At 38.3% G+C, this 1,108,313-nt stretch overlaps 9 protein-coding genes, 1 long non-coding RNA gene and 3 pseudogenes across 75 annotated transcripts in view; 7 read left to right on the forward strand and 6 right to left on the reverse strand.

Moving 5' to 3' along the window:
- Positions 1-74,827, forward strand: part of RBMS1 (RNA binding motif single stranded interacting protein 1) — a 213,007-nt gene extending 138,180 nt beyond the window's left edge. For 4 of the 17 annotated variants that reach the window (XM_027130122.1, XM_027130129.1, XM_027130257.1 and 1 more), the window contains exons 3-15: positions 31,291-31,349; positions 36,779-36,870; positions 46,482-46,639; positions 48,658-48,737; positions 60,149-60,264; positions 61,112-61,161; positions 61,288-61,381; positions 63,861-63,908; positions 64,810-64,860; positions 68,604-68,714; positions 69,660-69,773; positions 71,107-71,191; positions 72,194-74,827. In XM_027130122.1, the coding sequence (XP_026985923.1) occupies positions 31,291-31,349; positions 36,779-36,870; positions 46,482-46,639; positions 48,658-48,737; positions 60,149-60,264; positions 61,112-61,161; positions 61,288-61,381; positions 63,861-63,908; positions 64,810-64,860; positions 68,604-68,714; positions 69,660-69,773; positions 71,107-71,184 (1,051 nt within the window). In that variant the 3' untranslated portion in view covers positions 71,185-71,191; positions 72,194-74,827. The remainder of the gene's footprint in view (positions 1-31,290; positions 31,350-36,778; positions 36,871-46,481; positions 46,640-48,657; positions 48,738-60,148; positions 60,265-61,111; positions 61,162-61,287; positions 61,382-63,860; positions 63,909-64,809; positions 64,861-68,603; positions 68,715-69,659; positions 69,774-71,106; positions 71,192-72,193) is intronic. The other 13 variants (XM_027130200.1, XM_027130210.1, XM_027130220.1 and 10 more) reach the window with 9 other exon arrangements.
- An 8,650-nt stretch (positions 74,828-83,477) lies between these two features.
- On the reverse strand, positions 83,478-86,184 carry LOC113605173 (zinc finger protein 786 pseudogene; annotated as a pseudogene).
- A 62,476-nt stretch (positions 86,185-148,660) lies between these two features.
- ITGB6 (integrin subunit beta 6) lies at positions 148,661-218,805 on the forward strand. Of its 2 annotated transcripts, XM_027130263.1 has the most exons (16): positions 148,661-148,784; positions 148,893-148,968; positions 149,716-149,795; positions 152,380-152,584; positions 153,198-153,444; positions 162,276-162,441; positions 163,694-163,855; positions 166,940-167,035; positions 182,517-182,606; positions 190,150-190,284; positions 190,506-190,923; positions 197,546-197,768; positions 200,543-200,640; positions 205,365-205,484; positions 210,870-211,036; positions 216,672-218,805. In XM_027130263.1, exons 1-16 carry the CDS (start codon positions 148,740-148,742, stop codon positions 216,768-216,770), a joined length of 2,427 nt encoding a protein of 808 aa, XP_026986064.1. In that variant the 5' UTR covers positions 148,661-148,739; the 3' UTR covers positions 216,771-218,805. The 2 variants fall into 2 exon arrangements, with proteins under 2 accessions (XP_026986064.1, XP_026986072.1); XM_027130271.1 differs by lacking the exon at positions 148,661-148,784 and having other exon boundaries at positions 148,954-148,968; positions 152,380-152,411.
- Positions 218,806-243,101: 24,296 nt separating this feature from the next.
- PLA2R1 (phospholipase A2 receptor 1) lies at positions 243,102-358,917 on the forward strand. Of its 3 annotated transcripts, XM_027130282.1 has the most exons (29): positions 243,105-243,470; positions 257,048-257,431; positions 260,451-260,624; positions 271,703-271,876; positions 276,860-276,973; positions 277,790-277,933; positions 281,165-281,359; positions 282,658-282,815; positions 285,696-285,794; positions 289,068-289,180; positions 298,133-298,302; positions 310,071-310,273; positions 311,826-311,971; positions 315,748-315,832; positions 318,053-318,185; positions 318,762-318,797; positions 319,265-319,422; positions 324,915-324,979; positions 331,380-331,483; positions 333,039-333,178; positions 340,927-341,044; positions 341,735-341,865; positions 342,238-342,385; positions 345,541-345,779; positions 347,358-347,526; positions 349,388-349,528; positions 351,379-351,495; positions 352,774-352,950; positions 355,672-358,916. In XM_027130282.1, exons 1-29 carry the CDS (start codon positions 243,356-243,358, stop codon positions 355,884-355,886), a joined length of 4,365 nt encoding a protein of 1,454 aa, XP_026986083.1. In that variant the 5' UTR covers positions 243,105-243,355; the 3' UTR covers positions 355,887-358,916. The 3 variants fall into 3 exon arrangements, with proteins under 3 accessions (XP_026986096.1, XP_026986083.1, XP_026986087.1); XM_027130295.1 differs by lacking the exon at positions 257,048-257,431 and having other exon boundaries at positions 243,102-243,470; positions 355,672-358,917; XM_027130286.1 differs by lacking the exon at positions 285,696-285,794.
- LOC113632765 (uncharacterized) lies at positions 268,943-340,883 on the reverse strand. The gene is made up of 6 exons (XR_003437942.1): positions 340,739-340,883; positions 317,499-317,596; positions 274,101-274,210; positions 273,276-273,328; positions 272,267-272,312; positions 268,943-269,437 (listed from the first exon to the last, which is right to left on the reverse strand). It is a non-coding gene; the product is annotated as an uncharacterized LOC113632765 (long non-coding RNA).
- Positions 358,918-411,947: 53,030 nt separating the features above from the next.
- Positions 411,948-543,159, forward strand: LOC113632839 (CD302 antigen). 3 transcript variants are annotated; one of them, XM_027130518.1, is made up of 39 exons: positions 411,948-412,102; positions 417,659-418,030; positions 423,876-424,046; positions 426,713-426,877; positions 433,305-433,415; positions 434,532-434,672; positions 437,117-437,311; positions 438,250-438,407; positions 440,491-440,601; positions 441,155-441,243; positions 441,366-441,535; positions 443,889-444,088; positions 444,657-444,799; positions 455,878-455,959; positions 456,889-456,957; positions 459,379-459,493; positions 463,068-463,103; positions 463,495-463,670; positions 464,341-464,408; positions 464,690-464,769; positions 465,358-465,497; positions 467,513-467,618; positions 467,851-468,011; positions 473,689-473,818; positions 476,648-476,874; positions 481,029-481,194; positions 482,676-482,843; positions 484,266-484,382; positions 487,797-487,991; positions 490,648-490,874; positions 492,411-492,579; positions 496,278-496,427; positions 502,768-502,890; positions 504,388-504,555; positions 528,214-528,324; positions 534,671-534,787; positions 535,590-535,763; positions 537,036-537,062; positions 540,446-543,159. In XM_027130518.1, the coding sequence occupies exons 1-39, from the start codon at positions 412,009-412,011 to the stop codon at positions 540,646-540,648; spliced, it is 5,625 nt and encodes a 1,874-aa protein (XP_026986319.1). In that variant the 5' UTR covers positions 411,948-412,008; the 3' UTR covers positions 540,649-543,159. The 3 variants fall into 3 exon arrangements, with proteins under 3 accessions (XP_026986319.1, XP_026986299.1, XP_026986309.1); XM_027130498.1 differs by lacking the exons at positions 528,214-528,324; positions 534,671-534,787; positions 535,590-535,763; positions 537,036-537,062; positions 540,446-543,159 and adding an exon at positions 506,307-507,985 and having other exon boundaries at positions 411,950-412,102; XM_027130508.1 differs by lacking the exons at positions 411,948-412,102; positions 417,659-418,030; positions 423,876-424,046; ... (29 more) ...; positions 502,768-502,890; positions 504,388-504,555 and adding an exon at positions 514,034-514,276.
- On the forward strand, positions 493,993-496,267 carry LOC113625103 (centrosomal protein of 57 kDa-like; annotated as a pseudogene).
- Positions 543,160-543,501: 342 nt separating the features above from the next.
- On the reverse strand, positions 543,502-592,111 carry MARCHF7 (membrane associated ring-CH-type finger 7). Of its 8 annotated transcripts, none has more exons than XR_003437973.1 (11): positions 591,944-592,110; positions 577,799-577,963; positions 565,875-566,070; positions 564,076-564,228; positions 561,357-562,461; positions 557,800-557,969; positions 551,804-551,913; positions 548,825-548,938; positions 547,302-547,350; positions 546,598-546,783; positions 543,502-544,813 (listed from the first exon to the last, which is right to left on the reverse strand). XR_003437973.1 is itself a non-coding variant. In XM_027130561.1 (11 exons), exons 2-11 carry the CDS (start codon positions 577,949-577,951, stop codon positions 544,801-544,803), a joined length of 2,088 nt encoding a protein of 695 aa, XP_026986362.1. In that variant the 5' UTR covers positions 577,952-577,963; positions 591,944-592,110; the 3' UTR covers positions 543,502-544,800. The 8 variants fall into 8 exon arrangements, 6 of the variants coding, with proteins under 6 accessions (XP_026986362.1, XP_026986329.1, XP_026986337.1 ...); XR_003437972.1 differs by having other exon boundaries at positions 545,147-546,783; XM_027130561.1 differs by lacking the exon at positions 546,598-546,783 and adding an exon at positions 545,147-545,171.
- Positions 592,112-592,155: 44 nt separating this feature from the next.
- Positions 592,156-970,428, forward strand: BAZ2B (bromodomain adjacent to zinc finger domain 2B). Of its 21 annotated transcripts, none has more exons than XM_027130377.1 (41): positions 592,156-592,289; positions 593,708-593,895; positions 650,605-650,704; positions 678,394-678,757; positions 765,270-765,312; positions 836,118-836,264; positions 854,703-854,891; positions 859,264-859,431; positions 860,374-860,567; positions 866,676-866,879; positions 867,197-867,592; positions 871,942-872,548; positions 874,204-874,497; positions 875,684-875,744; positions 876,529-876,637; positions 876,907-877,008; positions 886,913-887,123; positions 892,973-893,065; positions 893,181-893,242; positions 897,969-898,034; positions 899,717-899,782; positions 901,195-901,239; positions 901,459-901,485; positions 902,721-902,786; positions 912,591-912,731; positions 915,124-915,378; positions 916,343-916,557; positions 917,422-917,496; positions 918,325-918,568; positions 925,633-925,695; positions 926,716-926,860; positions 941,348-942,003; positions 942,392-942,665; positions 942,842-942,997; positions 943,378-943,538; positions 948,031-948,341; positions 948,731-948,866; positions 953,591-953,737; positions 960,850-961,112; positions 961,374-961,517; positions 961,900-962,038. In XM_027130377.1, exons 6-41 carry the CDS (start codon positions 836,120-836,122, stop codon positions 961,985-961,987), a joined length of 6,579 nt encoding a protein of 2,192 aa, XP_026986178.1. In that variant the 5' UTR covers positions 592,156-592,289; positions 593,708-593,895; positions 650,605-650,704; positions 678,394-678,757; positions 765,270-765,312; positions 836,118-836,119; the 3' UTR covers positions 961,988-962,038. The 21 variants fall into 21 exon arrangements, with proteins under 21 accessions (XP_026986178.1, XP_026986124.1, XP_026986117.1 ...); XM_027130323.1 differs by lacking the exon at positions 961,900-962,038 and adding an exon at positions 965,941-970,428 and having other exon boundaries at positions 592,157-592,534; XM_027130316.1 differs by lacking the exon at positions 961,900-962,038 and adding an exon at positions 965,941-970,428 and having other exon boundaries at positions 592,158-592,289.
- LOC113632881 (40S ribosomal protein S6-like) lies at positions 665,576-666,469 on the reverse strand (annotated as a pseudogene).
- LOC113605181 (protein FAM71A-like) lies at positions 708,199-710,296 on the reverse strand. Its single transcript, XM_027078283.1, has 2 exons — positions 708,943-710,296; positions 708,199-708,911 (listed from the first exon to the last, which is right to left on the reverse strand). Exons 1-2 carry the CDS (start codon positions 709,985-709,987, stop codon positions 708,199-708,201), a joined length of 1,758 nt encoding a protein of 585 aa, XP_026934084.1. The 5' UTR covers positions 709,988-710,296.
- Positions 970,429-982,116: 11,688 nt separating the features above from the next.
- On the forward strand, positions 982,117-1,065,759 carry WDSUB1 (WD repeat, sterile alpha motif and U-box domain containing 1). Of its 12 annotated transcripts, none has more exons than XR_003437995.1 (12): positions 982,121-982,253; positions 984,469-984,924; positions 986,769-986,953; positions 990,921-991,013; positions 995,766-995,859; positions 1,010,218-1,010,251; positions 1,011,510-1,011,550; positions 1,011,631-1,011,737; positions 1,012,487-1,012,666; positions 1,021,121-1,021,261; positions 1,059,962-1,060,053; positions 1,065,578-1,065,687. XR_003437995.1 is itself a non-coding variant. In XM_027130698.1 (11 exons), the coding sequence occupies exons 2-11, from the start codon at positions 984,527-984,529 to the stop codon at positions 1,065,733-1,065,735; spliced, it is 1,431 nt and encodes a 476-aa protein (XP_026986499.1). In that variant the 5' UTR covers positions 982,117-982,206; positions 984,469-984,526; the 3' UTR covers positions 1,065,736-1,065,759. The 12 variants fall into 12 exon arrangements, 10 of the variants coding, with proteins under 10 accessions (XP_026986499.1, XP_026986463.1, XP_026986514.1 ...); XR_003437996.1 differs by lacking the exon at positions 1,065,578-1,065,687 and adding an exon at positions 1,061,906-1,062,098; XM_027130698.1 differs by lacking the exon at positions 1,059,962-1,060,053 and having other exon boundaries at positions 982,117-982,206; positions 1,065,578-1,065,759.
- The window catches only part of TANC1 (tetratricopeptide repeat, ankyrin repeat and coiled-coil containing 1), a 233,619-nt gene continuing 190,951 nt past the window's right edge, over positions 1,065,646-1,108,313 (reverse strand). For 6 of the 7 annotated variants that reach the window (XM_027130617.1, XM_027130626.1, XM_027130601.1 and 3 more), the window contains 11 exons: positions 1,101,721-1,101,957; positions 1,099,705-1,099,890; positions 1,097,214-1,097,292; positions 1,081,904-1,082,037; positions 1,080,193-1,080,316; positions 1,079,658-1,079,833; positions 1,076,556-1,076,688; positions 1,075,083-1,075,174; positions 1,073,275-1,073,421; positions 1,072,269-1,072,369; positions 1,068,240-1,071,600 (listed from right to left, as the gene is read on the reverse strand). In XM_027130617.1, coding sequence (XP_026986418.1) covers positions 1,070,163-1,071,600; positions 1,072,269-1,072,369; positions 1,073,275-1,073,421; positions 1,075,083-1,075,174; positions 1,076,556-1,076,688; positions 1,079,658-1,079,833; positions 1,080,193-1,080,316; positions 1,081,904-1,082,037; positions 1,097,214-1,097,292; positions 1,099,705-1,099,890; positions 1,101,721-1,101,957 — 2,847 coding nt within the window. In that variant the 3' untranslated portion in view covers positions 1,068,240-1,070,162. Of the gene's footprint in view, positions 1,065,658-1,068,239; positions 1,071,601-1,072,268; positions 1,072,370-1,072,827; positions 1,073,422-1,075,082; positions 1,075,175-1,076,555; positions 1,076,689-1,079,657; positions 1,079,834-1,080,192; positions 1,080,317-1,081,903; positions 1,082,038-1,097,213; positions 1,097,293-1,099,704; positions 1,099,891-1,101,720; positions 1,101,958-1,108,313 lie in introns of those variants that run through there. The other variant, XR_003437989.1, reaches the window with a different exon arrangement.

Genomic DNA, 1,108,313 nt, shown 5'->3' on the forward strand with positions numbered 1-1,108,313 from the left:
AACACATTAATAAGGCGGGAGCTTGTATCTCCAAGTAATCAATAACTGGGCTCTCTTCCAGTTTAGTCAGGAAATAGATTATATTAATTAAATTTTCTGATTATAGAGTTTTATATATTTTATCTGAATTGTCAGTTTTCAATGCAACAGGTTACAAGGAAAGAAATACATTTTCTTATCATGATGCAGGTTACACTTAACAGTTGCATTTCAGAGTTATCATTAGGGCCAATTATCATTGAAGTATGCTTGTGCCGAAGAGCTGCTTATGATAGATTTCTTGTCAATCAGGTGCTTGATCTCCAGGTAATTTGCTATGTTTGATCAGTGCTGGTTGATAGTCATTAGACAAGCTCTTCAGGCTTAACCACTGATGAGAAGTCGGGCACTTGAAACAATTGACCTCTCTCAGTTAGCCATTTTGCTCCTGCCTCATTTTCCCTTTGTCCTGTGTTCCTTGCTGTTGATTTTGACCTTTATTTTATCTTGTAAGGTATGCCTTTTTATTAACTTCCTGCCTTTATTTTATCTTGTAAGGTATGCCTTTTTATTAACTTCCTGCCTTTCTAGAACAGGACAGCCAGTACCCATATTATACATATATGTATAGATGTATATGCATGTATATACACATATATACACACAAGTATCTTATATGTTTGGATGCATAAATAGATGGATAAATGTCATTTTTACTCTTGTGAGTAAAATAATGAAAAACATCAACTAGAAATCTTTTTATTCCTCTGGTGAAGAGGATATTTTGAGTGAGTCACCTTTTGAAATGTCTCGTAGGAAACACTTGAGTGTCAAATGCATATACACCCTATTTTAAAGAAAAAACGTACCTAGTATTGATTTTGGGTAGATTTATATAATGATTTCCCTTCATATTACATTTTCAATGCGATAGATGGTATTCTTTAATTGGATCACAATTAGGAAAACGTGCTAAAGGTAATAAAATTAGAGAAAAGGACTGTGCAGGCCCTTGTTCTGTTCTAGAATGGTCAAAGCTCAGGAATACTGCCCCTGACCATTCTCCACGCAATGGACGGTGTCTAATTTGTTACCATTTATTTTAGCCTCCTTTCTCAATGATGAACTCTAAATTATGGTTAAGGTAATGAATATGAAAGCACTTTGTCAAGGATAAAACAGTCTATTCAAACATAAGATCGGGGATATCAGGACCTCTGCTGGTGTCCTGTTGGGCTAATTTGAGACATTGCCATGAAATGCAGCAAAATTCCTTAGTTTAGAAATGTTATGATTCATGTGATAATGTAGGTGACAGTGCTTTCATATGGTGTTAAAGAGCAAGAAAAATGTTATTCTCAAAATTGTGTATTCTATGTACAAAATTAGTGGACAGACCTCTGAGGTGTATTCAGGGTTGGTTATTTATACTGTTAACTTGATGACCTCCTCTGTGAGGAAGCAGATTAGTCCTTCTGCTGTCTTGGGTTCACCACCATTCTATTCCAAATAATTTTCCAGTTCTATAGTTTAAATTGGTCTCCTGCATCACGAAGTCCATTATTGTGACTATCCTCTTTTATCACTGGATAGCACATGGATGCTAAAAATGGGGATAAAAATAAGGTTTAAAAATGGTGTTTAAATAAAGAAGCGCACAGCATGGCATTATAACTATTATGTGAAAATTATTGTTCAAGAATCTTACATTTTTGCAGGGTTGTGTTCACTTTGGTGGTTATGTGTTTGAAATATCTTGTGAGCACCATGCCGGGTTGTTCATTGAATTTTTAAACCATTTGAATTATTACAGCTACAGAGGCAATAGAATATTGCTTGAGTATTCTAAACAATTAATTGCTGGGCCTTAGACAGATAAAAGGTATCCATGGTCCCACCTCTGCATTAATAGTAAAAGTGATTTTATTCCTCTGGTTCAAAGTCATTCGTGTCTCTGATGTTCACTTCTTACATTTAAGTTAAAGCACAGACATTCTCTGAGAGTGGTTTTGCTCTTATTTTTTCACCGATGATAAGAAAAGATCTCTTTCTCATAGTACTTATAGAAAAAGAAGCAATGAATTTCCTTTTGTAACCATTATTTTGCAAAGTTTGCTTTAAAAAAAAAAAGTAGTTCTGCATAATAATTACATTTAGTTTGAATTGATTAAGGGACCTAAATAAAAAATAAGAGTTCTCTGGTGTTTTTTGAAGGTAGCTTTAAGAAATTTTATTCAGAACTCTGTAGTGTTTAGAGGATTTTATTATTGGACACAAGACCATTAATTTCTGTTCCATGGTTCTTCCATCGCATTGTATTGCCTTTGAAGTCTTCACTTTTTTTTTTTCATTTTAATGAAACATTTAATACTCTGTTAAACATATAAGTTTGCTTAGTTTGATATCTTATCCCTGTGGTTTCATTTCCACAGGCTAGCCCCTCTCTAACAATGACACACATTTGATTAGCACCTACATTTTACAAAACATTATTTTCATATATATGGTCTCAAATTTATTCTCCTCTTTTCCCCCAGTTTGCTGTTAAGGGATTTTCCTTGAGTCAGTTAGTTGGTAAGAATTAGAACATGGTCCTGTTTCCAAAACTTAGCTTTATTTATTGCCGTTTATCTGTCCTAAACAGTGTGCTTGTGCAAACACATACACTGACTGTCACTCTCTATTCTTGAAGTCTTCACTTTTAAGAATGGCTTAAAACAAAGGAAGTTTCAGTCACACCATTTATCATGGAGAGAGTTAATGTGTAACATCTCTTGCCTGCTGGCTGCTTTCACCCTAACCCCATTCCTGTGTTGGTTAATACAACTTTAGGAGGAAGGAACAGAGAACGGAAGCTAGCTCGAGCCAGTTTTACAACAGGTCAACTTAGGTTAAATTTAGAAAGAGACATAAAGGAGTTTTGGGTATTTTCTGTGATTTGTCTGTATTTTAAGGATATGATCTGATTCTCATTTTCTATAATTTTGACCAACGAAGTTTTCATCTTAGGAAGACGGGAAAGCAGGGTCACTATTCTGAAAGAATGAATGATCAGGGTGGCTGAGGGCTGCGTTCGGCACCTGGAGGGCCCCCTGGCTGCTGCCCATTCTGATTGGTCAGTGCCTGTGTCATACCAGCAGTTAAATATTTTCAGCATCACATCCGTGCTGGCATATCTGAGTTAAGGACTACATTCTTTTGTGTGTGTGTGTGCGGTACGCGGGCCTCTCACTGTTGTGGCCTCTCCCGTTGCGGAGCACAGGCTCCGGACGCGCAGGCTCAGCGGCCATGGCTCACGGGCCCAGCCGCTCCATGGCATGTGGGATCTTCCCGGACCGGGACACAAACCCGCGTCCCCTGCATCGGCAGGCGGACTCCCAACCACTGCGCCACCAGGGAAGCCCTAAAGACTACATTTTGATGGTGAATAATGTTGTAGCTCATCTCTGACAAGAAGTGTAAAGACCCACACCAAAAGAGGTCAAAAGCTGCAGCTCTAATTAAATGTGTTTTCAGAATGGGCAGGCATGGGAGATATTCCATGATTGAGAAGACTCTGAAGACTGGAGAAGGCTTCCCAGATTTGGGGAAATTTGTTTCTCAAGTAATTCAGCAAATATCTATTGAGAGTGCTTGCCATGCTAGGTTCTGGGAGATCCAAGGTAAAGTTAATAACACAGTCCTTTACTCTGAACAGTCACTATCTGCTTAGGATGCTAATTATGGTACCATATTTGACATAGCCTGGACTGTTAAAGTGATGTCCGTCCTTAAAGTTTTACGCATGGCATTATGAGGGAAGATTATTCCTACCACCCACCGCCTCCTTCTGGAGTGAGAGTCAAAATATTTAACAATCGAAGCAGACTCTAACCATGAGAATAAGCACTGGCAAACTGATTTATTTATGTTCTGCTCACCCATGGGGAACTTCTCTAATTTCCTAAGGGGATTTTAAGGACACGATATACCTGGGCTGTGTTCTCAAAGTATAAGTAAAAGACAGAAGACCTGATTTCAGGCCCTGGTCCTACCCGTTCCTAACGAGGGTTGGTTATAAGTCAGCCCTTAGGAATGCACTAAATATTTGAGTTTCAGTTTCTTCACCTTTAAAATGGAAATGATGTCATATGGAATGTGAATTTCTAACCCCTACTCCAAGTTTCCTAACTTTCCACAGGAATGAGCAATTTCAGTTCTCCCTTAAGACATCTCCACAGTGTCCCCTAAAACAGGACTAGCTTCTCCATATGGGCTACCCTTCCTGCCTTTAAATGCTTATAACTCACTCTTCCCTCCCTCTTCCATATTTTTACCTGCTCTCTGTAAACTGATCATTTCTGGCGTAGCCCTCTTTTCTGAGCTGCTTGCTATCTTATGTTTCTGTTTACCAGCCTGTAAGACCTGACTGTCCTACAGGTTCCTCAGTTTAGCATTGTGGGTTTTACAAACTGAAGGGAAAGTTCAGTTCTTCTGAAATTACTGTGTAAACTTGGATGACTTTGCCTGAAACTTAGTCTCCCTTTTTGTAAAATAGGGGTAGAATACTAACACTCTAAGCTTATTTTTAGGAGAGAGAGAGAGAGAGATTACCAAAGCTGTTATATAGACCATCTAACCCATGGACACTCACAAATGGAAGTTTCTATTCATATGATCATTGTCATCATATTGTAAGGTAAGGATCAACGATGTATCACTAACCCAGTCAAGGGAATCTCTGCGTACTAGGTTCAGTTTAATGAAGTTTTATTTGAGCATCTGCTGTGTGTCAGACACGGTGCTGAATGATAGGATACAAAGATGATGCTAAGCCGAACAGGCAGAGACCCCTGTAGCCCACGGCACCTAACACATACCCACCTGTATTATTATTATACCTCTCTAGTCTAGCAGCTGGGCTGAATGCTAACACACAGTAGGCACTCAGTAAATAGTTGTGAAATGTCATAGCTGTGAAACGTTTTGCCATTGCAATCTGATCTCTTCCTTTTGAATAGATTGTGTTGCATCTTCCTAGTACCCATCAGTGTTTCCATGTATTGTTAAGAGTCATAAATTAAAGTGCTCCTCAAGTCAGGCAAAGCATCTTAGATATGGAAAGGAATACGAAAGCCTATCTGCCCCTGTTCTGCCTTTGAGTAAGGATTCATTGAAATTATCTCAGAAAGGTAAGTGTGTGATCTTAAGTTAAAATTTCTAGAGGAGCAAACTGTTATCTTTTTAGTAATACCCAGTGCTCCACGCAGTATTGCTGCTTACAAGTTCCCCATTTTACCTACTTTATTGCCTGTTGTGAGGACTGTGAGATCATTAGTAATGAAAATATCAGAAATAGTTCAGTTTCACTGATTTCATTGACTTTCTGAAAATATAATTTTCAGGTTAAAAAAAAAGACAATGTGCATTTAAATGGTAATAACTGGTTCCTTAATTCCAAGTTGTTCAAAGCATTTGGCCAACAAAGCATAGGACAGGAAATAGATATGTAGTTTTAAAACATACATCAGCAAGTCCTATAATATTGTTTTAAATGTCCATCTAATTTCAGTCAGTAAATCCAGTTTCTTTAGCTCATGTTCTTGTACATTGAAAAATATATAAAGAATTTGCTGAAAAAAAAGAAAAAAAAAGAATTCGCTGAATTAATAGCACACGGGAAAATTAGTATAGATACACCGTGGTCTCACCTTCCGGATGAATTATTTTTAGGCTTTAGAAAGGGGTTGAGTTATTATTTTTCTAAGGTCAAAGCAAAAACCATAAGATAGTATTTTGCAGTCACAGCTGCCTCACAAGAAGCCATTTTATATCATCCTTACTCATATATTCTCTGGTTGGTAATTAAATTTTACTCCAGGTGACACACAGCAGAGGTCAGAACTTCCTATAATGACAATAATGCACATTAATAACTGTGTGGTAGCCAGTAACACAACCCTTAATTAGAACCAGTAATCCGATAGGCTTCCTAATGAAACAGGAGGCCCCACTGAACTTGTTCTATTTCCATACTCAGACCTAGGACAGAGCCACTGCTAGGATTTGGCTATAATAAGCCAGTAAAATGTGGCCTAATGCTAACTAAAGTCAGATTGTTATTTTAATGTGGATTTTACTTTTTTTTTTTTAATGGATGACATTCAAAGAGCATTTCTGAAGTGCTGAACAGCTATTTTTTGAAGGTACAAGTAATGAAAACTCTTGATTTTACTTTTAAGAATATTCACTAGAAATAAGGATCTGTCTTGCCTAAAATTCCACAAAAAGAGAAATTCCTGGGCTTCCCTGGTGGCTCAGTGGTTGAGAGTCCGCCTGCCGATGCGGGGGACACAGGTTCGTGCCCCGGTCCGGGAAGATCCCGCATGCTGCGGAGTGGCTGGGCCCGTGAGCCATGGCCGCTGGGCCTGCGCGTCCAGAGCCTGTGCTCCGCAATGGGAGAGGCCACAACAGTGAGAGGCCCGCGTATCGCAAAAAAAAAAAAGAGAGAAATTCCTAACCCTGTAAGAACTGTGCTATGTCCCTCCTTGCATATAGCACTTGACTGAAGTGAGCATTTTTAACCCAGGCAGTAATAGCCTTCTTCCTGACGTGGTGTATAATGGGAAAGTCACCGGGGATCATAGTTTGGTTTGGTCAGTAAGTTTCCATGAGGTGTGTTTTGTGCCATGATGGCTTCTTAGGTCCCTTATTCCAGTTCTTAGGAAATAATCATTTTTTCATATATCACTTGAAGATCCCCAGTTTGGATTGTAATAGGGTGATAACAATATAAAATTTTTCCTTAAAAAATTTTTTCTTCTGCACCAATAACTTGATATGTGCCCCTGAAGGACTCTGATACGAGCAGATGATACCGATGCTTCAGGGTGGAAGGAGTGTCTGACCCCTAAGAATATGCTCTATTCCTGCTCTAATGCTGATTTAACAATCTTAAGAGGAAACTTTATTGTGTGAGCATTGAAGTAAATAGGCAGCTGGAGCTATTAAAAAATGAATGTTATGGGTTTAAAAGAAACCTTTTTGGTTGGGTTTTCTTACTTTACACATTTTGTAACTTTCAGTAACTATAAGGGATGTCTATTTAGACGTTTAAAACATATATGGGAACACAGCTCTCAGAGGACTTTTAAAAATTGAGATACAAATTGCATATAACATTGTATTACTTTTAAGTGTCCAATATAACGATTTTATATATGTGTACATTGCAAAATGATTACCACAGTAAAAACGTTAATCACCACACGTAGTTATAATTTTTTTCTTAGGACAGAACTTTGATGATCTACTCTCAGTAGCTTGCAGATATACAATATTACTAACTATAGTCACCATGCTGTCTGCACATTATATCCCCAGGACTTATTTGCCTCATAACTGGAAGTTTGTACCTTTTAACCACTTTCAGAAGAAGATTTTGCCTCCCAGTGTTTCATGATACTATGCCAAGCATTAGTAGAAGTCATTTTCTTCGAGGAGAAGTGGTCAGATGTTTAAGACAAATTTCTGTAAATGACAGTAATAAAACAGCTGCTCAGAACTCAGGATGTCTTAATTAGCCCTTTGAATAATTTGTTAGTGTCACTTGATTTCAGAGGCAGTTTTATCAGGTTCAAGATCAAACATTAGGATTGTGAAGTGAAACTTATTTATTATTGCTAGATAAAACAAATGATTTAAGGGCAGTCTCACCAGGTTTACTGAGCTTTTCTTTTGGAGAATAAGTTTTTTATTGAGTTTTCTCAATATTATTAGTAGACCATATTAAGTATTTTAATTTAGTTGTAAATGTTGGAAAACGTATAACTATATTGGAGGTAAAAGTTCAGCTTCAGGTCTTGCTCAAATTCATCTATCCTCTGAAATACTTATTGTGAGATTTGGAATGGAAGGGAAATTAAGACGGGAGATAAAATTATTTGGACATTTTAATGTATCTTGCTGGTTTAATTTAAAACAGAAAACAGATGGCGGTATAGCTCAGCTTCCCTATCCCCTCTGCATTTAGCGATACCCTTTTCTAGGCATCCCTTAGAACAGGGAAAATGTTCCCACGTACATCTAACTAATATGTCTCTTCTTGTGGCAGTGTCACTAGATTTATGGTTTGTGGGGTTTTTTCCTGGTTTCTTTCTCCACCCTTAACACTCCGCACCTCATAGTAAACATGGGGTTCGCCTGACACTTTGGGAGTGTCAAGAGGGAGACTTTCTCTTCTTGACAGTGGTACCAAGTTATCAGCTTCAGTGTCAGAGCACTGGGCCTCAGGGCTCCCTGCTGGGCAGAGAGAAGGTAATTTACGGCACTGAAGATATCAGTAAGAGGGTATGTATCACAGTGCCATTTGTAATATTAAAAAATTGGAAACAACTTGAATGTTCCAAAGTAATTAATGAGTTTATAGTGTATCCATTAAAACATGTTATCACTGTAGACCTTGTTTTTGTTTGTTTGTTTGTTTTTTAAACATCTTTATTGGAGTATAATTGCTTTACAATGGTGTGTTAGTTTCTGTTGTATAACAAAGTGAATCAGCTATACATATACATATATCCCCATTTCTCCTCCCTCTTGCGTCTCCCTCCAGATCTTGTTTTTGAAGAATATTTAATGACATGCACAAAACTCACAGAATATATTAAGTGAAAAAGATTTAATAGTTATATATTCAATACGATATGAGTATTGTTAAAAAATTTTAATTGTCTATCCAGCCACTCACATACATTCATCTTTTAAAACTCTTCTAAGACAATTAACAATGTTTCCAATTTTATAAGCGCACCTGCCAGTTTTATAACCAAAAAAAGGCTGAAGATTTCACAGAAGGATAAAAATGACAAAAATGAGAGTAGACTATGAAAATGTTCCTGATCGTTGGATTAAGGATCATCATTCAGGGTGTGACACTCTCTGTGATAATAGTTGGGTAGTTGGGTATTTAATCACTCCTCTAACACTCGTATGTTGTAAAATAGCAAGTTTTTAAAAATGTATGTATTTTCGGACATACCTATGAATATCCTAGTTTTCTAAAACATTAAATTGGAAATTTCACAGTTTCATTAAGGGATGGACATGTACTACTAATTTCTTTAGCTCTGACTTAGAAGTGTTTTGCTTTGTTTTCTGAATGGTGGTAACAGCCTACTTTTGTAACTTGGATCAGAAAATTCTGGCTGTCTCCATTTTTCACTGTTGATTTTTCACCTGCTTCAGATCTTTTCCAAGAGCTGTTCACTCCTCACACTCTCAAGCCTCCTATAATTCCTATCCTTGTTTCCGTAGAGAGCTTTCTTTCTTCCTTTTCCCTTATGTACCCTGAGGTCAGTTGGTGTGTTTTTGCTCTTACTAGATTACTCCTTGGGAAACCAGAAGTCAGTGTTGGGCCTCAGCGGACTATGTTTTGAGAAATTCTTCCTTCCAGCGTCTTCCAGAGTCTCACATCCACTATAGCAACATAGCCCAAAGATGTCCGTGTTTAAAGCTGTCAGTGGGATTCAGCAGAATTGGAGCTCGTTTCAGATGATTACTTCATGTGGCTATTTTACTGTTTTGGCTGACATGCTTTAAATAGTGTTGGTCCATTAATAAATCACAGCAAAGGAAATGGCCTTTTTTAGTATTTTCTTAAAAATAGTATTTGATCATAAAGAAATGAAAAAGCATACAAAAGTTTAGAGAAGAAACTAAGAATCAAAAGTTAATCCCTCTGCTGAAGAACCCCTCTCCACAGTTTATTGGTTGATGCTTAAAACATGTCTATGTAGTTAACCTAAACTGGTTCATTAAGGTCTGAACAACAGAGGACCAAATTTACGTGGGCGAGAGAACGAGGGAGAGAATGATCGATTGAAACGTGACTCTTCTGAAGGACGGGACGTGGGGTTATGGGGCACCCTGAATAGTGTTGTGAACATTAGATGAGCACTATTGATGGTCCAAACATCATCTGTCCAAGGATAAGATAAATACCTTTAAATATATTCATGTGTCATAAGAAAATACCTACAAACTAAGAACTAATCTAACACATTTACAAACTATACCTTATTACAGTTTACTTTAGTTACAAAGGCTATTTCACACACACACACATACATTTTGTAAACTGCATCACACACAGACACACACATATGTATAAAGACATGTGCATATTTGTGACCACCCAGAGGGGTGGGATAGGGAGGGTGGGAGGGAGATGCCAGAGGGAGGGGATATGGGGATATATGTAAACATATAGCTGATTCACTTTGTTATACAGCAGAAACTAACAGTACATCCATTGCAAAACAATTATACTCCAATAAAGATGTTAAAAAAAAAATGTGTGCATACACTGGGCATTATATATATATATATATATATTCATTTTGCTGTTTGGGGCACTTTACTAAGAACGTTATTTTAGGACAGTCCACAGTATGTAATAGAACACCCTTGTGTTTCAGTTCCTGGCACTGTGGGGAAAATGAATTTACAGATACTGTTCCCAGAACTTCTAAATCACCACAAATAATTTTAGAGCATCAACATAGCTTTGACATCTGTTTGTTTCCAACTACACCAGAAACGCAGGAAAAACAATGGGTAACAAAATCATTGTTACCATAAACTTCAAAGGCTTAAAATACTTTGTTTTCCTGGAATTTTATGTTGAATATGATTAAAGTAACTTGGTCATCAATTTAGAATTTATGCTCAGATTGTAATGTTATTCATAACGAAAGTAAACTTATTTCAGTAGACTACAGTGAGATGTGTAATCAGTAGAGGAAAAAGGAGAAAGATAACTACCCACTTGGATAACGGAGCACGGAATTTTCCTCCAGAGTCTGCACAGCTGGCATCTTAGCCTTTTCTTTAACAAGTCCTCCCCTTGCGCTGAGGGCACAGGCAGGCCTAGTCCACTCCTGGCTTCCTATGTTATAGCTGGGTGATCCTGGGCGAGTTACTCTCCTTTCTGGCCTCAGTGTTCTCAGTCATAAAGTCAGGGAATTAAGTGAGATAACATATGAAAGTTCCTCCCCCAGGGCTTGGCACAAATAGGGTGTGGAACAAATGTGGTTTCTTTGGTTCTTTCCCTTGCCTTCCCTTTTCTAAGTATGGAGTGGTTATTGGATATTCTTTTGTGCTTGCCCTATTGTCTGTGCCTTATGGCCACTACCTCTTCTTCTCTTTTTTCTTTTCTTTTCACAGTTAATTCATGTTAAATTAGTTCAAGCACTGCGTATTGAGCAACTGCTATATGAAAGGCACTCGGGGTAGATAGTATAGGACATATGAATGAGTAAGGCATGGTTCCAAAAATAATAATAATAATAAGGCATGGTTCCTATCCTAAGCAAGATTATAATATATATGAGAGAAAAAAGATGGATGGGTGGATGGATGGATAGGTGGGTGGATGGATGGATGGATATATAAGATGTATTAACTGCTTTCCCAAAGTAGAAGGAATATCAGGTTTGATTGGGGCAATGAATGAGTTTAGTTTGAAGTTATTACACATTTTCATTTAGATCCTGTTTAGATGGAAAACAGAATGTACTGGAATGTTTTTTTGTAGCACATTTATAAAATTAAATTGAGTATTCGATATTGTTACAGTCATGTTATTGTAGCAAAGGGGAAAGGAAAAAGTGTGTGATTAATAAGTTCCAGTTATATCATTAGGTGGATTCTCTCAGCATTATTTATTATGTACCTTATAAAGATTTATAGAAAACATTTTATTAAATTTACCATGTATTTCTTCATATTAAGAACTGCCTTAACCTTGGAAACTTTAATTTCTAAGTTACATGTATATAACAGTTCCAGTTTTTGAAACTTTGGATTTCTCCGTATTTTCTGCCTCACCTCTCTGTAAGGAGGGCTGTCACCATTTTGCAGTATTTAAAAAGGATGGAGTTTTGGGTACTGATGCATTGAGCTCATTGCTCTCTCCAGAGCTTGCTATTCATGTCCGCTATTGTGTGCCAGCTGGGAAATTGTTCCCAGGACTCCCATACAATTGGGGATATTGGCGTCTACATAAGAAATGCCTAGTTAGTGTGGGTATGGGACTGAAATCCATCTCAAAGTCAGTCACCAAGTTCTGTACCTGAGGGATTTCCTCCTCCCACAGAGGGTACCTTTTTTCAATTTGCGAGAAAGGTGTCTTCAAGGCTGGTGGTTGCCCTGGTTGCTCCCCTAACCTCATGGTAGTAAATGGTTAAAATGTGATACCTGAGATAAGTAAGACCGACTGATGTCAGATATAGTTGGTTCCTTGTTTCTAGACTGTGAGTAAATATGTGGTTACCCGCCCCCTTTTTTCTTAAAATGAGGCTCATCAAACAAATGTACCATTCTGACATGCGATCCTGTCGTATGTTATTCATTCCACCCAAAGGACATGACTAGAGCTCATTCAAAGCCCCAGGAGTTGGGCATGATGAGGGAAGAATTGTAGAATGTTCTGCTGTGTATGTGCCACAGGACTTAATTTATATGGTGAGAGTAACTATAAAATCTTACCAAGTAAGTCAAAAAGACAGTGCTGTCAGGACTTTTCAAGTGTACCTTGCTGTTCATATATTCTCAAAGATTAGCCCCAAAAGGTGAAGGCATATTATCTCCCTTACAGCCAAGGTTAGAAAAATAACATTAGAAGTGCAAAAGTTGTATGATTGCCCTAATTTGTGCACACTCTAAAGCAACTACCGGGACTTCCCTGGTGGTCCAGTGGTTAAGCCTTTGCCTTCCAATGAGGGGGGTGTGGGTTCAGTCCCTGGTAGGGGAGCTAAAATCCCCATGCCTCACGGCCCAAAAAAACAAAACATAAAACGGAAGCAATATTGTAACAAATTCAGTACTCTAAAAAAAATTAATGAATAAAGCAACCACCATAAGCAATCTAAAATAGTAGTTGCCAACTGCTGTAGCCATGATTTAAACGGTGCCAGGCTACCATTTCCCATGGCAAGGGAACTCTTAAACTGCAGAAGACACAGCAGCCCATGAGCATCTAGGTCTGCACAGACAACACGAAGACCAGCAACGACATGTAAATCTTGAGTGCTTGAAACATGCCTAGTCCAAATTGAGGTGGCTGGAGTGGAAAATACACATGGGATTTCAGATACTTAGGAGAAAAATATATTAAACATCTCACCATTTTTATATTGATTATATGCTGAATTGATGATATTTTGGATATGTAGGGTTAAAGAAAATATTAAAATTAATTTTCCTGTTTCTTTTTACTTTTTAATGTGGTTACTACAAATTTAAGGTTACGTAGATGGGTCACATTTGTGGTTTGCATTCCACATATTTCTATTGGACAGTGCTGGTCTAGGTATTTCAAGAGAAAAGATGGGGGGATGTGTCTATGATTTCTTCATAGTCTGTATCTCACAAAATACTGGATCTCTTGTTCGCTCTGTCCCACAGGCATGGGCTGTCTCTGTAACAAGGACATACAGTATCATTGGTTACATGTCTTTTTCATCCCATGGCTGTTCTGCAGTTTACTGAGTATGTAGATTACTTACAATCATTCTGTGTCATCTCTGCCGCAGAATCTTTGTGCACAATCTTAGTAGTTTCCTTAGGAGAAATGGTTTTCAGCTTTTGCTCCACGTTGCCCTCCAAGTATTGGGTTTGGCCAAAAGGTTCATTTGGGTTTTTCCGTAACATCCTACAGGAAAACCCGAACGAACTTTTGGCCAACCCAATATGACCAGTTTGCTCTTAGCAGAGGTACATGCCTCTTTTGCCATTTTTCTCTCCAACCTGGGGATTTTCTTTTTTGTTGTTGTTATCTTTGCCAGTGTGACAGAGAGTGTGTGTTATCTCTATTAGAAAAGGAAAAACAACTAAATTTCACACTCTGACATGAGCTGCTCAGTGTAAAGTAACAGGAGAGTATGAGAAAGGACAGTGTATCCTTACCTGCTTTAGATAGAGGTTTGAGTTGATTTGTAGTCTCTGCAGACGTGTATCAGACTGGGTGACCATTCCAAATTATATTTTGCATGACTATCCGGTCCTCTTTGCCAGCATGAAGACCTTAAGAAATAAATCATTTAACCTGGCATGGAGTACCTGGCAGGATGAGTCAGCCCATACATGTGCCCTCGAAATGAAAGGACACCAAGAGCAGTTAACATCACACATAGCTGTCCGAGTACATAATGAAGATCCTGGGGGAAAGCATCCTTCTTGACTGGGAAGTTTTTAATTGGCCTGGCTACCTGGGATACAGTTACATCAGGACCGCAAGTCCAATTAGCCAAGAGTTTACAAAAATCCATCCTGTGGCTTCTGCACTTGAGGAGGACAAATGAAAAAGAGCCCTGAACACACACACTCTTTTGCTTTCCTTCTTTTCATTTGCTAAGTGTAGAACTGGTTTGTGTCAAGAAATTGATCGTCACTGTTGTCTCTGGCACATTACCATTTTTCACACACAAGTGGAATAGTTCCCTAGGAGGCTGCTGTCCTGTAATTGTCATGTCTCAGGTTTGCTACGTGGTTGTAACAATAAGAGAGGCTCAGCCACTTGATGAATGGATGCTCCTAGACATCTGTGCTGCTTTCTTTCTCCCTGCTACTTTATATTCTGAGAAAAGCTTGACAGTACTGCAAATCCTTATAGGCCTTGGTTTTTTTCACTTGGTTGATTAGTTGGATAATAAAATTAAAAAATAATTTTAAAATATTTTTTAAAATATTAAAAAATATTTTTTAACGTTCCACACATTCTCTTATCCCCTTTGCAGGTGGTGATAGGTTACGTGCCATTTGCTGAGCTTATGTGTGTAAATCATATGCTTTACATTCTAGACATTTCTTCCTCTTTCTTCTGCGCAGGGGATCGGGATAGAATTTAGTCCTCATTACTTTGCTTTTTGTTATCTGATTAGCTGAAGGGATCTGGCCCTTTCTTTCTGAGATAAATATCTTTGTGTTTTCCCCATTTCAGGATAAAGTCTTCAATATACATTATAGCTTTTTCATTTGGCTAAAAGACTATAATTTGGGGTTGTTTCCCACCACACACCCCCCCCCATCGTCTCAAATCTCTACTTTTATTAGTATAAATTTTTAATTTGTGCTTTAAACTTAGCCTGGAAGGGTGACTAAAAAGATGAATTTGGGATTTAAACTTAGCCTGAAAGGGTGACTAAAAAGATGAATTTTGGATTTAAATGTTTGTGTTTCATTTCCCTAAAAGACGATTGTGCTGCATTATTTCCTTGGCCCAACACACTCTTCATGGCTCAGGTCCAATCTTGGCTTTCTTTAGTAATGATCTCTTCCTGCTTTAGCCAACAAATTTCCTTAACACACATTTTCACTGAAGTGGCTGTTTAGCTGCAGGAGGAGCCTGACTCAGATTCATTTTAACTAAGCATCTACCAAAGAGCCTGGTTTCCTTTTCTGATTCCTTTGTATTGGCTTGTCCTGGAAAGATGAGTCGCTTTCCCCCTCAGTCTCAGTTTCCTACCTCTGTAGTACAAGACTGGTCTCCTTTGCCGGGTTGTCATGAGGCTTGGATGAGATGTATGTGTGAAAGCCCTTAGAAAATGTCAAATGTGACAATTCTTTAAATGTTTCTCCTGGAAATCAAGCACTTGTCATAGCTTCTCTCCTGGTTCTTATCTTAACTGTCTGCATGTTCATTGTACACTCGTTAGAAATACAGATTCTCCATTCATTAGCTCATTGTTTACTCAGAAATATTTTGTTGCGGACCTGAAGTGCATTACTACATCTTCTCCTTTTCTACAAAATCTCCCTGCGTAATGTTGTGTCAGAGAAATGGAAATCTTTAGGTACTGTAGATAAGTGCTCTGTGAGTAGTAATGGAGGATTCCTCATTGAACAGGATGAAAATATTTTTAGAAGTGAGCCCACACAGTAATCATCATTGCCAACATGGATTTACAAATGTGGGCATCTCATTACACATGGTACTGGAATAGGTGCTTTACCCCTCCAGTTTTCATCTGTTTAAAATGAATGTACTTTCTATCTCTGTTTTCTTTAAGGTTCACCATTCAGGGTTCATGCTCGAGTTGCATGGTTTTGTTGTCGGTTTTAAAAATACTGGTTTGTTACTGTCTCCTGAATTTCCATGGCAGCTTCTAATTCTTCTGATTATTTCTTGTGTTTCATGTCCAGGCACTAGAAGGAAATTTCATTTTTCATTTACTGGACCTAAAAGTGCTTATTCCTGTCCACCAGTCATCCCCTGTTGCACTTGCCCTGCCTTCCGTCCCCATTGCCTTTGTAAATGAGGTGCATGGTTTGGGAAGGGCCTGGAGTCAGTCTAGAAAGTGAGCTGCAGCTTTAAGCCATTCCCTGCTTCTTTCTGATTTCAGCTGTTTGTAAGAGGAAACAAGCAGGGGCTTGGAGCAATTAGTGAGCCCAGTGTAGGCCTGGGTGTCAAGGGGGCAATTATCACCTTCCTCTGGATACAATTTGGAACTGGCTCTGGCCCGGTGGGGGCCACCCAGGTAAAAGAAAAACAAATATTTTGACAAGCTGAGCTTTGAACAGTTAAGTAGTGGGAAAGGGTACTTAATATTTACTTAGGACTTTGTCTCTATTTTACCTATGTGCTAAAACAGATACCATGTTCCTTACAAGGGAGTGGGAGTGTAGATTATTAGGATCATAATATAGATTATGTGTAATATGTATTTGGCAAATAAGCTCAGGAGAGATAATCACGTCATATCCCTCACCTCTCCCGTATTCTCTCGTATTCCCTATTTTCACTCTCAGCTCAGAAAAAGCCCACCTGTCCTTCCCATCCCACCCACACCCAGTGGTGCCTGGGATGGGGTCTGGGAAGAGGGATTTCATCTCCATCTGGTTGCCTTTTATTTGCATCTCATGTTAATGCCAGAGATGTTGCACTTTAAAATATAAAGAGCTTTACACTTACCTAGAAAGAACTCTGTGTGTGTGGGACTGTGGGCGGGAGGGGGGTGCGTGCGCACGTGCACACATAATGTATGTGTTTATATATATAAAACTGTGTTATGTGATAAACTTTCTGGTTACTTTCTTTAACACCATGTCTTCAGTGATTCTCTAATATCACTAGGATCTCAGCTAGTACCGCGATTTATTTATTTATTTTGCGGTACGCGGGCCTCTCACTGCTGTGGCCTCTCCCGTTGCGGAGCACAGGCTCCGGACGCGCAGGCTCAGCGGCCATGGCTCACGGGCCCAGCCGCTCCGCGGCATGTGGGATCCTCCCGGACCGGGGCACGAACCCGCGTCCCCTGCATCGGCAGGCGGACTCTCAGCCACTGCGCCACCAGGGAAGCCCAGTTTTTTGAAAGATGTTTTTGCCTTTATTCTTTTCGCTAATGATTCTGTGCATGTAACCATTACCCTTATTGACATTAATCTAACTGATCACCCAGGCCAGTCTTCTTTTCAAAGCAGGGGTACCAACCTCCCACTCACCAACTCCCTGTATTTTAGTGGTTCCCCAGATTTTGGGATTTTAAGGACCAATACACTAAACAAAAGTAATTAGGGTTAGGGATCTAATATCTTCTTAAATTTTTATTTTGTCAGAAAGGACACAAACTAAAACAACGACCACCTTTCATCACTATTTCATAAAAATACCCAGGGGCTTCCCTGGTAGATCAGTGGTTAGGAATCCACCTGCCAGTGCAGGGGGACATGGGTTGGAGCCCAGGTCCGGGAAGATCCCACATGCCGCAGAGCAACTAAGCCTGTGTGCCACAACTACTGAGCCTGCTCTCTAGAGCCTGTGAGCCACAACTACTGAGCCCGCGTGCCACAACTACTGAAGCCCACACGCCTAGAGCCCATGCTCCATAACAAGAGAAGCCACCACAATGAGAAGCCTGCGCACCTTAATAAAGGGTAGCCCCCGCTCGCCACAACTAGAGGAAGCCCGTGCGCAGCAACGAAGACCCAACACAGCCAAAAATTAATTAATTAATTTTTTTTAAATACCCAAAGTGTTTTATTTATTTTAATACCAGTATTTATCTAATACCACTACTTATATAATACCAAAAGTGTGAGAAGTACATAATTTTAGATTAAAGTTAACTCTTTGAAAAATTCACTGCACTTGTTTTTCTGTTCACCGCTTGGCGATCATCTCTTCCTGAGTTGGTTTTTGTGAACACCTCCTATGCAGCCATATCCCTGACCCAGGTCGCCTCCCAGCCCTGCTTGAACACTGCTAGTGGTGGCCAGCTCTCTACGATAGTTCTTAGACAGGATTTCTTTATAGGTTTTTCTTTTCCAGATGAGCATCTGCAAGGCTGTCAGCCATTCCTTCCTTGGAGGGTATGATTTCTAGACCTTTGTCTACCATTCTCACTCTTCTTCAGAAGAGCTCAGACTAGGTCAAAGGAGATGTTTAGAACAAATGCGTTTAATGTAGAAAGCACTCGATGAAAGCAGGCTGTTGTTATTCATCTATTCCTCCCCTCCTTTCTCCTGAATTTTGACTGTTTATCATTTGTCAGGCGCTATGCTGGGGCCTGACAAAGAGGAAGCAGTCCAAGGACGCATATCTAATGGGGCCGCAGACAGGGAGGTGATGCAGCCGCGCGCTGAGGGTGCACAGAGAGGCGGTGTTGACACACCGCCATGGGCAAGTGCAGAGGGAGCCCTTGGCTTGGTCAGGGAAGGTCAGAGAAGCCTTGCTCCTGCTGGAGAGGAGCATTAAACTGAGGCTTGCAGAATGACACTGAGTTTCCCAGGTGAAGTAACATCTTACAGGTCAGAAAATAAAGATGGATCAGGGCAGATGCAGGGACGTATATAGGATCTACAGGCAAGCTGGAGCCCTATGAGTTGCCTAGGGCTGCTGTTACAGAGTACCACAAACTGAGTAGCTTAAGATGACAAAATTTCACAGTTCTCAGGGCTAGAAATCCAAATGAAGGTGTCAACACAGCCATGTTCCCTGTGAAAGTTGTAGGGAAGATCCTTCCCAACCTCTTCCAGCTTGTGGTGGTTTGCCAGCAGTTCTGAGTGTTCTGACTTACAGCTGCATCTCTCTCCCCCACCCCTCCCCGGACTCTGTCTCCGTGTTCACATGGCGTTTGCCCTGTATCTCTGTGTCCAGATTTTCCTCTTATAAGGACAACTGTCACATTGGATGTAGGCCTACCCTAATGACCTTATCTTAATTTGATTATATCTGCAAAGACCCTATTTCCAAATCAGATCACATGCACGGGTACTGGAGCTTAGGACTTGGACATGTCTTTGCTGCGGCAGGGGAGCACAGTTCAAGCCATAGCAGTGGGTATCAGGGAATGGTGAGCCGGGGGCCCAAAAGCATAATTTCTTTCTATAGTCAGGATCATATATTTTCCTCAGTACAAACCTAAATCATTCAGAGAGCTTGAATTTGTTCCTAATCAAAAAATCCAGGTATTTTCATGAGAATAAACCAAGGCTTTCCCTAAATTTATACAGTCGATTTTTCCGCCCTTGTAACTTATATGTAAGACTTTTCCCTATTAAATATTATAGTGTTGGCTTTGGCCAAGAATTCATGCTGGCCTGTTGAAATAATTTCAAGTATTAATTCTGAATCTTACATTCACCATCCCCCCTAGCTTTGGGACATTTATGTATTTAATAAGTGAGCTATCAGTGACCTGATTTATGGCATTTTTAAGTGTTGAAAAAGTGCTGGCCAAGAACAGGGCCTTGCGGCACATCCCTAGATGCTTCCTTCGTGCTGGCTGTGACCCTGACCATCTGACTAACTCAGTCACTTGTTTAGCTAGTTATCCACTCATCCAAACCACATTTCCTCTTCCCAGATATCCTCGTCTAATCCATGAGCAAATAATGATTTTTATTTAGCTGAAATCAAAATATACTACGTAGCATTTCCGAGCAACCTGACTTCCTCACCAACCCCCAAAGGAAAAAGGGCAAACGTTAATGTGCGTGACTTGCCCTGAAGGACTTCACCGGTGCCTGTTCTTTTCACCAGTCTTGCTAACCTTCTATTTCACCAATCCATTCTGGAACTTTCACTTCAGATCAGCATTAGCCTTACTGCCTTTCATTTCTAGAATCTAGTTTTCTGTTCTTTTAAAGAATCAGAATGGTATTTTTCCTTTCCATTAGCACCTCTCCCATTATGCAGGTTTTCTCAAAACAACCAAGATTGGAAAATCCTTACTGATTAGGTCATGTAAATAAGAAGCACTTTTAGTCCCAGTCTTCATTCACAGCCCCCTTACTTGCATCTTCTGGAAAATGCAGTAAATTCAAGCTATCTTGAGAGTGAGGCATATTACCTTCATTTGAAATATGGTAATATTGTAAAACTGATACTGAAGTAACTTACAGCACATGACTCTCTTTGGTTCCCTTCTTTCTCATAAAGATAATTCCTCTCTGATTTTCTTAAATTTTAAGATTGTAAATTTTTAGAGCCATACTACTCTGTCTTTGGAATGATTGGTTATCTGCAGTGTCTAAGGACAGTCTTATTCAGAAGCAAACCAGTAGGAAGCCAGTGTGGGAGCCCTGTTTATCCTTTTCCATCAGATCCGCTCTTCAGAGACGTGACCACTGTCACAAGTGACCCTTGAACGAAATATCTAAGTTTAGAAACATCAACTGTGCTGGCAGGCTACATTAACATTCCCTTGCCTATCAGCTCAAGTGTATTTTTTTACGAACGATACATTTATATCATATCCCCAGATTTCTTAAGAGCTGAAGTGAGTAAAATAGATATCATTTTCCTTTTCATTCTGTTCTTCAGGCGGGCTTTTCAAGGTCATGGGGCAGTCAGGATTTGTTACTTAAAAAAAGGATGGCCTGACAGCATTTGGAAATTGATATGCTGGTGCCGTGTTCTGGATCAAAGCCAACATTAGTGTTCAGTCTAGGAAATGTCCAATTTGACGCTGTCCTTTTTTAGCTTGTGTCAGAATCAAGAGAAAGTTCTAGGTAATTTGCACACTCTGTTTTAATAGTTTCAGATAACTCTGTTTTGCTTCAGAGAGCATGTTTACTTTTACTCTCTGTCATGCTGTTCTTGTTTTGAATGAAGCAATCATTTATGGTTTTCGGTGTTGAAGTTTAGTGCATTTCAGTTTCTACAGACTCTGAAACAGTTCTCTGGCACTGTGTGTGTGTGTGTGTGTGTGTGTGTGTGTGTGTGTGTGTGTGTGTAAAAGCTTTCTAGTTTTGATTTCTTTGAAAAAGAGCTGAAATTTAGAGATAGTTGCAACAGGTCTGGGAACCAAAACTCTTCTCGGTGTTTTGGTTTTTTTCCCCCCAGCAACCTTTTACAGTTTCCTTTTTGGTAGCAATTTTTAATTCCATGTTAAACACCTAAATTACCTTGCTTCCCTCATTTGTTTTTTAAGCTAAATTGGGATAAAATACAAGGCGCCATGTTCATTTTCCAAGGCAAAATGTAGTATTTCCCTGCTCCCTGCAACTGCCAACCTCCCTGAATTCCCCACACCAAACACTTTAAGGGGAAACAATGTGTACTCCATGTTTATGTTTCATTCACTGAACCAATATATATTGAGGGGTTTCATTATGCAAAGATCTGTACTGAAAAGTAACCATAAAAATGGTAGGCCTGGGCTTCCCTGGTGGCGCAGTGGTTGAGAGTCCGCCTGCCGATGCAGGGAACAACACGGGTTCGTGCCCCGGTCCGGGAAGATCCCACATGTCGCGGAGCGGCTGGGCCCGTGAGCCATGGCCGCTGACCCTGCGCGTCCGGAGCCTGTGCTCCGCAACGGGAGAGGTCACAGCAGTGAGAGGCCTGCGTACCGCAAAAAAAAAAAAAAAAAGGTAGGCCTACAGTTTCTCAACGTTTTGTGGCTTAGGACCATGTCATTATGAAGGTGAGGAGAGTAGTCTAGTGCTCTCCAGTGGTTAGAATTGGAAGTGCTGTTATTCCAAAGAATTCTGGGGCCGGGGTGGGGGGGGGGCATGGGGAGAAAAGGTTAACATTTATTTGTTACCAGATATCTGTTATGTGCCAGCACTGTGCTGGCCCCCTAATAACGGTGCCGTGAGTTAGATGTTATCACGCCCTAGGTGATGGGTATGGTACAGATGCGGATGCTGAGGCCAGACACTCACACCAGAAGCACAGAGCTGGTTATTGGCCGAATGAGCACTTGAAAAGAGCGCTCTCTCTCGCGCTCTCTCTCTCTCTCTCTGTCTCTCTCTCTCTCTCTCTCTCTCTCTCTCTCTCGATAACTCCATCTGCTTCCCAATATAATATTGTCTTCCTTCTCGTAAAGTACTAGATCATCCTGAAGGTGAGATTGTTAAAGCAAAGAAAATACATTACAGGTTTTGTTGGGAGAGGAAGAAAATTTTTTAAATGCTCTATCATTGTCAGTTCATAAATTCAACTCAGAAAGAAAAGACCACTTTATATAGTTAAATTGCCTTTGTTTTAAAAGTTAGACATTTATCAGTGTTTTGAGACTTTTCAGGACTCATTTTTATGTTAGATAATCTACGTTTTACTTGCAAAATTCTGGGTTCCATTTTCAGCAAGTATTATTTTCTTCTGACATATTAGTACTTGGGAGCACTAATTTGGTCCTGACCATCTGTGACTGCATCTGTAAGTGCTGCAGTACAGTGACTTGTGGCAAAAATACTGTCAGAAGATAGTGTCAGTGACCCTTTGTGTGCTGTGTGCTCTTTAAAAACCAGAAAATACTGTAAAGCTACTTTACCTTGATTGCAGACCATAATAGACTGGATACTAAGCTATAATAGCAGATCTATATAATAAATCAAGTGCTTTATAGTTCTTTTCGTTTAGAAGAGAGGTATAAGTTTTTCATAGAATATGGCAAAAAGTGCATCTTAGCCATTTCTAATGAGGTAGTTTTAATATTCATTCTATATGAATTATTTAGTTCAAGCCATACATGCAGTACACAGCATCAATTGTTACTTTTGTATAGCATTTATAATAGATTAGCTGTGCCAGCAGGAATGTTGAAAAGACAGGGTAGCAGGAGTGGTTCTGCATTTAGTCAGAAGAAGTTATATTCATCCCCAAATCTGGGTGCAAATTACCAATTTTATTTGTGTTCTGAAAGAATGTGTTTATCTTAAAATTTCAGTGTTTTGAAAAACTAGATACGTAGATGTATATGTTTTCTCTTGAAAAATATGATACTTTGTCCCAAAGCTTCTGTCATTTATTCTCCAGCAGCTCACATGTCGTAAAGCAGCCCGTCTGGCCGAGGGCTGGACCACCTGAGGATGGTGTGCACTTCTGCTAAATTAATCTGCAGGCTCTGGGACTGGGGCTGAAATTCACTGTCCTTTCCAGGGTAGTTCAGAAAAGTGAACCATGGTGATTCCTTTTCTCCATCTCCTCTGCCTTCACAGAGGCAAGCCACTAGCTTTCTATATAACACAGATACAAATAACATAGGTTATTTTTCTCAGGTGTTAAGTTAGAGCATTTGAGGCTAGTCAGAAGAAGTCCTCTGTCTTAAAAACTTTCCTGTCTTTTAGAACCTTTCCATTCTTCTCCTAGCTCTCCTCAGCCCTCCATGGTAACTTCTTGAACTTGAGTGTTACTGCTTGAGTACGGAGAGCCAAAAAAATTAAATAGTAATAATAAACCAAAAATGTGACATCTCTCTTTGCTAATTCTAGCCACAAGATTTTCATTAATCTTACTAAAATCCTGCTTTCATCATATCATTCCGCAGTTGCGAAACCTCCAGCCACGTTCTGTTCCCTGACTCCTTTTCCTAGAACCCGAGGCCCTCTAGGACCTTTTCAGACTTGATTTCCGATCTTCCCCACACAGCTCACATTAGACACATTCTTCTGTTTATTGTCTTCCGTGGCCTACCTCAATTTCTGTTTTCCCCAAAGTCTTTCTTGCTGAACTTGACCTTCATCCTACGTTTATGCTCCTTTTATTTAGCATTCATCATACAGGATCTCAATATTCTTAATTATTTTTTAATATTAAAAATTTCTTACGTTCCCCCCCCCCCCTCACAATTATCCCCCTCAGCGGCAGGAATGACATCTTACATACTTTTCATAGGCCTTGGATGGTGAAGGGCATGCTGGAGACGTGCTGTCAATATGTGAGGCTAGATTTGATTTCTTGGTCTGGCCTCCTTCTTGACTGTACTTGTCTTTCCTGCATTCCATTCACCTTCAGCACCAGGTTGGGTTTTGACCTTCAGGGCTGTAGCAGCTTTTCCTGCCAAGCATTTTCCTTCTTCCAACCCTGACTTCCATTCCAGCTGCATCAGGTGCAGCTTCCTGTTCTGTTCCATATACCAGGAACCCTGTATGCACAAAGCACATCCAGCCGTACCGCACAAGTGGAAGGGGCAGTTAACGAATGTTAGGACAAATACCGTATGCTAACACATATATATGGAATTTAAGAAAAAAAAATGTCATGAAGAACCTAGGGGTAAGACAGGAATAAAGACACAGACCTACTAGAGCATGGACTTGAGGATATGGGGAGGGGGAAGGGTAAGCTGTGACAAAGCGAGAGAGTGGCATAGACATATATACACTACCAAAGGTCAGGTAGATAGCTATTGGGAAGCAGCCGCATAGCACAGGGAGATCAGCTCAGTGCTTTGTGACCACCTAGAGGGGTGGGATAGGGAGGGTGGGAGGGAGTGAGATGCAAGAGGGAAGAGATATGGGAACATATGTATATGTATAACTGATTCACTTTGTTATAAAGCAGAAACTAACACACCATTGTAAAGCAATTATACTCCAATAAAGATGTAAAAAAAAAAAAAGTTAAGCCAAAATGACTGGAATTAAAAATGGAATATCTTTCTGTACCTTTAATTTTTGTACATCTTAGAAGTCTTACAGAAACAGTGAAACTCTTCAAGGCCAAAAAGGTGAAGTCTTAGAAAATCTGTCTGATATTGATTGCCTAATTTTAAAATTTCACATACATATACCTCATCCTCAAATGCTTACCACTTCCTATACCAAGTAGATAAAGAAAATAGAATGAGCTGAATTGTTCAAGGTACTGAGGATTCAGGGTAACATGGGTAAATGACTCCTTCTGCTAGAAAGCAGAACTAGAGAGCTCTTTCAGGCCTCATTGTGCAGCAAACTTTTCTATTAGCAAAATGAATGTAATTTATACTTTCTTTTCCTTCCCCTATTCAACCACGGTTAGAAGACCTAAAGCAAATTGTAGGAAATCCCCTTTTCCTGGGAGGCCATTGGAAAGATAAAGCAGCAAAAAAAAGCAAGTTAGAAAATGCATGTACAGTATCATCTGGGTGTGGGTGTATGTCTGTGAATTATTTTCCCTTTTCCCCCCACAAGTCCACAGTAACAAAGGGCTCCTAGTTCCCAAATCCGTTCCCACCAAATAGATCCCTGCATTAGTCCTTCTAAGCTTTAAAGCCAGCCATACCTCCTCTTCACTGATACATTTGTTCTCTTGGGCCTCTTATTCCAAATAGAACAATGTTGTCTACCCAGGAAGTCAGGGAACAACTTTCTGAATGTTGTCAGCATCTGTGTTAGAGTCTTTAGCAGTTCCAGGGTCTGCCCTCATCCTCATGCCACTTGTTTGGAACTGTGCAGATTCACAGTGGGGGCAGCTTTGAACCTCTGGAACAGTCTGTGGTTGGCGACCAAAGTTTCCACACTTGTCAGCATGATTGGCCAAGCCAACTTCTGTCTCCCTTCTTTGCTGCTGTGTAACCTTTAGTGGGTCCCTTACTCACTCCGCTCCTTCGTTTCACAACTGCAAAGTGGGAATAAAACTTCACCTACTCAAAAGGTCACTGTGAAGATTAAAATAATTGACCTAAATCACATAAAACAGTGCCTGACATAACATAAAAGCTGTATAGATGTAATCTGTTAACTTCTGTTATTCCCCTGAGTTAATTCACTAGGTCATAGGCTTTCCATTGTGGATACTGATTTGATAGCCCATAGAGGTTTGGTTTTTTTCTCATTTCAATCCCCTCTCCCTCCTTCTTGCTAATTATTGTCATTTGCACGGGCACAGCCTCTCTCACAGTGGCAAGTTTCTTTGTCCTTCAAAGGCAGTTCAGCTCTTAAAGCAAACAAAAGCAATCATCCTATATGCATGAGCAATATCCCACCCTTTTTCACATCGTTTTTTGTTTACATTATAGGTGTACACTTTTTCTTTCTGTTTTTTTTCCACACACCCATTGCTTTTTTTAAGTTTAATAACATTTGTAAAATAAACTAACATAAACCTTGCCAATGACCCTATGGTGCCTTAATTGAGTTTCCAACTGGGATGACCAATACTAAAATAACTCGTCAACCCTTACCGCCATCTGTTGGTGGTGGGTGGAATGAACTCTATTCTCCAGAGCCTTGGCTTGTAACTGGCCATGTTCAAAAGCTCCAAGTTCCCTAGTAGATGAGAGAGAGGAGAAAGAGACTATGTGTGCGCGCCTGAGTGCCATGTGCAGACACTTGTACGTGCACACTGGACAAAATCTGTAAGGATGGGCTTCCCTGGTGGCGCAGTGATTGAGAATCTGCCTGCCAATTTAGGGGACACGGGTTCAAGCCCTGGTCTGGGAAGATCCCACATGCCGCGGAGCAACTAGGCCCGTGAGCCACAACTACTGAGCCTGCGCGTCTGGAGCCTGTGCTCCGCAACAAGAGAGGCCGTGATAGTGAGAGGCCCACACACCGCGATGAGGAGTGGCCCGCGCTCGCCACAACTGGAGAAAGCCCTCACACAGAAATGAAAACCCAACACAGCCATAAATAAATAAATAAATTTAAATTTTTTAAAAAATCTATAAGGATACGCATCAATCCATTTAACGTTTCGTATTCAGGACTTTAGGTGATTCTAATATTTCAGTCTGCTTTTCTGTGTCTTCTAATAAGAAATACGCATTTCTCTTGTAATTATGGTAAATTTTCAAAAAGGTAGAATTAATGAAGGACTAAGTGGTGGGGAGGCAGAGGAGAAAATGAAGCTTTATTTTAGTAAGTGCAAACTAAAATATGCTTAGATTTTATATTATAGCAGATGAAAGAAGAAATGGAAATGGGGGAGAAATGACAAAAGCTGTGGTACAAACAAAAGAAACTTGGGTAGCTTCTAAGGGAAAGGTTTTATTAGCCAGTAGGTTTAAATGTGAGATTTTTACTTGTTATCCTCTCCCTTTGAAATTCTCATTATTCTGTAGTCATGTCTCTTAATTACTCTTTATCCTTTTACTGTCAGAGCTTCCTCTGGAGTGGATTAATCTACTCCCAGCAAAGAATATTATATTCTGGGTAGCCAGGACTGTGCGTCTGAGCCTTGTTACTTTAAGCTGGGTAAAACCCACAGAATCTTCATATTCACATTTTCCCCGTTAAATTCTGCAGCTTGCTTTCTTGGGCATGCATCTCCTTGGTGTCCTTGGAGTGTGAATCCTGCCAGTGAGGAGGCCTGTTTTCTCCTAATAAATCCTATGTCGCTGTTACTTGACTTTTTTTTTTTTTTTTTTTTTTTTTTACAAATTACGTTGCAGATAGGAACAAGGGGAGGTGAAAATCTAGTTGCTTTATGAATTTCTATCCAGATATCTGTTACTCTTGCAGGCACTGCTGATCAACAATAGAATTAGACTAAATGTTAATCATCTGTAATGACTTCTCCCCCCGCTCCATCCCATCCCTTGCCTCACATTATTAAATCTTACTACAGATAAGACTAGCAGAGGGGAATTGCTCTGAAGCCTGCTGCCCCCTTTCCTGTTCCTTGAGGTGCCATTTGCCAGACGGCTCGTCCCCATATTGTAGATCCTTTCTCATGTCATCAGAAGAACTTGTTCTGTACTCCATTCCCACAACATGGTGACTGCATCAGCCCCTGAGAAGCTAACTGAGTGAACAGCTCACAGAAAAAGATATTGTAGGAGAGGAAAAGGCTTCAAAACCCTGCCCCACCACCACCCCGGGTAACTCCAGAGAAGCGTCTCACTGACCCTCTGATTGCATGGAGGCTAGTATGCAGTAGTACCACAGAGTGAAAACTGTTTTGACTTTCTGGGAAGTCATGGGCTTTCAGTGTTAACCCACAAATCATGATGAAAACCACAATAGAAAGTAAAACCGATAAATTTCAGACATATTTCTTCTCCTGCACACACCCCGCATCCCTCCTTCAACCATGAACCACATACTTATTTCTTGTGTCTAAAACAAACAAACAAAAAACTTGCTTTGGTTTGAAAAATAAATCTCTTCCAATCCCTTAATAGATCTTCCACTTTTTTCCTCACCTTTCATACTCTGAGTATGTAAAGGAAACATTGTTTCTCAAAATTATGTCATAGATAAATTGCAGTGAACACTTAAATTTAACTGTTTTTGAGCTTTGAGGTTTTAGGCGAGATCTTAGTCTCAAAATTTCTATGAGCTTTTGTTTTCCCATTAGCAAAAATGGGAATAATAACAGCTACCTCATAAGACTGTTGTGAAGTTAAATAAGACCATACATACAAAGTGCCTAGAAATTTAGGAACTGAGTAAATGTTATTCCTTTTCTGGTTTCTTATAAAATCGCCCACTAAATGGTTGAGGCGATTAGGGAGAGTTTCGTGGAAAAGTTAGTGTTGCAACAGGTTCTTTAAGTTCAAGCATGGATAGAAGGGGGCAATGGAGAGATAAGAGAACCATGTTCCAAGTAATGCAGCAGACTGGGTTGGAAGGACCAGAGGCTAGAGGCAAGAACTATGATATGCCTTTTGTATAGGTGTAGGCACAGTGAAGGGAAGGAGTGAATATCACACACATGTCCGAGGCAAAACTCAGAAGAGTGATTGACTGACTGGATTCAGGAATGGCTGAGTTGAAGATGTCTCAAGGACCACAAGCTTGGTGGAAGATTGGGAATGTGATGATGCTATTGAATGAAATGAGATATGAAGAGGAGACAAGGAAAATGCGTTTGAGGTTCTTTGGGGGTGGGATTTAGAAAATAGTGGACATGAGGTAACATCTAACTAGATATTTAAGTATCTTAGTAAGATACTAAGTTAAGTAAAAAGAAGACAAAAACTAAAGCTTTGGTTAGATTAAAAAAAAACAGGAAGGAGAAATGGGCTTCATCAAAGAAGATGTATAAGTTAAATCTGTGGCACTGGATACATTTCCTAGGAAAAGGAAGGGTTAAGGGGCTGATTATCAAATGTGATGAAAGTACTTGGTTAAGGAGAGAGAGGAGGAAGCTGAATGGGCCAAAAAAAAAACCACTGAAAGAGTGCCCAGAAAGGTAGGATGAGGTCCTGAGAGTGAAGGTCCTAGAAGCATAGGTGTGGAAATAAGGAGAAATGTCAGATGTAGCAAAGATCAAAGAGAACCCAAACCAGAGTGGAGTGTGGCGTGGATTGAGTCTAGTGCTCTCAGGAGCCTCTTCACTTTTCCTGCTTCCCACATCTTCCTCTCTCCATGTCTTCTTCCCCATTATTAATGTGGAGAGCAGAACCAGAAGGGTAGAAGGCCAGCCCCTGACCTTCTCTAAATTTGCTTTCTTCTGTTTGGTTTACAAAAGACCCTGAACTCTGTGACCGCAAGCAAAGTCTCTTAATCTCTATGACTCCCAATCCCCTTATCCTACATTGGAGTCATACCAGTTTTCTTCCCTACTTTTGCAAAGGGCTGTGATAGGGATGCAGTCTAAAAGCGTTTTCAGCTAGAACTTGTGCAAAGGAGAGAGTGCTGGTACATATCAAGCTGTCCATAACCTAGGTAGATAAATGGTTGCTATAAGGTGGTCTTTAAATCACTTATTGTTTCTGTTTTGCAGAGTTTAAAAAAAATTTTTTTTTGTAAGCTTAGTGACCTGTGTTAAGGTTGTTATAAATACTCAGAATCTCTACAGGGAATTGAAGGTGTTTGTGTAGCCTTATGCCTCTTGGATGTAATTGTCATTTGAACCTTAAATTATCTTTACTTTCATGTGCCCAGTTAGTAATCATTTGAATACATGATTACACAGAGTGAAGATTAACTGAGGGAGAGAGGTGGCCCAAGCCATTTGTTTCCTCTAGATAAGTATCTTTCAGCTTGTTCAATACATAAAATAGAAACCTGCAACATTTAGAATGGTTTAAAGTGCTGCACAGATACTTCCATTTTCTAAAACTTTTAAGAGTCTTTTTAGTCCTCAGCAGAAATCACGAGAAAGTAGTATTAGAGAAAATGTGAAATTTTTAAAGTAAATACCTAGGAAAGTAAACTTTTGGAATTTGCCACATCTAAATGGGGAAATGTCTCAGATACCTCAAGTATGTTATGTGCATTCCCCAAAAACCTAGTAATTTTTAAGAGTTATTTTTCAAAGGTTTTTCTTCTCCGTTTTTAGAAGACAAACATAGCGGTGCTTTGCATTGTGGTCTGGTCACTGTGAAAGGGTGTAGGTAGTACATATATTTAAACTCTGCTGCCCCTTTGTTTCTGATAGCAGTGCCCTCAATTTTAATATTCTGAATTTTTTTCCTTCTTCTTCCAACTTCTGTTGTACATTAAGGAATTTGAACACATTTTTCATACAAACCCTCATAAAAGTAATGCTTAATTCCTGATTCATTGGTTTATATTTTTGCATTGCCTGTTTCTTGCACACACGTGCCCACACACACATTAGTGAGTACACCGTATAACTATTATTACAGCATTAAAAGAGGTCTTAATAAAGGTATTTATAAAGTTGTCAAAATCTTAGGTAAAAAAGACCTGTTTTAAATAACACATCAAGTGTGTTAAAGATATATACACATACGCACCTTTCTGTGGTGATGTAGAGCCATGCAGAGCTGCCTGCAAAAGCAAAATGAATAGATAAGATCCAGGCAGCTTTCCCACCATGATTAGTTCATAAAGGCTATGTTGATCTTAGTACTTTCCATTAACACTTCTGTAGCCTTGCCTTTGGGTTTGTATTTGACCACAGACATGGTGTTACTAGACGAAACTATTTTTATAGAGCTCACATTCCATTTTTTTGGTCCCAAGATCATCAGGTAAGTACCTGATTCCTCAAAGCTAAACATCAAACTGTAATCCAGAGATTCAAATGAGAGGCCTAGCTGTTCCCCCTTTTTAGTTTAGTTTGTGTTTCGAATTCTCATTTCCCGTCCCCTAGTAAAGAACATTTTGTACTTGAAAGTTTGCAGTTGTTTGATAAGTGTGTGTGTTCTCTGGACTTAGACATTAATAAAGGTTCCTCAATTATAACTTCTTTTTTTCCCTTTTTTTTCTTAGATATGGGAAAATTGTTTCCACGAAGGCAATTTTGGATAAGACAACGAACAAATGCAAAGGTATGTTTCGTTGGCTGTTGATTTGCTAAATCAGGGCTTTAGAAAAATAATGGAATTTTAAACTTGATCTTTGGTTTCAAAACTACCTCCATTTATTAAAATCCAAATCTTACATGTCACCCAGTTTCTGTCTTGCACAATGTCAGCATATTGCTTGCGTTTGTCCCTGGTTGAGTTTTGGCTGGAAACCCAACAGCAGCTAGCCCTTTGCCAGAATCCCAGATTTGATGCCAGTAGAGTTAACATGCAAAATACCGGCTGGCATTTATCCCCTGCTCTTAAAAGGGGAGTAGAGTTAGAAAATAGCTTTTCTTTGCTGAGCCTGAGGAGATTAGAGCTGCTTACTGAAGACCATTGGACTGCACTAAAGAACTGAAAAGATTACATATTGTGCAAATTGGCTCTATTAATTAGAGTAGTTTTAAGCAGTACTTAATTACATGTTTCAATACTCCCAATTGTTCTCTGCTGAATGCCTGTTGACAATATTGGCAGCGGGGAGGAGAGAACCATTTTCACTGACCGAATTGTAATAGGGAGGGGAGGTCATATGCCCCTTTGAAATATGCTGCTGCATTAATTTGATGCACTGACCTTCAGTTTTCCGTGTAATTAGGATGAGCTCATGCGGCTCCATGAGCTGGAAGAGGAGGCGTCTGGAGTAGGCAGCACTGATGCTCTGTGGTTCTGACTTTTAATGATCCAGCATCTTAACAATAGGCATGTGATTTCTAGGAAAGGGGAAGAATGGAGTCAGCTGACTTTGAGTCTAACGACTGACCCTGTGAATTGAAATAAGGTTGACAGGAATAGGCAGAGAAGGCAAATCTCCTCATTAATTAGACCCCAGTTTTTCAAGTAGTGGTGATGGCTGTGGCTTAGCACAATCTGAAAAAGGCAGAGAACATAAATGAAGCCTCTGGATGGTATGGTAGGGCCTCACCATAGAAGCCAGCCGTTTCCTTTAATCTGGACTTGAAGTGATTCATTGTATTTCTGTCTCTTCTTCAAAGCTCCTGAATTTAAAGGAGCTATTGTGGCAAATATCTAAGCCCATGTTTAGTCAACATGGCACATTCAGGCAGTTTCGCCTTAGGACGGTGAATAGAGCAATGCTTTACGTAGAGTGGTACTCAATTAATATTTTCAGTGAATTAAACTGGAGAGAGTCAAATTGTAGACTGAAATGTCTACCCAGTTACCAGATTAGTCTTGTTTACCATATTTTAAAATGATTTGGGTGAGCAGGGACACAGAAAAAAACCTTTCGGTTTTATAACAAAAAAAAAAACGGACTCTTGCAGGTATAAAACAGGAAGCTGATCTCAGCATTTGTTTCAAACCAAGAGAGAAATCACAGTAGACAAGTCGTTTTATAACCTTACCCTTCCTTTCTTCCTCCTCACCTCCCCAACCCCCTTACCCCCAAAAAGAAGTCTTCGCAGCAGATCAGTGTGTTAAAAAAAGCACAGCTGCCCTAGTTACGTGAGAGAGAGGACCCAGAGGCCTCCCTGGGTGAATTCTCTGCCACACCTCTACACTGGACACGCTACTGTTATACACTCTTTTCCAGCAAGACCCTATTGCCTGGAAGCCAAAACTCCACAAAATGCTTAGCATGATCTGGAAAAGGTACAAGTAAAGAAATACTAAAGCTAAACTGAACATCATAATACAAACCCATGATATTTGGGAAGGGTCCGAAGATAAGTGGAGAGATTTTGGGGGCTTCTAGATAAGGATAAGAATAATTCAGCACTGGTTTTCAACACATGTCTCCTGTAGATGTTCTCCTAAATTGAGTCTCAGGAGAGACTGCCTTATGTCGGGGGTGGCGGGGTGGCGATGAGAGAAACCTTCTGAGTCTCTTTGTGTCACACAGGCCTCTCAGGAAGAAATAGCAACAGATATCTGGGGTGTGGGTGAGTGAGTGAGGGGGAGAGAGTAAGCAAGAATGGGTTTATAAAATTCTGGGAGGGAGAATGAAAGAGCTCCTGAAAAATAGTAATTTTAGGACAAATGAGAAAAAATAACACAGCATAGCTCATAATAAAGACAGATAACATGTTAGCCATGTTACAGATAACTTGAGAAGGTGGGTAGGTGGATGGATGGATGAATATAGGTAATGCTTAAGAGGTTATTAGTATAAATGCAAAGTGCTTGTGTTGTATACAGTTTTTTGAGAGTTGAACAGATCAAAGAATTTTATACCTGGAAATTAGAGACCTTATAGGTCATAGAACATTTTTTGGCACAAAACTTTTTTTTTTTTTTTGCGGTACGCAGGCCTCTCAGTGTTGTGGCCTCTCCCGTTGTGGAGCACAGGCTCCGGATGCGCAGGCTCAGCGGCCATGGCTCACGGGCCCAGCCGCACCGCGGTGTGTGGGATCTTCCCAGACCGGGGCACGAACCCGTGTCCCCTGCATCGGCAGGCGGACTCTCAACCACTGCGCCACCAGGGAAGCCCCACAAAACATATTTTGAAGCCTCTCTCCAGAAGACAGAATTAAGCTGAAGGAAATATTGCTCTGAATAACATGTTATCGTAGTTATTAAATTTAAAAATTCACTATTCAGTTGCTCTTCTACCTTTCAATTTTTGTCAGTTTTTGGCCAAGAAAAGGTATTTAAATGCTTTTCAGCACTGGAATATATGGTAGTTCAGGACCAAAAAAAAAAAAAAAAAAGCTTACAGCGGATTGATTGTGACACCCGACTGGTTAATTATCAATGTTTACAGAGTTGCATATAAGACCAGAAAACACACACACACACACACACACAGACATAAAATGGGTGAGGATAAGTCAGACCAAAGGGAAAATAGGGGTAAGAGCAGGAAACTCCATTTTACTATAGAAATAGCCCTGTATTTCTTAGTTGCCAAAGCAAAAATAAACATACCTATTCCCATGATTCAGTAATCACAATGTAGAATAAAATCCAAGAAGCAGGAATACCATAACTGTTCCTGGTCCTGAGACCTGAGAAGAATCCTCTTGGGGGTCCAGTGAGAGGATGCTGTGTTACTTAGTTTATCCCACCTTCAGAAATATCTGTGTACATATTTATATAATGAAACCCATGGAACCTGTGAAACTCATTTATATACTCTTATACTTACTTGAAAGTAATATAATAGAGGAAATGAAAGAGCCCAGGGTTGCATGCTTACCTGTTATATTTGTTTTTCAGCAAATATTTAATGAAACAGCTATGTAGTAGACATTGGGCAAGGCCAGAAAAGGTTATAAACAGTTAACTAAAAATGCAACCATTATGGATTTTTCCTAATAAGGAAATAACAGATAAAATAATACTAATATTACCTGAATGAATATCAATTTCAACTACATGAATATCAAACCTGAGATCTTCTGTTTATTGTAATTTATTGACAACAGCAAGATTAAGGAGGGTGTCTTAAATATCCATCAGTAGAAGTTACATCATTTCAGTGTAGTTGGGTGTTCATTTATGACCTGCTTAAATCGTATTTGGTAGTAAAATATGTATGAGAGTGAGAGAGTGAGTATGTGTGTGCCTGTGTGTACCTTCATAACGGGTTGCATGTTAGCATTAACGACAGATTTCTAAAAAAATTCCAAAATACGTTTAACCTGACTTCTAACCTGGCTGTTGAGTAGCGTTCTCTGCTTTTACTTGGGTCAGCCTCTTCTTTTTCTTTCCAACCTGGCTATTTCTCCATTCACTGTCAAAATCAGATTAGGCCTTATTCCAACCCAATTCCAAGTACTCGAAGGAAGCTGCTGCTTGTTTCAGCTTTGACACTTCTGTCTCCTAAAACATCTATTTCTGTAATCCATAGTCTAGTTCACTAGTTTTGTTACCAGGCAATATTTTTGGTATTAATACTGCACACTCACCTTTGGACTACTTCTGAAGTTTCTGTTTGGTCTTGTTGATGCATATATTTGCCTATTTTGACTTAGTTTCTTCCTGTGTAAACGACTGTAGCTTTATAATATCTGCAACTGAATGATAGGGCTGGCCCCTCTTCTCTGCAACCTCCGAACAGGGCTTTTCTTTTTCAAAATATTCTTCCTCATTTAAAATTAATTTGATGGGCTTCCCTGGTGGCGCAGTGGTTGAGAGTCCACCTGCCGATGCAGGGGACAAGGGTTCGTGCCCCGGTCCGGGAAGATCCCACATGCCGCGGAGCGGCTGGGCCCGTGAGCCATGGCCGCTGAGCCTGCACGTCCGGAGCCTGTGCTCCGCAACGGGAGAGGCCACAACAGTGAGAGGCCCGCGTACCGCAAAAAATAAATAAATAAATTAAGAAAATAAAATTAATTTGATAATAGGTTTGAATTCCAAGGAAATCTCTGTTGGTATTTTTGCCTGGTACCCTGATCTTTTAAACAGTGCGCTAAATAGAATTGACCCTTTTCTCATAACTTAAGAGTTATAGTGACAAATCAGTGACTGCCTGATGTAATGCAGTGATGCTTATGGATCAGTGAAGTTCATGGAGCTGTTTGCTCATATGCTGCTTGAAGGCCTGTTCTTTGTATAGTTTTCCTCTTCTCTTGATTGCTATTCATTTTCACTAACAATTAGCATATGGATACCATCCATGTGATCATTTTGTAGCAGCCCTACCCTCAACCCGACCCTTTTTCCCCATTATTTCTTGCTTTTGATTTGTCGTGGCCAGGCAGAATAGCTGACCAGCTTATTTAAAATGTTTGAAAAGCTGTGGATAAATAAGCTTTGAACCAGGACCTCTCTTAGGAGGTTATTTATTTATTTGTTTTATTATGTTTTGTTTTTAGACTTTAGGACAGGAACTGCTAAAACAGCTATTTTGGGTTTCTGGAGCCATCCCCCCCCCCTTTATTTATTTTGAAGAGATCATGAGCTCTATTTTAGATAAATAATGATATTTTTAACCAAGTTCTAACATTTAGATTATTTTATATTGGGGGTATCCAGTGGTTGTACTTAACTTATTTGAAAAATAAAATGTAGTCTGCAGAATAAACATACACTTGTAAGCTCTGTAGGATAGCACCATCTTTCTTACCAAATTATTAAAAATGCTACTTCTCTGAAGTTGATTTTTTTTTCCTTTTTTTTTTTAAATCTTGGTATAACTCAGATGTCTTTTTTTTTTCTGCCAGTAAGTACAGGACACCTGAGAAAAAGATCTGGAAAAGGAAAAAAACTGTTTGCTTGTTTCTTCCTTTTTTTTTTAAACTTTGAAGGGAAAGTTGCCTAGCCCATGATAGATGGGGAAGGACAGCTCGAGGAGGATGTTGCATTGCGGCTGTAAAGCTTGAGACATGTCAGAACGTCAGGGCTTTCATTTCTGTTGCCTGCATCAGAGAGCAAATGGAGTCATCCTTTTCCTCTATGTAATCATAAAATAATGGCTTAAACACTAAGTGTGTTTTGCATTTCAGGTTATGGTTTTGTCGACTTTGACAGTCCTGCAGCAGCTCAGAAGGCTGTGTCTGCCCTGAAGGCAAGTGGGGTTCAAGCTCAAATGGCAAAGGTGAGTTGAGAGCCAGTACTCACTGCTCTGGTCTCTGGCTTTGGTTCTGAAGCTAGATACGTGGCTTTTCCTGTCACCATCCAAGTTCTTCCTTCCATCCCAGTGAGCCACAGTTACCTGTGGACACTTGTCCCGTGCCTTCGCATCCTCAATGGTAGCTATTGTGCCAAAGACTGTTCCTCATAAATTTATATGTGAAGAAGGGTTTTATAACTGTATAAAATTTTACATAGCAGATTATGTAACCCCCTAAGTAAATGGAGAAATAGCACCAGATTTTCTCAGGTAAGTGGGTACTTGTGGGCTGAAGCTCTGTACTGTATTTTTTAAAATAATTTTAAAATGTCAATGCTTAAGGAATTAATACATTTTAGAAACACTTCCGAAGGTAATTGTGTATAGAATGTCATATTATGAAAGAATAACAAAATACAATCACATATGTATGCGTTGTACAAATATACTAGTAGTTTTAATGCAATGTAAGCTACAGATACTATTTCCTCTGTGTAAAAGTCAGTGATTTTTAGACATTGGTTATTTATGGATTATAAATCTTCTCTTTAGTGGTTCTGCAGTAGCTTTATTCAGGACTTGTTTTGATGAACTCTTAATCACTGAAGTGGTATTTATGCTCCAGTCTTATTGCCTAAATGTAAACTTGGCATACCTAGTGCCAAGTGCATACCTAGTGCCTAAAGTGCATTTATTAAGATACTCATACAATTATGTACATATTTTTTTATTTGTGGTTTTTGAATTGCTACAGAACATATTTTCAAGTTTGAAACTTGACAGTTTGATATCTTGTATATTCTTTTCAAAAGATCGATAATTTTATATTATCTAGTGTCTTTAGGTACAGAGGAAAGTAATTTTGTGCTGTCCTCTGCTGCTTCTGAAGAGTAGCATGTGGTCATTCCCTGAAGGGTATTCACATTTCCATAAGGAAAGAAGATTTATGGAAGTTAAAGAACCCTGGTTGAGATAAGTTACCTGCTAAGACCTTAAAGCTGTTGAAGGACATATATGCAGCTACCAGGATAGAGATTTACCTTGATTAAAAGATCAGCATGGGGCTTCCCTGGTGGTGCAGTGGTTGAGAGTCCACCTGCCGACACAGGGGACAAGGGTTTGTGCCCCGGTCCGGGAAGATCCCACGTGCCGCAGCACGGCTAGGCCCGTGAGCCGTGGCCGCTGAGCCTGCGCGTCCGGAGCCTGTGCTCCGCAACGGAAGAGGCCACAACAGTGAGAGGCCCGCGTACCGCAAAAAAAAAAAAAAAAAAAAAATCAGCGTGAATAAAGATTTCAGGAATTGATGAAAGGGATCACCTTTCTAAAGTAATCCTTGACTTTTAATATTTTTAGACCTTTGGATTGAGTTGGACTTATTTCAGATGTTTTTAAACTCCAGAGGAAGAAGCTAAAATAAACAAACTGTAAATACTAAGCCGTGATTTTTAGATTACTTGTCCATAATATACAGCAGTTTCCTGTGGTATTGTTGAAAGACAGTGATTATGAGGCTTGAAATATATTTAATTGTGAGTATGCAATACCTAAGTTGTATATGATTTACAGAATGTTTAATACGCCTATGTAAACAATGGGTAACCATACATTTTCTAAGCAGGACTTTTAAGGCACAATTGGAAAAGGGCTCTATTTTTCCCTCTGTTCTGTCCATTTCCTCTACTCTGTGAAGCTCCTGTTTCTTCTTCTCATGGATAAAATCTAGGGCAGGTCCCATGACTTTTCTGGCTACTCTCGTAATTTTGAAAAGTTCCTTGAGTTGCTTCTTTCATTTCAGGTCTTTCTGGTTAATTTTTTTCAGTAGAATGCCCCTTAATTGTTTTCATATCCAAATTTCAGGGAACATAATTGTCTTTCAGTACATTTTCAGCCTTTCTATATGTATTTACACCAATCTCAGTACAATATTTTAAACAAGATGTTTAAGGGGGAAATCTCAGGTTATATTCCAAATACAGTTTGTAAATGTCAGAATTGTGTAGAGGTTTCGAAAACTCTGCTGAGAGTCAGCAAAAAGGGATGTGTGTCTTGGGTGCCGCTGGTGCTAAGAGAAATGACAACTTACAAAGCAGTTGTCTGCTAACAACCATATTGATAATTTGGTGATCAAGAAGTGATATTTTAGGGCTTCCCTGGTGGCGCAGTCGTTGAGAGTCCGCCTGCCGATACAGGGGACATGGGTTCGTGCCCCAGTCCGGGGGGATCCCACATGCCGCGGAGCAGCTAGGCCCGTGAGAGGGAGAGGCCACAGCAGTGAGAGGCCTGTGTACTGCAAAAAACAAAAACAAAGTGATATTTTAAAAGTTTACATCCCAATATAACCATGTATTACGTGTATACAGACACACGTGCAGATGTGTAACAAATGTATTTAGTTGCATTTTAGGAAATTGGGGGTTGTGATTAATGGTAATACATTATACTTCTTACTTGAAATAATATGAAATAGGCTCCTGGTTAACATTTTGATGCTGAATGTCTGATTTTTTTTTTTTAAGAACACATTTCCAATGCTAAGTGTGTGATACCTATAATTGAAATGTCCAATCCTGTTTATTTGACAAAATTTTGAGTGCCGTATATTAAAACTTCTCCCTTCCCCCAGCTCTGGTCTGCTCTAAGTAGTAAGCTTGTCCTGGGATGGGAGCATGGTTAGTTTCTTTCCTATTTCCCAAATGTGTGTCTTTCCCACTCTTCCATAGCTAGCTGTGGTTTCTAACCCCTCCAAGGTTGGAGCAGTGGCAAAGGATGGGAAAGTTTCTTGACCTGACAATTATGTGATATGGTGTTGATTTCTCTGGGCAGACAGAGAACTGATGCTTTCCTTAGTAGAATGCTTTGCTCTCTCCCCTGTAGTTCCTTCAAGCTAGAGAAGACGTGTCCTCAGGCTGTTAGCCTCAGCTCCTGAGAATCTAAGGGTCTGCCTTCAGCCCCTTTCTTCTAGGGCCTTCTAATCCTTCAAGACAGCTTTCCTGGAAGGCTCTAACACAACCCTGGGCCAACTCTACCTGTGTGGCCCACATTGATGTGTTTGCCAGCTGTCTGTGGGAGACTAGTTACCTCCCAATTGCACTTATAGGCCCCTTCAACCAGCCTTTGCCTTTTAGATTCCTCAGGCGTAAGTCAGACATTGATTCATTGTATCCACCAAGCTCCAGAGGTCACAGACCATGCCTCCTGAGGGGTCTGTTGAAGCCCCTCTTGCTGGACTGGCAGTGATGGGGGAAGCAGCCCCTGTGGTGGGACTCAGAACGCATCAGCGGTTCTCTCCACATGCGTGTTCATTCCACCCTCTCCAGTCCCTCCCAGGCAGACGAGAGGTGGGTGGTCAGCTGAGCCTCTCAAGCCAGATCTCAGCCACTCCTATGCAGACTTTGTGTAGGTGGTCTGGTTTCTCACTCTGGCACGTGGGCATGCCTGAAACCCATTTTTTGGTGACTTCTGCTGAAACAAAGTTAGAAAGAGGGCTATTTTAACTACCTGCTCCAGGTACTACAGAGGCCTTTTTTAGAGCGGCCCCGTGAGCACTTACCTAGGCATCTTTTCAGTGCCGGTGATATTGAGTAGCATAATATATTAAATATATCCTGTTTGAAGAAGTCTTTACAATGCATTTAGTCAGAACCGGACTGGGCATAGATTGGCACTGTACGTTGTGTCAACAGTGCACTTTGAATGCCAGCTTTCCCGTGGACTGATAATGAGCACTGTTCAAAGACCTCCTTAGGTGGCTTGGACTGTAAATTGGCTAGGAAAAGTGATCCCTTCCTACATCATCTGTAGGGAGGGAACAATGCACGGGTTCAGAGATGCTGGCAGTGTGCCAACATTCTGCACGTTGTGAATTTCTTTGGGTCTCTGTAGGATGACTGAGTTTCCTGGACCTGATTTCTTTTTTATTATATCATTAACGTTACAAAAGGTATTTTAAATGCTAGAGGGTCCATTGTTCTGTGCCACGGAACCATGGGTTTGAGTATCAGGAGTTGACTTACCCCCTTTATGCTGACTGGATAAAGGAGCATCTGGCATGTACCTTTTGTGGAGACAGTTTATAAAAGTTTAGGTCTGGCTCCCATGTTTGGGTGATAAGGGACCTGTCACTGTCCACTTTCCTCTAGTGAATTAATCTGGACACTATAAAGTTTTGAAAATTCACATTGCCACATATTAAAGGCTTGCTTTCTTACATAATCAGAAAAAATTAAGGGCCATTCCACTAGGCGAGTCTGGGGAGTGGGGGAGAATATAATATTGTTTGACACTTTGACTACCGGAGTTGAAAAAGAACTCCACAGATATTCAAAACTGAATTATAAAGCTACAATTGGAGAGCGTTGGACAACAATGGTTGTTTCTTATTCGTGTTTTAATTTCAGTGCCTTGCTTGGTACTTGGCCTATGGTAGATACCAAATGTTTGTTTTAGTGATGATCAAAGAAGCCAATTAAGCAAGAGAAAAACTTCCCAGTTTGGGCAGATATGGAGAGATAGCAATGGGACATTTAAAAATTATATTTATTGAGTCTATCGAGTGCCCTGATGAAATTTACCAAAGGTTTTCCAAAAGGCTCAAGGTTAAACTTGAGCCATGTATGTTAAACTTGGCATTTGTTTCAAATGTGTGCATTTTTCAAAATAAAAGACTCAATCTATGAAAAGAAGAAAAAAACCTCAGATAACGAGCTGAAAAGATACAAAACTCGAGTCAACATTGGTGATATCTGTTAATAGAGTGACTTCTGTAGGCCTTTCCGCAATACCTCTTAAGACCTGCTGGGGGTCGGCGGATCGCCCTGTGTTATTTGCCTAGCTGTATGCTCGCATTTTTTTCAGTAAATAGGCAGTCAAAGGAGCAGGAATTTAATCGCCCTTCCACACAGAGGTCTACCATGCTTCAAGCAGTTTGCATTCACATGCCCATAAGCAGCTATCTGCTGGTTGGTGAACCTACTCAGTACAAGAGAAAACAGATATCTGGTCTTCCTGCCAGGTCCCTTTCTTGAATTTCAGGAACCATTCCACACGCATAGGGAGGTTTTTGTTAATTTCTTTCAGATGATGACTGAGTGCTTTACACCATGAGGGACCTCCAAGCCCCACTTTTCTACTCAAGCGAACATTAGCGGCCATTTATCCCTCTCATGGCCAATGTGGGATCCAAGTGTTCTACCTGTTAAAGAAGCCATTGAACCCTTTCCATGCCTAGGGATATAAAGAGGGCTGTTAGCCCCATTTTTATGTCTGACCACCCATAATTTACAGAAAAATTGTTTTTTGACATAGCATTGTATGTAATAAAACAGAGTTACGGTTGTCCCTGATTTTAAAGGGGCGAAATTACCCTTATTCAAGAACCACTCTCACGTAGTACAAGTACTGTATGTTCCGTTTACTAGGAATGTATGGTGATTAGAATGCATGGACCCTTTGGTGATCAGATATTCTTGTGGCCATTGCTGCCAGCTTGGAGTTGCTTCTCTTTTTTGTTTTGTTTTGTTTTTTTTTTACTTGCAACTTTGTATGCAATGTGTGCAGGATAAGTTGACCATTTGAAAAGAAGGATAAATACTGTTTAGCCCTAGAGGTCATTCCAAATGAAGAGAGCTAGTTGACTGTTTGCTATTGAAAAAAAATGCGTTAAAATCACAGGAAATATCTACCTGTATTTAGTCTATCTTATCTCACTATTCATCATAGAGTGGGTTAGGAGCTCAAATTCCTGATTCTGATTTAGCACTTTTTATTATTTTTTTGCTTCATTGGTAAACATTCAAGTTGAATTAACATTTTAAAGAATAACTTTTTTTTTTTTTTTGCTGCATTGGGTCTTCATGCAGGCTTTCTCTAGTTGTGGCGAGCGGGGGCTACTCTTCGCTGCGGTGCGCGGGCTCCTCATTGCGGTGGCTTCTCTTGTTGTGGAGCGCATCGTCTAGGCACAGGGGCTTCAGTAGTTGTGGCACACGGGCTCTAGAGCGCAGGCTCAGTAGTTGTGGCACACGGACTTAGTTGCTCCGCAGCATGTGGGATCTTCCCGGACCAGGGCTTGAACCCGTGTCCTCTGCATTGGCAGGCAGATTATTAACCACTGTGCCACCAGGGAAGACCCAAGAATAACATTTTTATTAATAGTTTAATAGCAACTAAACCACAGATTTAGAAAGTACTTAGTTACCTACATTGTCAGCCCTTTTGAAAATACTTCACAGATGACAAAGTCTATGAACATTCTTAAATATTCTTAAATGTTAGTCATTTAGATTTTAATAATTGTAACTCAAAAGGAAAGCTCACGGGCTTCCCTGGTGGCACAGTGATTGAGAATCCGCCTGCCAATGCAGGGGACACGGATTCGAGCCCTGGTCTGGGAAGAACCCACATGCTGCGGAGCAACTAAGCCCGTGCACCACAACTACTGAAGCCCATGAGCCTAGAGCCCGTGCTCCGCAACAGGAGAGGCCACCGTAATGAGAAGCCTGCGCACTGCAACAAAGAGCCCACGCTCTCTGCAACTAGAGAAAGCCCATGTGCAGCAACAAAGACTCAACGCAGCCAAAAATAAAATAAATAAATTTATTTTTAAAAAAAGAAAGCTCACAATATTTATGATACATGTTTCTTATGTAACATTTTTTATGCCACATCTTTGTCCGAGGTGTGTTTTAATGCTCTTTAATTAGGGAGTTCCCTGAATCTGACTAAGCGTGATTCAGAAATCTTTCTAATAAGATAGACTTGATCACATCACTCCCTTGCTTCTGTGCCTCCAGAGGCTGCAGATTTTTTAGGGCGTGGCTTTCTAGCTGCAGCACAGGGACAAGGCTCCCCCTTCCTCCTCCTCCCTTCACCCAACAAAGTATAACGCCTGAAATCACAGGATAAACATGGCTTATCTTCCTGCAGTGTCAGTATGACTCGAAAGTATTAATTCAGAAATACTGTTTCCACATGAAACAAACTCAAATAGTTAGGGAGTAGATTGCAACATCTATGTGATTTTTTTTTTTTTTTTTTAGATAAAATACAAGCCTTCAAGGAAACGTTGCAGCTCTGGCAAGGCTACTTTATCCTTTGCCCACACACTCTTCAGGATACATAGTCATTCTCTTTCGTGCTAGCATTGCTTAAGTGGAAAAGTTTAAGCAGTGATAACTGACCAAAAAAGTCATACTCCTTGGATAGCTTTTCACAATCTGGTTTTCAGCCTCATGCCTTATGCTTGTTTCTCAAGTCTCAGCTCAATGTCATGCCCTCTGTAAAGTGTTCCCTAATAAAGACAAGCTCCCCTATCTGTCCTCCCATTGTGATATGTATACATCTCTGTTACAGCATTCATTATATGTGTTTTTATCTCCCCAACTCAACTATAAACGGCCAGAAGACAGACCTGGAGTCACAATTATTGTATAAGAGGGTCTGGGATGGACAGGATGCACTATAAATGTCATTGGGCTGTATTAGGCTACAGGACCCCTCAGTGTACCCACTTTCAGAGAGAAATAACCCTATCTGTGTTCACCAACTAAGGACCAGACTTCCACAGGAACAAATACAGTCTTGTGCACTCCAGGAAAGATTCAGGGACTTGGGAGGTTAGAGCCAACATGAGATAGTTAATTGAGGAGCTGTGGATTAATTGGGTGAAGTCAGGGAAGGTAGTGAATAAAGTGGAAATAAGGAATTAAAATTTTAGCTTGTAGTCCACCTGAGAAGAAATTGAAAAATTTAATACCAAAGACCATTTTGTTCTTCCCTTTATTCTGAAGCAGTTTATCTATTACTGTCATGCATTTATTAAATCGCTTTACAATTTTTGTACATTAAAGATATGCTTTATGTAATTTTCAGTGGGAGGTTTTGCCCGGCATAAGGTAATCAGTGGTACCACACTGACTTTATCTACTTTCAGACAGAAGCAAAGGTAGTTGCCATTTTTGTTTAGTCTGTCAAGGGTTAATGAAGTTAAGTTTCTGGCTTGCTACTGAGCACTTGAAATTTTTTAATTTTTTTCCTGGACACAACCGCACTGACACCCCTGAGAGTCTGGGCCACCCAGGTTGGGAGCTTCTGCTCCATACCTTTGGGACTGGCCTGGTAACAGGCTGCCTTCTGTCAGAACCAGGAAGTCATAGGGACAGTACTTTCTGCCCATAGTTTCTCAGTCTTTGGTAACTTTAATTCTTGGGACTACCAGGGTATTTGCCATTCCCTAGGATACCAGATTGTTGTTTTAAATCTTAAAGGTCAGTTACTTTTACTTGCAGATCATCTGAAAGGAAAGGTTTTATTTCAGGTTTAATTAATGCCAGGATACATTTGAAAGTAGAGACTTTGTACGAATATGTGTATGTTTCACATATATTTTTAAAGTACTGTGCATTTTGGAAATTTAAATATAATGAGTGTGCTGTTCTGTTGCCTAAGGCTAAGACATCCGTTAATGACTTTGCTAATAGTGCTTGTTAAAGAAAAATCATAAACTTGCATAGTTCAATATGTAAAGATACAAGCGGTAGTAAGATCAAAGGAAAGCCTGTTTTAAAGTTAAGATCATCCTAATCTCACAGTTGCCGAGATGAGTTTTTACTTGGTCAGAAAATATTCCAGATAGCATATAAGCTAATTTCCTGATGATTTAACACCAGACTCAGTAAATATACATAGCTGTTACTGGTTCTCAGAAAACTCAGTTGCTATCTTTGGTTTCAGCTGATTTTACCTCAGCAGTGCAAAGGTGGGTGGGAAATGATCTAATTGCTGCTTTTCGAACTTTCATATGCATTTGTACTGCCTGGAGATCTTATTAAAATGCAGTTTCTGATTCTGTAGGTCTGGGTTGGGGCCTGGAATTCTACATTTCTGGTAAGCTTGCAGGTAATTCCATCCCTGCTGGCCCCTGGATCACTCTTAGAGTAGCGAAGATTTAGCAAAACTCCCTTCCCCCATCTACATTTGAGTTGAGCTTTATCCAGATTCTAAAACTTGTACTGCCTCGAGTCTGTCATTTTGTATGACTTTGTAGGGTTTTGTTTTTGTTAATTTAGGAAGTCCTCTATTTCCCATTGGTGATCACAACTCAGAGGTAGTAATGACTCTGCTGTAGAGCAAAAGAAGGGAATTTGGGCAAAATCCCACTGGACTTTAGTTGACTTAGTCCAGAATCCGTCGTGTGTTTCTGGATTGAATTATTAGCAGTAACAGCCATTTGTGCAATAGTGTGCCCAAAATGGGCTCCTAAAAACAGTAGTGGAGGAGAGGTTATTTTGTAGAACACTGCAAACAGCTGAGAGTTTTGCTTCCATGAGGGCATCCTCTCCAACTCAGCGACTCCTGCCAGCGCTTCTGCTTCCAAACCTGCCAAGAATGGTTTGGTGGGGTCGTGTCTGACCTGCACAGATTGTCCAAGCTTCAGACACTGTTTTCAAGTGTTCTTGGTGACTCGGGTGTTCTGTAGTTCCCATGATCTCACTTGCTAGTACTTTCAAAGGAACTGAGCTAAGAGAGTGGCCAAGTAAAAGTGTGTTCACATATCTCACCTTCTGCTGGAAATTAATAGACAGTTCTCTGTTCGGTTTTAGCAACAGGAACAAGATCCTACCAACTTGTATATTTCTAATTTGCCACTGTCCATGGATGAGCAAGAACTTGAAAATATGCTGAAACCATTTGGACAAGTTATTTCTACAAGGATACTACGCGATTCCAGTGGGACAAGTCGTGGTGTTGGCTTTGCTAGGTAAGCACGCTGCCTGTCTTCTTGTCAACAACAGTAGCTCTGCTATATTTCCTGGAAAATAAAAATTGAGCAAGGAGAGAGAATTTAAGCCAGGGTTCTAGGAGCCAGTTGTACCATGAACTTAAATTATGCATAAAAAATCGTTTGCATTTTTCCACATCTTTTGGAAGCTCATTAGGATTCTTGAACCTGAGGACACTAAATATTTGGTGACCTAGGGGAAGGAAATACCACATGAGCAGTAGTTCTGCAAGTATGTTTCCTTAATAATTTGACTAATTAGATCAAGATGCCTAAACTTCTTAAAAACAACAATCTCAGGCTCCTAAATTTTGTAAATAAATTGGTATTTTTGTCTCATTAGATGGAACTTTGGTTCATCATCAATAAGGTCAGTGAATTAGATTTTTAAGTGAAATATTTCAAACGCTCAGAAAAGTACAACAGACACCTGTCTAACCCCCCCAAGTGTTACACAAATTGTAACATTTTACAGTTTTTGCCTAGATTTTTTTTTTTAAGAAGTAAAATGTTGCAGATATCTAAACTACCCTCATTCCTTCCATCTTATTTTTATCCCTTCCTCCCCAGAAAGGATACTTTCGTGTAATGGTTAGTTTGCTCCCTTTAAAAACCTTAAACAAAAGCAGCTTTGGTTTTTGACGTAGTTGCAATCTGAAAGCCTGCCTACAAAAACTGATTTGACATCATTTAGCAACCTATTAATACTGTGCAGTAACCGATAACGTCTACATGTCTTAAAGTATTGACTTTGGTTTTGGAGGGGCAATTGCTGACGTTTTACTTTCCTATACATTATCCTATTTGATGACAATCGCATCTACCTCAGGCCTGTGAGATCAACAAAGCCAGCACTTTTCACTCTTTCACATATAGGAAAATTGAGTTAAAGAAAGGACTTTACCATTGTCACAGGGCTGCCAAGCAGTGAAGCAAGGTCTAGTACCTGGTTCTTCTGGCTTTCAGTCCATTACTCTTTCTGTTAGGCCAGACGATTTTATAATAAAACGAAGGTATTCTACAGGTGGAAAGTCACCAAGGCCAGCATCCCCAGTGTGCACTTCATGGGTTAAAAGGACCCAGGTGAAACAGTGAAAGGCCCAGCGCCATCTGAAAATCGTCCCTCTGTGGGTGTTCCTCTGAAAGCAGATCAAGGACTTTCATTTCTGTATCCAAAGATAGAACCCAATTAAATTCTGTTGCTTTTAAAAACTATTAAAAACCACCCATTAAAACCAAGGTGCAACTCTTCTGGGCAGTCCAGGAGTGTAGTGCATTTTGAGCAGATTATTCAGTGTTTTTTCCATTAAAGAAAAATAAATCAAAATGATTTAATTCCCCTGAAAGGTTTCTCAGGCGTTCTTAGCCACCTGCAGATGTGGAATAAGTTGTTAGGCTCCATCCTTTAATTCCTCCTCTAAAGCCAAGATGACAAAGAAGGTACATAATTGACTTCACTAATTTAATTTTAAACTTCAAGCTAATGAGAAAAACTGGTAAGACACATCCTCTGATTAACACCTGTTCTTATCATGACTTTTGAGTCTGTCATTTTTTTGAATATGTAAAAGGAAAGACCATCTTTAAAATGACCAATATCCCAGCAGCACTAAATACACTAGTATTTTAAACTGGTATTTTTATTTTTAATTCACTATCATGACTAACAAAGCTATTGTGTATTGATTATCAGTTTTTCTACAAGTGGGAAAGAATTATACATTTCCTATGCTTGGTATTAAATACTCTTTGTATAATTTATTTCTTTTATGATTCTGAATGTACTGTGTGGTTATCAAGTTTTTATTTTACTATGGAAGCACACAAACAACAGTTAAATAAAAGATAGAATAAACCCACTTTTTCCTATCATTCACATTTTTGTTAGTTTTCATTTGTATCCAATAAACCTATAGGATTGTATTCATGTGCACAGGACAAAATGCAAACTAAGGTATCTCTGACTATTTACGTGTTTTATTTTTATGTATAAATAGGATGGAATCAACAGAAAAGTGCGAAGCCGTTATTGGTCATTTTAATGGAAAATTCATTAAGACGCCACCCGGAGTTTCTGGTATGTTGTTTGTCTAAAATTGTATCAGTAGTCTTTTGTTTAGGATGTGGTGCCTCTTATATCAAGAACAAAAAACTCCTCATTTAGCTCTTTAAAATTTATTTCTTTGGATCTACAAATAAGACTTCAAAATTCACTTCTCCCAACTGTTTAAATATGAATGGAAGCATAGAGAAACAAACTTACGGTTACGGGGTGGGAGGGGGCATAAATTGGGAGACTGGGACTGACATATACACACTACTATATATAAAATAGATAACTAGTAAGGACGTACTCTATAGCACAGGGAACTCTTCTCAATACCCTGTAATGACCTTCATGGGAAGAGAATCTAAAAAAGAGTAGATATATGTATATGTATAACTAATACAATTTTCTGTACAGCAGACACTAACACAGCATTGTAAAGCAACTATACTCTAATAAAAAATTCTTTTAAAATTCAAAAAAAAATGAAACGTAAGCTTAGGAAAAAAAAAAATATATATATATATATATATATACACACACACACACATATGAGTGGAAGCAGACCCAGTGGTAAGGAGGTGTGGGACTTGCAGAGCATTCAGAAGCCACTCCTCCTTGGATGAGGAAGCCATCCTCTAACTCACCTCATCACCATCCTCAATAAATATCCTGTCAGTCCTATCCGTTGAGGACTGTGGTACTTTCCCCCCTGGCTCGCGCCTTCTTTCTGGAAGATGTCAGCATGTGTTACCCCTCCCCCTTACAGTGCCTGGACTCAACTTCTGTGGCCCCTCCATCCACTCCTCTGTGGCCACTTCCTCCCGTTGCTCTGCCCCGTGTTGTCTTGACCAAGAAAACACCGCACCTCAGGAGCTTTTCATTCCAACGTTACAGCCCCTCTAGCTCCCACTAAACCTGGTCTGAAATACAGTGGGCTCCAGCTTGATCAGACCCTCAGCATCACTGGTCCTCCCTCAGCCTCTCACCCTTACCTAGATAGCAATTCTCAGTTTTCACCAGCCTGCTCAGCCCTCTCCCTAAACTGCTCCCACACCCCAATCCTAAGGAGATGACTTCACTTCCCTTTAATCAGGCTGTCCTGTCTTGCCCTTTCAACAGCTTCCTCTGCTGCCATTGGGTTACTGTCTGCATAGCGCCCTGAGGACACCCACCTGTACGGCAGCATTTAACATGTTTACACGTGTCAGTGCACTAAACTAAGCTCCTCGAAGGCAGAGGCTGTTTTCTTATCTTTCTGTGTTCATGCCTAGCTCAGTACTTGAACCGTACTGTTCAAGCACCAGTAACTGTTTGTTGGTTTTGCATAAATTTCACTTCACTATTCACCAAGACAACACTACCTATTTGCAAGCTAGCGTGCAAGCGGCTGACCACAAACTAGAAGACGTTTCCATTTGTGCGTGTGTAACTAGCGTTCAGTATTTATTCTTCTGTAGCTCCAAGGTTCCATCTTTAACTGGATGGCTGATGATTATGATTAGGGATCCACTTTACTTTTCTGTATCCAGGTGAGTCTCACTTCATAGAGAATCTGTATATAAGTGTGTGCGATACCACGGACTAACTGCATCCTTTAATACCAAAATCTGACAGCATACAGTTTGCATGGCTGTATGTGAGCTTGAGCTAGAGCATAAAATACAAGGTCTAGACGTACGCTCTTCCAGGGAACTCAGCCTTGTGAAAGAGCTTCCTTTTCTGTTTTTTAAGTCAGTTTTGTTGTTCCATCCACAACACTTGAGTTGAAAGAAAAAAAAAAGAAACGAGAGGGGAATATTTTTACCTTCCAACCAAGTAAAGACAAGGGAGAAATTTCATACGTGGGAGGCTTCTGCCAGCCTTGCCCCGCGGGGCCTTCCAAGGCCCCTGCACACAGCTGCCCCCCGTGTTCTCCTCGCTTTCCATGCCATCCTCAGCATGGGCAGAACCCCAGAGTATTACGTAAGTCCCTTCGAAGGGCTGCTCACCCAACCCACCTGTGACCTCGTTACTTTCTCAGCTCATTCTTGCATGCAACAAGGAGATTTCGAGAAGGAAAAACACCCCAGCACACATTTGTTTTGATGTTGTATCAAAGATAAGATCTACTGGCTCCCTGAATGAAATAGATCTCAGGGTGTCACGAATTGAGGTTGGACAGTTTCCTTTTTTCTCCAGAGGACTTCATGGTTGTGTCATTTAACTGTTTTCTTTGAAGTAGGTTTGAAGACTCTTGGTCACACCCATTCTAGGAAGAAAAAGACCTTGTTTTCCAAACCACACGCAAATAATTGTAGGATTCTCTGCACCTTTGCGATGAATAGTTTCTTCCAAGTAGTGCTAAGGGTCAAAGCGAGCGTAAGAACCAGATGGGTTCCTTCTCCATGGAGAGCATCCGGGCAGGGAAGACAACCAGGACTTAACTTTATGCCATTTTCTGATGTTTGATGATCTCTCACATGTTTTAGTCTTGGTTCCCAACTAGACTGCATGTCCTTAGCGGCAAGGGCTGTGTTTTATATTGGCGGGAAGGGCTGTGTTTTCTATTTTAATTTTGTGGTAGGCACCAAAAACCTGTGCATCACCCTATACCAGCAGAAGTCACCAAGCGGTTTCCAAGAGCATTTTTCACATAGAGCTCATCACAAGAATCGTGGCTATTTTGATGGCCGTTTTGTATAGCTTTTGCCTTTAAGTGAAGTCGAGCTACTTTTTGGCAAGAGCTTGAAACGTACAATGCGGGATTGGGAAGCATGCTATTCCAGTGAACCCAGCCTTTCCCCAAAACAAGTCTCCAGTGGACTTGAGAACCCACAACAGAATTTGAAACCATTTTCAACTTCTCTGGATTGTTTTTTTGTACACACGATACAAGAATTATCTTTGACTACCTGTCTGTTTATTAGATGCTGCTGTCTCCCTTCCAATTACCTGAATGGCTGCTGTGACATGGGTTTCCCCGTGGAATGCATATGATTATTGTCAGTAGAACCAGATGAAAAACAAAAATATTGTCAGGCAAGGGTAAATTGAATGGGCCTCCACTTTACTGTTTAGATAATGTAGGCTCACTGCTAGGCAGACGTAACATTTCATAAATACAGTCAGAGGATGGTTTATTTAATGATGCAAGTTGTTTAGCGGGCATAAGCAGAATTATCCAGGATGGTTTTGTGTCAGAGTACTCCGATTCTTGCACGACTGACAATTTGCCTGCGACACTGGAGCCAAGTATAGGAAGGAAACCTACATTAGACACAGTCCCCAAAAGACACTTTCTTTTGAGGACTGAAAAGAAAACGCATCGCGTGAACAGTGCGACGAACAGTAAACTGAACGTAAACTCATCGCGTGGCGCTCTTAAGAAAGTCTCTAGATGGCAAAGCAGAGAGGTCAGCTGTGCACGTGAGTTGTCACTTCTCAGATGCCACCCATCCATCTGCCAACACACTCTTTTCATACCGGGGTGACGTGGCTGGCTTCCCCCATGCCTGGCATACCCCACCCTGGCCTGGGGCCTGGTGCATAACGTAGTATACGTTTAGAGTTCCGTAAAGATCCACTATACCACGTCACGATTTTTTATACAATCTGCTTTCTGAAATCACTTTTTAAAAATCTTGTGCTTTTGTGTCTGATGTTACCACATTTTCAAAAAGGCTTTATCTTACGGCAGATTCTTCAAGTGTACATCATAGTTTGTGTTAAAAAAAAAAAAAAAGTTGCTCAGAAGGCCGTTCCTTCTGTCCTTCCTCCCACTCAGTCTCTCATTTTTCCCTGAAAATGTTGAAATATTGTCCTTTGCTTGGATTTACCTTGATTTCGAGTGCTAGCTGGTTTGCAGAAAGTCAGATTTGCTTGGAAGGACCCCAACAAGGGTAAAAGAAGCAATGACTTCTTTGTGAGACAATCTAGGTGAATTCCACAGAGGTTTAAAATAAGTACGTCCCATTTGCTTGATAAAAATTCCATTATGGAGAAATAGGATGGTGGTGGTTTCCCACACAGTGAACGTTAGAAACGAGAGATGGGTAGAACTGACGTCCAAATTAGGAGACGTGCCCAAGGCAAAAACACTATCACTCATGGCCATGATTCAGGGATTTGTCTGAAAAATATTCTTCCAGTACCTTCCTGGAAGAGAGTACAGTCTCCAAGAAGACTAATGCACATGGCATGTTAGCTGGAACTCTCCTAGGGCTGCTTGCCCTGCACCCGTCGTTTCTGCCTCTGTGGGAGGTGCGCACGACACACACACCCCGTGGATAAAGGCCACGTGTATATTCGGTGCTGCAGGAAGCAGTATGGTCACATCTCTCTTTCTGGACCTCTCCATGACGTGAATGGAGTCTGCCCTTGTGTGCTAAGGGCAGAGAGTTTTTAAAGAAAAGAAAGAAGTGTCTTTTCACTGGATATGTGAGCGCCTTTGAGATGCCCAGTATGGTGCGGACATCATTCTGCCACATCGCCCAAAGCTTTGCCTGTGTCGTGGAGGAGCTCTGTCGTGTTGTGAAGTGCATATGTGACTGCTGGCCTGCTCCATCCAAAGACCTCAGCTTGTTTTACATCTACTTTATGTGTTACTTTGACTTTTCAGATTGGGTACATGCCCAGCAGGGCTTGAAAACCGCTCTTACATTCTGGAACGTTCTGTGTATAGGTAAAATTATTAGGGCCTTGTCCTATGCCAGGAGGCAGAAAAGGTAACGTTTAGGGGAAAAGTTACAAACCTAGTAAAAAACCTGGAACTCTTTCAAGGGTTTTTATTGCCCGTTTCATTTCCCGAATGTTTGGCTTAAGCATTATTAACTCTGTTAAAAACAGAAACGTTTGGCAACTCTAGGACAAAAGAAATACATGTGGAATGTTCCTGACCTTTAAGACAATGTGATCATACCTTTGGGATCGTGATGTGTTCATGTCTGTCTCACCCAGTATGTACAGTAGAGCAGAGTCTGAATGCATGTATTGTTGAGATGTTCCAGCCAAGGGCTGGAATCTTATGAGTAAATCATTGCCATGAAAGCAAAAGTGCTGGAACCATCCTGGGAGGCCAGTGGGGTGAGGGCTGTCTTGCAGATCCCAAACTCCGACTCATTCTCTACCAAGGAGGGAAGTCTGGTTTTTAAAAAGTGACAAGGGACCTCAACTAGAAGTGTGCCAGTGTTTGTTTTAGCTGAAGATCCTTTGAGTGCCCTGCCAGGCTTAGGAGGAGGCTACCTTCAGACAGCTGTTACCACCATGGACCACACCCAGCCTACAGCAGGCCCCTTCCAATCAGTTTTACACCTTTCCACTCTCAGGTTCTGCCAGAGAGGAACAATAAATAGTGGAGTAAGATTTTATAAAAGCATAAGGATCTTGGGTGGAAGATGTAGGTGTTACTATGAAAACAGTTTTCTAAAAGGCATTTGCCAGTAACTTCATCCTTAACTACAGCTTGAACATTTCTTTATTCTATGTGAAGCCAAGGCAGCAACTATAGCCAGCTCTTAAATCTCACAGAATCAAATTCCAGGGAAAACAGGCCAGTCCCTAAAAATGTTTATAACTTCTGAACCGGAAGTTCCTCTCCCGAGAATTTATCTTGATAAGTCAAAGGTAAGAGGAGGGGCCATAGCTCAAAATTTGAGCTCCTCCTGTTGTCATAGTGATAAAATAATAGTAACTAATATTCATTGAACTGTTCTAGGCACTTTATGTATGTTTATGTATGTTAATTGTAACAATCTTTTGTACAATCTTAAGTACTCTTATTATCCCCATTTCCCAGATTATGAAACCAGAGACGTGCCTGGAGTCACTAGCTAGTAAATGGCAAAACCAAATTTCAAACCCAGGGAGACTAATCTAGAGCCAGTATTCTAACCACCATAGAATCTGACTGCCAATATCGCGTGGGCACTGGAATCAAAGAGATAAAAAAGATAACACACACAGATGTTCATACGGTGTTACAAGAACAAAGAAACTATACATGATCCCTTTTCAAATAGAACATTATGTAACCATTAAAGAAAAGAAAAAATTCTATAACAAGGTAGAGAAAGGTCCACAATGTAAATGGTAGAAGAAAAGGCCCTATCATTGCAAAAATGAAAAATGTGAACTTAGAAGAGTAGTAAATATAGAATATTAAAATATTTATGTTGGAGTGATGGGGAAGTATTGCGTTTTTGTTTTCTATTTAACCTGGCTTGAATGTTGTTTAACCATTATTTTACTGATACGTAGAGCTGAGTGGGAGATGGAACTACTCTATCAGGGTCAGGAAAGGAGGAGAGATAGAACCTAACAGAGCAGGCGTGGGAGGGTAGGCATCTGCAGAGAGAAGCCGGAGCTCTGCCCTGTGGTAAGAGGACCGCAGGGTTTGGTTAGAAACAAATAGGGGGCTGAAACAGGAAATGATGTCGTGCACACAAAGAAGGGAGAGTATTTATTAGATCCTTAGGTTGAAATTTTTAAAAGAGCCCTGGATAGTTTCTTGCATGTCCTTAGTTGAGGGGTCTTGAAAGTAGCCAACAGTTTCAGAAAGGAAGCTAATTACGGTTGCTGAGTGGACCACTTTTCTACAACTGATAGAAAAGCTTCTCTCAAGGGCAGTTTATGTGTTAGAGACGGTTGACTGGGATAAAATACTGCATAGCTAGAAAAATGGGAGTTGGGGAGTAGCAGTTTCTCCAGCTGTTAGAACTTGGTGAGGAAAAGTTCCACTTCGTTACAAATACAAAGAACTCATAGCCCTCTGAGTGGTTGGATTAGATAAGTGGGGAGGATGTCTGGGAGGTCTAGTCATGAACTACAGTGCTTAGTCAAAGCAGGCATTCTAGAAGTGATGCTTCACGGGGGTGTCTGGGGAAGACAGTTGAGCGCAAATTACTGTAGAGTTTGAGCTTCAGAAGATGGGTAGGGACACGCCTTGGTAGGGATGTGCAGTGAGGCATTGTGGGCATCACCCCTATGGCTCACAGTCCCTTAGGAGGGACTGTTAGTGCCACCAATCAGGCACTGGTAAAAGATCGTCCCTGTCGAGGGCACATTGGAGAATCCAGTAATGCAGTTACCTTAGGTGGCTCTTAAGAGATGCCCCCTCAAAATATCAGATCAGTGCTTGCACGTGGCACTGCCTACTGAAGGCTCTACCACAGTAGTTAAGCTTCTGGAGGTACATGTTCTTGTTGGTTCTGATGAACAAGAAAATAACTTCTCTGTCTTGGCGAGTAAGGACGAGAATCTGACCTGAGAGATTTCACAAGGCATCTGAGGCACACCCTTTACAAACCCCAAAGATCCTGATTCATTAAGGGAAATTCAGCCTAGAATACTTTGCATATTTGGCAGAATCAATCAGTAAGGGGTAATTTTATGAAACATTATATCATAAATGTTTTTGTTAGAACTCTTTGCAATTATTGTTTTGCTCAATAAGGTGAAGAGTTACTAATCTAGAAAACTACCATATAGAGGATATAGGTTGATGGTTAGAAACTAATTTTTTTTTTTAAGGTTAATATACCCAAACTTACCTGTTGATCACACTCATATTACTAGTATTCAGGGCACGTCCTTCTCTGCGTGCCAGGCCTCCTCAATACCTCCCTTCTACAAAGAACAATCAAGGAGGCCACCTGAGGGATCTGTTCTGTAGGAAAAGCTGACATCACATAGCATCTCCCAGTCTTTAACCTGGAACCCTGGATATTAGGCTCCAAATGCAAACTAGAGACTATTCCCTGGTCGAGTAAGCCGCAGCATATGCCAGTCGAATAAGGAACTCTCATTTTGTAACAATCTTGCGCTCACTTAAAAATAAGTGGGCCATGACACAGATCTGGGTATGTAAGTTTGGTTTTCGATTCAAAAATCTAACTGAAGTCCTCTGACTCTTTCTCAGTCTAATGGTAACGTAAATGTCTTAAAGAAATCTTCACATAGTTGCTTTCATCGCACACGTGATACCATCTTTGTAATCAATAGGTTATCAAGAATGCTTAGGATTAAGCTGTGTCTCATGTCATCCAAGTTCAAGGAGCGGCAGTGTAAAAGAAATATAGCTGTTCCTGTATCAGAAGTGTTTCACTTCTGCTGGCATTCTTATTAAAAACAAACATTTCAGTAAACAGTGCTCTGTCCCATAAATGGCTAAATGGCCTTATAAGATTGGGGATGCTCTCGTCCCCATTAGACTGCAAGAACTATGAAGTAAGACCCTGTTTTATTCACCCCTGTATCCCTAGCTCTTCAGACTATATCTGGCACATAGTAGGCACTCAGTAAAACTTTCAACTGCTAAACAGACCAGAGAAAATTGTAATAGAGGGAAGAAGCTGTTAGAATTTTATATTGCGTCACACACACAGAATAGTGGGGTATTCCTGTTCCCCAGAAGCAAGGAACCAACAGCCATCTAAAAACTGTGTCATTTCTACTGGTTATAATTCTTTAAAATAAGAAATTAATTTTCCTAAGATACAGGACACCTGCTAGTAGACAAACTGTTGTAACTACTTAACCTTTTTGGTTTTAGAGGAAGGAAAATATCTTAATGACAGCACAAAATCATGTAGCAAATGTAATTCATTTTTGAAAGATTCAACTACATTCTGTTCCATTTGTTTCATTTTAAATGATATATTTGCAAACATGTCATCGCTCACTTTATGTTTACCTCCTCATTACACCGTTTTTAGCAGGCTTGATTGTTGCCTGAAATTGCTTTTTCTTTGACGGAGCTTAGTGTAGATGAATGAAAATGTGTTGGAAGCACCTTCCCACGGATAGGGAAGGCCTGTTTGGCCTCTCAGCAAATGTGCAGCCCTGGCACTCGCCAGGGATGGCTACCCAGCTGCTTCCATTCACGCCTGCCTGGGCAGCCCCAGTGAACTTCCAGAATGAGTCCGACCTGGTCGCCTCCTTTCTCTGCTAATAGAGGAAAATGGTGCATTTGCATCACTTGCTGTGCCAAGTAAACTTTTTTTTTATTTGAATTTCAGTCTAGGAGCTCATCTTTATAATGCCTCTAGATAGAAGCAGTTCCCCAAAGTGAAGCCCCACAAAGTGTCAGCACCACAGAGTTTAATCTCTCTCTCTTGTTCCACAAGGTTATGGGGAGGCAGATTCCTAAAACCTCAGACATCATTGGAGAAAACATTTGATGCCATAAGGACCTTTCTAGGTCGGTGGAGAGTGAGATCTTGTTTCCAAGTTCTCAGTTTGTCCTTAGAAGTCAAGGATGAGGCATCCCCGGCCACGGCAGACAGGCATTCTCCTTCCTTCCACTTGAATGCTGTCTTCTCTCGGCCTTCATTTCCATCTGGCCCTGAACGGCCCACTTGTAGAGTTAAAAGCATCTTCAGGGGTTAGAAGGCTCTCTTGTTTCACTGCATCCATTTACTTTACCTTCTGTGATTGTTAGTGAAGGTGGAAATTTCCAAAAGTCAGTATCTTTTTTTTGAAAAGACAGAGAATGTAGTTTAGGAATGTAGGATTTGGCCCCTGTCCATCTTCCATCACACCCGGTTTGCCTTAAATGGAAGAATGGAAGTTCCTTGTTCTGGAAATCGGTGGGTGGGGGAGGTGTAGGAGTCAGAAGGGAAGCCCGGGGCATCTCACCAGACACATGACAGTTTTGCTTTCACCTCCTGGCACCCGTAGTACTACAGCTGCCATTCAGAGAACTCACGTGCCAGCCCGTCCCTCTGGAGCGGTTTACACCAGGGAGAGGAAAAAGGAGTGCCAAACCATGGCCCCGACAGCCTCGAGGAGGAATTGTAGTTGGGTTTTGGGTGCATTTCGTGTTTCGTCAGAGGAGTATTGAGAGGCACTGTTGCTCCCACCCTGTCATTAGCGGGCGGGTAATAGTGATATAAAATAAGAGGTGAATTAGGATAATAAGAGGCAAAGGAGAAAGGAATAAATTTTCCACAAGTAATATTTTTCTTTTCATGGTTATTGAACTTTGAAACAGAACTTGAAAGTAGTAATCATGGTTCCACAGTAGACAAAGGACAGAATGTGAGAGTCAGACAGGAAGGTGTGATTGTCTTTATTACATTAACTAGAAACATACAGAAACAAGCACAGCTTTGAGGAATACACTGCTATTTTCATTCAAGAAAAATTTTTTTAAAAAAAGCAAAAGTCATGGGTGGCCTACTATGTCATCGCCTTTTCTTTTCTTTTCTTTTCTTATTTTAACTAATGAATATGTATCCCTGGTAAGGGAGTCTGTGCACCTTACACATCTTTTGGTTTTCTTTGTTAGTTTCTTGGGATCATTTTTTTGAGGCAGATGCATAGTAAAGCAACACCAAGTGGGATGATTAAAGGCCCAGAAAAAGCTTTAGATAGGGTGGGCAGGTGTTTTCAGCTTTCTCACAACAGCTGTCTTCCATGTTGTATCCCCAAAATAAACAAATAAGACCTATTTGTATTCATTCATTGATTCAGCCAAGATGTAGAGAGCGCCTGCAACACGCCAGACACTTACTTGGGCACTGGGAATAACAGGGATGAACAGAAGCCACTGCTCCCACGGAGCTTCCACTCTAGAGGGGAAACAGACACCAAACAAGTAGCCACACTCACAAAGTGTGATAAATGCTCTGAATAAAAATACAGTGTGAGCAGTATAAAGGGGGGCTTGTTTTCTACTGGAGGAAGTGAAGACTGCTCTGAGGAATCGTAATGGAAAGCTATGGGAGCATTTTTAAGTGGCGGAGGGGTGGGTGACACAATCCTGTTCACATTTGAAGATTTACTGAAATGGAATTAGAGAGGGCCCAGAGTGAAAAGAAGAGTATCTGCACCTAAAGAAGTACAGAAGTGAATCCAAAAATGCCTTTGCTTCCTCAAAATAGCTCTTGAAATGTTTCATTACGTTCTGGTTTGAACACCATAACTAATATATTTTCTGTACAGTATTTTTCACCAGTGGATCATCTCCTAAGGGTCTGAGTAAACTTTTGCCTTGAAGTATTCTATCCATTCCCTTAGAGCACCAACACTGCTCCTATTAAAAAAGAAATTCAGGGACTTCCTGGTGGCGCAGTGGTTAAGAATCCGCCTGCCAATGCAGGGGACATAGGTTCGAGCCCTGGTCCGGGAAGATCCCACATGCCGCGGAGCAACTAAGCCCGTGTGCCACAACTACTGAGCCTGCGGTCTAGAGCCCGCAAGCCACAGCTACTGAGCCCGCGTGCCCCAGAGCCTGTGCTCTGCAACGAGAGAAGCCACCGCAATGAGAAGCCTGTGCACCGCGGCACTCGCCACAACTAGAGAAAGCCTGCACACAGCAATGAAGACCCAGCGCAGCCAAAAATAAACACACACACACACACACGTATATTTAAAAAAAAAACAAAAGAAATTCAGTTACGTTTTGTCACTCGTACACATGTAACATTTTGGTTTCCTGTTATTTTTCCCTGTTTACTCAGCTCCTACAGAACCTTTATTGTGTAAGTTTGCGGATGGAGGACAGAAGAAGAGACAGAACCCAAACAAATACATCCCTAATGGACGACCGTGGCATAGAGAAGGAGAGGTGAGACTTGTAAGTCCTCTCTTGAAACTTCCGTGGGGGTGTATGATCATGAAAGCTACGTGGATGGTTACACAAGCAGCATCTTGACTTGGCTGCCACGCTTCTAGAATAGGGGCCAGGATTAAAACTTTATAATGTCACATAAAACTCTTCCCGGTGGATACCGTGCTAAGAGTGGTGATTCTCCCAATGGACACATAGATGGTGGAAGCAGCTGTGTTTACCAGTTAGCTACTTAAAAAGTAAAAGAGCATTTTAAATTGCTGTAAGAAATGCACGAGTGTTTTTTTCCTCTAATGTCATGGTTTCTTAGGTTTACGTTTTAAATTATTCAGAAATTACTTGAAATATTATTAAAATAAACAGTATATTTGTCATTGAGGATTTTTTGCCTAATAATAATGGTCTTTAGGAAAAAAAGCTCAATTTCTTAATAAAAATGTTGGCCCATCATTCCCCCATATTTATCGTAAATGGATTGTTCTTTTTGGTTTTTTAAGTAACATACTGGTTCAAGAATGGGGAAGTGCTGTCCAGTAGAAATGTTCTAGAACCTATACTGTCCAGTGATGATCACTTGCCACTTAAGGCTATTTATTTGAGCACTTGGAATGTAGCTTGTATGGCAGAGGGACTCAACTTTTCATTTAATTTTAAATATAACAGCTACCATATGGGACAGTGCCGATCTACAGCTTAATTCTCGTGTTGAGTTTATAATTACATCTGTCTAACGGAAGCTCTCAATTTTATCAAATACTACTAAACTATCACTGTTTTATGTTGCCATGACTCTGAGAAATGGAATTTTTAATTTGTGCCTTTGCAGATGAATGTTTCTTTTTCTTTCCCATAGGCTGGAATGACACTTACTTATGACCCAACCACGGCTGCTATACAGAACGGGTATGTCATTAAGATAAATACATAATGGCTAGAGGGAAAATGTGAAAGTGGAAAATATCAGATGTTTGTTCCGTGAATGATTCTATTTAAAGGATTACTTAATAAAGCCTTTTGTGTTTGTTCTAGATTTTATCCTTCACCATACAGTATTGCTACCAACCGAATGATCACTCAAACTTCTATTACACCCTATATTGCATCTCCTGTATCTGCCTACCAGGTTTGTACCTTTAGGATTCATCAAGAGTACGACAACTTGCCGACCTTGAATCACTGCTACATTTTTATGTGTCTTAAAATTTTGAACATTTATAATGAAATTTTAAGTCAAATGTTATGCAGCTTGGATACCCAATTTAGAATCAGCTGCTTTTTACTTGACAGAGTGATTTACTTTTATGTTTAGGAGAATGTGCAACGAGGGGAAATGGTTGTCAGTTGTCACTCCTTGAAACGATAGCATTTTAGAATTGGGTGAACCCAAATACTTCCTCCACAACAGGCCCTGCTGCTGGACACCATGTGTCCCAGAAATTGAAACAGAAAGAGAATTGCTGTTAGGTAAAATACAGACTAGGTGTGCACCCTTGCCTTCGTTAATTTGTCAGCAGGAACCAACAAAAGAGCAAGTAAACATGTTAATAAATAAAGACGTGTCTCTGTTAGGTAACATGAAATGAGCAATGGAGTGAGATTTGAGGCCAAAAGAGAGAGGTGACTCCCTGTTTATGTTATTTTGTGAAGAGGCTTTACCCTAAACTCCCAACTTAGAACCAAGATCTCATTAAGCACCTTATTGTCGTGTTGATTTGGTTTTATTGCAGGGGTAGCTCCTGTTCTCCATGAACCCCATGGTGGTGCACATGTACTTGTCCTCCCGTATCAGAGTGCCTCTCACAGGGTTGCCGCCTTGGCCCAGACAGGGGCACTCTAACGGAGTCAGTTACAGACATGGGAATACACTTTTGTTGACTGTTGAGATCCTGTGTGACTAAACTAAACTTCTGTGTATTCTTGTTTTTAAAATAATTGAGTTAGTTATTGGAGCCCTGGTTTCTGGGGGTAGGGGACAACAATAATAACTGTGTTATTTCACTTCTGTAAGCCTCAGTTTCCTCATCTTTAAAATGGGGATAATAATAGTTTCTGTCTCATAGGCTTATGATAAGAACGAAATGAGATTATCTATGTAGAGAGCTCACCACAGTACCTGGCATATCGTTAGCACTCAGTAAATGTTAGCTATGATTATTATTATCATCCTTTACATCCAAGATTAACTGGCTGGTAAGAGTATATCCATTCTGCTTTTTTAAAATAATGGATTGGTCAATGTAAGCAATATCATAAAGGTGGTTCTGTCGAAAAGCATAAAAGTAGCTCTGGATAATAAAGAGAAGAGATTAAATGCACTAAAACTGAAGTTGTAAAGTAGCATTCACAGCCTCCCTCAGCTTCTAGGTTTTCACTTCCTTTCTTTGAGTCGTCACTCATTTCCTTTTATCTCTCTGGGTTGTTAAGTTACTTAACGCTGGTGCTTCAGTTTGCTAGGCATAGCACTCACTCATTTAATGCCTTTTTAATGATTTTGAACTTAAGATTTCTCTGTTTTCCTTTCCTGTATGAGATTCAATGAGATCTGCTCTAGTGCATTTTCCCTAATTAACAATTCCTATATCTGATGTTGAAAAGTAGTCTTCTTTCTTAACTATCTGAACTTGGAAACCTCTTTATGTATACCACTAAAAATAGAGACAAGTAAGCTTATCCTCAGACAAATGAAAGATTGTGCATATTAATCTGAATGTATGCAGCTCTAGATATTTACAGCTAGGAACGCTTCTCCTCACCACCTTTTTTTCTCTCTTTAGTATAAAAGCAGTGAGCATTTTGGCCACAGAATTATTTCATAGAATAGAAAAAAATTAGGAGACCAGGGTTGTTAATAGATTTGATAGACTTAACTGGAAACAACTTTTCATTACAAAGGCCTGATTTCTTCTCCTAGGCAATCTGTGTTTCCCTAAAATACATGTGGAAATTCATTCCAATTGCCTGGCACTCAGTGCCATTACCTTTTAGACTGATTCTTAACCCTATAAGTTCAGGAACCCAACGGGGTCAGCAAATGGGCTTTAAGTGGTCTGTGATTCTCTTAAATTGTTTGCAGAACGTTGCTTGTATGTGTGCAGTCAGTTGGGGGGAAAAGGTCTATTTCCTTCATCAGGTTTTCAAAAGGATTCATGATCCAAAAGAGGACAAAGAACCAATGATAAAGAATTCACAGAACATAATTATTATTCCCATTTTATAGTTAGGGAAAATTGAGGAATAGAAGTTGACAGCAGCATATTTGTTGCTTAAGAAAGAAAATTGTATTAGATGTCATGGCTTCCTAACCCCATGATGATATAAGCTATTAGATTATTAGGACCACTGGAATTATACCCAAAATGGGTGCATCTGGCCCAAATAGGGGTCTATAACGGGAGCTGCTCACCTCCCCGTGATTTATTCAGTGAAGGCCTTGCACTCCTGTTGGAGCAAGCCTTTCTCTGCTAAACCACTATATGCTCATACAATTGGATTTGAGAAATTGGCATCTGCAAGAAACGACCAATATCCCGTTGGGGAAAGGCTGCAGTCCAGATAACTGAAATGTTAACAAGGCAGAAGCACTTAACTTTGGTCTGCCTTAGGTGGCAAAGGAAACCAGAGAAAACAAGTATCGGGGCTCTGCTATCAAGGTAAATCATAATACATTCTTCCCCCATGACTCTTCCCCATATCCTCTCTGTAGAACCTCTGAAGTTAACAGTAGCAGATGAGATACAGGACGGGTTTGTTCTCAAGAATTAGAGGCAAACTTATTTTGAAATCACATAGTCTCAGGAAAGCTCTGGGCATCAAGAAACGGGCTGATAGTCTTTCTCTGGGGTGGCAGAGACTACACATGCTTTCTTTCCTGCCACAGAACCTGACTCTCACGTCTTAGACTTCTTGATCCAGAGGGTCTACTGTATAGATGCCCTTTTGACTGTAGTTGTCAGGATCTAGTTACTGAAGTTTAATTTCCTAAATCTGGATTTCAGATTTTTATGTTTCACACTAACTAGAAATTGTTGACTGCCAGACAAGATTTCTGAAATTTAATGTCCTGGGTATAAAAAGGGGGTTGAATTTGATTATTCTCTTTAAATAAGCACATACTTTAAGGATTAGTTTCTAATAAGATGTGCTGGAATTAATTCTCATTCCTCTGTATTCCTAAAGCACCTACCGTTCATATCTTGATTGTAATACTTTTCACTATTTCTTTGAGTTGTTTACTTGTTTATCTCCCTTGCTTAGACAGTAAATTTCTTGAGGGTGGGACCTATGTCTTCCTCTTTCTCTTTGGTGCTTGATACCCAGTAAATACTTTTTGAGTGGGCAAATGGAACTTGGTTTTAAATAATCATTTCATCCTATTCAGAGTGACCAGTTTGTCAAGAACTCTAACTGCCTTAATCTTAATCTTTTTAATCATTGATAGTATTGTTTCCTTATTTTCCTTCTGTAGATCTTAACATGATTAAAAGAGCTCTAGAGAAATAGGTAGCACTCTAATGGAAATCAATGTTTCTTCCAAAATCCTTCCTTTTCCAGGTGCAAAGCCCTTCTTGGATGCAACCGCAACCGTATATCCTACAGCACCCCGTAAGTTTTTCATCTTAATGGCTTTGTAGTTTATAAGTAAGCTATGTATATGTTAAAAACCATTCTCTGGGTTTAAACCATTTGCCCAAAGATGGTGTAGGATTTGGGAGATTTTAAATATCAAATATGAGAATGAGTTCATTATAAAACTTTCACTCACCTTGTCTTAAAATAAATCGGTGGTTGACCTTAAGTCAAGTTCGCAATCCATGAGAATTTAAACGTAGGAGATTGAATTTTTAAATTTTAAAGTTTTAAAATTGCTAAATTTTTAACCATACTTAGGATGAAATAGCTCTCATTTTTTACATTCTGTTTAATGCAAATATAAAGTGTTCAAAATTGACCTAGAGTTTTTCATTAGCGTTAGCCTCTCCATGGAAATTATAAAAAAAAACTAAAGTAGTAACACCGACTTTGGTGAATAACAAAGGTGATTTCTTTAGTGACAGGAGCATGTGTTGTACGTATGTATATATTACATTTTTTTTAATTAAGTGAGTTACACTTCACCTTATTAGGTAGTATAGTTAGTGTATTTTTCAGAGATACATAAAATCCAGTTTGTGGAATTAAAACATAGGTTTAAAAGTTGAAAAATAAAGGTGGAGAACAAAATCACAAAAGAGACTAAGAATGCCTAATGTAATAATCTAGATGCTTGCCATGAGGCGGCCACAAATTTGGCCTAAGCTTTCTAGTAACCAGTGCAAAAGGGGAACCTTAATAAGCAATACAGTTCACCGTACTTATAAAACGGATCAGTTGCTTAGGAAAATCACACTGTTCTTGGCCTTAAAATGAGATAGGAATTTCTCTCAGGACAACTTCCTAAAGAGGACACTATGCAGTGTTAGACCAGGCATGTGAAACAGCAGAACAGGGACACATTCTGAACAGGAAGTTGCTGAGATGACTTTGAAGAAGCAGACAAAACATGTTTAGTTGATGACACAGGAGAAGAGCTCTCTGATGATATAGGTATGTGTGTTGTGTGTCTGTATAAACATACACACCTGTGTTTCTACACACACACATCTGCACACGTACACCCACAAAGCCACACAAACGCCTGTGGCAGTCTGCGTCCCGGGTACTCTGTGCTGTCCTATTGGAGAATGCTGGAAATCAGCTCACTTTTCATTTGGGGGCTTCCTAGTACAGTAGCTCCTACAGATGAATGAGGGAGAGGAGCAGGAAGCTCCTTCTGCATATTCTGGGCTTTTGAGTCATTTCCATGATACCACACACTTTTTTTTTTTTTTTTGCGGTACGCGGGACTCTCACTGTTGTGGCCTCTCCTGTTGCGGAGCACAGGCTCCGGACGCACAGGCTCAGCGGCCATGGTTCACGGGCACAGCCGCTCCACAGCATGGGGGATCCTCCCGGACCGGGACATGAACCCGTGTCCCCTGCATCAGCAGGCGGACCCTCAACCACTGCGCCACCAGGGAAGCCCACCACACACTTTTTGATGATGCACATTAAAAATTTTAAAGGAAAAAATTTCTTAGGAAATATATTAATAACAAACTACTTCTGACATGAATCCATATCCTTTGTGGGGGGAGGGAGGGGTCAACTATTAGAGACAGAGGCAGGCACATCTCTGAGTTGAACAACTTTGAGACAGTAGTGGTGTGTGCAGAAGGCTCCTACCTTAGGATTCATTCCTTCTCCCCACCCAGATTTAGACTGCCTGCAACCAGCATTAACGCACCTGCACACCAGTCTTTGCCCTCAATTGTGTATCAATTTATCAGTAAATAACAGTGTATTTAAGGGATGAGTCAGGTACAGTGATACCAAAAACCAAACATTAATATTTGTAGGGTGTATCAGAATAATTGCATCCTCAGGTAATCGGGTGATAGCAAAAGTGAGAGGAATGCTGTAATCCATAAGAATATTACAATTGGATAAATTAGAGAAAATGCAAAAATCCAGAAATAGAACTAATTGAGCTTCATACACAATTAATGTACCATTAAGTAATCATTAAAAATGATAGGCTTCCCTGGTGGCGCAGTGGTTGAGAGTCCGCCTGCCGATGCAGGGGACATGGGTTCGTGCCCCGGTCCGGGAAGATCCCACATGCCGTGGAGCAGCTCGGCCCATGGGCCATGGCCACTGAGCCTGCGCGTCCAGAGCCTGCGTGTCCGGAGCCTGTGCTCCGCAACGGGAGAGGCCACAACAGTGAGAGGCCCGCGTACCGCAAAAAAAAAAAAAAAAGATGATAATGACAGTAAGGCAGTAAGGTAAATATTTGTAATGGAATGTTAAGTTAAAAAGCAAAACCCAGGGGCTTCCCTGGTGGCACAGTGGTTAAGAATCCGCCTGCCAGTGCAGGGGACACGGGTTCGAGCCCTGGTCCAGGAAGATCCCACATACCGCCGAGGAACTAAGCCCGTGAGCCACAACTGCTGAGCCCGTATGCCACAACTATTGAAGCCCATGTGCCTAGAGCCTGTGCTCCGCAGCAAGAGAAGCCACCACAGTGAGAAGCCCACGCGCTGCAACAAAGAGTAGCCCCCGCTCGCCGCAACTAGAGGAAGTCCGAGTGCAGCAGCAAAGACCCAACACAGCCAAAAATAAAATTAATTAAGTTAAAAAGGAAAACAAAAAAGAATCCACCTGCCAGTGCACGGGTTCAGGCCCTGGTCCGGGAAGATCCCACATGCCGCAGAGCAGCTAAGCCCATGCGCCGCAACTACTGAGCCTGTGCTCTAGAGCCTGCGAGCCACAACTACTGAGCCCGCGTGCCTAGAGCCCATGCTGTACAAGGGAAGCCACTGCAATGAGAAACCTGCGCACTGCAATGAGAAACCTGCGCACCACAACGGAAGAGTAGCCCCCGCTCACCACAAGTAGAGAAAGCCCGTGTGCAGCAACGAAGACCCAACGCAACCAGAAATAAATTAAATAAATAAATAAATAGAAGCAAAACCCAGGATATGAAATAGTTCATGTGCCCTGGTTGCAACTCTGTAAAAACATGCAGAGGCCAGAGTCTGGACAGTGCTACCCTGACCATGCTAACAGCTGTGTATTAGAGACAGGCTGGGTTATACAGGTGATTTTTTTCACCCCTCCTCTCTGTTTTTAACTATATTTAATTTTAGTTTTGATGACCAGAATTTTTTCAAGTGAAATCAAAGATTCTAAAATTGGATTATTAACCATATCTGAATCTGCTTCCCTCCCCTGGCACCAAATTGCAGTTGAAAGTTCTGAGAAACACTGAGTGAATGAAGAATGTGATCTTGATACCAGCAGCCTGAACCTTGAATCAAATGACTATTTTTTTAACATTTTTGAACACAACACTGTATTTATAATATTCAATATAGTATATTGTTTTGTGGCTGCATGAAACATCAACTGTCATTTACTTTAAAAAAAAAATTAAGCATTTTGTAACCTTGGCCAGCCAAAAGTAGTTTGCGTTTCCTGTCACACCCCATAGTTCTCCTGTGGACTAGCTTGCTTTACAGTTAAGTGAAAGTAAAGGGAGAGGTATTTAATAGAAGGATTTCTGTGAAGTGGGTGCTCTTTTAAAAAGTCTCAGGAAACACAATCTAGACCATTTATAAGAAATCATGACACCATTTGCAAGTTTGAGGGGAGGTTATTTTAGCTTCATGTTCCTCAGTAAACTAAGGCATTTCCTTTGCAAAAGGTTGTTCCAGAATCTGCACTCCCTCCCTAAGTTTGTCTCACTTCCTCTGTCTCCGACTCCCCAGGGTGCCGTGTTAACTCCCTCAATGGAGCACACCATGTCACTACAGCCCGCATCTATGATCAGCCCTCTGGCCCAGCAGATGAGTCACCTGTCACTAGGCAGCACCGGAACAGTAGGTGGCAAATTAATATCATGTGTCTCAGCAAACAGAGGAGGGTAAATTAATGCAGCCTGTGTCTTCCTTATCAATTATAGATTCTGTAATGTCAGAGATTATGTCTGATCCCCTCTCTTCTCCCACATTGCCTTTCACATAGTAAGTACTCAGATATTTCTTGATTAATTGATGAACTAAAAGTCTGTCCTCTGGGTATCTGTCTATCTCTCCTTTATCAGAATATAGTATCCATACAAGACCACTTCTAGCCCTAATGACTAATATCGTTCATTCACACTGGCAGACCTGGTCTCATGAAGCAAAAGATGAAGGTGATTAATGGTAGTCAAGGCAGGGAATTTTTACTCACTTATTTCTTCTTGTATGGATTTTGGGGGCACTGAATCACAATCTTAGTATTGACTTATTTCCTCAAATCCAGGGACTCAGTTGGGAATTGGGGTTGAACCAATCCCAGATTCACTTCCAGGGTTGATATGTGTAGTGTTTAGATGGTCAGATGGCCAAAGGCTTTTAACTGAGACCATATCTATGGTAGCTTAAAAGAACAAAGGGTAGTATTTTCCTGGCTTACATTCCCAGCCAGCAGAAGCAGCTTGTAAAGGCTAAGCCAGGGCCACACACATCCAGTGAGAAACCTCTCCTGCCTTCAGAGAAGGATGGCTGTCGGCATCAGGAAAGCAAGGGTCCATTTCCCATTTTTCAGTGACCTGCTAAAGATGTAATAAGTCATTTACTTCTTGGGGCTCCAAGAAGCCCCAAGAAACAATTCTAGATACTGGTTCAAGGGGCTGCTGGAAACTCATGAGGTCCTTTGAGGGAGAGACCTTCTTGAATAAAATAGCACGTTAGTGATGCTGAATTACCGAGGACGAGAAACTGTAGTGACCATCACCCATGGCTCGTCGTTGGCCATGCTGACTGTATTCTTCTTTCCAGTACATGCCTGCCACGTCAGCTGTGCAGGGGGCCTACCTGCCACAGTATACCCACGTGCAGACGCCGGCGGTTCCTGTGGAGGTTGGTATAGACTGTCCAGTGGCCGTTCTGGCAGTGAGTAATTTCAGAAATGGGTTAAATAGAACTCAAAGAAGAATCAATCGAAAGTCAAACATTTGCATAAAGAATCGAGTTGAGAGGGAGTCTATGCCTAGAGTTGTTTTCAACTATGAAATATTCTCTGCATACAAGTTAGTAAACAGCATCCAAGCCACACCCCCAAGACTCCCAGAAATACTGATATTTTCTAGGCTTGTAGCACATTTCATACCCCTTCAAAGTTCTATCTTGTCTCCTGTAAAATGACGCTTACAGGCAAATTAAAACACAGGTTCTTATCTCCTGTAAAATGACGCTTACAGGCAAATTAAAACACAGGTTCTTGATAAAGCTGGAATTTGCAATACTAGTATCAAAGATTATATCAGTAATAATAATTACAAAAATTAACTTGTTATCACTAAGATACTTGAAAAAAAATGTTTCAGAACTGTAACAGGGATGAGGAACACACCATACCTGTTTTTATAGAGACTTAGTAGAGCTAAATAACTCTTAGTTCTTGTTATGGAAGATACTGTTATGATATTGATATGGAAGAAGTCTGACATTTGAATTCAAGTTGGGCAGAAAGCATAGTGTTTTCCTGCAAAGTACCCTTGAAATTCCAAGGAAATTCATCAACCCAGTGGATCCCCCCCTGCTAGGCAGATCCCATAGGTTCCAATTCCAGAAACAACCCCAGGACTGTGGCTGGATTACAGGGGAGGTGGGATGTGTTTTGTTTGCTTCTAAATGATTGAAATTTGTGCAGTTAATGATAGCCACAGTTACCAGAACCCCTTATCTGCAATGCTGGAACAAACAAATCTGAAACGAAAAATTTTCCTTGTAACTACTTTAGCAAAATACCTGACCTGTGACAGAACCCAAGCTGAACTGATGTAAGACAAGATCTTTACCCCATTTACACTGCATATTCATACCTTTCAGCACAGACCTATTCATGTGTTTGATTATGAGGTACAGCCCTAGACCCCACTGGGTATATAGTCTCTGATATACAGCGTATGCATACCATGTTTCAGATTCTAAAATCTGAAAATACTGAATTCCAAGTCACATCTAGCCCCCAAAGGGGAAGAGATTTGTTTGGTAAATTGCAGCTTGATATGAAGAGGCAACTCATAAAAATTAAAGGAGGTTCTTTGGGTCTATCAGACATTTTAACTTCTTAGGGAAATAATTAACTTTGAAGGCTCTATATGACGTTAAGAAAATCACTTTTAAGGAGTGCTTGTTTTTAAGATGTGGGACTCAGTCCAACCTGGGTAACAGAGTTTGGATTTCTTTGCTCACATGTCTCATCTGTTCTGCTTTGTTGTAGGAGGCGAGTGGTCAGCAGCAGGTGGCTGTAGAGACGTCTAATGACCATTCTCCATATACCTTTCAACCCAATAAGTAACTGTGAGGTATGAGAGAAAGGTCTCCATCACTATAGGGCTCAAGTCAAGAAAAGTCTATGATTCTTGTATCAAAATGGTACTTTAAACAACTCAGGTCTGGTCACACCACACTGCTTCAGTCATGGCCAGGGAATCCAATGTTACTGGAATGTTAAAATCAGTGATTTGGGGCTTCCCTGGTGGCGCAGTGGTTGAGAGTCCGCCTGCCGATGCAGGGGACCCGGGTTCGTGCCCCGGTCCAGGAGGATCCCACATGCCGCAGAGCGGCTGGGCCTGCATGGCCTGTGCTCCGTAACGGGAGAGGCCACAACAGTCAGAGGCCCGCGTACTACCAAAAAAAAAAAAAAATCAGTGATTTTGTGGATTTGTAGATGAGTATTCTGTCCAAAAATAACAGTGCCTTATGCTGAAGTCAAATGTATATTTATACTCTCTTCCTCCCTACCCACCCCCTGCCAAAAGATTGGTAACATAATCAGACAATGCCAGGTACCAAATTTGTCCTACAATACATTTATTTTTTTTTATATTATATTTTATATATATATATATAATATGTAATATATATATATTGTTTTAATGCTCACAAACTAAAGGAAATATAGCATAAGATTTTGCTTAATCTAGCATTACAAGATACAAGCAGTATCTTGACTATGAATCTAATACAACTATCCTTAGATTGAGAGATTGCTCTCCCAGCTCCCACTTGGACCACGGATCTCAAAACTAGTCACTCTGCCATGCAGATTGCAGTAAAACAGCTCTGTGGAACTTACAACACCTGGGTTTCTGGATTGCTCTTGTGAAGTATGTTGCAGGTCCCAGATTTGAAAGGTGGACTCGGGGCATAAAAAGTGACCTCAGTTCCAGAGTTTGCATTTACTGGCCTACCACCAGCGATGAGCAGAGCCTTTCTCAAACACGTATCTTTAAAACAAGAAAGAAATGACAAATCTCTGGTATATTACACCAAATGTACAAAAGCATTTTTTTTTTCTCTTCCAGATGTACAGAAGGGTGTGCTTAAATGAAGAAGGTTGTGAAGGCTGAACAATCATGGATTTTTCTGATCAATTGTGCTTTAGGAAATTATTGACAGTTTTGCACAGGTTCTTGAAAACGTTATTTATAATGAAATCAACTAAAACTATTTTTGCTATAAGTTCTATAAGGTGCATAAAACCCTTAAATTCATCTAGTAGCTGTTCCCCTGAACAGGTTTATTTTAGTAAAAAAAAAAAAAAAAAGAAAAAGAAAAAAAAACCAACAAAAAAAAAAAAAATTTTTATAAAATGTTATGATGCAAAAAAAGAAAAAAAAAAAAGAAAAAAGGAAAAAAAAAAAAAGAAAAAGAAAACTTCAATTCTCTGGGTATGCACAAAGACCATGAAGACTTACCCAAGTGCATGACCGGATTCTTGTGGTTTTGTTCATTTTGTGTTTTCGTTTGTGTTTTTTTCAGCTGTATGAAATGGGCTTTCTGATGTTTAAATAGTCCAACTTCACCCCTGGTGTTCTGTGCTTGCAGTGTGAGTGTTGCAGCCAGTGTCTCTTTTCTTAGCTTTCCGTTTTCCTTTCCACGTAGTGTGAAGTGTCTTATCCTTTTCTATGAATTCCAATTTGCCTTAACTCTTTTGATGCTGTAGCTGTTTCAGTAAAAGTTAGTTCAAACTAATGATGTAGAATGCTTTGACCAAATGGGCTGGTCTATTATGCCTTGTTAAACAGCAGCATAGGGCTTTTAAAAGGTAGTCAATAAAAGTTGCTGAAATTTTGGCTTTTTTAAATATGTAGTAGGTGTTTTTAATGATTTTTCACATAATGTGTAAGGTAGTGAAATGCAAGAAGGGAAAACTGTTTTGTGTGAAACACATTTTCTGACTGGGGAACTTTTAATAGGGTAAATTGTTTGTAAGGCTGTACGCCAAGAGTTTCCTCTGATAGTTTGACTGATTTAGGATATCTGCTGTATGATGCAATGTAAAGTCTTTTTTGCCTTTTTTCAGGAAAAAAAAAAAAACTAACTTGATGTTCTAGATTTAGTGTAGGTAGCGTAGGGGCAGGGGGTGGGGGGAGGGGAGGGAGTCACCGAATGTTTTGTCCTTCCTTTATACTAACGATAGTGCTTTAGAATGAGAATGACGCCTGAGATCTGGCAAACCGAAAAAAACCACAGATGTTGCTATTGCAACGAAATAGCAAAAGTTAAAAGTAAGGATTTATCTTCAAACATAAGCTGAGATATGAATAGAAGCGAAACAATTGGCTACTAGCTCTCTCTATCACGTAAATTTGAGAAACAAAAATTACTTGGCACTTTTAAAGGTAACTTCACCAAAGACCGAAGAGCCAGTAACCAGTAGCTCCAGCTTGTCTCAGCATCACATCTTCTGTGCTCTTTATTTTTGCCGGACCAGTTTGCGGTTAGGAGAATGTGCCTTTTTTGTACCTTTGGATTTAGGTTTTATAATTTTAATTGACGTATGGACACACACAAACAAACAAAAAAGCATGAAGGAAGATTTGGATCCAAGCAGTGCCACACTTTACATCATCACTACAAGTGTTAAGTGTAAAGAAAAACCAATTTTGAAACTATGAAATTCCTGATTCATAAATACACAGTTATTTCTACTTTAGTACATATAAGATAATTCACTGTTATTAAAGCTCTTTTATTAAGACAATTGCATACGTTTGAAAAGCAATGGTAAATTAAGTTGTCTTCCAAAACTGTGTACTTGTCTGGTCAACTGTGTGTGATCAGTTATCTACCTCAGAGTCTATTTTCTTTTGTGCTGGGACAGGTTGCTGGCCCTCCCTGTTTCCACAGACCAAATCCTTCCTAGCTCAGGAGCTAGGCCTAAGCAGTTATTTCTTTCGAGTATTTTTTAGTTCTTAAAATTTATGCTTGTGTTTGATTATAGATGTCAGTGATATTTCATAGTTTCAAAAGTCCTTGCTGCTCTGAGAAGTGTAGATTCTAGTGAAATTACATAGTCATAAGAGAAGTGTGTTTTTGTTTTTGTTTTTGTTTCCTTTTTTAAAGTTGTGGTATTATTGGTTCTATGCTCCCTGGAATATTACTGCTTTGTGAAAGTCCAGACTGAACGCAGCACCCTCTTTGTACCTAGTACATTGTAAACCTGGGTCTCTCACTACTTGATATTTTTGCATTAGTTAAGACAGAAATTTGATAACTCAGAGGGGAGGGGAAATCTGCTGCTAGAAGTGTCTGAACTAAGTGCCATACTCGTCTGGGTAAGATTTGGGAAACATAACCTCTGTACATAAAAAAAGAAAAAAAACCAGTTAAACATCACATAGTAGACAGCCATTAAATTATAAAAAAAATTAATTTATGAAGAAAGACCTTTTGTACAGATTGAAAAAAAAAGATTTTCATAGAGATATCTATATGATCAAGAGAGTTAATTTTTTATTTTTGTTTTACTAGTGCCACAAACTTGCCAGTGGTAACTTATTTGTCCGGTTCAAGATAACTCTGTAGTTTTCTTTCCTAGGACTTGTTGTTAAACGCCAAAAAGACATTTTTGAACTGTACATTTGATCAGATTGTTAGCTTTTTCTGTTTTATTTCTTTTGAGAACCTTTGAATAAAAAACATCTGAAATTTTATTTTCCCTGTCAATTTTTTTTAGATTAGATTCAATGTATATCAGAATTTCATTTCATTTCTGATCTCTTCTTTCAGCTCAGTGGATTGGTTTGAAACTGAGTTGAAAATTATTTTCAGATTCAATATGTACTCGAAATACATTTCCTTTAAAAGAACTGGAAAAAACCTTCCCACCCTGTTGTTTTTGGTTATTTCAGTTCATGTACAGGGACGAGCATTAGCTCACCATGTTTCCTCTCAGCAAAGTCCACCTTTGGTCTGTTCTTAAACACCAAAGAGCCAGGCCCCTCTCCTTCCTCCTTCCTTACTGCTACCTTTGGACTGTGGCACTGTCATTGCCCAGCAAGGAGGACAGAATGAAAACAGTGTCCCCATCTCTGGTAAACAAGCTCACGGGTAAGGATTTCAAGGTGATCTTATCCCTGCCTTGATGCGTCGGGCCTCCTTTAGTGACCTTGTTTGGCTGTTCCCAGTAGGAGGCTCTGGTGCAGCATTCAGGGGGCAGAGACAACAGCTCTCTTTCCCATACTGACATGCTTTATGGGAGGCTCTTAGTACAAGAAATTGACTCTTACCCAAGGTAAATGAAATGTTTCAGTGTAGTTGTAAAGGTTTCTTTTTCTGCTACCCAGTGGCTCTGTCCTGATGAAAGGAGTGGGCGAGAAGGACATCCATAGCCTCCATTTCTGTATGCCTCCGCCGCAGTGTGGACGATGGGATCTGTGAATTAGACACATGGGGTTTAGAGCATTTACCTTGCCAGAGCCGAGAAAGCCCCAGTACTCACTGGCTCTATGAGAAAAGGGAACCCGGTCCTCTAATGGTAACCAGTGCTTCAGAGAAAAAGATGTCGGGGCAGGAGCAGAGTGTAGCCTCACTGAGACACACGCAGGCTGCCAAGAATGTAAGCTACGTGGCCTCATGTTCTGTCCCAGCCTCACACTGTCCCCATGCTCCTTCATAGGACCACTGACCAGAGACAGGAAAGAAATACTGCTGGGCACCTTAGGTTTTGTTAAACCTTATTTTTGTTCTCTTATTTTAAGACGGCTTATGTCATTGGAGTCCTGGGACATCCGGGGGCTGTCGTTCACACAGAAACTGATAAAACACTTTTTCAGAGCACCTTTTCTGTCTGTGCAACAGGGCTAAGCAAGCCAGAATGCTGATGGATAAAAAAGAGCTGTCGCTCACACACAGAAAGAGGACCTGTGGCACCTTTGGGGATCAACCCCACCTTGCTAAAATGTTGTGGTTCCTCGGGTCATCGTCAGGGGCCAGGACTCCCTCTTTGTCTGAGATGGCCTGGGTCCAAGGATCGGGGAGGAATTCTTGCCTGGAAAAGAGGGAGGAAGCTGGCAGCGACAACCGGGCGTGCATATTTCTCTCTGTATGGGCTGGGATGAGGGAGAGCAGGGGTTGGACAGGAGCCCCGTTTTCTCCCCACCACCCATGCCCTTCAAGAGCAGTGGCGGGAGGTACATCCGCTGGAGCATGAATTCCGCCTCCTCTCAAATTTCACAGATGCTGGTTAAAAATTCACTAAGAGAAAGGTAGTGCCTCCCAGCCTGAGGAGGGGCTCAAAAATGTTCAGATCTGACAACGATCGTCTCATTCCACCAGAGTAGCCGGAGGAAAAGATGCAGCTGCCTTGGGAGAAAGGTCACAGACCTGTCACCACCACCTTCCTCCACCACCCCCAGCCCCCCCCCCGCCCTTGCTTGAAAATCTTCAGAAGATGGCAAGTAGTTAGGAAAATTCAGCCCAGGGTTAAAGAAAAACCGGGCAGCTTCTTCCCCTGCAATAGCAATGTGATGAAATAAGCACCCCTCGGTAGTGGCGGGGAGCGGGGGAGGGGTGGCCGCAGGCAGCCCCGGCAGGTGGCGCTGGGGAGCAGGGCTGCGGGGCAACGCTCCCGGGGCCCAGCGCAGCGTCCTTGGTACGGCTGGGGAGGCGGTGCCGTGCGCCCACCCTTCCTGTGGATGACCTTGGCCAGGCGATGGAATTTCAGCCCTGTGGAATGGCTCCGGAGGAGTGTCTCCTGTCTTTGGACGTCCTGTCTTGACGCTCTGGGTCTTTTCAGGGCCCGGGAATGTTCTCACTTGAGCCACTAGAGGGAGGATTTTGTGGCTCTTCACCTGCAGCTGTGAGCCTGAAGGCAGGCGACCCGGGCCTCGCAGGGGGTGCTCCTGGTGGAAATCGAGGATCCCCAGGCACACACCTCTGGGGTAACAGGGTACTCGAACTGCGGGTTAGTAGTAAGAACGTTGCCCGATGCTGTAGCTCCCTCCTGACAGCATTGTTGCTCAGACGGGGAGTAACTTATATGTGACTTTTAAGGCTCAAGGAAGGGCTTGGGGACAGGGAAGGAAGTCAAAAGCCTTGCCAGACTTCATGACTGCAGGCACAAGAAAGTGCTGGCAGGTCTCTGGGCTGCTCAGAATTCAAAAAAGGTGGCTTTGGATTAAATACAAACTTTAATGCTATTATTCCTTTTGTGTGTGTGTGTGTGTGAGAGAGACTGAGATCTGATCTAGAATATTCCACTGCTCATTGACACAAAATATGGATCATAAACGAGACTACAGGTATCTCCTACCCTCTAGTATCCCAGAAACCACTTCCTCTCCTTGAATACCTCCAGTGACTGGGCACTTCCCACCTCTCCTGGCATCCTGTATCTTTTTTGGAACTGCTCTCAAACTTGCTTATGGAGTCAAATTTGCATCTTTGTCATTTCTACTTGTCAGCCTTAGTTCTGCCAACTGAGATGCCACAGAATAAGTCCGTCATTCCCATTCCTGAAAAGACAAAAGCATAGTGACAGACGACACATCAGTGATTGCCAGGAGTTAAAGGGGACAGGAGGATGTGACCATAAAGGGGATAGCACAGGGGAGTTTGGGGAGAATGATGAAACTGTTCTATATCCTGATGATGGTAGTTACACAAATCTATATTTGAGCTAAAATTCATAGAGCTGTATAGCCAAAAATTCTATTTTAATGTACAGCCATTTATTCAAAAAACTTTTTTAAAAATGAGACAAGTCAGTCATTTCTCAAATGTGGAAAACTCCTGGCTCCACAAATCTTCTCTGGGTTGAACATTCCTTGTAGCTTTAACTGTTACTCATCAGCTCTGGCTCACCATCAGGTCACCCTCCAGATGCACCACAGGTGACTCAAGATAAAACCCAGAACCGCAGGAATAGCCTGGGCCTTCACCTGTCTCCCCGGCTCAGCCCCATCTGTCTGCTGGAGGTGAAATGGTCTCCTTATTGACGTCCCAGTTCTTAAAGCTTGTAGCCAATTAAAATCCCTATTCCTTTCTTTCTTTTTTCTTTTTTTTGTCACAATGATGAATTATAATAGACATGCAATGGAATATTACGTAGCCATTTTTAAATGAAGACATTTTCACAGCATGAAAAATACTCAAGATATAAGGTGAACAAAACTCTCAGGCACAGAACTGTAGATATAGTATGCTTATAATTATGAAGCAATATTTAAGTATAAAAGATGGGACTTCCCTGGTGGCGCAGTGGTTGAAAATCTGCCTGCTAATGCAGGGGATACGGGTTCGAGCCCTGGTCTGGGAGGATCCCACATGCTGCAGAGCAGCTAGGCCCATGAGCCACAACTACTGAGCCCGCGTCTGGAGCCTGTGCTCCGCAACAGCAAAGGCCGCGATAGTGAGAGGCCCGCACACCGCGATGAAGAGTGGCCCCTGCTTGCCACTACTAGAGAAAGCCCTCGCACAGAAACGAAGACGCAACACAGCAAAAATAAATTAATTAATAAACTCCTACCCCCAACATCTTAAAAAAAAAAAAAAAAGATGAGGAGGTACTTCAAAGTGCTTAGCTGTGGGTGAAAGGATTATGGAACGTTTGTATTTTCTCAGTTATACTTTTCCAAATTTTTCTAGTTGTCTACAATGAAGACATTTTATAATCAGGAAAAAAAAGTTTTAAAAGAATGTTGTCAGATCATCCTAAAATTATGCGAGTTGCTATTTTCATTATATTCCAGTTCAGCACATTCAATTAATTTTTTTTTCCATTTAAAAGATACTGCACCAGACATCAGAAGACACAAAGAGGACATGATGTGGTCCCAGTCCTCAAGGAACATTCTTGTGAGGAGACGGTGTATAAATGACAATAGTTCAAGGAGAAGTAACAAAAGTGTGATCTAAATAAAGAGCTTTGGGAGTGCTGTGAGGGGCCCAGACGGCATAAACACTCTCCTGAGGTTCTTGTCATTTTCACATTACCAACCAGTTAGTTCCTTTCTTACTGATCAGAATTTACTCCAAAGCAGCCATTTCCTCACTAGTTCCTCTGCCTCCTGACAGATGAAATTGTCGGGCAGACAAATGAAGTCTTTGGTAGCTCTGTCCTTGCCAGAGACTTGGAGCAGATGTCCAAAGAGTTGACTTCTTTCGTCACTCCTGCTCTGAAAATATTGGGATGTGTAACAAGAAAGTGTCATCTTGTTTTGTTTTGTTTTGTTGTAAATAATCAGGGTGTAGGATACGTTTTCTTAATAATGTCATCTTCTTTAACCTACCTTGGTCAGATGATCTGCACACACCAGATTGTGGATTTGCAAACACCTGTGTAGTTTTCTGACTGCCTCCCCCGCAACCTCCACTATAGTCTTGAGAACTCATGTTTATTACTTTCTTCACAGAAGTCTAGCCAGCAATCTCATCATATCCACTTTGTTACACATTGCTTTGACATGTGCAGGAATAATACGTATATTATTTCCCTCAGCTTTCACTCTCCTAGCGATTCATCTGTCTTTGTTTGTTTTACAAACCTTTATTTTTACAAAGGTTTGAAGCAACTTACCAGAAAACACAGTAAGATAAATGTAAAAATCAGGGCTTGAGAAGTTAACAGTGAAAAGAGATAAAGAGAGCACAGAATGTAGCTCTGCAAGCCAGAAGGCCTCCATCATCCCTATACTTGAACCTCAATGATTTTGAGTTTCCCGGCAGCCAAGGTGAAAAGGGAGAAAGGTACATACATCTATAGCTTTTATTTTCAAAGGGAGCAAAGACTACCAGATCCTCTGGGAAAAGATAGTATTTACTAGATTTCGATAGGAACTCCTGCAGGCAGCACTGGACAGTGTCTTCCGCCACCTTTCTCTGCCCACACAATCACACTTTCCCAAGGTGGTTTCAGGTAGGGCCTCTGAATGAAAGTCAAGGACAGCATCCCAAATCACCACTCCATGAAAGTTACTCTGGAATGCTGTAGACTCGTAACAGACGTTTTCAGTTACGCCTCTTCTCAAATGTTCTTGGGCGGTATACTTCATCCCTCTCACCAAGCCTATTGCTCTACTTCTGAAGGACAAAAGTCTGTTTTGCAACGGCACAAACATTCTAGGTGCTCCTTCCACTTCCACATTCAGATCCTCAAAGGAAAAAGAGGTGCCAGGCCCAAGTCATCCTGCGGCTTACTGAGCACTCCCAGTGATGCCTAAGGCCCTGTCCTATTTCTTCCATTCCACTGGAAGCAGCAGCTCGGGGGCAAGTGTCTGGGCTGGCTCCGTTTGGTCAGACACTTGCTCCTCTGTGGCAAGACCTGTGAACTGGGAAGCAGGATCATGGCACTTCCCATTACCTAATACTGCAGCTTTCCAGAGACTCTCAAAATTAATAATGCTTCTCTATTTTTTCATCAAAGGACCCTTGAGAGCTGAGGAGAAAGCGTAGGGAACTCCAGGGATGTCGAAGCACAGCTCTGTGTGGCCCATCATGAACACAACATTTCTCATGTTTTCTCAATGGGAAGCTTGTGTTTACTTTATAACATCTTTCTCTTTTCCCCCCGAAGTGGTTGTGCCTTTGAATTTATTTCTTAATTTTTTTAAAAGTTTTGAAACACAAAAATTGCAAGTACGGTACAAAAACTTAAAAAAAAAAAAAAACTTTTACCCTGATATATCTGAGAGCAAATTATCAACCCAAAGCTCCATGACCCTCTACAAACAAGGACATTCTCCCATATGACCACAATACAACCATCAAAATAAGGAAAGGCACACTGAAACATCACTGATTATTCCAGTAACGCCTTTGGAGTAAAAAGATCCAGTTCAAAAATCATGCATTGCCTTTAGTCGTCGTGTTCCTTTGGTCTCCTTCAGTCTAAAATATCTCCTCGGTCTTTAGTTGACTTTTGTGATTTGGACACAATTGAAGATTCCAGGCCAGTTATTTTGCAGAGTGTCTTCAGACTGGTTTGTTTGATGCTTCTGTGTGGTTCTGCACCTTTTGCAGGAATATCACCAAAGAAGAGCTGTGTTCTCCTCGCTCCGTCCCGTCAGGAGGTGCGTGATTTCAATTTGTCTCATTATCAAGGATATTCCCTTTGATCACTTAATTAAGGTGGTGTCTGCCAGCCGTCTCCCCTGTAAAGTTACTCTTTCTCACTTTGCAGAGATTAAGTAGTTTGTGGGGAGATGTTTTGGAACCATGAAAACGTGCTGAACTTCCTCAAACTCGAATTTATTCATTTACTTATTTCTATGAGTATGGACTCAGGGTGTCCTTTCTGTTCAATGGATGCGAATCCGTAATCGGTATTTGTTTTGATGCTCAAATTGTCCCTAACTTGGCCTGTGGGAACTCCTGCAAGCCACCTTCTGTGTTTTTAAAGGTGTATCCCCATTATTCTTCAAGAACCTCCCTGCTTGCTGGCCCCGCCAGATGTGCCAAGCTTGCCTTGTACTTTCCCTGTTCCAGTCCTAGATTCAGCCATTTCTCCAAAGAGTCCTGGTTCCTTTTAGCAGAGAACGGTGTTTAGAAGGTAAGGTTTGGGCACTAGATATACTCATTGCTACTGACATGTCACTGTTCTCCAGCCCCGTCAGTAAATAGGGATGAGGAGTGTGTGTGTGGGTACAGGCGTGCAACACACACACTTACATCTGTATTTTCTCCATGATCTATACATACTGAAAAACATACATCTGCATCCATACCTCCAAGTCCTTTCCAACAAAACAGCATTCATTTTCCCTTATTTGTAATTCTCTTTGCTGACACCAAGGAACCTGGCTCCCGAAATCCTTGATCCTTGTACTCATTCGATCAGATCCCGTCTGTGACCAGCCTCCCATCTCTGACACCCCCTCAGCAGGACAGATACCTCAGACTTACTCTCCTGCTTAGGCTCTCACACCTCAGTCTGCGTGGGAGTCTGGGATGGCGAGGAGGTTAATTCTCCTCCTACCCTGCCCAGAGGGAGATGAAACTTTTTGTCAGGGGACAGGGGTCATTCTGCCATAAGAGGGTCAGTCCTCTCCAGAGGAAGGGGGCCTATTGTGATGCCGTAAATTTGCCCCAAGAAGTCTGCTTTCCTCCCACTGTCAGATGGAATGCGGTCAAAGTTTTGAAACAGAAAGTTGAAGAACAGGAATGGTGTAGAAGTGGAAAACCCAAAAAGGAGACATAAAAAGAGACATGGAAGGATGGCAGAAAGAAGAGAAAGAAAGGAAGAAGAAAAGAGCAACTTAGAAAGGGACCTAGGTAGGAAAATGAATATTAGACAGTTTGACTGGAAGAGAAAAAGAAGATAAAAGGAACTCCGTTGATTGACATCACCCTCGCAAAGCTGTCCCCCAAGGGCCTGGTAAACACGCTGGTCTCTCACAAGCTCTCAGCCACCAAATTTGGTGTGTATTAAATTAAAGAAACAGAGATGCTTCTAAGGTGCCTGCACTGACTTGCCATCTCTGAGGCCCCAAATCCAACATTTTGCAGAAACTCCAATGCAGCAGCCCCCTGATTTCCCCAGATGTTTTTCCAGCGCCTCGCAAGCGAATCTAGTCCAGCATCACAAAACGCGGGGTTACTTTCTTACCAAGTTGAACCATCTCGTTACCCATGAGTTAATTCTGAAGTCTCTGCAATAAATGCCTTTGAGTTTTTGAGAATAGAAAGAGCTACAGCCTTTTGTGGTCATGGACAAAGAGTGAATTCACCGATCTAAACCGTCTCATGTCTCTTTTCCTCCAACTGGGCCTCCCTGCAGCAGCGGCCAGGGTGATGTCTCCACTTCCCTGCCTCCAGTCCCACCTCGTCCTACCGCAATCTGGGCTCTGCTGCCAGCTCTCCACTGCACCATTCCCATCCCGGCTGGACAGGGACCTCCGATTCCCAAGTCAGAGAACTCTCAATCCTGATCTGAATGAACTCTTGGCTGCATTTGTCACTGTTGACAGGCCTCCTCTTCTTGAAATTTCATTCCCCAGCTTGAAGTTCTTCCACAGCCCAAGTCTAAAATGCCTGGCTCCCCCAGGACCTCATTTCCACTGGCTTTGGGACCTCACCTCCAGCCACACCCCATCTTGAACTTTAAAATCTCAGAAGCGGGGCTTCCCTGGTGTCGCAGTGGTTGAGAGTCCGCCTGCTGATGCAGGGGACACGGGTTCCTGCCCTGGTCCGGGAAGATCCCACACGCCGTGGAGCGGCTGGGCCCGTGAGCCGTGGCCTCTGAGCCTGCGCGTCCGGAGCCTGTGCTCCGCAACGGGAGAGGCCACAACAGTGAGAGGCCCGTGTACCACAAAAAAAGAAAAAACCAAAACAAAAAAATCTCAGAAGCATTCTGTACTCTGCACCTTTTTTTTTTTCAACTTAGCACCTTTGGTTTTATTTTCTTCAACCCAGATTAATCAAATTTTGCTTGAATTATCAGCTTTTCCTTAAGGGTAACCATGCATAATCACTATGAAACCTGCTGTGAAACTTCAGCATTCACATAGACAAACCATGAGTCGGAGAACTCATTTTGTTGCTATTAGCTTCAAATAAGTCAAAACCAAATCCTATCATATCAGGCCTGCAACAAAAGTCGCTGGGTTAAACCCCCTGCTTATCATCATACTATGAAAAAAAGAAGAGCTGACATTTAACAGTCACCCCATCCTTTTAGCTTTGAGAACAGTACTGGAGGGATTTCCTGCTGTCTAAATTCAAGCTGGGATTTCAGAGTTAGCTTATTAGCACATTGGGGAAAATCACCCGTTAATACGGTGGGAAGAACAAACCTATCTATTGTTTCTATCCACTGTTTTCTATCAACGGATAGAAAACACAGCTGGTGATGTTTTAAATGAGAATCTTTGTGGTTTCTCACACGCCTAACCTGTATCACATTCTTGCTTAAAAAAGGGCCCCTGTTCCTTCCATCTGTCTTACCAGATTTTGGGTTTGGCTGCGCTGGCTGTGGACTCCCTGGCAATACCGACTCTGCTGACCGCTTTGGGCGCCGAACTCGGCCTCAAATCCAGTCGGCCTCGATCACCGCAGGGCGCCCTACTCGGCCTCAACTCCAGTCGGCCTCAATCATCGCAAACAGCTGGCCGAGCCTTTGCTTAACGTCAGGCTCACTGGGGGCACGACAGGACTTCGTGTGCACTCTGATATGTTCGGCAAGTTTCGACTTATAAATGAAGCCCTTGCCGCAGTCTGCACAAGCGAACGGCCTGCCGGGCCTGTGGATGCGCTGGTGCCGAAGCATGTGGCCCCTTTCCCGGAAGTTTTTATCGCACTCGGGGTAGCGGAAAGGCCTCTCACCGGTGTGCAGGCCCTGGTGGCTGAGCAGCTGCGCCTTCAAGCGGAAGCTCTTGTCGCACTGGGAACACTGAAAGGGCTTCTCGCCTGTGTGCGTCCTGATGTGCTCCACGAGCTTGGACTCCTTGGCGAAGCCTTTGCCACACTCGCAGGAGAAGGGCATCCGGCCGCCGTGCAGCAGCCGGTGCGCCTTCATGTCGGCCTTCACGCAGTAGCTCTTGCCGCAGTCGGGGCACGGGAACGGCCTCTCCCCCGTGTGCAGGCGCTGGTGGCTCCGCAGCTGCCCCTTGAGACGGAAGCAGCGGCCGCAGTCGGGGCAGCCGAAGGGCCGCTCGCCGCTGTGCACCCGCAGGTGCTCGCGCAGCTTGCACGGGTGGGCGAAGCCGCGTCCGCACTCACCGCAGGAGAGCGGCCTCTCGCCGCCGTGCCTCCTCAGCCGGAAGCCAAGGCTGCTCATCTGAGTGCAGCCTCCGGTGGAGCCGCAGCCGCCCGTGCTGGCGGGAGGCCCGGCCGCACTCGGCGCACCGGAAGGGCCGCTCTGCGCTGTGCACGTGGGTGTGGTCTGGAAGCCCGCACTGCGGGGAGGAGCGCCGGCCGCACGGGCCGCAGGAGGCCGGCCTCGAGAGCCTCCGGGCGTTCCTCGCCAGCCGGGCTGAGGCCCGGCTTCTCTCCCAAGCGCGGGAGCTCAGCCTGCTCGGAGGCGGCCCCGGCACCCTCTCTCCTGGAGCCGGGCCTCTCCCGTCGCAGCCGGGGCACTGGGAAGGCCTCTGCCCCGAGCGCAGGTGGTGGGTACACACTTCACACTCGCTCCCCGGCAGCTGGCTCTCCTCGGGGTGGATTGCCAGGGGTCTAAGCAAACACGACTTCCGGCGGAAGCCCCGCCCACATTCTGGACAGCGGAAGTGCCTCTGGCCCCGAGGGATGCTCAGCAGCTGTTGTGCGCCGGTTTGTTTGCGGAACTGATTCCAGGCCCTGTGTGGTGGGTCCTTCTGGCTCCCCTGGCTCTGAGAGGTTCTTCCAAAAGCCTTACCCACAGACGGGGCAAGGGTGCTGGAGGCCCTCCCCAGAGGTTTCCTGGAAGCCGGGGGGACTGAGAGTCCTGGGACTTACGATTGTGTCTCTTTGGGTGGGTTCCCTGGAGCTGTGGACTACTGGAACTAGAGCCCGAGCATCATGTCTTTGTGGATTCAGGAGGGCGACGACTTGGTCAGGCCTGAAGGAAACATCTTCACTTTTTCCCTTCACTTTTAATAAGGGTTCAGAGGACCGCTGGCTCTGAACAGGATCTACTTGGAAATGGCAGTGGGCTTCTCCTGGTTTCACAGCTTGCTGGCTTCCCACAAACAGTTGTCCCTCAATAACTGGATCCAAATGCAAATCAGCAGAGGTGCAGATTATGTTTCCTGATTTCTGTGATTCTTCCCAGATCCTGAAGAGTTCTCTCCCCTGTTCAAGCCAGGATATTAGTTCTGGTTTGGGAAGTCCATCATCTAGAGAAACAAGAATCTCATAATTGGTGTTCATTACTTGCTTGTAAAGCTCCTTCTGCCATGGCTCTAGATCCCGCCATTCTTGCTCGGAGAAATAAACGGCCACATCCTCAGAAGTCAGAGGTAACGGAGCCGGCTCGGCCATGGGCCCTCGCGGTCCCACCTGGCCCCGGACCGGGTTACAGCCAAGCCGGGAGTCCCGGCTGCCCGCGGCACCTTGCCTGCGGCAGCGGCGGCTGCGGTCTCCCACCCCGCCGCTCCTCGCCGACCTCTGTACTCTGCACCTGTGCCCCTTCTTGTGTCGCTCCTAGGATGGTCTCCTCCACCTGGATAACTCCTATTTATCCTTTAAGAGTCAACTCAGTACTTAAACTCCTTGGGAATAATTAGGCAATAAATAACTAATTTCTTTTGAACTTTTTTTTCAGTTGTGAAATAAGCTTAGAAAAGTGCATAAACCATAGATGTACAGCTCAAAGTCTTGTAGCAAAATGAGTACCTGTACCTCCACCCGAGTTGAGAAATAGAACATGGCCCCCTCCCTAGATGCCCCGACAGCTGTGCCTCTTAACAGTCATCAACCCCTCCTTCAGCTCAGTAGGTAACACTCCACAGACTTTATGTTATTCACCTCCTTGCTTTTCTTTATGATTGTATCACCTAAATATGCTTCCCTAAAACCTAGAGTTTAGTTTTGTCCATATTTGAACTTTCTGTAAGTGGAATCGTGCTTTCAATATTTCGTTGTGTCTGGCAGCTTTTGCTCAATATTATATCTTGAAGATTTAATCGTGCATTTTTGCTTAGCTGTAATTTATTTTTATCATTGCATAGTATTTCATTGTATAAATATACCAAAGTGTGTCTATTTTATTTTTGATAGACGTGGGAGTTCTTGACTATTCTGGACACACTATGATGAAAATGCTCAGTGCATCTGTGCCTGTATTTCTGCAGGGTGTATGCCCAGGAGCGGAGTTGCTGGATCATGGGATATGCCTAGCTTCAGCTTTACAGGATAATGCCAAAATGTTTTCAAAGTGGTCATCACAGACCCTAAGGTTAAATGAAATACCTGTCTTTCGTGCAAAGAATACCCCTACTTGAGATTTAAAACAAAACAAAACAAAAACAAAAACAAAAACTAGTAGTAAGTGTCCAGTGGATGAGAGGTGAGTATTGACAAAGATAGCAGGGAGGATGAGGAGCCACAGCGGAGGGGTCTAGCCCTCCGGGAAGGGGAAGGGGCAGGGTCAAGGTGTAACCAGTGTACAGTCCCACGTAGACTTGTGCTGGCCTCCCAGGTAAACGCTGCAAAAGAGCTCCCCTCCTTTCTCTTGAAAAGAAGGAATGGGGCTTGACTAAGCAAGGATGCCATTCCTCGTCACGGTGCTCTGGTGCTGTGCATGTTGTTTCCGCGGTGTCCATGGACACCCAAAGCAGCTGTGGATCAGACCGGGTTGCTCCTGGGCCAGCCCCCCTCACCCTCCACCCTACTTCCCACTGGCTCCCACCCCTCAGCCTCAGGGATGCTTCTCCACTCCTGGCCCAGCAGTGGCTCTCATGGGTCTCTCCCAGTCTCAGCCCTTCCAGCCCAACAGCAGCCTCATGTTGCCACCACCTGATTGGGGTGTGGAATGTTCTCCTTCCACACCTTTCACTTCTCAATCACCGATAGCACTCAGCGATCACTGAGAGGGTAGGGCAGGTGGAGGTTGTTCCTCCGGGCATTATTCTGAAGCTGAGGCTGAGGGGGTACCCAGGTGTCCTCCTCTTCGCTGTATGGAGAAGTTGGGACCATGTCTTAGTCTTACTGGGTCCTTCCCTTTCCCCAGACCACTCCAGTGCCCAGCAGAGTTCCTCACACACAGCTAGCTACCTAACCTAAGTTGGTCACTTACCCAACCAGCAGCTTTCTAACAACTGGGGACACAGGAGATACACTGTTCCTAGAACTCCGTACTGCACCTACCAGAAAATGATCAAAATGACCATACAAATCTACAATGACTATGCGAATGGCGCCCCCGGAGTTGGGTAGAGCACAGCTTTCTCGCCGTAAGCCGCATTCTGGCTGATGGATAAATAAAATCTGATGCTTATATGCAAATCTCATGTTTGTCAGTAATCCCAAAGTCTTAAAATGGGGTTACCAGAGTGCTAACAAGGAACGATTATCTAAATGACATTAATGGCTCCCTTTAGGTGGAAGATCCACCAAGTTGTTATTTAGGTTCAAGTCAGCCAGAAAATGCCAGCAAAGGGGGGTTGATTGATTTAATAAAAGAGGCAGTGATAAATTCTTCTGTAGCTTAGTGATTCTTCCCATGTGAACTAGAGGGAAACCAGAGACGACATCAAAATCTATCCTTCCATTTCTTCATGATGAGGGGCTGGAACGAAGGGCCGTTGGCTTGTCGACTCTGAACCTGAGTCCGTGATAAGGGCGGCTCCCCAGGGTCCTGCAGGGGGTGCTTCGCTGAGGACGGTGAATGGTGAACTCATAAAAGGACCGCTCAGTCCAGCTGAAGCCTCCTTTCTCCAATTTGCCCACAGGGATGTCTTTTTCTAATTTTTGCAAGGACTAGTGCTGTGTAAGATTTTCAAACTGTTTCCACAAACTCAAGCCTCCTAACAGCAGTTCTGTGAAACTAGCATCTCTTTTGCAATCCACAAGGCCAAACACCCTGGTTTATCTGGCTTCTTTCCTTCTTTCTATGTTAGATTATTTATAACACTATAGGTCAACGAAATCTCTGTTTTCTAAGTTCAGCGCTGCGAGCTGGGTGTTCTCTCTTTGCTCCTCCAGATTACTCTTTTTAACTCCTGTGTCTCAGGAGACTGACCTTCAGGATGGCATCAAGCTGGCTCCCTTGCCTCTGGCTTCCATCTGGAGTTGGCCAGTGTGAGGTACCTGCAACCAGTGGGCTGGAGGGATGATTAATCAAGGTTTATTGCCCAGGCTTCCTCCCTGTGGCCCGCAGATTGGCAGTGTCCCCATCACGGGTTGAATCGTGTCTCCCCTAAATCCATATGTGAAGGCCTGATCCCCAGGACCTCAGCATGTACCTGTATTTAGAAATAGGGCCTTTAGAGAGGTAATTAAGTTAAAATGAGGTCATTAGGATGGGCCCTAATCAAACATGACTGATGTCTCTATAAGAAGAGATTTGGACACAGATACATGCACAAAGGGAAGACCATGTGAAGACACAGGGAGAAGACAGCCATCTATAAACCAAGAAGAGACACCTCAGAAGAAGCCAACACTGCCAACACCTTGATCTTGGACTTCTAGCCTCTAGAATTGTGAGAAAATAAATTTCCGTTGTTTAAGCTGCCCAATCATGGTACTTTGTTAGGGCCTTCTACCAAAATCACAGGTGCAGACCATGCTCCCTGTCCTAGAGCCACAGTTCTCCCCCTGGCTTGTGTTACTGCTCCCTCCCCGGACTCCAGGCTTAGGGGAAGGAAGAAAGGGCTCCCTGCTGTTGCTGCTGTATCGTGGCTGGTTTCCCTTTGCTTTTATTATGATATAATATAATATAATATAATATAATATAATATAATATAATATAATATAATACACCGTCTTTATTAAACCCTCTTCAATTACTCCATTTGTGTGCATCAGCGGTTACTTGCCGGAGCTTAGACTCATCCACCTGTTTCTAGCAATTTGTCTGGGTTGTTCCTAAAATGTAATCCTACCCAGCAGACCCAGACCAGAACGGTTCATCAGGTGAGATGAACCCTCTGCCATCTTACCATGTGAAAAACATTTTCTGAAATTTCCAACGGTGACAAGAAGCTATTAGAATATGCAACTTAGTGGTGAGCTCTTCGTAAATAAAGATGAGAAATCGGTCTAGCCCAGGAAATGCTGACATCGTTGTAAGCAGGGAGTGAGAAAGTGGCTGTTCTGAAAAAGAAATTCATGCTATGGAGAGAACACTCTGGAAATGGATATTTAGAATTGTTTCCACCATTGTGTAAATCGTTTCTGAAAACAATGTTTTCTCTGTTAAAAATTCCGATAAATACACATTTTAAAAACTTGGAAGTAGGAGTTAAAGAAATTATTTAAAAACCTTTCAAATGTATAATTTCAGAGAGCTTTAAGCATATCTCTAGCTATCTGCTATCTGCAAAAATGGTGCTTCAATGAGGCTTCCTTTCTCTGACTTTCTCTGGGTTTGGCCAATTGGAAGCACTTTTTCATTAGATTATAAGAGCAATTGATTGACGCCAGAAAAAGATGGAAATTTATTAATAAACTTTCATCAGAATCTTTGCCTAGTTAGTGGATGTGGCCAAAAACATGTCAAGATGGAGTCATTACAGACAACAATGTGCTTCTTGCATATCTTTGTAGCATTGCTTTCAGACACAGTAGTCACTAATCAGGTACCAAAATAAACTGTGCTTAGAATCAGACTTTTGAATCAAATCACAAAGTGGTAATGCCCGCTTTTCGAGTGAAGCATATACATATAAAATGAGCATACAATGTGAATAGCTAATGAAAGCAAAAAGGGCTTTTTTTGCCATCCAGAAAACAATGCACTTAATATTGTCTCACCTTAAAAAGCATTCTCTTTGTTTGTTTTTAATTAATAATGTATTAGTTCAATAGTACATGTGTATCTATAAACAAATAACAGTATTGGGAGTCATCTTTTACTGATTCTGCTGAGTCATGCAAAACGTTGGAGACCACTGAACATTCAAGCATAAGGGGCTGCAAAATAAAACTCCACCGTATCTGGAATCTTAGAACCTCAGGTTCACAGTTCTATCTTGTTCAAACTGACTTCAAAGCCAGTGAAGGGGGAAAGCACAAAGGAATGCTGTGCCCGAGGGACAGCCAGCGCCACCCAGCCTCCCGCCCGAGGCAGGGGAGTCCGCTCCTGGGGTAGAACTGCCACCTCTCAGAGAGTTTGGAAATATTTGGAATGTAGTGGGAGGCCCAAGGGACCACCCAGTAGTAAAAACCCGGAGGAAAGCCTTCCAAAAACAACAGGGGGTAGAATGAGGGTAGCTCCTCCCCACTTCCACCTCCTGGCCAGGCCCGGGCGGGAGCAGTCCATCTTCCTGCATTCCTGCCTGTCACAGAGGCTACGAGCCTTGGAAATAATGCTGTCACAGTTGCAGTGTTTGGAGGTGACAGAAAACATCCTAGTCGCGTCAGAGAAAATAGCCGTTTCGACTAGACTGCGGGAAAATGCCCCTGGCACTCAACTCAGCATGCCTTGTCTCCAGTGCCGCCAGCAAAACAAGAGCCCAGGTCCAGGCAGAGCTCTGGACCGTATGTACATTTATTGCCTGGCCTTTCAGGGAAAAGGCTATGAAGATACATTGATGGAGTGGAGATGTCATTATGTGATTTTGAAATCAATGCCACTTCCCAGCTGTTTTTTGTTACTGTTTTTACAGGATGCCTCAGTGATTAAAATTAAAATGTGGTTACAGAACAAGGGACCCAGAGAGCTGTTCATTTCTCTGCATTCCTACAAATGCATCCTGCTGTTTCCAGCTTTTCTCCTTAAAGGCAGGGTGAATTTAAATCGCCTTCTCGGCACTGAAGGACGCACCAAAGCAGTTTCATCTCCCTGTAGAAGCCTCTAGAGGAGATTATCTGAATGCTTGAAGAAGCCGTTCGTCTTTACAGTTATCCCAAAGAAGTCAGGTGATGTTAACAAGACATTCTTTCTGCTCCCGACATTCAGAGTTGTAGCTTTGTGTCTTAGATGCTGGTGATTTGTCGTAGTTTTGTTTTTTAAGTCCATTCAGTGGTGGTCTGAGTAGAGATTAATGGGATTTTGTCATCTAAGTGAGGTGAGCTCATTCCTGAGTTTTGCTAAACTCTACTATTCAGCCTCGTGCTCAGCTCACAGGGGACCTTCTAAATAAACCCCAAGAGCCTCCCGCTGAGTGGAAGCACAAACACTGCCCCGAGATGCTGCCATGTTACACGACTGTACCCTCCAAACTGGATTTTCCTTCTCTTCACTCCTACAGATAATAAGGCCACGTGGTCCCAAATTATTTTCCAAGATGACCTTCTAAATGGATACCTGGGGCCTCCAAACTCCCTCCTACCGGGAGGTGTCTTTCATTTTCTCCACACACCATGCTCCAACAAAACCAGACTTCTCACCTTGAAGAATGCAGCACGTATTTTCATCCAATCGGCTTTTTTTTTTTTTTTTGCGGTATGCGGGCCTCTCACTGTTGTGGCCTCTCCCGTTGCGGAGCACAGGCTCCGGACGCGCAGGCTCAGCGGCCATGGCTCACGGGCCCAGCCGCTCCGCGGCATGTGGGATCTTCCCGGACCGGGACACGAACCCGCGTCCCCTGCATCGGCAGGCGGACTCTCAACCACTGCGCCACCTGGGAAGCCCCAATCGGCTTTTTGAAGAATGAAGCTGAGACCTTGATCTACTGTGGTTTGCCTGCCCTGCTCTGTAATGCCAACAGATTACTGGGCCTTGTGGCCACCTTGTCCTTCATGTTTTGTGGCCAGGGCCATTCCTGTCTTGGCTGGAGAGCTAAGAGTGGAATTTTAACTATGAATTTCCTTGTGTTTAATAGGCTCACGTCAAAAGGCCGCATTCTGCCTCAGATATGCATGAACAGCTTCCACTGGTGTTACTCATGTATCTCTGAGTTTAGTTAAAATACTCCAACACTTGGGCACTATTGAAAAACATTCTTGTTTAATTGCTTTAATGCGCATGTGGGAGGGTGAAACCGGCACGTGGAAATTAATCAAAACTTCACTCTGTTCTAGGTAATGTTTGTTTTTTTAAGGGAACAAAGCCATTTGGACAATCCCGCTAATCAATTCCATCATTGTACATACCAACCACGGGGCCCCTCCAAGCTGCTCTTGGAGGCCTCATTAGCCCAGACCCATCTGGTTATTTAAGGGGCAGCTGTGGTAGAATGAAGCACACCACAGGTCTGGGCTCAAAATAGGCAAGATCAAATTCCAGCTCTGTTAATATTGTACCGACTTGGGCAAGTCACTTAGTCTTTCCCAGCATCTATTCATCTGTAGACTGTTGAATTTACAAGGTTATTGTATGAATTAAATAAATAATGGATGTTAAGTTATGGAGATAGTAAGGAGAGACTGACTTATGGTCAAACAATGGTAGAGCAAGCGTAGATTGGTATAACTCCTTTGGAAAGTAGTTGCAATGCATACCGATAACACTAAGCAGATAAAATTGTCTTCTTTGATCCAATAATTCTACATATGAGAATTTGTCATTGGAAATACAAAAAATAAATAAATAAGGGGAAATCTTTGTGTGTAAAGCTTTTCTTCATGGCATTTTCTTTTTATCATGGGAAATAAGTGGAAGCAACCTAGATTTTAAGTAATTAAGGAAATGTTTAAGTACATCATTACATGCTTAGATGATACTTAAATGATCACATACAGAATCATTGGTACCAAGAAAACATAAGCATTAAAAAGGACTGGAAGGAAATAGGACAAAATTTCCAACAATAATGGGTAGAAGAAAACCAGAAGATGCTTTGGATAAAAGCACTGTATGAACTTTTGCTCCTCTTTGCATTCATAATACCTTATACATAGATGACACTCTTTACATAGTAAATGATTTTTTTTTTAAGTATTATACCTTAGCTCCTAATTAACTAGAACACTCGGCTCAACTAGCTTTCCAATTAATCAAAGCTTTCCCTTAATTAGCCCTGCAAAATAGTTTTGAAATATTTTTTTCTGGTGGTTTGTTCTTACTTTTCCATCCAACTATCTGTAAGATCATAGATATTCAGGAACTAGCACATTGGCATTTGGTCAAATAGCAAAAGCTTGGATTCAGTCATTGAGTGTCACAAGGCGCAACATCAAAGGAATTTTCCAACATTGCTCCCCACATACAGCTGGGCCCATGTCACTTGATCCTAAAGAATGCCAAGCAGTGTGCAGCGGGTGGTGACCGCTCATGGCAGGGGAGCCAATGTATATGTTTCCCTCAGGAGGAAAATGGGTGCAAGCCTAAAAAGCCGGGGGGGGTGGAACGGGGGACACTTTAAGTGTAGACAGCAGTTTTCAGAGAAAGTTCATCGGCATTATCATAGTGAGTTATGCACAAGGAGGGAATGCAATAAATAAAACCTCATTCATTTACAGAAATAGAACCAAAGCACCCAAAACAGGCAACTACGTGAATATTCGGTTCTCGGAGCCACTGGAAGTAATATTTATTGCCTTCAGATGAGAACCACCTTTAGTGGCTTTCTTTTGAAATAGCATTATAAAATACCATTTTGTATTTCTAGCACATCCTATGGGCCTCTCTGTGGCTCCTTTGGGAACAGAGAGCCAGGCTCAGCATACAATGGAGTTGTCCACCTGGGAAATGGAAGCTAGCCTGTGTTGGGGCAGTCCATGGAGGAAATGAATTTTGCAGAGAAGGAATAATATCTCTAGGGCAGAAATTAACTCAGTCCTTGAATTTCAAATAGAAGTGTTTCCTCGCTGCTGAGTTCACCTAAAGAGCAAAAGAACAAACTTGCACCTCAATTACAGGAAAGGAAAAGCCCCTTGAAGGCTCATGGGATCACAGAGGTTAGAAATGAACAGTACTAATACTCCACCACACACAAGACACACATAGATGAGGAGACAGTTGGAAGAGGTTAGAAATTTTTCAGAGATCACACAGCCAGTAAATGGTAGAGTCAGGATTCAAATCCAAGTCTCCTGGCTCTCTGCTGCTCTGGCTTCTACACTACTCAAATACCACAGGGCTTGCAATCTGCCAAACGACCACCAGTACTGTTCATCAGACGTTCAAGAAGCAGTGTAGCACCATGGCAAGTGCTTTGGAGTCAGACTGGAGTTTAAATCTTAACTCTGTCACTGACTAGTGTGTGACCTCGGGCAAGTCATCTCTCTGAAAGTCAGGCTCATCTATAAAGCAAGATCATAAACCCAGCCCCACAGTGTGGTGGGAAGAATTAAGTGAGATAATGCACCTCAAGCACTGAACAGGGGGTTTGAACCACCACGGGGACTCAATGAACAGTATCTGTCATTACTAACCTACCCCTGTCCTTGAAGGCAGACCCAAAGCCCTGAACAGTCAGCTCAGCCACAGAGGAAGAATGTGGTCTAAACACTTCATCCTTCTTCACAAAAGCTGTATGGATGTCTCTTGTCCTCCTCTGTGCCCAGCAGGAATAAATCAAATCCAGTCTAGACCATTTAGTGCTTTTACCATTTTTGATACTAAACTCATCAGTTTTTATTTTCATTTTCTAGTTTACCCAAACCAGCCATTTTTAGAGGCTAGCGACTTTAAACCAAGGTTGCCAATAAATTAGACTCATCTTGAAAACACCAGGATCCTTCTGAGGGAATATAAATATAAACACACACAATACAGGGAAAAAAATTTTTTTAATTTATTTTTTATTGAAGTATAGTTGATTTACAATGTTGTGCTATCTCTGGTGTGCAGCAAAGTGATTCAGCCTTATATATATATATGTATATACATATATTCTTTTTCATATCCTTTTCTATTATGGTTTATTACAGAATGTTGAATGTAGTTCCCTGTGCTATACAGTAGGACCTTTTTCTTTATCTATTCTATATGTAATAGTTTGCATCTGCTAACCCCAAACTCCCAATCCAACCCTCCCCAATCCCCCTCCCCCTTGGCAACCACAAGTCTGTTCTCTATGTCTCTGAGTCAATACAGGGAAATTTGATAGGAGTTTGGTCATCGGCTTGAATGCCAGCTCAACTCTAAATTTGCCCAGTACTATTTTGGGGTATTAAAATCTATATGTGCTTAATACCCCACCACCCTGCCGTCCATGAGGTTTGAATGTCCTTTATAGAATGAACTTGATCCTCCCGTCTTACTTTTGGTCTCTCTCCAGAGAAGCTAACACACTGGCATAGCTCTGCCATTTGTCAGCCAGAAGTCTGGTTACACATTTGCTCGTCAATCTAAACCTAACCTATTCTCATACAAGCACTTGGGTTTTTGTGTAAATCAACCAGACGTTCTGTCATTCACCAGCAATATCTCTCCATACTGTTCTACACCCATGTGCCTTCATGAACTAGTTCACTATGTTTGTGGAAGAAACATTCAAATGAATGTGCTTTTTCAGGAATAGTGACACCAGAATGTTATAAATCTGTTCATTACCACAACAAGGATAAGTGGTATTTCTGCCAAAGACTTTTGATAACGGGTGCAGTAATGCATCTCAGCACTTTCTGAGATTAAAGGTCTGCCCTGAGAGGTAAGTAGGATAATGCATGACTAACAAAAGCAAACCCAAATTTCGGAGCTAAGTTTTCCTTGTCAGTGTAACTGATCGTTTCGAGCAGACGCTGCCTTAGAAAGTTCATAATGTTATTTCTCTTCTCTTCATCTTAAAGTCCAGGTGAGGCTGACCCCATGGTTTGTAAAAGGGCAGATCCTTATTAACTTAGCATGCTTTATTGTGATGTTTCTTATATTGGAATTCACACGTTTTTAACAGTTGTGCTTCAAAAATCTGCTATGGTTTAAGGATAATATTTCACAGAATTATTAGTTCATCACTTATTAAAATACTTGGACATTCAGTTGATTAGTCTCTTAAGAAGCTTTTTAAGATATTTGTTTCTGATTAGAGTGATTAATTGTTAACATTTTTTTAAAAATAGGTGATTTGACTCTAGCCCTCACTAGCTCTTTTAGCATTTGCAAGAGGCACAAAGGAACTAAGGAACTGGAAATTTAAACAAGAAAAATAACAGTTCTCATTGACACCCGCTTTACGTTGGATCAGTTAACTTCAATGTTTCTGGATTGTAAAATGGTGTTTAAATGTAGAGCTAGTTCATGAGAACTATGGAGAAAATGAAGGGGAAATCCTTCAATCTAGGATGTCTACAAAGAGCACGTTTTATTCCTACAAGTGTCTGAAAATGCCTGGTGTCATTACTATTCACTTTGAGCACTTGGAAGTATCAGTGCTGTAAAAAAAAAATCCAATATCTGTGAAAGGTTATTCATCCAAATAACATGTCCTCTAAAGTTAAAGCCTCAGATAGAGCTATGTCATATTGGCTTTCAAGATTCCTAAAATGGACAGAATATAGATTCTGGTCAGAGAGCAATGGCTGTTATTTACTGTTTTGGATTCGGAACAGGCTCAGTGGATCACAGTTAAAGTTTTGGGGTACAGGGTTTCAAGTCGCTTGGTGATAGTATAAAGATTAGCGTCTACCTAAGTAAAATTCTGAGCCTCGGTGAAATGGAGAAACGTCTTCCTCCCCAGCCATCTCTCCTCTTCATTCCTTTCATTCTCATGGTAGCCTTTTTCCTCTATCTGACGTACTCCCTCTAGCGTTTCCTAGATGAAGTACAGAGCTAAAGCTCAATTTGCAAACAAAAAACATTATTGCAGTCTCACAATATTATCCCCAGTTACCATACACTAAATCAAACTTCCCACCAGATGTTTTGACGTGAACTTTAAGTGATTGCCAGAATTTTTCATCTGAGCGTCTCAAAGTTAGATTCTTGTATTCCAACTTCAGATCCCAAAAGGGGACATTGATTTCTACTCTGTTAAGGTTGGATTCCTTCCCTGCCTTTGAATCCTTATATTCTAATTTACTTTTATTGAAACATGTGGGGAGGCGGTAGGGAGAGTTGGGGGGAGATTCGGTACTGAACTAAAACATACAAGCAGGCATTTCTTCGATCTATTTTCCAGGGGTAGAACTTACACTGAATGCTCCTAAGTTACCCAAGAGGTTCAAGGTATTTTGACTCAAGAAAAAAGTGATGAATTTTTTAAAATGGTTTTACGGAAACCATGGGCATATTTTCCACCATAGAAGCCCTTAGTCAAACCAGAAAGAATAGCTACTTGGGAAATGTATTGCTTATGAGCACTTTTTCTTGACAGAGAAGAAAACCTGTCAGCTGCTGTTGCTGCTACTTTGGAAACCAGCCGCAGCTGATTGTGAGAACTAACTATAGGCCAAGGTCATCTGGGGATCCACACTGCTCACAGGAATGTCACCCACACCTTGCCGGCCAGTTCAGCCAGTCCAGCCCAGAGAGCTATTTTCAGCTGGCCCTCCCACAAGAAGGCCCTGGACTGTCCTTCATGCCACCGGCATCTAGTTTTATACTTAACTATTCTGAACCATAATCTGATCTCTTCTCTCCTTGACAACATCCTACATTTTTGAGACCCCCATAGTAGGTTGATAGATACGTCAAATTTTAATATTAACACTGACCTTTTGCTTAAACAGTACAAAGCTCACCCACACAGATAGCTCTACTATATCAAATTACTTCAACCGAGTGCCTGAGCGGGAGACCTCAGCCTTATTTAGCCTCCTTCATCTCTACAGCCATCCGCCATCTCCCATCACTGCCAGGCCTGGTCCATTCAGATTCCTAAGGATCTGTTGTTGATCTTCTCCCCTTCCATGTTTACTGTCATTACATTTCACCCACGTTTGCCTAGACTTCTGTAATAGCCTCCTAGCCAATCTCCCCGCCTCCAATTCACCAATATTCTACCCTTCGTTATCTTTCAAAATCACAAGTCAGAATGCATCACTCTTCTGTTTAAAATCCTTCCATGGTTCCTCATCACCTATGAGATAAAGCTACACACACACACACACACACACACACACACACACACACACACACTCACACAAACATTTTGGACTCTGCAGTTAGACTATGAGGCTTTTAAGGTAGGCATCTTTTATTATTGATTTTTGTGTTCCCATCACTTAGAGCCATACCTCAATTGAATCATAAATACATTTTGTTGTATTAATTAATAAAAATATAAATCTCATGAACAAATCAGCCAGTTGCCCTCAAGAAAGTATATCTGAATCCAAGGCCCATCTTAACCTATGCCCTTCACTAAACAGAACTTGACTTACCAGGTTTGAAGTTGGGTCGTAGTCTAAGGACCCATATCTGCATTACAGAAAAATGGATGCTTCTACCAAGAGATGACCTAGAAAAGTCTTGTGGGCTAGGGAATTAGGTCAGAGAAAAAGAGGTAGGAGCAAGATGTGTGGGGCTGGGGCTTGTCACCTGATGTGGACTGTCCAATCCTGGAAGACTTAGGAACCTAAGAGGCTGTTAAAATTGAGACAGACATCATGCATGTGTCTTATCCGTGGAGTGCCTCTAGCCTGTCTCTTCTTTACTTAACATCTCTGCACTCTCTGCTCATCTATGCAAGTTCCCAGCTTGGGTCTCAGGTTTAACCTGGTAACCTTGACTTCAAGATCAATTACCAGCACAGTTTCTACCTTTGCCATTCTAGGTTAGTCATTTCCCCCCATGCAGTTTTCCCCAGGATAAATACTTCTTTAAGAGGTTTCCGAGGTTTAGTTAATCATGCCTATCGTGGTGACATTTGGCAATCACAGTTCGTGACCCACGGTCTTCTTGGCATCTCCTTATCACACCAAGTATTGACTCTGCTTAAGTTCTGCTCAAAGCTCAGGCAGATGTTGAGCCCTCACCAGCTGAGAAAGATTGACTCCCAGAAAATCATGTCAACCATATAGTTCTTCACAAATCTGGCTAGCCTTCATATCCAAACCTCTCTAACTCTTCATCTATACAAACTCCCTATTTTTTCATTATATCATTAAAGAATAATTACTGAGCCTTTATTTGCCAGACCAGGGATGGAGACAGTAAACAACACAAACACAATCCTTCTCCCGCAAATCTTGCAATCCAGCCATCTCTCCATTGTCCCTTGAATCCTACCTTTATACAGGACTCTTCTGTTTGCATTGAATATGCTCCTACCTGCCATCCCTCTGGGCCTGTGTGAATGCTTGTAATTCATCAAGGCTCCATTCAAGTCTTCCCACCAATGTCCTGTGTAGCCTCTCTCTTACAGCGAAGTGGGTATTATGAACTGATTAAAGGACCATATCTAAGGATGCTGTGTGCAGAACCAATGCGGATCCTAAGGAGGCTTCTAGAAGTACCTCCAAGGGCTCCGTCATACCTATAATTTGTATCAGTTGGAGGTTTTGATATACATAGAAAGTACATGCTTACTCCTTGTGTGAACAGCATGAAGTTGGATGGGAAGAATGATATCCAACCACAGACTCAAGATGTATTAGTCATCTCTTGCCACACAGCAAATCATACCATAACCGAGGGGCTTAAAACAACAAACATTTATTATCTCACAGTTTCTCTAGTGCAAAGAACTCAGACTATCCCTGTGAGCAAAGAAGGAAACCCCTCAGCCTTCGTTGGGGAGCCTCCCATCCACTTGCGGGAAATGGAAGGACAAGACGAGCCTGAAGAAATCCAAGGAGAGAAATGGCAACATACTCCATGTCATGTAGGGGGAAGAACAGCGCTTTAGAAGTTTTTTTTTAATTAATTAATTAATTAATTTTATTTTTGGCTGCACTGGGTATTCGTTGCTACGCGTGGGCTTTCTCTAGTTGCGGTGAGCAGGGGCTACTCTTCGTTGCGGTGAGCGGGCTTCTCTTGTTGCAGAGCACGGGCTCCAGGTGCGCGGGCTTCAGTAGTTGCAGCACACGGGCTCAGTAGTTGTGACTCACGGGTTCTAGAGTGCGGGCTCAGTAGTTGTGGCGCATGGGCTCAGTTGCTCCGCGGCATGTAGGATCTTCCCGGACCAGAGCTTGAACCTGTGTCCCCTGAGTTGGCAGGCGGATTCTTAACCACTGCACCACCAGGGAAGTACAGAAGAATTTGAAAATATACTCTGGGCTCCCATCTTCACTTAACAATAAGGCAACAGGGCCCTTAGTAAGCAGCTGCTCCCTTGTGATAACCCATAATCTCTAACTGGACTCAGTCCTCACACTGCCTTGTAGCATCTCCAATTGTCTCAACACTGAATCTGCTGTCGGCTGCCATTTCACTCGGCATTAACCCTATTGTCATCTTATAGAAGGGTTGAGGAAAATATCCCTGTCTCTTTTAAGAATGTGAAAACCGAAGATAGACCAACAGGGCTCTGACTTTGTGAGGGAAAGAATATTCTTGTGTATTAAATATACAAGGAAAACCGATGTGTATAAAAAAATTATCTTAAGATGCTATTATGAAACAGTTTCATTCATTCACTCATTCATTCATGTTGCCCCCCTGGCCCTGTTCTCATTTGAATTTTCCACTCTTCCAAGCAAAGTCTTTAATATCTTGTAGGATTTCACTTCTGGCTGCACCCTGCCCTTTGTAAAGGATGGGAGGTGGTGAGCGCTGCCAGCAAATATTTGATCGATTAACCGATAGGGTGGGTCATGTTTCTGGGAGAGAATAAATTTGAGGGCAAGGTACACCCTTCCTCATTTGGAGAATATTTTGTCGAACCCAAATGGCCAGTTCCTATCTCATCAGTGTATTTTAAGCAGGGACAGCTGGAGCTTACCGCCTGCATCCTGCCCAGCCTTTATTACTTCAATAAAGGCAGGAAACAGCAGGGCTCTGCACACAGCAGTCACAGACCCTCATCAGAGACAAACCACTGACATGGGCTCTTAATAAGAACAGCCTCGCTGGCCCAGTGTTGGCTTTGGGGAGCCACATGCAGGCACACACCAAGGAGCGCTATCAGCATCCTTCTCCTTCCCTCCTTTGGGGGCCGAGGGCTGAGGAACAAGCCTCCCTCCGTTTTGTAACAAATGACCTATTTCAGTGAAATAAGAAAGGGAGGGCAGCCGTGCAGTCAGCCAGTCAGTTATATGCCACGTTGTAGCGATGTTAGTATTTCATGCCAGTAATTCTGTCTAACAGAAACTCATCTTGGCTTTTTCCCATTCCTTTTAGCAAGATTGCAGTTGTAAATCAGCAAGAGTGTCCTGGAGGCTGCTTCAGGTTGGCTGTCCGGAGCGGTCTAAGGGGAAGAATCTTCAGAATAATTTAGAATCTGAGTCTAAGAGGGAAGGTCAATTTTGCTATTTAGAATCGGAGCACTCTGCCAAACTTGGCTTCGAAGGGAGGCTCTAAATGTCAGCCTTGGAATTTGAATTTAGAATATCTAAAAACACAATTCATACTTTCACCCCCATGTGGCTTAGTTCAGGTTCTCGGTTCTGACCTCTGAGCATCCTCTGAATTTGGGAGGCCACTCTAATAATAATCCATTTTGGATTGGTAAAATCCCTTTTTAGGTGTAAGAACAGTTTTATTTGTAGCTCCAAGAGGAAGATAGAGTGGGTGTCTTTCTGATCTGAAAGGCATTATGAACAGAAACTGAATTTGCTGGGAGAGTTCAGGTCTTGGCCTTACCTCTTTTTTTTAACCAGTCTCTTCTTATTTCCCTTTTTCCCTACCCCGCAAGCCCCTGGCAGCCTTCTACCTCTGTCTTTATGAGTTTGACATTTTTTTTTTTTAAGAGTCCATGTATAAGAGATGCCTTGCAGTATTTGTCTTTTTCTGTCTGGCTTATTTCACTTAGCGTAACAGCCTCAAGGTCCATCCATGGCGTGGCCTATGGCAGGGTTCCTTCCTTCTCATAGCTGAATAATATTCCATTGTTTATACAGATCACATCTTCTTTGTCCATTTATCTATTGACAGACACTCGGGTTGTTCCCACATCTTGGCTATTGTGAATAATGCTGAAGTGAACACGGGGGGTGCAGATATCTTTTCGATGTCCTGTTTTCATTTCCTTTGGGTAAATATGTAGAAGTGGGATGTCTGTATTATAAGGTAATTCTATTTTTTATTTTTTTGATCTTACCTCTTAATAACAGTGTGGTCTTAGGCAAGTACCTTGACCTCTCTGGGCCTTTCCTTCTTTATCTCTAAAATTAAGAGACACAGCTATTCGGAGGAATAAATGAGAAAGATTTTTTTTTAAGTGTTAAGAAAGTGGAGTTAGAAACTATGGTGCGGGGAGAAAAATGGCTCAAGCCACTCAACTGGCAGCTGCAGAATAAAGGCTGGAATCTATGTTTCATGACCAGCACTCACCTAGCAGCAGCTGGTTTGTTAACTGAATGCAAACATGTCTCCCTCTGAGGTCAGTCCCTCTAAGCGAAGGAGGGATTGGTAAGAGGCACAAATTAAGTAGAGCACAGAAGGATGGATCAACTCACTTCCGAGGGCCCTCATGTGTAGACTGCAACTACTGCCAGATTTGTCTAACCCCTGGCAAGTCACAGACCAATGCATGATTTAGTAGGCATTCCTTGGTGGAAAGAATCTAATGCAGGAATTTATTATGGTCCCGTGGTTGGGAAGCATGAGTGAGGAGGGGACTGGGGGATGTGGAGACAATCCCCACAAATAGACACAATCCATAGATGTGGACTCCACTGCGACTCCTTGCCTGAAGCTCCTGCTCTGGCCCCGGCCCTGTATGCTATGAATACTTCCCCTCAGTAGGGTCACTACTGAATTACACAAGAGACATCTCTCCCCCGCCACCACTGCTATTGCACAATATTGCTCACTCTCTGTGGAGTTAAAGAGGAAAGACTGAGATCCCTGGAGACAAAAAACAACCCCCCTTCCTTAAAAGCATCATTCTTGGCTAGCTCCACCCTCGCCTCTTCTTACAGAAGCCACTGGGAGAGAAAGAAAGACCTCAAGTAATATTTAACTCTGATCACACTGTTTGTTTTAATTATTAACATTTGGCAGCCAAAGGAAACAAACAACAGCACTTCATCCAGACACTTAAGAAAGAAAAAGGAACAGCTCATATCCTGGTCTTTACGTTTGAGCCATCGCTTTGAGTGGGCACATGCAGTCTTCATACATACCAGCAAATGCTCCAAAGTGGGATGACTGATTCATTCACTCTGCAAATATTTATTGATCTGGCACTGTTCTAGGTGCCAGGAATATATCAGAGAACAAAACAGACAAGAATCCCTGTTCTTGTGGAGCTTATATTCTAGTGAGAGGTAGAGGAGGCTCATTTTTTTCTGGAAGTATAGTTGATTTACAATATTGTATTAGTTTCAGATGTACAGCAAAGTGAGTAATATATATCTATTCTTTTTCAGATTCTTTTCCATTATAGGTTATTACAAGATATTGACTATAGTTCCATATGCTCTACAGTAAATTCTTGTTGCTTATCGATTTTATATATGATTGTGTGTATCTGTTAATCCCATACCCCTAATTTATCCCTATCCCCCTTTCCCCTTCCGTAACCGTAGTTTTGTTTTCTATGTCTGTGAGGCTATTTCTGTTTTGTATATAGGTTCATTTGTATTACTTTTTAGATTCCACATGTAAGTGATATCATATAATATTTGTCTTTCTGTGTCTGACTTACTTCATTTAGTATGATAGTCTCTAGGTCCATCCATGTTGCTGCAAATGGCATTATTTCATTATTTTTTATGGTTGAGTAGTATTCCATTGTGTGTATGTACCACATCTTCTTTATCCATTCATCTGTCGATGGACATCAGGTTGCTTCCATGTCTTGGCTATTGTAAATAGTGCTGCTATGAACATTGGGGTGCATGTATCTTTTCAAATTAGAGTTTTTGTCTTTTCTGGATACATGCCCAGGAGTGGGATCGCTGGATCAAATGGTAGCTCTATTTTTTTTTTTTTTTTTTTTTTTTTTGCGGTACGCAGGCCTCTCACTGTTGTGGCCTCTCCCGTTGCGGAGCACAGGCTCCGGACGCACAGGCCGAGCGGCCATGGCTCACGGGCCTAGCTGCTCTGCGGCATGTGGGATCTTCCCAGACCGGGGCATGAACCCGCGTCCCCTGCATCGGCAGGCGGACTTTCAACCACTGCGCCACCAGGGAAGCCCGGTAGCTCTATTTTTAGTTTTTTAAGGAACCTCCATATTGTTTCCCTCAGTGACTGCACCAATTTACATTCCCACCAACAGTGTAGGAGGGTTCCCTTTTCTCTACACCCGGTCCAGAATGTATTATTCGTAGACATACATATGGCCAATAGGCACATGAAAAGATGCTCAACATCGCTAATTATTAGAGAAATGCAAATCAAAACTACAATGAGGTATCACCTCACACCAGTCAGAATGGCCATTATCAAAAAGTCTACAAATAACACATGCTGGAGAGGGGGCAAACATATAACAACACAACAAATAAGGAAATTATATAGTATGTTAGGAGGCAAGAGAAAAATATAGTAGGATAAGAGGAATAAGGAGTGTTGGGGGTGAGGAGTCCTATTTTACATGGGGTGGTCAATGTTGGCCTTAATAAGAGGGTGAAATTTTAACAAAGACCTAAAGGAAAAGAAGAAGGCAGCCAAGTGGATATCTGGAAAGCAGTGCTATAGACAGATAAGAGTAGCCAGGGCAAAGGTCCTGAGGTAGAAGCTGAAGTGTTGGTAGAACATCAAAGAAGCTGGTTTGTCTGGAATGAAGTAGGTGAGGAACAGAACAGAGGAAATGAAGTCACAGAGGAAATAGTGGCCAGATAAGTGGAACCCCGTAGGCTCATATATAAACTTTGCTTTCCTTTGGAGAGATGGAGCCACTGGGGCCTTTGGAGAAGAGGTGTAACACTGCCTGCTTTGGGTTTTAATAGGATCCCACTCTGGCTCATGTGTGGTGTCTTCATTAAATGCTCAGTTAAGGCCAGGGGTAGGGCCTTTGCCCACTTTTACCTCTTTTTCTCAAAGATGTTCCAAGTTGGGGATTTCCATGCTGACACATCAGCATCCCCTGTGAACTGAGCTTTTCTGTGGCCTCCACCATGACTCCCCGCCCCCTGGAAGCACAGTCCCAGCATATTACATCCCAACATCACATGGAGATGGACAAAGAAAGGGAAGAATCTTCTCTTCCCCTCTGTTTGCCGACTTCTCAATAATTCCAGCTCCACCTAGCAAGATCCATTAGAGCTAATTAACGACCCTCCTTTCAGGAGGTGTCTCTTCATGATGATTAATTCTGGGTCAGAGACAGAAAGCTTGTTCCATTATAGTTCTTTTTTAAAAAATTATTATTATTCAGGCTTCTAATATTGGCATGAACTGCGGGTGAATTTCTGAAGTCATGTTACTTAGCTGTCACAACCAGTAATAGAAAAATTCAATTTATAAAGAATTAGGAGAGGCAGGAGAGGCATGCTCTTCGGTTTGGAACAAAGGAGATCAATCCTGACACAGTGGCAGCATGACATTCGTGGACTTTGAAGATTCCAGGCTTCCTCTTCATTAATTAGAGAGAATCAAGAGTACTGGTGGTTATTTGCAGAAATTGTGCTCTGCAAAAGCAGATGCCGACTCACTCCAGCCACTTCCAGCTGCAGCTCTGCATGATAATTAAACTGCGTGTCAGTCCTAAGCTCTATCTGGGCTGGCAAATAAACCCTGGGATAGCCACTGCCATCCCCCACTCCTCAGGTTTAGTGGGGGTCATGGGACCTCCTGGCACAGGGGCCCCAGGACGCTGACACTGTTCTGAATGGATTGCCCTGGATTGCTTTTAAATCCACATCAAGAAACATAAGATCAGCAAAGGAGACCATAAACAAGGCGAAAAGACAACCCTCAGAATGGGAGAAAATATTTGCAAATGAAGCAACTGACAAAGGATTAATCTCCAAAATTTACAAGCAGCTCGTGCAACTCAATATCAAAAAAACAAACAACCTAATCGAAAAATGGGCAGAAGACCTAAATAGACATTTCTCCAAAGAAGATATACAGACTGCCAACAAACACATGAAAGGATGCTCAACATCATTAATCATTAGAGAAATACAAATCGAAACTGCAATGAGGTATCACCTCACACCGGTCAGAATGGCCATCATCAAAAAAATCTACAAACGATAAATGCTGGAGAGGGTGTGGTGAAAGGGAACCCTCTTGCACTGCTGGTGGGAATGTGAATTGGTACAGCCACTATGGAGAACAGTATGGAGGTTCCTTAAAAAACTACAAATAGAACTACCACGTGACACAGCAATCTCACTACTCAGGCATATACCCTGAGAAAACCATAATTCAAAAAGAGTCATGTACCGAAATATTCACTGCAGCTCTATTTACAATAGCCAGGACATGGAAGCAACCTAAGTGTCCATCCATGATGAATGGATAAAGAAGATGTGGCACATGTATACAATGGAATACTACTCAGCCATAAAAAGAAATGAAATTGAGTTATTTGTAGTGAGGTGGACGGACTTAGAGTCTGTCATACAGAGTGAAGTAAGTCAGAAAGAGAAAAGCAAATACCGTATGCTAACACATATATATGGAATCTAAAAAAAAAAAAAAAAGGTCATGAAGAACCTAGGGGCAGGACAGGAATAAAGACGCAGACGTAGAGAATGGACTTGAAGACACAGGCAGGGGGAAGGGCAAGCTGGGACAAAGTGAGAGAGTGGCATGGACATATATACACTACCAAATGTAAAATAGATAGCTAGTGGGAAGCAGCTGCATAGCACAGGGAGATCAGCTCGGTGCTTTGTGACCACCTAGAGGGGTGGGATAGGGAGGGTGGGAGGGAGGGAGATGCAAGAGGGAGGAGACATGGAGATATAGGTACCTGTATATCTGATTCACTTTGTTATAAAGCAGAAACTAACACACCATTGTAAAGCAATTATACTCCAATAAAGATATTAAAAAAAAAATTTCCAAAAAAAAGAGAGGAAACGTAAGATCAAAGTTACCTACAATCTGCTCTTACAAAGTATATGTTTGGCGGGGCGGTGGGGGGGGCGTCGAGGAAAGTTCAGGTCAAGGTCAGCTGGTGCACTTGGGTTGTTGCTGCTGTTACCATTGTTGTTACAGGGCTGAGTAATCAATTGTCTTAAAAAAGAACTTGAGGGCTTCCCTGGTGGCGCAGTGATTGAGAGTCCGCCTGCCGATGCAGAGGACAAGGGTTCGTGCCCCGGTCTGGGAAGATCCCACATGCCGCAGAGCGGCTGGGCCCATGAGCCATGGCCGCTGAGCCTGCGCGTCCGGAGCCTGTGCTCCGCAACGGGAGAGGCCACAGCAGGGAGAGGCCACAGCAGTGAGAGGCCCGCGTACCACGAAAAAAAACAAAAAAAAACAAAAAACACAACCAACTTGAATTGTTCTTAATTACAAAAGTAAGTAAAAGTATACATCCTTCATATCAAACTCAAGCATTGTAGAAGTGTACACGTAAAAACAGAGTGCTCGGGCTTCTCTGGTGGCGCAGTGGTTGAGGGTCCGCCTGCCGATGCAGGGGACGCGGGTTCGTTCCCCGGTCCGGGAAGATCCCACATGCCGCGGAGCGGCTGGGCCCGTGAGCCATGGCCGCTGGGTCTGCGCGTCCGGATCCTGTGCTCCGCAACGGGAGAGGCCACAGCAGTGAGAGGCCCGCGTACAGCAAAAAAAAAAACAAAAACAAAAAACGGAGGGCTCCTCTCTGCCCCCTTCCCACCCCACCCACCGAGAGAACCCCGATGAGGTTTGAGACATTTTCTCTCAGACTTTTCCTAGGCTTCAGGTTGCAGCCTTTGAATCCTCTTCTGATGAGCCAGATCCCGACGACTGGATACGACATCTTAGCACCTCCGCTGCTTCTCCTGTACCCCCAAGACTCCTTTTTGTCCTCAGTTTCTCTGCTTCCACAAGACTCAGTGGCAGATTTAACATAAGGGAATCCCGGTTTGGGAGTCTTGCCATTGGATTTGACTGCATGAACCGTCTAAGAATGCAGAGACTTTGGTTCTTATTTGTATGATCTTAGTGTTTCCATGCAGGAGACAAATGGTAAATCTGACAACCCCACTGTGGTGTTAGCAAGGCATCCCAACTCAATCTGTTGAGCCCAATCTTTAATTTGACCACAGATACTGTTGGAAAGGAAGTAGAAGAGCATATGCATTATAAAAGCTGTCAGCCCTGTTGATGGGAACAGATGCCAGCGGTCTGCTCACATCCACTGGGGGAGGGGAAACAGGACGCAGTGCTGGTCTTCCAGAAATAGAAATGTAGTGAAGTTAGCCCGGGGCCTCCCGTACCCTCGGTGAGGCAGCAGGCAGAGCCTCGTCTCTAACCCGCCCTTTCAGGCATCAATTTCTTGGGGGGTTTATCCCGATGATTTCAGATCTCAAGCTGTGGAGGGCCTTGGGTATCTGATTGGCATTCAGGAAGAGCCATGGGTGGCGGGATGAGAGTGGCTTCCTGGCAGGCCTTTCCCCAAATACCCAGTTTGCTTTGAGTGGTTTGATATTTACTGGCATTAAGACCCTTTGGCCATTTCACAGTCCATTTATTTAAGGTATTTGAAACTCTCTCTGCAGAGCAGCTAAGGTTATAATATTAGCCTGGCTGACATCAGACCCTCTCTCGGGTTACCAAGGATATTCTGAACACTTAGAGGTTATCCAACTTTAAATAGCAGTAGCAAGTTTTGTCCACATCTTGATTACAGCATTTATTACACTCCTTTGTAAACTATCTGTCTACCCGACTCTCTCCCCAACTAGAGAGTTACCTCCTGAGGGCAAAGAATGTGTTTTAAGCATCTTGGTGCTGCCAGCTCTTAGCTGGTACAGGTTTCAGGCTAACTCTGTTTTAATGGGCTTTTATTATACAGTATTTGTTTGTTTGGTGGCAGGTTTTTTGGTGGTATTCGTGGTGGCTGTTGGTTTCAATGAACATAATTTGACACAGGATGTAATGGTTAGTTTCGTGTGTCAACTTGCTAGACTATAGTACCCAGTGATTTAATCAGACACTAATGAGGTGTTTCTATCAAGATATTTTGTAGACGGAATTATCATCTACAGCCAGTTGACTTTAAATAAAAGAAATTGCTCTCACTAATGTGGGTAGACCTAGCCAACCAGCCTTAAGAGGAAAAACTGAGGTTTCCTGGAAAAGAAATTCTGACTTAGGATGGCAGCATCCAGTCCTGCTTGCGTTTCCAAGCCACCAGCCTGCCCTGTGGATTTGGACTAGCCAGCCTCCACAATTGTGTGAGCCAATTCCTTAATATAAGTATCTTTATATAAATAAATAAAATCTCCTATTGGTTCTGTTTCTCCAGAGAACCCTGACTGATTCATATAATATACAGAAGTTCATGTAACACACAGCATTTATCTATCTATCTATCTATCTATCTATCTATCTATCTATTTATTTGGGCCACTCAACAAATATTTTTTGAGTGCTTGCCATGCTTCAGGTATTGTGCTCAGCCCTAAGAATAATGGTAGGAAGAGACCGTCCCTGAATTCAAAAAATGGTTTGATTTAAGGCAAGTCCAGGGCTGTGATGGAGGTTTCCTAAAGAAACAAACCCAGCCTAGAATCTGCAGGAACTGGACTCAGTGAGTCACCTGCAGCTGCCTTGGCCTGGGGCAGGGCCAGCCTGGACTGGTACAGAGCCAAGAGGGAACAAAACACATTTGCCCGGGCATCCAGGGCACCTGGTTTTGTGGTGCCAAAAAGGGAAAAAGAAAAGACACCAAGCCAGGGGGAGGGAGCGATGTTCTGGGTGGTTTTTCTTGCTACAGGCAACCTTGAGGCTGAAAAAACTTTCCTCCCTACAAGCACCAATTCCCAAGAATTTCCCTTCCTGCCGCGATGCGATGACCTCACTTCCTTTCCAGGAGCCCCGGGGATTTCTCATCAGCCCAGAAGCTTCCGGGAAGGGCTGGCTTTGGGCTCTGTCATTACACCTTTGGCCCAGAGGAACGGATGGCGGGGGGAGCAGAAAGAGCCTCAGCTCTTCGCAGCTTCTCCAAAAGTGGCACGTTTTAAACGAACCTTGGAAAGAATATGCAAGCCTGACGTTTATGAGTCTCAGTTAGAAGATGTAGGAGAAAGCAGAGTGAGCACAAGACCAGCCAGAAAGTTCAGAGAAAAGGTGTTCAGAGGTGTGTTAGCCTTTCGATGAGCCAGGTCTTGCTCTGACCAGGTGTATGCCCTGCAAGCCCCAGGTCTCTCTCCACAGGGAGGACATGACACATTTTTCCTCCTCCTCCTAGGGGCTAGTAGGAAGAAGCGAAAGCAAGGCTCAGATCAGGTATCACTGCTCCTGTGAGCAGTTCAGGGTTCAGGCAGTACTGAGTGAGCCCGCATAGCATTGTTTATGAATGAGAAAAAATGACACCTTCCTCAAGACACATGACTGTTGTCCGCCATAAAATGGTCTCCATCAATATACAAATCTCCGATGCAGAGGACTGAAAGATCATCTCTGGAGTTCTGCAAGGCACAACCATTCACCTGGCCCTGGGACCATCTAGGCTCCTTCTTGGGAGCTCTAGCCTCGAGCCATTGTGGTTTCCTTTACCTCAGGGAGCTGCTGTATTTGGGGACTTGCCCGATTTAACTAAGAGACATCCACAAGCCCAGATCTCTCCCTAAAGGGGACTCAATCCTCCACGGCTTTCCCTGACGCTGAGGACGTCGGTGCTACCCACCTGGCAACCTGTGGTAGAATTTTCCAGGTTCCCACAATCATCTCACTCCTGCTTGCAAGTGCTTCTTCTATCTTCCCAGCATAGTTATTTATCTAAGAATCTCAAAAGACATAATACTTCCTCGGCTGAAAGAGATGCTGCTAATTTTGATGGAGCCATGTCAGCCCAGGGTGAAGCCCAGAACGGTGACAGGCAGACAGTGTGTCCCCGTTCCGCTCCCTCTTCAGGGGCTTATCCTGGGGATGCAAATGGTGGGTGAGTCACGCTCCGGACAAAGGCTGTGGCTGTGGACGAGCCTCTTAGACTCCACTGGCCTCCAGCGGCCTCAGTGCTGAGGACACAGGCCCAGAGATACCTTCCTCTCAGTTTTCACTTGATCAGCCTGGACCCTGTCACCGTTCTCCTTCTGAGAGAGAAAAAGGGCGCTCACCTGGTCTTCACCCCACACTCTCTTACCGATGCCCATTTATGTGATGTGAGGTGGAGGAGGATGCCTATCATAGCTCCAGAAAGACACCACTCAGTGTTGAGGGGGCCCCTTTCTGCGAGTTCTGCAGGCAGGTCACCACCAAACTTCCCCTCTTTCCGGCTGAGTCTTTGATTATCCACAGTTCTCCCCTGTATTGTCTTCTATTCCCGGCCTGACAGGCTTCTCAGTAAAAGGAAAAGAAAAGCTACCCGGATGCATGTGTGCCCTTGGCAAATGCTGCCGCCTTCTCTCTCCAAACAGGCAAAGCTGTTTTCTGTGCTTTCAACTCATTCCCAGGAGGGGCCTTTCCCCCAGGCTTCTGGAAGGAATTGCTGCAAAGGAGTAGCCACATGAAAGCCTTACCAAGTGGCTGGGAGAGCGCTAATGGGTCCCGGTACGATTTTTGAGCACCACCAGGAATGGAAAGGCAACAGTGAGGTGAATTGCTCGCTAACTGGGTGATTTGAGATGTCAATCAGAATTCCTGCTTCATAAAGTTTCTTGAGAACTTTAAATGAGATGAGGTACTTGAAGTGCTTGGTGCACAGTGGGTACAAAATGAGCACTGATTTCACTCTTAGCGAAGTTTCGTATAAAGCCAAGCGACAGAGAGGCCCGTGTGGCATGCGTCACTAGAGTGGGGGGGGGGGGGGCTAAAAGCAGGGTTCCTGGGGACAGAACCCTGATCTCAAAGCCCTCGTCTGCCACTTAATAGTGGTGTGGACTGCGTAGATCTCCTAACCTCTCTGCATATTTTTTTTTTTTTTTTTGCGGTACGCGGGCCTCTCACTGTTGTGGCCTCTCCCGTTGCGGAGCACAGGCTCCGGACGCGCAGGCTCAGCGGCCATGGCTCACGGGCCCAGCCGCTCCGCGGCATGTGGGATCCTCCTGGACCGGGGCACGAATACGTGTCCCCTGCATCGGCAGGCGGACCCTCAACCACTGCGCCACCAGGGAAGCCCAACCTCTCTGCATTTTGTTTCCCCATCTGTGAAAGGGGACCGATGGTGATAGTGCTTTCCTCACAAGAATTTTTGTGAGGATTAAGTGAATCCTAGAGCAGTGCCAGGTACGGAAGGAAGCATATACATACGTTGGTGGCTATTTTACTGTGTTATTACGCTACTGATGATTATTCCATTGCTGTGTGTGCATGAGTTGCCATGTCATCGCAGTTCATTCCTTATTTCACAAATATTCTTGCACGCATCCAAGATAACATTGTAAAATTATGTGCTGCAGGATTAAATTTTTCAGGGTATTAATAGGTGCTTTGTGGGAAAAAAAGTAGTTCGGCAAAGAAATATGTGATCCTTTGGCTTAATGATGCTAAACAGGTATTTTTACTGCAGGATTCACAGAACACTTAACATGCTGAACACACTCCAAGCAGAAACCTTTTCTCCCACAGTCCTTCCCAGGTCTGGTGTCACCAGAACACACTTTGAGAAGTGCTGGCCTAGGATCAGGTAAAAAATAAGTCAATAAGGGGCTTCCCTGGTGGTGCAGTGGTTGAGAGTCCGCCTGCCGATGCAGGGGACACGGGTTCGTGCCCCGGTCCGGGAAGATCCCACATGCTGCGGAGCGGCTGGGCCCGTGAGCCATGGCCGCTGAGCCTGCACGTCCGGAGCCTGTGCTCCGCGACGGGAGAGGCCACAACAGTGAGAGGCCCGAGTACCGCAAAAAAAAAAAAAAAAAAAAAAAAGTCAATAAGCTTCTCTGGCTGTAAGTATAGCAGGTAGGGACATACGAAAGGTGCTGTTGGAAACAGCAGAGAGTCGAAGAGTCAGGAAAAGCCAGCCTGGGAAGAACTTGGCAGAACTAGCCTGGGAAGGATGCTGGGAGTTAGCAACACCCAAAGATAAAGCAGGCTGTATCTCAGAACAAGTAAAAGCTAAAAGTAAGGGGGACAAGAAGGTTGTGTGAGCTATCACTTCATTCTTTCTCCTAACTCCGAAATCAACTTTTTATTGAGCACATACTGTACCCCACACACTGTCCTTGAAGCGGAATGCCCTGCGTGCCTAGGAGGACGGCATACTCATGAATGGAGCCAGCAGGGAGGGAGACAGGCTCTATGGAAAGAGCAAAGGATAAAGAGCTCTGGGAGATTGGGAGGGGACATGCTCCAGGTGGGGGTGGGGGTGGAGAAAGGCCTCCAAAAGGATGTTCTTTGAGCTGAGTCTAGAAAAATGCTTATTATGTCAGGCGGAAATGATAAGAGGGGTGTTTCAGGTATAAGAGGTTCCTTGAGCAAAAATGAAACAATACTGGTGGGATTCGGCGACAGATGCACCGTGAACTTGGTTAGGGTGTGTGGGGACAGGGCAGGGACAGCCACAAGTTCAGGCTGAAGAATATTGTCCAGACAAGATTGTGGAGTGCCATGAAGGCCACGCTTACATGCCTCATTCATTCATTCGTTCAGCAAATATTTATTGAGCACCTACTATGGGCCAGGCACCATCCTAAGTGCTTAGGGATAGAACAGTGACACAACAAAGCTCCTGTTCTCCTAGAACTTATAATCCTGGTGTGGAGAAAAACAGTAAACAAATAAACATATAACACAACATCAGGTAGCAATAGGTGCTATAAAGCAAAATAAAGCAAGACTGGAAAATAGAGAGTGAATGAGGTGCTATTTTAGACGGAGTGGCCAGGGGTGGCTAAAAGGAGATGATACCTGAACAGAAACCTGACTGAATTCCTGAATGAAAAGAGGGGGTCAGCCAAGCAAAACAGAGGAATTATGTTCCCAGCAGAGGAGACAGTCAACACAGAGGTCCGAGGCAGTGGGTACATGGAGGGTCCTGGAGCAAGTCCCATGGGTGGCTGGAGTGGGCTGTGTGAGGGGACAGGAGGGAAGGACATCACTGAGGCCAGACGGGTCACTGCAAGAACCCTGTATTTTATTCAAGGTGTAAGGGGATCTTGGGCTTTATTTTTTGGTAATCGGGGTGTTGAAGGTCTTGGAGCAAAAGGGTGACAGAGTGATATGATGTGAGTTGTTTTAGGTCAGTGGTTTTCCAGTTTGAAGTGCAAGAAGAAATCTCACACAGAGACGTCATACTTCAGTCTGAAATCAAGGGACACTCTGGCTGAAGTGGGGATGGGAGTCCAGAGCCCCAACCACTGCCTACTTCTCTTGCCTTCCCCAGGGACCCCTTGGGACCCTCAGAACTTGATATCAGTGGGGTGGCTGGGCTAGGTGTGTGGAATGCCTATGAGCTACAGACACTGGAGGCAGGACAAGAGATTGAGGCTTCTGCAATAACCCGGAGGAGAGAGGCTGGGATCTTGGGCTGGGGTAAAGGGAGCAGAAATGGAGCAGAGTTGATGGAGTGAATCTGGTCTCTTCTGCTCACCCCTCTCAGCTAATGTGCTGCACATGCTGTGCACAGGTAAGAAATAAGCATATCCACGCCAAAGAGATGACCATCTTTAGGGTTTGGCAGGGATCGTTTTTTACTGGATGAGTGGTCTGCACAGAGATGAGGGAAGCTGCAGAGTAATTTCTACTCATTGGGAGGATACTATCAGCTCGTTGGAATGGTCTCCTCTCCCCTCTCCCCATATAAGGCAAATACTAAATATTGCCTCTTGGAGAAGTCAAAGATGACACAAACAGATGGAGAGATATAGCATGTTCTTGGATTGGAAGAATCAACGTTGTGAAAATGACTCTACTACCCAAAGCAATCTACAGATGCAATGCAATCCCTATCAAATTACCACTGGCATTTTTTACAGAACTAGAACAAAAAATCTTAAAAATTTGTATGGAGACACAAAAGACCCCGAATAGCCAAACCAGTCTTGAGGGAAAAAAACAGAGCTGGAGGAATCAGACACCCTGACTTCAGACTACATTGCAAAGCCACAGTAATCAAGACAATATGGTACTGGCACAAAAACAGAAATATAGATCAACAGAACAAGATAGAAAGCCCAGAGATAAGCCCAAGCACCTATGGTCAACTAATCTATGACAAAGGAGGCAAGGATATACAATGGAGAAAAGACAGTCTCTTCAATAAGTGGTGCTGGAAAACTGGACAGCTACATGTAAATGAATGAAATTAGAACACTCCCTAACACCATACACAAAAATAAACTCAAAATGAATTAAAGAAGACCAGAGACTATAAAACTCCTAGAGGAAAACATAGGAAGAACACTCTTTGACATAAATCACAGCAAGATCTTTTTTGACCCGCCTCCTAGAGTAATGGAAATAAGAACAAAAATTAACAAATGGGACCTAATGAAACTTAAAAGCTTTTGCACAGCAGAGGAAACTATAAACAAGATAAAAAGACAACCCTCAGAATGGGAGAAAATATTTGCAAATGAATCAACAAAGGATTAATCTCCAAAATATATAAACAGCTCATGCAGCTCAATATTTAAAAAACAAACAACCCAATCAAAAAATGGGCAGAAGGGCTTCCCTGTTGGCACAGTGGTTAAGAATCCACCTGCCAATGCAGGGGACATGGGTTCGATCCCTGGTCTGGGAAGATCCCACATGCTGCGGAGCAACTAAGCCCGTGTGCCACAACTACTGAGCCTGAGCTCTAGAGCCCACAAGCCACAACTACTGAGCCCATGCACCACAACTACTGAAGCCTGCACGCCTAGAGCCCGTGCTCAGCAACAAGAGAAGCCACGACAATGAGAAGCCTGCGCACTGCAATGAAGAGTAGCCCCTGCTCACCGCAACTAGAGAAAGCCCGCGCACAGCAATGAAGACCCAACACAGCCAAAAATAAAATTAATTAATTAATTATTTTAAAAATGGGCAGAAGACCTAAATAGACATTTCTCCAAAGAAGAAATACAGATGACCAAGGGGCACGTAAAAATCTGCTCAACATCACTAATTATTAGAGGAATGAAAATCAAAACTACAATGAGGTATCACCTCACACCAGTTAGAATGGGCATCATCAGAAAATCTACAAACAACAAATGCTGGAGAGGGTGTGGAGAAAAGGGAACCCTCTTGCACTGTTGGTAGGAATGTAAACTGATACAGCCACTATGGAGAACAGTACGGAAGTTCCTTAAAAAACTAAAAATAGAATTACCATATGACCCAGCAATCCCACTACTGGGCATATACCCAGAGAAAACCATAATTCAAAAGACACATGCACCCCAATGTTCATTGCAGCACTATTTACAATAGCCAGATCATGGAAGCAACCTAAGTGTCCATCCACAGATGAATGGATAAAGAAGATGTGGCACATATATACAATGGAATATTACTCAGCCATAAAAAGGAACGAAATTGGGTCATTTGTAGAGACGTGGAGGACCTAGAGACTGTCATACAGAGTAAAGTAAGTCAGAAAGAGAAAAACAAATATCGTATATTAACGCATATATGTGGAATCTAGAAAAATGGTACAGATGAACCGGTTTGCAAGGCAGAAGTATAGACACAAATGTAGAGAACAAACGTATGAACACTGGAGGTGGTGGTGGGATGAACTGGGAGATTGGGATTGACAAATAGACACCAATATGTATAAAATTGATAACTAATAACCTGCTGTATAAAAAAAATAAAATAAAATAAAATTCAAATATTAAAAAAAAAAATTGCCTCTTGGGTTTTATTATCTTCCATTTCCCCATCATTTTTGCCAGCTTGATTGGCCTCCTCCATCCTTCTTGACTACATCAGACATGCTCCTGCCTCAGGCCCTTTGCATCCATTGTCCTTTCTGCCTTGGAGGCTCCACTTCAGAAATCCGATTGGCTGAGCCTTCACTGCCTTCAGGTTTCACTCAAATGTCACATCTCAATGAGGGCTTTCATGTCCACTCTACCTCCTTGACAATTCCTAGCTCCTTTCCCTGCTTTGTTTCCTTTATTCCTTAGCACTTTTTAGTGTCTAATGAACTCTATAGTTCATTTTTCAATATCATTTATTGTCTCTCTCCTCTTATTTAGGATATAAGCTCTCTGAGAGCAGGGGCCTCTGCCTATTTAAGGCCAGCAGTGGTGTTTCGCATAATGGAAGTTTCCTAGAGACTTATGGAGTGAAGGAAGGATTTTTCCTTGCATGAGTAACTGTCACAGGGTCTGGAACCAGTTAAATAATTTAATACAAAGGACTTGTTACTTATATATTTTTTAAGGCGGCAAAACACATTTATTGTGGGCCATGTGGTGATCAGAAAATCATTATTTTATTCCCTGATTTGTTAAAAATACAAAACATATGCTAAACAAGGGGTATGTTAGTCCACTTGAGGATGTGAGACTTCTTTTGACAAACATTTCCCCAGAAATACCCAGTGGCCAGTATTGTGCTAGGCACTGGGGTGCAGTGATGAGTGAATTTGGTAAAACATTCAATTTCTTGAAGCAGTTCTAAGATGCATAACCTACGTCTGCAACTCAGTCCCACAGAGTCACTGTACTCACAGACAGCCTCCAACTGACAAACAGGTTGCGTTCTTAAGACTCACTTTTAATTCAGCTGATAGAACTTGGAACAGATTGTCTCATAGAACCTGCATGATCAATGGAGGAGAGTTTCACAGGCTGGGCTACAAAATCGCATTTAAGAATAATGCAATTGACATACCATAAATTCAAGATGAAAAACTGTAGAAAAGAATATTGTTGGATTACTAAACAAACTATAACTTGAGTTCGAAACTCTGTTGTTATGTATGTTGGGTGGCCACCCTTGAGAAAAGCACTCGAAGATGTTGAAGGAAATCTTTGGTTTCCTCAAGGGAAGCTGAATTCTGGATTTTAATTTGGTGACCTCACACTGGATGTCTCATCCTGTGCCAGTGCCCTGTTACCCCATTCCTCCCCTCTCTTGGCTTTTCCTTGGTCTTTTCTTTCCCTTTCCCTTTGGCTGGCTGTGTACATCTTTATTTATCTCTGTCTTCTCTCTCTGAAGTTTGATGCCTCTCCCACCTCTTTACTGAGCATACAGCCTTACTAAAATCTCCTCCCTTTTTTTCCCCTTACAATAGAAAAAGGGCCACAGGAAGAAAACCTATCAATGTCACCTGTTTGGAAGGATGTGGTCTTTCATATGGATTCAGAGAGAGAGAGAGAGAGAGAGAGAGAGAGAGAGAAATGTTCCCCAGGTCCTTCAAAAACTGTGGCAAATTCAATACTTTGGGTGGTGTTTTGTTGTTTTTTGCTTTTCTGATTTCTTAAATTCATGTTATAAATAATCGTCATGACTTAGGTCAGGGGATAGAATCAAAAGAGTATGATGGTTTATATCTACTTTTCGCCTGCATAATGTTCAAGGCAATGTAATAATGTACTATGTTGTAATGGGGTTCAGCTCTTCTCAGGAAGAAAAGCTAAAGATGTCTTAGGTCCTCACTGCTTCCGCTCTCATAGAAAGAAACTTTTACGGGGACCAGGAGACACCTGGTCCTGTCATTATCTAGGTGAGTCATAGGGTCAGTTTCCTAGGACTCCATTTCCTTATCTTTAAAATGTGGATAGTAAATCTGTACTTCCGATTTCATTAGACTGTTGAGAGGAACAGACAGCCCAGTAGAAATGAAATTGCTCTTTAAGACTTGAAAACCCTAGAAGCCATGGTATTATAAATTATCAAAAAGTTAACTCTGGCTATCCCTGCAACGTTATGATAACCTGGATAATTTGGAAAGTCTCAACCTTCCTACCTCACCCAGGAAAGTCCCAGGTTTTACGCAAGAAATTACTCAGGATCTGGTATTTGTTTTGGAACCATTATCAATAACACAAGCAGGCAGTTTAAGTCTTAAGTGCCATGAAATGTATTTGCAAAAGGAGGGGCCAGGAAGAATAAATGCTATATTGAGTGAATGCTAAATTTCATATCTGCATTTTTTTCTACTAACTGGGTTGGGCCATTCCCACTTCAGAATTGGGAAGCAGGCACAAGCGTTTAGAATATGCCCTAGGTGAAAATCTTTCTGTGTCAACTGAATCTGCAGTTGAATCTCAGGAGCCTTTCTTCCCCCGGGGCCTGACTCAGGTGTCTAGAATGTATACTTGCTCATACATAACAGGAGTATTCAGGTTTGTGATTATTTTTCTCCACTGGGTTGTTTGGGGATTTCAGTTCACTCTGGGTAAATGATAAGTGTGTGTCCTTGTCGAATAGATGCTATGATGTATGAGAGCACTTCATTAGGACACAAGCCATTTGTACCATTTCCTAGCCAGCCAGAGACCAGTATGGGTAAGGCATCTTTTGCTCTAAGACTCATTTACACACCTGGCAGAGTGTTTCAGCTCATCAGGATCCTTTGTCGGAGGCAAACCTTGGTGCAGACAGAAGATACTGTGTGATGTTTTAAAGGATCAGTGGGCAGGGAATCAGGAGCCCAACATCCTTGTCCTAAGCAAGTGACAGTGTGACTGTGGATGAGCCCCTTGTCCTCTCTGTGCTTCAGTATCTCATCTATAAAGGGAGAGGACTCTTCCAGCTCTACAAATGTCAAGAGGCAAAGTCAGTGTTATAAGCACTACCTGTCCAGTTTACCACACATCTCACCAGCTGGGCTTTACATATACAGGTAAATCAAGAGGTAGAAAACTGAGACCGAATGGACCAAATAGACCTAAGGCAGATTTTATAGGCCGTTTATAATGCTTATTAAAAGTTTTATTTTTTTGCAAATCTTTGAAAATCAGGAGACCTCCTATAAGAACCTAGATTTCTGGTTGCTCTTGAAAAATCAAAAGATCTGGCCACATAGGGCCCAGATTCCTAAATAGCAACCATTAGCTGGAGCTGAGAGGTGGCTGTTCCCTTTGGATCAGGCACATGCTCTTCATTTTGCAAATGATGTGACTGGTGTCAGTCTACATTTTTTTCAATGCATCCCCACCAAACCTTCTCACCAGGTGGGCTCCTCTCCTGCACAAACACTAATCTTTCCCAGTGAGGTCCCCTTGTAGGCGCTGTTCCCACTGCCTGCAGTGCCATGTCCCTCAGTCTGTCTCATCCAAATAAGTCTGTCCTTCAAGGAGCACTCAGCTGAGGTCAGGGATCTGATGATTTCCAGTTGCATTGTTTCTATGTCATGACTTCCAAGCACATATTACCTGTACCTCTCATTTTAGCCCATCTCATGCTCCACTGTGTTTTGTCACTGAAGTAGTTCGTGTGTATGTTTTTACCCAATGAGATGAAGATTCCTTGAAGACAGGCCCCTCGTATCTACAGTGTTTTACACTTCAGCAGCACCTAAAATATTTTATTTACTGACCCCCTGAATATACTTATTCTGTATAATGGTGCTGGGTTATAAGAGGTGTGTAAGATCTGCTGAATTAAATAAACTTTACATTAGGAAACCATGTAGAATAGTGAGTTCTTCCAGTGGTTACAAAGCTCTGCCATGATGTCAAGGTTCTTTTTGTGTGTGTGTGTGGTACGCGGGCCTCTCACTGTTGTGGCCTCTCCTGTTGCGGAGCACAGGCTCCAGACGCGCAGGCTCAGCGGCCATGGCTCACAGGCCTAGCCGCTCCGCGGCATGTGGGATCCTCCCGGACCGGGGCACGAACCCGTGTCCCCTGCATCAGCAGGAGGACTCTCAACCACTGTGCCACCAGGGAAGCCCTGTCAAGGTTCTTAATTGTCTTATTCTCCCTCCCTCTTTGCCCATCTCTTGAAGGTGAGATACTAAATCTTGTGGTATTTCCATTTTTTACATCTATTTAAGAGTACTTTGATAACGCTACTCCCCACTTACAATATGTGTTATTAATATCCTCCAGCAAAAGACTGAAGTATCTTGTGAAATATATGATCAGAGTAACATGGAAAGCAATAAAATTGGTATGGATATAGAAAAACTTTGCTCCAGGTGAAATGGAAAAATGAATTGAAAACTATGACTCAGCCACCTGCATTTTTCCTGGTTTAACAAAACAGCACAGAATGTACAGTGGCCGTGAATAAACTATTAGTGCCCTTCCAGGTAATGAGTAACTGTGTGTGACTAAGACAGGATTAGGAGAAAGTCTCGGACCTTGGGAAAGAAAAAAGTTCCCCTGACTAGCTAGGTAACTGGGTACTTCCAGTTCTGGGAAAGATGATCATATCAGAGGCTTTAGGGACATCAGTGTTCTTGTTTGTCAATAAGAGCCTGTAAGGAAAAGTTACTGTCTCTAATTAAAAAATAAGTACAGTGATAAAATTCAGGGATCTGTAAACTCCTTGAGGTCCAGGGGGCCCTTATTTCATTTACCCTTTTGTGGGGCTTTTCATATTTTCATTGAGTTGTGTTGTGAAGTCAGCAAACACCAGGACACAGGTAAAGCCAAATGTTCCTTTGAGGTCTGGGTTTTCAGGTCCTTGGAGAATAGACCGGGCTGGCAGCCTTCATGAGAACAGACACACGGGTTTACCTTTGAGTAATACAATTAAATTCCTGGGCGAAGACTGTTATCAGCAGTCCCTAAGCCCAGCCCAAACCCTGAACTCTCCCTCCAGCCGTCATGGATATTTCAACAGGTAAACAGAACCACTGGCTCCTTTAACGCACTCTACCTGCCTTGGGCTATGTTAAAGTTATTTGACTTTCTAGCCTCTGGAACTGGGGCTTTGGTTTGCTTTCAGAGAAAAAAAAAATTCAGAAACCAAATGATTTCTTCTAGCAGGTTCTCTTCTGAGAAGACAGAGAGAGAGAGAGAGAATGAGAGAGGGAGAGAGTGTGCTGGTGTCCCTTTTTGCTCTTACAGAATCAGCCGCCCTCCAGATACGTTGACAATCACCCAGGTCCAGTCCACCCATATTCCACGCTGTGAGGGGCTTCCCTTGCCAGTCTAGGAATCCTTCTGATGTTCCTCAGTTCCTCGCTCTCCATGAGTTGCTGATCTAAATAATCAGCAACTCATGTCAGCTCTACTTCCAAAGACCCCAAATCTGTCGGCTTTCCAGATCTGATTCAGTCACCCAATCACCGTCCGATCCCATCTGTCCTCCCACATCAAACCCTGCCCCTTCTCCCTGCTCCACTAAAATCCATTCTTTCCCCAGCAGCCTAAGTTATCCTTTTAGAGCATAATCAGATGATGTGGCTCCCCTGTTTCCAACTCCAACTGTTTCCATTATGCCTAAAGCAAAATATGAATGTCTCTCCTGCCTTACAGAGCCATCTGCCATCTGGTCCTCTCGTGCAGACAGGACCGACCTCTTCTGGCACCACTGTCCTCTCCCTAGACAACCTAGATTCTTTCCATCACCAGATCCCACAGAGCTCGCCTCTGCCCACTTTCCTTTGCTGCTGCTCTGCCTGGAATCCTCTTTCCTCTGATCTCTGCATTGATGATTCATCCTTCTTTCTAATCTCGATTTACTGTCATCTCCTCATGGAAGCCTCCCCTGGTGTCCCACTATACCAGAAGCTCCACGTCACCCTAAATCAATTCTCTGCAGAGCACTTATCATAATCTGATATTTTCTTATTTATCCCCTTAAATGTATTTAGCATTCATCTTTCTCCATTAGGATATTTTTTCTTACTCACCCTTATATCTCCAGTGTCTAGAACAGAGCCTGTCACATAGTAGGTGCTTAATATGTATTTTTTGAATGAATGACTACATAAGTAGTAAGTGTCATGGCCAATGGCCATTCTGTAATGGTATCTATTGAGCATCTACAGTAGGCAGGGTCGTAACCTCATATTATGATGACGTGGCCAGTTGCAACTTAGGTATAACTTTCTCCACGTTGTCTCATTTGATCCTCGTGGGAAACTGTGGGGAAATTAATGAAAAGGAATCACAGGCCCTTGCTGCCATGAAGCTATAAGCTGCTTTCTAATGCCAGAAAAAGGAATATGCATGTTAGACAGGTAGTGCTTTGCTTGTTAGAGGCTCAGCAGGACCCACTGAGCCTAAGGGGAGATCAGGTACATGAGACCAGGACCCACGCATAGCTTCCAAGTATTTATTTGCACAGCTGAGCTGCATCATCTTGTTTTTCAGCTGAGGGAACAAGGAAGAGTTTAATGAATGAGGGATGGATACTAAGGGAGAAGTGGGGGAAAGAGGAAGCGTATGCAAGACAGGGAGGGAGGCCTAGCCGGGCTTGAGCCCTGAGGGAGGACAAGGCCAGAGCCAGAAGCTGAGGAGCTGTTGGCACAAGAGGGAGTTTTTGTTGCTCAGGCAGAAGCAGAGGGGCTTTGGGACGCAGAATATAGAGAACGACACGGGGCAGGTGAGGGCGTCTTCCTTACCTCTGCAAGGAATGTGGCCTGGTCGCAGCATGAGGAGGGATCACAGGAGACACAGAGCCGGGGCACTTGCAGGAGGTGCAGGGGCCAAGGCGCAGCTTTGTGGCACTGGAAATCAGGCCGAGTGAGGGCGTTTCCATGGGGAATATCACGGCACTCTGCTCTGAGCAGCAACAGAGTCCCAGGTCCACTAAAAGCATCCTGAGAACACTGAAGAGGTCTGCATGGCCTTGGCACTGAAAGCTCACAGAGGCCCCAGCCAGCAGCTGTTCCCTGGGACAGGTAGGGCCAAAGCCAAGACTTGGATCCCCAGTAGAGGGGTTGGCACACAGGGTACCAGCAGAGTGGTAGTTTCCAGTGACCAACAAGCCATGACCATGCATGAACTGTAAACTGTTTTTTGAGCACACTCAATACATCCTGTGGACCCTCCCCAAATAAGTAAAGAGATTTTGAGAAAGGGGAGGCATGGAGGGCTGGCGTTATGGGCTGGCATTCAGCTAGCAAAATTTGAGTGAAAATGTGATTTAATTGGCCTCACAGGCTGGTGGGTCCCGGGGACATTTGGTTACATCCCTGCCAAGGAGCTCGGTAAACAGGTTCAGACCTACTCAATTGGGAGGCAATTAAGTACCAAGGCCAAGGGGGAGCCAGAGGCAATGATGGGCAGAACAACGGCCCTGTTGTGGCACCCAGCCCTCCGTGGGCTGCCGGGATGGCGCTCCAAGCCCGCCAGCTGCTCTACTTCTGCACTTAAATAGACATTATTAATAACAAGAGCTAATTGTAATCATTTCTGCCCAAGGGCCACATTCTGCCTAAGTTTACAAACTATGGAAAAGAGTTTCCTGCCCTGCCATGGCACTGGTAACTCCCACAGAAAGTGCCCCAGATTGTCCAAAAGGGTTCCATTCAGATTGGGTCTGTGAAGTCACTTACTAAGGGGTTAACTATAAATGTATGTAATTGCCTTCCACGTCGCTAACAAAGAAACTCAGCTTTCTTCCTTAGGGGGCAGAGACCGGAACTTATGCATTTTTCGTTTTTATTTATTTATTTTAACTTTTATTTTATATTGGAGCATAGTCGATTAACGATGTTGTGTTGGTTTCAGGTGTACAGCAAAGTGATTTAGTTTACATATACATGTATCTTGTTCTTTTCCAAATTCTTTTCCCATTTAGGTTATTACAGGATATTGAGGAGAGTTTCCCTGTGCGATACAGTAGGTCCTTGTTCATCATCTTTTTTTTTTTTTAATAGATCTTTACTGGAGTATAATTGCTTCACAATACTGTGTTAGTTTCTGTTGTATAACAAAGTGAATCAGCCATATGCATACACATGTCCCCATATCCCCTCCCTCTTGGGCCTCCCTTCCACCCTCCCTATCCCACTCCTCCAGGTGGTCGCAAAGCACCGAGCTGATCTCCCTGTGCTAGGCGGCTGCTTCCCATTAGCTGTCTGTTTTACATTTGGTTGTGTATATATGTCGATGCTACTCTAGACATAGAGAATGGACTTGAGGACGCGAGGGGGAAGGAGGAAGCTGGGATGAAGTGGTTATCTATCTTAAATATAGCAGTGTATACATGTCAACCCAAACTCCCAATCTATCCCTCTCCCCACCCTTCCCCCCGGTAACCATAAATTCGTTCTCTGTTTCTGTTCTGTTCTGTAAATAAGTAAATAAGTTCTGTAAATAAGTAAATAAGTTCATCTGTATCATTTTCTTTTAAGAGTCTGCATATAAGCAATAGCATATGATATTGCTTATGATATGATATGATATGTCTTTCTCTGTCTGACTTACTTCACTTAATAGGATTATGCATTTTTATATCTTCCGAAGCCTCACGGGGATCTTGCACAGAGTAGGTGCTGAACATCTGTTGCATGAAAGAAGCGAAGGCTAACAAGAATGGAGTGTTCTTTCTAACTTTGAAGTGCACCTCCAGAGGTAAAGCCCTGGAGTGTGGTGTGCAGGAGGCACGTCCCTAATGACATGGAGAGAGCCAGGTCCTTTCCCATCAACACCCCCAGGAAAAAGAAAACAATGCTACTTAAACAGAGCTGAATTCTAAGTACAATAAGAAGTTAATGCAACAACTCTACCTTTCGTGGTGGTCTAGCTGTCCCCACTCAAGAAAAGATTCCCACATTTGGTTTTGTCCCATTGATGGGGAACCTCTGAGTGTGTATGTGCGGATACGGTCAGTGAGGTGTGTGCGCTCATGAGTGTTTGTGTGTTAAGTTACCACAGGATAGAAATCAAGACAGCCTAGGGCCACCGTGGTGAGCCCTGCGAACGCCACTGCTAAGTTCATCAGTGGGCAGGGTGGACACTTAAAAGCTAGCCTAAAAACAATGGGCTACCGCCATCATTGAGTAACCCAGAGACCTCTGAACGGTCAGAAAAGAAAGCCCTGGGTCACTGTGGGGTAGAGCGGAGGGTTGGTTTCTGTGACTAAAGAGGATGAAGATGGTCATAGAGTGGCAGATGTCTGCTGCAGCTGAGTAAGGAGCTCACAGCTACACCTCACTTACCCCTCCTTAGATAGGCCTCCCTGGGGCCCCTCAGCAGACCAGCTGGTCACTTTGGTCCCACGTGGAATCCAGGCAGCACGGCCACCAGCTCTGGGAAGTCTGCATGTCTCAGAGTTGACTTCACAAATGGATCTCCCAGGGATTGTCAGGCGAAGGCCTTGGACTGCAGCATCTCGGGGCTATCCGGTGCACTGCAGTCATTATTGTTGCATCACTACAGCTGCTGTTACCAGGAAGGCAATGTATGCTTTAGGAAACATATCAGTCCTTGTAGGGTAGCCCTCCTTTTAAGAGTTCAGGCAATTCCAAGACCCTGACTTCAAATTCATATGACTTTTGGCAGCCATACATCCAGGTTTCCCAGAATACCCCCAACCTCTGATATCCCGCTCCCTTGCAGGCTGGGTAGACTTTGTGAATGCCGGCGCTTCCTATGGGTTGGGAATGTATAATTGCCCTAGTCAGATCACAAAACTATCTTCTTTCCATCAGCTTTTCCTTCTGAAATGATGGCGATTTATCTGTCCCCACCACCTTCGGAGCTGAAGGTGAATCATCAGGGAGGCTGGAGATGGCTATCCAGACCCTGAGGGCCTGGGTTAGGAATGAGAAGAGTGAGTCAGACACGACAGGAACAAGCCAGCTGTCCTTAGCCACCCTCTCGGAGCTGAGCCACGTTAAGCTTTAAAATAAATGGAATCCAGTTTTTCTCCCACCACTGTTCACTTTTATTTATTGCTACCCATTGAGCCAGAAGCAGAATGGTCAACACATTTCCAATGAAGCTGAATTTCAGGGTATTTACAGTCAGCCTGGAAGCAGGAGGAAGAGGGATTTATAGGTTTGTATTACCAGGCAGGCAATCTCCCAAGCCTCAGCATTTGGACTTGTTTTTAATTAAATAAATGTGCAGGCTTTAATCGGACTGGATCTCTGGAAACCTGGAGGATCTCCCAATAAATTGAGATAAGATCCTTAACCCAGAGACATTTGCATCCCCTAGAGAACGCAGACAGGTGGGCGTTCCAGAAAGCAGGAAGGATGATTGCAGTGAAATACATTCCTGGGAGGTCAGAAAGGACTTGGCAGGTATGGGAGGTGCTGTCACATCTATGACTAGGCTAGAAGGGAAAGGTTCTTGCGGCATAATGAGTTTTTTCAGCAGTGGAGAGGCAGAAGCCATTGGTGATAAAAAGCATGGCTCATTCAGCTTGGGTTCACATCCCAAATATCTCCACCAAAGGTTGCTATCGGCAAACCTCAAATGGCCGCTGATTTAAAAGCCTTATCTGCATACATCGAATCTCACGTTACTCCTCTGCTCAAAACCCTCTAATGCTTTCTATCTCATCGAGAGGGAAACCCAAGTGCTCTCTCGGACCTTCAAGGTCTGGTCCCCTGCTAGCTCTCTGCCCCACCTCCATCACTCTCCCCGAACCCATGGCCCCAGTCCAACTGACGGTCCTGGCACACAGAGCGGCCTGCATGCTCCAGCCTCAAGGCCTTCGAACTTGTTCTTTCCTCCCGAAATGCCCCTTACCCCTGTGCACTCCTCCTCTAGGGTCATTTGAGATAAAATGTCACCTCCTTAGAGAAGACCACCCTGACCACACTGGATAAACTTCCCCAACACTCCCTGAAAATTTGGTGACTGAAAGACAGCAGGATCTCAGCATCGCCCAAAGGTCTCCCAGCTATTGCCCAGGGGTTGGCTTCTGAATCTGTGAGGTGTGTAGTTATGGCCACAAAGACAATTAGCATCTCTCATCCCGGGGGCCCCCTGGTCCCTCTTCCTCACTCACAAAGCTACAGGCAACCTCTCTGCCACCAGCCATCCTGAGGTGGGCAGGGTTCCTGTCAAGGGCGCAACGGCCACCCGATCCCGAGGCCCGCAGTCCTCGGGGGCAGAAGAGTCCCGGGCGCCAGGCAGAGAGGAGAGGGACTCCTTCCCCAGTGGCTGTCACTGGGCCCGAGGCAGTTCACTGACCACACTTCACCTCCCGAGGCTTCCTGAGCAGCCTTTATCTCCTTTGGACACCTCCCACCACCCCCATGACCAGAGTTCGGAGTCCTCTAAGCAGGAGGAGGATAAAGAACACACCAGTTCCCTCCTCCAGCAGCTTCTTCCCCAATTTCCCTCCCCAAGAGGAAAGAAAAGAGCTCTGTGCAACGACTGTATATAGACACCAATAGACGCGAACAGAAATCAATAGCAGGGCATGTGTGAGGAGGGGCGTGATCCAAGGAGACTGATAGTACCCATGTGGTACCTTTATGCGAAATTAGAAAAGAAGGGGCTTCCCTGGTGGCGCAGTGGTTGAGAGTCCGCCTGTCGATGCAGGGGCCACGGGTTTGTGCCCCGGTCCGGGAGGATCCCACATGCTGCGGAGCGGCTGGGCCCATGAGCCGTGGCCGCTGAGCCTGCGCGTCCAGAGCCTGTGCTCCGCAACGGGAGGGGCCACAACAGTGAGAGGCCCGCGTACCGAAAAAAAAAAAAAATTAGAAAAGAAGGTACTCCTTCCCCAAGACACTTTACTTTTATCTCTTAGGAAATTGTCACAATAATTAGGCAAATCTACAATATCAACAACGGAATTGTTTGCCCAAATGCCCCGCTATGCGAGTTACCTGAATTAAGCAGGCACCTTCATCCACTGCCTGAAACACTGTAAGCAACCTTTGGATTCTTCAATTAATCATGTCCATCGACGTCAGGAGCACAGTCAACAACCTGGCCCTTCCCAAAATTCTCAGCTGTCTGCAGATGACTGATCCTCCCAGCCTCTCTCTTTCAATCTATGAAATGGGAACAAGGACATTGTGAGGGACATGAGGGTTCTGCCTGCCCCCAGACCACTCCCAGCCACCTTCCGGGTGTCAACCTGGTCATCCCACCTAGAGCCAGGTGGGGTAGAGAGCAGGGGCTCGAGGCAGAGGGCAGGCCGGGTTAGGCCTGGAGCATCTTTCCGCTCCCCTCCAGGCTCTGCTGAGGAGTCGGCAAGGACGGGTTCAGGGAGGGAGCAGCGGGGCTGGGGCTCACCTCCTTCCCCATGCCACCAGTCTCAGCCTCACCCACAGCACAGGCCTCCACGTCAGACCTGCAGGAAACTCCCAGGCCTGGAGACGGTGGCTGGGAGGATGGAATGTTTGCATTGTTCTGCTTGTTTGGTTTGAAGAAGGGCCTTCCAGCTCTGAGGCTAAGCAAAACCACATCACCCTGGGCTGGCTTAATTCATGGAGGACCAAGATTTAAAGCCTCAGCTTCCTTCTCAAACACACAGGCCAAACACTTGGGTGCCCCCAGCAGATGCCAGCGCCTGCTGACTCCTGCCAGGCGTGCCCCCTGCCCCCGCCCCGGGCTCCTGGCTGTCCTGACTGCACACACTCGTGCTCCACTTCTCTTCACATGAAACAGAGAGAACTCTCAGGCAGGGCTGCAAAGTGCTTCCTGGGATGCCAGATCCTGAACTCTCGACATGGCAGGTGTGGGCACCAGCAGCAGCTGGACAGGCCATCTCTCTGGCCCCAGACCGGGCTGCACTCATGCCATCGACACCACCCACTCCCTGGGCCTGCTACCCTGCACCCAGAGTGGCGGGAGATGGGGGTGGGGAGAGCAGCCTTCTGAGTGATGACACAGGGGGATACAAAGGAGAGAAGTCCTCGCAAAAGTGAGCAAAAATGAGACCCCAAATGAGAGTTATGACCAGGGCACTGGAGTTAAAAGGGGGTTCTGAATCCTGACTTGAATTCAATTATTATCAGCATGACATTGGGCAAGTTACTTAACGGCTCTTAATACCAAGCATCAGCTATCTTATTTATGAAAGGAAAGGAGGAGAATATTTACCTCACTGTACCAGGTGGAGTCCCAGCAGGAGACAGAAACTACACCAGTTATTTCAACAGAAAGAATTCACTATAAGAAATTGTTGACTGGGTACAAAGTTTCTACCTAGACATCTGAGAGGGTAAAAAGATACTACAGTATCACTGAGGTAGCAACTGCAGGAAGTAGCTCCCACCCTTACGATTGGGAGAAAAAAAGGAGGGATCTGGAATTATTAATTTAGAAATTTAAGGAGGGTTCTCAAAGGGCCAGGACTCAGAGCTCTGAGGAGGGGCATTGCTGGGCTGGCACTGGGGTCTCCGAGTGAGCGTGAGAAGGCTGGTTCTGCCTCCTGGTTCTGAGTGTTGAAAAAACAGCAAACTGTATTCAACCCTCATCATTGCAATGAGCTCCACTGCCAGGGCTGGGAGGTGCTCCTTGGGAGACTCTGGAACAGGAATCAGACAAGAAGAGGCAGGTCCCTTCTCCCTCCCCAAGCCTTGCAGCCTGCCTCCATGGCTCCTGTCAGCAGAGCCTAACACGAAGCAGCTGGCAAAGCAGAAATGTGGTTTGCAGAGTCCTGGTTTCAGCGTTGCAAAGCAGGGTCTAGAGGGCTGGGTCTGGAGTTCAGAGACATTAGTTTAACAAATGGCCCATTCACAGTTAGGATTAAATGAAAAAATGTACAGTCATCCCCCCCTTATTCTCAGTTTTGCTCTTCACAGTTTCAGTTACCCATGGTCAATCCCAGTCTGAAAACATTAGATGGAAAATTCCAGAAATAAGCCATTCCTCAGTTTTAAATTGTGTGCTCTTCTGGGTAGTGTGATGAAATCTCATTCTGTTCTGCTCTGTCCCCCCCAGGATGCGAATCATCCCTTTGTCCAGCACCTCCCAGCGGTTAGTCATTTATTAGCCATCTTGGTTATCAGATCAGATCAACTGTGGAGGTATCACAGTGCTTGTGTTCAAGTAACCCTTAGTTTACTTAATAATGGCCCCAAAACTCGAGAGTAGTGACACTGGCAATTCGGATACACCAAGGAGAAGCCGCAAAGTCCTTCCTCTAAGGGAAAAGGTGAAAGTTCTCAACTTAACAAGGAAAGAAAAAAAATCACATGCTGCGGTAGTTAGGATCTATGGTAAGAAGGAATCTTCTATCCATGAAATTGTGGAGAAGAAGAAACATTGTGCTAGTTTTATTGTCACACTTTATACTGCAAAAGTTATGGCCACAGTGTGTAATAAGTGCTTAGTTAAGTCAGAAAATGCATTAAATTTGTACAAGATATTTTGAGAGAGACCATATGCACATAACTTTTACTGCAGTATATTGTTATAATTGTTCTATTTTGTTATTAGTTATTGTTGTTAATCTCTTACTGTGCCTAATTTATAAATTAAACTTTATCATAGGTATGTGTGTTTAGGAAAAAACACAGTATATATAGGGGTCAGTACTATCCGTGGTTTCAGGCATCCACTGGGGGTCTTGAAGTATATCCACCATGGATAAGGGGGTCTACTGTATACAAGATGCTTAGCACAATGTCAGGCATAATAGTTGCTAAGTAACTACTATTATCATTTATTATGATGATAGATAAGTGGGCTTGGCAATTAGATGGAGGATAAGCAGACTCTGTGATGAGTTGATACTGAGAGTGGAGATAATTTTGGATTCCTTTTTGGAAGGTTCACTGATTTCATGTGTAATATAAAGGACAAGAGTTACATCAAATAGTAGGAAGTCTGTAAGTCAGTCACATGAATTTGATCTCTAAAATGTCCATCCCTCTTCACTTGCAATGCCCTGCACTAGATCAGATACCCTCACCTCTTGCCCAGCCTCGTTAATGCCCTTCTCCCACCTCAAGTCCATCTAAATCATGGCTCTGGGTCCAACAGTCATTCTTACAGCACTGTTGTCATCTCAGTAGACTCCCAACGCCTGCAGATGAAAAGCCAAATTCCTGTGATTGACATTTAACACACTCAGTGATCTGGTGGGAGCCCCAGAAATACTACTTTCCATGGGATCTGGTGCTGCCCTCCCAATGTCAGGGTCAAATTAGAAAAGTGAGGAGTGGGAAGGAAGTCAGGTTTGGTCTGACACCCGAGGAATCTCCCTCTGGTTGCCCTAATGTCAGCTCTAATTCAGAATGTCAGAGCAGGACAACTTTAGTAAGTTCCTTGTCATTGCTGAGATGACATCCTAATGCCCGAAGCCCACGAGATGCTGCTCTGCTTTCCCTCATTAAATTAGCAAATCCCTTCTCCCTGTGTTCTCTTTAATGAAGTCTTCTTTTATTGTTATCTGCATCGTCAGCTAAGGCTAACATAAGCTAACAAATAATTCCAATTTAGAGATTATTATACTAAGTGAAGTAAGTCAAACAGAGAAAGACAAATATTATATGATATCCCTTATATGTGGCATCTAAAACACAAAACAGATTATTTACAAAACAGAAACAGACTCACAGACGTAGAAAACAAACTTATAGTTACCAAAGGGGAAAGGGGAGGCTAAGTTTGGAGGAAAATTAAGTCATCTAGCTCCTTGTTACTATTCTTCCCCATATCAATTTGCCTTTTTAAATTTATATCCATTTCTCCAACAAGATGATAACCTGCTTTAGGGTGGGAATGTCTCATTAATTATCTGTTATAAAAGACCCTTGAGATATATTATCTCTAATTCTAACAACAACGTTTCTGGGTAGCAATTATTCTTCTTTTACCAGTGAGAAGATTAAGGACTAGATAAGTCAAGTTATGAACCCAAGATTAAATAACCAGTAAATGAAAAAGCCAGGGTTTATTGAACACTTACTGTGTGCTTGAAATTGTGCTCGTTCTCACTTCGAAAAAAAAAAAAAAGAAATACAATTTACTTAAAAAATAAATGCCACAACTTCAATATAGTTCATAACAAATCCCAAATGAGTAATGTATTTAGGACTATGGATATTCATGTAAGGCAGGCATTGTGGCCAAGATACTTAGAAAGAGATTGGACTTGAGCTTGGGGATTAAGAATGCACAGGATACGTTTAATCTAAACAGATGTGGTGGATGAGTGCAGGCATTTGCAATAAGGGTAAGGGAGTGAGCAGAAATTGGTAAAACTGGGTTGCTTGGAAATAGGAAAAAACCTGTTTGGCAGAAGCCATAGTTTTCATAGGAGAGTCATGCACAGTAAGTTATAACAATAGATCAGGGCAAAGTTATGGAAGGCTTTGAATGTCAGGTTAAGGTATTTGGAATTTATTCTGTAGGTTATGGGGAATCACCAAAGATAGTTGACATACAAAAGTAGTGTTTTAGCCAGTTGTGTAATGGGTAAAGGGAGGAAAAAGGACTGGGAAATGAGAGATTACTGAAAGACATCATAAAGTGGATTAAAGATTATTTTAATCGCTTAGTCTAACTGAGAAGCCTGGAATAGGGATGCGCAGCTTTGGAGGGTGATGGAAATAACATTATTGGTACTGGAGTTACTACCGCTGTTTGTGGAGGTGGGAGTTGGCAATGTGAAATATAAATATTTTAAGTTGTTTGTTTAAAAACAGACAGTCCTGTTTTCCTGAAAACATGTATGGAAGTTAAGGGTATAAAAGCTAATGAAAATAATTCCTTGAAAGACGGGGAGGGAGATTCTGTTCCCAGAGAGTTAAAAAGATTTATACCCACAATCCCATTCTACCTATCCTCTGCATGGTCTTCAGTGGTGTGCTTCTCATACAGACTCTTTAATTTGGCTTTTTTCTTTCATAAGTAAACCTACAGTTCAGCGAGCATCCACATGAGGCTAAATATGGGCTGCTTTCTACCTAATGGCTTCTGAATTCACGATACCTCTTCTTATCGATATCATCAGCACCTTTATTTTTTTCTATCCAATTCTTTGAAAAATAAAAGAGCCAAATTTACTTAATTTAACAAAATATTCAATTTGTTCCCCGAATGGGAATCAGTAGGTAGGGTAGGGATGTTATACCCACAATGAAGGTTGAATAAATGTTGAATTTAAGACGTATAGATCAATGCATTAATTATTTGCATACATTTCTTTAAAACTTTCTTCAAGAGCTTTTTGTTTTCCACCTTGGAATCATTGTTGGGACTCCTCTCTGGCCCCTCTCAAAACTCACGGTCTCTCTTAACCTTGGAGCTCAGGAGGATCTGGAAGTATTGGCCTAACCAACATCAATAGTAGTCAAAATTGACCACATAACTCCCAAATACTATACCTTATTCAGGTCATGCTTGTTTTACCTTTCACAGGGCCAACTTATACATTTAATTGGGTGATCCGAGAACAACTGTGTGGCCTGCATCTGTATATCTGATGTCTCAATCTCATTTCAGGGATAAAGGGATGGAGAACATTTCAGTGGATTTTTGAAGGTCTAGAAAAAGGGTCTTCAGCCAGCATGACTAGTTTCCTTTCCTTCCTTAGGGGTTCTGAACTTTTTCGGTCTGACATGAACCTCTTTGACTATCTAATAAAACCTATGGACCCCTTTTCAGAAGAAAAATGTCTGAAATAAAATACATACAATTAGAAAGAAAGCCAATTAGATTGAAAAATAGCTATCAAAATACTGAAAAACAAATTTTTGTTATAGTAACACATATACCTCTTTATTAACACTTTATCAAAGCCCAGTGGCAGGTCTAGTGACTACTGTGATTTGGACACAATGATAAGTGTTGACAACATTCAAAGATACCTGCAACAACTATAAAGTGATATGAAAAATAGGTGTGATTCCTCTTGGTGAGAATTACAGGTACTGCTAATGACAGTGGTTTCTTGTCTACATTTATAATGAAGGAAATGTTTAATTTCAGTTTGTGATAGTGCAAACGACACAACTCATTTCCCCTTCCAAGGTCATGGACCTCCCCCCCCCCCCCGGCAAAGGTACTGTTAAAAGATAGACCTCAGGAGAAGAACACATATATTAAAGAATTGTTTCTAAGTAAAACATAAGTTATCAGTGCTCATGGGAGATCATCTGGATGCTTACTCAGCAATGTGGAGGTGACCCACCGTCGCTCTGGGAAGCTGCTCTGTAACTAGCACCGAGCATCATGCCTTACCCAGGGTAGATGCTCAGTACGAATCTAGGGACTGACTGAAGAAAGGGTCGGAGAGACAATGGAGTGGGGTTGGACTTGGCTTTCTAAAGGCCCTTCCTGCTGCCCTAACATTCTGAGACTGTGGCTCTCTGACAAATGCAGAAGGAATTCAGCAAAGCCAGCTCGGAGCCCTGTGGCTGCCAGAAGTGACCGCAGGAGACAGTGCAGGCGGGGGGTGGGTGGAGAAGCAACGCAATGCAGTGGGGTTGGAGTGAGTTGTAACTCTGTCCCCAAGATAAAGATCTAGATCAGAAAGTGGGGTTGCTGCATGCAATGACTGCAGAGGGTAACCAAAGGGCAGAGAAACAGCTGAGACTTTCCAGCTGTTTTTTCTGCTGCATGTCTATCAGCCTGGGCAACGGACAGGAAATTCATTCATCAGCACCCTGGCTCGTAATTCTCTTGAAGAGGAGATCATTTATAAGCTTAAAGTCCTTCAGTGTTTCTGACAAGTGTCATTAGCTAAAAAGGATGCCCCTCACTCCTTAGCACATAGAAAACGTATACGAAAGGCTGAATTCAACCTTGTGAAGTTCCTGGCAGGGCTATATGTTAGAAACTAAGAAGACCACAATATGAAGCAATTATTAAGGATAATAATAGTCATATAAACTAGACATAGATGAGTGAATTTATTTCAGTTGAGACATTTACCTAAGTTAACACTTTTGTAATGGGGGCCTCATATTGTGCAAAAGAGTAATAATAAAAAGGGCGGCTGTGTTTGAAACATGTCTAAGCCAGCATCAGGTATCTAATGTAATTTTATCTCATTTCATCCTCACAACAACGCTGTGTGCATTATCGGCTCCTATAGCGGTTTGAATGGTGGTCCCATCAAAAGATATGTCCACCAGAAACTGTGATCTTATTTGGAAAAGGGTCTTTGCAGATGTAATTAAGTGAAGGATTTTGAGATGAGATTATCTTGGATTATTGGGTGGGCCCTAAATCCAATGACAAGCGTCTTCATAAGAAGAGGAAAAGACACAGAGAAGGAGAACACACAGAGGAGAAGGTCGTGTGAAGAGAAGGCATAGGAGTGATGAGTCTACAAGTCAAGAAATGCCAAGGGTTGCTGGCAGCCACCAGAAGCGACGAGAGAAGCATGGAACGGACTTTCCCTCAGAGCCTCCAGAAGGAAGCAACCCTGCCAACGCCTTGATTTTGGACTTCTGACCTTTTGAACTGTGAGAGAATAAATTTCAGTTGTTTTAAGCCACCTGACTTCCTCCAGAATCTATCTACTCAAGGCTCTGAGAATCAGGGAGCTATTGTCCTATTACTGAAAACTGTCCACGTGACTATGGCCAGTCCCAGACTAGGGACACCTGGATCAGGTATGCTCACCTCTCTGCTGCCTGAGCTGACAAATAACTTAAGAAATTCGTGCTGAAATAATACTACTAGGGTAACAATAGACAAAGGATAACCACATGCCTGGAGTCAGACTGCCTAGATTTGAGGCCAACTTTTCCACTTAGTAACTATGAGACCATGGGTAAGTTATTCAGCCTCTCTCTGGGCCACATTTTTTCCTTTTGTATGATGGAGAGAATTCAAGAGGAGCCTGAGGAGACGTGACAACAGATGTGATGTGGTTTTCTGGATGGGATTTTTTTTTTTTTCAGATTCTTTTTCATTACAGGTTATTACAAGATATTGAATATAGTTCCCTGTGCTATACAGTAGGTCCCTGTTTTTTATTCATAGATTGGATTCTTCAATCAAAAAAGGACATTAAGTAAAAACTAAGGAAATTTAAATAAAGTTTGGACTTCAGATAATAATAATGTATTGGTTTATTAACTGTAACAAATGTACTATACTAATGTAAGATGTTACTAATAGGGAAAAAGAGAGAAGACTGGTGTGAGGTATATGGGAACTCGCCGTACTAATCTAAAACTCTTCTAAAATATTAAATTAAATTAAATTAAAAGTAAATATTATTTTTTAAATGGGGAAAATTTCAGTACCTCACAGTGCGATAAAGATTTAGAACAGTGCTTGGCACATCGTAAGAGCCATCGTTAGCAATTATTGTTTTACAGTGAGTATCAAGACCGAGGAATTAGTATTTGCAGTGTTCCATGAAATAGGCTAAATAATTTTTTTTAAAGTTAAGATGATGCTATATTTTTTAGATGCTATATATATATTTTTATAAATCAAGAACCTTTATTAAACAAACTTTTTAAAAAATTTATTTTATTTATTTATTTTTCCTGCATTGGGTCTTCATTGCTGCACACGGGCTTTCTCTAGTCGCAGAGAGTGGAGGCTACTCTTCCATGTGGTGCGCGGACTTCTCATTGCTTCTCTTGTTGCAGAGCACGGGCTCTAGGCGCACGGGCTTCAGTAGTTGTGGCATGTGGGCTCAGTAGTTGTGGCATGCAGCTCAGTAGTTGTGGCTCACGGGCTCTAGAGAGCAGGCTCAGTAGTTGTGGTGCACGGGCTCTAGAGCACAGTCTCAGTAGTTGTGGTGCACAGGCTCAGTTGCTCTGCAGCATGCGGGATATTCCCGGCCCAGGGATCGAACCCATATCCCCTGCATTCGCAGGCCGATTCTTAACCACTGCACCACCAGGGAAGTCCTAGATGCTATATTTTGATGCTATATTTTTAGGGTAAGTTTGTCCAAAATCTGCTACTAGGTTAAATTTTTTTTAACACCTACATTGTATTTTACCTTCTTTTTTGGCAAATCAAGCAGAATGAGTTACAATGACTCTGCTATTTTGACATTCCACAAGGTAGACAAATTATGTTTCTTATATATTCACTTAGATTCCCATCTCAATGAGAGAATAGCACTTTTATTGTTAAAGAAGGACATGAAACTGACCATTGTACGAAGAGAGGTTTTTCAGGAGAATGATGACATCAAGAGCAGAGATCCAGACTCAAGCAGACTGTTCCCACCTTGCCTGAAGCCGTGTGTCCTAAGACCCTGAGAAAGCAGGAAAGAAACAGATTTGTAACAAATTGTCGCACGCTTTCTCACCTGAAGAGAAGCTTCCTACCCAAAGGAGAGGATGCTGTCGTCTTAAGGGAACTGCTCTTCTAGACCTTCTGCAAGCAAGATGGGTTTGTTGACAGACAGACAGATGAGAGCTTGAAGATGAGCTCAACAGCTCAAAAAGGAATAGGCAAAGGGTTGACTCATGCAGCAATGGGGTGCCCTCTGCCCAGGGGAGAGTGTATCATAGGACAGCAACATACAGAGGTGCTTGAAATCCTTTTCACAAGGGAAGCTAGCCTAGCTTAAGACTGTAATGTTTGGGCTTTTAAGTAATCAAGGTCAAGACCTGGGTATGAGTTTAGCGACGAGTCATCACTACTCCAAGTACTTCATCTGAACTATCATCTAAACGGAACTGCCCTCTGGACTTCCCTCAGAAAAAAGAATTTTCTCCAAGAAGATCCATCTTGAAAGGTCTTTGAATTGGATAATGCATTCACAATGCAGCAGGAAACAAATGAATTCACATCAGGATTTTCTGAAGAAATCTGGCTACAATTTTTTTTTTTACAATTTTTTAATTGATTCTGGGTCTCCTTGACAGCAGGATAGGTAAAATTTCATAAAACTTTCAGTACATCTGTACTCTCTTCAAGCACCCCTGAAACCATATCAGGTAGAAATGCTAATAAGTACATGGAGGAAAAAAGGCTTACTTTTTGTTTAATTGTTAAACAAAGGTAAGCCATTTTCTTCACTGTGGGGCTTCTTAGGGTGTTTAATAGATGAGTGTGTATCGCCAATTTCTAATAGGGGAGATTTAATAGTCTATATTAACTAAACTATCAGAACATTTCACTTTTAGGGCAAGGCGTACAGTTTGGGAAATAATATTGCTACATGATTATTATCTAAAGTCCATACTTTATTCAGTGCTCTTCCTCTAGGGACATACATAAAAATAAGTCATTCTGTAGGTTAACATTTAAGTCCTGTCTTCCTCACCCTTGATTGCCTGAAGTTTAGGCTCCAAACCATTTCTATAGATTATACCATGCAGCAAACGGCCAGTCATCCACCAAGGTCTGGACTGAGACCAGGGCTCACAGCTGCATTTTCCATGCTATTGGACACGACTCTACGGGTTTCCAAGATACCATAACTTCATCCATGTGTAAGGAATATTTGCCCCCCAGACCTCCCCAAATATATGCAACTAACAGCAGTTTTCTCCTGCCAAAATTTTTCACTATATGTGTTTGGGTTGGAACTTTAAAACTTTGAACTCGATATGAATAAAATTCTTTTTTTTTTTTTTGGCTGCATTGGGTCAGTTGTGGCATGCGGGATCTTTTCCTTGTGACGCAAGTTCTTCGTTGCGGCGAGCTGGCTTCTCTCTAGTTGTGGTGTGTGGGTTTTCCCTCTCTAGTTGTGGCACACAGGCTCCAGGGTGCACGGGCTCTCTAGTTGATGTGCACGAGCTCACTAGTTGTGGCGCATGAACTTAGCTACCCCCGGCATGTGGGATCTTAGTTCCCTGACCAGGGATTGAACCCACATCCCCCGCATTGCAAGGCGGATTGTTTACCACTGGACCACCAGGGAAGTCCCCAGAAAATTCTTAATGAATGTTGAAACTACGGTTGAGCCATTCGCTGCACCAAGCACGGGTTGAAACCCTGTCACTCTCCCGTCACTGACATCTGGAAGGGCCATCTGCAAACACAGCTTCACCCAGAGTGGTGCTGAGACGACAGGTCGCAGGACAGGCGGGCGGCTGTCATACTCCCTCAAACTAGCCTCTCACATCTGACAGCTCATTGGAGCCACTTTTTGTCTGAAAGTAATTACACCCAGCAATATATAGATTCATTGCTTCTGTTGTATAAAAATCCAACTTACCTTTTAATTAGACGCCAGCAGAGTTTGCTTTTAAAGGTTTTTCTTCTTTCACCTCTTCTAATCCGGTTAATTTTGAATAGTTTTTTAGAATAATTTACTGTTTGGTCTTTTTAACGATTAGGGTGTTTGCGTCACACTCAGTCCTTTTCCCTATCCGATTTTTATAAACGTACTGATAGGATTCAGTGAGTGGGCATCAGCCACAATCAGAGAGGTCCCTAAAATGGCAGTTGAAATAAACCATCCATGGACCTCCTCAAGGATATTCCTCAGACGTCATCATTGGTCACCATTTCCCCCAGCTTTTTAAAGAATAACAAGCTTCTTTAGTGTTGCGGCTTCATAAACTGCCTCTTTAAGGTGAAAAGAAGTCTGAAATCCTACTTTGCAAGATTCTTTTTTTAATGTATAATATGTCCATCTCACCTGCCTTCCTACAGTGGCCTAATGAGGAATATGTTTTGTTTTGTTTTGTTTGCGCTACGCGGGCCTCTCACCGCTGTGGCCTCTCCCGCTGCGGAGCACAGGCTCCGGACGCGCAGGCTCAGCGGCCATGGCTCACGGGCTCAGCCGCTCCGCGGCATGTGGGATCTTCCCGGACCGGGGCACGAACCCGTGTCCCCTGCATCGGCAGGCGGACTCTCAACCACTGTGCCACCAGGGAAGCCCCAGGAATATGTTTTTTTTTTAATCTGTTAGGACAGACTCTTTTGCTACTGAAGCTGACCCCAGTAGTCTACCTGTGCAGCCAGAGAGGGCTGCAGGACCACAGGGATACTGCAGGTTTTCTTTTGTTCTCGCAAACCAAGTCACAGTGAATTCCAGAATAGAAGATGCCAGCTAATCACACTTTCACTGGACTGAAGGAAGGCTGACAACACAAGCGTGTAGACGGTCTCACCCTAGAGCATTTCCTGCGTAGTTCTGGCCTTTGCTGTTCTGCCACAGAGCACCTTTTGCACGATTATCATTTCATGGGTTATGAGAGTTGACTAGAGCTCACTGTGACTCTTTTGATGGGCATGGACTAGACCACGTGTCTCTGACACACCTGGAGAAACCTGCTGTGATGGTGGGGTTGCCACGTGGGAGCCTCCATTACTCTTGGAGTCATCCTTGAGCCCCCGCTTTCTCTCCTTCCCTACAAGCAATCCATTTGTAAATCCTGTCTGCCCTGGGAGTATATCCAGAAACCAATCACTTCTCACAACCTTCCTCGTCCAAGCCTTCGTCTTTGGCCTCAAAAGTTGAAATGGCCTCTGATAGGTCTCCCTGCTTTATCCTTGCTGCTTCTAGAGTCTCCTCAGAGGGGTCCTTTCAAAACATAAGCTATATCATCAGCCACTGAAACCCCATAAAAACTTCCCTTCACACTCAGAATACAAATCCAGAGTCCTGACCGTGGCCCACGGGGCTCTGGTGACAGCTCTTCACTGTCCCTGTGCCTCTCTGGCTGGTCCCCTGTTACCTCCTTGTGATCACCCGTCACTCCTCTCCAGTCTCACCGGCCACCTTGCCTTGCTTGTCCCCAGACACTCCTGCCAGGGGGGCCTTGTACTCATGTCACCTGATCAGAGGCTTCCCTGGCCACCACACCCTGCTCACTCTCTGACCTCTTACCATTCTTTGTTTTGTGCAGCACAGATCACCATCTGACATCTTTATTTGTTTGGGTGTCTACTGTCTGTCTCTCCTACAGGAACACAAGCTCCACGAGGCAGAGACCTTGGTAGTTTTAATCAACAGTGTGTTCCCAGAACAGTGCCTGGCAAGTAGTAGGATCTCAGTAGATACTTCCTGAATGAGTGAGTGAGTGAATGAATGAATGAAGAATCAGAGCTTATTTTTGCTAATAATGTCCACCCCATGGCAACCCCAGACGTAAGAGATGGTGCTCATCAGAAAAAAAAGAAAAACTTTGCTTAAAACGAAGGAATCCTAACGTCGGGTTAGACCGCTAGAGTTATCTTTTGAAAGGAAAAGAGAAAGAGTGCTCAGCAGTTTTGCAAGCTGTGAATGAGTGAATTACTCTGCAATCAACGTTTCCGTCTGTTCACATGGACTTCCTGCCATGACGTACCATTTGCTTCATAGATGGGGAAACGGGCAACGAAGAGAGAGTCGTTCTGAGAGTCAAAGCCGATTAAACTCATATTCTCTGATATTTTATGGAAAATCTCATCTGTGGATTTATTCCACAGCTCAAAGACAGAAGGAGCTCAGTTCTTTTAGGATTTCAAAATAAGTTCCCTAACAATTTCCTTGAGTGCTTTTCCCAAGCAGGTCTGACGTACAAGATTGGCATCAGACTTGCCGAGGGAGAACCGTCCTCCTTTTCCTAGTAGGTGACTGACTCCTGCGCTCCAGCGTGAGGTGCAGGGTGGCTGCCACCGGAGGCCCAGGAGTTAATCAATCCGGAGTCATCGCCGGCCCACAGGAAATGCCGGCCACCGCCCTCTCCTGGACAGAAGGCCGGGCCCAGCGCTGTCACCCTCCCCTGAAGGGCAACAGGTTTTGTTTCCTTTGCTTTTAAGTGATTTTACGGATGTAAATCAAAGGAGGAATAAGAAAAATGTTGTACAATCGAGGACCACATTTCTGTCTCGTTTTTGGTGGTGAATGACCCACAGGATGAACAACAAGCAAACCAAAGAGGAGACAGCTGGATACAGAGCTGGAACGAGGGGTCTAGAGATGGAGAGACAGACTTATCTAAATGTTCCTTGGGGAATTTAATTTCTTGCTGACAGCTGCTTTAGGATTCTCCAAATATCTCTTATGTACCAGGAGGCAGTTTGCACGGTGATGTGGAGCTCGGACTTGGGGGAGAAATCCGTCTCCAGGGCTCTGCTGCCTGAGCAGCGTTGCAACGGTGGGCAAGTTCCATAGCTTCTCCTGCCTCAGTTTCCTCATCTGGTAAATGGAGGTCAAACAGTTCCTACTTCTGAGGGGTATTGTGAGAATGAAATAGGTCAACACTAGGAAAATATTGAACAACACCTGACACGAAGGAAGTGCCCAATAAAGCTATCTACGATAAACACAAATCCTGAGTGAAGTCAGATGGGGATTTACCATAAACAGACGGAGCCTCAGACCCAGCCCCTAGCTTGCCCAGGTGCCTGGGAGCTGCAGGTGGCTCCAGGTGGGGATGGGAAGCCAGATTGCCACTAGGAAGCATGTCTGGGTAAGCATTTCTGGTTAATTTACCTAATGTGATATCAAGAAGAAAGGGCCTGGAATCTCTAAGGCCTCAGTAATTTGTTGTCATGGTTTTGTTTTATTTTTCCCTCTCTCTCTTTCTCACTTTAAATAAATATACACTTTTATATCCAATTTATTTCCCATTTGCATTCCTTTTCTTAAACAGGGTCCCCCAAGTTATACAATCTTCAGGCCCTACCCAATCTGGATTCATTCCAGAATGGTATAATTAAATCTTCACCATAATCCTGCAAAGTGGATATTATCACTATTTCACAGACTAGAAACTAAAGTGCCGAGAGATACGTGCTATCCCCAAGGACATACAGTAGGAGTAGACTCAGATACTGTACACCAATATTCATAGCAGCATTATTCACAATAGTCAAAAGGTGAAAACACCCCAAATGTCCAGCGACAGATGAATGATAAATAAAATGTGGTATATCCACACAATGGAATATTGTTCAGCCTTAAAAAGGAATGGAATTCTGCGACAAGCTACAATGTAGATAAACTTTGAAAACATTATGCTAAGGGAAATAAGACAAACAAAAAAGGCTTCATTGTATGATTCCACTTATATGAAGTACCTAGAACACTCAAATTTATAGAGACAGAAAGTAGAATGAATGGTAGTTTCCGGGGGATAGGGGGTGGGGGAAATGAGAACTTATTGCTTAATGGATACAGAGCTTTGGTTTGGAATGATGAAAAATTTCCAGAGATGGACAGTGAAGGTTGCACAACAATGTAAATGTACTTGATGCCAATGAACGATACACTTGAAAACAGGTATAATGATAAATTTTATATTATGTATAGTTTATCAAATTAAAAAAAGTAAACTCCAGACTAGAATGTAAGTCCCAGGCCACAAAAAATTTCTCTAGCACTTAGCGTGTTGTGGGCATTACACACTAAGGTGACAGGAAACTGTTACACATCCTTCTTTATTTTCATTATTATTATTTTTTTTGCGGTACGCGGGCCTCTCACTGTCGTGGCCTCTCCCGTTGCGGAGCACAGGCTCCGGACATGCAGGCTCAGCGGCCTTGGCTCACGGGCCCAGCCGCTCCGCGGCATGTGGGATCTTCCCGGACTGGGGTATGAACCCGTGTCCCCTGCATCGGCAGGCGAACTCTCAACCACCGCGCCACCAGGGAAGCCCCGCACATCCTTCTTTAAAAGAATTTTTCTAAAGATCTTGAAATGTGAAATGAAGGTGTCCACTTCCAGATTCTGTGCCCCCCAAGTTACACACATCTGAGGTCAGCCATAGCATCCTGTGGACAGCCCGCCATGCAGTGTATCACAAACACAGTTACAGCAGTGCCAGACACAAAGGGATCGCATTCATTTCTACGTTTCCTTTCAGCTACTCACTATGAAATGCTTCATAGAAAGACAACTGGAGGGAGACTTGTCACTGGTACTTGAAAGAAAGCTGGTAACATAGCAAGGCCATCCCAAGAGCTGGCAGTCATCACTAAGGTCGCTACAGTTCAAATTGGCTCCCAGCCAGGTTTACTCAGTGTTTGCTCTCCCAGGAGTGTTTTCAGGTGCCCTGGGGCTGGCCCAGCTGACCCTAGATGGTTATTCTCTGATGTGAATGATGGGCTGGGTCCGGGAGAGACCCAAGCCAAATACAGTGAGTCAGATGGGTTCCTGAGGTCAGGGTTCCACTGAAGACAATCTCAGAAGCAGAAGGCAGCTGAAGAGAGGAGTGCAGGCAACGTGGCTTCCCTGGGCTGTGTGGTGCTCTGCTATTCCACCCACGCCTCAGCTCAGACGTCTTGGCCCCCAGATGGAGTCAGAGTCCCCGGCTGGGGCTCTGAGCATTTGGGATGGTAGGATTCTATCCTATGGGCCCAAGCAGCCTGTCTGAAAATCTAAATGGTGTGACTTAGGATCTCTCGATTTTAAGAAATACAGAGACACCCTCAACAACCCATAAGCAATGGGAATTTGTTCTAAGAATACACATTGTTCCAAGAGACAAGATCCTGGGGAAACCCAGGAAGGGCCGGGCCTCAGAAAGATCCAATCTGGAAGGGCATTTGGAATCATGGCAGCTGTCGGCCTGGGCCGTGTTCCTTCCCCTCGGCAAAGTAAGTCTGTGGGTCTAACTCTAGTGTTTTCCATTCATGTGACTCAGGGGCCCTTCTCGGCTGCTTTGACTAGTGATACGCTCAACCCACCCCCTTGTCTACTCATTATAGATTTCCTCTGCCTCGGGCTTCTGTCTCCTCGCAGCTGCCGATTCTTCCTAGCATGGACTCACTCCAGAGGTCTCACTTTTCCTTCCACCTGAGGTCCTCTCTCTGCCAGCTTCAGCTCCCATTATTGAAGCCCAGTTTTAGTCTGTATTTCCCAGTTTAAATTCCGTATATATACAGAAACAGAGGTAATTAATCTGGTTGGCTTGGCTAAGGGGACAGCGTTTTCCTTCGGGCGGGTTTATGCAGCGCTGGCCAGTTTATGGAACAAGTAGGGCTCCCTGCACCCCCAGGGGCATGGATGGGTACTTTCCAGGAGAGGGCACCAACACCACAGGAAGTATTCAGGAAGCCAGAATACTTCCCCTGCGCCGAATAACCTGCCATGGATTCTCCACGGTGGTGCCAAGATAAAAGCAGAGTGGATGGAGGTTTTCTTGTAGCGTTGTTCGACTGTATGTTCTCTTCAGTTCTGCCCCTGTCCTCCACCCTGCATTTTAAGTCTTTACTCAGCTTCCTCACAACGCAAGCAGGGGACGTCTTTCCTCTCTCCTATCTGCACTCACTGCGTGTCTTCTAAAACCATTTATTCATTTACACATCTGTTTACTCAATATTCATGGAGTTGCTGCTTTGGCACAGGTAAAATACTAGACAGCCAAGACAAAAAATGTATCCATTTAGCTGATGAATATTAATTGACCACTTACAAAGTCTGGCATTATGCGACTTGCTGGGAATAGAAAGATAACTGAGACACTGTCCCTGCCTGAGACATAGTAAAGAATTCAATAAATACTTGTTGAATAAATCAGTGCCTTAAAGAACTTCACAGTCTACTGGGGGGGAGAGGCAAGGATCTTGGCAACTACAAGCAAATTGGAAAGGGCCATCCTGGGGAAAGTCCACAGGAAGGGAAGCCTGGCGAGACCAAAAAGGTCTCCCTAAGGGCGTTGATGTCTGTACTGAGACCTGGACAAGAGCTGAGTCAGCCAAGTGAGAAGAATGAGGAAGAAGCACACGCCTCCAGACAGCACAAATGGCGTGTGCTCAGCCTTGGAGGTAGGGGAGGGAGTGCGCATCACAGGGGCTGTGACTGAGGACAGATAGGAAACAAAGCAGCACAACTAGGATTTTAGGGCTGGGGTGGAAGTCTGTACGTAGGCTAGTAAAACAACACACCCTTCCTACCCCTCTTTCCTCTTTTTTTTTTTTTTTGCGGTATGCGGGCCTCTCAGTGCTGTGGCCTCTTCCGCTGCGGAGCACAGGCTCCGGACGCGCAGGCCCATCGGCCACGGCTCACGGGCCCAGCCGCTCCGCGGCATGTGGGATCTTCCCAGACCAGGGCACGAACCCGTGTCCCCTGCATTGGCAGGCGGACTCTCAACCACTGCGCCACCAGGGAAGGCCCCCTCTTTCCTCTTGAACCCAGGTTTATCATTTTTCATAGCCCTTAGGACAGCCTGATTTTAAGAATCTGTCTGTTCCCCAGCCTAGAATATATACTTCACAGGCCAAGAGCTTGGCTTTGTTCACTGACATATCCTCTGCTTCTAGAAGAATACTTAACACAAAGTAGACGCTCAATAAATATTTATTGAATAATGGATGAATGAATGAATACATGAATGACAGCTAATACAGGATACCAGTATTAACCAGAGGTAATATGAGGGACACAGATATCTGTGCCTTAATCTTTCTTCTTCAACCTAAATCAACTGATTTCATATAACATATTTTTCTCCCAAAAGGTATCTTCTCAAGTCTTTAATAATTCTGGTTTCTCTCTGAAGGATTCTTGCCATGTTCTTGCAGATTCCTGTGTATGATGGAGTTCAAAATTGAACATAGCTTTCTGAGAAGAACCTGAGCAGACTATAATTAGTTTTCTCTCTTCACAAGTTTCACATGCTTGCCTAGAAATATACCTTTAAAAGATAATCTCCCAGGACATAAGCAAGCCACAAAGAAGCCTGTCTAAGGTCAAGCAGTTTGGAGAGCAACGAAATAAATATTTGTTTGCAGTATCTGCAAACCCCAAACACTGTCTGGAATATATTAGGAAAAATTCATAATCAAACTCCTGAAATTAGCCATAGATTGTTGTATTTTAAAGTGTCACTTTTCTGTTCAACAAATAAATATCTTCTATGTGCCAAGTAGTGAGCTGGGAGCAGGGACCGTACATGAGAAAGAGAACTTGGTCGCTATGTGGAGGAGAGGGATTCAGTATCTTGGACACCATTGTTTCTGTTTCCATTGTTATTGTCTGAGACTAATTTTGAAATATTATATTTTTTCTAATAATGCATTTAAATAGGAATTTTATACTTATGGAAAAATATCTTTCATCCAACTTAAAAAACAAGGGAACACAGTATTTTGCTTTCCCTAGACTGCCTTCTAAATTATAAAATAATGATTTTTATTTTTCAGAGTTCATCTCAATTCTCTGAAAGGATTTAACAATGGAACATAAAAATCTCAGGTATTTTCCTTTAGCTCATTTTTTAAACCCTCCTTATACATAACTTACATATTTGTGTTTTATTTATCATCTTTATTGTTTACATTAAATTATAATTATTTTAGAAACAACTTTAGATCATATTTCAATTGCTCTTTTGACATTTCATCGATCAATATTTTACTAAAGGTGTCAACTTTCTCTAGGATGCAGAGAGACTAATAGAATTTACACAAAAATTTCTACTGAATGAATTTTCCCCACCTTCTTGGTGATTGTACACCTGCCTTCCTTATAAGGAGAACAAGGAAGTAAATCATGCTGAAGTTGCTCTTAAGCACAGCTTTTCTTCTTTACCTGTCCAGGTAGCTTCTGTTTTCATTTCAGTCTTAATGAAAACTTTTTTATTTACATCTCAAGTTGCTTTTCAAAGCAGTGTAAGTAGTATTTACAATTTTACACTTCAAGAAAGAAAGACTTTTAACGATGTTCAGCTTTAGTCTTGTAATGTTGAAGGTAATTCATTTTTTAATCTGTCTGCACAGCGAGAACTGAAACGGATGGGGATTGAACTGCTTTGCCTGTTCTTTCTATTTCTAGGAAGGAATGATCACGTACAAGGTAAGACTTTAGCTCTCCAATATATTGCTTTCGTAGTGTGCTTGACAAACCTGCCGTGTGATTCAGAAACTAGATTAGAAGTCATTTTTTATTTGATCTGTTCAATTGCTCTTTTGCCATTGAACGAACACTTTAACAAATTACAGGCAGCCGCGAGGCTGTTCCCACAGCGAACGCTCCAGGCTTAAGATAAATAAATACAAAGGTTGCATGGGCACCTTAATGAGAGAATTAAACAGCACTACTGCACAAGAGGACTTCTTAATACTCTTGTGACAACCATTTTGGTAACTTTTCTAGCTACCTTATTATACAACAGGGCCTTCCACTTGAGAGTGATAACCTTGAGAGAGAAAAGGGACTTAATTTTTAAATAAAAATACAGTACATTTAAGAGAGAAGCGTTCTTTAATGGGTACGAATAATTTTTAAAAAGTTAAAGGGGGATGATACTGAATGAGGACGATAAATATGATGATCCTGTATTTGTGAACGTTAAGATATTTTCATATTTTAAGAAAAAAGAGCGTGATTATTTTTGGCTACTAAGACATGCCTGCTTTCAACGTGATAGATGTAAAATATGAAGTTTACTATGGATTGCTCTCGTCTTGAGGACTGATCTTTGAAGACTAAGAAATGAACTTTGGTATTGTTTTGTTCAAGTACCTTAAGAGCCGTAGATCTCGTGAATGGAGTGGCAGAGAGTGTGCTGAATCCCTTGTGTTTTGCTGGGTTTAAAAACAGGTGGCTGTTCCATGGGGGATGCAGAGACCTGTGAGGACTGCTTACTCATCGGACCTCAGTGTGCCTGGTGTTCTCAGGAGGTAAAACAAATGACCTCAGCCTGTGTGTAAAAAGTGCACTTACATTTACGGTAATTCCATCCTTGAGTGTTCTGATAGCTTCCTGCTTTCTCTAGGGTTATAGAAGTAAAACAGATCAGGAAAGGAAAATGTAAGCGTTTGTGATTCCAAGTGTCCTTCGTGTGATTACATTCAAAAGCAATTTGAGGACAGAGTGAATGTCAAAGTGTTCTGAAATATACGTAACTCAAGATTCTTTATTTAACCTGATGCCTCCTCTGATGTTAAAGCCATTTCTAATTGCTTACATGTAAAATGCTGAGGCTCTGGGTAACCAGAGATCATGAAGTTGATAATTTTCAAACATACATTTGATTTCAATATCATAGTTGTATTCCATCTGTGGACCAGCATCCCTTCTGAATCATTACTAGGATCTGAGGGAAGTGTTCTAGGCTTGGGGTAAACTTTACTGTTCAGACATTATCCAGTTCTTTTAAAAACTATGCGAGCTTGGTGACTCAGTACCGCACTGATGACAAAACCCGAAACAGACATTCCTTATCTGATCAAACTGAAAACTACGTGAAGGTAGCAGAAGGGGATTGGGGAATGTATAACAAGCCATCCAGAATCAGTGTCTCCTGTGACACGACTAGGCAAACTGTAAATGATTCCTGGTAAGAAGGAGCTGCCTTAGCTCTTTCTGGAATGAAAGCAGTTCTCTGCTGAATCTCATAAAGAGAATCTAAACACAAATCCAACCATACGAATGCCAAGTTCAGCAAGAATTGAGTAGCATGTTCAAGGGGAACAAACCTGGTCGCCTAACTCAGGTCCAGGCTGTCACTGTTAAAACCCACATTTCGGTTACATGTGTCCGTGGAGGCGCTCGCAGACCGGAGTACAGACACAGCTCACTCCCCCGCTATCGCCTCTGCTGAGGGGGCTCAAGCAGAAGGGCAGACAGTTATGCCATTTGGAGCTCACGTATCAAAAGAAGGTTTGGGAATATACAAAGAGCGAAAACCCCACATTTTTTGACATTGACTCTCTGAAGAAGTCAATGTTAGTTTCATGATAGAGACATAAAACAACAAATCAGTCTAACAAAATGCCCATCTCTAGAATTTTCACTTACGTGCTCCTTTAGCACTTATTGAAGAGAGGCTTTTAAGTTACTGTGGATAGCTTTGCTTGTGGATAATACTCCGTAGTCAAATTTTCATCAAATTTGAAGGCCAGATTATTCTGAGAGGTCACACTGGTATAACAAATAGTAGAAGTTAGAAGTAGTGATATCAGTAGAGACAGCTGGAGCAAAAAGTAAATTAGGCTTCTGCTTAGAGCAGATAGAAAATAGGTTCCAGGGTTAACACTGCCTATGACCTTTTGGCAGACAGAGTGATTATAGGGGGTAGCAGTGACACTGTGTTAAGAAGGATTCTGAGGTCTTGTCAAGCCATGGTTTGCTTTGGATGCATCATGGGAAGTTACAGAATTTGCTACCTCTCTCTAAGGCCTCAAATATACACATGCCTTGATGATAGATAACACATTATATTCTCAAAAAATCAATTTCCAAAGAAATGTAACTTTCTTAGCTGGTGAAACAGGAAGAGTGGCTTAGAATTCTGAATGAGGAAAAACAATATGAGCTTGGTTTGCTTCTCTCCAAGTATGAGAATCAACGGGCCCCAAGATCAACCTTGCCCAGAGCCTCAGCTACTCTAGAGCAGCCGTGGCTATTAGGTGAGATAGGTGTTTATCTCTCAACTGCATCTCTCTGTTCTGGGTGTTCCAGGGTTGGATGGCCACATTTCTGCCTGAAAACACTTCACCTCACTGCCTCCAGATACCCAGGTGGATCAGAGGGGAACTGGGAAACTCCCGAGTCCTACACAGAAAAGCAGTCTTTTACACAATTTCTCTTTCCCTTCCCTTCCCCACATCCAAATGTTGGAGAAATTTCTAAAAGATCTTAAACTGGAACACTTTAAGACCTTGAGTTTAAAGTCCCCAAGAGGTCAACTTTAGTGAAGTAATACTGTAATAGAAGGGTAAATATATCCATAAATTAAACTGGGACAGAGAGTAGATAGGGAGATGTCACAATCTTTGCCCTTTAGGAAGCCACAGAAAAAGCTCTTTGTCACTGGATTTGGTAATAGACACACTGAGAGTCTGGACAGTCCCAGGATTCCACAAACCTACAGGTTATCCTGAACAGATAATTCACATGATGATGTCAACTCTATGACCCAGCTATTTCAAGGATCTGGTCACAGCACAGGAGACGTTGTAAAGGAGTGAGCATTAAAAAAAAAAGAAAGAAAGAAAAGAAAAGAAAAGGAAAAAAGAAAAAAGAAAGCTGTTAAGTGAATTCTCCTGAATATAATTAAAGGAAATTCCAATTTTACTGGCAGAATTCTCTGGTTATTCTGCTATAACTTAAGACCTACAATCAATGTCAGGCATGTGGGGATATGGTATACTATGACAAGATGCCTAACTAGAAAGCAAGCAAAAAGTAAACATAAGAAATGTCTTCTTTTTTTGTCTTTATTGTCATCTTTTTCTCTTTATTGTTTTTTTTTTTTTTTAGAATTTTACCCATCTATCTGGAGTTGGAGAAAGGTGTGATACTCCAGCAAATCTTTTAGCTAAAGGATGTCAACTAACCTTCATCGAAAACCCTGTCTCCCAAGTAGAAATACTTATAAATAAGCCTCTCAGTGTAGGCAGACAGAAAAATAGTTCCAGCATCGTTCAGATTGCCCCTCAAAACTTGGCTCTTAAACTGAGACCAGGTATGTTATGATTTATACACTCACTGGCTCATGTAAATAAATCTAACATCACATGTCGTAATACTGTTATTCCATTAATACACCTTGTACCATATTACATATCATTGTTTGTGATGACTCAGATTTCCCATTCTTAAGGAAATAGAGAGTTGCTAGGCTAACACTTTTCTTTATTCACATTGGTCACTTTGCACTCCAAATGTGTTACCAAAAAGAGCCTTATCTAATAGTAACCATCTGAATTACTCAAATGTTGCTAAGGCTTACCTCACATTTCTTCAAGGGTTGTAATGTAGCTTTAAACTCCTCTTTATTTTCTTCTTTTCTAAACCCACACACACAAAAAAAAAATTCAGCTTATCTTCCATCTAAATGGATGCTAGTTCTCCCAAGGAGATATAAAATATCCTAACTTTCACCTCCTTCAGTTACTCTAAATTCACTGCTGAAAGATTTTCATGGGTGTGTTCATTTATAAACTTTACCACACAGTGTATGAATTTGTAAGTATCTTCAGTAAGTTCTTATTGAAATGAAACAGCCAGGGATTGCCTAGTCACAAAGAAGTCTCCATGTGTTTTTATGATTTGCTTTTCTTGCGGGGGTGTCGCAGGCAGTGAACAGACTCTGCAAGTTCAAGTTCGCCAGACCGAGGATTACCCGGTGGACTTGTATTACCTCATGGACCTCTCGGCCTCCATGGATGATGACCTCAACACAATCAAAGAGCTAGGCTCCCTGCTTTCCAAGGAGATGTCTAAATTAACCAGCAACTTTAGACTGGGCTTCGGCTCTTTTGTAGAAAAACCCATCTCCCCTTTTATGAAAACAACACCAGAAGAAATCGCCAACCCTTGCAGGTAAGTAAATGATTTTCTGCCATCTTTGAACACTGATTTCCTGTAGAGCTGGCCCTGCTCTGAGCTGTAGGAGCTTGCTAAGTGCCTGGCAGTTCCCTCCCATCCGGTTGGATCTCTGCAGCTCTCAGTTGCCTAGGTTTTCAGAGCCAAGGGGAAGTCAACTTAATACCTGGTTCTAGCTTGGGTCCTCACAGCATCTGCAGCATCTGTCTCACTGCGGAGGTCAGTCTGTGACAAATTTGGCTTTGTGCTCTGCAGACAAGCGGACCAAGTCTTTCACTGCAGGTTCCACTGGGCTGAGCCCTTCCCCAGCCCCTCAGAGGCCTTCTATCCTCAATGACCACCACTCTCTGAGGCTATTTGACAGTAACCCACACTTTCTCAGAGTATATGTCTCCACTCCAATGATTGCAGCCAAAATAACAGCTTTTGTAGCTACCTCTGATATACTTCGGGAGATGTGAATTTCTCTTATCACTTGGAAAAGCCCTTTGTAGCCTTCACTGTTGTCAAATTCATTAGGAAATTAAGCAATGACTCCATTATAATATGCTCTGATCGGCTACTAAAACCATGTATTATCCAGGTGATGATCAAGGGCAAGTTGCTTTGAGATGACTTACCTGTACATATCAATGACATGGTCAAAATAAAATTATTTGATATCCTTCTATTGAAAAAGAGCTTCCATTTGCTCTGTGCCAGACCCTATGCTAAAGATTTTACATAGATGACCTCATTCAATCTTCATAATAGCTTCAGGTCAAAGCAGGCTTCATCATCCCTACACTCAGAGGAAGTAACAGAGGCTCTGAGAGGTTAGTAATTTGCCTGAGGCCACCTAACTAATCAGTGATCTGTACCAAGATCTGGGCTTGTCCAAAGCCAAGCCCTTTACTCCTATAAATATAGTATACACGTGAAATGGCTTTCCAAACGTACACTGACTTTGAACACTAGTATACACCCAAGGAATCAATCTCTATAGAAGACAGTTTTTATAGTATCGTTTTAAGACATTTCAATGCGGTTCCCAACTAGAATCTGACAGCAAAAAGAAAAAATATATATATATATATACATATATATATATATATATTTTTTTTTTTTTTTTGTTTTTTTTTGCGGTACGCAGGCCTCTCACTGTTGTGGCCTCTCCCGTTGCGGAGCACAGGCTCCGGACGCGCAGGCTCAGCGGCCGTGGCTCACGGGCCTAGCCACTCTGCGGCATGTGGGATCTTCCCAGACCAGGGCACGAACCCGTGTCCCCTGCATCGGCAGGCGGACTCTCAACCACTGCGCCACCAGGGAAGCCCAAAAAATATTTTGACCTTGAAAAGAATTCATCACTGATTGCAACTCTTAGGAATTGTGTTTGGTTGCAAATATCAGAGATAATATCTGTTCCCAACCCCCCTTCTTGAGGTATAATTGACAGGTACTAAAATACACACAGTAGAAATGTTCAGTTTCATGAGTTTTGACAGTTGAATATACCAATGTAAGCACCACTTAAAACATGACATAGAACATTTCCATCACCACACAAAGTTTCCTTATGCACCATTACAGTCAGTTCTGCTTCCCCAGAGGCAACCACTTTCTGATTTCTATCAGTTAGATTGGTTTTGCCTATTCTTGGATTTCATATGAATGGAAAAAATGGTATATACCTTTTGTGCCTAGCTCTTTTGCTCAACATAATGTTTTCGAGATTCTTCCCTGATTTTGTGTTCACCAGTAGTTTGTTCCTTTTTGTTTTAATAGTCCCTTGTATGAATTTATTATACTACACTTTATTTATTCATCTATTGATGGACATTTGGGTTGTTTCCCAATTTCTGGTGATCATGAAAAAATACTGCTATGATCATTTGCATATAAGTCTTTGTGTGGATGTATGTTTTTGTTTCTCTTGCATAGATACCTAGAATTAGAATTGCTGAATTGTATGATAAGTATAGTTTTAATTTTTTTAAGAAACCATCAAATTGTTTTCCAAAGTGCATGTACCATTCTGCATTTCCATCAGCAATGTGTGAGGGTTGCATTTATTTCAAATCCTTGTTAATACTTGGTAATTTCAGTCTTTTTAGTTTTAACCATTCTAATAGGTGTGTATCTCATTGTAGCTTTACTTTGCATTTCTCTAATGACAAATGATGTGGAACATCTTTTCATGTATTTTTTTCCCATTCTCATATCTTATTTTGTGAAGTATCTTTTCAAATATTTTTCCTATTTTTAAAAATTAGATTTTCTTCTTAATATTGTATTGTATAGGTTCTTTGTATATTTGGACAAAAGTTCTTTGTCAAATATATTTTGCAGATATATCCTCCCAGGCAGTGGATTGTATTTTTATTTTTCTATCAATGTCTTTGGTCAAGCAAGTTTTTAATTTCGATGAAGTCCAGTTAATCAATTTTTAGCTTTATGATTAGTGTATTTTTTTGTCCTGAGACATCTTTGCCTATCCTAATGTCTCAAAGATTCCTCCTCTGTTTTCTTCTAGAAGCTTTGTGGTTGAAGCTTTTACACTTAGGTCTATGATCTCAAATTAGCGTTTCTGTTTGGAATGAGGAAAATGTCTAGGTCTATCTTTTGTTTACATGCAACTATCCAATTGTTTCAGCACTATTTGTTAAGCAGGATTTTCCTTTCCCCATTGAATTATCTTGATGCCTTTGTTAAAAAGCAATTGACTGTATGTGTGTCTAATTCTGGACGTTCTATTCTGTTCCATTGATCCCTTGAATACACCCATGTTACCAGGTAACCATTCATCTGCTCACTCATAATGTCACCTTAGGGAAACCGCTTCACTTCTCAGAGCTTTAGTTTGGAATAATAATACCGATCACACAGAGGGGTTGTAAGGAGTGGGTGAGGTAATGAAAGGAAGCATTTGATATTGGGCTTGACCATGAAGCTCTCAGTAGGTGGTAGCTACTATCAACACCAACAGAGTGGGGTAAAGGGAGGCCAGAGCACTGCCCAGGGTTCGGTGAACGGGAACCCAAAGGAGGATCACATATTTGAGCTCTTGAAAGGTCAGCATCTTCCTATTTCATAGAGGTTTTTCTTTTATTCTTGTTGGCAAAATTTACCATTAGCTAAAGTTATAAATAATGAGTTCTTTTTTGCTGCAACATTATATGTTTTCCTTTCTAATCACGCCCTTAATTCTCCCAGTTTCTCTGTCCAGATTCCACTCGCCACACATTTACACACCAAGAACCCAAACACCAAACACAGAAGTCAATCCTTTGATCAATTCAAACCTTATAATTATGGAATAAAATGTTCTTTAGTACAAAGGCAATGAGAGGTAAGAGAAAAGAGCATGGCGTTTTCCAGACCTGGGCTTAAATCATAACCTTGGAGCTCCCATCTCTTCATTTATAAATGAGGATAATAATATTCACTTCCTGGGCTAATCATGAGAGCTGAATAGGCTCAGAACATAACAGACATTCAAAACCAGTTTTAATTTTTTTTCTCTCATTAACACTTATTTTCTCTAGTTATTTTTGTCTAATGGTCCTCAGACTTTTAGATCTCAGGACTCTCTTACACTCTTAAAAATTAAGACGTCCAAAAGAGCTTTATATCTATCAATATTCAGTGTCTTAGAATGTAAAACTAAGAAAATATAAAAATAATTATTTATCAATTTATTTAATAATTACAATGAAAAATACACTGCATATTACTATAATAACACACCTTTAGGAATAATAACTACATTTTCCAAAACAGAACAAAAGTTAACAAGATGAGTGGCACTATTTTACATTTTTACAAATCTCTTAAAATATCTGATTTAAAAGAAGACAGCTGGCTTCTCATACCTGCTTCTCCGTTTAATCTGTTGTAATACTTTGTTTTGGTTGAATTCCATGAAGAAAGTCAAACTTCACACAGATATATAGTTGGAAAAGGGAGAAGCAGTTAATAGATTTTTCCAATAACTGTAGACATTCTTCTTTGATATTACATTCAAACTGTACAAGAGGCAAATTATTTTCAATGTGGAATCTGAAAAAATATCAATGAACTTCATATTTTGTTACATTAAAAACCATTGGTCTGTTTTGCACTTTGAATCGCTCTTTTACTGGTGTGTGTGTGTGTGTGTGTGTGTGTGTGTGTGTGTGTGTTGTGTGTGTGTGTGCATGTGGTTTTGTAATATAACGCTTTGATCATTTGGAAAATGAAGTTTCAGTGAGTTATGTAGATCTTCCAAATTTCATGATATAATATCTAAAAAAATCATATTTGTTAATATCATCATTAATCCCATCAGATAAATCTTGAAGTATTGGGAAGCCGTTAAGCCATGGGTGGCAGATGATAATTTTCTGAAGTTCTAATTTTCTAGTTACTTCAGATTTCAGCATTGGCAACAAATACTGATAGTCGTTTTCCTGGAAGTAGCAGGCTTACTTTCTTCATTTTTAAGAATATGTCTGCCAAAAACTTAAGTTGGAATGATAGTTTGGCTTTCAGATCAAATGATTGTTCCATAAAATAGGCCAGTTCAGTTCAAACAACCGCAAGTGTTTTTCCACTATAAACATGTATTTCAATGTGCAGCAGTAATGCTGTATGCATATTCCCCATGTGGTCACACAGAAATATTTTTTAAAAACACGTATCCAAGGGTGTAGACTTAATAAAATTAATATCTTTTACTGCTTCGTCAAGGACAATCAAGTGAAACTAGCATTTAAAAAAAAATTATAAGGAATACTAGGCAGTTTGGTGCCACTGCCTTGATCTGTGCTAAGGCACCAGCAGTTTTATTCACCATTGCTTTGCATCATCAGTGAAAAAGACAAATAACATCTCTTATTATTATGAAATATGTTTGACCTGAAAAACTCTCTGAAAAGGTGTCAGGGACCTCTGTGGGTCTGCACACCACACTTTTAAAACCTCAGTTTTAATCTAGTCTCTAGTGCTTTTTTTTTTTTTTTTCTCTAGTGCTTTTTGAAGTAGCTTGCGTTCTTTATCTTCGTTAGATGGAAAGTCACTAAAACTTCGTTTCACCACGTAAGAAGCCTGAATGGTTTACATTTTTGAAAGAAGTTTCTCTTATGCTGCTCTCTAAGAAACATCAAGAAAAATCATATTTTCTCCATTTTCCTATTTGTAATGAATTGTAATATGCATTTAAAAATATTTAACAGCACAAAGATAAAATTTTCTCCATCGAACATTTTGAGGGATTTTTTTTTTTAACATCATTTCACGTTTGATTTGGTGTTTTGTTTTATTTTTGAAGACTTGAAGTGAGGAATTCATTGTAGTTTTGCAAAAGAGATAACTGAACCATGAAATGCTTAGATTTCCTATATGTACACACAAAAAACCATATATGAGTATATAATATAATTTTTAATAACAAGCCCAAGTGAGAATACAGACAAAAAGAAGAAAATGGAAATCATTTCTAATCCCACTCAAAAAAGATGGTGTTAACCTTTTAGTATATATCATTATAGTCTTACTTTATGAACTTTATTTAAAGTTTTAATAAAAATATAAGTAGCACTTTTTATATTGTGTTTTACAATTTTAAATTTGAATGCATTTTAAATGCAAATCTATTGTTGTCTAGGGACTCAAAATCAAGTTATTCAGCAATGAGTAGTTCCTTCAATTTCTGTCTTAGAAAATAACAACCAAATATAAGCATTTGTTGGAGGAAGAACTTTGACCAAAATAGGCAGCCTCCAGTCAAAATTTTCTGGTGTGACCCAGCTCTGACATTCTGCTTTGTTTTAGCTTCATTCATCTCCCAGCACATGAATATGTTTATTGAATTAAATAAATGTATTCCCCTTTCCAAAAGATTAGAGTTCTAGTAAGAACTACATAGCAAATAATTCTAACCAACAAAAATGCAAATCTCTTACCGAAAGATAGGAATACTAGTTCTCTGGCTCCAGAAGATTCTCAAATGCCATTTTCGTACAGTGTGAACCAACACCCCCAAATAAAAGATTAAACGAAACATTTCCAAGACTAGTTGGGCTCCAGGGACAATGGTACACTTCACACAATTATATACTTTTTATAAAATACTTTTAATGTAATTTTTACAACAACCTTGTGAAGTAACTATTATTATCACCCTCATTTTAGATAGATAACTATTTAGTCTTTTTATTCTAAATCTAATGGCATTTTCTTCTACCCTGTAGCTGCTTTAAATACTACAGGAGCAATTAGGACAAATGCTACATTATTATCATTTAATAGGTTAACTTTTTTTTTTTAATTCCTCATTTCACATTTCAAAATACATTCATCTTTGAAGGTGGGAAAAAAATCGACTATATAAAAAATTTTAAGGTATATAGCCAAAAACATTGTAAACAAAATTTAAAAACAAACTACAAAAAAAAAAAAAACTACAAAGACAAAAGTTTGATACTATTTAGAGATAGAGTTCTTAAAATCATTAGAAAATAAAAGATACCCCATTAAGAAAATGGACATCTCAGACTGTACCATTCGGTGCTGGCCACCTTTAACCCCCCCTTGTTCTGAAATCTGAGGACGCATCAGATTATGACCTACTTTTTGTGAAAGTCTACTGACAGGAAGTAAATGATTATCCTTGCAGACACCAGCATTCTGGTTCTGGTAGAGCTTCATTTCTCAGTGTAAACAAATCCACAGTCATTCTGACTTATATATATATAGTCGATTCTCATCATTTACAGAAGTCTTGTTCTGTAAATTCTCCTCAAAAACTGCATTAGAGAATGCTGAGCACTTCTCCTAGGGGAGACAGAGGGTTAGGTTCCTACGAGTCTCTGGTCACGTTTCACCAACTGAGCAATACATAACGTTGTTTTCTGTGTGTTTCTATTTAAAGACATCTTAGTTAATACATATTGTTGATTTATTAATGTTGAAATCACAGCCAACAGCACTGTAACTCATGCCAGAATAAAGTTTAGCTAACATGTGTATTTTTCCCATAAGACACATCAAAGTCTTCCTGCACTTAGGAATACCAGACAGCACTTCAACACTACACTTGGGGGCCACTCTAAACAGCAAAATTACCCCAAAATCACAAAAATGCAAAAAAAAAAAAAAAAAAACCATGGCACCAGATAGACCACAAAAAGGACATTTGTTTACAGTATGACAGCTGGAACAAGAAGGCTGTCTTATTTGACCTCAGCTGGAAACATATGTATCATATCAGGTGACTCAACTTTTTTTTTTTTGGCTGTATTGGGTCTTCGTTGCTGTGCGTGGGCTTTTTCTAGTTGCGGCGAGCAGGGGCTACTCTTCCCCACGGTGCGTGGGCTTCTCATTGTGGTGGCTTCTCCTCTTGCGGAGCACGGGCTCCAGGTGCATGGACCTCAGTAGCTGTGCCCTGTGGACTCTAGAGCGCAGGCTCAGTAGTTGTGGCGCACGGGCTTGGTTGCTCCGCGACATGTGGGATCTTCCCGGACCAGGGCTCAAACCCATGTCCCCTGCGTTGGCAGTCAGATTCTTAACCACTGCGCCACCAGGGAAGCCCGACTCAGCTTTTTTGTCACTCTGTGCACGTACACGAATGACAGAGAAAGGACTGATTTGGGAGTTACAAATACATTTTAGCAATATGGATTTTCAAAGATATGGAATCTGTAAATAATGAGAATTGACTGTATACCTCAGGCAGATGACTATGGTGAAAAAGAGCTTACTCCTCAAAGATGCATCAGCTCCTTGTATGCTGACAAGACAGGCTGTTGAACTTGCAAAGATGCTCACCTAAGTCAGCCAGCTCTCCTCAGAAGCATACCACAGCCTCACTGGGGGCTGCTCCTTTTTGTCTCTGTGCTTCTACACCTATGTTTCTCAAACTTTGGAATGCATCAGGAAGACTTGGCTCAACACAGGTCTCTGAGTCCACACCTAACATTTCCGATTCAGCAGGTCCGGAGTCATACCCCAGATTTTGCATTTATAACAAGTTCCCATGTGATGCTCACGTGGCTGGTCCAGGGACCACACTTTGAGAATCTCTGCTCTATGTTATTTATCTCTACTTTACAAAGGAAAACCTAAAGCTCAGAAGGGTTGAGTAACTTGCCCAAAGTCTCATGCACAGCTACTAGCTGGCTTTCAGAATAAAATGTGGCTGATTCAGGATTAGCAATTTCTGTTCTACTGTGATGTCTTTAGGGCAGATCTCATCCTAACATGGCATTTTCCTCACAGGTAAACTGTTTTTAGTGGTGGTTTTACCCCAGGCTTGTCCACAATAGTCTGTTCTATCACAATAAAGTTGGGCTCTAGAATCAAGAGCCTTGCTCTGATTTTCAGGCCCTGGGCAGGCAGGACTGAGCAGAGGACGGAGTAGACAGGTTCCTCTCTCAGTCTTGCTACAGGGAGACTCTTCCTTGGTGACAGTTTAAGCTATCAAAATACAAAGGAACTGTTGTCGTCATGTAAACTTAATGGTGGATTTTGGTTGAGCGGCAATAGAAGGTAGTAATTACACACACACACACACACACACACACACACACACAAACACACACGGGGAGTCTGATCACCTGATTATCTGTTTTCTGTGTTTGAACCAATGCAAGACACACAGCAAGCTCTAAGTGTTAGCTAATGTGGCCAATTTGGAAGGGCTGGGTGGGAGATGATGAAAACAACCTTAACAGTGAGACTCACAGCCAAGTTACGGAGTCGGGCACTTTAGAAAAATGCATCTTCATTGAAGGAAATGCTGTTAGGCTATTAAACCCATTCATTGTGTGTTGTATCGTATTTCAAGAACATTTTACATCTTCCTTTTGCAGTAGTATTCCATACATTTGTTTACCTACATTTGGATTCAAGCACATTTTGCCATTGACAAATGATGCAGAAAGATTCAATGAAATTGTGAAGAATCAGAAAATTTCTGCTAATATTGACACCCCAGAAGGTGGATTTGATGCAATTATGCAAGCTGCTGTATGTAAGGTATGCTGAGGGGAGCAGTGTTTCATTCTGTTGACACAAATTTCATCTCTTGTGAACAAATCTCCTTTGAAAAGCTTAGCTAACTTTATCTTTCCTTTAATCACCATATTTCTACAACAGATACTTAAAATTTTTGTACATTTTTTAATTCCATCATGTTGAAATGGGGACAATTTTTTATGCCTAATATTCAAATAGTCTAATAACATTGTAGTACAGTTGGGAAAAATTGGTTAAAAGAATAGTCATGTATGATTAATTTTCAAAGATCCAAATCATATTCATTAGTTTTTGAATTAACCATGGTGAAAAAAAAGAAAAAAACAAAGACAGCAATTAACGAAAAAAAAGCTCTGATTCAGAATAAATGTCTACATATGATCAGCTATCTATTGTTTCGAACAACAAAATAAGCATCAGAAGCCACAGTGTCTCTACAACAATGCAAGAATACCTCTCCTCCTTGACAATCAAACCCATATCCATGGAAACGATTCCCCTGTCTTCAGATGACAGTCTTCATGGAAAATATCAGGAAACAGATAGGGCCGAAGGTCCTAGAATGTGGGAGGGCCAAAGAATTAAGGAAGGAAGGAAAAAGATAAGGTACCATGGGGCAGCTACGATGAGCTTCTGTCCAACTAGTTCCTTGACTAATCTTAATTAAAGGGGAGAGCTCTGCAAAGAGACAGAAAACAGACCATCTTAATTAACAGTACTCTGCAGTCATACTTTGATAAGCAGTTTTTATCCTTGTATTATGTTTAGAATTTTTGGATGATATCAGTAGAAAGAGAAATAGGTGCCTACAGGTTGGGTGAAATTTTAATAAAACAGGCTTACTTCGGGTCCATTCTGTATTGCATTCTGACTAGCTCTGCTTCAGCTTGGATTTGGGATAATCTATGACCTCCCTCACTCCCTTCTGTCATTTTTCTGGTAAATTGAAAACTGGACAGTAAAAATAATTAACTGTGTAAATGTCAATATCAACTGGATACTGATTGTAGTGGAACCATTTTTTCTGAAGCATAAATCATCTGAAAATGTAATCCAGGATAAAACAAAGGTCACAGAATTTCATGTTTTTAATATGTTAATATTACCAACTCACAATAGATGAAACAGTCTAAAATAGATTGAGCAGCAATATATATTTTAATAATCTGAATGTGTCCAAGCATAACTGATCCACTCTCAATAAACGTCCGCCCCTCTCCCATACGAGCTAAATGCTTCTCTCTCACTGTAGGAAAAAATTGGCTGGCGTAACGACTCCCTCCATCTCCTGGTCTTTGTGAGCGATGCCGATTCTCATTTTGGAATGGACAGCAAACTGGCAGGCATCGTCATTCCTAACGATGGGCTCTGTCACTTGGACAGCAAGAATGAATACTCCATGTCAACAGTCTTGGTGTGTAACCTATACTCTACACTGTTTTCAGGGCTACAAGTAGGCGAACGAAGCAACAATTGCTGTAATACATAGCAGAGTAACCCACCCTTGGTAGAAGCAGTGCACATTTTCTGATTTGAGATTAACACATTGGCCTTTCTCCATCCTCATCGCCCTCAGAGGTCCCCTCAAGAGCACAGATGGGCGGTGGCAATGTGGGATAAGTTCAGATTTGCTATAGTACGAATGATCCCAGAACCTCCCCAATTTTTCAAAGAGCCTGAGGCCAGCAAAATATAATACAGTCAGCTCATTCTGTTTGAACCATAGCCCTGGAAAGGAAGGCTCAGACCAGAACAGTAGTCACCTAGGAGTTGTTTCAAATGATGGTCCCAGAGTCATGCTGCCTCAATAGTTCCATGTTTTCATGGACCCTGGGACTCCCTGGGAAACCACTAGTCAGGTGCTGCTCGGCTGGTGCCTATTAAATTTGGCTTATTTTCGTCATTTAAAAAATGCTCGTGACATTCAAAAAAAAGAAAAAACACTTGACTTTTGTAAAACAAGGTAAAAATTTCAGAGCTCTTTTGATGTACATGATCTCATTTGATCCTCACCAGAACCCTATGTGTCTAATTGTTTCCCTTGAACAGACTGTGAGGCTGCCACGCTGGTGCATGTGTCCTTCCCTCTGTCTGCAATGCCCTTTCCTCCAAGGCTGCTGAGAAACTCTTACTGATCTTTTAAAACCCAGCTCGATCATGACTGCTCCGGGGACGGGGAGGACCCTGTCTGACCTCCACTGGGCCCCAAAGCGATCATCTCTCCCCTGGCTCTTATACATAGATGGCTTCTTGGCCATCGCCATATGGAAATGTGCTTGTTGGTTTCTGTCTGTCTTTAACATACATCCTCAGTACCAGAACTGGTTTATTATCCCTATTTGCTGACAGCACAGTGCCTGGAGCACACTAAAAATAGAATTGAATTATGAAGCAGAAACCTGGAAAGGTCATATTATCCCCATTTAACACTTGGGGAAAAAATGGTACAGAGAATTTAAGTGACTTTTGAAAATGACAATGCTGTAGAAGTGTGTGTAGGTGAGAGAAAGAAAGAGGGAAGAGAACCCAGGATTCTAATATCAGATTGGAAAAACTATCCTCTAAAAAGAAAAGACTTTAGTGAGATAATGTACAGAAACGCTTACTACAGCGTTGGCTATTAGTTTTAAAAATCTAATGGTTCATGAATTATCTGCTATCATTTCTTGACCTAAATTTCTAAACTTCAACATGGCTGTTTCTACCTAACTTTTGATCAATAGTGTTCACCAAATTTATATATTTTTAATTGTATCGGTTGTCCTTCCATATTAAAGGATTAGTGAGGGTAGCCACATTTTGTCTTTTAGCCAATGAGGGGTAATAAACCGTGAGAAGTGGATCCCTTTTTTGTTACTTTTTTCTTGCAACTATTCAAATGCCCCATAATAGACATCTCAGAAAAAAGCAAGATCACAGAAGCAAATACTGCCTGTTGCCTAATATGACCTTCTCCTGTAATACACGTTCAAGTGATTCTTATTAAGTTGCTACAATGCACAGAGCCGTGGGCTATTTCCCTGCCTGCAACATAGCCCCCGGGTCCTCTGAGCACTTTCTATGCTCTCAACACTGGGCCAGGCTCCTGGGGCCGCAAAATAACAGGACATGATCCCTGGCCTTGAGGAACTTAGAATATAATTGTGGGAATTAAACCAAAAGATCTGGATCAAATAGAAAACCATATTCACCCGCCTATGGAGGGCTACGTGGTACCATCCTGGCTACACAGGCACAGCAGTTGAAAGTTCGGAGAACATCTGGAGATAAGTAGGGACCAGCGTTGGAGGACCTCAGGCTTAAGGTTGAAGGATACTTAATATTTGGGCAATTGAAACACAGAGACTGAGAATGTCAGACTCAGAAAGCTTTATAGATAGTACCTGGATTCTGCTAATATCCACTAATAAAAATCCAAATGGGATAGAAAGCACGCATTACACAGCCAGATTTGCAGTTGGGTAACTGACCTGAGTATCTTAGGCAAAACTATACTTTTCCCTCAACTTTAATTTTGTGGCTGAAGACAAAAATATTCCGGAAGCGCTGAGAATATATGAACACACCACATTCGTGTGCAAGAAGGCTTATTCGTCAGTGTTCCTGCACTTTGGCTTACTGCAGTCATAAGCAACACGGTATTCTTAGTTCCCTTGTTTGCAGGCCACTCCCTCATTTGAGGGTTTTTTTTACACATTATTCACATTTGGAGTCATACGCCAGGCAAATGTGCTCCAGGTTTTCCAGGCTTGGAAAGTAAAGGTCATCTGCAAATATGATAATTAATGACTTTATATTTTAAAGTACTTGTATCACTCAGGAATGAATGTTATCAATGGAACAGAAGTAAATTGAATACAATGGCTTTTCAATTGCCCTGTAAAAATATTGCAGCATCCCATAAAACCAATTCGTGACATCAAAAAGGCAGTAAGACCAAATTGGAGAACTGGTACAGGAATATCTCAAGTCAGAGGGATTTAGGAGTGGCAGTGTGTGCTTCCTCAGCAGGTTGGTCCTTCCGCAACCCTCATCCCGCCCCATCCAATTCCAGTCAGAGTTTCAGAGCTGCAAGAGTCACCTCCCTCACCTTCGTCATAGTCATGGTCCCTCTCTCAATTCTAACATTCCCTCCAATATTTACCTGCAGGCAAGTGGCACTTAGAAAAAGACATGTATCTCTACCCTTGAAAAGATGACACACTGTAAGTCTTTAGATAAATTTAGTGATCTCCTTGGAAGTGACAGATCATCATACACCACGTTGACAGGCACCGACTCTAAGGAATTAAATCAACTTACAATATCTAGGAAACAATTACTAAACCAATTAAGAAAATAATGCTAATTGTGTATTTGTTTACTTGGAGTGATAGACACAGTAATGCCTGTGAGAATTGAAAATGCCAAACTCAGTAAGATATCCTTGAAAGAGATATTCCTTTATTTTACATATTTTTGTTAAGAAGATACTTAAAATCTTTGTGTTCAATTTTAGGAATATCCAACAATTGGACAACTCATTGATAAACTGGTGCAAAATAACGTATTATTGATCTTTGCTGTAACCCAAGAACAAGTTCATTTGTATGAGGTAAGGAAACATGATTTGGGAAATTCCTTCAGGGAGATTATTGGACATGAAACTTTAACTCTGAATTTAATACATGGGAGGCCAATAGGTAATCATTAACACGTACCAGATATACTGGACACTGGCAAAGTGGATTCAGTTACTGTTTGCAATTTAAATTATAAACACTGAGGTGCAGCAGAGAGTGGAGGACAGATATGGTGGGATAAGGAAGAAACAGTTATGGAAATGAAAAGTTGGAAGAGAGTCCCAATAAACATAGGACCCCCTATCTAATGGATGGAAAATCAATCTATCTTCCCTTGATAAGGAGAGTTAACAGTGAGCAGAGAAAATTATGAGAATGGGAGGAGACTTGACTTAAATCTCTGACATTTGCAAATTCGATACATAGAAAATACACAGCTCAAACTATTGAGAAGTGAAAAGTCGAAAGAAAAAAATTTGTTAAACCCTGGGCCAAAAGATAATTTCTCCCTTAAAGTAGTTGGATTTGCAGTTCAGGTTTTTGAATGGAAGCACCAATGGCGGAAAGGAAATTGTTTTGTTAGATGAAAAAAATGTTCATAAATCACTGCATACACAGTAAAACACATATTACAAGTGCAAAAGTTTTCTGTGGCTTCTTTCCAGGCTCAGAAAAACAATATGTCAAAATGCCATGCATTGGGATACTAGCAAATGATCTATTATTCCTCATGGGCAGTTTCACAGAGGAGGAATCTCTAGCCTGAGTCCTAGAAAATGTTGAGAAAATATGTGTCCGTTAAATCGTCTGTACCTTCTATGCAGAAGCTTCAAATACTCCTAAATTCAAAGTCGGATCTCCCATTCCTTTTGAAAGGACCTCTTAACTCGCTTGGTGAATTTACAGGGCTCAGGAAACACTGAGATTATTTCACAGAAGGCTTTGATTAAATGCCACTCACTGCTCAGGACGGTACAATCCATGAACTTGCATCAAGTTCTGTAGAAAGGATCCAGGAGGAGATCCTATCTTGCATTTTTAATGAGAGGAGGGTATTGTACTCCAGGTGAGACTGCCTTCTGCTGAAAACGAAGGAAGTCCCTTGCAATCTAGCTACATACTCGAGGGCTTTGTTCTACTCAGAGACCATGTGGGTTCACCTGATCTAGGCATTTTCTTAAGGCTTTTTAGTATGTGATACTCGTTTCCAGTGGTTTTAAGTAGTAGAGTTGCAGTAAAGATTTTTGAAAAGTACCCCAAATACAATAGTGAGTCTATTCTGCCTTTGATTCGTAAGGCTAGAGTGAGAGGACCCTGGGGGTCATCACACCTCCTCCAAAGCAAGGCTCCTGTTTAGATAGGGGAGGAGAAGCTGCACAAAGTTTTCTTAAAAGAGGGATCTGGGAAACACGATTGATGACCACGAACAGAGACACCCATAACTCACTTTGGTAATAGTCTTTAAGACACAACTCATTCAAATGCCTCCTCAAAATTGCTATTAAAAAGACAGAGCAAGGTGAAAAATAGCTCTGTGGCAAAACAGAATCTGTCAGATTTAAACAGGTTGCATCCACGGTTCCCTGTTGCAAAGGAAATGATCACTTCCAAGGAAAACACCAGATTAGAGCCTGCCTCTAACGTAACAGCAGGACATTTATTTTGCCTGCCTACTAATCTCATTAGGAGGTGAATTTATGTTCCGTTGTGACCTGTGGTTTTTACCATCTAGGCTCCACTAAATTCAAAGGGACATTTGCAGGGAGCCATGCAGTGGACCAGGCCAGCAGCCTGCTCTGTGACTCTGATCCTTTCATTATTTTATTTTCATTCTGATGGACTCATCATTTCCTCTGCATTAGTGGGAGTAGACGGCAGCCTGGTCTAAAGATAATGACAGCAGCATTGCACTTCCCTGAAGGTTTTGCACAGCATGAAAATGCTGGTTTCTTGTTTTATTGATAATGGAAACTGAAAATAGACCAGTAATGGCTTGGGTTGCCTTTCCATTTAAATCTCTTAGAAGGAGCCCTATGTGTGCAGGAGCCCTATGTGACCTGATGTTTGGATAGCTGTGATAGAGGCAGCATAACGACCAAAGAATCACTGAAAAATAAAACCAGTGATAGGATAAATAAAGCAACTAAGTGGTTGGATCTAATGGAAATTCCAGGAGGCAAACTGTTTGCCCCAGTTCTGTGTTAAGCACAGTTATGTACACACACCCGGGACAGGAGCTAGGTCAGGTTCAATGGTTCCCATCTTGCAGCAAATAAAGAGTTATGTTGCCCGTTCATGGAATGCGAGAAAAAATAACTATTTTTTAAAATAATTTTGGTAAGATGCCTTGGACTGCCCAGGTGTGTATGTCGCCGTACTTTGTGGTAACAGAGATGAACAAACAATGGAAAGGCTACAGTGAGCAGTTTTGCCTCCTGTTCATTATGACTGCAGTGTGTGCCCCAGACTCCAGCAAACAGATGATTTTGAACAAACTTATTATCATGGATAGTTTCCTGTTTGTCCAATTACAGGGTTCAAAAGATAATGATAGATAATAGACTGAGTAGTAGGTAGTATATTACATTCAACTGCTAAATACCATTTTGCATCAGGATTCAACTACCCAAGCTTTAAAAAAAATTTTTTTTATCTCCTCTGCTGTTTTCAAATATTTACTGTTAATTTACATCAATTTAGTATCAGGCTACTAAGCCCCAACTGTCTAATTTGACTAGTCTTTCCTTGCTAATGAGAGACTGAGAGAAAAGCAATTAAATTAGCATTTTTTACTACATTGTCAAATCCTGTTATTAATCACCTGGGATTATTTGCAAGACTTTAAAATATCCCATTATCTTTCAAAATGTCTACCTTTGGCTGGAAAAGATGAGTTTTATGACGTTAATTGTTATTGTATATATATATATATAATAATAATTGTATGACCTGGTGTTTATGATGTAATGTTGAAACACCACTTAGAAAGTAAACAAGATGTATTGGTAAAAGACACTTCACTAACATCTGTGGCCACTAATTGATGTCCCTGTGGTTATTAGGACAGAATGATGGGTCTAAAGCATGGGGACAGGGGCCCAAGCAGGTTGTTCTACCAACAAAAAGGCCCTCCCCTCTGGAGGTAAAAAACCTTCTATTATTAACTCTGTAAAGAGCATGGTGGGTCTCGCTCATCTTTCTGTTTAGGCCAATTCTCAATACAAAGTAGATTCTCAGTAAATATTTGTTGAATGAATTAAAAAACAAAAAACTGCAATGCAAGCACTTCATTTTTTCTCAAATGGGCTCAAAGTTTCTAAATAGAGATTTGGAGTTTTGTGTGACAAATGCCTGTCAAGGTCAAGGGAGCCCATGTCCAAGAGCAGGTGGGGGAGCCTGACCTACCATTATGGTCTCCTGCAGCCTTGGCTGTTTCTTCTGCACTTGAATCCAGTTGGCACTAGAGAGGAAAGGAACACTCTGCCATCAGCCTTGGGATCACCCTGTTGGATAAGCTCCAGAGCCTTCTTCCTAGTCTGTAAAAGGAAAACCCGAGTGATTAACCACTTGACGGTCATTAATCCAAAAACAAAAAGGCTGCTGCAATATGCTATGAGCCTGATGTTTCAGAAGTGTGGCTTCTGAAATTGTCTACCATATACAAGTTTCAATTTTTCAGGAATCAAAAACCCAGTTTTTATTTCATCCTTTCTTTCCTTTTTCTCCTCATCTTTTGAGCTTTTCACCATAGCAAGGGAACTGAAAGGAGGCAGAGAAATTAGGGAGGGAGATAATACAATAATTGGACCCTTTTGCTATTTGTAGCCTGTTCTATTATTGTTTTGCTTTATAATGTTTACTGTTGGAAAAGACCAAAACAATTTTTTTCCAGTGAGAATCGCTTTATCTCTCGGATCGGTTTTTACTGAATAAAAGGACTGGAGTGGATGACCTCCAGCTTTGGTAGTCAATGATTCTGGACCTGGAGGGGGCGCAAATCACCATAAATTCCAATGATTTACACACGGATAAAGTATAGTTAGCTGTAATATAGCTAATTTTAGGGCACGGTCTAAAAAGTTGTTCTTTATCTATGAACTCCACCCTGTAATTATGGGAATTCCAAATTTATGCTTTTAATGAAAATAAAATCATGTAGGAATTAAAAAGAGAACTTCTGGATTACGAGAAACGTCCATGGAGTTAATAAATTGCTCTCAATTCAAGTGTAATGGAAAAGGATTTTGATTTCTCTTTATTCGCTGGTATCTGAGAATAAAGACCAAGGAGAGCCAGCTGCCTGCACTTTCCTCATTAATAAAAACACCTCTCAGAGAGGGAGATTTTGGAAAAAACAGACTCGTGTCCTCAGATTATCAGGGCAAAGTGGTTGGAAGTATTTTCCAGACTAATTAATAAACCGTAAACACGAAAAATCATCAGTAGTTACCCCCTAGGTTACACAGAGTACTTTTCTTCTAAAGAACACAAGGACTCATCATCCAGAAAATAAACACACAGAAAAAAAGATACAAATTTATAGTCAGGTCTTAATGAGATGCCTTCTTAGGCCAACCCATGTAGAAATATAAAATGAGATTTCATCAATACTAGGCCTAAATATTTCAAGATTTACATAATACCCAGAATGTCTAACATCATTAGAACCAGGGTGCTATTGACCATAGTCTTCATTCATTCATTCATTTATCAAACATCCATGAGCCAGGCCAGGGTTGGTGACTAGAGAGAAGAAGACACAGTGTCCGCCTCAAGAGCATTAGCAGACTTGTAAGCCAATGATTTACCTAAAGGTTAGAGGTTATTTTAGAGGTTATGTTCTAGAGACCCCAAGGCAGAGTTTTCCTGAGGGGCCAGAGTTTTCACATCTGTCAATGTTTTTACTCTTTTCTATTCACCATTTTTATTAGAAGGGGCAGCAAATTAATCGGCAATCTTAAAACTACCTTCGATGCTGAGGATATCCCAGTGCTGGCCCTTCACTTTATAGAGGTGGAAACTGAGGGCCAGAGAGAATCAGCAACTATGACCATGAGAATAACAGGGAAGATTCGCTGAGGGCTTGTTAGGTGGCAGCTGGGGTTAACTATTTTAACTCACTTTATCTTTTAATCTCCTTTTTAGCACCCCCAAAAATCCAAAAGCAAGTTGCATGTGAGAGCCAGGATTTGAGCCCAGACAGTTTGAGTCAACAGCCCCAAACAGTGAGTTGAGTCACAACTGAACTTGAGTTTCTGCAGTGAAAGAGCAGGCCCATTCCTAACCACTAGGCCAGCAGAGAAGCAGCCTTTTCACAAAGTAACCGGCTTTTGAAAGTCACTGAACAGTAAGAGCACAGAGCCCACGGGAGCAGCAGAGCATTCCCTGCAAACGGCAGAGTCCTTCAAGGCCAGTAAACACTGGGTTTTACTTACTCTTGCTGTTAACTTAGACAAATAGAGCCATCTGAATATGTGTGGACTGGAAAAGAGACACATCTGGATTCTGCCTTGTGTGATATTTAAGCCCTGAGCGGTAAGAACGGGTCCCACGGTTAGGGAGCTTATGCCATTGGCCAACCCACCCAAAATAGCTAGCCTCTAAGGTGACCGCTCTCGAGGTTTCGGCCAAAGGGGGAATAGGGGACACATGGTCTGACACAGGCTGTAGGCCTCTTATGAGGATACCATTCAAGCACATGGAAAAATAGAGTAGCACAACGAACACCCACGTACCTCCTGCCCAGCTTTCTCCAATCTTAACACTTTGCCACTATATTTGCTTCCGATATTTTACAGAAATAAAACATTTCAGATCCAGTTGCCTGCTGTGTAACTGCCCACCTCTCTCTTTCCTTCCATAGAAGTAACCAGTATCCTGAACTTAGTGTTTATCATTCCCATGTTTATTATGTGAAGCATTGAAACATATGTCTACCCATAACTAATTACGTAGTTTGGGCTCACAAGTTTAATTTCATGCTGTATGTATTATTTCCATAGTTTGCTTTTGGACTCAATGTTATGTTTTGGGTTTTTTTTTTTAAATGATGGTAAAATATACCCAACATAAAATTTACCATTTTATAGGTTAGGCATATAGTTCTGTGGCATTAAGTACATTCACATTGTGGTGCTCAAAGTTACCTTTTTGAGGCTTATCCGTGGAAACACTTAGAGCTCTTGTTTACTCTGTTCCACTGCTATACATATTTCATTACGTGTATTTACTGTAGCATGTTCATTTGTACCTGAGGGCTTCAGATCATTTCCAGTCCTGCAGCATTACAATTGTTGCAGCCATGCACATCCTTGCAGGCATGTTCTCTGTTGAGGATCCATGTCTGGAAGTGAAGCCCCTGGGTCACAGGGGAGTGGCATTCTCAACCCCCCTGGGTGTATCCAAGTTGCTTTCCAAAGTGGTTGTATCACTTACTCAGTTACTCTCCTACCAAAAACATGGGAGTGTTGAAAAAAAAACCCAAAAAACAAAACAGAAAAAAGAAAAACCACACATTAAATTACTCTTTTTCTGATGATAAAATTAATACATTATTTAAAAAAAAAGAGGGAGATACAGAAAAGCACAATGAAGAAAATAAAGATCACTCATAAACTCACTACTCAGACACAGCTAACCATTCTTGACATTTTAGAATGTCTTCTCTTTTGTTTTTACATGCATTTACATGTTTTAACATAATTGGTATCAGATTGTACATATTAAGTATGTTCAAATTTTTGGAATGTGTTTATATATTTACAGTCTTAAAAAGGCATAAAAATTAAGTTGCACTTAGTTATATGTCGAACAACCACTTTCATTAATAAGAAGAGCATTAGATGAAATCAGGGTCATTCTACAGAATTCTGAATCTGTGGTTGCCAGACTTAGAGGGTGTGTGTTTTAAAATAAAAGCAAACTTGCTGCCCACCCCTAGCAGCCCCAGAACATCTAGAATTACTACACCTTTACCTACCAGGTCACGTTTTTACATATTCCAATGATACTTGGTTACTTTTTTATACATTCATGCAACATATTTAATAGGACCAACAAATTATTTCTAGTAACCCCTTTTCTTATCCCTGAAAGTGCCCTACTGGTGAGGACTCTGACATCTGTGAACAAACTCAGCTCCTTCAAAGGCTCTTCTCCATGCTGCAAAGTGCTCAAAGCTGTGTACCTACACTTCCCTTCCTAGGAGGGTCCACAGTGTGAGGGGACTCAGTTACCTATCTATCCCCAGAAGCCTTTCCTATGGCTGCAGGTGGCCACTCTCTATCTGTGAGGCTGGACCAAATTACAGCTATGATTAAAGGAAGCTCACCCCTTCTTGGACCAGCATGCAGAGTTTAACTGTACCCATGCATTCTCCACACGGCACAGCCTTTCACACAATTACAGAGGACATCAAGGCACAAGGGACAAGTTAAACTGACAGCTCCCAAACATAAGAGAAATTTGAGAGTATTATATGTTTTAACTTTATGGCTCATTATCTGAAAGAGCTCAAACTAGGCTACAGCGGGGCCACTGTTAGTTACAACATTGTTCAGTATCTTGTTGCCCTTACGGTCTTGAATCTTCAAAAAGTAATCAGAAAATTTTTGAAACAGAAAATTTTGTTGAGCTTGAACAATTTGGGCACATTTTATTCACTAATTCAGGGGTTGGCATACTTCTTCTATAGGGTTGCCAGATTTAGCACATAAAAATACAGGATGTCCAATTAAATTTGAATTTCTAAACAGCAAATAATTTTTTATGTTTTAGTATGTTCATGCAATATTTGGGCCACATACTAAAAGCTTTGAAAGAATTACTAAGAAAAATGGAACAGAGAGTACAGCAATGGGGAATAATGGAAGAGGAGAGTGTAAGACCTTACTTCCATAGGATCTTCAGGGAAGACCCTTTTTAAGAAGTGATGAATAAAGCAGCAACCTGAAGGTTAAGAGCAGTCAAGAGGAGAAGGAGTGTGCAAAGGCCCTGAGGTAGCAAAGTACTCAGTGCTCAGTGTGTTTGACAAACTGAAAAGAGGTTTGTCAGCCTGATGTGAGTGGGGGTAGAAGGGGATGGAGTGGGAAAGGTAGGCTAAAACAAGACCCCCCGGTCTTAGTGCTATTCCATGGATAGAAGGCATTCAAAACCACCACTTTTGTTGTTGAGTAGAAAATAGATGTCACAGGTGTATGACAAACTGAGGACCCCATATGGGTTACAGGTGTATAGTTTTAAAAACATAATACCTTTATTTTCCAAATTGCCAGAGCTATTCCTGGAAGCATCCTCTTGACAACAAGAATGGTGTGGACCAGACATTCTTAAACTTTGGCGCTCATTAGAATCATCTAAGAAGCTTTCTAAAAAACCCAAGGCCCATGTCACACTCTGATCCAATTAAATCAGTATCTCGGGGGCTGAGACCCAGGCATCAGTATTTTTAAAAATCTCCCTTGGTGTCTCCAAGCACCCAGGGAGGCTGTTAAAATATAGACTCTGATTTAGGAGGTCTGGGCTGAGGCCTGAGATTTTGCATTTTTTTCTTTTATTTTATTTTTATTGAGGTATAATTGACATATAACATTATGTTCGTTTTGTCTGTACAACATAACAATTCAATGTTTGTATACACAGCCCAAAGAGATCACCACAATAAGTCTAGTTACCGCCTGGCATCACACTGTTACAATATTTTTTTCTTGTGATGGGAACTTTTAAGATTTACTATCTTAGCAACTTTCAAATATGCAATACAGTATTATTAACTATAGTTACCATGCTGTACATTACGTCCCATGACTTATTTTATAACTGAAAGTTTATACCTTTGGATTCCTTCACTCATGTCACTCCCACTTCCTGCCCCCACCCTCACCTCCCCACCCCTGGCAACCACCAATCTGTTCCCTGAATCTATGAACTTGGCTTTTTTGTTTGTTTATTTTGTTCTGATTTGATTAGTTTTGTTTGTTTTTAGATTCCATGTGTAAGTGAAATCATATGGTATTTGTCTTTCTCTGTCTGACTTGGTTAACTTAGCATAATGCCCTCAAGGTCCATTCTTGTAGCAAATGGCAAGATTCCTTTCATTTTCATCACTGAGTAATATTCCATTGTATATGTATACAATACCTTCTTTATCCATTCAGCCATTGATGAACCCTTAGGTTGCTTCCATATCTTGGCTATTTGTAATAATGCTGCAATGAAAATGGAGTGCATGTATCTTTTCAAATTAGTGTTTTCATTTTCTTTGGATAAATACCCAGAAGTGGAATTGCTGGATCATATGATAGAAATAAACCTACTCATGTGTGTCAATCAATCTATAACGAAGGAGGCGACAATATACGATGGGAAAAGGACCATCTCTTCAATAAACGGTGCTGGGAAAACTGGACATCCACGCGTGAAAGGATGAAACTAGACCACTATCTTCCACAATACACAAAAATTAACTCAAAATGGATTAAAGACTTAAATGTAAAACCTAAGACTATAAAACTCCTAGAAGAAAACAAAGGTGGTAAGCTCCTCTTGACAGCAGTCTTGGCAGGAATTGTTTGGATCTGACTCCAAAGGCAAAGGCAAAGTCAACAAAAGTTAAACTGAATAAGTGGGACTACATCAAACTAAAACACCTCTGCACAGCAAGGGAAACCATCAACAAAATGAAAAGGCAACCAAAGGAGAAAATATTTGCAACCCGATAAAGGGTTAATAACCAAAATATACAAAAAAACTCATACAATTCAATAGTTTTAAAAACATCTGATTTTAAAATGGACAGGGGGCTTCCCTGGTGGCGCAGTGGTTGAGAATCTGCCTGCCGATGCAGGGGACACGGGTTCGTGCCCCGGTCCGGGAAGATCCCACATGCCGCGGAGCGGCTGGGCCCGTGAGCCATGGCCGCTGAGCCTGCGCGTCCGGAGTCTGTGCTCCGCAACGGGAGAGGCCACAGCAGTGAGAGGCCCGCGTAGCGCAAAAAAAAAAAAAAAAAAAAAAAAAAAAGGCAGGGTAATCTTATTAAGAGACGATCTGAAGTATCTTCAGGAACAAATACTCAGTGTAGACCCTTTGTTCTCTCAGCCTCCATTCTCCAGTGCCTCTCTGTGCGTTTGTTTGTCTCAGAACAGTCACGCACGGTGGGCCATTTGTCTTCCCTTATCGCACTGTGACTGCTGCCGAGCACTCGTTCAGCTGTGCGCTGCAGCTTCTCGGCTGACAAGATAATTACATTCCAGGGCAGACTGGGAGAAAGACAGGGAGTGCTCAAAAGTTCCGAAGCCGACTACCTAGTCATCGCTGGTACAGACTTCAAGATCAAGCACCTGATCTAATTAGCACACCCCCATCGCTGCCGGTCTGACTGTGGAATGCTGACAATTAAAAGCCTGAAGGCAAAGCCGATATCAGGCAACCCAGAGACAGACATTCACGCTACCTAGTGCCAGAAACAATTACATATTCTTTTTGGAATCTTGGGAGTCCTAGTAACACAGTCAAGCCTGGGGGTAAACTTTTGCATAATACCGGGAGCCCTGCGTTTACCGATAATGAACAGGAGAATAAAACCTCACAAAAATGAAAGACCTCACGGGAAGAAAGCCTACTGATTACCTTCAGAAGGACTTATTTCAGCCAACCCAGCCGGCCCCCAGCTCTGGAAGAAGCACACTTCCTGACAAAAGCGGGCTTTCACCTGCAAAGAGCTGTTTTACTTTGACCAGATAAAAAGTACAGTACAGTCCCCCAGGAAAAAAAAAATGTTTTTGCCTCTATGGTTTCACAACTTCTTACGTTTCTTTCAAGATGTAGCCTTTCAATGTGAAAGTGATTACGGACACAAAGCTTTTTCTTCTTTTCTTTTTGCTTTGAGTAGGAAAGTGTTCTATAATCTCTAAACCCCTATATATATAAATACCAGGCATTATTACCTTAACTTTCCAATGAGACACCCCCCCCCACCCCGCCATGGCTGTTGGCATTTGCACAGTGAGCACGAAGAGCCCAGTGAGCGCTTGCTTTAAAGTCAAGACCTGTTTCTACCACTTATTAGCCCTGCGACCAGGCAAGGTACTCACTTTTCCAGGTAAAACGAAGGCTTAAAATCTTTAAAGGTTAGGGACTTCCCTGGTGGCACAGTGGTTAAGAATCCGCCTGCCAATGCAGGGGACACCGGTTCGAGCCCTGGTCCGGGAAGATCCCACATGCCGCAGAGCAACTAAGCCCGTGCATCACAACTACTGAGCCTGCGCTCTACAGCTACTGAAGCCCATGCACCTAGAGCTTGTGCTCCGTAACAAGAGAAGTCACCACAATGAGAAGTCTGCACACAGCAACGAAGAGTAGCCCCCGCTCATCACAACTAGAGAAAAGCCTGCGTGCAGCAACGAAGACCCAATGCAGCCAAAAATAAGTAGAATAAATAAATCAAAAACTATATATTGGGCTTCCCTGGTGGTGCAGTGGTTGAGAGTCCGCCTGCCGATGCAGGGGACGCGGGTTCGTGCCCCGGTCCGGGAAGATCCCACATGCCCGCGGAGCGACTGGGCCCGTGAGCCATGGCCGCTGAGCCTGCGCGTCCGGAGCCTGTGCTTCGCAGCGGGAGAGGCCACAACAGTGAGAGGCCCGCGTACCACAAAAAAAAAAAAAAAAAAAAAAAAAAAAATTTAGCAAAAAAATATTTAGTAAGTATAGTTAAAGAACAAGAACAGTGACGTTGGTTAATCATATAATGTTGAAAATAAACGGCGCTGAGCATAAAATCCCTCCACATCAGTGAGGCTCCATAGAAAGAGTTAAGCAAGCACAAAGCCTAAAGAGAAGAAGCAGGTTGCTCTAAATATTTGGTTTTACAAATTCTTTATTAAAATGCTACTAACAGATATGCGGCCAGTTGACTTCCGACTTCCCCCCCTCTGACGAGGCACATGAGAAGCGTGGTCTGTGTAAAATGGTGGCTGACAGGTCTGAGGTGGCGAGGAACCCATGATGCTATAGCAGAAATGTCACCAGAGGAGGACATGAGGGCACGTTCGAGTCACCATCCAAGGCAAAAACCCAATCACAATGCCCAGCAAGGATACAGCCAATAATAAACTGTATCCCAGAACAGAGCCAGACTCTGAACCTGGAGGTGAGAGTGAACCCAACAGGAAGTGCAGTCAAAGCAGGAATGAAGGCCCCATCGGCAGCTGTCTCTTCCATGGGGAGAACAGCAGTATAGCACCAAGAGCAGCCTAGAGGCTGCCAAGGTCCTCAACCTGAGTCTCTTTAAAGAGAAAACCAACCAACAGCCGGTCTACGGCTACCTGGGGCTGCAGGTATGTGGGGCTGCGGCTCCCCTGCCCTCAGCCCAGCAGGGGTGCACCCCTGATTTCTGGCAGCTGGATGCCCAGAGGCCCTGAACTTAGAGACGCTCTCTGAGAGGAACCTGAAGTGTGCAGGTGTGAATCCAGGTACTATCTTCTGAAGCCTTCGACGCCTGCCCGCTAAATCGCGGCCTGTCCACTTCTGATCCTCTAGCCTTGACAAACAGGAGATTTCTAGGGAGCAAATGCAGACTGTTGGACAAATACAAAATCTTTTTTGAGGTTGGGGCAATGTGAACGAAAAACTAGGCCTTGATGAAAGAAGTTAAGGAAACGAAGGTGAACAGAAAAAGCCAACCTTGCAAACACGAGTGAGAAAAGCAACCTCAGAAACTCCTGGGTGGCATGGTGGGGAGGAAAGGGAGAAAATCCATAATTAAGATAATCCATGGACAGAGAACAGGGAACGTAAGCCCAAGAAATTCAAGTCCAAGCATAGGAGTTTGCATTTCTACTCAGCTCATGCCACGTCGCGTCTTCAGAGTTCATCATTTCTAATACCCAAGAGTTCTCTTTTCCGGTCACACTGCTATAATTGATCACACCCAGGCATGCAAAATCATCCTTTTTCTAACATTAAACATGTTTAATCAGGACAATTTATAATAACACTTTAGGGCTTTAGTGACAGAAATGAATTTGACACATGATATTTACAGTAATCATAATACTACAAGATTTAAAGTGTAATGTTTTTACAGTGTTAGATCAAGAAGCCAAATTGTCCATGTTCTTAGTTAGTTATTTGCAGCGCTTTTGGGGGGAATCAGCATCCAGAAATTAATTAATAGTCTTCCTCTCCACAATTGTCAGTGTCATCCTGGGTACTTCTCCTACATGCCAACTCCTTTGTACCCTCACTCTGGTGACGATCAACAAATGTGATTAATGTTAAACCACTCGTCCTAGTAGCCAAATGTCACACCACATGCAGGATCGTAATTATGCTTTAGGAATTAGATGGATTTGGCTTTGTTAACCAAGAATGAACCCAGAATCTGGAGGCCCCTTGAACCATTGCGTCTGGAAAATACCCATTATGTCTTGGCCTGGGGGATATCAGGACATTTTTCAAGGATAGCAGTTTCATGCAAAGCTAAGGACCTTGAAATTCCTTTTCAAAAGGCTCTAAACCTTTCTTTGTCAAACTCTAAAGTTTCCCTCTGCCTTCTCTTCTGGAACCAGTCAAATTTACACACATTCCAGCTCCACTTGAGTGAAATTCAAGTTCCCATTTAGGTATTTGCTGTTAACCACAGCTCTCACGCTTCATGGCCCTTTTGACATGTGTTTATTTGAAAAGTGAGTCGATGAACCAGTGCCTTCCTCGTATTTGACAAGTTCTATCTGACTTGGGGACCCACCTCAATAGGCAGTGACGGAGGGGCCCAAAGTAACGGGAGGGATGTTACCTGGATTATTATCCACAGCCCCTTCAATAATAAAACACAGTGTCAAGGCGGATGGACGACTGACACTTTTTTAACAGTTCAGCTTTCCAGCAACTTCAAACTTAAACACAATTATGAATGGTGAAATAAGTAGAACATTGCAAAACTCACAAATTAAAACCAAAGCCCATTTTTCCATAAATGAGGAGTAGAAGGTTTGGATTTGAGCCGGGTGCCCACCTCTTGCAAGTGCCCGGGACCTCCCAAAACATGTTGGTGTTCCCACATCACCCTGGCTTCATTTGTTCCTCCCTTATCCTGATTTATTTACTTACTATCATGATTATTAATTCTGATTTAGTTTTGTGCATTTTCTAAACTACTTAAATCTTCTTTGGAATAAGATAGGATATCATTATGCTTGAACTTTAGGAGATGCCCTAAATTCTTCACGCAAAGCTTAGTTTTCTTTTTTTGCCTACAACTGTGATAAATTCGGTCATCGGATTTCACAATACATGGAAACTTTAGAAGAGAACAGCTGACAAAATGAGTGATCGTTTCTTCTTGATGTAGCATGGCATATTAAGCCTACTGAATTGATGTTGGTGAATGCAAGAGCAAATGAATAAATGAGTGAATTGGTAGGCGAGTGATACCTTACAGCTTAACAAGGAGAAGACAGAAACTAAAAACAAATAAATGAAACGAAAGCATAGCAGTTGGGGTCCACTTGGTAAGGATGTGATCTATCTGCAAATCCTACGGATAGAAGCCTTTGACGATTATAGAGTTATAGTTAATATTGATATGTATGACTATTTCTTCAAGAAAAAAGTCAAGGTATGCTTGAATGTCTTTATTTATGAAGACAAGAATGTGTCCTGTACATTTTCGGAAACTTTCTGTTTGAAAATAAAGTTTTAAAACATAAAACTTAAGGAAGGGGTAATTTTCAGCTGTCTAGAAAGTTGCCTTCTTTGAAACACTTCAGTCCTTGGCCATGTTTGGTACCTGAAGGGATGAGCTAATATTGTGAGTTCTCCTCTGGTAGGAACGACATCTCAGGGGAAGCAACGTAGGTGGAGAATGCAGATAGTTTAAAGGTAGGTGCTGATTCACAGGGTCATGATGTGTGGGGAGCGATCCCACCAACCCCAGTACCATGCTGACATCCCTAAAAGTGTACTCATTACTGCTAGGAAAGGGGGAGTTAACAGCAAGCATCCAAACAGTTCCCTCCTTTGCTCCACCAAGCGATTGACAATGATTGACAATTAAGACCTCTGGACTGAATGACCTGCAGGGCGACCTGAGAGCAGTGAGGGACCCACGTGACCCAAACCTTAGTTTCTGCAATGCTACAAAAAAGAGAAGACAGTTCCTGGTAGTATGCTCAGCACTTTTTAGACAAAGGATGCTCCACGAATGGAAGATGTTATATAAGTGTTATTTTTATTTGAGACTTGAGTCCCATTGTGATGTAAATCACAGCCCTAGACTAAGGCCACCACAGGGGCTGGATTTCCCCAGCAGCAGCTCTGGCCTTTTCATTTTTCCACCTGAGCACGGGAAGCAGCACCAGACAGGGCTACAGTTTCAGGAGAAACACCCGTTTATTATCTGGAGCCTGTTTCTCCTGGCCAGTTAAAGAGAGGTGATCTCAACCAGCAGGTTGAACCCACACTTAATGCTTCTCAATTGCAGTGAGCAAAGACTGACTTATTCTTTTTCGTTTACAGAATTATGCAAAACTCATTCCTGGAGCTACAGTAGGGGTACTACAGAAGGACTCTGGAAACATTCTCCAGCTGATCATCTCGGCTTATGAAGTATGATATTTCACTGCTGGGTTTTCTTTTTGCATTTCTTTGGTATTTAAAAACTAAGATATGTTTTAGGCTGTTAAATGCCCTCTCCTTTGTTGGTAGAGACAGTGCTTATCCAAAGAAAATCTCTCTGCATTAATGGATATAAAAAATTATATCCAAAACATAAATTTTGTTCACCTTATTTGCAGATATTCTTCCCGGAAGGTGGGGCAGAATGTAGAAAAATCATAAACCCGATCATAAAGGTTGTTTTTGTAGTAATAACCAACAACAGCACTGTCACCTGCAAAATTTTAATTCTACTGAAAAGGCTTCATGAGTCGTACAATTAAGCTTCCCTCTTCTCTGCCTGAAAAAAAATTAAGTTTAAATTGCCAACGAGTAACAGAGCTATGAGAACTAACTCCACAGGCTTAATGAGACTGAATCATAACTCAAGGGAAAAAACACCAAAGCACACCAGGAACCACTTTGTAGATTTTCTGCTTTTGAGAACCAAGGAAATTTTCCACTGGTTTTATGTCATATATGTACATAAATACATTTTTTTTTCTTTTGCCTTGTCTTTGTAAATTAGTGCCTGAAGACAGAATTCTTCCCTTAAAATAAGATCCATACCTACAGGGTTGCTATGTTTTCTCTCTATGTCACCGTTTTATAACTCAATCAACAGTGGATGACCAGTTGCCAACTCTTTTTTATTTCGGTTCCTAAATATCATTATCATCCCCCCTTTTTGCCTTTACTTACAAAGAAACACACACACACACACACACACACACACACACACACACACACACAAAGATGAAGCTCTAAGTTAGGACAGGAATGAAAAAAATAAACTTTTATAAAGCAGTAAAGCTCTAATATTTGCTCTAAACAGAGTTACATAATAGCAGATGAATAAAATTCTAATTTTGATCCTTTAAAATGACAAATAAATGACCCATATGCACTCTATGCCAATACTTAGCATAGACTGAACCAGTGTTCCTTGACATTTCAGAATCATCTGGAAAGTTTTTTAAAAATAGCTGTGTCCAGATTCCTCTCACAGATGTCTTAGGAGAATTTTAAGGGAAGGAAGAGTCACGTATTTTGAGGAAAAAACCCAGTGTTTTTGACATCACCCCACCAATTTTGAAACTCACCTTAATAGGGAAAAGCAAGTTATTTTGTCTCGAATACATTTTCTCAAAGAAGAAAATACAGATGGTCCATTAAACTTATAGGATGAGAGGTTTTTTTAAAATTCATACCCTCAGAAACTTCAGTTTTCTTAGCTCACATAAAAATTTAATCACCATGCTAGTTCACGCTTGAAATTCTTCCAGACAGGAAAGCTTGTCAACAAAATACCATAAAAACCTTCCTCCCTCTTATGCAGTAAAGTTTTAATGTGTAGAATCAAGTAAAATCACATGGCAATTCTTCACTGAATTAGAACACGCTCAATTTTCTTTAACTCAGGACTCTCAAAAGTGCTGGCCACTAATATTTTCAAAGGAGTTAAGCGAAGTAGAAAACAGTGAATTGTCAAAAATATTTCTCCTCCTGTCTGACCAGCCCTGTCTGTGCCCCTGCTTGCTCTGTCAGAGTTTATGTCTCACTTTACATCTCCAATCACTCACATAATTTACAGAGTAGTTGAAATCAAGACATCAAACATTTGAAGTGAATCTTGTGTCTTCATTTTACTGTCTCAAAAATATGAAGTGTCTGTTATTCTTATATCAAACCATCTTGCTCTGGAGGTATGATTGAAACTCTATGAGTCACTGCGAGGTATGCAACAGATCTTGGCACTGGTTCAAATTACTTTTCTGTTGTGTTATCTTTTAAATGTATCCTAAAAGGACCTTAAAATATGGGGATCCATAGACTAGATTTCTTTCCAACCTATAAAAAAGAGAGAGAAGGAAAGAGACTATATTGAGAGAAAACATAAAACGCTTCTGACTTGTAGTGGGGCAGAGGCAAACAATTTGTGTATATGATTAGTGACGATAAACTTCAGCTCAGTATTTTACAGTGCTGTATTGACATTTAAAAAGCCTTAAATACCAGATGTGTATTCACCTGGCCATCATTCACTACTTTCCTTCCTTCCCTAACCACATAATAAAAGCTGCTGAAATACCCATACTCCCAAGGGTAAGGTCCTCTGTTGGCATTTAAGTTCCAGAAGGGAAGTGACTTGTTTTGTTTTGCCTGGTTCATAGTATATGCTCAATAAATGAATGAGTGAAAAGATGATACATACAAACAAACATTTACGTCTTTTCTTTGGGAAATTCACATTAGAATATTCCTGGTGAAATTTGCAATATGATATTCCAATTAGATCATTGCTGAGATTTCCTTCATTTTGGTTAGATTATGTCACTCACTACTCCTAATTGCTGTCATCTACAAACGTTCAGGTCATATCCCTCATTTCTCGTTTAGTTCACAGTGTCACTGTCTCCAACACAACTCCTGTCTTATTTCTTGATGATTTCAGCCCATATGTATACATATATATGATCCTTCCCGTACCCTGGACTCTCAGTTTCTTGAACTCTGCTTCTGAAACGATTTTGTTCCCTTCCCTTTTAATTACCTCCTCATACCTTCACACTCTTGTCATACCTTAAACGTTATCATTGCCGATAGTCTCAGTTACATGCAATCCATTCTCTGCTCACCATTTCCAATCTTTTCACCTCACTCTTGCTAGTTCCCCTAATATTTCTTCCAACCCATCAGGATCTCCAATTAATTGACCCTGTTCTCTGTGTACAGTTCCTCATCCCCTTGATGTCCTCTCTCACCTGGCCCCTCAGCTTAAATTCAAACATTGTGGTCACTCCTTAGACACTCTCTCAATTCCCCTGCACCTTATCACTCCTTTGAGGTGGTTGGCCAATAGTGGTCCTGGTAAAATCCAACTGTCCACTCTGCACAGCTGAATGGGAATGGGAAAAACATACAATTATGCTACCGGATCTCACTTTAAATTCATGATCACAGACTTCAAGCTGGCCCTCAATGCTGCCCAGCAACCGTGCTATATTTCTCTAGTAAACATCCAAATGGAGAGATCTAGGAGTCAGTTGATATGTTAGTGGGCACATCAGCAGAGTAACCTGGACTCTCCCAAACATACTTCGCCGTAGTTTTCTGCTTCTCAACTCATGGTAATTCCATCCTTCATGTGGCTAGGACCAAAAAGCTTGAAACGATCCTTGACTCCCCCCTCTTTCTTTCACACTGTACATTTAATCCATCAGGAAATCTTGTTGACTCTACCTTCAAATTTATTTAGAGTTTGATCCAATTGCTGTGTCTACTGTCCTCACCCTAATTGGAGCCACCATCCTCATTCACCTGAATTATTGCAAAAGCCTCCTAAATGATATTTCCCGTTTCCACCTTTGGCTTCCTACAATCTGTTTTCAGCAAAACAGCCAGAAGTTTCATTAAACATGTTAAGTCAACTCCTATTACTCTTTTGTTGGCAACCCTAATTGCTTTCTCATTTTACGTAGAGTAAAAGCCGAATTTTTATAACAGCCTACGAGGACCCTATCAGGTCTGTTCCCCTCCACCCCATCACCTCTGACTTCACCTCCTGTTACTGTCCTCTAATTCTGCTCCAGTGCAGCAAACCTGCCCTCTTTGCTCTTCTGCTCCCAGAGCAAGGCAGACATGGTCCTGCCTTAGGGCCTTTGCATTGGCTGCACCCTCTTCCTGAAACACTCTGTTCACATATATCTGCGTGGCTAATTTCCTCTCACTTTCTTGAAATGTGACCCTCTTTTTTTTTTTTTTTTTACATCTTTATTGGAGTATAATTGCTTTACAATGGTGTGTTAGTTTCTGCTTTATAACAAAGTGAATCAGTTATACATATACATATGTTCCCATATCTCTTCCCTCTTGTGTCTCCCTCCCTCCCACCCTCCCTATCCCACCCCTCCAGGCGGTCACAAAGCACCGAGCTGATCTCCCTGTGCTATGCGGCTGCTTCCCACTAGCTATCTACCTTACGTTTGGTAGTGTATATATGTCCATGCCACTCTCTCACTTTGTCGCAGCTTACCCTTCCCCCTCCCCATATCCTCAAGTCCATTCTCTAGTAGGTCTGTGTCTTTATTCCTGTCTTACCCCTATGTTCTTCATGACATTTTTTTTAACTTAAATTCCATATATATGTGTTAGCATACGGTATTTGTCTTTCTCTTTCTGACTTACTTCACTCTGTATGACAGACTCTAGGTCTATCCACCTCATTACAAATAGCTCAATTTCGTTTCTTTTTATGGCTGAGTAATATTCCATTGTGTATATGTGCCACATCTTCTTTATCCATTCATCCGATGATGGACACTTAGGTTGTTTCCATCTCCAGGCTATTGTAAATAGAGCTGCAATGAACATTTTGGTACATGACTTTTTTTGAATTATGGTTTTCTCAGGGTATATGCCCAGTAGTGGGACTGCTGGGTCATATGGTAGTTCTATTTGTAGTTTTTAAAGGAACCTCCATGTTGTTCTCCATAGTGGCTGTATCAATTTACATTCCCACCAGCAGTGCAAGAGTGTTCCCTTTTCTCCACACCCTCTCCAGCAATTATTGTTTCTAGATTTTTTGATGATGGCCATTCTGACCGGCGTGAGATGATACCTCATTGTAGTTTTGATTTGCATTTCTCTAATGATTAGTGATGTTGAGCATTCTTTCATGTGTTTGTTGGCAATCTGTATATCTTCTTTGGAGAAATGTCTATTTAGGTCTTCTGCCCATTTTTGGATTGGGTTGTTTGTGTTTTTATTATTGAGCTGCATGAGCTGCTTGTAAATTTTGGAGATTAATCCTTTGTCAGTTGCTTCATTTGCAAATATTTTCTCGATTCTGAGGGTTGTCTTTTGGTCTTGTTTATGGTTTCCTTTGCTGTGCAAAAGCTTTGAAGTTTCATTAGGTCCCATTTGTTTATTTTTGTTTTTATTTCCATTTCTCTAGGAGGTGGGTCAAAAAGGATCTTGCTGTGATTTATGTCATAGAGAAACAAGTGACTCTCTCAATGAATCCCACCCTGATCACTTTTTAAAAATTGTAGCCTATACCCCCTGCCCACACTCTCTTAATCTTCATTATCCCACCCTAACTTTTTTCCATAGCATTTATCACCTTCCTGGTACTACATAATTTTCTTATTTATTGTGTGGTTTCCTTTCTGTCTTCCCACACTGGAGTATAAACTCAATCAAGGGGTAAGCTATTTTAGACGTTTTTGTTTCCCAAGCACCTAGAACAGTGTCTGGTACATAGTGGACACTCAATAGATATTTTCTGAATGAATAAACTGGTAATGTAACTAGTTGAGATAAAACAGATTTAAAGGGTATATTTTAATGCTAAATTGGCAGAAATTGAAATCTTAAAACATGGTGGGAATAATCTTTAGGACTGGGAAACAACACTTTAATCTCTGACAAAGACTACATTCTGAAAAGTCAGCCTGTGCCCATCTATGGAAGGAGTGACCACGTGGGGCAAATAACAAAGCAGGGAAGAGGAGTGACTTAGAATTTACAGTCAGCACCTTAGAATTAGGAGGAAAGCAGGGTTATCGTACCATGCAGTTGGCAAAATTATATTTCAGGAAAGTTTGAAGCAGAATATGCTTTTAAAATGCTATCAATGAAATGGGTATAGGGACTCAAATCCTTTTAGATGAAGTATAACTTACTTCATAGTATTTTACAATTTGTTTTTATTCTGTTTTTTAAAAATAATTTGGTTTTGAAATTTATTTGAAATTATTTGAAATTAATTTGGTTTTGAAGTCCCCCAAATACAAACTTCTATAAAAGAAAGAGGAATAAAGAAGGTCTGAATAATAACACTAGCTTTCCCCAAACAGCAGCTCTCCCTTCCCCTTCCTTGACATTCTTCCTCCTGGGAAACGTTGCCTCTACGTACCCCTCTGCCATCACCCACACGCCCTGTATCTAGTCTTCCCCTCTTCCAGCCCCGTCATCGCATATCCCAGCCACTGCATCCCTGCTCCTCACGCCTCAGGCGTGGTGAGTGCAGCAACATGCCAGCCTCCTTGACTTAAATCTTCCCGTCCCCTCCTCTGGCCTGTCCTGCACATGCCTTCCAGACAATCTCCCTGCAGCTGCCTTTTCAGGAAATCAGGCCCCTGCTGAAGAGCTTCATGGAATATTTCCCGCAGGTGTTAACTCATCTCTCCAAACCTCAGGGTTCTTTGTGGTCTGGTGTCTCCCCGGACAGTAGGGGTGCAGGCTTGGGCTGAGCCCCTCTTTTCTCCATTCTGTACCACTCCTGGCACTGAGCTTTCTCTCTTTTGGTCCCCTCGCCTGAAATACCATTGTCATCCCCTCCACACATCTAAATCCAACACAGCCATGAAGGACTAGTCTTCTAATACTTCAGTCTTCACTGACCGCCCTCTTTCCTGAACTCTCCCAAACCCTTATGTATTACACAATGTTTTCTTTTTCTAATTTAATGGTACATTGACTGACGTTGTACGTTAACTGCTTCACTTGGTTCCACCTTATTTTTTTCAGCAAGATGATCATCTTGAGGGCAGAAATCCTGTCTTATACCCATCCCCCAGACCTGGATCTATACTAAATGTACAATAGGGACTCTATAAATTCCAGCACTGATTTCAAGGCAGAGTTTCTCTCACATTTTAACATCTCTAAAATTGGGATACATTTTATAATTAGTCATGTCTTACCAATGCTTTCAATAGAATGGAAGTCACAATGTAGTTTTCATGGTCTGCACATGTATAATCTTGGCAGTAACTGTATGTTATGGCCACTTCAATTCGTTAAGTACACTGTTGGTAGTGTCGAGTACAATTGCTATTTTAAAATATCTTCCAGGTTTGCACTATGACTCGATACTGAAAAGTTATTGTTTGCGCAGAAATGTACCAAAACTGAATAAGAGGGAAACAGATACTGATATCAGTGAAGCAAATATTCATTGTTGGAGGAATGATCTGTATTCCTTATAAAGTAACAACCAGCTGCTTTACGGGACCTAAAAATGATGATACGTAGGATACAAGTAAAGCAAGCTATTGTTATATTTTGTTACTGAGATACAGCAAAAGATTTGCCTTTTATATGCCAAGCAATGCAATTCAGGACTGGAGAAATTTTTCCAACCCTCAAAATGGATAAAATAATTTTTAAAGCAATGATAGACGGACAGGTTTGATTCATGTGGAGTGCCAAACCATCTCGAGGTATTTTGTCATAGTTTACTTGTCATAAAATAATGGTGTATCTTATAATTGATGGCATCTTAGATTCGATAAAATATGGGGTGTGTGTGTGGGTGTGTGTGTGTGTATTGCTTGCTTTTTTGCTTGATTGGTGATATGGTGAATTTCTTTTAGACCCAATTTAATTTTATTTATTTGTTGTTTAATGAACATGATTCACAGATTCTTCTCTTCTGGCTCTATTTTTTGGTTGTGACTTCATTCAACTCTTTATGTCTTATCTAAAGGAACTCCGGTCTGAGGTGGAGCTGGAGGTGTTAGGAGACACAGAAGGACTCAACCTGTCATTCACAGCTGTCTGTAATACTGGGACCCCTTTTCCACACCAAAAGAAATGCTCTCACATGAAGGTGGGAGACACAGTAAGTAGACGGCTCGTAGGTCATCTGAAAAAACATCTAGATGATCTGTCAGAAGTTACCTTAGTGCACTGAAGCTAGACTTTTCCGTTCAAGAATTTCAAAAGCGATTTTCAAAGATTTCCTAATAAATGCTTTCGCAAAACTGATCCCCAAGCAGCTTTGTTTCTTCCCATGCATATTGGTGGCTAGCAGAAGATAATTAGTATTTTCTTTTTTTCCAGGCTTCGTTCAACGTGACTGTGAGTATACCAAACTGTGAGAGAAGAAGCAGGCACATTGTCATAAAGCCTGTGGGGCTGGGGGACGCCCTGGAGATCCTTGTCAGTCCAGAATGCAGCTGTGACTGTCAGAAGGAAGTGGAGGTGAACAGCTCCAGATGCAGCAACGGAAACGGCTCCTTCCAGTGTGGAGTGTGTGCCTGCCACCCTGGCCACATGGGTCCTCACTGCGAGTGTGGGGAGGACACGCTGAGCACCGACTCCTGCAAGGAGGCCCCGGAACTCCCCGCGTGCAGCGGAAGAGGCGATTGCTACTGCGGGCAGTGCATCTGCCACTTGTCCCCCTATGGAGCCATTTACGGCCCTTACTGCCAGTGTGACAATTTCTCCTGCGTGAGACACAGAGGGCTGCTCTGTGGAGGTAGGCCATGTCCAAATCCACCTTACAGGGCGACCGTGCACGTATCAAGGAAGGGCTTTGCATCCTTTGCACCTTCCACAGCCACCTGGGCACAGCAGGTGCTCAATAAATGTTTGCTGATCAGTTGAGTGGGTTGACCTTTAGACTAAGGTAACTGACCTTCCCTTATGTTTTTTTCTGGCTCTGACATTCCCTAGGGGTGAGATCTCTGCCAGCTGAACTTACATCTCTATTATTATTTCCCTGGGAGTAAGTAGGTAAAAGACGGATGCCTTCTCCTTGGTTATTACCCAGATGCCACAAAACTGCATGTAATCGAACTCCATTATCTTCCAGACTATTCTGGATCAGGCTCTAGGTATCTGACTCAACTCTTAAATGCTTATTACTTTGGAAAGATAAAAAGCCAGGCTACTTAAGGAGCATACTGCAAAGGACGAGGGACACAAAAATTCTAAATGCACTTTCAGGGCCTTCATTCACTCCATGCATATTTATTAAACACCTGTTAGGTAACAGATACTAGGTTAGGCATAGGACATATGTGAATAAGGACATATGTGAAGAAGGTTATGGAAAGGGTAAAAATGAAAAATCCTTGGAATTTTTTGAGACTGAGAAAAATTTTAAGTAGCAGAAATATTTATGTTCTAATATCCTTTGTAGAAGTAAAAATCACTTTAGTTTAAAGCTATATTACATATAACATGACTATTATAAAATCATTCTGAGAGATGCACATACGTATTTAAGTACAATGTAGTCAGACAAGAATTACAAATGTGTTAATTATACTTTTAAATGATACAGATTTGTGTTACAATTGAAATCATAACCGACTGCTGAATTTAAGCTCATGGCTTTATTTTTTCTTTTCACAGTGTGTGAGCAGATAGCTTTTCAAAACAGAAAGCCATTATCTTTACAGAAAACTAAGCAAGTTACGTTTTCAAACCACAGTGTCAGGAACATATAAAAGAGACTGATTTTCAGGGAAAAAGGCCTTTGAAAAACATCTGATACCCTTAGAAGTGCGCCTCCGTTTCATTTCTTGGCTTTTGCTGTTGCTGCTAATAGACTCCTCTGAGGCTGCCTTCTTTCTTCCCCACCAAAGAGTGCAAAGTTTAGGGTCTGTCCAGATTGAGACACATTTCTCTCCCCTTTCATTCAAAGGTGTTTTTCCTTATCTAATGGGTGTGTTTCCAAACCCACATTGGTCTTCTTTTCACACAATGCAGACAGAACACAGCCTGAAGCCAGAGGCCGTCACCAAGTCTCGAAAAGAATCTATTCAGCAGAACCCCAGATTGCATTTCTAATAGAAATCTTTAATAAAATATGTGCTTAAGACATTTGAAATTGCCTTTCCAAAAAAAAAAAAAAAAAAACTCCAAAGTGTAATCAAATACAGTATAACAGCAATTATGACCCCACCTGTATTTCACCCTTTAGATCTGAAGTCAGAGGTCTAAGGCTGTGTAAATCGATGGGTTATGTTCAACAACACAGTTCTTCCCATTTTTTGGTGGTCTTTCAGTTTCTTTTGTGTCACGCATGCAGACGGACATAGATTCAGAGTCAACCTGATCTGTGCATTTGTAGTTCAGATGGTCTGACAATAGTGCCTCTCTTTGAATCAGATACAGTGATTGCTGAAGAAATTCTATTTAGAAAATACAATTTTTTTTCATTTGGACTCAGAAAACTTCACCAATGCCCATTTCCTTCATACACTGGGGTACTTTCCCATCCTCAACCATGACTGTTTCTCGAATGCTTTTTTATGTTCAGTAACATCTCAAAGGATGTTCCTCTATTATTAGTAACTTTCTCTTTTAAAAGGTATAACAAAAGTACAGTCATTCAAATTCAACGAAGAGCAATGGGGCACCTACTATGTGCCTGGCATTGTGCTTAGTGTAGGGATAAAACTGATCCTGGCCTTGTGAACACACAAGCTATTGTTGCTGTTGTTTGTCACAGAGGCCTGACTATGCTACAGCCTCATTTCTCATGTAAATCTCACTTATTTTACAACCAACATACTCTGCAATGTGCTGCTTCTCTGAAGGGCCATTATCACAATGTTCTTTTCATGCACCTTCTTCCATCCATCTGTAAGCACTCAAAGATAGAGGGCTCCATTGATTTTTCCCTTGCCCAAATTCCATTAGTCATTTAAATTTTGATTCTAAGAGACTGGAAACTCTAACAGGCAAACAGCACTACAGAAAAAACTTCCTGCCATTGTGCACTGAGTTATCAGTCAATGGCATTCCAGAAAGATATCTCCCTCTCAAAAGAGCCTGATAATTTTTTCTTGACCTTTGGTTATCATCTTGCCTCTACATGAAGCCATTATGAAGTTGTGTTGTTGTTGTTATTGTTGTATGAACAGGTACCTTAGATAATCGGCTGTTTGTGGATATCGATTAACAACATGTGTGACTGGGTTAATGGTTCTGGAAGGCCCACAGAAAGGGAGGGTTTCTAAGTTCTGAGAGGAGCTCTTGGAAGGGTTTTCTAAAATTTCTGCCAAGGAATTCTTATATGCAGTGATACACTTGGGCATTCTCAAAGCCTTTGGAAGTGCACATTTCATTTGACAATATTTATATACCGTATACATTTTTCAGAATAAACTTCAATGTGGAAATCACCCCCCTATCATGAAAGTAAGTTTCCCCTCTTGCTGAGGAAGAAACAAAAAGCAATTGTACTTTAGAGGACAGCTTACATATAAAAATTAAATGAATGGTTTTGGCCTAAATAAACTAACTATTCTTAGCTTTGAATTAATTAGTTCAATTATGAGTTAAATAGGTTATGAAATGCAGTCTTAATGTCATGGATCCAGATAAATTTCAAGTCATCTTTCATTAGAGAAGTGTAAGTCTTTTTAGTATATATATGTACAAATTACTATATTACCCTCTCTATATAGATATAGATGATACAGATACAGATGTAGATATATAAATATAGATATAGATATAGATACAGGTACATATACACCAGGAGAAGTCAGAATCCAGCTTCAAAATCTTTGTGGTTTACCCTTTGTTCTGTGATTTCCTACTCCATGTCTCTTAAGGCCAGATCATGAAGATAGAAAAGTAACGACCTTCTAGACCAAAGTTTACAAGAGAAAACCCAGAATGCTTCTTTCTACAATGAACATGGCAGCGTCTCCTACAAATGGAAACCTGCCTCACTTGTGATTTCTTTTACATCTGTTTGGTTTTCAGTATAATTACAGGAGTTTTAATACTGATGGATAATTTTGCTATCAGATTCTTCTTACTGGATAGTGTTTAGGAGTAATGATAATAACTTATATATTGCTTATTTATGGGCCAAGCACTGTTCTAAACATTGTTATATATTATCTCAGGTAATCATCATAACAATCTGATGAAGTAGTGCTATTAATAACCCCTCCTTACCAATGAGGAAACTGAGGCATAGAAAGGTTGAGTAATTTTCCCAACTTGTCCCAGCCCGTACCAGAGCCAGGACCCAAACATGTGCTGTCTGGCTCTACACCTGTGCACTCACCCACTATGTACTCAACCACCGCCACCATGCCCACATGCCTTTGGAATGTTGCCAAAGAGCAAAACTTGGGAGGCGATGGCTGGTACGCTTTTCCTTTTCTGAAGAAATGTGTCAGTTATGAAATTTGTAAGTAAATGCTGTTTGTTTGGAACAGCAAAAGCTAATTTAGGATCTTGGGCATGGCAGGCACCCAAAAAATATTATGAAAGAGCACACGAGCCCATTTACCTGAAACACTTTATTTAACATTTTACAGTAGTTCGGACGGTACTCTGTGGCCAGTTCTTCAGGAGCTCTTCAGGAGCCGCTCTTGTCTCTCAGCCTCTTCTGTGAGGATCCCTTTCTCTGATTACATCTTAAATGCTGATGCTCTCCAGGGATTTCCTCACTCTATCTGCTTGCCCTAGATGATCTCATCCACATCAGCTTCAACTGCCATCTGTCCCTGGTGGATTCCAAACCCCAAACTTCAGGGCTATATATACGTATTCAACCACCCATGGGTCCCTCAAACTCAACAGAACCAAAAATGAACTCATCGTCTTCCCCATCCTAAGCTGCTCTTTCTTCTCTGCCTCAGAACAATCTATTCATTTAACAATTAAGCACTCTCTGTGCCAGGCACTGGGGATAAGGCACCGCATGAGTTACTTCCATTCCAGGGCAGTTAACAGCAGCTCCATCCAGCTAGCAGCCCAGGGGGGTGACCTGGGGAGGATTCCATCCTCTCTCTTCCCCTCCCCCACCGCCCTGGGCACCCCATGCAGTGAATTTCACCTGAACCCTTTCCTCTGCATTCCCATGGACACTGTTCAGGGCCTCATATCTTCTTGCCTCTATTGCTGGGAGAACCTCCTTGCTTTTCGGTGTCTAGTTTGACTCTCTCTACTGATGCCAGGACATTTCTAGACACATATCTATCTCTTCAGGTCTCTCCCTTACTTAAAATTTCATAACTTTCAGGATAAAACCTCTTACTTTAGTCCATAAAGCTTTTCATGATGTGATTTCTGATTTTTGTTGACCTTTTCCTCCTATCCTCACGGACACCCCATACACACCTTTGGCTTTATTCATGTGACTTTACTATGGGTATTAAGCAGGTCACGTGATTACACACTTCTGTCATTTACCTATGCTTTTTTCTCTGCTTATAATGCACGTAACCCTCTTCTTCTATCCTTATCTTCCAAATTCAGCTCAAGCATCAGTTCCTCTGGAAACTTCCCCAAATCTCTTGTCTAATTTGGAAACTTCCTCTGTGTGTATAGCACTTATCACGTTGTACTTATTAGCAGTGGTATCTATTTGCCTGTCTCCTAGACTAAGCTATAAGCTCAGCCACCTTGTCTTATTTAATTTTGTATCCTCAAGCCTAAAACAATCTTTGGCACATGATATATGCTCAATTAAAATTTGTTAAATAAATGAATTTGTTGGGCGCTCACTGTATGCCTGTAGGACATCTAGTTGGTGAATACAAAGCTAGGAGATTTACACGTTATCTCATCTGACCACAACCATTGGAAGCAGCTTTTATTCCCTCTACTTTATAGATGAGGCTTTCATGATTACTCAGCTTGAGTGATGTAGAGGTGGGGTTACTAAAGTCTATCTTGTATGTCTATCCTATGGTATCTTAATTGAAAGCAAAAAATTTTAAAAACTACATATATATATATATATATATATATATATATATATATACACACACACACACACACACACAGTTGGCCCTTGAACAACACGGGTTTGAAGTGCGTGGGTCCACTTATGTGCAAGTTTTTTTTCAATAAATATATTGGAAAAATTTTTGGAGATTTGCAACAATTTGAACATACTCACAGATGAACTGCATAGCCAGAATTATCAAAAAAATATTTAGGCATGTCATGAATGCATACAGTATATATAGATACTAGTCTATTCTTACATAGGCATAAGGTGAGTGATATTTAATATAAAATTAATAATGTGTTAGTTTTCTTACTGTTTTATAACTTTGCTTTCAAAGCATTATATTACTGTACAGTATGCCTTTCTCATAATTGGACAAACTGCATATCAGCCTACCATTACAGGTAAGTGGTTTTTTAGAAAATGTAATCATGCTTCTATATGAATATGTCTATAATACTGTATGCCATAAACACTTTTAACAATTCATTCGTTGGTGTATAGGCTAGGCTACTGGGAAGCAATTATGTCAATTATACTAGGCTACCATAAAGCAATCATATTGCTGCTTCTTCATTATCAAGGCATGAATAGCTATACCTATAAATAAATATGAATTTCTTTTTCACATTATCTTTTCATTTTTGATGTCTAATGTTGGTAAGTTGTATAATATCTACAGTGTTATAAGACAATATTGATGTAGGTACTGCCAGATGATTCATCTTGTAAATTTACGGCATTGATAAATACAGTATGGTACTGTAAATGTATTTTCTCTTCCTTATGATTTTCTTAATAACATTTTCTTTTCTCTAGCTCACTTTATTGTAAGTATACAGTATATGATACGCATAACATACAAAATACGTGTTAATCAACTGTTTACTTTATCAGTGAGGCTTCCAGTCAACAGGAGGCTGTTAGTAGTTAAGAGTTGAGGGAGTCCAAAGTTATCCTCAGATTTTGGCCTGGGGGGAGGAGTGAGAGTGGGGCGGGGGCGGGGTGTGTCAGTGCCCCAACCCATGCGTTGTTCAAGCGCCAACTGTATATACACACACATACTTGCACACACACACCAAGTAGCTATTATAGGCTTCTGGTCTATCTTATTTCATCTGGTTATAAATTCTGTTGGATATAACATCAGGCAATCAAGTTGGTTCAGTTAAGAGACCAGATCAATGAATATACACAGTTTGCAAAATACGTGCCATAAAATCTATCTACGCTTACTCCCCCCCCGCCAGCACCCACACACACGCACTCACTTTTTTTCTCGTTTTTTTCTTGTCTTTTTGATGGTGTTCAAAGGCAAAGAGAAAAGATGGCCCCCAAGATCCAGAAGTGGCTTTAGCCCTAAGAAACCCAGGGCTTTGTTTTGCAGATAACGGCGACTGTGACTGCGGCGAGTGCGTGTGCAGGAGCGGCTGGACGGGCGAGTACTGTAACTGCACCACCAGCACGGAGCCCTGCATCTCCGAAGACGGGGAGCTTTGCAGCGGGCGAGGGGGCTGTGTGTGCGGCAAGTGCGTTTGCACGAACCCTGGAGCCTCGGGACCCACCTGCGAACGTTGTCCCACCTGTGGCGATCCCTGTAACTCTAAATGGTAATGTCTCTACGCTCACCAGTCCTTCCTGTCCATAGGGTTCATGGTGATCAAAGTTATAATGACGTTTTATACACTCAGACCTCAGATTGTTCTTGCCGGCTTTGGTCTCCAAGCCTCCATTAAAACACACAAACCTGCAGGGCCCCTGCGATCGTCAGCCTGGAACGTCAGCCTCTCCCTTGCCTCTCAGCGCTGATGATCCAGGACCACAAAGTCACATTTCTGCAAGAGAGCCTAGCCGGGAAGCTGAGCTGGTGTCCCACGCTGATAACATCGACAGTCTCTCCCTTACAGTACCAACCACACATCAGGAATGCCCTGGGAGTAGACTGAGGACACTCACATTCAGTACTTTTTTAAGGGAAACAGACAAGCTTCTTTCTTATCTAGACGTTTATAGCCTGACCTTACTGATTCATTCCTATCTATAAACTCATAAAGGCAAAGAGGCAGAAAGATGATCTTGGCTTTCCATTCCTTCCCTCTTCTTTACCACTCATGCTCTTTGGCACCTTTCTTTGGTTGTCATTCTACACAGCTATTGTGACTGACACTTTCTTTTATACAATGTGAACAACAACAGCAACAAAACAACCGCATTGTTTTTATTTGCCAGTAAAAAAACAAAAAAAAGTTTCTTTGCTTGGCAGCTAACTTCTTAATGAAAGTGGGGCAACATTTGCAGGTTAAGTGAAGCAAACCTCCAAATTGGCTGTGTTAGGACATTGCAGGTGTAATATATTATACAGCAAACGTGCTTAAGTAGTTCATACTTTCATTAACTCTGGTACCTAAAATGGGGACATGTGCATTTCCCATGTAAACAAAGTAAGAAAATCAATATCAATATTCACTCAGTGGTTGGTCACTATCCAAGGTGTCAGAACTTCTCTGTCCCTGTGCCTGGACATACGCCAAGAGAAGCACGGGTGCAAGGTTAGACTTACTTGAATAGGATTTAATATAAAATGTCATTTCAAGGTATTTCTTCTATTATTTTTCTATTTTATCTTCTCTGTAAACAGGATTCAATCTTCTTTGAAAAATTTTTTTATTTTACTATAGTTGATTTACAGTGTTGTGTTAGTTTTACGTGTTCAGCTTCAGATTCTTTTCCATCATAGGTTATTACTAGATATTGAATATAGTTCCATGTGCTATACGGTAAATCCTTGTTGTTTTCTATTTTATATATAGTCGTGTGTGTATGTTAATTCCAACTTCCTAATGTATCTCTCCCCTTCCCCTTTCCCCTTTGGTAACCAGAAGTTTGTTTTCTTTGTCAAACATAATTCAATCTTAAATCTGGTTTATAAGACGTGAAATTAATAGTCCAAGTAGTTTGAATTTGAGAAATCGGGTAGAGTGATCCCCTTGGTGTTTGTTAGTTTTGAGGTGAAACCGTTCTATTTATTCTTTCATGCACTTATTTATCAAATAGGTATTAAGTACTTACTATAGGCCAGGAATCATGTTAGGCCATAGACATACAGTGATACTGAAACAGTTACAGCTCCTGCTGTCACAGCTGCTGAGCATCTACTGGGAAAGACAGAACATTTTAAAAAGTAATTATAACGATATCTGGGCTAACAGTCACAATAAGGGATAGAGAGGGTGCAGTGGAACTCTATGGCAGGAGATAAAGCTACCAGACTAGCTCGGGCGGCCATCAGCGGGATGCACAAAGGTGTAGAGCCTTCAAGGGCTTTCGCAATCTCAAGCAGCCCCACTGCAAAACCACTCCAAGTAAATATATAACCCAGATACGTGCAGTGTGCTTGCAGTGCAAAGACCACTTCCAGGTAAGACTGCTACCCCTACTCCACGTAGATTGCTGCTCCTAAACCCTTCCAGCAGAGGAATTCAGAAGCTTCCACTACGAGGGAACTAACTGATAAGGATCAGGGAAGGCTTGCCTAAGAAAGTGCTGTTTCAGCTGAGAGTTGGTGAGGCATGGTGGGCGTGGGGAATGTTTCCAGCGCTTAGAGGAGCACACCTTTCCTGGGCCAGCATAATGTGTGCCCACAGTAAGAAAACTTGCAGCTTTGGGTTACTCCAAACACTATCCATCTGTAAAGTGATTGTCAGCACGAGATTAATTCAGGGTCTAAGTTTACTTTCCTGTGTAGACATCATTAGAGTAGCTTAATTCCTGGGCTATGTTCTTGGAAATACACTTTTCTATAAGTAGCAATCCTTTATTTAAAAACCTGCATTAATGAGGACCCAGGCTGTAATCCTCAGCTTTTGAAAATACCCCTATCAAGGCTTGGACGCATTCAAAAGGGTTACAGAAAAGTGAATCTTTAAAATAGTCATTCAGGACATATGAGAATTCTTGGAATTCTTGTTAAAACACAGACCATTTCTATTAAGAAAGTCACACTTTGTCTAGTACCATAAACCCTTCCCAGGAAAATGTTTAATGAAAATATAGCTAAATCAAATACCAAAATAATTGGGTTTTTTGTTGTTGGGGGAAAAAAAATTTTAATCTAACCAATCAGAAGCAATCAGTACAGATGAATGAGGATAGTAGCTATTATCAAGGCTGGCTCATGGAACACTGATTACTGAATGGAATTCAGAATAAAGGAGTTTCCTCTTGGACATCACCCAACCATCTTTCTGAAAGTAACGAAACACAATATCCTCTCTGAGACACTCCTATAGCCAGAACCATAGTAACAGCATTAAAGCAACATCCCAGCTGCGTATCTATTTTCCACCAACACAAACTGATCAACTCTGTTGAATAATGTTCACAGGAGCTGCATTGAATGCTACCTGTCTGCAGATGGCCAGGCCGGAGAAGACTGTGTTGACAAATGCAAATTAGCTGGTGCGACCATCAACGAAGAAGAAGGTTCTGCTTGTTTGAAATTGCTTTCCTTTCCTTTGCACAGTTTTGGAGAGGCAGAAATTCGGTGGAGGGCTCTTCAGTAGCTCGACCTCATTTGTACTAGGGTGTTAATTCACTCGCATTCATTTCTAAGAGTAAATGCATTCCAGAAGGCTAAAGACTTGATGGTTTGGGAGACAATTTAAAGTCCCGGCTATGCTATTTGCTCTGTTGCAAATTCATCTCTGCTTAACACATGCAATTGGAGAGAATTCCAGAACGCTATATTTTTTTGAATTAGAAGAGTGGAAAATTGAAGAAATAGCTAAATGTTAACCTGCTAACCTGAAATCATCCTCTATCGTCCGATTACCTTATTTCACGATCGGACAAAGTAAGGTATAATATGGGTTTTCTGACAGCAACTCTCAGACACCAGGCACTTTCTGGTTAGTGGCCATTTTTCCTGCCCTCCCCTGCATATGCTTTTACTCCCAGCTTTCCAAACATAGGCATTACATGGTCATCCTTAATTCCCTGTTGCCTTGGTCCCAAACTACGAGAAGGGCCTGTTACCTTTAACTGCTAAGCAAACTCTGCTCTTGCTTCCGCCTGCCATTTTTGAAGTTACTTACTTAAAATCAGATTCTTTCTAATGGCAAGATGTTATCTCAAATCTGTAAATTGGTTGTATTTTAGCTGGTAATGCATTTAAAAAATAACTTGTGAACTTTAAAACAAAGCCGATGACTGACTTCTCCCAAAGGGACCGTGTGGGGGGATTTGTTTTTCCATCATCACAAACTCCCTGCCTTACCCCTGCTGCTCAGGTAGGGACGTTGTTCTGCACGCCTCAGAGGCACCGCCACGGTGCATCTCAGGAGGAGTGGGATAACCAAGACGATCATTTATGACACTCTAGGATATGTATCTTGAATAGGCGAAGCTAGAATACAGAAATTAATCCATTTCCAAAGTGAAATAAGTTAGTGATATTTATATTGTTTTGAAACTTACCAACATTGTTTTAAAATTGAGGTTTCTGACTGTGCACAGTTAAATAACCCTGTGTGGAGGGGCGTGATTAGTGCTCATGAAACCCCTTGCCTGTGCTTTTCTGGTGCCTCAGATAAATATGCCGAATAACCATAAATTGGACAAGACGGTATGTACCTTACACTAATACCGAAGGTAAGATGCAGTAGAAGCACCGAGTAAAGTGGGATTTGTAACCTGTCCACATTAGTAACTCGTACAAAATCTCAGCATATCCTTCTGGCTTCATTTCACAGCACACAGTTGGGATATTTACCAAGTGTTTTAAAGAAATGACTAAAAATTGCAGAAAATGCCCTGCAAATGACTAGAACTGAATTGACTAGCAGCGTGAGAAATCTAATGTGCTGAGGGGAAAAAAGAAGTAAACCTTGGAAACATGTAAATCATGAACAGGGAATTACTATATTTAAATACACAGTTTTCTGAGTATAGGTTATCATAAATGCTTGGATTTGAGAGGAAGACAAGATTCTCAAGTGGCATTTAAAATTTTTGCATTATTTTTCTTATATAATTGACTAAATTACCTTCAAAATAGGGGACTACAACTATTTCTAGCTCAGAAATCAAAAATAATAATTGGATTACCAGTACCGTTTAAAGCACTAATCTTGATGAATTCGAGAGAAAAACTATCCTTGTCAGCCTGTGAATTAAAAAAGTCACTCTTCTAATGGGCCTTTTTATAAGTCCTATTTCAAGTTACTCGTCCAGTTATGTTATTGATCATATTATCTTGACATTATCACAACATATTTGCTCTTCCACGGGGTCTTTTATCAGCCCATTCTCCCCCTAATAAGCACATGGAGAGTAAAGTAAGATAACCATAAACTTCATAATCTGAAGAAATTATTCCTCACCTGTGCTGTGGTGACTTGTGTGAGTATTTCTAAGGACATATGGTTTAACTTTATTCACTCCATTTTACTGAAGTAGAAGTTTTTAATTTACCCCAATATTCGTGTACTCAGAGCATTGTTACTCAAAGTGTGTTCCATGGAACACTAGTTCTGAAAGTGTTCAATGGACAAAAGCACCCATGGTCATATAAATTTTGTAAATAGGAAGCTAAGCTTTTTGTTTTCTTTGCAAGACTGAGAGTTGTCTTGTATATTAAGTTAAATGTGCATTGTGAATTTGCAGGAGAAGCAAAGGGGGGAATTAGAGTAAGGAGGGATTCTCAAACTTATTTGACCACAGAACTCTTTTTTTTCCCCCCCTTGGGAAACTGTTTTCTCTGAGAACTACTGCCTCAGCCCCAAAGGCGAGGTCTTAAACACATGGTTATCTTGATTCAATGGTGCAGACAGTTTATATTTTCCACATCTTTTCTGGACCTTCCCAGACCCCAGCCTTTTCACCTCCATTCTCACATTTCTTCCTTTTCTAAGTATGATTTCACGGACTGCCTGAGATCTTATTTTCATTGTATTATTCTAGAACAGCACTGCTAGCACTCATAAAAGTGGGTAAAAAAGAAAGGTCCATTTCTAATGAACCAACAAAAGAAAACCTTAGCAGCTAATTATGCAAATCTCCAGCCCAAGCTGGACCTTTTCACTGCACATTCAATAATGCATTTTAATACCCAAACACTACAAAACAGGCTAAATCTAGAGTCATAACAGTCATGCAAAGGAGTGGTGAAGTACTTAAAGCAAGAAGGGAGTCGTGACTCCAAGGTCATATTAGCGGTTCCATTAAAACTTTAAAAATCCTGGCCAAGTAAATTAAGCCTCCCTGTGCTTCAGTGTAGCTCTTTAAGGGAAAATAAAAAAGCAGGATTAATATTACTGAAAGGAGTATTATGAACTGTCCACATATTTTCTACCTGAGAATAAAATGTTCCATTAAGTAAGTTTGAGAGGAACAGGGCGGGTGTCCACTGTCACGGCAGAGACGGGGAGGGAAGGAAAAGAACACTCCAAAACAACAAAAAAAGCATATTCCCGGAGACTTCATGAATCCTTGCTAACTGGGTAGTTTGGTAGGAGAATGTGTGGTGGAGGTCATCTAAAAATGACCAAAGTATGAATTATATATACAGTTCTGTTGCTGTCAAACACATGAAATATCACAAATTTCACTAATCAAATGCTGCCCAGAGGTGCCCAAACCTCTTCATCAGAATCACCTCATTAAAAATACCGTTAACAATTCACTAAAATGCAAACTCCTGTCCAAACCACGGACTTCTCAACTCAGAAGAGCCAGGGTGGGTCCCTGGAATCCATCACTGCAGAACTCTGAGGTGATTTAGATGATGGTAAACATTTAGGACCAGATGAGAATAATTTGTAATTAGATTTCTTAATATTCCTATGTAAATAGATGCTTCTAATGGATCCAAAGACAGTTTGTTCACTTATATTTATCCTCTGAAATCTTATTAATAATGCCAAATGTTTTACTAGTCCCTGTTGTGATAGATAATACAGGCATGCTTCTTACAGACTCTGGCATGAGATGTTTAACTTATAAATTAAATGCAAAAACAACTTAATTTTCTATCTTGCTATGGCGATAGCATTGTTGAACCAAAAAATAGACTATTACTTAATTTTTCTTTGTTAGAATCAGAGGAACACATGTAGATTCTGTTTTATTAAAATCTTTTTATGTTGAAGCTAATGAGAAAAGTTATAGGTCTAACAAGACCATGTCCAAGATTATCTGGGACAGTCCCAGTTTTGTATTCTGACCCACTGTGTCATAATATACTAATTTTGGATCATATGTCTTAAAATTTTAGGATAAGAGCAAAAGGTCATTCTATTTACAGGTTTCTGAAAAAAAGTGTTTGTAACAGTATCATTAAAAACGTCTCTAACTTAGAAGATAAGAGAACTTTAAGCAAGTTTTTTGTTTTTTTAATTAGAAAACTCCTACGTAATTTTGGCATAGGTACCAGATCACTAAAATGGCTCATAAATAGTATTAGCATCTTAGACTGACCATTTTACTATATTATCAATTTCGGTCATGACATTCATTTTCTGCGTCTTGACTAAGCTCAAAATTTTTCTTCTACTTGGAAAAGATTTGAGGAAAACTGAATTTTTTTTTAATTGAGAAAAGGGCTATACTGAGTGGTAGGCCCACTGTCATCCTGGTCTCCTTTTATTCTGGGATTTACCTTTATCCTGGTGGTCCCTGAGCTACATAACACTTCACTTTCCATTTCCTCATATTAATTTATATTTACTGTTTTGACAATACGTGGCCAGCAATCTTGACTATGCCGTTGCGGGAAAGACCCCTTTAGAAATACCACTATCAGTTTGGACTGTGTAGTCCCTTTCTGAAATATAATCTCAGCTTCCTCCCAGATGCTGTCAGCCAAGGAGAACGTATAGCTTCCTCATTACCATAATCAGAGCCATCCTATTCCCAAGACAGCTAAGGGTACCTGCCTTGAAGTACTTCATTCTACTGAAATCCTCCCACCATCATTTTGATGGGTGCATTCGATGGTCAGTCCTGACGGACCACACCTGGAACTGTTCTTCTGGAACAGGAGTAGAAACTAAAACCTCAGTGGATAGGGAAAATTCTATGTCTTTTCTATTCCTGTTCTGCAATGTTGAAAATTCCTATTTGTATAATAAAACTCAGTGCTACTTTGCTTTAAAGAAAATCTCTTTTGGAATCTCATTTAACCTAATGAATGACTCTTTTATCTACAGATTTCTCAAAGGATAGTTCTGTTTCCTGTTCTCTGCGAGGAGAAAATGAATGTCTTATTACATTCCTAATAACTACAGATAACGAAGGGAAAACCATCATTCACAGCATTAATGAGAAAGGTGGGTGACATGCCTTCCCTTGCCAATGGTAAGAGATGTTACATGGGAGAGGAGAAAACAACCAGAAAGTTGCTCTGGGTAGCTTGCCAGGAAAGACATTTCCAAATTTTGATGGAGTGCCTCTACTTTCCCAGTGACTGAAAGATACCTGTTGAAAGGTTTGATATGTTCCAACGCCTCTTATTAAGACCAAAGAACAAGAGAAGTGTTTTTGTACCAATCCCTGAAAGCTGGCTGATGAATTGTAGAAAGGTGGACCAATTAAATGCAATGAAAGCAAAAGGTATGTTTTTAGGAAAGACTGACAGGGAAGAGAAGCATAGCAGTCTAAGAGAACGAGCTTTTTTTTTTTTTTGCGGTTCGCGGGCCTCTCACTGTTGTGGCCTCTCCCGTTGCGGAGCATAGACTCCGGACGCGCAGGCTCAGCGGCCATGGCTCACGGGCCCAGCCGCTCCGCGGCATGGGGGATCTTCCCGGACCAGGACACAAACCCGTGTCCCCCGCATCGGCAGGCGGACTCTCAGACACCAGGGAAGCCTGAGAATGAGCTTTGACTCAGGCAAACCTTGGCTCAAATCCTGCTCTACTACTTCCTTGACATTCTGGAAGATAATTGTCTCTCTGAGTCTCTATTTCCTCATCTGTAAAATGGGAAAAATAACAGTACTTTCTTCTAAGGGTTGATTCAATGATTAAATGAAATAATGCATGTAAAATATGTACCAGTTCATAACCTACCTAATGGGTCTTTAAATGATAATGCTGAGTCGGAAAGATGTGAACAGACAAGGAAGGAAGGAAGTGATCTGTAAAGGAAGTCAGAGTCTGTGAGTTGCTTCTGTGAGTTTTTCTCCTTACCAATTCATGGAGTCAGCTTGGGACTCAGGAAACCCTCACATAAAAATCTCATCTTCAGTGAAGGGGAGAGAGAAACTTGTAGCAGGTAGAAAAGAAATTAGTGGGGAAGGTATTGATACTTTTGTTGAGAAGTTCTTAACTTTTAGTAAGTTTCACCGGGGGAGCTTGTTAAACCGCCAGCCTCCTGAGTCAGCAGGCTGGATGTGTGGCCCAGGACTCTGCATTTTAACACTTCTCCAGGCGCCTCTGATACAGGTGGCTTCCAGACCTCCTCTGAGTGACTCTGCCCTAAAAGCCCTGGCTGCCTTCTTAGATGCGCACAGGTGCCTCACCTTTTCTGTCTTCAGTTAATGATGTGTCCCTAAACCTTCCTGGCAGAAATGACAGCTGCATTAAATCAGACCTCTCCAGATCTTGTCAGCAGCCTCCTCCTCCTTCCCTCAAAAGCTTGAGGCCTAAGTTCCGGCCCAGACCATAGCAGCAAGGGCAGGCTAGAAGACAGATGTGTTCTGTTGTGTGTGCTGGTTTATCGGTGGGCTGACAAAGTATTAAGTCCTGAATTTGAAACCAAGAGTACCAAGCTGCCATCACTTAAGAGTGTGAAAAGCAATGACAAAATTACCAAAAAGTAAGTTCAAGACGTTATGAACTAACCAAGCAAACACGATTAGAAAAGTATCACATTGCAGTGCTGAGGGTCAGGGAGGGAGGGGTCGGCACAATGCAAGAGACAAGTGTATGATGGTGACCTTGCCACTCAGGTGGGCAGAGTGCACCAGGAGACTTGCTCTTGAAAAGCTTCTGTAAATTGACTTCTTTGAAATGCATATGTAAAGGGCGTTGTAGAGGTCATTAGTTAAGAAAATCTAAGGTGAATCCTGCTGTACGAGGAAGAAATACTTTACAGTACGAAAACCGGCCTCCTCATTATGTATTTTATTAAGTCAAATTCTTCAAACTACACCCCCATCTTCTGTCTGTGACCATGGCAGTGGCTTTAGCCACTGAAATCAAAGCCATTCCTTATAATATTGATTCTCCTGAAAATATTGATTCTCCTGAAATCAAAGCCATTCCTTATAATATTGATTCCATTGGAGAAGCAAGTTCCAAACAAAAATGAACTTCCAGAGTAAGTTCTGTTTTTAATACAGGGGGTTTTGTATCTAGATGGTTTCATTTTGATTTTTTTTTCTTGTGAAACATTTTGGTTGATAAATGCTTGCTCATTACTGAACTGTTGGGTTTTTCTTCTTTATTCATCCACACAATATGAGTGGTACATCAACATGCCATCTTTCCGAGAGCCCTCAGATGCCCTGATATCTTTTTATTAAAGCTTTTTATTCTCCCTATGCTTTTGTAGCAGGGAATAGTGAGGGGAAAATGACCTCCCAGAAGTTTAACAGGAGTCACCTGACGGCTTCAAGGATGCTTCTTTCCTGGTAAATGTTCGAGCTCCTTGATAGGCCCGGAGCTTCCAGGGGCCCTGAGGACAGAGCCTGTCCCCAGGAATCTGTAGTCCCCTCTCACAGCTTTAAGACCAGAGGAACCCAGGGTAGCCGGTTGGAGGCAAGGAGAGAAAAGAGGCAAAATGAGAAAGGAGGATCTGAAGGTTAAGGATGCCCAGTATTCTTCAAACAAATAGAAAAAAAAAAAAACCACCCAGTGAAGGGTCACCATCAGTGTGTGTGTGAACATAGGGAGAGCTTCACTCATCTTTTTTCCTTTTGGAGGAAATTTCAGCCACATTCCTGAGAGCCACAGTCAGTGAATGATAGTTGGGGAGCCTTCCTAGCAGGGATATGGGTGTGGATGTTACACCCACAGTTTCCAACTTGGAGATTCCAAGCCCTTGAGGTCTTGAGGATAGAAAAGCGAGAAGGGTGCATTTGTTGTAATAATAATAATAATAACAGCAGCTCTCATTTATTGAGCCCTTACTAATACCATATATCAGGTGTTATGCTATATGTTTTACATGTATTGGTTCATTTAACACCCTCAACAACCATATAAAGCAGGTATTGCTATTATTTCCATTTTGCAGGTAAGAAAATTGAGAAGTTAATAATTTGCTAGGTCCTGCAGCAATTAAGTACCAGCCCTGATTGGGGATCTCCGGCAGTTTGGCCCAGAGCCCGTGCTCTTAACTACTGTGCTATACTGCCTCTCACTGGCTGTACAAGCATCATAAATATCTGAATCCCCCAAATAGGTCAGATCAGCACTCTCCCATGTCAGATCAGCACTCTCCCATAGAAATGTTATGCAAACCACGTTGTAATTTTAAATTTTCTAGTAACCACATTAAAAAAACATAAAATAATTTTAATAATGTTTTCTTTAATCCATTGCATCCAAAATATTGCTATTTCAGTGTACAATCAATATAAAATTATTAACGAGATATTTTACTTTTTTCATATCAAGTCTTCAACATCTGTGTGTATTTCACACTTAACACAAAACCTAATTCTGAAAAGTCACATTTCTAGTGACTATTGAGCAATAGCCACATGTGGTAGCGCAACCAGATTGGCAGCATTAGAAACTCAGCGCCTTAGAATTAGGCGCAGCGCTGACCCAGACTCAATAGGCAACCCTGGACGGAGCACAGTGATGGAGAAAGCATCTTGCCCCACCTACAAATGTCTTTAGTCTGAGCATCTCAAGAAATACTAAAGAGAGTATGGAAAGTGGAAATTTCTGTTGTGTAATACCTGCTCTGGAGCTTGGGCCAAAATCCTTTCTTGAGAAATGTTTAATTCTAAGGGACTCTAAGTTCTTAAAATAATTATCTCCACCAGGCCATGGCTGTTTCTCCATCATTTATTTCCTGCTGGAGAGCTCTCCTAATTCATGTTCTGACTGCAGGGTCTCAGCAAGCTTCATCTTGCTTCGAGCAGGAACATCCTATGCCCCACCCCAGACATTTCAGTCAAAGATGTAGCCAGTATACATTCTCATTGACACAGGCCTGCCACTTTCTTTGCAGGAGTGTTGCTAACTTATTAGAAGCAGCCATGGTTCATTTGCTATGCTAGAAACAGTCTTTAGATCTTCATACTGTAGTACCTATTTTATTAGCTCCTTTACTTATTTCTGCATAATCTCCTTAAATGGTTTTTTGGCCAAAGCACAAAAGTGTGTGAGGCCAGGCATCATGCGGTTAGGGGGCCATTAATTCCGCTCAAATTCAGATCAGCTATAGATCTTACCTTGAAAGAGGCATGACTAGTCCTGTGTGTATAACCCTCCTTTTTAAATATCTAAAAGCAATAAGAGTTAGGATAAACTGAGCATGATTCATTTCCTCCCAAGTTACCATGGATTTGCCTCACTTCTTGCAGAGGGAAACAGATATTTAATGATAATTTCTGTGTGGGATTTTTTTCTCCCATGAAAGCAAAGGGGGAGCTTAATTATAATGTTTCATTAAGAAATGTATCATCTCCCAGGCATATTGCAAGTATTATTAGTCATTCTGCTGTCAATGAGAGAAGGTACTGAGTAATTGCAAAATTATATTACTATCATCAATAGAGTCAAAATAACATTTCATAGAATGTTCAAGTAGAAAGGATTATACAGAACACCTAATTCCTCAAACTTCCCTGAAGATAAGAATCACTTGGGATACTTTTAATAATAAAAAATTTACGGCTCCATCTAGACCCACCGAATCAGAATCTCAGGGGTTCGGTCCAGCAATTTCAGGGGTGGGTTTAATAAGCATGAGCACCTGGGCTTAAATTTATCAGGAAGTTAAGGAAACACTAAACTCCCACATCTTTGTTTTACAGATGAGGGCACTGGGGCTCAGGGAGATGGAGGGACTTGATGGTTTCAGGCAGCTACTGTCCATCAGATGGGAATGGAACCCATCTCTCCTGAACCCAGTCCAGAAATTTTCCAGGACACCAGGGCACTGCATTAGAGTTGAAATAAAACTGAAAGCCATGATTGTCTTCTGTCTATATATTAAAAAGCCCAAGTAGTGTATTTCTCAGGGGTAGGTTGTATTTAATATTGAGTATAATCTCAATATTAGTATTGAGTATAATCAATACTCAAAATTGAGTATAATCTCCTATACGGTTCAAGAAAATTCATGAAAAAGTAAGTGTGTGTGTGTGTTTGTGTGAACACGTTCCATTTCTGCTTTATCATATACCCAGAAGAGACCATCTTTAGTAAACTATAGTCTTTTTATTGATCCTTTAAATATTCCATGGGTGTTAATTGTCACTGTTTTGAATTCGAATTCTTTTTGAGTCAGCCATTCAAGTATCTATCCATTTGCTTTGAATAACCAAACTCTTACTTTATCTTTTGTTCTACTTTGAATGAATAGGGCTACCCTTCAACAAGTAACTCTTTTTTTTTTTTTTTCCTAATTCAGCGAAACAAAAGGTGTTACAAAAGGAGAAAAAGTATGGTTGGAAATTTTCATGAGAAGTGTTTTCACTACATCAGAACATTAATTTTACCACTTTCTTAATATAATTTTCTTTACTTCCACAGACTGTCCAAAACCTCCGAATATTCCCATGATCATGTTGGGGGTTTCGCTGGCTATTCTTCTCATTGGAGTCGTCCTACTGTGCATTTGGAAGCTGCTGGTGTCATTTCATGATCGGAAAGAAGTTGCCAAATTTGAAACAGAAAGGTCAAAGGCCAAGTGGCAAACGGTATGTGCACACTTAGGGCTACTTCTTTTCCTGTGTAAAAGATGGGATGTCGGCTTTCTTCTGAGCTGGGAGAGTTAGAATGTCATGCTCTTTCTCTACTCCTCTCACCATGTCCCCAACAGCTTATTTCTGTTCTGCTTTGGGGACAAAGGGACCTCTGTCCATTATCTGGGACCCAGATAGCCCTCACAGCATACATTTCTCTCAGTGCAATGAGGATTTCCCCTACTCTGAAGCGTCTCGTGAAACTCCTTATACTGTATAGCTACTTAGAAACATCAAGGAAATGCATTTTATTCTTTACCACCAGGAGGATCCCGCAGGTCCCATTTGATAAAGTATAGGTGCTGTACCTAAATATTTCCATAACTCGGTTGTTAGAGCTAATGGAATAATGTTCATGAGTAGTATGACAGTTCATGCCAATTTCCGTGGAAATACTTATTACTCATAATAAGTTACAAAGTCAAGAAGGCTTTTTAAATACTGTCCAGTTAGTTTTTCTGAAAAACATAAATTTTAAACAGCTACCTGAAAAAAAAACCCCGAAGTATCAACTTTTAAACATATGTACTCAATAAATGTAATTTATGTGTCTCCTCTTCACAGTAGGCAAACACAAAACAGGACTCCGATTTTCTGTGTTTCTTTTCCACAGGAGAGATAATTCCATTTCTAGAGGCCCACAGAAACAATTTCATGGTTTTAATTTCATCTCTCTCTCTCTAATGGTGTGTCCAGCTATCTGATAGCAATTATCTTACATTGCTGATTCTAAAAACAGCGATATCACTGGAGGCAATACAGGCAAATACAAAGCTCCTTTGGGTTCATCTCCCCAAGTAAATTGATGTTAACACTTTTTGCTCTAGGTCTATAATATCTTCAATACCTAAAGCAAATGGAATGTTCTGTTTTGGATAAATTTATCTTGATAAGGAATGTTTATATCTTGTGCAGTTATTTTGAAACAACTATAATATATGGTGCAGCACAATGGACAATGAAAGTTTTTATCTACTTTATCTTCCCATTAAAAATGCCTTTAGACAGAACAACCAAATGCAATGTATGGATCTTGTTTTGATCCTGATTTGAACACTCTAATATATATTTTTGGACAACTGGAAAAAAGTTAATACAGACTGGTTATTAGACTGATAGCTAGGAATTATGGTTAATTCAATTAGGTATGATAATGGCATGAGGCTTTGCTAGAAAATAATTAAGGTTTATAATGAAAAAGGAGTGAAGGCTGGGCTTGCTTTTAAATAATTCAGCCAAAAGAGAGAGAGAGAGGGATAGTTAAGCAAGTGTGGCAAAGTCTTCATAACTATTGAATCTGGGTCTACAGAGGTTCCTGATACAGCCTTCCTCTTCTTCTGTGTGTGTGTGGAGTTTTCCTGATTAAACAAAACCCTTAGGAATGTCAAGTGAGGATTTGCAGTGAGGATATAAGGTATCCGTCTCTAACGAGGTAAAAATGTAACCTGACAGGTTAGTTTGGTGACTTAGAACCTAGTGCTATGAGGCCAAAGTGTTGGAGCAATTAACTTCACCTGACCCCCTGGCCACAGATGCTGTTATTAACTCTCATCCGCCGCCTGGCAGAGGTCAGAAGGCAACCAGGCAAAACAATCTGATTAGTGTGTACTCGTCAATCCCAAACTCCCAATCTATTCCTCCCCTACCCCACCCTTTCCCCTGGTAACCATAAGGTACACACTACTATAGATAAAACAGATCACCAACAAGGACCTACTGTATAGCGCAGGGAACTCGGCTCAATATTCTGTAATAACCTAAATGAGAAGAGAATTTGAAAAAGAAGCAAGCAAACAGACAAAAAACAATGTGATTCAGTTGGCGCAAAACACGATAGCAGCAGTTAGTCCAACAACCCCCAGCCCAGTGAAGTAGTCTTGACACTTTCGAATGTAAGAAAACTGAGGCTCAGAGAGGTTAAGAGACTTCCCAAACTGTTGGTCCATAGTGGAGCTAAAATCCTAATTGCAGCCTCTTCTTCCAAGCACAGCCTTGACCCTCCTAGAAGGAAGAGGCAGGTGTTCGCAAACAAGCGCTTGGGCAATTATGTGATGTGTATCTACTAACCAGCATATTTTCATGTTCTCCTACAAAGGCATGAATACTGACAAATGATTAATATCTTTAAAATAACATTTTAATTAACAGTTAATTTCCCCTAAAACATGAATTGTTTTCCCTCAGGATGTAGAACATGACTGAAATTCAAATGCTGAATTTTTGCTGTCTCTTCACCTAAAATAGAACAAAAATATGCATTAAACAGATAAAAGCATAAAAGAAAAATATTATTCCCTGTTAAATTGAGTTTCTTTGAATAACAAGTGTTTGATGTTCTGGACTAGATAATGACTGGGTCATAATTATTCACTTGGATGCAAAAGAGGTTTAATTCAAATAACTCAATTCAAATTTCACTAATATGTCCTATTGGAAAAAAAAGAATATTGCTCAGTGCATCCATTTTGGGGTCCTCGATTTGATTTTGTTTTTATCTAAAACCTGTTTCTTCTTGAAGAACTGAATTTGGTCTTCAAACCCCTGGGGATCTCCGGGGACAGTAGTGGGACTTCTGACCCCTAGGCCCCCATTAGACTCTAAAGGTGACAGAGCTCAGGATGCGAAAGAGCTTTGTCCTTGCCTCCTGAAACATTTCCTTCATCGTAGCTATGAAGAAAGGTTACCTTTTATTATGCTTTTAGATATTCTTTATGAAAACACAAAGGGAAGATATTTAAATCCATTTTTGATTCAACATTTTTTCTAGGATGACAAGTCATTAACTAGAGGCAAAAATGTTCAGTCTGACATTCGTTGCAGTCATGGATTGATTTTGTACTGTGCTAAGCAAATCAGGTCTGCGTTTGGCAGTTAGGCAATCATTAAGGGAGCTGTGGGTCGTGACAGAGAGCTTTCTTAATACCACTTTTTCAAGCTCTAAAAATGTGCCATTGCCTTTGTAAAATCCACAGCCTAAATTAGCAACCCCCAGACTCCTGGGGGAATCAGCCTGGTCACCCCAGATGGTTGGGGGAAACCTGACCTTGCCTAAATAGTGCAGGAGTGCAGACCCACCCGAAATGGAGCCAGACCTGAACCTGTGTCTCAGCTGGAAATCCTAGGTAGGGAGGTTGCCACCTACGTGGCACTAGAGGAGGCTGGTGGGACATTGCCACACTTTCACCTGCCAACAAAATCCTGTTTGAGCTAAGTTCCTGTTTCTCCTAAGTTCTGATCATCAGCTGAGGACAGGAAAAAACACTACTGCCCCCTGACAATGTATACTTGCTGTTCCCCACTTTTAAGCTTCCACCTTACCCTCCTACTGTGGTGGGATCTGCTTCATCCCTCAACCCTATTAGCATGCCCAGGCCCTATAACTAGCTTCTTAAGAGATGCTCCCCCCACCACTAATATTGTAGACCTTGATAAACAAAGTTGCTTCAAAACACAGAATGAAAACTGCATAATCAAAATTAAACATTCAACTAAATGTCCGCAAAATAGCATTGTGTATTCAGTCAATTGCAACTCAAGGCACCTCCTTTGTCGTGCATATAAATTATTTTTAGTGTGGGATGTTTGACATGATCTGGGATGGGGCCCACAACAGAACTCCTAGTCCTACAAAGATCTTCCCTGACCCTGCTCACAGACTATTTACTCTTAACCGAGTGTCCTTTCTGTTTCCTAAGTCCCTCTATTCCTCCAGGACAGTACCCCACCCATCATTCCCAGCCTACACATTTTACTTTTTCCATCTTTCCTCTTCAGTTGAGTCCTTTATTCTTCTGTAGCCAACTTAAACTTAATAGCTTGCAATCTCTTAAATTTAATAGAATTCTACTCATGATTTTTGTTTGTAAACAAGACTCCACTTGCATCTAAGACCACATAAGTCTGCCCTACACCCTCCAAATCTCAAGTTCTTATTGTAGTAGGACTAAGTAAGGACTGTAGGGTCCTTATGATTATCCAGGCTGACCTCAGGAGTAGAAGCAATATGGTGACTTGGCCTTCACTCATCATCCACCACCAGGTAACCTCTTCTATTTTTGCCTTCATTACTGAGATAGCATCTCTCTCCAAAGGCACATGGACAAAGGTAACGTGTTACTCAGTTAGAGGTCAGGCCACTGGCTCTGGGCAATGTAGAAACAGGTGCAGGTGTGGTTCCTCCTCACAATGAAGACACTGTAGCGAATCCAAGGGCAACAAGTGGGAGAGGACAGGGAATGGTTTCCAGTTTTATTCAGTTCCTCTGAGAGGCAAGAGAAATGTACTGAGGAGACAAGTACAATTGTGTTTTTTTCAAACCTATGCCTAGAAATTGCTACCATCTCTGCAGTTCATGGGATAAGGAGACCAATGTATAACATTTAGTAATTTGGAAGGTTAGAGGTGGTACCCAGACTCCATAATACTCAGAAATGGGCTTGGAAATGTTGAGTCCCAAAGCCCTGGGGGGAGATATCTTTAGTACCCTCTCTAGGACCTAAAAGAAAAGGAAATTCCAAATGTGAAGAAGAGTTATAAGTAAGTACTAATAAGGAGAGGCAGCATTTATTAAACACTTACTATGTGCCAGGCACCTGCTGAAGTACGTTACCTCATCAACCTTGGGAAATGGGAGGGAAGAAACTGCTCCTCACCCAGACATTGTTCCTGCCTGGAACAATGAAACCAAAGGAGAGAAGTGGGAGGATCAGGCTGGGCATTTCTCCAAACACCTAGAGAGCTTTGGTCCTTCTGGTCCTGGTGACGGCACCTGGAAACACATCTACAGCCAAACAGCACAACTGAATTATCCAGGCTTTGGCACACAACCTTTCTATTGCCGCAAGGGCAAAGCTGTCTTGCCCAACCTGCCTTGGGACCTGTACTCCTTCATGAGCCCAGCGTCCCCCATGTCAGTCTCTTGTGACTCCCTCGTTCCCACACTGTTATTCTCTAGTGAGGAAAAGCCACTGAATTCTTTTACTATCCACATCAGGTGTTTGCTGTCCTGGGGATCTTTCTCTGCTTCTCTCAAGCAGCTAGCTGTCACTCTTCCTGAATTTTGGTCTCATTTTAGCAAGATTATTTGTGCCCTTGTTTGATGCCTCTCACCAGCAACACATTTCTTAAAGGCGGATACTATGTCGTTCATCTTTGTGTGCTTCTACCAGTTCACTTTTCCCATTTTTATTTTTTACATTTCACTTTTGGGTTCCCTATTGGTTCATTCTATTCATTCAATAAATTCCGAGTGCCTACTGTGAGCTAGCTTTCAGCTCTGATAAAACAGCAGTGACCAAAACAGCCAAAGTCTTGTTTTCTATCCACGATTTAGTGCATTTCCAAAAAGGGTAAGATTTCTAGGTTGCACGCATAGGACTGGTTCTTCATAATAAAAAAAATAAAGATGTATACATTTTTAAATGCTAAAATTATGACATATCAAATTAATCAAAACTATTCAAACGCCTTTCAAGATTGAGCCTGACTCTCAACTTCCAATCTGTAATACACAATGAAATTATTTAGCTATATTAAAACCATGTAATAACATAATATACATACTTTCATTTGGACCTTTTTTTTTTTTTAGGGAACCAACCCACTGTACAGAGGCTCCACCAGTACCTTTAAAAATGTAACCTATAAACACAGGGAAAAACAAAAGGTAGACCTTTCCACGGATGGATAGAACTACTTTACGCACGGAAAAAGTCTGTTTCACTGATATGAAATGTTAATGCACTATTTAATTTTTCTTTCTTTGTTATTTCAAAATGAGGTTGGTTTAAGATAATAATAGGTCATTTGGAGATCAGTCATTCTCTGTGTGAAGGTTAGAGACTATGTTGGCAGGTTCAAAATAATCAAGAAGAGAAATATCCTTAAAAAAGGGGTGACTTTGGGGATCATTTCAGGAATACTAACTCTGTTGCATTAATGTCTCAAAAAATCATCAAAATAATTCATGGGGGCCTGATTTGCATTTAAAAAATGTTTGAAATTAGAATCTCATTTCTTGCAGGAATACCTGACATCTTTGTCTCAGCAAAGTCACAAAGTCCATATGCTCACATTATATACTCACACTTGCCAATGAATTCTAAACTTTTAGTAAATCTGCCCTTTCCTAAAGGAGGATTTTTTTTTAATTTATGAAAAAATGAGATGCTGACTTTTATTTCAGCCGTAGGATGCAATTCTTCCAAAAATATCCCACGTGTAAGAATGAAAATGAAGTGTTAATAATTTCTGCGGATTTGAATGTACCCAAAAGTCAAGTATTTTGTTTTACAGATGAAGAAGAAGTAATTTATAAATTAGGAAGTCACCAGTAAAAAACAAAAATAACAAGCCTATCATTAGATTATGTTTAATTACCTGAAAATAATCTTCTATACTCAGTTTCCCTATTGACCCTGAGTTTTCAAACTATTACTCCTTCTGTATTTCTCAACCCATTTTACTCAGTTTCACAATCATGTAAACCCTGTAAATGTCATGTGAAAGTTTTAATTTCTTGTTAAAAAATTTACTTTAAATGGTTAGATAGCTTATTCAAAAAGAGCTCCAATAATATACAAAATGACCATGGGTTAAACAGAATAAAATTGTTAGTGGTTTTAAATCAAACACATCAAGAGTACACAAGTCTCTCATGAGTGATAGGCTTATTTAAATCTATATTCTTTTCTCATTTGCATAACACAGCTTGCACATTTCAGTTGCATATGGTGAATATGTTACTTTAAAAAGTAAGATTTTACTTGCAAAATACATGTGGGTAATTAGGGATCCATAGGTTAATTGAAGAGATGAACTCTGTAGAATATTATTTTTTATAGTTAATACTGTTTTACAAAACACTTTCATCTCATTTGATCCTCACAAGGAAACTAAGCCTCAGAGAGTGGGTAGAACTGGTCCAGAACTGAGGTCTTCTAGGTCCAAGCCATTGCTTCTTCCCACAGGGTGAGACTGACTCTTGTCAGTGAAATGATAGAAAGATTTTGTTAAGTAAGTGATAACTACCATTTGTTTGATAATGTAGTGACTAAGCAAATAGCACTTAAACTACTGGAATGTAGGTGAGGTCTTGTGCTTTTGTGCAATGTTTATTACCTTTGAGTAAATTGTAATGTGAAGCCTTTTACTAGGTGAGTACTTCATTATCCACTGAACTGGCACAGATTAATCTACAGTAAGTCTCTTCAATTCTATCAGTTAGCTTGGTACACATTTGATCACTTGGAGACTTTTTTTTTTTCAGGCTTCTAAATAACTCAGGTAAATTAGACACTTGGGTAGTATACAGTTATACTAAAAGAATTACTAATCACTTGGGAAACCTGAAGGGCTGATGTACCCATACGTTCCTGACTGAAGCTCAGGGTCAGTGGGAAATCTAGAGCAAGAAGGAAGTTGCAATACCAATGACACAATAGTGGTATTCATCTCTACATGTGATATTTTTGTATTATTACTGGAATGGGATTTTAGAATATATAAATTTCCTTTGTGTATATATTGGGGAAGGTAGAAAAGAATCTGCTATTTCTCTGAATACTGTTTTGACCCAAGGCTGGACCTTGAAAAGGCCAAAACATTAACAGTAGTACTTCTGTTCACTGAAGAGTTATGTTACGTGATGATAAAATGGGTTTTTTGTAAGCTGTTTTATTGTATTTTGTGTTGACATAAATAAACATGGTAATTTAAACAATGAACCTTAGATGAATGGTAATTCCTTTTATTTACGTGACACAAAACCCTCTTCTTGGATTTCTGGATCCCTGGGTGACCTGTTCTGACCGCCTTGCTGGTCTCAGTCTGGGGCCAAAGAGAAGAGCAGAAAGAGGCAGCCACCAAAGGCAGGAGACAGCAGGGCATGGGCTGTAATTTGCTGCATGTTTACAATACTGAAATCACTAGGTTTTTAAACAGGCCTGGACATTACCTCACATTTTGTAAAATGAAGTTCTTTAAGGTAAGTGTTTTGGGCTGAACTGTGATTCTCACCCCAGAATTCACATTCTGAAGTATTAACCTTTAGTACCTCAGAATATGACTGCATTTGGAGATAAGAAATTTAAAGAGGTAATTAAGTTACAATGAGGTAACCCTAATCCAGTATGATTGGTGTCCTGATAGGAAGAGATTAGGTCACAGACAAGCAGGAAGGGAAGATCACATAAAGACACAGGGAGAAGACGGCTATCTACAGCCCAAGGAGAGAGACCTCAGAAGAACCTGCCAACAACTTGATCTTGGACTTCTGGCCTCCAGAATTGTGAGAAAATTAATTTCCTATTTTTAGGCTCCCCAGTCTGTGGTATTTTGTTATGGCAGCCCCAGCAAACTAATACAGTCAGGTAGTGCTGTCTTCCTGGCCATCCATTTGTATTGGGTTGGCCAAAAAGTTCCTTCGGGTTTTTCTGTAAGATGCTATGCGAAAAACTCGAAAGAAATTTTTGGCCAACCCAATAGATTCCAGGATGCCATGCTCATTTTCCAAATCAGAAAAATTAAGCAGAGAAAGACCCACTGCTCACAAAAGGAGTCAGCTTAGAAAAAATCCTTTCCCTCAGAAAGACCCTCTCTTTACAAAAAGACAAGGGAAGTCAAGTCAAGAGTGCTAATATTCAGAAACAAGCTGTTTCTTGTAGACGAAAGGCCAGATGTCTGGAAATCCAGAAACTGCTTCCACTTTGAATAGCTCTGAGAAAGTCACTTTTCTCCTTAGTTTTTCCATCTGTTAGGTGGTGGCAGTTCCTGTCTTTTCTAGCACCTATAACAATCCCCAACACATAGCAGGGGCTCAATAAATTCATTCAATCTGTATTGTTGAGTACCTAATATATGCCAGACACATCTCTTATGAATATGGATTCAGCAATGAACAAAATAACCAATCCCTATGCTCCCAAGTCGGGGAGAAGAAAATAAACAAATAACTATACACTATCAGGGTACTGGATCCAGTTTACACACATCCCAGATCCCCTTGTCTCCACCTGTTCCCTGGGTCTAAGCTGGGAGTTGCTCCAACACCTACTCACACAGTTCCCTTCGGGGTAGAGCCTCAACTTCCACCTAACTCCCCAGGGGTCGGGGGCCACAACAAGTCCTGTGCCCAAGTCCAGAGTGGCAGCTAAACCTGGGTAATTAAGAAAACAGAAATGTTAAAAGAAGAATGCAAGAATAAGTCGATCTGAGTTGAGCCATTAAGAGGAAGGGAAAGAAACAAAATGTTTACCCAGCTAGATTTGGGGAAGAGGCAGGAAGTTTTGGGGGAAAGGGAAGAGGAAGTTTTTGGGACAGCTACGCTGGGCGATATTGAGAATGAGATACATGGGGGTGGGAGTGGTTGGCTGTTCATTTTAAATGTATTCATCCTTTGGGGCCTGCTGTTCCCCTGACAAAGGCATCCTGCAGGGCTCCAAGGCAAGAGTGAGACGGCCCAGCACCATGGGGATTTCAGCTGAGCCCACGTGGTGCATTTAATCTGGTTCAGGTTTAACCCTCCTCAACATCAGAAACAGTCGTGCCCTGAAATACTCTTGTGAAACCCCCCAAATGGAAGACCCCGAATCCTCCCAAAGCAAGCAAGAGTCCTCTGAATCACTCTCTTCGCCTCTCCACACCCATTTCTTCCAGCACTTCTTGAAGGGACATGATACGACAGAAGCGATCCCACCAATAATATTCTTTAACTGCAGGAGAAAGTTGATCTCTCAAGAGGGTAAATTTATTTAAATGTTGTTCATAATGATTTTATATCAGCCTCATTTTATGGAAATCTAAATGGGAAAAAAATCTCATTATTCATTCCCCTTATTCAGAGGGAATGAAAAACAGGGATTAAATGAAATGTGATAAATAGAAATTCTCCCTTTTATTAAATTTCATTATACAGCAGCAGACTCAAGCCAACACAGCTAAAAAGCAAGGGAACTTAGGTGATCGGGGCCTCTTTTAATAGTTGGACTAGGACGCTCTAGTACTAAATGAGTAGAGTTTTGCATGAGGCCAGGATGGTGGGCAGTGGTCAAATAGTCACTACTTGGGCCAACGTATGAATTCTTCTGAGCTGTGGACTGTAGGCTGTTAAATGTGGACTGTAGGCTGTTAAATGTGGGCTGTAGGCTATTAAGTGTGGGCTGTAGGCTGTTAAGTGTGGGCTGTAGGCTCTTAAATGTGGGCTGTGGGCTGTAGGCTGTTAAATGTTGGCTGTAGGCTGTTAAATGTGGGCTGTGGGCTGTAGGCTGTTAAATGTGGACTGTAGGCTGTTAAATGTGGGCTGTAGGCTGTTAAATGTGGGCTGTGGGCTGTTAAATGTGGGCTGTAGGCTGTTAAATGTGGGCTGTAGGCTGTTAAGTGTGGGTTGTAGGCTGTTAAGTGTGGGCTGTGGGCTGTGGGCTGTAGGCTGTTAAATGTGGACTGTAGGCTGTTAAATGTGGGCTGTAGGCTGCTAAATGCCGCCTCCCTTGTGCTTTAGAAGCATCCAAATGTGAATCACCCTAGGCTGAGCAAAGGGTCAAATATGTGATCTTCTGTTCTCTCCCACTTGGCTGCACAACCAGCAAAGAGGGAGCAGCACGGGCAACTTAGGAATTCTTCCTCTCTTAAGCTTGTCCCGGAGCTAGACCCTGGGACAGACCGGGCCCTGGAAGGCACAGATTAGACTCACACATGCTCTTTGGTGTTGTGAACCACTTCAAGGCTTTACAAATCCCACAGAAGTTCTAGGTCAGTTTGAAATTTCAATCTGATCTTTGAGATTTCTAGGTACACGTTTAATGAGGAGACTTACTGCTCAAACAGTATATGCTTTTCTAGCCTGAAATGTGTTTACATTCATGGTCCTTGTATAGTAGCCAACCCAGTTCCAGGTCAACATTGAAAGACAGTGCATGATGAAACGCCACTGTTTGTCAATAACTGACTGGGGAAAAAGTCGCTGTGTTTTTTTTTTCATCCAGCTGGCTTTGCTAGACCTAATATCAGTGTGTGTTTGTGTGCATATATACATACATATATATTTCTTCCTTACTCTAATAGATGTATCTTATTAGATACATCTATTATTTTAATGGAGGTATTTATTGTTTCTTATTTTAATAGGTGTAACTTACTAGTATTAAATAACTTACATTGTTAATAAAAATAGGTAACATCTACTGTTCCAAGAGCTTTTGATATGCTCATTTATACAGAGCTCACAACCATCCTTTGGAATGGTATTATTGGTATCTCCTGTTTTACAGATATTAAGTAACTTGCCCAGGTCACAAACTTAGCAAGCTTTGAAGCCAGGATTTGAACTCTGGATTTGGAATCCATGTTCTTAACCACCATGCTCTACTGTCTTATAAATCGCAGTTAAGGACATAATAATGATAAAAGCCACCATTCATTGATTATCTACCATAACCAGCATTATGTAAAGTATGTTATGTATCTTATTGTATTTAGGCTTGTATTGTTTTCCCCACTTTACTAAGAGGGAAACTGGCATTCAGAAAGCTGAGGGAAAAGAAACGAAATTGAGTTATTTGTAGTGAGGTGGATGGACCTAGAGTCTGTCATACAGAGTGAAGTAAGTCAGAAAGAGAAAAACAAATACCACATGCTAACACATATATATGGAATCTAAAAAAAAAAAAATGGTTATGAAGAACCTAAGGGTAGGACAGGAATAAAGACGCAGATGTAGAGAATGGACTTGAGGACACGGGGAGGGGGAAGGGTAAGCTGGGGCAAAGTGAGAGAGCGGCATGGACATATATACAAGGGCAGGATTTTGACCTGAGCGCATCTCACTCTGAAGCCTCCGTCTTAATCACCATACTATCCTGAAGGTCAATGGCAGTGCTCACCTTTGGCTCTGCCCCTTCCTCTGTATGCCAAGAAAGGCGCTACTACTAATCTGCATCTGGTAGGATATGTCTTAGAGTTGCTTTCCCAGATGTAATCATGGATTTGCCCTGAACCACGTAGGCTTCCCTGCAGGGTTATGATCAATCTAGCTATAAAGTAAAGACGCTTTCAGGGCATCAGACTCTAACCAACGAAGTTAGCCAGCCTGAGCATCAGTGTGGGGCGTGTCCAGTTCAGTTCTCTTTCTAGAGCCCTGCCTGTCACCCTTTAAGTCAGATACCTCAGAGGACTGCCACTATGCACACATGTGATGTTCACATTGTGAGTTCTGGCAGGAAAGTTGAGGATGTTTTGGAGGTAGGGATCTTGACATGTCAAGGAAACTTCTCTCAGTAGCAAAGACTTCTATATCCACAGGGGCGTTTTGTGGGACGCTGGTGTTTTATGCTAAGTGGGTGGACTTGGTTATCTGACTGGAGAGCCCCTGTCTTCCTACAAGTCCTTGCTGAGCACACACATTGCTCTCCTCACTGCCCCCCAGCCACCCTCGGGGCGGCTCCAGCAGAAGCCAATACCTGCAAGCCCTCATCTGGCACCTCAGAGAGGCCCAGCCTGGGCGGCAAGACAGAGAACTTGGAGGGAAAAGTGGACGAGTGCCCCCACTTTGCTAGCTAATTAATTAGAAAGGAGAGGCAGGAGTGGGGCTGGGTTGATGGTGATGGCAAAAGAAATCAGAAAATAGTAATGACTGTGGCAGGAATGGCTCTCCAGTATGGGTAATTAGGAAGCCCTTGTTGTGTTTGTTTGTTTCCCCAAACAAGCTAGTGGAGATACAAGTTGTGATTAGTCTTTGAAATACGAAAGGTGATGATTACCATTTGCTTAAAACTTCTTTTAAGAGTTCTTCTTAGGCTACAGTGTTTAAAGTGCTCAAATTAAAGTTGTAATCGCCTTTATGAAATGTCTTACAAAAAAAACACTTCCTAATACTACTAATAAACTTAACAGTTATTTCATAATTCTCCCCTTTGATTAACAACTATTTTGTTTCATACTTTTTAAAAATAAAAACTATGCTTCTTTTATTTGTTTATTCATCTCCTGTAATAAATGACTATATTCTACTATATTCTCTACAAAATACTATTAGTTTTATAAACACTGCAGTGGGAAAATGAACATTTAAATTAAGCAGACTAGCTATTAAACGTATCTTGCATAGTTTTGGTATATTAAATGCTATTTCATTGATTTCAAGAAGTGTGTCAGATTTTGGAAACTCTCTTACTAAGAAGATGGAATTGGAGAAGAAAAATATAAATAAAAGAAGATTAAAAACACTGGGAATAATAAAAGAGATGAATTTGTCATAAAGGCAAGAAAATATATACAATGTTTTTCTTAGGCTTTCTTGGTCATGTTCAGTCATTATTTGGTTTATTCAGATCTAATATTAATTTTAAGAGATAACCAGCCCATGCTTTAATAAAACTCTATGATTAATTAAAAAACCTGAAAATGACTTCAGCTCCAGATGCACACAGGAAAGGGCACATAGTAATTTTTTTTTTTTTTTTTTTTTTGCGGTACGCGGGCCTCTCACTGTTGTGGCCCCTCCCGTTGCGGAGCACAGGCTCCGGACGCGCAGGCTCAGCGGCCATGGCTCACGGGCCCAGCCGCTCCGCAGCATGTGGGATCCTCCCGGACCGGGGCACGAACCCTCGGCCCCTGCATCGGCAGGCCGACTCCCAACCACTGCGCCACCAGGGAAGCCCGATACATAGTCATTTTTACGCTGCAGCTGCAAAGAAACTTTCTTGGCACACAAAGTTACCTAGACTTAGATGTAGGCAGTAACAGGGTGTGAATATTTAATGTGTCTAACTTCACATACTGAGAAGTTCACAGGGAAGAGGTAACAATCTGACAGACACTCCTGTCCTCATCCGGCTTCTGTTTATCACTACTGCATGTATTCTCACCTATTTCCTAGGGTTGCTGTGAGAATTAAATGAAACTATATATTAAAGTACTTGACATATACATTCAGTAAATATGCAGGAAATGATAGCTGTGTTTATTAACTGAGTGCCTCCAATAATCCCTTCTGTCAAAAAGAGCCGAGTATCCAAGGTTGGAGTCTAGGTATAATTGGAGAAGTGGGGATATAAAGGGAAGAGGTCAAACGGAAGACAAATTTCAGAAAAACCATGGAGTACACGAAAAAGAATAACGTAGAAAAGTCTCTGATACCATGAGCTAGATAACTCAGAACAAGGGTCAAACTGTAAGAGGAGAATGCTGGTTCTGAGTATATGGGGTGACAGCTTCTTAAACCAGCCCTTAAAAGAATTCTGTGTAAACTGAAGTCTGACCTGCTAAACCCTGAGGCCTATTGTGAGGCCCCTTTGAAAACAGAGGGACACAGTAGAGAGGAGCTGCCTCCAAATGGCAAAAGAAAGACAGATGGTCTCTGTTGGTTGGGAAGGCAGAGCGTCCGGCTGTGGTGCAGAGGTGAGTGGCCATCATGGGACAGGTCCTGCCAGGGCTGCTTGTGGAGCAGAGCCCACAAGCTCAGGAGGGATCACACTGGGTGACGGGAGCCTCAGGGGGGCCTGGAGGCACAGACTCAGCTCAGGCAGTGGAGTTGGAGTGATGTTCCGGGCCTGGGTGTGGTACCATGTAGGCAGCTGCCAGAAAGAGCACCACCAAGTTGCCATAGAGCATGGGACGTGCCCCCTGGGGATCCCCAGATACTAGAGGTGAACATGAACCTCAGAAGAGGTCCCTTAAGTCTTCTAGGTACCATGATGAAAAATACCACCAGCGAAATTCAGGTCTCAATGTTAAAAAGACTTTATTCATAACCCACTGGGTGCGGACACTTGGAAGGGTTTGGGACTCAAAGGACAGACATATCTGCTACGGAGGTAGACAAAGGAAAAACAATTTCGAGCAACATTTCTCAAATTAACACTTGTACACCCGTAGAGGTCATTGCTCAGCTCTAAAAATAATTTCACAATCATGTATCTCACTTAGTCCTTTCCCTAGCCAGTCCTCCACGAGGGGCAGCCCAGAAAACAAATCGCAGGCTTTTCTGAGAAACAGGAAGGCAGTAGGGAAAATTGGGGGGTGGGAGACAGAGAGTAGAGGAATCATGTAGGTCGTGAGGACCTACAGGCAAAATTAAGAATTCCGATGGAAATAACAAGGCCGCAACTATTTATGATAAATAACGAACACAAGTAACAGATTTCAGATTTCATTTTTTAAGAAACTCAAGCCAAGACCAGTTCAGATTTGGGCTTAACCTTTCTTGAAAATAATTGCTCTTACTAATAAACCAGAATTTGCCTGAATAGAGAGCACAGTCAAAACATAAAAGATGTAGTGAAAAGAGATGCAGATTTTCTGTAGCTCACGCAGGGAGTCACACAACCCCCTCAGGGTGTACAATGAAAGGCAGAGGACCAGAGAAAAAACCCAAGGCAGAGTATTTCGTCACCCTGGAGGAAGTGGAATGGTATAGAAAGTACTGTCGAGCTGCCTGGGTGATTTGGTTTAAGTACAGCATCGCTTTATCCAGCCCCCAGAGGGCAAGTGTGCTGTCCCCAGAACGGGAAGTTAAATTACTCTGGAAATGACACTAGTGAAAATCGGCACAAATGGAGATGATTAACCCCTGTAGAAATAACCCAAGAGACCATCTTGGAATAAGTGACTCAGGAAAATGTGGATATCCATAAATAGAAATAAGACAACTAGAAAAGGGCTGGAATGTGATTTCTATAAGAAAGATACAAGACAGTTGATGGTACTTTCTACTCTATGGTCTGAGGAAAGACAATGCTAATGGAAGGCAAATGGTTTTCATGGAGCCTAGGAAAAGAAAGGTGAAGAGAAGACCTGGTCAGTGTTTTTCCTGCACTGCCTAAGATGGACCTGAAGCTTTGGAAACAGGGATGCCCTGGCCTGGAAAGGGATGGCTGCTGGAGTGCAGATGGGACCCCTCATCAGGCTTCTCAGGGTGAATGCCTAGTGCAGCCCCTTGTCCTTCAAATACCATTTCTGTGAAATTGGATGGAAACCTCATGTCCCAATGTTAGAATCATTCATAAGACTATGGGTCTGAAGTATTCGCCTTAAATAAAACACAGAGTTCTAAAAACTTTTTATTGGAGTATAGTTGATTTACAGTGTTGTGTTAGCCTCAGGTATACGGCAAAGTGAATCAGTTATATATATACCTATATCAGCTCTTTTTTTTTTTTAGAGTCATATAGACCATTACAGAGTACTGAGTAGAGTTCCCTGTGCTATACAGCAGGTTCTTATTAGTTATCTATTTTATATATAGTAGTGTGTATATGTCAATCCCAATCTCCCAATTTATCCCTCCCCCACCTTATCCCCTAGTAACCATAAGCCTATCTTCCACATCTATGACTCTACTTCTGTTTTGTACATAAGTTCATTTGTACCCTTAAAAACACAGACTTTTTAGCCCAGACACTTCAGTAACATGCTTCTAAGATTTTACATCTAACTTGGCTGCTCAGATTTGATTGGTTGGTTTGTTTTTTGTTTACTCATTGGTTCTGAAGTCTACTCATTCTAGCTAAGTGTGAAATGCATTACCGTATGTACTAATCACACACACACACCACACATACTCCTTGGGACAAAACCAAGCAGAGTCATAAGCCACTGAAAAAAAATGTTATTTTACAGATTTCTAGAGTTCCTTAAGCTAGTGTTTTCTTCCTGTCTCCTGCTTCCCCTCATCTAAAGGTCAAATGCAGATGTGAGAAAAAATATCCCTAAAAAAAAGACATTTCTGCTTTCAAAAAAAGACAGAGTAATGGGGACCAACCAGATTTACCTTGCCACCTGTATAAACAAAAACAAACAAATAAAATACATGAAACAATGGTTTTCAAGACAATGGACATCAGGCATTAAAGGGCAGTTATCCCTGAGATATAGGAAACAAACACGGTGAGTCCCTGTTGGGTTGTATCCCTCAGGTTTGCAAGCCCTCTATTTGCCCAGCCTCAAGACTGAAAAAAGAGCCCGGAGTCAGCGACAGAGACATCAATGGTTTAATGGATGGAGGGAATCTTACATGTCTGAAGCAATGTCCTGGAGCGACACCCTACCCTGTGAGTCAGATGATGGGCAAGACAAGGCAGCAGTCTTTGCTACCTGGGGAGAGGGAGGTTACCAGTTATAACGGAAGTTGACGTCAGGTTGGCTTATCGGTTACCAGAGAAACGAGCAGAGGAGCACGCCTCTCAATGACCCTTTGACAAACTCATATTGGAGAGAGTTCTGACCTAAAGATTAGAACAACCACTAGCTGGTGCCGGGGGCAAGTAGGTAGGCATTTACTGATTAGGCTCTATGATTAAAAGGGAAGGTCCATCAGATGAATAGTGTGTAGGTAAGGCAGACACTGCTCCAGCAGGGGATGTAAGGAAAGCAAGAGAACAGCCATCTTGGGTGGCCTGACCATACAGTCCTACAATTGTCCCAGATTACTTAATTAACATTTCTAGAACACGCTAACCAGAAACAGAAAAAGACATGATCTTTTTAAGCACACATGAAATATTTAGCATAATTGCAGTGACGTGGATGGACCTAGAGACTGTCACACTGAGTGAAGTAAGACAGAGAAAGACAAATATAATATGATATCACTTATACGTGGAATCTAAAATAAATGGTACAAATGATCTTATTTACAAAACAGAAGTAGAGTCACAGATGTAGAAAACAAACTTATGGCTACCAAGGGGGAAAGGTGAGGCAGGGGAGGGATAAATTGGGAGATTGGGATTGACATATACACACTACTATATATAAAATAGATAACTAATAAGAACTTACTATATAGCACAGGGAACTCTACTCAATACTCTGTAATGGCCTGTATGGGAAAAGAATCTAAGAAAGAGTGGATATATGTATGTGTGTAACTGATTCACTGTGCTGTACAGCAGAAACTATACTCCAATACAGATTAGTTAAAAAAAATAATTACAGATGCTTACAACAGGTATGATATAAATAAACAAGGTACTATAATTTTCACACAAAAAAATATTTAGCATAATAGACCATACTCCTCCAGGCCATAAAACGAATCTCAATAAATTTAAAAGGACTTAAGTCATAAAGTGTCTTCTTCGACCAAGGAATTTCATTAGTAATTAATAGCAAAAAGATATCTGGACAATCCTCAGATATTTGGAAAGTAAATAACACACTTCTAAGTAACCCATGGTCAAAGAAGAACTCAAAATGAAAGTTAGAAAGGTTTTGAACTGAATGAAAGTACAATATACCAGAATACATAGCATGCCACCAAAGCAGTAATTAGAGGGAATTTATAGCAATAAATGCTTATATTAGAAAACAAGAAAGGTCTCAAATCAATGACCTCAGGCTTCTACTTTAAGAAACTGAAAAAGAAGAAAAAAATAAAGCACAAGTAAGCAGAAGAAAGGAAATAATAAAGATCAAACTGAAAACCAATGAAATAGAAAACAGGAAAACAATAGAGGATATCAATACACCAAAAGCTTCTTTAAGGTAAATAAAATTGGTAAACCTTTAGCCAGATTGATGAGGGAAAGAAAAAGAGAGAACACAAGTTACCAATATCAGGAATGAGACTGGTGACATCACTATAGATTCTACAGATATTAAATGAATAAATAAGGGACTATTATGAACAACTTTATGCCTATAAATTTGAAAGCTTATATAAAATGGAAAAATTCCTTGAAAGACAAGAACTACCAAAGTTTGTTCAAGAAAAAAACATAGGTAACCCGAATTGCCTTATATCTGCAGAAGAAATTGAAATTATAATAAAAACCTTCTCACAAAGAAAACATCAGACCCAGATAGCATCACAGATGAATGCTACCAAATACTTAAGGAAGAAAAAATACATACCAATTCTACCCAAACTCTTCCAGAAAATTGAAGAGAAGGGAATACTTCCCAAAGCATTCTTTGAGGCCAGCATTAATCTGATACCAAAGCCAGATAAAACATTACAAGGAAAGAGAACTAAAGACCAATATCCTTCATAAACATAGACGGAAAAAATTCTAAACAAAATGTTAGCAAATTGAATCTCACAATATTTAAAATCAAATGGGCTTATTCACATGTAAACAAATGAAACTCATAGTAACAAATATTAACTCAAAATGGACCAGAGATCTAAAAGTAAAGTCTTAAAATATAAAGTGTTTAGAAGAAAGCACAGAACATCATCATGACCTTGGATTAGGCAAACATAACTAGATTTCAAAAGTGTGATCCATAATAGAATAAATTGATAAAGTGAACTTTATCAGAATCTAAAATTTCTGCACTTCAAAAGGCAATATTAAGAGAATGAAAAAATAAGCTACAGTCTGGGAAAAATATTTGCAAATTATATATCTGATAAAGAACTCATATCCACAACATATTAAAAACTCTCAAACCTCAGTAATAAAACAATCAAATAAAAAATGAGCAAAATATTTGAGCAGATACTCCACCGAAGAAGATATATGGTTATCAAATAAATACATGAAAAGATTTTCAACATCACTAGTCATTAGAGAAATGCAAATTTATTTATTTTTAATTGAAGTATAATTGACAAAACTGTATCCATTTAAATTATACAATATATGTATACATTGTGAAATGATTGCTATGATAAAATTAATTATCATATCCATCACCTCACATAGTTACCGTTTTTTTTGGTGAGGACACTTAAGATCTACTCTCTTAGCAAATTTCAATACATAACAATACATAAACTTATTAATTACATACAGCACCATGCTGTATGAGAAATGCAAATTTAAGCCACAATGAAATATCACTATACTCCTATTAGAATGGCTAAAATTTAAAAGACTGACCGTACCAAGTGTTGACAAGAATATTAAATTCCAAGGGCTCCCATAACAAAGTACTACAAATTAGGTGGCTTAAACAACAAGATTTATTGTATCACAGTTCTGGAGTCTAGAAGTCCAAAGTCAAAGTGTCAGAAGGTTGGTCCCTTCTGAGGGCTGTGAAGGAAAGATCTGTCCCACGCCCCTTTCCTAGCTTCTGGTGGTTTTCTGGCATTCTTTGGCATTCCTTAGCTTGTAGATGTATCACTGTAATCTCTTCCTTCATCTTCACATGGGAATTTCCCTGTATGCATGCCTGTCTCTGTGTCCAAATGTCATGATGACCTCATCTTAACTTGATCACCTGTAAAAACCTCATTTCCAAATAAGGTCACAAGTACTGAGGATTAGGACTTTAACATCTTTTGGAAGGACAAAATTCAACCCATAACAGTGAGGAGGATATAGAGGAACTGGAACTCACATACTACTGGTGGGAAGGTAAAATGGTACAACCATTTTGGAAAACAATTTGGTAGTTTCTTAAAAAGTTAAATACAGGGCTTCCCTTGTGGCGCAGTGGTTGAGAGTCCGCCTACCGATGCAGGGGACACGGGTTCGTGCCCTGGTCCGGGAGGATCCCACATGCCGCGGAGCGCCGCGGCTGGGCCTGTGAGCCATGGCCGCTGAGCCTGCGCGTCCGGAGCCTGTGCTCCGCAATGGGAGAGGCCAAAACAGTGAGAGGCCCGTGTACCGCAAAAAAAAACCAACAAAAACGTTAAATACATAACTACTCTGTTATCCAGTTATTCTTCTTGTAGGTATTTACTCAAGAAAAATGAAAGGATGTGTCCACCTGAGGATTTATACATGAATGTTCTTCGCAATTTTATTTATAATAGCACAATACTGGAAACAATCCAAATATCTATCAGTAGGTAAATGGATAAACCAATTGTGGTATATCCATACAATGGAATATGACTCAGCAATAAAAAATAATTGAAATTTTAATGCATGCAACAATATGGCTATATTTGCAAATAATGATATTGAGTGAAGAAACCAGACCCCCAAAAAAGCATATACTATATGATTTCATTGATATGAAATTCCAGAAATTTCAACCTAATCTATAGTGACAGAAAGCAGATCTATAGTTGACTGGGGCCTGGGATGGGGAGGAATAGAAGAGAGGGCTTACCAAGCATCACAGTGGAATTAGTAAGGATGATGGATATGTTCACTGTCTTGATTATGATAACAGCTTCATGGGTATAAAGATATGTCAAAAATTCTTAAATTGTACATTTTACATTTATGTAGTTTATTGTTTGTCAATTTCATCTCAATAAAGGTCTCCTACAATTTTCTAATTTTCACTGGATTCACTAGGAATATGTAAAAAATGTTATTTAGCCCATCAATCTTAGTTTAAAAGGCTGAGGTTTCTGGCCTTATATTAATAAATTGCTTTTTCTCTACTAATAAAATGAAAATAAAGCCACTATGCAGGAACAAAACTATATGTTGATTTAATACAGGAAAAATTAAGTTATATTCACAAATTCCTGGTCATTTAGCCAATCATATCTTCCCCTTTGACAAAATCCATACATTCGACAACACTATGACTCCTGTTTTAACTTAGAAAAATTGTTAAAGCATGGAAAAGCTATGCAGTATGCCTTGGAAGATTCTAGAAGCCGAGCAATATGAAACAGGTTTGCCACCTTCTCAGTGCTCTATTCACTTAGCTTTGCAGACCTTCTTCTCAGAAAGCTACTCTGGACTTTAATACTTAACTGGTTTAACCTAAGAAGGGCAGGTGAGGACTTTGTCTAGTTCCTTTTCATAGCCCCCTGACTATTTCACGTCTATTTTTTCTTCCACGCTGAGCTTTAACATTTTGAATTGTCTTAGAAATAAAGCTTGAAAGTCTCCAACCCTCCAAGCACACATTATAAGACAAGTAGGAACACACCATAGACTCTCTGCCCCTGATCCATTGGGATCATTTTCCCTCCTGCAGAATGGCTGTGGGTCCCAGAGTATCTGGGTGGCCCTGCTGGTGCATGGCATTCGACTCACGTTATCTCTCATTTTACAACAACCCTGAATGGTAGGTTTTTATTGTAGGGTTTTTTTTCAAAATTGTAATTAGGTATTACCAAATAAAGTAATAAACAACTTTTAAGAATGCAAAATAAAAGCACCTTATTTTAAAGGTGCAAAAGCAAGAAAATATGACATAAACTTATCCATTTTTAAATAGTCGTCTGTTTGATGGGTAAATGCCACTTCAAAACATTTTCAATAGAAAAATGATTTATAAATCAGTTTTCAGAAGATCAAAAAAATCAATGTTTAATTGATTTTTAACTATAAATAAAAAGAATATTGTCACCTCTCCTGTTTTTGCTTCAACATTTATATCTTCTGCTCTTTCTCTTTTGGAGAAAATATTGCATTGTAAGGCTGCCGTCTTTTTTTTTTTTTTTTTTTTTTTTTTTTTGCGGTACGCGAGCCTCTCACTGCCGTGGCCTCTCCCGTTGCGGAGCACAGGCTCCGGACACGCAGGCTCAGCGGCCATGACTCACGGGCCTAGCCGCTCCGCGGCATGTGGGATCTTCCCGGACGTTTGTGTCCCCTGCATCGGCAGGCGGACTCTCAACCACTGCGCCAGCAGGGAAGCCCTGCTGGAAATTTTTATGGTAGGTTTTTTTATATTTATATAGTGAGGAAACTCAGCAAGGTTATGTAATTTGACCAAAGGAACACAGCTGAGAAGTAATGGAAGAAGAATTTTTAACCCATTACCTCTCCCTGCTCTCTCTTTCTCCTCCTCCTGCCTTTACCTAGTCCTTCAACATGTGAACACACCCACAGACTCTGCTTCGATTTATCAGGGAATTCTTTAGATGAAATCAAAAGGTGCAGCCACCCCTCGATTTTGTTATTGTTTCTATTTAAAAGGCGCATTGGTGATTACAAAAACTACCTTACACACTTTTCTGAATATTACATGGAATAGGATATCTAAATTACTAGAAAATGATTAATAAATGGTAAAATAAATATTGATCCATCACCAGGCTTTCCCATTAAGTTCTGGAAAGTTATAGCCTGCAGGGTGACAACCAGAGATGCACAGCTGGAGAAGGCTCTTTGGTAGCACAAGTTTCCAAATGGGGCCCCTAGAGTCAGGCAGTCCCATAGCCCGTGACAGCCAGGCCAGGTCTCCCGGTCTGCTGTGGCTGCCCATACCTTGCTTCTCCCTCCCTGTGTGATTACAACACAGCCAAGTGGAAACTTTACATCTAAAACTCACCTCTCTCCCTGAACTGAGAGGTTTCTTGTTGGTTTCACTTTTTTTTCAAGTGCCAGACATTATCTCCTGCCCTCATCTATTCAGAATCCAATGCCCGTTCATGGGAGAAGCGAGATGTTCCCCACCCCAGCGGCATATTACAATCACTTTGGGAGCTTAACAAAAAAAGTACTGCTGCCTGGGTCCTACCCCCGACCCCTTGAGTCAGAATCACTGGGTGTAGGGTCCTCCGTATTGGTGCTTTTCAAAAGTTCTCCAGGGGACTCTGACCACAGTGAGGGCTGAGCACCACTGGGCCAGCTGGGTTTCAGAAAACATGTGACATGCTCTCCGGAGGGGTCTCCTCTTTCCTCTACAGATGGTGCCCCTTTGCCTGCTACCTCTGCACATCCTCTACGAGGTTACATGTGAGAAGCAGAAGGAGAGCATGAGTATGCAGAAATTAGGCTGTGTGCTGACAGGGGAGACTTAAGATACCCTATGAAGACCCAGTCAAGACAGAGGCTCAGCTAAAACTTCCAAGTGAGTGGAACTTTCTGGCTAAATACCACACACTGGGAAAGCCGTTAATTGAATTAAATTGATATAAATTGCTGTCTAGACTAAGGTGAAAAACTAGTTCATTAACTCATTATGGACATTGGCCCTTAGCCCAATGAATTTTTACTTGTTTTCACCCCTTAGTACTCCAGTCACTGTGGGTGTTATTAGTTAAAATACCACAGTACTGGTAAATCACTACATAAAGCAATATTTTGAACACATCCAGAAGTGTTTAATAAATGGCTGGGGGAAAGCTGCTGAAAGTACATATTAAATAGGTTAGAAAACTCATGTCTTATGTAAACCAATATTCTCTTTTATCTACAGTACAGTTTCCTCTTAATGAGATAGCTTATTATGTGAAGTTAATGAGCAGTTCAGGGTAGGGCTTTAACAGTAAGTCATTTAAGCTCTCTGTCCTCATCAGTATATAATGACTGTAATAATACCTACTTCACAGTGTAACTGTCGTGGGTATCATCTAATAATTGTAGTTACGTCTCATGAGCACTCACTACTTGCCAGGTTTTGGGTGTTTTGCATGTATTATGTTATGGGGTGGGCACTCATCGTGCTCCCTTTTACAGAAAGGAAAGAGAGGCTGGGCGAGGCACAGTGATTTGGTGTAGGTGACAGAGCAGACTCCCACCCAAGCAGACTTAACCTCTTCACCACCACGCTGTGGCTACAGGTAGCACTCCAGAAATGGCAGCTCCGAGGAAGAAACACGGTCTATCGTATGGCTTTTTTCTCTACCCAGCAAGAGACCAAATCAATCCTCAGTCTTTGTTTGCCCCCCAGATATTTTTTTTATGTAAGTAATAACAATAATAAAAACTACCTTTGCTGAGTGTTTACTCTGCCAGTCACTGTTCTAAGCAGCTTCCAGGTATTTACTCTTTTAATCTCCATAACAGACCAATGAAATGGCACTATTATTGTTCCAAGTTTGCAGATGAGGCAACTAAGGCAGCTGGAGATAAAACCTGCCCTAGTCATACAACCAGCAGATGACAAACCCAGGCTCTGAGACTGGCAGTGTGGCCCCAGAGCCCCCTCTGTCCGCCTCAGCTTGTCCAGCTGTGATCATGGAGCCACGTCCTGTGAGATCCCCTCATCATCATCAACTTCTCTCCTGCCAATATCTTCAACTCCCTGTAGGTAATATCCTGATTGGGTGACATCAATCTGGATGAAGCCCGGTGTCCACCTTCTCCCTGCAGGTAGCTGGGCTACGGAGCATCATTAAGAAAACAAAAATCCACTCTAAAATCATAGTCCCTGACCACATCTGGGCCCCTGGTTATGCCCAGATTTCCGGCCACATTTCCCCAGCAGCTCTCTCTGAGGACGTCAGAGCCAGTCTCACCTCCTCTCCCCAGCTCCAGCTCTCCACTCATGCTCAGCAGATGAACGCCCCTGCTACTTCACAGAGAAACTAGAACTTAGCAGAGGAGAGAACTCTCAGCTCTACCTTCAGTTTACAGATTTACCTGTGTCTACAACCATTATTTCCTATATTCCTGCTATCAAGGGAGGCATCATCTTCCTTCCTAAAGTGAATCCTTTCACTTTTTGCTCTGGAAACTTCTTCCTTCTCGAGGACCGCACTGTGAATTTTCCAACAGTAAGTATCTTTGAATTCCCCCTCTCTGCTGGATCCTTCCCATCCGCATTTAGATGTGCTCAAGTCGCTCATCTAAAAAATAACAAAGTAGGGCTTCCCTGGTGGCGCAGTGGTTGAGAGTCCGCCTGCTGATGCAGGGGACACGGGTTTGTGCCCCGGTCCGGGAAGATCCCACATGCCGCGGAGCGGCTGGGCCCGTGAGCCATGGCCGCTGAGCCTGCGCGTCCGGAGCCTGTGCTCTGCAACGGGAGAGGCCACAACAGTGAGAGGCCCGTGTACCGCAAAAAAAAAAATAATAATAATAATAATAATAAAAAATTAAAAATAACAAAGTAACAAAAATAGCAGCAACTGGTTCACCCTCATCCGCAACCATATACGCACAGCCTGTACAGCTACATGTCCTGCGCCCCACGGCCACCAGCAGCTGGGAAGAGTCGTCTTAGTCATCCCCAAACCACTGACGTGCCTTCTCCTCCAACCATTAGGAGCACTCTCCACAAGGTCATAATTTCCCTCCTTGTTCCCAAATCCAGTGCACAGTTCTGCCCTTACATCCATTGGTCTCTCCAGAGGATATGGAGCTGTCAATGATTCTGTCCTTGAAACATTCTTCCCCAGCTTCCAGACACCTAACTCCTTCTCAGTCTGTTTCTCTAGTTATCCCCAAATGTTGTTCCCTATGATTCTTTTCCGGCCTCTCCTCTTTTCTCTTGACCTACAACAACCACATCTACTCCCATGGTTTTAATGATCAACAACAGATAACTTCCAAATCTATGCTTTCTGACTTTAATACCCATATATGGAACTGCCCCCTAGACATCTTCACCAGCCTCTCAACGTATCCCAGACTGAAACCCTACTCCTTCCCCAAACTTGTTTCTCAGAGGATGAAGCCACTAGGTTGCCATGCCAGAAATGGGACATCATTCTTGATTACTCTCTCTTTCTCCCCAACACACCCGCTCAGACACTAAGTCTTGTTGATCTGATCCTTCCTCTTATACATCTCACAAGGTGTGTTCACTTTCCCCAGTCTTCTACTGTCTCCTTTCTAGTCCAGACAAGAGCCACCTCTTTATCCAGGATCCTGCCGCAGCCTCTTAACCCTTATGAATTGTTCACCTCCAGTCCATTCTCCATACTATGGCTGGAATGTTCTTTCTAAAATGTAACACATAAATCTGGTCACAATGAAACCCCCTAATGGCTCCCTGCTGGCTCTAGCATAAAGGTTTTTTTAACATGATTTAAGACCTAATCTCAGCTTTCCTAGTTAGCCCTAATGTTCCTAGAACCTCCCACCTCAGTACCCAATATCCCTGCTAAAAGAACTTCTCAAACACCTCATGTCCACTCTTGCCTCTATTCCCTCTGTTCTGGAACATTTTTCTGCTCAGCTAAATCTCTCCTCTCCCATCAGCCCCTCATTCCCATTCCCAGGCAACCACTCACCCGCTTTTTGTCACCACATTTTAGTTTCCAGTTTCCAGAATTTTATGGAAATTGAAGCATAAAGTATGTACTCTTTTTTGCCTAGCTCTTTCACTCAGCATAATTACTTCAACATGCAACCATGTTGTTACATTCATCAGCTGTTCCTTCCTTTTTATTGCTGAGTAGGGTTCCATTGCTTGGATACACCTAAATCTATCTATCTAATCATCCGTTGCTGGGTATCTGAGTTGTGTACACTTTCGGGCTATTACAAATAAAGCTGCTATGAACATTCGTGTACAAACTTTATATGGACATGTGTTTTCATTTTTCTTAAGTAAACACTTAAGGGTGGAACGGCTGGATCATATGGTTGTTGTACCGGATTGAATAGTGTCCCCCCAAAACCATGTCCACATAGAACCTCAGAATGTGACTTTATTCAGAAATAGGGTATATTCAGATGTAATTAGTTACAATCAGATCATACTGGATCAGAGTGGTCCCTAAATGCAATACTGATGTTTTTATAAGAGAGCTATGAAGGGAAGAAATCCATATGATGATGTACTACAAGCCAAGCGATGCTAAGGATTGCCAGCAACCACCAGAAGCTGGTTGAGAGGCAAGGAACAGACTGTCCCTCAGACCCTCAAGATGGAACCAATCCTGCCGACACTTTGATTTTGGACTTCTGGCATTCAAAATTCTGAGAGAACTAATTCCTGTTGTTTTAAGCCACCCAGTTTATGGCACTTTGTCACGGCAGTTCTAGGAAACGAAGTAGTTATATGTTTTTGTTTTTAAACTTTTTAAAAGACTGTCAAACAATTTTCCAAAGTGTTTGCACCACTTTGCATTCCTATCAGCGGTGGGTAAGAGTTCCAATTTCTCCACATCCTTGCTCGCACTTAGTGTGGTCAGTCTTTCTAACTTTAACCATTCTAATAGATGTGTAGAAGTATATCACTGTGGTGTAAATTTGTATTTCCTAATGTCTAATGGTCTTGGAAATCATTTCATGTATTTACTTGCCATGTGTACATCTTCTCTGGTAAAGTGTCTACTCAAATCTCTTGCCCATTTGATATTTGGGTTTTTCTTATTATTGAGTTGGAGAGTTCCTTATATATTCCAGATACAAGTTCTTTATCAGGTATATGATTTGCAGATATTTCGTCCCAGTTGGTGGCTTTTCCTTTCATCCGCTTAAGCATATCTTTTGAAGTTAGCTAGCTATTCAAGGTGCCAATTTGGATGCCACTTTTTCTTCGCATCACTTTCTCTGAGCCTCAAGCTTTGATGAGTGGCCCTTCTAAGGACTTGTCAAGTTTCAGACACATTCTCATATCATGACATGCATTGTAGTTGTTATGATATTCGTTTGTTATTGTAATTGCTTGTTTACCTATTTGTTTCTCCCCCAGACTCAGAACTCTGTGATCATGGTCAAGGACTCATCACACCCTGCTCTCTGCTGCATCCTCCACACCAGTACTGAGATGGACAGAACATGCTCACGTTCATAGTCACTGTCTGTCTCTCCAGACTCACTGTCCGTAGTTCACCACCCTGCACTGTGTTCTGGAAAGCTGACTTCTGTGGACTCCTGGACCACTGACTACCGGCTGGGTCAGCCAATTGGAAGAGATCAGAGGGCAGGAGAAGAAGGGACAGGCTCTTCATTTTCTCAGCTTCCCCCCTGACAGGCTCCAGTTTGGTAACAATTGCTCTTCTCCTGTCCTGCCAGATGGCCCCTGTCACAGAGGTACAGCTCTCATGAGGTCCCTATAACTGCTCCCTCCCAGGTTCCTTCAGGCCCCGATACAGTCATGACAGCTTCCAGCACTGGCTAGAACTTAGGTCTTTCCCTTCCTGTTTTGGTTCCCTTCACTCTGCCCATAACTTTGTAAATAGTGTTTCACTATAAACCACTATAAATCAGGGTCTCACCCTTTCTTGCGGCGACTCTGATTCCTACAGTGCTCGAAATACATTTGTTAATCTTGACCCTCACCATAACCCACACATTAAGTAAGTTTTAAATCCTGAATCTTCTTCACCATTTTCATTCAACATCATTCAGGTTTCTAATATTTTTCTAGAGTTTCAAATGACTCCATACACTCTATTCCTGTCCGCCTCCTTCCTTCCTTCCCTCCTTCATTCACTCACTCAGCAGAGACTTTTGGAGAATTTACTAAGTGCCAGGAACTGTGCTGCCCTGGAGAATCAAAGAGAAGGAAAATGTAGTGGGTTCCTCAAGGAAACTACATTCAGGTGAGAGCTATAGATAAAGAAGTAATTCTAATTCAAAATGATGGAAGATGTACAAGGCCTGCAGGTGCAGGTGTTCCGGGCCGCAGGGGGCAGGAGACATCATTTCAGCAGGACAGAGGTCTGCAGAGCTCGCTCCTGAGCTCCCCTTTGCTCATTGCTGCCCTGCTTCCTCCCCACACCCTCACAGCTCCCATGAAAGGACATTGAAAATATGCTAGACTCTGTCCCAAGCACTGCACAATCTTATCGCATTTAATACAGAAGCAAATAGTACCATCTGCATCTTACACGGAAGGAAACTGAGGCTAAGGAGACTAACCGGCTGGTAAGTAGCAAAGCACCTACTTTCACCATCGCACTACCCTACCTCCCGAATCTGAAACAGGCGCAAGACCCGGGTATGGGGAAGGATCATTTTCTTGAAGGTGTAAAAGATTTTGCCACAGATTTCCACCTCAAAGAGATGAAAACGAGCCCTTCTGGAATCTTCTAATCATTGAATAGGAAATTTGGTGTCAGGAAGCTGTCATCACCATTCTTCATTACGCTAATTGCTTTGAAGGTGAAATATGGCTGGTTTCTCCTCTTTATCCTGTTCATATTCATAGCCCTGCTACTTTGGAATATCATCTGCTCTGGGTCAGGGAAGGCTTTTTCCCCCCATTAGAGAGAGGATACAACTGAAGCCCATAGCAGGTGGATGTCTCACTGGGATCCCACAGCCAGTGGGAGGCAGTCCTGTGTCCCAGTGACTGAGCTCGTTTGCCAGGCTGCCCAGTAGCCACCCGTTGCTTCAGCCAGGCCCGCCTACTCACTCTCTCCCGTGCAAGCGTTTCTCACTCCAGACTTCGTATTTTCTCTCACGACTTCCTCCCATCCTAGAACAGCCTCTTCCTCCTAAATACCCTTCACCCCATCTGAACACATCTAGCCCTGCGCAATCACTCTAGCCCCTCGTGGCCTCTCCCACTTTTACGTTCACTGCACTGCACCTCACCAAAGATTAATATCAAGGCTGCACTTTCCTACTTAATTATGCCACTTGGATCGCGCTCAGCTGCCTCAATAGATGCCAGCCCACTCAGACAGGGCTGAACCATCTGTACTTTGGGGTAATTCCCATGACACATGATGTAGTGCTGAGTCACAGGAGAGATTTATAAGTACTTCATGACTGAGGTCTATATAGTCTCTTATGCTGAAAGCATCTTTTTCTGCATGTTTCAGGCAGGGATACTGACTTCTATATGTAATAATATGCTGTTGACTCAGGGCACACTTTGGAAGTTTTCACATTCTCTCAGCCACACCTCTTACTCCAGCCACCTCTGCAGCAGCCAGCCCTGCACAGGTTCCCTCTGGGGCAACGTGACAGCACCTCACCTCTGGCCATGCCATGCACCTGTTGCTGCCTGCCACAGGGCTTTCCGGTTGCCAAGGCACGGGACCAAGCTTGGAGCTTACCACTGCTATGGAAGTGTGCAGAGGAGTTAATAACCCTAGGACCACCTTCACTAGCAGAGACGGTCAGCCTAAGGATAAATGTTTCCCCCTTTCCTCTTCTCCCCAGGACAGACAGTTCTGAGACCTTCTGAGGCTCCTGCAGGACTGAGCGCATGTTGCTACGACAGTGGCCAAGGCAGTAGCTGTCCTTGCTTCCTTATTTCACTCTGATCTTCAATCCCACTCTCTGCCAGAGATCTCAACCCAGGCTCTGCTTTCTGGAGAACCAGGCTAAGACAGTTTTATTAGTCTGGTTGGGCTGACTCAACAAAATATCAGAGACAGGGTGGTTTAAACAACAGAAATGTATTTCTCACAGTTTTGGAGGCTAGAAAGTCCAAGATCAAGTTCCTGAAGGTTTTGGTTTTTGATGAGGTCTCTCTACCTGCCTTGCAGATGGTTACATTCTTGTTGTGTCCTCCATTCCTTAGTGCCTGTATGGAGAGATCTCTCTCTTCCTCTTCTTATAAAGCCGACCTTATCTAGGACCCCACATTCAAGACTTCATTTAAACTTGATTAACTCCTAAAATTCCTATATCCAAATACAACTACATTTGAGGGGTTAGGACTTCCACATATGATTGGGGAGCTGGTGGGACACAATTCAGTCTAAAACTGACAGTGTTACTCAAAACTATTGGTTTGGTCTTGGCCAACAGGCAGCTGAGAAAGGCAAGGTTCTCCAAGACCCCATCACCTTCCTGTTATTTTTTTAAAGCTCCCTTTTGCTTTCTTCCCTCCTCTTATGTTTTAATGACTAGCGTCATAAGCAATGTTTTGTTTAATGACTATTTAGGAAAGATCTTACATTAGCCTGTTCTCATAAATATTGAAGGTTTCTAGTGTTCCGCCAGTTATTTGAACGACTACCCTTAGAAAGACTACATTCTAGTCAGGGCTTCCTAGTTTAGGGAGGAACTTTTGCCAAGTTAAGGAGTAACCTCTTCTTAGAGCAAATCACTTTGCCTTTCTGGACCGGTTTTCTAGGTATAAAGTGGGACAACGCGGTAACAGCTGTAACACAGGATAACCCAGCTATTTTGCTGGGTTAGGAGGATCCAAGGAGATGGAAGGGGGAGGTAGTTTTTAAATGGGAAAGGAGCTCAACAATGGAAGAAGCTTCAGCGTACTCTGGAGTGAGGAGGGTGGAGACCCCGGCGCACCCCCAGGGATCTCTGGGCTCCACATTCCAGGGGAGAGGAGGTCCAGAGCGCTCCCAGCGCGCCTGGGTCCACGGAGCAGCTCGGTTTCCTCTAAGCTGCCTGCTGCCAAACCCGCAGCGTTTACCATAATCCGGGTGGCTTGCAAACCCAGATGTCAGATTTCCCGTCCCAGAGATTCTCAACTCGCTCACCCCCAACTCCTATTTGGCCTCCGCAAGAAGGAGAGAGAAGGCTGGAAGCAGGAGGCGCGTGCACGGGGCAGCCTCACCCCTCCTCTCTCCCCACCCCAAAGGCAGGAATTTCTGGGATGGGCAGATGGTCCACCCCCTCTTGCTCCCTCCCGCTCCAAGCCGGAGTGGGTAGGGCGGGGAAAATCTCCTGGACTTTTCCGCCTTCCAGCCCATAACCCCGAGTGTCCGCACACTGTGGCGACAGGGGTGACGGTGACGGAGTGGATCTCCGGGACGCAGGGGTGGCGAGGCCTGGGGGAGGGGTGGAGCGCGGAGGAGGCTGCGGTCCCGCCTCGCCCACCGCAGGGCCGGGCGCAGTGTCCGGCGGGCGCAGTGTCCGGCGAGCCCAGTGGTTAGCGATGGCGCTGCTGTCGCTGCTGCCACCGCTGCTGCCGCTGCTGCTGGCGGTGCCGGCGGGCTCCGCCGAGGGCGCGGCGGTGGCACTCACCCCCGAGCGGCTTCTCGAGTGGCAGGGTGAGTGTCCCCCGGCCCAGAGGGACCAGATGGGCACGTCGGGGGCGGGGGTGGGCAAGAGGAGGAAGGGGCGAAGCTGGGGCGGGCGAGGGTGGCCAGGATTATACGGTGGCCCGCGTCTCTGCCGTCCGGAGAAAGCCCTGCGGATGGGCTAGTCCTGCACCGGGACAGGCCCTGCACCCCCTCCCCCGCCCCGCTTCCTCCAGGCTTCGGTCGGGGGCGCGGCGTGGGGCGGGGCCTCGGCTCGCAGGCGGTTTGACTCGGCTGCGGCCCGGCACAAGCTGCACGTAGGAGGGTAGGAGATGTTTCGAATGTAAACTTTCCTAGAGCGGTGTATTTGGGAGGACCATCTCTGGGATACATGACGGCAAAAAGATGTCCCATTTTGTCCCCTCCCAAAGCAAGCGCTCTGGGTGTACGCTGCCACCTGCGGAGTGGCCCCAGCCTGGCTTCTCCTCTCTGCCCCTTCGGGAAAGAAAACAATCTTCTCTGTTAACGCTTCTCAGACCAGATAGGGAAGAGGAGCCCCTGTGGCCCCAATGAACTTGTGAGCTGGAGCAAGTTACCCTCTTTGCTCTTCAGTTTCTCCCCTTTGAAAAATGGGGCCTGTGACAGACATAGGACCACTGAGGGTAAAATGGGATCCTTTGCAAGGCGCGCGGCAGGCCGGCGAGTGGAGAGTTCCTGCGGAGTTACCATGGCCATATACACGTGTACACGGGATCAATGGATCAAACATTTATCGAGCACCTACTGTACATAAAATTCATAAAGGGCTATGGACAGAGACAGAAAGAGAGATCACCGTTTTCGTAAATAACTGTATGGGCTGCCTCTGAGGCAAAGGAGCCAGCGTGCAAAAGTGCAAGCCCACGTGTGAAGGGAGGAAAGAGGTTGGGAGAAGCTAAATAAACCAGGAGAAGCCTCCAGGCAGCCTCCATACTCTCAGCCTTTGGGGATGAGCTTGGACAGAAGGAGTAAAACATGTCACCAATGTCTGTGTTTATTTTTTTCCCCTCTCAACATATTATGTGTACATTTTGGAGGTAATCTTCTCTGGACTGTATTCTCTAGCATTCCTAGGAGGCTTTACCGGGGCCAGGTTGAGCAATTCTTATTCTAAAGTGGCCGAAGGTCAGAGGCCTCTTACCTCCTTTGTCATTTCAATAAAAATGCTCCTGCAGAGGCGCCTGTGACCCCCTGTGACTGTCTTCACAAACAGTCGCTGTGCCACGCTTATTTCTTTACATTTTAAAATGTGGGTCTTGCCTGGGCACTAAATGTCTATCTAGAAGAGGGCAGCAGCCGGGAGGACAGAAGCTGGAACCTAGCCACACAGAGAGAATGCGCTGGTGTTCCTCTGAGCCAGGATTAGCACGGATGGGCTAATCGCTTCTATATGTAGCAGATCCAAATCCCGGCTGAGGTAGTTGCTAATCAGTGCCTTCTTTTTAATAGTCAAGGACACTATGACGTTAGAATCATCCACTACCTCCTGTCCACTCCAGGTGACAGTTTGCAAATCTGAAGGCATTTGACATAGTTGGCATAGAGATTCTTCAGATGTGAAAATGCTGCTCCTAATTTCTGAAGAGCACAGAGACTGTGTGACATTGACTGCTCCAGTCCTCACACAGGCTCCCCTCCTTGACTCCAAGCACTCACATCAGTGGAATTTCAAGTATAATCTAGATGGGTTTAAAATCAGGTTTTTCCGGTTTGTCCAAAGATGGAAAAACAAAATCTTAGCGTTAGAAGGGACCTGAGACATTGTCTAGTCCAGCCATCCATTTTTCAGATGTAGAAGCTGAAATACAGCAGTGTTTTTTAGCTGTGTTTGGGCTCCTACGTTTGCCCCTGTGTTCACTGGACTACATTAACTTACTCTTAGCCATGATTGGCATCCCCAGAGCAACCAGGAGAAAATATGCACCTATGTCAGTTTCACATCCACTAATAAGGGATAGGTAGTAATACAAGGCAGATTATACATATAGTGTTTATCTTCTGAAAATTTCTTTGATATGTGTTACTGATTGATCTCTTATTTATTATATGCATCCCAGCCTTGAGAGGCAGATGATGGATAGTATTGTGCTGACTTTTCAGTCATTTACCCATAAATTTGTATTAAAAAATCAGTAGATACAGTGTCATATAGTAGTTAAGTTCATGGGCCCTGGAACCAGATTGTCTGGGCTCAAATCCTGGCTCTACCATTTATCAGCTGTGTGACCTTGGGCAAGTTACTTAAGCTCTCTGTGCCTCAGTTTCCTCATATGTAAAAAGGGAACTAATAATAGTACTTACCCAAGGATTGTCCTTTTGTTTCAGTATCACCACGGTGCCCTCTTCCTCTGGCCAGTCCAGACCATTTTGACGTGTTGACAACCCTGTAACAATTACTTCCCTGTGCACAGCACTGTACATGGCATGTCTGCAGCCTCTCTCCTACCTCGAGTTGCTATAGCAAGGGACCTCATATACGTCTGCAACAAAAGTTTCATTAAAAAACACCCTTACCTGATACGATGTGCTGCTACTTTTCTACTCTGTTCTACTCTAGTTTGCTTTGTAATGTTCCACTCTATTTTGACTTCATGATGCATTAATGGGCCACAGCCTGCACTGAAGAAAACACCAGGCCAGAGTGTTGGGAGTGAAAGGCCTTGGGGTGGGGAGGCCAATGGAGTGTTCGCTGGAGTCACGTAGTGAATGTGAGGAAGAGGTTCAGGGCGGTGCGCTCGGTATGGAGCAATGAAGAGAGGGTGCCACGAAGGAGAGGTTTCTGAAAGAGGGTGGTGAGAGCCACCCCCTGGAGGCAGCAGTGGGAAGGAGTCGTGACCCTGAGATTTTCCCCTTAGCTCCCATTTCTAATACAAAGGTCAAAATGCCCCTCACCACAGCCAGCTGGGTGCTGTTAGTGCATACCCTTCCTTCACAGGTGAAGACAGGTTGAGTAACTTGCACCTACAGGAGCTTGTAGAGTAGGGATGTGAACCGGATCCACGAGCACTAATGCAGAGGACCCCTGTGTAGCCTTGCGACCTGCTAAAATAGCTCATTCTTATCCCGCTGTTTGCTGGGAGCATGTGACTTGATCTTGTGACAGGAGGAACAGGAGGCCAGCTTCTTGCTCTCTTCAACTCCTCCTTTTCCAAACCTGTGCTTCCACATGTAGGAGTAAATATTTTCACAAAGCCGAAATGTGCAAAGCCATTGATTTTTTTCTAGGCAATTTATATATCCCTGGGCAATGAGCCATTCTCCTAATCTGGGGATTTGGAATTTAAGTAAAAGCATGATCAGCTCCTGGTTTAGCTGCCCTGCCTGGCCGTCAATCACTCCAACCCTCGGACTCTGTTTCTTCCATCTCCGTTCATCATCTTTCAGAAACTCTTCCACTTTATACTTTTCTCATCCCATTTTCTCTGACTGGCTTCTTTCCTCACGAGCCTTTGAGAGTCAGCATAGACTTCCAATTTTTCTGGTCCTTTTTACTCTTCCTCATTAGCTCCTAACCTCTTTTCCTATTATTGGTTGTCACAGTAACTGATACTACACCATGTGGGTTCCACGCCAATTACCAGAAAGTTTGAGCCACACAGAGTTTCGTTGTCCCCTCAGCTTCCCTTCCTTGAGCTAAGAGTTTGCTTATTTATATCAGGGTTTCTGAAGAAACAATTCTTTGTTCTGCCTCTTCTGAACTCATCCCTATGTGATGAATCTTCATATAATCTATCGAAGTAATGTATTTGAGACATTTATAGACCCTTGTCTCCATCTTCTTTTAGAAATTATCCTTGAAAGCCTTTTAGGAGATGTTCCAAAACGAAGCTAGGAACATAAATTATATTTTTTAATTGATCAGAGTGAAAAGAAATATTACAGTTCATAAAAGAAACAAACCCAAGAACACCTTATAAACACTACAGTGAGTCACTTAGGGTAGAATATTTTATAAAGTCATTCAAAAAAAATGGAGGAATTTTATGAGAATTCTTCTAAACTGGGTTCTGTGATACAGAGCTGAACAAAACAGACAAGAGTTTTCTGCTTTCATGTGGGGCCACGTGACTTTCTAATTGACTATACTTTCTAGACTACAACAGTTCCAAAGAAATATGCTCATGAAAAAATTTCATTATTTCTGGCTTTTTGCATCATGCTCTTGAGAAATTTCCTTTTCGGTTATGAAAATATAAACAGGAAATTCAAAGTAATTATTTAACTATAAACATTGGTCTTATTTTGCTGCTATTTTTCACTACCCATGTCCAAAGTTAAGATCTGTTTTTCTCTTACAAACATTTATAAAGGGGTCGTAGTGACTGAGGTAGTCCTTATCAAGATCCTATGAGGACAGCACTATAATTAATTAAGCCCATTGTGCAGATGGAGAAACTAAGGCAGATACTCTCAACCTCAAGCAGTTCTGCCCTAAAAGAAGTGCTCTGTGGTTTGCCAAGGTCTTTTTTCCACAGTGTTAGCCTTGGCCAGTTAACAGGGCAGTCTTTATGGGCGTGTGACCAGAACTGTCTCGTAGGGCTCCATGCTCAGCAGGGCCTTGCCCTTGGGGTTGAATGCTCTGTGGTTTGGGATCTTGGAATTCTTAGTAATTTTTTCTTTTTTTTTTTTGGTATACGGGCCTCTCACTGTTGTGGCCTCTCCCGTTGCGGAGCACAGGCTCCAGACACGCAGGCTCAGCGGCCATGGCTCACGGGCCCAGCCGCTCCGCGGCATGTGGGATCTTCCCGGACCGGGGCACAAACCCGTGTCCCCTGCATAGGCAGGCGGACTCTCAACCACTGCGCCACCAGGGAAGCCCCTTAGTAATTTTTATTTCTGAATTTGTTCTTTGGGTATGAAATCTTGTGGGACAATGGAGCACAGACCAAGAGATTAAAGCCTCCAGTAAATCTCAGTCCCTCCTCACGTCACCTCCCCATTTTCCTTGGGTGGGTTTTCAGCCTCCCCGTCCATACTCCTGTGCTCCGTCCACCATGGCAACCAGGTTGCCTTGGGGCTGGGAAACTGGAGGCCCAGGGCCTGGGAGTGGACGGCCAGTGGTATCTGGGTGCAGGACAAGGCTGCTGTCCCCACCGGGTTGGCAGCACCAATGCATGTTCCGTGGGGACTGAGTGGGGACCTATCACCTGTCTCCAGTCCAGGTACTGAGTGTGTTCCCAGAGCTTTCTGCCACGGAGGTTGCAACCCCTCACAGGCCCACGGGAAGTGAAGATTGACTGGACTTCGCTGTCCCCTCCAGGGCCCTACATTTTCATTTTACTCTGGGCTCTGTGAATTACGTAGCTGAATAAGAAGCATGGGACTGTTATGAGTTGAATTGTGTCCCCCTCAAAATTAAGATGTTGAATTCATAACCCCCCAAATACCTCAGAATGAGGCCTCATTTGGAGACAGGGTCTTTTCAGATGTAGTCAAATTACAATGAGGTGATTAGTGTGGGCCCTAATTTAATATGACTGATGTCCACCTAAGAAGGGAAAATTTGGACACAGAAATACGCATAGAGAGTAGATGATATGAAGAGACACAAGGAGAAGACAGCCATCTACAAGCCAAGGAAAGGGGCCTGGAACAGATCCTTCCCTCACAGGCCTCCAAGGAGCCAACCCAGCCGACACCTTGAATTTTGACTTGTAACCTCCAGATCTGTGAGATAACACATTTCTGTTTAAGCCACTCAGTTTGTAGTACTTTGTGATGGCAGCCTTAGCAAACAAGTACAAGGACTAACAATATATCTACCATTAAGAGTTGGATTTGGTTGTGTTTTCTTTTTCTTTCTTTCTTTTTTTTAAATATTTATTTATTTATTTGGCTGCACCGGGTCTTAGTTGCGGCATGCTGGATCTTCATTGCCATGTGCAGGAGTTCCAGTTGCGGCACACAGGCTCTAGTACGCGGCATACGGGATCTAGTTCCCTGACCAGGGATAGAACCTGGGCGCCCTGCATTGGGAGTGCAGAGTCTTAACCACTGGATCACCAGGGAAGTCTCTTGGTTGTGTTTTCACTTCTATCTCCCACTTAAGTAAATACATATTTTTCTTAAGTGAGTATATTCTCAAAGCAGATAAGATGGATAGCTCAGTGTAAACACTTCTGCTTTCAATAACCTCACGTCATTTCCAGGGTTGTTTGGTTGTTAGCTGAGTTGTTTTCTGCTTTTGTTTTGGTGACCCAGTCTTTGAATCATATCCCCCAGGGCTTCCACACGAAGGCATGTTGAGGGAAGTTTAACAATGTTCTGTCTTATTGTTTCTTGCCATAACATGGTCTTCTGTAGCAAGACTCCCTGGTGACTGAGATGGTATATTTTCAGCACAGTCTATAAGGTGTTAACAGAGCTGCTGTAAATAATGAGTTTTACACCAGCAATGTCTGAATGTCTGTTAGATACTTTCCAGTTAAATAAAGACAAAAATGATGGAGGAATAGACTAAAAGCTAAAAGGAAGAAAAATGTTTTCAACTCAGTTTAAAAATTCACTGGTAAGATACAGAGACACAGTGAAGAACTTTGAAAGAGAGAAGATTTTCTGCAGAGGTCAGAAGATCTACCGCTAAATGTGATGGACGAAAGGGGAGGTGGGGAGGGAATGAGAGTGGCAGAGTGGCGAGAACAGTCTGGAAGGGTTAATCTACTTCACACAGGGGTTGGTGACAGGCAATTTGAATCCTGACAAAACTAGAGCCCGGTGGAGCAGATTAAACCAGGTTTAATTTTTCCTGCATGTGAGAAAGTATTGTATGCCTCGTGGAACTTGGAGTGACGATTTTGGGAGATTAGAAAGAAAAGAGAAGAGAACATGTAAAAAGATTTAGCAAGAGGGGTCCCACGGGCCTGTGGAGGTGGTGATTATCCAGGTTCAGAAGCTGCAGGAGAATAAAGAAGGCTCAAAGTCAAGGACAATGCTAGGGCAGGGAAAGAGAAGAGGTTCTGAGACAGGACAAGGGCATATTTTAAAACATACTTAACTTTTTAGTTGATTATAGAAATCAATTGATAGGAAGCCACGGGCTTTGTTAAGTGCTGTCAGATTGTCAAGAGATAAACACCAAATCTCAGATGATCTGGGACAAAAATGCAAGTATTCATGCAGAGATGGCCAAGGAGGAGAGAACACACTTTTCACTTTGTTCTGTCCTTTCAAGTACAATGCACATGCTGCATACTGCAAACGTCAGAAATTCCTTGCTTATTGGTTTGGAAAGTCATATTAAGAATCCAGCTTCTCTGCATCGTTCAGCCATGAACGGGACTTGATTCAGCCCCACACAGCATCCCTTCCTGCTACAGAGTAATCTAAGTAAGGAAAAAACAATCAAATCTGAATCGGAGTCACTGGACAGGACAAACCTGAATTTGTGTAGCTGGAAAATGTCGATACATCTCAAGAGAAAAGCTGCTCAACTTTAGATTGGTTTCAGGGCAGAGATGCCCTCCCCATACTTCCTGGACCCTTTCCATGCCGAAACTGAGATACTGTCAGAAGAGCAAGGAACTGGACAGATTCAAGAGATGCTCCGGGGAAGGAAATGCGTGAGCCCAGCACCAGCTGTGTGGGTAGATGGAGTAGAAGAGGTTTAAACCCAGGACAATGGAGTAGGAGATTGAAATTGGAGTGCAGTTGGCAAGCTGTGGGCTTCCTATTAGGAAGCTTGTCTTAAACATTGCACTTGCCGTGAACCATGCATTTGAGCGTTTCCTTCCAGTTCCCATAACACGGAAGGGCCCAGAGGCCGGTTTGTACGTCGGTTGGGTTAGGTGCCATCGTCATGGTGTTATTTATTAAACCCCAGAAAACCCTTTGATTGCCTAAAATCCGCCATAAAAAGAGGATTTCTTTAGGAATTGTTTCATTGTTTGTTTCAAGTGTTGTTGTTTTTTTTTAATCAAAAGAACATACGTCTCACCAACGCTTAACATTTCAAATCATATCTTATTTATGTAACACTTCATACCTCAGCCAGTTCTAAGAGGAGCTGTTTAAAGTATAAGGGGACACTAAAAGGTGGGTGGAAGTGATCAGAAGGGGTGCTGAGCATGAAATGGAAGGGCCTCAAGAGGAACTTCCTGCAGGGATCCCCAGTTGGCACTCTTCCGACTCTAATCGCAGTCCTAGGCTTTAGACTCCAACCTCATGGTATCTTAGGGATTGGCCGGCATCTGACAGTGTATCAGATTCCTGAAGCCAGAAAACAAGTCATTGCAACTACCTTTTCCAGAATCCTCCCATTCTATCGAATACCAAATCCTGTCATTTCTTCCCTCTTTGAATTCTCTCTCTAGTGACTAGAGTCTAACAATTCCCTTCCTTTCTCATCACCACCAGTTGAACTGACGCCTCTGTCTCTCTTGCCGGATCAGAGCAATAGCCTTCAGACTGTTCTCCATTCTGCACGTGGGCTGTCTCAACCCAGCTAAGTGAGAACTCCTCCAGGGCAGGAACTTGGACGTTTGCCTCATATCTCTACTCTCCTAAAACCATGCTGGGGACACAAAAATGCTCAATAAATGTTTTTATCGAATGATTTACCACCCTGATTCGTCTTCCACACCACAGCCTCAGTCATGCCTTCTCTTGTTCCAAAAATTCCCTTTATCTGAATAATACACACATTTTTGAATAAAATTTAAGCTTTTCATAAAATGGCCCCAAACCACCTCTTTCCAACTCTATATTCTACAACCACCAAACACTTTTAGAGAGTGAGGTACTCGTCACCCTAGAGCTAATTATTTTCATCACCTCTGAGCTTTGATGACTTTCGCTCTGTCCACAGTGCCCCCTGGCCCAACCCTTCACCTCTCTGTCTATACCTCCTGCACTACCTGAACTCTCCCTCTGTAATGAGGACAGGCACCCATGCTGGTCTAGTTCACCCATGTACCTCCATGTGCAACAAATATTAGGTCCCTATCAAATGTTTGTTGAATGAAAGTGTGTGTGTGTGTACTTGTGAGAGAGTGACTGATTGATTGATTTCTCTGATCTTCTAGGCCAAAGTGACCCCTTCTAACTCCTGCCTTCCACCTTATTGTGCTTATACCTCTTACGTCAATATGTATTTTGGCATTAAGTTATAGCTCTTCCTGTACACTTCATGATGTACTCCCAGGGAGAACATCAGTTCCTTGAGGGCAAACACTATGGCACATATATCCTTCTATCGGCAGGGCTCCTAACACACCACCGTAATAGGCGCTCAATTTAATGTTTGTTTGAAATTTCAAGTCTCCCACTTCAAATTATTTGGCAACAATCTACAGCAGCTCATTTTCTGCTTTCTAGGTTATAAATGAATGGATGTAAATAGAGTTAGACCTATATGGTTTTCACTAAGTATATCAATATAAAACTTCTAAGAAAAAAATGGATTTGGAAAAAGAAATGTATAAGAATGATTCAGTTCAATGAGCTTTACAGTCCCATCCAGCGCTGAAGTTCATGGTTCTGGGTGTATGGGTAGGTAGTCTCCTGTGCCGTGTCCATGTTCCTTCCAGTGCTCTTCTGCTGTCTCCTCCCTGGAAAATGGGCCAGTACGTGCACACACACACACACACACACACACACACACACTCTCTCTCTCTCTCTCCACCTAGAAAGGTCTGATGACACTGAGGTGCCGTGTCCACCTCACACATGACATCACTTGAAGATCCAGTCAAGTGTTTTAAATTCTAGTCTATTTTCTTTTTCTTATCTTTCATCCCTTGTTTTTAAGGGCTTATTTTAAGTGCAGTTACAACGTTTACTTTGGAACTGATGGAACTCCCTTCTTTTCATTAACTAGGAGACTTCCCATGATTCCAGAATGAATACATATAGTTTTAAAGAACAGATATTTAGATAAATGATTCCTCTATCTCTGGTACCCTACACAGTGCCTTCCACATAGTCAGCAACCAGTGAATGCTTGTTCAATGAATGAATAAATACATAAATGAATAAAGAAATTCTCCTTCCATTCCTTAGAAATACATGTGATCTTGTGAGGCCAAAGGGTGGATCTAAAATCATCTTGTCTTGAAAGGAACTCAGAAGTAGAAAGTAGCGCCCCTATCTTCTATGGATTTTATTTTATTTTTTAAGGATGAAAATTAGTTTATAAGTTACTTCTAGTAAATCAATCCTTTTTCTCCTCCTAAACTTACAATTATTAAGGGAAGTATAATAGCATTTTACTGCAAAGAGATTTAGTAATTCTGGCAGTACTTCATTAATCACTTAATCAGTGTTCAAGCAGAACGCATGTCCTTGACATATATAATCAATCTTGATTCCTCCCACATTTGATCTTCATCCTTTTTGAAATCTGTCTACAGACACTAAGGATTGGTGGCTTATTTTCATCTTATGTTTTTGTTACAGATGACTCATATGCACATATAATGATAATCTGAATATTGATACCTATATTGGGTTTCCTCATAGTCTATTTGAAAACAGTTGTTTTCTCTTCAGTGAATTTATGGAGATTAATGGTGCTAGGACCAGATTCTATTATAGCTTAATGGGAAAATGGGATTGGGCCATTTTTTAGCTTAGTGTGACATATTATTCTTTTGGTGATGGCATGTTTATTGTTATTGGTAAGCCAGAGCTACTTGTTTATGATACATTCTGAGGAACTTTTCCAAAGACACATCCTAAAGGCAGCTGGGCTTAGAAATATGATAGCACCCTAAAACTGAGCAGCAGGGAATTAAGTTTGTCTAATATCTTCTGCTTTGGAAAGGTGTTTTTATGACCAGTGGTAGAACTACAAAAGCTCTGATTCTACCACTCCTTTTCTCTTAACACTTAATAATTTGGACATTTTAAAACATTATTTATTCATCTCAAATTTTAGTGATTTATAATTTCCATGTCCATTTACTTACAGACCACTCATTTACCCAACCATACACTGCTGGTTAACATCAAGCATTTCTGTCTTTCTTGTAAGAGAGCTGCAGCATAGACTTTACAGGTTGACAGTGTGGAAGATGAATAGATGAAGACTCAATTCATAATCTCACATGTATTTGAACAAATGAGACAAAAATTTTGTCACCTGGTTATTTGAGGAATATTTTTCCTCCATGAAAGGTGATAGCATGGTATTTCTGGATTGTTTAAAACTAAAAAGTCTACACCTACTACGTGCTGCAGAATCTAAAGTAAAAATGAGCTTTTGTGCTCATGTTACAAGTCTTTGGGGGTATGCTCACATTAGTACTCTACAGGTGTTCAACCAGACCTACGGCTGGATCTGCAGACTAAGGATCAGGAAGCCAGAAAGATGGTAATGACAATAATAACAGCAACTCACATTTACTGAGTTCTTCCTGTGCCATGGTAGTGCATGTTGTGCTTTGCAAGGGTTATTTAATGGAATACGCTTAACATCCCTATGAGGTGAGTATCATACATATTCCTAGTTCAAAGAGGAAAGGCAAGGCTCACAGAGATCGAGAAATTTGCCCAAAGTTACAAGTCTGGTCTGTGGTGGATCTGCCTGATTCCAGAGCTCTCAACCCACCAGCCAGGTAGTCTACCCACCTATCTTAGGTGTAGGAACTGAGGCGCAGAGGGCTATGGTACAGCCAGTGAGTTGCAGAGCTGGATATATTTGAACATATATATTAGATAGAAGCTAAAGTACAGAACAATTATAGTAAAATAATTATCCTTTAGTGAAAAATTAATGGGACTCTGGGCTAGCTAGAAAGTTATTAGTAGATTACAACAGAAATTAAGGTTAACATTCTACCCAGGCATGAAAAGGTGAATAGGAGAGCTGGAGAGAAGGTTAATAATTATCAGAGTCCACACTGCATTGGCGAGAGGTAGATTTGATCTTGAATGACTATACTAATAACTACACAGACATGGGCTTCATTAGGAAAACAAATTTCCTGATCTAAATGAAATCTCCCTAAAACAGTTCATTCTCTGCCCCCTGCCCCCACTCCTTTCTCTTTTGTTCTGATGTATGGTGATCAAAGCAATTTTCTGACAACTATTTCAACTCCTCAAATATAGGGTTATAAATAAGGTTATCAATTATTACATGAAGTATAGCTTCCATTAATACATTGACAATCTTTTTTCAACAGTGTCTTAAGCGATTTTGGTTATTGTAAATCAGTTCTTCTTGGCCTGAGCAACTTTAGAAGAACAAAAAGAACTTTTACCAAAATGAAACATTCCAGTGCATGAGGACGCTCATTCTGCAGTGTTCCCAACCTCTAGAAGGCTCTGCCTGTGTCCACTGTGCCCCTGCCACCGCACACGCCTGGCCCTAAATCACAGCCGTTTTAAGGGAACCTGATAATGTCCCTTTAGATTTTTGAAGAATGGACAGGAAGTAAGATGTGAGAGCAGAGCCTAGTGAATAGGAGAACAAAAGAGCTCTTGGACCTGACCAGACAGTCTGCGCTGAGTAACCCAGCAACCATGAGCCTAAGTAAGCAGCAGCTGCTGGCGTGTTTAATCAACATCAAACATTTACTGAACTTCCACGATGTGCTCAGGACACTCTGAACTTGGATAAAAGAAGTCAGACATGATTTCCACCTTCAAAAACCCTGTGGGAGGACATGTTCATAACTGTTGTGTAATAGATGCCTTCCAGGCCAGCGACTTGAGGTAAAGTCAGGTAGTGGGCAGGTAGATACCACTAAGTCCTGGCTGGGCCCTGCCAGCTTTTCCAAAGGAAACTCACCCAAATCTCTTCTTCTGGCTCCCAAAGCTTAGAGGCTCGGGGGTATATCACAAAATGCCTCCTTCCTCCACATTCCCACGTGGCCTGTGTGGTCTCAATCCTGTCACAGTGCTCTTGCAACCTCTTGTGTACCTAGGTGAGGGGCCTCACCTAGTGTCCTGGACATCTGTCTGCTGTTGCCCAACAAGGATGGTCCCAGGAAGAGTCCATCCCCATAGCGTATGTCCCCATCCTTCCACACCTGATGGACCCAGCACAGAAAACAAATGTGGAGAAGCATTTTTTCTCACCAGCATTGCGTCTTATATCAAGACGCAAAGCAGCCCTTGACTTCTATCCTTTAGGTTTTCTACTGAAATTTGATGGTGGAAATTTTCATTTCAGTGGCTCTTGATTCAGCTGCCGTATTCCTAACATTCAGGCACGTGTCTGAAGAAAACCAAAGTGTCACCATGCCTCTGGGCAGCCAATGTCTCTCCCTTGCAGCGCTGAGTATTATCACCAGTCCCCGCTCTCTCTTCGGTTGTGGCGAGCTCCTTTTCTATCAGTACCATTCCGGAGTGAATTCACAAGCATCCCTTGTTACTGGAGGGCCAATGCTGTCTTAGACCAGAGGTTTTCCATTAGCTCTAATAAGTCCATGTATGCTTCCCAAGAACCTCCTTTGTTTTGGGCAAATCAAGCCCCTGTGGTGGACCCCACACATCAACTTCAGATCTGTTTGCGACAGCCGTCAGTGTGACATATCACAGCTCAGACATGCACACTGGGATCCTCCCGACACTGATTAATTATATATGAAGATTCTATACCATATCTTCTATTTTGCTGTTTTCAGATAAAGGGATCTTCATTATCCAAAGTGAGAACCTCGAGAAATGCATTCAAGCCGGCAAATCTACACTGACCCTGGAGAGTTGCAAACCACCCAACAAGTACATGCTGTGGAAGTGGGTTTCAAACCACCGCCTCTTTAACATCGGAGGCAGCGGCTGCCTGGGCCTGAATGTGTCTAATCCAGAGCAGCCACTGAGCATATACGAGTGTGATTCCACCCACATTTCCTTGAAGTGGCGCTGTAACAGGAAGATGATCACCGGCCCGCTCCAGTACATGGTCCAGGTGAAGCACGACAACACGCTTGTGGCCTCCTGGAAATATCTTCATAAGTGGGTTTCCTATATGTCAGGCGGTGGAGGCATTTGTGAATATCTGCACAAAGGTAAAAAAGAATTTCAACCAAAGTACGCATGAAATGATATGTTTAGCAAGTTTGCCCATAAGTAAAGATTTGTAAAATATATGAAAGAGGTGCACAGTACCTAGAACCTCCACGCACTTCTGCTAAATACAATTTAGTTGCTTACTCGCTTATTGTAAAAGGATCACTGGAGGGGGCTTCCCTGGTGGCGCAGTGGTTGGGAGTCCACCTGCCGATGCGGGGGACACGGATTCGTGCCCCGGTCCGGGAAGATCCCACATGCCGCGGAGCGGCTGGGCCCGTGAGCCATGGCCGCCGAGCCTGCGCGTCCGGAGCCTGTGCTCCGCAACGGGAGAGGCCACAACAGTGAGAGGCCCGCGTACCGCCAAAAAAAAAAAAGGATCACTGGAGTCTTGGAATGGGCTTGCTAAATTTTGCTAAAGAAACAGAACTGCGAATTTAAAGGTATTAGCGGAGAAAACACTTCAATAACTTTGGGAATCAATGGAAAGGAGAAAGAACAGGAGGACGAGGGAGAAAGAAAATAAAAATAGAAGGAAAAGATTTTTTGAAGTTAGACTTTCAGGATGAAAATAAGAGCCTCTCCCGTCAATATTTCTTTTATTGTAGAAACTTTGTCCCATGTGTGGAGTGTGTCTGCAGGGCACCTCAGTGCCTCCTAAGGCCTGGCTGGCATCCGTGTGGTGGTCATGTTACAAGGCATTTATTTATTTAATTTATTTTTTAAAAGATTTTTGACGTGGACCATTTTTAAAGTCTTTATTGAATTTGTCACAATATTGCTTCTGTCTCATGTTTTGGTTTTTTGGCCCCGAGGCCTGTGGGATCTTAGCTCCCTGACCAGGGATCAAACCCACACCCCCTGCATTGGAAGGCAAAGTCTTAACCACTGGACCACCAGGGAAGTCCCGTGTTACAAGGCATTTAAAGGCAGACTATTGTCAGGGGTTATTTGGTGTGTGCCGGGGAGTAGGAAAGCACGGTTTTGGTGGCGGGTAGGGGGAGGTGTTTTCATTTTCCATAGTTCTGTGATATGTGGTATTTTTAAACAGAGAAAGAAAGCAGCTTAGTTCTGAAATTCTGAAACCTCAAACCTGTTTGTCAGGTTTTGTTTTGTAGCTCTCTTCATTCATTCATCCACCCATTCACCGTCCATCACGCATCCATTGAACACTGACTGTTTCTGTGCCGGGCATCTGATTTACAAAGGCCAACAAGACAGGTGTGGTCCCTGCCCTCGTGGTGCTCTGTAGAATTATGGCTTACTAAGAGCTTCTATTTCTAAGAATTCTAGGAAACAGAGCAAGGAGCTACCAAGATCTAAAGTAAGACTTTCTCCCGTACCTGCGAGAAATGAGTAAAGAGAGACAGCCAAGGGCAAGCCATTCTCAGGACTCACTACAATAAGGCAAGTGCTGCATACCAGCACACTGAATAATCTACAGTTCTAAGGAAGAACTTGGCATGTTGTTCCGGGTTAACATTTTAGCCATATGCCCACGCTCACGATGCATGCAGAGGAAGACTGAGTAGAAGGCAGAGGAAGGAAACAAGAGGATGTGTCCTGGTATACCAGTAGTTCCTAATAGCCTCAACCTCTAGGACTGGTGGTGTGGAGTGAGCTCAGGCAACACCCGCCCCCCACCAGCTGTGGGAGAGGGTGGGAATCTCCACAGCCAACCCTTTCGCTCCAGGACCTACTGATTTAATTGAGGGTGGCCCTGATCTCCCTCACTATAGAAAGCCCCAGCTGAGTCATGAAAAGGTGTTGTTTTCTGCTTAAGGCCAAGGATGACTGATCATTGAAATACTCTGAGGGAGCAGCCAGCCGGCCACTCAGCAGGGCCATCTTTCTCCTAGACCACTGCAGGGGCCTCCAGCCGGGCATCCACTTTGTCTTCTCTCTGTGTACATTCTGTTTGCCACTGTGCACCCCGTGAGTCTTTAAAAATCGGATCATGTGACTTTCCCATTCAGAACCCACCGATGACTTCCCACCGCCTCCAGGGTAAAGGTCAAAGCCCATGATGTGGCAGAACCGGCCCTCTGTGAGCTGACACTCCAGTGCCTTCCCGGTTCTGCCTCACACGGGGCCTCCCTGCGCTTCCCCGTCCGCCCCTCACAGTTCTTGTCGCAGGTCCCTCGTGCTCCCCGGTGCTTGCTGCTCCTTATGCCCCAAGAACTCTCTTCCGAAGACTTAAACCTCTTCCCCCAGTTCTTATTCAGAGAGGCCTGCCCTGACCACCTTATCAAAAATAGTGCCTCTACCCCTTCACACACACACACACACACACACACACACACACAGTCATTCTGTTCTTACAGTATTTTGTTTTTCTCATGGTACTTACCGCTACCTGAAATTACATGTTTACTTGTATTTGCCTTCTCTTTTTTTCTCCCCGCTAGAACAGAAGCTCCATATGAAAGCCAACTTTTACTCATTTGTTCACTATTACATCATATACCCAGTGCTGGACACATTAAATGCTCAACAGATGTCTGCTGAATGAATAAATTAATAAATGCCTATGAACCTCGAGATTCAGATGCTGATGGCTGATGTATTTGGGGACTGGAAGATATTTTAAAGTGAAGTCTCCAACTACATACAATATCTTGAAATAACCAATAATGGAAAAGAATCTGAAGCTGTATACCTGAAACTAACACAATACTGTAAATCAACTATAGTTAAATAAAAATAATAATAAATAGATAAATTTTTTCTTCTCATCCATTCACAAATATGTATGCTACTGTAGCAGTGCACCACAGTGAATAAACAAGGAGATAAACATACAAACAAGCCATTTATCAGCATTTCCCCTGAACACAGCACTCAGCCTTGCACTGTTCCATACACTATACACTGAAGTCCTGAGGGTTCCCTGTGGTAAAGCGAGGGCCTTGCACAGTGTAGATTTTCAGTCAATAAAAAATGCATTCACTTTATGACAGTTTCCAAAGATAAAGCCGACATACTACTTATTTGACTTTGTCCTTTTCTTTCTCCTAGATTTGTATACAATCAAAGGGAACGCCCACGGGACACCGTGTATGTTTCCCTTCCAGTATAACCGGCAGTGGCATCATGAATGTACCCGGGAAGGGAGGGAAGACAACTTGCTGTGGTGTGCCACGACCAGCCGATACGAAAGAGATGAGAAGTGGGGATTTTGCCCAGATCCCAGTAAGAATAAAATCTAGTCTTCTCCGTATGTCATGAAGGAATCAAGGATGATTAGAAAGTTATTGTATCTAAAGGAAAGCACTGAGATTGATCTATTAAAATCTGAATAAGCTCTTTGATTCCATTTATCCAGGCTTTGATTTTGTGTTTGTTTTTGCCTTGAAAAGACAATTCTGATGTATATTCCTTTTTTTCCCTAAGTTTGAAAGATGTTAATTAGCCATTCCTCATTAAGTTCAGTACATAAGGATGCTTTAACCGGAATCATATTATAATACTCTGTGATCTCATTAATCCCAGCTTCCAGGAAGGATACTTCAAAACAAACCTGAATGTTATAAAGCTCAGTTATCCTTCCAATCCACTCCCTCTTATAAGCTGCCTTAACTTCTCCATGTCCTGACTGCTTGCTTTGCCCATTGTCACGTCCAGGCATCAGCTGGCCCTTGATGATCTTTTTAAAATCACAGTCGCCCTTGTTATTACTCGACAATGAGTTCTTGTCTTGATTCCCTTTCCTTGTTACTCGATTTCTAGCTATAACCTCAAAATCTTTTTCTCTACTTAACCCAATTTTCAAGGTCCAATGACAGCTGCAATGTTCTAATTTTTTTTTTGTCAGTTAGTACTTTATTATTTTATTGTATTTTCATTTAGCTTAAAGGTTGCCAGTGGTTCTTAAGTATTGGGGGTTATTTATATATACCTTCTACTTTCTGTATTCAATTTCCTTCACCTTGGTTTCTGCAAGGCAGAGAATATAGCTTTTGCAATCTCTTCATCTTCCATGCCTACCTTCCCTCTGCATAGTTAACAAAATGCCACAAAGAAATGGAAACAAAAAGAAACTGAAGAGATTAACTCCAAAGAATCTGATTTATAAATTGCCTGTTGAATTGTTTTCTAATCTAAGAGCCAGTACAGCTTAGTGAATTAGAAAGAGTGTAGGTTTTGAAATCGGAAAGACGAAGGTTGGAGCCCTGTTTCTTCCCAACAATGAGATCCTGAGTCTCAGCTTCCTCATTATAAAATGGAGATAATAACAGTACCTAGTCGGGTTATTGAGAGGATACAATTAGATGATGCATCTAAGCCACTTATCATAGTACCTGGTACTCACCAGGATTACCATCATCATCATCATATCATCATCAGGCCTAATTTATCCTTTCAGCATGTGCTTCTGAATCAATGATCCTACGTCTTTATTATCTGTCAACAGCACTAAGCTAAGCATAGCGTTAGGACTTAGGACGCTCTCTTCCAAGAACTTGGCCTCTAGATGGAATACAGGACAGACAGATTTGCTCCATGCCTGGAAATGCAGACTATATTTGACATGATGCTCTAGAATCACCTGGGGGATAGTTTAAAACATATATCCTTGCCCAGTCCCGGAGATGCAGTGAGCGTTTGCATTTTTGACAAGTGGCCCAGGTGATCCTGTGGCAGATAATTCTTCATCAGATAATTCATAATATGCAGGTAGTTCTACGCAACATACATCTATATACATGGGTGATATCAAGACATTTAGCAACCAATCTAGTATGAGCTCTTGGCCAGTCCAAGTGGAGACCTTAATGTGGAGGTTAGGAGTCCCAGAGGCCCACTGCTGGTATTAACCCCGTATCTGCTGTAATGTGAGGGGATGCTGAGGCAGCAAGGGGCACTTGAGGAGCTCAGGACAGCAGCTCTTCACCAACCAGCATGAAAGTATTTCATCATTTATTGACTGTCAGATCATCAGCCTTCTCTATCTGAATCTGAATGTCTGTATGGAGGTGTATGTGCATGTAATCCCTACACTGCTCGGATTCTTGAGTCAGATGTCACATTATTTACATCATCTTCTCTTTTTCTATCTCCAGTAGATGGCATTATTAAAAGTAAAGAAACCAATACTAATAAGATTAACATGTATTTCACATGGCCCTAGTACTGTTTTAAACTACACTATTCTCCTTGAGATTCTTTGAAGGGCACTGTCACCATGCTCTGTCACTTTAGCCAGTTATGGTTTCCCAGGTGGAAGCCTGGGTTTAGTTGTGTCCAGGGCTTTTCAGTGCCTAGACTATCTATTTGTTCAGCTTCCTACAGTTCAGAAGCGTCCTCCACTTGACAGCTTGCCAGATTCCAACTCTCCTAACCTCTACCACAACCACCAGAGAGCATGTTTATTTGCGCAGTGCTAAATTACATGTCCAGTCTTCTTCCTTTCTTGTTACTTTTGGTTCCTGGTGGCCAACTTAAGTCAAAATGATGTGCCGGAGACTGGAATCTGAGCAAGCAGATAGTTCTTTCCATGGGGTCAACGAGTGGACAGAACAGAAAGGAGTGAGTAGATTAAAGCAAAGATTCACACTTCTGTATCTCATCTTCCTTACACAGAAATTTTTTAGTATCTCAATGTAGAATAATGCCCTTTTTTAAAAACGATTGTAAGTGATCACAATGTAAATTTAGTGCCAATAAACACATACAAAAACACACTAGCAGGGAGGGATATGATAAAACATCTGTCACTATAGATCTTCAGGAACAAGGATGATATAGAAGAATCTTTCTGGGTTTGTTTAGAGGCAATTCTGTGTCATACTATGTCCGTCCTGGTTGTGTGTCTTACACAGCTGGAGAGTTAGGCTTAGTTAGTTTGAGATATTTTTAGGGTACCAACCTCTGGGATGATCTGATTGCCCTGGAACCTTATTCACCTGATACAATTTTTATCAGTAACTTGAATGATGTAACAGAGCAGATAGGTACCAATATTGATGTATGACCGCCAACCTCGGCTTTGTCAGCAGTATTATTACGTGTCTCTTGTCATGCTGCTCTCTCACTCTCAGCAAGGGTCATACAAACCTCTCTACTCTCACCTGACTTCTAACCCTGCCCTACATTCTCCTTCCCAACTCTTAAGAGATGACCTCAATCCCTACCTCTCAAAGAGAACAGGATCCATCAGAAGGGAAGTTTTGACAACTTCCTGCTCCCAAGCCTTTAAGCCTACCTGGGTTTGCACCCATCTCCTTTTTCTCCTTCCTGTGCAATAGCGTTCCTCCTCCTACCTAGGGCAAATCTCGCCATCTGGACTCTGGAGTCTCCCGTCCAATCTTCTCCAACTTCTATCTCAGTGTTTCTCAAAGTGTGGTTCCAGCAGCATCAGCATTCTCTGAGAACTTGCTAGAAATGCAAATTACCAGCCACATCCCAGACACCTATATCAGACATTCTAGAAGTGCAGCCCCAGCAATCTGTGTTTTAACAAGCCTTCTAGGTGATTCCAGTGCACACTCCTACTCTAACATAGATGAATGATGGATCCTTCTCATTAGCAGTTAAACCTACTCACGTCTTAAAATAACATCTTAAAATAATACAACTCCTTCATCTCCACTTCAGCCTCCTGAAAATACCTATCTCTCATCCCCTGCATAGACAGACTTCTCAAAAGAATTGTCTCCCCCGCCTCACCTTGCTTTCGTTCCTCAGAGCACTGTCTCTTCTTGGCTTCTATGAAGATGTATGCCTGACCTCCACTTCCACAAACCATTCATTTACTCTTTTCCACAAATATGTACTGAACACCGGCTATGCACCAAGCACTCAGCTGGGTGCTGTGATTATAATCACAAATGTGAAAGATGAAAGTCATGGTGCCTGCCCTAATGAAGTTCACATTCAAGTGAATGCTGCTGAAGGGCCTGATTTGACAAGGTCTGAAACTAAGTGTTTGCTGGATCTGGCAACATGGAGGTCATTGATGGCCTTGACAAGATATATACTCTAGTTACCAGATTGAGTGGGTTAAAGAGTAAATGGAAAAACAGAAGAGGAAGGAAGGAACACTTCCCAATTCATTTTATGAGGCCAGTATTACCATGGTACTGAAACTAAAGACATCACAAGAAAAGAAAACTATAGACTAATATCTCTTATGAATATACATGCAAAAATCCTCAACAAAATACTAGCAAACAGAATCCAACAACATATAAAAAGAATTGTACACCATGACCAACTGGAACTTATCCCAAGAATGTAAGATTGGTTGAAAATCTGAAAATCAATTAATGTAATACCTATATAAATAGGAGAAAGGACACACAATTATCTCAATAGGTGCAGAAAAACATTTGACAAAACATTACATCCTTTCATGAAAAAAACAAAACTAAACTAAAAACAGAAGAGAATGTCCTCAACCTGATAAAGGCCATCTCTGAAAAACCCACAGCCAGCATACTTAATGGTAGAAGACTAGATGCTTCCCCATAAGATCAGGAATAAGACAGACTATCCACTCTCAACACCTCTATTCAACATTGTACTGGATGTTCTAGCCTGGGCAAGTAGGCAAGAAAATTTAAGTCATCCAGATTGGAAAGGGGGTTGTAAAACTATCTCTATTTGCAGATGACATGATCCTGTATGCATAAAATTTTAAGTAACCCACTAAAAAACTACTACAACAAATAGACTCATTCACAGGATACAAGATCAATATATAAAAATCAATTGTACTTCAATACTGTAGCAAGGAACAATCCAGAAATTAAATTAAGAAAACAAATCAAAAAAGAGACAGACAGAAAACAAATCCATTTATTGTAACATCCAAAAGGATAAAATCCTTCGGAAAAATTTAACGGAAGACATGAAAAACTTCTCTCTAAAAACTACAAAATATTGTTGAAAGAAATTAAAGAAAATTAAATAAATGGAAAGACATTCCATGTTCATGTGATCAGAGGACTTAATATTGCTAAGATGGCACTACTACAGCAATCTTTATCAAAATCCTAGCTGACTCCTTTGCAGAAATTGACAGGCTCATCCTAAAATTCACATGGAAATTCAAAGGACCCAGAAGAGCCAAAATAATCACGAAAAGGAAGAACAAAGTTGGAGGACTTATACTTCTCATTTTCAAAACTTATGCAAAGTGACTGTAATCAAGACAATGTGATACTGTCAAAATGGAATAAAACTGAGAGGCCACACTTATGATTAACTGATTTTTGACAAGGATGCCAAGACAATTCCATGGGGAAACAATAGTCTTTTCAAAAAATGGTGCAGGGAAACTGGATTCCACATTCAAAATAATAAAATTAAACTCCTATCTCTCACCTTATAAAAAAAATTAACTCAAAATAGATTTTTAAAACTTACATGGAAGAGATAAAACTATAAAACCCTTACAAGAATACATAGGGGTAAATCTTCATGATCTTGAAAATGCAATGAATTCTTAGATATGACACCAAAATGCAAGCAACAAAAGAAAAAAATAAATAAGTTGAACTTTATCAAAATCAAAAATTTTTGTGTTTCAAAGGACACAATCAAGAAAGTGAAAAGACAACCCATGGAATGGGGTAAAAAATTTGCAAATCAGATATCTAATAAGGGACCTATATCTAGAATATATAAAGAACTCATAACTCAATAATAAAAAGACAAAAATCCCAATTTAAAAATGGGTAAAGTGTCTGAATAGACATTTCTCCAAAAATAGATTTACAAATGGCCAATAACCACATGAAAAGATGCTCAGTATCATTAGCCATCAGGGAAATTCAAACAAAAACTGCAGTGAGATACCACTTTACATCCCACAGGATGGCTAAAATCAAAGAGACAGACAATAACAAATGCTGACAAGGATATAGAGAAATTGGAACTCTTATCCACTGCTGAAAGGATTGTAAAAGGATACAGCTGCTTTGGAAAACAGTCTGTCAGTTCCTTAAAAGGTCAAACATTGGGTTACCATATGACCCCTAATTCTACTCCTAAGTATATATCCAGGAGAAATGAAAACATATACCTACACAAAAACCTTTACACAAATGCTTATAGCAACGTTATTTATAATAGCCAAAAAATAGAAACAACCCAAATGTCTACCTATTGATGAATGCATAAATAACATGTAGTATACCCAGTAGTATTTAATGGGATATTATTGGACAATGTAAAGAAATGAAGTACTGGTACATGCTACAACATGGATGACCATTGGAAACATTATGCTAAATGAAAGAAGCCAGTCACAAAAAGATCACACACTGTATAATTCCACTTATATGAAATGTTCAGAATAAGCAAATCTATAGAGACAGACACTAGTTTAGTGGTTGCCTTGGGCTGGGGGTAGGGGTGAGGACTGAGGGAAAAATGGTAAGTGACTGCTAATGGGAATTGGGTTCCCACAAAAATGTTCTAAACTTGATTGTGTGATGGTTGCACAATGCTTTGAATATACTAAAAACCATTGAACTATATACTTTAAATGGGTGAGTTATATGGCATGTTAATTATATCTCAGTGAAATTGTTTTTTTTAAAGAGTAAATGAGAGATGAGAAATTGGAGACAGCATACATATAAAAATATGTGATTAATGGGGGTAGAGAAAAGGTAGAGACTGCGATGGGGAGGCCAAGGGAGGGATTTTTTTTGTTTCTTGTTTTTGAAGGATGAGAGCTGCTAGGTCACCTTTGAATGCTTCTGGAAAGGCTCTATCAGAAAGAGGTTGAGGATGCAGGAAAGTGAAACAATTGGTGAAATAAATATGGTCTCTCAGAAGGCAGAAGGAAATAGGGTCCAGATCAAAGATGGACAGACTGACCTTTTATGGATGTAAAGACAACTCCATGGGAGGGAAGAAGGAGAGGATAGTACAGGTCCAAGAAGGTTGATGGATTAAGTGATGGGGAAAATGAGGAGAAACGAGTCCAGTGGCTGTGGACTTTCTCTGAAGAGGGGGAAGAAAGAGTGAGAGGTTTGGACAACAGGAAAGGTGTGAAATGAACACGGTGGCTGCTGGGAGAGCAAGCTTTTTAGGGAAAACCGGTAATGTTTCCAGGAAGTATTGGGGGTGGTTGATAATGAATCCATCGGATGACTTTTCTTGGCAGTGCTCATCTGTTGGGTGCAGGCATGGAGCAGGCAGATGATTGGGTCCCTCTGTTGGAACGTGCTCCATAAAGTCACTAATGGACTCAGTCCTCATCTTACTGAAAGATTCAACAACGTGTAACAAACTGACACCATCTCTTTCCTTGGGCTTCTGGGGCCCACACCTGCTAGTTTTCCTGTTTCCTTTGTGGCCACCACTTCTCAGCTTCCTTTGATAGCATAGTCTCCTCTGCCTAACTGCCTTTAAATTCTGGTGGTAAGCTTGGGAAATAACATGAAAAAGTTGGAACATGGTACCTGCTCTCCTGATACTTAATTTTATCAGGAAAAACAGACAATCAATAAGCAATCCCATAATGCGTCATTTAATCTCAACTGTGATCAGGCCTACCAAGGAGCATGTAAGACATTGGGGATGAACAGCAGAAAGTGCTGATTTGGTTTGGTATCCCTTTTACATGAGATTTACCAACAAAACACTTTTCAGGGAGCAGATATTCAATAACTATTTGCTAAGTGTATGAAAGACCAAAGAGAGAAAAATAGTAACTCTGTAGCCTGGAGTTGCTTCAATAGTATAAGAGTTCTTTTTTTAAAAAGAATTCAACCATTTTTTAAAGTGGCAGGAAAGATACACCTGGGACAATGACAAAGCTGTATACTTAGGGATGACAAAAAAGCCATATTAATAGAGAAGGAGAAATGGCTGCATCTCAGTCATAATCTATAATAAAATCGGTGTTGACATGAATATACTTCAGTTCATTAGAAGAAAGGTGTATTTTGAAAGGGAAAAAAATCACCATCATGCAAAAGATTTTTGGCAATCTTTCTTCAAACAGTAGGAGATGCAAAGATATATAGGATGGGCTTCCCTGGTGGCGCAGTGGTTGAGAGTCTGCCTGCCAATGCAGGGGACACGGGTTTGAGCCCTGGTCTGGGAAGATCCCACATGCCACGGAGCAACTGGGCCCATGAGCCACAACTACTGAGCCTGCGCGTCCGGAGCCTGTGCTCCACAACAAGAGAGGCCGCGATAGTAAGAGGCCCACGCACCGTGATGCAGAGTGGCCCCCGCTCGCCACAACTGGAGAAAGCCCTCGCACAGAAACGAAGACCCAATGCAGCCAAAAATAAAAATAAATAAACAAATAAAAAGATATATAGGACATAGCTGCTTCCTTCAAGGAGCTCAGAATTTAGCGACAGAAGAGATGATATAAAGACAACCAAAGATGCAAAGAAATATAACAATCTGATGGCATCCCTTAGACTAGAATTTTTCAAGAAAAAGTAAACGTACCAGCCTACAATTTTCAGTGGCTTAGAAGCAGAAGTTAGTTATGAATAAGCAAGAGGATTAAGAATAAATACACGCAAATGCCCCGGGCCAGGACGGGACCCTGTGGCAAGGGAGTTCCCGGGGAACAGTCTCCGAGGACAAGATGAGCATGCAGGAGGCCTCCTGGGGAGGAGTCTCAGGATCGATACACACGGAAACGAAGGGAAGAGAGCAGGATTGCACAGGACGGTGATGCAGGGCTGGTGACTCCCGACACTGACCCACAAGGAGTTCTCAGGCTGGATTTGTCCCTAGTTGGGGTGAGAGGAGGGGTCTTATAGCCCTGCACTGACCAGTCATGGTTTGCAGACTGCACTTAGGAAGGGAGAGTGGTATTGGGCAAGGAGCCTCTTCCACCAAGGCAATCCTTGAAGAAGGCTTCATGTTGAGAGGTGTCTGCTGGCAGCTGGGGAAATTAGGCCTTCGGTCCTGAAGGGAGATCAGAAGAACACATCACAGTGCCCAGGCCCAGGGTGGCACATTCATTCCACTTGTTACCATGAAATCTTCAAATTGGATCCATGGAGTGACACGCAGCCCATCTAGAGAAGCAAAGAGAGGACTTGTGTCCGACGGCATAGAAATACAAATTCTTATGTTTTAGTTACAACCAAATTTTAATGACAAATGGATTGCCTTGTTAGAAGAATATGGGCACCTTTTGCAAACATTTGACTGGGGGTTTCCTTTTGATTAAACTTAAGAACTGGCACACATAACACAAAGCCAGGGGAGATCTAACAAAACTGGGAAGTGTAATTTGTAGCCCAGACAGGATCACCTGTAAGCCTCTCATCTTAACTGTTTAATGTATAGAATTCAGGAAGATTTCTGCAAAAGGCTGCCTTTACGTAGCTTAATCCATGTCCTGTTGAAAGGGCAGGACCAACTCTTGGCAAAAATGGGAATGAGATCAACTGAAGTGTCCTCCGAACCTTTTCTTATCATGGCATGGCTTATCATGGAGGTAATTAGGACTTATTATCAAATCTTTACCCAAGGCAGTAGATGAGAGGTAGGTACCCTATACCCAGATCTCTCCTTTTGACATCCATCTCCTATCTCCCCTTCTGACATCCTTCTATCTTCTAGTAGCCAAAGGCTACTCATACCTGCTCTCCTTGGGAAGTGCTTCAAATGATTTCTTTCAAACCAGGGTTTCCCAGTGTTTGCTTTGTGAACCATTTGCATTAGAATCAGTAATACGTTAGAAAGTCAGCTTTCTGAATCCCACCCCGACCTTCCAATTCAAAATCTCTGAGACTGAGAACCCAGGAACCTGTGGTTTTTTTAAGAAGCTGGCTAAGTGATTTTTGTGCACACTGAAATTGTAAACACTCCTCTTTCATGGCCTCAGCTCTCACACGGGATGAACAGGGCTAAACTGATGTCCGATAATGCTTAGTGTGTTGTCCATCTCATGGATGGCATAGCTTTTTAACTGAAGATGGTCTCTAAGGGTTCAAACTCAATGGGGAAATTTCAGCCACCAGGGCAAGATGATTACTGAAGACGTCCTCCTCCCTTTCTCTTCCTCTTCCTACGGTTTTCCTTGGTGATAGACTTGTCTTCTTGGTGATAGATCCTCCTTCAATCTTGGATCCTTCTATAAATACACGTGTCAGTCAGGAAACTCTGTAGACGACCTTAGATTTACATAATAACTTCTCCTTAACTAACTCCGTTCTGGGGAAGGCACATTGCAACCAGATATGAAAACAAACTTTCCACATTCCCAAGGGAGCCATCTAACTAAGTATTGTGGGGAAAAGAAAACAAACCAAAAAGATTTCATTGTCAAATAAGTTTGAAGTATACTGAATTAAAATGAAGCTGTTTCTTTATTAGAGAACTTCTCAGAGGCTTTAATATGCTGCTGTATATTATGAATTCCCTGGAGGAGGCTACGTATGCACTGTCCCAGCTTTTCCTGGAGAGCTCTTGAAGCTGTCATACTCTGTGGATTGCACTTTGGGAAAAGTTGTTCTAGATTTTAGCAGATTGTCTGGTCATCAGTTACACTCATGCTGTAGCGTGGTTCCCATTGTCTGAAATTCTTCGGCTGAGTTTGACTTCAGGTAATTTTTATGGCTGCTTAGGTTCACCTTAGGGTTTGATTTAAAGCACCCAAAGTAGGTCTTCATTTTCTGTTATTTCAATAAACTTCAGATTTCAGAGCCACGTCTCATGTTTTATTAAATTTACTTTTAAGCAAACCACACAATCCTTGGCCAATGTTTTGCAAGTGGATTTTGCTTCTCCTCCTTTTGACTGAAAGAACTTTCTTAAACTAAATATCAGTGTTCCTGTTCTCAATGTGTATTTGAAAACTTCTGTTCATTTTAGAGTCATGTTTCTACTGTATCCCTTTTATTCCATCTAGCATTTTGGTATTGGCAGGGAAAAGCTTTTTGAAACGATATTTGCATCTATCTCAGATAAATACTTCCGTTCACACAGCTTTCAGTATAAAGTTCTGACTTTAAAGAATTCAGATGTTATTTTCACAAATATCTATACTCCAATTATATTTCCTTCTCTTAAAAATAGCGAATGTCATTTTCCCAGAAAGGATCAGAGCTTCTTTATTGATAATTTCTTGAACTTCCTTTCAATCTTGAACAGGGTTTACCATAAAGTGTTTACAGGAAAACAATGCAGATTTCATCATAAAGACCTAATCAAGAATAGATAAGGGCTCTGAAGAAGTTTTAGGAGTTGCAATCATGCCATTCAAATTCATCTTAGAAATATATCGCCATATAAATAAAATAAGATTATAACGTTTTAATGGATTTTGTTTTCAGCATCTACAGAGGTGGGTTGTGACGCTGTCTGGGAGAAGGATCTCAATTCACACATTTGCTACCAATTCAACCTGCTTTCCTCCCTCTCCTGGAGCGAGGCACACTCTTCATGCCAGATGCAAGGAGGTGCTTTATTAAGTATTGCAGATGAGACTGAAGAAAATTTCATAAGGAGTAAGTAGGTGGATGATGCACATTGATGTCGGTACAATTAAAATGATCGGTGTTTACAGTTATGTCCATGTATGCCAAGATGCCTTCTGGAAAGAAAAGGTCCCTTGGAAAATATTTTTCTGTTATTAACATGGCCCAAACTCACACCCAGAATTTTGACCTGAACCCTGGGCCATTCCATTTGACACCTGGCCGTGCCTCTCTTATTTTCTCCCCCCCGGAAAAGAGAAGTTGAGGCTACAGCAAGGGACCCAGGAGAATTTTCAGCTCCAACAAGTGCATAGGGAGACTTCTAAACTTAAGTCCGAATTCCTGCTTTGCTGGGGAGCTTAGCCATTCCGTTTCCATTTATAAATAATTAAGCTGTTTACTAATTAAGCAGAATCTTACCTGTCAGTCACTGTGTATAGTAGGGTTTCCAGTGGATGCCAAAGAACTTAAAATTTAATTGGAAAAGCAAAAGCACACACATGTTAACTAATGCTGTAAGGTAATAACATAAACTGTCAAAAGACTGCTGAGGAGCTGGGTCTGATCTGTTTCACCTCTCACCTAAACTCTCTTTTTACTTCTCTTTTATAGATTAAATGTGTTTGTAGATGTGTACATGCAGCATTTAAAAATCTTTCTGAAACATTTGAAAGTGTCACAAAACTAGTCACTTTCATTAAAAGTTTCTGATGCTTTTTTTCCAAATTATATTACACATGTTTCTTCTAGAATAACAATAATAAAATTATTCTAGGATAATTTTAAAAGTTCAAGTATACAGAAAGAAAACCAAAGGAAAAACTCTCATAGTTCCACAATCCAGAGATAACCATGTTTCTTCTGCAAAAAACCCCCATACAAATGCATGCATAATCCATAGTATCTATGAAAAATGATATTGAATAAAAAGATGAGGTGGTTGTTGCACAGAGGTTAGGAACAGGGGCCAAAGAGCCACCTGCATGGGTTTGAATCCCACCTCCATCACTTACTAGCAGTGCTAAAGAAGTAACTTAACCTCTCTGTGCCTCAACTTCCCCCCCTCTATCAAATGGAAATAATAACAATACCTACTTTTTGGTGGTGAAAATTACATATTATAGAACAGGTGAAAATTTAGAAAAGTGCCTGGCACACAAATCAAACACTCAGTATGTGTTAAACCTTTAACAGCAACTACGCGCACAGTTTAGTAACATGCTTATATAATTTACCTGCATAGAATGAACATCTGTCCGTGTCTATAAATATAGATCTATATCATAGCTTTTAATGGTTACATAGCGATACAGGTTAGAGATAATATATTTAGTTAATCTCCAAATATTAGATAGGGATAGGTAGATAAAATTCTTTATTTTGTTTTTATTTACTTATTTGTTGCTATGTAAAACCACCCCTCACATACCTTTGTGCATAGATCCCTGATTATTTCTCTCTAAGTTTGTAGAAGTGGATTGACTGGGTAGAAGAGGAAGCATATTTTAAGGCTTTTGAAAGTCATTAATAACTTCTAGAAGGATTGTAACAAATGCATGAACAGTATATGTCTGCCCCTTTCCCCACAGACTTGCAAAAGTGGGAAATTATCACTGAAACTGATCTGAGTGAGTCATATTGCAGGAAAACACCCATTTCCAAAATCATTATTAGCCTGTAATGGTATTTATAGAAAATTTTGTGCACAATTTATGAATTAAAATTGTTATCTATTTTGACTGCTGGGATCTTTAATAAGAGGGTTTGGACTTAATCAGACTTGAATAAAGATTAAAGGAATAAGATATGTCAGAGACTTTGATTTAAATACCACAATTTTATAATTAGATTTTGGGGATTGTTTAGATTGGGAAAACAGAAGAGTATTCATAAAGACAGAAGCTTGTTCTGACCAAGGTATTTTTTAATGTTGAAAATAGTCTACTGTTTCTTGTTAATCGCTGATGAACATTAACTATGGTATAAGGAATTATCTAAACTGCCACAAATGCCAGGAAATAGCCAAAGGAATTTCAGTTTGCATTTATTAGTATAGAATTGTGAGCCAATTTACTTGTAAAGCTAAATAGACTATTTTTGTACTTTTAAACACAGATTAGAAATTATACAATGATTTTTTAATATGTACTGTTAAAACAGTCACACAGAGGGTATTCAAAATAACTCTAAGGTAAGAATAATTAATACTTAAATATTTTAAGTAGATTACTTGAAAGCAGCACTTGGCACTTACCCCGATATGAAATGTGGAAATTTCTCTGTCTTGTCAATCCATCTTCCATTCTGCCTTCTGTCATGATGACACCAGTTAGATGATTTAATCAAATGGTGCTATTGGAAGGACTAACCAAATAGACATTAGAAAGAGACTTGTGTTTATGCCCCAGAAACTTGGAAAGGCAGAGCCCATGAATGCTGTTCCCGTCCAGTGATTTCAGGGATCTCAAAATTATAAAGCACCTTTTTCTCTTTCCTTAAAGGTTTAGCTTCTTCCAGTTTTCCACTGTTGTTTCAAAATACCCAATCACAGAAGGTGCTGCAGCCTTGTGATGTGAATGCACTAATCTTTACAACCTTGGTGACCATACAATCGATCATCCAGACTGAGACCCTTTGAAGAGTAAAAGGTTCTGCCATCAATACTTACTCTGGAACTACCAGGATAAGCCATGAATTTTCCAGGCAAACTGGAACATACAGTCACCCTATTTATCACTCTTATCTGTCAGGGTCTCAGTCTCAGGCAGGGCCCCTGCATCTGGCTCAGAATAAATTGGGTTCTGAAGCAGATGAATCATAAGGGATCAATGCTGTCCTTTATAGATTAGAAGATTCAATGGCAACATTTGAAAGTGTCACAAAATTACTTTCACTAAAGTCTCTGACACTGTTTTTTCCCCAAATATTACAGCACGCGTGGTACGTGTTTGTTGTAGAGTAATTTTTTAAAGTTCAGGTGCACAAAAAGGAAAACCAAAGAAAAATTTCCCCTAATTCTACAATTTTGAGAAGAATATTTTTCTACACAAGCATGTCAAGGCACATGTTTCTACATAGCACTGATAACAAAATTGGAATTGAATTAAAACAGGAGGAGCCGAGGCACAATGGTTAGGAGAAGAGGCCTACAGAAAACTTTCTCCCACACCAAGCTGAAGAAGCATTTGCACTGCTCATGGCCCCAACCTGCTATTTTTTTTTTTTAACATCTTCATTGGAGTATAATTGCTTTACAATGGTGTGTTAGTTTCTGCTTTATAACAAAGTGAATCAGCTATACATATACATATATCCCCATATCTCCTCCCTCTTGCGTCTCCCTCCCTCCCACCCTCCCTATCCCACCCCTCTAGGGGGTCACAGAGCACCAAGCTGATCTCCCTGTGCTATGTGGCTGCTTCCCACTAGCTATCTATTTTACATTTGGTAGTGTATATATGTCCGTGCCACTCTCTCACTTTGTCGCAGCTTACCCTTCCCCCTCCCCATATCCTCAAGTCCATTCTCTAGTAGGTCTGTGTCTTTATTCCCATCCTGCCCCTAGATTCTTCATGACCATTTTTTTTTTTTTTTTAGATTCCATATATATGTGTTAGCATACAGTATTTGTTTTTCTCTTCCTGACTTAACTTCACTCTGTATGACAGACTCTAGGTCCATCCACCTCACTACAAATAACTCAATTTCGTTTCTTTTTATGGCTGAGTAATATTCCATTGTATATATGTGCCACATCTTCTTTATCCATTCATCTGTCGATGGACACTTAGGTTGCTTCCATGTCTGGGCTATTGTAAATAGAGCTGCAGTGAACATTTTGGGACATGACTCTTTTTGAATTATGGTTTTCTCAGGGTATATGCCCAGTAGTGGGATTGCTGGGTCATATGGTAGTTCTATTTTTAGTTTTTTAAGGAACCTCCACACTGTTCTCCATAGTGGCTGTATCAATTTACATTCCCACCAACAGTGCAAGAGGGTTCCCTTTTCTCCACACCCTCTCCAGCATTCATTGTTTGTAAATTTTTTGATCATGGCCATTCTGACTGGTGTGAGATGATATCTCATTGTAGTTTTGATTTGCATTTCTCTAATGGTTAATGATGTTGAGCATTCTTTCATGTATTTGTTGGTACTCTGTATATCTTCTTTGGAGAAATGTCTATTTAGGTCTTCTGCCCATTTTTGGATTGGCCAACCTGCTATTGATCCCTCTACATACTCTGGTCCCGTGGATTCTGCTCTCCTCTTGGCCAGACAACCCCCATTGGCTCTCGACTGGACAGCCCTTCCCCCATTTCTTTAGCATACCTTAAATTTGAGGGCTTGCCTCCCGGCACTAACAACACTTAATATGCCTTCTGCTTCCTAGCCAGACCCCTAAGGAAAAGGTCCTCTAAGTTGTTCAATTTTTTTAACTGTGAAATATTTCAAGAGTATTGACAAGTGTAAACATTACATCTCTGCACACACATACCCATTATAGAGATTTAATAGCATTTCTTCCTATTCCTCTTTCTCAGGGCCTGAGGTAGCCTGAGCTCAGTGTACTTGAGTCCTGAGCCTCCAGATTGAGGCCACCAGACACATGTGGCAAAAAAATAGGAAGACAGAGGGGCACTTTGTAGGACTGGCCCTGGGCACTTCCTCCTTCCCCCTCTAAAACCCTCAAGTGGGTAAGCTCACACGGGTCAGATGGTCTCAGATTTGTAACCATGAACTGTTGATGGATTGACGACCGTTGAGAGGCAGCATTCCTGTATGCTTAGATTAAACACTGCACAGTTGCTGTCAGTGAGCCTTTAGGAGACTGCCATGTTTCTCAGGCTGGCTTTTTTTACTCTGAAGCACCAGGGTGGGGTTTAGTAGCACTTAAACTCTTTTCTGCCATTGATGGAGTTAATTTATGACTCCATGCCCCAGGAACAGGAAAACAAGAAAGACGTGTAACATTGATATTTTTTTTGAAACTCCGTATTTCTCTTATTTCAGAGCACTTTGGCAATGAAGCAGTGGAAGTATGGATAGGTCTGAATCAGCTAGATGAAAATGCTGGTTGGCAGTGGTCGGATAGAACACCACTCAACTATCTGAACTGGAACCCAGGTACCTGCAGCGTTTTGTTTACCTTCAACAGGTGGCATCGTCCCATAGCCTAAAATAGCAATATTTCCCACATATGTATACGACGTGTTATTGTGAAAGTGGCTTATAAACATTTTTAAAGCCTGATTGAATTTCTATAAGGCATGCTTTTCCAAACGAGAAAATGGAGGCCAAGAAGTAAGCCAAGGGTGCATGAGGATTTGGGTCAAAACCAAGATTCTAGTCAGTTGTTTTAAAAATAGCAACAGAGATAAGAAATTAAATCTCAGAAGTAGATGTTTATGTACAGATTGTTTTCGTGTATTTTTTCCCACTCTCTCCTAGTCAATTTCCTCTCTCTTCAGTTAACCTTTGCCCTCCAAAGATATGATCAATTACTGTCTTACATCAGTATGTCTTGCACAAAAAAAGGAAAATTGGTTTTTCTTATGGATTCTAAGTCAATTACATTAACTGTGTAATACAACGCACTCACATTCTGTTTAAATGTGTTGTTTAAAAGATTGTTATAGTTGAACCTTGAATAACTAGAAAATATAATAAAGTACGATTGCACTTTGTGAAAAAAAAATAGCAACAGATTGAAAAATATCTCTCTACCTTAAAACAATAAAATCAGCTGTTGCTATCTTTGGGAAATCATTTCATTGTCATGCCTGGACTTCAACTGCAAAATCATAAATATAATATCTTATAGGATTTACTACATATGCCAAAGAGAAGGGCTGTCTCCTTGATGCTAAAACTACATTTCAGTATATATTGAACTAACTGCTTTTGCTTCTAACATTAAGTACACACATATTGTATTTTCAGAAATAAATTTTGAGCCATTTGTTGAATATCACTGTGGAACTTTTAATGCATTTATGCCAAATGCCTGGAGAAGTCGGGATTGTGAGTCCACTTTGCCTTACATATGTAAAAAATATCTAAACCATACTGATCACGAAGTAGTTGGTGAGTGTTTTTATTTTAAGCTGTTTTTATAAGTAAGTTGCTTACTTGCCCTCTCAATATATTCAAAGTCCTTTACTTTTTGCTAATAATTTATAATTTAAACTTAGCTAAGGCTAGTTTTTATATGAATAAAAATGTGTAACAAGATAAGATCTGTTATTCCAAAGGTACCATGAATTTAATAAATGCATTTAGGTTTTTACTAAAAACTAAAGCAAAATAATCTAAGTATAGAAAACATTTTCTCCCTCTCTTTTTAAAAACTTTGCTTTCTTATTCATTCTGCCTTAGAAAAACAAGATATGCTTCATTTTCTATTCTAGTTGAGTTTTATTTATTTACGGTTACCCTAGAAATTAAACATATGAATTAGAAAATAGTTTTATAAAATTATTTACTTCATTGATCTCCTATCATACTCTATATCTCTTGTTAGTAATACTTCCTCCTTGAAATAACAAACAAAATTTTAGGTGTACCTAAGACTTAAATGCCACATAATTACAATCTAGTACCTGAAGCTCAGTTATTTCTATTCTTAAGATCTATTACTTCTTCTTAGTTTCTATGGAATTAATGTCTGAACTCAGGAAGTAGAGATAAAAACATAACCATTTTTAAAGAATCATTACCAGCATAATTAGAAACAACTCTACATTTAAAACAATAATCTGAATTATCTTTCTAAAATATTATCCCTTACAGTTAAGCTTTTATATTTTATTTTATTTTTTTATAGATTTATTTATTTTTTTGGCTGCGTTGGGTCTTCGTTGCTGTGTGCGGGGTTTCTCAAGTTGCAGCGAGCAGGGGTTACTCTTCATCGACGTAGGCAGGCTTCTCATTGCGGTGGCTTCTCTAGTTGTGGAGCACAGGCACGCGGGCTTCAGTAGTTGTGGCCTGCGGGCTCTAGAGCACAGGCTCAGTAGTTGTGGCTCACGGGCTTAGTTGCTCCGCGGCATGTGGGATTTTCCGGGACCAGGGATTGAACCCATATCCCTTGCATTGGTAGGCAGATTCTTAACCACTGCACCACCAGGGAAGTCCCCAATTAAGCTTTTTAATTTACGATATTATGTTATGTTAATTTACAATATTGTGTTAGTTTCAGGTGTACAGCAAAGTGATTTAGTTGTGTGTGTGTGTGTATATATATATATATATATATATATATATATATATTCTTTTTCAGCTTCTTTTCCATTATAGGTTATGACAAGATACTGAATATAGTTCCCTGTGCTATACAGTAGGTCCTTGCTGTTTATCTATTTTACATAGAGTAGTGTGTATCTGTTAATCCCAAACTTCAAATTTATCCCCCCCTTTCCCCTTTGATACCCATAAGTTTGTTTTCAATGTCTGTGAGTCTATTTCTCTTTTATAAGTAAGTTCACTTGTATCATTTTTTTAGATTCCAGACATAAGTGATATCATATGATATTTGTCTTTGTCTGACTTACTTCATTTAGTATGAAAATTTCTAGGTCCATTCATGTTGCTACAGATGGCATTATCTCATTCTTTTTTATGGCTGAGTAGTACTCCATTGTATATATGTACCATATCTTCTTTATCCATTCATGTGTCGATGGACATTTAGGTTGCTTCCATATCTTGGCTACTGTAAATAGTGCTGCTATGAACATTGGGGTGAATGTATCTTTTTGAATTAGAGTTTTCATCTTTTCTGGAGTTTTCAGGAGTGGGATTGCAGGATCATATGGTAACTCTATTTTCAGCTTTTTAAGGAACCTCCTTACTGTTCTCTATGATGGTTGTACCAATTTATGTTCCTGCCAACAGTGTAGGAGGGTTCCCTTTTCTCCACACCCTCTTACAATTAAGCTTTAACTTTTATTTTCCTTTAAGTAGCTAAGCCTAAAGATATTGTAGAATATGGGGGTGAGGAGAAGAAGCATCTCATCATTTTTTTACATAGAGAATTTTTCATTATGTCAAGAATGTGCTGACATTGCTATCACTGTTATTGTCCTGTCCCTCCCTCTTTTCCTTTCATTTTCCTGCCTCAATTTCTTCTGTCTTCATTTTTTTTCTTATGCCCTCCTGCACTGCCTCCTGCTATCCTTCTTTTCTTCAATTTTATTTGCTCTCCTGATCTATTAATTGAGATCAGAAGACCAGAAATGATGGCAGCTAAGCTAAGTTTGTTTGGATTATTTGCTGTTGTTTCAAGTCCAAAAAATACTTTTGATGATCTAGTCCAGTGTCTTCCAACTGTGCATCCAGGGTCCCCAGTTTCTTTCCTTATCTCCACCCTTACGTCAATCAGAGAAGTTCCTCTTTTATCTTTTTATCTTACCTCTAGAGTGAAGTTTAGGGTTCCTTTTTTCAAGGGGTCTGTGACTGTTTTTAGGTTGATATTATCTATCTATCTAAATGTTCTAACATTCATCCACTGTGATTCTAATAGCTGTCAGAGTCCTAGAAGTGATTTTAAAAGAATGTCTTGTTTCCCAAATTAGCAGTGAAGTTGTTTCTAACTAAGTTAGTGCTTAAGGAAGGCACCCAGTTGTGGTTAATAAAATAAAGTAAAAATGCTGTCATCAGGCTGGGGGCAAGCTCCTGGAAGAGGAGAGCCAAAGTTGGCATGCACACAGCTGCCTTCCCTGCCAGTGTTAAAGCATCGTGGCATTATTTTGCTGTAAGTCGAACCCAGAGTCCATATGAACCCAGAGGGACATCAGAGGCACTAAGCCTGACCCCCAAAATAAAAGCTATCATCTCTGCTCTAGATAAAGCGGCCAGAATTTCAGATTCTTTTCAGCTGAGAATAACTATCTACCCCCTGCACCTAATACTGTATATAAAATCCTTTAAAAAGCATTTAAATTGTGTTCCATAATACTCCTTTTTTAGTGTAAAAAGGTTTTTTTAAATGGATAGCTCTAAATGCTAAATTTTATATCTAGCCCTGACTCTCACTTTGGTTGTATGACCTTTATCAAGTCTCCTTAACCTCTTTGTGCCTTAGATAGTTCATCTAGAAAATGAAGCACTGAGATCCATTAGATCCTAGTCCAGATCATAGATGGGATCCTTTTCAAGTCTGAAGATCTAGAATGCTATGATCTATATCTTATTGTATCATATGCTTCTGTTTTTCAAATTTAAAAAATAATCATATATTAATGGTGATTTATATTGGGGGTAATAAGTAATGTTAAAACAATTGTGGTAAATAACTTCGTTTTTTGTTGGTTCAAACAGAAAACGATGCTTGGAAATATTATGCTACCCACTGTGAGCCTGGCTGGAATCCCCACAATCGTAATTGCTATAAACTTCAGAAAGAAAAAAAGACCTGGAATGAAGCTTTGCATTCTTGCCAGTCCAATAACAGTGCATTAATAGACATAGATTCGTTAGCAGAAGTGGAGTTTCTTGTAACCCTCCTTGGAGATGGTGAGTGCCAAGTGTCTTTGGTTTAAGAAGTATGAAATTAATGGAGTAACTCTCTTTATTAGTGAAGTTGAAAAGAAATTAAGCTATTTAAAATTGATTCTTTATGAAACATGTATCTGAAATTTCCAAATAATACCCAGGAGTGAAAATTCACTGAATTTTTACAAAATACATATTCAGAAACTTTGTAACATCTCATAGATGCCAGATATATTACATGTTTTCATTTTTGGGTTTTTTTTTTTTTAAGGGGGAAAGGTCATTTCCTGAAATTTCTAATTTAAAAAACCTGAACCTGTAATTTAGCATAATGAGCACTAGATAGCAGTAATGTGCTGTGGCCATGTAATCTAAGCAATAAAGGAAATTCCTTACAAAATTGATTATATTAAAATAACTTTAGCCAGTGAAAATGGGTAATTTATTTGGTGTGGTGTTTTTCAAGCTGTGTAGCATGCTCAGGGGTTCCAAGCTCTGAGGCCTCCACCCAGCTTTACCCACCAGAGCAGATCTGCCCCTACCTATGTCATATATGGACATAGAATTCTGCTGGAAAACATTGAAATCACTGACTGAGAGTAAATCTTTTTTTAGTGGAAAAATCTGGCGTCTACTCTATTTCAATGTTAGGTTTTAGTTTGGAGTGAAAACAAAACTCCTTCTGTCATTGTTCCTCACCCTTTGCATTTGGGATTGAAAGAATCCTGTGGCTGCCTCTGTGTCAGCGGGGCACTGGAACACTCTCCCAGCCATCGAGGGTCTTTTCTCCCTACCTAGACTGGCCAGCTTTATTTTATTTACTTTTCCAGCAACCCCACTGCTCCTATTCAATGTTTCTAAGAATTTCTGCTCCTTTTTTTTCCCTAGCCAAAAGAAAAAAAGTAAAGCTAGACATCATTAAAAGGTTTTTTTCTAAGTGCCTTTTCTTAATTTGATTGACCTTCCTATTTTTCCTTTTTCGGGGTAGAAGAAAAACCAGACTTTGCAGATCTACTTTCCATACTGTAGCACGAACTAACTAGAGTCCTGGCAATCTGACTTGCTTAAGCTTTCTCCTTGCCCTGGCTTTCACTGACACTCTGCCTCACTTATAAGGCCTATGTTGAGCAGATCTAGATAGATTAAGGGGGGAAGGGTTTAAGCAGGTATTTTATACCAAAACTTAAACAGGTTTCATTCCAAGAAGAAACAAAGAAGGAATCACATGCAAAGTGGTATATATTGGTAATAGCCCCTCTGTGTTATCACCTTTGCAGATACTAGGATTCTTGTAAGTAATTTACATTTATCTCTTGCAGAAAATGCATCAGAAACATGGATTGGTTTGAGCAACAATAAAATTCCAGTTTCCTTTGAATGGTCTGATGGCTCCTCAGTCATCTTTACTAATTGGCACACACCTGAGCCCCAAATTTTTCCAAATACAAGCCAGCTATGTGTCTCAGCGGAGCAATCTGTAAGTTGATTCATTTGTTCAATGCTCACTTTGCTGGACTTGTACTGAGGGCCACCTGTGCCAGGGACTTGGGCTGTGGCAGAGACCAAGACAGGCACAGTGCCTGCTCCTCCTGGGGCTTCCACGCTAAGCAGTAAAACATATACACACTAAAAACACATGGTAATTATAGTTGTGATAATAGCTCTGAGGACATAGGTTCAAGATGGTGAGAAACTTGGATTGGGACAGCTACTTCAGACAAGACAGTCAAGGAGGGCTCTCTGAAGAGGTGACATTTAAGCTGGGACTTGAACAAAAAAAAAATCTCTTGAAGAGCAGGAGAACATTCCAGGCAGGGGGCAGCTGCCCAAAGGCAGGCCAAGGCTTGCCATGTTTGATAATCAAAAAGGAGACCAGGATGGTGTGGAGGTATGGACGGTGAAAGGTGGTAGGAGATGGGGCAGGAAGAATGCAAAAATGTGAGGCTTATAGGCCTGGGATAGGACCCACTAAAGGGCTTCAAGTAGATGAAAGCATGATCTGATTTACATTTTAAGATCAACTGTGGCTGCTACATAGAGAATTGATTGGAGAGAAGAGAGTGGAAGCAGAGAAACCAGTTTGGAGGCTACTCCTGTGGTTGAATTAGAGTAGTGAATATGGAGACAAGAAGACAGATTCAAGGATCCTCTAGAAGACAGGAATTGTTGCTAAAGCAGACGTGGGGGTGAGAGACAGGTAGGTTTTGAGCACCACCATTTTGGTGGATGGGGGTGCCACTGACCACCCTGGTGAAGATGAGGGGAAGAACCAAGGAGTTCGGAAATTACTCTGGAAGGTGATGGTTTTTAAGCTCCATTATCTTCTTAACATAAAAGGATTTCAACACTGCATGTAACCTCTTTGAAAACTGCAAATCAATGGAAAACCTTGCTGTTTTCTTCACATGAATGTGATGGTCCCAGTGACCTTAACATTACACTTACCTTTATGTGCTAGTCTCTCATTTATCTAAAACCTCTGATTATACAGAATTTGTTTAATCCCAAGCCATTTGAAGGTTTTTTTTATATGTTTAGAATAGACAATCTCTTTGATCAGATAGCTACTGAGCTCACTGGTGAAGTTTTAGGAGGTTATTGGGATTTGGTAGGCATGCTTACTCTTTTAAGACACCGGGATACCATATCAAGTTCCCCCAAGAAGCAGTTTATTAAATGTTACTTAAGTAGCTTGACAAAGTGATTGTGCCAGCCAAACATGGGAAATGTCTAAGCACTTACTTTTTTTTTTTTTTTAAGCACTTACTTTTATGACACATTTCATTGTTTTATCTTTCAAGGCTGTCACAAATCCATGCAGTTACAATGATAGTGCTCAGGCAGTGTCTCAGAGTCACACCTGAGGGGGAACAATGACCTCTCCAAATGTTTGTTTTGGGTGTTACTCTGCTGAAAACCACTGTAGTTTATTCTACAGTATTTGATGCTTTATTGGTTCATTAGTTTTGATATAATTAAGGTGATCTTAGTTTCCTATTGACATTCTCCTTTTTTATTTGACAGACATGGGTATTTCACTTAGCATATTCACAAAGCAGGAGCCAACATTTGGACCGAGAAGTTGTTTTTAAGAGAGTGAGGATAGGTATTAATATTATTGGATGTGTTAGGATGCTGCTGCTGTAAATGTGGTATTTTGTGGCCCCTTTTTAGCAACTCAGTAGCTCCTTAAACAGTAGATGCATAAAAAGTAACACTTATTCCCTTAAAGTTGAACTCAATATGAATGTAATTATTATAATTAACTAGTTACCTAAACATGGTCGATACCTCAATTTGAATCTGAGAGGTTGGTAGCCATTCATCTGTCCATCCAATAGTTACTAAGCAATTACAGTGTGCCTGACAATATCCTATAACTGCATGGTTTTCTGGAGACTCCATGGGGATGGGCTACAAGGCTGCTCTTACAGGTGAAGGTGTCAGCCTCCTACATAGTATGTTTCTGAGGGTCATGGAAGAGCTCTCTACTCACCTAAAACCCTGCATGCCTGAGATACCTAAATTTTGAATTTGAATTGTGTGAAAATTTAAATTGTGTGGTTTTAGCCTAAAGGTCTGGTTTGTGTTAAAATAAAAAATCCTTTGGGAGGATAAAATTTTAATCAGTTAGCAGTTATTGTATTTCATCATCAATGAAGGATATGAGAACAGCCTTCATTAGAACTAGGAGAAGACATGAAGGTATCTGCCCGTCATATAAAGAGGAAATGGAGTGGGGCTTTGGAGAATTCGTGATGAAGAAGGGTACTGGGGGTTGAACATGAAGTTCAGCTATGATAATGTTATCTCGGGTGATTCATGGTGCTTTCCAGGCATTTCCCCAGCATCAGGTTTATACAGCATCAGGTAAGCAGCAAAGCATTCAATTTAACACCGAGAAGTGATTGGAGAGAAGAAGCAGCATTCTCATTTGGTCAGGGGAATAGTTTCATATAAGTGGTTCTCAAAGTGTGGCCCCCAGACCAGCAGCATTCACATCAGCTAAAAACTTGTTAGAAATACAAATTCTCAGGTCCCACCTGACTTACTGAATGAGACACACGGATCCCAATCAACTGTGTTTTAGTAACCCCTCCAGGTGATTCCAGTGCACACAAAAGATTGAGAATCACTACTTATCCCATCTTTAACGAAATATTGAGAGCAGTTTAATGTAAAGCCAGACCTCCCACTCATATGTAGAGAATCAACCTTTTCTAACACAAGATCCTGACACATTACGCCCCCTTGAAACATGCATTATTAATCATATTTTAATTCAGAATTATTGACTTTGATTATCAGCATCAATAATGGAGTGTATTCATTCATCTTGTAATATTTTTCCTCTTAGGAGGGACACTGGAAAGTTAAAAATTGCAAAGAAACACTTTTTTACGTTTGTAAGAAAACAGGCCGTGTCCTTTCTGACACTGAATCAGGTTGCCAAAAGGTAAGAGCTGTGAACACTGCAGGGACTTCATAACCAGACTGATTTATCCACCATCAAATTAAAGTGAATCTCTCTCCCTCTCTTTCCTGCCTTGGCTTCCTCCTCTCTCTCTTTCCCCTCCTTCCCTTCCTTTCTTCTTTCCTTCCCTTCGTTTTTTTCTGAGTGGGCTCTTGTAACAAACCAAACAATTATCAGCTAGGGGCACATGAAAGATTTACAGCTCTTGGAAGGATTGTTGTCTTACCATCTATTTCCACCCAAGACTAGTTTTCTTTTGAGATAAGAAATGTAAATGATCCTGTTATACCATCTGTATAAACAATGCCTATCATGTGATACACTGTCTCACACGCGGTTTTCATTGTCTTCCAATGAAGACTGTCAGAGTGAAAGCAAATGCATTCCTTTGAGTCAGAGAGTGACCTTCTGCACCCAGAGTCTTGTTTTCCTTTTCACTTTTCTTAAACTTGAATATTTGAATAAAATGCAATAACAAAGAGAAATGCATGTTTGCAACACATTTGTTATTTAGGAAAGGGATAATAAAAATACTTTGTATTTTAAGTAATAAACTATTTTTGGTACTTAAAGTACTATTTTCAGTACTAAAAATAATAAAAAAACATACTTTAGGTTTAAACTTTAAAGGTAGAAAATAATCTGTCTTAAATTTCTTAAAATACATTCAATATTCTGCTGTGTTACAAACAATTTATCTATCAGTGTCCTTAGCACATGCATTCCCTCTCTCTCTCTCATCACACACACACACACACACACACACACACACACACACACACACACACCTAAAAATTTTGGATTTAACTATTGGAGATTTTTATGCTGTGTGAGTCTCAAAATGTTCACAAATCTTGTTTTTATGCAATTCTCTTTTAATTATTTTCTCTTCTAATCCAGTTACTTATGTTCCAATTAAACGATAACCCCTCTCTTCAGAAACTGCATTTGATTCATTCATCCATGTGTAAGCATATTAGTTACTCTTCACACTTTAGCTGAACAATACCTGTGCCATAGCTGACACGTGACCAGACGTCTTACCTAATGATTACATTTCCTGAATTAGTTATTACTGATCACTGATCTAATCTCTATCTGCTCAGAAATATTGAAAAAAATCCATCCTACAGTGGCTTTCAAGGCAACTCAACATGTTTTATTTGTGTCAAAAGAGTAATTAACTTCTTACACAGCAGAAACAACTGATGTTCTATCTAAACTTTTGTATACTGCTTCCCTCTTTCTGACCAGCCTTATCAATATTTAAGGATTCTGGGTTCAGAGCCAGTTCTTTACTCTTATGGCGAAATTCCATTAATTTCTTTATGCATCCATGAATATGGTTTCGAAAGTTTCCTTTCTTTTAGCCATCTGCTTCAGTGCAATTCTCTACACAGTCTGCACATGCAAAACCAACTTACAAAATAAGTCTGGATAATTTCAAAGCAGAAATTTTTTAAAATTTTATTTCCATCTGAGTCACTTTTGGGGGACTAGATAATATGAGCAACGTTTCAGTACTGTCACCATCATGATTTCATGTAAAATGAAATGGCATCTCATGTACAAAGGATATTCACAAATACAATCAATTATTCTTCCCGCTTTCATTGTGCGGACAAAGGCTTATAGTAGAGTCTTTGTTTTCCGGTTATTACTATGCCACATTTCCCCCTCTTTCCTTGAGCCTGTTCAAGTTCTTGGGTTTTTTGTTTTGCTAAGCAGCCTATGATCTAAAAACCAGTAATGAAGAAGGAGTACTTTGTCAGAAAGGTCAAATTGTCAGCCTTCCTCCTCCTGTCCTTCCAAATACAAAAGCAGTCTAACCTCCCTGCCCCCTCTGGAGTGACCCACGGAGGGGTTCTGGCTGACACTGTCAATTACTCACACAGATAAGGCTGGAGAGAGAAGTTAAGGGAGTGAATTCAGAGCACATCCTGGCGGGCTGGATGTGGTGCTCCTGTGATCCACGCCTCATTTAATAATGTTTTGAACTAAAATAGCTTATTTCTAAAATAAGATTTTTCTCTAATTTACTGCAAGGTTGAGACATTTTCTGAGTAGTATAGCAGAAATCATTTTATATCTGATCAAAATCTGGCAAGTATTGGCATGACACAAAATGAAGTGTATTTTAAAACTGGTGAATACATAAAAATAGACTGATAGAAGTGATATGATTTTATAATATTGGAAGAGAAAGAACTAAAATAACTAAGTCGAAATATAGAAGACTAATGAACCCATGTCTCCTGTACTGTATGATTTTAAAGAATAGAGCCACCCTTCTTTGCTCCCAGGGCTTAGCCATACACGTTTGTCATTTTTTGTCTAGGTGCCAAAGCTTGTTTGCTTTCTCTCTAAAAGGCTAGCCAGTTGACTAAGGAGTAATCTTTACCAAAAAGTATATATATATATTTTAGCCAATTTCTATTTGGAAGCTTGACGATCCAGACAAAACCATTCTGGATTGCACCAAAATTAGGTTCCAGGCCAGTTTATCCACTAGTCTCTCACTTAGATTATCTAAGTCCCTAATCTCAGTGGGATAACATGAAATAAGCAGTATGAAAGACCCTTAAAAAACAACAACAACAACAAAAACAGTACAGTGTTATCTAGATACTTATGTCCTCTTTGCTCATACTGAGTTCCTGGCTCTATTCTGGGGTCTCTGCCTGCATTTTCTCCCCTTGATTCTCAGAACAACCCCATGAATACTATTATTATCCATATTTACAGAGGAGAAAACTAAGACACATAGCGATTAAATAAGGTCACATGATGGTGGAGCCAGGATTCAAACTCATGCATTCTGTCCTTAAAGCCAACATGTTCGATTTTTACCATCCCATAGGAACCATTTACAGTAAATCTTATAAGTCTGAACAGAGAGAGAGAGAAGGAGAGAGAGAGAGAGAGTGTGTGTGAGAGAGAGAGAGAGAGAGAAAGAGGAAAGGAGAGAAGGAGAGATCTTGAGTGAATGTCCCTTTTCTTTAATTTGCTTTTAAGGTTTTGGGCTTAAAGATTTTAAATTAGTTAAAACATTTAGGTTTTAAGAATTAATTAAACAAATGTAGAAGTGGCTGTAGCTAATGGCAGATAGAATAAATATAAATATATCAAGACAAACATTCAAGTTTTGAGTGGGTCAGAGGAGAAACTGGTAAATGAGAATACACCAAAAATATATATATTTTACTGTTTAACTAAATCAGATTGTGTCCTTAATTTTCATTTTCCTTGTTTAAGGGATGGGAGAGACATGGTGGATTCTGTTACAAAATTGACACCGTCCTTCGAAGCTTTGACCACGCCTCCAGTGGTTACTACTGTCCTCCTGCACTTGTAACCATTACAAACAGGTAAAATAGAAATTTTCTATCAGAAACATGCAGTGCTTTTTTGCCGTGAGGGTTCTTGGGATGATAAAATCTAGCCACAATCAGTAACTAGTGAAAATCTAAAGTGTACTGTACAACAGAGTATTAAGTTATTTAAATTATTGATTTAGATGAATTTAAACCATACAATGTTAATTTTTTTTTTTTTTTTTTTTTTTGTGGTACGCGGGCCTCTCACTGTTACGGCCTCTCCCGTTGCGGAGCACAGGCTCCGGACGCGCAGGCTCAGCGGCCATGGCTCACGGGCCCAGTCGCTCCGCAGCATGTGGGATCTTCCCGGACAGGGGCACAAACCCGTGTCCCCTGCATTGGCAGGCGGTCTCTCAACCACTGCGCCACCAGGGAAGCCCCTACAATGTTAATTTTAAATTGATTTTTGAGTAACAAATAGTAAAATTTAAGATGTCTTTTATTTTCCATAAAGATTTCTTAATTACCTAGCTTTGCTAATATATTCAGTTGTAATGATATTTTATCTAAGTGCTTGCAATAGAAAAGAAATATGTTATTTAAATATGAAGTGTTTTTTAAATGTAATGTGTATGAGTCATGTGGAGTTTTTTTAGAACAAAAGTAAGTAAAACTAAACTGTGGAGGATTTTCAAATGCTTCCCCATTGCTTCTTAGGTCTACATTTGTTTAGATTTAGATTTCTCTATGCACAGGTATCTTTACCATACAAACAGAGAAACTGTGCCCTTTTCACACTCCATACAATTTGCAACATGTTACAGATGTGTAGCAAGGGATAAAAGTACCAACATCAGAAGAGACCTCAGTGTCATTATCAATGCCAGGAGGACAGTGAGAGCTGGGAGACAGACTCCTCCAGGCTGAAGACAGAATCAAGGTAGAACTCTTCAGTGGTTCCGTGGAAAATTATACCCACAAAGCAAGTCGCTTGCTTTTTTACCGAGGTCACTGCCTTTAAAAAAATCTGTTGAAGACCAAGAATCAGGACAACTGGTGCTATGGTTCTATCTAGAGACCCCTTCACATGCAGGTCTAACCTGTAGGAGGAATTCTGTGTGCTTTCTCTGCTCTCCCCACATGGGACGTCAACGTTCAAAGCTGCCAGTGTTTCCTTCCTCCTCTTACCTCTTACCTTCTGTCTCAGTCTTTCCTCCAAACAATGCACAGGAATGCACACACATACACACACACATACACACACACAGAGGGACAGATTGACCGCATTTGGCAAAATAAATTGCCGGGTGAAATATTTTATGCTCAAGAAACCCTTTCTTCGGGGCACAGCACTACTTCTGATGTATCTCGGTGTTGTTTTTAGTTCTCCTTTCTCCTTCCCAGAATAGCTACCAGGCAGAAGAAAGCCTTTATCCTCAGCCTTGTACACCTACCCACAAGCTTTCGAGAGTACCTTGGGCTAGAAGTCCTCCAGTCAGTGAGTCAACATTGGACTTTACTGAGGATCTTGACCAATGAAGATATGCTCTTTCGTTAATTATAATGTTTTTCACTGAAGAAGAAGGTCTAATTATTTCACCTGTTTTTACATCTTATTCTTTCTTTTTTTGTGTGTAATATTCATTGAGTGTCTATCACATACCTGGCACTGTGTTAACTACTTTTCATGTTATCTGACTATGCAAAAATCAACAGTCAAGAGTTTATTAGAGGGACTTGCCTGGTGGTGCAGTGGTTAAGAATCTGCCTGCCAATGCAGGGGACACAGGTTCGAGCCCTGGCCCGGGAAGATCCCACATGCCACGGAGCAACGAAGCCCATGTGCCACAACTACTGAGCCTGCACTCTAGAGCCCACGAGCCACAACTACTGAGCCCACGCACCACAACTACTGAAGCCTGTGCACTCTAGGGCCCATGCTCCACAACAAGAGAAGCCACCGCAATGAGAAGCCCGCACACTGCAAGGAAGACTAACCCCCGCTCACCGCAACTAGAGAAAGCCTGCGCACAGCAACGAAGACCCAACACAGCCAAAAAATAAATTAAAAAAAAAAAGTTTATTAGAAAATTATTTATTGAATATCTATACTGTGAGAGGCATCATATTAAACACTGGCATGCTGTACAAAAAAATAAACAAAAATAAAAGGCATAGTGCAGTTGCCCAGGTACCACTTGCAGGCCAGCAGCAAAAGAGATAGAACATAAACTCATGAAACAAGTGAAGAAAGTGGAATAACACAATAAATGGACAAACTCAAAGTGACATTACAGATAACTCATAGTGCCAAAGTGACCCAAGTAAGGCAGAAACCTGTTAGAGTTCAAACACTTCATTTTCTAAGAATCCTTTGGGGACCTCATGCAAATGATAGCAAGTGTCTAGAAAACAACCTACTATGTTTCATTTCCCCCAAAACTGAATAAGAGAGTGTGCTGTGAATACTATAATTTTTTTTATAAACTGTATTCAGTAGCCAAAGCTGATGTGTAGTCCAACTCTAAAACAGATCTATAGCTTGGGTAAATTTGTTTTCATCCCCTCCTCGACCTCCTAGGCCCCCCAGGTGACCTTTTGCTGGCATGCTACTCAGTCACCAGTCAAGCCCCCGAGTACTACATGTTAGTCCCAGTGAGGCATCTCTCCCAGGCAGTTAACATGCATCAACACTGCCTTGCAAACATGTCTGCATCCAGAGCAATGACTCAAAACTGAGACATACAAGTTGAAGACAGGAAGTGTCCTAAGCTCTTGATTTTTATTCATTCGGACCTTATCAGATAAGAAACAAAGACCCACGGCATACTGTTGAGTGACAATTCACATTCGAGTATTTTTCAACAGCATCTTTTGTCTGAGAAGGTTGGGCAGTAGATGGACAGTCTCCTGAGATCCAGGAGTATCCACTAGCAACCTTGGTAATCATTTTCTTCCATTACTGATTTCCTGTTTGAGTTAAGACACCCCTGTCACTCACCAGTACCTAAGCTTGTAGCTGCTAATTGATTTTCTGCTCTTCTGCACAACTGAGCAACAGATTTTACGGGCACAATTAGAACCACCTGCTACAAATTACGTCCTTCTTTTGTTATGGGGCAACTGCTCCTGGCCTAGGACTTTTAACACTTTGTGGAAGAGAGAGGGGAAGAAAAACAAACCGTTATTCTCAAATAACAGAATTTTATTTGCTTGCTGTTAGAAAATTTTGTTAGGCCTGGCCACCTGCTTTCAGACAGAGCAGGAATGCAAAACTTGAGTTCCAGAGTTACTATGGATAATTGTCTAAATGCATGTATATCTAAACCTTCGATCAATCAGCCTTGGAATATTTGTACAAAATAATCCAAATGACATTCGATTTTGAGAATTTTGCCCCAAATGAAAAATGCTGCAATATCTCATTTTTCCCTAAGTTTAAACGTGCATTATTTGCAAGCATTTTTATAGCTCTGACGTTTTCTTGCAACCATATCCCCTAAACACTTTTACAGTTAACTTTTTAATATTGTGGAAAAACATAATACATAACAAAATTATCATTTTAACCATTTTAAGTGTACAGTCCAGTGGCATTAAGTACATTCATATTATTGTACAATTATCACCACCCTCCAGCTCCAAAATATTTTTCATCTTCCCAAACTGAAATTCTGTATCCACTAAACACTAACTCCCCATTTCCCTTGCTCCCAGCTTTTGGCAACCACCATTCTACTTTCTTTGTCTGTGAAGTTGACTACTACGGTTACCTTATAACTAGGATCATACAGTAGTTGTCTATTGTGCCTAGTTTATTTCACTTATCCTGATGTCCTCTAGGTTAATCCATGTTGTAGCATGTGTCAGAATGTCCTTCCTTTTTTTTTTTTTTTAAAGAAGATGTTGGGGGTAGGAGTTTTTATTAATTAATTAATTTATTTTTGCTGTGTTGGGTCGTCGTTTCTCTACGAGGGCTTTCTCTAGTTGTGGTAAGCGGGGGCCACTCTTCATCGCAGAGTGCGGGCCTCTCACTATCGCGGCCTCTCTTGTTGCGGAGCACAGGCTCCAGACACGCAGGCTCAGTAGTTGTGGCTCACAGGCCTAGTTGCTCCACGGCATGTGGGATCCTCCCAGACCAGGGCTTGAACCCATGTCCCCTGCATTGGCAGGCAGATTCTCAACCACTGCGCCACCAGGGAAGCCCTGTCCTTCCTTTTTAAGGCTGAATAATATTCCATAGCATGGATATACTACATTTTGTTTATCCATTCATCTATTGATAGACACAAGATACTTCTGCCTTTTGGATATTGTGAATAATGCTGCTATGAATATGAATATCCAAATATCTTTCAAGTTCCTGCTTTCAATTATTTTGGGTACTATACCCAGAAGTGGAATTTCTGGATCATATAATAATTCTATCTTTAACATTTTGAGGAAAACCCATACTGGTTTCCATAGGAGCTACAACATTTTACATTCCCACCAGTAGTGCACAAGGGCTCCAATTCCTCCACCTCCTAGCCAACACTTGTTTATTTTCTGTTTTTACATATTAGCCATCCTATGGATGTGATGTGGTATCTCATTGTGGTTTTGATTTGCATTTTCCTAATGATTAGTGAGCTGAGCATCTTTTCATGTGCTTATTGGCATCTTTATATCTCCTTTGGAGAAACGTCTATTCAAGTCTTTTTCCCATTTTTGAACAGAAGTGTTTGTTTTCTGTCATTGAATTGTAGGAGTCTTTATATATTCTGGATATTAATTGTTTATCAGATACATAATCTGCAAATACTAGCTCCTATTCGTGGGTTGCCTTTCACTCTGTTGATAGTGTCCTTTGATGTGCAAAAGTTTTTAATTTTGATTAAGTCCAATTTATCCTTTCTTATTTTTTTGCCGGTGCTTTTGGTGTTTTATCCAAGAAATCACTGCCACATTCAACGCCATGAAAAATTTCCCCTATGTTTTCTTCTAAGAGTGTTACAATTTTAGCTCATATGTTTAGGTCTTTGATCAACTTTGTGTTAATTTTTGTAAATGGTGTAGGGTAAGAGTCCAGCTGCATTCTTTTGTAGGTGGATACTCACTTTTCACAACGTTATTATTGAAAAGACTGTCCTTTCCTCATTGAATGGTCTTGGCACCCTTGTGGAAAATCATTTGACCATATATGCAATGATTTATTTCTGAGTTCTCTATTCTATTCCATTGGTCTATATGTCTGTCTTTATGCCAGTATCACACTGTTTAGATTACTGTACTTTTTAGTAAGTTTTTGAAATCAAGAAGTGTGAGACCTCCAACTTCGTTCTGCTTTTTCATGCTTGTTTTTGCTATTCAGGATGTCTTGAAATTCCATATGAATTTTAAGATGAATTTTTCTACTTCTGTCAAAAAAAAATCACTGCGATTTTTACAGAGATTGCATTCAATCTGTCGATCACTTTGGGTAGTATGGACATTTTAACAATAAATCTTCCAATCCATGAATATGGGATGTCTTTCCATTTATTTGTGGCTTCTTTAATTTTATTTTTTTAACATCTTTATTGGAGTATAGTTGCTTTACAAACTTGTGTTAGTTTCTGCTGTATAATAAAGTGATGTATGTCAGCTGTATGTCTACATATATCCCCATGTCCCCTCCCTCTTGTGTCTCACTCCCACCCTCCCTATCCCACCCCTCTAGGTGGTCACAGAGCACAGAGTTGATCTCCCTGTGCTATGCAGCTGCTTCCCACTAGCTATCTATTTTACATTTGGTGGTGTATATATGTCAATGCTATTCTTTCACTTTGTCCCAGCTTACCCTTCCCCCTCCCCGTGTCCTCAAGTCCATTCTCTACATCTGTGTCTTTATTCCTGTCTTGCCCCAGGTTCATCAGAACCTTTTTTTTTGATTCCATATATATGTGTTAGCATATGGTATTTGTTATTCTCTTTCTGACTTACTTCACTCTGTATGACAGACTCTAGGTCCATCCACCTCACTACAAATAACTCAATTTTGTTTCTTTATATGGCTGAGTAATATTCCATTGTATATTTGTGTATATATATATATATATATATATATATATATATACACACACATACATACATACATACACATATTGTTTAAGTTGAAATGGCTCTCTAGTGAAGCTACTTCCAATGCATTACGTTTTTTCAATCTCTGGTTTTAGGTACCTCAAACACAGTCATTAATTACTGATTTCTGCTAACTACTGTGTTATTCACAGACAAGAAACATCTTTTTTTTTTTTCAGCTACATATGTCACTGGCTAAACTGATGAAGAAATATAATGTTCAATTAGAGATTTAAGCATAAAATACCTTTTTCAAAGTGTGCATTTTTGAAATATAAAATATTTACTTTGAAATGAAAAAATGTGTCAAGTATGCCAAAAAAATGCATTGCTATCTTCAAATTGCATTTTTTTAAATTAAAATTTAATGTTTAGCACATTGAGCAACAGATTCTTCTCAAACTGATAGAAGTTCAAGATACACTTGTTTTTTTCTGGTTTACATTGAAAATAAACATTTGATCGCTTGCCTTTTTAAAGGATTGATGGGAAATTTTTTTTTCTTATTTTTAAGAAGTATTCACCTACAGACTTTGATTTTATAAGTAGGTTATAAGCAAAATATTTTATCATTTGTTTTTCTGAAGAATAACAATTTTTACTTTACTGAATTCCTCAAAAAATACATAAAAATATGTACATATGGTTATTGTTTGTTTCTTAAATCATAATAACATTTAAATTAAACAACATCAGTGAAACCAGACAAAAAATCCAGATATGAAACTCTGGAATATTCTCAAATGAAGAATTCTAAAACACAGGGCCAGAAAAGACTTTAAGAGGTCATCTGCTCTATTACCGTTAAGCCAGAGTTTTCACAACTCTTTAAGTGTTTGAAGCCAAACAGTGAGTGATAAAGAATATAAAAAGATCTCTTGTTTCTTTATCAGTTGGAAACAGACACTCAAGAGATTGCATGCTGTTATCCAGAGTTAATTTCTTAGAGTACATGGTTTAGAAAAAGGATATAGTTGCTGAATTTTGGTATTAACAATGACGTCTTCTAAACTGGACCAGGAAAAACTAGAGTCCTGTTTTTATCTGAAGGTTATAGGATTTAATGTATTAGTATTATATGTAACTGCTTAAAAGATATACTTGCCAATTCAAAAAGCAGATTTGTATTGTTTTGAGCAATGATAAATTGTTATAAAATAGCAAATCAGAGTGGACTAAATAAATCTAAAACCAACAGGGGACAAAAGCAAAGTGTTGTCATGAATAATGATACCAGAAGCCAAGCTCACAGACAACGTTATCTCTCCATTATCCAATAAATGCCATAGTACAAGGTAATGGAAGAACCAGTGATGTCCCCTGGGTTTAGAACCAGCACAGTGCCTAGTGGTCCTGACCGTAGCCTCCATGGTGCAGTGCCTTGCTGGCCTCCTAGCATTGTAGTTTCAGGCACCAGCTACGCATGATAATGATGCTACTCTGTCTCAGAGGGGAGAAGGAAAAACAGATCCCATGTTATAAGAGCATGGACCAGTGGAAGTGTAAGGAAACTTACACAGCATCTAGAGAGTATTTACTTTTATATACCTTCTTTTTTTATATATACCTTCTTTCTGAAGCATGTTTATGTAAGGTTCTGCCACTGCAATCTGATTTAAAAAGAACTTTTCTAATTTCAAATGTGTGCTATTTAGATTATCAATAGACTATCTGCAGAAAATATTCACCAAAGCATATGCTATGCAAAGATGAGTATCATGGATGCCTCATAAAACTAACTGTTGCTAGTGATGTTCATAAGGCAGTTAAAAAGTTTGCCTCTTTGTGTTCTTTTCTCTTTCTCTCCCCTATTTCCTTTGAGACGCCTCTATTCTTGAATGACCCCATTTCTTCTGCTTCCTTTAGCAAGTTAAAGATGCATGGTAATGAAAAAAAATCCAAAATCAGATGAAAAAGTCTAATTTGCTTTCTCCTTAGGTTTCCTGGATAATTTCATCAGGTGTTTCCTTTCTTAATGACTCAGCGGGTCTGGCCAAAAGTTACCACTGTTTGAAAGGTGTTTCTTCAAAACTTTACATGTACTGAAAGTAAATTTTTCAAGATAGTTTTCCAATTTAGCTTAAAATTTCAATGCTGGTTAAAGTTTAATACATGTTTCTGTTAGGTATTCATGTGGAAACATGTATACAAATTTTCTAGATTCTGCTTTCAATGCATTCATGTTGAAGAGGGAGCATTGCCAGCAGTCAATGAACACTAATTCATTCAGCCGTTTGGGGAATATAGTGGGTGTACTTCTTTGGATTAGTTCCTAAGGTTTTAAATTTATCTTCAGTGAATATGCACATCTGAACGCATTTGAATAAGCCAGTGACTCCATGTGCCTGTGAACAAACTGCTCTGGGAGACATAAAATTGCTACTCCAATTTCTGTTCCATTCTCACCAGGCAAGTGTGGTGGGTGGGCGCATGTGAACCCTGTGTCCGGCAGATGCTCATTCAGAAAAGCATAGGGTCCCTCCTCCTCCCTCTTCTCCACCTCCCCCACCGCCACCTCCCCACCACATGCACATTACAGCATGTGTGTGCTGTGTGGCCTAATTACACAATAGGGCATATGTTGCGCCAAGAAATGTATCGCTAGCTTTCTGGACTTTACTACCTACACTCCGAAACTGGAACCGGACTCTGTTCCTTGAAAGAATTGAGCACCACCTTTGAGGATCAAATTTTCCTCACTCATATATTTCTGGAAATTGCACTGATGTTTGGCATTTATTAGTAACATTCAGGGTCTTTGAGTATTTTTCTGTTCCATGTTCTAAAGAATTCATGAGAAATGCTTACACGGGTGCCATTCTGTGCACCTTATTATGTTTTAACGACATTTCTTTATTGCCCAGAAACTTACTATAATCATTTCCTTTTTCCCTTTTTCAGGTTTGAACAGGCTTTTATTACCAGTTTGATCAGTAGTGTGGTAAAAACGAAGGACACTTATTTTTGGATAGCTCTTCAAGATCAAAATGATACAGGAGAATACACTTGGAAGACGGCAGGGCAGAAGTCAGAGCTGGTGAAGTACACACACTGGAATGCACGTCAGCCCCGTGAGTAGAGGGCACTGTCACACCACTTCTCCCTCCTGTTTTCTTTGCCCCCAAATTCTATCAACCTCATGGTCCACCTCCTCTGATTCTTCCTTAGTGTTTTCTTAATGCATAAATCAACTAAAACAATTACCACCGGTTCTCAGCGGTGATATATGGCTGGCCATTTTTTAAAGTATAATTCATATGAGTCATTTGACGAGTTCAAGGTATAAATTCATTGCTTAAGACCACACATGCCTTTGTTAGCAGAAGTCCAGTTTCTCCCTCCTAAAGTCTTTTCCTCATCCGCCCTTATTGTCCAAGAATCTCAGGGGCTTACTCAGTCCAGAATACTCTGTCATACTTCAAAGCAGAGTGAATGGGCACATTTGAGCATACCTAATCAGTTCACAGTCACTGCCACGTGACTTTGCTGTGGAATGTTACTTAGGTAACATTCTTGCTAGTCCACCTCCTCCATGGACTTCTGTGGTACCTTAGCCAGAATTTCAGAGTTACAGGTCTATTAATTCACCATCCTGTGCTCAGCTCTGGATCCCAAAGCATGAAACTGTGCCGGAGAAGCTAATGGTTTCAGCCATAATCTACACTAAAACCAGGCCCTGTGGACCAAGCTTTAGGCCCTTGTGTTAATCTTAGGTCACCAACCTAGATCCAACACACCTTTACCTCAGTGCGAGCCCTGTTTGGATGCCCTGATCCCTTTATTTTTTTAAAAAAAATAAATTTATTTATTTTATTTATTTAATTTTGGCTGCATTGGGTATTTGCTGCTATGCACGGGATTTTTCTACTTGCAGCAAGTGGGAGCTACTCTTCGTTGTGGCTTGTGGGCTCTGGAGCACAGGCTCAGTAGTTGTGGTTCACAGGCTTAGTTGCTCTGTGGCATGTGGGATCTTCCCGGACCAGGGCTCAAACCCGTGTCCCCTGCATTGGCAGGCAGATTCTTAACCACTGCACTGCCAGGGAAGCCCTTGGTCCCTTTCTTGCCTGGGGATCTCAATCAGGGCTACCCCAATAGACAATAGGCAATAGGTTATCTTTAAATTTGTATCTAGAGGAAATGGGTTAGAGGCCTGAGGAAAGATAACTTTCCCTGAGGAAAGATAACTATTATTATAATATTATAATAATTGTTATCATATATCACATATATAACAATAATTAGAGAACTAAACACCAATTAAAAGATATTTTTAGAGTGGTTCAAAAAATAAGACCCAAGTATATGTTGTCTAAAAAAACCCCACTTTAAATACAGACACCTATAGATTAAAAGTAAAGGGATAGAGAAAGATATCCATGTTAACATTAATCAAAAGAAAGCAGGAATAGCTATATTAATTTGACACAGAGCAGACTTCAGAATAAGAAAAATTTCCAGGGATAAAAATGGACATTACATAAAGATAAAAAAGTCAGCTCTAAAGAAGGCATAACAATCCTTAATGTGCATGTACCTAACAACAGAGTATCAAAATATATGAGGGAAAAACTGATAGAACTCCAAGGAGAAATAGATGAATCTACTGTTATAGTTAGAGACTCTTAACACCCCTATGACAGAAATGGACAGATCCAGCAGACAGAAAATCAGTAAGGACAAAATTGAACTCAACAGCACTATCAATCAACTGGATATGATTGACATCTCTAGACTACTTCATCCAACAACAGCAACAGCAGATTACACATTCTTCTCAAGCTCATGTGGAACATCCACTGAGATAGACTACATTCTAGGCCATAAAACACACTTAAGAAATTTAAAACAAGTCATACAATGTCTGCTCTCAGATCACATGAAATTAAATAGAAATAAAGAACAGAAAGATAGCTGAGAAAATTCCAAAATACTTGGAGATTAAGCAGTACACTTCTAAATAACACATCGGTCAAAGAAGAAATCTCAAGAGAAAATTTTTTAACATTTTAAATTAAATGAAAATGAAAATACATTTATGAGATGAAGAGAAAGCAGGGCTTAGAGGGAAATTTATAGCACTGAATGCACATAATAGAAAAGAAGAAATATTGAAAATCAGTAATCTAAGCTTCCACCTTAGGAAACTAGAAAAAGAAGAGCATATTAAATTCAAAGTAGAAGAAAAGAAATAATAAGAATTAGAGCAGAAATCAATGAAATTGAAGACAGGAAATCAATAAAGAAAATCAATGAAGCTAAAAGCTGGTTCTTTGAAAATATCAATGAAATTGATAAGCCTCTAGCCAGGCTCACTAAGAAAAAAGAGAGGAGACACAAGTTACTAGTATCATAAATGAAAAAAAGGGACATCACTACAGATCCCATGGACATTAAAAGGATAAAAAAGGAATATTATGAGCAACTCTATATCCATAAATTTGACAACCTAGGTGAAATTGACCAATTCTTTGAAAGACACAATCTACCAAAACTCACACAAGAAGAAACAGACCCTCTGAATAAGCCTACATCTATTAAGAAATTGAATCAGTAATTCATAACTTTCCAAAACAGAAAGCAGCAGGCTCATATGGGTTCAACTGGTGAATTCTACCAAACATTTAAGGAAGAAATCATACCAGCTTTCTACAACTTCTTCCAGAAGTTAGAAGCAGAGGGATACTTTGTAACTCGTTCTATGAGGGCAACATTACCCTAATACCAAAGTCAGACAAGGACATTACAAGAAAAGAAAACTACAGACCACTATCTCTCATGAACATAGGCACAAAAAATCTTTAACAAAATATTAACAAATTGAATCCAACAATGTATAAAGAGGGTTACACACCTCAGTCAAGTGGAATTTACCCCAAGTATGCAAGGCTGGTTCAACATTTGAAAACTTATTAATGTTATCCATGACATCAATAGGCTAAAAAAGCAAAATCACATGATCGTATCAATAGATGCAGAAAAAAGCATCTGACAAAATTCAACACCCATTCATGTTAAAAACTGTTAGCAAACAAGGAATAGAGGGGAACTTCCTCAACTTGATAAAGAACGTCTACAGAAAACCCACAGTTATCATACTTAATGGTGAAAAACTAGCAGCTTCCCCACTAAGATCAGGAACAAGGCAAGGATGTTCCTTTTCAACACTCTTTTAAACATTGTACTAGAAGTCTAGCTAATGCAATAAGACAAGAAAAGCAATTAAAAGGTACAGATTGGAAGAAAAAAATAAAACTTTGTTCACAGATGACATGATTGTTTATGTAGAAAATTAGAAAGAATCAAAAACAATTCCTGGAACTAATAAGCAATTATAGCAAGATTGCAGGATACAAGATTAATGCTCAAAAGTCAATTGCTTTTCTGTATACCAGCAATGAAAAGGGGAACTTTAAATTAAAAACATATTACATTAACACCCCTCAAAATGAAATTTTTAGATATAAATCTAACAATATATATAAGATCTATAGAGGAAAACTATAACCTTTAATGGCAGAAATCAAGAAGAACTAAATAAATAGAGAGAGATTCCATGTTCATAGGTAGACTCAGTATTGTCAAAATGTCACTACTACACAAATTGACCTACAGACTCAATGCTATCCCAATCAAAACACCAGCAAATTATTTTGTGGATATTGACAAACTGGTTCTAAAGCTTATAATGAGAAGCAAAAGACCCAGGATAACCAACTCAGTACTGAAGGAGAAGAACAAAGTCAGAGGATTGATACTACCTGACTTCAAGAGTTATTATAAATCTACAGCAATTAAGACAATATGGTTTTGGCAAGAAAAAAAAAGACAAATAAATCAATAAAAAAGTATAAAGAGCCTAGAAATAGACTGACACAAAAATAGTCAGCTGATCACTGAAAAAGAAGCAAAAACAATACAATAGAAAAAACTTTTTGAAAAATGTTGCGTGGCCAATTGCACATCCACATGCCAAAAAAAAAAAAAAAAAAAAATTAGACACAGGGTTTACACCCTTAACAAAATTAACTCAAAATGGATCATAACCCTAAATGTAAAACACAAAGCTTTGACATTCCCAGAAGAAAAGATAATAGAAAACCTACATGACCTTGGGTATGGTGATGACTTTTTAGATACAACACCAAAAGCAAAATCCATGAAATAAATAATTGATGAGCTAGATTTCATTAAAACTAAAACTTCATTAAAACTTGTGCTCTGAGAAAGATAATGTCAAGAGAATGAGAAGACAAGCCACAGAATGGGAGAAAATATTTGTAAAAATCATATCTGATAAAGAACTGTTATACAAAATATACAAGGAACTCTTAAAACTCAACAAGTAAACAAAAAACCCAATCTAAAAATGGACAAAAATCTTAAAGAAGATACATAGATGAAAAGCAAGCATATGAAAATATGTCGAACATCATATGTCATTAGGAAATTGCAAATTAAAACAACGAGATACTGCCACACACTTATTAGAATGACCAAAATCCAAAACACTGACAACACCAAATGCTGGCAATGATTTGGAGCAACAGGAGTGCTCATACATTGCTGGCAGGAATGCAAAATGGTATAGCCACTTTCAATGACAGGTTGGCATTTGCTTACAGAAGTAAACATACTCTTACCATACAATCCAACACTTACACTCCTTGGTGTTTACCCAAATGAATTGAAAACATGTCCACACAAAGACATGCATACGGATTTTTTTTTATAGAAGCTTTATTCATACTTGCCAAAACTTACAAGCAATCAAGATTTCCTTTAGTAGATGAGTGAATAAACTGTGTTACATGCAGACAATGGAATATTATTCAGCACTAAAAAGAAATGAGCTATCAAGTCATGAAAAGACATGGAGGAAACTTAAATGTGTATTACTAAGTGAAAGAAGCCAATCTGAAAAGGCTGCATACTGTGTAATTCCAACCATATGACATTCTGGAAAAGTCAAAACTATGGAGACAGTAAAAAGATTAGTGGTTTCCAGGGGCTGGGGGAGGGAGGAGTTTATAGGCAGAGCACAGAGGATTTGGAGGGCGGTGAAACCATTCTATTTGATACCACAGTGGTGGATATATGTCATTGTACATTTGTCCAAACCCATAGAATGTACAACATCAAGAGTGGCCCCTAATGTAAACCATGGGCTTGGGGTGATAATGATGTGTCAATATAGGTTTTAACAAATGTACCATTCTTGTATGGGATGTCAGAAGTAAGGTACGTGGGGCACAGGGTATAAGGGAAGTCTGTACCTTCTGCTAAATTTTTTCTGTGAACCTAAAATGCTCTAAAATATATTGTTTATTTATTTATTTTTTTAAAAATCTATACTTTTAAAGGATGCATGCAAGGTGAAGTAAGACAAATTAGATTCTTTGTGTATAACCATCGGTTTAGGAAATTTGTATATAAACCGATGACTGCATAGCTCTAAACAAGAAACATCACAATTCACTCAATAAACAACCTTCTCATTCTACAAATTTATGAATGTTATTAAAATGCAGAGAATAGTAAAGTTCCATGTCACACTATTACTGGAAAAAAAACCCAGGTATCATTTCTAATATACTTTGTAATTTTGTGAGGAGTGTCTATACCTGTCAAAATAAATTAATATATTTTGAGTAGACAAAGTTCTTAGTTTTTAATGTTATCTTCCTTGGGGCATATTTGAATGTCTAAAATTTGGAATTGAAGCAGAACTCCTTGTCATTCATAAGTTTCTGCTGTAATTTATTTGAGTGGCACTATTCTTTTTCTCTTTTCCCTGAAGCAAAAATAATACCGTGATGCTCAGTTTGGCTGCTCAGGCTGATTGACATTGAGTAAATTGTCTCTGAAAATGTAAATCTTTTTTTGAAGAAAACAGCAATATAAAAACCCCTGTGTTTCCTTTTTTCTTTTAAATTGCAGTTTGCAGAAACACCATCCTAAATGACATTTTTTTTTCCTGCCTGTCACAAAAGAATCCAATAGCTTGGTTCCCATGTCAGAACCTTAATCCAGCCCAGACTGACTACATAAATTGACCACTGAACAGGAAGCCTGCAGCTTTTTATAAACTCAGTGAAGACTCTGTCCTTATGTCATATCATCAAAATATTCAATCTGTGGTGGAATCATAGTCCTGCCATTTTTTCAACCTTATATTATGTTCACCAAATAGCATAATGAACCACCATATATACCCATCACCCAGTGTCATCAATAATCAACCCACGGTCAATCTTGTTTCATCTATACTCCCACCCACTCCTCCCATTTCCCATATTTTTTCATAGAAAATCCCAGATATCATATCATTTCATCCATAAATATTTCAGTGTTATCTCTAAAAGATAAAGACTCCTTTTTAGAAACATGACTATAATACAATTATCACAACTAAAAGTAATTAACTATAATTCCATAGCATCATAAATCTTCAGTTAATGCTCAAATTCCTAAATGATTCATAACTATTATATAATGTATTTTAGAGTTCTTCATTTGAATCAAGATCAAGAAAAGGTGCATGCACTGTAATTGGTTGGTATATCTCCTAAAGTCTGTTTTAATCTGTGTTTTCCTCTTCCTTGCCCACTGTCATTTTTTAAAATTTTTATTTGTTGATGCAAATGTGTTTGTCCTGTAGAGCTTCCTTCAGTCTAGGTTTTATTTTATTTTTTTTTTTGCGGTACGCGGGTCTCTCACTGTTGTGGTCTCTCCCATTGCGGAGCACAGGCTCCGGACGCGCAGGCCCAGGGGCCATGGCTCACGGGCCCAGCTGCTCCGCAGCATGTGGGATCTTTGCGGACCGAGGCACGAACCCGTGTCCCCTGCATCGTCAGGTGGACTCTCAACCACTGCTCCACCAGGGAAGCCCCTAGGTTTTCTTACTGTATCCCCACAACACATTAAAAATGTGTTACTCTTCTGGAAGAGGCCCGCCTGCTATTCTAGGAAGTAACAGTTCACTAAAGAGTATATACTGCTTGTTGAGCTGGAAGAATAACAATATACTACCTTTGGTATAAAAAGCAAACATTTGAGTATTCTTTGCACTGAGTGTCACAGTGCTAATAAATGGAAGTCTTTAATATAAAAAAAAGTTACTCTATTCTTTTTATTTTTCATAAAATTGATATTTTTTAAATGACATTTTTAAAAAGTTGGAATCAGAGGCCTGATCTAAATCAGACTCTTATTTTTTTGGAAAGACCATTTCATAGATAGTTGTATGCTCCATATGGAGGCATATAATGTCCAGTTCTCTTACTATTTGCAATGTTAGAAGCCATTAATGATCGATGCCTAGATCCATGGATTCATTAGGGATTTCTTCATAGCTTCATAGCTGGGATATTTCTATAAAGAGATAATTTCCTGCTATCCTTACTAAAACAACAACAAAGAGACTATGGTACTTGATATTTTAAGAGAAGTAACTATTCAGGTAAAACAGGAAAAACAGTTTTGATCCATACTAACTAGTGCCACTGATTAAAGGGAAAGATGGCAAATAGGGCCTTTCTCATTTAGGGAGAAGCTAATGCATTAGAAACCTAAATGTACTTTGTACTTAGATTAAGGATTCAATATAAATGGAGGCAGCTCTATGGTGAAAGAAAACAGGTTAGTCCATCCTTTAAGACATTCAAAAATACTCTTCCAAGTTATATTAGAGTTTCACAGTTATTTCATAGAGAAAATTTTGCATCCATCCGTAACTCAGGCTCTGTGACAAAAGGTTTGTGTTTCTAGATCTAGATAGCACTGTGAAAAAGGTATGTTTCACTCATGGGATAACTCCAGAGTATTTACCCTAATTGTCTCAAGTCAGTGGAAATCTTCTCTCAGTGACAAGGAAAATGGGATTGCTTAGTCAGATCTGTTTTCTTGAAACTGCCCTACACATGGAGAGGAGAACCATATCTAGCCAGCAGATAGAGAGTTATCCATTTTAGGTCACATCAGAGTACTGAAATGAACCAACACATAAATGAGGACAAACAGCCTCATTTCTGAGCACCCTTTGGGTATTTCCCATATCTTTTTATAAATATATAGGTAACTGTCACACACACTAAAAATGTGGTAGTAGATCTTCAATGAAATGCTATGGTCTCACCAAGGAGAGAAGCATGACCAGGGGAAAGAGAGGGAGCTCCATAGAAATGGAGAAGCATAGTTAGAGGGGAAGATTCAAGCATTCATTCAACAGCTATTTATTGAATGTCCACCTCCTCTGTACCTTGACATTGTCTCATGGTAGACTCAGTTAAATATGGTTTCAAATTCCAGATCAAACCCTCAAGAACTACATGGCCCTAAGGCAAGTTACTACACCTCTGTGCCTTGGTTTTTCCATTAGTGAACTGTAGATGCTAATATCCACCTCAAAGAGGTTTTGAAGTTAAATAGGGAAAAGACCATATAAAATGCCTAACATGGTATCAGGCAGATAAGCAGAACTCCATGAAACCTCACCTTCCCTGACCCAAAGCTTCACTTTTCTCCACGGAGGAGAGGAGAGAGATGGAAGGTGGCTGGGGCAGAGGGCCTGAGATGAAGGATGTGAAAGTTGTTGCGGGGAAAGGGAAATGAGTAGACAGGCTCAAGTAAACTTATTGTCTAAAGGCCCAGTTATGATTCCCTCCTGCCCTGAGGCCACAAATTTTGTTTGTTTTCAGGTATACGGCCAGAGAAGTGAAAGATGGAGGCTTTCCCAGGTTGGTTCAATTTACTATAAGGCTAGATAGCTTTACCAAATTGAAGAGGCTAGACTAGTTGGTTCAATTTACTATAAGGCTAGATAGCTTTACCAAACTGAAGAGACTAGACTAGTGAATTGGAATTTCTTAATTAACTGAAAGTGTTCCCATTTGTGTTTGATGGAGAGGGTAAAGGGGCGGGGATAGAGGGAGGCTAAGGCAGGTGAGGAGAATCAGTTCAAATGTGAGATTCACCGCTAAGGGATAGGATGACAGTTGCTCTTTTCCAGTGGGAAATGAGTTAATCAAATTGGAGAACAATTTCTCTGGGAGAAGAAACACCTCTGCTCTTTTCCACACTCGACCCTTATTATTTGGCTTCACAAGCATCCCCACAACATAAAATTATAAATTTGGTTTATATCTCCCTTAGCCCAGTCTCCCTTTATTATACCACTTTACTGCTTCTTTGAGGCTGAGACTCTAAAATTTAGGTCAAATGTTCCATTAAGTTAACCATTTTCGAATACCAATAACACTACTGCACACTTTTTATCTTCAGAGCAGCTCACAAACATCTTCTTCGCTAATGAAGATGAGTTGAATATCTAGTGTCTAAAACCAAAGCTATTTAATCATTGTCTGATGTGGGAAAGTAAGACAAAATGCAAGACCAACAAAAAAGTATATCGCATTTTAAACTTGCTGATTTGAGCTTTTTAAAAATTCTTTGAACATGCAGGCAGAACCTGTGCCACAAAATCCCAGCTTTTGTAATGAAAACAGTCAAAATAAGCATAGAAGCAACATCTTAGTGATGGTTTTAGCCCTTCATATCTTTCAGGGAGCTTTTTAATATATTATTTTATCAGATCTTCATGAAAATCCATAAGAAGAAAAGGAATTATTGCCCCTATGTTTTAGACAAGGCTTTTTGTGATTTATGAACCTTGAGTTTCAAGTTACTAAGTATTTGTGCTGGGACTAGAACCCCAGAGTTCAGATCCCAAGTCAAAGGCTGCTGGGAAGAAAGGATGGAAGAGTCAGGTGGGAGTGTGTGTTTTTTCCTGCTCTTTCAACTAGAGCAATTCCATCCATATACATATTAGGTTTTCGGATTCCACATGGATTTCCACAGTTCAATTTCATTCGAATTTCATTACACAGAGCAGGCAGCATCTCCTCTGTTGTTCATGACTCAGCTAGATTGTGAGCTGCCTTCCACAATTACACTCAGCAGGCCTGCAGTGCTCCATCACAGCAGGGGCAGTGGCATGCTATACTCTCTCCCCTGCTGGGCCCCCCAGATTCCACCTTGAACTCTAACTAGCTCTTCTGGCCAGTGGAGCCAACTGATGGCCTTTGTGTGGACCAACTCTCTCTGTTGACTTCCATTCCTTCTGCATGTCACACAATCATGTTTTCTTGTTTACCACTGGTCATTTTCATCTCCGTGGGTCTCTTTGACCATCAGCGTGCACACACACATACGACTGTGAGCTTCCTGCAGGTGTCTAACACGGGGTGTGCAACCAGGATTGTTGAAGACACAAACACTCGTGTTGTAGCTTCATTATTCTTTCTCCTTCTTCAAAAACTCTTTTCCATTCCTTCAGGAGGAATGTAAATCTTTGTACATCTTCCTCTGTCTTCTTCCTTTTCATTCCACTCCTCATTATCTTTCTCTTTAGTCTTTCTATCAGCATTAAACAACCAAAACATGGCTGGCAAGGATAATGTCAATTACCCTGTATCTACAGAAATTGAAGCCATTACTTCTGAAGGGAAATTAAGCAAGACAAATATCTAGTACCAAGTGACTACATTTTTTAAAGTGCCTTTAGGTCCAGAATCGTCACAAGTCTTTAGATGCTTCATCTATAATCACTTGCTTTTTTAAAAGCACTCCTTGAAAACTTTTCTCTCCTTTTCATCCTTCAAACTTCAGCTCAAATGTCATTTCCTGCAAATCCTTTATTGACATCCTGAGACTCCACCACTCCTTCTGAAGTCTCCCCACAGAAATTTTAACACACTGTTACCATAGCACTTAATCCATCATGTTTGCTGCCATTAATCGTTTATTTGTTTGTGTCTCACACTAAACTAAATGTTTTTTGTCCTTCTATCTCAAGCAGCTAGTAATATAAAGCCTAGCCTGGTACATAGATACAGATGCATAATTTTATTGTTGTTGTTGTTGTTGAATGTTGATTTAGTTAATTGAATGATTGCTCTGGATTGATGAAAAAAGAAGCTCATTTTTACTCCATTTTTATTCTATTTTTGGAATGGGATTGTTTTCTACTAGTCACTGAAATTTGAAGTGCCTTTTTTAGCTGTCTTATGAGTCGTATACATTTGATGACAAACTTGAGAATCTTAACATAGAAATTGCTTCTATGGAAAAATATGTTTCATCTTCCAAAATGTTCAAACATATGCAAAAGAATAAAATGGAATTTGTCCATAACTAAATGGTCTTTCCCTTTTCCCTGATGTCTGCCCCATCCCTGCCCCCAGAATTTCACCCCATTTAGAATATACCTCATTCTCTCCACTCTTCCATGGTGTACAGTTTGGTTTTCTGTTGTGTACCTTGCAGTCTGCTCTACTCCATCATTTATGTATTTTTTTCCTGTTGAATCTATTTCTCAGAGGATCAACACCATGCATTTTCATTGTTAATTTTTCACAGTAGGGTTTCAAAGCACAGTGTACAGGGTAGGTATTCAATAAATGGCGAGTTAAATTTTCCTCTGCACAGTTAAAAAGCTCAATCATTCAAAGTAGAGGGATGTTGGCATTTGATGAGATATGGGGGATATTTCAGTCCCAAGTTGGAACAGCACCTAATTTCCCATAATTTGCCATCTGAGCTCAAAATGCCCCAATTTTAGGCTTCATATTCTCTCTTCTCTCACTTTGCCATCTACTATTCTCTTCTCCAGAGATGAAGAGAAATGAGACAATCACGCCAATAAAACATCCTTTTTCATCTTTATTGTTCTTGTCTGGATGCTTCATTATGAGATGTCAATTATTCAACACTCTAATGAGCTGTCTTCCAAGCACAAAACGTTCTAGTCATCTGGTATTAAAGTGTTGTTTTCTGCTTTTAGGCTACAGTGGTGGCTGTGTTGTCATTCGAGGAAGGAGTCCCCCTGGTCGCTGGGAAGTGAAGGACTGTAGACACTTTAAGGCAATGTCCCTGTGCAAGCAACCAGTGGAAAATCAGGAGAAACCTGAGCAAGAAGAGAGATGGCCCTTTTCCTCCTGCTATTTGGATTGGGAGTCAGAGCCTGGCCTGGCCAGTTGCTTCAAGGTAATACGAAGGTTACATGGGCATTCTCAATGGGACCAACATTATTCATACAGATTTACAGAGAGATAGATATAGAGTGAGATATAGATAGAGATATATAGATGTAGAGAGAGATACAGATATAGATATATACACATATGTGTGTGCGTGTTAGAAATGTCTTTTTGCAAATCATCTTTAGATCCTAGATTTAAATCAGTATCTACAATCTTCTTCTCAGAAATACATTTTCGAAATATGATGTTTTTGTTCGGTGGTTTTGTCTTTGGTTCATTGTACAAATAGAGATTTCCAAAATCCTGGGAGAAAGTTCTTCTCCAGCACCTGGGCACATGAAGAGCAGAATGGAGACAGCCTCTACCTCTAGAAATATTGCAGTCTCATAGATGGCCTGAAACACCTGTAATACACCAAATTTAAATGTACACAGGTATAATCCTACATTAAATTCATGGAATAATAGGCCCAGAAGTGACCACACAGAGCAATAAGTTAAACCTTAGAAATGAGTAAACTGCGGCATGAAGTGAGATGAAGTGATTTGCCCAAGATCAAAATTATTTATTGACAGAGTTGGAATAAACTGCGGTCTTGGGACTCCCAGTCCAGTGCTTTTTCTACTACACATCACCCTGATATGTCAACAAATACATGGTGTGTTTGATGGGCATAGCAGTAGGGCTTATGAATTTAAAGTGATTCGAGAAAAGGTTCCCAGCGGAGGTGGGTTTTGACATATAATTTAAAATATGGAAATGCTGTGCTGTGGTCCATGGGACGGGGAAGGTTATTCATCCCGGTCTCAGCAAATCAGAGCCTGGTGAAGCCTGGCTGCAGGGTGCCTGCCGGGCATTAGAGACTCAGCATAGTGTCAGGCAGTTAAAAATGAGAAGGGTGCAGAGGCCAGAATCTGAAGCTCCAGGTCTTCAGTTCCTCACCCTTGACCTTAAATAAAGTCAAAAGTATGCCCGCCATTTGACTGACTTCTTCCTGCTACTGTGAGGACAGCTGAGAAACAGGAAAGAATTTAGTCACAGCTAAGACCCAAAGACCCTAGAAATATACCCGCCCTAGGTCCCAGGTCTCATTTCTCATTTCTTTGCCTGGGTTAGCCAGATTCATTCAGCTATGGAATACTAGGTCTAATCCTAGCTCTGCTAGTTTGTGGCTGTGTGACCTGAAATTTGTAACCTCTCTTATCCTGACTGTCCTCATCTCTTGACAAACATTTTATTAAGGGACAAGCATATCCCAGTCACAGGAAATTTAGGAGGGGGAAAAAAAAGAGTTCTCAAGGAGGAAAAGAGTCCTCATCTGTTAAACTGAGCCTATCATATCCTCCGCATGACTTTGTCATGAGAATCAAATGAGATAATGGTATTACAACAACTAGACACACTTTAGTTCAATAAATGTTATTTCTCCCTACTCGGTCAAGCTTTTAAAGTAGAACAATGACAACAATTATATTATTGTCATCTTCTTGTCCAGAATTAAACAGCCTCACCTTATTCATGACCGTGTCAACTTTTTTTTTCCTTTTACTACACAGGTATTTCATAGTGAAAAAGTTCTGACGAAAAGAACATGGAGAGAAGCTGAAGAATTTTGTGAAGAATTTGGAGCTCATCTTGCAAGCTTTGCCCACATCGAGGAAGAGAATTTTGTGAATGAGCTTTTACATTCAAAATTTAATCGGTAAATACTTGTTAATTTTGAAAAATTTCAGTCGCATATTTTGTCTCCAAGTAATGGCTTCTTAGGCATGAGTATCCCAATATCGGGGGGTATTTGGGATATTCAAAATCTCAACTATTTAAGTCTAAAACCAACTAAACACTAGTTGTGAAAGAAAAAATACATACTTACAGTTTTATATTTATATTGCACCCACGACTCATTCCATAAAACAAAGAACAAAGTGACGATTGTTTTGATATTTGAAATCTTTTCTGTGTACCTCAAATCAGAATTTTAGAGCTTTTCTGCCAAGTTCAGAAATTATCTAGCCCAGTGGTTTTCAAAGTGCTGTCTGAGGGTCCGGAGGGTCCTGAGCCCCCAGGGCAGGAGAGGCCAAGTGGGCAGAGCTCCTGGTTCCCTGCTCACTGACTCAGCAGGTCCAGCCAACTCCCCTTCTAGTTGTTTTGTATATAACAGGAGTCCATGTGAGATTTGGTTTGAAAAAAAGAAAGTCCCACTAATTTTTTTTTAAAAATTCCAATCAAACCTTCTAATTTTACCTCTGAGGAAACAAGCATTCACTTGTCTGCATCCATTTTGCAAGTTTACAGAATCTTGAATTTAACGAAGTTGGAAAATTAATCAAATTTAAACTTGAAGAAACATAGGAGGTCTTGTGCTACCTCTGACCCAATACGGGAATTTCTTCTACTTACATTCCCGTGGTCATCTACTGTCTACATCAGGGGTCCCCAACCTCCGGGCCGCAGACCAATACCGGTCCGCAGTGTATTAGGAACTGGGCCACACAGCAGGAAGTGAGCGGAAGAGCGAGCTAAGCTTCACCTGCCGCTACCCATTGCTGGCATTACCGCCTGAACCGTCCCGCCAATCCCCCCACCCCTGGCAGTGGAAAAATTGTCTTCCACGAAACCAATCGCTGGTGCAAAAATGCTGGGGACCACTGGTCTACATAATTCCTTTCAGTTTCAAAGTGCTCTTTACTTGGGATAAAACCCATTCCATCTTTGGAGGCTAGTTTCAAAGATCAACTTTCTAGTAAGCCAGATCAAGTCTACTCTATTTTCAAATATTTGAAAATAGCCATCATGTTCTCTTTTAGTAAGTCTTCTCATCCCTTGGCCTCTTTCTCTAGAATGTTCTTGTCGGTTAGCATGTATTTTGAGAATATCTTCAATGGAAGGGACCCTATTATATGCATGGGTGGCTGGAGAATGCAATAGATATGACAGACAAAATCCTGCCCCTCAGGATGTCGTGGTCTGGGGGCGGGGGCATGCCTCCATATATATGTAACACAAATATAATACCAGGTACTCTGTTCCAAGCTCTGGAAATCTGAAGTCTCAATGAAACACTTACCTGAATCTCACAGAAAATCCAGAACTACTTTTTGAGGAAAATCCTGGCCTTCCCCACAAGTTTCCTTTAGGACCCTCCCCTAAGAAGGTTAATATGTAACATCTATCAAATTATTCATCTCCAGCATCTACAAAAATGACCTCAAAGGTGGGAATATCTCCCAGTGTGTGTCTCATGAAGTACTCCAGGGGAAATAGGGGGATTTTGTGGTCAAATATGTTTGCAAAACAAGGTACGATCTTGGAAATTTGCCATATACTTTAGCATTGTAAAGGCTTCTAGAAGGAAGCAATTTCTTTGACTGCAAAACCCTTTTTTTTTTTGAGACCACTTACCAACATCCCATGGAACTGCTAGTCCCTGCAGGAAATGCTGGCCTGAGACCATGCTTCCCAAATCTGGCTGATTCTCACACTCACTTGGGAGACTTTTTCACACAGTGCCCTCTGGTCTCACGCCAGAGCCGCTGGGTCAGATTCTGTGAGGTTGAAGAAAAGTTCAAGAAGCTTCCTTGTCGATTGGTTTGCTAGTCTGGTGTGGGGCCTCAGATCCAAGGGAGATGTGATCGTCTCCACTTTTCTAAGTTGTAACTTGGCTTCATGACTTCAGCCCCTTGCAAAACATCCTTTCATACTTGCATATTGTGAGGTTTGCTATATGAAACAACACATGAAAACTGATTCCAAGTTTGCTGTAACATCAAATTTCATTATAACACTTGTATTTATATAAATTCTCACACTTGGAATGTCAAGAATTTAGTGAATTTAGTGTCAAGTATCTATCAAATTATTGATCTTCGGCACTTAATCACGAAAGCTATATAACGTATGTTTTACTTTTTGTCCAGACTGCCAGGGAGTTCAGTCAAATCTCATGCTTAATTATACCAAATAAACCAGTTCTCATAGTTAGCATACATGCTTCTTCTCCTTCTTATGGCGCTGCTTTTCTATTTTATTATATTCATATTATATTAATTAAAGTTACATAATTTTAGGAAAATGATGAAGAGAAAATAAGTACCAGTTCATCGTTTAGGAGCCAATATATAGCAGGAAACATGTAAAATTCTAAATTCAGTGAGGAAAGAAATAAAAAGCTCTCAAGGCAGGGAGAGTGACGTGAGTTTTCAGCCTGGCCATTAAGATTAATATGCCTGGTTTAACCTTAAGGCAGCATTCTCACCTTCCCACAACCTTAAATGTAAGTTATTATCATGGCAGTGACCAATGCACCTCAGTGATTCTGACCTTTTCTAAGTCACATTTTACTTTCATTTGTATCATTCAGGCAAAGGAGCTCAAATATCTGAGAAGGGGATGCTTCAGAACAGGCTTGCTTCAGAACAGGCTTTCTTCTGTGCACTAAGGAAAATAAAGCATCTGTCATGACTTCTGAATCTTTTAACTCTTTAATTCTTCAAAATTATTCTCAGAAAATTATCTTAGTCAGATGATTCGTTGTATAATTAGGCTTTATTGCTTGATTTATTGAGTGCTCTCTGGTTTGACGCATTCGTCCTCAGCCTAATAGGAGGGAAGATGGTTCTCTGTGGGGCTTCTCACCAAGTCTAACCAGTGGTGACGGCTGAAGTTAATCTACCGTGCCTCAGACTGGTTTGCTGTGGAATTATTTACATTGGGACATTTAAAAAAAAAAACCAAAGGGCTTCCCTGGTGGCGCAGTGGTTAAGAGTCTGCCTGCCGATGCAGGGGACACGGGTTCGTGCCCCAGTCCGGGAAGATCCCACATGCCGCGGAGCGGCTGGGCCCGTGAGCCATGGCCGCTGGGCCTGTGCGTCCGGAGCCTGTGCTCCGCAACGGGAGAGGCCACAACAGTGAGAGGCCTGCGTACCGCCAAAAAAAAAAAAAAAAAAACCAAAAAAACAAATCTGCTGTGTACCTTTTATTAAATGGGGTGGTGGTGATTAACCTTCAGAGAATACATGAACATTTGACAAAAGAACAACAAATTAAAAGAGTAAAGTAGTATAAATAGTATAGTAAATTAGCAAATAAATAGTCCTCTAGGGAAAAGATGTTCCAAAAGTTCTTACCAACTTGCTTTCATGTGTTCTTGTCTTAATTGAAAGATATTGCCGTTCCTAATGAACATGCGAAAGCCACGTTCTCAATACGGGCTGACTGTTCCCCCAACTGCCCATCACCAATGAGCACACCATACAAACCAAGAAAATGGGAAGTGAGATTAATCTTCTCTCAGTTCATTTTATAGCTCAGGTTTTGCTTACAGGAAATGTTCAATAAATGCTTGCTGACTTGACCAGTTTTGCCAGTAGCATCAGCTGTTCCCTACACAACTAAATACTTTAAAATATTTCTTGAACATTTTACATAATGTTGTGAATTCAACGGGAAGAGCCAAGTTTTTGTTTCCTCTCTTCATAGGACAGAAGAAAGGCAGTTCTGGATTGGATTTAACAAAAGAAACCCACTGAATGCTGGCTCTTGGGAGTGGTCTGATGGAACTCCTGTAAGTCTTTCCAAGCTAGAGAAAAGAAAATGAATTCAAAGCAGCTGGCCCTGGAACCACTTGGTAAACCAACCAAGAGAACCTGGAAAGAATGACCATCTTCCCCATGACCCAAACCTAAATCAAAAACTGCACCAGACCTTGGTACCAAAAGAGTTATTTCAGCAAGGTCTTGAGAAACCTTTGCTAGCCAGATAGTTCTAAAGCCAGCTATAAGATCTCATCCCAAAAAGGAATCAAATTCTCTGAAAAAGCCCCCAAAACCATCTCCCATGTGAAGAATCTCCAGCAGAGAAGCAACTGTTCTCTAAAATAATACCAGGCTTCCTTTGCACCCCCCCCACCTCTGCTGCAGAGCACCTGATTGTGTGAGTGTGGGACCCTTGTCTGTGTCACAGTGAAAAGAAACATTTTCAGTTTCTCTCACTCTAAAAGAACAGAAATGCCAGCCTTAGAAACAGCTCCTCCTTCCCAGACAAAGCAAGTTATTTGGAAGGGAAAAAAAAGACTTGCTTTTCATTCAGCCTCACGTGTAAAAAAAACCTCTATGAAGGAAAGAGGGAACTCACAATTACGTTTTGGGTTTTTTTTTTTCAGGTGCAATGAGGATTTCTCAGATTTTCCTCATAATAGGGAAAAAAACAGTAGCAGTATCCCAGATTAAAATGAGATCCATCTGAAGGCACATGCAAACTCAAGTTAGGCACATGCAAAATCAAGCGATTCAGTTTCACCTGTGAACTGGGGTTAGCAACAGCCTGCAGTGAGCATTTAATGCAGCTCCTGTTCATTGAGCCCTAATTATGTTCTGAGCACTGAGCTGAGTGCACTCCTGCATGATCTCACTTCATCCTTACAGTGATTCAATACAGTGGGTATTAAAATGATTAAAGAGTTTGCCTAAAATAATACATAAGAGAGACAGTATTTGTACACAGGTTGTCTGCCTCCAAAGCCACAATATCATAATGTCTTCTCGTTGGCAAAACAGCGGCAGCCAAACTTTGAAATAGTAAAGATCAATAGAGAAAAGGGATCTATCTCTAGACCTGCTACATAGATGGTGTTCAAATCTGTAGCAAGGAAGGGGTTTGCAGAAAAGCTACATGCTTATAGTGGGAATAAAAATAGTAAGAGTATGTTAGTTTAAAAAAATAACGATTCTACCCCAGTACTGCTTCTTTGAAAAGGGCATCAGGACAAGAGAACAGGAAGAGATCTTAGAGATCACCCAGCCCCACCCAACTGTTTTGCTGATGAAGAAACCAAGGCCCAGAGAGTGGAAGGGGCATAGCAGGGTCGACCTACCCCATAAATGGCAGCCACCACATGGCACAGTTGGGTGGTTAACATTAATACGGCACTTGGAGAATAAGATGTGGTACATAGAGGTTGAGAATGCGTTTTAGTAAAACAAACAAACAAACAAAAACTCATCAGTAATAGGAGAGGAATAGACAATTTGGTTCAGAATCAATGAGATTAAGCGATGAAGCAGTGGACTGAGTCCCTTGCCACTTCCCTCTGGACAAAATAAATATCAAACTCATGCCATTCTCTGAATCTGAGCTTATATATATTTAAGTTAGATGAATGGTTGCATGACCGTGTAGATGTTTGAGGAGTATAAATGGTTTCAAAACCCTCTTTTTTTCAAATTTTGTACCTCAGTTTTACTCACGGCCCATCCACTCTTCTGTCAAGTAGTCATCAAGTCATTGAGAAGGTTGAATCTCTAGTCACTACCCCGTTACGTGATCATTCCTGGAAAACATTGGATAGTTTCCTGATTAAAGCTAGGGCTGACTTAGAAGTCAGTGATTAGAGACTAAAAGCCTAGTATTTATGCAAAAGAATCTACATCAAAGGTGAGACTCGATTCTGAAAGATCTTTGAGCCTCTAAACAGTTTACCCAGGATCCCAGGGCTAGCCTAATCTTGCCAGTGAGAAAACAGTGCAAGTTCATCTGACTTGTTCCTTCTGGACAAAAGAGTAGAATGCCTCTTAAAGAAAGAAAAAAAAAAAAGGCATCTTCAAGAAAAAAATGATAAAGCTTTGATTAGCTTGCTTTTCACAAATGTGGAACCACCTTTAACTGGCATCATAACCTACTTCCTCCAGAAGTCTATTGTGATTTATTTACAGGGATGTCTTTTTGATCTTTTGAAACTTTTTGCGGGGGATCGTTATTAAGGAATAATGAACTTCATCTGCTGCAGGTTGTCTCTTCATTTTTAGACAATAATTATTTTGGAGAAGATGCAAGAAACTGTGCTGTTTATAAGGCGAATAAAACGTTGCTACCCTCATACTGTGGTTCCAAACGTGAATGGATATGCAAAATTCCAAGAGGTAAAAATATTAATAAGATCTTTACTATTTGTTTGCGTTCTAATAATCTATAGCATTTTCCCAAGTGAACAGTTACAGAGGTCTAAAATTTAAGCACCCTGGAGCACAGTACCAACAGCCTTCATGATGAAACAAATTGTACTCTTTTAGCAAATAATGTATCATGGGGGAATGAGAAAAGGTGACACCAGTGCAGTACGCTAACTTAGTAGGAAATGAAAATAACTGCCTATGTTGTGGAATACTGTATTTTGCAAGTACAACCTGGAAGAAATGTCACTGTGACATTACAAGCAAACAAAATTACTTATCAAATGAGTACGTGAAAGCACCTGGCACAGTGTGTGACACACAGTAGGCTCTCAACAAGTATTCACATCCTTTTCTCTTTAACCAGAGGTCTCTCTTGAGCTTCCTCTTCAAGTATGAGAACTTACCACTTTCCAAACAACACCTGGTTCTTAAATGATCTTTTAAAAAGCAAAGTCCAAAATATTGTGTTTAGACCTGAAGTAATTCAGAGATAGTACACCTGTAAGTAAAGTTCACTCAAACCGGTTTGCTTTCACTCTGCAGATGTGAGACCCAAGATTCCACCCTGGTACCAGTATGGTAAGAACTATCCTGGCAGTTCTTGAATTTCTAATTCTGTGCTGTTTTGTAGCATTACTGTGTTATTACGTAGCTCCAATCGAGTTTCTCTTTTCTTGTGTCAATTGAGAACTAATTTTTTCAAATTAACAAATTCATCATTAATAAATAATCAAACTAATAAATGTCACTAAATATTACTGAAGACATATCATATCTTAACTCCATTTTCATGACACATGATTTAAAAATATGTATCTATCCCGGACTTTTGAATATACATGAATGTTTCTTATATGAAATAGACCAAGGAAAATAAGTAAATTGTATACTTATTTATGTGTGGGAGTGGGTGTATACACACACATTTTCTTAATGCTGAGTGACCAAATTACACATTCGGGGTCAATCATAGTATACCCTGTTTAAGTCTGTATTACATTGCTCAGTAATTGTTGCCTCACCTGTGTTGCTTATTTTTCTTTCAGATGCACCCTGGCTCTTTTATCAGGATGCAGAGTACCTTTTTCATACCTCTGCCACGGAATGGTCCTCCTTTGAGTTTGTCTGTGGCTGGCTGCGCAGTGATATTCTCACTATTCATTCTGCACGTGAACAAGAATTCATCCACGGCAAAATAAGAGCGGTACTTAAATATGATTAAATATGAGAAACTCGGAGCTTAACTCCTTCTTCTGTCCTTGAGGGATTTTGTTTTTATATTACTTCAGACATTTATCTGTTTCATTAAAAGTCTTAGATTTTTAAGAACTGTTTTTCTTCCTGTCACAGAGATTTAGAGCAAATAATGGAAACACAGGTTTACGATGCTGGTCAGTCATTTCACTTCTCCTCATGCTTTTTTAGCAACAAAGGATGAGTAAATAGCATTTTATTGTTTTTGTGAGGTTCATTCCATCATTCAATGCATATTTATTGAGTCTACTCTTCTAGGGGCTGAGGCTCTATCAGTGATTAAAATAGACCAAAATTCCTGCCCACCTGGAGTTTTTAGTCTAGTCTGGGAAGGAAGACTGTAATCAATATAAATAAATAGAATTACATAATATTTTAGAAAAAGATAAATGGATAAATGCCATGGAGGAAAATAAAGCACAAATGAGCGACAAAGAGTACTGGGAGGTGCATGGCTGTTTTAATGTTTCAAATTTGACTTATAAGAGTACAATATTGTTTTAGACTCTATGCAGAAAATGGTAAGCAGTGGTTCTCCATTTCAACTTCAGATAGAGAAATCCTTTGAGAAGCTAGGCTTGTTAGAAAGCAGCATGCAAAATCCATTCAACAATGAATAGACTGCCAAGGAATAGTGTTGGTTTTCAGTGTATTTCTTCAGCAAGCATTTATTGAGCATTAGGTATGTCTCAGACATTGTGGTATTTGTCAAGGACACAAAAATAAAATACAGTCAGTGTCTTTAAAAAGCTGGAAATAACATGATGTAATAAGGGAAAAGGGAGCAGTATGTACAAATTACCAAGGGGGGCACCAGGGAGGAAAAACCTCATTCCCAATTTTCCCTAGGAAATTGCTGAAGATAAGAAAGAGCCTTTTTTCTTTTCCCATAATTTAACATTAGTTCATGCTCTGCAGGAATCCTTGGTTGCTCTATCATCTTTTCCTATGCTTGTAAAGTTGACTGTTAAAATGAAGCTCTGGATTAAAGCATCCTTGACTTGTAAGAGAAATGTCTCCCCTCACACCTCATTGGGCTTTCCTGTTTCTATAACTCTGTTTGATACACATACAGCCTGTGAAGTGCATGCAGGTTGGGACTACTACTGCATTTTGATGGAAAAGTCAAGAACCAGAGGAGTTAGGTGACAACTGCACGGCCTTACAGAGACTCAGTGGCAGACCAACCATGAGAACTGGATGTTCCCCAGTATTATTGGTTCATGCATTGTTTTACTTCTCTTCATCTCCTACAAATGGAACACTCAAGCCAAAACTGTAATATTAAGTATCAACAAATTACATATCATGACCTCGGAAAATACATTTGTTTCTTTAGCTAGACAGCAGACTCCTCACCCCTGGTGGCAATAACAAGAGATCGTGTGAATGGCTAAAAACGAATCCATGGACATGCAAAGTGCACATCCCAAGAGGAGCTGATATTTGGCCAATACTTACTGTAACAGTGTCAAACACGGCTAAGTACTAACATTTAATGGCATTTAATCTTTCTAAGAACTCTCTGTGGGAAGTTCTATCGTCAGCATAATTTACAGATGAAGAAGCTAAGACTCCAAAGAGGTGAAGGAACTTTGTTACACAGCAGCTAAGTAGTGGAATTTGGAAGTGATCTCAGGTCATCTGACTTACAAGGTCATTTTAAAAAATGGCTGCAGACAGCAGAACAGCATATTCATTACATTAAAATGCTAGTTCTAAAATCCATCCAAAAAAAGGAAACCCTTGTTCATTGTTGGTGGGAATGTAAGTTGGTGCAACCTCTACAGAAAATAGTATGGAGGTTCCTCAAAGAACTAAATCCAGCAATTCCACTCCTGGGTATATATCTGAAAGAAAAATGAAAACACTAATTCGAAAAGATACATGCACCCCAATGTTCATAGCAGCACTATTTACAGTAGCCAGGACATGGAAGCAACCTAAATGCCCATCAACAGAGGAATGGATAAAGAAGATGTGGCACATATATACAATGGAATATTAGTCATAAAAAAGAATGAAATTTTGCCATTTGCAACACGTATAGGACCTAGAGGGTATCATGCTTCGTGAAATGTCAGACAGAGAAAGATAAATACTGTACGTTATCACTTATATGTGGAAGCTAAAAAACAAAACAAATGATTAATATAACGGAACAGAAACAAACTCACTGATACAGAAAACAAACTAGTGGTTATCAGTGGGGAGAGAAAAGGAGGACAAGATAGGGGTAGAGGATTAAGAGATATAACCTACTAAGTATAAAATAAATAAGCTACAAGGATATACTGTACAGCATAGGCAAATATAGCCATTATTTTATAATAACTTTAAATGGAGTATAATCTATAGAAGTTTTGAATCACTATGTTGTATAGCTGAAACTAATATAATATTGTAAAACAACTATACCTCAACTTTTTAAAATTAATAAATAAAATAAAATAAAATCCCTCCCCAAAAGATGGCTGTCAGCTGTGTCTCAGATATGCACAGTAAAGGGCTTCTTTGATCGTTCCAGCAGAGCTTAGCTCTTTTAGGAACCTCTGCAGGTCTTCTCTCTTAACCTTTCCCTTAATTCACTCTCCCAGTCTTTGGTTGCTGGGAAGTCAGTGGAAATGGCAGAGTTACTACCTCCCATTGAAGGGAAGAGTAAAACTCCACAGGCTTAGACATTTAAAAAGGCATAGCCATTGCCATGATCTAGTTGAGGACTAGATCTAGTGATCTCAAACCAGACAAACCTTGTAGTGTCTTATATGGCAACATCATTACCAAACCTATGACCATATTAATAAAGAATGCCCTGTCAGTATTATGGGTGAGTGGCTGACTGATCTAACACTGCACTGTGCCACAGAAGAAAATCATCATAGGGAATGTGCAGACCAAGAATGGAGCAAGAAAGCCAAATGGGAAGGGTATCGATTTAGAAAAAAGAATGCTGTACATTTCGAAAGCAGTTCTTCCTCCTGCTTAGTTTATAGCAGTTAGGCAATGTTTGTTGGTGGTAGCGGTGGTATTTATGGTGACCATTTACATTTCTTAACTAAGAAATCCCATGTCTAAGAACGTCTGGCTGGAATGAGTCAGTCCAGAAGTTCTGGATGAGGAACTAAACATGTAGAGGTCATACCACTCATTCTTGTGGCATGCCCATCCTATAGTTACAGGAAGAATAAGAATTAAATAATTAAATAGTTTTAAAGTTACATATGTATTGTATAGCTCCTCTAAGAAGAGTAGTAACTCAGAAATGTGAAAGACAAAGACAATATTCAGTTGGGGAGTAGAAGAACGAATTATTGAAAAAGAAAGCTGGATGCAGTTTTTTAAATCTGAAGCAGAATTTTTTTAACAGAATATTTCCAGCTTGGAAAAGTGATGAGTCAGAATTTCCTCTTTGACTAACAGAAGACCACAAGGCAGGATGCGAGGGAATTTTTGAGTACTAGTTTTTTGAGCCATCTTGTTGGTCAGATTAATGCCAAAAAAGTAAAAAAAAATGAGCACATTAGGCGTTGTTTGACATGAACTAACATTTTTATGCTGTGTTGTACAATATTTGCATTTCAAAATTGCAATTTACTCTTACTTTTAAAATTTTATTTCAAAATATTTCTAACAAAAATATATCAAATCTATTAGTCATCCTCAAAAATCTGGTGTTTTAAATCCTTAAAATAACTTGGTTTTGCTATTTTTATGGAAACATTTTAAGAGATGACAGGTTGTTCTTCCTTATACTGCTTAGTAGATTAATATATTGGCTATTGCTGTGGGTTATTTCTTTTTGGTGTGTTCTTCCATATGATGCTATCTATAATGACTGCTTTTCTGTAACAAAACATAATTGATACTATGAGGTACACAGTTGTATCACATTTTTTATACAAAAGAATACTAATGTCTTCTATGGTTGCGGTTTCATACCGAAACTGAAATTTACAACATCTATTTTTCACATTGGATTTTTCACTTTGGGTGTCTCTATCTTGTCCTATGAATTTCTGTTCCATATCACAACAGGTTGTGATGTGCCCTGTGGAGGATTACCGTGCTATAATCGAGGTAGTAATAAATATGCCACTTAAGAGGCAGTAGTTATACTTCCTCTTTAGAGGTCCTTAATTGGGGCAGTGAACAATCGGGCCATGATTTCCACTCTTGTTGCACATAAGACCTCTTTAGATTGAATGAAATTGTTATGGTTCTTCCACTGATTTCAAAGCCAGTCTCCATGGACCCATTCCAAAATCTGATAATAGGAGTCTAAATTCAGCATGTAAGAACACGTCCATGAAACAACAACTCAGGGATCCAAAATTATAGTTGCTCCATCTTGCATTATTTTCAAATTGCTGATATGGCAGACAGCCACACTGATTAAGGAGTAAAAATACCTGTGTATAAATTAAAATGTTAGAGAGCTATTAGGTTCTGTTGTATGATGACCTGAAATTCACATGGAAAAATATTTATGTATCTTAAAATGCATTCCCAAGTCTTTACAGAAGAAATGAAAGTGTAAATTTAAATGTACAATGCCTTCAAATTAACAGGATTTTAGCATAAAAAATTAAGTTACATTTCACACACAGCACACACACAATAAAGAATATTGATTTAAAGACCTTAGAGAAATCCCTAATGCCTGTTCTTCTTTTATAGTTAAAGAGGGAATTTCAATTTCCTGGGTCATAAGTCCAGTATTACATCTGCTCTAATGTGCATATGCATGTGCATGCCTATGGTGTTTCAAGTTTATTCTTTATTGTACTGGGATCTATGTAATAAATAATGGTGTAAATTCATAAAATATATAAAGGATAATTTTCTAGTTGTCAAACACTGGAAATACTGTAGTATTATTCTGTCCTATAATGCAGTTTCCATTTGAATGGGGAGGGTGCTAATACTTAGTTTAAAAACTTACCAATCAGACTAGTGCCTAAAATACAAATTATTTTTACTATTGAGGTCTTTGTGCCTCGAATTGTTTTTCAAGTAGGTGGCATGTATAGTAAACTTCTATAAATCACTGAGCGCATAAACCACTAAATTTTTAGTCAAAAAAGGAATCCACATTCTATTTTACTTTACAATATTACTTTTTAAATTCCTATTATGAGAGTTAGAGAATTTACTTTTAAATATATATAGGAAACATTGTAACAAAGTTATGGCATGTTGTATGAAACCAAAATAGCTTTTAATATTTGAATCCAATTTTCTTACATAATGAGGAGGGAGTAGTTTAGAATAATGAAGTTTCAGGTCTTCTAAAGATGCTAGGCCTCAGTGTACTCTTCTTTAGATAACTGGGTAAAATACTGAAGAATAGAAAGCTATTAACAGTGACCCCATTAATCTTAATAGTGAAAAGGGAAAAAAAGTAGGATAAATGCTGACATTCTCTCTCTCTTTTTTAAATAGCTGTCAAAGTATGGTGTAAACTGGTGGATTGGACTTCGGGAAGAAAGAGTCAATGATGAATTTCGGTATGGACATTGATTCATTTGCATTTAACTTTGTTTAACAGGTTTTTATTTGCAGAATGATTGGACTATATCTTACTGGTTAACTTGTTGAATAGGAGATTGGTTTAAGATGGTGTAGTAGAAGGATATGCTCTCACTCCCTCTTTCGAGAACACTGGAATCAGAACAAACTGCTGAACAATCATCAACAGGAAAACACTGGAACTCACCAAAAAAGAAACCTCACATCCAAAGACAAAGGAGAAGCCACAATGAGACTGTAGGAGGGGCGCAATCACAATAAAATCAAATCCCATAAATGCTGGGTGGGGGACTCACAATCTGGAGAACAGTAATACCACAGAACTCCATCCACTGGAGTGAAGGTTCTGAGCCCTACGTCAGGCTTCCAAACATGGGCGTCCAGCAATGGGGGGAGGAATTTCTAGAGAATCAGACTTTGAAGGCTAGCGGGATTTGATTGCAGGACTCCGACAGGACTGGGGGAAACAGAGACTCCACTCTTGGAGGGCACACACAAAGTAGTGTGCACATCGGGACTCAGGGGAAGGAGCAGTGACCCCATAGGAGACTGAACCAGACCTATCTGCTAGTGTTTGAGGGTCTCCTGCAGAGGTGGTGGGTGGCTGTGCCTCACTGTGCGGACAAGGACACTGGCAGCAGAAGTTCTGGGAAGTACTCCTTGGCATGAGTCCTCCCAGAGTCCACTATTAGCCCCACCAAAGAGCCATGTAGGCTACAGTGTTGGGTCACCTCAGGCCAAACAACCAACAGGGAGGGAACCTAGCCCCACCTATCAGCAGACAAGCAGATTAAAGTTTTACTGAGCTCTGCCCACCAGAGCAACAGCCAGCTCTACCCACTACCAGTCCCTCCCATCAGGAAACTTGCACAAGCCTCTTAGATAGTCCCATCCACCAGAGGGCAGACAGCAGAAGCAAGAAGAACTACAGTCCTGCAGCCTGTGGAACAAAAACCACATGCACAGAAAGATACAAAAGATGAAAAGGCAGAGGGCTATGTACCAGATGAAGGAACAAGATAAAACCCCAGAAAAACAATTAAATAAAGTGGAGATAGCAACCTTCCAGAAAAAGAATTCAGAATAATAATAGTGAAGATGATCCAGGACCTTGGAAAAAGAATGGAGGCAAAGATTGAGAAAATGCAAGAAATGTTTAACAAAGACCTAGAAGAATTAAAGAACAAACACCTAGAAAAATTAAAGAACAAACAAACAGAGATGAACAATACAATAACTGAAATGAAAACTACACTAGAAGGAATCAGTAGCAGAATAACTGAGGCAGAAGAATGGATAAGTGACCTGGAAGACAGAATGGTGGAATTCACTGCCGCAGAACAGAATAAAGAATGAAAATAAATTAAGCCAGGGCTTCCCTGGTGGCACAGTGGTTGGGAATCCACCTGCCAATGTAGGGGATGGGGGTTCATGCCCCAGTCCGGGAAGATCCCACATGTCGTGGAGTGGCTGGGCCCGTGGGCCATGGCTGCTGAGCCTGCACATCTGGAGCCTGTGCTCTGCAGTGGGAGAGGCCGCGACGGTGAGAGGCCCATGCAAAAAAAAAAAAAAAAGAAAAAAAAGAAATGAAGACAGCCTAAGAGACCTCTGGGACAATATTAAATGCAACAACATTCATATTATAGGGGTCCCAGAAGGAGAAGAGAGAGAGAAAGGACCTGAGAAAATATTTGAAGAGATTATAGTCATAAACATCCCTAACATGGGAAAGGAAATAGCCACCCAAGTCAAGGAAGTGCAGAGAGTCCCATACAGGATAAACCCAAGGATAAACATGCGAGACACATAGTAATCAAACTGGCAAAAATTAAAGACAAAGAAAAATTATTGAAAGCAGCAAGGGAAAAACAACAACATACAAGGGAACTCCCATAAGGTTAACAGCTGATTTCTCAGCAGAAAACTCTACAAGCCAGAAGGGAGTGGCATGATATACTTGAAGTGATGAAAGGGAAGAACCTACAACCAAGATTACTCTACCCAGCAAGGATCTCATTCAGATTCGATGGAGAAATCAAAAGCTTTACAGACAAGCAAAAGCTAAGAGAATTCAGCACCACCAAACCAGCTCTACAACAAATGCTAAAGAAACTTCTCTAAGTGGGAAAAACAAGAGAAGAAAAGGACCTACAAAAACAAACCCATAACAATTAAGAAAATGGTAATAGGAACATACATATGTAATTACCTTAAACATGAATGGATTAAATGCTCCAACCAAAAGACACTGGCTCGCTGAATGGATACAAAAACAAGACCCATATATATGCTGTCTACAAGAGACCCACTTCATACCTAGGGACACATACAGACTGAAAGTGAGGGGATGGAAAAAGATATTCCATGCAGAAAGCTGGAGTAGCAATACTCATATCAGATAAAATGGACTTTAAAATAAAGAATGTTACAAGAGACAAGGGAGGACACTACATATGATCAAGGAATCAATCCAGGAAGAAGATATAACAATCATAAATATATATGCACCCAACATAAGAGCACCTCAATACATAAGGCAACTGCTAACAGCGATAAAAGAGGAAATCGACAGTAACACAATAATAGTGGGGGACCTTAACACCTCACTTACACCAATGGACAGATCATCCAAACAGAAAATTAATAAGGAAACACAAGCTCTAAATGACCCAACAGACCAGATAGATTTAATTGATATTTATAGTACATTCAATCCAAAACCAGCAGATTACACTTTCTTCTCAAGTGCACACAGAACATTCTCCAGGATAGATCACATCTTGGGTCACTAATAAAGACTCAGTTAAATTTAAGAAAATTGAAATCATATCAAGCATCTTTTCTGACCACAATGCTATGAGATTAGAAATCAATTACAGGGAAAAAAATGAAAAAAACACAAACACATGGAAGCTAAACAATACATTACTAAATAACCAAGAGATCACTGAAGAAATCAAAGAGGAAATCAAAAATCACCTAGAGACAAATGACAATGAAAACACGATGATCCAAAACCTATGGGATGCAGCAAAAGCAGTTTGAAGAGGGAAGTATATAGATATACAAGCCTACCTCAAGAAACAAGAAAAATCTCAAATAAACAATCTAACTTTACACCTAAAGGAAATAGACAAAGAAGAACAAAAAAAACCAAAGTTGGTAGAAGGAAAGAAATCATAAACATCAGAGAGGAAAGAAATGAAATAGAAACAAAGAAAACAATAGCAAAGATCAATAACTAGAAGCTGATTCTTTGAGAAGATCAACAAAATTGATAAACCATTAGCCAGACTCATCAAGAAAAAGAGAGAGAGGACTCAAATCAATAAAACTAGAAATGAAAAAGAAGTTAGAACAGACACCACAAAAATACAAAGCATCCTAAGAGACTATTACAAGCAACTCTATGCCAATAAAATGGACAACCTGGAAGAAATGGACAAATTCTTAGAAAGGTATAACCTTCCAAGACTGAACCAGGAAGAAATAGAAAATATGAATAGACCAATCACAAGCACTGAAATTGAAACTGTGATTAAAAATCTTCCAACAAACAAAAGTCCAGCACCAGATGGCTTCACAGGTGAGTTCTATCAAACATTTAGAGAAGAGCTAACACCCATCCTTCTCAAACTCTTCCAAAAAATTGCATAGGAAGGAACACTCCCAAACTCATTCTACGAGGCCACCATCACCCTGCTACCAAAACCAGACAAAGATACTACAAAAAAAGAAAATTACAGACCAATATCATTAATGAATATAGATGCAAAAATCCTCAACAAAATACTAGCAAACATAATCCAACAAAACATGAAGAGGATCATACACCATGATCAAGTGGGATTTATCCCAGAGATGCAAGGGTTCCTCAATACATGCAAATCAATCAATGTGATACACCATATTAACAAATTGAAGAAGAAAAACCATATGATCATCTCAATAGATGCAGAAAAAGCTTTTGACAAAATTCAACACTGATTTATGATAAAAACTCTCCAGGAAGTGGGCATAGAGGGAACCTACTTCAGCATAATAAAGGCCATAAATGACAAAGCCACAGCAAACATCATTATCAATGGTGAAAAACTGAAAGCATTTCCTCTAAGATCAGGAACAAGACAAGGATGTCCACTCTCACCACTATTATTTAACACAGTTTTGGAAGTCCTAGCCCCAGCCATCAGAGAAGAAAAAGAAATGAAAGGAATACAAACGGGAAAAGAAGAGGTAAAACTGTTACTGTTTGCAGATAATAAGATACTATACATAGAGAATCCTAAAGATGCCACCAGAAAACTACTAGAGCTAATCAATGAATTTGGTAAAGTAGCAGGATACAAAATTAATGCACAGAAATCTCTTGCATTCCTATACACTAATGATGAAAAATCTGTAAGAGAAATTAAGGAAACACTCCCATTTACTATTGCAATAAAAAGAATGAAATACCTAGGAATAAACCTACATAGGGAGACAAAAGACCTGTATGCAGAAAACTGTAAGACACCGATGAAAGAAATTAAAAATGATACCAACAGATGGAGAGATATACCATGTTTTGGATTGGAAGAACCAACATTGTGAAAATGACTATACTACCCAAAGCAATCTACAGATTCAATGCAATCCCTATCAAATTACCAATGGCATTTTGTACAGAACTAGAACAAAAAAATCTTAAAATTTGTATGGAGACACAAAGGACCCCGAATAGCAAAAGCAGTCTTGAGGGAAAAAAACGGAGCTGGAGGAATCAGACTCCCTGACTTCAGACTATACTACAAAGCTACAGTAATCAAGACAATATGGTGCTGGCACAAAAACAGAAATATAGATCAATGGAACAGGATAGAAAGCCCAGAGATAAACCCACGCACCTACGGTCAACTAATCTATGACAAAGGAGGCAAGGATATACAATGGAGAAAAGGCAGTCTCTTCAATAAGTGGAGCTGGGAAAACTGGACAGCTACTTGTAAAAGAATGAAATTAGAACACTCCCTAATACCATACACAAAAATAAACTCAAAGTGGATTCGAGACCTAAATGTAAGACCGGACATTATAAAACTCTTAGAGGAAAACATAGGAAGAACACTCTTTGACATAAATCACAGCAAGATCTTTTTTGATCCACCTCCTAGAGTAATGGAAATAAAAACAAAAATAAACAATTGGGACCTAATGAAACTTCAAAGCTTTTGAACAGCAAAGGAAACCATAAACAAGACGAAAAGACAACCCTCAGAATGGGAGAAAATATTTGCTAACAAGTCAATGGAAAAAGGATTAATCTCCAAAATATATAAACAGCTCATGCAGCTCAATATTGAAAAAACAAACAACCCAATCCAAAAATGGGCAGAAGACCTAAATAGACATTTCTCCAAAGAAGACATACAGGTGGCCAAGAAGCACATGAAAAGCTGCTCAACATCACTAATTATTAGAGAAATGCAAATCAAAACTACAGTGAGGTATCACCTCACACCAATTAGAATGGGCATCATCAGAAAATCTACAAACAACAAGTTCTGGAGAGGGTGTGGAGAAAGAGAAACCTCTTGCACTGTCGGTGGGAATGTAAATTGATACAGCCATTATGCAGAACAGCTGGAGGTTCCTTAAAAAACTAAAAATAGAATTACCATATGACCCAGCAATCCCACTATTGGGCATATACCCTGAGAAAACCATAATTCAAAAAGACACATTCACCCCAATGTTCATTGCAGCACCATTGACAATAGCCAGGTCATGGAAGCAACCTAAATGCCCATCAACAGACGAATGGATAAAGGAAATGTGGTACATATATAGAATGGAATATTACTCAGCCATAGAAAGGAATGAAATTGGGTCATTTGTAGAGACGTGCATGGACCTAGAGACTGTCATACAGAGTGAAGTAAGTCAGAAAGAGAAAAACAAATATCGTATATTAATGCATTCATGTGGAACCTAGAAAATGGTACAGGTGAACCAGTTTCCAGGGCAGAAATAGGCACAGATGTAGAGAACAAACGTATGGACACCAAGGCGGGGAAATGGCAGGGGTGGTGGGGGTGGTGGTGTGATGAATTGGGAGATTGGGATTGACATGTTTACACTGATGTGTATAAAATGGATGACTAATAAGAACCTGCTGTATAAAAATAAAATTAAATTAAATTTTAAAAAATTTGTTGAATAGCCTTCAAACATTATCTTTAACTTACAAATTTTCATTTCCCTAACCACAGACATGAATTTATTTTTAATTTAATAAAATATTATGCCTTCAGTCCATATCCCAGAACTCCAAAAATGGTGTTGGAGATTGAACGTGGAGAATGAGAGAAGACCTTTAATTTTTTGATTTTCCTGCAGCTGGAGAGATGGATCACCAGTAATATACCAGAACTGGGACAAAGGAAAAGAAGAATCCATGATTAATCAGAGCCAGAGATGTGGCTTCATTTCATCCATAACAGGTTATTTTGTTCATCCACTTTTGGGTTTATAATACAAACATAATTTTCAGAAGACTTAAAGTCTCCTTGTCATTGCATTAGTTCAGTGAGAAGGTTTTGTTTGGTTATTTTGCTTTTCAACTGAGTGTGTTTAATTTTATCAGTCTTAAGTCTTAAGGATGACCATTCCTACAGTTTATTCCATGCATTCATGTTCTTGAAAATAATTTACATCCAGATAAGTCCTTCCTCTTGAACCAAAACTACCAAAAATGGGCCCACTGAAATGGGTTAAAAATTGCCTGACAAATACTATTCTCTATGAAATTTCAACATGGGCCCATTTTTTAAAATCTCTGTGTAGGATCCAGTTTATAATTGGTCAGAACTTTAACCTCTGAAATTTACTTTCATTTTCCCATTTAAGAAAAATTTTCATTGAATTCAGTGTTCTTTTTTTAACACCAGGCATTAATTGCTGCCTGCCTTAGAACACCAACTCTTTGCCAGTTGGATTTAGTACATGCACATTTAAGATGGGTTTTTAAATTCTATTCATCAATACAGTGTTATTGGGGTTGATTGTCCACTCATATCCATCCCGCTGTTCCTATCCAATAAAAGGTAATGATGTCCCTGACTCTAACAGATTCTCCCAAGTCAGGAGAGGGATAAACATGGAAAGCAATCTCTGATGTAAGGGCAGCTGCAGAGAAAGTTAAGAGAGGAAAAACCATGTTGTTAATCAGCTCGCTTTTGCCAGCAGGTGTCACAACAGCCTACAGAAAGGCTATTTGTGGTTCTGGAAGAATGGCAGCTAATCGGCATTGAAAATATCATTCCGGCCCCTCCTTCAGAATGCCAATATCTTTTTGGCTTATACCCCTCACACTAGAAAACTGAATCTGCCCTTGCAATTTACATGCATCCTTGCCCTATTCTGGAATTTGTAACTTGAATGCTAATGAAATGCATTCTATAAACCTTTACTCTGAAAATATAGCTCTTCTAATTAAAAGAACATTTTCCAAGAGACTGAGGACTTTGGGCTATATTCCTGAGGGCATGTCTCTAAATGTGCGTGTTTTGTTTAAGGGTCAGGGTTCAGAAGTGCTTCTTCCTTAGAAGTTCCTGAGTTATTTTTTCTAAATTATTATATTTTTAATAATTATAAAGTAGAAATGATCATCTATTGTTTTAGAATTTTTTTATCTTGAGGTTGAATACTTTAAGTCAAAAATATTACTCTACAAAGTATTCTTTGGCTAACCAAGTCAAATATTCTTAAAACTTTCATCAGTTTTGTAATTGCAATCGCAGTATTTGTTTAGATTTTTTTTTTCTTTTGCATTTGCAAACTTTCTACATTCTTAAATTAGAATTACTGATTTGGCACCTTGCCCAGTTAGCTCTTGTCACTAGAGAATTCTATGATTAGTAGTTAAATTTAGTTCAATTTCTAGATTTAACAAAGTCTGGTAAACCACAGCAGTCATAAAAAAAACAGTGACCAATAGAGAATGCCTACAAAGAGTCACCATTGTTTCTGGTCATTTCTAACCATTTTCTCTTCCAGGACTCTGGGCTAGTGAAGAGTGTTCAGTTTCTATGCCTAGCATCTGTAAGCGAAAAAAGTTTTGGATCATAGAGAAAGAGAAAGATACACCAAAAAAACATGGAACATGTCCCAAAGGATGGTTATATTTTGACTATAAGGTAAACTTGTTTTCAGAAAGTTGCTTTTGTTTCTCTTTTGTAGGTTTTAATTTTAGAAAGTAATCAAAAAGCAGGTGTGGCTTTGAAAAACTATGAGTTGTCCATTGGACCTGGAATTTTTTTGTCACAATTTTTTGTCACAATTAAAAGGTTTTGTCAAAAACAGCCTTGACACCACCCTTCATACGTATACTCAGTTTTTGCTACTGACATTGTCATTCATTGCGCTGTATGAGTTTCATTAGGTGGGATGTGGATGCGTGCACATGTGTGTGGGCGTGTGTGTGCGTGTGGGCATGTGTGTGCGTGTGGGCATGTGTGTGGGGGTGGGCATGTGTATCTAGGCCCTGTTCCCAAATGAGCTGTCAGCTCCAGAGGGCCCAGACTGTCTTCTTCTTTTGTGTCTTCCCTGCCTGGAGCCCTCATAGAGCTCTATCCGCCTTGTCACCTGCCTGACTAATAACGTAGCTCCGTCAGCTTTGTCTTGAGCCTCATATAGCTGGCACTTCCACGCAGAATTGGATTTTTTTTCTAAATGGCCAGTGGGGATACTGTAAACTAGATTTATTATTTCTGATACTGTCTCCAATTAAGGCTGAGACTTCCCCTCTACTCCTTATGTTTTAAAATAAAATAACTTTATAAGCCTTAGGTGGAAGTAATTAAAATGTATCTCAAATTATAAATGTTTAACTCTTTGATAATTAAAAACTCAAACTGTGTCATAATTTCATATGCTAGTATGAAATTGCTCCTCCATCATGGACAATTTTCAGTCTATGTGTTTAGTTACATGGGTAGGGCATTGCCTCCCTTGTGATCTTCCTCTCATTGTTAATTTGTGAAATGGGGCCATTTGGACTTAATACACATTTATTGAGCACCCACTACATATTTGGCACTGATATTTTTAACTGTGTTAATATTCACATAATATAGAATTTACCATCTTGACCGTTTTTAAATGTATAGTGCAGTAGTATTAAGTATAATCACACTGCTGTGCAATGACTCTGCAAACGTTTTTCATCTTGTAAAACTGAAACTCTAAACCCATTAAACAACAACCCCTCATTCTCCCTCCCCACAGCCCCTGGCAACCACTATTCTACTTTGTCTCTATTAATTTGACTATTTCGGACACTGCATGTAAGTGGAATCATACAGTACTTGTCCTTTTGTAACTGGCTTATTTCACTTAGCACAGTGTCCTCCAGGCTCACCCATGTTGTAGCATGTGTCAGAATTTTCTTCCTTTTTAAGACTGAATAATATTCCATTATATGTACATAACACATTTTGTTTTTCCATTTATCCATTGATGGACATTTGGGTTTCTTCTACCACGTAGCTAACTGTTTCTGCTGGCAATTTCATATATATATAATGAATATATATATATATAAAATGAATATATATAATGAATATATATATAAAATGAATATATATATAATGAATATATATATATAATGAATATATATATATAATGAATATATATATAATGAATATATATATTTCTTGTTTTATTGAATTTTTAAAATACACAGAATTGTTATCCCATCTTACCTATGAGAAGACTGAGTCTAATAAAATTGTGTGGTTTTTCTGAAACTTACAGCGAATAAGTGTCAGGCTGAGAATCAACCTTAAGTTTTTTGACCCTGAGTCTTGTCCCTTTCCTACAGCTGCCACTTCATATAAGAACTTAAGAATTACCAATCACCTTAGCTCTATGACACAATCAGTCCGGAGGCACTGTGAAATATTTTCTAAAATAATATAGTCATTCTCTAAAATGTTATATAGTATTGAGACACTATTTTTAATAGTTGATACCTTCAGTCTGCTTCTTATTTTCTCAAACCATAAACTCTTTCTACCAGTTGTAAACTATTTATACATTTCAATATGACAAACATAGCAAATATTCAACAGAACTTGAGTATAACTAAGGTTTTTATTAAAACCTTTGACAATTAGCTTTTTATTGTGGTAAAATATGCATAACATAAAATATGCCATTTAAACCATTTACAAGGGTACAATTCAGTGGCATTAATTACATTCACAATGTTATTCAACCATCACTTCTATTTCCAAAACTTATCGTCATCCCAGACAGAAACTCTGTAATTGGTTAAGCAATAGCTCTCTATTCCCCATCCCCTCTAGCCCACAGTAAGCTCTAATCTATTTTCCATCTCTATGAATTTGCCTATTCTAGATAATTCATATAAATGAACTCATACAATATTTTCCTTTTGTGGCTGGCTTATTTCACTTAGCATAATGTTTTCAAGGTTTACCCATGTTACAGCATGTATCAGAACTTCATTCCTTTTTATGACTGAATAATATTCCATGCCACATTTTGTTTATCCATTCATCTGTTGATGGACTTTGGTTATTTCCACTTTTTAGCTATTGTGAATAAATCGGCTATGAACATTGGCATACAAGTATCTGTTGGAGTCCCTGCTTTCACTTCTTTGGGGTATATACCTAGGAGTGGAATTGCTATATCATATGCTAATTCTATGTTTAACTTTTTGAAGAATGAGCAAACTGTTTTCCACAGTGGCTGAACCATTTTACAGTCCTGCCAACAGTGTATGCTAGCAATTTTTCCTCATCCTTGACAACACTTGTTTTTTTTGTTTTTGACAACACTTGTTACTACCTGTCTTTTTGATTACTGCCAACACTAGAGTCTAGTGTTATCTCACTAGATTTGGTTTTGATTTGCATTTCCCTAATGACTAATGATGTTGAGCATCTTCTCATGTGCTTATTGACCATTTGTATATTGTCTTTGGAAAAATGTCTATTCGACTCCTTTGCCCACTTTTTTATTTGGGTTATTTGTCTTTTTGTTATTGAGTTGTAGGAGTTCTTTATGTAAAACCCTTATCAGATATATATTTTGTAGGTATTTTCTCTCATTCTTTAGGTTGTCTTTTTACTTTATTGATAATGTCCTTTGATGCACAAAAGTTTTTAATTTTAATGAAGTTCAATTTCTCTAATTTTTCTTCTGTTGCTCATGCTTTTGGTGTCATATCTAAGAACATGTTGCTAAATCCAAGTTCACAAATATTTACCTCATGTTTTCTTCTAAGAGCTTTATGGTTTTAGCTCTTATATTTAGGTTTTGGTCCATTTTTAGTTAATTCTTGTACCTGATAGCTTTTCACAACTATTAAAACAAGTGCATCCCATGTATAAAAAAGAATATTTTAAGGAAATTCATGACAAGTCATGCCCTTGGCATTAGAGAAATAATTCTTAGAAACTTACAATGGTTGTTTTTGGTTTACCCTTGGCCATTGTCCTTTCCTTAAATTTTCTTATCTACACAGCTTAGCTATATTCCATGTTTCCTCCTGTGTAAACATGGGCAGTATGTACACATATGGGCATGGTAATAGTGATGGTGCAGCAGACCCAGGGCAAAAGAGCAAGTGAATGCTTCCTTTGAAAGAATAAGAAGGGGCATGAGTAAAGCATAGACACACACATAAGAGGAGAAGGGCTTTCTGAGGCTAACTATGGAGCAGGATTAAAACACCCTCATGTAGCTCAGAGGGTATTTTTAATTTTTATTGATAACTAGTAGCTAGATTAATGGTTCACAGCCCTGATCAAATATTTAGAATCACCAGGTGGGCTTTCTAAAAATATCAAGGTGCAAGTGACATCCTAAAGATTCTGATTTAGTTGATCTGCATGGGATCCAGGCATCAGTATTTTTTAAGAGCTCCCTTGGTTATTCTAATGTGCAGCCAATAATTGCCCAGCAATGCAACAGTTACACAACTTAGTCTTCTAATCATTCAGAGGATTTGATTACTAAGGATAGGGTCACAGCAGGCTTCATGAGAGGGTGACCTTTTACAGAGTGAGATTTCAGGGTCCCCAAGTGTGTCTCCCCACCCACAGTGCTCTCCCCTGCATATTAATGGCTAAAATCCCACCATTGGAGTCTCATTCCTTTGCCTTAACGCTTTCCATTTCGTTTTTTAAGGGAAATATTTCTGAGATGGCCTCATCTGTCACCTACACTTTGGGATAAGTGGGTTTATCAGATCATTAGAAAAGGTGGGAATAGGAGGGTTAATAGTTGAGAGGAGTGGAAAGCCCAGTGGGCATAGTTCTGACTAACAAAAAAAAAGCTACAGAAGGAGAACTGGGAGAGAGCAACGACAGACGTTACTCACTTCAGAATTATGAATGAGCGTCACTGTATTATGTTCCACTAAACTCTGCTTCTTGTTTGTCAACTTCCTAGGACAAATTTTCATTGGTTATTTCTAAGAAAAAAATCCCACTTGGTTGACTCTTCACCTTTAAGAGTTTCAAAACTGAGATACCAGAAGTTAAGTGTCTTTTCTCACTTCTCATAAATTATTTTCCCCATGTTTGATGATGTAAAAGAGGTTTGACCAGGGATTGCCCCAGGAAGAGTGAGTCATCTAAGCTACTTGTCACAGCAGAGTTGTATGTAAGAGGAAGAAATTCTCTGTGTATATTAGATTAACTCTTGTGCTTCTACTTATACATTTTTATTCGGGGACCTGGATTTAGTGCTGCTGGCTGCTTTGCACCATCTAATTTTGGATTAGCCAATATTTGGTTTCATGCACGACACAGTTTTTCCTTAAAAAAAAAAAAACACTCTCTCCTCTTTTAAATTATTGAAATTCTTAGCACTTTATTCATTCATTGATTTAACTATGCTGGATATTGGCAACTCAATGGTGAGGAAAACAAATATAATCCCTTCTCTTTGAGAGCTTACAGACTAGAGGGGGAGAAAACATTAGCAAATCAATCAGGAAAATAACTCTAATTTACAACTGTGACACAAGCGATGGAGAGTTACACAGTTCCATAAAAGTATATAACAGGAGGACCTGACTGAGGTGGTCAGAAGGACAGGAAACATTAAAAGTAGGGGAAACTACATGTACTAAGCACCTGTGGTGAGAAGGAATGTGACATATTGAAGAAAGTAAAAGAAGCATAGAGAACTAGAATGTAGAAAGTGAGACAAAAGAAGTAGGCAAGGGCGATTATTGTGTTAAGAGTTTCTGGTTTTTATCCTAAGAGCAATAGGAAACCCTGAAGGGTTTTAACTAAAGAGGGATATGATCATCAGGGTTGAGTTTTGAAAAGAATCATTCAGGCTGCAGTACCAAAGATAGACTGGAGGAAGGCGAGGTTGAGGAAAGTAAGAGCAGTGAGAAAGATATTGCAATAGTCCAAGCAAGAGATAAGTCCTTTGGGCTAAGATGATGGTGGCAGAGACTGTGGGGTGGTGGGAATAGGGAGAGTGGTGAAGGTCTCAGAAATGAGATGTCCAAATGGTAGGACCGAAGGGGTGATGAAGGTGACTGAAGGGTGAGAAGATGCTCAGGTTTCAGATTTAGGTAAATGCATGACTGACTATGCCATTCAATGTCAGTAAGAACACTGAAAAAGGACCAAATTTGGGAGGAAGATCATGAATTCCATTTTCAAGTATTGAACTGGAAATGACTTTGAGACAAAAGAGTTTTATATTCAAAACTCCTTTGGAATACAGTAAGGTATCCTTAATTCACAGTAATATCAGAGATGCATTAAACTTGATCACATTTTGCAAATCAGTAAGTAAATAAACAATTTCAAATTGAGGGTGTTGTACTCCATCTTGCTACTTTGCTTTAATTATTGACACAATTTCAAAGTGTGTTAGTAAACATGTTATATTTTTAGAAACAATGAAGTTGTGGCAATGGGGGTCTACACTCCCATACTCAAGCTGGTAAATCCTGGCTGAGGCAAACAGGGTGGGGGGTGGGGGCTGGGTGGGAAGCAGGGGGTATGTGTGTGTGTTTTCTGGAGAGATTTATTGAGCTAAATGAAACAGTGAGGTTCATTGGTATTTATGAATGGTTCATTAGTGCAACTATCTGAACACAAGGTGAATTCGCATTAAATGATAAGACTTCCTAATAATTAGTATGCGCCACTCTTTGGAATTTGTAATTAGAGGAAAGAGGCAGAATGAAAGGAAATTGATAAAAGGGTAGTTGTTATAAAATTAAAACCCTTTAAAGCCAATTCCATTTCTTTGTGAAGCAAATAAGGTAAAGGGGATCAGAAGAAGAGAAAATGTGCTTCCTCTCTTAGTTGGCAACTCAAATTCAGGCTAGATCAGAGTTTCTGGTTTTTATCCTAAGAACAGTGGAAAATCCCTGAAGGGTGACATGTTCAGAATTGGTTTCTGAAAAGAATTACCTGAGCAGTACTGACATCAGGGGCTGGATAATTCCTTGTTGTGAGGGACTGACCGGTGCATTATAGAATGTTTAGCAGCATCTCTGGTCTCAACTCGCTAGCTGCCAATAGCAGTCACCACCCCCTCCCACCTTGAACTGTGACAACCAAAATGTCTCTAGACATTATGAAGATATCACCTGAGGAGCAAAATGGCCTTGTTTGAGAACCACTGGACTAAATCTAGAATCCTGAGAATGTCATTTGACAATCATTTCAGGGTCTATTGGCTTTTACTTTGTTGCCTAAATATTTACTGAGGACCTTGTTTGTTTTGCTGTTCAGAGAGGAGCAACACTTAGTCCCTCTGCTTTGTAAGGCGTCTATGACGGTAGGGAAGGGATGGGGGACTGATAAACTTAGAAATTAAAGAAGGATGCAGAAGGATGCGCTCTCACGTGGCATGGAGGTTGCCACATTAGCCTAGAATAATCTTGTAGCTGGGATTTTCTCAGTGGCAGACCTCAAGATCACACCTATCAATGACCAGGGTTGGCTATGTTCATTAATGAGAGAATAATCCACATGGAATATTTTTGGCATAAAGTCTCTCCTGACTTCTCTGGAACTTTGCCTGATCTGTTGCAGCCTTTCTCTTCTATCTTTCCCTCTCCCCTGACTCCATATAGCCCAACCAACATGATTAAATTTCACTGAGCTTGGTGAGGGGGTGATTTTCTTCAACTTGCCTGATCTGCCTAGCAGTTACCATTCCATATTTCACATCCCATAATAAGTAACCCCTGCCACGCCATAGACATGATTCTCTCTCGAGTGAAAATCAACTCTCACTGCCAACCCCACAGCCTTCTTTCTGAGTTCCTTTTGACCTTGTTGGCATCCCTCCCCTTTGTTTCTCCTTCCTAGGTTTCCTTGGTCCTCCCTTGCTTTTCTTCCCACGGGGCTCATTTTTTTCTTTTCGGCCTCTTCCTCATTGACTTTTGGACCACATGGCTGACTCCAAGTATTTAGTGAATTTAAATACCTGATATGGTTTGATTCCTCAATATTCCTCTCTCACTTAAAGTGAGGAAGCGTATTTGTAAATAAAATGGAACAAATCTATTAACTAACACCAAAAGAAATATTTTCAAGATTAAATCCTCCACTGTAAACTCTGCAGTCAGGCTGGCTCCTTTTTAAAAGGAATGCTATTTTTCCTCAAGCTGAAGACATCGTTCTGACATCCTGCATCCTCTGTTCCCACCCGATGCAAATGTACAAAAGGCACTGACTCACCCTGAAAGCTGGTCCTCTTTGTTTTTCTTTCACACCTCTGGAGCAGCTGGGGGGGAAAAAAAAAAAAGAGTCATTTCTGTGCAAGAAAATTATAAAAAATTTTCAAAGCTGGTCCTCAGTATCTTTAGGAAACTTTTAATTCATTTAGGAAAATATGGAAATGAATGCTTTTTTGGACATTTTTATAGTGCCTTTTGATGAAAATCCCCAAGGACCCAAGCGATTGGAAGAACTGGACATCTGCTCAAGATTTTTGTGTTGAAGAAGGGGGGACACTTGTCGCCATTGAAAATGAGGTGGAACAAGGTAGAGTACTCAATGTTCAATCAGGCAAAAATCACCATTTTTATTCAAGCGTCTGTTAAAATAGTCCTCCAAAATACTAACATTTCCAAATCAACATTTTAAGTGTTATATTGCTGGTGACACGTAAGTTTTCAGTCTGACCTATAAGGTTTATATCATGACATCTGTAAAAGTTAGTACACTCCATTGTTTACAAACTGCTGATTTTGGGGAGCCTTTTGTCTCACCAGGCGTGGTGGAAAGAATAAGGATATATTTATGATCGGCATTTCAAAATGGCTAAAATAATCTGAGGTATAGTCGATTATAATTGCATGGTATAATTTTTTAGATCCCTTTAGACTTACCTACACACTTTCATTTGCTATTTAGGCAATAATCGTATACTTTAGTTAAGTATAATGGATAAACCCTCTTTTGTTTAGAAAGGCATTGAATGAACACTGGAAATTGTTTTACTAATGATATGATGAAATCCCAGGCTTAGCCAGCTAATTGCTGTCAATTTAAACTGAACAAAAGTGACAGAGACGGCATCATCTTAATAAGGACAAAGTAACAAATTCCTACAGTTGATTCGTAATTAAGTTTTGCTATCATTTAAATAAAATCATAGCTATAAACAGAATTTGATGATTACCCAAATGGTTTATATGGTATTAAATTTGATAATGTATTCTTATTTTTCAGCTTTCATTACTATGAATCTTTTTGGCCACACCACTAATGTGTGGATAGGGTTACAAAATGATGATTACGAAAAATGGCTAAATGGAAGGCCCGTGTCATATTCTAATTGGTCCCCATTTGATATAGTAAATGTAAGTTTTAAGATTTATTTTTTAGAAATCATTTTAGCAAGAGATCCTATTTGAGACTTGTTTACTGAAGTTTTTCTTTTTTTACTTCCTATATTTCGTAGGCATAAATTTTTATTAGTTGGTTGTTAATATATTAATTTTTAATAATGTAATTTCATATAATTGTCATGTGTTCCATGAATATAATTTCTTTACTCATCACAATAATTATTTATTTTGTGGGTTATGAACTGATTTGTGAACAGGTTTATTAAATGCAAATAAAGGAATAACAGTGTTTGAATTTTTAAAATTATGTCCTTAATAAAAATATCAACGTTATAATAACGTTATATGTTACCATTTTTAAAAAAAACATGTATTCTTTTGAAGATTCCAAGTCATAACACCACCGAAGTTCAAAAACGCATTCCTCTCTGTGCCTTGCTGTCAAATAATCCTAATTTTCACTTCACTGGAAAATGGTATTTTGAAGACTGTAGAGAAGAAGGCTATGGGTTTGTTTGTGAAAAAATGCAGGGTAAGAAATATTTGTTTTTTTATTCCTTTCATTTCCATGGCCCACTCTTCTCTTCCACATTTGTTTTACACACTGTATAAATGATAGTTTCATAGCTAAGTGCCAGCACTTATTTTTTAAGCTTTACATATATATGGTCACTTAATCTCCACTACCTCAGGGTTGTGCCCCCTAGTGGGGTTCTAAGGACTCCAGAGACCACTTGAGTGACGACCAAGTTTATGCATCCATCTTGGTCATATTAAAAGGCTTTACTGCTTGTTCTAGGATTATGTGTCTGTTCAGATATTTTAAAAAAGACACTGAAAATATGTTGGAAGAGAGTCAAGGAAATAAACCAACTCAATACTTACTCCTTTCTTGGAACCCTAAAATGGTCTCTGTGGCTAAATATGGCAAACAGCACGTTTCTAGATATCAGAACCCCCAACGACTTCTGGTATGAAATACCAAAGCTATAGTATTACAGGTAGCCAGTGGGGGCATGAACAATGTGAATGCACTGTAAGTGACCTTGAGTAACAAAAATAAAAACAACAACAACAACAGCTCACATCTCATGCCTTTACTGAGTCACAGGCTTCCCTAGAAGGCCATAATTTGTGTCTGGAGCTGTGTGGAATTCCAGGCAGCCTAGGCTACCTATGCTTACTTGGAATATGAATTATACCTCTCAGTGTTGCATACATGTGAACTCTTTGATGATACTAAGTATCAACCCATCCTCAGAAAAGCCGTTCCAGAGAAATCCTCTTTCCTAGTTCACAGTTATCACTTTAGCATGGTAGTGGTCAGGAACTGAAAGATACCAGATCAGCTATAGCAAGAGTATTATAAGAAGAGCAGAGTCTCGTCAGAAAAGAAATAACATCAATACGTCACTACTTGTACACTTATGATGCGCCTGGCACTGTGCCTTGCTTTTTATAAGTATTGTGTCATAAAGTCCTCCCGACACTTCTATGAAGTAGGTAAAAGTCTCCGCATTTTACAGATGAGGAACTTGAGGCTTAGGAAAAATAAGTAACATACTCAAGTTCTCTCAAATACAATGATTCTATTCTAGGACCTTGATGTTGATCTCTTCTTGAAATGTACTCTCTGACCACTTTCTCTCTTTGATATTTTTGGGACTAACAATGTTTATGTTCTTTTGGAGATAGTATAGAGCAGTGGTGGTGGAGTTCAAATCCCACCTGGGTTCCTATTCCACCTCTATAAATAAACTGTCAGTCAAGTTTCTTATCTTCTCTGAACCTTGATTTCTGCATCTGTAAAATGGAATAATAACTATCTCACAGACTCTACATATATACAATGCTTAGCAAGTTCCTAGCATGTGTTTAACAAACAGTTGTTGCTTTTGTTATTATTGTTTCTATTATATTGTTATTCAACTACACAAGTTCTTGTAGTCTACAGTGAATATCCAAATTCTGACTCCTCTTCTTTGTGTGCCATGTGAGTATGTGTTTACATTGGGTTTCGAACCTAAAGTCTTTGATCTGCCTGAAAGAATAAAGATATCTGAATAAAAAGAGAGACAAGGGCAAAGTCAAGACCCCCAATTTTGAACTTGGTTTCCAGTGGATCTTTCTCAGGGCAGCAGATGGCAAAATCATAGTGCTCAAAATCACTTATGTTTTGAAACTTGATGAAATCAATAACATAGGGAGAAACTCATATATGTGAAAATACAGGGGCATGTCTTAGTGGGGAAAACCAGTTAAATTGGTATTTGGGTCACACATACAAAGAATTTCAGTTACTTTAATTTTAATAATTGTTATCATTTTTAAATGGCTACTTTGGTATTATGTTGGTTTTGTATAAATAACATTTAGTCTTGGTACATCAGCTGGCAAACAGACTTCTACAAAGAAAAACAGATGATGAAAGTGTGGTCCATCAAAATTTAATTGGTGAATAGATTAATTTTACTTTGGTTTTACAATATGTACTACTGCTATACTGAGGTAACAGTTTCAGGAAAAGTCAAAGCCTCACCCTGCCATTTTTATTTGGGAGAGTGTGACAAGAAGAGGAGAGGAGAGCAAGAAGCAGCATTTATTGAGTGCCTGCTGTGTTCCACATCCTACAGTAGGTGCTCTATGTACATATCTCCTTGAATTTTACCCACACGCCTCTAACGAAGGCTTTAGTAATCTCTTACAGAGCAGAAATTTAAAGTTTAGAGAGATTAACTAATTTGGCCATTTAGGGTCAGGACTGCGATCGAGTCCCAGGTCTTTGGACCTATCCACCATGCTCCTTTTCAACCCCAAACGTGATAAAAACCAGTATACAGAGAGAAATCCCAGCCACCTTGGATCAGACAGTTGAGAAATGCTTACCTTTTTTGTGTGTTATAGGATGCCTAAACTCGGCCTAAAGATAGTACAGAACAAAAAGGCAAATGTACTTAGTAAAGAGGAAACATCTCTATGTAACACATGAGCTTGGTTCTCACTTGATCACAGCCACTCATTTATACAAAGCACCAATGATCATGTGTGGGAAAACCTTGTCTTTTAATTTATAAATCTTGACTCTGATAGGTGACATATTAATAGTAATGGTTTCTAAGAACTGTATGTATTTCTAAGCATTAACTTATTTTTTAACTTCTCTTTAGAAATTATACATGTTAGCATTAAACATGATAGCAACTATCATACAGTCCCAAAAGTTTAATAAAGTATTATATTTGAGAATATGCACTTGTAAATTGTGTTTGCAAAGCAGTGTTTGACTACATTATATATGTTAATATTCTGTTAGTAAGTATTAAGTTCTGCCAGCGGCATGCGTTAGGCTGAGTGTACCTAGTAGAAGTAAGCTTGCCTAAGGAGATCCTATCAGTTCCACCAAAAAGTGGTCAGTTTGACAAGGGATTGTCAAAACTGGGAAATCTAGAAATGATTCAATATATGTTTATATATATTTAAAACTCATTCATTAAATTTCCTAAGTGTTTTCATTCTTTAGTATCACCTATGCTTACAGGTATTGTCTTCAGTTTGAAATAGTCAATTCTGGGAAGAAAAACTCTGATGTTAACGACAGCATGGATCATTGTACAGGGATCCATGCTAAGCTTTGCCGCCCCCTTCTCATCCAGGTTCTACAAATAATTTTTATTGTTCTTTTTCTAGATACTTCTGGACACAGTATAAATACATCTGATATGTACCCAATCCCCAATACCTTAGAATACGGAAACAGAACTTACAAAATAATTAATGCAAATATGACTTGGTATACAGCACTAAAAACCTGCCTGATGCACGGAGCAGAGCTGGTCAGCATTACAGACCAGTACCACCAGTCTTTCCTCACTGTTATCCTCAACCGGCTAGGACATGCCCACTGGATTGGACTGTTCACTGAAGATGTAGGTGTCCTAAAATCCCTTGGACAATCCTTGCATAATTAAGTTTCATATCTACATCCTTAGTGATATAGCCACTGAAATCAGCACAGAAAAAAAAAAAGCCATGAAATAACAGTAAATGTAACATTTAGGTAATTGGATTATACAATAACTACTGACCAACCTCATGAGCAGCATATAACTACAAAAGGTGTCCCTTTTTAGGGTAAACATCTACTTGCCTAATTTCTGGAAATTCATGCCCTTCAAAGCTTCTCTGAAGATGTTTGAAAAATTTCAGGATACTGACTTATATGTGCACTGGAATACATACTGAACTCAAGCACCTGCGTTTGGGTAATATGTTGCCTTTAAAGAATCCCCAAGAAAAATGAATCATGCTTCCTGCGTAGAAATCCGGTTATTAATTAATTCAGTACCCCTTGGAATTTAACATGTGCGTTATTTTCCCCCTCTAGGGAAATTGTTTGGAAAGTAATATTTTTAATTTTTTTTAAACAAAAGTATTACACACTCAAATAGCGAAAAGTAAATCTATTCTATCCTGACCTCTAGTTCTACTCCTCAAAGTTAATCACCGTAAACAGTTTCTTGTGTGTCATTTAGAAAGTTTCTGGGTATGCATATATATACACATGTAATGGATTAGTATGTATATTTTTTTAAGATATAAATGAGCTCATACTATAGATAATGTCCTTAAGCTTGCTTTTAATTTAATATACGTTGTTCAGCTTTCTATGTCAGCTCATAAAAATCTAATACATTCTTTGAGACAGCAGCATATATGGATATACCACAATTTATTAAATCATTCTCATGTGAATGGACATTTGGGTTCTTCCCAGTTTTCACAACTCCAAACAATGCACAACAAATATCCTTGTACAAGTAGGATAAATCCCCAGGAATGAAGTTGCTAAGTACCCTTTATAAATTTTAACAAAGGATGGTGCCAGATTGCCCTCTAAAATTTTGTGCCAATTTACATGCTAACAACAGTGTATGATAGCATCTAGTTTTTTCACATCCTTGCCAACACTGGGTATGTCAAAATTTTAATCCTTGCCAGTAGGATAGGTGAAAGGATGGTATTTCATGGCTGTTTATTGTATTTTTGTATTACAGAATTTTTAACTTTATGTAGTCAATTTTGCTCTATGGCCTCTGGATTTTTTTTATCAGACTCGGAAAGATTTTTCCCATGTCGAGAGTATAAAATATTTAGCCAAGTTTTCTTTAGCACTTTTATGTTTTCAATTATATGTATGAATCTTTGATCAATCTTAAATTTATTTCGGTGTTAAGAACAAGATATTGATTCAACTTCACTCTGATTGCTTACCAGGAAATTATGGTGGGAGGGAACCAAGGATTCCCCAAAACTAAAGAAGATACTGCTTATGGCAGATAGTCCTTTTTGTCAGGCCATTTCCACATGCTGTCCTAGACTTCCTGAAATATAAGTCTAGATGTGGAAATATAAATCCACGCATGAAGTGAGAGCTGCTCAGACAGCATTGGGTGACGTTGCCAGCATTCATGGCAAGGAAATGATGGCTCAGTTTCCCTCCACAGAATGGTCTTCATTTTGACTGGTCAGATGGCACCAAATCCTCCTTCACTTTTTGGAAAGACGATGAGTCATCCTTCCTGGGTGACTGTGTTTTCGCCGACACCAGTGGACACTGGAGTAGCACAGCCTGTGAGTCATACCTGCAAGGAGCCATTTGTCATGTGCCCACAGGTAGGTTCAATTCTATTCAACTCAAGAAATACATACTGTGAACCTACTGTATGCAAGGCACTGTGCTAAGCAAGAGCTGTGAGGGAAAGTAGTAAGAAGTATCTGCCCTCGAGAAGTATTCGGTCTGGTAGGTGATGTACAAATAAGTGTTACATGAGGCAGGGCTACCAAATGATATAAGAGCCATAGCAAGTGCTGTGGGGGGTTAGCAAGAAAATGGACACATCAGATCCACTCGGGGAAAAGCAAAAAGCCTTCTTGAAGGACAGGACTGTGGAGATTGGTCTTGAAGAATGGGTGTGATCAGGAAATGATGGGACATGGAGAGGCATTCTGAGCAGAAAAGCTTGGGCAGACATGGGAGGAAGAAAGGACTGGGCATCTAGCTGAGCAAAGCTGGTGTTGGGATTTTCCTGCATGGCAGGATTTTGGTAAGAGAGAGGTAGGAAATCAGGTTAGAAACGTAGGTTAGGAGCATGTGTGGAGGACCTTGAATACCACTGAAGATTTATGTTTAAGTCAAAGATTAATAGGATTCTAGAGCATCATCATCACCATTATGGTAATAATATTTGTATTTATATTATATATGTATATATAAAACATGACAGTAATGATAATAGTATCTCATTACACTGAATGTTCACCTCGCCCAACCAGATGAGCATTATTTTAAAGATGAAACTTAAACTCAGAACATTAAATAGCTTCCTGAAGATCTCACAGATGTCTGTCAACAGCACCAGGAGCAGAAGCCAAGTTTCCTTGATCTCTGATATCATGTTTATCCCATTAAATCAGGTCCCCTTTCCTTTGATTGCTATGGTGTACAAAAAGAAATTTCCTTAACACTAACTGGTTTCTTTTTAAATCTCTCATTTAGTAAGTGTGCATGTATTTACTTACTCTCTGGATACTATAAGTCAAATAGCACATATATTATGTAAGTTCAGCTCAAAACAATTCAGGACAAAAATATAAATGATAGCCATATGTATTGGGAAAGCTAATTCTCCTTCTAAAACACCATGAAGTTATCCTTCTTTTTTTAATAACGCTACATTTATTGAGTGCTTAAGTGACAGGCACTAGCTCACCTAACTTCTTAAGTTGTAAGAAAGATGTTATTGTTAGCTCTCTTTTACGTGTGTGGGAGTGTGTGGAAGATAGGTAACATACCCACAGCCATGCACCTAGGATCTCAGTGTGGGTGCGTCTGACTCTCATGCTTGCCCTCTGAAACAAAGACTTCCCCCAATTCCCCTTAGTTATGTGTTGTGTTATGTTATGTCATGATATGATATGTTGTTATGATATGATTTCTTATGTTATGTTATGTTATGTTATGATATGTTATACTATGTTATGTTATGATATATTATGTTATACTAATGTTATGTTATGTTATGATATGTTACTTTATTGAATGCTTTATTTTCTCTAAGTTGACTAGCAGGTAAGGATTTACTAAATCTTCAGCACCGAATGGAACACATTCTGTGCATTTGGAAGTGTCTTTTACCAACTTCATTCAGCTGCCAGTATTTCTCTGAATCACATCCCCCAGTTTTTCCAACCTTTAGGACACTAATTGTAAATATTAAAGATAACACCCAAACTAAACCTATGAAGCTATGCATTAATATACCCTGTTATGTGTAGGAAAAGATTATTTCTGCCAGACATGCTATAAGCCATTCCAGTTTTGTAATCATTTACATTAAACCCACTCTTTCAGAGTATTATCATGAAAATCTCATTACATATATTTATCTTGGTCTTTCATAGAATGTAATGCAATGTTTATCTCAATAAGTGAACCCAGTCACCACCCTGAAATCATAACTCATTTTGTTCATAGAAACAAGACCATTTGGATACCCAGAGTTGTGCTCAGAAACATCTATTCCCTGGATAAAATTCAAAAGTAATTGCTACAGTTTTTCTACCGTCTTAGACAGTACGAGTTTTGAGGCTGCTCACGAATTTTGCAAAAAGGAAGGTAATTCTTTTGTTGTGGTAAAATGCTTTCAATGTGTTCCTTCTTGACATTTCAGTAAACAATGTAGTTTTCTTCATTTGTCTGATTATTTAGTGATTTTAGAGGCAACAAAAACAATTGAAAAAGTAAATATTATTGAATTTGCTTGTTTGGGGGATGGCTAAAATGTCCAATGTCCAGCATACAATTAAAAACCCAAGACAATATCTCAGGATACTGCACTTGCCCAAAAAAGTGTTCCCTTTGAATGAATTTGAATTATGAATCTTTAATGTTCCTGAAAATTAATATTCTATTCTTTAAGTACAAGCTTGTATCTTTTAATAAATGTCATACTACTTTTAAAATTCTAGTCAAAAATTACGTATTAACAATGGAAATTTTCACTTTTCAAAGCCTGAGCTTTTTAATTTTTTTATTGAAGTATAGTTGATTTACAATGTGTTAGTTTCTGGTGTACAGCAAAGTGATTCAGATATGGATAGACAGATAGTTAGATATATAGATATATATTCTTTTTCAGATTCCTTTCCATTATAGGATATTATAAGATATTGAATATAGTTCCCTGTGCAACACAGAAGGACCTTGTTGTTTATCTATTTTATACATAGTAGTATGTATCTGTTAATCCCAAGCTCCTATCTTATGCCTCCCCCAACTTTCCCCTTTGGTAACCATAAGTTTGTTTTCTATGTCTGTGAATCTGTTTCTGTTTTGTAAATAAGTTCATTTGTTTCATTTTTTTAGATTCCACATATAAATGATATCATATGATATTTGTCTTTCTCTGTCTGCCTTACTTCACTCAGTATGATAATCCCTAGGTCCATCCATGTTGCTGCAAATGGCATTATTTCATTCTTCTTTATGGCCAATATTCTATTGTGTATATATACCATATCTTCTTTATCCATTCATCTGTCGATGGACACTTTAGTTTGCTTCCATGTCTTGGCTATTGTAAATAGTGCTGCTATGAACGTTGGGGTGCCTGTATCTTTTCAAATTAAGAGTTTTCACCTTTTCTGGATATATGTCCAGGAATGGAATTGCAGGATCATATGGTAACTCTATTTTTCATTTTTTAAGGAACCTCCATACTGTTCTCCATAGTGGCTGCACAAATTCACATTCCCACCAACAGTGTAGGAGGGTTCCCTTTTTTCCACACCCTCTCCAGCATTTACTATTTGTAGACTTTTTGATGATGGCAATTCTGACTGGATAGCATCTCGATATTATTGAGATGATATCTCAGTATAATTTTGATTTACATTTCTCTAATAATTAGCAACGTTGAGCATCTTTTCATGTGCCTGTTGGTCAGCTGTATGTCTTCTTCGGAGAAATGTCTAATTAGGTCTCCCGTCTATTTTTTGACTGGGTTGTGTTTTTTTTGATATTGAGCTATATGAGCTGTTTGTATATTTTGGAAACCAAGCCCTTGCTGGTCACACTGTTTCCAAATATTTTCTCCCATTCCATAGGTTGTCTTTTCGTTTTGTTTGTGCAAAATTTATAAGTTTAATTAGGTCTCATTTGTTTACTTTTGCTTTTATCTCTTCTGCTTTGGGAGACTGACCTAAGAAGACATTGCTATGATTTATGTCAGAGAATATTTTCCCTACATTCTCTTCTAGGAGTTTTATAGTGTCATGTTTTATATTAAATCTTTAAACCATTTTGAGTTTATTTTTGTGTATGGTGTGTGAAGGAGTGTTCTAACTTCATTGATTTACATGCATCAAAGCCTGAGCTTTATGAATTATGGTATAGAAGACATTATTTTAATTGTATTTACATGTAAACACAAATAGTTATTCATTTGCTGTTTGTCTCTTTTATAGGAGCTAATCTTTTAACAATCAAAGATGAAGCTGAAAATTCATTTCTCCTAGACCAGCTTTTAGCTTTCAGTTCTTCTGTCAAGATGGTTTGGCTGAATGCTCAATTTGATGGTGACAGTAAGTGACTGGGTAGAGAAGAGGAGAGGGCATAAATAAATACACAATGGTCAAGGTTGATGGAAATGGCATCTGCAAACCAGAAAACTTTCCTTGGATACATTGCTGTTTAAAAAAATATCATAAATCCTAAAGTCATGTCTTCCAAAGACATCATTGCTAACCCCTTTTTATACCTTCTTGCCCTTTGAAATAATCCCAGAAAACCAAAAATGAAAACAAACAAGTTTATCTTATACTTAATCTTGCATTATGAAGATGCTTGGCTGGAACTTTGTGTTCACAGACTTAGTCATAGACACCAAACCATATTTACTTGAAAATACCCCAGGTTTCTAAATGTTATAAGAGCACAACAGAGTTATGGAAATATTTCAGTGATAAATAGTGCTAGTAGAACTGTTATTTGCTACTCATAAAAACCAGAGTTTGTAATCAGATGAGAGCATGCTACTCTTTTCTTTATGTAACTGATGGTTGTTGAAAGTACTTGTAAAGAAAATTACTTTAACTGGTATAGAGAACTTGTTACAGTGGTGTACCAAGGTAGAGGATGGGTCCATGCTGGCAAGGAAGAGTATTTCAATCACCGACATTGCTTAAAACTTCTAGCACAGGGTGATAATAAAAAGCTGACTGACTTATGCTTAGTTTTATTGTTTGTTTTAAATCCTTATCACCTACACATGGATGGATTCTACCACTGCCCCCACCCCTTGGTATACCACTGGCTTGCTTTTTAAAGAAGCTCATTGTACTCTGTGCTCATAAAGGACTGTTTGCAACTACTTGATTTCTAAGATATTCAATATACTGAAGTAATGAAGTTTTTTTTTCTTTAAGCTTTTAAGTTCAAACTACAAATTTTATTATTCTATCTATAAATCTAATAAATTTTAAGGGGCACTTTACAACAAAAAAGAAGCTCACTGTAAAATTCTTTTAGAAAGTGATCTACTTTGTAATGATATAGCTGTTAGGACTTTAAATGATTTCTTTAAATTGTTTGTAATGATAGGGAATATTTCAAATTCAAACTGTTACATTAAGAAACATGATATCTTGAATGAACTAAATTAGAACAATATATCTAAAATAAAGAGAGTTGTTCACAAGGCAATTTCACTTATACCTACCTTTTGATGTTGAGTTCATGACTGTTAGTGCATCAGATAAGGAGAGAGTCTCATTAAATTTAGGGGCTGCTTTTTAAGGTTCATTCCAGACTTAGTATGTTTGATACCATGCACATAATTCATGTTAGCATTTTTTCCACAGATGAAACCATAAAGTGGTTTGATGGAACTCTGGCAGACCAGTCAAACTGGGGTATTAGGAAGCCAGAGATGGACCACGTCAAACCCCATCTGTGTGTTGCCCTGAGGATTCCCGAAGGAGTGTGGCAGTTATCCTCATGTCAAGACAAAAAAGGATTTATATGTAAAATGGAAGCAGGTGGGTAAAGTTAGAAAGTAAATCTTCATTTTGCTTCTACCTTGACTAAAGTTGACCCACCTCCTTAGCACTTAAAGCTTTTAAAATCTAAGTATTCAGAGAGTATTCAGATAGATCCTAACATTGTCGTCTTGTTTTACATTAAACAAGTCGGAGAACATTTCAGCTCCTTCCTCTGACATGAAGGAAAAAAATCATTATAAATCAAATCAAAGACTATGACTTTCTTGTGTCACCCTAGCTGTTAACTTAATGGGCAAAAAAAAAAGTTCACCTCAAGCAAATAGAGCTGGGAATGTAAACCAGCAACCCTCATTCTGGCAGCTTCTACTCAGAATTTTAAGCTCCATCTTTCGTCCCAGGAAATATAATTCAGGTCTAGGTATCCTTGTTGTGGATAAGTAGATGCGATTCTCTACTGCAGGCCATAATATACTATAAAAGTCATATAACTTGATCTTGAGCTACATACTTAGGTTGTGGTGATTATAAATAATTTTAGAAATATAAGCCAGAAAATTCTAGTCCGTTGCAAATAATAGAGCTTTCTAAGAGAAGACATTAACAAGGATCATTAACAGTGGGAAGGTGTTTATAGTAATCACAACAGTTTCTAGATGCAGGTATTAACAAAGAAGGAGGGATTGATATGGCCTGGGCTCCTGAAGACAACTTCATAGAGGGGATGAGTCTTTGGAATCGCAAAAGATAATGAGAATAGAGGAGGAAAGGAATATTGGATAAAAGGTCCAGAATGACTAAAGGCAGAAATTGAGAATGAGCTTAGACTGGACCATGTTAGGTGGTGTTGGGAATAAAATCGTATTACTGTAGGATCCATCCACAGAAAGTGCTGGGCTAAAGAGCTGAACTCCATGGTGAAGGACGCAGGGGACACCTACATGCTCTAGAGACACCAACAGTGGAGTCACACCCATCTGATGTAAAGGGAGACGGTTGTAATTTGAGTGATAGAACTGGGAACAAAAAAGGGAAGGCGGAAATGGGAAAAGAGAATCATCAGGCTTTGGTGACTGATTAGATATTGGGAAATAAAGAGCAAAAACTGGTAGGTGTGGGAACCAAACTTTGAAGCTCTGAAAGTGTGGATATCAACTCTGTGTGGAAACCATGACTAACCTATTAGTGTGCCCAAGCAACCGCTAGCATTCGACTATCAAGAACAAATCAGAAACATCTCATGTCTGTTCAGGACTTTAAAGCTTCCTGTACTACATAAGACACCTCTTTTATCCTACACAGCAACTTTCCAAGGCAGTGAAGCAGATACAGTATTCCCATGTTACAGATGAGAAACGTACTTGTCCAAACTGAGGCTACATGGAGAACTACACTCCACATTTTCTGATTCCATATGCCCCTTCTATACCTGCCCGCTGCCTCCATCCTGAGAATGAATACTCGTTTAACAGTCTTTCTTTAAAAAGTATCTTTACACATACACAATACTACATGTTTTCAATAATATTATGCAAAATTATACAATATTATTTTAAAATTGCAAAATCGAGGGTTTTTTTTTTTTTTTAAAGTGTATTTTTGCTATTGGTAATGTTGACATTTCTTTTAAGAGTGAATGAGCATAAGTAGTGCACTAAGGCACTTCCTCCACTCACAAATCCTTTACTGCTCTGCCTCTGGGTCATTCCCTACATATTTCTCTGGATCTTTGCTTAGAGCAAAAATAGCAGAGTTCAAACTCTGATATAGAGTCTACTTGGAAAAGATACATTCTTACAGTAGAAAATCCTCAAACAGGAACCCTCTAGCTTTTTGAATGGAGGAGCTATTATCCATTTCCCAAGATTCTTGAGATCTAAAAGGTGAGAAGGTCCTGATTTTTTTAATCTTTGCAAAAAGCCAGGGAGGTTACCGTTGCTGGACCAACTCCACATCAGATCCCAACAAAACTGAGTTCCTTGCAGGCAGGGACTATATTTTACTCATATTTTTAATGCAGCACCGTGCTGAAACTGGATGGGGATTCTTCAGCTTAAAAAAAAAAAGCAGTGTATGTGTTTGTGAGCACTAATAATGATTATTATAAATCAGGGGTCAGCAAACTTCTCTTTAAAGGACCAAATAGTAAATATTTCAGGCTGTAGGAGTCATATGGTTTCTGTCACACTGCCTTTGTAGCACAAAAGCAGCCATAGACAATAGAAACATTATTAGTGTGGCTGAGTTCTAATAAAACGTCATTTGTAAAAACAGGTGCCCAGATTTGATCCATGGACCATTATTTGCTGAGCCCTGCTATAAGCAATGACATAACTTTGCTGATTAAAAGGAAATTTTCATCTCAGTATTTTTTGTATTTGGTTTTAGATATTCACACAGTAAAGGAGGATCCAGGAAAATGTAGGTTTAGAACAGTAGTGAAAGTTTTGATTTTTCATAGAAATAGTAAAATGGAAAGTAACGGGCTTCCCTGGTGGCGCAGTGGTTGAGAGTCCGCCTGCTGATGCAGGGGACACGGGTTTGTGCCCCGGTCCGGGAGGATGCCACATGCCACGGAGCGGCTGGGCCCGTGAGCCATGACCGCTGAGCCTGCGCGTCCGGAGCCTGTGCTCCGCAACGGAAGAGGCCACAACAGTGAGAGGCCCGCATATCGCAAAAAAAAAAAAAAAAAAGTAACTATGTGACAGTATCTATCTTACTACTTGTCATTGAAGTTTTCTTTTTTTCATCTTCTTTCAGGATCAAGTCACAGCATTATACCCCTTGCAGTAGCAGTGACACTGATAGTAATTCTGGCAATTTCCACACTTTCCTTCTGCATATACAAGCACAATAGTGGTATCTTCAGGAGACTTGCACAGTTTGGAAATCCTTACTATCCTGCAACCAACTTTAGTACAGTACATTTAGAAGAAAATATTCTCATTTCTGATCTTGAGAAGAATGACCAATAATAATGAAGTGAGAGGATGCCACGGCCATGAGAATGAGTAAAGAAGAGTACTTTCCTTTACAGACCAGATGCCGCTCTAATGTGAATCGTGTCACCATTTTAATTATTCTTAAAATGATTACTGGTTTTGAATTGTAACCAAATCAGATAGGTGTTCATTTATTCATTTCCTCGAACTGTGATCTATTCTCTAAAAGGGGAGATTTTACAATGGCTATTCTTCAGAAAACAAAAACTATTAAAAGAAACTCCCAAATGAAAACTCTCAAACCAATGTGAATAATAGTTTTTGCATTAATATGCTTCTACCAAAAATTTTTGGGAATTTTAAAACTAATCTGATATCTATTCAGACATTTGCCAATACTCATTCCATTAAAAGAGAGAGGCAGAGAAAAGCAAAACAAATTTTAAAGTCCTACACTTGTATAAGAGAGGAAAAAAGAAAAGGCTTTTGAGAGGTTTCTTGTTTGTTTTTTAATTTGATCAGTTTAACAGCAGGGTTTGGAAAACACTAATTTCTAAGCTTAAAACTCACAGGTTCTGGGCTCTATACTAGTATTTAGGGTGACATTCATTTTTATTAGTTCTGACTTCTCAAACTAAAGGAGAAGAAAAATAACCTTTCTTTAAATAGTAAAAATCTTGGTTAGCAGCACAATTTCATAAGCAACCATGCAATGTGGCCTAAAATCATCAATTACTAAATGATGACAAAGTTGGATAGTTAAAAAATCTTATAGATAAGCTCAGAGGGACTTATTGTTATCCTAATACTGTTAAAATTCACAAGCTTTATCAAAGACTAAAGGTATAAAATGTATATATACCACTCCTAACAACCAAAAGATATAAAATGTAACTTGAATTTAAAGGGGAAAAATGAAAGATGTGAATTACAGTTTCATCAGAACAAGACAAGTACTAAATAAATTACTCTTCAGCAGTAATCTAGATACCTTTGCTATATAAAGGAGTTTATTTGGGGAGTTCTATTGAGTAAACTAGGGTTTGGGGGAACCAACTCCATTTGCATTGGGCTAGTTCATGCAGTCAGGAAAAAATGGTTAAAAGTATGATACTATCCATAAATTAAAACTCACGGATTTGATCTTCCTTCATTAATTTCTTATAAAGTAAAAGGACTTCATAATCAATGTTCAAAAGTTTACTCATTGCGTAAATGTTTACTGAGTTCCTGTTAAGAACCAAGAGCCATTCTAGAAATTGGAGGTATTGGGGCGAGCACTTATTTTTGAATGAAGGAAAACCTACAGTAAACCAGTAAAGAAATGCATAAGAAGAAAATATCAGGTGGTCATGAAAATTAAGTAAGGTTCTGTGATAGAGAGAAACTGGGGGAGTCTCCCTAGAGTGTGCATTTTAGTTATTACAACCAGCTGCCTCAAAACTGGTGACAAGTAGTCACAAGATGGAGCTTGGGAGAAAGTATGAATAAGTTTCTAAGTGGAAAACTATCATCATTAGAAATACAATTTGAAGAACGTGTCCTAAGAATGAAGTCCTTGCAGCCTGAAACAGTTAATACAGCTTCCAAAAGCAGCTCTTTGCTACTGCTGTGCAGTTTACACACTGAGACAATCTACTTCCATAATTTTGTTTGTTTGGGGACTTTATTTTTTTTTAAGATATTACATTATGTGACAGTTGTATATTTATAACTCAAAGGAAAAATTGGCTTGGACTAACCAGATGTTATAAAAGCTCAATTTAATAATCTGTCAAGTGAAATTAAAGTTCTGTTCTTTTTAGTGGACTTGGTAAAAACTGCTAATCAATTATCCTTCCAGTCAAGGTATATTGAAGTTGAGTAGTCAGTCACACATAAAAATTTGACAAAGTATGTCATTAGTAAAGTGGTTCTGCAGGAAAAAAAAAAAACTGTATTGCTTGTCAGTGCTCTGTACTTTGATATTTAGTATCGAACCACATCCTAATGGACAGATCATGTGCTACTTCCCATTACTGAAATTTCAGAAATAGGAATTACTGAAATACTGTTTTATTCACATACGTGCACTTTTAAAAACTTTCTTCCACAACTATTTTTAATCTGAGCTAGATTTCATGAATAGCAGGGTCACAAACTCATTCACACGTAATTAATGTGCCCCCTCCAGAAAACAGTCAATTATTTCCTATAACTCTGAGTAATAGGAAATCTTGGATTTTTTCAACTGAAGGTATATTGGGCTCTTCCAATTCCAACAGTTTTCTTTCAGTTTAAATGTTTCTTCTATTGAAAGTTCCATCCCCTATCAAGGGTGCATTACATGGTCTCACTAGATAAACATTCAGTCTTCCGGAGTTTCCATTCCCTCCTCAAAATGGTGGTTGGATGTATGAGAACTTCTTGTGTCCTTGTGGTACTGTGGGGAGTAGGTGATAACTGACTGTGTCTGTGTTATCTGGTGTCCACTGATGTCCACTGATGGTGGCTGTCTGGCCCACACCTGGGAATTCTACTGGCGTCTCTATGAAGTCTGTATTTGGTGTAACCTGTAGTCTAGTCTCTTTGGACTGGCCCCATCCTGGCTTTCCCTGGCATTGCCTTATCCCTGGCTGTGACTCCCATTCAGTTCCGTACCTGGACATTACAGTTCTTGGCAATAAGGCCATGTCACCTCTGCAGCACTATCAGTTACTCCCTTGGTCAGGGGAGGCTTGATACTGGACCAAACAATCCCAAAATCTCATTGGCTTAACACAGCAAAGGTTTATTTTTCATCCACACTAACATGGGGTTGCAGGAAGACTTCAGTTATTTATTGGTCCAGGCTCCTCTTAAATAGTAGGTCCTCCATCTCCTAAGGCCTTGGTTGCCTCAGTGGGTCCCCTACCTCTGCCTGACAGAAGAAGTTAGAGATCTATCTTCGATTAATTATGTAGCTTCCATGGGCTATTGAAATACATTCTCTAAGTTAACAGTCTTTAAATTGAGAATATGTACCCTGTGGATACATAAAGACTTCCAAGGGATACAGGGCCATGGATATATATATATATATATATATTTTTTTTTTTTAGCAGTACGCGGGCCTCTCACTGCTGTGGCCTCTCCCATTGCGGAGCACAGGCTCCGGACGTGCAGGCTCAGCGGCCATGGCTCATGGGCCCAGCTGCTCCGCGGCATGTGGGATCTTCCCGGACCGGGGCACGAACCCGTGTCCCCTGCATCGGCAGGCGCACTCCCAACCACTGCGCCACCAGGGAAGCCCCAATATTTTTAAGGAGCTCAGTTTCCAGACTCATTAACCTTTATATATATTCTTTCTTAGAATTGACTTGCCTGAGATCAAGGTGTCATGCTGGTTCTTCTTTCCCACCTCTTTTTGCAGAAATGTCCTTTTTTACCTCAAAAAAAAAAAAAAAAAAAGACATGTCTTTTACTCCAAATATTATGATGATGCCTTCTCTTGGTAAAATCCTCCATGGCACCAGACAAAGACAAAATTTCAAAATAATGATGTCAGTGAAATTTCTCACGTAAATTCTCACGTCTTCCTCTGTTTTCATACATTTTTCTGTTAAGGATGAAGTGGTGGATTAGAAAAGGGTTATTTTGCCCCATGTTAGGATAGTCTAAATATGCATTGTGTATGTGTGTGTGTGTGTGTATATATATATATATAAAAACTGCAGGAAAGATAACTGCCTTCCTTTGAGACTTTATCTCATCCAGCCCCTGTCTATTATGAGAGACTATTTCTGGAGAGAAAATCTAGGGAAAGCAAAGTAAAGACAGTGCAGCTATTGATAAGACCCTGAGGTGTTACCTTATCTGGGCTAAGAGCTCATGGCAAGACTTTGCGCTTTATTTATCTTAGATTTCTAACTGAGCTTTGGGGATGAGTATTATCATGCTTATTTGAATTGCAAAATGAAATCAGACTTTTTTTGAACATTGTCTTATTTGGATCATTTCTTTGACAATGAAGATTGGCTTTACCAATTAAGTTTTATGATGAACATTTTCATTCAATTGGATGAATTATATGTGCAACTCCAGTGTTCTGATTAAAACATGTATTCATATAAAGACATTTTAATAGAAAAGTAGTATCAACAAAAGTATGATGAAATTAACAATATTTTATTTTTCCAAACCTTACTTTGTATGCCAGGTAAAGCAAAGTGCCCGTAAGTGAAAGAGTAACAGGCAAAATTGACAGTCATTTTTAAAAGGAGTAGAGAACTCAAGTTTCTGGATCTAGAAACACAACATGGCACTTCCGCTCACATATCATTGGCCAGAGTTATTCACAGGGTCCATCCCAACTGCAAGGAAGTCTGGGAGGTCTCCCAGTGTGCTCAGGAAGGAGAGGATAATGGACGACAGTGAGCACCAGCAATCTCTGCCAGATTTTCTCAGCACATATAGCTACAAAAGAAAGGGAGTGCGGGAATAGAATTCATGCTGAATCCTGGCTCATTCTAGCAAGTTTTAATTAATATTAATTACTTTCCTCTATGATACATCCATTTCATTAAGAGATGCATTACCTATAACATTTTAGTTTTATATATACTGATTTTTTATTAAGCATTGTAATATATTCATGTTGGTCTGATCAACTGTGTGCTGATAGTAATTGAAATGGCAACTCAATACAGAAGAAAATGTATAACACTGCCTATGTTCACAGGGAAATTTTTAAAAATAATTTTAACTTATATACATATGTTACTACAGGCAAATATGGCAAGGAAATGAATAAAATAGTTTCAAGAATAAAAATATTAGGATAAAATTGTGTGGAGATTAGAATGGAAATACAAGACTAAACAGAAAAAGAAACAAGAATCTCTGACTGCTAAGAGCTTGTTTCTGTGTGTTTCTATCTTTAAATAGACTATGATAGAATTCTAATTATCATGGTATCACCAATCAAAAGAAAGAGAGCTCCTCGGTGAAGTGGTTGATTCCAGGTCTGGGGCAGGAAAAATACAAGATGAAACTGAAATATCTTGTGATGCTAGAAAGTAAGGAAATGCTTACAAAAAGATGGGGTCATGTCCAAAGGACATAGGACTAACCTGAAGGAGTCCCCAATGGCCAAAACTGGAACGCTTTGAGAAACAAAATAAAAATAGTACTGGATTTTAAGCATAGAATAAATATCTATGAATCCACATTAATGTAAATAAATAAATGAATGAATAAATAAGTAAATCGGGGAGGAGCAACAGTTCTTTTCTACAGAAGAATCCCAATTAAAAATGTAGAAGGAATGAGAGAAAAATCACCATTAGGAAAACACAACAGTAATCATTGTTACAGGCAAGATCCACCAGTGGGTGCTAAAATTCGTGGATGAACGTTGAAGGAGAAACGGGAAATGTTCATAGCTTTAAAATAGTGCCTCCCAAATAGTCATTAATTACAACTGGAAAGTACTAACTTCACAATGGAGAAAACTCTTTAATCGTGTAATCAAGGTTAACTTAAGCAGTAATAAGCCACATCAGTATCATGTATCCTCTAGAATGATGCCCTGAGAAGGGCACACGACTTTTTTGGTATCCACCACAAAATAATGTATAATCCCAATTTAACAATAAAAAAATCAGACAAATCCGAATCGATGAACATTACACAAAATAATTGATGACTTCATAAGTGTCCAGGTCATGAAAGATAAGGAAAGATTGAGGAAATGTCACAGATTGGAGGAGAATAAGGAGCCATGACAACTAAATGCAAGGTAGAATCCTGGATTGGATCCTGGAATGGAAAATGCACATAATGGAAAAATGTGAAATTAAAATCTATAGTTAGTGGTACTGTATCAGTATTAATTTCTTAGTTTTAATGATTGTACTACGTTTATATATGTACCATTAGAGGAAGTTGGGTGAATGGTGTATAGGAATTCTCTGTACCGTGTTGGCAAATTTTCTGTAAATCTAAAATTATTTCAAAATAAAAAGTTAAAAATCTGCTATGATATTAGATTCCACTGGATATATTGAAAGGGTGACATGACGTGTTTACTTTTAAATGTTATTATAATTTGATGAAAATTGCATCCTAATTATAAAAAATTTTAGATGTCAAATTAGAAAGGCAGGAAGCGATATACATTTTTTTTCAAAATTCTTTTAGGAAGTATGCAAGCAAAAATGTTTGAGGACTACTGCTGTATGACATTCTTTTCTCCTGCCCCAAATGAGAAGGAAGAAAAACCCAACTTTTCTTCAATCCGTCTATAACAGCTCACCCGGTGGAGGATTTGGACAAACATAGGTCTTGTCAGCCACGGTTACTTCTATTTGCTTTCTGGCCTCTACGTTCTTCTTTTATTTCACCTCCATAGTGTCTTATCAGCACTTCTAATTCTCTCACTTGTGCTTATCCACTACAACCTAATGGCTTAGTCTTCATGGTAGACAAAGTACAGAAGGGGAAAAAAACAAAACTTGCTTAGTTTTCTCTTTGTTCTTCGGGAACGAGCATTGGGAGGTATTTCAAAATGTTACATCCAACAAAATTCTTATTGCCAACATTTATAAGAAACTTTGTGGTGATTATTACTATACATGGTTGGAATCTTTATTCCCTCTTCCTCCACCCCTCAAAACAACGATAAAGAGCAGCAATTGGCAGGGCCAAGTCCAGCCTGCTGCCTGTCTTTGTAAATAAAGTTATTGGAACACAGCCATCCTCATTCATTCACTTATTGTGTATGATCACTTCTAGGCTACAACAGCAGAGTTGAGTGGTTACAACATTGATAAGCAATTCTGATCAGTAAACATTTATTGAGAGCCTACAGTGGCCCAGAGAGGGCCCTAGGTTCTGGAGGTGGCAGTATGAACAAAACCCCATCTCTGTGCTCATGAGGTCTCAGAGGAAGAGGAATATGTAAATAATAAGTGTAATATAATGCAATACAAATATAAACAAGATGAAAAGAATCAGAAAAAAAGGGTACTGATTAATTCTGTCAGGTAGAGAAAGACGCTTGACAGAGAGAGTAGTGCCTATTAAACAGTAGAAAATTTTAGATAAAACAGATTTCTTTGATATCTTTTTGAGTTAGAAAGAAAGTTTTTAGTTTGGGGCCAATAATGAAGAAAAGATGTACCGAATTTGCATACACTTAACTTTTGAATCCTCAGAAAAAAGACAATCACAAGAATGGCAAACATTATTACCTTTGAACTAGGGCTAAATCTATTTAAAGCCAACTTGTTTATAGCTCTTCCTAGTTATTACTGGAGTGGAATGGAAAGGGTGAGTAAATCTGCATTGCTGATCATACCATGGCATTATTATTTACTTCCATAAACAAATTCAGTTTAAAAGTCTATATTATATCACGTGTTATATGAGCAACATAACTAACATTACAGCTCTCTTAATTCTTAGGCATAAAAATATTGGCTTATATTGAAAAAAACTAAAGGTTTTATAATTGAACATTAGAAATAAACACTTAAAAGTTATATCTATTTTAGAAACATTGACTTAGCTGTTCATGGTTCTCTAAAGATGAAACTTTTGGTACCTTGGATTACTTACAAGAATTTACAGCGTTCAGAATCTTATCTCTGATGTTTACAACTCAGCATAAAATGACCGAAAACTCGGATTTGTTCACTTTTATGTTGTAAAATTTGAAGTACAATAGTGTGTGCACTTTTTAAAATTCAGTTATAATATTCAGGCTTATATAAAAGGTTCATATTCTAGGTGTTCTTATAAATATGTTGAACCATATGTTTTATTTCTTAAGTCAATTCCATTAGTACTGTTGCAATTTTAAAGTTTTTTAGAGAAAAGTAACAGCGTGCCTAAATCTAAAATGCTAGATAAAAAAGTGAAAATCTGCATGTGTTTAGAAAGCCTAATGAAGAATTCTAATTGCAAAAGAAAATCTGTAACCAAAGCCACAAAATGAGTACTATGTATACCAGTGACCTTCTTTACTCAGAGTTAATTAACACAAGCACTTGCTTCTTGCAGAGCACTTTGCTGTAATTTAGGACAAAGTAAGGGAAAAAATCATTCAAGTGCTGTTTTCTTCACACCATGAAGTGAGCACGATGGGCCAAAGTTTACTCATTTAAAATATTGTCATCCTTTTCTTGTAATTATGAGTAGCAATACCTTTTTTTTCTTTTTGAAAAAACAAAAAACAGACATCCTGATCTACGCCATTTTCAATTTTTTCCCAGGCTTCTATTTAATAATGGAAATTGATTTTTAAAACTAATATAAAATGCCGTTTTCTGTTTCTCATTTCTCCTAAGTCTCTCATTTACATTAAATTCAAGCATTATATATTATCCTGAGTATTTTCCAAATATTTTGAATTTAATATGGCAAATTATTAAAGGAACTTTTCCATATTTTTCTGCCCCTCCTCCAACCCTGAAATTGCGACTTTATTACTGTTTCTGTCCGGTAGTTCATTAATTAACCTGAGCTCCTTCAGTCCCAACTTATGAGGTCATGTCCCCAGGAGGTTGTTTAAACTTTACTCTTCACCTGCTCTGACAGTGGAGCTTTGCAGGAGCTGGAAACCCAACTCAAAAGATGTAGGAATCAGCAGGAGTCTTACCTCTATAGAGTTTGGTTAGAGGGGAAGACCCAGAACAGAAGGCAGAATCAGGAAAAACTCACTGGAAGGATTAGGGAGGAATGGGATTAAAAATTTGATTCTGTGGAGACTGAGAAATTTGTTCAAGATTGAGCATCCCTGAACAGATGCAGTGTTTACCCAAGCCATCAGTACTTGCAGTCTTCAAGCAAGGGCTCCTCTGGTTGGACCCAAAATTGTTTTATTCCCATTTCACTCCCTGTGACACCTAAAGGTGCAAAGGAAAAGCAGTCTCTCTGCTCACTGCCCAACAAGCGGTGCATCTGAGTGAAGCAGCGCCTCCTGGCAACAGGGAAGGATCAGAGAGCCTGGTGACTCTGGCACTCAGTAGAAACTCCCTGGAGTTGCTACCTCAATTTATACTCCCCAAGGGAAGTTTAGAGAGATATTGAGCAAGAAGACCAACTTGTTTATCTTCTGCTTTAGAAGATAATCTGTAATCGCATATTAGTAAGTAAATTTCCTGTTCCATTTTAATAATAAACTGAATTTGTTTAAAAATGTAGTTCCATGGGTGGTAGCCCCTATAATTATCCTGTAGTTATTATCATTACTCATACTGCATTTGAAGCACTCTCATTTGACTCAGTTGGGATCTCTAGTTAGGGAATCAAAAATATCAGTTATAGCAAGGAATCATAAAAAGTGATAGATGCATAGGTAGCATAGACATTTTATTTTTCATTAGAACACATAAATATACATTTATCCACAAATGTCTTGGTATAGGGACAGTATCATTCATTTCAGTATGGCTTCCTGTTGGTCTCGTGCATAAAGCATATCCATAAGGTTTCCTTCAAAATCACTGGTTTCATGGTCTTTAGTGGAGTGAAAATTTAAAGATATCTGTAAGCCAATCTGAGTGCAAAGCCCTAATTTTTTATAATTTTCCCCAATATTTATAATTGTCTTGCTCAACAACAGAATTTTTAGCTATTCGCCTTTATTGAGTCTTTGCAAAGCTTTTAGTTTTCATAAAAGAATTCTCTTTTTATGCTCATATTTTGCTTCAAAATTTAATTAAACTATAAAACTACAATACCTAGTACAACTGGCATAAATGGATTTGGGAACAGACACAGCCCATCACCTTACCCATGTGTATGAGAGAATTGGTGGGAACGCAGCCTTGCCTTCATTTTTTTTTTTTACTCTCTGGAATGTCACATTTATTAAACCAGTGCTCTCTGAGAGCATCTTACAATGTAGTGCCTGTTTTATTTTTCATTTTTTGAATTTTATTTTATTGATTTTTTTATACAGCAGGTTCTTCTTAGTTATCCATTTTATACATATTTGTGTATACATGTCAATCTCAATCTCTCAATTCATCCCACCACTACCACCACCACCCTCGCCATTTCCCCCCCTTGGTGTCCATACGTTTGTTCTCTACATCTGTGTCTTTATTTCTGCCCTGCAAACCGGTTCACCTGTACCATTTTTCTAAGTTCCATACATATACGTTAATATATGATATTTGTTTTTCTCTTTCTGACTTACTTCACTCTCACGCTCTAGATCCAACCACGTCTCTACAAATGACCCAATTTCATTCCTTTTTATGGCTGAGTAATATTCCACTGTATATATGTACCACATCTTCCTTATCCATTCATCTCTCGATGGGCATTTAGGTTGCCTGCATGTCCTGGCTATTGTAAATAGTGCTTCAATGAACATTGGTGTATGTGTCTTTTTGAATTATGGTTTTCTCTGGGTATATGATCAGTAGTGGGATTGCTGGGTCATATGGTAATTCTATTTTTAGCTTTTAAAGGAACCTCCACACTGTTCTCCAGAGTGGCTGTAGCAATTTACATTCCCACCAACAGTGCAAGAGGGTTCCCTTTTCTCCACACCCTCTCCAGCATTTGTTGTTTGTAGATTTTCTGATGATGCCCATTCTAACTGGTGTGAGGTGATATCTCTTTGTAGTTTTGCCTTGCATTTCTCTAATAATTAGTGATGTTGAACAGCATTTCATGTGCTTCTTGGCCATCTGTATGTCTTCTTTGGAGAAATGTCTATTTAGGTCTTCTGCCCATTTTTGGATTGGGCTGCTTGTTTTTTTAATATTGAGCTGCATGAGCTGTTTATATATTTAGGAGATTAATCCTTTCTCCGTTGATTCATTTGCCAACGTTTTCTCCCATTCTGAGGGTTTTCTTTTCATCTTGTTTGTAGTTTCCTTTGCTTTGCAAAAGATTTTAAGTTTCATTAGGTCCCATTTGTTTTTTGTTTTCATTTCCATTACTCTAGGAGGTGGGTCAAAAAAGATCTTGCTGTGATTTATGTCAAAGAGTGTTCTTCCTATGTTCTCCTCTAAGAGTTTTATAGTGTCCAGTCGTACATTTAGGTCTCTAATCCATTTTGAGTTTATTTTTGTGTATGGTGTTAAGGAGTGTTCTAGTTTCATTCTTTTACATGTAGCTGTCCAGTTTTCCCAGCACCACTTATTGAAGAGACTGTCTTTTCTCCACTGTATAGCCTTGCCTCCTTTGTCATAGATTAGCTGACCATAGGTGGTTGGGTTTATCTCTGGGCTTTCTATCCTGTTCCATTGATCTATATTTCTGTTTTTGTGCCAGCACCATATTGTCTTGATTACTGTAGCTTTGTAGTATAGTCTGAAGTCAGGGAGTCTGATTCCTCCAACTCCATTTTTTTCCCTCAGGACTGCTTTGGCTATTCGGGATCTTATGTGTCTCCATACAAATTTTAAGATTTTATGTTCTAGTTCTGTAAAAAATGCCATTGGTAATTTGATAGGGATTGCATTGAATCTGTAGATTGCTTTGGGTAGTAGAGTCATTTTCACAATATTGATTCTACTAATCCAAGAACATGGTATATCTCTCCATCTGTTTGTCTCACCTTTGATTTCTTTCATCAGTGTCTTACAGTTTTCTGCATACAGGTCTTTTGTCTCCCTATGTAGGTTTATTCCTAGGTATTTTATTCTTTCTGTTGCAGTGGTATATGGGAGTGTTTCCTTAATTTCTCTTTCAGATTTTCTGTCATTAGTGTAGAGGAATGCAAGAGATTTCTGTGCATTAATTTTGTATCCTGCTACTTTACCAAATTCATTGATTAGCTCTAGTAGTTTTCTGGTGGCATCTTTAGGATTCTCTATGTATAGCATCATGTCATCTGCAAACAGTGACGGTTTTACTGCTTCTTTTCCAATTTGTATTCCTTTTATTTATTTTTCTTCTCTGATTGCCATGGCTAGGACTTCCAAAACTATGTTGAGTAATAGTGGTGAGAGTGGACATCCTTGTCTTTTCCTGATCTTAGAGGAAATGCTTTCAGTTTTCACCACTGAGAATGATGTTTGCTGTGGGTTTTTCACATACGGCCTTTATTATGTTGAGGTAGGTTCCCTCTATGCCCACTTTCTGGAGAGTTTTTATCATAAATGGGTGTTGAATTTTGTCAAAAGCTTTTTCTGCATCTATTGAGATGATCATATGGGTTTTATTCTTCTATTTGTTAATATGGTGTATCACAGTGACTGATTTGCCTATATTGAAGAATCCTTGCATCCCTGGGATAAATCCCACCTGATCATGGTGTATCATCCTTTTAATGTGTTGTTGGATTCTGTTTGGTAGTATTTTGTTGAGGATTTTTGCATCTATATTCATCAGTGATATTGGTCTGTAATTTTCTTTTTTTGTAGTATCTTTGTCTGGTTTTGGTATCAGGGTGATGGTGGCCTCATAGAATGAGTTTGGGAGTTTTCCTTCCTCTGCAATTTTTTGGAAGAGTTTGAAAAGGATGGGTGTTAGCTCTTCTCTGAATGTTTGATAGAATTCACCTGTGAAGCCATCTGGTGCTGGACTTTTGTTTGCTGGAAGATTTTTAATCACAGTTTCAATTTCAGTGCTTGTGATTGGTCTGTTCATATTTTCTATTTCTTCCTGGTTCAGTCTTGGAAGGTTATACCTTTCTAAGAATTTGTCCATTTCTTCCAGGTTGTCCATTTTATTGGTATAGAGTTGCTTGTAGTAGGCTCTTAGGATGCTTTGTATTTCTGTGGTGTCTGTTCTAACTTCTCCTTTTTCATTTCTAATTTTATTGATTTGAGTCCTCTCTCTCTTTTTCTTGATGAGTCTGGCTAATGGTTAATCAATTTTGCTTATCTTCTCAAAGAACCAGCTTTTAGTTTTATTGATCTTTGCTATTTTTTTCTTTGTTTCTATTTCATTTATTTCCTCTCTGATCTTAACGATTTTTTCCTTCTACTAACTTTGGGTTTTGTTTGTTCTTTCTCTAGTTCCTTTAGGTGTAAGGTTAGATTATTTATTTGAGATTTTTCTTGTTTCTTGAGGTAGGCTTAATTTTATAAACTTCCTTCTTCAAACTGCTTTTCCTGCATCCCATAGGTTTTGGATCGTCGTGTTTTCATAGTAATTTGTCGCTAGGTGTTTTTTGATTTCCTCTTTGATTTCTTCAGTGATCTCTTGGTTAGTTAGTAACATATTGTTTAGCTGCCATGTGTTTGTGTTCTTTACGTCTTTTCCCTGTAACTCATTTCTAATCTCATAGCATTGTGGTCAGAAAAGATGCTTGATACGATTTCAATTTTCTTAAATTTATTGAGCCTTGATTTGTGACCCAAAATGTGATCTATCCTGGAGGATGTTCTGTGTGCACTTGAGAAGAAAGTGTAATCTGTTGGTTTTGGGTGGAATGTGCTATAAATATCAATTAAATCTATCTGGTCTATTGGGCCATTTAAAGCTTGTGTTTCCTTATTAATTTTCTGTTTGGATGATCTGTCCATTGGTGTAAATGAGGTGTTAAGGTCCCCCACTATTACTGTGTTACTGTCGATTTCCCCTTTTATGGATGTTAGCATTTGCCTTATATATTGAGGTGCTCCTATGTTGGGTGCATATATATTTATAATTGTTATATCTTCTTCCTGGATTGATTCCTTGATCATTATGTAGTGTCCTTCCTTGTCTCTTGTAACATTCTTTATTTTAAAGTCTATTTTATCTGATATGAGTATTGCTACTCCAGCTTTCTTTTGATTTCCATTTGCATGGAATATCTTTGTCCATCCCCTCACTTTCAGTCTGCATGTGTCCCTAGGTCTAAAGTGGGTCTCTTGTAGACAGCATATATATGGGTCTTGTGTTTGTATCCACTCAGTGAGTCTGTGTCTTTTGGTTGGAGCATTTAATCCATTCACGTTTAAGGTAATTACTGATATGTATGTTCCTATTACCATTTTCTTAATTGTTATGGGTTTGTTTTTGTAGGTCTTTTTCTTCTCTTGTGTTTCCCACCTAAAGAAGTTCATTTAGCATTTGTTGTAGAGCTGGTTTGGTGGTGCTGAATTCTCTTAGCTTTTGCTTGTCTGTAAAGCTTTTGATTTCTCCATCGAATCTGAATGAGATCCTTGCCGGGTAGAGTAATCTTGGTTGTAGGTTCTTCCTTTTCATCACTTTAAATATATCATGCCATTCCCTTCTGGCTGCCGAGAAATCAACTGTTAACCTTATGGGAGTTCCCTTGTATATTATTTGTCGTTTTTCCCTTGTTGTTTTCAATAATTTTCTTTGTCTTTAATTTTTGTCAATTTGATTATTATGTGTCTTCACGTGTTTATCCTTGGGTTTATCCTGTATGGGACTCTCTGTGCTTCCTGGACTTGGGTGGCTATTTCCTTTCCCATGTTAGGGACGTTTTCGACTATAATCTCTTCAAATATTTTCTCTGGTCCTTTCTCTCTCTCTTCTCCTCTGGGACCCCTATAATGCAAATGTTGTTGTGTTTAATGTTGTCTCAGAGGTCTCTTAGGTTGTCTTCATTTCTGTTCATTCTTTTTTCTTTATTCTCTTCCATGGCAGTGAATTCCACCATTCTGTCTTCCAGGTCACTTATCCATTCTTCTGCCTCAGTTATTCTGCTATTGATTCCTTCTAGTGTAGTTTTCATTTCAGGCATTGTATTGTTCATCTCTGTTTGTTTTTTAGTTCTTCTAGGTGTTTGTTCTTTAGTTCTTCTAGGTCTTTGTTAAACATTTCTTGCATCTTCTCGATCTTTGCCTCCATTCTTTTTCAGAGGTCCTGGATCATCTTCACTATTATTATTCTGAATTCTTTTTCTGGAAGGTTGCCTATCTCCACTTTATTTAATTGTTTCTGTGGGGTTTTATCTTGTTCCTTCATCTGGTACATAGCCCTCTGCCTTTTCATCTTGTCTATCTTTCTGTGCATGTGGTTTTTGTTCCACAGGCTGCAGGACTGTAGTCCTTCTTGCTTCTGCTTTCTGCCCTCTGGTGGATGAGGCTATCTAAGAGGCTTGTGCAAGTTTCCTGATGGGAGGGACTGGTGGTGGGTAGAGCTGGCTGTTACTCTGGTGGGCAGAGCTCAGTAAAATTTTAATCCGCTTTGTCTGCTGATGGGTGGGTCTCGGTTCCCTCCCTGTTGGTTGTTTGGCCTGAGGCAACCCAACACTGGAGCCTACGTGGCTCTTTGGTGGGGCTAATGGTGGATTCTGGGAGGGCTCACACCAAGGAGTACTTCCCAGAACTTCTGCTGCCAGTGTCCTTATCTCCGCGGTGAGACACAGCCACCCTGGCCTCTGCAGGAGACCCTCCAACACTAGCAGGTAGGTCTGGTTCAGTCTCCTGTGGGGTCACTGCTCCTTCCCCTGAGTCCCGATGCGCACACTACTTTGTGTTTGCCCTCCAAAAGTGGAGTCTCTCTTTCCCCCAGTCCTGTGGAAGTCCTGCAATCAAATCCCACTAGACTTTAAAGTCTGATTCTCTAGGAATTCCTCCTCCCATTGCTGGACCCCCAGGTTGGGAAGCCTGACGTGAGGCTCAGAGCCTTCATTGCAGTGGGTGGACTTCTGTGTTATAAGTGTTCTCCAGTTTGTGAGTCACCACCCAGCAGTTATGGGATTTGATTTTATTATGATTGTGGCTCTCCTAGCATCTCACTGTGGCTTCTCCTTTGTCTTTGGATGTGGGGTGTCTTTTTTGGTGAGTTCCAGTGTCTTCCTGTCAATGATTGTTCAGCAGTTAGTTGTGATTTTGGTGCCCTCACAAGAGGGAGTGAAGGCATGTCCTTCTACTCTGCCATCTTGAACCAATCTCCAGCCTTGCCTTCATTTTAACAGCATATTTCACAGAGGGCTTGGCTGGCCCACCAAGGCAGTGAAGTTTTCAGCTTCTTCTTCAGCTGTTAGAGTTTGAGATTTACTCCAAACACAGGAAGTGAGAATTTCCCTCAGAACTTAACTCTGAAATCCACACAGAATGAATCTGAACATAAATAAGCAAGTCATCTAAAAGAGAGAAAATAGCTCCCCAGGCCACCTGTCTACCATCTAGATTTCAACTTGATTAAACATGTCCGAGGAAAGAAAGCAAGTAGGTGCTGAGGAAGGGAGTGGGGAGGGGAATCACTGCCCCATGGAAGTAGGCTCAGAGACAGACATCCTTGACAGTGTTGGGGGCTAGGGGAATTGGATATTGGGCAGAGTGTATTTTAGCGTTCCAAAGACATCCCTGGGTGAGATGGATGTATTGTTAAACCATTTTACCTTGTGGTATAAGCATAACTATCTTGGTTCTATTTCCATGCCCAACAAAAACCTCCTTAGTGTAGATCTGCCTAGTGTTGTGAGAATGTCTGACTTCCCAGACTTTGAGTATATTAGGCTCTTAGGAGAGCGGTTGCCTATGGTAAAGGAAATAGCTTGAGACTGTGATTAAATTGCCCATGCAGCTTGAAAAACGGTGCTGATTGTATAAGTACTAATCTTAAATTTCTCATTGTTAATTAATACAATGGCATTTTGATAGCTACTTTAGTCTCCTGTGTGGTTTTGTTGGGGCAGTGATGGCTCCAGAATGTTGCAGTAGGAGGTGCCCAAGGGTGGGTAATCTCATTGGAAAGGGGATCTAGATGCACGGAACTTATGCTGGTACAGTGACTGAAGAACAGGTCATGGTGCTTACTTGGATGGCAGAACAATCATAAATTGGCATAAAAATCTCTACCCCAGATTTTGTGGGTGTTTAGTTAGGGTGAGTCAAGGCATGACATCCCGTAGTCCCAGAGTGACTAGGGTGAATTTCTGTGGCTTAAAACCGAAAACCAGATCCTGGGACACAGTTGTGATCTTCAAGGTCCATCCCATCTCCACTTAGCCTCCATTTCCTGTGAAGACAACTAGGTTTCTTCCACCAACTCTCATTCTATTGATTTCACGGTAGTATTTAAGGGATCACAGATGTTTCATGCACCCTGTTTTCCAGATAACAAAAACAAGGCTTCGAAATATTCTTTGATTTAACCAATGAATGATACATGGCTAATTTGTGGCAAGGTTGGAATTAGAATCTGTCTCATGATTCCCAGTTCCAAGCTTTCATCAGTAGTCTGTGTTGCCTGCAGTTCGGCTGACCCCAGAGCACTGTAAGAAAAGTGGAGGTTCAGAGGAGTTGGGGGGGATGGTAGACCAAGGACAATGAAAGAGGCTGGGCTATAAAGTCAGAGAAGGGCATATAGGCTTCTCAGCTAACTCAGATACCTGGGAAGTTGAGACATAGTTGCAGTTCTGCTTTGGAATCCAAACAGGTCTGTGGAGCAGGGAAGAAGCCCCAGGTAGAGCTCTGAAAGTGGGGAGTTGAAGGAAGAAGATACAGGAGGGGGATTCAGGAAGCCCAGAGGAGATCTACAGAATACCTGACGAACAACTAAAAGCAAAGTTACCCATCTACTTTTTTTGATGGATCTTATGAATAGCAAGATTTCCTCCTGCAGTCCTGGATAGCAGCAGGAATTAGGTTGGTTTCTGTTTTGTTCTGTGTTCCTAGAGACCAACATATTCTTGCTAAAAGCTAGTGCATTGCATTCCAACTTGATTAAAGATACAAAACAGCTCTGAAAGTCACATAACCTGAGGAACAAGAGAACTTTGAAAGAGTCCTTTTCATGTGTAATGGCTAGAAAGCAGAAAAAACGGGAACTAGTAGATCATTGAGTTTAGGTTCTAATCGGTCACATACGTATCAGATAAAAATGCAAAGTCTCTTAGCATCAGTTTTGTTCATGTTTCCTCACTTGCAGTCTGGTATGTATGCTGGATAGTCCTCCAAATCCACGACCCACCTGTCTTCACCTTGCTCTGTAACTCAGACTATATCACTTGGACTTCCTTGCCTTCCAGCTTTCGTTGGGTCCACCCAATGGGAGACTCTGCAAAGAGATTTCAAATCTCCCTGACTCCCTCCTTGCCTAAATGCAGCCGAACAGTGACCACATTCTTCTACTGAGGCCACAGCACCCATACCCTGCCCCAGGCCCACAGCCTTTTCCAGATCCAGGAACAGCAAAACCACTTATCTCTTCAGGCCTGGGGTGGTAAAGTCTCCTAGTGCAGGAATACCTGGGTGCTTCACTGTCCTTTGTTGCTCCCTGGTACCTTCCCACACCTTTATAAATAGTTCCTTCATTAAACTCTCTTCAGTTCCACTTCTCATGAGCTCCCCATTTCCTGGAGGGCCCCTATAGGTACAGCAAGCTTGGGTCATGCTTTTGATATTGGAACAGCTCACACTTTGACAGTCTTTATCCTCCAGCTTTCAATTTCATTTTTGTGTGAAGCTTTTTCAAGACAACAACATAAAACTCCAATTAAACACATGTTCAGCCCTACTAGACTCTAACAGCAAGCACAGTAAATCATTCCCAAGTAAGCCATGCTTGGGCTAAAATTAGAGTGGACACTGTCAAGGGAAAAAAGGTTATTATAAGCCCAAACTGTTAAATTATACTTTCATGACTGAACACAACTGTAATCCATATTATTATTTTAAATTACACTATAAAAAGCAGTCATTTATCGCCTTTCCAAAACATAGTGATAATATATTACCAAATTACCAAGGGTCCTTTATTAAAGCTCTTGAATTTGATTTATAATGCATGATGTAGCTTACCCTTGAGAAAAATCTACTAAAAGGTATGCTTAGTCTTAAAGTCAGTGAAATAAAATCTCCCTCTAATCAGCCGCCAGAAAGCTTCCACTTCAATGCTTTGTTGATACTGGTGTCAGCAGGACACTAAAAGCTCGAAGCTTTTTATGTTTGATCAAATACCAGAATTATGCTGAAGCAGAAGTATTAATTCATGGAGTGAAGCTTCCAAAACTTCTCCAGTTCTCCTTCATCCTTCCTCCCCCTACCACAAAGGTCACATCGAACGAGTGGGTTGGCGTTAAAACAGAGATGGACATTTGGTGAATGTTCGATATACACAAAACCACTCTAGAACCCAAGGGAGAGACAAGGACTAAAATATACTTTTCTAAAAATGCCAGTCATATCTAATAAAGGAAGAAGTGACTGGTGCTGGAAAGTAAGAAAGTGACATGGTTATGATTCTCATCTTATAATGAGAAGCGGAGTGCCAGAAAGTGTTAGGTATTTGCCCCAAACTTTTCAGTCAGTGTCTGGAGGAGCCAAGATCATTGTCAATCAGGTCATAACAGTCCCTTCCCGAATAATATCTCTCATCAAAGAAATAGGAAGCCTCTAAGGTTAAAGAAAAAATAAATTTTTTCACAACTCTTTTTTCATCACTTTGATTCTGGGTCTCCAAAAGAAAGTTTTTGTTATGCTGCCAGATTCACAAAAAAGTGCTCGAGGGAACAAATTGGATTTTAAGTGTGTCTTAGAAACCTACAGCTAAGTGTCAACAATAAAAACAATGTTCTCAGATTATTTATACAGAAGAGCCCAAAATGTATTTACATTGACATCTATGTAGTTGCTATAAATGCTAATCTCAGTAACTTTTACATGGTTCCCTCCCTGTCTTATATACACATGCACCTCAAAATGTAGAATTATTGCTCTGCCACAGTTATTTGGACAACCTGTAAGATACCTACCACCACTGTAATACTATTAAGCCATGGCATTTCTTACCAGACTATTTGATTTTTTTTTTTTTTGACAGACTGATTAGGCAAATAAAAGTTGGCACCATTATTTCTAGCAGACATACAGGTGAGAGGAGCTGGGAAAATTAATTGCTGACATGGAGGCTCACATGTGCATTGGAAAAAAGGGGGGAGGTACAAGGAGGACCTTCTGGTTTGTTTGAAAATCATATCAGGGAGTTGAAAAATCAGAAGTTGTCCATCTCCTATTGTCCAAGTCCTTGTTGCCATAAATGTATTGGACGATGCTGGGCACCACAGGTGTGATATACATCAGACCAGATAAGAAATGGAATTTACCATGACATTATAACCAAATGTTATTCTTAACAAAATATAGGATCTAACTGAATTGTCCACTCTAGGGTCCTAGGGAAGATTTTTCCTGTGATCAAAGGAGGAACACAGCCCAAGGCTGTCCCTGAAGTTTTTGTTTTGTTTTTGTCACACACCCCCTCCCCAAGTCAAAGAAAGTGATTTTGCAGGTTGATAATTTTCCTCGTCCGTAGTTGCATGGCTTGAAATTTGGTGCCCAAGACAGTCAGCCATAAGTAGCTTCTCTCAGTTTAAAGATTTTCGCACCAAGTTCATTTTTATGATGCTTTGGTGACTATTTTAGTTGATATTTGACATATATTTTGTCCATTTATCATCTTTGAACACCTTCCCTGATAAGCTTACTTCCCAGCCTCCCTTGCAGCTCAGCAGCAGGCATGTGACCTAGAGTCCACCAGGGAGGTGTACACAAGTGAGACTTCAGGGCAGAAGAAAACACTATGGTAGGCAGGCTGAGTGATGGCCCCCGAAGAGATCAGGTCCTAATACCTGGAACCTGTGAATGTTAACTTATAAGGTAAAGACTTTGCAGATGTGGTTAAATTAAAGGTATTGAGACAGGGAGAGTAACCCGCATTATACACACATATACACATACACGGCATTGCATGTCTCCTTAGAAAAGGAGGGCAGAGGGAGATTTGACACATACAAGGAGGAGACGACAATGTGATGACAGACCAGACAGGGATTTGAAGATCCTGGCCTTAAGGACTGGAGTTATGCAGCTAAGCCAAGTAATGCCAGAAGCCAGAAGCTAGAAGAGACAAGGAATGGATTCTCCCCTAGAGCCACCAGCGGGAGCACAGCCCTGCCTGCAGCTTCCTTGATTTCTGCTCAGTGATACTGATTTCTGACTTCTGACCTCCAGAATTGTGAGCAAATAAATTTTAGTTTTAAGCTACTCAGTTTCTGGTAATTTGTTACACACTGGAAACGAACACAAAGTCGAAGAAAGAGGCTCTGCACAGAGCCCACTGTGGTGAGAGTGGTGGCAGATGCACACAGCTGAAGAGGCCGAAATTCCAGAACTACTGCCAAATATGCTATGAGCTGCGGATTCTATGTCCAAAGGGTGTGGCTGTGGAGTCCTCTGGTATAATTTATGCACTGCTTTTACTGTGTAGTCTCAGACCCTCTCAACGATTCTGTGAGCTGCCTAATATACTTTCATAAGTTACTTTTCTGCTTAAGCTAGAGTGGGTTCACTTTTTTGCATTTAAGTATCCTAGCTATAACAATAATTAAATTATCATTATCTTAAAAACGTTGGGTCATCCTCACCTACAGCAGATCACATATGGAGCATCCCCTTCTTCCCACACATTTATCCACTTGAAATTCAATTAAACTAAGAAGTGAGGGTAAGCATGGAGTGGAAAAGAAAAGAAGTTGCTATCAGAAGCATATTCAATTCAATTAAAATAAATTGATGGACTTCAACCAAATAAATTTGGTTGAACTGTGTTCAACCAAAATAACAATTTGCCAAGCCCAATCCCTGTCTTTGAGGAGGCAAAACAGGCACTTTAAAAATTGTAGAATAGTACAAATAAATGATATACAGAAGGAGGACTTCATGGAGGAGATGGCATTTTGCTTGGCACTTAAGTTGACTCTTGGGTTGAGTACAGAGAAAGAGACTCCATGTAAAGAAAACACCCTAAGCAAAGGCCTGAGAGTGGGAGAGTATGGAACATGATTATGTGTCATAAAGTGTTTTTTAAAACCCTACCTATAGGATAAGGAAGGTTGAAGTAGGTTAGGATCTGACTCTGGATGGCTTGAGAGTCAGGTTTTAGAGTTTGCACTTTAGACTGCAGCACAGAAGGTGCGCGAAAGGGCAGGAGAGACGGTGCTGTGCCCAGGGCCGTGTTTTAGGAAATTTAATCTGACCACATGTGTCAGATTGATTCGGAGGGACAGCTAGAGGTAGGAGCTCAGTGGGGAGCATGTGACAATTGTTCAGGCAACAACAAGGTAATGACAGTATGAGGGAAAGAAAGGATTTTTTTTTTTTTAAGTTTTTGGCCACACCCCACAGCATGTGGGATCTTAGTTCCCCAACCAAGGATCAAACCCGTGCCTCCTGCGTTGGAAGGCACAGTCTTTTAACCACTGGACTGCTGGGGAAGTCCTGGAAAGAAAGGATTTGAGAGGTATTGGTCCAGAAAAAAATAAAAAGGACTTGGTACTATTGGGGGATGTGAGGGACACCATGGAAAGAAAAATCCAAAGTCTGGGTGTTCAGCAAGAAAAATAAATTTGGAGAAATTGGTTTATTAGCGAGATGGAAATTGGTGAGTCTGAATTTTAGTCTTACTGGTTTGGGTGCATCAGGACAGGCAGTGGGTGTGCATATGGAAACATGAGATTAGATTAGAGCTCAGGAGAGAGGTGGAACCTGGAAAAAGTTTTGGGAAAAATCAACATAAAGGTGGTAACCGATATCTGGGAAATAGGTGAGCTTGCCAGTGCTAAAAAAAAAAAAGTGTGGATGGTAAAAAAAAAAAATAAAAAATAGGCAAGCAAAGAGCTGGGAGGAATACCTTCACTTAAGGGTCAGAAAGAGGAAGAAAAGAAAATGTACTAGCCAGGGGTCTTGGGGGCAAAGCAAAGAACCCAACTCTGGCTCACCTAAGCAGAAGAGGAGGGTATCGACAGGACATGGGCTTAGAGAGTGGGAAGGGGAAAACCGGGCCCAGAAAACAATGACCAAATGAGGCCAGCAGCTGTGAGGAGGAACAAGCTCACACAGGCCAAGGAAACGGTTTGGTGACAAAGGGACCGCAGTGCTGTCTGCAGGGCACGCCCCGCAGAGACTTTAGTGCTATCTCCACCTGCAGAAGACATTCTGACTGTCTTGGGCAGAAGCCTCTGACTGGGAAGGTGCAGTCAACCGGGCTAGCCCCCGGGGTGGGGGAGGGGAGGAAGAGGGCAGCGAAGGGGCAGGAAAGGCAGCCGAGGGATCAGGTGTGCAAGTCTCTCTGGAGAGAAGAGCAGTGGTCACGTGATCACCAGAGGCAAACAACCAGGAAGCCAAAGAGGACGCGGGCAAATGGTTCCTGGATCAGCCCATTGCGGTCGCTGGCACCTTCAAGAGGAAACAAGCCAGACTTGAATAAGAAACGAGCCGCTGAGAGGAGCGACAACATGGAGGCTGTATATAAACTTTTTTTCTAAGTGTGGGAGTAGAAAGAAAGATAGCCAAGAATGGTTATTTTAGAATGAGGGACATTGAGCATATTTCAGGCCACTGGGCAGGAATCTGTAGAAGGTGATGAAAATTCCAGAAGAAGAAAAGGAGGGAAATAAGATCCTAGAGGATGTGGGAAGGGTTGAGATAAATACCAGCAAGTGGTGGTGGAAGGTGGTGGCTGGAAGAGAGAATGGAAATGGGGACAAGCAAATCTTGGTATGGCTCCTTTAATTCAATGTAACTAATATTTACGATGTGTCTACTATAAGCAAGTACTCTGCTCGGAACTGGGGGTTTACAAATTTGGGTAAGGCAAGCCGTGACCTCAATGAGCTGAGGAGCAAGCCACATTAGACAACCTGTAATGTTCATTCAACCTTAAATGTGCTATAACTTTGACATTTTTAACTGAAGATATCAATAAAAACAAATTAGAATTTAATAAGGTCAAACAAGATACAAATTGCTGTAGCAGTTCAGGGCAGGAAGCAGGCACCTGCAGCTGGAAAGGTTTCCAGGAGGAAGCTGGCTAAAGGATAAATACACACAGTGGGGATGATGAGCATTTGGAGGGTTTGCCAGAGAAAACAAAAGGTATAAACAAGAGCACACACACAAAAATTGGATGTTAGAGAAGATATGCATTAATTATGAGGCTTCCCAGCATTTGAATCTCTTGTCTGAGGTTCCTCTGAATTATGAGGCAGAGAGCTATCACTCTAAAAGCTGAAAGGTCAGATCCTCAATTGCCCTGTCACCTCTAAGTCCAGGACAGAGGCGCATGGGTTAGATTCATCAATTAGGCACACCCACCACTGACTGTAACAGTGGATGTCACTGCAGTGGCTCTGTGACATGATTTTATCCATGGTTTCCCATCTACTGCCTAGATTCATTTTCAGAGCCGGTTTTCCAGCCGGTTTTCCAGCCCTCCCAACACGCTCTCTGAATCCATTCAATAAATTTCTTTTCTTTTTAAATCGGCTATATTTTATCTTGCTTGCAACTAAGAATCCTGACAGATATGATAATCCTGACCAATACTGATGTGGAAAAGCTCATAATCCAGCTTAAATGAAGAACTGGGGGGATCCATTAGCCAAGGCTTGTCAGGAAAACAAAAAGCTCTCTAAACACATCAAGTTAAAGGGGATTTAACACAGAAAATTAGAGGATTACTCGGTCTCTAGAAGGTCAGGGAAAAGGTCAGAGCAAAGGTCAGAGAAGCCACTGCTGGAATTCAAGGAATTTAGAAATGCATACATTGTAGAAACCACTATTGAGGATCTCAGCCCTCTGCAGCAGCAAAGTAGGTGATTCTCAGGAGGAAGCCTGGAAATCTTGGCATGTCTGCCCAGATGTCTGCCATCCACAGACGCTCATGCACTTGCGCATACCTGCAGCTGGAAAACAATGGTTCTCCTCTTCCACCTCGCAGATCTCATGGGTTCAAATGTTGCTAGGACCAATTACTTAGCTGTATGACCTAGGGCAAGTCACTTAAACTCTGAAAGTCTCTGATTATTACCTTAAATCAGGGGTAATCACAACTTCTCAGAGTTATATGAAAAGTGCTCAGTTAGCACAGTTTGGCATGCAGTGAGTGTGTATTAAATGTAACCTGTTACTGCTTAGGCCTTGAACCTCCATGATCTGGCTGCCCCCTCTTCTAGTATTGACACTGCCCCCATCAAGGCCCCCAGTGACCGAGTTGTTAAAGGTGATAAACATTTTTCCATTTATTAGAGGACAGCATTTTATTTAATTTCTTCAAGGTATTCCACACTGTGGACCCCTCTCTCTTAATTAAAACCCAATCTCCAAAGTGGGGCATACAAGATGATTCACTTGGGTGGGAAAAGAAAATCTTGCAACTTCCATTGATTGTAACAGGCACCATTATTTTATGTATCAGTAAGAAGGAAAAATCATGCCAATTAAATGCGATACAGCTTTCTTGTCATTTACACATTTAGTTAATACTTTTTACAAGAACTCTTTTAGCTTTATGTAAACTTATATATTTATTGAAACTTACAAATATTGGTGGTATGATTCGTTGTGACTAAATTCATATATGTGTGGACACTGATGTCGTTTCAGCTCCCTGATAGACAGACATAAAATGGGAAAAATAAACATCTTTTACTAAATAAAATATATTTAGTTTATACCTAAAACTTAGAGAAATTAAGTTTTACTAATAGTTACTTATGGATTGATAATGTTATATGTATATAATTCATAAGTAAATATATATATATGGGTATTGTTCAAAAAAGCTATCGATTGGATACACAATTTTTAAAGTTTGCAGACCACTGATTTAAGCCATCTCCAGTAAGTAACAGTTTCACGGTTTTCTTCCTCCACCTTTTCTTTCTGACTGTCTTCATGCCTCCTCTCTCCCCTTCCTCCCTCTTTTCCCCTCCATATTAGTATTCCCTAGAATTCTTTCATTGTTTAGACAGTCCTATAACTTCATCTGATGACTCTCAAATCTCTGTCTCCAACACAGATCCCTCCTGAATTCCAGACTCAGTGAATTTCTCCACATCCAGACCATTAATACCTCAAGTTCACCAAATCTAAAACAGAATTTGTCTTCCGCTTAAAACCTCCCCCTCCTCCAGTCTCCCTTATCACAGTAAATGGTACCATCATTTGAGTTGCCCACTTTAGAAGCTTGGAATTTATTCTTTCAATTACCACTTTCCACTTTCAGATACCAAACCTTCCAAATAGCTCTGGAATATGTCACCTGCTCTCCTTCTCCACTGTTACTGTTCTAATTTAGGCCCTGGCTGCAATAGAAACTAGGTTATGTTAAAGGCCAATAGCTCCATCCACAATGTAAAATTAAAATGAAAAAATAATTTCCATCATTAGTTTATCATGCTAGAGTTACCGAGATCATCAAAATGATCCAAAACCAAGACATCTGCTGCTAAAGGGTGTGTGCCAGGACTCAACACAATATTGTTTTAAGCCAATAATTAACTGGGATGTTGAATTGATTTTTTATCCCATAATTTGGTGTCTAGTGACTTAAGTATCTGGCTGCTAGAGAAAATCCTATTTTTATTTGGCAAACGATTTTAGACTGGATTGATTAGCCATGAAATGAATGCAAGTGATTTGCACAGCTTAAATATGCACCTAATAGTTTAAATATGAGATGATCTTGACAGCTTTCCAAATAGTGCTGATATTCTAACAGAGCTATTCACTAACATATACCAATATACTCCTTACATAATACCATTACCATCCCATGTTTTCTTTATATCTCCAGAATTTCCCATTTTCATCTTGACTAAACTCCTAAATTCTTCATTCTAACACCTTTCAGCGATGATGGACTGTGGCAAATACAAGACAAGCTACACAGACGATTGCAGCTTTATGGCTGACTTCATTCTCCTCTTCCAATATTTACAAGTTAAATGCAGACAAGTTTGGTTGCAAAGTACAAAACCCAAGACCACAGTATACAGTCTGAAGAGAAATGCAAAGAATCTCAACTGTACTTGGATTGAGAGTCATCAAAGTAAGTTTCGTTAAAATAATTGGGAAACCTAATTGTATAATACTATAAATAACAATTATATCTCTCACCCTTTCAATAACAGCTTATAATATTCAATGTCCCTGAGGAGACCTTGAAGATGGCAGAGGAGTAAGACGTGGAGATCACCTTCCTCCCCACAATTATATCAAAAATACATCTACATGTGGAACAATTCCTACAGAACATCTACTAAATGCTGGCAGAAAACCTCAGACTTCCCAAAAGGCAAGAAACTCCCCACGTACCTGGCCATGTGGCTGACAGGGTCTTGGTGCTCCGGCCACGTGTCAGGCCTAAGCCTCTGACGTGGGAGAGCCGGGTTCAGGACATTGGACCACCAGAGACCTCCCGGCCCCACATAATATCAATCGGTGAGAGCTCTCCCAGAGATCTCCATCTCAACGCAAAGACCCAGGTCGACTCAACGACCAGTAAGCTCCAGTGCTCAACACCCCATGCCAAAAACTATCAATTGGATACACAATTTTTAAAGTTTGGAGACCACTGATTTAAACCATCTCCAATAAGTAATAGTTTATTACAATAAGTAACTAGCAAGACAGAAACACAACCCCACCTATTAGCAGAGAGGCTGCCTAAAATCATAGTAAGTTTACAGACGCCCCAAAACACACCAATGGACACAGTCCTGCCCATCAGAAAGACAAGTTCCAAACTCATCCACCAGAAAACAGGCACCAGTCCCCTCCACGAGGAAGCCTACACAACCCACTGAACCATCCTTACCCTCTGGGGCCAGGCACCAAAAACAATGGGAACTACGAACCTACAGCCAGAGAAAAGGAGATCCCAAACACAGTAAGTTATACAACATGAGAAGACAGAGAAATACGCAGCAGATGAAAGAGCAAGGTAAAAACCCACCAGACCAAACAAATGAAGAGGGAATAAGTAGTCTACTTGAAAAAGAATTCAGAGTAATGATAGTAAAGATGATCCAAAATCTTGGAAATAAAATGGAGAAAATACAAGAAATGTTTAACAAGGACCTAGAAAAACTAAAGAGCAAACAAACAATGATGAACAGCACAATAAATGAAATTAAAAATTCTCTAGAAGGAATCAATAGCATAATAACTGAGGCAGAAGAACAGATAAGTGACCTGGAAGATAAAATAGTGGAAATAACGACCACAGAGCAGAATAGAGAAAAAAGAATGAAAAGAATTGAAGACAGTCTCAGAGACCTCTGGGACATTAAACGCACCAACATTCGAACTATAGGGGTCCCAGAAGAGGAGGAGAAAAAGAAAGGGTCTGAGAAAATATTTGAAGAGATTATAGTTGAAAACTTCCTTAATATGGAAAGGAAATAGTCAATCAAGTCCAGGAAGTACACAGAGTCCCATACAGGATAAATCCAAGGAGAAACACCCCAAGACACATATTAATCAAACTATCAAAAATTAAATACAAAGGAAAAAATATTAAAATCAGCAAGGGAAAAACAACAAATAACATACAAGGGAATCCCCATAAGGTTAACAGCTGATCTTTTAGCAGAAACTCCACAAGCCAGAAAGGAGTGGCAGGACATATTTAAACTGATGAAAGGGAAAAACCTACAACCAAGATTACTCTACCCAGCAAGGATCTCATTCAGATTCCACAGAGAAATTATAACCTTTACACACAAGCAAAAGCTAAGAGAATTCAGTACCACCAAACCAGCTTTACAACAAATGCTAAAGGAACTTCTCTAGGCAGGAAACACAAGAGAAGCAAAAGATCTACAATAACAAACCCAAAACAATTAAGGAAATGGTAATAGGAACATACATATTGATAATTACCTTAAATGTAAATGGATTAAATGCTCCAACCAAAAGACATAGACTGGCTGAAGGGGTACAAAAACAAGACCCATATATATGCTGTCTACAAGAGACCCACTTCAGACCTAGGGACACATACAGACTGAAAGTGAGGGGATGGAAAAAGATATTCCATGCAAATGGAAATCAAAAGAAAGCTGGAGTAGCAATTCTCATATCAGACAAAATAGACTTTAAAATAAAGACTATTGCAAGAGACAAAGAAGGACACTACATGATGATCAAGAGATCAATGCAAGAAGACGATACAATAATTGTAAATATTTATGCACCCAACATAGGAGCACCTCAATACATAAGGTAAATGCTAAGAGCCATAAAAGGGGAAATCAACAGTAACACAATAAGAGTAGGGGACTTTAACACCACACTTTCACCAATGGACACATCAACCAAAATGAAAATAAATAAGGAAACACAAGCTTTAAATGACACATTAAACAAGATAGACTTAGGACATTCCATCCAAAAACTACAGAATACACTTTCTTCTCAAGTGCTCATGGAACATTCTCCAGGATAGATCATATCATGGGTCACAAATCAAGCCTTGGTAAACTTAAGAAAATTAAAATAGTATCAAGTATCTTTTCTGACCACAACGCTATAAGACTAGATATCAATTACAGGAAAAAACTGTAAAAAATACAAACACATGGAGGCTAAACCATATGCTACTAAATAACCAAGATATCACTGTAGAAATCAAATAAGAAATAAAAAAATACCTAGAAGCAAATGATAATAAAAACATGATGACCCAAAACCTATGGGATGCAGCAAAAGTAGTTCTAAGAGGGAAGTTTATAGCAATACAATATCCTACCTCTAGGAACAAGAAAAATCTCAAATAAACTACCTAAACTTTCACCTAAAGCAATTAGAGAAAGAAGGACAAAAAACCCCAGAGTTAGGAGAAGGAAAGAAATCATAAAAATCAGATCAGAAATAAATGAAAAAGAAATGAAGTAAATGTAGGCAAAGATCAATAAAACTAAACACTGGTTCTTTGAGAAGGTAACCAAGATTGATAAACTATTAGCCAGACTCATCAAAAAAAAAGGGAAAAGACTCAAATCAATACAATTAGAAATGAAAAAGGAGAAGTAACAAGTGACACTGCAGAAATACAAAGGATCATGAGAGATGACTACAAGCAACTATATGCCAATTAAATGGACAACCTTGAAGAAATGGACAAATTCTTAGAAAAGCACAACCTTCAGAGACTGAACCAGGAAAAAATAGAAAATATAAACAGACCAATCACAAGCACTGAAATTGAAACTGTGATTAAAATCTTCCAACAAACAAAAGCCCAGGACCAGATGGATTCACAGGCGAATTCTATCAAACATTTAGAGAAGAGCTAACACCTATCCTTCCCAAACCCTTCCAAAATATAGCAGAGGGAGGAACACTCCCAAACTCATTCTACAAGGCCACCATCACCCTGAAACCAAAACCAGACAAAGATGTTACAAAAAAAAGAAAACTACAGGCCAATATCACTGATGAACATAGATGCAAAAATCCTCAACAAAACACTAGCAAACAGAATGCAGCAGCATATTAAAAGGATCATACACCATGATCAAGTGGGGTTTACCCCAGGAATGCAAGGAATCTTCAATATACGCAAATCAATCAATGTGATACACCATATTAACAAACTGAAGGATTAAAAACCATATGATAATCTCAATAGATGCAGAAAAAGCTTTCGACAGAATTCAACACCCATTTATGACAAAAACTCTCCAGAAAGTAGGCATAGAGGGAACTTACCTCAACATAATAAAGGCCATATACGACAAACTCACAGCCAACATGGTTCTCAATGGTGAAAAACTGGAACCATTTCCACTAAGATCAGGAAAAAGGAAAGGTTGCCCAGTCTCACCACTATTATTCAAGATAGTTTTGGAAGTTTTAGCCACAGCAATCAGAGAAAAAGAAAAAAAATAATAAAAGGAAAAAGAAATAAAAGGAATCCAAATCGGCAAAGAAGTAAAACTGTCACTGTTAGCAGATGACATGATACTATACATAGAGAATCCTAAAGGTGCCACCAGAAAACTACTAGACCTAATCAATGAACTTGGTAAAGTAGCAGGATACAAAATTAATGCACAGAAATCTCTTGCATTCCTATACACTAATGATGGAAAAGTCTGAAAGAGAAGTTAAGGAAACACTCCCATTTACCTTTGCAACAAAAAGAATAAAATACCTAGGAATAAACCTACCTAAGGAGACAAAAGACCTGTACACAGAAAACTGTAAGACACTGATGAAAGAAAGATGATACAAATAGATGGAGAGATATACCATGTTCTTGGATTGGCAGAATCAACATTGTGAAAATGACTCTACTACCCAAAGCAATCTACAGATTCAATGCAATCCCTATCAAACTACCACTGGCATTTTTCACAGGAGTAGAACAAAGAATTTCATAATTTGTATGGAAACACAAAAGACCCCGAATAGCAAAAACAATCTTGAGAAAGAAAAACGGAGCTGGAGGAATCAGGCTTCCTGACTTCATACTTTACTACAAAGCTACAGTAATCAAGATAGTATGGTACTGGCACAGAAACAGAAATATAGATCAATGGAACAGGATAGAAAGCCCAGAGATAAACCCATGCACATGTGGTCACCTTATCTTTGATAAAGGAGGCAAGAATATACAATGGAGAAAAGACAGCCTCTTCAATAAGTGGTGCTGGGAAAACTGGACAGCTACATGTAAAAAAATGAAATTAGATCACTCCATAACACCATACACAGAAATAAGCTCAAGATGGATTAAAGACCTAAGTGTAAGACCAGACACTATAAAACTCTTAGAGGAAAACATAAGCAGAACACTCTATGATATAAATCACAGCAAGATCCTTTTTGACCCACCTCCTAGAGAAAGGGAAATAAAAACAAAAATAAACAAATGGGACCTAATGAAACAGAGGCTTTGCACAGCAAAGGAAACCATAAACAAGACGAAAAAACAACTCTCAGAATGGGAGAAAATATTTGCAAATGAAGCAACTGACAAAGGATTAATCTCAAAAATATACAAGCAGCTCATGCAGCTCAATATCAAAAAAACAGACAACCCAATCCAAAAATGGGCAGAAGACCTAAATAGACATTTCTCCAAAGAAGATATACAGATTGCCAACAAACACATGAAAGGATGCTCCACATCACTAATCATTAGAGAAACGCAAGTCAGAACTACACTAAGGTATCACCTCACACCAGTCAGAATCGCCATCATCAAAAATCTACAAACAATAAATGCTGGAGAGGGTGTGGAGAAAAGGGAACCCTCTTGCACGTTGGTTGGAATGTAAATTGATACAGCCACTATGGAGAACAGTATGGAGCTTTCTTAAAAACCTACAAATAGAACTACCATATGACCCAGCAATCCCACTACTGGGCATATATCCTGAGAAAACCATAATTCAAAAAGAGTCATGTACCACAGTGTTCATCGCAGCACTATTTACAATAGCCAGGACCTGGAAGCAACCTAAGTGTCCATCGACAGATGAATGGATAAAGAAGATGTGATACATATATACAATGTAATATTACTCAGCATATTAAAAAGAAATGAAATTGAGTTATTTGTAGTGAGGTGGATGGACCTAGAGTCTGTGAAACAGAGTGAAGGAAGTCAGAGAAAAACAAATACCGTATGTTAACACATATATATGGAATCTAAAAAAAAAAAAAGGTTCTGAAGAACCTAGAGGCAGGAAAGGAATAAAGACACAGATGTAGAGAATGGACTTGAGGACACGGGGAGGGGGAAGGGTAAGCTGAGACGAAGTGAGAGAGTGGCATTGACATATATACACCAAATGTAAAACAGATAGCTAGTGGGAAGCAGCCACATAGCACAGGGAGATCAGCTCGGTGGTTTGTGACCACCTAGAGGGGTGGGATAGGGAGGGTGGGAGGGAGAAGCAAGAGGGAGGGGTATGGGGATATATGTGTATGAATAGCTGATTGACTTTGTTATACAGCAGCAACTAACACAACAATGTAAAGTAATTATACTCCAATAAAGAGGTTAAAAAAATATTCTATACCCCTGCATGATCTCCCTTACCACTCATCTCCTCTCATTGTAACTGTCCTAGTTAACACTCTCCTTTCTCTTGCTGGACTTTCCTAACAGCTCTCCCAGTCTTACCAACTTTAAATGTATCCACAGCTGGCAGAGCCATCTTGTCACCTTTTCAAAATGTAAATCTGGTTATATGTTTTGTTCTTGTTGTTTTGGTCAAACCCTTTCAATGGTGTGCAGTACACAGGATAAAGTCCAAGCTCCTACGTGTTGCACACAGAACCTTTTCTTGACATGGCTCCACCTTACCATCCAGCATCACCTGTGGCCACTTCTGCACCGACAGACCTTGCTCCGCTTCTAGGTATCCACTCAAGCTCCCAAATGCTCTGCACTGTGTCATGTCTTTATGACACTGCATATACAAGTCTCAGTACTAGTAAGTCCTTCACCCCTCTCCCATATAACAACCTCTTTTAGCTCCCAGAACCTCCTACTCTGGAAAATCTTTCGCTACTTATCTAAGCAAAATTAACTGGTCCCTCTTTTAAGCCAGGACCCTGGTGTTAATGTGTCTCTACTGTTGCACTGAATCCTCCTAAATCATAAATGCTTCTTCACATGTCTCATTTTCCATTAGGCTCAGAGCTACTTGAAGAGAAGGACTGTATCATGTCTATTTTTATATCTCCAACACTGACTTGAGTAGCTAACAGTAATAATAAATATTAGTGATTACACACTAGAACTGTCTCAGGTGCTAATCTAACTGCTTCCCTCACTTAATTCTTACAATACCTTTATGAATTAGGTAATATTATTAGCCCCATTTTATAGATAAGAAAAGTAAAGCACAAAGTAGGTGCTTAATAATGTTAATGAGTATTGTTGCTTTTTAAAAAATTTAATGTATTCATATCATCATTACTCCTGAGAGCTCCCAGATACCATTACAACAGGAAGTGGGTACCTTGGCGCAGCAGGGTAGATGCAGTGGCATGAGGATAGCTATTTGATTTGGGAAGACCTAGATTATCTGCCATTCTGAATTCAACTCCACATATAGTGGGCTTCAAGATTAACTGCTTTGTTTCTGTTTTTTGTTTTCACATGCTATACTGGCTTTGTAAATCATTTTCCCCTTCCCTGATCTTGTCTGTACCTAAACAACATGAATCATTGGCATTGGTATTTCTTGTCTATTCCCTTAAAATGTCCAATACAGAGATAAGGTTGCCAGGCCTGGGAAGAAAAAAATGCCCACCTCAATACCACTGAGTGAGCAGTTCTTGTGCTAATTTAATATTTATCTGGTTTGAGTCCTTCTCTCCAGCAAGTCTCAGTATTAAGATGGAGTTGAGAGTTATCCTAGATTGCAAGAAACAGTTGTTCTGTGAAACTACAGTTTTGCAATTCTTCAGCTACATCACTGCACATGAGCACATGAACTTAGATTGTTAACCAATACTGGTTATTTCCAGAAAACATTTTCATTTTAACAACTCCAATATGCTGAACTCAAATGCATAATAAATGGGGGGGGGGATGGTGGCTGGGTGGAAGATGAGAGGCTGAGGTATTTGTCCAAGGATTGGTGCCAAATCACACAGTTTGTAGCAACTACCTACTGCCCACCATGAAGCTGGCTCTGCCACTGAGGTAGAGAAGTGTTACAAAAACACCTTCAGTTTCTAGACTAATTCATCAGAGATACCCACCACCCATACTGAAAATCACAGAAGGATAAGTTCAGTAACAATCTAGTTAGTCCTTCCAGGTGGAATCCACACCTCACCTGACATAGGTGAGGAAAAGGGAAAACAGAAGCAGAATAATAAAGTAGTTGAACCCAAGGATTTGACTATCTTGTTCTTCTGTTGCGGGAGTCATGCCTGTTGTCTTTACTTTACACTTAAGGTATCCTGTCATTACAAAAAGCAGTGATGGGGGAGTTCCCTGGTGGTCCAGTGGTTAGGATTTGGTGCTCTCACTGCAGAGGCCTGGGTTCAATCCCTGGTTGCAGAACTGAGATCCCGCAAACTGAGCAACATGGCCCAAAATTTTTTAATTCCTTAAGTTTTAAAAAAAGCAGTGATAGAATAATAAAAGACTACTTCCCCAGGGGAATGAGAGAGTTCAGCTGAGTGAAACCATGGCACATGCCCACAAAGAATTCTGTACACTTTTACTTCTATTCTTTTCAACTCTTTCTACTGCTTCTTGCTCCTGGATCCTGCTGCCTCATGAATTCTTGCTAACTCTTTGTATTTGTCATCCCGAGATCCATAAGAGAGAGGATGTGATTAGTTCCATGAATCACAATAGTCCCTGCTGAGCAACCTCTAATGCCAGGCCTGTAGAACACAACTAACGGTGCTCTGTGCAGATCCCCTCTGGTGGTTGTGCTATGTCAATGCACTTCAGTCTTGCAGTGCTTTCACTCCCAGCAGCCAGCACCTGCATCTCTTTGTCAGGGAGCTGCCCTCAGGTTGCATAAGGCCCAGCTTTTTCTGCATGCACAGAGAGCAGACAGTGCCTGGGAATTGATATCCCCACCCCAGCCTCAGCTTTTGGCCAAAGACTGATGAGTATGGGAGTATAAATGCCCCAGCTCCCTCACCCCTGATGGGATTGTCTGTGATGAGACCCACATGTCTCCAAACCTCTCTACAGAACAGTTACAAAGTTACTTTCTGTGGGGCTTTGCTTGACATCCCACCCTTGTTTGTCTTACTTTTATCCTTGTCCCAGGTCCACACTGCTCTAGATTTTTCTGGGAATACTTCCTATCTCAAGAGTCCTGTGACAGTGAGACAAACTCTACATTCTATTTGAAGATTCTTTTCAGGAGGGCACTTTCACACAATTATCCCAGGGCCTGCTTTTGAGGAACCCATCTCAGAAAAGGCCATTTCTTTTTTTTTCTTGAGAGTTTTCAATCTGCCCTTCTTAACAGCCTACCTTATGGATTTTGGTTTATGTTCATAGAAAAGAATATTTCATACTCTGTTAAGCCATGTAGAAACTGGCTCTCTTTGAGGCAGAAGCCCATCTTTGATCTAATCAGCTGTGATTGGAGCTGCAGGGTCATGTGGAACAGAGAGCATCGTAATCTGTGCATACCCTTTATCAAAGGCTTTGGCCATACGCCTTGGCAGCCTCTCTGAGTATGAGAAACAGAATCTCAGAGCCAGGGAGCTTCCCTGAGAACATATTCATATTTATTTGGATAATGCCTGCTGGGCATAAATATGGCAAGGGGATAACAAGTAAAGGCAATAATTGCGAACTGTGTATGTCAAATTGAAGAAACCAAAATGCTCTCTGTAGTGGAAATGATGAAAAAGTGTGGAAATGATAATGTGTCATTTGTAATCATAAAGCAGTACCTTAAAATATGAAAGACAAAGATGTAATAAACAAACTTGGGAGTATAGTATCAAGAGAGAAAGCACACCTACAGGTATGCACGTGCACATGCACATGCACGTGCACACACACACATCAACTCTTTTCACTAAGAGCAATGTGAGGTTGAACCATGTTTAAGAACCTTAACAGTATCTCCTTAGTTTTCCATTAACTCACTCATAGGGGAAGTCTGACCACCCATGGGGCAGAAACTGTTTACAGCTATTTACAAGATAGCAAGGGTATACATTTATTTATGGTTGTATTCTGCTTTTAATTTTTGAATTGTTAGGTATCTATCTTTCATTCTGTAAATTGCATAAAGAAACATGGTAGGTGATTTACAGATTAAATCATTTAACTGTAAGAATAATAAAACACTAAAAAAGTCCTTTAGACTTGATAACTGCTTACCTTAACTCACACATAGACATCACAATACAGCAGTAACACTATAAAACAGCCATGAAATGAAAGAAATCACAAACACACAAGGTACTTTTGAAGGAAATGAGAAGAGAAAGGTCCACAAATATTCCACACCCCCCCAAAAAAATTCTACCCAAATTTGTTTGTGATGACCTCATACAGCACAATCGTCCAAACTCTACCCACAAAAGGGAGGAAAAAAACCCCAGTGTCCTTTATGGAACAAGTGAAGGTTTTAATTTTTATTCTTGAATTATCATCCATTGTTGTTGCCTGACAGGACTTTTTTCTTTGCATTAAAAGGAAAAGATTTATATATTTGACTAAGTTAAAGTTTAAAACGTCTGGAAGATAAAGAAAAAAGATATACCTCAAATTTGTAAAAGATATATGTAATACATATAACTGAAAAAGGTTTGGTATCCAGAATATATAAAGAACTTCTAAAAACCAATAAGAAAAATACAAACAAATCAGTAGAAAGACAGCAAAACAATGACTATCAACACACAAAGGAAGAAGATCAAAAGGCAATAAACACAGAATGCTCAATCGCTGACGACAATATAAAGCAGTGGAAACTGAGAGTTCACATTGGTGAACTGAGAGTTCAATTGCTCACCATTTTGGTGAACAATTGGCGACATTAAAACAAGTTGAATACACATACCTTAATTTCTAGCAATTTCCCTCCTAGCTGTATATTTTAGAAAAAGTTTCATTCATGTACCCTGCATACACATACCTTAATTTCTAGCAATTTCCCTCCTAGCTGTATATTTTAGAAAAAGTTTCATTCATGTACCCAAGGAGTCACATGGCCACCAGTTTCCTCATCATGTGTTCACCAAATATTAATTTATCTCCACTGTTTTCTTTGGTGTGGAGCTTCTCTAGTCCTCATCCATCTTTTGATATGAAGGCAATGCAGTGCAGAAGGTTTGAGAGGAAAGAGTCTGAACCCTCCAGGTTGCTCTGCACATAAGTATTACAATCAAGAAAGATGCTTTTTTTCTCACACCATATACAAAAAATAAGCTCAAAGTGGCTTAAAGATCTAAATGTAAGACCTGAAACCAAAAACTCCTAGAAGAGAACATAGGCAGGACACTCTTTGACATAAATCATAGCAATATTTTTTTGGATCGGCCTCCTAAGGCAAAAGAAACAAAAGCAAAAATAAACAAATGGGGGCTTCCCTGGTGGCACAGTGGTTGAGAGTCCACCTGCCGATGCAGGGGACACGGGTTCATGCCCCGGTCCGGGAAGATCCCACATGCCGTGGAGCGGCTGGGCCCGTGAGCCATGGCCGCTGAGCCTGTGCGTATGGAGCCTGTGCTCCGCAACGGGAGAGGCCACAACAGTGAGAGGCCCACGTACCGCAAAAATAAATAAATAAATAAACAAATGGGACTTAACTGAACTCAAAAGCTTTTGCACAGCCCAGGAAACCATCAACAAAACAACCTACTGAATGCGAGAAATATTTGAAAATGATATGACCAATAAGGGGTTAATATCCAAAATATATAAACGGCTCATACAACTCAATATAAAAAAAAACAGCCTGATTAAAAAGATGGGCCAAAGACCTAAATAGATATTTTTCCAAAGAAGACATACAGATGGTTAATAGGCACATGAAAAGCGCTCAGCATCGCCAACTATTAGAGGAATGCAAATCAAAACCACAATCAGATATCACCTCACACCTGTCAAAATGGCTATCATCAAAAGATCTACAAATATATTACAAATATTGTCAAGGAGGTGGAGAAAAGGGAACACCTGTACACTATTGGTGGGAATGTAAACTGGTGCAGCCACTATGGAAAACCTCCACTACGGATGTTCTTCCAAAGACTAAAAACAGAACTACCATATCATCCAGCAATTCTGCTCTTGGGTATATAGCTCAAAAATTCCAAAAACAAAAATACTAACTCGAAAAGACACATGCACCCCAACATTCATAGCAGCTTTGTTTACAACAGCCAAGACATGGAAGTAACCCAAGTGTCCATCAACAGATGAATGGATAAAGATGTGGTATATATATACAATGGAATAGTACTCAGCCATAAAAAAGAATGAAATTCTGCTATTTGCAATAATGTCGTTGGACCTAGAGAGTATTATGCTTTGTGAAATAAGACCTAGAGAGTATTATGCTTTGTGAAATAAGTCAGACAGAGAAAGACTAATACTGTATATTATCACCTATATGTGGAATCTAAAAATAAGACAAACAAATGTACATAACAAAACAGCAAAAACAATAATAAAAAGCTTTGCAGTGGCTCTTACCTGACTTTGAGTCATAGCTCTGCCATTTGCTAACCATCTAGCTTTTGGCAAATTTTCAAGCTAAGTCTCAATTTCCTCATCTGTTAAGAAGGGCTAATAAAATCCACCTCAAAACTAAGAAACTAACATTGGTGCAATACAGATAACTAAACTACAGACTTTATTTAGATCTCCCCAGTTTCTTCACTAATATCCTTTTCCCAAAATCCAATCCAGGACATCACATTATATTTAGTTGTCCTATCTCCTTAGTCTACTCCTCTCTGAGAAAATTCCTCAATCATTCTCTATCTTTCATGACCTAGGCACTTTTGAAGACTAATGGTCAAGTATTTTGCAGAAGATCCCTCAACATGGGTTTTCCTGATGTCTTCACATGATTAGACTAAAGTTATGGATTTTGAGAAAAAAATACCACGAAACTGATGAGTCATTCATTACATCATACAGAAGGTACATGATATCAACATGCCTTATTTCTGGTGATATTTGTTTACCTAGGTTTTTTATTTTGGGTAATTCATTAAGTTGTATACTAAGTCATTGCATTTAATATATATATATATGTGTTTGAATATATATTCTTAAGTTGAAGTATAACTCTATATGTGTTATATATCACACATATATGTTATATAACAAAACACATATAAACAATTTAAATGTTTTTAAAGCTTAAAAAATATAAACCAAAGAATAGGAAAAGATATTTGTAATGTTTATAATTGAGAAAGGACTAATTTCTAAAATATGCAAAGAGTTTCTACAAACCAATAATAAAAAGATAGACAACTAATTTTTTTCAATGGGCAAAACACTTGAACACATATTTCACAAAAGTGAATATCCAATCAGCCAATTAACACATGGAAGGGTGCACAATCTCATTAGTCATCACAGAAAAGCAAATTAAAATCACAGTAAGATACTACCACACATATACCAAACTGGCAAAACTTAAAAGTCAGAAAATCTGTTGGTTTGATTGCAGAGCTACTAAACTCTTCTACACTGCTGGTGAGAGAGTAAACTGGCAAAAGAACTTTGGAAAATAGTGTGACATTATCTGTTAAAATTTGATATATTCAAACCCTGTGACCAAGCAATTCCACTTGTGCAATATTCTCAAAACAAACACATGCACTTGTACATCAGAATATTTGTACAACAGTGCTCAAAGTGCCTTATTTCTATTTGCCAGAAACTGGAAACATCATCAAATGGATAAACAAACTGTGGTATATTCATCCAATGGGATATACACAACAATGAAAATGTTAAAAAAGCACAGCTACACACAACAATGTGAATAAATTTTACAAATATAGTATTGAGCGAAAGAAATCAGATATAAAACCATACATAGATCATGAACCCATCCATATGTAGTTCAAAAACAGGCAACACCTAAGGGGTCTATTTGTAAGAGTTCCAACTATAAAGTAAATCAAGGACATTATTACCATGAAAATGCAAATAGTGGCTACCTCTAGAGAGGAGGGAAGGGTGTGTGATAAAAAAAAAGCTTCTGGAGTACTGGAAATATTATATACTTTTTGCCTAAGTGGTGGTTACATGGATATTCACTTTGTAATTGATTATACTGTACATTGATGCTTTACATACTGTTTCATATATGTTATGTTTCAAAATAAAATATAACAAAACAACTGTGCCATCAGTGATGTGACAGTATTACTGGGGAAAAGACATACATATATGTATGAAACAATACAAAACATATGATCAAATGCCAAAGATAAGAGGTATTGCTATAAGAGGTCAAAGAGAATAGGCTTTGAAGGATCAAACTTTGCACAAAAGAGAAAGGACAGTCCAGGTTGGCGGAACATGAACAAAAGTTGCATATTCAAATTTCCAGCGGTTAGTATGGAAAAGTCATGAATGATAAAGTTGAATAGGTAGCGTTGGATCAGTTTAGTAAGCCCCCTCTATTTGATAACATGCACATCTGTGTTAATGAAGACATGAAATATTAATAGCTACTATTTATTGGTTGCTTATTTTGTGCTAGGCAACTTAAGGCTTGCAATAATCTTATGACTATCATTATCTATTCTTTTTTCAAATGAGGAAACTGAGGCTCAAGTTAAGAACAGTGGGCCCTCCGCACCCATGGGTTCTGCATCCAAGGATTCAACCAACCACGAATCGAAAATATTCGGAAAAAATTCCATAAATTTCCAAAAAGCAAAACTTGAATTTGTCACATACTCCAGCAACTATTTACATAGCATTTACATTGTATTAGGTATTATAAGTAATCTAGAGATTATTTAAAGTATACAGGAGGATATGCATAGGTTATATGCAAACATTACACCATTTTATATTAGGAATTTGAGCATCCATGGATTTGGGTATTCAAGGGGGGTTCTGGACCCAATCCCCTGCAGATACCAAGGGAAGACTGTATCTTGCCTAAGGACACAGCTACGAGTAGTGGGGTGAGGACTCATGTCCACATGTTTTGCGTTTAAAGCCCATGATGGAAATAAGGACCAACCTATCAGGAATGAATACTCCTAGTAAGCAGTTGTCTCTAAATACCATTTCCTACTTAAGGAAGCAAAGATCTTTAGAGAAGTGGATGATTCCAGCTCTGAAACCGGAAATGTACAGGTTAAAGCTGAAACATCTTGTCATTCCAGATCACAAGGAAACTATGAAACTCCTACAGCCACGACTCTGCTGGCCAAAGTGGAATGTCAATAAATATGATAACTACAAGGGATTAAAACACATAAAATATGACTAAATGATTTTTAAAAAACTAAAATCTCATTGGTCCCCTTTGGAGGATGCTAGGGAACCACCTCCTTATTTTTAAAACTGATAAATAAAGGGAAAGAATCAAGCATTTTCCTGCCTTTCCTATATGATTTGTAGCTCTGGGTAACCAAATAGTTGATAAGGGAAAGCTTCTCTTTAAAGAAGCATCCAGCTAATAAGTGAAGGAAAAATGGTAGAATTAGAACATCTCCCTTTTCTAATTCTTAATAAACTAAAGGTTCCAGGTAATGATCATCAGTGGCTGATAACATCACCAAACAACAAGAAAAAATATGACATTTTGTGCTCCCTGACGGAAAAGTACCACACATAGGAAATAGTACTGTCAAGAATAAGTTGAATCTGAATCTTATAAAGCCTACTACTAATTTATAGGAAATATGAGGGATAATGGAACATGTTAAACAACACAACACTGATGCAATAATAAAAGTTCAGACTGTGAGAAATTCTACAAATGAGCTGGCTCTTCCTCACACAAGTACAAGGGGAAAAGAATGGAAAGACAGGGTGCCCAGAGATTAAGAGATAACTTAAGAGCTATATCAACTGGTGTCAATGTAAAAGCAAAAAACATTTATAAGCTAACTGGGGAAATGTGAACACCAGCTGGATATTTAACAGTATTAAGGAATTGTTGTCAATGTTTTTACGGGAGATAATACGGTTGCATATTTTACGTGATCTTATCTTTTAGAGATGTATGCTGACATATTTACAGATGAAATATTTGATGTCTGAGATTTGATTCAAAATAATCTGTGAAGAGTGGCGATTGGGTCAGAGTACAGATGAAACAAGACTGACCACATATTGATAACTGTTGAAGGAGGGAAATGGGAACAGCAATTGTCTCTACTTTGGGTGTCGCTTTTACATTCTACACTAAAAAGTTTTTTTTTTAAATTTAAACATGCTCAGAGTCTCTCTTCCTCTGATTCATGGAGAAGAAGAGACAAAAAATATTGAAGAGGGGAGAAGTGTGATTGGGAGCACAGCTAAAAAAAGGGGGGCTGGCTTTTCCTCCAAGGCTGAGAAAAAGATAAGTTTACAGAGAGGAAAAATAGAGACCTAGTGAACTCACATCAAGTGGCCTCTAGCCTATCAGCAAAGTGAGAGGAATGTTCCTCTCCATGGAGGAAGCCCATGGGGAGATGGAACTGGGTCCTGAAGAGGAAATGGTTTGGACCATCTGCTTTATGGAGATATTAGTGAGTTGACAAAAGGTGAGCAAATGGTAAAATTGGTAAATACGGTAATGTCATAGGTTCATGCCCCTAGGTAATAGAATTTCTTAGCAGAATTCTCACCATTACACTTCACATATATTTCTAAAAATTAGCAATCGAGCATTCTTAACTTCACCCTTAACTAGCAGGTTAGGTGGTCCTGAACTTTGTCCCTGGGTTATGAGTCAGCTTTGGTATATGGTCATAACACCTCTGATTTCTAAAGCTGGAAAACCTGACCTTCTTTATCTTCTGCTAAAGTTGGAAAAATAACTGTTCTAAAGTGTAAACCTGATCAGTTTCCCCGAGAAGCAAGGACTCCTAGGCTTTGGTTATTTATCATTTGAACTGTTGTTTTCTTGGAACAGATTTGGGCAATGGATTTAGTTAATCTGAGAAAAGAGCCTCCAATTACATAAGTAAAAAGCAAACACATCACCTCAGTTCTTGCCTCTTTGACAAAACATAGTGAATGCATGTCTCTGGCAAAGTCAAAACTTACCCCTTCATCGCATTTCCCACATCCAGGAAATCATCTGTACCACAATTATTTCCTTATTCTTCAAAGCATGCTCCTTTGATGAAAATGTTTCCTAGAGAATTCCCACCATGCTTGAGATATTGCACTCCTATCTGAAACACATCACTGATCTTTACAACACACTCCTACCAGCTACACAACTCCTACAAACATCAGCATCCTCTTGATCTGTGACCCACCCTTGCACCATCACCTCACACCCAAATTCCACCTCTGCCCCCAATCAGAAGTAGCTTGCTAGCCCTAAGTTGCTCTTGTTGGTGTTTTGGACTCTTCCTATGAATCTCAGGGGTCTACAACTAACCCCTTTAGTGTTCCTTATATCCACAATGGTCACTGAATCCTCTGAGCCTCAGTTTCCTTGTCTATCAAGTGAGAGGGCTGATAATGAACTCCAAGATCTCTATGAGCTCTGTAATTCCACAGTTCCTTGGTGTCTGTGCATGAGGTTAAGTCAAGCAAGTGAAAGCGTCTACCACATCAACTCCTTGTCTAGTCTCTTGCGTCAATGTTCTGTAGACATCCTAACAGAGTATTTCCTCATCTGAGAATTCTACAGTTGAAAGTCTGTGAAGGAAGTTCAGTTTACTTTAACAGGAAGAGTTGTTTAAATTTTTTTCTTTGTTTTTTAAGTGGACGAATTACAATCTCGTCTCTGACCTTTGGGGTCTATGTCTATGACTATAGTTCTCATGAGTTTAGTTATGACCAGGAATAAGCACAGATCTTTATTATCATAGTGTAGTGGGAATTGTTTAAAATTTATTCTTAGACCAAGCCCTTGCCTGGGTCTCCTGGATCTTCCTTACTACACCTGAGACCATCTGTGGGCAGCCTCAGTTTAAATGCATCCCACGCTGGCTCTCCTTATGCCACAGCTCCTTGTGCAGTGAATACACTCCACTTGCAGTTTTTCTTGTTTACATACTAACTCAATTTTGGATGCTGTCTCAGGTATAATTTTTTTGTAAGTTGAATCAGTATCACCAAGGTCCAATAAGGAGAACAAAACAAGTTCAACAGAAGAACTTTACTATCGAGAAAGAACTAGTTACAGAGGTGTTGGAGGGGCTAAAAACAAGTGCTAATGAGGCTATGTAGAAGGTAACAACTACAAGAAGCTACTACTACCCATGGGGCCTGAGGGACAGAAAAGGGCTGGTGCTATCAGCACAAGAGCCAGGGCTACCCTGTGGGAGCTAGAACCTTGGAGAAGGAACCATTCAAAAGGAGCTAGAAACAAAACAGGGGTTGCCTGGTGGGTGAGGCTTCCAGGCAGAAGCTGGAACCACAGAAGAGACACAGCACTGCTAGACAAACTTGCAAAGCAGAGAGGAGAGAAACACCTCAGGGCCTCCCCTTCCCAAACTTCCATCTCCTGTCAGGAACTCCCACTAGCTGAACCTAATCAGAAGGCAGTGGGTGAGGGAGCCTGAAAAATGCAGAGCAGCCCCTTGGGAGTCAAGGGAGGGAAGGTCATGGAATGGATCCAAGAGAAAACAGACAAATAACCTGTACAAGAACTGGAAAAGGAAATACAAATAACCAATAATCATAGGAAAACATGTTCAACCTCATTAGTAATCAGGGAAATGCAACTTTAAACCACAATCAGATACCATTTTGCCTCCCACCAAAAATGTTAAAATGCCAAGTGCTGATGGAGGTGTTCAGCAGTGGAAACACATGTGCACATCACTGGGAGAGCAGAATGGAAAGCGCATTGACATCGTCTAATAATGTGATGCTGAACATACACTATGCTCCAGGAATTCCACTTCTAAGAACACACCCTCAGGAAAATCCAGCAATGTGCACAGGAGATGTGTACAAAAATGTTCACAGAAGCATTGCTAAGGACAGCAAACCACCCAGCTGGAACCTACCCAAATGTCCACCAATAAGAGAATGGATAAAGTGTGCTTTATTCTTATAATTGAATACCACGTAAAAATGAATGAATTATACCTACAAATGCCAACACGGATGAATGTCACAGGTGTAATTTTGAGCAAAAAGGAGAAGTAGGAAAAAAACTTGAAATGATTCTATTTGCATAAAATTCAAAAAGAAGCCAAGTTACATACACTGTTTAAGAAATGAATCATAGATGGGAAACTGTAAACAATGAATGATAATTCAGAGGAGTGTTACTTCTGTGTGGTAGTGAGGTGGGTATAATCAGGAGGAGGCCCCCAAGCATAGCCACTCTTTTTTAGGTATGATATACTTTACAATTAAAAACATGACTTCAGGGGGGACCTTCAAGATGGCAGAGGAGTAAGACGTGGAGATCACCTTCCTCCCCACAAATACATCAAAAATACATCTACATGTGGAACAACTCCTACAGAACACCTACTGAACGCTGGCAGAAGACCTCAGACCTCCCAAAAGGCAAGAAACTCCCCACGTACCTGGGTAGGGCAAAAGAAAAAAGAATAAACAGAGACAAAAAGATAGGGATGGGTCCTGCACCAGTGGGAGGGAGCCATGAAGGAGGAAAGGTTTCCACACACTAGGAAGCCCCTACACTGGTGGAGATGGGGTTGGGCAGGGGGGAAGCTTCGGAGCCACGGAGGAGAGCGCAGCAACAGGGGTGCAGAGGGCAAAGCGGAGAGATTCCCACACAGAGGATCGGTGCCCACCAGCACTCACCAGCCTGAGAGGCTTGTCTGCTCACCCGCCGGGACCGGTGGGGGCTGGGAGCTGAGGCTCAGGCTTCAGAGGTCGGATCCCAGGGAGAGGACTGGGGTTGGCCACGTGAACACAGCCTGAAGGGGGCTAGTGCACCACAGCTAGCCGGGAGGGAGTCCGGGAAAAAGTCTGGAACTGCCTAAGAGGCAAGAGACCATTGTTTCAGGGTGCGCGAGGAGAGGGGATTCAGAGCACCGCCTAAACAAGCTCCAGGGATGGGCGTGAGCCGTGGCTATCACGTGGACACCAGCGACAGGAATGAAACGCTAAAGCTGCTGCTGCAGCCACCAAGAAGCCTGTGTGCGAGCGCAGGTCACTTACACCGCCCCTCCCAGGAGCCTGTGCAGCCCGCCACTGCCAGGGTCCCGGGATCCAGGGACAACTTCCTGGGAGAGCACACGGCATGTCTCAGGCTGTTGCAACGTCACACCAGCCTCTGCCCCCACAGGCTCACCCTGCATTCTGTACCCCTCCCTCCCCCCTGGCCTGAGTGAGCCACAGCCCCCTAATCAGCTGCTACTTTAACCCCCTCCAGTCTGGGTGAAGAACAGACGCCAGAGGGCAATCTACATGCAGAGGCAGGGCCAAATCCAAAAATGAACCCCAAGAGCTGTGCGAACAAAGAAGAGAAAAGGAAATCTCTCCCAGCAGCCCCAGGAGCAGCGGATTAAATCTCCACAATCAACCTGATGTACCCACCAACTGTGGAATACCCAAATAGACAATGAATCATCCCCAAATTGAGGCAGTACACTTTGGGAGCAACTGTAGACTTGGGGTTTCCTTTCTGCATCTACTTTGTTTCTGGTTTTATGTTTATCTTAGTTTAGTATTTAGAGCTTATTATCATTTATAGATTTGTTTATTGATTTGGTTACTCTCTTCCTTTCATATATTTTTTTTTCCTTTTTCTCTTTTTGTGAGTGTGTATGCTTCTTTGTGTGATCTTGTCTGTATAGGATTGCTTTTACCATTTGTCCTAGGGTTCTGTCTGTCTGGTTTTTTGTTTGTTTGTTTGTTTTTTAGTATAGTTTTTATCACTTGTTATCATTGGTGGATTTGTTTATCGGTTTGGTTGCTCTCTTCTTTCTCTTTTTACTAGTTTTTATTTTTTATTTTAATAATTTTTTCAATTTTTTATTTTAATAACTTCATCTTATTTTATTTTTTCTTGCTTGCTTGCTTTTTTTTTCTCCCTTTTCTTCTGAGCCGTGTGGCTGACAGGGTCTTGGTGCTCTGGCCGGGTGTCAGGCCTGAGCCTCTGAGGTGGGAGAGCCGAGTTCAGGACATTTGTCCACCAGAGACCTCCTGGGCCCAAGTAATATCAATCAGTGAGAGCTCTCCCAGAGATCTCCATCTCAACACTAAAACCCAGCTCCACTCAATGACCAGCAAGCTACAATGATGGATAGCCCATGCCAAACAACTAGCAAGACAGGAACACAACCCCACCCATTAGCAGAGAGGCTACCTAAAATCATACTAAGTTCACAGACACCCCAAAATAAACCACCAGACACGTTCCTGCCCACCAGAAAACAAGATCCAGCCTCATCCACCAGAACGGAGGCACCAGTCCCCTACATCAGGAAGCCTATACAACCCACTGAACCAGTCTTACCCATAGGGGGCAGACACCAAAAACAACTGGAACTACAAACCTGCAGCTGTGAAAAGCAGACCCCAAACACAGTAAGTTAAACAAAATAAGAAGACAGAGAAATATGCAGCAGATGAAGGAACAAGGTAAAAACCCACCAGACCAAACAAACGAGGAGAAAATGGTCAGTCTACCTGAAAAAAGATTCAGAATAATGATAGTAAAGATGATCCAAAATCTTGGAAATAGAATGGAGAAAATACAAGAAACGTTTAACAAGGACCTAGAAGAACTAAAGAGCAAACAAACAATGATGAACAACACAATAAATGAAATTTAAAATTCTCTCGAAGGAATCAATAGCAGAATAACTGAGGCAGAAAAATGAATAAGTGACCTGGAAGATAAAATAGTGGAAACAACTAACGCAGAGCAGAATAAAGAAAAAAGAACGAAAAGAATTGAAGACAGTCTCAGAGACCTCTGGGACAACATTAAATGCGCCAACATTCAAATTATAGGGGTCCCAGAAGAAGAAGAGGAAAAAAAAGGGACTGAGAAAATATTTGAAGAGATTATAGTTGAAAACTTCCCTAATATGGGAAAGGAAATAGTCAATCAAGTACAGGAAGGGGAGAGAGTCCTATACAGGATAAATGCAAGGAGAAACACACCAAGACACAAATTAATCAAACTATCTAAAATTAAATACAAAGAAAAAGTATTAAAAGTAGCAAGGGAAAAGCAACAAATAACATACAAGGGAATCCCTATAAGGTTAACATCTGATCTTTCAGCAGAAACTCTGCAAGCCAGAAGGGTGTGGCAGGACATATTTAAGGTGATAAAAGGGAAAAACGGACAACCAAGATTACTCTACCCAGCAAAGATATCATTCAGATTCGACGGAGAAAATAAAACCTTTACAGACAAGCAAAAGCTAAGAGAATTCAGCACCAAAAAACCAGCTTTACAACAACTGCTAAAGGAATTTCTCTAGGCAGGAAACACAAGAGGAGGAAAAGATCTACAATAACAAACCCAAAACAATTAAGAAGATGGTTATAAGAACATACATATCGATAATTACCTTAAGTGTAAATGTATTAAATGCTCCAACCCAGTCATAGACTGGCTGAACGGATACAAAAACAAGACCCACATATATGCTGTCTACAAGAGACCCACTTCAGACCTAAGGACACATACAGACTGAAAGTGAGGGGATGGAAAAAGATACTCCATGCAAATGCAAATCAAAAGAAAGCTGGAGAAGCAATTCTCATATCAGATAAAATAGACTTTAAAATAAAGACTATTAGAAGAGACAAAGAAGGACACTATATAATGATCAAGGGATCAATCCAAGAAGAAGATATAACAATTGAAAATATTTATGCACCAAATATAGGAGCACCTCAATACATAAGGTAAATGCTAAGAGCCATAAAAGGGGAAATCGACAGTAACACAATAAGAGTAGGGCACATTAACACCCCACTTTCACCAATGAACAGATCATCCAAAATGAAAATAAATAAGGAAACACAAACTTTAAATGATACATTAAACAAGATGGACTTAATTTGTATTTATAGGACATTCCATCCAAAAACAACAGAATACACTTTCTTCTCAAGTGCTCATGGAACTTTCTCCAGGATAGATCATATCTTGGGTCACAAATCAAGCCTTGGTAGATTTAAGAAATTTGAAATCATATCAAGTATCTTTTCCGACCACAACGCTATGAGACTAGATATCAATTACAGGAAAAAAACTGTAAAAAATACAAACACATGGAGGCTAAACCATATGCTACTAAATAACCAAGATATCACTGAAGAAATCAAAGAGGAGATCAAAAACCACCTAGAAACAAATGACAATGAAACACGACAGCCCAAAACCCATGGGATGCAGCAAAAGCAGTTCTAAGAGGGAAGTTTATAGCAATACAATCCTACCTCAAGAAACAAAAAAATCTCAAATAAACAACCTAACCTTACACTTAAAGCAACTAGAGAAAGAAGAACAAAAAAACCCGAAGTTAGGGGAAGGAAAGAAATCAAAAAATCAGATCAGAAATAAATGAAAAAGAAGGACACAATAGCAAAGATCAATAAAACTAAAAGCTGGTTCTTTGAGAAGATAAACAAAACTGATAAACCATAAGCCAGACTCATAAAGAAAAAAAGGGAGAAGACTCAAATCAAGAGAATTAGAAATGAAAAAGGAGAAATAACAACTGACATGGCAGAAATACAAAGGATCATGAGAGATTACTACAAGCATTATATGCTAATAAAATGGGCAACCTGGAAGAAATAGACAAATTCTTAGAAAAGCACAACCTTCCAAGTCTGAACCAGGAAGAAATAGAAAATATAAACAGACCAATCACAAGCACTGAAATTGAAACTGATTAAAAAATCTTCCTACAAACAAAAGCCCAGGACCAGATGGATTCACAGGCAAATTCTATCAAACATTTAGAGAAGAGCTAACACTTATCCTTCTCAAACTCTTCCAAAATATAGCAGAGGGAGGAACACTCCCAAACTCATTCTACAAGGCCACCATCACCCTGATACCAAAACCAGACAAAGATGTCACAAAAAAAGAAAACTACAGGCCAATATCACTAATGAATATAGATGCAAAAATCCTCAACTATATACTAGCAAACAGAATCCAACAGCACATTAAAAGGATCATACACCATGATCAAGTGGGGTTTCTCCCAAGGATTCTTCAATATATGCAAATCAATCAATGTAATAAACCATATTAACAAATTGAAGGATAAAAACCATATGAGCATCTCAATAGATGCAGAAAAATCTTTCAACAGAAATCAACACCCATTTATGATAAAAACCCTCCAGAAAGTAGGCATAGGGGGAACTTACCTCAACATAATAAAGGCCATATATGACAAACCCACAGCCAACATCGTTCTCAATGGTGAAAAACTGAAAGCATTTCCACTAAGATCAGGAACAAGACAAGGTGGCCCACTCTCACCATTATTATTCAACATAGTTTTGGAAGTTTTAGCCACAACAATAAGAGAAGAAAAAGAAATAAAAGGAATCCAAATTGGAAAAGAAGTAAAACTGTCACTGATTGCAGATGACATGATACTATACATAGAGAATCCTAAAGGTGCCACCAGAAAACTACTAGGACTAATCAATGAATTTGGTAAAGTAGCAGGATACAAAATTAATGCACAGAAATCTCTTGCATTCCTATACACTAATGATGAAAATTCTGAAAGAGAAATTAAGGAAACACTCCCATTTACCATTGCAACAAAGAATAAAATACCTAGGAATAAACCTACCTAAGGAGACAAAAGACCTGTATGCAAAAGTTATAAGACACTGATGAAAGAAATTAAAGATGATACAAATAGATGGAGAGATATACCACGTTCTTGGATTGGAAGAATCAACATTGTGAAAATGACTATACTACCCAAAGCAATCTACAGATTCAGTGCAATCCCTATCAAACTACCACTGGCATTTTTCACAGGAGTAGAACAAAAATTTTCACACTTTGTATGGAAATACAAAAGACCCCAAATAGCCAAAGCAATCCTGAGAAAGAAAAACGGAGCAGGAGGAATCAGGCTCCCTGACATCAGACTATAATACAAAGCTACAGTAATCGTGCCGGTATGGTACTGGCACAAAAACAAAAATATAAAATAAATGGAATAGGATAGAAAGCCAAGAGATAAGCCCACGCACATATGGTCACCTTACCTTTGATAAAGGAGGCAAGAATATACAATGGAGAAAAGACAGCCTCTTCAATAAGTGGTGCTGGGAAAACTGGACAGCTACATGTAAAAGAATGATATTAGAACACTCCCTAACACTATACACAGAAATAAAGTCAAAATGGATTAAAGACCTAAATGTAAGGCCAGACACTATAAAAACTCTTAGAGGAAAACAGGAAGAACACTCTATGACATAAATCACAGCAAGATCCTTTTTGACCCACCTCCTAGAGAAATGGAAATAAAAACAAAAGTAAACAAATGGGACCTACTGAGACTTAAAAGCTTTTGCACAGCCAAGGAAAGCATAAAGAAGACGAAAAGACAACCCTCAGAATGGGAGAAAATATTTGCAAACGAAGCAACTGACAAAGGATTAATCTCCAAAATATACATGCAGCTCAATATCAAAAAAACAAACAACCCAATCCAAAAATGGGCAGAAGACCTAAATAGACACTTCTCCAAAGAAGATATACAGATTGCCAACAAACACATGAAAGGATGCTCAACATTCCTAATCCTTAGAGAAATGCAAGTCAAAACTTCAATGAGGTATCACTTCACACGGGTCAGAATGTCAATCATGTAAAAATCTACAAAGAATAAATGCTGGAGAGGGTGTGGAGAAAAGGGAACCCTCTTGTATTGTTGGTGGGAATGTAAATTGATGCAGCCACTATGAGAACAGTATGGAGGTTCCTTAAAAAACTAAAAAGAGAACTACCATATGACCCAGCAATCCCACTACTGGGCTATACCCTGAGAAAACCATAATTCAAAAATAGTCATGTACCACAATGTTCATTGCAGCACTATTTATAATAGCCAGGACATGGAAGCAACCTAAGTGTCCATTGACAGATGAAGTGGATAAAGAAGATGTGGGACATATATACAATGGAATATTACTCAGCCATAAAAAGAAATGAAATTGAGTTATTTGTAGTGAGGTGGATGGACCTAGAGTCTGTGAAACACAGTGAAGTCAGAAAGAGAAAAACAAATACCCTATGCTAACACATATATATGGGATCTAAAAAAAGAAAAGGTTCTGAAGAACCTAGGGGCAGGACAGCAATAAAGACTCAGACGTAGAGAATGGACTTGAGGACACAGGGAGAAGGAGGGGTAAGCTGGGACAAAGTGAGAGAGTGGCATGGAGATATATACACTACCAAATGTGAAATAGATAGCTAGTGGGAAGCAACTGCATAGCACAGGGAGATTAGTTCCATGCTTTGTGACCACCTAGACAGGTGGGATAGGGAGGGTGGGAGGGAGACTCAAGAGGGAGGATATTTGGGGATATATGTATATGTATAGCTGATTCACTTTGTTATAAAGGAGAAACTAACACACCATTGTAAAGCAATTATACTCCAATAAAGATGTTAAAGAAGAAAAAAAAAAACATGACTTCAGGGGTCCTAAAAGTTCATACTCCCTCTCCTTAATTGTAACTGGCAATAAAATAATAGTAACAACCACACACACTCATGCAAATTCTTGGTATCTTCACTTATGGCTACTGACCATGGTTAAGTTGTTGATACTGTCTGTGTTGTTTCAGTTTCCACAATGAGTATAATAGTAATAAATAGTAGTGAAATGGGACTTCCCTGGTGGCGCAGTGGTTAAGAATCCACCTGCCAATGCAGGGCACATGGGTTCACGCCCTGGTCTGGGAAGATCAAGGCCTGCAGACCCTCACTTTCACCCTGATTTCTCCCTCTTTTAAATACCTAGACCTCCTGTTACCTGCACCATTTATGAGGCATTTACCACGTATTTATTCTTTTATTCATCCAGCAACTCATGGGCTAGGTACTGCGAACATAGAAGTGACTAAAATAGATACAGTCACCACATTCATGGGTCCTATGGCCTGGGGAGGGAGACAGACATTCAACAAACGTGCAAGCACGTAATTATTTAATCCAGCTGTGCTAAGTGCTATCAAGACAAAGTGTGGCATGCACTGAGAACCTGTCACAGAGGAAGCTCACCTAGCCTGCAGAGTCAAGAAAGGTTTCTTTGAGGAAGTGACATTCAAGTTGAGGCTTAAAGGATACACTGCTTTCTACTGTCACCATAGCCAATAAATGTTTATTTAGGATCTATAACCTAGGTGGAATGTCAAGGCACATGTACTTACAGAAAAAATAGCCGCAGGAGGTAGCACTACCAAGGGAACAGAATGTACCTTCTACCGATGATTGGAATCCCGGAAGGTTAGAGACTGTCTTAGAAACATTTTATATAAAGTATGAGATTTGAGCAGGGCCTTAACTGGAAAGGTGGAACTAAGACAAGGATGGGGGAAAAGAGGAATTCTTGATAGGGGAAAATATAAACATATGGGCAGAGATAGGAAAAGGCAAGACATTTAGACAGGTTGCTTGAATCAAGGAGTGACATAGGAAAGTAATTAAAGACAAAGAGTGGGGTCATAGAGGGGCTTGCTTTATCTTACATGGAATTTTCTTCCTTCTTTGAAGGAATGGCCTTCTTTGAGACTCTCATGAAAGCCTTGGACCCCTCCTCATAAGAAAGAAAGAAAAGAAAAGAAAGAAAAGAAAAGAAAAGAAAAGAAAGAAAGAAAGAAAGAAAGAAAGAAAGAAAGAAAGAAAGAAAGGAAGAAAGGAAGAAGGGAGGGAGGGAGGGAGGGAAGGAAGGAAGGAAGGAAGAAAGAAAGAAAGAAAGAAAAAGAAAGAAAGGAAAGAGCATTCATAAAGCTGCATACAATTTCAGGGGTTCACAATCCCCCTGAACTCCCATTTAGGAACCCCTGCTATAAGCAAGTAGCACTGAAAGGGTGTGAGTGAAGGAAAGGCAGCACGTTTCAGACCATGTTTAGAAGCCTTCACTTTCCTGAGAGGCTAACAGCTGTTGGCAGTGAGGTTAATTGAGAAACTATTGCAATATAATGCAAGCCAGAGCTCATACCGCCCTAGGCTAAGGTAGCAGCTTTAGGCACTCATTAATTAAGTAAACTAATATTTATCGAGAGCTCACTCTGAGACAGGCCTGGTTCTATTAATGAAGAAAAAAAGATCACTGCTGTCAAGGAGCTCCAAGCTGGGCAGGATCAGAAAGGTAAGCAGCCACAGACGTCGAGGGAATCAGAGCAGTAGCAGATTGTCTTACCCAGAACTTGCCACTGCCCATTCCCTACAGAATTAAGTCAAAGTCTTTAATATCTTGTTCAAGGCATTTCACAAAATAGCCACATCTCACTTTTCTGCTGTCATTTCCACTTAGGCCTGCATGACAGCTTCTTTCAACACGCACCTGCACCCTGCAGGGTGGCCACACGGGACTCTTGACTATCTTCTGACACTGCTTTGCCTTTTCCTGCCTCTGTTCTGTCAGTATTTTCCTCCCACCAGCTGTGCCTGGTCAAATGCCTACCCATTACCCATGCTTCAAGGCCCATTTGAGGTGTTGCCTTCCTTGAAGCTTTGTGGAGTCTCCCCATTCATTCTGCCCTGATTTACTGTGTGTGCCTCACTCTCCCCCAGTACTCAGTAAGCTGGAGAGGGCAGGGTGTCATCCTTTGATCTCATCCTGGGAAGTGCCCAGTTCCTGTGCTGACAGGTGCTCAATATATACACTGAACCGAAAGGCAGGGGCTTGGTGAGAGAACAGGGCCAAGGGAGCTTTGGAAGCCATCATCCAAGCCTTGGTGGTTGGCATCAGAAAAGGTGAACTTCCTATTCACCTCTTCCTGGAAGAATTCACCCTGTAGGGAGGGAGGGAGGCCATCCCCGGCACACACCATGCGCTCAGTAAATACGGGTTTAAAAATACAGGACATTCAGATCCAGGTAACTTAGATCACCCTGTTTATAATGATGGCGGTTCCCACAGGCTGAGGATAAATTCTACTCTCACAATTACCAGTTTTGGATGCAGACTTCCACATTTCTATTGGATTATTATTGTTGCTGTTTAATTATTAAGAAAAGAGTAGGGTCACTCGAATAGCTCTTGCTTTTAATTCTTTAACAACTGTGGGTCGAACCTCATTGTGCCATTACCTCACCTTTGTTTGCACTATCAAAATACGCAAGACGTTGCCAAGGACGACTGAATTCTTTGGCTCGACCGCAGCTGTAACAGGATGGGTGCACATTTCCCTCTTTGGGGTACGAGGGGATGTGGGTGCCTTCCCAGGCCAACCGTGCAAAAGGAAGAAGTCTTGCCTGACTGAGGGGGGCTAGGCAGAAATCAAGGTCCTAAAATGAACACTCACCAGGGCAGTGCCAAGTCCCAGCATAGGGCCGCGTCTCCTCAACTTTACTGAAGAAGCGGCGGGCCGCAGGCCCCCCTCATCCGTTAGTCTGGGTGACGCTCTGCCCTCTGGCCTGACGCTCACCACCCGCCTCCTCGCGGGGCCGCCCTTCGCAGGTGCGCAGAGCTCCTTACGCATCGTCTTCCCGCCTTGTATCCGCACCGCCCCCCCCACGCCCTGGGACCGAGGACGTGCTGATCCGATTGGCCGAGAGCGGCGGGGGCGGGTCCGGAGCACCGGGGGAAGCCAGGGGCCAAAGGCGCTGGCGGGGCTGACTGCGCGCAGCGGGAGTGCTGGGTGCTGAGTGCCCCCGAGGACTCGACTGACCCGCCCGAGCCGGCTCAGGATGAGGACGCGCTGGGCCACCCTTCTCCGTGCGGCGGAGCTGCTCGTGCTGCTCCTCCCGTGCTTCGGTCTGGTGGAGCCCTCTGACCGCTCAGGTAACCGCGGGCGCGTCCGCTCGCCGGCCGGCTAGGGACCTCGACGTTGCCAGGCCGGCTGACTTTCCTCAGTTCGGGTTAGGGCTGCGCTCCGGGGTCACGTCACCTCTGCTTTGCTAGGGGCTGGAGCCGGACAAGTGAGCCGAAGGGAGGTCCAGGGAGAAGCAGCTCCATTACCCCCCGGGGTCCCGGAGGAGGGCTGGGTGGGGCGTGGGAGCGCCGGGCTTTTCTCGTGCTGAGGGCGAGGAGTCCACCGTAGCGGAGGCACCCAGAGTCTTTTCAGAACGAGGCTCCCGCTCCTTCCTCGTCCTCTCTCCTCTAAAATCTTGCTTCCCTAGAGTATAGGGCTCCTTAACACCCCCGCCCCAAGCCCCATCCCGCCCATCTCGCCCCTCCTTCGTCCCTTGGTCACCTTGGCCACTCAATGTCAAGAGGAGCTTTCCACCCACAGCGCCAGAATGAGTAACGATGCCCTGACTTCACTGCGCTCATGGTGCACATCAAAAAGCCATGTCTCCTCCGGTGACCATGGCCGTGACTCTGTTATGATGCCCTCCCCCAGTGCCTCGAGCAGCGAGCGTTTCTTCTACTTGCCTTATCAGCTCCAGACGACCGCCCCATGCCCTACCCCAGAGGCCGGTGGTCCCGCGGTGGAGCTCAGGTTGCTTGCCCGGAGACCTCCTGCCTGTCGCTTCAGAAGCAGGACCAGGATCGCTGATGCTCTGGGCAGTGCTTGCCGCACCAACCCCTTCGCAGCACCTGGAGTATGCTTTTACTTTCTCTTTTTGCCTTGGCCAAAGGTGCGCTGAGGATTTTGTTTCTTAGTCTGGCCGCTTAATAGGCAATCCGTGAGCCGTCCCTACCTATCACTTCCGTCATCTTGTCTAGATGAGGAAGTAAAAGATGGTCGAGGGAGTTTTTGAAAAGCTTCAGTTTGCTTGTGGCATTTACTTTCTTTGCAGCTAAACTAAGTTACTATCTGAGTTATAGTTTGTTCAGCGTATGAGTGGCATCGTCTTATCTACATTCAGAACTTTTTAGTTGACCCTGTGCTGATTCACATTTCTGTGTTCTTTGATCCTCCATGTTGGAAACTACCTAAAGGCCTTTACTGCTGTGAGAAATTCTGTTCTGCCTGCCCCCTAATCCAGAGAGAAAATTTTCACCGCAGCGACTAACTATAGTCAAAACACTCTAGCCTTTCAATCACTATACTCTTGGTTTCCATCTACATTTGCTTTAGTCTTATCTGTTTTGTCTCCCCCATAGAACTCAAGACTTCCTTAATTTTTGCAGTCTCTGCAATCCCTGGCCTTTCTCATTAACCCAAAGCAAAGAGCACCAGCTTAACGCCATTCTTCCTGCACTAGGTCCTCGCAGGTATTTGTTTTCCTGCATCCTTCCCCACCTTGAGCAGCTGCTCTGATCAGCTTACACGCACCATCAGACCAGACTTGTGGCCCTATTAAGGGAAGCGCTGGAATTTTGAAACCCTAGCCACTTGGGTAGCTTGTTGGCAGTATGCCGGCTTCATGATGCTGGTGATGGCGTGCACTCCATCCCATGTACGCAGCTAGGTTTGCGCAGGTGGTCTCCATTGCTCAGACGCTGGAGGAGTACCTCTGTGTCCTTGGGGAAATGCCAATTGCTTAGTTAACTTTTTTTGCCTCCTTGGAGAGCCAGCAGCTTGAAGTAAACTCATTCTTCAGGGACTTCTGAGGTTCTCACCAGCCCACACCACCCAGTCTGAACCCCATGACTTTCTGACTGCTAGTACACTGATGTGGACCCAGGTGTCACTTCAGGACCTGTGTTTTGTTTGTTTGTTTTGGCTTTATTTATTTATTTTTGGCTGAGTTGGGTCTCCCCGCTGCTGCACGCAGGAGGACCTGTTTTTGAACTGGCAAATCCAGACTTCTGAGTCTCTCCTAGTGTACACTCTGTGCACACATGGTAGCAGCTCCACAAAATGCTTAGCAGTGTGGGCTGTGGAAGTTCCCCTGAAACTAAAAAAGCTGCAGTCTTCATCCTTCTTGCCTTCCCAAGCCATCTCTTCTCCATTTGTCTGTGGTTACAAAAAGTTGAGGTCCAACTTCTCTTTGGAATGTGCAGAACTCTTTGGTTTAGGGCTTGTAACAAAGGAGTTACTTCACAATCAGACAATAAGAAATAGTTTTCCTGTGATGGTCTAAAAATTCATTTTCAATTATGATAATGCTATGTAGCCATTTCCTCTCAAACACCAGTAAAATGTTTATATAAAACGAAACATTAAAAAGTGCTGCTAGAGGTGTTGAGGCTTCTTTTCATCAACCTCTGTCTTTTAGACTTGTCCCAATATTGTATTTGTAGGTAAATATTAAAATTCCATTTAGGGCCAGTATAAAGTGAACAAGATGCAATATAGGGCTATCAATAAAGAATCTGTTTTATAAATTGCTCTGCAATCACCTTTTCAAAGTGTAATACATTTCTGATATATGTCATAGACCCTTATTAAACAAATTTTCTAAATAAATTATTTTCACACCTTCTTAGTTCTTCTTCCCACTCTTCAACCTACCCTCCCAATAGGGTCACAAGACTGGGGCAGACTGAACGCTTCTTCTTAAGGGTAAAGAAAGATAGGGGAAAACATCATGAGTACAAGACTCTCCCTACGTTATGTATTATGTACGAATGCTTACACATACATCATGTATGAAGGCTAATAACAAGTTTCCTTAAATTATATCAATAATTAATGTATTTGCTAAGTGATCACTATAGGTGTCAAGCATTGATATTACATACTTGGTTAAAAGACAGATTTAGAATGAGGCAAGTATCTATAATCACAGATGTTTGCGATTAGGTAAGAAGCTTGGCAATTCCTATTCAATGTAGCTACTCCACACCTCTCCTGTAGTCTTTCAGAGGTCCTACAAGCTTGTTAAGTCCATGGGTGTCCTAAAAGTTAAACATACAGTAAATGGGAAAGGTTAAATTTTTTTTCTCTTCTAAAGAGTACTTATAAAGCAGCACTGTCACTTAAGTGCACATGCCCAATACAGATGGAATTCAAATGACCTAAAATTCTACTAGCATGACATAATAAAGTTGTGGACATCTGTTTAAGAACAATATGCAATGAACTTAGCACAGGCCTGTAAAGCCTACAAGGCTAGAAAAACTCAGTTAGTAGAAGCATAGGATGTTAGTACTGGAAGTGACTTAGATTTCTTATATCCACTGCTTTCATCTTACATTTGGAGATTAGAAGACCCTGAGGAGATTAATTGACTTCCCCAAGGTCTCCCAGCTAACCAATAGCAGAGGTAAGTCTTCAGTCTAGGACCCTAACTCCTTATTCCACTGCTCTTTCCACTATTCTAAGAGCTGTAGCTAATCCATTGCATTCTGCAAAGGCAACTTAGAAAATCTAGAAATCCAGATTGCAAAGGTAGGCAAAGCTGGGGTCAAAGGGCACAGAGCAAAGTGCCCAGGAAAGATTATAATGTGCAGAGAGATTATAGGGCAAGAGAGGGGACAGTTCCAGCAGGGGTGGCCACCGCCCACTCTCCTGCAGAAGCAGACTTCTTATTTTCTGCGGTAATTCCTGATACTTTGGAACACAGGAGAGGTGAGAGGGAATAGGTTGGGAAAGAGGTACATCACAGTCTGATAATCTTCTAAAATAGTACATTTTCCTTTTTTTTGTTAACTATCCTTCCAAGCTGTGCCCATAAAATAGAGAATGGCAGAGTGATGTCAAAGAAGAGTGAGGGATGGAAGCTGCTATCCAAACAGATCTAGCTGCAACCCTAGGCAGTATTTTAAAATACCAATTTGAAAGCAGAAAGAAAGTTTTAAAGGATTTTGTTCTTGTTCCTGTTGTTTCTCTTGGTGCTGCTACTGCTTTTTTTTTTTTCTTTTGCGGTACGCGGGCCTCTCACTGTTGTGGCCTCTCCCGTTGCGGAGCACAGGCTCCGGACGCGCAGGCTCAGCCGCCATGGCTCACGGGCCCAGCTGCTCCGCGGCATGTGGGATCTTCCTGGACCGGGGCACGAAGCCGTGTCCCCTGCATCGGCAGGCGGACTCTCAACCACTGCGCCACCAGGGAAGCCCCTGCTACTGCTATTTAAAACAAACAAAACTTCCGTCCAAAGTTCAAACTGGAATTGGACTTAATTTTATAGTTGTTATTTGCATGGTGAAATTTCCCCTCAAGGCCTTACTTAGTGTGAGAATTTTTAACTCTGCAAGCCTGTGAATTATTACTAGAAAAGGTGTTTAGTGTTAGTAAAACCACTGAATGTGAGGCTGGTATCAAAATCAGAGTGCCTTTTGAGAACTAAAATCTTACAGCTCCTTCTGCTGAACCCTTTGGTTCATTGACAAAGATTCCTTACGTTTGTCTAAACTATTTCAGCTCACCAACGTGAGGTTCTGTGCTATACCTTCAAAAAGTGTTTCTTTGTCGGAAAATGTTTCTTTGTAAAAGCACTGACCAAATTGTTCAATTGTGGTTTTCTGTAGCAGATGTGACTCTTGCTCCACAAACTCAGGTGTGCAAGAAGCAGTGTACTACTTTCTTTTCATAAAATCAAATTAAGTTTTGTTCTGAGGTCCCATTCTACCAGATTAACAGAAATTCAGTTTCTGTCACTACTGAGGTCTTCCCCAGCTCATGCAAAACTGCCAGGGAGGCATTCAGGGAGATCCCTCCCTTTGCCCTCAGCTCACACTGATTACTTCTGAGTTTCCCGTTGTCCAAACCTACTGGGTCTTGAATCCTGTGGCTCAGGTGATTTCTGGAGCTCAGGTTTGACCTTCCCGGGCGATCCAGGTGGTCAGTCCCCACATCCCCTCCCCAGGGGCATCCTGTCACCTTCCTGGAGGTTCAACAGTGGAGCTTGTCATAGGTCCCCCTACCGTCAGAACCCAGGCCACCATTTCCTCTCATCCTTTTATCTCACTATTCTGCTTCTACCCTATTTCCTCTCAGACACATTAATGTTACATAATAATTTACCCTGCTGTAGTAGCCAAAGTGTAAGCAAGACAGAATTGCAGTCCTGAATAAGCTCAGGATATCTTTCATTAACTACAGGTCACTTATCTAAAGAAGATGAAAACTAAGGAGTTTCTTCATCTTACTAAATAAGGGGGAGAAATAGTTGAGTGAATGGCAATAACAAATATGCATACTATTCTAAGTGCTTTACATGTATGAGCTCATTTTATCCTCACATCTACCCTATGAAGTACTGTTTTACAAAGGAGGAAGCTGAGGCATAGCAGGTAAATAACATCCTGATCACATGGCCGGTAAGTAGCAGAGGCAAGCTATAAACCCAGGCAGACTGGCTCCAGAGCTCATGCTCTTACACAACACTGAACTGCCTCTCTGGCTCTCACTGTCCTCCGACCTTGTGTAGAACATTACAGTTTATACAGCTTGGAGGGTCTTAACAGTCCAGGGGTGCTCAGACTCTCCTTAGCAAACAGGGGCCAGGGCATATCAACCACGTAATTCAGAATCCTGAAATGTCTTTTCTGCCTGTCTTGTCTCAGGTAATGATTCATTCACCATCGTTAATGAAAACACAGGCAAGTGCATCACGCCACTGAATGACTGGATAGTGGCAAAGGACTGTGATGAAGCCAAGGACATGTTGTGGAAGTGGGTGTCCCAGCATCGACTCTTTCATTTGCAATCCCAGAAGTGCCTTGGCCTAGACATTACCAAACCCGTGGATTCCTTGAGAATGTTCAGCTGTGACTCCAATGCCATGCTGTGGTGGAAATGTGAGCACCACTCTCTGTACGGAGCTGCCCAGTACAGGTTGACTCTGAAGGGTGGACATGCCATAGCAAGTACCAATTCATCTGACGTCTGGAAAAAAGGAGGCTCAGAGGAAAACCTCTGTGCCCAGCCTTACCATGGTGAGTACTGGAGAGGCACTTTGACTCACTTGCTGCTGTATTTGGTGAAAGTGGCCTTGAACATGCACCACTGACCACAAGGAGAGTCATACACTTGTGAGGGGAGTGAGCTGGTGTTTAGTTCCAGACACCGACGTCAGTGCCGTTTGCTTCCTTTAACAGGCAAGGCTAGGAGAGGTTAGGTGCCTTGTCAGAGGTCTTGCAGCCATTCTGTGGCACCCTGGGATTCGAAATCTCTCCGATGCCTGAGCATATGTACTTCCTATGATTACATCCTGAACTCCAGAGAAAAGGAAATGTTAGAGGAACAGGAAGTCCTCTACACAGGATAAAAGTCAAATGATCTAGTAAAGCTGAACCTATTCTAAGTTAAAAAAGAAGAAAGAGAAAGGAAAAAAAAAGGAAATGAATTTTTTCTTGTCTGCAGATTTGGATGTAATGGAAAAACTTTAAGAGTCTTGCGGGCTTTACTTTTATTTTTGGCATGGCTATCACACTTTGATGTTTGAATTTATGATTCAACATTTTAACAGTGGACTTTTTCCTCACTTCCTTCCAAAAATAAGTATATGAATACAGATCTTCCTCCACTAACAATGGGGTTATGTCCCTATAAACCCATCATAAGTTGAAAATATCATAAGTCAAAAATGCATTTAATACACTTCTAATGAACATCATAGCCTGGCCTACCTTAAATGTGCTCAGAACACTTACATTAGCCTACAGTTGGGAAAAATCATCTACCACAAAGCTTATTTTAAAATAAAGTGTTGACTATCTCATGTAGTTTATTGAATACTGTACTGAAAGTGAAAAACAGAGTGGTGTGTGTCAGTTGTTTACCTTCGTGACCGTGTGGCTGCCTGGGAGCTGTGGCTGCTGCTGCCCAGCATCATGAGAGAGGATTGTACCACATACTGAGAGCCCAGGGAAAGACCAAATTCAAAGTACGGTTTCCATGGAATGAGTCCCGCTTTCACACCATCACAAAGTCGAAAAATCATAAGTCAAACCATCGTAAGTCTGAAACTGTCTCTGTTGCCTTTGGGGGAGCTGATCATGAACTTTGTTTTGAGTCTAGAGACTCAGTGATAACAAATTTCTGAGTTTAGAAAGAAAGAGTAGATTCATTTTTTAAACCTCTAAATGTAAATTACCCAAGCAAATCTTTTTTTCATTATGTTGCTCTAACTTACATCAAATGTTGGTGCATATATATATATATATATATGTATATATATTTAATTATCTAAGTCTTAACTATTGTCTGTGCTCTTCTTTGTACATTTACATAGCTTTACAGAGATTTTCCTCTTCTCTTAAGCTAAATTTGGCCTCCCATTCTTCTTGTTGTCTGCACAATTTTTTCTCCTAGGGGAACCTCTTTCTGTTTCCTAGTGAAGATGCAGCGGCTTCTGAGATGTCAGGTTCTGCTGTTACGGGAAATATTAGAGAATCAGAGATGGGATTTTCCTTTTCTTTAGTCCTCATCCCTTAAGTAGTTGAAAAGTCTGCTTCTGCTAGCTACCTTCCTCCTAACCTTAAAGAGCAACTGGGCTTCCCTGGTGGCGCAGTGGTTGAGAGTCCGCCTGCTGATGCAGGGGACACGGGTTCGTGCCCCAGTTTGGGAAGATCCCACATGCTGCGGAGCAGCTGGGCCCATGAGCCATGGCCGCTGAGCCTGCGCGTCCGGAGCCTGTGCTCCGCAACGGGAGAGGCCACAACAGTGAGAGGCCCGCGTACCGCAAAAAAAAAAAAAAAAAAAAAGAGCAACTGCTTTCTGGATACCACTTAATGGCAAGCTTAAATTTTGTGCTATAAAAGCCCTTCTGTAACTTGGCAGCTAAGAGAAAACATGGAACCAAACAAATTGCCTTTTGAACTGGATTTGACTTGTTTCCTTGTATTTGTTCAAGGATTAGAAAAGATAATTTTCTTGGCAGGGCTCTTTCTGTCTCCTGCTCCTAATTCTTTTGAGGGACATAGTTGTAATTATAAATTCCTCAGTCCCCAAAATGCCTTTATTTCAACGTAACTGGTTTTCTTTGTAATCCTATGTGTTTTATTTTATGCATTTATAATATTCTGCTGAGAAGGGGGCTCATGTTCTTCACATGGCTGCCAAAGTGATCAGTAGCACAGAAAAGATTACGAACTCACCTAGGGGACTTCCATGGTGGCACAGTGGTCAAGAATTCGCCTGCGAATGCAGGGGACACGGGTTCGAGCCCTGGTCCAGGAAGATCCCACATGCCATGGAGCAACTAAGCCTGTGCGCCACAACTACTGAGCCTGTGCTCTAGAGCCCGCAAACCACAACTACTGAGCCCACACACCTAGAGCCAATGAGAACAACAAGAGAAGCCACTTCAATGAGAACCCGTGCACCGCAATGAAGAGTAGCCCCGCTCGCCACAACTAGAGGAAGCCCGTGCATAGCAACGATGACCCAACACAGTCAAAAATAAAATTAATTAATTAATTAAAAAACAAACAAAAGGAACCCACCTAGGGTGTCACCCCAGAGAAAGCTAAACAGTGCTCACCAGCAAGAGCCCATAGGCATAGAGTGTTTCGTGACCTTAGCAAATACAGTATTTGGAACACTAAATTTCCAGATAAGAAACTTAAAAATTTCTAAGAAAAGATGCATGTAGTCCTGACTTATCAACATATACCTCGAGTTTTAACATGCACAGAGGCCAGGGCCAAACGTGCCTCTTCTTCATTCCTCTCCAGGTGACTTGTACCATCGAAGTTGCATATGTCAGAAATCTACAAGTCACTCTAGAGTTGCCCTGCTTTCTTCTCCCACCATTCAAATTCAATCAAATATTAAGTCCTGGCAATTCTACTCTTTTAAATTTATGCAGTCCCTTCCTGTTCTTGGGTTGGAGACTGCTGTCTTAAGTTAGGGACTTCCCCTAGGACTGCTCTCTCAGACTCCTCATGTTGGTGCCTGCCCCCTCCTTCCTGTCTAATTGTACAGAATGAGAAAGATAAGATACCTGAGTTCAACAAAATGAAGTTCAAGGTAACCCAGCTTGTTACAGCAAAGCTAAGGCTCAAAACCAGCATTGTGTTCCCCAAATTTAGCTTCTTTTTTTTGTGCCTCTCACTGTTGTGGCCTCTCCCATTGCGGAGCACAGGCTCCGGACGCGCAGGCTCAGCGGCCATGGCTCATGGGCCCAGCCGCTCCGCGGCACGTGGGATCTTCCCGGACTGGGGCACGAAGCCGTGTCCCCTGCATCGGCAGGCAGACTCTCAACCACTGCGCCACCAGGGAAGGCCAAATTTAGCTTCTTTATTTCTCCCTTGGCTTTTGCTGTATAATTTCTTTTTTTTTTTACCTCTGATATAAGAACATTTATCTGTCGTTGTGTCCTGGGTTACCTCTCTCCCCAACCCCCATCCTGTGTGAGCCATGTTTCTCTCAGAGAAAAATTTTAGCTGTATAAATTTTATGAATAAATTGCTCTTGACTAGCATCCAGGTATGCATTTATATCATTAAGATATCTTGACCTCACTAGCAGTCTTCAAGTTTTGAATGTTTGGTGAATCATGCAGAGGAGGTAGACAGTGGAGGGGTGGCTGTGGAAGTGTCTACATTCTGAGCAACTCAGAAGCCTGTCGAGCTCTCTAAACATTGAAACTATTTTGTCTTGTGTTACCAAAGAGATTAATGTTAGTTTTCAGGACTTCCCTGGCAGTCCAGTGGTTAAGACTCTGTGCTCCCAATGCAGGGGGCACGGGTTCGATCCCTAGTCGGGGAACTAGATCCCGCATGCAGTGCCATGCGGCCAGAAAAAAAATGTTTTCCATGTAAGCATCTCATCTCACAAATTTGTGCCTATCGTAGAATAAGCTGCTGTCTTAAGGCTGCCATCACCATAAATTCATACATTCAGAGAAGGTTCTTCTCAAGAAAGCCTGTGTCTCTGGGGAGACGCTTGGGACTTAAGAGGTCCAGTAGCATCGAACGATGTGCAAGAATAAAACTAACACAGTATTGTGAAGCAGTTATACCCCAATAAAGATCTATTTAAAAAAAGAACCCTTAGTGAGCAGTTAGCATAATTTAGCTGCTGCTCTTGTGGTGGTTGTTCCATGTTATCATTCTTCAAAGCATATTGTGAACAGGAGAGCGTTTTAATTGAAGCCCAGCTTTGAGCTATGACACTACCTTGGAACCTGAGAAAGCAGCCATTGATGTCACAAGTTGTCCTTATATGTCAAGGACTCTAATCAGAGAGTCAGTTCTCATTTCTGGCACAGCTGAATGACTGAATGTTTCACTTAACTTTGCAAAAATGGGGATTTCACAAACAAGTGTAATACTTGCCCTACTGATCTTGTGGGCTTATGGGAAAGAACAAGTGAAAGTACTTTGTATTACAGAAACACAAGGTTTTACAAAAAAACCCTGATGGTTCTACAAATGATAGTCATTGTGCTCAGGGACTCTCCTTTTAAGTGCTGTAATTTGGGAAGAGAAATTGGTCATGAGCTATTGGGAGTTTTGGTATGGTTAAAAATAAAACATGCTAATAAGCAGAATCCTTATAAAATATAAGGTCAAATTACTCTTTAACAAAAGTACACTGTTCAAAACCATTTATATGTCAGAGGAAAACCCAATGTTCCTTAAAAGACTGTTTGCAAGTAAAAGCATCTAGATTACTCTTCCTTTTGCTGTACTGCTGCTTAATACATTCTAAACTGTCAAATTAAGTCTCACACTTAAGTTAAATGAACATTTGAGAATAATAAAGGATATGGAATCAAATTCTACCTTAAGCACACTTTCAAGCAAATCTATGAGACGTTTTGAGGGACCCTAATAGCCTGGTAAATGATGCTAAGATCTGATTACTATGCTTTACCTAATAGTCATTATTTGATCTGGTAACAACCACGGTTTTAAACAAATTAAGGCTATGGAAAAAAGTGAGCGAGATAGTCACAGGGTTAGCTGTTCTATAAGACACCTCTCCAAAAGAACTGTTATCAACATAAGTATTTAGCACTTCCTCTAGCATTTCCAGACATATTTGAGGTTAGAATAATTTTTCAGTTCCTCTCTGTGTACCAGAGGAAATTGTTAAAAGGAAAAGCTAGTTCTGCTACCTTGCTGGTCACCAGCTGGTTCCATGACTGCCTAGCTGAAGCTGGTTCTTCTTTCAGAACCTGAATTACCATGTCCTGCCCTCTCCAAGAGACTGCTGAGAGACTCAGCAGCCCTTCGTCCTCCTTCCTCAAAATGCACAGCCTCAGTTCTACCACCAGACTGTAAACAACAGGGCTATTTGTGCATCTCTCTAACTGCACAGTTAGTTTCAAAGTCCACAACCAGCCTCAGTGATTCCAAGGTATTTTTCTAGCCTCACTCTTACTAAAGAAAATAGAGTGTCAGTTTAATCTCAAGCGGGGCACCCCTTCTGGTGAAGTACTCTGCTACCCGCAGTAGTCAGTTGATCCTTACTTGGTAAAGCTGGAATCTTCTAGCTCTTCATCGCATCACAGTTAATGAAGCTTTACATGGATCATCTCATAGAATCTCATGAACAAGCCCATGAGCCCCATGTCATTATTCCTAATTTGCAAATGCAGAAACTGAGACTGATAGAGGTTGGAAAGCTTGCCCACAGACGCACAGATGATCAGTGGGGGAGCCGGCATCCATGCTCTGAATCTCCACACTGTGCAGCCTACCCAGATACTATATTCTCATACATGTGAAAACATAATCTTTGTTTCACAACAGTTTTAGAAATTAGTTAACTAAAGCTGATTATCCAGTTTTTAACTCTTCTTTCCTCTACTTTCTCCCCAACCCACAGAGATCTATACTAGAGATGGGAACTCCTATGGGAGACCTTGTGAATTTCCATTCTTAGTTAATGGGACCTGGCACCATGAGTGCATTCATGATGGAGATCGCAGTGGGCCCTGGTGTGCAACCACCTTAAATTATGAATATGATCAAAAGTGGGGCATCTGCTTACAACCAGGTATGTATGGGCTGGTAAACTTCATATGTGGAAGGGAAAGGATACCATTCCTATGAGGCAAAAGGGAGAAGGAAGGGTCCATCGTGACTCAAAAATGACGAAAACAAATATCCTAGAGAAGGGGTATATATTTGAGGAAAGAGAGAGAATTCATGTGTAGCTAAGAACTTACTTTCAGAAGTAGGCCAGGAAGAAAACCAAGACAGGATGCTGTGATGGAAGACAAAGGATGAGGAAGTGTTCTATACCCCCAGATACCTTAGGAAGGGGAAATGGACCAGGCAGGAGCAGTCAGGAAATTGCTGTTGGCCTTTAATAGAGCAGTTTCCAAAAAACTAGTGTTCAAAGAAGATGGGTGATAGTGGACTGAGGAAGCTTCTTTTCAGATGATGGAGACTTAAGTATGTTTATGGCCTGAGTAAAGAGCAGCGAACAAGAGACAGATATCCCTATCCCTCTCAAAATTGGTGACGTTGTTCCTTCTGCTGTACCTGTACGTTGGTCAAAGCATTTTTTCTAGTTGCTTCTTACTTGAAGCAAACTCTTCAGGGTGTGCTAAAATATTCATTGTTCTTTAGAAAGAGACCAAAGCAGCAGCTGCGTCACTATCCGGTATATAACCGAGACGTATTTTCTCGATAATCTGGTGAGAATTACAGGGGATCATGGTACCTGACATGTGATGGGTGCCTAAGAAATATTTTTTAATGGGCAATAAGTTAAAAGAATCTACAGTAAATAGAAAGGAAAAAGCTCCAGGCCTAAGTAGTAATAGTTATTACTTAAAGTAGTAATAGTTATTACCTGGCACCGCCGAGTGTCAGGTAGTATTCTAAGCATTCAGCCTTTCTTAACTCATTTAATCCTCACACAGTTCTATAAAGTAGGTACCATCATTTAGCACCATTTTACAGATGAGCAACGTGAGGCACGGGGGAGTTAATTCATTTGCCTAAGGTCACATAGCTAATAAATTTCAGAGCTAGGATTCAAACCCAGGATATCTGGCTCTGAAGTCCTTGCCTCAAATAATTGTACTATCATGCCTTATTCAGTAGTCAATCTGGTGGTATTAGTAATACCACCACCAGAGCTCAGTTCTCCTTAAGGGAAGCTGAGCTTCAAAATGCAGAGTCCTAAGCAACTTGAAGAAATTATATTGAGCCAATGGTTCTCAAACTTCAGGTTGCAACAGAATCACTTGGAGAGTTTGTTAAAATACAGATTTCTGGGGCCTTGGTTGATGAAATAGCCTGTCTGGGTCAGACCATATTTGTGTGGAGCCGGGTGGAGATCCCAGGATTCCTGACCCTTATTCCCCTGTGTATTTATCCCATTCTACCTTGCTGCCTTGACTGACATGTGTCTTGGTGCCTTTAGCCTACTTTGGATGGAAGGGGGGATTGTCAGTGCATTCATGTGACTCCCTTTCTACAGAAGAAGCAAGATTGTGAGTTTCTCAAACCTGAGAACTGCCAAACCATGGAGACTGTATTTTATAGCAAACACACTGCCCTTCTGCTGAAAGTTTCCAGATTTACAAGTGTTGGCCTTAGTGGTAACAAAGAACCTTTAGGCAATGCACTTGCAAATCCACCTATTTTGTTTTTACCAAATATCAGAACAACGTCTGTTGTTATTTAGGACATTCAGAAGTGGCTGAAGAAGCAGTGTATGCCATTCAGAAGATCAACACCACCAGACTTAGACAACAGTACTCTGGTTATAGCTTTGCCACAAACACCCCTATATCTTTGTTCCTATCTGTGAAATGAAGACATGACACAAAATGATCTCTAAGGGGCCTTCCAGCTTGAGAGTCCATAAGTTTGACTGGTTATGGGAGACCCTTTGGAAAAACCCCAAGTGAAACCTGGGATACGCTTGACATAAGTTATGTTGGTTTTTTCTTCTTGTTGGGAGCACATAGGAGGCTGTGAGTATATTTTTGAACTAGTTGTATCAAGACCTACAAATCTTGTCCCAGAAAGAGCTTGAAGGTTCTTCATCTGAAATTATACATGCTTTTTAGATATTTGTGAAAGAAAATGATGTTCACATGCGTATCTGTATGTTTATAAACACATATATGCACGTATATATGTACATATAGATATACAATGCATGTATAATGTTAGTTATATAATATTTGTCATATATTAAATCATCTATTAAAATATTAAGGAGAAAATGGACTGAGTTTCCCAAATAAGCTATCACTAGGCTTTAAATCTTGGGCACTTAAGCAGCATGTCTAAACACACACACATGCATATCCAGTGGTTTCACTGCAGGCCATGAGCAAACCCCTCTGCAGTCTGCCACCATCTTTAAGTGAGCTCAGGGGTTGAGCACAGTTGAAGACTCCTACTTTGAGGCAGAGGGTAGGCATGGGCTAAAACATGGCATTGTAATTGATGGGGGTGAAGGGAGGGTAGAAGATAGGAGAGTGGAAGCTTTATCCAGCCTAAGTCATTTCCTGTCCTATGACTTCAGTTTTTTTGTGTAACCAAAGAATCAAAACGTTGTCCAGTAGAACAATAACAGCCTCCATTTTAGCATATCCTAAGAGTATGCAAATTGAATGGCAGTATTTGTAAGCATTCTAAGTAATAGACAACATTGTGCCCTTACTTTATGATCACTAACGTATCTTTTTATCAAAGAAAATGGCTGTGAAGATAATTGGGAAAAGAAAGAGGAGATGGGAAGTTGCTACCAGTTTAACACTCAGGCAACTCTTTCTTGGAAAGAAGCTTATGTTTCATGTCAGAATCAAGGAGCTGACTTACTGAGCATCAACAGTGCTGCTGAGTTAACTTATCTTACAGGTAGGTTTAAGTTGCGTGTGGTAGAGCAAATTGCTGCGATTGTAAAGGTGCTGTCTGCCTTCTGTTTTCGTATCTAGGTATGTTGTTTTCTGCATATATTTATCTTTTCTTGGGATTTAAACTTCAACACCAAAGCCCACAAGTAAAAAATACTGAATATAATCCTATTCTGTCTATTGAAAATGCATCTCATGATAGAGACCAAGAGAGGTTAATATTCAGAAAACGAGGTGAGGTAGCAAGATTAAACTGCTACCTGAAGCCTAGGTGAAAGGATTTGAAGAAAGGTAAGCATTAAACTCTTTGAACATTGAACGGTAGAGAACTTGAAGAAGGTGGAGAAGGTGGCTGAGTCAGAGTAGATCACCTCAGTAAAAAATCTTCACACTTGAATAAATGAGTTCAGTTCCACATCCGTAGATTCAACCAATCATAGATTGTATAGTTCTGTAGTATGTATTTAGTGAAAAAATCTGCATATAAGTGGACCTGCATAGTTCAAACCCATATTGTTCAGGGGTCAACTATAATTTAATCATCATTACAACACCATAAGACAAGTATTTTTATCCCCACTTACAGATTAGGAATTGATGTTTAGAAATAATATACCCAACATCTCAGAGCTATGAAGTACCAGAATTGGGATTTGAATATCAACATGTATAACTCCAGAGCCCTTGCTTTTTTACTATAGTACTTACTCCTCTTACATATCTTTTTTTTCTTTGTTTTCATCATTAAAAGTCTACTGGACTTTCACATTCCCACCAACAGTGTAAGAGGGTTCCCATTTCTCCACATCCTCTCCAGCATTTTTTATTTCTTGCCCTTTTGACAACAGCCATTCGAACAGGCATGAGGTGATGTCTCATTGTGGTTTTGATTTGAGTTTCCCTAATAACTAGCCATGTCGAACATCTTTTCATATGTATGTTGGCCATCTGTATGTTGTCTTTGGAAAAATGTCAATTCAGATTGTCTGCCCATTTTTCAATTGGGTTGTTTGTTTTTTGCTGTTGAAATGTATGAGTTCTTTGTATATTTTTAATATTAACCGTTATAGGATAAATGACATGCAAATATTTTCTCCCATTTGGTAGATTGTCTTTTTGTTTTGTTGATAGTTTCCTTTGCTGTGCAGAAGCTTTCAGTTTTATATAGGCCAGTTTATTTACTTTTGCTTTTGTTTCTCTTGCCTAAGGAAACATATCCAGAAACATTGCTAACACTGGTGTCAGAGAACACACTGCCTATGTTTTCTTTTAGGAGTTTTATGGTTTTAGGTCTTACATTCAAGTCTTCAATCCATTTTGAGTTGATTTTTTTGTGTGGTACAAGATAGTGGTCTAGTTTCTTTCTTTTGTACATGGCTGTCCAGTTTTCCCAATACCATTTATTGAAGAGACTATCCTTCCTCTGTTGTATGTTCTTTGCCCCTTTGTTATAAATCAGTTGTCCATATATTCATGGCTTTATTTCTGGGCTCTCAATTCTGTTCTTTTGATCTATATGTCTGTTTTTCCTGCCAATACTCTACTGTTTTAATTACTATAGCTTTGTGGTAAAATTTGAAATCAGAGAGTGGCTACCTCCAGCTTTGTTCTTCTTTCTCAGGATTGCTTTGGTTATTTGGGGTCTTTTGTGCCTCCAGGTAAATCTTGTTTATATAAAATTTTGTTCTATTCCTGTGAAAAACCTCATGGGGAGAACTTGAGAGTATTGTGTTAAGTGAAATTAGTCAGACGGATAAAGACAAATACTGTACGGTTCCACTCATGTGAAATATTTAAATAAATAAACGAACAACCCAAACCAAACAAAAACAAACACATAGATACTGAGAACAGAGCAATGGTTATCAGAGGGGAAGCAGGGAGAGAAGTGGGTGAAATGGGTAAAAGGGGTCAACTGTGTAGTGAAGGATGGAAACTAAAATTTGGTGGTGAGCACGCTGTAGTGTGTACACAAGTTGAGATATAATGTTGCGCACATGAAACTTCTGTAATGTTATAAACCTGCGTAACCTCAAAAAAAAGTCTGCTGGTCTTTTGTCATGCTTTTTGGCTTAAGCTTTATTCAGACCTCTTTCTTATAGTTTTAACCTTTTCCTGCGTTGTTCGGGACTTAAATAATCAGACGTCTTGAATAGAAATCTGTCAAAGAAGCATAATGGGCTAGTGTTTGGCAATGGAATTCTATTCCAGACCCCGCTGAAACCTTACAAAAAATATTTTTGAGAGTAGACAGGACCAATACATTTAAGTCTCCCAAAATACTGACATTTGGAAACTGATAGCTTCAATGAAGGAAAAAGGTGTCAAAGTGTGACTATCAACACCATACCAAACAATCTAATGATGCCTTTGGAGGAATAAATGTTGCAGGGTTCCTTTATGCATCAGTTTTCTTTAATAACACATAAAAGTGAGAAAATGTGTTGAAGGACCCAGTTTTCCCCTATCCCTGGCCAGACACTCCCCACATTTTTTGCATATCACTAATTTTAGAGGTACAGCCCTTTCTAGTGATCCAAGCTTCTGTTTCACTGTGAGTGTTCTTTAGGGATATCAGTATGCCTAATTATGACTGCCGGTTTCCTAAGACCTAAGAAAGCTGTACTTTAACATCTGGAACATTTCTTGAAGTCCCTGTTAATATTGTGTTCCTTCCCTGAAAACTACCATGTTAAACAGTGGGCTAGGAACAGTGGGGCCCACAAAAGTGAATCAGAGATTTTGTGATCAAAGTGCTTGATCTACTCAGGGAAATAAGAGTTGTACATACGCAGAGGATAGTGGAGAATGTTATTCCTAAAGGACTTCAGGGTTTCGCAGCTACTAGTTAGGTGGGACTAGGGAATTTGCTGACAGAAATAAAGCAGAATCAGCTCTCTTGAAGATAAATCCCATGCAGTCTAAAAGAACTTTCTTTCTCTTTTGTGCCTGCCCTGCACCTAATTAGCTTGTTTCGATTTTGTTTTACTAATACAGGGACCTACGGTGGGGGATTTGGTTTCCTCAGCCTCGCTGGATTCTGTTTGAGAGTCTAATTTCCTATGGCTCTGGCCTTCCCAGGGACCTGTAACCACAGATTCAACCCCAGAGCTCAAAGGAGGACTGAGAGTCCCCAGAGAAGGAACAACACATTTCAGTTCTTTCTAATTTATCTCTGGCCTCAGGGGCTGCTCACTTTGAACTACCTTGATAGTGACCCAAGGCTAGAACACTCCTAGGTCAGGACCTCTGCTTGCTGTGGCCTTTCTGGTGTTCATCCCAGATGCATGACCATTATCAGGCCCTGCAGTTTCTCATTGTGGGAAGAGGAATAGAAATATAGGGTCATGTCGGAATAGGGGTGTTGGGGACAGTCAAGAACATCTAGCTCATGGGACTTGCCCATTTGATTAGATATAGGAACTTACGCTAGCAATCATCTGATTCTTGATGGCAAAGATGGGCATTGATAGAGTCTCAAATTGGTCAACGCCCTGCCAAACAATCTAATGATGCATTTGGAGGAAATGCATCATAGCTTTCCTTGCCTGGACTCTAGGAAGGAAAAAATCAAGCTCCAAATTGTCCAGGCCATATAAGAAATCCCTGCCCTTTGCATCTGCCCAACCAGGGCCTTTAAAATTTATCACACCCACCTGGCACGAGACACATAAAGAGCATTTGAATTTACCAACACAGTCACAATTTTAAAATCTTATGATTCTAGTGAAGAATAAGTCATCATCAATACAGATCACAAATAGAACATTGTGATGAAGTAAACAAGAGCCTGACACCCTCCAAACATCATTTCGTTCCATTGTAAATGTGTACTTGTCATATGCAGGTGAACAATAGGATTATCCATAGGAAGCAGTAGGATTATTCAGACTTCCTGCTGGGGGATATCTGGAAAGTCTTCATGGAAAAGAGGACATTGAACTTGGAATAGATGGAAAGGATTGGTCCTCTATAGTATCCCTGGTTGGATTGGTCCTCTATAGTATCCCTGGTTAGAGATGAATGAAAGGAATTCTGAATGTCAGGGTATGGTTGAGTCTGGAGTACCATCAATATGTCATAGTTCCCAGGACTTCTTTAGGAATGCTGGAAAATCAATCACATTTACTAATGAAGAAAGATTTAGATTAGAGTAATTCCTCAAGGTCTTGCTATGCCAGTGCTGGCAGCCTTTGCTTATGCTAACAAGGTGAAAGAAAAGGATAAATCCAGAGTTCCCTTCAACATTCTCCTCAAGCCATGTACCCAAACATCCACCTTCTCCTTCCTTAGTAGAGAGTATCCTTATCATCTATCTCCTTGAGAAAAGTGAGGTGAACCCTTAGTTTGTCACCCTCACACTTACAAATTTATCTATACTGTTATTACTCCAGCTCGTTCAAGGTTAACTACTTCCTCCAAGCTCATTGTATCCACGTCAACTGTTTCTTCTATCTCTTATACTTTTATCGACACTCTATTAACTCTTCTCCAGTAGGCTATAAACTTGTTTAAACTTCTACCATTAAAAATTTTTTCCCTGGACCCTGAAGCCCTGCCTCTATCTTTCACAGTGAAGCTCCTGGAAAGCACAGTGTATCCTTAAAATTCACTTTTTTTTTTTTTTTTTTTTTTTTTTTTGCGGTACACGGGCCTCTCACTGTTTTGGCCTCTCCCGCTGCGGAGCACAGGCTCCGGACGCGCAGGCTCAGCGGCCATGGCTCACGGGCCCAGCCGCTCTGCGGCGTGTGGGATTCTCCCGGACCGGGGCATGAACCCGTGTCCCCTGCATCGGCAGGCGGACTCTCAACCACTGCGCCACCAGGGAAGCCCCTACAATTCACTTTTAACCTCACATTTATTCCTCACTGGAGTGATAATTGGGCCTCTGTCCTACCACCCTCTTCCCAGACTCCTGCCCATCCCTTGGATGTTGGTGTCCAGGTTACTGCTCTTGGCCGCTTTTGTCTTTGCTGGTGCTATTTCTGCTTTACCCAGGGATTCTCCTCCACTCCCAGGTGTCAGTTCTGGTGAAGTTACTTGTTTTAGGCATTTGGGTTCTAAAGTGTGAAAGTAAGGCAAAAATTACATATAGTCAAAATTACCCTCAAAGAGCCCTTAAAGTATGGATATGGTTCTCTGCATGCAAATCACACAGATATATCTGATATGTATGATGGAACAAAATCCATACTTTAAGAATTATTTATACTTATATAATATATATATATTATGTAATATAGAATTGTATTTTACATTTATATAGAGAGATACATGAATTATATATATATAATACTATAATATATCATACAGAATTCTCTGGGAGGAATTGAGAAACTGTTATCATGTGTTTTATTGCTGGGAATATTTCAACAAATTTATAGAGATTCCAACCTGTTAGCTCTTCCTGTTTGTCAACATCATCCTTGTCTTCTGTAGACCATTTCATTAGTTGCTTTATCTCTTCTACCTGGCCTTTAATATCTTCAAATTCTTTGTGATGTCGATAAAGTCTTACCAGGTTCTTGAATAATGGTGTTGACTTCCTTGACAGTGGTGTGAAAATCCTTACAATTGTTCGCACATTCTTTTTTTAATACACATGGCCCCATACAACAAGCATGATTGCATCCATTGCTTGTGAGCATGTACACATTGAGTGGCATATCAGCACTTAGCTTCTCTATTTAAAGTATTTCTGCTTCTCTTTTTCTTTTATGCTAATGTCATCTAGTTGTCAAATAATAACTTTGAATGATGTATCTCAACTGTAACACGAGTGTTTGCGTGTGTTTGTCTGTGTGTGTGTGTGTGTGTGTGTGTGTGTGTCCCATTCTGTATCTCCAGCCTTAATGTCTCCTCTGGACTCTAGAGTTGTATATCCCTTGCCTAGCTCAGTACATATTTCTGAAACAGTACTGGTTACACTTCACCATTTGGGGATCCATATCTGTGTCCTACTAGATTGAACTCGTCATGAGGGCAGGACTTTATCCTTTTGGTTTTTATGTCCTTAGTACCTGGCAAATGATATGTGCTTAACGAATGTAAACTGTCAGTCTGGAATATAATCAGACCTTCAAAACTTAGATATGTAATGGAAACTACTTTTTCTATATCAGTACAAGAGGGTTAAAAGTAGATAGTGAAACATCTACTCTGAGAAAATTCTGTTCTTACTAGAAGAAAGGGAATTGGACAAGCTAATGGGAAAGCAGCAGTGAATTAACTTAGCAGCCTTTGGGTTTCTCAATAGACTGCAGTTTTGTTGCCTCTCACATCATCTGCCTTTGTTGGATAGACAGCCTCCTACAGGGTTCCTGCCTCATAATCAAGGCCTTCAGATATTTTTGCTATTAGTATAAACTTAAGTCTGACTTAGATAATAACAGGTAATTTTGTCACTTTTTAAAAATGTGTAATTCTTACAGAAAAAGAAGGCATTCCAAGAATTTTCTGGATTGGTTTAAATCAGCTGTACTCTGCTAGAGGCTGGGAATGGTCAGACCACAAGCCATTAAACTTTCTCAACTGGGACCCAGGTAATTGCTCCCTCTTCCGCTTACTATGCACAGAGCACAGGCTTCAAAAAAAATAAGAGCTTCCCATCCCCTGAGAGCTTGTACAAATTTCAAACCTTGACAACTCTTATTATGGTTACCTCTCAGAAGAATATTTTTTCCTACACGCTTGTGATTCCATTATAGGCAAGTTGACCCCCAGCATGGGCAACTGAGCATTTGTCCCTAATCTTTAGAGTGACCCTGCATTTTTAGATAGGAGCAGAATGAGCCCCGCTACGTGGCCCAGGAACCATTCTGTGTCCCTGAGAGGACTTGACGTGTCCATGACTGACCCATGTTGTGTTTCATCTGCAGCTTAACTCTGATATGGAAATAGTTCCTCAAACTCTTGGTGTCTTCCACTGCAGCACCCAAGTACTGACAACATAATGGTTATATTTTAATACACAAAGACCTTAAAGAAAATTTTATACTAAATAAACAAACCCTAACTCACTAACTAGCCAAAATGCCTTTTTTCCCCCTGGAAAGAAGGTTTAGATACCTTTTTAAAAAATAAAACCATAGGCTTCTGACAAATGTAGAATGTAAAAGTTAACACTAACTTCAGTACCAAAATATTCTGCATACATATAAGAAAAACAAGTTAAGCACAATAAGATACCAATACATGGGGCATTTTAGTTAATGGAATTTTATAAGTAGTAAATAAATTTTCTATTATCTCAGTAAATAAAATCTTTAAAGAGAATTTAATCTTAAAGCCTTAAAGGCATGGCAGAATCATAAATCGGTATTTTTATTGTGTAGGGTAACTACTGACCACAAGATATGACATGCAAGTTGGTTTGGGGCAGAGGTTTGGTTTTTGGTTTTGTTTTTTAAATTAACTACAACAGATCAGAGTATTCCTGCCCCCCCCCCCCCGCCCCCGCCACATCCTGTATTTAAGAAGACATAGGTAAGCACATGATTGTCCATTGCAGCTTAAACATTTCAATTTAGTTGAAAGTTTTAACTATTTTATGAGTCCCCCTAAAAGCAGAAAATTAGGAATACAAGTTATTTTTTTCTAACCACCACCCTTGCCCCCAACCTTCTTCTTTTAACTCTTTGAAAATCCTGCTGTTCAAGATGTGCCGAGTGCACCTATAATTGACAGATCAAGCTGTGCGAGAATGGATGCCGACTCGGGTCTGTGGCAGAGTTTTTCCTGTGAGGCTCAACTGCCCTACGTCTGCAAGAAACTGTTAAATAACACAGTGGAGTTGACAGGTACCTTTCTCACTTCCTCCAACAAAGAGGTGCCACAATTACAGTTTTGTGAAGTTAAGTGAATCCATTTCAGATACCTGTTTTCCCCTTTCCTTCACCTGATACTGCCAGTGCAGGGGAGTATTTGGTTTTGAACCTGTGGTTAGATATTATCAACTCCACATGAGTAAAGCTTTGGTTTGGTATATGCCCATGAGAAGGCAGAGATATTCTAGATAGGAAATATATTTCTGTTCACAGGTGGCTCTTCTTTCTCTAGAGCAGAGTGGTTTCCCCAGACCAAGAGCATCAGCTTCACCTGTACCTGTAAGAAATGCAAATTTTCAGGACCTACCCCAGATTTACTGAATCAGGAACTCTGAGGGTGGGAACCAGCAATCTGGGGTTTAAAAAGCCTTCCAGGTGATTCTGATACACACTCAAGTTTGAGGGCCACGGCTTTAAGGCCAGCTCTTACATATTACCTACCTCCGTGGGAAGTAAAAAATGATGGACACGGGAATGTTCCCACCCCCTTCCCCACAATGCCCACCCCTTCTTTGCCCACCTCTCTCTCCTTCTTTGCCAGACTAGTTCTTTGTGTTGCTAAGTCAGGTAGAAAGGAGGGGTGCAGATGGACAAAATATGTGCACAGAGGGGTTTTTTCCCAGGGAGTTCGGGGATAAGAGAGACACAGGACAGCTGCAACTTCTGAGCTGCAGAAAAGTTTAAAAGTTTGAAAGAAAAGTCTTTGAAAGAATGGAGAAGAGAAATACCCTACTGTCTTTCACAGCGCCCACCGTATACCTGGTATTTGATTAAATCCTCACTGAATAAGAAAAACTAATACTTAAAACTGGGAGGAGAAGAGGAGGTTTTAAAATGTCTTGCTTTAAGGAATGTTGGGGGAAGAGAATAAAGTATAAAATTTCTTATCATCCAAATAGGAGCATAAAGCTATATTTTAAGTTTAAAAAATAATAGGGGAAAATGAACATTTATCTTCCAAGTTGATTCAAACCAAATTTAGTCCATACGATAAAAGGCATAGCAGAAAAAACAGCACAAATGAAAATAAACCAGGATGACTAATGATAGATCAAATAAATATCCTGTAGTATCAATTGTTAAGTAAATCAAGATGCTTCCACATGATTGAACAGTATGCATTTATTAAAATAACTGTGCCAGCAGGAAAATACAAAAAGCGGAACAAGGGGCTTCCCTGGTGGCGCAGTGGTTGAGAGTCCGCCTGCCGATGCAGGGGACACGGGTTCGTGCCCGGTCCGGGAAGATCCCACATGCCGCGGAGCGGCTGGGCCCGTGAGCCATGGCCGCTGAGCCTGCGCTCCGCAACAGGAGAGGCCACAACAGTGAGAGTCCCGCGTATGGCAAAAAAAAAAAAAAAAAAACAGAACAAAATCATATGCCTACCTATCATTTTAATCTTGTAAAAATATGTATTCATAGAGACAAAGACTTGAATATGAAAATAATTATTTCAAGTTCAATTATGGGTGTTTTTCCCTCTGTTCTTTTATTATAATTGTAAAATATCATAATAATAAGTGCTATTTCAGGACCTTAAAGCTAATTGAGTTATTTTACAAGTGTGAGAAGCTGAACCTGAATTTTATCGTTTAGTAAAAATCAAACTGTCCACATTTTTAAGATGCTATGTTGTCTTATAACAAACATTCCAAGTGGTCCGAATCCGTGAAGCCTGAAAAGCCAAACTGTTTTCTAGTTCTTTTAAGAGGGGTAGGTAGAAGTATTTTGTATGGTTTATACCTTGCTCTTTTTCTCTAATCTTTCTTGACCATCACTTGAGTGAGTTTTATTATAGTCAAAACAAAGAGTCCCTCATTCCATGGACTGTAGGACTAGCAGAGGGGAGGAAAGAAGAGGTCCAGAGATGCCCTTTTCCTCCAGTGATGCCATTTCTTGGGTGTGAAGTGAATAAATGTTTTATTATGTTCCTTAAATCTCTGCCTGTTCTCTGTTCAACAGTGAGCATTAATGCACATTCCTTTGCTAGGCTGACCATACATGAAAAGGAAGCTCAACTTCATAATCTCTCAAAGTCAGAGACTGGAGGGGAACCTCACAAATCCCATACCCAGGAAGAGATTTGTCAACAACTGGCTTACCCCACACTTTTCTTCTGTCTACTAGGACTAAGGGCAATCCCTCTTTAAATAGTCTGTGGCCAGCCATGTAGCACATTTGTATCCCTTTAAAGTCACATTATTATCTGAATCCCTGCAGTCACTCTTATGATGTTATGAATACCTTAGGCACCACAAAAATGCATGTCACTGTACCATCTGACATCGCATTCTCCAGTTTTCCAGAAGTCTTATGATTCAAGAAAGAAGAATTTGCAATTCAATATTCAGGAATTCAAATATTGATTCAAAATAGATGTGTCTTTACTGGAATATAAATAGCTTCTTTTCCTCCAGATGTTTGGACATACTCAGATACCCGCTGTGAGGCAGCAGACTGGCTGCCAAATAATGGATTTTGCTATCTGCTGGTAAATGAAAGCGATTCCTGGGATAAGGCACATATGAAATGCAAAACCTTCAGCAGTGACCTCATCAGCATTCATTCTTTAGCAGATGTGGAGCTGATTGTCACAAAACTCCATAATGGGGGTAAGTTTTTAAGATATCCTCTTTGAGAGGTTTAAAACATTTTAAAGTATCCCCGTTTTCAGATTCTTAGCAAGAATGAAAAGCTTTTAGTTTGATCCTGTACATCAGCATGGTCTAATAGAATTTTCTGCAGTGATGGAACCATTCTGTAATCTGTGCTGTCCAATTCAGTAGCCACCAGCCACTTGTGGCTTTTGAGCCCTTGAAATGTAGCTAGGGCGACTGGAGAACTGAATTTTTACTTTCATTTCATTTTAATTGATTTACAGTTTTGGATAGCCGCATGTAGCTAGCAGCTACCAACCTGACAGTACAACCATCAATTGAATAATTTCCCTCTTCTCATAAGCTAAATGCTGTTTAAATTACTCCCAACACTTAAGTGATGATTGTTTCACTTTTATAATTATTTGAAAGCTGAAAAATGAAGAACGAAACACTAGAGAGCCAGTATTAAGACCTCCTCCTAGGATTCACCCATAGTAATAGCAAGTACTAGATACCTATTCTGTGCCAGCGTGGTGCCAGCTGTTTTACCTGGGAAGGCAGTATAGTCATTCCATGGCCGTGATGGACAATATCCTTATTCTAATTGGAATATCTATGACTGTATTTGTAGAGTTTCATTATTTCTCATAAAGCAAGGTTTATCTAAACCAGGTATCAGGAACATCCAGCCTACAGGTCATAGTACAGCTGTTCCACCTGTGTGCCCTACCTGTATAAGTGACCTGAAAAGCCCTCATCATCGGGCCTGCCTAACTTGTCAATACTTTTACAGGTTAATTAAGAGTACCATTTACTGAATTAAAATTTTAAAAGAAAAAAAATACCGTCAAGGCTCCTAACACCCCATATCAGAATGTAAAACTCAGTAGCAGTGTACATATTGAAGAATGTAATTGAGTAACCAAACAAATAAAACATTTTTCTTTTAGATGCCAAAGAAGAAGTATGGACAGGCCTTAGGAACATAAATACACCAACTCTATTTCAGTGGTCAGATGGTACTGAAGTTACTCTGACTTATTGGGATGAGAATGAGCCACATGTTCCCTACAATAAGACTCCCAACTGTGTTTCCTATTTAGGGAAGGTAGGAAACCTCCTCAAGTTTATTTCTATCCTTATTGTTATACCTGAAAATCTAATAATAATAATAAGATGACTTTGGTTGGGATATTTGTGTTTAAGCTGGGAAAGAAAATAAAAGGTAATAACACTGTAGACTGTCTTTCCAGTAGCTGCTGAGAAAAGGTAAATAAAGCAATTACTAAAGAAGCAATCCAGTTCCTGTCTGAGAGTATCTTCTCTGGTGTGAAACAGATCAAGAGAATCCCTTTAGAGCTCAGATCCTTGTGCCAGATTGCTTCTGAGAAGCTGCTTTCTCTCAGTACCACCAGTGTGATATTTAGCAGGTAGCCACAATGTGACCTGGAAAATCCCATCTTCTCATGTTCAGATCAAAGTAAGCCAACTTTAAGAACTGAAAAACTATTGTTAAAAAATTAGGTCTGACTTTGTTCAGAGACTATCTTACTCCTATAGAATGCATAAATGTTTACTGAGCATGCTTTGGACTTTCAGAAGAGTCCAAAATAAACTATTGAGCCGAAAGGACATACGTATCTCTATATTTTTGTTTGTAGCACTTTCCTGTGGACTCCTAATTGTTTGGGAGGCCAGTCGTGTCACTCAGACTTCTAGAGAGACTTAAGTGGAAGCCATAAATGGTAGGGCTATTTAGAAGTGTTTCAATAGTAAAGATGTTTTTAGAAAGGTGTAAAGCTGAATTTAGAAGGGTGTCCCATTTAATGCTCCATTTAAAAGGGTACACAGGATATCTTTAAAAGAGTATCAAAGATAGAAATGAGGTCCCATAGGCCAGAGTGAACTGATGGCTGATCTAGACAGCTTCCAACATTCAAAACTGACCCGCATCACAATTGACTTACTAAAATTTAATTCAAAGAAAGCAGAGTGACTTAAGCAAAATCAATGTTAAGGAGCACATTTGAAAGCTGGAACTTTGACATCTAGACTGAAGTAGAGTTGGCAGAAACTTTTGATTCTAAATTCTTAGGGAGTAGCTATTCTAATCACCATCATCATCTTAAATATGAGGAAACTCAGACAGGGAGATTAGGTGACCTGCCCCAAATTTTCTTTTGTTTGTTTGTTTGTTTAACATCTTTATTGGAGTATAATTGCTTTACAATGGTGTGTTAGTTTCTGCTTTATAACAAAGTGAATCAGCTATACATACACATATATCCCCATATCTCCTCCCTCTTGAGTCTCCCTCCCACCCTCCCTATCTCACCCCTTAGGTGGTCACAAAGCACTGAGCTGATCTCCCTGTGCTATGTGGCTGCTTCCCACTAGCTAGCTATTTTACATTTGGTAGTGTATATATGTCCATGCCACTCTCTCACTTCATCCCAGCTTACTCTTCCCTCTCCCTTTGTCCTCAAGTCCATTCTCTACATCTGCATCTTTATTCCTGTCCTGCCCCTAGGTTCTTCAGAACCATTTTTTTCCTTTAGATTCCATATATATGTGTTAGCATACGGTATTTGTTTTTCTCTTTCTGACTTACTTCACTCTGTATGACAGTCTCTAGGTCCATCCACCTCACTACAAATAACTCAATTTCGTTTCTTTTTATGGCTGAGTAATATTCCATTGTATATATGTCCCACATCTTCTTTATCCATTCATCTGTCGATGGACACTTAGGTTGCTTCCATGTCCTGGCTATCGTTGCCCCAATGTTTTTTAACCTGTGGACAAACTGGCTGTGTCATATGGAAGAGGACTAGAACTCTGGCAACTCTGTGGGCTGGGTTCTTCTCTCTTCAACTTCTGTATAGTGTCCTTTGGTGGTTTTATTGTCACTCTTATAAGAAAATGAAATTCATCCCCACTGTGACCTTGAGGTGATGCTGAAGTAACAGGCTTCCAGGTTTGTTGGGTAGCATTTTCTAGGAGTATGTTCTCAGATTTAATCATTCATTTATATTCCTTTCCTCCCCCTCCCTTTCCTCCTTCCCCTCCTCCCCCTCTCCCTCCCTGATAGTTGTGGGAAGAAACTATCTTGATTTAAGATAAGAGTTCAATTCTAAATGTGTGGCAAATAATTTCTCTTGTGGGAAAAATTATTTTCTGTTTTTTAAAAGCTAGGTCAGTGGAAGGTCCAATCATGTGAAGAGAAACTTAAATATGTATGTAAGAAAAAGGGAGAAAAATTGAATGATACAAGATCTGATAAGATGTGTCCTCCAGATGAGGTATGTAAAACCCCTGTGGAAATTTTTCTAGGCAATATTATACCTTCTTGGTTAGATATGGTAGTTGAGACTTAAATACTTTAGACTTGGAAAATAGAAGAAATTACTAGGTTCTGTTCATTTATACGTTAGAGCAAGCCAGAAGATGGTGAATCATAGATATCGGCACTCTTACAGAAGAAGGAAGAGTTATAGGAAAACTAATTATCTATTCATGAATTTCTATAAAAATGTATATGATTATATCCTCAACGCTAATTTTTTACTTCTCTTACTTGTATTATTCTTATTCAAAAATAATTGAACTAACAACTGTTATACTCTTATGATGAGCTAGGCATTAGGGGTAAAGAAAGTTAAGACATTCCTTCTGTCTGACACAGGTTCACAGGCTTATGGAGGTTTTCTATGAAATTGTATCCCACTCTCATCATGTGTTTAAATTCCCTGTCCATGTCCTTAATTTCCCTTAGTTGTAAGATGTTACTTATGTAACAGAAACTGGCTTGTTATCAAGTGCAGAAGACAGTGTGATATTTTTCCTCTGATTTAGGGCTGGAAGAGACATGGAGAAGCCTGTTACAAGATTTACAAGGATGAGGTCCCCTTTGGAACCAACTGCAATCTGACTGTAACTAGCAGGTGTGAACTTTTAACTCTGGGTTCCTTTGCTAAATAATCTTCCTAAAAAAAGTGCGTCTTCAATTTATATAGTATTTCAGTCACTGTAAAAAACACCTACTAATTTGACTCTCATTTTGTAGATTTGAGCAAGAATACCTGAATGATATGATTAAAAAGTATACTAAGTCTCCAGAAAAATACTTCTGGACTGGCCTGAGAGATACAGATGCAAGTGGAGAGTATAGTTGGGGAAGTGCTGGTGGAATAAAGCGGGCTGTAACCTTTTCCAACTGGAATTTTCTTGAGCCAGGTGAGTGCCTTAGCCTTGAAAGCAGTAGAATACAGTGACTTGTGAAAGGCAGCATTCCTCCCAAATCTGTTCTTCACATACCTTTGAAATACGAAGGAGATGATGATTTTCAGGACTAGAGTCTGTCTACGGAACCATAAATAGAAGCAGCGACTATGTCTTCCCTATGAAATCCTCGGCAATTACCCAATAAAAGCTAGAAAACTCAGTTCTCAGAAACTACCATCTAATGGCACAGAGCTAGAAGCATCAGTGTGAGTTTGTTATCTTTTCCACGTGGTCTCAAACAGAACCTAGAAGCTTCATTGTGGAGCACTTTACATTTTCACCTCTCTGCTTCTTAACTTCTTTCTGCAAAATTGAATGTGTTTATTTCTATTATTCTCAATGGGTGAGAATTAAGGAGGCAATGTATTATAGGTATTATTTTTTCTGAAAGGTAGTTTATCCTTCTTTAGCCTAAAGCCTTGACCATAATTAGTCATAGAATCAGAACATTTGAGCCAGAAAAGGCCTCAGAAGGCCCTTCTGATTTTAGAGTTGAGAAAACAGAGGCTTAGAAAGGTGACTTACTTGACGAAGGTTACCTGGTTATTGAATTGCTAAAATCCAGATCTGATTTCTAATTCAATGCTTTTTAGAGGACTTTCGCTTTTTATGAGACAGCATTCGACTTTTCTTCCTTTGAATTATTTATATTTTCTTATGTTTGTATAATGGAATCATGAAGACCATTTTTATAACATAGAAATTGGAACATGTGAATGTGTAGTTAAACACACTGTTTGAAATAGAGAATGCCCACAAAATTTGTAATACATGATCATCAGTATAAATATGAGTGGTATTGATAATAACAAGGTCATCTTTTTACTTGTAGAAGATGGAGGATGCAGATGCTAATCCTGGTTAAATTTCATCTTAAATTAGAATGTTCTAAAATACAAAATACATGATTTCTTTTATAGACACTCAGACATTTTAGAGTCAGTGTCACATTCTTCATGGATAAGCCTCAGTGGTTGGGGGCAGGGGTGCTTAGGAAGTAGCTGTAATAGCTATTGTCTCAGTCTGTAGCCAGAAAGACTGCCTGTAAGTCCTCTTTACCATTATTACTCCCAGATTCAGCCAGTTTGGTTTGCATTGGGCAAGCCATGGATAGGGGGTAGAATAAGAGAAAATAGCACACCCATCCAGGGTAACACAGCATTATTTTTCCCAGTTCCTTGTTCCTCTTGCTGTCCTTGTATAATGAAACATGAGACCATATGGCTTCTCTGTGTGATGGAATGGAAGTTGTCCTTATTACTTTGCAATGTATGTTCTTCTTGTCCTCTGCGCATTTCCAGCAGTGTGATGTAATGGGAAAGGGAGCATGGCATTTTGCCAGACAAATCTGGGTTCAAGTTCTGACTCCTCCACTCACTAACTATGATTGTGGGCAAGTCACTAATTCTTCATCTGGAAATGGATCTGACAATACAAACTATCTTTTAACGTTGTAGTGAGTAAATAAAATTCTGGCTGCCATAAAATTAATAGTAAACAAATGTATATTACCACACACCTCCTTCTACCTTTATTGTACCAGCTCTTCCTTTGGATCTGAATCTGAGAGTCTTGTTTTGAGGTTTACTAAGTTGCTTAAAAACTGTTGAAAGCTGTTAGGTGAATATGAACGATTTAGACTGTTCTGAGCATCATAGTGGTTTAGGGTACAGCTCTACACACACACCACCTAGATTCCAATTCTGGATCAGCAACTTTCTCACATGTGACCTTGGACAAATCACTAATCCTCACTGTACCTCAGTGTGACAATAGAATCCACTCTATGTGAGGATCAATTCAGTTAATCCTCTTAGAATAGTACCTGGCAAGTAGTAAACACTTCTCTGTATTACTGTCATCATTATTATTGTGAACAACACATTTATTTCCTCCATTTTCTTTCCTATTCTCTCTCCCCACTTTGAATCAAATAAAGTGTGTAGGCACTAGAAAATGTTTGGGCTTTAATTTTTTAATGTTTTTAAAAAATATTCATTTTATTTTTTGGCTGCGTCGGGTCTTAGTTGCAGTACCTGGGATCTTCATTGAGGCATGCGGGATCATTGTTGTGGTGCACTGGGTTCTCTCTAGTTGTGGCATGCAGGCTTCTCCCTAGTTGTGGCTCATGCGCTCAGTAGTTGCGGTGCACGGTCTTAGTTGCCCCGCAGCATGTGGGATCTTAGTTCCCTGACCAGGGATCGAACCCACGTCCCCTGCATTGGAAGGTGGATTCTTAACCACTGGACCACCAGGGAAGTCCCTTTAATGTTATTTTTAATTAAACTTTTCTGTTCAACCCCAGCTTCTCCAGGAGGGTGTGTGGCTATGGCTACGGGAAAGTCTCTTGGAAAGTGGGAGGTAAAAGACTGCAGAAGCTTCAGAGCACTTTCAATTTGCAAGAAAATAAGTGAGCACCCTGAGCCTGAAAAAGCAGCCCCCAAGCCTGAAGACCCCTGTCCTGAAGGCTGGCATAGTTTCCCCTCAGGTCTTTCTTGTTATAAGGTAAAGTAATACTCTCATTCAATCCCTCAATGAAGCTATCTGTCTACTATCCTAGTCCATGTTTTTGTCCAAACTGTGCTCCTTCCCAGACATATACATCACCTGCTGAAGTGTTTGGGAGCACAGAGTCCTTGTCAGGGTATCATTGAACCTCTGGTGTCAGATGACTCATTCCCATATAAACTCATGTGCTACCCAAAAGAGCAGGGCCAGAGCCAGAACTGGCTCTTTCCTAGGGTTCTTTTGTTTTGGGAAATTGAGTGAGCTGCATGCCATGCTAATACTTTGCTTACGATTCTCATATCCCTTTAATTATTGTTGTCAAATGAAGAGTTCTGTCATTTCTTACAAGTCAAAAATTTTACTTTAGGGTCCGTGTCAGTCTGGCCTCTAGTGGACACTTTCAGCAGAACCTGTCTGTGTCACAGTATATGGGCCTTTACCTATGACTTTATTATGCTTCTAAGAGTCCATTTCAGGGGCCCACACATTTGACTGTAATTGACTTTGAACTTATGAATACTTTATGATTATACCAGGAAACAAATTAACATTATATTTTGTTAAGCTATTTCATATAGAAAGAATTGTAAGAAAGAGGAACTGGGAAGAAGCTGAGAGATTCTGCCAAGCACTTGGAGGGCACCTTCCTAGCTTCAGTCATATGGATGAAATAAAGAAATTTCTTCACTTTCTAACAGACCAGTTCAGGTAATACTTTTAGAATGAGATCTTCTCTGTTAAATTTGATGTCCTCTAGGTATTCAGAATTGACATGTTTTATTATCTAAAAGGGTTTTTCAGTACTTTAACAGTCATTCAACATCAAACATTTTTATGTGCAAGACGCTATGAGGGATTCAGAGATGAAGGAGACAGAGTCCCCACCCTTTGTGTAGTGTAATAGTGTGCAGCAGTGGGGATAAGAAAAGTATGGTGGAAAAATCTAGAACACGAGTAGGGAGAGGCCATGGGAATTTAGAGGAGGGAGGAAGTGTTTCTGGTAGGTATAATTGGGGAAAATGTTATGAAGAAGGATGGTTCTTAGGAAGTAAGGTAATATTTGAAAGTTAAGATGGGAGAAAAAGCCAGGGAAAGCAGAATATAAGCAAAGGAACTGGGACTAGAATATACAGATATGGTGAAAGAGAAATGAGCCAAAGAACTTAGCTAGAAAATGGAATTTGGGTATAAAATTGAAACACCCTTTCTTGCCAGGGAAGGAGTTTAGTAAGTCAATAGGCAAAAAACAAACAAACAAAAACAAAGTGTGTGTGTGTGTGTGTGTGTGTGTGTGTGTGGAGAGAGAGAGAGAGAGAGAGAAACAGACAGACAGACAGACAGACATGGTAGGTAGATGCAGAACAATTAATTATAAGGCTATTACAGCCCAGCTGGTAGAAAACTACATTGAAGAAGGGCAGTAAGATGGGACAGTAAGGAAGTGATCAGAGATGTAACAAAGATGGAGTCAATAAGCCACTGTGATTTTGATGTTATGTAGAAGGAGGATTCCTGAACAGTTTTCTTGGTGTCCTTAAAGATAATGTGGAGAAATATGGGCAAGGTGTTGCTGCCATAGAGGGAATTTTTTCTGAAGCTTTGGGGACAATCATAGGTATGAGGGGCTTCTACTTCACAATTTATTTTTCCCCTCACTTTTTTTTTTCTTTTTTAAGAGAATGAACTTTTAAATTTATTTATTTATTTATTTTTGGCTGTGTGGGGTCTTAGTTGCAGCATGCGGGATCTTTCATTGCAGCACATGGGCTCTTCGTTGCAGTGCACAGGCTTCTCTCTAGTTGTGGTGCGCGGGCTCCAGAGATCGTGGGTCAGTAGTTGCGGCGCACAGCCTCTGTAGTTGTGGTGCGCGGGCTCCAGACATCGTGGGCTCAGTAGTTGTGGCACACAGCCTCTGTAGTTGTGGTGTGCGGGCTTCAGAGATCGTGGGCTCAGTAGTTGCGGCGCACAGGCTCTGTAGTTGTGGCGTGCAGGCTCCAGAATGTGGGGGCTCAGTAGTTGCGGCACAATGGCATAGTTGCCCCGTGGCATGTGGGATCTTATTTCCCGGACCAGGGATCAAACCTGCATCCCCTGCATTGGAAGGCAGATTCTTAGCCGCTGGACCACGAGGGAAGTCCCTCCCGTCACTTTTTGAATCGAAAAGAAGACCAGAACTTGGGGTTTCCCTGGTGGCGCAGTGGTTGAGAGTCCATCTGCCGATGCAGGGGACACGGGTTCGTGCCCCGGTCCGGGAAGATCCCACATGCCACGGAGTGGCTGGGCCCGTGAGCCGTGGCCGCTGAGCTTGCGCATCCGGAGCCTGTGCTCCGCAACGGGAGAGGCCACAACAGTGAGAGGCCCGCGTACCGAAAAAAAAAAAAAAGAAGACCAGAACTTGTAAATCAAGGATTCAGGGTATACCAGGCAAAATTATGGAAAAGAAATCACCACCTGGACATACCCTAGTGAATACTTTCCTGATCGTTTTGACTCAAAAAAACAAAGACTTCAAAGAAAAATAGCAAAAATAAAACAGGTACCAAAACACAAAATCCAGCTAGCTTTCTTCTCTAGGACATTAAATATAAGAAGGCATTTTAAAAATTGACATCTAAAGAGTTTTGAACTGGAAAATGTGGGCAATGTGTTGATCTTAGTTCCCAGTTGTGTGGTTTTTCATTTGTGAAGATAGTAATTGATAATGCTCCCTACTTGAAAAAAATTTCAGACATATTCCAGTTGAGAGATGAATAAAAATCAAAACACGTGAACAGGTATTTTGTTGTTAAAGAATTAGAAGGAAGAATACATAACATAAAAACATAGTCCCAGTCTAAATAATGCAATATATGTAATTATAAAATTACCCTAAATTATCCTAAAGTTAGAATGTAATTATCCTAAATTCTGAAAGAGAAACAAGAATATTTTAATAAAACCAGGTGTTAACTCTGGTTAATACCAGAGTTTATAACTCTGTTTGTAAATAAAAACTGAGATGTAAAGAGATAAAATGATTGTGAAAACTGAAAGTATAATAAATTCTTCATTTTACCTGGAAATCATATTTAGAAACACAGAGTTTGTATTTTTTTAAAACTGTAAAGAGTATGTTCATCTACTGAATATGTAATGAGTGGGGAAAAAAAGGCCCATACAGCAAATTATAAAGGAATAAAATAACAAAGCATAAAGTCCGGCATAAAGAAGATGGCAGAAGACCAAATGTATCCATTATCAGTTATGTTTAAGTCCAAGTTTGCAAATGTGTTCAGTAATGAAACCCAACTCTATGCTGTTGAAAGATACCTAAAACAAATCTTGCCAATTAGTACCTTTCCAGCCCAAGGAGTATTATGTTCTTTTCCTGGAAGGAAGGGACCACAAAGTGTTTCAGAATCAAAACATTTTGATAAAATCCATATTTTCTGACACTCTTTTTAAAATTAAAACTACTGGCAACATTTTCATATTGCAGCAATAATTAGTGCTGATTAGCCAATGACCCACCAAAATGTGGCATCACTCTCCAATTTGTTATGGTCTCCAATTTATTACTCCTTGGCCACTTCACTTATGTTATTTTATTTCTTTATAATTTGCTGTATGGGCCTTATTCACCCAAGTAGCATTGAGTTAATAATCACAAACTTAATGTAAAACTTAGAATGGGAAAATTAAAATAATGGGCAAAATTATATTGTGTAAATGTGAATGAAAAAGCTAGAGTTGTAGTATTAATATTAGATAAAATACAATTGAAGTAAAAAGACATTAAATGGGAAAATGAGATCTTATTATTGATTAAAGGTACAATCTACAGTGAAGTTATAATAGTCAAGAACCTTTACACACTTAAGATATCAAAATGTATAAAGCAAAAATATTAATTATATTGCTAAAATTTTTCAATAAAAAATAGTAATGAGAGACTCTAACGCTCATCTCATTTATCAACGAACGAGACAGGCAAAATAGAAATAACATAGAACATATGAATAGTATAATTAAGATTGATTTAATAATATCCTCTTTATTTATAGATTAAAAAGTCTGTATATACTTCCTCTTCAAGCTCTTTGCCTGGATCACTTAAAATAATGGATCTATTAGGCTAAAAAAAAAAAAACCCTAACATTTCAAAGTGGTAGAATTATACAAGTTACATTAGAAGTGAAATCAAATCCCCTTCACCTAAAAATTCAGTGTTTTTTAAAAAAATTTATTGGAGTATAGTTAATTTACAATGTTGTGTTAGTTTCAGGTGTACAACGAAGTGAATCAGTTATACATATACATATATCCACTCTTTTTTAGATTCTTTTCCCAAATAGGTCATTACAGAGTATTGAGTAGAGTTCCCTGTGTTATACAGTACATCCTTATTAGTTATCCATTTTATATATAGTAGTGTGTATGTATCAATCCCAGTTCCAAATTTATTCCTTCCCCCACCCTTTCCCCCCCATAACCATAAGTTTATTTTCTACATCTGTGACTCTTATTTACAAAATAAACATTCAATGTTTTTAAGAACTCTTTTGGCAAGTAAATCAAAACTGTATAGATGATAATAAAAACACTCACTCTGAACTTCATGAGATATAACCAAAGCTATAGCTGGAGGTACATTAATAGCTTTAAGGGCTTTTAATTATTAAACAAAAATAATGAAAATAAGCATTCACCTAAAAGTTAAAATATTTATCAACATAAATAAAAGGAAACCATAAGAAAGAACCTAATAAAGATAAAAGTGAAATGAATTAATTAGAAACTGGAAAAGCAGTAGAACTGACAAATTCTAGAGTTTTATCTCTAGAAATAAAACTACAAAACAGAGGAAAAAAATCTACTGATGACTAAATCATGAAAACAAAAAAGAAAACAGATACTTAAAATGAAACCTAAGTAACAGATTATAAAATCCTTTCAATGGAGAATTTTTTAATTGGTAAGAATCCTATGCATAATTCTACGTTATTATAATGAAATTATTAAAGTGAACAATATCTAGGGAAATATAAATTAGTATATAATTGATTTAATAAGTGGAAACCCAGTATTCCAATAGCCATGGAAAAAATGGAAAAAGTTAACAAAGAATTTCTTCCAAGAAAAAGATAGTAACTACATATATGGTTCTATATGTGATCTCCTTCATATCTTAAGAAAGAGATCATTACCACGTATTTCAGTAGTACAACCAAGAGATTGTATTCCATTACATAGAAACTGGTGCAAGCATTCAGTTTATTTCACAAATAGTCTAATTCTGATATCACAACCTGTCAAAGATAGCACAAAGAATTATAGACCAACCTCATATCTAGACTTGAAAAAGTAAATACTAACGAGGGATACAATAACAAACGCAGATACACTGCTTATTGCATGCCAGATAATGTCCTAAGTATTTTCTACTAACTAATCCTTACAACGGCCTATGAGGTAGGTTACTATGCCCATTTTATCTAAATGGGGAGATGGAGACACAGAGAAGTAAAACAACTTGCCCAAGGTTATGTAGTTAGTAAATAAAGGATCCAATATATGAACCCATTAGAGCCCACTTTCCTAACCGGCTGTGTTATAGTACCTCAAAATAACATGCCCTGATCATGTAGGATTTCTTCCAAGAGTACAACGTTGGGCCAGTATTAGGAACTCTATATATCTAGTCAAATACGTGATCATCTTAATAGGTGCTGAGAATGCATCTGGTAAAATTCACTATTCATTCCTGGTTTTATATATAAATATATACTTAACATAGTTAATATAATTAACACATAATTTCTTATTAAATTAAAAATAGAAGTGTAGTTCAACCAATAGCCATATGACACTTAATGATTAAACATTAAATGCATTTCCATGAAAGTCAGAAAAAAGGTAAAGATGCCTAGTATCATCACTTTTGTTGATCTTTGTTTGGAATTTATCCCCTGTTCATTAAGATTTAAAAAAAGAACATTGCAACATGCAAGTATTTATAATGTATTAAGTGGGAAGAAAGGCAAATTATAAAAGAGTAGAAAATATACTATTTACATCAAAAAGTAGACTGCAAAACTACGTCAGAAAAGATCATCGTTGTTACCTCTGGAAGATAAGATTTTGAATGCGTGTTTAAATGTTTGAACATTTTTCCACATTTTCCAGATTTGCATTAATATGCTAACGATTGTATTTTCTTCATTAAAGCAAGTAAAGTCTCACTACAGTGTGCTTGGAATCTGATGAAAAATACAATACATGCGTTCCATAAATAATCATTTATTAAGCATCTGTTGTATAATTTCTAGTATTTTAGACTTCATTTTCTAGCATTAGAAATTAATATTCAAAATTTCATTGCACACTAAGCTAATTTGAATATACAAACTCCTAAGTTTCTTTCAAGGTGAGTGTTTCTTAGCTACTGCCCACAACCTTGAGAGTAGAGTATAATGAATGCAATATTCAGACCGAATCTCTCCAGACATACATTTATTAAACAGTCATTGAAGCAGGCAGAAAACATGTTATATAACCTGTCTTGTAAGCTTACAACATCCCGGTAGTCTGTCCTTTTAGATTCCAGTGACCATCTTGCATGGAACGCTCATTTGAGGTAAATGTGACAATGTTCCAAAAGCAGGATTCTTCTGTTCCCACTATAGTTGGCATCAGGCAGTCCCAGTCACCTGACCCAATGACTGGACATGGGACCATTAAAAGATCAGGCCCCAGGGCTTCCCTGGTTGCGCAGTGGTTAAGAATCCGCCTGCCAATGCATGGGACATGGACTTGAGCCCTGGTGCAGGAAGATCCCACATGCCGTGGAGCAACTAAGCCCGTGCGCTATAACTACTGAGCCTGCGCTCTAGAGCCCGCGAGCCACAACTACTGAGCCTGCGCTCTAGAGCCCGTGCTCCACAACAAGAGAAGCCACCGCAGTGAGAAGCTTGTGTACTGCCACGAAGAGTAACCCCCGCTCGCCACAACTAGAGAAAACCTGCACACAGCAACAGAGACCCAACGCAGCCAAAAATAAATTAATAAAAATAAATAAACTTTTTTAAAAAAGAGGGATCAGGACGTAGATCCATTTCCAGTGGTACAGGATACCAGCCTCACGAGATTCTCATACCCTTTCATGAAGAGTGAGAGTGTCCCTAAGTATTTTTAGCTATTCCTCATATCTTCAATTTTACCAGTGAGTGCCCATTTCTAAGATCATGCTGATTAACAAGCTTCTAAGTTTGCTGATATTAACCTATTTCTGACATTTACTCTGCTAACAACCAAAGTCTCAGGTACGGCTTTTGGACTGCAGTCTCCCTTGTGGTGGCTGCCTCTGGAACATAACCTTTGTAATGCCCTGCTGACCCTCCCTGAAGAGAGAATTTCAGCTGGGCAGCTTGCTAGCCCCTAGATCTCAAGCTTGACACACACAATATCATACTGTCTAAGCTAAAGTATCTTTAAGGAAAATACTGACATAAACAAACTGGGTTTTGAATCAAGTTCCTAACCCAGCAAGAGATTAGGAAGCTTTAAGTGGTTCAGGGAGCCATGGATAAGTACTAAGCAATGAGGTTGTGGATACAGTCAGCCCTCCATATCCACACGTTTCACATCCGCAGATTCAATCAACTTCAGATCGAAAATATTTGAAAAAAATTCTGGAAAGTTCCTCATGTTGGAAACTTTGTTGGAAACTTTCATGAGGAAAGTTTGCCTCATGTTGGCAACTATTTACATAGTATTTACACTGTTTTAGGTATAATAAGTCATCTAAAAATAACGTATACAGGAGGACATGTTTAGGTTACATGCAAATACTACATCATTTTATATAAGGGACTTGAGCATCTTTGGATTTTGGTATGAGGGAGGTCCTGGAACCAATCCCCTGTGGATACCAAGGGGCAACTATATTTGTGGGAATCAGTTGATGAAAAATGGAATATCATATATGATATAAATGATCATTAAGAGCTTCTATATACAGAACAAATTACACTAGAAAACAAAAGTCTGAGAGGTAATTAAGGACTCTTTCTTGATTTTTTAATTTCTAGTCACACTTGATGAGTTCTCCCCCTCAATTAAAAATTGAAAAATACAGGTTCATTATGTAAAATTGGGGAATGTAAAAAATGATAATGAAGAAAATTAAAATCACCTCAAATCCTAGCTCCTAGTTATAAACATAGTTAACATTTTGTGTAAATCTTTTCCATTTTCTTCTATTCCTATCATATACTTTATTTTCTACAGAATATACAATGATTAGGTTTTTTTCTGATCACAGAGGAAATGTATATTGAATTTAGAAAACAGAAGAGCACAAAGGAAAAACACATCACCTAATCCTTTCACTCATAGGGACTATATTTTATTTGTACTCATCCTAGCAGCTAATATAGTACCATGTATTAAGCAGACTGTAACGTCTGCTTAATACGTGCTCCATTAATAGAGAGATCATTTGCCCATGCTATATTTAGACAACATATTCTAAAACTTATTCAATATTATAACCATGGCTTGAAGGGAAGAAAGGAAGCCAGCCCATTTATATCAGAAAATGATTCTAAAGCTTATTCCTTGAACACCTTAGCTTTTTATTGCAGGGATTGACCTTGCTCAGCAAGACGTCCATTGCCCAAATTGTGTTTTGCCTGCCAAGGAATAAGGTCAGATTACTGCTCTACTTCTCACAATCTAAGTTCCATGTCTCTGTATTTCAATGAAAAGGGTTCATGGTGCACCAGATCATTAAGGCTCTAAAATCTTTGCAACTCTTAACAGCAGCCCACCAGGGAAAGCCATTGTAGAACGAAAGTAGTTTTAGGATTAGGGAAGAAAGCCTTGTTTGCAGTGCGATTGCTGCTGTATGCACTACCTCCAGTGATGTGGCATGAGTGGATTTGGATATAAATCTAAGGCTTTGCAGACTAAGCGCCCTCATCAAATAGTGTTTACTGGGGGTTATGGTTGAGGTGCTGTTTTCCTTAGGAACCAGATGCAGCAGGAAATTTGATTGAGAGTAGAAATTTTAACGCAAATACACAAAGTAACCTTTCGTGCAATGTCTTCTTAACCTCATAGCCTTAAAACCATATACTTAGTGTTTGGAGCAGAAGAAATTTATATACAGAGAGAAATTTTCAGTTTGATATAATTCCTCAGTTATGATCCATTTCTAACCACAAATTTTTTTCTTCCCTCGAATTTTTGAAAATCCACATTAGAGGTGTGCGACAATTAATGTGATTTCCAATTTCTTCTTCTCTTTATCTACCTACAGACAAATCAGGCCAAACCAGGAAGAAGTTACAAATGAGGAAATATTTTCCACCTCTTACCACACACACAAAAAAAACCCACAAGTAGCTACTATTTACTATATTTATAACCGAATAATAAATCTCTTGAAATGGAAGCTAAAAACTATAAAGGTCTGGGTTGCAATGAAGTTCAGTCTCAGAAAGTAGTGAAGATGAGAAGCTTCGGACAACGGGATAAACTTCTCTCTAGGAAACTGTTCTCTGAGATGCAGCAGAGGAGGCAGAAATGGGCTTGAAAGCAGAGGTTTCTAAGGGAAGATGGGGAGCTAAGAGCAGACTGAGTGGCAGTGGTGGGGACAGACCCCTAAAGAAGCTTTCTGTGGGAGCTGCCTATAGAGTAAATGCAGATGGCAAACGATCTTTGATCATCTTCCAGTTGTACTGTTGATTGTGCAAAGAAGATAAAATATCTAATGCTTACTTTAGGGAAACACAAAATTCCGCACAAATTCTCCAGGCCCAAATACATAATCTACAAAAATTAGAAAGAAGTGAAGTTTGAGGAAGCAAACTTGACCTCCTCTTTATTTTAGCTGTCTGACTTTAATTATAATGTATATGGCAATTATCTAGACCTGGTGGTTTAGAAATCCAGCAATTGGAAGTCCGTACGAAAGCTCTGATTAGTTGAAGACACAAACTGCAAAATCCTTTTTTAGCTGCTAAATTCAAACTAGACTTAATTGTCTCCACTGGATTTATCTTAACTCTGCAAATTGGTAATCTTTCTTTCTGAAAGAAAACAGTAAAACAATAAAAACTGAAAGGGGACCACCCTCATGTTCCATTGCAGTAAGTCGAAAAGCTTGAGGTTGGTAAGGTGAAAAACATGCTTATTGATGTTAAAATATGAGGGAGTGTTGAACAGAGGAAAGAGACAAAGAAAAGCAGTTATTTCATTAAAAAGTGAGAAATTAATTTAAAATTAAGTTTGTTCCTGCCTTGGATTCACTGGCAAATATTTTTAAATGCAGACTTACTGTGTTTCCCAGCAGTCTTGTAACTGTAAGTTCCATGTGTTCCATAAATTCTCCTGAACTTGAGAGTAGGGATTAACTTTAGATTTGGATTCTACCCCTTTTCTAATATGTGTTCTATTTATACTTAGCATTTATGTATGCATTGTTTTGCATATATAACATTCACTCATGTACTGGTGGTACATGACATATACAATCAGAAGGTTAAATTATATGGAAATAACCAGCATCACCAACCCACCACCCCCACCAAAAAAAAAAATTGCATGGTAAATGGTCTACTTTTTAAGGCCTAAGAAGTATACTATATTTTAGAAAGTATTTTCAAATGAAGTTAGAGGTGGAGAAATTTCTTATGGTTATATCGCTTCAATTTATTGAAAATATCTCCCTGGTTTGAGTATGAGTTTAATTGAGGGGAAGGGATCACTTCCAATGTATGTCCCTGCCTCTATATGTTGTTGTATGTATTCTTCCTTGGAATGCCTATCCTTTCTCTGCTCAGCCAACCTGAATACTGGCACGTGGTAAACACTTAGATTATGCCTCGAAAGAAATGTTGGCAATTCTTCAAAGACTGTCTTTTGTCCTACTAACTCTACAAAATGTTTCCTGACTTCCTACAGTCCACAGTGACCTCTCCTTTTTCCGAAATTTTTGTAGTGCTTAAAATGTATGCAAATTTTTATCATTTGATGTTTTTCAAAAATGGCCTCATATTTTCCTTGTTCATATATATCTTGTCTCCCTGACTAGTTTATATGCCACTTGAGGGTAGATATTATGGCTTGTACTTCTCTGTATCATCATTGCACATAGCTCAATGCCTTGTACATAAAAGCATCATAGTTATGACGGTTAAATATGTTCACTTAAGTGATTGCTTAACTATATTGCTCTGGTACAACCCATGGAGTTTGGTATTTAGAAAATATTGATACTTGAATGCTTGTTTTACTTTAAACTTAGTGGGCAGAGGGAATTAAATTTTTTTTTAAATCTCATTTAATAAAAGGTTAGCCAAGCCAAAGGTTAGCCAAGTTCTTCATTTTAAAGAAAAGATACTTGATAGTTATAGACAAATGCTTTAAGGAAATGCTATGGTTGTTTTTGTATCTGAAAACATTATCTAAAATTGAAGCTCTTCAGTAAAAGTTTTGAATTAATCATACACTTTTTTCCCCCTCCTAAGTTTTTCAAAGCAGAATAGTTTTTGCCTTTCATATGAAGAAAATAACATAAAATTTAGTTTTAAAAAGTCTGGTACTTTTTTGATAGCTACCCTGTAAATAGGGTTCAGTTTCATTTCAGGAGACTTGTTTATATAGCTTGAAACTATGTTTCTCAGTTAGTGAGAAGGACTTCTGAATAAGCTTACGTGTCTTAAGCATTTTAGAGATGTGGATGCTAAATGTTTTTGCCAAATGCTGTGCTCAAATTTTCTTAACACTTCCTTTTCACATAGTGACCAGCGTTGGCTTTGGATAGGTTTGAATAAAAGGAGCCCTGACTTACAAGGATCCTGGCAATGGAGTGATCATACACCAGTAAGTTTAATCTTTCTTGTTTAGGATAATATGGAAAGAGTATTTATTTCAATAACAAGAAAGTTGATTGTTAATTAATATAGCCATACAACCATTAAGTTATGTAGATGTATCTTTATTGAAATGGAAGTAGATTCACATATATGAAGTGGGGAAAAATAAGTTACTAATCTCACTTTTATTAAAAAAATAACCATACACATAGTCTCTCTACATATAATCCAAAATACATAAAAATATAGATGTATAAATATAGCGGTAATTTTGGGGTAGTAAAAGTGATTTTTTTTCTTTTTCTTTGTTTTTTTTCCCTTTTTTTCATAATGAGCAACATTTATTTTTATTATTTAAAAATATGAGTTATATAAAAAAGAAAGAATTTTAATTGGAGGAAACAATTCAGGATAACCTTAAAAAGTCCTTAAATATTATTTCAAATGTTTACATTATCCTAAGGAGAGGTTTTAGGTAACACTTAGAGGAGCAAATTATTCTCAGGTATTAAATATTTGCTCCACATTACCGTTGCGTCAAGTCATTGTGTGTTCTTTCGAAATGTAAAATTCCTTGACTTCATTTTCAAACTGTAGCATATCCAAGAATAGTCAATCGAATAACTAACATTTCAACACATGCATTTAAAAAAAGTATTTTGCAAGCTCCTGATTCTTTATGACTCCAACTGTGAACTTAATACATGATTAACCTCCACTTCTGAAACTGTAGCCTCCTTTGTTTGGAATCTGAAGACCTCATGGCATTTTATAAGTCCTCACGTGATTTAGCATCCTGACATAAAAAAGAAATGAAAAAGTTTTCCTCCCTTGGCATTTGAACACACTTGAGTTATTAAAGCTGCCTAAATTACATCTAAATTGCAGATATTTATACATCAGTCTTAAATTATCAAGCCTCTCTTGTCTCTTAAGGTGTCTACTATTATCACGGCAAATGAGTTTCAGCAGGATTATGATATCAGAGACTGTGCTGCTGTCAAGGTCAGTACAATGCTGGAAAATCTGCATATTTAAAAAATAAATCTGGCAGTATGTGCAGTCAGGCAGCAGACCCATGAAGTGCCTTTTGCGTGTGGAGCATGATATTGGGTGCAGTGGGAGGTTAGAAGTACACCCATGGCCCAGCCCTCAAGCAACCTAACTGACACTTAATTTGAGAAGATAAAATTCATGTTCAAGAAAGACGACTCTTGTTACTATGCAGTAATAAGCTCCAAATGAGTGGGCTGAGGAGGGTTAGTGAAACTCAGAAGAGGAAGTGATTTCTATTGCCTATTTCCAGAAAGAGGTGGGACCTCAACTGGACCTTTAAGGATGGGTAGAGTTTATACAGGTAGGATAGGGTAAGGCATAAAAGAAAGTGGGAGTGGAAGGGAGAGGCTAGGGCAGTGAAGGGAACAATGCAGATCAAGAAGTTTTTGTTGGTGCTGTGGTTGAAAACAAAGGTGGGAAGTTAGACTGATGCCAGGTTAAGGAGTTTGTGCATTTTTTTGGTAGGCAACAGAGCATGATTAACGGTTTTTGTCAAGAACTACGGAGGGTGTGAGAAGATTCATCTTGAGGCAGATTTCAAGATGCAAAAGATAGGACCAGAAGACATGGAAGACCAGTTAGGCCTCTTCCTTTGCAGACTTCATTTGTTTATTCGTTCCATAAGTAGTATGTCCAAGCAGTCTGTGATGCTCTGGGGGGTCAACAATGACAAGATATAAAACAGTCGTTGTCTTCACAGAACTTACAGTCTCGTAGGAGGTAAAGACAAGTAAAAGGTCAATTACAAGGGCTATGACAGACAAAGTGTATGTTTTATGCAAGAACAAGAGTGTTCCAGGAGAGTAACAATGACGGTGATGATGGTTATGATACAGCAGCTAACACTTGTTGACTCATGAGCCAGGCACAGTCATGTCACATATATTATCTCACTTAATACTTAAGCAACCTTGTCAGGTAGGTACTGTTACTGTATCCATCTTACGGGGAAGAAATGTGAGCTCTGAGTAACTTACATGATTACAGAACTGAAATTTAAACCCAGGTGTATGGGTCTACTATGCTATGTATGGCATTTACAGAAACAGTCAGAAGGGGTATTTGTTTATGGAGAAAATAGTAGTACATTTTAGTTTTAACTGATGTCTTGAATCCAGGCTTGCAGTAAGAAATATGCTGTAGTAAGTTAGAATAAAGAAACTGGAGTTGAAGGAAAATGTTCATTAAAAAAAGAGTTCTCTAATGGCCTAGTGGTTAGGATTCTGGGCTTTTACTGCCAGGGCCCAGGTTCAGTCCCTGGTCAGGGAACTGAGATCGCACAAGCCACGCAGCGCGGCCAAAAAAAGAAAAAAAAAATCGCAAAGGGCCAAGAAGTGGATTTGAGGCGATTACCAACATTTTATAAAATGTAAGAGGATGAGGAGGGAGGAGACATCTAGAAAATATCTTTGCTATGTAAGCCCAAGAAAGAGATTCAGGAAGATGACTGACCAGAAACGTTGCACGAAGGTTGAGACCAAGTACTGAGAAGGCCATTGGAAAGCATTATTTCAAAGTAACCGTTTTAGTAAAACACTCTGTAGTATCATGCTGTTTTTATAGAATTCCCAGTTTAACACATGAAAGAATGAAAACTTAATAGAAGTTTGTGAAGTTTCCAGAACACTGATGCAATAAACTACATTCTATGCAAGTTGTGTCCCTATGTGTGAAAAGATTGGAAGAACCTACCAAAAAAACTAAATAGAAGAGACATTGATCAGTAACAAGGCCAGCTAGGGCAGTGTCTGGAAGGAGAATCTTACCTCACCTGCCACCTTCTAACCCTCCAGAATGTTGCCCTTAAGAGATAGCAGTCCAAAAACTGATGGATGCTCCTACCAGGTCCTGTCCTCCCCTTTCCTTTCCCTGTTGCTTGCTGCCTGGAATTTGTAGAGAGCCATCTTAGACCACACAGAGGAGGGCAATATCCCAGAAACACAAAGCAATGCCAAAGGTGGAACTTGGGCCCCTGATGCCAGAGTTTTATGTCACTTTTCACAGATCTGCTATGATCACAGGCTGGTGTTTGGAAACCACGGAACCAAATATTCTTTTCTAGCTTGATCTTCCCAAAATTTAAAGTTGCAAGATTCTACAATTTCATATCAACAAAAAACAGAAAAAAAAAACCCCAGTAATTTGCATTTTGGACATAAACATGACCCTATGCTATATTTTATCAGTCCCTTTGAAGGCTCTTGCTTAGACTGTTACTGCTTAAACACTGCATTCTTTCATGTGTTCATTCATAAACATATCCTAGGTGCTAGAGCTAAAGCAGACTTAAAGACCATAGGGCTTACAGTTTAGTGTTGTATAAGGGCTGCATCAACTTGAAAATATTCTACAATCCTCTTCCTCCTTTAGGTCATTAATAGGCCATGGCGAAGAAGGTGGTATTTCTATGATGACAGAGAATTTATTTATTTAAGGCCTTTTGCTTGTGATACAAAACTTGAATGGATGTGCCAGATTCCAAAAGGTAAATGTAGTTATTCCTTTTCACAGTCTTCTCATGGGAACTTGTGAATGCTGAGCCAGAGTACCTAAGAGGGCATTTTAGTCTATAATTATAATATTAAAAGCCTTTGACACTACAGTTAATATATTAAGCTCCATCCTGCCTGACTCCTACCCCTAGTAAAATGCTGCCTTATTGAAATTAGAGACTACCTTCCTCTTTTGTCATGAAAGAAATTGTATAGGAGATAAAATTTAAGGCTCATTTAGGGAGATGAGGTCTTGGAATGAAGGATTATTTCAAGTGAAAGGAGAGACGAAGTAGAGGGAATCATTTTAACTTTTATTGTGTTGCAAAATGAAGGACGAAATGAAGACAGGCTTGGGAAGAATGAAGCAGGTCCCCAATCTAAATTTTACAATTTAGAAACAGTTTTCAGTGAGCTCAAAATTACTAGTAGTTTATCTCATTCAAATTCAGGAAACCAGTTAGCTTGATAGTAGAGCCTTTGGTGACAAAACAGAGAGAAAGGGTAATAAATAGATATCCTTTTACTTCACTTTTTAGTAGGAAAATGTCAAGGATGTATTACAGAAAATGTTAAGATTTTAACTCCCAAATTATTTTTAAGCAGATATTAGATACGTTAAATTAATTAATATAATGGTAAATGCACAGGAAGTTCCAAAATGAATTTCTGAACTGAATGTAAACAGATCATTGAAACTAAAGGGAATTCCTCATATAAGTTCTCAGAAACCCAAAGATTATCTCATGGAACTGCCCATTAGGAGATTGTTCTTCTTTCCTAAACAAAGCTACCATCTTGCCTTTAAAAGAGCTTCAGATGCAACATCCAGTGCAGTAACTGGAAAGTCTCTTTCACAGGGCAAACTGGGGGGTCATTAATAAAAGGGGAATTGTGTGTGTGTGTGTGTGTGTGTGTGTGTGTGTGTGTGTGTGTTGATAGGGTTTTTCTTTTTTGTGTGTGTGGAATTTATTTTTTTTTATTTATTTAAATTTGTTTATTTATTTATTTTTGACTGCGTTGGGTCTTCGGTGCTGCATGCGGGCTTTCTCTAGTTGCAGCGAGCGGGGGCTGTTCTTCACTGCAGTGTGTGGGCTTCTCATTTGCGGTGGCTTCTCTTGTTGTGGAGCATGGGCTCTAGGTGCGCAGGCTTCAGTAGTTGTCACGGGCTCAGTAGTTGTGGCTCATGGACTCTAGGGCACAGGCTCAGTAGTTGTGGCGCATGGGCTTAGTTGCTCCGCAGCATGTGGGATCTTCCCAGACCAGGGCTTGAACCCGTGTCCCCTGCATTGGCAGGCGGATTGTGAACCACTGCGCCACCAGGGAAGTCCCTGATGGGGGTTTTCTAAAGGAGAAATTATACCTGAGTTAGTTAGTCCTGATTATTGATTAAACCTGAAAGAAGAAAAAAGGAAAACCAGCTTGGATACCTTTCAAACAAGTGGCAAAGTAACTAATATATAATTAACTTGGACAATATCTCTGGCTTGAAGCATTAGTTGTGACACTCCTATTATTCTTTGGTATTTGGCATGCCACAGAGAGTGTCACTGCTCCCTCCAAAGTATGCTTTCACTGGTAGCTGTTCCCCTGCCTCATGTTTGAGTACTGAGGCAGACCCTAGAGTATACACCAGGAAAACCTTAGAAATGACAAAGCAGTAACCACAGGAAATATTATGAAGAACATATGGTTTTCTTTTTTCTTTTTAATGTATTTGTTATTTTAAACAACAGAGAAGGGAATTAACTAGCTTAGCAAACATAAATCAGGTAACCAAATAAATAAATCTTTTAAATAATTGCACCCCTGCTCTCTCCAATACAGAAACAAAATTAAAAACTAAAGAACTTCCTGCCTCAGCCTATTTGCAGTCATTTGAAGCAATCAGTGATGGTTTGATCCAGGATTTAAATGTCATATTAAGTCCCCTTTGACAGTCCCTAAATTTCTGAGTTACAATGTGTCACATTCACTGGTTGGATATTTTCATGGCTATTAGAACAGCCAAAGCCTGCTCAACTGGACACTTCTGTATTAATCTGTGTTTTCTGGTTTTCTTAAAGCAGTTTACCTCTTCAATAGCCCAAATCACCAAACCTTTTCTCTAGCTCTTGCCTTTTTTATTACCGCATACAGCTGGTTCTAATTAGTCCCCTCCTCTCTAAAAGGGATATTTTGACAACCTACATTTTTTTAATTATCATAATCACTATGGATATATATACTTTTTAAATATTCCTTTTTAGTTGCAAAAACAGTAGCAAAAATAAGGTTCATAAAAGTGTTTTTAGGAAAATGACCTATAAACACAACTTTTTTATATTGTGTTTCTTGATACCTTGTACACACGTGCATGTTTGCAATCCTGTGTAAAGGCACCTTTTATTTTGCTTTTCTCACTAATTTAAAGAAATTTAAAGGTTAGCCATAGCTTTCCCCCAACATACAAATGAACAGAATTCTTTGACAAGATTACAAACAAGAAACTATGTCTTTTTTTTAACTGATTTGCAGCATTGTTAATGGAAATTATCCAACATACAGAGGACTGAGTTAGAGAGAAAAACCACAGATGCTGGATATATAGGCAGTCCTCGAAGTAGGGTCCTCTCGTGCATTGGCCCTGATACAATAGCAAAATTAAGAACAGCTATTTTACCCTGTAATTTCTAAAATTCCTCAGATTATGTCTTTGGCTTGAAACCATGTGATTTATGACCAGCATAAAAAGGGAGAGGAAAGCAGCTAGCATCCTGAGAGGAACTGTTCTGTGCCTGGCCCTGTGCGGGGTGCTTGCATAGGGGTGATCTTATATGATCTTTACATTGTCTTTGTGAGTTAGGTAGGAGAATTTCATTTTTATAGACTAGAAAGTTGGGGCTCAGGGAGTTAAACAACGGATCCCAAGTAGCACAGCAGCAGAGTCTGAGGGCGTTTAGACACTGACTCACCCAACTTCAAAGACCGTAATTCTTTGTACGGTACCATATTTCCTGCTGGGTGGATTTTATTATTTTCTTCCCAGTTTTGTCTCTCATTTTCTCAAAAGTTTCAGTACTGGATCACTGAACATTTTTTTCCAAGGATATCTTGGGAGGCAATAAACTCTACCAACCTAGGTGTATTCAAATTGCATTAGATGGAGACGTGGTTCCTGGATAACCTCATCCTACAGTGGTGATTATTTTGGTGCATGTTCCTTAGTGCTTCTATGTAATGTATACAATGTATTCATTTACTTATTTGTACTTTCTAATTATTATCTATACTTTATCCATCTAGTCTTCCTTTGTGACTTCTGTGATGTAAGGTAGAGAACTGCTAGTAATGCTCTATTAATATTTAACAAATCTGCCTTTTTGGTTGCCACAAAAACAACTTTAGTGTGGGCCCCACAAAATTCAGTGTTATGAAGTGATCCTAACATGAAAGGAGATGGTTTGGCCAGAAATGGACAAATCTCAGCCGTACTGCAAGTCCTCTTGAGTTAGACTAAAGGCACTTATTAGTACGCCATGATCTGTAATTGGATACTAAACTTAAGCCATTTGCTTGCTTCTACAGGTCGTACTCCAAAAATGCCAGACTGGTACAATCCAGGTGAGTTAAGAAAACTAAAATGTATCCAAAGCTGCTTTTACCTTTTCAGTGACGTATTTAGTTAATTATTTAAGCCCAGGCCTAAGTGCCGGCTTCTTCTCTGTCGTGTCTTCAAATGAGATGAAGTATCTCCGTGCAGGGAAGGTGATTAGCTGGTGTAGGGTGAGACTCTGAGGCTGGATTTGTCCTTCTCTGTGAGTACAGGAGGGTAACAGAGTCACTCACTGGCTCAGGAATCCTTGGTTGGATCCTTCCAGGCAGCATTGCCCTGGCCAAAGAGAGCCAGTAATCTAAATGGATTATTATTTATAAATAGTTTTGAAAAATAATCCATGCTGAGAGGGTACAGTCTGGTTTATGCAGTCATAATTGTGCTATTTTTCTTCTTTAGAGCGTGCTGGAATTCATGGACCTCCAGTTGTAATAGAAGGGAGTGAATATTGGTTTGTTGCTGATCCCCGTTTAAACTATGAAGAAGCCGTCCTGTATTGTGCTAGCAATCACAGCTCTCTGGCTAGTGTAACATCTTTTGCAGGACTAAGAGCCATCAAAAACAAAATAGCAAATGTAATTTAAAAGAACGTATTTTTTAATATTTTCTTATTTTTACATTTATTCTGTTAAAAAAATTTCAAAAATCTAGAAAAGTTAAATGTTCCTCTCAAGTAAAATTTGCCTAACAACATATAAGTTCATCACTTTGGGTTAGAAAAGTTAAAAAGAATTGCTTAATGTTTTAAAACATTCAAGATTAATTATTAATCTCCGTTGGTAAGATGAGCTTCAACAGATAATATAAATTAGTCTAATTCCTTGTCACGTTTTTTACTAAAAGTTAACTTGGTAGTTAACTTGAGATTCTGTTTCTAATAATAACTAATTTTGCAAAATAGTTTTTTGGAGGAAAAATAATTTGTATATTTTAAAATTTATAACTAGTAGCAATAGGATACTATATGTCCAATTAATATATGCCCATAATTACAGTGACCATATTTTTTGTATGCAAAATAGGGCCTGTGAATATAAAAAGAGTTTCTAAACTACTTTCTTCTGTGAAAGGACCTGGTTTATGTAATTTAGAGACCAAAGTAATGAATATCTGGAAATTATAGTGGTTTGTGGTTATGATGGGCCAGGGTATTAAATCAAAACTCTTCTAGAAAAGTCAGCATATATAAGGATGGGTGTTTAGTTGTTTTTTGTTTTGTTTTGTTTTTGTGGGGTTTTTTTCCAGATATCTGGCGATGAGGAGAAGTGGTGGGTGAGAACTACTGACCAGCTAATAGAACGTCGTTTTTTGAGGTATGTGACATCCTGGATGGTGCCTTTGTAAAGTTATCGTTTAAAAGAAGCAGTCCCAAATCCCTTTTTACTAAATGGAGTACTGTTTGTAATTAGTTTTGAACATTAATCCATAAACTACCTAGACTAGAGAAACCAAATCCTTTAGCAAATGAGCATCAAAAAAAAGTGGTATAAAATAATGGCCTAACCTTAAATTTAGAATTAAAATTACTTCAGGAAAAAACAGAAGGGAACATGTAACTGCGTTATGAGCTGACACATCTCTTATTTTCTTTCAGCTCACGACATCCATTTCATCACTTTCCTATAACATTCGGAGAGGAATGCTTTTACCTCTCTGCCAAGACTTGGTTTAGCGGTAAGGTTAATTCCCAAACCTTTAACGTTAATTATGTGATATGTGAACTTCAGGTTCAGTTACTAGCTTGATCTCGCTTTCCTTTTGATTATATGTTTGGCAGCTTCGTCATATTCTGATTTATTGTTGATGACAGTAGATCAAGTTCCAAATGCAAATAAAGGTGCTTTTCACTGTGAATATTTTGACTTCCTTTATCCTAAAGTAGTTACTTAGAAATAAACTGACCACTTTCATAACCAATAAGGATATAGACAAATTCACAAAGATGAACAGGCAGCAATTCTAAAGTATAGTTTAGGTCCCTTTCCCCCTCATTAGCCTTCTTCAACTCTATTTCCTGCCATCAGGAACCATAGTAACTGTGTGTGTACCAAGTATGTTCATTTTTATAGGCAATATTTGTATGCTACAACTTACTAATATGAGTGATAATAATAGAAGACAAAAATAACTAGGGAAGAAAAGGAATATATTTTAACCATTTGGGAAAGATTGATTTAAAGAGACTTTCTTCACGACTGGATGGTTTTAAAATGTGCTGAATGGAAAATTCTCACCACAGTAATCCTGCTTTTCATTTCTCAGGCATACATAAACCAGCAGACTGTAGTACCAAGTTGCCCTTCGTCTGTGAAAAATACAATGTATCTTCATTAGAGAAATATAGTCCAGATTCTGCCGCTAAAATACAGTGCTCTGGGGATTGGATTACTTTTCAGAATAAGGTAAAAAGAGAATTGCTACGTTGTGCAAATGATGATTGCTTTCATGATGGTCATATGGCCTGTGGCAGAATGGCATCCCACCAAGTAACTTCACTAAGATAGACTCTGCGTATTTCAGTATCTCACCTGATTCTCTACATTTTCAGAAACGAAGTTGACTCTCAAGTGAATCACGCGTACAGGTCTTTCAGAGTACCGTGTTCCTGTTCTGTTGCTACTGACACTTAAACTGCCAAAGCTGATCTTTCAGTGAATAGTAATATATTGACTAGTCAGGACTATCTCTTTGGCATATAGGAAACTGGCTTAATTTCTGGCTGATAAATTTTCCCCCTTAAGGAAAACATCCAAGCAGCATTTACCAATCAAATTAGACCAGCATTTCCCAAACTACTTTTTGGGAATATACACATATGCTAACAAAATGTTAATCATTGATGTTGCTTCCAGAGCAGGGTTTATGATTAAGTAGCTTTGGGAAATGCCACATTCTATATTTGCTTCCTTGAGATGCACAATTCATATTGGTGTATGTATCTCTTAGGAAATGCATTTGGCTGCTAAAAAGATTACTATAGTATGCTAAAACATTTATTCTCTCAGATAAAAGAAGTTTGAAGATAAGCAGGCTGGGGTTGGTATGAAAGCTCTGTGGTCTTCAAAACCAGGCTTCCTTTGTCTTTCTGCTCTGCCATCCTCAACTTACGGCTTCCAAGCTCAAGTTCAGGGTGTTCTCTCTAGAGTCTTTTCTAGAAGCCAACCAATGACTTTATATTTCTCTGGCCATTCCAGTCTGTAAGGAGGCTGAAAAAAAAACCCATTTTATAGCATGTTTCAAGGAACACAATTTGGGACATGCTACTCCACACTAACATGATCGTAATATCAAGAAGAAAAAGGAAGAGGTGTGTCTGACAGCTGAAAGCATCTGTAGTAAAGTTAAAATATTAGGGGTATATTTTGACTTTTTAAAATTTGGACAATCTTCCCCCCCCCCAAAGTACTAGATTAATTTACATAGTTGATGTAAATTTATGGGTTTTTTGTTTGTTTTTATTGAAGTATAGTTGAATGAAAATATATGAGTTTCAGGTGTACAACATAGTGCTCTGATATTTCTATAGATTACACACCATAAAAGTTATTATAAAATTACTGACTATATTCCCTTTGCTATGCATTACATCCCTGTGACTTATTTATTTTATAACTATTTGTTTGTATCTCTTAATCCCCTTCACCCCATTAAAATATCCTGTCACAGACAGGGGCATGATTTCTTTAAAAATGTGGTTTTTTTAATAGAACGTAATGATGAAGAATACATATTTGAAACCAAATGGAGCAGAATCTAAATGCTGACCATACCATCTATGGCTATTTCACTTATGGGTAAAGTTACTTAATGTCCTTGTGCCTCAGTTTTCCCATTTGTTGTGAGAATTAAATGAGATAATACTGTGCAAAGTGTTTTAGGAAGGAAGCACTCAATAAATGGGAGATTTTTTTTTAAAGTAGCTCAAGGACTACTCTTCAGTTGCTTAAATTAAGTGTAGAGTTGCATTCTTGGGACTTCCCTGGTGGTCCAGTGGTAAAGAATCCACCTTACGATGCCCGTGACATGGGTTCACTCCCTTGAGTGAGTGAGCAACTGAGCCTGCACGCCACAACTACTGAGCTTGCGTGCCTCAACTAAAGCCCATGTGCCACAAACTACAGAGCCCATGTGCCCTGGAGCCCACGCGCCACAACTGGAGAGAAGCCTGAGTGCCGCAACGAAGAGCCCGCGTGCCGCAACTAAGACCTGACGCAGCCAAAAATAAGAAATAAAATAAATAAGAAATAAATCTTTCAAAAAAAAAAGAGTGTAGATCTGCATTCTTTTGGTACTACTTTGTGAGTGTCTATATCTCACAAACAAAATTATCAGCCTTCTAAAAGATGAGGCATTTTCTTCCTATGTGAGCTTTCCCATGTGTGGAATCTTATACTTCATATGTGTTCTTTGTTTGCAGTGCTTTTTAAGGATCAAAGCTAAGTCTCTTACATTTTCTGAAGCCAGCGATACTTGTCACACCTATGGTGGAACCCTTCCTTCAGTGCTGAGCCAGAGAGAACAAGGTAGCAGAATTGTTTCGTAAACATGTTTTATTCTGACCTGGAGGCCATGTTTGTGTTGGGAGGCTGTGGGGAATCAACACATACAAAGAATCTTATTAAATTACTTTTTACAGAGTAGGTGAAAGATTATCCTGGTAGTTAGATAAGCAAGAGGTATTCATTGACATTTTTAGTATATCTTTAATTTGAATAAGTCAAATGTTTTTTTTTTTTTTAAAAATCTTTCTGACAGATTTTATTACATCCTTGCTTCCGGATATGGAAGCTACTTTATGGATTGGTTTGCGCTGGACTGCCTATGAGAAGATAAACAAATGGATGGATAACAGAGAGCTGACATACAGCAACTTTCACCCATTATTGGTTGGTCGGAGGCTGAGAATACCAACAAATGTAAGGTTTTTTTTTTTAATCAGTAAACTACGTAGCTCTATGAAATACCTGAGTCTTCCACAAATTATTGGATTAAGAACAAGGGCCTATTTCATGAGTCGACTTATATGAAACGTCCAAATAGGCAAATCTGTAAAGATAGAAAGTAGATTACTGGTTGCCAGAGGCTAAGAGGCTAGAAGGATTGGTGGTGATGGCCTAAAGCATATGGGATTTCTTTCTGGGGTGGTGAAAATGTTCTAAAATTGATTAGGGGTGATGGTTGCACAACTCTGTGAATATACTAAAAACTATAGAATATATGCTTTAAATCAATGAATTATACCATCTATGAATTATATCAATAATGCTGTCACAAGAAGAATAACAACGGAGCTTCCACAGCCTTCACGTAGATGCCCTAGTTTTTCATAGTAATATCAGATTCCATAGCACTTATTTCATAACCATGTAAAACCATCAATAGTGAGTTACAAATAGAAGCTAATATAAATGCTTTACTTATCATCTTGGAATTTGGAGCTGTCAGCCTCAGTCTCCTGAGGTTAAAAAGTACAAAATCTGTGGTTAGTGATCATTTTCCCCTAAGATCTAAATGTAAAGAAGCTATAGAATGGAAGAAGGCATTATATCAACAGTAGTTACCCTGTACCATGATATTGCTGCCCACTACTTCTGTCTTCCTTATTTACTGGATACAAACCACCTTTTGCACAAAAGGCAAAGATTAAGAGATTAACTTTAAAGTTGAATTCCAAAAGTACATCCTAGACAATATCAACTGATATTCCTGATGCAATGGAACTTTGCTCAACGTTGACGTTGGTGGTAAAGGGAACTCTGCAACATGTGTAATTATGTACAAAGTAAATATCAAAATAATGCTTGGTTATTGTAGAACATTTGGAAGTTATAGAAGAGTAAACAAAATAAAGAAAAATATCAACCCTTATCCTGCTTATACTTAGGCTGGTAGCTTTTAAACTTTTAACTCATGACCCATAGTAAGAAATAAATTTAAATTACCATTCAGCACATAGATATAAATATAATATTGAATTGAAACAAAAGTTTCAGGAAATAATACTTACCCTTAGAGCTTATATTTCTTTCTTTTCTATTCTACTCTAGTCTGATCTAGTCTAGTCAGCCTATTCTCTGTGTTCTATCCTATTCTATTTCATTGTCACAAATAAGAATCAAGATCCACTGAAGTGGTTTCATGAGCTACTAAATAAGTCTCAAACCATATTTGAATCCTGATCTAGGAAATCACAATGAATATTTCAGCATTTTTCTTCTAGGGCTTTTCTATACATTGTCTTCTTGACATAGATAAGATCATAGTGTATATACTGTTGTATCTACTTTTCTCACTTAGTATCATATCATAAGTAGTTTCTTATGCCATTAAAAGATGTGCTTGATAAGCATTTTGATGGTTGCACAATATTTCTTGATAGATATACCATCATTTACCTAAACAATGCTGGGTATTTTGGCTGTTTCCAGTTTTGCATAATCCTTAATAGTGCTGCAATTAACATCTTCATGCATAATCTTTGCCGTATATTTCAGGTTACCTCCCTAAGATAGATTTAGGAAGTGATATAGCCAGATCAAAAAATATAAGTAGTTGTAAAACTCTGGTTACCAAATTGGTTTCCAGAACGGTTTATGAGTTTATGTTTTTGTCAGCAATATATTGTGATTACTTTTCTATTCATACCAGTGTATTAATAATTTCCAACATTTATTGAGCAGCTAATATGTGTCAGACACTCTGCTAATGCATCACATGCATTATTTCATTTAATCTGCACAATAGATGTGAAACAGTCTGTACTCCTCTCCTATCTTAGAAATGTGGAGACAAACAGAGAGAGTCATGTAACTTGCCAGAAATCATGCAGGGTATGCGTGCAGGGTCGGCATTTAAATCCAAGTCTGCAGAGTCAGCCTTCTTAGCTTCTCTACTGCATTGCCTCTACTACAATGCTCTAAGGAGAATTATCTTTTTAAAATTCTTGCTGATTTGATCATTTAAATGATATCATATTTTCATTTGTATTGCTCTGATTTCTAATGAAAACATAAATTCAGTAATAATTTGAATTTCATCCAATGTGAATTTCTTATTCTTTGACAATTTATCAAAGCCTTCATGTATTTCTTATTGATTTTATGACTGTGTAAATACTAAGTGTGCTAACCCTGTGTTTCTTGCATTTATTGCAGATATTTTTCACAGGTTTTTTTTTTCTTTAGGTCTAATACCAAAAATATTACAGAAATAAGTTTTGATTTTTTTGGTATGTGTTCAACTCTATTTCTTTTTTTCCCCTCCATTGCTTTTAGGTTAGAAAGTCCCTCATGTAAATGTTAGTTAAATGAATGCCTTTATTCTCTTCATTTTGTTTTATAGCTTGCTTTTTTGTTCTGACAATATGATACATCCATGGTATATGGCATATGTTGTCAATGGTTACTTAATCCTTTTCCCTAATCCTGGCCAATTGTCTAGCATCATTTGTTGTATATACTTCCATCTGTTAAAATCAATATAGAATGCCTTTTTTATCATATGTGAAGTGTGCATGTGTATGTATCTGTGTGTGTATGAGACATATTCTTGTATAGCTCCCACACTGATCTAAATACTATAATGTTGCCATATTTCAAAAAATATAATAGGATTAGTTATCCTTTATTGTATGTCTTTTAAAAATATTTTTAGCTGTTTTTGTCTATTCTTCAAGACAAACTAGAATTATTTAGTTAATTTCCAATCTAAACAATTCAATAGAAAACTTCTGGTAAGAATTTGACAACATTTTAGGAAGAATTGACATCTTTTTATTAATTTTCCCTCAAGAATATGGTGTAACATATCTCTCCATTGATTCAAGTCTTCCTTTTAAATTCCTCAGTGAAGTTTTTAGAGAAGTTCTCTTTCTTTTTGCCATTGAGAATGGCAGCTTTTTAAAACTGTCTTACTGATATGTAGGAAATCTATTATTTGGGTATTTTTGTATATTTATTTCATAGGCATCCATCTATTAAAAGCTCTTATTACTTCTCAGAGTTTTTCAGTAGATTTTCTTGGGTTTTCTAATTAGATAATCATAATTGGCAAATAACCATTCATGTTTCACTACATGTGGTAGGACTTCCAGAACCATGGTAAATACCAGGAGTAATAAATAACATCCTAGACTTGATCTAGACTTTAATGGGAATATCTACAGTCTTTCATTATTATATTTGATGTGGACTTTTTGTTTAAGATATATCATTTATTTAAAATTTTTATTCAGGAATAAGTAGTGGATTTTCTAAAACTTGTTTTCACCATCTATTGAAATTGTCATACAGTTTTTCCCATTAGGCCTATGGATATGTAGTATACTACATTAATAGATGTTATATTAAACCATTTTTATCTCCTTATCATAAAATCTAGTTGCTGAGAGTGGGTTATTATTTTACTACTGAATTAGATTTGTTAGAATTTTATTTGGGAATGTTTTCATCTCTGTTCATAGAGTTAATTTTTTTAAGCTTTTTTTTTTTCTGATCATGTCAGCTTCATAAGATGAACTGGGTAGTTTTCTGCCTTTGTGTTTTGAAATTATGACTCAGTCTGGGGAATTATCTTTCCCTGAAAGTTTGAAGGAACTGTATACAAAACCATGTGATATTAGAACCCTGTTCAGAGATCATTGTTTAATACTAAAGGGATTTGGTGTCGTAGGTGAGGGCTAAACTCTAGAGTCAGATTGAGTTTGAATTCCATTCAGCCATTTCGTATGCCTTAGGAAATTCACTTAACTTTGCTTAAGTCTCATTTTTTCATCTGTAAGTTCTGATACTGTTGTTCCTACAGCACAATGTGAGGATTGCATAAAATATTTCATTTAAAGCTTTTAAGCACAGTACCTGACATATAGTTTTTAAAATGAGCATTATTATTAATTTTCAATTTCCTCTAAAGTTACTGGTACATTTTAGTGTTTCTACTTTTCCTTATAACAGTTATGCTAATTTGTATATTTCAAGGAAGTTGTCTATTTCATGTAGATATTCAAATGTATTAGAATAAAGTCATATCTGCTATTATCTTTTAAAATCTCCATGTCTTATTTTAATCGTTTTTACTTTTTCTTATTTAGATTTTTACAAAAACTAGTGTATGTTACTGGTTTTTTCCTCCGCTTTCTCCACCGCCTACTCCTATTGCTTGAGATATGCAAATACTACTACATTTTTCTATCCTGTTTTTCTTGGAGTTATATTTTTGCTGATTTTCTAATCTCATATTGAATTCTTAGTTCATCTTTCCTTTAAAAATCAGAATGCAGGGCTTCCCTGGTGGTGCAGTGGCTGAGAGTCTGCCTGCCAATGCAGGGGACACAGGTTCGTGCCCCGATCAGGGAAGATCCCACATGCCGCAGAGTGGCTGGGCCCGTGAGCCATGGCCGCTAAGCTTGCACGTCCAGAGCCTGTGCTCTGCAACGGGAGAGGCCACAGCAGTGAGAGGCCTGCATACAGAAAAAAAAAAAAAAAAAATCAGAATGCATTTAATAATACATGTTTGCCTTCACATAAAGTTTTACTCATATCTCTTGTAATATTTCTCATATTAGTCTTTCCTATAATTTTTTCATTTTTCTTTTAATGTTTATTGAATAGCATGGGAGTATGCAGTTTTTTTTAAACTTTTTTAGCTCCTGGGATAAGCTTACTTTTCTTATTTTTCTGAGTGTGATATGTTTCAACCATACAGAAAAGTATAGGGACAATATACTTTGAATAAATTTCCATGTCTAATGTTACTGATTTGTGGTCAGAGAATGAAATCTAGATAGATACTTTTATTTATGGATGTTTTATAGTGACAAGTATAGGATCAAAGCTTTAAGGTGAGTTCTCTATTGTGTGGTACACCATTTGTCATTATAAAAAGTTTATAAACATCTAATGAGTTGAATTAACAGTCATTACTTTTTTGCTTACTTGCAACGTCAAGAAGGAGAGCAGAGTGTTAAATATTATTATAATTGTGTATTTGTCTTCTAACAGTTTTTCTTTATCTGTTTTAAAGATGTATTCATCAATATCACCACTATTTTGTTCTATAATTTCTAAAGTTAATTGCCCTTTCCCATGTTTTGAAAGTTTATTAGAAGACACAGACCTACTAGAGAATGGACTTGAGGATATGGGGAGGGGGAAGGGTAAGCTGTGACAAAGTAAGAGAGTGGCATGGACATATATACACTACCAAATGTAAAATAGATAGCTAGTGGGAAGCAGCCGCATAGCACAGGGAGATCAGCTCGGTGCTTTGTGACCACCTAGAGGGGTGGGATAGGGAGAGTGGGAGGGAGGGAGACACAAGAGGGAAGAGATATGGAAACATATGTATATGTATAACTGATTCACTTTGTTATAAAGCAGAAACTAACACACCATTGTAAAGCAATTATGCTCCAATAAAGATGTTAAAAAAAAAAAAAAGAAAGTTTATCAGGATTTTCTTAGTGATTTCATGGTCAGCTCCTTAATGGAGTTTTTTACAGGAAGAAAAATCCAATTTGGAATATAAAGTTCCCTTGCTGGGATCTTCAGACTGTTAGTTTCATAATTGCTTGTACATATTTGCCTTTTTGTTTAGATTTTTGATGAAGAGGGGTCCTACCACTGTGCTCTAATGCTCAACCTCCAAAAGTCACCTTTTACTGGGACGTGGAATTTTACTTCCTGCAGTGAACACCATACTCTGTCTCTCTGTCAGAAATATTCAGGTATAGATTATTATTTAGATAACTATGGTACTTTATGCTGTTAGATATGTACAGTACTTTTTCACAAAAAAACTTATAAATTAATATTAATTTGTAATCATACAGCTTCCTTAAAATTTTAGCATGACTAAATCCATACTGGCTCAGTGAGTCAAATTAGCTCAAGTAGAATGTGATTTTTTGTCAAGATCATTGCCATAATTAAATATCAAAATTAAGTATCCAATGGAGTTTGTTAATCGGTGTTATCTAATGACAGTAAATTATGGTTGCATTTTGTTCTCCTTTCTACTCTGGAATTTTTCAGATTTTACTGTCATGAGGAAAGGAGGAGAAAAAAAATGTTTTTAACTGAGTTCGGTATAAACAATCACGGTTAAATTTAGGACTCAAAAAAAAAAAAAGGATGTGAAGCATTATAAATGGATCACTGTCTATGCCCTCCTATAATCCAAATAAAAGTAAAATGTTTACTTAAAAGTAGGAATCATCTATATATTCAAAAAGATTTTTTTTAAAGGTATTAAATCGTTTTCATTGGTCACAGTAAGTTTTTAAACAAACAATTAAAAAAAAAAACCTTTGCCATGTAATGAGAACTTCAAGTAGCTAATCCATGTGCTTCTGGGTTTTTATTTTATTTTATTTTTATACAGCAGGTTCTTATTATATATTTTATACATATTAGTGTGTATATGTCAATCCCAATCTCCCAATTCATACATTTGTTCTCTACATCTGTGTCTCTGTTTCTGCCTTGCAAACCAGTTCATCTGTACCATTTTTCTAGATTCCACATGTTTGCATTAATATACGATATTTGTTTTTCTTTTTCTGATTTACATCACTCTGTATAACAGTCTCTAGGTCCATCCATGTCTCTACAAATGACCCAGTTTCATTCCTTTTTATGGCTGAGTAATATTCCATTGTATATATGTACCACATCTTCTTTGTCCATTTGTCTGTCGATGGGCATTTAGGTTGCTTCCATGGCCTGGCTCTTGTAAGTAGTGCTGCAGTGAACGTTGTGGTACATGCCTCTTTTTGAATTACGGTTTTCTCAGGGGATATGCCCAGTAGTGGGATTGCTGTGTCATGTGGTAATTCTATTTTTAGTTTTTTAAGGCACTTCCATACTGTTCTCCACAGTGGCTGTATCAATTTACATTCCCACCAACAGTGCAAGAGGGTTCCCTTTTCTCCACACCCTCTCCAGCATTTGTTGTTTGTAGATTTTCTGATGATGACCATTCTTACCGGTGTGAGGTGATACCTCATTGTAGTTTTGATTTGCATTTCTCTAATAATTAGTGATGTTGAGCAGCTTTTCATGTGCTTCTTGGCCATCTGGATGTCTTCTTTGGAGAAATGTCTATTTAGGTCTTCCGCCCATTTTTTGATTGGGTTGTTTGTTTTTTCAATATTGAGCTGCATGAGCTGTTTATATATTTTGGAGATTAATCCTTTGTCCATTGATTCATTTGCAAATATTTTCTCCCATTCCGAGGGTTGCCTTTTCATCTTGTTTATAGTTTCCTTTGCTGTGCAAAAGCTTTTAAGTTTCTTTAGGTCCCATTTGTTTATTTTTGTTTTTATTTCCATTGCTCTAAGAGGTGGGTCAAAAAAGATGTTGCTATGATTTATGTCATAGAGTGTTCTACCTGTGTTTTCCTCTAAGAGTTTGATAGTGTCAGGTCTTACATTTAGGTCTCTAATCCATTTTGAGTTTATTTTTGTGGATGGTGTTAGGGAGTGTTCTAATTTCATTCATTTACATGTAGCTGTCCAGTTTTCCCAGCACCATTTATTGAAGAGACTATCTTTTCTCCATTGTGTATCCTTGCCTCCTTTGCCATAGATCAGTTGACCATGGCTGCGTGGGTTTATCTCTGGGCTTTCTATCCTGTTCCATTGATCTATATTTTTGTTTTTGTGCCAGTACCATATTGTCTTGATGACTGTAGCTTTGTAGTATAGTGTGAAGTCAGGGAGTCTGATTCCTTCTGCTTAGTTTTATTCCCTCAAGACTGCTTTGGCTATTCAGGGTCTTTTGTGTCTCCATACAAATTTTAAGATATTTTGTTCTAGTTCTGTAAAAAATGCCATTGGTAATTTGATAGGGATTGCATTGAATCTGTAGATTGCTTTGGGTAGTGTGATCATTTTCACAATATTGATTCTACTAATCCAAGAACATGGTATATCTCTCCATCTGTTTGTCTCATCTTTGATTTCTTTCATCAGTGTCTTACAGTTTTCTGAGTACTCCATGTGCTTCTGAAGAACTTTTTGCTAAATTAATCTTTGCTCATTTGTCTCATACTTTTTAGTAACTGCCTTTTTCAGAGAGGTACTGTAAATCAATAATTCAAATATATCCTCTTAGGGGTGGTTGTATACATTTTTTCGTGGGTTCTCCCAGATGAAAACTTGTAAGGGGACACCCAACACCTCCTGTTGAAGCAGTTCAAACAAAGGAAGAATTCGACACCGATCTGAAATGGTAATCTTATTGCCATTAGAAGTCGTCTACTTTTATTTATAGCTTTTCTCCTATTGCAGTTTACTTTTATTTATAGCTTTTCTCCTTCCTAAATCAGATCAACTAAATCAGAATTTTGTTCTAATTGTAAAAAACAAATTTGTGGTTCACAAATTTACCTAAGGTATACAGCAAAACATACCTAGTTCTCCCGCCCAAAGTCTAAAATAAATGAATAGATAAGTAATACCTAAAGTACATTATTACAGGGAGAAATTTGAAAAAACGTCCCATGACTTGCCAAGTAGGTGGTTTTTGTGGCTTTATTTTTCTTTTACACACAGAAATTGAAAGCAGACAGACCTTGCAGAATACTTCAGAAACTGTGAAGTATCAAAATAATCTGTACAAAATAATGCTGAAGACTCTGACTTGGACTGATGCTCTAAAGGAGTGCCAGAAAGAAAACATGCAGCTGGTGAGCATCACAGACCCTTACCAGCAGGCCTTCCTGACTGTGCAGGCGGTCCTTCATAACAGTTCTTTATGGATTGGACTCTCCAGTCATGACGTAAGTTTTCAGTCCCACTGCCAGGATTGGGTGACGGAATGTGACATTTTTTATTGCACACAGCATCTTTCATATCAGACTAAAAGAAACCAGAGATCATAAAATCTTACTCCAGTGAAGGAATTTCATGAGGTATGTCATTTTTAGCAGCAGTCATCTTTCCACTGTTGAAAGATCAGGTGCTTTATCGTTTAGCTTAAGAAAAATGTCTAATGGACATAGGTAGCTGAGCACTTCTTTTTATTTATTCCAATCGAAGATGGAGCTGGAATCAGGAGCTGCCATGTCTCCTCAGCCAATGAAAAGAAGAGAGGGAGGGAAGAATTAAAAATTCAGATGGGGTTGGGTGAGCAGAAGCCCATGAACGTTATTAAAGGGCTTTTTATCCCTTTCCGAATCAGCAGAGTGAAATTAAGCCACTCTGCAAAGGGATTAGAATAGCATTTTGCCACATCTCAAGCCCTGATCTTGGGTACTTCTCATTCATTTCATAGCCCAGCAAAGAATGCTAGTCTCCTGTTAATTCCCAGCACTAAACTACATACATGTAGCACAAACAGGAATGTTTATGCTACTAAAGCTTTTGGCTATAATTAATAGGGAATCTTTTTTTTTTTTAAATAAAGCTGTAGCATTCCTCTTAGCATTGTAGGCCATTTTTGCCTCTTTTCTGAGCCTTGTATGTAATAAGCTGGTGCTCTGCCCACGGAGATGTATTGAAAAGTAAGATATAGGGCTGGTATAAGAGGCTGCGTACGTTGTGCACTGATGGGGGTGCCACTTATTTATAAAGATTGTGATGTGAATTTTGCTTCCTGCGTCTGTGCAGTGTGTGACCCGTAAAGCCCTAGTTAGATAAGTGTCACCTGAACCAGTATTCCTAATCCACTCTCGGAGGGAAGGTAATTGGGAGAGTAGGAAAGAAGTGTCCATTGCATTATGAAGCAAACCTGAGTTATGTAGATGGTAGGCTAACCCTCAGTATACCAAGATGGTTTTAGGGCTGCATGGAGAAAATGTGATTGAAGACAAGTTAAGTCCTTGCGCAAACCCCAAGTTGAACTGGAGAATGGATGAAAAACTTAAGACTCAGAAGTAAACATTATCTTTGACAGACTCTGGACTTACTACCACCAGCATTTGTCAGAAGCTCAATTAAAGAAGCAGTATTTAGAAATTGCTTGAAGACTGGCTTCTCCAAAATTCTGGATTTTAAAATGTACCCTCAGGTCCAGCCAGGTTATCAGCTTGAACTGCTTCCCTAGACCTCACAGTATCAATTCCTTCATAACATTGCTTTACTTCCTTTCTCTTTTGTGTTTGGCATTATGTGAAACCCATCACTGTGTCTCTTGTGCGGGTGGTAATTAAGTTATCACATTTCCTAGTTTTAACCACCTTAAACCTTTTTAAACAAAAGCAGTATTGTCGCTGGAGAAAAATCATGAAGTTAGAATAAATTAAAAGAATAAAATTGGAATCACCTATAATTCCAGTATCTAGTGATAAATGTGGTTTAAATATTTGGTATATATCCTTCAAGTTATTTTTCTATGTACACGTATTTATTTTTAAGGCACTTCGGATCATACAGTTTTGTAACTTTATTTCCCCACTTGATGATTTCGGTCTTCTTTCTTATCCTATTTTCAGTCATCACCTGTGTTTTTCTTTTCCCTTTTGCTCTTTAACATATTAAATTTTACATAGCTCTTTCTTTTGTATCTTCATGAGCTGCCTGAAATCTTTGGAACATGGCAGAGTGTAAGTAAATACAACTTTACATTGAAAGCAATGGGAAGGTTTTGAAAGATTTTAAACATGGTAGTAACAATATCAGATTTTGACTTGAGAAAAACTATGCTGGGCAGAAGCTGGGGAAGGAAGTGAGCAGTCCAGAGATAGAAGACCAGTTAGAGTTTCTTGTAGACATTCATGCAGGAAATGATGTTGGTCTGGACCGAGGCATGTTTACAGTGTCTGCAGTGCAGCAGTTCTGGGTTATAGAAGGTCTGGAGTGTGGCTGTGAGAGCAGGTCACTCGAGTACATAGAAGTGAAAGTCCATAGAAGAAGAGGAAGTCAAGAAGGCTTGGGAACGGGGTGAGTCATCCACATGAACATAGACGTCCCTAAGTCAGTGGTAGGACCAGGAGGACAGAGCAGGGCATGGGACACCTCCTTAGTAAATATCAGGAAGGAGCAAGGGGGCCAAGACCAAAGTGAATGTCAGAGAGACGGAAGGACTCTGGGAGTTTGCCAAGACCTCAGTGAATGTCAGACAAGAAGGGCATAAACCTCAAAGGAAATGACTGAAGGAAATAAAAATACCCACTACCTCATTCTCATGGCTCTGTGATATCTGAGACTAAAAAAAACAAGCAGCCTTCCCTTGTGGGTGCTGAAAGGAACTTATTCTATTAGAAAAGACAGGTTTTAATTAAGATCAATCAAGGTCTAGAATTTAGTGAAGAGATACTTACAGTCTTAATAAAGAGATTTAGTGTTCAGTAAAGAGATGGTGGGAGTGGGATGACTTATCTACAAGGAACAGAAGTTCCAAAGGCCCAGGGACCTGGGTTAGTTGGGAGTGCAACAAGGGGGAAGGAATCCAGGGTAATACTCAGTACAGGCAATATCACAGGGGCAAAGGGCCACATTTGAGGCCACTTGGTTTAGAGATTAACTGGCCATAAGTTTACAACTGGAACACTGGTAGAGAACACTTCTGAATGAAACAGTTGGCGGTGTTGAGGTTTGACCACATTTGCTAGTTTTGGTTCACTAAGGAGACTGTGAGACTGTGTGTGGCCTTTGGCCCAATGTTCCAAATAAACCAGTGATGCAAAATTGCCCCAGGCCTCAGGAAAGCATAGCACAGTGGGTCAGTGTGGAAGGGCTGGTGCTCTGGCAGCACCACAGGAAAACTCAGGCAGGCCTGTACTTCACAATCCATCTCCTGCACATCTGTACCTACCTTGTAAAGCCTCTCTCAAGACAGGTGGGTGGTCAGGCCCTTGTCAGGATGTAAAGATAGATGTTCACAGACTTCTAGCGCACAATAGAATGTAGTGAATAAGGAAGTTTCTCTTCAAAGACAAATGTGAAAAGCGTGGTGTGAGATCCACAGGGCCTGAAGGTTTAAGAGGAAGGGAGCTGACGTCTCTGTAGCTCTTCTTGTGTACCAGATAGCCACTGACTTATGTGTCTTACACGTTACCCCATTAATTCCAACCCCATGAGATTAAGTGTCACATCCATTTAATAGATGAAGGGATGGAAAAGTGGCAAGGTAATGCCACAATCAAAAGCTAACAAGTGACCGAACCGGAATTCAAAACTAGGTATGCTTAGCTCTAAAGCCCGTGTTCTTTCCACTACTACATATTATCTCTAAGTTAATCAGAGCTTACAGTGGTCCTCACTCCATTTTAGCTTTCTGATTTCCAACAACCAATGGTTCCAATTATGTGTGAGGCAGCAAAGCATAATGGTTCAGACCATGGACTCCAGGGCCTAATGGCCTGGATTTGTATCCCAACACTGTGGTTTACATTCTGTGTGACTGTGCACATTACATGACTTCAGTTTTCTCATCTGTAAAATGGATATAATAATAGTACCTATCTCGTATGGTTGTTATGAGGATTATATAATATTTGCAGAGTACCTAAAACAATGCCCGGTATGTGGTAAGTGCTGTGTAAATATGTGCTAAACATAAGATAAAATTAAAAATTATTAGATTGGGGACTTCCCTGGTGGAGCAGTGGTTAAGAATCCACCTGCCAGTGCAGGGGACACGGGTTCAAGCCCTGGTCTGGGAAGATCCCACATGCCACGGAGCAGCTAAGCCCATGCACCACAACTACTGAGCTCACACACCACAACTACTGAAGCCTGCATGCCTAGAGCCCATGCTCTGCAACAAGAGAAGCCACCACAATGAGAAGCCCACGCACTGCAATGAAGAGTAGCCCCAGCTCGCCAGAACTAGAGAAAGCCCGTGTGCAGCAACGAAGACCCAACACAGCCAAAAATAAATAAATAAAATTAAACAAATTTAAAAATTATTAGATCGACCACGAGGGTCAAAATCATACAATAGGGATAACATGAAGTGTAACCACTTAAGATATATTTCTGCTCCATACAGGATGAACTCAACTTTGGTTGGTCAGATGGGAAACATCTTCAATTTAGTCGCTGGGCTGAAAATAATGAACAACTTGAAGACTGTGTAGTATTAGACACTGATGGATTCTGGAAAACATCTGACTGCGATAATAATCAACCAGGCGCTATTTGCTATTATTCAGGAAGTATGCTAATTTCAAATATTTTAATTCTTAAATTGTTATCAGTCTCATGAGTAGTGGAATTTTGAGGAAATGGTTTTGTAAAATCTGGTTTTAAAATTATAAAGCAATTATAATCATGTCCTTTTTACAACAAAATCTGTTGTGAAAATTTGTATTTGAGGAGAATTATTATATGTTAAATATTTTGTCATTGATTTATTTTAGATATGTTTTATCTTTATTTTTGTCACCTGACGATAGTAATTGACCTTTGAGTTTTAAGTCCTTGTTAGCCTCATTTTGCGTACATTTTGTGTCTATATTCTTATGGAAAACTTACACTTGTGGGAATTCTTTTGTAATTCTTATCATCAATGCTTAACATTTCTTTTATGAGTCACTGTTAAGATTCATTTGGTTGCTAACAGTAATTAGCTCACGCTAGCTTAAGCCAAAAGGAAAATTTAGATCCTCAGAAATGGGGATAGAGCTGAGCCTCCCGAGGAGAGGGGATCTCAAAGCCAGAGATGCTGTCTTGCACCTCTCCTTTCTGTTTCTCTCAGTGGATCTGCACTCTTCTCTTTATGTACTTCCTGCTTCTCTCTGCACTTCCTGCTTCTCTCTGCACATGGTGAAACATGGCAGCTCTGCAGCTTTCAATTTTAGCCGTAACTGGAGATGAATTGACTATCTCTGAATTCCACTTTTCAAATCTGAAAAGAATTGAAAGAGAGAATCTGATAGACTCAACTTAAGTCAGATATGCCGTCTCTAGCCCAGTCGGAGGAAAGTGGTTTTACAGCTTCCAGGGGCCCACATTTGTGGGTTTGTGGTTAGAAAAAACACTACTTCACAAAGGGAGTTGCTGTGAGCTGGAAGAAATATTGCATAGTCTCTACCATGTGTTGAATCAGTGTGATTGGCTTTGAATAGAGCATATCTCTATTTGCATCTTTTTGAATCTGTGGCCTTTTCATAAAATGAAAAAGAAATGCTGAATTCAGATTTTTCTAGATGTCAGATTTTAAATTATTTCTGTTTGCTTTGGTTAAAGCAATAACTTATTTAGAACATCAAGTATTTCATAAAATGTTCTTTTAAAGTTAGAGAAGGTATCAGTAACCAGAAAATTGAAGATGAATTCTCAAAGTCATATTTAGGTGCCTCTTATTATGTTTGTATAGTTTCTCTGAAGTGGCCCCTTGTATTAGAAGTTTGGTGATGCAGGAAGACAGAAACTGCATTTAACCTAATAACACCTCATTTTCCACATTCTTCTACTCATTCCACATCAGGGAAAAGACAATTGTATTAAGTAATTTCCTTCCTACAGAAAGCCGGTTAAGAGGTCACATTTTATTTGAGCATAAACAGAACAAGCATCACCAGGATATTATTTCTTGGCTTCCTGAATATTTCCTACAAATCAAGTCTAAATATGATGAACAGGATTTAACATTTATATCTGAAGTTAGAATTCTTACCATTAATTCTTTTTCTAGATGAGACTGAAAAAGAGGTCAAACCAGTTAACAGTGTTCGATGTCCGTCTCCTGTTCTAAATACTCCATGGATACCATTTGAGAACTCTTGCTACAATTTCATGATAACAAAGAATAGATATATAGTGACAACACGAGATGAAGTTCATTCTCAATGCCAGACACTGAGTGAGTATGTTGTATGGCCGTTATATGTTGCATTGTGCTCGTTAGTAAACAAATCTCATCTGAGTGTATTATATTCAATAAATATTTCTAATTAGCGCTAGTAACTAGAACTCAAAAATATTCATCTCCTAATTTCTACATTATCAATGACAAAGTATGAAAATTTGTGTTTAGTTAAAATGGAAAGTATAGGAGTTATCTCCTTTCTTACCCATCCATTAGGGAACTAGTCTCTCTTTAGATGTATAAATGGGTTCTACTTAAAAAGAGAAAGAAATGACACTAGAGAGCAGAGAGCTGGATATTAAATCAAGTTAGGCTGTGGGCAGAGAGAAAATAGGCCAGTTTGAGTAGTTGAAAACTTAGATAAGCCAGAAAGAAGCAGCTCTGCTTAAAAGAAATACACATTTCATACTTTCAGCTCTCAGGACTCTCCAGATATTTCCTATGAGATCCACTGAGGATCTGTGACTTTTGAACAATGGACCCATCAACTTTATAGGAAGTTCCTATGGAAAATGTCAAACCGTTATTCCCCAAAGTGTGTTCTGTGGAACACTACTCTTGAGATGTTCTGTAAAGAAAAAGATCCTTAGTTAAAGAACAAGGGTGAGAAATACCACACATCTTCACTTCCTTTTAAACATTATCAAATGTGCATTAGCATATACTTTAAGAAATACTGACATGAATGAACTAGTTTACTTTTGGTTAACCAAAATTTGTAAAGCTTTTTTCAATGTAGCTCTTTTCCGAGGAACACACTTTGGGAAATATTAAACTTTTAAAATCCTGTTATAACAGTCATCGCTAAGGAAAAGGAAGGTCTGTCTTTTAGCCCATCTAAGAGGTTTTTATTTATTATAGTCTTTGACAGTGTGTCATTAATATAGGTAGATTTGTACCAACTCAAAATAAGCCTTAAATGGGGAAAAGGAAAGTGAATCAATGTTTCAAATTCTCCTCTCAGCTACTAGTTTTCCACTATTCTGTGAGACCAAATTGAAGATCAAAACGTTTGAAAGGGCTTCCCTGCCGTGGCGCAGTGGTTGGGAGTCCACCTGCCGATGCAGGGGACATGGGTTCGTGTCCCAGTCCGGGAGGATCCCACATGCCGCGGAGCGGCTGGGCCCGTGAGCCATGGCCGCTGAGCCTGCGCATCCGGAGCCTGTGCTCCGCAACGGGAGAGGCCACAGCAGTGAGAGGCCCACGTACCGCAAGAAAAAAAAAAAAAAAAAGTTTGAAAATGTTTTAACCTATTCATTTAGTACAACAAGATAGTTTTAATTTATATGTCTTTCTTATTTTCTACTATTGTTTAAGTTTTGGAGTGTGTTAAACTGGGAAATAAAAATGACTAAATCTATCAAAGTGTTCTAAATAATTAATTATTTAAATTATTGACTCTTTTTTATTTAACAGATCCAAAATCACATATTCTGAGTATTCGAGATGAAAAAGAGAATAACTTTGTTCTTGAGCAGCTTCTACGCTACCATTACATGGCTTCATGGGTCATGTTAGGTATAACTTATGAAAGTAAGTTGTAAATCTACTGTTTTTCACTATTTATATTCATAGTTCATTATAAACTACTTGTTTATCAAGCTGTGAAAGTATATTCTTCAGAGTATATGTTAATCAGTATACAAAATTATAATTATGCACTTAGCATAACTTAATACAAATACCAAGACAGTTTTTGTATCTCTGCTCTGCCACTAAAATGCCTTTACCACCAAGCTTAGAGTTAAATGGTGGAAAATAATTTCCTTTCTTCACCCTCCCTCCTAGCAGTACAAGACTAACTAAAATGACTGCACTCCTGCATAAATCTCCAATACTTACTTTATGTCTCTATGTATGTGGGATGAGTGAGAAGAGAAATACACTTCTACTAATGTTGCATCTTTGGTTTTATATCATTGGCTTGGGGTATACATTACAAAAATGAGACACATAGTCTGCCAATGGGATAGAATATTTGAGATTGCAAATGCCACAAATTCAAGATATAATTGCTATGAAAATTTTTTTTAAACACAGACTCTAATAATAGGGGAAATAAGATCAATTTAGAAGATACTCAATTAGAGGTATCCTGAAAATCATAAAGTTTTGGAATTAGAAAAAAATCACTGTGTGGGCATAAAGCATTAAAATCATACATTCACCCCAAAAAAGGGGCTTAATAAAGGGCACAGGACAATGATAGCTAGAGGTAGGGTAGGCAAAGCAACTTAATTACTCAAATCTGACCATTTTAAAAATAGTCTTCTCTTTGCTATCTAACCTGTCTCTTTCTTAGAATTACTCAGGTTTTTCTTAAATGTTTATGGCTTGCAGATGAGTTAACAAAAATTAAGCTATCAAGTAATGGGTAAGACTTGGGTTGCCAGCTGAAGATTAGTTCATCATGGTAGGACTTAGTTGCCCAATTCTTTTCTCTGATGATGCTTGAACACTCTTAAATTTAAGAATGGAAGAAAATGGAGAGGAACTAGGTAGAAAGTTCCCAGGCTTTACCTGAAAGTGACTGAGGAAACAATGATCCCATGTGGAGCAACAGAAACTATACCCAGGATATAGTTAGAGATTTCAATTGTACCCTTTGCTGTACTTTGTTAGTTATATTATCAGAAACAACTGAAAATGTATTCTGTATTCTGCAAAGCATTTTCAGATCTGTAGGCTTTTTTTTAAATCATCTTAACTTCTTTTATAAGATGTAGTTGTAACAAAACTTCTATTAAAATATACAGACATATGAGAGACATATAGAAAGATATTTCCAGCAAACAGTAAATTTGGCTTAAAACTAATTCTTACTGGCTTAATTTATATCCATAGCGGTTTTTTATCACTTAAATATGCTTAAATATTATTTAATTGTATATACCACCTATACAAAGGATTCTGGTTTTTTTTAAAGTTCTGACTCTTCAAAAGTAGGGCCGAGAATAGAAATTACTAAGAGAAGCCATGTGTCAACTGAGAGATATTTCAAGCCAAGTGAAAAAGTGACTCTTTTGTTATGACAGCTTTAGAAATATACCATTGCCCATCGCATTGGCCAGAAAATTGTAACTTTATTAACATTGGGGGAGAGGGAGAGAGGGACTCAAAGACATGAGGTGATATAAAGCAGCAAGCAAGAACCAAATCATATGTACCAGATTCCTTGTGTATCATGGCTGCAGGCAGATGTTTAGGTAGAATGCCTTGGGAGACGGTAATCAGTGAAAGGAAGAAATAACCAGGACAACAAGGAGTATGTGTAGGTAATAATGACATCATTCTTCATACCAATTCGTAATTTTAATAGGCCTAGCAACTTGTTTTACCAAAAACTTTAGTAAGGTATATTCACGTAGCATACAATTCAGCCATTTAAGGTGTACAATTTAGTGGCTTTTGGTATAGTCACAGGGTTGTGCAACTATCGCTGTCCCCCAAAGAAACATCATACCCATTTAGCAGTCCCTCCTCATTCCCCATCCCCTCTCCCAACCCTCAGCAACCACTGATCTATTTTCTGTCTCTACAGATTGCCTACTCTAGGTATTTCATGTACGTGAGATCATATAATATGTGACTATTTTGTGAATGGCTTATTCCACTTAGCGTAATGGTTTCGAGGTTTATGCATGTGGCACTGTAGCAAGTATCATTCCTTTTTTGGCTGAATAATATCCCATTGTATGGATATACCACATTTTATTTATCCATTCATTAGTTGATGGGTATTTAGGTTTTCACTTTTTTGATTATTATGAATAACATTCATGTACAAGTTTTTATGTGGATATATGTTTTTGTTTCTCTTGGGTATATACCTAGGAGTGGAATTGCTGGGTCTTTGTGTAACCCTTTGAAGAACTAACAGATGGTTTTCCAAAGCTGCTGTACCATTGTCCATTAGGGGTTCCAATTTCTCCATATCATGCCAACAGTTGCTTTTATGTGTTATGTTGATTATAGCCATTCCAGTGGGTACAAAGTGGTATCTCATTGAGGTTTTTATTTCATGTCCCTATTGATTAATGATATTAAACATCGTTTCGTGTGCTTATTGACTATTTGTATGTTATCTTTGGAGAAATCTATATTCTGATCCTTTTCCCATTTTTTAAATTATTTGTCTTTTTTATTACTGAGTTTTAAGCACTTTTTAATGTATTCTGGATATAAGTCCCTTGTCAAAGAAATGATCTGTAAATATTTTCTCTCATCACTTTCTTGGTAGTATAATTTGTAGCACAAAAACTTTAAAAATTTTAATGAAGCCCAGTTTGTCTATTTTTTATTTTATCACTTGTGTCTATCGACTTTGCCTATCCTAGGCTCGTGAAGACATACTCCTGTGTTTTCTTCTAAGAGTTTTATAGTTTTAGCTCTTACATATAGGTCTGTGATCAATTTTGAGTCTTTTGTATGGTGAAAGGAGAAGGTCCAGCTTCATTTTTTTTGCATGTAGATATCCTGTTGTCCCAGGAACTATTCTTTCCCCATTGAATTGTCTTGGCGCCCTTGTCAAAAATCAATTGACATATATTGTGCACAGTTTAGGTCCAGAGAAGAGGTTTCTATCACTAGTTTTATATATGTTAATTTTTTAAATAAAATAATTGTGTTAATTTCCATTACAGTTAAACATATATGTAGGAAAAAATGAATATTGGATGAAAAAGATAACAAAGTGTAAAGTTATTTCAGGATGGTAGAATGATAAATAAATATTAATTTTCATGTTTATAATGTGTACTTTCTATATTAAAAATAAGCATGGTTTACTGTTAGAAAATATTTTAGAGGGATACACATAATTATACAACCTTTTAGAAGGTGGTGAAAGAAGAAACAAAATTAGTTGAGTTTGAAATATTAACCTCATAAGTGTAATTCAAGTCTTGATTTAATCTCTAAGCGTAGAAAAAAGTGTTTCTTTTCTAGATAATTCTCTCATGTGGTCTGATAAGACCACGCTGTCATATACACACTGGAGATCAGGAAGACCAGCTGTAAAAAATGACAAGTTTTTTGCTGGCTTGAATACTGATGGTTTCTGGGATATTCAAACCTTCAATGTTGTTGAAGACATACTTTACTTTCACCAGCACAGCATTCTGGCTTGCAAAATTGAAATGGGTAAGTATTGCTGATGTAGGGTTTCTACTCCAGGGAAAGAGAATGTAAAGTCATTAGCTTCACTAGCGGGAATCATGCAGTTGTACTTTTTGAGTGGCTCCCTTGTATTCAGTCCTATGAGAGGCGCTGTAGACGTCACAGAGGAAGGAAAAGACACACTCCCTGGTGTCATGGTCTTGATCTCAAGGAATAAAATGTAGTTGGGGAGACAGCATTAAATGTTTATCACTGTTTTATGCAGGTTAGTCTTAGGTTATTTGGTACAGGCTTACATTTGTTGGGAAGTCAAAAGAGACCAATGAAAACAGGAATAATGAAAACAAAGAATGTACTGAGGAGGAGGGAAGACTTGGTTGGGCCTTGAAGGCTGGATAACATTTCTATAAATAAGGAAGTGTGTTTGGGTAGAGTGTTGACATTACAGGCCGAAAGTGAATGTCTCTCAACCTTGCCTAATTCCTTAAATACGTGTATTTTTAAATGCATGTCAGTTTTTAAATTTTCACAGCTTAAAAACTGTTCCTATGGCCATTCTGCTCTAAGTCCTCTGCTAACATGGAGCCCATCACAGTTGCATCCAGGCCCATTTTCTCCCTCCACAGTCCTGCAGAATAACTTTCTGATGCACCATTTCCATCAACAATCTCCAGGGATTCCCTATTATTAATTGCTTTGAGTTCATGTAAGCTTTTGAGACTTTTTAGAAACCAGAGTCTCTTCTAAAATTCTAGGCTTTCTCTCAGTCTCCATTTTTTTCCCCATTTTTGGTTCAGTAAGTATCTTTTCCTGTCACGCTGATCTCTTCACTGTCCCATGTACAGTGTATACCCATTCTCATTTGCACCTTTATTTATATGGTTTTTTTTCCTGTCATGATGTCTTCTACCTTCTTTTTTCTTTCCTTTTTAAATAAAATTTTCATTTTAGAATAGTTTTATATTTACAGAAAAGCCGCAGAGATACTACAGAGAATTCCCATATATACCATAACCAGTTTCCCCTGTTGTTGACATCTAACATTAGTATGGTACACTTGTCACAACAAATAAACCAATGTTGGTAAATTATTATTACCTAAAGTCCATACCTTGTTCAGATTTTCTTAGTTTTTACTTTATGTTGGTTTTCTGTTCAGGAATTCATCCAGGATACTGCGTTACACTTGGTCTTCATGTCTTCCTAGGTTCTTCTCAGCTGTGATAGTTTCTCAGATTTTCTTGCTTTTTTGGACAGTTTCAAGGAGCACTGGTCATGTGTTTTGTAGAATGTCCCTCAGTTTGGGTTGGCTGATGTTTTTCTCATGATTAAACTGGGGTTATGGGTTTGGGGTTTAGGGAAAAAACCACAGAGGTAAAATGTCATTCTCATCACATCCTGTGAAGGGTATATTCTGTCAGCATGACTTACTTACCACTGTTGATTTTAACCTGATCACCTGGGTCTAGGTAACGTTCATTAGCTTTCTCCACTGCAGAGTTACTCTTCTTCCCCCTTTCCATGTCATACTCTTTGTAAGGAAGTTACCATACTCAGTCCTTACTTGTGGAATGGAGAGTTATTCTCTATCTCCCTGAGGTGGGAAGTATCTATATAAGTTACTTGGAATTCTACACAGGAGATTTGTCTATTCTCTCCCGTTAAAAAAAATTTATTTCATCATTTATTTATATCAGCACAGGCTCATGGTTACTTATTTTATACTTTGGGTTATAATCTAATAGACTATATTATTTAATATTTTGCTCAAATTGTTTCAGATTTGGCCATTGGGAGCTCTTTTACTTGGCTTCTGTGTCCTTTTGAAATACCATCATTGTGGTTTTGTTATTACTGTTGTTTGTTTTTAGCTGACTTTCTGGTTACCTTATTTCTTTTTGGTCCTAATTTCATCTAATCTAAAGTCTGGAGATCTAATTTATCAAGCAGGTTTTCTGACTCCCTTAATTCAGATGACTCTTTCTTTCTCTAGTCAGTCACACATATTTTAGTGGTTAATTGTTTTGCCCTCATTTCAGGTGGTGTTGTTTTCTGTGCCCAACTAATATGTGAGCTCCTTAAATAAAAGACAATGTTTATCCCTTTTTTTAATCACTCAGACAATTGTAATAGTTAAGAGCCTATTATATATGCTGTGGCTATAAGAGAAAGTATGCATTTGACCTCCCTTATTAATAAGAGGCCCAGTTTTATTTATTTTTTATTTATTTTTTAAAGTATCTGATCAAGGCTATCCAAGGGTTCAGGGGAGGAACTTTTTTTTTTAAATATTGATTTATTGATTTATTTTTGGCTGTGTTGGGTCTTCGTTTCCGTGCCTGGGCTTTCTCTGGTTGTGGCAAGCGGGGGCCACTCTTCAACGCGGTGCGCGGGCCTCTCACTGTCGCGGCCTCTGTTGTTGTGGAGCACAGGCTCCAGATGCGCAGGCTCAGTAATTGTGGCTCACAGGCCCAGTTGCTCCGTGGCATGTGGGATCTTCCCAGACCAGGGCTCGAACCCGTGTCCCCTGCATTGGCAGGCAGATTCTCAACCACTGTGCCACCAGGGATGCCCCAGTTTTATTTAACTTTTGAAATGATTGCATGTCCAACCTTACCCAAAATATGTATTTTGAATAATTTAAATTTAATCACTAACACTTTTAATTTAAATATTACAGTTGACTACAAGGAAGACTATAATACTACTCTGCCACGGTTTATTCCACATGAAGGTGGTATTTATAATGTTATTCAAAAAAGGGTAACATGGTATGAAGCATTAAATACATGTTCTCAAAGTGGAGGTCATTTGGCAAGTGTTCATGACCAAAATGGCCAGCTTTTTCTGGAAGATATCGTAAAGCGCGATGGATTTCCACTATGGGTTGGGCTCTCAAGTCACGATGTAAGTCTTGTTTTGTTTTCCAGAAATTTTCCAAATATGTTAGAGGGCTGGAAATCTGAGCATAAGATATTAATTCAAAGTATAACATCAGATTAAGTCCTCGGATTACATTTGCATCCCATAGTGCTTTCTATCTTTTCACAACATAGAGCAAATGGAAAATTATATTTATAGAGTGATCTAGGCAAATGGCCAGGACTGCAGCTGCCCTGGGCACTGCCAAGCCATCCCAAGGGCTTAGTAGATTAATGTCTCAACGACACCCCTGTAACCTATTTGGGATAGACCAGTTGGAGAGCTGGTGAAAAGGGAATAGCACAGGATCAGAAAAACCTGAGTTCCAATACGAGTGGCAGGTCTTCTGTTTACATGTTGGGTGATCACAAGCAAGTTAAACCTTTGCAAGCTTATTTCCTCATCTGTAAAATTGGGGTGATAATGTTTTCCTTAATAGAGGATTATTAGCACAAAATTTATACTGTATAAGGTGCCAAGTAAAACTCTTAACATTAGGACTAATAGATGTATATTTTCTCCCCACTTTCCCCCTAGAAATTAACACTAATTTGAAAATAATTTTCTGCAGGTAAACACTATTCGAACCCTATTAATTAGTATATTCATGTACTGATAATGATGTCTAGTATACAAAAAATAGACATCTATTGAGATTAGAATTGAAGGCTTAATTTAAATAATCTTTAGAACAAAGTGGGGAAAATAAAAGGATGGCAAATTAGGATTATAGAATCGAGGACAAGTCAAAACTAATCTTCCCGTATGAGTTTCTTGGGAAGTATTTTTCTCTTCCAGACCCCTGCTGGTTGATGACTTCTGTAATATGAAAAAATCTAGCCAGAGACACAAACCACAAAACTATAAAACATAAAAGACAATATTTAGAATAATGTGAAGGTTGAGACTGTAAATCTGTAATTGTGACAAATGGAAGACATTTGCATGTCATCTAATTTCAAGTGTTATATAAACTCATCCTTTAAACAAAAAAAACAAATCTAGAGATATAGTAACCCTGTCTTTAACTTTAAAGTCCTATTTAAATTATCCCAGAGCAAATGTCTCAGATCAATGCATCAAAAATAAATCCCTGATTTTACAAGTAGGTCCAGATCTACAATACTTGTAAGCAAATAATTAACACTCCATCCCTGTATTTTTTATAGCATGCATGTTCTTCTTTTTTTTTTTAACATCTTTATTGGGGTATAATTGCTTTACAATGGTGTGTTAGTTTCTGCTTTATAACAAAGTGAATCAGTTATACATATACATATGTTCCCATATCTCTTCCCTCTTGCATCTCCCTCCCTCCCACCCTCCCTATCCCACCCCTCCAGGCGGTCACAAAGCACCGAGCTGATATCACTGTGCTATGCGGCTGCTTCCCACTAGCTATCTACCTTACGTTTGTTAGTGTATATATGTCCATGCCTCTCTCTCCATGCATGTTCTTCTTAATGTTCTTTTTGAAGTCATACATCTGAATTCAAGTTATCTCTATTATTCTTAACACAGGGAAGTGAATCAAGTTTTGAATGGTCTGATGGCAGTGCCTTTGACTACATCCCATGGAAAGATAAAAAATCTGCTGGAAATTGTGTTGTCTTGGATCCAAAAGGAATTTGGAAACATGAAAAATGCAACTCTGTTAAGGATGGTGCTATTTGTTATAAACCTACAAAATGTAAGACTTGATTTCAAATAACTGTATATTTACTGAAACGTGACATTTATTTTATGCACATGATTAAATACTCAAAGGAACTTTTTGTATATTTTAAATAAGGTTTATTCACAAGTCCTATCAAAATACTTTTGATACTTTGTGAAGAGAAACAAATATGATATGCCCATTCAGGGAATTTGTTCTCAAAGACTTTCAATTGTTCTGTCACTAGATGAGTTTTACTCTAGAATTTGTGAATTTTAATTTCACTTAGCAATGTTTTTCAAAGGCTGAGATGCTTCTTTTAAAAAAGGGTTCTACAGCATAGAAATTTGGGAAATACCTCTATGATTTACCATATTGATGGCTCTGAAAGTTTCTATAGTAAAGAGTTTCTATAGTAAAGAAATGTTTTGTGTAACTAAATGTTTTCCAAACATATAGGATCGTTAAAATCTAAGGAAAGAGCCCCTTCCATCAGGGACTGGACCTGGGGTCGTCCCTGGTGGGTGGAGTATGAATCATGATGAAGAGCACAAGAACCTACAACACAAGCTGCAGAGGCGCTCTGGGCAGGCCACGAGATGGTGGCCATGTGGTTATCTGAAGCTTCTGGTTCTCTCAGTGCTTACCATATTTTCTGTTCTGAAGAATCCTCAAGAGAAGATTTAACATTTGGAATTTCAATGGATTTAAGCAGAAGAAAATGTGAACACCTTATCTAGATATACGAGTGAATACAAGAAAAGGAGAATGATATAGAGAATGAGGAATAAAGACACAATCAAGAACTGACATCTTAGTTGTTAGGTATAGAAAATAAATTTAATCTTTTAGAAAAACAATTGAAATACATGAGAAATATGATAAAGTATGTAGAAATGGAGAGGACATCTGTGTCCTCTCCATTTCTACATACAGACTTTATAGGATAAAGGAGAATGAAACAGACTTTATAGGATAAAGAAAGAAACAGACTTTATAGGATAAAAAAAGAATGAAAACAGCTCAAATACAAATTCAGTGATGTACTGGGTTGAATGGTGTTCCCCAAAATGCATGTCCACCCAGAACCTCAGACTGTGACCTTATTTAGAAATAGTCTTTACAGAGGTCGTTAGTTACGATGAGGTCATACTGGATTAGGATGGCCCCTAAATCCAGTGACTGGTGTTCTTATAAGAGGAGAGACTCAGACACACAGGAAGAAGGCCATTTGATAACAGAGGCAGAGATGGCAGTGATGCAGCTACAAGCCAAGGATTGCCAGCAACCACGAGAAGCTAGGAGAGAGGCATGAAACAGATCCTTCCTCAGAGCCTCTAGAAAGAACCAACCCTGCTAACACCTTATTTTCAGACTTGTAGTCTCCAGAACTATGAGAGAATAAATTTCTGTCGTTTTAAGTCAACAAGTTTGTGCTAATTCATTATGGCAGCCCTGGGAAACGAATACAAGTGCAAACTTATACTGGATCTTAAAAAGAAAATAACAAGTACTGGTGAGGATGTGGAGAAATTGGAACCCTTGTGCATTGCTGGTGGGAATGTGAAATGGTATGTAGCCACTGTAGAAAATGGTATGATGACTCCTCAAAAAATTTAACATAGAATTACTGTATGATCCAGCAATCCCACATCTGGGTATGTACCCAAAACAAGTGAAAACAGGGACTCGAACAGATATTTGTAAAACCATGTTCACAGCAGCACTATTCACAATAGCCAAAAGGTAGAAGCAACTCAAGTGTCCATTGATAGATGAATGGATAAGCAAAATGTGCTGTGTACATCCTGTGGAATATTGTTCAGCCTTAAAAAGAAAGGAAATTATGACACATAATGCAACATGGATGAACCTTGAAGACATTAACATTACGCTTAGTGAAATAAGCCAGTCACAAAAGGACAAATACTGTATGATTCCACTTATATGAGGTACATAGAGTTGCCAAATTCACAGGGACGTAAAGTAGAATGGTGGTTGCGGGGAGGAGGGAGGAATGAGGAGTTATTATTTAATGGGAACAAAGTTTCAATTTTGCAAGATGAAAAAATTTTGGAGGTGGATGGTGGTGATGTTTGCACAATAATGTGAATGTACTTAATGCCACTGAACGGTACAGTTAAAAATAGTTATAGTGGTAAATTTTATGTTGCGTGTATTTTACCCCTTTCAAAAAAGTTGAATCTTCTTGAGAGGAATATAACAAACTTACCACAGTGCAAGAGTTGGAAGCAAAACTTCATGAAGAACAGTAAGGAAAGAAAATGTATGCAGTCTAAAACAGCCCAGTTGCAGCCTGGACTAGAAACAAACAGACTTTGAAGATAAGGCATTTCCATATGTTCCCAGTGTAAGAAGAATTTTTTTTAAGCCAGCCCATTCATAAAAGTCCACTTGTCCTAGCCATGCATTGGTAGCCAATGTTCAACATGTTTTGCATCTAATGAAGCAACACACATTACTGCCTGTGCAATGAAGGAGTAGTCAGCTGTATATTTTTGGCAAAGAAACTATATTCACAATGTGGTAGAATCAAGAGCTTGCTAATACCGTCTTCCTCCTCCAGCAGCATTAATGAAGAATTGTCACAAGTCTTACACACTTTGCAGATGAATTTGCCGATGACCAAACGTCATCTGCAACTAGGAAACTTACCCAGGAGTAATCAATTGTCAAACTGAAGGAAGACTTAGAACTCAAACTAGTGGCATTAGTGGGAAGTATGGAGGCAGAAGCCAATCAAATAACTAGATTTCAAAAAAGAACAAGCCCAGGTGGAGAAACAGAGGATAGAGAAGCAGAAGGAGGAATGGAGAGCCATCCTGAAGTCTCTTGATGAAGAAGGAAAGGACAGCAGCCATTCTTCTGGAATCATAGGGATCATAAATAAAAAGAATTCTACCAAACTGTGACAAGGATAAAAAAGCAGAAGAGGCCTTCAGTGACTGAAGGATATGCAGACCATACATAATGCATACAGAAAAATGGTTTGGGTTGAGATTACTGGCCATACGAGGTCAGATATTTGATTCAGATAATCTGTACCCCACCAACAGGATGCCAGCAATTTACTTTCCAGTACTCATACTCTCTTCTGTTGGAATTAACAATGGTCTTAAGGGGCACAGGCTTCATTACACAGGCTTCTTGTGTTACACAGCACAATTAAAAATTAAAGAGTTTAAATGGAAACAAGGGGAATTGTTAAGAGCTGCAAAGCTACACTTCTTTTGTTTGAGACAGATTTTGCTGTGCTGATCTGTTGTGCTTTGTAAACAAATTACCAAATTTTCACTTGTGGGTGTGATTTTTTTTTTTGTGGCAAGGTACAACTACGTTTTTATTATTACTATAAAAAGGAATCCAAAGAAATAAAGAATTTTAATTATTATTTCAAAGTAGTTACAGGTCTACCCAGGCTGTCTTTTCTTCTTCTCCTAGTCTGTCTTTCCAACTGTTTTTACTTTAGTCTAAATTCATCTTAGAGGGCTAAGTACTTTCCTTTGTATTCTCAGTTTTAAAAATGGTATCCCAAAAACTAACAAGAATGCAAGTGTGGGCTGTAGCTCTCTCCGATGTGTATTGAGTTGAATGCTTCTTACCCACAGGAACCACAGTGTCAACCACAGTGTCAGTGACATTTAATGAGATTTTAAAAGTCAGTCATTTTTTTCTGTGCATTTTCACAGTTATGTCTAACATTTTTACAGCTAAAGAGGTGTCCTCTCATACATACTCATCAAGATGTCCAGCAGTAAAAGGGAATAAGTCACAGTGGATTCAGTACAGGGACCACTGTTACACATCTGATCAGGCATTGCACAGTTTCTCAGAAGCCAGACGGTTTTGTTCAGAGCTTGGTAAGTTAAAATGTGTTGACTTTCTTTGACTCAGTAATTTAATCATTGGAATTTTTCTTAACGAAACCCTTTAAAACAAAGATTATGTTTTTGAAAATATTTCTAAAGCACTCACTAATTATAATAGCATTATTACCCAATTGCCAAGTGGTGGGGAAATGGGTAAGTATTTTATGATATATGAGCTCAATGTAATATTGAAATAGCCATTAAAAATGATCAGTGTCAAAAAAAAAAAGATCACTGTCAGACCTAGGGACACATACAGACTGAAAGTGAGGGGATGGAAAAAGATATTCCATGCAAATGGAAATCAAAAGAAAGCTGGAGTAGCAATTCTCATATCAGACAAAATAGACTTTAAAATAAAGACTATTGCAAGAGACAAAGAAGGACACTACATAAGGATCAAGGGATTAATCCAAGAAGATATAACAATTATAAATATTTATGCACCCAACATAGGAGCACATCAATATATAAGGCAAATGCTAACAGCCATAAAAGGGGAAATCGACAGTAACACAATAATAGTAGGGGACATTAACACCCCACTTTCACCAATGGACAGATCATCCAAAATGAAAATAAATAAGGAAACACAAGCTTTAAATGACACATTAAACAAGATGGACTTAATTGATATTTGTAGGACATTCCATCCAAAAACAACAGAATACACTTTCTTCTCAAGTGCTCATGGAACATTCTCCAGGTTAGAGCATATCATGGGTCACAAATCAAGCCTTGGTAAATTTAAGAAAATTGCAATCATATCAAGTATCTTTTCTGACCACAACGCTATGAGGCTAGATATCAATTACAGGAAGAAAGCTGTAAAAAATACAAACACATGGAGGCTAAACAATATGCTACTAAATAAAGAAGAGATCACTGAAGAAATCAAAGAGGAAATCAAAAAATACCTAGAAATACATGACAATGAAAATATGACAGCCCAAAACCTACAGGATGAAGCAAAAGCATTTCTAAGAGGGAAGTTTATAGCAATACAGTCTTACCTCAAGAAGCAAAAAAAATCTCAAATGAACAACCTAACCTTACACCTAAAGCAATTAGAGAAAGAAGAACAAAAAAACCCCAAAGTTAGCAGAAGGAAAGAAATCACAAAGATCAGATCAAAAATAAAAAGAAATTAAGGAAACAATAGCAAAGATTAATAAAACTAAAAGCTAGTTCTTTGAGAAAATAAACAAAATTGATAAAGCATTAGCCAGACTCATCAAGAAAAAAAGGGAGAAGACTCAAGTCAACAGAATTAGAACTGAAAAAGGAGAAGTAACAACTCACATTGCAGAAATACGAAGGATCATGAGAGATTACTACAAGCAACTACATGCCAATAAAATGTACAACCTGGAAGAAATGGACAAATTCTTAGAAATGCACAACCTGCCAAGACTCAATCAGGAAGAAATAGAAAATATGAACAGACCAATCACAAGCACTGAAATTGAAATTGTGATTAAAAATCTTCCAACAAACAAAAGCCCAGGACCAGATGGCTTCACAGGCGAATTCTATCAAACATTTAGAAAAGAGCTAACACCTATCCTTCTCAAACTCTTCCAAAATATAACAGAGGGAAGAACATTCCCAAACTCATTCTACGAGGCCACCATCACCCTGATACCAAAACCAGACAAAGATGCCACAAAGAAAGAAAACTACAGGCCAATATCACTGATGAACATTGATGCAAAAATCCTCAACAAAATACTAGCAAACAGAATCCAACAGCACATTAAAAGGATCATACACCATGATCAAGTGGGGTTTATCCCAGGAATGCAAAGATTCTTCAGTATATGCAAATCAATCAATGTGATACATCATATTAACAAATTGAAGGAGAAAAACCATATGATCATCTCAATTGATGCAGAAAAAGCTTTTGACAAAATTCACCCATTTATGATAAAGGCTCTCCAGAAAGTAGGCATAGAGGGAAGCTACCTTAACATATATGACATAAAGGCCATATATGACAAACCCACAGCCAACATCATTTTCAGTGGTGAAAAACTGAAAACACTTCCTCTAAGATCAGGAACAAGACAAGGCTGCCCACTCTCACCACTGTTATTCAACATAGTTTTGGAAGTTTTAGCCATGGCAATCAGGAAGAAAAAGAAATAAAAGGAATCCAAATCAGAAAAGAAGTAAAGCTGTCACTGTTTGCATATGACATGATACTATACATAGAGAATCCTAAAGATGCTACCAGAAAACTACTAGAGCTAATCAATGAATTTGGTAAAGTAGCAGGATACAAAATTAATGCACAGAAATCTCTTGCATTCCTATACACTAATGATGAAAATTCTGAAAGTGAAATTAAATTAATTTACCATTGCAACAAAAAGAATAAAATACCTAGGAATAAACCTACCTAAGGAGACAAAAGACCTGTATGCAGAAAATTATAAGACACTGATGAAAGAAATTAAAGATGATACAAATAGATGGAGAGATATACCATGTTCTTGGATTGGAAGAGTCAACATTGTGAAAATGACTCTACTACCCAAAGCAATCTACAGATTCAGTGCAATCCCTATCAAACTACCAATGGCATTTTTCACAGAAGTAGAACAAAAAATTCACAATTTGTATGGAAACACAAAAGACCCCAAATAGCCAAAGGAATCCTGAAAAAGAAAAATGGAGCTGGAGGAATCAGGCTCCCAGACTTCAGACTATACTACAAAGCTACAATAATCAAGACAGTATGGTACTGGCACAAAAACAGAAATATAGATCAATGCAATAGGATAGAAAGCCCAGAGATAAACCCACGCACATATGGTCACCTTATTTTTTTATAAAGGAGGCAAGAATATACAATGGAGAAAAGACAGCCTGTTCAACAAGTGGTGCTGGGAAAACTGGACAGCTACATGTCAAAGAATGAAATTAGAACACTCCCTAACACCATACACAAAAATAAACTCAAAATGGATTAAAAACCTAAATGTAAGACCTGACACTATAAAACTCTTAGAGGAAAACGTAGGCAGAACACTCTATGACATAAATCACAGCAAGATCCTTTTTGACCCACCTCTGAGAGAAATGGAAATTAAAACAAAAATAAACAAATGGAACCTAATGAAACTTAAAAGCTTTGCACAGCAAAGGAAACCATAAACGAGACGAAAAGACAACCCTTAAAATGGGAGAAAATATTTGCAAACGAAGCAACTGACAAAGGATTAATCTCCAAAATATACAAGCAGCTCATGCAGCTCAATATCAAAAAAGCGAACAACCCAATCCAAAAATGGACAGAAGACCTAAACAGACATTTCCCCAAAGAAGATAATCAGATTGCCAACAAACACATGAAAGGATGCTCAATATCACTAATCATTAGAGAAATGCAAATGAAAACTACAATGAGGTATCACCTCACACTGGTCAAAAAGTCTACAAACAATGCTGGAGAGGGTGTGGAGTAAAGGGAACCCTGTTGCACTGTTGGTGGGAATGTATATTGATACAGCACTATGGAGAACAATATGGAGGTTCCTTAAAAAACTAAAAATATTACTACCATATGACTCAGCAAGCCCACTCCTGGGCATATACACTGAGAAAACCATAATTCAAAAAGACTCATGTACCGCAGTGTTCACCGCAGCTCTATTTGCAATAGCCAGGACATGGAAGCAACCTAAGTCTCCACTGACAGATGAATGTATAAAGAAGATGTGGCATATATATACAATGGAATATTACTCAGCCATAAAAAGAAACAAAATTGAATTATTTGTAGTGAGGTGGATGGACCTAGAGTCTGTGAAACAGAGTGAAGTAAGTCAGAGAAAAGCAAATACCGTATGCTAACACACATATATGGAATCTAAAAAAAAAATGGTCCGGCGAACCTAGGGTCAGGACAGGAATAAAGACGCAGACGTAGAGAATGGACTTGAGGACCCTGGGAAGGGGGAAGGGTAAGCTGAGATGAGGTGAGAGAGTAATATTGACATAAATACACTACCAAATGTAAAATAGATAGCTAGCGGGAAGCAGCCGCATAGCACAGGGAGATCAGCTCGGTGCTTTGTGACCTCCTAGAGGGGTCGGATAGGGAGGGTGGGAGGGAGACGCAAGAGGGAGGGTATATACGTATGCATATAGCTGATTCACTTTGTTATACAGCAGAAACTAACACAACATTGCAAAGCAATTATGCTCCAATAAAGATGTTAAAAAAAAAAATGATCGGGCTTCCCTGGTGGCGCAGTGGTTGAGAGTCCGCCTGCCAATGCAAGGGACACAGGTTCGTGCCCTGGTCCGGGAAGATCCCACATGCTGTGGAGCGGCTGGGCCCGTGAGCCATGGCCGCTGAGCCTGCGCGTCCGCAGCCTGTGCTCCTCAACAGGAGAGGCCACAACAGTGAGAGACCCGTGTACTGCAAAAACAAACAAACATACAAACAAAACAAAACCAAAAAAATTGCTAAGTAAACTAATATGTGAAAATACTGACAAATGAAACTGTTTTAAATATAGCTAGATATGTTTAAATGAAAGGATTAAGAAGCTGATTTTTTGTAAAGTTGGTTAAGCAGTAAATGCAAAATTGTAGATTTTTCATTACCTAGTCATTAATAAGTCAGCTTAGCCTGACCAGGGTAACAAAGTCTAAGAAGTATGGGTTGTTCATCCATTCTGCAAAAGGGATGGCCCACACCTCTGAACACTGTAAGGGACAGGACTTTTTGTCTTCAGATTTAACTAAAATGAAAGAGCAGCAATGATTGGCTCCCTCCCATGAGAAACTTGGCGGGTAGTCAAACTGTGAAATGACTTCTAGGGAGACCACCTAGAGTATTTCAAGTACCTGCATCCTTGGGTCTCAGTTTAAGCAGGCAGATGACATTTATCTTATTTATTTTACTAACTTGTGGAGACACTTTACTGATTTAAAAATCTCCTTGTTACTGCTTAACTACATGATGGAAACTTTTGTGTGGGAACTGTTGTGTGTTATACATGTTACACGTGATAGGAACTATTTTGAGCTCTATATACATGTTCTGAAAGTCAGAAGCCTTTTGCTCCTAAAGGAGAAAAAAAGGTTTACTGTCATTGTAGTGTAGGGTTTAAGCACTTAAGTCTTGGAGACAGGTCTGGGTTCAAATCCCAGCTTCCATACTAACTAAGCTGAATGATATTGTGGAAGCTACGTAATTGTTTCTCTTTCTCCTCTGAACAATGAGAATGAAAATAGTACTCACTTCAAAGTTTGGGTAAAGGTTGGGTTGTTATAGGAATGAATGAAATGGGATAATGTGTGCTAATTTATCACAGAGCTCTGCAAATGGAGAGCATTCGTAACTACTCTTATCATTAGAAAGATTGAGATTGACTTTCTATTTCTAAAGCTGTCTAGCTATGAGAGTCTGACAAACTTCCTTAATCTTCTTGCCCCTCCATTTCTACATCTGTAAAATAGTGATAATACCTTTTCTACAGGATTACGTAGTATTAAACAAGGTAAAGTACCTGCACACTGTGGTGATCTGTAGAGGAGAAAAGCTTTTCCTTTGCCCTTCTTTAAATACTTCACACCACAAAAGAAATGCTTTAGTTCAAGTATGGGTAAGCTTGTTTGGGTTGAAGACTATTTGATTCCATTTAGGATGGATTTCCAAGTCTAGTTATTATTTTGTTTCTATCCGTTGCCTGATGCTGGTGATAGCACTGTTATCTCTGTGGGTTTAGGGCAACCTCTCAAACTTCAAGAATACTCACTCATTCAGTGCCATACTATATTTAGGAACTTACAATGGATGACCAAGTACTCTTATGTATAAAATAATATTAAAAGGAAGGCCAATGCTCTCTGACATCCCAAACCTATTTGCTTTCATTTTAACAGAAGCAAAGTTAAAGCTGAGTTATTATACAGAACTGGTTGTTGAGGAGAGAGTGTTGAAAGTCTATAGGGGAGCACAGACTTCTACCATTACATACCCCATTCTTATGACTTGCTGTTTATACAGAAAGGTCTCACTGGTTACGTAGTTCCAAGATCCAAAAATATTACCAGGTAAACATTTTGAGGAAATGTAAAATTTCTATATGCAAAGTTTCAATCTAGAACATTACTAACTTTTTTAGAAGCTATTAATGTTATATTTTTAAAAATCTGAAATAAATATCAGATTTTAAGAACATTCCATGTCAAGTTTGAATATCTTCGTGATCTTGATCATGATAGTTTTTTTCAAATGGCTGGTTGAGAATAAACCGCTTCCCTAGTTTGCATAAAGCTAATTGGTTTGGGGTTTGTTTTCCTTCAACAGATCATTCTGCAACTATCGTTACCATAAAGGATGAAGATGAGAATAAATTTGTGAGCAGACTGATGAGGGAAAATAATAACATCACCACGAGAGTTTGGCTTGGATTATCTCAACTTTCTGCCGGTAAATGACATATCTGTATGTACAGTGTGCAAAGAGAGTTCTAACTTGTCCTAAATACCAAGTCAGCCTCACTAAAGAATGTCAAGTGGTGGCTAATTCGAATGCTTCTTGGTGATGAATAAACTAGATCTGCTGTTTTAGAGGCTCATAAACTCCTAATGAATAAACAGGTGACATTAGTAATGATGGAAACACTAATGACATAGAAAATCAGGTTAACTCAACTGGAATTGTTTTAGAGGCTTAAGATACTTGGGTCAACAGAATTTGTTTTTCTCCTGTGGCAATATCTGTGTCCCTCGTGTCCCCCACCAGGAACCCTTAGATTTCTAGTGTCTATCACACAGTGTTTTTGTAGCTTTTAACTGTTATTCAGAAGTTCTCTTCCTGTTGTTCCCTTCCCTCTTGGAACGTTTTTTACCATAGAGCTAAATTAAGTATTTTGTTTGTTTGTTTTTGTTTGGTTGGTTTTTTTTTTTTTTCTGTATGCAGGCCTCTCACTGTTGTGGCCTCTCCCGTTGCGGAGCACAGGCTCCGGACGTGCAGGCTCAGGGGCCATGGCTCAGGGGCCATGGCTTACGGGCCTAGCCGCTCCACGGCATGTGGGATCTTCCCGGACCGGGGCACGAACCCGTGTCCCCTGCATTGACAGGTGGACTCTCAACCACTGCACCACCAGGGAAGCCCTAAATTAAGTCTTAATGGTGATTTTTTTTTCATACTAGCTTAGTAAAATGGCAGAAATTTGGTTCAAAAAGGTTTGTGGAAGAGTTTTTCAATAAGGCGTAATAGATAGAGGGTTTCAATGCACTTGGAATTGATAAAGAATGAAGAGTACAAATTTGATAGAAGAATAGGAAGTCTGCTTCACATTTTATGCAAATTTGAATTCTAAATAATTAAAATGTGAATTCCAAAATATTAAGTATGTGTCAAAAAGTCAGTGAATTCAAAGTTGGCCATCTAAATGAATTATAAATTGTGTTTATACTATCACCACGAGGTGGTGCAACCTCAGCTGGAAAGCAAAAACGGAGTCATGGTGAGGAGGCCTTCTTGGACCCCGCTGTACCTTTCCTCGCCCACCAGCACACTGGGAATGATTTTTAATGGGGGAGGGGGGCGGAGAGCAAGAGAAAAGGGATACAGGTCTTTAGAAGTCTATCCATCACACAGTAAATGTACAGGCATTCTGCACTTTAATCAAAGCACCATATTCTACATCAGTGCTGTCTAACAGAACTTTCTGCAAAGATGAAATTGTTCTATATCTTCTCTGTCCAACATAGTAATCACTAGCCATATATGGCTATTGAACACTTGAAATGTGGCAAGTGCAGGTGATGGACTGATTTTAATTTTTTCACTTTCAATAAATTTCATTTTAAAATAGTGGCACAGCACAGTTCTAAGGAAATAAATTATATGAGCCATGCACCTTTTAACCTTAGTAATTTAGTTGCAATAAACATAGTTATACTTAATTTCTTTCTTTAGATCAGTCCTGGAATTGGTTAGATGGATCAAAAGTGACATTTGTCAAATGGGCAAATAAATTTAAGAGTGGCAGTGGACAATGTAGCATTTTGTTAGCTTCAAATGAAACTTGGATAAAAGTTGAATGTTCACGTGGCTATGGAAGAGTTGTCTGCAGAGCTCCCTTGGGTAAGTATGTAACCTGTCCTTAAGGAACACTTTGCAAAATAGGTCAGGAAATAATTGTACAATTCAGTTATGTGCAAAGTTTTGTACTTTGTCCTAAAGTACTTAGTCCTTAGAGTATATCCAAACATTCTTAACTCATAGATTCTTTTCCTCAGAAAAATAGATAGATTACAAATGACAGTAAATGCAAAAGATGTCTAGGACTCCCAGAGGAAAGTGCTAAACTGTCCAAACTTTGTATATTCTTTCCTAAGAAAAATGGAAGCTGCCAGAGTATTAGGGAGGTTGTTTCTATGAAAATGTTAAGATGTATTTTATTCCATAGTTCAAACATGTAAAAACTCAAAGGTCTAATTCTGCAGTGTGTTTCCTTTCTCCTCATTCCCATACAACTCATAATTAAGAACAATGCAAAACTATTTAATTACTTAAAATGTCCTGAGTATCTATAGGAAATCATAACTTGAACTTCCATTTCATCATAACTGATACATAAAATAACCACAAAAATCTTAATAAACTCTAAAATTTTCACATCAACATTTTTAAAGATTAGCATAAAATGTTCAGTTTGGTGTACAAATATTAAAAATAAAACCCTAATTCTAGGTGACCAGTATCTATATATTTATGCATTGATTCAGCAAATATTTAGATTATCTGTTTTATGTGTGGAGCTGTTACCCATGTACAAGACAGATAAGATTCCTTTTCTCACAGAGCTTACAATCTAATAGGGGAAGACATAATAAGTAACCAAGCAGGTCTATTTTTAAAAGAGAGGAAAATATCAAATAGTTATAAACTCTATATAATGGAGACTAGGAGGTTGACTACTCTAGATCAGGTTATCAGAGAAGACATCTTAGAGCAGGAGATATTGAAGCTGAGATCGGAAAGGCCTTGGGAACCAGGGTAGGAGTCATAGCAGGCAGAGGTGCCAGCTGGAGCAGAGAGCCTGAGACAGAACAACCTGCTGTGGCCTCAGGGAAGAGCTGCCAAGTAGACAGGTGCCAGACACTTAGGGCTTTGGAATCCCGAGTCAAGAGTTCAGGTTCCATTCTGAGTGGAATGGAGAGTGACTAAAAGATTTGGGGGGGAGCAGGGTTAGAGTGGTATAAACCAAGAGTTCTGTTTTGGCATTTTGAACTATCCATGTGGAGATGAGCTTTCCACATGGCATGTGCGGTGTGTGCCTTTGGACGTAGGAGAGAGAAGGGAGGTCAGCATAGAGACGGTATTAAAGCCATGGGAAAAAATGAGTCCATCTCGACAGCATGTAGACAGGGGCCTGGGACAGTGTTTGAAATTGAATAGCAAGGAGCTAAATGAGGTCATCCTAAAGGCTTAAATTCCTTTAAAGCAAATAATACTTTATTTGGCACTAGGTAAGTCAAACACAAACATTTACAACTTTTAGCAATTTGCTATCAAAGTAAGGTAATATACTGGGAATGATGGTCTCAGAGATGATGGGAAGGGAAGTGAGAATAATGATAGCACTTTAATTTCTTTGGAAGAAAATTGCTATAGCAATGAAGAGGATTTGAATGAAAAGAGTTAAATTGGAAAAGAAAGCTCTTAAGTATCTGATGATGAATTTGAATTGTGTTCACACTATGAAACAATCAGGTACTTATTGTATCTAATTTGTACAGTGTTTACATATGTGACCTAGAGCCTAATGTATAAAATCAATAATAATCACGTTTATATTCTCTCCTCCACTGTCAAACCTTTCCCTGTTCTAGGCCCTGATTACAGAGGAATGGGTATCACATTTGCTGTGCTAAGTTTCTTAGCTCTCATCAGCGGATTGATCTGGTTCCTTTTCCAAAGGAACCGTTTGCACTGGGTGGGCTTCTCTTCAGTTCGGTATCAACAAGGAGTCAATGAAGATGAAATTATGCTTCCTTCTTTCCGTGACTAAACTCTTCTAAAGGTTTGCTAATTTGCACTGATGGTTTAGGAAAAATGGGCCATTTAAAATTTTCCCAGTGTCAGTATTTACTCTGTTTCAACGTAGAAGTCTTAAGTACTTTTTCTTTTTTTGTTTAATTGCTATCCTGGTATCTACAATTACACAATTACCCACAAATGCCATGTTTATAACTACTTAATAGAATGAAAAGGAACCAAAGCTGGAACTAAAGTCCAAATTGTTCATAAGGTAATGTTTAATGTGCATTTTTCTCTGTAAGAATGTGGTTGGTAATAAGGATATGTATATTTTAATGGTATTTTAACACAACGTCTTAGGAAATCAAAACTGGCATATTACTAGGTCACAGATCTACCTTTTAAGAACATCCGAGCCAAATGCAAAATTAGTACCTCAAGGTAAAAACACAACTGTAAATAATGTCAACATTGTTTTAAAATAGTCATTTGTAGCATTTGGGGGAAATTATTGAGCAATGAAACATGTAAACAGCAAAATGGTGCCTCTTGGCAAGAGTTTCTTATACTATTCCAAAGATATTTCACACCAAAATTATTTAAATGCAAATGTTTTGTTCTGGTCATAGTTTTCTTTAAAAAAAAAGACTTTAAAAAAAGATTTAGTACTTAACATTTTTCTGAAATGTGTTTTTTTGTTTTAGGTACAACATATAACTGTTTTCTTTTTAAAGGGAATCAGCTAAGGATAAGATTTTTTGAAAATTTCACAATTAATATACTTATATAGTATGGCAACTTCTGACTAAGAAATTTTTATTACTTTGTTGCCTTTTTACATAAGCTAAAGAGAAAAGAGGCCTGTGAAGGTAACTGTGTATCTCACATTTGTAAAAATGAAAATTTTACCATGAAACTCTAAACCTTGTGATTACTACTAAAATATTTAAAATTAGGAATGCTTTAGGAAACAGTCTTGTGGTTATCGTTTAGAATTTTACCACCTAGAATATTTTCTTAATAATAGCTTCTACTGCATATGATGAATGTTCTATTCAGTGTTTAACTTATACTTGTACTTTACAATATTTTTGTATAAAATCCACAGATTTATTTTAAAATTTAGAGTGTTTATACTGTGATAACATTGTAAATAAATTTCTAAGACAACGTTAGTATAGTCTAAAACTCTATAGTACAGTTGTCCTGAACTATTTTTTACTGAATTTGTTAAAGTAATTCTCTTGCTCTATGATCTGTACAATTTTAGTTGTTAAGACTTTCTTCAAAGAACTAAACAAACTGGATGCAAAAAGTACAGGTATATGTAGTAGTGATGCCATAATAAAGTCATTTTATTTTTTAAGTAAAAGTGTTGTTGATCCTTGTTGGGGAAAAAATATCTCTAGATTGGGCTTTATTATGTTAGGCATATAGCATGACAAGAAATAAAGTGTCCAGCTATTGTACAGCAAGGCATCCTTAAGATTTTGTGTGCATTTTTAAAAGAATAAGCGTAATCATCCCTACATCTCTGAATGTTTGATTTTAGGCTCTTTTTTCGATTCCTCTGACTCAGCGTTTCTTTAAACTACTGGATCAGCAGGGATTCCACCTATGATCCACTTGCTTCTCATTCTGTGTGCTCCCTTCAGGAGATCCAGTACACCACCTCCCGCCCCACGACATTCATCAACCACTTCTAAGTCAGTAGTTCAAATATCTAGTTTATGTTTCTAACTCCCACTGAACAATCTCCATGAAAGTCCTTCTCAACACGATCAGAACTGCCTGTATTGTGTTCCCTTCCTCATTTCCCCTGTTCCAACTGTCTCAGAGGAACTGAAGACAACTTTTTCCGATCTTCCTAACTAATCCAACACCCACATGTGGTCTGACAAAATTGATATTTCAAAACCAGGCACCTAAAAAAGCAGGCAAATACACCCAATGATCAGGTATAGGGGACAAATTTAGAAGTGCTACCAATGACTATCCTCTCACAGCATGTTCCCTTCCCTGATCCCAGGCCAAGATGTTTCGTTATCTGGGAGATCTCCTCTGCAAATAGTGTTGGCAACCCCCAGTCCTGACCCCTCTGCTGAGTTGAATCTAGGGAAAGCCAGAGATTCAGGTTCCTTTCTCTTAGGTTCATTTAATCCTAAAGCCCTCTTGGAGAAACAAAGACCTAATTGTTAGGTCTTTGCTCAACAACTTTTTATCTAGAAAGACAAATTTTAACTATATATATCAAAGACTTTTTTTTTAATTAGACCTCATGATCTGTACAAACTTAACTCTGATTTCCTGTATAATCTAAATTCAGACATTTTCACAATATTACATCTCAACAACTTTAGTATACACCTATTTCTCTTTTTTCCCAAGCTAACTTAATCACAAGCAGAATTTGAGACTTTTTTCTATTCTTCCAAACAGTTCTTCTTATATTCTCCTTGAATTAATATGAAGACAATATACCCCTTGTTTCCCAAGCTAGAAACTCAGAAATCATCCTTAAATTCTCTCTTTCTCATCTCTCTAATCCAACAATTCTGTCAGTTTTTTCCCACACTTCTCATGAACTGGTTATCTCCATTGCCAGCTGTCTTAATTCAGACCTCTATCCTTTTTTGCTTCCTGGATTATCTGCACGAGGCTTTTCACTGGTCTTCCTCATCAGCCTTTCCTCTTCATCCCATTTTTCCTGTTCCTGGGCCTAGGGGACCTGAAGTTCACAGAGGAGGACTCCTCCTCTGTTTTGGTCTAAAGTTATCTAGGCCTAACTTATCTCACAACAAGGGAGCTCAGCAGTGCCCAGCCCAGGACCCTCCCCAGGGACCTTATGTGGGTTGATGTCAGTCCTGAGAAGTCCTAAGAGGGTATCTGGTTCCCTGGCCAAATACCCTCTTAATACAATGTAGGGTCAAGTCAATATTGCTCCAATTGCTAAACAACAAAGAGCCAAAGTCAGATAAAACTGGAATCCAGGAATCAGGAAAACATTGGTGATTTTAACCAATGGAAATGCAGGAGATCACCAGAATCCAGATGGGAGTGAGCTGAAAAATGAAAGGGAAATTAGGAAATAGAGAACATGAAATCTTGAGAAGTATGTAGAGATGGGCCATACCTAGAGAGAGGAGGAGGGTTGAAGAAGATTTTTTCCCAAAGGAGAACAGAAAGAGATTCACACGTTGAGAAGCTTAGAGGAAAGAAAACAAAACACATCAAAAACTAAAAACGATGGACAGTAGTTGATGATGCCGGGGAGAGATGGGGCATCATTAATGGAAGAAAATCTTGGAGCAGATGGGATGAGAGGCGCAGTTCTAAACCCACATAAAGAGGAACTAGGTTTGGATGGGATGGGAGGAAGCATGCATTCCTCTCTGAGGACAAAAGAGAAAGACCTGTGTGAAAGGGAAGGGGAGAGCAGATAAGTCTTAAGGCTTATAAGCAGATAAGGCTTACTGGGCCCAGATGAAATTAAAAGCCATATATTAGTAGAGGCAAGCATCAAGAGGATTAATAGATTTCCTCTACCTGCCCTCAGCTACTTCACTAGAATTGAGGGAAAGGAGACTATGAAGAAGAAAGAAGAGACCCCATCCTCAAAAAATTAAAAACAGAACTACCATGTGATCCAGTAATCCCACTTCTGGGTGTATATCCAAAGGAAATGGAAATAGGATCTTGAAGAGATAACTGCACTCCCATGTTCATTGCAGCATTATTCACAATAGCCAAGGTATGGAAACAACCTAAGTATCCATCAATGGATGAATGGATAAAGAAGATGTGATACACACACACGACTATTATTTAGCCATGAGAAAGAAAGAAATTCTGCCATTTTCAACAATATTGGTGAATCTGGAGGGCATTATACTAAGTGAAGTAAGTCAGACAAAGAAAGATAAATATGTATGATATCACTCACATGTGGAATCTAAAAGAGCCAAACTCATAGAAACAGAGAGCAGAATGGTGGTTACCAGAGGTGGGAGTAGGGGAAAAGGGGGGATGTGGTTTAAGGGTACAAACTTCCACTTATAAGATGAATAAGTTCTGAGGAATATACAGCATGGTGATTATAGTTAACAATACTGTGTAATATAGTTAAAAGTTGCTAAGAGAGTAGATATTAAATGTTCTCATCACAAGAAAGAAATGGTAATTATGTGACAAGATGGAACGCTATGGTGGTAATCCTTTTGCAATATACATCAAATCAACACACTGTGCACCTTAAATTTACAAAATGTTATATGTCAATTATATTTCAAAATATTTCAATACAGCTGGAAGTTAAAAAAAATTTTTTTAATTTGGAAAAAGAGGGAAAAAAGGAAGAGACCCCAGGAGTCAGAGTTGGCCAGGTGGATGCAACAGAGAAACAAGGGAGGGTATGGTATCCAGGCTGGATGAAGAAGGGAGAAATAAAAGGCCAGGAAAAATGAAGTCAAGGGATTGGAGTCTGGAATGAGGTCAAAGAGAAGTGAAAGAGAAGGAAAAATAAAAGGTATGAGGTGTGACTGGAAAGTAGAACATCATAGTGAGAGATTTTGATGAAATAGTGTATTATTCCATGCAGACGTGGTTAAGTAGTCTGTTTTGTCATATTAGCATAAAAAATGAGGAAGTATGCATCAGAGTTAACAGTGGGGAAAATATGCCTTCCCTTAGTTCAAATGACTTAAAAATAAAAGACTGCTGAAAAGGGTTATTTGCCTAAATGGTGTTGATTCATTAAGGTTCTACTTCTATTGTAAATCTAACCATTATTTGACAATTAGTTTTCATGCAAAGTAATCCAGATTGATACAATATGCTTTGGTGCCCGAGGTGGGGGGTGGAGATGACTTTTTCAAATACATGACTGCATAGAGCTGTTCATTTTACTTGTGTAGTTAGCAGGACAGAAGTGTCCAGAATCAGGATGTTTTCGTATTTAATAAACATTGTGTACATTTGGAAGGATTTGCTTTGGATTTGGGTTTAGTATATAAACCCGTTATTGACAGTCTGAGAGGAATGATGGAAATAAATAAGTTGAGCAAGACATTGATACTTTGGCAAGAGAGACTGAACCTGGAGAGGGTGGGAGAGTCCAGCAGAAGACCTGGGCTCTGGTTCATTTTTTGGCATTCACTGTGTGCCTGTGGCTAAGTGATATCCCTTCTTTGGACCTCAGTTTCCTTATCAGTAAATGAAGATGGCCCCTACCACCTCTAACATTCTGTGACTCTCCTTATAGACCCCTTTGGTCAGATAGATTTCCTTGGTGCAATCACTCCATTTCCGACTGGACTATTAGAGAAATGGAAAGGGTTAGAAAGGATTGGAAAAGGTTAGACTTGATCTTTTAGAATAGACTTTAATTTTTGAGCAGTCTTAGGTTAAAAAACGAGCAGAAAGTACAGAGAGTTCCCATATACCTCCTTATCCCTCGCCATGTTTCCCTATTATTAGCATCTTGCATTAGTGTGGGACATTTGGTAAAACTGATGATCCAGTATGGATACATTATTATTAACTAAAGTCCGTAGTTTACATTAGGATTCATCTTTATGTTGTATATTCTATGGGTTTTGACAAATGTATAATGATATGTGTCTACCATTATAGTATCTTACAGAACAGTTTCACTGCCCTGATAGTTCTCTGTGCTCCACCTATTCATGGCTCCCTTCCCACCTCCCCCAACCCTTGGCAACCACTGATCTTTTACTGATACCACAGTTTTGCCTTTTCCAAAATATAAAGTTAAAATTACAGGGTATGTGGACTTTTCAGATTGTCTTCTTTCACTTAGCAATATGCATTTAAGCTTCTTCCATGTCTTTTCATGGCCTGATAGTGCATTTCTTTTTAGTGCTGAACAATATTTCATTGTCTGGATGTACCACAGTTTATTTATCCATTCACCTATTGAAGGATATCTGGGTTGCTTCCAGATTTTGGCAATTATGAATAAAGCCACTGTAAATATCTACATATAAATTTTTGTGATAGGGACTTCCCTGGTGGTCCAGTGGGTAACCCAATACAGGGGGCCTGGGTTCAATCCCTGATCAGGGAACTAGGTCCCACGTGCAGGTCGAAACTAAGAGCCCTCATGCCGCAGCTAAGAAGTCTGCATGCTGCAACTAAAGATCCTGCATGCTGCAACTAAGATCCACATGCCACAACTAAGACCTGGCACAGCCATAAATTAATTAATTATTTTTTTAAATTTTAAATAAAATTTAAAAATAAATAAATAAAATATTTTTTAAAATTTTGTGAATATGTAAGGTTTCAGCTTGTTTGGATAAATACCAAGGAGCATGATCACTGAATCACATGGTAAGAGTATATTTAGTTTTGCAAGAAGCTGCAAAGTGTCTTCCAAAGTGGCTGTACCATTTTGCATTCTCACCAGCAATGAATGAGAGTTCCTTTTGCTCTCCATCTTCATCAGCATTTGGTGTTGTTGATTTTAAAAGCCATTCTAATAGGTGTGTAGTGGTATCTTGTTTTAATTTGCAATTCCCTAGTGACATGTGACGTTGTATGTTTTCATATGCTTTTTGCCATCTGTGTATCTTCTCTGTCAAAGTGTCTGTTCAGCTCATTTGTACATTTTAAAATTGAGTTGTTTGTGTTTGTAGAGTTTAGACTTGATTTTAAAGCACTCTTTTGGTAATGACATGAGACAATGTCAGGGTTTAAACAAGCAGCCTGCCTGGCCTTGACTGTCTGGTTCCAGAGACACTCACTAGTGGAGTTACAGTTGCATAGTTTATACATATAATAAGTATGGGTGGTTTCCCTTTTTTTTTTTTTCTTAAACGACAGAAATTTATTGTGCCACAGTTCTGGAGGCCAGAAGTTCAACATCAAGGTATCCATCAGAGTTGGTTCCTTCCACGGGCCGTATAAGCGTAGTTTAAAGACCCTTAATCCAGGAGCTGCTGACAGAGAAGAGTTGTCTGAGGGCCACAGTCCACTGAGAGAAGAGCCTTTGAAAAGGTTTCTGACCATTAGGTCCAAAGGACAAACACCACTTTAACCAAGGGATCAAAGTTGGCATCACCAGTGATGAGACAGAATGACATGGTCCTCCTGGGCTGGGCATATGCCTTCTGTGGTACTCTTGCCAGAAAACAAACAACAACAAAACAAAAACATAACCTGAATCCTGTTCTTCTAATCTCCCTCAGGAGGAGACATCAGACAAACTGAAACTAAAGGACATTCTACATAGCGACTGGCCAGTACTCTTCAAACTTGTATCCAGATCGATGGTGAAAGATAAGCAATGACACAGGAACTGTCCCACATTAAAGAGACTGAGGAGACGTCATATCTCAATAGTGTATGACCCTGGATTGGATTTTAGAACAGAAAAAGAACATCAGAGGGACAATCGGTGAAATGTGATAACGGCTGTAGATTAGTCCACAGTATTACACCCGTGTTAATATGCTGGCTTTGACTCATTGTACTGGAGTTACATACGACGTTAATATTTAGAAAAGCTGGCTGAAGGGTTATAGAAATTCCTTGTACTACTTTGGCAACATTTTTGAGAGGCTGAATTTATTTCGGTTCAGATGAAAAGTTTTAAAAATCACGGAGAGCCGGAGCGCCGGCCGGAAAGCAGCGCGGGCGGGCACTCGGGCGGGTTAGGGGCCGCGGGTGGGAGGGGTCGGGCGGCGGCTCCGCACTTCCGAGCAGCGTGCGCGCCGGGTCCGCAGCGCAGTCATGCCCCGCGCCGCGCCCCCCGCTCTCCTGCTGCCGCTGCTGGGCCTCACAGTCGCCGCCGCCGCTGCGGGTAAGCTGGCCCCTTGCCGCGCCCCCTCTTCGGCCTGGGAGCCCGGGCCCGGAGCGACCGCCTTCCAGCCGCCCGGCGGAGACTCTCCACCCCCTCCGCGGCCGAGGGCTTCAACTCCACGGGCATGTCGCGCTCCCCTGCACGCCCACCCCGCGCGCACCCGTGCGCCCTGGCGTCTGGTCATCCCCCCCCAGCACCTCCGCGTTCGGTGGGTTCCGAGAGAGCGCCCCCGGGGAGGGGGTAGCCGGGGACCCGAGAGCGCCCTTCGTCTCCCGCCGCGTCCACATCCTCGGCGCAGACCCCACTAGCGGGCAGGGGTCCCAAACGGCGCTAATTGACAGGAGAGCGGAGGGACTTCGAGCCCCAGGACGAACATAGTTTCAGGGCCATTTGGGGCTGAAAGGAGAAGTGGGGAAGTTGGCTGCGGAGATGTCCTCAGCTCGTGAGCGGCGGGGGCGGGGGCTGGGAGGAAGCTGGCCCTCTTTTGCTCTCGGCGTTGTTTGACCAATTGGTTGGTGTTCAAGTTGTCGAAACAGGAAAACAGTTCAGCCAAATAACCCTGAATGGAAGTGGGACGAGAACAGGCGAGGCCTGGATTCCACTTAAGTCGTGTGATTTAAAAATCTTTAAGTCCAGTCTGCTGTTGTGCAAGTGACATCTGAAAAATTACTCTTGATTAGTCAGTCATTTCCAAAATGAATCGTGAGGAAAATGGACAATTCTCTTGAATGTTTTGTGTTTTTTTAAACAAGTTTCTCTTGCAAACATGTCAAAAATGTTGATGGGGGAAACTCTGGGGAAAGACTTCCATCCAAAATCACTGATTGAACAATTCCAGGAATTAAGGAGCAAAATAAACAAGAACTAAGTGAGTACTTGCGTGGGTTTGAATAAAATGATTATGCAAGAGTTTGGCTCGTGAATTTCACTGCCCCCCGTGAATTTCACTGCCATTTTATAAATTCCTGCTGGAAGCCCGCTGACAGGCAGGAATATATTAAAGGATCTCAGTATTGGAGGCAGCAGTAGAGTAAGCATCTCAGAAGTTGCCTTTTTTTACAGACTCAAAGCTCCTATCCTGACACCTTTTGTCGACCAGCATTTATGACCAGTTATGGCATCTGCTGCCTATGGAGGAGCAGAAACAAGAGTTTCACACTGTTGAGACTGAGCACATTCGTTTTGTCCAAAACAAGGCTGGACCAGAGATTCTGTGAATCCCTCCTTATGCACGCCCTCCTTATGTTTGCCAGTAACATCTAAACGCCCATTTAAGCCACCCTCTGGGTTGCCGCGCCTTCATATGTCAGGCTCAGTAAAACAAATACTTTTCTTGTCAGATTTTTTAAAAAGTCCGTTTCTAGATTGTGTGGTATTTCTCTTCTTAAGAGAAGCTGTTTTGATCAGCAGTGGAAGACAGGCTGTTACCCACCTGGGCTCTTGGGCTCCTTAATAGAAATTGACGAGGCCAGATGAGGAATTCAGGCGAGGCTTTATTAGGGATGCTGCAGCGTGAGGGAGTGAGAACAAATAACAAGTGCCCTTGCTTGCTCCCTAAGCGGGGAGCGAGCTGATCCCCTAAGTGGGGTTGAGGGTAGGAGCAGACATGGGTGGCTGGAGAGGTTGCTTAGGTGGGCTGCCCACCCCCTTGGTGGTGCTGTGTGCAGGGATCATGCGCAGTACCCTGCCTTTGCTCCTGGCAGCTCAGAAGCGGCGGTTGGGTTTTGATCTTTTTGTATCTTGTTGCTCATAATTTGACCCAACTGTGCATGCGTGCAGTTATTTTTAGTCTCTTATAGTTTCTTTGCATTCTGTTGCTGGAGGAGACGTTTGTCCAGGTGCAAGCATTGCAGCAAAGGGTCCCAGGTCCCAGCCTGTCTCAAAACTATCTTTGGAAAGTTTTGTTCTTTTTCCTTTTATAAGTCAAGTATGGTTAAATAGACTTTTCAAGAGCTGAAGAAGTGCCTGTCGAATAAATGATTGCTATTAATGAATCAGCTTCTCTCAGGAGGTTTGAAGGATTAATTTAGAAGGAGCATGAGCTTTGGAGTTAGGTACAGACTCTGTGGCCTTGATCGAATTGTGCAACTCATCGCACTTCAGTAAAATGGAGATAATACCCATGGGGCTGTAGTGAGCATTCAGTGAGAACTCCATGTCTAGCACCTATTCCAGACATGGTGAATCTTGGTTTTCCTTTGTTCTCTTCATACGAAGTGAAGGGTAATTATTGCAACTAGAAAATTATGTCACAAGTGCCGCTTTATGTCTGTTGATGTGTATGGTTACCGAGCACATTCCCATACATGTTGATAACACAGGGCTGAAAAACTATGTGTTTTATCATCATACTTCACAAATCTATCTAGACAAGATCAGGAATCACATTTGGCTTAGAACTAAGTAAAGAAAGAGCTTTTCAAGGTTCTCATGGAATTTGCTGAATGGCAAGGTCTTAACAGAAAAGCTCCTAGGGTGTTGCATAAAGCATAAATGTAATATTGAAATGGAAATTATTGTTCTCTGTTATTTTGGAGTTTATTAGTGTAAATGATCTTGTGTTGTTCTTAGATATTATCTTGAAAAATCACAATGAACAAAAAATACCTGAGTAAGGTTCCATGCCATCCCTTTTAAAAAGTTCTTCTGTAACGGCACTTGTTGTACATAGTACATGATCGGTGTCTGTTTCTTGGGTCAGTGGTTTCCTGTGAGCAGCGTGAATATAAGTGAACACAAGCATGTTAGAGGAAACGCCATTCTGTGGTCACTGAATCGTTTCTCACTTTGAGTTGCCGTAGCCTACGATACTCTGCCTCCTTCCCTGACGCCACCTCTTACCGCCCTTCCTGCTATCCACTCTGTTTATCCACGATGACCTCTGGGCACTCAGCCACCTCCTGGCTCTTCTGCCCAGACCCCCCTCCCCTTCCCCAGTCCTTGGCATGGCTGCCCACTCCCATATCGTTCAGAGCTCTGTTCATATGCCACCTTCTCTATCACATCCCCGTGTTTTCTCTTCTTCAGAGCACTGAATTCTCTCAGAATGAATCTCATTTCTTCACTCTCTTCTTGCTTTTCGCTCCCCTTACCAGGGGAGCTCCATAACAGCAGAAACTTTACTATCTTGTGGATTTTTTGTTTTGTTTTGTTTTGAAAAGTGTCTCTGTACTTTATTCTAATTTATAATGAAAGGATAAAAAATTTAGATGAATGATTTAAGAAGTAGGGGGCGATAATGGGATTGCAGTTTCCTTCAAGTTATTTTTACTTCCGCCCATGAACTCATCTCATAATTGAATTCAAAGCATTAAGTCACCTTAATCTATTGATGTGACTTTTTCTGGCCCTTTGTGAATGGAGCAGTGATGTTTCAGGGGAAATTATTTCAGATTGTAAATTTTGAAATGTTAGTGTTCATTTGCCTTCCAAGGAAAAAGTGAAATAGTAATTAGGTATTATTTCAGGACTTCTTTCATTGTTGAGAAGCTTTTAGAAATGTGCTTCCGTGTTGAAAATTAGTTTTGCAACAGGGTTGCTGTCCACAATTTTTTATTATACATATCAAGTATTTAAGATTATTTTAGATTTTGAGGACAAATCTTGAGATTGCATCTATAAGAGAATAGACCAGCGTTGCCCAGTAAGAAAGGTGCAGAGAAGCACTGGCACCCTCATTCTATGAATAAAAGTCATGACAGCTTTTCTGAGAAGGGACGTGAAGGGAGAAGATGGGGGTGGACATCTTGGAAGCTAGGTTGGGTAGCGTGGGGAGGGGACTGAGTGTCAGAGTGGCTGAATTTCCTTACAATTCAGGGATATCTTTGCAGCCCAGGCCCTCCGGATTATCAGGGGCCTGGTACACCATGTCCTCCTCCATACTTAATAAAGGTAATAACCAGCGCCTCTTTCTTCCTCCTCCTCTGCCCTTGTGGACGGTAAGTGACTGACTCATGTCTAATAGGAGAGGGGCGAAGGTCTTATTATTGGCAAGGAAAAAAAAGTACAATCTTGCCTCCTTTGTTAACATTCAGAACAAGTCTGTCCCAAGGATCACTTCCTCTTATGCTGTGCCTGGTTCTTTAAAAAAATTAATTACAAGGGAACAGAGAGTTCCATTAGAGCTGACTGGTAATGCAAAACATCCTTGTGGCTCTGCCATTTTAGTCTTTTAGCACATGATAATTTTTTTTGGTTTTTGGTTTTTGGCGGTACGCGGGCCTCTCACTGTTGTGGCCTCTCCCGCTGCGGAGCACAGGCTCCGGACGCGCAGGCTCAGCGGCCATGGCTCACGGGCCCAAGCCGCTCCGCGGCATGTGGTATCTTCCCGGACCGGGGCACGGACCCGTGTCCCCCGCATCGGTAGGCGGACTCTCAACCACTGCGCCGCCAGGGAAGCCCAGCACATGATAATTTTAAGCGGAGGATCTATTTGGAAACTTTTGGAGTTAAGTACAAGCTTTCAAAATTTTCATCAGGCTCCTAAATTTCTGTACATATTAAATCAATAGAATTATAAAATTATACAATCCATGAAGAGTCATTTAGGTGCGTTATTAATAACAACCTATCTTTCAGCAGCTGTGAAGAAGCAAGAGTAACAGAAAAGCACTTTGGAGAGAGCATTGTGGGCAGGATTTTTTTTTTTTTTTGACCCAAGGATGTTTCTTGAAATATACTTTCTAGAAAACATTACAGAACCCGTAATTGAAAACTTGTGGCAGTATTTTGGGGAGACAGGTTTTTCATTATAGCAAAGATACTTGGCATTGAAAAAGACTTAGTTTAGCCTTTCTGCTTATGAAGTGCGTGAACCTCCGTAGTTCCCTCACAAGAGGTATCAGCCTCTGTTGGAACACTCTTCTCCCAAAGTAAATATATATCTCTTGAGTAGTGCTTAAAGCTTGTTTCTGGGGCACTCACTCTGACTGGTAGCATGAGAAGAAGGGTTCAGTGCTACATTAACTGGAGTTAATTGCTAATGCTGAAATGAGCCTAAGGAAGAAACAGTTGAAAGTTGGAAGGATCTGAAGTTAGCAGTTTGTTTTCTGCTTTTCTGCCTATAGCTTTTTGTTTTTATTTTTGGGGCTTTTTCTTGTCTTATCACATACTGCTTATTGAATTATCCAGCAAGGGGCTTTGTCAGTTATCATTATCATCACACTCATTCCCATCCCAGAGGCCTGTGTGACCTAGATAAGTACTTGGCTCTTTTCCTTCAGCTCCTTCAGATCTCTTTTTGTATAGGTCACCTTTACAGTGACGTCTTCCTTGGACACCTTTCTACAACTTCAACCCCAGCCCCCACCCTACAGTCAGGACCTGGCATCTCTTATCTGTGGTTGCTAGCCTCCAAGGTGGCCCCAAAGATTCTTGCTTCCTGGTGTTCATACTCTTCACTGAATAGGGCTGACCTGTATCCTGTATAACCAACAGGACACTGTGGAAATAATGGAGAGTGGCTCCCAAGGCTGGATTGTAAAAGACATTGCACTTCTACCTTGTTCTCATTTGAATCACTTGCTCTTAGGGAAGCCACCTGCCATGTCATAAGGACCCTTGAGCAGCCCTGTGGAGAAGTCCAGATGGTGAGGAACTGAGGCCTTCTACCCACAGCCAGCTCCTACTCACTTGGTGGCCGATCCTCCAGCCCCAGTTCACTTTTCAGATAGATGCAGCCTTGACTGAAACTTTATGAGAGATGCCAAGCCAAAATCACCCAGCTAAGCAGCTGCTTCTGAATTCCTGATGCAGAGAAATTGTGTGAGATAATAAAGGTTTTTATTGTTTTAAGTTGCTAATTTGTTACATAGCAATAGATTGCTAATGTACTATCTAAATAAAATACCAGGGCTTCCCTGGTGGCGCAGTGGTTGAGAGTCCGCCTGCCGATGCAGGGGACACGGGTTCGTGGCCCGGTCCGGGAAGATCCCACATGCCGCGGAGCGGCTGGGCCCGTGAGCCATGGCTGCTGGGCCTGCATGTCCGGAGCCTGTGCTCCGCAACGGGAGAGGCCACAACAGTGAGAGGTCCGCGTACTGCAAATAATAATAATAATAATAATACCATCTAACATATTATTTTACCTATTTATCTTGCCTTCATGTATCTGCCTCAACTAGAATATAAGCTCCAGGATGGCAGGATTTTTGTTCCTTTTTATTCACTGTGGAATCCCTAGCACCTAAAACAATTTTCTCACAACAACTCCCTGAGATAGGTACTGTTATCATCCCCATTTTACAAATAGGGAAATTGGAGCACAGTTAAGTAACATACCCGAGGTCATGTAGTCAGAGCCAGACTTTTCTCCATAGCTTAATGTGCTTAATCAGAACCCTGCACTGTCCCATTTCTCTGCAGGCTATCTGTGTTATGTACAAAACTCTATCATAGTTATTATTGGGGGTACAAGTTAGGTTTAAGTTATGATCTCTGTTGTCATGCAGTTAACAGTCCAATTGGGAAAACAGGATAGGTATCAGATAACTACCATACAGAAAAGCAGGATTTGTCAGTGCACGTGAATGTGTGTTGGTCATCAAAGGATAACACATCCCCTTTTCCAAGAATGGCTTCCTACAGTTCTTATGCATAGGGCCATGGTTTGTTCCGTATTATGCTCACCATCCAAGCCATAAGTAATCAAAATAAGGATAATTTCCTATATCAAAGGCTGACTACCCTAAGCTAGGTAGGGGTACCTAAGGGGTACCTTGTATGTAAGAGCCCTAGGAGGCCTGTTTGCTGGGATAATATCCTCAGATTTCTTATTACCCCATGTATCCTTGCAAAACATCTCTATTATTTGGGGTAACCTGAACAAGTCTTTAGTCTTTATAACCAGAAAAGGCCTCTTACATGTTGTGTAGTGCAAAGTCCTGTAGAAGTTCAGAGGAATCAGAGGTTATGGGAAGGTGAGGGTTGGACATTTCATGGAGAACTGACACATGAGTTGCTACTGATAAAAAGAATATACTTTATAGATGGTTTGGAGATCAGAGTTCATTGTAATTGTAAAGCCTAAGAGCTACAAGTATACAAAGAAATAATATAAATTTCACTTCACTTGGTGTTGATTATATTTTCGTATACTTAATAGACATGCTTTATTCCATTTAAACAGTATTTCAAGAATTATTTTTTTATATTCTTGAGTTATGTATTGTCAGTACAAAATCCTATGTATAGTTTTGACTAGAAATGATACAAGAGGGCATTTCTTAACCCGTGGTTCAAGACTTCCAGTGTTTCACTTTATAAAGGTGTTTCAGGTGTCCTTAAATGTGGTAATGGAGTCTGTTTCCATTTCCATTTGTTTTCAATTCCATAAGGCTAAAGAAAAAGCAACAAAGGGAACCAGAAGAAAATAGGAGAAGAAAAAAGAGTCAAAGTTTGCAATTCAGAGTATGTGCCCTTGTGACTTTCAATTTGAGTTTCATTCTGGAAATGATTGCTTTTCTTTTCTCTCTCACGTCTTAATACATAAAACATCTGGTAGGAGGAGTGTAGGGAGGGAGAGACCTGCTTAGTTCACCCATTCAACAAATATTTGACTCCTTACTAGGTGCCTGTCACTGTGCTTTTTATGGTGTTCCATTCTGCCTGGGATTTCTTTTTCCTTTTCCACATGGTAAACTCATTTGTCCTGCGAATTGCAGCTCAAATATTGTCTCCTTTTTGAAATGGTTCCTTACTCTACAAGTTATTACTTTTTCATCTATAGTCTTACAGCATTTAACCTCTCACACCTTTGTTATTTATATGTGTCTGACTCTCCTATCAGACTGAGCACTTCAAGTGTAGGAACAATTCCCCTTAAATCCTTTTATCCTTACCCCTTAGCACTGACCGTTGTATCTGACACGTGGGAGTTGCTCAGCAAATGATTGTTGGATGGATGATGGTAGCACTTATCGATAACTTGCTTAAAAGTGTGAAAGAGGGAATTCTGCTTCTGGCTATAGTGGAGTGGGATACTAACGCTCCCACTAAGAACAACTGGAAAATCTAAATAAAATTCCATAATAATGGTTTTTGCAGGCATCAGAGAGCTGCTAAGGCAACTCGTTGATGCGAGCCCAATACTCTGTGCACTACTTTTCCCTTTAGGAGAGTTGCCCAAATTTTAAGCAGCTAAAAGCAGAGCAGAGTTTTTGGCATTCTCATGGTGTTAAGGAGACAAAAATTTGAGTTTTTACTTGCCAAAGAGGAGGGACTTTAGCTAATATCCAGGCTTTCAGTTGGAATCCATGGATACTGGGCCTCACAAAGGCTGTAACATCCCCCTCAGGTGGACTCCACCCTTGATTGTATTAAGATAATCTTCAATACTCCAGATGCCTACCAGAATCCTTTCTAGGGGAGAATGACATCCTCTAGAGCCTCTGCAATGTTTTTAACTTTAAATATTAGATACCAGATACTGTGCAATTTTTCCTGCACAGTATCTGGTATTTGATAAAAAAAAAAAAAAAAAAAAAAAAAAACTACCAGGCATAATAAGAAACAGGCCAAAGCGGGGAAAATAAAAACAGACCAACAGGTGACCCAGAAATTAGAGTTTTCAAAAATGAGCTTTAAAATAATCGTAATAGGGACTGCCTTGGTGGCACAGTGGTTAAGACTACACACGCTCCCAATGCAGGTGGCCCGGGCTCGATCCCTGGTCAGGGAACTAGATCCCACATGCATTCTGCAACTAAGGAGCCAGCAAGCTGCAACTAAGGAGCCCATGAGCCACAACTAAGGAGCCCATGTGCCACAACTAAGGAGCCCGCCTGTGCAATCAAATAAATAATAAAATAAAAATTAAAGAAATAAAAAATAAAATAATCGTAATAAGTTCGAGAATGTTTATAAGATTGAGAATTTCACCAGAGACTCAGAATCTATAAAAATACAAACAAGCTGAAATTCTGTAACTGAAAAATAGCTGACATTATGAACTCAGTAGATGGGTTTAATAGCAGATTTGTTAAAACTGAAGAGTAGATTAGTAAACCAGAAAGAACAAGATTATGATATGGAGAGCCAAAAGTATTAAAAATAGAAAAGAGCAAAGTGAACATATTGGACATCGTGAGAAATCTAACATATATGTATTTTGAGTCCCAGAAAGGGAGGAGAAAGAAAATGGAGGAGAAGCATTATTTGAAGTGATGATGGCCAAGAACTTTCCAAAAGTGAACAGTGAAAATAAACCCACAGATTCAATAACTGCATTACATTATTACCAGGATTAAAAAAAAAATACTAGGCATACCACTGTCAAACTACTAAAAACCGAAGACGACAAAGAAAATCTTGAAAGCAGCCATCAAAGAGTAACAATCAGACTAATACCTGATTTCTCAATAGGAATGATGGAAGCCAAAACAGTAAAATTATATACATCTTCAATGAAAGATAAGCTGCCACTCTAGAATTTTGTACTTGCAAAAATAGCCTTCAAACAGGAAGGCAGTATAAAGAGATTTACAGAAAATCAAGAGTTGAGGGAATTTGTAATAGACCTACCATTAAAGGGGTTTATTCAGGCAAACAGAAAATTATTACAATTAGTAATACAGAAATGTAAGAAGGAATGAAAAGCAACAGAGAAGGTAAATATGTGTTTAAAACTAAATGAACATTGACCGTGCAAAATAGTAATAACAATAACACAAAGGAAGAGAAGTTAAATTACTGTAAGATCCTAGTGCTGTCTAGGAAATGGTAAAAGTACTCATTTATTTTAGGTACTAATAAATCAAGGTTGCATGCTGTAATTTTCAGGGTACCCACTATAGAAATAAAATTAAAGAATGTGTAATTAATAAGCTAAAAGAAAAATGGAATATAACATTGTTTAATAATCCAAAAAGAAGACAACAAAGGGGGAAAAAAGAACATAAAACAGGTAGGACAAATAGAAAATGAATAGTAAGATGGTAGATATACACTCAAATACATCAATAACTATGTTAAATATTAATGGAAATACTCAAAAGACAAAGATTATCAAACTGGGTTTTTTGGTTTTTTTTAAACCTACTTGTTTAAAAGGATTATAACCACCTTGGAAAAGTGTTTGGCAGTATCTGTCAGAGCTGGACACATGTACACTCTATGGCCCAGCAATCTACTTCTAGAAATATACCCACAAGAAAGCATGCATATGTGCACCAAAACATGTGCAGAGGATGTTTATAGCATCATATATTGTCATGGCCACGAACTAGAAACTACCCAAACATTCATCAACAGAATGAATAAAGTCATACAATACTATATAGCAATGAGAAAGAACCTACAGCTACATGCTACAACATAAATAAATCTCATAAAAGTAATGTTTATCAAAAGAAACCAGACACTAAAGAGTACATACTGTATGTGTTCATTACTATAGAGTTCAAAAACTGACAGAACTAATCTGTGGTGTTAGAAGTTAGGTGTGATTACCTTTGGAAGTGAGTGGACCAAACGGGTTTGGTTAATGGTCTGTTTCTTCATCTCACCGATGATTACATGGGTATGTTCATTCTATGCAGATTCACCAAGATAGGTATGTATGATTTGCACATTGTATATTGTATTTCAGTAAAAAGTTTAATTTTTAAAAAGTATAGTCTCTCGGTATCTTCAGGGGACTGGTACCAGGACCCTCTGTGGATATCAAAATCCGAGGATGCTCAAGTACTTTATATAAAGTGGCGTAGTACAGTCGGTGCTCTGTATCCGAGGGTTCCACATCCACAGATACCGAGGGCCAAGTGTACCAGTAACGGTGTTAGAACTGGCAGCAAGGTCAATCCAGTTCTATTCCAGGGTATAAGAAAACAGCATGCTTCTAGAAGGAAAAGATGAATACACTGCAAAGGGAGTGTTTGAGGATGCTGAAGGGATGATAAATTAAGCCATTTAAGGATGTAGAGATAGGATTCATTCATTCATTTAGCAAAATATTTTGGTCCCTATTATAGTCCAAGGAGCTATCTGAGGTGTTGGGGATTCAAAAATAAGGCTCGGCCCCTATTTTCAGAGAGGTCACTGTCTCTAGAGAAGGGTGCCGAGGATGGTAGAGTTAATAAAAGCTACAATATATTGAGCACCTTCCTTGTACTAGGCGCTGTGCTGTGCAGTTTTGTTGCTTCTTAATGTTCACAACAACAGTCCAATGAGGTCGTTATCCCTTTTTGCCTGAGGAAATACAGGAAATAAGTTGTCCAAGGTCTCACCACCAAGATAAAAATACAGGTCTGTCTGACTTCAAAGTTGTGTTCCTTCTGCTACTTTCCGTGGCCATTGGATGGTGAGTTCGAAGAGAAAGAACTATGTGATGAAATTACAAGCAGAAGTTAAAATACATTACAGTGGTGGTGTCTTAGAGAAAGTGGTGTAGATAGATGGCCTGAATCTCAAAGGATGAGCAGTGGGTAATGTTGATGGTCTGGAAGTGGAAACGGAGGAATAAAAGTCTTTTCTTCTGAAAAGAAGGCAGCAGAGGTGTATGGAGAAACTGAGATGGCTGAGTACTCTTTCTCAGGAAGAGGATCTAAGGGTTTGCTCCACATACAGACTTTCAACCAAGCACCTTGTTTTCAGGCCCTTCCTGAGCCTTCTTCCTACAAAATGCCTTTCCAATTCCTGAACTTTTCTAGACTTCCTTGCTATTTTAAAATTTAATTTTACTTTATTTATTTTAATTTTTATTGGAGTATAGTTGATTTACAATGTTGTTAGTTTGTTAGTTATGTTAGTTTCAGGTGTACAGCAAAGAGAATCAGTTATACATATACATATATCCACTCCTTTTTTGATTCTTTTCCCATATAGGCCATTACAGAGTATTGAGTAGAGTTCTGTGTTATACAGTAGGTCCTTATTAGTTATCTGTTTTATATATAGTAGTGTGTATATATGTCAATCCCAATCTTCCAATTTACCCCTCCCCCCCGTTACCCCCGGTAACAGTAAGTTTATTTTCTATATCTGTAACTCTATTTGTTGTGTAGATAAGTTCATTTGTACCCTTTTTTTAGATTCCACATATAAGTGATACATGATATTTTAGACTTCCTTGCTTTTTAAACATTGGAATCATACTGCAGATATATTTTTATAGTGAGATTTTTAAAAATTAATGGTTTACTGTGAGCATTTTCCCAAAGCAAAGTGCTTGTTGTTAAAACATCCCTCTCCAACTTTAAGCCACCATAATGGGAAAGTTCTAGATTCCTACCCGAGTTCAAACCAAGGTAGTCACACGTGTAAGACAAGAATTTATAAACAGCAGGAAGGAAAAAAAAAAAAAAAGAACCTATATACAAAATAAATTGTATCTTGAGATGCCTACCCTCAGGCTAGTACATCTTGGATGGTTTAAATGTAGCAGTATGAGGCCAGAGAAAAACTCATGACTCACAAATTGAGATAATTTTAAGTAGCCCATTGTATTAATTAGGTTATTGATTCAGCTGCTGTAACAATGACCTGAATTATCAGTGGCTTAACAAGATTGAAGTTTATTTTCTCTCTCTTTACAACCTGAGTGTGATATGTTGGCTTCACTTAGGATCCTTTTATCTTGTTGCTGTTATTCCTAGGCTGTTTCCATTGTTTACACAATTGATTGAAGATACCTCCCTACATCTTAGCCAGAGGGAAAGAGGAAATGTGGTCCAGGGAGCACACTCTTTCCTTTTAAAGGCATATTTTTGCACATTTCACTTCTGCTCACACTTCATTATCCAGAAGCCACCAGAAAACTGGGAGATAGTGTAGCTTGGTGGCCTGTAGTCTGTGCTGTATACGAAGCTGAGGTTAAGTACTGGAGACAACGAATGGGCTCGGCCATATTCTGAGCTTAGTGAGATGGAGGTTGTTGAATTTAGACTAACATAGCTGGTTGTTCAATTCTGATCTTTGTAGTAAGCCATTCTTCTACTTGTTTATATTAAAAATGTAATTCAGGGAGTTCCCTGGCTCTAGGTCTAGTGGTTAGGATTTGGTGATTTCATTGCTGTGGTCTGGGTTCAATCCCCGGTCGAGGAACTGAGATCCCGCAAAAATAAAACCAGGTAAAAAGTGATTTTCCCTGTACAGACCTAAGAGAATATGGAAGGTTAATGCCTTAATGTTCCTTTATTCACTGGAATTCAATAACATCTTCACATCCTTTCTCCATTCTGGCCAGTGAAATCAAGGTCTTAACAGGCCTACTTTTGCTTCTAATGCTAACTAGTGAAATTCCAGAGGCAAGGCTGAAAAATACACATCTTTATAATGAATAACACCGAAAGATAGAGATGAAGGAGATGACCCTCTACAGCAAGAGAGGAAGAAGTATGGTCCTGTTTCATAAAACTAGTTCAAAGAATCTGCTTTGATGAAGTGTTAAATTAAAACGTTCATAAAAATATCAATCTTGTTTTCTTGTGCAATAGGAAAACTTATCTGAATATTCATAATCTAGCAACTTCTTTTCTTCTCTGTTCTTGAAAGTATATTTTGAACAAAAAGATCTTGTAAGACTCTTACGACTTTTGAAATTGAATTGTTACTATATACTGCAAAGATAACCTTGAAAGAGAACTTGTAATTCTGATTGGTTTTCTTCCTTGATAGTTTATTGCCTTGGTTATTAGCATATGTAATATGCTATAATTTACATGTCTGAACTACTAAACACCTAAAGACTTGTAACTTTGCTCTGTCAAATCAGAAGGGAATCAGTGGCGCATTTTCCTTTTCCCATATGTACAATGGTGAAAAAGAAATTCCTATCACGCTAGTCAATTTCTTATTTTAACAAAGACCAAGAGCCTTATGGCTAAATTAACAAGGGAAATTGCCATTCTTTTTCTTTTGTGAAAGTTTAATATCTAATATCTTTATCTTTAGGAATTCATGAAATTAAAGTTATTTAATAGCGTATCTCTTTTTCCACATAGACTGCCCTTCATCCACCTGGGTTCAGTTCCAAGACAGTTGTTACATTTTTCTTCAAGAAGCCATCAAAGTAGAAAGCATAGAGGATGTCAGAAATCAGTGTACTGACCATGGTAAGGAGCTTTTTCTGTTTTGTTTTTTCACAGATCAGTAAAGAGTGCACACTAATTTCTTTAAAAAATAGTTTTGTCGTATCTCACTTTTACCTTGGTCCTTGTAATAAATGGACAGCTTTTATTCTATAAGACACAAACAGTGGAATTGGGGTATACCCTTGAGCTGGAAGACAGTTGTTGGACCACACTGCCCAAAGCAGAGTGACAGAACCTTAGCAAGAGCAGGGTGTATTTAATGTAAGTACTCTGTGTCAGGCACTGTTCTTAAGCACATAATATACTTTAACTGGCTTTAATTATTACAGCAAACCTATCAGGTAGTAAATTATTAGCCTCCTTTTATCAAGAGAATAAAACCAGTTATTTGTTAGAGGTCACACAGGAAATCATTGGCACAGCCAGGATTCAAACGAGGGACTGTCTGATTTTAGGACCAGCGTTCTTAATCACTCCTATTCTGCCCTGAAAGTACTGTTTCAGGCATGCAGTGGAGGCAGAAGTTAGATTACATGGGACTGTGACGTGAGACGGTGGTAAAGAAGCATACCGTTAAATAAAAATTTAAAAAAGGCTATGTATTTGCTACATGATATGCTCAGTATTCTCTGGGAAATATAACTTCACATTTTGAAATCTTTTAAATAAAAATGTCATTTTAAAAAAGGCGTGCTTGGGTGCTCGTTATATATTTGGCTGTTTGGCCCAAAGTGCATCCTTGTTGTTAAGCCTCTTATTGTGATACTTGTCAGCTCAAACTAAAACGATGGTGTGAGTTACCATGTTTTTCCACTGAGATATCTATGATGGTGAGATGAGAGTCCTTGATTATTTAAAGGTACTTGTTATTACTGTGTGAGATCTAAAAATCTCTTATTTCATTAAATTTTGTCTTAAGCATATTCATAACACCAGCATTTAAAAATGTGCTTTACTGGGACTTCCCTGGATGTCCAGTGGTTAAGACTCTGCGCTCCCAATGCCGGGGGCATGGGTTCCATCCCTGATTGGGGAACTAAGATCCCGCATGCCACAGGGCACGACCAAAAAATACATAAATAAAAAATAAAACTAAAAATGCCCTTTATCTAAAAAACACAATTTCTGACAACCCACCAATTAACATTTTGGAAGAATATCAAATTGCTTTAATTAAAATCATATTCACTTATTATAGAAGGAATAAATGTAAGCATAGGAGTTTTAAATCCTACGAAGTGCCACGTACTACTCAGTACATATTTTCCTTACTTGCTAAATGGTGTTGAACATTGGCTCTTTGAAAACAAGACATTTCCGACATGCTAATATGGTTTCACTCCAAGGAAATGGAGTAATAGGAATTTTGCTGGTCTTCCAAGATTTTTATTTATATATATATGTATGTACGTATGTATGTATGGCTGTGTTGGGTCTCTGTTGCTGCGCGCGGGCTCTCTCTAGTTGCAGCAAGCAGGAGCCACTCTTCATTGCGGTGGCTTCTCTTCTTGTGGAGCACAGGCTCCAGGCGCGCGGGCTTCAGTAGTCGTGGCACATGGGCTCAGTAGTTGCGGCTCGCGGGCTCTAGAGCACAGGCTCGGTAGTTGTGGCGCACGGGCTTAGTTGCTCCGCGGCATGTGGAATCTTCCCAGGCCAGGGCTTGAAACCGTGTCCCCTGCATTGGCAGGTGGATTCTTAACCACTGCGCCACCAGGGAAGTCTACAAGATTTTTTTAAAGGGTGTTTCCCCAACAACTATTTTCTATCTCTTTTTTAAAAACTATTTATGTCAGGTATACTTGGACATAAACACAGATTTCAATAAACAAATTACATTGGAGGCTCAGAGCCAAGAAAAGACATGTTCCTGTACTCCTATTAGCTTGTATGAACCACAAGGTCAGATTTCGTCGTCCAGCTTTAATACTTAACTTCAGCAGTTAAGCAACTGCATACTCTACAGAGGCATAGTTAATATTTGTTGACTGACTTCCTCTACAACTAAACTGTAGTTAATTGTATTTGCTAATTTTTTTTTTAGAAAAAGAAGCAAAATGAAATTGAAAACACCCAGCAACTTTGAGGCCTAATTTTTGATTATTTGAAGTCCATTAACTCTACTTGTTCAAGTAGAGTAGCCACTTAGGAATTTTAAATCGTTGTATATAAATTTGCTTATAAAGTTTATCTTGTGTCTAAAGAAAAATGTCTTTTTTCCCAGTTAAATATTTATAAATTCAGTTTGTCTTACTGATTTGATTTTTTTTTTAATTTCTCATACATTTCTGATAATCTCATCATTTATTTGATCATCCTCTACATTTGCTTCCACTCTGGAAATATCCATTTCATTGATGAATCAGAAAATTAGCTAAAATTGGTTAATATTGCCATTACTTTTTTTGGCTAGGGTAGTGTTTTGGTTTAGAACAGTAGGTGGACATGAATTCAGTGTTTGCTATATATGAAGAAGGAAAAGCATAAGGAATACTAGGACATTTACATTTGGATTTATAAAATCTTCACAGGTATACAAAATCCTATCTTAAACCTATAATTAGGGGTATAGAAAATAGGTGACTTGTTACCTTTTGGACTGCTGAGAGCTATATTTAGAGATATTCCCAGTGCTTTGTGGTAATTTACTTGATGTTACTTGTACTTATTTTGGGTACTGTTACGTTCATCTAGGAAAATAATTGTGAGAGGCTAAAATTTTTCTTATTTTGCAACATTTACCTTTGATTTAGATATTTTCATTATAATAGAACAAATAAATATTTCCAGTCTTTCCTTTTTGTGATCTGTGTATGAGCTATGTCACTAACCATAAAAAGAATTAAAGACCCAAATTACATCTCAGCAGGTAGCATCACTGGTAATGCACTGTAAAAAAAAAAATTCGCTCGAGCACATGTGTTCTTCAGGGATTTATGCTATCATTTGTTAAAGAAAATTAAAGTGTGTCTTTTTTCCTGACATATTAATTTAAGTTTATACAGTATTTACTTAAATTGCAATGTTAAAAATCATTCAAGTTCCATTGGCTGACACAAGGTCAGAGAAAGGAATGAAAATCTCATCTCTGAACACCTAAGCCTAAACTCTAACCTAGTTAAATATTTCCCTTGAGGATTTTTCTAAAATGGCATTTTGGTTACATTTCACAGCTAAATACAAGTAAGTATGAGGGTAAAACAGATTAAAAGTCTGTATGACATTTAACAGGAGGTGATAGCAGCTAGAACTGATAAGAAAACCATAATAGAATTTTTGAAAATGGAGCTATGACTGAGAGAGAGAACCTTGCTGAATTCTAACTTTGGATTAAAGTATTAAGTATTTTAGAGGCTTCCCTGGTGGCGCAGTGGTTGAGAGTCCACCTGCTGGTGCAGGGGACGCGGGTTCGTGCCCCGGTCCGGGAGGATGCCACATGCCGCGGAGCGGCTGGGCCCGTGAGCCATGGCCGCTGGGCCTGCACGTCTGGAGCCTGTGCTCCACAACGGGAGGGGCCGTGGCAGTGAGAGGCCCGCGTACCACCAAAAAAAAAAAAAAAAAAAAAGTATTAAGTATTTTAAAGGTCAGTCTTATTTTTTCTTTTCTTTTAAAAGTTCTTAATTACACGATTAGTGCACAGTCGCTATACAGAAAAGCACATATGCAAATATTTTAAAAATAAAATTACCCTAAATTGTACCATCCTAAGGAAATGTAATAACTATTAACATTTTGGTGAGTATCCTTCTAGACTTCCAACCCCTCAGGCAGATATATTTTAATAAATATTTGATATATATGTATATATACATGTATATACTATATGTACATATATATTTCCATAATCTACATTTTCCCTTAAACATATTTTTCCATGGCAGTAAATATAGAATGTATATTTCCTAATAACCGTACACTATTCCTCTATATGGATATGCCGTAATTGATTTAATCCTCTAATATTGGTTATTAAATTATTTCCAGTCTTCCAGTGTTGTAAATGTGATGATCATCAATGATTGTGCCTATCTGAGCAGAGCCAACGATTGCCTTGCATACATCTTGCCAAATTGTCTCCAAAAAGGTTTTACTAATTTTTACTCCAACTAACCACTTATGAGTTCCTATTTTTCTACACCCTAAGCCGGCACTGTTTAATTGGCACGTCTGAAACTCTTATTTTCATTCTTTTACCAGTGAAACTGCATTTTTCACACACTTCTTGTGTTACATTTCCTTTCGTGAGGGTGAATTGTCTTTTTTTTTAATTGAAGTATAGTCGATGTACAATACTAAGTAAGTTACAAGTTGAACAATATAGTGATTCACAATTTTTAAAGGTTTTACTCCATCTTTGGTTACTATAAAATATTGGCTATATTCCAGTGTTGTACAATATATCCTTGTAGCTTATTTTATGCATAATAGTACCTCTTAATCCCCACCCCTATGTTGCCCCCTTCCCCCATCCCTCTCCCCACTGGTAAGCACTAGTTTGTTTTCTATACGTGTCTACTGCCTTTTTTAACAGTCTGAGACCAATTTTTTTTTTCTTCTGTTAAGGTGTTTGCCTGTTATTTTTTATTCATAACAGAGCTTTAGTCTGCCCAGTTTTTCTTCTTTAACAGTATGGTTTGTTTGGGGGGAGATTTTAGGTCCTGTAGTTTTCTTTTCCCCTGTAGTTAAATTTATTTTTTAAGCCTCTTTTAGAAGATGTGAAAGTAATTGCCTAATACAAATTTTTCTTACCACGTCATGACCTAATGGTCCTTTCTCGTCTCCATATATCTGTTAATTACCAAAAAGTTACTGATTTTAGAGTGGTGTCATAAATACAATGGCCTATTATTTAAGTTTCCTATAATTTCTCAGTGTGTTCCCTGGATCGGCAGCATCAGTGTCACCTGGGAACCGGTTAGGAATGTAAATTCTCAGGCCCCATGTTACTCCAGCTAAATCAGAAGCTCTGGGTGTAGGAGCCAACATTGTTTTAACAAGCCCTCCATGTGATTCTGGTGCACACTGAAGTTGGAGAGCCACTGATCCAAGGCAGTATTCTCAAGTTTTCGGAAGTTTTTGTTAAGTCAGGATGATTTGGGAAGAATGTAATTTAATAATAGGAAAGACTTCCTCATCTCTCCATGTAGTACCTGGATTAGTCGTAGTACCCAAAGCTTCCAAGATAACTTTAAAAATGTTTAGGATCAAACTAACACACCATTGTAAAGCAATTATACCCCAATAAAGATGTTAAAAAAAAAATGTTTAGGATCAATGACTTCTCCTTGGAAAATTATGAATATTTTAACTTCTAAAATTACTGAGACTGGAAAGTCATGTTTCTTAGAAACATTTTGATGTTTATTCCTCACTTAGCTGAGTACAGCTGAAAGGATGTATTTTTCCCAGGGGTTAGATGTACCTTCCCCACCAGATTTCTGGTTGCTTTTAGGCTCTGATGTCATCATTCATTCTTCACTTGCAAAAACATGCAATATCATGAGAGAAACGAACTCCATTAGCGTTTTCTCCTAAGTGTTATCCAGTTAAGACAGTGGAATGATTTTTTTTAATTTGCAAGAGAATCTTTGTTGGGTAAAGAAACAAGATTAAATATATCTGGGAAAAGTGAAGTTATTGCTAATATTTTATAGGCTGCTATGTAGCTTTTAGATTGAAAGGCTAGAAAATGTGAGACATAAAATATATGTGGCTGCTGCTCCTTACTCAAACCAGGTGAGACAGTACTAGGAAATATCAGCTATCCAATGAGAACAAGGACCAAGGACCTCCTTTATCACTTTCCCTAACCAGGACTTCCCTAAGGGCAACCACAGAGGAAAATATGGGAAGGCATAGGCTTCAGGCAGCAGGCACATGGCCAGTTAAGTGAGGCCGGTCAGAGACCGCTTGTTACTTGAACTTCACTAGGTCTTGGGACTGTTCTGGCAAGTTGCCCTGGTAGTTTTCAGCTCTCCTGAGTGTGGTCAGAGCTACTCCTCCCTATAATTGTGAACTGAGGGCAGGAGGGGCCATGATTGCTAGAGGAAGGGGCAGTGAAAAGTTGAGATGCAGGAAGTGTGTTCTACTGCTCCAGCCTTCCCATGATGTTTTCTTTCCGTGTTGTTTACGAGATTAGTTACTAACCCTAAGTGAATGAAATAAAAAGTATGATTCTGTTCAGTTTATCACATTATCATTTTACTTTTCTCATGAGTATATCGTCTCTTCAGAAATGTGCATGTCTTTTTCAAGCTTAATTTTTTAAAAGGATGTAAAATATAATGTATTATAATAATTTGTATATACTTCATGTGATTTTCATTGATTTGGGGAACATGCTGATTTCTTCTCCCTAAAATAATTTCAGGAGCAGACATGATAAGCATACATAATGAAGAAGAAAACGCTTTTATACTGGATACTTTGCAAAAGCAATGGAAAGGCCCAGATGATATCCTATTAGGCATGTTTTTTGACACAGATGGTAAGTGATATTTATACTTAAATTGTTTCTTACATTTTTTTCTTAATGTTAGTAAAACTGATAACTTTCTTTTAGATTCTTCAATTCTGTAGTTCGCTATTTCCTGTGGTTTCCAGGGACTGTATTTTCAGTATGCACCCATGTACCACAGCTTTGCCCTGAGCAGCTCAATGTGTGTCACATATGAAAGTTAAAGTTGATTCTTTCATCTGGATTAAAATATGGTTCTAGACTCAGTATTTCTGTAATATGGTAGGGTAATAAAAATTGGTACTAGTGTCAACAATAGGATAAAGATAGACAACTGTCAGGGTAATACTATGTAAATGTATTTATTGTCACTGTTGAAAATAGAAAGTACATAATTTTCAAAATGAAATGAAATTACTAAGGTTACCATTAACATTTTAACTATTTTCTTGACTATTTCTTCATGAAAATTATATATATATTTTAATCACAAATGGGATCTTCTTCAGAACCTTTTTGAACCAGTATCTTTTGCCTGTGTACAGGATATATTCCTCCTTCTAATTTAAATCCTACAATCAGAAGTTTAGACCAGACATATCTTAGTAACTTCCCACCTTTAAAACTAGACCCAGGAAATCCCTGGTGTCCAGTGGTTAGGACTCCATGCTTTCACTGCTGAGGGCCCGGGTTCGATCCCTGGTTAGGGAACTAAGATCCCACAAGCCATGAGGCGTGGTCAAAGAGTTAAAAAAAAATAAAGCTAGACCCTTTCTTTGACTTTAACACATTTTATACTGTCATAATGTTAAAAATTTTCCTTAACTGACAGATGACAGCTTCAAGTGGTTTGACAAGTCAAATATGACATTTGTTAAGTGGTCAGACCAAGAAGATGGCGAGGATCTAGTTGACACCTGTGCCTTTTTGCACACCAAGACAGGTGATTGGAAAAAAGGAAATTGTGAAGTTTCTTCTGTGGAAGGAACCCTTTGTAAAGCAGCTAGTAAGTATAATTGAAGGCTTTTTTCCATTCTAAGAGAGGTGGGGAAAATAGGACTGGTTTTAAAATAATTTTCTTTGTGATGTGTGCCTCAATATAAAGAGGAAGTAAGACTTCAGAAGATACTGGGTTGGTTTGCTCCCAAGACTCTTGGAAGTCAAATATGTAATCCTATTACATTTCAGAGGTAGGGCCAGATCATGTGAACCAGGCATACTTTTATTCTACCTGCTTATTCTTAGAGCTTCTAAGAAGTCAAAAATTTCTTATGTTGTTCAAAGGAATTGTAATAGCCTCTTTGTGATTTGGTTAAACAGTGGAAGTGGTGAAAAATAATCATGGCTGATTCCAGAATTCTAATGTTAGTGTAAAAAGAATTTGATTCAAGGACATCTTTGATTAGGCCAAGAAAAATTGCATCATAGTTTATAATTTACTCTGGATTAAAGTATAAGTTTTCTTCTCTCACATCACAGTGCTTTCTAATGAACAAAATTATCCTGTCCCAAAATATTTTCATATTATTGTTAAACATTAGTTCTTTTATGTTGTAGAAAGAATTGTTTTCTCACTAAAGACATTTAAATTTCAAAATACAATTTTGGGTTGCTTGAAACAAGACAGAAACAGACATTTCCCGCATTGCATCCTTAATATTCCCCCCTTCTACTCCAACTGCAAACCAAAACTGTACATCTGCCTCCGATTATTTCCTTTCTTTACATCTGGAACTACATACAATTTTTTTTTTTTTAAACTTGCCCCAGCAGGGTTTTTGACTAATCAGTCACACTTTTATGGTAGTAGCATTTGACTTCCAATATTTGTTGGATTTTTAGAAAGTTGGTTCTTTTCATATACTATGCCTCAGGGCACCATTATATAAGCCAAATTTTTAATTAAACTATAACTTCAATACATCAGAAATAGTGAGCAAGTCTGTACTACCAAGGTAAGGTCACAATTGTATACTTTTACTGTTTCTACAGACTTTCCAACCCAAATCCTCTTATTTCCCTCACTTCATCACACTGTCTTTTTCTTGAGTTCCCTTATTCTTTTTCCACCAACTGAGCTAATGAGTTTTTACCTCTCTACATCCTTTTTTAAAAAAACTGAGTTCAAAACAGATAATACAGACACATGACCAAGCAACAGAAATATGGGTAGTACTAAGCTATTAAAGGGTTCGTTTTAAACTACTTTGAAAGTGTTTAGAAGCATTCTTAGAATAAGGCATACTTAAATTAATTATGATTTTCTTTTGTATTCTAGTCCCATATGAAAAGAAATATTTATCAGGTAAGTATGGTCTTTTGTTAAATTTTTCCCACAAGAAAGAATATATTAAGATTCTAGCATATTAAAGTAGTACTGAAGACCTCTTTAATTATATGACAGTGTAAAGTAGAACAACTTTTATAAGAATACAGAAAGACTTGACACTTTAAATATATCTGCAAGTTATGTATGAAATGAACATTTTTTTAAAACCAAATTCTATCTCCTCATTGCTCCATTATCTGTTTTTGTGGAAAATGACTGCATCTTTTGTTAAAAAAATTTTTTCTTATAGTTGTAATTACAGTTCATGAAGAATCTGTCTTAGGGCTTACTAAATGCATTTTTTGGGAAAGGAACAGGTAATATATTTACATGGTTCCAAAAGCAAAACTATATAAGGCAAACACTGAAAACTCTGTCTCCTTCCATCCTATTCTACCTGAACCCTTATTGGGCACTAATTCAGTTTCTTCTTTAAATGTCTAGTGTTTCTTTTGCCAACATAAACAAATTAAGAGATATGACTTACTTTTTTATTCACTAAATATCTCTCCATATCATTACCTATAGATAAATCTTCATTCTTTTTTACAACTGTATACTCTTCCATTGTATAGATACATTCAATTATTTACCAACTCCAGACCCCTACTGGGTTGTTTCCAAACATTTGCTATTATTACAGTGCTGCAAGGAATGAATCACCTTGCACAAAAACATGTTTATCTTAGATTCCCTGAAATATAACTGCCGTATTGAACATGAATATATAACTTTGATCAATACTGATAGTTTCAGAGAAATTGTACCATTTTGCATCCCCAAAAATAATGTGTGAATGCCAGTTATGAAATTTTTGCAAATTGTGTAGCAGTTTTTAACCTCCATATTTTTGATGTGTAATTAACTGAGGATAAAATGCACAATCTTAAATGTACACCTTGGTGGTTGCTTATGTATAAACCTGTATAACCACCACTCAAATCGAGATAGAACATTTCCATCACACCACAAAATTCCCGCATGCCCCCTCCCAATAAACGCCCACCCTACCAGCATCCACCCCACAGGCAACCACTTTTGCTTTCTATCATCATAGGTTAGAGTTGTTTGCTCTTGACCTTCACATAAATGTAACTTTTTCAGTCAGAATATTTTGATTCATCAGTGCTGCACATATATATTGTACTTTTTCTATTGCTGCATACTACTTTATAAACACACCATAATTTGTCCATTCTCCTGTTTATGGATATTTGATCATTATTAGTCTGGCATGAATGTGATCGTACTATGAACATTCTCATACTATTTTTTTTGGACCTTTGTTCTCATTTTCCTTGAAACAGCCATAGGGTAGCTAATAATGTTTAGCATTATTAGAAATAATTTTTCAAAGTGGTTGAACCATGTTAACATTCCTGCTGACAAGTTCCATTTGCTCTACGTCCATCCGATGATGGTCTTGTCAAATTTTAGCCATTCAGATGGGTATGTAGGGTGATCTTATTTTTATTTTTTTGCGGTACGCGGGCCTCTCCCGTTGCGGAGCACAGGCTCCGGACGCGCAGGCTCAGCGGCCATGGCTCACGGGCCCAGCTGCTCCGCAGCATGTGCGATCTTCTCGGACCGGGGCACGAACCCGTGTCCCCTGCATCGGCAGGCGGACTCTCAACCACTGCGCCACCAGGGAAGTCCGAGTGATCTTATTTTAATTTCCCTGATGAAAAATGAAGTTGAGCACCTTCACACATTTATTAGCCATTTGGATATCTTCTTTTATAAAATGCCTATTCTTTTGCCCTTATTTTTTCCTTAATATCATGATTATTCAGTTTGGAGCTTGCTATGACAGAAGAGGAGGAAAGGAGTGTTTATGGGTTCACTGGGTTCATGTGTATATAGGAGAGTTAAATCCTCACTCTTCTATAAGATGAATATAACATCTAAAAAAAAATCAAGCAAAGCACCACCTCACACTCATTAAGTTGGCTATCAAAAAGAAAAAAGAAAGGGAAGAAAGGGAGAAAGAAAGGGAGAGAGGGAAAGAGAAAGAGAGAGAGAAAGGGAGGGAGGAAGGAAGGAAAGAAAAGAAAGAAAACAGAGGGACTTCCTGGTGGTCCAGTGGTTAAAACTCTGTGCTTCCACTGCAGGGGGCATGGGTTTGATCCCTGGTTGGGGAACTAAGATCTCACATGCTGCACGGTGCAGCCAAAACCAAACCAAACCAAGCCAAAAAAAAAAAGAAAACAAAATAACGAGTGTTGACAAGAATGTGGAGACCGTGGAACCTCTGTGCACTACTGATGGGAATGTAAAATGGTGCATCCGCCGTGGAAACAGTACAGGAGCTTCCCCCAAAAATTTAGCATAGAATTACCATATGATCCAGTATATACCCAAAAGATGTGAAAACAGGGACTTGAACAGAATTTAAACAACCATGTTTATAGCAGTATTATTCTCAGTAGCCAGAAAGGTGGAACCAAATCAAGTGTCCATCTACAGATGAATGGGTAAGTAAAACATGGTATATACATAGTATGAATATTATTCAGCCTTAAAAAGGCAATTCTGACACATGCTACAACATGCATGAACCTGGAGGACACTAGGCTAAGTGAAATAAGCCAGTCACAAAAGGACAAATACTGTATGGCTCTAATTATTTGAGGTACCTGGAGTAGTCAGCCTCAGAGACAGAAGGTAGAATGGTGGTTGCCGGGGAGAGGGGGGAATGGGGACTTAATATTTAATAACAGTTTTCAGGTTTGCAAGATGAAAGTTCTATAGTTGAATGGTTGTGACACAGCACAACAATGTAAATGTACTTAATGCTACTGAACTGCACACTTTAAAATGGTTAAGATGGTAAATTTTGTTATGCATATTTTACAATTAAAAAAATTTTTTAAATCAGAGAGCAGTATAAGCATGCATGGAGGCAAATAACAGAAGTAACAAGAGTGGCTGCTTTGAGGAATGGTAATTAAGGGTGAGTAGTAGTAGGGCAGGAAGAACACAGTATTATCATTACATACCCTGTAGAACTATGGATTTTAAGCTATGCACATGTATACTCTGGATAACATAAAATGATATATGCAAACAGAAATATATGGTGAAACCTTCAGTGTGGATAATTTCCATTTTAGGATCTTAAAGTAGACTGGAGACCTGCAAAGTTTATTTCAAATTTTGAAGTATGGCAATTATTCAAGCTAAGAAATATAAATCTTGATAGGAATAAATGTGTGTAACTGTTTTTCTAACCAATGTGAGAAATTCTCAAAATAGTGAAATATTTATGTGATGAAACTATATTTGTGCTCCCCAAAAAGCAATGCTATCAACTTGTGTATCCTGATTTCCCATATTTTCTTTTGTCTTTTCCTTTTCAGATAACCACATTTTAATATCAGCTTTGGTGATTGCTAGCACAGTAATTTTGACAGTTTTGGGAGCAGTCGTTTGGTTCCTGTACAAAAGAAGTTTGGATTCTGGTTTCACCACAGTTTTTTCAGCTGCACCCCAATCACCTTATAATGATGACTGTGTTTTAGTAGTTGCAGAGGAAAACGAATATGATGTTCAATTCGACTAAGGTTCTGGAAATCTCAGATTAAGACATCAAATACCTTGACAGTGATTCCTATGCAAGATTTTAATATAAAACCTAACAATGAAAATCATGGTTTTTATGATTACCTAATTCCAGTAACGTTCACTATTCTCATGTTATCACTGACTGTGACAAAAATTAATCTTTAGGATTATAAGAACAAAGTTTTTTAAAAAGGAACAATCTTAGATATAATTTAATGGTTTTAACCACCTCCCCAAATGCACCTTTCACTTGAATGAAGGAAAGCTTAAAGCCTGATTTACTATTTATTAATAGTAAATCAGGTAAAAAAAAAAACCAAAAAACCCAGTCTACTTGTTTTACCTCCTCCATCTTCCCTCCCAGAGTGAGTTGAATCACCTTGGTTTATAGTTGAATTAAAAAAAAAAAAGAAAACTTCTACTTATCACTATAATTTTAGCAATCACTAGGCCTTTAGTAATTTCTATGGTCTTGCTCCTTTATCAATAAGATATGGAGAATAAACCTGACCTTAAAATAGATTCTCTATATTTAGATATCACTTATGCTGGTTACTCTGATAATTCCTCTAATATTTCCATCTTCATGATTTACATGCAGAAAATTTTACAGATTTTTAACACCCCATATGCCATGTAATTATACAGTTTCAGTACTCTTAGAACACTGTTTTGGACCACAAACAAACAGTATTTAGCACTGATCATAAATGGTCAGAATTTCAGTAAGATTTAATAAATTTTGTGAAACAAAAAAAAAATTACAGCCATACCAGGAAGGTGTAGAGGAGGCTGGCATTGCGGGTAACGCTTGGGTCATAGTGTCCTTCAAGGATTTTTCTCCTACTGCCATATCTGTTCCTATATATATCTCATGCTCCTCAAGCCTTGATGAAGTTTATCCTTCAATGACATGAAACCTGTGTAAGCAATAACTGCAGAGAAAAACTAAATACTACTGTAGTGATCATGTTCAAAGTTTTCAGTATGTGTATTGTACATTTTAAGACAATGGTGAAATAATCATTTGGGGGGTAAAAAATGAAAATGGAAGAAAGCTGAAACTATGATTTCTTTAGCAACTTAAAAACACAGAATTAGAAAAGATAATGTATGTACTTCACATAAAATTGTATTTACTTTACGTAGAAACTTGGAAGTGCGAGGAAAGTAATCTCTCTCCCTAATGCATATCCCATCATCTATCATCTTATGGGAATACTTTTCATATGGATAGAGACACTATCTCTCAAGGTTGACCAGTGGCAACGAAGTCCTAGCTTGCGCCATCTGTTTCCACTGGCCACCATGAATCAGAAACATCCCTCGTCACAATTAATGGCAGTTTTCTTAATGAGACAATAACTGCAAAGTGAATAATGTGACTATGTGGTACTAAAAAATAAATTTTATACTAGGTGTTATTACAAAACAATTATGCTCTGTAAAAGCTTTGAGATTTTGTGTATTGATTGAGATGTCTATTTTATTACTGATAGAGTATTAATAGTGCTGCTAATCGTGAACATTAGACTGGAATTCCTTACTGCTTTTGCTACTCAAATTCTACCACTCCTTTAAGAACTGAGGCCAGCCATCTGTTCCTTAAAGCTTTGTAACTATCAATCACAGATCTTTACAGTATCTAATACAGTAGCCACTAGCCACATGTGGCTATTTAAATAAAGTTCATTTCCTCAATTGCACTAGCCATATTTCAAATGCTCAGATCACATGCAGTTAGGAGCTACCACGATGGGCAATGCAAATTGTAGAACATTTCCATTATCATAGAAAGTTTCAGTGGACAATGCTGCTCTAGAGTCTCCCCTTCCACTTCTACATAACTAATTTTCTTCAGTTCATTTCAATAACTTCTACCTAATAATGACAGCTCTACCAAAATGGCTGTTTTAACTGATTTAATTTTCCATGTTTGATTTTATTTTCAAACAAGTCCTTAAAGACCCCGGTAATGCAGTGCTAAATCTTAATTCTCTTTATATATCTGAACATCTGTAGTAGGCCCTTGTATCTATTTGGTGGTCAACAGAAAACTGAATCATTCAAGTCTGTGTTTATTTTTAATATTAACAGTAACATTAGCATGCCTGTTTATATTCAGAATGTATAAACTGCTTTCTTCAAACATCTTGGTTCTACCCAATAATGACAATGTAATTCTTATGTTTGGCAACTATTACTACTATCATTACTTTTAGCTGCCATTTACTTTAACTACATTTTCTTAGGAATTTGCAATCTTAAATTCTTAGGAACTTGAGTAGTATATGGTCTCTATTTTGTTCAGAATTTAAAAGTGATACCAATGAAAGATTTTTCTTATTCCCTCTAATTCACATTTACAGGACATATGAAGCTAATACAACATTGAAATACTAAGTGGTACAAAGGAACTACAAGAATACTATAAAGCCCAAGCCACTGTCTGTATCTGTCATTTAGCAGTTAATATAGCAAAACCATAAATAAATTGTATGCACACCAATGGAATGTTTTCTACCATTTACTTAAAATTTTTAAATAAAAAATTCTGTGGGTTAACACACTACATTTTCATGCTGAGTTCTATTAAAAGCATAAATGTTTCAAATTCAAAGCATCCCTAAAGACCTGTAGAATAGATACTGATACTGACATCCTTAAATTTTGCATATCTGCTTTAAGGAAGGCAACGCAAAGATAACAGGCAGAAGTTGACAGGCAGAAGCTGAACAAATATTTTAGAAACAATTATATTTCATATAAAATGGGATTTAAAATAAGATTCTTGGCTATAAGGTTTGAAGGCTTCTTTGAGCACCAGTTTAAAAGGAAACATTTCAAACTATAAAGTAAATCAATCAGTATGCACTTTATTTCAAGCCGAAGTTTTACATTAAGACCAACAATCTGACTGAATGTGGGCAAACTGTTGATTCACATGTGAGAAATTACATGGTTTCTATTTGGGTTCTGAAAAAGTAGCTGGACAAAAGACTTTATTTAACCTGAAACCCACCTGCAGGCGTTTTTAAGTGTATCCTAAGGGTGTTGACAGAGAAAATATACAGTGTTATGGACATATACACAACTCAGGACCACAGTATGGTGAACAGTTAATGTTCATCTCTTCTCTAAAGGTAGTGAAAAATATTAAGTCATCAAATAAATGCTTAGAATTACCAAGGAACAGTTAAAAACGACCAGGATCCAAACAGGTTATTTATATCATATTTATCTATAAAGAAGTGACAACACTAAAAAACACATTGAAAACCAGTGTTTTAAATTCTGAATGTGGGATTTAAAAATATTTAACTTGAGACTGCAATAATATTTTTAACCAAATAGCATCTGACTGGCAATTCTGATATAATTTACAGCTGTAATATTCCTAAAAGGAATATCTACATACTATGGCCTATCAAATATAATCTGCATTTTGCACATCAATACAAAAAGTTATCCATTTGTACACTTTATATATTTTAAAAATTAGACCATTGCTAAGTGAATTTAGAATTCAAATTAAATTTGGAAATCTAATATAATGAATGCTCTTAACTTTCTCCCCATTCTTTTTTTTTTTTTAAACACTGGAAGCAAGTGATTATGAAAATGAGACCGCAACTTAAGGCATTTTAAAAAGAAAAATAATTAGGTGCCATTTGGCAATTTATTCTAAAAGCATACTTTGTCCCACTTTTTTCACTAACGAGACTAAAACACCAACCTTTTTTCATAAATATAACTACAGTAATCACAACACAAAAAAGGGCTGTCAGCATTGCTTAGATATTTAAAACAAGGGTAACACTTTCCCCACTCATCTAAAAGAAAAATACTTTTAATTACCAGTTTATAAACATCAGATTCACTGGCCATGTTAAAAGGCCCAGCAGAATTTTAATTCAGCAACACTTGAGAATGAACATATATATACATGCATAATATGTGTGTGTATATATATATATTTTTTCATTCTATATATATATAGACAGTAAATGTATTCAATAGGTATTTCCCCAGAAAATTAATTCATACTTAATTGCCAGTTTTAATAAACACTGTTCACAGATCATCCATTTGTCTCATGTGAAGTTAGGCAATATCAAATGTTCTGTTATGGTCTCCATCTTCTTCAGAATCATCCTCTGAAGCTGTTGAAAGAAAACAGGATGATCAAGAATGATTTTAAGGGGGATGAGAATGGAAGTGTAAGTATGAAGCCAGAACAGCAATGACTTGTACGATAAAAACCCCAATGTAGTATATGCCAGGGTTAGGGCGGTCTGACTGTGGGTGAGGCCCGTCTACAACGCTCCCACCCCCACACTTTTTTCTTCTGTTAGTTTTTATTAAAATGAAAATGTTTAAAAATGTGATCCAAGAACATCTAAAAAGTTTCTGAGATCAATTTGTGTTCATAGTAGCTAATGAGAAATACACTAGAGAAAAGAAAGAGTAAACTTAAGGCAAGTGCTCTCACACACCTGAGTAGAATCTGGCTTATTACCGCTGCATGTTTGATGTATCCGATGAGAATGAAAAAAATGTACATAGAATAACAGGTTATGGGTGTTCTTGAAATTTACATCAGAGCTATGTCTATACAATGCCAAGAAAAAGCTCTAGTCAAAAAAGCTTTATATAGACACAGCCTAAGTTAATATAATTGGATTTAGTAAAAACCTTTTGTTGAGATTATTCCTATGCCTCCACATTGTCAGAAATTTATCACTCTCGCAACACGTCCGACCTCAATTTATTTTAAAGTCATTAGTGGCTCAAGAGTTTAATATAAAACTTCCACGAACGTCTTTAAGAAGGACACAGTAAGTACAAGACTATGTAACTGTCTGCATGTGAAGGAAAACGGAAGTTCACTAAACATCCTACCAGCATTTCCCCTATTATCAAGGGCAGAAAGGTTAAATGTACACTCTTCTTGTATTTAATACTGGACAATTTAAGGGCAACCAGCAAATGGAATCAACAAGAAAAAATTATGCAACACGTATAGATGAAACTTCAATCTCCATATATTTACCTTGCAGAAATTTAAAATCCACTTTAAATAAATATCAAGCATATACTTAGCTCATGAAGAGTAAATCCTATGCTTAACTTTTATGCAATATCATGGAGAAATGTTAAACTAAAAAATAAAATAGCTTTTCAGAGAATTTCTCATGTTTTCTATTGGATTAACTCTACAGAACAAAATTCAGTCAGAACCAATTTTCAGAATGTATTAATACTCTAGTACTTAGAAGTTAACTTGTAGCACCCACATCTTTCACTCTCAGTTGAGTCTGGGTATATATTTCAACTTCACCTTTTTCCTCTCATTCACAGGTTGGGAGTAGACCCTCCTATATGTTTAGAAAACTAAATTCTAAATGAGAATGTTAGTTGAAAAAAAACAAGCAATCTGGGCAAAATGTACACTGCAACAAATTACTCTCATCACATCTGACAAAGTATCAATTATAATTTACAAAAGACAGAACTAATCTTTGTACTAGCTAACATGATGGATCTGAACTAAGAAGGAATGAAGGAAAAAAAGATTTACACTAATGAAGTCCCACTTTATTATACCATTTGATTCCTTTATATACCATTTCCACACATACTAAAATTGTGAAAATGCATTACCCAGTTGTACCTCTAATCCTTTTAAAACTTAAAAAAAACCTTACTTCAAAGGATGCTAAGCTTTCTCTAGAGGTAAAAATATTATGCACACTACAGGTTAACAGTCCAAGTATTTTGAAGATGAGTATAGAAGATAATCAATTGGAGAATACATATATAAAAACACTTCAAAGAGTGTACTGGAATCTGATCATGGGATGCCAGTTGCTTTGGGTGAAAAAGCACAATAGGGTAATCTTGGATTCCCAGGAACTGTTCCAGAGCCACCAATATCTGTGCCCACCTGGTATGAAGCACCCTGGAGGTTGTAGGACTTTGAGAAGAGGGTAAGCTGTGCAGATGCCTGTAAAGATTTGGGCATTAAGTGCCTTCACATAGGAGCCCAGGCAGAAGTCCTAAAGCTGGAACGTGATCTTAAGAGATTGGAGCTGCTGGCGGAGCTGGCTGCCTATTAAAGGTCCATGAGGACCTGAACAAGGAGCAAAAAAAAAACAAAAAACTATGGCTTCTGTTAGGGACTCAGAATTAGGACTCTTTCACCATTATATTCCTAGAACTATATATAAACCCAGGGAACACCTTTTATGATCTAACAAAGCTAAAGAACAAGTAAAATTTCACACACAAAAAATCTAAAGAAGTGTGTTTTGATTAGTAGTTAAACGTCTTCTTTTAAAAAAGTGTTAACATTAAAAGTGTTAAAATTAAGGTGATTAAATATATATTTTTATTTTAAATAAAATACCGATGGTTATAATAACACCCTTCCATACATTAAAATTAATTTAATTTTTAAAAAATAGGCTCTTAAAAAACTAGTGTCAGTTGCCCAACCCATCTTTCCCAAATCAATTATTCTGGTATTATTAAGCCTATAAATGAAGCTCTAATTTGGTAGAAAGAGTATATATATACTTAGGTTTTGCTCTGTGGGTTTAATTTGCAAAAGTAAATTCAACAAGTCTGGGGAGGGGAAATTCCACCTACTTTCGAGATCTTCCATATGTGCCTGAAGAGTTCTTGCAAGGTTAATAAACTAGAAACAATGCAGAAAGAAATACAGTAGTTTAAATGTAGCAAATGGATCTAAAGAGAGAATCAGTATAAGAGATTCATTTCTACTTAAAAGTCAAACATAATTTTAAGCCTTTAAATAGGGGGTCTTTCTCCCCCCACATCAAAACTTACAAGCTTAAGGATATGATTTTTTTTAATGTCTTATATAATCATTATTACCTATGTAAAAATCATATATTAATCATGTAGAAACTGGGAGCAGATATAATATTCTATGAATACCGCTGTCTTCTTGCATTGATATAATACTTCCAAAAACTATGGAGAAAAAAATTAAACCTCTGCATTTTGGACCCAAGTGAACTTTAGTGGTCAATTAAAATAATAAATCAGTATTTTCCTGCCTAGAAGTATTACATTTGACTCCGTACTTTTAAAAAAATAAAAGTGACTTCCACTTTAATATTAACTTGTGTATACCTTTTACAAAGGCATGAATTCAACACATATTATTATATACTTTATATGGTTCGTTCACTCTGAAGAGGTAAGTTGCCTGTTTAGAAATCAAGAGCTCTTTGCTCAAATTCTGAAAGCTCTTGATAGTTCGTTCTCTTTTCTCTGAATGATAATAAATCTGTCAACTGGCTCACAGGAATAGTGTTTACATGATTACAGAAAAATGTTCTACCCATATACACTGAATTGGCTATTTGATAATTTTCAAAATATAATGGAAACATTATACCTCACCATAAACTCTACTAAATTTTCATCACCAAGAGAATATCTATATAAAAAATAGTTTGAAGGATATGTTTATGAACACATTTCAAAATAGTAGGTGTTCAGAATGCTACTGCAATGAGATATAGACTCTAGTCCCCACTACATAAAATGGGCAAGGCAGTATAAATTTCCATAACAGTACCATTTAATTAAAAATACCTAACAAACAGCTAGCTTAAGTGTTAAATTAAGGCAATAGGGTATAGACTAAATACCAAATAGTCCAGCTCTTAAGTAGTTTGAAATATGGAGGCTTAAAAACTACTACACTGGTAATCTTTTACAAGAAAGTAACAAATAAATTGAAGTTAATTTCCCATACTCTTTCAGTTTTTGGAGTTCAATTTCAGGTTTCTAAGTTAAAATACTGAGTCTTGTTTTTGTTTTTTAATTAAAAAGAGCATTTTCCTTAGTACTTCCAATTCTGTCCCCGTTTTTCACTGAAATATATTCCAATCACCTTCAAGAGCTAGAAAATTACTTCTTTTTCTAAAACAGCTTTATGAGAAAATAAGGCTGCTTGATAAAGAGGTAAGGCAGACAGCAATTTCTATTAAATCTACAGTACCTTTAATTTTAAGAAAGATTTTAATGTAAGAACTCCCCAAAGGAAATAGACTGTGAACATATAAAACAATCTGCTTTCCAAAGCAAACACTTGTTGCATCACATCCTCCCTTTTCCCCTGCTCCAAGGTTACTTACTCGGACACGTGTGCTTGGTTCATTCGTATTTCCCATCATATCAGAAAAGCTTTGTTCGCACAAGTGCAGTAACACAACTAGGTAGAGACCAGAGCTGATAAACTCATACTCAGCCTTCAAAAGGGAAGCAAACAAGAAAAAGAATATGGAGAATGAAAAATTAATAGACAAGAGATTGACATCCAAAGTATACTGAGAAACTAGAGAAAATGTATTCATATCCAGTCTTAGTAAGAGATACAGCATCATCCATTAAACCAAGAAATAAAAAGTCACGCTCCATAATTTCATAATTTTACTAATGCTGTAAGGTGTACAAATAGGTGTGTGAATATCCTCTTTATTTTCATACAGTCTTCTTTTATGTAATTTATATAAAAGTGGGACTTTTAACTCATTTGATGGTAGAATGAATGCTCTGGTTCTATCAAGTTATAATGCGCCTAACAGATTTTATTAACACAAATGGCTACAAATGTTTACTTAAAATTATCATTTCATCTATAGCTAAATCAATAAATTATACAATTAAAACCTAGTCAAATGGGTCAAGTGTCTATTACATAATATAATTAACTTTAAGGCAACAGCAGATATAAAAATGAATAAAGGTAATAGAGTAACTGTTCTTCGTATCATTCACATAGAAATTTATAGTAAAAACTGTCCTTTGGTTCAAAATTGTTGTTCTGAAGCTAAGAATACAAGTCATGAATATAGTGTTATTAAAAACCTAATCTGTCCTGTAATTTTTATACAGTGAACTACCTGTAAGTTGTACCATTTTTGGCAATTAACTCATCTGAAGTTAAGAACTATATGTTCTTAGTAACAACTTCAGCAAGTAACGGGTTATCAGATTCCACAGAGCATTCAAGAAATCTGAAATTGACTTATTAAAACTTTCTTTAAATCTTCACTTACTTTTCTTATTTTTAACTTAAAAGGAAATAAATTTATGTCCTCAAAATTTTTAAAAAAATTTTAATGCTTATCACCTTGAAAAAATTGAAGCCACTGGACAATGAGGAAATAAACTGCATTAAACTAATCATTTCAAATGAGAGTAGTTCTTGGGCCCCCAGAATCCAAGATTCACACAGAACAAAGAAGTTAAAGCCAGGAAGCTTAATCAAGACTGTCATTGCTTTTATAATGACCCCACCTAATATTTCCTCACACTTAAATTATTTAAGATTGTGGGTCATTAAATCCTTGGAGAACCATGAAAACATTCCTGGTTGAATCGAAATGCCAAAGAACCACCTTTAAGAGACATGATGGAGCACCTAGAGAAGGAAGAATGGCAGAAGAAAACCATCCTTTGAAATCTACTCTCATTTTGAAAAGATGAAAAAAAAATTTTTTTCTTTCCATCATTCTATTTTTACATACTCTTTCCCCCGTTCTTTAAAATACCAATGCTCAGCTATCTAGAAAGACTCCTTAGGGATTGAAGACAACTCCTTGCTGAAAACACTATTCTCTTTGGACAAGTGGCTCATTAAAGAATAAAGTAATAATTAGTATGAATAGCATCTATGCTACATCAATTGCCTTAATGGTTCATTAATTAAATCAGTGATTCTTAACCTGGATCTAAGTAATCAGCTTCAAAGGATCTGGGAATCCCTTAAATCATATACAAATATTGTGTCTTTGTATATTTTGTTAGGAGTGTGATTTTAATCAGATTTTCAAAGGGTATTCATTATTCCCACATTTTAAAAGTAAAGGGTATCCATAAAAGATCATGTTGCTTGATTCCATTTATATGAAATATCCATAATGGATAAATCCAGAGAGACAGAAGGCAGTTGGAGGTTGCCGAAGGAAGCAGGGGACAGGGAGCAACTGGCTAACGGGTACAGGATTTTCTTTAGGAGAGATGAAAGTGTCTTAGATGGCGGTGGTGGTTGCACAACATCGCAAATATACCAAAGTGTTCACTTTAAAATGATTTTTATGTTTATGTGAACTTTACCTCTATCAAAAAAAGGGGGGTGTCCACTACTCCTTTAAGTGTTTTTCAAGCATTCATGCATTCTCCCACCATCATATCTCTTTTATAACAATTATGCTAAGCACACTTGGAGAGTACGGTTCTTGAGTCATCCTTGTAATCTCCTTTAACATCTTTTTTCCCCAGAATTTTCCTTTAGGAGGAAGAAAAGGGGGATAATATTGAACTCTTCATTCTACCTATCTAAGCATCTCAAAAATTTTTTTTAATTTAAAGCTTCAAGAAACAAAAATTAGTGACCAAATCATTATTAGGAGGAAAACATTTATCAATAATACCCCAAAATCTGAGAAATGAGAATATTTGAAAAAAAATTTAATAAGATTAGATTATTGATTATATGAATAGACTATAATGACACAAATACTAAAAGAAAGAGGTTTATAAACAATGTGAACTTGGAATAAAAGATTTCATAAGTTGTTCAACATAAAGTTGGAGGTAGGAATGAGGAGAGTGGAGGGAACCAGGATAGTAGAAGAACATGGGGGCAGATAGGCACATAAAAAGCTATTCCTAACATTAAAAAAAATGAAGGGAGGAAGGGAGGGACGGAGGGAGGGATGGAGGGAGGAAGGAAGGAAGAAAGAGGATGAAGATCCAGGGCTTGGTGTTTCAAAAATGTTCTAGGACTAAGAGGTATTCACAACTAAGACAGCTCTTAGCATGCCTATTTGGGGACCACTTAGTAAGCCTTTATTTTCACTTTTATTTAGCAACCATATAATAAATTTTACCTTAATTTTAAACCTGTGACTTGCTTTTTTGCCTTTCACTTTCAAAAAGTTATAGGAAAGTAAAGAAAAATTATAAAATCATACCTAATGCAGTAAAAGAAAATTGTTGTTATTATTTTAATGCAGGTTTTCTGACCATGATTTAATCTTTTCTTCAAGAGTTGTCCTTTAAGCACAGAATAGACACTTACCAAGGTAAATTAGGCAAAATATACTAACTTGTTCATTTGCATGAGCTCTATGTAGTTCATGAATATCAAAATCCTCCAGGTTAAGCTGCAACTTCTCTTTACAGAGTTCACAGGTGGTTACAGCCTCTAGCGAAGAACCTGGTAAAAAATTACAAGTAAAGCTTAATTTTGCAGGGTCACCACAAAACATTTTTCCTTGTAGGTTTAAGCTTGGAATACAGAAAACTGAAAGGAAGGCAGGGAGGAAGAGATAGCAGGGAGACTGTGCTACAACCATAAACCAGTAATGTCTCCTAAAATATCAATCAGTAACACCTGATGTGCATGTCAAGTCCTAATCTGTGGTACCTAAGCCTCCACCCATTATTTGTGGTTCAGCCCACCAGATGCTCATACATTTTGATATGGGAAGCTGACAATGGAATGTTATCTGTACTTCCTACTTCCTCAAGTACTCTGGCAAGATGCCAAGAAAACATGGTATCTAAAATGACTAGTTACATATACTCAGGCTAGCATCTTTAATGTGACAACATATACTAAGACCTTCTGTGGTCTAAGAAATGTGTCTTCCCTGCAGGATAGAAGGCAAAAAAAGGGATCCACCTTTGTTCAGATAAAAACAGCCCCCCTCCGCCATGAAAAGAATGAAGTCCTTATACATGCTACAACTAAGTAAAATAAGGCACAAATAAGATACAAAAAGGACAAATGTTGTATGATTCCACTTGTAAGAAATATGTAGAATAAACAAATTCACAGAGAAAGTAGATCAGAAGTTAGCAGGGGCTGGGGAGGAGGGGGAGAAGGGTGTTAGTGCTTAATGGGTATAACATTTCTGATTAGGATGACTTAAAAGTTTTGTAAATAAATAGTGGTGATGATCACAAAACATTTGGAATATACTTAATGTCACTGAATTATATACTTAGGATTGGTTAAAAGGGCAAATTTCATGCTATATCAATTTATATTTTACCACAATTAAATAAAATTCCGTCTGTCCTATAGGCACTCAACATTTGGTTACTCCTAAGCTTCTGGCTCCAATTAAGTAAGTCTTGTCTAATTAAATAAATAGACATTTTCCCCCTTGTGTTTATTTTTAGACAGGGTTTTAAAATGAAAAAATGTACTAAAAATTAGAGCAAGTCATGTGCATAAACAAGATAAAGATTTAGATTCAATTTAACTAACATTTACTGAGTGTTTGTTATGTGCCAAAATAGATTAGAAGTTCTGGAGATTCAGGATAAGTCCATAGTATTATGACCTGATGGAGAATATAAATAATGTGAAACTTCAGAAGGCTTTCTCTTATCAGACATTTATTCTCTGATTCAGAAGCAGGAAAAAATGTGATGGTCATAAAATATGGACACTGGATATCATTAAAACAAAGTCTTTCACATCTTAGGGTTTCATTTTTCTCTTCCACGGAACAAGTGACCTACAGAAGTTGTTCAAAAAGGCCATACGCAGATGGGAGGAACCCATTTATCCCTACAGTCTTTAATCCAGGACTCTGTCCTTTACACCCCACCTCATTCAGTAGGCCCTGACTGCATTTGCCTAAACTTGTACTAGACGTATTCTATTTATCTTTGAACATCCTGTAGAGTTTTAACAGTCCATATATAGTAGCTGCCTAATAAATGTTGAAATGAATCTCTACCAGAGAATCACCTACCAGATGGGGTCTTTATGTAAATACGAGAAAGCCTTGTGGAAACTTAAAAGGAAGGTTCAGTTCTTGAGATCTTAACATTCATTTGACCATGAATACTTATTATTACCTTTAAAACCTATTTAATTGAGTACTTACTATGAGTCCAATACTGTGAGAAACTATTCATAAACATCATCTCATTTGACCATAACAACAAGCTATTACTCAATTTTATTCATGATGAAACTGAGGCTCAATCCCAGACCTACTTAAAAATGTTTAGGAATGGATGTGAGGCATCTATATTTTTAAAAACTCCAATGGTTAATATTTTGATCAGCAACCAGGGTTCAGAACCAATGTTAAGAGACTTACTCAAAATCCTATAGTTAAGTGTCAGAGTCAATATTCCAACCTAAGCATGTCTAACTCCAAAAATCCAATGTTCTTAGACAATATATTGTGTTATCTGTTTTCCTGCCTACATAATACTAACAATCCAATTGCAAATATAACAGAAGGTGAGTCAAGTTGTTTTTCATTTTGGTAATACCTAACATCTCTGGACCCTTGCTAAGTGTCAAGAACCATGCTGAGCACTCATTTTATCTTAATAACACCCCAGGGTGGTGACTAATAAAGCCTATGAGGCTATCATAACACTATACAGCCAAGAAGAGGCTGCTACAGGTAAGACAGCCCTATCCCACAGGTTCGGGAGCAGGTCAGGTTACAAGAAAAGATAACCCCCTACCCCAAGGAGGCCTTTGCTAACCTTGCTGCAGGAAAAAAGTTTCCCACTAGCCTCGTAATCTCCAGTTTGAATAGGTTACTCAAACTTCTCCAACAGATTATTAAAATTAATACCATCATACCTCACAACCTGTTTGCCTATGCTACCCAGCTATCATCATCAGACTGTCCTTTTCACACAATTATGTACATTTATTACTCTGGTCTAATTTCCCATCCTACTAGTCACATTCTTACCCTACGAGTAACATTTCACTAGGTCCTCTGGTACTTATAGTCTAACATTAAATTCCTCTTAACCAATCTCCTTTATGAATTATCTCTTCAACTGCAAGCCTGAACCACAGTGCCTCACAAACTGATACATACTCTTCTGCAGCCATTTTTTCCCCCACAATGCTTTGTACCTCAGGACCAAGAAATAGGGATAGATGCCCCCTCCCCACACCTATTGCTGTTTTGAAACCCTAAGTCCCTCCTCATGCATTAATGACTTTAGCACGTCTCTTCTTTACCCAGCTTATTTCTTGGCTATTTCAACATGCACATAAGACCACATTTGATTCTGACTTCCTCAACATCCCTGCTTCCAATATTACCCTAAGCCACCTACTTTATGGTCATACCCTTGACCCTGTCATTGCAGTGTACTACTGCACTACTCCTAAAATCCGTATTTTAAGCATCGTCTCCTGTGCACCTACAACTTTTCATCATTTTAGCTCACCTACTCTGGCAATTCTCTTCAATGTCACTGAGATTCAGAGACACTGACCCTACCACTTCTCGCTATCCACTTCCTAATGTCCTTACTCCCTTCCTTATTTTGTCTAATTTCTAGGCTTACCACAACTACAGCCTTATAACACCCTTAACTCCCTTCATCATACTTGCCTGGCAAAGGTCCCAACCCCATCGAACTCAAATCCTCATCTGTATCCAAGTATCTGAAAACTGCTTCTTAAAAAAATGTACATGTATCCCAATCCCACTTTTAAATCATATTCATGGCCACAGATTTTTATGGACATTAGTAGTACCTGAAAACCCTGAAAGCATTTTAGAATGTTATTTTCCCCACACATGAAAATCTCTTAACCCATCCCCTCATCAGCTAAAGACCTTACTAAGAAAACAAGCAATTATATAGGAATTCAAGCACCTTCTCACCAAAGCAACAATCTGATCAATAATCCATATCTACACTAGCTTTCTAGCGATGAAGTACCCTTTTTCCTATTAAAGGCTAACTACTCAACTTGTGCTCTGGATCCCATCTTTCCCTTCCCTTTTTTTTTTTTTTTTTTTTTTTTTTGGTTCGCGGGCCTCCCACCGCGGGTACGCAGGCCTCTCCAGTTGTGGAGCACAGGCTCCGGATGCGCAGGCTCAGCGGCCATGGCTCACGGGCCCAGCCGCTTTGCGGCATGTGGAATCTTCCCGGACCAGGGCACGAACCCGTGTCCCCTGCATCGGCAGGCAGACTCTCAACCACTGCGCCACCCTCCCTTCCCTTTTCATAATTTTTTTTCTCTCCATTGTATCTCTTGTTAAAATAAAAAATGCCCTCAAATTTCTACCTCGAAACAAAAACAGAACAAAAACATGTACCATGACCCCATATAACTCTCCAATTCCTACTGTGTCTCCAATCTCCTTGACAGTAAAGCTTATTGTAAGAGGGCGTCTATGCTGCTGCTTCCCCAGTCTTACTCAGCTCAATTTAATCATAAAGACACCTCCCCACCACCTCCCCAGCACTGAAGTCACCAAGGTCATCCATGCTACCAAATCCAGCTGTCATTTCTTTGTTCCTTTTTTTTTTTTTTTAAGATGTACCTGGGCCTCTCACTGTTGTGGCCTCTCCCATTGCGGAGCACAGGCTCCGGACGCGCAGGCTCAGTGGCCATGGCTCATGGGCCCAGCCGCTCCGCAGCATGTGGGATCTTCGTGGACCGGGGCAGGAACCCGCGTCCCCTGCATCGGCAGGCGGACTCTCAACCACTGCGCCACCAGGGAAGCCCCATTTCTTTGTTCTTATCTCTTTGTTCTGATTTCTTTGCAGTACCTGACAGGGTTGGTTACACCCTCTTAAAACATTTTCTTCTTCTGGCTTGCACAACACTACATTTTCTCAGTTTTCTTCATACCAGACTGAGGCTGCTCCTCAAATCTCCTTCTCTGTTCCCACTAAGCGTTTGGGTGCCTCAGGGCTCTGCCCTTGGGCTCATTTTTTTAATATCTGCTCTTGCTCAAGTGACCTTACTTAATCTCAAATCTTAAAATATTACGTGCTCATGATTCCTAAAACTGTTATTTTCTGTGCTAAAACCCCTGAAACATCACGCCTGTCTTGCTAACTGCCCATAACCATTTCCATATGGTTATTTAATAAATACAATATTTCTTCAAATACAATATATACAAATACAATATTTCTAAAACAGAACTACGTTTCCTCTCCCAAATTTATTCTATTCTGTCTTCTTTATTTTCAGTAAATGGCCCCACCATTTATTTAGTTGCTCAAGGCAAAAATATGAGCTTCGCTAAGTGTTCTTTCTCCTTCACTCCACCACATCCAATCCACTGGCGAGTCTTATAGAATCTACCTCCAAAACATACCAGAATCCCTCATCCATTTCTACCACCACCATCACTACCTCTTGTAAAGACAGACTCCTGGTTGGTCAACACAATAGATTCCCGGTTGACCTCCCTGCTTCTACTCTTGTCCCACTAAACTCCACTCTTCACAGAGCAGCCAAAACATAAATAAGATCATTTCACTCCCCTGACCTTCAGTGGCTTCCCACGACACTTACCTAAAAATCTAAGCTTCTGACATTAACTCTCAAAGTCCTAAATGAGCTAGCCTCTGCTAATCTCTCTTACCTCAACTTATCACCCCTCTCCTTTCCCACTAATTATATTCCAGCCATGCTGGGCCTTCATTCAATTCCTCAAACACACCTAAGTCATTCCCACCTTAAAGTCTCTGTACTAGTTGTTCTGTGTGCTGGAATGCTTTTCCTTTCATTCTAGAATAGCTAGCTCCTCTTCGTTCAAGTATAAATGTCCTCACCTCAACAAGGCATTCCTTTAACACGTAATCCCACCAGGAGAGCAAGTGCCTTGTCTGTCTTGTTCTCTGTATCCCACATCTAGAACAATGCCTGGCTCCATAACAGGCACCTAATAAACAACGACTCCCTACAGTAATCTTATTGCTGCATAGCAACATTAGAGACAATAAAACTTTTTCAAGGACACATAGTTGGTAAACAGTAAGAATATTTCTTTGATTCAAAAAGATATTGCATGATGTAAGGGTTACCAACAATAACAAATTACAGTTGCATTATACATGTATGACAGTAGATTGTTCAGTAAATGAAATATAAGAAACACTATTATACGTTAAATTTATGAAGCAAGACTAATGCTCTTCAATGCTTTTGCTTCAAAAAATGATTGATGCTTTTGATAAGAGTATAAATTTGACAATCAATAAATTATAACCATATTTGTTAATTAAAATGCATACATACGTGCATCTCTTGAAAAAACTGTGAAAACAAAATACACAAAAGGGTAAATCTTACCAGAGTTAATTTTGGCCTGTAACCATTTTTTCATACACTCTTGGTGGACATATTGCAAACTTCCTGTGCACTTGCATGGCTCTATCAGCAAGTTAGAGGATGATGCAGCTGCCATCTGACAAATTCTACATAAATCACCTTCTTCTTCTTCAGAGTCCTCTAAAAGGAGGCTGGAAAAGAAGGTACATTTCCTAAACAGAGCTATCAAAACCATCCTGGTTGGTCATTTCCAATCATACATAAACCCAAACAATATCATGGTCTCTCTAGGTAGAAAAAAGGCAAACAACAATAATAGTAAACAGGAACTTCTAAGAAAAACTGTATCAGTAAGAATAAAAATTATAATAAATATTTTAAAGGTAAATGAGGTAGGCTATCCTATTACTTATCTTCAAATGGTTTAAGTAATTATCTTTGGTACCACAGTTTTTTTTAATTTTATTTATTTTTTATACATCAGGTTCTTACTAATCTATTTTATAAATATTAGTATATATATGTCAATCCCAGTTTCCCAATTCATCCCACCACCACCACACCCCACCCCTGCTACCAGAGTTTAAATTCCATATTTTTCACAATCAATTTGTAAGTTTCACTAAGATTTTAATTTCTGCAGTACCACAGACTACTTCAATTCCAGCAGTATAAAGATAATGTACTTATATACCCATCACTTTTGTCCCTGCAAAACTTTTTTTTTTTTAATATTTATTTGGCTGCACCAGGTCTTGGTTGCGGCACGAGGGATCTTCGTTGCAGCTTGCGGGATCTTTTAGTTGTGACATGTGGGCTCTTAGTCGCAGCATGCGGGATCTTTTAGTTGTGGCATGTGGGATCTAGCTCCCCAATGGGACTGAACCTGGGCCCCCTGCATAGGGAGCACAGTCTTAACTACTGGACCACCAGGGAAGTCCCTGTTCCCCCAAAACTTTTAAGACAAGTTTGATGAATTAAACAAATATTGACCTGTGATTTTTCAATTTACATGTTAGCAGAGCCACATATGTTTAAACTGATAAGCTTTTTGTATTAAATCATAATAAAAAAAACCAAAAGAAGAGATGTAAAAATTTTTCATTTTCCCCACCCCAGCGATGTTATTAAATCATCCTTATTTCTACAAGGGTAGGCTTTTAAAGTGTGGAGCAGTTTCCATTAACCTATGTCCTCTATTTCACAGGCCAACATGGACTGCTTAATTTAAATGCAGAATGATCACTGTAAGACAAGTCGTTTTTTAAATTAAAATCCCTATTGCCTTAGTGTACTGCTGACATGAAAAAGGTACTCAGTAAATTGATGATACAGAATGCTAAACTGTTACTGAAATATAACCTGGATTATATGGGTTCCAAATGAGTTTAGCAAAAGATGTGTGGAAAGAGGAACAGGCGTACTTTTAGGTGACTTTCATGCCTAGGATTAACCAGAGATACAACCTCAAGCATTAACATTTATGTTTTACCTTTAGATATAACTTTCTTTGGTTGGTAAGTTTTTACTTTGGGAGACTCAATTTTTTTATACTTTTATTCATTTAATTGTAAAGTATCTTATAATCCTCATTTTTAAGCAAAATATGTAATAAAGGAACACACACATATAAACTCTGTCAAAATAAGCAACAAATGCTGCTTTTTAAACTATCTTACCAGACAGGGTGGTGATGGCTTACTTAGTTTCTCTTTGGAAATCACTAAATTAATTTTTTGCCCTACTTACACTACTGCACTCAAATTAATCTAACTTTGAGCACAAGAAATATAATAGTTACTACATTACTCAGTAGACAGCTTGCAATTAGAGGGAGCCCCTGTAATAACATTAAAGCTAACACTACCAGGGCAGAGTAAATCTTTCTACAAGGAAGGAAAAAGCGCAAATTTTAAAAGAAGAGAACAGTCACATGGTAACAATTTGTCCTATATAAGGGAAAGTGGGAAGATATTAGTCAATGTTCAGTATCTCAGAAAGCATGCGAAGCTCCCTTTATTCCCCAGAGCAAGATTTGAATGTATTTCCTGTTAAAGACCATAAGACCCTAAAATGATATAACAACTATGCTCCCCCAAAATTCCATCACATGGGGCCTTTATGAACAAGAAAAAACAAAAACACCCAACGACCTTAGCTTTACGTAAGTCTTTTCTTCTTACAAGTATATTTTACATCTACTATCCTATCCCATTTTATCATAAAACTAATTTTAATAGGTGGAAAAAGTAAGTAACTACACTTACACGACAAAATAATTAAGTTGGAGTGAAAAATCTCAGATCTTTAATCTTTTTTTTTTTGTCGGTACACGGGCTTCTCACTGTTGTGGTCTCTCCCGTTGCGGAGCACAGGCTCCGGACGCGAAGGCTCAGCGGCCATGGCTCACGGGCCCAGCCGCTCCGCGGCATGTGGGATCTTCCCGGACCGGGGCACGAACCCATGTCCCCTGCATCGGCAGGCGGACCCTCAACCACTGCGCCACCAGGGAAGCCCTTTCCCAAAGATTTTTAAGCAACTAAACTCTACAAAAGATTTCACATGAATAAAAAGATTCTAAGTCCTGAATTTAAACTGCTATCTCTGTCAAATAGTCACAATATATAAAGAATATTCAGTATACATTTGGACTTAAAAACAAAATTTTAAAATTTGTGGAAACGATTTTAACTTATTCCAAAAAAGATCTGAAGTGAGAAATACAAATAAATGGTAAATAAATGATCTTATTTTTTTGTTATTTATTTATTTTGCTGCACTGGGTCTTAGTTGTGGCACGTGGGATCTTTAGTTGCAGCATGCAAACTCTTAGCTGTGGCATGTGGGATCTAGTTCCCTGACCAGGGATCAAACCCAGGCCCCCTGCATTGGGAGCGCAGAGTCTTGGCCACTGGACCAACAGGCAAGTCCCAATAAATGATATTATAAAGGCTGAAACATTGTCTTGATAATCCACAACGACTTGGGCTGCTTTACCAATCCCATTTAGCACTAGTCTACCTAGAAACAGGGTAAGAGATTAAGATTTTGTATATGTAAGATTTGTATATTTGTATATTAAGATTTTGTATATTTTATATATACATATATCTATATGTATCTGTAGCCAAAGCTGGTTAAAAATAACCTTTAGATTATTTCCCAATGCAATCTACACCCCCAGTGCCCACCACCAGTATTAATTCTTATCCATTTTACCTCTGAGCAAGACGCTAACATCTTACTGGATGTAAATTTTAAGGCAAGAAATTTCAGACATCACTCTTTTTTGGCGGGGGGTTCGCAGGCCTCACTGCCGTGGCCTCTCCCGTTGCGGAGCACAGGCTCCAGACGCACAGGCTCAGTGGCCATGGCTCACGGGCCCAGCCGCTCCGCGGCATGTGGAATCTTCCCGGACCGGGGCACGAACCCGTGTCCCCTGCATCAGTAGGCGGACTCTCAACCACTGCGCCACCAGGGAAGCCCCAGACATCACTCTTATGAGAAACCATTTTAGAAACAAACAGTTCTTTCTCTCATCTGTTCTTCACAGGCTTACGATAGGTATTCAAACTTACCTCTCTTTTATTTTTTGCAGTCTTTCTGGGTCTCTTGAGGGTACACTTTTAGTTTTATCATTTTTTCCATCAGATGAACTCCAACCTGAAGGAATAATATCTACAGTGATCATGACATTGTCGGTCAAATTACTTCCAAGTGCCGGGGGCACTGCAAATCGGAATAAGGAACCAGGAAGGATCCCTGTTATTCCTGTACTTCGTCCACCGTGAGCCGAATCCGATATGGAGCCACCCGTAGCAGCACTGCTTGGTGCTGCAGATGCTTGTGGTCTGCTGGCAGTAGCCCCAAGGGGATCACTCTGTGCTTCAAGGTGAACCACTTCATTTGATTCTCTTCTAAAAATATGATGAGATCTAGATGGTATATCAGAGGTAGATATCCTTGAAGATTCATCTCGTCCCTCTCGCCTCCTTCTAGAGAACAAAGGTGTGCATCTATTTCTAAGTGAGGAAGATAACCATGGTCCTGTATTTCTACCTTCAGATTCTTGGTTAAAATTTTGGGAATCTGGCTCAGAGCTATGATTTTGGCTAAGAGATGACAAACCCCATCTTCGCCGAAGAAATCGAAATCCCTGAGAAGCTTCGGATGCCCTGTTATCAGGACCATCAGAAGCTGATGCTGCATTACGAGACTGTGAAGCTGTCAAGATTCTTGGAGAAATGTAAGAATTCTCAGAACTCAATGATCTTGTATTCAAGGAATCCTGACTAGACCTTCGTGAAAAAAAAGTAGATGACATACTAGAAGCTATACGTGACAGCAATCTCCTTGTTGTACGCCTACCTTCATTGTCAGAAGATTCTTGAAATGATCTTTGAGATGAGCCAACCCTATTTGAACTGCCTATAGTTGAGGTTTCACCTCTATTTGAAATATAAGAAAATCCAGGCTGTATACTGCTTTGGGGAGATTCTAATTCTCTTGGAGAAAAATTTGATCTTAAAGAATTTCTACCAGAGTCCCTAGAACATGGTATGGTCTGATGTTCAGAAGGCATTTGGTGATTTGTAGATGATGTATTCAATTGTAAAGTGCTCAAAGAGTTCTCTTTTGGTCTTGCTCCTTGTGAATATGAAGAAGGAACTCTGTCTTGAACATCTATTTTTGAAAGAAAGGAAAGGTAGTCAATTACATGAAAAATTTGTGCATTATTAAGGTTGTGTCTATTAACCACTAATCACTGCCAAAATTAAACACTGGATTCAAACTGAATACTGGCATATTATAACTACACAGCTTAACTATTATTACAGAAAAAATAAACATATTTATCTATCTTTCTATACCTTTGGTAAAATCCAATACTGCTGTATAAAGTCAGCATTACAAATTTTTTAAAAAAGAAATGTATTATAGCTTATGAGAGGCAAACATCAATCTACCAACTTGATGAAGTTAAAACAGTCGAATTTATTAATCAGAAATTGATATGGTAGAAGAATATCTAACATCTAAATGGATAAGGGATTTTAAATGGGCAAACAAATTCAAGGTAAATGACTCATAACAAGTAAAAGCAAAATAATAATAGAGTGTTTTGGAGATTTTTCTTACTCTGGAACAAGAACAAAAGTTATTTCACATAAATACTATCACCCTTATAATTTTACAGCAAACCATGCTAACAGTTCAAAATTTCTCCAATGTTTTACCTTTTCTTTCAAGTTAACAGCAGTGACTCTTACACCCGGTTACTCATCAGACATAACTATGCTTTTTTTTTTTTTTTCCCAATACTGAGTCAGAAGAGAGCCCTGGCATCTGCGATTTTAATAGTACACTACTGATGGTTCTAATCATCGAATGGAAAGAGAAATACCAAAGCATTCCTTCATAAAGAATATTCATCCATACATCTAGTTTAACAGCTAGATTGCTACTGTGCTAATACATAGTGCCTCATGGAAGGATTAACTGTTAGGGACCAAATCAATTCTATTCTGTACATTTTTACGCCCCAAACCGAGAAGCTACCGACACTGTCTACTAAAGCTCCTCCACCCAAAGCCAAGCAAATGAAAAGATGCTTTCATTTGTCTTAAATAAAGCAACGGCCTGCCCCAACAGATTATTTAAAATAATCTAGTTAAATCTTTAAATAGAAATGTATTTTCTTCTCTGTAAATCAAATTCCACTTCTGTCTGCTATATTTCTCAACTTCAATTAGCACCTTTTATCTTCAGTTATTTAGTATTATTGTTTTATGGCATTTATTTTTTTTAAGGTGGCTCTGTCGCACAATGGACAGTGCATTGGACTTCTATTTTTTTTAAAGTTTTGGCTTATGTACACTGACAGAAACAGTGTGGGTCTTTATTCCAACTAAATGAAAATAAAGACAAATTCATGTTAAACTAAAGGAATTCTAAATTATGTCTTAAAATGATGATTTCAAGTTTTAGTTAATTCACAAGGCAAATTATATTGTAGTATACAAGAATTATCAAGTATATGTAAAACATACATTCTTAAGAGTGAAAAAATTATAGGCAGACAGAATCTGGATACTCATGTATATCTAAATATTTTATATTTACATTTTTAAAAGTAAAATGACAAATAAGGTTGAAAACATATCAAGCTATCCTGTATTCTAAATCTTTATAATATTCACTTCATTTATTCCTTTGTACTGTGATTTTAACGACATACAAAGACAAAAATGTAACATTATTAGATAAATTATGCATAACAATATAGTTTATACATACATGATGAAGTTGTGAAATCACCACTTCGGTGACTATAATCCATAAGATTACTAATGGAGGAATCTGCTCTCCTCTCTCTCATTAAGTCAGTTCCAAATGATCCAAGTACCACTGATGACGATCTGGGAACTTGACTATGCCTCCAAGAAGAATCTTAAAATAATTGAAGAAGTCTTAATTCACAGAAAGCTTTCAAGGTTTCTGATGACAACAAATCTTCAGTATTACACAGAGAGGTAATTATGGTTTATTACAGGAATCCCCAGTTACACAGTTGCAATCAAAAGCAAAACTGAGCAAAACATAAATTATTCACTAGTGAAATAATCACTTATAAAATTATCTCCTGCTCAAACACATCCTTCTCTAATACTATAATCTACCCCCATCTAGGATGTCAATGTCTCACTCTCTAGAACATCTGACCATACGATATATAAACATGACGTAAAATGATTACAGAACAAAAATATAAAGCTTGCCAAAGATGCAGAATTTCATGAAAAGTTGATCAAAGTGATGTCGGAGAACAGCCAAAATCAAAATCAAAGCCATCTTGAAATGAAAGAGGTTTATACTGTAGGTTATAATACTATTTTGTCAGAACTATTATTGCCACCATATTTGGTTCATTCTTATGCTAAGAAGTAATGTATCGTTGCAATTATAATCTAAACTTTGTTAGATATGATTTCATTTAAAAAGAAATTAAAAACTAAGTCTCAAAACTTTCCCCCCTCACCATTTACCTTGAAATTCTGGGTCTTCCTCTCCTAGTCCTAACAGCCTTAATAATTTCCCTTCGTTAAGGGAAACAGCCCAGGGTTAATGCTATGCCTTCACAGACCAGAGGAGAACAAAAGTATCTCTACACAATGGTATTTGTCTACAAAGTTAAGGTCAGTCTGCTCTTACCCATCACACTACTCTTAAAATCCTTCAGATGGGCAGTGCCTTTCCCATGGCGGTCCTGCCTATCGAAATAGAAAGGAATCGCTTACACTAATTCAATTAGTAGTACATATGCATTTCAAGAATATTATTCTCCAACTGTGTCATCACAAGTTTTATCTTACCTTAAAACTATTTCAGGCATTGGCTAGTGTTTCATTTGAAGAGAAGTATAAGTGAGGAAGTACCTCTCAACAAAAGATCTTTCCAATTTGTGCAACAAATGTGTGCCTGTATCTTAGTATCTGTGAGTACAAGATACTAAGCATGGAACTTCAAGCGTAAGTCTTTCATACCAGAGTGGTAAAGTGACTTGTCCAATGTCACATAGTTAGAGGACTAGAACCATAGCTTTCTAATTCCTTGTATAGAACTCCCACTAGAATATCGCCAACTATTTTTTGTTTAACTAAAGAATTTCTACATTTTCTGAAAATATGTGTTATATAGCACAATGTTTATTATTTACAAAAAATATGCTAAGGAAACATGTATCAGTAAATCTGGCTTTCTTATTAACAATTTAAAAATTTACCTCCTATAGTAACCAGCAAAATACATGTCACTTTTACTAATTTTATTACCATATGTATCAGCTATTCTAATTAATTAAAATCTGCTAATATCCTGTTTGTGTAAGATATCTGTACCAAATTTAGAACAAAAATCCAAGATGAAGAGTTAATTTCAGTTCTAACTTAGTTAAGATTTTGGAACCTCCGCTCTATTTCTGACCCAGTCTTATGTGCAATCTACTTGCTTATTATTAGTACACTACATCTTGGGAAAAGGGCTTTTGTCCAAAATACATACACAGTGATTTATATTTATACAAATTTAATTATTACCTGATACTGCATTTAAACCATGTCCAACACTTCTCCCAGCTGAGGTAGATGTACAGTTTGTACAGGAAAGTTTAGGTCTTTTTGAATCATGATCCCGTTGCTGGTTTTGCGATCTTGAACGTGCTCCCTGAGTTATCTCAGACTCACTATACCATGTAGACTGAAATGGTAATGCAGATGCTGATGCTGATGTAGACTGTAAGTTAAAAAAAAAGTTTTTTAAAGGAACAATAAAACACTTGCAATTTTTAAATATTAAATTTAAATATTACATTTAATCTACAGTGCTCTAATAAATTCCCAAGGACCATTCATTCCTCACAGACACAAATTTTTCTACCATGTAGGTTTTTCATAGTCTTTGTTCCCTTCTACCACTTGTCCCTTTACTTCATACTTTAATTGTACTTTGCTAGGTAACCAATCTGATTTAGATTATGTCTTCTATGTAACTGAATATAAACACTAGTCTAGGAAACACTGAAGAGTAAAAACTTTATATGTAATCATTTTGTTCTCCTGGTTTAATATTAACCTTTTGAGGAACCTTGTTTCTTCTTCTTAGATAAACAGAACACCAAGAAAGGCACCAATACAGAAAGTGACTGTGAATACTCCACTATAAAAATAAGATTTTCAACTAATACAAAATGTATCTGGATCTTATGTCCATCTCAGGAATACAGTAAAACACTATAAATGGTACTAAAAAAAATCCTAATATACGGAATTTCTTCATCAGTGAAGGAAGAAACAGCTAAAACTACATACTGTAAAACTCTAAGCTCAAGGTTTTTTCTTTAAACATATAATTATATGTACAACAACATGAAATAACACAGAAGTTACAATGTACACACACACACACACACACACACGCAAACACAGAAAGAGACCAAGAAGGACGAATTTGACGCATAATCTCTGAACTGCTTGAAGACACTTACCACTAACGTAAAAGTTATTTCTAGGAAATAACTTATTCTAGGAAATAAAGGAAAAAAGACATTTATAAACCATTTTAACATGTAAGTAGATGGTAAGTAGTTCATTTTATTGAAGAATATTAAAATGAAACAACATTCTTTAAAGTGTTATATTTCTTGACAAAAGAAAAGTTAAAAATGGAATGTTATCATGGGCCATAAATTCAGTCTATATTAACCTAGTATTATAAACATAAGAGCCCAAATAATGTGCTCCATCAAAGAGTTTTAGAGTACAGATAAATAAATAGGTATAATGTAAGTAAGTACTGTAATAGGAGGTATGTTGAAAGTTTTACAGAAAAAAAAAAAAACTATGTCTGAGGAAAGCAGGGGAGAATTCATAGATGATTAACTATGAACTCCATAGGTGGAGTTCACTGAGTAGGCAAATGAGGAAGGAGATTATAGACAGACAACACAAAAAGATAAAAAGATGTCTCAACTATTCTGCCATGGGAATTCTTCTAAGGCATCACTACTTACTTGATCTCCGATTATCTTTTAATTATGAGAAGCATACTGCATGCATTCAGGGAACTGTATTAGTCCATGGTAACTCTACAGAATAAACTGTGCACATACATGGAAAAGCAGAAGATGCAAAGCTGAAAAAAGTAGGAATGGGCATATCAGGATTTCATCCATCCCTTGCCCATTCAATATTTTGCTAATTAAACGTAGAACTCCTCAGCTTAGCACAAACTTGGTCTCACAAGCCTTTCACACCAAGCTGTCCACAGAGCCCCCAATCAATGAACTGGAATAGCACATGAGACGAAATTCATGAGATATTTCAAAATGAAATCATTTTATGTGCCATTGTCAAGGTATCAGGGACTTAATCCTGCAGGCCAGTGGTTCTAAGACCTTTGAATATCAAAGACCAAAAATTAAAAAAAACTGGTTTGATTTAAAATTTAGGAAGAACTGCCACTTTTGACAGGTAAGGAAAACGAAAATAGCGTATACCACCTAACCCCATTCCCCAATCTTTTAAAAAGGGCATTTTATATGCTCCTAAAACAAGAACATAACAGAATAAAACAGACTTGTAAGGTGAATAAATTTTACTTGTACAAAATTCCTAACTTGTCCTTATTTTTCTCATTTTGCATGGACTGGACAAATTGTTATTGAATAGCACCTCCACAAATAAGACTTTAGGAGCTACTGAAGGAGGTAATACCATCAGATCAACTACTTACAAAGATCTTTAGAGCATTGTGGAAGGTTAAAAGAGTGGTATGGACAAAAAGTGGGCAAATCAGGAAGTCACTGGACTAGCAAGAAATGCTAGTAATTCCCATTACTTTCGTTTGTTGGGACAAAAGTAATGGGAATAGAGAGCCATGATAAAAGATAAAAATTCATCAAATTTAGAGACAACGTGAGAAATGAACAAAAAGTCTATAAAGTCACTCCACAGTTTTCTGGCACTGGCCACTGGTGAGATAAAGACACACTCACTGTTCGGCAATTTTCATGACTCACAACTCTAAAAGGTAACCTATATGTCATCCCAGAGACAAAAATACTCAGTATAGGAGAGGAGAAATAAAGTCTGACCAATTTTTCTGCTGGCTTAAATTCAAAGTCAAACTTTTCCCTGGTTCCTACCAATTCAATTTTGTCCACTGTTCAAATATTCTCAGTGTGAAGCAATTAGCTTTTTTCCCCCTCTGAATTCTTTTAACAATTAAATAAAGGATGGGGTTCATTTATACACTATCTTATCTCTTTTGCTATCTAAAACTACTGGTAGCCAAACGAAATCAGGAAGAGTCTGTCTCCAAAGTATACTTAAGTATACTGCCTTGCAGACACCAGATGCTTAAAAAAGTACTTTTGGGGTTGTTTGCACTTAGTTGTTATGAATAATGCTACTATGAACGTCTGTGTTCAAGTTTTGCGTAGACATGTTTCTAATTTTCTTGGGTGTAACTAATGGGTCATATAATACCTCGAAGTTTGACTTTTAGAATAATTAATAAACTGTTTTCCAAAGTGGCTGTACCAGTTTAAAACCCCACAAGCAATTTATGAGGGTCCAAATTTCTCCACAACCTTGTCACCTCTTGTTATTGTCTCACTTTTTAATTTTATTTTAGCCATTCTAGTGGGTATGAAGTGGTGTCTCATTATAGTGTACATTTGCATTTCCTAATGGCTGATGTTGAGCATCTATTTATGCGTTCATTTGCCATTTGTACATCTTTGGACACATGTCTATTCAGGTCCTTCGCCCATTTTAAGCTGGGTTTTTTTTTATTGTTAGGATGTAAGAGTTCTTTACATAGTCTGGTTACAAGTTCCTTGTCAGATAGCATATCATTTACAAATATTTTCTCCCATTCTGTAAGTTGTCTTTTCACTCTCTTCATGGTATCACTTGACTCACTAGTTTTTTAATTAGTTAAGTCCAATTAATCTTTTTGCATTCATTACCTCCAGACTAAGAACATTCATATGAAAATAAGAAGTGGATAGAATTATTAAATATCCATTCAAGTTCCATGGAGTTCTCTCTCATTTTCACTAAATTTCCAGTCTCTACCCCAAATAAGTAACAGATTTGGCTCCTGTAATAAACAATTTTTATGGGTTACTCTCAAAAGGCTATCTGTGATTAGAAAGGAAAATTGTATGGTATGTGCAGGGGGCTGTCTAGCCCAACCAAAGTAGCTGAATACTACTTTGTGTATCTGAGAAATCATATTAAACAGTTTGAAAACTTGATGGAAGGGAAGTTTACAAACATTCTGTAACTACTAGCAGGCATTCAATTTTCATTTTATTTACTTACTTATTTTTATCTTCATGATACTTATTTAGGTTGCCCTTCCAACAAGAGGTTTTTGGGAAGGACAGTCAATGAAATCATTATTTATTTACTATTAGTATTGTATAAGTCAGTATTTGCATTCAGAAAATAATTACTTCTAAAAAAAGGCTAAAAAATATTCCCAATGCAAATGCCCTTAAAACAGTACAGCAAAAAAGAACCTTAATGAGAAAATATTTGTAAATCATATACCTAATTAGGAACTTGTAACTAGAATATATAAAAGAGTAAGAATCAAGAGTAAGCTTTCAAAACAGAAAACACCAAGCCCACATGGGTTCACTGGAGAATTCAATCAAACATTTAAGGAAGAAGTTATACTAATTCTCTACAATCTCTTTCAGAGGAAAGCAGCAGAGAAAATACTTCCTAACTCATTCTATGATATGATGAGGCCAGCACTACCTTAATTCCAAAACCAGACAAAGACATAAGGAAAGAAATCTATAGAGCATTCTCTCTCATGAACACAGCTGCAAAAATCCTGAACAAAATATGAGCAAATCGGGAAGTCCCTGACAGTATAGTGGTTAGGACCTGGTGCTTTCACTGCTGTGGCCTGGGTTTAATCCCTGGTCAGGGTACTAAGATCCTGCAAGCCGTGTGATGCAGCAAGAAAAAAAAAATTAGCAAACTGAATCCAAAAAAGTACAAAATCCAATACCCCTTTATGATTAAAAACTCTCAGCAAACTAGAAATAGAGGGTAGCTTCCTCAACTTGATAAAGAATGCAAAGAATGCACAGTTAACATTATATTTAATGGAGAGAAACTCAAAAGCCTTCACACCAAGATCAGGTACAAGGCAAGGATGTCCTTTCTCACTTTTTTTAAAAACTGACATATATTGATATATAACATTATATCAGTTTCTAGTGCACAAGGTAATTATATAGACACACATATATAATGACCACCACAATAATTCTACTTAACATTCCCCACTACATAGTATAATTTTTTCCTTGTGATGAGAACTTTTAATATCTACTCTCTTAGCAACTTTCAAATACACAATACAGTATTATTAATTACAGTCACCATTCTGTACACTACATCCCCATGATTTATTTTATAACCGGAAGTTTGTACCTTGGCCACCTTCACCCATTCTATACTCTGCTTTGGGTAGTACAGATATTTTAAGAATATTAATTCTTCCAATCCATGAGCATGGAATATCTTTCCACTTATTTGTGTCTTCTTCGATTTCTTTCATCAATGTCTTATAGCTTTCAGTGTAGAGGTCTTTTACTTCCTTGGCTAAATTTATTCCTAGGTATTTTATTCTTTTTGATGCAACTGTAAATTGGATTGTTTTCTTAATTTCTCTGATACAATAGATTTTTGTGTATTGATTTTATATCTTGCAGCTTCACCAAATTCATTTATTAGTTGTTTTTTGATGGGACCTTTAGATTTTTCTATATATAGTATCATATCATCTGCAAATACTGATAGTTTTACTTCCTCCTTTCCAATTTGGATTCCTTTTATTCCTTTTCCTTATCTGATTGCCCTGGCTAGGACTTCCAATACTATACTGAATAAAAGTGGCAAGAGTGGGCATCCTTATCTCATCTTGCTCCTGATCTCAGAGGAAAAGTTTTCCACATTTCTCCAGTTAGTATGATGTTAGCTTTGGGCTTGTCATATATGGCCTTTATTACAATGAGGTACGTTCCCTTGACACCCATTTTGTTGAGTTTTTATCATAAATGAATGCTGAATTTTGTTCAATACTTTTTCTGCATCTATTTGAGATGATATGATTTTTAGCCTTCATTTAGTTAATGAAGTTAACTAAATGTTAATTAATTAACTAAATTTTAGTTAATTAATTTTAGTTAATTAACTAAAAATTAATTAACACGCAGATGTTGAACCATCATTAATTAATTAATACGCAGATGTTGAACCATCATTCTTGCAAGCCAGGGATAAAATCTCCCTTGACCATGGTATACGATCCTTTTAAATTATTGCTGAATTCAGTTTGCTAATATTCTGTAGAGGAGTTTTGCATTTATGTTCATCATGGATACTAGCCTTTAATTTTCTTCTCTTGTAGTGTCCTTGGCTAGTGTTGATATCAGGGTAATGCTGGCCTCATAAAATGAGTTAAGGAGTGTTACCCCTCTTCTATTTTTTGGAAGAGTTTGAGAAAGATTGGTATTAATTCTTCTTTAAATGTTTGGTAGAATTAATAAGTGTTCTGATCCCAGACTTTTTTTGTTGGGAGGCTTTTGATTACTAATTAAATCTCCTTACTCATTACTGGTCTGCTCAGATTTCCTAATTCTTCATGATTCAATCTTCATAGGTTTTGTGTTTCTAGGAATTTATCCATTTCTTAAAGGTTGTCCAATCTTTTGGTGTATAACTGTTCATAGTAGTCCCTTATGCTACTTTTTATTTTTGTGGTATCATTTGTAACATCTCCTCTTTCATTTTTGGTTTTATTTATTTGAGTCTTTTTTTTTCTTGGTGAGTCTAGCTAAAGATATGTCTATTTTGTTTATCTTTTCAAAAAGCCATCTCTTATTACACTTATCCTTTTGTCTTTTTAGTCTCTATTTCATTTATTTATGTTCTGATCTTTGTTATTTTCACTTCACCACTCTTTTTTTCAACACTGTACTGGAAGTTCTAGCTAATGCAATAAGGCAAGAAAATAAAGTAAAAGGTATACAGATTGGGAAGAAAGACCTTACTTGCAGATGACATGATTATACAGAAAATCTGAAAGAAAAACTCCTGGAACTAACTAATAATTATAGAAAGGTTTCAGGATACAAGGTTAATATACAAAAGTCAATTGTTTTACTATATATCAGCAATGAAAAAGTAGAATTTGAATTTGAAACTAAAAACTCTTACAATTCAATAATAAAATGACAAATAAACTGATTTAAAAATGAGCAAAAGATCTGAATAGACATTTCTCCAAAAATATAAAAATAGCTAATCAGCACATGAAAAAATGCTCAACATCCTGAGTCACCAAGGAAATCCAAATCAAAACTACAAGACACTACACTTCACACCCACGACAGGATGGCCAGAATCAAAATGTAAGATAAGTACAGGAAAGGATGAAGAGATCAGAACTTTCATGTATAACTTCTGTGGGAATATAAAATGGCCCAACGGGTTTGGAAAACAGTGTAGCAGTTCCTCAAAAAACTGAACATAGAGTTATTGTATGTATGATTCAGCAAATCTACTCTTAGGTATATACCCAAGATAACTGAAAACATTAGTCCACAGAGAGACTTGCACATGAATGCTTACAGCAGCATTATTCATAATAGCCAAAAGGTGAAAACATCCCAAATGTCCATCAGTGGTTGAATGAATTAACAAAATGTAGTACATCCATACAATAGAATATTATTCATCCATAAAAAGAAATGAAATACGGATACTGCTATCATCATGTAGATGAACTTTAAACAAACATGCTATGTAAGACAAACTAGTAATAAAAGACCATACAGAATGTTTCTACTCATGTATATGAAAGTTCCAAATAAGGAAATCTACAGAGACAGAAAGTAGATTAATGGCTGCTTATTGCTCAGGGGGAGAGGAGGGAGACAGTTTAGTGACAGCTAAAAGACCTGGGATATTCTCTTGAGGTAATGAAAGATTCTGAAGTTGACTATGGCAATGGTTTGCACAATTCTGTGAATATACTAAAAATCACTGAATTGTACACTTTAAATGGGCAAGTCATATGTTATATGATTTATAACTCGATAAAGCTATTATTAAAAAAATAATCTTAACAATTGCTGCAAATGCAACCAATGTTATTCACTGGACAACGCTTAATCAAGAGAAATCATATAACGCACAGTAATGGAAGCAAGTCCAGAATAAAATGCTCTTCCTTGTCTCCTCATTTCCATGAATCAATGCCTTGACTGTGATGACTGACAATTCCTGCTTAAAAATTTTCCAGACCATAAGCAACAACTTAAAACTTTGACCTCTTCTTTATTTTAAATATTCACATGCTGGAGAGTATCCATATCCAGGCTAATGCAGAAGTCTTACATTCTAGTTTCTATTCAGAATGAGCAGTCTTCTCAATTATCACAAAAAAGACAGCTGATCTTAAGAATGTATGGATTCATGATGCCCAACTTTATGAGAAATCTAGGTAAGAAACCTTATGTTTACACAAAATGGAATGACTAGGAGTTCATTTATCCCTCAAAATATCCTAGGATTAATATCTGGATCAAGACAGACTACAAGAATGTTAATATTTAGATCACTCTGTTGTCCCTTTACAGAACTGTTTTCACTGACCTGTAGTTTGACATCATGTCCTTTGCATATACTGTTTACCAAGAAATAGTTTCACTAAACTAGGTATATACTTATAGTATGAATACTGCCCTGTAGACACTGTCTTCTATATCATTCACTGTCCCCGCTTTCAGACTAAACTGCCAAGCACTGCTTCCTTTTCCTTATGAACAAAACACCTTATAGACCTGGTTGTGTTTCCCTGTGATCTCCTGCCACCCACACAAGGGCCGAAGTTTAACTTTAGAATACTGCCAAGGGCTTACAAATGCATACCAATGTTATAAACAACCTTAACTCACTCTCAATATTTTATTTGTATTTTCCTGATTTTCATTTTCTTGTCCAATTGTGTGTGTGTGTGTGTGTGTGTGTGTGTGTGTGTGTGTATGTATATATGTATGTATTTCCCTGGAAACTACCTTTGTAGCAGATAAACAAACCAAAATGAGCAGAAAAAAGGTTAATGACCATTGGTTATTTTAATTCTTGAAAATATATACTTTGCAAAATACGCAATAGTACTGAGTTCTGTAACTTAATATACAAACTAGAAAAAGATGTAAAAAACTGTAAAAAACACCTAGAGGGCTTCCCTGGTGGCGCAGTAGTGGGAGTCCACCTGCTGATGCAGGGGACACGGGTTCGTGCCCCAGTCTGGGAGGATCCTGCGTGCCGTGGAGTGGCTGGGCCCATGAGCCATGGCCGCTGGGCCTGCGCATCCGGAGCCTGTGCTCCGCACCGGGAGGGGCCACAACAGTGAGAGGTCCGCGTACCGCAAAAAAATAAATAAATAAATAAAATAAAATAAAACAACACCTAGAACCTCCATAAAAAGCCTATTTTATTATTTCATATTAAAAGTAATCAATCTCTCCACAAAGCAAGAAGTGGGATTAGGGGTTGCTTAAATTAAGTTACAGAAAAATATATAAAAGTAACAAAAATAATTACATATTCACAGAATACTCCCAAATTTTCACTTTTAACAATATGAATTACATAAATTTTCTTTCCAAAAATATCTAAAATTCTATTTACTGTTACCAAAGAGATTAAGGTGATCACAGTTTTCTACCATTCAAATTGTAACAAAAATTTAAAGATAGAGTAACAGAAATATCAGCAAGATTAACAGCAGAGGCAGCCCAGCTTACAAATGGCCAAGAACCAAAAGACATTTAGAAAATCAATTGTTTGGAACTTAGAACCTACATTTGCCAAAGACACAATGCTATCCAGAAGTCTTAGATTCTTCAGCTCAGGCACACTGTATACTAATCCTGGAACTGGGAGAAACCACTTATCTTTCCAGATTTCAGATCTTTATTTATGAAATGACACAAGCATCTGTCCTATTTAACTAAGATTAAAAATTAAAAATTTGCTGCAAAATGTCAAGCACTGTATAAATAAGGTGTTTTCTTATCATCTGATCCATAATGTAAATGAGACTGAACTACTATGCCCTGTTCTGACCCTCCTTTCTCAAGGTTCACTAAGTATAATAAAGAAGGGGAGGGACTTCCCTGGTGGCACAGTAGTTACAAATCCACCTGCCAATGCAGGAGACAAGGGTTCAATCCCTGGTCCGGGAAGATCCCATATGCCACAGAGCAACTAAGCCTGTGTGCCACAACTACTGAGGCTGCGCTCTAGAGCCTGCAAGCCACAACTACTGAGCCCACATGCCACAACTACTGCAGCCCGCGTACCTACAGCCTGTGCTCCACAACAAAGAGAAGCCACCACAATGAGAAGCCCGCACACCGCAACAAAGAGTAGCCCCCACTGGCCGCAATTAGAGAAAGCCTGCGCACAGCAATGAAGACCCAACGCAGCCAATAAATAAATAAATAATTTTTAAAAAAAGGGGGGAGGAAGAGTGTTGTGTCCCAGATGGTTTTGAGTCAGAAAATATCAGCAATTAACCAAAAAAGTTCCCTTTGATATTCAAAGGTCTCTTTCATTCATTAAGTACACATCTTGCTGAATAATCTTAAGAATATTAAATAAAACTAAATGTGTGATATATAATTTAAATATTCTGATAACATATTATACTATCCCCTAAGGATATTAATTATCTCTTTAAACCAATGCAAAGCCAGGAAATGATAACAACAGCAGTCACAATGATAATTATAACCTGTAACATCTGAACTCTTACTAGGGTCCAGGCACTGTTGTTCTAAGTGCTTTACATGTATTATTTCTTCCAATTAATTTTAACAGTAACTATGTGAGAAAATTACCATTATCACCATTTCACAGAAGAGGAAACAGAAAAGTACTTTCCTCAAGAACACAGGAATTTCAGTTCCTAAATCAAAACTAAAAGAGCAAAGCAGCCTACAAATAGTTGACAAGATTGGAAATATTCCTATAACCCATTAAAGAAAGAAAGAAAAAGATCGGAAGCTACTTAAAATAACTGAAAAACATTAAGGAAAACACCAAAATTTATAAAACTGATTAATCTTACTAAGAACCAATAAAACATTTAAAATTTTTTTTCATGTTTGCATTTGTTTAACTTCCACAATGAAAAATTAGACTTTCAGAATAATCTATGACATTAAGAACTGGACGAAAAAGTCTGAAAATATTACTTTAAAGTGAATGGCAATAAGTTTTCTAAATATATTCAAGACTTTTAGTCTCGTTTCAGAGTCTGTGTTCCTCACTAATTAGCTATACGAAAAATTAGACAAAGATCAGTAGACAAAATTTTATTAATATAGGAAAAAACCCCAATTGTGTGCTCTTAACAAGTCACAATCATTTAACCTACAACATTTCTGTAGAATGGAAAATATGTGATTCTGCACCTCTGGCAAGCATACTCTTGCCTAGCAACAGAGTAAAAAAAATACATTATCAAACAACATTTAAAATAAGTCCAAGTAAACAGTACACATAATGTCAGCAGGCTGGCAGTAGATATGGGCATTTTAGAGAAATTATTTTATTTCATTTGTGCTTCTCTGAGTATTTTATAAAATGCTTATTACTACGCAGAAGAACTTTCAAATGACTTTATCATATAGTACATTGCATGATATATAAATATATAAACATTACTTAAGACTTAAACAGACATTTTCACTAAAGGATTCTCTTAGAGTCAGTTACCGAAACATCAGACTTTTGGCAAATGTCGTGCGATTTAATGAGGTGTTCAGCCAATAATGCGATAAACTTAACATTTGAAAGATGAGCAAGATAAACTGTGTTAAAGCTACAAACCATGCCTCTGAGATTTACAGTTTTATACTACAACCATTGTTATAACAATAATAAGCTATTTCAAAAACCAAAGTGTTATTGGTCCTAAGGAAAATTAGCTACATAAAAGGAACTTAGATTGCTTTATGTAGATTATGAATCAATGCAAACTCATTACTAACTGTAAAAATAAAACCCCATAATTCATGTAAAAGACAGCCTGTTAATTCAACTGATACTTCAATGCTTTTAGGTTAGAAGGTTTCCAAGTCTTTGGAAACTATGAACATTTTACTTATGACCACAATCCCTTATTCAAAATTCTTAAGTTCAAAACTTTGAAAAACATTAAGTTTTTGCTAGTGTGGAACATTAAATCAGTCCGCTGCAGATATATTAATCTTTTGATTACAGGATGCCTCAGATCCAGCTGAGGGTATTATAAACACACTCTACTACTTTTCTAAAATCCAGAAAATCACATGGCCCCAAGGATTTTGAAAATGAGACTGTGTATATACACACATTCCAAATTAAGATGTTACCTGATATTCAGAATCCAGTCTAAACGAAGAGTCCCTTGAGTGATAGGTATCATTTAAACTACTTCCTCTGCTTCCAGACATCATCCTAGCACTTAAAGAGCTAGAGGGTTGAACAGAAATTCTTCTTGGAATCCTTGAAGGTTTAGACTCCATTCTTAATGTTTCCTGTGAAATGCAAATTTTGATTAATTGCCTTTTGGAAATCATGCAAACCTTTGATTCTTAATCCTCTCCTTAATGATCAGCTCAAATCAAGAATTAACCATGCAAATTAACCGAATGGTAAACTGTGAGATTATCATCACTCTCCTTCTACAGGCAGAGGTCTGAAGACCATCAAAGGTTCCCTATTGCCCATAAAATGAAGCAAACATGATAAAAGTGGTGATGAGAAACTGAGGTTTGTTGTTTCTAAAGCCTGAGCTCTTTTCCTTATTCAATTTCCTCTATATAAAATCCTAGGGACTTCCCTAGTGGTCCAATTGGTAAGACTCCACGCTCCCAATGCAGGGGGCCCGCGTCTGATCCCTGCTTGGGGAAGTAGATCCCGCATGCATGCTGCAACTAAGACTCTGCATGCGGCAACTATGAAGTCCAAGTGTCACAACTAAGACCCGGCACAGCCTAAATAAGTAAATAAATAAAGTAAATAAGTAAATAAAATCCTACACGAATCAGCCCTTGACTCTTGTTATTCCTATTATGAATGTTCGATACTCATAGCATTAGCTATACTGTAGTATCTGTACATTCCCGAACACAATATGCTCTCACAGGACTTTGTATGTGCCTGCAAAGTCTATACATTCCCCATTCAATTCCTAGGCATAGTCTTAAAACAAGATCAAGTGTTACTTCCACTTTTTACATACTTTTTTAAAGACATCATGTTACACACTGTAATTTGTTTTCCTGTCTCCCCTTCTCAAAAGTGAGAATAATTTCTAAGTTTTCTTCACTAAACATTCCTCAACACATGCCAAGAGTCACCATTAGCTGTGCCTTATTTTTTAACTCTCTCTATAAGTGGATTCATACAACATGTACTCCTTTATGTCTGGCTTCATCTGCTCAACATTATATTTGTGAGACTAATTCTGCTGTTGCATGCAGTTGTAGTAAGTTCACTCTGATTAGTTTATGTAATATTCCACTGTATCAATACACACAATTTATTTGTCTATTCTACTGCAGATGGACACTGGACTGTTTCCAGTTTTAGGCTATTACAAGTAAGGCTGCTATAAAAACATTAATTTTATAAATTAAAGAAAAACTTTTAAAGTTTTCTGGGGAAAGGATTTACAATGAGGCCTCTGAACAACTGAGATACCACCAGTCTTGAGAGTAAAAAGAGAAGGGCAAAAGAAAGTAACAGTAAAAAAAAATCACAATAATCTCTTCAACTCCTCCCAGTTACCCACTTTCAAGGTCAAAAATTATTCCCTTATTTTTCTGGTAGTGGATTGAAATTAAGGCAAGAAAAATGTACTTCACTTGCCTAGATAGGTGTATTTGCTGTATTAAAACCTTCAAATCTAAACATTTAAGTTAAAAATATCTAATTCACTTTCAACTCATTAACTTATCAACTAAGTTTTAGCATCATTCTACCTTAAAAGTTACTACAAAAGAATTTCCTTTTTCAATATCTGCCTCAAAAACAGGGTGTCAAGCAATGACAGAAAAGAGGATGAAGACGCAAAAACATCAACAAAACATATGGCCAATACTGCAGTAGGATACACAACAAACATGAAAAAGATATAACACAAGCCTAATATCAATTAAAATTATTCGACTAAGAGTATCTAGCTAATGAGAAACCAGAGTAAAAGCTACACTCTGGGACATGATTAAATCAAAGATAGCTTATCAGAAAAGGTCTGTTTGAAGTCCCAGTTAAACATGACAAGGTTATCCTTATGCATCTGTTTTGGTCCCTCTTTCCAAAACCCCTATAAAATGACAGTCGATGAATCCAAAAGCTTTAACTATGAAAAGAATAGGAAAAGGGACCATAATAGGCAAGAGATTTCAATGTTATATTTGGAAAATCCAAAAAAGTCCGAGGAGAGGTAGAGTAATTCAGCAGAAACGATAAAAAATACACCCTAGGTACTTTCTAGAAAGAGGTAGGAACTGGAAGCAAAGCAGTTGGCCTTAGCATCCTAGAAAGAATCAAGACCTGGAGATACAAGGTATCATAAAAAAGGGATGATGCATGGAGTTGCTGAATTAAAATCTGTACTTGGAGCAGTAAAACCCTCAATTCTCCCCCTAGTACCATTCTTCCGAAAACAGGATATTTATTCTCTGGAGAATAAGGATCTCCCATGTAACCCTCCCCACCCCCACCCAGGAAATATACAACCATCTCTGCAAAGGTTAAGTATAAGGAATAAAAGAAAATCTATATATTCAATGTTGAGACCCAAAAACTCTTTCCTGGTGCTGTTTTTACAATGCTGTCAGAAAACCAAACAAAATACCTGAGATAAAATTTCTGGATACTGACATTTGGAATGCTTCCAATTACACAGCTAGCCTGCCATTTGACCATCCTACCCAAAGCAAAGTCCACTAGTCACTAAGAGTTTCTAATCAGCTTTTTTTAGTGCTTCCCTCTAATAGACAAACATCAAGGATCACTAGGTATACAAGGAAAACCTCCCATAAGACTAAAGTAAATAACAAAAAAAGGAACTTAAGAGAAAATCTGGGGAAAGGAGCTAATTAACTACTATCCTCAAAGGGAGCAAAAGACATTCATTCATAAAATAAAAACAGGATGCTTGAGAAAGCAATCAGTATAATGAACAGCTTGTGGAAATTCAAAATGTTACACACTTAAAAAAGAAATGTGATACACTAAAATAAACCAACAGAAAGATTGGGACACCTCCCAGAAGTAGAAAATGTAACTCAAAAAACAGGAGAATTGTCCAGGGGAGTTATCGATCATTTGACGGTAAGTATGGTTACAGAAAGAGAGAAAAAAGAAAATAAGGTAGAGAAAATTATCAAAGAAACGAAAGAACTTTTCTAGAATTGAAGGACACAAATCTCCACATTGAAAGGGGTCAAGAGTACTGGGCAGGATCAAAGAAAAAAGACCAACACTAAATACCATTTATCATCTTGAAGTTTCAGAACACCAGAAAGAAAGAGAAGATTCTATAATTTACAAGAATGGAAAAATGGGTCATATACAAAAGAAAAGTAATCAGAATGGCTTCTTAATTACAACTTTAAAAACTCTCAAGACAATAAAGCAATGCCTATAGTACTGAGAAAAAAATTTAGCATTGAACTCCTATCTAGCAACTAAATGTGAGGTGGAGAAAAGAGTATTCAGACATGAAAGATTTAAAAAAACTATTAAAAAACAAAACCATAAGAAGTTAGTTAAATGAAGAGCAGGTCCTAGGAAAACAGGAGTGTAAAGAATTAAAGAACCAGACACAGAACCCAGGAAACAGTTACAAAATTATGTGGAAAGCATAGGGAGCAACTGATCAAGACTGGAACAGGATCACAGAAAATGGAAGCAAATTCTCAGGAAAAAATAGCATCATACGGAAACTATTTTGGCTCGTGGCAGAGATGATAATACAATTGGGAAAAAAATGCTGAGTACTTAGAACAAAAGGCAAATTTAATACATTAATTTTGTAACTTGGGAAAACAGAGCTATTGTTCAAGAAAGGAGATGCTGCAGTGTTTGGGTGAACTCTTTAATATTTATATAGTTAAGATAGTGTAAACATAAGATTACTGTATCAATTTTGCTACAAACATGCTGTGTGATTGAGCCACCACAATGGTGAATAAAAAAGCACATATATAATACTAAAAAATCATGAACACATCATTTAGAAATATGAAGGTAAATCCTAAAACAGCTAAAAGGTGAGGATTGCTGCCTATGGAAAGCGGGACTGGGAATGAGGTAAAGGGTGAGGCAAAGGACTGCTGTTTTCCTTTTAAGCAGAGATGACCATATTTCCTGGTTTGCCTAGACCAGTCCCAGTTTATGGCAAGAAAAGTCCTAATTTGTGCTCATTATCCTGGGACAATTATTAATAGTACTTGCACTGTCTCTTAAAAGTGGCCTGGTTTGAATGACAAAGCATACAGTCACCTAACATAAATCTTTACTTCCTTCAGCTTTTTATAAATTCTATATATACATCCATATAAAAATTTTTATTAAAAAGGTGAATTATGAATTGGACATTTAAAGAAGGCATATGTTAGTAGAAAGAATACTAATGGTTAAATACTGACATGCAACAGCCCATAAAAGATTTAACAAGTAGCAAATTTGTTATTTTATCAAGAAGGCTCTACAAACACTAAACAAGGGACTGTATTTGCTGAGGATTTTAAAAGGGAAGATAAAATGTCTTTAAAAAGATACAGGTCTATAGATGGTTCTTTAATAACAGTGCTTCTTAATCATACCTCTCGTATTTTACTTTGATTATATTTATACCCAATTCTTACTGCAGAATAAAACTAACCTAGTAGGAAATCTCTCAAAACAAAGCTCTTGGGAGAAAGCAAAGAGGCAGGGTCCTCCGAGAGCTATAATTTATACTGCATGAAACTATTTTTGGCAACTCCTCTACATAAATTGATTGAATTTTGACAATGTAGGTGTTACCAGAAAACTTATGTAATCTGGTTGTATAAGCTGTAGGTCAAAAGCACAAAAAATAGAATAAAATAAATAAAATTAATTAAAATAAGCAGTCCTTGAAAAACTTCTACCAGATCACTTACAAGGTACTACAAGGCATCTTTTCAAGTTCATTCATTCAAGAAATAGTTTTTTACATGCTTAGTATGTGCTAGGCACATTAATTAATACCAAACAAAGGGGACAGGGAAAGGGGACAACACTGAACCTACTAAGATAATGACTATGAAGAAGCTGTAGTCTAGTAGAGAACAAACACAAATAACCATACAACTTAAACAGTTATAAGTGCTCTAAAGGAAAAGGTATAAGCCAGAAAAAAAGACTAGCAGGAAAAAAGTATCTGAAGCTCAATGCTTTTAACCAAGACTTAAAGAGTAAAGCACAAAAAGTTCATATGTACAATCTTTCCTCAGTGGTCAATATAATAGCCTCCTTCTTTCCTTTTGCCTCTATGTAGTTTCTTTAAATTTGATTCTAGAGTTGGATAGTTGAACTGTCTTTCTAGTGATAAGATAAAAACTTATCACCAGGGCTTGGTTTATAGATGTGTGTCCACCTATGCTCACACATGGGATCCTGTGCTTGATTAAAAGCTCTACTGCTGACATCTTGAAATTATTAGTACTTTAACCTCTGAACTTGTATTTTGTAAGTGAAGTCAGATAGGATAGTGAAGCATGAGCTTGAGAAGAAGAGATATGTACCTGTCTGCTATGCCTTGCCACTCAATTTGCATACAGCCCTCATTGCTATGAAGCTTCCATTATTAACATGCTTAATTTTTACTCTCTTTGAGCCTCACTCAAGTCCTAGGCATGATGGATCCACTGGACTTGTGTGCTCATGTTCCTTATCAACACATCTATGTCTGAGTAAGCTGAGGCACTGACAGCTCCAAGAGGTCATTCCATTTCCATTCTTCAGAACTTGCTTCAACTTCAAATGCAGAAGGAAGGTAATGAACCACAAAGCCACAAAAATCTTATGATCAATATTTGAGATTTTTACTATATTGAACTTTTCAACTTGTGAAGATTCTCTGAAGCTGATATTTAACTGCTAGTTTACCCAACTAGTCTTAATATCACTGTTAAGTGTTCCCTTACCTTCAGGCATTTTAATAGTAATTGGCATGAGCAAGAGGAGTGGAAAACAGATATTCATACCAACTCCAAAATTTATGTAGTCTTTCGTCTCATAAACCTGTGGCTTGTTACCTAGTAAAAAATTACTACATTTTTAATAGGTAATTTCATTCAGCTGGGCTTCCTAGGAAACCTCTGAAGAGTTCTTTAAAGCAAGTTCATGTTTTTGGTGGCCCATTAAACACTATACATCTTAACTTAAACTTTCTTAGTCTAGGTAAAAAGCCTCAAAGAATTCTCTCATTACCTGACATGCAAAGTTCTGTGCCCAATGCTATCTGCAAGTTAACAAGATCTCATAGTCTCATGTCAAATGCAACTGAAAACCTATCACACAACTTATACTAAAACAGACAAATTTAAATTGAATTTTACAATGTTTTTCAGCAAGACTTTACTTGAATATGAGGCCTACTCTAAGTAAACCAACAAAGTTTGTCTCTAATAATACCACACTAGGCCTTGTCTAAAGAGAACTCATCATTAATCCACACATTTTCTTCGTTTCTATTTCACCCTACTAGTAACAGCACCACTCCCCAATCATACTTTCAACTGTTTTTCTACTACCTTAAAAGCAAAGTCTAAATTCTTTGCCCCAGTATCCAGAACTCTAACCTACCTTTTCCAGTTAACTTCCAACTACCACCTTAAAAAAAATCCTAGTTTCAGTTCACCCTGGTGGGGAGAATGTGGCAGGAGTCTGCCTGCACGCTATACCCAGGAGACAGGGAGAAGGGCATAAATCTTGGGGCAGCCCCACCTCTGAGGATCAGGCACACAGAGCCCACCTAAGACTGGAGATGGATGCATAAAACATAGAACACCTCCTTTCACCATGAACTTTGCTCCAATAGGAAGGTGCAGCAGTTTACTGCTGAGGGAGTTACAACAGCTTTAGAGCCTTAGTGGTGCAGATGTGCAGGACCTGCAGGAAGTTGAGGCTAGTGAAAGAATACTCAAAGAAATCTTCCAGCACTCCAGCCTCACACTAAGCACCATGCAGCAGCAATCCACTACTGCAATACTTTGAAAATATATAAAGCAATAATAAAGTTCAAACCCAGCTTAACTACAGACTAAACCAACTCAACCCACCACACTAACAGTGACAGAAGAGTATGTCCACATCCAGGCATCAAAATTATTGATCTCAGTCTCTACTATTCTTTTATTTCCACTGTTTCCCATTCAATCAAAAATTAAGACACAAAAATACAAGGAAAAAAAAAAACAGTCCATCATCAAGAGATAAAAATCAACAGAACCAGATGAAGAGATGGCCCTAATGTTAGCAAACTGGGAAATTGATGCATTTACCAGTAGCCTAGGCAAACCTGAAAAACTAGGGAACTGGGAAATAGGCTAGAGGAAAACTATCCAGAATGAAGTTTGGAAAAACAGATAATGGTAAATACAAGAGAGGATTTAAGAGACACTGAGGAAAGAGTAAAAAAACTACTGTACATTTAAGTAAAGTTACAGAAGGAAAGAACTAGAGCACAGAAAAAAATTGAAGAGAAATTGGCTGAAGTGATTTGATCACAGTCAAGAAGCCCCCCAAAAACCAACTAAAATAATTAGCAATTACACTAATTGCTAGATTACACATTCATACCAGACTGCTAAAAATCATTACACTTAAGAAAACTCTGAAAATGCTATGGGAGCATTGAATGGGGATCCAAAAGTTCCAACAAGATGAGAAAGATTTCAGATGAGGTGTCATCTGAGTTGACCTTTGAAGATTGAATATAAAAAAAGAGGAGGAAACATAAAGATGCTAAAGCATGTTGAAGAACTGGAAAATAGAAAATAATGTGTTAGGGATGAAAGCAAAGGCATGGAAAAGGAGAACACGAAGGACTCTCAAGGAAATAAATACATAAGGTAGATTATATCTGGATTGTAAAGGCAATCTTGTGTCCTTTGCTCGGAAGTTTGTACTTTAATAAGGCAACAATTCTGAAGCTTTTTACAAGCAGGTTGTGTATTACTTTTCTCCCTAAGGATCCCAGAAATTAAGTTCCTGACAGGCAATTAGAGCTTTCAAAGATGAAACAATCAGTGGTCCAACAAAACTTCAGTTTTGCCTAGCCTTAATAATAGATTTATATAGTTCCCTGAATTTCTTACAATTCTGAAAGTCAATAATCTTATTACCTTTGTGGAACCATGGGAAAGAAACCACTGCTATAGGCTTTAGTAGGCTCAGTATCTACTAAAAATTTTGAGGCAGCTAAAAACAAACCACCCACCCACGCCCCAAACTAAGGACAAGTTATTAGGAAGAGACACAGTGGCTCCAAACAAATTAGTGAGAGCCAAAATATGGACAGAAGGTAGATTCAGAACATCCCAAGTAGAAAGGAATGTAATGGGGGTGGGGTGGGGATTGGATTATTCAGCATACTGATGAAAAACATTTTTCTCTTTATTTATTTGCAGGGAGTTGGGAGTGGAGGACAAAGCAGCACACCAAGATGAGTTGGTTATAAAAAACAGGTAGCCTGAAGTACCCAAAAGAGGTCTAGAAGCATGCTAGAAATAGTTCTGAAAACCCAGGAGCGCAATCTGGGCTAACTGATTTTCAATCACTTACACTGATTTTACTTTTTCCCATACACATATGCTACCTCCTTGCCTTCTGCTTGAACTGTAACTTCTATCTCATCACTCTTGGTAGCCCCGCCCCCCCCACTGAATGTCTAATTAGTAGAATTTAGGGCACTATGAAAAAGTAAACTGAAAAACTTCAGGCAGTATAGGAAAACACTTGGAACAAAGGAGTTCTACACATTACTTAAGAGTAAAGTTTTTTCTGAGCACCGCCACAAGTTGTCTACCAAATAGGACTTGAATTTTTGTTTTCTACCAAATTTGGAAAGCTGTTAATTCCTAAGAGAAATAGCAGAGCAACGCTCAAAGGTTTTTTGATGATTCTGCTTATAAAGGGATCTCTCAAATAACATGTATCCTCTCAGATCCTCTCATGTGATCCTCTACAAATCACTGTGTCCCCTTCCTACAATAACAGTCTTGTTCAGGATCTGTCAACAGTCACATAGTAGTCATAAACCAAATGACCAGACAAACAAAAAGGCTCCAGCCCCATTCATACTAACAAACAGTACAACCTACACCTAAGATTTTCCCTTTATTTTAAAACTATTCATTAACAAAGGTTCTTTTTCCAAAACAGGATAGACAAGATAAATTAAGCACTGCCCAATTTTTAGCATATGAGCCAACTTCTAACTTTTGTAAAAACATAATATTTGAGAATGCTAGCTTTTAAGTCTGTCCCTTACTTGGTATGACTCTAGCCTTAATCTAATGCTTAATTTCTTCACCTACAAAATGGGAATAATAATAGTACCAACTTTACAGGTATATCATGAGCTTTGCTGGCACACAGTATATAATCCTCAAATACCAGCTGTTATTAAGCAATACCATCAGATGTTAAAAGATTTTCATACAAACAGCTTAGTAGGCATTATTTTGGCTTTTTCATTATTTGAAATTTGTCTTTAATACATAGTGAAGACTTTTTAAAGTCATTCAGATTTATGTACAGGAGAATACTTGCTGCTGAGTAAAGAAAACGTACATACCTTACATAAGTATATGCATACGAAATTGGGGGAAAAATAGCCATTATTCACATTTTACTGTACATCTGGGTGGGTTTTGTTTTCTTAACTTAGTTTTCCAAAACTTCTTTAATGTATTTGACCTAACTTTGATAATTAAGGGAAAGTTACTGGCAGAAGAAAAGATTTTTTTTTATCTTACATTACAATAAAATCTATAAAGAACTCCTAAAAACAATTCCCTTTATAAATTGTAGTACTGCTAGTTTATACCCCTTAGTATCTGTATACCACAAAGGAAGTAGTAAATACTAAGCAACAGAGTACTATTCTATTCTGGTAATAATAAATGGAAAATAAGGTCAAAATCACTTTGCAAAATGGAGTTTAGACTACCTGAGTACGCTTAAAAAAATTTTTTTTTTACTATGAAAAAATTTCAAACTTACACAAAAGTGGAGACAATAATAAGCCTCCAGAAGCCAAACAACATTCTTCAACAATTATCAACATTTGACTACTTCACCCTCCTCTATTTTAAAGCAAATCCCAGTGATGACATCCTTAAGAATGTCTGTTCTTAAAATATTCTAAGCAACCTGTGGTAATTACAAAGTATGGCTACAAATCCCTCCCAGCTGAATACCCAGACCCTTTTGCATTGTCCTCTAGCTGGTCTGCCTGAGAGGAGGTGGAATCTATTTCCCCACCCCCTGAGTGTGGGCCACCTTGTGAGACTTACTTTGACTAAGAATACACTATGACATATGATTTCCAAGGCTGTAAGAAGTCTTATAGCTTCCACTTTCACTCTCCTGGAATGCTGTCTTGGGACCCCCATGTCATAAAAGACCACACTAAGCAAAGCCTCCATGTTTAACCAACACCAAGTGCCAGAAATGTGAGTGATGCCATCTTGGACGTGCCAGCCTGAGAAATCCTTCAGCTGAATAACTGATACATGAGTGAACCCAGGGGAAACCAGAACTACCCAACAGGCACAGAGAACTGTAAAAACACTGTAAACAGTAGTTTTAATCCACACGGTTTTGAGGTGCTGCGTTACGTAGCAATAAAGTAAAGCTTTGTAACTTATTCCTTTTATTTTCCTACAATTATCATTATGCATCCGGTCTTATGAAAAATCTGATTCGATTTCAGGGTCTAACTTAGACTTCGTCTTTAATATCCAGGGGAGTTACAGTTACTGAATTACCAAAAGCACAACATTACTATACAATAAATTCATGGCATTAAGACCACAGTTATCATAGAAAATACCAATGTATTTCAATAGCCAATAATCTTCCACAAATATAAACACAGTTACAATTCCTTTATTTACCTCTATTTGGTATATCCTTTTGTTTAAAAAATCTGCTTCTGGGAAAAAACTTTTTTTTTCTTAATGGGAAATCCTAGTGTTTTATTGATCCTAGTGAACATGGAGACATGAAAACTAAAGGTAGTCACATAAGGAAAGCACTTCTAAAGCACAGAACTTGTGGGGTCTTTAAAAAAATGCCTTGATTTTTAGCTGACAAATATTTAACACATAAAGATACAGCCAGGTCTTAAAAAATACTATCAATAACTAGAAAAAAGTTCAACATCTCCATGAAAAACAGGACTATGATGTTAAGTCTACGTTAGAATACTTTGAAGTAATCTGTCCTCCTTTGAAGTGTATTTAATCTGTGTCAAGTTTCAATCTTCATTCCATAACTGGAAACCATTTTAGAGTTATTCTGAAAGTGGGAAACACGTTACACTGAAGTGCAATGATCATAATGAAGAGATGAAAACTAACTTTTAAGGTTCAAAATATGCCTTCTTAAAGTTATTGACAAAAGTGGGTATATGACAGTAGGTAATTTTAAAACCAGGTGTTCAACTTATCTAGTCTAACCAGTAGAGCCAGAGAAATACATTTGAGAACAAGAAAAACCAGTTTTCACCACATGAGTTTGGACCAGAGAAGAAAAGTTAAAAATTAAGATCATGAAAAGTAAAACGCAGCCAACTCTCAAATTATAATTTTATCCTGCTCCCCATTTCTGTGTTCATCTTATGATTAGCAAGTGTATTAAAAATCGAATTTCTGCAAAATAATAATTGTGAGAAGATAAATTATTTCACTATAATTCTGCTTTAGTGAATTCAAGTAGATCTTAGTAAGAACTCAAAATCTTTACTCAGTTTTAAACTGTAATTACACTAATGTGATCAGTTGTTGATTAAGTTATTTAACAGCTAAAATGTTCATTAGTTAAGTTTAATTTGTTGGTTAAAAATGAGGTTTGATACAACCTTGTGCATTTCACTTATGCATTCCCCACTGTTCTTTATTACTAGCACTTAATTATCTGTAGTAACAGAAGGATGTATCAGCATAGATAATTTAAAATCATTTTTTATTTGGCTTAGGGACACAACAGCTCTTTATTCCCAACAGCATAGAGCGCTAACTTTCAAAAACAGTACTGAAGGTCTTTCATGTCATGCTCTAACCCTCCATTCAATTGTTTCAGCTATGGGGAACAAACTGTATATTCCTAAAACAAACCATGATACCATGACTTTCAGTTTCCTTATCAAACTCCTAATCATCCTTCACATCTCAGTTCAAGTAATACTTCCTGTAAAAATTTCCCCCAAGATCAAACACCTCTTCTCTGTGCTCTCACAATACTACCATATATCAATACTTACACTAAGATAATAGCAGTTGTTGTTTATACATTAGTCTGATGATTAAATTGTGAGTTGTGGAAGGTGGAAGCTGTGTCAACCTCCTTCTTGTAATGTGAAGCCCTAATCTAGTAGCTAAAATACAACAAATAACAAACTTTCAAAAATTTTTACATTATTTGATAGTTTTACACCATTACGATTATTTTCCTAAAATTAAGCGGGCAACTCTTGAACATATACCAGATGAACAGCTGTGTGAAATGGATATGTAGCTGGTTAAAAACTGGGGCCATGGATGTTTTTATGTTCAAGCTGATTATCTGACACCTTCACATAGAACATATGTGCATGTCTATATAGGGGCATCTTTGTGCTTTACCTGGGAAATTAAGCTCTCTTACCAATGTGACAGAAACAGAAATTGCCTGTACTTAAATAAGCAGGAATTTTTAACCATTCTTATTCATGACATTTGACCCAGCACGCAACTTCAGAAAAAAACTCAGGACTATGCTTACCGACCATGCTGATATCTGTGGTATAATTTAGGGCAAACGAAGAGCTGTAAAATGTTCTTATCTAAAAACATTTGTAGTATAGAACTTATATAAGTGTATATTATTGTGTGTGTTGAGAAGCAATCAGTACTCTGTGAGGGACATATTACAGGGAGAGTAAAATTTGAAGAATGCATGAATATAAACAACTGGACTTAGTATCATTTCCAACTGCTTACATTCATCCAAAGTTCATTCTGCAAGTATTATGTCCCCCAGCGTGCTGACTGCTACACACTACTTCATCTAATTTAATCCTCATTTCAACTCTAGGAAGAGGTTAAATAATTATGGCGAAATCAAGACTCAAACCCAGAGCGGCCTCTAATGCCTCCTACGCCACTGCTGTTTCACAAAATGCTGTAGAGCTGTAAATCAAATACTGACCCCATTTCTGAAACACAATTTTATCTCACGGAAAAGAAAAAATCTAGTTACAGTGTGTGTCTGCCTTTTTAACAACAGTATACCGTTTGATTTTAAATCAAAAATTCATCTTTAACCTTATCTCTTAGTCCTAGACAGAAACGAACAGATGAGAGAAAGAAAAGGGGAAATTTTAAAATTATTTTATTAAAGAAAAAACAAAACCTAAAACATCCTACAAAACCGAAAAAAAATTACTCAATTTCACTTGGCACCTTTGCTCTTAATAGCGCCAAACGACAACGGTCGTGATCAATGTACTACCAAGACAGAGATGTTCCCCATATATTTACATCTGTTCGTAGGAAAAAAGAATTGTAGTATTTTTGCTGTGTGTACACATTCATCTTCTCTACGCAGTTTCAACAAAATGAGGGAGTACTGTATTCAACTACTAGTGCCTTCCATATTTCACTTCTTACGCCAACAGGTCCGTTTTTATACATACCACCACCTAGTTCAATTTGAATAACATATAACTTACCACAATACAAAAGGAATCCCAAAGTATCACGATACTCAAGATCTGGGACGATCAATGAGCAAACCTTTATCCCATCTAAGGGGCTGGCAAAGTCCCTTCAATTCGAACCTGGGTTGGCAGAGCCCTAAGCCTCCCTGTCTTCAACACCTCGCTCATTAAATACCTCACTCGTGACACTCCCGGCCCGCCCCGGAGGACCGTCCTCACCCCCGTCGAGGAGGAGGTAGCCAAAGGCCAAAACAGGGCTCAAGCCCCTTGCCCTCGCCCGCCGCACGTCCACAACGAAGACGCACAGCCTGCCCCCTCCAACCGTCACAAACTCCAACACGGGACGAAAGGCCGCCGGCAGAGGAGGCCTGTGCCCGGTTCCCCTTAGTACCCGCGGTCCCGGATCAAGCTCCTCCGCCCCGATTCTGAGAGGAAGGAGGCGGCCTCGGCGTCCCCAGGCTAGCACTTCGTTTCCTCCCCTCCCCCACCCGCGGCCTTTACAACCCCCTCCCCGAGAGGGAGAAGCCCGAACTCCGCAGCTTATTACCCCTGCTCCAGAGCTGGCACTGAACAGGGCCCGTCCCGCTTCCAGCGATCACACCGCCGCCTTCCTCCTCGGAGTTCGAGGCCTCTAACAGAGGCAGAAAAGTCGGCCCCGAATCACAATGGCGTCCGCCCGACTCCCGGATCCGGCGCAGAACCAGCCACCACCGTTAAATGCCCCTCCCTTCTCCTTCCTCCACTTCGCGGCCTCCCCCGACCTCTCGCGAGAGTGGTGGAGCTGAGCGGATCCGAGAGCTGCGGGCGGGCTCGACGTACCCCACCGCGGGGTGGTGCTCTGACTGCGACAACCGTTGAAGGGCTGCCTCCGGGGAGGCAGCGAGGCGCCACCGGTAAGCGGCTGCGGCTGGTCGGCCATCGGGCTGGTGGCTGAGCCGGCGAGTGTGCGGGCCGCGGGAGCGGGGCGCTGGAGGCCCGGCCCTAGTTGGCCGCCGTCGCCTGCCTGGTGAAGGGCTCAGATCCAGCCCTGCCGCTCCCCAGCGTCCGAGTCCGCGCCACAGTCTCTTGCCCTCTCCGGCAAACCTGCAAGGCCCACTGCTCGAAATACCGCCCATCTTTTTTTTTTTTTTGGCGCTTGGTGAGTGGCGCAGTGAACGTTTATTGACTTGAATCAAACACTGCCTTTCCGACCTCCCCTCCTCCTATTCCCTGCCCGCCCTAGGTGGTGGCAGCGAGCTGTCCTCTTTAAAGGCTGGAGCTCATTTGTCTGGGACCTTTCGTTCCTTGCGGTAATTCGGTGTTGGTGGTGGTGTACTTTTGCAGTCATGTCTTTTAAATCGTGATACTAATCTTTGGTAGTGTAGCTACAGATTTTCCAGTAAAAATGCATCCATTTAGAAACAGGGAGGAAAATTGTGAGGTAAATGGTCTGATGAGAATGAAACGAAACCTTCAAAGAGCTATAAATGTGGTGAACGAAGATGTAAGTGAATACTAATGAATAAAAGGGAGTAGGTTAGAGGAAAAAGCCACAGTTTCTGTGGATTTAGGTGATATGTGGGTTTTGAATAATGTATCAAACATATAAGTTCTTCACCGGTGAAGATAAGTTATTGAAACTTGGAGGCATACTGATGACACTTGATTTGTAAACTGACCTGTTTTATTGGGTTGTTTAAGCAATTCATTGGATCCAAATAATTTCAATAAATGAAGTATGAAGTTTATGTGTATTTCTTTGTCATTTCACTTGGAGAGTGTGCACTATCAGTATCATCTCTATTTCTCTCTGTCTTGGGGACTAACAGACTGTCCATGCTTCACTATTGTAAATTGTAAAATACTAAAGATCATTATTATTTAAAGTTGGCACATAAATGCCAGTATAACTTTTAAAAATGTGAGTTGAAGATTAACCATCTGGTGTGGGATAAAGTGAACAGAGATTAAGTTTGAGAAAATTAATTTACCATGTATAGAAAACTGTTATTTTCCCCCCAGCCTGTTTGAGTGTACCTGTAGCATTGTGGTTATGGGTATACACACCCTGAAGCATCAGACTGCATGGGTTCAAATCCCAGCCCAGCCTCTTACTACCTTTGTTGTCTTGAGCAATTCTTTAACCTTGCCAAGCCCAGGTTTTCTGTAAAATGGAGTTAATAAGAATACCCATAACCCACAAGGTTGTTGAAAGGATTAAATGAGATAATGCATCAGTTCCTGGAACATAATAAGCATTCCATAATTGTTAGCTATTACATTCCTTGTCTAAACCACTACTAATATTATCTTCCTGGGGCTTATTACACAGGTCCCTTAAACATCTTCTTCTGAAGTACATTGTACGCTAGGAGGAATGACTGCACTATTTTCCTGAGCTATGGCAGTCAGACTTGATAGAGGTGACTTCTCTACAGAAACCCCAAACCTGGTAAGGATGGTTCAGATTTTGGCAGATTGTCGCTTCATCCCCACCCAACGCTGATAATATCAGCAGAGGTGAGTGTGGCACCAATTTCCTATGCTAAACAGAACTTCCAAATCAGTTTCTTGTTGATGCTAGTAAATAAAGACCACTAATAAGTATTTTTTTTAAGAATTATTAGTTGATATTGTTTTTAAATGTCCTTTCTCTGATTTGAGTTTCCAGATAATTATCATTATCAGCAAATAATTATTAAGATTTTCTAGGTTAAAGACAGTTTGATAACAGATTGTAGATACAAATAGGTATGATAGTGACTATATTTTCTGAACTTAAAATCAGGACCAATGATTTGATGGCAACTTATTTGAAATTAGAACTGTTCTGACCAATTTAGACCCCGCAGTTGCCTTTTTTTGCACAGAGTTCCCCCACTTGACCTTCCTTTGCTGAACTTTTTATGCTTATGACCAACTCTGACATACTTTTTTGTATCTAAATATCTTTGTTCACCACTTGCCACACCAACCCTTTAGTTTCCATTTCCGAACTTGACTTCTCTAAATTAAGGTCTTCTTTACTATTATTAATTTATCCCCTTTTACTTTATAAATTTGTCTGTCATTTGGCCATGATCATAACAACCCTTTACTCTTATGCTTAAGTATTTCTTCAGCTACTTGATAGGTTAGAATTCTCTTTCAGATATTGAATTTCAAAGTTCCTGTTTTCCCCACATTTTAACATTTACCACCTTACCTTCCAAGAAGCTTCTCTATGGTAAGGGTAATTTTATAGATATTCTCCACTTTGCATAAATGATGTGATCGTGAAAAGATGTGATTATATTTGCTTTTTGTAAATCAAATTAATTTAAATGTAGGTTATTTCTTAAACTTTTGAGGAACAGAAGGTAATACCTGGGATGAAATAAGAGTGCTTATTGGGGGGCCCCTAAGTTGAAAACAAAGGATGCCAATTCTTCTTAAATGGGAGTTTTATTAATCTCTGGAGAAGGGAACCTTGTGGCATAAACCAAACTGAGGCTCTACTATTTAAAGTTATAGATAATTTTAAGTGTATGGTACTTATTGAAAAATAGCTATAGATTGAAGACTCTGTCTTCAAAGGAATATGTTACTTAAAAGGTCCTTTCCTTTAAATCTTTGATGTAAAAAATTCTTTTTACCAAAAATAATAAACCCCTGATTTAGTGAATTTTAATTTTCCCCTTATCAAGTTCAATTGAAAGGTACCCCATTTAATAAGTGAGCATCCAAGACATGCTGTTGGTTCACTTCTGTTGGATTAGAAGCAATAACTTTCAATCCCTAAAGCCAATAGGTAAAACAATATAAAAACAAATAAAAAGAATACCATCTTGAAGCCTTCTCTGAGAAACTCTTTCTTACGCTTAAGCTATGGTCTAGATCTCACTGGTTCTAGAAAAATCATTCCAGATCACATTGCTGCTCCAGAACATCTGGCCTGGTCAGGAACAATTCTCAGCTTATGGAGCACTTGGAATCCATGTGTGAAACACCTTTCACACTGCCTGAAACATGGAGTTTTTAATAAAAGCAACTATCTTTTATTATCGATAGTACTAAAGGTTGGAAAACTATGGTACAAGGCCAAATGTGATCCACTACCTGTTACTGTAAATAGTTTTATTGGAACACAGCCAGGTCCATTAATTTATGTAGTCTTTTTTTTTTTAATTTATGTAGTCTTATCTGTGTATGTCAGGGTTCTCCACAGAAACAGAACCAATAGTATGTGATACCTAACTATCTATCTACCTGTCTACCTATCTATCTATCTATCTACAATTACTATACAAAATATCTTCACTACAATGCCTAAATTAGCATATGATTAAGTAACTCGATACTCTGGCCTCCCCAATTTAACCACAAAATTAACCATCGAAGTCTATGACTGCTTTTGCCTACAGCGGCAGAGATGAGTAGCTGTGATAGAGATGATATGGCCCAGAAAGCCTAAAATATATTTACTATTTGGTTTTTTCATAGAAAGTTTGTTGACCTCTGGAATAAACCATAAAACCAGATTGAAGTGACCCCTGTTCCTTTAATGCTGTCAAGCCAAACACATACATAACAACTTCAGATTGATAATAATCAAGAACTATGCTCGGCCTCCATGGCCACTTTGGACTATATTTTGTGAGAATGCAAGCAGAAGAGCATCTAAATACTGATATGAATTCCTTGGATATGCCCTCTGGCAAGTTTGGTTGCAACGTCCTTTTTAATCTTAATTTTTTTTTCATGTCTACATTTGTGTACAATTTTATAACAATGTAGGTATGTGATTACATCGTACATACTAGCTATTTTAGTACAGGATGGTTCTTCTGCTTTTTTTCCCCCTTTTTCTTTTCTTTTTTTTCTCTTTTCTTCCCTTATAATTTACTTTTTAATTTGGCTCTCTTACCCATATTTACTACTCCATAAACATTCTTGAAAAATTAGTGAGTATCCTTCTGCATTTTTTTCTGCAGTTATACAATGTTGAAGGAATAGTTATTTAACACACACACACACAGAGAAATACTCATATAGAAATTTTTTTACCATTTATTTTATAAAACAGCATCAAATTTCAATGTGCATATTCATCTTAATTTTTCAATCAAAAGTACCTTTTTCTCTAAATCCCTATTTATATTGATTGTTTATCCTTTTGTTTCTTTTTTTAAAATAAATTTCTTTCTTTATTTATTTTTGGCTGTGTTGGGTCTTCGTTGCTGTGCCCGGGCTTTCTCTAGTTGCAATGAGTGGGGGCTACTCTTCATTGCGGTGCACAGGCTTCTCACTGTTGTGGCTTCTCTTGTTGTGGAGCACAGGCTCTAGGCGTGAGGGCTTCAGTAGTTGTGGCACATGGGCTCAGTAGTTATGGCTCGCAGGCTCTAGAGCACAGGCTCAGTAGTTGTGGCACATGGGCTTAGTTGCTCTGTAGCATGTGGGATCTTCCCAGACCAGGGCTCGAACCTGTTTCCCCTGCATTGGCAGGCAGATTCTTAACCACTGTGCCACCAGGGAAGTCCTATCCTTTCTTTTTGATGTCATAGATATTACTACTCTGTCCTTCCTTCACAGTGTTTTTTTCAACTCTATCATGTGTCTGTTGACTTGCCATTTATTATCTTTTGCTATAGATATGTTCATATGGTAAAATGTGTCTGTGATTTCTTTTATAATTTTGGGGTTTGTATCTTAGCTTAAAAAGTATTACCGGGTTTCCCTGGTGGCGCAGTGGTTGAGAGTCCGCCTGCCGATGCAGGGGACACGGGTTCGTGCCCCGGTCCTGGAGGATCCCACGTGCCGCAGAGCGACTGGGCCCGTGAGCCATGGCTGCTGAGCCTGCGCGTCCGGAGCCTGTGCTCCACAATGGGAGAGGCCACAACAGTGAGAGGCCCGTGTACCGCAAAAAAAAAAAAAAAAAAAAAAAGTATTACCTATCCCTATATTGTATCATGTAATATCCTGGATTTTTCTAGACTATGTTTAATTAAACTCAAATCAATGTTTGTATATGGAATAAGATAATAGGATCTAATTTTATTTTCTTCTCAATGGATAGCCAGTTTTGCCAGTAGCATTCCTTAAATAATCTATTCTTTGTGATTAGAAAGACTACTTTTGTTATACATTGACTTTTCAGATTTCTGCTGGATTTATTTCTGGATTTTCTATTTTGAAAACAACTATTCAGAACTATAAACTATAAACTAAACAGAACTATTTAGAACTATAGTTTATAGTTCTAAATATTGTTTTGCTCCCTTTTGAATCTTTTTCATATATCAATACTGTTCTGCATTTCTGTCACCTACCTATTCAATTATAAGGAATGGTAACTATTTCCTTCAGACTCACCCAATATACTTAACCAGCTTTGCATTATACAGTGCATGTTATACTACCAAACTGCCTAAGAATTATCTTAATTTCTTTTCCCACTATTCTTGTTTCCTTTTCTCAGCAGTTTGCTAAAGCCATTGAATATACTTCAGTTATCTAAAAACATCTCATCAATACTTTTGTATATCATAATAATTTTAAAAAAACGATATACCTACGCACATACATACTATTCAGTTTCTTAAATCACCCTGTTCTCTATCCCAGAGTCCAACCTAAGTTTTCTACCATGGAGCCTTAGTCACTCTTGATAAGTTGGCTATTTGTACCATGGACAATATAGAAGAAATCCTACATTTTCTCTATTATGTCATCATAAAAGGTATGAAAATGGTGATGTGCTTTAAATCTTTCATGTAGGTTTAATGTTTGTAATTCTTAGCTTTAGCACATCACACAAACATGGTGGTGTTTGTTGATTTTTGTTGTGGTTTGGATATTCTCTTCAAAGCTAAGAACTCTGTACTTTAATTAATTATATTTTAATTCAGTTTTTAGAAGATATTAATTCAGTACTTTTTTTGTTTTGTTTGCATACTGTTAATTTTGCCTAAATTTGTGGGAAGGCTTTTCTCAGGAAAGTGATTGTTTCATTGTTTTCAAGTCCATTTAGTAAGATATTTTTAAATCTTATGAACTTTATCTCAAATAGTTACTTGAATTGAAAGTTTTGGGCATGTGTTTGCATATTAGCGTCATGGGATTTGAATGAAAATATAAATTTAATGAATATTTGGTTTCCTTTATGTCTTTTAACAGTCTTATAAATAAATTGATATTACCATTTTGTTAGACTTTACTTCCTTAGGTTGTTTGATAATCAAATGCTTTTCTGATACCTTAATTTTATTACTAGTCATAGTAATACAGATTGCTAGAATACTTCTAAAATACAATTATTTTTGTGAAGTTGTATATCAAGATTTTAATAGGCCTTATTAATAACTTTTTATCTGAAGAAATAAGATATTAATCAAAGTACAGCATTAAAAATTAATTGAGTAGATGAAAATATGTATCTAAAAAGTTTGGGGAAAGAATTTAATGTTAAATTTAAATAATTCTTATTGATAATGTCCAGAAAGGAAAATGTTAGTATTTAGTCTTACCTGTGCTTGGAAGAAAGCCACATAGAAACTATTACCATTTCTTCTCTTTGTTGAAAGAAAAATGTATACAAAGAAGTAAATATTACTACAAAACTTCTAAATGAACCAAAGTAGGAGAAAAGCAACTCTTAGACATTGATAGAAGTATTGCCTTATTTAGATTTTTCTTGCTATCAGAACCACATTTGGAATTTAAGCTTTGTTCACAGCAAAATTGGCACAGACTATCTTTGCAATACTCCTAACTTACTATTACTTTTTTTTAATTTGGCTGTGTCAGGTCTTAGTTGTGGCACGCAGGATCTTTGTTGCAGCACGCAGGATCTCTTGTTGCAGTGTGCAGGCTTCTCTATAGTTGTGGCACGCAGGCTCTAGAGCGCATGGGCTCAGTAGTCACAGCGCATGAGCTCTCTAGATGTGGCAGGTGGGCTCCAGAGCACATGGGCTCAGTAGTTGCCACACGTGGGCTCTCTAGTTGTGGTGCGTGGGCGCTAGAGTGTGTGGGCTCAATATTTGCAGCGCGCAGGCTTAGTTACCCCGCAGCATGTGGGATCTTAGTTCCTCAACGAGGGATTGAACCTGCATCCACTGCACTGGAACGCAGATTCTTAACCACTGGACCACCAGGGAAGTCCCATTCCTAACTTATTTTATGCAAGAAAAGAATGTGTCATGGAAAAGAAATGAACAAAAATTATTAATATAAGGTAGATAAAAAAATTCCTTTTAAGACAAATAGAATGTGAAGTTGATTTTTAGAATACAGATAGAATTATTAAAAAATTTTTAAGTAGTAGTAAGAAAACATTTCCCCTTTTTTCTGAATTAAAAAAAAAAATTAGAACTTAGCATTCCATCACCTCCTGCAGATGAATGAGTTAATTACCTTTATTTATAAAAAAACAAATGACTCAGGTCTCCAGTCCTTAAGAATGGGACCATGTATTTCTGTTAAAAATCAAGGAATAGTTGTTCCAGTTTCCACTTTCACATAAGGAGCCTGGAAGTCCTCCGTCTACCTTAACAACAAGTAAAAAGCTGAACAGACTGAAAAATCAATAACTCTTTATGGATCCATAAGAGAGGGAAGAACAGAGGCAAACCTCTACCCCCAAGACTGGAGAAACAGACAGGCATTTGAATACAGGGAGTTGTGGTTTATGGGAGGAGAGACTCAAGAACTCAAATCACCACAGGAAACAGGGCCAGGTAGGAAAACCGGAACTGTAATTGATGAATTGCTGGAGGCTCAGTGTGGACAACTCTAAGAGTTTAAACTCCAGGGAGACCCAGTCACAGGGGGCGCCCCACAGTATTGTGAGGTTTACCTCCAGGAGCTTAACCAGATTTCCACAATAAATATCAAAGAAAAGTTCCATCAAGCTTCTGGCAGGGAGAGAGGAAAAGGAACCATTTTGAAATACACCACAGCATTCTACTCTTTTTTTTTTTCTTACAAGTATCCATTCTTTATTTTTTTTTTTAACATCTTTATTGGAGTATAATTGCTTTACAATGTTGTATTAGTTTCTGCTGTATAACAAAGTGAACCAGCCATATGCATACATATATCCCCATGTCCCCTCCCTCTTGCTTTCTCTTCTTAACAAACCCTGCCCTCAGGGGAAACTAGTTAATTACAGCCTAACCTGCTGAGGTATTATCAGAGCCTAAGTAACCTTGGGAAGAGAAATAACCAACTCTAGCCATTTTGTCCCACCTAAGGGGATAGAAAAAAACTAAGAAACTCTTGTGAAGTTCATGGTCCAGAGGCATAAGCTCACTAAAAGACTGAGACCTAACCATAGGACTGTAGAATGCTTCCCATCCCCCCATGCCTTACCACTACATTAATAAAGGCCTATTTATGGCAGTTCCTTTTACTCAGTATATTGTGTCTGGCTATCAAGAAAAAATTACAAGGCATACCAAAAGGTGAAAAACATAATTTGAAGAGACAGAGCAAGCATCAGAACCAGACATAGCAGAGATGCTGGAATTATCAGTACAGGAATTTAAAACAACTATGATTAATATGCTAAAGACTCTAATGGATAAAGTAGACAGCATGCAAAAACAGCTGGGCAGCGTAAGAAGAGACATGGAAATCCTAAGAAAGAACCAAAAAGAAGTGCTAGAAATAGAAAACACTGTAAGAGAGATTAAGAATGTCTTTCATGAATTTATTAATAGTCTGGATATATGGCTGAGGAGAGAATATCTGAGCTAGAGGATATATCAGTAGAACCCTTGAGAACTAAAAATCAAAGAGAACAAAGACTTAAAAAGAAAAAAAAGAACAGAATATCCAAGTGTTACCTGAAAATGGGTTCACCTCTTGGTGGGTGTCAAGCCAAAAGAAACAAGCAAGGCAAAAATCGGGAGAGTGAAGATTTATTACTTGCAGCAAGTAAGGAGAACACCGGAGATCTTTCCCAAAGTAATATCTCCCCAACAGCAAAATTGGGGAATTTTTAAGCTGAGGGTACATGCATATTCATGAAGGGACTTGAGCAGGAGAATTCAGCATAGATTTGAGGCAAAGGTTGACAGAGTCTAAGCTTTAGTTGATTGAAGTCACAAGGGTCAGAAAGAATCTGAAAAAGAATAGATATATTGTACATGTATAACTAAATTACTTTGCTGTACACTTGAAACTAACACACTGTAAATCAACTATACTCCAATATAATATAAAAATTTTAAAAAAAGAGAGAGAATGTAGAGTCCCCCAGATGTGAAAGATTTTTGAACATGTTATTTAACTCTATCTAGAAAAGATGAAAGCATCACTTTTATATAAATTTCATAGGAAGAAACAAAAAATCAGCAGTAAATGAAGACTTTTTGAGGCAATATTTTTCTAGTAGAACATTGTCATATTATCTCAATATTTCTAAAATATTTTAATAAAATAAAAGTTTATTAATAAAAATAGTAAATTCTAATGGATAAGGTATACATTATATTATTAAAAGAAAAGGTCAGCATCATCATCCCTTAGGTTCCAATTGATCTAGTGGTTGAGCACTTTAGGCTAGTCTTTACCATTGAAACATAATTGGGAATCTTTACAGCAGTTATATATTCTTTTGTTACTATTTTGTTACTATTGTTACTTCTCTTGCCTGATAACAGTTGTTTGTTCCTGGGTTCTTTTGTTCCCTTAAGATCATTAATTACTGAGACCTGTTCAAGTTCAAGCGCTGTGGCCAGGATTAGATCACAAAATGGCCTAGGCCAAAAATGTCTTCCCTTATGTCAAGAAAGCCATGCCTGGTTCTCTTTTTCCGGGGACCCTCCACCCTATCTGCTTACACAAAGACTGAGGGACAACTAGAAAAGGTTTAACATAAGTGTAATGTTACTATCAGAAGAAAGAAAGGAACAGAACTATTTGAAACAAAAATGACTGAGAATTTCCCCCAAATTAATGTTAGACACCTAACCACAGATCCAGGGAGCTCAGAGAACATCAAGCAGGGTAAATGTCCCCAAAAACTATACCTTAGCATATCACTTTCAAATAAAAAAAAAATCAAAGATAAAGAAAAACATCCTGAAAGGAGACAGAGTTAAAAAAACACCTTACCTATAATGGAACAAAATAAGAATTACATCCAACACCTCCTCAGAAACCATGCAAACAAGAAGAGCGTGGACTGAAATATTTAAACTGTTGGGAGAAAAAAACCCTCCAACCTAGAATTCTATATCATGTGAAATTACCTTCAAAACTGAAGGGAAAATTGACAAACAAAAATTGAGAGAATTTGTTGCCAGTAGACCTACCTTGCCAAAAAAAAAAAACAAACACTAAGTTCCTTACAGAGAAGGAAATTAACGTAGTTCAGAAACTCAGACCTACATAAAGAAAGGAAGAACAGGCTTCCCTGGTGGTGCAGTGGTTGAGAGTCCGCCTGCCCATGCAGGGGACACGGGTTCGTGCCTGGTCCGGGAAGATCCCACATGCCGCGGAGCGGCTGGGCCGGTGAGCCATGGCCACTGAGCCTGCGCGTCCGGAGCCTGTGCTCCACGACGGGGGAGGCCACAACAGTGAGAGGCCCGTGTACCGCAAAAAAAAAAAAAAAAAGAACATCAAAAGAAGGAAAAAGTGAAGATAAAATAAGAACTTTTATCTTCCTTATTCTTAATTGAACTAACAGTAGTTTATTCAAAATAATAATACCAAAACTATATGCAACTATGTATATATATATACTTAAGTATTCTCATATATAAGTGAAATGAATAACAGCAATAATATAAGGAATAGGAGGAAGAAATTAGAATTATTTTGTTATTATGAGGTATACTACATGTGAAGTGGTGTAGTGTTATTTGAAAGTGGATTTGGACTATTGTAAATGTATACTGAAAACTCTAGGACAACCAATAAAAAAGCAAAAAATGGGGCATCCCTGGTGGCGCAGTGGTTGAGAATCTGCCTGCCAATGCAGGGTACATGGGTTCGAGCCCTGGTCTGGGAAGATCCCACATGCCGCGGAGCAGCTGGGCCCGTGAGCCACAATTACTGAGCCTGCACGTCTGGAGCCTGTGCTCTGCAACAAGAGAGGCCACGATAGTGAGAGGCCCGCGCACCACAATGAAGAGTGGCCCCCGCTTGCCACAACTGGAGAAAGCCCTCACACAGAAACGAAGACCCAACACAGCCCTAAAATAAAAAAATAAATAAAGCAAACTGTCAACAAGTAAAAATAAATAAACACTATTATATTTTTTTAAAAAGCAAAAAATGAGGTATAACTGATATACTAAGAAAGGAGAGAAAGTGGAATCATATAAATGCTCATTTAAAACCATAAGAGGAAAAAAAAGGAAGAAAAACCCATAAAGCTAAGTTCTGTAGGTATTTATAACAAAAAGAAAATAAAACCACAAGAGGCAGGTAAGAGAATACTGTGAACAGTTATATGCCAACAAATTGGATAACCTAGAAGAAATGGACAAGTTTCTAGAAACATACAGCCTATCAAAACTGAATCAAGAAGAAATAGATAATTTGAACTGACCATACTAGAAGTAAAATGGAATCTGTAATTTAAAAACTTCTTCAAATGACAGTCCAGGACTGCATGGCTTCACTGGGGAATTCCACTAAATAAACAAAGAACTTGTACCTATTCCTCTCAAACTCTTCCAAAAGATTGAAGAGGAGGGAACACTCCCAAAGTCATTCTATGAAGCCACCGTCACCCTGATACCAAAACCAGGCAAAGACACTACCCAAAAAGAAAATTACAAGCCAATATCTTTGGTGAATGTAGATGCAAAAATCCTCAACATAATTTTAGCAAACTGAATCCAACAACAAATAAAAAGGATCATACACCATGATCAAGCTGGTTTCATTCCAGGGTCACAAAGATGGTTTAGCATATGCAAATCAATCAATTTGATATACCACATTACCAAAAGAAAAGACAAACACCACATGATCTTCTCAATAGATGCAGAAAATCATTTAATAAAATTCAACAGTAACATCAACAAAAATCAACATTTATTCATGATAAAAACTCTTGCCAAATTGGGTATAGAGGGAACATATCTCAACATAATAAAAGCCACTTATGACAAACCCACAGCCAACATAATACTAAACAAAAAGCTGAAAGTCTTCCCATGAAATTCTGGAACAAGACAAGAATGCCCATTCTCACCACATCTATTCATCATAGTATTGGAAGTCCTAGCCACAGCAATAAGAAAGAAAAAGGAATAAAAAGCATCCAAATCAGAAGGGAAGAGTAAAATTGTCACTATGTGCAGATGACATGCTGTATAGAAAACCCTGAAGACTCCACACGAAAACTATTAGAACTGATAAATGAATTAAGCAAGGTAGCAGGATACAAGATTAATATACAGAAATCTGTTGCATTTCTTTACACTAACAATGTAATATCAGAAAGGGAAAGTTAAATAAAATTGTTTTAAATTGCATTAAAAAATACCTAGGAGGGCTTCCCTGGTGGCGCAGTGGTTGAGAGTCCGCCTGCTGATGCAGGGGACACAGGTTTGTGTCCCTATCCGGGAGGATCCCACATGCCGCGGGGCGGCTGGGCCCATGAGCCATGGTCACTGGGCCTGTGCGTCCGGAGCCTGTGCTCTGCAGCGGGAGAGGCCACGGCAGTGAGAGGCCCACGTACCGAAAAAAAAAAAAAAAAAACTAGGAATAAACCTAACCAAGGAGGTGAAAGACTTATATGCTTAGAGCTATAAAACATAGGTAAAGGAGATTGAAGAGGGTTCAAGGAAATGGAAAGATAGCCCATGCTCTTGGATTGGAAGAATTAATAGAATTAAAATGGCTATACTACCCAAAGCTATCTACAGGTTTAATGCGATCCCTATCAAATTACCCATAACGTTTTTCACAGAACTAGAACAAATAGTCCTAAAATTTATATGGAACCACAAAAGACAGAATTGCCAAAGCAATCCTGAGGAAAAAGAACAAAGTTGGAGGCATAACCCTTCCAGACTTTAGACAATACTACAAAGCTACAGTAATCAAAACAGTGTGGTGTTGGGACAAAAACAGGCATATAGATCAATGGAACAGAAAAGAGAGCCCAGAAATAAACCCACACATTTACAGTCAATTACTCTTGAACAAAGGAGGCAAGAATATACAGTGGAGAAAAGACAGTCTCTTCAGCAAGTAGTGTTGGGAAAGCAGGACAGCTGCATGTAAATCAGTGAAGTTAGAACACTCCCTCATAACATACACAAAAATAAACTCAAAAGGCTTAAAGACTTAAATATAAGACATGTCACCATAAAACTCCTAGAAGAGAACATAGGCAAAACAGTCTCTGACATAAATCGTAGCAATGTTTTCTTAGGTCAGTCTCCCAAAGCAATAGAAATAAGAACAAAAATAGACGAAGAGGACCTAATCAAACTTAGAAGCTTTTGCACAGCAAAGGAAACCATAAACAAAACAAAAAGACAGCCAGTAGACTGGGAGAAAATGTTTGTAAACAACGCGACCAACAAGGGCTTAATTTCCAAAATATACAAACAGCTCATACAACTCATTGACAAAGAAAAAACACAATAAAAATATGGGCAGAAGACCTAAATAGACATTTCTCCAAAGAAGACATACAGGTGGCCAAGAAGAACATGAAAAGCTGCTCAACATCACAAATTATTAGAGAAATGCAAATCAAAACTACAATGAGGTATCACCTCACACCACTTAGAATGGGCATCATCAGAAAATCTACAAACACCAAATGCTGGAGAGGGTGTGGAGAAAAGGGAACCCTCTTGCACTGTTGGTGGGAATGTAAATTGATACAGCCACTATGGAGAACAGTCTGGAGGCTCCTTATAAAACTAAAAATAGAGTTGCCATATGATCCAGCAGTCCCATTCCTGGGCATATATTCAGAAAGGGTGAAAACTCGAATTGGAAAAGATTCATACATCCCAATGTTCATAGCAGCACTATTTACGATAGCCAAGACATGGAAGCAACCCAAGTGTCCATCAACAGATGAATGGATAAAGAAGATGAGATTATGTGTGTGTGTGTGTGTGTGTATGTATGTGTGTATATATATATATATGGGGTGGGGAGAGAGTGAAATATTACTCAGCCATAAAAAAGAGTGAAATAATGCCATTGCAACTACATGGATGGACACAGAGATTGTGAAACTAAATGAAGTAAGTCAGACAGAGAAAGACAAATATTATATGCTATCACTTACATGTGGAATCTAAAAAGTAGTACAGGTTAATTTATTTACAAAACAGAAACAGACTCACAGGCATAGAAAACATATTTATGGTTACCTAAGGGGAAGGCGGGGAGGAATAAATTGGGAGTATGGAATTAACAGATGCACACTACCATATATAAAATAGATAAACAACAAGATTTTACTGTATAGCACAGGGAACTATATTCAATATCTTGTAATAAATTATAATGAAAAAGAATTTTTAGAAAAGAGTGTATGTGTGTGGTGTGCATGTGTATCTCTGAATCATCACTTTGCTGTACATCTGAAACTAACACAATATTGTAAATCAACTATACTTCAATTAAAAAAAAACACAAGAGGCAGAAAAAGTGGAAGACAAAAATAAGAACAAAGAACAAGGGCAAAAAATATAAAACAGTAACAAATATAGTAGATATAAATCCAAATATATCAGTAACTATGTTTAATGTCAATGGTCTAAATGCATCAATTAAAAGACAGATCATCACAGTGGATCAAAAAACAAGACCCAAGTATAAGTTGTCTACAAGAAACCACTTTAAAGATAATGAAACATATAGATTAAAAGTAAATGGATACACCTATCAGGGAGGACAGAGAAGGCTGGGCTGCTCCTCCCCAAGGTATTGTGACCCTGTGCCTGTAGCCCGAAAGGGACACACAGCCCTGTGATGGCCTGTGGCCACAGGGGCCCTACTCTGCCCCCACTTTGTCCGTGGTGACATGACTGTGCCTTCTTTGTGTGCTAACTTATCCCATTACTACCTCGATATTCCCACTGATTCCCTTTCCTGTCAATTTCTTCAACTTTAAAATACTGTATTGAGAGCAGTTTCCTAAGTTACCCCAAATCCTATTCAGAACAGGGATGCTTCCTGAAGTCAGGATGGAGGGGAAACAGGCGCAGTTGGGGAAGGCTTCTGCTCCAGAAGTGAGTGGATGTGAAACAGCCCTGCTCCACAGTGACTGGTTTTGTCCTGCTACAGTTTAAAATTGAGGCGTACTTGACATAACAAATGCACAGACTTTAAGTGTGTGGTTTGAGGGGTCATGACCAATGTCCACACACGTGTAACCATCCCAACCAAGGCAGAGGTTGAAGATAACAGATTTCTATCTTCAGTGATTTTTTTTTTAATTGGCCGCACTGTGCGGCTTGCAGGATCTTAGTTCCCTGACCAGGGATTGAACCCAGGCCCCGGGCAGTGAAAGCGAGGAGTCCTAACCTCTGGACCGCCAGGGAATTCCCATATCTTCAGTGATTTTTAAAAAGAATTTCTGCTGATAAAATGCATGCTCATGGTAGAACACTCGGATTGTGCAGAGAAATCCAGGGCAGGATGTGGCAGGGCCCCCACCATGCAGCTCCCAGATAAAGAGGCTGTCCTCCTGCCTGGTGGCATCACACCACCCAGACAACCACTGCTAGCATTTCGGTGTATTTTCTTCTGTTTTTTTCTATGCACATATATACATATGTTAAAAATTTTTTCTATGCATACTTTTTTACATATGACATCAGATCAAATTTAGTATTTAAAAACTTACTGTAGAATAAGCATTTCCATATATTGTAAAACATTGTGTAAATATGATTTTTGAGAAGGCTTTGGTGTTTACTTTGTGATATTTGATTCAGCTAGTGTTGATACAATAAAGAGTTGATGTTAGAAAAAAAAAGTAAATGGTTAGAGAAAAATAGTGTTACCATGCTAACACTAATCAAAAGAAAGAAAGCAGCAGTTAGCTATTTTAATTTCAGACAAAAACTAGATTTCAAAGTAAGGAAAGTTATCAGTGATAAAGAAGAGGCTTACGTAAGTGATAAAGGGTTCAATTCTCCAAGAAGATACAACAATTTTTAATGTGTATACATCTACTAACACAACATCAAACATGAGACAAATGCTGACAGAACTGCAGGGAAGAGTAGATGAATTCACTATTATAGTTGGAGACTTCCACATCCCTCTCTCAGAAATGAACAATCCAGCTGGCTGAAAATCAGTAAGGACTATTTGAACTCAACACCACCTTCAGTCGACTGGATATAATTGATATCGATAGACTGCTTCATCCAAAACAGCAGAACTCACATTTATCTCAAGCTTAAATGGAACATTTACCAAGATAAACCACTTTCTGGGATATAAAACACACCTTAACAGATTTAAAAGACTAGAAATCATACAGTGCTGTGGTCTCAGACCATAATGGAATAAACTAGGAATCAATCACAGAAAGACAGCTAAAAAAGATCCCAAAATATATGGAGATTAAACAACACACTTCTAAATAATATATGGATCAAAGAAGAAATCTCAAAAGAAATTTAGAAATATTTTAAACTTAATGAAAACAACTTATTAAAATTTGTGGGATGCAGTGAAAACAGTGCTTAGAGGGAAGTTTATCACATTGAAAGCAAGTATTAGAAAAGAAGAAAAATCTAAAATGAATATTTCCACCTTAGGAAACTAGAAAAAGAACAAATTAAATTCAAAGTAAGCAGAAGAAAAAAATAATAAGAACTAGGACAGAAATCAATGAAATGGATGTCTCTAGCCAGGCCAATTAGGAAAAAAAGAGAGGACCCAATTTACTAATATCACATGTGAAAGAGAGGACATCACTACAGATTCCATGGGAATTGAAAGGATAGTAAAGGAATACTATAAACAACTCTGTGCCCACAAATTGGATGACCTAGATGGAATGAACCAATTCCTTTAAAGACACAATCTGTCAAAACTCACACACAAAGAAATAGATAACTGAATAGGCCTATATCTATTAAAGAAATTGAGTCAATAATCCATAACAATTCCAAAACAGAAAGCATCAGGCCCACATGGGTTCACTGGTTAATTCTACCAAACATTTAAGAAGAAATTAAACCAATTATCTACAGTCTCTTTCAGAGAATAGAAACAGAAGGAATACTTCTTTTTTTTTTTTACTTTATTCTAATTTGAGTCAGCTTACACTTACACATATAATCAAATATTAAATTAACTTAATTATCAAAAAAAGATAATTAGAAGAAACTTAAGAGACCACAGAGAAACAGGCACTCTCATATTGCAGATGGGCGTATGAAGTGTTACAATCCCTACAAAGGGGAATTTGGAATTCTAGATGAATTTACCACTTAGACCTCAAAAAATCCACTTCTAGGAATATATCTTGCAAATACACCTGCATCCATGAGAAATAGCATATGCATAAGTGTATTAATTATCTATTGCTACATCACAAATATACTTACCAATCGTCTCAGTTTGTCAAGGACTGTGGATTTTACTGAAACTCATAACTTTGAGTGCTCAAACTAGAACAGTCCCAGGCAAACACAGACTGTTGGTCATCCTAAAAACAAATTGTCCTAAAATTTATATTTTTTCTTTTTTTTAATTTATTTTTTTATACAGCAGGTTCTTATTAGTCATCAATTTTATACACATCAGTGTATACATGTCAACCCCAATCGCCCAATTCATCACACCACCACCACCACCCCCCTGCCGCTTTCCCCCCTTGGTATCCATAAGTTTGTTCTCTACATCTCTGTCTCAATTTCTGTCCTGCAAACCTGTTCATCTGTACCATTTATCTAGGTTCCACATATATGCGTTAATATACGATATTTGTTTTTCTCTTTCTGACTTCACCGTGTATGACAGTCTCTATATCCATCCACGTCTCAACAAATGACCCAATTTCGTTCCTTTTTATGGCTGAGTAATATTCCATTGTATATATATACCACATCTTTATCCATTCGTCTGTTGATGGGCATTTAGGTTGCTTCCATGACCTGGCTATTGTAAATAGTGCTGCAATGAACATTGGGGTGCATGTGTCTTTTTGAATTATGGTTTTCTCTGTGTATATGCCCAGTAGTGGGATTCCTGGGTCCCCAGGAATAGGGTTCCTTTTTAAAGAACCTCGATAGTCTTCTCCATACTGGCTGTATCAATTTACATTCCCACCAACAGTGCAAGAGGGTTCCCTTTTCTCCACACCCTCTCCAGCATTTGTTGTTTGTAGATTTTCTGATGATGCCCATTCTAACTGGTGTGAGGTGATACCTCATTGTAGTTTTGATTTGCATTTCTCTAATAATTAGTGATGTTGAGCAGCTTTTCATGTGCTTCTTGGCTACCTGTATGTCTTCTTTGGAGAAATGTCTACTTAGGTCTTCTGTCCATTTTTGGATTGTGTTGTTTGTTTTTCTAATATTTAGCTGCATGAGCTGTTTATATATTTTGGAGGTTAATTCTTTGTCTGTTGATTCATTTGCAAATATTTTCTCCCATTCTGAGGGTTGTCTTTTTCTCTTGTTTATGGTTTCCTTTGCTGTGCAAAAGCTTTGAAGTTTCATTAGGTCCCATTTGTTTATTTTTGTTTTCATTTCCATTACTCTAGGAGGTGGATCAAAAAGATCTTGCTGTGATTTATGTCAAAGAGTGTTCTTCCTATGTTTTCCTCTAAGAGTTTTATAGTGTCCGTTCTTACATTTAGGTCTCAAATCCATTTTGAGTTTATTTTTGTGTATGGTGTTAGGGAGTATTCTAATTTCATTCTTTTACATGTAGCTGTCCAGTTTTACCAGCACCACTTATTGAAGAGACTGTCTTTTCTCCATTGTATATCCTTGCCTCCTTTGTCATAGATTAGTTGACCATAGGTGCGTGGGTTTATCTCTGGGCTTTCTATCTTCTTCCATTGATCTATGTTTCTGTTTTTGTGCCAGTACCATATTTTCTTGATTACTGTAGCTTTGTAGTATAGTCTGAAGTCAGGAAGTCTGATTCCCCCAGCTCCATTTTTTTCCCTCAAGACTGCTTTGGCTATTCGGGGTCGTTTGTGTCTCCATACAGACAGATTTTTTGTTCTAGTTCTGTAAAAAATGCCATTGTCATTTGATAGAGATTGCATTGAATCTGTAGATTGCTTTGGGTAGTATAGTCATTTTCACAATGTTGATTCTTCCAATACAGGAACATTGTATATCTCTCCACCTGTTGGTATCATCTTTAATTTCTTTCAGCAGTCTCTTATAGTTTTCTGCAAACAGGTCATTTGTCTTCCTAGGTATTTTATTCTTTTTGTTGCAATGGTAAATGGGAGTGCTGCCTTAATTTCTCTCAGATTTTTCATCATTAGTGTATAGGAATGCAAGAGATTTCTGTGCATTAATTTTGTATCCTGCTACTTTACCAAATTCATTGATTAGCTCTAGTAGTTTTATGGTGGCATCTTTAGGATTCTCTATGTGTAGTATCATGTCATCTGCAAACAGTGACACCTTTACTTCTTCTTTTCCAATTTATATTCCTTTTATTTCTTTTTCTTCTCTGATTGCTGTGGCTAGGACTTCCAAAACTGTGTTGAATAATAGTGGTGAGAGTGGACATCCTTTTCTTCTTCCTGATCTTAGAGGAAATGCTTTCAGTTTTTCACCATTGAGAATGATGTTTGCTGTGTGTTTGTCATATATGGCCTTTATTATGTTGAGGTAGGTTCCCTCTGTGCCCACTTTCTGGAGAGTTTTTATCATAAATGGGTGTTGAATGTTGTCAAAAGCTTTTTCTGCATCTACTGAGATGATCATATGGTTTTTATTCTTCAATTTGTTAATACAGTGTATCACAATGATTGATTTGCATATATTGAAGAATCCTTGCATCCCTGGGATAAATCCCACCTAATCATGGTGTATGATCCTTTTAATGTGTTGTTGGATTCTGTTTGGTAGTATTTTGTTGAGGATTTTTGCATCTATATCCATCAGTGATATTGGTCTGTAATTTTCTTTTTTTGTAGTGTCTTTCTCTGGTTTTGGTATGAGGGTGATGGTGGCCTCATAGAATGAGTTTGGGAGTGTTCCTTCCTCTGCAATTTTTTGGAAGAGTTTGAGAAGGATGGGTGTTAGCTCTTCTCTGAATGTTTGATAGAATTCACCTGTGAAGCCATCTGGTCCTGGACTTTTGTTTGTTGGAAGATTTTTAGTCAGAGTTTCAATTTCATTACTTGTGATTGGTCTGTTCATATTTTCTATTTCTTCCTGGTTCAGTCTTGGAAGGTTATACCTTTCTAAGAATTTGTCCATTTCTTCCAGGTTGTCCATTTTATTGGCATAGAGTTGCTTGTAATAGTCTCTTAGGATGCTTTGTATTTCTGCGGTGTCTGTTGTAACTTCTCCTTTTTCATTTCTAGTTTTATTGATTTGAGTCCTCTCCCTCTTTTTCTTGATGAGTCTGGCTAATGCTTTATCAATTTTGTTTATCTTCTCAAAGAACCAGCTTTTAGTTTTATTGATCTTTGCTATTGTTTTCTTTGTTTCTATTTCATTTATTTCTGCTCTGATCTTTATGATTTCTTTCCTTCTACTAACTTCGGGTTTTGTTTGTTCTTCTTTCTCTATTTCCTTTCGGTGTAAGGTTAGATTGTTTATTTGAGATTTTTCTTGTTTCTTGAGGTAGGCTTGTATAGCTATAAACTTCCCTCTTAGAACTGCTTTTACTGCATCCCATAGGTTTCGGATTGTCGTGTTTTTATTGTCATTCGTCTCTAGGTATTTTTTGATTTCCTCTTTGATTTCTTCAGTGATCTCTTGGTTATTTAGTAACGTATTGTTTAGCCTCCATGTGTTTGTGTTTTTTACGTTTTTTTCCCTGTAGTTGATTTCTAATCTCATAGCGTTGTGGTCAGAAAAGATGCTTGATATGATTTCAATTTTCTTAAATTTACTGAGGCTTGATTTGTGACCCAAGATGTGATCTGTCCTGGAGAATGTTCTGTGCACAGTTGAGAAGAAAGTGTAATCTGCTGGTTTTGGATGGAATGTCCTATAAATATCAATGAAATCTATCTGGTCTATTGTGTCATTTAAAGCTTCTGTTTCCTTATTTATTTTCTGTTTGGATGATCTTAACTTACTCTGTGTGGCCAGCATTAGCCAGGTTACAAAAGCAGACAAAGACATTACAAGAAAATGAAACCAGAGACCAATATCACTTAAGAACATATGTGCAACAATTCTCAACAAAATATTAACAAACCAAATTTGCAAAAGTATAAAAAGAATTATATATCATACCCAGTGGGATTTATCTCAGGTATGTACAGCTGTTTCAACATTTAAAAATCAATTAATGCAATACATCACATCAACAGACTGATAAAGAAAAAACACATGATCATGTCAATAGATGTCGAAAAAACATTTGACAAAATTCAATACCCATTTGTGATAAAAACTCTCAGCAAACTAGGAATAGAGGGGGACGTTCTCAGCTTGATAAAGACTATCTACAAAAACCCTACAACTAACGTCATACTTAATGGTGAAAAACTTGAAGCTTTCCCACTAAAATCAGGTAGGAGGCAAGGATGTCTCCCTCGCACCACTCCTTTCAACATTGTACTGGAACTCCTTGCTAATGCAATAAGGCAATAAAACTTATACAGATTGGTTCACAATATATACGTATATCAAATCACTATGATGTAAACTTTAAATATCTTACAATTTTATTTCAGTCATATCTAAATAAAGCTGAAATTCGAGGGGGAAAGGTATATAGTTTGGCAAGGAAGACATAAAACTGCCTTTATTTGAAGATGACATGATTGTCTATGTAGAAGATCTGAAAGAATCAACAAAAACTGGAACAAATAAGCAATTATAGTAAGGATGCAGGATACAAGGTTAATATACAAAAGTCAATTGGCTTCCTATATACTGATAATGAACAAGTGGAATCTGAAAGTAAAACTCAATACTATTTACATTAGCAACCCCCAAAATTAAATACTTGGGTATAACTATAACAAAATATGTATAATATCTATAATGAGGAAAACTACAAAACTCTGATAAATGAATCAAAGAACTAAATAAATGGAGAGAGATTCCATGTTCATGGTTAGAATTAGTCAATATTGTCAAAATGTCAGTTCTTTCCAACTTGATCTGTGGATACAATATTATTCCAGTTAAAATCCCAGCAAGTTATTTCATAGATGTAGACAAACTGATTCTAAAGTTTATACAGAGATGAAAAAAACTCAATAGCCAACACAATACTGAAGAAGAATGAAGTTGGAGGACTGATGCTACTCAACTTCAAGACTTATTCTAAAGCTGCAGTAATCAGCAGAGTGTTGTATTGGTGAAAGAATAGACAAAATAGATCAATGGAACAGAGTGGAGAGCCCAGAAATAGATTTTCATAAGTATAGTCAACTGATCTTTGACAAAGGAATAAAGGCAATACAATGGAGCAAAGATAGTCCCTTCAACAAATGGATATCCTCATGCAAAAAAATAAATCTAGACACAGACCTTACACCGTTCATCAAAATTAACTCAAAATGGATCATAGACCTAAATGTAAAATGCAAGAGTGTAAAACTATAGAAATAACATAGGAGAAAACTTAGATGATCTTCAGCATGGTAATGCCTTAGTAGATGTAACACCAAAGACATGATTCAGGAAAGAAATAATTAATAATTGGGACTTCATTAACATTTAAAACTTCTGTTCTATGAAAGACAATCACAAGAGAATGAGAAGTCAAGCCACAGACCGGGAGAAAATATTTGCCAAAGAAATGTTTGTTGAAGGACTGTTACCCAAAGTATACAAAGAGGGACTTCCCAGGTAGTTCAGTGGGTAAGACTCCATGCTCCCAATGCAGTTAGCCCAGGTTCGATCCCAGGTCAGGCAACTAGGTCCCGCATGCATGCCGCAACTAAGATCCTGCATGCATGCTTCAACTAAGAGTCTGCATGCCGCCACTGAGAAGCCCACATGCCGCACACTGCAACTAAGACCTGGTGTGGCCAAAATAAATAAATAAATAAATATTTTTTTAAAAGTATACAGAAAACACTTAATCCTCAACAGTAAGAAAATAAACAACCTGATATTAAAATGAGCCAAAGACCTTAACAGACACTTCACTAAAGAAGATATACAGATAGCAAGTAAGCATATGAAAAGATGTTCCACATCATATAGAAAAAAAGTTTGCATGTCATCAGGGAAATACAAATTGAAACAACCGGGAGATACCACTATATACCTATTAGAATGGCCAAAATCTAGAACACTGACAACACCAAATGCTGGCAAGGATGTGGAGCCACAGCAACTCTCATACAGTGCTTGTGGGAATAAATGTTACAGCCACATTGGAAGATAGTTTCTTACAAGATGAAAATGATTTCTTACAAAATACAATTACTCTTAACCATACGATCCAGCAATCACACTACTTTGTATTTACCCAAAGGAATTGAAAACTTATGTCCACAGAAAAACTGCACGTGAAAGTTTATAGCAGTTTTATCTATAATTGCCAAATCTTGGAAGCAACCAAGATGTCCTTTAATAGCTAAATGGAGAAATAAACTGGCACAACTAGGCAATAGAATATTATTCAGAGCTAAAAAGAAATGAGCTATCAAGCCATGAAAAGACATGAAGGAAGCTGTAATGCATATTGCTGAGTGAAAGAAGCCAATCTGAAGATATGAATCCAAGTATTTCACGTTTTGGAAAAGGCAAAACTATGGAGACAATAAAAGATTAGTGGTTGCCAGCGGTAGGGGTGGGGACAGATGAATAAGCATACCACAGAGAATTTCTAGGGCAGTGGAAATATCTGTATATTATTATGATGAATATATGTCATTATACATTTGTACAAACCCATAGAATGTACAACACCAAGAGTGTAAACAGTGGACTTTGAGTGATAATGATGTAGGTTCATCATTAGTTAAAAAAAAAAGTGCCATCTGGTGAGTGAGGTCGATAATGGGGGAAGCTCTGCATGGGTGAATGGTGGGTGGTATATGGCAAATGTTTATTCTTTCCTCTCAATTTCAATCCTAAAATTGCTCTTAAAATATAAAGTCTTTTTTGAAAATCAAGGAGTATATTAGAATAACCTTCATTATTATAGAAAAAATTATTACTTAGAGAATAAATATATAAAAAATAAAAATTAGCAGCTTCTGTGTATCTATAACTGAATACTACCTTAATATTTGCACTGTAAAACATACATATAAATTTTATTTTAGAATAGATGTGTCTTTTTCTTGGTGGCTTATGACTCAGGCTAATCACATTTAGATTTAATTTATAGAATACTTTACAATTTTTTTTTAATCTTCTGGCCACCCTGCACGTCATGAGGGATCTTAGTTCCCAACCAGTGACTGAACCTGCGCCCCCTGCAGTGGAAGTGCAGAGTCGTAACCACTGGGCCGGCAGTGAAGTCCCTATAATATTCTTTTTGATTGCATGATTAGAAAATTTTTCTGTAGTTTTTATTAAAAGCTAAGCATTGCTCTATTTAGCACATCAAAATGAAGTTTGTAGTATTTTTCTTTAATCAAAATTTGTTTGCCAGTTAAATTTGCTCTAAAGTTATTTATGATTAGTAAATCACCTGTTTAATTTAACCATGAAATCTATTCACTTAGAGTATATATAGGTAATATAAATTGTGCTTGAACGTCTTTTTTCTAAGAAAAAGTAGACTACACCACTTTTTGAGATTAAGAACTTTTTCATCCTGTCCACTAGTGTCATGGACTGAATGTTTGTATCCGCCCCCCATATTCAAATTCATATGTTGAATCCCTAACCCCCTAACATGATGATATTAGGAGGTGGTACCTTTGGGAGATAATAGGTTTAGATTATGTCATGGTAGTGGGACCCTCATAATGGAATTAGTGCCCCTATAAGAAGAGGAAGAGAGAGTCATGTGAGTATACAGTGAGAAAGTAACTGTCTGCAAACCAGGAAGTGGAGCCTCACCAGACACCAAATCTGCAGGCATCTTGATCTTGGAGTTCTTAACCTCCAGAGTTGTGAGAGGTAACTGTTGTTTAAGCCATCCAGTCTATTTGTCCTAGAAGTCCAAGCTAACTAAATAAAAGAGTATAGAATAAACAGTAATAGCAAATAAATAGTATAAAAAGATTCTGTTAAATGGAACTTACAATTAGTAGCATTTACTCTTTCATAATTATTTTGTAAATTGCAAGTCTGATATTAGGGAAAAAAGTAGTATCTTTGAATTGCCAGACTTTATTATTTAAATAATTAGTGTTTGGGGGTAGAAATCGCCATCTACAAATAAAATGTCAATAGCAAGTAAAATAAAACAAAACCGATTCAATTATTTATTTTATATTCTAAATGCTTGAATAGCAGTTCACTGAATTATGGTATCTTCCTATAATTTAAAAAGAGGAAAATGACATTTAAAAACTTTATGGATATCTGTTGTGAAAAAGATTTTTAAGTGGTTAAGTTGAAGATATAATTCATTCTCTAAATTTCTTTCAGATAGCCATTATTGGCAATTCCCTAGTGGTCCAGTGGTTAGGACTTGGCGTTTTTACTGCCGGGGCCTGGGTTTGATCCATGGTTGGGGAACTAAGATCCCACAAGCTGCAAGGAGCAGCCAACAAAAAAAACATAGCTATTATTATAGGTTAATTTTTTTCATATGCACTGTTTTTCCTTTTTCTGTCTTCTTGGGAGAGCTGTAAGTATCTTACATTTAAATACGAAACGCAGACTCTTCAGAATATATGCATAAGGCTTTCTATGTCATTCCAAATTATCATAGATGTTAAAGATATGATATAGAAATATAGTATTAATGCCAAATTCTCAAAGCTTTTTAAAAAAACATTTATCTGAAAGGTGAATAGCTGGCTGTCTAGGGTTATTTACGTTTGTGATTTATTTAAAATAATTTTACAGATAAAAAAATTTAAAATAAATTCGTTAGTTTAAGGCAGTTGGTAAGATACAAAATTTGAAAACTTTATGTCCATATCCTTTGCTGTGTTATAATCTACCATATATTTAGTATGCTTTACATTGATGTTTTAAAAGTATGGTAAAATAGTTTTCTATTTTAAATACTTAGAAAGTTTTTTTAGGATAACTTGATTAAGTGATTTATACTAGTAATGAGAGATAGTATTGACAGCTCGTGTATTTCAGACTCAAGAGACCATTTTAAGGTGGGCACTTTTTCATTACTTCACATCTTTAATTTTTGAACAATTTCTAAAGATTCTTACTTGTTTGACCTTTTTCTGCCAGTAATGAGTTTGCATTGTAATGCCATATGAGTAAAAGTCCCTGGACTGTTGACTCCTACGGCTGAGATGAGCAGCTAAGATTAATACATAAGGTTCTAGGAATTATGAGTTGATAGAATGTGTTGTAATATAAGATGAATAAAATCCATTGTAGGCTTTGTGGGTGTCGCATTGCAACTGGACCTAGTAGGGGTGAGATTCAAATAAAAAGAAGTGAGAAGTAGCATTTGGGGTGATTGATTAATCAAAATGTGGAGGCAAAATACTAAAGGACATGTATCCACTGAAATTTATTATAAGCTCCATGAAGAACAGAATTTGAAAATTCAGGGTTTCTTCCTAACCATGGCTTTTAAATAATAATATTGATGTGCTTGGACCTACTTAAATATTGATTTAATCTACTCAATTCAAAAATCTCTAATGAAGGGGCACACTCAGTTTTTCAAGGGTTACTTGAGACTGTTCCTCAGTTGTATGTCATCACAACCCTCTGAGGATAATGAGTATGTCTAACTCCATCTTACATTCTTTGCTCTGTTGCCACATACTGTTTCTAATATTTGGGATAACCAGAAAACAGTCCTGGCAAGATGTAGGCACTCAGTAAATGTTAAGCAAATGAGCGAACAAGGAGAACAAGGAGATATTGGGGTTTTGTTTTTTGTAAGGTACTTAAAGTTAGTTAAGCGGTAATCATCTGGTAGTAGTACATATGCCCTAAATACATTTTAGGCAGAGTAAATACTGTTGCTGAGAAATCTTTAGTTCAAGATCCTATTTAATTATGTAAGAAATGTTTATAGCCATTAGAAATTTTAAAATTATCGGGACTTCTCTGGTGGTCCAGTGGTTAAGAATCCGCCTTCCAATGCAGGGGACGTGGGTTCGATCCACGGTCGGGGAACTAAGATCCCATTTGCTGCAGGGCAACTAAACCCACACCCGGCAACTAAGCCCGCGCACCGCAACTACTGAACTGAACACACAAGCCACAACTATAGAGCCCACGTGCTCTGGAGCCCGCATGCCACAACTAGAAGGAAGCCTGTGCGCCACAACTAGAAAGAAGCCTGCGCACCACAACTAGAGAGAAGCACGCGTGCCACAGTGAAGAGCCTGAGTGCTACAGTGAAGAGCCTGAGTGCCACAATGAAAGATCCCGTATGCTGCAACGAAGATCCTGCATGCATGCTGCAACTAAGACCCAACACAGCCAAAAAAAGAAAAAAAAATTTTTTTAAATTATCATTAGTGCTTTTGGATACAGCTGTAAAGTGAACAGACAGATCTTAACTCCCAAGAACATTAAAAAAGAAAGCACTGATTCAAGGTAGTATTAAAACTCACCATTATATAGAAATATGATAGGAAGGACTAAACATTTTTATTACGTGACATAGTAGCTCATATTAAAATCTTTTTATATTAAGCAGAAAAAGACTTTGTAATACTATATAATATATAGTATTTGATAGAAAGGGATAAAAGTTTTTTTATATATGATAAAAGAGTACCTTTTAGTGAAATATTTTTATATTGAAGAGAATAGTAGATTGTTGGAGATACTTTTAGCTTCATAAGATACCACAACAAGTGCTCTTGCAGTGTTTTTTAGCATAGTAACATATACTAGGCAAAATTATAATTATTGGTAATTTGCTTTGAGTCTTTTCATTCTAATATTTCAAAGTATATTAAACCTTTCAAAACATCTCATAATAGGTATTATCAAATTAATTACATATCTCATATGCAAAAAACAAAAGCTGAGAGTGGCAAAAGTATTTACTTATGATCACATACCATTTAACTGATGGAAAATGGGTAGTCCCAAATTCCCAGTAATCATTTCTAACTCCTATATAAAATAAAATCAGTACAGTAATACCTAAGGAATGCTATTGTAGCTGCAAAAATAAAAATACTACGTCACAGCAATTTAAAGAAATATCAATAGCTTTACAAATAACAATTTTGGAGAGGATGTGGAGAAAAGGGAACCCTCCTACACTGTTGGTGGGAATGTAAATTGGTACGGCCACTATGGAAAACAGCATGGAGGTTCCTCAAAAAACTAAACTAGAACTACCAGATGATCCAGCAATTCCACTCCTGGGTATATATCTGGAAAAAACAAGAATACTAATTTGAAAAGATACGTGCACCCCAGTGTTTGTAGTAGCACTATTTACAATAGTCAAGATATAGAAGCACTCCAAATGCCCATCAACAGACGAATGGATAAAGAAGATGTGGTATGTGTATACAATGGACAGTTAGTCATAAAAAAGAATGAAATTCTGCCATTTGTAGCAACATGGATGGACCTAGAGAATATTATGCTTAGTGAAATAAATCAGACAGAGAAAAACAAATACTATATGATATTACTTATATGTGGAATGTAAAAGAATAATACAAATGAATGTATATGCAAAACAGAAACAGATTTACTGATAATGAAAATAAACTGGTTTTAATAAGGGAGTGAGAAGGGGGAGGAGCAATGGGATTAACAGTACAAACTACAGAGTATAAAATAGATAAGCAACAAGGATATATTGTATAGCACACGGAATTATAGCCGTTATCTTGTAATAACTTTTAATGGAGTATAATCTGTAAAAATACTGAATCATTATGCTATACACCTGAAACTCATATTGTAATTCAACTGCACTTCAATTAAAAGTAATAAAATAAAGAATAAATATCTTCACTAAAACAAGTATTCCAACTTAATTTCTGTTAAATGCAGATAAATGTATTTTTGTTAGATATTTGTATTTAAGGAGATAGTAATTTCATTTGATATTTTATTTTTAATGTCATGGTCATTAAGGTTTTGACATGGGCTCTGTTCTGGTAAGCAAAGCTCAAGAAAAGCCAAAAGTAGCATAGGCTGTGAATCAAATAGTGTCTCATATAGACTATTTATATGAGAGTACAATAAACTACTAATTTATTAAACTTGACTATTAAAAGAAAAAGAATTTTCCTAGTGGAGAGAGAAATGTAAACAAAAGAAAGTAGCTCGTTTTGCATATAGGACTTTTGCATTATTTTGTATTTTAGTTAATAGTTTTTTTTCTTCCACTGTTGTCATCACTGATTAGATAGCACATGATATATTAATTATTTGAATATCATGGTAGAAGTACAGTGTCTTTAATAAGAGTTCACCTTATAGTGTATTGACCATTGAGTCAATGAAGATTAGCCAGTTGCAATATCATCCTCAAGTAATATTACCATTGCAATACTAGAGTAGACGTAACCTAGACTATTAAGAACCCAAAAGTCCTTCATCCAGGAAAAACAAACAAACAAAATGCTTATAAAAATATTAAAAGATTGACTGGGTAACTGAAATAATGGCAAATACATGAATCTGAATTTCCCCACACATCCTTCAAAAAAACAATAAAGAAGAACATAAAACTACACATAACCCATGTCTCAACATAACTAGAACATAGAGAACATTCAAACTTCAAATTATCTGTAAGTAGAAAAATTAATACCAAATCATTCACACTCTTGTGCAAGCCTTGGTGGAGAGCATGGGTAGTCTGCGAAAAACTGCACAGGATAAGAGGGGAACTAGTTACAGGCTTAAGACTGATCTAAAATCACTTCCGGGAAAATAAATTTCTCCCACATTACTGAAAAACATCCTGATAGGCAAGAATAGACCGCAGAAAAGGGACATAGAAGTTTGCATAGGACTCAAAGAGGCAGTTTTGGAAAGGCAACTGTTTTGGGGAGAAGAGGGTTAAAAAGGAAGAAATAAATGCCTTTTAGAAGCTAAACAGTTAAATAGAGAAGGGAGAGAAGAAAATTTAGGAACCTGCAAGGCAGAAGAATATTTTTTAAAATAGGAGGGCAAATTGTTCACACCGCCCAGCCCCCAAGTCTAATCAATAAAGAAACCGTACTTTACCTAAAGCAGAGGACACTTTTGAAACTAGGAATCTTATAAACTCCCCCAAATTGCCAGTTCTATTCACAGACGTGCAGAAGCGACAGCCACTTGAACTATATAAAACTCATTTAAAAAGAAAACAGAGGGCTGGGCTTCCCTGGTGGCGCAGTGGTTGAGAGTCCGCCTGCCAATGCAGGGGACACGGGTTCATGCCCTGGTCCGGGAAGATCCTACATGCCGCGGAGTGTATGGGCCCGTGAGCCATGGCCGCTGAGCCTGCGCGTCTGGAGCCTGTGCTCTGCAATGGGAGAGGCCACAACAGTGAGAGGCCCGTGTACCGCAAAAAAAAACAAAACAAACAAAAAAAACCAGAAGGTGAGGATAAAAAGAGTTCAGTTGATGAAAATATCTATTACCTACCTCTCCCCCTGCAAAAAGGCATAAAAATAGACACATAGATCCATGGAATAGAATTGAAAGTCCAGTAATAAACACTTACCTCAGGACTTCCCTGATGGTGCAGTGGATAAGACTCTGTGCTCCCAATGCAGGGGCCTGGGTTTGATCCCTGGTCAGGGAACTAGTCCCACATGCATGCCCCAACTAAGAGTTTGCATGCCACAACTAAGGAGCCTGCCTGCTGCAACTAAGACCCAGTGCAACCAAATAAATAAATTTTTAAAAAATTACCTTTATGGTCAATTTATCTCCACTAAGAATGCCAAGACAATTCAATGGGGAAAAAATAGTATTTTCAACAAATGCTGCTGACAAATGGATGTCAACATGCAAAGAATGAAGCTGGACCCATATCTCACTCACATCATGCACAAAAATTAACAAAATGGATTGAAGATCTAAATGTAAGAACTAAATATAAAATTCTCAGAAGGAAGCGTACGTATAAATCATCCTGGCCTTAGATTCAGCAGTGGCTTTTTAGACATGACACCTTCAATCAACCAAAGAAAGAGTAAATAAATTAGATGTCATCAAAATTTTAAATGTGTGTGCTTCAGAAGACACCGTCAAGAAAGTGGAAAGACAGCAACATACAGGAGAAAAAATTTGTCAGTCATATATCTGACAAGGGACTTGTATCCCGAGTACATAAAGAACCTCTTACAACTCAATGATAAAAAGACAACCTAATTTTATTTTATTTTTCTTTCCCATTATGGTTTATTATAGGATTTCAAACATAACTCCCTGTGCTGTACAATAGGACCTATAGTTTATCCATTCTATATATAATAGTTTGCATCTGCTAGTCCCAAACTCCCAATCCTACCCTCCCCCACCACCCCTCCCCCTTGGCAACCGCAAGTCTGTTCTCTTTGTCTGTGAATCTGATTCTGTTTCATATATAAGTTCTTTTGTGTTGTATCTTAGTTTCCCCATATAAGTGATATCACATGGTATTTGTTTTTCTCTTTCTAATTTACTTCACTTAGTATGATAATTTCTAGGTCCATCCATGTTGCTGCAAATGGCATTATTTCATTCCTTTTTACGGCTGAGTAATATTCCATTGTGTATACTTACCACATCTTCTTTATCCATTCATCTGTTGATGGACATTTAGGTTGAGGAAATCACTTTTCAAAGTCCTCTGCATCTGTCCTCCTACTGTAGCAAGTTCGCATTCACATCAGACCCATGTATCACACCTTACTCTGTGATATATGCTTTCATATGTGTGGTTTTTTACTACTGCCATCAAGAACAAGGCAAGGATATCTAGTAACTCCACTACAGTCCAACATTTTACTGGAGATATTAGGCAATGCAATTAAATAAAAGCAATCAGAAGAGGTATAACAATTGGAAATTAAGAAATAAAACTAACTCTATTTGACTATGATAGGAAAGTATACGTGGAAACCCTAGAGCAAAGATCAGCAAAGTACCCTGAGAGCCACATCTGATCACATCATTTTGTTTGTGTATTGCCTGTAGCTACTTTTGCCCTACACTGGCAGAGTTGGATGGTTGTGATAGAAAGGGTTTGGCCCATAAAGTTGAAAACACTTTATCTGACATTGTACAGAAAAAGTTTGTGGACTCCTGCCCTAGAAAATCAAATAATAAAACTATCTCAAACAATAAAATAATTCAGTAACTAGAAGGTATATTAGCATTCAGAACTCAACATTCTTTACATATACAAAAACTTACCAGTTAGAGGATATAGTGGTTGGGAAAACCCCAGTTAAATAACAACAAAAAAGATAAAATATTTGGGAATAAATGTAACATATGTACAAAAGCTATTTTAGAAAAACTTTAAAACACTTCTGAAAGACACAAAAATTGAACTGAACCAATGAAAAGACAATTATCCCTACTTTATAATTTTAACATAATTTCAATAAAAATACCTACTCCTTTTTTAAAAGAGAGCTAGACAAGTTGATATAGAATTCATACGGAAATACAAATACATCAAAATAGCCAGGAATTGTTTAAGGCAAGAATCATCAATGGATCGTACAACTAATTCATGAAGAGGTGATGACAAGGAGGATATTTTTGCAGTGTCAAAATAACCTCACCACAAGGTACTAACTAATCATTAATGGAAGAAAAACAGCCACTTTACAGTGGAGGCATCACCTTTACCATTGTCAAAATTAATGTTATTAGTAATGGGACAAATAGACATCATGAGTTCTGATAGGATGCACTGAAAAGAGCATAACATCACTTCTGTGGCATTCCTGCAAAAATGTATAACCTGAATTTAAACAAGAAACATTAGTCAAACCCAAATTGAGGGGCATTTTGCAAAATAAATGGCTTATATTCTTCAAAAATGTCAAGGTCAAGAAAGACGAAGAGGGCTTCCCTGGTGGCGCGGTGGTTGAGAGTCCGCCTGCCGATGCAGGGAACACGGGTTCGTGCCCCGGTCCGGGAAGATCCCACATGCCGCGGAGCAGCTAAGCCCGTGAGCCATGGCCGCTGAGCCTGTGCGTCCGGAGCCTGTGCTCCGCAACGGGAGGGGCCCCAGCAGTGAGAGGCCCGCGTATCGAAGGAAAAAAAAAAAAAGAAAAAGACAAAGAATGAGGAACTTGTTCCAGATCAAAAAATACTAAAGAGATATGACAATTAACTACAATTCTTACCCTGGAATAGACCATGGGCCAAGACAGAAACAATAATTTATTTTATTCTGTTTTTGTTATAAAGTACATTAGTGGAACAATTGGTGAAATGTGAAGGTCTGTGGATTGGATAGTACTGTATTAATGGTAATTACCTTATTTCGATAAATGTACTTTTTAAGGAAATACATTGAAATATTTAGGAGTAAAGGGGAATGATGTCTGCAGCTTGTTATCAAATTCAGAAGAAAATCTGTAGAGGGAGGAGAAAGAGAGTGATAAGGCAAACGTGGTAAAATGTTAATGAGTTTGGAGAATCTGAAGTGTATATGGCAGTTATTTGTACTTTTTTAAAAAATAAACTATTTTATTTTAGAATAATTTAATGTTTACAGAAAAGTTGAAAAGATAGTACACCCCTCACCCAATTTCAGTTTCCTCTGATGTCATTTTTTTTTTTTTTTTGGGTACGCCGGCCTCTCTGTTGTGGCCTCTCCCGTTGTGGAGCACAGACTCCGGACGCGCAGGCTCAGCAGCCATGGCTCACCGGCCCAGCCGCTCCACGGCATGTGGGATCTTCCCGGACCGGGGCACGAACCCGTGTCCTCTGTCCTCTGATGTCATTTTAAATTACCGTGGTACATTTTTCAAAACTAAGAAACAAACATTGGTACATTACTATTAATTAAACCACAGGCTTTATTCAGATTTCACCCATTTTCCATTGAATGTTCCTCTAAACTCCAGACTTTAATCACGTTTCACTAATGTTTCCTTTAATATCCTTTTTCTGCTCCAAGATCCAATCCAGGGTACCACATTTCATTTATTCATCATCTCTCCAATCTCCTCTGGTCTGTGACGGTCTCATTCTTTCCTTATTTTTCATGACTTTCATAGTTTTGAGGAGTCTTGGTGAAATATTTATAGGTTGTCTCTCAATTTTGGTTTGTCATATGTATTTCTCATAATTAGACTGGTGTTATGGGTTTTTTAGAAAAAGTACTACAGAGGTGAAGTACCATTCTCATCTCACATTATGTCAGGGAGTGGATGCTATCAACAGGGTAATTCTAGTGATGTAAACCTGGTTATCTTGGTTAAGGAAGTACCTTCTAGGTTTCCCCTCTGTAAAGTTCCAGGTTTTCCCCCATCCTATTTGGAAGGGAGTCACTAACTCAAGCCCACTCTCAAAGGCAGGGGCAGGGGGCAGGTTTAAACTTCACCTTCTGGACAGGATTGTTTCTACATATATTATTTGGATTCCTCTGTAGGGAAGATTTGACTCTTCTCCCCTACTTATTTATGTATCATTTATTTATATTTGTATGGGTTTGTATATTTTTATTTGGGAGGTTATAATCTAATACCCTCTTTGTTTGGTCACTCTAGTAGCTCCGGCTTTGACCATCTGGAGTCCTGATAGACTTCTATGGCCTTTTGTCATGTCCCCACCATTTTGGTTTGTGAGCATTCCCTTGCTTTCTGGTAGTACAAAATGCTTCTGCCTTGTCTTGTATTGATATTTTCCCTGTTCCAGCTCTACAGTCTGCTGTTTCTTCACAGTCCCTGGCTTTTTTTTTTAATCAGAGGATGATATTTAAAAACCGCATTCTTGGCACTGAGTGGTTTGTGTTTTGTAGCTTGTAAGTCTGAAATCACTTCAAAATAAAAAATAAAAATAAAAAAATTGAGTTAAAAGTTGTAAAATGCACATCCTATTTATTATTTTTAACTGTTCTACCTTAGTTAAGTTATTATGTAAGTTATCAAATGTTACATTTTAAAATTCATAGATGTGCATTCTTTCTAAATAAATTATACTTACATTTTACTTGGTATCTGTAAATTATTAATAAAATTTCTACAGCCTCAGTAGAACATTTTTGTATGTTTTAGTTGCACCTTTTAAATAGAGTGGGGTGGGAGGGAGACGCAAGAGGGAGGAGATATGGGGATATATGTATATGTATAGCTAATTCACTCTGTTAAAAAGCAGAAATTAACACACCATTGTAAAGCAATTATACTTCAATAAAGATGTAAAAAACAAACAAATAAATAAATAAATAAATAGAGTGGAAACACTCATATCTCCCTCTTATGAAAATCATAGAGTTCTATGATTAAATTCATAAAACTTTATATTACAAAATTAATGAGCAGTATAGTTCAACATGCATACATGAAAGGGCATAAAAAAAGATTTCGACATTACTCTTAATTCTTTCAAGCAATGATACCTCCACCCTCAAATTCCATTTTAGTAAATAAGCATGATGTGGACAGCTTGGCCTGTTTTTGTTTGTTGGTTTATTTGTTTGCTTTTGCGGTACACAGGCCTCTCACTGTTGAGGCCTCTCCCGTTGCGGAGCACAGGCTCCGGACGCGCAGGCCCAGCGGCCATGGCTCATGGGCCTAGCCGCTCCACGGCATGTGGGATCTTCCCGGACCAGGGCATGAACCCGTGTCCCCTGCATCGGCAGGCGGACTCGCAACCACTGCGCCACCAGGGAAGCCCAGCTTGGCCTGTTTGACAGGAAATTCTGTATATGAAAATGTAGGGACTTCCCTGGTGGCGCAGTGGTTAGGAATCCTCCTGCCAATGCAGGGGACAGGGTTCGAGCCCTGGTCCAGGAAGGTCCCACATGCTGCAGAGCAACTAAGCCTGTGCGCCACAACTACTGAGCCTGCACTCCAGAGCCCGTGAGCCACAACTACTGAGCCCATGTGCCACAACTACTGAAGCCCGTCTGCCACAACTACTGAAGTCTGTGAGCCTAGAGCCCGTGCTCCACAATAGGAGAAGCTACTGCAGTGAAAAGCCCAAGCACCACAATGAAGAGTAGCCCCCCATCGCCACAACTAGAGAAAGACTGCAGGCAGCAATGAAGACCCAACAGAGCCAAAAATAAATAAATAAACAAACAAATAAATATTTTTAAAATGTAGCATTTCTTGGGACTTCCCTGGTGGTCCAGTGGTTAAGACTCCACGCTCCCAATGCAGGGGGCCTGGGTTCAATCCCTGGTTGCGGAATTAGATCCCTCATGCTGTGACTAAAGATCCCACATGCAGCAACTAAAGATCCTGCATGCCACAACGAAGATCCTGTACGCGGCAACGAAGATCCCGTGTGCCACAGCTAAGGCCTGGCGTGGCCAAATAAATAAATGAATATTTTTAAAAAAGAAAGAAAATGTAGCATTTCTTAGAGAAGGTTTTTAAAATACCTCTTTGTTCTGTGACGTATAAGAAGGTTACTACTATACCAGATGCTTCTATTTTGTGTCTTAGAAAGTCATTGTAGGAAATAATTTCTTCCAGACTATAAGAATGAATAAGAAAAGTGTGCAAATGAGGATATAGTTATGCTTTAACTCTTAGTGACACTAAGAGTATATTAATAAATAATGTAAAAAGGAATATGAATAAGGATAGTTACAATGTAACAAAGGTACAATTTGTATAATCTCATTTTTATATAAAAGAATGTATACAGTTGTTCCTTGGCATCCACAGGGGATTGGTTCCGAGACCTTCTGAGAATACCAAAATCTGCCATTGCTCAAGTTCCTTATATAAAGTTTGCATATAACATATGCATGCACATCCTCCTCTATACTTTAAATCATCTCTACTCTACTTATAATACCTAATGCAATGTAAATGGTATGTAAATAGTTTCTGGTACACGGCAAATTCAAGCTTTGCTTTTTGGATCTTTCTGGAATTTTTTTTTTCAAATATTTCTGACCCATAGTTGGTTGAGTCCATGGATGTGGAACCCTCAGATATGGAGGACTGACTGTATATATGTGCATAGAAGATTTCTCAATCCTTGTCAATCTGCAGGTTGCTACTATTGGTGTGTCATGAAATCAATTTAGTAAGTCCACAGCGAGCATTTTTTCAAGTTAAATAGAGTTGAAAATGTCAGTGTTTAGCACATAGTGTAATTACTATTACTGCAACATTTATTTCAAGTGTATATGTGTGTACGACTGATTTCTGGGTTGTGATGTAAAATGCATTTCTTATTTTGAGTCTGAATTTTAAAAAGTATTTGAAAAATATGTTTCTAGAACTGTAGACCAAAAACATTTAAGAGTGGACCTCTGAGGACTTCCCTGGTGACGCAGTGGTTAGGAATCCGCCTGCCAATGCAAGGGACACGGGTTTGAGCCCTGGTCCGGGAAGATCCCAAATATCACGGAGCAACTAAGCCCGTTTGCCACAACTACTGAGCCTGCGCACTAGAGCCTGTGCACCACAACAAGAGAAGCCACCACAATGAGAAGCCCGTGTGCCGCAACTAGAGAAAACCCACATGCAGCAACAAAGATCCAATGCAGCCATAAATTAATCAATCAATTAATTAATTAATTAAAAGAAAAAAAGAGTGGACCTCTGGTTACCAGAAGAAAGATTTTTGCAGTTAGATGTTTTGGGAGAAAAGGTCTGGAAGCTTTAACTTCTAACATGGATTTTTATTCAAGGCATGCGAGCTTCAGTAGTTGTGGCTCACAGACTCTAGAGCGCAGGCTCAGTAGTTGTGGCGCACGGATTTAGTTGCTCCACGGCATGTGGGATCTTCCTGGACCAGGGCTCAAATCCATGTCCCCTGCATTGGCAGGCAGATTCTTAACCACTACGCCACCAGGGAAGTCCTGGAAGCTTTAACTTCTTTATACTCTTTTTGCATAAACAGTACAGAGAAACAAGGTAACAAAATCATGCAAATTGGTGATTAATTTGCAGCTTCCAAACAAAGTTAATACAGTTTGTCATATCTTCCCTACCATGATCTCTTCATAGCTCTGTAGAAGCTTCTGAAGCCTGTTGTCAACTCTCTTCCTCTCACCTTGCTACTTAAGCCATGTTCCTCAGAGCTGGCTAAATGTGCTATGTAATATACAGTATATGGACCACATTAATTTTCTAACATCCTTCATCCTCCCATAAAATCTGAATTCTGAAGTATTTCTGGTCCTAATATTTCACATAAAAAGTTGTTGATTTATTTCTTTGTTATTTCATCAACAGTTGATGAAATGCCTGCTGTCAGTCTTAATTTTCATACTTTTAGGAAATCTGTTTATACTTTCTGGTAGATTTAAGATTTTCTCTTTAATATCCCACATTTTCATCATAATGTATCTGGTTGTGACTCTTTATTGTGCTTGTGCATTATCAATCTGTCGATTTAAATATCTCCTCAGTTCTGGAAAATTTTCAGCTATTATCTATTCAGTATTGCTCCTCTATTATTCTCTAAGTAATTTCTAATATTATTATTACCTATATGTTGGAGCCTTTAGTACTATCTGTCCTGTCTCTTAAATGTACTTTTCTATTTTTATTTCTATATCTTTCTGTATTGAGAATTCATCCTATTTCCTTGGCAAACAGTGTTGTATAACCAAAATCTATTTCCTCCACTTTTTCTTTATGAACACTTTTTCATTGTTTACTCAGTGGGTGACTGTGTGCTTTAGAAGAGACATAAGGAGTACAGACACATTGGAACACTGTTTGGCAGTTTCTTAGAAAGTTAAACATGCACTTACCATGCAACCTAGCAGTCCTATTCCTAGGTATTTACCCAAGAGAAATGAAAACTATGTTCACACGAAAAAACTACACATGAGTGTTTGTCAAAACCTGGAAACAACACAAATGGCCCTCAACTTGTTAATGGATAAACATAGTATGGTACATCCATGCAGTGGAGTACTTCTTAGCAATACCAAGGAATGAACTACTTATAAGTGCAGTATAATATGGATGAATCTCATGTGCATCTTGCTAAGAAACCAGACTCCAAAGGCAACATACTGTAATCATTGTGTTTATATGACATTCTGGAAAAGGCAAAGCTATAGGGACAGAACTAAGAGGACAGTGGTTGCTGGCAGCTGGGTGAGAGAGGAGTTGACTACTCTGGTAGACTGAATAGTGGCCCCCCCAGAAATGTCCACACCTTAATTTCTAGAACCTAAAAATGTTGCTTTGTATGGCAAAAGGGACTTGCAGATATGATTAAGTGAAAGAACTTGAGATGGGACATTTATCCTGGGTGAATCCTAGATATAATCACAAGATATTTTATAAGAGGTTAATAGAGAAGGTGGCAATAGGACAACAAAGCAGAGATTGGAGTAATGTAGCCAGGAACCAATGGATGCTGGCAGCCTCTAGAAGCTGAAAGAAGGAAGAAACAGATTCTTCGAAGTCCCCAGAGGGTAGCGCCCTGTCAGCACCTTGATTTTAGCCCTAAACAACTCATTTCAAGCTTCTGACTTGCAGAATTGTAAATTTGTGTTTTTAAGGCACCAAGTTGACACATCTTGGCTATTGTGAATATTGCTGCAATGAACATAGGGGTGCAGACATCTCTTTGAGATCCTGTTTTCATTTCTTTGGATGTATACCCAGAAGTAGGATTGCTGGATCATATGGTAGTTCTATTTTTAATTTTTTGAGGAGCCTCCATACTGATTTCCATAGTAGCTGTACTAATTTATATTCCCACCAACAGTGTACAAAGTTTCCTTTTCTCCACACACTGTGTTAGTTTAACTAAAGGTTTGTCACTTTTATTTATCTTTTTCAAAAACCAACTCTTAATTTTATTGATCTTTTTAATTGTTTTTCTGCTTTCTATTTCATTTATTTCTGCTCTGATCTTTATTTCCATCCTTCTACTTAGTTTGTTCTTCTTTTTCTAGTTGTTTGAGGTATAAAGTGAGGTTGTTTTTTTGAGCTTTTTCTTTGTTTTCAATATTGGCCTTTACCCTTTTAAACTTTCTCTCTTAGAACTGCTTTTGCAGCATCCCACAGGTTTTGATATGTTGTCATTCCATTTTCTTTTTTTTCAAGATGCAGGCATACCTTGTTTTACTGTACTTCACCTTGGTGCTTTCCAGATACTGTGTTTTTTACAGATTGAAGGTTTGTGGCAACCCTGGGTCAAACAAGTATATTGGGACCATTTTTTCAAAGGCATTATTTTAAAATTAAGGTATATACATTGTGTTTTTAGACATAATGCTGTTGCACACATAGTAGACTGAAGTATAATGTAAACATAACTTTTATACGTACAGGGAAACCAAAAAATTCATGTGACTCACTTTATTGTGATATATGCTTTATTATGGTGGTCTGGAGCCCATGATATCTCTGAGGTATGTCTGTATTTCTTGATTTCCCTTTTGATTTATTCTTTGACTCATTGGTTATTTAGGAACATATTGTTTAATATCTGCAATTTGTGAATTTTACAGGTTTCCTCACGTTATTGATTTCTCGTTTCATACCACTGTGGTCAGAAAAGAAACTTGGTATGGGTTCTAGGTACTTTCACCATAAGCATCTTTGCCACAGACATCTTTGCCACAAGCATTTCTGCAACATAACTAATTGACCTTAAGTCAATTTTTCCGTGAAAGTTAAAATAACTGATTGACGGTTTGGGGGTTGACAGTTTGGTTTCAACTCGTTGAAATGCTTTGGCATTTCTTCTGGTCAGCAACATTATTGATGGCTTTATCGAGATAATAATGATTTGCCACAGTGTTGGTTTCTTATTTTGAACACATCCTATTGCAGGAGAATAAGGGCAAGAGCCTTGAAGGCACATAGTGGAACCCACATTTCATGTAGAACTTCGAAATGTCTATCAAGGGACATATGACAATATACCAAGAACAGCTAACAGCGTAGAAGGCTTTCACAATGCAATGCAAATCTCTTTTACAAATATGCATCCTAGTATTTGGAAAGTGATACCACCTCAATGAAGGAAGAAATTTTGGCAATAAAGAAAAAAATGCAATGCCAAAGGAGGAGATGAATCAACAAGCAAAAAAAAAGTATAAAATACTATGAACAAAAGACTTGGAAAACAAATGCTTAGGTGCAACACACAAAATAAAATCAGTTATTTGCACAGCATTGCCATGAATCTACACACATTTTAAACACATTCAAATACTTTGTATTTCACAGGAAAGTCTTCTTAATTTTGTTGTTAATTTATCATGTTTCTTTATGTCCTTTTTAATGCCCCTCTTTTATTTTTCATTTCATTTTTTATGGCAAAATTGCCTTATGGCCAGTTAGTTATATGGCAGAAATGTTCTTGGCATCTACAGCAAAGATGCTTGTAACTGAAAGTACCAGACGTGCTAGGTATGATTTCAAACTTTTAAAATTAGCTAAGACTTGTTTTTTGACCTATCTTGTGATATATGCTGGGAGATGTTCCTTGTGCACTTGAAAAGAATGTGTATTCTGCTGCTATTTGATGGAATTTTCTGTATTTGTCTGTTAGCTCCATTTGGTCTAAAATACGGTTCAAGTTCAATATTTCCTTGTTGATTTTCTGTCTGGATGATTTATCTATTGTTGAAAATGGGCTATTGAAGTTCCATGCTATTCTTGAATTGTCTATTTATCTCTTCAGATCTGTTAGTATTTGCTTGATATATTTAGGTGTTCTGATGTTAAATGCATATATATTTATGATTGTTAAATTGTCTTGTTGAATTAACCCCCTCATCATTATATAATGACCATCTTTGTCTCTTGTTACCATTTTTGACTTAAAGTCTATTTTGTCTGAAATAAGTATGGCTACCTCTCCTCTCTTTTGGTTTCTACTTGCGTGGAATATCTTTTGCCATTCCCTTGCTTTGGGCCTATGTGTGTCTTTAAAGCTGAAGTGAGTCTCTTATGGGCCGCATACAGTTGGGTCTTTTTTTTTTAATCCATCCAGCCACTCAATGCCTTTTGATTGGAGAATTCAATCTATTTACTTTTAGAGTAATTCTTGATAGGTGAGGACTTACTAATGCTATCTTATTGTTTTCTGGCTGTTTTATAGTGCCATTATTACGTTTTTCTTTTTTGCTGCCTACCTTTGTGGATTAATGACTTCCTGTAGTGGTATGCTTTAATTCACTTCTCTTTATCTTTTTCTGTATTAACTGTAGGTTTTTGTTTCGTGTTTACCATGAGGCTTACATAAAGTATCTTATATATATACAACAGTCTGTTTTATAATGGTAACAATTGAACACATAAAAAAACTCTGTCCTTTTACTCCCTTCCTTTTATGTTTTTGATGTCACCATTTACATCTTTTTATATTGTATATCCCTTAACAAATTGTTGAAGCTATAGTTGTTTTTAATACTTTTGTCCTTTAACCTTTATCTAGAGTTAAGTAGTTAACGCATCACTGTAATACATTATTATTAGGGTATTCTGAATCTAGCTATATGCTTAACCTTTATCAGTGTGTTATATATGTTCCTATGTTTTCATATTACTAATTTGCATCCTTCTTTTCAGGTCAAAGAGCTCCTTTCAGTATTTCTTTTAAGGCAGGTTACTGGTGATAAATTCCTTCAGCTTTTGTTTACTAGGGAAAGTTTTTATTTCTACCTTCAATTCTAAAGGACGGGTTTACTGGGTAAAGTTTCTCGGTTGTCAGTTTCTTTCTTTTAGCACTTCGAAGAATATATTATCCCATCCTCTTCTGGCCTGCAAGGTCTCTGCTGAGAAATCCATTGATAGCTTTATGGGGGTTCCCTTGTATGAGAACATTTTTTTTCTCTTACTTGTTTTAGAATTCTTTTTTTGTCTTTGGTTTTAAACAGTTTTATTATGATGTCTTGGAGAAGGTTGTTTTGTATGGAAATTTTGAGGTGACCTATGAACTTGGATGTCCAAATATTTCCCCAGATTTAGGACATTTTCATCCACTATTTTTTAAAATAAGCTTTCTACCCCTTTCTCCCTCTCTTCCCCTTCTAGGACTCCAGTGATACATGTATCATTTCACTTGATGGTGTCCCATAAATACCATAGGATTTTTTCTTCATTCCTTTTCATTTGTTTTTCTTTTTGCCCCTATGATTGGATAATTTCAGTTGCTCTGTCTTCTAGATCTCTCTTCTGCTTGTTCAAGTCTACTATTGAAGCTCTCTACTAAAGTCTTCAGTTCAGTCACTGTATTCCTCAGCTCCAAATTTTTGCTGCTTCTTTTTATGTTTTCTATCTCCTTGTTTAAGATCTGTTTTATTCTTCTGTTGTCTTCCTGATATCATGAAATTGTTTTCCTGTGTTCTCTTGTAGCTCTCTAAGCAATCTGTAGAAAAATTATTTTGAATTATTTGTTGGGCAATTCCTGGGTCTCCATTTCTTTGGGGCCACTTACTAAGATTTACTGTATTCCTTTGGCAGAGACATATTTCCCTGATTCTTCATGATCACTGTAGCCTTGCATAGGTATCTGAGTGTTTGAAGAAGGAGTCACCTCTTTCAGACTTTAGGGACTAACTTCAGTAAGGTAACTGTTTCACCTGGTGGGGGCACACTAGATGAAGTTGTGACCTTGGTTCTAATGGTGTGGGGTGTCAAGTGCAGGGGCATGTGGCCATACCAGGTACAAAGGGCATGATATCTTTTTGACTCAGGCTGCTGGAATTCATAGCATCGATAACTCTGTGGGCGTTGGAGAGCACTGCAGGTGATTTACAGTGGCATCAGGGCTGTTGGTGTCCTCAGCAACTCTTCCAGGTCCAGCAACTAGGGACAAGGGCAAGCAGTGGTGGGAGCTGGAGTCAGTGGTGTGCTTACACTTGGCTGTGGGGGTCAGCTGCTAGTGCCTATGTCGTGGCAGGGGCCAGTTGCAGACATACATGTAATGGTAGGGGCCAGGGCTGATTATGGGCTTACGGAAACTGTGGAGGCCCTGACTGTTGGCATGCTCTCCTGTGGCTGCCCATGCTTACACCAGGTGTGCACACTGCAGTGGAGGCCAGTGATAGGAGTCAGACTGGGGGCATGCAGGTGCACAGCTGGAAATGCTGGCTACAGGTGAGTACTGTGGTGCCAGCTAGAGACAGGAGGCAGGGCCTGATCTGGTCCCACAGCAGCTGCGGGGCCTTGGCTTTCTGCATGCTCGCCTGTGGGTGTACCTGCTCACCCTGGGCATGTGCACTGTAGTGGGGGCTGATAATGGGTGTCAAGCCAGTGGTGTGCAAGTGCACAGGTGGAGGGTCTAGCCCTGAGCACAGCAGTGGAGGTTTAGGCTGATGTCTTGCACTTATGTAGCTGTAGAAGCCCCAGCTGGCTGCTAGTGTGACTACCAGACTCTGGCAGGGACAGGGAAGGACTCAGGTGGCTAGTGACTTAACATTTGTGCAGCTGCAGTGAGCTGTTTTTAACAAAATTCTATTTCCTGTGAGGCGAAATCTGCCGGTGGTCTTCAGAGGCTATGCTGGCTATTGGCTTTATCAGTAGTGAAATCTGCTTAACTCTGTGAATCTAGATCACTCCTGCTGCATGTCTGTTAGTAATAGCCTCTGCTTTTCTTCCTTGTACCCAGCTGTCTCTATATGTCTCAGCTTAGCTGGTCTGGGCCGGGTGAAACCAAAGCAGTACCTTCATGGAGTGCCCCAAGAGGCTGGAGAAGCTGTTCACCCTGCTCTTCCTTTCCTGGCAAGAAGAACTCTTTCTAACTGGAAAGTTCCTTCTTGGTGCTGAACAATACTAGCTTGGGGGATGGGATGATGCAGCCAAAATGAAGGTGTCTCCCTTCTCTTCTTGTGTGATTATTTTCAGTTTGTTATGTTGCATTGTGTTTCTAAAACTTCCTAAGTGACTTTAGAGGTCTCCCAGAGCTAATTCTGCACATTGATAGCTGTTCAATCCTTGATCTTTCTGGGGGGGATGGGGAAGCTGGGTTCTCCTATGTTACTATTTTTACCTACAACCTCTCCTTAAAATTTTATCTTCCATTTTTATGTTTGAAATATAAGGAGGGAGTCCACTATTATAATCTAACACTGATGTTTACCAAATAGGTAGTATGAAGGCATGAAAACAGACTTATTATCAAATAAGTGCCACACACAGAACTGGAAGAGTTAGCTTAATACAATGGGTGACAAATAAGATTTTAACAATTTCCCAACGAACTATAACCTTCTCCTCCTCTTTTTCTTCCTTATCCTCCTCCTCCTTCTTTTTATCTTCCCATCCTCCCTTCTTCTTCCTCTTATTCCTTTTCTTCTTCCTTCTCCTCTTCTTTTTTCTTTTTACAAGATTAGGCTCCTTTCCCTTGTATACTTTGGATTTTGTTCTGGTACTAATGGCTGTCCAGAACTACCCTGTCAGTGTTTCTCTTGCTCTGTCTTATGAAAAACTACACATTTGGAAGGTAATAGACCTAGGATTAAGGGTACTACAGAGCATTATTTTTTTTCCTAAAATATTGTATACAGACTGCGCTTTGTTGAGAATAATTTCCCCTAAAACCAGAAATGGAAAATTTGTTGCAACTGGAGTCCCAACTCTGATTATGCAGTAGTAGCAAACCTAGAGCTGTGTATTGAGCATTCTGAGGCTACATCAAGGCTCTACAGCAAAGTGTGCCTTGATTGACTATTGACATATGCCATGAGCAGAGGAAGAGGAAATAGTGGACCCATTATTTGCCATTCCCTTCCTGTGTGTTTAAGTAAATTATGATGTATGGCTGGAAGTTTGATTATTCAATGTTTCTATTTCATGTTTCCCATGTATAAGTAGAAATAATTGTCCTCTTAATGCCAATTCCTGAATAGTGGTGAAGTAATTTAGACATTGAAAGTATTTATTTAAATTCTTACCCTTATGAAAGTTATATTTTGTGTCACATTTTCTGTATACATATGACTTATGAAATGCTTCTAATAGTAAATCCCCTACATTTAAGAATTACAAAAGAGCCTAGACACAAATGTTTATAGACTCTTTATTCATAATCACCCCAAACCAGAAACAACCCAGAAGTTCTTCAATGGCTGAATATGTAAACAAACTATGGTATTTCTCTTTACGCTGTACTATGCTATATACCATCCCATATATTATATAGTATACCATAGAATACTATTCAACAATAAAAAGGAATGTACTGTAGATACATGAAACAACTTGAATGAATCCCAGAGGCAACATTGCTGAAATGACGAAGCCATTCTTGAGAGTTAACATTCTGTATGATTCCCTTTATAAACTACCCTTGAAAAGACAAACCTATATTGATAGAAAAACAGATCAGTGGTTGCCAGGAGCTAGGGATTGTGGGAATGTGTGACTTCAAATGTATAGTACAAGAGATTTGGGGGGGGTGGGGGGTGATAGAAGTGCTCTGTATCCTGATTGTGGTGGTAGTGACATGAATCTGTACATGTGTTAAAATTCATAGAACTATCTACTCCCAAGGAAAATCAATTTAATATAATTTTAGCCAAATTTTAGAAAAGAATGTAGAATAGTAGTTTGAGTTACCTTCAGGTTGTAAGTGTGCTATGGTATGAAGTGAATGGAAAATTCTGAGGATAAAAAGATCTAAGAAATTCTATATACAAAAAAACCCCAAAGAACCCACCAGTGTATACCTAGTTGGCACTTGGGGTTATTATTTAGTGTCTTATGAACTTGATTTGTATCTTGTATGTACTTGTATTTTGTAATGGAAAGGGTATAAAACATCTATATTATTGATATCACTCTATCACTGTCTGGTTGAATAAACTTGAGCAAGTCATTTAATTGCTCAGGTCATCAGATTCTTTTTCTATAGAATAAGAAGTTTGGATCCTGTGCTTTTTAAACTGAAATACTCCTAATAAGCATTTTACTCCAGAATATGTGTTTGCCTTAATATATAGCATTAAGTAAAATAGAGGCTCTAGGACATGCTTCATTGTTTTTTTTTTTTTTTTTCTGTTGGCTTCATATAGTTCCTGACATCCCATTACATCCTCTAGTTGAAATAGCGTGAGACTATATAATCTAATAATCTCTCTCCTAGCTGTAAATTTTTGTTTTGTTTTAATTTTTTCCAGATAACTCTTTTGAGTTTTCAGTTTTTAAGTATTCAATTTTTAAATACTAGGCAGAATAGAAAGTTAAGACCACTAGATGGGGATGTAAACAATACAGTGTTTGTTGTTTGTCTTGTGCTCAGAAGTAACTCCACACAGTCTTAAGCATAAGTCCCTGAAGAGTGCAGAAAACAAAGAACAAATCCACACAAGTACTTGTTTTTATCTTTCTAAATGTCGGTGATATGGATTTGGGAGAAATTAACCTTCTGAATTAAGAGTGAAGTCTTTGGTCAAGTAGCATATTGTAAAACCATAATTTCTTTGAATGACTCTCCATGGTCACAATATGTGATATTCATGGTTTTATGACTTTATTTTGTCCTGCTACATATTTAATGATAGGTACAAAATCAGAAATAAAATGTAACAATTAAGATACATTGTAATTTCTTCTTCTGGGTTTTTCCATCCTCTTTTCAATACTTTAAAAAAGAGTGATCATTTGTCTCTTTAAAGGTACATCTAAAATTATGTTAGTTTCATGACTTAGTAATTTTTAGCTTTCTATATATAATTAGAAAAAACATAGCTACACAAAACATTATCTTTAAAGAATTGCTTTTAAACAAAATACCATTGTGTTATATTAAAAGACTGTGCAAATAGTCTTTTAAAGAGTACTTAGGAAAAAATTAGGGAAAGGGAACTTTCTTTTTTCCTTTCTTATCTCTCAAATGAGGGGAGTTGAAATTGCCTTATTTCTTGAGAATTTTCTTAGCTCATACTATATATTTTTTTACTTTTCAAACAAATGCACATGGTTATTGATAATTATATGAGCTTTGGTATCTATACATCATATCACTGTTGAAGATTACCCTTCAACACAGTATAGGACTTCTATCCAATAAGGGCTGACACTTGTTTTCTTTTAGGAGACTGTCTTACGTTTTTAGTTGTTCAGTATTTCATCCTCAATATTTGGGCTCAGCTAAAATACAGAGGATTTTAGCACATTTATTATAATTTAAATGATTTATCCAACAGGGAAAACTATGCCAACTTATGGCATAATTGGGATGAATTATAGATTATTACATATCTGAAATTCTCAGGTAAAATCTAGCCCCAAAATGGAGGTCTAAGACTATGATATATATATTTATTTATTTATTAAAGCCTGGTGGGATTTTTTTTTCTTCTTCTTTATTTTTGGCTGCGTTGGGTCTTCATTGCTGCATGGGCTTTCTCTAGTTGCGGCCAGCAGGGGCTGCTCTTCGTTGCGGCGCACTGGCTTCTCATTGCGGTGGCTTCTCTTGTTGCAGAGCACAGGCTCTAGGTACGTGGGCTTCAGTAGTTGTGGCACACAGGCTCAGTAGTTGTGGCTTGCGGGCTCTAGAGCGCAGGTTCAGTAGTTGTGGCACACGGGCTTAGTTGCTCAGCGGCATGTGGGATCTTCCCGGATCAGGGATCAAATCCAAGTCCCTGCATTGGCAGGCGGATTCTTAACCACTGCGCCACCAGGGAAGTCCCTATGATATATTTAATATTTACATCTTAGATGAATAAATGTAACAATTTTTAAGGGAGTAACCCTTCTTGTAAGTGACTGTCTACTTTTTTAAGACTGTGATTAAAATACATATAACGTAAAATTTACCATGTTAACCATTTAAAAAAATTGTGGTAACAAAGACATAGCATAAATTTTACCATTTTCACCATCTTTAAGTGTAAAATTCAGTGGTAGTAATGACATTCACACTGTTGTGCAACCATCTGCTGTTTCCAAAGCTCTTTCATCACCACAAACAGAAACTCTGTAACTATTAAGCAATAACTCCCCACTCTTACTCAGCTACTGGTAACCTCTAATCTAATTTCCATCTCTGAATTTGTCTTGAATGACTCAATTTTAATATGATTGCATATTTTTAATTTTTCTACTTGGATGAAAAACATCTAATGTGGTAAAGCCTACTGTTTTCGTTTAGAGAAATTAAAACACTGAGCAGTACTGTGTACATACATAAAAACACACAAATAGCTATGAAGCATCACAAAGAAACAAGCCCCTGGTATCTGTAAGTTTACTAAACATCTTCTTCATTCTTAGGGTTTCCTAAATTCAGGATGAAGAGAGCTTACATTTCTTTTGTACTATCATGTACTTTATCTTAAAACAAAAATCAGTTAACCTATATACATACATACATAATTAAGGTCCCTATTTTATTCATTTAAAGGTGACAAATATAATAAAATAGTATAACATAGGAAATAAATAGAGGAATACAAATGAGAGGGAAAAAGGATTTTTAAAAAATCTTTCATTTTAAAGGTGTTTCCATTTGTTTAACTGTTTTAGGTTGTACTCAGGACACATTAGTTTAAAACTACTAATGGAAGCAGCAAATAAATGGTATAAAAATATTTTTACTGATTTTAAGAAACTGCCTGTCAGATGAAACTATTTTAAAGATAGGACTTGCACTGTAAGTCAAACATAGCCACTGGAGTTTTTCTGAACAAGAGTCAATAGAGACTTATAAAGATTGGTGTCAACAACTAACTATTCATACCTAGAATTTTCTGAAGAGGAAATTTAGACATGATTCATAATTTAATTAAAGGCTTCAGATTTTGGTGTTGCTAAATGGGAAGATACACAGTAAGTAGATCAACAAGTGAACAGAATCCTTGTAGAACTTTCTGTGCTAAAATTAATATTTGATTCATATCATAACTAGATATATTGAACAACACTGGTAGGCAAGAGATAATTGAAGTCTTTCACTTAGACAAGCTAATATTTTGTTATATTCTCTAATAAGTTGATATGCTGGGAAATATAAAAATAGATGGATAATAAATCAGTTGGGGAAATATGGAGAATTATTTTTCTGTACATTATTTTAGATAAAAGTGTACCTGAATTGTCCCAGAAAAATAGTTACTTGATCTGTTTTTTAGTATCTCTTTGATGGGCTTTCTTAAGTTTCATAATTCTATAACTGGAAAGGTTTTTTCTTTGTAATGTTTCACTTATGTTGCTATCACATTCTTTACCCTGAACTTATCCTTCATATCCTCACTTGAGTAGAAATGGAGAATAGTTCACTAATGCATACAATTTTTTCTATCTCTGATTGAGGAAACAGAGATTTTAGAGTTGTTTGGCTTGTTCAACATCCATTAAATTACATTCTGTTGGTGCCTTGTTGTACTGAAGAGACTGGGAAGCTGAATATTGCATTTCCTGAATCCCTTGCTGCTAGCATTCTGAATACACATTAGATCCCTCTAATAAAATGCATTCCTGAAAATGTAGAAGGAAGAAGTGAAGTAAAGGCTTCTGCTCCTCTTGGCTGTTGCTGCTAGCCAGCAGGTTCAAGGAGATGTTCAGAGGGGTTGTTCTGGGAGTCATTTTTAAAGGCTTTTTAGAACCTCTTCCTCTAGCCCTTCTTGCAATTTTGTATTCATCTCATTCCCTGTGTCAAATACCTTTGTTATTTGGGAAACAATAGAAGCATTGCCACCAACTCAGGAAAAGATAAGGATGCCTAATATTGCCTTGGAAGTTTTAGAAAGACAAAGAATTTACAGGCATAAAAAATTGGAAAGGAAGAGAAACTGTTTCTGTTTGCAGAGGGAATAATTCTATATCCAAAAAACCCCAAAAGAATTAGTGGAAAACCTAGTGAAAGAATGAGAGAATATAAATATCAGGTTATAAAATCAACATTAAAAAATGAACACTTTTGGGACTTCCCTGGTGGTGCAGTGGTTAAGAATCCGCCTGCCAATGCAGGGGACACGGGTTCGAGCCCTGGTCAAGGAAGATCCCACATGCTGCAGAGCAACTAAGCCCGTGTGCCACAACTACTGAGCCTGTGCTCTAGAGCCCGCAAGCCACAGCTACTGAGCCCATGTGCCAGAACTACTGAAGCCTGCGTGCCTAGAGCCCGTGCTCTACCGCCAGAGAAGCCACCACAATGAGAAGCCCACACACCGCAATGAAGAGTAGTCCCTGCTCGCCACAACTAGAGAAAGCCCATGAGCAGCAAATGAAGACCCAACACAGCCAAAAATAAATAAATTTTAAAAAAAATTAACACCTTCATAGACTCAAAAATAAGCAGTTAGAAGATGTAATGGAAGAGGAGACTAAATTTTTAGTAGCAAGACAAAAATAATGCAAGAAAAAAAATCTAGATATAAACTCAATACAAAATGCCTAAAACCATAAAAAAAAAAAACAAAAACCACACAGAAGGAGCCCAAAGGAGCCATGAACCAATAGAAAGGCATATTATGTTTTTGGATATAAATTTATTAACATCATTAGAAGGTCAGTTTTTCTTAATTTATAAATTGAAATGTAAACCTCAGTACAAATATCCTCCTTTTTGTTTCTTTAGTTCATAAAGTTTATTAAGAAAAACAAAAAAAGCAAGAATAACCATGAAAATATTATAAAAATGATATTTTAAAAAAATGATACAAATGAACTTATTTGCAAAACAGAAATGACTCAGAGACATACAAAACAAACTTATGGTTACCAAAGGGGAAGGGGAGGAGGGATAAATTAGGAGATTGGGATTAAAATATACACACTACTATATGTAAAATAGATAACCAACAAGGACCTACTGTATAGCACAGGGAACTAAGTGTCTTGTAATAACCTAGAGTGGAAAAGAATCTAAAAAACAAATATATATATATATATGTATAACTGAATCACTTCGCTGTAACCTGAAACTAATACAACATTGTAAATCAAGTATATTTCAACCAAAAAAATTTTTTTAAGACAATAGAACATACAGTACAGCTACTATAATTTAAACAATGGTTTCAGCTCGCTAATGCAATAGAAAATCTGTAACTAGACCCAATTTGTTAAAATAGCATTTAAAATCAGTGGGGAAAAGAAGGACTTTTAAACAAGTATTGTTGGGATAAACTAGATATACACATAAAGGAACAGCTGTAAGTGAAATGTTTCTCAACCATACACCAGAATAAATTCCAAATTGAACTGTGAAAAATGGAAATGTACAAAGTGAAACCATATAGTTACTAGAAGAAAACATGGATTAATTTCTTTATTACCTAGGAGTGGATAAATCTTTTCTAACCATGATAATAAACTATTGATAAAACTGACTATTAAAATGTTTTAAATCAATAGTTCATGATAATAAAATAAACTATTGATAAAATTGATTATAGAAAAACAAATTTATTTTTCAAAAATAAGTTTTTTGAAAAATAAAAAGCCCAACTTTCAAACTTATAGAAGAATTTTCTTTTATACTTTTCACCTCAATTCATAACTATTAACATTTTCCACATTTGCTTTCTCTCTCTTTCTATAACAGATACATTATTACTATTATTATTATCATCTGTTTAATAATAGTTGCAGGCATCATGACCCCATACCTTTACTTTAACATGTATCTGATAAAAACAAGGATATTCTGTTACATTACTATAGTATACTTATAAAAATCAGGAAATTCACAATTGATAGACTACTAGTATCTAATAATATGCAGTCCTCTTTCAGAATTTGTCACTTTTATCTCAGCTGTTCCTTATAACAATTATTTTTCTCATGTATTGTCATTAATTGTCATGTCTTGTTAGTCTAATCTGGAATACTTCCTTAGCTTTTGTCTTTTATGAAAGTGACATTTTTGAAGTGTAGTCCAATAGTCTATAGAATTTCTTTAAAATTGGGTTTGCCTTATTGTTTTCTCATTAAATTCAGATTATGCATTTTTTCATAGCTTTATTGAAATACATTTCACATACCATAAAATAGACCCACTTAAGTTGTACAGCTTAGTGGTTTTTGATATATTCACAGAGTTGCACAACCATCACTACTGTCTAATTTTAGAATATTTTCAAACTCCAAAATGACATTAGCAGTCATTCTCAATTCCTGCTCTTCTCCCCACCCCTACCATCCCAGTCCTAGGCAACCACTAATTTAGTCTCTATGAATTTGCCTGTTCTAGACACTGCATATAAAAGTAATCACAAAAATGTGGATTTTTTTTTTTTTTTTTTTTTTTTACTGGTTTCTCTCACTCAACATAATGATTTCAAGATTTATCCTTGTTGAAGCATGTACTGGTATGCCAGCCATTCTTTTTTATTACCAATTAATATCCCAGTGTACAGATATACCCCATTTTGTTAATCAGTTCATCAGTTGATGGACATAGGTTGTTTTTACTTCTTGCCCGTTACGAATAGTTTTTTTTTTTTTAAAGAACATTTATTTATTTATTTGTTTGTTTATTGGCTGTGTTGGGTCTTCGTTGCTGCGTGTGGGCTTTCTCTAGTTGTGGCAAGCCGGGGCTACTCTTCGTTGCGATGCGCGGGCTTCTCATTGTGGTGGCTTCTCATTGCAGAGCACGGGCTGTAGGCACGTGGGCTTCAGTAGTTGTGGCTCGCAGGCTGTAGAGCGCAGTCTCAGTAGTTGTGGCGCACAGGCTTAGTTACTCCAGGGCATGTGGGATCTTCCCGGACCAGGGATCGAACCCATGTCCACTACGTTGGCAGGCGGATTCTTAACCGCTGTGCCACCAGGGAAGTCCCTGAGTATGTGTTTTTAATTCTCTTGAGTATGGAGAGTGGAATTTCTGGATCACGTGGTAGTTCTATGTTTAGCATTTTGATGAACTGCCAAACTGTTTTGAAAGCAGCTACACCATTTTACCTTCCCACCGGCAATGTGTTGATATCAGGGTTCCAATTTCTCTGCATCTTCACTGATACTTGTTATTGTCTATCATTTTCATTTGCTATCCTAGTGAGTGTGACGTGGTATCTTATTGGTTTTTATTTGCATTTCCCTAATAACTTATGATATTGAGCATCTTTTCATGTGTTTATTGGCCATTTGCATTTCTTATTTGGAGAAATGTCTATTTAGATTCTTTGCCCATTTTTTATTTTTATTTTTTGGAATGGTAAGTTTTTTATATATTCTGGATAAAAGTCCCTTGTTAGATATATAATTTGCAATTGTTTTATCCCATTTTGTGAGTTGTCTTTTCACTTTCTTACTTGTGTTCTTTGAAGCACAAAAGATTTTTATTTTAATAAGGTCCAATTAATCCATTTTTTTAGTTGCTTTTGCCTTTTTGGTGTTGTATCTAAGAAATTGTTGCCTAACCCAATATAATGAAGATATACTCCTATGTTTTCTTCTAGGAGTTTTATAGTTTTAACTATTATATTTAGGTCTGTGATCCAGTTTGAGTTTGATCCATTTTGAGACCATGTTTAATTTTTGTTTATAGTGTGAGGTAGAGGTCCAGCTAAGTCTTTTGCATGTGGGTATCCAGTTTCCTTAACACCATTTGTTAAAAATGTTCTTCTTTCCCCATTTAATTCTCTTGGTACTCTTGTAAAAAATCAATTTACCGTAGATATAAGCGTTTAATTTTGGACTCTCAATTCCTTTTCATTGATGTATAAGTCTGTCCTTAGGCCAATACCACACTTTCTTGATTACTCTTGCTTTGTAGTAAGTTTCGAAATTGAGAAGTGTGAGTCTTTCAACCTTGTTCTTTCTTTACAAGATTGTTTTGGTTTTCCTGGGTCCCATATGAATATTAGGATCAGCTTGTTGATTTCTGGGAGGAAAAAAAAGCAGCTAGGATTTGGATGGCGATTGTGCTGAATCACTTCATCACTTTGGGGAATATTGCCATTTTAATAATGGTAAGCATTTCAGTTTGTGAACATAGGCTATCTTTCCATTTGTTTAGATCTTAATTTCTTTCAGCAATGTTTTATAGTTTCAAGTGTACAAGTCTTGCAGTTCTGTTGTTAAATTTTTTTCTAGGTAGCTCATTTTTTTAAAATATTTATTTATTTATTTTTGGCTGTGTTGGGTCTTCGTTTCTGTGCGTGGGCTTTCTCTAGTTGCAGTGCATGGGGACTACTTTTCATCGCGGTGTGCGGGCCTCTCACTGTCGAGTCCTCTCTTGTCGTGGAGCACAGGCTCCAGACGTGCAGGCTCAGTAGTTGTGGCTCACGGGCCCAGTTGCTCCGCGGCATGTGGGATTTTCCCAGACCAGGGCTTGAACCCGTGTCCCCTGCATTGGCAGGCAGATTCTCAACCACTGCGCCACCAGGGAAGCCCAAGGTAGCTCATTTTTTTAAGTACTTATTTTCTTTCTGTTACAAGATACTCTATGCCTGTCTTGTTCATTTCTTTACCCAGACTTAAAATGAGCCATTTCTCCAAGGAGCCCTGATTCTGTATAATGGGTAATGGTATTTAGAAAACATTATCAGAATGCTCAGTGTGTTCTAAAATACTCATTGTAGAGAGGAAACTAAGGCTCTCTGAGCTTAAATATCTTGTTTGTTGGCCTTCTGCAGATACTATTGTCAAGTAAAATGAGCCAGAATTGTTTGGAGAACACTGCATTCATGTTTGCAGCCAGAATAAATAAGACTGGTCTGGAATATATTATTGTTGTGAGATAGCAAGAATACTTTCCAAGATGTTTAGAAGTACTGACAAAGATGCCAGTTTCAAAGACCTTTTATTGGCTGAATTTTGATAATTTAAATTTGAAAAAGAAGACCATGATTATAATAACTAGAACTAGTTGAATCTGTAAAAAGCCGTAAGTCCATGATAATGCTCAAAAAGAACAGATTGTGTTCCGTAAAATCATACCTATATATGTCTGGGGATCTATGGTCCTCAGTTACAAAATACACAAAAATATATACCTCATGGCTACTGGCTAAATAACTCATCAAGGATCAAGGAGTAGACTGTGGAGAAATGGATCTGTAACTGTGGTCCTTAGACCATGTTCAGTATAAGAACCTTCCCAATACAAGTGTGGTTGTACATATGTTGAAGGAGCCTTCAAGGAAGTCTGCGGCTTAGTTCTGGACAAATGCTCAGGGAAGCTTGGGATTTGACCTATAACTCACCTACCTCTCAGTAAATTCCCCCATGCTAGGTGTACATTGTATACATATATCAGGTTAGCTGGCAAACACTTTCTAGAATCTCAAGCAGTGGGAGAAGTCAGGAAGCTATAACACTCCCCTCCTATCAGGAGTATAAAGTAGGTGCTGCATATCCCTGCAAAAAACCTTCATTCTGTTTGGTTAGTATCACTGGCAACTGTGTATTTCCACGAGGATTCTAGGGACCCAGGATGCTGTACAGGAGGAAGTGTTGTCTAATTTCTATTTTTCCTATTTTAATGAAAGTCATATAGTTCTTTTTGTGTTTATCCTTCCCAATTGACACATTTATAGGAAAGAAAAAGTAGACAATTTTGACAGCTGTTGAAGATTCTTTATGTACAATGTGAGTCTTTGGAACTAGCAATTAGAAGGTTACAATTTGTGTATTAAACTGGTAGAATAATATAAATTAACTAAATGATAATCCTTAAGTGTATCCACAGTTGTTATACCCTTTGATCTTCAGCATTTTTGAAGTGTGTACCATAAATCCCATTGTTTGACTACGAGCGCTCATATTTTTGAGCAAAATTACTATTACTATTTTCCTGTCAACCGGAAAACTATTCTATCATATACAAAAGTTTAGAATGTTTATTTATGGAAAATTAAATAGTAATTTCACTATAACATGATAATGATATATTTTTTAAAAAAGGCAAAAGACAAAGGGTTTGTGGGATGAGTGTGATGTGAAGAATTTTCAGGTCACTCTGAGGTCTGACAGAATGATTATATAATTGTATATTTCCCAAGTGAACTATTCTAAGAGGAGTTGAACAATATTGCATGCAATTGGGATTTGTTGTTTTATAAAAGAATTTATTGATATAATTACAAACTATATCCATGAGAAGTGGCTGTTAGTGAAGAAAATACATGGTGAAAGGCAATTAGCATAAGCATATCCAGTCTTTGATCTTAGTGATATAAATATATTCTTTACTAAGAATATGTGAATCCTTTGTTTCTATTAGTTTGACCAATATCCTGAGTATCTCTGAGCAGAAAACATTCATGTTCACCTGTTGAGCAGGCCTCTGATGACTTCAGGAAGACTAGACAATTTTTTCTTTTGTCTTATTGGTGAAATCACCCCATAAGTTCTAACTATCCTATCTGATTTGTTCTCTTCTTTTTAAAATTGGAACTTTTACCTCTGAACTTATTTAAAAGATATTATACTACTCATTTTAAAAAGGATTTAATGTAGCATCTTCTAGAAGGGGTTAGTTTTTGATGTCTTATGTAGCTACTAAGTATTTTCTATCTTAGTGCATATCTCTCCTTCATGTATTTTTTTTTATTTGGAATGGTCCTTTGGGAGAATTAAAGTATTTTCCAGGAACTCTGATGACTCAGTTGAATTATAAAACATCAACTTGTAAGTGAGCAGCTCTGGTCATTCCAACATGGACAGGTTATGAGTAAAGATAGTAGGAAGGACTAGGTTTAGAGGACTGATATATTGGATATAACAGGAAATCAAGGGATGAGGTGTGTTGCAGTGCAGTTTAGATCCATGAGGGCTATTCTAAGAAAACCATGCCTAGACACATTACAAAATGAAACCCTAAGATAAAGAGAAAATCTTGAAAGCAGACAGAGGAAAGTGATGCTTTACATACAAAAGAACAGTGATTCAAATGCCAACAGATTTTTCATCAGAAATCAGTGGCCATAAACGAAAACAAAAACAACGGAAGAAATCATAGTGGCCAGGAGACTTTAAAACTGAAACTTCAGTCAACCCAAAATTCTGTGTCCAGTGAAAATACCCTTCAGAAATGATGGCAAATTTAACACAATTTTATAAATGGAAAACTAAGAGAAATTTGTCTCCAGCAGACCTGTACTACAAGAAATGGTAGTGGAAGTTCTTCAAAGGAAAAAAGAATATTAACAGAAAAGTTGGATCTTCAGGAGCAAATGAAGAGCATCAGAAATGGTAAATATCTGGATAAAAATAAAAGACTATTTTTATCCTCTTAAGTTCTTTAAAAAAGACCTGTGAATGTTTAAAAGAAAATTATAACATTGTTCTTTGGGGTTTTCAATGTATGCAGATGTAATCCATAAGTGTATAATAAAACAAATCAATAAGCTGCTAGGAAATATATAAAACTATTTCAGAGTGTGGTTGGGGGGAGGTGGTTAAAGGGACTGTATGCTTGTGAGGTGTCTATATTTTGCATGAAAATGTACAGTATTCTGGTTGAATTCTGATATATTTTCTTAAATAAAATACTAAAAAAATACAGAGATATGTCTTAAAAGTTGATAGAAATATTAAAAGGTAAGATTAAAAATTATTTGTTATATTTTTAAAAGATAAGAAAGAAGAAATAGCAGCAATAACAGCAGAGAGATAGAAAGAATAATAAAATATTGAATGAGATCTGATGATAACAGTAATTATATTAAATATTAAAGGTCTAAATACTGCAATTAAAAAGCAGATGTTGTCAGAGTGGATAAAAAAGGAAGACCAAACTATATACAGCGTACAAGAATTATCTTTTAGGTATAAAAACACACAGGTATGATGAAAGTAAATGAATGGACAAAACTATACCAGGCAAACAATAAGCATTAAAAGCAAGGAATAACTATATTAATATCAGATAAAATAGCTTTCAAGATAGAGGGTATTATCAGAGATAAAGAGGGATATTTCATAATGTTAAAAGGACATTTCAGGGGAAATGGATCAAGATAGCAGAGGAGTAGGATGTGGGGCTCACCTTTTTCCCACAAGATACATCAAAAATACATCTACATGTGGAATGACTCTCACAGCACAGCTACTGAATGCTGGCAGAAGACCTCAGACCTCCAAAAGGGCAAGAAAATCTCCATGTAACCAGGTAGGACAAAAGAAAAAAGAAAGAAAAGAGCAAAAAAGGAATTGGGATGGAATCTGTGCCCCTGGAAGGGAGCTGTGAAAGAGGAAAAGTTTCCACACACGGGGAAGTCTCCTCACTGGCTGGGAGATCAGCCAGGACAGAGGGGGAGATTTGGAGCCTTGAAGGAGAGCACAGCAACAGGTTTGTGGAGGGCAAAGCTGAGAGAGACCTGCACAGATTAGCGGTGCCAACTGGCATTTCCCAGGCTGAGATGCTTGTCCTTTGGGGCTGGTGGAGGCTGGGTATTGAGGTTCGGGCTTCGGAGGTCAGACACTGGGAAGAGGACTGGGATTGGCTGTGTGAAGACAGCCTGAGGGGGCTAGGGTGTGGTGCACCACATCGGAGGGAATCTGGGAAGAAGATCTCCTTCCCAGAAGGAGAAGGGTGTGCTTGCCATAAGAGTTTCTTTCTCCTTGTGCTCTCAAGTGGCAGGGCACCGTCTACATGAGTGGGGGCAGGCGTGAGCCGTCGCTGCCATCTCAGACTCCAGAGGCAGTGCGGACTGCAGCCTCTGTGGAGGTTCCTGTGAACAGGTGCAGGTCACTGCCTCCACCTTCCCAGAAGCTTGTGCAGCCCACCAACACCAAGTGTCCCGCAACCCTGCACCAACCACTGCCCCTGCCTCCCCTGGGGTGCATGTGATCCATGCTGCTTCTAAGGGTGCTCTGACCTAGCACCAACCACTGCCCCCACCTTCCTGGGAGTATGTGCAGCCAGCTGCCTTCGCCAAGGGACCCACGACCAGGAGCCAACCGCTGCCCCCGCCTTCCTGGGAACGTGTGTGTGGGCCGTGCATCCGCACACCCCTTATCAAGGGGATAATGGCCAGCACAGGCTGAGGAAAGAGATGGCAAGCATCCAAACCAAAAACAGCACTCACACCAAAAAAATATTAAACCCACATAAGCTATGCAGACATGCTCCCGCATGTAAATAGCCCTCCAACACTACAGTAGATAATCTGTTTGTCCTAAACTCACAGAGTAAGAGAAATATAAGCAAAATGAAGAAGCAGAGGAACCACTCTCAGTTAAAAGACCAAGAAAATTCCCCTGAAGGAATAAACAATGAAACAGACCTCTTCAGTCTAACAGACACTGAGTTCAAAAAGGAGGTAATGAAAATACTGAAGGAATTAAGAAAGGCTATCAACAGAAATGCAGTTTACTGTAAAAAGGGACTAGAAACTATAAGGAGGAGCCAAGAACAATTAGAAAATTCATTTGCCAAGACGAAAGCTGAGCTCAAGGCAATGAATAGCAGAACGAATAATGCAGAAGAAAGAATAAGTGACATGGAAGATAGAATAATGGAAATTACCCAATTTCCAGACAGAAAATTTCCATTTGACGGAAAGCCAAATTAAAAAAAAAAATGAAAGCAATATAAGAGACATATGGAATAATATAAAGCAGGCCAATCTATGCATAACAGGGATTTCAGAAAGAGAAAAGGGGATTGAAAATGTATATGAAGAAATTATGGCTGAAAACTTCCTACACCTAAAGAAGGAAACAAATATCCAGATACAGGAAGCACAGAGAGTCCCAAACAAGATGAACCCTAACAGACCTACACCAAGACATAGTATAATAAAAATGGCAAAGTTAAAGATAAAGAGAGAATTCTAAAGGCAGCAAGAAAAAAAGAGTTAATTACAAGAGAACCCCCATAAGGCTATCAGCTGTTTTCTCTACAGAAACACTACAGGCCAGAAGGGAGGGGCAAAATATATTCAAAGTCTTGAAAGAGAAAAATCTGCAACCTAGAATACTCTACCCAGCAAGATTATCATTTGGAATACGAAGAGAAATAAAGAATTTCTCAGACAAGCCAAAACTAAAAGAATACAGCAATACTAAACCTATCCTAAAAGTAATATTGAAAGGTCATCTCTAAATAGAAAAGAAGCAAAAAGATATAGGAAGGAGGAAATCACAATTGGAAAGTAAATCACTTAAATTAACCAGGCTACAGATCAAAAAGACAAAAACTGTGAAAGCAATGATAAATAAAAGGAACAGCAAAAGGATAAACATGAAGATGTAAACAGGGACATCAAACGCATAAAATGTGGGGAAGGAGAGTAAGAAAATGCATATTCTTTTTCTTTTTTAGAATGTGTCTAAACATACATGACTATCAGTCTAAAGCAAGCAGATATAGGGAGGGCTTAGCACACTTGAAAAACAGGGCAATCACAAATCAAAAATATACAGTAAATTCACAAAAAACAAAAAGAAGAGAACGCAAGCATAAAATAAAAGGAAATCATCAAACCATAAAAAGAAAAACAACAAGAAAAAGAAGAGAACAAAGACTACACTTGATCTTAGCCAAAAGGCCGAGAAGCAATTGAGAACAAAGACTAAACAAAGAATCAACTGGAAAACAAGATCTGAAATGGCAGTAAATACATATGTATCAATAATTACCTTAAATATCAATGGACTGAATGCTCCAATCAGAAGACATAGAGTGGCAGACTGGATAAAAAAACAAAAGCCTACAATATGCTGCCTACAAGAGACCCACCTTAGAGCAAAGGACACACATAGTTTGAAACTAAAGGTATGGAAAAAGATATTTCAGGCAAACAGAAATGACAAGAAAGCAGGAGTTGCAATACTCATATAAGACAAAATAGACTTTAAAGTAAAGACTATAAAGAAAGACACTATATAATGATAAAAGGATTAATACAAGAAGAGGATATAACACTTATCAACTTATATGCTACATATAAGCATTTAGAATGCTACACCGAAAAAAACTGCTGAACACATATTCTTTTCATGTGCACGTGGTACATTCCCACATATAGATCATATGATTAAAAAAAAACAGATCAACAAATTTGAAAGGAATGAAATTATATAGAATATATTCTCTTAACCCAACACAATTAAAATAGAAGTCAATAACAATAAGATAGGAAAATACAAAGTATTTTGAAATTTAACAACGTACTTTGAAATTTAACAACATACTTTTTTCCTTTTCTTTTGGCAGCGCAGCTATGTGGGATATAAAGTTCCCTGACCAGAGATTGAACCTGTGCCCCCTGCAGTGGAAGTGCAGAGTCCTAACCACTGGACTACCAGGGAATGCCCAACAACGTACTTCTAAATAAATTATAGAGCAAAAAAGAAATTAGAAGGGAAATTAGAAAATATTTTGAAGTGAAAGACAGTGAAAACACAACATATAAGAATTTGGGGGAGGGGCTTCCCTGGTGGCACAGTGGTTGAGAGTCTGCCTGCTGATGCAGAGGACACGGGTTCATGCCCCGGTCCGGGAAGATCCCACATGCCGCGGAGCAGCTGGGCGCATGAGCCATGGCTGCTGAGCCTGTGCGTCCGGAGCCTGTGCTCCGCAGCGGGAGAGGCCACAACAGTGAGAGGCCCGCGTAGTGCAAAAAAAAAACGAAACTGCTCCCAAAAAAGTACATTAATTTTTTAAAAATTTAAGCAGAGTCATCAGTGATACACACTGTAACATAGACAGATTCTGCAACTTAAGTTCAGGCAAGTTACTGAGACAAAAACTTTCTGGAAAATAAAGCAGAATCCAGAGTTGCTATATGCTCTCTAAAATGTAGTTTCCAAAAATACTAGACATGCAAAAAAAAAAAAAAAGAAACAGTGACACATACCAGAAAATAAGATAGTCAGTAGTAACTAACTCTGGGTCCAAATGTTAGACTTAGCAGACAAACATCTCAAAGCAACTATTAAAAATATGTTTTTAATATTTAAAAAACTTAAGTTTAAAGAACTAATGGAAAACATAGTAGTAACAACTCAACAAAAAAGGAATCTAAATAGAGAAATACAATCTATAGAAAAAGAACCAAATAGAAATTCTAGAGCTTAAAAATACTGGAAAGTACTGGAATGAAAAATTCACTAGATGGGCTCAGTAGTGAAAAGAAAGACTCCATGAACTTGAAAATTATTAGAAATACCCCAATGCAAGGAATAGGGAGACAAATTGAAGAAAAGTGATAAAAAAGAATCTCAGAGAACTTTAGGATAGTATGAAGTATCCCAACATACCTTTAATGGACATGCTAAAATGAGAGGAAGGGTCGGGAGTGGCAGAAAAAATAATTAATGAAAACCCCCCAATTTTGATAAGAACATTAAACTAGAGATTGAAGAAGCTCAACAAACTCCAAATATGAAAAAGACAAGGGATACACCTGGATACTTTACAGTGAAACTGTTGAAAGGCAAAGACAAATAGAAACTCTTGAAAGAAGCAATAGGAAAAAAACTCATCATGAATAAGGGAGCAACAATGTGATTAATAGCTAAGTTCTCTAATCAGAAACAAGAAGAGCATCAAGAAGACAATGTAATGACATATTCAGGGTCCTGGAGTTGAGTCTGGTAGGGGAACTGACAACTAAGAATTCTATATGCAGTAAAATTATCCTTCAGTAATGAAAGTGAAAAACATTCCTTCTAAGAAAACAAAAACTAAGATTTTATTGCTTAGCAGATCTGTACTACAAGCATTACTTAATGAAATTCTTCATCATTACTTAATGATACTTAGCAATAACTCATAGCCACATGAAGGAATGAAGAGCACTAGCAATGGTACATGTGTGGGTAAATACAAAAGACCATATAATGTTTTTCCTTGTCTTCTTATTTCTTCAAAAACCAAAAGTGTTTAAAGCAATAATTATAGTACTTTATTGTTGGACATGTATATGAAAGTAATATAATTAATATTAAGATTACTAACGAGGGTGGTTGATATGGACCATATAGGAGCACATTTGTTATAATAGAATTAAGTCAATTATTTATCTGAAATAGATTGTCATAAGTTAAAGATTCATTTTTTAACCCCTAAAACAATGACTAAAAAGAAACTTTACAAAATCAAATAATTTAATCGAAAGAGGAATTACAATGTTACATTGAAAACATACTTATTTTATGTAAAAGACCCTAAAGGAGTAACAGAGGACCAAAAAAGACATTTAGAAAGCAAATATCAAAATGGAAAATAAAATCCAACCATATCAGTAATTACAATACTTGTGAATGGACTTCGATTGAAAGACAAAAATTTACATTTCTTTTCTTTATTCCTGTAAACAGTATTATGACTGTCTTCCATTTGCCTTTCCAGATCCACTCTTCTCCTTAGTATACTTTGCTTTTTACCATAGGAAGCTTATTTGTTTGGATCATATGGGTGTACCCTCTGGCACCTGGTCAGTTTTTACCAATGAGGAGACCCTCAGGAATACTGAAGGGAAGAGTATGTAACAAGCATTTATTTTCCCTGGCTCCCTGTGGGGGCACAGCAGGCTATCTAGGTCTGTACACTGAAAGTGGCCTTTTCTACACTACTCCCTCCTTCTGATTACAGTCACTAACCCCTCTACTTAAACCTACAGGTATAAGGAAAGGGAAAGTTCTTCTGCTGTTAGCCTTGGGTTATGGCACTGTCCCCTGTGGTTCCTCTTCACTCTTACTTTTATAAATAGTACCTTTGTACCTTAACCTCCCTTGGATTGTCCCAAGTTGAATATGCCATCTGTGTCCCAAATGAACCCTGGCTGATATATCTATGAATTTTTAGGTAGGATATTTTTTTTTACTCCATATCAGCCATCTTCTTTTAAATCTTTTTCAATGTTATATATATTTTTCTTCATTCTGAAAAATCTTCAAAACTCTCACATCTTTATTCTGTTTTAGTGTGCCTATAATGCATATATTAATTATTTTATTTGTTATTTTGCATTATGTAATTCCTTCTATTGATGAATTGTTTTTCAGTCCATCTTGTCTTTTTAATTTCTATCTTTGCCTCTCCTGTTGCATATTCTTTGAAGTAACCAAGCAGATGAAAACTGTATGTTTACATTCTGTTCAGAGGAAACCATTTATAGAATGTATGCTATTTTACATTTGCCACAGTGTCTTTTCAAAGCAGTCTCCTCTTTCTCCCTCCCTCCCTCCCCCCCGCCCCCCGCCCCCCGCTTTCTTCTCATGTAACCCCATCTGACATTTTTTTAATACACAGCATTGAAGAGGCACCCCTGTATATGTAAATATATATATGTGTGTGTGTGTATATATATATATATATATATATATAAAAATACGTATATTTATTTATTTATTTATTTTTTGCGGTACGCGGGCCTCTCACTGTTGTGGCCTCTCCTGTTGCGGAGCACAGGCTCCGGAGGCGCAGGCTCAGCGGCCATGGCTCATGGGCCCAGCCGCTCCGCAGCATGTGGGATCTTCCCGGACCGGGGCACGAACCCGTGTCCCCTGCATCGGCAGGCGGCCTCTCAACCACTGCGCCACCAGGGAAGCCCACCCCTGTATATTTTTACTTTAAAACAACTGCTGGGAAATAGCCCTCTAAGCATTAACTTTGAAGGCAAATTTCTACCTCATTTTGAAATACCCATTGACATTTGTCTTGTATGGATTAGTTGACCTGTCATGTGTTTTTTGTCTTGGGTTTTCTGTCTAAGTTAGTGTGAGATCTCAGTTTACAATGCTTAGAATGTATGTGCTATTTTCAAGTCTATCTTTCCATCCTTTTCCACTCCAAGTATGCAAAATTTTGTAGGTTTCCACCATGTGCCGCTGCTTCTTTATATTTCATGCTGGCAGTTTTAGTCTCTAAAGATATTACAGACAAAAGAAGCTAAGGTAGAACCTTTGGAATCAAGCTTCTGATTCTGGCTGCCTCAGTATATCATTCTGTATAATTGGGAAATGCCTATCTTTTTACTCATCAGTACATTGCAACATGTAGTGGTAGTTGAGTTCTTTTTCTGTCTGTGTTAGTCTGTGCTATTCTTATTCATGGAATGTACTACTGATTCCATTTCCATTTTGTAACAGTGAAAATTCCACTAAAGTTTTATTGTTTAAAGTTTCTGTACTCTTTTAAGTCAACTCCCGTGTCCAGTTACTCTTGCTATTTTGTACTCCATTAACTCCCAAAGAATTCTAGATGAGGAAGAATTCATTAGAGATTATCTAGTAGAATTTTCTATTTGTTGAAGATATAGTAAAGAGGTTAAATTAGGATTCTAGGAACAACCAAATGTAATAAAATACAGGCAGGTCTTCTGTTTGCCAGTCCACTGCCCTTTGCATTATTTCATGCTACATCTTTTATTATTTGAGCTTATTTGTAGTGAATTCCATTAGAAAGAACCCTACTATAGTGATCAACATATCTAGCTTTTAGTTATAGATATGTCATTAATTAGCTGAAAGATTTTGGAAGTCACTGAACTTTATTTGTAATTACAAAATAGATCATATAAGCCAGCTGATCCAGGTTTCCTTTAAGATCTATTTCAGTTTTAAATTCAATTCTAAATGGTTTTCATTTATAAGATGCCAAGCAAAGACTACCTTAAGTTTTGGTGAGAGGGACCAGGTGACACAAAACTTGTAAGCTACGATTCTTTCCAACTCTTTTATATATTTTTTTAAAGTAAGTATACAATATCTATCTCAACTGTGCACAGTTGAGATTATGTACACATTTGAACAAATTCAAAAATAGTCTAATAGGAGAAATCTTACAGAAATGACATTTTTGAAAAACCACTAATGTCAAATGCTTATCAGGTATTTGTTAGTTAAAATTTTTAAACAGTTTTTTATAAAGAGGTAGTGTAGGAGGTTAGTTGAAAATGCCATCTTGAATACTCAACATCATTAATTATGGTGAAATGTAAACAAAAAGCACTTTACACTCTTTACACCCATTAAGGATGGTTACAATATCAAAGACAGAGAGCAGCAAATGATGGTGAGGATGTGGAGAAATTGTAACCCTCATATGTTGCTGGTGGGAATACACACGTTACAGCTACTCTGGACAATAGTTTGGCAGTTCCTCAAAAAGTTAAAAGTATATGACTTAGCAATTTCACTCCAGGTGTATACCCAAGGGAACTGAAAACATAGGTTCACCAAAACCTGTATATGAATGTTTATAGCAGTATTATTCATAATAGCCAAAAGGTAGAAACAATCCAAATGTGCATTAGTGGACAAATGGAAAAAGAAAATGTGGTATATCCATACAGTGAAATATTATTCAACAATAAAATGGAATGAAGTACTGATACATGCTACAATATAGGTGAACCTTAAAAACATTATGCTATGTGAAAGAAGCCAATCACAAAAGACCACATGTTGTATGTTTCCATACATATGTAATGTCCAGAATAAGCAAATCCATAGAGAGAGCAAGTCGATTGGTGGTTGCTAGGAACTGGGTGAAGAGGAGAATTGGTAGTGGCTGCTAATGGGTATAGGATGTCTTTTAGGGTGATGAAAATCTGGAATTAGACAGTAGTGATGATTGCACAAACTTGTGAATATACTAAAAAACATGGATTTGCATACTTTAAAAGGGTGAAATTTATATTAAGTGATTTATATTTCAATAATAAACATCTAGGAACTTCCCTGGCAGTCCAGTGGTTAAGACTCTGAGCTTCCAATGCAGGGGGCATGGGTTCAATCCCTGGTTGGGGAACTAAGATCCCACATGCTGCGCAGAGTGGCCAAGTAATAATAATAATAACAATAATAATAATAATAAACATCTAAAACATGATAAGGTAGGTCATCACGAAATTGTTCAAAACCAGTGATAAAGAGAAAATCTTGAGAGCAGTTTGAAGAAAAGAGACACATGACTACAGAGCAACAAATACCAGAATTTAAGCGGATATAGCATCAGAAACAATGTAAAGAGGAAGACCATAGACCAGCATCTTTAAAATAAAGAAAATACTTTTAACCGAGAATCCTATACCCAGCAAAAATCTTTGAAACATGAAAGTGAAGTCTTTTATAGATATACAAAAGCTGAAAGACAACTGATTTTTGATAAAGGTACAGAATCAACTTAGTGGAAAAAGGATAGTCTTTTCAGTAGATAGAGCTGGCAAAATTGGATATCCATATGGCAGAAATGGATTTTCATCCATACTTTGCATGATATGTACAAAGTAACTCAAAATGGATCACAGGCCTAAATGTAAATAAGACCTCAACTATAAAGCTTCTAGAACAAAACATAAGGAAAGGAGAAAATCTTCATGATTTTCTACTAAGATTTCCAAAAGCTGGATCAATAAAAGTAAAAACTGATAAATCAGTTTTTATCAAGATAAAAATAAACTCTGCTCTTAAAAATATACCCTTAGGGCTTCCTTGGTGGCGCAGTGGTTGAGAGTCCACCTGCTGATGCAGGGGACACGGGCTCGTATCCCGGTCCGGGAGGATCCCACATGCTGCAGAGCGGTTGGGCCCGTGAGCCATGGCCGCTGGGCCTGCGCGTCCGGAGCCTGTGCTCCACAATGGGAGAGGCCACAACGGTGAAAGGCCAGCGTACCACAAAAAAAAAAAAAAAAAAAAAAAATACCCTTAAGGGAATGAAAAGATGTACTCATTTCACTAGCCACTCCTTCTTAATTTCTTTTCCTGGTTTTTCCTCATATCTCCACCTTCTAAGTATTGCAGTATCACAGAACTTAGTCTGTGTGAAGTCACTCTTTGATCTCACCATTTCATATTTTAAATACTATAAGCAAGTAACTCCCAGATTTGTATTTCCAGCCAGGACCTTACCCCAGACTCCAAACTTATATAGCCTTCTTTGTGCTTAACATCTCCACCTGGATATTTAATTAGTGTCTTCAACGTAACAAGTAACAAACAAACCTACTTATGTTTAAAAATATATATTTATTTTATTTATTATTTATTTTTGGCTGTGTCAGATCTTAGTTGCGGTGTGCTGGATCTTTGTTGAGGCATGCAAGATATCTTCGTTGCAGCGCTCAGGTTTCTCTCTAGTTGCGGCGTTCAGACTCCTCTCTAGTTGTGGTGTGCGGGTTTTCTTTCTCTAGTTGTGGCATGTGGGCTCCAGGGTGCATGGGCTCTTTAGTTGTGGCGTGGGGGCTCCAGAGTGCGTGGGCCTTGTAGTTTGGGGCATGCAGGCTCTCTCGTTGAGGCTCACGAGCTCAGTAGTTGTGGCATGTGGACTTAGTTGCCCCACAGCATGTGGGATCTTAGTTCCCTGACCAGGGATCAAACCTGCGTCCCCTGCATTGGAAGGTGGATTCTATACCACTGGACCACCAGGGAAGTCCCAAACCAACTGATTTACACCAAACCACAACACCCTCACCCAAAGCAGCTCTTTTGCAGTCTTCCTATGTACATAAACACTAACTTTTGCCTTCTAGTTCCTGAGGACAAAAACCGTGGAGTCATCATTCACTAGAACTCTTTCTCTTATAGCACATATCAAATCCATCAACAGATCCTTTACCTCTACCTTCAACATATATAAAGAATCTGACCACTTTCTACTACTTCAATCACTACCATCAGTTCTAACCTTAGTATGATCATCCTTTGCTTAGAATTTGCAGCGATCTCCTACATGGTCTAACTGCCATTCTTTTTTCACTACAGTCTGTTCTAATACTAAAGCCAGAGAGAACTTTTTCAAAGGTAAGTCAGGCCATGTCCTTTCGTTGCTCAAAGCCACACAGTGGTTTCCTCCTCAGGATAAAAATTCAACATCTTTGTATAATGGCTTCAAAAACCCTGCAGAATATGGCGCCATCTGTGGCACTCTCTTGACCTTATCTCTTGGTGCTCTTCTTGACCACATCAGACTATTTACTGTTTGTTGAACAAACTAAGCATGCTCCTGTCACAGGACATTTGTAAATCTTGTTCCCTCTGCTTGGGAAGCTCTTCCCCCATAAGACTACATGCCTTATTCCCTCACTTTTAAAAAGTCTGTGCTCAGATGTCTTATCAGGAGGCCCTTTCTCACCTTTCCTAGAACTTCTTGTACATCTTGCTTTCCCTACTTTTTTCCATAAGACATGTCAAAATTATATATAGCAGGCATGTGCAAACTATGGCCATTGGATAAATCTTAGCTACCACCTGTTTTTGCATATGAAGTTTTCTTGGAACACAACTATGCTCACTTTTTTATCTGTTGCCTATGGCTGGTTTTTCACTACAATGACAAAGTTGAGTAATCGCAATAGAGACATGAGACCTCTAAAGCCTAAAACATTTACTGTTTGGCCATTTACGGAAGAAGGTTGCGGACCCTGATATGCACTATGTGTTTGCTTGTGTTTATTGCCTGTCTCTCCCCACGAGAAAGTAAGTCCTATGAAGGCAGTTACTTTTTTCACTGCTGCATCCTTAGCACCTAGAATAGTATCTGGCACATAATAGGTATTCAATAAGTATTTCAGGAACAATTAAATGACAATTAAAGAGAATACATGATATGGTCTAGTAATTAAAGGATATATTAAAGGATTTTAGGCTTTAAAGACAAAAATTCTTCTAGATTATAAGCTTTGTTATTATGTATCATTATCATCTAAAAATAAATACACTTTTTTTTTTCAATTAAGCATGTTTGCAATTAAGAAAAGAGACTCCTGTGTAGGGGGAATTCCCTGGTGGCCTAGTGATTAGGATTCCGGGCTTTCACTGCAGTGGCCTGGGTTCAGTCCCTGGTCGGGGAACTGAGATCCCGCAAGCCACGCATGTGGCCAAAAAAAAAGACTCCTGTGTAAAGATGGTAGAAAGAAGCTACAGAATTTCCCTCCTCTGATACCTAATGATATGATCTTCAACAATTTTTTTTAAAAAAAAGATAAGAACAGCAGAACCAGAAGAAAAAAAGAAAACAAAACATTTGTCAGCAGTAACCAGAAATAAGAAACAGGATAGAATCTCAATGTCATATATTTCAAAAGGTGATAGCTGAGGAAAGAAAAAGATTTGCCAAAGCATGGAATGGCACCCAGCCCCATTCTCCCCCAAATCTTATCTTAATGTCAAGATTAATGATGATCTTGAGATTCATCACTGATACAACTGAAATAGTAGGGGGAGTAACTGTGTAGAGTCCCCTTACATTTTTCTTTTTCTTACTATGTGAAAGTAGAAAAAGCTGCTGGGAAGAGATGTCTGAAAGGTGAAAAGTGAGGATTAGGGATGATTTCCTGGCAGAAGCAGAGGCTTCAGGACTCCTGAATTGAGGGAATGGTCTATATCCCAATGGCTATCTCCCTATAGGAATAAGTTTGTTCCCTCCCCAAGTAGTTAGGGTGAAATGCCAGGAAAATCTCAAAGAACTGATCCCAATTCCTCCAACAAAAGCCACACATAAAAGCTGCCGCACACAAAAACAGAAATATGGATCAACAGAACAGGATAGAAAGCCCGGGGATAAACCCACGCACATATGGTCACCTCATTTTTGATAAAGGAGGCAAGAATATACAATGGAGAAAAGACAGCCTGTTCAATAAGTGGTGCTGGGAAAACTGGACAGCTACATGTACAAGAATGAAATTAGAACACTCCCTAACACCATACACAAAAATAAAGTCAAAATGGATTAGAGACCTAAATGTAAGGCCAGACACTATAAAACTCTTAGAGGAAAACATAGGCAGAACACTCTATGACATAAATCACAGCAAGATCCTTTTTGACCCACCTCCTAGAGAAATGGAAATTAAAACAAAAATAAACAAAAGGGACCTAATGAAACAGAGGCTTTTGCACAGCAAAAGAAACCATAAACAAGATGAAAAGACAACCCTCAGAATGGAAGAAAATATTTTCAAATGAAGCAACTGACAAAGGATTAACCTCCAAAATTTACAAGCAGCTCATGCAGCTCAAAATCAAAAAATCAAACAACCCAGTCCAAAAATGGGCAGAAGACCTAAATAGACATTTCTCCAAAGAAGATATACAGATTGCCAACAAACACATGAAAGGATGCTCAACATCACTAATCACTGGAGAAATGCAAATCAAAACTACAATGAGGTATCACCTTACACCAGTCAGAATGGTCATCATCAAAAAATCTACAAACAACAAATGCTGGAGAGGGTGTGGAGAAGAGGGAACCCTCTTGCACTGTTGTTGAGAATGTAAATTGATACAGCCACTATGGAGAACACTATGGAGGTTCCTTAAAAAACTAAAAATAGAAGTACCATATGACCCAACAATCCCACGACTGGGCATATACCCTGAGAAAACCGTAATTCAAAAAGCATCATGTACCACAATGTTCATTGCAGCTCTGTTTACAATAGCCAGGACATGGAAGCAACCTAAGTGTCCATCGACAGATGAATGGATAAAGAAGATGTGGCACATATATACAGTGCAATATTACTCAGCCATAAAAAGTAACGAAATTGAGCTATTTGTGGTGAGGTGGATGGACCTAGAGTCCGCCATACAGAGTGAAGTAAGTCAGAAAGAATAAAACAAATACTGTATGTTAACACATATATATGGAATCTAAAAAAAAAAAGGTTCTGAAGAACCTAGGGGCAGGACAGGAATAAAGACACAGACATAGAGGATGGACTTGAGGATACGGGGAGGGAGAAGGGTAAGCTGGGATGAAGTGAGAGAGTGGCATGGACATATATACACTACCAAATGTAAAATAGATAGCTAGTGGGAAGCGACCACATAGCAGGGAGATCAGCTGGTGCTTTGTGACCACCTAGAGGGCTGGGATAGGGAGGGTGGGAGGGAGACGCAAGAGGGAGGAGATATGGGGATATATGTGTATGTATAGCTGATTCACTTTGTTATAAAGCAGAAACTAACACACCATTGTAAAGCAATTATACTCCAATAAAGATGTTAAAAAAAAAAGCTGCCACAAAAGCTCCTCTCTTCTTATTCTTTGGCCATACAAAAAAATTCACAGTACATAAGTTTCTTTTTTGACATTTTTAAAGATTCAACTTATATTATCTTTTTTTTTTTTTTTTTTGATGTCTGATCTTATTTATTTGTTACTCTTAGAACATCTCACTTTTGACTGGACTCAGAAGTAGACGCTCTCAGAGAGGACAGCCTCCGTTTCTTCGCAGTCTCTTCCTGGTGTTTTTCTTTGGCCTCCTTCATTCTCTCGGCCAAAAGTTTATCATATTCTGCAGCCTCTTATTTTTCTTAGTTCGCTGTTTCTTCAGAGCAATACGCCAACGTTTGTGTTGCAGAACACGTGGAGTAACAAGACGCTGCACCTTGGGTGTTTTGGTCCTAGGTTTCTTACCTTCTTTGTTTAGGGGCTTTTTCACAACATACTGGCGGACATCATCTTCTTTAGGGAGTCTGAAAAGTTTGCGGATTCTGCTAGCTCTTTTGGGCCTCAGGCGATGAGGCACAGTAGTATCAGCGAGTCCAGGAATATCCTTCTCCCCTTTTTTTACGATGACCAAATTGAGAACGCTCAATTTGGCATCCACAATGCAACCCTGCACAGATCTGTGCTTTCTTTCTCCAGTCCTCCTTGGTCTGTAACAGGAATGCCCCTTACTCAGTAGTAGGCAGACTCGGCCATGTCCAGAAATGGGCAGAAGACCTAAATAGACATTTCTCCAAAGAAGATATACAGATTGCCAGCAAACACATGAAAGGATGCTCAACATCACTAATCACTGGAGAAATGCAAATCAAAACTACATGGGTCAAGACACCCTGCTTCATGGGGAAACCCTGTTTGTCGTTCCCACCACTGATTCGGACCACATAACCCTTCCATTCTTCACCCAGAGCGTCAGCAGCAACTTCTGTAGCCATACGCTTCTCATAAAAGCTACGAAGTTTTCATTTATCTTCCACTTCAATGAGTTTCTGGCAGCCAGTGGCTGGAAAAGAGATGTTCAGCCTCATTCTGAAGCAGCCGACCACCTCCGAGGCACCAAGAAAAAGAGCTCAACTTATATTATTTCCAGGTGATTTCTATCATTTGATTTGCCTCTCAGAGGATAACTTTTTTTTCTCTCTCTCCAATTGCCTCTCTTCAGTCAAGAATGGGAAAGAGAGAGAAAGGTTATAGATATATGGGGGGAGAGAGAGAAGTAATAAAAAGTAATTTTAATGCACTTGGGCTAGGATCTGTGTAGCAAGCGGGATCTTATTTCCCCAACCAGGGATGAACCCATGCCCCCTGCAGTGGAAGCATGGATCCTAACCCCTGGACCACCAGGGAATTCCCTGGGCTGGGGTATTTTAAAGCCATTGACTCTGTTTTAAACAAAATATGATGACTTTTTTTGGGTAAACTATTCTGGTAAAACAGTAAAAGCTTCCCAGAATAAGCATAAAATAACACTTTCCAGTATTTTTGTCTCTAAAGGTGGAAAAGACACTAAAGCTAAGGAAGTATTAATTCAGTGTTGCACTTCTCAGAGCAAAAGTAGATATAAAACCATACAGTTGCCAAGTTTATTAAACCTGCAGCAAAATAATAAATATTATGTCTGGCAAGAACTCAGGATCAACTATTGGCAGAATTCCTTTAATGTGATAATTTTGGACATTATAATATCAATGATGTAATAAGAAAGCATAGTTACTCTACCTACTCTTTTCTTAATATAAATTTATTTATTTATTTTTGGCTGTGTTGGGTCTTCGTTTCTGTGCGTGGGCTTTCTCTAGTTGCGACGAGCAGGGGCCACTCTTCATGGCGGTGCGCGGGCCTCTCACTGTCGCGGCCTTCTCTTGTTGCGGAGCACAGGCTCCAGACGCGCAGGTTCAGTAGCTGTAGCGCACGGGCCTAGTTGCTCCGTGGCATGTGGGATCTTCCCAGACCAGGACTCGAACCCGTGTCCCCTGCATTGGCATGCAGATTCTCAACAACTGCACCACCAGGGAAGCCCTCTACCTACTCTTAACATGTGCATGCTAACAGATACTTTACAGTTGGGTGAAACCTATGTAAAGAGCATACATGGATGTTTTACTGTTTATGAGGGAAAAGTGCTTGACAGCTTCTTGTTTGTTTTTCTTTTTAATCACTGAAAATCCATGCTTAAAGGGGAAGAAATTTTTAAATTTTGGCTTGTGGTTATTTTCTGAGCCAAAAAATTTTCTGGAAAAGGTTTGTTGGATTCAGTATTGACAGAGTACAAGCAGAGAACAGGAACAACATCTCTACACTAGTTAAAGAGTTGACATGTGAATATTATTTCTCATAGTGCATTATTGCCAGAGCACAATTGTCTGTAAACAATATGGACTTTGATCTTGATTCAGTTTTTAAAGGAAATCATGAGAATTGTGCCTATGATTGAATTTTGGTCCTTGAGTATATATTCTTCAAAATGCTGTGAAAAAAAATGAGCAGTGAATAGAAAACTCTTGTTTTCCACCTTGAAACAGGTTGGCTGTCAAGAGGGAAGTTAGTCATATGAATTTTTGAAATCAGATATGATATAAAAATATTTTTTCATGGGAATTCTCTGGCAGTCCAGTGGTTAGGACTCAGCACTTTCACTGCTGGGGTCCGGGTTCAATCCCTGGTCAGGGAACTAAGATCCTGCAAGCTACTCGGCAAAAAAAAAAAAAAAAAAAAAATTTATTCATGACCCTAAAAAAGACCATTTCTGTGATTTCAGGTGGCTTGCCCCAATGGCAGCATGTTTCAGAAGCTTGAAAAGCCTAAAATTGTCTTTCAAGGCTAAATTATTACATTAGGGCTAAATTATTACATTAGTGCTGAAAATAATATATTAGGACAAACTATAATGCAAAGAAGGCTTTATTACTATGAGATGGACTGTTTCACAAATTAGGATATGCATTCTTCTTCCGCCATCTCCACCCAGAAAAAATAACCACTTCTAATGTGTACTCATTTCGCTTTGAATACCTCTATTAGAGTATTTAACACATTGTATCAGATATTTTGGAGTATTTACATTTCTCAGTTGGACTGTGCACTCCTCAAGGGCTAGTGATCGTGGTCCTCCCCAAAAGAGGTGTGCTAGTAAATCTTTCTGGGAATAAAAATAATTACAATTTACAAATAATAACATATACAATACTGTATTGTAAAATCCATATAGGCGATTGATTCTTAAAGAATGCTTTGGTTGATTTTTACCAAACTCTTGTTTCTATAGCCCTGTCTGTAGCCAACCTATAGGTGTGCAATTGTTGAAGAATGTAGTGTTAACATAAATGGTCATTGATATTTTTGTCTAAGTAAAAGAGTAAGATGAAAATTAAACTTTACTTTTTCATCAATGATGTGACTTCTCACTAACTCATTAGTAGTTTTAAAATAGTATTAGAAGATTATTTATTTCAGCGTAACACTTTAAATTTAATTTGATTAATACTTTTTTCTATTACTTAAGTCTAGACCAGTGGTTCCCCAACCTTTTTGGCACCAGGGACCAGTTTCATGGAAGACAATTTTTCCATAGACTGGGGGCAGGTAGGGATGGTTTCAGGATGATTCAAGCACATTACATTTATTGTGCAGTTTATTTCTATTATTATTACATTGTAATATATAATGAAATAATTATATAACTCACCATAATGCAGAATCAGTGGGAGCCCTGAACTTGTTTTCATTTGCCACTCACTGATAGGGTTTTGATATGAGTCTGCAAGCAACTGATTTATTATGGTCTCTGTGCAGTCAAACCTCTCTGCTAATGATGATCTGTATTTGCAGCCACTCCCCACTGCTAGCATCATCACCTCAGCTCCACCTCAGATCATCAGGCATTAGATTCTCATAAGGAGCGCGCAGCCTAGATGCCTCACATGCACAGTTCACAGTAGGGTTCGCACTCCTATGAGAATCTAATGCCACCACTGATCTGACAGGGGGTGTAGCTCAGGCGGTAATGCAAGAGATGCGGAGCGGCTGTAAATACAGAGGAAGATTTGCTCGCTTGCCCACTGCTCACCTCCTGCTGTGCGGCCCAGTTCCCAATGGGACATGGACTGATACCAGTTCATAGCCCAAGGCTTGGGGACCCCTGGTCTAGACTGTCAACAAAACATTAAGCTCATGCCCTGATTTGTAGCATTTGCCGATTTCTAGGTTGTAAACATTCCCACTGTGGTCTGTTTCAAGCTACCAATGTGATATCACTGGTAATAGAGTTGGGAAGAGATGGGCAGTAGCACACCACTGTATAGCTTTTTCTGCATGCTACAATGGACATAAATAACCTCAAGGGCATCGATAATAGTAAAGCATAATAAAATAAGAAGTGATGAGTTGTATTTATTTGTTTTTAATATAAGTTTGAAAATATTTATTTTTGGTAATGGCTGTGTTTAACTAGTAGCTTGAAGAATCCCTAAAGATTTAATTTTTGACAGCATGTGCTTGTATGAGTTGGATTCATCACACTGCTGCCCCTGGAGTGGTCCCATGCATAATCTACACAGCCTTATGTGACTGATTTGTTAATTGATTTAATGCAATCAACTTAACATGTTCATCATATGCCCTTGGCTTTTATGGAGGATTGCTATAAGAAAGACCATACAAATGATGTCTATGCATTGGCTATAAGATTACATCAGAATTTTGACATTTTACTCCAATGTTTTAAGTTTGTCTTATTGAATTGGTTACTTTCTTATTTATCAGACAAGAATAGTATCCTGTTCCCTCTTTGTTTTATCTGCCTTGAAACTCACAGGTAAATTGTACACTTGATCATAATAACTGTTAGTGCAGACCAATAACATTTCATTTAAAAAAAATCTTATGTTCAAATTTTAAGAGATATATATATGTATATATACGTATGTACATATACATACATATATACATATAATACATATACAGACCTTCATTCATACATATATATGTATACATACAAACACAATTTCAAATTAGGTTTCCTAAGGTACATTTGATATGAAATGTTGAATAAAGTCTTAATTTGTTTCCTTTATTTACCAGTTTTCAAAGTAATGAGTTGGTTCCCTAGCATTCTTCAAAGGTGAACAATGTGTTTTTTAAGTATCATTATGAACTCATGTCTTAAGATATATTTGTTATGTTTCAATCCATTGTAGTTATTCTTAACAAGTTCAAATTGTCTCATCTTTGGCCAGTGGGAGCCAATTCAAGTTGGGTTCTTCAAATTTACTCTCAAGTCCTTTTTATATGACCGCAATAATCTTTGATAGTTTTCATGCTTAAAGGTATGATAGGGTATTTTAGGCTTATCTTGGCCATTACCTATCCCAAACCTAGAATCAACCTTTGCTTCAAGGAATTTGTTTCAGGGGCAAATGATGTTTAGTGTCCATAATTGGAAACATAAGTATGTGCTTGTTGCTACTGAAGTAGTCAGTAGCTACTTCAGTTTTAGGCATTTACAGTGGGCAGAACTAAGAAATATATTTTTTTAAATATAAAATATGTGATGAGTTCATTCTAATACATCCAGTTCAAATTCTTGATCACAGAATTTTTATGTAACTCATTGATTTTACATCTGTTTCTTTTTTGTCCCACATCAAAAACACCAACTTAATTATCCATTTGCTTTTTCTCAGACTATGCATACAATAATATTACAATAACACTGCCAATTAATACCACAAAACTATGGCTAATGATAACAAATTAAGTTCCTATTTTGTTGCTTCTTTAAAGTTCATTTTCTTAGTTTAAATCCTATGAGGAAAGTACTGTTAAATTATTGTGTTTGTACGTGATTTTTAAAAATTACTGTGTTTAAAGTCACTTAGAATATACTTCTCTGTATGGTTATGCCACCAACTCCATATACAATTAAGTTCATTTATTTCATTTAGAAGGGATTGCTTTTAAAATTTAATGTATTTTTGTTTTATAATTATGTAAATTATTTTATGTTTCCAAAATCACATTTTTATGAGAAACCTTCCTACTATTCTATCTTTACTACCCTGCTCTTTTCCTTTTTACAGGTAACCACGTGTTTTAAGGTTTTGACTTTTCATTTCATTTAAAAAGTGAAATACATATATAGATGAATGGTAGCATGCCATAGATGCTTTTCTCTACTTTGATTTTTTTTACTTAACAAAATACTGGAGCTGACAGTGAAATACTTTATATTCCATATATTCTTTATTCCTTTTAAAAAATTGCATAGTACTTCACTGTATGTGTGTACCATAATTAATTCAGCCATTTCCCTATGATGGAGATTTGTGTTATTTCCAGATGTTAACCTAAAACAATAAACGGTCAGATATTTTACCAGCAAAATGGGTTTATTTGGGGGCAGCAAAAAATTGCAATTCGTGACATGCGACTCTGTGAATCACATGCAAGTCCAATAAAGAAAAGGAAAGAAAATTTTTTTATAGAGGAGAAGGGGAAGTTGGGAGAGATGTTGATAAACAAAAAGTCCATTGGAGGAAACTGGGAATTCAAAGTATAATGGCTCTTAATTGGCTGAGTTGTGACAGTTTCATTGGCTGAGCTGTTGCCAGGCAAGGAAGAGATCTTTCTTCCTTCTGCTGGCATTTGTAGTAAGTAAAACAGTGTCACTTCCAGCTGGAGATGCATGGTATGTCTTTTCCTATTGGGATCATTGTATGGACCTTGACTGGTACATGGGCTCCCTCTTTTGGCCTTCAGACTCCATTTTAGTGAGGTTTCTCTATTAATTTTCATGCAGACTTTTGCTATAAGAAACAGTGCTTCAATGTATATTTTCTTATATACTTATTTTATATTTTTTCAGTTTTGGTCAGATTCTTGGAAGTGGGATTTGCTAGACACAAAATAAATGCATATGTAACTTTGCTAGATACCGTAAAATTCTCTCTCGTTGGAGTTTTTCTATTTTTCACTCTAACAAAGAATATTTGAGAGTGTTCCTTTTCCCCACAACTGCCTCACTAACAGGCTGTGTTGTGAAACTTTTGGATTTTTGCCAATTTGTTGGGCGAGACATAGTATCTTAGTGATTCTTAATTTGCATTTCTCTTATGAACAAGGTTGAGAATGTTTCTATTTAAGGGGCATTTGCATTTCTTTTCCTGTGAAATGTCTGTTCATATCTCTTGCCATTTTTCTCTCAGGGTGTTGGTGTTTTATTCATTTTTAGATACTCTTTATATGTAGGGTTATTAAATTATCTCTGATATGTTACAGATTTTTTTCACAGTTTCTCATTTGTCTTTATACTTCACTTGCAGTATTTTTTTCTTTTTCTCAATACAAAAGCTTTTTATTTTTACATATTGAGATTTACCAATATTTCACTTTACTGCATCTAGTTTTGACCATTGTTAGGAACGTTTTCCCTACTCTCCAACTATAGAGGAATTGACCCATAATTTCTCCTAGTACTTGTGTGGTTCAAATTTTTATATTTAAATATCTGATCTTTTTGAAATTTATTCTTGGAACAGATCCAAATTCGTCTTTTTCCTTATGACTACCCAGTTATCCCAACATCACTTTTGAAAACGTCCATCTCTTCCTTACTGCTTTGAGATACAGCCTTTGTCTAAGTTAAATTTCCATATGCACTTGGGTAATTTCTCAACTTTCTATTGTGTTTATTGGTCTTTTTATTTCATGTGCCAATGCCACTGTTAAATTATTAAGCCTTTATAGCATATTTTAATATCTGATATTATACCCTCCCTCTACTCCCAATGCTCTTTTTCAGAGTTTTCTGGGCTTTTCTTGTTTTTTTTAATTCCAAATGAATTTTATAACCAACTTGTGCTTATAACAGCATTCTTTTTTTGGGGGGGGGTGGTGGTGGTGCTGTGTGCCTTGTGGCACGGCATGCAGGATCTTAGTTCCCCGACCAGGGATCAAACACATGCCCCCTGTAGTGGAAGGGTGGAGTCTTAACCACTGAACCACCAGGGAGGTCACACAACAGCATTCTTAATCAGCAGTGTTTATTTGAAGCACCATCAGAATTTTTTTAAAAAAGGAAATAAATACTAGACCCCCACCCAGACCTAGTGAATCTCTAGATATTGGGCCTGGGTATGTATATTTTGAAAAAGCTGTCCAGTTGATTTTAATAATCCCATTTAAAAATGACCTAAGGGGACTTCCCTGGCGATCCAATGGTTAAGACTCTGCGCTTCCAATGCAGGGGGTGCGGATTCGATCCCTGGTCAGGGAACTAAGATCCCATATGCTGCGCAGCGTGGCAAGAAAACCCCCAAAAAACTTATAAAGCATAAATTCAAGGTCTAATTCCAGACTACCTTATGATTTGTTTTACCTTACGTATTCTGGACCTTACTAAGTGACTGCAGCATTTACCCAGTTCCCTAAGCCAGAAGCCTCTCTAGTTTTCCTTTAGTTCTTCCTTTCCTTTAACTCTCTCTGTTTTCAGTTGGTCACAAAATCCACATTTTACCTCAAAAACGTCTGGCTTTAAACCTCCAATACCACTGTCTCTTACCCCTTTTCTCATGGACTGTTAAGCAGTCTCTTCATACTACAGTCTATTATCTGCACTGCCTACACAATTATTTTTCCCTAAAAATAAGGTCGATCATGTCACTTCTTTGCTGACCTTTGTTGGCTCTCAGGATAAATTCAACCATGGTACTTAAGGCCTTTCACTCTCAGGTCCAAGCCTCCTTTTCCTCCTTAGTTCCTGTTATTCCACACCTCACACTGAATATTCCTGTTACAATGAATTTCTCACTAGTGGATGGACATCACACCTAGTAGCTCTTTGCACTTAAATTTATGGTATCTTTCACTTAGAATCTGCTCCTGCCTTCCTTGCCTGGTAAGCTCTCAGTATTTGAGATGCAGTTCAAATGGTATTTCTTTGATAAAGCTTTTTATAGACTCTCAGTCAGAATTAGTTGCCCCATTCTCTTTATTCTCACAAAACTTTATTATTTGTATCTTTATAATGTGATTTTTGTGAGTCTTTAATCTCCCAGGAATTTCACACTTTCAACATCAACCAGAATGTGAGCTTTTCATGTTTTTCCAGCCTCTAGCAGAGTGCACAGCATACAGCAAGCACTCAAATGTTTGTTCAGTGAATGAAAACAAATAAAGCTTCATTAGTCTGTACTGATTGAAACAGAAACAAGACATGACAGTGGCCAACTTGTTCTACTATTAAGATCTCTCCTTCGTTTGGCTTTTTGTAGTTTATAGTCAGCCTAGACTTTGTTCTCTGTCCATGGCAATTCCTTACTCTTTGAAGGTCCATGTACAATACCTACGGTAGTAAATACCTGTCCATCTTTATATCTGCCTGTTTAAGAAGTTCTGTCTTGGTCCTAAAAATAGATGATGCTTTATAGAAGAAAGTGCAACAATTTAGTCTATAGTGGTGGAATAATTAGTTTATGGCATTATAATTTAGTTAAATTATTGGTATTAGTAATTAGTTTAGGTATGTATCACATAGAATTTCAGAAATAATTATCAGTTATATTGGAAAAGATTTATTTGATCATTAAATTCTTTTACATCAGGTATAGATTTAGATGATGATCTTAAGTAGAAGACTAAGTGCTACGGAAGACAAATTATTTTAAAACTTGTGATTATTTTCTCTTTTTTTACCCCCTCAGCTCTATGATTATGTTGTCATCTCTGAAATGATCAAATGTGATAACATGAAAAAGGGAAGGAATCATATTAAAAAATAATTTAGGCACAACTTCTTAGTAAATGGGTATCAAATACTGGAGTAATCCAGTTTCAGATTTTTAGTGTATCATTATTTTTAAAAGTCAGTTTTAAAGGTAGATTAAATTGGATAATTAATATATTTGAATTACCAAATAACAACAAATTATTTTAAAGATATATTTTAATATAAAAATTGAAGCTTTTGTTTTTTATTGAAATATAGAAAATTCATTTTATGAATTTTAGATATCAATGTGTGAGTTTTTCTTTTGTCAACTATTTTGTTAATTATTGATTTTCATTTAACTGTATTTCACCTTTAAGAATGTTGCAAAAATATTTTTCAAACTATGTAAAGAGCCCTGATGATAATAAAAATATAGTTTTAATATATTTTAAAGACACCAAGATCAAGTTCTTCATTATCACCAGTTTTATCCCTTATTCTAACCTTTGATGACACTAAGTCTTATTTTAAGTTACTTCATCATTCAACCAAGGAAAAGACAACTTTGTGTTATATGTGGCTTCAATTTTAAATTATATATATATATACATTCACACTCTTTAAAAATTTTTTTGAACTGTGGTTCTAAAGTCTCCCAGGAGAATGATAGGAATTTTTAATGTGAATTTTTCTATAAGTTAATCACTTTCATTATCTGTGAACCATTTTTTCTATTGATTAGGCATATATCCAAACTTTAAATTACTAAATGAGTTTTCTTATGTTAAATAGTTTCCCCCACAGGTTTTTTCCTCTAAAAACTAGGCAATGTAAATTACATATTCTTATGAAACTTATTGTTTGGAAAACCAATGTGCCATCTTCAAACCCAGTATTATTTCAAAATGTTATTGGAACCAAAAACTGAACTATGCTTTGCAGTATACCATTTAAAGTATTTAAGTAAAAGATACATCCTAGTTATCTAAGTTATTCAAGTGTGCCACAACTTTATTTCAAGAGAAATGTTTTAAGAGAATTCTTTATGAAAATTGAGACAATTTGAATCTAGCTATTTCTTTTTATCCTTTCAAAATTGAATATTTTCAACAGTAATGCTAGTGATTAGGCAAAATATCAGAAATGGATTGTTGAAATATTAATATTAAAATACTTTATTTACATATAGAAATATCAGTGAATTGTCTTGTTTACTTCCAAATATTTTAAAATACTGTTTTGAGTAATGACCACTATTCTATAAAATGCATGAACTTTTTTATATGTTACTTTGCTAAAGTAATATGTAAATGATAGCTTTCCACACTTGTTGTAGTCTGTATTTTTCTTCTGTAACATTATTAGTAAATTTTGATATTGTGGAACTGTTGACCAGTCATACATGTACAGAGCTTGGCCTCTGAGTTAATTAAATATGAGTTAATAATATATTATAAGGAAATTATTATCCTTATTACAGTTATTAGGTAGTTACTCAAATTATAGCTTCAAAAGGAATGCAGAGCATGGAAAACTCAGGATTAAATTATGCATTTGAACCTTAGGCCAGCTTTTACTGTAGAGACAGTTTTCTGCTAAGACTGAAATTGTATGTCATTGAAATTAAATGCTTTTCTGGGGATGGAAGGTTCCAGTTTTTAATGAAATTACTGAGTGTGGTGTAGTGAAATGATTAAAATCTGTATTCCGGGAATGTGGCAGGGAAAAAAAATCAATAAATGCTAGCACAGCTTTGCTGCTCAATGTGAATCCTGAGAATGAAATAAACTACTACAAAAATAATAATTAAAAACATATCAGCACATTAATTTATTTAGCATCAGTCTCCTGAGACATCATCTTCACTAATTTTTAGCATACATTTTACTATATAATGAGCAGCCTTCTTTTCAGATATCCCTATTAGACAGGCAGTATTTCTGCCCTTCCCCCCAGCGCTCCTGCATTGCAATCATTGTACTTGCACTTATTATGTTACAAATGACCGAGGTAAGGCTGACATTCTCAGTGCATGCAAAAAGACCTAGTCTGCCAAGCTTTTTTTTTTTGTCTTAATGAAGCAGCTTTGTGAAATCTCCCCATGTGTTAATACTAATGAAGATCCTCCAGCACAATTAAAATCACAGCCAGTGGCTGAAGAGGAAACATAAAACAATAGCATCTTTTAAGATACATTTATCCACATATGCATGTACAAAATATACATATATGGTCAAATTAATTTTCTATAGCTTGCCTTTCACTTGCTCTTTATCCTGAAAATTAAATTATGCAAGTTTTAATTATATGAACTTTTGAGACTTTAATGTGTTCCAGGGGAAAAACACTACCTCAATGAAAAAAATTTTTAATTATTTATCTTCTTGGGTAATAAAGCGTTACCACGGTTAAGACCTTTTTAAAAGAATCATTTTTAGGAAGCTACAGGGTGGTGTGCCGTAGGAGGGAATTGGGTGGACTTCACCTTTAACTTTTTTGGTTTTAGGATGCTGAAATTGGTGGGAGAAAATGGAAGGGTAAAAAATAGGAAGTTGGAAGAAATTCTGGGGATAGACAAATAGCATACCTTGTGTGTAATTTAAAGATGGAGCAATGGGCTACCCAGTTTTCACTTGATTTTTTAAGTGTTCTAATTCGTACAATTAGCTATCCTCCCCCCTTTTTCTTTTGCCCTCTCAGAAGCTGGGGGAAAAACTACTGAGGTTACCTTTTACAGTTCTAACGTATAACTTTAAAATGATTTACTATTTTAACGTTTTATATAAATTTTAACTCAATCCATAAACATGACAGCAGCTTAACTTGCCGGTGTCAGGGCAGTAACGTTTTACCCCGGGACCATTTTGCGTCCTGCTTTTTATTTTATTTTGAGTTCCAAACATCCACGAATTTTTGGCATATTACATTAGTTGGCTTTTAGAGTTTAACCAAATTCTGAGTTTACAGACAAAAAAGTTTAGGTAGAAATGGTTAATATATGCTCCCTATTCGCCAGTGTACTTTTTTTTAAAATTACGTGTTCAATCCTATTTTCTGTCTTCTCTACTTTTAACGGCAAAACAAAACATTTGAGTTTCTTAACTTTTTCCTGGGACAAGGATCGGTGCAAACTCAAAGCTACAGGATTCTTGGGAGGAAGAAGCAACCCCCTCCCTCCCTTGGCTACTTTAGGAGCTGATAGGTCATTTATTATTGGAACTGAAATGGTATAAACAATTCTCTTTTTTCCCTTGTTAACAGCAACTTTCATTGTTAGAGAGAGGAGAGAGAGAGAAGCCTCGTTGGTTGACGTCACTTGGTTCATGAAGCCTTCGCCTAGAAGTGAAGCTGCTGAACAAACCTTGAGAAGAATCATCTCCTGCTTCAATCTGCTGCTGGATAGGAACTAATCAGAGAGAGAGAGGCGGAAGACGGAGAAGGAGGGCGTCCAGGGCTTTCCCGATCACAAATTTCACCTCCACTCCAACTCTCTTTATACTTTTCTTACAAAAATAATAATAGAAATAAGGAGGTGGTGGGGTTTCCAAAAACAAAAATCGTAACCTTCAACCATCTGGGGAAGGCAAAAATCCCATCAACCGCAACTCTCAGTTCGAAAGTAAAGGTGAGTTTAAAATCCTCGGGTGTGAGGGGTGCGGGTGACGATGAAAATTCCAAATATCGTAAAGCCGGTTGAAACCGAAAAGGAGAAACTACGCTCCAGAGAGCGGGTTAGACTCCAGAGTTGCTTATCTCGAGGCGCTCGCCCTGCCCGCCCTGCTCGCCCTGCTCGCCCTGCCGCGGCTGTTTACCCTCGCCGGTCGGTCTGTCTCTTTGTTGTGCTGGCTGGAAGGCTGGGGTGGTGCTCGGGGTCCCGAGTGCAGTTTGGGGTAGGAGGACGCGGAGATGCGCGGTTCTGGGTGGGAGGGGGGGTGCGGTCTCAGGAGAATGTAAACTTTATTCCTAGCTGCCGGTGCGGGACTTCGGTCTAGCAGGGCCGCGGGCCGTGCCTTCGCCGGCGCGGGCATACGCTGCCGTGGCGAGTCTGCCTCCTTTGTGCCGGCCGCCCTGCTCGGCCGCCCGGGCTTCGCGTGTCCTTCCTCCCTTCGGCTTCCAGCGCTCAGGTCGCCGCCAACAGTTTGGCTTCTCAAAAAAAAAACAACCTCTGGCACTGTTGCGATCGCCGTTCCTACCCGGGAATAGCCGCTGCTCCCCCCATCCCCGCCGGGGTAGTTTCAAGCCCCCCCCCCCCCCCCCCCCCCCTCCCCCCCTTTTTTCCCCCCCCCCCCCCCCCCCGCTGGGCCGCCTTGCTCGTGCCCCCCCCCCCCCCCCCCCCCCCCCGATTCGGGCCTCTTTTGCTCTCTCTCCTGTAGTAGCTTGGAGCTCAGGAGTTTACGGAAAGTGAGCTGGGGGGGGGTGCAGGTGGGACTGGGAAAAGATCTGGATACCTGTGAAGGTCTGTTTCAGTACGCAGAGGATTAGAGGAGCATAGCTTTTCCGACAGTAATGTCTGTCTCCCAGCAGTTCTTCCCCGGGAGCTGCCCCCTGCTCTCAACTCTTCTTCGGTCTTCTAGTGTTCTTGTTGCTCCCCCTCCCCCCTTCCCTTTCGCGGCTCCTCTTCTCTTAAAGTAGTTCCACGAACCCTAGAATTGGGACTTGGGAAAGGAAGGAAGTGTTCGGAGAGTCAGAGCTGGCCCTGCTGTTTGGGAGATTTTCTCTTCTTTTCTCTCCCTCTGTATTTATCTTTTGTGTGTTGCTTCCTTATAAAGAGAGAAGCAGCTGCAGTCCTTGGCCGAGTTGTTGAAATTTATCCCTTTGTGTATATTACAATATCCTCCATTTTTTCCCTCTGCCCTCTAAACAACAAGCGTTTCGCCATCTTGGGCAATTTTTATTCCCAAGTCCCTCTTTTTTTTTTTTCTTATTTTTTAAGGAATGGAAAGAAGCCTTAGAAAGTCGAAAAGTGTGTCTGGGTAAGACAAAGTTTAGGGAATGTTCAGGGGGTCCAGTGACGTCATGTAAACTTTATGGAGAAATTTTCCCAGGAGTAAATTTTTCGCTTAATTTTTTTCCTGTTTTAAGCGACCATGTAAAGGACCATGTAACTTAACAGGCTGACGATAAGCTGTGCTCCTTATTTTTGGGTTCTCTCAAAGTGAGCCCTCAGTTTCTGCACATTTTATGTTTTGGTAACAGGTGGAAAATTATGTGCAAAAAAATGGTGGTAACTTTTATAGTGTCCTTTGGTATTCACTTAGCTTTTGTCTGCATGTTTCTTTAAAGGATTTGAATGTTATTTTTAATTAACATGTTTCCTTTTTTATTTACTCCACTCTCTTCTGTGGATTTGTCTTTAATCAGCTTGGTTAATATTTACGTATACTTATTTTAGATGACTTAGATCCCCTTTTGTAATTAACTTATATATTTCACATATGCCTTTACATTTGAAAAGGTACAACTATTGAAAATACCTGGAGATACTGGATACTTTAAAAATTTAGTAGCAGTATTAAGTAAAACTATTGGTGAAAATGTAGTTACTATTTAAAAGGCAGAATAGATTTTAAAATATATTCTATAATCTCAAGTTATATGCCCTTTGTCAACCATTATGAAAAGATAAACAGTAAAACTGGCGTTTTAATTTGCTTGTCTAAAATAGTTTTTCACCTCACTAAAGTTCGGTTGGTCACATGATCAAACTTAATGATACACTGACTGGTATATAAATAAGAGGCACTGTAAATTGAATGGGAAAGTGGAATTCTGTCTGCTGTAGTCATTTTCAGTCAGCATATTTACTTCTCTTCTAACAAGGACATGAAACTGTCTATTTAATTTGCATTCTCTTTGTCTTCTGGGTTGGGGAAAAACATTGACTACAGTTAACTCAAAAAAAGCTAATAGAAACATTTCTGAGTACATTGAAAAGGTTTGTCTAACACATAAAAACTTATGTTGTATGTGGTATGCTTTTATCTCTGTAGCAGTCATATTTGGTGTTTTCTGCTATGTTATTTATTTAGGGATTTGCTTTATGTAAAACGCTATATAGAAAGCTTGACTGAATTGAGCCTGCCATTTATGTGAATTGTAGGTAGGTGAAAAATGTTTAAATAGTTAAAAGCACATAGAACAGATGGTTCTAAATTATACATGCAACAAAGGACTAGAAGATTTGGCAGATTATAAATGGCAAGCAACAGAGGATAAGCAGTTTAAGAAAATGTTAGTTAAGTACATTTGATGTCTCACACCTATTGTAAACACTGTACATATTGTCACTGTGCTGCATAATCAATAACTTAGACACATTGAGGTGCTTGTAAGTTTCAGATAGAAAAAAGTAAGATTTTACAAATGTTTGAAACGAATTGTTGAATATAAAATTATTTTAAGCCTGTGATGACAAGAGTTTTTCTTTTTTTTAGAAAATCCAATTGTATGCTTTAAAACAGGAAGTTATTTATAAGAACTTAATATTGTTGTACTCATATAATGGTTTGGAGAGAAGTAGGAGTAGATATATATTTTGAAATACAGAGAATAGTATATTTACTGTTATTATATGTTAAACTAGGGCTGAACTGTGTAGCAGCATTTACTCTTTCAAACACTACTGAAAAATATTTTTAGACTCTGCAGTCTTGGAAATGCATTTAATAGAGTACTGTTGGCATAAGTTACTAAATACATATTAAATGAAAGAAGGGTATATTTTAGTATTAATTTTTGGGTTTGTGCATAACAATAATAAGGTTTTACTTGGTAACTATAGTTTACTCTCAGTTTTAAAAATGGAAAGATTTGTGTGTAGGTTTTGCCTTTCTAGAAGAATCTGAGTAATTATATTTTGCATTTTCAAAAGATTTAAAATAAAAGTATTCAATTTGGCAGAAATTTGTTTTTATTTTTATAAGCCATTTATTTAAAATGCATATGAGACTGTAATGGAAACCTTGGAATTTTAATTCTGTTGCCCTTTCTCCCATTTCTTTGTTTGCATGTTTATTATAGAACTGCAGTGTAAAGGAGCAGATGTTTTGCCAAACATCCTGATGTGTTGCTTTTTCTTATGGGAGTGCATAACTGTTCCTTCTGATGCATCAACTTGACAGCTGGTTGATTTCATGGAGCTGCTAAGAAGCCATTAGTGGTGTCATTGAATTGAAACAGAACAGTCACTCCCAGCTCGAACTGCAATTGTTAATGTCTTTGTTGCTACTTTTGTGTTACTATACAAGATGTAGGATATCACAGTTGCATGAAAGTTCAGTTTTTTGTCTTACTCCTTGAATTAGTGAAAGTATGCATTAGAACTTGATTACTTTTAGGTTTAAAGGTTTCTCAAAGAAAGCTTTTAAGTTGTAGTTTTTGGGTTTTTGACCTAGTCCTAGCTAGAACCACCAAAAGAAGGTATGATTTAGCACAAACTAATGTGGGGATTTTGACCCCTAGATGAAATTACATCATCAAGGTTTAATGATTTTTAATAAACTTGATATTCTGAGGGATTAATTCAATTACTTAGCGAGGTATTTTAAGAAGTTTTTGCTTGTATTTAATTAAATATTTTATATCATAAGGTTTTAAAAATACTGTGCTTTATTTAATAAATGTTGACTTGTTTGAATAAACATTTCTTTAAACTTTTGTTGCAGAAGATAATCAGAGGAGAAAAGAATTATTGAGGAAAAGGGCAATTTGGGGTTTACTTTTCTTTATAAGGAGGTAAAATATCACTAAATAATTGACTATTAGTCATTAAATGATTTTAAAATTTGAAATTATATTTTTATTGTACTAGTAACTTTTATTGGTAGTTTCAACTATCATACTGTGATACTAAAATGATGTCAGATCACCATTGATGCCGAAGTGTTTTCTACTTTTTCTAATTACTTGCTTTTTTTTTTGGTGGGTGAGGAGATCGGAAAGGAGAATTAAGAGTGATAATCTCAACAGAAAAAAACACATTTAAAAAAATTTGTGTAAAAAAAACGTAAGGGTGATAAGTTTAAGGATAAAACGTAGCTTATCACTGTTAAGAGATATTTTCTAGTTGTAATATTTATTGATTTTTAATTTTAAAATCTTTAAGTACACTAACAATTTTTCAGAGCTTGACATTTATAACATACTTAAAAGTTTGCTTTTAAAAAATTCTTAAAATGAAATTGATAATTAGAATAGATAATTTGCTGAGGTAAATCCCATTAAAAGGACTTCTTATACAATATAAACAAATTTAAACACTTATAATACACTGCTGAGTGATTTCAGAATTATGATTTCCTGAAATAATAAGTTTTCTGAACATGCTTTTCTTTTAAATAGATCATACATTACTGAGACTAAAGGTAAAATTTATATTTGGATAATAATGCTTTTATATAACCTTTTAATATAATCACCATGCAGTTTCTTGAAATTATTCTGTTACCTTAGCCTATGATTCAATTTTTGAGAAATATATTTACTCATAAAATATTTGTGTCATGTCAGATATTCATATAAACTAAATGGTAAATTGAGTTGTATATTAAATGTAAGCTTTTTTTAAAGGAATCTCAATGCTTAGCTCAGTTTTAGAGATGACGTAATTTTAATTGTAGTGCAAATAAGCATCCCGTAATTTAAGTAGGAGTTTTTCCACATTGGGTTTCTTAAAGGAAAGCAGTTCTAAACAGAAGAGTCATAAAAAGTTTAAACTTTCATTCATAAGTTTTTCTGTTGACTCTATTAACTTTGGAATTATGAACAATAAATATATTTGATTGATTTACAATTACATATGGAGCTTAAACTAAAACGAATTTACATGACTTTCAAATGTGTTTTGAATGCTTTGTGATTTGTGGCAAGTCATAACATAGTTTGAGATGTAAAATATCTAAGAGAACTGATATTTTAAGTTAAACATTGAGCTTTTTAAATGAATAGCTCTTATAAGAATATGAGGTGAAAGTAAGTACAGTTTTTATCCCACATATTTAGAATTTACTATGTAAGATAAGGTGTTTTTAGAAATAAATTAATGCTTTGAAAAGTTGTTTTTATAATTTATGACATTTGGCTTGTACTTTGGTTTTTTTAATGCCTTTCAAATAAAAATTAAATGTTAGCGATAACAGTAATAATGAAGGTAATACATAGATCAGAACCTTTACTAACTTTATGTATGCACACGTATGCATGTGTATGTAAGGAAAAAGGAGCATTTTGTTTGAAGATAATTATTGTACTTCAGCTATGTGTAGACATAATTGTGTGTTTTTCCTCTGTTTTCTCCTCTTAACACTTTTCCACAAGCATGCACTCATTAATCAAAGACGGTGCACTCCTGCTGAGGGCAGAGAGGTTCATCAAATTGGCAGTCAGTTTGGTGTAAAGAACGGTGTCCTGAAGCTCTTAACTCGCTGGGACATAAATAAACCTAAGGTCTTTGTATGCAAACCCTGGAGGTTAATACTGTATAATTCAGTGTCCTGTCTTTGTTTTTATGATTGATGTTTTTAAATGTTTCAAGCTTGATGCAAGTCTTCTAGTAGGTCAGGTCTGACAATCTGATTGGCCGAAGTAAGAAAGCATTAGATTGTCAGAAGGACTTTGAGTTTGCTGCAGAGATTTTGATTTTTTTTCATACGAGATCATTGTTATATTGCCTGAGCTGTTATAGGAATGTACCAATGATTGACATCCCCTGCTGTGATAATGGACCCAGTGCATGAAATGCCAATAGTTTGGTCCTATTTGTTCAGAAGCTTAGTGCTATTTGTATCCCTAACAGAGCTAACATGTAGAACAAGCAAAACTACTGGGATTTCTCTGTAGAAATAGTGCTGGGATTTGGCTTTAACATGAATTGGTTGCATATTCATAATTTAAGAACAGCTGGTTACAGCAAGCACATAGTCATTTGCAAGCTATTATAAACCATTCCACTCACACATGGAGCCTGTGCTTGGTGGATTTTTTTTTTTATTGATCTACCTGCATTTAAAATCTGGTCACTGCTGCTACAGAAGCTCTTCATTTTAGCTGTGTTTGCAACATAGAACAGCTTCAATTTTAAATATTTAAACTAAATGCTGAATAAAATGAAGAAGTTTTGAAGGAACCAAATGTAAAAGGTCAATAATGTATTACTCATTATATGTCTCATCTTGGCCCAAAACCAACCTAGATGGTACAACCATTGTAATTTTTGGAAAATATGTTTTATGATTTTGTCCATAGATGAATAATCAAATTATCTTTGATATGAAAATACTGTTAATTATATTTTACTAGTTATGTATAGTTTTAAGAAACAACCCAAACAATAAATTGTGATTAATTAGCGTGTAAAACAGTTTCATCTAATATATAGTAAAATGACAGTACTTTTAATTTTGAGTGGTATAAGGCAAGATAGAAAGGAAAATCAACAAGACATTACAATTGGATTAGAATAATGCTAATCCTAAAACTATAAAGCTATTCAGAATTTTTAGAAGGAATCTAATGAGGAGTCTCATCTGCTTTTTGGGTCACTTCTGGAATATAAAGCACAGCTATACAGTTACAGTATTGAAATGACATGTGTAAGCTAGTCCAGCTATAATAGTGTCCTGCATGTTGTGCTGCCTAGTAGTGACTGAAAAGAGGAGAAAACCACTACGTCCCAAGTTTTCACACTGAAAAGAAAATCACTTATCCCAAGTGAGAAGAGTAGGAGGAGAAAATGTTAAATGTGATTGCAGATATTCTGGTAGGAATCACAGGGAGCTCTGCCTTGATTTGTGTATGTTAAAGTAAGTGGATGCCTGAGTGATTTACAGTGGTGTGGTGATTATATCAAGCTTTCCACACAGCATAGTGTTAGGTTCACATGTGCATGCATGTGTTTGTCCCTACACTAGATGATGAAGTAGCTTTCAGCACTTCAAGGTTGAGTACCAGTCCTAAGAGTGCATTTTACTGTTTCTTGGCTTCACAAATGGCTGGATATGTTGGTAATATCACAGAATATATGGCCAAATTTAATCCAGCTGACAGTAGGCTGTACTTTTTTTAAATAATAAATTCAAAGGTTATTAAAGGACAATGTTTTAGTTTTGCAATAACTTATATATATATATATATATAGTTAATTTGCCATTATTGGAGGTTGCATTAGTCATTTTGTGAATTATTCTATGCCCTTTTTTTCTCTCCCTTTTGACGATTGGCCTTTCAGTTATTTCCCTGCTCTTTAGCATCTTAACACAGAATAAGCTGAGGAAATAAAAGGAAGTAAATTTCAAATGAGTCTAGTTTTGCTTCCTCCCCCAGTTCTTGGTAGATCAGATGGAGAGAAGTCCTTAGATTTTCACCAAAATGAAGGTTTAGGATTTTATTTGTCTACCTTTTCTGGTTCTCATTATAACAGATAATTATATTTAGATAAAAAGAAAAGTGAGTTAATGGATTCAATTTTTAAAATATTAGTAACCCAACAAAACAGTAGAAAATTTAGCCAGTACTTGAAAACTGAATTGACTCAATAACCACAACTACAGGAGAACCACAGGTATTTGATACACTTTTATTGTTCTAGCACTAATAATAGGGGAAAAGGAGGGCAGCTACCTGCATTCATCAAGTTTGTACTGAATGCTGTCTTCAGGCATACTCGTGGAAAAAAGTTTGTGAAAGCTCAGAGTAGGCGAGAGATGACTTTTGTTCGGAATCATTAGAAAAGGCTCTTTGGTTTAGGCAGCTTTGAATTAGACCAAGAAGAATGAATAAACTGAATATTCAGAGATCTGGAAGAAAGAATGCAACTAAAATAGGACAGCCTGAGCCCCCTCTAGAACAAATTAATTCAGGCTAGATCTACTGAGCATCTGGAGTGGTTATGCAGCCTTTTTGAGGTCACCCCAGAAGGAAGAGAAAATGTTATGGGGTCCTACTTTTCCTCCATTGCTTTAAAAGTCTGCTGCTTGGCTTTCTCTGGAGAAGGTGGGTTGATCAGTTTCAAATCATCCATTTCAATGATAGGATTGTTGTTTGTGGAAGCCAGGTTATAACTGACAAAACTGCCCTTTCTGGTCAGAGTTATTCAAATATTGTGCTTAACGTAAGATTAACCAGAACCACTTTCTTCTCCCTCATTATATTCCTATGCTTCTATAAATGTTTTTTCTTGAAACCTAATGCACGGTCATACCTACTAAGAACATTGAGCAAAGAGGACATCACCTCTGTTTCCCTTTTTTTAGATTTGATGATGACGAACTAGCTTTCCAAGGGGGTTTGATGTCTTCTGACTCAAACACTTTTACTTCTTTTAGTTCCTTTGGATGAATGAAGACAGACAGACATACTGGCTGCACTGTCAATAATGGGAATATCCATAAGGACAAAAAGCAACCGAATGTATAAGCCCTTACTTTAAATTACATCAGTACTGAATTTCACTTATAATAGAAATTCCACGAAGAATAGAAAATATGAAAAGGAAAGATTTAAAAAAATTCAAAGACAAATGTACAAGAAAGTGTCATAATTTTCATTGATTAGACTTTTCCATACTTCATTGTTGCTGTACTAAGATAATGAAGCTTATTCATTTTCCTTATTTGCAATATTGTGATGAACATTTACCTGCAGGGATGTGTTAGAAGAAAACCTTAAAACTTTTATGTAATCATTTCTTAATCTTGATGATGATGAGTTTTGAGTAAATGAAATGTGAAAAGGAGTGGAAATAGAAGGCTATCTAGTATCTGAGTTTAGAGAGAAGCCATACTTATTTTCTTTTCTGGTTTCCATGATGACATGGTTGTTGAAACGTAACTTCTGGACTTCCTTGGGAAAAGGGTCATTGTTAACAAAAAAAACATTACGGTGATGTAAGAAGGAGCAAAGCCTATCTTGTGCATCTGAAAAAATTAGGGAGCAGCCTGTAAGTCACAGGATAATGTATTTCTCCTTTTATGGGTTATTAGTGTAGCATAATGAAAGAAATAGGGTCTGCAAGGCAACAGTAACAGAGATTGTGGGTCAAATCTATTTTAAAAGAAGGGTACTGCAGAGCTAAAGGAAATGTTGAGGGTAGGCAGTAACAACAACAAAAAGAGGAGACAGTTTTAAGGAAGGCTTTTAAATGGAGTCAAGAGGAGTGTAGCACTATTGCGTAATTTAATCCTCTTGGAAAGTATCAAGATTTTCTTCATTCTGGTCTAAGTACCTTAGCATTAAAATTCCTGTGTGTTCTAATTAATATTTTTAGCAGTTGTTGAGAAAATAACTCTTATCTATAATCATACCTTGGGATTTTGAAGTAGGAAGTTGACGGGTTAGGGAAGGGCTGTGTAAACAGTGAGATAGTTTGTCCAGGAAGAGAACATGTAATAACTTTGGCCAGTTAGGTAAAAGCTCCTTCCCCTTCCCTCTCCAGAAGGAGATGTACTTGCCAAAACTCATAAAAGAGAAGAATTGGTTTAAAGAATATGTAAATGCTTTTGTACTAAGTGTGAAATGGGAGGGGAGGAGCAAGGCATGCTGGGGGGAGGAGGGGAAGAGCTAAAGAGAATGTGACCCGAATTTCCCTGTTTTTGTTTTAAATGAAGTGTTGTTCTATGACATAGTACCTTGAATTTGACCTTTTTCATTTTAATGTGAAACACCGTTTGTGAAATAGGTCATTTTTGGCAATTTATTGCAAATATTTTATTCTTAGGAGGGAGCGTCTGATATGTTGCAGCTGAAGTCCAGAGATACAACTAAATTAAGTATATGGGCCTGGGTAAAAATGAATGTTTTTTTCTGTATTTGTAATCCTAACGCTTCACAAGTGAGCAAAAAATAATCCTGTAGCCACCCATGGAAACAATCACTTAACTAGTTCCTCATGTTTAGTACTGTTGTGATATGTTAATAGTTCTGTATTAGGCAGCAGTGATTAGTTAAATAAATTGTTAGTTAAATTGCGAACGAGAAACGGGTCAGCATCTATTTTTTAATAACTAGAAACAATTCAAGGTGCCCAGAAATAAAATGCATCGTCTATAATATGCTCAAGGAGTTAATAATTTACATAGAAAGGATGTACAGAAAGTCTCATCTTTTGTGATTTTTGTATTAGATATTCAATTATTTATGTCAGGAAAAAAGTTTGGGGTAGGAAAGGAAAAACAATTTCTTTTTAAAATTAATTAATTAATTTTTGGCTGCATTGGGTCTTCATTGCTGTGCGCAGGTTTTCTCTAGTTGTGGTGAGCAGGGGCTACTCTTCAGTTGTGGTGTGCAGGCCTTTCATTGCGGTGGCTTCTCTTGTGGAGCACCGGCTCTAGGCGTGCGGGCTTCAGTAGTTGTGGTGCTGGGGCTTCGTTGCTCTGTGGCATGTGGGCTCTTCCCGGACCAGGGATTGAACCCGTATTCCCTGCATTGGCAGGCGGATTCTTAACCACTGCGCCACCAGGGAAGTCCCGAAAAACAATTTCAATAGCCATCATTGACTTAGTGAACTTATGCTCCAAGTGGGATACATGTCCGGTGCTCTCTGTTCCTGAGTAACTCTCACAGTGGGGCATCTTGCAGTAAATGTGGCTCTTATGTCTTAATATAAATGTTTTTTGTATATCATCATAGCTTCTAAATGCAGGCTAGCTATGGGTATCCTGAGCTCAGTTACATAAATTGCATCTGCTTTATTGTTGGTGGTAAAACTGGCTGTGTTGGACTTATGAGGAACAGTATAATCTGTCTTCAGTGTGATCCATGTCAATGATATATATTTAAAATTGTAATAATATTGGAGTATGGTTGATTTAAGGTGATATTTTTTATTATATTTTAATACAACCTACTGAATAGAACCTACCACACTCCCCAATCCACCAGTAAGATGAGTTTCTACTGTATATGAAGGTTGCATGGTTTGAGATAGTTTATATGCTTAAGTATTCCTGTCCCCAAAATGTTAAAAAAAAATTGCTTTGGATTTAAAAGGGTTCAGGGAGATGGTGAAACTTCAGTTGGGCTTTTTTTTTTTTTTTCCAGTTGGGCTTTGAAGGAAGTAGTAGATATTTTAGCTTAGAACAACAGCAACCTGAACAAAGGAGAGGATGGAGGGAAACCTACCTAGCTAAAATTTGTTTGAAAATCATGGGAGATAAAGTTAGAAAGCGGGTTGGGTTAGCTAATAGATTTTCAAGCAGAGGTGTGACATGATTAAAACGTTGTTTTAGAAAGATAGATTTGGAAGAAATCTGTTAACTGTATTGGAAGAAATCTGTTAACTCTGTAGAAAGAAGAGGCTATTAAAAGAAAGATCAGTAATTTATTACAGAAATTCCAATGTTAGATGATAATGACTAGACTAATAGCAATGTGAATGGGCAGAAGGATTGATATGAGGTACATAATTTGAAGGAATGGGGTTGGGCTAGTTGGGGGAGGTAGGAGATTGTATTACCTTACATTTAAATTAATTTCATATGACCATAACAATAATTTGATGTAGTTGAACGCTTATTTCCTCCTTTTCAGACGATGAAAGTGAAAACTAGAGAGATTGACTGTGGCTTACCGCTCACCAGTGGTTAGATATTTTTTCTAATACATCATACAATCTCATGATGAGTTTAGCTTAAGACAGACTCTCATCTGCTTTTTATAACCCCTCTACTTCCCTCCTGGTATATCACATTATGTATAGATGAATAATCACATCCAGTTAGCCTAATATTTTTCATTTGCATTTATGTTTATAGCTCTGTATGTATTTATACCACTGCCAGACATCACTTTCTGAAAGCCACTGGGAGATAGGAGGCAACATACCGTATGTTATGGATCCCTGAGCGTAGACTTTCATGACTCCATGATTTTGCATATGATCTTCCCTATATGCAATGATTATTTTCTTTCTTCTTGCTTGATAGAATCTGCTTATTTTCTAATATCCTTCTGAAGAGTTACTTTTGTGAAATCTTCCCAACTGTCTACCTCCCCACAAGATTATCAGATTCTTCCCTTTGTGCCCCAGTTGAGTGCTAATGGTGGAATACATTGTTGTGCAAATAGATTCTTTCCTTCCTACCTTTATAAATAATGCTTCAATGAACATTTTTTATTCATAATGCTTTTATTTGTTGTTGTTTGACGTTATTTCATAACATGAATTCCCAGAAATGCAATTGCTGGGTCAAGTGCTAGGAATATTTTAAAACTCTTAATCTATGTATTGTGAATTTGGCTTTTGCAAGGATTGTATGATTTTATATCTCAGTAGCAATACATAACTTTACCTATTTACCCCACTTTCATTGGATTGGGTATATTCATTATTTTTAGCCCTTGCCAATTGCATTGCAAAAAACTGTACCTTATTTTTTATTTTATTTTTTTGACCATGCCACACGGCTTGCAGGATCTTAGTTCCCTGACCAGGGATTGAACCCAGACCCTCGGCAGTGAAAGCACGGAGTCATAACCACTGGACCACCAGGGAACTCCCCAAAATGTATCTTATTTAATCTGCATTTCTGTGAATAATTAGAGTGACCATTTTTCAGTGTCTTAACCTGTTGTATTTCTCTTCTGTAGTTAGTCTTTGACATTTACCTGTTATTGCACTGAGATCTTAGTATGTTTATGATAAACTATAAATTCTTCTAAATATTAATGGTATGTTTTAATTATATTTACTATAATTATTTGGCTTTATAATAATGTTTTAATTTACAGAAATGTGAAATATTAAATTGTCAGTTCTTTAGATTTTAAAAAACATTTTATTTCCTTTTTTTTTTTTTTTTTTTTTTTTTCGGTACGCGGACCTCTCTCTGTTGTGGCCTCTCCCGTTGCAGAGCACAGGCTCCGGACGTGCAGGCTCAGCCGCCATGGCTCACGGGCCCAGCCGCTCTGCGGCATGTGGGATCTTCCTGGACCGGGGCACGAACCCGTGTCCCCTGCATCGGCAGGCGGACTCTCAACCACTGCGCCACCAGGGAAGCCCCCTTGGCAGAATTTTTATAGTCACTTCTCATATTTTTATCTTATTTATTTATTTAAAAAAATAAATTTTGGAGGACTAATTTTTCTCAATGAAGGTATAAATCTTTAGATTGAAGAGAAGCAGAGTTTTCTTTTTAAATTGAAATATAGTTGATGTATAGCATTTTGTTAGTTTCAGGTGTACAGCACAGTGATTCAGTTATATATATATATTTTTATATATATATATATATATATATTTTTTTTTTTCAGATTATTTTCCATTATAGGTTATTAGAAGATATTGAATATAGTTCCCTGGGCCATACAGTAAATCTTTGTTGCTTATCTATTTTATATATAGTAGTTTGTATCTGTTATTCCCATACTTCTAATTTATCCCTCCCCCGACTCCCTTTCCTCTTCGGTAACCATAGTTTGTTTTCTATGTCTGTGAACCTATTTCTGTTTTACATATAGATTCATTTGTATTATTTTTAAGATTCCACATATAAGTGGTTTCATATCATATTTGTCTTTCTCTGTCTGACTTACTTCACTTAATATGATATTCTCTAGGTCCATCCATGTTGCTGCAAATGGCAATATTTTCTTCTTTTTTTATGGCTGAGTAATATTCCATTCTATATACAAACTACATGTTCTTAAACCAATAGTCTGTTAATGAGCACTTGGGTTGCTTCCACATCTTGGCTATTGCAAATAGTGCTGCTGTGAATATTGAAGTGCATGTATCTTTTTGAATTAAGAGTTTTCATCTTTTCCAGCTATATGCCCAGGAGTGGGGTTGCTGGATCCTGTGGTAACTCTATTTTTAGTTTTTTAAGGAACCTCCAGACTGTTTTCCACAGTGGCTGTACCAATTTACATTCCAACCAACAGTGTAGGAGGGTTCCCTTTTCTCTATACCACCTCCAGCATTTATTATTTGTAGGCTTTTTGATGATGGCCATTCTGACCAGTGTGAAGTGATGATACCTCATTGTAGTTTTGATTTGCATTTCTCTAATAATTAGTGATGATGAGCATCTTTTCGTGCCTCTTGACCATCTGTATGTCTTCTTTGGAGAAATGTCTATTTAGGTCTTCTGCCCATATTTTGATTGGGTTGTTTGTGTGTTTGATCTTGAGTTGTATGAGTTGTTTGTACAGTATTTTGGAAATTAAGCCCTTGTCGGTGGCATGGTTTGTGAATATTTTCTCCCAATCTGTAGGGTGTCTTTTTGTTTTGTTTAGGATTTCCTTTTTTGTGCAAAAGCTTTTAAGTTTGGTTAGGTCCCATTTGTTTATTTTTGCTTTTATTTCTATTGCCTTGGGAGACTGACCTAAGAATCAGTCAGAATCAGCACTGACATTGCTACAGTTTATGTCAGAGAATGTTTTGCCTATGTTCTCTTCTAGGAGTTCTATGGTGTCTTACATTTAGGTCTTTAAACCATTTTGAGTTGATTTTTGTATATGGTGTGAGGGTGTGAAGAAGTGTTCTAATTTCATTGATTTACATGGAGCTGTCTAGCTTTCACAACACCACTTGCTGAAGAGACTGTCTTTTTTTCCCCATTGTATATTCTTGCCTCCTTTGTCTTAGATTAATTGACTGTAGGTGTATGGGTTTATTTCTGGACTCTCTGTTCTGTTCCACTGATCCATATGTCTGTTTTTGTGCTAATACCACACTGTTTTGATTAGTGTAGCTTTGTAGTATTGTCTGAAGTCTGGAATGGTTATGCTTCCAACTTTGTTCTTTTTCCTCAGGATAAAAAAATTTTTTTTTTTATTGAACTATTGTTGATTTACAATACTATATTAGTTTCAGATGTACAACATAGTGATTCAATATTTGTATCGATAATACTTCATCTAAAGCTATTACAAAATAATAGCTATATTTCCCTGTGCTGTACAATATATCCTTGTTGTTTATTTATTTTATACATAGTAGTTTGTATCTCTTAATCTGATACCCCTATCTTGCCTGACCCCCTCTCTCTACTGGTAACCACTAGTTCTGTATTTTATTTTTGGCATTTAAGTCTTCCCCATTCCTTTTTGCTAGGAAAACTGTCTTTTAATGCCCATATTAAGGCCCAACTTCCCATCAGTACTTATTATCTATACTACATTTCCTCAAAATCTGTGCTATAAGGAATGTTAAACTAGATAACTAAACGTCAGCTTTTTAAAGCATTGTCAATTTTTTATTATTTTTTTCTACCTCTTGTAAAAGGACTCTTTCTAAAAAATATTAATTTTATTAGATAGTTCTGAACATATTAAAAATAAATTTTCATTGATCAGGTAAGGTTGTTATCCTGGTAAATAATTCTATTTCTTATTAGATACCTGAATTAAGACTATTTGAGAATATAACTTGGACCTTTAAAAATAAATTCTAATATTATATTTGAGCTGTTTGCTTGTTTATGATAAAAATAAATTGTAAATGCAGCTCTACAGCTTGCCGGTTATTTCTTCTTACAATTAATCATGTTCATTGCCCTTTGATTTTTCTTTTTTTATATTCATTTTATTGTTTATTTTCTAACTTTTAAAAAAAATTGAGGTATAGGGGCTTCCTTGGTGGTCCAGTGGCTAAGATTTTGTGCTCCCAGTGAAGGGGGCCTGGGTTGGATCCCTGGTCAGGGAACTAGATCCCACGTGCCACAACTAAGGGTTCTCATGCCACAGCTAAAGATCCTGCATGCTGCAACTAAAAGATCCTGCATGCTGCAAGGAAGATCCCGCACGTGGCAAAAGAAGATCCAGTGTGCTGCAACTAAGACCTGGCATAGCCAAATAAATAAATAAATAAATATTTTTTTTTAAAAAAAGAGCACTCTAAAAAAATAATTGAGGTATGATTGACATACAACATTATATTAGTTTCAGAAGTACAACATGACTTTTCTTAAAATTAAAAGTATATTTTTTACTAAAAAATACTCTCAGTTTCGAAAAACACAGAAAAGTATTAACATAAAACTTTCAAATATCCAAAATTCTATTATTTGCTTTTTAAATTTATTTTATGTTGCAGTTTATTTAGTGAAACGAAAGTGTTCATAAATGAAACAGCAAGTTAGTGTGATGAACCTCCCCCTCTAAAAGGTGTAAATGAGGGGAGTGGGCATGGAGTGAAATACTTTTGTGATATCAGCTAAGAAAGAACCAAAAAAACCCATTGGATTAAGCAATAAGAACACTGGTGACCTTGGCAATAATAGTTTCAGTGGAATGGTTTGGACTAAAGATGAAGAAATAGAAACATGGAGTTTAGATAGGTTTTCTTTCTTTCTTGTAAAGGAAAAGAAAAATAGATTGGGAAGTGTTCAGGAAGGAAATGTGAGCTTGAAGATGACTTTCTTAATAATGAAAATAAAGATATAGCGGCAGGGAATATGATTCAGAAATTCTTTGAGAAATGAGAAGAAACAGGTTCCAGACCCATGTTAGACTGATTGACATTAACTAGGAGGAGGAGTACTTCTGTAATTAGAGGGAATTGGAAAATCTGTGGATGTATACACCAGTGAGATTGCAGCTTTGGTGGAAAGAAATTTCAGAGAGTTCAGATTCCAAATATCAGAAATTCTTCAACCAGAAATGGCTTTTTGCTGTTTTTTAATAAAACAAAGTTTTAATTTCCAATCTTTTTTCTATGTAGCATGTATATATGTATATGTCAATATATACATATATATTTTACAAAATAGCAATGTTATATGTAGTTTTGCATTCTGCTTTTTACACTTTATTTTCTTTTTGGATTATATTATGAGCATTTTCTCATGTCATTAAATATTTTTAAACAGCATATCATAATTGATTCAACTATCTAAGTTTGGGACATTTAAATTGCTTTTGGTTAGTATATGTTACAATATATAATGGAATAATATTACATCAAACATCCCTAAGCCTTTTTGCATATTCTAATTTATTTCCTTATGATACATTCCTGGAGATTGAATTGCTGTGTCAAAGCATATGAATATTTTACATATACGCAGCGGTATTCTGGTATTCTGGTAACTGTTAGCAACTGGCTTGTATGTCTGGTGGAGGGAGCCCTGATTTGTAGTGTGTGTTGTTTCCTTTGGTGTAATACTCCAAACATGGTCTATTTCAATCCAACAACTTAATACCACTGAACAGATATGAGATGTGCAGTCATACAACCATTATATAGTATTTACACCAAACTGGTAAAGTAGACGTAAATGATGTCAACAGCATAGGCAATAATAAAATGTAATAAAATAAATGAGGTAATTAGGGAGTGATCAGTTTTAAGTGTTTATTACCTTATTTTTAATATAATTTATTGAATGGTAAGTTTATGTAATTTAACTTTTAATAATGACTATGTTTAACAACTGGGTCACAAAATTCCTGAAAATTTAACAGTTGGCTCTTGTGAGCTATTATGAGTAAGCTCCAGCACACCACCTCTAGGTTATCTTTTTTTTTTCCTTTTTTTATCCTCCTCTTCCTTTCCTCTTCTCCTTCCTTCTTCCCTTTTCTGATGTTTATGGTGGAATTTTTCTTCCAAGATTGCTGTTTTCAATATAGGAAGAAATATAAATACTTAGAAGACAAATGTTTTACTCTTTTTGTTTATGGCTTCGAGGTTAATCTTGCTTTACTCTTGAATTTTATTATAGATGGACTCTATTCAAGTGAAAGAAGTGAGGTGTGGATTCCCAGCTTTTTTTCCCCAAAACTCTTATTGTTTCTAATAATGTTTTACTTGATTCTCTAGGATTTTCTAGATATATAATTATATTATGCAAATAAAGATAACTTTGCTGCCTTTGATCCTAGTACTTATAACTTTATTTTTCTGTGTAAAGAATAAAGTTGGTCAGTACCTACAAAGCAGTGTTAACATTGAGCATCCTTATTTTTTCCTGATTTTGGAAATGCTTCAAATACTGTATCATCGTCTATTAGCTTCTTTAATGATGGCATTTCCCTCACTAGTTTTGGCGCTTTTTTGGCGGCTTTCGGTTTGTTATATGTGTTTTTGAAAATCACATTAAGCAAGTATCCATTTATTTCTATTTTATTAAGACGTAAAAAATTCAGAAAGGAAGTTTAATTTTATGTAAATGCATGAGAAGCTTGGTAATTCTTGATGACCTTCTCCATTTACCTTAGTGTTGTTTAAGTTGGTTGGTTGGTTTTTGTTTTCTATTTTGTGCTAGAGGTTTAGATATTGATGGCCTTTGATATTTGGGGTAAGCAACAAGGTGACCTGAGCAACAGAAAATAAAATTCAGATATGTTTTCCCCTGGAACTTTTTCTCTGAATCTCTTGAGATCTGTGCTGTGGGTGTACCTGTGATCCTATGTTTGAGGGTCAGCCTTTGATTTTAGCAGTTCTACTGCTTCATCCTGGCCGACCTGTGAATGGGGCCGTGGGAGGGGGCAGCAGGAAGAGGAGAATGGCCACTCTAATACTGTGGTTTATGAGTTTTTTATGGTGAGTCAGTGCTTACTTATGTCTGCCTAGTCAGACTTGATCATTACCTGCAAAAAAATGGCTCCTTTTCAACCCTAATGACTGGTTGAGGAAAATGAAAACAATGAGGCCAAAACGTAGCCCATGATGTTTTTCTGCTGGGTGAACATGGGTCCCAAGTTCTGTGATTCCCACTTCTCCTATAGGCCTTTCGTGTCCCTAAACTTTAATTCTGCAAGTTACGACTTAGGGTATTTCAGAATATTCTCACTTATTTCCTAAAATCTACACCTTGTATTCTTGGGGCATATATGTATAAAATAAAAATCTTTTTATAATGTTGGTATTTTCCCTGGCTTCTTGAATAATGGCATTTCCCTCACTAATTTTGGTCCTTTTTGGTGGATTTTTGGCAGTGATTATGTGAATGGATGCTATCTTATTCAGATTTTAAAGCTCGTTTCACATATCCAAAAAATTCTCCTCAGAAAAGGTATACCATTTTAAACTACTGCTGCTGGACTTTGAGAATTTTTTTCATTGTATTCTTAATGGGAATAATTTCATTTTAATTTGTATATCCTTCATTGTTACCGATAATCATAGGTTCCTAAATATATTGAGGTATGGTATTTATGTTTGAATTGTTTAGGAGTGGTTTTGGCAAGAGTTTTGGAGTGATGTGATAGCAGTAATCCCCAAACAGCTGGTCTCATTGTAAGGTATGGCTGGTTATTTTCACAGGTGCAAAAAGAGTTAACCATGTAGGCCTCCTTGAGTTGGCTTTTGCAAACCTAGAGCCTATACACTACTGTACAACTATTAAGGCTACAACATTAACTTGACTAACTTTCCATAGGGAATCTCAGCTAGGACATTTAAAAGCTACTGTTATTTGCTTTCCTCAGGCTAGGAAAGCAAGCCCAGGACACTACCAGATTTCACCTACAGAAGTATCCTTAAATATCCCTCAAGTGATCTTCCTTATCACATGTAAGGCTGAGCCTTATAAGCCAGGGACCAGGCCAGGTTTCCTGCAGGGGCTCTCTAGGCATTGGATCCTTAAGTAAAGCCAACCTTAGTTTCTTACAAATACCTGTTTAAATGAGCATTGTTCTCAAATGTGATACTCTAGGTAACAAAACTTGGGTTGCTTAATAGATTTGTCCAATTATATCCTAATAAAAAGGAGGACAGATTCTTAACTGTATCTGTGCAGATATCTCTACTGCCATGAAAGGGTGACTCACTAAAGAGTTTCTGAATTCTAAGGGTTAGAAAGAGTCAGATAATATTTTTAAAGCTTCATTTTCGTTTACAAAAGCAGAGTTTACTAAAGTGTTGTGGTTATAGATAGCTTAAGAAGAAAGAAAACAGAACACTAAAACATTGTCAACAATATTCCAGTCAAATAAACTTTCTATAGTCAGTTCATTCAGTACTATGTGTGTAGTTTTTGTTGTTGTTTCTCTGGAGCTTGGGTTAGCTGTCTGTTGTTATGAACGTTTCTGCTTCTAGAGTAAAAAGAGTCCTGGAAATTTTTACTTAGTCCAAAGATGGTCTGAAAGTTGTTCGAGAGATGTCACCAAAAAGCCTTACCGATATTTTATTCTTTGAAGTGTTAATAGTTACAACTACCTGGCACAATTCTTTCCACAAACTCTGAAAGTTTTTTGTTGAAGACACAAACTCTCGCTTATAGCTTATAGGCAGAGCTTTCAAGAAAACATCAAAGTAAAACAAAAGCTCTCTGTGGAAAACAGAGACTTAATGGCTGTGGTTAATTTGTTACTCTAATTCATAATATGAAAATGGAAGAGAGTAAAATTCTCTATTGGGGTATGGTATGTAAATATGTCATAAAAGTTTTGATCAGCATTTCCCCTGAGGGTAAAAATATAATGGACAGTGAGGGCATTGACACATCTCCAGGGACTTCTCACACCACAAAATTTCTGAAATATTTACATTAATAACATGTTACCTAAACAGACTTAACCTAGGAAAGGATAGGTGTCTTTTTTGATTTGACAATTTTTCCCATGTGACTCTTAGAATAGTAACATATAAAACAAACCTAATTCTTTCTAACACCTCTGTTTTTATAAGGTGAAGCAACAAGTCTTTTTGGCTTTCTTGAGGCACTCTGGGAAATCTCAAAGATAGGTTAGTATAAAATATTGTAAAAAGTTTTATATGGTCTATATTTAGGATATGATTAGGAAAATGCAAAATTGAGAGTTGTTAGAAGATTCAGGGCTTGATAAAAATAGAATCGTGGGTACCTGAGAAATAATATTTGGTTATCTATTTAATCAAAGTAACATTAAAAATAAACATAGAAGATAATATGTTTGCTGATTCATAAGTGAGGAAGAACCTTAATTACTTTTTTTTTCTTTAGATAATCAAGGAATAAAAAAGTGAGCATAAAGCACAGAAAATTATTCTGGTAGGACACAGCATTTCTACTCTTTGCGCACACTGCACAGAAGGTATGGAATAGCCTTTCATATTGAAGATAAAGGTATTAATCAGTACCTCAAGGAAGCAAGCCCATCAACATTGAATGAAATTTGCTAAAATTTAAAATGTTTCATAGCTTCTTTTCAGAATTGGCTGTTATAAATCAAGGCAAACAAAATTCACTTTCCAAGTTAGGTCCTTCTTTATTTTCTTTCATGTTCTGGAATAAACAGACACTTCACTAAGATCCCCTTAGAGGTTAGTGGTTCTCTCTAAGGGGATCTGCGAGGTCAAAACAATATTTGTAACAATACTAAGATGTTATTTGTATTATTGTGCAATACATTAATCATTGCTATTTTCAAATGTATCAGTAAATAAGTATTTAAAATAATACCTCGGTTTTAATTTCCAGTATGGTAAACATCAATAGCTATAATCCATATAAAATAAAAGCTCTTTGGAGTCCTCAATAATTTCTAAGAGTGGAACGGGGTCTGGAGACCAAAAAAAGCCCAAGAATCCCTTCTTTGGGATGAAACACTTTTTTTTTTTGGACAAATAAATGCACATACTCAGTTGTACTTCTCTGTCGCTGTTGCTCCTAAGGTAGCCTCAACTGCTCATATTGATTGTACCTTTTAGCTAAACTAATTTCTGTTTCACAGAGAAAAGTTAGAGGTGGGTAATTGAGAACTGTCTGCCACACACCAGCATTTTAGCAGACTAGCAGAGCTCTTGATCACACACAAGACAACTTTTTATAGCCATATAAATGCCTTTAAACCTTAAAGAGGCAAAAATCAACACTTTCATTAACATGACCCAGAACTATAGCCTGTCAATATTAAAATAAGAAGCAAAAGTATATAAACTTAAAACTATGCTTAGTAATTAATGTTTCAGTATTTTATCTTACTTAGATTTTTTCCTAGGACTCTAATAATCATCATTTAGTTAACTCAATTTAATATCAGTCCAAGGCTTTAGGTTACCTAAAGATTTTGAAATTACCTTCAAGCTGCCATGCTACAAAATAGTTACTGTTGAAGAAAAATTTTGCTAGAATATTGATCCTATTTATTAGAACATAGAAAATTTTCAAAATTATAAACACTGTATGGGATTAATTTTAGCTTATTGGGTTAAAGACATAACTTTTATTTAAACAAAATTTATTAATCTGTTTACCAAAGATTTTCCTTAATTATGCAAACTTGGGTTCTTAAAAGGTCCTGACTTTGTTTTTATTATTTTTAAAATTTGTTTTGTAATGCACATTTAAAATATTAGAAGTTCAGTTTTTTTATTCTCTGAGAAATTTGGTTTAAAGACAATGAAAGGCCTGGAAATGGATAGTGGTGGTACTGCACTATATGAATGTACTTAATACCACTGAAATGTGCATTTAAAAATTATTACAGTGGTAAATGGTATGTTATATATATTTTACCACCAAAAAAAAAAGACAACGAAAGGCGCAGATAACTAGGTAAGATGTCCTAGATAGGATATCAGCAATCTTTCTTTGCCTTTGGTAAGCCTTCCACCATTTTTCCTCTTAGGAACGTTATTACAAGAGAGGTGAGATTTGGATGTTCAGAGCTAAAGGTATAATTCAGATTGTCTATAGATAAAGATGAGATGCAAAAATTTGGCCAACATTTGAATATTCACTGTGGAGAACAGTCGTAGATAGGGTTGAAATATAGCTTTTGGACATACTCTTTGTTTTCTGATGTTTACAGGTTAGGATATCATATGTTTTATAAATGAACATTAAAAAAATTATTTCATTTGTCACAAGGAGATGGGGGCTTACAATTTTTCTGTTTCCCTTAGCAGTAGGGCAAGCCCATTTGGTAGGAGTTTTGGCCAAACTACATTATATTTTAGTGCTTTACTTTGTGATATATTTGTCAAGTATTTGCTAAAGTCAAGGAACTCTTAGAGTTGGGATGGGAGAAAATAAAAGGATGAATAAGATACTTTATTGATTATCTAATTCTGTTTAGCAAAAAATTTCTAGATTTAGCAGCTTAAAACAACAAATATTTATTTCAGTTTCTGGGGGTCAGGAATCTGGGATTAATTTAAGTGGTTTTAGCTCGGGTTTTCTCACGAGGTGGCTGTCAAGTCTGTAGGGACGGCAGTCATCTCAAGTCTCAGCTGTGGCTGGCGGATCTGCTGCCAAGCTCACAGGTTACTGGCCGACCTCAGTTCCTTGTTGGCTTTGGCAGGAGGCCTCAGTTCTTTGTCACATGGTCATTTCCATAGTGCTGCTTCTGACATGGCAGGTTGCTGCCCCCAGAGTGAGTGATGAGAGACAAGAGACAGAGACTCTTTGCAGTGACAGTGTTTTGAGAGAGGAAGAAGAAAAGTTTGAACATAAAGCAATTTGGAAAAGAATAAACAGTTTAAAAATTCTAATAAGGTCATGATTTTGAATACTCACAAACTTAAGATGATCCCAGAAATACTTAGAAAATATACTGAAGAAATTTCCATTCTAAACACATTGTATATATTTCACTGGTGTAAGGTAGGTGTGTGTGTGTGTGTGTGTGTGTGTGTGTGTGTGTGTGTGTGTGTGTACAGGAAAGGTTCATATCCGTACTAACAGAAGGTTTATTTTCATTCTTAAAGATAGCTGCTTTGCTTGACTTAAAAAGTCATATTAGGATCACTATTTCAAAGAAAAATCTTAAAATCAAGTTCTATTTAGGATCACAAAATATGGTATCATATTTAAAAGCCTTAAATCTAGTACTGTGAATTTTGTTCTAGAAAGTGAATCAGGACACTTGGTGATTCTAGGTTTTTGTTTTGTTTTTGTGGCCACCCATGGTGGGAGTGGAATCAAATTTTTAGAAAAGTTAAAAGTAAAATGTAAATAATTCTCAATTAAAACAAGGGAAAAATACTGGACTGGTAGGCTCCTCCTTTTGAGTCTTTAAGATTGTATGAAATATGATTCCCTTCTTCCTTTTTACATTTTAGATTTTCTTAAAATGAAATTACTGTATATGCCATTCAATACTTGACTCTCACTATTTAACTGTTAAAGTATTTGCTTCTGCTTCCTGATTCTACCTTTGTTACCATAGAAACAGAAGCAGACTAGGGAACTTTTAAGATGGCCAGTAACTGAAATTAATGTGCATTCTAACTCATCACCTGTAGTTGTTGTGTCCCATTCCTACTCTTGTTTTAATAGAAATAAGCAGGCGACATAAGGCCTGTTGACTAGGAGGCCTTAAAAAAAGTAGAAAGGACTAACCGATAGACAGACACCTTTATTCATCACCTGTGTGTGCTCCCCCAACCCCGTGAGGCCCCCAGGACGATAGTCAGCCCTGCTTCAGCGGTACCTGGCCCCTCAAACCTGCCCGCCCTGTGCAGGTGTTCGGCACCAGCCCCTAGGAACATATGCTGAGGCCGTGGAGCGTGTGAAGAAGGCCAAGGTGAGGCTGCTGTCCACCTGGGCAGACGCTGACCAGCGTAGTGCTCGTGTGCAGGGGCTCGGGGTGGAGGGGGCACAGGGCTGGGTCCATGCTGAGCCCCGAGAGGCCCTCACACCCCCACCCACCCACAGGCTCCCACAGGGAGGGAAAAAAAACCCGGCAACTTAACTCCTTTGCTTCAGACTTCTTCACTTGCCTAGAAAGCTACACTATGATGAAAGCTTTTCTAATAGCTTGGGAAAGAGATTTTCATTCTTGTGAAACGGTTAGATCACTTTCCATTTCCATATTATTATACATTAAAATGTTTATAATGTGCTTTTCATTTGTAGGTATTAAAATAATACATGTTTTTCTAGGGGATGAGTTTTGATATTATTTTGATGTTAGCCTCCTGTGGTCAAAATTTTTTTTACATGTTATTTAAGTGAACCTTGAAAAATAAATACAGATCTTAAACTCTGTAAGAAGGTATTAAAATATTATTAAATTTAACCAGACTGTTATTTGTTTGTCATGTCAAGAAATAAATGTTTTAAAATAGTTAAATTTTAGGAAGTTCCCTGGCGGTCCAGTGGTTAGGACTCAGTGCTTTCACTTCCAGGGTCAGCTTCGATCCCTGGTCGGGGAACTAGGATCCTGCCAGCCACATGGCGTGGCCAAAAAAAAAAAAAGTTATATTTTAAAATGTAAAATGTCGTGTTTTAAGGCTAGTTAGCAGCTTTTAAAACGTGCTTCTTTGCATTTTTTGTTTTCCTCTTGAAATGTAGATAAATCTGATAATGTCCATATTGGGAATAGGAATTATTAGAGATTGCTAGAAGTTTGCTTCCTTCATTTTTTTCCCCGTTTTTTTGCAATTAAGAAATAGCATACCTTTTGGAATTTTTTGCTTTAGAAACCTAAATTAAAGTTTCCTTCCTCTGGTTGTTGCCTTTAAAAATTTTAATTCTTATATTGAATCTATCTTATAGATTTATTTTTTGTTTAGTTTTGGAGAACTTTTACTTGGTTTTCCTTTGAGTGGTTGATTAACAAAACAATAGTCCCTAGGTTGGGCATTGTTTCCAGGACCCCTGTGGATACCAAAGTCTGTGGATGCTCATGACCCTTATATAAAATTGCATAGTATTTGCATATAACCTAGGCACATCCTCCTGTATGTATGTGTATATATATATATATATTTTTTTTTTGACTTTAAAATAACACCTATTTTATTTTTGAGTTGGGGCACAGAATACCAAAACTGGTTGATTTCCTTCCCCATGATTCTCCTACTAGCCATTAAGATAAGCCCAAGCCAAATGTATCACTTTTAAAAAATATACTGAGTTAGGACATCTCTGCATATTGTGTCCTTTCTTGGGAGTTAACTGATGTTTATGAATCCCGGGAAGGCTAGTTCTGGGATGGATTGTGGAAGGTTTCCAGTGACAGCATCAAACATCTCCCCTATCAGTGTGAAGATTGTGATGTATCATTATGGGATGATCTCCAGCCAGTTATCTCGACTCTCTGGGTCTCGGTGTTCTCACTGGTTAAAATCGGATGCCTGTATACTTTAAATCATCTCTAGATTACTTATAATACCTAATACTATGTAAATGCTATGTAAATAGTTGTAAATACAACATAACGGCTATGTAAACAGTTTCTGGATTTGGGGCAAATTCAAGTTTTGCTTTTTGGAACTCTCTGGAATTTTTTTTCCAACGATTTTTTGATCCTCGGTTGGTTGAATCTGTGAATGTGGAACCTGCAGATATGGAACCTGCAGATATGAAACCTGTGGATACTGAGGGTCAACTGTAATTGCTTCTTGCTGGGTGACCTTTGTTAGGGTATTGTCTTTAAATCTGGTTCATTCTTAATTCTTCTTAGACTACATGATTTTTAGCCTCCAGTCTTCTATATTAATGGTCTTGTTCTGAACTATTTTTGATTGTGCTTCCCTATCAGTTAAAATTTTTTGGAGCATAGATCACCAATATATGTACATTTTTAATGAACTACATAAATCTAATAATATTCTAATATAGTATGTAGGATATATGATGTACTAATGAATATAAATGAAAATAAAATGAGATAAAGATGATATAAATAGGATCCTAAAATATTTTGCTAATGATGAAGACTTTATATTATTAACCAGTTTCTCAAAGTGCATTGAACATGTAGGGGGGTAGTTGTTAACAATAGTAGATATCTATATTTCAAATGATGTATTGTTAAACTCATAGTTATTTTTAGCTGAGGTCATCCTTGTTTTTTCCTCATAATGTGGCTGATAACTTGGAGTAGAAGCATCAGCTTTGGCATTTTCATGTTGTCTCTTGTGACTTTATTACTAGTATTATATTCTGTCTTAGTCCGTTTAGCCTGATGTAACAGAATACCATAGACTGGGTGGCTTGTAAACCACAGAAATTTATTTCTCACAGTTCTGGAGGCTGTGAGATCAAGATCAGGGCGCTGGCAGATTCCAAGTCCGGTGACAGCCTGCTTCCTGGTTCCATAGACCATGGCCATCTTGTTTTGCTGTGTCCTCATGTGGTTGGGGGAGCAAGGGAGCTCTTTGGGGCCTCTTTTTATATCGGCACTAATCTCATTCATAAGGGCTCTGTCCTCATGTCCTAATGTTAGCTAGCAAGGGGTCACTGCCTGATTCACATAGTAGCCAGTACTATGGTACAGGCTTTTGAGAAAAGAAGAAGCTTTATTGTGATGTGAGCTGGCAAGGCTCAAATCTGTCTCTAAGATCTAGGGTTCGGTCAAGCTTTTATGAGTTAGCTGGTAGGGTTGGTATGTGGATCTTCCACTTGGAGAGCTTTGGAACCTGGCCATTTATGGTAAAGGGGCTTCAACATCACATCTTCCTGGACGATGGACCCTTTGCTTCTGAATGGGTTCTGGTGTTCTCGTTCCGGTCATGTCCCGGTCCTTTGGTTCCATGGAGCGGGGGGATAAACTTTGGTTCCAGGTGTATTTGAGGTCAAAATTTTCTCCTCTGCACATGCTTCAGCTGCATGATTGGTGGTTTTGTTCTGTAGTCTCTTAAAAAACAACTCAGTTATCCTTCTAGAAACAGGATAGGGTCAGTTTGGGCTGGTTACACTAATTATCTCCCAGAGACCCTCCCTCTTAATACCATCACATTGGGGTTAGGATTTCAATATAAATTTGGAGGGGGTGGTGACACAAACACTCAGACCATAGCATATTTAATGCATTACTTTTTTTTTTTTTTTTTTTTTTTGGGTCGCGGGGCTCTCACTGTTGTGGCCTCTCCCGTTGCGGAGCACAGGCTCTGGACGCGCAGGCTCAGCGGCCATGGCTCACGGGCCCATGCTCCGCGGCATGTGGGATCTTCCCGGACCGGGCCACGAACCCGCGTCCCCTGCATCGGCAGGCGGACTCTCAACCACTGCGCCACCAGGGAAGCCCAATTATATATTTTTAAGTATATTTTTAACATGAAAAAGGGAGAAAAGTCACTATATCCCACCTGAATGGCTAAAAGGAAAGAGCTAAACAGTATCAAATGTTGGCAAGGATGTGGAACAACCAGGACTTTAATACATTCCTGGTGGGAATTATTATTTCCACAGTCATTTTGGAAGGAAAATAGCTTGGCAGTATAATCAGAAGCTGAACATATGCATATATTCAATTCCATTCCTATGTATATGCCGAACAGAAGTTTATGTATATTTTTACCAGCAGATCTGTATATAAATGTTCATAATAGCACTATTTTTAATAGCCCAAAACTGATAATAGCTTAAATCAATAACAGAATAAGTTGTAGTATCATCACACAATGGAATACTGTATTGGCAGTGAAAATAAATGGACGATCGCCAGGAAAGTCATGCACAAACCTCATAAATATAATGTTAAGGGAAAGAAACCAGAGTCAAAGAGTACATACTATGTGATTCCAGTATGTAAAGTTGAAAAAGCAAACAACATTCATCTATGGTGTTGGAAGCTAGGGTAGTGGTTACCCTTGAGTGACTGCAGGGGGGCACTTCCAGAGTTGCAGTGATGTTCTGATTCTTCGCCAGGTGCTAGTTTCGTGGGGTTGCTTATCTTGTGAAATGTCATCAAGTGGTATGCTTACGATGGCACACTAGCTAATACTTGCGATTCTGATTGCAAGCTAATACCTGGGCAGGGAACGGCTAAGTCTAGATGAGAGTGCTTGCGGTTCTGATTGCTAGCTAATACTTCTGTCCACTGAATAGCCCGAGGGGACATGAGTCCTGTTCTTGCTATGTTTACAGACCTTCAGGGGAAATAAGCGTTTATAAAAAGAATAGGGGGATAGTGAAGGAGAGCTTCCCAGACCATAGTCTGACTTTGAGCCATGGCCCTGGGGGGCAAGCCAGAAAGGAGTGGAGGCCAGATGCAGCACTGCTGTTGGCGCTGAGCATGTGTGTGAGGTGGGGCTGCCCTTGTCTGGACACTGGGTCTCAGACTGTGGCACAGCTGACATCACAGAATCCACTGTGAGGCTATGGCTGGGCTTCAGGAACTAGAAATTCCGACAAGACACCATGCATTCTCAGATTGTTTGGTTTTTTATTTAAATTGCAGTAAGGAAGCTGAAATGGGCTCTCCAGGGGTATTTCCCTGAGCCCTGGTCCCCTTTGCAGCTCCCAGCTCTAGGTACTATTGATGGGCTTCAACGGTCTCAGATGTCACACCTCCAGTGATCTCCAGCCCCTGGCCACTCTCTGCTGTCTCTACGATGGCTTCCATTCGGGTCCCTTCCACTGGCTTCGCCATGATGCTCACATATTTATCGCATGAGGAGGCCACTGTCTTTGTAGTAAGGCTGGCTCTGACATTCCTGAAGAAAGAGCTGATCCTGCTGAGTCTCTCGGTGGTGGGACCTGAACTCGCTGTAGATAAGCTCCTGCCCGATTTGTGCGAGATCCTGGACTCGTTGGTGATGGGAGCACGGCTGATGTCTTTGTGAGCAGTGCCCTGCTCGCTGCCCCCCGGGCTGCCATGGCCTTTGTCCTTTTGGTCATCTCTAGTGGCTCTGCGGCCGCCTGAGCACGGGCCAGCTGCTTTCTGGATGGTCTTGTTCCCTGCTGCCTTGTGGTGGCTTTCCACTGAACTGCAGAGCGAGGGGCTCGTAAGAGCTCTGTCCTCTCCCCAGTGCTCCCTTCTCTCCTTTCTTCCCTTGCGGGCCTGGGACACCCTCTGTGAGCTGCCATCCTGTTCACTCACTTTGCCTTCCTGTGGCAAGGTTGAGATGAGGGTCCCGTCGTCCTCCTCGTTGGCTCTTCCTTCAGCAGTCTTGCCGGTAGGTTCTGCTCCGACCACAGTCACGCCGGCCTCTGGGGAGAGACTGGTGGACGTGCTGGAAGCATACCCTGAATAGTTCGCGGCACCTGCCAAGCATACCCTGAATTTTTCGCAGCACCGTTTTCCTGCTCCTCAGGGATGTTCTGGCAGTGCCCCCAGTGGCTATGTTGGTTTTGCTTCCTCCTGGACCGTTGCTGGCTGTGGCTGCTGTGGCCATGCTCTGCTCTTCAGGGGCAGGAGACTTGATCACTGCCACGCTCAAAGCACCCCCTGCGGTGCCTCCTGCCACCCCTGCTGTCTCCACCTTTGTCGTTGCCCACGACGCTGACGCTTTGTCAAGCACTGTAGGTTTTGCTTTTGCAGTGGCCACATCGGGCATGGTGTCGGGCTTGTGGGAGTCCAGTTGGATCCCCTCCCCCCCAGCAAAAGCGGCAGACGTGGCCCCGGACAGCTCAGAGCACGTGTGGAGGCTGCAGATGCTCACCTGGTCCTGATCCCACTTTCCTTGGAAATCCTCCACTGCTGGGCTCCTGCCGTCCTCCTCCTCCTCGAACACAGGCAGGCCGATCATGTCCCAGGCTGGAACGGCATAGGTGCGGCTGTAACTCTCCACTGGTGGTCGCAGGAGGTAAATCAGCTCTTCCCAAGAGGTGAAGAGGTCTTCCTGTGCGTCCGGAGGGGCACACAGCTGCAGGTACCAGGAGCGGCCAGTGGCAAACTTCACGCGCAGCTGTTGTTTCTCGCGATTGTGAGTGGAGATGCTCACGAACGTCAAGGGAAGGAGCCTGGTGAGCTCTAAGGTCTTTGCAGGCTCGTGGCTCTTGCCCTTGGCGGCCTGGCTGTGCTCAGCGTGCTCTTCATAGTCGGTGGCCCATCGGGCCAGCAGCATGGTGTCTGGGAGTGGGAGGACGGGGCTGCTGGATGTGATGCCCACGGTCACCATGCAGACACAGTTGTGCACGTCAATCAGGTCTCCCCTCTTCGTGATCTGGATAAAGTCGCTCTCGAATATCGGTGCGTACTTGAAGATGTCATATTCGCCATTGCGCAGTTGCTGCTGCAGCTTCCCCATGGTGGTGTTGAACAGGCCCACCCCGGTGCTGCTCTGGGCCGTGTGATACGGGAGCAGAGAGTCCCCACTCATGGCTGCCTTTGATCACAACAGGCAGCGCGGTTAAGGTGGGCCCCTGGCTCTTCCCTCCCTCGGCCTCACTGGCAGAAGAGCGAGCTGCGGTGCTCGTAAGTCACACACAGGCGGCCCTACGGCAGGTCTTCCAAGCCCGCCCCACAGGCCCCCAGCTTTGCCTCAGGGTCTCCCAGAGGCAGGGGTGTGGGTAGGGGCACAGATGATCACAGCGGGGACGCTGTAGGGCGCCTGGACCCCAGGCTGAATCTCTTCAAGTGTGTAGAGAGGGTATGGTAGGCTCCCCCTCTGCCTCCCCTCACTTCTGCTTCTGGGTTTTTATCTCCCCAAGAGGGTGTGGTGAACTTCAGTCCTAGTGAGAGAAGTAACCACTTTCTCAGCCTAACCCCCTGGCACAGCCTATTTATCCTCTGGGCCCTTTGTGACCTATCACTGTCGCATAGCCCTTTGCCTCATTGTGACCTATCACTGTCACATAGCCCTTTGCCTCATCCCCCAGCTGCCCCCTCAGGGCAGGGCCCCCATCCTCTCCCAAAGGAGGGGGAGGACATGTCCTCCTGCGGAGGACAGGCCTGTCCTGCCAGGGACTCAGGTGCGTACCGAAATAAAAATGTCTTCAACTGGGAAAGTTTTGTCTGGGTCCTTTTTCTTTTCCTCCCCCAAATTCAGCTACTGGATGAAATCTGTAGGAATGTAAGATGATGGGATAAATTTGAACCATTTAAGCTCATGGTTTAATTGTATCGAATAACGTAGAGTTGGCAGTTGCGATCCTTAGTCTGTCCTTTCATAAAATCTCAGTAAACGTTGACGACGGTGATTTTTAATAATCACATTAAAAATTGCTTCTCCTAGGCACCATGCTGCATTCTTCACATATGGTGGTGAGAATGCACTGAGTTTGGTACTGTTAACTACTGTTCCCAGTTTATATGTGAAGAAATTGAGGTTGTATCTCCTGTTTAAATTCCCAGAGCTAATGGTAGCAGAGGCACTATTTGAATGTAGGTCTACCTGATTCTAAAGCCTTTGTTCTGAACCACTACAGTACTTAGCCTCACAAAGAAAGCTTGGCCCAGCCAAATGTTTTCAAACTGGACTGATTTAACTACCTTTAAGAGGACCTATTTGGTGCATTATTAGAAGTTGTGTAATTAATTTTATGTGTGTATATATGTTATGGAGAGAACCCAAGACAGCAGTTGGGCTGACGTGGGGATTAAATTATCCAGGGGATCACTCAGATCCTCCTTTCCTTTATGCTTGTGCAAACAGCCTGTGTGTGGAAACCTAGTTATTCTTATGACATGTCCTCCCCCAGTGAAATGGGGGGTGAGTAGCCTGAGATGTAAGCTTTGATTCCAAGAGCCTGCCAGATGCCGTCCTGTAGTAACCTCCCTACCAGGCAGAAGTGGTTTGGAAGCCTTGACACCTGTGGGGAGCATGTACCATTAGACATCCCGCCTCATTGCCACTCCCACAGAGCTAGTCACAGAACAAGTGATTTCTAAATTGTGACTTGAAAGTTCTGAGAAAGGCCCTTGCTGCCAACTCTCTTATCTCCAGTTTGATGTTATGCTTGAAATCCCACCATAGAGATTCATTCCTTGAGGATAAAGGCTATCTTTCTGTTAAAATACACACACCTGTCCCTCAACAGATGCCTGGATAAGCAAAATATGGTCTCTCCATACAGTGGAATATTGTTTGGCCATAAAAAGGAATGAAGTACTGATATATGTCACAACATGGGTGAACTTTGAAAACATTATACTCAGTGAAAGAAGCCACATATTGTATGATTCTATTTATAGGAAATAGCCAGAAGAGGCAAATCCATAGAGACAGATATTAGATTAGTGGTTGCCTAGGGCTGGAGAGAGCAGAGAATGGGGAGTACAGGATTTCCTTTTGTGGTGATGAAAAATTCTGGAACTACATAGTGGTGATGGTTACACAGTATTGTGAATGCACTGAATGCCACTGAATTGTACACTCTAAAATTACAGTGGTGAATTTTATCACAATCACACACACACACACTCCTGCTCATTTAATAGATGGGTTAAGAGCAGTTATCTTTTCATTGTTCCCTGTCTCAGGGGAAATCATTCAATCTTTCACCATAAAGTATGTTGTTAGCTGTAGTTTTATTTCAGAATTGCCCTCTGTGAAGTTTAAGAAGTTCAATTCTATTCTTAGTTTTCTGGGAATTTTTATCGTGAAGGATTATTGATTTTTTTTCAAATGCTTTTTCTGCATCTATTGAGCTGATTACTTGATTTTTTTTTTTTTTTTTTTGGCGGTACGCGGGCCTCTCACTGTTGTGGCCTCTCCGGTTGTGGAGCACAGGCTCCGGACGCGCAGGCTCAGCGGCCACGGCTCACGGGCCCAGCCGCTCCGCGGCATGTGGGATCTTGCCAGACCAGGGCACGAACCCGCGTCCCCTGCATCGGCAGGCGGACTGTCAACCACTGCGCCACCAGGGAAGCCCTAGCAAATTTTTCTTACTTTTCGTTACTAAAATTTTTTTTTGAAGGTCTAGTTGGCTTCATTAGGCAATTCATGAATCAGCCAGCATCCCATTAGCAACTAGAAGGGCACTCCAAGGGGTTGTACAAAATGGAAGGGTGGGGCAAGGGAGCTATTAGCAAAAGAAAAGAAAGAATTACTTTTAGACCAGGACATCTTTTTGAAGTCAAGGGAAGGCAGGGATTTTTTAGGTGCAGATTGCTTCTTTTTCCTCTGGGGGCAGGGGGCAGGGTTGGGGCGGGGTGCAGGTTGGATGGAGAGGGCCCATGTGACAGATTACCTCATTGCTGCCAACCAGAAAATTCTAAACTGGTTGATTAAGATTACATTTCTGGGGAAGAGCATAACTGCAATTGTCAGGTATTAAGTCTAGGTTTGGTAAAATTATGGGCTTTTGCACAAGTGATGCCATTTTGGGCCAGTGGTTTCCTCTTTAACAATTCCCTCCCCTTTGATCAGACTCTCAGCTTAACAGAGAGATGTGATTAAAAATTAATGTATTAGTGTCACTCTCAGCTACTGATCCTTGGCGTGGCATGAAGTTTTTGCTTAATCTCTATGACATCTATGGGTCACAGTTCCAGGTTCATGAATTTTAAGTTGGTCATTCTTTTGGTTACTTTTCTGACATTCCAGTCTTAGGGATATCATTTGCTTGGCAGTTGGCTGCTGCAAAATGCATTTAAAATTTTTGAGAGAATACAGTGCCAGGGAGATTATTTTGATTTAACTATGAGCAGGATAATTCCCAGTGTTTGGAGTGCACTTCAGAGCCCTGGTCTGCAGGACTCAAACCAATCAAAGACCCCCTTGAAGGGGGGTCTTGGAGTCACCCTTTTAAGCCAAGTGGCTTGCTCAATGGTCTTACGTAACTGAGTTTTAACTTTCCCAGAAATGTCAATCCAGATACAACGGGGGGTGGTGGCCCTAGCACCTTCTTGCTTAGCTAGAAGATAATCAATGGCTATTATATTTTCAAGAACAACTTTGGCTAGAGAGTGTTAGGATCTTTGCTGGGCAGCTAATGCTTTAGCAGCAGCGGATTCTGCAGTACGTTCAAGAGTTAAGGAGAGGCTTCTGATTATATTCTCATTCATATTTACTCCTAACCAGGGAAATACAGCCCTGCCAAAGGAAGCGAACCCTGTATCATGAAAATCCTCCTGGTAGGTTTTTTTTTTTTTTAGAACAGTGAGTGGCGCAGTTAAATAACCTAAGAGGCATTGCCCAGCTGTGCACTGGTCATCTAAGCATTCATAAGCCCAAGGATAATGATAATCACAGACAAAGATAAATCCTATCAGGGCACAATTGTCCATTCAAGCCAGGAGTTAAGTTCGATTTTCTTCTAGCCTGAAATAAAGAGTTATTCTAAATCCAAAGATTACTTCCCTTAGCAATGGCCTGGGAGATACAAATGAGGGTATTATCTTTCCAGGCCAATGTCAGAATAAAGGAAAGAAAGAAAAAAAGAAAGGGTTTCATGTTTAGCTAGAGTAGGGAGTCTTGATCCGGCATCTTGGGCAGAAGCAGTCTACATCGATATCAGCTACTTCTTTTCCTCATCAGTTTGATTTGTAGGTCTCCATTGTTTATACAGGACCAGGTATCAGGTGGGGCCTTTTTCAGCTGTGAGATGTGTACCCAAGGCTCAATACTTTCTAGTTTTGCAGCAGTGTCAGTGGTTAGGAGCAGTTGGTAAGTGGGGCTCCAGGGTTGACTTTATTCTTGGTGATTTCCAATCAGAAGTGTGGGAGAAAATGGGAAACATTAGTTTGGTGAGTCTAGCCAGATATTTGAGGAAACTAGAAGAATTCGGATCTAGTCCAGTTTACAGGTATATAACAAAAGCTCAAAGGCAGTTAACAGGACTAGAATCTAATGTCTACAAAGGTGCAAACATAATTTTTCTCTCTACAATTACCCCACTTTTCCCCAAAGATAATCATAGTGAAACAAATTTGTTTATATTAAACTTGGCCTGATTTATTTATAAGTACAGCAAGAATACTGATTGACCATATAATTTCTTTTTAAAAACTGCTTTGCCTGGGACCTTGTAAGCAGGGTTCCAGGTTGATTTTTCCAAGCAGTTCATTGAAGCTGTCTGGTCATATCTGAGTCTGTGCACATCTCTCTCAAATGTGACATTCCATTCAAAGCCTTAGTAATATAGCCCATGTATCCCCCCAAATTGGACTCTGTATGATTTCATCCTATATTTAAATAAATTGTTTAGTCTTTCTTTTGCTTATGTATATCTCTTTAAGGTAGAGAGGCTAAATATTAAATCTATACTTCATATACAAAGAAATGATTTTATATTAAATTTTTTATTTTACACGTATTTTAATTTTTAGTTTTAAAGGTACACAGCAACATTCTCTATGGAGTAGATTTATTTGCAAATAAAGTTGAACAAGGTCACAAAGTTGAAATAAGCAGGAGTTATCAAGGGAGAATTATTCACCTAGGGGGCACTTTCAAGCATGTTGGATGTATTGATTCCATAGTGACTAAAGGGCAGCTGTTGACACTGAGAGTGCAAGGCCAGCAGTATTAACCACCTGCAAGGTTTGGAACAGCCTCACTCCAATGAAGAATTGTCCCATCCAAGATGATAGTAGTAACTGTGAAACACAGGGCTAAAGTTGTATTTTAGAGTTATCATTTGTTAGGAAGACTCACAATTAATTCATAGATTATTTTTTCTATATTATAGATTAAAATTAAAGCTCATTTACATATGTTGATATAATGGCAAAGTATGACCATAAAAGGTATTTTCCTTGCATTGGCAAATTGTTTTTGCTCATAAAATTCATTGTAGCACTGAGCAACTACTATTGGTAATTCATTTGGCCAGGTGCTGAGACTATAGAGATAAATAACAGTTACTTTTCTCCCTGTTCACAGGCTAGTAGGAGGGAAGAGTCATATAAATAATTACAATAAAGTATGATAAGTACATCAGAAGAATTAGATTTAATGTAAAGAGGTAGCTCTGAGAAAGGTAGCTCAGAGGGGTAAGGTTTTAGGGAGAAAGTCATCATATTGTTAAACTCTCTGAGGGAAAGGACTGCCTGCATCTTTTCATCTAAAAGTTACATATTTACAACACATGTCACTGGACCTTAAACTTGGTAGTGTAATCATAGTCAATAAATATTAGTGATTAAACAAGTTGATATCTTAGCAAATTTTTTTTTTTTGGGGGGGGGCATGCCATCTTAGCAAAGTTTTGAAGAACTAATTGAAGTATGGCCAGGTAGGCAAAGTGGGAAGGGACAGGCAGGCTTAAGGAACTCGGACATTGTAGGAAGTGTTAGCAAATAACGGTAGAAGATGAGGCTTAGATTAGATAAGCAGTGAAGAAGCTTGCAGGTGATGGGACATCATTAAAGTTATAGGTTTGTTTTTGTTTTTGTTTTTAAATATTTATTTATTTATTTGGTTGTACCAGGTCTTAGTTGCGGCGGCGGGCTCCTTAGTTGTGACATGCGAACTCTTATTTGCAGCATGCATGTGGGATCTAGCTCCCTGACCGGGGATCGAACCCAGGCCCCCTGCATTGGGAGTGCAGAATCCCATCCACTGCGCCACCAGGGAGGTCCCAAGTTATGGGGTTTTAAAATTAAGTATTTAGAAAGGGGGAGAGATATGATTAGATTTAATTAGATTTAGATTTCAGAAAGGTATCTCTCTTAGCACTGTGGAAGATGTAGAGGGAGAAGAGAGAGACGTTATCATTTCTTAGTTGTGAACTTAACACATGTAAGACCTTGTAGGATCAAAATGTTACCTGAAAATCAAGTTTTCATACTTTAATTTACATTATTTAGTCTTAGAGTTTATATTATTCTAGTCTATATTTTGTATTGAATAATTTTAATTTTTCAATGCATTTTTAGTTATCCTTTATAACTGAGTAAGTTTTTTAATGTTCAAAATAACTAATTCATTTATACTAGTGGTGTTTGGATATAGACAGGGAGAATAATTAGTGATCTTGCTTAATATTTTTTAAGTAAGGAAGTTTTAAGCCTGAAGTTAATAAACTGATTCAGCTGAAGATTAGTTAACATTTTTAAGGCAGCTTGATAAAAAGCTTAGGAGTAATTCGCAAGAAAAATTCTGAGTTTTATGTAGAATTAGGTGATTTGATTACTTCTACTCAGCAGACTTGAATATAGCCTAGCACCTTCCACACAAAAACCCAAACAAACAAAACTATTTGGGTCACAAAATGAAAATATATTTTCCAGGGTCAAGTGATAACTTTTTGTCTTGAGATCCTCTCAAATCCTTTTTTGCTATGCCGAATGTAACTTCTAATCATAATATAATTACCACAGACTCTAGATCGTCAATAAGTTAACGATTAAATAGCGATCTTTTTTTTTTCTTCTTTTTTTGCGGTACGCGGGCCTCTCACTGTTGTGGTCTCTCCCGTTGCGGAGCACAGGCTCCGGACGCGCAGGCTCAGCGGCCATGGCTCACAGGCCCAGCCACTCCACGGCATGTGGGATCTTCCTGGACCGGGGCACGAACCCGTGTCCCCTGCATCGGCAGGCGGACTCTCAACCACTGCGCCACCAGGGAAGCCCGCGATCTTTTTTTTAATGTGATTTTTAATGTTAAGGCTGGAGCTGTGAAATAATTATATTATTGTAAAAACAATAATCCATATCTTTACCACACATAAAATGACTTATTAATACATTTAAATTCTAAATATTAACTCTGCCTTACTCATACTTAAAATAAGAAATTTCTTAATGAGCATTGTAAAGGTGACTTTTGCTAAAATATGGAATAAGTAGGCCTGTAAAGAAAAAAGCCATTTATTTAGGTCAATAATGTTAAAAAGATTATTTTTAAGTAAGCATTCAGGCAGCAAGCAGGTCACTGCTACAAGCCTTCTCATAAGAGAGAGAACTGGAAAACTTGAAAGCTGTCTGGCTGGCGCCATTTGACATAGGGACAAAGTCCTAGTCATTTAATGAGAGCATCACCATATTATGGCCATAAAGCTAATACATAGGAAATATCTGGTTGATTTGTTAGGTGATTCTGAGTATCAGAAAAAAGGCAACTATTTAAGGAAGAAGGGAAAGTATCTTAACTGTTTTATTTAGAATATTTAAATGTGGATACTTAAATTTTAAAAAATGGCTTCTGTTATTTGTAGAATTTACAGGAACGAAAACTTCTCCAGTGCATTTGGAGCTGATAGCTATTCATTTAATCCTTTTAGTTCAAAATGGGAAATCATAAAAAAGGACATACACATTTAGATGTAAGCATTTAATAAATTGAAACTTTCACATTCATTTGCAATTTTTTTATGTGTTTGCGAGGGCCAAGCCATACTTTTTCTTTGAGGATGGATTCCCTAATTGGAAATTATTGTTGTCTTTCTTGAACACACATTGTTGTTTTTCTTGAACAAACTCCCCGAATAGAAGTTTCATATCAGAGTCTTTAAATTGGTGCCAGAACTTAGCCACTTACTAAAATTTCTGGGTGCAGATCCCAGTACATTTTTTATCATGTTTCCTGCCAGTATTTTATACTTGTTTTACCTACATATAATTTACCTACATCTAATTTAACAACAAGTCTTTTTAAAAACCCACTTTTATCAAGTTTTTCAGAAGCATTGAATTTTCAGGGAAATACCTTTTCTTTTTGCACTGGTTGTTTTATATTGTAATTAACTGAATTATATGAATACAGTATCAGATATTACTAACCTTAATAGGTTTGAGAACAAACAAAATTTCTTAGGCATGCAAATAATGGAAACAAAAATATGATGGCCTACTGGAAAGAGAAATAAATAATTGCCATTAGGATTTTTGCCTTTGCAAAACTTCTTCGTTCCATGGGCCTGGTATTACCCACACTCATCATCACATCAAATCATCTTTGAAAGGTATCTCAAAGAGATCTGCCCTGAGGTAGTTCCAGGAGGTCAGCCCTGGTATACTCACCCTCCTGCTCCCCCATACCCCTGAGGTTTTTATTACATAGACATAACACCTTCTGTTTTCCTATAGTGTCTTCATATTACTCACTTATCTTCCTCTTGCATCATAGTTTTTCCCTTTCTTGGATTATTACCATCAACATGCTAGGAAAAAAAAATCCTCTCGACATTTTCATTCCCCTCATTATTGTCCTAATTCTCTATATTTGCTACTTATAATGCTCTCCTACCATTCCTTCTTGATCTGGCTTCAGTCATGCTTTTGCTTCATATCAACTTCACTGAAACTGTTCTTGCCAGTGTCTCTGGTGACCTCTGTAACTTCAGTCAGTTCTCAGTTCTCATCTTTCATGAAAAAACTTGTAGCATTTGACACATTTTACCACTCTATCCTCCTTGAAACATGCTTTTTACTTTTCATTCCAGAATTTCAGTTTGTTTCTTCTCCTAGTTTTCTATTCTCCCTTTTTTGCTTGTTTCTCTTCATCTCGCCATCCATGCTCCATGCTCAACTTGCACAACTTCTGTTCTTTCGCTGTCATCACTTTATTGTGAAATAATTCACTCACCTGGATTTAGATAGCATCTAAATGCTAATGACTCCCAAATTTGTTTATTTCTTTTTTTAAAAGGGGAATTTAAAAAATTGAGATATAATTGACACATAATGTTATTTTGGCTTGAGGTGTACAGCATAATGATTCAACATTTGTGTATATTGTGAAATGATCACTACAGTGAGTCTGGTTAACATCCATCACCACATATAGTTACAAAATTTTTTTCTTGTAATGAGAACTTTATTCCCTTAGCAACTTTCAAATATACAATATTAACTATCGTCATCATACTGTACATTACATCCCATGACATTATTTTATATTCAATTCCCTTCACCCATTTCACGCACCACCCCCATCCATTGCCTCTGGCAACCACCAGTCTGTTCTCTGTGTCTATGAGTTTGGTTGTCCTTATTGTGTTTTTTTTTTTTTTAGATTCCACGTATAAGTGAGATCATATGGTATTTATCTTTCTCTGCCTTATTTTAGTTAGCATAATGCCCTCAAGGTCCATACAGTTATCACAGATGGCAGGATTTCCTTTTTTATTGCTGAATAATATTCCACCATATATATACATATATATATGTGTGTGTGTGTGTATGTATGTATCACATTTTCTTTATTTGTTTCTTTATACATTGATAGACACTTGGACACTTAGGTTGTTTCCATGTCTTGGCTGTTGTAAATATTGCTGCAGTGAACATCAGGGTGCATGTATCTTGTCCAGTTAGTGTTTTCATTTTCTTTGGATAAATACCCAGAAGTGGAATTGTTGGATCATATGGTAGTTCTGATTTTAAATTTTTGAGGACCCTCTGTACTATTTTCCATAGTGACTGAACCAATTTACATTACCACTAACAATGCACAGGGATTCCCTTTTCTCCACATTCTTGCCAACACTTTATTATTGTGTGTCTTTTTGATGGTAGCTATTCTAACAGGTGTGAGGTTGATGTATCACTGTTTTGATTTGCAGTTTTCTGATGATTAGTGATTTTGAGCACCTAATCATGTATCTGTTGTCTGTATGTCTTCTTTGGAAAAATGTCTATTCAGATCTTCTGCCCATTTTTTATTCAGATTGTTTGTTCTTTTGCTTTTGAGTTTTATGAATTCTTTATATGTTTTGATATTAACCCCGTATCAGATATGTGATGTACAAATATTTTCTCCCATTCAGTATTAATTGCCTTTTCATTTTTTTGGTGGTTTTCTTTCCTGCATAGAAGCTTTTTAGTTTGATTTAGTCCTACTTGTTTATTTTTGTTTTTGTTGCCTTTTCTTTTTGTGTCAAAACCAAAAAGTTATTGCTAAGACCCATGTCAAGGAACTTACTGATTATCTTTTCTTTTAGGGGTTTTATGGTTTCAGGTCTTACATTCAAGCCTTTAATCCATTTTGAGCTAGTTTTTGTGTATGATGTAAGGTGGTAGCCCAGTTTCATTCTTTTGCATAATGCTGTCCAGTTTTACCAGCACCATTTATTTAAGATGCTATACTTCCCTGGAGAGTGGTCAAGATGGCGGAGTAGAAGGACCCTAAGCTCACCTCCTCTCACGAGCACACCAAAATCACAACAATCTGCAAAACAGCCATCATTGAAAAAGACTGATAGCTACCAGAAAAGATCCTCAGATCCTCTACAGATAAAGACATAAAGACAGAACCACAGCTAGACTGGTCAGAGGGGTGGACTTGTGATATAATCAAATCCCATACCCACCCCAGGTGGGCAACCCACAAACTGGAGAATAATTATATTACAGAGGTTCTCCCACAGAGTGAGAGTTCCAAGTCCCATGTCAGGCTTCCCAGCCTGGCAGTCCGGCACTGGGAAGAGGAGCCCCCAGAGCATTTGGCTTTGAAGGCCAGTGGGGCTTGACTGCAGGAGCTCCTCACTCTTAAAGGCCACACACAAAATGTCATGCACACTGGGACCAAGGGCAAAAGCAGTAATTTGATAGGAGCCTGGGCCAGACCTACCTGCTCGTCTTAGAGCATCTTCTGGGAAGCTGGGAGGCGGCAGTAGTCAGACTGTAGTCCTGGGCACATAGACAGTGGTGGCGAATATACAGGGGAGTATTCATCTGCATGAGCTCTCCTAGAGGCTGACATTTTGGCGCCAAGACCAGGCCCCACCCAGCAGCCTGTAGGCTCCAGTGCTGGTAGGCCTCAGGCCAAAGAACAAACTGGGCAGGGGCACAGCCCTACCCATAAACAGACAAGCTGCCTAAAGACTTTCTGAGCCCATAGCTGCCTCTAGACACACCCCTTGACATGGCCCTGCCCACCAGAGGACCAAGACCCAGCTCCACCCACCAGGCGACAGGCACAGTCCCCTCCTACCAGTAAGCCTGCACAAGCCTCTAGACCAGCCTCACCCACCAGAGGGCAGACACCAGAAGCAAGAAAACTACAGTACCACAGCCTGCAGACACAGGCCAGACACCACCCTGGGACCAGCTGGCCTCTGGCCCTTGGGTGATCAGAGAGGAGTGCACTGCTGGGATGCATAGGACATCTCCTACAGAGGGCCACTTCTCCAAGGTCAAGAAATGTAACCAACCCACCACACACGTAAAAATACAAATAGGAATTTAGACAGAATGAGGTGACAGAGGAATATTTTCAGAAGAAGGAACAAAGTGAAATGACAGAAGAAGAATTAAGTGATGTGGAGATAGGCAATCTACCCAAGAAAGAATTTAGAGTAATGATCATAAAGATGATCAAAGAACTAGGGAGGAGAATGAATGCACAGAGTGAGAAATTAGAAATTTTCAACAAATAATTAGAAAATATAAAGAACATCAGGAAACGTACACAAGCCACTTAGATAGCCTCATCCACCAGAAGGCAGACAGCAGAAGCAAGAAGAACTACAGTCCTGCAGCCTGTGGAACAAAAACCACATTCACAGAAAGATAGACAAGATGAAAAGGCAGAGGGCTATGTACCAGATGAAGGCACAAGATAAAACCCCAGAAAAACAACTAAATGAAGTGGAGATAGGCAACCTTCCATAAAAAGAATTCAGAATAATGATAGTGAAGATGATCCAAGACCTCGGAAAAAGAATGGAGGCAAAGATCGAGAAGATGCAGGAAATGTTTATCGAAGACCTAGAAGAATTAAAGAACAAACAAACAGAGATGAACAATACAATAACTGAAATGAAAACTACACTAGAAGGAATCAATAGCAGAATAACTGAGGCAGAAGAACGGATAAGTGACCTATAAGACAGAATGGTGGAATTCACTGCTGTGGAACAGACTAAAGAAAAAAGAATGAAAAGAAATGAGGACAGCCTAAGAGACCTCTGGGACAACATAACATAAGATGCAACATTTGCATTATAGGGGTCCTAGAAGGAGAAGAGGGAGAGAAAGGACCAGAGAAAATATTTGAAGATATTATAGTCGAAAACTTCCCTAACATGGTAAAGGAAATAGCCACCCAAGTCCAGGAAGCGCCACGAGTCCGATACAGGATAAACCCAAAGAGAAACATGCCGAGACACATAGTAATCAAATTGGGAAAAATTAAAGACAGAGAAAAATTATTGAAAGCAGCAAGGGAAAAACGACAAATAACATACAAGGGAACTCCCATAAGGTTAACAGCTGATTTCTCAGCAGAAACTCTACAAGCCAGAAGGGAGTGGCATGATATACATAAAGTGGTGAAAGGGAAGAACCTACAACCAAGATTGCTCTACCCGACAAGGATCTCATTCAGATTCAAAGGAGAAATCAAAAGCTTTACAGACAAGCCAAAGCTAGGAGAATTCAGCACCACCAAACCAGCTCTACAACAAATGCTAAAGGAACTCCTCTAAGTGGGAAGCACAAGAGAAGAAAAGAACCTAAAAAAACAAACCCAAAACAATTAAGAAAATGATCATAGGAACATACATATCGATAACGGCCTTGAATGTGAATGGGTTAAATGCTCCAACCAAAAGACACATGCTTGCTGAATGGATACAAAAACAAGACCCATATATATGCTGTCTACAAGAGACCCACTTCAGACCTAGGGACACATACAGACTGAAAGTGATAGGATGGAAAAAGATATTCCATGCAAATGGAAATCAAAATAAAGCTGGAGTAGCTATACTCATATCCAATAAAATAGATTTTAAAGTAAAGAATGTTACAAGAGACAAGGAAGGACACTTCATAATGATCAAGGGATCAATCCAAGAAGAAGATATAACACTTATAAATATATATATGCACCCAGAATAGAAGCACCTCAATACATAAGGCAACTGTTAACAGCTATAAAAGAGGAAATCGACAATAACACAATAATAGTGGGGGACTTTAACACCTCATTTACACAAATGGACAGATCATCCAAAATGAAAATAAATAAGGAAAGACAAGCTTTTTTTTTTTTTTTTGCAGCATGTCGGCCTCTCACTGTTGTGGCCTCTCCCGATGCGGAGCACAGGCTCCAGACGCGCAGGCTCAGTGGCCATGGCGCACGGGCCCAGCCACTCCACGGTATGTGGGATCTTCCTGGACCAGGGGATGAAACCACGTCCCCTGCATCAGCAGGTGGACTTTCAACCACTGTACCACCAGGGAAGCCCAGGAAACATAAGCTTTAAATGACACAATAGACCAGATAGATTTCATTGATATTTATAGGACATTCCATCCAAAAACAGCAGGTTACACTTTCTTCTCAAGTGCGCACAGAACATTCTCCAGGATAGATCACAACTTGGGACACAAATCAAGCCTCAGTAAATTTAAGAAAATTGAAATCATACCAAGCATCTTTTCTGACCACAACTCTATGAGATTAGAAATGAATTACAGGGAAAAAAACGTAAAAAACACAAACACATGGAGGCTAAACAATACGTTACTAAATAACCAAGAGATCACTGAAGAAATCAAAGAGGATATCAAAAAATACCTAGTGATGAATGACAATGAAAACACGACGATCCAAAACCTACGGGATGCAGCAAAAGAAGTTCTAAGAGGGAAGTTTATAGCAATATAAGCCTACCTCAAGAAACAAGAAAAATCTGAAATAAACAATCTAACCTTACACCTAAAGGAACTAAAGAAAGAAGAACAAACAAAACCCAAAGTTAACAGAAGGAAAGAAATCATAAAGATCAGAGCAGAAATAAATGAAATAGAAACAAAGAAAACAATAGCAAAGATCAATAAAACTAAAGGCTGGTTCTTTGAGAAGATAAACAAAATTGATAAAGCATTAGCCAGACTCATCAAGAAAAAGAGAGGACTCAAATCAATAAAATTAGAAATGAAAAAGGAGAAGTTAAAACAGACACCACAGAAATACAAAGCATCCTAAGAGCCTACTACAAGCAACTCTATGCCAATAAAATGGACAACCTGGAAGAAATGGACAAATTCTTAGAAAGGTATAACCTTCCAAGACTGAACCAGGAAGAAGTAGAAAATATGAACAGACCACTCACAAGTAATGAAATTGAAACTGTGACTAAAAATCTTCCAACAAACAAAAGTCCAGGACCAGATGGCTTCACAGGTGTATTCTATCAAACGTTTAGGGAAGACCTAACACCCACCCTTCTCAAACTCTTCCAAAAAATTGCAGAGGAAGGAACACTCCCAAACTCATTCTCTGAGGCCACCATCACCCTGATACCAAAACCAGGCAAAGATACTACAGAAAAAGAAAATTACAGACCAATATCACTGATGAATATTGATGCAAAAATCCTCAACAAAATACTAGCAAACAGAATCCAACAACACATTAAAAGGGTCATGCACCATGATCAAGTGGGATTTATCCAAGTGATGCAAGGATTCTTCAATATATGCAAATCAATCAATGTGATACACCATATTAACAAATTGAAGAATAAAAACCATATGATCATCTCAATAGATGCAGAAAAAGTTTTTGACAAAATTCAACACCCATTTATGATAAAAACTCTCCAGAAAGTGGGCATAGAGGGAACCAACCTCAACATAATAAAGGCCATATACAACAAACCCACAGCAAACATCATTCTCAATGGTGAAAAACTGAAAGCATTTCCTCTAAGATCAGGAACAAGACAAGGATGTCCACTCTCACCACTATTATTCAACATAGTCTTGGCAGTCCTAGCCATGGCAATTAGAGAAGAAAAAGAAATAAAATGAATACAAATTGGAAAAGAAGAAGTAAAGCTGTCACTGTTTGCAGATACATGATACAATACATAAAGAATCCTAAAGATGCCACCAGAAAACTACTAGAATTAATCAATGAATTTGGTAAAGTAGCAGGATACAAAATTTATGCACAGAAATCTCTTGCATTCCTATACACTAATGATGAAAAATCTGAGAGAAATTAAGGAAACACTCCCATTTACCATTGCAACATAAAGAATAAAATACCCAGGAGTAAACCTACCTAGGGAGACAAAAGACCTGTATGCAGAAAACTATGACACTGATGAAAGAAATTAAAGATGATACCAACAGATGGAGAGATATACCATGTTCTTGGATTGGAAGAATCAACATTATGAAAATGACTATACTTCCAAAAGTAATCTACAGATTCAATGCATTCCCTATGATATTACCAATGGCATTTTTTACGGAACTAGAACAATAAAATCTTAAAATTTGTATGGAGACACAAACGACCCCGAATGGCCAAATCAGTCTTGAGGGAAAAAAATGGAGCTGGAGGAATCAGACTCCCTGATTTCAGACTGTACTACAATGCTACAGTAATCAAGACAATATGGTCCTGCACAAAAACAGAAACATAGATCAATGGAACCAGATAGAAAGCCCAGAGATAAACCCATGCACCTATGTTTAAATAATGTATGACAGGGCTTCCCTGGTGGTACAGTGGTTGGGAGTCCACCTGTTGATGCAGGGGACGTGGGTTTGTGCCCCGGTCCAGGAGGATATCACATGCCGCGGAGCGGCTGGGCCCGTGAGCCGTGACTGCTGAGCCTGCGCGTCCGGAGCCTGTGCTCCGCAACGGGAGAAGCCACAGCAGTGAGAGCCCCGTGTACCACACACACAAAAAACCAAACAAACAAAAATAAAACAAAACAAAAAAAATAATAATCTATGACAGAGGAGGCAAGGATATACGATGGAGAAAAGACCGTCTCTTCAATAAGTGGTGCTGGGAAAACTGGACAGCTACATGTAAAAGAATGAAATTAGAACACTCCTTAACACCATATACAAAAATAAACTCAAAATGGATTTGAGGGCTTCACTGGTGGCACAGTGGTTGAGAGTCCGCCTGCCGATGTGGGGGACACGGGTTCATGCCCCAGTCCGGGAGGATCCCACGTGCCGCGGAGCGGCTGGGTCCGTGAGCCATGGCTGCTGGGCCAGCACGTCTGGAGCCTGTGCTCCACAATGGGAGAGGCCATGGCAGTGAGACTCCCACGTACCGCAAAAAAAAAAAAAAAAAAAAAAAAAATGGATTCGAGACCTAAATGTAAGAGCAGATACTATAAAACTCTTAGAGGAAAACATAGGAAGAACACTCTTTGACATAAATCACAGCAAGATCTTTTTTGATCCACCTCCTAGAGTAATGGAAATAAAACCAAAAATAAACAAATGGGACCTAATGAAACTTGAAAGCTTTTGCACAGCAAAGGAAACCATAAACAAGACTCAAAGACAACCCTCAGAATGGGAGAAAATATTTGCAAACGAATCAACAGACAAAAAATTAATCTCCAAAATATATAAACAGCTCATGCAGCTCAATATTAAAGAAACAAATAACCGTATCCAAAAATGGGCAGAAGACCTAAATAGATATTTCTCCAAAGAAGACATACAGATGGCCAAGAAGCACATGAAAAGGTGCTCAACATCACTTATCATTAGAGAAATGCAAATCAAAACTACAATGAGGTATCACCTCACACCAGTTAGAATGGGCACCATCAGAAAATCTGCAAACAACAAATGCTGGAGAGAGTGTGGAGAAAATGGAACCCTCTTGCACTTTTGGTGGGAATGTAAATTGATACAGCCACTGTGAAGAATAGTATGGAGGTCCCTTAAAAAACTGAAAATAGAATTACCATATGATCCAGCAATCCCACTACTGGGCATATACCCAGAGAAAACTGTAATTCAAAAAGACATATGCACTCCAATGTTCATTGCAGCACTATTTACAATAGCCAGGTCATGGAAGCAACCTAAATGTCCATCGACAGACGAATTGATAAAGAAGATGTGGTACATATATACAATGGAATATTACTCAGCCATAAAAAGGAATGAAATTGAGTCATTTGAGATGTGGATGGATCTAGAGACTGTCATACAGAGTGAAGTAAGTCAGAAAGAGAAAAACAAATATATTAACGCATGTATGTGGAACTTAGAAGAATGGTACAGATAAACTGATTTGCAGGGTAGAAGTTGATACACAGATGTAGAGAACAAACGTATGCACCCAGGGGGGGAAAACCGTGGGGCGAGGGGGGCCGGATGGTGGTGTGCTGAATTGGGCGATTGGGATTGACATGTATACACTGGTGTGTATAAAATTGATGACTAATAAGAACCTGTTGTATAAAAAAATAAGTAAATTCAAAAAACTCAAAAAATAAAGAAAATATAAAGAACAATCAAACAGAATTAAAGAATACGATACTGAAATGAAAAATATATCAGAAGGAATCAATAGTAGACTAAATGAGGATGAAGAATGGATCAGTGAGCTGGAAGACAGTAATGGAAATCATTGACACTGAATAGAAAAAAGAAAAAACAATGAAAAGAAATGAGGACAGTTTAGGAGACCTCTGCGATAGTATCAAGCATGCTAATATACTGACAAGGGATTAATTTTCAAAATATATGAGCAGGTCATATAGCTTAATATCAAGAGAAAAAAAAATTGGTCAGGAGACCTAAGTAAACATTTCTCCAAAGAGGACATACAGATGGCCAACATGCACATGAAAAGATGTTCAATATCACTAATTATTAGAGAAACGCAAATCAAAACTGCAATGAAGTGTCACCTCAGAGCAGTCAGAATGGCCATTATTAAAAAGTCTACAAATAATAAATGCTGGAGAGGGTGTGGAGAAAAAGGAGCGCTCCTACAGTGTTGGTGGGAATATAAATTGGTGCAGCCACTATGTAGAACAGTATGGTGGTTCTTTGAAAAACTAAAATAGAGTTACCAGGACTTCCCTGCTGACACAGTGCTTAAGAATCTGCCTGCCAATGGAGGGGACACAGGTTCAAGCCCTGTGGGAAGGGGAAGATCCCACATGCCGCGGAGCAACTAAGCCCGTGCGCCACAACTGCTGAGCCTGTGCTCTGGAGCCTGCAAGCCGCGACTACTGAGCCCACGTGCCACAACTGCTGAGCCCACACACCTAGAGCCCATGCTTCACAATGAGAAGCCATTGCAATGAGAAGCCTATGCACCACAACGAAGAGTAGTCCCCACTCGCCGCAACTAGAGAAAGCCTGTGTGCAGCAGAAAAGACCCAATGCAGCCACAAATAAATAAAAAAATAAATGTTCCTTTAAAAAATTAAAAATAAAGTTACCATATGATCCTGTAATCCCACCCCTGGGCATATATCTGAAGAAAACTCCAATTCGAGAAGATACATGCACCCCAGTGTTCATAGCAGCACTATTTACGATAGCCAAGACGTGGAAGCAACCTAAATGCCCATTAACAGATGAATTGATAAAGAAGATGTGATGTATATATACAATGGACTATTGCTCAGCCATAAAAAAGAATGAAATAATGCCATTTGTAGCGACATGACTGGACCTAGAAGTTATCATATTAATTGAAATAAGTCAGAGAAAAACAAATATCATATGATATCCCTTATTTGTGGAATCTAAAAAAACGATACAAATGAACTTATTTATAAAACCAAAAGTGACTCACAGACACAAAACAAACTTATGGTTACTAAAAGGGAAAGGGGAGGGATAAATTAGGGGCTTGGAATTAACATATAAACACTACTATGTTTGTTTAAACAACAAGGACTTACTGTATAGCACAGGGAACTATACTCAATATCTTGTGTTAACCTATAATGGAAAAGAATCTGAAAAAGAATATATATATATATATATATATATATATATATATATATATATATATAAAAAACTGAATCACTTTCCTGTACACTTAAAACTAATACAGCATTGTAAATTAAGTATAGTTCAACTTAACAAAAAAAAGATGTAGGACATCATGGGGAGAAAAAGATGCTATCCACTCCGTAATGTGTATTCTTGGCTCCTCCGTTTAATTAATGGGTTTATTGCTGGGCTTTCTTTTCTGTTCCATGATCTATGTGTCTGTTGTTATCCCAATACCACACTCTTTTGATTAATATAGCTTTGTAATAGTGTTTGGAAACGTGATGGCTTCAGCTTTGTTCTTTTTTTCTAAGATTGCTTTTGCTATTTGAGGTCTTTTGTAGTTCCATACAAATTTTAGGACTGTTTGTTCTATTTCTGTGAAAAATGCCATTGAAATTTTGATAGGCGTTGCATTGAATCTGTAGATTGCTTTGGGTAGTATGGACATTTTAACAATATTAATTCTTCCAATCTATGTGCATGGACTGTCTTTTCATTTTTTTGTGTCTTCATCAGTGTATTATAGTTTTCTGTGTACAGATCTTTCACTTCCTTGGTTAACTAATACCTAGGTATTTTATTCTTTTTGATATGATTGTAATGGGGCTGTTTTCTTTTTTTTTTTAATTGAAGTGTAGTTGATTCACAATGTTATGTTAATTTCTTCTGTACAGCAAAGTGATTCAGTTATACATATATGTATATATTCTTCTTTTATATTCTTTTCCATTATGGTTTATCACAAAACATTGAATATAGTTCTCTGTGCTATATAGTAGGATCTTGTTGTTTTCTTAATTTCTCTTTCTGATAATTCATTTTTAGTGTATAGAAACAACAGATTTTTGTATATTGATTTTATATCCTGCAGCTTTACTGAATTCATTTTTTATGACAGTTTTTTGGTAGAATCTTTATGGTTTAAAGATTCTGTATATAATATCATGTCATCTGCATATAGAGACAGTTTTACTCCTTTCTTTCTGATTTGGATGCCTCTTATTTCTCTTTCTTGTCTAACAGTTTTGGGTAGAGCTTCCAATACTATGTTGAATAAAAGTGGTGAGAGTGGGCATTCTTGTCTCTTGTCTTGTTCCTGATCTTACAGGAAAATCGTTCAGGTTTTCACCATTGAGTACTATATTCGCTGTGAGATAGTCATATATGGCCTTTATTATGTCGAGGTATATTCCTTCCATACCCATTTTGATGAGAGTTTTTATCATAAATGGATGTTGAATTTTGTCAGATGCTTTTCTACATCTATTGAGATGATGATATAATTTTTATCCTTCATTTTGTTATTGTGGTGTTTTACATTAATTGATTTCTGGATGTCGAGCCATAGTTGTATCCCAGAGATAAGTCCTACTTGATCATGATGTATGATCCCTTTCATGCATTTTTATAATACAAAATATAATACTTTGTTCAGGAAATTTTCATCTGTGTTCATCAGATTTAATAGGTCAGTAAATTTCTTGCAGTGTCTTTGTGTGGTTTTAGAATCGGATAATGCTGGCCTCAATGTGAGTTTGTGTGTGTTTCCTCCTCTTACATTTTTTGGAAGAGTTTTGAAAAGGACCTCTTTTTAAAATGAAGTAATTAAAAGTTGAAATTTTTTTTCTTGAACTCAGATTCTCATAGCTAACTGCCTCTTTGATATCCATACCTGCATGTTTACTAGGCATCTCAAATTTAACATGCTCAATGTTAATGTTGGAGAACTGATACTACCCAACTTGAAGACATACTATAGGACTGCAGTAATCAAGACAGTGTGGTATGGGCAAAACAATAGACAAATAGCTGAATTGAACAAAATGGAAAACCCAGAAATAGATTCACATAGGCAACTGATCTTTGACAAAGGAGCAAAGACAGTAATACAGTGGAGCAAGATAGTCTTTTCAACAGTTGGTGCTGTGATATCCGGACATCCACGTGCAAAAATTAATTTTGACACAGACCTTAGAACCTTCACAAAAATTAACGTAAAATGAATCATAAACCTAAATGTAAAAGGCAAAACTATAAAACTCCAGAGGATAACATAGGAAAAAACCTAGATGACCTTTGGTATGGATGCCTTTTTAGATATAACACCAAAGCCATGATTCATGAAAGAAATTATTGATAAACTGGATTTTATTAAAATTAAAAATTGTCCTATGAAAGACACAAGAGAATGAGAAGATAAGGCACAGAGTGGGAGAAAATATTTTCAAAACACACATCTGATAAAGGACTGTTATCCAAAACATATAAATAACTCTTAAAACTCAACAATATGACAGTAAACAATCTAATTAAAAAGTGGGCCAAAGATCTTAACAGATAATTCACCAAGGAAACACTGATGGCATATAAACACATGAAAAGATGCTCTGTATCATATGTCATCAGGGAAATGCAAATTGAAACAACAAGATACCACTATACACCTATTAGAATGGACAAAATTCGAAACATCGACAACACTGAATTCTGGTAAGAATGTGGAGCAACAGGAACACTCACTATCTTTCTTTTTTCTTTTCTTTTTTGATGGTGGGACTGCAACACAGTGCAGCCACTTTGGAAGACAGTTTGGCCGTTTCTTACAAAACTTACCATATTCTTATGATAGGATCCAGCAATTGCTCTCCTTGGTATTTACTCAAATTAGTTGAAAACTTTTGTCCACACAAAAACCTGCAGTTTCATTCATGATTGCCAAAACCTGGAAGCAACCAAGATGTCCTTTAGTAGATGAATGGGTAAAAAAACTGTGGTACCTCCAGACAATGGAATACTATTCAGTGCTATAAAGAAATGAGTTATCAAGCCAGGAACGGACATAGAGGAACTTTAAATGCCTATCACTAAGTCAAAGAAGGTAATCTGAAAAGGCTACAGATTGTATAATTCCAACTATATGACATTCTGGAAAAGGCAAAACTGAAGACAGTAAAAAGATCAGTGTTTGCCAGAGGTTGCAGGGGGAGAGAGAGATGAATAGGCAGAGCAAAGAGATTTTTTAGGGCAATGAAACTACTCTGTATGATGTTATAATGGTGGATACATGTCATTATACATTTGTCCAGACCCGTAGAATGTACAACACCAAGAGTGAACCGTAATGCAAACTGTGGACTTTGTATGATAATGATGTATTCATGTAGATTCATCTTTGTAACAAATATACAATTCTGGATGTAGATAATGGGTATGCATGTGTCAGGGCGAGGGGTATATGAGAAATCTCTGTACCTTCCTCTCAGTTTTGCTGTGAACCTAAAACTCCTCTAAAAAATAAAGTCTACAAAAACCAACTAACCTACTAACCCACATGAGTCCTTGCAGTAACCTGTAAGGCCTTGCATGATCTTCCTTAGAGCCCGTTAACCTCTTTCACATCATTTCTTGCTACATTTCCTCCAGTTTACTCTAGGCCAGCTACACTAGCTTCCTTACTGTTTCTTCTATACATGTCAGATACACTCTTGTCTTAAGACATTTGCATTCCCCATTTCTTCAAATAACCTTATGGCTTGTTCTCATCTCTTTCAAACCATTGCTCAAAGGGATCCTTTCACATGACTCTTTCCTTTAATACCCTAAGCAAAAGTGGAAGCCTTCCACCCTGCACTTAACTCTCTATCCCTTTTTCCACTCTGTTTTTTTTATGGCACTTAAGGCCTTCAAATATTTTTATTGTAGATTTTCTCCAGAAGAAGGCAAGAATTATTTTTTGTTTTGGTTCACTAGTGAATAGCATCTAGATAGCGCTTGGCACATAGTAGGCACTGAATACATTTTTTGTGGAATAAATGAATCTCGTATTATTATAATTGATTTACTTGTCTCTATTTCACTTGACTATAAGCTTGATAGTCAAGTGCTGCAACTTCTGTTTCTTCAGGGTTTAGCACACATGGTTGCATACATTTGTTCAATTTATCAAAACATATACTTCTCATTTTATACAAGTATAATCATAAAAAAATTACACATTGGAATTTTTTCACTTATGTTGACAAGTATTATTTTAGTTGCTATGGATTCCACATAGTTATACATATCATTTTGTTGAATTAACTTTCACAATTCTTATGAAACCATGTAGGGAATTAATAAAACAGATAACACTGAAAAATTCTCTTGGGTTGTTGTTTATCCTTTACTTAGCTATTTATTGTTAGGAGCATTTAAGTTTTTTACAGCTTGTATTTATTACAGATAAGGTCTAAGTGAATATTTCAGGAAGCCTTTAATTCAGTAACCTAGAGGTACACCATGGTATTAAAAAATGCATGAAATTTCACATTTATAAAAGAGCCAGTATATTTCTGTTGTGAAAAGATTCACTTTAAATAGTATGAACTGCCCTAGTGCATTTATATTTTTTTCTTGGCTACTTGTTTTTATTACAGAAAGATATACTTTTATTTGGAAAAACTTGAATCTATCAGTTTATAAAGTAAATGTATCCCCTTAGGCCCTGCCAATTGCCATTTCCAGAATCACTGTTAAAGATGTTCATTATGTATCCTTTTAGATCTTTTTATATACATATGACTACATATAAATATATGTATACATACGGTTGGCTCTCCATATCCATGAGTTCCATATCCGTGGATTCAACCAACCACAGACTGAAAATATTCAGGGAAAAGAAATTCTAAAAGGTTCAAAAAGCAAAACTTGAACTTGCTGAGCTGGCAACAATTTACATAGAATTTTAAAAATAAATAATTAATTTGGCTGCATTGGATCTTAGTTGCGGCACACAGGATCTTCGCTGCAGCACGTAGGCTTCTCTCTGGCTGCAGTGCCTGAGCTCCAGAGCACATGGGCTCAGTAGTTATAGTGAGCGGGCTCTCTAGTTGTGGCGCGAGGCCTCCAGAGTGCACGGGCTCAGTAGTTGCGGTGCACGGGCTTAGTTGTCCTACAGCATGTGGGATCTTATTTCCCTGACCAGAGATCAAACCCGCGCCCCCTGCACTGGAAGGCAGATTCTTAACCATTGGACCACCAGGGAAGTCCCTACATAACATTTACATTGTATGTACTACTACTTACATAGCATTTACTTTGTATTAGGTATTATAAGTAATCTGGAGATGATTTGAAGTATACTGGAGGATGTGCATAGGTTAGCAAATACTGTGCCATTTTATATAAAGGACTTGAGCCTTTTCAGATTTTGGTATCCTTGGGGGTCCCTGTGGATACAAAAGGACAAGTGTATACACAAAAACTAAAATTAAAAAAAATAGCTAGTTAATATCTGTATTTTTCTGTAGTTTATCTCTTCTAACTTGTGTCACAGAGATCTGCCATATCAATATATAAAATATATTCTTTGTAAAGATTACACAATGATGTATAATTTTATAATTTCTTTATTGACAGACATATAGTTTATATCTAATTATCGTTAAAAGTAGGTTATACAAAGTTAAATATATTCTTTCTGCAGTACAGTGTGTATGAATCTCCAAAGAGCGTAAATTATATGCAATTTCCTGAACTTATTTCACCAATATTTTCATGAAGCATGTAATTCTTTCAAAGAGCTTGTCATAACTCTGATGCTCTATTAAATGTATTTGGAGCTCTGGTCAATCTTCTTATTTTACTTGTAAGAAAATTGAGACTGAGGTAATGGAAAATTGAAACCATACTCACGGTTTCTTGATACTTGTTCCATGTTGTTCCTTTTGCTTTGAAATTAATCTTCATTTAGTGCTTTTTCCTGAATTCAAATAGGAAAGTTAAACACTGGAAATTTTTATAAGGGAAAGATACTACAGGAAGTTAACATTTGTGTGTCTGTAGGTTTTTCTTGATATCAGTATGCTATGTCTTGGTAGGTAACTAGTGACAAGTGAAAAAAAGTTAGGATTCAAGCAGGTTTCTCTTTGGGGAATGATAATGCACTGTACTGCAGAAAAGAAAATATATAACTTTGTATAAGCCACCCTTTCTCATAATTAGAGACAAATAAAGGAATTATTAAAAATTATACAACTTTCCTTAAATCATTTAAGTCCTGTGACATGAATGAACTACTAGTTCCTTTCTTATGTTGAATAATTCTTTCAGTAACTTTAAGAGTAAGAGTTACTTGAAAAGTAGTATTAAGTTTGAATGTGCCTAGTAAATTTCATAGTTGTTTCTTTTGCCTTGGTCTTCATCATTCAAGTTCCTAGTTTTAATTATTGTAGTGTATAGGAAGACTCTAGTCAATCTAGATTAATTCTAGGTATGTCTTAAAATAGAGATACTGTTGAATCTTGTCACCTTAATTGATCTTACTTTTGCCTTTCTCTGAGCTGTCAGGTTCCCTCCCTTTTTTTTTTGTCTCCTTGAGAATTTTATTTTATTTTATTTTTTACATCTTTATTGGAGTATAATTGCTTTACAATGGTGTGTTAGTTTCTGCTTTATAACAAACTGAATCAGTTATACATATACATATGTTCTCCTATCTCTTCTCTCTTGCGTCTCCCTCCCTCCCAGACTCCCTACCCCACCCCTCTAGGTGGTCACAAAGCACCGAGCTGATCTCCCTGTGCTATGCGGCTGCTTCCCACTAGCTAGCTATTTTACGTTTGGCAGTGTATATATGTCCATGGCACTCTCTCACTTTGTCACAGCTTACCCTTTCCCCTCCCCATATCCTCAAGTCCATTCTCTAGTAGGTCTGTGTCTTTATTCCTGTCTTACCCCTAGGTTCTTAATGACATTTTTTTTTCTTACATTCCATATATATGTGTTAGCATACGGTATTTGTCTTTCTCTTTCTGACTTACTTCACTCCGTATGACAGACTCTAGGTCCATCCACCTCATTACAAATAGCACAATTTTCTTTCTTTTTATAGCTGAGTAATATTCCGTTGTATATATGTGCCACATCTTCTTTATCCATTCATCCGATGATGGACACTTAGGTTGTTCCCATCTCCTGGCTATTGTAAATAGAGCTGCAATGAACATTTTGGTACATGACTTTTTGAATTATGGTTTTCTCAGGGTATATTCCCAGTAGTGGGATTGCTGGGTCATATGGTAGTTCTCTTTTTAGTTTTTTAAGGAACCTCCATACTGTTCTCCATAGTGGCTGAACCAATTCACATTCCCACCAGCAGTGCAAGAGTGTTCCCTTTTCTCCACACCCTCTCCAGCATTTACTGTTTGTAGATTTTTTGATGATGGCCATTCTGACTGGTGTGAGATGATATCTCATTGTAGTTTTGATTTGCATTTCTCTAATGATTAGTGATGTTGAGCATTCTTTCATGTGTTTATTGGCAGTCTGTATATCTTCTTTGGAGAAATGTCTATTTAGGTCTTCTGCCCATTTTTGTATTGGATTGTTTGTGTTTTTTTGTTATTGAGCTGCATGAGCTGCTTGTAAATTTTGGAGGTTAATCCTCTGTCGGTTGCTTCATTTGCAAATATTTTCTCCCATTCTGAGGGTTGTCTTTTGGTCTTGTTTATGGTATCCTTTGCTGTGCAAAAGGTTTGAAGCTTCATTAGGTCCCATTTGTTTATTTTTGTTTTAATTTCCATTTCTCTCAGAGGTGGGTCAAAAAGGATCTTGCTGTGATTTATGTCATAGAGTGTTCTGCCTATGTTTTCCTCTAAGAGTTTGATAGTTTCTGGCCGTACACTTAGGTCTTTAATCCATTTTGAGCTTATTTTTGTGTATGGTGTTAGGGAGTGATCTAATCGCATACTTTTACATGTACTCGTCCAGTTTTCCCAGCACCATTTATTAAAGAGGGTGTCCTTTCTCCACTGTACATTCCTGCCTCCTTTATCAAAGACAAGGTGACCATATGTGTGTGGGTTTATCTCTGGGCTTTCTATCCTGTTCCATTGATCTATATTTCTGTTTTTGTGCCTGTACCATACTGTCTTGATTACTGTCGCTTTGTAGTATAGTCTGAAGTCCAGGAGCCTGATTCCTCCAGTTCTGTTTTTCGTTCTCAAGATTGCTTTGGCTATTCAGGGTCTTTTGTGTTTCTATACAAATTGTGAATTTTTTTGTCCTAGTTCTGTGAAAAATGCCAGTGTTAGTTTGTTAGAGATTACATTGAATCTGTAGCTTGCTTTGGGTAGTAGAGTCATTTTCACAATATTGATTCTTGCAATCGAAGAACATGGTATTTCTCTCCATCTGTTGGTATCATCTTTAATTTCTTTCAGCAGTGTCTTATAGTTTTCTGCATACAGGTCTTTTGTCTCCCTAGGTTGGTTTATTCCTAGGTATATTATTCTTTTTGCTGCAGTTGTAAATGGGAGTGTTTCCTTAATTTCTCTTTCAGATGTTTCATCATTAGTGTATAGGAATGCAAGAGATTTCTGTGCATTAATTTTGTATCCTCCACCTTTACCAAATTCATTGATTAGCTCTAATAGTTTTCTGGTGGCATCTTTAGGATTCTCTATGTATAGTATCATGTCATCTGCAAACAGTGACACCTTTACTTCTTCTTTTCCAATTTGTATTCATTTTATTTCTTTTTCTTCTCTGATCGCTGTGGCAAGGACTTCCAAAACTATGTTGAATAATCGTGGCAAGAGTGGACATCCTTGTCTTGTTCCTGATCTTAGAGGAAATGCTTTCAGTTTTTCACCATTGAGAATGATGTTTGCTGTGGGTTTGTCGTATATGGCCTTTATTATGTTGAAGCATGTTCCCTCTACGCCCACTTTCTGGAGAGTTTTTATCATAAATGGGTGTTGAATTTTGTCAAAAGCTTTTTCTGCATCTATTGAGATGCTCATATGGTTTTTATTCTTCAGTTTGTTAATATGGTGTATCACATTGATTGATTTGCATATATTGAAGAATCCTTGAATCCCTGGGATAAATCCCACCTGATCATGGTGTATGATCCTTTTAATGTGTTGTTGGATTCTGTTTGCTAGTATTTTGTTGAGGATTTTTGCATCTATATTCATCAGTGATATTCGTCTGTAATTTTCTTGTTTTGTAGTGTTTTTGTCTGGTTTTGGTATCAGGGTGATGGTGGCCTCATAGAGTGGGTTTGGGAGTGTTCGTAAGATCATTCATTACCACTGGACCACCAGGGAAGTCCCATGTGGATATACTCTTAATTTGTTTCACCAATCAAATTGGTTAAACAAGGAATGTAAGTTTCTTGCTTTTCACTGTCAGAGATGTTGCTGTGAGAAATGCTTGTGTGTGTGTGTGTGTGTGTGTGTGTGTGAGATTATTTCCTTAAGGTGAAGTAGAATTATTTGATCAAGAGTACATACATTAAATTTTATCTATTTTGGCAGATTTCTCTGTAGAAAAGTTGTGCCAATTTATATTAACATTAAGTGTATGAGAGTTCCCATTTTCCCACCCTTTTAATCCTTACCAATCTAATAAGGAAAAAATTATATAACATTTAGATGTATGTTTATTAGAACATTAGATGTAAGTCGTAGTGTCAGTTTTCTTCGGTATTTACGTTTTCTCTGGAATTTCCTGCCTGTATATTTTGTCCACTTTTCTTTTAGGTAGATGTCCTATTTTAGTTATTCATAAGAATGAAAATTTTACCACATATGTTGTAAATATATTTTTCACAGTTTGTTGTTTACATTTTAACTTTGTATAATTAAGTGTATAAATTTAATTGTATACATGTTCCTTATGAAAGATTTTCATTTCATAAGTACTAAGATTTTTCTTTTCCCTTTACATTTTACAGCTTTGATGTTAAAGTATATGCTAACCTGCTATAACAAAGAGAACGAAACTGCTAAATAAGACAAAACTTTCTTTTGCACATAATAGCCCAGAGTGGAGTGGTTGAGGAATGGCTTTGTCATCCCTACCATGCGAATTCCATATGTGAGTCCAAGGTGACTGTACTAATTGGTGCTTTCCTTTCTCCCAGCATCAGAGAGGGAGGCAGAAGTGGAAGGTGGGCCTCTTTTAAGAATATAACTTGGAAGTTGCACAAATCACTTTGTTCATATCAAGTTGTCCAGAACTTAGTCAGAAGGCTACAAGAGAGCATTGGGGAATGAAACTGACAGCTGATAGTGAAGTGCCCAGCTAAAATTTGGGTTTTTGTGAGGTGTTGGGGGGAATAGAGTTCTGTCACTAAGCTAAAAAGGAGAGAATGGACATTGAGGGGATAAAGAGTATTCTGTGACACAGGTGCCATGCTTACTTAGCAGGAGGTCATTCTTTGTGCTAAAGTGATTCTGCTGATATTTTTTAATGTTTTCCTTTTAGTCTGATTTGGAAATCTGGAATTGTGTGTTATGGATTCAGTCTAATTTTTCTCTTAAATTTCTAGTCAGTTGTCCCAACACTATTTATTGAATACTTATCCCTTTTTTCACTCATTTGAAATACCTCTTTTAAAATATATACTAAACTCACAGGTGGGACTTCCCTGGGGGTCCAGTGGTTAAGACTCTGTGCTCCCAATGCAGGGGGCGTGGGTTTGATCCCTGGTCAGGAAACTAGGATCCCACATGCTAGCAGCATGGCCATAAATAAATAAATAAATTCACAGGATTGTTTTTGTATTGTTTGTATTGATTTTGCATCTTCTTATTTCTTCCTCAGTACCTCACTTTTAATTGCTAGCTGTTTAAGTTTTGATATTTCTTAGGGCAGACCTCTAATCTTTGCTCATTTACTTAAGAATTCTTCTGTTAGTTATTTTTTTCAGATATATTTTGACCATTTTTGTCAAGTTCCAAAAAATAACCCTTGAATTTTGATTAGGGTTGGATTAAATTTACAAATTTTGATTTATTCTGTTGTTTTATTTCATTTTATAATTTATAGATACAATTTTTCTTGATTTTCCCGGGAATAGAGGGTATTTTTTCATTCTTGTTTCCTCATATATATCTTTTTCATTAATCTTTTACATACTGTGTTTATTTCATGCATTTTAATGACCAAATTTTTGTTCAGCTTCCTTTTTTCCTGGTTAAGTCATCTTCATATAAGGGCAGATTTATATAGACCTATTATTTACTTAAGAATAGGTAAGATTCTTGATTTTCTTCCCTGTTTATCTGGATACTGTTTTGTATCCAGAGGGCTTTGATAATGTAGCTTTATGCAATCATTTAGTTCCTCATTCTGTAGCCTGAGAGGGTTAAGGAGGAAATTTAACCTTTCACTTCGTTGATTTTTTTTTTTTTCTTTGAAACCCTTAAATTCACATTTAGGCTGATACATTTGAGAAACTGCTTGCCCAGGCTCCAATTCTGTTTTCACTCGCACTTTGGAGTGCCCACTTGGTAAGAAGATAGTTTGAAAATTTATCCTGCTGTCTAAAAGCTCTCTATCTGGTGAGACTATATCCATCCATGCTCTCATCCCTACCAAGTGTGGTATTGCTGTTATTCTACAGCTGTGAAAAAACTCCAGGAAGATTGGTGTCGATCTTTCCTGTAATGTTGCTTCTTATATATTGCCAACTTGAGAGATTATCCCTCCAACCACACCCCATGATCGGAGCGAGCCCTAACGAGTCTTTGGAGTCTGGGTCAGAGGTAAACGATGAGGACTGGCTATGCTTATTCACTTTCAGCTTTGCTTCTGCAACAACGATGCTTTTGATCAATGGCAAGGGAAAGCATATTCCAGTGTGGTGGACCAGCCTTTTTCCATGACTCTCTTCTGTCTTCATTCCTTGTTCCTAACTCATTTGATCCTTTATTTGCTTGGTTCTGGGTTATAATTACAATGATTCAGGTTAAACCCTTCTCACTGAAGAGGTCATCTTGAAAGAGAACTAATGTATATTTCACCATTATTTACTATTTGCTCTCCTATTGGTTCTTCTATACATGCCCCAAACAAAAAGCTTTTAAAATCACTGTCTGATTCAGTGTTTTTAGTGTAGCAGAAATTTTGGAAGTAGAACATGTTTGCCTTTTGCTGACCAGCACAAAATGAAGTGCCAAGGTGCCTGTGCTTCTATGAGATATCTAGCAGATATCATGAGATAATCTTGATGGTTTAGATCTAGTAGGATAGTGACAGTATCCTGCTTTTGGTTCTGCATAGCCATTTTTTAATATTTCCCTTCACCTGTTCCTGTCACATGACCAAGAGAAGTCCTTCCAGTTGTTTAGGTTTGGAGCACATTGGTGTTTAAGTCCTGTGTGATCTGCCACTTTACTGTCTGTATAATTTTGTTAAATCACTTGATCTCTCTCTTAGCTTCAGTTGCCTTTCCTTCAGTGATGCTTGCTCTATGTTCCTCATTAATATATTAAGAAATAATACAAAAATATATGTAAAGTATTTTCATAAATTGTAAAATTTTATTCAGATAGACAAGATTGGAGCTAGGACACTATAAAGCAATTACAGGAGACAGATTTGGAGTTCTATCAGAAGATTCTTTACTACTTATATCTTTTCTGTAATTAAATCAGGGCGTTAAGCCCTTCCATGAATACAAAGTCATACTCACCTTTTTGTAATGTAAATTGTTTATAGGGCTTATCTAGTGATGACATAAGGCAAAAACCAAGGATGGTATATAATGTGAGAAAGCAACACTGTCCAGCAGTCTATGTATGGTATTGGCACAAATACCTTAATATTGTAGGAATGAATTTTCGTCTGAATATATAACTTCTAATTTACTAAGACGCAGATTTTGTAGAAAATTAACAGAAGTAGATGGGAAAAAGCACTCTAATCTATTTTGCTCTTATGTTCATCTTTTGTGTCAATTACCATACTTCCTTCTCATCATTATAAACTGAGACTAAATGAATAATAATAAATAAGATAAAACTTACAATTGAAAGGAAAAGTAAGATTAAAAAATAATGAAAGAAAAAACAAAAAGGCTACTGAAAAGTTAAAACAAAGAAGCAGGAAACAAGAAAATGAACCAAAAGTAAGATAAAATAATTTTAAATAGATAGGATAAAAATAAAGCACATATGGAGTCTCATAAGGATCAGACACACAAGTTGACATTTTATTTGTTCTGCTGTTATTGAATTATAGTTGTCAATTACCACATTGGCTGAGTCAACAGAAAACCGATTCATTTTGATCCATGAAGTGTTAGTCAGCAAGAACTGAATTCAGCAATGCAAAAAATGTTTTTTCAACATTTATAACATTATAAACAAACATAGCTCAAGGTAATTTCCCACAAGTACTGAATCTTAAAATTACTGACCAAGATGCAGAATGTCCTGATGCAAATGACCCCATTATATTTGCCGAGTTTCATGAAAGGCACAGATCTGACATCATTCACAATTAGGTGTGATAAATTGATAGTGCTTTGAAATTACATGTATTTTAAAAAAAATATTTTTGTAAGAGCTATATGTTAATAATTCCCTGTATTCTTTAGTGTTGTGAATTAGAATTCCATTTGTAGCTTGTACCTAATTAAGCACAATTTTTAACTCTTTGTGTATAATTTCAAACTGCAGAAAACTTGCAAGAAAAAAAATCCTGGAGAACACCCAATATAGCCTTGATCCCTTTTTCCAAATTCACCTACTTTTGCTGTTGTTCTGTACCATTTGAGAGTAGTGGCCCTTTACCCCTAATGCTTCAGTGTTTAATACTTAAAAATAAGGGTAAAGTTATAACCTCCTGTGCACATTTCTCTTTAATAGAAGGAATATCATCCTTTGCATTTATCCTCCGTTCAATACGGAATCCATTCTAGGATGAAGTTGTGCAACTGATTGTTATTTCTCTTTGGTTTCCTTTAAGCTATAACTTCTCTACAGCTTTTCTTTATCATCTTTAACATTGACATGTTTGAAGAAAAGATCCCCCCTCACTTTCTTTTCAATTGAGTGCTCCTAATTTGGGGTTGTCTGATGTCTTTGCATGGTTAGATTTAGGTTGCACATTCCAGACCAGAATATCACAGAATACTTGCACTGTCACTGACCACCTTTATGTTCAGTTCACTGCAGTTAACTCATTGAACTTTCTTTTTGCTTAGCCCTTTTACTCTAGTTGTACCACACACAATCAGGTTGTTACTTAAGAGTGCTCTTAAAAGAACACATGGTGTGTGGCTGACAGGGTCTTGGTGTTCTGACTGGGTGTCAGGCCTGTGCCTCTGAGGTGGGAGACGAGTTCAGGACATTGGTCCAGCAGAGACCTCCCAGCCCCATGTAATACCAAACGGTGAAAGCTCTCCCAGAGATCTCCATCTCAACGTGAAGACTCAGCTCCACTCAAGGACCACCAAGCTACAGTGCTGGACACTATATGCCAAACAACTAGCAGGACAAGAACACAACCCCACCCATTAGCAGAGAGGCTGTCTAAAATCATACTAAGCTCACAGACACCCCAAAACACACCACTGGACACAGTCTTGCCCACCAGAAAGACAAGATCCAGCCTCATCCACCAGAACGGAGGCACCAGTCCCCTCAACCAGGAAGCCTACACAACCCACTGAACCAACCTTAGACACTTGGGGCAGACACCAAAAACAATGGGAACTACGAACCTGCAGCCTGTGAAAAGGAGACCCCAAACACAGTATGTTAAGCAACATGAGAAGACAGAGAAACACACAGATGTAGGAGCAAGGTAAAAACCCAACAGACCAAACAAATGAAGAGGAAATAGGCAGTCTACCTGAAAAAGAATTCAGAGTAATGATAGAAAAGATGATCCAAAATCTTGGAAATAGAATGGAGAAAATACAAGAAACATTTTACAAGGATCTACAAGAACTAAAGAGCAAAGAAGCAATGATGAACAACACAATAAATGAAACTAAAAGTTCTCTAGAAGGAATCAATAGCAAAATAACTGAGGCAGAAGAACAGATAAGTGACCTGGAAGATGAAATAGTGGAAATAACTACCGCAGAGCAGAATAAAGAAAAAAGAATGAAAAGAACTGAGGACAGTCTCAGAGACGTCTGGGGCAACATTAAACACACCCACATTTGAATTATAGGGGTCCCAGAAGAAGAGGAGAAAAAGAAAGGGACTGAGAAAATATTTGAAGAGATTATAGTTGAAAACTTCCCTAATATGGGAAAGGAAATAGTCAATCAAGTCCAGGAAGCGCAGAGTCCCATACAGGGTAAATCCAAGGAGAAACACGCCAAGACACATATTAATCAAACTATCAAAAATTATATATGAAGAAAAAATACTAAAAGCAGCAAGAGAAAAACAACAAATAACATACAAGGGAATCCCTATGAGGTTAACAGCTGATCTTTCAGCAGAAGCTCTGCAAGCCAGAAGGGACTGGCAGGACATATTTAAAGAGAAGAAAGGGCAAAAACTACAACCAAGATTACTCTACCCAGCAAGGAGCTCATTCAGATTCGACAGAGAAATTGAAACCTTTACAGACAAGCAAAAGTTAAGAAAATTCAGCACCACCAAACCAGCTTTACAACAAATGCTAAAGGAACTTCTCTAGGCAGGAAACACAAGAGAAGGAAAAGACCAACAGTAACAAAGCCAAAACAATTAAGAAAATGGGAATAAGAACATACATTTCGATAACTACCTTAAATGTAAGTGGATTAAATGCTCCAACCAAAAGACACAGACTGGCTGAATGGATACAAAAAACAAGACCATAATAATAATAATTGTTATTTTTTGCCGTATGCGGGCCTCTCACTGTTGTGGCCTCTCCCGTTGTGGAGCACAGGCTCCGGACGCGCAGGCTCAGCAGCTGTGGCTCACGGGCCCAGCCACTCCGTGGCATGTGGGATCTTCCCCGACCGGGGCATGAACCCGTGTCCCCTGTATTGGCAGGCGGACTCTCAACCACTGCACCACCAGGGAAGCCCGGGTATACAGTAATTTTGAAGTTTAGAATTTGGAAGACCTAAGAGGGGTTTTCATAGGTCTCCTTTACATTGTGTCAGTTAGTTAATAAAAGCAAAGCATTTTCCACTCAAATACTGGTATTCAGAATTCACAGCACTTCAATTACTGTATCCTTGAAAAGAGATATGTCTTCTAGAATAGACGTAACTTAAAAGTTGCTGATAGAAACAAAATATATTTGTATAAATTTATATTATAGTTTCAGAGATTTGTCTTTGATTATTATACAGTTGTCTGTTTTCTAGGGCAGAGAAATTCAAGTAAAATGTTTTGTAAATAGACATTATTAAATGTATTAAGGAAACATCTATCTAAAAAGACCCTGTTTTGAGTCTTTCTATATATTGCTTCCTGCTGTCCAGTTACTGTATTATACTGGCAATTCTATCACTCATTTCTAATAAACTGAACTTATAGTACATTCTCCACAATCAAGACTCTAAATCTTTTTCACTTTTCTCAAGCCCTCAACCCCTCTACCTTCCCTTGCAATGTTTTTGTTTGTTTTTAAAATAATTTTTTTAACATCTTTATTGGAGTATAATTGCTTTACAATGGTTTGTTAGTTTCTGCTTTATAACAAAGTGAATCAGCTATTCATATACATATATCCCCGTATCTCCTCCCTCTTGCCTCTCCCTCCCACCTTCCCTACCCTACCCCTCTAGGTGGTCACAAAGAATCGAGCTGATCTCCCTGTGCTATGTGATTGCTTCCCACTAGCTATCTGTTTTACATTTGGTAGTGTATATATGTCCATGCCACTCTCTCACTTTGTCCCATCTTACCCTTCCCCTTCCTCGTGTCCTCAAGTCCATTCTCTATGTCTGTGTCTTTATTCCTGTCCTGCTCCTGGATTCTTCAGAAACTTTTTTTTTTTTTTTAGATTCCATATATATGTGTTAGCATACGATATTTGTTTTACTCTTTCTGACTTACTTCACTCTGTATGACAGACTCTAGGTCCATCCACCTCACTACAAATAACTCAATTACGTTTCTTTTTATGGCTGAGTAATATTCCATTGTATACATGAGCCACATCTTCTTTATCCATTCATCTGTCGATGGACACTTAAGTTGCTTCCAAATCCTGGCTATTGTAAATAGAGCTGCAATGAACATTGTGGTACATGACTCTTTTTGAATTATGGTTTTCTCAGGGTATTTTCTCAGAAAAATATGGTTTTCTCAGTAGTGGGATTGCTGGGTCGTATGTTAGTTCTATTTTTAGTTTTTTAAGGCACTTCCATACTGTTCTCCATAGTGGCTGTATCAATTTAAATTCCCAGCAACAGTCCTTGCAATATTTTTTAAAACTTAAAAAATTTTTAAACATTGCAAACATACACACTATAAAATAATACAATGAAAATGCATGTACTGTACCTATTATCTTGTTTTAATACAAGTTAACCTTTTGCCACATATGCTTCAACTTATTATTTTAAATGAATAACAACAGATACATTTGAAACCTCGTGTAATGGATAACCCAATCCCATTCTTTCTCTTCCCTCTCTCCACAGAAGAGAGATTTATGTTGATCATTCCTATGAAAGTGTTTGTACCTTTTTTTACCACACATGTATATGGTATGCAGCATTGTTTGGCATGTTTTAACACCTTATGTAGCATTATACTGTATATATCATTTTTCAACTTGTGTTTTTCACTAGTTTTTTTTTAAATATTTGTCCACTTTTATTCATGTACTGTAAGTCATTCATCATAATTGCTGAATCATACTTCATTGTATGACTATAATACAATTAATTTCTCTTCTGCTAATAATGGATAGGTAGAATGCTTATAATTTTTTACTATAAATGCCACAAGGAACATTCTTCTATTTGTCTTCTTAGGCATAGCTGTGTGAGTACTGAAGCATATCTATCTAGAACTAGACTTGCACCTTGAAATGATTAGCTGTTGACAAATTGCTCTCTCTCTGATGGTTGTACAATTAATATTCCACAGACCAGTCTGTGCTGTGTTTTGGCACAGCTCTGACCTCATGGCTGCCAGTGGACCACTCTCCCATCCCTCAGGGTGTCCTCTTCAGTGTTCCCAAGTGGCTCAATCCCCCAATGCCTACTGCTGTCTTGGCAGTAGGCCCCTGGCTTTTCTAAACATCATCATTCAGGAGAAGTCGCTGTGACAAAAATGCATGCAATTTTCCATTTCTTTTGATACTGAATGAATTTGATATTCAGACTTAAATTTTTTACCAGTCTGAGTGATTATTAAATGATAGCTGATTGTTATTTTAAATTCTCTGATATTTCTGGTTGAGGAGCTTTCATGTGTTTACTAGTCAAAGTTTCTTCTTTTGTGAATTGCCTATTCATATTCTTGGCCTATTTTTCAAAATTAGGTGTATTTCTTACTCTACATATATCCTAAATGCATTAGATATGTCTTCTCTCATTCAGTGCCTTGTCTTTTCATTTTGATTTAAGTGCCTTTGTTGTATAGCAACTTAAAAATTGTTAATTTTCAAAGTTAGCTTTTTATTTTATGATTATGCTTTTAAAAAAATTTCGCTGTTGTTTCATTGTTCCAGTGAGAACGCAAAACTTAGTTGCTTTAATCAACAACAGTTATTTTATTATATATCCTGGTTTCTGTGTGTTCAGAGTTCAGAAAGCTTATAGCAAAGTTGCCTTGTTTCTGTTCCACATGCCTCAGATGGAATGACTGGAAGTCTGGGGTGGCTTGACTGCTGTGGGCTGGAATTATCTGGAGATACCTTCGCTGGCATCTTGTGGTAGATGCTAGTTGTTGACTGGGACTTCACCTTGGCTGCGAGCCAGAAATCCCACAGACTTAACTTATTTCATTGAGTAGGAATTATAATATTAAGCAGAAGTGGTAACAACAAACATTTACCTTTTTTTTTTTTTAACATATTGGGAATGCTTCTTTATTTTAACTATTGTTTTTGACTATTAATATGTTGTCCTCTTAAAGAAATTCTCTACTGTTCCACTAAGTTGGATAAGAATTTTTAATCACAGTTTAGAGTTAAATTTTCTTGAATACTTTTTATTTCTCATTTTTGAGAAGATATTATAATTTTCTCTTTTGAATTAATTAATATTGTGACCATGATTAATAGCTTTTCAAAAACAGACTCATCATTGCATTCTCTGAATGAAACCTACTTAATCATGATTTGTTAATAGTATTTTAATATTTTGCTTGATTTGATTTACTAGTTTATTTAGAATTTTGCAATTAAAATTTGTTTGGTTTTGCTTTCAAAATTAAACTAGATTCATAAAAGGAGCCTTTTCCTCTTTGTCTGTCTTTCCTCATTTTCATAATAAATGATATATACTTAATCCAGAAGAAAGCAGGAAAAGAGGGAAAAGGAACATAAAAACATAGGACTAATAGAAAACAGGTAGCAAAAGGGTGGATTTAAATCCAGTCTTATCAATAATTATAATAAATGTAAATGATCTAAATACTTCAATAAGAACAAGAGATTGTCAGATTGGCTAAAAGTCTAAGGCCCAACTATATGCTGTTGAAGAGAAACTCATTTTAAATATAAAGACCTAGGTAGATTAAAAGTAAAGTTCTATAAAATATATACTCTACAAATGCTAATTAAAAGAAAACTAGATTGATCATATTAATTTAAAGCAAATTAGATATTAAAGCAAGGAATATTATCAGGGCTGACAGAAATTAATGATAAAGGATTGCTTTCATCAAGACTTATCAAGACATAAAAATCCTAAAATTTTGTGCACCCAAAAAATAACAAACAAATAACTTTATCTCAATAAGTTGATGTCTTACATAAAATGTATAATTTCCTAGAAAAATGAAGTAGCAAAATTGTTTCAGGATTTTTAAAGACTGGAGTAAATGAAGAATCAAGAAAGAAACACTGTCAACAATTACAATTACCCTCCCATAAAATAAGAAAAAAATAAACAAACTAGTCATTAAGGAACAGATAACTGTATTTTATATAAAACTTCTAACTTTGAAGCTATTACTTTATTGTGTTTTGGTTTCTGTTGTTGCTGAAGAATAGTATGTCCTTATTCCTTATGAGGTCATCTGTCTTTTTCCCTTTGACATCTCTTATGATTTCCTGTTTATCCCAATGCTTTGGAGTTTCATCTTGTGGTGTCTAGATATGGATGTATTTTTATTTAACCTTTTTGAGACACAAAATATACTTTCAATCTAGAAACTTATCCTTTCCTCAATTCTAACAATCACTTAGCTGTTAACTCTTCAAATACCAGTTCTTTATCATTTCCTTCATTTCTTTCCTATGGCCCTCCTATTAGTTATGTCTGAGCCTCTTAATGTCTCCTATGTGTCTCTTAACTTTAAAAAAAAAAAAGGTTTATTGAGATATAACTCACATCCCCAAAATTCTCCCTTTTAAATACACATACAATTCAATGGTTTTTCATATATTCACAGAGTTGTATACCCATCACCACTAAGTAATTTAAATTAATTAATAACATTTATTTACTTACTGTGCCATGTGGCTTGCAGGATCTTAGCTCCCTGCCCAAGGACTGAACCTGGGCCATGGCAGTGAAACCACCATGTCCTAACCACTGGATGGCCAGGGAACTCCCTTAGAACATTTTTATCATCCCATGAAGAAATCTCATATAAACCAGAAATCACTCCCTATTTTCCACTCTCCCAGGCCTTAATAACCAATAATTTACTTTTTATCTCTATAGGTTTCCCTATTCTGGACATATAAATGGAACCTTATAATACGTGGTCTTTGTGACTAGTTTTCTTCATGTAATATAATGTTTTCTAGGTTTACCTATGTTGTAGCATGTATCACTGCCTTCCACTTTATTACCAAATAATCTTTCATTGTAGAGATATACCATATTTTGTTATCCATTTATTAGTGATGGAGTTTTGAATAATTTTAAATATTGAATAATTAGGAATAATGCTGCTATGAACACTCATATATAAAATCTACGTACATATAGATTTTTGTATGGACATATGTTTTCAGTTCTCTTGGGTATATACCTGGTAATAGAATTGCTGGGTGACATGGTAATTTATGTTTAACTTACTGAGGAACTGCCAAATATTTTCCAAGGTGGCTGCAACATTTTGCAATCCCACTGGCAATATTTAAAGTTTACAGTTTTTTCACATCTTCACCAACACTTGCTATATTTTGTATTTTTCATTTTAGCCATTCTAGTGGGTGTGAAATGGTATCTCATTATGGTTTTGCTTTGCATTTCCCTGATGGCTAATGATATTGAGCATCTTTTCTTGTGCTCATTGGTAATTTTTATATCTTCTTTGAATAAATGTCTATACAAATCCTTTCCCCATTTTTAAATTGTCATTTGTTTTTAATTATTGAGTTTTAAGAGTTTTTAATATATATTTTGGATATAATTCCCTCATTAGAGATATGATTTCCAAATATTTTCCCACATTACATTGGTGTCTTTTCACTTTCTTCATAGTGTCCTTTGAAGCACAAAATTTTTCATTTAGATAAAATTCAATTTATCTATCTTTCCTTTGATTACTTGTGCTTTTGACTGATTGCTTTTACTTTTAATGTCAGATATAAGAAATTATTGCCTAATCCAAGGTAGAAAAGATTTACATCTATATTTTCTTTAAAGAGTTTTATAATTGTAGCTCTTACATTTGGTTCATTGATCCATTTTGAGTTAATCTTTATGTATGGTGTGACGTAGGGGATTCAACTTTGTTCTTTTGCATTATGGTTATCCAGTTGTCCCAGCACATTTTGTTGAAAAGACATTCTTGCCTCATTGAATTGTTTTGGCACTGATGTCAGATATCAATTGACCATAAAAGTAAAGGTTTATTTCTTGATTTTCAATTCCATTTCATTGATCTAAATATACAGCAGTAAAGCATTAGCACACTGCTTTGATTGGTGTAGATTTGTAGTAAGTTTTGAAAGCAAAAAGTGGAGCCCTCTGACTTTGTTCTTTTTCAAGATCGTTTTAGCAACTCAGGGTCTCTTATTACCAGACTTCTTGCATCAAGTTTTCCTTTCATGTCTTACCTCTGTGTAGTCTTGTTAACATTTCATGGTTTTTTTTAATATGAAATTATTTTCTTGAGGATCACTTAAAATATTCTTTGGGCAAATTCAGTCTACCCCTTATTCCCCTGTCCCATCCTGTACTTTTTTTTTTTTTCAATTTTCTATCTTTCCCTTCTTCTCTCCCAATTTCCAGAGTTTTTTCTAACTTTTTTTCTCTTACAATATTTCCTTTTCTCTTCCAGCTAGTTAGTAAGTACCCTTCATATCCTTAGTACTCTGCTAATCTCTGGAAAAGAAAATCTTTTAAACACTATTCTTACATTGCTTATGGTAAATAATATAAGAGACAAGTATATAAATCCATGCTAGATCCTCTTTCATAAAGGAGAATCAGATTTTTGTTTTTGATTTTGATAATATGCTTTGGTTTAAGTTTTGGTGAACTTGAAAGTAATATTCAGTTTAAAGGAGAGTGCTTATGCTAAAATAATTATTAAAGATAAAAGCAAACATTATCTATATACAAAAATTGAATACAAAAGAATAGGAAAAAGGAAAAGCAAACTCTAAAAAGTGACACAAGAATGACTATACATTTTAATAAATAAGTGTGATTTACTTCTTTTGTATTTACTTTTCACTCATTCATTTCTCCAAAAATAAATGTATTGAATATTACTGGGTTTTTTTCCCAAAAACGAGCAATGAATTCTCCAATTCTTCAACACCAACTGGGTCTCCAAGAATTTAATTCAATCCGTACACAAACTATTCAGAGTTAGTACAGATTCCATAGATTGAGGTCTCTGTCCTGAAAGACTGCTCTCATTTCTTTTTTAAAAAATTTAATTTATTTTTTGGATGCATCGTGTCTTAGTTGTGGCACATGGGATCTTCACTGAGGCAGGTGAGATCTTTTGTTGCGGCATGCAGGCTCCTTTCTAGTTGTGGCATGTGAGTTTTCTCTCTCTAGTTGTGACACATGGACTCCAGAGTGCATGGGCTCTGTAGTTTGCAGCATACAGTCTCTCTAGTTGAGGCACCCGGGTTCAGCAGTTGTGGCGGCGCAGGGTTTGCCCTGCGGCATGTGGGATCTTAGTTCCCCAACCAGGGATCAAACCCGCATCCCCTGCATTGGAAGGTGGATTCTTTACCACTGGACCACCAGGGAAGTCCCTGTTTTATATTTTTATTGAAGCTTCTTTTTTGTTTAAGTATATGATAGGAAAAGGAAGAACACAGTGTGCACATTTTGTAGTATGTGGTTATTCTTTGGATTGCTCCAAAAACAGTCATTGTTTCATCTTGAATAGCTCACTTCACAATTGTTTTAGAAACTAAAGGCAGATATTCTCTTTGAAATATTACAACCTTTATGCTTGTTTAATTCACTAGCAGTTTTAAGACCAAGAATCTATTTTTCACTTAAACCATCTTTTTAACTTGTTTTGAGAACAAAGCTGGGTGTTATTAATATGTAATGATTATGTATCACTGATAATATCACAAATATATGTTGGAGATATAAGGCAAGACATATTTGTTATGATGTTATGATGATGTATATTCATTGTTACTTGATAAATGCTGCCTGCACATCACTAGGTAGAGCAGAGAGCATGCCAAGTAATGTGAGGGGTTAGGTCATGGAAACTCTAATATAAGGAAAAAAAGAGTAAGTAGCATAATAAAACTTAGTATGATAGAAGTGAATTAAAATTATGTCTAATAAAACTTAGATATTCAAGTACTTTAGCTTAGTAGCTTTTCATGATCTTGTCCTCTACTCCCAGCAAATTCAGTATTATCTTTGTTTCAAATTCCATCTCCTAATAATCACAATCAGGAAACTCAGAAGTGTTCTTTTCACCATCCTTTTTACCATGAATTCCAACTGCTGTTTGAATCTGGTTAACTAGTTTGATGATCAGTAAGGTACTTTTTTTCTAACCTAGAACTTTAAAGAAAAACATTACCTGTTCAAACTAGAGTAATACAGGCACTGGCATATTCTTGGACGTTGTTGAAAAAAATCAAGCCAGCATTGCTTTTAAAGCCCCAAATAAGAGAGCTTTTAATTTTTTTAAAGGTTTTCAGTCTGCATAAGAACTCAATGAGCATGCAAGTATTATGTGCTGTTACTTTTTCAGACAGTAATCCATTTATCTTGTTAAGTTTTTTTTGAACTCCTGCAAGCTGTTTTAATATCTCCCCTTTTTTCTGATTATTTGACAATTGCCAGTTTTTGTTGAATGTTAAAACAATATGCCTCCTTATGGATATCAACTGTTCATTAACTAGGTGGTATATTTGATGGTGAAGAGGAAGAGAATTCGCAAGCAGTGCAAGGATTTAGTGTTGACATTAATATTATACAATAGATCCTTATGATATCGAGATGTGTATTCTGTCTCAAAGTAGTTTTGATCTGCCATCTTCATTTTCACAAATTATAATCTTTTTTTTTTTTTTTTTTTTTTGCGGTCCGTGGGGCTCTTACCGCCGTGGCCTCTCCTGCTGCGGAGCACAGGCTCTGGACGCGCAGGCCCAGCGGCCATGGCTCACAGGCCCAGCCGCTCCGCGGCATGTGCGATCTTCCCGGACCAGGGCACGAACCCGTGTCCCCTGCAACGGCAGGCGGACTCTCAACCACTGCGCTACCAGGGAAGCCCCACAAATTATAATCTTTTACGTTTGTCACTCTTAATTTAGAAACTGGTAATAGATGACAATCTTAAAAATTCATTTTGAACACAACAGTGTTCACAGTGTGAACGCCACAACAAAAACGATAACCCAATTAAAGACTGGGCAAAGGATTTGAATATTTCTCTAAAGAAGTTATAGAAATGGCAATAAGCACATGAAAAGGGACTCAACATCATTAGATATCAGGAAATGCAAATCAAAACCACAATGAGATAATACTTCATATCTACTAAGAAATATAAAAAGACAAAAACTGACAAATAAGTGCTGGCGAGGATGGAGTATATGGCAGTTTCATATACTGTTTGTGGGACTGTAAAATGGTACAGCCGCTTTGGAAAACAGTTTTGCAATTATTCAGTAAGTTAAACATAGAGCTACCGTATGACCCAACTTCCATTCTAGGTATATATCTAAGAGAACTGAAAATTTATGTCCACACAAAAACCTGTACATGAATGTTCATAGTGTTATTCATAATAGCCAAAAAGTGGAAACAACCAAAATGTCTATCAGCTGATGACTGGGTAAGTAAAATGTGCATATAATTGGATATTATTCAGCCATAAAAGAGAGTGAAGCACTGATATAAGCTACAATATGGATGAGCTTTGAAAACATGCTAAGTGAAAGAAGCCACACACAAAAGTTCACGTATTATGTGATTCCATTTATATGAGATGTCCAGAATAGGCAAATTCATAGAGACAGAAAGTAGATCAGTGGTTGCCAGGGGCTGGAAGAGAGAGTGAAGGGGAGAATAGGTAATGACTACTTAATTGGTATGGTGTTTCTTTTGGGGTTGATGAAAATGTTCTGGAATTAAATAGTGGTGATGGTTGCACAACATTATGAATATACTAAAACCACTGAAGTGTACACTTTAAAATGGTGAATTTTATTTTATGTGAATTGTATCTCAATCTAAAAAATTCATTGTGATTTCTGAAATTTTAATATTTGGCAGAAGAATCCCTGAAACATGTAGAATACTGCTCTGCATTGTCCATATCTTATCCTCGAATTAAACTTATGTGTGACATACTTGAACCATATGCTGTTTTAGCTGCTAAAATGCTCTCTAGTATGATGGCAATGGCCAATCTCTGAGGGAAGTTAAAGAAATAGTTCTTCAAAACTCATTATTTGGGAATTCCCTGGTGATCCAGTGGTTAGGACTCCATGCTCTCACTGCTGGTGGCCTGGGTTCAATGCCTGGTTGGGGAACTAGGATCCCACAAGCCATGTGGCATGGCCAAAACAAACAAACAAACAAAAAAACACACAAAACACTCATTATTTTGTTTATTGCTGGAATATTTTTGACCACTCAATACAACGACTTTCCTCAGGTCACAGTAACAAAAAGAGCTGTGCTTTCTTTAAGAAAATTATTTCTTTTCACTTTATGAGTACTGTGAATAATATATACAAGCAAAAGCTGCATATGACAATCATTTCTTCTTTGCATTGGTTAACAGGAAACTCAAAGACATATATTTCATCCTTCAGCAACATAGAGTACAGGGCCTTATGGCATGCAGTTTTGAAACTAAGCTCTTGGCCTGATCTTATTTTTTTCACTCTCAGGTTCTTATTTTTATTATGAATATTATGTACCTTATTAGTAGCTTACCTCATCTTAGTTTATTACCTCATATTTTAGAACAAGACAGGGTATAAAAATATACAGAGATAAAGGATGTTATAATTAGAGGGAAAAAAAGCCTGAAATGCAAATGTGTTTGAGAAACTTATCTAGATTAATTTACCCTAATATGTAATTAGTAACTGTCTTTATAACTTTCAAATTCCTTATAACTATCTAAGTTTTAACTTTTTTAAGGAGGCAGGGGAAAATGGTAGGAAGTAATAAGCAAAAAGAATGGAACTTTGGAAATGATAAACATTTGTATAAATGATTGATAAACATTTGTATAAATGATTGATAATTGTATAAAATGATTGATAATGTCAATATAATGATTGATAATATGAATTGCTTTCTGTTTTGAATAGGGTGATAAGTTATAGAATAGGATGGTGCTGGAAATCCAAAAGTGGAAATAGGTCAGTCAGTACAGAGGAGGGAAAAGGGAAAATATGGTGGAGATGTTTTCTGAAATTGCTGGCTGTACTTTTTGTCTAACATTAATCCTATTTAAGCCCCACTGTGCATAATCAAATAAGAGCTGTGTATGGCATTATTTTTATACTGTGCAGCTGCATGTGTATAGCCTAGAAGGACATTGCTGTCACATCATAAAATATGTCAACATTGCTTTCATATGTTTAACATGGCAGCCTCTATTACAAAATAGTATTGTTTCTAAAGGATTTTTAATTTAATTATATGTGGTATTTTCCCCTATCATTTTTAATATAGTTTCCATAGAATTATTAAATTAGTTCATGTCTTTATTATCTTTGCATTTCTAGCAGCAAGGACAGATTTATACATTTATTAAGTGCTTAGTAATCATTGATTTTGCTTTTGTAATTTTCCCATCAGCATTTTTTCCTTCCCTAAATCCATCTCGTCAGCATATAAACATGCTGTAGTATTCCTCCATCTTAATACAAAAACCTTTCAAGGTCCCACATCCCCCTCAAGCTACAGTGCTGTTTCTCTACAGTTTTTTATAGCAAACCCTTTCGAAGAGTTTTCCATATATGCTGCTTCTACATCCTCATTGCACTTTCTCTGCTTTACTTATCCTATTCAGTGCTTTTGTCCACACCACTCTGATGACAACATTCGTGTCCTGGGCACCAGTGAAGTTTATCTAGCTAAATCCAATGGTCATTTCTCAGTCCTTAGGTTAAGTGTTTTCCCAGCAGCATTGTCACAGTCAATCATGTCATGTTTTTTTCTGAAACTGTTCACTTGGGTACTTTGCCAAAACCAAATTCTTGATTTCTTAACACTATCACTATCGCCATCACCAAACTTATTCCTACCCAAGTCTTCTCCATCTCATCCATGTTGTTACTAATAAATGCTTTTAAGTGGCATTTTTTTTCATCAAGTACATAGCAATTAATTGGATCTGAGCCTTACACCTCTCTTTCATCTGTATACCTCAAAAAATTTTATAAGCATAATTAACTAAAACTTCACAACATCCTTGTGAAGTAGATAATTATGGCATGGCAAACTGATGTACTAAGAGATTGCCTAAGGTATCTTATGCATGTATGCCAAAATTTTGAAAGTGGACCAGGGTAATGTAGTCCCTGTTGGAAGCATTAGACCAGATTTCTTTTTTATGATGAAATCATTCTAAGAATTCTCAGGAAAAGTAAAATAGTAGTAATGATTACTTAATATCCCTAAATATTCATAGCAAAGTTCTTTTAATAGAAAAGAGTAAAATGTGTATTATCTGAAATCTAGTATTTATTAGTGATGGCAACTTTGTTATATCTAATGAAATATATTTTTTTTTGATTGTATGTTGTTAGATTGCTTAATTGCTTCACCAAGTCTTCATAGCCATAATCTGAATTGGATCTTTGAAGGTTTGGAGTGGAATAGTTTCATTTAAGTCTTTTAGCTACGGTACATGAAAGCTTTATAAAACTACGAGCTTTGTGTTTGTCTTGATTGCTAGCCTGTTCGAGTAAGGGGGTTTTTTACAAGGCAATCTTATCAGTGGCAAATTATTCGTTTGGCATTTGTTGACAAGACTGAGATGGACTGTAATTTAGATAAAAACTAAAATTTCCCCAAAATTTATATTCAAATAATGTATTTTAGTTTAGTTAATAGTAATTCCTAAAGGCTTTACCTCTCTATTGCTACAATTTGAGTTGAATTCCCTAAAAAACTTATAGTTAGAGAAATAAAAATACAGCCAAAACAGCATATAATTTTTCTCAAATGAAGCCCTTCATTATATTACTTCATCTAAGTGATTAGTTCATTTTTGGATATTGTGTATATATTAGCCTCAAGAGTGTTTCAAAACCTCTTGACAGTGCTACCACTTTCTTCTTCTACTGGATACCCATTTATGGCTCTAAAGCAGAAACCCATGAATAGGGAGTAAAGACTTCGAGAGGTACTAATTAGTGTTGGAAGAATAGGGTGGTAAACTTTAGAAAAACACACAGCTTTATATATACTTAAATTAAAAAACAATTCACCAAGTTTAATAGCCAGTTGTGCTTTGTTTGGGTGGTTTTTATTATCAGCAAAATTATAAAGTTGCCATCTGAGTTCTAGCTAAACTTCATTGTAGTAAAGCTTATGTTAGTTGTCTAAAAATTTTGTATGTTAACCTGTGGGAATTATAACTCTTCTAGAGAAGTTTCAATCACACAGAACAGTAAGGACAAGTGTTGCAAATGAAGGATATGATATATTTTGAGGGAATGACAGCTTTTTGTAGTAAGGATAGTGAAATTATTGATATATTTTGGTAATTTATGGCAATATAATTTTATAAGAAATGTAAAATCACTGATAATACAAGAAGTACTGTTTTATTTTATATTTATTTTTTATTGAAGTATAGTTGATTTACAATGTTGTGATAGTTTCTGGTGTACAGCAAAGTGTACATATAGATTCTTTTCCATTATAGGTTATTACAAGATATTGAGTATAGTTCCCTATGTTATACAGTAGGACCTTATTTATCTATTTTACATATACTAGTGTGTATCTGTTAATCCCAAGCTCCTAATTTATCCCTCTCCCCTCTTTCTTGTTTGGTAACCATAAGTTTGTTTTCTATGTCTATGGGTCTATTTCTGTTTTGCAAGTAAGTTCATTTGTATCATTTTTTTAGATTCCACTTATATAGATATATAAGCGATATCATGTTTGTCTGACTTCACTTAGTATGGTAGTCTCTAGGTCCATCCATGTTTCTGCAAATGGCATTATTTCATTCTTTTTTTAAAAAATAAATAAATAAATTTATTTATTTATTTATGGCTGCGTTGGGTCTTTGTTGCTGCGCACAGGCTTTCTCTAGTTGCAGCGAGCAGGGGCAGCTCTTCGTTGCAGTGCGCAGGCTTCTTATTGCAGTGGCTTCTCTTGTGGCAGAGCACGGGCTCTAGGTGTGCAGGTTTCAGTAGTTGTGGCACATAGGCTGAGTAATTGTGGCTCGTAGGCTCTAGAGCACAGGCTCAGTATTTGTTGGGCATGGGCTTAGTTGCTCCACGGCATGTGGGATCTTCCTGGACCAGGGCTCAAGCCTGTGTCCCCTGCATTGGCAGGCAGATTCTTAACCACTGTGCCACCAGGGAAGTCCCTATTTTATTTCTTTTTATGGGTGAGTAATATTCCGTTGTATATATGTACCACATATTCTTTATCCATTCATCTATAGATGGACATTTAGGTTGCTTCCATGTCTTGGCTATTGTAAATAGTACTGCTATGGGCATTGGGGTGCATGTATCTTTTCAAATTAGAGTTTTCTCCAAGAAGTGCTTTTTAAAATGCTATCTGTTTATATTTGGTTTTACCAGAAGTAGTATTTAGTAGTTTAGTATGAAGTAGTTTAGCTGAAGAGAGTAGTAGTTTGGAAAGAGTGGCAAAAAGTTAGAATCGTGGTAAATCATCTCTTTAAGAACTTAAAGAGATGTACAACTTTTTTGTTTCTGCTTTTGGTTTTCTTTAATACTTAAAGCAATTCTCTTAAGGGGAAGCTCACTTTGTTTTAGGTTGTGATATGACAAAGTTTGGTGTTTTAAAATGAGAAACTATCATTTGTTTTATTTCTAGACTTCTCTTGGGAGGCTATAATCACTTTTTAACTTCCTGGGTATCTCTAGTGTAGATAGTGGGCTCTGGTTATTTTCTAACAGCAGGTGTTGAATTACAGTCGTCCCTTGGTATCTGGTAGGGATTGGATTAATTTGCATGGATTAATATGCAGTGGCAAGAATCATTGGAACTCTGGCCTTCACAGCTTCTCTGAACATTAAGGGAAGATGCACATCTAATATTTTACTGAATACCCTGCTTAGACCTACAGGTGAAACTGAGGACAGAAAACATTCAGTGAGTATTATGCACCAAAATACTGCTTGGAATTGGAACTATCCATTCAAGCTGCCTGTTTTCTTTCCTTCGATGTCTTCCCCCCATGAAATCAGAAAAACAACTTTTAGCCAGACACCAACATAGTCAACTGTTTGTATGGGTCAGGAAATGATTTCTATCACTTTAGAGCTTTGTTGCTTGTAGATAAAGTATCTAAATTGATTGGTGCTTTTATAATTTGACAAAACTGCTTAACAAAACTTATATTAACGTTATATAAAGTCTTCTATTTATATGCCTACTCTAGACTAGACGGCAGGCTTCTTTCATACATACCATATTACGTGCTTAGTTAAATAAAACTCTTGTCTTGTTGTTAAAGCTTGCTCATGTTTTTTTCTTAAAACATAATAAGAAAGGGAAAATAATTGTTGGAAAAAGAGATTCCCAAGGATCAGAACTATTAAAATTGTTAATAAAATAAATTTCTTTTTTTTCTAAGTTCTGTTGAGGTTTTAGTCATAACAGTGCATGAATAAATGAAGTAAACCACTTCTACCCAGCTGATTTAGATTTAAATTTAAAGAGATTTTAAAACTCAGTTCTCCAAAATCTAAGACTACTTCCTCTTATAAGCACTATGGTACATTAAGAATTCTGCAATAAAGTAAACCTTCTTTTCCACCCAACATAAACTTGAAAGTTATTTGAAGATAAAATAATTTCCCTCCAAATTTGGAGCACTGTTCCTGAATGGAACATATTCTGCCCAACACAGTTGACGGTTTTTTCCCTATGTCTAAAAAAAATAGAGAAAATAAATTTTCAAATATTTTAGGAGGATCATTTACACTTTGATCTTAGTATAGTTTCAGAAATGCCTAGTTGCGCTAATACGGTAGTCACTAGCCACATGTGGATACTTAAATTTAAATTAGTTAATATCTAAAAGTCAGTTCCTTAATCACACTAACCATATTACAAGTACTCAATAGCCACATTTGGCTATGGGCTGGGTATCGGACAGTGCAGATAGTAAACTTTTCCATTATTGCATTAAGTTCCATTGCACAGCTCTGTATAGAATAGAGTTGTCCCTTGATATCAGTGGGGGATTGATTCTAGGACCTGCCACAGGTACCAAAATCAGTAGATGCACAAGTCTGTTATATAAAGCAGCATAGTACAGTCAGACTTCCCTTATCTGTGGGACCCACATCCCATGAATATTTATATGTATTCCATTAGTGGTAGATCACATTTTTACCAGTTTCTCCGGTTTTATAGATTCCTATTATTTACAAGTATCCTTCCCCCCTAAAGTATTGCTTATTGAAGCATGTGATTTTTTTCCTACCAAGTAATTTCCCCAAGTAATAAAAATAATAATAATAATAGACAGGATTTGAAATAGCTAGATGATGGTAGAAGCATGTTTAGATTTTTATAAAGTTTGTTATTAACCTTAAAAACGTATGCCAAATTGTGCATACTTGTGATTCTCTAAAAAGTGAATGATAAAGACAGAATTTCCATGTCTACAATCCAAGATTGCAACACTGAAATAGCCTACCAGTAGCATATGGTTTATGAGATTACTTTTCATATGTAAATTTTAGAGAGAATTTTTATTATATAACCACACCTTGAAATGAGCATAGAACACAGAGAAAACATTAAACTGGTATATGAATTAATGATTAAATATTTTAGTGACTATTACTTTAAATGAATTTTAGGGTTAATTAGCATATATTTTCATGTTCAGATTGAATAGAGTGAGAAAAAGCCAGTAAATTTTTTATTCATTTATTCCTTTGAACCTTTTCAATAAGCTTGGTAGGGATAAATATCCTTACGTTGTATATATTGAAACTTATGTAAGGTTGTCAAGTGAAGGTGAAGTCTTGAGTATGCTAAAATTGATTAGATAAGGAAAGACTTTTTCCATTTGGGGGCAGAGGAAGAAGAAAAATAGAGATAGCTACATGCTAATTACTGGAAACATAGTAAATATAGTTGGTAAACTGGTAAATATAGTTGAGATTTTCTCTGTGCATATTTACTAAGATGGTGTCTGGTGGGGGAAAAGTACATAACCAATACATTAGTTGAATTATGTTTTCATAAAATGTAATATTACTTTTTATATGTCTAATTTGAATATATTTCCTAGTTTCAAGATGATTTTAAAGAATTACCTTTTCATTGTAAAAGCCACCCAGGATTTTTATGAGAAGCCCTAAGATTTGTCTGACTTTAACCTCTAGTGTCGTCTTAATTTCATGTATTTTTTTTCCTCATGCATTTGCAAATATCCAGTAAGTTATGTGTAAAAATTGCTACTACCATGATGAAGGAATGCCTTTTTCTTTTTAAAATAAATTTATTTATTTATTTATTTATTTTGGCTGTGTTGGGTCTTCGTTGCTGCGCGCGCGCCTTCTCTAGTTGCAGAGAGCGGGGGGCTACTCTTCCTTGCAGTGTGTGGGCTTCTCACTGTGGTGGCCTCTCTCATTGTGGAGCACAGGCTCTAGGCACACGGGCCTCAGTAGTTGCGGCATGCAGGCTCAGTAATTGTGGCTGACAGGCTCTAGAGCACAGGCTCAGTAATTGTGGCTCACGGGCCTAGTTGCTTCGCAGCATGTGGGATCTTCCCGGACCAGGGATCGAACCCATGTCCCCTGCATTGGCAGATGGATTCTCAACCACTGCGCCACCAGGGAAGCCCAGGAATGCCTTTACAAGGTTTTTATACTCTAAGGATTAGGGCTTTAAATCAAGTATGCATTTTAAATTATAGATTTAGTCTTAATTATCTTGTTTTTGTCCAAGAAAATAAAAAATAAATGGAACATTTATCTTTTTATTCAGTTACTTATTTTATTTGAATGTAAGTATTTAAAAATATTTAATAGCTTTTTTAATTACAGAGTTTTATAGAAAGTATATTTGGTTCTTTCACAAGCCTTTTTATTGACTCTTTACCATGACAAGCCTGTTTTTTTTGTATTGATTGAAGTTGAAAGCATAATGCTAGGAAGGAGTTCACTGAAGGCAGGTCTTTGGATACAGAGAGTAATGCATTCCATCTATGTAGGCTTTTTCTGATCTGATCTGATACGGTGGGAACAGATAATTTGGAGAGAATAAGTTTCCGGTCTTATATTCTTTTATACCTCCATGCATCATTTAAAGCTAACACGTTCTCCTCCTTAGAAATCTTTCCTCTTTCGCCTTCAGTGTATTTTCCATTTCTCTATTTCTTGGACTTAAAACATAACAAAACACCGTACAGTGTCACCTCTCTTGCTTCCCATGAGCCTTATTTATAGATATCCCCCAAATTCTGTTGGATAGTCTTGTCTTTTCTTTATATTCATTCCCTTGGTAAACTCTCTTGGCTTGAATTGTACTTTTTATATGACTGATTTTTAAACCTTGGACTATTCTAAATCGCAATATCTACCCATTGTTGAGAAGCGTCTCCATTTGAATCGCCTATGGTAACACTGGACTGACTTACTGTCCAAAATAAAAGTCACTCCACCCTACCACTACAGGTTTCTTTCATTGTGTCCCTGGTAATCTTTCTCTGCTGTCCTCGTTCCTGTACTTAATTTAGCATGAAGTCCTCTTGTTTCTCCATGTAAGATGTATCTTGGTTTTCCCATTCTCTCTGTACTCATCTGCACTATCCAGACCCTCATTGTATCACATCTGTTAACTCACTACAACCACTTTCACACCAACCCCGCTTTGCCTTTTTTTTTTTTCTTGAGCTTCCCAAAATCTCCCTGCAGTGACTTTTTAAAATGTATACAAAGTTGTTAATGCATATTTTCCTTAAATATAAATTGTAAGCATTTTTATTTATATATCCGTCTGGGCATAGTGCTGGATGCAGTAGGGAATCAGTAAGTAATTGTTCACTCATTCATTCAGCAGCTCTTTCTTGAGTAGTTGTTGGGTTCCAGCTGTTATACTAGTGCTCCAGTGATCTCTCATGCAGCTTACAGCTGAAAACAGTCTCTGGTGAGAAGAGAAGGCTTCTCTGAGGAGGTGGCATTTGTTATCAGACCTGAATGAAATGAGAAAGCCAGTCCTGCAAAGATATGGGGAACAGTTCCTGCAGGCTGAGAGATCAGCAAATGTCAAGGCCCTGAAGAGGGACAAGTTTGGTATGTTTGGGGAGTATCAAAAAGGTCACTGTGACTGGAACATAGTAGAGAGAGAGTGACAGGAGATGTAGTCAGGAGACCAGGTGACAGAGGGACTAATAGGCCATGGTAGGTATTATGGATTTTATCTTACGTGATGGAAAAGCCTTTGGACAGTTTTGAGTAAGGGAGTGTTGTGAGCTAATATATTTGTTGCTAAGTTAAGAATAGAAGTAGGGAGACTATAATAGTAATATTGGAGAGCAATATCTTGAACTAGTGAGGTAAAAAGCAGTAATAAGTGTTTTGAATTAAGGATAGAATGAGGAAGAATGGTTGGCAGGATAGATTGGATGGGAGGTGTGAGATAAAAAAGGAACCAAGGAAAACTCAGTTCTGTGTGCTTGGACAAGTCATGTATCCTCTCCAATATCTATTTTCCTGAGTATATAATGAGAAATACCTCTTTCCCACTTCTTGAAGGAATTGTTATGAGGATCTGATGAAATAACACATGAAAGCTAATTATGAATCTTAAAACACCATTAACATTGTATTAGTTTTTAACACTAAACATTTTAAAGTTCACCTTAAATTAAATCATACCTTGTTAATTAAGAAATTTCTAAAAGCTTAGATTTGACAGGAATAAGAACTCTAACCCATATACAGCTTAGGAAATAGTTTAACTTTCCCTGGGTTTATAGTATATCGTTCCTTTCCAATTATATTTTCAATCTTTAATAGTTTTGACACTGTTCATAAGGATTAGCATGAAGCAATTTCTCCTATTAATTGATAATAAGTAGATCATGTTCTGGCCATAGACTACACTGCTAATCTAATCATAGAGAAAAAGATAAACAATACCTGCCTGTCTTTTGTTCTGTAGTATATTTAAGACACTGTGATTCTCCTCTCGGTAAATATTTGAAAACAAATAAAACTAACCCAAATGACCTATAGTTTATTTACTAATATGTTATATTACGTTAACCCTGGGGTATTGTTGATTATAACAAAACATAATTTACCATACTATAATAAATAATGACCTATAAATAAACTCCAGGTGTTTTATGCTTATTTGTGTCATGCCAATTGTACTTTTCCTGACAATTTTAGATTAATTTAAATATGACTTATGGCATCAAGAAAGACAAATATTCTAAACAAACTTTTTAGTTTCTGAAATCACTTACTCAAGTATGATTCAGCTGAATGCTATTTCTGTTTTTTTATTGCAGATTTCTCAACAGTTATGTCACAAGATTGACCACATTGATCACAGTAAGACTAAAATGATAATTAAGCTTTTAAGGATGTTTTGTTTTCTCTGAGAATGAGAATTAAGTTAGAAAATATTTATGATTTTAGATTGTTGTTCTTTCTTTCAAGAGCCAAATGAATGTTTACATTTAATGATTCACATCTCACACTCTACTTATTTAAATACTTCTTTAAATGATTTTAAAACATTTTAAATGAAAAATACACTTAATTTATAACTGAAATTATATGCCTAATTATACTAACATATTTCAGTGTGAATCATAATCTGAACATCATCTTTTTTAGTTTTTGTTTTTATTAAAATATGGCATGAAACATTTAAGGTGACTTCACATTAGGAAAAAAATTACAAAAATAAAATTACTTGGGACTAATCACATATTAAGGAAAGACTGTGAAAACAGCATTGAAAGGATCCTTAGACCTCTTGATTAAATTTTTCATTGGTATTTAAATGATTTATAAACATTCTTCCAAATATGGAGAGTTGTTGAAAAAGGATAGTTCTCTTAAGAAACTGAACTTTTCCTCTTTAATTTTATTTAAAGTGTTAATTTCTACTGTGTATAAGGAAATATGTTACTTAAAGAAAAACTTTTATCCAAGGCCTTGATCTACATTATTAGAAAATTCTAACTATTAAAATCTGAATTGCAGTAATGAAATTTTACAGCATTTTTGAAAACTCCTTTTAAGTAACAGAGGAAAAAAATTGAGTAAATTATTTACTCAGTTAATCTGCTTCTTAAATCCCGTTTTAATTGTTCATTAGAAGCAGTAATTATCAGAAATGTTATTCCGTGTATATAAAACCTTAATGTTTTAATATTTTTTTGGAAAACTGGTACATTTGTTAAATTTAACATTTTTCAGAGAGGCCAGAGACAACTTTTATTCTATTCTATTTTTAAAGGCTTTATCATCATCGAGTCTACAGATGTATATGGCATGTTCATTTTCCTAAGGGAGCATTTTAGCTATCTCTGATTTGTTGCTCTTTGCTTGTTTGTTTTTTCTTAATCAGAACTTTATTGCCCTAACTGAATGGTTTACAACAAAATATTAACATATTTCTGTAGTAACCTTCTGTTTTGCATCTAATGTTTTATAATCAAGGAAGTTAAAATTAGCATTGGATGAACAAGGTGTTTTTTTTAATTAAAAAATGCTAACTCTCAGTACATTTTTAGGGTAATATTAAGGGAACACTTAATTGCAACTGTTCTGAATTCAAGAATTTCAGGAAGAGAGGTGGTGTTCAATATTATCAGATGTTAAATAAGTTAAAAATTAAGAAGTATTCATTTGAGAGTTTCATAAGTGACTGATAGTAGAAACCCTGTGTAATAATGTACGGGTTGTGAGGCTTTCTCTAGCTCCTTGTGTCAAGAAGAGGGTAGATTTCATCACTGATTCAGGCTGAGGGTATTGAGAGAGTAGTTCAAGTGTTGACCATGGGACTGGAATAAAATGAGGCCAGGGAAGGGCTGATATATTCAGAGAAAATGGAGAAAGGACTGGTCAGAGGTAGATAAGCTGGTGAAATGAGATGATAAAGAACTAAAAGAGTAGAATGCTGTGGTTAGGAAGGGGCTATTATAGATTGTTTCAGAGCTGGAGCTGGAGTATTCATATATAATATATACCTTGTATATTTTTTTCTTCAGAACTCAAGAGAATTTCTGTTTTTACTCCTTATGTTACATTTCTCTGAAGTGTCAAGATCTTCTAAATGATCTCTTTTCCTCCTGGCCATCATCAATTCTATTGAAGCCTATATGTGATCCTCAGTTGAACTTTATTAAAGCGTTGCTCTGATTCTTTTATGTCTCTACCTGAAGATGTATAGTGACTTTCCATTTCTTATAAGTTCAAATTAAGGCTTTCTAACTTGGTATTCAAGACCCCTCCTCAGTTTGGCTCTAACATATTTCCCAGACAAATATCCTATTATTCAAGAAGAAGAACCCTACATTCTATACAATGTGAACTACATACTCCACCTTGAGTATACATTTTGTCTCCATACTTACATTCATGCCATTCCCTTTTCCTTGAATATTCTTTTTCCTTTTCAGTCTTTTGTTTCTCCTGATGAAATCAAACCTCCCTTCTAATGCCCTGTATACCTGTAATCATCTCTTTGAGGCCTTCCCTAATCATCCTAATTGAAAGTGATTCTCCCTCCTTAGTAGTTTGGTGATGCTTAATTTTTATTATTCTTATGTAACTGATAACATATATTCCCTTGTATTCTGCATACTTTAATATGTATTTTCCAATTGAGCAAATGAGTATTTAGCAAATGTTGCTAGTAATCATAAATACCCCAGAAATAACTAAATTAATTAGTATCTTTAGTTTTCTTATATTAAAATTGAAACAAGGATATTAATACATGCATATCCAAAATTGAACCATAGGAAGCAGGGTAGTTAGGAAAGGGCATAGGTTTTAGAACCAGAGCGAGTTCAAGTACTGATGCCGCTGTATACTGTGTACATGACCTTTAGTAAGTCAGCTTCTTTGTGCCTCAGTATCTGCAGAAAATGATTTATGCATATATTTAAAAGGATTTTTATAAGTATTAGTTACCTTTCTTCCCTCTTACTTGTTTAATGTTATAGTTTACTCCTTTATTGATATGAGAGGGGTAGGACATCAACTATAAAGATCAGGGATATATCCAAATTTACCTTACTTACACATTGTGATCCTTTCATCTGTACGTTTTAATGTATGGATTTTTAGTTCCTACATTACATATAGTAATGATAACTTTGTTGACTTACATAAGTTCCAGCAAGGAGGCTGATTAGATCTGTTGATACAATGTGCTTTTTTCGGGGTGGGGAGAGTCAGATCTCACTAGAATACAAATATCTTAAAAGGCCAGAATGAACTTTAGAAAAGTTTAGGTTGTGCTACATTCCCCTTATATAACAGATGAGAAAACCAACATCCAGAGAATTTGAAGGGAAATAACATGCATAATGGTTAAGAAGAGGAACTGGGTCAGAAAAACCTTTAAGTTTGTGCTGTAATATTTATATAGCTGTTTTGATCTTAAGTGAGTTACATAGTCTAAGATCCAGTTTTTTTCTCTCTAAAGCAGAGTAGTGTTTATACTTCAGGAGTGTTGTAAATATTAAATTAAAAAATGCTTATAATAAAAGCGCAGCACAGAGGCTGACATGGTAAATTCTGTTGACCCCTTGTCATAGTCATCATCATCTATCTGTAAAGTTACTTGCCCAAAGTCACATAGTGTGAGATCTTGATCCAAACCTGGTTTTGCTTTATTCTATTATAATTTTTACTTCTGTTTCATGATCACCTCTTAATTGATTAAAAATCTCTGAATGGGGCTTCCCTGGTGGCGCAGTGGTTGAGAGTCCGCCTGCCGATGCAGGGGACGCGGGTTCGTGCCCCGTTCCGGGAAGATCCCACATGCCGCGGAGCCGCTGGGCCCGTGAGCCATGGCTATTGAGCGTGCACGTCTGGAGCCTGTGCTCCACAACGGGAGAGGCCACAACAGTGAGAGGCCCGCGTACCGCAAAAAAAAAAAAAAAATATCTGAATGGCATTTGTAGGAAGTATAATAAAATAACTCATAGACTTTTTTCTTCTCACATCTCCCCAAATCCTCTATCTTCTCTGAGCGTATTCGTGCAATTTTGCTTATGTGCAGTTTTGTTTATATGTAATTTTATTAATACAGTGGCTATATTTTATTTTAAATATTCTTATTTAACATTTTGCTTCATATTTAGTAACTTGTTACAAAACAACTTTTAAAATAAAGTGGCTTTTCCTGTTTTTATTAAAATTTCTTTTTTTCCTTTGGTAATTTTATTGTGAATATTATTTAAATTTCATAGAGATTTATCTCTACCAATAGAAATATTTAACTTAAAAATTCAAATTTAGAAGAAATTACTATATAATTTTACAGTGTACACACTATTAGAAATATTGGTGTTAAATAGTAAATTTTAAATGTCAGTTAGGTACCTACCACAGATAAGATATAAACAAGCATGGCAATGACTGATTCTTGTACCCTAATATCAGTTTTCTCCGTCTACTAGTTTTGTTCCCAGCCTATGACTACCTGGAATAAAAGTATCACTTTCAGTCTCTCTTACAGCTAAATGTGCTCATGTGACTAAGTTTTGACTAGAGATACATAAGCAGTAGTACTGTGTGCACCTTGCAGAAAGTATTGTTAAAGGAAGGCGGGCATACCCTATTTTTCCCCCATCCTCCATGCTTGCTGAGATGTGGGCATGATAACTGGACAATGAGTGGAAACCACAAGCTAAGAATGGGCAAAGCAATAAGATGGAAAGTCCCTGATAACTTCAGGATGTCACCCTGCCCGCAGTGATCTATGACTTGAGTGAGATAAACTTTTGTAAGACACTTGAGTTTTGGCTTTCTGTCACTCATGACCAAAATTAATCCTGATTACATCAAGATAATTTTACAAAGTTTATGCCATTGTTTAAATGTCTTTGATTTGTTTACATTTCATTTATTTTTCTTGGACTCTTGTCACTTTTTTGATAGCTTCAATTTTAGGAGGAGAATACAAAAGGGAATGATTCACTCACTCTGTCTAGGAGAGGAGACTAGGGAAATCTCTAAAGAGAGGGGAGACATTTAGGCTAGATTTTTGAGATATGAGTTAGAAGAGAATCCAGAAAGAAAATAGGCATATAGACTGGAAACAACATATGTTCAGGGACATGCAACTATTTTAGTTAAATATTGTTGAAATGTAAAATTTGAGGAAGTAAATGAGCCTAAAGGTCAGATCTTATAGGAATTTACAAACCAAGAAGTTTGGTAAGTGCTAAGTACCTAGCGAAGTTTCTTTTAATGTTAATAATTTTAATATTACTTATGGTTTTACCATTAACTATTTTTAAAAGAAATACATTTTTATACAAGCTTTTAGGAAGGAAGAACAAAACTATTATTTATTTATTCACGGATTAAGATGCTAGGTGATTTCTGTTTGAGCCTTTAACAATTTTAGAAGGCATATTATTACATTTTACAGATGGCTAAACTGAGACTCAGAAGAGTCAAGTGTCTTTCCCAGTGTGGTAGTTAAGTCATTATTTGGAAAGTACAAAAATCAACCATTTAAGAACAAGTCTGCTATGTGTTATCTGACCTTTATTTTTCTACTTTTCTAATACCAAAAAGAGCATTATAGTCAAATTTAAAATATCTTTGGTAAAATATAGTAACAGTGATCAAACCAGAAGTAAAGTCTATATAAGAATTTCCATATTTTATGCCAATGAATACATCTAAAATATTAAATTAAAAAATCTAATATCTTAAAGTTATAAACTAGTAAACATTTTGTTTTCTAGAGTCTGAATTGTGAAGAGTATCTTCAAAGTTAGTGTATAGTAGCCATTTAAATTACTTCATACAAATCAAATTTCCATTGCTATTCCTAAGTGTATATTTGGATAAAAGAAACCTCCATCTCCTATTGCACCTCACCAAAAAGTTGCACTGTTTTAACATTAATGCAGCTAAAAGCATGCATGGTGTTCTTAGTATGAGTACCTATAGATAGAAATGACACCCTGCTGCAGAGACCCAACTGAACTTCTCTGAACAAGTAAAAGTATATAATGTTACACACTCGTTTGGTTTAAAGATTACTTCTTATCTGAAAACTCTAAATGAGCTACTATTTAATAAAACTGCCTAAAAATAGAAAATACAGTAACCTTAATATATCTTAGAGATAATTATAGAGGCATGAGAGAATATAAAAGAAAAACTAATTTTCTAATTTGGTTTGGTGTTTTTTAATTGTAATCACCAAAGAATCTAGCAGCTAGACCACTAGGTCAGTATTTTATGAATTAAAGTAACTTGAAAGTTAATCTGGTTAATACATTATTCTTTTCCCCTCACACTTTCTAGAACACCAATGCATACATCTGCTGTGAGATGTACATTCATTGAAATGTTAGTCAAGGAGTAGATAAACTACAAGTACAGTCTACAGAAACTGTTTTTAGGGATGAGAAGAGGGTGTTATAGACTGAGTTATGGGGTTATGATATTTGACTCTTCATTCCTTTTCTATAAATACACAAATGAAAAACTGGAGGAGAAAATATTTTGATATAAATGGAAAAATTCTTATTGTATTGCATCAAAAGGGTACCTAAAATTAGCATGTCATAGATGTTTAAAAAAATCTGACGAATACAGATATTCCTGATGCTCTCCTTATGTGAGTATATTTAAAAAACATTTAAAAAACATTGCATCAATAGGTACATTTCCATCATAATATAAGATAGTATGTGTAAACTTTTCCATGTTCAAAGTATGCCACTTATTTTTATAATACTTGCAATTTTATTATCTGATTTTCTTTCTTAGGAAAACGTCCTCAACTTTTGTTCATAAAATTCATAATTATTCTTTTTATTGCCTTTACCAATGAAAATTCCTGTGTCTTTTTTTACTCTAGTTTGTTTCATATTTTCAGTGTCGATCATACACACTTGGCACTAAACTTAAATATCATAGCTCCCCTCAAATGTTGCCTCTTCCATGAAACCTCTGCAGTTGGAATTACTCTCCCCATCATTTCTGCCTGTCTAGTATTTGTTATTTCTATCACAGCATTGTTCTTCAACACTGGAGTCCTTGGACCTCCTGAGTATGTAGATATATTCTCTGTGGGGGAGAGAGAGAGTTTGCTATAAGAATTTACAAAGTTCAACATTAATGTAAAAGAAATATTCTTGGATCATCCGGGATGCTTACCTTATAAACAGTCACTGCCATCGACTTTCAGGGCAATGATTGTATTTAATTATGTCAGTTTAATAAGAAAAGAACAAAAATAGATTTGATATGTACAAATGGTTCATTTGTACCAACTGAAGGCCAGTTGACATCAGAGTGAACTAAATTATAGCTTTGTAGTAATTTGAGTAGAAAGAAATGGTGGAATATTAAATTGTTCAGCGAATGCTAGACCATAAGATACACATGCCAAACTCAAAGGTAACTGGAAACTAATGGGGAAGTAGCAGTCAATACCATATTCATGTTGAGTACAATGATTTTATTTTAGCAAAAACATCATATTGATAACAATTAGAAATCCGTTAGTTTTGTAGCTTTTATGTGCACACTTTGTAAATTTGTTTCGATACTATTTTTGAATAAGATCTGGAAGCAAGAAGAAGAGTTTATCCTTATCCATAGTTTTACTTTTCTAGGTATTTCAGTAACATAATAATTTAATTAGTGTGTCAACACGTGTCCACAATACATTTTTTTCTCCCTTTATGAGGATTTATACATAACCTAAGTTTCAGAAACATTCTTATAGAGCCTTTATCTGCCATATGAGGTGATTTGTGTGTTTGGCTGTTTCAACTATTAGATGGTAAAGTCCTTACAGTCTAGTGAAGCCATAGATTATGTTTTATTAATTCTTGCAGTCCCCTTAGAGTCTATTACAATGCCTTATCCCCAGTAGTGGCACAGCAGATATTTATGCAAAAAACTGGCCTATGCAAGTGTGCCTCTTAGTGTTGATAATCTGTTCAATTGAACTAGAATGGATAAATATATAGAAAACAATATAGGCAATATATACATTTTAACAATTTGAAATTCATATAAGTTAACAAATTCCTATTTTTTTTTAAAAGGAAACACACTCTCCTTATGACTTTTGAGTGGTTTGTTCTTTTTTTAAAATTAATTAATTAATTAATTAATTAATGGCTGTGTTGGGTCTTCGTTTCTGTGCGAGGGCTTTCTCTAGTTGCGGCAAGTGGGGGCCACTCTTCATCGCGGTGCGCGGGCCTCTCACTATCGCAGCCTCTCTTGTTGCGGAGCACAGGCTCCAGACACGCAGGCTCAGCAATTGTGGCTCACGGGCCTAGTTGCTCCGCAGCATGTGGGATCTTCCCAGACCAGGGCTCGAACCCGTGTCCCCTGCATTGGCAGGCAGATTCTCAACCACTGTGCCACCAGGGAAGCCCACAAATTCCTATTTTTAAATTAAATGTCCTGTAGGATTTTGGTCACTTACAGTGTTGTATGAATTACTTTAATTAGGTAATCAAAGGACCTGTAGGGTGCCAGTGGGAGAATGAAGGTTTCATGGCAGGCTAGAACTGAATGTGGAGATGTAACAAGAGTGCTTCAGTGCTTTAGAACAAACATATATTTGATCTGTTCTTATGATTTCTTTCACCTATCAATTCCTGTTCTTTAAGGGAGAATTAATAATGAAGGCTAATTATGTGCCAGAGAGTTTCCAAGTATCATTTTATCTTAGACTTATTGATGTTAAGTAACTGCTCCAAGTTGACATAATTAGTTATGGTCGTAACTGGGTTTCAGGTTCGTATTTCTCTAACTAAAGACAATAATGTTTCTACTATAATTTATTCAAAGAATATAAAACTAATTTGTGTTCAAGAGACCTGAGTATATATACTTAGAAATAAAGTACATAATGCTCAATAAATATTTTTTAGCTGATTGAATGACAGAAGCAGAATTATGGGAGAAAAGAATTCTAGAATTAGCCAGTATGTGCCCTGAGGTGATTTTCTAAGACACATTCTTCAAACAATTCATATACTGCCTTTCTCTCTCTTATTTAATTATCTTTAGTTTTGTATACCTTAGTTATAGTATTGATACTCAGTAAGGAAAGAGACATGATGTATGCTGTAAATGGAAAGTTGCTTGTTCTCAAATATTCTAATAAAATATTCCCTAGGTAGGGATTGTGAGTCTTTCATTCGGTCAATCAATATATTATGTGCTTCACATTCAGTCAGTCACTCATTCATTTGTTCATTCATTCAACAAACATTTATGGAGCACAGGCATATTCTACCATCTACCAGTTGGGGATGCTATGGTCAATAAGACAAAGTTCCTTCTGCTATTAAGTTTACTTTCTAGTAGGAGAACAGAAGTAAAGAAATAAATATTTTCAAATATTGATAAGGGCTCCAAAGGAGGGGGGAAAGTAAGGAAAATGTGATAGCGTATACTGGGGGCAGGGTAGAATGAAGGGCAAAATACATATAAAAGTTTGGGAAGACTTCCGTGAGGAGGCAGTGCTTGTGTTGAGAAATGAATCACCAGAAGGAGCCAGCCACATGAGGATCTGAGGAACTAGGAATCACAGTGCCAATGGAGCTAGGACACTGTGAGCTTGGGGAATTGAGGTAGACAGATGTCACTGAAACTAGTTAGAACTCTTTCTAATGTGAAGAGAAGCCACTTTATAATGGTTGATTTTATTTCCCCTCATCCCTTGTTTAACTTGAAAATGTACTACATTCAGTTTCCTATTGGAAGCTTTAAGGAGGAATGTCTATTACATTGGTGACATTAAAGCATTGTTGTAAATTCTTTATGTTTTGTATGAATTTATATTTTTGGAGACATTCTACTGTCTTATTCCTAAATTAAATACCATTACTATTGTAGTTAAGAAGTTTCTATCATCTTAAAGAGAAATTCATGGATATTCATTATTCCTTTTGAATTACTTAGGAAGTTTATAAACATGGAAAATATACTGTCCCTCTTCTCTTCTTTGAGAGCTTACAGTCTAGTGGAGAAACTGACACACAAACCAGTCATTAAATATGTGGAGGATGTCACAATAGAAGTATATGTATAATATTTTTTGAATATAGAAAGGATGGTGTGATCCCTGGGGGTGGGAAAGGCCTCATCAAAAATACTCATTCTATAAAAATGCTCATTCTACAAAGATTTTCATCCTACTTTTTTAAAAAAATAAACAAATAAATAAGTTTGTTTGTTTGTTTATTTTTGGCTGCATTGGGTCTTCATTGCTGCTTGTGGGCTTCTCATTTTGGTGGCCTCTCCTGCTGCGGAGCACGGGCTCCAGGTGCTCGGTCCTCGGTAGCTGTGGCTTGCGGGCTCCAGAGCGCAGGCTCAGCAGCCGTGGCACACGGGCCCAGTTGCTCCGAGGCAAGTGGGATCCTCCCCGACCAGGGATCAAACCGTGTCCCCTGCATTGGCGGGTGGATTCCCAACCACTGCATCACCAGGGAAGCCCTCATCCTGCTTTTTGAAGCATACTAGGAGCCAGGTATCAGTATTTGAACAGGAATGTTTATGCTGCAAAAAAATCTTTACAAAGAGTTTATGATTTCCAGCTATATAGCAAAATAAATAAATGGTATTTAACTTATACACTAGAAAGTCAAATTTCTCTTCTAAGTGGAGGGTGAAAAATCGTTATGGTGCTCTTTATTACTGCTGCCCTTTTCGCCTTCTGTTTTCTCTCACCCTTTACCTTCCATTTTTGTAAGTGTACCTGCAGTAGGAAGAAGATAAAATGTTAAAAGTTTTGGAGGAAGTCTTCACAGCAAGTTTCGTTTTTTGTTTTGTTTTGTTTGTTTTTTGAAGGGGGTGTGTCATTGTAAAAAGAGAATTGATTTATTTCTGAGCGGTGATAGCATCTTCTGAGGTCCTCAACTGGGAGCTTAGATCTTTCAGTGGTGAAAGCAGGCGTTCTTTTCTTCTTCCTGATCTTAGGAGGAAAGCTTTTGGTCTTTCACCATTTACTGTGATGTTAGCTGTGGGTTTTCCAGAATGCCCTTCTTATGTTGAGAATGTTACCCTATATTACTAGTTTTCTGAGTGTTTTTTTAATATGAAAAATTGGTGGATTTTGTCAAACATTTTATCTGTGTTGGATAAAATGACATGTCATTTTATGTCATGATAAAATGTCATGATACTCATGTCATTTTTTCCCCCCTTCGTTCTGCTGTGGTATGTTACATTGATGGATTTTCTTGTATTGAACTATTTATTCTTAAAACTTATTTGCCTTCTCAATTAAGCCTTTCTTACACTCCCAAATTGAATAAAATATCACTGTGCTCCTCTCTAGGAGGGAGAACCGTGACTATCTTTTATTATTTCCTTTAGCTGCTGTTTATAATTTATTTGCTTACATCATTTTTAATATTTTTAAGGTCTCTTAAACCTTGTTTATAATAATGTATAGTCTTATGAATCTCTTTAGGAAATATAATCTCTAATCAGTTTTTGTATAACATATAATAAGTTGATTTTCAGTAAAAATGCTATATGTTTGATCAGTACATCAATAAATATAATATCATTTGAATTTAATCTTGATAATTTTTTAATATATAAAGGCTTTTTTTCTACTTTGCAAGGGTAGAAAATGCACTATTTTATTTTATCAATAAATTTATTTATTTATGGCAGTGTTGGGTCTTCGTTGCTGTGCACGGGCTTTCTCTAGTTGCGACAAGTAGGCGCTACTCTTCGTTGCAGTGCGTGGGCTTCTCATTGCGGTGGCTTCTCTTGTTGCGGAGCACGGGCTCTAAGCGTGCGGGCTTCAGTAGTTGTGACATGTGGGCTCAGTAGTTGTGGCTCATGGGCTCTAGAGCGCAGGCTCAGTAGCTGGGGTGCACGGGCTTAGTTTCTCCGCGGCATGTGGTGTCTTCCGGACCAGTGATCAAACCCTTGCAAAGGACACAATTTTAATTTATTTTTAATTATATAAGACATACCGTATCGACTTTTAAGCCAGGCACCTCTGAATAAGCACCTGAGGGTCTTTTCTTTTTTTTACTGTGATAAAAATGCATGACATAGAATTTACCACCTTAACCATTTCTGATTGTACAGTTCAATAGTGTTAAGTATATTCACACTGTTTTGCAACCAATCTCAGAACTTTTTCATTTTGCAGAACTCCCTCTAGCCCTTGGCAACCACCATTCTACGTGCTGTTTCTATGAATTTGATTACTCTAAGTACCTCATATTAGTGGGTTTATAAAATATTTTTTGTTTTGTAACTGGCCTATTTCACTTAGTATTTATAATGTCCTTGAGACATTCAACCATACTGTAGCATGTGTCAGAATTTCCTTCCTTTTTAAATATATATATTGCATTTTATGTATATATATATATACACACCACATTTTCTTTATCCATTCGTCCTCCAGTGGACACAAGTTGCTTCCAACTCTTCACTATGGTGATATCAACATTTTTAGATGACATTTTAATTTTGTTTATTAAGCATAGGTTTAAATGTAACAGTGTTACAACAGTTTAAAAGTTCAAAATTGCTTTCATTTGCTAATGTTTGAAGTTCTTACAGTATCAACAAATACACTGGTTTAGTTTTTTTTTATTTTTTATTTATTTAGTCTGCACTGGGTCTTAGTTGCGGCTCGTGGGATCTTCCTTGTGGCATGCGGAGTTCTTAGTTGCAGCATGCATGCGAGATCTAGTTCCCCACCAGGGATCAAACCCGGACCCCCTGCACCAGGAGCACAAAGTCTTACCCACTGGACCAACAGGGAAGTCCCACACTGGTTTAGTTTTATAATTTTTGTCCTAATTCAGAAAAAGATAACTGCATCCAGTTAGGCTTTTCATTTTAAAGAGAATTATCATTACAGTTTTTCATCTTTACATTGGTTTTTTGAAATAATAAAGACATTTCGAGGTGCTGTATAAGAATTTTTTTTCAATTTATTTTTTATTTTTATTTTTGTCTGCGTTGGGTCTTTGTTGCTGCGCACGGGCTTTCTTTAGTTGCGGTGAGCAGGGGCTACTCTTTGTTGCGGTCTGCGGGCTTATTATGATGGCTTGTCTTGTTGTGGAGCATGGGCTATAGGAGTGCAGGCTTCAGTAGTTGTGGCACGTGGGCTCAGTAGTTGTGGCTTGCGGGCTTAGTTGCTCCGTGGCATGTGGGATCTTCCCAGAACAGGGCTTGAACCCATCTCCCCTGCATTGGCAGGAGGACTCTTAACCCCTGCGCCACCAGGGAAGCCCTGTATAAGAATTTTGATGAGATGAATGCAGTAGGAATTTGGTGGAGATCTTGGGATGATTTTGCTGAATTGTCATTTTATGTCCTTATTGGCTTTCATTTCTTGGTTAATGCACCTCATGCTTCTATTCTTTAACAAATTAAAAAATGTAAAAAAGCATTAAAACCTTCATGGCAACTATGCCAATGTTCATAGGGATTGAGTATCATGAGCATCCTTAACAGTTGTCCCTCATTACCATACGTGATATACATTTAGGGTTCTCAGACTATTCTTTGTTGCGTATTGAGAAAGTTATATTTTCTTTGTTATTAAAAATAGATGTTTAAGCTATTACCTCATTTAAAAATATGAACACTGTGAAACTATGCATGAAACTCTTTGAGAAGTTTTTAACTAACAGTATTCAGTTGTAACCTCTTTGTGGACAAAACTATCTTATTCACATATGTCTGTTCACAGTGTTGGAGTTTAAGCCCTCAAACTTGTTTCCAGTAAGTATTTGTTGGATTGAGGTTTCTAAATGTGTATGTATAGTTATTTACACATGTATTCAGCAAATCTGTATATAATTTTACCCATACTGTGATCCAGTTACCTTCTATTAATTTTTCTTGTCTAAGGCACCATTTTTTTTTAACATCTTTATTGGGGTATAATTGCTTTACAATGGTGTGTTAGTTTCTGCTTTATAACAAAGTGAATCAGTTATACATATGTTCCCATATCTCTTCCCTCTTGTGTCTCCCTCCCTCCCACCCTCCCTATCCCACCCCTCCAGGCGGTCACAAAGCACCGAGCCGATATCCCTGTGCCATGCGGCTGCTTCCCACTAGCTATCTACCTTACGTTTGTTAGTGTATATATGTTCATGACTCTCTCTTGCCCTGTCACAGCTCACCCTTCCCCCTCCCCATATCCTCAAGTCCGTTCTCCAGTAGGTCTGTGTCTTTATTCCTGTCTTACCCCTAGGTTCTTCATGACATTTTTTTTCTTACATTTCATATATGTGTGTTAGCATACGGTATTTGTCTTTTTCTTTCTGACTTACTTCACTCTGTATGACAGACTCTAGGTCTATCCACCTCATTACAAATAGCTCAATTTCGTTTCTTTTTATGGCTGAGTAATATTCCATTGTATATATGTGCCACATCTTCTTTATCCATTCATCCGATGATGGGCACTTAGGTTGTTTCCATCTCCGGGTTATTGTAAATAGAGCTGCAATGAACATTTTGGTACATGACTCTTTTTGAATTTTGGTTTTCTCAGGGTATATGCCCAGTAGTGAGATTGCTGGGTCATATGGTAGTTCTATTTGTAGTTTTTTAAGGAACCTCCATACTGTTCTCCATAGTGGCTGAACCAATTCACATTCCCACCAGCAGTGCAAGAATGTTCCCTTTTCTCCACACCCTCTCCAGCATTTATTGTTTCTAGATTTTTTGATGATGGCCATTCTGACTGGTGTGAGATGATATCTCATTGTAGTTTTGATTTGCATTTCTCTAATGATTAATGATGTTGAGCTAAGGCGCCATTTAAAGAGGGATTAATATATGAGAACTTGGGGACCAAACCAATTATCAAATCACTGTAGTAGCAATAACTCATTTAGACTGTTGTCACACAGATATCCTCAGCATTGTTTAAGGAAGCTACTGGACAACTGCAGTAACTCCAGACCACTTTTTACTGTGGATTTCACTTGGAAAGGTGGGGAGAGAGTTGATTTTATTTTAGTTAAATGTTAATAATGAAAAGAGGATATTCATATCTTTGAAGAGAGCTGAGTTCATTATTATCTGAAGTTGTACTTCTATAAGTAACACTATTTCTAATCTATTTTTTTTGTCTATTTTAAGTATTGTATTGTGATCATTTTTGCATACTGAATATTGGACTTATTAGGAAAACTAGAGAAGGTTTAGTCTTCAAATAAAATAAACATATATTTTAATAAGAAAGGTGTCACCTTGTAGATCGAAGTTTATGAGTGCATAGAAATATTTTTCCCAAAGAATAAAAATTTACCACACTGTAACATGTGTAGTACCTGCCAATGTAATTATATCTTTGGTTGAGTATAATGTAAATATTAAGTACTGAGAAATTAATAGTAATAAGCTCTGTTTTAATTATTTATTGTAAGCATACTTCATGGAAGAAATAAGGCATTACTAGAAGTTGACTTCTCTCTTTTGTATGTTTGTTAAATTTAAGTAGTTTCCTGAAAAATATTAAAGCTATAACTTAATATAAAAATTATTTTCAGAATACAAATTATTTCAGAATATGATTTAATTGTAATTTAACGTTTAGGAAAAAATTGTTTTATTTTGTTTCACACATACCTCTAGAAGCACACTTTATAAATCCTCCATATATATATATATATATATATATATATATTTTTTTTTTTTTTTTTTTTTTTTGTGGTACGCGGACCTCTCACTGTTGTGGCCTCTCACTGTTGTGGCCTCTCCCGTTGCGGAGCACAGGCTCCGGACGCTAAGGCTCAGCGGCCATGGCTCACGGGCGCAGCCGCTCCGCGGCATGTGGGATCTTCCCGGACCAGGGCACGAACCTGTGTCCCCTGCATCGGCAGGCGGACTCTCAACCACTGTGCCACCAGGGAAGCCCCTCTATATATTTTTAATCATGACATTGGAATAAATATGAGGTCCTTTTCTTGAAATTATGAGTAATCATTGTATAAAAATAAGTATGAAATATGAATAAAATTTTGATTTGATTGTGGCCTCTCTTTTTAAGAAACTTTCTAAGAATATTTTCTCCTTTAACCAAAGTTTATATCCATTATGTTTTTTAGATTGCACTTTGGGGTTCATTTCCCCTTTGAAATATTGTTAAGCTATGATTTTCTTTGTATGTGGGTTAGTCTATATCAAAAGGCAACTTTTTATTAGTTTACATACATTCATTTTACCTCACCAATAAAGTTATGATAAGCTTAAACATGGAAACTATTCTGTTTTGGTTTTCCCTTAGTTCCTAGTAAAAGGTGTTTAATGAGTTAGCTAATGAGTAATGTAGGATCAAAAATGCAGGGTTAGTCCTGAAATTGCTGCTTTTGCCTTTAGTTTTGTGGCACTTGTGTTTTGGTTGTACCTGTAGGTGAAAATAAACATTTAAATATTTTTTTGGTTGAATTACTTTGTATTTCTCAACTTTTCATATGTACGCAAAATGTTAAATCTTCAATCAGTCAGGATTAAGACTATTTCAAAAGATTGCCTCTACAATTTCAAGTTTATTCAGAAATTAATATGATGTGTTATTATAAAACTGAAAAGAATCTTAAAATCATATTATGTTCAGTACTCTCCGTTTAGAAAACCAAACCTTAGAGTGATTGGCTGGATGTTACACAGTTTATGGCAGAGACTCCAGCATCAGTAGCTACTTCCTAATCCAATTCTTTTTCTGAAAATTAGATGATTTTATTTCTTTTTAATGTATTATATATTTCTTTCATATTATTTTAGAAAGATGATCACATTTCAGGTCTATTTCTGTTAATAGTATCACTATTTCCCACATCAATATATGAATGCTGTTATCATTTTGCATTACTCTCCTTCCTCTGGCTCTAGATAATCCAAACTTAAAAGTGGCTGTGTTCTAGCTTCAGTATTTTTTGCATTCTTTGTCTTCCTGTCATTCCTACCACCACCCTCTTTAGGTCATGTTTAGATTGCTCTATTGGTTTACTTACTAGCTTCTCTGTCTCCAGGATCATGTCTCCTCTTCTTACTGCTTATGGTTAACATTGCCATATTAACATATCTGAAATCATGATTTCTTTTTCCGTGTCTTTGTTTATAATATTCCCTTTTTTTGTGAAGATTCTTTTTCTGCCTCTGCATATATATTCAAATGCTGTACATCCTTCAAGACCCAATTCAAATCTCATTTCCTTTTCAGGACTAGCCATATCTACCCAAAGGGAGTACCCTTTGAAAATTTAGGGTCAGTTAGTATCTGTAATCATCTGACGTCTAGACTCATGGTATCCTATTATCATAGCGTGCTAGAGCAGGAAGAGACTTTAGATATCACTTATTCTAGTCACCTCACTTTACAGGTGAGTAAGTGGTTTTTCTAGATTAATGACTAAGTACTTGGAGGGTTCAGAGCAAAGATGTATTTAGACTTGTCTCCTAACGTGTAATCTATAATTTCTTCTCGTGTAACACACTTCCGCTCACTGTAAAATACCTTGTCTTTTTATATAGTTTTTCATGAGTACGTTTATTATTTCCTCTACTTGAGGCCGAGAATCTTGTTGTAAACTTTTTACACTCCCCTTAATGTTTTGCACAGAGTAGGTCTTAATTCATTATTTACTTTGTAGAGAAGCAATATTTTAAGTAAGGTTATTTCCATTTTTATAAATATTGATGATTAAGTATTATACTGCTTTTTGTTTTTTGGCTGCACCGTGTGGCATGCGGGATCTTAGTTACCCGACCAGGGATGGAACCCATGCCCCCTGCAGTGGAAGCACGGAGTCTTAACTGCTAGACCGCCAGGGAAGTCCCTATACTGCTTTTGTTTAAAAGGAATGGAAGAAGAATTTTTAATAGTTTTTGGCAGTTTGCATCTATTTCCACTAAAAAATAGTAGGAAACAACAAAATATAATTGAAAAATTTTCTCTTTCATTGCTAAGTAAATGGGTTTCACTTGTTTACAATGTAAAGAACACAGATTCGAGTGCAAAACTAAATTTTATCAACATTTCTTCATTGCTTTAATGTTCTCAGTTTTTAAGGAAATAAAATGTTTTATATGAAATAATTTTAGAGTAGATTATATTAAATGGAAACATGATATAGTTCTGTTGTCTTAGTTGAAAACTACCTAGTACAGTCTTTTCAGGTTTTAAAGTTTTATGAATATATCTGATTGAAAGCAAGTAAGTAAAGCAACAAGAATTTTAGCAAATATATGCACTTTAAAATTCCTTTACAATTCAGCATGAATAAAAATGGTACATTAGAGGGTAGTTTAAATACCTATCAGATGAATAAAGCATGGGCTTCATGCTTATAGTTGGGGATATATGTATCTTCGGCATTAGATGTATTACAGAGGTGATGTCAAGGTGAAAGCAAGCTTGCAGAATGGTTGAAAATCATTGATATTCTGACTTGGAGGCTGTAAATGGCTCAGTGGCAGATGGAGTCTTTGTCAAGGAAGAAAAATGGCAGCTTTGGAGCATCATAGATGTTTTGCTAGCAGCTCAGCACACAGTCTGTGACCTTCTAGACTCCTTCTAGGAGTCTTTCTTATGCTCTAATAAATTGTCCTCAGCTTTTATTCACCTAACATAGTTAACCAGTACTTATCATATTTCAGTACAAATTGAGGTGTTTTCGTTACAGAGAAATAGAAATATGTTTTATTATCTAGTTCTTAAAGAAGTAAGCTTTTAAGGGAACAGGAATTTCTTGGAATCAGAAATATTTCTCAGTTAGTTTGCAAGGGTAAAAACAATAGAGTTTAATTGAAAAAGTATATTTTTAGAATTACAGAATATTAAAGCTAGAAAATATGTTAAAAATCCTAGACAAACTTTCTCATTTTACAGATGAAGGAACTGAGTCTCATAGACTGTGATTCAACCAAGGTCATTAAACTAGTTCATGAAAAACGTTAGGTGGCTCTTAGATTATGACTTGTTATACATATAAAATAGCTTTAGTTATGAAGGTAAAAGAAACTAGTCTCTTTGAATAAAACTTAGAATACTACAGAGTATACCTACTTATTCATGACCACTGCATAATGAGCATACATAATTTTGGAGACTTTTATTTACTATTTAATTGCACATATTTTTATTGGAAAGACTTCAAGTTTATCATTTTAATCATTGCTAGATTGCTGTATAGAAGAATTTTTGTTGAATGAAGAGTTTATACCTGGGTCAAATATGTATCTTGTGTTGATTTATTTGTGTATTTTTAAAGGTTCTTTCTTTTAGAGATAGCATTTCATATTAAAATATTTGAGGGTTTTGTAGATTTTGTACTGAAATGTTTTGAATGAAATATTGTTGCATATATCAGTGAGAAATCCAGTTTTTAGAGGAATCCAGCTTTTAGAGGTCTCCATGAGAGTGTACTACCATGTGGAGTATATTCAATTGGACAGCTGACTTATACTGAAGAGTAGTAAGTCATGGCCAAAATTAAAAGTGGAAGCATTACACACGTAAAACCTACTAAAGCATTTGACAGTTGCTAAAGTTATAGAAAGGAATCTCTGTACATCATGGAAGAAAACTACCCTTTGTTCTAGAAGGTCAAGGTTGCTGTACAAATTGCTTCAATTTGTAGTCTTTCTTAAGCCAGTGTCTAAAGAAGTAAACTTAAAGAGAAATTTAACAACAATTATTCAAAATAATGTCCATGCATTTTCTAAAGATAAAATTATACAATTAGGGCTTCCCTCGTGGCGCAGTGGTTGAGAGTCCGCCTGCCGATGCAGGGGACACGGGTTTGTGCCCCGGTCCCAGAAGATCCCACATGCTGCGGAGTGGCTGGGCCCGTGAGCCATGGCCGCTGAGCCTGTGCGTCCGGAGCCTGTGCTCCGCAAGGGAGAGGCCACAGCAGTGAGAGGCCTGCGTACCGCACAAAAAAAAAAAAAAAGAAAATTATACAATTAAGTGTTTTTGATTAGGAGAAAAATTTGAAAGGTCCCCAAATCTTGAAGTAAGTTTTTTTTCTTTTGGGTTTTTGTTTTTAAGGATAAAACTGGTTAGACCTTTTAGATAGAAAGTGGGCATAAAAAATATTAACCATAACATCATAAAGAATACTATTCCTATCAATGGATATGTTGATATGTAGCTATTCACCTATAATCTACTTTGATGTGAAGTAAATACACTCAGATAGAGGTTAAATGATGGTTACTAAATTATTCAATAACTAATTATTGGGTGCCTAGTACATGCAAATGCTGAGGATAAGGCAGTGAACAAAACAGACTGTGCACACGTGGGGCTAACAGTCAATGAGCGAAAGAGATAACAGTTAATAAGCTAATATTTACTATATTAGATGGCAATCAACACTATGAAAAAAGATAAAGCAAATTAAGAGTCATGAGTGTCAGGGTTGTGAAGTTAGTATTTGTTATAGGGTGGTTGGTGAAGCCCCTCCTAAGAAGATGACAGTTTAACAGAGATCTTAGGAAAGTGAAGGAGCAAGTCATGCATGTATCTGGGTGATGACACTTCCAAAGAAAACAGCCGGTGCCAAGACACTGAGGAAGATTGTACTTGGCATATTCCGGTAACAATAAGGAAACCAGTGTGTCTGGAGTGCTGTGAGTAATGAAAGGGAGTAATAAATGAAGCTAGAGAGATTTCACATAGACCTACATTTAAGAATTAAGTTTTTTTTTAAAAAAAGAATATTGAAAAAAATTATGCTGTAAGCTTAACTAAAGCTCATATTGTTGCTAAACCAGTGATCCCCAAAATAGTTTTGCTAGAGCCTTAGTTGTGTAGAGTGAGTATTGCTTGATAAAAAGATTCCATGGTCAAGTAAGTTTGGAAAACCTAGGGTTAATGTTAAGCAAAGGTAAACAGGTTTTGTTTTGTTTAACAACTGTTTAGGCACATCTTTTAATATGCTAACATGTTTTGTGAATCTCCAATCTTTGACCCTTCCTTCAAAGAACCTCTTAAGAGGGGCTAGTGTTTTTCAATGCTTTGGTAAATGCTGTATTATATAATCCTACAGATTAATTATTGGTTACTAAAAGGATTTTCCACAATTGCTGTTTCATAACCTCTATGCTCCTTAAGCCAACATTTCTCTCTGCCTCCTTTTTCAGTAAAGACAACATTTCTTTATTGTTTTCCTAAGTAATTCTCAAATCCATCCTTTTTTTCTATTCGTGATGCCTAAATCTTTATGTAGGTTTGCATCATGACTCACCTGGGCTATCACAGTAGCCTCCTAACTGGTGGCTCTGCCTCTAGTCTTGCTGTGTCCAGATTCAGCGTCCTCTTCAGTGACCATTTAAATGGTATCACAAATCTAACTTGATTATTCACCTACTTAAAATCCTTTACTAGCTTCCCATCACTACAGAATAAAATTTAATCTCATTTACAGGGCACATGATATCTTCTACAATCTGTCTCCTATCTACATCTAAAATTTTGCCTAAATTTCCCATACTTAGTATTCCCCAACTTTGAAACCATTTATACTTCCTTAAAGCAGGCAGTGGGTATATAGTCTTTTTGCCTTTGTTCAGTGCTATTATTTCTTCCTGACATAGCTTTCCCTCTGTGAGTAGCCTAATTTCTCCATTCTTAAAGACTTAGAGCAGACATACTCTTCTTGAAGAATACTCTCAAGTTCTTCCTGTCTAAGTCAGGTACACTGATGTACAATTCTGCCAAAGCACTTAAAACAATGAAGTAAAACTATGTGTTTTCTCCATTCTCTGTATCCTGTACCTTGTATCTGTATCTTAAGTGCTTCATACTTTAAGTAGATACCCAATAAATATGGCAAATAACTCTACCAAGTAGTTGAAGACTTTCTTATAAACAGATCTATCAGTTCCCCTTTTTTCCAGTTCAAGATCTGTTTGGATTATAGACATAAATGTAAAACATAAAACTGTAAAACTTTTAGAAGAAAACATAAGGGAAAATCTGTAAGTCCTAACTTGGTGAAGGGTTCTTATATTGATACCTGACACAAAAAAAACACAACCCTTGAAAGTAAAAAAAATCAGTAAATTGGACTTTACAAAAATTAAAACTGTTTGCTTTGTAAAATACCCTGTTATGATGGTGAAGAAACAAGCTATATACTAGGAGAAAATATGGAAAACCACATATCTGACAAAGGACTCATATCTAGGATATATAAAAACTCTCAAAACTCAACAGTAAAAATGCCAACAGTCTAATTAGAAAACTCGGTAACATTTCACTGAAGTAGCATTTCACTGAAGAGGATATCCAGATGTCAAACGAGCACATGAAAAGATGTTCAAAATCATTAGCCATCAGAGAAATACAAAAATGAACTATCACTAGTCACCTATCAGAACAGCTAAAACAAAAATTAGTGACAATATCTACCACTGGCAAGAATGTGGAGAAATTGAGCTCTTATACATTGCCATTGGGAATGTAAAATGGTACAACCACTCTGGAAAAGAGTTTGGTAGTTTCTTAAAAAAACAAGAAAACAACTAAACATATGTGAAATACATGACCCAGCAAATGCACTCCTGGTCATTTATCCCAGCAAAATGACTGTACATGGTTGTTTATAGCAGCTTTATTTGTAATAGCCAAAACTGGAAACTATCAAAATGTCTTACAATAAGTGAATGGCTAAACACGGTATGGTGTGTCCATATCATGCAATACTACTCAGCAATACAAAGGTATCAACTATTGATACACAGATCTCAAGGACATCAGGCTCAGTGAGAAAAGTCAATCTCAAAAGGTCACTCAATAATTCCATTTATGTAAAGACAAAATTATAGAGACTGAGAACAAATTTGTGGTACCAGGGGTTAGGGATGGTAGAGGAGAGTGGGGTTTGGGTGTGACTGTAAAGGAGTAGCATGAGAAAGATCCTTGTGGTGATGGAATAGATCTGTATCTTGTTTGCAGTGCTGTTTACATGAATCTAGATCTGTGGTAAGATGACATAGAACTATATGTATACATTGTAGTTAGTTTCCTGGTTTTGATATTGCACTATAGTTATATAAGGTGTAACCATTAGTGGGACCTGAGTGATGAGTACATGCAATCTCACTATACTATTTTTGCAACTTTCTGTAAATATATAGTTATTTCAAATTAAAAAGTTACAAAATTGTCTTTTTTTTCTTCTACCTTCCCACCCATCTCTGAGAAAAAAAAAATTGTTTTACCTTGCACCTCCATGTTTATTGCAGCATTACTTAACAATAGCTAAGACGTAGAAAAAACCTGAGTCCACGGATGGATAAGTGGATAAAGAAAATGTGTTATATATTTATACAATGGAATATTACTCAGCCATAAAAAGAAGGAAATTCTGCCATTTGTAGCAACATGGATGGACCTTGAGGGCATTTTGCTACATGAAGTAAGACAGAGAAAGACAAATACTGTATGATCTCATTTATATGTGGAATCTAAAAACAAAAACAAAAAAAATTACCCAAACTCATAGTTAATAGAGAACAGCTTGGTGGTTGCCAGAGGTGGGGGGGTGGGTGAAATCGGTGAGGGTTTTCAAAAAGTACAAACTTCCAGTTATAAAATAAATCAGTCCTGGTAAAAACAAACAAAAAATGTTTTGCCTCCTTACCAAACCTAAGAGTTTATTCATGCTTTTTGATTTTTATCCTTTTCTGTGTCCTCCAGAGACTTGTTTCATTGATTATTCATAAGACATATCCAGCTTCTCCTTACTTGACTGATTTATTTCAGATTGTCCTATCTTAAATGATAAATAGAAGTAAACAAACCAACAAAACCTTTACTTCCCATAAGTGGTTGTATTTGTATATTAAAGATATATATATCCATGTTAACATGTGTAGCTCTAGTTCATTTATTTTAATTGCTATATATTTCATTATAAAAACACACCACAATCTTTTATTTATTTTCTAGTATTTCACTATACAAATAATGCTGTAGTTTACATTTTTGTATATGACTTTATGCATATGTATGAGAGTTTTTCTGGGTTACATACCCAGAAGTAGAATTTCTGTGATATTGACTACATACAGCTTTGATTTTACTAAGTATTGCTTAATTTCTTTCTGCAGTGGTTATATGAGTTTACACCATAAGTGCATAAGAGATTTCCTGGTCTACATTTTTCCCAACTTTTGGATTTTCCTTAATTTTTGCCTTCCTACCCCGTCTATGTAGAATCTGCTATGAAGTTCAATAGATTTTACATCTATAATTTAATTTTTTGTTTCTTGCTCTACTTTGACCAGTCAACAAGTAAAAAAAGAATTGATTCATCTTATCTTTCATATTCATATTTATCTCCGTATTTCTGACTCAACTGCCACAATCTTAGTTCAGACCCTTTCCTCTTGCCTAATCTTTTGCAACAGGCTGAATATTGTAATATCCCTCTTGGAAATCGCTTTCTGCTCCAATTCATCCTACTTAAAACGGCTAGATCAATATTTCTAATGCAAGTAGTTTACCACTGTTTGCAGTGTTGAATAAATTTAACACTTAAAGTGATGTTCAAGGTTGTCTCTAATAAGGTCCTAAACTAGCTTTTCAGCCACATCTCCCACTATTTTCTATATATACCTTATATACTAGCTAGACTAGATTACATTCACTTATTGATTGATTAGTTCATTCAAACAGTAGATACTGAAAGCTTTTATTAGGCTATACAAGTGTATTAACACTTGAGTTTTGTAAGTGCTACTACTATAAAAATTAATAACTCATGCTTCTTGTTATTGGGGGACTTGCAAGCTACCTCAAGCTATTCTTTGAGCATGCCCAATACTTTTCAGCCTCTACCCTCAGCATATTGTTTTCCCTCCACTTAGTATACCGTTTTCCCAGTTCCTCTGCCTAGCCATCTTTGCCTTTCAAAAAAATCCTATATACTTTTCAAGGCCTACTTAAGATGTTAGCTTTGCATGAAGTCTTTTCTGATATCCACAGTTAACTCTGCTCCTGTAGTACTATATTTCTGTTGCTTTCATTGGCACATACTGTATTTCAGGTATTTGTCTTAGCCTTCCACGGTGATAAGTACTTTGTCTATTCATCTGTATTGCCCATATAGCATATAACATAATGTCTTATATAAGGTAGGCAAACTGTTAACTAAAATAATTTAATTGAAGATAACATATTAGTTAAATCCAAGTTCACCAATTAGACCTATTTGGGGAAAGATCAATTTGAATTAGAAAAAAAAATGCTTAATTATGTAATTTTATCTAGTGTTCTTACTTTAAAACAGTATAGAAAAACTAAATTATGGGTGGGTTTCTATTTAGTGATCTTTACAACTTGCTTTGATGAATAGTAAACTTTATCTGTGATCAGTATAACAGTTGTTCAGTTCACTTTTAGACTCTTAAGTTCAAATTCCCTTAAATCAGGTTTTCAAACTGTACTCTGAGGAATCGTATGAGTTGGTTCTGTTGAGATGTGTTGGCTACTGCTGGGTGCTTCCTCTGCCCCAATGAGCAGCCCTTTATTTCTTTTTTACTATACAGGGCTTCTTCACAGGATTTTATTTAAGAAAGGATTCTTTTGTTGAAGTCGTTTAAAATAATTGCTAAGACTGTGTAATACTTCAATTTTATCCATTTATTTAATATTTTCTAAGATCTTACAAAAAATACATTATTCCCACCTTATTTTTTTGTATTACTACAAATTTAAAATCTGTAGTCCACGTGAATACGAAACTTCAGATAATTAAGCAAATAGTAGGTAATGGGCTTTGAACGTGACAAATAGTTTATTCTCCGAGTATTCTGCATTTTAATATGGATTTTTGAGGAGTTATTAGAATATCAGGAGTTACTGGAATTGATATACAAATTGTTAGGTAGGCTAAGGAATTCTCTAGATCATGGCTTCTTAAAATTTAATGTGCATAAGATTCTGATTCATTTGGTCTGGGCTAGTGCTTGAGATTCTTTATTTCTAACAAGTAGTTTCAGCGTTGCTGGTCTGTGGACTACAGTTTGAGTAGCAAGGAGCTTGATAACCTTCCAAAGCCTATCACCACATTTTATTAGTATTTCATCCTTTGCCTTAGTGAAAGTAGGTTTTCAGTATTGCCATAGACATTTCTTTAGCTGTCTGTTTCTCTACAGTCTGATTTATAATTTGCCATTTTAACAGAAATTTCTGGGGTTTTAGGGAAATACTTTGTGTGTGGATTAATGATTGCCCTGTGATTATGTAGTTCTTTGTTTAAAATTATCCTTCACTATTTTTAAAATAGTTAGCCTTGAGAACTATTAGACTGTCAGTGCCAACTTTTAGAGAATTTAAGTTTGATAAGGAATGTCTTGTTTGGTTTACTTTTCCAATAAAACTGTAATATTTATTGACTTGTTATTTTTCAGGATATTGTTTGAGGTTAGATATTAAGTTGTTAAGAAAATAAAAATAGGAAACAGTTTTGTTTGGCTAAAGTTGTTTTAGCTGGTATAAGTACTGCTTTTAAAAAAAACTATTATAATCATGAATTAGTAGTAGTTGTATACCACAGCAGGCTAGGCTGTTAATTTTATCTGTAGTACACGTGAACTGAAAACTTAATTTGTGTAAATGGACAACCAATAGGACAGATAGTCATTTAGTTAAATAGCTTATACTCAAAAAGATATAAATCAATTCTGAGGGACATTAATGCTTTTCTTTAAGACATATATATCAAATATTTTCATAGCCTTTTGGGCTTTTATAGAAAATTATAATAACTAAATCGTAAATTTAAGTCATAAATCTTTAAGGAAATTCTCAAAATTGCTTATTTTTGATAAATGGAAATTAGTGATTAACTTTGTAGACCAGAACAGCAGAGCATTTTGGGGGGAAAAGTTATGATTTTTATCTAAAAACATGATTATTACATCAGCCTTACATTATTTCACCTACTAATTGTCAGTAGTGAGAACTGCTGGAAGAATTACATTATTACAAAAGTGACTTTAAAATATATTATTATTTTCTTATTTCTTAAGTAAGAACTAATATTGCTATAAAAGTTTTTATATGGAATTTATGTCAAATGTTGATAAAAGTTTTCTTCAAACCTGATTCAACAATTTTGTATAGAAATAAACCTCCTTTGTTTCTTCTGGTAGCATCTATTGATTTTTTTTTTTCCCAAAGATACATTAATAGTGCTGATAGAAGCAGAACAATTGGAATTTACATTAAAAATAAATGTGATGAATAAAAAGCAGTACTCTATATAATAATGTTATAGTTTTGATTTTTCTTTACCAAAGTTCCAAAATCTAAAGGATAAAAATACTGACAAGGTCAAGAAAAAATGAAAGAAAGAACAAACGGTGCAAAAAGAAAATGACACTGGGGTCTTGGTTTAATACATATGTATTCCAGGTTGATGGTTGATTTCATTAGCAAATCTCATTGTTATGCAATGTCTGTTCTTCTGCAGCAAAATGAATATTGTATTTTTACAGGCTCTGTGTGTATCTATTATGTTACAATAAATGAAAAAATATATATGTGTAGCTTTCTTTGGTTTACTCTTTTCAGTTTGTCTTTTAGGAAAAGAAAGAAAATTGAATTATATTCTTTCTTTTGTTATTAAATTTATTCAAAGCTTTCCAATTTATACTATAGATATATTTCCTACTTTTGTTCCCTGAAATAAACAATTGTAAGGTGGTTAATAATGTAACCATTTAAATTATCCTATAACTTTTTACATGAATAGACTATAATCTTGATTGATTTAAGCTGATAATTAATATGAGGTTAACCATAAGCTTTCTAACATATTTTTAAATGTTAGGATGGGTTTTCTTATCGCAAAAAGAATGTTAAGCAAGTGTACATATTATGCCAAATGTAAATACTACTACCTTTTGCAATAGCAAAAATTGTATGTTGAGATTACTATAGTTAGATTTTAATTTTCATAAAATAGGAAATTCAGAAATAACAAATTTCAGTGGCTCCACATTGGAAGAGTTCATTTAATCAGGTAAAAGACTGCATGACTCTTAGGGTTATGTATATGAATTCAAATGTGGATCAAACTGTACTGGACACAATTGTCATTTAATTTTAGTTATTTTGAGGTCTGACAATAATTTACAAAATCTAGTTGGCTTTTGGTAGTGTTATCAAAAGTTGTCACAACTAAAATTCTTTTGACAAGCTCGAAAATAGAAAAGCCCAAGATTTGATTTAATATAGGTTGATTGTATATCATTTAGAAATTATCTATATAATAAAAATTGGGGACTTCCCTGGTGGCACAGTGGTTAAGAATCCGCCTGCCAATGCAGGGGACATGGATTCGAGCCCTGGTCCAGGAAGATTCCACTTGCCGTGGAGCAACTAAGCCTGTGCGCCACAACTACTGAGCCTGCGCTCTAGAGCCCACGAGCCACAACTACTGAGCCCACATGCTGAAACCACTGAAGCCTGCACCTAGAGCCCATACTCCGCAACAAGAGAAGCCACCACAATGAGAAGCCCGCGCACTGCAACAAAGAGTAGCACCCACTTGCTGCAACTAGAGAAAGCCGGCGCACAGCAACGAAGACCCAACACAGCCAAAAATAAAGAAATTAAAATAAAAATTGGCCTTCTGGTTCACTTGATGCAATCATAATAAGTAACTTGTTTATGTTGGACAAACATGAGCTGTTATAAATATGTACAGCAGTTTATTAATGCACCATCTTAAGTTAATTTGTACTTATAATGTTTACATTTTATTGTTCACAATGGGTAATACAAAATAAGAAATTTCAAAATCTAGTAAGGGGGATCTCTAAAATAATTAGAGAGTAATATAGAGCTAAGTCATGTGGAGAAAGAAGGTTTTCTGGGCTCAAATAGTTAGGCTCTGAGTGAGGAGCCTCCTGAAAGTGATGAGATCTAAGCTGATAGTGTGGTAAGGAAGAAATGGGAAACAATATAAACAAACTGGTAGGTAAGAGAACATAACCTTGGCATCTTTGGGAGACAGCGAAGAGACCAACACAACTGTAATGGAATATATTTGCTACTACTTATTTATTTTACCCCACATAAAAATTAGATTGTAGCGTTGTTAAATTTTAGTATTATTCAGTCCAGATGTATGGTGTGTTGAGGTGCTACTATTGTGGACCTTGTTTTATCTTGTATAATAAAATGGGAAATAGGAAATTGCTTTTATATTAATTTTACTGTCTTTCTCCCCCACCAATAATATGAAAAGTAAATGCTGCAAAAATATGCCAAGATTCATGCTCTAAAATAAATTGAAATTGGTGCAGACTGTCTGAGAAGGTAGGAATCTAGAAACTCTAATAAGTCAGATTTCTGTACCGTAGTTACAAATACCAAACTGAGGAGGAATGTAAATCATCAGAGATTGGGCTCCCAGGCTGTTCAACTGAGCAGGATCATGGAGGGTCAACAAAGAGGGAGAGAGGAACTGTTTTAAGTTAAAAAGAGAGATCCCTCTTAAGTGTCTGGACCTATCCTACCAATGTCTTCTCCTTGATCTGGAACCACAGTTATCACTTGCATGTCCATTTTATTTACTCATCCAGCAGAAGAATCTGCATTTAGAAAATGAAATATTAACTTGGAATATGAAAATGGACTGTGAATTTAACAAAAGATGCTGGGGATTGTTAGTGTTTGTTTAAAGATCCCAGTTAGATACATAGCTTCCTAGCAAGTTGGCTCATTTTCTGGGTAACCTTTCATCATGTTATGATACCAACTTGCCCCGAAGAAAGGTTGAAAGGAATTCCATATGAAATTTGTTATTTAATCTCTGTAAAGATGCTGTTGAGAAAATTATTTTTTTGTCCAGGGTTGCATTATTGAAAAGTATGAAGATATTTCTCTCAGTTCTAAGTACTAGGGAAAGCTTTGGTGCTTATTTGTAAAATGCAGCTTATACAAAATGAGAATTTTATAATTTGATCTTGTTTCCCACTTTACTTTGATTGCTAGGAAGCTCAGAGCTGAACCACTCACGTCTTAGAGTTGTGCAAGGCCTTATGACAGGCGTTTCTATGTTCCAGCTTTACTTGGTGTTTCATCTTCTTGCTTCCCTTTATTCATATTAATTTACATTTTGAAAGCATTCTGTTTTACTAATCATATGTCCATAAGTCACCTTAAGTTATTTTGAAATAAGATGGGATATAAATAACTATGGAAAGCTTCTTTATTGTCAGCAGAATGTAAGCAAATAAATATAGGAGCCTCTCTTCCTTCTCCTGTCCCCTTTCCTGTCTTTCATTTTCATTTTGCATGAATTCTTTAAGTCATGGAGGACTAATCTCCTCTGTGGTTCTTAGACCTGCCAGGGGCAAGGGAATCATTTCTGGAGGTTTTTCCCTGTACAGAACTGCCAGGTATAGTTCGTTGTGCTAAGTGTGCTTTACGCAAGAGTGCCTGACTGCGAGAACAAGTTAGAGCTGAAATATATCTAGAGGAGGAAAAGGTTTCCTTTTCTCACATGTTAGCTCAGAGGGGGTCTTTTTCTAACTCAGAGGGTATCATATTTACCCTGGTTTTCACCCTTGCCCTTTCAACCGAATTGTAAACTCTTACCCTGAAATTTGCTGACATTTGATAAAAACTACCTTGAATGAAACAAAATTTCAAATTTATTTTCTTTACTTCTCTATTTTAATTTCATTATCCTTTAAATTTGATCCATATGGGAAACTAAGATACTCATGGCTCTTTGAAATAATTGAAATAATAGTTTTCTAATTTAAAATTTTGTTTTGTTTCCATATATGAATTACATAGTCAAAGCTACCTATTTGGTCGGAATTATATCTTAAATTATCTATAAGGGAAATAAGGGCTGTGTCTTGCATTCCAAGTAACTATAGGATATTTGAATTATTTAATTGGACCAAGAAATTCAGCTGAAACTTTTAGTAATAGTTTTCTGAAAATTTGCTATTTCATGCGTCATCATAGTAAAGATGGTGGTTAGCAACTTGCATTAATGTTGTTCAGTATTAAATATGTACTCCTTTCAAATGATACATATTAAATGTTTGTAACATAATCTGTTCTGATATTTTGTATTCTTGGCACAGTCTTGTCTACTTAGGTGTTCTTTTTGTTGTCAGTGATTTTATTGTCACTTTGTTTTGTTTTCTGTTGCAATACATTAGAGTTTTATTTTGCAGAGTAAATATACACCTGATTTAAGTTATATAATTTAATGCCTTGATTATATTGCTGTAAAAGGGTCGTTAAGAGCTCTTTGCATTAAAATTAAAGCATGCTGTGTTCATAATAGTTAGGACAGATGCTGGGCCTTAGAATATATAGAATTTTAAAGATAAATGAAATTTTGTAGATTAAAAAAGTCTCCTAAATATTTTTAAATTAGTGAATTTATCATTTTGACAGAGTGTGTGTTTGTTTTATACCCTTAGTTAGTTTAAATCAATCTTCATTCAACTATACTAGAAATTTCAGAGTGAAAAAGAGCAATTTGGAGGAAAAACTAAGGACAGAGAAATTTAATTTTCAAGCTAACAATATGTATTTTTAAATGCTCAAGTTAAATATTTTAGGTTTTGTTTTCTTTTTGAAATACGAATTTTAAATGATGCAGGGAGTAGCTTCAAGTTATGTAAACTTTTTGATTCATATAATTGAGATTTTTCCCCAAAGACTGCCACATGAATTATAGTTTTATTTTGCAAGAGCTTGTCTTTATTTATAACTCAGAAACTTCTTTTATCTATTTTCTTGAAGGAATTGAAATTCAAAGACATTTCCCTACAGTTAGCAGGTTTTTGAACAGTTAATCTTAGTTTCTTTTCAAACCTTGTTAGCTAGTGTTGCCTTGTTTTTAAATTTACCTGCCGAGAAGTAATTTTTAAAACCTACTTAAACAGATTCGTTTCTCAAGCATTCCTTATTATAAACTGTGTGCCTTCACATGTCAGGAATAAACCCTCCTTAAAAAAGGAAGAAAGATAGAACTCTTTATTGTCTGTTTTGACGTTAATAAAATTAAGAAAAGAAAGATTGAGACATCAACCTCACCTGGCTTAGTTTTGTCACGTGAGCATTCACGGTTACTGGTGATCTAAGTGCTCCACCTGCCTTTCAGTTTGTTTACCAGGAAATCAAGATGTGTAAACTGCAGGAAGTACTATTTGACCCTCTCCGACAGCATCTCATTACAATAATTGCTAATCTCTGAATAAGACAGCCATGTTTTGTGAGTAACTGAGAGAGGGAGGTTGTGTTAGGTAGATTTTAGGTGTTTCAACAAATAAAGCATTGTAAATGCTTACTTGGATTATGTTTTCATGATAGCTTCTGATAAAAGACATATGGTGACCTTTGGGGTCAGCAAAGCTAGGACACAATAGTAGGTATTCTTTCATGCCTTTTAACTGAAAAATATCACGGCTTGTTGTTTTGGAGTGCTGTCACTGCTCTGAATCGAAAGGATAATGGCTACTTCCTGATTAAACCCACTCTCCACAGTAAGCTGTTAATATTATACTGTATGTCTTTTTCTCCTGTAAATGCAGTAGTATTTTGTGTTTTCTTTACTTTTTGTCATTGTCTTTTCTTAGATATATTTGTTGTAAGTAATTCTTGAAGTTGAAGTTTACAATTAGAGTAGAAACTACTGTTTTAAGTTTGGAGGATTTTTTTTTTTTTAATGGAAAAGTATGTTTGGTATTAAATCCAACCTTCTCATATACTTACTGTAGATTTTGGTTAGAGAAATTAGCTTTTAAAAAAGACATTGAAATGATAAATTATATTAAGCTGTCACTTTCTTGGCACTCTAAGCAAAATTTTAAAAATAACTTATGTAGTAAATCAGATTAATTTTTTCAGGGAATATTTGGGTAAACTAATTTTATTTTTATTTAATACATTTCAGAAGTCTATTTAAATATATTGTCAGGATTATTGATAATTGTTTTAATTATTAAATTAAATTATTATTCTTAAATTAATTATGAGATCCCTGTGATGTAAAAACAATATTAAGTACTCAGAATATAAGAAGGGGAATAATGAGCTTCTTAGTTTTAATCCTAAAGCTGGCAGTCACTCCATCTGTGGTCTTGGGACAATCATTTAAACTGCTTACCTTGGTTTTCTTGCCTACTGTTCATATGTGTGCTAAGTAAAATGAATGTTGTTTTTCTTTATGGTAGTACAAAGTGTAAAGAAAATGATTATTCATAAGTATTTTATAAAATGGACAACAGACCCTGAACATAGAATGGGAAAACATTTAGGAGTCACAGTAGACAAGGAAATAATAGAAAAATTATTTCTATTGTAAAATAGTGGAAAGTAAAGTTTAAAATAAACACCATATAACTGCCCTTTTAATTTCAACAAAATTGTTAGTTTTGCTAAATCCCTAATATAACATTACCAGAGGATTCTACATATTGTTGGGTACATGACTAAAATGAGAAGTGGAAAGCTTGGAGGTGATTTAGTAAAGAGTCACAAATATACTTAAATTATTTAACTTTTTCTCAAAAGTCTTATTCCTGGAAATGAGATTATTTAGAGTAGAGGGAAGAAGATGTGTATATATTATAGGCCTATAAGTATAGTTCACCTAAAAAGTAAGATGTTTAATTTTTAAACTCTAGAACTAGGCATCCTGGTTATATTTAAAAATACTATGAAATTATTAAACACTGAAGGCAGCTACTGAAGATGGTCATAGAACCTAACATTCAGAAATATTTTAAAAATATTCTGGGATAATGTAAATACTTTTGCTGAGACAGTTAAGGTAACTTCTTTTGCAAAATGATTATCAAAGATATTTTAGGTAACTCGGTAATTTATGTTATTGGTCATTCTAAGGAGATTCCAAAGATTGTATTTAATGAATATTCCAACTTGGTCAAGTTATTGAAGTAGGACTTATAGTAGTGCCTCTGTTTAATTTGTTATTTATTTATTTATTTATTTTTGCTGCATTGGGCCTTTGTTGCTGTGCGTGGGCTTTCTCTGGTTGCGGTGAGTGGGGGGTACTCTTTGTTGCGGTGCGGTGGCTTCTCTTGTTGCGGAGCACGGGCTCTAGGCGTGCGGGCTTCAGTGGTTGTGGCATGCGGGCTCAGTAGTTGTGGCTTGTGAGCTCTAGAGCACACGGGCTTAGTTGCTCTGCGGCATGTGGGATCTTCCTGGTCCAGGGCTCGAACCCATCTCCCTTCACTGGCAGGCGGATTCTTAACCATTGTGCCGCCAGGGAAGTCCTGTTTAATTTGTAATAGCAAATAATAGATGTCACTTATTGAATACTTAATATGTGCAAACTACTGCGCTAATTTTATTGTAGGAGAGGCAAACTTTTAACTTTACCCTCTTAGAGTTCTATTTGGCAGGGCCTGAGAATTAAATTGACGTAAGATAGATCAACAGGAGAAAAGCATACACCTTTATTTAATACATAGTTTTGTGTGAAACAGAGTCTGCAAAAGGAATGAAGACCAAAGAAATGGTGAAATCTACTTTTTTTATGTTAGGTTGATCAAAGAGAGGCAATTGTGGAAAAGTGACTAAGCTATTTGGAGAGACTAAAGGAAGATAAGAATTATTTTAACAAGGTCTGTTTGTTGAGAATTCTCTCAGTCTCAACTTTTCATCTTTGATGATAAGAATGTTACTTTCCTTCTGGTATAGGGAGGACATCTTTCATATAGTAATTTCATTTCCTGCTTTTAAGAGAAAGGAGGAAAGTCAGTGTTTTTCTTGTATTTGCTGTTTTTCAAGTGCCTTTAACTCAAAACAGTCAATATGCCAGAGCAGCGTATTTTGAAGAAGGATGTTCTGAATTCCTTCATTATCATCTTATTTTACATTCATGATAATCACATGAGGTATAGGTAGTATCATTACCCCCATTTCTGCTGATAAGGAAATAGCTGTAGAGAATTTAAATGATTTCGTCAATGTCCTTTAGTCAGTAAGTGCCAGAGCCAGACCAAAATCTCTAACAAAATCTAGAAAGAACTCAGTCTTCAGTGTCATGCCTTTAAGCATTGTGTTTATATTTTGGAGATAATAAAGGCGTTAAAGCCTTTGATTTAGATGGGGTTTTTTTCAGCAGTTTATCAAATATTAGAATCCTTACTAAGTGTCAGACACTATAAGTACATTCTGCGATAGTAATGGAAAGCAAAATTAAGTCCCTCGTTTCACGAAACTTACAGTTTAGTGGAAGAGGCAAAAATATAACAGCCTATTATAGTACCATGTGATAACTGATATAATAGGGGTAAGTGCAAGATACTAAAGGTGACACAAAGAAGTTCTAATGTCTTCTTTTATTTATATATTTAATTTATATTTGGGGTGCTGTTCTAGGGATATATAAGTAAATAAAATTTTCAAACGTCTCTGCTCTTGTGGAACGTATATTGGGGCGGAGTCAACAGTAAGCATAATAAATAAGTATATAGCATGTTAGAAGGTGACAAGTGTTATGGAGGAAAGAAAAAGTAGAGAAGGGTAAGAAGGCTGTGGTGGTGATGAGTTGGGTGATGTTTGAGCAACGATCAAGGGAGTTAACTATGCAGATATCTTTGGGAAGAGCCTTCCAGGTAGAGGACTCAAGGCAAAAGCATACCCAGTGTGTTCAGAGTAATGATTGGAGTAGAGTGAGGGAGAAGGGAGAGTAGGAGGTTTTGACAGAGGTAATTGGGGCTTTACAGAGCACTGTAGGGACTTTAAGGAGCCATTGCGGGCTTTCGGTAAATCTGGCTTATATTTGTAAAGGTTCACTCCACTTGCTATGTTGAGAATAGACGGTAGGGAGGCATTGACCACCAGTTAGAAGTCTCTTAGAGTAATCTGACTGAAAAGTAGTGGCTTAGGTAAGGCTGGTAGTGGTTAAATTCTGGATGTTTTTAAGGTACAACCAAAATGTTTTCTGATGGATTGGATGTGGAATATGAGAAAAAGAGAAGGCCAAATGACTCCAAGGTTTTCTCAAGGGCGTTGCCATCAACTGTGAGATGGGGACGGTTTTCATAGGGAGCAGGTTTGGGATAGGGATGGACAATCAGGAGTTTGGTTTTGGATGTGGTAGATTTTTAAGTGTTTAATAGATATGCAAGTGGAGATTGTGGGAAGATTTTCCGGAGGAGATACCATCTAAATTGAGGCTGAAGAGTGAATTGGTGGTGATTTATGATGAACCTTGAGAACATTCTTTATACACTTAAATGAATTGGATTTTTCTACTTTTACATATTTACAAACTAGAGTAACGTCTAAACATCTAAAAAGTAATAACATTTAAAAGTAAAAAAATTGTTTATCCCAACAAATTATTCTAAGTAGTTAAGTTTTCAGAGTATTTCAGTAGCTGCTGTATTCATGAGTTGTGCTGGGTGCTTTTACATATATTGATTCTCACCATAATGCTGTAAGGTAAGTTTTATTTCCATTTTACATTTGGAGAAACTGAGTCTGAAGGAGATTACAGTTGCCTAAGGTCATTGATATATTAGGTGATGGGTCTGGATTCAAATCTAGGTATTTAGATTGTATTGTCCATGCTCCTTATTTTAAAAATGTATATTTTTAACCTTGCAAAGTTTTAAACATTTGTTTAAGGTCTCAAGGAGTTGTCTTTTTGGGCATTAGTTATTCTGTATTGTAGCATAATTATACCCTTGAGACATAAGATTTGTAGATTCTTGGTCATGGAGTCAAGCCATTTGTTGGTCTTTTTTAAGTTCCTACACAGCTTTCAGTACAGTTTCCTATTACAGATACTCTCTCCATTCCTGGCCCTCGTTCCCATATGTAGTGCTTAATATGTGCTTAGAAATTTACAGCTGCTATCATCATCATCTTTATCCCTCTTTCTAATATGCTGGGACCTTGGGAATCTCAACCCAAGCTTGTTGGATCATGTGTAAATTATAAAGCCTCAGAGATTAAGGGTATGACGACTTCCCAATTAATGAAGAATGAGTTTTAACTCATTTATTTTGTCTGATGGAAACCATTTTTTGTTTCCTTCTCTTTATTGACTGTTTTCTGGGGAACTGAATTTGATAAATAGCTGTATTTCTGGCTGGAAAAGCAATATTCTCTGAGACGCCAGTGGGTATTTTCACTGTAAAAGTGAACATAAGTCATTCTACTTTGGTAGGGAATAGAAATATAGCTGTTCATTGAAATAGATTTACTTTTGAGGTAATGATGCCATATTTTAAAAACTTAAACCTTTTGCCTTTAGATCAAAATACGTTATTTCTTAAATTTCATGTGAGCTAATACCCTTTCGCGGTACGCGGGCCTTTCGCTATTGTGGCCTCTCCCGTTGCGGAGCACAGGCTCTGGACGCGCAGGCTCAGCAGCCATGGCTCACGGGCCTAGCCGCTCCGCGGCATGTGGGATCCTCGTGGACTGGGGCACGAACCCGTGTCCCTTACATCGGCAGGCGGACTCTCAACCACTGCGCCACCAGGGAAGCCCTGAGCTAATACTCTTTACATTTATGATATGTTTTCAAAGACATCCTTAAGAGCAAATCATTCAGACATTCTGCAGGAAAGAAATATTTTAACAAACACATATTATGCATTTCTCTAAGTACCAATTAAAAAAAGAAAACCCTGCTGTGGATTAAAATAGCCTATAAGCCTCAAAGGTCATTTTAAGCATATGCTAATTTTCTATATAGGTAGAAAATTTACCTAGCCTTTGTATCTCTGTTCTATAAGTATATAACTTTATCGCAAGTGTGCTATATCTATTTCTCAAGTTTTTATGCTATTTTCCAAAGGAATATCATATATATATATATATATATATTCATTCTTCTTATTCTTTTCTCTAAAGTCTTCCTTCTCTCTCATCATTATACCCCAAATTCTTATGTATAATTTATTTTAAGATCACTATAATCACTAAATAAGATTTTTAAGTAAACAAAACTTTTGGTTGGCCCCCAGACACCTTTTTTATTATAATTAAATTGTCTGTGTAATTTCATGTTTTATTTAATCCTGTTCAGGATTAAATGTATATATCCTGTACATTTCTACTTAGACAAAAAATATTTGTATATATGTTAAATGTGTATTCCTCACCTTTTTTTTTTTTGCGGTACGCGGAACTCTCACTGTTGTGGCCTCTCCCGTTGCGGAGCACAGGCTCCTGACGCGCAGGCTCAGCAGCCATGGCTCACGGGCCCAGCCGCTCCGCGGCATGTGGGATCTTCCCGGACCGGGGCACGAATCCGTGGCCCCTGCATCGGCAGGCGGACTCTCAACCACGGTGCCACCAGGGAAGCCCTCACCTTTTTTATTTTTTGTTTGGATCGTATCTTATCTTTAATTCATTTGGGGAAAAAGAAAAGTGATTGGTCAAACAGAATTTTCTGTTAAAAGTATCCTACTACCTATTTTTAATAGTTATAAAACTAAGTCTATTACATCCTTGATTCATTGGAGTGCCCAGGGAATGAGTATTCTGATTATTTTTTCCCAGAAATAACAGTTGTTATTGAAATTCTTACTTAATGGATAAGTGCAAGTGTAAAATTGAAATATTTTTTGATAATTTGAAGATGATAGAGGGCTGTTGAATTCTGATTTGACAATTTCAGCTACTACTAATCTCGTTTGGTAAAAAAAAAAGTACAAACAAATATTAAATATGAGTCTTGATTTGATAATTTGAGCAACTAATCTTGTTTTGTAAACAAAGCATAATCAAATATTAAATGTGTAATAGTAATTTAAAAACACCAGAGATTTCAAAAGGAGGATGAAATTTAGTGCTAAATGAGTGATATAAACAAGTAAAATACTATGAGTTGATAATAAGAGAAGGTCATAGAATGATCAGGGAAGGCTTCTTTAAGGAAAAGGGACCTGAGCTTCAAACATTGAAGAGGGACTTCAAACATTACTTGTTATAACATTTTTATTGAGATATAATTTATACACCATACAGTTCACCCGTGTAAAGTGTACAATCCAATGGCTTTTGGTAAATTACATTATTACATTTTTGAAGTGGTGGTAAAAGTATATAACATAAAATTTGCCATTTTAATACTTTTTATGTTTACAATTCATTGTCATTAATTACATTCAAAATGTTGTGCAAACATCACCACTGTCTATTTCCAAAAATTTTCATCATTCTAAATAGAAACTCTATAACTGTTAAGCACTAACTCCATTTCTCCCTACCCCTGCCCCTGGTAAACTTGAATCTACTTTCTGTCCTGTTGATTTGCTTATTTTAGATATTTCCTATAAGTGAAATCATATAATATTTGTCCTTTTGTGTCAGGTTTATTTCACTCACTGTAATGTTTTCAAGGTTCATTCACATTATAGCATGTATCCCAACTCCATTGCTCTTTAGGACTCAGTGATATCCCATTATACATATAAATAAATATTATATATATAATACAAACATATAAATGTGTATATATATATATATATATATATATATATATCATTTTACTTGTCCATTCATCTATTGATGGACATTTGGATGTACAAATATTTGTTCAAGTCTCTTTGAATTTTTTTTGGTATGTATGTACCTTGGAGAAGAATTGCTAGGTCATGTGGTAATTTTATGTTTAGCTTTTTGAGGAACTGTCAAACTGTTTTCCATAGCAAGTGTCTTATCAAGCATTAATTTTTATTTTATTATACTATAGATGTACAGTATGTAAAAAATTAAGCTGAATGAATACTGGCTTCGGTAAATACCATATATTTTTTTAAAAAGGATCAAGGAAAGAAAAGAAACAGAAAGCCATGTGTTACACATGAGAAAATGTGTATGTATAAAGAGCTACCTCTTAAAGTGAATTTTAATAAAATAATTAAACCTTCGGGTTGTATGTTATCTCAATATTGCTCTAGTAGTTTATAAAACATGGTCACCAAATTTCTATTTCTCAGTCCCTAGGCATCTATTATAAATAGATAGGTACAGATATTTCTGTAAGTAGTTAGTGCAATTTAGTTTATTTCTGCCCAATTTTAAGGTACTTCTATTTTAGTTTTTTAGTTGCCTTTTTTGCACTGTAAGGTAAAATCTCCCTTAATTATATCTAACTGGAAAATATTCCAATATATTCTATTTAATTATTTTATATTCATTTACTTCATATAGGCTAACATTTTATATAAGTCTGAGACAAAAGACTAGAGGTATTTCAGTTGACATTTAAAAAATGACTCTCTTAAAGTATAAATTCTGGAATTCAATGTGAGTTAGGAAAACAGTGTTTACCTATCTTTTCATATATCAGTGAGGGACCACTAAGCCAAAAGAAGCTTATTTCATGGGCTTGATAAGATCATGTGACTCAGGAAATGGGAAGCAATATTGGGATAGGGAAACTTTTTGACCTAATTACAGATTTCCCTAGGAGAGATATGTAATATCACAAGCACACATACAGTAATGAATCACGCTTGTGAACTCAGTATGGAAATAGTAACAGCAGATGTAATGAGTCTTCCTGGTAAGAATATTGGTTAGGATATCAGAGAGGTATTTCTTATCAAAGATGTACATGTGAATATTTGATGCATAGGGAGTTTGAAATAGCCAGCAATTTTGAGAAAATTGACACAAGATAGCTCATGGAATAATTTTTGTTTTCTTTGTTCAAACCTCTGAGACAAATTCCTTAATATTGATTTGAGCTTAGTGAGTCTTTCCACACCTAAGTAGGAACAGAGATCGAGGTTATGGGGTGTCTAAATCATCAACAAAGTTTAGACTTAGGGAAAAACTTTGGGGAAATAATTTTCCACTTGGTTAAAACCAAAAAGACAATAGTCTATTAAGTACAGAATTGTGGTAGACTTTTAAATACTTTGAATAACCTACTGAAAATTAAATAATTAGATAAAATATTTTTAAAAAATTTTATTGTGGCATTGTTGAGCTAAGGAAGTAAAGAATTTAAAGGGATAAAAAACTAAGTGAAATAGAAAATTTGAGGAGAGGGATTAGAAGACAATATTCTTAAAATGTCCATAGTACATAAAGAGACCTACAGACTGAAAGCAATTCCTATTAAAATCCCAATGGCATTTTTCACAGAAATAGAAAAAAAACAATTCTAAAATTCATATGGAACCATGAAATATCACAAATAGCCAAATCAATCTTTAGAAAGAAGAACAAAGTTGGAGGCATCAATTTCCTCATATAAAAATATATTACAAAGCTACAGTGGTCAAAACAGTATATTACTGACATAAAGACAAATATATAGACTAAAGGAACAGAATAGAGGGTCAAGAAATAAATCCATGCAGATACAGTCAATTAATCTTCAAAAAGGGTGCCAAGAACATGTGATAAGGAAAGCCTAGTTTTTCCAACAAAAGGTGTTGGGAAAACTGCATATTCACATACAAAAGAATGAAATTGGACCCTTATCTTACACCATACACAAAAATCAACTCAAAATGGATTAAAGACTTCAATGTAAGATCTGAAGCTGTAAAATTCCTAGAAGAAAACTCAGGGGAAAAGCTTCATGACATTGATCGTGGCAAAGGTATCACGGATATGACACCCAAAGCATTGGCAACAAAAACAAAAATTAATGAGGGAGACTGCATCAAACTAAAAATCTTCTGCATAGCAAAGGAAACAATTGTCAGAGAGAAAAGGCAACCTATGGAATGGGAAAAAATATTTGCAAACTACATATCTGATAAAGTGTTAATCTCCAAAACATATGAGAACTCTTACAGTTCAATAGTAAAAAAACTAATAGTCTGATTTTAAAAATGGGCTAACAACTTGAGCAGACATTACTCCAAAAAAGACATACAAATGGCCAACAGGTATGAAAAAATGCTCAATGTCACTAATTATCAGAGAAATGCAGATCAAATCCACAATGAGATATTACCTCATACCTTTCAGGGTGGCTATTATCAAAAAAACAAAAAACAGTGAGTATTGGCTAGGATGTGGAGAAATTGGAACCCCGCACACTGTGGGAATGTAGAATGGTGCAGTCACTTTGGAAAATAGTATAGAGGTTCCTCAAGAAATTAAAAATAGAATTGGGCTTCCCTGGTGGCGCAGTGGTTGACAGTCCGCCTGCCGATGCAGGGGACACGAGTTCGTGCCCTGGTCCGGGAAGATCCCACATGCCGTGGAGCGGCTGGGCCCGTGAGCCATGGCCGCTGAGCCTGTGCTTCCGGAGCCTGTGCTCCGCAACGGGAGAGGCCACAGCAGTGAGAGGCCCACGTACCGCGAAAAAAAAAAGAAAAATAGAATTAGCATATTATCCAGCAAACTCACTTCTGGGTATTTATCCAAAAGAATTCAACTCACAATCTTAAAGACATATTACTGCACCTATATTCATTACAGCACTGTTCACAGTGGCCAAGTTGTAGAAACCACCTAACTGTCCATCAGCAGATGAATAGATAAAGAAAATGTAGTTATATGAATACAGTGAAATAACTATTTCGCCTTAAAAAAAGAAGGAAAATCTGCAATATGCAACAACATGGATGAACCTTGAGGACATTATGCTTAGTAGAATAAGCCAGTCACAGGAAGACAAATACTGCATGATTCCACTTACATAAAATATCTAAAATAGTCAAATTTATTAGAATCAAAGCGTGGGATGGTGGTTGCCAGGGACTTGGGGGAAGGAGAAATGGAGGATTACTGGACAGTGGGCACAAAGTTTCAGTTAAGAAGGTAAATAAGCTCTAGAGATCTGTTGTGCAGCATTGTACGTACAGTCAACAGTAGTGTATTGTACACTTACAGATTTGTTAAGAGGGTAGATTTCATATTGAGTGTTCTTGCGACAGTAAGAAAAATTTTAAAAAAAAGAAATTAAAAGAGGGTAAAAAAAGACCACTGAAGTCAGCTTTCTTTTCAAGATACTTGCTGCACCCTGGTGATAGGAGTATTTATTAGGTTGTGTAATATTCCATAGTAGAAATCAAATTATCTTGCTATTAATTCTTTTTTTAAAAAATATTTATTTATTTACTTGGGTGCATCGGGTCTTAGTTGCGGCATGCGGGATCTTTTAGTTGCGGCATTCAGGATCTAGTTCCTTGACCAGAGATCGAACCGAGGCCCCCTGCATTGGGAGCGTGGAGTCTTAGCCACTGGACCACCAGGGAAATCCCATCTTGCTATTACTTCTATTTCAAAATATCTCTACTTCCAGTTAGAAGCAATATGGTCCCTTTTGAACCTCACTTTTTCAAACTTTTAAGTTCCTTCTTTTTAAAAGTATCTGTACCTTTAGTATAACTAACTGTTATCTACTTTGCCCCTTCTCATTTTTGTTATTTTAATTATTATTTTATCATTCAGTTTTAAAAGATTACTGGTCATGTGGTCAGAAGCATCAAATGAATCCTAGATCTAATTTTATTGCCAGTATCTTAGTGCACTGATTGAAAAACACATGTAATTTTCCAAAATCAAATTAATCCCTGATGAACATGTAGACACACACTCAAATAGACTTAATGCCTTAGAACTTTCTGGAACTAGTTTATGTGAAATTCAAATGAATTTTTTTTAGAGATACCACTGCTTTTTTTCTAGGAAGAATACCTTTCCAAGTCTTAGTTTTCACCTAATAGTTGGAATTAATTTTCTTTCTAGATATAATTTCTTTATTGCCATTTCTTGAGAGGTTATATTCTAGAGTCTAGTGCTTCTACACTTTTTACATACAAAAAACAAAAGGAAAAACTGTCCAAATAGACTCGGAGGTTGATATTCTAATTTGAAGAATCCTCCACTTTACTGGTCCAAGTAATGTTTCCTTTCACTTTGAAAGCTTTTCAAGGTCCTCTAAGGAAATATGGTTAGAGTTAGTGTCTCTGTTTGTCTCTGACATATTCTCTGAGTCTTCCACACTATCAGTTTTTCCATGATGCTACCCCAGACCATGTCACCGGTAACCCTATCAGACTGGATGGAGTGGTGTTCAAGGTATGTTTGTGGCCCTTGCCTACTATGCAAACACTGGCCTTTTCCAGTGTAACACCAAATGTGGATGAGTCAACAGCTGGGGAGTTTCTTTGCTTGCTGTTCCTCTTCCCAGATCCCCCTTTTTATCTTCCTTCTTCCAAGATTGGCCAGAATTCCTATTATCTCGTTACTCTATTGTAGTGATTTGAATTCTGAATTTTATTACTGAGTCAGCCTAATAAACTTTTTCTAGAGTTCTTAGCAGATTTCTCAAGGTTTTGGGCTTCTCTTCAGTATATCAGGCTACATTTTAGAAGAAAACCTCAATTTTTTGTCCTCAGGCACATTGAGGTCTCCTTGCTGCCATCCAGCTTTTCTTTGATGGCCATCTAGCATCTGTCAGAAGGCTTCTTTTCTTATAATTCCAAACTTAATTGGGGACCCCAGGAATCTATAATTTTTCATTACCATAGTTTAGTTACTTTTTTAGGCATACCACGACTTCTCTGTTGGCTTATCCTGTAAAGTATCATATTTGATATTGAACAAAGGGTTTGTTTGTGAGTGATGGATTACTTATCAGTCCTACTAATAGTGCCAATTTTTGGACTCTTTAACCTCTTTGGATATTTTATATTGTTAAGATTCTTTTACTTACCTCATTCTTTCCCTTTGCTTTTTCTTACCCTCCTCACATCCTGGGACACAACTTATGGAGGGTGGAAACGGACTTAGTACTCTCAGTTATTCATCTCTAACTCCAAAAGGAAAGTTTTTAGGATCTCAAAAATTGGGAAGTGGAGAACAGGATATTGGTGGTAATGATGTTTCCCTTGCTGGCCCTGTATTGTAATAAATATATAGTTTGTGAAAGGCAGGTCCTGTTCTCTAAACTGTAGCCTAAGTTATTAATAGTATCCTTTCTGAAGGTTGGGGTGTTTCCTGAAACAGGCCTATCTGGTTCTTCATGGAATTACTGCCTAAGTACTGGGAGATATTCCTCCACCTAATAAACAGCTTATTGAAGTCTATATCTATCTTCCCTCTCTGGAAGCTTTTCTAAAATCTTTATTGCCTAAGAAGATTGGTTTATTCTAATCTGTTTATTTCATTAATCATTCTGTAGAGATGATATTGAAACTGAACTTTATGGATATTCAATTATCTTAGTATAATATGGCAAATTGTAATTCAAATCTCTTGAATATCTGGGACAATAGGTTCCATTGCTAGGTCCAGTTACCCTCCCATCTTCCTGGCTCCCTCTGTGTGGGTGAGGTGGAGCCTGAAGAAGTGATAGACCATGGTAAGGGCTGCCTGGTAAGGGATATGTGGTTAACTGTAGAGCCTTACCCAGATAGTCACTTGTCCTTGTAGAAACTTTTTTGGAGGAGTGGTGGTCCCGTTTCCCTACTTCCTTTCAGTATGCCTAGTGTATATGTAAAACTCAGTTTAAATAATCTACTTATAGGACATAGCAGCCAGCGCCTATGAGAGTTCTTTGAGAAGAAGTGGAAGGAGAGATCCTTGGTTTGGATTTCTCTGTCCTTACTATGACAGGAAGATGGCTGGAAGTTCTCATACCTGCCCTTGTTACCAATCACCCTGAATGCTCACCTGGACACAGGGTAGACAGTCTGTAATATTCATTTAGCTTATGCATATATACCTATTTAGAACCTTTGTGTAACAGTAAAGCTAGTTATAGAAGCTCCCTTTACATGTATTTACTGTTATGAATTATTTGCTGTATACAATTATTTACTGTATGAATTATTCTGTTTTTATTTTCCCACTTGGCTTTTGGACTTTAAAATGGTGATTATTTCTGTTTTTTTCCCATTTTCTCATTGTGCTCTTCTTTTCCAGGCTGTCTGTATATTTTTCCTACTCTTCTTGTACTCATCTTAATCCCTCTCACCACCTCATTTTAGCAGATCTTTTTCTTTTTTTCTTTCCATTTTAGTCAGACTTATAGCATCCTTAATATTAGTAATATTATATACCAGGCCAACAGTGCAGTCAACACTAGTTGATTGTTATTTTCATTTGAACCCCCAGATTGATATTATCTAGTAATGTTGAATTGAAGCTTTGTAAAGCACTGTGGCAATGATTCTCAACCCTCCTTGCCCATTAAAATCTCCTAGAGGGCTTTCTAAAATTATTAATGCATAGCATAGCCCCCATCCCCAGAGATTCTGATATAATTGGTCTGGAATTGGGCTCTGCATGTATATAAATATTTTTAAGATCCCCCAGGTGATTCTAATGTATAGCCAGGATTGAGAATCATTGCATTAAAGAAAGTCTAGGGTAAAACTTTTTGTAGTAAAAAATTCATTTAATAGTAAATATTTGAAAACCTAGTAGTTGAAGGCACTATGCCCAATTCTCTTCTACTGTGAAATAAATCATACACTCCTTTGTTTCACTAGATTCTAAATTAAGATTTTTTTAATTGGTCAAATTTTCTCTGAGTAGATGAGTCCCTTCATTTGTAGTAGCTTATTTTATCTGTGGATATTTTATAAATCATTTTCATAAAGTTACTCCTCCTGTTCATCAAGATTTAAAATAAATTGATAGTGTTTATATAATAAACATGTAGCTTTGTAAATCAAGTTCTGTTTACTAAGGCAGATTTTGAAACATTTTTGCTGTCTGTGTCTTTGTTTAAAATATAACCTTTATATAAGATTGAAGAGTAGACCCAAACAAATTTATGTGAAACTTTGTTAGAGGAATATTCTAGACCTGTACTTTTATGTATTTGTATATAGTATTTTATATTTATATGAAAAAGTATCTTATTGTGTACGCTGGGTGGAATCTCATTTATCTATCCTCTATGGGACTCCGATATACGTCTTAAGAGAGAGATGTTCAGTGAGATTCATAAAACAAATGTGACTCAACTGACCCCAGGGTGTTGCTATGTTTTAAGTAAAGTAAAATTAGCTAACAAAAATGAACTAGTAGGCCCTAACTCCTTACTTTAGTGAATTTGAGAAGTTTGGTATAACTATGGAAAAGAGTTTATTAGCACAAATAGGTCACATGAATGGCAAGTTACATTTTTTTTTTTTTTTTTTGGTTTCAACAGTTTATTAAAATTCAGAAATGGGGACTAGGTGCCAACAGAAGACACTCTGTACTGTGTGCTTTACAAGTCAGGTTTCTTGAATGATAGATAGGGTAAATTACTAATCAAGAGTGATGCTTTTCCTTTAATTATCACATTTATAGTATATTTATAATATACTTAGACAAAGTTAAAACAAAGTGTAGACATTTATTGTATTCAATTTACTTGACCAGTTTGTGGAAGCTTTTTGAAGAGATTTTCTGATTTACTTTTTTAGGTGAATGAATTTTTAGAATTAAAGAGGTCTTCAGCTATTTAGTCAACAAATATTCTTTGAACACATTCTAGCCAGGACTCTTCTAGGCTTGTGAAGATACGGTAGTGAACAAAATGGATATATTAGTCAATAGTCTTGTGGGGGAGTCAGAGAAATTAGAAAAATAAATGAAATATTTTAGATGGTAATAAGTGCTAAGGAGAAATGGTGCTGGTGACGTAGTGCTGATTTTTAAATAATATGGCCAGGAAAGGCCTCATGGAGAAGGCAATGTGACAGGACATTTGAACAACCTGAACTAAACTTTCAGGAGAAAGTTAAAAAAAAAAAAAAAAGGAACATTACTGGTGTATTTTAAAAAGTAAAGTCCCAAGCCTATGGGAAAACTATAGTCTAGAGATGTTAAATTGCCCAGTGTCACATGCTATTGGTTAGTGTCATAGCTGCAAATGGAATTCAGGCATCCCTATTCCCTATGCTCTTTTCTTCCTTGTCATTTTACTCTTATTTGGGGATATGAGGATGAGGTGAGGTTAGTTATTAAATATGTTATTGTTAAACCTTTCTGCTATTTATTTAGAAGATCTATAATCACCTAAAAATTGACATTTTTAGATAAGAAAACATAAACAATGATAAAATGTGTTGCTCCTAAGTACAAAATTACAGAAGACCAAAAAGGATAAGTTAATATTCATACTTAAAACAGAGTGAGTACTGCTTGAAAATAAGAATGAGTAAATTTTTCTACTATTATGGTAGTGGGATTAGGTTAAGTGATAAAAGACTTGGAATGCAAGATAAAGACTACTTTGTATTAACTTTAACAGGGTTATGGGAGTTGTCCAACAAAGCAGCTGGGAAACACTGGAGTTAGTATAGGGTATCAAAATAGTTTTCAAGGGAAGCCAAGGTCTTACACAATAAATGAAACCATCAAATCAGAAAAATGAGGAAGAATGAAAAGTTGATAGTAGTGACAGCACTAGAGTAGAATCAAGTAGAAACAGGAGAGCGGGTTCAAAATTAGGATCATGATTGACAAGTATATGTCTGTCCCTCTTACAGGTCCTTAATATTTGTTGTTGACTTTGGAGTGATAGATTAAAGGAAATGTGTAGGCCTCGTTGGTCAACATTTTTCTACTTCAGAAACTGAAAATGTATAAGCAGTTTGTGTAGTTATTGACAAGTATATTTAAGAAAACTTACTTTAAAGTTATTCCGACATAAACAATTTATAAGAAGTAAGGAGAGACTTTTCTCAATCTTAAGTTTCTCATTTTTTTTAACTGACTGGCAACTGATGATAGATATTAAGTCAGAATTCCTCATCCGTAAAATTGAAGTAATAATGCCTGATCTACCTAATTCAGGGTTTGTCCTTAGGGTAAAGTGAGAATATATGCACATACTTTTTTTGGTAAATTATCAAGTTCCATATAAATTTTAAAGATTATTATACATTTTCATTCAAAGCCTTTTATTGAGGTCTTACATTCTAGGTTTAAGGCTGTAAAGGTGATAAGCAGTAGTCCCTGCTTCTCAAGGATCTCACATTGTGGTAGGCAGTCAGATATCAAAACAGAAAATTGCTGTACAGTGTTGTAAGTGCTTTAATTAGGGAATATACCAGAGCAACAAGAAAGGAGTACCTAAGACTACCTCAGTGAATTGGAACGGTTCCCCAGATTAGGTAATAACATGAGACGAAACCTAGAATGTGTATAGGAGTTTAACAGGGAATAAGGGAAGGACATTTGAGGGAAGTGAACACCATGTACCAAATACATGGCATGGATACATGGGAGACCATATTATATTTGGGGAAATGGCGAGAAGTTTAGTTACTTAGTGTATGAGAAGAGAGTGACACCAAAGATGAAGTCACAGGCCTCATTAAGAAGAGCTTTTTATGCCAAACAGAGGACCTGGGATTTTATCGTGTATTTGATGGAGAGATAATGAAAGATTTTTTTAAGTGGTAGAGTGGCAGGATCAGATTTTTATATTAAAAAGATTACTATTAAAATAAATAGGATTGCTGTGTCTGCGTGGAGGAGTGGAGAAGAGAAGCAGAGGAACCTCCTAGAAGGCTCTTGCAGTATTTCCAGTAAGAACTGACTTAGGATTATGCTAAGATGATGGTGGGAATAGAGAGAAGATATTTAGGAATCAGAGTCAGCAGAAGAGAGTGAATAATTTGTGGTTTAGAATCTCAGGCTTATTTATCTCTGTTAAATCCCTCTATTATAAAAATCTAGCTAGTCATGTGACTATTGGAATGAAGTTGTGGAACAAGTCTGGTAAGTACTTAGGAGCTTATATGTTGGATAAACCTGTTAGTTCCCAAACTGAATTAATGTAACTTTAGCAAGTTAAAAAATTATTTCTGTATCTATCTCTGTCTCTGTCTCTACCTCTGTCTCTGTCTCTATATCTATAGAGAGGGAGAGAGAGGGAGAGAGGAGGGAGGGAGGGAGGGAGGTAGAAGGGAGAGAGGGAGAGTGATGTAAACTTAACTAAATGGATGAGTGCCTGAGTTTGATAAGTGAAACATGAAAATTCATACTAGGGACATTCTACATTTAGTCTTGAATATGGAGGCTAGAATTGAGAATACTGATTTTAAAATTTCAATAGAGAATACATTAAGTCAAATAACATTTTATCAACATGAGATCCAAAGGTTCTTGTTTTTAACAGCTTTATGGACATACAATTCACATACCATACAATTCACCCATTTAAAGTATGTAATTCAGTTTTTAGTGTATTCACAGAGTTGTGCAACCATAACCATAGTCAACTAAAACATTTTCATCATTCCCAAAAAGAAACCCAATTCCCATTAGTAGTCACCTCCCATTTTTCCTCAACTGTCCCATGGCCCAAGGCAACTACTAATCTACTTTGTGTCTTTATAGATTTGCCCTTTCAGGGCATTTCATATACATGGAATTATGCAGTATGTGGTCCTTTATGATTGGCTTATTTCACTTAGTATAACATTTTCAAGGTTCTTCCATGTTGAAGCATGTATCAATACTTCATTCTTTTTATTACTGAATAATATTTCATTGTATAGATATAGCACATTTTATTTATCTGTTTATCAGTTTATAGTCATTTGGATTATTTCCACATTTGTGTACAGGTTTTTGTGTGGACATATGTTTTAATTTCTCTTGGGCATATAATTAGGAAAAGGATTGCTGGGTCATCTGGTAACTCTTTGTTTAGCCTTTTTTTTTTTTCTCAATTTTTTTTTCAATTTTTTTTTTTTTTTTTGCGATACGCAGGCCTCTCACTGTTTTGGCCTCTCCCGTTGCGGAGCACAGGCTCCAGACGTGCAGGCTCAGCGGCCATGGCTCATGGGCCTAGCCACTCTGCGGCATGTGGGATCTTCCCGGACCGGGGCATAAACCTGTGTCCCCTGCATTGGCAGGCGGACTCTCAACTACTGCGCCACCAGGGAAGCCCATATGTTTAGCCTTTTGAGGAACCCAAATATTCTTAACTTTTGAACATTTGAAGTAGAATATTCAGATGAGCATTTAAAGTACAGACAGTTTTGTAGTTTCAATAGAAATATATGGTTCTATCATTATACTACATTTATCTTAGTAATCAGTAAGCTATTTATAAAGGATACTTAAATTTTTTTATCACTTTAATGCTTGTTTTAGAATGATCTTATTATTGAGTTGGTACTTTGTAGAAATACTAAAAAAATGGCTTATAGTTGTATTTATTATATCACTATATTTAAGTTATATGATGTTTTCATGTATTTAGTGCAGGTCATGTTAAGACACATTTGAGATGTATACTTAGAGCCTTGTATTATGAAAGTAGGCAGTTAAATTCTCTCTGAGCAATGTTTTGAAGGGTCTTGAATCTTCCAAATGAAAAGTTAGGAGTATTATTATATTAATATTTTGGCCTGTCAGTGCAATAAGGAATGGACCATCTATATGCAGTTCAGAAAATAATAAAAAAATTAAGAGGAAAATGGAAGAGGTGTATTTGAAAGGATGTTAGTGCATAATTTGACTAAGTTTTATAGCTAAGAGATGGTATAAGGAATTATTGTAACTGTGAATTTTTAGAAATTATTGAAGTCATAAAGGAGAAATCTTGGTCTTTAAATTACTAAAAAAAGTTATACTCTGAACAAAATTAATTTTTTGAATAATGAAAGTTATAAAATTATGCATTATCTTCTCAGGAAAAAGCAGTTTTACTATTTTGCTTATCTAAAAACTAAACTGAAAGTGTTGCTGGTATCTAAAAACAAAATTTTAAATTTTAGTATTATCTAAAGCTAAAGTAATGATAACACTCTTTTGAGAGGCAGATTGACAGGGGATACTCTAATATACTTCTTGACCATCTATTCAGATTTACCTGTGAAAGAAATCTGCTTGGGAATGAAAATGCTCTTGACATTTTTAACTTATTTTTGCTCACACTGAATTTATGAAAGAAATAGTATTGACTTTTAATGAGCTATTTTCTCACTCTTGTATATTTAGTTTGAAGAAAATAAAGATATTTGCTTCTGAATTTTGGCCAAACACTCAAGAACAAAATACCTAGCAGGAAGTGTGCTAAGCATTCTCTTCACAATTGCTCTTTGAAGGAGGTGTAATTAATCCGTTTTACTGATTCAGAAACTAAGACTCGACAGACATACTGGCTATGTGTTGAATAATATAGTGAATTCATAAAACAAATACAGTCCATGTAATTAGTAGCTTCCTGGGTAGAAGCTAAAATGCTCTATAGTTCAAAGATGGGAAGTTGTGGCCTAGGATTAGTCAGATACAGCTTTATGGATAAAGTGATTCTTGGGCCTATATTTGAAGGAATATAGTATTTAGATTGTTGAAAGGGAAAACAGAATAGGTAAATAGCATGAGTAAAGATGACAAAAGAAGACTAAACATGACATTTGTTGTTAGGAAGTTTTCTACCAGTCTCAGTTGCAAATAACAGTAACCCACTAAAACTCAATTAAAAGGATAGGTACTTGGAAGGCTACAGAGAAGTCTCAGGGAATATAGAAAAATCAAAAAGGCAGTCTAAGGAAAAGTACCTGAGATTGGCCATACTCTTATCTCCTCTCTCTCGGGACCACTCACCTCTCTGCACATGTATTCTTTCAACATTTTTCCCAACCCACTTTTCTTTAGCTTGTATATCTTTAGGCCCATAGCCTTTATAATCTCCTACTCAACAACAACTCCCCCTCCTATTAGTTAAGACATGTGTCAGGGAGAATCTGATTAGATCATAGCATCTTTCAGAGGCAGCTAACACATGTCATAGATTTCTGGTCAGCCATTATCTCCTTGGGTAATGTCTGGTTCAGACAGCTTTGACCACAGGAGTGGGGTCATATGACCCATTGTTGAGGGTCAAGAATTACCACAGTAGCAAAAAGTCCTGTCTGGTACCTTAGATGGTCTGTATAGAGGAAGCATGAGTGAAGCACAGGGAAATCTCAGTGGGGCATGGACCTCCTACATCCTGGATGTGGGTGAAGGGTAGGATTTTGCCTTCAGGGAAACTGTCATCATATAAAAATTACTTCAAGGCAGAGATCTTTTTTTCTTCCTGGTTGTTTACTCTATCAGTGATGTTGTATCTCCCCAAACTCTTAAGCTTTTGCACTCCCACCCTGCCTGCCCACCCCTCTCATCACCCTAGCTCTTCTTTCCCACTTTTATGTAGTATGTGAGGAGGTGGATTTAAAATTTTTCCTTCCTGTATTTTTAACATATTTTCTGAATTTTGTAAAGTTAGCACATACATTTCTCTTTACTAGAAAAAATTTTTTTAATTTGTAGTAATTTATATTTGGATTAAATTATGGTGAGAATAGTGTGAAATGAAGATTATTTGATGATGAACTTTTATAAGGGAAAGATTATGACATTCATCTTTATATTCTAGCAACTAAGCCATTATATAATTTTGTAGTAGATGATCAATAATAGTTGTTAAATGAATTAGCAATAGGCCAGCTATAAGAGGCAGAGAGAGAATGAATCCTTTATGTAAAATAATTTTTCCTTGAAATTTTACTAGAATTCTCAAATTTCTCATTGTCTTTAACTTCAGTAGTATTGAGTTTTTAAATGTATTTCTTCTTTAATTAAAATTTATATACAGTTTTGGGTACTCATCTCTTTCTCCTACTTTACTGTAATATGAGATACTGCCATGTGGTCTCTGTAGATATTAAAATTTACAAGTATAGATGAACCATAAATGTAATCCTTAGAGAATAATTAAAAGTATATAAATATCCTGTATATAATAAAACAATTATAAATCTGTACTTAGAATTGGATTCTAGAATGGCAATTTATTTTCAGAAGCATTTTACTTTTTCATACTAAACGTTTTTTTATTTTCCTGAATATGAGAAAATGTGTAGCTTTTAATATAGAAATACCTAATCGTTAACAAAATAAAGGATAAATGTGATATCTTTCCACTGCATATTTGACTTATTTTACTACTTGACTGTTTGCTCATCTACACATATGGCCCCCCAAAAGGCTACCCCAACTCCTAAGTCTATACCATCTTTCAATACCTGGTATCACTGTGACAGTCACATAGCTCAATTTCTTGCAAGTAAGAATCTGTTTAACTTAGCCTTGATTAGATTTCCACCATTGCTTCAACCTATTAGACTCTAAAACCTTGAAGTAGACTACTTAACGTAATTGACTTATTTGTTATATCCCAAACACCTAGCATCCTTCATGGTTTAATAAGTGTTGTCTGAAAGGTTGAACATAGAATGTTTTCATAAATGGTTAAACTTTGTGTAATTGATGTCCCTTATAGCATCTGGGTGAAAGAACTTTGCTCTATCCTTAATTAGCTAAGTGTGCAGAGTAGAAGACTAGTATTTAGGTGGCATCCCAGGTGCCCAGCAAATATAATGCCCCATATTTCTTTGTCATAGGCTGGAAAATTAACAGTATAGGTCTCTGGGTCCTAAAGGAATTCTAAGAATTTTGTATAACCACTCTCACTTTAATGGACTGTTTACAAAAAGCATGAATTCTGCTAGTGTAGTAGTATACACACAAACACACACAAGAGTGTATATATAGTGGTATATATAGTACATATATATAGATGCTATACTAGTATAGCATCTAGTATGACTAGGGATTGTAAAATCCTTCTGTGTTTGCCTGTAAAAACTGTACATTATTGGGAAGCCACATAGATCAGCGTTTTTCAAGCTTCTTTGACAGCAACCCAGAATATTTCACTTTTTATGACCCTACTATGTGGATTTCATGATCCTCTGATGGGTTATTACCCACAGTTTTAAAAATATGGCTGCAACTTGGACTAAAGAATTCAGTAAATAGGAATGACTTAAAATTTGAGGATTGTTGGTAGCCAGTGTTTCCTGTGTATTATTTATCTTCTGTCACTGGAGTAGTGGGTTTTTCTGAAATTCTGATATAAGTTCTAGTATAAAGAGTAGTAGTTCACCAAGTCTTTAGCTTCTTTTCCAACTCTTGAGAGATCCTACCTATACCGAGTGTCATCAGCATCAGTGGAGGGGCAAGGGAAAACCCAGGCAAAGAAATCCTGTATCTGCTCCTGTTCTATGAAGCCACTTTTTTTTTTTTTTCTGTTTAATTCTGTCTCTAACTAAACACATTGAGAACTTTTAGCAGGTATATGTGTATCACCTCTTCTGCAAATAATAATTGGACTTACAATGTTGTGGATAGAATAAAACGCTTCATGGTTTAATAAGTGCTGTCTGAAAGGTTGGACATAGATTGTTTTCGTAAATGGTTAAACTTTGTATAATTGATGTCACAATTGTGTTAGGGATATTTTAATGGAAACATTTAAGAAGTAATGCAAGATATAACAAGAGAGTTATTTGAAGTTACCTTCTAAGTGAATAGTTCAAGTTTTTAAGTGAATAGTTTATAAATAACTCAACTCCATTTTAAATAATCTCCAAGAGATTTTAAAGATATTTTCGATATTTTGGTAATATACTCTGTAAACAAACCATGACAGCATGATAATAGTTTCAGTTTCTTCATGGAGGTTACTGCTGACCCAGATAACTTCTTGTCCATCAACCTTCCTCTAGAAAACTTTAATAAGGTAGTATCTGCCCTAAGGCTGCCAACTCATGCTTTGACAGTTTGAACAGCTGTAGTTACTCAGTATGAAGCAGGCTACCTCACTAAGCAAGATTTCAGTGTCTGAGGGAAGAGTATCATTTAGACAAGTGCTATAGAACAGAACTTTCTATAATGATAATGTGATGTCTGTTGACCACTTGAAATATAGCTAGTGTGACTTTTAAATTTTTAGTTTTAATTAAGATTAATTATCTGCGTGTGGTTGGCTAATGGCTACCATATTGGACTGTGCAGATTTAGACATTGCTTTTGATACACTGGTCTTTGGTTCATCAGAATTGCTTGTCTAGTTGAATGATGTCCATAAAAATTGGAATGAAATCTAATGAAAAGACTTGATTTTTAAAATCTAGTTAGAGGTATAACCACACAGAGGAGAACTATTTAAGGTGACTTAAATATTGTAATTTGACTATATGTCCCTAGTGGACTATATTCTGAGGACCAAAATTACTGTGTTTTCAGTGAACATATTCTTGTATTATTATAATTTTGGTATTGTTATTCTGAGGCTATTGCTTGTATATTGTGTCATAAATCAGATGAGTAATTCTATGTTGTAAAAATTGTCAGGTACAATAAAAATCCTATAGTCCTGAGTTTAAACTGAAAGTGTTAACAGGACCCTAGTTGTAAAAGAATGAAATACAATTAAAGAAACCATTTTTTTCTATGTTCCAGGCCTGTAACCTAATTTCATATACTCACAATAGCTGAAATCTTTGCTGAGGCTTGCACTCATGAGGGTACACTCTTCCAGTCTTACTCCCCACAGTTATGTACATGTTCTTGACCCCTTATCATGTCTGACCCCTTACTTCTTTTAACCTTTTGACCTGATTTACCCATTTCTCCCATCCCTCTTCCACCCCCTACCTACGGAAACCACCAATCTGTCTTCTGTATCTCTGAGCTTGGTTTTGTTTTGGTTTTGAGATTTCACATATAAGAGAGATCATACAGTGTTTGTCTTTCTCTGACTTATTTCACTTAGCATCATGCCCTCAAGGTTTATCCATGGTGTTACAAATGGCAAGATTTCATTTTTCTTATGGCTGAATAACATTCCATTATATATTTATTTATCACAATATTTCTTTATGCATTCATCCGTCAGTGGACACTTAGGATTATCCCATATCTTGGGTATTGTAAATGGCCCCGCAGTGAACATGGGGGTCCATATGTCTTTTCAAGTTAGTGTTTTCATTTTCTTAGTATAAGTACCCAGAAATAGGATTGCTCATAGTATATTCTTGGCTCCATTGTCATAAATTAGTTGACCATAAAAATTGCTGGGCTCAATTCTGTTCCATTGGTCTATGTGTCTGTTTTTTAGGCCAATACAATGTTCTTTTAATTACTATAGCTTTGTCATAAAGTTTGAAATTACGTAGCATGATGCCTCCAGTTTTTTTATTCTTTCTCAGGATTGCTGTGGCTATTCAGGGTCTTATGCGGTTCCATACAAATTTTACAATTGTTTGTTCTATTTCTGTGAAAAATGCCATTGGAATTTTGATAGGGATTGCATTGAGTTTGTAGGTTGCTTTGGATAGTAGGGACATTTTAACAACATTGATTCTTCCAACTCATGAGCACAGAATATCTTTCCATATTTTTGTGTATTCTTTAATTTCTGTAATATCTTATGGTTTTTAGTATACAGGTCTTTCACCTCCTTGGTTAAATTTATTCCTAGGTATTTTCTGCTTTTAGTTACACTCGTGAATGGAATGTTTCCTTAAACTTCTAGTTCAGATAGTTTGTTATTAGATTATAGAAACACAACAAATTTTTGTGTATTGTATTTTGTATCCTGCAACTTCACTGAATTTATTTATTAGTTCTAATAGTTTTTTGATAGAATCTTTAGGTTTCTCTCTATGTAGTATTATATCTTCTGCAAATACTGAGAGTTTTACATCTTCCTTTCCAATTGGGTTTACTTTTACTTCTTTTTCTTACCTCATTGCTGTGGTTAGAACTTCAATACACTATGTTGAATAAAAGCAGTAGGAGTGGGCATCCTTGTTTTGTTCCTGATCTTAGAGGAAAAGCTTTGAGCTTTTCACCATTGAGTATGATGTTAGCTGTGGGCTTGTCATTATGGCCTTTGTTATGTTGAGGTTATGTTCCTCTATACCCATTTTGATGAATTTTTATCATAAATGGATGTTGAATTTTGTCAAATGCTTTTTCTGCATCAAGTGATATGATCATATGATTTTTATCTTTCATTTTATTAATGTGTTGTATCACATTGACTGATTTGCTGATGTTGAGCCAGCCTTGCATTCCTGGAATAAATGCCACCTGATCATGGTGTGTGATCCTTTCAGTGTATTTTTAAATTCAGTTTGCTAATATTTTGTTGAGAATTTTCACATCTATGTTCATCAGAGTTACTGGGTTATAATTTTTTTTCTTGTGGTGATCCTTGTCTGCTTTTGGTATCAGGGTAATGCTGGCCTTGGAAAGTGAGTTTGCAAGAGTTCCCTCCTCTTCTACTGTTTGGAAGAGTTTGAGAAGGATTGGTGTTAATTCTTCTTTGAATGTTTTATAAAATTTACCAGTAAAGCTGTCTGGTACTGGACCTTTGCTTTTTGGAAGAGTTTTGATTACTCATTCAATCTTCTTGCTAGTAATCAGTCTGTTCAGATTTTCTATTTCATCATAATTCAGTCTTGGTAGGTTGCATGTTTATAGGAATTTATCCATTTCTTCTAGGTTGTTCAATTTGTTGGTGTTTGATTCTTTGTAGTAGTCTCTTATGGTTTCTCGTATTTCTGTGGTATTAGTTGTAGTGTCTCCTCTTTCATTTCTATTTTATTTATTTGAATCTTCTCTCTTTTTTCTTGGTCAGTCCATTTTGTTTATTTTATTTTATTTTATTTTGGTCATGTGCACGGCTTGCGAGATCTTAGTTCCCCGACCAGGGATCGAACCTGGGCCCCCTGCAATAGAAGCACAGAGTCCTAACCACTGGATTGCCAGAGAACTCCCCAACTTGTTTATCTTTTTTTTTTTTTTTTTTGCGGTACCCGGGCCTCTCACTGTTGTGGCCTCTCCCACTGCAGAGCACAGGCTCCAGACACACAGGCTCAGCGGCCATGGCTCAGGGGCCCATCCGCTCCACGGCATGTGGGATCTTCCCAGACGGGGGCACAAACCTGTGTCCCCTGCATCGGCAGGCAGACTCTCAACCACTGCGCCACCAGGGAAGCCCTTGTTTATCTTTTTAAAAAACCAGCTCTTACTTTGATTGATCTTTGCTCTTGTCTATTTACTCTCTATTTCATTTATTTCTGCTCTAATCTTTTTTTATTTCCTCCCTTCTACTAACTTTGGGCTTTGTTTGTTCTTCTTATTCTGGGTCTATCAGGTATAAAATTAGGTTGTTTATTTGGGACTTTTCTGGTCTATTGAAACAGGCATTTATCACTGTGAACCTCCCTTTTAGAACTGCTTTTGCTGCATCCCATAAATTTTGGTGTGTTACATTTCTACTTTCGTCTCAGATATTTTTTTACTTCTCCTTTGACCCATGGTTGTTCAGTAGCATATTTTTTAATCTCCACCTACTTTTGAATTTTCAAGTTTTCCTTGTGTAATTAATTTCTAGTTTCATGCCATTCTGGTTGGAAAAGTTGTGTGACATGGTTTCAATCTTCTTAAATTTATTAAGACTTATTTTGTGTTCTAACATACGATGTATACTGGAGAATGTTCCATGTGCATTTAACAAGAATGCGTATCCTGTTGCTTTTGAATGAATGTTCTATAAATATTTGTTAAGTCCATCTGGTTTAATGTGTCATTTAAGGCCAGTGTCTCCTTGTTGATTTTCTTTCTGGATGATCTATCCATTGATGTAAGTGGGTATTAAAGTCCCTTACTATTATTGTATTGCTTTGTATTTCTCCCTTTAGGTCTATTTATATTTGCTTTACATATTTAGGTGCTGCTATGTTGTGTGCATATATATTTACAAATTTTTAAAGTTTATTTTGTCTGATATAAGTATAGCAGAGCTACTCTAGCTTTCTTTTGGTTTCTGTTTGCATGGAATATCTTTTTCTGTCCCTTTACTTTCAGTCTGTGTGTGTCCCAACATCTTAAGTGAGTCTCTGGTAGGCAGCATATAGATGGGTGGGTTTCTTTTTTTTTTTTTTTTTTTAAATCCATTCAGCCACTCTACATCTTTTGATTGGGGAATTTAGCCCATTTACATTTAAAGTAATTATTGATAGATATGTGCTTGTTGCCATTTTGTTAATTGCTTTCTGGCTGTTTTTGTTGTTCCTCTCTGTTCCTTTCTTCTCTTGCTCTTTTCCTTTGTATTTTGATTACTTTTTTGTGGTATGCTTATATTCCGTTCTCTTTTACCCTTGTGTATTTACTATAGCTTTTTGCTTTGTGGTTACCATGAGGCTTACATAAAACAACTCATATCCATAACAATCTGTTTTAAAGTTGATAACAAACTTGTTTGATTTCATTGTAGAGCTCAACATTATTACTTTCCCTCCCTCACCTATATTTTATGTTTTTGGTGTGCTGTTTTGCATAATTTTATCTTGTGTATCCCTTAACTAATTATTATAATCATAGGGTTTTTTTTACTACTTTTGTCTTTTAACCTTCATACTTGCTTTATAAGTGATTAATCCACTACCTTTATTATATATTTACCTTTCCAGTGAGATTTATTCTTTCAAATGTTTTCTTGTTACTAATTTTTTTCACCTTAGAGAAGTGTCTTTAACATTTCTTATAAGGCAGTTTTAACTCCTTTAGCTTTTTCTTATCTGGAAAACTTTATCTCTCTTTCACTTCTGAATGATAACTCTGTGAGATAGAGTGTGCTTGGTTGGAAATTTTTTTTTTTCAGCACTTTGAATATATCATGTCAGTCCTTTCTGGCCTGCAAAGTTTCTGCTGAAAAGTCTCCTTATAGTCTTATGGCAGTTCCCTTGTTCATAAAATTGTTTTTCTCTTGATGCTTTTAATATTCTCTCCTTGTCTTTAACTTTTAACATTTAGTTATAATGTGTCTTGGTGTGGGTCTCTTTAGGTTGCTCTTATTTGGAGCTCTCTGTACTTCCTGGATATGGATATCTGTTCCTTTCCCAGGTTAGGAATTTTTCAGCCATTATTTCTTCAAATAAGTTTTCTCTCCCTCTTATCCTTATGGGATTCATATCATGTGAGTGTTAGTCCATTTGATGTTGTCCCATAAGTCCCTTAAGCTGTCTTCATTGATTTTCTTTTTGTTTTGTTGTTTGTTTTGCTGCTTTGATTGGGTGAGTTTCACAGGCTTGTCTTCAAGTTGATTGATTCTTTCTTCTGCTTCATCTAGTCTACTGTTGAACCTCCTCCCCCCACACCTCGCCCTGTGTATATTTCATTTCAGTTCTTGTATTCTTCAGCTCAGTGACTTCTGTTTGGTACTTTCTTATATTTTCCATCTCTTTGTTGAAGTTCTAACTGAGTTAATTCTTCTCCCCAGTTCAGTGAGTATCAGTAGGACTATTACCTTAAACTCTTTATCACGTGTATTACTTTTCTCTGATTTTATGCTTTTTTCCCCCCCTCAGGTTTTATCTTATTCTTTCACTTGGGACATATTCCTCAGTTTCTTTGTTTTGCTTGACTCTCTGTGTTGGTTTCTATATAGTAGGTGAAACAACCACCTCTCCCATTCTTGAAGGAGGGGCCTCTAGTATGAGATGAACTTTGTTATTCAACACTGCCTCAGCTCTTGGTTTTCTCTCCAACCTTTGCGCTTGTCCAAATAGCCTATTTTTAATAGCTCCCAGCAGTTGAGAATGTTCTAAGATCTGTCACTGTCCTAAAGGGGAGGATCTCAGCACCTAGACCCTCAGACATCAGCTTTTATAAGTATGCAAATATGTACAGTCCTGTGGGAGAACAAGTATAAGCCCTGCTTGCCACTAGAGCCAGGTGATCTGGAGGTGTCCCCTGGGCAGGAATCACAAAAGTCAGACCTCCAGATGAATATATTAGCTCTTTTCTGGGTTTTACCAGCAAGCTGGAGTAAGGCAGTGGGAGAGTACCAAGTCTGCCCCTCAGGCCAGAGTTTCAGGACAAGCAAAGAGGCCTTCTTACAGAAAGACTGGGGAGTGTGCCTCAGTTCACTGTCTGCATAGTGCCATGGTGATGGTAGCCTGTCCAGAAACGTCTCTGCCACAGTCCCATAGGATGCAAGAATGCAACCTCCCCGCAGCCACCAGAGCCAGGTGATGAAGAGTGTTCCCTGGGTGATAGCTGCAAAAACTGGGCCACCAGACATAAAATCCAGGACATCAGACATTTGTAATGTTCCCCTCCAGGAGACACTGACATTGTGAAGCATGGCAGAGGGTAAACACGAAGATAAGGCCTGCCCTCTGAGGTGTCTGGAAAGGATTACAGTCAGCCCCCAGACGCATGTTTATTTAGAAGCCTGCCCCTCAGTCCACAGGCATGATGATTAGCTAATAGGCCTTCAGAGAAAGACTGAGCTCCTGGGTCTGTTGTCTCTTGCTGTGCCCCTGTGCCCTAGAGGTGGTAGCTATTTAAGAACTCTTTCTTCATGGGTTATAGTCCTGTGGGACCCACAGGCATAAGCCCTACTGGTCACCAGAACCAGGTGATGTAGAGGGTCCCCTAGATGATACCCACCAAAACTGGGGCACCTTCCTGGAGATACTGGTGCTCTGGAGCACAGCAAAGGGAAAATGCAAAGATGCAGCTTGCATCCCTGGTGAGTATTCCAGCACTCTCCTAGAAGTGTGTGTTAAATTAGGTGTCTGCCCCTCAGGTGAGAGCCTCCTTCATTTTTTAAGTCTGGACACCATACACGGCCTCTTAGCTGGGCCCTGGGGTCCGAGCATGTGAGTTCTTTCAGAGGGCTTTCTCAGATCTCTGCAGTCCTGTGGGTCTCGAGACAGGAACCCTACTGGTTTTCAAAGTTAGATTTTTTAAGGACTCATGTCTCAAGCATATGGGATGCCCGATGTGGGTTTTGAACCCTCAGCTCCTCAGGAAGAAGCTCCAGGTTTTGAGTTCCTTCTGCATTGTGGGTTGCTGCAGCAATGGTGGGGTTTATGGTGGGGTTTCATCCCAGCCTCTTCTACCATCTTTGATGTGTTTTTCTTCTTGTTTGCCCAATGTGTAGTCATCATCCACCCAGACTTTAGGTTTTTTGAAAGGAAATTCTTCTATATATAGCTGTAGGCTCAGTGTGGCTGTGGGAGGAGGTGAGTTCGGGATTTTCTTATGTCACCATCTTGAACTGGGACTTTTGCACAACATTCTGAAAGATAATTTCTTGCAATAACAAACCTGTAGAAATCTTTTTAAAAATTAGTTTAACTGTCATTAATACTAGCACATTGTAAATCATTCAAGTGGTTAAAAAAAAGAAAAAGATATATAGTGAAAAAGAATTCTCGCATCCTAGATTAATTCCCTAGTCTCTTTACCTACAAGGAAACACAGTTGCCAGTGTCTTATATATTTTTCCAGAAATATTCTGAGCATACATTCATGAGAATATATCCCTTTTTTTCTTTTTCACACATGAGATCTTGCTATTTCTATTCTTCCTCACTTTACTCTTTTCATTCAGCAGATTAGCTAGTCTAGATCTACTTCATTCTTTGGTAGCAGCTGCATAGTATCATAATTTAACAGTTTCTTACTGATGGAATTTTTTGTTTGTAAAAGTCTTTGCAGTTAATATGTTATAATAAATATTCTTCACATGTATCTTTACCCATATGTGTGATATGGATAAATTGAAGACTTTTGAACAGGAGAGTGATAATATTAGATAGAGTTAAGGTGACCAGGACAAAACTATTTCTGCATTGGTGTTCATAAACTTTTAGGCTAATTTTGTTCTTTAAGAAGTATGCTGTTTTCCCTGTTAGGTTAGCTCTGCTTCTTCCCCATTGAAACGGATTTTTTATTCTAGTTTATCAGTCATGTAGTACTTGGCATCTTTCTTTCCTTGACTTCTGACTATATGTAGATATTTTACATAGAGTTACTTGATTTTGGTTTGTTACCCTGTTTTATTTTCTCAGTCTGTTACTAATCTGCCTCAGTTACTATCCAGAAATGTCTTAGAAATTTCAGTTAATTGTAATTGTGTTTCTTAGTTAAGCAAAGATTTGGGTCTTTTTGCTTGTTCTTTGGGACCCCTTGCATTTGTAGGTGAAAGGATCAATTAATCAGACATTGTCTCTCTTTTAATCCTTCTAACATTTGTATCCTTTTTAGATATTGTTAATTCTCATCAGTATTTAAATTCACAGACTCTACCTACAGTTTAGTTGATCTGTATATGTTAAATCTTGTTCAAATGTTTCTTTAATATTCTTTTATATCCTTTCTTGTATCTTAGGATAACCTCTTCCTCACAGATAGCTCGTTGCAAAGGAATACTTAATCCTTTGGATGGAAAAGTTTACTCCTTGAATAGATATTTACTGAGCAGTATGAAAATCAGTGCTTTACTCTTGGCTAATTTTCTCATCATCAAGTCTCTTGAGGTATAAATAAAACAAGAGTAAATCTTTAAAGATTTAACAGAAATCTGTAATTTAGAATGACATACATTTGAAGATAGAATGAAGGCAAGTGGTAGGGAGGATGAGGGAAATGAGGAATTAAATTGTTAAATACGTTAATGCAATGTGAAGGTTTTTGGTTGTTGTTTTGTTCTTTTTCATCAAATTGATATGGATTTGAGGGCTAGTTTAATTCAATCCCATCATTTTTCTGGTAAGGAAACTATTATGTAGAGGTATTGTCAGAGACTTGCTCCAGCTCACAGGCTGCAACCAGAGCACCTGACTGCCAGCCCACTTTTGTTTGGGGATGTAATTGCTTGACTGTTTACTGTAGTAGTTAAAAATGTGTCAAGCGGCAAAGGAAATTGATCCTTTTCATATATTCTTGTTTTAAACTACAATGTATTATACTTAATAAGTTGAAATGACTATTTCTGAAAATGTAGGTAAATAAAAATGTTATAAATAGAATCATTTTCCTTCAAAAATATTATACTCAAAATAATTTTGTTCGTTGTCTAATAAGGTATTTCTGCCTCATCTCCTATTTCTCTAAATCCTTTAACAGAAAAATTTTTGTTGCTTATTTTTTGTTTTGCTATGTAATATTTTGAAGTATTGTTTATCCAAATATTCAGTTTCCTGTAAGTTATTTTTTAAATAGTTATATAGGGCTTCCCTGGTGGCGCAGTGGTTGAGAGTCCGCCTGCCGATGCAGGGGACACGGGTTTGTGCCCTGGTCCGGGAAGATCCCATATGCCGCGGAGTGGCTGGGCCCGTGAGCCATGGCCGCTGAGCCTGCGCGTTTGGAGCCTGTGCTCCGCAACGGAAGAGGCCACAACAGTGACAGACCCGCGTACCGCAAAAAAAATAAAAATAAAAATAAATAATAATAAAAAATAATAGTTATATAAAAGCCTTTGTCAGAACTTTGAGAAAATAATTGATTTATAAAGCTGTACTGTTAGTGATCCTGCTAAAGCAAAAGAAGCAGCATAGTGACTGTCTCCTGATATTCTTCGCAATTATTGTTTTTCACGTGAGGTTATATTGTAAGGAAAAGTGAGTGTTCGCCAAATCTACTTTTGTGCCTTGAACTCCCACAGAGAACTTTTGGTATTGTTAGCAAAGATAAAGACATTCTAAGAAAACTCTTTGCAGGAGAAATATCTATTTATATATTTACTTTCTGAATCTTCAGTCTATTCTATAGCTATACTTTTAAAGGATTCATGCAGGTGAAACAGAGGGCAGCTGATCATGTTTATGTTTTGGAGCCAACTTGTCTTGCCCGTCCCTATTTGCACCTGTTCACATTTACACCTAGCAGCTGTCAGTGTTCATAAGCTCTATGTTTACAGAAAAAGGAACATCTGATATGTGTGAATTTGATTAGTATTATCATTAACAACTAATCATTGAATTTTTTTGGCGTGTATAAAATCATCATGCAGGGAAGACGTTGTTTGTGGTAATTCTGATTTTTGTCTGTTCTCAGAATTGTTATAGGTAAATATCATCTCAGTAAAATACAGTAAATTCATGTTACCCAGTGTGCGTGAACATTATGATGTACATTAATTGTATATTATACATGATCAGTTTTAAACAATTAGGACGAAATGTAAAATAATAAACTCTGGCGGTATGCTGATAAAGATAGGTTGAATATAATTTTATCATTTATTGCAGTGGCAATAAATCAGCTTGAAATATCTTCTTATAATAATTATAAAGAACTGCTACTTAACAGAAAGTTTTGGTTGATTGAATTCCGAGTAATACAGTTTTTGATACTTTAGATCAGAATTTCTTAACCTTAGCACTACTAACATTCTGGGCCAGGTAATTATCTCTGTGGGAATGTCCTGTGAATTGTAGGGTGTTTAGCACTATCCCTGCCTGGACTCTTTCTATGTGATACCAGTAGCACCTTCTCAGTTATGACAATCAAAGCTGTTCCCAGACATTGTCAAATGTTTTCCTAGTAGATGAGGGGGTATTACAGCATCACCTCTGGTTAAGAACTACTGCTTCAGACCATGGGAAAGATCTCTAATGGATCAAATCATTTAAAATCCCTTCATCATCACACATTTTTCACCCATTCACATCAACAACTTTTTTTTAACTGTAGTGTTATATGTTAAATTTCAGTTGTAGTAATCTTTACCCTACCTGATTAGCTTTGTAAATAAGAAAATCCTGAAGTTATACATTAGAAAATATCCTCTCATGAATGGCCTTAAGCTAAAAGACATACCTACTAATTGATATTCTCCCACAGGTGAGTGTGTTATGGTGGGGATCATGTTCTTACAGTCTGCTTATTTTTATCTTGTGTCTGGGCTGGTTTTGGCCACAAAGAATTGATTGGATGGTGTTTGTTTGGAACGTGAGATGAAGGTAGTATTCTTAACACACAGAGTCAGAATGAGAGGCTGTTACAGGAGTGCAAGTATCAGATCTGGATGCTTTGGCCAGAACCGAAATCTGGGAATAGGTGGCTCTTGGATACTATTTTTATTTTAATGAATGTATTTTTCTAAGATGGTTTGAATAAATGGATTTCTGCCAACTTTTATGCAGTATGCTTGAATGATGAATAATAACTCATGTGATCACAGAGTAAATTTTTTCAACTCATAATTAATATGTTAACTTTCATTTATATTTGTGCTCCAGGTTTTTTTGAAAGTTTTGAGGTAAAACACCTTGCCATTTGTACTTATACAATTGTGAGGCTTTTTTTTTTACTTGTTTCTTTTATTTTTTTTATTTAAAAAAATTTTTTTTTACATCTTTATTGGAGTATAATTGCTTTACAATGGTGTGTTAGTTTCTGCTTTATAACAAAGTGAATCAGTTATACATATACATATGTTCCCATATCTCTTCCCTCTTGCGTCTCCCTCCCTCCCCCCCTCCCTATCCCACCCCTCCAGGTGGTCACAAAGCACCGAGCTGATCTCCCTGTGCTATGCGGCTACTTTGTGAGGCATTTTTTAAAAATGTTTTTTATTTTATTTATTTATCTTTTGGCTGCATTGGGTCTTCGTTGCTGGGGCTTTTCTCTAGTTGCGGTGAGTGGGGACTACTCTTCATTGCGGTGCGCGGGCTTCTTATTGCGGTGGCTTCTCTTGTTGCGGAGCACGGGCTCTAGGTGCACGGGCTTCAGTAGTTGTGGCACGTGGGCTCAGTAGTTGTGATTCGCTGGCTCTAGAGTGCAGGCTCAGTAGTTGTGGCGCATGGGCTTAGTTGCTCTGCAACATGTGGGTTCTTCCCGGACCAGGGATCGAATCCATGTCCCTGCATTGGCAGACGGATTCTTAACCACTGCGCCACCAGGGAAGTCCCAAGGCATTTATTTTAAATTCTTTATTTTTAAATTTTTATTTGAGTATAGTTGCTTTACAATGTTGTGTTAGCTTCTACTGCACAGCAGAATGAATCAGCCATACATATACATGTATCCCCTCCCTTTTGGATTTCCCTCCCATTTAGGACACCACAGTGCATTAGAGTTCCCTGTGGTATACAGTATGTTTCCAACAGTTGTCTATTTTATACATAGTATCAATAGTGTATATGTGTCAATCCCAATCTCCCTATTTTAAATTCTTATCATAATTTATCTGGGTAAAAAATGTCAAACATGCTATGCATATACATATAACCTATAAATAGATGTGACTCAGAAATATTTACTTGAAATGAATAATCTAAAAATACCTTTTACTGCCACATATACCCATGGATAATTATATGCACAGACATTCACTTATTAAAAACAATTGCTGACAGTTATTGAATGCTAGGTATTCAGAACTTTATATGCATTATCCCATTTAATCTTCCCAGTTATACCTTCATACTACTCATGAGGAAACTGGAAGTTCACTGAAGTTACATAATTTATAAGGTCATAGCTAATAAGGTTCAGATACAGTTTTTAAACCCAGATAACATCTATTATCAAGTGTCTTGCTGATACAATGTAATCTCTTTCTTTATTTCTTCAAGGTCTAAGTTTACACTCTTCAATCCCAATGCATACATATATATATATTATATATATATATATTTTAAGTGCTTACTGTATGCAAGACTTTGTTTTTTCTTTTCTTTACTTTTTATTTTGAAATAATTTTAGACTTAAAAAACAGTTAAAAATGTTATTAATTTATATAACCTAATGTTATTACCTATATATATACCTAATGTTATTAATTTATATAACCATAGTACAATTATTAAAATTAAAAAATCAGAAAATTTACATTGGTACAATGCTATTAACCATAAACTACATATCTTTTATGAATTTTACCAGTTTTTCCATTAATGTCCTTCTTCTGTTCCAAAATCCAATCTGATCCCACATTATTTAGTTGTTGTATCTCCTTAGTCTTCAACCTATGGCAGTTCCTCAGTCTTTCCTTTTCTTTCATGACCTTGATACTTGATGAATACTAGTCAATTATTTTGTATATGGTCTCTCAGTTTGGGTTTGTCTGATGTTTTCTCATGATTCAACGGAGGTTATATGTTATTGGGAAGAATACCACAGAGGTGATATGCTCTTCTAAGCACATCAGAGGATACAGGATATCAATATGTTTTATTATTGGTGATATAGTTTCTCCACTGTGGTGTTTGCCCTTTTTAATTAGTAAATATCTTAAAGGAGATACTTTGAGACTATGCAAATACCTTGTTTCTACTCAGACTTTCACCTACTGCTTTTAGCATCCTTTGGTGCACATGTATTTTAAACTTTCTCCTTTGAATAGTTCTTACAATATGGCAAGCCAATGATTGTTTTGTGAATTATTCACTGTTACAAAGGCATTGCCTTCCTACCTTTTAACTTTCAAGTTGGTGGCTAGGATTCTTTCCAGAGTTAAGCTTAACAGGGAACAATAGTAAATAAAATCTGAATTCAATAATATTTAACTTAAAAAGAAAAACTTGAAAAGCCAATCCTTGTTAATGCAAGCATAAAACAATCTTCATTCTAGAGTAGCAAAGGCTAGAGTGGATTTGTTAAATTTCTTTAAAATGAAAAGAAAGGTATCTATAAGATGAACATGGAATAGTTGACCAAATTTTGAGTTACTAGAACTAAGAAATACCTATTAAAACATGAGAAAAAAAGTTTTAACTTAAGGCCAGTGTAACAAAAAGTACTTTATGTATGAGAGGAATACTGGCTAGAAATATATATCTAAGATTAAAACAGTTGAAATAAAAGAATATATGAATAATGTATATAATAGAACTTCTAAGGAAAATGGCTGCATAAGCCTGTTTTTTAAAAAAGAGGTAAACTTTCCCCACTTAAGTGAACAGCAAGAACCAGAATAAATGAGAAAACTGCACTTTTACTGAAACTGAAAAAGGCCCCCAACCTCATACTACTAGCTCTAGTTCTACTCTTTTGTACTGCCAGGTTTCAATTTTATTTTACCTTTAAACAGTGTTATAACAAAGGAACTATTTGTGCCTTATTTCTATAGAATAGAGTCTTAAAAGTAGATTGGTAGGGCTTCCCTGGTGGCGCAGTTGTTGAGAGTCCACCTGCCGATGCAGGGGACGCGGGTTTGTGCCCCGGTCTGCGAAGATCCCACATGCCGCGGAGCGGCTGGGCCCGTGAGCCATGCATGGCCGCTGAGCCTGCGCATCCGGAGCCTGTGCTCCGCAACGGGAGAGGCCACAACAATGAGAGGCCCACGTACCGCAAAAAAAAAAAAAAAAATTGAGGTATAATTCACATATAACATTATATTAGTTTCAGGTGTACAACATAATGATTCGATATTTGTGTGTATTGTGAAATGAACACCACAAAAAGTTAATATCCATCACCACACAGTTACAAATTGTTTTCCTTGTGATGAAAACTTTTAAGATCTACTCTCTTAGCAACTTTCAAATGTACAATAAAGTATTATTAACAATGGTCACCATGCGGCCCATTACATCCTATGACTTACTTGTTTTATAATTGGAAGTTTGTACCTTTTGACTCCTTCATCCATTTCCATTCTAGATTTTTAATATCAACATAAACTATTACAATAAGACCAATGTAAGGTTGTACCCAAAATAGCTAAGCAAATTAATACAGATGCTTAGAAGTGGTTAAGTCATTATAAATGGATCATACTAAAGACATTTTGAGACCATAGTTCAGACTAGACTCTAGTATAAACTCTAAAATGTATTTGTCTATTTTGGGCAGGACTTACCGTATTGGGGATTACCAGGTCAGATTCATGGATGTTTAAGACCTACAACTATATTGGTATCTGGATTTAGAAGACAGGGTTACAGTTCACTCAGACGTGGTTGTATCTTCTTGATTCATTAAGATAATATGGGTATTATGATGTAAGTGAGTAGACCATGAGATTTAAGAAGAATAAGAAGTTAATATGCTAATTTTCCTAAAGTTATGGCAACACACAGTTTTATCAAGTTACTGTATTCAAATGACTATTATTATTATTTGTGTGTGTGTGTGTGTGTGTGCGTGGTATGCGGGCCTCTCACTGCTGTGGCATCTCCCGTTGCGGAGCACAGGCTCCGGACACGCAGGCTCAGTGGCCATGGCTCACGGGCCCAGCCGCTCTGCGGCATGTGGGATCTTCCCGGACCAGGGCACGAACCCGCGTCCCCTGCATCGGCAGGCGGACTCTCAACCACTGCGCCACCAGGGACGCCCTATTATTTTTTTATATAAGAATATTCTGCAAGTCTATTAGAAGAAAATTTGGTATACTTAACATTAAACTTATTTCATAAACTGGTATTTTAAATTGTATTTTATTTATTTCATATTTTATCTCTCTGAAGAACATGTATTTCTAAACTTATTTCATATTTTAAAAAAGTATTCCTAAAAGTTTGACTTATTTTAAATATATTTAATTCTTTTGCTTAATTCCACTATTTAATACTGTAAATTAACATTTGTCTCCCTCCCATAGATATGGAGTCTGGAGAACGGTTACCGTCCTCAACAGCCTCCTCTGCTACACCAACTTCATCTTCTATACCTTCTGTGGCTTCATCAGTTTCAAAAGGCGGCCTTTCCACTGGAGCTGCTTCACTTAGCTCTACAATCAACCCATGTGGTGAATACCCTTTATTAACTCAATTTTAGAATGCCATCCTTTTACTAATTTGCATTCATAGTGTTTTATTGAACTCTGAATCAAATGTTCTCATTACATCTGTTGATCTGTTGAACAATGGCTAGGTTAAACATTTAGTCTCTGCTTTTTCTGTATTTTATCAGCACACTGGAGTAGCACTGCTTATTCCATGTTTTCTATGATTTTTAGAAGCTTTGAGAGTTTCATTTTAATATCTTCCTTTGACCATTTTAATTAATAAATTAATACATGCAAACTTTTTTAAAAGAATAGACCCATGAGGGAGTGAAGAAATATAAAGGAATCCTTGATGGTAAGATAAGGTCCCAATGCCATGGACCATTTGCCCTAAATTTGCTTCCAATATTCGAAATGACCTTCACCAAACCCCAGCTATCCTAGTTCACAAGATGTATACTAAGGCATATCATTTACCTGATGGAAAATATGTTTAAAGTTTTAAATATTTTGAAAAATATTTTAAGATATTTGACAAATTTTTCTTAAACATGAATGAAGTTTATACTGCTAAAAAGGGAACTTTATTTCAGTAGTGAAAATATCTTCAGTTTTAGTTTTATGTGGAAGGTACTTTTATTTACCCCTCAAAATCACTTTTTGCCCAAACACGTGTTTGGATATTTGGTAGAATACTTTCTTTTTTTCAACTTAAACTTGATTAACTTATTCCTTTATCACTAGGAAGATTTTTAATCTTAAATATATTTTATCTTATAGATTATTTCATATGTTTAAACATTAGAACTAAATGATATTTTACTTTTTAAAAATTAGATTTATAATTTTGGGTAAATGAAGTACGTAAATATGGAATGTTTGCTGACAAAATACCCTAGCAAATTGTCAAATATATATTTATTGAATTATTCTGATTTTTTTCCAATCAATGGAATGACAAGGATGTCATTTTATCAGAACAATTTTCTAACATTTTCTTAGTGATTATAAAATAACTAAAATAAAATACCATTACATTTTAAAAAATAAATAAAATTCCTGTTCTCCCGCACCTTGTACAATCTTGGTTAAGGCATTCATTTAACAACTTCAACCACATTTCCCTTGTGTATAAAATGATGGCTATATATAAAATGATGAATGCCTTTGATGATATGCTGTGTTCAAAAATAGTGATACCATGGTTGGCATTTTACCTTGTTTCTTTGTCTAAATGATTGCACACAGCTGTACTTTTGTAATTATTCTTTCGTGCTTTTTATAACTCTTCTCCTTTCGTTTGTGTCAGCTCCTTTCATTGTGTTCCTCCCATCTGCTGTCTTTGTATTTACTTGTGAATTTGTATTTAAAATATATAATATTTCTAGGGAAATGTCCTTTTTTTTTTAATGTTGAAGCTTTCACTCCTTGAGTACAGAGCCTTGAGTTTTCTGGACCCTTTGCTACCACCTATTTCTCACTTAGTTTTCTGAATTAGTGACACTTGAATTGCTTATGATTCTGAGTAGTCACCTGTTGGGCGCTATTTTTTGTTCGTGGTAGTTGAGAGTTGCAGAAGGGTGGGGTATGCTTAGTTGCTGAATAACATCAGAAATTTCCTTATCTAGAAAGGAATTAGTTTTCATCATTTATTTGCAAGTAAAATAGGTTGTTGAATTTTTATGTGGAGATACTTAAATTGAATGAAACTATAGTTTATTTCAATGTTTATTCCAAAATATATCACTTATTAACACATTATATCTTTAGTACCTACAGCATGAGTTTTTTTCTTTCTAAGGAAATTATTTTTTGTTTTTAACATTTGCAGTGTTGTGGTTTATGTTTAAAGTAGAGCCTTACAAGGCATGGAGAATGCTCAGTTGTCCTGCATAATTCAGTTTATCATATTTTCCTGTCTTCTCTTATTTGATTCATTGTTTTTGGCCTAGTCGTTGTCTGTAATTTTCTCCTTTTAAAAGTAAAATTATAGAATGATAATGCGCCTAGCCTCTTTATTTTAAACAATTTGAATCTCCTCAATGTTTTTGATGTATAGAAACAACAAAAAAGAATTTTCATATGAAAAATGTCAAAACCTCACCAGTTCTTTAATGGTCCCTTTGAGGACATTCTTTTGTTTTAAACAGTTATTTTAATTGGCCTTTCTCTGTCATCTTCATTAATGATATTTCTGTAGGAATTCTTCTGAGTTACAAAGGATTTAATTCAAGCCTACTTTCGAACTTTGAATGATCAACTAATTTCTTTTGAATCAACACCTTGTCAGGGTCTGGGAGTATACATACGTACTGTTACTATTATGATGCTAGTAGAAGATGTGAGACTCCTAGGTCAGAGATTTTATTACTATAGCATAGCAAATAGCATAAACATCATGTTGGCATTGGCTCCCCATGTCTCCCAAGTCCCACAGGGGCAACACGGAGGGGCCCAGTTGAATCTTATACATATAGTGGAGGTTGTGTCACGGCTTAGGCAACCCACTGCTTTTATAGTAAATGAAAGCAAAGCCGCTCTTTGTCTTTAAGGAAATGTCACCTCATCCATCAAGGTTGCTCACTGCAGTCCTGAGAAATGGCCCAGTTTTAAAGAGTGGCCAAGACCTTGCATTCTTGGCAACAACATGCAGGGACCTTGGAGGACTGTCTCTCACAACACACCTTTAATTTTATTACAGTAACTTGAATAGAAAATAACACTGCAATAAAGATTGATTAATCTAAGGCTCTCTGCATATAGTGGGTCTTGTCGGTCTTAGAAGAGTTATATTTCTTTTCCCTTTAAAGTATAATTTTAAAAAAATAACTTGCCTACTTCTAAATAATTTTGGACAGCTTTCAATAAATGTATTGGCATAATAAACAAAACAATTAACTAAAATATTAAAAGATAGGCTCTAAAAAGTATAAAAGTATTAGCCAAGGAAAGCCACAGATATTGAACAAAAAAATTAACTAATTAGCTGTTAAGAATAAAAAGAAAACATAGTGGGCTACATGGCTCACATACTAGTGCTAGTGAACATATCAGTTCCTCAGAGAAAAACGAACTTTTTCCTGGCTCTGAGTGGTTTGGGGAATATACCACCAGAACCTTTGTATAAAAGGCCACATGATACACAATATCCTATATGCCAGTTTCATAAGTATTCAGACACTATTTCACATATTATCTCTGAGTGAAAGCTGAAAGAATAGTATTTCAGCATAGTTCCAAAATTAAACTTTACAGAGTGGATTTGTTCGAGATTTGTGGTCATTTGACCTAATACAAACAAAGCATAGAACTTTGAGAAATTTCAGTGATAGTTAAACTGTGCCATAGACCAGAGGTTTTCAATCCATTTTTGAGGTAGAACCCTTCAAACAAAACTTGTAAAATGCTGAATGTATAAAACAGAGAAACTGTTTAAAACTTCTCTCATTAAAGCTGGGGTATGCCTACTTTTCTTTTAAAGTTAGGGACTGAATTACACATATATCTTATGCGCAGGCTCAGCGGCCATGGCTCACGGGCCCAGCCGCTTTGCGGCATGTGGGATCTTCCCGGGCCGGGGCACGAACCCACGTCCCCTGCATCGGCAGGCGGACACTCAACCACTGCGCCACCAGAGAAGCCCCACACATGTATCTTAATTGCAGGCCTACCTCTGTAGAACTGTGCCAAATCATGGTATATTGAGGAAATCGCAAGTTGATCAGTCAGGCCTCAACTTAGGGTATGTGTCAGTTATGACAATGATTAACTATGAATAGGAACACATGGCAAATACACATACCAGTCCATAGATCCGCAGTTCTGAGGTGGGTGATGCCATCATAGACCTGGGCTCCTAATTTTATATCCTGTCTTCTGAGGTATGGGACCTTCATGCCCATGTGTCTTAATCTCATGGCTTTTAGAAGGCTGATCCACCTACAGCCTGTTTTCCAGGAAGGAAGAAGGTGGAGTAGAAGAGGGCAAAATTTGTATGCCAGCTTACTTTGACCCCTTTTAAAGAGCTTTCCCAGAAACCCCATCCAGAGATTTCCACTTACTATCTCTTTTGTCGGAACTATATGAATGGTAATCTCAGCTTCAAGGAAGGCCAGGAAAATTAGTTTTTAGCTGAGCATATTGCCATCCTGAAGAAAATAGAGGTTATTAGTAAGGAATAAGGAGAGAATGGATAGCCAGTATCTGCTATGGCTAAATAGAACAGAGGGACAGGAGATCAAGCTGGGGAGTAGGTTAAGGTCAGATCATTTAGAACTTCATGCACCATGTTTAAGAGTTTAGACAGAATGATCTATTGACTAAAAGCAAGGACTTTGCAATTGAAAGGCCCTGAAATTGAATCTTGGCTTGTCCACTTATTAGCTATGTGAATTTGGGTACATTACCCCTTTCTGAACTTCGGTATCTCATCTATAAAATAAATATGATACCCATTTTATAATGATAATTGAGCTAATGCCTGACATAGAATAGGTGCCTAGCAAATTGTAACCTTTACTTTTATTCATACTTGATCAAGTGGAAGGATTTTAATGCTTTGAAAATGCTAGCATGCTAGCAGCATGTAGAGCATCAGTTTGCAATGAGGATGGGACTAGAGGCAAAGAAGACCATTAGAAGGTACTTAAATTTATCTGGGTGAGAAATGATAAGGGCCAAAATTAAGGAGTTATTGGAGATGGAGAAAGAAACAAGGTTCCAGAGATATTTGGGGAGTAGATTCTTATAGGATATAATGACTGGATTTGGGCAAAGGGATGTTGAGAGAGAGATTGAGAGAGAAACCCTGACATGACCTGGATAACTGGGAGACGGGTGATGTAATGAGAAATGTGGAGGAAGAATACGTTTTAAAGTGTAAAAGGGTCATTTATCTTTTTGCATGTTGCATTTGAATGGACTGTACATCCCTGTAAATACTCTTGGTAAATATTAGAGTTGTTGCCAACTTTTGCCAGTTACAATGTTATGACCATCATTATACATGAATCCTGATGCATATGCATACGGTTTTGAAGATGTCTTCAACTTTACCAGTAGTACCAATTTATTTTCTCATCAGCTGTGTATTATAATTCCTGATGCTTATCATTCATGTTGACACTTGTCATTGGCAGACTTTTTGATTTTTGTCGATGAATATGAAGTAGTGTTCATTAAGGTGCCTTTTAATAAGTTTATAGCTTTTGGGGTTTTCCTCTCTTTTGAAGTGATTGTTTAGGGCTTTGGTGCATATTTCTATTGGGTTGTGCATCTTTTTCTTATAGATTTGTGAGTTCTTTTTATATTTTGGATGCTGGTCCTTCTTTCAGTTATCTTTGTGGGAGATAGCTTTTCCCACATGGTGTGTCTTTTTTTATTCTACATTGTCTTTTGATGAAAAGAACTTCCAATTTTAATGTCGGCAGATTTACCAATATTTTTATTTATGGTTATGCTTTTTGTCTAAGAAATTGTCCTCTACCTCCAAGGTTATGCATATATATTTTTGAGATTTCACTTATCTCTCATTTAATATTACTTTGAAAAGTATATGGTTATCAGATACCAGGCCAGTTGTGATAGACTGAATTGCCTTTTTGGTTTTGGAACTATCACCAGTTGAGATTGTTGTTTGATGTATCAGTGAGTTCAGCTAGAGATAACATAAACCACTGATGCTATTTTAAGCAGAAAGATTTAATACAAGGAATCAGGTACTTATAAAATTATTGAGGAGCTGACCCCTGACCCCCATGAGTGATTTCAGAGCATTACTGTTGAATTGACCTGCTTAAGGAAATTACCTCTAGTTCAGTCAGGACACCATTGTGCTAACTGGTGGCTCCATGGATCATACCACCTCAGCTGCAATCCCGTGATCAAGAACCACTGACATAACAGGCTCCAGGGCTGTTCTGTGCTGCCTGCTAGATCTGCACCAGCAAAAAGGACACCTCATGTCCTGCCAATCTAACAGCTTAACTCAGTGCCAAATACATCTGATTGGCAGAATCTAAATTATATCCAGAATCCTGGCTGCAAGAGAGACTGGTAAATATACTTTTTAGCTGTTCAGCTTCTGCATCACAGGAAGGTACACTAAAAGGAGGTTGGGGCACATGTTAAATTATGAGCCAGTTATCTATCCATTTCAGCTCATCTGGTGATAGCCCCCCTGCCATATCTCCCCACCTTTGTATTATAATAAACTCCTGATACCTGTACATGAACTTTATTCCACCTTCAGTGGTTCTTTTCTTCTGAAAAAAATAGTATTTCATTAGTGCATCTAGTAGCTCATATATACTTACTACAGATCTCTTTTGATATACTATTCTATGTAATAATATAAGTTAAACCAAATAAAATAAATGCTTAACTCAAGACGATATGGCTCTTAACTGTCACAAAAGCAAATACCTATCAATTCTTTTTAAAGATTGCAAAAAACTTTTCAAGGACTCCATTCCTCCTATACAGTATCATTAATTTTTCTGTATTTATTGGATCATGTCCATTAGTATAAAAGCATGCTCATAGTATCTCCCATCTTAAAAAATAATACACACCAAAAACCCTTCCCTCTTTCACCCCGAACACTCTTCTGGCAATTACTCTGTTTTCTCCCTTACTTTATAACCAAACTTCTCAAAATACATAGTTGTATGTGCTTTATCCTTTTCCTCATCTTTTATGTATATCTCAGTCCACACCAGTGTCACTTTTCTGTCCTCATCTCACTCAGCCTCTCGGAAGAATTGACACAATTGACCAGTCCTTCCTTCTTAAAAACCTTTTTTAGGGAAGAGTTTGTATCAAATTGATAATATTTCTTCTCTAAAAGTTTGGGAGAATCCACTCTGAAGTCATATGGGCTTGGAAGATTGTTGTTTTTTTGTTTGTTTTAATGTTGTTGTTGAGGATAATAAATCAGGAGTTCAACATTTTTTTTGGCCACGCTTGTGTGGGTTGTGGCATTTTTTTAGTTCCCCATCCAGGGATTGAACCCGGGCCCTCGGCAGTGAGACCATGAAGTCCTAACCACTGGACCACCAGGGAATTCCCAGGAGTTCAACTTTTAAAATAGAAGTATAAAACTATTCAGGTTATCTTTTTCTTTGTGAGTGAGCTTTGTTAGTGATGTCTTTCAAGGAATTTGCCCATTTCCTCTAAGTCGTTGAATTTACAGGTACAGAGTTGTTCCAAATAGTACCTTATCCTGGGACTTCCCTGGTGGCGCAATGGTTAAGAATCCGCCTGCCAATGCAGGGGACATCGGTTCGAGCCCTTGTCCGGGAAGATCCCACATGCTGCAGAGCAACTAAGCCTGTGCGCCACAACTACTGAGCCTCCACTGTAGAACCCGTGAGCCACACTACTGAGCCCACGTGCCACAACTACTGAAGTCCGTGCGCCTAGAGCCCATGCTCCACAACAAGAGAAGCCACCGCAATGAGAAGCCCGCGCACCACAGCAGAGAGGCTCCTGCTCGCCGCAACTAGAGAAAGCCTGCACACAGCAACGAAGACCCAACGCAGCCAAAATATTAATTAATTAATTAATTAATTTAAAAAATAGTACCTTATCCTTTGAATGTCTGTAGGATTTGTAATGATATCTTCTCTTTCATTATTGATATTAACAATTTGTGCTCTTTTTTCCTTTTATTAATCTTTTTGACAAACTAGATTTTGGTTTCATTGATTTTTTTTTTCCGATATTCTGTTTTCTGTTTCATTGATTTCTGCCCTTTATTATTTCCTTCAGTTTTTCCATGGATCGGATTTCCTCATCGTTTCTCCTAATTTCTTGAAGAGAAAACTTAGATCATTTATGTTAGACCTTTCTCCTTTTCTTATATATGCATTTAATGCTATGAATTTCCCTTTTAAATACAACTATAGCCACTTCCCACAAATTTTGATAGTTTTCATTTCATTATCATTCTAGTAAAAATATTTTCTGTTTTCCTTTGTGAATTCTTCTTTGACTGATGGGTTGTTTAAAAGTCAGTAATTTAACATTTAAATGTTAAATGTTTCAGTTGATGTCCATTTTAGTTTTATTGTGGTCAAAAAACATACTAATGATATGTGCTCTGTTTTTTGGCTTCCCACTGCCACTTTTGCAGACTGGCCCCCTGTGGGTCGCGACCTCTGTGCCTGTGAAAGTTGTTGGGTCAGCCAACTACGTGGCAGAGATGCTTCTCTTTCTCTTTGTGGTTTCCTTGCTCCTAAGATTACCCCTTGATTTCCAGCTGCTCTGCCAGCTTTCGACTCTGTTCTCTGATACTTCAGGCTTTCTAATCATGGTGAATGTATGCACTCAATTAAGGAATACATCAAGTTAAACAGATCTGCTGTGTGTAGCTCCGACTTTCTGTACGTTCTCTCCTGGCTATGTTGTGGTGCCCCACGCACAGTGTACTTTTAGCTAGGCACTTGGAAAGTTTAATCTCTGAATTTGAGTCTCCTTCTTTCTGTTTGATCACTGCCAAGATTTCCCCTTTAAACTTCCTGATTTCCTGATGTTTTCTTAGCCCTGGAGTCTGACCTCTGGCACCTTTAGTTGATAAGCCTGCTGTTTCATCTTCCACTGTTTTCTGGAGTTATAGCTGTGAGGTTTAGACAGCAGTATCAGACCAGAAAGCCACAAAGTCACACTTCTCACCCCTTCTTGTTACCATTTTTTCCAGATTAAACCTTCCCCTGACTTTTCTCTGCTTTTGGATGCTTTGCAGTATCTTTAGTTTTGTTGTTGTTGTTTTTTGATATTTATTTTTTTATTTGGCTGCACCAGGTCTTAGTTGTGGCATGCGGGATCTTTTAGTTGCTGCATGCGGGCTTTTAGTTGCGGCATGCGGGATCTAGTTCCCTGACCAGGGATTGAACCCCCGGGGTCCCTGCATTGGGGGTGCGGAGTCTTAACCACTGGACCACCAGGAAGTCCCTTGTTGTTGTTTTAAATCACATTTTTAAAATTATTTTCTGTGGATGATTTGTGTGGCCACTTCACTACTACTCTACCATTACCTGAAGTTGTCCCCCGCAAAATGAATCACTTTCTTTTTTAAAAAAATTTTCACCTGAGACTCCAGGGGTGACATGTGATACAATCTAGCCAGTCCAAACATCATATTTCCCACACAACGATGGTTAAGTGATTGGTTAAGGAAGGCACATGAGACTAATCAAAGGCAGAGAGATTCTGTTCTAGGATTTTTACTGGGACTGGTGAGGGAGGATACCCTTTTGTCCCACGAACCTAAAAGGAAGGGCCTATCTGAGGAAGTAGAGCCAAGAGACGAAAGAGAAATTAAGTCCCAGTAAGCTTTCAGCCAACCTTCTTTATCTGAAGTGTGCCTTTTCCAAATGTTTTTATGTTATGTGAATCAATACGTTTACCTTTCACTTAGCCATTTTGAGCTGGATGTTTTGTACTTTTCAACCTAACTGATATACCCTCCATGATCGAATCCCAACTCAGGGTCTCAACCATGTTCTCTCTTTGTCTTAGAGGAACTGCATAAGGCTGATTTTCATGCTTTGTCTCAGGTTAAGTGTCCTGAGACATTAGAGAAGTCTCCTCTGTTCATAGTGTCTAGGTAATTGCTCTACTATTACCTGTTTTTGCACCTAGTAATTTCCTCCATAGTACTCTTCAACAGTTTATAATTATAGATTTGGTGTTGTTTTACTTATTTGTCCCTTCTTCTACATTTAAAAGGCAGGAACCATACGGTTTTTTTTTTATTGATATGTATCCAGTCAGTGCCTGGCACAAAATATATGCTCAAGAAACAATTGTTGAAGAAAGGGAGGGAAGGAGAGGTGAACTCTCAGGAATAGGACTTGCAAATTAAATGATAAATTTACTCTAATTAATAAGTTTTCTAGGCTGTATTATGCTTTGCTCTGGTAATACCAAATAACTGTGCTGATTTTAGTTAGAGATGGGCATTATAAGCCACAGGGTGAAGAATCTTAAAAGATCAGACCTTACTGATGAGGCATTGAATAAATAAACCCTGAAAATACAAAGTTATTAATTAGAACTTCTTATTTAAAAGATGGAGCTTACGTTTACAGTCAATAGAGAATTGTCAAGAGAATGAGATAGGCTTATTCTTGAGGGTTTGGATATAAAGCCAAAGTTTTAGTCTCTTTGAGTATTTATATTATAGTATGAACTATTATAACAATAATTGTTTTTTAGTTGTCTATATTCTAGATATCTCTAAGTCACAAATAAAGGCCCTGGAATGTTCAACTGTCTAGCTTTTTTTCCTTTCAGTAGATTTATTTAATGAAGGGTTTGATCACAAGGCACCAGGTATTTTTGAAATATATTTTACCTAACTTTAAAAAAAAAAATTATTTATTTATTTATTTATGGCTTCTTTGAGTCTTCGTTGCTGTGCGCAGGCTCTCTCTAGTTGTGGCGAGCAGGGGCTACTCTTCCTTGCGGTGAGTGCGCTTCTCATGGCAGTGGCTTCTCTCATTGTAGAACACGGGCTGTAGGAGCACGGGCTTCCGTAGTTGTGGCATGCAGGTTCAGTAGTTGTGGCTCACAGGCTCTAGAGTGCAGGCTCAGTAGTTGTGGTGCATGGGCTTAGTTGCTTCGCGGTATGTGGGATCTTCCCAGACCAGGGCTCAAACCCGTGTCCCTTGTATTGGCAGGTGGATTCTTAACCACTGCGCCACTAGGGGAGTCCTTACCTAACTTTCATGAGTAGAACTTCAGAGTTTTAATTAGAATTTTATAGGTAAATTACTAAAGAAAGGTAATGCCTTCAAATCAACTAAGTAATCTTAAAAATGAACCTAGGGTTATGGATAAAATTGTTTCTTCCTCCCCCCAAAAATATGTTGAAGTCTTAATCCCTGGTTCCTCAGAATGTGACCTGTTTGGAAATTGGGTCCTTAAAAGAGGTAATCAAGTTAAAATGAGGTTATTAGGGTGAGCTCTAAACCAAAATGACTGGTATCCTTATTAAAATGGGGGAATTTAGACACAGAGATGTGTACAGAAAGAAGCCCATGTGAAGACATAGGAAAAAATGCCTGAGGTTACCAAAAGTTAGGAGAGAAGGATGGAACAGATCCTTCCTTAGTACCTTCAGAGGGGGCATGGCCTTGCCCACACCCTGCTTTCAGACTTTCGTAGCTCCAGAACTGAGCCAATAAATTTCTGTTGTTCTAAGTCACCCAGTTTGTGGTACTTTGTTATGGCAGCCCCAGCAAATTAATATATGACTTTTATTTTAATGCACATTTTAATGCACTACCATTTTTGATGATTAGCTGTACTTTGCAGGTTGTAAACTAGAGGCTGATTTTGCAATGCTGTAAAAATATGCTGATCGTTTAAAGAACTAGAGAAAAGAGTTTAAAGACATGTTGCAACAAGTTTATGTAGCAATGAAAGGTGTGTTTTTCAAAGTTGGTTTTAGTAATTTTTGTTCATTATGGGAAAACTAAGACTTCTTTATTGAAACATAAGTAAAATAAGATTTTAGAATTAGATTGTTTTCACTGTTATTTTTTATATTTCATTATAAAAATAAAGTACATCTATATTTGAATATAGAAACATATATAAAATATAGTGTAATTTTAGTATTTTAATCTGTGAACTCTAAATTCTTTCATTAGATTTAACAAAAATGCTTTTTTACAAAAGAGCAGCTGCTCCTATCTTTGAAGAATAGCCATTTGCCTGAAGATTGATACATATTGGCTGAACTGAATCAAAATCTTGTTCACCATGTTCAGTGTTATGTAGAGTAGTAGATTTTGTTCCCAAGGCTACCTAGACTTTTTTTTTTTTTTTTTTTTGGCTGTGTTGGGTCTTCGTTGCTGCGTGCGGGCTTTCTCAAGTTGGGGCGAGCGGGGGCTACTCTTGCTGCGGAGCACAGGCTCTAGGCGCGTGGGCTTCAGTAGTTGTGGCACACGGGCTCAGTAGCTGTGGCTCACCAGCTCTAGAGCGCAGGCTCCGTAGTTGTGGCGCACAGGCTTAGTTGCTTCATGGCATGTGGGATCTTCCCGGACCAGGGCTTGAACCCGTGTCCCCTGCAATGGCAGGCGGATTCTTAACCACTGCGCAACCAGGGAAGCCCTACCTAGACTTTTAATGATTTTTTTTTTCTAATGAAAAGACTGTTTGAAAGGAAATTAGTAACTTTATATTGAATCCTGGCAGATACTAACTTAATCGAGTGATCAAAGTTAATATCACCAGCACCATATAGCAACATCACAGACCCCAGATATGTTGTGCTGAGGACACATTGGGTACTCTTCCCAATCATGTTTAATTAACCTCTTCTAATCATGAGAAAGCATCAGACAAACTCACGTTGAGATACATTCTACAAACTACCTGACTAGTACTCTTTAATGTATCAAGGTCATGAAAGACAAGACTGAGGAACTGTCACAAATTGGAGAAAATTAAGGAGACACTAACTAAATGCAATGTGAGATCCTAGATTGGATCTTAGCACAGGAAAATGACACTAGTGGAAAAACTAATGAGATCTGAATAAATTCTTTATTTTAGTTAATTAATCGGGGTTAACTTCTTGGCTTTGAAAATTATTTTTTATCATATAAGATATTAACATAGGGGAAGTTGGAACTCTGTACTATTTTTGCAACTCTTGTAAGTCTAAAACAATCTCAAAGCAAATACTTAAAAATAAAATGAAAGACTTTATTTCCATACCATGCTTTTCTAATGTTAAAATATAAAGGTTAACTACTAAAAAGTTATGAGAATAAAGGAATGAAATGAAGATTATTGGGGGGAATATTTTGTCACCATTTGCTATAGAATTCTTTCTGTTTGTTCTTTAATCAAAGTTCAAGTTTGTAGAATTTGTACATTGTGAGTTTCAGAATATTTAAACATTAATGTTTAAGAATTTTAATATATGGGCCAATAATTTGAGCATTTCTTTAATTTACAGTAATTTCACTTTGTTTATTACACTCGGTTATTACTAGTGTTAAAGTACTCTTGTAACCTATATTTAAATGTGCTACCATTTTTCATGATTAACCATACTTTGCAGGTTGTATACTAGAGGCTGATTTTGCAATGCTGTAAAATGTGCTAACAGTTTAAAGAACTAGAGATAAGAGTTAGAAGACATGCTGCAACAAGTTTGTGTAGCAGTGAAAAAGTAAAGGCATTTTTAGCACACAAAACACAGCATAGGTAGAATTCTGTCATAGTAAGCAGTCTCCTTGATTTTTTAAAAAAGATTAGATGCTTTAGGATACTTATTCCTTATAATCATTTTGTTTTAATTTGCTATTTGGGTTTTTCCTTATTGATAGGAGATTTGTCCACTGGTAGTGTAGGTTCAAGACATTAGTACAGTATTTATATTATTTTGTTCTTGTGGGAGGGAAAAACCCTTATTGTGTCGCTACGTGAAGTTCATTAATATTAATAAAGACACTTGCAGTTACCGTGCATTGCTACTGAGACACTGGCATTTTGTGTAACTGCTTTTAATCACTTACATATAGATTGGCTAGTACAATCTGAAAAGCTCTGCTAAAAAGTAGTCAGCTTACTATAACGTAAGTTGAGGATTTAGACATTACAGACATATATTTTCATTATGCAGTACACGCACATTGTTACCTGTCAGTTAAAATGGAAACTAATAAAAGTTGCATCTATAATATTGAAACTACGCTTGAATGTTAATATCTGTAAAAAAGAATAATTATGGTGTTCTAAAACTGTTTTCATTTTATGATGTAATTTATCAGTTTGCAAATGTGTTCTTTGAGCAAAATTGAAGAGTTTTAATCATAACAGGTTTTTATTTGGGAGGATCTTCTGATATTAGGTATATTAATGTAGAAAAAAGTTACTTCTCCAAAAGGAGGTCATGCTAACATCCAAATAATTTTATTTTTGTAGTCATAAATCTAATAGAGCTGGTTTGGCTTGTGTTGTCTTTTGTTTCCTATAAGAAGATATTCTGCTCTTTTGTTAATACAGAATATGCTTTGTTGTAAATGTAGTTGTAGAGTTCACTGAGTCATCTCCAGTCTGTGATCAAAACTCCCCTTGTGAACAGTGGCTTGAAGTTTCAAGACAGTTGGAGAAGGCGAAGGGCATTGTCCTGGCAATGAAACCAAAGGGTGTAACCGAAACAGCACCCTCTTGCTGTATAACAAGATTAAAGCCACAATATAGATGTCATTAAATTAGCTTCTAATTACCCAAAGAGCTTTTAGTAACATTGTGAATGCTTTTTATAATTGGAACAGAGAAAAAATGTGATATATTGTTATCACTTAAAAATGACTCCTGGTTATTCTAGCTTTTTAAAGGAAGAGAGAAACAAAGAATTGAAAACTACCATTTTAGAGTTATCCACAGCAGGTATTATTATGAAGTATTATCCCTGCAACTGCTAACAGTTTGCTTTATACAGTGTTTTGTACAGAGTAAAAATGATTAAGAAATGATTCTTTCCTTTATAACCTTATACTCTAGTAATGGTATGATGAAAGATTGTGAATAATCATGAATATTCAAAGGAGGTCCAAAACATATCTGTCTGGGAGATTCAGGAATACTTCTTGGGCAATATTTTTTTGAGATGATTATGAAAGGATAGTTAAGGTTATAAAAGGCAAAAGAAGTCAAAGAGCATGTTATATAAGCATGGAGGGTCTGAAGAAGAAGAAATGATGTGACCCAAAATACAACAGTGGGAAACATTCATTAAGCACCTGTTATATTTCAGATTATGCCAGATATTGGGGATTACCGAGATGAATGAGATTCAGTTTTGCTCTCAGGGAGCTAAAATCCTAGTTTAGAATTCATGTGCATAGAAGTGATAGTTAAAATAGTGGAAGCCCATGAAATGACTGAGGAAGAAAATATAAAGAGGAAAAAAGAGACAGTTGGACAAAATCTTTAAGAATCTTACATTTAGAAAAAAGAAAACCCAGTAAAGTGGACAGTAGTATTATGGAAAAATATAGTTAAGAAGAACATCAAAATAATTCCATGACCCAGAGCTTAAGGATAAACATGGGTTTTAATAAGGAAGAGGTAATCAGCAATGCCAGATTTATAGAGACAGGTTAAAAATGAGAAGGGCAAAGATAAATGGAATCTAGTGGTTAGGAAAACTTAAGTTCCTTTACAGACAAAATGGAAGGGAGGCTTGGACTTGGCACAGCTATTAAAGATTCTGAGAAGTGAGGAGGAAGTAGACATACAAGTGTAAGAATTTTCTTTCAAGGTTAACAAGGAGAGATGCCGAGATGGGATTGAGAGGGAAGGAGATAGATAGGGTCAAGGGACTGGTAGAAGATTGAGAGAGACCAACGGTCATGCTGAGAAATAAGGAAACGGAAATGTGGAAACCATGGTTAGAGTAAAATTTAAGAATTTAAGAACTTGGAGGTGGTAGAATTTTATGTGATCAAATCCAACATGTGGCCCAAATGGAATCAAGGAGAAATAAAAGGCCAAATGGTAATTAAAAAAAAAAAATTAGGACCCAGGGTTGGTGACATGTAAGGCAAAAGGAAACTAGTAAGAATCATCCTTGCAAGTTTATATGAAAATTCAGGACAACTTCCTATTCTGATGAAGCCCTTTGGAATCAGTCCCATGGATGTGCCTCTTCTGCTCTTAATGAGTAATCAATTCACTCAACAGGTATTTATTGTATATCTACTATGTACAAGACACTGTTTTAGGTATTTGGGATCTGTTACTAAGTCCTGTATGTGACAGTACCAGTTTATAATATTAAAATATTAACTAACTTGTTTTATACATTGTGGTATGAAAAACAGTCTTACACTATTTCAATTATGTTCAAACCATTGAGTTCCTTAAGACTAGGGATTATGTCTTATTCATCCTTGTATGCTAATTACTAAACGTAGCACCTGGTGCTTAATAGATATGTTCATGAAATGTGTGAATTATGGAAACTGTTGAATAAAGAACAGTAATTCTGGAAGGTTTTTACATGGAATTAGTAGCTGGCTTTTTTTTTAAAGGCAGTGGCAAAAACAATACTAAAATTATATGTAGTATTACAGAGCCTTTTAATGAGAAAGATACACTTTTGTATCACTGACTTCTATATTCTTGCTATAAAGGCAAAATTTAGTAAAGATTATTAAATGTAATATGAAATTATTTCTCTTCTGTTGCATAACTTTATCCATGTAAAGCAAAGAAAATCTCTAATGTGTGTTTTTAATAATGCATGGTATCATTGTAATCATTATAATGTGGGCCTGATATTCTTTACTAAATACAGACGTGAACCTTTTCTTACCAACAAGGAATAGGCCCTATCGATTCTGTTGTCACTCGAGTACTTTCTATGCTTTAATTATCTTCAAAAGTTTTATAAGAAAGAATAAGAAAATAGAGTAAGGTAGCTTCTTCGTAATTTTGCTAGGCATAGATATAACTCTGTGAACAAGACTATATTTTTTTCCCCAGTTTGAATCTATGGTGAATAAAGCTCATATTTTGTTGAAATTTTATATTCAGCTCTTTCTAGATATCACTCTTTTTAGAGTTAAAAAAAAGAACTTTTTAAATTATCAAGTTGTGTAAGATCGATTCTTAATTATTGCTGCAAGAGTGACAACTTCATTCAGGTATTACTCATGTTTTCTGTTCATGAGACTCCAAGGTTTAAGCTCATTTATTTCTTCACAGTTAGAAAATTAATGTTTTAACTATACATCTAAGAATGCTGCTTACTAGCAACTATTTCTATCAGTTTCTGACCCTTTATAATTTTAATGTGTTCTGAATTTTTATAATAGTTTGTGTAGTTTTGAGCTTACCTCACAAAACTTTTTGTATTAAGTCACTGCTACATTAACTTCAGTGCTAATTGCAGTCTAGAATTCTGATTACACAAAAGTACCAAATTCACAGATTTTCTGTTTAGGCTTTGATGAACAAAAACTAAGATTGGCTGACTTAGAAAATATACTCAAGTTTGTATCCTTCCCTTGTTCTCCTCCCTCAGTTTCTTTGTGAGCCTTCCTTGTAAAGGCACTTTGAGGATCTTCCCTATGAGATCTACTTATTGCTTTGTTATAGTGGGACCTCAACCCTCAATCAGAACTTTTTACCTTGTAGGCTAATGTAAGATATACTTGATACAATCTATTTAAATGTTACCACTTCAATGAAAAATATAGTGTTATTTCAGTAAAGAATATAGGGATTATATTAGTCAATGAGAGTACACTGTGACCTCTTTGATGACTTCCTCTTAGTTTTCAGTGAATAAAAAAGCAAAGAGGAGGGATTTTGTTGATAACTAAATGATAACAAAAATATACTTATTTTTAAGTTGTATTTTTTAATTTACTTTAAACATATTGTATTGAAACTATATTGTAGTGCATAGTCAGGTCTGATATAAACAGGGTAATAAAGAAGCCTTATGTTTATTTTAACACAGAGCGCAATAGCTTTCATGCAGTAAATTCTTAAGATAGCCTGGAGTGTGGGTTTTTGATATTCTGTTTTCACAGTATCAAGCCAGGGAAACTTAATTATTTCCCGGAAGTAAAAGGAAGATTTCCAAGTATTAACAAATCTTCTGCCAAATCCCTACAAACTATGAAAAATAAGTTGTATTTTTGATGGTATAACACTGCAACTTGGGGTTATGACACTTAGTACTAGATTCTCTTTAGAGTAAACGTAGAGATTGAAAAACTACACATTTGGATTGAATATGAACTTTCTATCACAATGTTTAAAAATGATTTTTATATTGATAACCACCCTCGGATGCATTTAGAAATAAATTAGTAAGTTTATTTATTAAATCTTTATGCTGTCGTATACATTGCCTTATCAGGCTAGAATATAATCCATTTTTGGTATCAACTCTCCTCACTTAAAAGATGTTCGATGGAGAACATAGCTTCAATTCTGGCACATGGAAACTAGGAACTCTTTGCCTAGAGTGTATGACAGTTTGAGTAATGAATTGGTGACAGATTCTGGATTTATTTTATTGATTTTCAACTTCGTATTACCTAGATGTTTTTATCTTCCTTCTTATGAGTAAAAAATTTTGATAAAATATTAATGTACATGTATTAGCAGAAAGTTTGCCTCACTTTGGCAGGTCAAACTTTACAATTAGTGAAAGTTATGTACTCAAAGCGTCATTCTCAAATCTCAAAATTCAAAGTAAATAAGGTTATACCATTCGTTTTAATTATTTTTAGAGTACTTTCATGTTTCTAGAAACATTCTGCAGGGTTTGAAGAACAGAAATGCAAAAGAAAAAAGGTATAATAAAAATTTAATAGATAAACTATTATAAATTTTAACCCACTATGAACGCTGAAATCAGATAAATCTCATCTGTTTTTTCTAGTACAACTTTAAGTGTGTTTTTTTCCCTCCCAGGACATTTATTCAGAGCAGCTGGGGATCACCTGTTTAACCTGTCCACAGTGTCGAGTGCCTTCCCAGTGGTCAGCCACCCAGTCTTTGGTCTGCATTCAGCCAGCTCAGGGCATTCAGAATTTGGTGGTTTGGGGACACTTGGTACACCCACAGCCTTAGCTGCACATCCCCAACTAGCGTCTTTTCCAGGTAAACATCTGTTACAAACAGTGTTCAAGGAAAGGAGGAAAGCTTGAAAATGTTCAAGCAGTAGTTTGATAATTAACTTGAACAAAAAGAATAGTATTATGCCTGGTATATTAAAGCTCTTGTGCAAGAATTAACTCAGTCCTTTTTATCCTGTGCAAAAAAATAAAACACTCTGTGTGCTAGGTGGCAGCACAACTGACTAGGTATTCAAGTGTTAAGCTAGAAAAATAGGCATCTGCCACAAAAGTGAGTAATTAGGCCAGGTTTTTCTCATGCTTTTTATTGAAGTAGAAAAGTATATGTATGGGAAGTATAGAGTTTGATTAATTATTCTCAGCTTTATTTGATTTTTTAAAAAAATATTTAACTTACAGTGGAAAACTGCAGTCCAGTTCTTATAATGAATACACTTTTATTTTGAGTTCTCATTTCTCTGCATTTATAAGTAAGATGAGCTTGGCTCTTAAATTTCTATTTTTTTCATATTTCATTAAAACAACCATAGATTTGCACCACTTGTGTGGCAGGAAGACCAGAATTATCCCAAATTCTACAGATTATGAGGATTCAGGAGTTCAGTAAGATACCAATTAAAGCTTAATTTAGACAAACATGCTGTAATTTCTCTTGTTATATTATTTTGAAAGTCTAAACTTTAATGTGTTTCCTGATTAACTTTACCTTAATAAATTTTAGTTAAGGATGCATGATTTACTGTTATAGAAAGTAGTTTAAAAATTAGAGCATAATTCAGAGACAAATAGATCTGAATTTAAATCTGGCTTTGTTACGTTTTAGCTGTGTGACCTTGATTGAACAAGTAATCCGACCTCTCAGCCTCAGTTTTCTCATCTGAAAAATGAGAATAACAATAATAATAATAATAGTATCTGCCTCTTAGGGTTCTTGTGAAGATTAAAGGCAATAAGCCATGTTTAGTGCTGAATGCAGTGTTTAGCACACCTAATTAGTATGTAATTGGTAACCATCATTGTTTTTATTCTTGTCGAGTGTTTCTTTAAAAGGAAACAAGTATCTTGTTTGAATTATATACGTAGAATGGAAAGTTGGCTAAGTATATATTTCAAGTACTATTTCTTGAGTCATATTATTTCTTTAATTCAGAGAGGAGATAGTAATGTGGCTAGAAAGTTAAAACAAAGTCTTAAACTAAGTCTTGACATTTGCTTTAAAAATACTAATAGGAATTTATTTCAGTCAGTTTTGAGCATGGTTGCTTAGCAAGATGAGTATTCAATAGGTATTTGCTGAAATATAGTATTGCTGAATAAAAAATTAAAATAGATAATAGTAATATAGATAGTTGCTAGTATCTTAAATTTTTAAAATTGTTTTATCATAGTTTATTATATTTGATATAGTTTGATATATAAAGTATTAATTACTTTTGAGCATTTCTAAACCACAATGTAATTATTGTATAATTAAAATCAATTATCTTTTGCACTGAAAACATGGTTAACAGGTGTAAAGAGTTACTCATCTCAACTTCAATAATGTTGATACTTCCACTGTATAGAAAAAAATTCTGATAACTTCCCTAGCCTACATAAACTATTCACTCATTCATTTCTTATACAAAGTTCTTTGAGCATCTACTGTGTTCTGTGCAGTAGGCCAAGCACTGAGGAATATACTAACATAGTATATGTTATGTTGCTTATAGTTTTTAGGAGATAAATAAACAGACAATTACAAGACAGAGTCTTTAGTGGTAAAAGTATGCCTGTATAAGCATACTTTTTGCCAAGTGAACAGAGACTATACCTTGTTTTAGAGGCCTCATTTGTTTAAGTTGTACGTTTTGTATAACTTAAATTTACATTTTCTATGATTAGTTTTATTCAAAAGGGTAACCAAAATGCCAAAAATTTTAAATCACCTACTAAATAGATGAAGACACACAGGAAGAAATTACTAGGAATTTTAAATGAGAAATAGTTTATTTTTAAATATTATCCACTTCTAAATGTGTCTACATTTCAGATGACTAAATCAACATATGCAAATTACTTAATGGATATTAGTATAGTAAAGTTTTTTATATTGAAATAGTATTTCACGGTAAGTTCTTTTAAAACATTTACAGTTTTTAATCATTATATTTTTATATTACCGTGAATTTTCATGAAGTATCTGACTATCAAGTTTGAAAGATTTTTAAATTCTCCTGTCTTCTATGTTCAAATTGAGATTCAGTATATCCTCTGAAACATTAGAATCTTTCAGTTGAATATGATTAATGTTTTTACCATGCAGTTACTGCCCTTGAATACATTTAGAAATTCATCATGTGCTGGTTTATGTGATTCTTATTTTGTATATTTCATTTTATCAACAAGCTAGTTTGTGAGTGACTAAATTTTGTTTTTTTATTTTCTTAAATTTGGAAGAGAAATAAGCTCATCACTTGTCAAAAATTCTGTTATTTCCCATGAATTATTAGACATTTATGAAGCTTGTGATCAGAAGCGCTATCTTTTTCATCTTTTTATTTAATTGATCTTATTTACTTGTATTTTTCCTCATGGTGTCACCTTATTTATAACGTACACATTTTCCAGTTGTGTTTTTTTCTAATCCCTATTGTGTGCTTATTTACCATTGACATTCTAAGTACATTTTTATGTTGTTTCTGAGTTTGATTATGTCTAAAATATTTGAGTCTTATTACACTTTGACTGCCTTACCGATTTGTGGGTTGTTTACAAAGTCTGAACGTTCAACTGTAATGCTTTAATTATAGACTCTATTTTAAATAATATGAATATTTCAGGAAACTGAAGTTTCCTTTTTTATCAGCTATGTAGGACCTAGTTTTCAAACCTATAAATAACAACAGATTCCAGCTGTGCTAATACAAGCCCCAAATACATAGTTTTTCTTCCTATCTACATACAGTTCTTTCATCTAAACAGTAGATAAATGATTTATGGTTTTGTATAGTTATTCTTGGTTCAGTTCCCATCATTCAGCCACTGCTGAATATACATTGGTGTCATTTCACTAGCAGTGCCTTCCTGCAGTGCAGAAGAATAGCTTTTGCAGTTTTCTGCTTATACTGTTTTTTAGACCTTTCAGAATGTCAGTTACCATGAACATTTCACTTTTTATTAAGCTAAACTTTTGTCTTTAGCTAATGAAGGTGCACATCACTTAACATCCTATTTTTAATAAAGAGATATTCCTAGAAAAGCTTTAAAGATCATATAATACAGTACACTGACAATATTGAATTTTTCCCATACTATATTATTGGGGGTTTTCCTCTACTTTTTTCGTGGTTATCAAGTCAATGAAAAGTAACCTATATCTCTTGGAAGATTAGCCTGAAAGGTAATAACTGATTTGGTAATCTAGCTGGTTAGCCAATTGGAAAATATTCTTTCCGAGATTTTACATGGGGCAATACAAGACTGTCCATTGGGTTATTTCAAATTTCTTCTTAATCTTCACCCTTCCCTAAATAATGTATTCTATAAAATTTGTCTTCTCTCCTTTTCTAAAAGTTTTAACTAAAAGCCACTGTTTGAATATCTAAATTGCATTTGATGATTTTCTACCATTTAGTCATTTTACATTGATAAAACATTGTTATCTGTAATTTATGAGAGGAAGTATAAATAAAATTCAGGCTTTCTTCATTAACTTTAAGGGGAGAAACTATAAATCTTTTATATTTTAATGTGACTTAACTTGTTTTAAAAATCTTCTTTGAAGCACTTTTCATTGCTTAGACACCACCCCCCCAAAATAAAAAGGCTTACTGATTTTGCTATCTCTATTGTTTTGAGTATAGGATGTTTTCTTCCAAAAATGCATTTGAGATATGCTGGATTACAGTGGTCTTTGTATTATTATTTAAACCACCTGATTTATCAAAGCCAGCTTTATATTGTATGTAATTTAAGGAAATTCTTAACATAGGTTGTAGATGGTAACCTTAAATTCTAAGGTTTTAAAGTAGATTAAAATAGTCTTAAATATTGTTTCTTTACTAATTTAGAAAAATTATGATGTAAGTCATCAAAGAGTCACAGTTCTTTAATATACCAAGTTTCCCATTTTATTTTTAAAACCATAGACTACTTTTGTTCTTCATAAATTTGAACTCAAGGAAGCTGCTAAGTGAAGATCCTTGGATACTGTCTTAATGAGCAGAATAATGAGTGTATAACTTCTAATCAGCTGTCTTATAATTAGAAAGATGATCAGAACTATGTGTAATTCAGCAATTCTGTTCCAAGATGAAATTTGAATTTTTTTTTCAGGAATAAAATATAAAAAGCACTGTTAAATTAGCTAGAAAGTTAATTCAAATATTTTTGCTTGTTTGATGTTTGACTTTGAGGTGCAGAATGGTGGCGAACAACAGATGTTCATACGCGTGCAGGGGCAACCTTCTTTCCACCATTACTGGGAATTCCACCACTGTTTGCTCCTCCAGCCCAGAATCATGATTCTTCTTCATTCCATTCGAGGGCTTCGGGAAAAAGTAATCGAAATGGTCCTGAAAAAGGTATCCATGTTAACTTTAAGTGAAGTACTACAAATCCTCCATTTCAATACCTACTTTTAATAGGGTTCACATTTAGTAACAATTATGGGGCATTGTGCTAGACACTTTCACATTGTCTTGCTTAATCCTTATAATAACTCTTTGAGATTGGAAGCATTGTCATTTTGCAGCTAAGGTTAAATAAGTTATTCAAGGAAGCACTGTTTACATGTTGACATTGCATAGCAGAATTTAACCCAGGTTTTCTAACTCCAGACTCCACTGCTTTTTCCTCTGTATCTCATTACCTCCTTCACGTTCACTCAATAAAATATATTACTTTTTCTGTAATTAAGCATTAAATTAATTAAAACTAATATGTTAGTATGCCTTTTTCTTTTAAATTGTCATTAATATTTCATAGTTGATAACTGTTGTTAGAATACATTTGCAAATTATAATAGCATTTTAGATGTTTTTTATTACCTTTCTTTTCACTTAAGTAAGTGTTTGGGGAGTTTGCTCCGAAAGGGGGAATACTCGCATTTAATTATCTTTCTAAAAATTTTTTAATTGAAGTGAAATTCACATAAATGTAAAATTAACCAATTTAAACTGAACAATTCAGCGACATGTAATGCATTCATAGTGTTGTACAACAACCACCTCTATCTAGTTTCAAAACATTTTCATCACCCCGAAAGGAAACTTCATCCCCGTTAACCAGTTTCTCTCTATTATTCCCTCTCCCAGTCCCTGGCAACCACTAGCTTGCACTCTATCTCTATAGATTTACCTGTTGTGAATATCTCATATAGATGGAATCATAATTTGTGTCTGACTTCTTTCACTTAGCTTAATGTTTTCAAGAGTCATCCACATTGTGGCATATGTCATTACTTCATTCCTTTTTATGGCTGAATAACATTCTCTTGCATAAATATATTTATTTTTACTTTCAAGGTGTAAATGGGTCAATAAATGGAAACAATACGTCGTCTGTATCTGGTATCAACACATCTGTACTGTCCACTACTGCTTCAAGTTCTGTGGGACAAACTAAAAGTATAAGCTCAGGTGGAGGAAATCGAAAGTGTAGTCAGGAACCAAACAAAACCCAGCCTTTGGATGCTAGAGCTGACAAAATCAAAGATAAGGTAAGTTGTTCTTTGAGGCACAAATATAACAGATCGATATAAGTATTCTAAAGATCAAACCACCTGAATCTATGGAATAACTTTTTATGAATTATCAACTCCTATTTTTATAGATATTCATTTTTGCGGGGTGGTTTTAGTATTATGCATCTAAAAAATTAAAACTGTCAGCACCAGTATAAATAATACAAATAGTAGTCATAGGTAAGATTTATTGAGAACTTAACACAGGCCAGTTCTGCTGTAATTGCTTTGCATATAGTATCTATTTCAATCCTCCTTATACCCCTACTGAGGTAGGTACTATTATTATAAACTGGGAAAAAGAGCCCCCAAATAGTTGGCCATTAAGTGGTCAGGATTCAAAGTCAGGCAGGTTGACTCCAGAGCCCATGCTTTAGGAAAACAAAAACAAAAAAACTTTCATAATGGAAAATTTCAAATATACACAGAAGACAGAATAGCATAATAATCCTGTGTATCCATTATTCAGTTTCAACAGTTACCATCTCATGGCCAATTATATTTTATCATAACCCCAGCTGAATTCTCCTTTTCTCCTTTGCCAGTTGGCACTATGTTAGACCTTGTCATTAGAGGGTCCTAGAGACACACTGGAAGAGGAAAATGCTTCTGTTCCTGGTTCAAGTGTTTTCTTCTTGGTCTTATGCTGTGGCTGCCAGTGGGTGGCTTCCTCACCAGCTGGCGGCTACTCTGCCAGTTGTGTTCAGGAGACCCAGTACTGTATACTGTCTAGTGAGTGTCACTGACATCCCAGCAGGCAGCTTATTAGTGAGTTTTTCTGGGATGCCAGTGGTTGGCTTTCTAGCTAACTTTACTGTCACCCCGATAGCAGATTCCCAGCAAGTTTTTCTGGCACTCCAGCAGGTGGTGTCTCCTGTGTACCAGCCTTGATCTGTGATACCTCAGTGAGCTTCTCTGCCATCCAGTGGGCAACAGCCACATCCTTTCCAACAAAGTCTGAAGTTCAGCCTTGGGTGAATGAGGGGTTGGAGAAGAAAGACCCTCTTCCGAGTTTATTTTAGTACTCTACCTCAGCCATACAGGAAGTGGCTCTTCCCTACATCGGCTATTCCGGTATTCTTCACAGGTCTCTTTCCCTCTTAGTAGTTCATGTTCTGTTACTAGTTGTTGCTTCCTTATGATAAAATTTCGCTGTTCAAATTGATCATGTGGTTTCTGCCTTCTGACTAGACCTTGTCTGCCATAGAAGCAGTATCAGGAGTAGGGTGGGTATGCAGATTGCACACGGTAAATTCACTCCAATATTCTGGTCACTCTGAGCCTTTGGATTTCCTCTTCCACATCATGCCAGGGAAGCTGTGACATTTCAACTTTACTAAGTATAGTTCACCACTGTGTCCAGATTTCATTCATCCAACCAAGTAAGCTGAGATACCTCCAGCTACAGGAACTACCACATTATATCCAGAATTTCTAGTAAGTGCATCTGTATCGGTGAATTTGGTCTGCTCCCATTGGGAATTTCTTCTTGAGAGAGAAGTCTTGGTTTATTCTGAGTTAAAGCCTTCGCATCAACTGCAAACATTTCGGAAACAAAGATAATAACTAGAGCAATGTCTTTTCGTCTAGATTTTATAAAAACCACTTTCAGGGCCTGATTTTTCTGGGGGAAGAGAGTCAAAAGTTTGTGATACTGTAATACCACTTTCTCCATGACTTCAGCTATAATAATAAGGGAATTGAAAAGCTTGTGACACACCACAGCAAGAGCAAGGTATGAGTAGTCACTGATTTCAGATAGCGCTGATTTGAACTTTAAATCTGAACAACATGCCTCCCAGGCTCCAATTTTTAACCCCAAGGAACTATTTTATCAAATTTTTCTTTGTCCTTTCTCAAGACAGAATTGAGCTCCATATATTTTCCAGGATCAGCTAAACAAATAAAGGTTTCTTCCCTTTTGCCCAGCATATTTTATAGAAATACTTCCTCTAGATCTTTCAGTTCCCTCTCAACAGAAGATAAATGTTTTCTAGCACATAGCAAGACATATGAGGGTCTGGGGGAAGGTCATCTGGTGAAGCCTCAAAGCCTAATGATAGCCATCACAAAAATTCGACAGGACTCTATTTAGGCCCCAAGACAAACATTTACTTTCCTCTTCAAGCCACCCCACTGAGCACTTGAGCAAATGTGATAAAAGACTCTTGGTTGTTTCCTTCCAGGGACACAGGTTTTAGGGTCATACTCTCCACCTGTTCCTCTTCAACTGCTCTTTACTCTTTTCCCTTATGATTTGTTTCAAGGGCATTCACATTAGTACGAGCTCCAAAGGCCTGTCTCTGTACTGCTTCTAGCTTCTCTGCACACCAGACACTGTCTGAAAACACCACCCATTCCTTGCTCCCATGGTACTTTGAAGCAGGTCGTAGACATAGTATCATGGAATATATTTATATCTATATGTATTTCTAAAAGTTAAGTGTCCATGTTTTTAAACTTTACACTATCCTACCTCTTAGAAGCAGTGCTAAATCTAGTAACAAGGTACAAGGCAAGACTTTGGAGGAATGGATTTGAAACAGATCGTGTCCTTAGTTCTAGTAAGGAATCAGTATTGACATTCCTAAACAAAATTGGTGCTGTTAAAGTAGAAAATATTTCCAGGAGCAGGTATTAAAAACTTGCAGAGGTACCTCTTTAATGATATAAAGAAATTCCAGGTACCATAGGGGTGTTGATTTACATCTACATAGAAGTAACACTAGAGAGAGATTGACTATCAATGTGAGGGATACTAGAACTTAAGATTTCAGAAGCGTATCTTTGGATAATACATGGTCTGGAATGAATTTGCGTTAGTAGGTTGTTAAATGAAGATGAAGGGAGTTGAAACTGAAGAAGAAAATCCGATACTTTTATTACCCAATGTTTTTCAGTTTTAAAAACTTAAAAAAAAAAATTGCTTCATCAGCCCTTTTCATGTGTAGTTTGAAAAATGTTCTTCAGCTGATTTTGATAATCCCCCCTGGGAGGCAGGGTTACTTATCTCAGTAGTACTCATTGAAAATCATTGATTAAGTCCAGTTCCCTCTCATAGTCTACATGTATATTTAGAATAAGTATTTTAAATTAAACAATTAAAGTAAGTCAACACAAACTAAAATATACTAACATACAGCCTGTTGAGAAAAAAAATAAGACAATTCAAGGTTAAGTTCCACTCCTGCTGCCATACAAATTCTTGTTACCACAGCAACTGTAACAGTCTTTTAAAAACATAAGTGATTTTTTATCGTTTTAAAACATCCTGTGTTATCACTCTGTCTAATAGTTTCCTATCCCGCTAAGAATAAAATCCTTGCCATGGCCCATAAGACCATGTGTGGTCTCACCCCTGCCAGTCCATCCAGCCTTATTTCCTACTGTTCTTTCCCAGGTTTCTGTGCTGTAGCAGGTCTAGCTGCCTTTTCCATTCTTTGAACATGTCAAACTTGTTTCCAGCTCGTGGCTTTTGCCTTTGCTGTTTCCCCTGTCTTGAAAGGCCCTTTTATCTTTCTATGACTGGCTCTTGCTCTCCATTTAGGTCTCAGCTCAGAAGAGTCTTACCTGACAACTACATCTAAATGTCCATCCAGCACACACTGTCTACTCAATTATCCTGTTTTAGTCATGGTATTTATCACTGAAAAACCCTTATTTATATTGTTTGTTGATTCTCTTCTCCCTGTTCCCATGAGAGCAGAGTTGCTGTCTGTTTATCACACCCTTGTATCCCCAGAGACTAGAGCAACTGTGTCTGGTACATAATAGCCTTGAATATGTATTTGTTTTGCTATTGAATGTAAGAAATATACAGTGAAATGAAAGTTCAAGGAGAGGGTTCTGAAAAGCTTTCCCAGGTTGGTTGGGGGATGGAGTTTATTATTAATAAACTCTCCTTTGATCATTTTTTTATGAACCTAAGAAGACTCATTTTTAAAATGTATAAATGACAGAAAAAAGACAGACTACCTAATTGTGAGCAGGCAAAAGGACCACCCTCACCCCCGACACATGTTAATAGGGACCAAGGAGATGGAATTGGTGATATTGAAATTCATTTTTCTCTAATACTTGGACATGTCTACTCATGTCTACTTTTTTTTTTAACATGGGTACTAAATTTGTTACCTTATAAAACACAAACCCTTTGCACACTGTCAGAGTATGCTCTGCAAAGACCACCTGCACCAGAATCACATTAAGGGCTTGTTTCATACAGATCCCTGTGCCTGTTTGGAATTGGGACCCAGGAATCTGCTGGTTGCAGCAACTTCTGTGCTGAATATTATGCTCCCTAAAGCTTTAGAACCCGCATCTCTAGACCCACTCTTGGGGAGTATAGGACGCATCTGTCATGCTGCCTTTAAATTAAAACTACACAGATTACTTGGACATTGAAATAGGAGTTTATTTTTTTCTGCCAAATCACGGTAGCTCCCTCATTCCCTTCCTTACTTAGCCTCTACTAAATCCAAAAGTGATAACTTTGGATTTGACTTTCATAGTCAAATGAAATGACTTTCATAGTCTTGCTATACATGCTTAGAAAACTCAACAGCAGATTTTGGTTGCAAAGAAGGAGCGGTTTCTCTGCCAAATAAATGATAGGCTTAATGTTATTATATTACTATTGTTTCCCTTTAATCTCTACTTTGGTCTTTCTCATCCTTTGATTTCCTTTATTCCAATTCACTTTCTGCTTTACTGTGAGGGAAGAAGGTAGCTCAGGGAATGATGGAAATATTAGCTTATTGAAGGGTGTGTCTGTGGAGGAAGCATTACAGTTGCTAGTTTGGAGCAGTTAACACAGTACCATGGCAAACAGAATATAACAGGAGTGACTCTCCTCACTCATGTATTTTATATGATTTAAATCAAATTTTAGAAGACACAAAGGAAAGAGTGTAGGTTTGCAATCTGTAACTACGGCTTCAACCTGGCATCCTGTTGTAGAGGTGTATTACTGTCTTTTATTCTCCAAACCCAGTAGTTATGAAAGGCTGTATTTCTATTAAGGCCATAACTTTTCTAATTTGCTGCTTTTGTAATTTATTGCTGATTTTTCTGTATCTTGTTCTCTATTTTATCTACCAGCAAACACTATAGAAATGTTCCTAAGTAACTTTGGATTGTACTCAATCTTGTTGCTCTGTCGTTTTGACATTCCTCCTTTATAGTCTTCCTATTGGCAGAATTTTAACTTTTTCATTGTTATATAGTTATTAGTTATAATTCATCTCATTATTTTTCATCTTTTTATCCACTACCATTGTCTGTCCTTTAAACACACAACTTTCCTTTTATGCGACCAAATGTCCCTTTCCAGCTTTGGATTTTCATTGTCCTATAGGATTTTAAATGTTCCAGAAATTAATCTCCTTCTTTATATTTTTCTATCTTTTTGATTCAGAAATATTAAAAAACTTAAATTCCTTGACCCTAATTAAAGCAGCCCCTTAAGCCTTTTTCTACCTATTTTATCTTCTCTCCAGTACTTTTTACTATATGGGATTATTTGTTTTGAAATTACTCTCTGTCTAGTCCACCACCACCACCACTAGAATGTAAGTTTCTTGAAGGCAGAGGCTCATCTTAGACTTCACTGGAGTCCAGCACCTAAAAAGGTGTGTTTGGCTACTGACTAACTATTTGCACAAAGAAAGAAGACTAAAAGCTAAATGTAGAACATCAGTGTATGTAACCCTATCATAAATTGCTCTTTTTAATCTGTCCTACATTTTGAAGCATGGCAGTCATATGAGTGTGTATATATGTATACATATGTACATATATACACACTATATTGATGTTTTCAATATTCTATACAGAATACTGTATAGCATATTGACAGAGTTTATACTTTTTACTGGAGAATTCCTGTCAGATAAGTTAATTTGATCAGTTGGTTGAATAAATACCCTTAAAACATGTGACTTTTTACATTTTTCTAAAATGACATTTTAGAAAAATGTTTTGAGATTGAAAATATCATTAAAAAATTAAAAGAGCATACCTCTTACTGAAACTTGAATTTTCTCCAAAAATAGAAGTCTTTTTAAAAATCTCGTCTTTATCCAGAAACCAAGGAAGAAAGCTATGGAAAGTTCTAGCAACAGTGATAGTGATTCAGGCACATCATCAGACACATCAAGTGAAGGCATTAGTAGTAGTGATTCAGATGATCTAGAGGAAGATGAAGAAGAAGAAGATCAAAGTATTGAAGAAAGTGAAGATGATGATTCTGATTCAGAGAGTGAAGCACAACATAAAAGTAACAACCAGGTAGGTACAAATCATTTCATAGGCAATATCTACACATTATTCAAATTTAGGAATTAACTGTCTTATCTTAACTCTCAAAGTCTATAAAGTTTAAAGTTAATCATTGCCTTTAGTTCTTCCTTTTGCATAAGAAAAAAAAGGAGGTGGTGAAACATTTTTAAAGGAACATTTTGTGTATTTTTTAGTGAGTTTTATATATCTATTGTAAGTCATTAGGAACACTTTTTTAAGTACCCTTTTTTTCCTCCATGTTTTACTCCTTGATGCTCTTTGTTTTAATAGACGTTAAGAAGTTGCCTTTTAATTTGTATTTACAGGTGCTATTACATGGTGTTTCAGACCCAAAAGCAGAAGGACAGAAAGCAACTGAAAAAGCCCAGGAAAAAAGAATACACCAGCCATTACCTCTTGTGTCTGAGTCCCAGACTCACTCATCATTCCAATCCCAGCAGAAGCAGCCTCAGGTTTTGTCACAGCAGCTTCCATTTATTTTCCAAAGCTCTCAGGCAAAGGAGGAATCTGTGAACAAACACACAAGTGTAATACAGTCTACGGGATTGGTGTCCAATGTGAAACCTTTATCTTTGGTAAATCAAGCCAAAAAGGAAATTTACATGAAACTCATAGTTCCTTCTCCTGATGTACTTAAAGCAGGGAATAAAAATACCTCTGAAGAATCTAGTCCTTTGACCAGTGAATTGCGTTCCAAACGGGTGAGTTAAAAATTATTTATAGAAGAATTTTACTATTATAAAAACAGCTTTTATATAGTCTTATACAAGTTTAAACTGAATTCTACTCTTATTGTTATACTTTCTTAGTCACCAGGAATAGAATATGCACATCAGAAAACTAAATTTCTCTGATTTTATATTTACATACACATCTGTTGAATGTATTTTTGGAAACACAGTCTTGTCATTTTTCCCCAGGTTTAATGATTTAGCAGTAAGGGGAGAAATATGTTTGTATTGGACATACTTTACAATTACTTTTGTTTAAAATCAATGTCCTTTTTTTTCTAATATTAGTATATTCTTTTTTAAAGAAATGAACTCTTGAGTCATTTACCTCTGTAGTCCTATAATTTGTCAATTTTAAGTATAAAAATCCTTTATAAAGAATGCTTTTCCTTTACCATTCTTAATTAATTATACAAAATACAAAATATTTTTAGTAACGTTACTTCTATAAACACCAGAACCACTCTCATCAGAGAATTTTTTTCATCTTTATTTTCTTGCTGTTAGTTTTATATTATAATATTATATAGTCTACAGTCATATGTCCAGAAGAATTCTAGTAATTAAATAACCAGTGCTTTTTATTCTAGAACTCACCCAGACTAGAGAAAAAATATTATTTTTGAACACAGTCTCCTGTCTTTTGGTTATACAAATTATCAGTAGGCATCCTAATCATTGGAAAAGACCTGTAGAGCACTTACTGTTTTGCCAGCCATTCATTGTTTTAAGTGCTGAACATGCATTTACTCATTGGATACTAACATCTGTAAGTGCCACTAATAATATTATGTCCATTTTCAGATGATCAAATTGAGATTCATAAGACTTACATAACTCTCCCAAGATCACACTGCTAGTTGGTGATGGAGCTAGAATTCAAACCTAGGCAGTGTGGTACTAGAATCCTTGTTCTTAATCACTGTGGTATGCTGCCTTTCTTTCTCAAAAAAGTTGCAATGTCCTTGTCCACTGACTTTTATTTTACAGTGAAGAATTTCAGAACAAGTTCAAAGAAAAATGACTTGAGCAAATCAGGCTCTTTTGAGAATCTAAATGAGTAGTTCTCAAGACTAAGTGTACATTAGAATCACCTGGGAAACTTTAAAAATGAACTAACCACCTTAGAACAATTTAAAATCAGGATCTCTTGTGTTGAGACTGAGGTATTACATGTCTAAAAAGCCTCCCAAGTGACTCAAATGTGCAGCCAAATTTGAGAACCACTGATCTAAATGGAATGACCAGTGGTATCGTAGTATCACACATATGAGAATTTGTAATGCATGGTTCAATCATAAGGAGTTATTGGCATCACATTATTGACTCTCCTTGAGAAATTAAGCAAATTAAAAATCACACTGGGTTATTTTAATTTTTCATTAATATATATTCCACTTTAAGACAAATGAATGTATAGAGCCACATCGAGTTACTTGCATTATGAAAGTTTTCTTAATTTTTTCAGAGTTTCTTAAATTCTTATTTAAAGATTTTCATATGACTGCCTATTAGAAAGTCATTTGTTAAACACTTGCTTATTTAAATGTAGCCAAGCTAGGCTTTCTACACATAGGATCTTATGTAATCCTTACAAAGTTGTGTCAGGTAAAGGAACTAAGGCTCAGAGAGGTTAAGTCACTTTTCAACATCATATAACAAGTTAAGAGCAGACAGGTTTTAAACCAAGATCATTCTGATTTCAAAGCCCATGATTAAGATGAAATAATTTGGTGTTTCTAAAATGATAATGGTTGTTAATGGGAAATATTTTATGTGAATGGGCATTCACAGTAGACTCAACTCTCAATGACTTTATCTACTTTTTATTGGTATCTACTATTGAGTTAAAGGGTATTTTTAGAAATATTTCTCTTATATCAGTTCTCTTTCTTTATGTGACAGTCTAACATAGAATTTTGCTTGATTTCTTATGATAGTCTCAATTGTTTCATGCTTCCTGCTATGTATCTGGCTCCCACACTAGTCTTATGATTTTCTTCAGTGTTATTTAATCATTGGATCCTTTCATACCCTTATACTGTAGACATTTAATTTAAATCAATATACATTAATCATATATAAAGACCAGGAGTGAAAAATCTTTATCAAGTTTTGCCTAGTGGATTTTTTATGGCCTTACAGAGACTCAGGTAAGAACTAGGGGAGCAAGAGCTTGGTGGTAGGACAAAGCTTTGAACCTCTCTCTTCTCATACTCCTGTCACCCAAGGGGATATCTTAAAGTAGCAGGACACTTGCTGCTATACAGGTCTCTTTTTTCTCCCCTCCTACTTTATGTACACCACTAATAGCAAAAAAGATAGCATGTTTGCTGTAAGAGTTACTGATACTAGTCTTGGGATAAAATACAGTGATCGTTGGTTATTTTCGAAAACCTTCAGATGTCAGCATATGAGAAGTGATTCTTCAGAGTTATAGAGTGAGAAACAATTTCAAAAAATTAAAATATAAAATTTAAAACTAAAGGGAAAGTTTTTATTTTCATTACTCTTTTGATCCTATGTATTTGGAAGGAATATTTACTACCTATTAAAAAAAGAATACAAAATGATTATGTGACAAAATTTTGTTCTAAGAAATGAAAATACACTAAATTTTTCTGCTGAAAATTTAAATCAGTATATGTATAAAATATGAAGTATAAGTACATTATATGTATACTCACATAATATAACATAAAATATTTGTTTCATATAAATATTAAGTAAAATTATATTAAAGTATCTTATGTAAAAATTTTGCCATAAAATTCTTTTAAAAAGGTAAACACAATTATGTAGTATAATATTCCATACTTTATTCACTGAATAAATACCAATTAAGCAGTTTCTCTTTGTGAGGCATTGCTTTATGTATCAATACAAATAAAATGTGACAGTCTTTGTTTACAAAGTACTAACTTGATTTTCTAAACAAATACAGTGAGGATAAGTTAAATAAGATAAAGAAGTTTATATGGGAATTTCTTACTGCTTATTAGTACTGGTGCTTTAAAATATTTAATAAGTCATTCTATATGGCATTCCATCTGCATTTATACTTGTGAAATAACCCACCACAAGGCTTTGCTGACTTGAGTGTTAACAGCCCGGGTCCAATGCTGACAGTACTGCTGATTTTAATTTCAAGGCAACCATTTTCATTGCAGAATTTTACCTTTCAGAATTCAACTCTATTTCTATTAACTTGATATTTTAATCATCCTATTTCAGTTTGTTTTTTTATATTTTAATTATACAAATTTAATGAAATTCATATGATGTTATTCTTTTCATGAAGATTCTGATAGCCAAATAATTTTTTGTTTCTTATTTACATATGTAAATTTTATGGCTTAATGGTTTACAAAATAATTTTTCCCAAGGAAGGTATAATTTTTCTAAACTATTTTCTAAACTCTTTCCAATGTTAATGTGCTGAAGGCACTCAAAAGTATATCCCACAGAATGTTGAGCCAGCCTTCCCACTAACCTCAAATCATGATTACTGTAGGTAATACAGGATAGAATAAAAGGGGGTATAAAGGAGCTCAAGGATAGAGGCAATGAGTGCTTTGGGCTGGGACAAACATGGAAAGCTTCTTGGGTTGGATTTTGAAGAATGAACAGGATTTCATCTGCTTGAAATTTATTAGAGGAAGATATTTCACGCAAAGAAAATGGTGATGGCAAAATGTGGAGGTGGTGAAAGTATGACATGCACAGAGCATGGCAAATAGTCCACTTGGACAACAAAGGTAGTAAAAAGTAATTTGAGGATCAGATTTAACTGTTTAGGGTTTATAAAGTTGGCAATGATGGAAGAGGCACTAAAGGTTTTGACCAAAGAGCTAATGTAATAAAATACGGCTTATATAACGAGAGAATTGGCATTGGCATATAGCATATATTGGGAGTTGGTTAGGAAGAAGTGATAGTACAGCTTAAATTTGAGCAATATTTCAATGAGAGAATCCAAACCACATAGTAATATGGCTGACTTGGAAAAAAGAAAGTAAAAGATGTTTTGAGAGTTTCAAGTTTGGGATATTGAGAAAAACGGGAGCTGTAGTAATAAGAGGTGGGCAGTCAGGAAACATGTTTTGAAGCAGAAAGACTAATTGAATTTTTAAATATATTATGTCTAGCAAGATTCAGGAACCAACTAGTCATTATTGCCACTACTTTTATAGCACTTGTATATCATGATTTAAATTTGTATATGAGTAGCTGTGTCAGATACAGAAGGCAAAAAAAAAGTAATTTTTGTTCTTATGGTACATTATTGTTTTGTTTTTTTTAAACTTATGTTTCAACAGGAACAATATAAACAGACATTCCCAGCTCAGTTAAAGAAACAGGAGTCATCTAAGAGCCTGAAGAAGGTTATTGCAGCTTTGTCAAATCCAAAAGCAACCTCTAGTTCACCAGCACATCCAAAACAAACATTAGAAAACAACCACCCTAATCCTTTCTTGACAAATGCACTTTTAGGTAATCATCAACCAAATGGAGTTATTCAAAGTGTCATTCAAGAAGCTCCTCTGGCACTTACTACCAAAACTAAAATGCAGAGTAAGATTAATGAAAACATTGCTACTTCAAGTAGCACCCCTTTTTCCTCACCTGTAAATCTGAGTACAAGTGGGAGAAGAACCCCTGGCAATCAGACAACTGTCATGCCCTCTGCCTCTCCCATACTGCATAGTCAAGGGAAGGAAAAAGCAGTTAGCAATAATGTGAACACAGTAAAAACACAGCATCACTCTCATCCTGCAAAATCTTTAGTGGAACAGTTCAGAGGAACAGATTCAGACATTCCTAGTAGCAAAGATTCTGAAGATTCAAATGAAGATGAAGAGGAAGATGATGAGGAAGAAGATGAGGAAGATGATGAAGATGATGAATCTGATGACAGCCAATCAGGTTATTTTCTATTTTTAAGTTTAAAGTATTTCTCTAAATGCTATGTGAACCAAAACATTTTAAAGAGGTTCTTAATTCACAGACTGAAAATCATTGTCATTCACTGTGTTTCACACAGCTATGCGCCTTTCTATAATGAGTGGTAAAATACAGGAATAATTGAAATTGGAAATCCTAAATTAAGTTCTCAGCTCTGTTATTCATTTAACATTAAACAAATAACTTTAAATTGAATATAAATAATTCATGAATTAAGAAATTCAGGAACTTGCTTCATTTTCATTTAATTCATGACCACTCATTTGTCCTTTCTTTTTCATCTCTTCTGCTGCTTGTTATATTGTGTCACTAGATATTTTGAATAAAGGTAAAATTGTAGTCACAGTCATTCAGAAAATACCAAAAACCTATATCCCTATGAATATTTGTTAGCAACACAGAATGTATTTAACAACATATATAGAGTACCCCCTGATTTTATTTTGATTTACTTTCTAGTTTTCTTTTTAATTTCTTTTTGTTTTATTTCCTCTTAACTCTCCTTCTTGTTCCACAGAAGATTGAAAACATAAAATATAAGATAGCTTAAAATTTAAATACAAAGATGAAATACATATTATGAAAGGTTTTAGATTTGTTCCTAGTCAGCCACAAATCCAATTGTAAATTTTCTATCTACCAATATGAAGAGGAAAATATAGTCAATTATACAATTTAAAAAGTGTCTATAAGGTAAAAACAACCTATTTGCTCAGGGTAAGAACAGCTTTTCCTGATATTTTTCCTAGGGTTCCCATAAACACAACTTTGCATGATAGATCATGGATATCAATATTAATCACTTTCAAAGATAATTTTTATAATGAACTTCAGTGTAGACAGCTAGTACTACACAAAAAACAATTCCACAGAAGCTGTTGTTCTGGGAACGATTAAGATACAGTCCAAGTATTAGTCCTGTGTTATCAAGTTTAACCCAGAAATAGATTTTACATATCTATAGGAATGGATGCATTTATAGGACTACATTGCTAGCATGAACTTAAATTATTAAATCATTAAATTATTCCCCACAATTATTTCTGTAATCCTAGTCTTTTGTAAAGCCTGAGAAACTTGATGAAATCTTGCAGCTAAATAGAATAACTGTAACCTCCAAAGCCAAACATCTCCCCGCAAAAATTGTTTTCTTTGGCCTCAAAGCCCAGAAGAAAGGATAATGATAGTTCCAGAGTTCTCTTCCTCATACTGAACCTAGTATACTTCTTAAGCTACTAGAATCTATTAATTTAAATAATCAATTCTGTTTCCTCTATACTTTGGCTTCTTTATTAAATTAAAAGTGCTTTTGAAACCACTAAGCAGAAACTCATCATGTGAATACTGTCATGTGAGAAGAACTGTTTTATGATTTAAGTTTTATAATTTGAGTAAAACAGTTACGTTTAATGAAGAATTTTGAGGATTTATGGCCTGCATACATTGTACTCAAATAGCTTTTAAGATAGTAATTTTTACATTTACTCTTCAGAAAAGTTGCTCACTTGAGTTCTCAGTCACAGATGCTGATTCCTGAACTATTCCATTTAGATACAAACTGCAAACTGTTGGTGATTATCTAGTTATAATATACAAATGCTTCTTTTACTTCCCAGAATCAGATAGTAATTCAGAATCAGATACAGAAGGATCAGAAGAGGATGATGATGATGATAAAGACCAAGATGAATCAGATAGTGATACTGAAGGAGAGAAAACTTCAATGAAACTGAATAAAACAACTTCCTCTGTCAAAAGCCCTTCCATCAGTCTCACAGCTCACTCAACACCTCGTAACCTCCACATAGCAAAAGCCCCAGGCTCTGCTCCTGCTGCCTTATGTTCTGAATCCCAGTCACCTGCTTTCCTTGGCACACCTTCTTCCACACTTACTTCAAGTCCACACTCTGGTACCTACACTTTATTTTTATTATTGTGAAGTAGAAGTCAAACCATAACAAGAATTCTTATTTATACAGTGTTCTGGGGATGATCTCACTGGAATCAAGGGCTAGATTTTAGGTTGGCTAAGAAAGGTCAGCGTGTATTTTCAAAGGATATGACTCATTACCATTTTTATTCTCTGTGCTTCCAATTTAAGAACCTGATTGATGGCAGCTTTTGAGTTTGCATACTTTCCTGTTTTTGTGTTCAGTTTATGCTTCTAGAATTTAGAGTTTGACAGTGGACTTTTTTTGTAATTTATAAAAATGAGCTCACTTGGTTACTTAAGGTACAATTGCATATCTGCCCAACACATAGCCAATGTCATTTGTATTAGTGAGTTAGCATTATTATTCCTTTGACATGCCGTATCTTTTTTTTCTATTTGACCTTTTATAAACTTGCAGAGGTCTTCATTAAAAGGTTTTACATTAATACTCCCAAATTAATCTCTATTCTCATTCAATAGCTAAGAAAATATAGATGTGTATAGTAAAATATTATATTGTTTTACATATTTCACTGTTTTCTTGAAATTTTCTAGTTTTGTTTTCATTTGCCACAAACCAATATGATATCCTACTAATATAAGATGTGTGCATTTGCATTGGTGAAGCTTGATCATTATCTAAGAAAAATTTTCCATATAATCATAATCCTATTCTTTGTACTCTAGATTAATTAAAAGTGTTTTTGACTATAGATTCATATGGCTATAGAAGTTATATTATTTTAAAATGTATGATCCAGATGTTGAAATTTTTCAGCATCTTAAAACTCATATTTTCAAAGAAAACAACTGTACATAGTTTTCCAAAACCTCTATCTGCTATTTTCCTCCTACTTCTTTAGCCATTTCATTAATAACAAAATGACAGGAAAGCTGTATATTTTTACCTTGCATTGTCTTTTCATTAGAGAGGAATACTAGTTATTCTGTCATGCAGACCAAAGAAAAAAGAAAAACACCCTTTACTTTATATACAATGTGTTTTGTTGAAAAGAATCTAAAAATAATGCACAAGTTGCAGAAATACACTAAATAATTCAAGTCATTAAGATATATTATTCAAAGAAAAGTTTCAAAACTATCAAAAAGTTTTCATGTATGTAAACTAATCTTTTATGTTAACTGGTTGAATTTTCTTGAAGGCACTTCCAAAAGAAGAAGAGTAACAGATGAACGTGAGCTGCGTATTCCTTTGGAATATGGGTATGCAAAATAAGATATATCTTTATACTTCCCCCCACATATTTAGGCATGTTTGATTTCTCATTCTCTACTATTAAGAGAAGTGAATATACTGCATAGTTATTTGTTAGAGCAGAGGAGCAAAGCTGATATATCTGAAGTTGATATACCAGAAAAAAAATTAAGACTAACTTCTGGGTTTAGGTATGACAGATGGGAACATATGCATCCAGGTGGGAATATGACTGAAACAGTCACAAGAGCAAATCATTTGGCAAAGAGCAACAGACACAGTTAAGAGTGTCAGAGGTTTTTGTGAAGATAGATTTAAAGGAAGGTGAAAGCCACTGTGGGCGGAACTGAGGAACTTGAGCAGAGTTTGGCTAAAATGGTTGAATAGGAACTGAGAATTTTCATGATCCCCAAAGAGCAGAGAACCAGGTTTACTGTACTCTTCTCATTTAAAGCTTTTCAGCTGTAAAAAAATCAGTACACATTGACACATGTGCCTGAACATGTCCAAATACCCAACGTAATGCCAGTATGATCTCTTAAAAAATTTAATGGAGTTTAATATTTGTAAATTGAGTCCTTGATTAATTTTTAGTTGAATTACTTAGCAAAAATATCTAAATTATTTTAATAGTAAATGTATCTGAATTGCACGACTGGCTGTTTATATTTGTTTTCTTTGTATTTTTCATGTTTTCTAAAGAGCATGTGTTCTCAAACTTTTTTAAATTTTTATTTTTAAAAGCTTTCTTAAAATTACGTATGTGATAACCCTCATTTCTATTATGTGTAGCTGGCAGAGAGAGACAAGAATAAGAAACTTTGGAGGGCGCCTTCAAGGAGAAGTAGCATATTATGCTCCATGTGGAAAGAAACTTAGGCAGTACCCTGAAGTAATAAAGGTACATACTTTTCACCAAATGACACACATTTGGTGCCTATTAAGCATGCTTATGGAAAAAGAAGTACACTCCTTTCTCAGATAAAGTTCCTTGATACAAAATATTCTCTTGTATGGGACTAATTAATGTGCTTAACCTAAATTGATCTCCTGTAAATCCATAGCCCCTTGATAGAATATGCAAAACAGTAGTGTCCTGAAGATAGCTATACATCAGAGCTGGGTTGTAATTATTAAAACCTGAAGTGGAAAAATATGTGATTTTTTCAGTATCTCAGCAGAAATGGAATAATGGATATCTCAAGGGACAATTTCAGCTTCAGTGCAAAAATAAGATTGGGTGACTTCTATGAAGCCAGAGATGGACCGCAGGTATCCACTTTTTAAAAAGTACAGTCTTTGAACCAAAAAGTAGTAACATAACCTAAATGAAGTAAATTTCACTACACTCCGGAGCATTGCCTTTTGTTAGTTAATTCGTGTAGCTATACATATAACTTTGTGGTAAACACTCACAAGACCTCAATTTACTATATTTCAGTAACGAGGAGCTTTGACATTTTTTTCAAATTTCTTAAGTAAACTTTTTCCTGTTTGTTAGTTCTGTCATTAATTTTACAGTTTATACAGGTATAAAAGAATCTGTATGTTCATGAGAAATATAGGAAAACCTTAATTCCCTGAAAGGTAAACAGTTTTTTGAAAATTAATTTGAATAGGAAAAAACATGTTGTTTATAAGTCAGTCCAAGAGAGGATAAATATGCCTTCGTTTTTGGAAGGATCTTGTCCATTTGATTATGCCATACTACATGATTCATTGTCACAAGTCTGATAATTTTTGATGGGGGTAGGGGGAATTCCATAATATTAAGTGAGTGAAATTTCTGCTTTTTGCAGAAATTGAATTTTTAAATAATTATACACATTTCTGAAATAATGACTACAGCTCCCTTTGAGTTTAAGGATTAAGTACACAACCTCACCGATCAGCGCAAAGAACTTACCAATGAAACCTTGTTTCCTATATGTGTCCTTTAATGGTTTGCCTTTGTTCCTTACTTAGATTCAGCTACATATGCTTATTATTCCCTTTAACTTTATTAGCTCCATTGAAAGAGGTCATAGCTACGGACTAAGGAGACCTAGATTCTTGTTAACCCATGAAATAGTTTTGTGATTTCAAACAACAAAATAATGCCCACTTTTTCTTCAGTTTCTTTATCTGCAGGATAGAGACAATCATAATTTTACTTCTGCCTCATAGGATTATGGTGAGGTTAAAATGAGATCATACGCATGAAAATGTTTCAAAAGGTTAAAATGCTCAACCAACTGAAGTTGTTATTTTCTTTCTTGATTGAACCTTTCTCTCTTTTGGCCCATTATAATGCACAGAAAGATTTTTTCTGGCAATTAATATTTTCTGTTGTGAATAGACAGGCTTTTCCATACTATTTACCCTTTAATTTTATAGTTACAGAAATAGAAGAGGGCTTCCTAATTCTGCAGGAAGTTCATTTTGAGAGCTCAAAGATTAAGGGAGTTTTCCAAGATTACACAACCTCAACCAGGCAGAGACATAATTGAACTCAAAATTTCTAACAAGTGTTCTTTTGCATTCATTGTGTAACCTATTTTCCATTGTTGTCCATGACTTTTTATGTCCACATCCACTTGTTTCTTTACCAGTAATTCTAAAATGCCAAAATATATTCATCTGAGGTTTAACTTATTTATGGAAATATATTCTAGGATTTTTCTTTTCTAAACTTAAAAATGTGTCTAACTTGGACTAAATTTGTCACCAAACAGATTCTCGGAATTTTAGTGAACCACAGTGTTATTTTACGCACTCCATATATACTAGATCAGTTTTTAAGTCACAAAACATATTAGAAGGCAATAATAATTTTATTTAAAAATTCTCATTTTTTAAATCTTTTGATTTCCATGTTATCATAACCTTACTTGTTTCATTTAAATATGCTAAAGATATCTTTATGTTTTTAAGTTCAATAGAATTTTATTCTGAGAGGAAAGCTAATTGCTGTCCAATACGTAAAGGACTTTTAGTTTTTTATCAGTGATAATTAGACTCAGTCTATAAAGCCTTACTAGGCAGAACAGATTGTTCTTTGACATCCATTCACTTTTTATTAAACATAATCAGTGTTTTCCAAAGCATATTGTCTTGTTGAGAGATCAATTCCAATCAAGGAAATATGATGAATTACTAAATCCAGAATGTGTTAAGCTGCCAACATTTCAGCAGACTACTAAGGGAAAATATTAGCAATTTTGACTGTACTTCTCTTGGTTAAAAAATAAGAGTAAGTTGAATTCATTTCAGGATACTTTTAGAGAACAACAATTAAAGGTGAGTAATCAAAACAACATTTAGTTAATTAATTAGAGATGCATATAGTTGAAGAACCATATACTTTTTTATTGTATGATCAATATGTATAAGCATATAGTTAATTAGAAATGTATATACTTACAATTTTCTATGAAAATGAGCAAAGATTACATATTTTTGGTAGAGTAACTGTCATGTGTAATAACTTTGATTGGCTTAAATTTTGTAGAAGATATAAAATATAATTTGGGATAAAGACACCATTACCAAGCAGTGATGATCTGTATATGTTTACAATAGGTCTGCCTCTATACAAATTGTATAAATGGTATGATGGCTGTACGTATATTGAAAAACAACACTATGCATATTGAAAGACTGAAAGGAAATGTACCAAAATTTTAGTAATGGATGTAATGATTGGTGGTACAGTGGAACTTTTTTTTCCTATGTTCTTGCATGTTTCATAATTTCTAAATTGTGCTTGTATTACATATATAGTATGAAAAACAATTTCCTATTTAAAAAATAATTGCATCTACCCCTTGTAATCCAATAAAGCTGAGCATGCAGTTTTCCAAATGCATGGAGATTTTACATAACGATTTTAAGTGTTACCGCTACAGTTTTCCAAGTTTCATATATTTATTTTTGGTGTTTGATAGCAAATGAAATGCTGTATTTGTAAATTCATTAGTATTCTTAATCACTCTCCTAATAAAACATTTGCATTGGAAAATGTAATTTTCTCCATCATATTTTTCTTTTTTCTCTTAAAACTTAACAAAAAAAAAAAAAAAAACAACCGATAGTAGTTCTCTAAGTTCTAATTTCATTCAAAGTATTTCAAAAAATTGCAGCAATGGTATTCCAAAGCTCTATATTTTACAGATGAAATTTAGGAAATGGTAATTTCTGTTAGAAGATAATATCTGCAGTAGAGAACCGTGGTTATTTTATATGTTAATCATTTTTGACTCAAGGTATTTCTGAGCTTAAGACAGTGACTATATATATATTTATTAACAGCAAACACTTGTTGAAAGTATTGACTAATTTTATGTGCAGTACAGTAAGATGAGAGGTATGAGAGTTCATATTTATTGAAATTTAGTAAATTCATCAACTAAAGGACAAAAATCTAATGATTAACTTTAAAAAAATTAAAAAGAGAAGTCCTTAATTAAATAAGATAGGGTTGACACAAGAAATTGGGGTTGGGGGAGCCTTTAATCTATCCATTATCAATTTTATTTATTTCAGTCTACAAATGTGGTAAGAGATTTGCAAAATCATCTACTGGTTAGTATCTACTGATCCTTAGATACCAAACACTTCCTCCTGGCTTCTATAAAAATCATGATTTTAAGGATGATAGATTTCATGGAACAAAATGAACCATGGCACTCTTTATAATCACGTGATATACTGGCTGGCTACCTTCTTACTGAAATTCTTTTAACTATTTTAATCAGTGAAACCCCTTTAAAAAGGCAATAAGGTAAATATATTTCTTACAGACTTCTCCATCACATTATAAAGAACTAGTTGAACCTAATGTTTATCATTGTTTTCATTTTATTTTGTTTTTGAGTGTCAGAATAATAGAAAGTATGGTTGAGCTAGGCAGATTTTGGTAAATATAAAATAGGGTTATTTTTATTTTCCTAAATATGATACTTAGGTAAAAAGGTAAAAAGTATTCACATTTTTGTTAGCGATATATGAAGGTTTCAAAATGAATTGTTAATGGCAAAGATTATTTTGAAATATATGATAATCTAATTTGGGAAGGATTTTTTGTGTGTGAATGGTAGAGAGAACAAAACGTCTAAGCATAAATATAACAATTAAGTTTATTTTTTTCAACCAGGAAGTTAACAAGCAAAGGTCAATGAATGTCTGCTGCATTCATGCCAAAAAAGCAAAGAAAAGGAAAGCTGCAAAGAAGGAATAATTAAAAGTGACTTAGGAAAAAAACGTTGCTCTCTCTATTTGAGATGTATATTTTAAGATATTTTTTTAATGGCATAATGCCACGAGAAAAGAAAAACATCTATAGTTCTTACTGAAAAGAGCCTTTTGTTCTTAGTCATTTAATCAGTTGATATTTGTGGCAAATACTTAATGTTCCAGGTATTTCTTCCCAAATAAATTTTCCCTAAAGGCATTTTCCATAAAGGAAATTGTGAACACATTTCACTACAGAAATGAACTTGAAAGCCTGACTCTGAGGAAAAACTAATGTTCATGGAGAAACTGCAGAGTACAAAAGAAATAGAAGTTATGATCATTGGTTTAGAGAAGCTTGTTGTCTGGGGAAGATAAAACACTAAGCACAATGCTTTTCAGCTAAAATCAGGGTTTTGTTAATAAGGAATAAGGGGAGACTTCACAATAAAGCAGTCAACACGCAGTCTGTGGCAAGACTGTAATGCCGGTAATTATTTCAAATAAGTAAAGAACAAACGATTGGGAGTCAACACCCAGGGTTCTAATTCAACTCTACTGTTAACTGTCATACCGAATGCAACACAGCTGTGGGCATATATGGACCCTGAGAACACGAAAGATCAGTACCAGAAGTCCAAAACTCTGGAAATTTATGTCACTAATCTACCAGGTAGGATTTTTGATGGCTAGGCAAAGGCCTCTACTAGGAAGCCAACTGTAAGAATCCAAGAGTAGCGCTAAGGAGATATCTGACAGTCCTAAGTCTTTGAGGGTAACCTACTGTCCCTGGAAATCATAGTCAGTGTTATGGAAACAATTGTATCAAACCACATCTTCCTCAACTGTTTTTAATAGGTGACAGCCATCTCCCAGCATAGATAACTATTCTTACTCTTTCACATCTTTAAAGTGCTATTCAGTATATGATATTAATATAGTTTATTATTAAGATTAAGAATCCCTAATGCTGTAAAGTTTATGGTATATAAAGCTCTCACTACCTACCTCTGGCACCACAAAGTAGCTAAAAATAGACATAATACTAAACTGTGAATTAGGTGTAAGGAAATCCAACAAAATTCTGATTTTTCTCATGAAAATAACTTTAATGTTTTTCTTAAAATATGGAATGTCAAGTCCTGTGAAAAATATTTGATGTCCTTGCTTTGCTTGTGCCCTAAGATTTTTCTTAGACTCCTAGCAGGGTAATTCAGCATCCTATGTTACTTTGAAAAACGGAATCCTACTTTTCTAGGCCTTAATTTCCTCATCTGTAATGTGAAGTATATATATTATAGGAGGTCTTTAAGATCAGTTCCCTTTTAGGTGTGACATTCTAAAGTTTTTTAATAAACTAAGTATCAGGAAGTAAAAGATTCTGAAATTACACTTAAAAGAGAAAAGTAGTAGAAAACAATTATCTTTGTTTACTTGAACCGTGGTTAAATTTACTGAAAATTATTTAGCCAGAAATCAATTCGGTAAATGGTCCTTCACTCAATGACCAACAGACCTAAAATTGTCAGACCAATGCCTTAAGCCAGATTTAAAACATTCATCACAGCTATTTTTCTATCAGAGTCAAAGACTGGGATAGATAGAGGTCCTGATCCAGAAAACTATGAGTAAAGATCATCTATTATAACATTGAGCGTTCTAGAAGTAGTAGGCATCTCAAATATTAATGAGGGCATTGACACTTAGTGGCCCAGGACTGCAAATCCCTGGTGAAATTGCTGCAGCAAAGTCTTGGTGATACTAAAACTTAAAAAAACAAAAAATAAAAAACCACAGTAACTTGGTAAATAGATCATTCAGTGAATTGGTTTTTGGTGGACTGGTTTACTTTACTTATATACTGCTTTCCCCCCAAAATAAATAAACCTTCAAGTATACAAAATCAAGCAAAATGGGAGCAACAAAAGAAAAATAAAGATAAGCTAGAGTATAAAATTGAAGCAGGAGTGAGACTTGATAACACCTCCCTTTAAGACCTAAACATGTTTCTGGTAAGCCACAAATTGACTTTAGTTATCAGTGAAATGTAAGAGTTAGGACTGTCAAATATCTCCTGAACTAGACAATTCAGTGTCCATAACATAAGGTGAAAACAAAGCAGTTGCTCATGAGATGTTCAGAGTATCATTTATGAAGAATAATAGAAAGGTTGAAATAGAAAATCCTATTTAAGTTGAATTTCTTAGCATCTTTTTTGAATTTCTGAATACAGAAAACATTTAAAAACTAATTCATTTCAAATGTTTTCTTTAAAGCTCCATTTTGTCTTTAAAGTATAAAATACCTGAAAGCAATAAATTTATTTGCCAGTTTTCTCAAGTATTTCTCCAGACCTTTCTGGTCTCCATTCAGACTCCTCTCCTTCACATCCAGGAAGTTCTCCCTCCAAAAAAAGACTAAAGTATTCACTTTCCTTTCCACTCTGATTCTCAGGTCCTAATCTAGACCATCATTATTTTTTAAGTGGACAATTGAGGCAACTTACTGTCCCAACCTCTAAACTTTTTCAAATTCATTACTGCTGAGGGTGTGGCCCTTGAATCACCTGCATTAGAATAGCCGGAGCCTCGGGTCCTAGTTAAAAACGTTGGTCATTTGGGGGAGAGAACTCTGTCTAGTTTACCTTTAGAAAATGTTATGCCGATACAGAGTAGGTACTTCAACAAATGTTCAAGTAGTTGGAAACTATTTCTATTATACATTACAGTCTTACAGTGTAGTCTTGTATAATGCATTAGAGTGTGTAGTATATAATGTAGTTATCTCATTCACTTAACCTTAATTATTTTGTTCAGTCTTCTGAAATAAAACATAAGCCCTTTTTTCCTTCTCTTCGTAGTATTTACAGAAGTATGTTATTGCTAAGGCTTTAAATTAGTAACTCTTGAAAGTGGAATTATAATGGTATAAGAGACTTAATCTGCCATCATCTCCATCATGTTGAATATCTGTTTTCTTTTTATCCATATCTTTTAAATCTTAGTCAAGAAAGATTATTTTCAGGAACCATTTACTATCTTAGTTTTAAAAATTAAGAAAAAAAGTAATAAATTTACTCTTTTGATGAATAATTTCAAAAAATTTATAGCATATGAATCAAGTGATGTAAATTGTATTTGCTTTTCCTAAGGAAAAGTTTATTAAGAAAAATGCTTCTTTTTTTTCCTTACCCACGGTTATCTTGGCTACTCAGTGAATTAAAGCTGTAATATAAGCTTCAGATTCCTAACAATCCATTTCTCATTTTCTAAAATCCAGGAGTCAAAAGACATTATATGTAGTCCAATATATGCAACTCCCTTAGAAAGCATTTACTTTATAAATGCCAAGGGCAAAAATGTAAATGATAATGTCGCTATAATGTTACCAGTTTGGGGCACCAACATATTCTATTCCTTTTTTGACACAGGCAGGTATATTTTCCTAGCTGAATAAAACATAACTGTAAAATTATAACTGAATAAAAAAATAAATTGATGAAACCCTTCAAATCTTGGCTAAAAGTTGATTTTATTATTAATAAGGTACTTTAAAAACTGAATGCAGATTCCTTTACAGACTCCTTTATTAGTCTTTGTCTTCTACTTCAAGTGTCACGAATGTCACTTTTATATTTTTCAATTTATGTGATGCATGCTGCCTTGGTGCCTAAGAGCATAATAGAAAAATGAAAGCCTGAACTAATCAAAAGCTTCCCATATTGGTGAACATAAAAATGTTTCGATGGCTTCCTTCTTAGTGGTTTATGGCATGAAAATGCAGTTGGTACAACTACTGTTTCTGTTGACTTCATTGAAATCTCAGCCAAAAAAATTCTTACTTTCCTCAGAATTAATTTGTAAAATTATTTTTAACCTGGCAATTACTGAAAAGAATTAGTATAGATATTATTTTAAACATATATGGGTTATATGCATTAATTTTTTTCTGCCACAATCTTGCCTTGCCATAACCTTGGCTGTGCTTTCATGGCTGAATATTGTGATCAGTCATTTATCAAGTATAAGAACATCTTTGTGACATCAGTTAAGTACATGTAGTGGTTAAGAGCACAGGTTTGAGAGTGAGACAGTTGGGTTCAAATCATAGTTCTGTTCCTTATTGCCTCCTTACCTTAGGAAATTATTCAACTGGGCCTGAATTCTCTCAGTTGTAAAGTAGGTACAGTAAAATCCACCGTATTAGATAGTACTGTTGTGAAGATTAAAGTACATAATGTAATCAAAATGCCTGGAACTAAGCAGAGTGCTTGGAATGTGGGATGTAACCATCATCCGTAGTGGTAGCAGGAGTGGTATTTGTGTTTTTCGTACCCATTGAATGAGATATTCATAGTCTCCTTGCCCCAAGTTAGGTATCATGGCATAAAGTATACCTCAAGAACTTTTGATTATTTTTGGTTGCAGAATTGCCCATAGTGGTTCAAGCTGAATTCCTAGTTTGAGATTCTTTTAAGAAAAAAAGCATGTTTAAAACATTTTCTTAAATGTCACACTAAAGGAATTATCTCTTTAAAAAAAGAAATAAGAAAACAATTATATTAGAAGGATTATTTTAAAAGGGTGCCTTTTCTGTATTTGAACATGTTGATTTGGAAAATAAGTAAGGTAATATAATAATGTATTTTTTAAGAGAAAAGCAGCTCATCACAAACAAATAATATATTTGTTTTGAATGACATATGAAGGATAATGAAAACCAGACACTGATGGTATCTATACACTGAACAGGATTATTCCTATAATACACTAGCATTATGCTGGTGAATGTGTTTCCATCAGGAGACTTATAATGGGAAATCTCAATTATACACCATATATTCATCATTGGCTGTAGAAATTATCATGTGGCCAATATTATTTTACATATACCCCCATCCACTTCTCCTCTTCCATAATTTGTTGAAGCAAATAATATACATGTTATTTCCTCTATAAATGTTTCGTTCATATCTCTAAAAGATAAGGACTCTTGTTGTCTACAAGGGTACCATGGTACCATTATGACACTTTAATAGTTCCTTGATATCATCAAATAATAGTCATTGTTCAAATTTTCAGTTTCCCTTAACTGTCAAAAGTTTCTGAACAGTTCGTGTATTTGAATCAATATCTAGGTAAGCTCCACACCTTGGGATTGTTTGGTACATCTTTTAAGGCTCCTTTAATTGTCCCACAGGTTTTTTTACCTCTTGAAATTTATTTGTTGAAGAAACTGTTGAAGAAATTTGTAGTATTTCCTCGACTGGATTTTGCTGTGTAGTTAACCATACACTTCTCACCCAGTTTTTCCTGTGAAGTTATAGTAATTAAGTCTAATCTAGATTTGATTTCATTTTGTAGGGGACAAGACTAATTTATAGGTGATCGAGTGAACCTCCATCAGGAGGCTAATGTCTGTCTGGTTGTCTCTCTTTTTGGTGATTGGCAACCATTCAAGTTCAGTGCTTAGACTCATTAATTCATCAGGTATTGCAAGATGCTGATATTCTAACTCTTACATTCCATCTTGATTTATTAGCTCTAATATTTCTATAAAGAGAACTTTCATCTATTATTTAGATAGTTTAATGTTTGGTTTAACTGTTAACCCATGAGAACAATCCACAGAGGTGTCATCACACAACTAATTTTCAAATATCTGCCAACTTTATGGTCATTGTAGTTCAGAAATGGTTATTTAAAAATATATATCTATTTATATGTTTATAGATACAGATATAAATCTCTGTGTTTAAAGTTGAATTCATTAAGAATATCAAAACGATGCCAAGTCCATGAATAATTATAAATATAAATTTAATTAAAAAAATAAAATTCCTAAAGTTTGTACCAGCTTTATAAATTTCAAAATATCTGTGAATTTGCCTAGAATTTTCTGACATATTGATCACTTGTGTTTATTTCATTTGTAATCTTTATTTCTATAAAATGTTAATTAAAAGGGAATGCAGTGGTGTCTTTTGAAAGAAGAGGATGTCATTCCCCGTATCAGGGCAATGGAGTGTCGTAGAGGAAGACCACCAAATCCAGATAGACAGCGAGCAAGAGAGGAATCCAGGATGAGATGTCGGAAGGGTCGGCCTCCAAATGTTGGCAGTGCTGAATTTCTAGATAACACAGATGCCAAGTTACTAAGAAAACTGCAAGCTCAAGGTAAGAAACAGAACGTATCTGACACTGTAATAGTCATATTAAAAAGTGTAAATATTTCTTATATTTTTGACTGATGAAAGATTAACACTGCTCTCAATTTCTAAAAAGTAGATATTTGTGTTAGAATAAAAATGAGAAAATAAGGAGTCCCACTGGTAACTGGAGTTCTTTGATTAGGTAAGCTCCTTTCAAGAGCCATATTCATAAACACAGCAGACCCTGTGTGTTGAGAACTACAAAGGTGGGTGATAAGCTTTTAAGGCTTGCACTGAAAGGGCATCTACCAGCACTCGGCACATGCCTTAAGGTTGTGCCAACCTTCTGGAAATTCTCATTTTAACAGCTCCCGATTCCTTGAGGTGGTACAAGGGGATAACTCCAAAATATGTGGATCTGTGGAGTAAATTTTCAGTCAGAGAACTCCAATTACTGGTAAGTAACCCCAGTCTTTGGGTTCTTCTGTAGTATGCACATATTACAGATATTTTCAAAATGCCCAAGTAATAGATTTAATTCACAAATATTTATTTTAAGACCATCAGAAAGTATCACTATCAAGCACAAAGTGCTCATAATAACCTCAAATGTATTTATGACTCAGAAGTGTACATAGCGCTTCCCTGGTGGCACAGTGGTTGAGAGTCTGCCTGCCGATGCAGGGGACACGGGTTTGTGCCCTGGTCCTGAAAGATCCCACATGCCGCGGAGCGGCTAGGCCCGTGAGCCATGGCCGCTGAGCCTGTGCGTCTGGAGCCTGTGCTCCACAACGGGAGAGGCCACAACAGTGAGAGGCCTGCGTACCGCAAAAAAAAAAAAAAAAAGTGTACATAAATTGTTAACATTAAGTTCCCAGGCTATGTCTGACACAGAAAAAGCTGGCATAAATAAAACAGTCCTGCCCTGAGTTTGAGTTACTAGTTACAACTGGGAAGACTCTTCTTGTGAAGGGCTTCTTGTGAAGGCTATCTGAATATATATCAGTATATGTGTTGGTGTCTTATATTCACAAGCATATATATAAACATATATATCAATGTAAAATAAAAGTTCAACAATAAGAACTAACTTAGAAGACTAACAAGATTTTACTTCTCATAGGTTCTCTCTGGGGGAAAAGCCTGACTTATTTGTTTATTGTAAACAACATCATAATGTTGACTTCTTTGTAGCTCCTTTGTTTTTGTTATGAAACAAATATCTATGACAAAAGCTCATAGAACAGAAACCTTTCTGTAAAAGATATTCATGAGTGGAATCATTATTAACAGTTTTTTGTTAGGCTATCAGAGACTCGTATACATAAACTGTACATAAACTCCTATAACACATGCCTTCAAACACTCATATATATACATATGCATAAACAATATGTTGTATTACGTATATATCCTTTTTGATTTCTAAAATAAATGGCTTATAGTGTACATACTATTCAGCTTGGCTTTTTTTCCACTTAATTTATCTTGAACATCTTTCTGTATCAGCACTTAAAAATCAACCTTATGCTTTTAATGGCTGAATAGTGAGTGATACTGTGTATGATTCTACCACACTTCATTAAATTAGTCTCCTTTTGGTGACTGTTCTAGCCATTCCTGACATTCGCTATCACAAACAGTGCTGCAGTAGTACGTATTACACATATCTTCACATCCTTCTACAGGTGTGGCTATGTATAGGATAAAATCCTAGAGATAGAATCTCTGAATCAAAGGGTGTGTGCGTTTTCAATTTTGGTAAATAGCAGGCAAATATTATCTCCAAAAAGTTGGCACCAGTTCATACTTCCACCAGTGGCATGTAAGTTAATTGCCTGCTATGTAACTTAATGTTGTATAAGTTTTTCTCTGTCTTAGTATGTTTTTAAAATATTTTTAAAAGTTATTCTGTTTGGTTTCTATTAAGACGTTTATCTCCCTTGAAGAGTTATTAGTGAAGGTTAAAAATAAGTTAATATATTAACAGATACAGCCATACATGATGAGTTTTTAAAGTTAGTATTGTCAATAAACCACTGGCTCTTCTAAAGAATGTATAATAGTGGGGAATGTGCATTGTTTGCATAAAATAAGAAAGCTTGAAATTAACTGATGTCCAAAGTCTGGGCTCTTCATGCATGTTTTGCATATCTTATACAAATAGCATTAATACTTAGTATCTAAAACGGCAACTTTATATTTGCAAAAGTAACTAAATTTTTACAAAATAGAAGTTGATTATTCAACTTTTACTCAAGGTTTTTTCTCCCTCTAGATTTCAAATTGGTTTGTATTCCGTTACATACTTTTCCCTTGTTGTATTATGTTGCATTTTGCAAATTATTTTACATTTGACCTTACTGTGTATATATGTTCTTTCTCGCATGTATATAAATGTTAAATATTTAACATTAGATAAATAATAATTATTAATATGTACAAGCAACTGTGGTATAATATGTATTTTTTTTTTCTTGGGAAGAAAAGAAAATAGCAATGAATCACTATCACCCCTTTTATTTCTAAAAGGTTTCTACATTAACAGTTTGAGGGGGTTATCCAAGGGGATTCTATAAGTTTCTGTTATATATTATCATCGTACAAGGACTCAACTAGGCTGAACAACTGGACTTAATTTGAAGAAAGATTCAGAACAGTAAAATAAATGCAAACTTTGAATGTACTTTCAAGCATTGTGAACTGAGAGGTCTCTAATTTCTCAGGGAATACAAATAAGAATCTGACAAAGTTTGAATATGAAAACACCTTTTAACCTATCTAAATAAACCTGCTTCTTAATTGGCCAATACCATTCATATCTCAGATTTTGTGAGATACCAAGTAACACTTGTCCATTTCATACATTGTAGGATCTGAGATGCCCTAGTCTGTGCAATGCCCCAGTATTTTAAGATGTTCCACTAAGGAAGAAAAGAGCTGCCAATTTCTACACACACTCTGATTTTAGACATGTGTAAAAATGCATCTTAGAATCAAAGAAGTGTGGTATATGTAAAATATCCCTAATTCTAAGTGAAACTAAACTTTATTTCAAAATAAATTTTTACCTTTGAAATTTAAAGAGACAAATTCTTCAACCATGAAAGGTAGTTTTCAAATTAATATTTCAAATGCTCATTACAATAATAATATATTCAGGGCTTCCCTGATGGTGCAGTGGTTGAGAATCTGCCTGCTAATGCAGGGGACACGGGTTCGAGCCCTGGTCTGGGAAGATCCCACATGCCGCGGAGCAACTGGGCCTGTGAGCCACAACTACTGAGCCTGCGCGTCTGGAGCCTGTGCTCCGCCACAAGAGAGGCCGCGATAGTGAGAGGCCCGCGCACCGCGATGAAGAGTGGCCCCCGCTTGCCACAACTAGAGAAAGCCCTCGCACAGAAACGAAGACCCAACACAGCAAAAATAAATAAATTAATTAATAAACTCCTACCCCCAACATCTTAAAAAATAATAATAATATATTCAGCAACCATAAACCAAATAAATGAGAAGATATTGGGAGCAGTTTATTCCTCAGAGCCTGAGTGAATTTTCTTGGTCTCTAGCTCATTCTCCTTCCTCCATAGTGTCTCTAATTTCTTTTAACATTTTTTTTTCATGTTTTCTCCAACTGTTCGTAACGTGAAAGTTAAGCTATATAAATTTTAAGTGATTAATCCAAATTGTATCTTCCTTGCTAAAGTGAAGATATGAGTTGAGCTTTTTAATGTTTTTCTTTTCCAGGAGTTTAAACATGAAAATTACTGTGAACTTGTGTGGAGTTTGAAATTGACTGATACATTCATATACAAAAAAATACGCCAATATATGTGATAAAAGTTTCTTTATTATAAGCCAAACTTCTATTAGAAAACATCAGTTTAGCTTGGAACAAAGCATCATACTTATGCCACCTTTTCTAGGAAATTTTTTTTTAACCACTTAGCAACCCTTTACATTTTAAGGCAGATTTAGGTCTTTATATCAGAGTTCAGTGAAAGCCTTCAATTCTTATATGTTAAAAAATAATGTTTACCTGGATCTATCATAGATGAGAACAGTGTCCTACAGGTGTATTATTATCAGAGCTTGCTAACTCTGCAGGCCAGTTGATACATTTTTATTTCCCAGAGTATTTCGTGAACAGGAGAATCCTTTTTATGCGGCTCAGAAATTTTTGATGATGCTTAAAACTTAATACTGAAAATTATTGGAAGATTGGAGGTATACTTTAGTATCAGCTTCTGTTTCATCTTTTATTAACACTTCAAGTTTCCTAGATAAAATCAAACCTTCTTATATCCCCTCCCCTTTTTTTAAGTCTTCATGATAGGAAATCAACCGTAGTAACCAACTACACCTCAGCTGTTACAAGGACATAGGGTTAAGTTTCTTTCTAAAATCTGAAGGCATTTAAATTTCGCTAAGGGTTTTAGAAGTAGTTAACATATAGACTGTGAAGTCAGAAAGTCCTGGGTGTGTATCTTAGCTTTGCTCTTTAACTTCTGGGAGCCTTAGTTTATTTCATTTGTAAGCTGGGCATAATGTTGCCTATCTCATAAGGTTGTTATGAAAATTAAACAAGATCATGTAAATTTAATACAACAGTTCAATAAATGGTGGAGGTTATGAGTAGAGCTCAAGTGATTACCTAATCGTATTCATTATCAGTGAATATAAGTTTCTTAAAATTCTTCACCTGCTACAAAGTTGAAAACAATGTCTAATGTAAAGTGGTATTTTCTAAAATGATTTTATGAATGATACACCACTTTTATAGTTAGCAGTATTTTGATCAAGTTTGCCAGCAGAAAAATGTGTAACGTTACATGCTTTTCTGTATCAGCTACCTATTGCCACATTAAGGCCAACCACAAAACCTCAGTGGTGTACAACTCTAAGCATTACCTATTTGTGCGGATGGAATGAGCTGGTGGCAAGTTAGGCAGTTAGGCATCTCTGCTGATCTTGGCTGGGCTTTTTCACATTAGTGGAGTCAGCTGCCTCCATGTGTCCCAACCTCAGGCAGCCTAGCCCGAACTTGTACTCATAGTAAAGGGCAAGGCACAAGAGTAAAAAGAGTAGAAAGAGTACAGGTATACTTTCAGACTTCTACTTGCATCACACTGTTTACATCCCATTGGCCAAACAAGATCACATGGCTGAACACAAAATCAAGGAACAAGAACATATATTCCACGCATGTCTTGATGAGAGGGGACCGCAAAGTCACATTACAAATGGCATGGATAGTCAAGGAATGAAGACTTGGGACCATTAATTATGTCAGTCTATCCCAGTTTCATACATTTGTCCTTAAAAAGTATGAGAACGAGGTTGTCCTTAAAACTCATTGACATTCTGTACTCTTTATTTAGGAGATTTAGTCGCTTTCCTTCATAAATGAAAATATCAATGGATTCAAACATTTTACCATTTATATAGCGGACTGAAATGCTAAGTTTGGGGGCTTTGTTCTATTTTGGGTTCTCTTTCTTTTTTTTATGTATTTTGTTATTTTTAAGACTGAAGCTGAGTCACTTTTTTTTACATATTAGCAGGTACTTTCATACTAAGTGAGGATTACATGAAATGTGAAAAAAAATGTACTTATATTAGCCTTTGCCATGAGGAGTAAGAGAGGCATCATTTTTCTTATGTATATGGGATCATATTCGATGAAATAGTTTGGCAATTTCTAGGGGAAATGAACATGACATTTTCTGAGGTTCTCCGACTTGGTATCTAATGTTTGGCAATTTTCTTAAAAATTATGTCCTTCATGATGATACCAGTTTCACAGGTATTGTTTTTAGGTTAGCAGTTATGTAAAGTTGTTAATAACATTCCTTGAAATTTTGTATTTTTCAGAAATAGCCAGGCAAGCAGCACAAATAAAGCTTTTGAGAAAACTGCAAAAGCAGGAACAGGCTCGGGTTGCCAAAGAAGCTAAAAAACAACGAGGTGGGTGATTTAAACGGTAGCCTAAACTTGAAGAGTGAGTATTGGGTAATTCATAAGAGGCATCTCTTCTTTGTTGCTTTTCTGATGATATCTGTGCCTTGATTTTTCATCATAGCAATAATGGCTGCTGAGGAGAAGCGAAAACAAAAAGAACAGATAAAGATTATGAAACAACAGGTATGTTTATTCATTGGAACTGATTTTTAAAACACAGGCATTGTTTTGGGGATCTATCTGTATCTTTCTCTGTGTACATTATTTTCATTTTGATTTCTGAAATAACTGTATTTCACATTAATGTTATGTATCTTATTTAGAAAGTTGTCCTCTTTCATTAGTTAAAATTCACCTCATTTTATTTTATTTTATTTTTATTATTTTTATTTATTTATTTATTTTTGGCTGCATTGGCTCTTCCTTGCTGCACACAGGCTTTCTCTAGCTGCGGCAAGCGGGGGCTGTTCTTCACTGCGGTGCGCAGGCTTCTCACTGCGGTGGCTTCTCTTGTTGCAGAGCACGGGCTCCAGTAGTTGTGGCACGTGGGCTCAGTAGTTGTGGCCCGTGGGCTCTAGAGCACGGGCTCAGTAGTTGTGGTGCACAGGCTTAGTTGTTCCGTGGCATGTGGGAAGTTCCCGGACCAGGGCTCGAACCTGTGTCCCCTGCATTGGCAGGTGGATTCTTAACCACTGGGCCACCAGGGAAGTCCCTAAATTCACCTCATTTTAAAGCGAAGTCTTCTACTTCCAAGTTTTTTAAGAATTGATTACCACCGGAGCCTGTGCTCCGCAACGGGAGAGGCCACAACAGTGAGAGGCCCGCGTACTGCAAAAAAAAAAAAAAAAAATTGCTTACCAAACAGTAAATTGTATAAGTACTTTTAATATCCTGATAGACTTTGAATATAAGTTGACATCATGAATAACTTTCAAACTTTTTAAATTAATGTATTAGTAAATGAAGGATATTCCTTAATTAAATATTCAAATTTTAATAAGAAAAGTTGTTGTCCTAAAACATGTAAAATACTAGTAAAAAATTAAATTCAAGTTATATAGAATAAGGTTTGCCTCCATTGCTTGTGATTGCTTTCAGAGTTACTAAAAAATTACTGCAGTCGTCTCTCAGTATCCACAAGGGATCGGTTCCAGGACCCCCATGGATACCAAAATCCACAGATGCAAGTCCCTTATGTAAAATGGTGTAGTATTTGTATATAACCTATGCACATCTTCCTGTATACTTTAAATCATCTCTTGATTATTTGTAATACCTAATACAATGTGAAGGCTATGTAAATAGTTGCCAGCATGGGGCAAATTCAAGTTTTGCTTTTAGGAACTTCCTGAAAAATTTTTTTTCTAATTTAGCTTTGATCCATGGTTGGTAGAGTCCATGGATACAAAACCTGCAGATAAGGAGAGCCAACTACAGTGCAAACAATGAAAAAAGCATCATTTCAGCAGCATTCTGTTGTATATCTACAGTACCTCTCCTGTGTGTAGTTTTCAAAATTAAGTATAGGTAAATAAAGCAATTTTAAAATTCTTACAGGTAAAGTATTATATGACAAGATATTCAACTTTATTGAAGATGGGAATGTGTACACTACTCTCCCATCTCCATATATTCACTGTAATCATTAAAGCAGAAAGGAAATGGGGAGAACTAATATTCTTTAAAAAATTTTTAAATGGCAAGTAGTTATTTCTGAGTATGAAATGAAGCCAATTGTGTTATTATATAAATAGCTGCTAAATAAACGGCTTGGATTGGATTTGATGTGGCTGTCTCAAAGGTTCTTTCCAGTATTGACTAAAGCAGTATGATTAGAAAGAGTTGATATGGAATTGGGATTCAGAATTTAGTTTACAGTCAGGCAGACTGTAAGAGTTGAATATGGGCTCTGCTACTTAAGAATTTTGTAACCTTAGATGAATTTCTCAACCTCTAAGTCTCTGTTTCCTCCACTGTGAAAGAAAATAACTGCATTATCTGAAGATTAAATGAGGTGATAAATGTAAAGGACATGCAACAGTGCCTGGCACAAAGCAAATGCTCACTTTTTAAAAGATGATATAAAACACCAAACTGCATACTAAACTCTTTTACCGTAATTTAAAGTAGTCAGCAGTAAACTTGAATTCCTTTAGTTTGTTAATTCCAAATAGTTTGTTAATTGTCACTGCTAAAGACACTGTAAGATTGACTTATAAATATCTAGTCTAATGAATGCTTTTGTTAAAATATAAGTATTTACTGTATATCACATATATATATAAATAAGTTTATGTTTCATTTTAAAGTGAAATACTATTGTTTCTAAATATTATACCTTTTTATAGCTCATCCTATTTCCTAATGGCTAGAGATCCATCAAATCTTATCAGCACTTTAAATTCAGCTTTGTGACCCTAAAGTCTTGAAGTGGCTACAACCTAAATATACATGGTTTTTGCTGCTCATCAAAAAATCAGCTGCATAGCACAGGGAGATCAGCTCTGTGCTTTGTGACCACCGAGAGGGGTGGGATAGGGAGTGTGGGAGGGAGACGCAAGAGGGAGGAGATATGGGGATATATGTATCTGTATAGCTGATACACTTTGTTATAAAGCAGAAACTAGCACACCATTGTAAAGCAATTATACTCCAATAAAGATGTTAAAAAATAAAAAAGCATTGGAGTACCAACGTTTCAGCAACGTTAATACAAATGAGCTGATCATAGAGTTTTGTCAAGATATTTATCTGAGGCTAGTTTCAGAATACAATCTGACTTATTCCTTATTGCCAACAAAGTGAATCAAAGTATAGCTTAGGTCTACTCACATAGTCAGTTACATAATGCCTATTTTAAAGTCAGCTTTAGATCTAGAATAAAATAGTAGCATGTGCTTCTGGATTATTTTTTCCACCTAGTAGGCCAGTATCACCAGGTAGTCCTCAAGACAATATTCTGGAAGCTTACAGAAGCATTATTATGAAGCAGAAGGAACAAAAGCATTGGAATGTGACCAAGGCTCTGTATTTACTATTTGATTTAAGGCAAAATATTTACTCTCTAGGAACTTTAGCTTTCTATTAGGTAAAAAGAAGATAATTTCAACTCTTTTCATGATCAATAAGATATTTTATGTAGAGTGCCCAGTTGAGGGGTTGGATACCCAATATTATAAAGTGAATCTGTATTATAATAACTTATAAATAATGTTTATCTCTACTAATGCTAATGACACCACTACCATATATGTGTGTGTGTGTGTGTATATATGTCTATGTATGTATATATTGAGATCAATAACATCAGTGTACATAAAAAGAAATGTTTAAAAACGTTAAAGTATAGCTTGCAAAGGTACAGCTAGCATCTGGAAATTGGAACAGGTATTATAACATTAAGCAGTATAAAATGTGTTCGCTCTGGAAATCCTACGACAAATGCAATTTGCTAGTAGGAAAATTGGGGTGTTTGGGGGCAAACGATGTATTATTATTGAGTACCAGTTTGGGACTTTCAAAGGGGTTTCTGAACATGAAATTGTTAACATTGTGCTGATAGCATATGAGATAATGTTTTTAAATCAAAATGTAAAGTTTTATCAAACTTTAATCACTGAATTCTAAAACAATAACTAGTACATTAAATTTAGACAATGTGAACACCAATTATGCCATTGGAATCATTCTCTAGAATGTTCAATTGTAATTAAGCCTTTTTAAAATAATATTACAGATTATTTCTGAATTTGGCTTATTGTAGTAGTTAAAAGCAAGGGCTTCCCTGGTGGCACAGTGGTTGAGAGTCCGCCTGCCGATGCAAGGGACACGGGTTCGTGCCCCGGTCCTGGAAGATCCCACATGCCGCGGAGCGGCTGGGCCCGTGAGCCATGGCCGCTGAGCCTGCGCCTCCGGAGCCTGTGCTCCGCAATGGGAGAGGCCACAACGGTGAGAGGCCCGCGTACCGCAAAAAAAGAAAGAAAAAAAAAGCAATGTAATATTATCATGTGAAGTAAGAAATTATAGTATGGAAATTGTTAATGATGATCGATTACAGTTGTGTGGCACGACACACTTTTTTTTATTATAAATTTATTTATTTATTTTGGCTGCGGTGGGTCTTCGTTGCTGCCCGCGGGCTTTCTCTAGTTGCGGTGAGCGGGGGCTACTTTCCGTTGCAGTGCGCGGGCTTCTCATTGCAGTGGCTTCTCTCATTGCGGAGCACGGGCTCTAGGCACGCGGGCCTCAGTAGTTGTGGCTCACGGACTCTAGAGCACAGGCTCAGTAGTTATGGCACACGGGCTTAGCTGCTCTGTGGCACGTGGGGGTCTTCCCAGACCAGGGCTCGAACCCGGGTCCCCTGCATTGGCAGGCGGATTCTTAACCACTGTGCCACCAGGGAAGCCCCTGCCACACACTTTTTTAAGCATTTTTAATTTATTCATGACATAGTGAGAGAGGGCAAACACCTCTCCCTATTTTATACAAGAGTAGTTATTCTTTGCTCAAGATCATTGTATGAATGACGGTAACTCAGGACTAGCCTTAGGTTTTCTCACTCCTGATACACTATTTTTCTACTTTTCTGTCCTGTTTTTATTTAAAACTAAGTATAATTGTAACTGCAGATACTTATAAAAATTCACAGGCTAAATGAGTTAGTTTATGTAGTTTCTGTATACATATTTAGCATTTGTATTTTACAAATTGTTTTGAGAAATTTTATAAAGTCATATTAATTTGACATGAACTTATATATGATGTTAAACTAAACAAGTTTTACATCCACCATGGGCAACCTTTGGTAACTCTGTATTTATATCTTAACTTATTTGATTTGACTTAAATACTTTTCACCTAGATATTTAGTTTATTTTATTATCTTAAATTATTATAATTTTTTCTACAGGAAAAAATTAAGAGAATACAACAAATCAGAATGGAAAAAGAGCTTCGAGCCCAGCAAATTCTAGAGGTAGAATTCTTAAATGTGATATGATTAAAGTAATATAGTCATATATTTTAAAGTCTCCGAAAATAAAAATCTTACCTACATATTCTGTCACTTATACAAATTAATATGTCCATCAGAAACTCTCTTTAAACATAATGCATAGAGTAAGACCTTATCTGATCCTTATTTAGCAGACTCATCTAATCCTAACAACCCAGGAAATAAGACAAAAGAGAAGAAGAAAACAGGGAAACCTCTGAACAGCCAGTATAGGTGTCATAAGGTTCATGTGCTGAAACTCGTGTTCTTTACTTTTAGAAAACTCATTAGGACTTATAGTCAGATATTTACTTTTAATTTAGAAATAAAACATTAGAAGAGTGAAAGTAAATTTTAAACGTAGAAACAGTTTAATCAGCTTGTTTTTCTGGCTTCTAATATACCCTGCTTCCCCACAAGCTGATGGAATAGGACTAGAGGACATATATTGGAATCAGTAAAATAATAGCCACAAGATAGCAAGGGAAAATACAGAAAAACTCCAACCAGCATGTATAGGAATTCAAAAGCCTACCAAGAGTCTGTAATCTTTTAGTTGAATAGCAAGCAATTTTCAACACCTTAGCAGCTGAAAGGCATTACTCTGTGGAACTGTACAGTATAATAACTGATGTTCAGAATAATTGCCCCAAGTCATCAAGAAAAAGCCAAATTATATTTAGCGTAGTGTATCTAAGCAGTATATATCTCAAAATTATTTCCATCCAAAATAGTGAAAATAAACTTTTAATGTTCAGAATTGCTATAACCTCCCAGCTATTCAGGAAACTCTTGGTATAAACGATTTATTCCCTGAGGGTGTCAAATAGCTGAAGTGTTCTATGTTACATGATTATTCCTTCTAGAAATATACACATGTTTCCTTAACCATTTCAAATTAATTTTAAAAATCCGAATCAAAAGTACTCCTACCTTCAAGTAAATTAACAATAGCTACTGGATAGTTATCAAACTACTAGATAATTAATGACTTTAACATTATGACGCTCAGATTTGGTATCATGACCTTGATATTCAAAATGTACTTCATGAAAGATTATAAGTTTCCATTCTATCTTTTTAAAAAACCTTGAATTTAATCACAATATACAGCTAGAGAAAATCAGATTTAATGTGTTTCATTTATATCAGCTGAGTAATGGATTACTTTATCTCAAATTTCAAGTATTAAAAAAATCCAAATAGACATGTTCATTTTTAAATGTGTTACTGATTTATTATTTAAGTAACTTTTATTATCAGTTAAAATCTATCCCATCTTCTGAATTTTTTATGATCATTTTTTACTTTTAAAAATGAGAAAAAAAAGGAAAAATTACATAAAATTTTTTCTGTGATTAAGTTTTAATGTAAAATAATAAACAATTATTTCAGACTTTTAATAGAGTTTGAAGAAGTCAAGAAAAGCTGACATACTCTTATGAATTTAAGAATTTTTTATATCTTAATGCTAATCTATACATTAGAAATGAAATTAGTATGTTAAGTACAATATTAACTGTGGGAAAATCTGTAATTGTTTACATATATGTTCCATGTTGTTTTGTACCTGTGAGGCATGTAGCTCCATTTTCAAGTCATAGATTACTTTCAAGTTGCAGTGGTGCTGTTGCATGACTTTGAGACCTGTTTTGCATGTACAGGCAAAAAAGAAAAAGAAGGAAGAAGCAGCAAATGCCAAATTATTGGAGGCCGAGAAACGAATAAAGGTTAGTTTAGATGAGAATCAGTTTTCATTTTTCAAAAATAAAAACTGTATGATATTATACCAGTATCAATTGTATTAAAAAAAAGCCCTCCTCAAAATGACTATCTAAAAAAATGTTTAGCACAGATAAAACATGTGTATAGTGTGTGTTTTTATTGTATGTATATTGTATGTATATTTTTATATTTCGTTATACAGGTTATATGTGATACTTTGAGCTCTTTAAATAGCAGACCAAATCAGAAATGCAAACTATTGCATAATACCTGTATATAGTTTTGATGGATAAGATCTCCCCAGAGCTATTTTGTATCATTTATGTTTAAGTTTCAAATTGTGTTCCAAATCCGATTCTCTCCTTAGATTATAACGTTCTCTTTGTTAATGTCTAATAACTGTTTTAACTATTAAAAAGTGAAAAGCCTACAGAAACAAAAACCTAACTTTATCAGCTATAATTTACCAATAATAAAAGTAGCCATTGTTACATATTGTAACTTGATGTGTTGTTTGGGGATGTTTTGGTTTTGATTTTCTGGCATGAAACATAAGAGAGTTGGACCCTCACTCCCCCACCAGCCTCCACCCTGACACACATTACACCCCTACCTTCCATTTTTTCTGATAGTTATTTACTGAAATTGGGCAGCCATGTGGTCCTACCGGTTCAAGAAACAGCCACTACAGCTATATCTTATAAAACCAGGGAACTGTTTGTTACCTTTTTCTACATAGACTCTCTTACTTTGTTCTTTAAATTTCTACTCCTTTTCAAAATGGCTGCCTTAATATTAATTAATCCGTATTTTATCTTTATAAAAAGATTCAAATTGGTGACATTCCCAGAACTGTTTGGATTAAGCCCTACCCCTTTGGGATGGTGCCCTCAATCATAGGTGGGCATAAAAATCACCAGCTGATTCCTTTTCTCTTGTCACTTTCATTCCTACACAGTGATGGAAATGATATAGATGCTGTTAATCCCAGAGTGTATTTAGGGATTTATATTCAGAGTGGAGAGAGTTTTAATTAGCTAGATTTGAGGGTTGCTTCATTATGTTTTCTTTTTTTTTTTTTTTTTTTTTTTAGTGCCAGTTGTATCTGATATGCTCTGTCTATCTAGCTAGTCAGTTCAGTGAATGGGTCATTGAAGTGTGCTTACTATTAGGTCACTGAATTTTAACTCTAAATGTCTACTGAATAAGGATCCTTGCTCCTGTCCTACAGTTTTTATATATTAGGTAGAACCATATGAAGTTGCCACTATATAAGTAAAAAATTATTGGATGTTTGCAGTTTCATATGGTTCAACCTAATGGAAGACTATAGAATCTCAGAAAAGGAACTTTTAATACTTGTTGCATGTTCTAAATTTTCCCTAAAAATCCATCTTAAAAGTTTCTTATTTTTAAGGAAAAAGAAATGAGAAGACAACAAGCTGTTCTTCTAAAGCATCAGGTCTGTAGACACATAGTTATACAGTTGTCGAAATGTACATTTTATAATTTTTCTTAAATCTATTTTTGGAAAAATCTTCAAGATATTTTCTTTAAAAGTTCCAGTATAATTCCTGCTTAAATTCCTGGTTTTGGGATTGGTGTCTTTCGGGGGGTTAAAAATTGGTTTCATGACTCTGTGATTTCTGTTTCATAATGTTGTGCCAACTCTTTCTACCAGGAGTTGGAGAGGCATAGACTAGATATGGTATGGGTATGTTTATTTCTGTACATCTAACACCGCATTGTGATTTGGTTGTGATATGGTTGTCATAGCAATGCATAAAGTGTAGCACTGGCTGCTGTCATATTACATACTGCTGCATGGCTTTACAGCACAGTGCATTGCATACATCTGCTTGTCTGTCTATAAAGAAATATGGTACATTTCCAAGATTTTCAATTGAATTGGGCAGGCCTTATATAAGGCTGCTGTCTAAAAGTTTACGTTACTGATGTCACAGTGAAAGTTGGATCACTATCCAATTAGATACGACTATGACCCATATTCTCCCATCATTCTAGATGCAAAACTGCCATTGAATACAATGGGAATTTTGAGTTAGGTTGATGAGAGAATATGAAATATATTCTGGTTTTATGGACAAATTTTAGAAATTTTTAGAAATATCCCTTTGGGGGAACCACGTATATTTAATCAAAAAGAATGATTCAGTACTATAGCTATGTGACTTTTTTATTTTAAAGTAAAATGAGACTATTGAAGTAAGCTAATGCTTACCTTATTTTCATACTGTGCCTTTTAGATTCCACTTACGAGCCCATGGTGCAGCTTTTGTGGCTTTAAATAGTGCATCAAGTGGCAGACATCAGTAAACAGGAATATCCCATTTCATTGATGTTGTTATATGAATCATGCCTATAACAGCTTGAAAAAAACTTTCTAATTTGTCGGTGGCTTATTGGATTTACAAAATGATAGTGTACTTGAAATAAAAATAACTAATTCTAAAACCATGAAGTGAAAGTGAATATAAATCAATTTCTACCTGATCTAAAAATTTAAGAACAGCACAACCTTTGGTTTAATTGGCTGTAGTACATATTTGTGGTTTTTCTAATAGCAGATGTAAGGTAACTGACCTGTTCCAGCCAACCATTATGCTTTTTGTTCTGCCAGCTTTTGAAGGAGCATCACAACTGACCATAAGTAAACCTTGTATGCTTCTGTTTACACTGTCTCCATGTTCATTGCTTTACCTTTTTGCTTTTGATTGTTCTTGTATTTGCTTTCTAAACCTGAACTAAAACATGCACAGACTGGCCATTCTTGTCTTATATTTAGTATTTACTGTGACTTGTCTATAAATGCTAAACATGCTATACCGAGTTTTTTTGTTCTGTTTTGTTTTGTTTTTCCATTTGAAAATCAAACTATTAACTATGGTTGAGTTATATTCCTAATTTTATCTGGCCTAATAGGAACGAGAGAGAAGGAGACAACATATGATGCTTATGAAAGCTATGGAAGCGCGTAAAAAAGCAGAAGTAAGTGTATGTTTCTGGAAAAATATTATCTTGTCATAAATTAATATTTTTTCTTAAAACATTGGCTCTTCTAAGTATAGATTTTTTGGAGTACTGATTGTCGTGATTTACCGACTCTCATACATAAGCAAACCAAAGGTTAGAGATAGTAACCAAGTGTTAGAACATAAAAGAATCCATAGGATGGATTCCAATGTATGAGTCAATTTTCTTGGCTGAGATTTTAATTACCTTTTTAAAATATAGTGAATGGCATTCATTTGGATAAAATGAATTCTTCTTACTGTGACCAGAGTTTCACAAAATTACAGGCATGCCTAGACAAGTCCTATGTGTCCTAATTCAAACATCAGTCAGTTCAGCCGTGGACTTCTGCCCTCAGAATTACTCTTTAGCATTCTATGTGTAAAATTAGGCCTAAGTACTATCTTTGAAATAGACTTTTACCATATACTTCAGAATAAGAAAATTATTGCAATAAGTCAAAATGAACTTATATGGATGTTAATAGAAATCACTTAAAGGTTAAAAAATGTTACAAAGGAATGCATTCTGAATTAAAACAGTTGAATAGAGGTATGGCCATTATAACCAGGGCTTTGGAGTTTCAGAGACTCAGATACCTCTGCTGGCTCTAAACCAACTTGCTTTAAGCTCGTCAGGTTATTTCTTCTTTAAAATTGAGAAAATGATTCTGGTAGGGTTATAAGATTATCAAGTGGGATAAGCATTTAATAAATAATAATTAATGAAAATGAGACTATTTGTTCTAGAAGTTGAGTGCCCTATATTTCAGTTTTTTAGCCTCAGCTGTGGCTTAAACTCTCATTACAGATTTCTGATATGAAGGCACAGTATGTGTATTGTTTAGGAACCTGGACATTGTAACCAAATGATCAGGATTTGAATTCTAATTTCATACATTCCAGCTATATGACCTTGGGCAAGTTATTTAACCTCTCTGCGATTCAGGTTTTTCATCTGTAAAATGGAGATGATACTAATTCCTATTTCATAGGGTTTGTAGTTATGATTAAATGGGTGTGTGTCTATATGAGCATATGTGTAAAGTTCTTGGAACGGTGCCTGGCACCACATAGTGCCTACTTACTTATCACAATAAGTTATTTATTACTATGTAGGTGTTTTTTTCCTTACTTGTTAATTATCCAGGGCCACTGACACCCTCTACACCTAACACAACAAGGGAATCTACACATGGATTTATAACCACAATCTCTGAAAAATGACAGGCAGGGAAAGAGAGAGAGGTGACAGACTCCAGGATTGGGCATGGCTGCGAACTCTGTTCCCTTCTGAATGCAGTGGCGGGAAGAGTAGGGAAGGGGATTAATTAAAATTCTAAAAGCCCGACCTAATTTTCTCCTATCTGGAGAGATGGGAACTGAGGGAATAACTCAGGGAAAAGACCTGGAATATCCCTCAAGAGTCAAGTTCTTCCCTGCCAGGTATTCCTCTTACCAGAAGGACCAAGAAGAACCAGGGCTTGTTATTCTGATTTTTCCTCTTGGAGAGGAAAGCTAAAGAAAGGTAGAATAATGAAAATAACCAAGAGCATTATCTCCAGACGTACTAGGATTTGGTAGAAGGGGACACCCAAGAGAATAGTAAGGATAAGATCATCCGAGGGAGTGAATGCTCAGGTTAAGAGGTACCCAAAAGGCCCAAAAGTCATGACCTCTCTCACTGGTTTTTTTATATTTGCTCTGTGGCCTGGGAGGAGAGTAAGAAAAGCTGCTGAAGAGAGGTGAGTAAGATCTGCATTGAGTGGAAGGTAGCAACCATGAGATAAATGAAGATAATTCAAATGAAATCTTCTAAGAATCTCTCAAGACCCAAGAGCATCTTTCATGGGAAAAGGATATACCCTTGACTAGATAGAGTGAAATCAGGTAAACTGCTTCCAATAAAACTCAGAAAGGGATATGAGAAACCGGGTACAGCTCTCCCTCTTCTAGCTACCTTCATCCTCAGAAAAAAAGGAACATGAATAGCATACAAAATACTCTTCAATTGAAGTACTTTGAAATATAAAAACAATTATCAGATAAAGTGAGAAGAAACTAAAGGAAAATTAACCCACCTACATTGGAGCAATGCAAGTTCGTGATAGGGCTGCCCGTATCAAGCATGAGTAATTAGAAAAGAAATGCAAGAAAACTGCCAAAATATCAAACCAAAAATATATGTGTGTACGCACGTGTGCATGCATGTATACATAAAGTAACAGCTTAAAGCATAATAACTTAAAGAACCTGTTTTCCCTGCTTTCATTCTTGCTTTCCTCAGCACACTCCCTATGCATTCTCCACAGAGTAGCCGGAGTGATCTATTCAAAAAAGAAACCAGATTATATCTGGATAAACACTATCCAGTGGCTTCTCATTACAATAGTAATAAAGTCCAAATTCCTCACCAGTGACATATCAGACCCACATGCTCTGACCTCTGCCAACCTCTCCAACTTTACCTCATACAATTTGTACCTTATGTACTATGTTCCAGTCATTTTTGTCTTTTTATTATTTCTAAACAAAGGGTCTTTACTGTTGCTGTTCTTCCACTGAATATTCAAGTGGTTCTTGTCTATTGTTCAGTCATAGGTCAAATATTAACTTATCAAAGAGGCCTTCCCAGAACAGAGTACATTATATGTTTTCTGTCTATATAATTTTCTTTATATAATAATAATAAAGTCATTTTACTTTATTCTAGGTGGTTTTCTTTTTGTAAACACTTAGGAACTATTATTTAAAATAACAATACAATAACATATGTTACAAATAATCCTTTATCAGGATGTTTGAGAGAATCCCATAGGTAAAGCTGAATTCTCAAAATGTTTTTATCCTCTGATAACTATAGACCTGTGAACAGGACTAGAGAATTTTACCAGTTATTCAGATTTTTTTTTTCTTTGGCCACACCGTGCGGTATGCAGGATCCTAGTTCCCTCCGACCAGGGTTCAAACCGCGACCCCTGCATTGGGAGCTGTGTAGTCTTCTTAACCACTGGACCACCAGGGAAGTCCCCAGTTATTCAGATCTTAAATTGTGTTCCTCTGTTGAATGATACCTATAGATCTTAGTAATCAACTAAGTATGTTTTTACATTTCTTAAAAGACTGTTGTGTACACAGCATTAAATTAGATGCTGCAGGAAAAGCAAAAAAATTAAAGACGCTTTTTATCATATCAGAGAGAGAAATCTTTACAGTATAAACAGTTAAGCAGTGACTAGGCATATATTTTTACTGATAATCCAAACTTTCACCATATCTTTTACATAAACTTACACCTCCGTGAATATTAACAAACCCTTCCTATGTCTATTTGTTCATTTCTTCATTATTAATGTGCATGAGATGTAACTAGAGTAATGCCAGTAATGGGCACATCTTAGCTTCATATTCTGCCTCTTATTACTTCCTAACAGCTCAACTGCAGTTTTTTCTGTTATTAACTGTTAAAAGAACAAACTTTATTGTAAAGTTAAAGCCATATGATACTTAGGCAGGGCCAACTCAAAATTCTAAAATAGCCTATGTGTAACCCTTGATTCTAAACTTTAATACCTTTAGACATTTAATTATTAAGTTGTGAAGAAAAAAATAAGATAAACAAAAATGCTGATGTTATGGGTAATGTTTATAGAATTATGAGGTTAAAAAATTAATTGCTTTCACCTTGTTAATTAAAAATCTCTTATAACATCTGAATTTATTCCAAGAAACTCCCATAGTCATCAAAAAGGTAACACAAACACCATTTTTATGTTTCTTTGTGTACACTACACTGATCTTACTTTTTTTTTTTTTTTTTTTTTTTTTGCGTGTGTGGGGGCCCCCCACTGCTGCGGCCTCTCCCGTTGCGGAGCACAGGCTCCGGACGCGCAGCCTCAGCGGCCATGGCTCACGGGCCCAGCCGCTCCGCGGCATGTGGGATCTTCCCGGACCGGGGCACGAACCCCGCGTCCCCTGCATCGGCAGGCAGACTCTCAACCACTGCGCCACCAGGGAAGCCCTGATCTTACTTTTTGATTTAGTGTTAACTTATTTTTCACTAAAAACATCCCAAATTTATATTGGTTCCCTAACTTAGGAATCTAATTTCTATAGTTTTTCCTTTATATAAATCTATAATTAATAAGAATATTCAGACATATAAATTACCTTACTTATTATTATATTAATTTTAGTGTATCATCATAGTTCATAAATATTTTTATTATATAATGTAAGGAAGGATAATCTTTAGCCTCATGAATAAAAAAGGCTTATGTCCTAGTATAATTCAAGTCTTAATATATTTGTGCTTTCATTATTACTAATCACTGGAAACTTAGGTTGGTTTAAGCAGTGTGACAAAGTAGCTCAAAATCTCCTGTTTCATTTATAAAAACTTCAAACTGTGTCAGTCACAAATTTATAAACATTTTACTCATATTATCTGAATAATCAACCGTAGTACCCGTAACAGAGTCTTTTGTATATGTGTCTCCCCAAGGATCAATAAACAACAAAAGGTTGTTAAACATGCGTCTATTACAGAATGACTATGTCAGCACTTTAGGAGACAAAACCATAAAATAGAAGAGAGTAGTTCAGGTTTCAGAAATCATCTAATAATTTGCAAGCATAAAAAATGTATAACCCATTCAATGATTCAAGTCATGAGAATATTTTATAATCCTATATTTATACTAATCATTACTTAGTGAAAAATAAAAAGAATTGCTCATGTAGACAGTTTTGTTTAAACAAACCCATTTTTCAGTTGAAGATATAATAAATGTACTTATATGACATACTTGTGTATTGTACTTTATATAATGTACTTAATTTCAATTTTAAAATTAAATTGTCTTTAAAAACATGTAAGGGCTTCCCTGGTGGCCCAGTGGTTGAGAGTCCGCCTGCCGATGCGGGGGACACGGGTTCGTGCCCCGGTCCGGGAAGATCCCACATGCCCCGGAGCGGCTGGACCCGTGAGCCATGGCCGCTGAGCCTGTGCGTCCGGAGCCTGTGCTCCGCAACGGGACAGGCCACAGCAGTGAGACGCCCGCGTACCGCAAAAAAAAGCACAAAAAAAAACCCATGTAAAATGATTTTATATTAACTATTCAGTAAAATGTTAGATGTCATACACATTTAAAAGATACATGCACAATTTTGGAACGAATTATTATCAATGTAATTTAGATGTATTAAAATCTCTACTTATCTGACTCAAGAATTAACAATTTTGATTTTAATTTAGGAGACATTTGTATAGTAGTAGCTACTCTAAGAATATTTGGTGATAGTTAATCTAAAGTAAGTACAGACTTTTGTGTAATACTTTGGTGGATTTTATGAAAATGTGATAACTGGAAATTTTTACTCTTTTTAAATAGTATTTTATATTTATACCTGTAAAATACAATAAAATATAATATAAATAATATATAATTTTATTAAAAATTTAAAATATAAGGATTTCTTTTATCATGGATTCATAATTTTTTCATTTGTTTAAACTTATTTTATTATTACATTTTAAATGTAAAAATAGGTCCTTTAAAAAAATTACCCTGATTTTTCTACTCACGCTCAATATGTGACATAAAATAGTATCACTTTTATTCTTTATATCTGTCTTCTATAAATGGCTTATGTTATTAATCTTATTTACACTTTATTCTTCTTGCACCCTGAGGTAAATCTGTGTCTCTTAAAGAATATTTATGTCTTTGAAATTTAAGTACAGTTGCTGTGAAAAGAAATGTAATCTCCTAATTATGCCCAGAGCAAACACCTAAGAGACCCAGTAGAATCATAAAATACAGGAAACATAGGCATCTTTGCAACATGGCCTCTTAAAAATGGCCTGTTTGGCAATTTGATAAGTTGTAAAACTTTATAATAACAGATCCTCCTACCACACTCATTGCTTAGTTTTTAAACTTCTATGATTCTAAAATAGAATAAATTCATTTCATACCTTTGTTATTTTGCTATAGAGTTCTAGAAATACTTTCAGTTATGCGTTTAGAGTCCCTAAAATAATCCTTTTATGCATTTTAAATTTTCACCCTATGTATCTTAGGCTATTTAGTGTAATCTAAATTTAACACTTTTGCTATTGAAAAGTGTTGCAACTTTGAATGAAATTTAAATAACTTCTTAATTAGGATATTAGTAATATTTTGATACCGAAAATTTCATTACTATAATTAAGATGATAAAAATATTTTATTGTAAATGGCATATATACCAAGAATCTACATTTATTTCATAAATTTTTACATCTAGAAAACTGCGTAAGGACGGGGAAAGTTGGGAATAAAGGCCCCAAAAAATTTGAAGGAGGCATTCTAATTTGCTTGTAATTGTTTATAGTCAATCTAAAATATAGTTAAGAGCTATATTTCGTAGTCATTCGTAGACACTGTAAGTTATTGCCCTGAAATTTAAACAATGTGGCATTTGTAGATTTAATCATTCAGCAAATTAATCAATGCTTAAATAATTTTTATATGCTAATGCACACTGTATATGTCCATTAGAGACATATGATAACTATTATAGTTGGAAATAAGAACAATATTTAGACCAGTGTGAGAGGAAAATTGCACTGATACAGGCTTGAGTTGTCAGAGACAAAGATAATATTAAAAACTCTCCTGAGGGTTTCTGGCAAATTATACTGCTGGGAATTGAATAGGTCCACAAAGAGGTGCAGAAGTTGGTTCCTCTGATCTCTAGAAGTTCACACTACAGTGCGAGAGATCAACTTTAAACAAATAATTGTCACTCAGTGCAATAAATGCTGTAATAAGTTATGTGGAAGCTCAAAAAAGGGAAATATTAAAACTCCTGAACTAGCTGTGGGAAAAATTAAAACACAGGCTTTATTTTTGTGTGAAGTAGGAAGGGCTATGCATTCCAGTCAGAGGGGATGACAGGTACATAAATACAATGTTGCAACTAAACAGGACCTCTGGGGTCTTGGGAGGAAGGTACAAAGAGGGGTTAGTCAATTTTAACCTTGTGCATATACCTCTCTTGGCTTTGCTGCTTCTCCTCCTCTTCTTCCCACTCCTTCCCCCTCTCTTCCCCCCCCCCCCCCCCCGCCCCTCATGATCATTATCATTATCATCCAAGCAGTGCCTCAAACTGGTTACACTGTTTGCTCAACACAGTTGTATCACAAAATGCGCCTAGAGTTTGGGAGATTCACTGAGAATCATGAGATAGGAGACCAGAACTTGTGTGGGGCTAGATTGTGACTGTCTTTATATGCCATTTTAAATATTAGTTGATCGTTGAGGGGATCCTAGAAGCTCTGGTTCTTTGAGAGTCATTTTATACCAAAACCACAGGATTTGTATTAGTCCTATACAATTCAGTAGAAGTCACTAAATAAATTAGTGAATAAATGCATTAAATTTAGAAACTCCATGTTTCCCTTAAAGTATCCCATTGAGGGAGTAGATGCTTGTCTTTAAGTAATAAAGGTCCTATGAATTTCTTAAGATTTCTTGCAAACCTCCATTTCATCCTAAGGTATAGATGTCACTTTTACATTCTATTCCATATTATGGACATGCTTTTTTAATTCGAAAGATACTGCATATCACTAGGTAAAAATAATATCCAAGAATCGTGCTTTCTCAGCTCTTGGCTGGGAATGTATTACTTCTCCACTCCTCTCTGTCTCCCCCTTGGCATGCTCTGCCGCAGCAGTCAGCGTGCTGTCTTACCAGTGATAATTGAAATGGAGATGGTTAAGACATGGGCAAAAATGCTAATATACTAGAGGAAGCAATAGTGCTAGGTTAAAATTATAGGTAAGAGCTGTAATTAGGTAAGACAATTAAGAGAAATTAGGAATAGGAAGGAGGTGGAGGTTTTTAATTAGGATTTGTATGCAAGATGGGAATAATGACCTTCCTAACTGGAGTACACCAATATAAGGAGGTAAGGAAACAATAGATGTTTATCAGGAATAGCAAATAGTTTGACTAAATTTACATAGACTGTAACAGTGGGAGATAAGGTTGGAAAAGAAGAGAGTCCTGAATTCAAAAGTAAGGATTTGGACTTTATTTTGGCAAAAATAAAGAAAATTGAAAGACGTATGTGGTAATAGTTTAGAATTGCCTGTTGATTCTACCATTATTTCTCCTCTAATAAATAAGAGTTGTATTTGATTGGATTGTGGGCAGGGGACAATGAGATATAACCTCACACCTGTCAAAATGCCTATTATCAAAAAGACAAGAAGTAACAAGTGTTGGCAAGGATGTGGAGAAAAGGGGATGTTTGTCCACTGTTGGTGGGAATGTAAACTCGTGCAGCCACTATAGATAACAATATGGAGGTTTCTCAAAAACTTAAAAAGAGAACTATCACATGATTCAGCAATCCCACTCCTAGGTATTTATCCAACGAAAATGGAAACACGAACTCGAAAAGATACATGCACCCCCATGTTCACTGCCTCACTATTTACAATCGCCAAGACATGGAAGCAACCTCTGTGTTCATCAATAGATGAATAGATAAAGAAGATGATATATATATATGTATATATACAATGGAATATTACTCAGCCATAAAAAAGCATGAAATCTTACCATTTGCGATAGCATGGATGGACCTGGAGGGTATTGTCTTAAGTGAAATAAGTCAGACAAAGACAAACACCATATGATTTCACTTATATGTAGAACCTAGAAAGCAAAACAAACATAAAACAGAAACAAGCTCGTAGATACAGAGAACAAACTAGTGGTTGCCAGAGGGGAGGGGGATTACGGGGAATGGATGAAATAGGTGAAGGAATTAAGGTGTCCAGTTATAAAATAAATAAGCCATGGGGATGTAATGTACAGCATAAGGAATATAGTCATTAATATTGTAATAACTTTGTATGGTAACTAGACTTGATTATGGTGATCATTTCAGAATGTATAAAAATATCGAATCACTGTGTTGTACACCTAAAACCAATATAATATTGTAAGTCAGTTATACTTCAGTTTAAAAAGAGAATTGTATTTGATGTGTGACGATAAAGTAATGACACCAGTATTATTATAGAAAGTCACTTCTTCCAAAAGAATGCCATACTCTACAACAGGGAAACAGGATGATTATTTCCATATTGTTGCCATTACCCAAAATAATTTTAAAGCTTTTGGAATTGCCTTCAAAACCCATTTTACATTATTTTAAATGTTGTTTAGAGTGGTAAATAATATTTTTATTTCATCATAGGTGCACGTCTTAAGACTAGCTAATTCACTTTGAAAGAACTGCGTTTGCAGATTCAAACATGTTGCTTCCATTTTCATGCTGTAAATCTTTTCTTGCTTTCTTGAGCTACACAAAAATTTTTGTTCATACTAGTTAACTTTTTTTATGAATATTTACTTGCCCATGTGCATTTTATATACCTGCTTTTATTAATAACTATTTTATTCTCATATTATAACCTGGGAAAGGATTGAATAAATTTTGAATAATGAAATAATCTGGGTTGAAACTAATATTGATATTTTGTATATGTATGTATATATACATACAGTCATAAGATTATTTTGAAACTCAAAAGGTGAAAACGCTGAAAAGCAAAATACGTCATTGTTTCTATGTAATTCCAAGTCTACTCCTAAACATCCTAAGAGAATTTTTTTCATGGAAATAACACTCTGATTACTTTTTAAATTTTAACTGGAGGTTTTTTAAACACGTATAATGATTAAACAGAATATGTGGACATGGTTTTCTTTTTAAGGAAAAAGAACGGTTAAAGCAAGAAAAACGTGATGAGAAAAGATTAAATAAAGAACGTAAACTAGAGCAACGAAGATTAGAATTAGAAATGGCAAAGGAACTAAAGAAGCCTAATGAAGACATGTGCTTAGCAGACCAAAAGGTAATTTATCAAGTAAACCATTTCATTAATAAATTTAATTTTTTCTGTGTTCTCACCTGATTCCTTTGCCAGAGCTGCCATTATGAAAGCCTTGTGTTTTTAGCTGGAGCAGTGGATTTCCAAGTCTAGGTCAATCTGTCCCTCCTGGATGGTCACGAGTAAACCTCTCTAGAGCCCTGTGCTGATAATGGCAGTTCTTAATATACAAACGGAGCACTGCAAAGCTTTTTAATTTAAGTAGAAATACTGCAGAAATCTATAAAAATGAATTATAGAAACAGATAGGATTTCTGTGTTTCATTTGGTCCTTCCCAGGCATTTAGTTACAGAAAGATCTAACTCCTCCTCCATGCCTCTATGGATGTTTAAATAAATTAGGATTTATAATCTATAACCTCCTTCAATGCTTTAGTGATGGTAGCTAACTATTGAGTATGTTTAGTACATGCCAGGCCCTATGCTAAGTGCTTTAAATGAATTTTCTCATTTAATCCTCACCACAATCCTATAGGACTGGTATTTATGCCCATTTACAGATGAGAAAACTTGAGACACAGAGAGGTTAAGGAATTTGCTCAACATTATACAGCTCGTAAGTGGCAACTTGGATGCAGTCCCCAGTTTTTTAAACTCCAGAGCCCATACTGTTTATGATCCTGAAAGCCAAGAAATGTATCCAAGCAAAGTACCTCATGTGTGTTTTCTCTTCCATCATGCTTCACAGATTTATAATGTTGCTAAAATGCAGAAAAGTAGCAACTTGGAAAGAGCAAAATCACCGTGATAACTGGCATGATTTCACATACTTATGAATAGAAATCAATTATGTTTGGCTATAGTTAAGAAGATAGTAGTCCTAGAAAATTATACAATAATGCATATCATATCTGTAATACTGTCTCAGTAATAGAATATTATACTTGGTCAATAGCATCTATATTTACTTACATGCCATATGATATGCAGATAGTGCTTGTCTCTTGATTATGCAAGCTCTTTTCTAAAGTGCTTAAAGCAAACTTTAGTACCCAAGTGGAAAATTTAATGATACTAATATTCTATTTATTTACCTAGCATAAATGCTTCTAAATAAAAATGAAAGTATGCATTCTAGTTTTAGTCAATTGGATGTTTAAAATTTCCTAAGCACAGAATGGGTATAGTGGTTAGTCAACACATTTAATAAGCTCCTGGTGAGCAATTTTTTTAATCCTAAGTGAGCTTTATTTTCTTGCTAATCCTAAATGATCTTTTTTTAATCCTAAATTGTCCTAAGTGATCTTTTGTTTTCATTTAAATCCATATGCACTAGATCAAATATTTGTAAGTCCATTTTAAGCCTTACTGTCGTTAGCTTTGTTATATAAATTTTTAGAATCATATGGAAATGTGTATGTCTGATCTGATTCAGGAAAAAAGAAAACTCAGAATTAAATGGTTTTCATATGTAACAAAAGATTTGTATGATATCAGCAACTGTCCATAGTTCTGTGTTTCCACACACTATTAGTAGAAAAAGTCTTTGGTTAGTTATTTCAGCAGGCACAGAGTGGAGGAAACGTTTTTGAACAAGGGCAAATTTAGATAAATAGAAATATTTACAAGGCACATTTTTCTCAATCAGAATTGAAAGTACTATTATTGAATCCCATTCATGGACAAAAATGTTTTTAATTTAGGTTACTTATTTATCTAACTTCTAAAATGTCCATAACAACTGATAATACAGTTAGTCATTAAAATGTTAATATGTGAGCATATTTGAGAAATAGCAAGAGAGCTCTCTAATTTTAACACTGAAATTCAATGTTTCGCTAATATACGGGAAACCTAAAGACTGATAGTTGCAGTATTACTGGGTTCTTGATAGGGTCATGGGTTCTGGTCATGTGGACCTAGTAATTTATCTGCAGTCATTAACTAAAGATGGTACTCTCTCCAACCATACGGCACACAGATGCACACTGTTAACTTCTGAGCTCCCAAAAAAGTGTGAATTATAAATCAATCTTCATCAGTAGAAGAAACTATTGCATATGCCCTACTAAGTATGTCCATGATAAAGTACTTTTGAGATGTTTATTTCTTATGTTACCTGATTTTTGGTCCAGTTGTATAACGTGTGTTTTATCAATACCTAAGTTAAAATTAGTGTTCTCTTTTGCAGAGATCTAAGTTCATGTTGAGTTCAACCGAAATTTATTAGTGGTTACTTGTGTTCAGGATTCTATGCTTAGTACCATAGGGTTATAGAAATGCCCCCAGGGAATTTACAGTCCAGCGGGAAGACCACTGGTATAACGCAAGAGAAAAATAGCAACTTACTTTACTTCAGGAGCTATAAAATCATGGCTTTTTGAACTACTTTTTCTCTCTTTTCTTTTATTTTCAGCCTTTGCCAGAGTTGCCTCGTATTCCAGGACTTGTTCTCTCTGGAAGTACATTTTCAGACTGTCTGATGGTGGTGCAGTTCTTACGAAACTTTGGTAAAGTTTTGGGCTTCGATGTGAATATTGATGTTCCAAACCTGAGTGTTCTTCAAGAGGGATTGCTAAATATAGGAGACAGCATGGGTGAAGTACAAGACTTGCTTGTGAGGCTCCTCTCAGCTGCTGTATGTGATCCAGGTCTAATTACAGGATACAAGGTAAAAAACCCCAAAATATAATTTTTTTAATTTGTACTATCAGTGCATTGATAGCTGGCTTTAGTGTATTAGCAGAAGATTGTACAAACATCCAATTTTTTCTACATAACTTCGTACAAAGTTAAAGGTAGATTGGTACAACTGGTGCAAACTTAGAAAAACCTGGTTCACAAAGCCTAAGGAATGTAAATCATTACCAGATTACTTTCTTTCCCTCTAGCTTTTGGTAAAAAGCAATCTGATTTAAGGAAATACCTAAGTGATATTCAGCAAAACAGAGAATTCTTAATTCATAAAGCAATTAACTTATGTGTGCCTTCTGAAATTATACTGTGTTCTCTCTGAAACACTATGAATAACTGAGGCTAATCAAGGCCCCTACAGACCAGCATGTTAAGATACTGTACTGCTAAGTGGATACTCAATAATTCAAATTTATCTTAATTCCAATTAAGATACACATTTCAGTCAGCTTTGCTCTAGGTAATGTAGAGAGAATCTTCCAGATGCACCTGTTACTTTTTTTTCCATCTCCCTATTCATTCAGCATACTAGGCAATAAAATCCGTGACACCATAGAGCAAGAAAACACATTGCTAGTACTTTTCAACCTCTCCCCCACTACTACTGGTAGAGCCTGGAAAAGCTTGGGATAGTGTCTGTAGTCAAAGAAGGTATGGTGAGACCATTTTTAGCCACAAGTTTACATACCCTTCCCCCCACCAAACTTTTTAACCAAGGGTTTGAAGAAGGAAGGGAAAAATTACAAGTACTTGAAAACTTGTCTATCGTCTGTTGACTAAATGACGTTGAACGTCATGTTTTATCGCCACTTCATCAAAAATGTGAATAAAGCCCTTGTCAGTAATACCTAAATCATATAATACCAATATTTAAAAGTCTTATTGTTTATATCTTATGAGTCGTTGTGGTCAATACTGATAAAAATGCCAACCTTTTATAGGCCAAAACAGCTCTTGGAGAACATTTGCTGAATGTTGGTGTGAATCGAGACAATGTTTCCGAGATTTTGCAAATTTTTATGGAAGCACACTGTGGACAAACTGAGCTTACTGAAAGCCTGAAGACCAAAGCTTTTCAGGCTCACACTCCAGCACAGAAAGCCTCAGTTCTGGCTTTCCTGATCAATGAACTGGCGTGCAGCAAGAGTGTGGTGAGGTAAGCATATGCCCAGACATTTCTGGTGATTCTTTTCTGTTCTGAATTTGTCTGGTCACAAAGTAATACAAATTGCTTATAGAAAATTTTGAAGTTACAGACTACCACAAAGAAAAAGATTAAAATTACACTAATCTCACCATTCAGAGATGACTACTGCTAATAATGTTTCAATGTATTTCTTTGCAGTCTATTGGAAAAGAAATTTTGAATCATACTGTGTATAGTCTTTGTAACCCGTTTTGTTTATTTGGTAATTTTGTTATTTATTTGTATACTGAAGTGTAAGCAGGTTTTTCTTGCTGTGGCTCCAGAATCCAGCACTGTTGCAAAAACCTAGAATTTTTCTTTCATCTTTTGATGATAAATGACTACTTGATTTTCCTTAGTAGCTGCCATTTGTAGAATTATCTACCTACTTTTTATCATGTGCTGATACAATCTTAATATTATTTATTTATTGTGTATTAATTTGCACTTAAAAAAAAGTACTTAATCTCATTTCAGAGTCAAAGTAAGTCCTCCACTATAGTATTTGAAGATTTGGTGAACAAATTCCATGTTCATCTTGTTCTTACTGTTCATTATTTTACAGATTTTAATTATGTTACTTTTATTCCTTTACCTTTCTAGGAAAATAATCAATCCAAACATTTCAGAGCCATGCATTTCTACCATTGCTGGGCATCTCTAAGTTTTCTACGCATCTCTTAGCTATGTATTAATATAATTTTTCATTTGTTTTTGCTGTTCATTGGCAATCATCATTTGTACCTACCCCAAAACTGCATCATTTTGCTTACCAAATTAATGTATTGCATAATGGATTAATATATGTCTTCTAATAAACTTTTGCATTGGCAGTGAAATCGACAAGAACATTGATTACATGTCAAATTTGAGGAGAGATAAATGGGTGGTAGAAGGTAAACTCCGCAAGTAAGTCATGTTTTATTAAAACTAATATACTGTTTTCCTTTTTTTGCAAGTTTCTGAGTAAAACATACAAATTGCAAAGGTAGAATTTAAACTTTATTTTGTCTAAGAATTAGAAAAGGTAAAGCTTAATTAAGATGAGATATGAAACTAACAGAACTCAGTGCCAGAATTTTCAGTAGACAAAAGATATAATGATATTCACTGAGCTCATATGCTTCAAACTTAGAAGAAAGTCAGTTTATCTTTTTTCTTTCAAAGAAGTCAAGCAATCACATATTCTAAGATTGTTGTTGCTATCAGGTTATTTTTATCACAAATAGAATCTGTTTGGAACTACTACTTTTTTCCTTAATTGCTTTCTAATTAAAGTTTGCTTTTATAGAGGGCCTAACATATCCAAATGTATTCAGCATTAAAACTTAATTAGCTTCCTGCTAGGAAATATAATGCTGAAATTATTCAGCTTCTGTGTTAAGAGGATAGTTTCTTTGCAGTAACTTGAATTGAAACTTATTCAGTCAGATAGTATAGGATCAGGTCTTACCACTTGGCCATTCCTGAGTTAATCTTCTCAGTTTTCTGGTTTTTTAAAAAATGTATTCTAATTCCAAAGAGATAGCCAGAATAATTCTTGAATGTTAATATATTTTGTAGTTTCTGGGAACATACTTCTTAAGTTTCTTTCATGCTAATTTTTATTGTCATTCATTTATTGATTAGTGTGAGAGAAATACCATAAGGTATTTTTGCTTACAACTCATAGTATGCTCCTCAAAAAGTATAAGAAGAAGGCTTTTCTTCCATGTCATCATTTTTTCATACTTAAAGGCTCAGAATCATTCATGCTAAGAAAACAGGCAAAAGAGACACTTCAGGTGGCATTGATCTTGGAGAAGAACAGCATCCACTGGGCACACCCACTCCAGGACGCAAACGAAGAAGGAAGGGAGGAGATAGTGATTATGATGATGATGATGATGATGATAGTGATGACCAAGCTGATGAAGATGATGAGGATGAAGAAGATAAAGAAGACAAAAAAGGAAAGAAGACTGAAATCTGTGAAGATGAGGTAATCAAATTTAGGTCGATTTCAATACTTAACTAATATTACATAACATATTGAAAATAACACAGAATTTGAAGTCAAATAGATTTGGGTTTGAATTTCGTTGTCACACTTGACTCAGTTTCTTCATCTGAAACTGAATATTATAATATTCACCTCAAAGTTTTTTGTGATGGTTAGGTAAATATTGAGTAGAATACAATGCCTTCTATACAGAGAGGGTATTTACATTGAATAAAAGAAGTTAAATTTTTCTGTTTATATAATGAGAGTTCTCCAGAGAACTATTCAGATTCTTAATTTTAGGTATCCTTTTTCATTCTATTTAACATGCTATCTTACATTTATTTTGTACAATACTTCATGCCTTAAAAGTGTTGTCAGGTTTAATGAAACTGATGTATTTCTCAAAGCCCAATTTATTAAGTGCCTAGCTCTAGGCTTTTTTTCTTTTCCTTTTTTTTTTTTTTAGCTCTAGGCATTTTTGATCAAAGTCCCCTCTCAATTTACAGTCTCACTGAGGAAGATTTACAGTAAGAAAATGTAATGTGTTAAGTGTTAACTGCTTTGATAGCGGTATTTACAATGTACTAGGCAGGTATGAAGGAAGGACATTGAACCTTTCTGAGGAATAAATTTTCACAAAGGCTTTCTGGACTCATTAGCTGAGGCTACAAGTTGGACTAAATGTTAACCTAGAGAAGAATCCAGGAATCCATGGAAAAATCTTCAAGCAGAGAGAACAGCATGAGCAAGGGCGCAGAGCCTTGAAACCACAACGTGCTTTAAGCGACTTACAAGTGCTTTAGTGTTACGAGACAGCTTCACATGCCACAACTGTGAACTCGGATTTTATAGTTTTGTGGTAATAGGAAGCCACTGAAGGTTTACAAGTGAGGGAATGACATGGTCAGACTTGATTTTTTTCATTGGCTCACTATGGCAGCTCTGTGGAAGATAGAAATAGATTTGAACAGAGCAAGATCAGAGGTAGGAAGATCAGTCAGGAGATATTGCAGTAGTTTAGGTGAATTACGAGGGGTCTGAAACTGGACTAAAGGAAGGAAAGGATTCAATAAATATTTAGGAGGAAAAATGAGTAGTATCTGAAGATGGACTGTGTAGGTTGATGGAGGGAGAGGTAGGGTTGATACCAGCTATCTGGCCTGGGGACTGCTTGCTCTGCTATTGTTGCCATTAACTGAGACAGAGAAATCAGAAGGAGCAGAGGAAATAGATGACAGGGGAGGAGGGGAATATGGAACAGATAACTGAAGACAGGAAATGATGGTAGGTTTATTTTGGACATGTTGAGTTTGAGGTGCCTGTTCAGAAGCTCAGCAGTCAGTTGGATTTAAGAATCTAAAGTCTGGGGGCTTCCCTGGTGGTGCAGTGATTGAGAGTACGCCTGCCGATGCAGGGGACACGGGTTCGTGCCCCGGTCTGGGAAGATCCCACATGCTGCGGAGCGGCTGGGCCCGTGAGCCACGGCTGCTGAGCCTGCGCATCCGGAGCCTGTGCTCCGCAACAGGAGAGGCCACAAGAGTGAGAGGCCCGCGTATCGCAAAAAAAAAAAAAAGAATCTAAAGTCTGGAGAAGAGTTCAGTCTTGAAAGTGTAGATCTGGAAGTTATTATTAGCACATAGACAATAGTTTAAAATAATGAGTTGGATAAGTTTGCACAGCAGGATTGGTTTATTAATTAGAGTAGTGTACTGGGGTTGGATCCCCGGGGAATGTCAATATTTAAGAAGAGCCCACAAGGCTTCTTGTTGAAGAAGGAACAAAGGTGTAGAAAATTTCTGTAGTGGGTCAGGGATTTCCAATACCAAGACCACCTCCAGAGTCAGAGCGATTCACTAGGATGACTCACAGAAATCAGCATCTAGTCATGCCATGGCTACAAGTTATTACAGCAAAAGGAAACAAAGCAAAACCAGCAAAGAGAAAGGCATATGGGCCAAAGTCCAGAGGAAACCAGGCCCAGCTTTCAAGAGTCTTTTCCCAGTGGAGTCACACAGGATGGGCCTAATTCTCCCAGCAGTGAATTGCGACAATCTGTGAAATGCTGTGTTCTAAGGAAGCTCATTAGAAACGCTGTGCCCAGAGTTGTTTATTCAGGGCTGGCCACATAGGCACCCTCTGCATAACATGTGCTAAATTCCAGATTCCCAAAAGAAAAGTAGATGCTCAGTGTAACCCACATTGTTAGCACAGTTTAGGTCCAGTGAGCTATTCTTATCAGTTAGGGTGGGGGAACTCCCCAAAATTCAAGTTTCCAGACACTAGCCAAGGGCAAACTTTGTAAGCCGACCTTTCAAGGGCCTACAGTGTTAACTCTCTTCTACACATGTCATCATAATAAAAATCAAGAAACTTGAACATTTTAAAAAGGAGGGAATGATAAACAGTGTCGAGGGAGCAGGGGCCTAGTGTGACGAGGACTGAAAGTGTTCGTTGTATTTGGCAACACAGAGGTCATTGGTAACCAGTGCCAGCACCGTTTCGTTGGAAGGGTGAGAGCACAAGCCAGGCTATGATTGATTGAAAACAATAGAAAGTGAGAAAGTAAACTTAACTATTTCAAGCATTATGCCTCAAAAGAAAGGGTAGTTCCTAGAGGCAGACAAAGACCAAGGATTTTTCAGATGCAGAAGGTTTGAGATGATTTTTGGTTGAAGGGAAAGAGCCAATTAAATAAGAGAGAGGCACTGAAGATTAAAGAGAGGAAGAGAATAATTAATGGTATAAGATCCCTAAAAATATTGGAGGGGATTCAATTAAGGTAAAGAGAGGGGCTAGGGTTTTTTTTTTTTTTCGGTACGCGGGCCTCTCACTGCTGTGGCCTCTCCCGTTGCGGAGCACAGGCTCCGGACTCGCAGGCTCAGCGGCCATGGCTCATGGGCCCAGCCGCTCCGCGGCATGTGGGATCTTCCCAGACCGGGGCACGAACCCGCGTTCCCTGCATCGGCAGGCGGACTGTCAATGACTGCGCCACCAGGGAAGCCCAGGGCTAGTTTTGAAGAGCAGGCTAAAGGGAAGAAGGCAAGGTCACAGCGAGGGTGTGTGTGTGTAAGGGAAGCTACCATAAGCCATGGAAATGGACATATATAAAAGGGAGATAAAGGTTGATGTTTACCTTTTACCAGAAAAGAATGCTAGAAATATTGATAGGGTTGCAGAATGGCATTCAGAAAACAATATACAGCCAACTATTCCTTCTGCCCTTGATGCCAGGAGTATTTAGCCAAGGAAGTCTAGAAAGAACTCTTCTCCTTTCTTGTATCAACTCAGTACTGCTGGAGAAATAAAGAAAGAAGACTTAGAGAGATGAATTATTGATGGAATGGGTGAAAATAATATCTAATCAAGACCAATGACAAATTACTGAATCAAATTTTTTACTAAATCTGGATAATAATATAATTTATAAGATCATGTGCTATACAATTTCTCGTAAGTAAAAATAGCATAAATACAAAATATTTTCATAAATTCCACCCCCCATGTTATATTTTAAACCAGAATGATAAAAATTGTTAGAGTGAGCTTTACTTCTCTTAAGAGTACCAGGCTGAAAAGGAGACTACACTGAGATTCCTTGCAGAAATTACTTCATAATGTTGTATTTCTGAAACCACTTGATCAAATACTTTCATGCTGTGACAAATAATGTGAAGGGTATATAATTTGGGTATCAGTATTGTAATTACCCAAAGATACTATTTATAACCAATCTGCTTCATTTGGCAAGTAGAGCTGTTTCCACAGCAGGAATTAAACTTTTCTGACCAATACTAATCACCTTTTTATAGAATTAGCATCCCTTTTCAGCACTTAATATTATAAATTGTTTTAAGGTGTTAACTCTCATAAATTTGACAGCCTTGTGTTGGGACTTCAGTATCTTCTACTGGGTGGTCATCCCACTAAATTGGAATTTATTTACAGAAATTATGTGTTTCACCTGGCCTTTTTCACATGGAGAATTAACAAACTATGCATTTGTTTTTCTTTAAGGGAGATGAAGACTATTAAAAATCAGTACTAATGATTTAAACATCATTTTTAATATTTTAAGACCGGATGTGTCATTTAAAGTAGTCATTTTTATTTTTTATGAATGTTGAATTATAGAATTAATTAGAGTGATCAAAATCCTGGCAAATGTGTATTTGTTATTAATGTGAGAAAACAGTTTAAAAACATTTGAAAATAATGAATATTTTAGGACCTAAGAAACCAAATTAGCATTTCCTTTAAATTATTTGGGAGTTTTTCTTTATCATGAAGAAGTGGTAACCACTTATCAATTTCCTAATAAAATTAAAGGTTAACTATTTAATGAACCTTATTGATAAGATTATCCTCTGAAAATAGGTCTGGCCTCTTGATTAAAGTATAGGTAGAGTGTCAGTAGTTATACTCCTTAAAGGACTAATTGCAGGAGCCTTTCCATTGAGACCCGTGTGATCCCTTTCAATTAGAAAATACTGCCCTGAGACTAAGTCACAGCCCTCTGTCTCAAGGGTGATTCCCACTTTTCTTCACTCTTCGTTCCTTCAACACATGTACTCTTTCCCTAATACTTAGGTTTGTGTTGAAATCTATGTGAGCTTTAACCTCACAAGTTGCTGTGGAGGAGGTTATGTGGACAATTAAACTATGATATGTAGTGACACATACAACAGCCTTCTCTTCTGATTGGGAAACCATGGGGAACCATGGCAGGGATAGATTCTGCGTTCTTAGCTTTGTAGTTATTGCCTTCCTCTCTGGCCTTTCAAATTCCTTCATATCTCTTAAATTATAAGGACTATTAGCCAAAGCTCCTTTAAATAAAACTTCAGTAGATATTTTACTTCTTTTTCATCATAAGAAAAGTCTTAGAACTGGTAGTTAGCTAATTTGGCTGATACATAGCTACTCTGATATCTTATTTCAAATATTTGTTGATAGAGTTGATTTTTATGTAAGCAAATTTTCAAACATCCTGCTGGTCAAACGGTCACTATACAATCGTATAGCCATTAAATATCTATTTAATTGAAGAGTCAAGGTTTAAGGGTCATTGAGCCTGTTCTCTTTTAAATGGAAATGATGTATATATGGAATCTTTAAAAAAAATGGTTCTGAAGAACCTAGGGGCAGGACAGGAAAAAAGACGCAGACATAGAGAATGGACTTGAGGACACGGGCGGGGGGGGGGAAGGGTAAGCTGGGATGAAGTGAAAGAGTAGCATTGACATATATACACTACCAAATGTAAAATAGATAGCTAGTGGGAAGCAGCTCATAGCACAGGGAGATCAGCTCGGTGCTTTGTGACCACCTAGAGGAGTGGGATAGGGAGGGTGGGAGGGAGGGAGACGCAAGAGGGAGGAGATATGGGGATATATGTATATGTATATATATAACTGATTCACTTTGTTATACAGCAGAAACTAACACAACATTGTAAACCAATTATACTCCAATAAAGATGTTTAAATAAATAAATAAATAGAAATGATGTTATTATTACCACAAATAATATGCCTAAATGCCTTTGTAAATTGGTCCCCTAAATTTGGGTAAAGAGTAGATAGAGAATGGTAAAACTATTGAAGTTTCCCTTTCACTTCTTTCTGTTGGCGAGATAACTATACTGGTTTAGAAATATCTGTTCGTGAGAGTGGTTGGTGGCAGTGTGGCTTTTTTAAAAAGCATATAGAAAGTGAACATCAAAAACAATTGCTTATGTTTTTTAAACCTGAGATGTACCTACATTTTCTAATTAAAGGACAACTTTCAGAAAGAAGGAAAGTAACCTTATTTATATATTATGTACCAGGAACTCTGCTAGTTGCTTTCAGATCTGTTCTTATTTAGTCCTCACAAAAATCCCATGTTACAGATAATGTTATCACAAGATAATGTTATCACCAATTTACAGATTAGGAAACAGTTTTAGAGGAGTTAAATAATTTGCCTATATGAAATCGTGCAGCTGAGGTCCAAAGAAGCACATATACTTTATATTATGTCATGCTTTCCCTCTAAAACATATACTTTGGGTGTAGCTTTCCTATATTCATTTTGTAGAATGAAAAATTTTATATAATCACAAAATTTCTATTTATGAAATCAGTACTCTATATAGTAGGGATTATTTTTCTTCTAAAAGCTCAATGTGTTCAAAATATAACTTACCCTTTTTTGCTCTAAAATGACTCTTTCAGTTAATGATACCAATATTTTTGCAGTCTCCCAGATTTAAACCCTTAATATCATAATTTACTCCTTCCTTCATCTCCCTCACCCATTTCTGCCTTGTATCCGTGAGCTGCCAGGACTTAACAGTTCTGACTATGTACTATCTCTTATATCCATTTCCTTTTCTCCTTTTCTATTTCTTTTATCCTAGTACGACCCACGTCCTCTTTTCCTCTTGAATCATTGCAACAATTCGCTAACTAGATTTGCCAACTGTAGTCCTTTCTCTGCTCCAGGCCATCTTACAACTATTACCATACTAATCTTTGTAAAGCATAGTTCTGGTATTTAACCTCCCTCAAAGGATCGTATTATTGTCCATTGCCAAGCACTTACAGCTCTAGATAATTTAGCCCTAAACTCATCTGTGCCTCATCTCCCCACCTTACCTCTTCAGGTCAAACTCTTTCTGAAATGCCCTGTCCTCTGTTCTCTGATCAATCAAATCCTAACAATTCTTCAGTAGCTAATTAAAACGTAACTTCTTCCATATAGCCTCTCTTGGTATAGGTTCCCACTAGAAGTAACCTCACCCTTCCCTGAGCTCCATGACTCTTAATCGCCACCTCTCTTGAGGTCCTTATAGCTTTCTGCTGTTTGGCAGTTTTTATTTATTAGTGTAATGTTTTATGTGTCTCCCTACCAGATTAACACTTTATCGGGAGCAAGAACTGATATTGATATTCTCATTTCCATGGTGCCTATCCTAGTACTTTGTATATAGGAAGGAGGCTTTCATTAAATATTTGCTGATTGACTGAATAAATAAATCTTAAAAACAGGTAAATGATACTGTATTTTGTTATGTATAGGATGAAGGTGACCAAGCAGCAAGTGTTGAAGAGCTAGAAAAACAGATTGAAAAACTGAGTAAAGTAAGCACTTTTCAGATTACAGTTTATTTATTTATTTATTTATTTATTTATTTGCAGCATTTCAAAAATCCACCTTGTATGGGATTAGTTTTTCTGGTTGCTAGATAAAAACAAGCTTTTTTGTAACTAGCTAAAATGAGGAGCTTTAGAAACATTCTCACAATTAAACCTTAAAAGTTTAATGCCAAGGTTAAAAACTTGCCTCTTAAGACATGGTACTCAATTTCACCAGGGCCTCTATTCTTCAGGTCTTCTTTTAAGTATAAAATACCAATAAATGCATGGTTTTATTTCTTGGAATTAATTACTTTAAAAATTCAGTCGAATTTTATGATAATAGTTTTGGCAGCTCATGTTTTATTTTATATTAGTACATTTGTGGATTTTATTTTCACTGGATTTGTAAACTATAAATGTTTATGAACTTCTCATTAAAAATTGAATTTCAGTAGTATTAGTGAAGTTTTAGATGAATTTTTTGTTTTAAAAAAATGAGTTTTTAAAAGTATTATGAAATTGATATTATGAGATACCTGTATACTATAGCCATGTTAGATTCATCACAAATTTATCCCAAAATTTAGTCATATGTTACCTAGGTTTACAACATGAGTATAAAAATAGGCAAATAGAGGTCTGGTCAATTACATATATGAGTGTTATTTGTTACATATTGTAATCAATAGAATTAAGCCAATTTGCTTTGGCTTAATGAAATACCTGGTCACACTGTTTATTATTAAGTATAAGACATGCTTTACTATACTATACTTGATAAAATAAACTTAACTCTTTAATCCACGGCAACAAAAATATTCCATCTACCCTCAAAGTAATTTCTATATTTATAAGTGTAACTAAAATTGAAGTCAGGCTTGTAATATTTTAACTCTTTTGCTGTCTTTTCCCAGTAGTGAAATTTATCTGCTCTAAAGGCATAATAAGTGTAAAGTCGCTTATGTATTAATTTTTAAAGCACTTAACATCCATAGCTTAATTATATGCATCATTTTTTAACAGCAACAGAGTCAGTACAGAAGGAAGCTCTTTGACGCTTCTCACTCTTTACGTTCGATGATGTTTGGCCAGGATCGTTACAGACGCCGGTACTGGATTCTTCCCCAATGTGGGGGGATTTTTGTAGAAGGCATGGAGAGTGGTGAAGGTAGGAACTATTAATCTGTTACAAAGTAATATAAGGAACCATATTTTTTAAAAACCCTGTCACTCCTTCAATATATTTTGTGCTTCCAGAATCAAATCTGCTTTATGGATAAACATTGTAAAACCTTGATTCCCATTCCTTTTGAACTCATAATGCCCCTTGCTCTGATAAATATTCCTTCTCTCTCCATGATTTTTCTTCTGCCACTCTTTCTGACATCAAACATGAACTATTCTTTTTCTTTAGCAGACAAAGGTCTTCACCTGTATTATTCTTTAAAACTAATCCTCCATTTCTCGTCCTTCCCATTTTCAAGTTTTCCAACATGTGGTTTTATTCTTTAACCTTCCCAACAAGCATACATCCCAGCAGTATCCCTGGAGGTAACTTGCTTCAATCTAAGACCCTTATTATAATCCTCATTCATCTTGAAATCTTGTTCATGTTTGGAATTTGTGATCACCTCCTCCTCCATTAAACTTCTTCCTTTCTTCAGTTCTGAATTACCACACAATTCTACAGTCTACCTTTGGACTATTTTTTCGCTGGCTCCATTCCTGTTACATTAACTAGCATGTAACATAATGCATATACGTGCTCAATAAACCATCTGAATTGAACTTTTTAGAACTCTGTACCTGGACATTTACAAATGCTTAAATTCTGATGGGGGCAAAAGCGTTATGTCAGTGCTTACAGGTTTCAGGGTATAGCTATTTCCCCATGGTGGTACATGGAGGAAAAACTTCTTGCAAAACATTTTTTTTTTTGGAATACCCACTATATGCCAGGCATTTCTAGGTACTGCAGGAAGTTGAAAGATATGAAAAACAGTCCATGCCATGTAGAAATTTAACAGTCCATTGGAGAGAGGGGATTTATTAATCACATAGACATCTAGAACAGAAATCATATAAAGTAGTTGTTTTTAAGTTGATGTAGATGTTGATTTAATAGGATAGTGTGGTGGGTTCTTTTTTTAACTGTTTGCTTAAAATATTTAAAAATAAAAGTATTTTTAACCATGGAAAATATATTAATTAAAATAATAAGTTAAAAATAAATAAGTGGGACTAATCATATTAAAAAGCTTCTACACAGCAAAGGAAACCTTCAACAAAATGAAAACGTAACCTATTGAATGGGGACAAATATTTACACATTATATATCTGATAAGGGACTAATATCCAAAATATATAAAGAACTTATACAACTCAATAGCCAAAAAAAAAAAAAAAAAAAAAAATCTGGTTTAAAAATGGACAAAAGATCTGAAAAGACATTCTCCCAAAGAAGATACACAGATGGTACATGAAAAGATACTCAACATCATTAATCATTAGGGAAATGCAAATCAAAATTACAGTGAGATATCACCTCTCACATGTCAGAATGGCTGTTATCAAAAAGACAAGAAGGGCTTCCCTGGTGGCGCCGTGGTTGAGAGTCCGCCTGCCGATGCAGGGGACATGGGTTCGTGCCCCGGTCCGGGAAGATCCCACATGCCACGGAGCAGCTGGGCCTGTGAGCCATGGCTGCTGAGCCTGCGCGTCTGGAGCCTGTGCTCCGCGACAGGAGAGGCCACAACAGTGAGAGGCCCGCGTACCGCAAAAAAAAAAAGACAAGAAATAACAAGTGCTGGTGAGGGAGGATGTAGAGAAAAGGGAACCCCTGTGCACTGTTGGTGGGAATATAAATTGGTGCAGCCACAATGGAAAATAATATGGAGGTTCCTCAAAAATTAAAACTAGAACTACCATATGATCCCTAGAAATCTAATTTAAAATGACAAAGCTGTGAGTCACTTGAGGGTGCAGAGCCTTGGTAAAGCTAAAAAGCAAAATAAAGAAATGTCCCGGTGAGTGACTTTGCCTTAGCTGTGTTAAGAATCACCTGAGAAGCTTAAAAAAAAAAAAAAGTGAGCCCTACCCCAGAACAATTAAATATCCCTCAATTTGATTAAGGGTCACCTCATTCGTAGTCACTTGGGCATGTAAACTTGAAGTTATCTAGGACATAAACTTTTCCTTCCAAATATCTGCAGTCAGTCTCTTTGCAACACTAGTGAAATCAGGTCTTTTTCAATATATATCTGAATTATTACCGCTGTCCTCAGCTTCTCTCTGTGCAATCCCCTTCTTCCATTGCATTCTGGCATTGTATCATGTCTGTACTCCAAAACCTCAAATGACTCCCTGTTGCCTATAAGATGTTGAAATAAATCTGTGTGTAACCTGGCATTCGAGGCCCTCTATAAATCTGACCTCAGAAGATCTTTACATGGTTCTCCAGTATGAATGTACATAAGCCAGTCTATTTACTGTTGCTCAACACATGTGTATTCCTCCCCCTGTAACTTCACTGTGCTTTGCCAAATTCTGTTCAATGTAATGCTAATTTGCCTTTCCTTCAGACATCTAAATTTTGCCCGTCTTTCTTGATCCAGCTCAAATCCTAGCCCTTTTGAAACTCTTCTCTAGCTTATTTAAGTGGAACCAATTTTTACTATCTGTGAGTTCCTAGAAAACCAAATAATTATACCATTATCTTGGCACATTGATCCACATACTGTTTATTTATTTTACTTAAATTTGATAATCCTTGTATGTACAACTTTTTATTTTCCATAGTGTTAAGCATAGTACCTTATATACCTAGGCACACTAAAAATGCTTTAATTAAGAAAGTAAGTAAATAATTAATTAAATGTCTATAAGGTTTATAAGAATAGTTTATAGAAGACTTTCTTTTTTTTAAATGTTAGGCCTCTCCAGTTAGATAGCATTAATTGAATTTGTAGTTGTTAGAACTCAGTTTCCATTCAGGCCCCACCACTTAACCTCTCTAGACTCTGATTTTCCTCTCTACAATAGAATTTTAATAGGCTCTGTATAAATTCTTTGGTTGTTATAAGGATCATGTCACATAATGAATCTAAAAGAGCTACAAGATATTTAACCATTAATTGTACCTTATACTATTATTTGGGTTCATTGCACAGTACACGGGAAAGGTAGGAATAACTTTTTATTTAAAGATTATTTTCTCATAAAATTTTTATTAATTCGGTAATTTGCATCTGCTGTATTATTCTAAGTGCTATGGAAGTCATAAAATAAATAACAGATGTAGATTCCTTTTCTTTAATCGTGTTTACTGTGCACCTATACTGTGCCTTGTACTGAGTACTGTGGAAATACAAAAGAATCAATTAACCTATCTCTATCCACAAAAAGATCACAGTCTAACTGGAAAGATATAGCATATATGAAGAAAAGAACAAAAGCATGTAAATATGTAATATTATAGGCAAGTACTATATCTGAGAGGCAAGGCTGATAAGGATGAATAAGTACCAGCTGTTAGAAACTACCATGAAATAAGTGGGTAATGAAAGTTAATAGAGTGTTACCAATATGCTTTTTTTTGTTGTTGCTGTTTGTGTTGGGTCCTCGTTGCTGCGCATGGGCTTTCTCTAGTTGCGGCGAGCGGAGGGCTAATCTTCGTTGTGGTGTGCAGGCTTCTCATTGGGTGGCTTTTCTTGTTGTGGAGCACGGGCTCTAGGCGCATGGGTTTCAGTAGTTGCAGCACGCTGGCTTAGTAGTTGTGGCACACGGGCTCTAGAGCGCAAGCTCAGTAGTTGCGGCGCGTGGGCTTAGTTGCTCCGCGGCATGTGGGATCTTCCCGGACCCGGACTCGAACCCATGTCCCCTGCATTGGCAGGCAGATTCTTAACCACTGCTCCACCAGGGAACCCAACAATATGTATTTTTATATTCTGCTCATTTATCACTTTTTAAAAGTTCTATAAAACACAGTCTTTACTTAATAAAGTTAGATTTAATACTCATCTATTTAAAAGTTTAAATACACAAGTTTTTTAAAAAAATCCCTCTAATATCATTATGATCAATAATATTACACAGAGATGATAATCAGATCTTGAATTACCTATATAAGGCCTGTGGAAAAATCTCCCACTTCTAGAGTGAGTGTATAACAAATTTTAGAACTGTTTGGAGTGAAGAGAGAATCAAAATTGACCCTCCTGTGGGTATAGCTAGTGAGTTTCATCTGGAAAGCAGGAGAGTATCTACATTTGTATCCATCCATTCATCCGTAATATGAACAACAGGAACCGCCCAACCACCTACTGAAATCATGAAAGGTACCAAAAAAGGAGAGGAATATTGAGGTATAAAAACTGAGGATCCCGGGCTTCCCTGGTGGCGCAGTGGTTGAGAATCTGCCTGCTAATGCAGGGGACACGGGTTCAAGCCCTGGTCTGGGAGGATCCCACATGCTGCGGAGCAACTAGGCCCGTGAGCCACAACTACTGAGCCTGCGCGTCTGGAGCCTGTGCCCTGCAACAAGAGAGGCCGCGATTGTGAGAGGCCCGCGCACCGCGATGAAGAGTGGCCCCCACTTGCCACAACTAGAGAAAGCCCTCGCACAGAAATGAAGACGCAACACAGCAAAAATAAATAAATAAAGTCTTAAAAAAAAATTTTTTTTTAATAAATAAATTAAAAAAAACTCAGGATCCTGGCATACCAAATAGAGTCCTCATTTCTGCTCTTCAACTCCAGGAACCTCACAAAAGTAGGAGGACCTTTATGAGGTATAAGCAGTATTCAAAGTAAAAACAGTCCAAGGTAGCCAGACCGTACAAGTCTTACAGAGGTCATTGTTGAAGGGGTTGGTGCAGCTATCTTTTATTTTTTTATTTTTTTAAAACACAACATGATTATATTTTAATACACAACCAAAATGCAAAGCACTATAGTAAATTGATGGCAATAAAATATAATATTGATATTTCATTTGCATTGCATGACAGATGGTTAACATCCTTAGTCCTAAATGAGTTCTTAGAAACCAGTAACAAAGACATTAATAGGGCTTCCCTGGTGGCGCAGTGGTTGAGAGTCCGTCTGCCAGTTCTGCCAGTGCAGGGAACGCGGGTTCGTGCCCCGGTCCGGGAAGATCCCACATGCCGCGGAGCAGCTGGGCCCGTGAGCCACGGCCGCTGAGCCTGCGCGTCCGGAGCCTGTGCTCTGCAATGGGAGAGGCCACAGCAGTGAGAGGCCCGTGTACAGCAAATAAAAAAAAAAAAAAAAAGACATTAATAAACCAAGGGAAATTAAAACAAACCAGAAGAAAATGAAATAACACAAGTGACTAGTAAGGATTAAGCATATATGAAGATGACTGAGCTGAACAATAACAGAAGAAAAGCAATTTCTTTGAAATATCATATTACTAAAGATTAAAAATTTAACATTTGTACAGTTTTAGGAAACATACCCACATAAACACTGGGGGACAAGATGAGGTCCCATCTATATAGTAGGGGAAACTCTAGTTTGGACTCAAAACTATAAAATTTTGGATATCCTTAGTTCTAGCAGTTCCAATTCATTGGAATTATTTCAACAAATTAGTTGGATAAATTTACAATTTATATATAAATCATGTTTACTGCATGGAAAATGTGTAGCTAGTATATAGACCCCCCCAAAATGACTTGTATATTAATTTATCAGTACACCCAAAAGTATGTGTACAAAATTTCATTAATAGTAGATAACATAGTCGGAGGTGGCAGAATTAGAGGAGGCAAAAAGGCATTTAAGAAGTAAAATATTGGGCCTCACTGGTGGCGCAGTGGTTGAGAATCCACCTGCCAATGCAGGGGACACGGGTTCCAGCCCTGGTCCAGGAAGATCCCACATGCCGCAGAGCAACTAAGCCTGTGTGCCACAACTACTGAGCCTGTGCTCTAGAGCCCGCGAGCCACAACTACTGAGCCCACATGCCGCAACTACTGAAGCCCGCGCTCTTAGAGCCTGTGCTCTGCAACAAGGGAAGCCGCCACAGTGAGAAGCCTGCGCACCAAAACGAAGAGTAGGCCCCGCTCGCCACAGCTAGAGAAAGCCCGCGCACAGCAACAAAGACCCAATGCGGCCAAAAATAAATTAATTAATTAAAAAAGAAAAAGAAGTAAAATATTATACTTCACAAATTTCCACATCCTTTGAAATTTTGAAAAAGATGATTTTTTGTTAATCAATTTTAAATTTCCCTGTGATAAGTGAAAATTTTAAATATATGCACTTAATACTTACGGGAGCATTGAAATGAAGCCTCAGAATCACACCATTCTGAGCTTCTCCGTGTAATCATGCCACCATCATTCAGGCTTCTGAGATTTAGTCCAATGGCAACAATGAGAACAGTCAACATGCCTGGTTACAATTGGAGCTATCTTCTAGAATGCTATTTCTGCATTCTCTACTGCCTGTGGGTAAGGGGGAGCATGAATCAGCCACCCAATACCATATTAGTAAGCCCATTGTTAAATGGCAGAAGCTGTGAAAAAAATCCCAATTGTTTGTATAATTTTTGGAAACTCCAATATATAACAAATATGTTTCAGTCTTAATAGTATGTGTATTGTCTGCACACACAAGGGACACAGTAACTCCATATCCAGAAAAGGTGTATATTATTCAGTGGCTAGAGGAAATCAGATATCCAAAAGCTAGCAAATGTCATCAGAGTCTCTTTGTCAGAGACTTTAGTCACAGATACTTGTAGTGCTACTATCAAATAAAGTTGACTAAACAGGGTTGTTAAATTGTGAAATGAGGTTGCTCAGTAACCCTACCTGAATCTCTGCTTGTTTAAGAAATGCAATCTCGGGGCCTTCCTGGTGGCGCAAGTGGTTGAGGGTCCGCCTGCCAATGCAGGGGACACGGGTTCGTGCCCCGGTTTGGGAAGATCCCACATGCCACAGAGCGGCTAGGCCCGTGAGCCATGGCCGCTGAGCCTGCGCGTCCGGAGCCTGGGCTCCGCAATGGGAGAGGCCCTCATACCACCAAAAAAAAAAAGAAATGCAATCTCGGGCTTCCCTGGTGACACAGTGGTTAAGAATCCACCTGCCAATGCAGGGGACACGGGTTCGAGCCCTGGTCTGGGAAGATTCCCACGTGCCGTGGAGCAACTAAGCCCGTGTGCCACAGCTACTGAGCCTGCGCTCTAGAGCCCACGTGCCACAACTACTGAAGCCCACGTGCCTAGAGCCCATGCTCCGCAACAAGGGAAGCCACTGCAATGAGAAGCCCGCTTACCACAGCGAAGAGTAGCCCCCGCTCACTGCAACTAGAAAAAGCCCATGCACAGCAACGAAGACCCAACACAGCCAAAGATAAATAAATAAATTTATTTTTTAAAAAAGAAGAAGAAATGCAACCTTTCTCCTCCAGGTATGCAGCACTGTTGTACAACCTGGCCCTTTAAGTGTAGCTGGGTTTTGGCAACATACCTGACCAACAGGTATAGAAGCTACCAGTAGAGGTCACAAAAAATAAGTCCAACTGATATGTGGGCATCCTTGTGCAGGACTTAAATACCCAAGTCTGTCCATGCTAGGTATGCAACCTGAGGAAGGAATGAGTTCATGCAAAAGCTTTTGCAGTGGTTGTGATTCTGGTCTTCCAGCCATAGCGAACCCAGAATCCCAACCCCAGTAGGGAAATGTGTTTGCCACGGCTCTGTTGCATTCTGGAACAGTAGACACTTGGTTCCTCATGTCTAGCAAGCCCATAAACGTTTGAGGCTGTTCTCCTTTCCAGCATAATGAACTGAGCAGTATGGTTAGTGATCCCTTGGTGGAGACCCTGGGGACTGAGCCCAGCCCTGGTCCTCCTTAAGTTTGAAAGAGCTTAGGTCAGGGAACAAAGAAACCTGGCTTCAGGAGTTGAGTCAAACTCATAAGGTGGAGCTGATGTAATCCCATTTCAAGAGAGTCAAGTTAATGTAGGGTATTTCCCTCAGCTCTATTCTCTGAGTTCTTTTCTGAGGAGTGTAGAGGCCATGAGATCTTACCAGATGGTTTGTGGGAGTGAGGCTTAATAGCTGTGATCCCTGAAGGAGATTCCTTACCAGGGACCTTCTCCACCTAATCTTTTGGTGTCTCCCACTCTTCTAACAACTCTTCAGTATGGCATGTGAACCATTCAATATTGTGTCTTACCTCACAGGAATCTTTTTCACGGTCTCAGTAGGTCTTTCAAGTTTCTGAATAGGACCACATTCCCGCACTCCAGGATTACACAACCATCAACTTCTGTCCTATTAATCCTTCTGCTTATGAGCAATACCACACTTAGTGGTGTGCGGGAGCCTCTGCCAGAAGTCTAGCCTGTCTTTGATTCTTTTTTATTTTTATCTTCTCCTTCCTTTGTTCCTTTTTTGTTTTTCTTTTGTATGGAAACCTGTACCACTTACTAAGCTCCCTCTTTCCATTTCCTCCCCTGAGATGGGGCGTGTGTGACCTAAAAGAACTATTTCATTTCTATCAGTGCTTCACACGTGATGGAGTAAAGTCAAAGCAGTCGTCCACTCAGGTGGACCTGTTCTGATTTGATCATTCAACATAATTTGCACCAAGAACATGTTGTCAGGCCTTCCCCTCTCAAGCCCTGGGTTTTCTTATAATCATGCTAACACAGCCAGGGTCTCAGAAAAGCTACATCCTCTGCAGATCTAGTCCCACTCACATTCAAGGGTCAGGAAAATCACGGGGCTATATTTTACCAACACTACCAAGCATTCAGTTTGGAAACAGGGTGGCAACGCCTATCTCAGCATTATTAGTCAACCAGACGGCTCATTCTGTAACAGGGGCATGTGTTCCCCCTTCTCAGCTTCATTTAATATCACTGCTGTCCCTCCATCATGCAAACAAACACGCCAAACCTCTAAGGATCCTTCCAAGTGCGTATGGTAGTAGACCTGTTGAGAACCTAGTTCTTACTCTGTACACTGCTGGATTTCCTCCCGCTGTTGTGTCCACTCAGATTCCTTTAGAGCATGCCTCACAATAACTGGCTTTTCACATACACAGGGGCCAGTTGCCTCATGTATTAGTGGGAGTTTGCCCCACTTTCCCTTCTAAAGGGGCTGCCGTCACCCTTTTTAGTTTACCATCCCCCCCTTAGGGCTCATGAAAATCTCTAAGCTGGTAAGGAAGAGAGACAGAACTGGATTTCAAGTCAGCTTATCACCACTAGTCATCCTCTTTAGCATACCACTTTTATGGCTTCTGCCGTCTTCAGGCATTGCTACTAAGACCATTCTAACTCCACCAAGTGAATTACCACTGACCCCAAGAAGGAATTCTTCCACCCCTGGGTGTGCCCCTTCCAGAAATCCATGACATCAGGATTTTGTTGGTCACCAATTGTACAAGATGCATGGTCACAAAAATCACTAATGACATACATAGTGCTAATAACAGCATAATTTATTACTGAAGGCAACTTATAAGCAGAGAAGTTACAGTACATAGGATCTCCCAGCTCCCATAATGGTTCCATAGGACTTGGATGTGTGACAAGAACACTCCAAGAGACAAAACATTATACCCCATACCTTGCTCTCTATTTATGGGTTAGTGTAAGAAGGGGTACGAAGCACTGAATTTCTCTAAGTAACAGTAAACATGTCAAGGGACCTTTGGGTCTAGGAACAGTGCTTACAGGTATGCATACCAAGAATCAAAATCTACACACCAAGGATCCTGAGAACAGTTGACATTAGCTGGCTAAAGGCCCTGCTATCCTTCTGCTGGCCCCCAGGAAAGTGGGAAGGAAGAAAGCCCCATGGCCACGCAGCCAAAACCAATGATTTGTTGCCCTTCAATTCACTGTTCTGTTTGGGGTATATTGGATTGTGGGTAATTCCTTCAATATTGGAAGGAAAATGAAACAAGTTTTTTGTACTGTGATGTGAATATTACTCTTCCATTTTGTATTAGGATATGTTTACAGCATTAGGTCTATAAGTATAGAAACTAATTCCTGTTAGGATGAGTGGAGGAATCTTACCTGGAGGATGAAGGTATTATGGTAAAAGGCATCTTTTAAAAAATTTCCTGGATCAGACTGGGAAGGAACAATCCTAGATAGACAACGATAAGAACCTGCTTCCTTGAGTCTTCTCCACAGTAATAGCAAGATGTCTCCTAGGAGCTGAGTTGTGGTAGTACTGACAATATGAAGTCACTTAAGGAGCTGTGAAAGTACTCCTGAGGTTAGGCTATACTGAATGGGTGAGAGCCTTTGAACCCTCGTAGGAAGCCACTGAACAGAGACCTGTATTCTAAATGCCAATGTTTTTACATTTCTTGTGTTCTTTGTTTGTGTTTCACTTAGATTTTAGTAAAATCTATTTGAAAGTTTTAGCCTGCTTCAGCCCAACTAAGGAGAGCCAAAGGAAAAAATTTCATTCGAACTGAGAATCGTGGACCCCTAGGGTCCAGTGACAACTATTAGGTAAACTAAAGGGTTTCAAAGTGATTCTGAATAAGCTCAAGAAGACATAGTCTCTTTTCCAATAGCAAACTTGCTCTTATTAGGATTGGTTTCAATTGGTTTAATTGGGAAATGGTATTTTCTTTGTCATTATATACTTGCAGTTACTACCAAGGAAATCAATCAAGTGAACGGCACTCCCTGTTTCATCTCTTACTTATTTTCCTCTTCTTTAGTCTGTTTTGAAGACTTTTTTTTTTTAACATCTTTATTGGAGTATAATTGCTTTACAATGGTGTGTTAATTTCTGCTTTATAACAAAGTGAATCAGCTATACATATACATATATCCCCATATCTCCTCCCTCTTGAGTCTCCCTCCCACCCTCCCTATCCCATCCCTCTAGGGGGTCACAAAGCACCGAGCTGATCTCCCTGTGCTATGTGGCTGCTTCCCACTAGCTATCTGTTTTACATTTGGTAGTGTATATATGTCCATGCCATTCTCTCACTTCGTCCCAGCTTACCCTTCCCACTCCCCATGTCCTCAAGTCCATTCTCTACGTCTGCGTTGAAGACTTTTTTTAATACTCATTGATACATGTCAAAGAAGTAAGGACTGGAAAGAACAGAGGATTGTGTGAAATAGGAGATAGACAACTATTTAAAAAATCTTTTTACTAAATATCCTGTATATTTTTCAAATTTTTAAAAATAATTTTACACTTTTGTTAGAGGTTTAGTTGTTTATAATTAAGCAATTTGAATATAAAAGTTAAAGACAACCACGAATAAGCTATTGAAATGTATCATCAGCTCACTTTCCTAGGTGCAAATGGGAAGTCATCAACTAGTCTCAAACCAGTAAAAAACTTGTCTGTTGGTTGGTTGGTCTGTTTGTTTTTGGATATATGACAGTGGTTTTTGAGATACTAGTTCTCAGAATAAATCAAGCACAAATATTAATATTTCCTTACTAGCCAATAATTTGTGTAAAGTTAAGGAAATTTGTGAGCATGGGTATTTGAAGAGAATATTTGTGACTCTTTTCATGTGTGCCTAATTGGAGGTGATGTAGTAGGGTGGTCTTCTAAGGGCAAATGTGCAGAAATGCATAAAGATCATATGAGGCACAATATTTTTTTCTGGCTGTTTTTAAGATTTTCTCTATTATTGGTTTTGAGCAATTAGATCATGGTATGTCTTGGAGTAGTTATGTATCTTCATGTTTCTTTTGCTTGGAGTTGAGTTTTTTGGATCTGTAGTTTATAATTTTCATCAAATTTGGCAATTTTTCAGCCATTATTTTTCAAATTTAATGACCTTGTCTGCTAATGCTACTGTCTTGTCAGTTTGAGGTTAGTTTTCATTGATTGAGTTCTCTAATTATGTATCATTCATGTATGTCTTTTAATTTTGATTGAATGCGAGACATTGTGAATTTTACCTTGTTTGGTGCTGGATATTTTTGAATTTCTATAAATATTTTTGAGATTTGTTTAGCTGAAACACAGTTAAGTTACTTGGGAGAAGTTTGATCCTTTCAGATCTTTCTTTAAAAATTTGTTAGGCAGGACTAAAACAGTGCTCAGTCTAGTTTATCCCCTAACTAGTAAAGCAAGATCCTTCTTAGTACTCCACCTGATGGCCGTGAATCTTGAGGTTTCCCAATCTGGTTGGTAGGAACAAGTACCAGATACCCAGCCTGTATGAGCACCTGGCATTGTCACCTCCAATCCTTTCAGGTGGTTCTTTCCTGGTCTCAGATAAGTTCCTCACATGTACACACTGCTCATTATTCAGCTGAATACTGCAGATCTCTGGAGTTCTCTCTCCATGCGGTGCTCTCCTCTCTAGTACTCTCTCCTGGGCACTGTAGCTACTTTGATCTCCCTGGACTGTCAGTTCCATCTCCTCACTCAGGGAGTCTGCCAGGCTCCACCTGGATTCTTCCTCCCTATTCTGTAGCCTGGAAATTAACCCAAAGCAATAAGCTGGGGCAATCATAGGTCTGACTGTGTTTGTTTTCTTTTTTTGTTGCCTGAAGTCCAGTTTCTTGCAAACTGTTGTTTCATATATTTTGCCTCTTTTTTGGTTGTTTCATGCAAGAGTGTAAATCTGGTCCCTATTATTCCATATTGTCCAGAAGCATAAGTCTGAAGTATAGGATTTTAATTTGGGGTAGAAACTAATTTCAAGAGAAGCATGTGAAAGCCATTTCAAACATTAGTAGAGGATTGGTTAAGTTATGATGTATCCATAAAATAGAATATTATTCAGCTGATTGAAAAAAATGAAGTACAGTTATATGTTTTAGCATAGAAAACCGTCTAAGGTATTTAGTGAAAATATCAAATCCATCCTTTTATTTCATCGTTCAAGAAATATTTATGGAGCTTCTGTTTTATAGCAGCCACCATGTTAGGCATTTGGGATCCAATAATAAGCAAGAGAAACATTGCTCTACTTTTAAAAGCTTGCTGATTTAAATTCTAGTGTGTGGGTGGGAGTGGAGTAGAAAATAAACAGATAATTAGGTTATTGTTTATAATGATAAATTCTGTGACGGAAATATGTAGGATGATATTCTAAAGTGAATGGGTAAAATAAGACACAAGGCTGTATTGTACAACACAGGGAATATAGCCAATATTTTTAAATAACTGTAAATGGAGTATGACCTTTAACAATTGTGAATCACTACATTATATACCTGTAACTTATCTAATATTGTACGTCAGCCATATGTCAGGAAAACAAATAAATCAAGTGAATGGAATAGGGAACCTACTTCAGATAAAATGATCAGAGAAAACCTCTGTGAGGAAATGACTTGATCTGAGACATGAAGGATAAGGAGCCAGTCAACAAAACAATATCCCAGGTGGAGGGAGCAGCAAGTGCAAAGTGCCCAGAAAAGGAAAGAACTGGGCATGTTTGAGAAGCTGAAAAAAAGGAAGAAAGGAAGAGCAAGGTTAGCAAGGACAAGAGTGGTCAGAGGTTGTAGGAATTTTCAGGAACCAGACCATACAGCATTGTAGGCCTTGCTTAGGAGTTTGGATTTTATTCTGAGTTGCAGAAAAGTGAAGGGTAGTATCCATTTATGTAATACTGCAAAATGATATTCCTATAGATGCATGTAAGATTTCCAGAAGGATATGTAGACGTGATAGATTAAGCATGGTTACCTCTGAAGAGTAGAAATAGGGACGAAAGGAGTAGGGCAGAAAGGGTTTTTTTTATACCTCTCATTACTGAATATTTTACCTTGAACATATATTACTTTTCAAATTGAATAAAGTAGTGGATTTATATTTTTTAAAGAGTTCTTATAAATTATTTTAAAAACACTGTTCAAAAATATGAACCAGAAGTTCACAAAGGAGAAATGCCAGTAAGCCCATGAAAAGATACTCAGCCTTACTGGATATCAGAAAAAAAAAAAAATGCAGCTTAGATTTTTATTGCCCAGATATTGACAAAAACAAAAAATACTGATAGTATTTAGTTTCCTTGAGGGTGTAGGCAAACAGATGCTCTTGCTTCTGGTATGAACGTGTATTGATCTAGACTTTCAGTTTGACAACATATTTCAAAAACTCTGAAAAGTATATATCTTAGGACTCAGTAAATCATTTATAGCATTTTTTATAATAGTGAATAACTTGGCCCTATTAATAGTAGAAGATTGATTATTTAAATTATGTTATATTCTATTGAATATTCTATAGCCATTAAAATTTATGATGTAGTTATATATTTATTGACATATCAGGATGTTTACAGAGAAAAACATGTAGGTTAGGCATTATGTATATAATAAGATTTCCTTTTTTTTAATTTATAGGTTTAAGTGTGTATGTGTTGTACATACAGAATGCCTGGAAGGATTTAGACAAAAATATTAATAATAATTTTTGCTGTGTATTAGGGCTTTTAAATTTTTTATATTTTAGTTTTTCTAAAGATTAGTCACAAAATTACATTAATTTTCCAATGAGCAAAAGAATCTAATCTATAAAAAAGGGGAAAATGGGGAGTATTAAGTAATCTAGAAAAGTTTCCTAAAATATTTGTGCATATAACTTGATAAGTAATAAAAGAATATAATTATAGTATTGGTTTGATCTGGAGTAACTGATCTTTATAATGCTTTTCAATTTTTTAGGACTAGAAGAAATTGCAAAAGAAAGAGAAAAACTAAAAAAGGCAGAAAGTATCCAGATCAAAGAAGAACTATTTGAGACTTCTGAGGACACTTTAAATTGTTCAAATCCAAATCATTGTGAGCAAAAGGAAGATACTAAAGAAAAAGATAACACAAATCTGTTTCTTCAGAAACCTGGTTCATTTTCAAAATTAAGCAAGCTTTTAGAAGTAGCTAAGATGCCTCCTGAGTCAGATGTAATAACCCCCAAACCAAACAGTAGTGCAAATGGGTGCACATTGTCTTATCAAAACAGTGGAAAACATTCATTGGGCAGCATTCAGTCAACAGCAACACAAAGCAGCGTGGAAAAGACAGACTCTAATAATCTGTTCAATACCAGTTCAGGTGGTCCAGGGAAGTTCTATAGTCCTCTCCCCAATGACCAGTTGTTAAAAACACTGACTGAAAAGAATAGACAGTGGTTTAGCCTTTTGCCAAGGACACCTTGTGATGACACATCACTTACCCATGCAGGTATGTCAACTGCTTCTTTAGTGACCCCTCGGTCTCAGCCACCATCTAAGTCACCTTCGCCTGCCCCAGCTCCTCTTCTTGGATCATCTTCTGCTCAGAATCCTGTTGGCCTAAATCCATTTGCTTTATCACCTCTTCAGGTTAGTGCTGCTAATTGTAACTCATTTTTATGTTGCTTTATTTAATCTTTGACCCCATAAAGATTTTCTCTCAAGGGAAATCAGTTGAATATTTATAATATTATCTCCGCCATGGTTTGAAAATTGAAGAGTCAGACTTGCTATCACCAAGATTCATCAGAACTACTGATGTCTAAGTCAAAGCCTTCTTTAATTACTTTTTAACTTATTACTGTTGCATTATATCCAAAAAGAAATTACTTGGGGAGCAAATGAAATGACGTATGCCTCTAATTGTGATAAGTGAAAGAATGTTTTTTCCGAATTTTGTAAATAATTTCTGGTTCTAAACACTTTTCCTAACTTCTTAGATTGTTCTACTTTTTAAATGTTTTGGGTTTTTTTGCAGATGAAAAGTGGAGTATCTATGATGGGACTCCAGTTTTGTGGGTGGCCCACCAGTGTGCTTACTTCCAGTAATCCATTTACATCACCTTTACCTAGTCTTGGATCAGGGTTGGGATTATCAGAAGGAAACAGTAATTCATTCTTGACTCCTAATGTTGCTTCAAGTAAAAGTGAATCTCCAGTACCACAGAATGAAAAAGTCTCTTCAACTCAGCCTGTAGCTGTTGAAGTAGCAAAACCAGTAGATTTTCCTAATCCAAAACCTATTCCAGAAGGTAGGTACATTGAGATGGTTTATAGCCACTTACTTTATTTTATTGTTATAGATTCCTGCATTATAACCGAATCTTTGATGGTTTTCTACATAGTTATAAGTCTTCTGTTTTGCATTGTGCCATTAATTTATATTCAAAATATTTGTAAAAAGATCTACATATTTATCTTAACTCAGAAATGCAGTTTGGTTGGTGGAGAATTATTGACCCAGAGGACCTAAAAGCTTTGCTCAAAGTACTCCATCTCAGAGGAATAAGAGAAAAGGCGTTACAAAAGCAAATTCAGAAACACTTGGATTATATTACTCAAGCTTGCATCAAAAATAAGGATGGTATGTACCTAAAAGAGACTTCTGCTCTCTTGCTTAGTTATGAGAATTAGTTCTTTTATCTTAAAACATATTTTAGTATATCCTAATTCTTAATTTATTACTAATAGGCTTTTTTTTCTATGTTGTTCAACAAACAGTAACTCTTTACATTTCTTAAATAGGTATTACTTTCTTACAATTTCTCACAACCTGCAGACATATTGTTTTGTTTCTTAAAAAAGAATATTCCTACTTTTAAGAGTAATCTGCCTGTGTATGCACAAGTACATTTGTGTGTGTTAAGTTACACGTATATGTTATCCCTGGAACCTTATTCACTTTTTAGAAGAAATCATTGAGGGATGAAGTGGATTTTAAAATTAATTTCTTTTCAAATATAGTTGCTATTATTGAATTAAATGAACATGAAGAAAACCAGGTAACTCGAGATATTGTGGAGAACTGGTCAGTAGAAGAACAAGCAATGGAAATGGATTTGAGTATTCTTCAACAGGTAGAAGATCTAGAAAGGAGAGTTGCATCAGCAAGTTTGCAAGTGAAGGTAAAATTGATTGGAATGAAATCTGTTTTAAGGATGATGGAAGGTAACTATTATTTGTTGTATACCTGATATGTGCCAGTTACTCTGCTAAATGTTTTCACTTTATCTCATTTAATTCTCAAAATGATCCTGAACTAATTTCCCCCATCTTACAGGTAAGGAACAAGACTCAAAGTAAGTAACCTGCCAGTGGTCATATCGTAAGCTAAGTGTGTATTCATCCAAGTCTGTCTGACTCCAGAACCTGTGTTCTTTTTACCAAATCTTGCTGCCTCCTTAATGGTATTCAAAAGTGTCATTTCTAGTTTTACCCATGATAAATATAATGCTCTATCAAATTCCTACTAAACTGTTTCATATAGAGGAACCTCCTTGCATCAAGCTATGTTGTATGTCAAAATTTCGCTCTATATAATTTAAAATCGGAGAATATAGATATATGCAAATATACACTGTATCATTATACACATACCCACACACCCTACATATATATGTAAATTTTAAATTTATTTATCTACTGGGCATTACCATGTCACAAGCATTATCATGATCAGACTGGCTTCCAATGGACGGGCAAAAGGAAAGCTTTACTGTAGTGCAAGAATTTTTAGTTTTGGTAGGAGAGATATAAAGTCTTCTCAGTTGATAATAAGGTGATGTCTCTGAGAATAAATGGATGGATGATGAATAAGTATGAGACACCTGAAAAGGTTTAGAAAATGTAGTATCCATGTAATTTGATTTGCTATTTTATGTTTTATTCAGAATGAGAAACTTATGCCATAATACTATCCTATGGCATTTGGAAACTTTTGAAGTTCTCCAAAAAATGTCACTTTCCAGAGCTAATAACATATCCCTTTCTTGCCGCAAACATAATTACCAACTTTGGGAAACAAAATTTATCATTTGTTGACTCTATTTTGCTAGCAAACTATATCTTCCTCCTAGTACTATAATACAGTATAAAAATGCCTCATTTATTTGGCATCTTCAACAAATGAAGTCTTCCACACAAGTTAATTTTCTAGAGAAATGAAAATTATTCCATTTAGCACCATAATTTTTTAACATGTTTGTCAAATCGCTTATGTTACGCATTACACTGCCTTCTTAAATTGAGAATAATGAGTTTGATTTAAATTATCTTGGTGACACAGGATCATTAGTGCGAAGACCAATTATTAGATGATGATTCCCTCAGGAAATGTGAAGAGGTTTTGCCCCTACATTAAATGGTCCTAGTGTGCTTTGCTTTTAAACGACTGTGTCTGCTTTCTATAGTCTGTTTCTGTCTTCTCTCATGGTCAGTTGCTACTACTTGCTGGTTTAAATTTGGTTGGTTCTTCTGGCCCAATTTTCCCCCAACTTCCTCCACCTAATTTGCCAGTTCTAATTGGCTATTGGTTGGGAAAACATATCACCAAGATTTTTTTTTTTTTAAGATATAATTTTATTTATTTTTGGCTGAGTTGGGTCTTCGTTGCTGCACGCGGGCTTCTCATTGTGGTGGCTTCTCTTGTTGCAGAGCACAGGCTCTAGGTGCGTGGGTTCAGTAGTTGTGGCGCACAGGCTCAGTAGTTGTGGCACATGGGCTTAGTTGCTCCGCGGCATGTGGGATCTTCCCGGACCAGGGCTCAAACCCGTGTCCCCTGCATTGGCAGGTGGATTCTTAGCCACTGTGCCGCCAGGGAAGTCCCAAGCTTTTTTACGTTAAGTATAAAGTCAGGGTGTGGGCCTGAAACATTTTCCTGGAGCCATACTCATATTTTCCTGCATTAACCTTATCACATTACTGGCTGCTTAGACAATCTTGGCTGTGTTCTAAGTATATAAGAAAAGTAGAATTTGTTTTTTAAGTGAAATGTTTTAATATTCTGTTATTAAGGTATTACTAAATTGTTCTGTATTATTCTGAAAAAATGAATTATATTATTCTTGAAGAGTCTAAAAACACAAATGATGAAAATAACCACAAGACATTATTTTAACATCTATAGAAGATTTAATGTTTTTTTTTTTTTAAGAAAATAGAGTTATATGTTTAACGTGGGGAACTAGCCATTGTGAAGACACATCACACAGGTGGCCTGTGGGACTTACTTAGGTGCATTCATTTATATTTTTAATATTGCTGATAATTTGGACATTCTTTATTATTTTGTAGGAAAATCTGCAAGTCTCTTGTCCTAGTTCTGTTGTTGCGAGTATACAAAGAACCTAATTACTCTTCCAGCTCCTCTAAAGATAGCTCCTGTGTCTCTAAGTTTTCTCTTTTACAAGCTAATTAATTCCTTCAACCATTAGTCCTGTGAAAGAGTTTCCATGTACACGATTCTCTTCTGTATAAACACCAGTATTAATATCCTTCTTAAAATGTTGTATCCATAACTGTACATAGCGCTGTCTGAATGTGTTCATGGGACTTTTACTTTCCTTAATCCAGCACTATACTTCCATTAATGCTGCTTGAATTTTGTACTAGCTTTTTGGCATCCACATCATTCTCTTGCTTCACTGAGTATACGCTATGAAAAAACAAACTTTGGCCCTCTTTCAAAGAGCTTTTAAGCAAGTTGTATCACATATAGTATTCAATATTTCTGTGATTAGTTGCCTAACCTTCAAACCTAAAATTTACATTTATCATTGTTTTATTTTTATCAATTTCATGTGGGTACATTTTTCAGCATATGGAACTATTTTTATCTTAGTCCTGTTATACAGAATATTAAATTTTCTCCCTAGTTTTAAATCATCTGCAGATTTAATAACAATCAACCAAGTTACTCATAAGTGTATTAACAGGACAAACCAAGTACAGAGCCTTTTGGACACTGGCACTGGGGACCTTTTCTAAGGTGACACAAGTTCTGTCAATCACCATTTTTTGGAAGCAGTTTTCAACCGTCTAGATTTCTTTAATCTAGTCTTCATTTTTTGTCTTGTCATTTGCCTTGCAGACATCAAGATATGCTATGTTTACAGGGTTCTCTTGATTTATGAATTTAGTACCCTTTTCAAAATACGGGAATGCGGTTCATTTGACATGACTTTTACCTAATGCACTTACATGTACTATTCATAATTCCATCCTTACTTCACAAATATAAATGTTCTACTGAATTAAAGAAGAGGAATTGATCCTAATATACAAGATAAAATAATTATCTCTAAAGAGGTTTAATAAAAAGGATAATGTTCATTCTGTTTTTCATTTAATATGCATTTACTAAGCCCCTATTCCACATCAGACAGTAGGCACCACAAAATTGGATAAAATGTGGTTTCTGCTGTCAGAAATCCTGTCATCTAATAGGGAGATAAGTCATATATACATCTCCACAGAATCTGTTAACTGATCCCAGAGGAGTACAGAGTCATACATGAATTTAGAAAAAGAATGCATAACTTCTGATGGAGACATGGGAGAGATCAGGGAACATTTCACGTAGAAGTCGAGATGGAACTTGAGAAGGTGTGTCAGCTTTTGACAAGGAATGCCATACTAGGAAGAGGGAACAGCCTGAGCAGAGCACCAGGATCCAGAAGTTTAGGGCATGTTTGTGGAGTTGCAAGTTGTGGAATTTGCAGTGTAGGATATGTGAACGGGAACATGAGAGGAAGAGGCAGATTGAGGTATTTGAATGTCATGATAAAAATATGGACTTTGTTAAACAGTAGGGAAACTTTGAAGGATTTTGAGGTAGAAGATCAATAAAAGCAAGCTGAGTTATAAGATCATTCACTTATTCAATCAACACGTGTGTATTGAGTGCCTACTCTTTGCTTTCACTGTGCTGGAGATAAAAGGAGTAAAAGCAGACGTGGTCCCTGCCATCATGGAATTTAGAGGTAAAAAGATGTGAATCAAATAATCACAATAGTAAAAAATTGTGAGTACCACAAGGCTGTGGCATACTATATGGTCCTTTGTGGGCTTGTAATATGAAGACTTACCTGCTAAAGTAGGTCAGGGAAGGATTCCCTGAGGACTTTTAAAATGAGAGCTGCAGGATGAGTGGATTTAACCAGGTTAAGAGCAACAGGGAAAGGCTCTACAGACAAATATAACAGCTCACGCAAACTCCTACGGCTGGAGGAAAAATGGTAAGTATTGTACAGACCCCTGTACTGAAGAGTGATAGAAGGAATGGAAATGGAAAGGAAGAGCTGAATTCAGAGACCACGGAGAGATTTCTGTTGAAATGAATAAGCATGTAGTCTAAAGTCTCTCAGAATACTTTGCTGATTTTCATTATACCTTTCATAATATCAAAAGTTATTAAATTTTCTTTTTCAAACTTCTCACAACTGTTTCTTTTAATTTTTTATTCTTGTTTCTACCTAGCATTAGGAAACACAAGATAAAAACTTTTAGAAAAGATCCTTAAGGTCTGCTGGTGTCTGCTGCTGTATTTTAAGTAAAGGTAATTCACCCAGCAGGCATTTTAAGAGGAAACCATAATAACATTATTCTTTTGATATATAGGGTTGGATGTGTCCAGAGCCTGCATCAGAAAGGGAGGACTTGGTATATTTTGAACATAAGTCATTTTCTAAATTGTGCAAGGAGCATGATGGAGAATTTACTGGCGAAGAAGAAAGCAGTGCACATGCACTGGAACGGAAGAGTGACAACCCCCTAGATATAGCTGTAACCAGGCTGGCTGATTTGGAGCGGAACATTGAAAGAAGGTATCTGAAGAGCCCCTTAAGTACCACCATTCAGATCAAACTGGATAATGTGGGCACAGTTACTGTCCCTGCTCCTGCACCATCCATTAGTGGTGATGGTGACGGGTAGGTTATTGAGATTAACTTGAAAAATTATTGTGCTTCTTTGCTAATTGGAGCCTATTTTCTATTGCCTGTTATCTATGTATCTTCTTGTATGTCTGTGATCCATATGGATCATGCTGTTTGCATGGTGCTTTGTAAAAACATTTTTTTGTTGTTGTTATGTGCGTTGATAATCCTGCAAAGTGATCTTACATTTACCTGGTTGTGACTAAGCTTTGAGGCACGTAGCCACAGTCTGTGCACTACATCAAATTTAGTTGCTTAAACCTTATACTTATTGGCTGTTACATGTTTTTGTCATTGCTTGGCTTTCAGTGTGATGATTGTTTCACATTCAGTAACCATAAATGTGGACGTGACCTACTTAATTTTTCTATATTTCAATGCAGAATTGAAGAGGATATTGCTCCAGGGCTCAGGGTATGGAGAAGGGCATTATCAGAAGCTCGCAGTGCTGCACAGGTAGCTCTGTGCATTCAGCAGTTACAGAAATCAGTAGCATGGGAAAAATCAATTATGAAAGTTGTAAGTGTTTTTATTTAAGAAATACTATAATTTACTTTGTCCTGTTTTTTTTCCAATCTTCAGATATTTCTTAATTATGCATTACTTATTGTCAAAATAATGTATGCTGTACTTGAGAATTTCCTTAATTCTTAAATACTGTATAGTTTGATACTTTCCTCCTTATTTTGAGCTTTTTGAAGGAACCTACCAAATGTTATCTTTCATTTTTTTAAATCTTGTCTTTCTCTCCTTTGAATATTGTTTATAACTCTGACTGAAGTTGTCTTCTCCATTCTGTCAACATAATAGTTGTTAATCTGAATGTTTTGAAGGCCCTTTCAATCTTGTAAACACTCCAGTTGCTAACATTACCTGCTAGGTACGTTCACTTCATTTCTAAAATATCTATATTTGTATCAATTTTCTTTTCTTAATGCCAGAAATACTTAGCTAAGTAAATACAGAATAAGCAGAGAGCTCTTCCTTTATGCACCAATATCATGTTTTGGGTTGGCCAAAAAATTGCCTTAGGTTTTTAAGTAAAAATAAAAGATACATTTTTCATTTTCACCAAGAACTTTATTGAACAGCGTATTCACCCTTTTGTTCCACTACCTTCTACCATTTTTCAGGCAACTTCATAATTCCATCTTCCCAAAACGTTTTATCTTTTTGAGCAAAGAACTGATCCAGGTGCCTTTTACAGTCTTCCAGGGAATTAAAATTTTTTCCATTAAGAGAATTTTGTGAAGCCTAAATAAATGGAAATCTGGTGAATAAGCTGGATGAATCAGAGCTTCGCAGCTAAGCTGTAACAGTTTTTGCCTGGTCATCAAAGAAACATGCAGTCTTGCATTATACTGATGGAAGATTATGCATTTTCTGTTGACTAATTCTGGACACTTTTTGTTGAGTGCTGCTTTCAGTTGGGCTAATTGGGAGCAGTACTTGTTGGAATTGATCGTTTGGTTTTCTGGAAGGAGCTCATAGTAGAGACTCCCTTCCAATCCCACCATATACCGGCCTTTGGTGTGGTTGGTGGTGTTTCATTTCGCTTGCCGCACTATCTCTTCCATTCCACATTATTGTACAGTATCCATTTTTCATCACCCATCACAATGTGTTTTAAAAATGGAACATTTTCGTTATGTTTAAGCAGAGAATCGCATGAGGAAATACAGTCAAGAAGGGTTTTTTTGCTTAATTTATGTGGAACTCAAACATCAAAGCGATTCACATAACCAAGCTGATGTAAATGATTTTCAGCACTTGATTTGGATATTTTGAGTATGTTGGCTATCTCCCGCATGGTATAACGTTGATTGTTCTCAATTAATATCTTGATTTGATCGCTGTCAACTTCAACTGGTCTACCCAACCATGGAGCATCATCCAGTGAGAAATTTCCAGCGTGAAACTTCACAAACCACTTTTGATGTGTTCAATCAGTCACAGCACCTTCTCTATACACTGCACAAATCTTTTTTTGCATTTCGGTTGCATTTTTACCTTTCTTGAAATAATAAAGCATAATATGCCGAAAATGTTGCCTTTTTTCTTCCATCTTCAGTATTAAAATGGCTACACAAAAATTCACCAATTTTGATAAGGCTTTTTTTAAATGCACGCTGATATGATAGGTGTCACATACAATCTAACAAAATTGTTTTGAATGAACTTATAGACAACTAAGTGTTACTAAAGCCATCTTGCGGAAAAAAAGCGAACGAACCTTTTGGCCAACCCAATATTTGGATATAGTTGGCATTGAGTAGATCTTTTAGTCTTTCCTCTAACAGTTAAAAATGTTTTTTCTCCTTCTTTGTTCAAGCCCAGTTAGTTATCGTGTAGTGGCCTCTACTTTGTACTAGGCAACAAATGCTATATGTTCAAAATAAAAGCTATATTTCTTATATTTTCCAGAGAGAGATTTATTTTAAATCATGTACGTGTCCCTTTTGCCTCTTTTGTATCATATACAGAAATATCTATTATATGTAGACTTTTATGAATTTCTTTAACAGTTGCTTTTGAATTACAGGTTAACTTTAAAATTCAAACATTTGAGATTTGTTTTCATGAGTAAGGGTAAAATACCTATTTTAAATAATCTTCGCCAAAGAAAAGAAGTGATTCTTAAATAATTTAGCATTCTCTCCTTCCTTTTTACCTCTATACTTAGACTACTCAATACTTTATTCATTCTATACAAATAAATTTGCTTTCTTCTATGGTTTTTTTCACTTCTTTCTAAAATGTCCATGGAATAATGAATCTGCATTTTTCACAATATGCTCAAATTTAGGTCTTTCCCTATATAGATTAGAATTTACTATAAGTTTTAAGGCATTGTTCAGGTCATCTGGTAGCATTTTTACCAGGTAAAAATAATTTTCCTTCTAAAAATTATTATTAAAACCAGTTTTAAAGTCACCTTAGACAAATATATTTGGTGAAATGTAGGCTATAATGATAAAAAAAGATTCAATTCCTATATCAGAATGAAATTTGTACAGTTACTTTTCTCATCTACACCAAAACAATCATCACAATGTAGGCAGTTTTGTTATAACCTATACACAGAAACCCAAAACTTGTACCAAAATCTACCTTTATATTAGTGTACTTACTTTCTGCAATCTAAAGTTTTATTTCAGGTTTTGCAAACTTCTTTTCTATTGTTATTAATAAATTAATATACATTCATCATTATTTAACTCCATCTCATAATTTTTATTTCTTTTTTTAATGTTTAATAATACAATATTTGCTATAAAACTACTTTGAAAAGAAGGCAGAGTTTCTTATTCAAAGATTAATGAGCACTTGGTAACCTTGAATTAGAAATGTAACAAAACCTATAATAATCCTCATAAGAAATCCTAAAAAAAGATGTTAAAGTGCTCAATGTCTTTAGAAATATCCTCTTTGCCAGAAACCATGCTTACTAGGAAAGAAGGAGCTGCCATGATTTGCCTCCAGATACTTCTCAGCCCACAATATGTTTTCTGTTGTTAATGTTAAGCAATCGGCAACATCCACTGTTTTTTTTTACTGTGGTAGCAAAGGAGTTAAAACCAAATATTACTACATTTGCTCTAACATATTGTGAGCTATTACTGTGGATTTTCAAAAATGTTATGAACTTGATACCTGCCACCCTTTCTTAATAAGTATCAGAAAATAATTTTATTTTTAAATCATAAATGTGAGATGTAAGACAGGCTTCATAGTATTTTTAGCTATTGTAGAAAACAATGAGAATTTACTTAATGTTCATGAACCTGATTTTTAAAATTTAGTGTTATAGGGATTGAAATATAACCTTCGAAATGTTATTTCTCAATGAGTATTTTTATAATAGAAATTTTAAAGAAATAACTCAAATTTGGAGAAATAACACCATATTAAGGTATTTAGTGATGTGGTTATCAGGAAAGGTCATAAAATAAATACTTACTGTTGGGATATTAAACTCTACTGCTTTTGCTCTTAGTACATATGCCAGTTTCAGTATTGCATGTATATTACATATATTTGGTAGATATTTGTTAAGGTGAATAGCATGTATCTGCTGTTTTGATAAGATTCTTAAGCTATCATTGGTGTACGTATTGAGTTATGAAAGACTATTTTAGACATTCCCAGATTAAGATTTAATGTTTTATTGAAATTAATTTAAGTTTGAACAATTAAGCTATTTTGTTTTTAACAGTATATAAATGCATAACTTAAAATTAGTACAAATGATTTATAATTTAAATGTTTTAATTATTTTCAATTGAAATATAGTTGTACAATATTATATTAGTAATGTTTTCATTTTTTGGAATATTGATTACAGGACATTGTCTACTGTGACTGAAATAAAAACTAAATGTCAAAATATAATGTTAGTACTTACCATGTTTTAAAGCCATCTTTAAAGTTTTTACCTGTCTAATCTTCCTTCTTTCCCTTTGTGAAACTTGTTATACAGAATATGTGTGCATGGGGGGAAAAAATCTCTTTATAGATTTTAAAGTTCTTAATGGTATTAGAAGTTTTTCAACAGAGAAGGAACAATTTTATTTTTAGTCCTAGAAAATAAATTATGACTTCTAAATTCTTTTATTTAATTTATTGTATCAATTTCTTTTTCCCTTAGAAATCATTTTGTAGGATCCATTTTCTACATTTGTGACACATGTTTGATTTGGGTTGATTTCCAAAGTTTCCTGATTTGGACATAGTCAAAATACAGTGACATCTTATTATTATTATTTATAATTCTGTTACTAATACATGTTCCTAATTTTGATCTTAAAAATTACTCTAACTCTTACTTATTTCTTTCTCAGGATATCATGAGGATGCTAAGATAAGCAAACGATGAAATACATTAAAAAATTAAAACACCATGTATTAAAGCTATTCATTGCTTTATGTGCTCTAATGTCATGTTAATTATTTCGTATGTTAATGTGTACATGCTTCTGAAGTGTGTGCAGGCATTCAACCTCTAGCTTTGTTTTTTGCAGTGTACCTGAAATGTGCATTTACCCCAACTGAACTGCTCACCCCATCATGTGGTCCATATCTGTGTAACGAGAGATACATAGATGTGTATGGCTACTGTATATTTGTTAGCAAGCGGAATGTTCATTACTAATATAAATTAGGAATTAATGGTGTGTTTAATATCCCCAAAACTATTATTTGTAGCAGAGTGTTAATTTTAAATGATTTTCCATGTATTATAGTACTGCCAGATCTGTCGAAAGGGAGATAATGAAGAACTGCTCCTCCTTTGCGATGGCTGTGACAAAGGCTGTCATACATACTGTCATAGACCCAAGATTACAACTATACCAGATGGGGACTGGTTTTGTCCAGCTTGCATTGCTAAGGTAAGACTGATCTAAAACTAAATTTTTTTTATTGAAGTATAGTTGATTTACAATATTGTGTTAGTTTCGGGTATACAGCAGAGTGATTCAGTTATATATTTTTTTTCAGATTCTTTTCCATTATAGGTTATTACAAGATTTTGAATAGAGTTCCCTGTGCTCTACAGTAAATCCTTGTTGCTTATCTATTTTATGTGTAGTAGTTTGTATCTGTGAATCCCATACTCCTAATTTATCCTCCCCACCACCACCCCCAGCACCTTTCCCCTTTGGTAACCATAAGGTTGTTTTCTAGAAATCTGTTTTGTATGTAGATTCTGTTTTGTATATAGATTCATTTGTATTATTTTTTAGATTGCACGTATAAGTGATATGATATTTGTCTTTCTCTGTCTAACTTACTTCACTTAGTATGATAATCTCTAGGTCCATCCATTTGTTGCAAATGACAATATTTCATTCTTTTTTATGGCCGAGTAATAGTCCATTGTATATGTGTACCACATCTTCTTAAACCAGTTGTCTGTTGATGGGTACTTGGGTTGGTTCCATGTCTTGGCTATTGTAAATAGGGCTGTTATGAACATTAGGGTGCATGTATCTTTTCAAATTAAGTTTTCTTCTTTTCTAGGTATATGCCCAGGAGTGGGATTCCTGGATCATATGGTAGCTCTATTTTTAATTTTTTAAAGAACCTTCATACTTGTTTCCATACTGGCTGCACCAATTTACATTCCCACCAACAGTGTACTAGGGTTCCCTTTTCTCCACACCCTCTCCAGCACTTACTATTTGTAGACTTTTTGATGATAGCCATTCTGACTGGTGTGAGATGATACCTCGTTGTGGTTTTGATGTACATTTCTCTAATACTTAGTAACACTTAATGCTGAGCATCTTTTCACATGCCTGTTGGCCAGCTGTATGTCTTATTTAGAGAAATATCTATTTAGGTCTTCCACCCATTTTTCGATTGGGTTGTTTGTGTTTTTGATATTGAGTTGTATGAGCTGTTTGTGTATTTTGGTTATTAACCCCTTGTCAGTTGCATCATTTGCAAATATTTTCTCCCAGTCTGGTAAGTTGTCTTTTTGTTTTGTTGGTTTCCTTTGCTGTGGAAAAGCTTTTAAGTTTGATTAGGTCCCATTTATTTTTACTTTCATTTCTTTTGCCTTGGAAGAGTGATCTAAGAAAATATTGCTATGATTTACGTCCAAGAATGTTTTGCCTGTGTTCTCTTCTAGGACTTTTATGTCTTATGTTTAGGTCTTTAAACTATTTTGAGTTTATTTTTATATGTGGTGTGAGGGTGTGAGGGAGTGTTCTAATTTCATTGATTTAGCAGTCCAGCTTTTCCAACACCACTTGCTGAAGAGACTGTTTTTTCTCCATTGTATATTCTTACCGCTTTTGTTGTAGATTAATTTACTGTAGGTGTGCGGGTTTATTTCTGGGTTCTCTATTCTGGTTCATTGATCTATATGTCTGTTTCTGCCCCAATACCACACTGTTTTGATTACTGTAGCTTTGTAGTAGTGTCTGAAGTCTGGAAGGGTTATGCCTCCAGCTTTGTTCTTTTTCCTAAGGACTACTTTGGCAATTCTGGGTCTTTTATGGCTCCATATAAATTTTAGTATTTTTTAAGTAGTATTATTACTTAAAACTTTTTAATTGCCAGATCAAAATGAAGAGTTTTATGGGGATTTTTTTTTGAGATATAATTTGTATACTGTAAAATTCATTTTAAAGTGTGCAATTCAGTGGTTTTTAATATATTCACAAAGTTGTACAACCATCACCACTATCAAATTCCAGAACATCTTCATGATCCCCAAAAAGTATGCTTGTACACATTATCATTCACTCCCCATTCCCCTTCTCTTCTCAGCCTTTGGCAACCATTAATCTATTTTCTATCTCTGTGGGTTTGCCTATTGTCATTACATATACATCAAATCATACAATATGTGGCCTTTTTCTTTCACTTAGCACAATATTTTCAAGGTTCATCTGTGTTCTAGCCCTTCATCTTTAAAGTCAAATGATATTTCATTATATGGACAGAATACATTTTGTTTATCTGTTCAGCTGATGGACATTTGGGTTGTTCCTACATTTTGGCTTTTATGAATAATGCTGCTATGAACAGTCATACCCAAGTTTTTGTATGAATATATGTTTTCAATTTTTCTGTTATATACCTAAGAGTAGAATTGCTAGGTCATATGGTAATAAGCATATGTATTTTAAGTCACTTTCCAGTCACATATAAATTGGAAACCTGTGAATTCTAATACTAATTGATTAAAGAGTAGCACTATGATAAAGTAGAAAGAAATGGGTTTTAGAGTTATAAAGTAAGGAGTTAAAAGTGTGAAAGGGTTAGAATGTATTGAGGGCCAAACTCTTCATTAGGTTTTCCCTATCTCAGACACTCTCTTCCATGTTTAATCTCTTGACGTAGTTACTACCAGTAACTACCACCACTTCATAAACTCAGTTTCAAGCATCCATCTCTCCACTGCCTCCTTTCTTTCCTGTTCACTCCCTCTAGTGCTCCAATTCCAATAATTCTTTGATCTCATCAGGACCTTCAATTCATTTATCTTGAGACCTTTTCACTGTCCCTCTCCCCATTCATGTCCTCTCTTTCCTCCTATAATCACTGCATCCACCCTTAGCTCCTGTGCCTCTCTCTCACTTGGTAAAACCATCATTCTGGTTAATCCAACTCTATGACTTCTCCGGCACCTATATATACAGATACAAAGGTATCTTGAATGTGGCTGGAGAAAACACCCACCCTTTTAAATTTAAGGCTAAGAGGGCCTTTAGTGGTACCTGATAATTTACTGTCTCCTCCATCCTCATTCTCAGCTGATGACCTTACTCCCATTTCACTATGATAATGGAAGCCATCAGAAGAAAATATCACAAGCATCCACCACCACACTTACCATCCTTCCTATATCTGGGCTCTCATACTCTACCCTCCCTCCTGTTGCCATGAACTGCTTGTGTGCCCCTAACTAAGCCAATAACCCCACTTGTGCTTCAGATCCCATCCCCTCTCACCTCCTTAGGAGAATGGCTCCAGCAGTTCTGTCTTCTCCTGCATCAACAGTTTTCCCTTCTACACTGGGTTCTTTCTCATCAGCCTACTAACATGGTACTCTTTCTCCCATCTTACAAAAACTAAACAAAAACCCTCTTTTGGCCTCACTTCTTCCTTGATCCACTTCCCCCATTTCTCCCCTTCCCTTTACTGGAAAGTTTTCTGTCTGGTTCTTTCTGATTCACTCTTAAACTCACTCCAGTCATATTTTCATCTCCACAGCTTCTCCAAAATTTCTCTTACTGTGCCCACAAATGACTTCCACATTGCTCGGTCCAGTGATCAGTGCTTAGATCTCATCTAACCCATCACTTACATTTGATAGAATGGAACTTCCCCTCCTCCTTGAAATTCTGTTTTCACTTGTCTTCTAGGATACCATACTCACCTGATTTTCTTCTTGCTTTTGCTCCTTTTCAGTCTCCTTTGCTGGTTTTTCTCACCTCCCAGATCTATAAATATGGAGTGCTTTCTTAGCTTCAAAGATATATCTGTAAAATGGAATCGTATCTGCTTTGCGGGAATTTGTAAGGATCAAATATTGTGTGTTTGAAGGTTTTTATGACTTTAAAATTCTGTGATCTATTTTGGGGGGGATATATTTATATTAATACCTTATTATATTTTAGGCTATACTTTACAAAATAGCAGAGGTCTCACATGGTACCATATTCACTAATAATTGCTTTTTTAATTCTCATTACTTGATCATTTTTGTTATATATAGTTACATGTAGTTTAATAATAATCTTCCCTGGTGGTACATAACTTATCTTTTAACTTCATAAATGTCAAGTTATAGAAAAGTGTCTCTAATACTTTATGAATTACTAACAAATCAGTGTTTTAATTCTTGGGGGTATCATCTGGTAGGCTATAGGAGGTTTTGTTTTCTGTAAATTTGCTTAAATTAGAATTCTGGCTATCTATCATTCCAGGAATGGACTAGAAGATGTGAGGTGTATGATCTCATCTAAACCCTTCTATGTAAATGCAGCTTTCTAAGCCTCTGCTTTCTTGTTTTTTAAATGTGGTGGATTAGGTGTTATGTTTCTTACAGCAATAAAAAATGTTAAAAACACTGGATTTTGGTAAAGATTTTTAAAGTTAAGATTTTTAAAATATCTTTCCAGTAATTCAGTTATTTACAAATATCTATATTATACATCTTGCTCTCAAATAGCTATTTCTGCATACGTCATTGTGACTGTTTTTATTCTGTGTATATGTGTGTTTTCATGCCAATATATATACATACACTATGTATATATATTAAAGATAGATATATATACTTTCTCTCAGGATCACAGAATCAAAAAAACTTGCATGTGTGTATATATACATACTTATACACACTCATACACACACACACAAGAAATTTTAAATTCCAGTGCCTACAAAAGCCAAATAACACAAAAGAGTTGGGACTGTAGCAAACAGGAAAGTCAAGCCATGGCCCCATTTATATGTGACAGACATTGCTCAACTCCAGCCGTCATGTAGACATGTGGGCCCAGTGTTCCAGGATCTACCAATATTTCATTATGGATTTTTATGCATGCCCTCCCAAATGTTAAATGTTGGCAACAAATTCAGGATTTTTACAAGCATTATGAGCCAAACAACAACACATTCTGTGGGCTGTTTACAGCCTCTGAGCCACCAGTTCACAACTTCTGATATATAGATATACAAGCATAACAGAAATGAGCCCTTGTATGTGTAATCTGATAGGTTCGGCTTAAGATATCCTGAAGTTCCTCTTTGGATTTGGGCTCTAATAAGATAGAAAGGGTGGGGAATAGGGACTTCTCCGTCCAAGAACAAAGTTATCAGTAACAGAGCAACTGTGTAAAAGCTTGCTTTTAAAAGTGTATGTGCATGATCTAATGAGGTAAGCTGATAAACATCATTTATAAAAGAGAGAGGCTCCATTGTCTTTTTAAAACATCGCCAAAGTTTTTATTTCTGTGGATTTAAATTTCATGTTTTCTTACTATGAGTATTAATTTGTTAGAATATGATCCCAAGTATTGGGATCCGTAACATCTTATGGAAAAACCCGAATGAACTTTTTGGCCAACCCAATAGTATTTTCGTTCAAATAGGAACTAGAAATTTTGACCCATTATTCATGAAATTTTGTTCTTTTTAAGTAACACAATTACTCAATCTAACTTAATTTAATCTTCATTAAATAGACCTTTTCCTCATGAACTAAGCATTCTCTTTCTCTTTTTTTATGATTTCAGAGTGCTAAAATCTCAGTGTAATATAAAAACTCAAAATAATCAGATTTTAGTGAATAAAAATTAATAAACTAAATGGAGAAGAGACTTAGTAAAACATTTTAATTATTCCAGTTAGTTTCAAGGGGTAGTGATTCTTTCATATGGTATGGGGAAGATGTTAGATTTATGGTTTGTTTTATTATTTTAGTCAATTAAAATATCTCTTTAACTATACTTTTAATCTACCAATAGAGAAACAAATAATTTTAATTGCTTGATTAAAAGCAATTTTTAAAAATAATGCTAGAAGAGGTCCTGAAATCCTCAAAGAAATTGGTATGAAATACTCCAGAGAAACGTTTTTCAGCCAAATTCATTTCAAGGATACATCCAACTTTAAATTACAGCTGATTGATATCTGACCCTAAGTTTTAAGTCTAAGATTTCTTAATAGTCTGGGTAAGAGAGGAAATAATTTGCTAAAAGAGGATAAACACTGTTCCGGAAAATTAAAACAAAAACCATACATTACAGGGTCTTTGCACTGATATTCTTCTATGATCTGATATATTTATTGTAGTATTGTAAAATCTGAAAATACAGATTTATTTCGCTATTTCTAGGTTGGGGGATGTGGTGGGCAGCTATTGTTAGATTGCGTAAGGCCATGTTGAGTTTTTTTGAAGTTGTTTTTTTTTGGGGTTTTTTTTCGTGTAATTTTAGAGCTAGAATGACCGTACGAATTGTGTGGCTTATCTTTCTTATTTTACAGGTTAGAAAACAGGGACTCACAGATATTTTTGTACAAAGTTCCATAGCTAGTTACTGACAGAGCCATAGCTGGAAATCATATTCTTTGATTCCAAATATAATCTCTTTTATACTATTTCTTTATTGTTTTCCTCAAAAACAGGCATTTTTTTCCCTCTTCCTTCACCTCTGCTTTGTTCACATCTGGTAACCACAAGTTTGTGGAACTCTATTCTTATAGAAAATGCTTTTTTTCTTTATCTAGAAAGAAATATCAATTTCCAGTAGATCTGATCATTTACAAAGGACTTTTTCTCTATTGGACACTTCATGAGCTATTTTCCTTGTTTTGGCCTAGCTTCTTAATTATCTCAACTTTCTTATTAATAAGATCTATATTTTTGTTTATATTCAACCTTTGTTCTTAATTATACTGTGCTCCAAAAGATAGTACTTTTGTATCTTTAAACTCATTCAGTTAGTGACCTAGACCAGGGGTCCCCAACCCCCAGGCCTCAGACTGTTACCTCGGTGGCCTGTTAGGAACCAGGCCGCACTGCAGGAGGTGAGTGGCAGGGAGCGAGTGAAGCTTCATCTGCCGCTCCCCAATCCTCCCCATTGCTCGCGTTACCGCCTGAACCATCCCCCGTCCATGGAAAAATTTTCTTACGTGAAACCGGTCCCTGGTACCAAAAAGGTTGGGGTCCGCTGACCTAGATTAAAGAAATACTGCTGATAAGTTCTATAGTTCCGAAGGTGGATTACCACGAGATCAACATCTTCAGATTTTAAGAATTCCTAAAATAAATTTTTCACGCTTTATTAGATTTTTGCCTCATATTATGGGAGAACAAATTCATAGATCTCTCTTGAAAATAATAAAATGATCAACCTTCGAAATCAGAGATAATATTCTTTTTCTTGGCCCTGTCAGGCTTTCCTAACTTAAAATAATAAAAGGCCTGTAGACAGTTATTTTTCTTATACCTCATTTCCTTTTTTTTTTTTAATTAAAGGCAAGTGGTCAAACTCTAAAAATCAAAAAACTTCATGTCAAAGGAAAAAAGACTGAGTCAAAAAAAGTCAAGAAAGTAACTTTAACAGGGGATACTGAGGATGAAGACTCTGCATCTACAAGTAGTTCATTAAAAAGAGGAATCAAAGACCTGAAAAAAAGAAAAATGGAGGAAAATACTTCTATTAGTTTGTCAAAACAAGAAAGTTTTACTTCTGTTAAGAAACCTAAAAGAGATGACTCCAAGGACCTAGCTCTTTGCAGGTATTATTTCAGTTTTCATGTACTGTATATTTACAACTTCCTATTTTATTTGCTTAGAAATCTTCTGCCATACTAAAGGCAACTTTTTGACAATTTGTGTAAGTAGTAAATGAAAGTCTATAGTATAAGTAAATATATTCTTTTATCTTTTTAAATAAATTAATTTGCATTTTTTACTTGAAAGATTATGAAAGGTAAATTTTTAATAAAAATAGATATTTCTAAAGCATAGATACTGATTTCAGGCATTGTTTTCTTTAGTATGATCCTTACTGAAATGGAAACTCATGAGGATGCATGGCCTTTTCTACTTCCTGTAAACTTGAAACTTGTTCCTGGTTATAAGAAAGTTATTAAGAAGCCTATGGATTTTTCCACAATTAGAGAGAAATTAAGTAGTGGACAGTAAGTAAATCATTTCAGTTCGATATTTATTGAATGCTTGGTACATGCTGGGTACTTTTCGAGTGAGCCAAAAATACATTAACAACAAAGACATAGGCTCTGCCTTTGGAGAGGGGGGTGTGTGTGTGTGTCACTCGCGTTTGGTCAGGGTAGTATAGTATGTAAAACAAATCAATTAAAATTATGTAAATAATTAAAAAGCAGTGTGATAAAGCATTTTGACATTGGAAGGGCACCAAACTCAGCCTGGAAGGTAAGGAAGAGTATCAAGAAAGCCTCCCAAAGTAAATTACATGTAAGCTAGAGCTTGTATTGTACATCAGTGGAATATTGACACTGTCTCATGTGGATTTAACAAAAATTGACTCTGTAATATTTTCAGATTATTACAATGTAGAGATAGAAGATCACTGGAAATTTTAACTATTAAAAGCTTTATTGTGGGGCTTCCCTGGTGGCGCAGTGATTGAGAGTCCGCCTGCCGATGCAGGGGACACGGGTTTGTGCCCCGGTCTGGGAAGATCCCACATGCCGCGGAGCGGCTGGGACCGTGAGCCATGGCCACTGAGCCTGCGCGTCCGGAGCCTGTGCTCCGCAATGGGAGAGGCTACAACAGTGAGAGGCCCACGTACCGCAAAAAAAAAAAAAAAAAGCTTTATTGTGAGTTGTTGGAGAATACTAAAAATGTGTTTATTAAATGTGGAAGAAAATTATTATTTGCTCCTCTCTACCATATTCTCTTTGTGATCCTATCCAAAGAGCAAAATGACTTCTGGCCACAGTTAATGATCTTTGTTAGATTGCCTCACACTTCTTGCCAGAAGGTAGCAGCTGTTAGATGTTGGCATTTAGTTGGTTCTGGACATTGGACACTGGTTCTAAACATTTTGGAGCCACAAGAATAAGGCTGTTCTCTTACAAAACAAGCCCACACAAAAGCATTCCATGTGTTAATGGCCAGGAGCTGTGCATCTCCCTTCTCCATTCTCCCTGCACCCTTTATTCCTGCATACCAGTTTACCTTAGTGTAGCCCATGCGCATCACTTCAAGCAAAGCCATAAATAAGGAGAAAGAAGGAACTTTACATTTAAAAAAACTATAAAATATATTTAATTGCATTATTATTGTTATTATTATTATGTTCTTTCTAGATATTCTTTTGTTGAAAATCACTGTAATCTGTAATTTAAACTCAGTTTAGAAGAGTTGAGTAGAACTTAACTCATAAAGATCAGTGTCTGTCTTACATGTATCAGATGATTTACGAGACTGACCAAACGACTAGTTTATTTCTCTGGAGGCTGAACTGTCAATCTTTTAAAGAATTATGTCTGTCCCATTTTATTATTTTTTAATTTCGAAAGGGACCTGCCTAAATTCCGAAAACATTAAAACTATTGGTTCTTTTTTTTTTCGGTACGCGGGCCTCTCACTGTTGTGGTTTCTCCCGTTGCGGAGCACAGGCTCCGGAAGCGCAGGCTCAGTGGCCATGGCTCACGGGCCTAGCCGCTCTGCGGCATGTGGGATCTTCCCGGACCGGGGCACAAACCCGTGTTCCCTGCCGTGTCGGCAGGCAGACTCTCAACCACTGCGCCACCAGGGAAGCCCAAAATTATTGGTTCTTATATGATCCAAATAGCAAAAACTTCTGTCTATATATGAACTGGTTTTTTTGCTTTTGCTTTTTTTTTTTAACATCTTTATTGGAGTATAATTGCTTTACAATGGTGTGTTAGTTTCTGCTTTATAACAAAGTGAATCAGTTATACATATACATATGTTCCCATATCTCTTCCCTCTTGCGTCTCCCTCCCTCCCACCCTCCCTATCCCTCCCCTCTAGGTGGTCACAAACCACCTAGCTGATCTCCCTGTGCTATGCGGCTTCTTCCCACTAGCTATCTATTTTACATTTGGTAGTGTATATATGTCCATGCCACTCTCTCACTTTGTCACAGCTTACCCTTCCCCCTCCCCATATCCTCAAGTCCATGCTCTAGTAGGTCTGTGTCTCTATTCCTGTCTTACCCCTAGGTTCTTCATGACCTTTTATTTTTTCTTAGATTCCATATATATGTGTTAGCATATGGTATTTGTTTTTCTCTTTGACTTACTTCACTCTGTATGACAGACTCTAGGTCCATCCACCTCACTACAAATAACTCAATTTCGTTTTTTTTATGGCTGAGTAATATTCCATTGTATATATGTGCCACATCTTCTTTATCCATTCATCTGTTGATGGACACTTAGGTTGCTTCCATGTCCTGGCTATTGTAAATAGAGCTGCAATGAACATTTTTAACTTCCATAATTCTCCAGTTCCTGGATAGAGGATGAACCTAAACCTCAAAATAAACAGGCTTACACATTAACACAGAAGTACCAAAAGATCTGCAAAATCTAAGCTCCCTTTTTTCTTTCTTTTTTTTTTTTTTGTTACGCGGGCCTCTCACCGCTGTGGCCTCTCCCGTTGCAGAGCACAGGCTCCAGACGCGCAGGCTCAGCAGCCATGGCTCACGGGCCTAGCCGCTCCGTGGCATGTGGGATCTTCCCGGACTGGGGCACGAACCCGTATCCCCTGCATCGGCAGGCAGACTCCCAACCACTGCGCCACCAGGGAAGCCCTAAGCTCCCTTTTGAGAATGAGCACCAGTAAATGGAGGAGGTCACAGCAGAAGCAAGCAGAGAGAAGCAGTTCTGTATAATCCTGTTTGTGATGCCAGGTGTGGGAGACAGAATTCAGAGAATTCAGACTCCTCTCACTTCGACTTATTTCATTAAATAACCCAAATTAATGAGCTGGGACCCAAACTCACAAACAGTATTTCAAATTTTAAACTAGAAACTTAGAGAACAGAGGGGAAGAAGTGCCTCCTTTAATGAATCTTTCTGGGTTCCATCAGCTTCCCCCTCCTTCTGTTGTACTTATTTCATCTAGAATCTCGCCTAAAATTCTCTCCCGGATTTGTCTCCCTAGTGCTAATCATTAACCTTTTCTTGTAGTAAGGAACAGTCTAAAGAGATAAATATTTCTCAAGGCAACTTTAAAATATTTTATAAAAATTATTCCCACACATGTTATATGATTGCATTTATATGAAATGTCCAGAATAGGTAAATGTATAGAGACCAAAAGACAAGTTGATGGTTGCCACGGGCTGGGGATAGGAAGGAATAGAGAGTAAATGCTTAATGGATAGAGTTTCCTTTTGGGGTAATGACAGTGTTTTGGAACTAGGTAATGCAATGTTGTGAGTGTGCTAAGTGCCTTAATTATCTACCTTAAATGGTTAATATGATGTTATGTGCATTTCACCTTAATTTAAAAAATAATAATTCTCAGAAGAAAAGGAAAATGGGTGAGGTTACACAGGGCTGACAATTCTGTGAGCTCATTACAGATAAAGAAATTTTCTTCTTTTATTATTGCACATATTAGAAGAAAGGAGTGAAAAGACTGTACAAGGTATTTCATCAAAGAAATAATTCCACTTTTACCAGATCTCAGAGCTTCAGTGTGCGCTTCATAGGTATTTCTAATGGGTAAATTATTTTAGTATTCAATTTGTCATAAGTTAGAGTTAATTTAAATTTGACTTTCCAAAAGCCCTTTTTCAAAATGTATTGATTTGGCTTGAAATGCACCACTCCTTCCTTACTAATAAGTCTAGTCGTGCACCTTTCAGTTCTCTTCTCTGTGTTCTTACAGGGAAAGAGGCCTGGGATTATCCCACCAAAAAAAAGCACTGAATTCACAGTGCTTCTCATTGAAAGGCAGTTTCCTGATAATGTTATCTCCAGTAAAGCAATAGCACATGCTTTTTTTGCTTGTTTTCGATCATCATATGACAGTGTTTGAGCAAAAGAGCATATCTGAAGAGAGAAGAAGAGAAATGGGAAAGGGGCAAGGTTTAACACAGAGTGACCTATCCTGGGATGTATGTAAAAGCTACAGGGCAAGTGTCATGTACATAGTGCATGGGAAGCATTTATATTATTTCTACTGTAGCTAAATATTTTTGAGTGTAAAAAATAGGGTACTGCAAGTGATACAGTTGGTCAGAGTTAATAAACTAATCAAGTAGGATGAGTCCTGTAACAAAATTGTGATACAGGTCGAACAGGAAATTGGATGTAAGAAAAATGCAAGTTTGTTGAAATATATCTTGATCTTCAAGAGAAATCTGTTTTCCATTTAACCTGTCTTTAAATTCTATATGTCCAGAACACGTGCAGTCTTTTAAACGTCCTATTTATAAGAGGGTATAATATGTTTTATATCAGTTTAAATGCAGTTACCCTAATCTTTTTCTTTTTCCTTTCAATTTTATGTTTTATTTTATCTTTTATTACCTCTTCATTTGTTTGCAAAACAAAACCAGCCTACAAAAGCAACCTGTAATCATGTGTTTTCTTCCAGGTATCCAAACCTTGAAACTTTTGCTCTAGATGTCAGGCTTGTTTTTGACAACTGTGAAACATTTAATGAAGATGATTCTGATATAGGCAGAGCTGGCCACAGTATGAGGAAGTATTTTGAAAAAAAGTGGACAGATACTTTCAAAGTGAGCTGAAGTTATAATAATCTCTCTTTTTTTTTTTTCCTTTTAAACAAGGACAAATGAACCAGCAATGTGAACTGTATTTACATACATGTGCAAGGCACATACATAATGACTTTTTTTTCCTTAAAATAAATATCACACAAAAAAAAAGTATCAGAAGAATGATACCGTTTTTAAAGGCTTCACTCCTACAACAACCAAGGCCCTTGGTTATTGGTTTGTGTGATTTATCAGCTAATTTAGGTAGAACAGGGAAGCACACCCAAAGAATTTTCAAAGGAAAGGGTGTTATAGTGCAATAGCAATTAAAATGTATCAAATCGCACTGAATATTCAACACCAGAGCTCTAACGTGGGAAATGGTTCTCCTTTCCCTCTCAATAAATATCTATTTTTCATTTTTTTACTTTGTAGTTTATTTTTTAGTGAATGTATTTAATTTTATGAATTATTTATGATTAAACCACATCCAGAATCTTCGTTTTCTGTGAAAAGGAAGAACTAGAAAAATTGCTTTAAATCTTGAAAATACAACAAGGAATGTTTTAAAATATAAAACAAAGCCAAGTTAAACTGTTTACACTGATGTGCTATAAAAGCACCAAAAATAAACTTTACTGTAGAGTTACAAGTACATTTATATATATATATATATATACACACATATATATATGTATATATATATATGTTGCTGCATCACTTGTGTAGTTAAATTGTATTTCAAGACAGTGAAGAAAAATTGACATGTATATACTGTTCATTATTGTTTATATTAAGTCTTGTTTTAAATATGTATTATGTGTATATATTGTTTGCAGACATTATTGTTTATGCCTTAGAAGGATTGTAGCATTTTATTTTAGTCTGAAGGTAATTATAGCTATACAGCTTGTACAGTAATTATCCTCTACCAACACTGTGGCATCTCCTTGATCTTGGTAGTGCCTGCCTTTGAAACAGGGTGTAGGGGATATTAGTTTTCCATTTTTTCTATTTTGTTATATAATTTTAAGCCACCAGGGCCTAAATTAAAGTATAATCATTTGTATCCATGTGGAATAAAATTGTGACAATTTCCTACGCACACAGTATTTTTTCATAGAAACATTTCCCTCCCATTTGCCTTGCCTCAGAAATAAATTTAAAAGACATTTGTAACCACTGTGTTTTATCTACTGTGTGTTGTGGTGGCCTGTTGGAGGCAAGTAGATCAGAATTTTTTTGTACCTATGTAAGAGTACTTGAAGTTTTATTTAAAATAAAATGTTGTGGAAAAGGTAGCATTCTTTTTTTTAGGAGTGTTATTTTTCACTACTATGTGTGGCACGGATACAATAAAAGACTTTTACAAACTAGTTTTTTAGTTTTTCTTAATGAACCTGGAATTTTTTTTTTCCTCAGAAAAAGCTAGTTAATTTAAATTTGCTTTTTACAGAATCATAAAGGAGGAGCAGCAGAGTGTGGTTCAAAGAGCATTGGGCTGGGTGGAGGAAGGTGGTCTTAAGTCAAGTGATGTGACTTTCATGAGTCTCTGAACCTCTCTGGACCACTTTTTATTGTTTATTTCACATTTCTAATATGAAAATATTAGAATATTTTTTAAGGTCTTGTTCTAATAGGTGAAATGTCTCTGTTGTAGACATACAACCCAGTTGTCATTAAGAAAAATTTATTATATAAATTTGTCTAATAAGTCATGAGATACAAGTTCAGGCATTCATGAACTATGATTTGATGCCTTGCTGGGGTCTGAGGAATCATTGAATGAACAAGACAGGCACAGGCCCTACCTTCATGGAGCTTACAGTCTAGTGCAGACGTGATCCTTAGCTAATGTCCTTAGTAAAGGGCTTTTCATAAGTAGTGAAGGGAGAATAGAAAAGTTTTGAAGAAATATTAAGCTTTAGAATGCTTCATAACCTCAGAGTATTTTCCAAAATTCCTAGAGTGTTTGTGAAGGCTTATATGAAAATCAGCTGTTATTATGTACATATGTCGGTTTCTGTTAACCAAATATTACAGTGATGCCTTAAGGAGCTGGTGCTCAATCAAAAATACCATGTGGAACAGAGAACAAGGTGGTGCTGTGAATCAAGTGTGTGGTTTTTGTGTTTGTAGAACTGGCTGCCAGATGCTCCATGGAGAGTTGTCTTCATTGGGGTAGTTTGCCTTAGGGAGCATATGTGGTTACATTACTTTATATTAGCTGGCATATAAGAGCTTGATATTAACATGTCTGGTGTCCGAGGGGCGAATGAGAAATAAAATACTTAAACACACACGAAGAACAGTTTTTCAATGATTAATTTTCTTTTAAAAATAAATTAAATATCCCTGAAAAAAAGAAAGGTGACTATTGGCTACTTTGGACTGCTGTCTTCATTGTTGCTACTCAGCAGGAGTAGCTGTTCAAGAAGTACTGGCCATGATCCCCAAAGGGCCACAATTAGTCTCCAGAACAATTGTTACAATACACATGTGGATCATTTGTTATGTGAATGACTCTTGCATTCACGGTGCCATAGGTTGGGCCTATCTTCAATAAAACCAGTATTATTATTCTCCTCAAATATAAAAACATTTTCCTAACCCTCTGCTATCATACAAGTATGCACAACATACTTTTTCTAAGATAAATTAGGCTTTAACCTGAACCTTCTCCATTTTAGTCCTGGTTGCTCTGTGAATTGTAAAAAATTGGCCTGACCTCAAGTATAGATTTTGATTTATCCTAAGGATAAACCAATCAATCCACTACTACCGAACCCCAAAAATAGTCATCAGTTTGAAACAACATCTAGAGAGTAAATTAATATATTTATTTAGTTGTTAACCGTGGTTAAAATTAAACAAATGATAATTTATCTGTGGGTATACCTTGAACTCAAAAGAACTAAATTACCATAAATGCAAGGTAATCTCTTTTTCTTATTTCAACCCCAAAATGAAATTTGTTAAAAGCACTAGTTTTAATCAAAATCATGAGGGAGCTGATCTGTCTTTGGTACCTTAATGCACCCCCTCTGTGCTCCTTCTCTTTTCTATCCCCTCTACCCCCATACCCTTTCAAGAAATTTAAAATCCTGTTCATTTAGGCTCCTATGAAACACATCCTTAACAAGGAGATCTGATATCAATGATTTACTCCTTTTTATAAATTGTATTTGTGGGCTACCTCTCTCAAGATTATTTGCATTTGAGAAACAAAAGAAGTTTGTGTTCTGTTAAAAGAATTTCATTCCAACAGGAGATAAGAGAGGTATTCTAAGACAATTGAAATTTTCCTTCCACAGGAATATGACTCATAAAAAATACAACACAGAGAAACTAGTAGAACCTTATCTACTAGGAATTTTGCCTCAGTTAGATCTCTTAGGAGGCCTGCTTGGACCACATTACAACTCTGCCTAAAAAAAAAAATTTTTTTTTAAACCTCAACTACACAGAATTAAGATAATTCCTCTCCTCAATTCATGACACACTCTTCACATTGTTGTTGCAAAGCCCCTTTTCTTTCGTTTTCTTACTTCTTCCTTCAGCTCCTCTTCAATTCCCTTTCCCCCCACATACAACCACATATGTCTTTCCAGTCAACCTTTTATATATGTATTTAGCAACACATACATCTTTAAAAATATATGGTGTGGGAAAAAAAATATATATATATACAGTGTTTTTCAAACTTGTATCAGTTGCATTATGCTATACATGTCTTTCTATTTTTCTATTTTTGTTTCTTTTGAGTTGAAAAAGGAATACATAAATCTGGTTCATTACTTTTGATTGCTACAAGGTATTCCATCACGGGCATATACCACATTTTACTTTCAAACTTCTCTCAGAATGAAAACCTAAGTTGCCTGCAACTCCTTGTCACTGCAAATAATACTGCGGTGAATGTTGTCATACATGTCTTCTATGGACCTGCGTGTGCAAGCCTGTTTCCTAGATGGTCCCACATGATTCATGCCCCTGTGTAATCCCTTCCCACATTGTATCAGGTTTCGCCTGTGTGACCAACATAATGTGGCAGTGATGTGTGAATTCCCAGACTAGGTAATAAATACATTGCTATTTCCACCTTGTTCTCTTGGATCACTTGCTCCTGGTAAAGCCAACAGTGTTGTTGAGGACACTGTAGCAGCCCCATGGGACAGCCAACAGCTAGCGCCAACGTGCACGTCATGTGACAGCAGCATCTTAGAAGTGGATCCTTCAGCTGAAGTTAAACAGATGACAGGAGCCCCGGCCAACATCTGGACTGCAACTTTACAAGAGACACTCCTGAATTCTTGACCCATAGAAACTGTGGAATAATAAATGTTTATCGTTGTTTTAAGCCACTCAGTTTTGAGTAATTTGTTACATAGCAATAGATAACTAACAGACTGTGGTAAGAGTTTCTCTAGGATCTATATGTAGGGGAGAATCCCCAAGTTGTTAGGTATGTGCACACTAACTTTCCACGCTATTGCCATACTACCCTTCAGATGACTATACCAGTTTACCATCCTACTAGCAGTGGAAGAGGATTCTTCCCCCTACTTCTCAACCAGTATTCAATATTTGTTTGGATTAATTTTCACTAACAATTTATTACAGATTTTGAATTTGAATACCATGTTTTGAGGGATATCGAGCAATTTCTCCAATCTTTTTAGCAGCTTCAACTTTGATTCTTTTTATAGTTTTTGTTTTATGTAGACATCATATTTAACCCTATCTGCTTTTTAGGGACTATAAAACTGCCCCAAATTTTATATTCAGCCAATGATATTCAGGAGACGGAACATTCAGGAGATGAGCAGGCAAAAGCTCAGGTAAATGGAGGTGAGTAGAAAATATTGAGAGTTCTTAGGTATTGTTGGAGCTTATATAGACTTATGAGTTACTGTAGCAAAAGCAGTGCTTGGAAGTGTGATGGGTAACAAGTTGGCTAAAGGCAGGGTTAAAGGAAAAGATAGTTTGGATCCTCTGGACCTTCACTGGAAGAGAATTCTGCACCGTAGCAAAATTAATATCTGAGATTTATTTGTTCTATCTCTACCCTGACCATACACATGAAGATCATTTGGGTTGTTCTCACTTGGATGACTAAATAAAAGCATTGTGAGGTATACTATAAGTTGTATGTAGTTCATTCTTGAAATTAAAAAAAAAAATTTAAGTATCAAGCTGGACTTCTAAGAGTGCCCTTATTCTCCCTGAACAAACTCCTTACCATGTCCTTTAATAAAAAATAGCCCTGGGACTTCCCGGCTGGTGCAGTGGTTGAGAATCCGCCTGCCCATGCAAGGGACATGGGTTCAAGCCCTGCTCTGGGAGGATCCCACATGCCGCGGAACAACTGGACCCGTGCACCACAACTACTATGCCTGCTCTCTAGAGCCCGCGAGCCACAACTACTGAGCCTGTGTGCCACAACTACTGAAGCTAGCGTGCCCAGAGCCCATGCTCCGCAACAAGAGAAGCCACCACAGTGAGAGGCCCACACGCCCCAGTGAAGAGTAGCCCCCACTCGCCGCAACTAGAGAAAGCCCCCGTGCAGCAACGAAGACCCAACACAGCCAAAAATAAGTTTGTTAAATAAATAAATAAAAATTTAAAAATAGCCCTAATAATCATGGTAATGGATACCAAAGAATGTGGTTGAATCTTGAAGAGGGATTCAGTAGTGAATGAAAGAGACCTAAGGCTTATAGCCAGTTGAGAATAAACCTTGTGCTGAGATGAAAGGAAAGCTCAGCAAGGTCATTACATCACCAAAGGCTAACAAGACATTTACATGGCAGGTTTGTATGGAGACAGTGGAAGGCCTTGAAAGGTATGTTCTCATCTGTGATTCCTCCAATTCTTCAATTACGTTTACAGCTCTTCTTCAATATTGCTTTTCTGAATATCCTCATTATAGCCAATCTCAATTCTTTTGAATATAGAAGTGACTGTTTAAAAACAAAGGCTGATTCTATTCAGCCATTAAAAATTATCATGAAAATCTATATTAATATTGGTAGATTAAGTGAAATGGCTGGTTATAGTATAGTATGTATAGTAATTCTGTTAAAATGTATTTAATGCACTTAGCATGGGGCAAACTTTGCTGGGATGCATATACTAAAATGTTAGTGCTTTTTTTCTGCAGGGATGTATAAAACATTAACAGTGCTTTTTTTCTCTGGTTGGTAGAATTTGGGAAGACTAACATCTTTGTCATCTTCCTTATCTATAGATCATAATATCTCTGCAAAAAAATGTGCTTTTTTTAACATTTAAAAAGTCACAAACCAAGTATGGTAAATTTAGCTGGTAAATATAACTGGTGAATATACTGAATAATGCCATTTAAAGGTTAAGGCATAACATTTACGTAATAATTGAGTTGTGGATTACTTTCACATCTATTATTTCACTTAAGTTAAATAGCTTTTTATTGTATAGGTATTTTTCATGTGGAAGACACTTTAATTGCCTATTCAGTAGCTGGCTGTCTTGTCTTCTTCCTTCCATCCCCTCTGTAGATGTTGGTTGGCTGTAAACTTCATGGGAAAGTGGGCACTTTTTTAGCCCCAGGAGGATAAATCTTTTAATTAGTAAGCCAATCATGGTAATTCCATTCCTGTTGAAAGTGATTGCTTAAAGAATGAGCATGTGATATAATCCTGGGCAGTGACATATGTGAGAAGTCTTCTGGGGAATTGTTCAGAGGAGAATTTCTGTCCCTTTTGGTCTTTGGAGATGGTTATAGGAGGCCATGATGCTTGGAGCTACTGCAACCATCATTCAGCTATGCAGAGACAAACCTGAGAGATGACAACAGTAATGCTGAAGATGGGGGAAGTGAGGGAGATGGAAAGGACTTGGGTTCTTGATGACATGAGCCATCAAATTAATCTTAGAGCCACACTACCTCTGAACATTTTGCTAGATGAGATAATTTATTGCATAAGCAATTTTGATTTGAGTATTTTGTTTCAGATGAAAGCATCTTAATATAGCCTGGGCTACTGCTTTGCAGCAATTCAGGCTACATGCTGCACAATTCCAGAGGGCCCCATTCATATAGGCCAGGATATAGCCCATTTTACAGATGACAAAACCAACACCAAAAAGGTCGAGTAATTTACGCATTGGCAGCAAACTTAGTAAGCTTCAGTTGGTAAGGTCTTTGGCCTTCAAATAAAATTCCTCAGAACATAAGACTGATTTTCTTGATTACTTTGAACATTATTTGAATGCATTTTCTCACCAAAATATTCCAAAACTAATTTGAGCGTTGGTAGTGTTATGGAATAATAACAAGATGGTAATTTTTAAGAGATGAATGTATTCTAGTTTATTTAGAAATAGTTACACTGCTATGGAATCAAAATCTGAAAAGAACATTGAACACTAAGTTCACTGCTGTACATGAGGAAGGAACTGGAATTATCTTTAGCCTCCTGCTGTAAGCAATCAGGCAACTGAACAAAGTATATAAAACAAATGTTTTTAGACATTAGACTACAACACAAGACTGATTCCTGAAATAAGAGTAAGAAATGAAGCTGGCCTTACAATTACCCTGGCTAAAGATTTAGTATCTGGAGGTGCTCCAGTCTTAATTTTATTATCTTACCCATTATTTTGATTAACTCAGCACTTTACAGCATGCGATGCAGTATCCTCCACAGGTAGAGGATTTTCATTGCAGTTCATCCTTTGGTGTTGATGTTTTTCATTATGGGACTGGTGCTACGATGGCATAAAATATGTCTAAATCCTTAAGGTAAGTTAAGAGTCATATTATATGAAAGACAAGTGGAAAGGAACTTCATTTTATAATGTGGGGTAACCCAGGTTTGAATATAACAGATTGATGTCTTAAGTAAACTTGGAATAAAAGTTATATTCCTTACTCATCTTCATATAGATTCAAGTATTACCTCTGTAGTGGTTCCCAATCTTTTCACTATTATGTACAACTGTTATTGTTGTTTTTATTTCCATGTCGCAATGCTTGAAGAGTTTTATTTACAAAGCAGTGGCATTTAAAAAAATAATACCTTGTACACCATAATTACAGGCACACGTGCCATTCATTTGAGACTATTTGGGTCATTAAAAATAGCATAAAACCCCTAGTTATAACATTCAGAGTCTGCCTAGAAGTTGGAAAACCTCAGGCTTACTTATCATTGATGATTCCTGTATCAATAAGTACACACTATATTTTTCTTCTGACCTCAAACTCTATCTTAGGACATGACACAGATAACACAACCTCAACAATCTAAAAATGATCTCATTGTCTTCCTACTTTTCACACTTGCTCTTTCCCCTGTATTCCATACCACGGTTAACAGAATCAACATACATCTAGCCACCCATGGTAGGAAACCTCAGAATTCCTTTGGACTTCTCACTTTACCCATCTCTCCATGACATCCTGAAGATTCTTCCTCTAAAATTCCTATGGTGTACATTTATCTCCAATTTTCCATTCCCTCTGCCACTATACTAGTTTAGGCCTCATCATTTGCTAAGTACCAGTATCTCATTTTTTCTAGCCATCCTCCCTTTTTATTTTATTTTTTTTAACATCTTTATTGGGGTATAATTGCTTTACAATGGTGTGTTAGTTTCTGCTTTATAACAAAGTGAATCAGCTATACATATACATATGTTCCCATATCTCTTCCCTCTTGGCGTCTCCCTCCCTCCCACCCTCCCTATCCCATCCCTCCAGGCGGTCACAAAGCACCGAGCTGATATCCCTGTGCTATGCGGCTGCTTCCCACTAGCTATCTACCTTATGTTTTGTAGTGTATATATGTCCATGCATCTCTCTCTCTAGCCATCCTCCCTTTTTAAAAAAATTGTGGTTAAATACACATGACATAAAATTTGCCATCTTAATCATTTTTAAGTGTACAGTTCAGTGGTGTTCAGTAGATCCATATTTTTGCACATCTATCACCACTATCCATTCCAGAACTGAGACTCTATATCCATTACACAGTAACTCCTCCTTCCCCCAGCCCCTGGCAACCACCATTCTACTTTTTGTCTTTTTGTATCTGACTTATTTCACTTAACATGTCTTCAAGATTCATCCATGTTGTACCATGTATCAGAATTTCCTTTCTTTTTAAGGCTGAATAATATCATCGTATATGTATAGACCACATTTTGTTTATGTATGCATCTGTTGATGGACATTTGGGTTGCTTCCACTCTATAGCTATTGTGAATAATGCTGCTATGAACATGGGTGTACAAATATCTCTTCAAGACTCTGCTTTCAATTCTTTTGGGTTTATACCCAGAAATGGAATTGCTGGATCAGATGGTAATTCTATTTTTTAGTTTTTAAGGAACCACCATAATGATTTCCACAGCAGCTGTACCATTTTACATTCCCTCCAACAGTACACAAGTTTCCAATTTCTCCACGTCTTTGTCAACACTTGTTTTGTTGTTTATTTTTTGACAGTAGCCATCCTAACAGGTGTGATGTGGTATCTCACTGTGGTTTTGATTTGCATTTCCCTGATGGTTAGTGATAAGTATCTTTTCACTTGCTTGTTGCTCTTTTGCACATCTTCTTTGGAGAAGTGTCTGTTCAAGTCCTTTGCCCATTTTAAAATCAAGTTGTTTGTTTTTTGTTGTTGTTGAGTTACAGGAGTTTTTTTTAATATATTCTAAATATTAACAACCCTTATCAGATATATGATTTACAAACAGTTTCTTCCATTCCATGGGGTGCCTTTTCACTTTGTTGATTGATTATATCCTTTGATGCACAGAAATTTTTAATTTTGATGTAGTCCAATTTGTCTGTTTTTTTCTTTTGTCTATGTTTTTGGTGTCCTATGCAAGAAATCATTTCAAATCCAAGTCATAAATCATTCCCCCTATGTTTTCTTCTAATAGTTTTAGCTCTTACAGTTAGGTTTTCGATCCATTTTGACTTAATTTTCGTACATGGTATAAAGTAAATGTCCAACTTCATTATTTTGCATGTGGATATCCAGTTTTTGCCATACCATTTGTTGAAAAAACTCCTTTCTCCATTTCCTGGTCTCAACACCCTTGTTGAAAATCATTTGACCATATTTGTGAGGATTTATTTCTAGGCTCTCTCGTCTTTCCCAATGTTTTTTTCCATTGTTGTAAGAAGTTTTGAAATCAGTCTAGTCATCCTCCTTTTGTCCACCACTCTGCCATCTTGAACCCAGATCTGATTCTGTTAGTCCCTTGCTAAAAAGGTATTTGTGTAGCATTAAAGACTCTTCAGACTTAGCCTCTGCCTATTCTTAGTCTTTTGTCCTATCATAACCCCATCCTGTCTTCCCTATTGGCTACTCATCCCACAAAATAACTCCAGAACACAATGTATACCCACCCACCACCTGCTAAATGCTATTATTTGTGCCTTCCTCTATTCTCCTTCCCACCCTCCACCTCCAGGCAGCAGCTACTTTTTACTCCTATAGAATTTTGTTACTATCACAGCCATTATCACATCAACTAAATTATGATGGGAAAGATTCCATTCAACTAGCTAAAGTACCATGTCCAGGTTTCCAGTATCGTGATATCTAAGAAAGAGACTGAATTATCTGAAATATACTAGGTGAGCATATAGACTCAACACAATGAGAATGAGATATGCTTGGGAGTGTTTTATCCAGGCATGGTAAGGGCAGGCGAATCAGCCCTTCTCCACAACACAGCAAACCACAATGCAGTCTCTATCTGACAACTTCTGGGGTTCTTTCCTGGACAATACATACGAAACAGCACATTTTACCCCTCAAACTCCCCTTTTTCTCTGTTCCATGATGCTTATCCCCATTTTTTGTTCCTGAGAAAATGAAATATCTCAGCTTCCTTGATTATCACATTTTCCAGTTCTGCCTATTTAAAATTATTTCTAGCTATCTGATTGGAATTCTGCACATTTCATGAGTCATGTGTTTATCGACATGCTTTTATTTTATGACAAGAGATAATTGTCCATTATATATGGATTTAACTGGCTTTCTTAGTCCTCCACTCAAATTTCCTGTGAGCATCTAGAATTCATATTCTCCCATAACTAAGGGTATTGCTGTTATGGGCTGTGTATCTCCCACTCTTACCTGACACAGCTTCTCAAGAGATTGTGTCTTACACATTTTTTAAACACCCAGTATCTAGTATAATGTCTGACAAATTAATGGCACTCAGTAAAACTTTGTCAATAAAGCCTTCCCATCAAGGAAGATACTCAAAAGAATGAGCTATACTCTCTGAAAGCAATGCCAAAATCCAGGTTCTAAATATCTTTTAGGTAGCAGCTATGCTGGAATAAATGTTTGAATTTTCCAAATGATTGCCTTGAAAAGGATAGCTCTTATTGCACGTATATGTTGGATTATATTTCATGAAATATGAGGTCATATTACTTTATAATCATATCTTGAAGCCTAGTAATGTTCTGATAGCATACAGCTGCTTCCTGGGACGTGTTAAAGAGGCTCATGTCTGTAATAAAAGACCTAAGACGTCCCAGGTGAACTAAATAGGTCAAAAAGAAGGGATTATCTGGTACAAAGTAAAACTTCTTTGTAAGTCTCCAGATTGCTTTCCTCTGGTCTCTAACTTTGATCTCATTTCCTTTCTAAGAGGAGAGTACCTATCATCTGGTATAGTCATTAATACCATAAAATCAAAGACTTATCTTCCTGGGCACATGATGGAATTGTATTTCCTATACTCCTTGTGGTTGAGTGAGGCCATTTGACAAGCTAGTTCTGGCCAAAGAGTTGTGAATATAATTATCATGTGCATCTTGTTGGCCAAGTATTTACTTTCTCTCCTCTCCCTCTGGCACAGCTACTATTAATGCTCAAAATGACTCATGTTCTGTTAGCCCAGGTCTCTGATTAACTATGTTGAACATAATTCCCAATGGACACATAGCATAAACAAGAAATAAACCTTATTTTAAGTCACTAAGATATTAGGGTTCATTGTAATTGCCTCATATCCTAGGCTATCCTGATGCAGACTGGCTATTAAACCATTGGATTAGAAGGAAAAAAATAGGCCCTGTAGGGCATAATATCTTACCTCTCCGTATCCCATCACTTATGAAATGGTCCTGGAAAAGAACTAAAATGCACAATTGAAGAGGGTCTTGGCAAAGTAAGTAGATTGAACTGTAGTAATGTGTCATGGTCAGGAAAGACTGCTAATATATTTTACCTTAGGTTCAAAGGGGAGACACCGCTTTTGAGAAACCTCATGATGGAAAACACACAACCAATAAGAAAGTGGAGGGGCTGGAGTGCATTTTGACCCAGTGAAACTTTGGGCTGATATGGATTTGTGTGGACAATGCTTTATGCTATTATTGAGACCCAAATTGTGATCGGCCTAAAAAAGATCGGTAGATTTTATTAATACAAAGAATTACAGGGCTTCAGCCAACGCAGTGGTTAGAGGGATATTTATAGTTGTAAATCCTATATGGAAAAAAAAAATCATAAATCAGTAAGCTAACCTTCCAATAGAAAAAGAAGACCAAACGAAGCATTAAGCAAGCAGGAGGAAGGAAATAATAATTAGAGCAGAAATTAATAAAAAGAATAGAAAAAATTAATTAAACCAAAAATTGGTTCTTTGAAAAGATCAACAAAATTGACAAAGCTTTAGCTGAACCAACTGAGAAAAAAGAGGGAAGACTAATTACTAAAGTCAGGAATGAAAGAGGGGACATTGTAGAAACAAAAACGGACTTTAAGTGAATACTATGGACCAAGTAGATAACTTGGATGATAATGACAAATTCCTATAAGATACAAAGTACTGCAACTGACTCAAGAAGAAAGAGAATATCTAAATAGACCTATGACAAAGAGATTGAATTAATAATAATTCTGTAAGTTGGGCTATTATCAAGTGAATTTGATTATACAATGTCTATTATATTCTTATAAAAAACCAGGAATCTGAAAGTAAAAATGTGGGTTTCTTTTTCAAAACTGTATTTTAAATCTTGAATTCTCTTGTGGAGCATTAGTAACAAGATACTGGAAAATAAAGAATTTGAGAAGATGAGACAGAAGAAATAAGAAAAGAAAAATTTTAATTATAGGAAATCAAAGTCCATAAAAATCCATAAACAAGAAGAATGTTTCTTGTACCAAAGAGGAAGAAAAGGCATAGTTGGAACTGCAAAATTTCTTTAGCATGTACAGATACCAAATGCCATCACATTTCTTTCTTGTCTGCTTATTTTTAGCTAGATGTATGTTTTCTATCAGGCAGCTCTCACTGTGCCCAGTGTGAGCCTTCCTCATCCTCATTTGGCAGCCCCTGGGTCTTTCTTCTATCTGTATGAAACACCAACTTAAAGAACTCTATCGAACTCTTATTACTTGGCTGGCATCCAGGACTATGGGTGGATTAATGGAAACATGGCCAGTTAGAGGGTGTAAAGTTTATTTAATGGCAAAGGATAAGGGGAATTCGGAGACTATTCCATAATGCAGAAGATAACACAGCCTGCACCCAGTTACAGCTTCTTCTCTGCTGGGAGGTAGCGCTGCAGATAATACCAGGTGTGGAAAGTGAATGATTGCATCAGTATGAGAGAATCCCTGGGCCTTTCTCATGGATATTTTAAGAAACTTTTTTTGAAGTTTAATATACACTACACACAAATGCATGTATTATATATATTGAGCTTGATACATTTTTTGCAAACTGAACACCTCCAGGGAGTTTTTTACATCTTGTACTCTACCTTGCCTGATGGTTCTGGAAACTCTGGCCTTATTTGCCTGCAAAGCAGAACAACCCAAATGCATTCCTGAGTATTTACTGTGAAACTGGGTATTTCCCAAGCTCATCCCTACACCCACCTTTTCTAATTACTTCAGTGCCTATCATCTCTCTCTCCTTTGAGCTCTTGGTTACTCTCAACTAAACATTGGAATAATCATTGACTCACTAACTGATTCACACCTATTCTGTTCCCACTGGATTGTATTTGGAGAGCATGTATTGCTTATTATTTAACTGAAAAGTTAGTTTTCCTTTAAATATACCACTTAAAATTGTTTTCTATATTCCCCAAGAAGCATTATTACAAGGAACAAAACTAGAAATTAATGATAAAACAGGATTATTGACCACAGTTACATAATTAGAGCAAAAAATATATAAAGTGTTCAAATCTTTAATGTTCCAAGTCAAAGTTCCAATTATTTGACACTCTGTCCTATGTAGTAGGATAACCAGTTCACTCATGTGATCAAAGATCTCTATAAATTCGTAAAATGTTTCTCTAATATATTGCCAAGATATTTTAATTAACATCTCCCAAATTGCAAATTCACAGACCAGAGACCAGCTACAATAAAGCTTCCCACTTTGAAACTGCCTGTCCTGCAAAACTGACCATACTGGGCTTGAGATCTCCATGCTAAATTACTGGCCTGTGTAGTCAGGGGTTTCTTTTACATATTCTACTTGAAGAATATTATAACAAATCTTACCCATCAAATTAGTGAAAATTTTAAAAAAATTACTCAAGTCTGTCAAGAATGTGGAGAGACAGGCACCACCATATGTTGCTGAGAGGTGAAACCATACAGCCTCTCTGAAAAGCAATATGGCAATATTTATTAAGACTATTTACACCCTTATGCCCAGTAATTCCATTTCTAACAATTTCCTTAGCAAATTTCATTAAAGTAAATATTTATGTACAATGTCATTGAATCCAGTATTATCTATAATAAGCACAAAAATATAGAAACAACTGGGAAAATGTTAAGTAAATTATGCTATGTTTCTGGGGCTGTGGACCATTAGGCGGAAACAGTAATTACACTACTGAGAAATTTTAGACGTGGAAAATGCTCAGGATACAAGTTTAAGTTGAAAAAGGTAGTTAGCAGGTCCTTTTGTAAAATTATTGATATTATTATTCATGAAAGACTGAAAGTAAATGTATCTGAGTGGCTTATTTTTGAGTGGTGTGATTATTAGTTGTTTTTCTTATTTATAGTTTCTATATTTCCTAGAGAGAGCTCTATTATTTATACAATCAAAAGTTACTTTTAGAAAAATACTGTTTTGGCAGTACTTTGGCCTGTAATCAGGTTTCAAAGTGTCAGTCATAATGCACTCGTTAATCAATTTAAAAATCACAGGAACATCTCAAAATCATGAATTTTTATCTCCTCTTTCCCCTTTGTCTTTTTCATTACAAATCTTCAGCGAATCTCAATTTCATGTTTAAATTTGAGTATTTTAGGTTATTACTCTTCAAATATGTGACTTTGGTTTCCTCAGGTTTGTAATTTTTAAATGTTTCCTCGCTGAAGAAAACTCTTTGTACCTTTGATTTTAATCTGAACATGGTTCAATACTGTGACGTGCACTTAGTTCGTAAGTGTTAGCACGCCGAGGAACTTTTTTCTGGTCAATTTTTTAATCTCAAAAGGGACTGGCAAAACCAGTTCGTAATCAATTACACGTGGAAACCACGGTGTAAGCTCCACGTGAGCTTAGGAGGCGCTCGGAAACGCTATAAGAAATGCACATCGGGTTCAGGTGATACCAGTATATCCTTTCCAGCAGCCTGCCCTGGAAAGACAGATTTGGGTAACCTGAGCACAAAGGCGATGGCATAAGTCATGAACCACTGAGGTCAGAGCTGGCCGAAACAGAAAAGACCAATCAGGGAGGTCACAGAATAGACAGAGCAGGATAAAGAAATACAGCAGAGGAAGGAGGCTCAAAAACTTTCAGCTGTAGTAACTGGAGAGTTAAAGGGGGCATAAAATCACATTTCAGGCACTCGCTAGACCTTGAGACCTCAGCTTCAGCAACCAGAAAAAAATTTCAACTAAAGGAAATCCGGACTCATTTTTATCCTAGAGCCAGGTTTTAGTAACTTCTTCATTAGAAAGCGAAAGGGCGCGCATGCGCCGCGGCGCAGGCCGCCTCCCGGGGGGGCGGGGCTTTCCTTTCGCTTTAGGACGTCCGCCGGCGTCGGCTCCGCCTGCCTCACCTGCGCGTTACGTGCCCTGCGCCACTCGCCGGCATCTGAGCAATGATCCCCACCGTCGTGGGTCTTCGAGGTGAAAGGGGCAGTGCCCATGGGCCAGTTTAACAGCGGCGGAGGCAGGTGGGGGACCTTGACTGGGGTCAGCCCGCCGAACTTCCCCGCTCGAGGTGTCTAAACCCTCCGTTTCTCGGCGTCAGGTTCTAAGCGCGCGACAGGGACCTGCTGAGACCTTGACCAGAGCGATGCACGGTTTTGCGGCCTCGGTCTGGGAGCCGGGCGGCGCCTCCCGGCGGGGCGTGAAAGCCCCAGCTGGCTTCCATCCCTCCCCCACAACCCGAGCGCCGGTCCCCGCGCCCCGGAAGGCCCTGCTCCCCGCCGGCCGCGCTCCTGCCGCGGGTCCGCTGGGGCCTGGTTGGCTCTCACAGTTGGGCAAATCCTTGGTCCCCGCGTGGGCGCGGTGGGAGTAGGTCTCGAGCTTTATGTTGGAGGATTCTTGGCACATTTCGGGTTTGCCTTGCATTAGATGGGTATGCGTGTGTTCACACTGGCGAGTTGATTCGGGATATGACCGGAAATTGGGTGTTCGGCTTGAAGGCTGAGGTTTAAGTGGACTACCACACCAGGTAGGGGTAGACTTGAGAGCGCGTTTCAAAACAAAGAGTTCAGCTGATTGCGTCTCTGTCCTTGCGACTGGAGGGCCTCGAACTGCAAAGGGAGCCGAGCGCCACGAGGGTGAGGAAGTTTGTTTGGAAAATTACCCGTGTGCACTTGCACAGTTGGGATTTGGGAGTTCCCCAGAAAGCACCTCCTGATGGCGTTTGTTTCCAGTGCAATACCTTAGGCGGTAATCTACCAGGGTTTTTGGTGGTTGGTTGGTTGGTTGGTTTTTTAGACTTCATTGAAGTTTGTTTGAAAAAAGAGGCTGAACTTTTGGGATAAGATAAATGTTGGAAAAGGCTCGCTCCATTTATTTGGAAAGATTTCTGTAAATAATACTAGAACAAGGTATTATGAATTTTACAATTCAAAGTTACGCCTGTCCCTTCAGGGCTGATTATTGCCTCGATCTACACCATTTTTCCACTGTCAGATTTTTTTTCTTTTTTCTTTTTTAGTATTAGTAGCTTTATTTTTAGTTATCCAATCATTTTGTATTATATTCACATATAATGTTTAAAGCCTAGAACTGGATTTGGGGGAAAATGTTAATTCAGCAAATATTTATTTGACCACATTAGGTGCCGATACTGTTTTACGTTTTACATGTTGTGGATACAGAAATGAGCGAAACAGACCCGATCTTTGTTGGTTTGTGCTTACCTTCTAGTGAGGCGAGACAAGTAATAAATATGTCAGAGGGTGGTAATTGCTACACTGAGGATTAAAATAGGGTGATGTGCTAGCCTGTAGAGGGGCTACTTTAGACTGGGAAACTCTCTCTGAGGAAGGACACTGAAATTGAAATCGAAATGTAAAATTAGATCCCAAAAGCAAGGGATACGCATAAGAAAACCACTTTGTGAAGATCTTAGGTGTAATCCTTTTGACCAGGGAGGCTGGAAAGAGGGAGGGTGAGGGAAAGTGGAAGGAATTGAGGTCTGAGAAGTAGGCAAGCAAGAGACAGACCATGTAGGGTTTTGTAAGTCTTGGTGAGGAGTTTGGATTTTATTCTAAATTTGTAAATTTGTTCTTAGGTGCAGACCAGCTAAGTCCATTTTTCGCCACTCTTTCTTTTTGGTTTCCTTGATTTATTACATTGATTCTTCATCTCAAATCTTTTATATCTTTTTATTCTTTGTCGGAAAAGATGACAAACCATGACATGATAGCTTTCAACACTGCCACTTAAATTGTGAATGAAACCTTTTGGTCCTTTTTTATGAGTGAACTATATAATTCTGCATCTTAAAGGCAGAGCAATAGCCTTGGCTCCGTCCTGTGGAAGGAGCAGCAGAGTTTGTTAAGTAGTGAAAAATCTTTTTAAGCTGAGATTAGCTGATGTGGAATGAGGCAGTGTTGAGTAGCAGTTAGTTAAGGGAAAGTCTTCAAAGGTGAAATAAATACCCAAGGTTCTGGATGTTCAGTGTCAAATCAGTTTGAAGTTATTTGACTAGGTTCCTTTTCAGGAGTTACGGAATTTTATTGGTATAGCACTGGTGATTGTGATAGTCATCAGAGGTTATAGTCTTAAAATGTTTTATTTCTCTCCAAATTATTCTAACCCCCGGTATAATATATTGTCTTTTAAAAATGTGAATGTAGGAGCTTTCATCGAGCAAGTTAATTGATTTTGGCTCTTTTATATTGATTTGAGTTGCGTTTATTTGATTCCTAGGATGAAGTAACCTTTATCTGTCTAAAAATTGCGGGATATTTTACTTCAAGTAAAGAACATGGTGAAACTAATTCACACGTTAGCGGATCATGATGATGATGTCAACTGCTGTGCCTTGTCCTCTTCCCTCTTGGCCACTTGCTCCTTGGACAAAACAATTCGCCTGTACTCCCTGAGTGACTTCAGTGAATTGCCACATTCTCCATTGAAGTTTCACACCTACGCTGTCCACTGCTGCTGTTTCTCCGCTTCAGGACATATTTTGGCTTCATGTTCAACAGATGGTACCACTGTCTTATGGGATACTCAAAACGGACAGACTTTGGCAGTGTTGGAACAGCCCAGTGGTAGCCCCGTGAGGGTTTGCCGGTTTTCCCCAGACTCCACTTGTTTGGTATCAGGGGCAGCTGATGGAACTGTTGTTTTGTGGAATGCACAGTCATACAAGTTATATAGGTAGGAATATTTAAACGGCTTTCCGTTTTTAATCCTATTAACAGGTCCACAAAAAAAAGAAGAAAAAAAAAGGCAGAATATTTTGATGACGTTAAGAAGCAGATAATTTTTAGACATCACAAGGAAAAGTATTTTGACCTATCTTTGAAGGTCATAAAAACATATGATTCTTGAAGTAGATTTGCTTGGCTCTGACTGTTTTAAATTTCCAGTCTCTCTTTTGTAAAATAAGATTAATCTTGTTAGACTTTCATGGATTTTTTGGGTAAGAGTTCGGCCCAAAAAAACCCCCACAATAGTCTTTTGAATAAAATTTAGTAATTTTAGGCTTTATTTTTGTCACTCGTGGCTCAGGTGTTCTCAATAATAAAGAAATGTAGGTAAATCTCACCTACACAGCTCTTTCCTGACTAGGATTCTTGCTGACCAAGCCCAGAAGAAGGAACCTTGTGATCAGCATGGTGTTGTGTTATCATTTCTTTTTTAAAAAAATCACTTAAAAAACTCCTTTTGGATAAAAATACATCAATTAATTTACACTGGTAATGTTGTGTTGCAACTCACCAACATTAAAACCATGCACTTGTATGTATTTATAGTGTGGTGAAATATATATAACATCAAACATTTTAACCATTTTAACGTGACATTAAGTACATTAAAAACTGTAAACTTTCAAATGTTACCAATTAAAATAGCTTAATATACCTTCCTTTCTCCCTACCCCCCAGCATCACTCAGAGCACAAATGGTAGCTGGTAAACAACTGTTACTCATTTAGATTTGGGTCTTTGGATTGAAGAAAGTGATGTGATTTAAGTGGTGTTAATAAACAGTTTAAAGAGAAAGCACAAGAAGAATGAAATGCCTTTAAGTTATTTTGTGTGAATGAAATACAGCTGTCAGCTAACGAATCTTTTTCACTTATTGGGTGATAAATTCTGCCTCCCTAGCATTATTTCTCTAATGTATGTAATTAATGATATAAAAATGGTACACTGCAGTAGATTTAAGCACTGGCTAGGACACTGCACTAATTGTTGGGTTTTTACCAGTTTTTCCTAATTGAGAAAATAATTAATATTGTTAGGCCAGTGCTTCCTAATCTTCCCTAGATAATTTTAACTTGTTCACAGCATTTTCTTTACATAAAGAATTGGTATTTGAAGATGGGATGAAAGTTCCTGGGTGATTTTGCTGTTTGTTGTTTCTAGGTGATTTTTTATTTTTTGTTTATTTTTTGCGGTACGCGGGCCTCTCACTGTTGCAGCCTCTGCCGTTGCGGAGCACTGGCTCCGGACGCGCAGGCCCAGCGGCCGTGGCTCACAGGCCCAGCCGCTCCGCGGCACGTGGGATCTTCCCGGACCGGGGCACGAACCCGTGTCCCCTGCATCGGCAGGCGGACTCTCAACCACTGCGCCACCAGGGAAGCCCTCTAGGTGATTTTAATACAAAAGTTGAAAGTACTTTTGACCCCAGTAACACGTTTTTCAATCAAAAAGTTATATCTTTAAAAAAAAAAAAGTGACTGTAGTTGATATTGTTGGTGGTTATTGCTTTTTTTGTTAAGCTTTGTAGATTTTAACATGTTCCTACTGACTTGCCATATGGAAAAGTATGAAGATGTTGTCGACTTGTTTGGTTAAGATAATGTTTAGATCCTCTTACTTTTAGCAAGCACATAAATGATATTTTATTTCTCTAGGCATCTACTGCCTTTTATCTCTAGTTCTGTGATAGCCATTTATCCTCTTTTTAGTATGTCAAGCTGCTGTTAGAGATTGTAATGTAAAGTAAAAGATTCTCTGAAATGAAAATTCCCTTTTCTTTTGCTTTTATTTCAGATGTGCTAGTGGTAAGGATGGCTCCTTGGTGGCCTGTGCATTTTCTCCTAATGGAAACTTCTTTGTCACTGGCTCCTCGTGTGGAGATTTAACAGTGTGGGATGATAAAATGAGGTGTCTGCATAGTGAAAAAGCACATGATCTTGGAATTACCTGCTGTGATTTTTCTTCACAGCCAGTTTCTGGTTAGTTATTTTACTCTTGTAAGCACTAGTAATTCCCATTTGCAATTTGTATGTGACTTTTCATTCTTTTACTTATTTTCACTTCATCATTAGTAAAACAACAAGCCCTTTTAATTCATTCCTTTCAAGGAATCATCCTTCTTCTTTATCTTTTTTGATCAAAATGAAATCACAAATATTTTTTAGGGAAAATCAGGATCTTTGGGAAAATATGTGGGGGCTGACTCAACTTGGTGCAGCAGATCTGGATTCCTTGAGTCCGGTAATGTAGAGGCCTTAACCCTGTTGGTTTTACTGTGATTTTTGAAATATTGTCTATTGATATTCAAATAGAAATGTGAAGTGTAAAAATTGGAAACAGGTTTCATTTTCCGTTTACTAATTTAATCTTTCAAAACATAAATTTATAAAGCATTTGACAATACAGTTAGTTTTCAGAAAAAGAAGAAACAAAAACTCCTGAATATAGACTCTTGGTTTTAAATAAATACAGTGAATTGGGAAGTTGTCTTCTTTTAATTTCATCTTCTGTGTTAGGATGAAGCTCTGCTTTTGGCTGCTCCAGTCTTATTGCCAGACCAGTGCTGGCCCATAGCAATATAATGTGAGCTACATATGCAAATTAAAAATTTTCTAGTAGTAGGTGAAATTAATTTTAACATATTTTACCCTATATATCTAAAATATTATTTCAATAATTGATAGTAAAATATCAGTAAGATGTTTTACTATATTTTGGTATGAAGTCTTCGAAATCTAGTGTGCGTATTATGTCACATCTCAATTTGTAGTAGTCACACTTCAACTGTTCAGTAGCCATGTGTGGCGAGTTACTACCTTATTGGACAGCTCAGGTCCAGTAGCAGGATGGCTTTGGCACTCCCCTATTTCAAAACCATCAATGGCATATTAAAATATGATTAAGGTAAGATAAAATACCAAATCCCAAACACAAAGCCTGTAAGTACCTTCATATTCTGTTTCCCTGCCTCATCCCAAATCACACTTGGCTTCATGCATTCTCTTGCCACACTGGCCTCCTTTCATTCCTTGAATGTCTCTTAAGATTTTTCCAAGGGTTTTTACATGTAGACCCTTCACCTGGTTCACTATTAGTCATCCTTTAGCTTTCAGGTAAAAAAAAAAAAAAAAAAAAAATCACTTCAGGTGAGTTTCCCCTTCTCTTACCTCCTGCACACAGTCTAAAGTATTTTGATACAGTCTTTATTTGCACGCTTTATTTTTCTTTTAAAATAGGACTTAGTGAAGTATCACAGGCTTTAATTATATAGTTATTTATATGGATTGCGTTTAATGGTGTTTTTCCTGTTAGATTGTAAGCTCCATAGGGCAGGGCCTGGGTCTGTTTTATTTACAGTGCTTGGAATATAATAGGCCTTGAAATGCAGACTGATGAATAAGATTGATTTGCTGAAATTTCTTGTTTTTGTTTTCTTAGCCTTTTAGTATCATATAGCAGATTAACAGATTTTCTTTTCATGAACCCATTTTTATATTAAACTCCCTACCTAATTTACTTATGATAATTTATTCTTTTAATATATTGTTTTATGCTGTTTTATTCTAAGAAGACCAGCTTGTAACAGACAAGAACCATTTCTTCCATTCTGTGAGACCTTCTCCAAAATCTTACAGGCACTCAGTGAATCTTTAATGAGTTATATAAACATAGGGAGATTTAGGTTTCCTTTTTGATTCTAAGTTACCTGAAAAAAAGATTTTCAATTAAAATACCATTTTTATAGTGATATTAGAGTAAAACTAAGGACATCCTTGTTCTATCTTTAGAGGGGTTGCAGCTCATGGGTCCTGGAAAGGTTCACTAAACTAGGCAGAAAATTTGGTGAGATTCTAAAATAAGTTTAATACTCACATCCCTACCTTGCCTGTAGAGTATATTTCTCAATATACTTCTAATATGTCCCTTCTGTACTTTCTTTAGTTCAATTTCTGTTAAAATACATATTAACCTTATGTGTAAATTCCCTGAAACAGATCAATATATGCTTTAAAGCATATAAACCAATAAATGATTATTATAGGAATTTGTGGTAACTATGTATTTTCTTAAAAGATAAAGTATGTAATTTTTAACTTGTTATTGTTTAATTTGGTATTTGTTAATATCTGTAAATACTTATGACATATTGAATCTTCTGTCTTTGTGACATTTTGCTCAAATAAGGAAAAATAATACTGTTTGTGCTGGAGGATGAATGTTCAATTCTCTCCAGTTTTTAAGTGAAAAGACAGTTTGGATTAGATTATTATTACAATTTAAATATTTTTCCTGAAGAAAAGTTTATTTTTAAATATTATATTTGGATCTCAAGGATAGGCATATTTTAAGCTTTATAATTTTACATTGTCCTAGATGAATTCTTACTACTGAAAGAAACTTCTGAATTAACTTAAGGATCTTATTCAGTCTAGAAACAATAGGAAAAAAAGTTCTCTTAACTGAGTCTAGTACTTAAATATTTTACTCTCAGCCATTTTTGGGTAAACTGTTTTGCCTTAAAAAGATTTAATGATTATTAGGAATTGCTTACATCCATCAAGATCTCTGAGAAAGGATGCTGTTTGGCTGAACCTGTGCTACAAAAACAAAAATGCTGTTGAAATGTGGAAGTCCCATGCAGTTAGAAAAACTTTCAGTGAAAAAGAAATTTTAATTTGTTTTATGTTAATAAAGTATATGTGCTTTCAACAAAACAGAGGGAGTCCATAGGAAGCATTTATTTTACATACCCAGGTGTATAAATTAAATACCATATACTAAATATTTACAAAACAGGAGTGCAATCTTTTTTTTTTTTTAATTTATTTATTTTGGCCGCGTTGGGCCTTTGTTGCTGCACACAAGCTTTCTCTAGTTGCGGTGAGCGGGGGCTACTCTTTGTTGCAGTGCACGGGCTTCTCACTGTGTTAGCTTCTCTTGTTGCTGAGCACGGGCTCTAGGCACGCAGGCTTCAGTAGTTGTGGCATGCAGGCTCAGTAGTTGTGGCTCACGGGCTTAGTTGCTCCGCGGCATATGGGATTTTCCTGGACCAGGGCTCGAACCCGTGTCCCCTGCATTAGCAGGCGGATTCCTAACCACTGTGCCACCAGGGAAGTCCAGGAGTGCAGTCTTAAGATGGGTAGTAGGTTTCTTAATTGTGTCTTACTGCATATGAGTGCTGAAATTTCCTTTGACCTGTGATATTAGGTGGAATTCATATAAAATTGAGTTGGTGATACCAATATTTACATTACCCACAATATTTAGGAACTTATCTAGTGGGTAGATAATGATACACTGAAAGTATCTAAGTAAGCATAACTAGCGGTTTTTTTGTAACACCAAATTTAACTGATTACTTTCCCTGATTTGTGTAATATTTTCCACCAAATCTATTGGACTGAATTGATGTTGTTTTGGATTTATGTAATTCTAGTCTTTGTCTTGATTAAATCAAATGGGGAAACAGTCTCATTCCATGTGAATTAAGACTAAGTTTTTAAGTGAACATATCCTAAAAAAGTTAAGTTGGGAGCAATTAAGCATTTAACACTCATCTCATAACTGACTTTTCTTCCTAATTTTTTCCATCAATGCTAACCTCATAGACTCTAAAATTGGGTTGGAGGGTGCCCTAGGCTTCGTGGCTCAATATTGGCCCTTGCAACATTGAATTATATTCTTAGTGGAAGGGAAATAAAAAGGTATTTTGTTGTCGCAACTTCAGGGGCTAAAGTCATAATCCTTTGAAGTACCTTGCTTAAAAGAAATTCTTTAACTGACATTTTGTTATATGGTATAAATTAATTAATATAATTAATATTGCCTGTGAATGTGGGTTAAATGAATAGAATTAACAGATCTGAGTTAAGAAATTGAAAATTTTTTGGTTTAAATGTTTTAACAATTCTTGTGTATTTATTTGTAACAAATTTATATTTTTAGGTGGAGAACAAGGTCTTCAATTCTTTCGACTGGCATCATGTGGTCAGGATTGCCAGATCAAAATTTGGGTTATTTCCTTTACCCATACCTTAGGTATGTATTCAACTAGTAGTTCTCTAAAATGATTTTTTGTGATTCAGGTAAAATTTATATTTTACTTAATCTTTTTCACTAAAGAACTCTGGATATCTAAAAGTGATTATAAAAATATATTTTAAGAACTTTTAGTCAAAGTAATACATATACATGATTTAGAAATTATATGCACACTACTGATTATGACCTCACCACTACCACTACACACATTCCTGCTCACACATTCCTCCTTTTTCTGTTTTCAATTTTTTTGATGGTTTTCAATGTTTCTCTAAATCCTGTTTACACCACCACATTTTATTTTTTATTTATTTATTTTTTAACATCTTTATTGAGGTATCATTGCTTTACATTGTTGTGTTAGTTGCTGCTGTATAACAAAGTGAATCAGCTATATGTATACATATATCCCCATAACCCCTCCCTCTTGCATCTCCCTCCCACCTTTCCTATCCCACCCCTCTATGTGGTCACAAAACACCGAGCTGATCTCCCTGTGCTATGCAACTGCTTCCCACTAGCTATCTGTTTTACATTTGGTAGTGTATATATGTCAATGCCACTCTCTCGCTTCATCTCAGGTTGCCCTCCCCCCTCCCCGTGTCCTCAAGTCCATTTTCTATGTCTGTGTCTTTATTCCTGTCCTGCCCCTAGGTTCTTCAGAACCATTTTTTTGTTTTTTTTAGATTCCATATATATGCGTTAGCATACGGTATTTGTTTTTCTCTTTCTGACTTACTTCACTCTGTATGACAGACTCTAGGTCCATCCACCTCACTACAAATAACTCAATTTCGTTTCTTTATGGGTGAGTAATATTCCATTATATACATGTGCCACATCTTCTTTACCCATTCATCTGTCGATGGACACTTAGGTTGCTTCCATGTCCTGCCTATTGTAAATAGCGCTGCAGTGAACATTGTGGTACATGACTCTTTTTGAATTATGGTTTTCTCAGGGTATGTACCCAGTAGTGGGATTTCTGGGTCGCATGGTAGTTCTATTTTTAGTTTTTTAAGGAACCTTCCTACTGTTCTCCATAGTGGCTGTACCAATTTACATTCCCTCCAGCAGTGCAAGAGGGTTCCCTTTTCTCCACACCCTCTTTAGCATTTATTGTTTGTAGATTTTTTGATGATGGCCATTCTGACCGGTGTGAGGTGATACCTCATTGTAGTTTTGATTTGCATTTCTCTAATGATTAGTGATGTTGAGCATCCTTTCATGTATTTGTTGGCAATCTGTATATCTTCTTGGGAGAAATGTACCACCACATTTTAACTTTGTTCATTGTAGTTATTGTTTTTTGAGCATGTGTGGGTCTTTCCCCCATGCATTGTACTATTCTTTCAGGTGACTCGTCAGTCAGGAAACTTATGTCTTTCATTTTTGGTATACAGTATTCATTTATTCTAATTCTTCTCTACTTCTCTTTTTATAACTCCCATTAGTTGAGTGTTGGACCTCCTGACTTGATTCCCTGTGTCTATTTTTCCCCCACATTTATCTCTTTATCATTTTTTCTATCTTAGGAAAAAATTCCTTAGCTCTGTCTTTTAACCTTTTTTGAATTTTTTAATCCCATCAATAATATTTTCAATTTCCAAATGCTTACCTTTTTTGTTTCTTTCTCCTAGTGTCCTCCATTTAATGCAAGATCCTCTCTAAACTCTCAGGATACCAATTAGAGGCTTTTTGTTTTGGCTTTAAGTTCCCTTCTGTTTCCTAATGAACTTTGTTTGCTCTTGGGCCCTTTTTTGTTTACCCTGATCTTTCTCTTTCATATGATTACCTTCTTCAAATGCCTGATGATCCTTAGTATTCCATTTACTTTCAAGAATTAAACAACAAGAAGAAGTTTAAAAGCTCTGTGCACATGGTGGTTGTTTGTATTTGCTGGCTTCTCTTTAGGATAAGAAGGGGGACTATTGGCCCTTATTGCGGAAGGGTTGGAGATTTAGAGAATGTGGGTGTCTGTGTTGCCCTAGAGCTGCCATCGAGCCCCCCAGGCAGTCATTGTTTTCCTTCATCCTGGGGAGAAGCATCTAGCTTTCATGCAGCATACTATGGGTGGGGTCAGGGAGGGATGGGAGGTAGATATTGTTTTATAAACAGACTTAAAGTTAATTTTTCTGTTTTCAGGTCTGTATCTCTGACTTTCTTTTTCCTTGGCTTTTAATAGTTGTCTTTTGGTGTTTTCTGTTAATAGTCCTAAGTCTTTTGGGGTTTTCTAGGGAAGATTAGCTTACTTCTTTGCTGTAGCCCCCTCATTTTACACCCCAAGCTGTTCTCTATATATAATCTCGTCAATTAATTTGCATCTGCCTTTCCAAAATTGGTTTCAGTTTCTCATTTCCTGATGCCCCCCTTCCCCTTCTCTTCATTGATGTGAATTTATATCTTTATTAATTCCTTCATTATCATTTTAATGGGAACTCTGAAATTATATGGTCAGTTGGCCATCTTGCTTCAGATGCCCAAAAATATTCTTATTTTATTATTTGTTACCTAACAAGCTTTAGCTAAATCATGAGTTATATTTCATTGTTTATAAAATTATTGCCAGAGATAAACAAAGCTGAACACTAGTTAAAGCGGTAAGGAAGGATTTTAATATACTATTGCAATAGATTTTAATCAGTAATATACTATTGCAAGCGTCCAGCATGAACTGAGCTTAACTTCAGTTTATACAGAGGTGACTGTGTATTTTAAAGGGAGAATGAGGGAATAAAGCAGGGGTAAATGGGGGCTCCGTAGCATCCAGGAAGTGAAAAAATTACAAAAAGCAAGAAGTGAGGAATTTGTCCATGTGAAACGCATGTGAGTTTGTAACTGGCACTTATGGAAGCTAGGCTCCTCCCCTCTCACAGAGCCGGGGAGACAGGAGCTCTATCTCCAGGTGTTGGCTGGAATAAACGTAAATTCTTTTGGCAGCCCTGAGTTTTCCCAGGCAGGCACTTTATAAGGGGGGTAGGGTCATCCTAGGGATGCAACCTTGAACTCTTAGAAACTGTGTTAAAGTCTTTGTAGGCCAAGGTCAAGGCCTAGTCCAGGAGGCATCTCAGAAGAGCCTGGGTAGAGTTCGGTCAGGGAGAGAATCTGTCATTATGCTAGTGTATAGAGAAGGGTCTGCTATTACGAAGTAATAAATACATTTCTTTTTGTGGAAATTTACTTTATTGTCTGTTAGGTTACATTCAGTAATTTTTTAATGTATTCGGTGACACGCTGGTAAAGATAAGAGTTCTATTACTTCTCTGGTCTATCCTACCTCTTCCTTCTGTTATCAAGGTGAAATTCTTATAAGAAACCATAAATATAGTCATGTACGTGGATGTTCTAAATACAACATATCTTTAATAATTCGAAAGCAAAGCTTTTCATACGTTGTCTGGAAAATGTGTTTTTACACTGGCTCTTTAAAAAACATATATAACAGTATATAAACATGTGCAGTTAAAGCCTTTCAATAAAGCGTTTAGCATTATTTGCACCTTTTGGCGGGCCTCTGACTGCTGTGGCCTCTCCCGCTGCGGAGCACAGGCTCCGGATGCGCAGGCTCAGTGGCCATGGCTCACGGGTCCAGCCGCTCCGCAGCATGTGGGATCTTCCCGGACCGGGGCACGAAACCGTGTCCCCTGCATCAGCAGGCGGACCCCCAACCACTGCGCCACCAGGGAAGCCCCTGCACCTAATTTTAATGCTTATTTGTAGAGAGGAATAGATAGACAAATGGATCTTATACTTGAGAATGTAATAGATTCTTAGGATCCTGTTGCAGGTTTATTAAATCTTCATTTAGTTTGCAACTTAACATTTTTGCTTTGTTTGATTGATTGTGCCTACTTATTGATCTGTATATGCCTAAGTATTGATCAGTGCCTTGAATGCCTATATCTGCTGTCCCATATAAAAACATATTTTTTTCTATTTTGGATAGAAATAAAATACTTAATAATAAAGGGAAATAAATATTTATTTTTTATTTGTTGAAACTTTTACCTGCTCTAATGACCTTTTTGTTTAGTTAAATGCTTTCTATCTTAAGAGCCATTAACACTTCGAAAAAGTTCTTATTAGGTGCGAGAAAATTACAGATTTCACTTATTTCCTTGTCTTGCCAGGCCAACTTCTTAGTGATTGTTTTCATATGTTGTCACTAAAATACATTGAATTCCCTCAGCTTACCTTTAAAAGAGTTATGATATTCCTTTTCAGTAATTATAGAAAGCATAAAAAGAATTTTAGTGTTACCATACTTGTAGGAGTTTTATAGGATATATTGGAATTATAAGATGTTACATTACTATTATTTTTAATTTATGGAATCAGAAAATATTTTCTTAGTATCAGATATTTAAAACTACAGGTATTTGATTCTTTTAGGCGTTTGGGCAGTTGGTGTGTGGTGTGTGTGTATTTTTTAAGATACCAAGATTGAAGTATAGTTTAAAATTTCAATTAGTTGAAAATTTTATATATTTAATAGTTTAGAATTTTTTAATTTAAAAATAATTTGATGATTATAACCCCCCATCTAGTCTTTGCTAACCCCACCATTTTCCTTACCCATTGCTGAACTTTTGAAACCACTTACTCGAGTTGCATGACAATTTTTTTTTCATTTTTGTGTCTTTTAGGCACTCAAAGATTTTATTGAACAAATAAATGAAATAGTTTTTACTTAAAAATAAATTCTAAGCACAGTCAGCTGGCTAATTTTTCTCACCTTGTTGTTTGCAGGTTTTGAATTAAAATATAAAAGTATACTGAGTGGGCACTGTGCTCCTGTGCTGACTTGTGCTTTTTCTCACGATGGGCAGATGTTAGTTTCAGGGTAAGTTACTTAGTTTAATTTCCTTAAACCATTTTGGTATGAAATAGAGTAGACTTACAGAAAAGTACATAAAACATAAGAGACTAGGTTGATAAATCATTGTGATGCAAACTTGTAACCGCTGCTCAGGTCAGGAAATAGACCATTGCTGGTTTTCCTCTAGAAGTCCTCCCCTTCCAAGTGCCCCTTTCTGGTGACAGTACCTCAGGTCATATGCAACATTGCTTTTTCCTTTTAAATGGATTTAAAAGAAATCATACATTATGAATTATTTTGTGTCTGGCTTCCTTTACTCAACATTACGTTTGTTTTCCTAGTGGTTGAACAAATCTGATGTATATAATATGTGATAGGAATCCAGTTTCATTTCTTTCCACATGGATATCCAGTTGTCTCAGTACTGTAAGGTGAAAAGATAATCTTTTCTTCACCATTTTCATCTGCCACCTTGTCAGAAATCACTGATCCTTTATGTGTGGGTCTTTTCTCAGCCTGTTACTCTGTTCTGTTTTTCTGTTTATCCTTGCTCTGATATCTTTCTGAGCCTTTATAATTTGGCTGTTCCTGGCTTTTGACACTTCCATGTAAATTTTAGAGTTAGCTTGTCAGATTGTCTCCAGTTCCTCCCTCTACCCACACAAACCTGTTTAGATTTTGACTGGGATTGTACTGAGTCTGATAAATTTGGGGAGAATTGACATCTTTATGATGTTGAGTCTCCAACCCATGAATATGGTTTATGTTTCCATTTATTTGTCTTTTGATTTCTCTCAATATAATGTCTCTCAATAGAATACAGTTTATTTGTCATCCTTGTGGAGGTCCTCCTCATCTTTTATTAGATTTATTCTAGGCACTTAATTTTTTTGTTGCTATTATAAAAGATGTGGCTAATATAGGGAAATATATATGGAAAGACTGGATTTATCTGTTAAGATTCTAATTTTGGATTTTTTATGTATAAAATCATATCATATGTTAATTATGGCTTTTGTCTCTTCCTTTCTAATCCTTATACCTTTGGTATCTCCTGTGCTTTACTGAACTGGCTAACTGGCTACCAGGATAATGGAAATAGTGAAAATAGCCAACCTTGTCTGACCTAACTGCAAAGGGAACGCTTTCATTATTAAGTGTGATCACTGTAGATTTTGGGAGATAAGCTTTATTAACTCTTCTGTTCCTTCTATATAGTTTGTAAGAATTTTTTTTCATGAATAGGTGTTATAGTTTATCAAATGATTTTTCATGCATCTTTTGAAATGAGCATACGCTTTTTCTTTTTTATTCTATAAGTGTCATAAATTATACTGATTTTTATAAATCTGCTTTACACATGTTAACTGATCTTTTGTTGGAATAAATACAACTTAGGCCATATTATTTTTGTGTATTGCTACAGAGAAGTCAGTTTTATTCTGACTGTTGCTTTTTTTGGATATAATTTATTTTTTTTCACTGGCTTCTCACACATTTTGAGTTTTCTGCACATTTACTTTGATGTATCTAGTATTGGGTTTCTTTTTATTTAGTTTGCTTGGAATTTACTGAACTTCTTAAAGATGTAGGATGATATTTCATCAGTTTGGGGGGAAATTCTCATTTATTATCTCTTCCAATATTGCCTCTGTCCTTTTCTTTCTCTAATTCGGGGATTCCAATTAAATGCACATAATACCTTCTTACTGTAAACTTTATGACTTATTCTCTCTTTTGTATTTTATTTTGAAATTTTGAATTTTATTTATTTTCTTATACAGCAGGTTCTTATTATCTATTTTATACATATTAGTGTATACATGTCAATCCCAATCTCCCAATTCATCCCACCACCACCCGCCCTCTACCACTTTCCCCCCTTGGTGTTCATACATTTGTTGTCTACATCTGTGTCTCAATTTCTGCCCTGCAAACCAGTTCATCTGTACCATTTTTCTAGGTTCCACATATATGCGTTAATATACTATATTTGTTTTTCTCTTTCTGACTTACTTCACCCTGTATGACTGTCTCTAGAGCCATCCACATCTCTACAAATAACCCAGTTTCATTCCTTTTTATGGCCGAGTAATATTCCATTGTATATATGTACCACATTTTCTTTAATTCGTCTGTTGATGGGCATTTAAGTTGCTTCCATGACCTGGCTATTGTAAATAGTGCTGCAGTGAACATTGGGGTACATGTGTCTTTTTGAATTATGGTTTTCTCTGGGTATATGCCCAGTAGTGGGATTGCTGGGTCATATAGTAGTTCTATTTTTAGTTTTTTAAGGAACCTCCATACTCTTCTCCGCAGTGGCTGTATCAATTTACATTCCCACCAACAGTGCAAGAGGGTTCCCTTTTCTCCACACCCTCTTAAGCATTCGGTGTTCGTAGATTTTCTGATGATGCCCATTCTAAATGGTGTGAGGTGATAATCTCATTGTAGTTTTGATTTGCATTTCTCTAATAATTAGTGATTCTTTTTGTTTTTTAATTGGAGTATAATTGCTTTACAATATTCTGTTAGTTTCTGCTATACAGTGAAGTGAGTCAGCTATATGTATACATATATCTCTTCCCTCTTGGACCTCCCCCTCCCCACCCCCTATCCCATCCACCTAGGTCATCACAAAGCACCACGCTGAGCTCCCTGTGCTATACAGCAGGTTCCCACTAGCTATCTGTTAAACACCTGGTAGTGTATTTATGTCAAACCTAATCTCCCAGTTCATCCAACCCTCCTGTTCCCCCTCTGTGTCCACACGTCCGTTCTCTGTACCTACGACTCTATTGCTGCCCTACAAATAGGTTCATCTGTACCATTTTTCTAGATTCCACATATATGCATTAATATACGATATTTGTTTTTCTCTTTCTGGCTTACTTCACTCTGTATGACAGTCTCTAGATCCATCCACATCTCTACAAATGACCAATTTTGTTCCTTTTTATGGCTGAATAATATTCCATTGTATACATGTACCACATCTTCTTTACCCATTCATCTGTCTTTGGACATTTAGGTTGTTTTTGTGTCCTGGCTGTTGTAAATAGTGCTGCAGTGAACATTGGGGTACATGTGTCCTTTTGAACTATGGTTTTCTCAGGGTATATGCCCAGTAGTGGGATTGCTGGGTCATATGGTAGTTCTGTTTTTAGTTTTTTAAGGAACCTCCATACTGTTCTCCACAGTGGCTGTATCAATTTACATTCCCCTGCAACAGTGCAAGAGAGGTTCCCTTTTCTCCACACCCTCTTTAGCATTTCTTGTTCATAGACTTTTTGATGATGGCCATTCTGACTGGTGTAAGGTGATACCTCATTGTAGTTTTGATTTGCATTTCTCTAATAATTAGTGATGTTGAGCAGATTTTCATGTGCTTCTTGGCCATCTGTATGTCTTCTTTGGAGAAATGTCTATTTAGGTCTTCTGCCCATTTTTGGATTGGGTTGTTTGTTTTTTTGATATTGAGCTGCATGAGCTGTTATATATTTTGCAGATTAATCCTTTGTCCATTGATTAATTTACAAATATTTTCTCCCATTCTGAGGGTTGTCTTTTCATCTCGTTTGTCGTTTCCTTTGCAGAGGCTTTTAAGTTTCATTAGGTCCCATTCATTTATTTTTGGTTTTATTTCCATTACTCTAGGAGGTGGGTCAAAAAAGATCTTGCTGTGATTTATGTCAAAGAGTGTTCTTCCTATGTTTTCCTCTAAGAGTTTTATAGTGTCCGGTCTTACTTTTAGGTCTCTAATCCATTTTGAGTTTATTTTTGTGTTTGGTGTTAGGGAGTGTTCTAATTTCATTCTTTTACATGTAGCTGTCCAGTTTTACCAGCACCACTTGTTGAAGAGACTGTTTTTTCTCCATTATTTATCCTTGCCTCCTTTGTCATAGATTAGTTGACCATATGTGCGTGGGTTTATCTCTGGGCTTTCTATCCTGTTCCATTGATCTATATTTCTGTTTTTGTGCCAGTACCATAGTCTTCATTACTGTAATTTTGTAGTATAGTCTGAAGTCAGGGAGTCTGATTCCTCCAGCTCCATTTTTTTTCCTCAAGACTGCTTTGGCTATTCGGAGTCTTTTGTGTCTCCATACAAATTTTAAGATTTTTTGTTCTAGTTCCGTAAAAAAATGCCATTGGTAATTTGATAGGGATTGCATTGCATCTGTAGATTGCTTTGTGTAGTATAGTCATTTTCACAATATTGGTTCTTCCAATCCAAGAATATGGTATATCTCTCCATCTGTTGGTAACACCTTTAATTTCTTTCATCGGTGGCTTACAGTTCTCTGCATACAGTTCTTTTTTCTCCCTTGGTTGGTTTATTCCTAGGTATTTTATTCTTTTTGTTGCAGTGGTAAATGGGAGTGTTTCCTTAATTTCTCTTTCAAATTTTTCATCATTAGTGTATAGGAATGCAAGAGATTTCTGTGCATTAATTTTGTATCCTGCAACTTTACCAAATTCATTGATTAGCTCTAGTAGTTTTCTGGTGGCATCTTTAGGACTCTATGTGTAGTATCATGTCATCTGCAATCAGTGACAGTTTTACTTCTTCTTTTCCAATTTGTATTCCTTTTATTTCTTTTTCTTCTCTGATCGCTGTGGCTAGGACTTCCAAAACTATGTTGAATAATAGTGGTGAGAGTGGACATCCTTGTCTTGTTCCTGATCTTAGAGGAAATGCTTTCAGTTTTTCACCATTGAGAATGATGTTTGCTGTGGGTTTGACATATATGGCCTTTATTATATTGAGGTAGCTTCCCTCTATGCCCACTTTCTGGAGAGTTTTTATCATAAATGGGTGTTGAATTCTGTCAAAAGCTCTTCCTGCATCTATGGAGATGATCATATGGTTTTTATTCTTCAATTTGTTAATATGGTGTATCACATTGATTGATTTGCTTATATTGAGGAATCCTTGCATTCCTGGGATAAACCCCACTTGATCATGGTGTATGATCCTTTTAATGTGCTGTTGGATTCTGTTTGCTAGTATTTTGTTGAAGTTTTTGCATCTATATTCATCAGTGATACTGGTCTGTAATTTTCTGTTTTTGTAGTATTTTTGTCTGGTTTTGGTATCAGGGTGATGGTGGCCTCTCATTCTCATGGTAGAATGAGTTTGGGAGTGTTCCCCCCTCTGCTATATTTTGGAGGAGTTTGAGAAAGATATGTGTTAGCTCGTCTCTAAATGTTTGATAGAATTCACCTGTGAAGCCATCTACTACTGGGCTTTTGTTTGTTGGAAGATTTTTAATCATAGTTTCAATTTCAGTGCTTGTGATGGGTCTGTTTATATTTTCAGTTTCTTCCTGGCTCAGTCTGGGAAGGTTGTGCTTTCCTAAGAATTTGTCCATTTCTTCCAGGTTGTCCATTTCATTGTCGCATAGTTGCTTGTAGTAATCTATCATGATCCTTGGTATTTCTGCAGTGTCTTCCCCTTTTTCATTTCTAATTCTGTTGATTTGAGTCTTCTCCCTTTTTTTCTTGATGCGTCTGGCTAATGGTTTATCAATTTTGTTTATCTTCTCAAAGAACCAGCTTCTAGTTTTATTGATCTTTGCTAGTGTTTCCTTCATTTCTTTCTGATCTGATCTTTGTGATTTCTTTCCTTTTGCTAAATTTTGGGGTTTTATTGTTCTTTCTCTAATTGCTTTAGGTGTAAGTTTAGGGTGTTTATTTGAGATTTTTCTTATTTCTTGATGTAGGATTGTATTGCTATAAACTTCCCTGTTAGAACTGCCCTTGCTGCATCCCATAGGTTTTGGGTTGTCGTGTTTTCATTGTCATTTGTTTCTAGGTATCTTTTGATTTCCTCTTTGATTTCTTTAGTGACCTCTTGGTTATTTAGTAGTGTATTGTTTAGCCTCCATGTGTTCGTAATTTTTACAGCTTTTCCCCTGTAGTTGCTATCTAGTCTCATAGAGTTGTGGTAGGAAAAGATACTTTATACAATTTCAATTTCTTAAATTTACCAAGGCTTGATTTGTGACCCAAGATATGATCTGTCCTGAGAATGTTCCATGAGCACTTGAGAAGAAAGTGTATTGTGTTGTTTTTGGATGGAATGTCCTGTAAATATCAGTTATGTCCATCTTGTTTAATGTGTCATTTAAAGCTTGTGTTTCCTTATTTATTTTCATTTTGGTTGATCTGTCCACTGGTGAAAGTGGGGTGTTAAAGTCCCCTACTATGATTGTGTTACTGTCGATATCCCCTTTTATGGCTGTTAGCATTTGCCTTATGTATTGAGGTGTTCCTCTGTTGGGTGCATAAATTTTTACGATTATTATATCTTCTTGCATTGATCTCTTGATCATCATGTATTGTCCTTCTTTGTCTCTTGCAGTAGTCTTTCTTTTAAAGTCTGTTTTGTCTGATATGGGAATTGCTACTCCAGCTTTCTTTTAATTTCCATTTCTATTTTCATGGAATATCTTTTCCATCCCCTCACTTTCAGTCTCTGTGTGTCCCTAGGTCTGAAGTGGGTCACTTGTAGACAGCATATGTACAGGTCTTGTTTTTGTATCCGTTCAGCTAATCTGTGTCTTTTGGTTGGAGCATTTAATCCATTTACATTTAAGGTAATTATCGGTATGTATGTTCTTATTACCATTTTCTTAATTGTTTTGGGTTTGTTATTGTAGGTCTTTTCCTTCTCTTGTGTTTCCTGCCTAGAGAAGTTCCTTTAGCATTTGTTGTAAAGCTGGTTTGTAGTGCTCAATTCTCATAGCTTTTGCTTGTCTGTAAAGGTTTTAATTTCCCCATCAAGTCTGAATGAGATCCTTGCTGGGCAATCTTGGTTGAAGGTTTTTCCGTTTCATCACTAAATATGTCCTGCCGCTCTGTTTTGGCTTGCAGAGTGTCTGCTGAAATATCAGCTGTTAACCTTATGGGGAGTCCCTTGTATGTTATTTGTTGCTTTTCCCTTGCTGCTTTTAATATTTTTTCTTTGTATTTAATTTTTGATAGTTTGATTAATATGTGTCTCGGTGTGTTTCTCCTTGGGTTTATCCTGTATGGGACTCTCTGTGCTTCCTGGACTTGATCGACTCTTTCCTTTCCCATGTTAGGAAAGTTTTCAAGTATAATGTCTTCAGATATTTTCTCAGACCCTTTCTTATTGTCTTCTTCTTCTGGGACCCCTGTAATTCGAATGTTGGTGCGTTTAATGTTGTCCCAGAGGTCTCTCAGACTGTCCTCAATTCTTTTCATTCCTTTTTCTTTATTCTGCTCCCTGGCAGTTATTTCCACCATTTTATCTTCCAGCTCACTTATTCGTTCTTCTGCCTCAGTTATTCTGTTATTGATTCCTTCTAGAGTATGTTTAATTTCAGTAATTGTGTTGCTCATCACTGTTTGTTTGCTCTTTAGTTCTTCTAGATCCTGTTAAATGTTTCTTGTATTTTCTCCATTCTGTTTCTGAGATTTTCGATCATCTTTACTGTCATTACTCTTAATTCTTTTTCAGGTAGATTCCCTATTTTGTCTTCATTTATTTGGTGTTGTAGGTTTTTACCTTGCTCCTTTGTCTGTAACATATTTTTTTCTAGCTTCTTTTTTATTTTTTTAAATGGATGGTGCTATATTCCTGTCTTACTGGTGCTATATTCCTGTCTTACTGGTTGTTTGACTTGACACGTCCAGCACTGGAGGTTGCAGGCAGTTGGATAGAGCTGGGTCTTGGTGCTGAGATGAGGACTTCTGGGAGGCCTCACTCCGATTGATATTCCCTGGGGTCTGAGGTTCTCTGTTAGTCCATCAGTTTGGACTCGGAACTCCCAGCACAGGAGCTTGGGCCTGACCTCCGGCCTGGGAACCAAAATCCCACAAGCTTCATGGCACGGTAAAAAAAAAAAAGGGGGGGGGGAGAAAGAAAAAAAGAAGAAAGGAGCAGTAAAATATCAAAGAATAATAAAATAAAGTTAAAAAGATGAAAAATGTATTAGGAAAAATAAAACTATAATTGAAACAACTGCAGCAAGGTAAAATAAAACCACAAAAGAAAAAAGTGTGTGGGAGAACAAGCCAAAAGGAGAGAGCAATAACAAAGTGTAAAGAATAAAGTAGAATTAGAAAAATAAAAGGTTTATTAGGAAAAATAAAAATGCAGAAGAATCAACAACGATTGAATTGTTGATTCAATTCAAATTGAATTGAATTGAATTCAATTCAAATTGATTGAAGAATCAACAACAATCCACAAGGTAAAACAGAACTCCAATCTAAAAAAGGCAAAAAGAAAAAAAAAAAAACCTTGACTATGGGGGTGGAGTTTTGGCAGTGGTGGAACTTAGGCAGGGGTGGGGTTTAGGGTGGGGTGAGACCTAGGCAGGTGGAGGTGTGACGTTTGAGCCTGGGGCGGGGCCTGGGGGGGGACAGGGTGGGGGGGTCATTCAAGTGTGGGGCGGGGCCTCTACTTAGGACCTGCCCGGAATGGGAGAGGCATCAAGACCTGAGGGGGCCCTCTGGAGTGTGGAGTTCTGGAGTTTGCAGGTAGGGCCCTGAGTGAGGGTGTGTGGGTGAGGTGTAGGCCCAGCTCGTTGGAGGGGGTCTCCGAGTGTAGAGGTGGGGCCCTGGGTGGCGGTGTAGGGGCGGGGCTTGGGTTCTGCACAGCAGGAGGGAGGCTCCGAGGGCAGAGGATTAGGCCCGGGAGCCCAGCAGGCTTCCCCGTGCCTGAGTGGACAGGGAAAGCACTGGCCCCTTTCCCTTCTGTTTGTACCGTCTCCCCCAGTGTCTTCCCCCCGTTGCTGCTGGACCCCTAACCGTGGGTGGGTCCCGCTGGGTGTAGGAACTCCTCCCCTCCCCCAGCTGCCCCTCAGGGGTCCCGGAGGTCCGGCCTTTACTTTTGCTACCCCTTCCCTCCCTCAGGACCTGCACAGCTGGAGGGAGCCTAGGTGGGCAGAGGATCAGGCCCCGGATCTCAACAGGTTCCTGGGGGTCCGAGTGGGCAGGGGAAACCTGGCCACACTCCTTTTTGATCCTCTGCCCTCCCAGTTGTTCCCTAATTTCCCCCTTCGGGCTTGGGATCCCTTCCCCTCCCCCAGCTGCCCCTCAGGGGCGCCTGTCCCGTCCCACCTCCACTTCTCCTCCCCCTTCACTCCCCCCACGCCCCACATCCTACCCGGTAGTTGGCTGTTCCTCCCGTCCCCTTAGGTGTCCGTGGCCCCCCACTGGTGCCTGGTAGGTGCCCTAGTTGTGAGGAGATGGGAACTCCGTGTCCTCCTAGTACGCCATCTTGACTCCACCCCCCTCATGGCTTTTTAGTCTTAGGATTCTTTGACACTTACCTTAAAAGTTATTGAGGACTCCAGAGAGCTTTTGCTTATAAGGGTTCCATATATTGCTATTTATAGGAAATAAAACTAAGAAGACTCTAAAATATTTTAAGTTTGTTTAAACAATAATAAACTCGTATATTAACATAACATTTTTCTTTAGGAGAAATAAAACCAGAAATAGTGAGAAACGTGGCATTGTTTTACATTTATGAAAATCTCTTCAGTATCTGGGTTAGCAGAAGATACATAGATTCTCATATCTGCTTCACACACTTCATTAGCTCTCAGGGCTATGATGGCATCACATGTCATACAGCAAAATGTGTAGGAACTTTTTCTCTACATCTTTCTCCACATCTCTCCTCGAATAAGTTTCCTCTAGCCCCTTAGCCGAATTTGTGTTTTGTTTCACCCTTACTTCTCTTGATCCAACCAGATAAAGTTATTATATGAATTAGCTGCTATTCAAACAGGAAGAGTCAATCTTTGTAATTCAAATAGAGGTTGCCTTTTTCCATAAATTCTCAGTTCTAGTAGTTATGATTCTTTGGAAGCCAGTTTAAGAATGGCTATCATTGTTAGAGTTTTAAGAGTTCAAAAATAACACCTTTTTTTCTTCTTCTTGAGTTGAAAACCAGTAAGAGAGAAATACTGGACAGATAACTACTAGAAAGCAGGACTGTAGATCTGCAGCTGACTTGTTCACCCGCTCTTGGGTGGCATGGACCACTGCAGACTTCCCCTGAAAGGGCAGATCAGAAAAAAGAAAATCCAGAAGGGGCTGAACCACATGGCCCAGCATCTTCCCCAGACTTTCCAGTCATCTGTCATTCCTTTCCTGCTAAGCAAGAGAGGGAGAAAAGAGGCCAGGGATCTTATTCCAGAAAGAACTGGAAGTAATTGTCCCCCCTCTTCTCAACAAGATGCTTGTTTATGTTTTATCTTTTATAAATGTGGACAACAGAGTTTTACTGTCATGAATTAGTAAAGGCTCAACAGCCACCCTCTCTCACTCAGTAATGACTAGCATAAGAAAGCTTAAGATCACCTTTCCAAAACTCAAATCATCATTTATTTCCCTGTACTCTCTACAACATTGTTAACAGAACTATTGAACAAGTCAGTTCTTTAGACAGAGTCCATGTTGCAGTTTGCTTATCATGGGGTTATTAGATATTACACGGCTTGAAAAAATAGATGTCTTGTGAAAACTCTAGTGAAATTTGAATAGTCATGCGATCTGTTTTGTAAGTTTTTAGGCTAAAACTGTCAGGGTGTGTGCCCATTATGAATCAAGTTTAATTATAATACATTCATGGGGGATGATGTTCTAGGAAGTGTAAAATCCAGAAACACAGGTTACTGAATTTTAATCCCAGCCCTGCCATGCACTAGCTATGCAACCTCAAACAAGTTCTAGTTCCATATCTTCTCTCGGCTTCATTTAACACTTTCCTCATAAGAGTGTTATGAAGCTTAAATAAGAAAATGCAGGCAAAGCATTTATTAGGTTTGGGGCACAATAATTGCTCAGTATAGGTTCATTTAATATTATGTATATTACAAGAATATTATTTTTATGTATTTTTGTAATCCAGAACATTAGGCAATTATATAACATATAACGTATTATTTTACTCCCTCATTTTCTGATTTCTGCTTTTTCTGGGTTAAGTTTTAGCCATTGATCTATACTGAGGGGCATTATAAAACAGCTGTTTGAAACTTACCATCTTCATTCAGGAAGAGTTGTTGGGGACTATGTTTCATAGCATCATCTCTGTAAAGACTTTGGGGAAAATAGTTCCTACAGGTCTCAGTCTAAAGAATTGATGTCCCTTTCCCATACATTGGGTTTGTGTTTCTATCTTAAATTGTATGACAGAGCATGTTTCCTTTTTTAAATTGCTATTGAAGAAGCTCGGCAACAAACCTGCAGCCCTCTGTTAACGAAGTGGACTCTATGTTGTGACATATATTTTAAATACTAATCTTAATCTTCACCTCTTTCCCCCACCTCATCTTTATATTCTCTTCCTCCCCAGTTTCTTCACATAATTTTTATCTTCTTTTTTCTACATCTTTGTAAGAGACTACACATACTTTCCGAATGAGAAGAAACATAGATATATATTTAAAATAAAAATGTGTGAGTGTAAAATAAATCTTTAAACCTTAGGAACATACTTGACCTAATGAAATAGTTGTGGGTAATTTCATTTGATTAGTTTTTTGGTCATTGTATAAAACTGGTTTGAATTAAAATGCTTTAGGTGATTTGTGACCTGGGTGGCTGTACGACGTCACTACAGTGTCACTCATCTCCCTTGAGCTTGTGATTATATGCTCTTCCATATCAAGCACATAACTGTATGTGTTGTTGCTCTTGCCTAGCAGCTGTGCAGATAAAATTGGCGTGTTTCTCTTGTATTCTTTTTTTTTTAACAAATTTATTTATTTATTTATTTTTGGCTGTATTGGGTCTTTGCTGCTGTGTGCAGGCTTTCTCTAGTTGTGGTGAGTGAGGGCTACTCTTCATTGCGGTGCGCGGGCTTCTCATTGTCATGGCTTCTCTTGTTGCAGAGCACGGGCTCTAGGTGCGCAGGCTTCAGTAGTTGTGGCACGTGGGCTCAGTAGTTGTGGCTTGCGGGCTCTAGAGCGCAGGCTCAGTAGTTGTGGCGCATGGGCTTAGTTGCTCCGCGGCATGTGGGATCTTCCCGGACCAGGGCTTGAACCCGTGTCCCTTGCATTGGCAGGCAGATTCTTAACCACTGCGCCACCAGGGAAGCCCTCTCTTGTATTCTTGAGTGAGTAGAGTTAAGGTTTTAGAGTGCCACAAAATGGTAGGAATGGAGTATCAAAAAGACTTAACAATTAATGCATCCTTTATAAGGGAAAGTGAGGTTAAGGTGACAGAGCAGATTGTGGGTACTGAAAGAATTATATATAGCAGGGGGAAGAGTTATATATAGCAGGCAGGAAATGTATAACCAGCGGGACCAAACAATCAGAATTTTTGTTTGCTGTTGGCTCACGTTCTATTTAGGGAATATTTTGAGGTTTTATATTGTTTTAGTAGTTTCAAGGTATTTTATGTCTGTTTACAGTGGTTATAATTATTTTCTGCTTTTGAAACCCAAATCTTGAATATTGAAAACTATTATTTTTCCCTAATCCTGATTTCCTTCCCCCCAAATCTAATCAGTTATCAAATCCCATTACATCTTCCTTTGAATTCCCATTAGTCAAATTAGGGACTATAGGAGGCGAGTTTAAAATTCTATTAATCTCTAAATGGCCACAGGTCTCTGCCCATAATCTCTAGTCTTCTTGCCTAGATTCAGTAGACTCTTAAAGAGTTCTTCATGTTTGGCCTTTTGCTTCTCAAATTCATTTTTATACCTCATCAGCAAGTGAACCTATTTCATTGCCATCATGGCTGGCTATCTGTTGCCTACAAGACTATCTAATGATGATTCAGCTTCTCAAGTGATACATCATTAGGATGAGTTAGTGTTAATTGCACTAGTGGTAGTCTCAGAAAGTGGAAATTCCTTTTAGTTTGTTTTAAGGATGCTAAGAAGTAATAAAGTTTTCCCTAAGAATTTTAGATATTCCAGAAATAATACTTTGTACTTTGAGGAATTTAGGACAAAATAAGAGTGTCTATAAATCATGTCTAGCATATACATATTAGCTGCTAATATAATTTCTCAGTGTTTTTTGGCTGGAATTTAATGTTTAATGCTATAATTCTGGTTTTTGATGCCAGAATGCATTTATATGCTTCTTATTTGCTTGTATTTTATTTTACATTGAACAACGTATAAGTTCTATTTTGAAATTATGGCAAAGATTCTGTAGTCAAAATCCATCACCAACACTGGAGAGACTACTAAATATGAAATTTTAAGTCTTATTCAAAGGAATTTTGGTGGCATGTGGGATCCTAGTTCCCCAACCAGGGATTGAACCTGAGCCCCCTGCATTGGAAGCTCTGGGTCTTAACCACTGGATTGCCAGGGAAGTCCTTAAAAGAATTTTAAGCCTTCTAATAGGTGTGACTCCTGTGGTCAGACTGTAATCAGCTACCTTTTAATAATAATAAGTACAAATACTATTAAAGTTGTGCAGAGAGCAGTAACACTCGTATTGTTGATATGTTTTCTTGCTTTGCAACATATATCATGGCATAACAGCTATATCAGGGGGAAAATATCATGTAGAAACATATTTATCTGTTGTTCTCAATTAAGTAGTTTGTTATGTTATTGCATTTTTCTTTGTATGATGGTTTTCTTTTTCACCACTAGAATAAACCCAGATGGTTGTTTTAATTTTTTTTTTTTTCTTTTTTTTTTGTGATACGCGGGCCTCTCACTGTCGTGGCCTCTCCCGCTGCGGAGCACAGGCTCCAGACGCACAGGCTCAGCGGCCATGGCTCATGGGCCCAGCCGCTCCACAGCATGTGGGATCTTCCCGGACCGGGACACGAACCCGTGTCCCCTGCATCAGCAGGCAGACTCTCAACCACTGCGCCACCAGGGAAGCCCTGGTTGTTTTAATTTTTATAGCATTGAAAGAAACAATGTAGGGTCCATATCAAGTTTAGAATCATAATTTTCAAAAATGAGTCACAAGACATATATACATATTGATTAGTAATTAAGGCATGGCCATATCAATAATAGCAATGCTATTTGGAACAAGAATCAAGTAGAATGTACTAGCTTTTCCTTGTAGTAGTTTTTCCCTTCGAGTTACTAACTTGATATGAGATTGCGTCTTATTTATACATTACAAATGCTTATTCTGTTTATGGCTATATAGTATAAATAGCATGTGCTAGCGTTTAATAGAGTTTATAATTTTCTGATAAATTTGGTATTTGGTATATGGCATGTAGTTTTTTAAAATAAAAGTTTATACATATGAACAAAATAGACTGCATTCTGAATGTGTGCATATCAATATGTCAGCCTTAAAAAGTTACTAAAATGATTAAAAATACTAATTACATAAATACTGTACTTTGTTTTTATAGAACTTTCACCCATAATCTTTTTTTTTTCTTTTAAAGATCAGTGGATAAGTCTGTCATAGTGTATGATACTGTAAGTATTTCAAAATCTTGTATGATCTGTATAAATTATGTTTGCTTATTAGGCTACTGAACTTCAAGTTTAGCTAGGCAAGATGAGAAAAATGTACATATTTTTTCCGTTTAGGATGCCCAAGAATATAATATATACATTTTCAGAAATGCTAAAATAGTTATGCAGGTAAGGTATTGCTTCTGGAACAAGCCCTTAAATATTTCAATAATGGTTTTAAGATAGACAGATGTTTAGTCTGATCAAAAAAAATACAGATTTAAAGAGCATCAATATTAAAAAATCACTTTAAGTCAATTTTTCTTAAACTCTTACACCAGGTTTCCATAACAACAAAGGAGTGTTTACCCGAGGGTTTTGGGAAGGTATAGCTGAAAGCGGCTTTGCCACTTTAGAGTCCCACCTGGATTTAGAGACTAGTATAAGAAGAGTAGGTTATAAAGGATTTGGAAAAATAGGGCTTTTTGGTAGATGCATGTGAATAAAGACCGGGTTGCATAAGTATGAAGAAAAATGAACATTTAATATATAGTGAAAGTATGATTGACGAAAATATTCTCCAAGAGAAATCGGTGTTGAGTGGGACCTTACAGTGGTTGAGCTTAGGTTGTAGCTATGCCAGCAAAGAAATAGAGATGTGAATTATCAAAGTGTAGTGGGTCAAGCAAGGAAGCTAAGCTAGTCCTCCACACAGCAGTTAAAATTATTGAGTTCTGGCAGGAAGTGGGCAAGAGTACTCAAACGAGGTGAAATAGATCCTTAATATTTCTCAGGAAATTTTCGCGAGACTTTACATTCACAGAAATAGCTATAATGTTAAATTTTCTCCATAAAATATGTATATGAGTCTTAGTTAAATAGATCTAGTTGTTGGATGGCCCGCTAAGTGTACTCAATATTGAAATGACTAATTTCTACTCACTGGTCTGCAGTGGGTACAGTCAAATGCCATAGCAAAAATACAAATAATTTCATGGTGGTTACTATTAGTAAGTTGAGACAAATCAGCCAGGACTATATTATACTAAAAATTTCAGCAGACAGCAGTGCTGATAATTGAGAAAGAGTGAAATAAGTACTTGATAATGTTATTAGTTATAAATGCTATTCTCTATTCATTGGGTAAAGTTTTGGTTTATATTAGTGACTCATAATATTAGAATACATAGAGTATATAAACCATTCAGGTCAAACAAGTCTTTATCAGTAGCTTTACTCTTGCCTGAGTAAATATAAAGCTGTTTGTGTTGTTTTTCAGAATACTGAGGATATACTTCACACCTTGACTCAGCACACCAGGTCTGAACTTAACCTCACTTTGTATTAATATAATTAAAAAATTGGTCTGAGGATATATAATAGTTGTTTTTATTAACTAGGTATGTCACGACTTGTGCCTTTGCACCCAATATCCTTTTACTTGCTACTGGTTCAATGGACAAAACAGTGAATATCTGGCAGTTTGACCTGGAAACACCTTGCCAAGGTTAGTAAGGATATCATGTGTAACCCAGTTCAGCACCATTCACCATTAAAAGGAGAAATTCAGTAGTTTTTTGACAAATTATTCATGTTACTTTTCTCAATATAAAGCATACATACAAATTTAATATAATTTAAAAATAATTTTAGAGAACCCAGTGTTAAAGTTAACCCATCTCCATTAAAACTGTTGGTAAATGCTTTTGGATGCACATTCATGTATATCATACCTCCCATAGTTTTGTAAGCTCTTTATTTATACTCCATACTAATTTTTCAGATAAATATAGCCTAGAACAAAATAGAAATGATAGTTTTATCTTGTTGCTTTTATTTTTGGTTTTCTCAAGCAACATTGACACTTAATTTAGGAGTTTTTTTTTTTTTTTTTTTAAGGAGTTTTATTTTTATCACTGTCAGAATTAACCAATTAGTGGTGCTGATATGCAGATGACAGATCACATATAATACTTCTGCTGATATGAATTTTATATAATAAAGATAAACTTTTTCTGGAGTGTAAAATGTTCCAAAAGAGTAGCATTTAATGTAGCGTTAAATAATACTTTATACGTAGTATTATTTGATTTTTAAAAATTTCTTAAAGGATTTTAAAGTAGAAAACACAGACTTAAGAAAATTTCATTTACTTTTTAGTACAAAGTGAGAATGTTTATAAAGGATATACCTTTTCTTGTTGTTTTTTCACTTACTTTTTGTTTGTGGGGTTTTTTTGGTTTGTTTGTTTTTAAGCAAAGATCGCAGAAGATCAACCAAAGCAATTTACTGAAGATTGGTCAGAGGAAGATGTCTCAAACTGGCTTTGTGCACAAGGTTTAAAAGACCTTGTTGGTATTTTCAAAATGAATAACATTGATGGACGAGAACTGTTGAATCTTACAAAAGAAAGTCTAGCTGATGATTTGAAAATTGGTAAGACCTAGTGAAAGTTAGGCAGTCTTAAAAACAACTTTTAATAATTTACTCTGAGATTGGTTTTAATTGCATTAATGGTTTCCTCTTAATATTCTAGCACAGTAGTAGTTCTGGTATATGTCTGTGTGTAGAAGTATAGTATATTTTTATTAGATTATGGAAGAGAAATGTTACATACTGTTTCTTTAGGTAATTAAAGCTATCATGTAACTGTAATTTTTAAAATGTATATATTTTTTAAATTGTGATATAATTCACCCTTTTATAAGTGTACAGTGCAGTGACTATTCAAGTTGTATAACCATCACCACTATCTGATTCCAGAACACGTTCATCACTTCAGAAAGAAACTCCATTCCCATTAGCAGTCACTCCTATTCCTTGTCTCTCTAGCTCCTGGCAACCACTAATCTACTTTCTGTCTCCAAGGATTTGCCTGTTCTGCATTTCATAAAATGTATGGCCTTTTGTGTCTGGCCTCTTTTGCATAGCATGTTCTCAAAGTTCATACATGTTGTAGTATATATTAGTACTTCACTTTTTTATGGCTGAATAATATTCCATTGTATGAATTTATCACTTTCTGTTCATCCATTCACTGGTTGATTGGATTTAGATTGTTTCCAGTTTTTAGATTTTATGAAAATTGCTTCTATAAACATTCATATACACGTTTCGTGTGGGCATCTGTTTTCAGTTTTCTAGGGTGTTACCAAATCATATTGACAGAACTTGGCCAGAAGAAGATGTCTCCTTTTGTGATTGGGAGTTGGGAATGCATGTTATTAAACTTAATTGCTCAGGAAGAAAAGACCCTTTACCAGCTTGAGGGCTAGTAGGTCCTCAGTATGGGCAATGAGCAACATTTGGCTATATTTAATATAACTCTGGAAAGGCATCTGGCTCTTAATAAGATGACAAATTAAATAGGCCATCAGCTCCTGTACCCTCTTCCCCACCCCTTCCCCATCCCTGGAAATGCTACATAATTGAAAACTGATGAGTCTAGACACAAATAACCATCAAATATACAAAACAGAACTCTGAAAACTGTCGAGTGGAATTGGTAGATCATATGGTAACTCTGTGCTTGCATTTGAAGAACTGCCAGGCTATTTTCCAAAGCAACTGTGCTTTTTTATATTCTCACCCGCAGTGTATGAGGATTCCAATTTCTCTGCATCCTCATCAACAATTGTTTAGTTTTTCAATTATAGCCATCCTAGTGGTTTCTCTTTGTGGTTTTGATATGCGTTTTCCTGATGACTAGTGATGTTGAACAACTTTCCATATGCTTAGTGGCCATTTGTATATCTTCTTTGGAAGAATGTCTGTTCAGATTCTTTGCCCATTTTAAAGACTGGGTTATTTGTCTTTTTATTGTTGAGTTGTTTATATAAATTTAGATACTAGACCCTTAATCAGATATATGATTTATAAATATTTTCTCCCATTCTGTGGTTTATCATTGCGCTTTCTTGAAAGTGTCCTTTGATGCACAAAAGTTATAAATTTTGGTGAAGTCCAGTTTATCTGTTTTTTTTCTGTCATTGCTTGTGCTGTAGGTGTCGTATCTAAGAAACCCAAACCTAATCCTGAATCTTGAAGATTTACACCTGTGTTTCTTCTATGACTTTTATAGTTCTAGCTCTTACATTTAGGTGTGTGATCAATTTTGACTTAATTTTTGTATATAATGTGAGGTAAGGGTTTAGCTATATTCTTTCAGATGTATATATCCAGTTGTCCCAGCACCATTTGTTGAAAAGACTATTCTTTCCCCTTTAAATTATCTTAGCACCCTTGTTAAATATCAGTTGACCATAAATGTGAGGGTTTATTTCTGGACTCTCAATTCTATTTCACGGATCTATTTGTCTGTCCATATGCTAGTGCCACAGTGTCTTAATTATTATAGCTTTGTAGTAAGTGTTGAAATTGAAAATTGTGTGTCCTCCATCTCTGGATTTTTCTTCTCTCCAGGATTGGTTTTGCTCCTTTGGGTCCCTTGGCATTTCCATAGGAATTTTAGGATCAACTTGTCAAATTCTGCAAAAAAGCCACCTGACTTTGATGGGGATTATACTGGATTTCTACATCAGTTTGGGGATTATTGTCATTTTAACAATATTAATTCTTCTAATCCATAAACACAGGATTTTTTTTTTTTTTTTTTGCGGTACGCGGGCCTCTCACTGTTGTGGCTTCTCCCGTTGCGGAGCACAGGCTCCGGACGCACAGGCTCAGCAGCCATGGCTTACGGGCCCAGCCGCTCCGCGGCATGTGGGATCTTCCCGGACTGGGGCATGAACCCATGTCCCCTGCATCGGCAGGCGGACTCAACCACTGCGCCACCAGGGAAGCCCAGTACAGGATATTTTTATGTTTTTTCAGGTCTTCTTAATTTCTTTTTCAACAATGCTTTGTAATTTTCAATGCACAAGTCATTTTTTCTTAAGTGTACAATCCACTGGTTTTTAGTGTACTCACAGAGTTGTACAACAGTCACCACTATCTAATTGCAGAGCATTTTTTTTTTTTTTGCGGTACGCAGGCCTCTCACTGTTGTGGCCTCTCCCGTTGTGGAGCGCGGGCTCAGCGGCCGTGGCTCATGGGCCTAGCCGCTCTGCGGCATGTGGGATCTTCCCGGACCAGGGCACGAACCTGCGTCCCCTGCATCTGCAGGCAGACTCTCAACCACTGCGCCACTAGAGAAGCCCTAATTGCAGAACATTTTTATCCCCCAAAAGAATCCCATTCTTTCCTCTTTCTAGCCTCTTGGCAACCACTGATCTATCTTCTGTAGAAATAGGATCTACCTATTTTGGACATTTCTTTTAAGTGGAACCATACAATATGTGGCCTTTCGTATCTGGCTTTATTAATTTAACCTTTCAAGGTTCATCCATGTTTTTGTATGTGTAAGTACTTCCTTCCTTTTTATGGCTGAAAAATACTCCATTGTATGGCTATACCACATTTTGTTTATCCACTCATCAGCTGATGGTCATTTGAGTTGTTTCTACTTTTTGTCTGTTATCAATAATGCTGCTGTGAATATATATGTATGAGTTTTTGTGTGAGTATATTTTCATTTCCCTTGGATATATGATTAAAAGTAGAATAACTACATATACCATTTTGAGGAACTGGCAGACTGTTTTCCAAAGCAGCTGTACTATTTTACATTCCCACCAGCAGTGTGTGAGCTTTCCAATTTCTTCACCTCTTTGTCAGCACTGGTTATTACCTATCTTATTGATTATAGCCATTCAATAGATGTGAAGTGGTATTTCATTGTGGTTTTTGATTTGCATTTACCTAATGATATGGAGCATATTTTCGAGTGTTTATTGGCTGTTTGTGTATCTTCTTTGGTTAAAATTGGTTTGTCTTTTTATTGTTGAATTGTAAGAGTTGTTTTATGTGTTCTGGTTATTATCAATACATCCTTATCAAAAACAGTTTGAAGTCTTAGTGTTGTGCTCTAATGAACATAATACTCAGACGCTTATCAGTGTGCTCTAGTAAAATCTTAATTAACCAGAAAGCTTAGGAAATAGGATGTCCATAGTGAATTTACTGTTAATGAGGAGTCAAAGAGCAAAAAAGTGTTTGTTACAGAAAATCATCTAAAGTATAGTAGTATACTTTCATTACATAGTAAATATAGTATGTGAACCTATTTAAGTGTCTTGGAAGCTTATGGCCTTTTAAGAAGTTAATAGAATGATGCTTTTGTGAAAATAATTAGAATCAGATGGTTTTGTACTCAGGCCATACTGTGAAAGCTATTTTTGTATCTCTAGTAACTTATTTCCTTTATAGTTTACTCTTTCTTCCTGAAAGTAGGTAATAGAGTACAGGGGTTTTTTTGTTTTTGTTTCTTTTTTTAAGTTCTGGTGAATTTAGCATGTTCATTAGCTGATTTCTCATTACTCTCTCACAATAAGTTTTAACAATACCTTATCACACATGACAATATAAAATAATAATTTCAGATTTCAACAAAGGATGTTTCAAAACATAAGAGAGCATAGTAAAAACAATAGGAATAGAATTCTGTCCCAATAGCCCGATAAATAAAGTATAAGAAATTCTTACAGGATTCAATTAGTGGCCTGAAATAGTTTTTGAAGGTGAGTCTCGGGTTTAGTAGTTATGATCATTTTGACGTTCAGTGAAATAAGTTTTGGAACTACCAGGCTCAAGCCAAAATTGAAATATAATTTAAATAAGTCTGCTGTGGTCTAAAAGCTGAATTAGGAAGATCATTATAAACGGAGACAAGAACATTGCATACTCTCTAGTAAGTAAGGAATTTGCTTTGTGTTTGTGCTTAAGATTTGGAAAGTTAGCAAATACAACAAATTAAATACAGAATAAATTAGTAAGTAAATTTTTAAATAAATTTTTAAATAATTTTTTTTCTACATCATTCTACAGTATCAATATTTTAAAGTTTTTGCACAATTATAAAGGGTCAGCAGGCTAACATTAATCTTCTACAACTGCTACTTTAAGCTACAGTGGATTTCTGTTAGTCTTGAGTTTTAAGAAAAGTAGGCTCATCCTCAAAACAGTAAATTGGAGTAATAGAGAAGTGAAATTGGGTCTAGAAAAAAATGTGTTAAGAGGCAAACTGATGAGTATGTGATAATGAATTTTACTCTTGTGATGCATAACTATTTTACTTGCATTTGCTTTTGTGGTACAGCTGTTAAAATGGTTCCTATGTCAATGTGAATAAATATGAATTTAACATTCATCATATGAAGGAAGTTAATTAATTTTCAGTGAAGTGTATTGGAGTGTTAGGGAACGAAGTAGTATATCTATAACGTTTGACACTTAAAAATTATTTTTAAGGAGTCAAGCAGTCTATCAAATCTTTTTTCAATGAGCCTTTGTAAATATACAATAAAGGAACCTTCTGTAGATTTGAGTATCTGTTGGAACCTGGTGTTTTAACCTAGAGTAATAGTCCTTTTCTAGGATAGTGTTAATGAAAACTAAGGGTACAATAGACATACAGTTTTAGGTAGGAAATAACTCCTTATATCTAGTGCTATATTTGCATAAGGAATATCCAGAAAGAGATTACAGGTACAAGAGATCCTTGATATTAAGAGAGGTATGTCTTAAGACATATGTGTATCCATGAATTTGTGAACTCTACGATAGCCTTTAATATTGCAACCAAAAGGCATAAAGTATGAAGATAAAGAGCAAGGAAGTCTCTTTGAGATGTGATCCTAGGCAAGCAGTAAGTCCACTAACTAGCCACGTGATTTTCATCTGCAGTTTGGCTTCAGGTTATATCCAGGACTCAGGAATATTGCAAACTGCTACCTATCTTGGAGTTTGGAATTGCTGTAGACGATATAACGGTAGAACCATGGAATGACAAACGACAAGGAACTATTGTATATTGTGTCAGTCCTTACCCTTATATTCAACTAATTATCAGTCATAGATTTATCAGTCATAGATTCTTAATTGGGAATGAGGTTTCTTCAAAGCGTTCCTTCTTCTTTTTGCTCATGTCTTTCCAAGAAACCATGAAAGCACTTGAGACATTTTTATCATTTTCTGCTTTAAAAATTATAATATCAAATTATTATATCAAATGCTTTTTAAAACTTTATGCACCAGCTGTCTTAACAGCCTCAGATTTTGGAAGTTTCATGTTTCAAATTCTAGTAATACTTCCTTATGTAGACTTTCACTTGTTGCCTAACTGCATATACTGTTAAGTAATAAGAACATTTACCATTTTTTCTTTACACACAATTGAAGTGAAATAGTCCTTTCACATGTATAGGCCTGTGCACTGACCTGCTGTTAGAGTGGGCATAACCCTTCCAGTTCAGCTGCTGCTCTTAAATTGGCCTACCCCACTTTCCTGAGAGTAGGGCATTTCGGGGTCTCCATTCCTCAGGCCTATCAGATGTCCTGTTGCTTCCGCATTGATATCAATCACAGGTCTTATGGATGTTGGTGGTTTATTCTCTTCCACTTATATAGCGGGATTCATGAGGCTACCCTGCTACCTTGTTTTTTGGAAGTGTCGGTGGGATTTGATTTTGCTATCTCGTTGCTCTGTTTTTATGTGGGGATTCAGAGAAGTTTAAAAATTATATTGCTTCTATCACCATCTTCTCTAAATCCTTTAAAAAATCCCTACTGTACCTATAGTTTTGTGTCCCTTTTCTTTCCTAATACAGTTTTATGTCTTGTTTTCTCTTGATCTTTCAAGTCAGAAGTTTGTTAATAAATTTTATTTTTAAAAAATAAAAAGTTTTTAAGTTCTTTTCTCCAAGAAACCAGCTTTTGATTCTGTTGTTCTGTCTCAGGGCATTGCAGAGGTGATTCAGTGACCAGCCCAATGGGCTGTAATTGTTAGTCCAGGCCATAGCGCTCTCTTGTTACCCTGCCTCCAGCTCATGCTGGTGTTGCTGCCTTAGCAATGATATTTACAGGACAAAGTTGGGGAGAGTGAAGGCTACAAGTAGAAAGGTATTTCTTCCATTTGTGTACACAAATCTCTGCTTTAAGCTGTTTCCCATCCCCTACTCTGGAACCTAGTTAGTTCTGTTTCCTTGAGGGTTTTCTGAATTTTGTATTTTTGATGGTTATTTGTGTCCAGACTCCATCAATTCTCAATTATGTAGCATTTCCAGGGATGGGGAAGAGGGTACAGGAGGTGATAGCCTATTTAATTTGTCATCTTATTAATAGCCAGATGCCTTTTCAGAGTTATAGTAAATATAGCTAAATATTGCCCATTGCCCATACTCAGGGTTTACTAGCCCTCAGCTGGTAAGGGTCTTTTCTTTCTGAGCAATTAAGTTTAATAACACTCACTGCCAAACCCCAATCACAAAAGGAGATGTCTTCTTCTGGCCAAGTTCTGTGGATATGATTTGGTAACTGCTTGCCTGAGGGCATTCTTAAATGACATTAAAATTAGACAAGGGTAACACACAATTTAACCTTACCCAGTACATTTTGAAATAGGGTTTCTATATTCTTTATTAATAAACATTCTAAATATTGGCACACATGTATATTCGACAGGGTAATATATATATTGTTTTCAGAATATTAAATACCTCTATATCCTTATTACATGTTGTATAATTTTCCCCTTCAATGATATGACTTAATTATGTTAGTTACGTAATTATTAATGTGTCTAATTAGTCTAATTATAAAAGTGTTTATAACATGGTGCTTTTAAAAAATTGTATTAAAAATCCTCAATTTTGTTTCAATGAATTACATAGGAGGTAAGTCATAGGAAAGCAGTAAAGCAGTTCCTAAGATGTAGGCAGCTGCTAGGTTGACTTACCGTACTTGCATAGATATGGTCAATGAGTCCAAATAGATTTGAACAGTTTATTACTCATGGCACAGCAGGCAGCATGAGCTTCATATTTAAATTGGTTGCCCTTTCCACCTAGTCTTGTGGGGGCAATTTGTGTTGGTGTCATAGCTGAGGAACCCTGAGTTTATGAACCCCCCCCCCCCAATCTTATAAAGGGACTGCTAGCAAACTAGTCCAAGAGGAAGACATTATCTTTATTCTTGTCAGGAAACAAATCTGCCCTCAGACTGGGAGGGAAACACTATCTCTAGCTTCCAAGTAAGTTTGCAGACATCCTTGAAAAGATTGCTAGACAAAAGGTGTCATAAGGTGTGTATAAACACATGGAGAATTACCTTCCAATCAGAAAGAAAACTGATTTGACTTTTTATGGGAACTCAGAGGTGTTCTGAAATGTTGTTCTTTTTTCCTACCCACCCTACACCCTCCAAACACCTCCACCTAAAATAGAACTGTCAGCTAGATTATCTAAAAATATAAACAGATAATCACACTAAACTTCCTAAACTTCATTGTATTAATCTTCCCAAAATTAAAAACTAAGATAATTTTAAAAACTTAAGATAAAAGTAATACAAATGAATGAAACATACGTGTAGAGTCTTGGACAAACATATGAACTTTATTTGAGATTGTGTTTCATATGAGAATCAGCAAATAATATACCCAATTTCATGTTTAAAAATAGATGGAATTTTTATATTATCAAATTGAACATCTTTAGAAATGATTTTTAGGAAATTTTTTGTTGTCTAAATAAATTAACCTATAATAATGAGCCTTTTCTGATTTTGTGTGGTATATTAGTATTTGGGCAATCTGAAATTCTTGAGGAACTTTGAGAATCAAAAGTTATTTAGAATAAACTTGCTGAGTTATTTTAATCACACAGTATTCTATACTACAAATATTGATTAAAGAATTTATAAAAAGGTTCCATGTGGTAAAACAGGATGTCTGAAGATTTTTGGTTGTAGTAGATGAAATTTCTCTTTGCTGAAGACTTGCATAAAGGTTAGAAGTAATAGTTCTCCAGCCCTAACAGAATAATTTATTTTCAGAATCTCTAGGGCTGCGTAGTAAAGTTCTGCGGAAAATTGAAGAGCTCAGGACAAAGATGAAAACGCTTTCCTCTGAAATTCCTGATGAATTTATATGTCCAATAACTAGGGAGCTTATGAAAGATCCTGTCATCGCATCAGGTATGTGATGCTATTCTAAGTTTCAGGGCATATTATGTACTAAATGAATAAATAATGTAGACAGTTCACAGAAGTTTGTGTTTAAATGTGAAACTTTTTCAAAATTTATTTCTCATAAGTTCTTTTTTTTTTTTTTCTTTTTAAAAATTCCTTAGATCTGAGGTGAACTACTGAACATTGTATGTTTCTTAATGAATAAAACTGGATGGAGCAGGTTTGGATAAGATTAGAGACAAAAGAAATAATCTTGACAAGCCTTACTTAAACTTGTGAAATATGTATTTAGTTACTAGAATGTATAGTTAAAATACTGTTTTTTAAGATAGACTGTTGAGATCTATTATATTTATTTTGTCTATCATGAATTTAAACAACCTTACAGAAATAAGAATTTAAAGGATATAAAGTTACATCATTTCACATTAATTTCTAATCTTTGTAAATGAACACAGACATACATACTTTACATAGTTGTACTCAGTGAATCCATATCGTGCTTTTTATTTTTAAGACTATTATATACATTTCTGAATATTGACTTAGTCTACATAATTTTCAGTGTTAATAACTTTATTCCACTGGAGCTCTATGCTACAATTTGACTCTTCTACTATTTGGTGTATGTATATGTTTGAAAAGCTTTATATTGTTAATAGCATTGTGCTGATATCTTGGTACTCCTTTCATTGTGTTGTTACCATTACTTAGGGGTATTTTCGTGACATGTGTTCCCCAAACCAGAATTAACTGATCAGAATATATATATATATATATATATTTTTTTTTTTTTTTGGCGGTACGCGGGCCTCTCACTGCTGTGGACTCTCCCGTTGTGGAGCACAGGCTCCGGACGCGCAGGCTTAGCAGCCATGGCTTAGGCCCAGCCACTCCACGGCATGTGGGATCTTCCTGGACCGGGGCACGAACCCATGTCCCCTGCATCGGCAGGCAGACTCTCAACCACTGTGCCACCAGGGAAGCCCCCAGGATATTTTATGAATGTTAAAAAGAAGAGTTTTGATAGTTCTTGTTAGAATTTTATTAGATTGTTTTCTAGGAAAAAATAGTTTAGAATGCTACCAGAAATGTATGTAAGTGTACCTGTTTTTCCAGTTTTGTGATCATTGAATTTTATTTATTTTTTATTTTTTTAAATTTTATTTATTTATTTTTTAACATCTTTATTGGAGTACAATTGCCCCACAATGGTGTGTTAGTTTCTGCTCCATAACAAGGCGAATCAGTTACACACATACATATGTTCCCATATCTCTTCCCTCTTGCGTCTCCCTCCCTCCCACCCTCCCTATCCCACCCCTCCAGGCTGTCACAAAGCACCGAGCCAATATCCCTGTGCCATGCGGCTGCTTCCCACTAGCTATCTACCTTACTACGTTTGTTAGTGTGTATATGTCCATGACTCTCTCTCGCCCTGTCACAGCTCACCCTTCCCCCTCCCCATAACCTCAAGTCCGTTCTCTAGGAGGTCTGCATCTTTATTCCTGCCTTACCCCTAGGTTCTTCGTGACATTTTTTTTTTCTTAAATTCCATATATATGTGTTAGCATACGGTATTTGTCTTTTTCTTTCTGACTTACTTCACTCTGTATGACAGACTCTAGGTCTATCCACCTCATTACAAATAGCTCAGTTTCGTTTCTTTTTATGGCTGAGTAATATTCCATTGTATATATGTGCCACATCTTCTTTATCCATTCATCCGATGATGGGCACTTAGGTTGTTTCCATCTCCGGGCTATTGTAAATAGAGCTGCAATGAACATTTTGGTACATGACTCTTTTTGAATTTCGGTTTCCTCAGGGTATATGCCCAGTAGTGGGATTGCTGGGTCATATGGTAGTTCTATTTGTAGTTTTTTAAGGAACCTCCATACTGTTCTCCATAGTGGCTGAACCAATTCACATTCCCACCAGCAGTGCAAGAGTGTTCCCTTTTCTCCACACCCTCTCCAGCATTTATTGTTTCTAGATTTTTTGATGATGGCCATTCTGACTGGTGTGAGATGATATCTCATTGTAGTTTTGATTTGCATTTCTCTAATGATTAATGATGTTGAGCATTCTTTCATGTGTTTGTTGGCAGTCTGTATATCTTCTTTGGAGAAATGTCTATTTAGGTCTTCTGCCCATTTTTGTATTGGGTTGTTTGTGTTTTTGTTATTGAGCTGCATGAGCTGCTTGTAAATTTTGGAGATTAATCCTTTGTCGGTTGCTTCATTTGCAAATATTTTCTCCCATTCTGAGGGTTGTCTTTTGGTCTTGTTTATGGTTTCCTTTGCTGTGCAAAAGCTTTGAAGTTTCATTAGGTCCCATTTGTTTAGTTTTGGTTTTATTTCCATTTTTCTAGGAGGTGGGTCAGAAAGGATCTTGCTGTGATTTATGTCATAGAGTGTTCTGCCTATGTTTTCCTCTAAGAGTTTGATAGTTTCTGGCCTTATATTTAGGTCTTTAATCCATTTTGAGCTTATTTTTGTGTATGGTGTTAGGGAGTGATCTAATCTCATACTTCTACATGTAGCTGTCCAGTTTTCCCAGCACCACTTATTGAAGAGGCTGTCCTTTCTCCACTGTACATTCCTGCCACCTTTATCAAAGATAAGGTGTCCATATGTGCATGGGTTTATCTCTGGGCTTTCTATCCTGTTCCATTGATCTATCTTTCTGTTTTTGTGCCAGTACCATACCGTCTTGATAACTGTAGCTTTGTAGTATAGTCTGAAGTCAGGGAGCCTGATTCCTCCAGTTCCTTTTTTCGTTCTCAAGATTGCTTTGGCTATTCGGGGTCTTTTGTGTTTCCATACAAATTGCAAAATTTTTTGTTCTAGTTCTGTGAAAAATGCCAGTGGTAGTTTGATAGGGATTGCACTGAATCTATAGATTGCTTTGGGTAGTAGAGTCATTTTCACAATGTTGATTCTTCCAATCCAAGAACATGGTATATGTCTCCGTCTATTTGTATCATCTTTAATTTCTTTCATCAGTGTCTTATAATTTTCTGCATAAAGGTCTTTTGTCTCCTTAGGTAGGTTTATTCCTAGATATTTTATTCTTTTTGTTGCAATGGTAAATGGGAGTGTTTTCTTGATTTCACTTTCAGATTTTTCATCATTAGTATATAGGAATGCCAGAGATTTCTGTGCATTAATTTTGTATCCTGCCACTTTACCAAATTCATTGATTAGCTCTAGTAGTTTTCTGGTAGCATCTTTAGGGTTCTCTATGTATAGGATCATGTCATCTGCAAACAGTGACAGCTTTACTTCTTCTTTTCCGATTTGGATTCCTTTTATTTCCTTTTCTTCTCTGATTGCTGTGGCTAAAACTTCCAAAACTATGTTGAATAAGAGTGGTGAGAGTGGTCAACCTTGTCTTGTTCCTGATCTTAGTGGAAATGCTTTCAGTTTTTCACCATTGAGGATGATGTTTGCTGTGGGCTTGTCATATATGGCCTTTATTATGTTGAGGAAAGTTCCCTCTATGCCTACTTTCTGCAGGGTTTTTATCATAAATGGGTGTTGAATTTTGTCAAAAGCTTTCTCTGCATCTATTGAGATGATCATATGGTTTTTCTCCTTCAATTTGTTAATATGGTTTATCATATTGATAGATTTACGTATATTGAAGAATCCTTGTATTCCTGGAATAAACCCCACTTGATCATGGTGTATGATCCTTTTAATGTGCTGTTGGATTCTGTTTGCTAGTATTTTGTTGAGGATTTTTGCATCTATGTTCATCAGTGATATTGGCCTGTAGTTTTCTTTCTTTGTGACATCCTTGTCTGGTTTTGGTATCAAGGTGATGGTGGCCTCGTAGGAGTTTGGGAGTTCCTCCCTTTGCTATATTTTGGAAGAGTTTGAGAAGGATAGGTGTTAGCTCTTCTCTAAATGTTTGGTAGATTCGCCTGTGAAGCCATCTGGTCCTGGGCTTTTCTTTGTTGGAAGATTTTTAATCACAGTTTCAATTTCAGTGCTTGTGATTGGTCTGTTCATATTTTCTATTTCTTCCTGATTGAGTCTTGGCAGGTTGTGCATTTCTAAGAATTTGTCCATTTCTTCCAGATTGTCCATTTTATTGGCATAGAGTTGCTTGTAGTAATCTCTCATGATCTCTTTTATTTCTGCAGTGTCAGTTGTTACCTCTCCTTTTTCATTTCTAATTCTATTGATTTGAGTCTTCTCCCTTTTTTTCTTGATGAGTCTGGCTAGTGGTTTATCTATTTTGTTTATCTTCTCAAAGAACCAGCTTTTAGTTTTATTGATCTTTGCTATTGTTTCCTTCATTTCTTTTTCATTTATTTCTGATCTGATTTTTATGATTTCTTTCCTTCTGCTAGCTTTGGGGTTTTTTTGTTCTTCCTCTAATTGCTTGAGGTGCAAGGTTAGGTTGTTTATTCGAGATGTTTCCTGCTTCTTAAGGTGGGCTTGTATTGCTATAAACTTCCCCCTTAGAACTGCTTTTGCTGCATCCCACAAGTTTTGGGTCGTTGTGTCTCCATTGTCATTTGTTTCTAGGTATTTTTTGATTTCCTCTTTGATTTCTTCAGTGATCACTTCATTATTAAGTAGTGTATTGTTTAGCCTCCATGTGTTTGTATTTTTTACAGATCTTTTCCTGTAATTGATATCTAGTCTCATGGCGTTGTGGTCAGAAAAGATACTTGATACAATTTCAAATTTCTTAAATTTACCAAGGCTTGATTTGTGACCCAAGATATTATCTATTCTGGAGAATGTTCCATGAGCACTTGAGAAAAATGTGTATTCTGTTGTTTTTGGATGGAGTGTCCTATAAATATCAATTAAGTCCATCTTGTTTAATGTATCATTTAAAGCTTGTGTTTCCTTATTTATTTTCATTTTGGATGATCTGTCCATGGGTGAAAGTGGAGTGTTTAAGTCCCCTACTATGAATGTGTTACTGTCGATATCCCCTTTTATGGCTGTTAGTATTTGCCTTATGTATTGAGGTGCTCCTATGTTGGGTGCATAAATATTTACAATTGTTATATCTTCTTCTTGGATCGATCCCTTGATCATTATGTAGTGTCCTTCTTTGTCTCTTTTAATAGTCCTTATTTTAAAGTCTATTTTGTCTGATATGAGAATTGCAACTCCAGCTTTCTTTTGGTTTCCATTTGCATGGAATATCTTTTTCCATCCCCTTACTTTCAGTCTGTATGTATCTCTAGGTCTGAAGTGGGTCTCTTGTAGACAGCATATATAAGGGTCTTGTTTTTGTATCCGTTCAGCTAATCTGTGTCTTTTGGTGGGAGCATTTAGTCCATTTACATTTAAGGTAATTATCGATATGTGTGTTCCTATTCCCATTTTCTAAATTGTTTTGGGTTCGTTATTATAGGTCTTTTCCTTCTCTTGTGTTTCTTGCCTAGAAAAGATCCTTTAGCATTTGTTGTAAAGCTGGTTTGGTGGTGCTGAACTCTCTCAGCTTTTGCTTGTCTGTAAAGGTTTTAATTTCTCCATCAAATCTGAATGAGATCCTTGCTGGGTAGAGTAGTCTTGGCTGCATGTTTTTCTCCTTCATCACTTTCAGTATGTCCTGCCACTCCTTCTGGCTTGTAGGGTTTCTGCTGAGAGATCAGCTGTTAACCTTATGGGGATTCCCTTATGTGTTATTTATTGTTTTTCCCTTGCTGCTTTCAATATGCTTTCTTTGTATTTAATTTTTGACAGTTTGATTAATATGTGTCTTGGCGTATTTCTCCTTGTATTTATCCTGTATGGGACTCTTTGTGCTTCCTTGACTTGATTAACTATTTCCTTTCCCGTATTAGGGAAGTTTTCAACTATAATCTCTTCAAATATTTTCTCAGTCCCTTTCTTTTTCTCTTCTTCTTCTGGAACCCCTATAATTCGAATGTTGGTGCGTTTAATGTTGTCCCAGAGGTCTCTGAGACTGTCCTCAGTTCTTTTCATTCTTTTTTCTTTATTCTGCTCTGCAGTAGTTATTTCCACTATTTTATCTTCCAGGTCACTTATCCGTTCTTCTGCCTCAGTTATTCTGCTATTGATCCCGTCTAGAGTACTTTTAATTTCATTTATTGTGTTGTTCATCGTTGCTTGTTTCATCTTTAGTTCTTCTAGGTCCTTGTTAACTGATTCTTGCATTTTGTCCATTCTATCTCCAAGATTTCGGATCATCCTTACTATCATTATTCTGAATTCTTTTTCAGGTAGACTGCCTATTTCCTCTTCATTTGTTAGGTCTGGTGCATTTTTATCCTGCTCCTTTATCTGCTGTGTGTTTTTCTGTCTTCTCATTTTGCTTATCTTACTGTGTTTGGGGTCTCCTTTTTGCAGGCTGCAGGTTCATAGTTCCTGCTGTTTTTGATGTCTGTCTCCAGTGGCTAAGGTTGGTTCAGTGGGTTGTGTAGGCTTCCTGGTGGAGGGGACTAGTGCCTGTGTTGTGGTGGATGAGGCTGGATCTTGTCTCTCTAGTGGGCAGGTTCACGTCTGGTGGTGTGTTTTGGGGTGTCTGTGGCCTTATTATGATTTTAGGCAGCCTCTCTGCTAATGGGTGGGGTTGTGTTCCTGTTTTGCTAGTTGTTTGGCATAGGGTGTCCAGCACTGTAGCTTGCTGGTCGTTGAGTGAAGCTGGGTGCTGTTGTTGAGATGGAGATCTCTGGGAGATTTTCACCGTTTGATATTATGTGGAGCTGGGAGGTCTCTTGTTGACCAGTGTCCTGAAGTTGGCTCTCCTACCTCAGAGGCAGAGCCCTGCCTCCTGGCTGGAGCACCAAGAGCTTTTCATCCACACGGCTCAGAATAAAAGGGAGAAAAAGTAGAGGGAATTAGTAGAAGTATGAGGAAAGAAAGAAGGAAAGGAGGGTAGGAAGGAAGGAAGAAAGAAAGAAAGAAGCAAAGAAGGAAAGAAGGCAGGAAGGAAAGAAAGGAGGGAGGGAGGGAGGAAGGAAGGAAGGAGGGAAAGAAGGAAAAAGAAAGAAAGAAGATACAGTAAAAATAAAATAAAGTATAATAAAGTTATTGAATTAAAAAATTCTTATTTAGAGAAAAAAAAAGGGACGGATAGAATCTTAGGACAAATGTTGGAAGCAAAGCTATACAGACAAAATCTTACACAGAAGCATACACATACACCCTCACTAAAAGAGGTAAATGGGGAAAAATCATAAATCTTGCTGTCAGAGACCACCTCCTCAATTTGGGATGATTCGTTGTCTAAAGGAGGGAAGGAAGGAAGGAAAGAAAGAAAGAAAGAACGAAGGTAAAGTATAATAACGTTATTAAAATTAAAATTGATTATTAAGAAAAAAATGTTTAAAAAAAACCATGGACGGATAGAACCCTAGGACAAATGGTGGAAGCAAGACTATACAGACAAGATCTCACACAGAAGCATACACATACACATTCACAAAAAGAGGAAAAGGGGAAAGAATCATAGAACTTGCTCCTAAAGTCCACTTCCTTAATTTGGGATGATTGGTTGTCTATTCAGGTATTCCACAGATGCAGGGTATATCAAGTTGATTGTGGAGCTTTAATCCGCTGCTTCTGAGGCTGCTGGGAGAGATTTCCCTTTCTCTTCTTTGTTCTCACAGCTCCCAGGGGCTCAGCTTTGGATTTGGCCCTGCCACTGCGTGTAGGTGGCTGGAGGGCGTCTGTTTTTTGCTCAGACAGGACGGGGTTAAAAGAGCCGCTGATTCGGGGGCTCTGGTGCACTCAGGTCGGCGGGGAGGGAGGGGCACGGAGTGCGGGGCGGGCCTGCGGCGGCAAAGGCCAGCGTGACTTTGCACCAGCCTGAGGCGCGCTGTGCGTTCTCCCGGGGGAGTTGACCCTGGATCCCGGGACCCTGGCAGTGGCGGGCTGCACAGGCTCCGCGGAAGAGGGGTGTGGAGAGTGGCCTGTGCTCGCACACAGGCCCCTCGGTGGCGGCAGCAGCAGCCTTAGCGTCTCCCGCCCGTCTCTAGGGTTCGCGCTTTTAGCCGCGGCTCGCGCCCGTCTCCGGAGTTCTCTCAAGCAGCGTTCTTAAACCCCTCTCCTCACGCACCAGGAAACAAAGAGGGAGGAAAAAGTCTCTTGCCTCTTCGGTGGGTGCAGACTTTTCCCCGGACTCCCTCCTGGCTAGCCGTGGTGCACTAACCCCTTCAGGCTATGTTCAACAACCCCAGTCCTCTCCCTGCGCTCCGTCCGAAACCGAAACCCGAGCCTCAGAGCCTAAGCTCGCAGCCCCGCCCGCCCCGGCGGGTGAGCAGACAAGCCTCTCGGGCTGGTGAGCGCCGGTCGGCACGGATCCTCTGTGCGGGAATCTCCCCGCTTTGCCCTCCGCACCCGTTGCTGTGCACTCCTCCGCGGCTTCGAAGCTCCCCCCTCCGCCCCCCGCAGTCTCCGCCCGCGAAGGGGCTTCCTAGTGTGTGGAAAGTTTTCCTCCTTCACAGCTCCCTCCCACTGGTGCAGGTGCTGTCCCTATTCTTTTGTCTCTGTTTTTTCTTTTTTTTCTTTTGCCCTACCCAGGTACGTGGGGAGTTTCTTGCCTTTTGGAAGGTCTGAGGTCTTCTGTCAGCGTTCAGTAGGTGTTCTGTAGGAGTTGTTCCACGTGTAGATGTATTTCTGGTGTATCTGTGGGGAGGAAGGTGATCTCCGCGTCTCACTCTTCCGCCATCTTCAAGGTCCCCCCGATCATTGAATTTTAGAACTCATTTATTTTTGCAAGTTTAATACTTGTTTGAAACTGTATTCCTTTTTTTTTAAATTAATTTTTTTTTTGCTGAATTTACATTTATTTACTCTGATTTTGTTTCTTATGCCAGTAGTGTACTTTTACAGTTAAACTAAATTATTGTTAAACAGGAAGTAAAAATCTTAAAAGTTTTTAAGAAAGTGTGCACATGTGGGCCCCTTTCTATTTGTTTTTATTTCTCAGAAATCTTTAGACTGCCTCATTTCTGGTCTGGATCAGTTATAGTGAAGGCAAAATTCCACTACAGTGGAGGTGTAGTGGAGTGTAGTCTGAAAGTGAGTTGATGGTTGATGGGGGTGATAATAAACTGGGACTTACGTCCTAAACTTACCCAGCTCATCAGAGACAGGTATAACAGATTTGGGGAAATTTGTAATTAGATGCAGGCATTAATTATTTAAATACATCTTTTCTTAATTGTAGTAAAATACACATAAAATTTACTGTCTTAACCATTTTTAAGTGTATTACACTATTGTGTAACCAATCTCCAGAATATTTTCTTCTTGCAAAACTGAAACTATATACCTTCTTGTTTCTATGAATTTGACTATTCTACATGTCTCATATAAGTGGAACCATACAGTGTTTGTCTTCTTGTGTCTGGCTTATTTCATTTAGCATAATGTCCTCGGGGTTCATCCACATTGTAGCCTGTGTCAGAATTTCGTTCCTTTTTAAAGCTGAATAATACACCATTGTATGTGTACACATCTTGTTTATCCATTCATCCATCAGTGGATGTTTGGTTTCCTTCCAGCTTTTGGCTATTATGAATAATGCTGCTTTGAACAGGGATATACAAATACCTCTTTGAGTTGCTGCTTTCAATTCCTTTGGGTAAATGCCCAGAAGTCGAATTGCTAGGTTATATGGTAATTCTTTTTTTTTCTTTTTTCTTTATTTTTCACATCTTTATTGGTGTATAAATGCTCCATGGTGTTTGTGTGCCGCACAACAAAGTGAATCAGCTCTATGTACACATATAGCCCCACATCCCCTCCCACTTGAGCCTCCCTCCCACCCTCCCTATCCCGTCCCTCTAGGTCGTCACAAAGCACTGAGCTGATCTCCCTGTGCTAAGCAGCAGCTTCCCACTAGCCATCCGTTTTACATTTGGTAGTGTATATATGTCAGTGCTACTCTCACTTCATCCCAGCTTTCCCTTCCCCACCCCGTGCCCTCAAGTCTTCCCTCAAGTCTGTTCTCTATGTCTGCGTCTTTATTCCTGCCCTGCCACTAGGTTCATCAGTACTGCTTTTTTAAATTCCATATATATGCGTTAGCATACGGTATTTGTTTTTCTCTTTCTGACTGTCTTCACTCTGTATGACAGATTCAAGGTCCATCCACCTCACTACAAATAACTCAGTTTTGTTCCTTTTATGGGTAATATTCCATTGTATATATATGCCACATCTTCTTTATCCAGTCATCTGTTGATGGACATTTAGGTTACTTCCATGTCCTGGGTATTGTAAATAGTGCTGCAGTGAACATTGTGGTACATGTCTCTTTTTGAATTACGGTTTTCAAGGGTATATCCCCAGTAGTGGGATTGCTGGCTCATACGGTAGTTCTATTTTTAGTTTTTTCAGGAACCTCCATGCTGTTCTCCATAGTGGCTGTATCAATTTACATTCCCACCAACAATGCAGGAGGGTTCCCTTTTCTCCACACCCTCTCCAGCATTTATAGTTTCTAGATTTTTTGATCATGGCCATTCTGACTGGTGTGAGGTGATACCTCGTTGTGGTCTTGATTTGCATTTCTCTAATGATTAGTGATGTTGAGCATCTTTTCATGCATTTGTTGGCCATCTATATGTCTTCTTTGGAAAAATGTCTATTTAAGTCTTCTGCCCATTTTTGGATTGGGTTGTTTGTTTTTGTGATATTGAGCTGCATGAGCTGCTTGTATATTTTGGAGATTAATCCTTTGTCAGATTTGTCAATCCTATGTCAAAATATTTTCTCCTATTCTGAGGGTTCTTTTTGTCTTGTTTATGGTTTCCTTTGCTGTGCAAACGCTTTTAAGTTTCATTAGGTCCCATTTGTTTATTTTTGTTTTTATTTCCCTTTAGGAGGTGGGTCAAAAAGGATCTTGCTGGGATTTATGTCAAGAGTGTTCTACCTACGTTTTCTTCTAAGGGTTTTATAGAGTCTGGCCTTACATTTAGGTTTTTAATCCATTTTGAGTTTATTTTTGTGTATGGTGTTAGGGTGTGTTCCAATTTCATTCTTTTACATGTAGCTGTCCATTTTACCCAGCACCACTTATTGAAGAGACTGTCTTTTCTCCATTGTATATCCTTGCCTCCTTTGTCTAAGATAAGGTGACCATATGTGCGTGGGTTTATCTCTGGGCTTTCTATCCTGTTCCATTGATCTATATTTCTGCTTTTGTGTCAGTACCATACTGTCTTAATTACTGTAGCTTTGTAGTATAGTCTGAAGTCAGGGAGCCTGATTCCTCCAGCTCCATTTTTCTTTCTCAAGATTGCTATGGCTATTCGGGTCTTTTATGTTTCCATAAAAATTGTAAAATTTCTCGTTCTAGTTCTGTGAAAAATGCCATAGGTAATTTGATAGAGATTGCATTGAACTACCCTGCTTTGGGTAGTATAGTCATTTTCACAATATTGATTCTTCCAATCCAGCAGCATGGTATATCCTTCCATCTGTTTATGTTATCTTTGATTTCTTTCATCAGTGTTTTATAGTTTTCTGAGTACAGGTCTTTTGTCTCCTTAGGTAGGTTTATTCCTAAGTATTTTATTCTTTTTGTTGTGATGGTAAATGGGATTGTTTCCTTAATTTCTCTTTCTGATCTTTCGCTGTTAGTGTATAGGAATTCAAGAGATACTGTGCATTATTTTGTATCCTGCAACCTTACCAAATGCATTAGTTCTAGTAGTTTTCTGGTGGCATCTTTCAGATTTTCTTTGTATAGTATCATGTCATTGAAAACAGTGACAGTTTTACTTCTTTTCCAATTTGTATTCCTTTTATTTCTTTTTCTTTGAATGCTGTGGCTAGGACTTACAATACTGTGTTGAATAATAGTGACGAGAGTGGACCTCCTTGTCTTGTTCCTGATCTTAGAGGAAATGCTTTCAGTTTTTCACCATCGAGAATGATGTGGCTGCTGGTTTGTCATGTGTGGTCTTTATTATGTTGAGGTAGGTTCCCTCTATGCCCACTTTCCAGAGAGTTTTTATCATAAATGGATGTTGAATTTTTTCAAAAGCTGTTTCTGCATCTATTGAGATGATCATATGGCTTTTATTCTTTCATTTGTTAATATGGTGTATCACATTGATTGTTTTGCATATATCGAAGAATCCTTGCATCCCTGGGATAAATCACACTTGATCATGCTGTACAGTCTTTTTAATGTGCTGTTGGATTCTGTTTGCTAGTGTTTTGTTGAGGATTTTTACATCTATATTCATCAGTGATGTCGGTCTGTAATTTTCTTTTTTTGTAGTATCTTTGTCTGGTTTTGATATCAGGCTGATGGTGGCCTCGTAGAATGAGTTTGGGAGTGTTCCATCCTCTGCAGTTGTTTGGAAGAGTTTGAGAAGGGCGGGTGTTACCTCTTCTCTAAATATTTCATAGAATTCCCCTGTGAAGCCATCTGGTCCTGGACTTTTGTTTGTTGGAAGATTTTTCATTATGGTTTCAATTTCATTACCTGTGATTGGTCTGTTTATATTTTCTCATTCTTCCTGGTTCAATATTAGAAGGTTGTACTTTTCCAAGAATTAGTCCATTTCTTCCAGGTTGTCCATTTTATTGACATATAGCTGCTTATAGTAGTCTCTTATGATCTTCTGTATTTCTGTGGTGTCAGTTGTAATCTCTCCTTTTTCAGTTCTAATTTTATTGATTTGCGTCCTCTCTCTTTTTCTTGCTGAGTCTGGCTAAAGGTTTATCAATTTTGTTTATCTTCTCAAACAACTTACAGTTTTATTGATCTTTGTTATTGTTTTCTTTGTTTCTGTTTCATTTATTTCTGCTTTGATCTTTATTTCTTCTACTAACTTTGGGTTTTGTTTGTTCTTCTTTCTCTAGTTCCTTTAGATGTACGGTTAGATTGTTTGAGATTTTTCTTGTTTTTTGAGGTAGGATTGTATTGCTATAAACTTCTGTCTTAGAAGTGCTTTTGCTGCATCCCATAGGTTTTGTATCATCGTGGTTTTTTTGTCATTTGTTTGTAGGTATTTTTTTATTTCTTCAGTAATCTGTGGTTATTTAGCAGCACACTATTTAGCCTCCTTGTATTTATGGTTTTTTACAGGTTTTTCTTTTGTGTGTGTAATTGATTTCTAATCTCATAGTGTTGTGGTTGGAAAAGATACTTGATATGATTTGTGACCCAAGATGTGATCTATTCTGGGGAACTTTTCATGTGCACTTGAGAAGAAAGTGTACTCTAATGCTTTTGGGTGGTATGTCCTGAAAATATTAATTACGTCTACCTGGTCTATTGTGTCATTTAAAGCTTGTGTTTCCTTATTTATTTTCTGCCTGGTTGATCTGTCTGTTGGTGTAAGTAGGGTGTTAAAGTCCCCCACTATTATGGTGTTACTGCGAATTTCTCCTTTTAAGGCTGTTGGTATTTGCCTTATGTATTGAGGTGCTCCTACGTTGGGTGCATAAATATTTATAATTGTTATGTTTTCTTGGATTGATCCCTTGATCATTATATAGTGTTCTTCCTTCTTGTAACAGTCTTTATTTTAAAGTCTATTTTATCTGATATGAGTATTGCTACTCCAGCTTTCTTTCGATTTCCATTTGCATGGGATATCTTTTTCCACCCCCTCACTTTCAGTCTGTATGTGTTCCTAGGTCTGAAGTGCGTTTCTTCTTTTTTTTTTTTTTAACATCTTTAGTGGAGTATAATTGCTTTACAATGGTGTGTTAGTTTCTGCTTTATAACAAAGTGAATCAGTTATACATATACATATGTTCCCATATCTCTGAAGTGGGTCTCTTGTAGATGGCATATTTATGGGTCTTGTTTTTGTATCCATTCAGCCAGTCTGTCTTTTGGTTGGAGCATTTAATCCATTTACATTCAAGGTGATTATCGATATGTATGTTCCTATTACCATTTTCTTAATTGACTTGGGTTTATTTTTGTGAGTCTTTTTCTTCTCTTGTGTTTCCCACTTAGAGAAGTTCCTTTAGCATTTGTTGTAAGGCAGGTTTGGTGGTCCTGAATTCTCATAGCTTTTGCTTGTCTGTAAAGCTTTTGATTTTTCCGTCGAATCTGAATGATATCCTTGCTGGGTAGAGTAATCTTGGTTGTAGGTTTTTCCCTTTCATCGTATAAAATATATCCTGCCACTCCCTTCTGGCCTTTAAAGTTTCTGCTGAGAAATCAGCTGATGTCCTTATGGGATTCCCTTTGCTTTTCCCTTGCTACTTTTAATATTTTTTTAATTTAATTTTTGCTAGTTTGATTAACATGTCTTGGAGTTTTTCTCCTTGGCTTTATCCTGTATGGGACTCTCTGCGCTTTCTGGACTTAAGTGGTTATTTCCCGTCCGGTGTTAGGGAAGTTTTCAACTATGATGTCTTCAAATGTTTTCTCAGACCCTTTCTGTTTCTCTTTTACTGCTGGGACCCCTATTATTCAAATGTTGGTGTGTTTAATGTTGTCCCAGAGGTCTCTGAGACTGTCCTTACTTCTTCTCATTCTTTTTTTTTTATTCTGCTCCATGGCAGTTATTTCTACCATTTTATCTTCCAGCTCACTTTTCCTTTCTTCTGCCTCAGTTATTCTGCTATTGATTCCTTCTAGAGTATTTTTAATTTCAGTTATTGTGTTGTTCCTCACTGTTTGCTCTTTAGTTCTTCTAGGTCCTTGTTAAACGTTTCTTGTATTTTCTCCATTCTGTTTCCGAGATTTTGGATCATCGTTACTGTCCTTACTCTTAATTCTTTTTCAAGTAAGTTGGCTATTTCATCTTCATTTATTTGGTGTTGTAGGTTTTTACTTTGCTCCTTTGTCTGTAACATTGTTTTGTTGTTGTTTTTTTTTTTGATGAGTGGGATTGTGTTCCTGTTTTACTGGTTGTTTGGCCTGAGGCGTCCAGCACTGGAGTTTGCAGGTGGTTGGGTAGAGCTGATCTTGGTGGTGAGATGAGCACCTCTGGGAGGCCTCACTCTGATTAATATTCCCTGAAGTTCTCTGTTAGTCCAGTGATTTGGACTCTGCTCCCACCACAGGAGCTCAGGCCCAACCTCCGGCTGGGAACCAAGATCCCGCAAGCTGTGCGGTTCAGCAAAAAATAAGAAAAAAAGGAGTAGTACAATAACAAAGAATAAATAATAAAATAAATTTAGAAAGATAAAAAATGCATTAGGAAAATAAAAATATAATTGAAACAACTGCAACAAGGTAAAAGAAAACCACAACAGAAAAAAGAGAAAAAAAAGGGTAGGGGGAACAAGCCAAAAGGAACGAACAATAACAAAGTATAAAGAATAAAATAAAGTTGGAAAAATAAAAGATTAGAAAAAATAAAAATATAAAGGAGTCAACAACAAGGTAAAAGTGAATGCCAACCTAAAAGAAGAAAAAAAAAAGCCTTGGCTATTGGGGGCGGAGCTTATGCAGGGGTGGAACTTAGGTAGGGGCGGGGCTTAGGCTGTGGTGAGACCTGTGGGGGGGTGGTTATGTTTAAGCATGGGGCGGGGCTTAGGCTCAAGACCCACACAGCTGTCAGAGGCCTTGGGGGCGAGGCCTAGGCTTAGGACCTGCGCAGAAGGGGAGAGGCAGCACATCCAGAGGGCCTCCGGAGTGTGGAGTTCCAGAGTTTGGAGGTAGGGCCCTATGTGAGGGTGTGTGGGTGGGGTTTAGCCCCAGCTCATTGGAGGGGGTCTCAGGCGGTGTCTCTGAGTGTAGATGTAGGGCCCTAGGTGAGGGTGTAGGGCTGGGGCTTGGGCTCTGCGCAGCAGAAGGGAGGGTCTGAGGGCAGAGGATTATGCCCACAAGGGCAGCAGGCTCCCCGGTGCCCAAATGGGCAGGCAAAGCGCTGGCCGCATTCCTTTCCATTCTTCTGACCCCAACAGTCTCCCCCATCACTGCTGGACCCCAACCATGGGTGGGTCCCGCTGGGTGTAGGAACTCTTCCCCTCCCCCAGCCGCCCCTCAGGGGTGCTGGTCCCAGAGGTCTGGCCTTTACTTTTGCTCCCCCTTCCCTCCCTCCCACTCTCTCAGGACCTGCGTGGCTAGAGGGGGCCTAGGTGGACAGAGGATCAGGACCGGGATCTCTGCAGGCTCCCAGGGGGCCCAGTTGGGCAGGGGAAACCCTGGACATGCTCCCTTTTGATCCTCTGCCCTCCTAATTGTCCCCCCCTTCCCCCTTCTGGGCGTGGGATCCCTTCCCCTCCCCCAGCCACCCCTCAGGGGTGCCGGTCCCATCCCACCTCCACTTCTCCTCCCCCATCACTGCCTCCCACACACACCTCACGTCCTACCCAGTCACTGGGGGTTCCTCTCATCCCCTTAGGTGTCCATGGTCCCCCACTGGTCCCTGGTAGGTGCTCTAGTTGTGCAGAGACGCAAATTCCGTGTCCTCCTAGTCTGCCATCTTGACTCCGCCCTGTCTTGCAGTCTTAATGTGAATGTTTCTGTAGAATAAATTACCTAAAGCTGCAGTTAGTGAAGGATACCGACAAATTGTCCTCTCAGCATTATATGGGGTTCCTATTTCCCATATCCTTGCCTCTACTGGGTGTTAGCAATCTTAATCTTTCTCATTCTAATAAGTGAGAAGTAATCTCACTTTGCATTTTTTTGTATAATATTGAGTTTGAGCACTTTTAAATGTTTTTAACCACTTATAATTCCTTATGTAACTCTCTTATTCATCAGCATTTAATTCAAATTTAATTTCATTATTTTTAGTTATTATTTAGTAAGAAACATACTTATGGGAGCCACTATGATCTAGTAGTTGAGCATATGCACTGAAAAACCAGACTGCCTGGGTCTAAATCTGTTTCATTACTTATTAGCTGAGTTACCTTGTGGGAGGTTATATAATCTTGCTGTGTCTCATTTTCCTTATGTACAAAATGGGATACTAGTACTTAACCTCATGGGATTCTTATAAGAATCAAATGAGTTAATGCATGTTAGGTACTTAAAAGAGCACCACTCAATGGCAGTAAACTGTTTAATTTCAGGCTATGAAATTTTCTCTGAGCATGGTAATGGCTGTATATTTTTGGCTTTGGTATGTTATATCAGGACCCTTATTTGCAACTGAAAGTAACTCAACTTGAATTAGGTTAAGCTTAAATGGTAATTATTAATAATTACTGTAAGTGAGTCTCAGGAAAAACTGGCACCAGAGACGTGAGTGTTGTTGGGGTACTGTTTCTTATCTGCTCCAAGGCTTCTGAATAGCCACCTTCTGTGATACTCAGTGTGCCTTTTCCATGTGTTAGAAAAACATGAACACCTGTAGGTCCCAAATTTTACATTTTACAGTTTCACCCACCAGAAAGGGACCATTCTGACACTTCCCTCTAGTGCCAACTCCAAAAATCCCAGAGGCTCCCAACCTGATCCAGGAGCCTACCCCAGTGCTAGTCTCTGCAGGCATGAGGTGCAGCACTGAGATTTGTCTGACCGTGGAGAGTAGAATTATATATAACTGGAGCAACATCATAAGGAGGACAGTGGTGGAAGGGACAGTTTCCAGAAAAGGGGTACTGACCAAATAATAAATATTCACTACCCTAGATTTTGCCATATTTTCCATATCTTCAATTTCTAAGTAATATATACTTTCAGCTTACATTTCTACTTTTACCCAAAGGTTGGTAGAAAAACTGTTTTAAACTTTGCAAATTGTTTGATTAGTTTTGAGGTTGTGTTTTGGGAAAGGGGTGTCTAGTTTTGTTGCATGGAATCAAATGTGAAACTGTATTTCTTTGGGGAGTTAGAGATTTTCCTTGTATGTTTGTTATAAAATTTATATGGTTAATTTTTTATAAAGTTTCAATGGATATTTGAAGGAAAAGTATTTCTTCTCTTTGGTTCCAAAATTATTTTTTGCAACATTATTGATATATTACAGTATATCAATATATAGATAGATATAGATATCAAATTGATAATTGTCTAATTCAGATCCTCTGTATCATTGCTATCCAGTAGAACTTTTTGTGATGATGGAAGTGTTCTTTGTACTGACCATTGTAGTAACATTAGGCACATGTGGTTATTGAGCACTTGAAATGTGGCTACTGTTACTGGGGATATGAATATTTTACTTGATTGTGATTGATTTAAATTCAAATAGCCACTTGTAGCTGCTGTATTGGACAGTACAGCTCCATAATCTATTTTTTTGGATAAAATTTATTGAGGTATAATTTAAATAATAATATCTCTTCATTTTAAGTATACAGTGTGATGAGTTTTTGAAACGTGTATACCTGTGCATCCACCATCATGATCAAGGTATAAATGTTATTATCATCCCAGAAAGTTATTTTATCCCCTTTACAGTCAATATTTTTCCACCCCTGGCCTTATGTAACCACTGATCTACTTTTTGGCACTCTAGATCATATTTGCCTTTCTAGAATTTGATATAAATGGAATCCTTCAGTATATACTTTTTGTATCTGGCTTTTTTCACTCAGCAGAATGCTTAGGATTCATTTATATTATTGCACATATCAGTAATTCATTGCTTTGAATTGTTGAGTAGTGTTCCATTACATGGATATACCATAGTATATTTATCCATTAACTGTTAATGAACTTCTGGGCTTCTCCAGTTTATGGCTATTATGAATGAAGCTACTGTAACATTCATGTACATGTACATGTCTTTGTCTGGACATGGTTCCTTTCTCTTGGTTAGTTAGGAGTGAAATTTCTGTGTTGTATAGTAAGTGAATGTTTAACTTTCGAGAGAGACTGCCAAACTGTTTCTCAAAGCAGTTGTACCATTTAAGTTCCCAACTGAAAATTCCAATTTCTCCACATACTTGCCAACATTTGGTATTGTTAGTCTTTTAATTTTTGCCATTCTGGTGGGTGTGAAGTGGTATCTCATTGTACCTGTAATTTGCATTTTTCTGATTATTAAGTGTTGTTGAGATTTTATCCTGTTTTCTTCTAGATGTTTTATAGTTGTATATTTTATGTTTAGGTCTATGATTTATTTCAAGTTAATGTTTGTGTACTTTGCAAGATAAGAGTAGCTCTTCTTCTTTTCCTAAATGGGAATTCAATTGTTCCAACAGCATTAATTGAGAAATCTTTTCCCATTGAATTATTTTAGCAACTTTGTTGAAAATCACTTGACTGTATTACTGGTCTGTTTATAGATTTTCTGTGACCTATTGATCTTTTCGTCTGTCCTTGTGCCGGTTACATCAGTGCCTTGATTACTGTAGCTTTATCTTGAAGTAGGTCTTCTTTTTTTTTTCTTAATTAATTTTTGGCTGCGTTGGTTCTTTGTTGCTGCGTGCAGGCTTTCTTTAGCTGTGGCGAGCAGAGGCTACTCTTTGTTGCAGTGCGCGGAATTCTCATTGTGGTGGCTTCTCTTGTTGCGGAGCACAGGCGCACAGGCGCACAGGCTTCAGTAGTTGTGGCACACAGGCTCAGTAGTTGTGGCTCGTGGGCTCTAGAGCTCAGGGTTAGCAGTTGTGGCGCATGGGCTTAATTGCTCTGCGGCATGTGGGATCTTCCTGGACCAGGGCTTGAACACATATTCTTAACCACTGTGCCACCAGGGAGGCCCTTGAAATAAGTGTTGAAATCAGGTAGTATAAGTCATATTAGTTCTTTTTTTTAGCATCTTTATTGGAGTATAATTGCTTTACAATGGTGTGTTAGTGTCTGCTGTATAACAAAGTGAATCAGCTATATGTATACATATATTCCCATATCTCCTCCCTCTTGCATCTCCCTCCCACCCTCCCTATCGCACCCCTCCAGTTGGACACAAAGCACCGAGCTGATCTCCCTGTGCTATGCAGCTGCTTCCCACTAGCTAGCTATTTTACATTTGGTAGTGTATATATGTCCATGCCACTCTCTCTCACTTCGTCCCAGCTTAACCTCCCCCCACCATGTCCTCAAGTCCATTCTCTACATCTGCATCTTTATTCCTGTCCTGCCCGTAGGTTCTTCAGAACCATTTTTTTGTTTTTTAGATTCCATATATATGTGTTAGCATATGGTGTTTGTTTTTCTCTTTCTGACTTACTTCACTCTGTGTGATAGTCTCTAGGTCCATCCACCTCACTACAAATAACTCAATTTCATTTCTTTTTATGACTTGGTAATATCCCATTGTATATATATGCCACACCTTCTTTATCCATTCATCTGTCAGTGGACACTTAGGTTGCTTCCATGTCCTGGCTGTTGTAAATAGAGCTGCAGTGAACATTGTGGTACGTGACTCTTTTTGAATTACGGTTTTCTTGGTTATATGCCCAGTAGTGGGATTGCTGGGTAGTATGGTAGTTCTGTTTTTAGTTTTTTCAGGAACCTCCATACTGTTCTCCATAGTGGCTGTATCAATTTACAGTCCTACCAGCAGTGCAAGAGGGTTCCCTTTTCTCCACACCCTCTCCAGCATTTATTGTTTGTAGACTTTTTGATGATGGCCATTCTGACCAGTGTGAGGTGATACCTCATTGTGGTCTTGATTTGCATTTCTCTTAACGATTAGTAATGTTGAGCATCCTTTCATGTGTTTGTTGGCCATCTGTATATCTTCTTTGGATAAATGTCTATTTAGGTCTTCTGCCCATTTTTGGATTGGGTTTTTTGTTTTTTTGATATTAAGCTGCATGAGCCGCTTGTATATTTTGGAGATTAATCCTTTGTCAGTTGCTTCATTTGTAAATATTTTCTCCCATTCTGAGGGTTGTCTTTTGGTCTTGTTTATGGTTTCCTTTGCTGTGCAAAAGCTTTTGAGTTTCATTAGGTTCCACTTGTTTATTTTTATTTTTATACCCATTTCTCTAGGAGGTGGGTCAGAAAGGATCTTGTTGTGATTTATGTCATAGGGTGTTCTGCCTATGGTTTCTTCTAAGAGTTTGATAGTGTCTGGCCTTACATTTAGGTCTTTAATCCATTTTGAGCTTATTTTTGTGTATGGTGTTAGGGAGTGTTCTAATTTCATTCTTTTACATGTAGCTGTCCATTTTTCCCAGCACCACTTATTGAAGAGGCTGTCTTTTCTCCACTGTATATTTTTGCCTCCTTTACATATTCTTTTTCAAAACTGTTTTAGTTATTCTTGGTCTTTAGCATATTTCTATATAGACGTTAGAATTACTTTCTCAGTTTTTATGGAATAGTGTGCCAGATGTTTTTCTGTGTGTGTGTGTTAAAAAATAAATAACACTACTGTACATTTAAAAATGGTTAAGAAGGTAAGTTTTAACAGTATGCACATTGTTCTGTGACAGATCTCTAGAACTTTTTCATTTTGCAAAACTGAAATTCTCTATTCATTGAACAATTCTCCTGTTCCTCCTCTCCCCAGCCCCTGGTAACCACAGTCTACTTTCTGTTTCTATAGTTTACATACCTCCTATAAGTGGAATCATACAGTATTTGATTTTTTGTGGCTGGCTTATTACATTCAGCATAATGTCTTAAAGGTTCATTAAGGTTGCTACAAATGGCAGGATTTCCCTTCTATTAAGGCTGGATAATATTCTGTTGTATGAGTATACCCTATCTTGTTTATCCATTCATCCATTGTTGGACACTTGGGTTGCTTCTCCCTCTTGGCGGTTGTCAGTAATGATGCTGGGAGTATGGGTGTGCAGATAGCTCTTTGAGATGATGTTTTCAATTCCTTCGGGTATATACCCAGAAGTGGAATTGCTGGATCACATTGTAATTCTATTTTTAATTTTTTTGACAAGCCTCCATACTATCTTTTATAGTGGCGGCACCATTTTACATTACTGCCAACAGTGCACGAGGGTTCTTATTTTTCTGCATTCTCACCAACACTAGTTATTTTCTGGTTTTTGTTTTGTTTTGTTTTGATAGTGACTATCCTAATGGGTGTGAGGTGATTTCTCATTGTAGTTCTGATTTGCATTTTCCTAATGATTTGTGATGTTGAGCACCTTTTCATATGCTTGTTGGCCATTTGTACATCTTCTTTGGAGAAATGTCTATTCAAGACCTTTGCACATTTAAAAAATGAGGTTGTTTGTTTATTTTTGTTGAGCCCTAGGAATGCTTTATATGTTTTAGGTATTAACTTACCATATATATGGTTTGCAGATATTTCTCTGTAGGTTGCCTTTCCACTCTGTTGATTGTTTCCTTTGCTGCGGAGAAGTTTTTAAGTTTGATGTACAGTCAGCCCTCTGTATCCACAGCTTCTCCCCAAATTCCAGAAAGTTTCAAAAAGCAAATCTTGAATTTTCTGCATGCTGACATCTATTTAAATAGCATTTACATTCTACTGGGTATTATAAGTAATCTAGAGATGATTTAAAATATATGGGAGGGGAGATTGGTTCAAGATGGTGGAGTAGAAGGATGTGTGCTCACTCCCTCTTATGACAGCACTGGAATCACAACTAACTGCTGAACAGTAATCGACAGGAAGACACTGGAACTCACCAAAAAAGATACATCACATCCAAAGACAAAGGAGAAGCTGCAATGAGATGGTAGGAGGGGCTCAATCACAATAAATTCAAATCCCATAACCGCTGGGTAGGTGACTCAAAAACTGGAGAACAGTTATACCACAGAGGTCCATCCACTGGAGTGAAGGTTCTGAGCCCCATGTCAGGCTTCCCAACTGGGGGTCTGGCACAGGAGGAGGAATTCCCAGAGAATCAGACTTTGAAGGCTAGCGGGATTTGATTGCAGGACTTTGACAGGACTGGGGGAAACAGAGACTTCACTCTTGAAGGGCACACACAGGGTAGTGTGCACATCAGGACCCAGGTGGAAGGAGCAGTGACCCCATAGGAGACTAAGCCAGGCCTGCATGCTGTTGTTGGAGGGTCCCTTGCAGAGGCAGGAGGTGGCTGTGGCCCACTGTGGGGACAAGGACACTGGCAGCAGAAGTTTTGGGAAGTACTCCATTAGCCCCACCAAAGAGCCCATAGCCTCCAGTGCTGGGTTGCCTCAGGCCAAACAACCAAAAGGGGGGGAACTCAGCCCCACCCATCAGCAGACAAGCAGATTAAAGTTTTACTGAGCTTTGCCCACCAGAGCAACGCCCAACTATACCCACCACCAGTCCGTCCCATCAGGAAGCTTACACAAGCCTCTTAGATAGCCTCATCCAACAGAGGGCAGACAGAAGAAGCAAGAACTACAACAATCCTGCAGTCTGTGGAAAGAAATCCCCTTTCACAGAAAGATAGACAAAATGAAAAGGCAGAGGACTATGTACCAGATGAAGGAACAACATAAAACCCCAGAAGAACAACTAAATGAAGTGGAGATAGGCAACCTTCCAGAAAAAGAATTAAGAATAATGATAGTGAAGATCCAGGACCTTGGAAAAAGAATGGAGGCAAAGATCAAGAAGATGTAAGAAATATTTAACAAAGACCTAGAAGAATTGAAGAATAAACACCTAGAAAAATTAAAGAACAAACAAACAGAGATGAACAATACAATAACTGAAATGAAAAATACACTAGAAGGAATCAATAGCAGAATAACTGAGGCAGAAGAACAGATAAGTGACCTGGAAGACAGAATGGTGGGATTCACTGCTGTGGAACATAATAAAGAAAAAAGAATGAAAAGAAATCAACACAGCCAAAGAGATCTCTGGGATATTAAATGCACCAACATTTGCATTATAGGGGTGCCAGAAGGAGAAGAGAGAGAGAAAGGACCTGAGAAAAGATTTGAAGAGATTATAGTTGAAAACCTCCCTAACATGGAAAAGGAAATAGCCACCCAAGTCCAGGAAGCACAGAGAGTCCCAGGCAGCATAAACCCAAGGAGAAACACAATGAGACACATAGTAATCAAACTGACAAAAAATAAAGAAAAATTATTAAAAGCAACAAGGGAAAAACGACAAGTAACATGCAAGGGAACTCTAAGGTTAACAGCTGATTTCTCAGCAGAAACTCTACAAGCCAGAAGGGAGTGACATGATATATTTAAAGTGATGAAAGGGAACAACCTACAACCAAGATTACTCTACCCGGCAAGGATCTCATTCAGATTTGATGGAGAAATCAAAACCTTTACAGACAAGGAAAAGCTAAGAGAATTCAGCACCACCAAACCAGCTCTACAGCAAATGCTAAAGGAACTTCTGGAAACACAAGAGAAGAAAAGAATCTAGGAAAACAAACCCAAAACTGTTAAGAAAATGGTGATAGGAACATATGTATTGATAATTACTTTAAACGTGAATGGGTTAAATGCTCCAACCAAAAGACACAGGCTTGCTGAATGGATACAAAAACAAGACCCATATATATGCTATCTACAAGAGACCCACTTCAGACCTAGGGACACATATAGACTGAAAGTGAGGGGATGGAAAAATATATTCCATGCAAATGGAAATCAAGAGAAAGCTGGAGTAGCAATACTCGTATCAGATAAAATAGGCTTTAAAGATGTTACAAGAGACAAGGAAGGACACTACATAATGATCAAGGGATCAATCCAAGAAGAAGATACAACAATTATAAATATATGCACCCAACATAAGAGCACCTCAGTGCATAAGGCAGGTGCTAACAGCTATCAAGGAGGAAATCTACAGTAACACGATACTAGTGGGGGACTTTAACACCTCACTTACAACAATGGACAGATCATCTAGCCATAAAATTAATAAGGGAACCCTAAATTTAAATGACACAACAGACCAGATAGATTTAATTGATATATATAGGACATTCCATCCAAAAACAGATTACACTTTCTTCTCAAGTGCACACAGAACATTCTCCAGGATAGATCACATCTTGGGTCAAAAATCAAGCCGCAGTAAATTTAAGAAAATTGAAATCATATCAAGCATCTTTTCTGACCACAACACTATGAGATTAGAATTCAATTACAGGGGAAAAAAACCGTAAAAAACACAAACACGTGGAGGCTAAACAATACGTTACTAAATAACCAAGAAATCACCGAAGAAATCAAAGAGGAAATCAGAAAATACCTAGAGATAAATGACAACAGAAACACGATGATCCAAAGCCTATGGGATGCAGCAAAAGCAGTTCTAAGAAGCAAGTGTATAGCAATACAAGCTTACCTCAAGAAACAAGAAAAATCTCAAACAATCTAACCTTACACCGAAAGGAACTAGAGAAAGAACAAACAAAACCTAAAGTTAGCAGAAGGAAAAAATCATAAAGATCAGAGCAGAAATAAATGAAGTAGAAACAAAGAATAGCAATGATCAGTAAAACTAAAAGTTGGTTCTTTGAGAAGATAAACAAAATTGATAAAGCATTAGCCAGACTCATCAAGAAAAAGAGAGAGAGGACTCAATAAAATTAGAAATGAAAAAGGAGAAGTTAGACACCACAGAAATACAAAACATCCTAAGAGACTACTACAAGCAACTCTATGCCAATAAAATGGACAACCTGGAAGAAATGGACAAATTCTTAGAAAGGTATAACCTTCCAAGACTGAACCAGGAAGAAATAGAAAATATGAACAGACCAATCACAAGTAATGAAATTGAAACTGTGACTAAAAATCTTCCAACAAACAAAAGTCCAGCACCAGATGGCTTCACAGGTGTATTCTATCAAACATTTAGAGAAGACCTAACACCCATCCTTCTCAAACTTTTCCAAAAAATTGCAGAGGAAGGAACATTCCAAAACTCGTTCTATGAGGCCACCATCGCCCTGATATCAAAACGAGACAAAGATACTACAAAAAAAGAAAATTACAGACCAACATCACTGATGAATATAGAATCAAAAATCCTCAACAAAATACTAGGAAACAAAATTCAATAACACATTAAAAGGATCATATACCATGATCAAGTGGGATTTATCCCAGGGATGCAAGGATTTTTCAGTATATGCAAGTCAATCAGTGTGATACACTGTATTAAGAAATTGAGGAGTAAAAATCATATTGTCATCTCAATAGATGCAGGAAAAGCTTTTGACAAAATTAAACACCGTTTATGATAAAACTCTCCAGAAAGTGGCCATAGAGGGAACCTACCTCAACATAATAAAGGCCATATATGACAAACCCACAGTAAATATCGTTCTCAATGGTGAAAAACTGAAAGCATTTCCTCTAAAATCAGGAACAAGACAAGGATGTCCACTCTCGCCACTGTTATTCAACATAGTTTTGGAAGGCCTAGCCATGGCAATCAGAGAAGAAAAAGAATGAAATGAATACAAATTGGAAAAGAAGAAGTAAAACTGTCACTGTTTGCCAATGACATGATACTATACATAGAGAATGGTAACGATGCCACTAGAAAACTACTAGAGCTAATTAATGAATTTGGTAAAGTTACAGGATACAAAAGTAATATACAGTAATCTCTTGCATTCCTATACACTAACAACGAAAGATCAGAAAGAGAAATTAAACAGTCCTGTTCACCACTGCAACAAAAAGAATAAAATACCTAGGAATAAACCTACCTACGGAGGTAAAAGACCTGCACTCAGAAAACTATGAAACACTGATGAAATATATCAAAGATGACACAAACAGATGGAGTGATATACTGTGTTCTTGGATTGGAAGAATCAATATTGTGAAAATGACTATACTACCCAGAGACATCTACAGATTCAGTGCAATCCCTATCAAATTACCAATGGCATTTTTTTACAAAACTAGATCAAAAAATCTTAAAATCTGTATGGAGACACAAAAGACCCCGAATAGCCGAAGCAATCTTGAGGGAAGAAAACAGAGCTGGTGGAATCAGACTGCTGATTTCAGACTATACTACAAAGCTACAGTATTCAAGACAGCATGGTACTGGCAGAGAAACAGAAATACAGATCAATGGAACAGGATAGAAAGCCCTAGATTAATGGAAATAAAAACAAAAATAAATGGAACCTAATGAAACTTAAAAGCTTTTGCATGGCAAAGGAACCTATAAAGAAGACGAAAAGGCAACCCTCAGAATGGGAGAAAATATTTGCAAATGAGTCAAAGGACAAAGGATTAATCTCCAAAATATATAAACAGCTCATGCAGCTCAATATTAAAAAGACAAACAACCCAATCAAAAGCACAGAATACCTAAATAGGCATTTCTCCAAAGAAGACATACAGATGGCCAAGAGGCACATAAAAAGCTGCTCAACATCACTAATTATTAGAGAAATGCAAATCAAAACTACAATGAGGTATCACCTCACACCGGTCAGAATGGCCGTCATCAGAAAATTTGCAAACTACAAAGGCTGGAGAGGATGTGGAGAAAAGGGAACCCCCTTGCACTGTTGGTGGGAATGTAAATTGATAGAGCCACTGTGGAGAACAGGATGGAGGTTCCTTAAAAAAACTAAAATTACCATATGACCCAGCAATCCCACTACTGGGCATATACCCAGAAAAAACCGTAATTCAGAAAGACACATGCAGGGCTTCCCTGGTGGCGCAGTGGTTGAGAATCTGCTTGCCGATGCAGGGGACACGGGTTCGTGCCCCAGTCCAGGAGGATCCCACATGCCACGGAGCGGCTAGGCCCGTGAGCCACGGCCGCTGGGCCTGCGTGTCCAGAGCCTGTGCTCTGCAAAGGGAGAGGCCACAACAGTGAGAGGCCCGTGTACCACCAAAAAAAAAAAAAAAAAAAGACACATGCACCCCAATGTTCATTGCAGCACTGTTTACAATAGCCAGGTTATGGAAGCAATCTAAATGCCCATCTACAAGACAAATGGATAACGATGGTGTGGGACATGTATAGAATGGAATATTACTCATCCATAAAAAGGAATGAAATTGGGTCATTCGTAGAGACGTGGATGGACCTAGAGATTATCATACAGAGTGAAGTAAGTAAGAAAGAGAAAAACAAATATCGTATATTAACGCATATATGTGGAATCAAGAAAAATGGTACAGATGAACCTGTTTGCAAGGCAGAAATAAAGACACAGATGTAGAGAACAAACATATGGACACCAAGGGGGGAAGCAGAGTGAGTGGTGGTGGGATGAATTGAGAGATTGGGATTGACGTATGTACAGTAGTATGTGTAAAATAGATGTTAAGAACTGGCTGTATTAAATAAAGTCAAATAAAATTCAAAAAAAAAGTATATGGGAGTATGTACATAGGTTACATGCAAATACTATGCCATTTTATGTAACGGACTTTTGCACCTGTGGATTTTGGTATCCACAGGGGGTCCTTTAACCAAACCACTTTGGATACTAGGGACGACTTCAGTCCCATTTGTCTGTTTTTGCTTTTGTTGCCTGTGCCTTTGGTGTCCTAGCCAAGAAAGCATTGCCAAACTCAATGAATATTCTCTTCAACAAGTGTTGCTGGGAAAACTAGATATCCACATATGGAAGAATGAAGTTGGATCCTTACTTTAACCATATACAAAAATCAATTCAGATGGATTAAAGAACTAAGTATAAGAGTTGAAACTATAGGGCTTCCCTGGTGGCACAGTGGTTGAGAGTCCGCCTGCCGATTCAGGGGACACGGGTTCGTGCCCCGGTCTGGGAAGATCCCACATGCCGTGGAGCGGCTAGGCCCATGAGCCATGGCCGCTGAGCCTGCGCGTCTGGAGCCTGTGCTCCGCAACAGGAGAGGCCACAACAGTGAGAGGCCCGCGTACCGCAAAAAAAAAAAAGAATTGAAACTATAAACCTCCAAGAAGAAAGCATAGGGGAAAGCTTCATGACGTGGAAAAACGTGTAGTCTTTCCCCATTGTGTAATGTTGGCACCCTTGTTGAAGATCATTTGACCATATATGTGAGTGTTCGTTTCTGAGCTCTCTATTCTGTTCCATTGGTTTGTATGTCTGTCTTTATGCCAGTACCACACTATTTTGATTATTGTAGCTTTGTCGTATGTTTTGAAATAAGAAAGCATGAAGCTTCTAGCTTTGTTCTTTCTCAGGGTTGTTTTGACTCTTCAGGGTCCCTTGAGATTCCATATGAATTTTAGGATAGATTTTTCTATTTTTGCAAAAAATGCAGTTGGGATTTTGATAGAGATCGCATTGATTCTGTAGATCACTTTGGGTAGTACGGAGTATTTAACATTATTAACTCTTCCAACCTGTGAATACAGGATGTCTTTCCATTTGTTTGTGTCTTCTTTTATTTCTTTCAGCATGTTTTGTAGTTTGCAGTATAAAAGCTTACAAGGATTTTGCTTGGGATAGTGTTTAATCTGTAGATCCCTTTGGTATTGACAACTCCAATTCACAGGTATGATATAGCTCTCCTTTTATTTAGGTGTTCTTTTAAAATTTAAACTGAGTTTATTTTATTTATTTTTGGCTGCGTTGGGTCTCCATTGCTGTGTGCAGGCTTTCTCTGTGGTGAGCAAGGGCTACTCTTCATTGTGGTGTGCAGGCTTCTCATTGCAGTAGCTTCTCTTGTTGCGGAACATGGGCTCTAGGTGCACAGGCCTCAGCCGTTGTGGTGCACAGCCTTAGTTGTTCCGCAGCATGTGGAATCTCACTGGACCAGGGCTCGAACCTGTGTCCCCTACACAGGCAGGTGGATTCTTAACCACTGCACCACCAGGGAAGCTCTATTTAGGTCTTCTTAATGTTTGCTAAACAGTGTTTGTGTTTCGGTCTATAGGTTTTGCACATATTTTGCCAACATTATCCTTAGGTATTTCATTTTTTATAACAAATTTGTAAATACTACTTTTCAAACTTTTGATTTCCAGTTCTTAATTGCCTGGTATTTCACACTGGATTTTGTAGATTTACTTTATTTTTTGACTTGCTTAATTAGTTTATTAGTAACAAGAGCTTTTAAAATAGATCCTTTGACTTTCTAAAGTAAAAAAAAATTCATTTTATTTTTTAGATTCCACATATAAGTGATAATATACAGTATTTATTTTTCTCTGACTTATTTCATTAAGCATAATACCCTCCAGGTCCATCCATGTTGCTGTAAATGGCAAAATTTCATTCTTTTTTTATAGCAGACTAGTATTCCATTATATATACATACCACATCTTCTTTATCCCTTCATCCATTGATGGACACTTATATTGCTTTCATATCTTGGCTGTTGTAAAGAATGCTACTATAAACATTGGGGTGCATGTATCTTTTTGAATTACTCTTTTCATTTTCTTCAGATATATACCCAACAGTGGAACCGCTGGATCATATGTAGTTCTGTTTTTAGGTTTTTGAGGAACCTCCATCTTGTTTTCCACAGTGGCTGCACCAACAGTATACTGGAGTTCCCTTTCTCCACATGCTCACAACATTTGTTACTTGTTGTCTTTTTGATGATAGCCATTCTCACAGCTGTAAGGCTATATCTTATTATAGTTTTAATTTGCGTTTCCCTGATGATTAGCAATGTTGGGAATTTTTTCGTGTGCCTGTTGGCCATCTGTATGTCTTCTTTGGAAAAATGTCTATTCAGGTCTCCTGCACATTTTAAAATCAGGTTCTTTGTTGATATTGAGATGTATGAGCTGTTTATATATTTTAGATATTAATCCCTTATCAGTTGTATCATTTGCAAATACTTTCTCCCATTCAGTAGGTTGTCTTTTTTTTTATTGCTGGTTTCCTTTGCGTACAAAAGCTTTTAATTAGGTCCCACTTGTTTAGTTTTGCTTTTGTTTTCTTTGCCTTAGGAGAAAGATCCAAAAAAATATTGCTACAATTTATGCAAAGAATGTTCTGCCTGTTTTCTTCTAGGAGTTTTATGGTGTCAGGTCTTACATATAGGTCTTTAAACCATTTTGAGTTTATTTTTGTATATGGCATGAGAAAATGTTCTATTTCCATTCTTATACATGTAGCTGTCCAGTTTTTCCAGCACTACTTATTGAAGAGACTGTCCTTTCCATATTGTATTTTCTTGCCTCCTTTGTCATAGATTAATTGACTGTGAGTGTATGGGTTTATTTCAGGGCTCTCTGTTCTGTTGCATTGATCTATGTGTCTGTTTTTCTGCCAGTACCATACTGTATTGATGACTGTAGCTTTGTAGTATAGTCTGAAGTCAGGGGGCATGATACCTCAGCTCTGTTCTTTCTCAAAATTGCTTTGGGAATTTGGGGTCTTTTGTGTAAATCTATAGATTGCTTTGGGTAGTATGGACATTTTAACAATATTAATTCTTCCAACCCAAGAGCACCGGATATCTTTCCATTTCTCTGTATCATCTTCATTTTCCTTCATTAGTGTTTTATAGTTTTCACAGTATAGGTCTTTCATTTCCTTGGTGAAGTTTTTTCCTAGCTATTTAGTTATTTTTAATGCAATTCTAAATGGGATTGTTTTCTTGCTTTCTCTGATAGCTCGTTATTAATGTATAGAAAAACAACAGATTTCTGTATATTAACCCTGTATCCTGCACCTTTACTGAATTTATTCTAATATTTTGGTGGAGATTTTAGGGTTTTCTATATATAGTATGTCATCTGGAAATGTGACAGTTTTACTTCTTTCCTTCCAATTTGGATGCCTTTTCTTTTTCTTATCTGATTGCTGTGGCTAGGCCTTTTTTTTTTTTGGCTGTGCTGGGTCTTCGTTTCTGTGTGTGGGCTTTCTCTAGTTGCAGTGCGTGGGCCTCTCACTGTCAACGGCCTCTCGTTGCAGAGCACAAGCTCCAGACGCTCAGGCTCAGTAGTTGTGGCTCACGGGCCTAGTTGCTCCACAGCATGTGGGATCTTCCCAGACCAGGGCTTGAACCCGTGTCTGCTGCATTGGCAGGCAGATTCTCAACCAGTGCACCACCAGGGAAGCCCCATGTGGCTAGGACTTCTAATACTACGTTAAAGAGATGTGGCAAGGGCTTCCCTGGTGGCACAGTGGGTGAGAGTCCGCCTGCCGATGCAGGGAACACAGGTTTGTGCCCCAGTCCGGGAAGATCCCACATGCCACAGAGTGGCTGGGCCCGTGAGCCATGGCCGCTGAGCCTGCATGTCCGGAGCCTGTGCTTCACAACGGGAGAGGCCACAACAGTGAGAGGCCCGCATACCGCCCAAAAAAAAAAAAAAAAAAAGAGAGAGATGTGGCAAGAGTGGGTATCCTTGTCTTATTTCTGATTTTAGAGGAAAGGCTTTCAGTTTTTCACCATTTAGTATGATGTTATAGCTGTGGGTTTTTCATAAATGGACTTTATTATGTTGAGGTATGTTTCCTCTATACACAAGTGATTTTTATATGTTGATTTTCTATCCTGCAGCTTTGCTGAATTTATTTTTTGTGTGGAATCTGAATTATCCTCTTTACATATTGCTGGATTTGATGTGCTAATACTTCCAGTATTTTTATATATGTGTTCATAAGGGGATATTGGTTGTACTTTTCTTGTAATTTCTGACATGGTATGAAAGTAATTCTGGCCTCATAAATGATTGCTAAGTGTTTCCTCTCCATTTTCTGAGTTTGTACGGTATTGCTATTATTTTTTCCTTAAATGTTTGTTAGAACTTACCGGTGACGTCATCTAGGCCTGAAGTTTTTTGTAGGAGAGTTCTTAACCACAAATTCAATTATGAATTCAAATCCAGCTTTAATAGGTTAGTTCACAAAATTGAATTTGTGACTGTTCTCTGTTGGAGGTTTGCATTTTTTATCATCTTAAAATACCCTTGTTGGTATCATTTAATGTATTCTGTCTTGAATTTTGTCTCATACATTTCAGTCTTGGCTCTCTTGTTTTTTTTAATAGCTGCATGGTATATTTCTTTCATTTTATGTATTTTTAAAATAAACATAAGTATACATATTGAATTTTCACATAATCAAGTCAAGAAGGGTAGTCAATATTGTGACTTAACATTAATCAGAAGCACTTTATTTTTCAAGTGTATATATATATTTAATTTTACTGAAGTACAGTTGATTTTCAGTGTTAATTTCTGCTGTGCAGCAAAGTGATCAGTTATACACATATATACTTTTTCATGTTCTTTTCCACTACAGTTTATCAAAGGATATTGAATATAGTTCCCTGTGCTAGACAGTAGGACTTTGTTGTTTATCCATCCTATATATAATAGTTTGCATCTGCTAATCCCAAACTGCCCAACCTTCCCTCTCCCTTGGCAACCACAAGTCTGTTCTCTGTATCTGTAAGTCTATTTTTGTTTTGTAGATATGTTTGTGTCGTATTTTAGATTCCACATAAAAGTGATATGGTATTTGTCTTTCTGACTTCACTTAGTATGATAATCTCTAGGTCCATCCATGTTGCTGCAAATGGCATTATTTCATTCTTTTTTATGGGTGAGTAGTACTCCATTTTACCATATCTTCTTTATTCATCTGTCAGTGGGTATTTAGGTTGTTTCCATGTCTTGACTATTGTAAATGGTGCTGCTATGAACATTGGGGTGCATGTATCTTTTTGAATTATGGTTTTCTCTGGGTATATGCCCAGTAGTGGGATTGCTGGATCATATGTAATTCTATTTTTAGTTTAAGGAACCTCCATACTGTTCTCCATAGTGGCTGTATTGATTTTTACATTCCCACCAACAGTGCAAGAGGGTTCCCTTTTCTCCACACCCTCTCCAGCATTTGTTGTTTATAGATTTTCTGATGACCATTCTAACTGGTGTGAGGTGATACCTCATTGTAGTTTTGATTTGCATTTCTCTAATAGTGATGTTGAGCAGCTTTTCATATACCTCTTGGTCATCTTTATGTCTTATTTGGAGAAATGTCTATTTAGGTCTAATGCCCATTTTTCAGTTGGGTTGTTTGTTTTTTGTTGAGTTGTATGAACTCTTTGTATATTTTGGAAATTAAGCCCATATTGGTTGCATCATTTGCAAATATTTTCTCCCAGTCCATAGGTTGTCTTTCTGTTTATGGTTTCCTTTGCTGAGAAGCACATTTTTATCTAAATTGAAACAGACACTGTCTCTTTTGGGTCTAGCTTAAGTATCATGTTTGTGTGATTTGTTCGTGCTGTTGCACAAAGCAGTAATTGTTCATTCTCGTGTCAGTATACAGTTTATTTATCCATTCTACTATTGATAGTCATTGTTGGCTATCGTAAACATGCTGCCATGAACCTTTAATCATTTTTTGTGTGTATGAATGTACAAATGCATTTCTGTTGGGTGTATTCCTGGGAATGGATATACGTAGTTATCCGGAGTGGTTGAATCAGTTTATACTTCCACCAGCAGCGGGTGAGAGTTCTAGTTGCTCCATAGCCTTCTGTACATTTAGTATTGCCTTTGTTTTTCATTTAAACCTTTGTGGTGCCACCCATTCATTTTTAAATTTTATTTTATTGAAACAATTGTAGATTCACACTCTGTTCTGTAAGAAATGAGAGATTTCTTGCACTTTTCCCAGTTCCCTCACTGGTAGCATTTTGCAGATGATACTGTACTATTACAACTAGGGTATTAACATTGATGCGATCCACAAATCTTATATTTAGATTTCCCCAGATGTGTATTAAGTTGTATACAGTTTTGCCCCTTTTGGAAGTTTGAGTATCAACCACTATTGAAGACAAAACCCACAAGGACCGCTCCTGTTGCCTTCTTATAACTATATCCATTATCTGCCTGCTCTCTTCCCACCTCCACCCCAGTGTGTCCTCTGTTTCTAAAATTTTGTCATTTCAAAATTGTTATATAGATGGGCTCATACAGTATATAACCTTTTGGGATTAGCTTTTTTCATTTAGCATAATTCCCAGCTAGTCACCATCCCAGCTAGTCACCATCCATTTATTTTTAGCCTTCCTGTGTTACTTTGTTTTAGAAGTGTTCCCTGTGGAAAACATACAGTTGAATTAAATTTTAAAAATTCAGTCTTATCTTTAATAGAACAGAACCAATTTCTTTTGCTTTCTTCTACTTCCCTTTTCCCCCTCCTTTCCTGAATTGATCACATGTCCTTTTTGGCTTTTTTCTTCCCCATGGTGTTTTGGAAGCCCTATACCTTACATCTGTTGAATTAACTGTCTCAGAAAAAAATTTCTGAGACTTGTTTCTGCCTATATTTCAGCATTCTTACACAGTATTTTTTTCATCTATCCTTTTAAATTATGACTGCAGCATGTGCTTGGTGAAAAACACTTAAGCAACACAGAAATAAATATTTTGAAAATGTGGAGACTCTTCCATATAGATCATGTAGATATACTCTGGTATATCCTTCCAGATATTTTTCTAGCCACTTATAATTTTGTTCTATAACAAATAGGATGATACATTAAAAAATTTTTATTTAATATATATCAGATAGTATTCCCTTGTTAGTATATTCAGAACTACTTCATTCTCAACTGTAGGACAGTATTTTATGGTATGGATGTTCCATATATTAACTCTTACTCTGTTAAGACATTTCGCCAAGTAATTCTGCAGAAAAAAATCCACAGTCATATAGTATATACAGGTATACTTGTTGAACTATTTCTGTTGGATAAATTCTCAATACTGATAGGCACTGCCATATTTAATTTTTTTGTTTTAATTATGCTCAGCTTTATTTTTAAATATTAGCATGTGCAATTTTTGTCCATTTTGACCTCCAGATAAATTTTAGAATCATTTTGTTATGCTACAAAAGAAAATCTCATTGACATTTTGATTAGAATTACAAAAAAATCTAAAAACGAAATGTTAATTTTGGGGTGGAGCGAGTAGGAATGACAACTTTCACTAGTCAAGCTTTCCATCTCTTCTGAACATTTAAATATGTTAATTTTTAGAAAAATAAGTGTTCACATTTATAACTCATCATACTAAATTGTAAAAACCTAATAAACCTTATCTGAGCACGCTGATTTTTCTCTAAAGCCTTCACAGTGTTACCAAACCCAGGTCTGGCTGCTTGCTGCTCGAAAGCCAAGTCTCGAGAGACAAGTGTTGGTAGGAAAGGAAAGGTTGCTTTATTTTGGAGGCTGGCAACTGGCGGGGAGGGCAGATGCCAGTCCAAAGCCTGACTCCCCCTGCCGACAATTAGGGGGCAAGAGTGTATATAGACAGAGGGAGGGGGCTACATGCAGAAACAATACAGTCAGCTCTGACAGTCATCTTGAAATTGGTCATCGGTGGCCTTACCAGCGTCATCTTGATCGTTTTAGGTACAGTTAATCTTCAGTTCCACGTTCGGTTTCCATTTCTTTGAGGCCAGTTCTTGTGGCAGCTTATGTCATGACTAGAGCCTGGTCATCATGTAGATAACTTCTTCCACCTGGTGGAGGTTTCAGTATTTATAAGACAGCTCACAGGATATGGCTCAGAATATTATCTGTAGCCCTTAAGGAGGAACTAAAGGTCCTTGACTATGCTTAATGACTAAACTATTATTATTTGATCTCCTTTGACTGTTTTCCTTTGTTTCTGCACTCCGATTAAACTTATTCTTTGGCTAAAGTTTTTCCACAGACAAAAGGCAGGCTGAGTACATGGTTGGGGGCGGGGGGCAAGGACCATAGGGTCCTGCTCCGTTTCAACGGTGATTTATCTCAATTATTTATAGAGAATACATTCTTTAGCGTCTGTTGTTTCAGTGCAAGTGTAATGTCAGTTTCTGATTTTTTGTTTCAGTTTGATATGTATTTTTATTTCTCTTGTTCAGGGTACACTGCTTCTTGAATGAATTCTGTGCCTTTTATCAATTCTGGAAAACTTTGCTATTCTCATTCTGTACACCTTCTCCAGCTTGCCTACCAGTCATCTCTTCTGCATTGTGTTAATGCTATACCATTGAGATTTTCTTTCAAAATTTCAGTATTTGTCATTTCTGGAAATCTGATCTAGCATGTAGATTAAGGCGCATAGACTGCTTGGGTTTAAATCCCAGCTGTGTCTTTCCATACTTGTATGATCTTGGAAAGTTATTCAGGCCATGCATGAATTTCTTCATAAAGTTGTACAGATTAAATAATACAGGTAACAGTGCCCTGGAACAGCCTAATGATACACAATTAGCTGTATAAGTATTAAATATTTCTTTTTCATAGTACATTGTTTTAGATTCATTCCCATTTTAGGAATACTCACTGGTTGTTTCTATTATCAGTTTCTGAGGTTTGTGTGATCTAATCCTTCTCTTTGTTTCTGCATGCTTGTCTTCAGTCAAGCGTTACCTGTGGAAGTTGAGTACAGGAAGAGGGCATATAGCTCCAAAGGAGTGTTGGGCTTGCTTTGTCTGTTTCTCAGGACAACAGGTGGGCAGCAGTGGGCTAAGAACTTGGACAACAGATGTATTAAAAATTCAGAGCCCAGGCCTGTGAGCTAATAATATTTTTCACTTGAACTTTTTTCACTAGAGCAAAGCCATTTGAACCTGTAAGTCAGCTATCCATGTTAGAAATGGTGACTAAAAGAAGCACCTTTTAAGTATAATCTAGTAAGAAATTTGGGGGTTTACTTAATCTTTATTACTAGAAATAGCAGTGTATGGAATGAATAAAGTAAGTGTCATTACTTTGGTATCTTATCACAACTTAATTATGTGAGTATATTCAATAATTATGAAGTAGGGCTTCCCTGGTGGCGCAGTGGTTGAGAGTCTGCCTGCCGATGCAGGGGACACGGGTTCGTGCCCCGGTCCGGGAAGATCCCACATGCTGCGGAGCGGCTGGGCCCATAAGCCATGGCCGCTGAGCCTGTGCGTCCGGAGCCTGTGCTCCGCAACGGGAGAGGCCACAACAGTGAGAGGCCCGCGTACTGCAAAAAATAATAATAATTATTATGAAGTAAAATTCTGTGAATAGAGCTTATTAAATATTGTTTATTTCCGAGAACTATCTGGTATAGCTCTTTTTTTTCTTTCTGGTATAGCTCTTGATTTGTCAACTCAGTATCTTGGTTTATAGCAAGAGTCAGATGGTACTGTCTGGGCAAAAATAATTTTAAAAATTATTGAAAGCTTTAAAATCCTTAGGTCAATTTAAAAAATATGAAAACAAGCAAACTTAGTTAATACTGAATGTAATGTGCACTATATATTTTCTTTTAAAAACTGTCAGTTTTTTCCCCTAGTGATACATGTTTGATTTCAAATAAGCTAACTCTAGTTATAGTAAACTTCAGGCATGAATTTTTAAAAGAAATCCAAATTTTCAGATGCAGTTATTTCTAGTTACAGTGTTTCATTGCTTTTTTAATTATACATGACAGACACACTGTCTGTGGGTGGGGAAGCGGTCCTTGCTTTGTACTGTAGCTCTGATAATACCTTTTAGTGCTTTGGGATGAACTTTGGTAGAACAGTTTGAAAGCTGACATATAAACAGCAATGCACTCAGAATTCCTACTTTCTCTGTTAAATGTTTCAGGGAATGTATTTGACCCCAGTAGAAAACTGTTGATTATTCCAAAGAATCACTACTTTATAATATCATAGAAAGCTTATATTAAACTTTAGGATAAACTGTGACCAGTGTAACTGACTTTCTTATAGCAGGAAGCTTGTACCTCCATAGAGTGAATGGGTTGATATTTTATTCACTGCTACCGCTCAAGAAACTGACAACCCACAGGCAGGGAAGGAAAAATTATTCCTTTAAGGGAATTCAATTAAAGGTGATAAAATACTATAAGATGATAATAGGCTCTAACAATGTAGATATCATAGAACTATTAAACATGGAGAGTAGTGAGTATGAAAAGTTGAATAAGCTCACTGATTATTAACTGAGTAAAAAGCCTATTTGAAATTTAGACAGTGAGGGACAGAAAAAGACTACTAGCTAATTTGAATATTACTTATATAGTAAGGAACCAATAGACACTAATACTATTGGTCTCATCTTTTTTAAAGGTATTAGTGTAAAGGTAAACCAGTAGATCAAAAATACAAACTTCCCTAAGTATCAAAATGGAAGAAACCAGCTCTACAGTGAAAGAATTTATGTAAGTAATCTATAAAGATATAAAAAGAATGACAGAACTGTATTACCAAACGTACTGATAATAAACAATTTGGCTTAACTCATCCCTAAAGAGATGAAAGATTTGAGGTTGACAAAGCACAATCTAACTTAAAGATTCAGAAAGGTTAGAAATAAAAGGATAGACAAAAATGAGACAGTTGCAACTAAAAATAAAGGAGTTACATACTTGCCTGCAAGAGAATTCAGACCAAAAAAAAGTTAAAATGACACAGGATACTATATAATACTGAAGACCACGATTCTCAGTGAGGACAAACCATTACTAGCTATGCAGTCCCAAACACAGCAAAGACTTTCACAGAGCAGAAGCTACAGACAGTGTAAGGCAATGGAAGGAGAAATACAGCACAGTAATAGGCTTGATCATACCTGTCAGTCCAAAATAGGAAGTACACCTTCTTTTTGAATAGATCGCCAGAAATAACAAAAACACCATTGGGTCACCACAGTGGAATGTAACTAAGAAATTAATAACAAAAGTGGGCCCCTTTCACCTGGAGGGTTAAAAACATGCTGTTATCATATGTATCCAGCTTGGTGGTAAATGAATTAGCTGTCACTGAACTCACAATATTTCACACGCCCACCATTTTTCAGAGGCCAGTGTGATATGTAAGATTGCGGTTCATTATATATCAGCTTTGCATAAATAAAAATTGAGTATATTTTCCTACAGAAACTATTCTTACAACTCAATAGTAAGACAAATAACCCAACTGAAAAAACAGGTAAAGGATTTGAATAGACCTTTCTCCACAGACGATATGCAAATGGCCAATAAACACTGGAAAAGGTGCTCAACATCATTAGGGAAGTGAAAATCAAAACCACAAACAGATACCACCTTCACACCCACTAGGATGACTAGAATCAAAAGGATGGAAGATGGCAAGGAGATGCAGAAATATTGCTAGTGGGAATGGAAAATGGTGCAGCTGCTGTTGAAAACAGTTTGGCAATTCCTCAGAAAGTTACCATGTGACCACACAATTGTACTTCTAGATATTTATCCTAGAGAATTGAAAATATGTTCATACAAAAAGTTGTACTTGAATGTTCATAGCAGTCTTATTGATAATAGCCAAAAAGTGGTAATAACTCAAATGTCCCATCACTGGATGGACAAATTTAAAAATCTGGTATATCTACACAATGGAATATTAATCAGATATAAAAGGGAACAGATACTATACATGCTACATAGATGAACCTTGGAAACATTAGGCTAAGTGAAAGAAGCCAGACAACAAAGGCCACATGTTGTATGGGTCTGTTTATAGGAAATGTCCAGAATAGGCAACTCCGTAGAGACAAAGTAGATTAGTGGTCACTGGGGGAGAGGAATGACCGCTAATAGGTTCAGAGTTTCTTTATGGAATGATGAAAATGTTCTGAAATTAGATAGTATAATTTACAGAGTTGTGCAACCATCGCCACTAAGAACCACTGAATTGTATATTTAAAAGGGTGGCTTTTATGGTATGTGACTTATATCTCAAAAACAAAAGGTGGTACAGTATCTGCAGAAGCATCTATGTTCGCTAGGACGCAGGGAACAAAGAGAATGAGTTGAGGTTATTAGAACCTCACGTGGGTCTCTCAGAACCAGAACTCAGGCTTCTAAGAAGGGGGAGCTACCAAGCTGGTGCTTCTTTCTTTAAAGGGGGAAGGGTAAGAGCTTTGGGCAGTACCTACAATGAAGCAAATATAAAAAAATTTGGAGAGTATAACCAGTTACCCCTGCCAGATAAAGGGCCATGACCAGGCACAACACTGATAGGAGCCTTCACCTTGTTTTTGTCTCCTTCTAGAGAAATCCTATTGCAGGACATAACAAGAAGCCAGCTGGCAAAGCAGAAATGTGGTTTACAGTATCCTGGCTCCCAGCATGCTGAGTCCTCAGCATCACATATGGATTTGGAGCTGAGGCACCATAGGTTAATAGGGCTAATCAGCATTTAGCAAGTTACATCAATGCGGAATCAATAGCCTTCGTGTGTGTGTGTGTGTGTGTGTGTGTAAACAAAAAGCAGTTAAAAGGTATGATGGAAGACAATTTACAAGAACAAAAACAAAACGCTATAAAACATCCCTGTAAAGTCTACTTGGAAAAAAAATGGAAAGCATAGCACACTGATAGATAGGAAGACTCATCGCGAGCAAGATGTCACTATTAGGCTTTTTCCTAGAAATACAGAAGGTGATTATTAGGTTCCATTGGAAAGAACACACAACAAATAACCTAGATTATAAAAAACAAAGAGCCCTACCAGATATTAGAACATGTTATAAAGTGTCTATAAAGTATACAGTGTGAGATTGGCACATGAATAGACAGACTAATGGAAAATAATTCTTAAAAATCCAGAAATTGATCCAAGTACATTTGGAAATTTAGTGAATGATAAACATGAAATTTTAAATCAGTGGGAAAAATAAGGAATTTAAAAAAGGGGTATTCTGACAACTAAGTAGTCATATGGAAAAGGATAAAACTGGCTTCATCTGTCATACTACACATCTAAATTAATTCCAAATGAATTAGACATATAAAAAATGAAACCTTTACAAGTCCCAGAAGAAAATGTAGCTAAACTCCTTGATAACCTGGAAATAGGGATACTTCCTAACCTGGACTCAAAATCCAAAAGAAATAAGTATAAAAATTGAAAAATGTTCATATTCCATGGATGAAATAAACATTAAAAAAATTAATATCAATCCTTCTTAAACTCTTTCAAACAACAGAAGAGGAAGGAACACTTACAAACTCATTTTACAAGCCAGTATTACTCTTAAGAAAACCAGACGAGGACACCACAAGGAAAGAAAATTACAGGCCAATATCATTGATAACCATAGATGCAAAAATCCTCAACAAAATATCAGCAAACCAAATTCAACAACACATTAAAAGGATCATACACCATGGTCAAGTGGGGTTTATTCCATGGATGCAAGGATTATTCAGCATCTGTAAATCAATCAGTGTGATATATCACATTGACAAAATGAAGGATTAAAAATCATATGGCCATCTCAATAGATGCAGAAGAGCATTTGCCAAAATTTAATATCCATGTATGATAAAAAGAACTGTAAATAAAGCAGGCATAGAGAGCATTACCTCAACATCATAAAGGCCATATATGACAAGCCCACAGCTCATATCATACTTGATGGTGCAAAGCTGAAATCTCTCCCTCCAAAGATCTGGAACAAGACAAGGATGCAGACTCTCACCACTTTCATTCAACATAGCATTGGAAGTCCTAGCCAGAGCATTTGGGCAAGAAAAAGAAAAGGCATCCAAATTGGAAAAGAAGTAAAACTTGTCTCTATTGCATATGATGTAATATATATAGAAAACCCTATAAAGCCCACCAAAGAACTATTATAACTAATCAAACAATTCGATAAAGTTGCAGGTTAACAAAAATTGATATATAAATATCACTTGTGTTTCTGTATACTAGTAACAAGCTAGCAGAAAGAGAAATTAAGAAAACAATCCCATTTGCAATTGCATCAAGAAGAATAAAATACCTAGGAATTTAACTCAGGAAGTAAGAGATCGGTACACTGAAAACTACAAGACATTAAGGTAACTGAAGAAGACACAAATAAATGGAAAGATATTCTGTGCTCATTGATAATATTGTTAAAATGTCCATACTACCCAAGCAATCTACAGATTTAATGCAATCTCTATCAAAATCGCAATGGCATTTTTCACAGAAAAAAACAATCCTAAGATTTGTATGAAACCACAAAAGATTCCAAATAACCAAAGCAATCTGGAGAAAGAAAAGCAAAAATCATGTTGCACACCTGAAACTTTTGTCAGTTACATCTCAAAAATAAATCTTCTGAAATAAAAGAACAATCTAATAGAAAAGTGAGCCAAAAATATGGTCAGTTTACAGGAAAATGAAAAGCAAATGGCTCAAACATACAAAGAAATGTTCTAGCTCCCTCATAATAAAATAAAACTACTTGATACACTATACCATTGCTCATGAGAGACTGGTAAAAACTCAGTTTGACAGCACATTCTCTTGGTTGGGCTCTGGGGAAGATTCAGGCACTGTAAATGCCATTGCTAGTGGGAAAAAAAATGGTAGAATTCCTGTGGAAGTACTAGCATTTCTAACAAAATTGTATACATTTTCTCTGATGCAGCAGTCCTACTGGTAGAATCTCCCCCCAAATGATAGCACTCACTGTTCACTGCAGCACTATTTGTAAAAAGGTATTGGAAATAACCCAGATGTCCATCAATACATCCATACAGGGGAGTACTGTGGAGGAATAAAAAAGCAATGTATAGTTAAGTAAAAAACAAACCAACCAGGTACAGAATAGTGTGGAGCATGCTAACTTTTATGTAAGAATATATATGCACTGTGTCTGTACACATACATTTGCTTATATTTTCAAAAGGAAAGGGTAAACAAACTGACATACATGGTTACCTATATGGGAAGGGAGAGAATGTGGGTTGGACAGAGAAACTCTTAATGTGACTTTTTATAGTTTTTACTTTGAAACCATTTAAATGTTAAAATACATCATGAAAAACAAACCAGTCTCTAAAAATTGGAAGGATAAAAAGGGAAGCAAATGGACCACATTATATGTCCAGTAACATAATCAGAAATTTTTTTTTAAGTGATTGTCAAACACAGGATTTCAATTAGACAACCCTAGTGGATCTATCTTGGTGACAGAAAGAGCCAGAAAAAAATCTTTCACAGTCTTACATTAGTAATATATTGGCATTGTTAGTTTGAAACAGTTGTATGCATTGCAGATTAAAAGAAATAGGTTAATGTGTAAATGTAATTAGGAACTAAGATTTTAAGTTTAAGAAAAAGAGCTACAAGTATAAAAAAAAGTAGTGAAGCAAAACCTCCAACCTTAACACATGCAAAAAAGTTTGTAAGAACATGGTATGAAAAACCTTAGCCAATGAATTTTTTTTTTTTTTTTTGCATAGTAAATCCCTTTACTGTCAAGTCCTTAGTGGGGTGAGCTCTATAATCTCTTGGTATCTGTTTCCCTGACTTTTCAACATGTCAGAAAGTTTTGCCTTGTCATCCCCAGAGCTTTTTGCTCCCATCTTTAGCCACATTAACTGACACATAGCTGACAGCACTAGCAGGGCACTGTAGCTTCACTACCACTTTCCTCTACCTGGCTCGTTTCCTTTCTTCCTTTGTGCTACATCTGAATTTTTGACAGTCCTTTTTTCAGTTTTTTGACACTGTTTGAGGTAATTTGTGCAATCTTAATGCATCTTAAATGGTAGAATTTAGGATGTTGTTGCAGAAATATTTGGGGAGCAGTGGTGCTAGACAAGACTACCACTTAAATTACAGTAAAGGCCTTGGCAATGGAGTTTTTGTACCCATTTTAGTAATCCTAACTTCTCTTTCCTACATTGCAAATAATTTGTGTATGTGGTTTTGTTTTGTCTTTAGATGGCTATTCATACGAAAAGGAAGCAATAGAAAATTGGATCAGCAAAAAGAAACGTACAAGTCCCATGACAAATCTTGTTCTTCCTTCAGTGGTACTTATACCAAATAGGACTCTGAAAATGGCCATTGATCGATGGCTGGAGACACATCAAAAATAAAACTGTTTATTTTATATTGCATTATTTATATTTTCTGTGATTTCATTTGAATGATTTAAAGGTAGATACTAATCAGACATTATTAAAAGCAAAACAGAAGGAGAAAGGTAAACTTCTTAAACTTAGTTACCTATAAAAACTATTTACTGGCTATTTTCATTCTTTAAAACATAGGAACTAAGTAACACATATAACATCTTTTCTATTTTTACTATAAAAGCCTTTTTATACTAGTGAAAAAAAAGCTTAACCTGTAGAGAAGTAAAGTTTTACAACTTTAAATTTGCCATGCTCAAATTTATTCTTGTTATAGATCATATTCCATTATAACCAAAGATTGGAATAATCTAGAATATAACAGATAAATCCTAGTTAATAACTGTTCATTTGATAACTCTTTGGAATCCTTCTAAAGAGAATTTTTAGCAAAACAATTGTAGATTTGTTTATGACTAAATTGAGAAAATCACTTTGACGTTTAATGAGCAATTTTGTTAGATTCTAAGTTTGCAAGGTAGTAATGATTTTCCCCCATTGTCCAAACCTAGGTACAAGTTAGATGGAATAAATTATCACAGATACATCAAGTTGACTTTGCTGAAACATATAAAGTGGCAAACTAGCCTCCCTTTACAATTTAGAATTCTTAAAAGTTCTCACATAATAGTTTAAGCTAAGGTGACTATACATTTTTACACAACAGACTGATAGCTAATACAACACCCTGATAAACATTCAGAAGAAAACATCAAGTTTGGAAAGCTGAGGTTGTGTTGACTCTCCATTTGTCTCACAAGTTGTTTACCAGAATGGAAGCCATTAGTGGGAAATCTTGTTAGAACTAAACTCTAAGGGCAGGCAGGGACCAAGACTCTGTGCTTACCCCCGAAATCCTCACTGTCGTCGTTCTGAAATTTGAAAACACAGAAATAAAAGTGAAAAATCAGTGTAAGTATTTATTCCGTCAGCCTTTTCTAGTGTTTTATAAACTTATAGCTAATATGCTGTATGTTCACAGAAGGGTGGAAAGCTACCACAGAAATCTCCAAAAACCTGTTCTTTGTAATTGCTGCTTTGTAAAATTTCTGTCATCCTAATGTATTACTGAATTTTATTTCCTTTGTGTCACAGCTGGGATTCACAATACGTGATTCTAGAAGAGTATTTTTTTTTTTCATACTACACATGCCGCTCACATTCTTACTCATGAGGACCAAAAGATGGGAACATGTTCTAGAAGGGGTTTTTCTATTGTATTCTATAGAGGAAGTATGCTAACATAATTCTAACAAAAGACTGGGTAAAATTGATAGAGCCCACCATTGGACCAGATATCTTTTGTTTTGATAAAATAGACTTATTTTCCAAAGAAGGCTGGCTGGTTTTCACACAAAAATTACTGAAAATCACTGAAGTCATTGATAGAAAACAGTAAATGTTGGTTATTTGCTAAATGTGTTAAAGAAGGTGATTTTCTTTTTTACGTTTCACTAGGATAGTTTCTTGTTAAATGGCTGAAAACTAAGATGCCAATTTACAAAAGTGAAGTGCATCTGTTTTTATATACAAACAAACCGAAGCGGAGCTGCTACTCCTTCCCACAAACACAAGCAAACAAACTAAATAAACCAAACCCAAACTCACCCATAGGAAAGGACACCACACGGCCCCTCTGCACTCTTGGGGACCACCATCCGTGCAGGACTAGGCAGGAGCAGCCGTCACCTACCTGCCCACTGCCCGGTCCTCAGCACTGACCAGCAGCATCCCAAGGAGACTGCACTTCCTGGGGTAACTGGACCAAATACCTTTACTAAGAATCTATCAAAATCATAATGTAATGTATAATACATTCTAATAGTCACACTGGCAGCATCACAGGAAGTCATCCAATAAGAATGATCTATTAATAGAGTTTTCCCCTCCTACCCAGTTTTTTGTTTTTTACCTTTAGTTTAAATATGTAGCTTTCAAGAGTGACTGAAAATACTTTACTTGGCCTTGCTAGTAATAGCAGTAACCACACAATAACTTGAAGTTGCTTAGGCTTAAGATTCCACATCAGGATTTTATCACAATACAACAGTTTAATGTTCACACTCATTCATACTACTTTGAAACTGAAATATGTGGTTATAAAGACAAACACTTTTAACTTAAATAGAAATATGAAGAACAAACTTTCACACTGGCACAGTGTTCAGTGTATGTATCACCAAAGTGGGAGTTATATACTGAAGATGCACTGTTGCCACTAAAACCACGCTCCAGGATTTCCGAACAGAGAAGTACAGAATGCTCTTCATGCGTTCTTCTCATTTCAGGCAAAAAGACTAATTTTGACCCCGGAATGTTTTGGGATTTCTGGAAGCCATTACCCTTGTTCTGAAATTATTAAATAAAATTAAATATGTATTTGTAGTATTACTGAGAAAAAGGCTTTCCACTTCTTTAGGATAAAATCACTCCGGATTTAAGCAAGGCAGATAGCTGACATCAGGATCTTCTCTACTTAGCCATTGTTTCGTTTAATGCAAAACAAATTCTATTAATTGTCTTTATTCCATATGGAAAAGTACAGTAGTTGTGCAGAAACAAAACTACATAACAAAAGAGTAAGACTTCCACAAATATTAAAGAAAACAATAAACAATAAATAAGCCATAGTAGTTATAGCAGAACTCATGAGACGCCTCTAAAAAAGACTGACAAAGCTGTACAAAGTACTCTGTACACACTCAGGAACAAATGGAGAATGACACCAGAAGAGTCCTATTCGTACAAAACCATAATGATGCTCACAGGGACTTCATTACAACTATTCGTTTTTAAAACATTCTGTAAATATAGAACTTCCTTCTCTCCAATTCTAGAAAATAAATTTCACATCCCAACATACAAAACAAATACACTCCCACCACCTCTCTCAAACTAGTATTTTAACATCCTCCAATAGCACACCATTTTCTTATAAAAATACCTTTAAAATCAAGGTTCACTCCTGTACCTTATCTTTACAAATGAATAATACATCAGTTTGGACTTAAGTAGCACCTCAGAGGTGTTCATATAAATGAGATAAAGTGCTGTTACTGGTATACTGTTAACATGCCATATATATTATCGTTCAGTGCAATAACCAGCATGGACGAAGCTTAAAAAGAACATGCAAATATATGACTTTAAGATTAACTACTTGAAATAGTTATATTTACAAGTCTGAATACAACTTGGCTATATGATATATACAACATGTGGCTATAAAGTAATGACTATAATAAAACGAAAGCAATAACCAACCACACCTTAAGTATCCGAATTAAATATTGTCATTAGAGAACCTTGGAAGGTTTTTTCCAGGAGTGCTATCATTGATAAAAGCAGTTTGGGGACCAACTGAGAGCTAATTTACATGTCACCGAGAATGCTGTATTCTTAGTATTTTAGCCCAAATTCAACTTAACCACCAATCTTGATTCCAAATGGTTTATACTGTTTCCAAATATTAAAAACACCCTGAAGCGGGAATATAGTTCCAAAAAAAGGAACCATAACACAGAAATAGGTGTTTAATCTTTTTAAGGGAACTGCTATAAAAGGAACAATACTTGGATGTTCTTATATTTTGCTTAAAAAACAAAAAAAGTGAGCCATATAACACGTATAGTCACATTCAGCTAGAAATTACTCAGGTCTTTCATATATATATACACGTGCACATACACACTGACCCTTGAACAACAAAGGTTTGAATTGTGCAGGTCCACTTATACACGGATTTTTTTTTCCCCCGGTCAATACATACTACATGATCCACGGTTGGTTGAATACGAGGATGTGGAACCCTCCACAGGGCCGACTAAAAGCTACACTGTACATTTTTGACCGTACAGGGGATGGGCGCCCCTAAGTCCCCTGTTGTTCAACAGTCAACTGTATGTGTACATGCATATATATATAAATTAAGATATGACTCATTGGAACTGTAACTTGAAAATTCCATCTTTTCCAGAACATATCACCTGGATATTATGTCATGAGCTAAACTTATCACTAGACATTTACATTATCTAAGAAATAATATGATCTTACCACATAGCAAAGGCTAGGAGAAAAGTGATAAAAACCAAATAATTTCAAAACAGAGAAGCATGAGTTAATGTCTTCTTGACTGTCTTAAATTTTTAACTTAACAGGCATAACTAGTTGTAGTTTTCAATTCTGGTTAGCATTCTTATTTCTGGTGACTTCTATCTATCAAAGAAATTTAATCCCACATTTTCAACATATCAATGGCATCTGATCCACCCCCAAGGGAAAAATAAATATGTGACTAAAGAGTAATTTTTCTCACAAACCACCATTTAATGACTACCAGGAGCCAGCACACCGTTTTCCAAATACCACACGTGGGTCTCCCTCACGGCTCACACGTTTGATTCTATGAATGATCGCTTTGGTTTTGCTGAAGGGAGGTGACTCCTGTGGGCTTCACTGCTGATGTGAGACTGCTGTTTAGAGAGACCTTCCTGATACGCATGAGAAACTGTCTTAGTTACCCGGCTGTCTTGGCAGTGGACTGGAATTTGGCACTTCTTTTCTTCTAGCTCCTTCCCCTGGGCCCCGTTGTGGACCCCTCCACCCAGAGTAGACACAGAACGGGTTTTGGCTTGGCTGCTGTATCCTCCTGCTTGTTTGAGAGAGGCCTTCTCAGAGCTTGAGGCCTGCGGGCCAGCCGCGGAAGGCATGTTCGTCGGCAGCCCCTCTGGCACCGTGCAGTGCCAGGCGCAGCTGGGAGGGTGGCTCTGCTGCTGGAACCTCGCTGTCTTGTCCATGATGCCCATGAACGGAGTACTGCGTGGCCTGTGCTCAGCTGGGCCACTCGGAGCCTGGCTACCAACCCTGTCTTTCATTCGAGCATCTGGTCCTTGGACCTTGAAGCCCTCTGAAAAACTGCTGCTTGAAGCCAAACTACTGGTTGAACTTGACATCTTGATGCTGCTTGACGGAGAACTGGAAGAGCCTGAGCTGGTGAGGGAAGCCGGGTGTCGCACGTCGCTGCAGCTCACTGGCCCGCCTGGGTTTAGAGGGGCTACGTCCACAGCCACGGTGGCACGAGACAGAAGCCTCTCTGCAGTTTTTATCTTACTCGGTAGAGGATACGCAGCATCACCCTCACTGGGCTGCAGCTGGACGCTGGGGCTGGGCCCCAGCCGATCTCCCGAGTGGCTAGAAGCTGCTCCCGCAGGGAAGGTGCCTGTTCCCTCCAGATGCTGGTTTCTGCTTCCGGCGGCGGGGGTGGCAGAGAGTCTTCCAGGCATGGGACTCGGGGGAGGATTCTGCGAAGAGACCTGCGTTTTCGAGCTAGCATTTCTCAGGCCAGCTTGCCCAGAACCCAGGTGCTGGCTGGTTTTCACGATCTGCGCCTGCTTGGTGGGCTGCACCCTCAGCCCCGGCTGAGCGACCGGCTCCCTCGGGGGCTTGCTCATCCCCAGCCGATTCTGTGGCGACAGCGGCCTCATTTTGGACTGGAGCCCTTCTTGAAGGTTCCGGATGTATGGGGAGGGGGCAGAGGAGGGCGGCTGGGGCCTGGGAGCGAGGGGAACGGATTCTTCCTGTGGAGAAGTCTCCTCCTCTTCAGCCTCCTCGAGGTGAAAGCAGTCGTTCAGGCCGGGGGTCGGGGCGTCCTCCTCGTGGTCCGAGTCGGCGGGGGGCGCTGGCGGCGGGCACTGCTGCTTCTGCTGCTGGCTCCTCTGGAGCTGCCTGCATTCCTCTTCTACGCGCGCCAGGAGCCTCCTGATCTCCTGGTTGGTGGGACAGAGCTTCACGGCTTCCCGCAAGTCAGCCAGAGCAGCCGTGAACTGCCTTTATATTAAAAGAGACGATATAATTACAGGCCATATAAGAACAAGCTCTGAACGTAACTGTTCATAAAGCAGCTCTGCTAAAAGAAAAGAGAAGGTAGCTGAGTGAGTTCTGCACAGTCACGGTGTGGACGGACCCCACGGAACTAGCTTAGAGTTCCTCGGCTAAGTGGCAACGCTGAACTCTAACCCAGACCTGAGCGGCTCCGGGGCCCTGCTGTCTCTATAAAGACCACTGGGCTGGGGTGAGCGCAGGCAGAAAGCAGTGGGGGTCAGAATCCTCTTAACGTCACCTTCCCCATCCCTCTCACCACGTCCACCTGCAACTCAAGACCTATGGACTCCACTCAGCCTCCCCGCTGCCGCCTCCCGGCATCTCTAGTTGGCGGTCTCACTGGTAACATGGACTAAGCTAGGAACTTTACGTTGCAGATGTCAACTGTGGGGAGAGTTACTGAGACGTCTGGAGAAAATGAAAAGTTTAGCCATTGCTAATGACAGCCACTGCTGCGCCTTCTGGAAGCTAGCTGTTCAGTATTACAAGGGAGGAGAGGCACTGAGTGATGCTCGTGCATCAGAAGCCCCCAAAGTCAAAGCAGCAGCTTTGATGTCAGAGAAAGATAAGCAGGCTTCTCTAGTCACAGTCACATATCTAACCCCAGACGGTACCTGCTGCTCCTCTTTGCTCTCGCTCTGGCATAAAAGGCTTCATAGGACTTTGGTTTCAACTCGAGAGCCTTGGAAGCAAATTCTTCTGCCATGCCGAAGTCCTGGTATCAATATTTAAATACACAAGTCAGAAGCAGCACTGCAACATGATTACAGGCCACCTTTCAATAAGAGTTTTGCTCTAGAGGTTAGTAGAGAAGTGGGACACATTTGGAGCGAGATGAAGGGGAAGGTAAGTTGGTTTTCTTGTGAAGTTAGGAGACAGTTATAGCTTATTAATGTTCTTACAAGAAGAATCCCACAGAGAAGCAAAAATCAGTGACTCAGGAGAGTCAGTGACTCGAGAGAGAGAGAATGGTGGTGGACGCAGCGCAGCAGAGGTGAGGGCTGATGGGAGCCCGCCCCCGGGGGGAGGGGGAGCCTCAGAGGGGCCCGGACACTGCAGCACCTGCAGCAGGAAGGTGGGCAGAGTCCGTGGGCATAGAAGCAGGCAGGTCACAGATTTGGTGGAGGGAGGATAAGGTTTAAAAAAGAAAAACAAAGAAAGTGGTACTGAAACAAATCTAGTTACAAGTTAACTGTGAGTTAACTACAATTAATTACAAATTAACCAGTTCCTGGCTTACCCTCTGAGCAAACATAATAACACTAAGCTGATTATAACACATTTGTGGTGAACTCTACAAGGATGCCCTTGCCTTCTGAATCTGGGGACAGCCACTCGTGCTGGCAGCGTGCAGTTGGGCAGCGGTGGAGGAGCAGTTTGCATGTGCTCGTCATCACTGAGGCAGAGAAACTACGTCCATGTGCACTCTCTCAACACCTTGGGAGGTGGGTGGTGCTGTGACCTAATGATGGTCACCCCAGACAAGCAGCTCCCCATGCGCCAGGTTCACAGGAAAGTGCAAACAAACCAGACAGGAGGTCTCATGATTTGGTCTGTAGAAGGGCAGGCCTTCACCACCATGAGAACAGCTAAAGGACTGGAATAAGGGGCCCGGCTTACATTTGTTTTTCTTCGGCAGCGAGACAAATTGAGATAGAGGGAAATCCTCAGCTCATTGAACGGTCTCATGTCCTCTCCGAATCCTTCTCGAGGAAACTTCCTTAAGGCATACTGGTACCTCTGGGCTGCCTCTTTCATCTTCCCCTTCTAGGATTCAAAAATCAGAGAAATGTATCGTTTCCAGAGGCTCCAAGATGGATAAAGATCCTGATGAGGACAGGCCACGGCCAGAACCAGTCCACTGACTGGCCTGGACACGCAGCTTCACCGTCCGCCTAGGCGTCTGCAACCAGAGCTGGGTTTACGGGAAGGGATCTGTAAATTGCCAAACCCATAACCATCAATCTTAATTAAAACATCAGATTATCTTCTCTGTTACATATTTGTGACAACCATTTCATGAATGACCTCTCATCTAAAGATACTTTAATGCAGAGTGTAACAGAAATCAAATGGAGAAACCACGCCGTCCCTAAAGCAAAGTAGAGTCTTGTGGATGAACCTAGAGCTGCTGTAGAATGATAGTTTTTCTTTTAAGAGGAACTAAAGCACGGGCTTTAAAACTCAGCACAGCACTGCACGTCATTTTCAAGGCTAAAGAAATCCATTTGCTCTGTTGGTTCTGTTGCACAGCAGGTATGAAATCTGTCGAAAATGGCTAATAATTGCCTACCAAAATTCATATTAAAACCACTTCAAAGCCACAACGATACACACTCTGAACTCAATTTCAAACTGATTCCAGGCCAGGAACCCTGCTGGGTCATGCTATATGCCTATTTATTTGTTGTTATTAAAAAAGAAAAGGAAAAACTAAAACATAGAAAGTACAGCAGCTTCATGCCAGAAAGGATTAAAATGGTCATGATGTAGTTTTCTGTTTTCATCATCTTTTAATTCTGTCTAATCACAGACCTGGAAAGAAAAATGATCTATGGAAATGGCCTGAGCATCTCTCTAAACTCGGGGTTGGCAAACTACGGTTTCCGGGCCAAACCCGGCCTGACACCTGTTTCTACAAACAGTTTGACTGGGACACGGCCTGGCTCATTTGTCTGTGTGGTATCTTGTCTGCGTCTGTGCCACAAGAGCAAAGCTAGAGGGCTGTGACAGGGACCGCAGAGCAAAGCCTAACATGGTTACTACCTGGCTCTTTCCAGATGAAGTGTACTGCCCTCTGATCTAAACTGCATGTGTTAGTTTGAACATTTTTACTTTAAAATCAAATTTACTAATCTTTAAATTGTCTTTCCATTTCTAAGGGAAAATGAGAAAAAGAAATTAATTCCACCTCCTGAGTAACTGAGTGTTATCTATTACTGGACTATTTTAAGTAAAAATCTCTCCAGAAACAGTTTCAAATTCCAGAAGCTTACAGACATTAAAATTAAGATAATAAAGGCTTGGGAGATTTCATGATTCTTTTCTTCTGAAAATGTCTCCTGAGTGTTCCTTTCCCATGTCTCACGATTCCAAGCACCAAGGAATTTCCTGTAGGATGTGCCTGTTAAACAGGAAGCACCTCTGCCTTCGTATCAAGGCTTCAGGCTGTAAGTCACAGTTACAGCCCCAAGGATTCGTTCAGAAATAATGGTTCTCAAACACAAAGAGGAGTGCTTTCCACACTGAAGATTCTGCTGTGAGGATATCAAATCCTGGCACAAGGCTAGGTTAGCACTTCCCAGAACTTCTATTAGCTGAGCTATATGCATTCTGGGCAGTAGCACAGCTACATCCATTACACCGCAAACTAAGAGGCTGCTCATAGGTTGTTTACAGGATCACAAGAAAAGGGCGACACCACTTACTTTGTACATCAAGTTTCCTTCCTCCATCAATTTCTGTAAAAGTATAATCAGAATATCAGGTTTGGAAGTAGCCATCGCCCAAGCAGCATTTCCTGCAAAATAAACATGCGTTCAGAGACATTCCAGTGGGCCTGGAGCAAAGGAGCTCAATGCTTCCGTGGCCCCGTCACAGCTAAGCCCACAAACAGCAGAGAACCCAGCTGCAGAGGACACTGCAGCGTGTCCTGCATGTGTATTGTCCTGCGTGACAATACAGCGAAGGGAAGGGAGCACTTAGCAGGGAGTTGCACCCCGCACACCCTGTCACTTGGGGGGACAAGAGTACTGGGACACGCAAGCATCAGCGCAGCCATGAGCCACCCCTCCTTTCTACGGGGATTTGCTTCCCAATCATCTCTTCAGTTCCCTGCAGTGCTGTCAGGACCACGCGCAGGTGGAGGCGAGGCTTCTCAGCATCTCTCACACTCGCTGCAGAGTCACCACCAAATCCACTCTGAGACGCCAGCTCTGGCCCTGCTGCCCTCCTCCCACCATCCACGCCCTCGGCCTCCCTGCTCCCGCCTGTGTCTCCTTCTCTCCCAGCTGACGGCACAGCCACAACCTCTGTGTAAGCCTCTTCCAAACACGCACGGGGAGCAATGCTTAAGGGCATGGCCTCAGGAGTCGGACTCAGGTTCAAGGTGACCTGCCGCTCACTATGACCTCAGGGGAGCTATTCACCATCTTCAGGCCTGGGGTTCCTCCTCTGTAACATGATGCTTTCATCATTCCCTACTTACAGGGTAGGTGAGGATGAGATAAGTTAAAACATGCAACTGCTCAGAATAGCTCCTGATACCATGAGCTGCTTAATAATGTCATTTCACCACCTTCATCGCAGTCCCCTCCCCAGAACTGCTGGCAGCCAAAGGTCTGGCGTGAGACCAGAAAAGACAGTGCCGTATGGGGCACTCTTCCCCACACTCTGAACCCTGGGCCATGTTCCAACCTCCTCAGAGCTCCGGTCCCTGACATTATCCTCAAGTCACCCCATCTCGTCTCCAGTAAGCCCCGAGAGCTCTCCCTCCCAGAACCTGTGCTAGGGTTGCCGCTGCCCTTCCCAGAGGACTAGCCGCCCCTCCCGAACAGCAGTCCTCGCACTCGTGGGTCATTACAATGGCCCTCCAGCTCCTGCCCACCCGCCCTCGGGCCCTCCCCACAGAGGCCCCCGGAACTGCTCCCGCTGTGGCTTCCCAGGGCTGGGCTGTCCTTCAACACTGGCCTCTGCTTTCTGCCCACGTGGGCTGTAATAATATGAGTCTTTTACACACTCTGAATGACTGTGATTAACTGAGCCTTAGAGAGGGACAAAAAAAGTCTCCACACGCCTGACATCTTACTTCTTAACCTGGGAGCAGGTGGGTACGGCCCCTCGCGTACTCTAAAATCTGAAGCTACCCTCCCTCTCGCTGGTGAACTGCAGAGTTTACTGACCTAACTTGGCTCCTTTTCTCAGCAGTGTAATCACTACAGATGTGTTTCGACAACCGATGGCTCTGTCCAAGGGCCGCATGCCGCTGTGGTCCACGTGCTCGATCACGGCCCCCTTGTCGACCAGGTACAGCACCTGCAAAAGGGAGACACAGGACCTGAGGGCGCGGGTAGCAGGAGTCCTCACCTTGCCCGACGCTGCAGCTGGTGTAGGAGCTGGCGGTCTTAGCTTCACTCTGGTCTCAGACGCTCTGGCCTAACGGGATCTCAGAAGGGAAATGAAGTTGACATAGAACAGAGCAGAGGAGCTGCAATCCACAGCTCAAACCCACTCTGCTGAAGTGATTTTGATGTTGGCAATGAGACAGGCAGGTGGATGTTCCCAGGGCGGAACGTGTGTCTGTGCACCCACAGACCACAGACAGTACACGCACGCTATCGCCTGTCTGTCTCACCCCACTTCCCAGGCCACAGAGATGAGACACAGTCACCTTTTCATCTCCAGTTACTCAGGATGCAGGCTTCTGCCATAGCTCCAGCGTGCTGGCAGGTTATGGCAATGACACTTCAGAGACACTCAGACCCACACAGCCTGGGTACAGAAGCTGGAAAGACCAGGGTCAACTGGACCCGGTTATAACTCACTTTAGGGCTTAGGAAAGAGACCTGAATATGGGCACTGTAAAGGTGGCAACTGTGAGACCATGGTACAAAGACTGCCTTGATGTGATCAAACAGCTGTCACTTGGACTAAACAGAGAACAACAGGGAAAACCATGCTGGCCACTAAAATTGCTCTATTCACTGGTAAAAGTCTGTAGCCTGCTTAGATTTTCACGTGGATCTAGTAGATCCCATCAGTCCACCAGCTGTTCAAAATGACACTAGAGGGATTAATATCCAGAATATATAAAGAACTCCTACAACTCAACAAAACCTCAAAAACCCAATTTAAAAATAGGCAAAGGCTGTGATAATCCGTAATGGAAAAGAATATGAAAAAGAACATATATATATACATATATATATGTGTGTGTGTAACTGAGTCGATTTGCTGTATAGCAGAAATTAACACATTGTAAATCAACTATACTTCAATAAAATTTAAAAAATAGGCAAAGGGGCTTCCCCGGTGGTGCAGTGGTTGAGAGTCCGCCTGCCGATGCAGGGGACACAGGTTCGTGCCCCGGTCCGGGAAGATCCCACATGCCACGGAGCGGCTGGGCCCGTGAGCCATGGCCACTGAGCCTGCGCGTCCGGAGCCTGTGCTCCGCAACGGGCGAGGCCGCGATGGTGAGAGGCCCGCGTACCACAAAAAAAAAAAAAAAAAAAAAAAATAGGCAAAGGATCTGAATAGATATTTTTCCAAAGGTGATATAAAAATAGCCAATAAGCATGTCAGAAGATGATCATCACTAGGGAACTGCAAATCAAAACAACAAGCTATTAACTGTTAGGATGGCTGCTGTCAAAGAAAAGAACAAAACAGAAAATAAGTGCTGGAGAGGGTGTGGAGAAACAGGTAGCCATGTGCACTTTTGGTGAGAATGTAAAATGATGCACCCACTACGGACACAGCATGAAGCTTCCTCAAAAAATTAAAAATAGAATTACCCCTCGATTGAGCAATCTTACATCTGGGTATCTATCCAAAAGAATGACTAGATCTCGAAAAATCTTCAGGCTCTCGAAGAGATATTTGCACACCCGTGTTCGCAACAGCACTACTCATAATAGCCAAGAGGTGGAAGCAACCCAAGTGCCCAATGATGGATGAATGGATTAACAAAACGTGGTAAACACATAAATGGAACATTATTCAGCCTTAAAAAAAAGGACATCCTGACGTATGCTATAACATGAATGAACCTAGAAGACATCATGCCAAGTGAAATAAGTCAGTCACAAAACAACAATCTTGTACGATTCCACTTGTGTTCAGGGACCTAGAGCTGTCATTCACAGAGACGCAAAGTAGAAAGGTGTTTGCCGGGAGCGGGGTTGGGTAACGAGGTAACTGTTTAACGGGTGCAGTTTCAGTTTTAAGAGACAAAAAAAGCCTGGACTTTGGCTGCACAACGATGTGAAATGCATGTAACACTACTGAACTCTTCACCTAGGAATGGTTATGACGGTAAATTTTATGTTACGTGTTTTTACCAAGACTTTTTTTAAATGACGCTTAGAATGCTAAGACCCTTCACTCTTCCCTAAGGTTGATAAACGACAGGATCTGGTAATGTAACATAAGCTGAAAGAGAAAAGCGTGGAGATGCGAGGTTTAGTTAAAGAGCTGTTTCTGAAAATCGACATTTAAGTACAGTGTATAATGTCCAGGAAATTGAAACTATTTAACTGTAACCTCACTGCCTTGTAAAACCATCAGGCACAGACGTGCAGGGTGGGGATGGCTTCTGCTCCGAGGTCCACAGCCCCCAGCAATACAGTACCCGTCTGTCTAGCTAATCCTCACCTTAGATACACGTAACGATTCATAAATGATAATTCTCAAGGAGAGATGAACATTCCTCCAGCACCTGCTTGGTGCCTGGGATATGGACACTGACAAGGTGGTTTTTGCCCTGAAAGACATCTTGTGGTTTTTAGTTTATTAAGGTTTTATCCCTTCCTTCCTCAGTTAGACTTGGGCCTTTGGCAACGAGATAAAGACAGTGCCCAAAGCATTTTCTGTTATTTCTAGACAAAGCCGCATCAATTTAAAAACAAACCAACTGATCATTTGATGAGTAATTTCTCACATATAAAAGTGATTTTTAAATGATCTACACAGGCATTCTATTTACATGGAAATTGTAAGAAAATGAAACGACATATGCACGTGTGTACACATATTCCTGTATGTGCGTGCAGTTTGTAATCATGGAATTTTAAGCCTTTGGAGTCTATTAAAATCTTTACCCCAGGTCTGGAACAGACTGCGTGCCACAGAATTAGAGGAAAACGAAAGCCACCCCACAGCACACGCGTATGCCCCGGCCACACGGGGCCAGCGTCATGCACACTGGGGGATGGCTCAGCTCCCGAGTCTCCACGCGGCCCAGTCCGCCTGGCACAGGTGGGGAGCATGGCCGCCGCGGTACCTACGGTCTCCGCATCGCCGTAGAAGGCGGCCAGGTCCAGGGGGCTGCGGCCGTTCTTGTCCGTCTGGTCGATCTTAGCTCCTTCCTCCACCAGGAACTGGACCACAGCCCTGTGCCCTTTCAGACAAGCCCAGCTTAATGCCGACAGACCCTCTTTGTCCAGAGAAGAAAGGGCGGCACCTGAAAGACAAGCCCATTCACAGAACGTGACCGTGGAAAGACAAGGCCAGAGGCAGACCCTTTCACACCCGCAGGGGCCTGGCCTAAACAGCATCTGAAGCCAAGGGTGAAATGATCATCCCTGCTGCAGCTGAGTAAAGGGTACGTGGGATGTATCCCTATTCCCTCCACTTGTGTGCAAGTTAAAAAATTTCCATGACAAGAACACTGAACAAAAAGATTTTTTCAAAAACAAAACAAAGACAACAACAAAAAAAAAAAACAAAAAAACGAAATCAGAAAGTACTGAACGAGTCTGCCAAAGCTCTTGTCCTTGTCCCTCCAAGAGAGTCCCACGCAGCGGGGGACAGTGCAGCTACCTTTCGAAAGGAGAAATTCCACGGTGCTCAAGTGCCCTTCACAAGCAGCCACCATGAGGGGCGTCCGGCCCTGCTTGTCACTTAGGTTCACGTCACAGCCACGGTCCAACAGCAACCTAACGATCTGAAAGAAACACTCGGGATTACACGCTTCCTGCTGCCCCTTGAACCACGTGCTCTCTACTCGGGATGGTTTTTCCACCTTTCAGAGTAGTGAAAGGACTCTCCTCTTTTTAAAAACCCCTGTAAGTCGTGTGATCCATGGGGCCTGTAAAATCTTTCTATCGTATTCCTTCAAACAGACTCTTCTTCCAAATATATCTTCTCTTTAACAAGCCTGATTCATTACTATGTCTGTAAAACTTGCACACACAAGGCAGAAATTTGGAGAAGGGAGGATTCCAAGCACAGTCAAGTGATGACGGGACAGCCACTACAGGGCACGTGGGGTAGCTGAGCAGAACTAAAGGGAAGGCACGACAGCCACGGCCCCGTGGCGGTGCTGACACCACGTTCCTGCAGCAGGCGGACGCGGCACGGGCCATGGATGCGAAAACACTCACCCACCCTCTCCCCTCAGCAGTCTGCTTCCTGAGGCTTAGGACTGGGGGACCTTCATAGCACGTGATTTTTAGCAAAGCTTCCTGGAGGAGAGTTTCAGCTTCCAAGTTATGCCTTTAAACAGTACATGGTGAGAAGGGGGAAAAAAACCCAGAGAGGGGTCTCTTACAATGACCATCCTGGAGGGAACTGCTCTGTCCAGGGGGTTGTGGTCCAGCCTCTCTCCCTCTGGCACCATGCCTGTTTTATTGCCACCACAGCAGAAGGTGGCATATTCCCACTGCTCTCTTGTTCCTGACACACTAACGTATGTCTCCAGACTCCCCCACGACTTAGGGAACACGGAGAACAGGAGAGAGGATTATTAGCTAGGGCATCTCAAGGACTTGTGAGATAGGCAGGGAGTGGCCGGTACAAACCAAGCTCTTAGAAACGGGAAGGAGAAAAGCCAGAGTCTCGGTGGGGCACCCTCACAGCTCCTACCAGCAGAGCTAGCAGGAACCGGAAGGGTTGCGACTCCACGCTGTGAACTTGGGTCTAGAAAATTCCTTCTATAATGGACATGATGGGGAAATCCATCTGTCTGTTTGCAGCTGTGTGTAACCTGGTGCCAGCCATGCGGTAGATACATGGTCACTGTTTACAAAATGAAGGAATAAATGACTGAACCACTGCTATCAAGGACCCCTTGCTCCCTTAATTAGACTAAAAGCAATGATGCGTCGCTCCTTGTAAAAGAAACCAGCCTGAATCACAGTGCAGGACCAGAGGGAAAAGGCTTCCCCTCCCAAGGAGCACAACAGGGCCACTCTTCTCCCAAGCCTGCTGGACAAGTGGGTTGCACAACCACAGCAGCCGCTGTGTTACAGCAAGTCTTCTGCTGTCGGGATGGGGTGCACCCACTCCATTTCCCCTCCCCGGTTACGGGGAAGCAGCTGTGGGTCTCTGACCTGGTTACCGGCCTTGCTCCCAGTTACCAGCCAATGTGGCTGACTGTGCTAGCCTGTCAAATGTCTGCCTTGATACAGCAGTGCTCACAGCACAAGCAGAAGCCAAGAATGTGAAAAAGACAGGGCCCAGCAGGGGAGACAGGCAGTAGCGATCTCGATCCCATTCACTGTTTCTGAAGCACTCGGGGTCCCCCGGGTACCTGCCAATGCCCCTGGCGTGCCGCGCAAAACAACGGAGGGACCCCTCTCCTGTTAGTCCGAGACGCAGCAGCTCCACGCTCCAGCAGCAGCTCGCAGACCTCCAGCTTGCCTCGTCCTGCAGCGGCCGTCAGGGCTAGAGGGAAGTCACAGGGGGAGGGGTCTGTTAGTATGATGGCCACATGGCAGTGGCTAAAGGTGGCCACAGACTCTCTCACGCTCCTCCCACTGAGAGGAGGGGGACCACGTATCCTGCCCCCCTTGAATCTGGGCAGGCTCTGTGACGCCTTTTTCTTTCTTTCTTTTTAAAAAAAATTTTTTTTGGCTGTATCGGGTCTTAGTTGCGGCTCGCAGAACCTTTCGTTGTGGCACGCAGGCTCTTCGTTGTGGCATGCCGGCTTCTCTCTAGTTGTGGCGCGTGGGTTTTCTCTCTCTAGTTGTGGCGTGTGGGCTCCAGAGCGCGTGGACTCTGTAAGCTGTGGCCCACAGGCTCCAGAGTGTGTGGGCTCTGTAGTTTGCAGCACACAGGCTCTCTAGTTGAGGCGCATGGGCACAGCAGTTGTGGTGCACGGGCTTAGTTGCTCTGCGGCATGTGGGTTCTTAGCTCCCCAACTAGGAATTGAACCTGCGTCCCCTGCGTTGGAAGGCGGATTATTTACCACTGGACCACTAGGGGAAGTCCCTCTGTGATACCTTTGACCAACAGAACAGAGCAGACATGATGCCGTGCCAGTGCGTGGGCCCAGGCCCTGAGGTGGGCAACTTCCACTTCCTTGAGCGCTCCTTGGAACCAGCTGCCACGCTGTGAGGAAGCCCAAGCAGCCCTGAGGTGAGACCCACTGGGAGAAGCTGGGCGTGGCCAACATCCTAGCAGCCAGCCAGCAACACTGTCAACTACGTGCGTGTGTGCCATCCTGGAAAGGGGTCCCCAGACACAGTCAGGCCACACCAGCTAGAGCTGTGAGAGCAGAGATGAGCCGTCCCTACAAGCCTGGCCCAAACGCAGATTCGGGAGCCACTAAGCGTTTGTCTTATTGTCGTCTTTTTTCACAGTAAGAGACAACGAGAATATAGGGCCACACAAACACAAAGATCAGTATTACTGTCAAGACCAGCTTCTTACCCTAAAGTCACACATTTCAATCAACAAGAGCTAACGATTGCTAAGGCAGTGAGAGCATATCACACCCTTCCTGCCTTCAGGGAGCTTAGAATGTCTGTAACAAGTCCAGATCCTGGGTTAAGAATGTCAGCAAAGGAACAAAAGGACAATTAGGCTGTGGAGGGCCTTGAGTGCCCGGGCGAACAGCCCAGTGTGATCCTGAGGCAGGGAGCTGTAGCTGGCAGCAGAGGTGCTGCGGGAAGGTCAGCCGAGGACAAAACGAGCACGGTGTGAAGGGAACGAATGCAGGCCAAGGGTCCTCAGGACACCCTCACAGCAGTGACTGCGCCTCCCCAACCCCAAGGCATGACTCCTAGTGGGGGCTGGGGAGGCAGAAAGACAGGTTTAGTTAGAAGAGGGGCTCTGCCATGGCATGAACCCCTGTCTAGAGGGAAGGACAGCGGCAGGTTGCAGGGACAGCCCCAGGCCAAGACAAAGCTCTTCAGCAGAGGACAGGAAGGGGCGAGGGTGGGAGACGGAGACACCGCAGTTGGGAGTGTCTACAACACAGAGGGGGAAGGAGAGGGTGGAGCCTGACGATGTGGCTTGGCTCTAGTCCTAGGGCGACTCCATCTCTACATACAACCTCACACCTCAAACTTCTGGCTTCCTGAATAAAGTAAGCGTCCCTCCAAATCAGTCAGACATCTCAGTATGAAAACCAGGAAGGCACAGGAGTAGATCCTTCACAAAAGGTGAAGTCCAAAGGCCAACGAACTTATGAAAAGCGCCCAACCTCACTAGCAGTCCAAGTAATTGAGAAATGGGACTCGCTGCTGGTTGAGGACGTACACATCCTTCCACGCAGCAACCCAGGTGTAGATGGGTGCCCGGACGTGCCCCTGGAGCACACGGGGAGCCGTGCTTGTAACAGCCTGAGCTGGAGCAGCCCAGCTGGCTGTGGACAGCCGGCCACAGGTCATGGTGCCAACACTACACGGCCACCAAATAAACACCATGCGGCTAAATGCAGTGCAAGGGGTCCGCCTCCCAAATTTAAGAGATAATTTAACAGAGGCAATAGCTCAGAACTGAGAGCACTGCTGGGCGGTCTCAGGACAGGCCCACAATGGCCCCCTTTCCGGGAGGGCAGGGCCGGCGTCGCTGGGAACCCTGGGTCTCCCGGCGTCGCTGAGACGGGGAGCCAGGGGCTCAGCAATGCAGCTTCCCTGTGTCCTCTCCAGACCCCCTCTCAGGACAGACACCATGCCTACTCCAGCTCTGTCGGCCGACCATGGTTTACCTCCCAGGACCGCACACACCCAAAGGATGTAAACATGACACCTGGACCTCAGCTCCCTCTCAGGGACAAAGAAGTCGCCAACCGCTTTACTGATTTTCTCAAGACAGGGCAACCAGTAAAAACCACAGACGGGGAGTGGAAGCTGTCTCGGGTCTCGACCACGGGTGCCATTCCTATCCGTGTTACACAGACAGGCTCGTTGTCACCCATCGCACACCTAAACTTGTAAATAACTTACAAATAAATACCGTAAACTGACTAGTACGGATATCGGTTTATAGACGGACGCATTGGGCTGGAGGTGGGAGTTCCCATACCCCAAATGTCTGAGCATTGGTGGCCAAGTGATCCTGTCTGTCCTGTGAGCTTCTACACTAGCGGGTCCTGGTCCTGGGCCGGGCATGCCCGTCACGGTCTGCTCCTGCCACGGTGTGAATGTTGACGATTCTGAAGTAACGTGGGCCTTGGGGTGCTTTTCTTTACACTGTCTGGATGGGTCTAACACCACGTCCCTGCAAGCGGGGGCTTTGTGAGATGGAAGCTCTGGACGCTGAGCCACTCCCTGGGCCTGGGGCTCCCCAGCATCCTTCCTACAATTAGGGAGCCCCTCCTCTGCCGGGAGCGGCCTGTGGCACGGCGCGGGCACTGGCGCTGCAGGCGGGGACATGGCCAGGCGCAGGCAGGACACCGTGGACGTAATAAGCTCAAGTCTCTTTTATTTGGTAAACAGGTTTCATCCGCATTATAAATGGGGCCTTTAAGTCAGGATTTCTGTTGCAGCTGCCACTGATTTTTTTTTTTTGCAACAGCACATCAAAAATGACAGCCCGGCACTAAAAATAGGGCCCCGTGTTTGAAGGAGGTGCCAGAGGAGCCGGAAGTTAGAACAGCTGACAGTCGGAGGGGAGCACCGCCCAGGCCCGGAGACAGGGCCGGATTCCCTTCTCCCTTCCAGCCCGACCGGCTGCACTTCTGGTGATTAGCCTTCTTCTGAGATGGTGAAGCGCCTATCAGCACAGGCTGGGAGTCTCACACAGCTGGCCTAAAATGGATCACACCTTCCTAATGAGGCTCTCGCTTTCACCCCGATGCCCCAAACAACAGGACCTGTGTTCTCCTTTTTCTACTCAGAGGGAATCTTTTTGTTGCCGGCACTCAGGACCCCTGAGGCTAAGGGCGTATCTCAAGTTCTAGCAGCCGCGAGGAGTTAAGGATACCATATTCGGAAACAAGCCAGGCTGAAGAAGAGTCAACCAGATGCTCAAACAAACAAAACCAGCAGAACTCTGCTCAGGAATTCCAGTTATTCTGCTGAAAAGGCTGTCCTCCGAGCAGACCAGCAGCCCCTAACAAGGGTCAGCGCACTCTGCCTGGCCGGAGAAGGGGGAGGGGCCGGACAGGAGAGAGCGCCTTGGCTTCCGGCCAGCGGAATTCAGAGAGGAAGGAGAAAGAAGACCTGGTAGGAAACGGGGGCTCTCAGAGTCAGCCTGAGCTCACGGCGCTTCGTAGGACTCAAACTGAACATAATTCCTTCTGCTGCAAAATCCTCAACAAGATGGCATTTCTGTAATTAAATTCCCACGAAGGCATGTGTCATTTTCTGATTCATTTTACCTCGGCCATACTGTCTTCTGTCTTCAGAGCATGAGTACGTTGGTCGTGGCAGACGTTCATTTTAAGAAAACCCAACTGACCCTCAACAATACGAAATCCTCACTGAAAGCATCAGTGAGAGATGGTTCCTGGTAAAATGGCTCATTTGCAGGAATCTTTTAAGAACTAAAGTTCTCTGGGCAGGGATGTGATTTACAAAAGCTCAACGGCAACCTGCCTGGAACACAGTCATTCCATGAGCAGGGCTGTTTGTGATATTTGATGGCAGGTCTGTCCCTCAGACACACAGGGGTGTGTTCCTGGACCAGGCCGGCAGGCCTGGGGGCTTCAACAATGGACTGTCACCCCCTCTGCCCACATCCTTCTCTCCCGACTTACAGAAAAGGGCGACAGGTCAGAGCACACGCAGGCGGTCCCTGCTTCTGGACAGTGACCTTTTCAGACACCACACAGTGACGAGCCAGCCCACACCCCCAGGCCCCAGCTGAGCACGCGAGCCAGAACAGTGCGCGCCCGCAGAAGCGCGCTTCCCGCCGGCTGAGACGGCGGCCCGGGTCGTGGGCAGCGTGGCTCGGCTTTGCTTCCATACGTGTGTTCACTGGTGTGATTTATTTCCTGACATGCTGGCTCTTCCCGTCTTTTATAAAAATGGGTGGAAAATGAATCGTGATAAGCAGCAGGGGTCTCATAAATGTCATCTAGTTGCGACCAAGGTGGAAACCATTAGATGCGACAAAGGCAGTGAAGACAGAACCCGGGCCGGAGGAGAACAAAGGTAAAAGTGCCCGTGGAACGCCGGGGGATTCTCAGCTATTTTATCTAAATGCTGAAATGTAATTTGGGATTCTATAATTTTTTAAACCTCTTTGGGAATGGCAGCCCCTCGCCCTGCACTTAACAAATGACCTCTCGAGGAGTTGTCACCCCAGAGGCTAGTCGGCCTGTGTTTTGCTTTGCTGCCCTTTGGGTTTGGGCAGGGCTGCCACTCAGAGAGGCTGGTCCCAAAGGCCTCTGAATGAAAGCAGTGCCCTGTCCTCGCCCTGGGAAGGCAGGCAATACCCCCTCCCCCTCCCCCTTCTACGGACAGGGCTGAGATTTATACAAGTCCAGGATCATAGCCTTGCTTTGTTAAGTATTTCCTTCCTGGCTGAAGGAGGGGAGGGCTTCCATTAGAAGAACAAACTCCCCAACAGCTATAAATTCTTCATCTCCGCAAAGATCTGAATCCTCAACAATGCAAAGGATAAAATAAAACACAACAAAGATTGCTCTCACTGAAAAATGCCATTGCACCAGAAGACAAACCCCCAGGAGCCTCCAGCACCCCCAGCCTTGACACCCGTGCTGGGAGGGCGACCTTGCGAAAAGGAAGCCGGCTCTGCCCCAAAGCTCTCTGAAGCTCACCAGTGGCTGTTTGGAACACCTTCCTTATTGTTCTGACCCTGCCTCCTCGTTCTGCACTTGGCATTAAGTCTCCCAGGAGGGCCTGCAGCTGCAGGCCGGGCTGGGGTCAAGGAGAGGGAATCTCTGTTGACAAGGCAACAGGCGGCAACCAAACCACACATAAAGATGCCCGCACCAAACCAGCCCATTTCCCGATGGACTACTTACAAAGCAAGGCAGACACCAAACCTGAGGAACCAAGACACCCCTGGCATGTGACCAGTTCTAGAGTAACAACATGCTGCCAGTCTCTGTACACAGCTTAAATATGAACCTCCAATTACCAAGGAATTTTGTTATAGAAATAAAATGTGTCATTGCCACGAAATGGGACTTCCCATGTGACCAAAATTCTTTTCCATCCTTCAAATCCATAAAGGAATTGCAAAGTAACTAAGATTCTGTCACTTGAGCATTCATTTCAATGCTCTATCAAGACCAAAGGTATAGCATAAATATATTACAATAATTAATATTAACAATCAGCTCATCACAACCTTTGCAGCATATCGTATCTGTTGAACACTTAGAGCTGCCGAGCTCTGGGCAAAAGACTATGGGTGAGGGCTTCCCTGGTGGCGCAGTGGTTGAGAGTCCGCCTGCCGATGCAGGGGACACGGGTTCGTGCCCCGGTCCGGGAAGATCCCACATGCCGCGGAGCAGCTGGGCCCGTGAGCCATGGCTGCTGAGCCTGTGCGTCCGGAGCCTGTGCTCCGCAACGGGAGAGGCCACAACAGTGAGAGGCCCGCGTACCACACGCACAAAAAAAGACTATGGGTAAATTCTTACTTAAGCTTGACAAGAATCCTTTGAATTAGAAGATTATGATGTCCATTTTACTGAGGTGAAGGAACTGAGTCACATCATTTGTCCTGAATCATAAAGCTGATTCAGTGTCAGTTAGAAATTAAACCCAAGCAGCTGAAAGAACCTGGAGGCATGCTCTCAATCAGAATAGGAAGATCCTGGTTATCTGAGAGTTTGGGTCCTGGTTCTGCCACCCATTCACTGTGAAACCTTGATGAAATAATTAAATTTCTTTGGACCTCAACTATCTGCACCTATACCATAAGCTTCTTAGTCTCTTTCAGTGATACGCTTTGTGATTCTAAGGGTCCTAGGTCTTGAGAACTTTTAAAGAAGGGTAAGAAAACAGTGCAATGTGAGATTACTGGACAAGACGGCAGAACAGAAGGACCTTGAGCTTACCTCTTCTCACAAGCAAAAGACGAAGATCCTGACATATTTTAATAATATACTCTGACACTTGTAAACTGCCTCCTACATGATGCTTCATGGCCCTTCAAATTCATAAATTTAATATACAACTAACTTCTGGGATTTCCCTGGCGGTCCAATGGTTAAGACTTTGCCTTCCAGTGAGGGAGGGGTGCAGGTACGATCCCTGGTTGGGGAGCTAAGATCCCACATCACATGCCTTGGGGCCAAAAAACCAAAATATAAAACAGAAGCAATATTGTAACAAATTCAATAAAGACTTTAAAAATGGTCCACATCAAAAATCTTAAAAAAAAAAAATATATATATATATATATATACACACACACCCCCCTAACTTTTACAAGGCAAGTACCACTCATCCTGGTTTTGCGGATGAGGAAAATATGGTCCAGAGAAGTTGAACAACTCACCTAAGGTCACACAGCTAGTGGGAGGGAAGATAGGATTTGAAGTCAGGGAGTCTGGCTGGAATCTGAGTTCTTAATTCTCACACTTCTGCCCCTAAGAAGTCTCCTTTTAAAAAATATCCAACTAATCAAACAGACCATGAACGTTGTTTTAGAACAAGGGTACTAGAAAACACTTTTCTTCTCCTGAAGAGCTGTTAAGCTTTCTCCCACAGACAGTAAGAATAATCTGTAATGACTATGTTTCCTTCTAACCCTGGTCACACAGCATCCTACGGCCAAAACAGTAGCTCAACCTAGTAAACATTCAGGACATTATGGCAGGAATATCCCTGCTCTTCCTCATGTCCAATTCCTGACTTTTTCCCCTCTTCTTATATGTATTAATTCAAGTAAGCCTCTTCAAATCCTTTGAGGAATTATGTGTGCTATAAATAACATAATTCAATTTAAAAACAATTTCCTAAACTATGGATGACATAAATCATGTTTCATATGGACTTTGTGCCAAAAATCTATCAGGGGATCGCAGCTTTGACCAGCTGTCACTTGCAAAGTGTGCTGAGAATGTTCCCATTTTGGACAGACCCCCTTTACACACCGAATTATGTGAAGCACGTACAACGTGCTCCTTCTTGTGCCCTCAAAGGGCTGGGCGTGGGCTGAGGAGAACAGAGCTATGGGCAGGACCCCATGTGAGGGGTCAGTGTTTAAAAAGGGGGGCAGTTTCGACAAAACCATCCTACACACGTTGAGATCCAGGCTCAAAAAAAGAGAATCCAAGTATCACTGCTGTAGGAATTTGGAAGAATCCAGGATGATTTTTCTGGGGGAGAGCAGGTAGATCACGTGCGGTCCTGTTAGGAGGGAGTGACCAAAAGAACTAGCGGCCGCGTTTGTGGGTAAAGATGCTCTAAGCTACCAAAATGTAGATGAGCACGTGCCTTTCTGGTGAGAGCCCAAGTTTTGTTTTTGTTTTTTTAACGAATAGGAAGGAACTCCCTAGAACAAAGGCCTCTGTGTACAGCGAAAGCAGCAGGATGAAGGCGGAGCACAGGGTCCCGGTAAGCAGTCAAGCTACCAGTCCATCTAAACCTGAAATGCCTCTGCAGGTTTCGGGCCCCCACTCCTTGCCCCCCACCTGCCCTGTAGGACAGGGACACACAGGTCCGCTGATTCCTGCTGTCCTCTCAGCAGAGGAAAGGTCTCCAGAACACACCCACGTCAGGGGCAAACCCCAGGGGTCTGCTAGAGCAGGAAGGGGACAGGGTGTGGACAAACCCAGTCCCTTTGGTTCTTACCCCCCAAATCCTCTCTATTGTTAGGGTGACCCCATGCCCATCTCCCTCCTTCCAGAGCCTGCACTACCCCCTCCCCCAGTACCTACATTACCCCCTTCCCCAGTGCCTACATTACTCAACTTTGTCCCTCCCCTTTCACCGTCCTGGGTTATTCCCCAATTCCCCTCCATTCAGGGTCCAGAGCTCCCCCCTCCCATCCTCTCCAGGGTTCTGGGTTATCCACCCTTCCCCTCCCTGCCTAGGTCCTGGGTTGCCCCCTCCATCCAGGATCCTCGATCACCTCTCCCTACCTCATTCTGGGTTATCCCCTCCCTCATATCCTCTAAGGTCCTGGGTTACCCCTCTTTCATGCTTTCAAAGGACAACCAAGAACTTCTACCTTGTTTAGGACTGATAGAAACCTGGATTTCCACCCATCTTATTATACTTTCCTAAAGCAAACACCAGCAGAGGAAGAAATGCCTGGACAAGGATTTTCCAACAGCAGTACTGGTGAGGGGCTCGGGACCTCCAAAAAAATCAGGTATCTTCAGTGTATAAGAGAAGTCACTTGCTTTTCCCTACGAGATACATTTAGTAAATTCCTTCACACAAATTCTCCACATGCCCCAACAAGCAAGAGACCGATTCTTTTCTTTCCAGTCTCTCACCTGAATTCTGCCCTGAGATGTACCTAACCTGTGTGAAGGCCAAACTCAATCCAGTAAGTCTCAAGCATTCTTTAAATTCTTACCAAACAATAGCCCTCCTCTCTCCTAAAGACCTAAGGTGAGATCTGAATAAACAAAGGGTTAGTTTTAAATCAACAACAAGGCATCCTGTCCCCTGACATGCATGCACCGAGCTCTGGGGTGGCTTTGGGTGTGATGAGCTCTGCTGTCCGTGGTCCCTGCAATGAGAGCAGGAGGACACCTCACCCCCAGAAGGACAGGCAGAGCCCCAGAGTGGAAACTGAAGCAGCTGTAAGGAGACGAGAGGGAAACTTTTAAGACATCAACGACGAAGTACAACTCATTACCTGGTTTCCTGGCCCCGTAAGGAAACAGATGTGAGGACCCCTCCCCCAAGACTCACCTGGAAATGCCCACACCCCAGCTGACAGGCTGGGGCTGAGACTCAAGTCCTATCCAGAGTTCCGTGCAGAATTAGAGAAGAGTGAGTGACCTGTGATCAGCGCACATGCTGGACTAAACTGCCTGTGTGAACTATGACGATGGACGGCCATGCAGCTAAATACTGGGGAGAAAACTTCAGCCCTTCTTAGAAAGACAGGAAAATACGGCGCTGGTAACAGCTTGGGCAATAAAAACATAGTGTTTACAATGATTCAACTTCTTTGGAAAGTATTTACCAACTAAAAGAGCATGGACAACATAAAAGAACACTTGGCATGAAACATTTCCGTCAGACGTCTACCTCCCTCTGACGGACGGGGCCTCTCAGGTCAGAAATTAGGGAAGGGCAGCCCTTGGGAGCAGTCGTATGGCAGGCGGGACAGCGTCCTGTCGTTTGTGAAGCCCACGGCTCCAGGCCTGCTGCAGACCAGCTGTGAAGCAGTGAGAAGGATTTCCGCGGGACAACAGTGTGAGGGCGTGGCACATCAGGGGAGCGGGCAGTTGGGCTGGTGATGCAGGGAGGGAGATGTTATGGACACACAGAAGGGGCTGGCACGGTCCATCCTGGCCTGTCACCCGTGCCCACACCACGTGTGGCTGCTAATAGCTGGGTGTTCCAAAAGATGTAACCCAGCACCCAGCCACACTGATGACTGGGATGAAGGCATCTCAGCCAGCCTGGAATCCAGCAAGACACGAAGACACCAGAGGATTGGGTCCCGATGAGCAACTGGGCTCCTTACCTCTCCCCTCCAACAACACAATTTCTCCCAAATTATTCTGCAAAGTGAGTGTCACCTACCCTAAAAGTTACCTGCTTTGTTTTCTCTAAACCCGCTTGTCCGCTCATTCAACACCTATGTGACAAGCACCCGGCAAGATCAGTGGCTAGTGGCTACCTGGCTGGACAGCACAGAAAGCAAGTATTTCCATCACCACGGAAAGTTCTACTGGACAACACGAGACCAGACGCAGTGACCACACACAGAGGCGAGCACAAGAGACGTGGAAAGTTCTGCCCTCCTGAAGCCCACAGTTTGGGGACGACAAGCTTGCATCAAAGCAGCAACACCAACAATCGAATTTATCAGTGGTAAGTACTATGAAGGGAACTGCAAGGTGACCCCAAGGGGCCGGGGCTGGGAAGTCTTTGCTTACAAGACAGGCAAACTTGCTGACACAGAAGGGCCTTTATGCCCCTGTAAAGAGCGTGAAGTTCTGCCCAGAGACAGACAACAGGCTCACAGACTTGACAGTGGCCTAGAGTCTGGAAGCACAGTTCCTCTGACAATTCACAACACCATGAGTCACCAGTTAAGCATTTCTGATCATTCCAGTTTGGGCAGATTCCCATCACACACGGACAAGGAAACAGTAACTCGGTTAGGTCAAGACTCCGTGGGAGCCAGTACTTGCTTGTTATGGCTGTGGAATGCCTGAAACAGAGATAACGCAAGCATCTGATGGTTCAGGCTGCCCGGAAACCATGGGATCAAGGCTGTCCGACCAAGAGTGTGAACGTCACGAGCCAAGGGTCTCGGCTGCCTCGCGGGCAGAGCTGCTTGGTGGAGATGCACCCCAAGCCCACTGCGCTGCAGCTCCGAGCTTTCTCCTTACTCCCCCCCTCCACCTGAGTGTCACACTCCTTGAACTGCGTGAGCCCGAGAAGAAGCGCTAAAGAGCTACAGGACTGATTTTGGAAGGGCTGGATCTAGACATCAAACAGACGTGAAAAGCAAATGGCTCCAGATGCTGGTGGAAAGGGAAACTTACATAAATTAGGCCCTCTGCTCTCCAAAACCAGTAGACATACAGGCAGAACTCATTTAATTGCACTTTGCAGACACTGCCTTTGCTCACTTTGTGCCCCGGTGTCATGTTTTGGTAATTCTTGCAGTATTTAAAAATTTTTTATTATTATTACGTACTCGTTATGGTGATCTGTGATCTTTGATGTTATTATTGCAAAAAGATTACAACACACCGAAGGCTCAGATGATGGTGAGTGAGCATTTCTTTAGCAATAAAGTATTTCTAAATTAAGGTATATACATTTTTTAAAGACATAAAGCTATTACACACTTAAGAGACTACAGTACAGTGTAATTGTAACTTACATGCGCTGGGAAACCAAAAAATTTGTGTGACTCACTTGTACTGTGCCATTCACTTTATTACAGCGGTCTGGAACCAAAGTCACCATATATCGCCAAGGCACATCTGTATTCTGCAACTTTTCTTAAAACTCTGAGTTTACTGCAATAAACCCCAAAGTAAACATTGTTCCCATTTTAGATGAATGTCTTAAAAATCTACTCTATACACTGTCTTGTCTCTTTATACCTAAGGCAGGAGCCACCCCCTTTCGGGACACTGTTTGGTGACTCCAGGTCATCAGCAGGGAGATGCTCAGGGTACTGAAGACACACAACTGGACCTACTGCCATCACCTCCACGCGGATGGGCCTGGGTGACAGAGGGCCTCCCGTGGGGCTGTGCCCCCTGTGCTCCCTCCTCCCCGGCTGTCCGCTGTCATTATCTCTCACTGATGAACTACTGCTTCCAGTCGGCAACAGGCATGAAAACCCCACTTGTGCAACACACAGCAGCTCCCCCGGGATTGCAAAGGTCCCTCCCAGCAGAAAAGTGGAGGAGGACTTTGCACACTGATTTAGCGCTCCCACCTCCTGGACGTGGCTGGGAGAGGACAGATGGGCGGGTAGCTGTGCTCCAAACAGGGCACCGTAATGCTGCACGGAATCCAACGGGCCCTTCAAAGATGGGCAGGTGAGCCAAGAACACACCCCGGAGACCCTCTCCTGGAGCCCCATCAGCTGGCTTTTTTTTTTTTTTTTTTTTGCGGTACGCGGGCCTCTCACTGTTGTGGCCTCTCCCGTTGCGGAGCAGAGGCTCCGGACGCGCAGGCCCAGCGGCCATGGCTCACGGGCCCAGCCGCTCCGCGGCATGTGGGATCTTCCCGGACCAGGGCACGAACCCGTGTTCCCTGCATCGGCAGGCGGACTCTCAACCACTGCGCCACCAGGGAAGCCCGTCATCAGCTGGCATTTTAAAGCCAAGCTGTCCATAGCTAACCTACACTGAACAGACTTGTATGAACTCACACAGGGTCAAACAGAAATAAGGAACTGCATTATTCACCCACAGCGTCTGGTTGTCCCATCACCTGCCCACACCCCAGACACGATCACTCCTGGGATCCTACCCTCTCACTGTGGTTGGAGAAAGACAAGCTCCATCCTAGAGTGCCTTAGACACAAAGCACCACTGACCACACCCAGGAAAGAGGATCAAACCAACCAGGAAGCAAAACAATCGCTTTCACTCTGAGGGTCCCCAGCAATTAGGAAGAGTGCACAGAGCAGCTGCTGGGGACCCACCAGCTGGCGGCCTGGTGAGAACAGGATTATGAGCTGACCCATCCACTCAGGCTGTCATCAGCACCGGGGCCTTCTCTTCCAGAAGGTATTCGGGGTCAGGTGGTGTGGACCCTATGTGGCCAAACACAGACCTCACAATCTGAGCAATGCAGCAGACACTCGTGCAAAGCCCCATTATTTGCAGATGTTTTCTCATCTAAAACCTCCTCCTCAAGATTTCAAAGTATTCCTCTGACAACCACAGACCTGGAAATCAGAAGGGTTTGTGGTAGCCGACACTGGTGGACATTTTTGAAGGAACACAGGAGAAAGGTATCAGATAGAAAAACGCGGAGCAGGCAAGATTGGTTTTACTGACATGCAGCCACAGAGCGCTGCTGGGGCCTCGAAGCCTGAGAAATAGTGCTTAGCTTTCTCTTGGTTTAAATTTTTTCAAAAGCCTCTCAAAGGCTTGCCTGAGTTAATTCACGCTTAATGCCTGCTGAGGGAAGATGTGACCTGCTTCTCAGGCTGCAAAGTGGTCTGAAGGTTATGCATGAGGCTTTGGAAGGGAGAGGCTGAACCATTACTCATCCTTTCATTGAGGCTGATGGGCGTCTGTAGTTTCTCTTACATGCTTCTTTAGCCTGCAACCTAGCAGATTCTCAAGGGGGAAGGGAGGGAGGTGGTTACTGAAATTCAGGACTCACCATCTCCAGACAAAACAGACTGCTCACACAGAGCCCTCAAATGAAGCCCTTCTCTGGACATTTTTTTCCAGAAAGAAAACTCAACTCTAATATTAAAGATTGGAGATTCTTATTTGAGCTAAATGAGGGCTGTCACTGTACTGCTACTAGCACTGACCCTCATCATCATCACCAGCTCCTCTCATTACTGGCATTGTAAGGCCGGCACTTTAGACAGCTTCTCACAGTGCTTCTCTATTTGTCCTGAAGCCACGAAACCACCTGGGTGCCCTGTTAGGAAAGGGTCGTCTTGGACTCACCCTAGACCTAATGAATCAGAATTTCTAGGCTCAACTGCCCCAGGGAATCTGATCATTGGGAACATTTGGCCAAGATTATCTCATCTCATTTAGTCTTCACTGCAATCCTAAGAAAACTTATTTACTTCGTTTGACAAGGAGGCAAAGTTACCTGCCCGAAGTTGAATAACCAGGCAACGGAAGGCAGGGATTCGGACCTTCTGGCTAAGCACAAAGGAAGTCACGTGCTAACCTGCCCAGCTATCCTGCTGCCTGCAACACAATAGGAAGTGGTAGAAGCTGTCCTTCTATCAAATTACAGAGCAGTCCCTACTGTGGTACAGAGAAATGGGTGGGGGAAAGACTCCAGAAGGAATTAAGGCCAGTATTTACATCCACACACGTGTACCCCAAGCATAATCCAATCCCGTTTGGGGGTCCTGTGCTCTCCCTGAACCCCGGGTCATGCCACCTCTCCTCCTGCCGGGACCTCCATGGCCCACATCAAGCAACTGTAAGCCCCACGTGTGTGTGTGATGGCAACCGTGGTCGGGGGGTGAGCACCTGTGATACCCACCAGGAAACTCTGAGGCTTTTCCTAATAAGTATGAGTGAGCTGATGGACTCTACACACCACCATTTGGCTTGTTAGGAAATAAGTGAGAAGCATTTGGAAACAAATCTCTGCAGGAGACACTGAAGTCATATACGCTATGTATACACACAGGACACAGCCCGGAAATGCATATTAAACACCTTGGTTACATCTATTAAACAACAACTGCTCACAAAGTCTTACATTTCTAATACCGATTCAGTCAAATGGAAAATTTCAAAGCAGTGTTATTTATATTGAGCTGACAAGTATCCAACTCAGATGTACTCGCCCCGGGCTTCCTTCCTCCACTACAGCTCAACACACACCCGCACGCCCTTGGAAACTGACTTGTTAGCTGGTATTCAGGATTTTAAGCAGCTCCACGAGGACTGAGTGCTACTCTCCTTCCAGGAGGCAGGCCAGAGCCCTCCTTGCTGAGCGCCTTTGATTCACCTGAACATGGGGCTGGAAGTTCCCACTCTGCTCACTCTGCACGGGTCACAGGAAGACCAGGTCGGTTAGGACATGAGCAAACTCAGCAAAGCAGAAACCACTCCCTTATTTGGGTATTTCTAGCTGACATTCATCACATGCACAGAAACTGCTGGTAAATCCAAAATGATTCAAATTACACTTGCTTCTAGAAAAGTTTTACTAGCCATTTGGGAAGCTTTAAAAGCGCTTAACTTCAAATGCCTTGTGATAAAATAACAATAGGACTAGATGCATCCCAAGTCATTCTTAAGACAATTGGGCCAAAATGCGGGCTAAAACGTCAAGAAGCTACTTGGCCCCAACTACAAGCAGTGGAACCATAATTACCTGTTTCTCCCCACAGTGTGTCGGTGCCATTGATGTCTATTTCATGCTCCTTTTCCAGTCCCAGCAAGCACTGGACCACCTGTCAGAAGTGGCAAGGTGATTTAATGAGTTCTCAAAGCCATATGTGCTTATTGTAACCTACGTATCAAAGGAGAGAGTGTGTTGTTTTTTAACCATGATTATCTTATGCTGCACAAGGAGAGAAAACATGATGAAAACGGTTTTCCAGCATAATTCGTATGCTATTCACACTTTCCCTTTGAGAAGGAGAAGAAAAAAAGGCAGTGAATTTCGGCAACATTGTTCAGGATTACTAGGTACTCAGAATTCTAATGAATTCCAACATGACCCAAATATGCCAGCCTAATCAACGAAGGACAGGGGAGATCATACACAGTGCAGTTTCTGCAAAAGTCGCCAGAAGACGGTGACTCCCTTTTTTCACAAGGAAGGAAAACAAGGTGATGTACATACCCTTTCAGTAAAATAAAACAGTACTGTTCCAAATTTCTCTACTGACAACATTATTCTTTTCCCTCTGTCAAAGAGCAGGCTGGGTCACAGGTGTGGAGGCAGGGGTGCTGGCCCGCGGGGAAACAGAAGTGTCTGAGCCCCGAACCAGAGCCAACGTCCACCCCACTGTGTGCAGCGACCTCGAGCTCGCCGAAGCCATTTTCCAGTCTCTCAATCCACTCCCAATAAGGGCCCTACATCCTAGTCCTGAAAACCTGTGAATGTTACCTTACATGGCAGGAGGGGATGTGTGGATGTGATGACGAATCTTGAAATGGGACGATTATCCTGAATTATCCAAGTGTATATTTGATATACACTTGATAAGAACACAGCTGTTTATAAGAGGGACAGGAGGAACCAGGGTCAGAGGAAGGAAGACATCAGGAGACAGGAGCCTCAGTTAGAGTGACACACTCTGAAGACAGAGGCAGGGTCACAAGCTGAGGAATAAAGGTGGCTTCTAGAAGCTGCAAAAAATAGAGAAACACTCTCCTCTGGAGCCTCCAGAAGGAACACTGGCTTCCTGACCCAACTTAATTTCAGCCTCTGACCTCCAGAACAGGTTGTTTTAAGACACTAAAGTCTGTGGACGCTTGTTACAACAGCATGAGGAAACTAATACACCCTTCAAGTCTTTTGGTGAACAAATCCTGTCCTTTTCCACGAAACAGTTACTGGATGAACTCCAGTTGCTTTTCCACAGCTCCCCGCAGCCAGCTTTAAAACGAGCGGAGACCAAGGTCACGTCCACTGTGGCTTCCCTGTGCTCCCTAAGATGATTCTGCACATTCTGGACACACACAGATTTAGGGAACAGCTTAAAGAGGAAAAACATCTACATTCAAATAAGTGGACTTAACGTGCTCTCTCTGAATCTATGTATATGGGTATTTAAAAGTATTTATTTACGTTTTTATTTTAAAGGAATTATAATAAACCCACCACATGGTAACATTTAACACATTTTCAGGAAATGAGTATTTTCTTCAAGCTAAAACATATAGAGGAGTTGACTGGCATCGTTTCACATTTTTGTAAATCTCTTTTATGTCTGTATTAAGAAAAGACAGCTGCGTTTTCTTATATGCTCCTGCATTCAACTTACTGCAATATATTGTGTTGGCTGGAGTAGTGTATGTGTATAGTTTTGATGTTTTAAATGCCAACAATAAGCTAGCAGTGTGTGCGTGTATCTGCTCTAGTGTTTTAAATGCTAAAAGTCAGCCAGCTGGCTTTGCAACCAAATTTACGTTTTAGTCATTGTGGAGAAGAATCTTACCAAACACTGGCAACTCTGTAACTGCTTGAAGATATGTAATGCAGCGTGAGAAATACACGGAGAGAGAGGGTCAAATATTATTAAATTTACAGACACACGGGTCAGGAGATGCCAATGAATTCTTCAAATCGAGGAATACTGACACCTACCAGAAATGAAGTGCTCAATGTAACTACGGCATGAGGTTTTCCTTCAGTGCAGGAACCACGAATGATAAGCCTCTTTCATGCTACCAGAGCACTGAAGTTCTATTTTTAAAAATCCTTCAAATACTCAAGAACAAGTTTATAATTAGAATTCCATGTGATTATTGTTAAAAGATCACAAGGACAAAAGAATGAATCAAAGGGGAAAAAGGTAGACAGCAGAGCTAGAGGGTAAAAATAGAACAAGGAAGGAAGAGGGGAAGAAACAAGGAAGAGCAGAGAATGCACACCATGGAGGGGCTCCACGTGGGAGCAGCCAGCCCCTACCGGGCCAGCACCTGAGACTGTGGGCACTCCCCAGCGTTTTCACTCACAGGACAGGCTTGATAACAACAGAAGATCTTTACACGTGGTGAAACCCTCATTTTCTTTCATTCCTTTGGTGCATCACAAGCTAGCAACTCAGAAGAAGGTGGATGCAAAACACCAGACCCACTGGGCTACACGGGGCTCCCAGTTTCCCAGGAAGAGCCCTGGCAGCCCCACTCACCGAGCTGTGGCCCATGCTGGCGGCCGCTGTCAGTGCCTGCTGCAGGGCCTGGCTCTTCCTCAGCACGCCTGGCTGGGGTGGGCCCACGGACCACTCACAGGTCAGCAGGTAGCGGAGAATGTCGCCGTGGCCCCTCAGTGCGCTGTGGACCAGTGCGCACTGGCCTTTCTTATCCAAGTGGTCCACCTGGGCGGGGGGGGGGGGGGGGGGGGGAGGAACAGGGGAAGGTCATGGTTTAGCATCACTTTGTCACAGTGCCCCACACATGCTCTGCACAAACCCCATCCCACTGCAGGTGTAAGGGGATAATGTCCCAGTATGTCTCTCTGGAGAGTCTCCATCTGAATTACTATGGTGTAATTAATGCACTATTCCAGGCCTCGAGTTCCCTCTGTACAACTAGTGATCACAAGACATCCTCCTCGCAAGTGACTCAGAGCTCCAAGTTCTCTGGGAAGCAGGTATGAGGACAGACCAAAATCTATACTTCCCAACCTTGGTAACTTGGGCAGAGTATTCTAACTCTGCTGTGACAAGCTATGACTTGGGGAGTAGAGCAGTTCTTTGCTTACTGAGACAGGAAAGCCAGCGAAAGGAAGGGATCTGGAAAACCCAGCTCTGAATGAGGAAGAGCAGGAAGGGACCCCCAAGCGGCATTTTACTGCAGAAGGCAGGTGACCCAGGACGTGTCAGCATGCTAAGTGTGGTCGCAAAGCCAGGAAGGCCGGCTAGCCACAAATGGGGAGTACCCAAGTGCTGCATACCCCCTAATGGTGCAAGAGGCAGCAGACAACACATCATTCCCTGTCTAAACCTGGAAATATCAGCCTGGAAGAGGATTCAGGGTCCAGCCTTGCTTGAAAATTCTGAGGATGCTCTACACCTCAACACAGAGGCTTCTGCAAGAGCCACTACACAACCCATCCCCTCCTACAGAGCTTTCAGCTGGCCTCCGGACAAAGCCCAGCCACGATTTGGAAGTGGAAATGGAGGTGTGGTGATGAGCAGTAATGAACCCACCGGGAAGGCTTACCAGCAACATTTCCCTTCTTCCATGAGCTAAGGGTGACCTGTCCCAAATGCTTTATTTTTGAGAGAAAAAACCAAAAAGACTCCCATAGTTACTATAAGCCTAATATCTTGTCGTTGAACCTTAAAGATCCTAACTATAAAGAAGAAAGACACACATCAGTGATTTACTTCTACTGTTGTTCAAAAGTACCTTCTCCCTCCCCCAATGAAGTGCTTATAAACCTAAACAGAGTTTACTGGGAACCTGGCACTGTTCTCATTTAATCTCTTAACACTGATAGTCCTCGAGTAACCCCTTAACAATATAGTCACTCTGTATTGTTAACATACTGATTTACTTATGCTCACACAACAGCCCTGTGGTAGGTCCTGTAGTTATGCCCATTTTACGGATGAGAAGCCTGAGGCACACAGGCTCAACAACTTGCCCAACGTCCCAGCTGGCAGCTGGAGAAATGAGAATTTGGGGCCTTCTAGTGTTCCTGCAACCCTATGCTTAAGCACATGCCTTCCAAGACCCACAGAACTCATTTTATTGGTTTTTTTTTTTTTTTAAAAAGACATGAAACGGAATAAGAAGAAAGGAGAAAAAAAATCAAACATTTATATGTTTTCAACCAATCCAGTGCTGTGTTAAATTCTGTGACAAGTTCCAGGGCCACACTTGCAGGCTTTTGAAAGGATGGCCTTACTCAGGCTGCTGGCGGTCAGGAGCCCCCTCTTGGGCAGGATTAAGCAGAGAAAGAGCTTCGAACAAAACACACGGGCCCTCTCTTTCTCGGAGGTGACACACACACCCACATCAGGCTACATCACACACTGTCTGGAGCCTGTAGCTCCACCTTTTCTGTTTATGTGGTGATTTCTGTTCGCTGCAGCTTGACAAAGCAGAGACCAAAGGGAGCTTGGCCCAGAAAATGAGAATTCTACAAGCAATGGAAGACCCCTCCCACCTTCACCCCTGCCTCCCCCGCTGCTGCTTACCCTCGCCCCCTTCTTGGCCAGCAGACACACCAGCTTTGTGTGGCCGGCAGCAGCCGCGTAGCAGAGGGCAGTCATGCCGTTCTCTGACGTGCCGTCCAGGCAGGCGCCAAATTCCAGGAGCAGAGTGACCACCTCCTCGTGGCCAAGGTGAGACTGGACGCACAGGATCGGGGCGTTATTTAACACTTCGGTCCTGTAGTTCACGTTGGCCCCTCCCAAAATTAGGAGACGGCTCACCTGTGGGAGAAGGTCCCCCAACAAGATTAATTTCGCACGTAGATGTCAGTCACAAAAACAGCTGTGGAGAAGGGTGGTATTCTTGATCCAGTGGTTCTCAAAAACTTGAGTGTGCACCAGTGTGACCTGCACATGCACTGAAAATGGACATTCTTGCCGGTGGGAACGTAAAATGGCACAGCTGCCACAGAAAACAGTATGGAGGTTTCTTAAGAGCCAGCGATCCCACTCTGGGTACATATCCAAAGGAAATGAAATCAGGATCTTGGTATCTGCACTGCTGTGTACGGAAGCACTGTTCACAATAGCCAAGAGATGCAGGTGAACTAGAAGGTCAACAGATGAATGGAAAAATGTGATATGTAAAAATACATACAGTGGAAAATCACTCAGCCTTTAAAAGGAAGGAAATCCTGCTACTTGCCGCAGCACAGATGAACCTTGAGAACATGAGGCTCAGTGAACTAAGCCAGCCACCAAGAGACAAATACTGTATGATTTCACTTATACGAGGGACATAAAGTAGTCAAATTCATAGAGACAGAAAGTACAATGGTGGCTGCCAGGGGCTGGAAAAGAGGGGAAATGAGAATTATTTAATAGGTATGGAGATTTAGTTTTATTCTAGAGACCTACTGTACAATAATGTGAAAATATTTAACACTACTGAATTCTGTCCTTAAAAATAGTTAAGATGGTACGTTTTATTTTATGTTTTTTTAATCACAGTTAAAAATTTAGAAATGCACATTCTCTGGAATCAGACCTCTGTATTCAGTAGGCCTGGGGTAGGGCCTGAGAATGTGCCTTTTTTTTTTTTTTTTTTTTTTTTTGCGGTACGCGGGCCTCTCACTGTTGTGGCCTCTCCCGTTGCGGAGCACAGGCTCCGGATGTGCAGGCTCAGCGGCCATGGCTCACGGGCCCAGCCGCTCCGCGGCATGTGGGATCTTCCCGGACCGGGGCACGAACCCGTGTCCCCTGCATCGGCAGGCGGACTCTCAACCACTGCGCCACCAGGGAAGCCCAAGGATGTGCCTTTTTAATGAATTCCCCCCAGGTGATACTGATGCTGTTGGTCTGGGGACCACCTTTTTTTAAAATTAATTTAATTTATTTATTTTGGGCTGCATTGGGTCTTCATTGCTGGGAAGGGGCTTTCTCTAGTTGCGGGTGAGTGGGGGTTACTCTTCGTTGCGGTGTGCATGTTTCTCATTGCGGTAGCTTCTCTTGTTGTGGAACACAGGCTCAGTAGCTGTGGCTCATGGGCTTAGTTGCTCCACAGCATGTGGGATCTTCCCGGACCAGGGCACAAACCCGTGTCCCCTGCGTTGGCAGGCGGATTCCTAACCACTGCGCCACCAGCAAAGTCCCTGGGGACCACACTTTGAAAACCACTGTTTGATCCAAATGAAAACAGAAAATTCATTTTGGGGGGCAATGAAATAATCATCACAGGATTAAATAATTAACAGTGAGATAATAAAGCCAAGAGTGAAAGCAAATACTCTCTTTTCTTTACAAGGAATTGTACCTTCAAGAAAAAGCAGAACACGTGACAATGTTCACATGCTTGGGGCTGTCAGCAGCACAAGACTCACAGAAAATCAGCGGCTTTTTCTACTAATTACTACATCCACCACCCACTTAACTCCTTGGACCCAGATACCAAGGGAAGTTTGTTATTTGTAGGTTTTAAAATAAAATCACAGAATACCTTAGGCAAATTTTAGCTATGCTAATATCTTCTTCAAATCTCCAGGTCATTGGAAAAATGACACTCCTTTAAACCCCTATTAAGATGCCCACTGTGTTTCTTCTAACAGTTCCCTTCAATGGTCCCGGATCGACATCAGTCACTCCCAACAGACCCTGGCCACTTCCGGGCTGCCCATTAGGTGTGAAAACCACATAGACTGGGTCTCTTATTTGACCAGAGACACATGGGATCATTAACAGATACAGAAAGATGACAAAACACACAGAATTCAAGGTATTTCAATGATATGGTGTCCACAAGAGTAGCTGACAGAATACTTACAAAGTGATAGAAATTATTATTCTGGTGGTGACACCACACCTCAGAAGAGTGAGACAGCATACAGACAGGTTAGAACCCAAAGCGTAAAACCTGAAGCGGTCTGGGTTGCCACTGAAGCTTGAACCCCGGGTGCCCCAGCCCTTCAGCTCCTTCTCTGACCTCGTTTCCCAGCACCCTTACCCTCACTTCCCCGCACCGTGACCATGCTGGGTCTGATGCTTGTCCTACAGCCATGGCAAGCAGGCCCTGGCCTCCTGGTCTTTCCCACTTTCTCATATAGTTCCCTCTGCCAGGAATAAATACCCTTTCCATAGCTACAGATGACAAAGGATCACTTCCTACGGGTCCCTGCTTCTATGCCAGGACACCAGGGAGAAGTCCCCCCATCCTATACAGAACGCCCCCAGCCCTCCCCATGCACACGCCCCCTCCCAACACACACACACACAGAGGCCGACCCCGTGCATGGCCATCTACTCTGCACACTCCACTTCCCGGCTCAGCCCATGGCACAAGATACTGGTTCTAAGACACAGAAGTTCACAGAGAAGAGAGGTCAACAAAGCCCCTTTATGGGTGAGGATGGCCCACAAGTCAGTTCCTTCCTGCCATTAGGATCATCACTTACATTTAAGGAAGGACCGCTTGCAGTTGGGGGGAGGGATAAATGAGGAGTTTGGGATTAACACATATACACTACCAGATATAAAATAATCAACAAGGTCCTACTGTATAGCACAGGGAACAACACAATGTTTTGTAATAACCTAAAAGGGAGAAGAATCTAAAAAATTATTTATATATATAAAACTGAATCACTTTGCTGTACACCTGAAACTAACACAACATTGTAAATCAACTATACTTCAGTTAAAAAAAAAAAGGAAGGAAGGACAGCTTGTACCCAAGTGACCAACACCTGCCTCGTCATTCACCCAATCAGGGGGACCATCTTTCAACCCCATCTGGGTCAGCACCAACCCAGCCTCCTGCAACAGACCAGCACGTGAGGATGGAAGGGCAGAAAAAGCAGGGAGGAGAAATCCGGAGAGCTGTCCCTGTCCCAAGGGTGACATGCGACGCTCAACCTCGGGCAAACTCACCCCTGCCAAGCTTGCTCTTCCACCCTATGTAGGTTTGCTCTTAAAAACAGCACAGACTCAAACAGGATTTGAAAGCATGTTAAAAGGGTAAGTTCTCAACCAAAGTAAGGGTTTTTGAGAAAATTATTTTCCTTTGAGTAACCGCCAACTGTATAGCAGGAATAAGACAGTGCTGCTGACACAGCTGGGGATTTTATCAAGGCCTAGGAAATCAGTTCTTAGGCAAGAGGAATTACAGAAGAACCCTAGCAGCTTTTTCAAAGCACACATAACATCACTGAGGGGCACATCGGACTCTGGTCACCAAAGGACAGGCAGGAATTGTTTGTAAATTCCCAGGGTGACTTTGACAGCCAGTTACCCCCTCTCTCCTCTCTCCCACCAATCCCATTCCCTCTTCAGATTCATGAGCCTAAGAGAAAAAGATGAATTAAATAGTCTGGGTTCCCAATCAGCCCCTTAACTAACTTGCTGTGTGATTTTCAGAAAATTACTCAACCTCTCTGTGATTCAAGTGCCTCCTAAGAAAATGACAGTACACCACCCCATGTTTCTACTGGACAGAAACTCTTTCCTAAGAATGTTGGCAGGTGTTGTTTCAGTGCTGTCTTCCTGAATACTTTATAAGAAAAGCCTTATGGAGGGTATGTGCTTAGGGGCAGAGCTTTCCTAAAGGTATCTGTTATCAGTTCTCTATCTGCTTCTTCGGAAAGACATTTCCTTTGTGGGTGCAACGCTGCGGGTATTTTTACCACTTACTCCCCAATCAGTCTGTGGATCTACCCCGAACCCACGTTTCTTAACCTCGCTGCACAATGAAATCACCTGGGAGCTTGCAAGTTTCCCAAGCCCCAGCCCCACCCTGGGAGATTCTGACTTGGCTGGGGCCCGGGGCTCCTGAGTGGTTCCAGGTGGCAGCCATGGCTGTAAACATGTCAGGTGCAGAGCGCACCTGTGGAAGGAGCACGGGCTTGCTCGGCGGCAGGCATCCTTCCCGCTGTGGGATTTGCGTCACCCCGTCACTGTCCTCACCCTCAGTTTCCTCATCTGAAAGGTGGAGGTAAAAACAGTTTCACCTCCTCGGGTTGTTGTGAAGATTAAAAATGAACGTGCCAGACACACAAAGCACTTAGCACAGCCCTCAGCATCCTGTAAGTGCTAAATAAATATTAGTTGCTATTGTTACAATCACCTTTGATGGAATCTTTAGAAGAGACAAGGGCCCTAGTCCCTGACCCCTGGAAGGCACAGGAGGGCGCTCTGCCCCAGGAACCTGGAGACCCGGAGGGTCTGGCCTGCCTGGGCTGCTCACCAGCACAGAGCAGCAGGGAGACCTCATGCTTATTTGAGGGCAGATGTGGACCCATTAATGCCTCATGATGGGCAGCTCCCCTTCACGACCACCAACCTGCACACTCACAAGTTCTCAGGTGCTTACAGTAGAATCTCAGTTCTCACTTGACCATATAATAAATGCCAAGTATTCTCCCAAGAGCTTTAACATCTCAATGAGGTTTCCCATCACTCTATGATGCAGGTTCTTTTGTTACTTTCATTTTACACGTGAGAAAACTGAGGCTCAGAGCAGATAAGCCACAAATCAGCCCTGGGCACAATGCTAATTAATGTCACAGAGCAGTCCAGCAGCCAAAGCAGCAGCTCTGGCTAAGATTACTCCGCCTTCGAGGAAGGGGTTTTAAATGGTTCTTCCTGTACATTTTCTCCCAATCACATGGAAATCGTCTGGTCATCACCACCACGAATCTCTCCCCGGATAACACCTGGAAATGGCAATATTACCTATATACTTCTGGATTTGATGAATACAAGAAAATAAAAACGGGGCTAGGGGGGTAGGCAAAAATGATGTGCTCCTGAGGAACAGAAGAGGCACTGTCCAGCAAGGTCGTAAAGTGGGAAGCTCAGTTTTCTCATTAAGTATGTTGGAGGTTCTCATCAATACAACCGGCGTAAATGTGTGCTGCCTACTAGTTATGCAGAATATGACTGGATCCTCTGAGCCAGGGAAGTTGGGCCAAAGTCCGTGCCTAGCTCCTGTCTCCTCCCCCGCGGCCCCAGCTCCAGCTCCAGCTCCAGCTGAGAGAAGAATCACAACTTAATTCTCTTGAGCGCACAGCCTTCAGGAGCCTGTGGCTGGCAGCCGGTCCCATGCGACTACGTGAGCAAAACAACCAGCTGGACGGGAGCCTGAAGGCACTGGCGGCAAGCTCCCCAGTGGGCCAGCCAGGGCCCGGGCTGGCATAAGCCTGGCTGGGCAATGGGAGATCACATTGTTAGAAATCACAGGCATGCCACCAAAATTAAAATTCATCTACCAAGTAATCATCCGGGAGCAAGTCGCTGTAATTGACCAAAGTAGCAAACTGCAATTATTGCTCAAAATGACATCCCTTCCTGTAATGACATTTAATACTCTCTAAAAAAACTCCTTAATTGCATGCATAATTTTAAATTACCGTAATTTGTTCATGAGTCTGTGAACCTCCCCCCCTTTTCTTTTTCTTGAAAGATAAAAGAAACAGAAGGATAATGAATGCCTTAAAATTCGGTAACCAAGTTATACAATTTGGGGGATAGCGTAGAGGTAGGTGACACTGGAGTTCTATAAAACGAAGTAAAGATGAATAACTCTTAAAATTGCAAATATGTTAAAGAGGAAAGTTTATAATCCCAGGAGGGTCAAGCTCATTACATTATTACACTGTACCTTTTAATTTACTGCCTTAAAAACTCGTATTCAACAGAGTATGATGTTCCCCATTTACTTTTCTCCACATTAAAATAACTTTTGGGCCCATAATTCATTCAAATGGTGACAACAGATTCTGCCATTTTAATTTTTCTTTCTTTCTTCCTTGCCATCATTACAGAATTTTATTAATTATGGAGAAGCCAAAAGATATAATTTTAACTGAAGTGAAAGATGAAACAGTGTTATTACAGTAAACTCAATTCCAATTTCTATAAAAAGTAAAACAGGGCTTCCCTGGTGGCGCAGTGATTGAGAGTCCGCCTGCCGATGCAGGGGACACAGGTTCGTGCCCCGGTCCGGGAAGATCCCACATGCCGCGGAGCGGCTGGGCCCGTGAGACATGGCCGCTGAGCCTGCGCGTCCGGAGCCTGTGCTCCGCAACGGGAGAGGCCGCAACGGTGAGAGGCCCGCGTACCGCAAAAAAAAAAAAAAAAAAAAAAAA

The sequence above is a fragment of the Aethalodelphis obliquidens genome, unplaced genomic scaffold (assembly GCF_003676395.1).
Source record: "Aethalodelphis obliquidens isolate GAN/ISIS:26980383/991018 unplaced genomic scaffold, ASM367639v1 scaffold2, whole genome shotgun sequence".
Taxonomy (NCBI): domain Eukaryota; kingdom Metazoa; phylum Chordata; class Mammalia; order Artiodactyla; family Delphinidae; genus Aethalodelphis; species Aethalodelphis obliquidens.

What these genes read in the sequence shown, in the direction of transcription:
- LOC113632839 (XM_027130518.1), top strand. Translation starts at nt 412,009, where the DNA reads ATGAGGACGCGCTGGGCCACCCTTCTCCGTGCGGCGGAGCTGCTCGTG. An exon ending in ATAGAACGTCGTTTTTTGAG is followed by an intron (nt 464,409 to 464,689) that starts GTATGTGACATC and finishes ATTTTCTTTCAG; the next exon opens with CTCACGACATCCATTTCATC. An exon ending in GGATTACTTTTCAGAATAAG is followed by an intron (nt 465,498 to 467,512) that starts GTAAAAAGAGAA and finishes CTTTGTTTGCAG; the next exon opens with TGCTTTTTAAGGATCAAAGC.
- ITGB6 (XM_027130263.1), top strand. Translation starts at nt 148,740, where the DNA reads ATGAAAACTTTTTTATTTACATCTCAAGTTGCTTTTCAAAGCAGT. An exon ending in GAAATCGCCAACCCTTGCAG is followed by an intron (nt 153,445 to 162,275) that starts GTAAGTAAATGA and finishes TTCCTTTTGCAG; the next exon opens with TAGTATTCCATACATTTGTT. An exon ending in CAGAGGGCTGCTCTGTGGAG is followed by an intron (nt 190,924 to 197,545) that starts GTAGGCCATGTC and finishes TTTGTTTTGCAG; the next exon opens with ATAACGGCGACTGTGACTGC.
- LOC113605181 (XM_027078283.1), bottom strand. Translation starts at nt 709,987, where the DNA reads ATGAGTGGGGACTCTCTGCTCCCGTATCACACGGCCCAGAGCAGCACC. An exon ending in GGTGCTGCGAAAAATTCAGG is followed by an intron (nt 708,912 to 708,942) that starts GTATGCTTGGCA and finishes CGAACTATTCAG; the next exon opens with GGTATGCTTCCAGCACGTCC.
- BAZ2B (XM_027130323.1), top strand. Translation starts at nt 836,120, where the DNA reads ATGGAGTCTGGAGAACGGTTACCGTCCTCAACAGCCTCCTCTGCTACA. An exon ending in AGAAGCTAAAAAACAACGAG is followed by an intron (nt 893,066 to 893,180) that starts GTGGGTGATTTA and finishes TTTTCATCATAG; the next exon opens with CAATAATGGCTGCTGAGGAG. An exon ending in TGCAGCAAGAGTGTGGTGAG is followed by an intron (nt 916,558 to 917,421) that starts GTAAGCATATGC and finishes TTGCATTGGCAG; the next exon opens with TGAAATCGACAAGAACATTG.
- PLA2R1 (XM_027130282.1), top strand. Translation starts at nt 243,356, where the DNA reads ATGGCGCTGCTGTCGCTGCTGCCACCGCTGCTGCCGCTGCTGCTGGCG. An exon ending in TCCACGGCAAAATAAGAGCG is followed by an intron (nt 319,423 to 324,914) that starts GTACTTAAATAT and finishes TTTTTTAAATAG; the next exon opens with CTGTCAAAGTATGGTGTAAA. An exon ending in AGAGTCAATGATGAATTTCG is followed by an intron (nt 324,980 to 331,379) that starts GTATGGACATTG and finishes ATTTTCCTGCAG; the next exon opens with CTGGAGAGATGGATCACCAG.
- WDSUB1 (XM_027130698.1), top strand. Translation starts at nt 984,527, where the DNA reads ATGGTGAAACTAATTCACACGTTAGCGGATCATGATGATGATGTCAAC. An exon ending in TTCTTCACAGCCAGTTTCTG is followed by an intron (nt 986,954 to 990,920) that starts GTTAGTTATTTT and finishes TTATATTTTTAG; the next exon opens with GTGGAGAACAAGGTCTTCAA. An exon ending in CCTGGAAACACCTTGCCAAG is followed by an intron (nt 1,011,738 to 1,012,486) that starts GTTAGTAAGGAT and finishes TTTGTTTTTAAG; the next exon opens with CAAAGATCGCAGAAGATCAA.
- MARCHF7 (XM_027130528.1), bottom strand. Translation starts at nt 577,951, where the DNA reads ATGGAGTCTAAACCTTCAAGGATTCCAAGAAGAATTTCTGTTCAACCC. An exon ending in GACTGGATTCTGAATATCAG is followed by an intron (nt 566,071 to 577,798) that starts GTAACATCTTAA and finishes TTTAACTTACAG; the next exon opens with TCTACATCAGCATCAGCATC. An exon ending in AACCAAGCACACGTGTCCGA is followed by an intron (nt 547,351 to 548,824) that starts GTAAGTAACCTT and finishes CATTGTTTCTAG; the next exon opens with TTTATTAACCTTGCAAGAAC.